This window comes from Lathamus discolor, chromosome 12, assembly GCF_037157495.1.
Source record: "Lathamus discolor isolate bLatDis1 chromosome 12, bLatDis1.hap1, whole genome shotgun sequence".
Lineage (NCBI taxonomy): Eukaryota > Metazoa > Chordata > Aves > Psittaciformes > Psittacidae > Lathamus > Lathamus discolor.
Window position 1 is genome coordinate 6296345 of NC_088895.1, and position 975175 is coordinate 7271519.

General features: G+C 42.1%; 20 protein-coding genes, 2 long non-coding RNA genes and 1 other non-coding gene across 71 annotated transcripts; 12 read left to right on the forward strand and 11 right to left on the reverse strand.

Annotated features, from left to right (window-relative positions):
* The first annotated feature begins 4113 nt into the window (after nt 1-4113).
* YPEL1 (yippee like 1) lies at nt 4114-26505 on the forward strand. Its single transcript, XM_065692510.1, has 5 exons — nt 4114-4490; nt 8325-8607; nt 19550-19593; nt 20998-21106; nt 22027-26505. The coding sequence occupies exons 2-5, from the start codon at nt 8491-8493 to the stop codon at nt 22114-22116; spliced, it is 360 nt and encodes a 119-aa protein (XP_065548582.1). The 5' UTR covers nt 4114-4490; nt 8325-8490; the 3' UTR covers nt 22117-26505.
* Nucleotides 26506-45827: 19322 nt separating this feature from the next.
* On the reverse strand, nt 45828-116964 carry PPIL2 (peptidylprolyl isomerase like 2). Its single transcript, XM_065693070.1, has 20 exons — nt 116823-116964; nt 116673-116722; nt 115833-115878; nt 114860-114922; nt 114647-114698; nt 100835-100886; nt 98497-98588; nt 96633-96722; nt 88029-88104; nt 86500-86660; nt 84911-84986; nt 83602-83708; nt 71113-71202; nt 69770-69803; nt 61079-61196; nt 58442-58498; nt 49683-49755; nt 49461-49523; nt 48854-48993; nt 45828-47234 (listed from the first exon to the last, which is right to left on the reverse strand). Exons 1-20 carry the CDS (start codon nt 116852-116854, stop codon nt 47141-47143), a joined length of 1566 nt encoding a protein of 521 aa, XP_065549142.1. The 5' UTR covers nt 116855-116964; the 3' UTR covers nt 45828-47140.
* Nucleotides 116965-118947: 1983 nt separating this feature from the next.
* On the reverse strand, nt 118948-155838 carry LOC136021148 (protein HIRA). Its single transcript, XM_065693069.1, has 25 exons — nt 155476-155838; nt 147863-147925; nt 147034-147144; nt 146227-146317; nt 145633-145727; nt 144682-144777; nt 143288-143448; nt 142219-142386; nt 141589-141702; nt 139803-139873; nt 137404-137509; nt 136556-136783; nt 135632-135717; nt 134982-135176; nt 133443-133613; nt 131689-131893; nt 130823-130927; nt 128929-129077; nt 127794-127955; nt 126963-127021; nt 125606-125711; nt 123902-124024; nt 122628-122791; nt 120598-120686; nt 118948-120014 (listed from the first exon to the last, which is right to left on the reverse strand). Exons 1-25 carry the CDS (start codon nt 155510-155512, stop codon nt 119898-119900), a joined length of 3072 nt encoding a protein of 1023 aa, XP_065549141.1. The 5' UTR covers nt 155513-155838; the 3' UTR covers nt 118948-119897.
* Nucleotides 155839-156026: 188 nt separating this feature from the next.
* On the forward strand, nt 156027-159433 carry MRPL40 (mitochondrial ribosomal protein L40). Its single transcript, XM_065692135.1, has 4 exons — nt 156027-156134; nt 156715-156798; nt 158256-158411; nt 158769-159433. The coding sequence occupies exons 1-4, from the start codon at nt 156061-156063 to the stop codon at nt 159076-159078; spliced, it is 624 nt and encodes a 207-aa protein (XP_065548207.1). The 5' UTR covers nt 156027-156060; the 3' UTR covers nt 159079-159433.
* Nucleotides 159434-160151: 718 nt separating this feature from the next.
* On the reverse strand, nt 160152-161322 carry C12H22orf39 (chromosome 12 C22orf39 homolog). The gene is made up of 3 exons (XM_065692136.1): nt 161213-161322; nt 160968-161135; nt 160152-160329 (listed from the first exon to the last, which is right to left on the reverse strand). Exons 1-3 carry the CDS (start codon nt 161234-161236, stop codon nt 160204-160206), a joined length of 318 nt encoding a protein of 105 aa, XP_065548208.1. The 5' UTR covers nt 161237-161322; the 3' UTR covers nt 160152-160203.
* A 156-nt stretch (nt 161323-161478) lies between these two features.
* On the reverse strand, nt 161479-168997 carry UFD1 (ubiquitin recognition factor in ER associated degradation 1). Of its 2 annotated transcripts, XM_065692133.1 has the most exons (12): nt 168841-168997; nt 168305-168437; nt 167522-167554; nt 166575-166696; nt 166097-166227; nt 165621-165693; nt 164867-164935; nt 164277-164342; nt 163946-163993; nt 163501-163589; nt 162700-162781; nt 161479-162305 (listed from the first exon to the last, which is right to left on the reverse strand). In XM_065692133.1, exons 1-12 carry the CDS (start codon nt 168841-168843, stop codon nt 162231-162233), a joined length of 924 nt encoding a protein of 307 aa, XP_065548205.1. In that variant the 5' UTR covers nt 168844-168997; the 3' UTR covers nt 161479-162230. The 2 variants fall into 2 exon arrangements, with proteins under 2 accessions (XP_065548205.1, XP_065548206.1); XM_065692134.1 differs by lacking the exon at nt 168841-168997 and having other exon boundaries at nt 168331-168414.
* A 339-nt stretch (nt 168998-169336) lies between these two features.
* Nucleotides 169337-195282, forward strand: CDC45 (cell division cycle 45). Of its 2 annotated transcripts, none has more exons than XM_065692132.1 (19): nt 169337-169538; nt 170673-170732; nt 171028-171120; nt 171570-171707; nt 172302-172445; nt 173573-173628; nt 174286-174334; nt 175075-175136; nt 175543-175593; nt 176366-176485; nt 176871-177002; nt 177391-177489; nt 177745-177906; nt 178095-178233; nt 178588-178671; nt 179783-179901; nt 180345-180421; nt 181126-181192; nt 182368-183296. In XM_065692132.1, the coding sequence occupies exons 1-18, from the start codon at nt 169488-169490 to the stop codon at nt 181188-181190; spliced, it is 1701 nt and encodes a 566-aa protein (XP_065548204.1). In that variant the 5' UTR covers nt 169337-169487; the 3' UTR covers nt 181191-181192; nt 182368-183296. The 2 variants fall into 2 exon arrangements, with proteins under 2 accessions (XP_065548204.1, XP_065548203.1); XM_065692131.1 differs by lacking the exon at nt 182368-183296 and adding an exon at nt 195090-195282 and having other exon boundaries at nt 169398-169538.
* A 2995-nt stretch (nt 195283-198277) lies between these two features.
* CLDN5 (claudin 5) lies at nt 198278-202184 on the reverse strand. Its single transcript, XM_065692614.1, has one exon. The coding sequence runs from the start codon at nt 201944-201946 to the stop codon at nt 201296-201298; it is 651 nt and encodes a 216-aa protein (XP_065548686.1). The 5' UTR covers nt 201947-202184; the 3' UTR covers nt 198278-201295.
* Nucleotides 202185-211684: 9500 nt separating this feature from the next.
* On the forward strand, nt 211685-248386 carry LOC136021010 (septin-2). Of its 3 annotated transcripts, none has more exons than XM_065692752.1 (13): nt 211685-211705; nt 217156-217207; nt 218320-218419; nt 219911-219997; nt 220608-220731; nt 225438-225572; nt 226028-226145; nt 231261-231362; nt 232164-232309; nt 233339-233422; nt 233959-234016; nt 240491-240584; nt 247592-248386. In XM_065692752.1, exons 2-12 carry the CDS (start codon nt 217181-217183, stop codon nt 240557-240559), a joined length of 1050 nt encoding a protein of 349 aa, XP_065548824.1. In that variant the 5' UTR covers nt 211685-211705; nt 217156-217180; the 3' UTR covers nt 240560-240584; nt 247592-248386. The 3 variants fall into 3 exon arrangements, with proteins under 3 accessions (XP_065548824.1, XP_065548823.1, XP_065548825.1); XM_065692751.1 differs by lacking the exon at nt 211685-211705 and adding an exon at nt 211714-211817; XM_065692753.1 differs by lacking the exon at nt 211685-211705 and adding an exon at nt 211714-211817 and having other exon boundaries at nt 247595-248386.
* A 2963-nt stretch (nt 248387-251349) lies between these two features.
* SEPTIN5 (septin 5) lies at nt 251350-293626 on the forward strand. Of its 4 annotated transcripts, XM_065692747.1 has the most exons (12): nt 280792-281045; nt 282290-282410; nt 285720-285816; nt 286318-286404; nt 286961-287084; nt 287258-287392; nt 288062-288179; nt 288535-288636; nt 289512-289608; nt 290859-290994; nt 292856-292958; nt 293296-293626. In XM_065692747.1, exons 1-12 carry the CDS (start codon nt 280807-280809, stop codon nt 293350-293352), a joined length of 1416 nt encoding a protein of 471 aa, XP_065548819.1. In that variant the 5' UTR covers nt 280792-280806; the 3' UTR covers nt 293353-293626. The 4 variants fall into 4 exon arrangements, with proteins under 4 accessions (XP_065548822.1, XP_065548819.1, XP_065548820.1 ...); XM_065692750.1 differs by lacking the exons at nt 280792-281045; nt 282290-282410 and adding an exon at nt 251350-251426; XM_065692748.1 differs by lacking the exons at nt 280792-281045; nt 282290-282410 and adding an exon at nt 281167-281491.
* Nucleotides 293627-296644: 3018 nt separating this feature from the next.
* On the forward strand, nt 296645-300799 carry GP1BB (glycoprotein Ib platelet subunit beta). Its single transcript, XM_065692755.1, has 2 exons — nt 296645-298417; nt 299114-300799. The coding sequence occupies exon 2, from the start codon at nt 299280-299282 to the stop codon at nt 299889-299891; it is 612 nt and encodes a 203-aa protein (XP_065548827.1). The 5' UTR covers nt 296645-298417; nt 299114-299279; the 3' UTR covers nt 299892-300799.
* Nucleotides 300800-453089: 152290 nt separating this feature from the next.
* Nucleotides 453090-464467, forward strand: TBX1 (T-box transcription factor 1). Of its 4 annotated transcripts, none has more exons than XM_065692809.1 (9): nt 453090-453327; nt 454620-454748; nt 455913-456375; nt 459660-459761; nt 461005-461176; nt 461361-461516; nt 462717-462784; nt 462989-463089; nt 463843-464467. In XM_065692809.1, the coding sequence occupies exons 2-9, from the start codon at nt 454715-454717 to the stop codon at nt 464286-464288; spliced, it is 1542 nt and encodes a 513-aa protein (XP_065548881.1). In that variant the 5' UTR covers nt 453090-453327; nt 454620-454714; the 3' UTR covers nt 464289-464467. The 4 variants fall into 4 exon arrangements, with proteins under 4 accessions (XP_065548881.1, XP_065548884.1, XP_065548882.1 ...); XM_065692812.1 differs by having other exon boundaries at nt 455964-456375; XM_065692810.1 differs by lacking the exon at nt 453090-453327 and adding an exon at nt 454163-454210.
* Nucleotides 464468-477926: 13459 nt separating this feature from the next.
* On the reverse strand, nt 477927-520605 carry GNB1L (G protein subunit beta 1 like). Of its 7 annotated transcripts, XM_065692186.1 has the most exons (9): nt 506844-507418; nt 506113-506214; nt 505270-505390; nt 494718-494845; nt 494357-494482; nt 492217-492379; nt 488457-488555; nt 483298-483513; nt 477927-478736 (listed from the first exon to the last, which is right to left on the reverse strand). In XM_065692186.1, exons 4-9 carry the CDS (start codon nt 494831-494833, stop codon nt 478470-478472), a joined length of 987 nt encoding a protein of 328 aa, XP_065548258.1. In that variant the 5' UTR covers nt 494834-494845; nt 505270-505390; nt 506113-506214; nt 506844-507418; the 3' UTR covers nt 477927-478469. The 7 variants fall into 7 exon arrangements, with proteins under 7 accessions (XP_065548258.1, XP_065548261.1, XP_065548257.1 ...); XM_065692189.1 differs by lacking the exon at nt 505270-505390 and having other exon boundaries at nt 506844-506907; XM_065692185.1 differs by lacking the exons at nt 505270-505390; nt 506113-506214; nt 506844-507418 and adding an exon at nt 520438-520605.
* A 2377-nt stretch (nt 520606-522982) lies between these two features.
* On the reverse strand, nt 522983-540979 carry LOC136020761 (uncharacterized). 2 transcript variants are annotated; one of them, XR_010615473.1, is made up of 3 exons: nt 540936-540979; nt 532759-534898; nt 522983-523928 (listed from the first exon to the last, which is right to left on the reverse strand). It is a non-coding gene; the product is annotated as an uncharacterized LOC136020761 (long non-coding RNA). The 2 variants fall into 2 exon arrangements; XR_010615474.1 differs by having other exon boundaries at nt 532759-534814; nt 540936-540977.
* A 793-nt stretch (nt 540980-541772) lies between these two features.
* Nucleotides 541773-577198, reverse strand: TXNRD2 (thioredoxin reductase 2). 5 transcript variants are annotated; one of them, XM_065692219.1, is made up of 17 exons: nt 577040-577198; nt 575851-575916; nt 575071-575127; nt 574291-574435; nt 573912-573986; nt 573086-573164; nt 572029-572091; nt 571442-571512; nt 567496-567515; nt 567026-567117; nt 564407-564581; nt 555662-555798; nt 550227-550322; nt 549901-549993; nt 548604-548675; nt 547136-547233; nt 541773-544878 (listed from the first exon to the last, which is right to left on the reverse strand). In XM_065692219.1, the coding sequence occupies exons 1-17, from the start codon at nt 577116-577118 to the stop codon at nt 544755-544757; spliced, it is 1542 nt and encodes a 513-aa protein (XP_065548291.1). In that variant the 5' UTR covers nt 577119-577198; the 3' UTR covers nt 541773-544754. The 5 variants fall into 5 exon arrangements, with proteins under 5 accessions (XP_065548291.1, XP_065548295.1, XP_065548292.1 ...); XM_065692223.1 differs by lacking the exon at nt 577040-577198 and adding an exon at nt 576514-576533; XM_065692220.1 differs by lacking the exon at nt 555662-555798 and having other exon boundaries at nt 564411-564581.
* COMT (catechol-O-methyltransferase) lies at nt 576335-602126 on the forward strand. 6 transcript variants are annotated; one of them, XM_065692229.1, is made up of 5 exons: nt 576335-576411; nt 594870-595152; nt 596905-597098; nt 598356-598487; nt 600867-602126. In XM_065692229.1, the coding sequence occupies exons 2-5, from the start codon at nt 594870-594872 to the stop codon at nt 601044-601046; spliced, it is 789 nt and encodes a 262-aa protein (XP_065548301.1). In that variant the 5' UTR covers nt 576335-576411; the 3' UTR covers nt 601047-602126. The 6 variants fall into 6 exon arrangements, with proteins under 6 accessions (XP_065548301.1, XP_065548298.1, XP_065548302.1 ...); XM_065692226.1 differs by lacking the exon at nt 576335-576411 and adding an exon at nt 576871-577205; XM_065692230.1 differs by lacking the exon at nt 576335-576411 and adding an exon at nt 578305-578370.
* A 3495-nt stretch (nt 602127-605621) lies between these two features.
* Nucleotides 605622-888963, reverse strand: ARVCF (ARVCF delta catenin family member). Of its 18 annotated transcripts, XM_065692208.1 has the most exons (23): nt 888645-888963; nt 887834-888190; nt 867299-867365; nt 799620-799679; nt 788438-788503; nt 779722-779823; nt 774977-775221; nt 702442-702600; nt 692545-693152; nt 682482-682981; nt 673692-673875; nt 657349-657466; nt 655891-656062; nt 649282-649353; nt 624029-624156; nt 622967-623117; nt 621519-621711; nt 620192-620303; nt 619418-619508; nt 618245-618298; nt 613774-613865; nt 612267-612380; nt 605622-610844 (listed from the first exon to the last, which is right to left on the reverse strand). In XM_065692208.1, exons 7-22 carry the CDS (start codon nt 775190-775192, stop codon nt 612279-612281), a joined length of 2952 nt encoding a protein of 983 aa, XP_065548280.1. In that variant the 5' UTR covers nt 775193-775221; nt 779722-779823; nt 788438-788503; nt 799620-799679; nt 867299-867365; nt 887834-888190; nt 888645-888963; the 3' UTR covers nt 605622-610844; nt 612267-612278. The 18 variants fall into 18 exon arrangements, with proteins under 18 accessions (XP_065548280.1, XP_065548277.1, XP_065548285.1 ...); XM_065692205.1 differs by lacking the exon at nt 799620-799679; XM_065692213.1 differs by lacking the exons at nt 774977-775221; nt 779722-779823 and having other exon boundaries at nt 888645-888962.
* On the reverse strand, nt 741850-747161 carry LOC136020773 (uncharacterized). The gene is made up of 3 exons (XR_010615477.1): nt 747077-747161; nt 742559-742639; nt 741850-741907 (listed from the first exon to the last, which is right to left on the reverse strand). It is a non-coding gene; the product is annotated as an uncharacterized LOC136020773 (long non-coding RNA).
* On the forward strand, nt 888475-924417 carry TANGO2 (transport and golgi organization 2 homolog). 4 transcript variants are annotated; one of them, XM_065692232.1, is made up of 10 exons: nt 889046-889120; nt 890068-890150; nt 896320-896441; nt 901840-901928; nt 904463-904582; nt 905581-905695; nt 915459-915529; nt 916987-917140; nt 919896-920000; nt 921729-924417. In XM_065692232.1, the coding sequence occupies exons 3-10, from the start codon at nt 896386-896388 to the stop codon at nt 921847-921849; spliced, it is 831 nt and encodes a 276-aa protein (XP_065548304.1). In that variant the 5' UTR covers nt 889046-889120; nt 890068-890150; nt 896320-896385; the 3' UTR covers nt 921850-924417. The 4 variants fall into 4 exon arrangements, with proteins under 4 accessions (XP_065548306.1, XP_065548303.1, XP_065548304.1 ...); XM_065692233.1 differs by lacking the exon at nt 889046-889120 and adding an exon at nt 889557-889575; XM_065692234.1 differs by lacking the exons at nt 889046-889120; nt 890068-890150 and adding an exon at nt 888475-888495.
* An 8564-nt stretch (nt 924418-932981) lies between these two features.
* Nucleotides 932982-953681, forward strand: DGCR8 (DGCR8 microprocessor complex subunit). 2 transcript variants are annotated; one of them, XM_065692880.1, is made up of 14 exons: nt 932982-933138; nt 938593-939593; nt 940044-940206; nt 941088-941230; nt 942022-942304; nt 943908-944105; nt 944679-944780; nt 945972-946070; nt 947268-947350; nt 948009-948109; nt 948546-948652; nt 948866-948993; nt 949416-949529; nt 949890-953681. In XM_065692880.1, exons 2-14 carry the CDS (start codon nt 938871-938873, stop codon nt 949971-949973), a joined length of 2328 nt encoding a protein of 775 aa, XP_065548952.1. In that variant the 5' UTR covers nt 932982-933138; nt 938593-938870; the 3' UTR covers nt 949974-953681. The 2 variants fall into 2 exon arrangements, with proteins under 2 accessions (XP_065548952.1, XP_065548953.1); XM_065692881.1 differs by lacking the exon at nt 932982-933138 and adding an exon at nt 933793-933862.
* TRMT2A (tRNA methyltransferase 2 homolog A) lies at nt 952244-962296 on the reverse strand. Of its 2 annotated transcripts, XR_010615664.1 has the most exons (12): nt 961577-962296; nt 960795-960903; nt 960118-960299; nt 959135-959249; nt 958773-958888; nt 958059-958170; nt 956932-957054; nt 956248-956323; nt 955646-955762; nt 955321-955417; nt 954631-954993; nt 952244-954516 (listed from the first exon to the last, which is right to left on the reverse strand). XR_010615664.1 is itself a non-coding variant. In XM_065692882.1 (11 exons), the coding sequence occupies exons 1-11, from the start codon at nt 962185-962187 to the stop codon at nt 954705-954707; spliced, it is 1947 nt and encodes a 648-aa protein (XP_065548954.1). In that variant the 5' UTR covers nt 962188-962296; the 3' UTR covers nt 954609-954704. The 2 variants fall into 2 exon arrangements, 1 of the variants encoding a protein (XP_065548954.1); XM_065692882.1 differs by lacking the exon at nt 952244-954516 and having other exon boundaries at nt 954609-954993.
* Nucleotides 962297-962809: 513 nt separating this feature from the next.
* Nucleotides 962810-973777, forward strand: RANBP1 (RAN binding protein 1). Its single transcript, XM_065692883.1, has 6 exons — nt 962810-962959; nt 964908-965044; nt 966846-967003; nt 968901-969029; nt 970928-970993; nt 971936-973777. Exons 1-6 carry the CDS (start codon nt 962945-962947, stop codon nt 972058-972060), a joined length of 630 nt encoding a protein of 209 aa, XP_065548955.1. The 5' UTR covers nt 962810-962944; the 3' UTR covers nt 972061-973777.
* On the forward strand, nt 971076-971208 carry LOC136021225 (small nucleolar RNA SNORA77). The gene has a single exon (XR_010615705.1). It is a non-coding gene; the product is annotated as a small nucleolar RNA SNORA77 (small nucleolar RNA).
* Nucleotides 973778-975175: the final 1398 nt, after the last annotated feature.

Consider the following 975175-nt stretch of genomic DNA (forward strand, 5'->3'; position numbering starts at 1 on the left):
GACAGGCTGGTTTGCAATTAATTCATAATGTTATATGTTCATATTATATAATAAGTTTGATATTAATTTTGTCAGCTATTTCAATGATTACACTCTTTAGGCCTGCTGCTGCCATGTCCCAAAAAATAGATGCATATTTATTTTCCTTGGAGAACACAGTGTTAGAAACCTGAGTGACTGGGAAAAGAAGAGTCAACTTTTTTGTCTTTTTTTTTTCATTACTAATCTCACGTTTCTGCCAATCATATAGGAAAAAAGTTATTTGTGGTTAAAAAAGAAAAAAAGATTTTTCCTTAAGTAGTCTTTTTCCAGCTAAAAGAGCTCATAGAGCTTGACAATTCTTAGACAAATTGATTTTCTTTTTAATCTGGTTAAAGTCTCCAAACTTTTTTTGCCCTGTTTTCAGTATGGTTTTGTATGTTTTTGGATACAATTCACCTACCAGTTCCATTTCTAATGTGCTAAACCACATAGACAATGACTGCAATGCCATCTCTTCCCATTCCCATAGCCCAGCGAAGTCCAGAACTACAGACCATACCCTTAATTAGAATCCTAACAAGAAACAGCAACACCACCCCCTTGTATTACAGAATTATGTTTAAAGAGAAGTTTCACGATGCAGAGCTCACAACAAAAATACAGGCAAGAGCTGTCAGTGTCAAGATCTGCCCCATTAAAATGGTGTGCATTATATTACTGATGATGATTGTGATAAAATTAGGACACTACATTGGATTTAGTAGTAGTAGCGTGCAATCTGCTTTGCTAATGAAGACCAGAGCTCTGCTGTGAAAGGCAGACTTTGCCCTACGACTCTGCAATTTAAATAGTATAGAAATTGAGATGCAAGCATATAATTTTGCAATGCTTTTTGTTTTAAGTAATTTCACTGTCTCAGTGGACTACACACAGTACTGTCAGGTACATCATGCTGTATCAGAGGTTCATTCGTACAAGCAACCTTAACCTGCTACTGCCAGCACTGAATACATCCTTGACATGTCTTTATCGTAAAAAAGAGAGAGAAAAGGATGGTATTCTAACAGTGCAGCTTGTGTATTTGTTACTAGGGAAACAAACGGCAAAGAGAAAGAAACCCTCAGTGTCCTTGTCATTTGGATCTTTCAGTGGAGAAGCAGCGCTTGTGTTAAAACAATGAAAACATTGTTCAGCTTTCGGTGTCCTTTGCTGTCCTCACTGAATGACAGACACTTCTTTCTCCCCCTTGTCCATCTTGTCATCTGTGAAAAGGAGAGTTACTTCTATATTCAGGATTGGCCTTCTGGTTATTTTTTCATTCCTCATGTAGAGTTTAATTTCTGTTTCTGTGTAACCTGGTCAGTTCCTAACATCTAAACCAAGATCCTGGCATGTCTCTCAAGGTCAACAGGAGAAACCCAATGTTGCATTCATATCTGTAGAAAAGCATAGAAAGAGTGCTAGAAACTCCAAGTTTGCACTTCTTCATGTCAGTACTGAATGAGACCATCAGCAAGACTTCTGAGTGTGAGAGGTTCTGCAGCATTTGCCACATTTCAACATCACGACTCTGTGCAGCTGCAACCCATGAAGAAGACTGTGTACGTGTGGTACCATGGCCTTTGAGACTCAGGGGTTGTGTATTGCAGTGGAAGATGTGCCACCAGTTTCAGTGAGCCAGTGAGGTGTCAGTCCACCTAAGTCATGACTGACCTCACTGGTTTCGGTCAGTCACAAGGTATCAGTCATGACTTAGGCGGACTGCCACCTTATTATGTGGGGTGGGAGGAGTACCTGAGGAGATCAGTGTTGTTTTTATTGTGACTTTCTGCTCACTGCTTAATATTGCCCATTCCTAGTCCTGAAAAAGAGGATAAAAGTTGGAACTAGGGCAAACATCTTGAAGTATAATACTTAGAACTGCAAAATACAATGTAAGTTATACTGTTACTGAAAGGTTGAAGCAATTACTTCTAAAGCATACATACAGGAGTATTTTTATAGGCAACTGAGTGGCAGCTGCGTAAGTAAGGGTTAGGATCAGCCATACAAGACAGTAAAGCCATCCATCTGCTCAGGTATCTTTCAACTAGATAAAGAATTGACCAAGAAGTCTATCTTGTTATGGGAAAGGAGTAACAAGCCCCTCAAAATGAAATAAAAGAAACAGCTTGTTACAAATTTGTAAAAGCCTTTTGGGGATACTTTCAACTTTTAACAGGCTGGAGCTGTTTTTTAAGAAGTGTTTCATGTACTCTCTGCACTGTATCAGATTTAATGTAACTTCTCTGCTAAACTACACCACATCCCTGCCTCTTTCTCCATTCCAACTGTTAACTTTATCATCTCACTCATCTGTGGGAGCTGGATTAGGCAGCTGGATTCAGTACACTCTGAAGCGTAGCTACATCAGAAGGATTATCACCTTTCCGCTTCTTACAAGACTACAGCTACCAGCACTGGAGCCAGAGAGATGTTTGGAATTGCAACAGAAGTCCTGCTGGAAATACTCTCACAGATGTTAGTTTCTTTCTGTTTCACTAAAATCTTTCTTCAATATTGTGCAAGTGCAACTTTTTTGAACTATTCGTCAAGAATGGCCACCAATTAAGATGGAAGAAGCATACGACAAAAGATGTATAAACATGTGAATTATATTAAAAAATGGGTAGGCAGAATAAGATCAAGCAGCACATGGCTTATTGATTATAGGCACTGAATTGGAATGGATTCTAGTTCTCTTGTATTCTGTAAAGCTGCAAAGGCAACAAAAGCCCCCTTATTGATGCTACATTTCTGCAGCACGACAAAGGAGCCCTGCCCCGGGCACAGCTGAACGGCAGATCCTGCATGGGCTCCCTCAGTCTGGGTCTCTGTACCCTGCCCATGGGAACAGCCGAGCACAGCCAGAATAAACCAGGGACTGGCTTTTATTTACTTTATCAAGGAAAACACGATCATTGCCAACAGACCTCAGATGCTTCAGGAACTACTTCAATGTGAGTTCTAGTTTGGTTTCATTAATCTTCAAAATTATTCTTTTATACCTTAAAAGCTGTGTATTTTCTGTATAAGCAATGAGCTCTTCCCCAAACTCCCTTTCCAGAAACAAGTCCAGAGGAGGCCACGAGGATGAACAGGGGCTAGAGCACATCCTGTATGAAAATAGGCTGAGAAAGTTGGGGCTGTTCAGCCTGGAGAAGGCTGTGTGGGGACCTAATAGCAGCCTGCCAGTACCTGAAGGGGACCTATAAGGATGCTGGGGAGGGACTCTTTGTCAGGGACTGTAGTGATAGGACAAGGGGTAATGGATTAAAACTTAAACAGGGGAAGTTTAGATTGGATATAAAGAGGAAGTTCTGTACTGTGAGGGTGGTGAGGCACTGGAATGGGTTGCCCAGGGAGGTTGCGAGTGCTCCATCCCTGGTGGTGTTCAAGGCCAGGTTGGACGAAGCCTTTGGTGGGATGGTTCAGTGTGAGGTGTCCCTGCCCATGGCAGGGGGTTGGAACTGGATGCTCTTGAGGTCCTTTCCAACCCTAACTATTGTATGATTCTATTATTCTAAATTATGATGTTATTCCTTCCTAAAAGTCCATTTTGCTTCTATTCTGTTTTTTGCAAGACAAAGAGCAATCCTACATCATTTACAACACCGCCCTCACCTGAAAGCCCCCTCTGGAAACACCCCGGGGATGAAGCCACAACCGAGCCGGCTGCTCCGGCTCCGGGTTTACCTCACGTTCGCTTCGCTCACCCGTCCCCGCGACCCCACACCTCAGCGTTAGGCCTGGCAGCACCTCAGAGCCGGCGCTGCTCCTGCTGCTGCTGCGGCTGCTTCCCCCCGCCTCGCACGGCCTGAGGCCCGGGAGGGGGCGTTGAGGGGCGCTCGCCTCACGCTTCACGGACGCCCCGCCCCTCGCTCAACGTTGAGCGAGGGGCGGGGCCAAGCCCTTCCTCCTCCACAAAGCAGCGGATGAGGGGGCGGAGCTCCGCGCTCCGAGGGGCGGGGCGGGCGCGATGGGGAGGTGGGAGGGGTTGGGGGGGAGAGAGAGAGAGAGCGCGCGCGCGCGCCGGCGCGCGCCCTCGCCGTGATTGGCTGCCGGCGGCTGTTGGGAGCGCGTTTAACGGCCGCAGCAGCGCCGGGCAGAAAGGAGGAGGAGGAGGAGGAGGAGTAGGGGGGGGGGAAGCAAAACAAAGGCGGCGGCGGCGGGAGCGATAGCGGCATCATGCCCCGGCCGGCCGTCGGCGCTGAGGGCGGCAGACGCGCAGGCAGCCCCCGTTTATGACCCGTGCCCGCCGCCGAGAAGGTACCTTCGAAGCGAGCGAAGCCACCACCACCACCACCCCCCCCCCGGTCTTTGTTTTTCGGCGAGGGCCCAGCGCTGAGCCCTCCTTGGCAGCCGCTTGAGGACCGGGGTTGCCGCCTCACCCCCTGAGGGAAAGGGGCCCGTGGGCGCGCTTGCTGCCCGGAGTCCGGGCTGGAGAGTGGAGCCGGCACGGCGCAGCGGTGAGTACCGGAGCGTGCGAGAAGCCGGTTCCTCTCCGGTTTACCGGGGTATTTTTGTGGTGGGGGAACACGAGCCGGGAGGCGGCTGCGGCCGGAGCCCCCCGTGCTGCACCCCCGGCCGGGGGCCGCAGTTTCCTGTGTGCACGGGGCCGGGGCCGCCGAGGCAACTTTGCTGGCGGGAGGAGGGCTCGGGCGCTATTTATAGCGCCTGGAAATGACGGCAGCGCTGTCTGCCTGTAGCCTCCTCGCTACGGGGCGGGTGGCGGAGGTTTACATAAGTGAGGGGGGGGCGAGGCCGAGCTCGGCGGGCAGGGGTCCGGTGGGTTCCCCCCCTTCGCTCTTTCTGCTGTCCTGCGGAGGTCCCTGCCCGGGGCTGCCGGGAGCAGGTCTGTGCTTGGTGATGGCGTACAGCGGTGCCCGGCGGCGGGCTGGGCAAAGCGAGCCGGTGCTCCGCGGGATCGCCGCGAGTGCGAGAGGAAAGGCGACGAACGGCGTCACCCGCAGCGGCGGCTTTGTGCTCCGGCGTGAGGGAGGAAGCGGCTCCCCCCCGGCGGGGAAGCCGAGCCTTTGCCCGCAACTTTCTCCTCGCGTGTATATTTCCCCCGTGTTATTTCTCGGTATCTGAAGTGACAGTGAGGCTCCGGTGTGTCAGTCCTGAACTTTGCCAGGTTTTCCCTGCCGGAGTAATGGGATCGCAGCCCGCTAACAGCGCGTGCACAGGCTTTGCGCGGCTCAACGGCTCCTAAACGGGATTTTTGTGTCGCTCCCTTCCTTGGCGCCCAGCAGCAGTGCCGGGGACGCCGCTTTCTTCCGCTTGCTGTTCCCCCCGGCGTTCGCGTGGGGCTCCGCGCAGCGCCGTGGCCATCCCCGCGCAGGCGGGGACGCGGCCGCTGCCCCGCCGGTGCCCGGTGGGGGGGGGGGTGTTGAGCTCGCCCCGCGGGGCGGGTCCCGGTGCGGTGGGGCCGCCCCCCCCGCCACGCTCATCGGGGTGTTTGTTTACACATCCGGGAGCCGCGCGGGGCGGGGCCGGCCCCCCCCCGCCCATTGGCCTCCCGGCGGCCCTCCCCGGTGACGTCACGTGCGGGCGGTGGGCCCGGGCTCTTAATTAATTATCCCCCTAATAGCGGCCTTGAGCTCTCGGGGCTGGAGGGCTCCGTGCCGGGGGCAGGGCCGCTGCCTGCCCGGAAGGTGAAGGGGCTCCAGCTGTGAGTCGGCGGCGAATACAGATGATCTGGGGTAATGGGGACAGACCGGCCCCCCGAAACAGGGTCTTGACAGCGACTCGGAAATGACAGCCGCCTGCTCGCTCTCTTTGTGTGTAACTGGCAGGAGACTGTATGCACCTAGACTTGCAGTTTCTTTCGAATTCCTCGGATCTTCGGTAAAAACCTAGCTGTCATGTGCATGACCAAAGCTCCGATTGTGGTGTTCCCTAAGAATAGGAGATGAATAGTTGCTTCAGGTTTTTATAATGCTTTCCACAGAGTACTGAACAGCAGCCATGGAACCTGCTGCTGCTCACAGCTATCTGTGAAGTCAGACTGGGTTTATTCACCATTACTAGAGTAAGCTAAGAAATAGTTTAAACTTTGAATCTTGCCTTCAATGTCACAGAGCAACACGTTCTCTTAGGGGTGTGTATCAAACACTTAAGATTGCCCTCTTGTTGAAGAGAGCAATATCAAATACAGTTTTTCAAAGGAGCGTTGGAATTGCTTTATTCCTGCAGTTGAAGGGCTCAGTATATAGACTCTGAGAAAGTCCAGGTTGCATTTACAAGCATGAATTAAAAAGAGCTTCTAGGAATGTCTTGAAGAAAAATATTTTCCTCCTGTGTTCAATTTGCTGAACTTCTGCAAGCTTTGAACTCGTGTTTCAGTTGCTGATTGAAAGGCTCTAATCCAAAGTCACAATATCTTTGCTGGTGGTGCCTTTCATTTTGAAGCCCTGTTTGTTGAGTTGGGTGTGCTATTTTTTTTTCCATTTCTGTGACATTGAATAAGATCTTTATCTTTTTAAATAGGAGTTCAAGCAGGGAATTTAGAGGGAGCCTCATGTTTAACTTTCAGGGCTGTATTTCTTAGGTTGTCTTTCTCCTATAATCTGTTGTCTCTAATAAATACAGCTTCATATCTAGCTGTCCTACAAATGCAAACTGGTTGGTTGTTTGGGGTTGGTTTCTTTCTGTTTGTTTGTTGAGATCCCCCCTCTCCCCCCCTAATCATTGTTCCCTTTGTAGCTATAATTATCTTGGGACAATAGAGTAATTTAAACAAGTATTGTATACCTATTAATAATTAAGTTCTGCTCTTCATGCTAACTGGGTTAATATTTCAAACAATGATATTCCTTATCAAATCTTTTTTGCTTTTTAGTGACTGACAAAAGTCCATTCATTCTGATGTGTAGATACGTGCTTTGGATGGCAAAGTGTTCCCATTGTTGCTTTATTTTTTTGTATTGCATATTATGCTACTTGTCTTGTTTGTAGCTTATCTCTGCCTGTGCAACTTCTTGTGTAAGAAATTTTCTTTTAGCAAGTCCTCCAGTAGTTCTTGACTCTCTTTTGCTGCTGTCAAGGTTAAGATTAAAGGGATTTGGTTTGGTGTTAAAATCTTGCTGTGGCTGTCTCTTGTGCTAGGCCTGCTGTACAGATTACTTTCTCAAGTTGTCTTCTGAAGCACCGTGACTGCTTCCTATAAACAATCTTTAATTTATGTGGCTTTCATTATCAGCTCTATTTGTTTTACAAGTATCCTACTGCTGGAAGAGTGGTTAACTGCTGCCCTGCATACAGTTTATAACTGTGATAAATGTTTTGCATGCCTGTTCTAATAGCTGGATCAAGATACTGTAAACTCTTTATATTGGCTCTCATTTCTGTGTTTGTGCTATTGACCTACTCTGCCAGTCACCTGATAGCCCATGATGTAAGTGACTGTGCAGTGTTCATGTTTGGGTTGTTCATTAGCTTGGTGCACATAGCCTGGTGACTGATGGCCTTTGACAAATCAATAGATGCTGTTATAAAGATTTAGATGCCTTAATTTTCAGGCAAACCCTTGAAGGCTTGCCTTTCCAGCCTTGCAGGATGGTCTGGCCTTCTCTGTGCATGTAATACCTCTTAAAGGCACTCTCTGAGGATTAAGAATGCAGTTGGCTATTTTCTGTGTAGAACTGACCGTGATTTTTTTTATAGCACCCATTAGACTATTCTGGTAGAATGAGGAAGTATCTAATTAGCTTTGATCAGGATACTCCTCAAAAAGGTCTTTGGCTAAAGGCATAATTCTGCTGAGCTTGAAAGAGGAGGAGATGTGGATCCTTGACTAGGGCGGCAGCATCTTGGTATTTGACTTAAAGCCAGGTGTAATACAGCAAGACTTTTGCTGAAAGCTGAAGTGCAAATATCTATTGTATGTTTAATGTTGGACATGGCAAGTGTGTTCTAAGATTCCTTGTCATTTGCTACATTGGAACTGACCACTTGAACTTCAAAAACAATTAGCTTTCTCTAATCCCTTGCCTTTTTGCTGTAGTTTTCTGCATGGATATCTTGAATCTTCCTGGTAGATTGTGGAATGTGCTTGTGTTTTGTGAACTGTTTGAATCTCCTCCTTCATTACAAACGCGATGTAGAAGCCATTGGTGGAACAGAACTGCTTGTTGCCATATTGAATGGAACTTGAATTGTGCAGCATAGAAAAAAGGGCCTGTAGTGCAGCCCGGTATTTGCTCTAGATGACACTTTGCTTTATGTCTAGAGTTGTTGAATAACGAGTTTATTCTGGCCTTGTTGTAAGCTGCTAATTGTTCTGCTGTTTTCACTTACAGGTTGTGACTGTTTCTCTTCTGTCATTTGTGTGGAAAGTGCCACACACACTCCAGAACAACAACGGCTTTTGCTTGCATATTCCAGTGTTTCTTTTGTCAGCGAGTTCAGCAAAGTTGTAATTCTTCAAGTGCCAGCCCTGAGCTGAGTGAGGAGCCACCAGCAGAGATGGTAAAAATGACAAAATCAAAAACGTTCCAGGCGTACCTGCCAAACTGTCACCGAACCTACAGCTGTATCCACTGCAGAGCCCATCTAGCCAATCACGATGAGTTGATCTCCAAGGCAAGTGGCTTGTTTAGAGACCTCATGAATTATTTGTTAACCAAAATGGTTATCACTGTATCGCTGCTCCCAGTAGATAAGGGATGCAAATTGACACATCCGTCAAAATATTTTCCCTTGATTCACTCTTGGGTCATATATGCTGCATACTGAGGTCTGGGTATATTCTGGAAACTTTCAATTTGACGTAAAGGCTGTTGTAATACATTCCCCGTACTGACAAGCTCTGTGTACTGTCAGGTAGGTACTACTTGTGAGCTGTCAAAACTGAAAAGGCTGCTAAGAAGAAAAGATGGATCTTTGGGTAGAGAAATTACTCTGGTTATGGTTATGCCAGATAAAGATTACTTTTTGACTCTGACTGAAGCTCACAAAACTGGCTATTTCAGAATGTTACGTTTCTATTATGGAACCTGTAAACACACTTGCTTCTGTTGTGTACCAGTTCCTAAGGAATATGATTAGCCAGAAATGTTTAGAATAGTTGGATTGTCTAAACTTAAGCTTAGAGGATGGGTGGGTCCTCAAAACAGGCTAGGCCTGTCCTTCTTACCTGTTCCTGGAAGAAACCATGATTTGTGATGTATAAAATATGTAAGGAGGCTTTAAGTTTGGGATAAGTACTTGACAGACTGGTTCATTCTTTGCTTCAGATAAGCTCCTGATGAATTTGCTCTTAATGGTGTATTGGAGAAAACACTTCGGTTGCTTTTCAAACCTTTTCCTAAGAGGGTGCTTTCTACATTACTATTCTGTGAAATAAAATTTTAATGGCAAACCTGTTAACTGTTGCTCCTGCCTGTTTGTGTGTTCAGCAACACTAAGGTGATGCTGCTTCTTGGATGCTGAAGAGATGATGGAGTTTGAGAATGCTGCTACTTTTGGTTTGTGGTTTTCCTTGGGCGAGGAGAAAGTATATCTGTTTGCGTATCCCTTACAAGGTTATATGGAAATAATGGATCTTCCCTGTGCAGTTTTCCTTGTTACTAATCTTTGCTTAGGTCTCAAGACAACTTTCTGATTCATATAGTAAAATTGGTGACAGTTCTTGGCCATGTTGCTTACTGCTTGCTTGCTTCTCTTCTGCCTTTAGTCTTTTCCCCTGAACAGTTCTTTCCCTCAACGTAGTACTTGTATTGAGGCATGGAACTGCCTATGTGACATCAAATGTGAAGCAATGGTCTAGCTACGTGTATAAAATGATGTGAAGGAAGAAAAAAGGGAGGCCTTGTTTTCACAAAATCAATTAGGTTGGAAAAGACCTTTAAGATCAAGGCCAACCTCCACCCCAGGACTGCCAAGTCCACCACTAAACCGTGTCACTATGTTTTTTTAAACACTTCCAGGAATGGTGATCCCACCAGTTTCCTGGGCAGCCTGTTCCAGTACCTGATCACCATCTCAGTGGAGAAATTTTTTCCTAATATCCATTCTGCACCTCCCCTTTTTGTGAATTTCATAAGTTTCCATGATGATTGCAGAATTTGAGTATAAGGGTTATTTTCAAAACATGGGATTCTAAATTGCAAGCTATCATAGCTTTATTCCTACATGTTCTGGGCCAAAAGCTGGCAGGAGGGGTTAACATTTCCTGAACTTCAGGTTATAAATGCCTACAAAAAAGAATGAAATTTTGCTAGCTGTGTCTCTTGAGATGTATAAGTTCACTAAGAAAACTATCCAAGAACACATACTTCATAGGAAGCTCTTTTTCTAGTGGACTTAAGTTTTTTTGTGGGTCTACTTAATTGCCACAGCTACCACATGAGCTGGTTGCTCTCCAAGATCTTGGGAGTTTTAGCAGAATATTTTTAATATGTTCTTAAGCAAATTGCATTTTCATATTGGTTTCATAAATTTCAAACATCAAAAAAAAATAATCAAATTCTCAATTCCAAACAGGGAGAGCTAAATTTATCTAGTAAATAGAAGTAGTTACTCCTAAGTTATTTCTGATGGTATTGGGAAGGATATTAGGTATGGATTCTGCTTCATTTCTGAATTCCATATTTTTTTGCAGATATCTTGGAAGTTTCTGAACTCTCAAGTTACTATATGCTTATTTGATATCTGACCCATGTTCTGTCAACTTAAGATTTCTTGTTTTATTGTCTCAATCTGTGTGGTTAGATATACATTTAAATGTGAGGTGTATCTTATGTTTTTGAAATAAAAAGAACATTTTCGTCTATTGTATTTGGAGCATAGCTTTAAAAAAACTTGCCCTCCTTTAAGCTTAACTTCTATATATTCTAACAGTGGAGAAGTTCTTCTGGTGGAAACAACTGCAAAGCAATAATAAGATACACTTGGATCATTAAAAATAAGTAGTGCTGTCCTGGGGAGTGGTGGGAGGAGATAAGATTTGTTTGCTGCACATGAAAACACAGGTTAACCTGGAAAATAAAAATTGAAGAAATGTACTAGACAGTTGGCTGTGGACAGAACTGAAAACAATTCTGAGGTACAGTTAATCCTTTTAATGTGAATCCTGTTTCTGAATTTCTGTGAAAGTGCTTTCATTAATGCACATTATGTGCAATTAACTTAGGATGATGAGTTTTTCATTTACACCAACAATATCTAGAATCCTAGTCACTGTCACTACCAGGCCCCTGCAAAAAATACTTAAAATAACCTGAAGTGTAGCAGTTTGGTTCTATACAACCTAAAGTTAATGAAGAACAGTGCAGCTTCTGGGCTGTTCTGGATTTATTGATGGAGCAGAGCACTGGACTGCCCAACTTGATTTCCCCCCCTCCCACCTTACGTTGAGGGTGTAATTAAAAGCTAAATCCCTGATTACAGGGTGCTTTGCTTTTTTCCAAATGATTACTGTACAGTCTCATTCCAGAACTGTAGTCTCCCAAATACTCTTCAGCGTATAAAGGCAAACAGTATTAGCTGCCCAGCTGTAACCACTTTGTTTGGGTGTCATTGTACCCCCACCCTGCATTTCCTGGGTATGTAGTGATTGTCTATTCTGCTGTATGGTCAGGGAAAAAAGAGCCAAAATATATGGTATGCTCTTAATTTAAAGCAGCTAAAACTAGTTTTCTAATGTGCTTTGAGGCATAAGCGTTTGTTATACTTGACACTATAACGTTTCAAAGTTCAAGATGAAAAGATGAGCATGCTACAAAGTAAGTGGTGTTTCTCTTAAATGTTGGTCTCGCTTGGAAAAGCAAAGAGTGATGTGTGTTTGTCAATCATCCCTTTGATTCTGGTCCCCAGAATACAATACTTCAGAGTTGTAGTTCTTCAGTTTTTGAGAACTGTTGATGCCAGTTGTCTGACAGGGATGATGGCGTACGCGAATCACCTTTTCATTTTATTTCTGCTCTGTTTGAGCAGCAGGATCTTTCTTACTTCAGAATTGATCACAAAGCTCTATATCCTCCACTCCTCCCCTTGTGTCCTTGCTGGTGATAAAATGGCAACCAAGAGCCTTGGCAGTGGCTTAGAAATAAAAAGGCAGATAATAGCATGATATAAAAACATTACCTGCACAAATGAGTTCATCATCGGTAGCTTTAGTTTTCTCTGCAACTATGAAATGACTCAACATGTTGCCTAGTATTCAAGTTGGGTGTTAGTAAATAGAGAGTACGCTTCCGGTTACTTTCACTCTATAACCTTGTGTTTTCTGCCACAAGGCAGGAACTTGGGGAAAGGGGAGGAATGGGAAGAAGGCTGATAGTGTATATGGGAGTTCCAAACTAAGATGTAATCAGCAGCATAGATGTTGACAAAAATAGTCTCTACAGCTGAACAAATGTATGCGTATAAGAACAGTTGCCATAATAATTTAAATCTCCAGTCTTCTTGGAGAAGACACTGATTTGAAAGATGCATAATAAACCTGACGAGCTCTAGATGACTTGAAATAAGTGCAGTTTTGAAGCAGTGTTAAGTATGTCCTGAACACTACTGATTTGCACTGTTAACAAGTCTGCAAATGCTGGATTTTCTGTTTCTTTGGACAAGACTTCGAAATGAAGGTTAAACATGAAAAAAACCCCAAACCCAACTAGTAGGAGTATACAAGTCTTCACGATGCTGGGGATGCTCAAAGCACAGGGGAAGAATGTGCAGCTTTCTTATTTCTTTAAAGAAGCAAATGCACATGTCTCAAATCATATCCTACTGTGACTGCAGAGACAGAAGTAACCTCTGTCAGCAAGCAACCACAGGTCTTTAATAAAGAATAAGGCAAAATCTGATGCCATAGGAGGTACTTGTTGGGTTTAAAATGTTCAAATAGCACGTAAAAAGCTACCAAATATTTTATGCTAATAATAATAATAATTCCAAAAATCCCAACAATTTTAAAAATGGGCATAATTTAGTTTTGAGGGGAAACTTCTGTAACACACTTTGAAGTCCAGGGGAGGTTGCCACTTTTGTGGTGTGTACAAAATGTGTGTGCTGCTCTTTAAGTGATTCTGAAGTAACTTTTATGAAAGGCTTAACTGAAAGAGCTTTCTTCTGATTTGCTTGTAAATGGTAGAAAATGTGCAGTGATTATTAACAGCACTTAATTTTACAGGAGGCAAATACTGCTTCAGGAGTGAAAGTTCCAAAGCACTTGTGAATGGCTTGTACCCACTAAGTTCCAGTAGCTTAGGCATTCAGGCACAGTCCAACAAATGACAAAGAAATACAAATACTTAATAGAGATCTTGGAACCTAGTGGATATATTGCAAAGGATAATGCTTTGTTACTCAAGGTTGACCAGCTTGAAAGACTGCTGAATTGTCTTACATTGTGCCTTAATGCTCAGGATGGAAGAAAATCTGGATTACTTTGTGCAGATGCTTGTATAAATACTGTCACTTTCTTCTGTCTCATTCATTGTAAAGCATATCTGACCAGAGGGGAAACAGGCAAATGAAGTCACAGACAAGACTAGATGTGTCAATATTTTCAAGAACAAGTTCTGCATAAAGGTATATATATACACATAACTGTCATTGACTTCACTGGGAAATCCTTGCACCTTATGTGTAAAAGAACAATCTTGGTGATTAAATTTAGTTCTCCAAGGCATTCTGTATGTCTGCTGTTATATTATTGATGAGAAGGAAAAGTCTTCAGCTTAAATAGATGCCAAAGCGTTTTTAGCCTAGTTTAGCAATCTGTGGTTGTCATCCACTGTTTAACAGATGAGTTAAAGATGAACTTTTTAAAGATTTATTTTCTTTAAGTAAATATGCTGTTCTTAGCTTGATTCAATTTGGTAATCTCTCTTTGCTTATGATATAAGAAATACTTGGAAATATAGTTGGGACTGTTGTATGCTTGAAGGCCATTTTTGTTTCCTGCTGAAAAAGTTGGGAATGGGCCTAATTTCATAAACACTCTGGTGATACTTTTTTTTTCTGAAGAGGCTTCTAGTTTCTTGGCTTGTGGTTTGTTTGGGTTTTTTCTGTTGGGGGAAAATAAATCCAGCTTTTGGGAGTGAAGCAATCTTTGAAAAACAGCTAAGAATAGATTTGAAGGCTTAACGGAGCTGGAAAGTGTGCAAGGGAAGTGTTCTACTCGTGTTTTGGCATAATCATTTCTGAAATACATTCAAGATGCTGTAAAACTCAGCTTGTCCTGCCTGACGAAGTTGCCTTTTTGTGAAATATCATTTGCCAGATCTGCAAACATGCAGTTTCTGGGGTGGATTTTTTTAAACTTAGTTTCTGCCTATTGAACTTTATAGCTGGCTTTATTAAAATCAGTAATGAAAAATCAGAATGAAAATCTATGCTGACTTTTTTTTTAACACGATGAATATGATGGAGCAGCATTGTCTCTAGTTGTGTACAGCATTAAGGAGCTGGATCTGAGCGAAATATATGGAGCAGCTTGTGTTTCTGGATTATCTTTAGAACACTGCCCCTAAGAATACTGTCTTCGGAATTACTTAGTAGCATTTGTTTGAATTGCATATTTGTTCAGAATACTAATCCAGGTTGATCCATTTTAGCCTGTAGAGTGAAGTCTGGTGAATGTGAAAGGAAACTCAGGAAAATGAAACGAAAAAAAATGGACCATGAACTTCTCTCATTTCCAGTCTTTAGAATTGGCTTTCTGTGTTATGAGTAGCTTCCAAGCTACTCATAACATACTCATAAGATACTGTTAATGCCATTTTTACTTGCTTATAATAATGCCTGCCATGTAAAAGATGGCAGTTTCTCTGGATGTTTTTAATGGGGCATGATCTCTAGCCATGCAGTCTAATCCCATCTGTGGGGAATAATTAATTGTATAAGCTTTTTAGTGGCTTCTCTCCCCCAACTCATGCCCTTAGGTATGCCTTAGGGCAGTAAATACGTGTTCTGCTTAACAGATAACTTCATTTTCTCCTGAGTAAAAAGCTAATCCTGGTGTTAGAGGTAATGATGGGTTTAGTTTAGGAGCATAGATTATATCTAATTTTGCAGGTGTGTACTAGGGTGCGAGTGAAACATTTGTAAGGTTTCTTTACTACAGAATATATTGATGACAGAGGTCTGTCATCTGACTTGAAAAGATCATAATAACCAAACTGTTCTTGCAGTTGACCTTAGCACAGTTGAACAGTTTTGCTTATGCAATCAGACAGTCTAGATACTTTAAACTGTACTAAACCAAAAAGTTATGAATCTTGTAGATCTTCTTGTAGGAATGGACAAAGATGTGGATTTTTTAGGGGAAAAGTTAATTCATACGTCAATGCAATATTAATTGAGTACCATGAAAAAGAAGACTTAAAGTTTGTTGTAACTGCAGATACTGAGCTGATAAATTGCCAGCTTCTATGTTAAAGTACTGGTTGATGTGAGCCATTATTGATGATATTTGGAGGTCACGCTTGCCACTATTTTCTAATGCCTCTCTACTGGGTAAGACACAGTTTTCATAGAATGTTCTGGTTTAAGTGTGATTTATGTGTAGTGCTAACGATCTTGGAAGTGCTGAGCACACCTTGCAAAGTAAAAGCTTGCATTTGCATAGGTGATGTTTATTCTCCAGAGAAGCAGTTTGGAGACTGGTTTGAACAGTTATGCCTGTTGGTCCTTGACACTGCCATTTAAAATACTCACATTTCCTTTGAGGAATTGACACCCAAGACATTTAATCTGACAGTCTCTTAAAATTCATATCACTATAACTGAATCATACAGTGCAGAGTGTGAGAAACTTAGTGCTGGTAAAAACAAATGTTTGTTCAGTATTCCTTTTTTCTGGTTATGCAAAATACTTTGTTTATAACCAACTTACAAGCTCAGCAAGCAGGGTGCTGAAATTAGTTGTCTTCTTTTAATTTCTAGTAATGGGATGCATCAGGAAGTAAAGCTCTGATGTTAAATCTTTCTTACACCTGTTATTAGGTGGAACCTTAATGTGTTAATCAATATTCTATGGTCAAGAGAACACATATGTGACAGATGTGTATCTATATACAGGTTTTGGGGAACAAAGCTATTCATGTGAGTAAGAAACTATGCCAAGCTCTGAGGAGTTAAGAAATTCATAAGGAAAAAGCCATGGGAGTTTAAAATTTTGTATCTTTACTGCAGCTTGTGTATACGAGTTCCCATGGGTGAATTGCAGACATTAAATGCTTAGTGACACACTGATGATGTGGTTGAACTGCCTAGACCCTTGTTCTATATTCCTGAACACAGTAACGCAAGTTGCTGCAGGTTGCTGTTAAGCTATCTGTGAGTGATGTAAACATGGAGGAACTCGCTCTTCGCAGCTGGGCAAAGAAGCAATTGTCCTATGGCATGTAAATACGATGTTTAGCTTCTCAGCATGTATGTAGGTAAGAAAGATGGTATCAGCCAAACTCTGCTAACAGGAAGCTAGAGAAGGTGGGAATGGAGGAGGTTTTCACAGTGGGATGTTTGTACCACTGTCCTAGGAGAAGGTTCTGGTTTGTGTTGCTTCTCCCTCCACTCTAACTTGATATACTGAAAATCTGAAGGTAATGAATATGACCATTTCTGAGGGGGAAAACCCTAGGAGGAGAGTACAGTATATTTAGGGCAAAAAGGCAAGAAATGCAAGAAAAGTAATCTTTAAAAATATATCAGGATGAAAGAAAACAAGCAATACTTTCCAAGCCATGGTTTGTATTTCATTTGGCTAGAACGTTTTTTTCAGCTTATGAAACAAGAGAGGGTCAGAGCTGCTTTTTTCTGCTATTTCTGGCATCCTGCTGCTACCCTCTGCTTAATTTTGAGAAATGCAGGGTCGAAGGAGAGCTTTTATTAGGTGATACTAAGTCAAGACTAAACATAAACTTGGCAGAAATAATTGCATATCATAGTTCAGTAGGTCTTCTGACTGCTGATTTGTTCTAGAGGGTTTTTGGTTCTTTTTGTTTTCCACCCAGCTAGCTGGGAACTTCCAAGTATGGCATATACATCGCTTACAAGTTACTGTGTAGAACCAAACAAAAAAACCCTTCACTTTAACTTGTATGTGATTGGCATGTGTAGTTACATGTAAATGCAGAAATTAGCACATGATAAATTTAACAAGAGAGAGTAATTCTTGGTCAGTTTGAAAAAGGATTAGTGAATTCTAATTCCGAACATAGAATTTTTAAAGCAAGGAGAAATTACTGCAACTTTTAAGAATTTTTACAGTAGCTTAACAAAAAATAATGTCATCATGTCTTTGAAAGTTCTTGTTCTTAATTTTGGGTGCATGGAACAATAAAGTTCTAGTTTTAAGTTTGCTTATAAAAGAATAAGAGAATCATTAAAGTGTTTGCTTTTTTCTTAAATTTTGGGGTTGCACAGCTGTAGTTGTCTCTAAATTATTGTGGATTGACTCAAGCTAGTTACTCATTCGGTAATGGACAGGTTTTGAGAGTATATGCGTTAATAGTTTTTATTTTCATCTGCAGTAAGCATTCTCTGCTTTGTTACTGATTGTGAGGCTCTAATTTAGAGAGCAATGCTTGTTGTATAGAAACTACAGACTGTAGGTTCTATACCATTCTGCCAGTTTTGTGATTCATGTTTAAGTATCTCAGGAGAGCTGAACTGGGGTTTTTGTATGTTTGAAAGGAAGGTGTAAGGATTACTTTCTGGCAGAGCAGTTCAGACTGTACTGAACTGAATCTCTCCTTTCAGGGTCAGTCCTACCTGAAGTTTTAGCTTTCACTGTACTGCATCTTTCTTTCCTTGCCTTGTGAAAAATAAGACTTCCAGCTAATGGAGAGAGTACCTTTTCTTTTGTCTTTGCTATAGATAGAGTCATAGAGTCATTTAGGTTGAAAAGGCCTATGAGATCTTTTGAGTCCAACTGTTAACCTAGTGCTGCTGAGTCCACCACTAAACCATGTCTCAAAGTGCCACATCTACATGCCTACAGATGCCACCATTGCTACTTAGAGTAGTCTAAAGTCATTTAGATTTCTTCTAACATTCTTTGTTGCAGTATGTAATCTGGTTAATGATGATCCAAAACTGTTCATTTATATATATTTACCTTTTACAATTTTATTTTTCCAAACTGTTCCAAGTAGTTAAGATAGAACAGTTACTGTGTTGCTGATCATTAGGCTATCAAAGTACCTATTTGGTGTCAAGTGACTTCTAATTGTGTAGCTAAATACACGTCAAGAAGCATCCATTGGAGAAAGGTCCTTCTGCCTATACTTCAAGCCTAACGTTACTAAAACCATTCAAAAATACTCAGAGTGAGAGTTTCCTAACAAAACCTTACATGTTGATCTCATGTAGGTTTCTGGAAAGTTGGTCTCTGATCTTCAATACTAGAACTGCAGGGATTCTTAAAGTACTTTCTCTTCAGCACGAATAATTAATTTTCTTTTGAAATTAGGGAAATTCTGGAAAAAAGTACTTTAAGGCAGTTTTGGGATGTCTTTTTAAATGGAATTCAGTATGGAAGAGAAAAAAAAGTAAACTCCATTTCAGTGTGATCCTGTTTGAATGGGAAATAATGACTCTGTCTAAATTATCAAGTAATTTAATACAGAAGAAACATATAAACAGATGAAAGGAGTGATGTTCTTACATATGTTTTGAATGTTTTACCTATGGCTGGATCTGGTCTGCTCACAAGTTCTGCCAGGATGTTTGTAGCTCAAGGCTGTCTGATCAGAGGTTCAGGCCTTTGTGTCTTCATTAGCATTTGTAGAGTGTGCAGTAGAAGAGCTTCTGGTTTGGTTCTGTACAGAAGGAACAGAGATGTAGTTCACAGGCACTGAAACTGCTCTGCAAGCAAAACCAACCCCCAGTACATGTGGTTGATTAGGGGTTTTACTTCAAAACTGCGCTACTGCTCTGAACTAAAACATTAATTTGGATCCAGCCAGGAGGGTCTAGCAGTCAAGTTTTGTCCACAGTCTATCAGGAATGGGAGAGATTTGAAAGCATATGGCTGTGTTTGTGCATTTGATGATAATTGTTTTATTAAAATAAAGCCAAGCTTATAAACTGATCAGATGCATTTCCTGAATACCGTATGCTGGTTTTATGCTTGGTGCAGAATTTCCCTGGTCTAACGTCAAATGATGAAATAAAACCAAAATAAATCATCTTTTGGGTGCAGCAGAAGAGAACAGAGGGGATGGAAATAATTCCTTTTGAGTTAAAAGCAGATTATTTTAATTAGCATAAAGGATGTCTAGGAAAATGAGAATTGGTATCTTGCAGAAGGATAGGGGAAAAGTATGTTTTGTTTGTGTTATGTCTTATTTTGAGTATTAATACTCAAGTTAAAATAGTTGCTAAAAATCTGATGTGGGTGAAAACTTTGCTGACCAGGCATTCCTCTAAAGAACTGGTAGAAAGTCATTCATGAAATAGTTTATATCTGTATCATATGTATATGCTTACTAACACAACCCTCTGGAAAGGTTTTTTGTTTGGTGGGGGCTTTTGTGTTTATTAACAAGTGCATTTTTCTTTTTCTTTTATGCAGTCCTTCCAGGGAAGCCAGGGACGAGCCTACCTCTTTAATTCTGTGTAAGTATGTTGTTGTGTACACTACCTACAGAGCGGGGTTTTATTTGTATGCTTCACAAGTGGATGTAGCTGCACTTTGCCCTGTTCTTCTTAACATTGGCTTTACCAGCAGTAGTTATTGCAGAGCTACTGAGCTGATTTGTAAGTATCCCTTTGCACATACTAGTTTATCTTATATTTTAAGCAATTCTGCTAACAGCTGAAAGTTTAGGGGAAGGTGTTAATATAGAATTAATTTTGTGTACGTAATGGTAACTGTCTTGTTCTGAGATACTCCAGAAGTCAGAGATGCTTTGTGTGACTAAATTTGCTTTAGACAACTCTGCTGAAGTCTAATGAAGAATTTTCCAGTGTGATAGTTAGATACATTTACAGTTTAATGTTTCAGTGAACTTGGGGCATCTTATATGACCTTGAATATTGTAAATGTGCTAGAGCTAAAGGTCTCTGTGATCTTATCATGCCTAACGTTTGCAATTTTAGGCACGTCCTACCCATGATATAAAGCTCTCTGAATTTGCTAATGGATTTATTTTAAGCTTCTAATATGCAGAATTGAATTTTTATCGTTATTTTTCAGCAGTTTAATGTGTTTCAGCTTTCTGGAGAAAGAAATGCAGTTAAGTGTCTTAGTCTATTTTAGACCAGGATAATGGAGCTGGAACTGCAAAGGATTTGATTGCAGATCTTTGAAATTCTTTTTATATATAGTTGTTAAATGGTGACTTGGGACTTCTAGTATAATTGTAGTAGTAAGAATCTGGTAATACAACAGCAAAAATGGCAAAATTTTCCTCTTGTATAACACTGTCTAAAAACTTGGTTTAGTCTTGCCTCATGTTTTCTACATAGAGTCTTAGTCATTACAAAACTAACTTGATGCAGTACTTCATGGGATGTTTTGTTTTGATATTGCTATTTGTTCATTGTGGCTTACTCTGCTGATCTGTAGCAAAGAAATATTTATGAGGCTTTTTCCTTGCTGCTATTTTGGAGTTGGTTCTAAATTCAGCTGTACCAGTGCTGATTTACTGGGACAGGCTCCCATTATAGAGGTCCCAGATTCTTTTTGAAGAAAAGCCTGAAACTGTAGAGGTGTCCAGTTACTGCTTAGTGTTCTGTTCTTTTAAAGTTAACTATTTAGCCTGTCTTTGTTGATGAGAGTAAGTGGGCATCACAGTTTGCTGTTTAGACTAGCCACTTGAAAAGCTCAAACCAAAACCCTTTATAGCTCCTGTCCTTCATCTCAGTGTAACAGAGGAAGTTACTTCTACAGCACTGAATAAGTTAGGCACTTTTCTTCATAGACAAAAAATAGTATAAAAAGAAAAAAGGTGGATTACAGGTAAGAAAAGAAACACTCATCCAATTAATGTAATATGTAATTTCTCTGGGTTTTTTCAGGGTAAACGTGGGCTGTGGTCCAGCAGAGGAGAGAGTTCTTCTGACAGGTTTACATGCTGTAGCAGATATCTATTGTGAAAACTGTAAAACCACTCTTGGATGGAAATACGTAAGCAATATACTTAAGTCTTTAATAAATGTTTGTATGTTGAAGCACAGATACTTGAGTAGCACTTATACTTAGTTTAGGTGAGTTAGCTTTAGTGCTTTTGTATGTATCAAGACTGTACTACAGTTTTGCTTCCTTACATTACTGGAATGCTGTGGTAGTTAATGTTATTTTGGACCGCAAACCAAGCATGAGCTATAGGTGCTATTACAGTTATCTAATACTAATATCTTTTTGCAAGATTACCAACCACATACACTAAACCAGATAGAAGAAATTGTCAAAGTAAGTCTTTAATTTCTAGGGTTGCAAAAGTTGGCTCATATAGCAAAAATATATTTTACAATAAAAGGTACTGAGCATGTTTACACTGCTTGCATCTAATGTGCACTTGATTCTGTTGTGTGACAAGTTATCTGTGCGCTTGCACAGTTACCTGCAACACTTGCAGCCGTTGCAAGTTTGATGCTTTGAAAATGTTAGATTCTGGGTGTTGTATGTAGGATTTTCATTGATTCAGTACAGCTTCAGATCTTACAGAAAGAAGTTGTCCTAATGCATTCCCTCCGATGAGTATAGAGGAGAGCTTTTGAAAAGTTCCTGTTCCTTCTTTTCATTGCTTCTGGGAATAAGGAAATTCACATAACATGCCATAATCTAACCTTCACTTAAAAAAAAAGGGAAGTTCTAAAGCAAGATCTGTTGTGCAGTGGATTTGCTGAGTCTGCTTATGAAAAGTTTACTCCTATTTCCTTCTCAACCCTCTTCGTTTGTTTCTTCCCTCCTGCCCTGGATTTGCTGTAACCAATATGGGATGTTAACTGGAATATCTCCTGGTTTGTATTTTTAATGGAAGTTTGATGTTTAAAATACTGTATTTCCCCAGCTTAATTTAGTGTCTTGATTTTTCTCCTTTCCAGGAACATGCTTTTGAGAGCAGTCAGAAATACAAAGAAGGAAAATTTATCATTGAACTTGCCCACATGATAAAAGACAATGGCTGGGAGTGAATCATAACTTTTTTCCTTCTGTTTGGACAATATTCTGTGGAACATGCTTTACAAAGACTAACGCAAAGTAAAGGAAGAGCTTGGCTAGATTGGCCCTGAGAGTATCACTGAACTCTGAAACCTCACAAATGAGTAGTGTAGTGTAAGTGGCTATTTCAGGCCATGTTTGCCTTTTCTCCTTGTGTAAGTTCCCTCTTTTTGTACGTGTATTATTGTGTGAACAGTTGTTTTGGAACATTTTGGATGACTTTTTTCTAAACTCTCTCAAACTAGAGAAACAGTTCACTAATTGAAAGCAGATTTTACTGGTTAGCATCTATCTCTGACCTATGCCTTTAATGCTACCTTCTGCTGTGCATGCTTCTTGCCTAAACACGTACACTCCAGTCCTGTAGAAGTTCTATATCTGAGCAGTCCGAAAGAATGTATGGGATGGGGTGCTTTTTTATATGTAGCAATTTCTGATGTGTTTGGCAGTGAAGAGGATGCAGTATTGTAGTTATTGATTTCTTTTTTAAATTTGAGTGTACCACAACCTATGTACATCTTGTAGGTGAATTGGTTAAAGGTACAGTGCTCACTTAAGAAACTATTTCAGTTGCACTGACTGAAGTTAGCAGATCTCAAGTTCTTAGGAAAGGTTATGCTGCAGGTTTGGTATCTTAACGAAATACCTTAGAAGGATTTTAAATCAATAATGCTACAGAATATGTTCATTGAAGACCAACATATTCCCTAAGGAGTTTGCTGGATAAGAAATTTATAAAACTATAGCTTGCAAGATTAAAAAGGCAAAAAAAAAAAAAAAAGGCATCTATTTTGGAAAAAAAAGAAAAAGAATAAAAATTAGTCGGTGTATTAGAAAAAAAGGAGTTTTGGTACTGTACCTTTGCCAGTAACAGGGACTTGCGCATCAGTAAAGTTTTATGGCTGGTTCCATGTAACTGTATAGTCCTAATGCACTGGACAAAGAGGTTGATATTGAGGAAACTTGTTTAAGTACTCTGCTTCTGCTACATTGCAACAAAAATATTTATTTTTGTGAGAAATGGCCGGAGCCTATGACATGAAAATTAATACAGTACCTGTAGGAAAAAGAGGTAATGAGAGAGAAGGGAAGTTTGACTCGGTTTTTCATAGACTAAAATAACAAGATAGTTTTTAAAACTTGGGGGTGGGGAAAGGGTTTGTTGGTTTGCTGGCTAAATCATCCCCAAGTACCTTTTTATAATAAATTATAGGAAACTCACCTTCTCTTTTGTTCTTGTGCTGTTTCTTAAATGGAATGAGTTAGTGAGAGGAACTTCTGGAAAGTGTATGCACAGTGTTAGCTGTTGGTATCTGTGCATGCAAATTCTGAGCAACTATGAAAGAAATGTTCTACATAAAATGGCTAACTTTATTTTCAAATTAAACAGGCTCTGAAAGGTTTTTGTATTTTAATCCTTTTCATGATTGAGGAAAAAATGTTTGGGAAAAACCCTTGAACACTACGTAAGTACTCTAACTGAACAGTATGGAAGCTTTGCAATACAGAATCATTTTCTCTCAATAACAATTCTAATATGGCGCCTGCAAAATAAGCCATAGGTGCTGTTGCTGCTGTTAGGTTTCTGGGAATCTCTCATAGGCTTTCTGAACTCTGCTGCACTTTAGAAATTTTGTCATACCTGAAAAATTATGCCAATGGGTAGGGGCAATATAAATCCTTAAAACCAGCGTTCCAGTGTCCTTGTGGAGAGGAAGCGTGAGAAGGAAGTTCGCCCATGTGTACACGTTCTCTGTGATGCAGGCTGAGTAAACTGCATTCAAGATGTTGTAGTAATCTATACCTATGAATTGAAAATGTAAGAATTAGAGAAGTAGTTAAAGCTGTTGGGTTTCAATCCAAACACCTGAGGTGGTACAGTTGCATTCAACCTGGACTTTGTAGCTTGCACTTACTACTTAATGTTGACATCATGAAGCTTCGAGTCTCTTTTTAAGCAATCTCATTGATGCAAGATGGGTGTTGCCTGTCTCTTGATCTTTTTGACCTGGAATTCTTGGGATTTTGTTTTCCTCCATTGTAATGTATGTTGCCAACAAAGAAGGCACTAAAGTATCTATCAACAAAACGTTTGTGTTGGCTTCAAAGTCCAGTTGCAATGTTGATACTTGTGAGTGTGATTATTTGAAGTTTGTGCATCTTTGGGCTTTTCTTACTTCCTGGTCACAGACTTGCTGATGCAGTACACTGGACTGAAGACAAAAGTAATGGCTGCTTTTCAGTAGAGAGCTGAAATTAAAGAAAATATGTAAAAAAAAAACTTTCTCTCTAAAATTGGGGGTTTGGCTGTCTCGTGTTAGTACGTTAATGCTGTCTGTAACAGTCTGATTCTACTTAGATATTCAACCTCTTTTTTCAGTGCATTGTTTATATTTCAAACTGGACATTTTCACCAAAACCTTAATTAACTTTGATGCCAAAGGTTGGGACTTCATCAAGTGCTTAGCACATAGAGCTTCAGACTACTGGCATAAAGAGTTAATGATCTATATATGATGTTTGTGGCTTTTAAGAGAACCAAACAAAGCAATATTCTTTTTGGTCTTTTAAGAGTAGATGCTTAGGAGGACTGAAGAATAGAACTAGTACAGAATTGCTATTTCATGCTGCCATGTAACAATCCTTGAGACTCATTCTGTTGAGGGAATATGTGAATTTTCTTTCTGTGTTGCTTGGCAGTGGCAATTATTTTCTTCCCTTACAAAGATCTAGAGGGTTCTTGTTACTGGTTTTGGTGAAAGTAGGATCCAGATAGCAATGGCTGCTGGCTGATGTGAAGGGGTCAGTCTGGTCACTGAACCCCTCCAGCAGTCATTTGAAAGAAAAATAAACTTACTTGAAAAAAATTTTACTAAAGCATTTTCCCTCTAACCAATTTTTGTAATATATTAAAGATTATATTTAAAGTTTGTATGTGTTTTGCTCTGGGCAAGTTTACTTCCCCTCCAACTTGAGCACTTTTGTTACTTGTACTGGTTATTTTTATTGTTGGTCTTAACATTTATTTTGTATTTTGTTTTTTATAAACTGTAACAAAAAGCTTTTGTGAACCTTTGTTTCTTGCTGGCTCTTTCTTGGACCAAATGAACTGACTATGAGCTGGCTTAGAAGAAATGTTCATTGGGATGCATAGGAATTTGCTAGCAAAAATGTACATGTATTGAAAGTTGGTTTGGTTTTGTTTTTTCCTCTGAACCTCTAAAGCCACGCCTGTCCTAAAGTAATTATCATTTGATGTAATTCTGGTAATCTGACCACACGTTCTCTGTTCAGGTCCAAAATAATGGCTGTAACAACGGTGTTCCAGGACTGAGTCTGCCTCCAAACACTAGAGTTACTCTTTGGCTGGTCACTCATAAGAACCTTGTTGATGACTAAAAGGCAGTGCTGCCATCTGTAAAGATTCTGTTAAGTTGCAAACTTGCTGTGAAATCAGCTGCAGAATTTGGCGAGGGATTGCTGACACATCAGCCTAACCACTCTTGCTGTATGCTTTTAGCGGTCTAGTAATCTCAATTTTATCTGCCAGTAAAAAGGGCCAGAATATGAATTTCCCCTGTTCATTGTAAGCTATACAGTGAAAAACTGTATTAATTGAAGTCTGTGGTAGTTCCATCTTAATTTCCCACATGCAAGTCCTAGTATGATGGCCAGACGGGGTGGTACACCTTGCATGCTTGCAGCCTTTTGCAACCTATGGGGAATGCAGTTTATGAAATTCCTTTGAATGAAAATCTCAGAGGTTCTGACATGGTCATCGCTGCTCCCATAACCAAATGGTCATCTGTATTTCTTATTGGTGTATCAAGCTAGTGCAAGAGTTCATGAATGCTGTGTGGATTTATGTGGATTCATTTTTGGTGGATTTATGCTTCCCTCTGAGTAATGCTTGTAGAGTTTTTCTGCACGCTCATCTCAGCAGTCAGGTTGCAACAGTAGTGCCCTACAGTCTCACAGACCAAATTTCAAACATCTCCATTCTTTGGTAATGGCGATGAGTGGAAGAAGCTGTTATTGTTAAACTTTTTGGACACTTCATTGTATTTCATTGAGACTCATCTTAAGCCAACGAGCAGTATAAAAACTTACTGCAGAAGGAACAGACGCTTCAGAGGTTTGTTTTAAAAGGACTGTTACAGATGGTTCAAGGCCTAAAGCATGAGTCCTAAATGGCGGTTGAGTTGTGCCTCATTGTTTCTTAAACTCTTTACAATGCTTTCTTTTACAGGTGACATGGCTGTGTTGCTGTTTTGTCCTAGCAATACTGTACATCATTTGTTGTTTCACTATATTGTATCTACTTGAGGTATCACAATAAAAGCTTTCAGTTGTTTTGTTGAGTTGTTGGGTTTTGTGCTGTCTTTTCTTGCTTATTGAATTCTCATGCTTTATTAACCGATAAGGCCAGAGAATAAAGCCAGTGCTCTTAGTTGCTCTTAAAAACACCTGAATATGGGTTGAATATGATGTGTGTGGTTTTAAGACTGCCACTAAACGTTTGGGTTTTTTCCTTTCACTAGTCTTTCCAAAATACAGAAAGGGGTGGTGCTGCTTTTAGAGCTTTTGCCTATTCTAAGCCAATCATGGAACCTTTGTGAAGTGCTTTCAAAAACACACTGCACACCCCAAAACTAACGGTCAGAGAAGTTGAAGGAAGTGTGGGTGTGCTTTCTGTTGTTTTAACTTGGTCATCTATAGACCAGAAGAGCTCTGATCACAGGCACTCAACCTGTTATTTCTGCTTTGGCTGGGAGGAACTTCTGTAGTTCCTGTAATCAGATTAATGGTCTTCTTGCATGTTAGTGCAGTTAGAAGTCCCTGCTGTGAGTCAGTAACAAACGTGATAAAAACTGGTGGTCTCCCTCCAAGAGCCCAGGTCACAGCAGGCTTTGTATTGAGTCAGATTTATTTCACCTGTGTACTTGCAGGAGGTACAGAGTGTTGTTAACTGTGGAGGGCTCCCACCAGCATTCAGATACGAGCTCTTCCCCAAAGGTTGTGTATCAATGCCAGTGTATCATCAGCTGCCTGCAGCAGCAGGCACGACAGTGCCTCACATTCTGCAGTGGAACATCTGTGCAAAACAGGAGGTTTGGGTAAGAAGGGATGATTAGGAGAGAGATGATGTCTGTGATAAGCTGGCTACTTTCCTATTGTAGCCCCAACATGTGGTTTGCTCCTTTATAGTTAGGGGACACCCTGTTCATGTTTAACCTGGCTCCCACTAACCCCCAAGTACTTTTGAGTTTGAAGGTGCAGTCTATGGCACTCATTGATGCTTAGGAAATTGTTAGGTCAAGGAAAGCAATGAAGATTAATCCGAAGATTAATCTGGTCATATTGGTATTAATGGCTGTAATTACAAAAACAAGGGTTAAGTGGGACTTCATTATGAAAGGTTCATATTAATTAGAAAGTCTTGAACCAATACCTCAGTTTAAACAAATCCCACATAAAAGTTCTGTTTATAGTAAGAGTAAAAATATCCTTTTAACAGTTCTTAAAATCGTAGCAAGAGACTGGTGCAGTGATCTAGTTTGCTCTTCTGTATAAGAACAGGTGTAGGGTTATCCTTAATCACATTAAACCATGCAAAATAGTTTTCAAGGAATGCTTTCCATCAGACTTGCCTGCTAGGACAAGATGTAGGTGAGTGCTAAGTGTTCATCAGATTTTCCTGGAAATTCTCAACTCCTAGGTAGGCTAACTGATGTCATCGTGATTATTTTAAGCACGGTAAACCAGGAGGGTACGTAGAATCCAGATAAAAACCATCAGTTTCTTGCTTTGAGCACCTTGAGTGAAGTAAGGAATTGGTAGCAGGGACTTACGTGGGATTCTGGGAGAGTTTTATTTGGTTTAGTTGAATGTTCAGCAATTACTGAACCTTGGTAACAGCGCATCAAATGTGACCTCTTTGGGCTGCCTGAGGCTGAGAATGAAGTCATTCAGTGCAGGCTGATTCAGTGTCTCTTCAATAATCCATCGTTTCATCTCATAAAGGGAGGGGGATGCTCTACATATGAGATCAAACATAGTATTTCCATCTGGAGGAAAAATGGAAGCTGGCCTGCTCCCCTTTCTTCTATTCATGTGCTTATAAGCTACCATCTCAGATAGACTCCTTTTTTTCCTTCCTTTTATTGGCATTACTGCCGTACAGCATGAAAAAAGGATCTTTCCTGATCTGACCAAAAAAAAAGTAAGGATAAAACCAGCATTTTATGAGGAATGTGTGCTATTCATTGAATAACCTGATTTTTGACATGGTTATAATCGAAGTAAAAAAGATTCAAATAACACAGAAGTATCTTTCATATTCAAGATGTTCACAGTAATATCCCATTGCATTTTGGTGGAGCAAAGGGACTGTAAAAGCACCATTAGTAATTGGGTTACCAGAATAGCTTTGGAAATGAGAACCCGCTGCTGTGTTTTACCGGCTGGAACATGCCTGGAGGATCCCTGACTTCCAGATGGACAGAGACGGGCAAATGCCTCATCTAAAAGTTGCGAACCTTCTATTAGATGTCTTTTTGCCCCTGTTAAATAACTGCACAGCGGCCTTGGTCTCCGGCTCTTCCCACAGATGAGACACCATAGCTGCAAGGTTAAGCTGTGGTGGGACAGCAGCAGGTCTCTCTGTACAAAGTCCAGTCAGCCTAAACAGGAAAACAGCCGCAGCTAAAGCCTGGTTTAACCTCTGGAAAGGGCTCCAGTTCGGTTGCTGTGCCCACATGAGGTTTCCTTTCCGTTCTTGTCTCTTCCTCTGCACCCTCCCATTGGCTTTTCCCCAGGCGGGTCCAACCTGCGCTGCCGCTGGCACTTGCACCTCTGACAAGCAAAGCAGCTGTGGATTAGCTGGGGCTGGACAAAGTCATTCCTTGGCTGTGAAGCAGCTCTGCTGAGCCATGTAACTGACGAGCGTTAACTGTTTCTCCTCTAGTAAAGGCTGAGATAATCGGAGCGTTTGACTCATGCAGCTCTATAGTATTGCTGAATAAGATTTGGGCTGGGGTCACTAACTGCAGAGCTGAGGATCTGAGATGCTTTGTGATCCTGGTAACAGTTCAATCTATGCTTGTGTTATGTATAAACCTGATCGATTGTCCAAAGATTTCACTTAGTAAAGATCACTCTAGAAAGCAGACAATGCAGGTTTGTCAGTATGTAAATGTAATAACGGGCAGTGTTTGCATCGTCTGGTTTCTGGGTTCTAGTAATAAATAGCATAGCTTCACTTTCCTTCTTGCCCAAATAGACTTTAGAGGGTTTTAGTTCAAACAAAGGCAATGGCAGGACCAAACTAGCCCTTTGTTCAAAATGGAGTTTGCATCCTGACAGTAAAATATACACATGTATGCAAATTTCATCACAGCATGGAGCATCATGGCTCACCCGTTACCTGCAAGAAGGGTTGTGAATGGGGTTTAATCTTCAGAACACCTTTGTGACGTGATCAGCAATGATCAGTGCTTTATTCTACACCTGATGAAAGTTAGGTCACTTTTACAAAACCATTTATGAGCAAAAGCTTCCAGTTTGGGACCTGGCGTGGATGCAGGGGCAGCAATGGTGTATGGGCATCTGAAAACAAAGTGTTTCAAGTGCTGTGTAGTTGAAACTTCCGTGAATTAAACGGCAGCCTGACTGTTACTGATTTTGCCAACCTTTCTATTCTGTGCATATATGTACTATATACACACGTCAAGGCTGGTAGTCTTGTCCCTTATTGCCTAAGGCAGACTGTTGAGGTCATTCAAGATTACAACCAATAGCATCTTTGAGTTTGGCTGCAGCCATTTGTGATCACACATTGGATTCCTTCAAGTTTCTTTGTCCCTAGCAGCAAGATCTCACCTGCACAGGCACCTTCAGTCCCTCTATGGTGAGGCTGCAAGCTCCTTGTGTCAGTACGAGAACAGGGAAGGTCTGTTACTGAATACGGTTAACGTTTCGATTCTTTCGAGGCTTTGAGTGGCGTTAAGGATCAGCTGTGTTTGAGCTGTAAATCTGAATGGAAGTCCTTGTCCCTTTGAAAACAAAACCAAGCTTCATTTTGCAGCGAAGGTGATGTTTCTGTACCCAGCCGTATAAAACCACTCTTACAAAGGCACAACGCTACAAGTGAAAACCCAACCGCAGCTGCAGGCGCTCTGAGCACCGTCTGCGCAAGCAAACCTTTCCCCAAAACCCTCTTAAAAGCCCACTAGAAGTCAGGGCTCTCGTGACAAGGAGCAGGGCTGCCAAGGAGACCAGCTTGGGCCCAGGGGCATTGCTGCACGCGGGAGCCGGGTTGCAGATGTTAAACACGTGCTCTGAGCCCGGGGGGCTTTCCTGAACGGATCTTTTTCCTAAACAAACACAAACCCATTCCCTGCCATGTGCAGGGCAAACCTGCCGGCACCATCGCGGCGCGGACCTTCGACCTGTTGGTCGGAGCTGACGTACGCTGTGAAACCATCCGGAGAGGCACGTGCTAAGTGCCGTAAGGCCGTGGTTTGAAAGGTGTGTAGGGCACTAGGACAGCAGGGCAGGCACCTGCCGCTGCAGTGCCGGTGGCTCTGCCTCATCCAGAAAAGCTGACTGTGTCAAGGAGAAGTTTGCCCTGCAGGGAGAGCACAAGCCAAACCCGTGGGGAAAGGTGAAATTTTGTGACCATTCGGGTCCCCAAAGGCTGCCCAGCTCAACACTGCCCGTGCTGAGGTGGGCAGGGCACAGCCCGGAGCCAGGCTCAGCTGGAAGCCCTCAGCTTTCCTAACAGCTGCTCTGTGGGGCAAGGGCTGTTTCTGGCCATAATCTCCTTACAGGCCTGAATTCATCACTGGTTTCCCACTGATGGTCCAACAAGCACTACTGCTCTGGATCGCACGCTCCACTTCGCTACCTGCTATAATTGGTAAGACTGTAAATCTGCTCCTGCTTGTCTGCTTGAATTATCTTCCCTCCCTTTCTTCCTCTTTTATCTTCCTCCTTCCTCAATTCCCCACTTTTTTATGACACCCATAACAGCCCAAAGTCCGCAGCATTTTGCTTTTGTTCCTCTTCTTTCCCGTCCAGAATGCCCTGCCCCAGCGGCAGCATTACCATGTCTTGGTCAGGCACCAGACTGATATTCCACGGTGTTTGATTCACTGTGTATCAGACAGAGCTGCTGTGTTTTCACCCTGGACGTGCACCCCAGTGCTGGGGAGCCAGCGTGGCCAGGCCTCGAACCTCGAGGGCAGAGGACAAGGTGCTGCTCTTTGCTACTCACTTATCACTGCTTTACTGATTAAACAGCAGCCAGTCTGAGGCCTGAATGCTGTTTCTCTGGCATGATAATCAAGAGAAAATGAGCACGTATGAAGTGCAGCCCCATAGCCCTCCAGTGAAGAGGTGCTTTACTGCCGCTGCTCCTCCTGCTCCCAGGCTGACAAAGCTGATGGGTTTTGCTTTAGCAGCAATTTTTTCCCCTTTCCCCTGTCTTCTATACTGGAAAGTTTCTTGCAGCGTAGAGGCTGGAGCCACAAATTAATGCCCTTTAATCACCTGCCCGCAATACACAAAAACAAAAGGTTTCTCACGTCATCCTTTCAATGTTTACTAAAACAGAGACTTTGCTCTGGCAGACCTCTCCTGCACCAGCCAAAACTCACACTGAAGGTTAACAGCTCCCCGGGTTAATGATTGTCCTCCCTTGTTTGCTCAGTATTGCGGGGTTGAAACATGTAAATACGAGTCCCCCGTGTGATTGCCGTGGTCAGCCAGCAACCAGCACTGCGCTGAGCAGAAACACGTCCTTTAGCAGAGAGCGATGTTACTCCCTTGCCTGGCCCCCCTGCTCAGCGCAGGATAACACCGTCCCACTCGGGCTGGTGATTACAGAGCCTGCTATGAAAACCCCCTCTCAGAATAGCAATTCCTAATCTCCCCCAAGGCCATTAATCAGGTTTCTAATCCAGCAAAGCTGTCCCTACTGTAACATGCTGTGATTCCCAGGTCTTTATTAGAAACCCCTCTTAGTTACAGCATTTACTAGGTCAGGGGACTGATGGTGACGCTTGCCTAGGCAGAAATAGCTGCAGATGCTTTGTGAGACAGACCTGAGATAGTGCTTGATGCCATGACCTGGCCGCCCGTTACCCGTGAGCACTGGACATCACCAAAGGCTCATCATCTTCATGGAAACGGAGCACAGCACCAGCTCCTAATCTGATTATTTTCTGAGGACTGAAATGCTGCCTCTGCTCCTCCGGAGACAAACACAGTTGCTGGTCCTGCCTGACCGCATTCAAATCGGATAGAAATGTCCTGCACACGTGTGACAGCCAAAGCCTTCTGAGCAGTTTCACACGAGAGCAGGTTTTGCCCCTGTACCTTGGCTTAACTCCAACCAGGGTAATTGCATCCCCCTCTTGCCCACCTTTGCCTGGGTGGTTCTGTCTTGAAGGACCCGGGGCGTTGCAGAGGTGGGGTGACGTGACTCGTGTGTAGCTTGCACACAAGTAGGTGATCTTTGCAGCATTAATGGGGATCCCGCTGGCAAAAAGCGCCATATAAATGTAAACTCATCACTCCCAAAGCGAGCCAGCATCCCCGTGCACAGCTGTACACAAGCAGGTGGTATTAGTGAGGCAGTGGGCTGGTAAATCTCCTTCTGCTACAGGAGCTTTACGAGGGTCCCTGACTCCCAGGGTGACAGACTTTGAGGCTCTGGTTGAAGAGATGCAGGCTCCCGAAGGGGCTCAGCTGGATGCTGCAGCGATGGTGGGGGCACTCTGCAGGGCACTGTCCCGGCGCTCAGCACTGTCTTGGCTGCTTATGGGGCAGCTGCTGCACCTGAGCCCCATCTGGAGATTTGCTTTGGTGGCTCCTGGTCTGTGGGGCTGTGCCAGGCAGCCCAGTGTCCCTGCCCCGCTGGGAAAGGCTGCAGTGGGACGGGAAGGCTGTGGGAATCTCAGGGTGGTGGGCAGTGCTTTCTGCGCCCCGGGGTTGGCATCCCGCTTGCACATCCCGCTCTGCAGCGCCATTTAAGCAGAACCAGCCCCAGTACCAGGCTTACAGGACCCGATAGGTTTAAAGGCACCATGCACTGAGACTGTGGTGGTGAGAGGCAGCGTGCTGCACCAGGACGGCTTCCTAACACCAAACCCAGGAGGGGAAAAAGCTCAATATAACCTCGGAAGTGAACTGAAGTGTTTGAGTGTCCCATCCCTGAGTGCCTCATCCCTGCTGACGCTGTCGGGATGAGCACAGCCGTGTGCCCCTCCGGGACAGCCCCGCTGTCCCCCAGCCTGCTGCTCCCGAGCGCAGCCGTGCGCTGTGCTGCGGCAGCCGTGGGGCAGGCGATGAGCGCAGCGGGGCTTGTTTCTTTATTTAGCACGTTCGAGGTCTTGAACTTGGGGTTTCACTGAGCTTGCTGTTCGCCGGCCCGGGCCCGGGCGCGCATGTGCGGGGCTGCTTCGGTGGCAGCGGTTTCCTCTCCGGTAAAGAGCCCCCGGGGGCCGAGGGTCCGGAGCAGCCCCATCCTGTCAGTACAGACCGCGCAGCCTCTGTGCCCCGGCAGCACCACATCCTGACCAGAGCAACCGGCCTCCCCCGCGTCTGGCTTTCACATTCACATTCCCTACTGACGTTTGTCCATGTATTTTAGCCTCATTTGCTGTGTCTACCCCCCCCCCCCCCCCATTATTAACATCAGTTAGTCAATGCTCGGGAAATCTCCCACGCTCCATGAAGCCCAGAGCCCCTGTTGCTTCCCCATGCTCTCCCCTTTGCATCTAGCTGGCTCCATGCCCCATCTCCCAACAGCAATCTGTTCCCTGTCCTGCCCCAAAGCCTGGACCACATGTAGAATGGGTTGAAGGGTAAAATAATGTTGTCCAAAGGTTAATGCTGAGCTTTGCAGGGCAGGTGTGGGGCTGGCATCATCCTCTTGCCCCATGTCACGGTCTTGCTGGCTGGAGCCCTGCATAGCTTGGCCGAAAGGAGAGCCCCCACCTCTGTCAGCTGCGCACCCCTGTCCCGAGAAGACCCCGCAGCCCTCGATGCTGCCAGCACAGGGCAGTGACTCAGTCTGCAGCCCGGGTCTCTGGGTGTGGATGTCTCACTTCTCGCCTTGGCAGCAGCAGCTTTTCCCGATCGAGGGCTTTTGCTCCCTGCCCAGCACAAAACGGGGTGTGTGTGTGTGTGTGTGTGTGTGCGTGCCCGTGCTCCCTGTTCACTGAGCAGTGCCCGAGCACATCGGGCCACAAGCTCACAGCGGAGCTACCTGGCTCGCCCTTGGTTTCCTAGAAATCCAGCGGCCAGCCTGGCAGGCAGAGCCGCAGCCCACAGGCTTGTTAAATCAACACAGCAGTGGCCGTTGCATGAGGTTTGCCTTACAAAGCGTTCGCAGCTGTGCCAGAGGGCGGGGGGTGTTTTTTAACCTTTGCTTTTTCCATCGAGCTGTGGAAGCAAAGCATTCTCTGAAGCAGCGCCGAGGGAGCGGCACGAGTGGGCAAGCCGGGTGTTTGAGCTGGGTCCAGCCACTGGAGCCCCAGATCCTGTGAGGATGCCCTGCCTGCATCCGGCTGGCTTTGCCCAGCACTGCCAGTGTGAAGGGCTGCATGGAACGTCTCTGGTTCCGGGGCATGTCAGCTCCGAAAACCAAGCTTATCTCCCCCGAGCCGTGCTGTACGGCCCCTGCTTTGGCGTGCGCAGGAGGTGAGAGCAGCGGCCAGGCTGTGCGAGCATCGCCAGCCTTCTCATGCAGGGTCAGTGCCACCTGCCCCTGGGCTGGCCCAGCCGGGCTTCCCCGGGCACCGCTCCCACCGCTCGGCACTGCTCATCCCTATCGCGGCTCTGCAGGGCCCTGGACAATGTCCCCTGGGTGGTGCCTGGTTTGGCTCCGCTGCTGCTCCCTGCGGCTTGTGGGGCCACAGGCTTGATTTCAGTGGCAGGGGCTCGGAGGCGGCGGGGGCAGCCCCGCGCTGAATGGAGCTTGGGCCGGCGCTGGTTCCTCGACAGTGAGCAGCCCTGGCACTGCGAGCGGGGCGCTTGCAAGCCCTCACCCTTGAAACAACACGCAGAGGCTGAAAGAGAAGGTCCAGCACCGTGTAGCTTGTTTTGTTATGGGTTAATTCCTGCAGTACCCCCTGCGCTTTGCTGAACTGGCCCTTTAACCTCCCCTTCTGACCCGGCTCCGATCTTTCGAGACAGGCGCACTACAAACTGCTGCCTGTGCTTTTATGGGGAGGCCACAGGCTGCAGGGATGTCCAGCTTGCCTCTGCACATCTCCAGGCCGGAGGCTGGGAGCAGGGGGATCCATCTCTAAGACCCCATACCCAGGGCTGTGCCATGTGTCTGGGAGCACCCTGCCGCAGGGCAGGAGCAGACCCTTCATTTCCGCGCTGAGGAGCGATGATGTCGTGCATCGACCGATTGAATCCTCCGCGAGCACCCACCGCGAGCATCCCCTGCCAGGGCACAGCGGCGCTGAGCCGGGCGGTTTCCTCTCTGGAGCGGCTTCATTCAGGTGCCTGCCGGGGCGCGGGAGGGCTCCGCTGACCCCGCAGCTGTGACCGCACTCCTGACTCCAGGCACCTCCCGGAGCCGCTCTTGGCCCCGCTCCCGCTCCGGCCCCAGGACGGGCTGTGACCAAGTCTTGGCAGGACAGCGCTGACCTGCGCGCTCCGGCTCCCAGCGGACTGCCCCGGCCCTCCAAGCGCTTGCAAAACCCCAGTTATTTACTCCCCGCGGCCCGGCTGGGCGGAGAACGAAACCACGCTGCTCTTTACATCTATTCTCGATTGTGGTTTTTCCTCTTATACCAGAAGGTGCCAATAATAACACAGCAGGAACTGCTCCCAGACCCAAAACCGGCAGTTTTCGACCCTTTTTTCTGTGGCAAGTGCCAGACGGGTTTCTTGCCAGCCCAATGTCTGCTGACAGCGTCCAGCAGCAACACAGACAGGGAGGAGTGATGGAATGAACGAGGTGTGCTCCCTCGGCCCTGGATGGCGATGGGGACAGCGGGTGACACTCAGCCCTTTGCTGCCATTTGCAGTCACTGGGAGGTTACAGGTGACCCCCCCCCCAATATCTGGTTATGGAACTAGAGCCAGATGAGATGCAAAGCCGATACAGACAGGCCCATGCTTCAGGAAGGGGATTTTCCAGGAACACATGAATTCTGGAAACAAGACGATGGTTCCCAGCCTTTCCGGTCCTGTGGGATGCGGGTGTTGGGGCGGAGGGGCACCAACTGTGCCCCTGCAAGACCGGGCCTGGGAAAAGGCAGAGGAGGAGCTGGGGGAGTCTGACTCAGCCCTGGCAAGGTGGGGCTGCTTTGTGGTAATTGGTTTCTGCGTTGGTGCTGGGTGCGGGCTGGTGCTGGAGCGGAGCAATGTGGGGTGGTGGCCAACATAGACTCAATCACAGAATAGGGTTGGACGGCCCAGTGTCCCCACAGACCCGGCGTGGATAAGCACTGCCTGCCTGACGGAGGAAAAACACATCAGTGCCTTAAAATGTGACCCTCGGGGTTCTTCCCTATGTAAATACATGCTCTTAACTAATCAAAGCTGTTAAAGTTAGTTAACTTCTTCCTTGTGTCTCTGTCTGCCTCCTTGCAGAGCTCTGCAAGGTGAAAAGCACAGTGAAAAATGAGCTTATTCAGCCGAGGACCCGGGAAGGACGGAGACCAAGAGACAGGCCAGGAAATGGTGGGGCTGGAGAAAGCAGGATTATTGCCCAGGGTGAGGCTGGCATTGCCCAAACTGTGGCAGCGAGGGGCCAGCACCCAGCCGCGCTCCCATCAGCCGGGGTGCCTGCAGGTCCCAGACGTGGAGCCCTTTTCCCTGGGCAAAGAAAAGCTGCCACCCTTTGACTATTGAAGCTTGGGAACCCCATTCACTGCCAGTGCCTTTCCCTGCCAGCCCTGGCTCCCCCTGACCTTCCCGGTGTGCCCACAGGGCTCGATCCCCATTTCTGTGCTGCCCGGGATGCCCAGTGGCGAGGGGGCTTATCCCAGCATCCCGGTGCTGGGACAGCTGAGCCTTCATCCCCCTGTGAGCCCTGGCCTCCCCCTCCTGCCGCTGGCCCACAAACCCAGCTGCAAGCCAGGGCTGTGCAACAGCTGCGAAGTGGGAAACTGGGCAGGCGCCAGGGACTTCGATCCCAGCCACAGGAGCCTCCCCCATGAGCTGCTTTCTCTTGCGAAACCACCTCCTGGGGGGGCTGAGCTGCCCCCGCGGCCTTGCAGCCCCAGGAAAGGAGTTTGGCTGCTGAACCATGGGGTCACCTGAAGCCTTGTCCCATAGAGATGCCAGCACTGGTGCGGGGCAGACACGTGTTGCACCAAGTATGTATGTGTTGCACCTTGGACGGCTCCCATGCTGCTGTGCTCACTCCTGGTACGCCTGCCCTGTCAGCCAGGGCAAGGCCAGCCAAAACCCTTCCACATTGGGAAACACCAAGCAGAGGGCATGCGCCCAGCACAGCACCAAGCCCCTTCTCCCGGGGTGCCTGGTGGGACAGGAGCTGCCCCACCAACAGTGGAGTCACCAGAAGTGGATGTTCATGTTTGCCATAAAACCATCACAAAAGGTTTTGCTGGGTTCTTTTACTTCTTTTTCCCTTCCAGAGGATGCTCAGCAGCCCCAGCCCGCTCCAGCCTGGGGACGACAATGCTGAGCTGTTGGGTGCAACCCTTGTGCTGTGCTGCACACGCAGTATCAGGTGCAACGTGTGGCCAGGTATAAAAGAGCTACAGTTCCTCTCTGCTAAAGGGCCCAGGGAGCCACTGATGAGCAGTTTCTTTTCCCCACTTTTGTTGTCTTTATCTCCAGCACTTTCCAGCATGGTGGCAGAGGGGCCCTTCTGTGTTCTTTCAAGGCAAACATAGGAAATACGTTTTTTTTGTGAAAATCAAAGGCACAAAACATGGAGGTCTAAACAACAGCAGAATAGCATCTGGGGCTTCCTGTAGAAGCTTCCCAATGAGGCAAACACAAACCCTATCCCAAAGTCCAAAATGCTGCCAGATCCTCAAGAGAAGGAGACCTGCTGCTGCAAACACCCTGGGATGCCAGGCAGACACAGCAGTGCAGGACCAAGGATCTGCCCTGCCATGAGCTGCTTTTATTTCATTATTCTCTGCTTAAACCCAGATTTTTCCTGTTCTTGCTTGTCACTCTTATTAGTGTTTCTGCTCCTTTATTTATAACTGCAACCTTGTCTCTCACACCCACAGACACACGTGTCAGCAAGACGCCTCTGCACCGGGGGCTGAGCATCCTGGGGATGTGTTTCAATTGCCACTGCATCCCCAGTTGTCCCCCAGGGCCAAGAAGTTTAGGGCATTAGTGTCATCAAGCCTTCAACATCGCCCCAGTGTCACCCTGCCGTGGCTCCATGAGCACAGCAGTAACTCAGAGAGTTTTTCCACTCTGACAAGTAACCCAGGTCACCTCCAGTGCTTCCCTCCTGTCTCCCTGCAGTTGGGCTCCAGCATTCACATCCTCCATCATGCCTGGATTTGATGGTTTTGCTGCACAGAGCTGTTACCCTCCAAGGGAAGGCTTCACCCGTAGCACCCAGCTGGGTCCCATTGTATTTTGGGAGCATTGGGCTGCTGCGGCTCCTGGTGCTGGCTGAGACTGAGCAAAACTCAGTGCCTTGGTGCTGAGCAGCGGAGCTCATTGCAGGGCCGGGGCTGCCACTGCCAGCCCTCGTGGTGCAGCAGTGGCTTGGAATTGTGGGAGAGCTCCCGTCCTTCCTGTACCCCCTGCAAGGTTCCTGTGATGGGGATGAAATCAGGGCTTGGCTCCAGTGTTGTCCCCTGCGCAGTGCCTGGGAGAGAGATGGGTCTGGTTCTGGTCCCAGCAGAGGGGATGGAGGCAGTATCACCAATGCACCTTAATGCTGCCAACCCAGGGCCATGGCACTCACAAGCTCTGCATGGACACGGACCCGACCCTTTCTCCAGAGAAGGGAATTCTTCTAAACCAAACAAACCCAGTCCCAACCCCAAACATGTTTTTAAGCAGAAACAAAGATCAGAAATACTGTAAGTGGTGGAGACAAAGCACCAAAAATAGCATCCAAAGTTTCCCCCGTGCGCTCTCCCTGCAGGCAGCCTGCACTATATTTGTCTTCACTTGCCATTTCTGCTGCAATCAATTTACAATTGCCGCTGGCGAGGAACCCATCCATTAAAAGCTCGCCTGAGATCTGTGCCGAAGATGTCTGTAATAAAAAATCTGGCCGTTCATTAAAGAAATAAACAGTGTCCTGCTCACCAGCTCTTCCCAGCCCTCGCAAACCCCACTCTGATTTTCACCAGCTGCATTGTCCGGGCTCGGGAGCACCCATGGAAGCCTAAAGCGGGTTTTCTTCCACATGGGGAGGGATTTGCTCCGCAGCTGCTCTTGGAAGCTCTTGGCGCTTGCTGCGTGTCAGTGCCTTATCTCCGCGATTTGCTGCAGGCCGCCCTGGCGAGGCGGATTCCTCCCAGGTCAATTGCTTTTATCATAAAAACAAATGTTTTCTGTTATCCCTTTTATCCCGGGATGAAAGAGCAGATAGAAATCACGCTGCTCCCTGCGCTGCCTTGGTGGGCCATGCTGCCAGGCGCTCACCTTCACCCCAAAGCAATGGAGTAAGAGGGATGGGAAAGCCAAATGGGAGCCTGGAGCATCCCTGCCTTTGCTCTCTGGAGGCTTGTGGCTCTGCCCCGGCTTCCTGACCCAAAGCACCCTGACCCGATGCATCCCAGCCTCCCAGGTGGCTTCGCAAGACAAGGGGTGCCCACCTGAAGCCCCTGCGCTCACGGGAGGGACGCTGGGGGAGGCAGGCGGGTGATGGGGCCGTTAGGAGGAGGCTGGAGGCACGCAGCTTGTGTGGCCAAGCAAAACAGCGGCTGCGGGGGGATACAATTGCTGCCTATAAATAGCAGCGGGAAGCAAGCATTAGGGAGGGAAAAATGCTATTCAAGCTAAAGGACAATGTTGGCACAAAAGCAAATAGATAAAATTGGCCATTAATAAATGAAGGCCAAAGATTAGAGAAAGTATCTAATATCAGCAAAGTGAGAGCCCAAGGTGGGGGGGGGGGGGGGTGGAGGAGACCTGGACCGGCATTTAGAGCAGGCTGTGGCTGTTTTTTGAAAGCCATTAGGTTATGAGCTGTCAATGCAGCCTGCTGTGCCTGCAGAGCAGCCGTTCTTTCTGTGTAAAAGGGAAAAATTGGCCTCTCCCTGACGTCAGGAACCGCAGAGGGGCCTGGGAAGCTGCCCTGTGCGCAGCCCCATGGGTACAATCCCAATCCCCACCGCTTCTTCCTCCCTTGGGCAGATCGATCCATCCCAGCCCCCCCGGAGCCCTCTGTGCCCGCTCTGCCCTTCACAACCCCACCAGGGACCCAACCTGCCTGGAGAGATGCTTTAATCCCCAAAGCTTCCCCGCAGGCATGGCCCAGCCAGGGAATGTGGGGCTTGGGAGGGCTTTTTCTCACCACGGTTAAGGCATTGCACTGGCAGCAACAGCTCCCACCTGCCTGCTCTGCAGCGGCCAGTGAGGGGCTGCTGCAGCAGCCACATCCTGCACAGCCGGCACAGGCCCCATGGTCAGCAAGGCAGGGAGCCCCTGCACTCTGGAAGATACCAAAGCAATCAGCCTGGAGCCCTGTATAGAGGAAAACCCTGCAGAGATGCAACCCCTTGGGCCAGCAACATGGGAAAGGCCCCAGTGGAGGGAGCAGAGGGGCCTGGGAGAGGTGGCTGGGTTTCTTTCCCTGTTTTGAAAGCAAATCTGGCCAAACAAGTTCATGAGGGACGAGGGACAGTGAGCACCAAGCTGCCCTGCCTCAGCCCCTCTGACCTTTAAACAGCGTCTGGCAGGAGCAAAGCTCTGGCATTGCAGAGCCCCAAGACTGCAGAGCTCTTGCTCCCACCCCAAGCAACAGATGGACGGGCACCCATCATGCCTGTATGCACCTTCCTGCATGTCCCATGGGATGTGAGGCAGGCAGCGCAGCCCTGCGCTGGACACACAGACTGGTGCCTGCAGGACACCCGCCTTGTTCCCATGTCAGCCCTTCACCCTGGCCCTGACTCCACGAGCCCTGTCCCTGCGCTGATCCCCTGGGAAAGATCAGGGTGGAGACGCAGTGGGAACTCAAACACCCCTGGCCTTGGTGGCAGAACCATGGCTGGGCTGTTCGGGGATTGCTGGGAGCTCCCTGGCAGTGCTGTGCCAGTACAAAGCCCAGCTCTGTGCACCCATGGTAACCCTGTGCAGGCAGGGAGCAGGCAGGGAACAGGCAGAGGGGCTCTGTTACCTGCTGCAGTCACTGCAGGCTGCTGCGATGGCTTCACTTTGCTGCCAGGGGACTGCAGGATTAATTTCCCCTCTTTGCTGAGAGGCCGGTGCCACTCTGCAAGACACATTTTAGCCAAAAAAACCATTACTGGCTTTAGTGCAAACTGCGCTGTTTGTGCTGGTGGGGGTAGATAAAACCGTCATTTCTGGCCTTGAAACCCTTTGATGTCACTGACTCCTGCAGCAGGGCTGGCAGCACTGGGCTGGCAGCACTGGGCTGGCAGATGCTGTTGGCCCCATGCAGGCACAGGGACCCATCCTATCCCATCCCATCCCATCCCAACCCACGCAGAGCAGCTCCCACACGCGGCTGGGCTGGGAGCAAGACCAGAGGGCTGCTCCTGCCTGGGGGCTGAGCCGGCTCTGGCGGCCGGGGCCGTGCGCAGGCAGCAGCGAGCCCTGTGTGTGTGTGCACGGGTACGGCGGTGGCAGAGACCGCTCCTCCCCGGCTGCTATTTCCAGCGGATGAAGTCACCGGGCTGCAGCGCCTGAGCTCAGCTCGGGGTGAGTCAGTGCCGGCCTGGCCGCGCAGCCCCCACCGCGCAGCAGCGCCGTGCCCCGCGCCAGCCCGGCAGCGCTGCCCCGCATGAAGGCGAGCTCCGAGGGCTCAGGCTTTGCAGTAAGGCAATGCCCAGCCTCCAGGCCCACTGTGGCTTCCCTGCAGGGTGCCCGGGGCTCAGCTCTTCCCCATGGTCCTGCTGCCATCAGCCCCAGGCAGAACTGAGCTGCTTTGCAGAGCCACCTCAGTGTTTGTCCCAAACAGCCACAGGTCCCTTCGGTGGAGATGTCCCTCCCGGGGCCACGAGGTGCCCCAGACCATGGTCGCACCATGCTGCTTGATTAAAAATCCCAATCCATACTCTTCACACACGCCCTCTGCTGTGAACAGCTGTGCTGCAGCCACTGGCCTCAACACAGCACCGCAGCTGACCAGCTACTGCTGCCTCCCTATAGAGGTATCCAGCATGGGACACACGCGCTGTGCTTGGCCACATCTGGATCTTCCCAAACCTGCCTAGGCTACCCATGGAATGTGCAGGAGGCAGGAAAGGGACCAGAGCTGCCATGGTGGCTTTCACACCAGCAGGACTGACATCACTGGGACCCTCTCTCCTCTCCAATCCACCCAGGGATTTTGGTTTCTTAGAGGTGTTTTCTGCTGCAGAGTTTAAGGCCCAAGAACCAAACCTGCTGCTGGGTGTTTGTGCCAGGTCAGTGAGCTACAGCCTTGTGTGGGATGGACGGGCAGACACTGTATGGCAGGCAGGAGGGTGTAATGCCACCTCATTGTCCCTCCTGCACCACAGCCTGGTCAAAGGCTTGCAGTGTAGAGGGGGTCCTGGTCCCTGTATGTGTCAGAGATGGGGACACCCAGGTCAGGGCTGGATGTCGCTGCTGTGGAGGTGGCTATCACGGAGTGGAGGGGCTGTGCTCCCGAGCTCTGAGAACAGCCTGGGCTGCAGCCCCTTCCCCACAGCCCCAGCACAGGGTGGTGGAAACCTCTGCTATGGCTGCGATAACAAACACTCCAAAGAAAGAGAGGAAGCGAGAATTCCCCGGCCGCGCCGCATGGTGTTAACGTGCTGCCGGCCGGGGCCCGCAGCCGCCCGCCTCCTTCCTGTGCAGTCTGATTTAGTTTGTTTGCCTTCCCCAAAGCAAACAGTGTTGAAACTTGGGGGGTGTTTGGCAAATCCCCTCCCTTGCTTATAAAAGCTGCTTCCCGGCACAAAGCTTCCGGCATCCTGTTCCTTCCAAACACCACTGGCAAGGGGTGGCGGGGGGATCCCAGCACTATTTGGTACCTATAACCCAGCATCTGAGCACTGGGTTTATCAGCCAGCTGCTCCCACCAGTGGCCATGGCCATAGCTGCGGCTCCACCACAGGCCGGGGGATTAGTGTGGTTTTTAATCCACAGTAAGAAGTAAACTAGAGTAAATTTAGCATAGATGAGAAATGAGCTGAGCCCTACTGACTGAATTCTGCATGCATTTCTCCACTCCTCCCCATTGAACCCTGTGTCCTGACAGCAAAGGGTGGGCTCTGGGGAACACTCATTGCCTGGTCCCTGCCTTGAAAGGAGCCAGAAGCAGGATTTTCTTGGAGACTTTGAAACATAGTTTGAGTCCTCACAATTCACAGCCCAACACAAGATGGGTACCACTATCATCTACCATGTGATGCTGAAGCAAAGCATCGTGTAGGAGCCTTGTATGAGCTCTTGCCTCTAAGGCTGTAGCAATTCAAACCAGTGGGGAGCAGGCAAAATTGAACTGAACAATGTTTTGGGCTTTTTACATGGAAGCAGAGTTGCAGCTATTGAGCTTGACATCTATTCAATCAGTGCTGTTTCCCACACAGACAATACTATGGTCCTCAGGGGGCCAGGCTGACTTCATGCCAGAAGAAGCAGAGGTGAAAAGCTGAGTCTCCTGCAGCCCCATGTCCTTCTGTGGCTCTGTGGAAAGGAGCAGTCACGGCTGCCAGCCCCACTGCACGTCATGGCCTTCTCAAGGGTGTTCTGTGCTTGTGGTGTTTGCTGCTCCAGTGCCAGCTCTCAGTAAACAATGAATTCAGTGGTTACCCAGTGCCTCTGCCTTTCAGCAAAGTGACTCAGGTATGAAGCAATGCAACGAGTGCTGGAGTTATTCTAGACGAGGCCAGACAAAAGCTACTTCAGTCCCTGGTTAAAATCCTACTTTTTCTCTCTAAGCACATTTACTGGAAATGTGTCAAAGCCAAAGAATGTAAAAATGTGCTTACAAACAGCAGAGCAGTTCCCAGGAGCGAGTTTCTGTAGGAAGGCTGCACAATTCCTGCCTGTCCCTCTGCCCACTGCAGAAGCTGGCTTGGGTATTCCCTTAGCACACTGTCCTTGCTGGAGAACCAAGCGATGAAAGGGGCAGAAAAGGTTTCAAGCAAAGCCTCCTTCCTCCCCTTTCCTGACTCTGGTAGTGGAAGCTCTGTAAATCACCCTGCAAAGAGCCAGGTTTTGTATAAATGAGGGATCACCACACTGCCCTGCTCTCTGCAGCCCCACCCTGTGCCCCCATCAATACAGCTCAACATCTTCCCTCATCTGTCAGCGAAGAGCTTGTGTCACACTGTCTGTGCATTCCACCCACTGGAAGAAAAGCTGAAGTTACAAAAAATTATCCAAGTTTGCAAAACTGCAGGTGCAGGAGGGGGCCCAGAGGTGGGAATGCAGAACTGAAGTGTGCAGTGGTGCCTGGCTGCCTGAGCAGAGCCATGATACTTGCTGTCCTGCCAGGCTCAAACAACCCCAGCCCGGGTGCTGACTCACCACACAGCCTTGGCCAAGCTACTCGACCTCCTCACCCCACTGCAGCACCCTGGGGACAGGCCACAGCCAGTGTCTCCCCGCCTCCAGAGACCGACAACAGCAGGAGCACCAGCAGGCCAGGCAGAGAACTGGATTCAGGTTGAGCAGTGAACTGAGGCTAACAAGCCTCACCCCTGCTTAGAACAAAAGTAAAAGGGTTAAAGGGTTATGCTCAGCCCTTCCTAGAAACCAGGAAATTGTTCTTTGTGTCCGATGTTCTGGTGGGAAATCATAATGAAGCAGGCAGTGCAAAGGCAGTGCCTGGAAGGGCAGCAGTCCCTTCTGCACTGTGCTTGCAGTGGTCCTTCATGGACTGCAGTGAGTGCTGCCAAAACCTGAAGTAGAAAGGGAAAGTGGGTAGTTATCTCTGCAGCCTGCTGCTGTGAAAGGAAACCGTCCCTTATATCAATCTGTAACAAGGACTCTTGCTGAAACAGGAGTCCTTGCCACACCTCTGTTGCCTTCCTTGTAATCAAAAGCTCCATTCTTTCATAATAATCTCCATTTTAATCTAGTACAAAAAAGCATTTTACTCTTAGGGATTTCACTGAACTGCCTATTCCAGCTCTAGCAGTACTGTGAACTTAATGACTCAAAAATGTGCTGAAGTACAAGTTAGGTAGAAGGGATCAATAACAATTTATGAGGAATAGGCCAGGCCAGGATAAGCAAGAGGTTTCAATAAGACAAGAAACTCAGCTTGAGGAAAGTACCACCATATCCCTGTTCCAGGAATCAAACACATGCTATTTCAAACTTACACGCTGCAAAAATCTTACAAAACAACCCCCCCTATTATTCTTTCAAATTAGTTTGAACTTCCTATGATTTAACAAAGATGCAATCATATCTGCAAAGATCCCAGAGCTCCTCATGAGCATCTTAAAAAGTAGGAATGAATCACTTCCTTGTACAACAACCAGCTCTGCAATGCCATGATCCTGGAAATGACAGCTGAACAGTCAAAAGCAAGCACTCAACAGAAAATAAAAGCATTTAATGCAAAACATTTTACCAAAAGTTTTTACAGCAATTTCATATAAATGGAGTCTTCTCTTAAAACAGGAATCCACCGGTAGAAATGTCTTGTTACAAAGCCGATTACAAAACTATCTCTTCAGCCACACAGAGAGGTAGGGAGGGTATTTCTGTCAGCTGAAAACACCTAACTGAAAACTGAAAAGTAATGTTCAGGGTCTAGCCTGCCACATCTAAGTGATGGTTACACACATAAGTTTTTGGATTAAAACTCCACAGGCTGATATATTTCTACCCCATAAGGCCTTTATTAAGCTTCCTAATAATTTGTGGGTATGCAATGGAAATATCTGCCTGTCAGCTGTTTTATATGGTTTTCCTAATGCTGGGAAGACTGATGTCTGGGCAGACTATGGTGTGTGTTCCCCTGGAAGGAGCAGGCTCCAGGGATGGTTGAAAAAACATAAAAGAACAAAGAAAATGTTTCTATTCCTGCTCAGTTTCCCCAGGCTGTAGTTTCTGGGACCCAAGTGCAGGTTCGAAGCGCACATCCTGGCCCCTCTGGCAGCCCAGCAGCTCATGGAAGGCCAGCCACTGGGTGAAACAAGTGGTGCAGCTACCCCAGGCTCCCCACCTAGATTTGCTGCTTCCCAGGCTATCAGAATCTTAAACAGGTACAGACAGAGCTCATTTTGGAGTGAGCAGACTATGCAGACTGACAGCAGTCAGCCCAGCCAGGATCCTGGCAGCCCTGCCAAGAGCAAGAGGCAAAATTGGTCCTGGTTAAGAACTAGCAAAAGGCAGCTGGAAGGGAAGGGCAGGACAGGCTGGAGCCCTCTCCTCCCCTCTGCAGAGCACTACAGCAGCACAGGCACTTCCTCAGCACATTAATTCATCCCTTCCTTTGGCACACTTGGCTTGTCTGGAAATGATTACCTGTAAAAGGAGCTCTTTCACCAACGTAGCTGTTCACTGAAGCAGTGTCCTGTGAGGCTGGGCTCTGCCTGGTCTGCTGCCAGCCAGGCAGAGAAAGGCTCCAGCTAATCCCCTGCAGAGCTGCGCTGCTGCTCCCCACTTAGCAAAACAACAACAAAAAGGCCTTCGAGGAAGATGCAGTGTGGGGAATGCCGCTCCCTAGAAAACAAAGCCACATTAACCAGCCTTAACAAAGCCAGTTTTCTTCCCCAGTGGAAGTGCAGGCTGGTGCCTTCCCTCCCCAGGACAGACTGTCTTTTGGGCTCTTTAGGGACATGTGGGAAGCCGTCTTTTCTTCTTCTGCTGTGGTGCTCCAGTGCTAGGCTCCCCACGCTGCTACCAGGAGCTGAAGTCCCCGAAGCCTGTGCTCTTTTTCTCTTTCTTCACAGCTGTGCTGGTTGAGGGCCCATCATCTTCCATGCTGCGCTTCCTGGAGTCAAAATGAAAACAACTTTCAGGGACTATTTAGTGTTCAGTGGGACTGGGGCAACTGGATGCCCTTCCTCTCCCAGCATCAGCTATACTGGAGCCAGCTCACCCCATACAAATTAGAGAGGAGTGAAAGCTCCATGGGGATGGTCTGGGTCAGGCTTTGAACACCTCCAGGAATGTGTTCAAACCCCAAGTTCTCCAGGCCAGAGCTGAAGATTTAACAGCTGTACTTTTTTAGCACAGCCACAATGAAAATGTGAGCCACAGGTTCTCACCCCACCTTCCTACCTGCATTTGTGGCAGCAAAAGGATTTATGGGGAATTAGGTGTAAAGCAGCTGGACAAGCTTTTCAGACCCTTTCCTGTTTCTAGAGCACAGCTTGTGGCAGTTGCTGCCGCTATCCCCAGCCTGTCTCAAGCAGAGTTTGCAAACCCATGGAAACACTATGGAGCCAGCTTACATACCGTGGTTTTATTGTCAGGCATCAGTAGCCAATAGGGAGAACCAAAAACCCTGAACCTGCCAAAGGGCTGCTATGGACCAGACTCCCAAGGCAGGCTGCAATGAGTGAAGGACTAGGAATGAAAACTCCTTTCTATACAACTTGGTCCTTTCCACATGGCTGCAAACTCTGCCTGGGTTTCCTCTGTAAATACAGTGCAGAATGGCAGCAGTTTTAAGCTGAACATAACATTTTAAGGAAAAAGCAGTATTTTGTAACTGAAATATTTTACTGATCCACATGGGCTAACATATTTTTAATCTCACAGTCATGCAAATGCCTGTGAATCACTGAAGCACATACCAGCTGATTAAACAGTTGTCCAGGTCTGTATATGCATACCTGCACACCTTCATGTAGCAGACAGACAACAGCATGTTGTAAATGCTTTTAGAGAAGTCTGCTAAAAATTAAGTGGAAGGCATTCATTTTAATTGTTCCAAAATGCATGCTAAGCTGCTGCTCAGGTGGATTCTGCATTTTCCTTAGGAAAGCAAGCAATGCTGCCAATCCCAAAGGGCGTACAAAGGGTGTCTGGGAGCGGATGCTTTAGGACAAGCCTGTACAACCAGCCAGGTACCCTGGAGCTACCCGCCAGATGTCCTGCACTCCCACAGCAAGCCTGGGAACCTGCTCCCCTTTCCGACCACTTCAGGTGTGCTGGTACAACTGTTTGTGCAGCTGAACAGGGAACCAGATCAGCGGGCTGATACACATTTAAGGCAACTGCTTTGTGCAGGGAAGGAGCTGCTAAAAGCGAAATATCTGCGGGACCACGGCCTTCACGAATAACTGCAGAAGAGGAAGAGAGTAAAAGATGGAAGTGACACACTACAGCTCCTCAAGGACTTCTGAATTGTGGAAATATATCTACAGTTCTGAAGTCAACAAATGCTGTTAAAGACCAACTTGCTCATGTTCAAGTGCTAAAATTAACTTGTAATCTTGAAGAGGGTCAGCAGGGAACTCTTCAATGTTAGGACTGCATGAAAGTGTCTTTGCAAAGCCTGCTGGTACAAACCAAATATCTAAGCAATGGCACTGGACAAGGTCTGTGTTCAGCAGGAAAGGCAACTAAAACCCTCAACAAAGATTAGATGGGCAGGGCACTCACGCTGCAGCCATGTTAATGTATTTTCCAATCCCCTGCCGGTAAGTTTTAGGAGTCTGGACCTCTTTCTTCGGTGGGACTACTTCAGCTTTTGCTTTGGCTGCTGCTTCTTCTAGCTGCACCTTCTCTCTTTCAGCAGCAACCTGTGGAAAACAAAGAGTTCAATCTGTTGAATGAGCTAGTCCAGCATAAGGAGAAAATGCCTACAGTTCTTTGAAGCTTTAAAGCAATCTAAACCAGCAATCAGCATCACTGTGATTACAAGGCAGGCTTTGGAGACAGACTTCAAGGGCCACTACAAGCAGGCTGTCTGCAGCCATTATAACAAGACTCCTCTCTTCTCACCTGCAGTTACCGATAGCTAGTGGGGACATTTAGAAAGGAAACCACTGGAAGCATGATGGACTGGGAGCTGTGCCACTCCCTCTCCACTAAAAGAATGGTGATAATCTGGCACACAAGACAACGCTGAATGGCAGCTGTTTAATCTTAGCTTGCAACCATATGAGCCAGGGGGCTGCCCATGTTCAAAGAAAAGGCATTTAGTTACAAAGTTCTCCAAAGAAGAGCTTTGTCCTTTCAAGAAAACAAACTAACCAACTACCCTCACCTGGGCATCTGCTTCTTCATATGGATCAACAAAAACGGTTGTTGTCTGTATTCGTATTTCCTCCTGGGAGCAGAAGAGAAGAGCAATTCAGTCTGCTGATTAAGTTACACCATCTCCCCCAAGTCTGGTTTTCAGGGAAAGACCAGTGGGGTGAACTGCACTGCCACACAAGGCTGTATGTGTTTGCTCCCTCCTGCACAGCCCCTGGAGCTTCACATGTACCTTGGGACGGTCTGTTTTGGGGTCACTTTCCACATTCTCCATAGCAGTCAGAGTCTCAAAGCCACCAACCACCCTAAAAGAGGAAGGACACAATTTCCAGCTGTCACAACACACTCAGAATATTCCTGCACCCTTATATCAAATATATCCACTACCCAAGCAGATTTGTCCAAAAACCTGGTAGCCACACAGAGGACAAGTGATCATGGACAGCCATCTGTGCGAGACACAAACCAGTTTCAAAATGGGTTCACTTGCTAATGCTACATCCACAGGTTTGTTACTCCCATGAGCTTTGAAAAACAAACCAACAGACTCGCACAAGAAAGCAAATGTTTTCATTAACTTCTGATTATTTTACTTGCTAGGTTTTTTTTTTTTGAATTGTGTATCAGACTGAAGAGTGTCACTAGCAAGAAAGGGAACTGTAACTGGCACGACTGGGGAGCAGTGACAGAGCTGTCTGTAAGAACACCACTACCACAGAAAGCACAGGACTGTTCTAAAGCACACCATGACCATGAGCTCGTGAGGGCTCCGGGAAGGCAGCAGCACATCAAGTCAAAGCCACAAGATAACACTGGGACTTTTTTCACTGCAGTTTTTGTTTAGGAGGACATCAGATCCTTGGCCTCTTTGTTTTTCAAGTCAACATATGCAAATACTTGCTTGGAAATGTTTAAGAAAGGCTGAAGACTTTCTGGCCCGTTTAATGTTCATTTTTTAAAAAAGTGTGGAACAATGGGGAAGTTCCAGAAAAGGATATTTGGAAAGGATAAATGCAGTGACCCAGACAATTATAAGCCTGTTATCTATCCCAGCAAAATAATGGAATAGCAGAGACAGGACATGATTATGAAAGAAAGGAAATAGGTAATGGCAATCAACAGAGTTTTGTGGAAAACAGTCTGTCAAACAACCTTCTATCTTTGAGACGACAGATGTGGTTAACAGGGATAACAGTGTCCATGGAACAGACTGATGGAAGGCGGCGGATAAGTTGACTGAGAAACGAGGACGATAAGAAGCTATGCGAGCACACATTAAACAAACAAATGTGCTGACAGGTGTCAAAATCTAATTCTGAATAGGAACCACTGAGTCAGTACGTTTCCAGAGGGGTCCTGCTGGGATCAGATCCTGGTCCCTGGGTATTTAACACTTTTATCTACATCATCATCCACAATTAAATCTGAAAACAGCTATACTTAGAAGAGCAGTAAATAAAGACAAAGACAAGCCGCTGATGCCGAGCAATCCAGATCCCTTAGAAAAGCAGTCTGTAGCTGGACAACATCTGTTTTAATAGAGCCAAGCCACATGGCCAGAAACCAAAAATACAGCCCATATTAATGGCTGTGGGACAATGAGAAGCAGCCATAATTCTCAAAACCTGCTCCTGGAGCCAGAGGAGTTTGGGACCACGAGTTAGCATCAAGGGCAGGAGCCACCATTTTAAGGAGCACATAGCTAGAACCTAATGCATTTTGGTGATGTTCAAAACCTTCAGTCACTGTGCCAATTAAACCTTACTGGGAATACTTTGTCACTTGTACATTTTAAAAGGCTGTGACAGACATGGTATTCACAGGTTATGCATAAATGACCTAAACAGTCTATTTTGACATGACTATAAGGGGCTAAGGGGGAAGAAGACAAAGCTGTTAGGCCTGCAGAGTGTGTCATTCTTTTTTCTTCTTAGCTTCTTGTCTCTAAAATGGAAAATTACTTTCTTTTATACCCCTGCACTCTATAACATTTTGCACAGATAGTATCTCTATGCATATTACAGTGTCAGCAGAGTGAGTTCTCAATACAGGTTTATGGTTTTAGACACTGCTGTAATACCAATAAAACCCCAAAATTAATTTGAATGCAAACCACCAGCTCAGAGAGCTCTGGCCAGAGGAACTGGAAATAACTTACTACCCACTTCTGTTTAGGGAGCATTTGGAAGCTTTGTCAAGGATCAGGCCCAGCTGAAGCTGATGTTTCATCAGTAAAAATAAAACCCCAAAAGGACAAGATCTGATTGCAAACATCACCTGTCCAGTAAAAGCTGAACTACACACTGAGCAGGGCACTCATGGCTGGATGAAAAAAGCCCAGGAATATCCCAACTTAAGGTCTCAAGCTGTAAAGGATTTTGAAAGCTTTCCTCTGATTTATCTAAGTAGAGATACAAGGTACCTGCAGGCTCTTGAAATATTACATGTTGTTATTGTCCAATCTCATGGTGTTACATTGCAGCACTAAAATCAGTTTGAGGAGATACGATGTGTCTAAGCCCATGCACTGGCATCTGTTACAGCAATTGCTCCTCACACAATGAGGAAACCAACATGCCAAAGTAGTTTTGGGGATTCTTTGCCTGTCCTACAACATATTCTGTGTATAAGAAGAAAAGGTAATGGACATCTGGCCAAGGAAAAAGCCCAGACAAGTTATATGAAGAAAAGACTATCAGGTCAGTACATTAAAGCCTTCTAAAAACCTTCTAAAAACCTTCTAAAGAGAGTGCCACTACTTAATATTATTGTAATATTAACTAACTTTGAGCAAAAAGAGATAAAATCTGTCCTATGAATAGATAGGAGTCTCAGCATAAGGAACTCTGTACATCATTTTCATTGAAACAAAATGCAAACTCCAGAAATTTAGGCTAATATATATCCCTTTACACTCTTCACATGTGCTAAATGCATTACCCAGACAGCAACAGTTCACACAGCGTTAGCCTTTCTCACACAACATCACTTGTGCTAAGTTGGGAGTGCAGTGGGAAAGAGAAGAGAGGAAGGCAGAAACAAGCTTAACCTTTTCCCCACTGTTGCTGGCTCTGCTCCTTTCATAAGGTGCCACACATGCTTTGTCCTAAATTGACTAAACGAGGTTTCAACAGATGTTCAGATGACCGCCAACAGAGAAAAAGATGATACCTTAAAGACACCATTTACATTAGAACAGTGAAACCGAGGGTTTGTTGTGTGCTTCCAGTAGATGCTGAACAGAGAAATGATGATCTCAACTATATATTTAGCTCAGCATCCCTGAGACAGTTGGTTGTATTTTTAGAGGAGCTTGACAAATGTTGCATTACATTCAAGCATGGACGACAAGGTAACATCTAGGCTTTTTCTGTTAGCAGGGTAATGAAACAAAAATGTGCCCTTACTTGTGCAATTCTGGTCTTAAAAACTGAGAAAACTTAGCACTGGAAACCTTTGCATTTCAAATTTAGAGACGTTATTTAAAATCTTACTTCCTGTTAAGACTCCTTTATGCAAACAGTAACCCTGCTTCATAACCACTGCCAATGTCTTCGCATGAAGTGTAAGTGAAATATGTGGAGCAAGCTCTACCTATTTGCAATATGCCAATACAAGTCTCGCTGTACATTAGTTACTGCTGCTCCCAAAGAGAACTGCAGCTCCCTTGCAGTCTCGCAGACATTCACAAATGGACTTCCTATTTCTGATAGTTTTGTTTAGAAGAATTATAGGAATTAAGCCTTATGCAATGCTGGGGATGGCAGCGGTCCAAGACGATAAAGCTTCCTGGTCAGAAGATGATACAAGAACAATGTCTGGACTTTTTTATTTTAGAAAAAGGCTTTAAACTAGAAACAGAAGCCAGAAAGAAACATTGTTGTTTTGTAAACACATTCTGCCCTCAAGGTTATTTTTATAAAAAGGAGTGCATACATTTATATACACACACAGAGGGAACAATATAGACATGTCCAAACATGTACACTCAGGACAAAATGTTTTCTATGTACACACCCTATCTGAAAAGGATGGAGCAATTCAAACTTGTAACAAGGATGCAGCCAAAACATCTCAATCTCTCATAAGGGCTTAATCTAGCAGGCGAGACACAGTAATGATGGGCACTGAAAAAATACAACTTGGAAAAAAGCATTTTGAAGCTAGACTCAACAGCTGAACAGCTGAACAGTAAGGACTTCTCTGCTTTGGCACAGGTTCCTCTTCAGAGATCACACAACTGTTTTGGAAACAACAACAGCCCTGGTGCAGCTCCAACCGCCTGGTCCTCCTGTGCTACAGGACACCACAGCCAAGGCTTCCACAGGGAGCCCTGGTTTATTTTCCCACCTTGCTCTTCACTCCTATCTGGTGTCTGGGAAGCAGACTCTGCAGTGCAAAATTAGGTCAGGCTCCCTGCACTGATTCAACAACAGAATCTGCCTTTCTGCTGTCACACGATTTTTCCATTCTTCAGATGAGTTGCAGAAGAGCAACAGGAACATGAATTTCCCCGCTTAGAAGCCACTGGGGTTCACGGATTCAAATCATATAGCAAATGATATAAGTGGAAACAGATACCGTGCATTATTTAACCGTACCTGGGTAACTGAATAATGCCTGGTACTTGTTTTATGTAGCTAATTACTTTAGAGGACAAGAGTTACTTTCATTGCCCTGTTCTACAGAATCACTGTAGAAAGCAATAAACACATTAAGGAATACTTAATACAGAGTGATAATTATCCAAGGAAAGAAAACTCTTCCACAGAAGCATCTGGCAAGGGCAAGAGGGAAGAAAGGAGAAAATTAAGCTTGATATCAGCTACTGAACAAGTGCTTCCAATGTGACCAGGTCTGTGGTTTCCCAGACGACCTTGTTGATTATTTCCAGGAACAAGAGAATTGAAGAATGAGCGGCAGAAACCTCAAGAGATGGTTAAAAGTCATCTGGGTAAGCAGACACATGCAGCCATGTACAAAGGGGAAAACTGTCCTCCATATACTCATCTCCTGTATCAGATGCCACATCCTTTCCTCAGTTCTTGACAAACACAAGCAATTCTCTAATAGACACACAGAACTGCTGCACAGATAATTTCTAGTTTTGCTACTTTTCTCTCCACTCCCTCTATTGCCTTTCTTTTTATCACATCACATACCTGTGATCTGCCCTCACTTTTAAGCCCACCATGCTCTGCTTGTCCTAAATCTCACCCAAAATTAAGACAGCATTTCTCTCCTCCTGTTGATCAGCATAGCTCAATTACCTTGACTGTTATTTTAAACATACACTTTTCCATGTGTCCCTTTAGCTCTGGAACAGGCTCTCCCAAAACACTGTTTTCCACAAAGCCGTTTATTTTGTTTTTCCTGGGGCTTTCTTTTTCCTTGGTTCTGAAGTGCAAACTGTCAGTGTAAAGCAGGCTGAAAGGGGTCACCATCACAACTGTCCTCCATCTATATGCAGTCTATCTTGCACTTACACACTCTCTGGGGCAGAGATTATGTTTCTATTTCTGCTTACAAAGGGCAAATGGATGAGAACATTGGAGTAATAGAAAATATAATTACAACATGGATGAGATGTGCTTGCATCTAAATCTCATAAAGCACACCAGACCAGAATGTGAGCTGATACTGGTGTTTGGGGTGTAGCATCCCTGCAGCTCACACAACAGTTGAACTCCCAGTTATAACATGGGTAAGAGAGCCCACGCACACAGCCCACGACAGCAGCAGTCCCCTGCAAATGCTTCTCATCCACTCTGTGCAGACCAAATGTATGTTGGTTGGTTTACATCATTTGAGTTTCTAAATTAAACCTTCTACCAGCAAGCTAGAAGCCAAGAAAAGCCACCAGTTAGTTTTCACATTAATTACAGCATTCTCTAAGTTAGGAGAAATGATAATTAGGAGAAATGGTAATTACTAATTTAATCTAGGCAGCTCTGCTGGAGCAGGAAATCTGTGCTGCCTGCAACACACCTCCAAGGGAATGCATTCTTCTCTCATTGCCTTTGGTTTTGCTCCCCATACATGCCAAGTTACCTCTTTTATTTTCAGTAGCATCTGTCCTCATTACTGCCATGGTGGGCAGCACCATCATGATGAGATGCCTTCCCTGTCCTCCAGTCTCTTCTCCTGAGACTTGAAAATTCCAGTGCATCAAGCCAGACACGTGCCACTTTTCATAGTCCCACTGCCTGCAGCTGGTGTGTTTTCCAAACATGCTTAACAGCCAAGCATCCAACATTAATAGCTGCTGATATATAACAATTGTGTTTCAAACCAGTGGGGACATGAATAAGATGCAGCTCCAGAGAAGACACTTTTCAATGTGCCATCCCACACAGGACAAAAAAAAAAGAAAGGGGTGGGGAATGGCTGCTCTTTCACTCTTCTTTGTTCTCTAAAGTATAGAAAGCCTGCTGAAAAGTTCTACACAAATTACAAACAGGTCGAATTCTGCTCTCAAAGATACGGATGCAACACTCACTAACATGAACCAGAACTCCATAGAAATAGCTGAGGGTACAGCTGAGACCAGAATATTTAGGTTTTTATATTAACTGAAATAAGTAATCCTCAAATCTATATATGAAAGTCACAACAGGCCAGTAAGCATTCAATTAAGACAATCCAATTTAACATTCATGGAAACAAAGAATTATGATTTCATGGGTTTGTTGTATTCTTAAGCCTAGATATTATTCCTAGATATGCTTCCCGGATATTATTGTGCTATACAGTCTAAGATCAGATACAGTCACCAAATCCTGGAAACACCCAGGATCTAAAATAGCAAACTGGAGCTGGAGTTCCACTACAGATACAATCTCTGGAATTCTTTGGCTTTTATGGCTTTTAAAAGGAAACTCAGGTAAGAAGAGCTGAAGGATTCTGATGACAGGATATAGATCTTAAGAGCTGCACACAGCAGCCTTTTATATTAAATCTGTAGGTAAATTCATTTATTCAAGTATTCAATTTTTAGATTAATATAGTGACTGGAATGCATCTAGCCCAGCATCTTCATTTTTTACATTCTTTGAATTTACATGCAAGAGAATCCAGAGTAAAATTCACCTTGGCTGTGCTCATACGAAGATGTCACTCAGTGTTCATGCAGGAAGCCAAATATGATTCTACATCAACATTTTTATGAAGGTTTTCCTTTGTATTTCAGCTACGAATATTTGCAGTGCTGAGAAAGCAGCACCACTTCTTTATTCCAGCAACTAAGTTCAGATTCCTGTAGTAGCAAGGACAATTAAATTAATTGTCCTTTAATTAAAAAGATTAAAAGTCTTTGCTAAAACTGCATAAATCTCTGCTATATACATGTAACCACATTTACTTGGACTGAAGTAATACCTCTCTAAAGGGCAATGCACATTGTGAAACTTCGTTTGAGCTCGTAAGGTACTTGAGATGTTATGCATGGCTTTTGGGAGCCCACCCCCTGCATCACATGAAGCTGAGCTCCTCTTACTCTTTCCTGGTGAATTATGATAAAACTGGAGCACATTAGGGAATGCAAAGATACTGAAGGACTAAACAGGATGCCTGCTCACTGAAGACAGGCTGCATCCAGGACTGAAGAACAGTCACATTTTCAGCTGAGCTGTCCTAACCCAAATACTATTTGATGAGGTGGCAATCTCAGGTTAACAGCATTACCATATGGGATTTAATGGGATTTTTACAAGAAGGACTCAATTCGTAGCTTAAGTGAAATAGTCTTAGGATACAGGTAACGTAACCCTTCCAAGAATATACTTGCTCTCAGCCTTCCATATTAGAATTTGCTTTATTTATCTGCTTTCAGCAAATGATAGGGAACTTTAAATTTTTCTAGGACAGATCTAAGAAAGGAAAAAGAACTGTATTTCACATTGTACAATTATTGCAGAATAAGTATTGGAACTAACAGCACTCAAGTAATTGTTTAAAACTAAGCTAGTTTCTGTCTCAAGAACTCTAAGACAGAAAAGATGGATTAAATACATCACTTTCATTGTACAGTGCAATTGTATGACATCCAATCAAAGTAAACAGCACATGCATTTATTTTCAACTGCTGCCTTTCAAACAGGTAAAACTATGAAAAGAATTATGAAATCTTCACTTTAAAAAGATTGTAAAATCCCTGGGAACTACCAATGAAGCAGGCTACTACAATTCTCCTTCCTGCCATTTGCACGGAGGCATTTGTTAGAACAGCTATGCATGACTTGGTAAATACCATGTACCAGCAGCAGAGGAAGCAAAGAACAAACTGTAACATAAAGCTTTTGTGATCTCCTCTGTAATAAATACCTTGATCTTTATCATGTGAGGGCTTGACTGGAAAAGACTTTTAGAAGAGACTTCTTTTTACAAAGAATGAAGTTCCCTTGCTGTCTTGGCATTGGTAATATTTTTATATATCTACACACATAAACATGTATGCATATACACAAACATGCACACAAACATACAGATTTTATACTGATTATAACTGTTAGGAATAAAAAACCCCACAAGAACAGAATAAAATAAAAGGGGCCAAAAGACTTAACCTATGTGGAAGCTCTATGTTCTATGCCGTGATGAACAGCAGCCTGGTCATGACTAATTTCCTGGTTTATAGCTCATAAGAGGATGAAAGCAGTGTTGAAGAGGTAATCTCTTGTGTCCCAGCAATTAGCATGCACAGATATTAACATGGTTGGTTACAGGATGATGATTACTTTGTTCGTGACTCCCTGGAGGGCCACCCACAGAAGGGAAGTAAGGCAACTTACAGTGATAGAAGGAGGAAAAAAGGCAGAGTCTGATGACTGGGACTGATGCAATGTCGGCCATCTACTCAGGACCAGCAGAACTGGATGGTGAGCTATGAGTATGCTTCAGTTCAATTGCAAGGGTCACTAGATGCTTTTCTTAAGGTTTTGGACACACAGGAGCATGTCTGCTATACTGCTGTTCATAATATCCTTCACTTACCTTCCAAAAACTGTATGTTTCTTGTCCAGATACACACAAGAGCGGAATGTGATGAAGCTGGAAGGAATAAAGACATAACTGTTAGCATATTATCTCATTGACACTCAAAACCAGCCAGTAACGCTTAATCCTCTCCCTTTCTGACTCCTCTACAGGAAGCCCGCTGGCCAAACATCCTTTAACTCCTCTGTTTTGTGGGTATTGTCTTAGATTCATTTTTACACCTTACTAACATCTCTAAACAGTACTCCAGGCATGGTGACTTGCACAAGCTCCAAAATTAAGCTGAGCATTTGCCTTTTTGGCCAGACAGGCCCTGGGAAGCTCACGCAGGACAAGGAGACGTGCATCTTGCTTGAAAAGTACATTTCTTGTGTGGGATTGGAAGCTTCTATCCAGTGAATACAGTTGTATAACACAACAGTAACTGCCAGTGTAAACTTCTATCTTTCAGGATATTTACTTTTTGCATTTCTCTTCCATTACACTGGCCTGTCGGTGACCCACTTCTTTGGGCACTGCAAATTTGTGCTTTGGACACAAACACAGCAGGAGAATATTCCCAAGAGTAAAAAACAATGAAAACCTGTGAAACTTGGATTTTTAATATTTTTTAATTCATTGGACTTTACATTTTGTGGTGTGTATTTTTACACTTAAAATGTGGGAACTAAAATACCCAATTCAAAGCAACTTTGACTCTAAAACTTTTCTCTAAAGCTTAATGCTTCTTTGGAAGACTTGGACTACAAGCATATGAGACAGAGGTTTCCACACTGTGGTCTGCAGACTATGATGGCCCATCTTGGCTGGACATGCCGCGCTGGCTCTCCTCCCTGTCTCCATCTGTTTCACTACATTAGAGACAGCTAAAAATATATAAGCATTCCAAAAGCACTTTTCCATATAAGCAACTGCCTCAGGAAGTTATAGGATTGCAAATAGGAGGGGCTGCAATCTGCCAGAAAATCTATTTAGACATAGCTTGCCCTAGGAAAGCTTTGAGATGCTATGCAGAATGCCAACTCCTACACAGGGCAAACATCACAACTGAACCTTTTGCATGGGTTCTTTGCACCACTTTATCCCCAGATAGCCAGTACCTAAAGATTATCAAGTGATCCGTTATGTAGTGTTGTAATAAAAAACATTTGAGCAGTAGCAAATATAGAGAGAATGCTTCTCATCCATCCCTGCAGTCAAATAAAATTAAGGAGAATGGAATTAACATAACTCAGGATGATCCTGGAGGAGAATTCCTGAACATTATTTGAACACCACCCTACACAGGGGACCTGGCTCACTCTGCACTGCAGTTGCCCATCACCTACCGTGAAAGGTATTCATCCAGTTCCTAAGGTCACAACAGCTGCCAGAAGTGTCTAAACATGGCCTAGGAAGCTTTATAAATATGGGCAGCTGGAGCCTCTCAAGGAATTCACATATAAAGGAATTTCATATTTCATTTGCAAATTTTAGGGAAACATACGATTACATTTACAGGAGCAGATGATGTGACTCAATATGGCACATCGCTCATGAACTGTCTCTTTAACTTCTGTTTCTAGAATCCCCCTTTGAAAAAAAAGAAGCAGCCTCTACTCTCCCCTAATTTAGCACCTGTGTTCTGGCAATAACATTCAAATCCAAAATAAGCTCTACAGCAACTCAATCCTGCAAGCTGCCCAACATTTGCTTAGCCTTAAGTATGTGAGCAAGCCTATTAAAGGCCCTGAGACAAGCACTTGCAGTTAATTAAAGCTAACCATGTTAATGCATAGTTTACAAGCCATAATAATTCTTGGCATCATGAAGACCAACACCAAGAACCCCCTCCCCTTCCTTCCTCCCTAGTCCCAACACATGGTACTGTATGCGCACATACACTGTCTTTCCTGGGGCTCCCAGTAAAAGTATAATTTCTTTTGTATTGCAGTACTTAGACAGCAACCAATAAATATTTGGCTCAAAGTGAACATTTTCAAAAGACTTCAGGCAAACACCTGTATTAATGTTATGCTTAAAGAAGGTTATGACTGCTTCAATATCCTGAAATTTCATTTGTTGTTCTTCCTGCTTCATTCATTCCCCCCTCATTACAGTCCTCATTCTGCTTTTGTACATTGAAAAACACTTCATTCTTAATCCCAGATTCTGCACACTGCCATGTCTGGGTTCTACACATTTCAGCAGTGCAGAACGATCCCCATTTGTTTAAAATCATGTGAGTAAAAAGAAGCAATATTTCCATAGAGTGTATGTTTCATTTCATTAAGCTTTCAGAAAGCTCAGTATGGGGCTAAATTTAAACAGAGTGAAGAGGTGGAATGATCTTACAGGGACAACAGTGGGGGGACACTGACAAAAATGAACAAAACCTTCAAATCATAAAATCAGAAAAGACAAATTAATGACACTATAATAAACCCACAGGTCTTCCTGCTGTGCTTCTCTTTGCTCTTAGATTGGGTACCAGCAGCTGTAGCTACTGTGACTTCAATATGCAGCACTCGACAGAATATTTCACTTGACTGAACTTTAAAGAGTAGCTTGTAAAATGTCATTTGTTTTCTTAACAGAGTAAGACACAATGTCTAGAGGGAAACAATAAAACACAACAAGCAAGTGACTACTTACAACTGTGATTTGTTTGTGTTGGGTCCTGAATTTGCCATACTAAGAACACCACGTCCCGTGTGGGACAAGTTGGGCTTAAATTCATCTTTGAAAGGTTTTCCCCAGTAAGATTCTCCTCCTTAACAACAAAAAAAAAATGACAGAAGAAATGTTTGTCTTCATTAGTTTGCCACTACATATTGTAACAGGAACAGACATTAAATTTAAGGTTTCTAGTACTTGGAATCCCATGTATGATACATTCTTTCTTCATCCCCACCACTAGGCTGGTATTTGAGCATGCCCTTGAAATCAGATGTTTTTAACTGGCAACACAATTCTGTTCTTCCGCACTATCAACTGCAACAGACCTGACTGCTTATCAACAGCATTATATATTGTGTGCTGAAAAACTGCCAAGTATTTAATTTTTTACTGCTGGCACACTATTGTTTTTTGAGACATTATTTCTTTAAAAAGTGGCTTCCTGACAGAACACTGAAGAAAGAATTCCTAGTTTAATTGCACTCTGGATAGAGCACTGCTTCTGGAAATAAAATATTACAGAGATTAAATACATTGATAGAATCAACTAAGAATAGGAACTATAAGCCCAAATGCTTAATTCCTTTCTAAAGAGTGAAGGATGATGATTTACATTCCTCCAAAAAAAAAAAAAAAAAAAGGTAAAAATGAGATATTTGGACTAGATACATGGACGCTGTAAGCACTTAAACGCAATGAAGACAAAAGTATGATAAAACTTTGCACAAGCCATAGACCCAGCCCTCCAAAACTGATTTCTCTTCCATGCCTTTGCATAGAAAGAGGGTCTGGGAGACCTCTCCTCCTGGCTGTCATTTTTACATTATTTATGACAGACCTGGCATTTTCATTTGCACTTTCCTCCAAGATCATTCTTAATAAGAAAAACGAAGGGTGAGATGAGTCACATAGGTTTACAGTCTAATCCATAATCTTATCTGACAAACCATGAAAAAATATTTCACCTTAGGATAGTATTAAAAATAAACCAAACAAAACCATCCAAACAGGCTGCAAGACTGGTCCATCTGCAGAACTGGCTCAAGAATCCTCTACAGCAAGTGTATCACTTGCAAAGCAGAAGGTCAGTAAAGGATCGGCAGCGCTCAACAGTTATTTGCACATGTAATACCGAAAAGCAATTTAGTGATGTGGCTGCACAGGCAAGCAGCAAATAAACCTGAGGAATGAAACAGGCTCCTACTGAAAACCTCATGAGGAAAATCACACAAGCGCATGAAATGAGAGTTTCAGATGATAAGACAAAGGTGGATGGCTGTATGTGCAAGGGGAACTAAGCAAGTGAGAAATTTTGGAAGAAACCCACTCATTTAAAACCCAATTAATCCTGTTCAAGAGACCTATTAATAGAGTTGAGTGTTGCCTCCTCTGCAATTTGTCAAGAGGCAGCAAAAGGGGACAATCCCTGAAGGGATTTTCTGTAATCAGGAGTATTGGAGGAGTGATTACTTCAGCAATCTCTGGCTATTGAATATTTTAAGATCAGCTAAATTACATCAGCTTGATCTCATACACCAATCTCTTCCAGTAGTGGATGAAAGGGATATGGTACAGCTGCAGCCAGTTCTACTGTCTTGAAGATGGATCCAAACCTCAGCTATTCTAGCCAAGTGTTCAATCTATTAAAAAATGTCTTACCAGAAGCCAGTAATTTGCTTTGCTAATGAATCTCCCTGCATGTTCCTTTTTGCTAAGAGAGGTTACCTGTGCAGTGCTGTAGTTACCTGTGCAGTGCTGTAGTTACCTGTGCAGTGCTGTAGTTACCTGCCTTATACAGAAGAACAAAGTTCCTGTATGTTAGTAAATAAACAAACTACACTTGGAATATAGGGAGGCTCCATGCCAACAGGTGCTGCCTGAAACTAGTAACACACCTGCAAAGCCTGCAGACCCAGTGCCCACCAACAGCACCATGCCCTGTGCACTGCTTCTCTTTCCCTCTTTGCCTTTTACAGTTTTCACCTTCTCACTCCCTGCCCTCGCCATCATGCTGCTGCAGGGCCATTGCTTCAGGGCCTGCATTTCTGCTGGGGCTCTGCACCTGAGTAACCAACTTCACTTGGATTTCCCTTGCAGAAAACCATATTTTTGCTCCAAAGGATCTCTTGAAGGAGCTCCCTAATCATTTGTAAAGCAGATGCACTTGCTCTAAGTTCTAACCTAGAGGAGTTTTTGCTGTCTGAAATTTTCAGATGATTAGCAAGCATGAACACAGCCCATTGAGATGGTACAAAGCAGCAAGTGGCCAAACCCTTGAGTCCGTTACACCCTTCATATGTTTCCAGCTGATGCTGAAATTACAGTGATTGTCAAGCTGCTGAAGGAGAGTAGAATCAGCCCTGAAGCCTTCGCTGCTCAGAAAAAATAATTCAAAAGGAAAGAGAAAAACTGTGAATAACAGAAAGAATCTCACTTTCTGGCACAATAAGCAACCAGACCCAAGAGCTTGCAGACAGGAGGAATGAGCCATGATCTTTAAGTTTTGGAATATTTCTTTTTGTATGATTTCATTTCACTGCAGGTCAGAATTAATGTCATAACTTTGGTTCATTCCAGTTCTCTGGAAATAAGTGCTAGTATTTTAGAAGATAGTTACAGCACAAAATCCAGCCTCTGCTTCCCCCTCTGCCTCCCATACAGCTGTTTCCAAGGCTAATTCTGTCTGTCTGGGAGCAGCAGCACAAACAGGGAATGGCCTGTGCAGCATTCGCCTGAAAAGCCAGACGTCCTATAAAGGACATAGCTGAAGTGTCTGTGGAGGCTGGCAGCACGGACTGGCAAGGGGCAGTGGTGATGCTGCAGTCAGCAGGACAGGAAGAGATTTGGTTTTCTTCTCTTTTTTGAAATAAAAAAAAACAACACTGTATTAAGCATTCTCATTAAATTGAAAATAGCCTGAAGGTGCTGTTTGTCAAACTCCTGCTAACCTCTGGAATTGTTCCAGGCTGTATCTGCTTGAAGCAGGGCCAGAGAGAGCAAGCCAGAAGATGGTGTGTTAAATGTATGTATTTTTTTAATTACTGAAACCCAGATTCACTTTCTCTCTGAAGATTAAGTACAAATCCCTCATTAGTCTACTGCCATGGCAGCACTGTGCCTAATGGTCAGCCAGGGGGGTCTGGCACAGGGATTTTAGATTCTTACTTTTTACTCTCTACTGTAGAGCTCAATGTAAACTTGGGAAAATAACTCTCTAATCATTACGTGGCATTCTGAAGTATCTAGCAGATTTTACTGTGTTTATTCTTGACATGGCTGGGAGTGTGGCTGTGCCATCTTCCTCATTTTCTGAAAGCAGAACGGATGCAGACAGGCAGAGGAGGTGGGACCGTCACACTGTCTAGCTCTAGCCCTCTCATGTTACACTCCTGGCATATGCCATAAAGAGAGGATGCTCCTCCTTATATTCCCCAAATCCTCCTCAGAGAGCACACAAATACTGCTGACTACATATGGAGTCATGATGATGTAAAAACCTCACCCCAACACTGATGTACTAGCCTACAAGAACAGCCCATGGAAAACAAGAATTGACTCTGGGTGTTAGATTCACAGTGGGCAGCACTGCCTGTCACTTCACCTTCCTCTCAGCTTACTCCCTGATAAGATTATGTTCTGTCAAAGAGCAGCTGTGTGCCTACTGGACTTGCAAATGTTTCTGAGATCCTATTACAAAAAGCACCAGAAAAAAATTCTGGGGACTTCTGTGCTAAAAATCAGAGGAGTTCACATGGCAGCAGACATGCCACTGGCTGAGCTGGTGCTGGGACTGGGAAACGGAGCAGTATTTATAACCCCCTGCACATGGGGGTCTCCTGTTGGTACAAGGCTGGAAACTTGGGACTGGCCAAGGAAATACACTGGCCTTCTAGCAGCATCTAACCTACACAATGTCAAAGCCTTCAAGAGCCAGAAAGAGTTTTTGCACAGTTCGGTAAAATAAAAACCACATGCTAACCCAGATACCCAGGACTGAAAGCTGAAGGCAGCTGGGAGCCACTTCCCCACATTTTTAATAACAGAGAAAAGTTCTCTTAAGTTAAAGAGATGTTTACCTAATTGTTACACAGAGATGAAACCAAACAGACCACACAGCTCATAGGAAAAATTAGACTGCATTCATCATTTCCATGGCTATCCAGAGTAGCAAGATATATTTAGGTCGTAACTGAAGCACTGTTAGTTATTCAAGTCTTGTATCTAAATCTTGTGCTGATAGTGAAAAGGTGAACAGATCTAAACTGACATCTGAAGCAATAAGAACATTAGCGACTACAGAGAAAACCTGCACATTTTCAAGCTGTCTTTTGAATTGAACTATCTTACTCTTTGGTAGCCTTTGTTCTTACTAAACGCATTTTTTTTCCAGAAAGAAAATTTTTTGGGTAAAACTACAGAAATTGTGCAACTTTCTTGCAAGAGCTGAGAGATGCACCTAAAGCTTCAGAAATGTAGCATTCCAAAAGCCAGGTGTGGGCTGGGAATCATCATTCATGACAGTTGTGATTTTAAATAAATCCTTTCTTTTTCTGGCATAAAAATTGCTAAGCAGTGGTAAAGAAGTGGGAGGGCTCTGATTCACAAAAATGATGGCTTACTTTCTGTAATTTTCTTCTTGTCATTTGGAACAACGAGGTACATAATAACATCTGACACTTCTTTAGAGCTTTCCAAGTAGGATTCTTGAATCATTTTGCAAATAATGAAAGCCTTAGCTCAGCCAGTAACTGCTTCTCTCCTTTCAGATAAGAGGATGCAGTACTTTTAACCCCGCTTATCAGAGACTGGATTTTCAGGGGGGCTGCAATCTAAAAGGAGTATATTGGTAAATAAAAAGGTCTTGCCCTTGTCCTTTTGCTGAGCTTCAGTCATGCAAGAAAAGGGGCTCTAAAACTGGTTACATTTTAGGAACTTGCCTTGTTAGGAAATCTTATTGCAGAACTGACCAAGTTTGTTCACAGTCCTTTGCTATTGACAGTTCAGAGGAGCTCTGCTTGTTGCCAACTACTACTCGTATTTTATCTTGGACTTTTACAGCTATTATATACTTCTTTTGTGCCCTCCTGGATTTATAAATGGACAGAGGCACACACACACAGGCTGGTTCATGAGACCTTCCATCAGGTTGTGAGTAAGAGTAGCTGAAAAATGGTTTGTGCTGCTTTGAAACTGTAATAACGAAAGTGTTAGGATATTAAACCTATTTTTCCTACATGCAAATTTTCTTCTGTTATTTGAAATACTGAAATACAGAGCAGCTGCTCCACTTGCACTAGCATGAGTTAGATGGAATTACTCACGGTGTTCAACCACTTAGTTGTTATGAACAGCAGGAAAAGAGGTACATCACAAATCTAAAATTCATTTTCAAATAATTAATCATTACAAAGAATGACCATGACTCAGCTTATTGCTCTGAATACTGCCTCTATGGGTGGTTATTTTGTTAGAAAAGAAATAAGCTGCTGCAGCAATATAAAATTTCTCCCAGCAGACTTATGAAACACTAAGTTGAAGTCTGTAGAAAATTAGTTTGGTCCTCTAAATCAGTGTCCGCATTACAGGACTATATAACTGACTGCTTTGGCAACACAGGTCTGCCAGCTAAGCTAAGCTAAGGCAGAACTCTATTCCTCACTCTACGGCATCCCAACTTCTAGATGCCATAATGCTAATTTCCACCCTCCTCCTGCTGAGTACCAGCAATCACTTGTCCTTCACAGGTCTTCTGGGTCACAGTTACTTTTACGACAATCTAAAAGACTCAAAAAGGACCCACTGGGGTGCTGAATAACAAATAGCAGTAAGTATCAGTGCTGCTTTCAGATAGGACTGTTCAGCCGGAGCAGCCATGGAAGCAGGCAGCCACGGACAGCCAGCGTGGCATTTTACATCTGTGCATTGTTTCCAAAACACAAGCACTCTTAATCTAGGTGAGCCTAGAGAACAGTTGCAGTCTATGTATGTGTGACATGTAACCATACATCAGGTTGTACTCAATGTGCCCAAATCCACCCAGTAGCTGAACAGTCCTGGGCTTAGTTAGCAACGGAGTAGGTGATCATCAAAGCATTTGGGTGTTGTAACCATAAACCCTGCACCTGTTGATGAACAGGGATGAATGTCAGATGACAGAAACCAAATGGTGGGAAGATTCTTAAGCAAGTCAGTTCTAGTTCCTGAGCTGATAAAGAGTAATTAAATAAATAAAGCAAATCAAAGATAGATTTGAAGGTTCAACACACCTTCCACATATCAGTTTGGAAAAGGTGTTTTTTAGTTTTAAAGAAACATCCCAAGCCTCTTACCCAGAAGATTTCAGTTAAAGTAGAAGGTTCTACGTGGAAGAGAAAACAAAGGATGTTCTTTTATTCCGTTATGGCCTTTTTTACAAAAGGCTCTAACAAAAACAATTCTGGCAGTTTAAAATACTGATGTTTAATAAGTAACCTCCAAGCAGTCTTCCCTATTGCCAACTCAATTATCTGGAAAGAAAACCCTGTTCTACTCTCATTTGCTTCTCTGATATTAATGAAGTCCAGTTATTTATTCCCCAAGTAAACCTCTAAAGACCATTAAATGTTATGGACTTCTTAGCTTTCAAAGATGCATCTTTTTTTTCCCTTTAAGAAGCAGTAAGTCAAAGAAATACAGAAATTCCTTGCAGCTGCCAAATGAAATAAAAAAGGGAACTTATACTGCAAGTAACACACAAGACCCAGGTATAAAAAAGTACAAAGCACTGAATCCAAGTGCTTTACTCTGGAGCTTTCCCAAATGTACACGTGTGATCACATTAATAATGCAAAAACCAGTAAATGACATTTTTACACCATGAGAATCTAGGAAAGCATCACTGCATTTGCCATGCTCTTAAACTGCTGCTGAGCTGTACCTTCCTCTGGCTATGCTGCTGCAGACAGAACACAAAACCAGACAGGCACCTCAGTTCTGACCACCTTCTTACGGCGTGTGCCTCAAGAGTTGACCATTTACTTTTTCTTGTGATATCATCATATTCAATAAGTGATTAAGGATATCTAAAACTCAAGAGGTCTTAAAAAACCAGAAACCAGACAGTTGCATTATTTGGACTCTACAATAACTGCAAACAGCCTCTAAAAATCTGCAACACTTGTAGCTATTTGAGTGTACACTGCCCATTTTATTAGAGCTTTAATAGTCTTGACAGATGTTTGCAAGCCATCTTGCCTGCAGTATACTCGTATTTAATTAAGAACAACAGGAAGGAAAACAAGATAGAAAAGACTAGAGGTCACTAGACTCCTTTTATAAATAATATACATAGGAGTCTTTTTTCTCCTATGGGCTTATTTGCATTTTGCTTCCTATTTGCTTTGCCAGTAGAGATGAGCCTTGACCTTCAGTGCCAGTCCTCTGCCAACTATTAATTGTGCTGTCTTAGAATACCTCTACCATTTGCACAGAGACAAGAATGACACCAGCAAGTTCATTTTCATTCCACAGAAGGAGCTGAATTCCACCCTATGAGGGTAAAGGTGTCTGAGTCAACCCATTAAACTTCTTCCATCTCCTGACACCTGTTTAATTTCTCATTTTAAAAGATGTTACTAATTATGTCTTTTGGGATTTGAATCAAAACCTTCCTTATAACCAAGTCAAATCACATTTCTTTTGACAGTCCAAGTATATAAGGTAACAGATCTTGTTCATGGGCTTTTGCCATCAACACAGAACCTTTAACTAATCTCAAATCTTAGAGTATGCAACTGTTGAGTATCACATGCAGCAGAAGAAAAGCTGTTGGGCAACTCACAACCAATATTATTTACAAAGTAAATAGAGCTAAAGTATTTAACAACTACAAAGACATCTCTTTTTGGATGACCTGTGAGCACACAGAACAATACAGTGCTTGCATATACAAGTGACACATGTATGAACTACAATAAAAATTAACAGAACCCTACAGGACCAGGGAAGGAGCTGTGGAGGCTGGTGACATCTACAAGCAGGTTGATAAAAGGTGCAAGTGGAAAACGAGCAAATCTATTGCTGCAACTAGAGATACTATGTGACCTATGTATTGTGGTGGGCAATGCTTTGTCTCCTGACCATACCATTTCTGATATGCCTGCTGCGCAGATCTCCAACTAAAACAGAAAGAACAGGCAGACGAATTTACTAACAGTGATCCCTAAAAGTTAGAAAAAGAGCAGCTTGGGCTGTACAAGGCAACTAGCTAGGAGAACAGATGGTATCTGGCCGCTCACCAATAGTGATGCAGGTCTCAAGTATTTCATTAACACTGAATTTGAAAGCGACTTTGCATGAATGTTTTCCTCCTTTGTTCTTTGCCCTGGAAGACCAGCTGTAAAGTCATTATAATTTTCATTTATTTATTTTCAGGAAGAAAAAAGGAAGCAAAGACCGAGCAAGAATTCTGTGTGGAAGAGTGTCCAAGTTTTAGGCTGAGAATCTATGAGATGAAATTTTAAGCATAGTTAAAATGGTCATAAAAACATACCAACAACCCCCCTGCTTTAAAGCAGCAATACAATGTACCACATATCACCATTTAGAGAATTTTAGGTGTTTGGAAATGAAAGTAACAACATAGCTCATGAAGTGATAACAACTTACTTGATTCAAACTCAACCTTACCTGTTCCTGTTCCAGTCGGATCACCTCCTTGGATCTGCAGAATTAAAATTAAATCAGTAGCTTACATATATATTTGTGTGAAAGACATTGCATATAAGCCTTAAGAGCCAATTCTATTTTCTTCCTTCTATATTGTTGACAAGTCAGCAACAAGGAAACCATTACTACTTGTTTGGAGCCTCTTTTATCAGCTGGCTGTCATCTCCTACATTACTTATCCAAGAGCAGAATGACAATTTTATAAAAATAATAAGTCTCTTGTGGCTAAATAGGGAAAATAAACAGCCTCAAATGGGTTAACCAGATCATCCTTTCTATTACATGCTGAATCATAACCTGCTTTTTAACCGATGATGTATTGCTTTTGGAACTGAAAAGGTTTTATATTTTATTACCAATCCTCCATGTGATGCAAAGGCAAGAAATGAAATATGGAATATTTTCTGCATCTGAATCTGTACTTCTCTGTATCCCCCTCACTATCTGCAGTAGGGAAAATCCTCATGTGAAACCAATCTTGCAGCAACAAAATTTATCACTGCATATACATGCAGGATCTACAGAAATAATAGCCTATAGTCTGTCCCAGTAGAGGCAGTGTGACATGACTAGTTTCACAGTCACACAAGCACAGTTTTAATTGCAAGTTTAACTATGAGCTGAGATATACAGTGCTGCCAATGGTGTGCTCTGCCTTCAAGATCAGGTTGTTAATTCTTCTGAAAGAAAGTTACATGGACAGCTACAATATCTTAAGCTGCCTGGACTGTACCTATGTAAGTAAAGATCTTTAAATACCAAAGTCAACTTTCTGGTTCACTAGGTGCTCTTTCACTCCTTCACAAAGAAAGACTGGGCATCCTGTCCTGGAGCACACTCGGCAAAGGATAATCTGACAGTATCCTAGTACCACAACCTGAATCAGACATTCAGCTGCCTTCTAAAGTTTCACCTGAATGGGATTTCAACAGGCCACAGTATTACTTATCCAAATTAGCATTTCCCTCCCTCTCTCTCTCCCCCCTTCTGTTCATTAACCACCCACCCACAGCTTGGGGAAGATAACAAGAGCTTTGCCAAAGCAATGACTCTCAAAGGCTTTGTCTGGAATGCCAGCAAAGCACTACTAAATGCTCCAAGTGACAATATTAGTCAGAGACAGTTGTTAGTAAGATTAGTAAGTACAAATCGAGTAAGTTAGCACAATCCTAATTCTGATGGTATATTTAATATATATCTATTGCAAACAGTCACGCATGGAAGAAACTAAAACTGAATTAAACTAAATGAATAGCTGAGGACATCACATATTGTGCATTACACAGGATCTGTTCAATACTCACCACAAAATTACGAATTGATCTGTGAAATATTGTTCCATCATAATAGTTCTTCTTGCACAATTTGATAAAGTTTTCACAGGTCCGGGGTGTCTGAAAGACAAACAGAAGTCTGAATTAAGCCTTTGGCAATCAAATGGGTCATTACAGTGTTTACAAGAATCGCTTCTAATTTGTGCCTTACGAAGAAACAGCCACACAGGACTTGAAGAGGAATGAGTCTGTCTACAGAAAAAAAATAAAATATATGTTCTTTTAAAGCATACAGTATAAAGTATAAAGGAGAGACATGCACTGTGCTAAATAAATTAAACCCAGACCTTCCAACTAGCACAAAGCAGTACTGAACACTAGCTCAGATAACGTGAGCTCCCAGTAGACATAATGACGGTAAAAGCAGATAAGCTCAGAGACTTTCAAGTAACTCAGTTCCAGCAGCGTATCACAATCCTGTTCCAAAGGGGGACTTATAGCACTGAAAAATGTTAAATTTCCCAGAGTAAAAAAAAACCTGACTGCCCTGCTGCATTATTTCAAAGTGAACAGACTGAAGCTAACTGGGAGAGAAACAGCATTTGGTCCTCTTTACCACTTGAAACTGAAAATGGGACTGACCCCAGAAGCCACTGGACCATAGGAAAAATAAAAAAGACAACTTGTTTAGCAGAGACGCTAAATATATTGCCAACTTCTCATTTGCTTTTACAGTACAAATTAAAGCTATTTATTTGAACTTATGGGCCATGGCATTCAACTGTACCTTTTGAAAAACTTTACTGTCTACCTAATTATCCTTCCACTGTAATTGTCTGGATTCTCTTCTCTGCAATTCTAAAATACCTTAGGATGTACAAATGCAAGTATGGAAAAAGCCTGTTTTCTATACTTGGACATGTTTTCCAGCTCCAGTGTGAATTATGTGCGTAAATATATTTCTTTTGCAAAACAATACATCTAACTAATCTGAGTTGTCACAGGCCTTGAAAATATCCGTATTGTGGTATGTGCTTGCAAGTGAAGCACCAGCATGAGTTGCAGTGTCTGTAAATGAGCACACACAAGAAGCCTCTTTCTGTAAGACACTGATTCACTCTGCACTGGTATGACATCATTCTTGGTCTGAGGGCTGCAGAGAGACAGAGTGAGACTGAACCATGCAACCTGGAGTGGCTTAGAAGCAAAAATATACAGCAAGCCTGATTACAGTCATTTAAGGATGAAATAATTTCAATCTTTTTAAAAGCAGAGCCATGTAAGTGTTCACCCAGAACCCTAAAGACCTTCAATTTTCTCATGTGAAACACAGTCATTCTCAGCTCTCTTTTATTTACACCGAGATGTCTCTTATCCAAACAAACTCTACCTGCCACCATAAATTCTTTATAATGATTCCTTCTTACTTGCTCTACAGATACTGATGGCAGTTGTCAGCTAGGCCACAACTGGAAAAATAAACTCTAATACAATCTTACACCAGCTATTATGTCAGATTTCCTATATATTTAATTACTGCTTTAAAATGGTAATGGTACCATAACGGATTTATGGTAGAATACTACTGGGAAATGTATTTTGGTAGCATCCTGAAAGCAACTTGTAAGTAAACATACTCCACAAAAATTCTTTCAAACAATAGGAGGTTTTCCCATAGTTTCAATGTTCACAACAAATTTGAATTTTTTTCCTGGAATTTGCCATATATGCTTGAAAATAATCTTTGTACATAACCTTCCAAGTAAAATTCAACCCCTGAAGAATCATTTGTGCAGCATATGCTTCCTTTATAAGACAATATCATAAGAACCTTGATCTTAACCTAGTGCTATTAGTTATCACTCATGGAAAGTGTCAGTAAGGATAAAAATAAGCATAAAAAATTTCTTTATGAATCAGAAATGGAATCAGCAGCTTTTAGCCAGAGGCACTTTATCTCATGAGAACCAAGAACTCTTCGGAGAGAAAGACACAGTTAATAAGTTCTCTGGGGGGAATATAGCAACCTGTAATTAATTAAGAAAAATGAAGTCAGGCAAAAGACCGAGTCCCCTGGAAATACACACATACACACATCCCAATCTGTCCTCAACTAGCACAAAGTTGACAACCCAATATAGATTTCCTATTTATTTTCAAAACAAGGATTTGTAAAATATACATCAAAGAACCTGACTCTGGTAATGTATTTTTTATGCAGGACCGATGCTCACCCTTCTCTCTGAATGGATTATTATGTCTTTTCCCCAAACAAGCTTTTCAAATGTAACTGCAGAAATATTTAGCATACATGCAATAAGCACTTCACTATAAGGTTTTCTTTAAATAACTGCCACCAAATTGGTTCCCATGGCCACCTCATGCATCATACAGATACGTTTGGCAGGTAAACAGTTCCTTAGCAACATTACCATTACCTTTCATGGTGCTTTTAGTAGACACAAATAAAAAGGTTTGATTCAATCAGTAATAAAACCCAGTTTCAGTCATGCAGTTGATCTAGAATATCTGGCTCAGATTATCTGATTTATTCAAAGATGTTAATGTTCTTACCACTTGTCTCACACTGCCAAGCATATTTCAGGGACTTTTTAAAGCAGCATACTGCCCAAAGCAGGATAAAAAAAGCTTGAGGTTTATAGGGAAGGCGTAGATCGTCTGTAATGAAGCTACGTTCTGCACTGACCATACAAACAAGGCCAGTCTTTGAAGTCTTTGTTCCAACTACAAAGACTGATGAGAAATATATATAAACAAACCTGACTGCTACTTAAGTGTATGATCTTGTGGAAGATGTCAGACTTGCAGTCTTGGAATGCAAAACTGTCTACTTCTTCAGAAAGCAGACTCCACACTGTTTGCCTCACACCATTTCTGAAGGAGAAAGGGATGGTGAAGGCACCTGGAAATGCAGAAGTGCAGGAGGCAACACTGGTTTCTTGTTGCCTTATTATTGTCAATGGGCTCCAAGCTTTTCACTCCTGACTGGTTTTTATTCAAACTGACCACAACAGCAGGAGCTGACTTTTCCCTCTTCACTCTTTTTACAGTAAGCAGGAAATTATCTGAATTATTTTAATCTGCTGACTATGATTGAAACATATATGTAAGGAAATCAAGGGAATAATGACACCTTAGTTTGTTAACCTGTTGATCTGAAAGACACTGACAGAAAAGGGGTTATTTTTTAAATCCACTGCAGTATCTTCTCAGAAGGACGCAGTGATCGTCCTAGGAAGTCAAATTAAAAAGTTTCGGAAGGCTTTTCTCTCCAAAGAGTGTAGTAGGACAGCCCTGAGAAATCCTTCTTTTCTTTGGTCAAGTTGGGACCATGTAAGTTAACACTGTGTCTCTGTATCACATCCTTCGACTTAAAGATATTTCTCTCTCCAAATGACAAACAGCAAGAAGAAGAAAAAAAACCTTATTTATACCAAAAATGAGTCTTCTGCTCCAACTCTGCTCCCTGTTTGTAGATGCCAGATAACTGTCTTTCAGCTGCTGAAAATTCACACCCAAGACAAGTGATAACATTTTAATAAACGGTTTGAGAGGAATCCAGAAGAACACTTTTCTCAGAAGATGACACAAATGCTTTGCTTGGCTCACAGAAATGTACATTTAATGGGGCAACAGCCCAATGGTTTTCTAATTATGTTTAAGTCTCCATTCAGGTAACATACTCAGTAGGCAACTTTACATGGAAATACCAGCACTCCACCAGTTACTAGGCCCAGACTAATTTCAGAAGTCGAGAGACTGCTGCACAGGTACTGGGAAACATTCAAGAAAGGAATATACAATTTAGAAAACTAAAGCAAAATAGAAAAAAAACCCCTGACTCCTTACTATAAAACTGTAGGAGATACGAAGATTTTATCTTGTTCCACATTCAAGTATTAACTGTGCCAATTTTAGTTTCCTTTTTGCCATCAAATGTGGCTCCAAAACAGACAAAATTCATCTCTCCTGCTGCATGCCCAGAACTGAGTGGTAAGCCTAACCAAGCCAGGTCACTATCAGATTTCTCAGTTTGCAGGTCTCCTTACTCATGTTAAAATTGATCATTATATTTGTAAAAGTTACCTTAACTCAGAATTTGTATTGGGCAGTTGAAGAGCCAACCAGAAATAGATTAAAAACCTGCAGCACTCCTGTTGCCAAGGTACAGGAGATGGGAAAAGAAGAAGTTCTGAGTCGTTGCCATGACTGCAAGGAAGAAGGGTTTACTATGTGAAGAGCTAATCATTTCAAAATGCTCTATCCCTTGAGGTTGTGCATGAACCTTGAAGAGAAATTTCACACTAAGCATTCAGAAGCTGTCATTCGCACATCTGTATAATTTCCCTGTGCTAATTCTACTTCCCTTTTATTTCTTTTTGTCTCTCTAAATTGGATGAACCATAGTAGCTGCACTAAACTACAGAGCCTTGATATATGCTCATTAACCCCATGTTTCAAAGCAGAAATAATCTGAAATAATGAAAAGCTCGCTCCTCACAAATTAAAATTACATTATACAGCCTTCATCTTATCACACAAATGCCAGAATCCTGCTACTAAGAGGCATGAACTAGTGATGGAAATTTCTAAAGCTTCAAACGAAGCCTGCAGTTTTTTTAACACAGCTCTCCTTTAAAATGCAAGGGGGATTTTGTTTTGCTTTAGTCCATTTATGTACTTTCTTTTCTTTTTTACATAGAGCATTTTCACTCTTGTAATAGTTCATTCTAGCAAGTCTGCTAATGCTTGAGCACATACAGAGGTGATTTGGTAAGGTTTAAATTTATCCCTTTCAATCTGCAATCCTCATAGCCTATCCATCCCACAGGAAAGAACTCACCCTAATAGAAGCTTGGCTTTACTTAGTGCTTACTCAGAGACAATTGTAATGGAGCAGTTTTTGGAATCACCATCTACCAGGTGCAAATGTCTGTTCCCTCCACTAAGTCATGGAAAGAAATTTGACATATAAGTGTATCCTGTGTGTTTCAATGCATAATACTGTACCGGAAGGCAATTTAAGTGACCCTATTTCACTTTGCACCAATGGACTAGGAGCACACTCCATTTGTTTCAGAGCAAGAGGGACAAGGAAATCCAGAACTCTACAAAGCCCACTGCAAAAGCACAGGGAGAGTTTCACTGCAGGAAGCCCATGACATTTCCTGCAGGAGAAGTGTTTACTATAGACCCGAACATCACCCCCTGCCAGCTCCACTTCCCTGCTAACAGTTCCCCTACATGCAAGAGGGGTTGAGGTGGTGACAGGTTATGGTGGCAAACAACAGCTGCCTATGGTGGTTCAGTTCAAACAAGACATAGTTCATGTAAGGGACACCATTCTCAATCTGGTCATGCAGTGAGCAAACACGTTCAGGTCAATTTATGATCTACAACCAGAAAAGCACAGTTCCAGTGAGCACTGGGAGAGATGAAAGCTGGGGGGTAAAGCAGTTGGCCAGACTCTTACTGATACTAAAAAGGACCAGAACAAGAAAACTACGCCTCAGGTAATAGATTGCTGACTTGATAGTAACATTTGCCTGCTTTGCTACCTCAAAGCCTCAAAAGTTTGCTCAGTACAAAGAGCAGAATTACAGCAATCTTATTATACAGAAACCCACTATACTTTAGTTAGCTATTTAGCAAAGATTCCAGCAGATAGCTAAATTTCACTTTTCAAAGACATTTCTTCCACAGTACTGACATTAATGATGCTACCAAAAACTTTTTCAAAGTCTAAGCAAGATGCTCAGCTTCGACAAGATGCCAACAAAAAAATGACACACTCCAGTTTTATTTTTCACTTTTCTGAAAGTACAATCAATCAGTTTAGCTGAGCACTACTCAAGTTAAACAAGGCATCTAATTCACTCATCTAATTTGTCAATGTTAACTACCAGCTCTCAGAGGCAAAGTCATCATTCCTAGCCACAGTCACCACTTTTCCTCTAACTTTTATTTATTGCAGTGGTAGAAATGAAAACAATCCTCTCCTCAGTGTCAAATTTGTCAGTCACACAAGGGTTGAGGAGCCTATCAGACAGTGTGGTGCAGGGCTGGGTGCTGATGAGGATGGGGATGGTAAGCACGACACAGCACTCGTAGGTACAGTCTAAATGAGGATGCAACTTAAATTGCTTGAGCAGCCTCCAATAGCTGTAAAAGTTGGAGTCTCGCAGGTCCCACTGCGGGTCCCTGGCATTTCGTCAGTCTGCAACTGACTGCACATAAATTCCACCTTTTTAGAAGATGCAACCTGTAACTGCTTCCACGCTAGACAGTGAAGCTCTGGTAATTGTCAGCCTCCCAAGGTCACCCCGCTCTCATCAGAGGAGCCAAAGCACAAACAAGAAACATGTCAGAGAAAGATGAAGAGCAGCAGCTGTGTAACTCCAAACCACCCGCCTCATCCTCGGGTCCGGGATCACTAAGTGGCAGACACAGCTGGTATGGGATGCCTGCACCATCAAACATCAAAACCCAAGCAACACAATCCAGGAACAATTGATTCTCTCCCAATCCAGCTTATCAGGTGGGCTTGGGTGGTAGAAAGGTTCAAATGCGCAAAACGCCTTCTCACTGATTATCTAACACCAAAGGCTGCCAGGACATCATGCAAAGGGCAGCAGGTGCAGGGACGAGTTCACAGGGATGTGACCAAGCACCTTCCTCAACCCCACACTGAATTCAGGCACAGGCACTGGGGAACACTGGGGATTCCCACTGCCCCTCTGCTGCTGCAAAGCACTTACAACAGCTTTTGCCTTATTCACCTCATGAGTCTTCTCACTTCTGCTCTTCCAATTTTCTCCCCCATCCCACCATGAGGGGAGTGAGCAAGCAGCTGGGTGGTGCTTAGCTGCCCCCAAAGTTAAAAATATTTAAAGTATTATCTTTTAGTCACTGAAGAACAACCTAGAAGTGACCTGTTAATCAATACGGCTGTGCAGAACCATTCTATTCCCAACCACAAAGAAGAGCAATAGGTCTGTCTACCATTGTAGCACTATGAGGAAAAAAAACACCCTGAGAAATAACAGCATCCTCTCTAACAAACATTTTTATCCAGCTGTTCCCCTACTGGAAAAGGGCAATTTTGTTTGTTAGGTTGGTTTTAGTTTCTGTTGATGAGAACTTTCAAAGTTGGAAGTTGCCGCTCTGTCTACAATGACCTATTTTGATGAAAAAAAATAAAAATTAAACAACCCATTTACAACCATGCCAAGACCACTGTATTTCATCCCTACAGCCATATTACTGAGTGAACACACACTGGTAAAACACCAGCGAGGTATCTGCCAGACAGTGTCACAATGACGCTGACAGAAAGTGAGCAGAATGAACGTTTAAATCCTAAAGAAGAGATTCAGGGAGAAGGGGAACCTTGTCATGCCAGGAGGTCAAAGAATTTTTTCAGCAAATCACTTACTTCCCACTGGAAATGGATAAGAAGTTTACAGGCCTCTGATCTTCAGAACAGTCCCTCACACAAAAGGAGAGATGATTTCAAAGAAGAGGGGCTGGACTACACATTTATAGATCACAGGCATATTTAACAGGTCAGAGGGCCTCAAAAGATTAAAACAGCAGTGTTAGTAAAATAATGGCTTCTTCAGATAGTTATGCCAAGACATCATCATTAAGCAAAGTTTGCCAGGTCCTAAAACCTCAAAAAGTATTTGTGGAGTGCTGGATGGAGCTTTGAAATCCATCTCCCATTATGCTTTGTTATGCCAACTTGCCCTTAAACTTTAAAGTATTAAACCTGAGAGAGACAGGCAAATTGACAAAACCTGTTGTGGCAGTTACAGATTAGTATTTAATTACCACTATTGGCATGTGTTTAACCACCAGATCCCTACCACTTGGATGAAGAGAACTCACAAAGGAGAAAAGGGTGACCAAACCACCTGTTCATCACTTTGACAGGGTCTTCTGGAGCTGGTATATTTATTTATATGTATTTATATATATATATTTCCATGGCAGGATCAAACAAAAAACATACAAGCGCTAAAGAAAGCCTCAAAGCAACCTACAGGCAAAGGCAGGAAGTTTTATTCCCTTTCACAAGTGCAGAGACCAGGAGTCTACTACTCTGTCTATTCTCCTGCGGGGCTGCGGATTCTAACAGGCAGCCTAGGCTATTTGCATAGCTGCACTCCAGCAACCAGGCACCCATGATACATGCCTGGGAATTCAAAATTATGCCCATATTTATTACTCATTGTGAAACAGAAACTGGGATGGCACTGATTCAAAAAAAATCCATAACCAAATAACAAAAGCCAAACCATAGAGTAAGTCTGTGGCAAAGGCACAGAATTCAGGGGTTACCAGCTCCTAGTTCTCCACTCCATCCATTACACCACACTGCTTTTCTACTTCCACATCCAAGTCAGTTTGACATTTTGCACAGGGTGAAGTCTCCACCCTGCCTTAGGAGGCTGCTCCACCATCTACAAGGTACAACTACATCGCTATAGTGACCGATACTGCAGAACACACACAGACGATATAGACAACTTTTCCCAGCAACATCCTGATTAAAGTAACTTGAGAAGACTAGAAAAATCACAGTAAATAAAATGCAAGAAATCCAGTGACATTAATTGCCTTTCATCAGTTATTTCTTCATAATTTACTTGTTTGGCGATGCATAAGACTACAGCTGAAAGAGTAACACTTGTTGGATGCTGTTAAACCTCCTGTACTTGCCAACACTACTTCTGGCAAGTAGAATTTTTGTAAGTTTGTTTCCAATTAGCGTATACAACAAATGTTGCTTATGCCCAGCTGAACTCAGCTTCCTGGAAAACATCCCTAACAAATGGCCATCTGATTAGTCCCCATCAGGACGAACATACTGTATCTGAGTAAGAAGAGAGGGAGAAAAACAAATGGCAGCAAAGAGCACTAGGCACACTGCTATGATGCGAAGAGAGAACAGTAGTGTACCTTTGCTCATTTGAGGCACAAATTCAAAAGGGTGGAAAAACATCCAGCTTATCTTCCAAAGTCTTTTTGTTGCCTTTTTTCAGGTCAATGATTTAAGCCACACATCATCTTTCTGCAACCTAAGTGAAGTTTTCTGATGCTCTGAACAAGTGATTTCAAGCACAGAAATATCTGGATTCTCACCCTATTTCATGCTCTCCTTCTGAATCCTGTCACCAAGTAACTGATGACTTCAATCATACTGCAGCACTGATTTCCTCCCCTGGATCAATACAAAACACTCTTTGATTAGGTTTTTGGTGCTAGGAAGAATCTCATCACTATCAATCTTATTGATTGGCACCATAAAGTATATGAAGATCCCTAGATTTATTTTTAAACAAGTTTCCACTTGTCCATATGGACCGAACTCCAAACAATCCATGCTGCCAGATAGCTCACAAAAAACGGGAAGGAAAGGAGTCAGAAGAACTGTGAAGGGAGAGGCTCAAGTCAGCTACTGAAGACAGAGACATGGGGCAGACTTCAGAAGAAGTGAAGACTGCTGAGAGCACAACAGCAAGAACACTTTGCTTAAATATGGCCCATAGGCATGACAATACAACTGAAGACTCAGTAGACATACACTGTTAAGACAGCAAGTATGTCACTTGCTGTTGTGTCCTCAGCAAGGAGACTTCCATTCAAAGGGTATATTGAAATCTAACCTGTAAGACTATTTTAAAATCTAATTTGAATGTTACAAGTCCACAGGCATCCATCACATTTATATAGCAACTTCATCCTCAATCTTCCTAATGCATATGACAATCGTGTACTTGCAAGTACTGTACAAATATAACCACAGCTTCCATAACAAGCAGAGCACAGGATATCACTCAGCAATTAGAAACAGGAGCCTGTGGTCAGGTCAAGACAACAACCAGGAAGGCAGCCTTCAGTCTTTAAAAAGGGAAGCTATGCACCACTGTAATACAGCTTACATATCATATACTTGCTCCTGCAGTTGCACTGCTTGAGAAAGTGTATGTATGAATTCCCCAAATCACATATATTTTGCCTGAATTCAAATAGCAATGATAACCTAATAATGCTATTGGCTCTCTCCTTCACTTAAGTAGCACTGATCCATGTGTTGAATCCATGGGTCCCAAATCTTCTGGTGATCTAAATGTGTATCAGTACAGTGCTTTGGGCTGAAATTTGTTTCTCCATTTCTTTCTGAAAAGTCAAGGTACTACCCATGCTAACTACGTGAAAAATCACAAAGGCTGAAAAATCAGCTATCAAATAGCCTGTGCAACATTAATTTGGGTGAGCCATATGATATAGTCCAATTCCTCCTGACTGCATTCAAGGATCCACATTTTACACTTTTTCAGGAAAAGCAAATCCTATGTATAAACCATTTCACCACACAGTTCTAAATAGCTCCCAAAACTGGTTCAGCTTATGCACTGAATAAGACAGAAGAGCTAACAAAAAAAATCAGCATATGATTAATTAAGACTATTACCATGCATATTCACAAGCAGAGTAAAATGGATGTGTTTAGAAAAGTTTGATTTTGGCATTTCCTCATTTTCTATGCTTGTCTTTGCAATCTCAATAGATCCACTGTGCTGATCTGTGACCTATATGTATGTTACATGTTTGTAAGATATTTTCTCTGTCTGCACTGAGCTACCTTATGTGCCTAACCTCAGTGTGATTCAGGAAAACCAAAGTTAGAAGCACAAACTCCTTATATAGTAAAGGGAGAAAAACAGGCGCCTCCCGGAAGAAGTGATTTAATAGACCTAGGATGATGACCTAAAGTGGATGTTGTGAAAACCTCCTTAAAGAAGCAAGTTTTTCCTACTTATTCTAAATATATATCTTTTCCTCTCTGCAGTGCCAAAGGTCTGTTTAATTCACATAGATATAATCGACACAAAGAAATGAACAGATGGCTAAAGGCTAGGGTTCATGCAGGTCTGGCTGTGTAAAATAGTGCACACTTTGAATGTGTGCATGAGGAAGCAGTGTGTGTGAAAGGGAGGTGAACAGGAATTCATCGGTAACAAAGGAAACACAATGGATATCATCCAGGAAGTTTATAATGGGCAGTTGAGACTGGGTCCTCAGGACTGAGTGACACTGGTTACACATGTGGCCCAAAACCCCCATGCTGATAAGAATAGCTGCAGTCAGCCTGCATTAGCTGGGAGCCAGTTTGAGAACATATGGCATAACAAATGATTCAATGCAATCTGCTCATTCTGCTGCTTCCCCCAAATATTGCTGTACTAACATCCTCTGCTTTTTGCCTTATTATATAGTGTTACTATTTAAGATCATGGAAAACACCTGTAGGGATGACAGGGATCTACAGAATTACTAGCATGACAGGCTGCTGTGGAGATTCTCATATTGTTTCCACAGATCAGCTTGAGATGCGCACACAGATCTTGCTTCTTACTCGTGTGACAGAAAGGAAGAGAAAGGAAAGGCTTGTCCTGTTTACTCCTTTCCCCCACCCCCTCCAGGCAGAAAAGGATGCATCCTCCCAGTGCATCTCGGGATTTCACACCAGGGACCCCAGCTCCCAGCCAGCACCGCTGTCCTTAAATTCTGTGAGGGTCACAACAAGCAGAAGTTTTACCATTTAAATCCCTATTCATATCCTTCAACTTCCTAAAGCATCTACCTTCAGGCCTATAATAAAAAATCTCAGTAAACAATGGAAGGTTTGAGCTTTTCACACTGAAAACTTTTTTCCTTTTATAGCTGTGGTTATACAAACAAATAAGCAAGCACATGATCAAGCAGTGACGTCTGAGACATCAGTGTCGCCACAACTCATCCGTCTATCCTAAGTCTTGCCATATTTATTATTTTAAGAGCCATAGATTCCTCCAGAATCAGACTGTACTGACAATAAAAAACTGTAGTCCATTGTTTTTTTATTAAATGTCTACCTCTTAATGGCAAAGGGAAGATGCTTGAGAACTTGAACCTTAAAAACTGGAACAGCAGGAAATAAAAAACATACTCTAAGGTTTTCATATAGGTTTGCTCTTTAAGCTCAAGATTTAGAAGCAAATTAACCATTTCCTGAGTTCTTAACTACAAGTACTCCGGCTGACAGACTGCTCGCAGTTTCACTGAGGTTCTTTTCCTGGTTCTGCCAAGTAACCTGCTGTGTAACCCTGGGTTATTCTCTCTTCCCTGTGCTCTTCCTTCTTTTTTATCTCTACCTTCCTTGTCACTGGGTCACTATTAGAGCTTTGAAGCTCTAAACATATACTTTGACATGCTGTAAGCAGTCCACTAAAATGTATCAGATTACTCACAGAGAACATTTACACATACAGGAGGATAATATATAAAATAATATATATACATTCGCAATTTATATTATAAACCAACTGAAAGCTAGTTATTTATCAGTATCTATTACAGCTACAAAGTATTCCTTTCTTTTGACATTTCCATTGCCAGCTCCTACTCTGTCTGTTATCTAAAGAGATTCATTTTATGGGCACACAGTACCATATCACAGTGCAGCTCCAAGTTTAGGTCTCCCTTATTAGTGTGAAGTCGCACATAGCCCTTCTTCTTCACGTATGTGTATCTCACAACATCTTCATCAATAGCAGCTGTATCAAAGCAAAATACAATAATTAGCTCTCTGGAAGCTTATTCACTGATCTTTAGAAATCATCAGAAAACAACTTGCTAGACCCTACTGTCTGACCTCTTCCCCTGGAGTGCTAGGTCTTCAGGGAATGTACTCTGCAATTCATCTATGATAACCTCACATTAATCTCTGTGCAAAACACTTTCCATTACAGAAAACCACCAACTCCTCAAGAGCCAACAGTATAATCTATACCTTAAAGTAACAGAACCATTCAATATTACAAACTGTAATTTTCAAGTAATGTCTACCAACCACCACCGTTATTTTGAAACCAAATTGTTTCTTGTCAAACTTGGAAGCCAAGCAGGTAGTCATCTGTCAACCACAAACTGCTGACATTTGAGGACCTACCCAGTTCTAAAAACAAATGAAGCTGTTACAGAAAACATTACTGGAAAGTCCAACCAAAGGATCAATCTAGGATGTTTCCACTTCCATTTGGTCAAAATGTCCAGTTAGTCAGATGTTTTCAACACTCAAAAGTCACCTGCAGATCACTGTAATCCACCACATAAAGTAACTGAACTTGGTGAATGTAGCTTGAGCAGGGTGCTCAGCCTTTGCACAACTGTGCTACATACTTCTGAATGTGTGTTACATACTTTCTCTTCAGCTGGGAATACTAGACACTCAGCTATTTAATCAATATTCAAACTATTACACTCTACACATTTGTGTTTACGCTGGAGAATGAACAAAAAACTTTACTGTACTAAAATGCATTTTTGCACAACCTTGAAATGCAATGAATCAGACGTTATCACCACAAAATTTGCTGTCATTCTAACCAATACCAGGTTATGCCAAATAGAAGGGCAAGATTTTGTGTGCTATTTAAGGAGAGACTATACTTCATTCCTAACTTACTGAAGTGAATATCCCATTTTGTGGTTCCCAGGCATAGAAAAGGCCTCATTAATTTCAGTTCAACGTAAGTAACTGCCATTCAAAGCCGAAGCTAATTCATAATTGCTCCATTATTTTCAGAATAGCTTAGTGGAAAGTAAAGATATATCTGCTCAGGGAATACATTTCCACAGCATCAGCACTGACCAATTGTCAACGCATTCCTTCGGTCTTCATAACTGTATGTGTGCTAGGGAGCACACTTCAAAATTGGAAGTAAATAAACAGCTTTTATCTAGGTAGTTCTGGTACCTGCTTCGTGTGTAGTTTCAGGCACCATTGCAGTGGAGGTGAAGGAAGCACTTACTGCTCCAGTGGAATAGTGAGCCTGTTTGCAGAGGAAAATGCAAAAGACATTAGATCATAAAATTTATCTATTAAAGATGCTATATAAGCACTAGAAACACACAAATGTTACTCTTCTGAAGGCAGACTTTTCGCTCTAGCTCCTACAGAAAGAAGCAAATGAACAATGAAATGATAATTCTCCATCTGTTGCCCGTAACATTTGCTCTGATGAAATTAGTTAAGGCTTTCTATGCACTGAGCTGAAGGGGCTTATTGCTTATTCTATTAAGAGAATGTATTTGTATGTCCACAGGTGAAGATATGAAAGGAGTACTGCTGGCAAGACATCTGTAAAATTCTCCAGTGTTGCTGAGTAAGTGGAAGGAAAACCCAGTGAACCACAGAGATTCTGCAGAGGAAAGCAAACCATCCCCTCTCCCACACATGGCCCTTCTGCATGCAGAGGCACTATCTCATTGTTCCCAATGACTATTTTGAGCTTTGTAGTTCTCCTGCAGAAAGGAAATGTGAATGTCACACATGGATTTTGTAGTAAATTACAAAGATCTAATAAACCCACAGGTAAGTTTAGTGGCTCTGGGGCAATGCTGGTAAAGAATACAGGTCAGGCTAATGCTCTATCCATAAGGTTACACTGCATCCTATGCAAGTTTTTAGTTATCCCCATCCACATCATTAGCTGACAATCTGACTCTCCAACATGTGTAGAGCTCATTGTTTTCTCACCTCTTTTCTTCCTCCCTACATCTTTTGTTTCTCCATAATGCTATAATGCCCTGAAAATGGGGCAAATATCATCCTACTCCTTGGTCACATACACTTGCATATCTGTCACTAAACCTCATTATTAAAAAGTGTATCCTGCATTGCCATTCATTTCTGTGCAAGTGTAATCAAAGCATGAACACAAATGCATCCCAAAATTATTAAAGAAGAATGTTCTGTCTTGCCAATTTCAAACAGCCTTTGATGTAGGAAATCTAGATGCAGATGAGTTGCTTCTCTTGACAACCATGAACACACAGCAACATGCACCTGGAAGCACATCCTTTAAAACAGTCCGCCAAAAATCCTGCATTCCAGTGGAAAAAAATGGAAAAGCAGCTGTGGATGACTGATATATTTGCCCACACCAGAAATGATTCACTTGCACTGCCCTTAAGGTGTGTTCTCTCTGCCAATAATTGGAGGAAGCAATGCTAAACAAATTCAAAGCAAGAGATTACAACCTGGGAAAAAAGGTTCTGCCAACATATACATCATAACCACATCATAAGGATTCTTCCTTCTTAGTGTGCTCCATTTCTAAAATCATTTAAAATGATTTAACAAAGAGAAATGCATTGATGCATACAATGTATTTCTAAGGGATTCAATATGACTCTCATATTCGTATCTGTGACAAACTTCCATGTAACAGAAAGCAGGGGTAGTGTCTGTTTATACATCAATACAGCCTCTAAGCTGAAAAACATCTATTATCATTCCTGAAGAAGTCAATCAGTGCTAAACTACAAATTAAATCTACTTACTGCATTCAGCTTATCCACTTTCTTCTTTTCAGGAGCCTTCATAGTAGCTGCTAGAATATCATCACCTTTGAATTCCTTATAAAGCTCCAATAAAGTCTCTCGGGTCTCTGTATTTGTATTTTTCAAATAGTAGGATGGATCTAATTTGGCTTTTTCTTCATCTATGTAAGACAAAAGTCAAATCATTCAGAGTTGAAAGAAAAATTCTATGCTGTTCTCCTTCAGTTTATTACATATGTAGTTACACAAAAACCTTCCTGATATTATTTTTACATTTTTTTTTTAATAAAAAGACCTAGTAACTACATTTATTCCTGCAGTAACAGTATCAAACAGCAATGTGTAACACCAATGACAGTACCACTTGAAATGCAGCACAATAAATGCCAGTATGATGAAATACAAGAAAAAAACCCAACAACTTCTAATAAACTACTGCCAGAATTTCTTTGAAACCACTAGAAGTTATTTAAGTTCACACAAGTCTTGTAAAATTTTTATAGAACAATAGAGACAAGATACAGTTGGGTACAATATAAACTCCTGTCTTTTGTCTCCTCACTGAACGGCCAGGCCTGTAATGCAAAAATTCCAAGACTAGATCTTTACCTTGACACAGGAGGAGGAGGAGGCCAGTGACTGGACTGGAGAATTTGATTAATCTTTTTATTTTCACAAGTTTCACTTGTTCTCTCTCTTGCTATGCCTGCTACTTGCTGGATATCAGATATTCCATCTCTGAGATAATAGCCACTTATTTTAGCAGGTAAATGGAAAGAGAGATGCTCGCAGAACTAGTAGCTTTAGAAAAACCCAAAGATGAGCATACTAGACCCAGAAAAACACACCATGCTTAGAATCAGCAAATAGGCCTCATCAAAAACAATTCTAAACCACAAGGGCAAAGAAGAGATTTTTTTCCTTCAGCAGTTTAATATCAGAAAATATTACTAAGCATTTAGCTATCAAAAAAGTCACAAAAGAACTGAGAAGCAAATTTCTTAGGTATCTAGAAAGAAAAAGTATTTTAGATTTTATTATTAACACAATATGGGGACTTTTTTAAAAAATCTATTTCAACTTGGAAGATGCCCACTGTTCTCCAGGAAGAAAGATGGGAAATAGATTGTTGATACATTCAATAAAGAGCCTAGCAGACAGTACGAGAAGATGCAGGTTTTCTTGTCTTGGTTCTAATACAAGGCTAATGGACCTTTTGGCAAATTATTTCCCTCCCCTCTCTTGTCTCTCATCTACCTACTCTTTAAGGATATGGAAAACTTTCCATGTTTGCACAGCACTCAATAGAGACAGTTAATGATTTCTCAAAGAATCATGTCTTCGCTTCAAAATCTGTTAACACCTTCTGATGTGAAAGGGACAGTTTTGACAAGTTATTCACGTTTCCAAGAAGCTTTCAAAGTTACCACTAGCCACTGAGGGATGTCCGTCCAGGAAACTGTCAATTCCATGTCTTCTTCAGAATTTGCATATTTGGGTCGGCTAACCTTACTTCAATTAATCCTTACCTGGATCTATTACTTTTATGTTGTTCTTAACATGAAAGAAGTTCGAGACATTGAACTTATCCAGGTTTGTTGGATCCTGAAAATAGTAATTAAAAAAACAAATATGACTAGTCTGAAGGGCAGACACCACCATAATAAATAACAAATAAGGAGAGAGACAATAACTTCCACATTCTCCAACCCACAGAAAGATGAAAAAAATATAAAGCAATCAACCCCAACTGACATCAGCCAAAAGTCCATTCACAGAAAGCTCCTTAGGGATCTGGAATTTAGTCCCATACATAGTATTACACATATTTTGCCTACTGAAGTTACTAACAGAACGAAGCTGAGTCCACCCCACCCTAGTGAGAAGAAAGAATGAGGAGCTGCAATCCCCTGATTCTCTCCTTCATTCTGTCGTTTGGTGTAGGATCTATGCAAATTCCCATCAGCTATCTCCTATTTGTAACAGTGCGCCTGATGTGCACATGCTCTCTGAATTTATGTAATGCATCTCAAAATGCAAATAAATCTTAGCAAGTCTTTGCAGTCAGAACTGTTTTGATTGGGTTTTTTTTTAATAGTAAAAACTGTGCTTACAAAATTACATTTAAAAAGAAAAATTAATAATTTTAAAAAGCAACAAAAAGTGGTATTATTGAGTGACCACTCAAGGAAAACAGCAAAAATACACAGTCCATTAATTGTGAGTCTTTATCTCTAGGCATCTTTCTACATAACTTTGACCTTTTGTTAGAGAGAGTGAGACAAGGACTGCCCACTGGTAAATAGGTTACATTACACTATTATTAAACAGTCCTTAATCCTCTTCTTACAATGACTTCAAGCTTTTCTCCTCAAGCTCCTCTGCAGCACAGAAAGGTCAAAATATCAGCTCAGGACACTCAGACATTTCTGGAAATTCTATCTTACAGAAAACAATTCCAAACCTAAAATACCAAAATATCTTAATAATATCTTAATAATACGCAATAGTTCCAATTTCAGGAAAAAAATAACACAACATATTATATGAAAAACTGTGACACTAGCATGAACAGTATTATGCCAAATAGATTTAACAAAGCTTCTCAGATCACCAGTGTTGGTAAGAAGTTCTGACAATTCTATCTCCGATAACAGTAATGATTAATACAAGCAGAGCTGGTAGCTCCATCACTTATTAAATGAGCTAATTATGCCTTTTATTCATCCCTGAAATAGTATGCTTCCACCAGAGAGTGCATTTTTCGGTTTACTGCTGGTAGTAAACCCAAACACATTTATGAAATCAAGCTGTGTTATTCTTAGCCTTAATGATGACCTCCTGTCTTTTTGTTGTCTCCTTTTCTAACAACTATGCAATCATTTTCTATTGTTTCTTGTCCCGCTATACCCCTCCAACAGATCTTCATCAAGACATGGACTGCCAAAACCACCCAGATATTTCATCTTTAACATTTTGCATTAGAAATGGATAATCTTTAACTGAAACTACTAAGGAATAGGAAATTTGGACCTGTTTCTTAATCTTTTTTGTATCCTCCGAAACCAGCGCTCAGGTGTATTTATTATTACCTCACATGCAGAGTTATGTATGCATGAATAATCTCAGCCTTGTTCTTTGACAGTCAACAAGATGCATGGAGAAAGTCTGGAGAAAGGGTTCAGCATGTTTCCAGAAGACACTGAGCCCTTTGGGAGCCCTCCTCCCAGATACCCTTCAGTAATCACGAGCTGCAGCTTGCCCACACAAAAATCATTGCCTTGCACATAAAAGTACCACCTCAAAAGCTGAAGGAAGTCAGACTGCCTGCCCTTTCCAGGAAAGGAAAAAAACATTATCTGTGTATTAATATTAATAGCAACAAATGGATTTATATGTCTGCCATGCACAGCAAAGCTGAAGGGCAAGACTGGCTCCTGAAATTGACTTTTCATGGACATGAGGGAGGGCAGAAGACAGCAGTAAAGATGAACCAGAAAATACCTTCATTATATTCCTCTGATTTATTGATTGTTTAATAATCAAAACAAAGGACATCACAACTGCCAGTACCTTATGAAACCAAGTGGTTTGTGCGCAGGGTACCTCGAATCAGATTAGTTCGAGCTGTTCCACAGCCACAGTTCAATCAAACGCTTACCTGCTTTAAACAGCCTAATTTCAGGCACTGAGCACCTCCAGGAAAAATATTTACAGTCTTTTTCCCTGCAAGCGATTTCTCAAAGCTCTCCAAATTGCCACTACCCTCTCCATAGGCAATGCATCCATCATGGTATGAAGGACAGCAGAGGCCATGGGGCAGCTCCCTCTCCTTGCAGACCACAACCATCTGCCTGCTTCCTGAGAGACCTGACACAACCCCAAACCAAAAGGTCCTTCATCACACTGAGGTGAGCCATCAGTTCAAATGGAAACCTCAACAGACGTTTGATGTACAGTGTTTTCCCCTGTGTTCCTGATTCTGCAAAGCAGGCAGCTTGCACTGAGAAAGCAGACAACCCATGCACTACTCCAGAATCAGTTTCCCTCAAAAATGGTTCCTCAAATTGAAATTTGAGCATCATCTTACACAAGACACCTAGGACAAGTGGTTGACATACTGATTCCTCCGTCTAAAATACAGCATCATGATATATTAAAAGTTTGATTAGAATTAGTTTGGCTAGAATTAGATAAGCACACATACTAAGTGCGATACTAAGTTAATCAGAAGACACCATTTGCTTCTACCACCCCAAGAACAGAAACAATCTGACCAGTCCAACCTGTGCTGTGGGAGACACAAACTATTTCCTTACTGTTGTTACCAAGTCCTAAAACACAAGATACACACTTTTTCAGAGGTACATTTTAAAACTACAGAAGGTCTTTAGACATATCACCTCAGGAAGAAAACTGTCTAAACACTAATAATGAGTCTGCCAAGTTCCTCTCATTGCATCCCCAACGGATGCCAGGCACAGAATCAGACAGTGTGACCAAGACGCTATAGGGACAGGCAGACAGACATACCCACGCTGTCAAAGCCTTGGTCTCTAGTGAATTAATGGCTTCTCCTGGTCAGAAAAAGGCTGGACTCACAGGGATGTTCCTAATCCTGTTAAGATTAAGGCCTGCAGCCTGAAGGCCTAAAGAAATAAGTTGTGTGTAAGTGCACAGAAACCAGAAAGGAAGATGAACCATGAAGAGTAAATTGGCCTACTTTTGTTCGTCTTAGGATGTTTGAAAACATGTATTCAAATTGCCATGGGTAGCAATCTCAGGGTTTTTCTTCTTAAGGTTGCAAACCAAAACCTTCAGTTTAGAGAATCAGTAGCACAGATACAGACTTCAAAGTATTGTAACAATCACGACTATTAAACAATCTCATACTTGATGGTCTCCTGAAAGCTGAGCTCTGAAAACAATTAATCTCAAGTTTTATTCCACTTGTTTTTTTCCCTACCATTTTTTGGTTTCACCTACTTCAGGAAATACTTAAAACTCCCTTAATCTTCAGCACCATATACACTACCCCCAAAAACCAGGTTAAAACTGGTTTTTGACAGTTTACAGTTTTAAACCATGTAATTTTTTTAGGCCTGACTCCTCTCTTAGCATTTGGTCGGCCATGCTGCATCCCTAATTATCTTCAGGACTGTTACCCTCATGTGCTGACCATGTCTCAGTGTCCCTTCTTTATCAGTCACTCTGCACCTGCACTGGGACAGGATTTGCCCTCAAAGAGCCCTCGCCCACAGCTGAGAGGAAATCTGCTCTGACCTGTCATGCGAAGAGCAAAGGAGCAATAGCTGCGGAGTGAAATACCAATTAACGGTGCGCAGCTCAGCTACCTCCAACTTAGATCACTAATTATGCTTCCTGCCACAAATGCCAGGTGTGTTTAACAGCTTGTTGGGACCTATGTCTTGTCCATGGCTGATTAGGTTATACAGAAACAATAAAATTGATATAAGGAAGCATGTAACACTATGATCATTTTTTTCCCCCTTTAACGGCAGTAAATCTGTTTGCATTAAACGCAGACTTTTTGTGCATGTGTGTGTCTATTTCTCCCAGGAATCCCCCTCCACTCCTGTAGTGCAAAGCAGATGCATTTGTTAAGATGCATCTATCAGGGAAGGCTCCCAGCAGGCTGCCATCAGGAGGCTGTGCCTCTTACCACTGGCACAAGGGCTGCGGGGATTTATTGCAATTCTTCTGGTGAAGAGGAACAGACCACGTCTGCCTCTGCTTTACCTGCAAGCACTGCCGTTGTGCAAAGCCACACTATTTCCCCTCCCCAGCCGGCAGATAGCCCAGCAATGGCTTCTAAAGAGTTTCCAGAGCAGGAATAATTTCTGCTTTATCTTCACAAATTTGAGCGCTGAGGTTTCTATTTGAAAAGAGTCACAGTGGAAGATGAGGAGTTGACAGGGGGCTAAAGGGAAAATTGTTCTTAGCTCCTCTGAACAATTCCTACCAAATGGGATAGGAAAGCAGGGTGCTGCAGCATTCTCACTTTGCTCTCCTCAGGACCTTCTCACACGTGCAATTGGAAAGAAGTCTGCAGCACTATCAGAGCCCACCACCATGTACAGAAAAGAACTGTCTGACCCTGCTCCTCTCTGTGCATCTTGAGCTGGGGCAGGTGCTTTCTTCAGCCTGCCTATTCTTATATGAGGGAATCCAGATTATTTATGTGCTTGTTAATAAGTTCTGCATCGTTACACATGAATAATTTGGAACATATACAATTGAAACACACAGAGAATTTACATGGTCACTAATTAATAATAATTTCTACCATACTGTTGACCAGATTTTGTCACAAAGATTAAATGGTGGAGAGTAGACCTTGAGAGCTTACACTGAATTACAAACCCCAAAAATTTACTTGGAAGATAACTTCAAATTAGGTTGAACATTTAGATTGAAAACTAGCTGAAAACCTGTAAAACAGGACAGAAAAAAATCACCTAGTTCTGAACTGTAGTCTAATGTAATCTTATTATGCGGAAGACAGAAAGCTTGACTTGAGTTTGTGGACAATCACACAGCTGTGAAAAGGGAATCTGAACTTGAGAGTAATAAGCTAGTCTAAAAAAACCCGGTCATACTAAAACTGCTGGTGCCTAAGAAGTGTTTCATATGGAAAGATGTCGCGTGTATTTCTGCTTTTATCAGCAAGATATAAAACCAGAATCCATGGTATTTTTCCCTGAATAACTACATTCCAGTTTCAGTAATGTATCTTGCACACCAAGACATTCTTTACCCTCCTGCCCTGAGGGGCTGGATAATATCACCATACGTTGATGTAAAACTGCCATGCTCTTTCCCAGGACATTTGCATTTCAACAGGGAAAAATGCAAATTCTGTGTATCTAAAGTGCAGGAAGCATTTTGTAAAGGAATCCACAATTCCTCTACAAAGAGAAGTACATCATAGATCTAAGATAGTGTTACTAACAACCAAAGTTGTGATTTCACTTTAGTTCCAAATCGAAAATAATTTGTCCTTCTTAACAAGTAAACTTATTAGTAATAGGACACAATAACTATCATCGAAATCAAAGGAACCAGCTGAGATGGTGTTCACCAGAAAGATAACAGGGATGGATTACAGTCTATGTTTGATGTTTAGCACCAAGGACAGGACAAAGAATTTTATGCAGTTCTCTCTCATCTGGAAAGAGTGAATTTTTTGGTTTGATTTTAATTATGTACATTAGGAGAGAGACGTCAAGTTTGAGGTCAATTGCTATTCCAGTAAAAGAACATCCCTAGCAGCTGTGGGACTGCCCATTATGTATCAGTAAGGAAAACAATGATCACACAAATAATCTCTAAACATACATTATTCAAATTTTCCATTTAACACTTATTTCACTACCAAACACAGGTAGCCTATCTGCTTCCTATGACAGTCAGCCTCTAGAAATGGTATTTTCTATTGATAAACACAGCTATTACAGACAGTCCTTTTAGCTGTTCTCTCCAAAGCAAAAAATGTTTTTTTTACAGCAACTTCATTTATATCTACCTTTTTGCCAAACAGCAGGGTCACTGTTACCAACTCACTATCAATTCCAGCCTTCTCAGATACCACAGTACTCAATTTACAGGCGAGAATGGGAAAAAACAAAGTGATAAATTTCAACACAGCACTGAAAGGTTTTTAAGAGGAGCAGGATTTAGGGTAGAACTCTAGAGCCACAAATTGAAACACAACAGATTGCAGTCATGAACTCTGGCTAAGAAACAAAGCCACAGGTGGTAGAGCTTGGCAGTGTAAAGCCACCACGCTGCCTACAGTGTTGTCAACAACACAGCTTGTAGAGGAGACACTGGCCTGTCTTTCAACAATTTGCAGGAAGAAAATAGTATGAGAAAATAACAACAGATTCCTGTAACACATATACATATGCAATTTTAATACCCAGTCTAGTCCTACCACTTTAGGTTGCATTCTGGCCTCAACAAAGCAAGTCAGGGTAGGGCAGCATTTGAACAGGGAAAATCAAAGTATACTTGCAAGTTTGCAGCGGGTGTTACGCAGTGAATTAAATGGCTTTTACTTCTCAAACACCCCAAAGGCCTTTTAGCCTGTTTGCTGAAAGTCTTTCTTTGAAAGAAATATTTACAAACTAATTGGGTAAAGGGTCAAACTTTAGCTGGTTAACAGCATTCCAATGTTCTAAATCTCTTCTAGGCCAATGCCAAGATACCTTTGCTATTTCTAAACCTATTTGAGAAGAGTATACCACAAGATTGTACACTACAGAAGCTAACACCAATCCATAATAAGCTGTTTACTTAAGAAGAACAAATCTACTCATACGTTACAACATCATCACAAAAGGATGTAAGAGAGGTACAGGTAATGTGTGGCTGTGACCTCTCTGTAGCTGGCAGGACGCCTGTACAAGTAACTGTACAACCATGATTACCTACTGATTTCTATTAATGGACATACGCCTCCAAGCAAGATAGAAACCCAACACATCAAGAACAGAATGAACACGAAAAACATTGATAAAAATCCAGATCGGGAACATGTAAATTACCAGCTATTGCATTCTGAGATTAAAGAGACTATAGCATCTGTTTGCTTTTATGAAAAAAGCAAAGCTGGGTGTGTAACAGGAGCACACTCTTTACACATACATTAAACTCCAAACCTACAAAACATACCAAAATATTTTTAAATGATGGCACATTTCAATTATTTGTTCAAAATAATTTGGGTTTCCATACTGATGCACAGAAACATTTTTAGTCACTCATGTTTTTTTTTACTGTTCCAAATCCATCAGCAACCATGCTGTTACATTCAAATAACATTCTGTTGGGAGCTTTCAATCTGAAAAAGTGATGATTTTTGCTTCCATTGGATTAAAAACATTTTATTTTGTTGCATGAGCTTGAACAGCCACAAGCCCAAGGGGATAAAGGAAAAATATTTATAAACATGCTGTTTAGCACTGGGGAATAGTGAAGGAGGGAGACATTTTATTTAAATTTAGACATAAATGGAAAATATTTTTCCATTCAAATTAGACTGAACTAGTATTGGTTAGTGGCAATGAACTGCTCATGAGATGCGTACTAACTCATGACTCCAGTAATAATGATCCTTGCATCTTTTTTCCTCTATTTTTAAATCATGCAAGCTTAAAAATGCTCCTTTTAAGCAAAGGTTTTTGATATTTTGGTACTAAAATTCATCTGTAAATACATATCTTTTACACTCTTGAATTTACAATGCATTTTTAATTTAGGTTTTAATTCTGATGAATCATTAAAAGATCAATATTAGTGTCTATTCAGAAGAAAACCATTCTAAGCAAGCACTTTAAAGAAAATCCTTTGGTTTCCTGCTGATTTTGCTCTACATTTAAAGAAGCATTCTATAAAAAAATACTATTCTGAAGCTCTGACTCCTTTAGACATCTTCAAAAGAGTAAGATGGACAATGAGTTCCAGTCCTAATATGACGTGAACTTCCTAAAACTTTATACACTTTACATCCTAAAACATGTTTTGATAGCATAGACAAGACACTGTTAGCTGTCTCAAGCTGAAGATGATTCTGGAAATATCTTTATCTTTCCTCTACAGAGTTCTTTCACAATGCATTTCTGTTAAGTCTCACAATAAACCCAAAGAGTCACAGGAAATTTTCAGGTAAGACTAACAGGAAAAAAACCCCAAGATCTTATGTGTAGTTTCATATCCAAAACTTACAATTATGCACATCTTATATTCAGTTGGATACAGTGAAATAACTGCAACAGCAAACATTTTTACATGGCATCCTTCATGTTTTCTGGGCATTTTTTCTTCCCCCCCCCTTTACAATTTTTTTACAATTTACAATTTGAACACGTACAAGGTACACAACAGTCACTCTACTGATTTGTCATGCTCTAAGTTATATGGCATCTTCATGGCTCATCTGGATAACAAAGAAAATAACAGTCGTTCCCATGCTACCATCTCCAAGTCACACACAGAGATCATGTTTACGAGTTCCATTATTCTAGATTCCTGCATAACAGTGTACATAGCAACATTCCATCCCAAAAAAAAGCTGTACAGTAAGACATGTAACAGAGAGAAAAGTTTACCTGCAGTGTCACAATGTCTTGCCTAGTGAAGGGCTCATCTGTCAAAAGATCCTTGTAGCTCTTTGGTTTTATGTTCAGCTGCTCAACTGCCTAACAGCCAGGCAAAAGACACCGATATTAAAAATTGGATTCTAATGCATAAATATTACAAGTGAATAGGTGATACCAATAAACCCTCAAAGTAAAAATAATAAAAGATATAATTTAACCCTTCGTTTTCAACTGGCAGCTCCAATATTTTCGCTGTGTGTTTTTAAGAAACGAGAAGGTTTTTTTTGTTTTTCTCCCCTACAAAACTTAACAGTTCCATGTGGTTTGTTCTTTGGGTTTTACTTCTTTTCAAAAAGAACTTTGCAGCCTTTAACGTTCCACAGTTATGCATATCACTGTAACCAAATTCATCACAAAAGTACTGCCAAAATAAAAGAAGTCTTGCTTGCAGTTTTCTGAGTTAAGTGTTTACAGATGGCACAAGACAGGCAGCTCTAACAAGGGGTCTGTATCTCCTCCTCTGCCAGCCCCCCCTCGGGGAGACACGCATGTGCCAGGCCAGCAGCAGTCCCTCACGCTCTGTCCACCCTTACTGCTGCATCCAGCCCGCAGCAATGTTTCTGTTCACCTGAGAAAATTAAATGATGCTCAACAAAGCAGAGGCATGTTATTTCATAGTGACAATCCAAGTGGAATAAACGCTTTGTTGTTATGAACAAATACATCATACAGTGAGATGACTGTGACTGCCTGCAAAAAGCCTGAATGTTTTTCACCCAAATGTCCTCTATTCTCCTCAGATGAAAGTGATAATATTTTTCTAGTTTCTCCAAAAGTCCATACATTAATTCTATGCTTGTAACAAACTGATAAATGCTACACTACGTGAGAAACAGACCCTCTTGGCACAGCTTGTTTAGGAAGCCTAGTATTATAAATTGTACCAAACTGAACAATAATTTTACAATATCAACAAGCATTTAACAAAGACTTCTCTTCAACTCGTTTTTGCCTTTTAACCACAGTAATCAAAGCATCATGCTCCCAGAAGGAACAGAAATTACTTTCTATTTTAACCTAATCTTGACTGCTCTCACAGCTGGAATAAAGACAGGTCAACTACAAGCAGAGCACATTTTCAAAACCATGATGAATCCAGTATTTTCCTTGATTGCAATGGTTTCAGCTTGCTCCTCTCTCAGTACCTGAAAGTCCTACAGGAATTTCTCATCAACAGATTTCAAAAAGCAGATGTTTCAGTGTTCAGATGTCTTGCAACACCAGATATGCATCTATTAACGAAAGCATTTATTTGCTACTGAAAAGAACTAAATCTTGCTTTTACAGAAAGGCTTATGCAAACAAGTCACTCACAACTACAATTCTACTTGGGCTTGCACAAGTGTTCACAAAACACAAATAAAAATGCAGTTAAATTGTCCATTAAGGCATTCTCTCTGCGCTTTCCCCAGCTTCAATTAAAATACTATTTTTTATTCATTGATATGGACAGAAATGAGGCAATTTGTTTTGGTGATGATGCTGCATCAGAAAGAAGACAGCAGAAAATTTGTCTATTAATTGAACTGAGGAGCATGTAAAAGCTACTCATTTTGGTCTAAGAATTCCATGCATGCAGATTAACTTAGGAAAAGGGTTTAAAAATGTCTTTTAAATCATACTGTAGGCTTCTTCATATATTGAAGGCAAAAGCTGGACAACAATTTATGAAGTCAGTTCATCTCCTTGTACTTTAACCTCCCTAGCTGTAAAACAAGAATGAAACTTACCCATCTTTTTAAAGCGTTTTGTAATCTTGAATGAAATGCATCAAGTCTAAAATGTTAATAATGAAATGCAACAGAGAACCTACCTCGTAGGCAAACACATTTCCAGTGGTCTTGATGGCCACAATATGAGAGTTATTGGTGAATACAGTAAACAGCACTGGACAGTGATATTTACCTGAAGGAGGGGAAAAAAGTCTAAATTTTACATGAAGTCCCTGCAGCTGTTTTGAAATAGCCCATTTCTGTTATCTCTGCAAAGGGTATTTACATTGATTTTTAATAGAAAGTGTAACTTCAGTATGCATTCAATGGTGTTTTAACCATGCTTTGATTTTTTGACGCTAAATAGAAAAAGTAACATTAAGGGAATTATAAAGCAAGCAATAAAAATGCAGTTTTGAACTCTACTGCCTTCAATTCTCTCAACACAGAACTTTGTCCAACTGGCCTGATATCTATGAAGTACCACAATATAATAGTTATTGTTGTAATCACAGCTCTATTGATAGCCAGTATCTTGTAACATGCCCAGTGCTCTCTTTTCAGTGTTGTTTCCAGGAATAAAAGTTTAGCTTATATCCTACAAAAAAGTTCGCAGCAGCTGTTGTGCTTTTAGGAGAGGAGAGTATTTTGTATTCAAATGTGGCAAGCAGAATGCCATTAAATCTGAACACGTTATTCAATAAGGAACCCAGCTTCTGCTCTAATCAAGCTGTGAATTTTCCCAGGAGGGTCAGCATAAATATTAAGCATGTCAACAACAAGCAAACTGATGGAAGGCAATGTACGAGGAAAAAGAAAAATGTCTGGATCATCTCGGCAGAAAGCAATTAGAAGAAGGTTATTAATACTTGATCAGCTTGCTAGACCCAGGGGTTTAGGTGAGACTTTTGCAATATGCTGGGTCTATTTGGTTCTTTTTTTCTTAATTACCATCTGAAAATCAAAACCAGCAGGGAGACCAGAACAGAGGCTGCTCAGAGCACCTGCAGACAGGAGAGGCAAGCACCTACAGAGTATTTACCATTAACTGATCAGCAAGAGGAGGCACTCCGACCTCCAGCACACGGATGCAAGTAAAAGCTGAAGACTGTTTCTGTTAATGTCATCAGAGCTGAAGGAAAACCACTGACACAAGGGACTGAAATTCAAGAGGAAGTTAAGGAAGGGATTTTGGAAGTGGCATGTGGGCATGGCGCAACTGGTGGATACAGAAATATGCTGGTAAAATGCAAGGCCTCACCCCAGCCGTATGAAAGAGAGCAAATCACCATGTTTTCAGTTCTAGCAAAAGCAGAGCTGCTGAAGGCACACACATGTTCTGGATAGAAGATGCTCAGCTAAGGAGGGACTCATTAAATGGAGGAAACAGCAATACCTGAAGACATTTTTTATCATACAGGTGTGAGCAGACGATCCTACATATGTAGCAACCATTCCGCATGTTAAGATTTAAAGAAATAATTAACAATGGACAACATTAACATTAACAATGGACAACATTTTACTCTTCCTGTTTTGTTGCATCTTCCCTTGATCAACTAATGACACAGCATGAACCGTTTTAAGGAAAAAGCTCCTGAAACTGTGTGGCTGGCATCATTCCACTCCATAGGAACTGGACTTCTTTAAGGAAAGCACGGTATCACAGTATCTTCCAAAGACTTTGGCCACAGTGATTATTGGTAATTTTTTAACACCCTTCTCTTGAGACAGATGGAATACAAAACACAGAAGAAAACCATCAGCTAGAGAAAAGACCTTGTAGTCCTTTGGTAAGATAAGGAGACAGACACTCCAGAATTTTATGCTCACCAAGACATTGCAAGTCTCATTTCAAAGAAATCATTATCTGCCTTGTAAAAGATTAACTCACCTCCACTCTTTTTTATTCCTAGCATCCTCTCTCAGATGGCAGATTCTGTATCTTTAACCATGCAGAAATAAAACTCGAGGTTGATGTCTGTTGTACTACAATTCATAAAATCCCACGTGTTCATTTAAGTCTAATTTTTTTTATAAGCCAAAAGTTGCTCAAAAGCAAGCAAACAGCAAATATTGCCATAGGCAAGATAGAAAAAAATGATAACATATTATGGAAATTTAGACTTCTCTGAAACTTTTCTTTAAAGTGAACAGTCCTTTACTGCAGTAGCAGCTATAGTAGAGTGAAAATGCTGAACACTCTACAGCTCCCCAATGTAAGGAAAAACAGAAATGGAGCTTTCAAGGTAAGTAAATACGTCACTCACAAGAAACAGCCATTTTACTAAAAAATACCAAATGAGAACTTGACAGAGAACACAAATAGGTAACTTTACCATGAGTAAGACAGTCCAGGATTTACTGAAGTGCTCACTAAGAAGAGAAAAGCAAACAAGCAAACAAAAAGAAAAACCCACAGAAAATGACTGCACTTACCTTCACTGTTTTTAGCAAAATTCAGCTTTATCAGTGATTTGGCATCTAGTTTCTAAAAACAAAAGAGAGAGAAAAAAAAAAAAAAGCATTAAAAAAATAATCACAACAAAATCTAGCCGTGGAAATAAAAGAAAACTGTAACATCAGTGTTAGGATTTTAATGATACATAATTTATTAATAAGACATTGCAAGTTGTCTAAAGCATCAGAACCCTGGGAGTATAAAGCACAGGCAGCCCACAAAAGCAAGGCTCACCGAGCCTAAGAGCTGCAATACGCTTATTTACAGTGTTACAGTTTGACACAGTACAGTGCTAACAGAGTGAATCACCTCCAGATGTCGCACAGCTGTCATAGCACAAACTGAAAGGAGAGTTCATGTGAAAAGCTAAGAGGGAAAGATCACTGCTGCTGATGAGAAGTGACAATTCAGGACGGACCTCTGATAAAAGTCATAAAACCAGCAAACCGTTTTGGTAATCAATCTCACTATCTTTTCTGAAATAACTGCAATTTTTCTTTTACTTCTGTAAAAGTATAGCAGAGCCCATGGAATAAATAGCAATAATGAAAAGAGATGGAGGCACAAATTCTCTGGAAAGGTGCTTGGGGTCATGAAGGGAGTCTCAGGAGGGGTCTTTGACCACTTAATCCCCAGGTAGCAATACCACAGAAGAGGGAACTGAGATGGTGGCTGAGGTTGGGGTAATGTTCTCCAACTCCAGAGAGAATGCTGCAAACTAAGCTAGCTCCTGCTCTCTCAGGCTTCATCAGGATGTCTATGGCATCTTCCTGGTGCCCTCTCTCTGGAAGGGCTGACATAGGGAGGGAAAGAGCTACCAGGCTGGTGAACACTTTTGGATGATCAAGCTGTTCCCTCCCCACAGCCTTCCCCAAGATTAAAGCTGCAAGCACACCCAAACCAATGGTCCCATCATCATGGCTTGACTTCGCGAATGAAGATTTGGGAAGGGCTTTACCCACGCTTACTACAAGCGTGCTGATGACTAAAAAGGCCAATGTGAGATAGGCAAATCCGGTTGCAAAGAGCAAGCACAAAAAAAAGAAAAGCAAACCAATGGTGAGCCTTCAGTAATATGACAGGCAAGCCCATGTATGTCAGTCCTTTCATAGGGTTGGTGTGGGATTTTGGCACCTTGCTGGTGTGAAGGGGCAAACCATGGCTGGGGTCACCCCACCAGTACAGCCCACCAGGATGGTCAGGTAGCACTTGACTGGGGCACTCAGAGACAAAATCCAGCCCAGCAAGCTGCAAGGCTGTGTCAGGATCTCAGATACATACAGAAACCCCAACAAACGCTTTGATTGTATCAGCTGTCAGCGACAGTTTCACTGCCAAATTGATTGTTAAAAGCACACACAGCACAGGCCTTTTAAAAGAAACAATTGGTTCTCTTCTCAAAACATTCACCTGAACAGATCAGGGAGGTTTTCATAACCCAGACAGCTCTTTATAAACAGCTATGAGTGGAGATCTGGCAGCCACGGTGCCGACACTGCCAGCTCAATCATTATGGCAAAAGTGATAACAAAATCATGTGAAACTAAGTTAGTGGGCTCTTTCTGCCTAATCAGAATTCATGTTCTTGGATCAGAGAGTACAGGTTATGACAGCTGGACACAGTCATTTATAGGAAGACAGCTCTCAAACTGTTTTCAGCCAACTGGCAGGCTCATTCATGGTCGCAAAGGTAACCCTCTCTCTAATTTATTAGCAAGAGCAGCAATGAGGGCTAAGAGGAATAAGATGGGAAGGGAAAAAAAGAGGCCATTTAGGTTATATTTAATTAGACGATGGAAGATCAGGACTGCTGTTTTTCCTTAAGTGGATTCTCAAAAAACAATCCCCAAACCCCAACATCTGCACACTGCTGGAGTACAAAGACAGCAAAAGCAACAGCAGCTTCTGCAATGACTTACGTGAATGCAGAGCTTTATTCATTTATTTATCTTCCTAAAGGAACAAAACTGTCATAGTAGTAGTAGAGAAACAGCAGAGTTGCCAAAATGAACATATGATTCTGGACAGATCTATTCAACCTAAACAACTATTAACACAAAGCAGCATCCATCTGTGCACATGTTGTGCAACAGCCCAAAAATTATGTTCCAGAAAAAGCTTCTTTAGGAATAAAACCACTGGCAACATTGATAATTTGAAGGAAGGCCTTTAAATTATCTTCCTGGCAGACTTGACTTATCCCCCAAACATATAAACAATCATCTTTAAACAAAAATGGAAACAGTAAGAAACGGTTTAGTACGATCGAAGATTCAGATTTATACCCTGACAGAAATTTAGAGGAAAAGACAGTCTAAACTGCTGTACAGACTTTAAAGGCAGCAAAAGCTGTAGTACATTCTTTCATCTGTCAACATAAGATGTACTGTCAGAAGTGCTGCCAAGTCCTCAGACTCGCGCTCTGTACCCAGGGAAATAGTATGGTATTTCAGGTCACATCTTTCCATAATACGGAAAAAGGTTAGTTTTCAGCATCAGTTACTCATGGTGCATCAGCTGCTTGTGCTGGCATCTGTTCCAAAATGAGACCAGCATTTATACAGTCTTATGTATCAATAGTAAACAAAGAAATAGTGATTTTCATATAGGAGCTGAAATACACACAAAGCTTGGAGTCTTCAGTAGAGTTTTCATCCTTAAAGAGGTGCTGTATATGAGCATTATAAACTTTTATTGCTGCAGACTAGCCTCCTATCAAGTCTGTATACAAGAAGTGACTTTGGTGTGTCAGTTCATGACCTTTGGAGCAGCTCGGCATTTTGGCTCAGCTGGCAACACCTTCGTGCCCAAGCACTCCCATACCAAATCATGACAGAATTTCCTACTACTGATAAAGGAAGTTGTTTGCGCAATGTATTTATGAAAAGAGATGTAAAGAAAGCAAGTTGTATATAAGAAAATATGGGGGGAAACATAATTAGAGCAACACCTCAAGAACAGTTTGAGAAATTGATTGACAAGTCTTGATGCACGGCAAGACAAAAGGGGGACTTAGTGTTTTGTCAAAGGAAATCTTTGGAGAACCAGAACAGCAAAGCCAGGTGATGATCTGCTACAGAGGATTGCTACGGCCTACAAAGGCAGCTGTGCCAGAGACCAGGATGTACGGTCAGGCAACTGCACATGGAGCAGTGACAAAGAAGGAAGTCCAACCTGTATGCTGCGACTTCCAGTAGGTCCAGTTTTAAAAGACATACAGATTACACAGGAAACTATGAACGAATATGATATAGAAAACCTCTATCTTTTCTTTTTCCTCTCAAGTTATTAATTTCACATGAAAATAGGGTTATTTTGTGTGTGGGTGAATCTGCTTTTATTTATTCTCCGTTAAAAGTCAAGGCTTTCCAGCACCATCACACAGTTTGTTGCCATGGAAATGGCCATTATGCCACAAACAGGCACTGGTCTTCACAGGAGGAGACAGCAGGAGCAAATGAGTCCTAAGATGAGTTAAAGTAGCTGTTTTCATGTCTGTCCTATTATTAATAAAGCATGAGAGCTCAAACACTGCATACACAGCTCAAGTTCAAAAATCATTTCCAACCTGTGTTTCCCCAACACACACCTACCATCCAGTTTAAAGCAATCTCCTGTGAAGAAAGCAAGGGCAAAAAAGATGTTTATTAAAAACACTTGATCTAATTAAAATTCTAAATTCTTGACGAAATCGAAAGGCCACAAGCATCTGCCACTTCCCTTAAGCAGAAATAAGAGCTGCATATTCACTTCTAAAAATATTTTATGCAAGAATACTGGAAAGCAGACGCCTTTCACAGCACGTAGTGCCAGCTGCTCCACAGCAAGGAAGGGCTAAAAAAACAAATGCAAAGCCCATGCAAGCTCTTTTCTCAGCTGACTCCTCTCTCACAGGCACACTTCCACAAAGGCAGCCAAGGCTACTTTTGGCCATGACCTACTTTCTCGCAGCAGCGCAAAGCCCCACAGCCTTGTGCTCTCATCTGTCAGCTGACAGCACTCGCTCCTGCGGGATCCCAAAGGGCAGCATCCTGTATTGATACCCAAAGTAGAGGTTACTGCAGCGTGTAGGTTAGTGGGGCACTGTGGCAGCTTGTGGGTGAAGCATGCCGATTGTTCCGAGTTAAATCATTCTGCATCATCACTGTGTGCCTCATGAAGATATGACCTACAATCCCTGCACATCAATTAGTTACACTCTTTGAATTTCTTTGGTCTGTGGCTGCACGTTCTTCTTGTTAATGAGGCTCTGACCCTGTTGGATATGCACCAGCCTGAAAAGCTATCAAAATGGACTCATTTGATTCTCTGTCCGCACATGGGTAGAGCTGGTAACATGCGGCAAGAGTTGTATTTAGTAAATGCAGACTTTCCCACTCTATCAACTGTAATTGAGTCAGTGTTAACATGTTCAACACTTGGGAATTAAGACACCCTCCTGAATGGCCTCTGGCAGAAACACACAATAACCCAGTGAAGCTATCATGAGGGAAAAATAACATGTCATGTCTGAACTGGTTGACGAGGACCAAATCACCCAGCGCTGGCTTGGCCATTTGGTAGGTTCTCACTCACCAAAACAAGCAACACAGAGTTACTTCAAATAGAAGAGAAAGCAAACCAAATATTAATATTAAAACACAATGTTGCTTACCAAGTACTAAATTTAATTTAAGAGCAGCAAACTAATTCTGTGTTAAATTCTTTGGCTCCTTTAAAAGTGAAACCTGTTACTCCTTGCACAACTTAACACTTTAAGAAGCCCTCTGACAACTTTCTCTGCTATAAAGCCTTCAAGAAATATGGGGATAAGAGCTGAATGAATGGTATTAGAATAACTCCATGTATAATGTTACTTATTCCAGATTTTGTAAATGCATTTAATGATGATAAAAGGCACTGGAAATCCTCAGCAAGCCTACACATTATGGGAATGTGACTGGAAACAGCAGTGGGGTTTTAACAAGATAAGTCAGCTTCATGTAGTTTAATACTTGATGAAAAATTTGGGGTCAGCATCCATAAGGCCAAAACAGCCTCATGATTCAAGGTATCATTTCTACCTTCAGTTCAACAGCAAAAAATGCCAGGTATTTCTCAAGTGGAGAACTGCCTACCAAATGCTAAAATGATGTCCTCAATTCACATTCTTGGATGAAGCTGCTGTTCAGCTGCAGCTTTCATCTGTTACTGAACTGGTATGGAAATGGACACAAAAGATCCTTCATTACCCACTTCCAGACCACTGTATTTCCATATTTAAATTTTAATTAAACTGACACCATATGGTCACCAAAGCCTTGTCCAGAGAATCATAAAGATATGCTTGATAACACACATGGCTCACAGATACTAGCAATAATGTTGCTCTATCAAAGAGCAAATTAACAGAAATTACCATGAGAAAAAGATGTGTAGTTTCATGTGCAAGATTAAACCTGCAGCCTTAATGCAGTCAGAAGTCTATCAATCCAGAGATCCACAGCCAAATACAACATTATTCATGGAAAATAACGCTTTGTAGAAGGATCAAAAAGCTGGTCTCCAATTCTAGTGAAAAACAGGCAAGTAAGGATTAGTGGGAAACCTCATGCCGGCTCTCATTTAAGGTTAGAGCGTTTCACAGCTGCTAGTTTTTTAAGTGTCACAATCACAAAACCTCATCCAATGTGCACACTTCCACCAAAACACAGAAAAGGAAAAAAAAAGAGACCATCTGTTCGGTCTGTAAAACCTAGATGTAAATACTTTCTTGCTGTAAGGGAAATAATGCATTAGGAGTAATGCTAGACATATTTATCTGCCTGCATCCAGAGCTGGCTTACTGGATAAAACGCTGCCCATCACCAAGACAATCCTTGTCATCAAGGTGTAAAGGAGGCACAGCAGCTTGGCCAGTGACTCATGACACTGGAGGGCTTTAAACATCTCCTTTTGATAAAATACCTGAACAGTAAGTAGAAGCAAATCTCATCTTCACTCTGCTTCCCAAAAATGGAAGGAACTGAAAAACAAATCCCCCTTTTAGCACAGATAAAGGCTAACTCCTAGTGGTCCTGAGTGTACTACTGTAAAACATACAGATACAACTTTGGGAGTCTATCCATCTGTTCATCAGTAACAAAGGAGAGTGGGAAAGTTTCAGAAAACCCAACAAAAAAGGAGTCATCTTCCAAGTCATCAGCCTCATCAGGACCTCCATTCCCCATGACCCCTTCTGTTTTATGACCCTTTCCAGTTATGACACACAACTTTCTGGTCATTCCTTTGGGCATGAATCATGTCCTCACATGTTTCTACCCAGGGGCCTTGAAAATTTACGGTCACTAGTCAACTATTAACTCATTTAGACTGTTGACTAAAAGCTAGTAACTTCTGAGGCAAATGAGGTAAGACAACATGGTTCAGTTGCTGCATATTGAAAAGTTCATCTTGTTCAAAGTGGATTGTAGACATCTCAGCAACTGTCCCCAGACAAAAATGCACCTGGAGAGAGATGCTTAATAATGATGGCTGTAACCATCCATGCCTGAATGACTGCTACAGACCACAGGAACACAGGCAGCAACCTTCGACAGGCAACAAAGAGAAAGAGAAAAGGAAGAACCACTGTTCATCCTGGCTAATTCTTCTTTATAAGTACCTACTTCTGAAAAGACCCAAGCTATCAAGAGAAAATGCAACAAATTACTACATTCTGAAAGCAGCCTACATGTCTCAACACAGACATTGAAACTGTTTTCTGTCTCACATTATCATATGTAGTATATTAAAGTAATATCAAAGTATTTCAGGAAGAGATTAGAAAATATTCCCATCACTGTACCACAGAACTCAACCAGCATTTACTACGTATGATTGACTCTGTTCAAAGAAGACAAGTTAAAATTAAACAGATGTGGAGAAGGACAACTGTGACCATTTAGGGTATAGAGAACTCAAAGGCAAGAAGAACATCTGACAGGAAAATACAAGTCTCAGCAAGAAAACGTCAAGAAAGCATTATATTCCTGTGTACCAAATACGCAGCTGTAAACACTAGCAGATATAAGCACAATTCTGGCACAAACACAAACGAGACTAAGCTGGTCAAACCCAAAATTTACAGAAGATATCTATCAGATGAAAACCATCAGAAGAACCTCTCGGCAGCCATAGCAGGAAGGAAGCAAACACTGGTTCAAGACAGAGCATGCAGTGTGCAAAGCAGACTGCGAGACACCTGAACACCTCAGTGAGTCTTTCAGTTTTGTTCCTGATCATTGCACCCTGCTTTTTGCAACACAGGAAAACCAACTAAGCTGGATTTGTCTGAATCATTTTTCAACAACAAAGCTTCCCTTCGTTTTATTTCTGTAAGCTTTGTTCTCTGCTCTGTAACAAGCTATTACTCACCCAGAACAAAACTGTATCTCCACCCCCCACTTAAACTTCTCTTACAAATAAACAAGAAATAACCTCCCTTCACTTCAAATGCACAAGAAAAAAAATACGGTAAGTTTAACAAAAGGGAAAAAAGGGGAGCAATTGACATTTAAAACTATGCAATATCCAAAGGGTTGACTTGAGCTGCATCCGACAAATTAGGAAATATACTTTGAATTTCAAAGCTGAAGATGTGCCAACTTCTGACACGTATGTGAAAAGCCTTCTCTAGAGAAGAATTAAAATTCTCATTTATACATCAGTTATGCTACAACCAAATGAGACCTGAAGTTACAGATCCATCTAAACGATCACCCATTTCTCCAGTCGACAATGTAGCACACTGCCTGGATTTCAGGTGCCGTATTCTGATGAGGAAAAAAAAAAACCAAACCGATGAAAGAGGGATATGCCTCACTCCTGAATTTTCCTACATATCTCAGTTGGTCAAACTATTTTGCTGTTAATTAGACAGTGCATCAATCCAGGTGTGGAAAACTGATGCGGAGGTAGCCTACCTATGGAGAGAAGCACAGCATTTTCCTCTCAACACACATAACATAAGGCATTGTGTATCTAGACAAAGAATGAAAATGCTCAGAGTCAGAACAATCTCTTTGGAAACAGTAAGAGCGAAGAAAACTCAAGTCACACGGAAAACTTGACTCCTGCCGCAGTGTGCCATCTTTGGAAGACCATCAAAATCCTAAGGTAACATTACCACCATGCTGCAGAAAGGTCTGGACAAGCACTCTGAAAACGCTTCACTTTGAACATTATCTACAGCTATTACATTTTCCTGACGATGTATTCCAACAGCAGCTACTGCTACACTGGCATGAAAGAAGTCACCTTCAAACCACAGACCCTTGTCTGATGACATCCATTATTTGTTGCTCATTATCTAGAAACACACCTGGAATAACAATTAAAGGAGCAATCTGCAGTAAATTACCTCACAGGCCATACAAACTGAGTTAAAACCTGTAGTTACTTTTGATTTAGCTAATACTGGCCACATGAAACTTGAACCTGTCCTCTCCCCTGTTCAGGCCAGAGACCTGTTCCACTCAAGTCAGCACTGAATGAGTTTTGTTTGTGATCTTCATCTCGGCACCTCTGACTCAGCAGCGTGTGAAGCTCATACAACCCACTTACAGGAATCTATTCGTGAAACCCATGGGCCTTAAGATGATTATTTCATAGAGGTGGAGAGCAATTTGTAGTGAGCTGTAAATCCTTGGCTGGAACCTAACCTGTACTTTAATACCTGTTCGTACAGTACTGAGTATTTTCCATACTTCTGACATGCTGCAGTTTCTTTATTCAGAATATTGCAAAAGAAGAAAAAAACACCTAAGCCCTCTTTCCCATTATGTTCACTTTTTGGGTGAAGAACCATTTATCAGTGCTTTCTGTTTCTGTATCTGTGCTTTCAAAATACATACACAGTAAAAACACTTTTATGTTTAAGGAAGTTTCACCTTTGCTCCAATTTCTGCATCCTCTTCAGGCAGGATTTCCCTTATTTAGACAGCCAAAGGCTTTTTTAGTGCATGTAAACATAAGTGCTGTAAGGCTGTTTGCTCATTTTTAAAGTGGGATTAATAAATCCAGGGGTAAAAAAGTAACCTTCTCCATATCCTCTCCATTAACCTGGCCAGCAAGGTTCTCTCACCACAAGACCAGCAACTGTTTTCTATGAGACTGGCTGAAAACTAGTTAATCAAACTGAAAAGAAACCATGATTTCACAATAAAATGAAGGAATAATAGCCACTAGCATTTGGAAGAGGAATTAGCTGGTAAATATAGTTCAGGAATGTATCTGAGAATTACTTTCCAAAGTTTTGAAATAACAACACTTGGCTGCAGGTTTTTTCTTTTGAGGGTAAGAAATTACTGGTTCTGAAAGTGCCTGTAATTATTCAGGCAAGAAGCACCCTACCAATCTTATTTCAAACAAATTATTAAAATAAAAGGGCATTGCTCACAGTGCTATGTGAGCAATGTGGGAAGGAGGAGGTGTCCACTAAGGCTCTGTCACTGCTGCTGGGCATTGCAGGTACAAGATGTGTATCTCTGGGCGCTTCCAAAGCATGGATCAGACAGGCTTACTTCATGAGGCACCTGTACTGCCACAATTAGTTGATCATATTAGTCATAATCTCACTCCAAGTCATTTTTATTTGGTAAACACAGGATTAAGAGTGTGGGAAAACAATAGCAAATGTTTGTTGTGTTACAAAGCAAGACTTTGGCTATAGCTGTCTCTTCTAAGAAGGCAGGTGTTCTGCTGGGAAAAGTCAGAAATTTTCAGCCTTCTGACTCCAAAGTCAGTCCTCATTTTCCATGTCAGTGCCTTATGACACTTAAGAAGAAACTCTCTCTGGCCTGTAGTTCTGGATCTTAACCTTGCATGAGACAGGGCATGACACAAACTGTGCTCTGCTTCTTTCAGTCCAGGAACGTGACTCCTGGTCTCATACATCCACCCCACCGCATTTTCAGGTCTCCTAACCTGACTCTTGGGCATACATTAAGCCCAGACTAAATTAACTCAACTGAATCCTGTTTGCCCTTCAGCCTATACATACGCAACTACTGCTCAGCTGCACGTGGCCCTTACCAGGGGGATTGCCTCTCTGGGTTATGCAGGATCAGCAGACACATGGATTTTAGTTTGCTGTCAGCAGGGAAGAAAGAATTCACATAGGCAACCCTGCTATGAGAGTTTAAAAGTAGATGCACTTGAAACTAAACTGACTTTGGACCAAAGCCTTAGAAGCAAACACCAGAGGTGAAGCGAGTTTCAACTGTCTGAAAGAATTAAATTCCCACAGAAAAGGGGGAACTGGGGACAAAGACCATAGCTACTTCTGAGACAGGGGAAGAGAGTATTTGGCCAAGAGCCTTGAATGGGCCTGAAGTACAACCACAATAATCTGGCCTGCCCACATGCAGTAGAATGTCACTGAACCAGAGTGGAAAAATAGGTATTTACATCAGACACATTACAATGCAAAAATAGCTCAGCCCACATACAACATATCAATGCAACAAAGCACAATTTCCTTGAAATTCCTGTCAAAAGGCATGCTGATCTATCATCTGTTCATATTTGAGATTTCAACAAACCAGACACACTCTGACCAATCTCACTTCTTGGAAACAGGTACTTCAGAGCCCAGCTGGCTGACTTGTGTGGGCATGCTGGTCAGGGCTGTCATATCACTGCTACATGAAATATTCTGGCACGCTTACAATCATCTACAAGCCCGAGAAGCCAAAGTGCTGTTCTTAGTAAAAAAGAATGAGCTAACTATGACTTTCCTCTTTAGTTTATGCAATTTTAGCATAAACATAAGCTAGAGCAGTGTCCTGACAAAGCTGACAATAAAAGTGAGCCAATGCCATCTGACAGGCTGTAGTTCAGCTGCGAGAGATGTGTGTTTCTTCCAAAATTATTGGCCTAGTAACAGAAGTATTTTTCATCCCAAAGCATTCTTAAAAAGGATGGGGAGGGGAAGGTAATTAATTTAAAGTTGTTTTCTGGAATAGCTCATGGAAAACTCTAGACAAAGGTCAATGATGATTTGTTTCTTCTAAATGGACATGGATAGTGGTGTCCATACTGCACCTCAGGAGAATATTCAGAAAAGCAAGAAAAAATAAACCATGAACCACGAGGAAGTATAGGGAAGGAAAGCAAAGGGAAAAAAAAAATAAATATTTTAAACATATCAAAGAATAACTAAACTTGGCATTGCTAAATGCCTTTAAAAAGGAAGACTGGTCCAATAGCTTAGGATTCAGAAGAACCAGAGAAGTCACATGTAGATCAGTTCACAAACATCCAATTAATAAATGATTAGCACAATCCTACCCCCTGGGAGCACTGTGAAGGTAGATATATTTATGATTGCAAGGGTCTCCAACTCTCCACTGAGGGGTCCACTTCAGAAATAAGACCGCTGGGCAGGATTAGTGAGTACATGAGTGCACCATTAACAACACTTTCCGAATAGCCTATTGACTTCTCAGAAACATTTGGCCTGTAGCAAACTGTAGCAACAGAAGTACAAGCCACAGAGGATTTCATTTTTAATTTCAGAGCAAAAATATGGAAGAAATTCTGCAAACCCTCATCACCAATGACAAATGATCAATCTGTGCAAAGTAACTTCATAAATCACCGTACAAAACATGGCACTGCAGCTAATCTGGCTCAATTGCTTTTAAAACAAACCCAGAACCTTGAGTTTCTGCAAGTCACCAACTCACTACAGAAAATATTTCCTGGTTTCCAAAATGAACAAGCTGTACAAGTAACAGAAGGTACACACACACAATGACACATGAAATAGAGGGCAGTGCAGCCTAGAGATGCACAAGCTCCTCTCCGACTTCCTCTGCTGCCTACCCTGCCTCATCCCAGCACCTCCATCCCCTTCTTGCCCAACACCATCCTCCCCTTCTAAAAAACAGAGCTAGGCCTCTGGAAAACAAAAGGCTAAATTACAACACTTCATTCAACCCCACTTTTCAACTTATAACTCCACAGGGATGGATTCAGTAGGGCTCTGGAGAGCAAGCATATAGTTTTTCTTCCAAGTGGTCTGGAACACCTTTGTCCTGTGGAGGAGAAAGCTGTAGCGTACAAGTCCACCACTTAATAAAAAAGAAGAAAGGGCTCCCCAAACAGAGCGATACAGAGGAAAGGGGGCTCATGTTGAGGTGAGCTGGAGAGGCACTGCAGATCAGCTACAGAAGCACAGTCTGGGCAAACTAACATTCCGAAGTCCAACTTCATTTGGGTGCTTTTGGTTCACCAACTATATTATGCACAACCTCCCTTTCTCTAACTACACAAGACCACTAGGCACATTACACTTGCCTAGCATCTACCCGAAGTAATTTTAAACCACATCACGGTTCACATTCTGAAATGAGAACAGGTGTCATGGAGCTGCTCCGAGTGAAAAAAATTGATCTGGCAAAACCCCAAAACTCCCAACCAATGCACGAGGCAGAAAGGTGGTTAGAAGCTGGTGAAAACAAATAAATAGCTGTAATTCCATTCCTTCTCAACAACACACTGGCCTCTTCATGTGTGAAGAAAGACCTTCAATCATCTCTCTATCACACAAACACACCTGCAGTTTGCTATAACTGAAGAGATTGAGTCTCAGACAGCCTGTTCGCGTTTAGAGTTTGGAACGCTGCATCTGTATTTAGCTTCTCCTCGAATCTGTCTGCTGGGAAAATCTTTAATCAAACACAAGATGTTTCAGAGGTAATCTCATTTCACAAAGCTGTCTGCAAATAAACCAACAACCCTGTGCAACGGCTGCCACCTACTGCTCGGGAAAGTAACTGCACTTACTAAAGGGAAAAGCAAGTTTCAGTAGCTCAAGCAACAATTTCTGTTTAAAATTTCCCTCTATGCCCTCACAAACAATGCACTCAATCTTTTAACACAGCAGAAAAAAATTAATTCCAACAAGTAAGTATTTCCAGCATTTCATATTTATCTGGTGCTTTATAGTTTCACACTACTACAGAAAATAACCCCTTCAAAACTACCATTTATGCAGAAAAAGAAGAGAGAAAAACCACTAGGATGCCGACCATATTATGAAATCCCAGTCTCACAGTGAACTATCACAACAGAGGCAGGTCAGAGGCTTTCTGAAGCATACTGTCAACATAATTCAAAAGATTTTGTAGCTTAATCTGACCATTCATAATATCATCTATTTATCTCCTTGTCAAATATCCTTCTGTTTAGAAAACATCACTGCAAGTTTAGTCCCAGATGGAGGAGTGAGCTTACTAGCCACCTGCCCTGTACAGACTAGAATATTGCTTATATGAGGCAGCAGGACAAAGTCTTTTCCGTCAATGACCAGTTGGGCTGACTGGGCATCACTAGCAGTAACATGAAAGCCCCTATTTCCATCTATACAGATTTAACCTATGCCACACCCGTAAGAACGGCAAGATACCCCAGGAGTTTATATAAATGAACTGCACACAGTATACTATTTACAATCCTCCTTCTTCCACACACATGATCTGAGACTGGTTATTTTCTACTATAAAGATCATTAGCAGGATGACCGGGAGAGGCTATCAGGTCGCAAATCCAGAAGCCCATTTTTTCCCCAGCTAAAAAAGAGATCCCTAGTAAATCTCTACATTAATTTCTGCAAAGGCGATCTCACAGATACCATAATTCAAAATAGTACTCCTGTTCAACTTCTTTTGCTTTCGCTAAAGCATTTTGTTTCTTCCACATGTTAATTAGGAAACAGAGCACAAGGAAAGCAAAGACATCATGTAAATACACCCCTTGTTACTTACTTCTCCTGTGATTGGATTGGTTCCGTATTTCTTTATCCAAGGAACAATGCTCCTGAAAAGAGAAGGGATAAAATAATAAGTGACAAGCACAATCAGAAAACTCTGTTGATAAGCATGATTACTTTTGCCAACTTGCTAAAACCAAATGACGACCACACAGCTGTAACCAGTTCAGCAACACAAAAATAAAGCTAAGTACAGACAGTAACTTACAGTATGTCAAAGACTGTCCCATCTGGTGTACAAACTGGGTATTCAAATGGCTGCAGAGACAAACTAGGAAAAAAAAGTACACATTCTTTTTAGCAAAATCAGCTGGAAGTCATGACAGAAGCAAATTACATTTTGCTGATTCACTTGCACATTAAAGCAAGGCCTACCCTAATAAAAATACTGAGTGACTGCCAATACCCACTACCTGATTCTACATAAATCATGTTAACAACAAACCCATGAAGGGAACTGGTGTAGTTTAGTAATGTGTAGCAGCCAGCACTCACAGCCATAGAGCCATGGGATGCTGCAATACTCCCTAGCTGACATGTGCCCCACCGGCAAAAAAAGATGGTTCAAGCAGAAACACTCGCTGTCTTTGCACTGAAAAAGGCCAGGGAGTAACTAGCATTCATATTCAGCATTCTCTGTTAAGAATACTTCCATAAAGCAGCCAGCTTTTAGCCAAGCAGCAGTAGTCTGCAGATGAACTATTTAATTTACAAGAGGATTTCCAACCCACCTTTACTAACTTCCCTCTTTCACTCCAGAACTTCAAGCAGTAAACTCTAAACACAAAAAAATTAACTTAAATATTGCCACAATCTACCTAATCACTGCTTCAGAAAGACGAGTGACTGACAAAGCATATTCTGAGCAATGAAAGGGAGACTCAAGCTCCAGTTACACGATTATGAAAGACTGAAACGTATATAATAAGTGTTCTGAATTATTTTATCACTTGTGTATTCTTTAGCCATCAGCTCCAATCTCTGCAGACACTAATCATGAAAAGTACAGGCACTGGGTTAGCTCTTACCAAATTTCTTCTTGCTGTTATTACCATCATAGCAGGCACAAGCCTATGAAAGTAATTACCTCAGAAGAACATGTCTTCAGGGATAGTACAGTGTCACCAGCCTGACAAATACATGTGTCATTTAATAATGATAACGTGTATTTGTTGTCTTACCTGCAGTGATCAAATGACAAACGTCTAAAATTAGTTCGTGGAAGGTCTGTTGATGAGAAAAAAAGACAAAAACAACACAACAGAATTGTAATAAATACACAGTAAATGCTCCATCCCTGGCAGTGTTCAAGGCCAGGCTGGACAGAGCCTTGGGCAACACGGTCTAGTGTGAAGTGTCCCTGCCATGGCAGGGGGCTGGAACTGGATGATATTAAGGTCCTTTCCAACCCAAACCATTCTATGATCCTAGGATTCTAAAGTAAAAAATAAACACTTGAAATTAACATTTTACTACAAGTATGGCAGCAATTCTCTTATGACAAGGATAAATATACTAAATTTGCATTATTAATACTACTTGGACAGAGCTTTGGCAACCTGGTTTAGCAGAAGGTGTCCCTGTCTGTGGAAGGCCGCTGGAACTGGGTGAGCTTTAAGGCCCCTTCCAACCCGAAGCATTCTGTGATTCTATAAACCCTGCAAAACCGTAACTAAAATCGGATTTCTCCCGCAGAGCACAAGCACGCTCCTCAAGTACAAACACATCAAAACGGAGCTCTGTCAGACTGGCAGCACCCAGACTGCATTTGGCAGCTAACACGCTCTGCTCTACATGGCACAGAGCTCGGTGAAGGCCGGCACAGCTCACCCGGGCGTTAACGCGAAGTTGTGCCGGTTTTCACGAGGACGACCACCACGCACTCAGGCGCCCGGCGGCGCAAAGGCCAGGCCAGGCCAGGCCAGGCCAGGGCAGCCCCGCCGCGCCCCGGGACGCCGTGCTCTCCTCGAGGCAGCCAGCTCAGCCCCCACACCTCCCGGCCGGCCGGCGACCCCCTTTACCTGCTTTCTTGCCCCCGTAGAACTGCGTGTACTCCGCGCACGTGATGTACCTGCCGAGACAGCGCGGTCAGCCACGGACACCCGCACCGCACCGGAGCCCCGAGGCTTCCCCCCGCCCTGCCCTGCCCTGCCGGGGCCACCCCCACTCACATCTTATCCTTCTGGTGCTGCCGCTTCCCCATGGCGGCGGCTCGGCGCGGGGCCCCTGCGGACACAACCGCCCCCTCCCCGCACAGACCCCACCGCGCCCGGGCGGCTGCGGATGCCGAGCCCTTCCGGTGCCGGTGCGCCGGAGAAAGGCCGCTCCGCGGAAACACGGCCGGTGAGCGACGTTCCGGGTCAGGCCGGGCAGCGCTGAGGGAGCGGAGCGCCCAGGCAGGAGGCTGCAGCACCCCATAAACGCGTGTGCGGGCGCTCGCCGGCCTGAAGGCGGGCCGGTGCCCCAGGACAGGCAGCTCCGGTTGGGTTGCCCCTCACCGGTGCCAGGCAGGGACGCCGGGGAAGCCCTGAGGGAGTTTTGGCGAGCGGGCAGTAGCGAGGTGGCTGATCGCCGCCGTGACCTTCCCCATTTCCCCATCCACGCCGCTAGTTAATAAAATAAACCTGCCCCTACTCCCACACTGAAAGTGCTCCTCGTTGATTTTGCTGCAGGCTTCCTTTGATAATCTAATGGAGTGTTCATAGACCTCGGCTGAAAAAGAAGCAGGTGCTGAACGTAAGCATGAAATGCTAAAAGGCCCGATTTCAGAAAAATGTGGAACAATGTAAATGTTGCTGCATGGAATTTAAAACGGCAATGTACCTGGTCTGCCAGGCAGTGCCAGAGCCTCTCAAGAGAAAACAGGAAGAAAAACTTCAAGACAATCCTTCAGAAAGTATTCCAGCACCTCTTGGAAGACTTAATGACAAGGAACTTTCTTTCCCTTAGCTAATCACCTTTAAACCCTATTAAAAAGCATTCATTACAAGACTGGCATGAACAGCACATGGCTGAATAAAGCATAGCCAGAATCCAAACATCTTGCCTTTTGCAAGGAGGAAACAGGCACCTTGCTTGTAGCTTTCAGTTATCGAACACCTCCGAAACGATCCATATTCATTTATTCTTTCCTCATTAAAGCATCTGCTGGCAGATGCCTGCACATTCTGTCAACCATCGAGAGTCAAAATCCATGGAAGCCAATAGCCAGGCTCCTGCCAACAGTACCAAGCTTTGGACCAGACCCACCCTTTCCCCAGAGTGTGGTATGTATCTCGTTTTGATCACTTCACTGGGTTCCGTTCCACTCTATGAGGCACACAATGCCTACTGCCATGATTGTACCCTACTTGGCAATAGCATATGACTCACAGCACTACCACAACTGCTTGTCACAGTACTATCAGATTTTTCGGACTAGAAGTCCCGAGCCGGCACACATGGAATCAAGCTGTGCTACATCTCCCACTGCTTGTTGAAAAGTCACTGATGCCACATTGAAGAATAGCTGCTAAGTCAGTTGTTTTTATTGCTCTTCAAGACACTTCAGCTGATGTGCACATCACATTGCTGTACAAAGCAGTCAGGTGGCCATAGGCCTGGCAGTTGAATGCAGAGGCAACAAAACCCTCCAAATTTGGGGTTTTGTTGCCTTAAAGAACACATCCCTCCCACTAGGATCCAGACAACCATATAACTGCAGAACTGCCTCTCTGAGCTCAGTCCAAAGACCACAGCAGCACAGCTAGTCCTTGTCCGGGCTGAGGATGAAGGATAGTGTGTTTCTGCTAGAAGTTTAGGGGAGAAATTGCCCTTTCACAGGGTTTAAATACACTTACTCATTTCTGCACTCATTTTCTTACTCAAAACCATCTCAAAGTAAGGCAATAAATTGAGGCGTACCTGAATAGTTAGGTCTTAGAAAGAACCAACATATACACTCGCTTCTTTCCCAGCACCATGTGTACTTCGGGAAAGAAAACAAGTTAATTAATTTGGTTTCAGTGGAATTCCAAAAGCACTCCACAAGTGAACTGCTGGCAGGCCACCAGCACTGTTGTGTTGTCACAAAATGCCACACAAGGAACATGGTCGTAACTGCACAAAGTTCACTTCTTGTTGCTGGGCTGACAACTTCGGCAGTGGTCAGGGAAGCCCATTTTGCTTTGTGTTGCCTGAGATAATGTGCACTCCCACACAGCTTCTGTTCTTCCAGCTGAGATGTGGCTCCAAGAGAAAATGTACCTGTCCAGGGAGATCACAACTACTTGTCTGATCACGCTCCCAGAGGAAAGATCACCCAGACAGTATTATTTATTTCTAGACACATTAACATGATTCAGCCTGCGTTGACATTTCTGGTGATGCTTGTGCCCTTTGTAATAATTCAAGACTTACATTTGTTCTGTTTGTTTTTTAAACCAATGCAATGTTCATTTATTTCTGTACTTACAAAAAGAGTCACCCCACTGTATCCCTTTCCCTCCCCCCTAAAATGCCTTTTACAAACATTTAAAAATTAAAAACCAGATGATGACATGTTAATTTGGTAGAATTATTTTGAAACATAGCTTTTGTAATTAGAGTTAAATTTCCTACAAGATGACTTTGTAGAGACAGCCTGATTATCGGCCAAATAAAATTCCATATTACAAGTTAGCAAATTCTAGTACAAAAATAGTCCATGTGTTAGAACAGCCTCTTATTATTATTATTATATTCACAGGAAAGAGTCTATTGGCTGCATAATACCTTAATATTTATGAAATTTCTTTTTACGTGGCTCATTCATCTAATTTAATATAGTGTTGAGCCTCAATAAATCCTCAGGCAAAAAACCCTAAACAGGGTTAAATATGCTGTTCAGTGTACTCTGAAGTACTGTGCTTTTCACAGGACATCCAAGAAACCCCACAAACAGTTCTCAGCTAGTTTTGATATTAAAATGAGAACCAGATCCAAAAGGACCCCCCCTGAAGTACACATCCACGACTTTCCATAGAAACAGAGGCCACAGGTTTGATGGTTTCACTTGGGAAATGGTCTAGCTCATCCACTCATCATTTTCACAAATCCACTTGTGAGCTTCTTTAAAAACTAAAGCAGGTCACTCCTGGGACCCTTACGGCACTGCCCTCTTCAGGAGTGTCCCTACTGACCGGGCTCTTGCTCCTCTTCTGTCTCTGGTTAATGCTGTTCAGCAGTTTCTCGTGGACCAGGCCCCGCAGGGAAAATCTGGGTAAATGCTACTTGTCTCTCAAGATGTCTAGCTGCTCTTGATATTCTGTGAAAAGCCTCTGGAAGCGGAGGTTCTGTCCAATTACAGGAAGAAGCTCTTTCAATAGTTCTCTCTTTCGTAAACCCTGCACAAAAACCACAAAAGCGTCCTCAGAATGTATTACTTGATAACATGAACATATTGCGTAGAGCAGTTTAAGATTCATGCCCTTTTTGCTGCCTGGAGAGAGCTCTGTATTTTATGTTCTTACCCTGCTTACATGAATCCTAAAATAAAAACTGACTTTACATTTATACACTCATGAAGCTGGTGCAGCCTCTGAAGTTGCAGACCTCCCTACTGAGAAGGGAGGACATTTCACCGGCCTGTCACTGTTTCAAAGTTGCTGTGTGAAGAATGCAAAGGCCTGAACATGCAACTCTGCTCCATCTGCCTGAAACTCAAGACAGCATCAGATCTGAAACTACGGCAATAAACATTTGTCTATGGTTTCACATTAAATAAATACAAGTGCAGTGGGAGGAGCCCTGCATATGAGATGAGAGCAGCGTAAGGAAAGGGTTCCAAGGACAGCAAAAATAATGTGATTACTATTCTGCCACGAAGTTTAATAATACAATATTTTCAGTTCTGTCGTCTATCCATGTCCTGTAATTTTCATGGGAAACTCTTCCTCATTGTTTTCTTTAACTGTTATCAGGACTTACCATAACTGTTGATTCCCACTGACTTCCAGCTGAGTAATGGACTGGACCCAGTAAATCCTTGCATAATTCTCGCAAACGATATTCAAACCCTGAATATTATCAGAAATAAAATCACATTCAGAAGCATTTCACTATATACAACCCCTCTACAATGCAATTGACAACATTCAGGAAAGAGTTTAAGTATCTAGAATAAAATAAAGCCAAAAACATTGATTTCTGAAAGAATGTACTGTTCTTCCAACAGCAAATCTTTGGAAAGATAAGATGATTCATAAAGGATTTATTTTAGAATTCCAAAGGGCTTTATTTTAGGTTCTCAAAACCAAAATCACTACTAAAGATAATCTACAATATGGGGAAAAACTGAAATAGGTCTCAACCTCACTCCCTCCTCCCACATAAAGATACCAGCTTTTAAAAGAGTAAAACAAGGAACATTAGAAAACATCAATAGCCAGAGAACTAATACAAAAGAGGTATCACATGAGCTGGAAAGCCACAAGATGAAAACCAGTGAAGGGTTTGGAAAAATGGAGTCCATAGTGAAGAAAATAAAAATCCTTCTGATACATTAAAATATTACTAAACTAGAAGAGAAATTGCAACCTTTAGCAAAAGAGCTTACAACTAAAATAAAATGCACCAAATTAATATGCATGAGTTAAAAAAAAAGGTAAAGAGAAAACCTTTAATAAAACCATACACAGTTTCCAGGCCAGCTTTATTCACCCAAAAATCAGAGGGGAGATTTCCCTTGCAAGTAACTAAGTCATCAGTTCAGGAATAACTTGCCAATCGAGGTATAACTTGCCAATCAAGGTATAACTTGCCAATCAAGGTATAACAGATTGAATATTTTAAGGGATTAGAATTCAGTAAATGTTGAAATCATCAGAGGAATAAAGGGTCAATAATAGGATATGCAATTTTCAAATTTAGCAGACCTAGGATAGTAATACACGTGTGGCAAAGCAGAATGTGCAGTGACATCCAGTGTATACACGCATGCAAGGCTGTGACATTAGTGCAGTGCAAGATGAACCCTGCACACACAATAGACATTCCTAATTAGTGAAGACTTTAAAAAGTGTAACTGTCTATTCAATATATGTATGACCCAAGAAGAACATTTTAATTTCAACTGGAGAATCACATGCAGTTTATCAAGCTCTTTTGTTAAATAAGGGGTCAAAAGGCAAGAATTAATGACTTGAATTTTAGTTCTACCAACACCTATTAGGTGGCCTAACATGAACCACTTAGCTCCCCTCTATGTAAAATTACACGATGAGGAATAAGGCTGTATTAATACAATAGGAACTACAAAATTTGGAATGCTGGCAAGTGGAGACACAGAGATCTTTAGAATCCAAGAAGCATAAAGTCAGTTAGTTAACCTTATTTAATATAATAGCATACAGTGTATTCAAATCTAAAACAGACACAAGTACTTTTCTTGCAGGTTTCTCTCCTCACAGAATTTTACCTGTGGAGCTCACCAGTACAGGCTGTTCAAATTTTAGAATGTAAGAAAACCAGTATAAAGTGCAAGTAACACAAGCAAATTCTCTGCAGTTTTATGTGCTCTGGTACAAAGTGTCAGAAACCAAGCAACTGCTCCATTTCACATCAGGCAGCGATCATCAATTGCCTGAGGAACATTACATATGGGTATGTGCTGGTTCCTCCAAAACATCTGTAGTTGCTTCCAGATAATACATATGATGTCTGACAGGCACTTGGACTTTTCTTACAACGCAGTTCCTACTGCTGAAGTCCACAGATGGCACTGTTTCCCCAGACCATGGTCTGTTCACATTGTGTCAAAATAGGATTCCGGAGTATTGAGCACTGCAGGAGGCAAAAGCACTTCAGCAGCTTGTTTTGGTTTTAAGTAAACACTGAGTCCAGAAGCCAAGTGCTGAAAGGAGAACATTAAGTGCAATCATACATATACATGACATGAATAAAGCGTTTCTTAAGTCTACCAAAGCTGCAAAGAAGTAACACAGCACGGCAGATCTCACCTTCATTAACTAGGTACCGTGCATAGATAAGGAGCCAGTGGCGATATTCGTGACTGGATTGTAAGATAAGTGCTGCTGCGATCTGGTTCTCCAGGTATGCAAGTGTTGTTTCTTGTTGCACTAAATGAGGCATGGAGAACAATCTTGCAGCTTGCCTTCCTGAACTACAAAACAAAAAAATTAACATGCCAGCCATAAAATCAGATACTATTAAATTCACTTAAACTAAATACTTAAATTCAGTTTAAGGAATAGATATTTTTGCACAAGCTATTCCAAGCTTATCTTTCAGAAGCATCTAGTGCTTCCAGGGTTGAAGCTTTTAGTAACAAAGGCAGCATGTCACAGCAAACTGCCTTCACCCCCAAGCGGACCATTTACAAGGATCAAGGTCCACAGAGGGTTTTCTGCCTCCTGCTCTTTTCCTCTTCCTTGCATTTGTCTTCTCTTTAAAAACAAATGGTTATCAGCAACCAAGTATTGCCATTAGAAGGCTAATTTGAAAAAAAAAGGTAATCCATTATTTCATTTTTGAAAACAAAAAAGCAAATTTTTCAGTCTGATATTGTCCCTTTCTCAAAAAGGGAATGCTCTTTGTTTGGATTTCAAATATTTCTCTCAGTTAATTCCCCTCCCCCTCCAAGAGAACAGCAATCAAATTATACAACTCTCCACAGTTTCTCTCACTAAAAAAAATAACCTCTGATGTGAAGGACAGAAAGAGCACGGAAATCTGCCTGGGAAATCCAATTCAAATCCAGGTGAGGATAGGCTATTAAATTACCTACAGGAGGCTGCTCTGGCTCACACAATTCCCTAGTGGTATTTTCAGATGTTAAAAATATGCATTAGATGACTAATCACACAACTTTCTCAGACTTCACTAAATAGATCCCTTGAGTGCAACTGAACTACTCAAAATTTGTAGGCCTATTCCTGAAAGCTGGTAAACTAAAAATTAAAATGTAAAACAAAGTTTGGCTAATCAGAATACTGCATCGTCAAATACTTTACCCATCCAATAAAGAGGAGCCTTAAAATGATTAGGTTTAGAGGATGCTTTTCTGCACCCCAAGCAATCTCAAAATAACATTAAGATACAGACTATAAATGTGCAAAAGTTGTAAAAAAAAAAAAAACCAACACTGTATGAGCTCCTGATAGTTTCAGAGCCATTAGCATCTTAAAAATTAACTCACTAATTCAACTACATGAATAAATAATAGGAAAAGAGAGAGAAACGTGCTGATCGAATGAAGCAAGTAAGTGCGTACTTTGACGTTCGTCCCTGTATTACAGCTAAAGGCCCAGAACACAGCATGGCTTCTTGGGATGGTAAACTATTCCTGAAGTCTGCACATTGTGCTAGAGAGTCCTGTTTGTCGGAAACAAGATTCCTGGAAAAAAAGCAAACAAAACGCAAGTTTTAGGAGAGCAGGCAATGGTATCAGGGGATCCAGCTCTATTCTGACTCAAAGCCCAATTTGTATTTTCACAGATAACCATAAAAGTATCACTGAGGTGCCCAACCGTTCCCACTCCATGTCCAAGTTCTGCTTGTGCTGTCATGGAAATGTCCCTCCCACCTGCAACATTAATTGTGTAATACAATTTAGCACTAGTTTTGAGGGAAATGGACTTTCTAGTTGTCATTCTACATCTATTAAGAAGTCATGCTGGAGTAAACACAGGTAATGACTTTAACAACTTGATTTTGCTTCATGTCAGGTCCCCACACCCACCAGACAAGTCATCACAGATCACAGGCATTGACAATCTTTCCCATACATTACAGCTATTCCTTCCTATGGAGGGAGTTGACAGTTACAGCTGGCATTTCCACACCTAATCGAGGGTATCATTTGCACTGGTTTGAGATGCCAAGAGAATCAGTGGCTCAAACCAATGCCAAGTTTAGATCTCCAGACAGCTCAGAGGTAAAATGGCACAAATATTTAAAATACCCTTTACTGCTTTATCATGTTTAAATTTGTAAGATGACTAAAGGGATTGCTCTTTTATATATCTCCAAAGCTGTGGTACAGACAAAGAAATTATAGCGAATTCAGAGTTATGGCTGAGAGCCTGTCCTCTGCTCCTTATTGATGGGGAGAATTTCTACATAATTTCTTAAGTTTATCTAAAGAACAAATAAGGTGGTTTTTTTTCTTTTCCAGAGCATTCACATCAAGTAGTGACTAATTTCAATTATTCTAAGGAGAAGTTGAAACAATAAGCCCTTTCATAAAGCATGCTCATTACATTAAGTGCACCTATTACATTAAGACTGAAGTATGGGGTTTTTTTTCCCCTCCTGGAAAGACAACAAAGAATCTGTTTTGGAAAGACACTGTAAACAATTTAGCCATGGCAAAATTTTTAATGGGAACTTATGCCTTGACAGAAGTAAGAGAATCCACAGAGATAGCCTACCTGATACCCAATAAAGCACAGATTCTTATGTAGCCTGTCTTTGTGTTTAGGACACCAGTAATGACTCTTCATGGGGATTCTCTAAGCTATAATGATTTCTTCCCTCCTCCCTGACTTGACTTACTATTCTCATAAAACTTTTTAATGTTGAAGACAGAGCTCTCTTCAAACTTGGCGTGTCATCAGATGCAATAAAAAGAATTCAAGGAGTGATGGGGACTGACAAAATCATTGCCAGCTGCTCAAACAGATTCAACTGATGTATACCAGCAAAAGTATATATAAGTGTATGTTAGTAAGTAAGAGTATGTGCCATGTAGGAAAGAGTGATAATGCTGTAGAGTACCTTTTAAATTTTTTTAATGTTACTTTAACCATACCAAATCTTAAAAATATAAAAAAGTCTAGACATGCAATAGTGAACCAACACAAAACTAAAGCCTGGTGTGTGACCCTACTCAGACTAAACCTTCAAAATATGGAGTGAAACGGAATACACATCTGTTCAGCTGAGTTGTAAAAGCAGAAAATAATACGTAACTTACCACGTAGAAAGAGAAGGATTAAAACAATATGCCTTTCCATCAGACATGCTCATTACAGGTATACCATGCTGAGTCAGCAAGATCTGAGAGACAGTTGCATCACTTCCTACAAGTCAAATGAGACCAAATGAGACTTCTTTTGGAGTCTTGCATAATATTTGTAACAGTAAAACCCACTATCCACCATTAATTATCAGTCATAGTAACCAACAGAAAAAGGTTCAATGTTATTCTCAAGCAGTGATAGCAAGGTTGTGACACAAGATCATGATGGTAAGCACCAGGCTCAGTACAACAGCATTAAAATCACACTTTTGCAAAATACATTCTCAATCTTGATGCTGCAATTTATGCAGAACATGGGCGTTATCGGAGATGTTCTCCATATCCAGGTGCAATCTTCAGCAATTCTGCCAGGTCTTCTCTAACCTAAGAAGCCTTTATCTTTCTTTTTCCCATTAAGTAAAAATTCTAAACCCCAGCATACTTAGAAAAGCATACTCTCTAAGCATAATTAGGATCACTGGATACTTGCATTTCCCAGCATATTCCAGGCCAAGGGTTTGCGCATGTAACTTTTAACAAATACCTTTGCAAACTACAACTACTTCTCTAAGTAGTCTGAATTAGTGCTTTATGAATGAAAGCTAAAACAGAGGCCACTATGCTCTGAGATACTGCTTTTTTTGATAATTTATGTTGTGCCAGATACTGGCAATGACTGGAACTGAGTATTTTGAGATAATGAATCAGAAGATAATCAGTTGCAGTCCATTGTTAAAGTAATAAACATGCAAAGTACACTCGAAGAAATTGTTGTAATAACAGATTTACCTTAAATATTTTGTGATCTTCACAACACTGAATCATAGAATAGTTAGGGTTGGAAAGGACCTCAAGATCATCTAGTTCCAACCCCCCTGCCATGGACAGGGACACCTCTCACTAAACCATCCCACACAAGGCTTCATCCAACCTGGCCTTGAACACCGCCAGGGATGGAGCACTCACAACCTCCCTGGGCAACCCATTCCAGTGTCTCACCACCCTAACAGGAAAGAATTTCCTCCTTATATCCAATTTAAACTTCCCCTGTTTAAGTTTTAACCCGTCAGAAGCAAGTCAGAATATAATAAGCTACAGAATCTTGTAGAAGACTGTTACCTGCTACTATTCTCATCTCAGTTATTTCGGTAGTATTTCAACATTGCCAATGACTTCCCTTCATTACACAATAATTAAGGAAAATCATTTGTTTAGGCTTTTCAGGTTTCGTAAGATTCTAGCAGATTCATAAATGGCACCAAATAGTACAGGTGGGCACTAAGGCTGGTAACTAAATGACCCTTTTTATTACCTGAAAATATTGTTTGCAAAGACTCATCTCTAACAATGACTGTCTGCTTGTGAACATCCCTGGAAAAGACAAAAGGATAAGTCTGCAGTTTACAAACAACTGAAAGCTCCAAAATCATTTAAAACACACACACACACACACTTCAGCATTCATGACAAAGTGGGGTTTTGGGGGGAGCTTGCTTAGGCTTTTTTTGTTCTGACATTTTCTTCATTGCTTCAACAAAATTATTTTGGCAAACTCAAACCCCTTAAGGCAAGACAGAAGTCAATAGCAGAGAACAACTTTTATAGCTCTTTATCAGGAAACCTCATTACAGCTAAGCAAACACTAAGGATCCAAATAACTCCTTTAGGAGCTCTGACTTGCATGAGACATTAGATGAAATTCAACAACTGTAAACAAGTTACTGCAGTTTTTATATTTGGTATCTTGAAGATGGCTAGAGTACTTCTAACTCTGGAACTCATATACTTTATTGGCTAAATATGATTGGATTTGGAAGTATCCATATTTCTCCTTTCCCTCCTCCTTAATCTAGTCCATATGCATGGCAAGTCTGTCCTAGGGAGGCTGTTTACACTAGTATCTTCAAGCTGATCTTTTATCTTCCTTCTAAAGTCAAAATCAAAATCATGGGCTGTTCTAGAACAGAGAAGAAACAAGATTCAAGTCCTGCCCAGTTAACTTTTCATGTTATATCCAGAAGTAGACTTGTGTTCAGATCTGATGTGGTTTAAGCCTCAGTTTCAACAGCAATTCACAGACACAACTGATAAGTTACTACAGAAATCAGCCCAGCCAGCTGCTGCAGCCGAACATGGTACTTACCAAACAGACAGCGTAGCAGCAGTGGTGAGAGCCATGACGTAAGAACCTGTGCAGTGTAGGGTGGAAATGGGTGTATTCAATATAATAGGAGGAAGAAGGCGACGACCACAAGCTGAAAATACTGACAGTGTTCGTTTCTCACAGGCTACGCTTACAATCTCACTGAAAGAAAGAAAGAATAAAACCACCACATTTTGTCAAAAGCAAGTAGCATGGAACCAGACTGATTTCTTAAGTTATCATACAACTTGGGCTAATTCCTTAAAAGGTAACTATTACAGCTCTTAAACTGATTATAATGTTGATCATCGAAGGAGATGGGCAAGAGAAGGTCTGCAGATAGAGACAGTATCTTTTATTAGCCCAAGAGGCATAGTTGTAGAGATTTTGAGTATACACAAGCTATTCTTCAGGCCTGTACTTGTATTTAGCTTTAAAATAGTCTTCTTTTTCAGACTTGGATATGGCTCTGGCTTAAACTCTGAGGCTGAACTAAGCAAAGTTGAAAAAAATGAAAGGAAAAAATAGCAAGAGACTCAGGAAAATACTTCTATGTTACAGAACATCCCATTTCAAATTTTTCATTTTTAGTAGCTAAGTTAATCAACTTTAATGAAGAAATATAAAGGAGAAATGTAAATATACAGGAAAATAGTTTGTAACTGGCTAATGAGAATTCTGGATGCTTTAAGACAGAACTAATACTTGGAATGAAACTGGTCTAAAGACTAAACACAGAATATATTTTTATCCACAACACATTTATTATGAAAGATTGTGTAAGATTCACAGTGGGGAGTGATAAAACCAGCAAATAGCAACAGTCAACTGAAATAAGTCAGAATCCCTACAAAAATCTCCACAGGGTATATGTTTAAGAGCATCAATGTATTAGACCAGGTTAGCTGGAAGAGAAATATGGTATTTTGAGCCAAGACTGAAGAATCACAAAAATCCCTAAAAGAAGTGATGCAGTTAATCAACTATTCTAAATAAGTAGATGAGATTATCTTCAAAGCCTGTACTTATTTGTAAATATATGGGTTTAGGCATAACTTTGTGTAAAGTATACTTTTGTACCCCTAGAAATGTTTTCTGGCCTTCAGAACCATCTGCTTCCACAATATACTCTTACCAGCTTCCTGCTACAGTGAGAATTCGACTGGTGAGAACCGTCTCCCATTCCTTTCCTTCTCGATTACACTTTAACCTGCTCAGTTTTGAACCTCCCACAGTGGTTATTTCATTCTCCACTTCAAGGTACATTGATGGATCTGAACATACCTGAAATACAAAAACCAAAATACCTTTCAGAATAGGAAAAGAGCTACGAAATATTACCATTAGATCCAACACAATCATAGAATTATGGAATCAATGAGGTTGGAAAAGACCTTTAAGATCAACAAGTCCAACCTTTACCCCAGCACTGCCAAGTCCACCACTAACCCATGTCACTAAGGGTCTCATCTACACGATTTTTGAACACTTCCACAGACGGTGATTCCACACTGCCCTGGGCAGCCTGTTCCAATGCCTGATCACCCTCATGGTGAAGAAATTTTTCCTAATAGCCAATCTAAACCTTCCTTGGCACAGGTTGAGGCTGTTACCTCTTGTTCTATCACTTGTTACCTGCGAAGAGAGGCCAAACACCTTCTCTCTCTATCCTCCTTTCAGGTAGTTACAGAGAACATTAAGGTCTCCCCTGAGCCTTCTCTTCTCCAGACTAAATAACCTCAGTTCCCACAACTGCTCCTCACAGGACTTGTTCTCTAGATTCTTCACCAGCTTCATTGCCCTCCTCTGGGGACTGAGTACCGTGAGAATGGCTGGTCTGACTAATAACAACTGAGGCAAAGGCAGCATTAAGTACCTCACAGCCTTTTCCTCATCCTTGGTCTATAGGTTTCCCCTAGTATCCAGTAAAGGATGGAGGTTCTCCTTGGCCCTCCTTTCATTGCTAATATATTTGTGAAAATATTTATTATCTTTTATAGCAGTGACCAGATTAAGTTCCAGCTGGGTCTTTGCCTTTATAATTTTCTCCCTGCATAACCTAACGACATCCTTGTACTCCTCAAGGGTCGATAGTTCCATCTTCCACAGGTTCTCTTTCTTTTTTTCCTGAGTTCCAGCACTATCTCCCTGTTCAGCCGGGCTGTTCTCTTCCCCACTGGTTCTGCTTTTGGCATACAGAGACTGCCTGCTCCCGTGCCTTGAAGATGTCATTCTTGAAGAGTGTCCAGCCTTCCTGGACCCCTCTGTCCTTCAGTACTGTTTCCCAAGGGATTCTCCCAACCAGTGTCCTGAACAGGTCAAAGTCAGCCCTCCGAAAGTCTAATGCTATCATTAAGTACAGATTTAAGTATGGCATTCTCTGTTTAAAGTGCTTTCAAAAGGTACTGTGCTACTTCAAAAGAAGCAAGCCTCTAAATATCAGTCTTGGCTAGAACACAAGTAATTCTTTGTATTCAGAGCATAAGGATAAAGAAAGGTTGTGCTAGTCTGTGCTCCTAATTAAGGGCACCAGATCAAATCTAGATGCACCCAGTCTCCCTGCAGTCTTGCAATTAGAACCACACTAGCACAACCTAAACAGGCAGAATAGTTATTTCATAAATGCCTAAAGTAATCCTATTTGCCAGTCTCTTCAGTTGTAGAGTCCCCCCAGAGAGCTCTCTCATTCCTCCTCTTCAGCAGCATACTACCAACACAACTGTAACAGCACAGGAGTTACTCCCATTGGAGACTCTGATCTTTACGACACAATTTGCTTAACCAGGAGGAGGGAATGATGAACCAGTAGTATTCCTCTTCGAAGTTTTGCTAGTTCAGAAGTGTCTTATTTTTAGCTGATTTGCCATTAACTTTTCTCATACAGACATATTCTTAGAAGCTGAAGTATATCATCTTGCTTGAATATACATATTAAAACATTAATTTAACAAAGGATCTGAATAATTAATGATATTTTTAAAAGCAGGTTATTTTAAGTATTAAGCTTTTCCCCCTTATAGTCCACTTACTTGCAAAGTAAACGACTTCTGTGGGATTGGGGTTGGCAGTTTAAGTGCTAATGCTGGAGCAGAGATGCAAGCAGCATCCTTCTCAGAGGCCAGTGTAGCTGGGGACTGGAAGAAGAAATTGCAGAAGTAATTTTTTCCATTAAAAAAGATCAAGCCGAAGATACTCTATAGTACAGATTGATTTGAAAGATACTTTTTTTAAATTCCAAATAATGCCAACTGCAAATATGAATCTTTTCCCAATTATTTGTATAAATACAAGGGTTTTAATATAGCTTCTAAGAATTAAAAAAACCAAAACAAAACTAGATGTGGTGGGTTTTTTTTACATCCCACATTCCCTTTTCAGCTGCAATTACTTAATGGGAATTCTGCTATACTGCATGAAAAAACTAAGCTCCAAATACTGAAAACAGAGGGATCTATATGGCCTAAAATGATGGAAACTCTTAATGGAACTTAGTAATTCACAGTTCTAAAGAAATGCATAACCATTTAAGTCATCATATCCAAGTCACACTCTTGTGCTTGGGCCACTCTCCATCAATGAACACCAAAACCTGATGGCACGGCATTTTATTCTACACAGTCATTTGGCAGGCTACCACTACTTAGCATGCTGGTACCACTTCCTAAGTAGCTGCATATTTATATAAAGGATGGACACATTTGCCTCACCATGTGCATCTGCTTTTTTAAATCTTAAATTTTAATAAGAGTTAAGTTTAAAGGCAAGGAAGAGGGATGGCTAAAAATTCTGAGGGACTGATACAACTTGTGTTTCTCTGACTCGATGGAACAAGTCAACATGGCACTGACTCTATCAAATGAACATTGAAAGCCACAATTAATCTTATTTATTTCACCTGAACAGTTAAAGTTACTGGTACAAGTCTAGAGTCTTTTCGAGGCCTTCCTTTTTTCTTCTTTTCTACTGTTTCTCCCTCAAGTTCCAGTTTCCGTTTGGGTGCACTGAGCGGTTTAGCAGCTGGAATCTTCTCTTCGCTGTCACTGCTGCTCTCCAGAATGTCCTTGGGCTTACTGTCTTTAATTAAATTCTGATCCTTCAGTCTGAGCGAATAAAAAAATATATTTCATGTTTTATATAAGCTGATTCCAAACCCTGCACATACCCTATGTATCTAGTCTTGCAGGTAAGCAGAAAATTTTAGCTTGCTTTGAGTGTACTTCAAAATGCACGAAGGCAAGAGGAGGAAGCCAAAGAGGCTTGGCAAATCCCCTGCCAAAGCACAGTGTGCAAAATATATGTAAGCTGATCAGGCATATTCTCTCCTTTAAAAAAAAATAAAAATAATCAAACTAGCAGTTAGCTACTGGATTAAGCTGCAAGTAACTTTATTTTAGCATTCAGTTCCAATTACAACCAGATCTCTTCCCCTGGGTTGATAAAAATAATTCAGCTCTCTGTAAGATTCAAGAGTAGTTTATCTTTTTCTCTCCAGTGGACATTAGACTTTCTGCTTACTCATGCAGAAATTCGTTTGTCATTCTGCTGTCTATCCCCAAAAGTTAGAATCATAAAATCATTAGGGTTGGAAAGGACCTTAAGATCAGTTGTCCTATTCAGTTCTGACTACTGTAAGATCATATCTGTAAACCATGTAAATGACTTCACTGCTCCATTTGCCATTTCAGGAATACAATATAACTAAAGAAAGCAAAGTACAAATCCCTGTGAACTCTTTTGTTAACTATTACACCCTAAAATACACCACGCTCTCCCCATTCCCTCCCCAATAACTGGTTATTAACTCACTACAATATTTTGCCACATTTATTCCATAAACACTCAGCTTCCTAGAAACATCTTGCACAATCCAAACTTTTTCTCTTTGGCATCTGAATTATGCCAAACAATACACTTCTATCCATACTTTGCTGAGACACTAGAAGCAATTATGAGAGTAATTTAACACAGCATTTCTTCTGCATCATATGGTTAAACCCTTTGACATAAAAACATTGAGGTGTTTAGTAAAAATACCTTTTATTGGTAACAAGTTGGCGAATCGCGTACTACTTTCTCAAGACTGCTACTGTTATTATCATTTGTACTGGTGCAGCAGGAATACTTATGCCATAACACACTGTGTCACCAAACAAAGGCTGCCTTTTGTTTTTTAAATCGTGGATCCAGAGCCAAACCCCCTTAACATCAAACTGTCTTCTCTGCACGCCTTCAAGGCATAAAACTGAAATACAACTGCAGCAGTGATGATTCTAAGCTGTCTGCAGATATATATGGTAATTTACCTTGAAGTAAATCTCACTCTTGTAGAGATGCAGGCTGGCTATTTTTGTCTTCTAAAGAGCATGGATGCATGCAGCCACACAGAGGCACACACACACAGAGCCTCTTGTAACAAGCGTTTTAACTCAGAATATTTGAAGAGTCTGCTTAATCCCAAATGTCAGAGACAAATGTACAAAGGGATAATGCCAGCATTTACCTATTTGCAGCTGTTCTCTTCCTTCCAATTGTGGAAGAGACCCAAGACAATTTCTAGAGTGCCAGTACCATGACATCTACACCACAGAGAATCAGCGTTTTAACTCTCTGCATTACTACCCCCCAACAGCCCCCTCGGCTAGGTCTTACCTGTCCACAACAGTCTGATTTGTATTTGTTACAACAGCGGTCCCTGAGGTGGCTTTGGATCGTTCTGTAAATCTAGAATCAAATGCTTTCATAGGTTCAATCTTGGATGGAGTTGTCAAGACAGAGGAAGATGATGCAGGAGGAGCAGCTGAGGCAGAGGTAGCATTTACACTGTCAATAAAAGTGACAGGAAAACAAGGTTTGTAAGAAATCTAGTACTGGTAATCTGCACTGCTCATAACTAGCTAGCATTCATTACGCTGGCTAGAAACCATATTGAAAATCTTTCATTCAAGTACACACATGAATTATTGTGAGATTTTTCCCCTTTCATGCATCAAGCTTTGTCTGCTCTCAAAAGCTGTTTATGTACGTCTCAGACCTAAGAGCTTCATGTGGCTGCACAGACATACCTAGATTAAAAGACCCTAATTCATTCATTATGCATTTTTAATTCAGGAATGAAATTATACTTTGAGCTGCTACTTATATACCCAAAGGGAAAGGATCACTATTTTACATGATATCTGGGGTTTTACCCTTTGTTCAGGTTACCAAATACTTTCCATCACAAGATTATGTTCCACTGTTTATCAATCAGTTTGGGCTGGAACAATTCATGCTGGGTTTTGATTTTGTTAATGAAAAATCCAAAATAATTAGGCATTTCCAAGCATAACTCTAAGGCAAAGGAATGTGTCTTCCCCACATTAAAGCATTCCAGGGATCTGTAACGTGAATAACTGTGTACTTTAGAGATTTTTCAATTCATTCAGAGAATGAACTGCAAGAAAGAATGTCTCCAAGATAACTGATGGTTGTACTAAAAAGCTGTTAGAATTCCAATTTCCAAAGAAAAGGAGACTTAACAGTTTAATCTGTCAATCATTTCTCACAGTCTACCCACTCGTTCTTTAATCTGTGGCCAATTTCAACTAAATGTGATGAAGTGGTAGAGGTTCCAATGACACTGTGCTCTTCGAAATGCTATAAAAATATATTGCAGAGGAGAGACCAAGTCACTGTTACCACTAAAGGAAAAGCAAGTAAAATTAATTAATTAGACAGGCCCACTGGCCAATCAGCATACGCACACTGACAAGTCAACGTCACTGTGCTCTGATGGGGTCGTTATACAGGAAAGAAGCACTACCATGTTTGAAAAGAGGAGATCTACAAGCCAGCATTTGACAGAAAGCAGACTTACTTAGTTCCACTGCTGGAAAACCTTCTATTATTTACTACTAGCCACCCAGTAATCTATAAGCAAGTCCCTTTGTTAGAGCATTAGCAATCAACTGCATACCTCATTGCACTAAAGATCATTTCCACAACTATGCATATTGATTTATTCATTACTGATTTACCATGATTTGAAGTCACCAGATACTAATAATACCTGGATGTTTTCAGAAATGTCAGATTCCTGAAGTTTTACAGTAAGGAAGCCCCTTTAACAATTGCTTGTTTACAGAACTGTAAACAAGATTTAAACTAAACAGAGTCACGTAAGTGAAAAACAAAACTGCAGATACTGACCCATCTTTATTGGCTGCATCATCTGTTGGTTTTAGACTGGCTGCTGTTGGCTCTACAGAAGGCTTTGAAGTATTAAGGGAATTTGCTGCATTAGAATCTAATGACATGAGCTGCTGGTTACTTTGAGAAGACATCATCGAGCCACACAGAGATCCAGATATTGGGATGCTATTGAAAAATGCTGTAGAAAAATCCCTAAACAAAAAGACAACAAATGTCTTCATCGACAACGCTTTTAAAATAATTAAAAAATAATAGTTTTAACTATTTATTCCATTCTTCTGTTTTCCACATGTGGATTCTCATATACAACATAAATAAACAACCAACGCCTAACTTTCCAGAGTTGTTTCTCACATACAGATGACACTAAAGCCACTAATAACATAGATAGGAGTGTGCAATACATTATTGTTCGCTCACCTATAAGGGCAGATAAGGAGAACTAGCCTTAGCTGTAAGATCTCAGTTCTAATAGATAAGAGAACACAGGTCAAAACTATATTCTGTAAATATACATAAGGTATTTCCAGCAAGTGCTTTAAGATGCCCTAAGACTAAAGTAAGTCACAATCGTGAGTTTGCATCAGAATAAAGAGAACAAAGATAAAAAGGTGAAGAAGGATTTAAAAGATGACTTCTAAACATACCCAGTGTCCAGCTGAGCTATGCAGAGAGGTGTGATCCTTCTCCGACCATCTGCTGTCCGTGTTTCAACTTGTTTTTTTAAGAGATTCTGTTAGGAAATATATTTCATTGTAATTTCTGATAAATAGGAAATGCTTTTTTCTTTTTGCTTTTTCCAACTGATAAGAAGAGGCGTATTAGGATGAAAGATGTTCCCAACTGAGAATATATTAACAGATTATTTTCCGTATTGTCTTCCAAACATACTATTACTGCATAAATAGAATCAATCTGCATTTTTATTAATATAAGTGTATTTTAATACCACAACTTTTTTTTTTTACCAGTAACAGGTGTTTTTTAAGTAGAAGTTCATAGCGTACAAAGTACAACAGAATTCTGTTTACTGCTCTCTGGCTGTACCATAATATATATATTGGTTTTAATTTTAACACACACATTTCGAATCCTGGATCTATCCATCTGTAGAAAAAGCATTTGTGGAGAATGTAATCTGCTTTCCACATTAAGAGAGTCAAGTTCAAAATATTCTCATCTGTGTGCACTGAATCCTTCATTAGAACTTGTGTTCTGTGTTTAGGAGAGAATTAAATAATACTTTCCACCTCCTTCACTGAGAAACTGAAGCACAGTTCTACAGTTTGACTGTTACTACCTACCTTTGGTTTCCTTCCTGCACACCCATTTTTAGCACCCATGACAGAAATACCCACAAGCCTTTTTCCACATAGTGTTACTTCTGCTTAAAAGCTTTTTAACTTTTCAACAAGTCCCAGTAATGTCAACTGGACAATTCATGGGTTGAAAGGTGCCATTCAACACATATAAGGAAGCAGAAGCTGATTTTATTAGAAGCAGTTTGATTATAATAAAAATTAAACTGCTTGGTACTTGACCCTATAAAGTGACTCCCCAAGAACACCTACCTTCCTAATGTCCTCCAAACTCTCCCCATTAACCATGCTTGCCACTTTGGGAGCCGCTGTCCCAGTCCCAGATGCTTCCCTAATTGACGCGTTCTTCTGCTCCACCTGCTGCTGTTGCTGCCTCTGTTGGTACTTGAGCATCTCTGGATTCTCAATAATGGTGGTAGACAACTGAGCTTCCGTCATTATAGCTAGGCTTTTGCCATAGGTGGACTGATGAATGTTGCTCTGTGGGCAAACATATCACACAAAAGAGTGACTACGACTGTGTCCCGGGTTCAGCGCTGAAACCACAACAGACTGCTAGCATGACGTCACTGATTGTTTATGATAGAATCAGAACACTGTAATGGAACCCCTAAAATGCAAATGCCCTCTTTATCATTTATACATTTATATTTTAAACACTACTTTATATTTTCAGCTAACACTAAATCAATACACAAAATAATTAGAATTCCGAGCTTTAGTTGCTAAATAGCAATGAGAGGAAAAAACAGCCAACAGCAATCAGTTTAAAAAGACTTGAATATATGCAAGTCAAAGAGTAATTTTAAAGTGTTTTGAAGCACCCACTCCTTCTTTCCTTGGCCAAATAATTACTTCAACTGTATAATGATGTGTTAGCAGGTGATGTTTTCCAAATAGACTTTCTTTCCAGAACAGAAACTAATATCACAAATTTATTTCTTGACTACTCTTTATTAATGATTTGTAAAGCAGACAAGAACACATTTTTCTGTAATATGGAAATCAGTCACTACATACTTCTATAAATAGCTCAGTATCTTAATTGCATCAATACATCCCTTAAATATGATCATAGAATCTCCGAGTGCTTACTGTACCTTTTCCTCCTCACTGAGTGGATCTCCAAGTTCATCCTGGGAAAAGTCCAAAAATGCCACTGATCCATCCATGGAACATACCAGGATACCAAGTCCATTAAGGGTCCTGAAGGAAATATAGGTTCACTTTTTGTTTTCAATCTCTTTCATTGATGCAAAGGGGCAATACAATAAATTGTTCAACAAAATTCTTAGTATAAGATTTATTATCACAGCAACTACTGATAAAACCAAACAAGTGGGGCAGTAAAGAGACAGAGTGATGGACAGCAGGAGTCCATGTACCAATATTGCTTTGGAGGCTGCACACAAAAAGGTAGAAGCAGAACCATACAGCTATCCATAGCACAACTAGCACCATGAAAAGCTGTCTGGAGGGGTAAAACAGAACAGTGTTCACAGGGAACAGTGAGAGGAAACTATAAATGTATTTGCTTCAAAAGATGTAGAATATCTTTGTGTTAATGGAACTGGGAGAAGAAAGGGGCCTTCCGCAGATAAGCAATCGATATACTTCTTTTAAGGCCCCATAAACTGACATTTGGGGCCCATGAAGATGAAGCTTCATCACACATGGGCAACAAGTTACAGACAGTCCACTATAAAGAGTTTACAGTCCAAATAAACAAAATAGAAAGGAGAAGAGACTAAAGCAGGAGCTCTACAAGTTGTGTAAATGCCTCTTCTCCATCATCATTCTCTGAAGTGACAGCAATAAGAAAGCAAGCTGTGCATATGAGCAGTCCAAACAACTCTATTAGGCGAGAACATATGTTTGATTTTGTTATTGTTCATTATTTGCATTGTTAAGCAAACTGCACATGTTCTTGTATGTGGAGATATATTATAAACCTCTTCTGGACGTCTCAAAATGTTTTCCTGATGGAAAAGAGAATGGAGAAACTATACATTCTAGTCTTAAAGAAATGATAGCCTTCTGTTAAAACCTATCATTGCACATTTCAACACCCCCCCCCCAACCTCCAGTACTTGCTGAGTTTTGACGAATAACCAAGTAACTTCCAATTACAGCGCTCATAGAGATGGCAACACAGTGGTATACAGATGACTTGTTAAAGAGAATGGAAGAGGAAGGGAAGCAGGCAACAACTCTTAAGTCCTATACAAACTAGTCCAGCAAGGCTTAAAAACATATTCCATGCATCATGGCTATAGGTGTTTGAAAACACCTCTTTTTTCGTACTGGCTGATGGCACCACATCCAGAGAAGTTGGCCTCAGCACCGTGTAACAGGTTAACCAATACTAGTCCAAGTTAGAGAATGGTAAAATCTTGTTGAGAGTTCTCTGCTTGCTTTGCAGACAAAATTGCTGAGCTCCTATTGACCTCTGGCTCCAAGCAATTGTTCCGTGAAAACATAATCATGTTCAGCTATTATGATGATGCATCCAAGTCTGAAACTCTAAAATAGAAATGAGACAGCTACAACAATAGTATCAGATTTCTCTGAATTTACTCAGTCTGTTTTCAGAATGGAGCATGTTTCTGGGAACATTCCATATTAGTGACATTTTAGCCATCCATTTCAATTTGTAAACAGGATATAAAATAAGTTTCCTGATGATCCTTTGTCTCTCAAATATCCCACAAAACCATTTCCTCAGAAATTGCAAAATGTTAACCAGCTATTACTGCCAATGGCTTTACACCACGAAAGATGTGCAAACTGCAGATGGAGAAATAAAATAAAACACACTGCAGAAAAGCAAAGCTATTCAAAGCTATTGTACTACAACAATAGCAGCGCTTCTCATGAAATATTCCATTTACTGGCTTTGTAGCCTTAATCTATTAATGAAAGAAAAATATTTTGGTTTTGAAAATTTTTTATCATGCTTCACCGAGCTTCATGGCAAACTCCACAGAGCACACAGAAAACAAGTTGTTATACAATTGTAAGCTTTAACATTTACAGCATAAACCCACCAAATTTGTTATAGCTATTAAGACAACCCATGTCATCAGCTGCGTGTCTGTCATGAAAAAAATACCAAGTCTTTTCTTGTACAGAATCCTTAACTGTGTAAATCACCTGACGTATAGGTGCAGAGTGTTTTTTTAATGCCACTTACTGAGTGGTCTCATGGTTATTTCTCCCTTACTATTCACTTGCAGTGAATATGCAGTCTATAACTAGAGACTTCTGCCTTTTTATGACCAGGCCTTAGAAGAAAGCAGGAGAAAGTACCATTAACAGCAGAAAGAGGAAAACAAGATACGTGACAGCAGACTGCTGGGAAAGTGCGTTGTCCAACCCAACCCAAATCACTAGCTAAAGCTACAATCTATACTGGTTTAAGGAATTTCCAGTCCATACATATACCTAAAGATGATAACAACACACTGGCTTCTGTAACAAACAGCAGAAATCAACTTACCAGGAGATGTCCATGATAGACTTGTCAAACAGCTCATGGATGACAACTAAAGGGCGTTTCAGACACGTGAGCTTAAAAGAGAAAAAACAATAGTCAGAAATTTAAGTTCTATGCTACAGATATTACCACATTAACACTCTCTCAGCGTCTAACAACATTCAAACAAGACCTGGCCAGGAGACAGCTGTATGCCTTGTGGTCTTTCTGAAGCACCTAGTTACCCATTCCATTACAGGCACAGAAAAGCTTTGGAGAATAGCAGCTGACATTCAACCCTCACCTCCTTTCTGAAACACCAACTGAATTTCTTAACCAACTTTGCCTTCACATCTCAGTAATAGAACACTCTCTACCACTTAAAAAGTAATTTCACAGATGCTAAAGACAGCTTCTATTCTAAGCTTTAATGAGATAAGAATGTTGTAAACTGCCAGCACAAGGGGAAGACAGAAAACAGATTAGGTTTCCATGTCCTCACTCAGAATCACTTGTCTAAATAAGTGAAGCCTATCAAGAGCAAAGGGAATTTGACTCACCATTATTCTTAAAAAGGATTCCTCTATACTTATAAATCAGCTTAGAAAGAACTGAATATGAAAATCCCCAGTAACCTGTTCTAAATCATTCTAAGCTCTTTAATGTTAAACCAAAGGTCTTGATATCTATAGTACATAGTACAACTGAAATAAAGCAGAAGACAGTGTGGTATATGATGTTTCATGCTCAAAGGTTCACAGATGTAGTGTGGCAGTCACCTTCAGTAGTTATTTCTTTTATGTTTCCATAGGTCTGCGTTATATGTGTAACAATTAAGGTCTTCAGGGCAAAGACTGCCTGCAACTTTGCATCTCTATAATACCTAGTATAACCTAAACAGTCACCCTAAATGAAATCATAGTATAAATAGAAAGTAAAATATACTGACAGTGATACTTTGATAAGGGTATGCACTGGTAGCATTGCCAGAAACAGATTTAGTGTTGTGCATTTAGCGATTAATGGATAAATATCACACTGGAATCTATAAATAGTAGACTGCAGTTAGCAATTGGTGTGTTCTAGCACATTCTCATCACAAAGCTTTACAAATCAGTTAAATTTATTCCTTGTCCTTTCCAGTTGCCAAACAACCGTCTTACATTTCTAAGTGTTGGAATAGCTACTCTTCTCTTAGCCAGAATAACAATTTTAGCGTTAATTTTACAGTAAAACCCAAACTAGATATTGAGAACTCGAAAATATACTTAAAAAGCTCATTCACTTTCACATTCCTCTTTCAACAGCAAAAACAGAAGCCAGGAAATGAAGTCAGAACAAGGCAGAAAGGTGAGCTGCTCAGAAGCAGCTATCCTGTGCTTGCGAAGTTCTCCTCATACCCATAAAAGCAAGACTAACAAAGGTAGACTCTAAGAGTGATTAATGAATAGGTGGGCTAAACATGGAAAAACAGTACTCTTAAAAGACTCATATGGAGAATGAGTAAAAGACATAGGAAGAAAATAAGGTGGAATTATGTTCATTAACTGAGGTAACATATGATTTCTCTTAACAGTTCCCCCCAACCCCTCACCAAGGCAACATATTCTGCCACTGCTCTTGGCTTTGGAGAAATGAATTAACACCAATCCACTTCCTCTCCCCCAGATAATCCTGTAACAACAGAGAGAAAAACCCCTAAACATTAACCTAAATATAAGACCTAATGCTGCACATGTGGCCTTTGTGCTAACCCCCAAAGTTATCCAAATAACCACATTAGTTCAAGGATGGCAAAAAACCCACTTACCCAGACAGAAAGAGATCGATCCTTACTTCCAACAGCACAACAGCAGTAGGGACAACTCGACTTGGTGGAGCTCCCATTCTTTTGTTTCTTCTTGAAGATTTTCGGATTGAATTTCTGCACCAGCGAGATGCCCCAAATATTATTACAGTAATTACATTTTAGTAGATCTGCTTTAAGAGCAAGTTTCCCACTTAGGAGTGAAAAAAAACCACTTTTCATAGAAGCAAAGTCCTTAACCAGACTATGAGAGCACTGACAAAAGCACATCTGCTTTCTGAAGAGGCTTTCTGAATGCCTTGACAGGAATGGTAAGTAATAATAATTTTACTAGCAATAGGAAGCCACTAGAAACCTATGTCACTTTAATCAAGCCACTGAACAGCTAACCAAGCTAGTGAGGTTAGCTACTAACATGCTCCCACACCCTCACCCTCTTATCGTGTTCATCTACGTCCAGTTCTCTTATCACAAGAGCAAACTGATTGCTTTCAACATGTAAAGTTTACGTTTCTTCATCACTACCATGGGTTTGCTTTACTAATCTTGACACCTATCTTCACCTCTTGTCCCATTTATGCATAAAATTATCAAAAGTTTTACTTCAGGGATAAATTACTATCACTCACTCACCACTACTGTAACTGCCTTCCGATGCCCTACAAAATCCATGTTGGTTTTCCATCCATCTCTCTCAATGATCTGAGCAGTAGGTCCAGAATTATTCATGGCATGAGCAGAAACAAGATAGTGACCATCAGGTGACCAGCTAAGGCGCAACACATGAGTTGTCCCTCCACACTGACAAAAAAAAAACCCAAACCAAACAACAATTAGAGCTTTAAAAGTGGCAAACAAAGGATGTTTAATACAAGCTATTCAAGTTTTAGATTTAGGGAATATGATTACAAAGTCAGTCTTTTGTGACTATAAAGCATGTCATTACATACAATTCTCAGTACTTCAGCTGTATTTTATACAGGTGATCCAGTGTTACTTGTGAAGCCCTACCAAAAGGGGGACAAAGGAACCCAGAGAACTTTTTTAAAGGAAACAAAACATTAGTCTTTTTGGATACTGTACACTCAGAGTCTTAATTAGTGACAGGGCTGCAGCATACCAAGTGCTAACAGTGAGACTTCAACTTGCAACACCAGCTCACACATGAATTTAGCCATTTACACTCTATACAAAGAGTAACTGCACTAATCACAATACCATAAGATCACTGCAAAAGACTCCACTCACTAAGCACCAACTTCTGTCCCCAGAAATTTGATCTCTTGATCAAAGTCATCACATCACAGCCCTATGATGCCAGACCAAAGATCCCTCCTAAACACTTATCTTGTTTCTGATAGTGGCCAAGAGAAGATGCATGAGGAAGAAGGTAAGAACAGTGTACTTAGTGTGCTGATATTTCCTTGGAATAACCTTTCCGTTTCCAGGAATTTACTTAATTGTTTACATAACCCAAATAAACCTTTGACATCCACAACATCCAGTGGCAATGAGAGTCTCGCTTTAATCACGTTGTGTGAGAAGGCAGCTCTTTTTCTCCGTTTTAGAACCTGTCATGTGATAGTTTCATTCAATTCAGCACCGTCAAAGCAATTAATGTTTGTGCAGGATCAGAGATATCCTTATCATTTTTGCTCATTCGGTAGGAATTCACTTTGAATAGTCACACATTCTGGAGTACCTCATCAAAGGGTTTTGTGATGCTGGTTTCCAACTGCCAGTCCATGGTCCGCCACACCTTCAAACTTCGGTCATCAGCCTGAGAGGCAATATATTTCCCAACAGGATCCCAGGTCAGCCCTTTCACCAAGCCAGAATGCCCCTTCAAAGTGGCAAGAATTTCTGTGCACACAAACATGGAGAACAGGGAATAGTTACAGATATCTCCTTTATGACAAACTGCTGAGGAGATCTACAAGATCTTTTGGAAACAGCATTATTAAATGTAACTTCCTTCAATGCAGAAACAACAACATAAGGAGTGCAAAGTTCTTTATAAGCAACAGATCAGAGCAGAAACACCGGCAGAAGCCCAGGTGTTCAGAATAGCACTTGCAAGCTATGGAAAGCAGCAGTTTAACTGGAACTTCAGTTAAACATTCATCCTCTCCCCTGCACCCAAAGATTATCACAACAAACTCAGCTTTCTGCAGCAAATGCGATCTAAGCCAAAGTAGTAGCTGAACAGACATACAAGCTTGGCAGACCTGGTAACCTACTTTCAGTCAACCTCTTCCTTATCGGACTATGAGAGAAGAGGCTGAGAGTACTGCACGAGCTACACAGCTAGCGTGAATGTCTAAAAACTCTGGTATCTGGATTGGAAGCAACACTAAAACATAACACAGTGACTAGGCACCACTGAATGGGAGTTTTAGCCTGCATCAAGTTACGTGGTGAGAAGCAGCCAGATAAAAGCACATGCTCCCTAACTGCCACAGACCCTCACAGGTCAGCTAAAGCTGTCCAGTGTGACAGCTGCTTATCCCTGAGAAACAGACTTCGGGACTGTGTGGCCTGCCAGCACTGCAGCAATGGAAGTAGGAAAATGGCCATCAAATGTAAGACTGGAGAGCTTCTGCTGCTGTGAGGCTCCGCTAAGCCTTCCCTTCACCCTGTAAAGTCCCACTGCTTATTAAGCAGCAGCATTTAAAATAGGGTAAATAAGATAATGCCACCCCAAAGGTGAATGAATGTAAAGTCTTGTGAGTACAAAGGCAACAGGGAAAAAAAAACCCAACCACATATGCATATATCGATGTATTATCAAGCTCAAGTTCTATCTACTTGGGATTTTTTGGGGGGAAAAGATAAAAGAGAAAATACATATGACAACCTTCATGTAAAATCAGCAACCTGAATGTAGCTGCTGTCTACAGCAGAGCGGCATCCACTGCTCATTGCCATCTAAACTTGGAAGGAGGACTGGGTCACCAGATTGCAAGAACGTCATCTCAAAAGACAGACAACCCATTCCCACCTGCTGATTTTCACAGTCAGTGAAAAGCACCCATGGGGCAAAGAGTTTACCACAAAGCTTTACATATTGCACATTTGAAACGTAAAAATTCTCACCTGGGAATTTGACAGCATTCCAGATGACAACAGTGTTATCCACACTACAGGATGCCAGCCAGGCATCATGCGGAGACCACGCTACATCCATGACATCTGCTTACAAAGAGTTTTCATTTAAAACATTGATGGTAACCAGAGAATCCCAAAAATCTCTTTTAAAAGAACTGGTGTGGCAACTTCTTTTCAATGACTGAGAACTTATGATTCCACTAGAGTGGAAGGCAAGAAAGAACACAGCAGCACTCGCTGGGAGGGAACTCTTTTTTACAGCGCCCAGTCGGGAGCAACAACAACAAAATCCAGGGCAGAGAATGCAGTGTTTAGTGACGGCAGAAGTACTAATGCCTGTATAAAGTACTTTGTCTTGTTCTGAATGAAAAAGCAACAGCAGCTGTTGCAATGCACTCACTTTATTCCAACACACGTGGAGTGATGAAAGTGATTTTAATCTTTATTTTAATCATAGCTCACATCAGCAGGTGCAAAACACATTTGAAATCTGGTTTATTCATCTCTTGCAGTGCTCTTCAGTTTTACTTTTTCTTAAATAAATATTACTATTCTTTGGGTTACAAAAGTGTGTATTTTGCTAACCAGGAGATTACTCACTGCAAGTGCGAACATTTATTGAAATAAAAATGCAGTTTAGCTTCTGTTATTCAGATTTATTTTTAAGCTACCAAACAGCAAAATATAAGTTCCTTAGTTGCTAATTTTTCGACTGCGGTAGTTGCTGGAAGTTTTCAGCTACTTTGCCTGAAGTGACTTGCACAAAAATCAGCATTTGATTAAAAATGACATTTTCTTTTAGATTTTCATTGATGCTTTTAGAAGTAGTGACTGCCTTGCCACCAAATATGTACTTTTTGAGGAAAAAATGAAAAGGTTTTGGTTTTTTTTCCTCCCAAATACATGCAAATTATGTTCATTCAACACCTTTTAACTTACCCCCTGAATGGCTTCTGAGAATCGATACACACCTCCACTGCTCAACATTAGTAAGTTTGCTACTAGAACCAAACACAGTGCTAGGTCCAATGTACCTAATTAAAAAAGAGAAAGTTAACAACAGAACAACCTCAAGTTCTTCAAACTTACTTGCTAAGCAAAATCAGATGCACAGTACACTTCTTTTTTATAGTTAATTATTCCTGCAATGAAAACTGAAGGGAAAAAACACTTCCCTTTTTTAATAGAAAGTAATTCCAGTTATTAAAAATTAGCTTCAATAAAACGTACAATTTCTACAGATAGTAAAAAAAAAAAATAACATTTAAGATAACTTCAAATCTCATCAGGAAGCTTTCTTCAAGTACAGAAGAAAATGCCTCAGCTCCTTGGCAGGACAGAGACTAACCAGATAGACACACTCCAGCCCAACAGACAGGACAGCAAATCTCCCATACCACATTTCATCTCCTTATGCACCAGGAGAAGCAGTGAGCTTACAAAAGACCAGCACAGGGAAGAAACATTAAGAGATGTGACAGAGTAACCTACTTAAAATGCAACATAAGATCAGGAAGGAAGAAATATGCTTACGCAGCTCGTTTCCACACCATAATCAACTTGTCATCTCCCCCTGAAGCCAAGTAAACTCCATTGTTTGACCATCGCACACAGTTCACACATGCTGAAATGTAGAAAAAAGAAGTTTGTAAAATGAAATATGAGAATAAATGGTTCAGGACTGGGGCAGAGTTTGTAATAACCAAAACCTGACAGGAAACGGTTAGGATTTAAGTGTGCTTTTTCCACTTGTAGCAGTTACTCTGCCTGCTTTAGATAAATGAATTAGTACTTATCTTTCAGCAGCAGTTGAGGAACTTCTTATTTTAAAAGCCTACTCCTTATTTAAAAAAGCTTCACCAGAAGTAGCTCGAAAGATTAATATTCATCCAACGAAGAAAACTGCTTGTGGTAAATGAGATAGGATTAAGAGGGCAAAAAAGAGATGATGTATCTTGAAGATGATGCATCTTCAGGTAGCCATTTCAAATGTAATGTGCAATAAATCCAGAATAATTTAGAACTACAACATACTTCATACGATATTTCTTTTATACTTATTTCTTCTCTTGCCCTTTCCTTCAGAGCTTCCCAGTTCCTCAGAATGTGCATTATCGATTACTTGATGGCCACAGCTGGAAAAAGCTCATAGGGAGATTTCCAAAGGGAGATTTCCAAAGATTTCTCTGTGCAGTTTCCTACATTTTCCCAACATTTTCTGCTGCACATCTAAACCAGTATACAAGCAAAGTATGAGACCACTCTGCTGCGTGGTATTGATTCTTCACCACTGGAACTGCTTAAAAAAAGGTGAAACAAGAAAAGAATAATCTTTGTTACCTAAGTGATTGTCCATCTGACAAAGCATCTTGGGAATATTTTCATTCTTTTCATCTTCCTCTTTCAGGACAGGAGCCATATTCCAGATTACAACTTTCCCAGAATCCTGACCTGTAAGAGAACAAAAAGCCCACCCACCCCTTTTAAATGCATACTTAAAAGGCTTCTCAACCTAAACATCTTTTCTGGAACCGAGATAAAATTGAGGCGTTACCGGAAGCATCTGAATACAGATGCCATTCGGATGTAATTACAAATGTGGTTTATTTTTCTTGAAGCTCATTAAAAATAAAGTTATACAGCTTTGCTCAAAAATCATACTGTGCACAACTGATGGCAACTGTATGGATTATAAGACTGTATTTTAAAAGAGAAAAGGTTCAAATCTGACATTGCAATTATTGTAGCCAACATAAAATTATTCACTATTGTGATCCACATAATATTTTTGCATCTATTTCTTAAGCTATTCCATTTATATAATTGGATTCTTTTGTCCCAGTAGCTCTAGTGTTTAGCAGGTCAAAAAGCCCAACTTCACATTCAGTTCCTCTTCAAAGAAGAAATTTGGCCAGTATGGCCACAAGTAATTACTGCAGCTTCTGTCTATCTCAATGATGTCCACGAGGATGAGTACCTCAGAAGGCATAACCCTGCCTTCTGCAGTAACAGCAGCACTTGCCAATACATTTTAATGACTTACACAACGATCTGTTTCTCAGAGATAAGTGATGTGTTTTTAAAAGGGTCAAACCGATTCAAGCGTTGTGAAGGCACAAGATTATTATTATAGCCCAAAATTCGAACTTCTGTCAGTATGCAAACGCACCTTGTCCTCCTGTTGCAAACTTGGTCCCATCTGGATGAATGTCCACTGAAAATATCGGCTTTCCTGGAATTAGAGAACAGGCAGCAACACCGTGAATTGTTTTACAGCCAAGAGAATGCAGTCATGCCAAGAGAACCGTAACTCTTCTAGATGGGAAATAACTTCCTTCTTCTAAAAACTATAGTTGTTAAGATTTACAGCTGACTACAGCTGAGTTGAAAGCAACCTAATTACAGAAATGCCAGCCTATTAAAAGTGTATATGGAAGTTTTCAAGCCATAACAAACCAGTGATAACCAAGGACACTTAATCCAGCAGGATATGCCAAATGCCTCAAAGCTAAGTAATACTACAAAGCAAATGCCAACGAGGCAAAACTGATTTGAGTAAGGAATTCCTTCCAGGTTTCTTCAGTTCATTAGCTGATGACCCGAAGCAAGTGTTGTTTTGGTTTCTGGTTTTGTGTTTTTCAATCCTCCCCAGTCTCAGACTGCATCTCTTGGTCACACAATTACCTGTCTCAGATTCTGTTGCTATGAAACTCTACTACCCAAATACTAGCTTCTATTTTTATAGCTTCCACACAGACAGAGGAAGACGAACCAACTCTAGTACTAACTCTTAAATCCTTCAGTTCTCCACATGCTACATTTTTCGAAGAAAACTAGTAATCTTCCAAAAACGTAAACGCTATAGCAAATAACTAATATAGTTGGGGAACAGCTCTGGAAGCCAGACAACCCTCACTCTCAGCCTATTCTGCTCCAACCACTGGATCATACACCCTCTCCTACATGTTCAGAGTTCTTTTAACCTTTGCAGAAGGAGGAGGGGAGAAGTAAGCTTATTGCTCTTCCAGTGATGCTCAAAGAGCTACCACTAAGGATTACTTGAAGGAACACACATGATTTCCACATTCAGATAATTTTTGGCAGCAGTCCCAACCCTTTCAAACTGGAATGCTTCTGCAAGCAAGATCACACACGTCCCGGTATAAAATAAAGCAGTTTATCAAAGAGCCAAAAGAACCGGTACCCATATACCAGGGCGACTCAATAAATTTCCCTTTATCTCAACTCTTCAGTGCATCTTCACTTCTTTTTATGTTAAGACATAAAAAGATAAAACTTGGAGAATGTATCCAGTGATAGGTTTTAGCATCCAAATTCGTAGACACTAAACTGCTAACAAAACCCTCATCCAAGTATCCAGTATTTCTTACTTTTTGTGGGGTATGCATTTTGCTTCATGGCAACTCTGATTTTCTTTATGGTGACTTGCTCTAAGGTTTATTTCACTTGGATTTATACTAAAACTGACATGTGATTCCCCTTAAAATTTCTGCAGGCAGCCAAGCAAAGACCTTAAGCACAGTAAGATGGCACTCAACTTGCATTCCTTTCAAGTCCTTTAGGCCACATAAAACACAACCTGAGACATAGCTGTGGCTTTTCTTCAGCTTGCTGTGCCAATTCTATCTTTTGTACTGTATTAACTTAAATGCAACTTAAGACAGGGCTAAGCTGAATATTTAGAGAAGCACGGGCAAGAAACAAACATCTATCTTGCCCTTCCCAGGTGCTTTAAACTATCATAGCCTCTCCAGTTTCCGCCTTATCTTAAGAGCACAACACTAGAAGAACAGTAACATCAGCTGCCTTTCTCCTTCCAGGCAAAGTGTTTGCACAGATCCACAAACAAGGTTGATGAAATTCAGCAAGTTATTTTATTTATGGAGCCAGAGGTAACTTAGCTACAAATTCACCATAAACGCTTCAAGTTAGCTGCATCACACCAGGGAAAATGTCCACCTAGCCCAGGACTCTGTGCACAGAAACCAGCACTGGGTATCTCCCTGAGCATGACAAGGACGCAGTGTTTCTTCCTAGGTTAATTGCCCATCTCCAAAAGATTTCCAACTCTGACTTCTTGAATCAGAGGCCTTCAACAGGCTTTTCCCCTATCAATTCAATCATTCACCCCTTTTCTGCCACTCACAGCTCTACACACGTTCATGTCTCCAGCTCCGCTTTCCCACTCCTGGCCCAAAGACTCCTACTCAGCCATGCCTTGTACAAAAGCTGTCTCTCATTTTTTATCATTGAGGTCACTCCACTGTAAGCCTCCTTCAACTCCCCTGTATTTTATGAATGGAGGGGAACTCTCATTGAACACAATCATCCATGTATTTCTGCAGCAGGATAAGGTTTTTAGTTATTTTCCTAGCAGAAATTTGGTTTATCTAACAAACACTGAGCAGATATTTTCTTAAATTACTATAACCCTAAAATCTCAGACCTCAGAGGAAGCTGTCAGGTCACGCGGCATTACTTTATAGATGGTTTAAAAAGGGTATGGACTTTGCACTTGGGAAAACTGGCAGTAACAAATGAAGCCCTCAACAACAAATCAAGTTTCCTGCATGGCTCAACTGTGATCCAGGAAGGGATCCTGTTCCACAGGTAACTAATCATGCACAATGACCTACCAGGAAACGGGCTTTTCCACAGAATTTGCCAATAAGCTTAACATCCAATGACTTGTGAACATGAGGCCTGTCAAACTCTGCTGTAAGAGCCAGGTAAATATTGTTTCCATCTGAGGGATACTTCCTAATAAATTGGACTGGTTTCATACATCACAGTCTCACCTGCAATGTCCAGATGCATCCAGTGGTTAACCTTTAAAGACCTGCTTTTTCGCCACAGAACCATTAGCTTACTAAATCAAGTTCCAGACTTCTAGGAGTTTGTACAGGTAAGAGTCTTCCAGTTTTCATACACAGGAAATCTGTCAAAGTACACCCAGCCTCAACCTGTCACACCCTCTTTGTAATAAACATCTGCATTAATCCAAATGCAAACAACTGCAAAATGCCATGTTTTACTTATTCGTGGAAGAACATGTGAACTTAACCTGACAACAGGAAACCAAAGAGGGAAGCAACTACTTAATGATCTTGCTCAGGACCACAGGGCATCAGGATTTGATTCCTGGCTCTGGCTGCAGTGACCTTTTGGTGAAGCCAAATGTAGCAGCAGCCCGGTCTGGATGCCTGCAGGAAGCAGTAACTACTGGATGTCAGAACCTGAGCTTCTACCTCTTCAGCTAAAATGACCACTTGCATCCAATTTTCAGGCAGCAGTAGTTAGTTACTGTGTGTTAGACTCACGGTGATGTAATCCAGGCTAGAGAGCATCTGATTTGGACCCTTTGGCCAACGCTCAGGAAGGAGTTGTAGCTTTTCTATTTACTAGAAAGCAGCATATCAACGTCACAAAGAGTTCAGTTCCTATCTAGCACAAACACTACATGAAGTTTCAAGTCAGTTCTGTCACATACTCATATTCACAAGTACACAAATAGGTGAAACACCCAGAGTTCACAGCAGAGGTTCAACGTTTCAACATCAGCTACAAGAGGCGTTTGAAGGCCAATGCACCAGCTTCGAAAGGGGAATCTTTCCAGTGCCCTGCTCCAGAGCTGCATGTGCTTCTCTTGGCTATTGAGAAACAGGGGGCTTGTTATGATTAAATTAGATTAGTAAAAAGGATCACCAGTAAAGCAACTGCTTGGGAACAGGTATCAACGCTTTCACAGTCTACGAGGAATATATGTTTTTAATAAGTTTGCTCTCCACGCTTTTATGTCTACCCCTTACAACGCAGAACAAGTTCCGTTATTATGAGACTGCTTGCCCAAGTAAATCAAGACTTCATATTTGTTTGCAGTTTTCTCCATCCAGGGATGTCAAATGATTACAAAAAGAGAACAGATTAAGTGATCACAGGACAGAAATTGAGCAACAGAATGTCATTCCCAGGGTGCTCTTTCCTCCAGGGTACCGTTAGCAAGGCAATACCATTTACAGTAGAGGATAACTGTCACAGGTTAAAGCTGCAAGACTTGTTCTATACTACTTGTGGTTCATAAACTGATCACAGACACTGTGTTTTTCCTCACTTCCATCATTTTCTCAAAGCAATGGAGAAGGAGCTGTCCTTTGATAGCAAATGCCTCCCTCCTCGGTCCAAGTCTTTATCTGACCTTGTTGTCAGATCCTGTCAAAACATGCCAAAAGGCACAAGGTCCCCGTTTCAAAGAAGCTGAATGCTTTCCAATGCTCCAAACTAAAGATCTGTTGAATTTCCTAACAGTAATCATGTATCAAACCAAAACGTGATACTTAAGCAGGAACATTAAAACGGCATTTTGTCCTCTTGTAATAATATCTAAAGAAACAAAAGAAAGTTTAAACTGTGGAAGCTCCCAGCATCACACTGCATGAGGAAGCAAACCGGGGTCATTAAGAACAGAACACCTTAGGATAGATCAGATGTCCTGTTGGATTATTTGTTTAAAGAAGCCAAATATATATTATGTACTTAAAGAACTATCAATAATGAAAGAAGCCTGGAAGGAGAAGTTCCAAGTGAGGTAATTCAAACCCAAGAAGGTCCCATCTTTAAGAAAAGGTACCAGCTGAAGAAAAAAAAAAGGCTCTTTTCAATACTGCATCTTTTTTGCTTGTTATTTACCTTTAGGCAATAGTCAACAGAATATAAAGACAATTTCATGTTAATTCCTACCACAGGATGAATGACTTCCTATTCATTTTACTTCCAGCCCATCTGATATATAACATCCGACATGACTCACAAATCAATTCAAATATTTACATTCCACCATTACAGCTTGGAGAGATAATAAACTCTGTGCTCATATTTAAACAAAAGCAGGCTCTGATTTCTACAAGTTGTTATACATGAGCAGCACCTTGGGATTTGCCTGGGTTTCTGGGAATGCCAAGAGACCTCCCTTCCTGCAGGGCTCAGCATGTACCTGCATCTGCCAGCTTTAATGACCAGGGCTTGCAAAACCCTGTGTGCCGAATACATACATACAACTGTTGGGCAAGTGATGCATCTTTATAGAGGTGCTGAATGGAAAACTGGGAAGGAGAAGCAACGGCACCATCTGTATCTTAGTCATCTGTTCCTGCCCCCACTATTAGATTGCATGTTTCAATGTTCTTCTTTGCTCTAAGTCAATGAAACGTGGAAGAGAAGAACACAGCGATAATGAGAGTTTCATGTAAAAACCTAATAACCCCACATTAAGAGTGTGAAAAGCTTATGGAAAATGCACCTGAAGAGGAAACATTTCCAATGAGTACTCAGATAAGGTGACATTAAGAACTCCAAGGCAAAAACCTGTAGGGCCAAAACGCGCTGAAGTGCTTTTACTGCAAACAGCATCTTGGGTGAGCAGCGCATGGTTTGCAGGTGTACTACGTTTCCCAGCTACAACACTAACTTCCAGTGTCTATTATCTCATGGAGCTGTATACCTGTAAGCATCATTAAACCCATTCTAGCCCATTCAGTAAGGTAAAAAACCCAAAATTGAATGGGGAGAAGGGAAGGACAGCACGTTGACCTGGCGCATGGAAGAAACTGTGAGGACCCTTGCTCACAAACCAACACCAGTGAAGCAGCCTCTTGTGCCCATGAGGAAAATAAAATGAGTTAAAAAACTCCTTTTACACAGAATCACAGCGAGTCTCCAGGACACAGAGTGAGTATAAATTATGTTTACCCTGTTTCTGGAGAGGTTTCACAGCAAGCATGTAGACCCATTAAGAGCGATGGAGACTACTTGCCTGCAGCGATGCCTGCAGGATCCGGAACCCGGTCACATTAAAAGAGGCTGACTGAACTCCCCAGTTTTTATCCTGCACGCCCTGCCCCAGGGACAAGCACACATGAATGTTCTGCAGTCCTGTGTACGTTTGCAGACCTTAGAGCATTTTACAAATGAAGCTAGTGATGAACATCTGTTTTGCAGGTGGTGAAACGATGACAAAGTGACTTGCCCAAACTCATCCCAGCAGGACAGCAGCAGACATGGGAATAAAATCTGGGACTATCAAGGCCCTGGCTCGCTCATTATCCACTAGGCAAGGTATCCCAGGGCTTTGTAAATGGAGCTCCGCTGTGAAGTGCTTGGCTGAAGGCTGTCTCCTGCAGTGGTGAGATGCATTTTAAGTTGCTACCGATTTCAAACACGCACCCTCACCACAAGGTGCACCCGCTAAAGAAATACAGAAAGAAGTTACAGATCTAACCCTTGTGACCTGCAAAGGTTCAGGCCAAAAGCATGCTCCCACCGGAGCTCCAGAGAAGCACAGGATCGTCCGCCCACAGGCAGGTGGAGATTAAAATGGAAATGTGACATTTGTTTAGATCAACCAAGCAGAAGGGTAGAAAACACCTCACATAAAGTACTTGCACCTTTTCTCAAGGTGACTAAAACCTTGTGTCAAAAGGCTGGGTCCATCTCCTGACTGTACGGTCACTGCAGAGTAGTTCAAGTAGAGATGCATTGAAATGCATCCCAAGGCTTAAATTACTGCTCTTAAAACCTGCAGCACGATTACAAAGACATCAACTGCTGCAGGAAGGCAGCTGCAAAGTTGTATCTGCAGCTTTTAACTCAAAGCACACACTTGAACAAGCTGGTCTCTGGTTCGGCTTTATTGTAGAGGAGTTCAACTGTTGGCATTTATACCAGGGTGTAAGATTTGCAGTTCAAATAAAGCTGTACCCATGAATCCGTGGACAAAACTTGCATCAACACACGGCAGTTTTCCATGTTAGCTATATTCTCACGGCTTTGCCAGGAACAGGACAATATTACACTGGAAAATTACCATAGGCAGTGCAAATACATAACACTGATGCTGTCCTGTACTCACCACCCCAGGACAGCTCAGAGCTTTCTGTCAACAGCGACACTTCATTCTGGGCGTTCCAGCCCACAAAGCTGTTCAGAACCACGAGAGCGGCAGGCAGGATACTACACAAATTCAGGGAGCTGTTTCAAAGGCAGCATCAGCAGAATCTTTTCCGTCCATGGCGAACAGCGCTGCAGCCTATTGCGGGGGGGGGCTCTAACACCGAACTTGACTCAGTAACGCGGGACGACCGTGTTCAGTGCTGCGCACTGGCACGGGACATCCGTCCGTCCGTCCGTCCGTCCGTCCACCATCCCACGGGGCACCTCGGTCGCTGCCCGACAGCCTCCTCTCTCCCGCAGACCACGCCTGACCCAAACCACCGCTCTGTGCCCAACGCTGCCCGCAGGACCCGGCCGCGGCTTCCCCCCGGAGCGGACCGGTCCCCGCGGCCGCCGCCAGCACCGCTCCAACGGCCGGCGGCGCGGCACCTTCAGCCATCTTCCGGAGGACGGGCTCGGCCGAGCTCCGCGCCCTGCGCGTCCCACTGCTCTGCCTCCCGGGCCGCTCCCGCACCTCGCCTGCTGTCGCCGCGCCGCCCGGGACCGAGGACTTGTTGCGCCCCGCTCCCGCGTGCCCCGCGGCACCTGCCTGCACCGCCCGCCGACCCGGCGGGGCCCCGAGCACGCCGCGGCCGCCCGCAGCTCCGAACGGCCCCGCTGCCCCGGCCCGGCCACCGCTCGCCCGCGCTCAAACCCGCACCACGCGTGTGCGGCGCCGCGCGCCTCCTCGCCCACAGCCCCGGGGGGCCGACACCCGGGCCCCGCCGCACCTGCCCGCCGGCCCCGCCGCACCTGCCGCGCCCGGCCCGCACTCACCATTGTGGTTGACCCAGGTCGGCTTCAGCAGCTTCATTGTTCCCCGCCCGGGGCCCCCGCCGGCCTCCGCCCTCGGGACCCCAGGGCGGCTCCACCCGGGCTGCCTCCGCGGCCGAGCGAGCGGCGGAGCTCAGCGGCCGCCGGCCACCATGGGCCTCCGCCGCGCGCCGCTCTGCCCGCCCCCCCGGCCGGCCGGAGCCGCCTCAGCGCTGCTCCATGCCCCGGCAACGCTCGTGCCGCAGCCGCCGCCGCCCGGCCGCATCCCCCGCTCCGCTCCCGGCGGCTCCCGGCAACGCCGGAACTCGGCGCCTGGCAACCGCCAAACCGGCCCGGCGGGAAACAGCCGCCCCCGAGCGCCGGCGTTCCCCCGCCTCGGCCGGCGGGGGGCGAGATCCCGCGAGGCGCCGCCGCCCCGCCTCCAGGGCGGGCGGGCGCCCCCTGCCGGGCGGAGCGCAGCCACGGCGGCGGGGCGGGGCGGGGCCGGGAGGGGCGGGGCCCGGCCTGCCCCAACCCCATCGCTCCACGCCCGGAACACTTGTGAGGCGGAACGGGGGCTGCGGCAATCGGAGCGCGGCCGGCGGGGTTATGCGGGCGCACCGCTGGCGCTGCGGCGGAGCCATGCTGGCGGCGGCCCGCGGGCTCTGCGGGGCCCGGCTCAGGTAGGGCTGCGGAGGTCGCGGTGCCCCGGGGGCAGGCCCGGCGGAGCGGCCCTTGCTCGGGTCGTGCACTGCCCTGCACTGCCCTCCCGGGGCCGGCCCTGCAGACGGTGCGCGGGCACCGGGCCCGGCTCTTGTTCTGGGGCGGTCCGCCGGGGCGTGAGGAACGGCATCGGTCCTCCGGATGTGAACGGCGGGGACGCTGCCGCTAAAGTCGCACCTCAGAGGCCGGTACCGGGGCTTAAGAACAGGATCGCTCTGACGATGAAGACTGTTCCTGCCTCACCTGCGGGGCCCTGCGGCTCACCCCACTGACAGCCCACATGCTGGGTGTAGTTTACCCACGGAGGAGTGTGAGGGTATCATCTCCGGGCACACACTGTATACTGTCATGAATTAAGTAGCCAAGATGATTCAAAACCCAGTGTTGTGATTCATATATATATAAAATATAACTGTACACAACTAATATTAACTATATATAACTAATGTATTCATTATAACTAATGAATGGCTCTTGTGCAGAATCAATGGCATCACAGTCAGCTTCTCTTCATGCTTTATGTCCCATTTCCTTCCTCAGTTCCTGGCTGCCCCAGGCAGTTCCATCCCGAGGGAGTCACTGGCAGAGTTCAGTGCTGGCGTTCAGGGCGTCTCTCCCCATGAGGTGAGTGTAGCTTCCATGGAGTTATATGGAGGTGTTTTCATCCATAAGGAAATGCAGAGTTCTGAAACTCCAAATTAACTTTTAACTGTAGGTGTTTGCTTTTAAGTCACTGTATGTAACACTTGTTCAGGACTGTCGGCCTCCTGAAAATTTAATGGTAACCTGTGCAACTACCGCTTGATGCATGTGTGCATTTGCTTCCTCAGCCACAGAACATGGTTTGAGATACTCAGATTTATGCTATGCTCCTCTGAGCACCAATGCAAATGAAAGACTTGAACGGAAAATACTGTACTATGAAGTGTTGTACTGGACCACCAGCATTTGTGTACAGTCTGCATTTTGGTATCTGTTTTATTCTGATGCAGCTAGACTTAAAATACTCGTGTTGTTTGGCACCATCAGAGAGGCCGTTTCGCGCCACAGCAGCTGTTTGTTCAGTCTGCAAGGCAGGAATGAACAAGTCCAGAGGAGGCCACAAGGATGATCAGGGGTTGGAGCACCTCCCATATGAAGACAGGCTGAGAAAGTTGGGGCTGTTCAGCCTGGAGAAGAGAAGGCTGTGTGGGGACCTCATAGCAGCCTTCCAGTATCTGAAGGGGGCCTATAGGGATGCTGCAGAGGGACTCTTCATTAGGGACTGTAGTGACAGGACATGGGGTAATGGGTTAAAACTTAAACAGGGGAAGTTTAGATTGGATATAAGGAAGAAATTCTTTCCTGTTAGGGTGGTGAGGCACTGGAATGGGTTGCCCAAGGAAGTGGTGAATGCTCCATCCCTGGTGGTGTTCAAGGCTGTTTTGGACAAAACCTTGGATGCCGTGGTTTAGTGTGAGGTGTCCCTGTCCATGGCAGGGGGGTTGGAACTGCATGATCTTAAGGTCCTTTCCAACCCTAACTATTCTATGATTCTATGATACCTCACCCCAGGCCCACTGTAAGGGTTTAGTCTGTGTTTGCGGAGTGTGCCGCATGTTACCTTGGGAATACTGGATTTGCATGAAGAAGTACAACAGCAGAGTAACATCTGCAGCCTGAATTTGGTTCCAAGTGTGGAAATTTTAGAAGGATGTGTGAAACCACTCACCCTCCTCTTTAACACAGGAGGACAGGAATACTTGCAGATAAACCTGTTACCCGCTCTGCTGCACCTGAACAACAATTCCAGTTCGATTTTTGTGGCACTTCCTCACGTCATTCTGATGTTAAGCACAAAGTTGGAGGTTGCTTTTCTCAGGCAGGCACAGAGCTCCCTGCAGCAAATCTCACAGGACATGCTACGTCACCTGGAAAACTGCATTACTTGAGTAAAGCTCAGGGCAGGAACCTCACTGGAGACCAAATTAAGCAATAGGAAGGAACAGTCCTTAGAAAAGCAAAGTGGAGGTGAAAGCTGCTGGTGTGTAATTAAAGGACAAAATACCTGCTTTCATTGACACTCATTATTTCCCTTGTAGAGCACAACCAAAGAAGAAGAAGAAGGTGGATGTGAAGAGAGAGCAAGCACAGAAGGATCGTATGAAAAAGAGGATTAAAAAGTTAGAAAAAACTGCCCCAGAATTGATTCCAATTGAGGATTTTATAACACCAGTGAAGTACTCAGATAGCAAAAGGTCAGTCTTTCACTGTGTGCTTGCATGCGTGGTAGAAAAACTTATTCTCTCCCTGCAAAACAGGAACCTAGCGCCAGCCTTGGGACAAAACCTTGTCCACTTCCATCAAGACAAAAACATGGAAAATAAAATTTATCTGCTTCCACTGCTAGAAGTAGTGGAAATCAAACAGTAACATGAATTTCCTGTTAGACCGACGGGAAAACCTCACAGGCAGACGCTGTATGAAGGAAATGTACTCTCTGGCTTTGGTGGGGTTTTGTGTTGGTGGTGGGTTTTGTTGGTTTGTTGTTTGCTCCGATTTGCTCTTTGGGGTGCAGGCTATTTTTATGACAGCGTTGTTTTACTTTGCATCAGGGTGCGAAGTCTTCCTGACCTGTCACCTGAGGAGACTGAAAGAAGAGCTTTACTTCTGAAAAAGTGGTGTTTGTTTAAGCAGAAACAAGATAACGCAGAAAAGAAAGCAATTCAGAGCATGGTAGAAGCTCAGCAAGAGGCACTAAAGGAACTGCGCCTTGAGTCAGAGGAGTTGTATCAAGCAGCAATCAGGCGAGATGAGGGGCTTTTCCCCTTTGAGAGAGATGGACCCAGTTACACCCCACCGCTCCCTGGCTACGATCCTCCTGAAGGAAAATGCGTTGATATCACCAAAGTGTATACGCAGTGATGGAGGAGTTTGTAGCTCATCTGGCATGAGCTACTTGGCTGATGCAGGAGGAAAGAATGGAGTAAGGATGAACTACTCCTGTAGGTTAAAATACTGTAGGTGTGAGACTGCAAAAAATATGTATTAATGAAGTATCTATTTGGCTGGGTTTTTTTAAACAGCGATCTCAGTAGTAAGATGCCGAACAGAGCTACACTGCCTTATACTTGTGCCATGCTACAACAAGACAAATGGTATTTCACAGTGTTTTATCTTTCTGGCCTTCTCTTGTCCCTCCATGCAGCATTTCTTTGTTCTGTATAAACCATTACTTGGAAGATTCCCATGCTACGAGTAAAGAATGTCACAGTCATCATATTAGGATCTGTACTAGAAGGGAGTTAACAGCTGATTGTTTACTGCCTTTCTTTTCAGACCTCAGTGAAATGCTTTTGCATCTAAGAGGGAAAGCATGGTGACAAGGTCAAAAGTGAGGTGTTTCTTTTTTCTCTTTAATATCGCCATAAAACAATTAAGTTTCTAAGGGCTTGCCCTAAACCAAAACAGATTCTCTCCATCCATTTAAACCTTCATTTTTGTAGTAAGCTTGAGTATTGCAATCAACACACACCCATTAGAGAGCAATTCCACAAAGGGGCAGGGTCGCAGTTTCATCCCACCGGGTAAGAAACTCTCAACCCATAACAGTCACAAACCCAGGAAGGATCTTTCAGATGCCAGTGGCTGTGTTTGTCCTGAACTGGCAGGGAGGAGCCCCTGCTTGGTTTTATTTGCCCATCTGGCACCTTGTTCCCCAAGTGCACAACACTGGCTGCGAGGGGATGAGGTGCTGGCCTAGCAAGAGGAGCTAGATCATGTATGCACTGATGTGGGAGTTGCCTGCCAAGGTGCTGAGATGAAAACCTAAAGCATGAGACAGCAGTAAGAGACCAGAATGAAATTAAGCACCTCAGTTCTCCCCTTAATCAGTAGAGGGTGTTTAAGTGAACTCTGTTTTTCAATGAGCACTGCCAGGGCAGAGCTACAGTTACATCATTTCAACATGACATGGAAGAAAAGGAAAATACCCAGCATAATTGTGCATTGTGTATTGCATTACTGACCAACCACAGCAAAGCAGTCTCACTAATTCGGTTTGTCTTGGTCAAGTGGAAGGTACCAGTCAGGGGGTGGGCTCTTCCTGAGTGTCCACACTGGAGCATACTTCTGGTTTTCCATGACTCGAGCTCTTTCACTCTTGCACAAAGCTTCCTGAGGTACAAGACAAAAACATTACCACTACAGTGGTGGATGTTCCAGTATCACACAGCTTATTTCTTGCTGTGACTATCTGAGATAAAACAAGGACCTGAAATTTATCATACTTAAACAGACGTGCCAAATACTATCTAAGCAGGCCAGGATGCAAACTTTTAACTACATCACATTTACATTTTGTCTCTGACTCCTCCATCACGAAGAAAACTGCCAGTTACGTGCTACCATCCCTGCCAGAAGTTGTTCGATGGAGCTGAACAGCTGAGTTATGCTGCAGCCTGTGCTGAAGGGCTCCTGTCCCCCAGTGTTCATGGGGCTGTAGCGAGGAGCATTTCTGGATGCCCCAGGAATACTTTTTGCCCGTAACAAGGCAACTTCCGTTATTAGGAAGGGAACGTTGGAATAACTGAAGAGCTTTCACGGAAGTCTGACACGGCTCCCGCGGGATGCTATAGCCCATTTTACCCGCCTCCACCCCAACCGGACACCCGCTTTTCCAGCCCCTCCCCGTTCTGGCCGCCGGCACCCCCCGCCGCAGGCGGCTCCGGAGTTGCTCTTCACCGGCACCTGCCTACAGAGCCCGGGCGGGACAGCGACCGCCGCTACCGGCTGCCGCTCGGTGCGGGCCGTACCTGCGCGGCGGCGGCGCGGCCCTTCTCCCAGGCGCGGCAGGCCTCGTAGTCCTCCCGCCAGCGGTCGCAGGTCGGCAGCTCTCCGTGCGCGTAGTAGTGGTGGAAGGCGTGCCGCAGCCCGCGGCAGTGCTTCCACTCCCACCAGTAGTCCTCGCACGACCGCGGCGGCTGCGGGCGGACAAGAGAGCGCGCTGAGCCCGGCTGCCGGCCCGTCCTGCCACCCTCAGCCCCGCCGCCCCGCTCACCCTCCAGGTCCCGCCGTCCGCCATACTGTCCCCACCCGCGGGCCAAGGCCCAGCCACCAATCCCCGCCGCGCTTTGCACGGAGATCCTCGAGTCCGGCCAATGGCGACGGGCGACACAACCCGGCAACCCCCTTCTCCCCGCCCCAAGGGCCCGCGAACCAATGGCTGGCCGCTGGGCAGGGCTCCCGGCACGCCACGTGACCCCCACTCCCCCGCCTCCGCGCAGCCCGCTCGCTGTCCCGGGAATCAGCACACGGGACGCGCGGTGGTCACCGGAGAACCTTTACTCGCCCCTCCGGACGGAGCTCACGGCCTGCACCCGGCTCAGGAGCGACACGCAGGCGCCGAAAGGCTGCCCGGGGCATTCCGGCATTACCCAGCACCAGGCAGCAAAGCTGGGTCTCGCCGCTCACTACATGTGCCACGAGATCGCTACAGTACGTTATTTATCTGAACTATCAAAAAGGCATGTTATTAATTATAAATATAAAAAGCAGTTACAGGGAGATTGCTTAGAATGATTTATAACCCAACACCTGAAGCTAAGATCAAAGAGTCCCTGCACAAAAGTCCTAAACACCAAAGTTATCCGCTTTGGTTTACACCACACCGAAAAGCTTACCTGAAATTGTGGCAAAATACATACAGAGGGAGGAAAATACCAAGCAGAGACTGACGTGAGTCCATCGCTGCTCAGGATGCAGAAGGGGAGGATACAGTCTAAGAACAGGCCTTATAGTAAGGTAGAGCTTGGTTTTACCTCTCAGGTTTATCTGAGGTCTACTTCTCCCTCCTTACAACACATACAAAACATTCCTTCAGAATTCCTAGAACTTACTTTCAACTTAATTTCCAACTGAAAATTAAGACAGTCCAACAACTCCAGTTTTAAACATGAAACCAAACCAGTAAAAGTGTTCCTGTGTGCAAAATGACCTCTCCTCTCAACTGCAGTAACTAAGATCCAATATGCTGCAATTGTTTTATATTCCTCCTAACTGACTAAAGGTACCACAACTTAGGGTTTTCTTCCCTTTTTGCGCAGGGACTGGCCTTCTCCTGAAAAGGCAATAAACCGGCTTCCAGATTCATCCTGTAAAAAGAGAGGAGGGAAAAAGGTTGTTACTTCTTTGCTCACTGCTTGTGCATGATATAAGCTGAACAATCATTAGAAAGAACATTCCCTCAGAGCAGCAACTGATTGTGGACGTTTCACATCCTTAATCTACTTAATAACCACTTCCTCCCTCAAGCATTTCAGGGACCTTTCAGTCAACTGAAACTGGCCTGGCTTATTAAGCTTATATCAGGCCAGTATTTTTACATCAGTAAGCAAGGATATTGGAGGTTGCTTTCACCTAACTCAAACTACTCTTTAAGAGGAATGTCCAATGAAGAATCAGATATGGAGAGAGGAACCACAAACTTGGGCAGCAGTTCTGGTGTTCTAGTTCTGTGCAAATTGGGAAAGATACAACTTGATTTACCTCTTCGACTTTCTTAACTAGCGGACGTGAGTTTCTAATGAATGTGATCCTACCAATCTTGAAGTCATAGTTGGGAATTCCTCTGGAAAAGAAGCATAGAAAAGTTATGGAAGAAGTTTTTTACCTTCCATCCAACTCAACACAGTGAGACCTATTCTATGTCTTTCAATATTGTACCAACACTGCTGCAAATTTTCATTACTAAGTAATCCTATAGTTAAACCACTGAATTACTTCCTGAAGGTAGGCACACATTGCATGAAGTAAATGATCAGATACTGTAGCAGCCTGGCTCTGGGCATGTGTCCATGTAGCCTGTGGTTTCCAAAGGGCCACAGACATGTTTTCCACAAGGGTTCAAGTTTCATTGTGACAAGTATAAGTGACAGAACACCACAGAAACCATGTATCTGCACACTTTCACCAAGTCTGAATTTTTAAATGTCCTTGTAGGAAATAACACACAAAATCCCACCCCACAACAAATGCACTCATGGCTTGGCTTTGGTTCTCAAAGAAGATTCCACTCTGCCACATTTCACGTGAGTACACCAGCAGGGTTCTGTGCATCACTTGTTCCAGCCCAGTCCAGACCTGCTGCCTCTCCCTATTTGTCTTCCATATAACCTGAGGTTTAGCAACATTAATTTAGGATCTGCATCTTAAGTGGCCAGGGACCTCACAGTCAGTCTAAAATATTAGGTTATTTTCTAAATGCAAACTTAGGATGAAAATAGCTTGTTTACATTGCAGGAGCAGGAAATAAAATAAACTCCACTCAAACAGTGATCCCAGATATACCTTCGAATGTCTCCTGGCTTAATCGGTGATGGACTGGGCTCAACTCCTTTCTTCTTGCCATCCAGCCTGTTCCCAGAACCAGAAAATGCCTGCATATACAGAATGAGTTTTTAATTTAACCGTATCTTGTATTTGAACACTGCACAGGAATACTGTATTCGGCAAAATCTTACTATAACTTTTATTGAATTACTTGTTTCAGCGTGTTTCTTCTTGGTACATATAAGCTGATGGACTGTGACTGGAGGAGTATGTTTCAGTCTCCCATTCAAAAACTGCCATTTAAGGACAGGAAGTCATACTGTTACTGGCTGTAACACCCGCAGATAGTTGCCAATTAAATAAGCACCTCTTAAGAACAGGTACTACTGTTTTGCAGTTGTTTGGAACAACTTTCCCTCACCATTCTACAACATTCATAAAGTAGCAGAAACAGGGGACTTACACGAAATCCTACGTCACTCACATATCCACTGTGGTCTGCTTCAACATCCTGCGAGGGAAAAGCAAATTAGTTCATTGTTCATGTTGTGATATGCAGAATACACAGAAACAGTTCCACGTATTTCTGACCAAACAAAACTTCACAACAATCCCTTTCCAAAACAACGCTTAGTAGACAACCATCTCCTAAGTAACACAAGCAAAAGCATCTGGTAAGTAAACCTTAGCCTTAATTTTTTCAGGAAGAAAAAAAATGTTGTTGCACACTGCCCCATCACAAGCAGAGTTGACTTCTAGGGAATACATTTTTGAAGAACAGAAGCTTAACCTACTGTGGTCTCTTCATGCTGTGCAGTTCTTTCCGGTTCTTTGTACCCCAAAGGAGCATCAAAATCCACCTATTTACACAAGAAGCATGAAAATAAGTATGACTGGTATTTTTCTTTTAAGCATAATCTTTATACTGCTATTCCTCAAAATTCCACAAACTATCACTCAATTTGATCTAGAAAGAACTGAGGTTTGTTTGCCCAACATTCTAACTCAGAACTAAAAAAGACTAAGCCTCTTAGGAATGGATCTTAGCATGTAATTGAAACAGTGCAGTAACATAGCACCATACAACATCATCGGAGTTTGAATCAAGACAAGGCTATTAAATAAAACACGTTGAAGCTAAACATTAAATTCTAAGCACTACAGTCACCTGATGGTACACAAAGTGCAGCTCCAGACCACAGCTGTGGTTACAAAGATATATGGGGTACTGTCAAATGAGTCATCTTCCCTGTCCCATCTAATATTACCTTTCCTACAGCATCAGAGGTGCTCAGTGTACAGTGCTATCACTGAACATGATGCCCTCTCCTTCTGGGGGGGGGGACACAGTAAAAGCAGACTTTCCACATCAGCTTTAACTTACATTCATATCACATTCTATGATGGACACAGCTTTATCTGGTTTGGTCTCCATTACCCGAAGCTCATAGATCTGAAACAGTAATGAGTATTTTAAGACTGCACATGAAACAGCTCAATTTATACACAAGAAAACCCTATCTAAACCTTTCCCTTCAGACAGCTTCCAGAAAATGGAAGCGAGTGCTCTTTAGGTTGAGGACTGAATAATGCAGGGTCTCTACAGAACTTAAAGAATTTTCAGCTTAGAAGACTGCTATATGCTGGAGCTAAAGAAATTACTTTTTGTTGTAACTTACTACACTTTTACTGTACCTTAATTTGCATTCCTAGAAGCAAATTATGAATTTACAATACATGTAAGGGACAGACTTCAAAACTATCAACAGCACAAATATTTGTTTTCTTGTGAATCAAAATCCAGTCTAAAGAGCAGCTCAGGAGAAGACTTAACTGACTGTTTTTTCCTCCAACAGAAAACTGACTGCAAAATCTACCATCTGGGATCGCTTCTCACAAACACGGCACAGCTCTGTTGATTGTTTTAGCACCACCATCCAACAACAGAGCTTAGACTACAATTCCAAGTGATCACATGTGCTGCCAAAATTACTCAACTATAAAATCTATTCGCAAGATGTACTCATGTGGTCACAGTCTACTGAAATACAGTGTGCTTTTTTACATGGAACAGAACTCGTTTCCTCAAATTGATGCATCCAAACAAAATTTGCATGGACTGGTGCTGTATACTGTACCTTTTCATTGTAGTTGATGGCAATAACATCTCCAGTAGTTAGACAAGCAAAATTCCTCAATGCATTTTCTAATCTTTGAAGTATGTTAAGATGAAACATCTGTTTTCAATGCAACATTAAAGCCTCAATCTATACAAGTCTCATCCTTTATCTCTCAAATGTCGTTTAAAAGTCATCAGTACTGTAGATAGCCTTTTAGTAAACATTAGGCTGCATAAGTTCTTCTAAAGGGACATGCAGACTCATTGGACTTCAAGCCAAGATTCGCGATTCTTCATTCTAGGTACACTTTGTGCCAGCAGTTGGCAGCATTTCTCTACATAAGCCAGCCATTCTTTTTTGGTTTCAGAAGGAGCTGCAGTAGTTACCCACTACTAGAAGAGTATAAGCCACGCCTGAAAAGCTAGCTCTGCTTCATCATTCAAATTTGGGAAAAAACTTCTGTCCCCTGCTCCATAACTGAATAGGAAGGATACACAGCTTTGGGATTGGTGATGTCAAGAAAATCCGGACTCTGTGGCTGAAATTTTGAGTAAGTAGCAACTTGAAGATTAACACTCTCCACTTGCACCAGGCCTCCCTCTTCCAGAAGCAAGTTTTGCATCATCTGTAAGTGTGAAAACAAAGACACAAACCACTATTAACATGACTGATCTTTTTAATGCTCTTTCCATGCATATACCCATTTTTGCTGGGGCTACCATCTTCCTGGAAATGCACCAATTTACCACAGTTTAATTTCAGGGAGAACAGTCAGGTGCATCTTAAAAAGCTGTCTGCTTTGCTGGTTTAGTTAAACTCTCATGGAGGGAAACCCGAGCTGTGACTGAAAGCTGTTGTAGGAATATGACTAGCAAAGACACTTTCAGGAAACATTCTGCCTCTTGAATATTAAACTGGCAACTCACTAATCCTACTCTTCGAGTTTTGACAGTTCAGCCTGAGACAACTCACCCAGTGTGGAAGGTAACATATGCCCTCATCAGCCACAAATTCAAGCACTCCACAGTGCGTCATTCGGTCTGAGTTTTTATTGGTCAGCTTGAACAGCATTGGGTAAGTGATATTAAGTCGGCCTGGTGAGAAAGAAGAAAACAATTTTATTTGCTAAGAGCCACTGAAGCTCTTTCTGAAGCTTTTGGAGACTGAATATTGGCAAGAGAATGGGCCAGACTGCAGGAGAGTATTCCCCTCATGCCATTATCCCAGTTGCTCACTATATATCCAGGAGAGAATGCAGATACACAAATACTGTATCACCATCACACTTAGAGCTTTAAATGCCTCTCCACATTTCCCCAAGCTCAGAGACAATCAGACAGCAGGTATTAGCAGAGGGATCTGTTACTATTATGTCCTTGTGCTATCATCAGGTAGCTCCTACCTAATGATTTTTAAGAGGCCCTGCCTATTTTAAAATTAAAACCTCAGTAAACATTTCTCAAAGAAATTCTATTAAGGCTAAAACTTGGGGTGGGGGAACCTTAGTTAAAAGGGCAAATAAAGACCATTTATATCGATGATTCAGTTAGCTTTTTTCCCCCTTTTCAAAGTTAACTGTAATTTATTTTGCCTTAAATTTTGTTTGCTCCAGACAACAACATCCAGAACCAGCAGGTTGAGATTAAGAATTTACTAGATTAACTGTAACCATTATACTGAGTATGCTATTATTAAAAATTGATTCATGCCTCAGGTAGTCCAATACTTCAAATGTCTGTACTTGAAGACAGACAAGCCCCATTAATTCTGACACACAAAATACTTCTGAAACACCTATTTTGAACTAATTACTCTTATATTCTCTACCTAAGTCAGACTTAATTAAAATACTGTGGTATTTTCTTACACATTTGGTCATGTTTCTAATGTTGTTATTCCAGAATAAAATATTCACTTACTGAGTTGATCCAAAGCCGACGGTGGCATTATTACTGCAAAAATGAATAAGAATGTAAGATTAGGAAAAGTATGTCTTTAAAAAGAGTATATAATATACAATTTTATCAGTTCTTTCTCTAAAATATCCTAAGAAAAGGAGATTCAAAAATCTCCTGCAAATTAATTTCTGAGCCAAAGATTTCAGTAGAATCAGTCATGACAAATACATCTGCTGGCATGGAGAGTTCAGAATTTAATAAATAAAAGTGAAAGGGAAGACAAGTTTTTACAATACCCAGTACTAAAGAAAACATTTCCTAAATGCAGTTTTATTTACTTGGGCTTATAGATCCTCTTAAGTCCATGCCAAGTCAAAACAACACAGGATTAGTCTGACAGCTTGAAAATTAACTTGGCCAATCTATTATTTTTGTTCCAGCTAAGTACAACGTAGGGGGACGAAGTCTTTGATGAGAAATTTCTGTGGCTTATAATGGGCCCAAGATTTTAACGAGAGGCTTTAAAAGAGAAGAATATCTTCCTCTAATGCTCATAAACCCAGACTCACTTGGTAAGTTTCGTTAATCAGAGAGTAATGAGAAAAAGGATGAACCCCCCCCCCCCCGCCTTCTTCCTTTAAAGCCCCACCCAGGGCGCTCTCCTAGCTCCAGCCACAATGCCAACAGCACATCTCCGTGCCTCTCAACAACGTTCCTGGAGTTTTGACCAAAAGCTGTATTACTTGACATTATTCACAAACACTCTTCCAACAGGTTATTAGTCAAAATAAAACATGCACATACTCTTCCCGCCTTTCTCCACATCTGACCTGTCATTAGGTCCAGCAAGCATGGATACTGAGAAGCAGCGGTATTGGGTTGAGAAGCGGTTCTGGAAAACCCGAGGGATGGGGTGATCGAACATATTAAAGGAGAACTGGAGGGAAAAACACAGAAAGAGAAGGCCGCATTAACAGGTATCAACAGCGCACTGAAGCGCTGCAGCGCTCACTGCCGCGTCCTGAAGTTTAGCTAGAACTACGTTAAGAGACGTACGGTGCCTCTCCTGCCACAGAGCCCGCGGAAGGGCCGTGCGCCCGGCGCTGCGCGGGGACACAAAATGGAGTCAGCGCACTCGGCCTGCCCGGGCTGCCCAACGCACCCCGCACACGGGCGGCGATTCGCGGCACAGACACCGACACTCGCCCGCCCTCAGCCTAGCGCTCGTTAGCTTCGAAAACGGCCTCCGCGGGTGGGCAGCCAGCGAAGGAACGCGGGGCCCAGCCGCCCGCCCGCCCGCCGTGACTCGGCACTTCCCCCGGCCGCTCCCCGAGCCTCACCATGGCGGCGGCGCTGAGGCGCGGAGCGGCAACGCTCGAGCTCCCCGCAAGAACCGGAGGACAAAACGCAGGCCGGGCGCTGCCTCCCCCCGGTGCTGACGGGGCTCCGCCCGCCACCGTGAGCCCTGCCCCGCCGCGCTGCCCCTCCCAGCGTGCCGAGCGGTGCCCGCCCCCTCGGGCAGCCATTCCGTGTGAGGGCGGAAGAAGGGACGGCGCTCCCGTCAGTGGAGCCATCGTGGAGGGGTTTTGGGTCGCGGCCCTTTCTCAGCCCCCCGGAGTTGACGGGATTCTCCCGTCGCTCCGTCCGGCCCCGTTTAATGGCAGAGCAGGCGGCGCGCCCGCAGCAAACATGGCAGCCACGGTAACAAGAGCCAGCACGGTGCTTCCGGCTCCGTTACTCCACGGATTGGCCAGCCGCACGTGTCGCGCCTGCTTTATTCCAATGTCATTGGCGAAGACCCGGAATGGGTTGGGCAATTTGCCCAATCCGCTCTGCGAAGGAGGGACGGCTGCTTTTCCATTGGCCAGAGCTCCGTGAGGAGAAGACCAATAAGAAGCGGCACTGAGTTGGCGCCCAGTTTGAGTCGGGGCGGCCCGCGGCTGCCGCCGTTTCTCCGCCGCCTCCCCGCCGCTCTCGCGCTGCCGCCATGTTCGTCTCGGACTGCCGCCGGGAGTTCTACGACGTGATCGTCAACCAGGTGCGGGCCGCGGCCGGGACCTGCTGTCGCCCTGCGCTTCCCGTCCGCGGGTGGGGCTGCCTCCGCTCAGGCCGCTCCGTCCCGCCGCCTCACGGAGCGGCGATGGTGCCGGACGTCCCTGGCTCTGGCGGCTGAGGCGCTCCGGCCCTCGCGGGGCTTGCGGCGGCTGATGGTTGCCGCCTCGCCAGGGTGGCGGGGGAGCCGACGCCAGGCGGACGTGAGGCCGCGGGCAGCGCTGAGGGAGGCGGCCCCTCCGCTCAGCCCGCGCTGTGAAGGTGCCCGCCCCGGCCGTGTCCGCGGGACGGGAAACCCGAGCCAGAGCCGCCGCGAGAGCTTTGGGCAGTGCTGCGGATCTTTGTTTAGCCGAGACGTCTCTATTTGCTGTTTGGTTCGGGGGTTTTCCTTACGTATTTTTTAATTATTTCTTTACCTTTTCGATTTATATTTTTTCCACACACTAGGTCTTGTGTTCTTTTTTGCCGTTTCTCTTGGTTTTTTTTGTAACGGGTCAGGTTTGCCGCTTTCATTTTTACCTCACGGTTTGCTTTACTTTGTTCAGAGTGGGTATGTACATTGCAGTGGTAAAGTTTCCATTGGGTAGTCTTCTATTTTTACCTGGGCAATTGTGTTATGGATTGTGCAAATGAATGAATTTCCCTCAACTTCTCCCCCTATGAACAAAATCTCTAACCAAGACCCCAGAACAAAGAACCACCAGACAAACCGTTTTACCTAAATCAAGGTTATTTCAAGAGTTGCCTTGCTCCTGTTTTTGCTACCGATTTTCTTTAGTCAAAACTGTTTCAGGTCTCACTCTGAAAGACTTTAGATCTTTCTAGATATGATAAAACAGTTGTAGGGCTGAGCCTTCAAAACTATGTGTGCTTCATAGGAGTCTGAATAACCACATTTCCTCAAAGCAGATGCTGTATTTTGGGGTGTTATTACTCATGTTTATAGGGATCCATTTGGTTAACTTTGGTTGTGGTGTCCATTCAAAAGAGATCCTATTTTATGCCTATGATGCTATCTACCTAAATTTACTTTCTGGTCTCATAGTGATGTATGCATTTCATGCACCAGTACATTAGATTTGGTGCCTAAATTAATACTGTTATTCTGTTGTTTTTGCAGCGTGTCCTCCTTCTTGTCGCTTCAGATGTTGATGCATTATGTGCTTGTAAAATACTCCAAGTAAGTCTTTGTTCATTGTCACTGTAGCTTAACAGTAAAAGAAAAACACCCAGGGATCCTTTTAATAGGTTTGAACTGAGAAAAGGGTAAAAGTTTAAACTGCTTTTGTAACTTACTTTTTCTGTGAGTTATGACACTTAAGCCAGTTAGTCACACTCTCAGATTACAAACCTACGTGTATTTTGGGATGTCTTTAAGATAAAGATTTGTATGAAATAGAATTTTGTCATGGTATAGCATTGTAGAAGAGGTTGTTTCCCCTTGCCTTCGCTAACAGCTGTTTGCTTCATTTCAGGCTTTGTTTCAGTGTGATCATGTGCCATATACACTCGTCCCAGTATCTGGATGGCAAGAACTTGAAACTGCCTTTCTCGAGCATAAAGATCAGGTGACAAAACACTGGAAACATTTTAGGTTGCAGCTTATCTTAGAGAGGCATGCATTTCTTTCCTTTCTCAACTTAAAATGTCTTTAATTATTATTATTGGTTACAAAACCCGGCGATTAAGCTTTACTATACCAGGAACAGACTTTTTACATCAGTTCAAACTAGTATGCTACAATTCGGATAGAGTCAAATTAAGTTTGCACACATTTTGAGATGTAAAAGGTGGTGGTATTGGATATCCATCGTCTCCAAGTTTGGTGCTTTGCCTTACGAATGTTGTTTCCTCCTCAGACATCAATTGTCGAAAAGTTAATAGAGTTTTTGGTAACTAATAGAGTTTTTGGTAACAGTGGGTGCCTGGGATGTTTTGTAAAGGTGTTTTCAAGTCTTCTGTGTTTTCTGCCAATTTAAGCAAAAAGCTTTTTTATTTTTTTCCCTTTTGTTTGCAGTTCAAGTATCTTGTTCTTATTAACTGTGGTGCCAATGTTGACCTTCTGGAGATCTTACAGCCTGAAGAAGACACTGTCTTTTTTGTATGTGACAGCCACAGACCTATCAATGTAGTGAATGTTTACAATGACACACAGGTAACTGCTTTTCTTTCATAGCAAAAATCTTCCCCTGTGGTGGTGCTTTTCTGTGTTCTGTAAAACTGCTACTTCTAGTTAGTAGGGCAGGAAGCAATATTAATGGACATTTGCAGTAATAATGTTCATGATCAGAAAAAAAATTGTTTTCAGTAGTAAAATATATACTGATAGCGGTGTGGTAGTTGCCAGTAGCAAACACCTGTTAATCCTGTTGCTATTAATCAAGCTGCTACAAATCAGAGGATGATCATCCTTCAGAATGTAACGTGTTATCTCTCAGAATTAGCAGCACCTAGGATTTGATTATTAAGTTCAAATGATTTGGCAACATGTCCTTAACAAGCATAAAAGATAAGAATTCTTGTAGTAATGCTGTAACAAAGAGATATATTTTTCCACTCTTATTTTGTATGAGTGGCCTTTTATTAAAAAATAGTATTTTTGTTATGCCATGAGTCAATCACAGCCAAAATAAGTTTTTAGTTTCTCTTCTAAAGTATCTGAAGTATTCTCATTTGTTATTTGAAATGTGTTTAAATCATTAAATAAGATACTTTGTTTATTTAAAATGCTTTTTTTCTTTCTTGCTAGATTAAGTTGTTAGTTAAACAAGATGATGATCTTGATGTTCCTGCGTATGATGACATCTTCAGAGACGAAGAGGATGAAGATGAGGACTCTGAGAATGAAAGTGATGGGTCAGAGCCTTCAGAGAAACGTAGACGTTTTGAAGAGGTGCTTTTCTGCTATTTTGAGAAAAGAAGGAAAATAAAATAGTGCTTATGCTTTATATAATCATAATAATTACATTTCAGTTTAAAAATAATGCTGTGTTAGATTACAAATGGAAGTGTAAGATTTAAAAATAATTTACTACTCCCAGTAGAGTTTCAAATACACAAAATGTTTATCTGAGCTGCACAGAAATATTTCCTCTTTATTAAAAACAAAAAGATGTTTTGAACTTGATTATGCATAACACTGTCTTTGTGTAACCAGTGAACTGAATAGCTCTCTCTGATGACAGGCTTTGCCTTTCCAGTCTACATTGAAGGTTTTGGTTTAGTTTTTTTAGATCGAAACTTTCTTCTTTTTAATGATCATTTGAGAAGACAGAAGCCCGTAGATAATTAGGAATACATTTTGTCCGTCCTTGTACCAGTAAATTAACAAAAATAGATTAAGGTAAACGCAAAAAATGAAATGTGTCATATATTAATTGTAGCATATTTTCTACTAATAACATACAAAGAAGCAAATGCCTGAGGCTCGCAATGTTAAGAGATGAATATAAAGATGTTCTCAGATTTAATGTGTGTTTCATTTTATTTTTCTAGTAACAGTTTACATTTTTCCTACTAATCTATGAAAAGTGCTAAATCAGCAAAAGCAGACATCAGAAATTCAAACGAAAATCTATAAATAGTGCACATGAAAACTATTCTCAAATCTGTTATATACTCCACAAAGATCTTACTGATTTCTTCAAATTTTCAAGCTGTTGATGCAATTTATGGAACTTAAATATACACAGAGTTCTTAATTTTCTGAACTTCATTTACTATCTCTATTTCATCAGTCTTATTTTTATATCACGAAATGGTAGGAAGCAATGTTGCTGGTTTTGAAAACACTGTACTGGGCTTCTTACTCGTGAAGGAGAGCAAGATAACTGCTAGTAGAGAAAGATACCCTGACTTTATACAAGTGTGTTCCTTGGAAAAATACTTAATGATAATATTTTTCTCATTAGATCAATAGGAGTAAGTGTTCTTTTTAATAAAGACTTAGTCAAGTGTCTGGACAGGTGCTAATCTACTAGAGGGGTTTTTCCAGCTTTTTAACATTATGTTAATTTACAGGATGTAATAGAGAGAACAATGAAGAGGCGGCAGAGGCGGGAATGGGAGGCACGCAGGTGTGTTTAACTGGTTTTTATTATGTTGCTTGTGTCTTTTTCTTGCTGCTGGATTAAAATCAAACATATAAAAAAATGATACTGTGCTCCTTGATTTGCAAGATTCTTTAGTTCTAACTTTATTCAGAAAATTGAGAGATTTACTATATAAAAATAAAATGCTTAAATGGGGGATAGTTGTAAATAGCAATCATTAAATCTGAGTAGCAATAGGTGCATTATTCCATTTCTAAGTAGCTGTAGTATTCTGCTTTTGTCTATTGTGGGGTGAAATTTGTGCTTCTGTTTTCTTCCTTTGCAATCCTACTATTGTCAATAGGGATAAGCAGGAACAAATCAGATAAGAAAATGGGATTTGAGGATTAATGCTTTAATAAATTTGTTCTTTTACTTAATAAGTACATTTCAGTGTGGCTTCCATGTTACTACAAAAATCCAGTTGGCTTGCAGGAAAATCTTTTCTAGACCAAAGGATTTTTTGGTGTTTTTATTTGCTTGGGGTTTTTTGTGTGTATAGTAGTGGTGTTTGTGTTGGTTTTTTTGTTTGGTTTTAATTGCTAAAAATAAGCATTTAATGAAACCTGCCTTAGATTTTTAATTGGATGCAATGTGTAGTTCACCACTTACCCAAATGTGGGGCTTTTTTTTCCTTTTTAGGCGAGAAATTCTTTTTGACTATGAGCAATATGAATACCATGGGACCTCAGTAAGTACAAACTCTTGTTTGCCATAAAATCACAAGACACTAATTTAAAGGTAATTGGACAATATCCAATGTTGTAATTATCTGCTACAATGTTATAATTATTTAACAATAGTGTACATAATCTTATTATCATGCTGGGTTTTTATCTTACTGTTATACAGAACATACATCATATATGTAACAAGTAGTTTGACTTGGCAGCTTGTTATTACTGTTCATGAATTGGATAGAAGCAATACTGGTAGAATGGCAGACACCAGCCAATTGAGTCATAGTGGCTAATGTAATGTTAATAGTGGGGGAAAATGATAAACTAGAACTAGTAACATTTTTGTTGTTTGCTATCTTTAATGCTGGTATAAAAAAAATATGATAGTGTAAATTTCTTAGGTCTTGAGAAAAGTATCTATGTACACAATATTCTTGCAAAAGACTCTAGCATATATGGAGATTGGTGGCCTTCCAGAGGTTTAAAAGCATCAGGATTTTTCAAACATAGCACTTAGAACATCAAATTGTTCCTTCTGGCATTTGGCCTCTTATCTGATTATGTTTTGTTAAGATGTTCCTTTCTACTTAGTGTCTTTGACAATCTGCCACTGTCCTACTTTCTGACTCAAGTGTGATGTATAGACCTCTAGTAACACACTAGTATTTGGCAAATTTAACTGTTTTATTTGTTTAATGAAGTGAGGATTTTGTGCCCATTTATCCCGTATTTTTCCCTTTCTCTCATGTAGTCCGCAATGGTGATGTTTGACCTGGCATGGATAATGTCTAAAGACTTGAATGACATGCTGTGGTATGTTTCTGTTACCTTTTTATAGTGGGTAGAAGCTTAAACCCATAATAGATAGGCAAAATTTCCCAAGACCTTTTAATTTCAGTATGAGGTTCTAGTTTATTTTGAAAGTGGAATTGAATTTGTCTCCTGAATTGGGGGGCACATCTGTGTAAATTAATTATAAGCAACCAATAGATTTTTACATGGATAAAAGAGGATGGTATGACATGTGTATGTCTGCTAAAGGGAATAATAGCATACAGCTTTTTTTGTTAACTTGTATGTATAGTTGGTAAACAATGTTTCTGACTTCTTCTGGTACGCACTTAGGGGGGTAAATATAATATACTATACTGGAATATTTTTTGGTGTAACCTTTTTTTTCTTTCTCCCTCTCTCCCCCCCACCCCCGTTTCAATTTTAGGTGGGCTATTGTTGGCCTAACAGATCAATGGGTCCAAGACAAAATCACTCAGTAAGAAAGATATATTTTATTATTTATCTTCATTATTATTTGTTTGTCTCAATTTTTTTTAGCAGTAATAATCAGGAAACACATGGAAATTAATCTAACACAAGACAGTTAATAAACAGTGCCATTAAATATCTTAATGACTGAATGTGATCTGATGCCTTCCAAAAGTGGAAAAAATCTCAGAAAAAAAAGTATATTTCTTTTGTACTATTGAGAATTTTTAAACTTCATTTTTCACAAAATTATAAAACAGTCACTTCTGATCTGGGAAGAAATGGTGTTTAATAGTAGTTCATGTAAATATGATTTTGATACCGTTTTATTAAAGGAAAAAAGTATTTTCTGTCTTCCAGTTTCCTTTACTTGTTTTAGTTGAAGAATTTCATATTTTATCTCTTTCTTCCTTGTTTCTTATTTCCTCCTAGATGCAATCAGGATTCTAGTAGTACGTGTGTAGACTTTAATTCTCGTGTTCTGTTATAATGCACAGATGTATGTAAGGAGATAAATGTAATAAGTAATTTCATTGATCAGTCTAACTGTCTATATTTTTGGGTTTTGGTTGTGTTTTTTATTTAGCTTTAATTGCCTGGGTACATGGCTGACTATTGAAAGAACATTATTCAACAAGTTGGGGTTCTTTTAAAGATGTACCTATAGTTCTCACGCTGCTGACTAGCCAAAGTGTAAACTTTAGGAAGCATTTTTGTGCTCTCATAATCAACAACAAAAATGCACAGGAAAAAAGTGGTCAAATTTGTTTCTGTTTAAGAATGAAGTATGTGACCGATATTGGGATCCTGCAGCGTCATGTGTCTCGCCATAACCACCGCAATGAAGATGAGGAAAATTCTCTGTCAATTGACTGCATGCGAATAGCATTTGAGTATGAGTATCCTTGCGTAAGATACAGGGAAAATGAACCTTACCCACTTGGTGAAACCCCAGTTGAGTTTTTATCAACTTAAAAAAAATCCCAGCACCATCTTTGCTGCTGAGAATGGAATCAAAAGAAATGGACTTTGGAATGTTGTTGAACACAACTCTCTTCCAGTAGCCCTTATATCTTCAGTTCAGCTTAACCTTTCAGAGTTATTTCCAAGTTAATGTTGCTCGTCTTGTGTTGCCTGCTCCTGCAGCTCCTAACTGTACCTTATGTACGACAGAGATGCAATGTAGAAGGGCAACTGAAGAGGTACTAGTTGTGGAGTTTTGTTACTGTTTGTATCTTTAAATGATAAAAGTGTCCATAGTTATTTGCCTTAATCCCTGTTCAGTCTGCGCCTGGCACTGTATCAGCACTGGTCTCTGTATGAAAGTCTCTGCAACACTTCATATACTTCTGCTAGCCTTAAGCTCTGGTCCGTACAAGGGCAGAAGAGGCTCCAAGAGTTTTTGGCTGACATGGGGTGAGTTATAAAAATCTGGGTCTTAACTAAAGGATCATTTTTTCAATTAATTATGGGAAAATATTGAGATTATATCTTGTGAGTACTTGTTAGCTTTTAAATGCGACTGTGGGGCTCTGACTAGTGCAGTGTCTCTGAGTTAAGCAACTTGTGTCTTGGTGCCAAAGGAATGCAGCTGTATGGCTTTATGCAATAGTAGATCCTAGTAAGTAACCCATGCTTTCTCATATCTGCTCTTCAATGACTAAATTAAAAAGAATGTAACCAAGCTTAGTCAGACTTTTAACTTACTATGTTATCTAATATTAAGAGAGCTTTATGTAAAGAAGGCAAAATATATTTTTCTTTTAGCATGCCTATCAATATATTTTCTTCCTTCTGTTTTTAGTTTGCCTTTGAAGCAAGTGAAACAGAAATTTCATTCCATGGACATGTCTTTGAAAGAAAATCTTCGGGAAATGATTGAAGAATCTGCAAACAAATTTGGGTAAATTGTGTTAAATACCACTGCTTATTTTGAAAATGCTTTTCAGTTAAGTTCAAGTATTTTTGTATGAAGAGGATGCAACATCTTGTTTTGAAAAATATCATTTTTGGATTGACAAAGTAATACTAGGATTGTTGCAAATGCTAGGGTACGATTTGTCTCCATGTTCTTAACATTAAGGTACTGAGGAGATGGCTGTTCAGTGTTGATAATGTTGGTAATGCTAATATTTAATGGGCTTATTTAATTTTGCAGAATGAAAGATGTAAGAGTTCAGACCTTCAGCATTCACTTTGGCTTTAAGAACAAGTTTTCAGCAAGTGACATAGTTTATGCAACAGTTTCTCTCATGGAGAACGCAGAAAAAGAAGGGCCTGAAACAACTAATTTCATTAAAGCTTTGGACAGTCTTTCCAGGTACTGAAAATGTCTCTTTATTCTTTTACAGTTTTATTTAGGGAACATGGGTTACATATCTAGAAGATGCATTCATGTTTCATAAGCCATTGAAGGAAAATCAAAATATCCCTGTTAATAGCGTTTAGAACTTGCTTTTGTGTGAAAAGCGTATATGAAAGTGCCTATTTTTATTCTTTCTGTTGCAGGGGTAACCTGGACAAACTGCACCAAGGGCTGGACTTAGCCAAAAAGCAGTTACGTGCCATTCAGCAGACCGTAGCCAGCTGTATTTGTACCAACCTTGTCATTTCCCAAGGGCCTTTTCTCTATTGCTCTCTCATGGAGGTCAGGATTCTAGTTTTTTGGCTCTCATTTGGCTGTATCGTACTTGAATATCACTGTTTTCTGAACTGATTGATTCAATAAGAACGACTTAATCAGAAAGGAGTTATTTATTTGTACTGTGCTGTGCACTGATGTGTCAATACTGACATCTATTCTGAGCTTCCCAAAGGAAGAATTGGTCCCCTTGAAGCTGGGAGGGCTTAATTTCAAAGTCAAGTGAGTCAGCTCAGATTCCTATATTGTAATGTTTGGCGTTCTTTTGAGTCATCTAGAACTTTTAAACTCATCAGTAGATATTTAAAGAAGTGGAGGAATCATCTTGGATTGTAATCAAAATGTTTCTTCTTTTCCTAGGGCACACCAGATGTGAAACTTTTTTCCAAACCAGTGTCTCTATCCCTGCTTAGTAAATACTTACTCAAATCGTTTGTTTGCTCTGTAAGTAAACCAAAAACTTTTGACTAGCTTGCCCATGTAGTAGTTATTATTAAAAACATTATATGAAAATGTTAATGATGTTTCTGCTAAATGGTTGGATAATTTTAGCACATCTGTGAATACTCCTTTAGGAAAGATATCTGCCTGGGAGATTTCATAGCATTAGCAAGAGTTTTCATTGTCAAGACACTTACAATCTAAAATCTTTACCTAATTTTGTAAGTTTTGAGGGAGCAGATCACTAAGTATGTACTTTGACAAGTTAACCTGACATGGAATGAAGCAATATTGCAGGACTTGTAATTGTTACCTAAAGATTTCTGTGTCTGTTTAAATAAAATACCCTTATCTTTACAATTAATGTAACTGAAGTTAATTTTCATTTACCTTTTGAGCCTTATTTACACAATTCAATTAAAAATGCAGTTTTAAGATTGAGAACTGTTTTCACAGTGAGCACTTCTTAATTTGTAAATTAAAATTATGGTGGTTTGTCCCTGTCTGATTGCATCTGTGTATCCTCATTTTAAACTTGGTCAGTAACTAGTCTGCCACTAGAAGCAAGACAGCACTTTAAAGACCTCACTGCAGAACATTTACCTTAGGAACACTTTAAACAAACTTCTGTTTCATTTTCTTATGTATCTAAAAATGTTAAAATCATTGTAATTATTTTTTTTTATCCACAGCAGTAAGCTGTACTTTAATTAAAACAGTATGACAGCAGAAAAAAATTTCTAGTGAAGACTTTATTTGTCAGTGTGTTAGCTGTTGTATTTCAATGTAAAATAATTATTGCAAAAAAAAAGACTACTCCAAGATTTTAGATACCCATACCTGCAATTTTTAAGAGCTTTTTTCTTTACTCTAAATCATATTTCGTCTGTATCATTTCTGTGCTACAATGCAACGGAAGATTGTAGAAGAACTGAAAATTCTATTAGTCCTTAAAGTCACTTTTACTGTAATAAAAAAGGGGAACAAGAGATTGTGTGAAGAAAATGCTTTCTGCTGAGCTGTATTATAGCTGTGTCCTTAGGTCACATGGTGTACTGAAACTAAATTGTTTCCTGAGTTTTGTCTAACAAAGATTTGTCTTTCCAACTTTCAGACAAAAAACAAGCGCTGTAAATTGCTGCCACTGATAATGGCTGCACCAATGGATGTTGAACAGGGAACTGTGATTATGGTGGGGATTCCTCCAGAGACAGAAAGCTCTGACAAAAAGAAGTAAGCATCTTGTTTGAAAGTTCCTACTGAAAGTTATCTACAGACTTGTCCTGTCTCTGAAGCAAGTGTTTCTTTCCTGTATCTATGTAACACTGAATATGCTGACTTGAATTACATCCTTCTTTAATGGTATGCCTTATTATACTTTTTGAGAGAGGATACAGGTATTTCAAAGTTGTTTGGGGTTTTTTTCTCCTCCCTTGTAACTACTTCTTTATTTTAAGAGTGAAATAGTTCACAATATGGCCCATGACTTCATTTCTTAAAGCCTGTAATGTTAAAGTTTTTGCACTTGAATAAGTGAGATGTATGTTGAATATATGGCATATGAAAAACATCTGGAAGACATTTTCAGCTCTCAGCAAGGAAGTTCTGTTCTTCTGCCTTAGTATGTGTATCCTTTTCTGTAATCCTCATTTTGGGCTTTTTTGTTCATCTTCTAGCTTTTTTGGAAGAGCATTTGAGAAAGCTGCAGACAGTACCAATTCAAGGACTTTACATAACCATTTTGACATGTCAAGTGAGTAGTGCTGCCTACCGCTATTTTCATTCACCAAATAGTCCTTTAGAGGTCAGTGTGTACACAGCCTCCATAAAACAACTCTGTGCTACAACTTGGATGCAAGCATCAAGAGTGTGTATGCCATACACTATTCCTGAGTCTGGTATAAATGCGAGCTGTTATTTGTCAGCCTTTTTTTCTAAGTGCCATCTTGTGCAGAAATTATAAACTACTAAGCAGAGGCTTGTGTATCTTTGAGGCAATCTACATTTTGCACTGAGTAATGATTTTCATATATGCGCTTCAATTTAAAATCTGAGTTTATCTGGTTTTATATTTAGCAGCCAAACAAAGTAGGATAGTGATGTTATAAGATAATTTGTCTGTTTTAAAAATGAGATACTTGCATAAGGAAATTTGCATACCTTTTTTTACGTGTTTATGAAAGAGGTGGGTTTTAACAATACATACTGATGAATTGTTGAACATACAAAGAAACATTCCTAGACTTAAAGTGGCTGCTATAGCATGTAATGAGCACTTAAAAACTGGAGTTTGCTGAAATTTAAGAGCAAAAAAGCAATGTGCATTTTGTGCAAATAGATTCTCTTTCTCATCCTTAAAGCTGGTTAAGAATATAAGTATACTCAGAATTATTATTGTTCAAGTGTGACATCTGGTATACCCTTCAGTAATTTGCATCTTGTAATATGTCATTTTAGTAATTGAATTGAAAACAGAAGACCGGAGCAAATTTCTGGATGCCCTCATTTCCCTCTTGTCATAGTGGTAAGGAAGCTTAATTAAAAATTTCATTACAAATTATTTAAAATTACAGATTAATTATAAATCAAGTGAGTAACCTGTTAACATCTGTAAAATCTCCTAAGAAAATGTAGTAGTACTTCTAGTACAAATATAAACTGAAGATAAGAGTTTCTTACAAAAGACAGTTGCTTTTCTTTTCAAGAGGAGGCAGACAATGTACAAGTAAACTTTTCTCCCCCCGCTCCCCGAGTGATTTATTTAAGTTTCATCATCCAGAAGCTTCTCTTCCATTGTTCTAAACTTTTTATGGCTTTTTAACTTCAGCTGGGAACGGAGTAGCTGTTTTGATTTGTAAGAGAAATTGAGATATTAGCTAGTTGTAGTTGGTGTTCTGTTACTTAATTCTGATAGCTTGGTTGAGCTCAGGATGGAATTTTGGCCATAGCAGTGCCATTCTTGTCTTTGATGTTAATGTAGAATTTCCATTTGTCTTTCACAGTGTTAAGGTAGCCTATATCAGTGTATAGCTTCTATCTGGAATAAAGATGGAAATATAAGACTTTATCTGTAGCTGTGACTATTAGCTTCTCACTAGTTCAAAGTCTGCTTTAAAGCTGTTTTAGGGCAAGACAGATTTTATTGTATCTCTGATGAGACTGTCAAATTGTTGCAATTGTCTTTGAATATTCCCTGCTTTTCAATGCTGAACTATTTTATTGGTTTGTGTGTTTATTCTGCAATGATGGGTGGCAACAGCTTGCTTTGTCCCAGAGAAGCCAAACTCTCAACTCAAAGTAATTTTGTAAAGTCTGTTCAGACAACCTCTAAGAAAGTATATTAAGAATCTCATAGCTTTTTCATGCCTAGATAAAGACTTGGTTGTTAGTATTGATACGTGAAGTAATCTCACAAGATTATGGTATGTGTATGAAAGCAAAGGAATAAGATCAAGAATTTGACAACAGCCTGTGAATGTTGTAGTCCTAGCCAGATGACAGTGTGGCCTTTTTAAAATGTGCATCAAAGCTACAGTTTCTTCTGTTCACTCAGAAGTTTAAAACAGTGGCTCCATAGCTACAACTGTTTGTTAGACAGCATGGTTGTGACTGGCTTCCAAGATTTCCACATCTGTTTGTTTTTTTCTTTATACTCTGACTACTGATTGTTTTGGTTTGTCTTCTGCCCTTGTTACACAGTGGTGCGTTTTGGCTCTTTGTGCTGGAAACTGAGGATCAGATGCATCTGAAATTATTTTGGATATTCCAAAGTTCATGGTGCTGCAGTTGTGATGTAACTTCTTGCTTTGTCTTAAATGTACTGATACAAGCCTGGACTGTTTTTATGCCTCAAGGGAGGTCAAAATGATTTTAACCTTAGCATGCAGATATTGAACATGCCTTCTTTGTAAACATCCCATCCTTGTAACAGCAAAAGGTGTCACATAGGAGCATTGGGAAATGGAATTCTATTTGTTGAACTTGCTTTTATTAGTAGATGTACTCCTGTGATGTTTGTTGTTGGTTAATAACAAAGAAGGTTTTAAACAGTTCCATATTTATATTACCATTTTATTACCATTTAAATGTTCTTTTTAAATTGTCTTGAATGCCTTTAAATTTTCAGATTTTAGGGCTTTTAAAATCCAAGTACTGAGTAACTGCCAAATACTGAATGAAAAATCTAGGGAATTCTGGTGTCTATAGAGCATTTGTAGTCATGCATTTTGATATTATATTGTCACTTGTAGCTTGGATTTAGGAATAATTTTCCAAGAAATAATCTAAAATACCATGATAATTTTGTAGAGACTGTAGCATTATAAATATTGACAGACTAGCCCAATCCTGTTCCGTAACAGTGATTTAATGTCGCTTTGGTCATATGAATGGGTATAGCTTGTTAGACTTAACCTGCTCTGCACTGGGAGGGTGTATATACATTTGTAATTTTCTTGTAATGTTTGCTTGAATTCTGTGTGACTTCAATGTTTTCATATATTATAATGAATATGTAAAGGTTATGTATCATTGCTTCATACTTTGTACAAATGTTTAATACTGGTTAACTTAATATTAAATGTAGCCAACAGACAGCTGATTAAACTATATATTTCTATTCAAACAAACATGATTTTTTTTTTTTTAATTTTTTTAAATGTTGCCACCTTGTCTGAGTAAAATTCCTGTGCCAAGCTGTGATGGCCAAAAAATTATGCTTCCTAAGATAAAACGTAATGCAACCTTTAGGTTTTGCATGTTGACTAGGTAGTATCAGTACCAAGTATGCCCTCTTACCAGTGGACTTTGGAAGGGAAGAGTGTTCCTGTGTTTTAGTAGGTGATTGTCATGTCTTCAAAAATGGACAGATTTTCAGGCACCTGCACCCTCCAGCTTCATCATATTGTGTTGTACTGAGTGAGAAGTGGGAGTTAGTTTTCATGCTGGGGTGTGTTGGCAATTGCTTTACTGGCAGGTTCTTCAGTCTCCAAACAGATGTGTAAGCTTGAAGCTGTGGACCTATTACAAGGAGCTTCTATTGTTTGCCTTTGTCTCCCCTTATTGCTTGTTGTGTTTGGGTGGTTTTTAAGGTTCTAGTTTTACCAAGATCTACTTGGAGGTGCCAAGAATGCTTTAGAAATCATCAGAATTTATCAACAGCTGTTGAACTGATCCCAAGGTCATCTAAATATGCCCCAAATCAGTCAGAAATAGTAAATGCTATATAAAACCGAAGTTCAGTCTGTGTGGAAACCTCAAGTCTCTGTCAATAGATAAAACTTTTGCTTGTTAACATTTTACAGTATGTAAAATTGTATCAGATATACCTTAGTAGTTTATTCTATAGAGTTTGTGGATTAAAATGCTAATATTACTTAAAGAATCATTGTATGGGAAGATCCAAAATTGTGAAGTCCCCAGCGTGTAGACAGAAAAGCAGCTCAGTTCAGCAGTGGTAATCTGGTGGTTTGAATGACTCATTGAAACTGTTGCATAGGTTAGCTAAAATGGTTACTTCTTAATGGTTAAGTATAGGACAGAGGCTCCATGGCAGGAACTCAACATCTCTTCTTGAAGAGATTCATTATTAATAAATTAAGCTTTTTCATTTTGATACATTATTATGCTTTTGATTTATTCACCCAAACAGAAAATGTGACTCTAATGAGTCATTTTAAAATAAGTAGTTAGAGCACTAAGAAATCTGCTTACATTCTTAGATGTATGGTGATATTCCACCTAGCCATGTCTGAACACTAATAGAAACATTCCCTAAGGATTATATTTGAACTGCAGTAACTTTTTCTCCCACTGTGTTTGCTTGCTGCAAGAGTAGCCTCATAATCAGCTCTTTAAATTATTTCTGCTGCTGCTAATCTGTTTTGGAGAGCAATACAAGTATGAAACAAATCCTTTAAAATATTTTAGGGTTTTTTTAAGAAAATAAAATAATAAGAATCTTTAAATACCAAAGTACTGAAGCAGCTTCACAAGCTGCCTAAATTACACCATTCCTGCACAGTGATTCATGGCCTTTTTCTTTCTGGGGTAATAAATTTAGACATAATTGAAATTGCACAGTAAGGACCTCATTTGATGTGGATTAAAGTGAATCCCTTTCCCCTGAAGAATTGTAGTGACTTAATAGACTTGTACTTGCCACCATCAAGGTTGTGTAGCGGGTAAGAATTAGTTCTTACTTCCTTTACCATTTCTTTTAAGATAAGTGAAAGTGAAAAAGTATTACAACTTTCTTGTATGAGTGAGCTATTAGGTCTATGACACTTTAAACTCAGTAATAAACAGGCTGTTTATTCAGCATCTTGACCTCTGTAATGTCAAAAGCAGGTGCTAGGGGAGAGTACAGAAACAAAGCAATTGCATCTTGTGTCTCTATCTGGAAGGAAGCATAAGTACTCTCCCAGTCCTCATACTCAAGGACATCCTGAACCAGGTGCTTCTCTGTATGTGGTAACTGTCAGTAGTTATCTGTGAACACTGATAACTTCCTCCTGAATCCTTGGCAGATTCTAGCCTGTGCAATTCTCTTGTGAGTAGATCTGCAACCTAGCTGGATATTGAATAAAAACTACAACTTTGTATTTATTTCAACTTGCCAGTGGCTAGCTTATTCGATGCTCTGTAATATCTACCCTTCTGTGGACTCCTTGTTTTGAAAACCTTTATATTCCCCACAGTCATCTCTTGCCAGTCTGAAGAACCACAGCCTGATATTTTTCCTTTTACAGGTTCTATATATTGATTACCTTTGCTCCTCTTTCAATTATTTTCAGACAGGGGAGAACAAAAGCTGCATACAATACTCAAGGCATGGGTGCACAAGTCCATAGAACAGTGTAATAGCGTTGACTGTTCTCTGTCCCACTGTTTACTAAACCTTAACACTCACTTTGCTCTTTTGACAGCTACTATGCACTGACCTGGTGATTTAATGGATCTAGCTGCTATAACACCAGTATTCCACTCATTGCCATTAATGGTCCAAATTATTGCTGGGGTTTGGTTTTTTGTTTTGTTTTTTTTTTTTTCTTTCCTATTCATCACTTTACAGTCATCAGTGCAGAAAGTAATCTGTTTACTGGTGATAATTTTTCCAGTTCAAAGCAAGAGCACCATTAGTCTGCTGCACTGAAAAAACAGTAATAAGGAAAGATACAAGAAAAAAAAAACCTAGACTCTCCATCACTGAATGGTGCATAAGTAGATGGAAAGGGTAAATTCTGATCATTTGGTGACAAGAGATGACAAAAACTGTAGAAGAGCTTAATGGCAAAACAAACTGTTCACAAGTTTAGAACTGAATTTTTAGGAGATAATTGTTATATTTTCTCTGTTCTTGTTAATAGGTGTTAAAGTCTCTGCAGTGATTTTAAGCAAACTCTCTTGCAAATATTCATTACTTTTACTTGTCATCATAGAACCTGTATAAAGGACAGAAAGTAATCCTGAGTTGAAAGTTTAAAGGTAAACGTGGCAGTTGCCTTGACCTAGATGAGTGTGTATTGCCTCAGGACATCCACAGACTGTCCTTTATGCTTTGGTACTTAAGACCAAAATCTGGTTGATACTAAAATGATATTGGCTCTAGTTCATGAGCCATATCAAATTTAGCTGCAGTATTTGCTATTTCATCCCACCAATCTCCTAGAACCTACTGCTTTAATGGCAGAAGTAGTATTTATCTGTCTTATCATCCATTGGAGTTTGTTAGTAAATCATCAATTTTAAATCTGACAGGTTGTGGGAGAACCATTGCAGTCTTCAAATCCTGAATGGCTTGCAGGAGAGCTGTAGTTTGTTTAGTAAGATCTGATGTACCCTGGAGAGAGTGTAGGCAATTGCTTTTCTGCTAAGTGGAATGTAATGGGACCAGAACCATAGGAAGAGAAATCTCACGAAGCACAGCATAACTGTTGGAAAGCTGGAGTGTGTACATTGCATTCTGTCATTTGTTTTGAAAGTGAAAGGTGTTTAATCTTCCTTGTTTTCTGATTAATTTTTTTTTTTCCATCAAATGTTACTACAAAGGTATACATTTCCTCCTTCTACAGCCATGAAGTTTCCAAGGGGTAAAAAAAAAAAAGTAATTAAATGGGAGTGGGGAAAAAACTACCTTAGAATTGTCATCTTTCGAATCTGTCTTAGACTCAATGTCTTAGGCTGCACAGGGAAAACTGATTCTGAGAAGGTACTTTTCATGCTTTGATTTTACTTCTTCCACTCCCATTTCCAGTCCTCAGTTCTTCATAAATACAAGAGAAATAAAATGTTAGTTCTTTCTAGGAGAGATCGCTCTAGTCTGCAATACTCCAGTTTTAAGGTCTGAAAAACGAAGTTTTTGTACGGGAGTTCTTTGAAGATGGCTTTGAGTTGAATTGCCCACTTAGGGTATGCTAATTTGCAAAGATGGGAGTAATACGGAACAATGCTTATTAAAAGGGAAGTGCAGTAATCAATGAAGCGTCACAACTGAGGGAGAAACAAAACATAAAACACTCAGGACTGGTCTCAGGACAGTAAACAAGAACATCATTTGATTGTTGATTTTACGTGTATGTCTGTCAGTCCTGATGGTTTTGATTGCCTCAGAAGGAATATTCTTGAAGATATTACTCTGGAAGTTACTTCGTAAGTCTGGCTTGTGAGAAGGAAAACAAGCAGTGAAATGTTTGTTTCTTTTAAATGGAAAAATTGAAGTCCCTTTTGGCTCTTGTGTACCATTGTTGGATTCAAGCTGGTACTGGAAGTTCCCTTTGGATCCAGCCCAAGAACTGTGGAAAACATGTTGCCCAGGGTGGAGCTCTGAAGTCCAGTGCCACCTTTATGCACAAGCAGTTGTGTGATAAACACTTTCTTAGCAGGAAATATTATACTCACTAGGGAAAGCAAATACAAGCTTTTTATTTCAGACTGGAGTCCCATTCTCTTCAAGCATCTGAGTTTTGTTTCTTTGTCATTCAGAAGATGGCAGAATTAGAGAAACATAACAAAGGTCAAATACATCCAAAGCAGACAAGAGATCTTTTGCTCAAGTGCTCACAATTTCATGACAGTCCTGGGTCTGACAGAGAGCAGAGAATGTGGGCTTCCAGTCACTGCTGCTGTGTGATAGAATCATTTTTATTTCTTCTGACTTCTCAAAGGCAATTGTGTCTGCTGGGTAGCTACCCTGGTACTTGTTCTTTTGACTTGCTACCTGTACTGAGTCATGTATCTGGGCAATATGAAAGGTCTAAATAATAAGAGATAAAGAGTTGGCTAGTAATTTGTTACTGCAAAAGAGCATTTAGCAGTCACTGCATGATATTCTCAATGGGCTGAAGGCTCAAAAGGCATTCTTGAAATCAGAATTGCAATGACGTTTTCTCTAGAGAGCCTCCATTTAGGAATCTGTGGGCAAGCCTAATCATACCTCATGAACTAAACCAAGGTAAATGTATATATAAGCCAGACCACAACACAGTTCCTTCCAGTGCTGGGTTTATTTTATTAAATTATCTGTAGGGTTTGTATTTCTCAGTTCAAGAACATTCCTTCCAAAAGTCAACTGTTTTAGGAACTTTCAATGACTTCATTGGGTACTCCTTGCTGTTACTTAGGTTACCTGCATTAGACAAGTACTGTGATATTCTGAGTACTTTTTCTTTTCAAAATCAGGTTTAGTTGAGCTGGCCCTTCCTTTAGTTGACCTTCCTGGTCCTTGCAAAAGGGTAATGCTCACTTACAAAAAAATGAGCTGCCTTTTTAACTGGATGAAGCACTTGGATTCATGTCTTCTCACTGCTACAGCTTGCCTGCTTTTTCAGTTGCTGTGGTGTCGGTGTCTCTTTTCCACTGTTTAGCTCACTGGAATTTACTTTCATTTAATCATTCATTTGCAGCATGTCAGTGGAAAATCGGAGGCACCTGCCACTGAATTGGAAAGAATTCAGAGAGACATTCAGCTCTTGCTCTGTTTTTATTTGCTGAAAGAAGTCACCAAGGGGCTCCCAAAATAAGTGTGGCATTAATAATTATCTCTCGTCTGATCTGAAAATAGCTGGAACGGGCATGTAAATGGTACTTTCTTTAAATACTGTTGTGGTCAGAGTAGTAATTCAGGACTCAGATAACAGGACTGTAGAATACATGTCATGTTCTCATGCTGTCTTATGGTAACTGCTGTTAGCAACCTGTCTGAATTTGAAGTTGTAGCTCTTTTAAGGGATTGTTGCATTCCTAAATATTTGTGTATTGTGTTCCACATGGCACTGCAGAACTGGAAGGAAAAGTTACTTTTGGCTCATTTTCAATTGATAAAGAATAAACAGAGGTGGAGAGAGGGGCATGACTCCCTTCTGTGGCTTGGGAAAATCTTTAGGTGAGTGAGGCTGTTACAATAAAGCACTTTGGGAGAGTGGAGAATAAACAGGATTTTAAAGGAGCAGAAGCAAAGATTGCTCTCGTCATTTCTCTGAGACCATGTCCCTGTTTTTGGAACACTGCCTAAATGGGTCTAATCAGCACTGAGTATTTTTAATACTAGGAGATAATGATTTGTCTTTTAATGTTTCCTACTTTATAGATATTTTCAATTATTCTTCAAAGGATGGTGGTGAGAAACCATCAGTGCTTTTAAGATACTGGGGTTTTTTTTAATCTGCTGTTACAGTTATCAGAGCTAGGTTACCTGCAAAGATCTCACAGAATTAGAGCTAGAGTAGCTTGCACGCCAAGGCTCTAAAGAGATGGTGAAGAATCTTTCTCTAAAAAGCAGCATGCACTGGGGTCGAGTACGCTCTGAGATCCGAGATGATGGCTTTGGACTCTTGCTATATTCCTCTTCTCAGACATATGCACTGATCAAAATTTCCTCCCCTTATCGTACAGGGTTACAAACATCTTTTTTTAAAAAAAAAAAAAATCGCTTTTTTTTTTTTTTTTTTTTTTTACCTGAGGCTGCTGTGTTTCCTTCAGGGAAGTCTGTTTTAACTGGAAGTGGCCTTAAAGGATGCTCTCTACACAGTTTTCTTCTGTGCTTTTTCAGTGGTAACTGTCCAGTTGAAGAAATTCAAAAGAGAATTTGGCTGCTTGTAGCTGATCACTCTTTGTGGAGCAGGCTACATCTTGGGAGCTTTTGTTTATATGCTCTCAAATTTGAAAAGCTGCTGCCCTACGGTCTCTGGCTGCAAAGCTGCTCTTCAGGCTACTCAGGTGTCCTGCAAATCTTAGGGAAGTTCATAAATTAAAGGAAACAAGATCTCAACCTTAACTTGTGCTGTAATATAATTCTGCAACTTGATAGTTTAGGTGAGAACTGTGGTGTTTTACAGCGTGCAGTTTGCTATGTGCCATACTCCACTGTCTCAAATAATTGCCTCCTAAACAGATCTGGAGGTTGTTCAGTACATTTACACTGCCCATGTTTGACTGCTTCAATTAAATGTTTATTGCTTACTAAGCTAAATCAATATCCAGGTTTAATTTTATCTATAATTGCAGATGCAGGTAACTGCCTAGTACTAGACCAGTTCAGCACTTAATATTGATAGTGGAATATTCCTTAGGAAGCTTAAGACTTTTAAGATGGTATCTGTCATTTCACTTGCCAAGATCCTCACAGGTCAAAAGATTTTCTACTTTTAAAAATACGACGCAGTAGGTTTTTTCTGTATTTATACTTTTTGTCAGTAAAATCCATTACCTTATACCCCTAATGGTACTCCGTGAGTATTTGCTATCAGAACAGCACTGTTTCTGGACTGTGTAAAAGTTACACTTTGAAAAATTAATCATTTGAAGACCTGTATGCACATATTGTAAAGCACTGGTGGAATTTCCCAGACACGTCTGCTCTAAGGAGGGGAATATTATCTCCCTAAAGCAGTCTGAGGAAGAGAAAAGCCAAACCATCCTGCAGTTTTTCTCTCTGCCTGTCTGTTCTTTCTCCTTGTGAGATTTTTCTACCTACACATTTCTGTCTCTGATGTTAAGCTAAACTGCCTTCCAGTCTTCCTGCTAGATAGGTCTGAACCTCCCTACAGTATTTAGGTTTCTTTACCCTGTTTTTTGGCTGTAGATTGTTCATACCCACAAAAACAGCATTTGCTCATGCATGGGCTGTTGGTATATGGTTACCTGCTTTGCAAATCCAGTGTGTGCTGCTTCATGAACATGAAGAAAGGGAAGAGTATTGTTGTTTCAGCTGGTTCCGCTTGCAATGTAGCTGTGTAAGTAGATTAGCTGATATGAGTGTTAAGGACAGCATAGTTAGAACAATAACTTAATGAACATATCCTTTACATGAGACTTTTTCCTTTCTAAAGCTACTGAATTCTGACTCAGTTTTGCTGGCTCCTCTTGTAGAATACCCCCTCAGCAAACTCTCTGAGCATAGCACGCTCTGTTGAAGGGAAGCTTTCCAACTGTTGCACACAAAACTAACAGGGAATCCTGGAAAGGACTGAAAATGACAGGGTGAAGTACAAAAATAGAAAAGAAAGAACTAACAGGAAAAAAGACTGGGCAACAATAGAGGGTAAGCAGTAAATCCAGTTTGCCTTTTGAGTTCAGGAAGGTGTCTTGGAATCTGTATTTCAGGGCACCCACTGGGTGGTCACCAGAGCTCTTTTGAGTGTGTGAAGTGAAATGGAAAACAATAGCTCAGCAGCAACTGCTGCTTTTCCTCTGATGAGGTGTTCCTTGAATTGCCAGCACGACTCCTGCTTGATTTAGCAGAGAATACAGGCAGGCATTTCCTGAAACGACAGCACTACATGGTGCTATTAGAAACGCTAAGTGAAAGGTTCTGCTGTGAATAACAGAGGAAGGGGAATAGGATATGGGACTGTGTCCCACTAAACTGACCCTGCAACAAAAGGGGGAATGAAATGTAGCACAGCTGCACAGCGGCCATCCACCCAGTCTGAAAATCCTCATTGCTCTGCACAAATGGATGATAGGAGCCAACAAGATCTCTTTGAAAGAGATGTTTCCTTTTGGAATGGTTAGAAGCTGGTGCCAGCATTGTTTGTTTTCATAACTTGTGGGGTTTTTTTCTTTTCCTTGTATTATCTAATAAACTCTAAACTCTATGCTGTTTCGTGAAGATGTTTCACCAGTAAACACAGATATTGTTTGTGGATTTGGCCAATGTCCCATTTCGACTAATCTCCGTATATGTATGCATGTATCTGCTTACTCATCTGTTCTACCATCTCCAAATAACCAATAAATGTTTCCTTTTTATAAAGGGTATCTTGTCTCAACCTTTCAAAGATAACAATACTGTACATGGCACCAAAAGTACTGCATTGACTTGGCAGAAACTACTTAAGAATCGCTACTCCTCCTCCTCCCTGATTCCAGCCCTAAGGAAAAAAATGTGATGAGCTCTCATTTTTTTGTTATTCAACACATTTTTTGTGGTCTTTTATTTCATTAAACCTCAAACTGTTTTTATTTCCTCCTTGTTTCACCTTCTCCCTTTAGCAGGGTGGATGTTAGAAAGACTGCCTTTGAGACAAATGGGCAGGGAGACCCAAAAAGACATTACTGTGACAGATCAGATTAGTTATTGTTTTACTAATATCAAGTCTCATGGGATGCAGTCTGTACTTGGCAACTTGTGCTGGATTTTACCCAGTGTCCAATAATTTATGTTAGTTCTATCCTTTTGTTTCTAGAACAAAAAACTTGTACATTGCTTAGATCAGTCTTAGAGCCTTCCAGCTGTCTAGAACACTCACCACCTTGCATATACAGGTGTTATGTATGCTGTTTATTAATCTAGTTATTAAAAAAACCCACCTTCCTCTTTACCTTCAACTTGGGCAATTCTGAGCTTTCTGTAACAGATTAATTTTAGTCCTATGTTTACATTTTAAGCTACTTAACATGGCTGATCTCCAAAATACCCATTCCATTGGGTTTCATCCTTTGCTTTGCTTACTCCTTTGCTGCACTTTGCTTGCTGTTATGCCTTTTTTGAGATGTCTTCTCTGTAGCTTTGCTCATTCTCATGGTTCTAGATTTTCTGGGGTTGTTGAGGTGCCTGGTCTGCACATAGTCTCATGGTCTGATGTGCCCAGCTTCATCCTTTCCTTGTAGAAGGGACAGAATGCAGTATCAGGTCAGGACAGAGCCAAGACATTTTGATTCAGGAGAAGGATTGCAGATTGCCTTTTTCTTTATAATACAAATTTCCATGTAGCAACAGATACTAAAACTGAAATTCTCAAATCCATATCATGACATGGTTCAGACTTCAGTAACTATTAAAGAGAAAAAACTTCGTCATACAATTTACTGCCCTTTCCCACCCTATCTTTGACACAGACTTGTTTGCTATATACCAGTGGAGATCAACACTAGCATTGCAATCTACCAAAGCACCATTTCTGCAAGGCTGTGAATACATTTTGCAGTCAGCAAGCAAGCCAAATCTGTAATCTTGTGAGAGAGGCAGGAGACAAAGGGATTGTTCTTCCCACTGCTGCTGCTCAGCCTTTAGGACAGATGGCAGTAACTGCTTCAGAGTGTGAAATAAGCCCACACGGCCATCCAGGTATGAAGTCAAGACTGCTGTGCTGAACAGAAAGTGCAGGTAATGAAGAATCTAATCAGCTCTGGAGGAATCTGGGCAGGTTGCCATGAATAATAGCTCTCCTTTTAGGAGGGACACTATAGTGATGATACGGATGTCTTAAATAGCTGCAGTCATTAATAACCTCAGGTAGACAAGGGGTGTCTTTTCCATATTATCCAAACAACGGCATTTTACCCCTAAACAATTAGTATAATATTTGTATCTTGGAAAATCCAATATCTGTTGCTGCAAACAACTGTTTTAACAATGCATTTATTTTAGTTTCTTGCTATCCCACCCAATGGAACTAATTCTTTATCTAAAATGATGATTTATCCACATTGTTGCAGTAGACGAAGATTGTATTTATGGGGAAACTATTTCTATATATCTGGAAAGGTATTCTTATTAATGTGTCTTACACCTTTTTGGATAATAGAAACTTCTCTTCCATGGCACAAGCTGTGGAAGTTGAGACTTTTCTAAAACTGGCAGGTAGAAATTGTCAACAGGGTCAGACAATAAAATCAGGAGAAAATAAAAGGGTTCAAAAATAATTTGGGGGTCCAAGAACACAATGGAATTCAGAGTACATGTTCAATTTCCAAAGCTTCAGTCTTGCATGTCAACATTTTGAAATGTCAACAGTATAACAAAAATAAAGTAGATGTAAACAGTGAAATGTATTCTCTTGCTTGGATCTTGGCAGTCACCTCCAATTAAATAATAGCAGGAAATCATAGAGAAAAAAGACTGGTGAAATCATTCTGCAGTCATTGGGTATTCATGTGAGTCTTCTGTGCTGAGATAACACTTGGGTTTATTTGTATTATAGAATGAAAGACTGCTGTTATAATTGGAAACTGTTAAAGGTTTTGTAGCTCAAGCTAAAGGTTATCCAGGCTGCTGCAGCAGATATCCTAATTCTGACAAAAGATATACAGTAAGGACAGAACGTTATAACTAGAAGAGTAATCTAAAAATATGCATAGCACAAGAATTCTGCCGTGCTAGGCACTTGTTAGAGCTGATAAGAATTGGGATTGTTGTCTTTCCCTGATCCTTCAAATATGTGAAGCTATATTGAAACTGAATCATATAATTTTGAGGTTTTACATATGGAGTGCCTATTTTTCTTTCCTGAGTGATCTTTTTTGTGCCCAAGCCTAAATTCTCTTAAGATACAACCTTCTGTGTAAGTGTTCTGGTTACAAATACTGTTAATATTAATGAGTTATATAAGTGTAACAGAGGGGAATTGGTTCAGGTCATAATGCGTTTGAGAGTGGGAACAGAACCCACGTATAGTTGAATAAATTGCTATAGTACCTGGCATGAGATCAAGATAAATGTCACTCGGACCTCTGGCAGCTAACCTGGTTGCTTGAAACTTCAGGAACATACACAGCTGAAATACAAAATGCATTTAACATTGCGAACTATTTTTGCTACCAGATTGAAAATGTTGTGGTAGGTTCTGCTTTTGTGCACCTCCTAGCATTTAGTGTAATTTTTTAATTCATTAAAGTCTTCTGGTCATTTAATAAATAAATTAAACCTGGTAGCTGGTGCTATCAGGTGATAAGACCTAAAATTTGCACACATGTAATTCAACTCCTTGCAGGTCTTTGCCAGCAATGAGCGATGCATAGTGATGTTAAAACTGGCACAGGGTTCACAGTCTGCTCGTTGGATCAGTCACTTTTGGAAGGGTTATCTTTTGTTTGCCTGAAAAAAAAAAAAAAAAGCAGCTATTTTAAACATTTACTTTTGTTCTCCTCTGTAAATAAACATAATCGGGCTTCATCTCATCTGTTATGTTTGTGTACACCAGAGCACCTCCCTGTGTCATGCAAACTCTCAGCCTGGCTGGTGAAGCTTGGAGAATCCACCAGAAGGGAACCTCCCTGGACTTGGAGCTGACATTGCAGTAAGGAATGGATCCACTGCTATTGCTGTACACTATAACACTGAGGCACTTCAGCCTGTCTAAACTAAGCATATTTTCCCCAAAAGCAATAATAACTTGTGTGAATGACATCTCAGCGAGGTTTCAAGAAAAATCTTGTACGTGCTATGAGTACTCTGCCAGCTGCTGCCAGGGCTTTAGCCAGTGTGAATGGCCTTTGCCATTCAAGATGCTCTGAGGAGGATCAGAGTACAAGATGCAGCTTGTTTTATTTTCTGCCTGGTTTTCTAGTTGGTCGAAGTTCTTTTGCACTGGTCTGTAGTGAGTGTTGGACATATTCTTTTAATTTACTCTCCTGTATTAATATCATGAGAGTGCTGTACCCTCTTGGCAGCTCTGTTGGTCTTTTTCTTCCTTTTGTATATTGAAACCAAACGAGCTAGACAGATAATCTTTTCAAGGCTCTCTCTTCTTTTGCTTTAAGAATACCAGCGCTATATGTACAGTTCCCCATGCTGTGTGATCCCATTGCTCTCAAAACAAAAAGCTAAAGCCAGTAGTTCAATAAATGCATCAGTTAAGTATATTTAGGCTGCTTAACTTCCAAGCTTACTGATACATTCATTTTCCTAAGTACTCTTAAAACAGACTCTTACCGATGAGTATTTTCACATTGTAAGTGGTATGGTTTATGCGATAAGCTCCCTCATTATTCTGAGCTTATTTAAGTTGTACTGGTGAGAGTGACTGTAGGATCTACCCAGTTCAAGCATCCATCAAAATATGGATGTGCAATACTGCATTTATTGCATGAACTTGTAAAAGACTACATGAATCCCCGTGTGTGCACGTATGAATAAGAGGCAGAGAGGATATTTGTGACAGTGCATTGAAGTCATCAAGGCCATAACATGTATAATCAGTTGTGACAATTCTTTGCGGTTTCTGGGCACACTTTCCATGTCCCACATATCTTGGAGTGATCAGCAACCCAGACAGTAGGTGCCAGTTACAGTGAGGCAAAGCTGTGCCTCAGGGAATGCAAAGTGGCCAGGGTGCAGATGCAATCAAGCATGAAGAGAAGATTGGCACGAGTCCTGGGCAGATGCTTTAGACTTGACACATGTGCTTCTATGATAAGTCCTTGCTACCTTTCCTTGCCAGACTTTGGTTTGAAGCTACATGGTAAGCTTTGGAAGGAAACAGAAGCTCAGTGTTGTAAACAAAATCCCAAAATGCCATAGACAAAGGACACCATTAAAGTGATTCATGGTAGAATGTCTCAATCTGGGTTTAAGAAAAAGAAAAGGTGAAGCAAGGCTTCTGTATCCGAGCAACTATGAAGCCTTCGCTGTTTCCATGGGAGGTTTTATCAGTGGCACAGTGGTTGAAATGGTCCTTTTCTTATAACTGAAGGTTGTGGTAGGAAGAAGGGTTTTTCTAGGCAGTCTGATCCTGCAGAGAATCAGCAAGGAACAGTCTGGAGCAGTCATGTACATGCACAAAGACATGCACGAAGGTCTAATCAAAATAAGAATGATAAAACTCAGTTACTTCTAAACTATAAACTTGAGGCGCTTTAAGGACCTGCTTTTGGAATGACTTACTCTATCACAGTCACTTTTCAGGAAAAATAAATGCAGTATGTGACCTGAAAAGAGAATTCACCTGCTATCTCCTGATTAATCTGATACAGTAGAAATATTTGCTGTCTTACTAAGCAGACTTACAAAAGCAAGCCCTCTGATGTGTACTTAACTAATGGGGTTTTTTTAGTATATAAAACAAAAAAAGGATGCATTGTGCGTATCATCCAATGCTGAATACTGCATTTATAGCTGAATATATGCATGAATATGGCACTTATATGTGGTGAATGGCTTTTGAGAAGCAGGGTTCTCATGTGACATTACAGATGTATGGATCAGTCTCGGTTTGAGGAAGCAGGTTTAAGGGACTGTTTACCCACATCCCTGGTTTGAGAGATGGCCAAGGAAAAAGACCAAATTCCTTGCATAATATTTAATCAGATTTATATTTAATTTAATCAGATTTTATTTAATAGATTTATAAATAATAATTGGGATTTACACTGGTTCTCACTTCAAGAGTAAAGTGTTTCAGTATGTTCCAAACAGCAGATGCCCAACAACTATCTTTGTCCAGGAAAAGGAAATATTTCCTTAAACATCCTGCAGCAAACGTGACTGCTTGAGCTTCCTTTTCCCTCTGCCTGGTGCATTTCCTTTCTTTGCACAGACAGGATCTAACTAGATTTGCAGGGTATGAACTGCAGGTTACTTTCAAATTCATAACTATGAAATGGTTCGCTTAGCAGGACAAAGGCCAAGCCGGCAGACACCCTTTTTCCAGCTCAGCATGTGCATAGCAATGGGAGGGTGGCAAGGAGCTTTTGTTAATCTCAACCGAGCTGGCAAGAATGCTGCAAAATGAAGTCTTTGAAGATGTTTTTTTTTTCTTCATTTTTAAAGCAACAGTTTGTTAGGAGAGCTTGAAAATCTTGCAAAAAAAAGAAAAAAAAAGTGTGCAAAACTTGAAAGCCCTCCCTGGCAGTCATGGAACTTGGGCAAGTTTCCTCACTAGCAATTAGCTTCTGCAGTTTCCTTTAACAGCCATTTTTCCACAGGTTCTCTTCTGATCCATCAGAAATGTTTTTCCCCAGCTTCAAGGCACTTTAAAAAAAAAAAAAAAAGGGTGGCAGAAAGGATGAGGGTATCAGGTCAGGTTGGGCCTGATCCAAGCTACAGCCAGATTGTTTCCTTTTAAACATGTAGAAATTGAAAGCTTAAAAAGCTTCATGCTTAGAGCTGTTCTCAAAATAGTTGAGACTCACACTCCACTTCCTAATGTGCTCACATCACAAGACCAACCGCTGCTACTTGCTCTTTTGTCTGAGGCTTCAGTAGGGAGCTGAGATATTTGCTGCTCTGCAAGGGAGCAGTCCTTCCCTCTGCTTCAGAGGGGACCCAGCTCTCCCCCTGCCATAGGCAGCCCAGGTAAAGGTGGCCCTTTGGGCACCCATGTCACACCCCATCTCCCTGAGCCCAAACAGTCCAGTGCCTTTCACAAAAAACAGTAACCCTGTTCAGGGATTGGTTTAGATGGTTTTATTTTTATGTGAAATCATAAATACAAAATAAAAATAGCAAACAAGTGCTATAGATTTCTCTTTTCATCGGGATGAGGTTCAGGCCTGATCCTGAGCACTTCCAAGTATTGAAAGTTCTGGACTAGGTCTTTGTTCTTAGAAAACAAAACAGCAAAAACCAGCTTAGACTTTTACCCTGAAGCCAGTGACATCAGTAACAGAGTTCTCTCCAGTTGTTTTTTAAAGCACAGCAACAAGTAGGTCTACTGAAGGATGAGATTAAATATAGAAGCATTCTTTAAAATGGGCCCTACTTCCTGCTGGTGTTGTTGCAAGCTGCCCCACTCACCTCAGCATAAACCTTGTCACATCAGCAGTGAGGTATGGGTTTGGTAGGATGATGCTATGTGTATCAGTACATCCACAGTTAGCACTGGCTTCTTCCAAGAGGTCTTGTGGTGTAGTTATTTCAGGTTTTGGCCCTAAGAGGATCCATCCCTGCTGTGACACAAAGCTCCATCTCCAGAAATCTGGCTTCTTAAAAACAAATTCCCTTCTAAGGTGTGGGTTTCCCTCCTCCCCAGAGCATCAGTTTTGGTGTGATTTTAGATGCCAGTAATGTGCTTTCATCTTTTGGTCAGAGCCCAAGCCCTGTAGCACTACTGAAAGCTCTGCTGTACAGAAACATGCAGGTGTGTCAGTTGGTGGGGATTGCTTTTTCGCTCTTTGACTTAAGACCAAAGAGAGTGAGGTTTGGGGTTTGGGCTAATACCTGTTGAATCATTCGCTAGACACAAGAGAGTTGAGCAAGGGAGTCTATGGGCTAGGTGACAAATACAGTTAGACATTATCATTTAAAATAAAAAGTAAAGCAACCACAAAACAAATAAAGGCACCAAACCATTTAACAAGCCAACTTTGGTGGATTTCTTGCTAAATAAATGCATTTAAATACATTTACAGTTTACAGGGTTACACTGTTTAAAAAAAAGAAAAAACTTGCAATGATGAAATACAGAATATTTCATTCTTGTACCAAAACTACATATCACATCAAAACAATATTATAGCTTTTATTTAAATGCAGACAGTATAAGAGCTGCACCTCTTTATAGAACAAAACTAGTTGTAGGCATATTGCTTTCTGATGGGCTCAGACCCTGCTGCTTATGTGTTTAAAAATGAAAGCAGTGATATTTAAAGGGGTGAATCATGTCCTCCGTATTCAACATCAAAATTTGCAGGGGCAGGGCTGCAGTTTCTTATTCAGGTCTGTGTTCTTATTGATACCACCAGGGGTTTAAGTTTGCTAAGCAAGGCAACATTACAGTTGATGTAGATCTGTCACAAATGCACAGTTACGGTTAGTCCGTAAATCTTGATGTTATCAGGAAGTTGTAAGAGTTGACTCTTAGGTTGGAGGTGCACTGATTGCTACATGGCTGTGAGAGACCCAAGAGGTTGTCGTGTTGTGCTCTGAGGAATAGGAACGGCACTTTTCTTTGCTAACTCTTGGCAGAAATCTTATGGCAATATAGATGCTGCCACGATCTGTAGCAGAATTCTGTGTTGGTTTAAAAGTTGGTTTAAAAGTACAAGTAATCTGCATGGAGGAGCATTGCACCACCCATTAGCTCCTCCTTCAGAAAAACCTGTCTCTGCAGTGTAAAATGCAAAGGTGTGTGCTAATATTCCAGGCTGTGCTGAAATCTAGCGGGTGTTGAGCTGAGAAAATAAGCGTTCTGTTGCCTAGAGCATCTTCCTTCAAGCCTGCACAGTGTTCCGAGGGCCATACGGAGGAGCTGAGAGCTGTGAGAGCCAGAACTTCACATCTCCCAGTCAGCCTGTGTAAAGTCTCCATCAAGATGTTTGATAAAATTTTTCTAGCAATTTCTTTGCCTCATTTGGTAAATGCAGGAAAGCGTGTGTTAACAAAGTTACAGTGCAGAGCCAGGCAAGTGCACGTCCAACTGAACACACAGTTCAACACCGGCAGCAAGTGGGGCTTGGTGAGAAGGCCATGAGAGCTCTTCATGCATCCAGCCATCAACATCTGGGGTGACTTTTGTTTCCAGTCTCCTGTAGTGCAGATGAGAGGCTGCAGAGGGGTGCCCCGCTGGAGCCAGAACATACAAAGATCTCCTAGGTCTCTGAATCTAGTCCTCCAATCATTCTGGCAATGAGTTCATATTCAAGTAAAAACAGAACAGAAGTTGAGGGAAAAGAGATGCAGAACCTCGAGGGATGAAAAACCTAGTGTAATCTGGTTTGTACTCCACTAAACGACAGCAATTACCTGAAACCTCTTTGAAATGCTTCAAAGACACAATGCAGTGAAACAACTTGAAGAAAACCAAATGCCTTTCTCAAAACAGTTACTTGCCTGCGGGATTAAAGACTAAGGTTAGTCTCATGCTTTAGACAGAATCCCTAGTTTAGTTACCTAAATACAAGAACAATCCCCTCTAACCAGTGAAAGTCCCAGCGGGAACAGCCAGAGGCAGGTTTTCAGCAGAGAAAACGAAGACGGGAAGCTTCTGCAGCAATGCACTCCCGGCGGCACGATCCCACCGGCCTGGCGGCGCCCGGAGAGACACCAGCAGCGGGAGCAGGCGGTGAAGTACTCACGAGTCCCCCACGGTAACGCCAGGGAAGGACCGGGGGCGGCGGCGGGACCCAGGACGGGGCATCCCGACAGACTTCGCCGCTGTTCGGCCGGGCTCCTGGGTCCCCAACGCCGCCCCGAGCCGGGAAGCCGCCGGTTCCGCTGTGCGGCTGGGGAGGGCTTGGCTCACCCCGGCACCGCGGGCGGTCAGTACCGGGCTCGGCGCTGCCAGCTGCGGAGCTGCCGGACCCACCGGGCCGGCGGGCAGCAGGGCGCCGCCCTGCCTAGGGCTGCCGCTTTGCGGGGGTCCCAGATAAGAAGCGCCGCCAGGCAGGGTAGCGCCGAAGCTCACCGGACGGCTCGCAGCAGTCTGTCCGTGTCCCCGCAGGGCCGGGGCAGCGAGCAGGACAGCCCCGCTCAGACGTAGTTCTTCTTGTCGTACTCGCCGTTGGAGGTGGGCCGCCGCGGCGCCGAGTACTTGACGGGGAAGGAGGTCTCATCGCGCTGGGAGCAGGAGCAGCAGCAGATAAGGCAGCCCCCGAAGAGCAGCAGGGCCGTGGCCGCCCAGCCGATGTAGAGCGCGGCCCCCATCTCCCGCTTCTGAGACGACGGCACGGTGGGGTCATAGAAGTCGCTGATAACGATGTTGGCGAACCAGCAGAGAGGGACGAGGACCAGGACCCCGCAGAGGACATAGATAGCCCCGCCGGCGACCACGATGCGGGACTTCATCTTGCCGGGTCGGATGCAGTTGGTGCACTGCGCACCCACCACGGTCACCATCAGCGCCACCAGCCCCAGCAGCCCCACGATGACGGTGAGCGCCCGGCCCGCCTGCAGCTCGGGCCGCAGCGCCAGGATAGAGTCGTACACCTTGCATTGCATCTGCCCCGTGCTCTGCACCACGCAGGTCATCCACAGCCCTTCCCAGATAGTCTGCGCCACCACGATGTTCACGTCGATGAAGGCCGATACCTGCCACATGGGCAGTCCGCAGGCGAGGATCACCCCGACCCAGCCCAGGATGCCCAGCCCCAGCCCCAAAATCTCCAGCGCCGCCGAAGTCATGTTGCTGCCGCACCGAAGCCTCCGGTGAAAGGACGGAACTTTACCACTGGCTCCGGACGGCAGCTGAGCCAGCTCTACTCGCCGCCGCCGCCGGGCAGCGCTTTATGAGGAGCCGCGGGGCGCCCGCCCACCGCCCGACCGGCCCGGCCCTTCCCGCAGGGGGGATTCGCGCGGTGGGCGGCAGCACCTCCCGCACCCGTAGACCGCGGGGCTAGCGGGCTCCCGCCGGAGCTGCGGAGATGTCCTTCTGCTCGCCCCGGCGCCCGGCTCCAGGGGCAGCTCGCACGAACGCTGCCTGCTTCCAGTTAAGCGGGGCTGGAGTAATCTCGCCCTGGATTTCGGTGGCTCAGGCTTCTTCCTTTCAGACCCGTCGCGTCGGTATTTCCTACTTACTGATAAAGTCCGCGGGCAGACGTTCAAAGAGGTCTTGCCAATGCGGACACCCAGCAGTACGGGCGTCCTGATTATCAGAGCCTAACCGATCATTTTCCAAAAGACTAAGTGTACTGACTTGCATCTCTACCTCTTGCACACTGACAGGCAAAAGTGTAAGCAAGCACCACCACACCTTAGGAACCACCCGAAAATGGAAGATCTTTGAATATGGGATTTGCACCAGTAGACAGATTCTTAATTCAGTACAGGAAGAATAAGTGCTCCCAGTTTACACCAGGCATGAAACTCCAGTTTGCTATTGGAGCCAAGAGCGAGGCATTCTATTTCAGTATGTTGCCACAAAGATTTCAGACTTCACTTTACTATATCAATTGCTCAAGTGCACTTAAAATCTTTATGGTGCATCAATGAGTTAAGTGTATTTGCAAAAGGTTTTGTTAACAGGCCATGCAGACATTGAATTGCTACAGTCTTTCCATGTGGACCACTGACATCCTGGATTGCTCTTGCAAAAACCTTGGTTCAGTCTCTGCAGGCCAACAGCATCTTACAGTCCCCCAGGCTGGCAGATGCAGTTTGTGGTGCAAATGTTGCTGTTACAGCTGCAGTAGAACAGACCTCACAGCACTCACAAGGAGCTGCGATCCACTGGCTTTCTACTGGATGCCCTGAGAAAAGCTTGTTTTGATTCAAACTGGGTTTGCTTTGGTTTATCATAAAATAAATTCAAATATTTTATACAAAATTGAAAGTTATGTTCATACTGACTTTTGAACTGATTTGACCAGATTTAGCTTCAGTTATCCTAGTGATATCCTAGTTATTCAGTTGTTCAAATATCCTAGTTTAGAGATCACAGAGTTGAAAAGAACACCTTTCCAATCCTTGTGTAAGCAGTTTTCTCTGTTGTACAGAAGTTTACAGTATGTATTATGGCATACATAGAGTTGTGATGGAAATATCAAGACTGATATGAATGCAGCATGAATGGAAATGTCTGTGAAGCGTAAGAGGCAGCACGAGAAATGGTAAGCAAAAGTTAAAGGAACCACATGCTTTGACAGCTGAGGACGTGACTGATGTAACGGTTAACACTGAGCAATGCTCTACTTACATCCTGACTGATGACTCTTCTGCAGAAGACCCCAGTGCTGGTAACAGGAAGATCACAGTGCACTGGATGTGGCCTTTCACTTCTTTTGTTTTTCCAACCAGAAGACAAACTTTAGCCACAAGACACCCAAAAAAAGAAACAGGAGAACATCAGCAGCTTGTGGACCGTCATGGTGTGGACATGCTGAGACATGATGACTGCAGGCTCCCATTGATTATCTCTGCTTGAGGAGCTATAAACATTTTTAGCATGGAAAATACCTTCCTAACAGAGGCAGCCTGGTGAACGGAGTTAGAAGGAGTTATCTCCTCTTCCAGCTGTATATGACATACATACAGTTTACTTCAATTACTTAAAACTCTAAATTCCATTGTGCAAGTCCAGGAGGAATGTGTGACTGGAGCTGTGCAGTCTGTCAAACTGAGGCTGCTTACAATCGCTCAGAAAAGTCCCTGGTGTCAGGGAGAGGAGAATGTGCAAAAGAACCAGAGACAGAGATATCTCAGAGGTGAACAGGAAGAAACCCAGAACACAAGCTGAAGCTGGATAACATCTGTATTTATGATGATAATAATGATTATATAGAAAACAGCACAGAAGAACAATTAAAAAAGGGGGGGGGGGGGAAGAAATGCCAGTTATCTTAGCCTGTAAGCACAGGAAAGCCCCACCCTTGCCACTTGCCCGGGAGCACAGAACTCCAAGTTTCCTCTGATAAATTGCCTGTGTATGCTCCTGTGCCAGACGGGAGGCATTCATAGGGCCTTTGCAGCTGCCAGGCTCTTTGGGCTGAGAAGGGAGACCAGCACATGGCTTGTTTTACCTCTGCAGCCCTCACCCCACCTTCCCTTGCTACCTGTTACCGAGCAACTGATTCCTACAAATCACTTAATCCAAGGCAATTATTTCTCTGGGGAAATACATGCTTAATAATCACAGGGTAAATGAACCTTTCTGCTTAAGAGGCATTTCCATTCCTGGTATTTCACCTTTGTCTGTTTGTTTCTTTTCCTTAGCCCAGATATTAACTTTTACCCTGGCTATTGGCAACAACCTTCATTTTTAATTACTCTATTCCCCGATCCTGAAAGTGAGCCTGTTGCACTAACTACCCTTACTGAGCCTATTGTTGCAAGGTGAACACTGGTCTGCACTGGTAACTTACTGGTAACTTGACAGACACAGCTGCTTGGGGGGCCTGTGGACCCCACCAGCTTCAGCACATTGTGGCTTCTGATGGCGTTAATGTCACAACACCAAGAGTTACTTTAAAATCCCAGAAATTAAAAGGTTCTAATTTCTTAAAAGGAAACACAAATCAGCATGATGTTTTGCTTGGGATGTTAAGTAAAGAAATTGCTACTTTTAAGTTAAATCATTGCTGGTAAACTCCGGATTCCTTTAAGTTCAAAGGCATGATGTTCTTCCAGCAAAGTAACTCATTAGCAAATGACCTTTAATGTCATTATATCTATTACTGCTCCAACTATGTATTTATTGAATTATTCGGGGGGAGGGGGGATATATGAGGGGCTTTGCAGCCTGTGCAAATGGGAGGAAGTGGTATTCAAGCTGAGAACAATTGCACAGAAACCATGCTATAGCAAGAGGGGCTTTGGGATTAGAGGTGATTGTGTTTTCACTCTTTTCCTGACATAATCAAGACAAATACCAGGCACAGAGTTACTGGGAGGGCTCCTAAGGGGGGTCCAGGCTCTTCGCAGCATTGCCTGTCTCAGCGTATGAGCCCCATACAACAGCACAGAACTGCTGTGCCCAATCCTCCAGTCTTGCTAGGGTTTTGCTCAGCCCAAAAGCATCCCAGTAGCAATGTAGATTTGCTTTTGGGGACCTGAACTGTAGTCGGCAGAGCACGCTTGGTTTCTAACTTGCAAAACGTCCCTTACCTACATGCTTCTGCTGCCTAAAATGTTAAGCATCTGGAAGACAGAGAAGTAAATGGCATTTGGTATCAAGCTTATGCACAAGCCTGGTATTCTTTGTAGGAATAAAACAGAGTATGTGTCAAAAGATGAATTAAAAGTCCAGTGGTCTCAAGACAGCTTACCATAACTTTTGAATAAGCAGAGGCAAAGAATCAGGAATCCTATTAGATATAGATTTTGTGTCAGATTTTGTCTTCTAATTATTGCTGAAATGAAGGCAAGGAGATTTATAAATACAGAGTTTTAGGCAGGGCCTGTTCGTTATTTAGAAAACTCAAGTTTTCTCAGTGAAGAGTACTCCTTTGTGAATTATCCTTTAAAATGCAACTGTTTTTCCCAAGAGAAGAGATTTAGTTGGAGCTGGAGTGCACACGTCATCTTCCACAGTAAGATAGGCTTCCTTGGATTTCCTGCATATTGGCAGTGCCAATGTGTCTTCAGATCAGTGTGACATATCAGAAGACTGACACGTAGGAATGAGTCCTTGTCAAATGAACAGGCTGTTTCAAAATCAATGTGCACAATTTCACCATAGGACTTACCCCAAGATCATTTCTTTTGAAAACAAGCTGAAGTGGTTAACATGAAATTGTCACTTCCTCTCTTAGTTCATCTTTTGAACAAAGAGAAGCAATGGTTTAAAAAGCACTCCAGAATGTTGCAAGAAGGACCAGTAACCAGTAACTCTATGACTGCCACTAACGATGTAGGATCCAACACCTTTTTTAGTACAAGTGCTGCTGCTGCCCTTCGGAATTGAGAAATGGAAGCCCACGCTACTCTTTCTCCTCAGTGGTGATGTGACATGACTCACGTAAAAGAAAGGAAAGAAACAAATATATGTAGTTGGAAAAACAGTGAAAGAGGTTACAAATCTGCTTCCAGCCTTCATATATTTGCTGCTGTATGTCTGTTCAAACAAGTTGCCCTAGCCCTGTATCAGTCTCTGTGCTTCACATACGCCCTCTACCTGGGGTTTCTTGCTGAACTCCCACTAGCTCTGCCAAGGAGCCAGAAGCAGGGGCTTCTGGCTGGGCTACACATAGTGAGAATACTGAGGCAGTGTTCAGAGCTCTTTCCTCACATAATGAGAAAATTAATTGTGCTAAACCATCGTTAGAACTGGGTTCCTCCCTACTTGAATTCCTCTACATGCAAATTTCTTGATCAACATTTGAAACTTCCCCTTGGTTGAAATTGATCTTCATGTCTTACTAAAGCACCTCCCTGACAGTAACATTTCCAGTCACCACTGCCCAGACCTGCTGGGCTGCACTGGTGAGCTGCTGTGCACCTAACTCCTTAGCACCTTGTTTTCTGAATTTGGCTTTTGAGAGGATGCTGCGGTGTCACTGGACAGCCACAGCCTTGTGTTAACAGTGTTTCAGGGCAGTGGATATGGTGAATGATGGCTCTTCCCCAAAGCTTAGAATGTCCCATCTGTAGATGAGCATCTAAACAGCCTGATAATCCCATTAGCTAAGAGATCACATGGAATATACGCTTAGGCCATGTACCTTCAAATACTTCTCCTTAATGCTATGGAGAGCTCTTGAGAATGTATTGAAGCTTGGCTGGAGAGAGGGGAAGTAGCTATAGGAAATATACATTGTTTCATGCTTATGGGTCCATTCTATGTCATGTTTCCTACCAGGAGAACTGTAATTTAATTTTGTCCTCTTCCAAAGTTAACCTCCTTCCACAGATTGTGGTGTACCAGGATCCTGGTAGATCTTTTTCCCATGTTAATTGTTGGGAAATCACATCAGATGTCATTTTGTAAAGAACAGCGTCAGCAGGGACAAATGCCATTGTTTTAAATATACATTGCAGATGTTGAAAGTAATTAGTAAAGATATGACCATGAAATTACTGAAAACTGTTCAGGACCAGCGATGGGAAACAGCACATTTATCTAGTGTCCCAGGAAATCTGTGTTCCTGAGAATACGTGAGAGGTTTGGGACACCTCCTCTGATTCTGAGAGTGATTAACTCTCAGTAGTGTTGTCCCTATTCTGAGACAAGTCAGAGACAAGCCTCTTCTTTGGGAATAGCATGCATCTGTTTTGTCAATCCTGATTCCCTTCTTAAAAGTAAAGCTGGCTTCAGTGAGACGAAAGGATGGTTGTTATTGGTGAAAAGATGCAAAAATGGGTCCTATTCCAGAAAAAAGCTGTAGATTCTTCTTATTGCTTCTTGGCTGCCATAATTAGCATCTTGAAAAGCTAGGCTTGTGCGTGCTTGCAAATGCAAACCCCCACTTCTATTCCTCTGAGACTGCTCTAATTCAAATGTAATCTTTATTTCCTGTGGTGCGTTACTAAAAATGCATTTGGTTTTTTTGCTTTTTGGGTTGTTGTTTTTTTTTTCAGCAAGGGGAAACACTTATCTGTTGCAGATTTTCTTATGGATTACTAAATAACTTGTAAAGTAGCTTGTGTTAATAAATCCTGGTGCATCCACAGATACTGGCTTCCTGTTTGTACATAAGCAGAGTTCCAGCCCTGAGCTGCATGCTTCAGAGGGGCTTAGCAGTGAGACCAGCTTTCAGGGGACGTGACTTTCTGAATCCCAATGCAGCATGGCTGCAATAATACAGAAAATTGGAGATGTTAATATGGTTCACCCATTAGTGATTCCTTAGATAAAGCACTACACAGCAGAGTATTTCGATCAAATCAGCGGTTCACCAAATGCTAACAGAGAATGGGAAGTTTGCCCTTAAATTCCTGTCTATCAGCACACCCAAATACTGAAAATTAGCCTAGGGAATATTTAAATTAGAGTATCCAACATTCACACAAGTTATGTTCAAAGTGCTTTTTTCTCTGGTAATCCTTTAAAAGGGGATGTCGCCCACAGTGAGCTCGTAACAATTTATTTCTCACAGTCTTGGTCCTGAAGCCATGTACTATAATTTAGCAAAGCATACACGAATATTCTGAATCAAACACAGACTCAAATCTTAGGAAATTAAAAGGGCTTATGCATATGCTTAAGAATATGCTGTTTAATCAGGACTTGAGTACTTTTATCTTGAGGGAAGATTGGGAGAGATCAAGGTGCTCCGTGTCTTACATTAGTGGGCCAGTACCTCCATGAATTGCTCTTACAGTGCAGCCATTACAGCAATCACACACAATTTTAGGCTCAAGTTCCACATATTCAGCTATGTGAGGAACAGACTCAACTAAAAGAAAATCAAGTTAAAAGGATCTTATAGCTGAAAAGAGACAGTTTTATTCTGTCTTAGCAATATACCTTTTATAAATGTAAATTTAATCAAAACAATGCCAAGGGACATGAGATAGTTTTATCAAAATTCAATTTTCAGTTACATGGTGGTATTTATTTTATTATAATCAGTATCACACCAGTTTCTCTGTTAAGGAGCAGAACAAAAGAGATAGAGTATTTTTGCTGAATGTGTGCGGTATTTCTAACTTGCTAAGACGTGGCTCCACACAAAGTTAAGATTTGAATTCAAGGAAGGACTCTAATCGTACTTTTGATAATGTAAACTGAGATGTACCAGGAACTGTTATAAAAGGCTTTTGAGCTTTCAAGGGAAGAATAAAACAAAATTCTTTCAGAAATAATAATTATGGGAATGGGCGATTCACAGCCAGGCAGCTGTTCACTGCGTTAACATCTCTAGGTTATTTAACCGTTTAGAAGGAACAGTGTTCTCCAATACAACAATTTATTCTATTTACACCTTTCCTAATAGCAGTGTGAGAAATAACAAATATGCTGTACACCTTTTGTGGGCATGCGTTCTCTCTAGGCTTCTGCAGTGCAGCATTTCTTAGTTATATGCAGCAAATTATTTCAGCTCTGCTGCTGGTGATCCTGCATGCTGTGATTTCATAACAAGTCTCATAACTGCTTTCAAAAGTAACAAAAGTACATGTTCATAGCGCACTGTAAAACTCCTTGTCACAGGATGCTCTTTAATGTCAAAAGTTGAGATGGGTTCAAAAAGCAACAAGAAAAATTCATGGAAGAGAAGACTATCAAGATAAAACTTCTGGCTCAGGAAGCTGCTGAGCTCCAGATTGCCGGAAGCTGGGAGGATACACAGACACGACACTCTTTTATCTTTTCCAAAGCATCTGCTACTGGGCACTGCAGGGGTAGGGCACTGGTGAGACCTGACCTCCATTCTTACCCGAAGTGCCCTTCCTTGTGTTACTTTCTGGCACAATGGGACTGTTTTGGGATGATTGTGACTTGCCTGAAGCTTTTGTGTGACAGTTGGTCAGCCATCTGATTGAGCCATGACTTGGGAAAACCATTGGTAAACTGCAATAATGTGGCATTTGACATTTCTGGAGAAGGTTTCACCCATTGCATTAAATCCTGCCAAAGGAAAGGAGTGACAATTATGGGAAAACAGGAACTTCCAGCAGGCTCTGTGTGGATGCCAGTTTGTAGTACAGCATTGTCCACACTAATCTCTTGTAATTTCTTCAAGTACTAATAGTTACGTGTAATAGCAGTTTATGTGTGTGAAATACTGTGTGCATCACCATGTTCTAATTTAGTGAAAGAAAAATTGCCACTGTTGTTCCTTTGGTGATGGTACAAAACACCTATGTGGATGACCAGGGAATAATTTAAAATAAGACCTTAACCTCTAAAGAAATCTGAAATGCCACCTTTTAGTTCCTCCAAGAAGGTAGTGTGTAACACTACTTTGTGTGGTAACATTACACTTTGTCCTAGGAAATGGAACTTGGTTGCCCTTTCATTGGCTTTTATCTTATTCTTACTCAGATCACATCAATGCTCAGCTGATAATATGAGCACAATGTGAATTAACAAATAATGCTAGTCTGCCTGCAGCCACATTTCTTTCACTTCCACATTTTCCTGTTGGGAGCTGCAACCCTATTTGTTTAATGGATGGAAATACAGAAAAAACCAGAAATGTGCTTCTTTGTGTTCAAGACTGTAAGTCAAAAGATTTGCTGTGAGCTTGCACATACAAACCCCACTCTGCAAAATGTCCAGAGGGATTACTAGGAACTCTCCCGAACACAGTTCTTGAACCTTGGAAAAAGTCTTCCTTCAACTGTTGATACCTTGGCAAATTTGTATTGAGTGTTTGAGCTGTGTAACACTGTTCCACCAGGAGAAAGGGATCTGGTTCTGTAATCTGATTGCAGGTGTCATTTACACTGCAGGTTTATGTCTGCTGGAGTCTCAGAGACCTTGTTAGCGAGAATTCCACCCACCCTTTCAGCGATGTTAGCGACCAGGATGGCCCTCACTTAACCAGAGGGACTGCTGTGATGAAAGAGAAGGTGGCAGTGATATAGGTAAAACGAGTACATTGGGGGTTTTGCATGATGTTTGGGAGAGAAATTTGCCTCACATGTGGATGAGCAGTTGAAAACCAAGTAGGCTTGTATTATATACTGCATTACAGTCAAATGGCACAGAGCTTAAGGTAGAGCTCTCCCTGGCTATTGCACCTACTGTAACAAAAGGTTTTCCACTGTGAGGAGTATCACTAAAACCTCAAAGCTACTTGCATAGGAAATAGGAATCAAACGATTTGAGACAGAGGCATTTTAAGCAGAATGGGGTCTGACTGTTTCATTCTTGAACGTTAACTCGTGTATGTAGCTCTAGACCCGGGCTGTTTGCACAAGACAGATGCTGGCACGATGTGAAATTGGGGTAGAAAGACAGCCTCGTATCATTTCAAAGCTGTTACCACTGTAGCACTGCCTACCGTGTGGTATAGTCGGGGTGCAGTGACCCCCGTGAGGGGTGGCCCTGCCAGATGAGCCTTTCTCCCACGTTTTTTACTTTGTGAGGCCAGCAGCACCAGGAGACGCTCGGTATTTTGGAGCAGGGCACTCAGGCCCATAGCAGGAACTGACCTGCCCCGCTGCAGGATCCCCACGGGCATCAGCGGCGCCGCTGCCCACTGAAGCGCTGTAGGGAACCGGGGTCCCCGGGCGGGAGGCAGCCGCTCGCCCGGGTTGCGGGCCGTCCCCCCGGGACCACGTTAGCTGTTAGCTACGGAATGTCCCGGAAAACACCCGCCGCTGAGCCACTCCCGCGGCCGGACCCTCGCTGCGTCCTGGCTCCCACACCGCGCCCCCATGGCGGCCGGGCCGGCGAGCCCTGAGCGAGGAGGTCACCAGGGCAACGTGGGCCGGCCCGCTCGCTGCCACCCAGGCCAGCGGGCAGGGCAAGAAGACGCTCTATCCCCCCTCTCGCTCACTCCGGGGCCGGGCCTCGCCGTTATCCCGGGAAGCAGCTCCTACCATAGAGTTATGCGGAAGGTAGGCAGGCGCTCGGCCGCGGTGGCATGTGGGATGCCGGAGGACTGCGCGGGGGAGGTATCCGGATCGCGGCCTGGAGGACAGGCGGTGGCGGAGGAGGCTGAGGGCTCAGGTAAGCGGCAGGGGTCAGGTCGCGCCCTCCAGCCGGCGGGTGGGTACTCGTGTCCCGCACACCGCTCCGCTCCTTCTGGCCCGTGCCCGCTCCCTGCGCACCGCTCTGCCCCGCGGCCAGCCGTACGGGCTCTGTCCCCTCCCGGTGCCCGCAGCTCGCCCGCGGTGGTGAGTGCGCCGTGTGCGGCCCAGCGGCTTGGCTTCGGCCTCCCTCTGCCCGGGACGAGGCTTTTGGAGTTAGTGGATGATGAGGGGAAGAGCGTATCGGGGTCTTGCACTGGTTTTGGCTCGCTTCAGTTTATTTTAGAGCAGGGCGTGCGTTACTTTGGGCATGTGGGGAGGCCCCTGTGGTGCTGGGCTGTGCCCGGCAGGATGTAGCCGCAGATGCGGGCGAGGACGGAGCAGGAAGTTCTGTCTCCATTGGCATTCCTCGGATATTTTAAAAATGGCACCACCACGCGTGGCCGAGTACCGGGGACAAGGGGATGCTGCAGGAGCAATGTAACTCACCAGTACACAGAGCAACGTGCTCCAGGGTTGGCAGCAGAGTGCTTTACCTTTTCTGTGGTCTTTTTTAAGGTCTTAAATTGGTTACACACAGGCTGGAGGGTGCGTGGTATCATGGGACTCAGGCATGATTTGAAAGCAACTTAAAATACTAACTTACCACGTTTTGCTGTGCTTTGCCAGTATCCACACAGTTATACTTCAGCTTTGTGGGTATGAGGCAGAGCTGCCTGTATTCTGATAAGTGACTGTGGCTAATATGTTTAGTTTTTTAAGAAAAGCTCCTTCACAGTGTTTTCCTCTGATAGAGTAACTCTGGGAAAATCGTGTCAAAAGCTGCTTGCGTAGGAAGCATGTAATTACTAACACTGATTGTTAATGTGGACTGTATCATTGCCACCTTTGTGCTTTTTAAGTGACTGTATTCATTGAAATAACTAGGAAAGGAAGTTGTCTGGAGCAGTATGTTAACATTGAAATGGGCCTTTAAATACAATATTTAAGATTAGAGCTCTGGATTGACACATTGCTTTTTTTCTAGACCTTTTCCTTTTAAGAGCAGTACTCACACATGATTCTCTCAGTGCTCGGTCCTCTTCTCCCTTTGCTGTGCATACATGTGCTGTTAAGTCACAGAGATGTTACGAATTTTGACAAACTGCAATGCATTCATTTCCAGTCATAATCTATAAGGTGTGTTACTGGTTCAAATGCATCATCAGAACGAAGTCTGTAAAACTTCTGAGTACTAATCCAGATACAGAGCAGTGGCATACACTCAGCATGGTCTACCTGCAAGTGCCAGTCCTGGTTTGTTGCATTTGCTGTTATATTTTGTATATCCTGGAAGTGATATGCAGTTACTTTCCAGAATAACAGTAATACAGAAATATATTCAGTTGTTCCTGTGTAAAAGAGGTTTCCTTCAGTTGGTAACATTGGTTCTAATGGGGAAAGTTGAATCACCTGGAGGGACACTCCTTGGAAGTTCTGGGAGGGGTTTTTGAGGTGCAGAGATGAGGTTGTGATGGGAACGAAGCCTGACATAGAGAACAGCTCTGCTGTTGTTTGACAGAGTGGGGTGATTAATACGACTTTGATAGCATAAACAAGCAGGAAAAAAAAAGCTACCTCCTTTGTATTTGACTACCTCTATATCCGGGTTGGAATACAGTGAGGAAATCTTTAATTTTCACACAATTCCCTTGATTTTCTGTATGTAAGATACTTGGGGAAGTTATAATTATTTTTTAAAGTTATTTGTGTGCCTCAATACTTGGCTGCCATTTCTTTGTGGGGTTTTGTAGTTCTTTTTGTGAGAAACCACAAATATTGGTATTTTACTGCCACTTTCCCGGTGTTTTTCACTGTCTGCTTTAAGTCTGAAAACGTGACTTGAGAATGCTGATGTTGTTGAGACTATTTCCAGCACTTTACTGTTTTTCTGTGGTTCCTTATTAGGTTCTTAAATACTTCTTCAGAAGTATCAGAATTACCTACCTCAGATGAGGTCCCATGTGATAGCTCAGGGACTGCTCTGCTCTGCTTGTGGAGATGGTTGTTAGGGTCACTCTGAAGTCATTCTTTTAAAGTGTTGTTTAATATCCTTATATGGAAGCACTCTTTGTACATTTTTCAGAGTTTTCTTTGTGCTAGTTCCTATTAAGAAGCTCCCAGTCTGCCTGTTCCTAGCAGTTCACTTCTTGCATCCTGACAGGAACAAAGGAAATGACCCATTTTCCTTCCCCTCTCTTTCTCTTTCCCTGGAACACTGTTCTTAGCAGAAGACGGTAGGATGGCACGTTCCAGGTCTTTGTATTTGTACAGGAGGCAATTGTAATTGAATTTAGTAGTAATCTGTTCCCTTCGATCACTGAACAGCAAATTGTTTAGGATAGGAATTTGTTGGGATCCAAAGTGAAACTTTGTTACATTATCCACTGTTCAAAACCTGATTTGGACCTTCCTATGCTGTAGCAGTGTCCCTTTTTTTCTGCTAGACCTGCTAAATGGGGCCCCAGTTACAAGTAGTTTCACTGCTTTTTTGCAAGTTAATCCAAGTGTACCTTATCTATTCCTTTATCTTTGAAATATTTTGCATGTGCTGCTTTGCTTATTTCATAATGATTGAAATAGTTCATTGAAAATCTAGGGCAAACAGAACAGTGATGGCTTGCTCTGCTTTGCCTTTGTTATTTGTTTTTAATTTTTAATGAATTTTCCATAATAATGAAACTACAATTTCCAGATGTGGGACTATGCAGAGTGTTGTCAAATACATAGCTTCACAGTATTTTAATGTTTGACTCAGTTGAATGTAGACGCATTCAGGTGTTTAGCAGTCATTGATACTCTGGGTACTCTGGTCCATTGACATGTTGTCACTTGTAAGCACTATGGTTATTTGGTGCTGTAAAAAGATGTGACAATGTAACATCTAGTATTTTGCTAATTCTAAGGGTTTGATTTGCAATGATATGGCGAAGCTTCAGGAAGATGGCCCAGGTCATGTGGGGAGCATGGTTGGTGGAATACTTTTCTAGGAAACCTCATGAGGGCAGTATTATGAATTGCAAAATGTGTTGAGGCTGGATAACAGGCTTCATTTTGAACCTCAGTGCCTTGTTTGGGTGGTGTGGAACAGTGGGCTCATTCATTTGGGTGGTGGTTTTTTGTGGTGTTGTTGCTTAGCTAAGTTTTAATTAACGTATTTCTAGTTTAACAAAACGCAGTGGGAAATAACTAACTGGATGCTTGCTGTACACATACATTTAAGTATGTGCTGCAGTCATGATATGATCAGGGAAGCTGTTTGCAGCTTTGGCTACAGTGGCTTTTTGGTCAGAGTAAGACACAAAGTGAGTGTGGTTTGCCTGGTAGGAAACAGGCTTTGTAAGTTCTATTTGTGGAACAACTTAACGTAAATTTAGCTTTTTACGAGATGACATGCTAATTTTGAAGCCAGATGAGTTGTACTCAGTTGACAAGAATTGTGACACTTCTTCTTTTTAATCCACTAGCTGGGGTAATATTGCAATGGATGTGACTATACTGTCAGTTTAAAGCAGGAGTCGTTTGAGAATTTACCGTGCATATTTAAATCTGAATTGCTCCCTTTTCTCAGGTTTAACTATAGCAGTTGCTCTGGGTGGCTTCTCATCTGGCCTTACTGTGGGAAATGGGCCAAGAAGATGAAGCTACAGTAACACTCAGTGACTACTTAGGAACTTCGCTAAACTCTTGAATTATGTTACTTGTAACATAGTAATTATATTACTGTGTCACCTTGTCTATGATTTTATAGACAAGGTGACAACAGAGGTTTCTAAATGTAGGAACAAGATGTGGACAGAAGAATGAGTTACATCCCTCAGTGAGGCTGTGACTGGCTTTTTCAAAACCATTCTGAAGGGATGTTTCCCAGGCTGTTTTGAGGAATACCCAACTGGAGGTGATCAGAAGATGATTAGGATCAGGACCTCCTCATTTTATAGGCAATGGATGTATTAGGCTTTCATTAGCAAGCGCATGGAGGGAAGTTGAAGGAATAAACTAAGCCAAACAATTTTCCTTGCTTACAGGGAGGCTGGTGTCTGCACAGCTGCCAGGATTTAAAATGTCTGCTTCAGGGCAAATGAAGTGCCATGTGAGCTGAAGACGTTTTCTTTAAAACTCCAAGTTGCAATTAACTTCAGCTTTTCTTTCAGTCCAAAGCTTAGTGTGTCTCTGCTAGGATTTGACTGTCAGACTGCCAGTGTCAGAAACTGGGCTGTATCCTGCTAGGATGACTGCAGCTAACCAACAGGAAAGCATTTATGTCTGAACACACAGGTGCCTGCATAGGTCACTTCCCTGCTTCCCCAGGCCAGGAGCTGTTGTCAACAAACCAAGCTGTGAAGTGCTTCTGCCGCTCCTGCGTTTCCTGTCAGTGCTGTGGCTGCCCTAAATAAAAGGGCCTTGCTATTGCCGTGATAGCTAATCTATAGCACAACTAACATCCTTGAGCAAAAAGATAAGGGCTTGCCAAACCCCAGCTGTTCTGTGCCTGAAACTAAAGAATACATCTTTCTGATAGTCCTTCAGATCAGAGTGAATTTTCATGTCCAGTGTGGGTTAGCCAACTGCCAGTGTTTGGCGTAGTGTTCATATTCAGTGATAGTACTTTGAAGTGACTGAAAATAATATTATAACATTTATCTGGAAATCCCAGATTTATCTTGTTCTCAGGATAATTGTTGCATATAGTAATGATTCTCAGGTGTTATGTTGTGGATGACACGCTACATTTACCTATGTCAAACCATCTTTAAGAAAAATATAATTCCAAAGTGGAAAGTGTAAAAATGGAAGGAAAAAGGATTTCCTTATGCTGTTCTGTACAGGGGGTTGGCAACAGAGAGTATTTGAATTTTGGGGTTTATTAGCTAACTACTACAGAATCAGAACTTTAAAATAAATTACATCAGGAGTACCATGAATACTCAGCATTAGCTTCTGGTAGATATTTTTCCTTCTTTAAAGACAGGAAGGATGAGAGATCTTTAAGGATACTGAATTTTAATGCTTTGAGTTTTAAAGTAATCTGTTTCAGAACTTTTAAGTATTTCAGTGAACTATTCTGGGTTAGATAACCCTATGTAATTTCTTTCCTCTGAATAGCTTCACATAAACCAGTATATTGATTATGGCTTGTTTTTTTTCTTCTAGTCTTTGAGTATGTGACATTTTGTTCTGCCAGAATACAATGTGATTGTATGCAATTGATCAATTGAAACTTAAAATTAATGTAACCCTCAAGTCAGCTAACATGCACTTTGGATTTTATTTTCCAGTGTCTGAACCTTGGAGTGACAAAACATGTCTCAATCAGGTGAAAAAGTTAAGGTAAAGAAATGGCTGCATGGCCAAAACTTCGTTTAGAATCTATTGAACTTCCGAAAATGCTTGTGATTTTATTGAACTGGCAAAACAGTGAATAAGTGACACCTTATTGCTTCATATGTGATTCTCAAAAGGATCTGCTTAGTAGAAACAGAGCTTGCATGTGTTTCTAGAAATAGGCTTTTGGATGATTGCTGGACATTCAATGTTTGCTTACATATTTAGAATGGTGCCTTTATCTAAGGAGAGTTAATTTGACGAACCTTCATTTCTCATGTATTTCTCTGAGTGGGTTTTAAAGGATTGTTAGCTAATAATTACTGCCTTTGAAGTGATTTCCCCTGTATTTTCCCAGCACCACTGGAAGTGTAGCATGGCATAAAAACTGTTCTCGTCGTAAACTCATCTGTAAAGACAATTTGGTTCCAGCTAACTTGTAGGTCCTTAAAGCAAGTGGCTGCACTTCTTGTTTAGGTTCTTATTAGTTTTCCAGTCAATTGATAACAGATGGTGAAGCACACAGCCCTTTTTATAGCCCAAATCTCTTTGAGAAGTTTTTCAGACATGTTTCTTTTTCCTGCTTTTGTGTTAGAAGTTAACCATTGTGAAGACAGGTGAACAGCTTAGCAAGCAGCAGATAGATCTCTGTGTGGTTATATGTTGGTAATCTCTGCATTACTATACAGTGTTCTTGTTTTTCTACGCATGAGTGTATGCATTATGTATTTTTATAAAAGGTAGTAGCAGCAGGTACTGATTTTGAACAGATATTTTTGTTCTCTAGCTTAAAATCTGGGGGATTTTTAGCCATGTTTACAGTTTAAGATTAATAATAGTGTGTCCTTGCAAGCTTGCAGATTCTTTATTTGAGGAGAGACTTTTGTTTATGTGTAACCCAAGGTACTTACCAGATTCCCATTTGTATCAGGCTGCTTGGTAAACAGGCCTGCTTCAAGGTCTGTCTTGCTATAGCAGGAAAAATATGGTTTAATTCTCCATTTTTTCAATGTGTTTTATGTATCTCTGCACTTTATTGTATAGAATCAGCTGAACTCTTTTCAACTTTTTAGGAGGAAAGGAATCTCATTTATACTCAACTTTTGTTCTCTTGTCAGTTTTCTGACTCAGCAGGTTATGTAGGATTCGCAAATCTGCCCAACCAGGTTCACAGGAAATCCGTGAAGAAGGGCTTTGAATTCACACTGATGGTGGTTGGTAAGTGCCTTGTTTAAGTCTTTGTGACTGTTATACAACAACAACAAAATTTCTTTCACAAAGACGTGTGTCTTCCTATGTAGCAGTTGGCTTTTATACAGAAGAAAAGGTTTTGGAGCTCTGTGCACTTTCTAATTAGAGCTCTTCATATGTTGTCATGTTTGATAGGAATGAGTATTTGCAGTGATAAAAGACGATGACTTTGAGCTAACAGGACATTCTTGTAATCCTGACTCATCATCAGGTGGTAGGGATAGTTGATTAATCTTTCTTTGACTCCTATTTCCCCATCAGAAGGCATGAATGCACATGGTGAATATCTTGCTGTTGGAATGGTGATGCTGCTATTGTGTTTGCTGCTCCATACTGACTCACGCCGATATTATCGCTAAATGTGTAATTTGCCTATTCTGTGAATGAGCACCTGTAGGAGTCTGCTGGAAAGTCCCTCAGGCACAAAGCTGTTTGAAGTGATGTGTTGAATTGTACTTGCATTGAATCAGCTTAATGTTATACAAGTGCAAAGGGAGTCCAGAGTACTATCGCCTTTTTGTAGTGGTTACTTTGGAATGACATGTTACTGAAAAATGAAAATGAGGAGAAATGTATAACACTTCCTTATAATTCTTTGCTCTGTAGCGCCTTTTGGGATTATTTGGTGACAGAACGTTCAGCAATGTCTGTGAAATAACCAGGTAGTTTATGATAAGTGTAGAGATTTTGATTTCGTGTAGTTTGGGATGATAAATACAGATAACTTTTCCATGTCTAAGATTAGGTGTTAGTAGCCTCTAAAATAACATGGCCAATTGTTTTAAGTGCTGACTCCTTTGATCCCTTGGGTTAGGGAAGAAAGGGACTTTTTGAAATTCACAGTTAGTAACTGCTTGTACAGGTTTAACTTCATTACTTTGTAGGACAAAACTTATATTGACTGGAACTTCTCAGGTGAATTTTGAATAATTTTCTTCCTATTTTCTGCTTCATTTTTCATAGGGCATATGTAGCCTGACTATAAGGGTGCAAAGCTTCATTCCGAATTTGGGATCGCTTTATTCATTCTCCCTCTTAACAGTGTTCCAGATTCAATTTCTAGCTTAGGAAAACCTTAAAGCTCTCAGAAATTTTCAGCGGGAGAGTTACAGCTCCTGATTTTGTAAGTTTAAATGAAAAAAAAGAAAGCTTTTCTTTCCCCGAAGTAACCAGACTGTCTCTAGATGTATAGTCAAGTGCCGTATGACCTTTCAGCTTTTACTATGAAATCTAGTACAGTGAACTTAGGATTTTCATGTAATGTTTATAAAAACACTAGAGGCTTGTTTTTCCTGTGGTTTTAAAAGTACTTTGCTGAACCTTTGTTTTTATATCAAAAGCTAGGGTGGATCCTGATGAACAGATTAGTTTTCCTCCGTAATGCGGGCTTAGGGAAAGAGGAGGTGCTTTGGAATAAGAGGTGTATGTGCTTAATAACCTGAACTATTTTGTTTGTAGGTGAGTCTGGCTTGGGAAAATCCACTTTAATTAACAGTCTGTTCCTGACTGATCTTTATCCAGAACGTTACATTCCTGGAGCTGCAGGTAAACATGGTTTTGCAGTTCCTTTAGCATATACCCTATGAAATACTACATTATCATTGCTTCATTCTGGTGAGACCTTCACCCGTGAGACCCTTTCTAGATGTATTTTAAGCCTCCACATTGTATTTTTGAGCTATCATTTTTTCATTTTATTTTCAAAGACTCAGCTTTTGCTGTTTATCAATTGCTATTAAAATAACCAACACTTCCCTTGCCCCCCACCCCAGCCTCCCAAACTGGCAATATACCTAAATGTGGTTTTGCTCTAATCCCCATTTTCTCTAATGTTTTTGGCCTGTAAAGCCATAAATCCTGCTAAGAGGTGTAAATAGATTTTGACAAAGAATTGAGCATGCTTTTGCGTATTTTAGTATTTTTTTTTCATGCAGTCATGAGTAAATCCCCTCTTTTTAGTTCATTACTTCTAGTTTATTTACAAAAATGTGGTGTTAAATTTTGACTAGCTAACTTGTTTTCTCCTTTAAAATATTTTATGTCACATTGGCTATGATACACTTCAGATTAATTTCCTCCTCTGTTGCTCTCTCCTGCAGGGATTTCTGCAGCAATTGATACGCACAATAACAATCAAAATTTTCCTTTATTTTAGAGAAAATAGAGAGAACGGTTCAAATTGAAGCTTCTACAGTAGAGATAGAGGAGCGAGGGGTGAAACTGCGTTTAACAGTAGTTGACACACCAGGATATGGAGATGCTATTAACAGCCAGGACTGGTATGTGTGTAAATACTGCTTTGCTTGATAGTTCGTATCTTACAAAACACTGGTGCGTCTGTCTCTCTGAACTTAAGTGATCCGGCTGGTGGTCTTTGGATAACTTTGATGTACTAAAATGAAGCAACAGATTCATTATTCTTAACATTAATGGGATGTTATCTTCAATTCGTAGTAGAGGGTCTTTTCTGGGTCCTCGCAGTTAAGCACAATTTTCTGAGTACTTCTGCATTCTGGGCACTCATCTTCATATCATCAGTGACATTACATTTCATTTGTGTGAGCTTTCAAATCAAGCTTCTCATACATTTTTTGTTACCTAAAATACACATCCCCAGTAAAACTGTGTTACTTTGTACAACTTCATGTTTTCTAACAACTTTGAAAGCTTTTAAAAGGTTTGGTTAGTGTTCCGTAGGCTGTCTGTGATTCTCCCTCAAAATTAATGGCTTTCTCTCCAGTAAGGTTCTCTGTGACAACTGCAGTCAACTTTTTGTCTCTATAGCTGCCTCTGACAGAAGGGAATTTTTTGTCTTTTACTTCCTCTATCTCTGGCTCACTCAGTTTCCACGTTTTTAATATGGTACCTTGAATTCCCTGTCCTTTATGTGTACTACTAGCAATTTGGGTAGAATTGTTTTTTAATGATGTAGCTGCTACTTAGCTGTCTCTGGCCTAAATATTGCTGTTAGTCTTTAACAGCTGAAGTAATTGTCTGCAGGTACACACAACATAGACAATTGCTTTAGAATAAAGATCAAGAAGAAAGAAATTGGTAAAATAGGAAGTTTGCTCATAAATATAATTTCCAAATCATCATCATGATGCACTTCTCTTTAACTGTGGCGAACTTACCTTGAGAACTTTTTTCCAAATAAAGATGAGATATGTTAATGTGTTTATAGGATGCCTGAATTATTGCAGTGCAACTAGGAGCTAAACTTTGATTATTTTTTTTACATACCTGTCTTTTAAGAGGTGCTAACTATTTATTTTGCTTATCCATTAGTTTTGATGGCAATTTTTTGTGGTGTGTGTGGGGTAGTCCTAAGGAAAACGAAGTGTCACTGTGCAGAGAAAGGGAGCATAAAGCTAGTACTGTTTGATTTGAGTTCTATAAGGTAATGAGCAGGAAGGAGGCAAATAGCTGATAAAATAAACATCTATAATGCCAATAGAAATGTTTGTGATCTTTTCTTGACAGAATGCTGCGTTGTCTGGAGCATTCTGAAAAACGTTCTTATCAGACATGGTTTTTCTTTTCTTTCAGCGATGTGCTGTAGAAACAGCAGAAGTGAAGGCAATGAAGTTATATAATATACTAAATGAAAGTTTGGAAGTGAAGTTGCAGTGGGATTTTTATTTTCCTCCCACTTTTCCTACTTCATTAAGTTGAGAAGAAAGGGATCTTTCAGAGTAACACGAAGGCATCTTTCTGGACTGCGGCATGGCCTTGCTTATTTTGTGCTCTGTTGACTGGGGCTTCCTTCCGCTGGAGCTAAGAGCACTGCAGCCCATGTATTGTGTTACATAGAGCTCTTCCTGTTGATTGTGTTCTAATGCCCTTTGTTTATTCTGTTAAGATGTTTCATAGAGACCTGCATGTTCAGATTTTTCCCCTTTCTTTTTTAGAGGCTTACTAAACAGTTATTTCATGATGATTCAGACCCAGTAGAACAATTTACTGGTTTATACGTAGTTTTCTGTGACAAATCTTAAACATAAAAATATATTATGGGAACAAATAGTACCTACATACTAAAGAATAAAAAGACACAGTTTGTTTTAGTTATGTCTTTCTAGTCCTGTTTTCTTATATCGCATGAAAAGACGTTGTTTGTGCCTTGATGAATATCATTTTGACAAAGTCTTTACAGGATATCATAGGGACTTGGATGGATGGACTCTTTGTTTCAAACTGTAGTCAAGACTGACCCAGTGCAACTACCTTCCTTCCTTGTTAGTTCAGAGGAAGCAGCAAATCTGTGGTTTTGAATTTATGTTTGTGTTCACTGCAGTTGAGGTTAACCAGTAGATGGTGCTGATCTCAATCCAAGTTTTATAAAGTACTTCTTTGGGACTGCTGTCATTTGTGCAGACAGACTGTTCTTCAGGGTGATGAATTCTACTAAGGTTATTTTTGAACAGGGGTAAATCAAACTGGTACAATGTCTGTTAGGAGGCAGCAATTGCTGAGAGTGTTTCAAACATCTTTCTTCTGAGTAGGTTTTCTTATGTCTTTTGGTTTCTGGCTTTGCATTGACGAAAGAGCTTAATTTTAGAGTTTGACTTTCAAGGATTGGAGCTGGGGTCAACTTTTTATGTCCTTGCCATCACAGAAGTAGTGCTAGCAAGGATTATTTGTTGTCAGGAGTTTCTCCAGGAGGCCTCCTGGATTAGAAGAATAACAGTGTTGGATTGGGAAATGAGTTCTAGATTTAGTACAGTGAATTCTCTAAAGTAGATTATTTTTTGTTTTCTGAACGCTATTGAACTTAAAACAGCCCATAAGGAAAGGTGAATGTTAACTGCAGTTACATACAGTGATCATATTTTAGATTCTGTATGAAGCTTTCATGCCAGCTTGAGTTCTGTAATCTGGAATCAAACTATACCTGGGAATGCTTTTTGTATCTGTTTAGGCATGTGCTTGGAGAATAGCAAAATTCTTTATGGTAGGAGTTTTGAAGCATAGGATGGCTGTTCCATGCATGTGGACAATTGGATCATGAGAGAAGTGTGTCCTTAAAGTAGTATCTTTCATAAGACAGATAAGAAAGGACCTAAGGAGAGGAGGGGGGAAAAAAAAGATTGCTTTATGCACAGATTTGAATCAAATCTGGCCTCAAAAGGATGGGTGACAAAACCAGTCTACATATTAACTTGTTAGGTATTGCATATCATAGGCCTCATTTCATCTTGGTCGCGGTGTCACAGCTCATTCTTTAACTCCTTTCTGGCTGCTGCCATCTTTCTTTTTTTTTACTGGCTTATGTTAAGTTGATTTTGTGGGTTTTGACAGCTTGGTAATGCTCATTTTCTCCCAGTGGGCTTAAATGCAACGGTTGTGTTGTTTGCTCTTACAATACAGGATGTGCTATCTCATAAGTAATGGTAGCACAGTGGTATAAGCCAGGTGTTTCCCGGAAGTCAGGAGGTACAGGACACTAAGGCCATATTAATAGGGAAAATTATAGCTGTTAGAGCTAGAAAACTGCACGTAAACTGATTACATTGCCAGAGAAATGTGTGATAGTTGCTTTCCCATTGTTTGTTCTTGGTTTCTGTCCTAATATCTGTATGTCTTCAGTCTCGTTACCTTTCACCAGCTAAGAGGAGAGTAGCAAAGGTCAACAGGAGCATAAACCCTATTGTCCTTTTTCAACATATTTATCTATTTAGATGCTGGTTCTTAAAGACTTAAGCAGCACTAAGGTCAAAACTCAGTATTAATACATGTCTTGCTGCATTGTCTTCTGTGGTATGACCTAGAAATCTTGCAGATATAATTGTGTACGTATGTATTTATTCCTCCTAGATTCAAAAGCTTGCTCAACTTTGGAAAATCAAATTACCTCCAAGATCTCTTCCGTCATTCGTGTTGCTTCCTTTCATTATCCTCATTATAGCCATGCAGCCCAGGGCTGAACTTTGCTGTCACGGTATTCGCCATCATTCTATGTGTTCCTTTTCCAGATTACTAATTCTAGTATTTGCGTTGTGTTCTCTTGTATGTTTCCTCCTGAAATTTCTCCGGTCAAATTTGCACTTTCTCAACAACAGAAATACTATTTTTCAAGCTCTGTTTTCTGCTCAGTTTTTGCTCAAGTCGTTTAAGATATGTCCATGACACACAATCATCTACCTAATCTTATCTTCATCAGTGTGTTCATTTCCCTTTTCCAGCAGCACTTAATATAAAGTGTCCTTTTATATTAATGTTGTTTGCAGGTGTCTTGATGATCTGGAATATCTTAAAGCTATCTTCTTAGTAATGCATTGTGTTTTCTCTTTCTAGTCACAGCTCTTTGTGTCTGATTCATCTATGTGTTCAAATTTTGTGTTCCTTTACATCTTTGTAGGACATATTTCAAATTGCCTTGAACTAAGCAGGAATTGTTTTTCTTTGCCAACAGAGTAAGAGTCTGTAAGGTAACAAAAATAGTTTAATAAATCATGTGATTCTTGTGTGCATGACTTACAAATATGTTTGTGTGTAATTCAAGCAGACTTGAATACCCGAATTTTCATAGGTAACTATAGAAACTTAGCTCTAGGTCAGGGCTGTAAATCAAGAGCATATCCTGGATATGTCATTTGTCAGTTGGTTTAAAAACAATTCCTCATCCCCTACCCCCAAAACCAGAAAAAAGTATCAATCTTCTGTTCCTGCGTGTTTTGTTTCATCTCTGAGTGCTTTTTTTTCTGAGCTTGCCCTGTAACTTTTTTATCCAGTGGACATAGTAACACTTTAAAGTAGCTCTAGGCATGAATAAACACTCAGTGGTTGCTGTCAGAGTATCTTTTTGCATTATCAAAATACTTTCAGTACTAGATACAATGCTAGAAGTTGAATTTTTGTAACAACTGTTCTTAATAAAAGTATGATTCTCCTCCTGTTCTTAACTTTTCATAATTATTTCTTTATTATTTTAAAGCTAATCTATGATGCTTCTCTTTCTCTTCCCTCTCCCTCTGTATCACAGCTTCAAAACAATTATCCAGTACATTGACAACCAGTTTGAAAGATACCTTCATGATGAGAGCGGTCTAAACAGGCGCCACATTATAGACAACAGAGTCCATTGCTGTTTTTACTTCATCTCTCCCTTTGGACATGGGTAAGAGAAAGCTCCTGAGCTCTTGTATTTTAGGGCATTATATCTTGTTCATAAATTCATTCATTACTTGAACTGGAAACTTAACTTTAGTGTTAATTGTGTTACTTCCCACACCATCAGATTGCCAGTGCAATTAAAATGGTCTCTGGGGATTAATGCTCTCCTCTGCTTTGTCCCCTTTTTGGCATTCAATATTGTTTTGAAGCACTCAGTATTACATTGTTTATCACTCAGAAACATAAGAGCTTGTAATATCCTATTTATCTTATAGTGATAATTTTAATTTCAGTTCAACCTTTACACAACCAAGCTGATAAGCAAGTGCTCTTAATTTATTCTGGAAAAACTATTTCTGTAGATACTTGAAATAATTTTTAATGCATTTTGTTTGTTAAAAAATAAAATAAACCCAAACAAACCCCCACAACCCCCCCCACCCCTCTTTTTTTATCCAGGCTGAAACCACTAGATGTCGAATTCATGAAGGCTCTTCATGGAAAAGTCAACATTGTCCCTGTGATTGCCAAGGCTGACACACTGACGCTGAAGGAGAGAGAAAGGCTGAAGAGAAGAGTAGGTCTAACACTTGGTCATGGGAGCAGTGCAACCCATAAAATGTTAAAGCCAAATTATAAAGTTAATTCAAACAGAAGAGGGGTGAGTGGTATTGGCCAAACACCTAATCTTCAGGAAGTGTGAGTTGGGAAATCTTCACTGCAGAGTGATGTGCTTTACCAGTGACACTTGCTGAGAACCTGACCATTCTTGGCTTCATCTGTCTTAGCATGCAGTGTGCCCTAATAGAGCAGGTTTTGAGCAAAACTGTTTAACAAGGGTTCTGGTCATCCTGAAGTGCATGTGATGGAGATGTTTCAGACTAGCTCTTGTTTAGTCCAGTCCACTGAATGCCCATTGTTCATGGAAGTGCATTAGATATGTTCTGAGATAATATCTTTGGTTTCATCCAAAAGAAACTTGGTTTGTGTGCTTTTTCTGTGCTATGTAGTTTGTAGCAAAATATGGTTAAGTCGAGGTGATTGGAAACTTGCTTCATAAGTGCACCCATGGCACAAACTAAAACCCTAATGTAAAGGCAGGATAGTTGGGCTAATATATTAGCAGGATGCTTTTTGTAGCTCCGTTGTTACGGAAAAATTTATGTAATGTATCCGTTTTTCCTACTAAGTTGTCTGTTCATGTGAAATACAAGGACGTACTCTGGATTGCAGTGGAGAAAGTCTTCCCAGACAGTGGTACTAAAATTAATCTTTTTGCGTTGAAGATTTACTTGCTGTCTGGAAGGGCTTTTTTTGTCAAACCTTTCCAAGGCAGCCCAGCCTCTGCCAAATAAGACATTGTAGTGAATTCTCCAGAAATAAATTACAGATTTGTGGCTGTACAAGTTTTTTACCTTAAATCTAATTCCTGTTTAATCTCATTACCGAATAATTTATCTAAGGAATGTAAATATTTAATCTTCCCTTGTTTATCCTCTTTGATTCAGACTGACTTCATGCACCTTGTTAAACAAAGGAATGGTGAGACTTTATTATGCTAAGAGGTGGCTTAGTAAAATTTGAGACCACAGGAAGGTTCTGTTGCCTCCAGCCCAGTACGTTCACTTGTAAAGTCTAACAGATTTGAACCCTACAAAGCCTGTGAATTTTTAGAAGTTTAATAACTTATGCCTTGAGTAGTATAGAGATAATTAGTACTTCTGAAATGCAGCCTGTACTTTGCGCCAGACTCTGCAAACTTTTGTTTCATGGTAAGATGACAGCTTTTATGTTACATCTTCATATCATTTTATATTACCACTTTTTGATTTGTCACTGAGGATGTGACAAACATTTTGATTATGACCCTCTGGCTTTCAGTAGTCCTTTAGAAATGGGTATTGGATCTTTATTCCCAGGGCTTTTGTGTGAGGGTGTGTTTTTGTTTTGTTTGAGGGAGTACAGCTTTATTTAACTGGGAAAATAGTGTAGTTAAAATCATGCTTAGAGACCAGCACTCTAGCTGATCTCAGCCTAAATTCAGAGGATTTGTTTGGGTTTTTTTTGGGTGGACCAGTGTCACAAAGGTGTGACTGTGGTTTGTGCAGGCGTGTAAACAGCTGCGATTTTGGCAAGGTGGGGTACTGCTGTCATTGCTGTTGTGTTTATAGAAAGCTCAGTGATATAAAGAAAACTTGCCTGAGAAATGGAATAAATCCTCTAGCTGAGGAATTTTAAAGTGAGGGTGCTTGTGACTGGCTGAACCTTGTCTGCAGTGGAGACAAGCATTCACTGAAGGTGGCAAGAGCTGTTTATACAGAAGTGACCAGCTTTATGATGAACTAGGTGAAAAGAGGAAGGAAAAAAGGTCATTCATTGGTTTAAAAAGGACCTCTAGATCTTCCAGGGAATAATTCTGTTCAGGCTTTGTAGCTTTTGTTTTGTTGTTCCACAGATACTGAGGAGATTATAGGTACTGTGAGGAAATTGAAAGAACTCAGGGAAACAACAAACCAGAGATGTGGCTGCTTCAGTTGGTTTTATTGCTTCTCTTTTTCAGCGGCTATATTGACTTGATGAAAGATTTTTATCTAAAGGTAATATTGTTTGTGGAGCTGCTGCTTTTTATAAAGAAACTGTATTTGATCTTTCAGCAGTGTACGTCAGGCTCAGTTTTCATAGGTACTTATTTTTTCATTCAGCATTTGATAGCAGAACGATGTTGACAGATTTGAAGCAGGCATTTAAGCGTAATGTTCATTATTTTACAATATAATTCTCTGGGAATCTGAATGTTCTGTCATTTCAAATACATAAAATAAACTGATAGAAATAGCTTCTAGCTAGTCATCTTTCACAAAGTCAATTCCTAGTTGAAATGAAGAACAACATATTATTACCAGCTTTCAGTACTTGCTGTAATTGTTTTGTGCTTTTATCTGCCGTTTGATGTTGGGGTCTTAGGGTCAAGCATAGCATAGTGCACCTGCTTTTGACATTTGCTTCTGGGTGGTGTTATTGCTGAATTTTAACTGAAACATGGCAGTAGTGCAAGTGAATGTGTTTCCCAGTGTGGATTTGGAATGGCTTGGTTTTCAGTACAGTTCTGTAAGTGATGTTAGATTGAGGGTTTATAATGTAGGTTTTATTATGGAAGATGGAGATGAATCCTAGTTTACATATCCTGTGATGAACAGGTTAATTTAAAGGCAACTTCTCTTGACCATATTCAGTGCTAATCCATGTCTAGTTCTTCCTAGTTCGAGCAAAGTTACTTGTAACTAACTAGTCTACAGAACAGTCTGGACTTCAGAGGGACACCACATCTACCGGTTGGCTAAGTACAGTGATATGAAGGGCACTTCTGCTGTAGACTGAGGGTGTGGTTAGGAAACAGGTAAACACGTCTTCATTATTTTTGTGCTTCTGGCAGAGGTCACTCTACAAACTGTGAGTTTATATTAAGTCAAATGTATAATGTGGTTCCAAAGCTTTGAAAGTCTAGCTACTGTATATTGTTCTAACTCAAAGCATCTTGGCTGACAGAATCTCTAATCAAGACTAAGAATCAAAATCCTGCTCTGCTGACGCAGCTTGAAGTCTTTTTTTTTTTTTTTTTCAGATGTTTCAGCCATTTGGCCATCAATCTAAAGTAAAATGTTTTTGTTTTGCCGCTTGCAGCAAGATCAGCTTGTGGTGCTTGCAAAGGAAACCCAGCTTGGAGTAATTCCTGTTTGGTCTTTCTGGAATTCAAAGTTACTTTTTTAAAACTCTTGAGTGGGAAGAAATGCAAGGCAGTTTCACAGGCTGTGCCATGCACGGCTGCTAAGGAAACCTGCTCAAAAGAATGACTTCATGAGAGGGGAACTAATATTTTGACTCTTTTTTTCATTTCCCATGGGAAGGCTAATCTTTAGGAACACAGAACCCTCTGAGGCCAATAAAATTCAGATTTGAAGAAGCAAAATGCTGCTACATTGTTAGGAGCATAAAATACAGTTTGTTTTTATTGCAATTCTTTTTCCTTTCAGGAAAGCACTAGGTTTAACAGCTGTAATATATTATTCTAGCACCCCTTGCTGTTGGCTTTCCCGTTATTGTTTCACTCGCATTTTATCTTTAAGATCTCAGCCAGGTTAAATGTGCTTTCTTGCTTTCTGCAGCTGCTTAAAGGCATCGCACTGCAGTGCTGCCCCACCTATCCCAGCTGTGCATTTTCTGTTATCATTTGGTGATAATTCAGCTATCTTCCATTTTGCCAAACAGAACAACCTGCACTGGTTTAGATGTAATTGGGTGAATGTAACTGTTGATAGTTTCTTGGCAGCACTTATCCCCAGATTTCTTTTTTCTTTCAAAAGTATTGCTCTCTGTGTAGGTGGGGGCTCCTAACACTTTATTCTGTGTGTGCGCGTGTGTGAGTGCGTGGGATGTTTATATACCTGGCAGGAAAATATTGTCATGGGAATAGCTGTGGTTCATACATGGTCATTCCTCTTCCAGTGGTCTGAAGGATTGTTTTATTGTAAACAGCTGTTTGATAATCAAGCTCTGGTTGGATTAAGTTTTATTTGTACTGTAGCTATCAGTTGCCATCACAACAAAGGATCAAGGAACCCTGCAGTGCTCTGGAGAAGGCTTATTAAGACTTCTATTATCCAGTTAGTGTCCAGTAATATATGTAGTAATGACAGCACAAGTCCTTACATAGGCTTTCCTGCATGTTTTTGATTACCTCAACCTCCATCCTGATTTTGCTCAGACTTTATCTACTGTAAGAGTTCATTGCTGCAGTAGTGCTGCTGCTTGGTTCAGGTGCTGGCTGTGGGGTTACAGTTGCAACTGGTTAGGGAATACTAATCTAGGAAGTCTGCAGAGTTAACCTTCTGCTGAGATAGTCAAGATCCCTTTGAAGAGAGTTATTGTGGAATCTCGGCATTCTTCATGCTCTCCTCATACCATTACACTTTCTGCAGAGAAAGAAAATCTTGTCAGTACATTTGATGGGATTTCTGACTTAAATATTTTGAGTAGTATGGCAGCAGAAGCATTCTCTTCGGTTTTGAGGAAAGGATTGACTCGTACCACCTTTTGAAACTGCCAAAGGCCTGGAATTATGCTAGCTGCTTACCCCCCTGCAGTGATTTCATTAGGAAAAGAATGTATACAGGAATACAGAATAGTGCATTTTTTTATGTTAATCTCGGACATTAGTGGCAATAAAGAACACTGGTTTTGGATGGTTTTTCTCTTAGTGGATTTTGAATAACTTTCTCTGGTTCAAGTTTTTGTGGTTTTTGATTCAAGAGGCACTGTCTTCTAAATTTTTGTGCCTAACAAATACACAGAAATATACTTTGACATGGGCTGTATGGTTTTGATGCTGTAACTAATTGACACCTCCAAATTCATCGTTTTTACTTATTTTTTCATATTAACTTCACATTGGTTTTGCCTGCTTCTGCATTATGCCCCGTGTAAGTCCATTTTGGGTTTTTTTTATGATTTACTTGCCATGTTTTCTAAAACTGCATTGCTGCTCATGATTATTTCTAAGCATTCTGCTTACAGCATAAAAGCATCCTGAGTTTTCTAGGTGTGACGAACTAGTAAATCAAATGTATGTATTTTTAACTTAATACCTCTGTGATGAAAGAAGAATTTATTATTCTTCCTTTTTTGTAAACTTCAGGTTCTGGATGAGATTTCTGAGCATGGCATTAGGATTTATCAGCTCCCTGATGCAGATTCTGATGAAGATGAGGAGTTTAAAGAACAAACCAGAGTTCTAAAGGCAAGTTTTGCTCCGTATTGTTTTGCTGTAGTAGTTCTTCAAGCCTACAGTATGCTTAAAGATACTTTATTCCTTGAAACTGTGTTGAAAATTGAAGTTTTCTTTGGATGTTGACTGAATTATAATCCTTTTGATTCCAGTCTCTGCTTCTTCACAATTCCAAATGTAGCGTGTTGTGATTTTATTCTTTTCTGTTTTAAATGTAAGCAACTCTTCACGAAGAAATGTGATTTGCAATCTGTTTTCTGTCTCAGACCTTTTAACAGGCAAGCAAATGTCCGTGTGTTATGGTTACTATACTAATTAACAACTTTCCTCTTGTTAGAGCAGATAATAAAGGTTTTACTGAAGTAATTTCCTCTTTGTGCTGTGATACTGGCAAAGGTGCTTGAGGAATGTATCTGAAATTCTCCCTCTAGCTACTTTAATCTGTATCTGAAGTATGTTTCTGTTGGCTCTTTTCCATGCATGATGTTATGTCAGATGACACATTATGCCCAAACTGTACTCCAACAACAGTCGAGTGTTCCTAAAGCAAAGCGTCATTTCCTTTCGTGCCTCTGCTAAGACAAACTGATCCTAACAGAACTACAGGTGTTAAGAATGAGGGTTTGCGTTGCCTAGAATAGGATCTGTTGGATGTGGAAGGATTTTAGTAGAGTGCCTTTGTCAGCATTTCTTTCCCCCTCTCCTGTCTGTTACTTAAAACGTTTTGTGCTTTCTTTAAAAGAAAACAAATCACAAAACAAAGTAACCAGTCAAAAATGAAAACAATAACTTGTTTTGCTCTGTCTCAACTAGGCGAGCATTCCCTTTGCTGTTATTGGATCCAATCAACTTATTGAGGTGAAAGGGAAGAAGATCAGAGGCCGTCTCTATCCCTGGGGCGTTGTTGAAGTTGAAAATCCAGAGCACAATGATTTCCTTAAACTGCGCACAATGCTGGTGTGAGTAATGGTAAAATTATCCCATCTCCTGTGGTGATGTAACTGTCACAATGACTGGAGATGTATAAGAACATGAACTCCTTAAATCTGAACGAGCTCTGGTGGCTCTGTAAGCGACTTTTGAGCCCCCTGCAGCTTGTTTTGCTGCTGTAATTCTCTGACTTGGGAAAATAACTTTGCCTTTTACACTGCCAGATATACATGATAGTTTTTATGCCTTATGGGAACTGATTTGATGGGTTTATGTATAAATTGGCATTTTCTTACAGTGCACTGAGTAGGACAGAGAGGCTTTTAAAATACCTTTCAAAGCGATTGATTGAACTGTGAAGAGTATTCTAAAGGCAAAGCTCATTTTTCTTGGCAATATAGGAAATCTATTGAATATGATACCCTGCCCCTTTATGATTTTAGCTGATAATGGCTATTCTGCCTGTGTAGATGGTTATAAGTGATTTTTTTTTTTCTTTGTTTGTATGATGCCTCGCTATTGTTTGAAATTGAATTCTGTTGTGGATTTGATTTCAGTCTCCTTTGGGCAGGCATTGCCCTCTGCTGGTCATTGGCAGCAGGCATTTTTTTCCTCATTTGACAATTGGAAATTGTTAGGCAATGTCAAATGTTATATGAGTCGAGGAGCTCCACCTAGTTCTCAGTTACAAGTTATATTTAAGAATACTTAAAAGTCAATAAATACTTTAGGAATTAAAGAATCTTTCTGAATAACTTTCCCCAAGTCTTTTAATGCTGCAGAGACTGGTATAAATAACTCCCATAAAGTAACCGGTGAGCAAGAACAGGACAGCATACTTTGAGTCTTTGAAGAATACTGGTGGGAGGCGCTGAAGTATGATTTAAAGACCAATAACATGAAAGCAGAACCCTGGCTAGCTTTATAGCAGGCATGGTCTGTAAGGATTATTTTCCCAGTAGATACATCCATTATATAAAACAAAAATAGAAGATAAAAGGGTGTTTTTCTTCCTTTTGGCAAGGACAAAGTATTCAATGGCCCTTTGCATCTTCCAGAACACACATGCAGGACCTGCAGGAGGTGACCCAAGACCTGCACTATGAAAACTTCCGTTCGGAGAGACTAAAACGAACTGGCAAGTAAGTATGTGTGTGCCTCTGGGCTCTGCTGGTTGCAGTCTCTTTTACCACTGTGACATTGGCCTTGCTCTTCCTCCTAACTAATCCCACCTGTAAATAGTCATTTCTCATCTATCTGTGCTGCATCTTTTTTGACAGCAACTTATTCTTGTCCCCAGTAACACTTTACAAGTATTTGGCCAACCATTTTGATCATAAAGAAGGAAGGAAATAGCCTACACAGCTTTTTTAATGATTGATTTTTGGGATAGTGGAGGATATCTCTTGATTAGAGTAAGCAGCAAAAAATCCATGTAGCAGTGAAGAAATCCAATTTTTAGAAATGGAGAATGAATAACAGGAACATGAGATAAAGACAGCTTATTACCAAAAGGATGCACAGGTTTAAGAAAGTTTAAGAATGTCTGAATTTCCTCTGTGCGGAAGCATGTAGATCTTTTTGTTGTTGTTACATTAGCTGAAATGAGCCTGGAATCTGTTCTTTAAGATTTTTACTTCTGTATCTCATACCATTGATGCGCTCTTTTGTTCAATAGGCCTGTTGAAGAAGAAGTGGTAGACAAGGATAGAATCCTCCAGCAGAAAGAGGCTGAGGTAAGAGGGAGCTTCTAGAACTGTTGCTCTTTAATGTAGTATGCTATGTTCCAACTTCAGTATTTACGTCAGCTACTGCCTACAGAGCGCAAGATTGGAGCTGTGAAGAATGACAGACCTAATCTGAACATGCAAGTTGCCCATACAAAGTGTTTTGTTTATAGTCGCTTGCATACTGTGGATGGTAGGTAGCATGTGGTCTCCTGGTTGTGGGCAGGGTATTTATCACTTCCAGTTTGTATGCTAATTTTCCAGAAGGATAGTTGCTATTTTTTAAATATTGAAATCAATTTATGTTTGTCAGCTACATATGCTGCTTTGAACAGTGCATTGGGGTAGACTGATATTCTAATGTCATTTCAGATGTGCATGGCTTACTATCAGCATGTTACCAGTAAATTTCTTATATCTTGTGGCTATGGAGTAGAAAAAGGTTGTTGAGTGTGAAAAAACACACACATTAATTATATCATGGGATTTTTAACCTTAATTTTGACTTGCAGCAAAATTCGTAATGTTTCTGTTGTACCAGTCAACTCATGGATTTGGTGTTTTCCATCTTTTATTTCTTATGCTGGTTTCAAACTATTACTGGGCCTTTTAACATAATATTTTAATGCTGAAGTTCTAAAGACTGAGAATTTTTAGCCTAGTATTTAAATTCAAGTAGTACACTGCCAATGCCTATGACTGCTTGCATTGTGAAAACTTAAGACTTGCTGCCAGTTGGAAGAGTGGTTTTTTTTTCTGTTCATGTTTTCATCCAATTTAGCTTGGATCCAAGTCCATAAATGCAAGAAGGCATGACTTAAAAGATCAATGCATATATGCAGTGATCTGGAGTAAGAAATAAACTACAAGCATTTTTGTGTGTTTCTGAGGTGAAAGATTGACTCCCATACATGGAAATTTTTGGAATATAGTTACTTTAGTCTGTGCTTTTCCTTTTTCCTTTATAACATCCATATTTAAAAATAGCCAACCCTGGTTGGCTACTGGCTAACCCTGGCATGGTGACTTAAATAGCAAAAAATTTTCCTAAAAAAAAATGCAGAAGCAGCAGGTTATCACCATAAGTAGTAGTTACTAATAGGTATTGCTGGTGGTTAAATGGGCTGCATCTTTATCACTGTATAACTTTATTTCAGGAACATGAGCACACTTATTGGTCATGCACTTAAGAGAGTGGAACTTCACAAGGGTTCTGTACACAAACTAAATGCCTCCCAGTTATTGATGTGAGTGCAAATCCACAGCACACCATCAGCTGGCACCAGCAATACCAGATGCTTTGGAAATGTCAAGAGCATTTTTAAAGAATATGTTTGGTTTTTGTTTTTTTTCCTTTTCTTTCTTAGTGATTCCAAGATTCAGGAAGTAGACTTCGAGAATTTAAGTCATAGCTGTTTCTCGTGTTACTTGAACTATGCAGACTGCATATGTCAAGTAGTTAAGTAGAAACTTGGGTATCCTTGTAGGACAGCTCGTCTTCAGTCTTACATCTTAAAGAATATCCTATAGCCATTTCCCCTGGAAACTGGCAGAAATGTTCCCTTGTCAGGCACATTATTATATTCTGGCCACTCTGTGAAAGTGTATACAGTATCTAAAAGATATGTATGTAATGTATTTTATACAACATGGCTTAAAGGGCCTCTTGAATTTCTTGGAGGGGACAGTCTCTGGAAGTTTCCTCTGGGATGAATCACCTCTGAATAACTGCTGCTGAAGTTGCAGAGGATTAGGTTAGAACTTGAAAAAAAAAAAAAAGATTTTTAACTTTTTCATTCTGTTGTCCCAAGGAGATCAAGAGGCTTTGCTGAATCTTCTGTAGATAAGCTAGTATGAAGTCCCTTCATCTCCGTATCATCCCTAAGGTTCAGACTGGGAAAGATCTGGGGAGGAAAGAGGCACAGAGGAAATGGGCTTGCATTCCATGGCCTTTTCAGAGAAAACAAATATCCATTTCCCCTCCTGTTTTGCATTCCCATCAGCAACGGTGCTTGAAGTTCTATTTACAGTTTTGTGAGGTTTATATAACCTTGGAAGGAATGAATGCTTGGGCTAGTGCCAGGATCATCTTTATCAAGACATCACTTTTGCTAAATGGTCTTTTATTATGCCAAAGGATGTGGTCCCCAGTTCAGCAATTTGGAATTGCTAATCTGTCATTTTGGATTTACTGCTCAGTCTGGTTGTGCTTCTTGCTCATTTGCAAGTGATAACCGGTTTTCCTGAGCTGGGAAGTGAAAATAAGAATAAAGGTATCCATGTTCCTGGCTGTATATATGCTGTAGGTCAGATTATTTTGATGTTGTAGCATAAATGGGCACAACCTTAAAGTTCATAGTGTTGGGCCTATTCCTATTCTGAAAATATGTTTGTGGGCTGTTACTGCCCAATGTAGAGAGGCAGAGTGCTTCAGCCTTCCTCCATAAAGTGATCTAGTGTTAGTCCTGGGAGAACATAACAAGAAGAAATTAGTAATTGACTGTGAATGGGAATCCCTTAGAGGGGCTGCAATGAAGAACAATGTTCCTTTATTTGGTGGGGTTTTCTTTGGTTGTTTTTTCTAGGGGGATAATGGCTTTTATTTTGTCCTTTTGAGTTGTCCTTGGAAGGAGTAATGCTTGCTGCCCATGCAGTGTGATGGCTGTGGCCATAGTGACTTGTGCTATTTACAATGTCAGTATGTCCTATGAAAAACATTTGTCTCAATGGTAGCCCCTTTTCCCATACAGTAAATTTGTTAGGGGTATTGCTCCTGTCTGAAGTTAACAAGATTAGTTGTACTCTTTGGTATTGGAAGTATTTTTAACCAACAGCAGCTATGATGGGAACTTCCTAATTTACTAGAAAATCAACTGCAGTTTTCCATCTTGCACTGTTCTTGCAGCTTCTTCCGTTATGAACTTTCTTATATAAAGGCATGGGAAGGGATAATCATACTTGGTATGGGGAGGGGAAGCATCTCAGTGGGAAGTAGATATTGTTTGGTTTTTAACATTTATTTTCCTGTGGAATCTGTTGAGTTGCCATGGAAAAGCCACTCACCTTGTTCAGACAGGAGTAGTACTTGTTGATATTTTGGACAAAATCTACTACAGGTGAAAAGCAGAGCTGTGTCCAAAAGCTATTAAGAAGCTGTGTGGTTCACTTTTAACACTATAACCTTAAATCTCATTTTAAGTGTTTCCTTTCTGTGTCACTACAGTATTTACGTGTTGTCACTAGCCAGTAGTTACATGAACTACATTTTGGTCCTGACATAAGTAAACGAAGTGGAGTTTTATACCAAGGTTAAATTTACCCTCTGACTTTTGTTATCTGGGAAGTCACAGGAATTACTTATTTTAACAGATTTCCAAACATTGTTTCCTAACTTCCTCTCATCATGCGCATCAACCGTATGCTGTCATGTTATGATATCCATTCTTTAGGGGATGAATGCAAGTTCCTGCAGAATATACTAATGCTGCTCTTACAAGGGACAGGGTTTGCTGCTGAGCAAGATCAAAGTCATTTTATGCCTTTGATGCTTGCAGTCACCAACAGTGGAGGCAACACAGATGTTGATATGACATCAATTTTGGTCTTCTGTGTGATCTTTTACATTCACCTTTATTAAGAGTAAAGGTCTGTCTAGGTCTAGTAAGGTGAGGATGTGTTGGTTTTAGCCTGTATTGTAACATGTCAGAATGGTTCTTCTGTCTAGTCCTCCACTTGAAGAGGAATTACGGAAGAGACTGATGTGGTGACCACTTTGAGGACAATACAGCATAAGTCTTGGGTTTTTTTTATTTTAATTTAACACTGGAGCTGTCAGGATTCCTGCTGTGCAAACCATTTCCTCTCCAGGATATTTGTGTGCCTTCTCTCTAAGTTATTACCTCTGACTTTAGCCCTGCTGTTATGTGGCCAGGTTTTAGTGTGTGGCATCTTATCATTACTTATAGGTTATCTGCTAAGAACACTGTTATGAAACTGATAGTTGTGAGTTTGATAAGAACTCTTGAGAAGCCAGTGTTACAGCAGAAAATAACCATTCTGTATTGTTTGTCTGAACATATCAAATGTTCAACAAAAACTACAACAAAATGCTGATGCAGCCCAGGATGCAGTGAAAGATAAGTGTGCTTGAGAACCTCATTTTATTTTTTTTGCCAACTTTCCTTATGGAAAGGAAACTTCAGTAACTTATTGCTTACTAGTGGCCATAGGAGACATCAGTGTGCTTAGGTTCTTTAGCAGGCTTTTTACTTGTAAGATTTTTCTACCGAATTAGCTAAAATAGCTTCAGAAACTTGCCATTATTTCACTAATGGATAAGACTAACACTTCATCAGTAGCTCTCAAAAACATCATGTGAAAATGGAAAATCTTCCTACAATCTCAATGTTAAGAGTGGACGAGGTCTCCTAGTGCTTTTGTCCTGCCTTACGTTTCAGTCATATGCACCATCTGATTTCTTTCATGGTATGGGCATATTTTTATCAATTAATGTTAAGAAAATGCAATACTCAGTGCTGTATTTAAGTCTTAAAATATGATGCTGGCTATTAGCAGAATTCTGCATTTGAGCAATCACCATAATACATGTGCAGCAGCATCTTCCCCTGTGATTGCTGAATGGTTTCTATTTTGGGAATGTTTCATGGCTCAGCTTGGAGTGCTCTTGAGAAAGCTCAAGTAGGCGAGCTTCCAAAAAGCTAGTTTTATTCTGATGGTAAATCTGCAGAGAGGCAGTTCAAAAGACCAGGTGTCTTGCATTTTTACAAGCTGATCCTTGAAACTTTTCTCCTTTTTTGGACTGCGGAATCAAAGCAACTCTCATTTCTGAGAATTTCTGCCACTTTATTTTTTTTTTATTCCTCCTCCTTCCTGCAGCATTATGCCATCTTTTTGATCAGAAGCCTTTTGTTTTAAGTGGTTAGCAGAAAGATGTAGATGGGTCTATAATAATCATTACAGACTTAGCTGTATCTCATGCTTTCCCTATGTTAACCTCCTTTTGTCAGAGTGCATCCATGCTGCAGTCACAGGAACCTCAATTAGCCTCTACTGAACCCTGTGCTACTGCAGCAAGAGGATGAGTACCAGTACATAAGCCAGCTAGTTTTAGACAAGCTCTATTATATCTGGCTACGCTGCAGTTTTTAACTGCTTAGTTACTCTTTAGTTTCTTACTCTTTCACAAATCCGTATCTGAGACCAGGCAAGAAAAAGTGATATTGGCATTTGCAATTATTTCTTCCCTGTCCTGTGATGTTTATTTCTGTTAAATAAAAAACAGCTCGGCACCACATACACGTAGCCAAGCATTTATTGTAGTTATGTTTGTATTGAATTTGATGGAGTAACTAGTATTGCAATAGTTAATGTCATTGACTGGATGAAAATACAATAGAATTGCTTAGCATAGTGCCTTTAGAGTTGAAGAGTTTCCCTCTACCATCCAAAAATAAATGAAAAAAAAGCTGGATATATTGAAATCTACCCAGTCATGCTTAGAATAATGAAAATTTGCCACACAAGGCTCACATCATTGCATGATCTCCAGTTTGAGACGGACTCATGTTTTATACAGTGGGCATGGAAATCACAGCCTGTTTCTTTTCCAGCCTGTAAGATTTTTATTAATTGCACACTTGCAATTGTGTCTGTGGAGCTTCCCCACCTGCATCTGGAAGGAAATACTCATTTGTAAATCAAATTAGATGTATTTGCATATGCATTTTGAATATCTGTATTAGTGTTTCTTATACTTACAAACATTTATTTAAATTAAGGGGGGATGTTTTTGGGGAAAAAAGCATTATATAATAACTGGCCTTTTATGAGATGGAAATTAACAAGCATCATAAGAAAATGCCTTAAGAAAACAGTTGTTTCCAGGAAAAGTCATTGTTTAGATGTAGAAATATTGGTGCTTAGTGTGTTTAGTCTGTCTTTCCAAATTTCGTAAACATCTTTCTGTTTCTTTTTGGAAGTAGTTTTTAAATTCTGCCTACATGTTTGGCTGTTACTGTTGTTACAAATTTGCAGAGCTCTCTGATTAGCCGCAAGACGAGTATTCATATATGACATGCTTTGAGCACTTGTATTGGAACAAAAGAGCACTTGTATCAAGCTCACTCCAACAGTGTAACTCTGTACACACCTAAAGGGCATGTTTTCTTCATTGTAGATTAAATGTTGATTCCCAGGTCTGCAAGCATAGCTGGCTTCAAAAGATTTGGATTTTATTGCTCAATTTTCATTTTAAGTATCCTTACAAATCTGTAAATCTTTTGTGAATGTTAGATGTAATGCACTAAGGAATTAGGGATGGGAGAATCAAAGTATTCTATTATGTAAATTAATTGAACATTTCCAATGCGATCTGTGTTCTACCATGGAAGAAAAAGAGAAATTTCCTGGATTTTGGCCTCCTCATGAAATTGTTTGAAACACGTGGGTGTTTTTCTCTTACAGCTGCGCCGCATGCAGGAGATGATTGCACAGATGCAAGCCCAAATGAGGATGAAGCCCGGTGATGATTAAGATGCTTGACATCTGGATGCATCAGGTATTACATTTCTGACTTTTTTACTCCTCTTTTGGAAGATTTTCCCAATGATTACTGTTAATTTTGGCACTTTGGACTTGGTTCTACACTACTGAGGAAAAAAATGAGTGATGTCCTGGATAGACTAGAAAAAAATATCCATGCAAGTGTTACCCTTCCAGCTGTTTTTAAGATCTGTGAATGCTTATCTTCAGTGCCTTATTTTTGGATCATCTGGTTTTGTTTGTTAGCACAATCTGTTCAGAAAATTAATTTGAGTATATCCAAACAAAAGTGAGGGTGTGTTGGGGTAGGTAAGCTCTGAATTGATATCATTTTTTCCAAAGAACCAAACAGAATTTTAGACAGACTGGTTACCTGTACTGAATACAGACTCCCTTCATGTTATATCTATTAGTGGGATCAGAGTGAGTAAGGAAAAAAAATCCTTGTAGCAAATATTCATGCTTTCTTCAGAATGCAGCTCTTCTGGTATAATTCTTCTTTTAAACGTAAGAAGAAAAACAAAATAGAAGCTTATGAGGAGTCCTGTTGCTTAATACTTCAGTTTAATACTCCAGTTGTGATTGCTGGTCTTCTGGAATGTAAAGCTTGAATAAAATGGATTATATTATCCCTTATGACCCTGTGGCAGCTGCCAACATTCCAAGCCTAAAATAAGGAGATTTTTTGTTGCCTTTATTTGAACCTTTGGTCTTCCTGTTTATATTAAAAAAAAAAAAAGAAAAAAGCCTCCTAAGAAATAAACTTATTCACTGGATTCTTATTTAAGCAGAAGTAGATGGTTTTACTGGTATGTGCACTGTTATCTTTGAGTGAAGTAGTTGTGGGTAAAAAAGTAAATTCAGACTCAGGTTTCTTACTGTCACAATTCCAAATCTTGCAGATAGAGGAGTTTTCACATCATGGTTTCTAACTTCCATACTAAGATATATTTTCCCAGAGTTGGAAATCTAAATACTGAGGATAACTTTGTGGCTGACCATGCAGTGTATGCGATAGCAGTGTCTGACATAAAAGCTCTCGCCTCCTCAGACAGGAGCTGGTAATTAAGCAGCCTGTTAAATATTTTAGTCTGAACTGGAGGTCCCAAGTTCTCATGGTGAGTTTGTTATCATATGGCCAAACTCTGACCATTGTGAAAATGGCTGCTTGATGCAGGAAACCTTATGTAGTGTGAACGATTATTACTGTTTCTTGCAAAGGAGCTCAGTTCTTTGTGCAACTTACAAATCCTAATCGCATGGCATTCTTTAAACTGCTACTTGCTGAGAAAAAACTGTGCTCTAAATGTAAGAGGCTTGTCCATGGGTGTCGTTTGCAGAGTACAGGGTGGAAAATGGTGCAGATGTACTTGGAGCTCTTTCTTACGTTCCTAGATACTGGATTTGCTGTGAAATCGCCATCTGAGGGCTAATAGGATGCAGTATTTCCCACTATTAGTTAGCCAGAAATGGCACCAGATTCCCTTCATTTCACAGCTTCTGGCAATACTGGATATGATGTTTATAAAAATGAATTGGAGCATGGTTTGTCCCAGGCTGAATTTGCAGCCACGGTGACAAAAGTAAACAGAGCTCTGAGCGTGTCATCCACGTCCATGTGAAATGTTATTTTGTGGATACTTTACATTGCTAATCTGGAACACGTCTTGGAACACTACATGTGGTAAGCAGGAGAGCTTTGCAGATTTAACCGAGTGTCTTCATGATCCTGTTGTGCTTTAGTCTGAGCTAAATCTTCAGAAAATTAGTTGGTCTGAAACACTGAATGTGAACAAATTTGAGAAGGATCTGAATGAGGCCTTCCTATGCAGAGGTCCTGCTCTTTATTTTCAATCTGTTAAACTGCATTTCCACAGCTGCTATGGAAATAATTTTATTTGACAGATTACCTGTAGGAAAGACTTTTGAACTTTTCTTGTTACCCTTCAGTTACAGATAGATAGATAGATAGATAGATAGATAGATAGATAGATAGATAGATAGACTTCTAGCATAATTTGTTGGCTAATATGTACAGTCAGAACTGCAATCACAGTCCTGCTAAACCAGAGTGTTGCTGTATGATCCTGTTAGCATGCTGAAGTGCTCACCTAGAACTTAGCCTTAAGGAAGTTTCTCTCATGCATGTTAAATAGCTTTGCAGTTCAGAAGGAAGGATGATTTCAGCCTCCAGCATTCCCATCAAATTTATTTGCTCTGTTTTATTGAACTTGTTATGTCCAGAGAAACCAGGAAACTTGTAATTTAAAACAGTAGTTACCAGAAGTAAACTACCAGCAAACTTAAATATACTTGATATCAAATCTTTTTGTTCTATCGCAGTTTATCCTTCAGCATCTCTCAGGTTCTAGTTTTACAAGAACTTTAAAGAATCAGCTCTGCTACTGACATCATTCTCTCCTCCAACTGCTCTTTTGCACTTCCTTATCTTTGTGCTGAGAAAACCATGTAACTTTATAGATAATTCATGTAAAAATTAACATGTTCACTTCTCTTAATTTAGCTAAATATTCAAAAGTACCTTCTTAAAGCAAAGATATTTTGTGAAAAGAGAAGTATGGTGTAAATACCCCCATAGATAAGAGCTGGAGAGTAAACAGTAAGATAATGAAATGTGGTAATATCCAGATATGTGAAATACCCACTTCTGGTTTCAGATATATTTCGGGGCGGGGAGAAGATTGCTGAATGCTTTGGGGTTTTCTGGAAGGAGTCTGGCATTGCATAATGATTAAGAAGTGCTAAACTCAAATCCTTGCCAAAAAGACTGAGGAGTCAGTATTAGCATAAGGTGCTACACAGATGGGATGACTGGAAGGTCTGGTTTGCCTGATCCCTTTTGAATAGGGGCATCTTTAAAGGTGTTATGGAAAGAGCAAAGGGAGAATTTACTTCAAGCAGTTTCCTTTACTTTCAAGACTAGAGTAAAAGAAGCATAAGGCGAGTGACAAAGGCAAAGAGTCTATGTAGGGAATATGTTCAAAGCTTCCAAAAAGAATGGACAGACTTATTGCTGCAGACAAGTAGAAATCTGAAAGGGAATGAAAGGCAGCAGTGGTGGAAACTGGGACAGGGGTAGAAAAGGAAGATGATTTTGGAAACAGCAGTGGCCAGTGTGCCAACTGCGGGTTTTGACAAAAGCCTGTAAGTACAGACTTACTCTCCAAGATGGTGGTGATTGAGAGCAGCCCTAACCAAGGTGTGTTCATCTACATTTTTGTCTATTTCCTCTCTACATTTCATAGTTTCTGTGTACAAACAGGGCATGTGGGGGTGTTTGTAGCAGGCGGTGAGAGCACAGATAGATACCAGAATACTCTTGGAATAAACAGGAACAATTCTTTACCCTACCTTTTGATGTACTAATCTTACAAGTCCATGTGAGGCATGGTAAAGACTTCAAGGCAAGCTTGATTTTTCAGACTTTTTGCCTTTAAAATGCAAGACACTGCTGCAAGAGTGTAGGAGCTTATGGCTTCTTACATTTGACAGTTCAAATGAAGGATTGGAGAGGAAGGAGATGGAGGGATGGAGTGAGTTACCAAAAACTAAAACAGATTTAGTTTTATTTGAAATGCTTTTGACATTAGTCTGCAGTAATTCCAGCAGCATATTTACTAGTTTCTGGACTCGTCCATCTTAAATGAGCCATTATTATGAAAAGCTGGAATTATTTTTTCAAATGAAATGGTTATTGATGGGTGTTTCTTCCCTTTCCTTCTCTGTTTCTGAAAACCTATCTCTTTGCAGTCTGTTTTTGTCTTGTTATTTTTACAAGTCTAAATTGTCTGTCTTCTACTCAGCTTCAAGATCATACTGGGACAAATCAGTAACAGAAGCCAGGCTATGAAAGACAAATATAGCCAGCTGGAAATGTATTTATGGTTAGGGAAATGTGTTCAGAAAAAAAAACAAACCAAACCAAGCATCTCGCACTTAAAATATCTGTAGGATGTTGAAAATTCCTTTAGTATAGCTCATGATTTCCACAAATACATTAAAGCCTCCTGAGCTCACCAACACTGTTCTGATTCTTGATAAGAGCAGTGCTAAAGGCATCAAACAGCTAGTTCTTTCTGCCAATGAATTGACATCATTTAACAGAAGAACACAAAGCATTGTCATAGCAACCAGCCTTCTAAAATGATGCTGCTGAATGCTGAATTGATCTGATGAAAAATGTCATTTGAGGAAGCAAAGATTGTGTTGTAGCTTTTGGCAGCTGAAATTGAGAGCCTGGAGAATGGGAAGCTTGGGCAAATTTGTAGTATTTGGAACAACTGCCTGGCACTGCCAGTGGATGTTTCTCTGGCTAGAAACTAGATTAGAAGAGTGCCATTGCTCTCCAGCTCTTTTCAGCTCTTCTAACTGTGGAGCTGTTCAGCAAACCCTTCACTGATGGTGCGGCACAAGTTTTTGTTCCCTTTTTAGAGTAGATTTCTGATAGAAATTGTCATTTTCCTCTGCTACTGTACAACTGAACTACTGAACCTGTGTGGCTCCATAGGTCCTTGAAGTTAACCTGTATAGAAAGATCTTAGCAGGGTCCTTCAAGAGCCAGCTACCTTGTCTCTGGTACCCACCTGCCCTTGTGTATAGTGTGCAGAGAGCTAGGCAGGCTTCAGATGACAGTTGTTATGGCTTTTAATCCTTGATGTAGAGACCAGTAATGCTTCCGTTTGAGTTTGTTCATGTAAAAATAATACCTTGCATCTCTCTGTTAGTCCATACTACTCTCAGTTGGTGAAGCAGTCACGTTTCTGGACTGTAACTAAAACATAATAAAAGATTATGTTGTACTTGGATTGTGACCCTGGCAGTTCCACAGCATCTCTCTCTGGCCTTTGACAGAAAATGAGTTGTGCGACTCTTCCCAATAGGAAAAAAAATAGCACTTTATTAAAATTGTGATCTTCAAAGTGTTGTACAGAAGAAAAATACGTAGCATTAATATGAGACATAAATCTGAAGTATTAGTCAGGTTTGTAAACCTCCTGTACTTAAATATTCTCTGTCTCCTATCTCTTAAAGAATCTTGCTTGAATATTTATCTGTCTTGGCTGATGACTTTTGCTATAGAGAAGTATAAGGTGTTGCTACAGACTAGCAAAAGGAAAAGGAGCAACCTTGAAGTACCAAAGTCATCAAAGGATGACTGAAATAATCAGGAACCCAAAATATTATGGGTGTGAGTGACAGAATGAGTCAAAACTAACAACAGGACATTGGTGTCATCCAATACCCTTCTTCCTTTTGGAAAGATGCCATTTCTCAAAATTGTTGCTAGTGATTGGCCACTCAAAGCTACAACATAAAATGGGTGCTATTTGAAGAAAAAATCAGGTCAGAGAGAAAATGTAACTGCTTATAAAGCGAATTTCTCTCATTGAGAATTCAGAAGTGTACATGGAGAGATGTCAAGTTGCCCTGGAAGCAGCTGAGAGGCAAACCCATTCCTTCCCAAGGCGTTCAAAACCTTTACAGATGTAGGATTCCGAGCTGTCTGACCATGTGCATCAGGCTGCAGGTGCACGTAGTGCTAGTTAATGCTACCCAAAAGTTTTGCTTTAATGGTATATTAGAGAAACATATCATCCTTCTTAAATAATGGTATGAATTCATGTTGCAGGCATTTAGTAAAGCTATGTATTGGTGAAAGGAGTATGGGGGCCTGTACGGTTAGTGTAATAAAACTGGAAATCAAATTTGTGAAGAACAGTGTCAAGCTAATGTATCATAAAATACTGTCTCGTAAGAAGATTAGGAAGAAACAGCAGTGAAATGAATCCACAGTGAAAATCCACAAACATGACTTTGCCCAAGTATGTTCTACAGGCATGTAAAATGTGAATATCATGTTGCTAATGGTGGTAACATCAGTGCACAGCTGTGCTTATAAACTGAACCTTTATGTTTATTGGAAATTCCAGTCTTTTTGTGAGTCTGAAACATCAGTTATGGTTTCCTCTTGAGGTGTTTTCTGTAACAGATTAGAGTTAGGCAGGCAGTGACAGAAATGTAGTTTCTTTTTCATACAGTGTAGCACAACAGATAAATTTTGAATTTGAGCATTGAATTTAGTTAGCAATGTATGGACTCTGGCTTTAAAGCCTTAGTGCTGGCTTGCTTGTACTGGTTTGTATGGGAAGTGATGGCCTCTTTAAAGTATTAAGTAACTGTGTATTGACCAGAATTCCCACTTAGAGAATGGCAAAGATTAAAAGACCCTGATACCAGCTTTTCTTGCTCCATATTCCACCTGTAGTCTCAATGAGTGTTGCGCTGTACTTTACAAGTGAGTTGACAGAACAGTGTTTTCTAGGATATTTCTTTCTTCCATTCAGATGAATATTTAAGGATATCTTTTCCTGTTTGAAATGAGTATTTTCGTGGCTGGAGAATCTGAGGTGTCACCTGAATCCCAAATCTGACACAGCTTCTTAAGCAGGGAAAGCTGGAATTGTGCTTTCTTTGTAGCAGCCTTCTTTCAGCTGTATGAATAGTGCTCTATGAATGCTTGGAAAAATCTATTTACTTTGCTGTTTCACTTAAGCAGTGTCATAAGAGTGTTTGTGCACGACATCAAGTAAAAGTAAGCAGTTTACTGCTTACTTTTAGCCCTGTTCAGATAAGTAGGTTTTGTTTTCCCCAGCAGAAGTAATACTTGACATAGCAGGCTGAGGTTGGTGTCTTGCGTGTGTGATGAGCTGTTATGCAGTTCTTGCAGATGGAGGGGGTGTGGGTGCTTAAGAAGGTATGTAACTAAAAATAAATTCTCATTTATATGCTCTTATTAGACATTTGTGGTAAATATTTGGGGCCAAACTGCATCTGCCTCAGCTAGTGTAGTTCTAATGCAGGTCCCTGTGATGCTGTAACTGGAATGTCCTGGTCTTGGTATATGATGCTTTGCTCAGAGTCGCTCAGGCTGCCCCAAACGCTCTTGACGGTGCTGAGAGTTTGTCCTTTCTAATGCTCTTTGTTTTCCACTTCTTTTTGCAGCAGTATTCAGTTCTCTAAGTGGATGGGTGCTCTGTTTTCTTTGCCCTAATGGTAACGTTCAAATGCAAAAGCTGGATGCCGCAGATCAAGACCTGCGTTAAAACAAAGTCTGAAGATCATGTTGTAAAACGGCTTCTTTTATATATTCAATGTTAATCAAGTTATAGTGTATCTTTTTTTATTCTTTTGGTAACACTGTCTTCATACTTATTATGTGGTTTGATTATCCTTCCTATACCTTTTTATACAGAAACAGACTATGGTGTTTGGACTAGTCGTTATGGTGGCTTTAAGGAGTTAGTTGTGTATCTGCTAGGTTATTCTGAACAGTTTTGTGGTTAATACTGAAAGACTGTGGCCTGTTTACAGTAAATGCATGTGTGCTTGCACAGTATCATAACTCACTTGCCATTTTAAATCACTGTGTATCCTATCAGTTTTTCATAACTTTCTCTGTGCTTTGGTTACTTTTGAAGCTTCATCTCTGGTGATTTATATTTGTGTGATGTATGAGAAAATGTACAAACCACTGATGATTCGCCAGTGATGCAAAGAAGCTGACTTTTCTAAATCATCGTGCCTTAACGTACCGTAAACACTACACATGCCAATAACTTCTGGGGATGCCTCTGAAGATCGGCCTTCAGGTCTCAAGTCTTGGTTACAAGAATTTCTGTCACAGGCATTCTTATCTGTCAGCTGAGTGAGGGCATGTTCTGCATTTTTTTTATATACCATAACACTAATTTTCATTGAAGTTTTGTAATAAATTGTATGAATGTGGAAAATGTTGAATTTTGGGGTGGTTTTTGTTGTTGGTTTTATTATCATTATTATTTTGGCTTTTTCAAGTGAATTATGAAATGCTGTAGTGGTGTTGTGCACAGTGCGTATTCAAAGGGATTGTGGTATTTCCCCTGGGGAATGAAGGCATTTTCTAGAGTTTGCATAAAAACTGCTTTGATTTCATTTCAGAACAACTTTAAAAGTGTTTAACTGGAAGTTAGGTTTTCCCCATAGTTCAGTAGGCACCTGCTAACACCTTTAAGGTGGGTAAATACCTTAGAAAATCCAATTGCACACCTTACTTCATAAGAATGTTTCTGGTTTCTTTGTTGCTGCTCTCTTCTGTATGCTTTGTAGTCTTGTGTGTAGTACATATGCATAAGCATAAATTATTTTGCAAGTATGGGATTGAGACACTTTGTCTTTAGTACTAAATTGAGGTGTCTTTCATGTAATTAGCCCTAATTTTACTGTCTAGCAATGAGTGTTTACTCAGGATAGGATTAACGAACGATTTGTATCACAGGGATGCATATTTGGCTTGTGCTTGGAGTTGAACTGTATAAAATGGATGCTACATTGTTATCTCGGTGGCTGCTATGATGAAGTTGAAAGAAGAAATGGAGTGATGGATTTGTGTTCATACAAAGTGTCTTCAGGTTTTATGAAGATTTGAACTGTGTGTCTGTTGAGAGGGCCAAGGTGAGAGATTTAACACAAGCATTTTCTTATGAGTTGTGTGCCATTATATGCGCTGTTCTTGTTTTTCTTGCAGAATTTTGCATCATATTTTGCAACCCTCTTAAGATGATGTGCTGTCCATTTGTGCTTGTGAAAGTCAGGACAGCCACACCCCTGCTGAGAAGCCAAGACTTTAGTTACATACATTAGTTGCACACTGGATTAGCTCTCTGAACAAAGGTAACATGAAAGGTTGCTCTTTCAAAGCAAACCAGGACAATAGGGAAGCAGACTTTAAAAAGCATCTAGACTTTTATTAAAACCAGAGCTTTTTCCTCCCTCTTTTGAAAGCAAGGCATCTAAAGTCACTGTCATAATTCTTGTGTGGGAAGCTTCAGTGAGCAGATTTTTACTAGTGGATACTGATTATCACTTGATAGCCTCTGCCTTCTTCAGGCTTCTGGATTCCAGCTGGAGCATTTTGGCTCAAAACCTGAAATTTATTTTAAGAATTGTCCAAAAAGAGCTTGCAGTATTGCTGGTACCATACGCAAGTAGTTTCCTTTCAACATAGGCTTTATTTTTGTGCCTTTTGATGTTGCCTGATGTTAATCTTCAGTTACATTTGAACTTGGTTTTGTTAAATACTTCACACTATGATGGGATAACACAGTTGTTAAGCCAAGTCTTTGTTACTATGAAGATCTCTGGCTAGAGCCTGATTTCTGACCTTGCATTTCTACTCCCAATGGTCTGGGCAGTGCCAGGGCCATGGAAGACACAGAAACCTTTCCCTGAATTCCAGCCTGTCCTTCTCCAGGCTGACACTTCCCAGCACTGGGACAAAGTGCCCACATATAACTACTTTAATGATGGCTCAGCAAGATCAAGGAGCACAGGACTGGAGTCCTTTCAGTCTTCATTAGCTTTAAACCACTGTGGCAGACCATGATACAACTCCTGAAAGGCTGATGGGCTTGTTGGTTTCTTTAATTGCGGTGTAGAGTCTCTAATGGTCTGTGGCACTCTGACATTTACAAACAAGCAGATACACTGACAATTACCTGCTTTAACTTTTTCTGATGCTTTGAATCAATGGCTGACAGTGAACTCGGGATGAGCTAATGTGGTTTCAAAATGTATGTGCCTGGGATTGCCTATCTCTGGTCTTAAAAGTGTCTCCTTTGTTTTGGCATGAAGGATGTTCTGAACAAGAAGGTGGAAGATAAAGGCTGTGATGACTACAAGGATTTGAAAACTTAGTACTGTGGCATCGGTGTCAGCTTTGTTACAGGGCAGGAGAGGGTCCATGCACTTGTGCAGTCATCACCATGCCAAGCACATCCTGTCCTGTATTCAGAAGAGCTTCAAGTCTGACTATTTATTTGTCCTTGCAATGTGGAAGATGTGACCCTTCCCTTCGGCTGTAGAAGTTGAGGGAAGGATCTGCATGTCCTCAGCCTTTACATCCCGCTCTCCTTGCTCCTTTAGAGTTGAGTTGAGGTTCCTATGAGCTGTTCTTAATCATGTGCCACTACTGCCTCTGGAGTGTTTAAAATTCATCTGAGTTCTCTCCTGCCTTTTCTTACAAAGTTATGCTGACAGCCTTTACCTAAAATAACTTTCCATATCACCACTTTAAAATGTTTTAGTGGAAACAAAGCACGCATTCCTACTTCGCACAGTACGGCTGCACTATGAATCAGGACTTCCCACTGTATTTCGAGATGCTAAATCTGGAAACACATTTCCTATTCTATTTGTGTTGGGGGCTTGTGTTTTGGGTTTTTCAATGGGTGTATTCCTTCTGAATGCTGTGTTTCTGCTCGAGAGTAGGCTGTGCTTCCTTCTGTCGCGTTTCAGCCTTCAGACCGGTGGTAGCTGGCGCCGCTCGGGGGGCTTCTCCGCTAGTACCGCCGGCCCTGGACGTGTCGGGGGCCGTGCGGCGCTGCCCGCGAGCCCGTCAGCGGTGATGCTCCGGCCGGGGTCACACTCCCAGCAGCGGGCCCGGAGGAGGCGGGGCCGGGGCGGGCGCGGGGTGGGGCGGGCTCCCGGGATTGGCAGCCCCGGCGCGGCCCCAGCCCCTCCGCGGCGGCGCTGGGGCGGCCCCGGCCGCGCACACAGTCGCGGGCGAGCCGGGCGCTGCTGCGGGCTGGGGCAGGCAGGGCCGCCGGCGGCACCATGAGCACCGGCATGCGGTACAAGAGCAAGCTGGTCAACCCAGGTGAGGCGCTGGGGACGCGCGGCCGCTCCGCCCCGCGGTCCGTCGCATCCCTCACGCCTCACTCTTTCTTCTTTTCTTTCCCCGGTGCCGGCTCCTGCCGCGGGCATCCCGCCCTCCTCGCTGTGCCCCGCAGAGGAGAAGCAGGTAGGTGATGGGTCCGCGGCGCGGTGCAGCAGGGGCTGAGCTCGCCCGCCTTGCTGCAGCAGCGGGTGGTGTCCTGCTACCTGGGCACGGCAGCGTTCGCGCCTGGCGCTGGGCACGGTGGCCCTGTTTTAGCTGGGTTCATCCGGGAAATGGGTGCTTTGCCTGCTCCATCTCCCTGCGTTTTGGGTCGGGTTTCTTTTTGTGTGGTGCCTTTGGGTGTGTCGAGTAGGTTCGGATGGAGAAAGGCAGCGCAGGGGCTGGCAGAGGCATTTCAGCATTAGGAGCACGTCTCCCCATCACAACCTCTTCCCTCCGCAGCACAGATGCGCAGACACAGACCCGATCCTGCTGCTCGCCGCTCCTGGGTGGTGTAGCAGACCATCACCTCGCAGGCAGCCGGGATTTGGGCGTTAGGGCACATCTGTTTTGCTTTGCAAAGCAAATAGCTATTTGCCTTTGAGTCCTGGAGAGAGAGGAGGAGTGATGCAATCAGATGACATCGACAGGGTTTAGGTTTTTGTCCTTTATTTGGTATTTGGAGGGATTTAGGGTGTTTGAGAGGAAGAGGAGTCCTTCTCTTCCTGAGCTTGAATGTCTAGGTAAGGGGTTACTAGCAGAGTCCCATGTGTTCCTTAGCACCATCACCATGATGCAGACGATGTCTGCTGTGTGTGGAAGAGCTTTTCTGCCTCACAAAAGTGGAGATGGAGATGGTGGTTAACACAGCAGGGCTCTGCCTCGCAAAGGTGGAGATGGAGATGGTGGTTAACACAGCAGGGCAATGCATCAAGTCCCTGCAGCAGGGAGAAGGCCACCCATCCATTCCCAGCCTGGCTTGGACTTACCTTTGAGTCTAGTCTTTCTCTGAGGCTCTAATTCCATATGCAGCAGACACCTACTGAAACAGTGGTACTGCATAGCCATTCTGGACCATAGAAAGGCGAACTAGTGTTGTAGCAGCTTGGGCATTCACCTGGTTACTGCAGGAGATGGTGTTTCCCTATATAATACAGACTTGGGCACTGAGAAAAGACATCGGGGTATTTTGTGAGCTGCTGATTGCAGTGGTGAGCTGAACAAAGTGAATCCAGGGGTAATAGGAGAATTGGGTCATTCGGTGCATTTTTCCCAAGCTACTTAAAGTTTTGGTAGCATTTTGTTGTTATTTGTATTTGGTAAGTTATTTGTAAGTGTTGCTGTTAATTCTTGTTATTTCTGGACAAAACCAATCCAGAATGACTTCTGAAATTGTAGTAAATTCAGTGTAAGCTGTGAACTAGAGGGGAGCTTTGTGACCCTCTCACCCCCCAAAAAAAGCCCAACAAAACCACATGCTGTTCTTTAGTTAATTTGTTTTTAAATAAAGAGGGGAGCAGGCTATGTGTAAGGCTCCTTTCTGCTCATTCCCCAGGGGAAGAAGCGAGGCAGAGATCAGAGTAGTCTGTTGTAGATATTATCACAATTCCTGAGGGCCTTTGTCACACTGCATAGGCAAGAGTGGGCTGGAGTCAGTACCCCAAAGAGTTTGTGTCTGCAGGAGAGGGTTCTCCTGGGGCAGAGGAGGTCTCTCCTCAAACATGCAGGTGTGTGCATGTGTGCCTTACACCTAGAGCGTAGAATGGGTCTTGCGTGGCAGAGCTCAGTGCATTATGAATTTGTGGCAGCCATGGATGGTGGAGGGAAACCAAGCTGTGAATACAAAGCAATCTGTTAAAGTGAACACACAAAACCACAAATGATTTTTCTTTAGCATCCTTTGAGAGCAGGACTTTTCTTCTTGTGCTACCTTGTTCCAATCCCCTCACATCTGGCAGCAGGTAACAGTTCAAGGGGCTTGCTAAAGCTGTGCTTCTTGCCTGAACTGCTTTTTCAAAATTTATTATAAAAGCTGTTTTTTATAAGCAGTTGGGAAATGAAGTGAGCTTCTGAGAGGGCAGTACAATAGAGTGCATGTGAGTAGAGCAGCCTTCAGTAAAATCTTAATTTGGACTTACTGAGTCCAAAAATAGAACAGTGTGGTGTCTAACAATGTGTCTTTAACTTCCCCTGTAGCACAGAGCTGATGCATTTGTCTAGTTCCAGAGGACTCTCTTTTGCAGGTCGGACTTGTAATTGCTATGATTTATTGAAGAAAAAATAATGGTAGATTCTTCCTCTCTCTGGTTTCCAAGGAATGGCCTCTTAACTTGTGTATTTTAGTACTGAACGTGTGCTGTTGATGTCAGTGGAGGCTTGATGCTGGTCTCTGGGCACACAGAATCTAGCTTTCCAAAAGGAAGGGCTGTGGTTTAAGACCCTGGACTTGGGAGAAACAGTTTGGTCTGTAGCTCTACAGCAGGTTGCCTGGTAAGACCAAGCTCCTCAATCTCATTATACTATGGTTCAGCACCTCTCAGAGGGATGGTTTCTCTCCTGGCAATTTATATACCGCTGGAGCGCTGAGAGGGATTCTCGTGGTGAAACTGGGTAGGCAAATGAAACAGCAACTAATGTTCCATGTGCAGAAGAGCAGCCCCCGTGTAAGAGAAACCTAGCAATTTGTCAAAAGAGCATTGACTTGTGAACCAAACAGGACAAGTGCAGTGGATGGATGCTCTGCCAAAGCCTGAGGGGTTGCTGTGGGAGGAGTACAGGTGAAACCTCCCAAATACCCAGTTAAACTGGAGTCTCCTGGCACACTCCTGCAGAACATGCCTCCTAGCTCGTGTTGTTGGCGTGTGTTTGTTTGGGGTGTTACCTTGCTCCTTCTCTGAGGCTCTTTGGGGTGTTACCTTGCTGCTTCTGAGAAGCTCGCTCCTGCTCATTCAGGCCTGCGTCTCTAATGTGCTTTGAAGTCATTGTTTCTTTTTAAATCAGGAGGATGGGAACCTCTCCTTCCCAGGTTGATCTTCTCCCCACCCCATCAACTTGCAAAGTTGTTTGGGTGTGGGAGCAGAGACTATCTGGTGAATCCAGTTCTTTCAGTGGGTCTGAAATTACAGGGCTGTGCCTTTTGCATTTAGCTTGGTCCTTTTTTCTACTTAAGCGTATTTTGAAGTGGTCTGCTTGCCATTAAAAGTATATATGGGGGTAGTGTGTATAGAGAGGATGCTGTGCAGAAGGTAATTTGACTGGAGGAATGGTTTCAGTGTGAGTCATTGGGAGGCACTGAGAATTCCTGAATTCACTGCTTTTGTGTTTCAGGTTTTGAGAATCTGGGATTTATATCTTAAAAAATTATATTCACACTCCATTGCTTTTTTTCTTAGAGAAAAAAGAGAGAAGCAGAGATTTCCATTGGTCCTGGAACAGTAGATATCACAACAGCAGAGATGTCTTCCATCTAAAACAGCAACCATACCAACATAGTGCATCATTTTAAGGTCAACCTTCAACCACAGCCTTGCCTTGCAGAGGACATTGGCTGATGGAAATCCCCCAGTTCCCTGTCAGTGTGTGCTGAACCACCTTCTCCTTTTCTCTACTGTGCTTCTGGAGAGATGAGCCCAGATGGGAGAAAGTATGGCCCCTAAAAAAGCTATGCTTTGCATAGTGCAGAGGTACCACCCTTGACACACTGAGGACAGCTTCAGTGCGGGTAGTTGCTGATGACAATGAGCAGATTAAGAGGAAGGAGGAGTGGTGATTCCTGTGTCTTGAGCTGGTTGAGGATGACCTTAACATTGCCTTTGATTTCCGTGTAGATACCTATGTGGTGAAAATTGGTTAGCTTAGTTTTGTGAAACGTGATGAGAATTATCATGTGAATTGAGGTTCCTTTGTACAGCAGTTGTACAACGAAGACCTGAAGCAGAGCTTGGCCTTACAGAATCCCTTCACAGTCTGTGCTGGAGCAGCTTGGATAATCCATGCCTCCATTACATGTTTGTGGCATTGCCATCTTTCACCTAAGTATGTTCTTTACAATAGCAACTCTTGTAATCTTGTGATTGGAGGAAAGCTCTGCACAAGGAAGAAGAAAAGCATGGAACCTGGCAGGTGAGCAGAGTACCACTGACTCTTAATTCTCTCAGAGTTAAATCACTTATAGTTGTGATTCTTTGAATCATTGGGAGTGGCAATATGGAGCTGTTTTCCTGTGCTGTCTGCCATGCTCTGTATCAGTGCAGACAGGGTGGTTTTTGCTCAGAGAAAACAAAATGATGTTTGCAGCTGGCGAGTGGGATATTTCACCACAGCTGGATAGTCTCTCACTGTGTCATAGATCGCCCTGGCGAGGCTGTTTCTCTTTGACTCCCCATGTAAATGTCTCTTCCAACCTCTGTTTTCCAACCCTGGTCTTACATCCTGACTACCAAGATGCGCCTGCCAGAAAGGGAGTAGCAAATTAGTCACAGACTCTGGAGGTAAATACTGGAAATACTCTTACAGCAGCACATCTCTGTTTGTCTTTCTGATGTCCCAGTGTATCTTGGCCAGATGCAGCACAGGAGTGGAAGCTTTTACTTCTCTGTAAAAAGCCTTGTGTGGTTCATTAATTTTTTTTGGCCTGTTTCAAAAGACAAACGTTGGTCTTTCACCCTCCACAGTGGGCAAAGGCTCAGTGCTCACAACAGTGTGTCAGGAGCTGGGTGGAACTGCAGCGGGTCAGGAGGTTCAGTCCTGTCTGTCCTGCTATGCATCTGTCTAAACAGTCCTGCTGCAGGAGGCCCCTGTGTCCCACAAATGGGCTGCTCTGGGCTGGGGAGGGAAGTCCATCCTGGGCACTTTGACTTCTTCTCCCCCCCCCCCCCCCCCCCCCCCTTCTTTGTCTGTTTGGCTTCTTGGAAAAGGACTGTAAAAAGAGGTTAGCACATGAACTGCATGGTGAAACAGAACTGCTGGAGAGCTGGGCGCAGAATCTGCCTCCTGCTGCTGCTGCTGTCTCTCTTCAATTATTTATGCTCCAAATGGATAAATGGTTATTAGCGCAGGGCAGGGGTTCAGCCCGCTCAGTGCAACTAGAAATCTGCAGTTTATGAAAAGGGGGAAGTAAGTGTTTCCTGCACAGGGATTTCTGTCCCTTGAATTTCCATGAACTGCTTGGCTACTTGTGCATGAGTCCAAAATTCCACTGCTCTTGCATGAATGGCACAGGGCAGTTTTAGGCACATTGGCCAAGTGCGTGAGTGTGACATGCGGCCTGATCCTTGCTAATGCTAATGAAGTAAGAGCAAGTTTTATTTAACCCTGAGAGATGCTTGTGACACTTGCTCACCTGCTGGGTTGCAGCAGCTGGGGCATTACAAAAGGCAGCTCACAGTTGCAGAGGTGACAGTGTTGCTGTCATCTGAATGAAGGAGAAACTCAATTACTGAATGTTTTTAGTCTCCAAAGTCAAGAAGTCTCTTACAACTGCTTAACACTCTCAAAAATGATTGACTTCATAATGATGCTATTCTTCAGTTGACTGTTTTAGCAATAAACAAAGGGGTTATGACAGGTCCCTGCAAAAGCTGAGGAAAGGCAAGTCTAGAGAGAGAAACAACTGCTAGGGTTCAGTGCCTTCTAGAGCCCATATTGCCTAACCTCAGTTTCAGTCTAAGTTGCTGTTCACTAAATACCCATTCAATGGACATCCTGGAAATCCAGGGGGGGACAGTCCACCTTCAGCCAACTGGTTGCTTCCTGTGCCAGACCAGGTTGGGTCTCTGCTGTGTATCTTTAGAGCTTTGCCAAGTTAGTTTTAAATGTTCAGTCCAAGGGGTTTTTGTAGCAGTTTTGGGACACTCCACTGCCCACAGCAGTGATGCTGCAGCTACTGCTTGTATGTGCACAGTCTAAGTCTGGAGAGCTCTTCTCCATCTTCAATACTTCAGGCACTTCTTGCTGAGATATCTCTTTGATAAGCCAAGAAGGTTCCTCTCATGTTGTTTCTCTTCAAGTGGCTTCTCCGTTACTTTTTTCCTGGAGAGCAGACAATGAACTGGAAGGCACCTTCTTTGCTTACCTGCAGACCTTTCTGCCTCACCAGTACTAAGACTTTGTCCCCTCAAGGCAGGTATTTCCCTGGGAGAGTGAAACCACACAAAAAATCCTCTAATACTCTGAAAGAAACGTGTGGCATTTCCAATACATTGTGTGACTTCAGATTTTTGTGAAGCATTTGCAAGTTGTCTCATAGCATTCTCGAGTAGCTCCCATATGGGCTGGATTTGGTCTGTGTGTGTGCGCGTGTATGTCTACAGTGTGGTTAGCCACGAAGCACAGGGAAATATGTTTGTCTGCTGTTACACATTCATTTTCTTCCAGAGAATTGTCCCTGGAGCTGTGAAGAGGTTTGCAGTCATCTTGTTCCCACAAGAGTGTCCAGGAGCTGGATTTGTGTGTGAAGCATCAGAAAAGCTGGGATCAGGTCCCAGAGTGCATGTTCCTCACCAGTATGTGCTGTTCATCCACCACTTGGAATCCCAGGAATACTGTTTAAAGTGAATAGGGGAAAGTGGCACTGAGTGTGCTGAAAAGAAGGGTTTGCATGTGCAATGCTACCCATAGGGCCTGGGCTGCAGAAAGTGAGAGAGATAGTTGCTCCCAACTGATGTACGAGTCCTTTGTGTTTTATGGCTGAATGGGTTAATACTCTTAATTCCTTCTCTCCTGTGTGAGTGTACTTCCTGTGCATTAATTGAAATTAATGTATTACAGCCTGTTAACATTCCACTGTAGACTGCTGGTGCCCTCCCTTGGTCTGTCAGTCCCAGCCCCATGGCATCACCTGCATGTGCTGGAGGTGGCTGTGAGAAGAGCATACTGGAGGGCTGCAGAGACAGGCTTGCTAATGAGAAAAGCCTGGCTAAGTGTTGACCAGGAGCTGAAGAGGAAGTGAAACCCTGCACAAGCATCTGGGAGGATGTAATGCCAAGGAGGGGGAGGAGAATTGTTTAGTTTCTGGCTTTGGTGCAACTGTTCACTCCTGAAGTCAATAAGAAATAACATAGAGAAGTTGAGGCTGAAGTTCAGCTCCAGAAGAGGGATGTAGCTATGCTGTGCAGGGCAGTACAGTGCAGGGATGCTCAAGATGGCAGAAACCTCTCTTAAATACAGCATTGCAACCTTCAGATTGCACCAGCCTCATGCCATGCCATGGCAGTGAGGCCTGAGGGAAGCTTAGAAGGGCAGTGTGCAGGAGGATCTTGGGCTTTGTGGTTCATGCAAGCTCAGGATGGTGCAGGGGGTGAGCCACTGCAGTTGTAAAGTCAGTCAGAGGTGGGAAGCCCTCTAAGTTAATGGAATTAGCTCCAGTTTTTCACTCACCTCTTAAATTTTGGCTATTTTCTGCACAGTGGCACTACCTGTCAGAAGGAACAGCCATTGCCAGGACTCGAGTGTTCACCCTGAAGTTATCTGATGGAGGGAGAGGAGCAGCACCGTGGCAGATCTGTCCCCGTGTGCCACTGGTGACTACGGCGCGACTGCTCGGAGCCAAGGAGCAGGAGAGCTGAGGTCCTGCATTTGCCAGCTTTGTTCAGCTCAGCTCTTTGCTCTTCCTGGGAACTTTGGGAGTGCCCTGTTTGTTTTGAAGCTTGTTATCAAGTGTGTCCAGGGTGTGTGTACGGAGCTGGGATGGTCTCTGCCTGACCCCACCCGGGGCAGCCGGTGCTGTTCTCCCAGAATGACTCCTGGCAGGGAAGTGGGAGCTGGAGCACGGGCTGAGCAAATAAACCACAGCATCATGAGCGTTAGCTCCTGGAGGCTGGCCATGGGGAGCGAGCCTGTCCCACTGACCTCTGGACATTCTTAGTGGAGAAGCAAGGGAGGGGGGGAAAGAAAGATCCACTCAGCTTGTGGGAAAAAAGGCTCCAATGGCTTAACGTCTTCCTTCTGCTGTCTATGAGGCAAAGCCCATGGCGGTACAGATGTGGTCAGGGCTCCAGTGACTCTGTTTCATTTTTCCTTGCAGACCACTGGTGCTGGGAGCTGTGTGAACACACACGAGAGTGCAGGCCAGGCCTTCTACTGCTTTAGTTTGTATTGCAATTACTTTTAAGACCACCTCCCAGGCAAGTCACTTTGCTTTCGGCCTTTGTAATCTCTCCTGGCTGTTTCCTCAGCATGGGAACTACCCTAATCCTGCCTGCCGCACTGAGCTCATTCTTGCTGTGATATGTACACACATGAAGCCTCTTTAGATCCTGCAGTCTTACATCCACTTCTGTTTTTTAATAAATTACATACTACATTAATGATATATTCAGGTGAAATATGAGTCACAAAGGCATCTGCTATCTGCCTGCCCTACATACACGGTCCCCTTGGCTGTGCTTTCTTTATAGTTTAAAGCTCCCCTGAGTCTCAGCATTGGATATTAAGTGATGTGAAGTCCTGGAAATGTAGAGGCAGTATTGGAAATGCCCATCTGGACCAATAGTAATTTCCCTCTGCCCAAGACCAGCTGTAAAAAAATGTCAAGGAGCTTTATGGCTTTTAGGATCCTATAGATTCTCAGAGGTTCCTGCTGCTCAGAGGAGTTGGTGCCAGCTGGGATCAGACAGTAATGGAAGAAGCATCACAGCCTTCAGGAGCTGGTATTTGCAGTGGGCTGAATCAAGGCAGCAGGGGTTAAACTTCAAGTGATGCAGTTGGCTTGCAGCAAAGCCTTGCTGCTGTGATTGTGCTGTGCTGAGATGAACGAGAGTGTGTCATGAGGACAGCAGGGGAGCTGCTGTCTGAGGTGATCTCTCATCTCCCAGTAGTTGTGCTCACAGTCCTGACTGTGTAGGTGGTTTCTGTGGAGCAGGGCCCCGAAGCCCTTCACTGGAGCACGCAGAAGGGAAGCCGGTTGTGTCTCACCCCTGAGATTAATGCCTTTGCTGTTTGTCTGCTTACTTTCAAGAGCTTTCCTCCCCTTGAAAGGAGCCCTTGGCAGAGGGTGTATTTATGAAGGAAGTGGATATCGGGGAGGACAGTTATTTAACAGGACCTGGGGCTCTTACTGGGAAGTTAATCCAGGCACATGCTTGGGAAGGACTCCAGGTCCACTGAGCGGCTGAACGCTCTGGATCCACTCTAGTCTGCGGGCAGCCCTGGGGCTGACACTTCAGAAGCTCAGACCAGGCGCACAGAGGTGAGAAAGTTTGAGGCATGTTTTCTGTGTACACCCCAGTACTGTCAGATTGATCTGTTTTGGGATCCTGCTAACCATCACCCTGCAGTAGGAGTGTGTCCTCTTGTCACTTGGATAAGCCTCTCCTGCCCTGCCCCGCCACACTCAGCTCACACTGTGTTCACGGCATTTGACTTCACAGCAATTTAAATAAACCAGAAGTGACTGGATGGAGCCCAGCGTTCTTCTTCCTCAGTGGCTGCTCTGTTCAGCCTGCTGGTCCTCAAACAGAAAGGCTTCATGCCATCTCATAGCTGTGTGATGGCATTATTTCCAGCAGCTCTCATTAATGTCAGTGAAAGCCTTTCTGTTTGAGGTGGTAGGGCTGGTCCTCAGCAGCTGCTCAGAGGTTCCGGCCAGTGCCAGGAGCTTTGCTGCCTAGTTTGAATGGCCAGTGTCATCTGAACATCTCCCTGCGCCTCCTGTGGTCACACTGTCATGGGCAGGTGTTGGTCAATAGCAGATTTGTTGTTCTTCTGGTAAACAAGTGATGGTGTTATTGGAGCTGTTCTTCAAGTAGCAGCAGTGCAGTGAGTGCATGGGGTTGCTAACAAGGGGTATAATGGGGCTTGTGACTCTGAAAGCTTAATGAACCATCTTCTGTTTCTTTGCAAAGTGTGTGGAGGCTTCTTCACATGTTCTGTTCCTATGCTGTGTCTTGCACTTGGGCGTATGTGGTACTAAAGAGTATCTGTGTGAGGTAGAGCTCAAGGTGCAGATGTGGGCATTTTGGAGGACTTTGATCCTACCTATCATGGCATTAATGACAGTGAACAAGAAATGTCAGGGGGGTGAAACCACTACTTTTGCTTCCTCAGACATCCTGTGTTTGCCCAAGGGATAAGCTAATTTGTTGCTCCAATGAATCCATGTGTATTCCTAGGCACCTAGAGCTTGTCCCTTGGGGGTTTAAGGCTTTTCCTTCATGACAAATAACTATCTTTCTTATTTTTCAAAAAATTAAATGATTTGGGCATCCACCCACCTCTTCTTGGCTGGCATCCTGCTGTAACAGGCCAGCACGTGTTTTCTCCAGCAAAAAACAGATTTTGCTTCATATTTGTAAGGCAATGGTTTAGAAATGAGCCTGAAAAGAAAAACTGATTTGCCCACTTATGGCAACATTACATCAGGAAAGAGTCCCATCAAAATTTCTTAAGGCTGGGCCATGAATTTGGCCTGACACTATTGATTTGATCATGTACAGTGGAAGTAGTGTGTTCCAGAGGTGTGCAGCTGAGGGAGCATGCTCCTTTTGTGCACATAAAACCAGACCTCTGCCATCCTGGCACAGGGGGTTAGAAATCCTTACAACCCTCTTGAGCCTGGAGATAAGAAGGAAAAGAACTTGACCTCATGTGGTCTGAGGGCACATGGGGCTATGATGAGCTGCAGGAGCAGCCACATCAGAGACAGAACCACATCTCTGGGTTAAGCTGCTTCATTCAGGCTTGGGGGCTCAGAGCCTGCCGTGTCTGGCCAGTACAGGGTGACATTTAACGTGTCTGTGAGATGGTGCCATGTTTCTGACAGGCCTTGTGAGGGGCAGTGGGGTGAGATCCCACAGCAAAACATGACTAGAGAATAAATCTCAGAAAATAAACGCCAAGAGATGTTTGGGCTGGCACGTCAGAGCCCAGGCTGTGAGCCCAAGAAAATCCCTTCCTGTTCCGCATGTGACATTGGTTCTGGGGTTTGCTTGGAGATGGTTATCCTTGGATTCTTAGAAAATACAAAGGTTTGACTTGATGCTGTACTGCAAGTCCCAAGAGCTGTTCATGGGTATCTAACCTGATTTTGCACTCTGTTCTTGTTAAAGGGCTGTGAATGACAAGTTACTCTTGGCCTGCTGTGGCTGTCACTTGAGCTGGCACTGCATGAGGGTGCTGGCTACCTGCTAACCTATTGACTGAGCTGGGTGTTCCTTGTCCATCTTGCTTTTCCATCTTACCTGTGTGGCTGTTTCCATTTCCTTTGGGTTGACTCTTAAGGAAAACACAATCCAGCAAATGCCATTTTTCCACTCCATTGCTTCCAGGTTCTTTCCAACATTGGTGCTCCTTGTGTGTCCAACAACCACTGCGTTTACAGTCAAATTACTTTGTCCTGTCTAATACCTTCTTTAGGACAGTTTCAGTGCTCTGACTTCCAAAATCCATTATAATCATTTCAAAGGAGATATTTTCACAAAGTCTGTTCTTCCAATGCCTGCTGTGTTAACATCTCCCACCTTCTACCTCATGCACTTTACTATTCTTGTTATGTTCGGGTGGAACCCAGAAAGAAATAGATGATATCAGCAATACCACTAAAAAAAAGATTGCAAGAAAGAGGAGTTTACAACTACCTGTTCCTTTAGATCAGGACTGTATTTATGAGTCGCTGTTAAGAGTTTTGTTACAGGTCGAGTAGAGATTATATTGATGACTTTGATTTGATAAACTTTATAGTGGAAATCAATGCTGAAATGGCAGCAAAACCAATGTCACAGCAATGTTATCTGCAAAGAACAGAAGTTATTGTTGAATTGAATTGTTGAATTGAAATTATTGTTCAATTGAAGTATTGAACCCAATTTGTTCAGGGTGGTTGAGCTGTGTCCCTGATGCAGTGACACCCATCAGTTATTCAGCTTGGGGCACTAATCTGTTGTGGTTGCTTTCTCACTCAGTTTTTCAGGGGAAAAATTATCTTAAGGTGGAAAGGATTTGTTGAGGAGTGGGCAATATGATTTAGAATGTGTGTCCTTTAATGACTGTGCAATGTTTAGGGCTTTGGTCTCTGTTTTCAGCAGTGCAGTTGGATGCTAAGGTTCGTTTCTAAGGCTGTGATTTTTGATGAGGAGAGAGGAAAAATGGCACTCTTGAATCTGGTAGAAAACACCATCTCTGAGACTTTGTCAGGACAATATTAGTACTGCAGGTCTGCCCTGGTCAAAGTGGGTTGCCTGGTCCGGCTGCAGTATTTTATACTGAATTATCACTGGTGAAATTTACCAAAATGGCAGAGTGGGGTTGTAAACCCTGTGCCTTTATGGAAGGATCCTAACAGCAGCTCTGATGTTCCTAGTGCTAAGCTCAATGGGGCCTCATGGCACGGTGGCAGGGTTATTGAATGTCTGCATGATGATGGTGCCTGTGAAGCCCTCCCTGAGCCACAGACCTGCAGTTTCACCTTGTGCCAGCCCAGAACTGTAGGCTGTTCCTGCCCCAAATGAATTGCAGTGCCTCTGAGTTTGAGTGCCACTGCTTGCGGTGCCTCTGAGTTTGTCGGCATATTCTGGATTAACCAAGGAGCTGACACATTCCTCTGGTCTGGGCTGGTGGTGTGGAGATGAAAGGCAATAGGATGAAACATCAGCTTTTCCACAAAAGCCATTGTACAATAGGGTTATTTTAAAGGCAAATTTTTTAGGCAGTTTGCAATAATCTGAACCAAGGCCCAGCTTGCTTTAAACACAGATGAAAGTGCCCAAGTGCTTTGAAACTGAGAGGAGCTGAGCACATCCTGTGTTTTTATAAATTTAGCTCTGGTGAGCAGCCTTGCCACTGTTCTCCCCCTGCCATCAGTCCGGCTGATAGAAATTGCTGTGTAGCAGGAGCTCTTGCCATCTCCCATGAGCAGGCTCTGCAGAGGAATTTACACACCTGGTGCCAGGCTTACAGTTGCCTTTCATGTGCTGTGGTCCATGGATTACGTCCAGGAAAGGGATTGGCAAAGGAAAATAACTGGGAAGATACTGTAGGAGGTAGGTTCCAGGCTGCTCTGAATGGCCCTTTCATCTTTGTCTCATAAAATTCAGTGAGAAACATAGCTATGTGGAAATGGCTTTGAGAGGCTCACGGCCATGCTCAGGAGTGAGAGACCCATCCAACATTTTGGTTTCTTTACTGGAACTGAAATTTCTACAGTGCTGCTTCTTTTTTAGGGACTCTACTTGGCAGAGGATGCTCCATTGTGGATTAGCGTTCCTAACATCTCATCCCACCTTGCTGCTTTTGAGAACTGTCCTCTTTGGAGGTGGATAAACTCCTCCTGCGTGTACTTGGCAGCAGCTAGCTAGTGGGCAGTCACTGTTCATCACACTAGCTGTGCTGCTTTCTGACTGATCTATGCACCCTGTCAGTTTTCTTCTAGGGCAGGATTGCTTTTGTGCTCCACTTCAGTGCCCTGCACATGAGGATGTGCTCTCAGGGAGCTGGTTGCAATCCATGCCCTGAATGACAAATCCAGGGCTGGAGAGCTCGGCAGGGCTTTACCCTGGGGCTGGATGCTTCTGCATCCCATGTGCCTGTCTCTGCTTCACCTAGACCTGTCACAGCATGAAAAGCTCATGCAGGCTTTGCTACTGCACATCCCTTCTTACCTTTTGCAGTGCTGATAATCAAGGCCATCCTTGCCTGGGTGAACTCCTGTGTCCTGGTTTTTCTGGATGTGGCAGTGGGTGACAGGGCAAAGAATTTGAGAAGTGCAATGAAGAAGCTGTGTGCTATAGCAAGATGAGCGTCTATCTGTATTGACTGCGCTCCTGCAGTCTGGGTAGTGGGTGCTTTCACCCTTAAAATCCAATTCTGAGGCTCTTGCATAAACAGTGAAATAGGATCTGCTCCCAGGGGAACATTTTATATAGTTAAATCCAAGTATTACTGGAAAAGGAAAATACAACCTTCGTCATCTCTAACTCTGCCAGGGCACTAATGTCCTTGCGACTGTGGAATTCCTTTGCATAGAGGAAGCCTGGTTTGCCTGGGAAGAGAGAGGATTTCTGAATTGGGTTCCTTTCTGTTGCTCTTAATACATTAATGATTTCATAGCATCTCTTCTGTATCCTCCGAACTTGCTGTTCAGAATGTTCATCGATCTCTCAGTGGATCTGTGTTTTGTAAAACACAGGGTGTGGTTTTGTGTGTTGATCTGTATCACATCTGTGTGTTCCTCAAATGCAGGACAGTCTGATTCTTATTAAGCTGCCCTGACAGAAGCCTTTGCCTTCAGTCTGAATGGCTTTTACTAGTAAATTGAGCAATTAAAACCAAAAACAAACCTGAGCAAATCAACAACAACATTTAGGAAAACTGGGAGTGTTAGTGCATGCCTGCTCTCACTTGCAGGATTATTCATGTCCAGTGGTTTGCAGATAAAATAGCTGCCCTTTCCTGCACACAAGGAGCAGCTGAGTACTGGAAAATCGTGAAGCTATTTGTGAACAAGAGTCTCCTACAGACAGTGTTGGTGGGGGATTTTTTTGAGACAGAGTGTGGCTCAGAGCTCTCCAGGGTGTCTGGGTGCAGGGTGAAGAGCACAACCCTTCCTTAGTGCCTTCTAGCCCAGGGTCCTTGAGGACTTGGCAGGCATCACTAGCCCAGGCAGGCCAGGTGTGGATGTTCATAGTGAAGTTCTCCTCATTGCTGTTTTAGAGGTGTTTAGTTCTCCTTGTTGCTGTTTTAAAACTGAAGCCCAGGACATAACACCTCTGTATAGATGCATTTCTGTCTGGAGGCCGTGATTTTTAGGGATACATAGCAGCTACTTTGATGAAGGAGCAGCTCCACTCCGCTATGAGTCAGTCATGCCACAAGTGAAGCTTCCCAGAGGCGTTTGAGCCTCAGGAATCCCCTTAGCCCAAATGTTCAGCTTCAGACGTGTTCCTTCCATGTAGTGGTTGGTGTTTCTCAGGGCAGTGGGGTGTGCAGCACACCCTGCTCAGCTCATTGCTGTTGGAGCTCTCCTGTTGGGAGCTAGCGAGCGCTGGCCTGTAGGTCTGTGTCTTCTCATCTCTCTGACAAGGTAACCTGCTTGTTGGACGTTTGCTTTGAGTCCTCACTTTGTTATTGACTTCTGCTGGCATCTTACAGGTGGGAAGCCAGAATGGGCAGAATGCAGGCAGGTGGGAGCAGCCTGCTGCTTCCTCTACTGAAAATTGTCTGTCCTACAGCTGTTTATTCCTAGTCTGTGCTGAAGAGGAACCACCTGTACAGCCCAGGTCTGCACCTAATGCTTGGATCTGAGAAGTTCCTTCCCCTGGAGCTCACTGCTTCTAGAAGGGCTGAAGCTTTTGCTTTCATTGAGTCTTTGCTGTTTGGTGTCCAGGACTGGTGTCTGGAAAGAGGCTCTGGAGCAAAGTGCTCTCTGGGAGAAGCAGTCATGCTGTACTGCTGCTGTTCAGCCCTAGGGGTGGCATGTGATCCAGAGAAGCTAGCACAGGATTGGCAGTGCACATAGTCCTGAGTTCCAGTCTTCCATGTGGTTGAGGAAGTCCTAAAAGTATGCAGCATGTGATCCATAGCTGCACACTTGAGCATGCTCTGTCCCTTGAGAGTACTCTGTCCCTTTCTTCTCTATCTGTTGCTTTTGCAATAGCTCCCATTACCCCATGGTACTGAGAAGGTACCATGCCCAGTATTGCTTTGGCCAGTTGCTGCTGTGGCACAAGTGAGGCCAAGGCCATGTGCATGGGCTGCAGTTGGACTTGGTCCAAGCAGCGTATGGATCACAGCAGCTGTAATTGCTGACAAAATGGCCCCATCCAATGGCTGCCATTGCAGTGAGACTGGGAATTCTGGAAGAGATCTACAAAAGCTCAGTGCCTTCCTGTGTAGGGCAAAAGCTGTGGTGAGGGGAAAAAACCCACGACCATGTAGGAGGGCGCTGTGTGACAGTGATGTGTCTTAGCCGTTACTGCTTGAGGCACTGTTGGATACTGTGGTTGGTTTAGTGCTTCCAGGAATGAGACACTGATTCATCTGTGGTCAGTGTGTTTTTAAAATTATGCTACTGAACTGTCAGTCTGGTTTCTTCTGGCTAAATGTGACCACTGCAAGGCTCTTTTCCTTAGGACTCCCCTGCGCTGGTGACCTGAATTTCCATCCTTCTTGCTCAGCCTGGTTCTTCAGGCATTGGGTTAAATACTGCCTGATCCAGGTAGGAAAATCCTGCTGCTGCCTTGGCCAGTGTGGCCGCTTAGGCAGTGGAGAATGGGGCTGTTGTAGAGGCCACAAGCTTGTGGTGTTGGTTCTCAGTGCTGCATGGACAGGATCAGCTGCCCAGTATAAACCATTTCCAACACTATGGTCATGGGGGAAAAGTGGGGCTGCTGCAGTGCAGGCATTTGGAGGCCAGCAGTTGGAGCTGGGCACAAGGTGGAGTGGTGTGGCTGAGCTAGTCTGACAGCACCCAGCTGTGATTTATCCCCACTGCTCTGCTTGGGTTGGCTTTGGGGAGCCGGGGGTTGAGTGTAATCCTGTGCAGCTTGTGCCATACCCTGCTATTAACTCCAAGCAGTCCCTGCCAGGTTTGTTCTTGCGGGGGGAAGAAGGGAGGGTAGGGGGTTCGGATGGCAGTTTACTGGGAGGCAGAGATTAATGAAGTGTTGAGCTCTTAATGGGGAACATGCTCCACTGAATTGGGTTTCCCTCCCCACCCATCCCACTCTTTAATCTGTGGCACAGTCTTGAGAGCAGTTTGAGAACGGAAGTGATTTCAGACTGGAGATGACCTCATCCGTCTCCAGCTCTGAGGTGGAGCAGCATTTGGAGCAATGGCCACAGCTTAAGCCGCGCTGAACAGCAGAGCCGAGGCATGAGGCTCATGGGAGAGCCCTGTGTTTCCTGCTTAGCAGAGGGCTCTTAGTGTGTATGGGGTAGGGTCTCGCCCCAGGGCCTCCTGCAGTCTGCCAGCCCCCCGAGTGTGCGTATTGGTAGGACACAGCTCCAACCGAGAGGTCCTGGCATCTTGCCCTAATTACCAGGAGTTCAAGGCCGCTTGTGCTGCTCTCTCCAATGGTTGTGACCTTTGCAGGGTGGGATCAGGGGTGTGATGTGTCCCCTTGTGTGCTGGTGGAGGGAACAGCTCCATAGAGGAGCAGCATCACTGCTGGGAACCAGCCCTGTGCGTCTGCTTGAGGAAGTGGGTGTTCTGGGGTGCTGGGCTGTAGCATGGTGCTCCCCAGCCCCTCAGCTGAGGGGCAGCACCCTGCTGCCAGGTGGCATGGCTGTGCAAGTGGGGATGGCTGTGGAGGTTTTTATCTTTCTGTTCTCATCCTTCTACATGCTTGCGCAGAATGGGGTGGGGAGTAGGAAGAAGACAGAACAGAGTCCAAAAAACACAGCTGGATGAAAGGCCTGGAAATGGTACATATCGGAGCAGTTTCCTGATGAAAAGTTCCAGCCTGTCCTGCAGGGTGCTGAGCCATGACCGGCTGGCAGACGTGCTCAGTGCAACCATGTGTGGGTGCAGGAAGGTGCTGTAGGTATGTGAAGGGATGTAAAGAGTCCCTGCTGGGGTCTTTGTATCTGAGGGCCCTGTGGATCAGTGGAAAAGGGGATCAGGGCCCTTCTGGAGGCTTTGCTTTCTAGGAGCAGAGATGTCAGTAGGAGCACTGAGGATTGGGAGCATGGGGTGGGAGCCAGCTGGGGAGTCAGCTCGAGGTCCCAGCCAGTGGCAAGGAGGTTGGGAGACCTGAAACTGCCAGAGAATTCTCCTTCCTGATGTAGCAGAGGGCCCTTCTCCCTCCTGCCTTGATGTCTGCTGCTGAGGTGACCAAGATTTTCTCTGGCACCATTGGAGCCTGGAGTCCTTGGAGTCTGCTGGTCTCCCTGGCTGCTGGAGCTGCTTTGCCAGGCACAGCTCTGGACTTCGGTAAATGCCTGCGTGCTCAAGTAAGGACAGTTTCCAAGTGCTGTCTCACAAGCCTTATTGGGAAGTTGAGCTACTTTGCCTTAAACCTAGTTGTCTTCTGGCTTGAGCTCAAGCTTGAAGAGATGCTGGGCTGTGGCAAGCTATGGGTGGGAAAATAAAAGCAGTGTTTTCTCATGGCCGTGTGGCTGTGGAGGAGACTCCCTGTAGCTGGCAGGCAGTATAGGAGGGGATAAGTTCCCTGGAGGAATATGCTTGTCTCTTGGCCTTGTCACAGGTGGTATCAAGACTTGCTTGAAGATAAATTCCCTCCCACCACTGCTAAACGAGGAGAGTTTAACCATTCATGGGATCTAGGAAGAGTTCCCCCAGCCCTGCTACACTTCCTGATTCAACTGGGAGCAGGGACTACAAACAGATCCCACCATGTCTGTGTCACAATAAGGACAAGAGTTTACACTCCCATTTTCCTTCTTCCTGCTTCAGAGTTGTCTCCATACTGGTACATAATAGAACAATCTGAAAGTGCATGGACAAGCAGGGATTTTGCACAGAAATGTGTCTTCTGTCCTTTCTGCTCAGCATCCCACAGCTTTACCCACAACAGTGGAGTCAGTGGCAGGTGGCTGTGGCTGGCTGGGTGATGCAGGACCTCTGCCATGTCTGTGAGAAGGGGTTTAGGTCATTGAAGCCCCAAGAGAGGCTTGTGTTGCTGTCAGTAGTGAAGAACACGCAGTGCCAGTGCTCACTGCTTGGCAGGGCTCAAGACCTTGGCAGTCCCCTGCCATTTGCAGCCTCCTGTGTGTGAGCTCCAGCATCATCCCAGAAAGGGGCTATTGAGCCCTGCCTGTTGCTCAAGTCAGGAGGGCACAATAAAGATGATGTGTCTGGGCAGCAGCCTGGAAAGGGCTCGTGTGTCGGGAACAAAGGAGCCTTTGTGCCAGGTGCTGCCTTCGGTTGGAGGTTTGTCAGCTCTGGAGCTGGGATGCTAATGTGGGGTGCTGTGTCCAGCTCCACTGCACTGCTCAGGGCCTCCCCCCAGTTCAGAGCTAACCAGATAACCAAAGGTTCTTCCTTTGCTGTAGGAGGTCTTTGCAGCAGGCCCTGCTTGCCTGAGCATGGCTGTGCCCAGTGGGCTGCAGGAGGCAGGACTCTCCTGGCCTCTCAAGTCCCAGTGTTCAGCAGCTGGGCTGCTCTGTGCAGTGTGTGTGGCCTGAAGCTGTGTGTGTACAGGCTGTGTGTGTGCCCTGCAATATGTACGGAGTCCCCAGGAGCACCTCGGGCTGCGTGGGACAGTGCTGTAATGGACCAGGATAGCAATGTCATTATAACTGCGGCTCTGAAGACAAGTGTCTCCTGGAGAAGTTCAAAGCTGAGTAGGACTGCTTGTCAATATATAACTGCGAAGCAAAAGCAAACCGGAGAAGTGAGGGAAGCTCCTATGCTTGCACTGTTACACTAGATGCGCTTTTACGGGGTGATATGCTGTAGAGAAAGCTTTCTTTTCTGGCATTTGAGAATGGACTTGAGGTCTGGCCCCTCTCCCATCTCTGGTTGCAGCATCAGTGCCATGGTGGTGTGGAGCCGAGTGTGGCTGTGCTTCAGGAGGTGCCTGATGGGTGATTCAGAGCGGCCATCTCCAGGCACTGTGGCTGGTGGTGGGGTAAGCAAAACCACAGACAGGCTGAGGAGCTCGTAATGGGATTGAGACAGTAGGATAGGATCATGTTGGGAATCCCTTCTGTGAAGCTGTGTAGGATGCTGGAGGCTTTTGATTTTGTGTGAGTTCTGTCCAGCTGGTTGTTACTACTGCAGTATCACAGTGTGCTGCTGCATTTTGTTCATGGTATGTCCTGATATTTGATCCTTTCTCACCAAAGAGCACTGTTCTACAGAAAAACGCAGTTCAGCTCCCTCCAAGCAAGACTATTTTGTTGGGAAGGAAAGGAGAGCTTAGTGCATCTTCTGCCACTCTGCCATGGTTGTGAATCCACCATAGGCACCAGCTCTTCCAAAGGGAGCTGTTGAGGGGAATCGCAGGGCCCAGGGAGCAGGCTGGGAGGAGCATAATGTCTCTTCTGGCTCTGAAAACAGTGTGTGCTCAGAGAGGAAGCAGCAGCTCCAGGAAAAGGGTAGTTGCCGAACTCAAACTGCCAAAGATTAAGCAATCTGTATCAAGCCATGAAACCTCCTGTTGAGCAAGAGGACTGCTCTCCCTCCTAAGGCAGGTATGACCTGTAAAACAAGATGGTAGAGTCCTCCTGCAGCTCAGCTGCCAGGCAGGGCCAATACTTCCTTAGCCCTCCCCACACAAGATGTCCCCCATCCTTTATCCCTTTCCTCCTGCTGTTGTTTTCAGAAGCCACCTGGACACTCCCATGCTGCTGTTTTGATGTCCAGTGTCTGCTCCGTACTCTTGTGCAGGCTAGGACTGTGCAGGCACTGCTGATACCTCCTGCCCCTTTTGGGGCAGGTGGGTACGTTATTGCCCCAAGCAGTGTGTACATAAAAATGAATACATGAAAAAGGTGTCTAGGTAAGGATTTCTCTGCACAGTGTGATCTCTACAGGACCCTGATATAGAAAGAAAGAAAGTAAAAAGGAAGGAAAGAAAGCCTGGTAGATGTTAATTTTGGGATCCTGGCTTGTCACTGGCAAATTCCTTTTGGCTTTGTAGAGGACAGACCAAGAGGTGTGGGAACAGCTTAGTCAACCCCTCTGCTGTGGTGCCATGCAGAGCAGTAAGTCAGTGAACTTGCGATGCCCGTTGGGAGCAAGTTCTCTGTGCCTGTAGGGAAGTGGCCTGTGGATGGGTGTATGCTGGAGCTTGATAGCAAAACCAAAGCGGGAGGGCTGCTGTGCCTCCCAGGTGTGTGCTTTGCACAGAAGGGAAGTACTAGGCTGCTTTGGGGAGGTGAATTCAGGCTGTGTCTGTCCCAGCAGCTGCTGTTCAGTCCCTGCGTGCTCAGGAGAGCAAAGTCTCTCTGGAGTCCTTTGCTCTGTAGCTGCTCCTGTAAGCCAGCACTTAAGCGGGAACAGATGGCATCATCTCAGGGGTTAGTAGGAATCTCTCACTGCTGCAAAACTGCTCATGAAGTTTGGGACTGGACTGAAGCAGCCCAAGGCTGTGGCACTGGTGGGGTGTGCTGGCTCTGTGCTGGGCTGCCTCTTACTGCCTCTCTGTTGCAAGAGCACTGCAATTGCAGAGCCAACCTCCCAGGCCAGCAAGCTGTGGTGTTACCTGTAGCAGCCTCAGGCAGGGTGTTCATCTGGGTACCAGAGGACCATTAGGACCTGTCAGTGTCCACCCATCTTGGTAAATAATCTGTATTTATAATCACTCCTTGCTGTGTGTTCCAGACCTTGCATTTCACACGTGCATTGTGGAAGGGCATGGGTAGCTCTCTGGTATCCAGCACAATCTCTGTTAAGACTGAGCTGATCTTTTGTTGTGTTTCACTGTAAATTCAGACTGACTATTCTAATTGTTTCCCTACCGGTCAGCATCTCTGATAAGGAGAAGCACCATTCAGCAGTTTCTGACTATTACTCTTCAGCTTAGAAGAAACATTGTTTAAATTCCTTTTGACAGCACCATTTGATTTAGATATTCTGTGACTTCAAGTTTTCTCCCATCATCACAGCATTTAACAAAATGTGAATCTCCAGTCACGCTGCAGGGCATAGAGAAGTGGTGAGTTGTGCAGCAGAGGTGTAACCGGGCTTGGTGTTTGCTGGACCAAGTAGATGAGGGAAGATGGGAGAGAAAGGCATTGGAGAGCATCTCTTGATTCCCTTTTTGATCATTCTGATGGCATCCTCCCCAGCCACGGCCTTGGTGTCTGCATTGGCGCAGGGTACAAGCAGCCAGTATGAATGCTCCATCCAGTGCTTGGTGGGCAGCCAGCAGTGGGCTGACATGGATCTGGGAGCAGAGAGAGCCAGCAGCAAGCTCATGAAATCTTCTAAAAGTCTTCAAAGTCCCATCCATCTGGGGCAGGAGGCAGGCTGGGTTTTACAGCCATGTGGAGAGTCAAAACTACACAGCTCAGGCTGTGATGTGGAGCTGCTGGAGGTCCTGATGGAGGGCTGTGAGGCCTGCAGTGCTCTGCCTGGGTTCAGGACATTGCCTGTGGAGAACACGCTGTGTTACAGAGTATAAGAGGTCCGAATTGACAGCTACCTCTGAAAACCTCAGTCTGAACATTTGTGAGGGGTACCTGTAGGGGAGCTGTAAATCCCAGCAGGATTAATTTCTCCTCTGCTGTCCTCTGTCAGGTGGAGATGGTGTGTGTGTGTTTCTCTGCAGGTCCTGGGAATGCTTTTGCCATCATCAAAGGCTTCAGGTACCAGTACAGCTTCCAAGAAAGCCACTGCTTAGTGGCAGGGAGAAGGACAGACATCTTGTACGCTCAGTGGGGATCTCTATGGATACTTCATCTGGTCACACACTCCTCTTCTGTGGGAGCTCTGAGAGCTAGCTCTTTGATTTACCTCAATTTCATCGTTGCTCCATCTCTTCCTCAGGTGTCCTGCAGGAGAGTGCTATGGTCTTTTTCTGCTCATAGGCGTTTTTAGCCCCTACCCTCAAGGAGTGTTTTTTACCATGGCTCATAAACTGAGGTGTGCTGCAGCCCCAATCCAGCTGATTGCATATTCCTGATCATTAGCTAATTGCTTCCAATTGCCAGGAACATAGCACTCATTTTAATCACACACATCAACTGTGTTACTCAGGGAGAAGGTGCAGGGTGCAGGTGTGTTTGCCAGCCTGAAAAGGGCAAATGCTTCTGCAGCTCCAACTGTTGCGCAGTTCACTCTGCTGTTTATATTGAACCAAGAGCAACATGCAGGGGAGGAAGGGAGCAGAATTTCCCTGACTAATGTTGCTGGATTGTGCAGGGCTGTGGGGGAGCTGCCAGCCACAGAAACCATCAGGAGGAAAAAGGAAATGGAAAGGGAATTTAATTATCCATCTGCAAAGACAGACACTAGTCCCGACGCAGGGCCCAGCCCTGGGCAGGCTGACGTGGGCAGGGAGGTTTACACAGACCTGGTTGTATGGCAGGGTTGGGAAACAGGCTCCCAGGGGTCCCCTTTGGGATAGCAGATGGTTGGGTGCTCATCATGGGGAGCCGGGTAAGGCTGGAAGCTACATAGCCGTGTTTACCAGGGACTCTGCCCTGTGCTGGGCTCCAAGGGGCAGCACTTTGCAGCTGGGTATGGCTGTGTCCTGTCTTGGTGGAGCATGGGCAGAGCTGTGCAGGTGCAAGGGAGGAGGGTAAATGCTTGGCGCCCTCAGCATGCTCCTGTTAGTCAGGCAGGATGGTGGTGCAAGCCCAAGGGCGAGGGAAGGAAGGTGGAAGTCCCTGTGCATGTGTCATACTCCGCTGGTATCACTGTGCTTTGTGGTGCAGTGTGACTGCAGTGTCAGTGCTGGGGCAGCTGAGAGCAGGGAGGGAGGGTAAGAGACTGGAGCCTGGGGGTCTGAGCGCTGGATGGAGACCTGCAGGACACCCTCTAGAAAGGAGGAGGTGCCTCTACCCCCTTGTCATGGGAAGCAGCAATCTCTCTGGCCTTGACTGGCTTTCCACTCCTTGGGTGCCTCCCAGGGCTGGAGGCTGCTTTAGAGAGCTGCCTTTCCCCCCTTAACTAGTGGTATTAAAAATGATCTGGTGAGCTGAGAGTTGGGCTTATTCTACTCTCTTGTGGGCATCAGCTGCTCCTAAAGTTATGTTAATTGTAGCTGGGACTGGGAGCTGGCCCAAAACTGTTGGCTTTCCTTCTCCCAACATTGTTTTCAGGAGCCTGCTGGGAGCACAGCAGGGTTAAGAAAAACCTCCTTGCAGAGCTGGGAGTATCTTGTGAGATGGCATGCTGAGGGTGAACCAAGAGCATCCCTGTTTGGGTGGAGCATCCTTTGTCCAGCCTTCTTTGTTCACTGCCTTGCTACCCATGATCTGTGCTTGATGAGCTGTTTGCAGATGTGGTGCCCCAGCCTGAACTGTCTCCCAGCAAAGCCCTTGGACCAGGCGTGAGTGTCTCACAATGCTCAGAGGCCATGATGTCCTCTCCAGTTCAGGATTCATCCTCTGTGGTAGACAGGCCTGATCCTGCATCCCTTACTCACATGAGCAGTCGTCTCTATTTCAAAGGGACTACTCGGTGAGTAAGGATCGCAGGATTGGGACCACTACCTATAACTTTAAAGTGGACCTTCTGTAGGATCCTGTCCCCAGCCTCTTTTTGTTCATGTATGTTAATGTGTATCAGGAGCTTCCAAAACTGCTGATGCTCTTGTCATTTGGATGGAGAACCTGGGAACTGGAGAAGCAGTGCTCTTCCATTTCACCATTATTTTCCACCCTCTCCCACCAAACGGCTCCCAGTCCAGCCAGCTTCCGTGCCATGGAGCAATATGTGCCTGTTTGTGTCCCGATCATTCCTGTTCCGGGCTTCTTGAGACTGGCAGGGCTCTGCCCTGCCTCTCTGGTTTTCCCAGCTGTGGCTTTGAGATGAGAGGCAGCGAGTCTGTTTCAGCCTGATTTGTGCTGCAAAGCAGGAGGATGAAGCAGAAGGAATGATGAGCAGTGCAGACCTTCCTGCACCGCCTGGCTTCTCCTCCTGTCTGAACAGGCTAAATCTGGAAACCTCTGGCCTTTGCTAAGGTTTCCAATGCGTTTGCAGTTGGAGGTGCCAGTGCCTGTGACCCTGTGTGAGGCAGGAGCACCAAGCGCTGCAGGTTTGAGCTCTCTCCGGCCCTGGTCAGGGGAAGCCGCCATCGGAGCTGCTTGTCTCTGCTCCCGCTCTTCTGCGGGCAGCTTCTCCCTCGCGTGGAACGAGTCGGTACCGCACCAGGGAAGGGCTGGCTGGAAGCGGCTCCCCTTGCGCTGCTCTGGAGAGGCGAGCAACCAGGCGGCTGATGGCTCCAGCCAGCCCGTGTCTGCGCACCTAGGAGCATGGGCAAAATGTAGCCAAATGCTGTGCGGAGGAGCTGGGTGTGACAAGAGCTGCGAACTTGCTCCAGAGGGAGTTTAATAGAGCAAGAGGCAATTTATGGTCGTTGGTCCTTTTTCAGAGCTGGAAGTGGAGGCATCATGTGGGTCGCTCAGTGCTTGAGGGAAGCATGAGGTACTTCAAGTGGAAGCAGGGAGCACAAATACCTTTAAAATGGAATTTGCTGGGTTTCTGGAGGGATTATGTGGCAAAGCAGCAGTGATCCTAGGGCGGAAATTAAAGCTTGACCTGTGGGGTAGGTAAAAGCAAAACCAGGAGATCTGGTTGCTGATTGTGCTTTGTGGCACTGTACATGCAGGAGATTAATTCAGTGCTTTGGGATTTCTGTGTTTACGCTCTGGTATCTTGCTTTTATCTGAGCAGCAAAGGATGAAGCCTGGCTAAAGTGTCAGGGCTTTGATGCTCCCCATAGCCACTTACAGAGAGCCTTGCTTGTAAGTTCAAGGTTAAACTAATCATCAGAGTTCAGGTCAGCAAGGCATTTTCCCTTGGGTCAGCTCAGCAGGAACCTCCGGGTGAGTGTGCAGCTTTACTGGTGATGAAGCAGCAAAGTCCAAACCTTGTGATACCCCTGAGATTCCTCTGTCTGAAGTCAGCACTGACTTTCCGTGGAGTGGGAGAGGAAGCGGCAGGAAGAGAAGGTGGGAACTGAGCCGTGAAGGGTCCCGGATGTGGACCCACAAAGAAGACACCTGCAGCTCCTCAGCCTCTATTGCCATGGTCCAAGCTGGGGATGTATTTACTGTCTGCCGCTGCTCCCATCTGACTTGAGCAACTGGAACTGCCTTTCTCATCCTGGTAGAAAATAGGCAGGAACCAAATATCCCTTCAATAGGGAATTCTGAAAATAGCTTTGTATGCTTCAGAGGAAAAGACCATAAATGCTGTTGTGATCTGATGATGCAGACCCTGCTGAGCCATGGATGCACAGAGCTTCACCAGTCATCTATGCAGGCCAGGCTGGCTGGGTGCATCCCTGATGAGACTGTTTCCCTGATGAGACTCTGTGCTGCTCAAGAATGCATGGATCGGGCCAAAGACTTTCCTTCCATGACATCCGGTTGTTCACCAAGGATGGAGCCTGAGCACTGCAGTCTTTAGGACATAGCATCTCTGCCAGAAAACAGCTCCCCTGTAGATGGGTGACCTCTCCTCTGAGCTGGCTGGGGCTCTATCTCCCTCCATGGTGCTGTTTCATGTCACTCCCTTTCCCCTGGATGCTCTGGTTGATGTGAGGGGAGAGCTTTTCACACCTGGAGCTGGATTTAGTTTCCATTGATATTGCTGCTTATAGCAGTAGAGTGGAAGAGCCAAGTGGCTTGGGCTTACAGTGAGCTCACATCACTACCAGTATTGGCAGTGTATTTCTGAGGCCAAAAGATGTGTCTATGCCCCTGTCTGATGGATGCCTCAGCTGCATCAGTGACACTCAGTCTGTATCCCTCTGGACATCCCAGGAGGCTGAGCATCTTGGCCAAGGGCATGTCAAAGGGTGAGTGTGGAAGCCGCTGAGGTGAAAGCACCTTTGATGGGAGCGGAGGGCTGTGGGGAGGAAGGTGTGCAGGGCTGTGGTTGTTGTGGCTGGAGCCTGGCCAGGATGTTGTAATTTTAGCCAAGGACAGAATTACTCTCCCTGCCCCCATCTCTGATCTGTGCTTCTCTCTGTGCTCATCCTTGTGTTGGTTTTTGCTCCTCACACGCCAAGTTAGCAGCCACCTCTCCCCAGCGTGCTGAGCTCCCTGTGGCTGATCTCTGCCCATCCCTGCTGCCAGGTTCTAAGCACTGGGTGTTTTCCTTAACTGGGTGTATTGCTTCCAGTTCCAATGACTGTGCAATAGCACAGCCCTGTGTCTGCCTTCAATTACTGCTGCCGCTGAAGCACAGCTCCTTGTTCTTTGTTCCCTGGGCTGGCACGTGGAGTGAGCATGGGGGTTTGTCCCCCCTGTTCTCACAAGGCTGATGTGCTGCTCTCAGGAAGCATTTTGACGCTCCAGCCCAGGGATGAATTTTGCCTTCTGTGGATTTACATCTAAACCTACAATTAATGCGTTTTCTCTCCTCTTCTTAGAACCATCTTCAATACTGCAGGCTAGAAATCCCCTCTAATAAAGGGGAAAGTAGGACATTGCTCTGTTGCTGCTTGCACACAGCCACAGCTCTACCTACACGTGCTGCAGCCCCTGCCCTGAGCAGCCCTGTGGCTGTGCTTGTCCCAGATGGCTTCAAGGAGCTGAAGGAGAGGGATGTTGCAGAAGGGTGGGTGCATGGCTTAGCTCTGCCCTGGCCCCGTTGTTAGTGAGCAAGTGCTCAATGTGGCAGCACCATGGAGGACCCAGACAGTGTTTGTTGATTATTTTTTTGTCTTTCTCTTCTACTGTCACAGTTTGACAAAGAAGAGCTGGTCCATGAGGTGGGGTGGGTTTGGGGCACCCAAAGGTCTGCATTTCCCCTGCTGAGTGCTGGGCACGTTGGGCCAGGCTCTGACAATCAGAAACTTGGATTCTCCTGCCAGCTTAACCCCTGAGCTGCTGCTGCTTTCACCTGCCCGGAGATGAGTTTGGAGGTGCACATGGCCCACAAGCCCAAGGAGGAAAACCCTTTAGGGTTGCTCTAGATCCTGAAAAGGCAAAGATGTATATTTCCCTGCTGAGCTGTGCTGCACAACACATGAGATATCCTGTGTGTTACTTTTCTTTTTGTAAGCATATCGTACATCAGATTTCTTGTTGGAGGGTTAACACTGGGCCTTTCCAGGAGCTGCATGGAAATTGGTGGGAGGGGGGCTATTAGAAAGGATAGGACCAGAATAAGATTGGCTTGGTTGTCTTTTGGAAGTTCACACACAGACCAACCTGAGCCAACAGCTCTGGTAGTGCCATGCAGCACGTCTGAGGGTCACATCTGTCCCCTCCTTGGCCCATCAGGGCTTCTGGGTGGGTGACTCTAGGTAGGAGGAGAGCCAAGATGAGCATCGTTGGGAGAGGCAGAGGAGGCTGAGTCTGAGAGTAGCTCCTTGTTCTCTCTGCACTGTCATCATGGCTCCTGAGGCCATAAACAACACTGTGGTTTTGTCACAACCAAATTGTTGTTGACTTCATCTGTGATCCCAGCTCAGAAGAATGCTCTGATTTGGTGCAGTGGGCTCGTGGAGTCACAACATGTCTCTATGTGCCCTTGGAAGATGCCTGTGGTTGGTGGCAATGTGGCCTGTGGTCCTCAGACAAGGGTTTACCAAGCCATGTGGATTTGTGGGGGTTGGAGGGGGCAGTTTGCTTGCAGCCATTGTGGTTTGTGGCATGGAAGGTCTGGTGAAACCTCTGTGTAACCTCAAGTAAGTTTGGATGCATCTTTGGTGTGCCACAAGCCATTGCTCTTACTGCCCACTGCAGTCATGCACAAGCTGCAGACCCCAGCGGTGGAGTCCTCCAGTCAGGAAAGCAAGGATTAGGTATTTTGCACCTAGGAAGAAGAAAAACAGTGTCATGAGCATGGTCTGACCTGCCACTGGGCTGGGAGGCTGATGTAGGGTTATTGGCTCCCTAAGGAATGGAGCAATGCTGCAAAGCAGGGGCAGAGCTGACAAACATGGACATGTCTGAGAGGTGGCCATTCCTGCCACCTGGCTGTCAGCCCGGGCCTGCTGTTTGGCTGTCACATGCAGAAACACTTGGGAACAAAACCCAATGGGTGTAATTTAAAGGATGCTGCTGGCAGAGCAGGGCGGTTTGGAAAAAGGCTGCTTGCTTGCGATGTGACAGCTGCTGTATGGCGGGAGTTATCCTGCTCTGGGGGTGTCTTCCAGTTCTCCTACATTTACTTTTCTCAGTCTTTAGGACCTTATGCCTGCAACTTCTGAGGTCTCCTTCCCTTGACTTGCAGCATTGGTAAAACACTGTTCTTTTTCCTTTGTTTTTCTTTGGGGTTTTTTTCAGCATGTGATGTGTTTCTAAGCCTTTTCCACTCTCACAGCTCCCAACACACTTCAGGCCATTGGAGACCTTGCAGTAACTTGGTACCTTATAGCAGAACCTGATGTCAGCCATGCTTGGGGTGCTTGGTTATGGCCCAAGGGTGACCAGCACAGGCCCTGCTGGTCAGCTGCTCTGTGGAGCCACTGCTGGAGACCTGTGCTTCCTAGAGAAGCAGCAGGAGCTCTGGGAAGTGAGGCAGGAGCGTGGCTGCAATCTGCATCTTTCCTCATCTGTGAGCAGAAAGGTGCTCAGGAACCCGTGTGGTGAGTGTCAGGTTCCTCCAGCACCACCAGTGTTGTCATCTTATGTGGCTTTATTATAGGTGCTGGGATAGTAACCCCCCAGTTCCTGGAATCATATGATAATATGAAGTAATCAGCTGTTGTCTGTTCCAAATAAATTCCTGACCAGTCTGTGGCTGCATAGACAAGCTGGAAAGCAGGTCTTGCATGTAGGTTCAGAACCCAGACCTGTGATTTGAATGACTTCTCTGTGCATGCTGCCTTGCTGCTGGGCTGCGTTCTTATGCTTAACAAATACACAGATAGTTGTTTTGAAATGTCTTCAAAGCTTTAATGGTTGCTCGAAGGTTCAGAACACATCACCTGCTATTCCAATTGGATTTAGAGATCAGGCTGCAATAGAGCCTGGACTAGACAACAGATGGCCCAGCGCCATGTGGAGGCCGAACCATGTCAACCAGGACTGGGATCTGGGGACTCAGTTTGGACCCAGCTTTTTGGGAGCTTTCTGGACCCTTCAGACCCTTCCACTGGGCTGGAAGCAGCACGTTTGTGCTGAGAGCAGGTTTCTTCGCAGCAAACCTTTGTCCTGTATCCGGATATCCAAGACCTCCTCCAGCTGCATGGGCCCATCTGACAAAAGGAGTCAGGCTGATGGCCGCGACAGCATCCGGTACGTGCAGGACCCCTCCGCGGCACTGTCAGCGCGAGAGGCATTGGCTCTGGCCTGCGGCCGGTGGCTTTTGTCGTGTCCTCGCTGGCAGGCTCCTCCCGCAGCACAGGCGGGGGCAGGAAACCCCGGGCAGCTGCCGTGCGAGCCCGCTCTCCTCCCCGGGCTTCGCCTCGGCTCTGCTCTGCTCCTGGCCTCGCCGGGCCGCCGCGCCGAGGCGAGCTCAGCCAGCCCGGCGTGTGTGTGCAGGCGCAGGCGGGGGGGCTGCCGCATGGGGATAGGGAAGGCTGGGAGGGAACACATGGGTTGGGGTTTCTTCCCTTGGCTGCCGGTGGCTGTCCGTGCTGCCGGCCGCGGGTATGGATTCGATCATTATTCAGGAGCGGTTAGTGGAGCGGCTGCTTTCTCCCCGGACGCAGGCACAGCGAAGCCACCCAGCCAAGCTGAAGGTACAGGGATGTATTTATAGCACTGTGCGAGCCAGGGAGCAGCAGGGACAGGAGGGGGGGAGGATGGTGCCCGAAAAGATGTGTGCAGCACAAGATGAGACCTCTGAGGAGCAGAGGAGCAGAAAGACGCTGGTAAGGGAGAGGTGGTGGGGCCAGAAGGGAGGGGAGCAGCCCCTGCGGGAGCAGGGCAGAGGGGGTGTTGGACAGCTGGGAGATGTGCGACATAGTTCTGTGTGTCGTATTAGCTGATGCCGTGATTCCTTGTCTGTGTGCTGGGGGACGGGGGGGTCAAGGCAGGAGTTAGTGCTGCGTGTGCCCAAACGCAGGCTGGTTTGCGTTATCGTGTTGTGCTTTGCTAGCTGGTTTCCTATGCTGGTGAGCGAGTGGCTTTGCTGATACTCCTGTGCTCAGCCCAGGCCCGAGGCAGCAGATGGACGCCAGACATGCCCCACGGGCTGCTTGTGTTGTGAATTTAAGCAGCTTTCTGGCAATAAGAGGAAGTGAAGGGTCTGCCTGTTCTCTGGGGCTGGGCTGGGTCGTGCAGATGCGGATGTGGCTGCTGTGCCTGGCCAGAGAACAGCTGGAGGAAGGGCTGGCTGGGGGGGAGCTGGACAGCTTGGGCTGGAGGCCGTGACACTTGAGAGTGCTTCCCCCCGCAGGATCCCAGCACAAGCCCCATCATTTCTGGGGCCTGCTGCAGACCCGGGGAAGGGCCTTGTTCGTCAAATTTTCTGCGGTCCCATGGTGTTTAATTTTAGCCCTTTTGAATATACCCAGCAAGGCCCCATTTATCCGCAGGCTGAATGATGAAGTCACACAAGATCTGGATTGGTTTAACCGACACATTCGCGAGAGAGCTGAGGAGGGAATTTGGAAGGACAGGAGCGATGGAGGCTGTGCTGTGTACCCTGCCTTGGAGGTACAGACAGCCCTGTAGACACCTCAGTACCAGGGATGGCTTCCTCCTCATGCAACAGATCCCAAATATTTCTACCCTCAACAGGAAAAGGACATGAACCCACCAGCGCTTTGTTCCTTGGCTTGGACGCCCAGGGAGAGCACTGCCTGTCGGGGATCCTTGTCCACCTCAGCTGGGTAGCAGAGTATGCGAGGACATGGTGTGTTGCTGTGATGACCAGTGGACCAACAAGCATGTGCCACGGGAGGGTGCAGATGTGTTTTGCTTGTCCTGGGGTGCTTTGATTTGTGACAGGGCCTCAAAGTTCAGCCACATCTCTTGCTCGGCACCGCTGTGGTGCACAGGGCATGTTCCCAGGGGAACGGGAGCAGCACGCCAGTGGAACAAAGCACATGGAGGAGGCAGTGGGGAGAGGGGCTCCTTGTGCCAGAGCTGCTGGCTTGGCTGACAGCTGGGGCTGGCAAGGGAGGCACAGTGCAGAGACCAGCTGTCCAAGCCTGTGTCAGCTTGATGGGAGCTGGCTCGTTAGGGTCAGGAGCATGAGGAGGAGGCTGTGGTGTCTCCAGGAACTCCCTCAGTACAAGTCTCTCATCATGTAGTTAATGTATTTTAATGCACTTTAGCTTTCACGACCCAGAAAGCCTCCTGCCTCCTTCAGCAACCCTCACAGCAGGGCTCTGCAGCACGTCCATGACTGGGAACGGGGCTCCCACTGCTAGGGAAGCTCTTCTTGCACCCAGCACTGACCTTCCTTACTGGGAAGGGAAATGACCGCATGTGTCATGGGTAGAGGGCAGGGTCCTGCACCAGCCGGGATTTGCTCATTTCAAATGTGATTCCACCAAGCTATGGGGAGGTACCCAGAGGCACAGTAAATCTGTGCTTTCTTGGTGGGGTTGAACAGAAATGAGAGATCAGGTTCGGCCAGTTACACTTGGCTGAAGTAAGCGGGGTTGCACCAGAGCTCAGTTCCCCAGTATCTCCATTGTCAGCCCTTAGTCATCCAGGTTAGAAAACACAGAAAGTAAGAGAAACACACCCCGAGCCCCAGTTCGTTTATTAGCATGTCACTAGTACTATTCCCTGTGTCGAGTCACTGCGTAGAGTGGGGGGTCATTGCCTTTCCAGTGCCTGGTATAGTACGTGGCAGGTCACTTCCTGCTCTGCCTAAAGCTTGGCTGTATGAGAAGCATAAGGGGAAGGATGCTGTACATTTGTGTCACTCACTGGGCAGCACTGGTCCTTGCAGTGTGGGGCACAGGCTGTTACATGTACATGTTGGTTGCATCCATGGATGTGCTTCACCGGGCTAGAAACAGTCTTTTCCTCTGGTCTCCTCGATCCTGCCGTTATCACATTTCTCACCTCATGTTTACCCTTTACTGAGCCTTTTGGGTGGCAGTTCACAGCATCCCTGAGGCAGGCATTGCTTTGCTGCATGCAGCTTGTCAGAGCTGCCCTCACTTTCACCTTGGGGTCTCACCACTGCTCGCTGCACCGCTGCTGTAGGTTGCGAGAGTCCTTGGGCCATGATGGCCATCAGCCATGCCTGTCCTGTCTGAGTGGGCAGATCCGGAGCAGCCATAAAATGGAAGGAGGAGACTGTGTCCTCCCTGCTGAATGTCGCCACTGGGACTTTGCAGTTTGCGTGGCTGAGGATGCCCAAGGATGCTCACATGTGTGGACATGCAGCTAGAGGCTGTAGAGGGCTGCTCAGGAGTGCATTGCTCACATGCAATATGGAAATAGGTGCCTCAAGCTTGACATGCTGGGTTGTGATTTGTGTTTCTCTGAGTGTGTGCTCCAGGAATAGAAATAAACAGAGAAACAGAGGTCTTCCCTGCTGTGCCTGGAGAGCCAGTGCCACAGAGCTGTGGGGTGAGGACAGCCCTGTGCTGTATCCATGGCCAGGTGGTGGCTGAAGCTGGTTTTGAGGAACACCTGGCTCTGTGGGTTTGCCTGTAGTGTGAACCCCAGGGGTATGTTTCTTTTCAGTGATGCTGAAAAGCAGTCTGTGATGTCCAAAGCTCAGGCATTTGTGAACGGCTGCTTCCCCTTGAGTCTAGTTTGGAAAGTATACGAGAAGGGAAGTGTTTGCCAGGGTAGGTGTGCACCTCCCTCTGCAATAGGGCCTGGGGAGGGAATGCACTGCAGTGGGGGTGAGGGCTGTGAAAGACCAGGACCAGGGGTGCTCAGGTGGATGGATGGGTCCATGGTTACCCACATCCACCTGAGCTGTGAGCAGCAGGCTGTATGCTGAGCCCAAGCTGAGGGCAGTACCTGGAGCAGATCTGTGAATCCACAGATGAGCCGTGTTCACCTTTCAGGATGTACCCTGCATGAGCCTAGGACATATGTACCCCAGGGCACAGCCCAGGCTGTGTGTGCTCCTGGCTGTGGGATGCATGCCGTGTGCTTGTGAAACACATCTTTGGTCATGTCACTCTTTGTGTGCACTTAGCGTGCTTGTACACAGCGTGTGCCACGGGTGGCTGTGGCTTTTATGGTGTAAGAGTGCTCAGTGACAGGAGGCTGTGTTTCGGGGGGTCATTAGGCAGTAGGTAATGTTCCAGTAATACTGTGTGTAATACCCTCAACAAAAGCATCTCACCTGTGTTATCAATACTTCTTCCTCTTCCCACTTCCCGTGCTCCTTCTCTTCAGAAATAACACTAGAGATTATTCAGGATTTCCTCTTACTCAGCCAGGAGTGGCTGTGACACAGCAAGAAATAATCCCCTTTCAGGTCAAGCCAAAGCCAAGCCAAAGCCAAGCCACCGTGCCTCCAGGCACGGCTCAGGACACCACAAGCCTTGGAGTGCTGATTACAGAGAGCTCTCCATCATGTGCTGCACGCACCTCTGAAAGACCTGGGGAGAAGTGACCCTTGGTGACCCCGCTGTGAAGGGAGGCTGTGACTGTGCAGGAGGAGCAGAGTTAGGAAGGCTGTGTGTCAGTGGCAGCCCCAGATGTGCGCTCTGGTTGGAATGGTGGGATGTGCCTTTTCTCTTGTGCTCTGTGCTGGGAGGCTGCTGTGAACTGCTGTGAACTGCTGTGTTGCAAGTGAGAGCAGCCAAGCAGGACTGTGGCTGGGAGGAGATGGCCCTCCGTGTCTAGCTGTAGGAAGGGCAGAAGTCCCTGAGCGTAGATGAGGTGCGTGCCCTGCCCTGCACCGCTGCCAGGGCAGGGCCCAAGCTCTCCTCCAGCCCTTGGCCTCAGGAGCTTTTTGAGTCCAGCTCCCTGTTGCTGCGTGAGGCTCGAGCAGGAGTGGCACACCCTGACCTGCTCCCATCCACCTCTGCCCCGCAGGACCATGAGAAGCAGTACGTGGGCTTTGCCACCCTGCCAAACCAGGTCCACCGGAAATCTGTGAAGAAAGGTTTCGACTTCACCCTGATGGTTGCAGGTAAGATTGTGCATGGACGTGGCTGAGCCACATGGTGAGCATGGAGGTGACCAGCTCTCCTCACTTCCCTTAGGTACTCCCTTAGCACCTGGATCCCTCCCTGCTTCTGTTCTGGTCCTTGTCTCAGACCTTGCTTTGCTCCCCAGCCTTTGTTGCAGTTCCTGCAGGAGGGATGGGCCCTCCTGACCCACTCGAGCAAGCTTCTCCACCAGAGTGGCTGATCTGGGTGGCGAAGGCAGAGTCAGCCAGGGTCCAAGGGAACGGAAGGAGGGGGGAGGATGGAGGAGCTGGGAGATGACGTTTGTACAAGGATTGAGACATCTTGCAGCAAAAGTCCTCCCACTGCTTGAAAAATTTAATGCTGATAAACAGCTTGTGACAGCTCATCTCTCACTTCCTCTGGCTCAGGATTCAAAGCCTTGTTCAGAGTTTGATTTGTAAGTCAATTAGTGGGTCATGTTGCTTGCTTCTCCCTCCTCCCCTTTGCACTCTGTCAATTAGGAGAGTCGGGTCTGGGCAAATCCACGCTGGTGAATAGCCTGTTCCTGACAGACCTCTACAAAGACAGAAAGCTCCTCAATGCAGAAGGTAAGTTGGGGACAAATGGGGTGAATGTTCTTGTGCCTAGAGATCTGGACTGTCTTAAGGAATGGTACTTTGGTTCCTGTAGCAGCTACAGGCTTGGCTGGATTTCAGCCCTGTTGTTTGTTGCTGCCCTGCTCTCCTTTACTGGCTACAGGGGCACTAGTATTTGAGCAAAAGGGGTTTGGCTGGAGGGCCCTTCTGTCCTATACAGGGAAGATGAGGCTGCAGAGCAGCGTTAGCCCTTTGGGTTGAGGTGTTGAGATTTGTCTTCTGTTCTTGGGTGCTGGAGTGAGGTAGGGATTCCCCTTCCCAAGTGACTGGACAAGATGTTCAGAACAGCTGGGCTACAAGCACTTCAGAGCTGTGTGTATCTTCACAGTCTGTCTGCCTGCTGCTGGCCTCCCATAGTACCACTCCCTTGAGGCTCCTTCGAGGATGATCAGGGTGAAACCCATGTTACTCTGTGCTCAGTGATAAGGAAGGAGCTGGATTGTTGTGGGTGTGAGTGGGGATCCCCAGCATTACTGCCTGGCTTTAACTCACGTATTCCTGTTCAAAGAGAGAATCAACCAGACAGTGGAGATCGTCAAGCACACGGTGGACATTGAAGAGAAGGGTGTCAAGCTGAAGCTGACCATAGTGGACACACCAGGCTTTGGAGATGCTGTTAACAACACTGAGTGGTGAGCAGGCAACTGCTGCCTTCCTCCTAGTCCTTGGTCACGTCTGTTTTCTGTGGGTGCTTCACAGGAAGGGGGGTCTGGCAGCAGAAAGGGGGTGATGCTTCCTTATAGCACCTAGGAGACACTGTCCTGTTAAACACATGATTTTGTTTTGATTTAATTGCCCATCCCAGCTGGAAGCCCATCACTGACTACATTGACCAGCAGTTTGAGCAGTATTTCCGTGATGAGAGTGGCCTGAACCGCAAGAACATCCAGGACAACCGAGTGCATTGCTGCCTCTACTTCATCTCGCCCTTCGGGCATGGGTGAGAGCCCCCGCTCCAGGGCCAGGGTGTAACTCAGCCCAGAGGGAAGACCCTTGTGCCCTAGGATTGCCCTATAGCAGCTTGTCTATTGGTAGGGCTGTTGGTACAGAGCAGCTGTCTGGATGCTCTCCCTTAGCTGAGCATCACACCACCTCCCTCCCTGTTGCTGGCATGACAGGCTGCCTGTGATCAGGCAGAGCAGATCTCCCCCAGGCCTTACAGCCTGTTTTGGAAATCAGGAGAAATAACAGCACACAGATGTATCTTCCTATCTAGCTAAGCCTGACTGATGGGTAGGAAAGGGAATTTTAAGCTGCCTTCAGTCCCTACCCCTTGCTGGCTCGTGTGCCAGCCTGGAGCAGCTGGAGGGGCTGTGTTGGCTGCCTGCAGCACAGGGCAGCAGGAAGGAGGCTCTAGGCTGTGGCCTGGGCAGTATTTAGCTTGGAACAGAGCAAATACCTGGCCTGTGTCTGTGTGAGACATTCAGTGGCTAAAATCTGAGACATCTTTTGTGAGGATACAGCCCTCAGCTAGAGCTGTCCCTGTGCTGCTGCAGGCTCTTGTGGCAGTGCTGTCCTTTTCCCTTCATGCTGGATGGGTGGGAGAGGCTGGAGGGGAAGCTGCTCAGTGTGTCCTTGCTAATAGTGTCCCTCCTCATCTCTGCTGCAGATTGAGGCCTGTGGATGTGGAGTTCATGAAGGCCCTGCATGAGAAGGTCAACATTGTGCCCCTGATTGCCAAAGCTGACTGCCTGATCCCCTCTGAGATCCGGAAGCTAAAAGAGAGGGTGAGATGCTCTTTCTCTACAGGATTATACCTCATGTGGTGGTAGGGATGGGCTGAAGAGGGAAGGGACATATATATATATGTATATGTATGTATGTATATGTATGCACATATATGTATTGTGTGTGTGTGTGCATATGTATATACACACACAGTACCTGTAAATCTGATTGTAGCAGTGCTCTGCTGTGAGAAGGGAACTGGTATCTTCAGAAAGACCAGCTCTGTAGAAACATCAAATCCTGTCACCACTTGTAGGCTATAGCAAAACCATGGTAGCACAAACAGGGAATAAACCCAGCATTTCTGTATTGCTCAGTGTTGTGTCCTTTCCGTTTTGTCTTGCACGGACACAGATCCGGGAAGAGATTGACAAATTTGGCATTAAAGTGTACCAGTTTCCTGAGTGTGACTCTGATGAAGATGAGGAGTTCAAACAGCAAGACAGAGAGCTGAAGGTAAGAAGCCTGCTCAGTGGGGTCTGGGAAGTCAGGCTTATGGGCTCCAGAAGGAGCCAGAGCTGCCTCATGTGTGCTAAAGCCCTGTGCTATCGATACCCAAGGGACAGCCTATGTTGGCTCACATGGTAGATAGCCTGAAGAAGGTGCTGATGTCCTTGCTATGAAGTCAAGAGTGGCATGAAGACCTGGCAGTGCTGCTCTCCCACCAGACAGTGTCAGTCTTTCCTCAGTTTACCTCAGCCTATGTTTAAGATGAAGGCTGTGTTGTACAGTATTTGCAGACACCTATTTCTGAGTGACTCCTTGAGAAAGGAGTGATTTGTGAGTGATGAGGCACCACTATGACACATTCATTACATGGGGGGAGACAACATGATCATATAGGCCTGTCTGGAGGCCCCAGCAGCCCAGGCCTGAGCCTCTCCCAGGCTGAGCCAGCCCTGTGTGTGCATGCATTATGGCCTTGTTTCTCCTGTCAGAGAGGTGCAACGGGCTTTGGCTTTCTTCTGAGCAGAGAGGAGCAAGCCTGTACATCCCTGCCTGGGCAAGCTCTTGTCCTACATTGTTCCATTTGCTTGGTGTCCCAGCCTCTCTACTCTGGCTTCCTTGTAGAGGAAAGAAGGGATGCAGGCACCAGCAGAGACACAGCTTCCCTCAGGACAGCTGAGAAGAGGTCAGGCTGGGAGATCCCAGTGCCGTAGGCTTTTCTCTGCAAGTGGTTTGTGGTGTCCTGTACTGTGGCACGTGTGGATGTCCCTGTAGGGCTAGGCCTTTCCAGCACCTGCCTCCTTACGCCTGAGTTTAAACCCTTGGAGGAGGGATCTGCAGGCAGCCCTGGGCTGAGCTGGGCTCAGCAGTGCCTCTCATTCCAGGAGAGCGCTCCCTTTGCTGTCATCGGCAGTAACACTGTGGTGGAGGCGAAAGGCCAGCGGGTCCGTGGACGGCTTTACCCTTGGGGCATTGTGGAAGGTAAGCATGTGGTACTTGGGAGAGGGGCAGGCAGGGGTGGGGGCAGGACAGGCAGGCACTTGTAATGGATGGCAGGGGAGAGCTTATCTCTACACAGCAGTGACTGACTGTGACACCTTTGGCACATGGCAGGGGACAAGGCATGGTAGAGACAGAGGCACTGGGACTGGCTCAGGAGGTCTGTTACAGGGGCTGCAGCAGTTGCCCTGCCTCTGAAGCCATGACAGACTGAAGAAGAGAGGCTCCAGTGTGAATGGGAGAATGCCTGGGCTTTAATGCGGTAGGATAGGGCTTCTTATCAAGGGGGGTGACTGGGCATTGCCAGTGTAGTTTCTGGGGAGAAGCCACTGCCCTCAGTCAAACTGAATCAGAAACCTTCCTGCAGTCCATCCTTTGCTGCGAGTCCTGTATGTGCTGGAGTTGCTGGGCTGGAGGCTGTGCTTGTGCACAGTGTGTTTGACTCTAACTTTCTTCCTTTCTAAAGGGATTCCATAAGGCCCATAGGTAGAATAACCCTGGAATGGCTTTTGCTGCTGTTGCTGACTCCCCCATACTGGTGCATTGTGTTAAGCTCTTGCAGCTTTAGATCCCAAAGGCTTGTGTGTGCACTCGTGAGCTGGTGCCCACTGCTTGGGCTGCCCAGCTGCTGGCTCTGCTCTCTCACTGGCTCCAGAGGGGGCTGTGCCTGTAGGAGAGCTGACATTTGGCAGGGGGATCAACTTCGTGAGAACCTGGGCCTGACACAGCGGCTTCCCCCAGCCCTGCAGAGAGGTAAATGGAGATCACCATGGCAGGCACACAGCTACTGAACACAGCACTGCCCTGTGGAGTCCTGCAGTGCTGCCTGGAGCCCACAGGGGCCTTTCAGTCAGCTCAAAAGTCTGAGGAGATGAACAGTTAGCCACCAGCACTGGCTGTGCTCATTGTGGTTATAACAGTGACATCCCATGTACCTGGGAGCAGCAGCATCCTTCGAGGCTCTTCTGTACGTGCTTGATTAATACTCTTGCCCAGAAAAAGTCCTGGGAACACAGTGACTTGAGCAGCCTGGCCTCAGCATTGAGAAGCTCAGAGCATCATCGAGGCCTGAGCCAGGGCCAGGGGGAGAGCCCCAGGCAGTGGCGGAGGATAAGGAACGAGCCCTGGGGGGGGATTTTAGTCCAGCTGGGTGCTGGGAGATGAGAAGGGTCTCCCTGGAAAGGGCTGCTGAGGTGTGACATCCAAGCACTCTCCCGTTGTTGCTTCTACAGTGGAAAACCAGGCCCACTGCGACTTTGTGAAGCTGCGGAACATGCTGATCCGGACACACATGCATGACCTGAAGGACGTCACTTGCGATGTCCACTATGAGAACTACCGAGCTCAGTGCATCCAGCAAATGACAAGGTGGGTCCCCATGGCTTCATCTAGAGGCGGCAGGGGTGTCTCACTGCAGAGCTTGTTCATCAGGAGCCTCTGCATCTGCTGGGGACATGCTGGGCTGCAGTCTGGGGATTGGCACTAGGGGCTGAAATAGCAAATCCAAGCATGTCTGTCACAACCTGAGCCCATGGTGGGGATGCTTCTGAGAATCCGTGTTCCTGTCTGAGGATTTGCCATGTAGATCTTGAGAAACAGGCCTGGAGATTATTCTGAAGAGCTCTTCCGAGCTCTGGGTGAAATAAATCCAGCCTAACGAAACAGGGGATAAATCGTTTCTCTGGTGGGTAGTAGCTGCATGCATTGCCAGAGAGGAAGGCATTCTGCAGTGTGTGATTGTGTCCAAATCACAGCATGACCGTTGGGATGCTGTTGTTTCTGAGACAACAGAGTCCAGGCAATTAGCACGACTTAACACATCGCCAAAGATGTCTCTGCATTGTCTTCCCATTGCACTTGATTCTCTGTGGTTTCAGTCACAATGATCAGAAAATAGAGAATACTCACAGGCTTCTGATCTGAAACATCTTAATTCTTTTTCCTTCTTCCCTCCATGACTGCAATACTGGTGACACATTTTAGGTTTAGTAGGTCTTGGCTCATTTGTTGTAAACCATCCCTTTCACTTCCTGCCTGAACTGGCTGGGTAGCTCTGTGCTGCCACGTTGCAGACATGGCTGCACTTCACCAAGGAGCAGTCCTGCATGTTTGCAGACATGTAGATTGGTGCATTCTGTTCACACACAGTGTATCTCGGTACTTTTGCATAGCAGAGGAGCCTGTCTTTTTCAACATCGAGAATAGGGAGTCCGAAAATAACTGTGTTAAATGTTAAGAGATCTGAGAGAAGTGTCACAGCTGCCATTTAGGTAGGCTGTGTATCTATTAAAAGAAGAGCATGATGAAAAAGCAGTTACTCAGCTTAAGAAAAGGTTGTTTGGTGCCATTTCTCACTGCATGGCTAGTTCCTTGCCAGTGAACAGGTCTCATAAAATCAGACCGTGGCCATTTGTAGCAGTGGGATAAGGGTCCTCTAGAGAGATGTTCTGGGAGGAGATCCCGAGCTCTAGGACTGGAATTCACTCAATAATGAGCCAACGGTGACTCCAAGTGGTGAATGCCTGCAAGTGGCATTTTGAATTCCCAGTTTCAGGGCAGGCATCTTTGGTCATTACCACCCTGTCCTCTGACTTTTGTAAGCAAGTCGCCTCCTTCCTCTGTTCCCAGCCTGCACTGATGGGCACCCCAGCCCTCATCACAGTGCTGCTGTGCCATGCCTGTTGTGTCTCATGTCTACCCCCTCCTGAATGTAAGGGCAGGCTTTGTTATCAAGACTTGTAGCAATTAAACTGCTTCTCTGGTTTTATTGTCCTGGAAAGAAAATGACCATGGTGAGCATGTGGTGCCTTAGGGATGCTGGTAGTATGCATTGATGTTGCGTAGGCACGTGCCCATATGAGCCAAAGGAGACCAGTTAAATTGTCTCTAAATGTCTCTGCTAAGCTCGCCAGTGCAGCTACAAAAGGTGGTCAGAAACATCTGCCCTTTCTGTGTTTGCTCTCATTGTGAGCCTGGTTTGGATTTTCACTGTCAGCTACCCACAAGCTTCATTTTGAAAACTTTCACTGGCTTTAGTCTCGTTGTGCATCTGAGTGCATCCCACACCTCTGGGCTAGATTGCGCCACAGCCCCTCCGCTTGGCTGGGTGCATGCTGCTGCATTGCTGGCAGGTCTGCTATCATGAGTGACAGCCATCATGTGGGGACAGCAAAGCCAGCCAGCCTGAACCATAACTGACTGCATTTCTCCCTTCTCTCCATCTTTCTAGCAAGCTGACTCAGGACAACAGGATAGAAAGCCCGATTCCTATCCTGCCTCTCCCAACACCAGACACTGAGACAGAGAAGCTGATCAAAATGAAGGATGAGGAGGTGAGAGCCTTTTCTGCCTTGGTCTCCTTGGTGTTGGAGTTGGAATATGAGGACTTTTTCCAGGATTTCCCCATGGAGGCTGTCCTGGTTCTTCCGACTCCTGCCTCCCACCATCATGGGCTCCTGATGTGGAGGACAGGGTGTGAAAGCTGTGGCTTCGTCTGTCAGTGAAACATGGCTCCATTCCACCCCAGATACAGACGCCTCTGTGCTCAGGCAGGAGTTAGTACTACCCAAGGGACCCTTTTTCAGCTCCAAGGGACTGTGCCCAGTGCAGATGACTGTCTTCAGGCCACAGCAGATCCCTTTTTGACTATCCCTTTTGTGTCTCATGCAGTTACGGCGGATGCAAGAGATGCTGCAGAAGATGCAGCAGCAGATGCAGGATCAATGAGAGGCAGGCACTCGGAGGGCAGAGGGAATTCCCCAGCGACCATCTGAGGCCTGGCAAGAGCTGTGGACGTTTAGAAAAGGTTTCCTGTTGTATAGAGACTTGTGGGCAAGAGCTGCACCCGCACCCTCTAATTTATTAGCAGCAGTGCTGACTTTGCGGTCAGCTGGATTGTGGAGGAGGCTGTTCACTTAACAGTTTACTGATGCGTATTTCTTTTTTAATAATTATTCTTTCTTCTCCTTTTTTCTTTTCCTCTTTTTTTTTTTTTTTTTTTTTTTTTAAAGAAAATAGCCTGGGAAGTCTCTAAGACATCCCAAAAAAGAAAAGAAAAAGATGTTCCTTTCCCCTGTACTAATCTCTTGTTTGGGAATGCTCTGGTATTTAAAGTCACGGTTTCTCTGGTGTACGAACTTGACTATCTGTGTCAATGCACGTAAATGTTTACCCCCAACTGAGGTGCTGTGCCCTCTTCCCCACTGCCCTTGTCTGGGGCCAGCACAAGCATTGTAAAGGCAGCCGTACCCTCCTGTGAGTTTGACCTGTGCTGATCAGGCTCCTCAGCCTGAGGCCAGCTGTGGCCCAGAGAGCTGGGTCTGGGGGTTTCTCTGTGCACTGACCTGCTCAGGGGTCCTGATGGTTGCCTGGTTTCCTGCCTGGGTTTTTTGTTTAGTTGGTTGGGTTTAGTTTTCCTATCAAAAAACTCTGGGATCTTTGCACTGAGTGGTGAGGGACTGAGTCTCTTGAGGTCAGTTAGAAGAAAACATCTTCTACTGCTGTCAGTTTTGTCTTTTCTGGCAGAGAGAATGAGTTGTTGACTGCTGCCTGCAAGGAGGAGATGATGTGAATGAGCACTTTCCCAGCCATGGTTTCCTCTCATGGCAGGCTGGAGGTGTTAGAGGAACCCGAGTCCTGCAGTTGGTAGCTGGGTGAGGTTTAGCTCTGGTCATCCAGCTGCAGTGTGTCTGGAGTATCTGTTCTGGAAAGCACTGTGGCAGCCAGAACATTTGGTTGGGACTGCTTTGGAAGGGATAGAAACCCTAGGGCTGAAATCCATCCCTGAATGCAGAGCTGGGCTCTGGCCGCAGGCTTTGCGGTCCTAGAAGTGCATTGCTGGCCCTGAGCTGCTGCTGAGAAAAGGACCAGGTTTTGTAGACTTGTTCCAGAGATCTGCAAGCTGCCTGCCCAGGCAGGTGTGGGGTCAGCATGTGCAGGAGTGTCCCTGCATGGGGCTGAGCACAGCCCAGCAGACTTGGCACTTGCTCCCCTGCCCTTCCCCTGGGTTTCAGACTTTCTCCCCCTCCGTGGTCCGAGGCTTTTCCTGTCTCAGTGCTGGGAAGGCTGGTGGATCTGCTGGGCAGAGATAAGAGCACTTGTTGGCCAGCAGCTTCTGTCCTGTCCTTGCTTCCTGCAGTATTTTTAACTTTAGTCCAGCCAGAGCAGAGCCCTGGAGTGTGATGGGGCTGACAGGGCAGGTTTCACACTGCCGCGCTTGCAGGGAATCAGGGAGAGAAACACACTTGGCTCTTCTCTCCGACTCCAGGGAGTGCTACCATGGGCTGGACCCTTCAGCTCCCAGCCTGATTCCTCTGTCTCCTTTCCCCTTTTCTATCTGTTCCTCCATCGCTGACTCCCCAGTAGATCTACCTGGGTAGGAAGCACAGTGTTGGCCAGGAATGGCCAGACCCTGATTTATGTTATTAGGCATTGCCGGACTTGTCCAGGTGGTGAGTAGGTTGGCTGGTTCCAGTTATTCACTGTACAGAGCTCCTGCTTAGCCTGAACATGGGCTGTAGGGGCAGGGCAGAGGCCTTGGCACAGGGTGGAAGGACAAAGCAAGGGTGGAAGCCCCTTGGCAGAAATGTACAAGCTGGGCAAGAGCAGTGACCAACAATTATTGTTTTTTCTTTCATTTTCCCCTATATTTGGCTCAATAAGCAGCAGTGGCAGTGCCAGCCTAGGAGAGGGGAAGGGTTCCGCTTGTCTTCAATAACATGCAGGACCAAGGTGCGTAAGGAGAAAATACACCCTTTCTTTGTACAATGTGCTTACTTGAGCAGGGGATAGCCTGAAAGAGGAGCTGCCTCCATGTTCCTCTTTCAAACAGATTCATTCCTAGAAAACAAAGGAGACCTTTACCCTCTAGAGTATAGACATAGAGGAGCTGACAGCTTTTATGCTGGGCTGTGTGCAGAAGTGCTGTATGCTGATGAGAGCACTGGGTACAGCGGTCACAGACAGGCAGGACTGCTGAGGGTCTGTCCCTCTGGGTGAGGAAGTCTCCATCAGCTCAGTGCACAATGCTCCTATGTCAAGTCAATAGACACAAGTCAGTCCCCTACAGCAAGCTGAAGCCTTTGGCTACCAGCTAATAAAGTTTGTTCAGCTTGTCCACAGAATGCTCAGGAGTGAGGCACTAGAGATGGCTTCTGCAGAGGGGCAGTAGTACTGATGAAATCATGTCTCCATGCAGGAGGTTCCCTGCACAGAGCACCTGTTTGGGGGCTGCCTGGAACAGGATTAGAGACTGACTTTGGGGGCATCAGGGCTTCCGACTCTGGCCTAAAATGTGGCATCTCTTTATTAAAGGAGTGTTTTGTACTACAGCATCGAGCTGCACAGTAAGTGGAGAAGAGACTTCTGAACAAATGTAGCTTGGCCATTTGGCTCTGGCAGTGAGAAGTGTGGATAGGAAAGCAATTTAACACCTCCCCTCACACAACCCTCCACAGCCTCATATGCGACCCCTGTACCTTCAGGCACATTCCCATGTCTCTTCCAAGCTTTGCCCTGCTGAGTGAGTCGCTGCAGGGCTGGTGTCCTGCTCTACAGAGCTATCCCAGGCTGCAGCTGGGGCTGTCGGTACATCTCAGACCTTGTGCCTGGCTGGGAATGGAGCCGTGGCATGAACTCCTTGTGCGCCGCTGCCTGTGTCCTGCCTGTGCAGTCCTTGCTGCCTTCCCGCATGCCTCCCCCCAGAGAAGGAGGGGGTCCCACTCTTTGTGCTTTGCAATGGTGTTCCCTGCTCCTCCTCACAAACTCTTGCTGTGCTTTAACTCTGGCTTGCTCCTGCCACGCATTTTCCCCACCCCTTGCTCCATTTCTAGGCTCTTTGTTTCCTGTCCATCTGTTGGGTTATTATAATGTATTTTTTTTTGTAAATTTCTGTTTGAACATTTTGTCTTTGAAAAAAGAAAAACAAAACCTTTTAAACCATATCCATTTTATTAAATGATTATTATTATTATTAATGTTTACTACCTGAATTGATCAGTGAAATAAATACATTCAAAACCAACAACCTCTTTCTGTTTAATTTTCAGTTCCCTTGAGCAGTATTGGTGATACGTTATGGGTAGGAGAGAGCAAAATTGACACTGTTTCTCCTTTTGTCTGATTCTGTCAGAGAAGGGTTCAGGCAGGGCTTCTTGATGCGATTCCTGGCCTGTTGATGTCAGAAGCTAGACAAGATAAACTTGAAGATCTTCTATCTTTAAACTTCCCGTAGGAGCAGTATCTGCATCAGCAATGGGCAGCTGGGCAGGATCCAGTCCTGGGAAATCCAGTTTTAAGGAGCCAGAGGAGCACTGCTAAGTCTGTGCTGCCTACAGAGCCACAGTGGATCTGGCTCCGGATCAGCTCTTTGCCATTCACCTGACTGTGAGTAAAAGTTAGCACCAAATGCATGAGACAAGGTAAGTTTGCTGAGCAGACTTAGTAGTAGTAGCTTAGTAGTAGGAAGTAGTCAAGCTGCTCCCAAGTGGAAACCAGGCCCTGCAGGACAAACTGGGTTCATTTGTTAACCTCTTTCTTGCTCTGCCTATCAGTGAAACAACTGGAGTGATCTGCTCAACTTTCTAGAAATTTAAAGTTTGTTTTGTTCAGGGCATCAGAGATTTTTCCTTGGTTAGTGCCAAATTCTGCTGCTGCTTACACCCTAAATTCTTTTAACATCAGCACATTCAGGATGTTCATCATTTCTGTTCTGTATGATGTGCACAGTACAAGGTAATGGAGAATTGTGCCCAATACAGCAATAGTTTCACAATGGAATTCTGGTGGCCTTATCCTAAGGAGCATAGCCAATGCTTTGATGGCAGAAAAATATCTGTGAAGGTGCGATGGCCTTGAGACAAGATTCTACCTAAACTTAGTTTTGACACTTGGCCTTACCTATTCAAGTGTATTTGTATAATGCAACTTCTGAATAAAGGATGTGGTCAGTCTTTTATCAGTAACTCCAAGCTCCACTTGTTGAGAGGTGCCAGCTCCCTTGGCTACCTAAAGAGCAGTCCTCAGAACACTATATTTCCCAGTCCATTATCCTTCCTGTGAATCTAACAGGTTTGTTTTGATATAGACAGTGGAATGCCAAGAGTTATATTTTAACCCTGTAACTATCATGGGAGGATGCAGGTGCCTGGCTGATCTTTCTCCTTGGCTCAACTACTGACACTGTTGTGGTCACTGGAAGTCCATTTTTTACAGCAAAGTCCATTTTCTTCCACTGCTAATTAGGAGTAGATTTCTGTCACTGCTTCAAGTGAAACCTCAGCGTGAGCACACTGCAAAGTGCTAGGTCTCCCTACTCTGCCAAATATAGTCTTCCTGATGAGATGGAGAAACCAAAGGCTGCAGTGCTCAGGGAGTGTGGTACAGATCAGTAATGTCACCTTCCAGGTTGAAATGCATTGTGAGTTACAACTTTGCAATTGAGCCTTTGTGATGTTTCTGTCGGACCAAGCCTGTGGGCCCAGAATCACAGTTATCAGTACTGTCAGCATCTCTCCTGGCAAACATGTTCTTGTGAGCAGTGTCAGTTCCCATTTCTTGGAATACTTGCTCAATGAAGCCTCAGCTTCCAGTGACATGCAGCAAACTTGCAGGAAGGCCTCATGTGGGAGGTGTCCCTGGGATGAGCCTGACCCTTATCTTGCCAGCCAGCTGCAAGGGGATTATCCGGGAGCTCAGCTATGCGACTGCAAACACTCTTGTGCTGGCTGGACTGCCTTATGACCTTCCTCTTGTCTTGCAAAGCCAGCAAGAAAGCAAGGATTGAACTACTCCGGTAAGTCAACAGAGTTACCTCTGGTAACTTTAATTGGTTTTGGTTTATGTTTTATTTTTATTTGCACAGAAAAGCACTGCCTTGTAGGTATGTGTAGTTTTTCTCCTAAAGAAGTTATAGCAGCTCATGTGTTCAGTATGTAAGACCGCAACACAAAGACAGCTCATTGACCTGTGTCTCCCAGTATGGCCACAGCTCCAGTAAGATATTATTCACCTGCTGGAGCAATATCTAGCATGGAAAACTCCACTGACCTCCACCCTTGGTGGTCAGTAGTCTCTCTGCTGGCCAAGGACTCTTTATCACTTCTTTTCAAAACTGGAAAGGCTATTTTTTACTTGTGCTAACACTACATTTATTTCTGAATCTCCTCTTGTAGTTTGCATGAACAAAGCTTTGCTTACGGTTGTGATTCAGAGCTGTGATAAGGCATGAGCAAGTTCATATTCTAATTTTTGATTCCTTCACATAAATCTCCTTCACTACCCTAGTAATGCGCCTCCAGTAATGCTGAAAATACAAGCAGCTCTTGTACACTTCTGAGGACTAGTTAAAATAAATTTGATGGCTGCAGCTAAGCCTCCCAGTAGCCATCTGTTCATATCCCTCCTCAAATGCAGGGTTGGAAGACCAGGAACATTTCTTCTGTAATAAGAGACCAAGAATTTGCATGCCTCTTTTAACTCTTCTTTTCAGAGCTCTCGCATTTCCTGTGAAGGACAGACAGCAAATTCATCCAACTTCAGAAACTCATTTTCAGAACAAACCAACAAAAGACCTGCTGTCATCCTAGAGTGTGTGGTGTCTACTTGCCTGGTCTCCACCTTATCCAGTCTCAGCAGGGGAGTGTTTGCAGGTGAAGATGAACAGTGGAATTCTCTTGTTGCCTCTCCTTGGGTTCCTCCCACTTGTGATACCTACATGCCCTGTGCCATGCAAGTGTACCACCACCATTATCGACTGCACTTCAAAAGGCCTAACTGCAGCAAAACTACCGGTTGCTTTCCGCCCTTCAGCTGAAATTATCCACCTTAGTTACAACAAGCTCACCTCTATTCCCAATGGGCTCTTTGACAACCTAAAGAGCCTTCAAGTTGTCTACCTGCAAGGCAACCCTTGGGAATGCAACTGTGACATCCTCTACTTGCGCTCCTGGCTCCAGTGGCAGCACAACCGGACCTTATACAGGGATGTGAGATGCAGCTCCCCAGCTCACCTGCAGGGCCGGATCATTGCCTATCTGACAGAAGACGAGATCATTGCCACATGCCAGTACTGGTACTGCATCCTGGCTCTCCTCTCTCAGCTCTGTCTTTTCATCCTCCTTTTCCTCCAGGGTATCTTTATTATCTTCATCATTGTCTACCTTCAGAAATTTCGGAGAATGACTGCTGAAGCTCAGAGCACCACCCAAGATCTGCACCAGCATGCAGACACATGGCCATCTTCAAGAAGCCCTTACAATGGTGATTAACATCACAAGACTGAAGACCCTCCTCCCCCTTGGGTGATGCTGTGCTAAGGTCATGTGGTTTGTGATATCCAGAGGGGGTAATTCGGTGCAGCATCTGACCCTGACTGCAGTCCAAAACAGGACTGGAACTGATCAGACACTTGCTATATTTCCAAAGACCTGATCTTGTGGGGTTTTACTGCTTTAAATTCTTTAGCATGATCTTTATTGCTTTGATGAGCTCAGGGTGGTTCTGGTTTGACAGACTAAGGAAATCATCAACTACAGCACCCAGAACTGACTCAAACTGCTCATAACTGTAGGGCCTGTAGTGCTTGATCCTTCCTGTCCTAGAGTATTTCAGCCATATTTTCACAATGCTTCTGGTTGCACTTGGTCAGGTGAGGATAGAGGTGGACAGTGAACAGTTAAGGTACTGGACTAGGACAATGGAGAAATACAGTTTCCTTGGTGCTACCACAGATTCAGATTGCCTTAGTAAACTTTGACAAAGTGACTGAGCCTTCTCCTTCCTCAGTTTCCCATCAATAAAAGGGAAAGGACGCTCCTTCTTGCTTAATGCATCTTTCCCAATGTTCTTCTGGAGGAGGGAGGAATTGTTTGGAAGCCTACCCTTTTCCCCGATCTTCATTCCTTTCAATCTATGTATAGTTTCCATGCTGATTCCAACACATGCTGTGTCAGACCGGGGCCCTGAGTGTTTGTGAGACATTCACCTGGAGCCAAGTGGTGTTGAACCCGGAGGCTCCTTCTGATTGTGTTTATATGGCACCTGGCACGGGAGAGCTGGTCTTGTTTAGAGACTCAAACTGCGCAACCCACTAAGGTGCCTACTGCCGGTTATGTTGTCCCTCTGTTCCTGGAATGAAGCGAAACTGAAATAAAATGATGATGCATGTTGATGCAAATGGCTTCTTTTTTGCATTCTGCACTGGGAATCTTGCACTCTGTTGCACCCCCGGCAGTTTCTTAGGCTCCCGTACACCCATCTGTGCCAAGCAGAGCACGTAACGAAGGCAGGTGGAGATGTCACCACAGGGTTACCCTTGGCAGCTTCTGCCTTTCACAACGGGCAGGTCCTGCGGTGTTTCTGCCGTAGCTCCGAAGCTGCAGCTCACTGTGCTACTGCGGGTCTGTGAAGGGGGGTGATGCTTGGTGCAAGCCTGTGGGCGAGGCACGGCCCTGAGCCCTCCGCGTAACGGTCGCCGGCGGCCGTTAACGGTCGTTAACCGCCACCTGGTGGTCCCGATCGGCCCTGACCGCCCTCAGCTGCTGCTGAGGGGAGCCCCTGCGGACCGGGGGAGGCTCCGGGCGCTGCCGGAGGGGACAAGGAGGGGGCTGTGCCCTGGTGCTGGCGCTGTGCGATGGACGCTGAGGTGCGAAGATGGAGTCCTGTGTGCAACATGAGGCCGCCTCGCCCTGCCGAGGGCGGGCTGGCGTCGAAGGCTGTGAGGGCCGTTCGCCATGTTGTGTGCGCCCGGGCCAGCCTGGCTGAGGTGGGTGATACACGGCTCTGCTCGGTGGGCTCTTTCCTCCGTTTCCTCTCTCTGCCCTATGGCCCTCCAGCACTGGTTCGCTGTGGTGCTTGCCTGACTGGAGCAACCAAGGAAATGGAGTTCCAGCTCAGATTTGGTTGGTTCTGCTGGGGATTGAACCTTGCTCGATGTTGTGGTCAGTGCACCTCTTGTTTGGGGCTGCAATGTCCTCTGCAATATCAGCAGTAACCATGGCCTCCTAAGGGGGACACAGTTCCACTGAGGAGCCTACTCTGCGGAGATGCCCAAAGTGATGCTCCATGAGGAACCCGACACTGAAATCTCTTGACTTTCAGGTACTTTTCAGGTATTACTGCTGTTGTACTGCTATTCCAGTCCCCCCACGCCACCCCCCCGCCAAGGAACAGCCTTTCCCCGGGAGTAGAAAGCCTGTTTTCTGGCTTGTTTTTCTCCAGTGTCCTTTTCTCAGAATCCAGATGCAGATGTGTAAGGAAACAGCACTGTCTCCCCTTCATGACTTCTTTCTAGTTTAGTTAGGTCAATTATACTGTTATTTTAGCTGGTTTATGCCTGTTGGTAAGTCCCTTTCCTTTACCAATACATGCAAATAATATAAAAGGCCATTTGGTTTCTCAAGGTGTGCTGGTGTGGCAGGATGAATCCCTGAGTTTTCTGCAGGTTTTTAGCTGAATTTACCTGGGTTAGAGGATGTTGTGGTGCACATGGGCAGGTACTGACAGTGCTGCAGGCACAGGCTCAGGTACTGGGAGAGGCTGGACTGGGCACAATCCCAGCCCTGTGATTGCTGGGTTGCCTGCCTGTCGCCACTGCCGTGGGGTGCTGAAAAACCTTCAGTACTTGGTGTGCCCGCAGCAGAACAACTGCTGACCATGGTTTCATTTCCCTGGGGAGGCAGGAGGGGTCCTGACTCTGCATCGTTAAGTCTTGGCACATGAAAGGTAAAAAGCCTTTTTGGCATCATTTGCACCTGCGAAGAATGTGACTAGCCATAGCAATGTGATAATGAATTGCACTGAGTGCAGAGTGATTTGTATGCCATGGCAGCATGTCTAATCCATAAATCTAGAGCCTGCATGTCTTGGCTTCTCCTGGCTCGGAAAGCTGCACGTCACAGATGCTTTCTTGCTCCACTGGCCTGCAGAGTATCTGCTGTACTGCTGAAGGGAGAACTGGCTTCCTTTCTGAAGGGGCGGACTCTCCAAGGCTTCACAGTGGCTTCAGAAGGGAAGCAGTGGTGAAATACGGCAAAGATAAATATGGCAAAGATATATGCCAACCATTAAGATGCTTTACAAATAACTTAAGGCCAGTCAAGGCCAATCCAACACCTGGGCATGCAGAATTGGGCTGCCAGCCTTGCCAGACAGGCTGCTGCATTGCCAAAGTTTCACAGTGCTTCCAAGCAGCTCCTGTCTCTGAAAGACACTGGAAACCAAACCAAACCAAAGTGTTTGCAGCCTCCACTGATGCAGAGCTCCAAACCTGAGGTGTATGAAAAGCAGGTCAGCACTTTTTAAATGAAGGACGAAATGGATGGTAAATGACACTGGGGAAGGCACACTTGTTCTTTGTTCTTTTAAATGCCCTGTTTTTCACCACATGGTGATGCTTGCATGCTTCGCACAATGAAAGAAGTCCTGAAAGCAAAGCAAGCTGATTTTGGAGCTTTGAGAATTTTAGCTTAGAATCCCACAGAGAACCAGTTTTTCAGTCTCTGTACCTTATGGTGATAGTGGTTGTGTTTTGCTTCACATTTGCTGCAGGTGCTTGTTTAGATTAGGTATTATTGGCACCTGGGAACCTACCCCTGTTGTTTTAAATAGACTTTCGTAGTTTCTGATCCCTCATATGTAGGATGAAAAGATCATGGTTTTGCACATACAGAACAACTTATCCACTGTAGGGCTTGGTCACTGAGACAGGCCCATTCTATGCAACAGTTGGAGATAAAGCACTGCTTAGAGATCATATGGAGGAAAGTCCTGGAGGAGCATGGCATATTCCTGTCACACTCGGTCACAGCTGTATGCTGTGCATGTGCCCAAGTGGGAATGTTTAATGGATGCCCTGGTGGCAGCCTGACGTGGGATTTGTTGCATTGCTTACAAATTGAAAAAGACATTTTTCATGTCATTTATGTGAGGCTACCTGGCTGTCTTCAGACCCCTAACTTCCCTTCAGGACTGAAGTATACAGTTCAGGATTGAAGTATACAGGACACTCCAGAGAGAGTGCCAAGAAAAGTGGTGCTGATGCCACATCATGGGATATCTTGTCTGTCCTAGGGTACATGGGAGAAGAACTCTTTGACAAATATTTATAAATGGGATTTACTTTTTTAAAAATATATATTTGCATATGAAAACTGAGGCTTCCTCAGGGTCCTAAGCCTGATTTCAGAGGGCCTTAAATGGAGAGCGCACAGTCTAACTTAACAGGTTTCCAGAAATTATTAGATATCTTGGATAAATGTCTTGAAAGCAGCAGGTTACAGTGTTAAGGTTTATTCTGAAGATAGTATGTGCAGTTTGTTCTGAAGATACTGTATGTCTGGATAAAGGTATATGTTCCATATGTTCCCTGGAAGGACAGGTTAGAGCACTGCTGGAGGACATAAAAGATTTAAGTGGTTTTATTAAAAAATAAACAAATACAATCACCCTCTTAAATCTACAAGTAACTTTTTTCCTATTTCTTTATATGTTTCATGATCTTCTTCTGCTCTGAAGTGTTTGTGACTACTGAGAACAGAATATGCTGGGAGTGTTGCTTTATGTTTTCACAGGGGAGGATTAACCTGAGAGTTACGAAACCAAACTGTAAGGAATGCCCTCTATGGACACCTAATAGTTCAGGCTGTATCACTGATCTACGGTGCTCCTCTGTAAGAGCTGATAATCACTTCTAACCTGCCCTGTCTCAGTGCTTTGATGCCATATCTGTGTCATTCATTTTGCATGAAAACAGCTCATTCCATTAAAGACAGTCTCGGAAGCCGTTACCCATGTTGACATGTAATTTGGGTTTGCTCGGAAGAGGGCAGCAAGTAGCTTTTAATCTCCTGTTTGCTTTTACTGGTAAAATCAACATGAGATGTGGGCCTGGGAGAGGATGAAGGCAAGTGTGATGTGTGTCTGCCCAAAGAAACTAAATGAATCTCTGAACTTAGTTGCCCAACCAGCAGACATAACTTTTTTTAACCAGTTAATTTAATTTATTTTAATAAATATTTAAATACAAATTTAATTTAACACAGTTAATGTTGGCATTCCAAACCATCAGACTGAAACAGAGAGGGAAGGAAGGTGGTCATTGTCTTGCTATGTCCATAATGGAAATAGTGTTGGTTCTCTGTAGGGTGTTTAGTCTGATGAGCTTTGGAGGGATGAAATCTACTCTTTGGTGGGTGGGTGGGGGAAAACCTTGCCCATCGTCACTGAGTGGTGAGAGCAGTGGGTTTCTGCTGGCATGCCTTCTGGAGATGGGGAAGTGTCTGGACGATGGGTAGAAGGTACGTGCTCTGAGAATACCCCAGGGCTAGGTAAGACAGAGGTGCAAGAACAACTCAAAGTTATTGGGGTTGGTTCTGTGAATCCATGGAACAGAAAATGCAGAGGCTAAACAGGCAAACATGGAAGCAGCCAGGGAATATAAATGCCCCTGCACTGGGAGGAGCTGTGGGGAGCTGAAGTCCCCTTGTGAAACTGACATCTCTTGTTATAAATCATAGCCCTTAACTTGGTTGTCTCTCGTGGGTTACAATATGTCTGTGCCTGTGTTTGGAGCTTTTTTCAGCAGGGGCTTTTACCTCCAGCATTCTTAAGCTCACCAAGAGATGATGTGGGTGCCCATGCTTGCTCTGCATCTCCATTACCTGATCTTTCAACACAGTTTTAGCAAGCTAATTTTTTTCCCAGGACGAGGCTTTAATTCCCTCCCATTGATCATGGCCAAAGAAGAGAGCTCAAACACAGATTTTATTCCAGAAACAATGCTCCCCTTATGTGCTGTGTCATGATCTCTGTGAATGAACCTGCTGGTAAAATGAAGGCTTTTCCCCAGGCTGTTTTGTACCTTTCTCAGGTGAATCTTCTTGTTAGATCAGCTGCCTGGATTCCTGCAGTGAGAGAGAAGGGAAGCAAAGCATAAAATCTTTGTTCCATGGGGACATGAGACAATACAACAGTCAGTGGGACTTGGGCTTCATATTTAGTTTCCGTAAATCCTCATGTGCTGCAGTGAGATTGTCCACATTAAAGCCTATGAAGCGGAGGGAAGTTTCTGTGTGCAGTTGTACATGTTTTTCTGTAACACTTCGAGTCCAGTCCAAAGACTGCCCTGAGCTGGCTGTTCACTTCAGACCAAATCTGGCATCATCTTTCTTGCCTCATTCTCAGCTCTGCTGTGAGCTGCTGCCTGTTCTGTTGGTACCTGTTCTTCCCCACCCCTCAGAGTGCTGTCAGCATTTCTCAAGTTGTACATAAAACATAGCTTGCCACTTTCCCATGTTTGGTCCTTTGCTGGCAAAGCTGCACCATAACCACCAAACTGATTAATTTGATGATCCAGTACAGAAGGCTTTGAAAGTGCAACACTGGTGCTCTTGATCACTTCCTCTCCTCTCATCCCCACTGCCACTATCCATCAAGAATGGCATTTTAATGATCCCTTAGCTGCCTTTCCTCTTTTCCTGAGACTTTCAAGAGTGCAAGAAGCAGTGTTGTAATTTCTGTGGTGCTGCCTACCCCTAGATGAAGGGAGCGACCTCCGAGTGCTGTGCCTGAATTTCAGTGTGCAAATTCCCCTGCAGTTTCCTACAGTGCTTCAGGTAGAGTGTTTTATATCTGTCCATTGCTGGTTCTTGACCTGAGGAAAATGAGAGTAAATTGAGATGAAAGTTGGCCACTGTATCCCCTAAACTTGTTCCAGTGGTTAATTAGCTGTGAAAAAAATAGCATGTAATTTCAATCCCTGTTTGTCTCTGAGTTTCCAACATTCCTACCTTGCTTTTCCTTTATCTGTAGATGTCTGTGGGGCCCCATGTGCTAGGCACTCTACGTTCCCAGGGATGGGAAATTGTGAAATCCATGTGGGATGGGAAATTATCTCAGATGTTTCCAATCTTAGACAGGGGAAAAAAAGTCTATCTTGGAAACAATTCAGCTGAAACCCAGGGCATACAGCTGGTGCATTCATCTTCATGCTCACCCTCCTGCCTACTAGCAACCCACTTGACTTTTTAAATGAAAAATTACCCTAATTGAAAATTGGAGCTTCAGTATTTGTGAGGCTGAAAGCAGGCATCTAAACAAGTCCACTGATTTATAGATACATTTTTTAAATCCATGTTTTAAAGACAGATGCTTATACCAACTGTTCTTTGGTCTTGCCAAGTTGTGGGTTTCATATTAAAATAATAATTTGCTGAATGGTTTCTGCCAGCTTTGTATCTTGCACAGTGAAGAGGATCTGTCTGCTGAAGTGTCTTTCATTGCATGTAGTGAGACAACAGAGGAACGGAAGAAGGAGGATAGGGTAAATGATCTATGATTGTGGGACTACCAGTGACCTTGTGGCCTAGTGGGCTGCTGCTACTGAGAAGTGGCTTATGGTCCTATCTGGAGCCAAGCTTCTGTGGCATCAATCTTCCTGAAAGAGGCTGGGTCCTGCCTAAGATAGAGCTTTATTTTTGCTTTGCTGTGCAAGTGGATCCACCTGATGGAAGCTGTGCAGGACATGACAGCATTTGGGGTTTCTCCAGCAGAAGACTTTTGTTACTCAGAGGCTGAGAGTTTATTAACCACAGCCATCCAGCAGGTCTTGGAAGGACTCCCAGGACCCCTGGAGGTGCTGAGCTGCATGTGTTGACATACTGGGAGTCCAGCGGCTGCTGTGTTTCTCTTATTTCAAAGGAAATGTCAATCAGAGAGGGAACATCTCAGTTGGGAAGCAGCTGGAGTGCATATCAAACAGGACCTTTTGCTGGGGTAGGACAGCAGGGAAGGAGGCAGTCTCTTGGATGGAAGGGAGCAGGCAGTGATCCTGATGGCTGATGCAGCACAGAGATGGCCTGGCATTAGTGTAGTCAAGAGCCATTGGCTTTCAGCCCACTCTGAGCAGGCTGCAACCCCAGAGGTGCTGGGGTGACATCTCCTTGGGCTGTGCTGTGGTGGCTGGTGGGGGAAGCGGGTGGGATGCGATGCTGATCTCCGGTGCTGCACACTTAACAGCTGCACCCTGCCAGTTCCCTGCCTTCCTTGGCACCAGCAAGGTGTAAGGTACTGAAGTAGGCTGGTATGGAGCTGGATGTACTTGCCCAGGACAAGTGTGAAGCTGAGAGGTCATGTGGAACTGCTCTCCTTCCTGTTGTTAGAGTCAGCAGGAGCTTTGTGTAATTTGTGCCATGGCTTTAATGACTACTGATTAGGAGAGATAACTTACTACAGTATGGGGTGCTATTTTGTATCCTTCTCAGGAGCACTTCTCCTGAATGCTTAGGCCCTGAGTGGATTCATTGGTGTTCCCCATAATGAATGAGACAGGCTGTTCACCTGGCAGTTGCACGGTTGAAATGATGCCACAGAGAGTTAACCAGGGCTGCTGGAGGGCATTGTGGCTGGGCTGTCCTCACTATCTGCCCAGAGTGGCCAACACTAACCCATCCTCTGGTCTTCCCAGAACAAGGAAGGTCTGAGCTGAATGCTACAAAGATGAATTGCTCCCTGGTGTGTGTGTGAGAGCATTCATTGCTAACTGTATATTTGCTGTTGTGAACTGCCTGGAAAAGTTTGCTTGCTCAGCTAGGGAGGAAGAACCTCACTGCAGAGTTTATATAGCATCAGTGCTACCAATGGTCAAAGCAAGCTGACAGCAAACATCACACAGGATTAAGTCTGTGCTTATGACCAAGAAAACGACCAGGAGTGAGCAGAAAAAAGGGCTAGACCTGATGGGCAGTTTCCTGGCAAAAGGAGCTTGATCTGGGCTGATCACTGAGTATTTACAAATGGTGAAAAAGTTATTGCCTACTGACTTGGCCTAGTTGTATCTTCAGCAATTCCTACAGATGGGGGATGAGTGGCAAGAATAATAGAGGAGGGAGGATCTGGTTACATGCTCTGAGAGGAATGCCAGGATTTCCTTGCCTGTCTTGGCACTGGCTTTCTGCTCCTCCTGCCCTGCCCTTCTACCTTTCTGGCTAATCCAGCCTTGGTTCGGAGTCCAGCACTGCAGGAAAGGGAGGCTCTTCTGTTGGAGTTGCTGCACCCAAGTCAGTGTATGCCAAGCTGTATATAAAATAAAACATAAAATATATTGGAGCTGCTGCACTTCAGCTTGCAATGGAGAGAAAAGCAGCAGAATTTGTGGGCTGCGATAAGAAAACCTGTAGCTTCTCAGCAAAGCAGCTTTTGCGGGGACTTTGAGCAGAAGGTGAAAGCTGAAGTCTACTTTATTGAGTAGAGTTATCAAGGAACTGAATCTAGAAGGTTAATCTCAGAAGTATGCTGAGTTTGAACATCTGTAAGTGTTTTGAGACTTGTGAGTGAAAAATTCTAGGCAAAAGGAGAGGATGTATCTGTGGTTCAAAGCAGGGGCAAGGGTATACCTCCTGCCTATAGCCTGGCTATGCAAAAACTTCTGGAAAACTATTTCTTTGCTTTTGAAATACATTTGACTACACTAAGTGGTATGGTGTTCTCAAAATGTTTTCCTTGGCTTATCGAGTGCCTCCTGGACTCTATTTCTTCTCTTTTCTTTCCCTATTCTTCACAAACAATTCAGTTTGAACCTTACTTTACTTTGTTTAGGTTTAGCGTTTCCCTCAAGTATTTAAGGCTATGATACTTATCTTGAGTAGCAAGCCAAGGAATCACAGAAATTCTGTTAATGTCTCACTCTCCTTTTGATACACAGGCTTCCTGGAGCAGATTTGTAGCTTCCCAGCTGCTGCTTATTCCATCCTAACACAGCATAGATGATTTGGTCTGTTACCTCTTGGATGGAGAGACATCTTAAAATAGCACCACACATTGTTCATCCTTTCACCTGTCTTGTGATGAACCTGCTGGTTTAGGAAGTGTGGGAAACACACTTGGTAAAAATTAAAATATCTGTCTTGGAGACTTCTCATCATCAGATCTCAGAGGGCTTTGCCAAGCTGGATACCAGTTGCTGCATCTACTGCAAAGATGGAGAAACAGAAACAGTGAGAGTTTTGTGATGTGCCTGTTCTCACAGAGCATGTTAGCAGCAAATCTGGGACTGAACACCCCTGCGTCTCGCACCAGCTTCCTGGGAAGCAGGAAGGAATGTGCCTCAAGGTGGCTATCTTGCATGTAACTCTTCCTCACTTTCTTATCAATTAATTTGCACACTGCAGAAGAAGGACCATTTTCCCTGTTCCTCATGGTTCACTTAATCAGCAAGTTCTTTCTAGATTTCAATAGGTCTCAGCCTGGAAGAGTTGGTGTTACTGCTGATACCAGAGTCTTGTGGGCAGTGTCTGTTTCCAGGCCCTGTGCTTCGATGGGCAGCAGCTGCCACCTCACAGAAGTAGCTTATAAAATGCTGCTGTGAGTCTTCTCAAAATATCCAAATCCTGGGTGTTGCAGGAATGACAGGGAACAAGGGCACTTTTTGATGTGTGGTGCAGTTGGGAGCTGGTATATTGGGAAGCGATTTCTAACTTTGGTCTTGTTGAGCATGAAATGTGTGTATCCTGCAGTCTGGAAAGGTGCAGAATTAGCAGCGGGAACAGAGGTGTCCAGTCGCAAACACACTTCTCTCAAGTGTGCAGAGATGTGGGACAGTGTCCCCTTTCAGTGTGCAAGGGAAGCCAGATCTTGCTTTTATCAGGTCTTTGTGGCCTCGGAGTAACTTTATTTCTCTCTGCTCTGCCGCAGGGGTGCACTCAGCTCCCCTACTTGTGAACCACAACACCCACTGAAGGATGTTTTCAAGCCCTCAGCCATTTTTCCTGGAGGCTGCTACTCAAAGGCACTTGTGATGCTCAGAGAAGGGAGAGCAGAGTGCATGCCTGCCCCATAAGATAGTGTGTCTCCACCTACGCCTGGCATGGCTGTGTTTTTCTAGCTCTTTTGTGGTTTTGTTGTTTTCCCTTTGCACCCTCAAGACCCTGGTCTGGCTATAGCCATTGGCTAAATCTTTCTTGTATTCCTCCCGCAGGACCCAGGCACAAGCCCAGCCAAGCTTTTCATACATGTCTGCTTATGGACCTTTACCCCTATGGTTTGCCTGTCCCCCTGTTCACCCGTGGACAGGCACTCCAGTGCATGAAGTGGACATTTTCCAGCCCTGAGCTGCCAGAGTTAATTAACCTTCTGCTAAGGCCAGGCCAGTCTTTCTGGGAAACTAGATCCATTGGGCTATGCATTCCACAAGCTTCTCTTTGCCTGGCGTCTTGTGTATCTGTACATAAAAAATCCATTTCTTCCTCCATATACTTATATTTTAGGATTGGAGGAGCATAAGCTTTATGAAGAGAGAAGGGACTGAGTTCCCCAAGTCTTCCTGCTGTCAGCAGCTGCCAGGAGCTTACCATGGAAGAAAGCCATCCTAAAGCTGCTGGAGATGCCTTGGCTCTTCCTGGGCAGACGATGCAGACATGCAGTTTTCCTCATCTCTGAGAAAGAGCAAAGTCTCTCCTTCATTTGAGCTGTTTTTGTATAAGGCAGCTGCTACAATTTCCTAGAAACTGCTTGGCAAGACAGGTCATAATGTTGCTCTCCAGTTTAGCCCTTGTCCTCTCTCTTCTAGAAGGCCTGCTCCACTTTCAGAGGAAAGTACAAGATTCTCCTCTGGGCTCTGTTTAATTCATGTGGTACTACTGGTCAAATCCCCACAGAATTATGTTCTTAATGCTGTTACCCTTTTGAGCTATGGGGCCCAATTCCCTTCTGTGCCTTGAGGTCCTTGAGATACTGTTCTCCAAACAGCCTGTGGAGATAGAAGTCGGGGATTGACTGGACTCTCACTGAAATATTCTGGGATCCAGTGGTTGAGTTCTTGGGGAAAACTATAGAGATGAGTGTTGAATTCTTCCCTGGTTGATCTTTATCTTAAAACAAAACACCCCTTTTGCACTATCCCCTGTGCATCTGTGTGTTTTCAGGTTAGTACCACCTGTGTCACTGTGCTTCATCTCAGTATGGGATAGTGCTGGTGCCAGAGGGAACAAACACTGGGTTGTTTGGTCTCCCAGCATACACATGCCTGACTCCCTCTGGTATTATGCTGTATAAGGCCATTTATGTCTTCCTCTGTGGGGCAAAATGTTCTCTTCCAAACCACCCTAATCAAGCAGAATGCTGGCCAGACCTGTTGCCGTTAACTGAGCCTGTCTCTCCTTGAAAGAAAAAGAAGTCTAATAGTGCTGTCTTCCAAAAAAAATAATTAAAAAGTATAAGCTTGCATGAAAGCGTGTTATGCTCTGGAGAAAAAAAGATAGGGACCTTTTTGAGTGGTGCTGGGGGCAGGATACAGAAAGTTGTTTGCTTAATGTGAAAAAAGCCAGAATTTACCTGCACGGTCTGCTCCTATTTGGATAGAGGCTACAAATCCCCCCTTTCCCATCTAGTCCTGTGAGTGAGTTGCAGTAAATCAGGGGAAGCTGAGAGGGCTTTTTTGTGTGTGGGTTGGTTTTTTTTTAAAGGGCCTTGATTGTCCAGCTATTTTTCTCCCTTGGTGCTGCTTCACGCCACTTCTGACTTTGATTAATAGGTCTCTGAATAAAATGTTAATCTAACTAGGGGTCCTTGGCCCAGCCCCCCTGCCCTCTATGCCGTGCTCCAGAAATATCAGAGAAAACACACAGAGGTTTTGTCTCCCTGCAGAGCACTTGTAGCTTTTGATTAATGGGTGGAAGGGCCCAGCTCCAGGTTTGTGGCATCTCTCCCGACTGCAGAAAAATAAGCAAAAAGTCACCAAACATGACACAGAGAAGGAAAGTCCCAGGAGCTGCAATAAGAAGAAAGAAAGGAGAGAGAGTAGCTTATAGTTCAAGATGTACCCCACTTTAAGCCTTGGTATTTGTGAGTCTGAGTTCAGACCCTCATCTCCATTTTAACCTTTCTTTATAGTGAGCTCAGACCATGTTGCTGGATTCAGCAGTTTCCAGGCTCTGGGATGTCTTAACTTCTAATATCTGCATCATGAGCTACTTTGCACATTGCCCTGGGTTGACACTTCATGTGCATGTGTTAAGAGTGGTTAAGATGGCTTAATAAAAAAATGAGACCTTACACTTCAAACAGGACACATGTTTCCCCTCTTGCTCTTCAAACTCTTGTCCATTCTCTGAATCAAACTTCTTTCTTAGCTTCTGAAATTATCAGAAACACGTGTTTCATTCCTGTTTTCTGGACAGTACTGAATTCAGAAAGGCTGTTCTTGTATTACTTTCATGTGGAAACCAGACCTTTGGAAATTTGCTTGATTCCTCAAGGTGAATGATTTTGTAGAACTATGTATATAGGAAGCTACTCATGCAAGGGCTTGTCTACATGAGGTAATTAGGCTAGAGTGAGTCAGGAAGTCAAACTGAGCTACTATGTTAGTCTGAAACGAGTCCACTGAAGGGCTCATCAAAAACGCTATTCCTGAGGCAAGCCTCAACTAATGGTGTGGGATGCCCAAAAAGTGTGAAGAAGAGTGAAGAGTGATGTGTACCGTCTTACAGCTCCCTTCCCTTGCAACCCTTCTGTGGAAATGTTATGCCCTGCTATGTTTGTCCATTTTGTAATGGAGTAACTGGAGAAGAGCTTGCATCACTTAGTTGCTGATCACAAAGCTGGAAGATGCAGGCTGAGCTGTAAGGTATGTGGGATTTCTTGTATTTGTCCCCAGTGTCACAACACTCAAACTAGGGGAAGCTCACACCATTGAGGAAAGGTGTGTGTGGGAATATTACCTGAATATTTTAAGCCTGTGTTTTTTTGGTCAGAATGTGTAAAGGGCTTTAATTTGTGCAGGTGCAATACTTCCTTACGCCAAGCAAAGCCCTGCATCCTCATCTACTACAGAAATATTTCAATTAAGAATAATCAACCTTGGTATCAAGAGATTTAGTCTTTCTTCACCTGGCACCATGTGGGGTAAGGACAGTCACTGTATGGCCTTTCTTCTACTCTTGGCATCTCCCTGGAGGCCTTGTCAGTCCTTGATGACCTGTCATCCAACTCACTCGACAACTGACATGCCTGGAGGATGCAGCCGTCCCTGCTGACAACAGCTTTGTTTCCCATGTGATGGATGGCTTTGTGGCCCAAGCCTCATCATTGTCCCCTTGCCTGTGGCCTTGCTTCAGTGATTCTTATCTCTACCCTGGGCATCCACTCCCTGTAGCGAAGGTGAGCAGTTGCCAGTGCTGCACCTTCTCCTCGGGTGCTTCTCCAGGAGTGGGGTGGAGGGAAGGACAACAGGCATCCCCTCGAGATTGAGTGGAACTAAACTGTGATGTTTACCCAGGCCTGTGTGGCATTTGGCTTTTATCTGCAAGGGGAAGCCAGATACGAGGGATTCTTTTTGTTAGTCAAACAGTCAGTTGTATGGGCATGTGGAAGCGCTCGTGTAATTACCATTCTCCAGCTCTCACATCCCTATCTTGTAAATCACCAATCCATCACAGCCCTCCTCCTTGTATTGTTCTATAATTAACTGGACAAACTACAGGAGCATTGTCATAGCTCTCCATTTACAGAGGAGGGACAAAGACTCGAAGGAAGAGTTCAGTCCCTTTCAGCTTTTTTCCTCCTCTCCTGAACCCTTTTTTTTTTTTCCCTGTATCTTCTGCTCCATCTCATGACTCTAAAGATGTCTCACCTGCTTCTCTGAATGAGCACTTATTTGCAAACCTACAATCAGCACAGAAACAGTGGCCACAAAAGGACAGACTCAAGGATTTTAACCCTTCTTGCTCCTCTACAGATATGTGCAGGCGTGCTCACTCCCTCCCTCTTGTAAGGAGCAGCTCAGTTCTGAACAGGCTTTGGGCCCTATGGTAATGAAAATAGGCTGCAGTTGCCTCATGCATTCCTTCATGATAATATGCTGAGGATTTAGCTCCTAGCAAACAGTCTGCTAATGAGTTAGACAATCCCTGGGGCTGGATTATGAGCTGCAAGGGAGATGGAAGATTTCCAAAGGGTGTGGTAGTGGAGATTTGGGGAGTTACTGATACCTTGGTGTTATTGACCCAGGAGCAGATTTTGGCTCAGAGCATGAAGATCTACTATTCTTCCTTATTTGAGGTGTCAGGTATGTCTGCTGGATGAAACATATGCCCTTATGTTCTAGAAGGCCAGGCCTTAACAAAAACCAACATTGCTTATTTAACCTCCATCTCTAAAATCTTCTCCAGCTCTTGTGAGCTGTAAATTAGACCTGTCCATCCCTTGGAAACTCTGCAGAAGTGACCTGAGGCTGACCTCTAAGCCGTGGGGGCACTTCTTAATGCTACGTGCATCCCAGTGACCAGGTCACCTGTATTAATATCTGAGCACATTGTGATTCCCTCTTGTGAGGCCAGTGGAACGCAGGGTGTCTAAGCTCTGCTTGGAAAAAGTCTTTGCCACTTCAGTACATTTGAATGGAAAGGGGAAGCCCTGTTCGTGTTTATTTTACTGCCCCTTTTATTGGCTTGATTTATAGCCTGAGGCTGTGAGTTAATTGAGGTCTAGTCCAGGAAAGGGCACCTGGGAAGGGGAGGTGCTGCAGTGCCACCAGAGGGAAAACACCCAGGAAAGTACTTTTATAAAGCACAATTTGTTGCTCTATGACAGCAAGCCAAGCTCTTGCCACCAGAACAGGTTGTTCTGCCTTGAGGAACACCCTCAGCTCACTGTGGGTGGCAAGGACCAAGGGGGCAGAGGTTAACCAGGAGAAGGTGCCGCTTCTTGGTGTGCCCTGCATTAAAGCATCCTCCTGCCTGTCTCTTACAGATGAAACCTAGTCACCTGTATAAGTGCGACTGTCATCGCCTTCTCTAATGGAGACCTCATAGGGAAGTTCCCATAGCCTGAAAGCAGTTACCTTTCAGTGCATGCCTCCTGGGCCTGCAGAGCAGATGCCAAGGAGCAGAGCTCTTACCCAGGTCAGCTGGCTCCAAACAGGTCTGGGAAAGGGCTTCTTTGGCCCAGTGCCACTCCAACAAAGAGAAAATAATAGTGCTGTGGGTGGCCAAGGGATAAGCCTGTTGTACGCTGGAGGGTGGCAGATTGATCTGGAGGGTCTGGTTCACCCTTTTCTGTGTGGGAAACAATGTTGTGGCTCTGCGGTTTGTACAACCCTGTAGTGCAGGTGCTCTGATAGCTCCCAGGCAGTTAGGTATGGTACAGACTGGACCTGAAGGGATGCCAACATCTGTGCTTGTTCTTCTGAGGTAGTGGGTTATGAACACCATGTGCTAAGAGAGCATTTTTTCTATCCTCTAACATCCCTGATAGGCCAGGGGCTTAGTGGCAGCACCTTCTCTTGCCAGGCTGGCTCTGCCACAAACACATATGCCACTCTTTTTCCTTTCAGCTATTTATAGCGTGTGTGTATTATAAATAGTACTATGCAGCCCTTATGTTCTTCACAGGGAGACCCTTCCTTGCCTTTTTAGCCTGGTTTGTGCCAGGGAGGGTAAAGGGAGTAAGATACTGTCAGATGAACGGTGAGGCTTCCTTCCCTTCCTAGGTTTGCGTGGAGCATGTCTTCTAGTGCCCAGCCACTCCTTGGATGGCTGGTTCACTAAATTCCAACTCAATGGGATGGAGCAGCTATATGCTGCAGGTATGGAATCAAAAGAAGCTGAACTTGTTGAATGATGACTATCCCCAGGTCCTTAGTTTGTTACTAAAATGGATCACCTAGTCCATGTCTCTCCTTCCACATAATGCTATGCTAAAATTTGGTAAGGAAGGCTGGGTTTCTAGGGAGAGGCAATATCCTTTTTCAGATAAACTGATACAGCCAGGAAAAGCAGAAAAGCTTTGGATGCATGAACCCTTCTTAAAATCTGAGTACAATCTCAATAAGCTTTTCCATCTGTAGGATATATGATCTCATTTCTGGGCCTCAGAGTTATAGTTTGGTGATTACTTTCTTTGTCTTGCATAAGCTTGGTACTGAGCACTGTAGATCAAATCCCCTTTGCAAGAAGGCACATCTTGCAAGTGCCTCTTGTTCTTTAAGACCTAGCTGTATTTACTCTGTGATAAAGTTGTGCCTTGTTTTTTTGCTTTCAACTACTTTGCACTGCTTTTTGGAGGAGCCCCTTTAGAAAGAGGCCTTGCTGTAAATAAGAATCAATTTCATAACTTAAATTTTGTCTGATGGTGAAAAGAAATGTTGAGATCAGCCAGGCCAGACTGAGCAGAGCATGTTGATCTTGGCATATTACTGCACTGGCCCTTTCTCTGCTCCATAGGAAAGGCCCAGAGTTCAAAGGCTGTCACACCATTGCAGAGCCCTCTTCCTCTCTCTTCATCCCCTTCATCAGCCTCATGGGGGAAGCTGCCCAGCCAGGCATAGCAGCAGTCCCCAGGCAGCCCCTGCTTCTCCACCCAGCCTGCAATGAAAACCTCAGCCCGAAGAAGGCTGCAGCAGGGTGCTGCTAGACAAGGCAGCCCCATCCGCCCTGGTGGAGCTGAACCTCCCAAATTCTCAGCCTGCTGGTCAACCCATTGGGTCCTTAGCAGGGATCCATGTTCCTAATTTATCACCAGCTGACACAAGCAGGAAATAAAAAGAACAATTTACCTTTCATTTCTCCTGTGCAATGAGCCCTTTTCTTCAAGCCATCAGCCCTTTTATCTAATGTCATCAGAGTGGCCACAGTACAGCTTGTTTTCATCTGTCTCTGGACATTGCTTGAACTTTCAGGGCTCTTGTTTAGCCCCAGTCAGATAATCCCCTCTTTCACGCTGAACAAACAGAGTGCCCCTGGGTTGCATTGCTCTTCCCCTGCCCTATTGTAGTGCAGCAATACAGGGGTGATACACTTCAGTATGTGCTGAGGGGTCTGTTCATTGAAGACAGACCCACAGATGCTGGTGATTTTTTACATACCTCTGCTCAGCTCTGCTTTTGCTGGTTGGAGAGAGGCTGGGAGTGACAGGGATGCTGAGGTTCAGAACAGCACTCACAGCCATCCCATGTGTATGATTTTACGGTGACCATGTCATCCCTTTGCAGATGTGTGGTAGGGTACCCGATCAGGCTGGGGTAAGAAAAGAAAGGCGTTTCCTACGCCAGCGGATGGTATGTGCATTGCGTTTGAGGTCTTCTGACGCAGGCTAGCAGAGTTTTGGGGTCTTCCTCTCTGCTCCGACCAAGCTAATTCTCCTCCCGCTGGTCGGCAGAGGGCACCAGTAACCTGGATGGAGTCTTTGAGATGCACTTGCTCTGCGGCTTCCAGGGCCGAGCAGGCGAGAAAAAAAGGACGTCCTACTCTGGGGCAGATTTCACTGACATGTGTATAGAAACGTCTCCCAGCTGAATCTTCCCTCCAGTTGCCTACTCCAGTCAGCCAGTCTGGGGGAATGGCTCCAGGGGCTGTTCCCACAAAAAGGATTCTCTGAATCCCATTGCCTGCCCACTGGGGCTTGTGCATGCAAGCTGTGCCCTGCTCATCTTTGCTGCTGGTGTCTGAAGCAAATGTTGACAGGGTCAGTGGCTGGATTGGATCCTTCTGCCTTTACTGTACTTCATGCTTCAGGTAGTCTGGAGATGCTTTTCAGGGAGCTCATTCCCAGATCAGGGTGCAACTCTTCTGCATTTCTCTGTGTGAACTTCCTTTAGATCTGAACAGGCAATTTAAGAGTTAGCACTGGCTGTATGAGCACTTCCTACTTAACCTTTGGTTGGCTCTTTCAGACCCCATCCCAAATCTGACCATCACAGCTCTGCTAGAACTGTTTACTGTTTTCTGCAGACACAGATGAAAAAACACAGGCAGTGCTGCAAGGGCAGCTTTGAGGCCAGACATGCTGCACTGACTGGCACTAATGACATTCCTTATAGCTTTCTTTCCCTGGTTTTAAAAGCATGTGGTATCTGAGAAAACATTCCTTTTGCCTTGTTTTTGTTACATCTCAGACTCTTACTTCCCTCATGGCCTGCTGAACATCTTGTTGTATGGCCTGTTTAAATGCAGGATCTGATACCACATTACATGTAATTAAGCTGCTGCAAAGACAAACCTATTTCCCTTTTCTCTGGTTCCTCCTTTTCACTAGATCTAAAACATGTAATTGCAGGGGATGTTGATAAAAAGCTAAAAAGAAGTAAGTTTTCTTTTTTTTAATGTAAATTATTTTCCCAGCAGCAGAACAGTGGAGAGTGAAGCCAGATTCCCTTTTTATTTCAAACTGCTTGGCAAGTGGTATGTAGACAACCTCACCATCCTTCAGTGTGATCCAAGTGAAGCAGTCTAACCTTAAGCGTTCAAACCAGTTTTGTCAGGCTTCAGTTGTTTCCAGCATGTCCCTGTCGGAGAGGCATGTTTCAGTACACCAGCTGCAGTGGAACTAGTGATGATATTTTACACTTTCTAAGTTATTGTCACAGCTACCTTCTAAACTCTGTTTCATGTATGTTAGTCTGGAAGAATGGCAGCAATTTTAGCACACTTATTCCAGGTTTACGTTCTGTAACTGAGGTTGGGGTCAGGCTGACTGATGTCTCAGCTTTTGTTCCTTCATGGTTTTCTGTCCCATTTTAATTCCATCTGTTGCTTTCCTAAATGTAGTTGATCAAGGATGAGCAATGAGTCATACAGGAAAGTCTCATGCGCCTTCTCATAAGTGTTACCTAAATTCCAAACCAGATCTGTCAGGTTCTTGATTTTTTTTTTTTCATTCATTTCTATTTACTGTGTATCGTGGTGTAACCTCAGCCAGCAACTTGAACTAGAAAAGCAATAGAGGCTGGAAGGCTATAATAAAGCCATTTCTCAGAGGTTTCTTTTTCCATATGGAAATATGGGAAAGGCGTTCTATTAGAGCCTTTTTCTTTCTAGTCTTCTGAAGTGTCCTTCCTCAAGCAGTACAAGCATAATGTAACTGACTTTGAGTTACGCTGTCTGACTAAAACAAGTAAGATTTGGCTCAGTGTCCAAAATGACAGATGAATTTGTAACTGTATTTAATCACTATTGATATTGGCATGCTATTTAATTTATGTAAGCAAGGAATCTTTCTACCAGTCAGTACAGAAGTGTTTATCTCAGATTCATTGACTACATATAAATGCTGGGCATCTATAAAAGTACTTTTCCAGAATTGCAGCAGAGATGTTTCTGTAAACTCCAGAAGACAATAGTGCTTCTGGAAATATATAGAGCTGGTGGGTTGGAGCAGTGAACTTTGAAATATGGTCTGTATAGATCTACTGGATGTGAATCAAACCAGAAATGTGTTTGCATCTGGAGGGATGCGGCACAGAGAACCAATCACAGGTGATTTAGGTTAAAGTAAGTTTCTCTTGCCATGATTTAATTTCATATAGGTCCCTCAAAACATCTTGCTTTGATCAGGAGAGCAGGTCCTACATATTCATATCTTCATTATGGCATCAGCAAAGTCTGTCTGTATGTCTCTTCAATTCTTAGCTTGCTGGTTATGTTTCTGGAGTCTGTTGTCCCAGAACAGTGCAGTTCTTCATTACTGCCCTGATTTCTTTCATCTCCACGCAGTTGTCACTGACTAGATCGCCTGTACTGTGGAAAGTTAAATAATAACCTTGCTTCATGCTTTGGATTTGGCTGGTGAAGAGCATGTGAGCTCAGAGCTGATGTTTTCTGTTGGCACCTGCTGTTCATCCACATCTGGCTATTGCTAAGACTCTGACACAGGAAAGTGGTTTCAGTCTTCTGGGCTGGAGTCAATGTTTAGATTGTACTGTTTTTTCTTCATGGAAAATGTTGGTGCAGGAAAATATTTCCAAGGAAACTGTGTTACTTCTAGTGCAACCTGGAAAGAAACACTAATATATTACCTTTGTGAAAGTTGTGTTTCTCTCATAAGTGGGAGCTTGATTCTGCTATAGAAATCTTATTACAAGGTAAATGCTTCCCAGGACATAATGATGTTAAAGCAGATTGTCCTTTGGACACTTGCTATGGAAGAGACTTGAATTCACTAATACATGGTTTAATGCTCTACAGGATCCTCTGAGTGAGCTTTTACTGCAATTTAATGCAAGACCATATAGAAAAGTCAAAGGATGATTTTTTTATAATCATAATTTTAAATTCTAGGGGTTGTCTTGATTTCATTACAGTTGCAAAAGCTTTTTGATTTGGATGTTTTTATTTGGTAGGCTCAAGTTAATGCCAAGAGGAGGTAGTGAAAATTCTCTGTTGATGTTCTCATGCCATCCTGTTTGCACAACTGCCTGTGCCAGAGGTTGGATTTCTTACACAGGAATGAGAGAAAGAGCTAAGATATTACATGTTTTGCAGAAACCAGAAACCAAAAAGGATGAATTCTCATCTTCCTTACACTTCTAAGTGTTTCTTTGGAATAATCCCAGTTTGTGTGTGTAGTCCAGTCTTAGTATGGTTATTGCAAGATAGTAGTCAAAACCATGGAAGGATTATGCTTTTTCTCCTGGTCCAGTGACTCCCTGGAGCTGTGATCTGCCAGGTACCACAGACTGTGGGGTTCAGAGAGGTTTTAATCAAATGGTGTGAACCTTGTAGCTTTCTTGGGAGAAATGTCTTCAGTGGTGACCCAGGGTTGATTGGGTTTGAGCTTGGTTTATGCCCAACACACTTCCATGTTCAGCTTTGTCCAGTTTAAAATAAGTCACGTTTGTTTAGAGTAGACGTGCTGATACATGAGGGGGTAGAGGATACAGAATGCTGGTACAAAGAGAAACCTTGCAATGAGGGCACTGCCCCAACCGGACTGTGGGGAGCAAGGGCAGAGAGAGGGAAACAGCCCACACAGTTAATTGAAAGTGCATCTTCCCGTCAGTCATGGGGCTTGCCCATCAATCATTCTGGCACCAACAGGATCTGACATCAGTAGGGAATTAAATAAACTCCTCTCTCTTTAGGGACCTGCTGATGGAAACCCGTAGGGGGGAAGTGAGCAGAGAAGAGCAGGAAGTGTGTGAGTGGGGGAGGAACAGTCTCAATTGTCCCCTGGGATGGTGCAAGTCTATGTCCTTCCTCTTTCTCACAGCAGCATGTACAGCTGAAGGGATTTTTCAATGAGTCCCCCAAAAGGTGAATTTAAAGCTGGTAACAGGCCAAGCTCACCTCAGTTTAAATAAACAAACTGCAATAACTATCCTACGGTGTATGCCCTGAGAGCTGAGTGATGCTCTGAATAGCTGAAAAATAGTTTTCACCCTTGGGTGAAATTAGTGTTATTGGACTACAGTAACTGAGAGATGAGTCTGGACCAGAGTGTCAGAGCAAAATACTGGGAAGAGAAAGTGAACTAGAGCAGAGGGTTAGCAGCTGAGGCCCTGTTTTTTATCTTGCTGTGAATCTGTCTCTACAGTGAATTATGATGGGATGTGAATTAAGATATTGCAGATTGGACCTGGCTGAAATCAGGGGTTCAGTGCAGATAAAGTAACTCGTATCTCCATTAACAGGGCTGAAGTGGGTGTCAGTGTGCATGCACGTGCGCTTGTGTGGAGGGCCACAGAGCAGCTGGAAACCATTCCAGTCACTGACAAGTCCCCTGATGGACCTCTACTGACACGGAGTGGCTTTGGTTTCAGGAAAGCCAAAGGGAACCTGTCACTAATTAGACACACAGCTAATTAACGAGAAGCAAACAAAGAGCAGCAGCTTGTGTTTTGGGAAAGCTCAGCTTTAGTAGCCAAGGACGTCTGCTCCTCCCTTTCAAACCATTTCAAAAACAAACAAAGCGGGGGAGACTTGCATTTCAAAGCAGTGCAAACACTGCCAACCTCAGAAAGCCTTCCAGAAGGGATGCCCAAGAGTGGGATTTAGCAGTGAAAGGAAAAAGGGCTCTCTAGGTGTAATGAGACCTTCCCTCTCCCTTGACCAGAGCCCTCTGAATCCCCAGTGTGCATCTCTTATCTATTAGCTTTTAATTTTTCTTTCTCCAAATAAACACTCTTGTTAAAATGTTGGGTGGGTTGATGAGGAAGAAAAGCAGGTGTGGAAACATGAACTACCATTTTGTGCCTGAATGCTTCCTAGGTCTTAGAGGTTTGTGTTATTTCAGTTTAAAAGCCTATATTGTTCATTGTTTTTATTGATGTTGTATGATGCTTTACTGTTGGAGGATTGGCTAGAAGGGCAGCTCAGTAACATAAGTAAGTAAAAATTACCTAGACTGTGTAAACAGATGCTGCAGAGTGGATGAGGCTCTGCTTGACTGGTAGTGACTTTAATATAAGTGTGCTTTCAGCACAGGAGGAATCCAAAGCTGTAATCCCAGTTATGAGTCCTTCAATGACCCTGAGACAGCTTGCTGAGGGCCTGATCCTCCAGTGAGCCATGTCAGGGTCCCAGGTCCTGCTCAGAACAATCATTTTGCCTGCCTCTAAGTACAGCAGTACTAGCAGGATTCATTAACTGAGGTTTGCAAAGTACTTTGAACATGAAACACGTTCAGAATGCCAAGTTATGTGATATTTGGTGTATTTCCTAGAGCCATGTATGTAATTAAGGGAGAATCTCAGCTTTCAGAAACCAAGGCAGCTTCTAACCCTCCTTGTCATAGAAAAAAAAATAATCTGGAAAGCAGGACTGAAGGCTCAGAAATTAGAAGGTAAATTTAAAAGAAAACAACAACCCACAAAGCTATGCTATTGTCATACTAATTTCATGGTTTGGGGGACTAACTCATCAAATTGAGTACTTGGGTTTGACACTATGTGACTGTGCTTTAAATATTTCTTAAAATGCAGTACTAACCTTCTTGTGCATTCAATATAGAAATTATTAAGTCTAGTAATGGAGCTGTCTAATGTGGAAGCGTAATACAGCATTTATCCTCACATTAGCCTATCAACATACCTTTGGCTGTTTTATTCCTTCTTTTTGGAGGAAGGACTCTGTTCCTGCTTAGGGAAAAGGCTGGGAGTTACAGGTTTAGTCCCAGTGCTGTCAATGGCTTCCTGGATAAGCATCCTGTGGTCCTGCTGGGATCAGAGTCCCCAGCCCCACAGGGGTGGGAACAGGCATCAGCTCTCTTCCAGGCTGTGGTGTGGAGTGAAGGGTATCTCCATGCTTCCATGGGATGCTGCAGTGTTTAGCTCGTGAGTGCTTTTAAAGCACTCTAACCTCCTTGACCAGAAGGAGTTATCAGAGCACCTGGTGTTACACTGTAGTAGTAGATCACCACTTGCACTTAGGTATTTTTTTTTCAGCACTCATCTGTTTTTGCAGCTTTACAGCCTGATTTGAAATTGCCTTACACTCTGCTATCAGCACGGATGCCTATTGTTGTCAAAGGACCTGCTCAAAGAAGCAGCAAAGACACAGCAGGATTCCTTCCAATATCCTTTTGGCTCAGGTCTCAAATATGTACCAGTAATTAAAAAAAAAAAAAAAAAAAAGTAAAAAGGGAGAAAAGAAGGCAATGGCTTCAGGTTACAACAAGTAAGGAGCATATCAGCTTTTCCAGACACAGACTGATTTTGCTGTGCTTCTCCCCATAAATATCCTTAGCTTCTGTGAAAAAGCTGTTGGAAGCAAATACACAAAGCACTTCATAAAGAAAACATTGTGTGGCACTTCAGTTTGTCTTTGTGGGATGCTACTGAGCTGTTTTATTATTGAGACACCAGCAACGTATAAAGCAGGCTAAGAAGATAATGACAACTTTGTATCCAGCCGGCACAAACTAACTGAGGGCTGTTTCAGATGGCATCAGGTTTCTTCAGCCTCCTCAGAGCTTGAAAATGTGCCCTTGATTTCAGCCCACAGGAACGTGGGCTTGTGCTGCTTTATTGTCTAATGGATTTTTCACTTGATCTCCTCATGCAAACACGTTCAGCATGTGCTAGGGTCACTTAGAGAAAACTGAACCCCACTCATGTTCTTAGAGTGTAATCCCTTGATATTGATTACTGTGTTGCACAGGGGCAACAGGTAACAAAATCCATGAGGATTCAGACTGGCAGCTGATCGTCCCACACACACAGTTCAGCTGGTGAGCTCTTTGCAGAGCCTGCTTTGCCTAATCACTAACCACTGGCATATGAAACACATAAATATGTCGGAACAGAAATACCGGGCTGCAGCAGTTGTTCACATGAAGTGAACAGATGCAATGGAGGATTTTACTATGGACTGTGTTCCTCTCTAGATTTATCTTGTAGGCAGATCAGGTTTATCTTTTATCAGCTCAGGGTAACCTTTAAGCCAGAGCATGAGAAAGTATTTTGTGAAATAAAGGCAAGCAACTAATTATAAAGTGTAAAGGAAAGTGATCTAATAATTTGTAAAACTGGCTTTCCAATGACCAGAAAAACTCTTTGATTGGATTTTACATGTAGTTAGGCCCGTGCCTTCTGTTTCCTGACAGGTTTTTTTTGGCTCATTGGAAGCCTCATTCCTCTGTGTAGCTTTTGGGGGCTATGCAATATTAATTTGTAATTCAAGTGATTTGTGGGGGATACGTTATATACTTTGGTCTGAAGGGAGCTAGGCATCTCAGGCACTGTTGTAGCCTGAGGCTGATTTCTAAATATAAAGTATCCTGACATGATCTGTAATGTTTGAATGTCTCCTTGGTTCAGTTTAATGGGAGCTCAAATGCTGGCAGTGTGAAACACAGGAAAATGGACTAATGGGAACCCTTACAAACACTTGAGTCAAGATGAGTGACTGATTAAAGGTATAGTCTGGTGCTTGGTGATTGCTGGGCTATAAAGGGGCATCTTGAGGGGGGAAGGAGGGGAGATGCCAACTGGCTTTCTACTCTGCCTCCAAATATAGCAAGTGCAGATTTTGCACCTAGATGGTAGAGCTGCACATACAATACCGCTTATGCAATAACCATGCGCAAGAGTATGAAGGTACAACCCAGGATACTTACGGGAAATGTGTCCCTTAAGATCACTGTATCATGTTACTCCCAACAACAAAAATATAAAATTGGAGATTTGGTCTCAGTTCATCTTACATGAAGCATTTGCCAGTTCTCAGCTCTTTGATAATTAAGACTATTTCTATTGAGACCCACATGCATCCCTCAAATGAGCCTGTAATTTCTAAAAGCAGTGTTCCCAGCAAAATAACTCCAGTGATTCCGTCACTCTCATTCCCAACCAGGTACTCGGAGACTGGGGGTTTTTTTTGTTATTGTTGTTTTGGTTTGTTTTTTTTTTTTTCCCACAGCATGTTTATTTGGGATTGTTTTGGCATGAATTCCAAAGTTGAATGCATCAGTATCCCGAGGCTATCTTGAGGATCTGATCTAAGAGGCATCTTTACACTCACCCTAAAAGGTTGGAGACGGTATGTGCTGTTAGCTCATTTAAGACCTACAGGTTTGTAATAGACTTGTACTTACAGGTCACTCAGGATCCCGTCCTAGCTAGTGAAAAAATGACCTTGGCTGTAATGCCAAATGCTGCTGAGAATCATTATATCCATGAGGATATTCATGACTTGCACTTTAAAATTGTGGTTTTGTTTGGGACAAGATAGTCTCAGGGCCAACTGTGTTTGAATAGTGAAGAAATCAAAATCTAACACACTGAAGAGGTTTATATCTATGGCATTTAAAGCATGTTGCTGGCAGATGATATGTTGTTGCTAAGGGTATGACAGATTTGTTATTAATTATTACTTCATTATTAGCTTTATCTAGTTCTTCACTCAGTTCTGTCGTATTATACACAGTAAGTAGTACTTGGATCTTCATCCAGACTTAAAGTTTCCACCTCTTCTCCAATTTGGAGAGATAATGAATTAAGACAATGTTTGTTACTTGGTTAACCTAGAGCTGTTTAAAAACCCACTTGTGGAGATGCTTAGGGAGGAGAGAGGTAAGTCACCAGCTGGCTGCCCAGTTCAGCTGCCCCAGTATAAAGAAGGACTGATTCTTACATCAGCCCCCATCTTTTAGCTGACCAATTAATTTTAGAAACCAGCATTTGCAGAGCAGGGAACCCTCCATTTTCCTGGGGGGGGTGGAATCTCATTAGTCTGGATTTTAGAGAGAAATTGTGCTGCTTTTTACAGTTTCCTGAGCAGAGCAAACATAGGAGAGCATTCCATTAGATTTTTCTCCTGCTTGAGATATATTCAAAGTAGTAAATGTACACTGGCAGTGTTACAAATGGAGCTTTGCACAGCTGTACATGTTCGCCTTCTCCCTACCTCTTTCAAGCTTCAACAGATGTGAAGCTTGAAAATCTCAGATCCCAGAGCTTTTACATGAGAGCAGCCAGATCTCTGGACATTTGCAAACTCTCATTTGTGAAGCTGCAGTGACATTTAGAGGCTGCTTCTTTCAGTTTGGCTCCCCTGTCCCCAAATATTGTTTTTCGTATTGTATGCTAATAGCCATACTTGGGGTCATGGATTATAGGAGTTTAAGCTGCCACCTTATAAAATGTTAGAAGAATCCAGTGGGATATTCAGAACATGAGTGAATTTGAGCCAGCTGGAAACAGAATACAGGAGGTAGATTTTCTCCTGGAGGGATACTAATAATTCCTGGTAAAGATCAAAATGAAGGACAGTTGGGTTGGTTTTGGAAGGCAGTTGGCTACACATGAAGAGAATCTCTCTTCAGCCACAGCTTGACATCAGGAGGTTTTTCACTTTTGTAGTGGAGATCCACTTTCCTGCTTGCCACCTGGGGGAGCATATTTGCAGGCATGTGCTCTCCCTAGGCATGCCACCAGACACAGAGAGAACTGTGTGCAATGACCAGACACACCATTCAAATGCTACAGTTGCTTAGTCTGAGAAGACAAGCAGAGCCTGGGGAGGGGGGATCCCAGAACTGGCAGAAAGCACAGTGCACGAGTGACCCTCTTCTCTGCTGGGGTAACCAGTGCCCCCCAGAAGTCCAACACTGCCTCTATATTGCATTCTGCTGCACCTCTGTGCCACGTCAGCTTCCCTATGTAGCAGCTGAAAACCTGAACATAAAGGTCAGAAGAGCCCTGGACCAGTTGTTCCCTGTTCCACTTCCAGTCTTGCAACAGCCCTGGATTACCTGTAGACTAAAGCTGCACCAGTCACCAAACTCCGAGGCAGAAGACTGCCATTGGTGCAGGGGCTCAAGATCATCATTCAACCCTGACAGCTAAAAAATTTCATTCACTGGTACAGCACAGCAGTGTGCTTGGGCATGAGCTTAGCTTTGGCTTTGTCCTCAGAGGGACATCATGTGCTGAAACACTTTTCTGAACTGATGCCAAAGGATGGCACAAATGGTTGTAGCGCTTGCACCAGTGCATTAGAAAAATGGTTTTAGTTAGATGGGCAGGGATGGGAAGTCTGTGAATCTTGTCGTAAACTTTAATCAGTAACAGGGTGGGGAAAGGAAGAACACTTGAATATTTTTTACATTAGCTTAAGTAAAAACATGTGAATTGATTAGATTCCTAACAGAATGATAGCCGAGTTTGCTGCTGTATCTCCAATGTTTGCCAAGCAATCTCTATGGCAGCAAATACAGCAGAACTGCTGTCAGGTGTGAGCATGCACATAGTCTGGGTAAGGAATTTTCAGATATGCAGGATTTGCTATGCAAATATTCACCGTGAACAATGTCAGGAGACTGGAACACTGAGGATCTTTCTGCTTCTTTTAAAAAGTTGTAGAAACCCGTTTCTTACAGGGATGAGAAAGACCGAAGCGCTTAGTTGTCTACTGCTGCCCACTGTGCTTTAAACATACAAACCAGCCTTAGCTCATTTATCTTCCTGTCCCAGGTTGTGCCTGCTTTGATGAAATAAATAACTGAAGCTCACTAGGTTACTTATAAGTAAAGGGAGGAACAAAGATGAGGAAGACATTCCCCAGTGACTGTGTTGCTTTGGGTTCAATCATTTTTCTTCTCTATTACCCCAATCCCTAGTGCACATTGTATATGTCTACAGGATAGATTAACTACCTCCTCTTTGCCTGCGGTGTTCCTCCAGAAGGCTGCAAACCATGCAGGTGCTTTTGATGTGTTTTCTATATAGGTCTTGAGTACATATACGAGAGGAGTCATTGCACTCTGCTGCTTTTTCTTTTCCTTCAGTGAGTCTACTCTGTATTCATGATGCCTCAGGATGGCAATAATTCCAGTGCGCTGAAATTCACTGTATTCCTCTTCCTGCTGGTTGCCTGTTAGCTAGCTGTGCAGACACTACCAAAGAGATCTATCAAAAGTCCTTTTATCCTATGCTACTCCATAATGCCCCTGCATCTTGCTAAACACTCATTATGGTCTTCTCAGCAAACCAGTAATTTAAAACAGAACTTGCTGGAACTCATGTTTTTCCTTCTGCAGTCTGATGAATGTCGGGCTACCACCTAGTGTTTCCATCTAGAATATCAGGGCACGTGGAGTACCAAGGATGTGTTACTTCTCCCTCAGTATCTCCCTGTGGCAGATACTGCTCTAAAGAGGTTCACAAAAGAAGTAGGCCTCTTAGACTTCTGCCACTTTCCTTCAAAGAAATTCAGAGCTGCAGCCAGACATGATTCAGTAACTCTTCATTTTGACCAGCTTCCCCATTTTGATTAGATCACCAGAGTTTTATGTACATTCAGGTATATTTAGATGATTTGTTGGGCTGGTTAATGTAAGGCAAATGCCAAACACTTGGATATTTATTATGATGTCCTGGTTATTTCTGAACCTTCAAAATACCTGATGATCCCATGGGTTGTGTTAGCACCTTGGAACCCCAGAATCTAGTTGCCCTGCAGCTAAACAAATGTATCACAACATTGTCATTCAGTTAAAGGGAGAGTGGTCAGTTGTCTTTACAAGAAAAGGACCTAATTTCAAATACGTAAGTTTTTCTTAGTTGCCAAATCCCATTTGCATTTCTGAGGCAGTGGGATGATTATGCGACAAGGAGGATTTCCAGTTTTGTTGCAGAAGGCTTTTTGCCAATTTTTTAAAGCCTTAAGAGAAAATTTTTTGCAGGGGCTTGGTAAGAAAATGTTCTTTATTGTTTCAACATGTCTTGGGACAAATAGAAACTGGTCCTGAGGCAACACAGTATTCAGAATTAAATTAATTCTCTTAAATATGTTATGCCAAGATACTGTTGATATTGATGTGTTTCCCAAAGCATGCGTGGTACTGTGTGTCCCCTTCTTCAAATAATATTGCCTTATTCAGTTGATTGGACATGTGGGTAGATGAATTTTATCTTTATTTTATTCCCTTCAGAGAGAGTATATCCTATAAAATTGGTATTTATTCTGCTGAGTATGTTTTGCAAGTTTGGATTTAACCTGCCCCATACACCAATATGTTATTGGTTTTGGAGTGCAGAGTATTAATGCATTAATGCAAAGTGACATGTCACAGTGGGTCCTCGGTTTTAACAGTGTGTGGAAGGAGACAGACCTTGCCCTTTGAAAAATCATGGCAGTTGGGTGAAGTTCCCAATGACTGGAAAAAGGGAAATATAACCCCCATTTTCAAGAAGGGGAAAATGGAAGACCTGAGGAATTACAGGCCAGTCTCACCTCTGTGCCTGGCAAAATCTTGGAGCACATTCTCCTGGAAGGCATGCTAAGGCAAATGAAAAACAGCAAGGTCCTTGGTGACAGCCAGCATGGCTTCACTAAGGAGAAATCCTGCCTGACCAATTTGGTAGCCTTCTATGGTGGGGCTACAGAACTGATGGACAGGGGTACAGCAGTTGATGTCATGTACCTGGACTTGTGCAAAGCGTTCGACACTGTTCCACATGATATCCTTGTCTCTAAATTGGAGAGAAACCAATTTGATGGATGGACCACTCGGTGGATAAAGAACTGGCTGGATGGCCGCACACAAAGAGGTTGTGGTCAATGGCTCGATGTCCGGCTGGAGACCGGTAACGAGTGGTGTCCCTCAGGGATCGGTGTTGGGACCGGTCTTGTTTAACATCTTTGTCGGTGACGTGAACAGTGGGATTGAGAGTGCCCTCAGCAAGTTTGCCGATGACACCAAGCTGTGTGGTCCGGTTGATATGCTGGAGGGAAGGGATGCCATCCAGAGGGACCTGGACACACTTGTAAGGTGGGCTGATGCCAACCTTATGAAGTTCAACCACGACAAGTGCAAGGTCCTACACCTGGGTTGGAGCAATCCCAGCCATAGCTACAGGTTGGGCAAAGAAGAGATTCAGAGCAGTCCTGCAGACTTGGGGGTGCTGGTCGATGAGAAAATGAACATGAGCCATCAGTGTGCCCTTGCAGCCGAGAAAGCCAACCGTATCCTGGGCTGCATCAAAAGGAGCGTGACCAGCAGGTCGAAGGAGGTGATCCTGCCCCTCTGCTCTGCTCTCATGAGACCTCACCTGGAGTACTGTGTGCAGTTCTGGTGTCCTCAACATATTTTTATGGACACGGAACTGTTGGAACAAGTCCAGAGGAGGGCCATGAGGATGATCAGGGGACTGGAGCACCTCCCATATGAAGACAGGCTGAGAAAGTTGGGGCTGTTCAGCCTGGAGAAGAGAAGGCTGCGTGGAGACTTCATAGCAGCCTTCCAGTATCTGAAGGGGGCCTATAGGGATGCTGGGGAGGGACTCTTCATCAGGGACTGTAGTGACAGGACAAGGGGTAATGGGTTAAAATTTAAACAGGGGAAGTTTAGATTGCATGTAAGGAGGAAATTCTTTCCTGTCAGGGTGGTGAGGCACTGGAATGGGTTGCCCAGGGAGGTTGTGAGTGCTCCATCCCTGGTGGTGTTCAAGGCCAGGCTGGATGAAGCCTTGGGTGGGATGGTTTAGTGTGAGGTGACCCTGCCCATGGCAGGGGGGTTGGAACTAGATGATCTCCAGGTCCTTTCCAACCCTAACTATTATATGATTCTATGATTCTCCATAGCTTGTAACTGGAGATGGACACCTTTGAAAACATTCTGGGGCTGCCTCCTCCTGCTCCCACTCTGGTGTCACGACACCACATGCTGTTCCATGCAGAAGGTGGAATTGCCGTGTCCAGGTTGGGACACGGCTTCAGAAAGACTGATTTGGTTGTAATCTCAAAGGAAATCTGAAAAGCAGAGCTGAGACATAAGCTTGGAGCTTGTGCCTTAACCGCGCTGTTTCAGCAGGTCAGCAGCTCAGGTGCAGGACAGGATCCTGAGAGATGGATGACTTGCTAAAGCCAAGAGGTCAGGGGCAGGGGGAGATTACAAGTCTCCCTGGTTGGTTGAGAGTGCCTGATGCTCCATTTTACACATTCTCCTTGGAAGCAGCGTTTGTGGTACAAAAATCACCTGGGGCTTAGCACTACTTGCCAGTTAATCTCTGCCCTGTGTGTGTGTGCAGCTGGGATTCCTCAAAAGCACAGTGCACTGAGGAACCCAGGCCTCTGCCAGTGTATGGGAGGGAAGAACACACAGATACCTGGGAAGGGAGAAGAGGTGTCTGGAGAAGCAAAAAGGCTGGGAAGCTTCCAGGAGGCAGTTCCAGGCTTGCTAACAAGTATTCTCCAATGTGCCAAATAGCTCTGCAGAGGTCTATGGTTGCAAGAAGGGCTGCTAACAGATGTGGCTTATGGCTCTATTCACCTGTGATGCACAAACGTGGTACGAGGTGCTACTTTGTAGATTGGATTACAGGATTGGGAAAATTTATTTGTTGTGCATTGCCAAGTCCTGGCTGTTCCTTCTCATTGCCTACAGCAGGGAAACTGCTCTGTGGGGACAGTAGAGTCAACTATGGAGGTCCTCACCACCATGAAGTGCTGAATCCCAACCCACCTGTGGGTGACAGTCTGGCAGGATGAGGTGATGGGATGGAGAAAGATAGATCTGTGAGCTCCATAGATTGTCCAGAAGGATGCTGCTCTCTGGAAGGGCATTTGCAGATTTATGGAGCTAGATAAGCATCGGTGAAGATGAGTAACGATGCCACACAAGATGAAGGAAAACTGCTTCCAGGAATGAGTTGTAAGGAAAACACTGAAAATAGTGTCAGCAATAGTGTCTATTCCAGCCCTGTAGGTATCTGGCAATAAAAATTTATTGATTAACTGACATTCTTGCTAACAGATGCTAACAAAGACAGCCTGTACTAGGCTGATTTTTATACGAATCATGGCTTGTGCATTGGAAACTGCTGGAAAGAAATTCCTAAAGCCTAAGTTCACTGCAGGCTTCTTGTTGCTGTGTGCCTCACTCATGTCCATGCATCAGGCATAGCAGGTCTGCTTCTCTGGGCACAGCTGGGGTTTTAGGTAGAAATCAGAGAGGAAAAATGAAGACAAGAGGATTGCAACTTCCCTCCTGCCCCATGGCTCACTGCAGCACATTAGCTCTGCTGTGCAGAAGTGTCCATGCAGCTACTTCAATTCAGATTTTGGCTATATTAATTTCTGGGTGAACACAGATAAAAAGCTCCAGTAGAGATGTTTGGTTTCTGTGACTTCTTTCATAGAAAATCAGGAACTTGATGTTGAGATACAATTCCCTGTCCAAATTCTGAATTTTGCAGCCACATTCTGCAGTGATTCTTCAAATTAAATCCCTACTGAAGTAAATTTTTACCCAGTCAAGGGGTGGAGAAATGCTTTACTCTGATTCATGGCAGCAGAACATCTTAATCCCGGCTGCTCAGCTGATACTAATGCCAGTCTTTCAGTGCATTCACTGACATTTTGACTTTAATTCCTTTGAGGTATCTGTCTCTCAGATGCCTGAAGTAAAAGCTCAATCCCTGTGTTAGGTGGGCTTCTCCTGTTTTGTGGACTTGCTGAGAAAAGCAGTTCTTTAGGGAGAAACAAATCAAAGTTTCTTTCTTGCCAGGTGTAGATGAATTGGATGGGTAGAGAAAAGTGGCTTTTTAATGCAGAGGCGTGTGTTAGCTTAAACAAACAAACAAGAAAAAGAACAACTAAATCTGGGCATGAATTATAGCCTGCCTCAGATTTCAGCGTGTCACAGTTTGAATTGAGCTGGAGTACCTATGGCTTTTTTTTAAATTGCATTTGAACAAAAGTAAATACAAAGAGAAAGAAACCAGGACAGCAAAAGCCTGCAGGAAATTCCTCTACTGTAAACAAAGTCACCTTATGATTGATGTGAATGTACAGCCCCTTGTAAACATGTCTGTTTACTTGCAGGAAACCAGAAAGAACCCACATTGGGTGCTGCTGATTTTATCTAGCTTTGCTTAAATGCTTTTGGCTTCCAGTAGTCACTTCACAGGGAGCACAGGAGTGATGGCTGCTCCCTGGAAAACTTGAGTCTACTGTACTTAAAAATCGGTGCCAAATACTGCAGATGGGGAGATCTGCACAGGAAGGGTTGATAAGAGCATTTTGTGGCTATCCTGAACCTCAGCAGTGGAAGATTATTAACAGCTGATATGAAGCATTAATCCTTTATGAAGGAGCTCTAGTTTTCAGTGCACCTAATTAAGGGTATTTTGTACCTCCCAAAAGATAGTACTAACCCTAGTCCTACGCCCTGAGGTTCCTATAGGCTTCCACTGAAAATTCATTGTTCTAATAAAGGTTGTCAGTGTTGCTGAGGTTGATGAATTTTGTGTTGATGGAAAATGCTGTAATTATTTGTGGGACAAGTTTTTGTTTAAAGGCTTGGTTATAGCTGACAGTGAAATCCTGGCCATGGGAAATTGGTCATAGTCTTTAAGGGGGCTGCAAGTCATGCCAAGCAAATCTGGATTTTTCTAATGGATATATCAGCAAAATGATGGGAAGCTGTGAATTGTCTCCCGCAGAAGATTTGGTGTGCTACTGCAGAGAAGCCTTGCATTATGGAGACCTCAAGTTCATGACTGGGTGATTTGGTCTTGATCATTGCCAGTTGGTTGTAATCTGTCTCCCAGGAGTGACTGCATTTCAGGGTTCCTCCCAAAGACCTTGTTCTGTCTTCACATGAGCAGAGGTCTCACTGTTTTACAAAGGGTTTTTTTTAACTTGCATAAAAATTGCAGTTTTGAGACACTGAATGCTGCAAAGAGTTACCACTAGCAAAATGCATCAAAATCTGCAGATCTGTTCCCATGAGAAAATGTTGCATATGGGATTGTTTGCAAAAATGTGCCTCCGGTTTGTAAATTGCTTTGCCATAGAGTGTTACGTAGAGGGGAAATAGGGAGGGAAATATTTTTTCCTTTTGAGCCTATGGGTTTAGAATTCGAAAGCAGCTTTTCAAGTATTTTAGGCCACCAGTCATTTAGTACCACAAGGGATCTAGCAGCATATTGGCATCTCTGCCTTTGCATACATAAATTTTCAATGAAATATATTGATGTGCATAGGACTGTTCCCAGGCAGTGTTAGTCATCAATTCATTTCTGCATTGTGCTACCACACAAGAACCACTGCATGAAAGGGGGTTCCTGTGTTACCATTTTCTGAGCTGAGTAAAATCCAAAATATGAAGGTGGGAAAGGGGGATTGAGATACAACAGGCAGAGCTTGAGCCTTGCCTGAGCCACATACTTAAGCACATGTTTAAGTTAAGCTCAAGAATAGTCCCCCACCTTTGCCTGGTCAACTGGGAAGTCACATTTGCCAGTTTGTTACAGACCTCTACTGCATCCCCCTGTCCTTGTCTGCTTTCCAGGTGAAAAGTCCTCTCTCTTTAGTCTTGCCTTATGTGGAAGCTATTTTCTGTACATCCTTACTGTCATTTGCTGTATGTTTCCTGGGTCTCTTGTATCCCTTTAGAAGGAATGAACAGCACAGGGGCAGTGGTCAAGGCTCATGTCTATTCTGTTCTCTGTTCATTTCCTAACAATTTCTAGCATTATCGGTTTTGGGTTTTTTTAGCAAGGACAAGTACTGAGTTGATGTCTTTAGTGCACTACCCCCAGGGATTTCTAAATCTCTTGTTAAAAGTCAGCAGTAAAACCTAACCCAGACATATCAAAGGGTTTGTGAAGTTTGGGTTCCTCCACATGTATGTTACTTTGTAGTTATTGAAATGTAATTCAATCTGGCACTTTGTGATCTCACTATACTGCATCACCCTCAGTTTCAGGTTTGACAATCTTGAGTGATTTGGAATCAATTGCAAATATAATTTTCTTAATCACCCCTTTCCTGCATTGTTATGGATGAGTTGTACAGGAGAGATGCCAGGACAGGCCTTTGGAACAGACTTAGCAATCCTGTTCTGCTATAAAAAATGAATTCCCTTTCTTATAAGAAAATCTACAAGAGATTGTTCCTTCTCCCACCCTGACACATCAGGAATCTTTGGTAAGGGACCTTCTTGAAAGTTTTTCTTCGAAAAAGCCCCAAACATTTAAACAATATCAGCTAGATCATCCTAACCCATATATATATAGAAAATCCTTCAGAGAGCTATAAGGCATCAGTAGTACCATTATCCCATATTTACATGCAATAAGTCTGTTCCTTAGCATATTTTCCACTGATTTCCTCAGTAAAAAGAAGAAGTATGAGTACTCAAGTTCCAGGATCACCCATAACTATATCTTTTAGTGAGCAGACATTTATGATGCCCACAAATTTAGTTCTAGATCTTAATGAAATCTGAAATCTTCCCACTCTTTGTGAAGAGAATTGGTCTCCCCCTACAATTGTGCTTTCTATTTTTGCACTTCTTGAATAGTTATAATCAGGGTAATCATCTTAATGGGACAGTTGAGAGACCAGTCCTAGTCATTCCTATGTAGAAGTAGTAATGCCTATAGACTGAGTTTAGAGAAGAATAAAATTGGCTTCAAAGTTGCAGCTTTATAAGGAAAGTGCAAAGCCTGAATATTCACTCTGAGACATCTGCCAGGCACAGAAGCCACAGCAGCCATCTCTGGTTCCCCTCAGGATAATGCCAGGCGTGAAATCCTTGAAGTGCTGAAGGCAGTATCGGCAAGAGTAATGAGCTGAAAGTAAAGGGATATTTGGGCTAAATAAATGGAAAGTTATGTATGTCACAGGATAGACGGATAGACATGTTAGCTGAATGAATAGCTGTCTAGAGGCTGATAGAGATTTCCTTATTTAGAAGAGACCTGAAGTCAAGGTATGTAGGTAAGTTTGCGTTCTGCTCTGAGGCAGAGTAGTGTCCTCTGAGCAGCAGCACGTTGATTCTGTGGCAGTGCTGTTCCAGAGGCAGCAGTCTCACTCAGAAGTATGTCATTCTGTGATAACCAGTGTAGCTGTCCAACCTTTTACATCCTTAATCATGTGGTCTTCTGGTTTGTTAAGATAGAGAGGACAGAACAAGAAGAGAATTTATGCCAGACTGAGAACAAACATTGCCTCATGTGGGTGGTTTCATACCTTGGAGGCCAATCCCTCAACTTTCTGACTTGTTTGCCCCTTTCTTTATTTCTGATGAGAAAACAACCCAGAAGGATGTAAATCATGATGCAAGGCTCTCCACCCCATGTAAAGTAAGAAACTGGAGCAAAAAGGGCTGCCACATGCATGCTAAGAGAAAGGGAGAGACGGCAGAATGAGTTCCTTCTTAATAAATTTGACACAGAGACTGGGAGCGTGTTTACAAAACCCTGACTGAGAGTAGAGGAGGGTTTGTGTCTTTGTTTTTGTAAAGTGCAAAATCAGGGCTGGTTTATTGGACCCATGGGATTGGACAGTGTGTAGAAGGCCACCCATCTGGAAACCAGCTGATCACTGCTCAAACTTTCTTCCCAGGCTCCGTCCCTCCTCTGACAGGGTGCTGGGGTTTTATGAGAGGCCGACAGCAAGGCTTTTACAGACCATAACTCCTTGTCTCAACAAAAATTGCTATAAATTAGTAGAAGAAAGGACCTGAGGGGATTGTCCCAATCTGGCTACGGGTCCCAAGTCCAAAGTCAGCAATTTTAACAGAATAATCTTGAGTTTTCAAATCAGTTGTGTCTGGAAATACCTTTTATGGGAAATGGGTGAGTGGGAGGTAGGAGACAGTGAAATGGAAGCAGGGAGTGAGAGGAGGTTATTTCTAGATGGTGAAAGTGTAGACCATGTAAGTCTCTCTTCCCCAAAGGGTTTATAAAGAAAATCAGCTAGTCTTTGGTTCTCCAGGAGTGCTTATTTCCTTCAAGCTGAAGGCAGCTTCTATATAGAACTTGGACCCATACTCTGAGCCTGGGTATCCAAAATTTTATAAGCACTCAGAAACTAAGCTTGCCTATGACCTTCATAGTGTGTCCCATTTTCACAATAACCTAAAACTAATGCACCTTGGAACACTCCATTCCCTTCTGAAAGATGTGGCAAAAAAACCCCTTTCTTATCCAGATAACCAATCCAATACTAGGCTTGTATCCCAGAGTGGTTCCACAATAAACAGAGCATTTCAGGATGGAAAAAGATTATCTTCACTTATACACTGCACACAGCTGAGCACTGTCTCTGGTCCTTTCAGCTCTGCACGGAGTGTGCAATCAGTGGGATGATGCTATGGGAGAGAAAGCATCTGATGTTCTGCTTTTCAAAAACAGGGGAGTTAAGTACAAGCTAAAACTTTGTTCAGGAAATTAGTGAAGTATTTTGATACACTGTAGACAAGTAGTTACCCTATTAAATCCCCAAGCAGTGTTTCCAGACTGGATGCTTTCTAATGAAAGCTACTTACTGCCTCAGTTTGTTTTGGAACTTTTGAAAGTATCAATGAAATAGGAAAAAAAAAAAAGCCATTAAAAAGGATCAGGCAGCAATTTACTTGTGTTGAACATAAAAATTGCCATAGCAAACTTTCGCTGTGTACTTTCACACTTTATGGTAAACCGATTGGCTGTTCTGTTGCACAGAAGTCTCATGATCTTGATTTTTGCTTTCCAGAGTGGCTGAGTGACTGAGCCAGGTGCTTGAGGAAGAGAATGGAAGCCACTTGGACTTGTCTCTCCAAGAGGAGGACATCTCTGAGCAATTCAGGAAAATACTACTTGTGATCAGAGATAACTGTAAGAAGCAGTTCTAAGCTGAAGGACAGAAGAGAGGAACACCTAGCACCTTGCCTGGATGTTAACAGCAGTTAATGGCCATGTCTTATCTGGAAGAGAGAGCAGATCAGCAAATTTCAATAAGCAAGAAAGCCTTTATGGATCCATCGCTACCTGAAGACGGCACCAGGTAGGCTGGAGAGGGCTTTGGGTGGGGACACCACTGGCTTGTGACTTTGAAGATGCTCTGTGAACTGGAGAGTTTTCTTAGTCATTTCACATGGTCTTTGTCTGAACTTAACCTGATTTGTGGAGTGATGAGTTCAGTTTGTTGTAAGCTGTGGCATTTGGATGTACTGATGCTGGGCTTTGGCGTAGTATGAATCAGTAGGAATTAGGACAAGTTGTAGCTTTAAGATGCTTCTTTCCCTGGTCATAGCAGTGAAGTCCATTCTGCTTTTAGCTGGAATGTGTTTCACTTGTGGATCTGAATGCTGTTTGAACTGCATTAAGTGATTATTACCAGGTTTAAAATCAAGTCTGGTTTCCATATGAATGTTGACCAAGACCCATACTAGATCATAAGCCAGAAAGGTAATGTCTCCAGTTGGTACTATCCTCGTGTGACCTTTTGGGTGTGTTAGCGCACAGGACTGTGACTGTGTTCTCTCTTCCACAAGATGCAGCTGGGGAAAAATCATGGATTGCAACTCAGTGCAGAATTTTGGATGTGCAGAAATTGTGGCAATTGAATTTGGAATAAATTTCTTAAGCTATTTGCAAGAACACTTGGAGGCTCTCAAAATGTCAGAGAAAATACACACTTCCAGTGTGTGAAATGTCCTGGCAGAAAGCACAAAATTCCAGAAAACAAAACTTTCACCAACTTCCACCAGCTGGAGCTGTTAGTGTAGCTGCCAGTCTGCCTTGGTTCAGAAATTGCCTACTGCTGGTTGATCTGTAGCACTGCTGTGGTTGAAAGATACAGTGAAAGGGAGCTCTTTAAGCTCTCAAAATGTATTATGTGTGAAAACATTCAAATATACATTTAATTTAAACCAAAACTGTTGAGAATCAGAGAATCAGTTTTTTTTTGCTGTTGGCAGGCATTGCCAAGAACTCCACTTTCTCCTGCAATAGCTAATTCTATAGCTAGGTCTGACTGGGGCTGGTCCAGCTCCTATTAAGAACAGTGGAAAACTGCTGGTAGAAGCTGGATTGGGCTCATCTGGTGCCCTGTTGAAATCTGTGGTGATATACCAAAGCAGAACAAAGATAACAGCCCCAGACTGTAAATTCGTTGGGGCAGGGACTCTCTGTTTGTGTGTGTTGTATAGTGTTGAAGACATTTGTCGACACTTCAGAAATAATGAATAATGCCAGTGTGAGGAGGAAATCTCTCCACTCAACCCTAGGTGTTTCTGCTGCTAAGTGTTGAAAGAGAAACACAGAGCCCTGAACTTTGAAGACTTGGCAGGTGAGGAGAAGGAAAAATCTTTTCACTTCCTGTTTAAATTTAAGCTTAATCTGCATTTGTTGGGTCTGGTAGAAATATTTGAGCTTTTAATTTAATGTTGTTGGTTTTGGGAAAACTTCTTGGGATGCATGGCATGAAAACACCTTAGATATGTGGCAAGGTTTTGATTTAATTTCTACTTTCATCTGTTTTCCATTACAAACCAGACTAATTGCAATAAGATTCTCTGTGGCAAAAGTACTAGGGGAAGTGTGAATTTGGAAGTTTTCTCACTTTACAGTAACTGTAAAACCAGTCAGCAAACAGGTTTTAAAATGATTTCATATGGGAGGGAGCAAAGACTGGGTGTCTTCATAGTAGCAGGATTTCACTGGCGGTATCAAGTTTTCACAGCTCTCAAATTCAACCTATTCATATTTATAGAAAAGTTACTTTGCACACTTAAATTACATTCACTCCTGTTTCAGAGACTTAAAATCATATCATGAGCTGACATGCCCCTGGTGTTTGAAGTGCCCATGTTAAAACTGTCCACATTTTGCTGTTAAACAGCATGAAAGCAAACTGCTTGTTCAAGAAAAGAAGGGGGGGGAGGCTTAAAGCAGTGCTTATAGAGCGGGACTGAAGAGCCCCTTGGCATCGTTCTTCCACATGCTGTATTTGAAAGGGTCTCCCCAGGGTACTGTTGGCTCGGTTCCCTTGCTGGGCACGAGCATGGTGGCTCAGTGTTAGCAGTGCATGTATTTCCCCCCTGCTCCCCTCTCCCAAACTGCTTTTGTTAGAAATCTTGTCACTGAATGATCCTGATTTAAACCAACACTCTTACAATAGTGCTCTGGCAACAGAACAAAGCAGGGAAAGGCAAAGATATCTCTGCTGCCAGAGACCATGTGCCATGAGTTCATTGCCTCATTGATATTTTTCTTTGGATACAGAGTTGTTGCAATTTTTATTTCATTTTAGAGAGTGACTTAATGGACAGTCCCAGGATTTTGAGCTGCCAGAATATGAAACTGGTGTTAAATGTCTCCACTACAAAAACTAACATTGAGCTTGTATTTGTGCTTTATTTTGCTATTCTTTTTTGTTGTTGTTGTTGTTGTTGTTAGAGAAACGTTTGAATCCACTTTTGCACTGAGGAAGATAAACCAAGAAACCTCTTAAGAACATGATATTTTGCTGTGATTTATCCTACCATGGATTTGTATGGAAAGTCCTCTGGCTTGAAGTGTAAATGTCATACACAATGTGTATATGTATTCAGTGTGGTGAGCTGGGCTGTGGTCCTGCTCCTTCAGGCATAGCAGAAGGTAAAACCCCTGGTGACTGTGAGGGCTGAGACACAGCTGTGGGACAGCTCAGTTTTCCCTCTTAGAAAGCTCAGGTCTGCCCAGCTTAGCTTTCTGCTTTGCAAGATCTGTCTGCATCATTTCTAAGCAGCGATCCCAGCATCCAGGATCTAAAACACAAAGAAACAGAGCAATAAATTCTGGCTTCCTTGTTTCTGGGAGAATTATTGATTCTATAACTTTTAAATGTATGCAAGTCTCTTTTTGGGAATCACCCTGTGGAACAGGCTCCTGTTCACTCTGTGCTTATCAGCTCATGATACACTATTGTTCTGTATGTGTTGACATCATTTGTGTAGCTGTTGAAAGAAGCAGGAAGGAAACCGAAATGCCAAATGAATTTCAAAGTTGTCACTATGTGGAAGAGGGACAGTTGTCATGTCAAAAGTGGCAGAATTGGCAGGACTGGATCTTGTGGCTTGGTACTTCTTTAACACAAAGTAAACAGCAAACAAGCACTTCAAGATGTGGAGAAATGGAGTGTCACATTTGCTGTTTTCAGGCTTACTTCGGAATCCAGGCTCCCAGCGGATGCTGGTGACTTTTAAAAAACATTTGTCTGCATTGCACATATAGAAACACACTGCACTTTCTGCGGTCACTGTGTTTGTGTGGTTGATTGAGCTTAATATTTGCATGTTAAAAAAACAGTTACTGTTCCTTATGTAGTGGAGAGTTGGGCCTGAACTGTGAAGGGTGAATACATCTGTGGACATTTCCAAGATTTGGGATTCTGTAATTACAAGGTTTTGGTCTTGGCCTGTCTGTAACTGTAGCTGAACAAAAACCTCCCCACTTTAAACTTCCTTTCACAATAGAATATGAAACCCCCAAAGCACTTAAGCCACAAAAAGCCTCTCTGGGTGACCTAGCAAGTTGTCATGAGGAGTTGATTCTGCACCTTTGGCCCTGGTTCTTATACGGCTTGGACTTAAGCTCTGCCAGAAAAAAAGTATTATTTCTGGTAGTATTTCCTATATCTTGAAGGACAGAGCCTCTCCTTTTGCTGGATGTTACATCCCATCTTTCCCAAAAAGTTAGCCCTCATACAATAGAGAACAATGCTAGTTTGGCAGTAAACTAGATCAGCTGATCAAGTAAGTCCTTTCTGTAGTGAATCTGTGATGCTGCTGTACTGGAATGTGTAGAAGGAGCCAAGAAACAGTTATGGGAGAGTAAAATTGCAGTGTTTGTTCTGGAGACTGGCAGAAGTAAAAAACACATATAAAGCCATCTATGTATACATGTATATGATAAAGCAGAATACTTTTTAGGCACATGACACATTTGATTACATTAAAAATCTTTGTGTTCCCTTTTCTTCCCTTGCTTTTTATGTTTGGTGTTCTTGCTCTGTGGTGAAGAATGTAGATGGGATGTTGGACCTTCAAGCCTTCTCCAGAGCTGAGCAAGCTGATCAGCTGTGTTTTCATTTGTTTCTAGGACAGCAGAGTTTTTAATTATTATTACTTTTTATTATTTATTGTATTTAATCTTCTCCTCTTCTTTGCCTGTCCAGAGCAGGGAAGAAACTGGTCCCATCCCAGTGCTCTTTGGCCCTCCCTAAGAGCTGCTTGTTACTAGTTTGGAAATCCCCTGCTAACTGCAGAGGTAGGAGCATTGCTCAGTAACACTCTCCCCACTATGTGCCCGCTTTATGGGCTCCACTTGTCGGCACAGAGGATGTGGCAAATTTGCTTATTTCTTGTAGTTAAGATGATTTGCAAGTGTGGTGGTTTGTGGTTATATTATTGCTTCCTCCCATAATTCCGCATGCTCTGGCACACAGGGTGTTTAATAGCATCCTCAGGTTTACTCCACAATGACAAATTTACTCAGACGGCACAGACTGCTCATATCCTCAGGTAAAAAGCCGAGTTGTAGGGATAGATTATAGCCCTTAGTGCAGGCTCCTGAAACACAGCCTTCACTTTACGGAAGAGTCAGTGTGAGACCAGACATCCCTCAGGTGAAAGCAGTAGAAGAGTATCTGTGCCAAGTAGTAGCCTGCATAGATATCTCCTGAATGGGCTAACAGCTGACCTAACCTGGTTTAGAAGTGCAGATTGTCAGTTCTCCACTCCTTGACTCTCCAAAGGGAACTTCTATCTAGGATAGTCACCACATTGGCCATTCTCACCACGATGAAAGCTGATCCTCTGGTGAAATCCTGAAAACCACTTCTAACAGCAGCCTGAGCAAGCCCTCAGACCTTGTCATCCATACTGCAAACCCAGCAGCTTCTGCAGCTCTCTTCAGGCCAGTGCAGTGGAGCTGGCACTAGCAAAATTTAAATCAAAAGCAGAGGAACTTATGCTGGTTCTAGCTGAGCTGTATTTAATGTAGCCCATGTTTGCACTGGTTGACTACAGAAGCTGATCTGTGCACACAGGACTCACCTTATGAAGTGAGTGGTTGTGATTTCCCCTACCAGCCTAGGCTGAAAGAGAAATGCAACTAGGCTTATCTCCTCTTGGCTTCAGCTCTAACAGCCCTTAGTGGCAAAGTACAGATGCAAAGGCCACTGCTGTCTGTAGAGTTTTCCGAGCAGCTGAGAGCACATTACCCCCAGCAGCCCAGCCAGAGTCCTTCCTCTCCTGCTGGCAGATTGATAAGGGGGGACTTTCTTCCTCTGCAACTAAGTGCTGCTCTGATTTACTGCAGCTCTTCCTTAAGCACTTCCGGAGGTCAGAGGGCTGCAGACATTAGCCCATAATGAAAGACCTGGGGTCATTTGTAACCAATACCAATGGACTTGTATGCCATGCAGTGCAGTTGGGAGTAAATAAACCTGTCCCCTGACTTGCTTTGTAAAACCTCTCGTTAATGTGACACAGAGGAGGATGGAAGAATAATGGATGGTTCTCATCAGAAGAAATATAGTGCCCAGTGGCTTGTGAAGCGTGCCTGTTTATCTGTTATTCTTGTGGGATGCGAGCCTGAACTACAGCTGTGCTCCCTGAGGAGGCTCTGGTGGCTGCATTGCTCCTGCCCAGGCAGCCTTTCCTCAGCATGCCTTGTTTCAGCCTTGTTATTTACCATTTATAATGGAAACTTAGAACATCTCTACTGAAATAGTGACTTTTTATTTCAAAGATCACTATAAAAATCCTGTACTGCAGCAGCAGTATTGGAAGACCGGGGATCATTCATCCTCAGTACAAATTAATCCAAGTTAGGTTGACTGTGATAAATTGCTAATGGTCTTTGCTCTGGTAACATTGGAAATTGCTTAGCTGATAAAAGAAATTCAAATTGTGGGGGTCCAGCAGGCAGGAAGCCCTGGTGAAGGTAGCTGAAGTAGTAGTCTGGTTCCCTGTGCAGGGAAGCAGACCCAGACAGCATGCACTACTGTATGTGCAAATGAAGGGACTAATCCTAAAGGAAACAAAATTTTCTGCATTTCAGTGCAGTAAATCCCACTGAAATCCATGGCAGGGCTTTCAGAGGCTGGCTCTGAGGCTTGGCAGCTGCACACTGCCCTCCCTGAGCGATGGCTGAGCAGCTGTGGTTGAGTCTGGCTGCAGGACTGTGAATCTAACAGGAGGCCTGAGAGCTAGCCACTCTTGTGCTGCATTCGAGAGCAGAGAGAGCAAAGTGTTTCAGGCAGAGGGGAGAACAGCTGAAATGGTGATGGAGGTACCATTAGGGCTACTGGTTAGGGCTGGATCGCTGAAAGCCTGTACTTGGTTGTGCAACTGCCTCTCTTTGCCGATTATGAGATGACCCCTCCTGGCTGGTATGACCCACCCTGCCCATGCAATGGTCTCTTGATCTGAGCTGCTGCAGTGGTCACAATCCAGGAAGAATCTGAGTCATGCATGGTGTGAAAAACAGCAGTGAGATGGGCAACTTTTATTCCCACACCCACAAAAGGTAGATTCAGACTGGAGGAGGTACAGAAAAGGCTCTCTGAAATGATCAGGAAAAAATTATGGTTTATATACAAAATCTGGCTTATCTTGAGTAGCAGAATAAATAAGAGCGAGCTGTGGCTGTGCTCTGCTAGTACACTGGGAGTAAGTACCAGGGAAGCAGATGATGTATTCACACTAAAAGGCTGCTTTGTAGAATGAAAGCCTTAAAGACACACAAGTGAGTGACAGACAGTAGCTTGTATGTTTTGTTTTCACCTTCTTGGGCACTTCTGTAAAAAGGTGGCACATCCCCAGGTTCTGCTCAGTTACTCCCTCCCTCCCACCCCCTTCTGCAGATAATTTACAAAACAGAGTTAGGGAGGATGCCTTCCCCTATGTATTGAGCCTCTATGTTTTGTAGGTAATGGGACAGTGGTCCAAAATCCTATGAAGATGCATAGGTCTTAATTGGGCAGGATTTTTACATCTGAAAATGGGAGTTCAAAAGATGGGAAGCAGTCTTTTCGAAACTTGCTTGCAGACAATGCCTGTGCTTAGCACCTCCATTCATCCAGTAATCCCACAACAGGACCTGTCATCAAGTGGTACTCAAACCTGCTTGTGTCTACGCAGCTTCATTACTGGAAATGAGGTCTATTTATACTGCTTTGAAAGCTCCACACAATTCAAGTCCCGAGGAGAAAGACAAGCTCAATAGCCTGAGCAGTGTTTGTTTGCCTGGTTTTATCACTATCAGCAAAGGAAGCAATTTTCATAAACAGCAGGAGCAGGGAGCTCCTACCCAACGTGGCTGTACCTCCAGCCCCTGTGCACTGCTCTGCACCTGAAGCCTGCCCTGGCACAGGGAGGTGATGACAATAGGCCTCCAAGATAAACAAAATAACTGAATAAAAAGTGCTGAAAGCCAGCAGCAGGTGAACTGCTAGGAACAAACCCCTCCTGCACATCACCCCACCTGTGAGGCAGGCTGAGCTGTGGCTAGGCAAAGCTTATCATATAGGTTAACACAAGGTCCTTTTCTCCCCTCCTGCCCTAACACCTTCCCAACTTTCAACAATTGTTTGATTACTTGTGTGGTACAGATAGACAGGAAGAATGATTAGCGGTCCCCCTTCCTCTTTCACAACAAACCAGAGAGGAAGCAGCTCCACTGGGGCTTTGTACAGCAGCCAGGTGCTGCTGGGTGGCTGCTCTCTTCAGGAAGGTAAATATTGGGCTAGAGACAATTACAGCTGTGTTCAGAGGAGCCTGCACGGGCGGCAGCCTTCGTGTCATGTGAGCCCCGTACTCCAGCATGCATTTGCATGTCTCCTGCTGAACCAGCTCTTGGTGGTGTGTCTTCAGCAGTAATTGGCTCGAGCCTCGAGTAAACATAGGGCTCTGTTAGTTGGAGAGATGGTGCACATATGGAGGTACCGTTTGCAGGGGCTGAAGTGCTGTTTATCTTTTACTCCAGCCTGGTTAAAGGCAGCTGTGTTAGGAAGCTAGTAGATGATCCAGCTGAGTTGGCCTGTACTCCAAAGACCACTGGTGTCACCAGGACTCTGTGCACTCCTACACTCTCCAGAGCATATTCCTCTCCTGCCACTTGCTCCCAATTGCTTGCTTTACTTTACTTACAATTTCTGGAAGAAGAAATAGAATGAGGGAAACTCTGGAAGTTTTCACTGTGGCGATGCGCTTCCTAAAGCATTTCTCGTCTAAGAGGCCAACAGTAGCTGGCTGCAGAGGCACTGGACTCCAGAAGAAGGCCTTCTCTGAGTGATTCCTAGAGATAAGATGGCAACAATTGGCAGGATTTGTGTGTCGTGCAGTTTGTGTTCATGGGTGATGGCAGTGTCTGTACTTGCTCTTACTAGGTTTCACTGTCTACTGTGGAAAGACAATCCTCACTTAATTGTGTTGTGCAAAACCTGCCTAGCAAATGATAATATTATGACGAGAGGTATGAGCCTCTGCCTGTGTCATCTGTACTAGGCTCTAGCAAATATATCCAGCAAAAATACCAGACAGGGTAAACAGGGAGGCCAGGTAAAGTAGTGTGAAGGGAGCAAAGGCACAAAGAGGTGAAGCAACATGGTCAAGGTCACGCAGCAGGTCAGAGTTGGACCAGCCTCTGCGTCTCATGGATCCCAGGCCAGTGCAGCAGCCCCAGTAAAGATGCTGCTGCTGCTGCCTAGCACAGATTCTGCTGCCCTGTCTCACACACTCTGTTCTACATCAAGTACATGCACCCTCTGGGAAATAGTTTGCTGTTTTAACAGCTGCAAACTGCGCAGAATAGATTCAGATTATGTGACGCTTTCTTCCAGCTTCTTAGTAGGAAAATCAAGTTAGCACAATGGAAACTCAGGATCTTTTTGGAACAGCTTAGCATGGTGTTAAATCAGCTTTCTACTGGAGCAGCACTGTTCACGCAATTTAGAATTTCATGAAAGCTCAGCAGGGCCACTTCATTGCAGCCCCATAGCTCCAGGAAGAGCAGAGTGAATCTGGAATACACAGATTTTTAGCACTTCTGTCAATTCAAATAGAGCTTGGGGCTGACAAGGCAAGGAAGCCTTTTTCTGTTTTGTCTCCACCAGATACCTGGGTGGTATTGCCCAATGATGATGGGAATAGGAGGGGACTCATTTATCATCTCTTCTATTTTTTCTTTTTATTTATTTTCCTTTTAAAAACACGCTAAAAAATTAATTCAGTGCTGCGGAAAGGTGACAGATTAACAACCCCAGAGATTTCAGCCCTTTGTTTATCCTCTGAACAGAGAGCTGTAAGCATTCCCGGTGTTTCTCCAGCACTGTGCCCCAGCCCTGACCTCAGGGACCAGCTCCCAAGAGAGCAGCTACCACATCCCTCCAGCCCTTCCATCCCACTGGAGCTGCATCCCCTTGGATGGAGTAAGGAGTGCTGCTTGGATTTTGAGTCCGTGCCAGGGACTCCTGCAAATGAGGAAATGGATGATGATCTACCCTGTAACTCTGCATTGTATTGCATGGTCTCATAGCCATGGTGAGGCTGTGGCTGTGCAGGGCAGCTGCATAGGGATGTTGCTTCAAGTTTTCCAGGCCACGCAACACACTAGAGGTCTCACTCCACCTTTTTCTTTCCTATCTTCAGTCCTCTCCCTCTGAAGAGCAGAAAAAAGGTAATCCTGTGGGAGCACAATAGAAGAGGCCTTTGTGATGCCCAGATGTCTGTGGATGGTGCTTTCCACCTCACTGAAGTGCAGAATAGATGATGTTTTCATACTAGTATGTGGAGTAAAACAACCATGTAGCTATGCTGTGGTTCTGACAGAGTCTGTGCATTTGCAGCTTCTGTCAGCTTCTAGAGAATTTTTAGATGCGTTGTAATCAAATGATTTTATTTAGGGAATAAACATGCTCCATGGATCATAACATTAGGTTGCCAACTTTGAAATGGTAAAATTCATCCCGCTATCCTTCCAGCCTTTCTCACTGACATACTTGGTTGGATTTTGTTTGATAATTCTCACTATGGTTCATTTCAGTTTCCCACCATAAAGGCCTTGTGTAGTTACCTTGTCATCAGCTCTCGTGTTTGGAATAACCCTGTGCAAACTAGGTATTTCCCTCTGCTATAAAGCTAGAGTGTTTGAAGAAGAGAAGAGTGCATCCTTCACAAACTAGTGAGCATGGGTTGGGAATGAGGGTATCTCTGTGGGGGGTAAGGCTTCCCAATGCACACAAGCAATACCTCCTTGCAATTAGTAATGCCGTCATTGCCCTCTCCCCTCACTCCAAGTGACATTCCAAGGCATGTATTTGGCGTTTGAACTATCCTGTCTCCCAGACCCAAGGGACAGGGGCTGGGACAGCTCTGTGGGAGGCCCTGGTGTTGAATCCATTTGGCTGATGTGCCCAAGGGCCCTTCCATCATCACCTGCCTCCATTGGAGTGAAGGCGTCCACTGCACCAGGTGGCACAGAGGAATTTTATCCAGTGTGAGTTACTTACAGAAGAACCCCCTCCTTTGCCCTTTCTGTCTGTGATATTGGATGAGTGACCCCATTCCCGCTTTTTGCTGAAGGGACAGAAATTTGATAATGGCCATAATTATGTCTGAACATTGAATGAATGCTCTGGATCATCACTGCTGTATCCACTTGTCCGTAATTACCAGCAATGGACATGGTGGCTTCAAAGGCCGCCCAGTTATCATTTATGTTTACTATAAACACAGCAGCTGTTTTGGGTTACGAGGGTGGTCATTTTGCTGGAATTTGATGAGCCAGACCCTGAAATCCTCACCTGACACCAGCTCCCTCCCTCCTTCAGGAAGAGAACTCAGTGCGGGAGTGCTCTATACCACCTAAAGAGCAAGGATGGACAGGCTGTGATTCGTACAGCCATAGGATTTGCAGTTTCCCTAAGATCCCTGTGAAATCCAGGGAGCAGTTCCATGTTTGCTGATGCTGTCTTCCTCCAACACCACTGCTGTCAGTACTCTATGATATGCATAATAGCTTACATGTGCCACTCGGAATGATGCTGTCCTAGCTCATTGCAGAGGGCATTCAGAAAAATGTACTGTGTGTTGTTAGGGTGATCTAAAGCAAAAGACAAGCCTGCTGCCAGCTGAGGAGGAGAGAAGAAAGCTCAGGCAAATAAAAAGCTTTGGTCATTTTCAAGAGCTGAGGACAAACTGATATACTGCCCATGGCTTTGGAGTAATCTCTACAAAATCACAAGCTGGTAACTCATGCCTGATGGCAGCAGAGTGTAATTTATGAACTGTCTCTTACCGCTTTTTGTGTCAGGGAGATGGAACTTATAGTTACAGTCATTCAGCCAAAAGAGATGGGGCTTTTCCAAGTTTCTCTCAGTTGAAAGTTTTCTATCTGGCACAGTGTTTAAGAAATGCCATCAGAGTGGGCTTTAAACTAGTTTTTAGCTGATGTGTAATCCTTCCTTATTTTTGTTCTTACTGCTTTCTTACCAGAGGAAACTTTAGCTCTGTGGTTACAGGATGCACTGTAAACACTGATGGACCGAAGGGGAATGAAATGAAGGCAACATATTCTGTTGCTGCAAGAGCATCACTTTATGGGAACTGGGTTATAACATGGGGAAATGCCACACCACTACTGGGGAATAAAACTGTGCTTATGCATCAGCTTTAAGGCCAACCACAGGCTCATCCTTCAGGAAAAGGGGCACAAAGGAGCCACTGCTGTGCAAGGTTTATGCTTTCAGTGAGTGGAAATACTGCGTTGAGCCGCACCTCACAGCTCGCTTTGAAGTAGCTGGAGCAGCTCAGCAGAAAGGCTGCCCACAGCAGCAGGGGAAGCAGGCAGGTAGGCACCTGCAACCTGACTCCAGGTAAAGAGGTCCCACTCAGTTATTCATCTGCGTGGAAAAAAAGATGCTTCATCTTATCTTTAAAGGAAAGAGCAAATTGGTTGGGTGTTTGCAGCAGGTAACATGTATCAGGGTGATGTATTTATAAGGGGAGGAAAGAACATCACAGTCAGTGCCTGTTTATTTATTATTTCTTGAATTACAAAGGCTAAATAGACTAAACACTCCTTCACTCCAGAAAGAAAACAGTGCCAGTGTGTGTGATTGAGAAATTAGCCTTCCAATGAGGTTAAGATGATTATAATGTTCTCCTCCCAGTCAATAACTGAGGTACATAATAGTCTCAAACAATAATTTCACAGAAAAGCCCTGGAGACAGCTACAAAGCCAGCGTTGTGACAGAAAACCCTTCTCTGAGACTTCCTAATAGATCCATTAGCTGATGTTGTCATGCTATGACATGTGTATATGTTCTGTAATGTGTGGCATGTAGTTTATCAGCAGTTTATGGGTTGTCAATATTTGCAAGTGAATGTTTCATGTAAATTGAGAAAGATGTGTTACACATCCGGAACGCTGCACTGGGTCTCTGCACCCTCCAAGGCCTTTTGGCTGTGCACTACAGCCAGCGACAGTTAATATGTTCATAGTCTCAAGATATCAGCAAAGTCCCCAGGGGACTAGAGAGGGATAAACATTGCAAATCAAGTTCAAGGAGCATAAGGTATAAAGAGGTGAAAGGATTGATTTGTAGGATAAAAGGTTAAAAAGGCAAAATAAAATTTTGAGAAATGCTTATTGAGAAATGAACTTAAGAGTAGGAGGGAAGCATCAGAGGAGAATAGGTTGCATAGCATAACACAGGAGGATACATGGGGGAAATTCTCAAGGAGGAAGTTTTAGCTTGCATAGCAGGACATGTTCATAAAGCAAGGTACATGAGAATGGAAATGGGGAAAGCAAAAACTAGCTAGAGTGATATGCTAGAGAATGTATTGGAGGCATGCTCTGCCTTGGCAGCAGGAGAGAATGGTCACCCAAGATCTGGGGATTTTTAATTTCAGCCTTTGCAAGAGCAAAGAGCCACATCAGACACATGAAATGTTACGCTTGTTCTCAGGACCTGGCCCACCTCCTCTTTAGCCGTCAGCCCTCCAGCCCTGTCAAATTGCAAAGGTCCAGCTGGAGCAGGTGTCAGCAGAGATGTATCAGTGCTGAGTTTTGCTGGGGTTTCTCAGAGCAAGTGACAGGATCTCTTTTATCATGCTGAGCCTTCTCCTGTCAGCAAAGCAGCCGGATGAAATTTCCTTCTCTGGAGACCCCCTTTCTGTTGCTGTGTAGCCAAAGGATTTTGTAGGCTCTTTTACTGTCTTAATTCTCATCAGATTTGCATCATTATTCAGGCCTGAAAAAACCCCCCACCAAAACATAAAGCTGACTTTAAAACAAAAATCTTTCCACAGACCTCACCAAGGAGTTCTGACTTCAATGTGTTTGAAAATAGTTTGGGATGTTTTGCTTCTGTGAAGTCTGGACTGGGTTGTTTTGTACTAACTTTTACAAATGCTGAATGTCTGGCTCTGCTGACATTACTTCAGGTGTTAATTCCGAATCATTTAGTATGTTTGAACTCATAAAGAGCAAAGGTGTTTTCTACGTTTCAATAGATGTGCTTAAAATACAGAGTGGTGCCATGGATGCAAATTTAGGATGCTGCAGGGAAAACCTAAACCTAGAGTTTAATTTCTGTCCTCTACAAAAAGCAGGCTGCTCAGCAATTTTGAGCATGTTTGAAGTTGATTTTTGGAGTGGTTTAATTTGGGGACATTTTAGTCTTTTAGTCTGGATTTTCTTCATTTCCTACCCTTAGAGACTATGTCAAAGATTGACCAAGGATCGAAATGTGTTGAATGTGAGAGATCTATATCCTCTCCCATAACCTTCATTCTCTCAAGTGAACTGTAGTTGCAGTTATTGCTAAAATATGCACCAAAGCCTTTCAGCTACTTGACAGGACATTAAGCCTGGATGAAGAGAGTCTTGAAATGAGGAGCAACCCTTACAAGACTGGCCAGGGCTGGCATATACAGAGGAATAAGTGCAAGTCCAGCTGTACGTTGCCTGTTGCTGCCCACACAATCTTGTTTTAGCACCACCAGCACAGTGTTTGTGTTGCTTGTAGAGCCATTGCAGAGCAGGAACCCCCGAGCTATTGTATCTGTAATGTATCTGGGCTGCAGCCATTCAGTAGCCTATGGTTCACAAGGCCCAGTGGATCCTGCAAGGAGAGGAAGAACTAAGAGAAAGGCTGGGAGCTTCAGTTGACAGCTCCTACCAGGAGGCAGGAATTGGCTTGTATCCATTTGATTTATTGTCTTTTCTTCCATAAATGTAAGTTAAGAAATTCTTGCATTGATTTAAAACAAATAAACTTTCCCTACTGAGTGGGAAATTCAGACTGGCTAAATCTGTGCCCAGAGCTGTTATTCTAGGTGAAGGAATAGGTATTTGGTTTACGGAGGTGTTTATTAAACACTTCTGATGGTAAGAAGGAAATTACCAACAATCTGTAAAAATGATGTTGTACCAGGGAAGCTGTAAAACATTACATAAAGGAACAGTCCCACAGCCCAGCTACAAAAACACCTTTGCAACCAAATGCTAGTTCAGTCCTTTGAAATGCCAAGGTTAGTAATTTCATGTAACTTTTTGTTGTAACTTAAGAAAATAAAACTAGGTTACAGTAGAGACAGTAAGACTGGAGGAAAGAAAGCAGTTAAAAAGAAAAAAAAAAGGTTTAAGTGAAGCATAGGATTGCAGTATGTTTATTGGGCTGTGTGAAACCAGCTGGAATCGGCATCAGCAGTCACATTGATGGGTGCTATTCAAGTGATGTCTCTATTCATACGGGATTAGACGGCTGTCTGGCTGCTGGCTGAAAAATCATTATTTTTAGTGCCTTGTCCCTCTAGTAGGTTTTCGTTCTCCTGACAACGTGCAGTTGGGATACATTTTATCTTCCCCCTCCCCTTGTACCAGGTTTTGAACAAATAGAATTCTCTCTGGTTGTTAAGCAGTTTTCTCTGGCCCTTTTTTGTCGTTTCCTACCAGAGGATGATGGATTTGGTAATTTCTAAGGAACTTCCCAGCTGTTTTGGACATGAAGACAAAAACAAGCTTGGAGAGATTCATTGATATTATGGAAGATTAGACTGGGGGTTTAAGGATTTCTTTCAAAAAGAAAACTTTTTTTTTCTAGTTTGACTCTTTCCTGGTGTGCATGACTAAAACACCCATGATACGGAATCAGTGCAAAGACCGAGGGATCTAATCCTCGGCTGCTGTAAACCGGCATTGCCCAGTGAAGTTCAGTACAAGCTAGCCAGGTTTACATCTGCAGGCAAACCACCCACAGCAGAGACTGTGTGGGCAAGGTAATGTGCACAAAGTGGTATTCCCTCTCTGATTTTTCAAGAGTCAACCGCCAAGACAATGGCAGTCTCTTCTTTGAGGAAGGGGGTCCAATGTGGCAGCTTATTAGTGGCATTTGGTTTTCCTCTGTCCTCCCCCTCCCCTGCTCCTAACAGAGCTGGGCAAACTCTCCCAGCAGCACTTGGTCTATGGTTGGAGGGCATAGCTGTCATTCCATTAGGCTTGGCTAGGCCTGCGTTAAAGCGTGTCATACAAATTGAGGGGATCCAGCATATTGACAGACAGATATTTAGCATGTAATTGCACTGAAAGTGCAGCACAAAAGCTCTGGGAGGTAGGAGAGTGGAGGATTTGGAATGCATGAGATCTAGTTGGAGTGAGGTTTGGGCTTCTTTTGCCAAAGTGCATTTGAGCTCCATAACAGGTGTGATGGTAAGGCACAAATACATCATCCCCCAGCCGCTGTGGCACTGTGTTAGTCCTCTTCCAGCCTGCTTCATCCCGCTGAAGAAATCCTGTTTGAGGCAATATCTGTTACAGAGCAAGCAAAACCATCCCATGGGCTGGTGCACCGCTCCTGCATGCTCACACACAGATCCATTTCTCAAAGGAAGCTGAGCTACATGTCTGTGGCTGTGTCAAAACATTGCTTCCTTGCCCCTTAGCCTCACCTATGCTGCAGTGAATGAATCCCAAATGCCTCATGCACCACAGGTTTTATATCATTAAGATGGAACATAAATTTAGCATATATTTGGCAGTACAGAAAAAGGATCATTTTAATTGCTAGGCTTTAGCATTGGTCATTAAGGACCAATTTGATTTATGCTCAGACTCCAGCTCCTGCCTCCAGATGCAACCAGGTTGTTTGAGGCTTCATGCTCCTGGGGTCAGTCTGCACCCATTTGCCATGATTCAGCTCTTAGGGGCCAAGGCTTTAGGGAAAGTCATTGGGTCTGAGAGTCCAAAATTCATCAGTGACTTTTACAAAGACTTTTACAGCTCATGTCCCCAATTCAGCAGCAGAGCTACTAAAGAAAAAGTCATAGAGTGACTTCAGAAAAAGCACCTGAACTGGAACATACCCAAATAACCCCTCAAATACCCTTTGAGAGGGGGAGAGCTGCTCAGATGTATTTGCTGGACATGGTCATGAGATGGAAAAGAGAAGGAATTACTGGCTGTGAAGACTTTGTAGTAGGGCAGGTTGCAGATTAAACTGCTCATACACATTAATGGAAAAAGAGGTGTAAACCAGTCATTTCTGAGCTGGAGTCAGGACCAGTGGTGGGAAAACTTGCAGGGCTTTTGGGCTGCTTCTTTGCACCATACCTTTGCTTATATGCTTAGGTGAATTTTATCCAACTGTCCGTCAGCTGGAGTTTGTTAAAGGTAAACTTACAAGAGGAAGATTTTAAAACAGGCTACTGCGATCTGATTCTGAGATTATTTTGAGCATTCCTGATGTTTAGAAGAGTGAAATCTCTGATTTTGAACCTGGTCAGAAAGCAGCAGGAAAGAGGTGGAAAAGTGATGGAAGGGCTTTAGTTAACATTTTAATTACCATTTAGTAAATTAACACTGTAAAATGGACATTTGTCACATCCTTCAGCTGGCACTGGGGGGATGTAGGTTCTGCTGTTCTGCTACAGACCTCATGAGGGGTTTGGCCACTCTTCTTTCCTTTGTCTTCCGCTGAAGACAGAGTCTCCCTAACTTCAGGGGCATAGTGTTCACTAAATCTTTGCAGACTCTGGGGACAAGGATGAGTCCCTGGAAATCCTAATTGAATTTATTAATTTGCATGAATAGGCTCCTTTCCTGAATTCCTAGAAGCAGCTGAACAGAGGCAGCAATCCCCAGTGGTCAGACCGCAGGACTGGCTCTGGAGGTGTGTGTTAGGTGTTGTACACGCATGTAAGAGGGGAATGTTCCTGTCACCGTGCAGTCTACGTGGATGATATAATATTGTAGGGAGCTAGGTGGAATGTAGCAACAAGCAGTGTGATTGATCATTGATGATAAGCTCTTGTCATGTTCACTTGATTTAGACTGTTTTAAGTGTATCATTTACTGATGTACCATTTACTGTCTCTGTGAGAGAGAGACAGGAGATTCCACAAGCAAGTTGGGTTGTTTTAAAAGATGATGTTGTTTAGTGCCTTCATTTTTGAATGGTCAAACTGAGAGAGTTAAAAGGGATATGTCTGCAGGTACCAAGTTGTCCAAAATAGGAAGACATATGCGGGTCCACAGATCTCCTTCCTGTTAAAGCACAGCTTTTCTAAAAACTGTGGAAGAACTGCCAAGTAAAATAAGAAGCACAGACAAATGTGTCCGTATGGGCACATCCTAGGGAATAAGGAAGATGTAAGCAATGGTGGGATGCACCACAGTCCCGGGTGAGTTTCCAGCAACTCTGTCGACTGGGATGGCAGGACTCAGTTTATTCCAGTTTAAGCGAGGTCAGAGGGGGGCTGGAGGATTTCTGTGGAGCTTTGCGATCATCCAGAAGCAAAAGTGCCAAGCAACTGTAACATTACTAATTGGGGGCTGTTGCTCTGCTGTTTGCAGCCACACCTTCTGTGTGCTTCCTCTTTGTACAGCCCAGGTCCGGGTTGCTGTCAGAGAATATGATAAAGGAATAAAGCTGCAAGTGGGATCACGTTTCCCTTCACTCCTTGTGTGTATGTGTGTGTGTCTTTGTTTTTTCTGTGCTGTAGCTCAGGGGGGCTCGTAAATCTTGGAGACGACTGTAGTTTTTTTCTCTCCCCCTGTATGACTGATGGTGCGAATTTATGTGTGGTATTTCTCTCCCCCAACCTCACTCTGTTAAAACGAGACAAGAGGCCAGTAAATTTGCAGTGAGAGCTGTGCAGGGCTGTGGGTCCCTCACCCCCTCCTCTTTGCAGCCTGAGGGCTGGCTGTTCCTAAAAGATAATGATTTTGGGGTTTCAGCATGGGGTGGTGCTATTTGTGTCAGTTTATTTTGCTGGATGAGCATGCTTTGACCCTCTGCTTCAGCACCAGGTGGTGAAGAGAAAGGTGCTGTCAGGGGAAAGATACATTCTCCCAGGTTAGCATCCAGCCTGGGGAAGGGGAAAATCCTGAGAACAAGGCATCCCAGAGCAGAGGTCCTGCTGGAGTGCTCTTCACCTTCACTCCAGTGATGCACTGAAACACGTCCAAGGACAGATCCTTCCCCCCTTTCCTCTTCTAACTGATATGACTAAGCTAAGAAAAAGTTTCAGTGTTCCAAAGTCTGTTGCTTTACAGGAGGGAGCAGGATTTTTATGATGTGATAAAAATATTTGTGTCTGCTTCTCATTCATGAAATATTCCTGAGAGGGGCCCTGCCTGTGCCGCTTTCCCTGAAGTGGAGGGTTGCCCTGCACCCAGGCAGTGGTTCCTGCCTTTCCTCCGGCTGACTTCAGCTCGATTAATCCCACATAGCTCAAGCTGTAACTGGGAAATCCAGCCTGCAGCCTGAATGCCACCTTGAATCTCAACTCCAGAAGGGGTATTTCTCTTAAAATAAGTTGTTTTCAAAGCATATTCCAGGCTTATTCCAGTGATAATTGATTTAGCAGCAGGAGCAGGACCTGGAAGTTTTGGTTCCTGGATAGATTTGGTCAGGAATTTTAAAGGAAGATGAGATTTTTTTCTATCTACTTTTTTCCCTGAATCAGAAGGATGCCCAGGTTCACAGTGGAGCTCCCAGTAAAGATAGCTGCCTGGCATTAGTCTGCAAAGAGTCATCCACACCCTCCCCCCATACAGAGGAGCTCCTGCTCCAACCTGAGCTTTAGTGAACCATCGGTATTAAGATTCACAGGCATGTCTCTGATTTGTATTTAGTAACAGGAAAATGAAATACATTCCAGGAGACTATTTAAGCAGTGTTTAGATTAAAAGATTTGGATGATTATGGCAATTATTTGTAACACTCATACATCTGCACTTATCCATGGCCCAGCCAGTAAAGCTGGAAATGTGTTTTTAACAATCAATTTGTCTTTTTTTTTAATATGCGATAAATATTTTATTAAAACTAAGCTGAAAGCTGGAGAGCCTTAGCTTACACGTTACTCAGTTTCATGCTTAGTGCTTTCCCATCTATCAAGATGCATTGCTAAAGACAAAAGAATGCAGGGACCTGACTCGTAGATGAAGTTTAATTTTTATTGCATCGTTTCCCCCCAGAGCATGATGTTTTACGTCTTTATCAGCCTGAGTTGCTTTTCCCCTGCTCGCTTCTACAAGATACAATACAAAATGAGGTGGATTGGAAATGTTGCTGTAAGACTGCTGGCACTGTAGATATATAGAGGTAGAATGGCCTAACACAACACCTGCCAAAAGATGTTTCGGTGATGTGGAAGAACGACCCCATAGCCACCAGCTTTGTGCCCCCATGGCTGCAATTTGTCGCCTAAACCTTGTGGTGGTCGTTGCTGGGATTACAACAATAGAGGCTGGTGGCAGAGACCTCAGAGGAAATGGTTAACCACAGAACAAGGTTGTGTTGTGGTGTCAACCAGGGTTTATCAAGCCAGGAAGTTTCAGCCTGTTAGTCTTTTGCATAGGCCCACATGTCATTAAAAACTCTTTGGGCTCCCACCACAGTCTTATTCCTCACTTTGCGTCAACTGAGGAAGCTATATATGTTAATAAACTGCACACATGTATAAACACACGCACAGTTCCTACAGTGAACCAAAGACGAATACCATAGAATCAGCCCATAGCATGTGCCTGCTTCTGTGCATTAGAGCTGCTGAGGGTCAGGTGCTTGAGTTTACTCTGCTGATGGACTGCCTGATACTGACTTCCCTGACATCCCAAAAACCTGGCATCAGAGCCTGTAGTTTCCCAGAGCACCATACAGTTGCTTGAAAAGCAGTGGTGCCACCAGGCATCCCAGTGTCAGGTTCTGTATTGCTCCCCCTCCGCTTCCTTGCTCTCTGAAGGGAGCTGCCTGGCTTGGGAAGCAAAACCCTTCTCTGGGGGATCAGCCTTCTGCCTGTTGTCTGCCCCAGGCAGTGTATCTAGGCCTTGAGTGCAGCCTGAACCAAAGTGTTCAGCACACTGCTTTGGTCCCGAGTAGTGGTTGAACTGTTTTCACATCAGTGCTTTCTAGGTTCTTGGAGGAGTCTGGCCATCACAGCTTGGGAAGTTAGCTTTTCCCTCCTGGGGGGCTCTGACTTAAGAGGCAAAATAATCATTTAAGGCATAACCCGAAGGCATAACCCTGTCACATGGCCAAGTTTAATCAGTTTAAAATGTCTTAAAACCAACCTGGTTTTCAGTAAGCTTATTAAATGCACTCAGTGAACTCCATCTGCAGCACAGCAGACTTGTTCTGAATTTTGCAGAGTTGAAGTGAACATGTACAGTGTCTCCCTGGGTGATAAAGCATCTCACACATGCAGATTTCAGAGCTGTTTGTGTAATCTGGGCTGGTACAGGTACCAGGACAAGCAAACTCTTACGCTGTTGTCCAAAGCTCCAGGTACACTGTCAGGGCTGGGCTCCATCAGGGACACCGAGGAGCTGAGTATGCTGGGTGGGACAGGGGAGGAAAGTGAGTGCCTGTGGAGGCTGGGCTGGGGCTTTGGTAGCTGTCAGGATTTATAGGGAGGTCAAATAAGAGTGTTGGTTTGTTCATTTCAGTTTTGTCTTTCTGATCTGGAAACAAGAGGGGTTCAGGACCAAATTCTAGGGCTTCTATCTTGTGGGTTGGTGCTTTGTTGTTCCATTAGGACACACGTGAAAACTGATTAAATGAACATTATGTTTTATATTGAACCACCAGGGTGAACCAGAAATGTGGAGGATAGCCTCTCACAGCTGTATCTTTGTGTGAGCCCAGTGTGTTGTGTCTGTAAAGTCCACTGGTCACATTCTTGCCTTGGCTCTGCCCTGGGTCTGTTATCACGCTGTGGTCTGTCCCTTAACGCTCTGGCTGACATTTCATAATGACCAACTGCAACTAAACATCCCAGGAGCAGTGACTCCCCAGGGCAGCCTTCAAATCCAGCTCCATAGCCTTGAAAGTGTGCAGATAACAGTGCTCTCCAGCCAGGCCAAACTGAGTGAATGTGTCTGAACTCAGTTATTCTTCCAGAGCTTGAGGTTCACCTACCCTGAGCAGCATTTGGTTGCTGGAAGGACCATCCAGACACTCATAAATCTCTGGTATAACTCTGAAGCGGCTTTGCTGACAAATTGGCACCCACCTTCTCCCCCCGTCCTGCAACGTGACTCTTGCACTCGAGGCTGCTAAGAGCTATTTCAGGCCCCGGAACAAATTAAATATTCGTCTCCCCTTTGCCCTGGCAGTTGCCTCCACACCACCCTTCCCCCCAGGCTGAGTGCTTTATAGCACAGCAACCCTAAGCTGGCAGTGGCAGCTGCAAAGCATAGGAGCAGGCTGGATGAGTGCCTCTCTCCAGCCCCTTATGTTCCTGAGCCCTGGCTGGGCACCCTTCCTCTGTGTCCCCTTGCTGCTTTGCAGCCCACCTACTGCCGCTTCAACCCTGGCTAAGAAGTTGGCCCCAGATTTCCTCTCTCCTTGCCATCATTCCCCATTAACAAGACATTCATTTTGTATGGCACATGATCCAGAATTGTCTTGAGTGCTCTTTGGGTCTCTTCCCATTCGCATTCACCAAGAGCTGGGGCACCCAGGGACTACTCTGCAACAGAAGAGGGGGTATATTGGTAAACGGGACATAAAGAGCTATTGAGTGTGAGGTGTGTGTGTGTAATAGGTGTGCAGAGAAAGATTATATGTGGTCACTGTGCTCCACAGCCATTGTGAAACTCTAACTGCTGTCTAGCATGCAGAATAAAGACAGCAGAGTCTGACTTTCTTTGAAGCCTTCACTTCAGCTAAATTTTTTTTCCTTCTGCTGTGCCAAAATGCTCTTAGACACGCATCTGCCTTAAAAACAACAATCTCCCCTTCCATTAGCTCAGTTAAAGCTTTTCTGCAAGCTTTTCATTTTGAAAAGACAAGGAAAACCAGAGAAAGAGAATGAGCTCAGGACAATCAGACATGGTTTTTGTGACAAAAAAGTAAATTGAATTTTAGTCAAGAAATGTGAGAGATTTAGAACAATACAGTTAGTACTTAGTGGAATAGCTGCCTGACAAGCACGTAAGACCAGGGTAATCCTCCATCAGTATGTAAAGCAGACACAGAACAAGAGCAAAGAAAATAGAGAGCAGGCTCTTTGCTTGACAGTTTAAATCCTAAGTGTACAATAGCTATATAGAGCAGAATCACACAGCAATAGCCATGAGGGGGTGTATAATAACTTTTGCCATGGGATGTTGGTATAACCCATTTAAGTGCAATTGGTGCCAGTGTGGTCTGTGGCCATAAAAAAGACTTTTCTTGTGAGTGCCTATGTTTGTGTCTTGTTACTGTGTGGCATTAGCTAAAGCTTTGACAGACCTGGGGCAGGCAGCCTTGCAAGAAGCTGGGAGTGTTAGTTATGGTATTCACAGATTCTTCCTTTCTTCTGAAAGCAAGTGATGATTTGGATAAACTGAGAAGGCTGTAGCCTCCATACTGCTGCGTGTGCTGGAAACCTCTGGTGCCAAACTCCAAGTTTCATTTTCAGAAGTCACCTGGGAAGAGCATGTTTGTTTTCCCAAGAAGCTGTGTGTTAGATGAGACAGCAGTAATACCACAGCCCTATGCAAAACCCACTAGCTTCTCTAAAGCCAAAGAGTATTAAAGAATTTCAAGCTGCAGGAACTGATGATACAGGTAGGCCAGCACAAGTTTGTTCAGCAAAATACAGTTGCTTTTTCAAAAGAAATGCTGCATGTCTGCAATGCTTCTGAAGGCCAGGTTCTCAGAAGGGGATCCCCAAGCTAACTCACAGACTAGCATGTAATTGTCTCTGGTAGGATGGTTTTCTGCACTTGCCAGTCATTTTAAGCCTCACATACAGCTGGCTGCCTTTGTCTTCCGAGTGCCTGCTTGTACAATGAGATTTACCTGTTGTGTTATGACAGACAAGTGATTAACATGAGAAAGACAAGTTGGATCTGGTGCTGAGCTTCCTGCATATCTCCCTTGCATGTCCTCGCAGACGTTTACTTGGAAGCAAAAGGAACCGTCTGTGCTCCTGGTGGCTCAGACAAAAACAGTTGTGATGGAGGTTGACTCTTCCTGTGTTGCTATGGCTTGAAGGAACAAGATGTCCATGAGGGCCACTGTAATACAGTACAGTGCATTGATCAGCCGCTGCCTCCACACTGTGGTGTGTTGCAACTAGAAAAAAAAGCTTGGATTTGTGCATCGAGCCAGTGATGTGCTTTGGCACTGTACCTTCTTCCATAGAGCTCCCATTCGTGAAGACTTTGCAGTATCCCATCTGGCAGGAGTTCTCAGTTCAGGCCCAAACAAAACCCCGATACAGCTACAGTCCTAAGCATGAAAGTGCTGTCTGTCTCTGGCCCTGCAGTGAAATGTAACTGAAAATACTTTTTCCTTTGAATGAAATACAATTTTTGTGTAACTTCCTAATACAAACATTTAGGCTTCTTTGCTGGGTAAGGATGCTTTCCTCCAGTGGGCATTAAACTGGACTTTTTTGTGGCCTTTTCAATGATTTTCTCATTCAGATTATCGCACATCTGCTTTGGTGAGTCGTTCCATTGTCAAATTATACACATAGACCTATCTGTTCACATAGATCTATCTGTTATCACATACTCAATTTTTTCTTTCTGTAATGATTGTGCTTTACACCTTTTATCTCCAGGAACCTTCACTTAATTATTTACTAAGCCAAAAATGAGCCCTGGTGTATCTGATACCACATGTCACCTCTTTTTTAAGAGGCTAGGAAGTAAAAGAAAAGAAATTAAAAAGTCAGGTACCCAAGCAAAACAGTCTTAGGGTAAGAGCAGAGAGCTGATGCCCCATCGTTCCCATTGCAGTGCTGTGTGGGGCCCTGCAGAGCTGCAGCTGTGGTGGCAACTGCGCAGCTCAGCAGCCTGCAGACCCTGCACAGCCTCTGCTCCCTGGGACCTGTGGGATGCAGTGATGGAGTTGCCATTTACCATTAAAAACAAACAGCAGGCTGTGGGAATAGGAGCGGCTTCCTTTTCCCTCCAGCCTTGTCAGGCCATTTTGGTGCCGGCCGTGCTGAGCAGTTGCACTGCGAGGAAGCCCGGAGCAGCACAGGCTCCCCGGCGCAGCGCTGGCAGCCGGGGAGGATCAGGAAGTTGGGCAGGGGTAAGGTCACCTCTTGACCTCCCATTCGGCAAAGAATGCAACTTGCTGTCAGGCACTAGGAAAGGCTTTTTTTCTTCCTGCAGCTTAAGATCCCCATGGTTTTGATGGGAAGAAGCTTACAGCACAATTTCTATTTTATTTTCTCAAGTGTTTTTAAAAGGCTGGATGCCAATGAAATGGTGTAATCACCAGAGAGCTTTGGAGAGCGGCTCTTCGCTCAGTGGGTTTGCAAGGGCAAAAAGCTATGATTAGGATTTCATTATGTCATATGAAGCCCTGAAGTTTGTTAATGATCTCGGCATAACAGGACCATAATCTTTCAAAACAAAATACTGTAACAAAGAGGGAAATCTATAAAACACTTCTAAGTACCAATAATATTTCAAAAAAAGAAAACTGTGCTCTACTTGTGCCTTAAAATGTTGTGATTCCATTACCGTGTGTGTTTTGTATCCATACAGCAAGAGCAAAATCAAGTCCCAGTGGGTAAGTCTTGATCAGCTTCTCTGGTTGGTTTGTGCCATCCTGTCTCTTGCCCTTTGGGTTATCAAACCTGGCTGATGTAAGGAGAAAGGATGGAACATCTTATCTCTCTCTGATCATGCTTCGTACTTTTAATATTATTACAGATCTGTCCATTGCAAAGCTGTCTTAAGAGACATACCAAACTATCATTGCACTTTGTTCTTAGATGAGGATAATGGAAGCTGAGATGTTTGTCATGACCTGTCTAGGATCGCACAACTGCTCAGTCAGAGGCACAATCCAGGTCATCATTCTCCCACAATATTCCCAGCTGGAGCCAGTTTTGCTGCCATTGCAGGACAAAACCAGGGCTATGTGCTTTTGGAAACTGTTTGCTTTTCCTTATTGAACCCACTGCCAGCCTTGGCTGGAGGCAAGCTCTGCGGTGAGACCATTCTTCCCCAGTGTTCCTCTGTATACCACTTCTTCATCTTTTACTGTCAAGAAGCTGTGACATAAGTGAAAAAAATCTAACTCCTTTTTCAGCAGAAAAGCCTTCCCTCTGGGTCAGTATCTGATACTGTGTCATGGCTACAAACCAGCTTGGTCAGATTTGTCCCTCCAAGCACTTTGGAAATGCCAGCCCATCTGAAAGTTGTTCTTCACAAAAATATCTGTGGCCAAGAGGCAAACAACCTGTTTTGAATGGAAACCTGCAAAAGAGCAAAGAGAAAGACAGAGCAAGAGTCCCAGTTTGTGAGCTGGTTGCATAGCAGAGATAACCTGGACAGTATCTCACTAATAGTCATCAGCTCCTTGAAAAGAAAGCTGTCTGACTGGTTTTGTGGTGTCCTTTTTTCCTAAGAGAGAGTCAAAATCTAAATATGAAGGCTCAAAAGTATGTTTTTCCTAATGCTGGTGTAAACCTAGGGTATATTGAACAGATTCATGGATTTGCTCTGGATTAAATCCAGTGTAACTCTGAAGAAGATCTGGCCCTGGTCTAATTTAATTAGATTTAGTGGCAAGAAGAGACCTGCTTTGTAACTGCAGAGCAAAGGTCTTCAGCTTTGGCAAGAAATCCAGCAATATCTATGGACATGTAACAGCTCCCCTGTCCTAGTGCAGAAAGGTTTCCCCTTCTACATTTTAACAGTGTGAGTGATGGAGAAGCCACCTCCGTTCCAGTTTTGAATACCACTCACAACTAGAAATGAATGTCTTATTTATCACATTAATTGATCTACTTGGAGCTCAACTATCCTGAATTTCAGGATGCTTTCTCCTGCAAGAGTGAAAAGCCAATCCAACTTGTTGCCAGTGTTTTCTGGATTTTTTTTCCAATACTGGTATTACATTTTCTTCCAGGCTATTGAAAAAGAATATTGAAAAGCTTCTTGAACCAAAAGCATGAGAATACATCTGTCCAGGATATGTCCAAAATCTCCCCAGATCCCTTCCTCTTAAAAATTCTTATATTCTGTCTTTCAAGTGGTTTCAGCCTATTAAATGCATCCTGAACAGACTTTTGTTAGCTTTATTTTTGCTCACAATATCACTGTAATGCTTCATAGAAGTAGAGGTGCCGATCATATCTGCTGCCTTCCTGTTGTTTCCTTCATGCCAGAAAGTGTTATGTGACATCTGCTAAGGGGTCTCCTTTTACCTGGCGCTGCCTGATACCAGTGCTCACACCATTCCTAGCATGGCTTCAGAAGCTGAAAGGGGCATGTCAGCAGTTCTGATTTATTTAGGTTTGCTACTTCCAAGAAAGTGGGGTGGTTCCACATTAAATATTGAGTTTGCCTAAAATTAAAATATAGTTAATTACATAAAAGAGTTCAGCTGCTTGATTGCAAAGTTGGAAGTACAGTTACAAAAGGAAAACTAATTCTTGAAACATACCTGCACCCCAGCAGTGGCACAGTGTACCTGTGACTTAGTGTACCTGTCACAGGGGAAGAGCCAAAATCAGCAGAGAGAGCTGAGAGAGAGTACCACCTCTGGGGTACTGTACCTTAGAGCAGACCAAGGTTTTGGATTCTCCCATGTTCTTCTCATACCAAAGGATTACAAGGAGTGTTGTGTCTAAATGACCCTTCATAGTAGCTATCCCCACCCACAGCCATTCCTTTTTACTGGTCAATTTAATGACAGATTGCTAAACTAGCAGCTTTGGTGAGTGCTACATTTGTTTGGCATTCAGAAATAGCTTTGCTCACCTTAAGCTCGTCCTTGTTTTGGTATCTAGGAGATTAATTCTGTGTTCACCCCAGATAGCAAGACGGTATATGAACCAGCTCACAATATTTTTCACTTTAGTTTTATTAAAGTGCTTTAAAGTAGATAGGAGCAGCTGCAGACAGCTCTTTGCTAAGGCTTTGGAAGACGGCTGAGAGCAGATTTTCCAGGATGACCAGGGTTGGTGGGAGACCTGCTGGCTGTAAGGATGCCTGAGTTGCTGTGGTCATTGCGTTGTGCAAGTTAGAAGTAATGCAGTACACTTAGGCCCAAATCTCCAAACACATGTAGGAATGCTGGTACATGAACATCTACATCTGCTGTGAAACAATGGAATGTGCAAAGCAGAGCAGCTCCCACAGAAGTTCCCCATGCCTGGCATGAATCACGGGTCTTTGAAGAGGTGGCATGGGGAGGGAAAGAAGTCTTGTGCTGATGATAGGCATTTACCATCTGCACTGCTAACTGCTGGGGAGATCTTAGGGTCCTAATCAGGAGGAGGGACCTTCATCTTTCTCTTTGATGACTAAGACCTGTCTGTTGCCTCTTCATTTCATGGGTGGTCATGCAGGCTAAGTTCACTGAGGCTTTACAGCTGGTGGAAATGGTTGGGCACCAGTTCAATGTCCCAGAATTGCTGTAGCACGTCCCCTCTGGTTTCTCACATGTGTAGGCTCTGTTCTCTCTTCTGCCTGTAACAGTCATGACTGTATTTTTGTGATATTTTGTAATATTCTAAATGTTAAATTACTTTCAGTGAAGATAGGTCTGAAACCAAACAGCCTCCCAGTGCTCTTCACCTTGGTCTGGGCAGTCATTAAGAACAGGACTTTTCCCCAGGGAAGGAGGCCCAGAAGATCTGCCCCATCTTTAAACATACAATAGAGATGGCTGAGTCAGGAACTCTGTCCCTCATGGAAAAAGAGATTTTCTTTAGGTGTAACCTCTTGAAGTCCTCAGTTAGCCTTTGAATGTCTCAATTTCCCTCTGTGGACTAATCAGAATGATGGGAATGGTTGGGCTGGGTGGATCTGAAGCTTTGATCTTCCGCTGTAGATTAGGAAGTGTTGTCCCTCTGCCAGGCTGGGTAAGACACACAGGTAGGCACAGCCCTGAACTTTGAGAAAGTTCATACCTGAACTTTGCATCCATAGCCAACATGTCCTGTCCAGACGTGCTCCGGGAGAGAGTTTGGTCAGTGCCTGTAGGGATTGGGTGGGGGTGGGGGTGAATAAAATGATGATGATTAATTATTATTTCATAATGAGGGATTATCACAGGCTTTGCAGCTAAATAACACAGTACTTAGCATTTCTGCGCTGTGGCACTGTGCACGTTCAAAGTGCTGTACAAACAGCAACTAAATTACTAAAATGAAGAGATTATTTAATAGCCTGTGTCTTTGCATTTCTCAGGGAAGGGTGGGGAGTGTTTAGAAACTTGCCCTCGACATTACATGCAGTCACATTCCAAGATTGTGGCTCATGTTGCCAGGCCTGTGATGAGCTTGTTTGGTTTTTATATTTGGGAGGCTGTAGTTATGAAAAAAAAACTAATAGGCTTACCATGTACAAGTGCTTCACAGTCTTCCCCCTAACACCCTGCCATGGATGACAGGATGAGCTCTTTGGCCCAAGCAAAATAAGATGTCGCCTTGGCCTTAAAGTCCGTGACCCTCAAATGTATTTTTGACCCTGCTCACTCCGTCCTGCAGAAATACCCTGTGCTGCCAAGCGGTATCACATTATCTCCAGTGATAACATTTGGATCCCAGTTCAGTGACCCACTGCCTCTTCTGCTGCAGCGTTCTCCACAAGTTGCAGGGTATTCATTTGCACAGCTTACATTAGTCATTATTCCTGGGTTTGTCCTCTGTTGCACTGTATTCCTGGTATTTTTAGAGGGAAGAGTAGTATGGCTTGTTTTTGTTTTTATTGTTTTTCCCTACAGCCCTGCTTGTTACAGCAGCACCATCTTCCCTTTTTAATTACAAAAACCTTAATGGGGAAGAAGTAGTTTAGGACAGTCCATAAAACAGCTATATGGACCATCCATGGTCCCATGTTAGCATTGTACATTTGTGCAGACACCATACTGGTCTACAAAGCTATTAATGGAAAAGAGACTTCCAGATCTGTAGCTCATTTGTTTCTAAGTCTGTGGGCAGCCAGGGAAGTTTATTCCACCTCAGTATTTGTTTTTCCTCTTTGAAGTGCTTCGGTCAACTTATACGATCAGTATTAGTCATGGCTTATACAGAAAACTTATGGCATCAGAGCATATTGAAATTTCAGTTATGAAGTTTCTTCCACATCAGCTGATTTGGGATGAGCTACTGCCAGCAGAGAGAGCAGCAAGGCAGAGAACAAGCTCTCCAGAAACCTTCGCAAAGCCAGGTACATAGCCAGGAGGTGATAGGGCATGAATATCCTGGGCTTACTCAGAACAGACTTCTGTAAGAGGAAGCTATTCATGGATAGGAAAGTCTCTTGCTAACATGTCATCCCTTTGCTCCCTTTCTCCCAAACATCACACCATCAAAAACCTAGCAAATGCTAAAACTTTTGGGCCACCAAAGATCTGAGTAACACATTACCTCCTTCAGCTCCTTCTCTTGTAAGTCACCCTGCTACATGATTAGCCATCTTCCATGAATGCTTTCACAGGGCTTGGTTTTCTCCTCAGTACCTCTTTTCAATAGACACTGAGCATACATAAGATTTTAGGAACAAAACTGTGATAGCTGCACACCAGATGAATAGGAGAGCGGAGAGCACACTGTGGGGATACCTGAAGTGGTTAGATATAAACCAGCTTGGATTTGGATGCAATCTGGTTGCATAAACCTGATAAATCTCAGGGTTTATTAGCTTATATGCAGTGCTTAGCTCACGCAAATAACGTTTCATGGCACTGGAGGTGCTTGTCTGTGCTGAACCTGAACTTACAGCTTGTGTCTCTGTGGTCCCCAGTGCCTGTACCGTGCTCCATTTTACAGGGCAAACACACCAGAGGATGCTAGCCACAGTTTAGATGTGTGCTGTTTCTCTCTGTAAATCTCTAGTGCTTTGAATTGCCTTTTGTTAACTGTATTGCTACACACGAATTACTTTGGCTTGTGTAGGGAGTGAGGTTCATCTTTATGCTTCACCAGTGGTAACTGCTCACACTGTGGTGAATCTTGGCTGGGCTTGCACCATGTTCATGTTACGTCAGTTCGTAATCAGGACTTTGTTTGACACGAGCATAGCTAATGTATTGACACAAAAGTCGAGGTATTAACATAAAAGCATTGCCATCATTTCCTACTTAATCCTGACAGTAAGAGCTCATAAAAAATGATTATTTCAGTGCCCCTTGTCAGGGGATTTGGTTAGCAACTACAAGTGGTTCTTTCTTTTTTTTTCTCTTTCTTTTTTTACATAGCAAAAGGCGCAGTTAAATTCCAGAAATGCTGCAATCCAGCACAAGTGTAGGATCATTTATAGGTATTTTTTTCCTATGGGGGAATGTATTTTCAAACTAATTTTACAAAATCTTCTGACCTTGGCTGATAATTCCAAGTGTTCATTGCTCTCCAGGGAGCCTCACTGCTGTTGTAAGCACCGAGGCTCCTGCTGCCTGCTGGAGTGGGTGCAAAGGCTGGTGGTCGGCTGAGCGCCTGTGAGGTGTTGGGGAAAGTCCCATATGCATTTATTTTGGTGGGATTTCATGCATTCATTCCAGCTGCTCTCAGGGTTTTTAGCGGATTTGGCTCTGTTCAAGTTCTGAGGCTGCTGAGGAAAGAAAGGTGAGGTTACGCCTTAGCTCTGTGTGCTAATTGTTACAGCTCTGAATTGCTTCAGATGCTGCAAGCCGTTTGTACTTTGCAGAACTAGGAAAAACAGTAGAGTATTTAGTAGAGCTTTTCCTTTTCTTTTCTAGACTGAACCATGTTGATTCCCTCAACATTTCCCCAGCCCCAGCATGGATGGAGAACGCTTCTGTTCCAGGCATCCACCCTATTCCTGCAGGGGTGGATGCTCCCTGTGCTCAGTGGTCCCAGGGGAAAATGTTCCATAGCCTAACCTGGATTTGCTGTGCCAGAGCTGCTCAGTGGAGGGCTGTACAGCTGCTGGGGGAGATGAGGCCTATGGGAGGCTGCTGGAAATTTGCACAAGTCCCTTTGGCCTCAGTTTCCCCATCTACAAAGTATGTGTGTATGTGTCAATGCCTTTGAGAGTCTACAAAGAAAAATCACTTTATAAGTACTCGTTATTTATTAAAGGCAGGTCAGGGACTGTAGAAGATTTATGAAACCATTGGAAAAAACAAGGCATCTTGTTTCCAGACCAGAAATGGACCATTTCTAATTCTAAGAGAAAATGTTAACCTTCTGTGTAAATAGTGTAGAGAAGTCCCTTGTAGACAAGGGAAGCTTTGGTTTCAGAGTTGGAGTTTACCAGTGTATCAATATCTTTAGGAAAATCTGGTTCTCACTCTTGTGTAGACTTGATAATCTACGAGAAGTAAGAGGAAAATATGAGAAACATAAATGTGGTCCTGTGGCTGGTGAGGTGATAATTATTATTTTGTTTTGATTTATCGTTCACAGGAATTTTTTTATGAGAGCCTCACAGGCATAATTCTTTCTTGTGCATAGTTTATTTTTTGCCAAAACGGCGAGAGGACAGGATATTTAGTAGAATATGTCTGATGGGTGGGTGGAGAACAGAGAGTATTTGGACTTGTGCCAGACACTGGGAAGGTGAAAGAATGAGAAGAACCCAGCTTATTGCTGTAGCGTATTGCTCATTATCTTGGAAAGGGGTATTTGCCTGGAGTGGCACTCCTAAGTCATCACTGGATTTTATTGCAGATACCGGTCTGTGCTCAGCTCAGTCACAGCTTCAGAGGACTCTTCAGCCATTTGCATAATTGCAAAACCCCCAGCAATGAAATTGTATGCAGCAGGCCAAAAAAAATCAAGAGTTTAAAAATATAAGCTCCCTTTTGGCATCTGAGCCTTTAGGGTATGTTTGTTTTGCATTTTTAGGTGTTTCCCAGTTACCATGAAGAGCAGCAAGGTAGTTCTGCTCAGGGTCTGCAACGCAGCAGCTGAGCCTTGGGGTAGAAACAAGACAATACTGTGATAGCTGCTAAAAGCTCACAGTGGTTGCTCCCCAGCAGTTGGGCATGACAGAAAAGTTGCCAGATGTTATAAGGAAAAAGCACAGAACTTTGATGATTTTCAAAGGGGCACTGCGAGGTGACAGGTGTTTTGGGAGAACTGTTTCTTATTTTGGATAGGAAAATAGCAGGTTTAACTTTTGGGAGTGCTTTAGAAAATAGTCCACTTTCATTTTAGCAGAGTGCAGTGCCAGCTGTCAAAAGCAGGAACTCATGAATAAGTTGTCCCAATGCCAGGTGAAGACTCAGCTTTCCAACCACAGCATTGTGGCTACAACTTCTCACCTTGAAAAGGTTTTAATCCTGCATATGAGGTGCATAGACAGTTATGGGATTTATGTATGCAAGAGAATTGTGAGGCCTGCCCTTACTTGCAAAATGAGAAACCATATGTTCAGCTCACCTGCTCACTGATACTAAAGTGACCTCATATCACTGGAAAATGAATGTGTTCATAAAAACTACTGATCCGCCCTTTCTCATAAAGTGAAATCAGTTTGTGAGAGTAGGTATAGGGAAAAATCAAGTAAATTAGAACAAAATAAGGAAGCAAAGCATTGACTAAGTGTTTTTATTCCCTTTCTGGCTATGTTATTATCCTTACAGTTATAGTATGAAGAAGTTTTGCACTTTATTCTATATGCCAACAAAGCATAGTTTGTATTTTGTGAAGTTTTATCAGCAATTGCCATAGTAAAGTTCCTGTCATCAGATGCCAGCAAATCCTTCCCAGGGTTTCCATCTCAAGCCTGAGGTTGATGCATTTAGGAAGGCTGCAAGACATGTTTCCCTCCCAAAGAGCCAACAGGAGCTTTTCAGAGAGCCTGCGTTCCCCAGAAACATTAGAAGCAGGAGCAGTTTGTTGCCAGGAGCACGCGTGCTGAACACATCACCTCTGCACGCAAATGTTGCCTCCAGGCACAGCCCATTGCATGTTTAGCTTCATGAGGGATTTTCTCTCTGACTGACAGCTAAGGCCCACAGCCTTGGAGGTGCTGAGTACATCAGAGCTAGGTGCCTCAACGAGATGTGAAGTTGCTCAGCACCCTCCAGACTGAGCCCTGGAGCCAGGTTTTGAGAGGTTTGCAGTGCTGGGCACTGGGGGTACTGCACATTGCTGTGAATGTGGCTGTTTAAGGGATATTAATAAAATACTCTGCAGGAAATGAATTACATTTCAAGGCTGTTAGTAGCTTCTGTAGAATTTCCTCTATTGCTCCCATTGGAGAGCAAGGCTGGTCTCCAGAGCTCTTGTATGCCTGACCCCAAAGTGAGTTTTTGCTGTGGCAGGAATAGATTTGGAGTGGGAACTGTGTCCTGGGCTGGCCTTAGGGTTTCCCTCAGGCAATGAAAAGGGATCAGCCTGGAACAGTCAGGAGAGGGTTCTGGCATTGTGTTACACTGGTTGAGCCATATTTGGGTTTAGCTCCACACTTTCAAAAATGGAGGTGGGGAAGGGCAGGGTGCAGAGAAGATTACAAACATTTTTCCAAACTGAACAGTGTGAAATATTTAAGGAGCTCAGTCCATCTGGCTCACCAAAATCAAGACTGAGAGGTGACTTCATTACAGTAAATGAGCAACTTCTCAGAAGGAAAATACCAGGTACTAAAGGCTGTTTAATCTAGAGTGAAAAGGCAGAACGAGAATTAATGCTGAAAGCTGAAGCCAAGTAAATATAAAATTAAGCACATTTTTTCTTTTCACCAGTAAGAATAATTAATCATCAGAACAAGGTGATGTGTACATTTGTGTGTTTCTTGTTTCTTCAAATCAAGAGGAGGGGCTTTCTGGAAGACAAGCAGTGAGTGGCCAAACACACAGTATTGAACACTGTGTAGAAATCCCTAGGTGAAATGCTGCGGTAGGAAGGGCTCAGATTGATTCTCTCTGACTATATAAAATTGTCATCTTCTGACACATCTCAGTGCTCCACAGTTGTATTTCAAACACAGTGCATGGATTTAAGGTGAAGAGAAATGCTTCTCAGCCCCACATGGGAGCTCAGAGCATTGAAATGAAAGCGGGCACAGCTCTGCCTCGCAGAGATGGGAAGGCACATGCACAGCTGTACAGCCTCAGAAATTCCTGGTGATTCTGCAGAGGTCAGTCCTTCACTCAAAAATGTGTTTCTGATTACATTCTGCCCCCTTGCAGATAACAATGCAGTCAGTGACAAATCTAGGGGAAGAGAGACTTTCGGAGCAGCTACCATGCATTTGCCTTCCACTGGGCTGACACAGCTCATCTGGTTTAACTTCTGCATGGCAGCTGGGCGCCAATGAAGCTGGTCGCGGCTCTCCTTGGAGAGGGCAGTTTTCCTCCGCCAGCAAAAGGATCCACTCTGCTCTCACTAATACAACAATTACTTATAATGAGTGATGTCTAGGTCAGACAGATAGGAGAACTCTCACAAATAAGCAATGCTTCTTCTCTGCAGCCAAATCACGTACTGTACTGAGCAGTACAAAATGAAATGGCTTTATCTCAGAGCTCTCCATCTGATACTTTATAAAGCATGCCTGGGCCCTCTTAAATGGGGCAGAAAAGCTTGGCAAAGACACTTATGAAATGCAGCTGGGCCCAGTGAGTCTTTCACCCTCTTTTCTGGGGGAAAACTCTTGTCCTGGACAGCTGTGGATGGAGGAATGGATGATCCAGCAATTAAGACCCTGGTTGAGGAACTGCATGACCTGGATTCAATAGGTCAAATCTCTCTGGCCCTGAGCCGGCTGCTGTGATTTGTTATGCCCCTGTTTTCCTGCTGAAAAACAGGGACAGCAGGATTAATTTGTCTGGCAGAGGTACTGGGGGGATAGGTGATCCAGGGTGCTGGGTTATAAAACAGAAAAACTGAGGAGTTCTTAGAAAAGCCAAGTTGCAGCCTCTGCTGCAGAATGCTTTTGAGAGTCCAGAATCCAGCTAACACAAGGAATCAGACCCATGACAAGGCAGGTGGGAGGTCCCAGGAGGGGATCTCAACTGTGCCCTTCCAGCAGGCCCACCTGCTCCTTGCCAGCACACTTGGGTGACAGTTCCCAGTGACAAGGCTCAGATGCCAGGTTTGTGCCTTAGCCACTGGCCTCGCAAGAATCAGTAGGACAGGCACAGTGCCCCAGGGGTTCTCTATGGCTTGTGGCTGCAGGACACTTCGGCAAGCAGGCTAGCTGCCAAGTTTAAGAGCCGCACTCCCTTCCTGCCCACTTCAAAATGTTTTGGTTTTGCACCGAGTCCAAAATGTAATACCCAAATCCTCCACGGAGGAGCATTAGTATTCCTGCACGGCTCTTCTAGATCCTGATCGGCTCTCAGATATATCATTTCCACTTTATAGCACTCATTCTCTTTAATTTTTTTCATTCACAACCAATTTTATCTGGAGTTTAGCCTCAGAAAGTTGCCAGTTTTGTTCTAATTACAGGTGACTCTTAGCCAAAACCTCAGATATTATCATGTGTGAGTGGGTGGGAAAGTCAGCAGGGAGAACAGCAAGCAGGCTGTCTGGCCTCAGCATCTCACCCAGGGCTGGCGTCTAACCCTTGCTCCCCACTGCCCTGAAAATGATGCTGCAGAGCCAAGCTCTCCACTTGGTTTTGGGCCATGGTATGACCATTATATTTTTATGCTGTAGCTTGCGCCCCAGAAGGAGAGTTCTTTGAAAGTAAGCCCTTCAATAACCCAGTATGAGTGCAGGGAGAAATTAAACATAGGAGAGGCTGCTGAAGAAGAGAGGCAGAGGGTCTCTTACAGAATGAGTAAACTGGGAGCTGCAGGCCACATGGGATCAGGTCCCCCAAGATTTCCGTATCGATCAGCCTGAATTCCTTATGGGTATTCTCCATCCATTCCCAGCTGTCTCATTTCCTGGTGGATTTTAACTGGAGTTTTAAAATCTTTTTTTTTTATCTGCTGTACTTCTCTGCTTGAAGATCCTTCCCCACCTTTGGTCAGATTGCTGACAAAGCTCTCTGTGCCTTCAGTTCCTGCGTGTTTTCCCTGGAAGAGGACAAAAGGTAGTTGAAAGCACTAGGGTGGCTGACACTGTTTTATTTTCAGCCTTCATCAGGGGAGCATGGAGAAGTGCACAGAGCGTGTCTGCAGTGGTGACTAATGACTATTAGACCCTTATTGCTGTCAGGTGAACTAGTAGCCGAGCCTCAGACATGTGGTCATTGTCAAGAGGAATTTTTGACTCCCCTCTTAGGAGCACCTCCTCCTCCCCTCCCCAGCCATTAATTACTTCCACCATCCTTCCAAACTGCCAAGGAGTGAGGAGCAGCAGAGCTGGAGATGAAAGGAAGCAGCGGCTGCCCTGGTTTCCAGGTCTTTCAAATAACCAGTCTGTAATAACTTCCACAGCTGAGGGAAATGGGCGAGCTGTGGGAGGAAGGTCAGCATTGAGGGGAGGAAGGCTCTCGTGTAGCAATGATGTAGTGGCTCCTAATGGAAGAAACCTGTGGAATTAATCAAGCGCTGTGCCTCATTTGTTAACGACAGCATGCCTGAAATGTGTACCAGCCTGCCTTGGTGGGTAGCTGGGACCTCGCAAGTCTGGCTGGGCTGTCAGCATGGGCACTGGTGTCTCAGCATGATGAACAAGCACAGTGGCAGTGGATGCTGAGAGTGACAGGGCACTGGGATGGGACACGGCTGTCCATGTGCCTCATCTCTCCAAGCTGTCTGTGAGGGATCTTGGAGAGAGGTTGGTGCTGACCTCCCATGCTTGGCTTCCAGGCTGTCATGCGTGAAGTCGGTCACGCTCAGTTTCCCCCAGATTAGCACGGGGTATTGAGATGACATTGTTCTGGCTTGCTCGCTGCGTAAAGCAGCAACTCTGTGGAACCAGTTAAGGCAGTTTGGGCCCAGCTTCCATCTCCTCATCTCCCCCCCCCCCCCCCCCCAACATGCTCCAGAGTTTGGCCTTCATTTCATGGGCCAGAGATGAGCAAGAATCAAACTGGAATAATTGCTGCTAACACACATGGGAAGTCCCCAGCCCCTCACCCCCAGGCTGCCTCTGCAGGCTGAGCATGCAGACTCAGCAAGCAAGGTGTGCTAGGAGAGCAGTTCTCCTCACATCCTGGAGAGGAGTGCTGGCAGGCAGAACCCACCACAGCTTCTTGATCTATGGGAGAAATTGCTAACATGATTTGGGGAAACATTTGACGTTTGCCTCTCCCAAACACTGTCTGCTTTGCACATGGGTATGCACATCTGCGGGTAGCAAAGTCACCCAGAGCTCCTGAAGGTTCCTGGGCGTTGGTGTCCCTGTAGCAAACCAGCACAGTGGATGTGTTTGGGCTACCTGTCCCCTTGCACTCTGCCTCATTCTCACCTCTGCCAGTGAATATCTGCCTAAAGCATTGCTGAGGTTGCTGGGGGACAGCTCTGCTCCTGATGAAGGTGGGCAGAGAAACAGAGACTGGTCTTGGTCCTTTGCTCTGCTGTGCTCAGCGCTTCTTGGACAGAAATGAAGCTTTGTCTCTCCGTCTATCTGTTGTAGTTAACATATTAGGCCTATGTGACTCCACAGAGAATTGCAGATATGAATGGATATGAAGTAATGAATCTTCTCAGATATTATAGTCTTTATTATGTATATAAAAAATAACATACAGTCTTGTTATAGGAAACATATGTGTCCTTTCTCCATAGACTGGGCAGATTTCTGTTTGAAGAAATGACAGTCTAACCAAAATGCCAAGCCCCATATAGGATCACGTTACACCCAGGAGAAGGGCTGAGTTTTCTGAACCTAAGGCTCTTTTTAAGTTCCAGTCCCCTTCAAAGGAGTGCAGCTGCACACTGTCCGATGGGGAAGCATCTTCAAAATATCTGTGAGGTCACTGTCTGATCTTGGATTAGTCATTTACTGCCCCATCCATACCTCAATTTCTACACTGGTAAAACTGCAATAATACCTGTTGACCTTTCAGAAGATCTTCAAGATCCATTACAGAAAATACTACAGGGCAAAACCACAATGTAAAAGGGCAGATTTATTTGTGCTTGTCAATAGTCCTGACTCCTTTTTAGGTTAACTGCATTAACTGGTGCACTGGATTATGAGCTTTGAGATGTCAAATGATTGGAAATCATTCCTCTGAAAGATCAGTGCATGTGGGGACTCTTTCAGAAGCTGTAGTCAGAAGTGCTTGAAAGGTCTATTATTTGTGGCACAAACATTGCTATGTAATTGTAGCATACTTGAAAAGCTGAAAGTGAGATTCAGTGTCTTGGGCTCATATTTCCCAGCCACAAGAAATACCAAGAAGTAGATAAACATCCCGTCTGAGGAAGATGGGAGGTGCTGAGCTCTGAGCCCTATGAAAGCTTGGCCTTTAAAAGCCAGCCAAATGCCTCACAGCATTCCTGTCACTGCAGTGACGCTCGGCAGGGCTGTCTGGTCCTCTGGGCCATGTGCCTAGTGATGAGCATCTTCAGTCACATACCGCCCCGAAACGGCAGCTCACGGGCTCAGAGCCGGGGCATCTGCAGGTGGACCAGGACGCCTCGAGACTCATCCCTTGGCCCAGAAGCAGGCCTTCTTCAGCTCAGAACATTTCCTTTGGGAAGTGGCAAAGGTACCATGTACCTTTTAATGTGATGATCTCAAGCCATGCTTACGCTTTAGGCAGGTGACATGGAATTGTGAACAGATTCCCCCTGTGTGCAGCACACTGACTGATGAACCTGACACCCTGGGATTCCTTCATAATTAGCTGGTGTGTGGATGTGCGTCTCAGAGTGAGCCTTCGTGCTATTTTTTTCTTTTTCAGCTCAGTGATAAATTAAAGTCTTTAGTCCCATTAAAGTATTAAATTTTAGCTAAGTCCTTAATGAAGCCCTCCTTGCTTTAATTAAGGCATTAAGGTTTATTTAAAAGTTAACATATTGGCAAAATCTCCTTTCTCTTCTGCTGTAACTCCACTGGAGCAGATTGTGTCCCCAGATGTCAGCTAATGCTCTGAAGTCAGAAGAACCTTTGACTAGTTTCCCCTGTGTGTGAGGAGGCTGACATGCACGCCCACACTTGTCAGCAAAGCCCTGAGACCATCCAGTGTATCTTTTCACAGCACATAGGGACCAGTGCACTCAGCAGCCTCCCAGCTCCTTTCCTCTAGTCCGTGAAGCAGAGCCCATCCAAGCCCCCACTCTGGGTAGCATTCCCCAAGGAATGTGTACACAGCTTTGCCCACAGCCCTCTGGGGCAGTTGAGAAACACACATCCACATTGCTGGTTCTTGTCTTTAGGTGCAGACTTTGGTCCCTGGATGGGTGAGTCAGATAAGCTTCCAAGAAAAAGATTTTCGATGCAAAAACCTTGTCCCTTTCAGAAGCAATTTGTTGCTATTTGCCTGCATGCACCCAAGAGCTTGGGTTTGCTTTGAGTCCCAGAATTAGTGGGCACAATTTTTTATTTTAAGTGCCATATTGTAAACCAGGCTCTTGGCTGTGACCAAGACCTACACGTGGAGCAGGGAAGGACGAGCTTTCAGCTGGCCCTGGGTGACTGTGCAGCTCCCGCGGAAGTGTGAGTGCGGGAGTCAAACTTGGAGGAAAATCCTACCCTTAGTGTCAAATTAAAACAAAAGCAAGAGAACTTTTAGCTGCAAAAAAAAAAAAACCCTAATTCTCCAAAGAGGCAAGTGTGTGAGAATCTGCCTTGTAAGAAGTCTACTACCTGAAAACTACAGCGAGTTACAGGAGCTGAGATTATCAGGCTGGGCTTGGTCAGCTCAATTCCAGGCTGGTCCAGCAAGAAGCCCAGTGGGAGAGTATGCTGGAGAATTTATCTGAGCAAACATATTGCACATTCTTTCCTCAAGTTCCTGGTGCCTTGCTGAAACACAGCATGGGTTCCCTGACAATTCAGTGCACCCTGCCTTGGCTATTTCAAGGGAAGGTGAAAGCATTTTGGCATGGAAGGCAAAAGCACTGTCCTCCGTGTAGTCATGTTTCATTTAAATCTTCCATCAAAATCTGCATACTCTGACTTGTCAAAACCAGCTCATCCCAGCTGTCATTGTAAAAGCCCCTTTCCTTGAAGCAGAATAGAATTGGCAAGAAGAAAACTGCATTTTTAATAGGTTGCATTTCTCTAGCACTTCTCTTCCAGGGATCTTAAAGATGACCCCTTTCATGTCCTTGTTTTCAAGTCAAGGAAACCAAAGTGCCCAAGTAGACCAGTCTGTGGTGCTGAGGTGTACATCCAGCCAGCATGGGCAGCAAATGTGCTCTCTCCCCGGCCACACAGTGGGTGATGACTGTGCAGTGTACACCCCCTGTGTAGAACAGAAGGCTGTCCCAGGGTCATCTGAGCTCTACAGCACTGACAGCTTCTTGAACACACTGACTCTACAGCATCTGCTTTGGCCAGCAGACTTGAGCATCTTCCTGTCCTTGGCCTTTTGCCCGGCTTTGCTGTGCTGCTGCTGGGCTTTGGGTGCTCCTGCAGGCAGTGCGCACACTCACCCTCTGCATTGCAAGGATTAACAGCTTTGGCCTTTTGAACTTTAAGATGCTGGGTCCAGCACTGCTTACTTTTATGCCTGGATAATGACTCTTGGGACCAGCGGGGCTGGACAGGGAGAGGGAATCTGGCACACTGTGTAGTCACAGCTGCCAAGTTCTTCCTCAGCAGAGATACTGTGAAAAGCATGTAATGCTTTTTACATGATCTTCCTCTATAATTGCTTTAAAATTCTGACAGAAGTAATTAAAGGTTGTGTTTGAACCAGTACAAGATGGCAAGGGACCTGAAACCAGATCTGCAGGAGTGGGAAAACCCCCGCTACTGGCACCAGCTCTGCGCAAACGACCTTCCCGGCGCTCCGAAGGACGGAGGAGGAGGCCAGGCCGTGCGTGCCGTGAGCTGGGCAGCGTGCGCCCACGGGGGAGCCGTGGGCACGGCGGGAGGAAAGGGCAAGCGCTGCGCCGCGCGTTTGCCCCTGCTGTGCTGTGCTGTGCCGCGCCGGCCCGCGCTGTCCCCACTAGGTGTCTCCTTGCGCTGCGCAACAGCCGTGGCAGCGGCTCCTGCTTGGAACAGAGCTGGAGCCGGAGCTGTGCGGGAGGCTGCTGGCTACACAGTGCCTTCATGTAGAACGGGTAGGACAAGGCGGTGTCGTCTGGAAGAGTTCCTGTAGATTTAGGTTGGTAGAAGTGAAGCTGAGCCTGCCTTCCGTCTTCGTACCCGACCTCTCAGCAATGGGAAGTGAGTTTCTTTCCTAGATAAACTGGAATTCGCACAGAAATATATTTAAGTGCTGGTAGGATGCCTGGGAGCCTAGTGATGGGAAGCAAATGAGAAAACAAGCAGCTAACAGCATTTGGAGACAGAAATTAAACCACAAGGCTCCTTGACTGATGACCTGTAATAACCAGCCCAGCATTCTGTGTTTAGCCTGTATTCACCTTTGTGCATCTTGTGTTGGTAAAAATATCTCTAGCTTATAAGAGAGTGGTGGCCAGAGCCACAGCAAGAGGGAATTTCACAGGTCTCAGCTCCCTAGGGAGAGGAGAGGGGCTTCATGAGTGAGAAGATGGCAGCAGCATCCGGGGCAGTTGGGGGCAGATGGTCAGTCTGCATTGGAGGCTACGCACGGGTTGTCACTGTGGGATCCCAGCAGGGCCAGGGGAGATGATGAGATGTGAAGTGCTGCTGTTCTGGACTGTGCAGATACACACCGAGGTAGCAGACAACACAACACACAGGCTTGTACATTCAGCCCTGATACATCTTGGCAACTGCTCTGGAGAAAAGCTTAATGCTCACTCTCCCTTAAGGTTGATCTAGAAAGATGCATAGAAATGGTGATATCCTCCTGTAGCAGCTGAACTCATGCATGTGAGGCTGCCTTAGCCTGCACCATCTTTATTAGTGCTGGTAATTGCTGGGAATCTGGTCTCTGCCATAACCTGGGAGCACCTTTCACGAGTTGTTAAGCGTGTCACTTCTGAAAGGCTCTCACCTCTCTGTAGCTTGTCGTGCCTCAGGCAGAGTGTGTCCCAAGGCCCCGAGTGACCCTCCAGGTGTATCCCAGATTGGAAAAGGACCACACTCTCTGCAAACACGTGCTTGTCATCCTGAGGTATCTGGGCACTCAAAACAACTGAGAAGAAACCTGCACTTCTCTGCTCCCTCTTTGCGCATGATACGTGTGATGATAGGGATTGGGAAACTTGCCAGGGTATGAAAACATCTCATCCTCAAGGAAATAAGTCCCTGCAGGGAGCCATTCCTGAGGAGTGGGCAAGACAGCTTGGGAAGCGAGTCCAGGAATGCAGGACGCCTGCTTGCCAAGGAAGCACACGTCTGCCGGCTCAAAAGGGAGGAATTACTGGAATGTTTGGGGGATCCAAGCTATGTCATTGTGAGATAGGAACCAACAGGATTAGGAATAAACCCTTAATGGAGAAAGGTTACAAACTACCCCCCATTCGGTGATCATGGGAACTTGGCAGGCTCTGGAGAAGAAGAGCCAAGATTTACAAGTGATCTGGGGCAGTTCAGTATGTGGGCACCCAGCAGTGAGGCTGTTCTAAAGGCCTGAGTGGTGTGGTGGACCTCATTAAATCACACCTGATGTTAGCCTTTCTGCCCTGGCTCACTGGAGCAGCCCTCCCAGGTAGAGGGGCTTTCATGCCTGGGCTGAGGGTGCTGGATGATGGACAGCACAGAGGCAAAAGAGCTTTTTTCTGATGGTTTAGGTGCATTTAAAGTAAGTCTTTTGCCAGCATTTGTGAGACCTGATTTTTTTTTTCCCTACATCCAAACCCAGTTCCTTGATGCTATTGTGATGTCCCGTGGTAGGCAAAGGCTGGGACACCACATCACAGCAGCTCTTGGGAAACATTTCCAGCTCCATAGCTAAAAGAAAGGTCACAGTGTCTGTGATAACATCCCCACTGCATGACACTGTTTCAGCACTGGCTGTTCAGCAGTTCCTAGCCTTGAGATGGTACTGGTGCCAAAGGATTCTAAAGAGGATCAGAGATGTATTGGACTCCCCAAAATACCCAGAACCCAAGTATATTAACTTGAAAAAAAAAAAAAAAAAGGAGTTTTAAAGCCCTGCTGCTCCAGATCATACATGCAGCTTTCAGGGAACAGGGAAAGAGACTTGGGTGCATTTTAGCTCCCAGCTGTCTGTTGCAGAGCATGTGGGTAGGTTGTTGGGTTGTAACAGACAGATTGCTATGTGCTACTTCTTCATTCCAGTTATCCAGAACTTCAAACCCTGTAAGGTGTCCTGTAGCTGGACATTGAACGGGGTAATCTGAGATCCACTCAGCTTTGCAGCCTTGTCCTAACAGCCCATGAGACCACCAGGAAGATAATTATGTAAAAGGGGTCTATGGGCAAGTCCGCCGTAACATCATTATGCAAAAGCACATTTGCAGTATCATGACACCTCTGGGTAGATCTGACTCCTAAGAATTCCCATGAGCTCTGCAAATGTCTTTGTCTGGGTGGGAGAAGAGGCACAAGCACGGCAGTGCTGCTTGGGGCACAGGACTGGGCACAGGACTGTGCTCCCGTGGAGCAGCTGTGTAGCAAGACTGGGTTTTTATTTTGAAAGTACCCCTTGAACCTTGGTTTGAAGCATGTGAAAAGGAAGAAGGACTAGCAGGATGAGGGGGAAGAGCTTTGCAGTTCGAAAGAGTAGAGATTGCTTGGTCAGAGTTGCATGTCAGTTCTGAGACAGAAGCAGAGAGCAGCTTCAACCTGGTTTCTGGATATGAGTGTGTTTAGCAAAGGTGGGTGTATTCCTTTTTTCCTGTAGAATTAGGTGGGATTTCTAGGAGGTTGAGCTCTGATTTCCCACCAGGATAAGATCCATTTCAGGCAATACTTGTACTCAGTTCAAAGAGTGCCTAATAAAATTGAGAGGGACAGTGCCCAGGCAATACAAAAGAGAGAGCCTGGGCAGCATGATGGTGGGGGTGGCTAAGGAAGAGGCTTTGTTGCTTGTGTTAGGAGTTTGAGGACACCTTCACAAAAGGTAGCTCAGCTGCAGAACAGTGGGGATTTCCTTTGTTGTGAATCAATTTATCTGTCCTGGCTTTTCCCACCAGATACCTTGGACGTAGTCACTGACTCCCAGAGCAAATTTCAAAGGTTTATTGGGATTAGCGTGATGGTAACAACCTAAAACCAATATTGAGGTGAAGGGTTGGTTTCAAAGAACCAAAACCCCGAATGTTTTAAAGTGTTTAATATATGACCAAAGAGCTGGATGGTGGATTTCTTGGGTTTGTGGTTCAGTTCCTAGAGCTTGTTTTTCGTGGAGTTATGTTGTCTGCCTAATGGGCAACCTATGGCACAGGTGGAATTTGAGCCAGAATGCTTCATAAGACTTTGGATTACGGGGTGCCAGATGTTAGAGAAACACAGATACTGGCTTATAATGCACTTGCATGTCCATAGAAATTCCTGCTCTTTGGCTTTTGAACTTATTTGTATTCAGTTCAAAGACTGCCTAAGGAAATTGAAAGGGACAGTGCCCTGGGAGCAGAGAGGGAGAGGTTAAGAAGGATGGGCTGTGTGAACAGAGAAGAGAGAGAGAGAACTCTGTTCTCCCCTGAGAGCTACAAACAGGAGAGAGTCTGGGAGACATTTGGAGCACAAGGAGGCAGTTGGCTTTCTAGAGTGCAGGATGATGCTAAGTAGAGGCAAAGGAAAAGCTGGGTGTGGAAGAATTGGAGGGGAAAATGGACAGGTTTCCGTGGAATGTGAGTGCCAGGCTGCAAATATCTATGGGAAGAACAATCACAGGCTTTCAGTGGCCAGCTTTATAATAAATTCTTTGCTGCAAGGTCTGTAATTGCCTGGATTTCCATAACACACCTAACTTCTCCACTACTTGACGTCATCCTAGAGCACTGTACCAAGGAGATAGCAAAATTCCCAGACCTAAAGCAAACAGAGAAATAAAGTGACTCATTTATGTTTCATCAGCAGTTCTCCATCAGGTGATGTGGGATGTGAATTCAGATTCACAAATACAGAAATTTTATTGCATATATTAATTTGGTGTATTAGCACAATTCTACACAGCGATTCTAAGCACTAATAACTATAAAGATGTACCCCAAATTATTGATTTTCTTAAAGTTTTCAAAGAAGACTGTCTAACGAAACTAAAGTCTAGGCAGAAGGATGTGACCTCTGCTTAGGAAAGGTTCACCCAAAGACTAAAATTCTTCAAGTCGTGGCCATCTTGAAGCTTGTAGGGAAGGGATAAGAGAACGGAGTTTGAAAGAAAAGAAAAAAAACCCTGTTTGTTAGTTTTATTAGGAAGGCATTTTAATGATAATTTTCCCCTCTGTTCTTTCACAGAGTGATAAGAATCTCTTTTCTTCTTGTTTCTTGGAGGGCACTGGAAGGCATCATGGGTCAGCTAGACTGCCCTTTATCCTCTCCCATCCATCACGGTTCTCGCTGGTGATGGGTTCAAGGTGTTGCAGGTTTGAGATCCTAAGCAGTCCCTAATGCCTCCTCCACACTCTGAAGCCTGCCTTGTTTTTTCAGTAATCCAACCTTTCCCCTTCACCCACGAGAGAGTTTAAAGCATCTGCTACCACAGATTTCTGAAGAGAACAGGGAAACTGATAAAGAGTTTTCGTTGTGCTTTGATTTCCAGGGGAGAATTTCATCCTAGTCATAGTAGCAGACTGATACTTTTTTCTTAAAGCATAAAAAGGAAGCATGAAAAATCTGAATAAAATAACTTCTGGCTGGCTTTGGTGTTGTTATACTGTTACAAAGGACAAATAGGGCACAGTCATAAATGTGCCCAAAGATTTTATTTTTCAGGGTCATAGATAAGACGTGGAAACTAAATTCTACCTTGTGCAGCCCAACAGCTTTAATAACTTCTGAATAGCCATGTCTTGATATAAACCAGGACTGCCTACATATTTAGCTCAAGGTGTTTAGCTCAGTCCAAAGGGACTGAGAAGCAACTGAGAATGACATTGTCAGCATGTTAGCACCGAGGCTGTGAAGCAAACCCTAAAGCTTCCAAATGCTATGTCAAGGCAATTTTTTACTTCGCAACATGCGTTGCTGTAACAGCACACACAGTCTGATGTAGTACAAGGTGAGGGAGAGCTACCACAGGGGCATCTGAGAACGTTAGCGAGAGAATATCATGCCTAATTTGTTCAATGTTAAGCATCACACCCTTGCCATTATTTAACTGTACCTGATCTGTAGTGGGATAATTGGTGTTTAACATCTGTATTATACATCCTTCTTGAGAATGGTGTTGACAGTGCAGCCTCTGACACAGCCTGAATGGTAAATACTCTGTGGGGTGCCCTGCCCAAGATAGAAATCTCAGATCTTTCCTGCAGCCAGACTTGCCTGTTTCCTCTCTGACTGAGGTGTAACTTCTGAGTGAGCTGTGAAACTATGGGGTTGCTGCCGTAAATGTGAGCAGACTGTAACATGCAGATGTTAAACAGGGAGAACTTGCCAGATAGATCCTCATGGCACTGCCTTGAACTTAATGACAGTGAGATTATAAACCGGAGTACCCCAGACTGCAGGGCAGTTCTGTTGAGACCAACCATGCAATGTGTGGATCAACCTGGTCCCAGGTCTCAGTGGGTTTTTTGTGACAGTATGGTTAAATGCAAACCATCATAGGGACAACAATGTCAAAACTTCCTCCCTGTTCCTTGAAACAGTCCCTAGACACCAGGCTGCCGACAGCCGGATCTGGCAGGGTCTGAGCCATGTGCTTGGAAAGGCTCCATAAATCTTGCTCACACCTTTGGAGTGCTCCTCCTGGTCTCAGGCTGCAAAGGGAGCTTTCTGCAGGATCCCTCTGTACAGAGTGCGCAGACAATGACATTTTTGTCTTGGTTTTCATTTCATATTATTGCACCAGTTGTCCTGGATAAGATCATAAACTTGTCCTCACTGGTAATGTGCTTTCACAATGTCTGGGGGAGGCGGGAGGAGTTTAAAATTAATGCACCTCCTAGCATGAAATTATTCATGGCTCAACACTTGTAATTACCAGGGCCAGTTTTAGGAAGCCCATAGTTATGAGGAATTTGATATTTTAAGACTTAAAACAAATGTTTTACGAGCTTTATCCTTTGCCTACTGCAGAATACATTATGGTCTGGCAAAATTGCAGTGTATGTGTACCATCCCCAGCCATTCCCATCAGCTGATCCCACCTGTCAGTCATTCATCAGCACCATTGCCTGTTAGATAATGAAATTCAGTTCTGGGGGGGGGGGGTGGGAGGTCAACCCAGCCATTGTGCTAATTCCGCACCAGAGCAGCGGCTCCTGCAGGCCCAAGGCATCCTGTGCAAAGTTCAAAGCTTTTGGAAAAAGTAATCAGATCAGCCCAATTAGAGCCTGTCTGCCTACACTGACAACTGTGTCAGGAGAGCTGCTCACCCCATTCCCTCCTGGGCATGCCCTGACCACATTGCTGCCCTGGCTTCAGGCTCCTCTCACCATCCCAGGCTTGTTCCGACATAACTGCGTTACAATTCCTCCTCATTCCCATTAATACAGGAGCAGAATTTGGCCCCTGGTGCCATATTCTAGCAGAGAAGGGACTGACTGTAGGCTGAATGGGGAGTAGGGCTTAATTTGATATTTAATCCACGTTCTTAAATCATGTATCGTATTACCACCTTTTAATTCCCTTTGTTACTCCATGATTTGTTATGTGTTCTGGGGGACTCCCACACAACTCCTAAGTGCTTCTGCAGCTGAGTCAAAATGATTCTGCTTTCACTGGAGACCAAAATACCACAGACTGGACCACAGGGCTTGTGTGGTGTGTTTTCAAACCATGACTTACAGTTTCTTTGCCCCATAAGGCAGGCAGCTGGTGTACCTGAGCACCCATTACTGCTGGGCTCTTCTTCCACAAGTAGCGCTGCTCTGCTTCCCTCTTCCACCATTTTGTTCAGTGAAAAGGGATTTGGAGTTCAGTTTACGTGAAGAAATTGTTGTGTTGCATCACTGTCAGGTAAATAAATACTTCTGACCTTACTTAACAGCTAAAGGACACACATTTCGCTTCAGATGTCCCCCGCACAGTCTTCTTACACTTCAAACCAGGAAATAAATGAATGTCTCAGACCTGTCTGTAAAAGTTAGCAAGTCGATTTTGAACTATGTGTTCCAGATTGCCTGAACTTTCGGCAGTGGCTGAAAAAGGCCCCCAAACTGCTCATTGTGTCAGAGTTCATTTGCTTCATGGTTGTGATTTTGGCTGTGAAAGTGAAATGGGTCAGAGCTACTGTTTGTACCTGTGTGTCTTGAGGTCTTTGAGGCAAGCAAGTTAGAATAGAGAATTCCTCAAACTGCAATACTGTCACCAGAAAGAAAATGTGGTTGTATTTTCCACTTACACATTCAATTTAAGTTGTCACTAAAGAATACATAGGGCAGTTGATTGTTAGTGATTGCTATAGCATCAAAAAGGTCCTCCAAAACACTCTGTGACAACTTCATCTCATCTAGTCGTAACCATTCATAATATATCTCATTTATATGCATAAAATTCGTGGGTTTAAGTATTTGCACTCTCTTTAGAAGTCATTTGTAAATGGGAGGTTCGTTTGAAACAGCCAAATTGATTCAGTATTACAGCATCACAAACCAAGCCAGTCTTTATGGAGAAACCACATCCACTGACAGAGTCAAGCTTTTGAGGACTGCATGGTTTTTCTGGACTGAAGAAGGAAGCAGGCTGGATGGCACAGCACAGTGGTCAGGCACTGCCAGCCTTTGAACCTTCATAGCCCAGCTCTGTTTCTGGGGAAGGCCTGCCCCTTGCTTGGTTTATAAGTGAGAAACTCAGTTGCTCAGGAAAAATCAGTTTGTTCTACATTTTTCGGTTAGTGTTTGGTTTGCCACAGGTACAGAACTCACGCACGTTCTGTGATGTATCTGGATATCACAGGGAAAAAATCAGGAGAGCATATACTGATGAAAATTCAGGAAAATACAGCAGTGTACCAAGCTGTTAGTTACCTGGTGAGCACAACAGCCCAGCCTCTTGCCAGGTTGTAAGTCCAGAGGTCAGACTGTCAGTGTAGTGTACACAAGGCATTTTACACCATGGAAGGAAAGGAATTAAAAATGATTTAAGACAACATGTCCTACTCTGGCTGAGGTACTCTGAGGGCAGCCAAACAGCATCACACGGAGATTTATGTTGTTCTGTGAAGGACAACTCCTGGAAATAGTGCGTATGAGAACCACACAGGCAGACAAACACAGTCCCATCCAGACAGTTTGAATTAATGCCATGGCCAAGTGTTTGGATTTGAAAATGCCTTTCCCAGTTTCAGACTACCAGATGCCAACTCCCATCTTTCCAGGAGCAGGACTTGACCCTTCCTAGGAGGACCTGTCAAGATCTCTGCTTTAATCATTCGGAATGGCCGAAAGAAAAGTCAATCTATCATACTGAGAAAAAACTTTTGAGATCACCCCTCAAGGAGGATTGTGAGTAATCCCTGTGCAAAGGCCCTGTAAAGTGATCTCTTTCAAAATCATATGTATGAAATTAGTAATAATCTGCATGGTAACAACCCAAATTTTCAGCTTGACGTGCATGGCACGATAAGGAGAATACAGATGGTCTAAAGCAGGGGTTCTCCATACCGTTTAATTTGGCCATATTGAGACCCTCACTGCATCTCAAAGCTGTCCCATGAAAATGTGCACAATAAATTGAGGGTGACTGTGTTTCTCTGATAGAGCCTGACCCTGTGCCCTTTGAAACTAGTGACTAATCTCTCACTAATGTTAGTGGTACAGGATCAGCACTTCATAATTTAGAGCCTAATTTTTGTTTGCATAAAGGTGCTTTTACATTCTCAAAGTCATGAACTCTAATGTCATTAAAAAAACTAGAGCCCTACAGCAGGGACTTTTCAAGGAGCTTGCCTTTGCAAGCAGGTCACCGGAGAGGTTTTTTATGCTTACTGATGCTTTTAATTTTATGTAATTTAATAAACGCAAACTTCTAGTTAACCTTCAGAGTCCTGCACAGAGACACAGTACAGCGTGATGTGGTTCTGGCTTAAACAGGTCACCCTGCATGGAGGAATTGTATTCCAGTGTTGAAGGGAGCAAGCAGCACAGCTCTGAGTTGGGTATGGTGATATTTGCTGAAGAAAACACGAGGGCATTCAAGAACAGGGATACTGATGAGAAAGAAGGGATCTGAGGGAACCATTCTACACACACAAGGCATGTAGATCTCTCAACCCAAAGGAAATCACAGTCAGGCTGCCTAGCAGCTGGGCTGGCACAGCCCTGGACTCCAGGCCCAGTTTTCTACCCAGCTCTCTGAGACATCACAGAAATGAGAAGGGAAGGAGAGCTCTGTCTAGCCATGTACCTGCAGAGCAGGAGCACACCCTCCTCTCCTGAGGGAATCATCCAGTGGAAATGCACAGGAATTAAATAATGAAGCTGGTCTTTCGCAAGTACACAAAAGGACTATGTGATCCATGTTAAATAAATGCTTATCAGATAAAGAATGGAGTTTTGGATGAAGTGCAAATTATCCCATTTGCTGCTGTCACAGTTGAAAACCTATTCCTTAGACCAGCATCTCTTTTGAAACAGAGACAACAGAAGGACTATAAAAAAGTACAGTCATAACAACCTGAAACTGGGATTAAGTGGTTCTAAAAGAGAAAATGGAGCAGCCAGACTGAGGACTTCAGAGGGAAAATTCGCACACTGAAAGAAGAAAAAAACCTCAACACGTTTAGAAAAGGGCAACTGAAAAGAACCTGCCCAGGAAAAATAAAATGCTATCAATTCTGTATATAATATTATCAGAAAATTATAGTAACAGTGAGGTAGCCTTCATAAAAGAGCTGATAAGATAAGCAGTCTATCTCCTCCACTATCTGACTGGAGCACCAGCATTATGTTTCTGCTAATAACCTTATCTCTTGTGGTCTAACGTCTCTGATAAAAGGCAAAGCAAACTCAAAGCAGTGTTTTCTCCTGTTATGTTTGCAGTAGGCAAGCAGCTTGCTGAGCTTGTTCCCTGTTCTACCACACACCTCAAAAGTGAGCATCTCCCCGAGAGGAATGGGGAGAGGTGGACAGCCAGCTCAGGATCAATAGGGCACCTGAGAGCCTGTCACTGGGTCTGTCCCAGACCTGCTAGGTGACTTCAGCCAAGTCTGTCCATCTCCTTGCACCTGTATTTACCTTTAGTTCATAGCAGAGACAGTTTCTGCAGCACCTGACAGCACAGGACTGGGGTCTTGCAAATAATACATCAGAGGAACACTTGGGTAGCAGAGGAGATTGTGTCCCACCAACTGAAGTGCCATGGGTTTGTCAGGCAAGACTACCACAGTCCTATCTACCGTGACCTGTTCAGCAACTGGCAAGAGAGCCCGGGAGTCCTGCTCCTGCGTTCCTCACGCTTGCAACACTGGAAATATTTTGCGTACAACCCCGTTAATTAAAACTTTGCTAGTAGACACTTGAAGTAATGAAAACCAATACACACCTGCCAGGTCTAAAGACATTTTCTTCAGAGAAACTATTAGATCAACATACACTAAAACCTGGCCTGTAAATGTTTTGGCCCCAGGGCTTTTCTCATAGTACATTAAAAAAAATGTCAACCCAAGTTAATCCTCCTTCTAACAGTTGGTAGATATAGTTTATCTGATTGAAACGACAGGACAAAGGGATTTTACTGACTTTATTTTCATTATCATTAAAGTAAATGTTTTTGTATCTCTAAAAAAAAGAAGTTATTGGAAAGTTATCTTGTGCTGCGACATAGAAATTGTCCCATGCAAATCTTGATTCAATATTATTATACACTACTGTAAACAGCATGCTGTTGATTCAGAGAGATCAGGGAAGGTATATTTCAGTTAGTCTGTTCATTTGTTTCCAGTTCCTGCTGGGGCAGTTGAATTCCAGCTGGTGGTTGCGCTCTCCTTTCCCTAAGCCTGCAGGCTTTAAGGTCAAGCAGCGCTTGTAAGGATATTCCATGTTCCATGGCTGTTTTCTCCTGCTTCATGGTTTGTAACCCCACCTCCTCCTCCCAGATAATGAGACAGTGAATCTCATCCATATTATTTGTAGTGGACTGATCACCGAGTTAGCCCTGAGTTATAAATCTAAATAGGTACATTCAGCCCTGTGCAGGAAGGAAAGTATTGCAGGTAAATGAAGTAATCCACTCAAATCTGTTTTTGAGAGCTCTGTTAGGTAAGGAAAGTCCTGCACAGCACTGATCTCACTAAACTGTTAACCCTCCACACTTTGCCCTCATTAGGATAAAAGTGTGTTACTAATGAATGAGAGGCAAATTCCCATTCATTCCCAAAATAGGAAGACAATGAAACGGGCAGGTCTCTCAGGAGGAGCCTGTTCAAACTAGCCTTATATTTAATTCCACCTTGAGGTAGTTGCCCCTTGTCTTTGCTAGGATGTCACTGCTGGCACAGCTACACCCAGCAATTACGATGTTAATCCTCTCTTCCCATTAGCGCTGGCCAGTGTTGAACGTACCTTCTGAGACCTGACATCCTGCTGCGTGATAAATCCCAGGGCAAAAGCCCAGCGGGCTTTCCTAGTGAACACAGGCAGCCAGGTAAAACATGGAAAATGTTTTATATATGTCTGCAAAGCACAGGCATAGAGCGAAGAAATAGCCCTAGATCTCCTTTTCATAGCACTGCTTCTTGGCCCCATAAAAAGGGATCATTAACTAAAATCCCTTGGCCTCCCGGGCTTACCTCTCTCTGTAGGGCTGTATTTAGGAATAGAAATGGGATCTGGCAATTTTTAAAGATTCAGATTTCTTAATCATTCATGGTAGGAGAATGTCACTGAAGGGGGATCGCACATAAGCCCCCAAGATGGGAAAATACAGGGAGCTTTTGGTTGCTAAGGAATAAATGAGGTTAAACACTGCACATATCCTTTCCTCATGCAGTGCCTGTCCGGTGGGAATGAGAAGCCCTGAGTTTGGTATGCACTGGTTTGGTGTCTCTAGAAACATCTGGATGGCGAGACAAGATTGTGACTTGTTCTGCACACTGCTTGCTGCAAAGCCGTTTCCTCCCATCCTCACATTCCTCTTCCCATGAAAATACCTCTCCCCATGACATGATGGGGGAATCCACCTTCCAGTGGGTTAAGAGATTTATTTTGTAACAGCTGTGAGAGGGCTGTAGGTAGAACGTACATGTGCCATTATGGGCAACAGAGCCCAAAGAGCAGCTGCTTTGTACACACCTGCTATGAGGACACGAGGGAGGGCAGTAATTTATCTGCCATCATGAGTAGAAAAAACCATGTACCAACCAGGCACACTCTGCCTTTCTTATTTTCGAGCTCTTCTATGAAGGCTATTCCCTTCTTTCCTTTCTCCCAGCCTCCCCCTTGCTTTTGGGAGCCTGTTGCAGTTGGGTTGTGCAGGATGTGAAGCCACAGTCAGGTCTCCATGATGAAGGCTAAGATGTTTAAATCCACTAGAGGTATTCAGATCCCCTGCTGTGGAAGCCAGCTTCCTTCCCATGCAGATCTGGATGCCAAACACATGCAGTGCTATAACAGGAACTTGGCCTGTTTTGAACCCAAATGTGCAGATCGGATTTCTGCTTGGAAATACTTGGACACAGAGGAGCAAGCCAAAAATGGTGGTGTGGAAACAGGAGAAGCAATACTACAACACAGCCATCCTTGGGGCCTTCTCTTCAGTTTTCCCTGCTAGGTTTGTCTGTCTGTTGTTCTCTGTATAATCTACAGCTGTCTGAGTCTAATGAGCTAAATGAGTGTAGGAGCCTCAGTTGGGTGCCCGTTGGCTTAGCAGCTACAGCTGCACACCGGGGAGCAGCCACAAACGCATCCTGGGATAACTGGGCTGTGTAGGAAGGGTGGCACCAGCTGCAGCTCTCCAACTGTGGGAAAGATGTGTGGGGAGGGTGAGGCTGTGCAAGCTCATGGCAGTGAACAGGGATTCTTAGGACTAGCTGCTATGTATTGTTAGTCTTCTTGAGAGCCTTCATATCCCCCTGTGCATGGTTAAATGAGGTTTAGACTTTCTTTGATGTAGCATTAGTTGATATCAACCTGTTGAAGGAGTTTTAGCTGTTTGCCAGGCTGAGGAAGAGGCTGGGCGAAGTGAATGTGGAATCCAAACGCAGGATGAAATGAAAGGCGGTTTCTGGGAAATGGCTTAAGGCTATGGCAGACACTCATCCAGGCTTTCACAGATCGGGATTTACTCTTCATCAGGAAAATGTGTTTTGCAGCATTGCAGGCATCTCTCTGAATACACAATATTCTGTACACAGACTGATGATGAAGAAGTAGCTTTAGTCAGAACAACCTAGTACACACAGGGACCTTTCCCAATAAGAGGAGTCAAATGGGAAAATGGAAAGCAAATCTTTTTATAGATCAAATGAAATGAGCTGGAGCTAAGCTTTCCAGGGAGAGCAGGATCTGGTCTCCTCTCTCACAAAGCATGGGTGCATCCAAGAACAAGATGAAAAAACAGATCGGCACATGCTTATAGATGGTTAGCAATAGTAGGCATAAAATACATCAGCAATGCTCAAAATATATGAAACTAAAAACCTCAAATAGCAATAGTCTTTCAGTGATTGTTGAATCCTGCATCAGGAACCCTGTCATTTAAAATGCTACAAAAAGTAATTAGAGGGGGGCAAAAGACTCATTAAAAAACTGATTCTGTTTCTACATGCTTTAAATGTCTTCTTATTTACAAAACTGGAATAATAGTGTTTTCAAGTGTTTATGAGAATGGGGCTTATATCAGCAGCAAAAGGATTTTTCTGTGTGCCAGCCATTTACAGGATCTTGAAATAACCAGAACTGAAGAGAACCTACCTATATTCCAGGTAGGTTTTCGTATCAGTGATCACTTTGCCTTAGCGAGGCCACGTTTATAAGAACTTGAAGGATTATTTTGGAACCTAAGAATGTAGTGTATGTGGAAAGGTTATGGTTGGAGGTATAGAGGAGAACAGGGCTGGCTGTTCACAATGTGTTCAAGAATATGAATTGCAACAAAAGACAAAAGGCTGGATGTTGAAGTATTTATTTTAGTGACTTTAAGGCCTTACACGTTATGTATAATTATTAGTACACAGGTAGTGGTGCATAGGGATGAGGCTCTACATCCTCTGATGAAGTTTTATCCCCAGGGCGCAAGAAAGGTAGCTAGGAAAATGTGATTACAACCCTCTTGGCATAGTGTGTGTTCAGCAGCATCAGTAAGAGCAATTCAAGAGTAGATACAGGAAAACGAATTATCCACTGTGAACTCCAGTGGGAGGCAGAGTTACATTAGGACTGAGCAGATGTGTGAAGCTGATGTTTCACCAGGGAGGAAGGAACCATGGTAAATGAGCCAAATGGCAGTGCTAGTTTAAGGTTAGAACAAACAGGTGGATGTCTCTCCTAAGAAAAATTATAAGGAGCACAAAAGCCAGCTAATCATCACAAAATCTTTACTATTTAAGCGTAACTCTGTTTAAAATCAGCTACCAGCCAAATTAGAACTAGATTCCTCAATGTGCTTAGCAAAGAGAAGTTAAGATGGTGGCAGAAACTCTCCCCATCTGACTTTGAAAACACGTTAAAGCCAGTTCAGAAGTCCACTTAGAGATGACTCTTCCACAGGCACCATTACCCAAGCTCCAGAGAGCAGGGTCCAGAGATACTTCATGGGAAGTGTTTTGGATGTTGAGTCAGCACTGCCACTTCTGGCAGCCCTGGGTTTTCTGTGGATGGTTCCTGTGGGCTGAGCAGGACTTGTTTATCTGCTACAGCCCAGCCCAGTGTGGCAGGATTGCAGGCAACATGAAAAATAAACAGGGGATTCTAGTAGCATTAAGTCACTCAGGCCAGCCCAAACACTGTCAAGTTGCTGCCAAGTTAGGTCATTTAAGCAAATACTTTGAATGGGTTTAAGAGACAGCTAGACATTTTTATGAGGAGAAGGAGATTTGCAGATGCAAAGACAAAGCAAGGAGGTGCATTTGAGATAAACTTAAAGGGCCAGGCTCATTGGGCCAAGTGGCTATTTCCTGCCTCGCAATTCTTTGCTTCCTCACATCTATTTACAGACAAGAGCGTGCCATGGTCCAGAGCATAGCCAGTGCTCTGAGATATCCTGTTGCAGGGCACAGCATTATCTAGAAAAAGACTTCTCATGGAGGAGATGGCTGAAAATGGTGGGTAGGACAGTCCAGGTTCAGTCAAGGTTGCTCCTCAGATTAGATCTGGTTATTTCATGAGTCATTTAAAAATTCCTCACTTTCTGCACTAGAGCAAATAAGGACAAGATGGTGGGTAGGAGCAAGTCACCACACTAGTGAGCCCCTGTAGGAATTGTTCCTCCTGGGATGTACCCGTCTGGCACTAAAGAGACAGCATTTCCATAGTGCAGGAAGAAATGATGGCACTAACTGCCTGTGACTGTGTAGCTCCATCAGGGCCTGGCAATAGTATTTTCTTCACCTTTGGAACTATTCTTCACTTTATGAAATGAAATGGGTAACCAAGTGTCAAGTGCGGAAGCTTCCGAACACATTCACTATGAAATCTGGTAGAAAGCTAGGTCACAGCAGGAAGGGACATTCTTGCTATATACATTTGATGAAAGAAAGGAAATTACTTGCAGAACTCGCTTTCTTGGGACAGATTCTGGATCTCCACTGCATCTAGTCTAGCTCATCTCTCTAGAAGCCTGAAATATAAGATTACCAGGTCTCATTCTCATTCCTCTTGCTTTCTGGATCCTTTCAGAAGCACCTACTGGCCTTAGGCCATGAGCTTTCACAAATCATACCTTTTTTGTAAGATTCAAAGCCCACTTTCTAGAAAAACGTGCTTCTCCTCCAGACCTAATTTCTTAAACACCCCTTTTCCCAGCCATAATAATAATCAGAGCAGTTTTCATCAAAGAAATTCAACCTACAACATCATCTGAGCCTTACAGCCCCTGCCATGACTGCTCGCATCATTACATCAGTGTCATTTTTAAAGCTGGCAGTTGAAAGAAGGCATACCATAGGGATGTCTCAATGTGTTTTCGTTGCTGCTGCCCTTTATGTCTGGCAGAGCCATCTAGGCCCAGCCCAGAGTGAAGCCTCCCAGACCTTCAGCTTCTTCCTCTTTTTGTGTGGTACGAGCGATTCTGTTCCTGTTCTTAACTGACCAGTCCTCCGCAGTGAAAAGGGAGGAGAAAGAAATGATGCAGTATGATGCCACGGGAATTAAAGGATGCACTCATTTTTAATGTCTGTGCCATGTTCATGTCATTATCTACTGACATTGTAACACATCTCCATGGCTTTGGAACAAGGAGTTATGACCTTGTATTTTGATAAAGAACCATCTGTACATTGCAGAGACTCTTAAATAATGATTTTCTTTTAGTAAAGCCAGAGCTTTTCCTCTTCGCTTGAGCTACAGAGACATAACAGTATCACTCATGTTGCTAATACTCTCCCTTGCCAAAGACACATCCAGTAGTGTCTCCCGAAACAGCCATGAAGGGCTGAGTAGTTCCAAAAATCTGGTAGCTCCAGAAATTCCAAAGGGATATCTGGCCCACCCTTGCAGGCATGGCCAGCTCAGGTTTGCAGAGTTTTATGTCTCCCATTCTCCAAAGCTCTTGTGGATTGTCCCAGCAATAGTTTGCTGTGTGGGAAAGATTCAAAGCCGTTTTCCCCGGTGAGCTGACCCAGGGAGGTGGTCCGTCTGTCCCGAGGCTGCTACAGGTTCTGGTGTCCAGTTTTAAGAAAAATTGTTTTGTTTGCTCTTTGAAAACGATGAAAAATCTGTCTGGTGTCAGAGTGGAGGTCACATCTTGGAGCAGTTCCTCCTGCTCCAGCAGAAAAGGACACATGCACATACACACAGAGGCAAAAGACTCAGATGAAAACAATTCATTATATAACTTCCATGAACTTTCTAGCTTTAAGCTCCTTTATCTTCTGAGCATGTGTCTCCAAGGCAACCACTTAACTACCATGGGTTTTCCAACATGCTACATTTCACATGATCTATCTCCTTTTCCAAAGTTGGAGTTTAGATCCTTGTCTAAATACCTCAGAACTGCTTAAAGAAAAGCAAGTAAAGAAAATAGCTGCTGTATTTTTAGCAACCAAGCAGTGCTGACTTATATGACAATGCTAAAATCCTTTAACTGTAATCACTTGGATAGAAGTAAATTACTCGTGATGCAGAGCAAAAGGCTAGAAATAACTGTAACAAATGCTAAACTTATCTGACCCGTCCCCATTCTCTGTGTCTCCCGAGTCCTCAGACTGGGTTATAAGTCTCAGAAGGATGGTAGGTTGCTGTTACCCCTCGCTTCGGGTTGAGCTACAGATACCTCAGGATGAAGTGTGTTGCTCTGTTCATTTTGGTTCATGTTCTGTTGAAAAACAGAAATCGGCTTAGAAATAAAAAGAGGAAAGAGAGACCTGCCTGGCCTTTTCTGGGCTAACAGCAGAGTTTAGTTCATGTTGACCAGTGTTCAGGGCATGAGTGGGTTTGACTGTGATCAGTAATATGTAAGAAACTTTTACAGAGCTAACATTGCAGAAGTTAGCATGACAGCCCTGCTACCCTTTGCTGTTGTCAGCTAGCAGGTTTATTACCCTTATCTCAACCCAGAGCTGATCTTTATCGCCTCTTCCTAATTGGGGCTGTAGATAAGGCACCATATATTGACTCTTGTGCTCAGTCAGTTCCTTTAAAGCAAAGAAGTCTGGTAGCTTAAAGAGGGAGTTCAATGCTGAAGGGTGCTGGGGAGATCTACATGTTTCCTTGGCTAATGAAGACCGTGATGGCATATTCAGTCTTCTGTTAAGAGGAACAGAAGTGGAGTTTTCTAGGATGAAGTTGTTTGTGCTGTTTCTGTCTGTCCAGCTTTGTACCAACCCATGAGCTGAACCTAATGCGCCTTGCATCGTGCAGCGCTGCGCCTTTCCACAGGAAGGCCTGGGGCACCCAACCTCAGATTTTGAGAGAGAAACATTGTTATTCTAAATGTACAAAGACAAGGTCAGTTTTGAAAGGCAGTTCACTTTGTAAGGCATGTTCACTCCTTTCCAAGTTACAGTTCTAGAAGTTCTTTCCATTAGGGATAAACTATGAAAAAAAATGCAGTGAGGAATTTTCAGAAAGTATAAGGTAGAAAATTGTGGTCTAGTTCTGATATTCTGTAACAACAAGGAAGAAAGAATCACTAGCAAATTACGATCTTTATTCTCTGATCTTGCTTCACATTTGTGGTTTTGTCTTCTAACTCTCACACAAATGCACTACGAAACTGCAACTCTCCTTGTGTCCTCCATCAGCCTCAATGAGGCAGGCAGCAGCACGTGCTGGGGTCAGCCTGGGAGGCCATGCACGTTCAACAGCCAAGTACTGCCTGCCTTTCCCCTGTGGGGCAGAGATTGAGTCCCTTACACCAGATCCCTGCGCTCTCAGAAGTCATGGAAGTTCTGTTATCACCATCACTCACCGTGGTTTTAGAATCTTGCATCTGATGAACCAGAAAATAAAATAATTTTCAGTGGCAGCTAATAATTATTTTAATCAGCTATTCAAAAGTCCAAGTGGCAGTGTGTTAGGACAAACAGGTTGTCCAGGCACATGCACTGAATCTCCCTTGCATGCTGAGCAGCACCTCTCACTGCTACAGCAGTGAAGTGCATGCAGTTATCTGTAAAATAGAAAGGATTTAGTATATTATTACCATTAAACTAGGATTGTATCGTAAAGCTGGGATGTGAATGCAGTTATCTTTCCCTTCTTCAGAAAGAGAAAAGGGCACTTAAAACAAAGGAAAAGCTTCCTAGGCACAGTGGATGTAGACTTTATGTACTGTAACTAGCTATTTAACCCTTGCGGCTTTGTCCATCTGGAGACCAGTTCATGTAGTATCCATGATATGAGGGTCTCAAGTGAATGGTTTGTTGTGTGTCTGTGCAGACTCTCAGATGTGCACACAACATCATGAGACACACAAAGACATAAAAAGCAGAAATGGTTTTGTAGAGAATGGAACAGATCTGCCAAGCTCTCATTCTGGGAAGACAGGACCTCTGTAAGCATCATGTGCTTTTGTAAGAATAGAGACCCTTTTTATTACACTTATCCACAAAAGTTCCATAATGACTGAGTCCAGAGGAGTTTGATAGGGAGGCAAAGGCAGACATTTGAATTTTCATCATTTTTCATCCTCCGTATGTTATTACTTGGGCTTTTCCAAGTGTCACAAATCCTCCTTTGTAGATCTGATGAGGCTGGGGCACCTGTTATCTAAAATTGAAAGAGAATTTTTGATCAAGTCTGGTTTTTGTTGCTTGCAGAAGAAAAGTGATGGCTTCTCTTGTTCACTTTTTAGTAACGTGAAAAACTGGAGCAAAATTCCTTCTTTCTCCTGACTTTGCAAAGTCAGTACTGTTGTTTGTGCTCAGCCTTTGGGGCTTTATCTTAGAGCCATGAGCAGAGCTGCTGACCTTGTCAGCCTGGCTGTGCCCACAGGGCTGCAGAAGGGCATTTCGTCAGAGCCGTGTCTTCACCTCTCACAGGCTGCACTGCTGGGAACACTGCGGTGGGTGGCAGGTGACATAGCAGCAGGCTGGTGGATTTTTGGCTCATGCTCGTCTCTGCTCTTTGCTTTCATTCAGACTGATTTTTGCTACATGTGGAGCAGATGGTTTTGTGATCTGAGAAGATCTGTGTTCAGCCCAGATTTGTCCTGCAGACACTGAGATAGCTGGAGAGCAGGGGGCAGATTCCTTCTAGTTGCCAGCAAGCCTCTCAGGAATAACATTTAATGGGCTGCCATTATTGGTGGCCACTTGCCTGATCAGTGACTGTGAGCCACCAGCAGCAGCTTTTACAGCAGTGAGAACATCAGCAGTGTGTGTGCATAGAAGCATGGCAGAAACCCCAGCCATCTGAGCCTGACAAGCACTTAAACCAGATCCCTTCACAAATGGGAAGAAGTCATAAAATCTGCTGTGAAACCTTAGTCGCAGCTTCAGCTGTTTGTGACTTTGATGGCAAATGTGCCTGTCTTCATTAATAGGAGCCCTTTACTCCATTGTCTAATTCCCCAAGGGACTGGGGGCAGATTTGAGCCTACAGTAGCACTTCAACTAGTAGCAGAGCAATAAAAAAGGCAGAAATAAGAAAAAAAAACCCTGAGTGCTAAACAGCCATTCTGCTTCTGGCTTTCAGCACAGGCAGGTGCGGATGGGCTTTTCAAATCCCCTTTATGGGAGCACTGCAGTAATGCTGCTCTCGGGATGTGCAGAGCCCTCAGCCAAAGGAGGACCTGCCTCTACCTGTAGAGGGGAAAATAATTCCTACTCCTCGGTGACAAGCCAAAATTCTTCACAAGTATGCACTAGGAATTAAAGGCCCAACCCTATTAAAAGTAATAAATTTGTACCAGGGATATTCTTGGCCCAACAGTGAGAGTAAATTGACACTTTTTGGCACTGTAGCCTCCTGCCAAAGGGTGGGAAGAAGTAACCTAGGTAATAGTAAAGTGATCTCAAAGGGGGTTTTTCTGTAGCCTGGCTTTCAGAATAAAAGCCGAATTCTAGCCTTGCGTGAGTCTCTCCAAAGTTTCTTGGAGCTAAAATACTGTGCTTCATTTATTACAAGCTGATCAGAAGTGTTTCTTGATCCAACGTCAACACCCTCAGAAAGGAAAAGACAGAAGGAGGGAGCAAAGAGCTGGAAGGGTGACAGAGTAGCCACAGTCTGCAGCACAGACCAGCTGGGCAGAAGAGCCCTTCCATCACCTACTGGGGACTGACCCTGTCTGAACCTATAAAGACAGAGTGTGTCAAGATCCTAGGCTGAGGCACATGTCCAATACATCTGATGTGTTTGTGCAATATTAAGATCTCCTGAGTGGTAGCACAGAGAGATGCTCTGGCAATAGCTGCCAGGAAGAATAAAGAGGCACCTACTAGTAGTCTGAGACTCATTGCATCTTCCTCATCTTGTGCTAGGAGAGATGTCTCCACGTGGCTCATATTAATCTCCTGGTGTTTTGAGAAGGAGCTGTTCAAATATTTTGCTGGGAGTTCTGTGGGTGTGAAAACACGCAGTTTGAGGAAGGTGGCAGGGCCCTGAGGACTGAGTGATGGACCAACTTGCTGACAAGGGACTGGAGGAGGACTGACAGGTCCTGCGACCTGCAGCCTGCAGGGGGCTGACAAGCTAGCATCAGCGTCCTGCTTTTGAGTAGCGGTTAGGGAGGAGGCACTCCTCCAGCCTCTGCCTTCTCCAAATAAGCAGTATTTAGACTTTTTCTCCAAAGAAGACTTCTGGAGCCTCAGCAGCTGAAGAGCAGACCGTAGCTCTGCCCTGAGAGCTTTGCAGCTCCAGGGTACTGCAAAGGGGGCTCTGCAATGGAAGGGATGGAGAGAAGCTTTGAGTATGCGGCAGCTCCCTCTGCCCTAGGTTGTGTCCAGCACTGTCTGACCCCAGTCTAAGGGGACATGCAGAAGGCTCAGAGCCAGGTGCTGGGTGGACCCCAAGAGGGAGATGAGCTCTCACCCCGCTGAGCGGTGTGGCTGGGTGTGCTCCCTCCTCAAGAAGCTCACCCAAAAATGCTGATCAAGTGCAAGGCAAGCAAGGGGTTCCCCTTGTGGGAAACAAGCTGCTGCTCCTCAGATTTGGTGTTAGCCAGAGCTGGGAGCCATAAGTGATGCCTGCCTGGTGGCCCCCAATCCTGCTGTTGAGGCTGACGTATCTAGCGTCTCTCTTGAGGGTACCACAGAGTTGGTGGCTTTGTTCTCACTCCCTTTTTTCTGTCTGGGGCCATACTCAGTGGGTTGCTTTGCTCAGAGCTGAGAGCACTATGAATCTTTTCCATGCGTGGAAAATAACTTCATGGCTCATGAAAAAAACCCAGAATGTTAATGAGATAAAAGTGCTCTGTGAAAATCCCATGGACAGCAGCCAGAAGTTCCCTAGGGATAGAGATGCCTCTTCTGCTTCTCTGCCTGCCCATGTTCTTACTTTTAAAATTATTTATAAACAAGTTCCTGAATTGATGGATCCACTTTTCCTATGTAGCACATAATATTACAGATGGTTACTGAGACCATGATAGGATTAGTCACCTGTGTAGGTGGAGATAGAAAGTAAAGTTCATTTCAAAGGGAGCTGTAGGCTCGGGCACTTCAGACCTCATGAAGAGCTCTGGGTTAAACGGAGCATTGGGAATTTGGTGCTCTGAGGAAAGTAGGACTGTTAAAGCACAGCACTTGGCTGTGCTTGCGCAGGGCCTTCTTTGTGCCTGTAAGCATTGATCTGTGTCTTGTGATGATATTGCCTGACCCAAATGCATCAGACTTGAGACTCATATTTAGTTTGTACCCACTCCCAGTGACATGGGCACTGCTGCACAAACTTCAAAGAGGTGTAAATGAGGGAAGTCCCCTGCCCATCTTTCATGTACATCTGTGTCATCTTCATGCTGAATTCAGTTCGGTGACTTTCCTTTCGCTCTGGGAGAAGGAAAACAAGCTCTTTGGGATCTGCTCAGTAGCCTGCTGCACACAGGGCTGTCCCAGCTCTGATGCACTGTGCATAGATTTGTACTGGGAGGTGGCATGATCGCATCCGACAGCCTCCATTCTCCTTAATCTTCACTGCTTTGTGTGACTTCCTTCTCTTTCCTTGTTCGCTCCGCTGGTGTGACTTTACCTTCTGTCTGAGCAAATACCACAAAGAAAACTCTTGTAAAAAGGGGACATGACATTTTTACAAGCTGAGTTCAAGATGCATGCTTGGTTATTTGCTTTGGAGTCCATAGCCAATCTAGACAAATGGTGTATTACCCCAGCCTTTGCCCCTGCAGGGAGCCGTGCTCTGTATAGCCTGTCCCGGGGTGTGCGGGTTCAGCAGTCGTTTTACGTTGGTCTAGACCCTTCAGCTTTTCAGTAAAGGCAGCACAGAGGAAATCACCCTGAGCTTTGTTATTAAAAGCCACAAAGCTCTGTTTCTGTGTACGGGCAAACGAGCCTGTCTGCCTTCACTCCCTGCTGAAGATCTTCCACCCAGATTCCTTATTCTGGTTGCAGACCCCTTTAGGAATGAGTCTCTGATGCAACGTAGCACTACATGGGCATCTTGTTAGTAGTTTGCAATACAATGGTAATTTATTAGGTACAAGTTACCCCTGGCAACCTGGACTCCTAGTTTGTTTCCCTAGCTCGCCAATGGGTGACAAATTACTGCGGTCACAATGCTTCCTTCTTGGAAGTACTGTGGGGCTAAAAATTATGCTTGTTAGGTGTGGTTGCTCAAAGTGTACTCAGAGCTCAGATGATGCACCAGCCAAGCACCAGCCTTGTGGCTTCTCTGGGAACACATCTGCAAGAGGGGCTGATTCTGACAGCTGTAGCTTTGCAGGACACTGGTTCTGATTTCCCTGTGTCTCACTCTTCCTGTCTCTGTTCCATCATGGGATTTAATGGTCAAATAATGTGTAAGAAGCTTCAAACCCAAGTACTTTCATAGTGTAAATAATGATAGAGGGGTTAGTGTGGGGAGTAGTGAGTAACACACAGAACCAGGACTGCTGAAGCAACAAGCTGGTGTGTACCTTGAACATCTTTCCACTGCTCTCTGCCCTGGCTGCCTCCCTTACTCTTCACCCATCTTCTCTGTTTAGGGGTGAACTAGTTCCTATTTGGAGGCTGTGTAATCCCAGTCTAGTGCCATACAGACTTTCAGTGGGGCCTCAAAGTGTTACCAAATTAATGAGTTTTTCAGTGTTATTGATGTTATTTATTAGGCTTGTATGTAAACCAGTCACAGCAGCACTGGTTGTTTCCACAGTACATATAGGACAAATAAACACCCTTTACTCCACTCCAGGGCCTGCAAGCCCAGCCCCTGCCATGCCTTCAAAGACTGAGTACCTTCAGCAGGGCTTGATGGAGGAGAAACCATTCCTTTGTCACCAATGTCATAACTCAGCAGAGTTGATTTATTGCTTCCTGAGTCCCCCTCTCCAGTTCCACAGTGTTATCATAGGCTGGTTGCAGTGTGCACTCTCCGGCAGGGTGACTTAAACCAGGACCAGTTCCTGTCGTCTGCGTCAAAAGGAACGAGATCAGATTTTATTAGAAACAGCATGTGAACAGTCTGAGCAAAACCAGCATCATGAGCACGCTTCTGCCACTGCCGGCAGGAGGACAAGGTGTGCAGCCAGGCCTGGCACATCACACAGGCACTGTCTGAGCTGAGCAGGGCACAGCTGCAGAGCCAGCCAGTTCAGGGCACAGACTGGCATTGCATGATGCTCAGCATCATGAGTGAATGAGGAGGGAGAGACAAGCAAACACAGGATGGATCAAACAGTTTACCTTCATGTTTCTTTAGTGGAAAATAATCTTTTTTCCTTTACCTGGAAATCCCCAGAAGCAACATTTTTTTTTCTTTCATTTTTTTTTTTTACCATCAGAATTTCCCTTAGAAAGTATCTGCCCCTCTCCTATCATCATAAAGAAACAGGGTTGAGGTTTATCTAATCAAGGAAAGATTTTAAAGGGAACAGAAGAGTATTTTTTTCTTGAGCAGCAAATCAACTTCTAACCAACTTCTAAACCAGATACTTTATAAAGCCACATTTTTCCTTACAGTACAGAGCACACAACACATACCAGTGCAACAGCAACAGTGCAACAGTGTGGGCGACATGCAGTGCAAATGCAAGTAGAAAGCTCATCTTCAGCAGAAGAGCTGACAGCTTACTGATGCGTATTGATCTCACTTTCACTGGGGTTTGTCATTATATTTCTTTTCTTAAACCAGATGGGTTTTCCTGCTTGGATGTGGAATGTGTATTTATTGGTTCCACTGCCCTAGGGACTTGCATTTTGGCAAGGAAAGCAAAGAAGACGCCAGCAGACAAGAGAGGGTCTAAAATCACTCCTAGTAGGTTTGAAGGGATGAGTGGCATAGTTAACAAAGTTAAATGGTTTTATATGACATGGTTGTCTGCGATTGCAGAGGACTAGACTCAACATGCAGACGATCTTTCCAGGCCTGGTTGCCAACTTGGGCATGTCATTCGGGTTTGGCTGTAAACGCAGCCTGGAGAGCCCCTCTCCATGCTCGTGTCTGCCACCAACCTGCTTGGGCAAGTCATTTCCCTGCTCAGAGATGCTTGAAGAGGAAGTTGTATTGGCTTTGGTTGAACTTTCTTTTTATAAACTAGTGTAAGCTGCTGTGTTGACAGCTCTGTTTCAGTGTATTTCAGTGTGACCTGTCTCCCAGGGACATCCACACAAGGGGCTGAGCCACTTTGACTTCAGGTGTAAAGTGGTACCTTAGGTTAAAGTGGGGATGGTGGAGACAAACTCCTCAAAATTAAATCTTCCCCACCTGGACTCCATCTGCTGAGCTAAGCCATTGTGTATGAGACAACTCCCAGTGAGACTTTGCCAGGCTTAGGCTTTCTCTAAACAGCTATTTTTAGGGTTGATACTATAAATCCCAATCTCTACCTCTTGCTGCTGCTTCTTATCTCCTTAAATCATGCATAGTAGCAGCTGCTTGGCTCTACCTCTGATTCTCCCTCCAAAGAGAAGGGAAACTATTTTGAAATATAATCCTTTTCCTCTTTTTTTGGCTGTGAAAAACCTGACCTGCAAAATGTAGGCCACTGAGTAACAACCACCTTTCTGGTAGCTCAGAACTCCAGCCCTGCTGTGGGGTCAGGGAGAGGATGGCGAGTTGTGCTGCTCCTTGCAGGTCCCTGTGGAGCACAGTCCATGCAGAACTCATCTGGGTGCTCAGCCTGCTCTGCATGGTCGTGAGCACGCCATGGCAGGAGCAACGGCAGGAGGCAGCTATTCACCAGCTCTTCACATCTGCTGAATGCAAGCAGGCTCCTTAGCTGGGACGTGCTGTCCCAACACCTTGCAGGCTAACTAGCTGGCTTTACCATGTATGGAGGATGCTCGCTATGCTGCCCAGGCTTGATTTCCTCACCTCTTCCCCATTCCCTTCCAGAGGCCCAGGGCAGCGCAAGCTCTCAGCACAGGCACTCTCAGGCCAGGCTGGAAGGTCTCATTTTGGTTGTTGAGATTTGGAGGAGTTCTGGGGTTTTGAAGAGTTCACAACACACGTCAGTGCTTGGTCTGCTGCGTCAAGTGCGCTGCGTCACTCCGGATGTCGAGGCGGGTGCTCAGATGTTGGGCCACCGTGGCTTGTTCCTTTTGGTGTCAAATTATTTATGATTCATGTGTTGCCATGACATCATTTCCCATTAAAAACCTGAGCTAGTGACCCAGCTTGTCTTCCACCAAACCATCTGGCAAAACACCCGGGCGCCTGTCTCCCTTTCACCAGCAGCCTGTGTGCTGACAGTGCAACTTGCCATCAGCCACTTCACAGTCCCCTGACTTAGGGACTAGTGGCTTACAAGGGTGGCTCGCGTGGCTTACAGTGCCTGGTAGGCTGGGAGAAGAGAGCACGGCTGATGGCTCTCGCAGCACATTTGGGAAGGGGTCTGCGTGCCTCATGAACGTGTGTACAGGGTTGGCATAGGGACTCTCCAGGGTACAGCTGTGGGTGGGAGCATAGGTGTATTCTTGCAGCTCCCTCTGCTACTGTTTATTCAGCTAACACAGTTGCTTTCATTCAAGAGCTAAATCACAAGGGGATAATTTGCAAATAGCAACTGTATGTTAAATACTAATTTGTATGTACATGTTTGGGTTGCTTTCCAAAGTCCATTTATCATCCCAGTCCCTCTGCATCTGCAGCTACAAGGCTTTCTGCCAACTCAGCAGAATGGGAACTCCAGCTAACCTTGCTCGCACTTGTCTTGCTCCCAGCATATCTGGATGAGAACTGAACGCGGCTGGGTCTGCCATGTGATGAGCCATACCAGTGTTTGGAGCATGTTAGGGTTTTTATCCAACAGAAAATGTGAAATTTGTAGTTTATCCAGGCTTGCCGGTGTCTGTACCCATCTCCTGTTGTCACTATTCTAAAACTGGAAAAATAGCACGAAATTAGCTGGTAGAAACAATGAATTTCTCAGGACCCCTCAACTTGCTACAAATTTTGGATGTACAGAGAAGGCTGCTGTGAGACCCCCAGCCTGTGCCAGTGCATCAGCTTGTGGCTTTGCAGTTCTGCTTCCTTCCAGTGGAACTCCTGCAATAAGCACAACTCCATGTCATGTGCAGCACAAGCCCAGGGCCAGCCACTTGCCCTAAGAGTTTAGGTGCTAAGTTATATCTGGACCGATATCTAATCTGGGCAGGTCTAAACCTAACCATGAGAAACAGCAGCCCAGCTATAAAACAGATGGAAGCAAATTTACTACTATTTCCTACAAACCAGTTAGGATCAAATCAAAACAGTCCCCGCTGCCTGTGGGCGTGCAGGTGGTGAAATCGCCGGCACCACCAGTTGCACAAAGCAGATCAATACAGCTGAGCCCAGAGCCCGTTTTGTGGGGAGACTGGCATTGTGTGTGAACTGGAATTTCCTGTAAACCAAGTGCCCCTGCAATAGAAAGAAATGTCCAGGAAACAGCTGCGCACATGCAAAGCACTTTTACTACTTGCCTGATGTTTTCCTCAGCATCACGTTTTCATAATTTTTTTTTTAAATGCTTAAATCCTGTGCAAACAACCTTTTTCTCACTAGCTTCCTGTATGACACTGGCCAAGAGAAACAGCTTCGTTTGGGGTGATCCGTTTAAGCCACACACCATATTGTCTGGGAATATGGGGACCAGGGATTATTCAGTGGAGGTTGAAAAATGTTAGTATTTTATCAGCCACAGAGTAAACAGATAAAGCGGAAACCACTTTATATTTTTCTGAGATGTTAATAATGGGCTGATAATCTCCAAAGCTTACATACTTCCTGTGATTCAAAAGGGACTGCATGTACTCGACATTCACAGTGCAGGCCTGGCACAAGTTTCACACCCTCTCCAAGAAAGGATTTCACATGGCACAGAAACCAAAAAGCTTTACAGTTTCTTAATGGAAATTGGAGAGCCACAGGGAGGAGCAGACAAGGTGACTGGCAACCCTAGATACCAGCCTAGAGCCTGACCCACACATCTCCTTACACCTGGGACCTAGCAGCACTAGTTTGAATCCTAGAAAGACCTGCAAGTGGCTTGACACCTGTGTAAAGTTTATCTTTAATTGTCTTTAATTGTTGAATTGTGGAAGGACTCAAAGATTATGAGTTAATCAGGATTCACAACAAGGCCCATGTAAAGGCATCCCACCACACATCTGCTGCAGGGCAGTTTTGTGCCTTCCTCCTTGGCATTAGGTCACTTCAGGACCTTACTTCAAAGTCCCTGTGCACTGCTGAGCTGGAGCCAACAGACCAGTTTGGTGATGACTGGGGTTTGCAACCCCCACTTGGCTCAAGCAGGGAGAATAGTCCCTACCCATGTGAGAAGGCAGAAAATGCACAAATGCCATCACATGAACCTGGAGAGCACTTGCATGGGGAGGACAAAACTTCAGGTCATCTTTGTCTTGTGTGTAATGATGCTTGGTCTCCAGTTCCAACATTCTAGCTCCTTAGACTTTTCCCAAACCTCAGTTATTGTCAGCCAGTGTAGCTTTTCGATATATCTCTTAAAGAGGCTTATGTTGGTGCTTATCAGCCACAGGCTGATCTCCATGCAGAAATGTAATATGTGACCCTCCATATCAAGAATTATTTCCATTTTAGGTTACATCAAGTCTCTGCAAACTTATTCAGCTCTTCTATCCAGACTGACTGTATTGAAATCAAAACCAAATTCTTGTATTTGGTCTAGATATATAATTTCTCTGGCTTTGTATCTGGGAACCCTGATGCTTTTCTGGCAGAAGTTGAAAGTTTCTGCCATTTACAGACCTGTGCAAAAACTGACAGGTATAAAATTCCTTTCCTGTGCCAACTTAATGCCATTTTTCTTTTGCAATCAAGGATCTAAACACACACAAATTTTCTGTACCTATTGCCAAGGCCTTGGGGGTGTTGCAGTCTCCCCTTTCTCCAGGGTTTCACTGAGACTCGGCATTTTTTGACAAAGGGTAATGTCATACTGAAAGACTAGAGCCTGAGCAGAACAAACCCTGCAGCCCTAACTGGCAGCACAGCCTGACCTTTCTTTCAGGTTAGCCTTTTCCTCAGGTCTCTGCATGCACATCCCTGTATCTTTATTCAGGATGTACCCATTGCCAAGTGCAACAGATAATAACTACTCTTCACTGTATTTGATGGCTCTTCCTCCAAATCACAGCTAGATATCCCTCTCCTACTTTAAACAACAGAAACACAGGAAGCTTCCCCTAATTTGTTGGTGTGTATGAAGCAAATAATACACATCGAAGATCACAGTCACCAGGTTTTGTTTTGCTTTCCAAAATTGAATATAACTCAAATTTAAAACTTATGGAGTTTTTCTATGTCCTAATTAAAAACCAGTATTTTCCCAATGTCATTTAGGTTTTATTATGCAGCAGGTACATATCATCAGCAGGAATTGAAATGAAGTTTAAAAAATGTGGGCATTTTTTTATATCACTCATGGAAACTTCATTTGTAACCAGTGTATAATAGGTCTCATAAGCAAAAGTCTTTTGAGTATTATCTTTTTGATATCACTGCTTTCTCAATTGAAGTTGCATATGAACAGAAAGGTCAGAAGCCCCAGATCTCCATTGGTTCTTTGTTGTAGATGGATGGAGAAATCCCTGCAGCAACACTCAGTTACATGGTTTGACTGGAAAAACCCTCAGGAGATGTGCAGCCCACAGGCTTCGTGTACATTGAAGAGGGGCAGGGCAGACACATAAGCTGATGTTAATGGTCAGAGCTCCTCTGTATTGGCAGTTTGACCCTGCAGATATCACTCACCTGAAAGCAGAGGAGCTGTACCTATGAGCAGGAGGTCCTGTATTCTTCCACATCCAACCCAGTGAGCTTCAGATTCCTGCGTATGTCTCTGGTCCTTGTTGCCTACCCTCAGCTCTGGTCTGGCCTGCCCAAAGCACTAGCATCACGAAGGGAACTCCTCTAAGAGGACGTGAGGCTACCCATAAACCCTGGAAAGAAGGGAAGGTAGTTGAAAACACAACAGCTCTGCTGCAGCATTGTCCCTAGGCAGGTCTTCCAGGGAGCTGTGCACACACAGAGGATGCCTGATGGGATTCCCAGAAGTTCTGGCCCCCACTCTTGCCCACAGTTTCAAGTAAACAGTTTGGTACCACTTCCCTTCTCAATTCCTGTTTCCCTTTGCAGGCATATGGCAAAACAAACTCGCATTCCTGAGTCAGACAGGCAAAACCAGTCAAATTGGTTGTGCCTTAAAATACTGTTTTCTATTCTTTACCCCTTTTTTTTTTTTTTTTTGCTTTTTTACTTTTCCCTTTGCATGTGTGTTGCTGTTTTCACAGCAATGACTAAAGGTTGACATACAAGATGAGCAATAGCTGAAACAGAGGGCTCTCCAGTGGCAGGGCTTGCTTCTCTGCCCCAGACCAGCTAGTAGCAAGAAAGCACCTTTCACCAGCCACCCTGCTTGAGGCAGCCGGACTGCCTAGGCTGTCAATGAACAACATTCCAATCTGGCTGCTGGCAGCACTGGGTGTGCTATCACTGTGAATTTAATGCTGAGGATGCTATTGGGATAAACTGATCACCAGGGAAAAGCCTCTCCCTCTTTATCCCTAAGAATCCATGTAAATAGTGTGAATTTACAGTATTTGCAACAGTCTCCATTCATCTGCTTGCCTGCATTCCCCAGCAGGTCTTTTCATTGAGTTACTTTTTGGAAATGTAAAGCTCAGCTGAGATGCAACATCTGTTTTTCAGCAAGGTCTTGGCTATCGCACAGTGCTACAGCTGGGCTGGGGGCTGAGGGGGTTAAATGACTTGCTCAGGTTCAAAATATCGGGCAGGGGCTTAGGTGGGATTAGAGACCAGGATGCTCACAGTTTAGTCCTCGCCTTTCTCTAACTGCTTCTCAGCCACATGGCCTCTGGGTGCGAGGAGAAATTGTTCATGACATCAGGGTGTGTAATTCTGTAGCTGCACGCACCAGCAAATGATTTGCCTAGAAAGAAATGTAATCGATCTCCAGTTAAAATTCAGCTCCGTGTTACCCTTGGCATAGGATTTGTTAGAGTTTAGGATCACTGTGATGAGAACAGCTCAGGGAGAAGGAGATCCATTTCATGAAGGATGTCAGGTTTTAAAACTTGTTTTCACTCCAAGTGTAAATGAGTACAGAAGATGTTGCAGCCTTCCTCACAGTCTGTTCTCAGCTTCTCCTCAATGAACTACATGGATTAATTTCCATAAGCCTTTCATTAACTGGCAGAGTTTTCAAACCTTGTCTCATTTAGATATACATTTTTTAGTGCATCCCGATTTTTAACACATCCCTTTGAAGGGTCTAAAGCAGTGCCCACTAGGACAGTATCAGGAACAGCCCCATTTCATCACAATTCCTCATTTACATCCATTTTGTGTTCTGTCAGTTCCCAAATTGTAATCAACTTAAGAAATGCTGCACTGCTTTGTAAAGTGCTTACTATTTTTATCAGAGTATCTTGCAGACAAACCTTGTGCCTTTCAAAAAACTCTGCATTGTATCAACTCATGCACTTTTATTAATGAAGCTTGTAATTCCATAAAAAAAACCCAATACAATGTTAGTTTGGCAAAACCTGTTTTCCACAGAACTGTGTTGACTGGCATGAAATATGCTGCCTTTAAATTCATCAGTGGTAGTACCCAGTATCAGCCACAGCGGAACCCAGAATCAATATCAGATTAACTGACTTAATACCACCTGGGCTTTCCCATTTACCCCTGTTGAAATGTTGGCACAAGTTGCAGTTCTCTTCAGTCTCATGGAATTTCCCTCATGTTAAAATTTCCTTAAACCCAACAGTAACAGGCCATACCGCTCCCCCTGCTGCGGGCCTGAAAGCACTTGACTGCTTCCTGTTGAAAGTTCTCCCCAGTTCCTGGTGGACCAGAGGGGATGTCATTATCACTGGAAGATTCAAATACAGCACTTTTCTTTCTTTTCAAATTCTGAACAGAAATAGGTATTTATAAGTGCTTCCTGAACTAAGAAACTGGTCATACATGGCTGTAATGGGGTCTGTTACTTCTGGATATGTTTCTTAGTTTTCCATTGCTATTCTTACTTTGAAAGGCAGTTTCTATTTTCCCTCTCACCCAAGTAAGAGTGGTTATGTTAATAACCCCAGATAACTGCACTCTTCTGCTCCATTAAGCTGAAGGGGCTTAGTTTCCATTGCAGTTTGGCCTTGAACAGCTTTGATTACATACATGTTTAAGTGCTTTATTAAGATCTGAACATTCTCTTAAAGCAAGGCACCACCAAGTGTTGAACTCTCATGCAGAACGAGTGAGTCTTTTATGCAGAATTTAATATCCAGTGTCAGTGCACAGTGTGGCTTATTACTGGATCTCCAGTGTACAAACTGCATCCCTGGGCTTTGGGAAAGCCAGGACTCCATGCTTCAGTTGCCTTTGTTGAAATAGATCCTACTTAATCTAGTAAATACTTAATTTATATTACCACTTTGAACTCTTCATTTCAGGTACAGATGCTTGTGAGTAAACATTTTGTCTTCCTGCCAGATCTGTGGGTTTAGACAAGTATGGAGGGCTGTAAATAGGATCTGACTGACTCACAAAAACATTCATTTTCATCTGATAACTAACATAGAAGCTCAGTATTTAAAATTGGGATCTGTTGAGTGCAGAGGGTAGTTTTCTGTAGCAGGAAGTTTCATGTTTGCCAAGCCAAGGAAGCTATCTCAAGCTTATCTCATCTGTCTGGTCATATTCTTCACTGAAAATGGCATGATTCCCCTCTGTCAGATCATGCCATGGCATAGACATGCGCAGAGACTCTGAGCAATGCTCATCAAAGTGAGTGGAGTGAGTTACGGCTCGATGTCACTTTGTGATGAACACTGCTATAGGTGGTCCCTGTTGAAAACTTACCCAGGCTTTGCAGAAGTGCAAGCCCTTTTTTTAATCTGTTCCTAAGCAGAATCATTGCCACTCACTGATATTACTGAGACAAATCTGTGACTATGGGTTATTTGCAAATGTAGGGTGTGATTTGCCACCTTAGGCCCATATAAGTGTTTTGCTCTGCTTGGCCAGTGGCATTGTTTCAAAAGGGAGGATATCCAGAATTGTTTGCTAATAAAAGTAATTGATAATCATATGTGTAAAGTTCATGAATTTCCTGACACTTGCCAGTGTTTTCACGTTAAGCCAGGGGCTGTCCGAATTCTTGTAAGTAATAAATCACATGCCTCACCCTTCACACAACAGCAGAGCCAAGTTTATTGAATAAAATATTCACACAGTGCCTATTCATCTCCTTGTGATTAGGACCCATTCAGGTGAGCACAGGCATCCAGTTAGTAGCTGGCATGCCGTTTGCTGGCTCAGGTGAAGGCAGCCTGGGGTTCCCATTTATCAAACCATCTGATGCCCAAGTGGCCATGGTTTCCTTGATGCCTTTGACAGTGTATTCACAGGGCAGAAAGAAACCAACAGCTAACCTAAGGCTGCTTACTATACCTGCCAGAGGTGGATTTAGTCCATTCCTCTGCTTGTAAAGATGCTATCACCAGACTGTTCGTCTTGGGCTGTAAGTCCTCTACTCCTTTGTGCAACCGTATTCAAAGCAAGCGAAGTGCCTGCTGCATCCTATAAAGTGAACTGTTGCAATAAAGGTTTAACAAGAATATTATTGTCATTGGCTAGAAAGAAAGATGCTGTCTAAATGATTGTTTTCTTGAGTATTTTAACAGAAGTTTTAGTTCAGCGTGAAGAGCAGCTTTGCCTCCTTTTATAAGAATTGGCAGGAAGAGGTAGTATTTTAGCTGACGCGTAATCTATCTTGACTCTATTGCTTTTTTATTGTTTGTCAGAAAGGCCCTGGGGGTAAACATTATTTCTTTGTCTGTTTGGGCCCTGGCTTTGTGCCAAGGACACATTTCTCACACCAAGCATGTTTCTGCGTACCGGTGGGGGATAGACTGGGTGAGGACAAATTACCAGCTCTGCACACAGGCCTCTCAGGTGCCATTTACACATCTGTGGAGAGGTCATGGAAGTCAGAGAGTGTGAGAGGGAACAGGCTTCACAGAGCTTCCCGAGCTCCTCTGGAAGTTGTCAGCTGGCAATTTCATTGCAACATCTCACACCTTGCTTCCAACACTTGTGGCTGAATTGCTGCAAACCACTGAGCCGGCACTTAGGTAGGCCAGTGAGCCAGACAGATGCTTTTGCTATGTGTATAGATAAGCTCAGGCAATGACTTAGCAATGATTTGATGGTTCAGTTGAAACAAATTCTCTCACTTGATCTCCTGCATCGTTTGATAAAGAAAGAGCTGACTTACATTCTTAGCAAAGCTACAGTTTGGAGAGCTCATTTCCCTGGGTGCTGGCTCTGTAGTCAGTTTTCCTGGGATGCCAACACACAGCAATTGCCTAACACATTTGTCATCATCTGCACCTAATAAAAGCCTACAATTTTATGCCCTCCTTTGTCCCATCATCTCTCTATCACCTCCTCTGTAAGTCTGTGCTTTTCTGGCATCTTCGGTAGTTGGGGCTTGTATGGGCAGTCCACTCTTAAACTGAACTGAACATCCCCAGGGCAGAAGGTTTCCTATTCAGGAGGTTACAACAGCACTACTGCTAAAATCCAGCCCAGTTCTCAGCTTTTGTTGGTCCTATCACTGAGGTAGAGACTGTTTAGACTATTTTGACCAATGTAAATACTTCTCCCCAAAGTGGCAAAAACAGTTGTTCTCACTCTTCACTTTAAGATGGTTTCTAGACCGTGTTTGGTTTATAACTATTGCCAAAACCAGGTTAGTTCCTGAAGTCATCCACTGGACTCATTGGTAGTAAAGCTCTTATGCTTGGTCTCAGAATCTGCTGTGCACAGCACAGTATTCTGCAGATGCAGGCAGAAATCCCAAAGAACAAATCCCCAGGAAGGTGTCAACCACCCAACTCAGGGCACTGCAGTCCACCCAGCTGCCCCCTCTCTCTGCTGCTTTAGAGAGGCTTTATCTCTTGTCTGGCACCTTTCTCTCTTTCCTCTCACCAAAAGGACTGCAGGTCTCATCTGGGTGTATCCAGCTTTCCAATTCAGCTCTCAAAGTTCTTCTAGACTGGCAACACAGCGAGATCCTATAATGCTCCCGCTCAGCAAAGGGGTCCAACAGCCCGAGCTGGGTCCTGCTGGTTGGGTAGGCAAGAGAAGGTTGCTCTATAACCCCTCTGGCCTTCCTCTGAGATGAGCAAGATCTGTGTGTTCAAAGAGCTGACAGAGCATTCCCTAAGAAAACCAGAGGAGGAAAGAACCCATCTGTCTGTGTATGATTAGTATTTCTTCACCAAACAAACCCCTGTTTTAAAACCAGCTGTTGATTGTGAATTGCTAAAAGCACTGGGCACCTAACCTGGGACACTCTGTGAGCAGCTGCTGTAAAACTTACTGGTCCTAGGGATGGGATAGTGTCCCCTGGCTTGCTTGGATGTAGAATTAAATTGCTCTTTCATAGAATTATAGAATAGTTAGGGTTGGAAAGGACCTGGAGATCATCTAGTTCCAACCCCCCTGCCATGGGCAGGGACACCTCACACTAAACCATCCCACCCAAGGCTTCATCCAACCTGGCCTTGAACACTGCCAGGGATGGAGCACTCACAATCCCCCTGAGCAACCCATTCCAGTGCCTCACCACCCTGACAGGAAAGAATTTCCTCCTTATATCCAATCTAAACTTCCCCTGTTTCAGTTTTAACCCATTACCCCTTGTCCTGTCACTACAGTCCCTGATGAAGAGTCCCTCCCCAGCATCCCTATAGGCCCCTATGCTCTTTCATATCAAACACCTTCTCAAATAACGCTACTTAAGATTGCTGGGGGGCAAAGTGTAGAAGAGAACACCAAGCTCCTTTGGAAATGACTCAAGCTTTTTTTTTGCCGTAAGAGTTGATCGCTCCTGTGGGTGGCAGATAAGCTGAACCTTCTTTTCAAGCACGACGACAGAAGGCTCTGGGATATATTCCATCAAGCGTCACCACCTGAAAAACTCTACATAAACTCACAAGAGTCTCAGTCAAACAAGACATTTTCAGCATCCTTCTTAATATCTGTTTAGTAACAAGAAGTGTTAGGGGATAAGTTACTATGAAGCTCACATCCCAGCCATGGATATTCTTCATCATTTCCATTCACTCGGATTTTTTCAAACAAAGACATCTAGGGAAATCCCTGTCTTTTCACAATAGAAATGGAGCAGGCATCTTGTTAGAATGAAGGTGAAGAAACAGGCATGTCCGTTGTGCAGAACAGAAACAGTCATCCTTCAGACCTGGACTCAGTTCCTGGCTGTGCCACAGACCTCCCAGGTCCACAGACACCCCAACCAATCCTCGTGTGTGTATGTGGTGGCTATTGCAGGTCACTGAGGAAGGGAGCTTACATAGCCTACATATATGTAATATTTGCTCAGATCCATCTATAATCTAGTTAGAGGTCTTTATCTCATAGAAATCCTGTGCTTTACTACACCTTGTAGTACTAAGCTAGCCTCAGAGCAGTCCCACTTTACAAGCTAGCAGTGCTCTGTTGAACAAGAGATTATGCATTCCTCATTGAAAGCAGGCAGTGATGAGAGTTAGCAGGAAATGGGCCTTTAGATCAGGGGTTTCCTTACGTTTCTTTTACTACATCCATTAAGCTTGCTTCCCCCACATCTGGCATGTTGGGGCCTTCTAATCCTTAAATCAGCTATAATAGAAAGAATGGAAAAGGAATTGAAATACAAAGGAGAATATGCTCAGAGCTCCTCCTTTTGTAAGGGTAAAAGCAAGGAGAGTGAAGCAGGAACAGACTAATATATTTGTTCTTTCAGGGATGGGTGCAAGTACTGGGCTGTTGTTTTTGTTGAAAGCTCTGGGGGCAAAGAGGGTTTTGTCAATGTTTTACAAGTCTCTGGATGACAGTTTGAAACTGCAGCAAGAAATGTGATTCCTGGCTTAGCAGACAGGTTCTGCAAGTCAAGCTTTCTGTTTATTTTAATATTTCAGGGATCCTTCAGTGTGTGTCACATGGACAAAAAGGAAGGGGGAAACTCCTCCTCCTGGAGGAACAGGGCCACAGAATTGTCTTAAAGGTGCCAAGTTCCTGCACGTCAATACGCACTGCCTAGTCCCCAGTCAGACCATCTCAGCAGGGAATTCCTGCTGGGCCCTCTCAGATCCATGTATACACCTGGCTCTAGACTCGTACTAACACCATGAGTATGCTCAAGCTACAAGGACATCCAGCTGATGAGTTCTAGTCATTTTCCAAGAGAAGTGAGAGAAACCCCTTATGCAGGATATTTAGAACTCTGCAGGCTCCAATTGCACATAGGACTGTAAGGAAGCGTTACAGGGGGCTTGAGGGAACACACATGGAATCTTCTCCATCTCTAATACAGGTGATCTCCCGAATCAACTGCATAAAGACTCCAGAACCAACTGTAGGAAAAAATAACTTCTGTCTCTAAGTGGCTCCCTCTGGTTCTAATGGCTGTAACTTGCAACTGCTGCGAAGACCACAGAGGGTGACTTAGTCTGCAGTACAGAAGAGTGTGTCATCCTGGGGACGTGGTACATAGCTGCGGTCAGCCCACCTTTGCAGTTTATGTTCTCACATGCATGTTTTCTGGAGATGTTTATGAAGGCTGTGATCAGATAACTACCATGTGGGAGGCCGTATAAGCTATATTGGCCAAGCTTTTGCTGTCCAGATCCTTGAAAGGTTTTAACAACTGGAAAGGTTTTTGCTAGGGATTCCACCTTTTTGATTGTGCTTTCTATGTATTTATGGTTAAATGATTAAATTAATTGACTGATGAACTTCTGAAATCCCTCGATTTTCAAATAGCTTTCAGGAGTACAAATGACAACTGAGCAGTCAGCTCTTGAGTGTGTATTGCCATCAGAAGTGACAGAGTATATGTCCTGAGGAACTGAAAGTACATGTTCTGAGGAACTGGTTGATGTCTGTAAAGAAAGTTTTCCCCAGCTCTAATCTGAAGTAGCTTCTTGGATTTATGCATTTTCCTGCAGAGCTCCATCTCTCTTTTGTATCCCTTCTTTCCTTCCTTCCAGATCATTATATCCAGTACACTTTATGCTTCATCACTGAATTCTGAGCATGTTCCTGACAAAGTGGAGATGTCTGCTGGCGTAGGCTAACGACTCCTTTGAAATAAAAGGAAAGGATGTGATGGCAGCCCACATTCTATAGCTGATGACACCTGAAATATAAAGGAAGGACAGCAAAATCATGCACTTTCTCAGAGAAGCAGGGTAAAAATGAGGCAGAGACCTCTTAGGACAGAGTGAAATTACGATGTAGATTCCTTCATAAGTCCATTTGCCAGCTCTGTTCAACCTGTGGAGGAGATTTTACTTCTGGGCTCTGAGCAATGGAAGGTGCTACAGCGACTGTAGAGAGAAGGAAAGTAGATGCGAGTCAAAGGAAGCACACGGGTTGTCCCCGTCCCCCAGCCAAGCCCATTCCACTATGGCAGTGAGTGATTGAACAGCACAATGATAAGGACAAAGGGGAGTTGCAATGTTTTGAATAGCAAGCGGAAATGCCTTTAGCCTTGATTAATCTGATCGAGTTCCCAGTTTTGAAGGGAACTGGAAGGCAGAGCTAGGAATTTGAGTTAAACAAGGAAAAAAGAAATCCTTGTTCCCAACAGGTAATTAATTTAATTTTACAGGAATGTTGATACTTTGCACCTATAAGTGCTCCTTCATAGCCCATAAAAACTTCCCTGGTGCACACATGGTTTGCTTTAGAAAAACAAGTAAAAATGAGGTCCATTTGGTTAAAATAAGTCTCTCTACTGAGGGGAATTATAGGACAATAGAGTAGAAATCTGTTAAACACATGATTCATAACTACTGAAAGGCAAGAAGCTAAGAGAGCTCTTTGTCTGGTAATCTCTTTTTCATTGGATGTTACACTTTCATGTATGGACATCCTTCCTAGAGGGAGATGATGCCTTCATTGGGTTTCCAGGTTTGAGAACAGTTTTAACATGACATATCAGTGTTTCTTATCTGGACCTTATAGGGAATTTGTGTGCATCATCACAATACTAAACAGGGGGGACTCAGCCCTAATTTTTTAACATAGACACATCTGGGTTCCCTGCAACTGGGTGTGCAGCTCCTGTAAAGCCTGCTGCAAACAGTGAGTCTGTTCTTTGCTGACTATACCTGCTGGCCTGATGTGTGGAAGGACAAGAGAAGTTAACAGAAATGCAAGCTACCCTCCAGAGGTAAAATGGTACTGTGGCGGCCAGGATGATCACTAGGAGAGCTAGCACAAAGCAGTCACCCCGTGCCCAGACCGTTAAGACCAGGACACACACAAATGAAGTCCTGAGCGAGGCTTAAGGTGTTTTCTAGTTTAAACCATAGAATCATACAATAGTTAGGATTGGAAAGGACCTTAAGATAGTCTAGCTTAGTCATAAATGGACCGAAAACTTGAGAAAAGTCCTAGTAGACACATCACTTTGTGAAAATTAAAATATGAGCCTCCCACATGGGATGGTTGTATCTGGGATGTGTCTGAGGTGCTCAGAGCATTGATGTGGGAGCCAGAGGGAGATAGGCCTGATAGAACACATACCTGACAGATCCCAGAAAAGAGCTGGGTGAAAAAAGGGCAAATTAGATTATCCTTTCTTACACCAACTTAGCCACAATTGAAGTTCCCCAGCATGATCTCAGCCCAGGCACCTGCCAGAGCACAGCCAAACATAAGCCTCCAGCAACAGCCAATCTGCAGCATCCCCTTTCCTCTGTACATGAAAACAAGCCTGACCAGCAGCCCATGCTCATGGGGTTTCTGGCTCTGGAAAGTCAAAGGTCTGTTCAAGGTAAGGAGAAAATCCTCACATAGTCCTTGGTGTCACCTCAGGGCATGGACACTTAGCCAACAAAAATCCAGGCAGATGCAGATAGGTAACAAATCACGGAATGTTTTTATAAGAAAAATAGGGTTCAGGCTGGAAGCAAGAGTGTGTTTTAAGCACTGGAGCAAATACCAAGTAACTATTCAAAAGGCTCTTCAGACCTTTCTACCTGCAGTAAGGAGCACGCACTCCCCCTCCTCTTTTCTGCAACAGAATAATATCCAGCAGCTCTGAGTCATTTGCTAGGAAATTGTAAGAATAATTCCCAAACCAGTGGAAGTTACCAAAGAGCCTATGTGAGACCTTTTAAGGGTGTGAGAGTTCAGTTATTTCCATTGGCAAAAGGAAGGAGGACATGATAAGAACAAAGCTTTTTCTGTTGTGTCGACTAGATCATGGAAATAATTCCCAAAAGATCCACTGGTGCCCAGAGGGCTATAGGATAATAAATGGCCATTTTATATCAAGAACACAAACATTTTCATGTATAAAAAGGATAGTGACACTTATTGAGTTAGGGCAGAGATAAATAGAATAGATGAATGTATGCTAGAAACACTTATGCGTCAAAGCATAGAAGTTAACTGATAATTGCCAGTGTTAGGAAAAACATCTTCCTTTCAGTATGAATGATTCAGTTCTTTATTTTTTAATACCAGAAAAGGATTCTTGCTTCTCCCTTAATGTGCAGGCCCTAGTGTGCATAAAAAGTAAAATACTCGATTAGACAATGGGCTAGTTCATACTGTCTAAGTGAGCGCTGGCTTGGCTGAAATATCCAAGTTTGGGGTTTTTTTTCCTTGCTAATGCTTTGGGCATAAATTATCCAAATGTAAATTATTTCTGTGTTTGCAAGCTTTCAGTTAAAAGGGAAAAACAGAGAAAAATCCAAATGTACCGAGCCTTGAGCTTCAGACCAGATTCTCTTCCCTCAAAGCTATATATCCCTTCTCTGACTTTGCTTGTCTAAGTGCAATCAGAAGACAAATGTAAAATAAAATGAGGGATTAAATAGCAAAATCATAGTGAAAACTCCTCAAAAGAGCAAGACAATGAAGTCACTGGAGTCTTACCTGCAGCCGTTTCGCAAACACTGGGGCAACTGGGGCAAGCCAGAAAACTGCCTTCGTCTGGAATGAGGCGGGGAGAAAGATCTGATACCTCCCCAAAACAAGGGGCAAGTTAGTCTGGTGTTGCCCATCTCTCTCACACTGAGTCCCCATGAGTTCATATGGAAGGTGCTGAGATCCAGCAAACTATTTGCAGACTTCAAAGAAAAGAGTTTTACACATCAGCTTGTGAATGAGCCTGCCAAGAACAACACTAGCTCTGGGATTTACATACATATCAAACCATTTATAACACAGCCCTGCACAGATTAATAGTCTGTGTGTGAGTGAATGGGTGACAAGAGAACCACATCTGGTTCTCATGCCGAGGCTCTTCTGATGGCATTATGAAGAATGGAAGTTGTTTTGAGCAAAACTTGGATATCCAAATACAATGAAGAGAGGATATTTAAGGTTAGGAGAGAACATGGGCCCACTTATGATACTAGATCAAGCTCAGGAGCTTGACAGCTAGCACAGGTTAGATCAGCCCAAAGGTGGCTCCAGTCTGTGCCAGAACCTGAGCAGTCTCTGCCCATCCTTTGAGGGCCAGGACTACACAAAAACAATCCAGTCACTTTGTGTTCCAGCTGCCCTGGCTTTCCCGAGCCATGGGCTGAGAGCTGCAGGGCCGAGACACAGGCTGTCTAGACTGCACGTGCAGGATCACAGGCTCTGATCTGGGAGTTGGATGACAACATTTCATAGAGGCAATACTATATTTTCTTTGTTGCCCAATAGCAACGGCTCCATGTTGGGAGGACCCTTGTGGGGGCAGCTGAATTCCTGCAGGGAAAGCTGTAGAGCCACTTTGGGGCTTTCCTGTGGTGTGTGGGAGCTCAGCAGGCTACCCAGAGCCTGGGATCCTGCAACCACAGGCCATCCGTCAGCACATCACCCCATGTGTGATTACAATGGTTTTCACCACCTTCACCCATCTCTGTCATGTGTTTATAATCACCACCGTTATTCTAGAGTTACAGAGCAGAAGCATCGGATGCAGATCAGGGATGCCAGGGTCAGTAATGAATTGGTTACACCCTTTCCTTCAAAAAAAAAAAAAAAAAAGAAGGGATGCTCACACATAGGAAACGTAAATGCAGTGGAACCCATAAAGGGCTGAGTCACTGTTTCTTTCATAGCACAGCTTTGCCCTAAACAGCTGAGTTTGAGATGCAGGAGCATGCTGTGTTGCAGTGAAATTATTTCAGGAGTTTTCCCTGCTCTCACAGTTACATCCCTTCACATCTCACTCAAAAGATACAGGCTGGGCTCCTGTCAACTCCTAAGTCAACTGCTTTGACTTAGTTTCCCCTGTCTATAATCTCTAGTAATAGAAAAAAACCCTTTTCCAAGGGTAGGTAGACCATCCTAAATGCCAATATAGCATGTAATGCCAGTACAGTCCCAGTAATGCTATTGCAACTAAAACAAAGACAATCTGAATACAGATTACATCTGAATACATCTGCCTCCCCTTTCATTTGTGTAGGAAAAGTATAGCTAAAAATTACATGTGGCCCCAGGATGGCCTCAAGATATATTACCTGTGCCAACCTCATCACATGTGCCACCACACAGTCCCCAGCTGAGAAGAAGTAGGTGCTGAGACTTAACAGTTTCCTGGCTTCCCATTAGGGCTGGGATTTGTAAGATTGTCCCCAGTAGTAGAACTTGCTCCCAAGACTGTGCATGTTATTTCTATTGAGCTTTGCTAGCATCTTCTTGTTCCTGCAGCCCTGGATGAGTGAGGTCATGTCCAAGCTAGCTGTATAGTGAGGACTGCTCATCCACACAGAGGCTGGCGAGAGCTAGGAGGACTGGAAGTCCTACAGCAAAGAGGGCCTGGCTGTCAACACTGACATTGCAAGTCACTTGCTAAAGTGGCACGCAAATACCACCCAGGCATCTGAAGTCTTTCTGTGGCATCTGCCCCTTGCCATGGACCTCTAACTCATTGCTCCAGGGTTCCAGCAGTGATGGTACACTGGCCCCACCAGTGCATGTCCCAGTGTGAACAGTCACTCAGTGGTCCCTTCCCTATGCTTTGGTCCTGTCCCACAGTGCCTGAGTATCTCCACATTCAGGGTGCCCATCTCACTTTCCAGCCAAACCCCAGTGTGACAGCGCAGGCAAAAGTCACCCCAACAGTAGCATGAGAGTCTGCAGTCCTGCTGCTGACCCAGATAAAGCAAGTTCCTGTGTGACGTGTTGTCTTACCAGAAAAGGTAGGAGACACTGCTCAGGACACATTAAACATATGCTCCAGTTACTTTATGTGACCTGGCACTCTGAAAACTAATAAAACCAGTTTATACTTTCACTTGCACATGATAAATGGCAAAGCTCTCCATCATATATCACAGATCATGCCCTAGCTAGGGCAAAAATATACAGATTATGGGAGAAATTAGGAGTTAACAAAACAGCTGTTAACTGAGTTAGAAATACTTTACCACAGTCCCACTGTAAATCAGAAAATCACTCTCTGACAGTTCTCTGTGACTCTTTATGCATTGGGTTGTTCGAATCAGGACAAGCAGAGAAAAGCAAGAGGGCTCCTCTCTCCTATGTCTCAGGCTGGCGCCTGCTTTGTGCACACTGCTGGTTGGACCCATGTTATCCATCTTGCTGTCCTCAAAGAGCTTGTGACCACAGCAGGGAAAGACAACAGCATCCATCTGGCGTATGTCTTTCCTGTATTCACTGTGCAGGCTGCTTTTCTGCTCCTAGCAGTTTGGTGTATAACTCTCAGAAGGCAATTAATTTGCAGTACTATTTAATGTATTTCCAAAGATGCAAAGAAAGGGAGCTTCTCCCTGAGAATAGGCAGGATACAAAGTGTGAATGTTCAATCAAAAATGCTGTGGTGAAGGTCACTCCAGGCAGATGCAGGTTTCCAAGAGGGAAGGGGTCAGTTGCTGGGAGTCAGTGACCTGGAGTCACTCTGCATCAAAACAGACAGATTTGTGTGAACACAGATTCTCACAGCATTTGTCCCCACTGATGCAGTGCCCATCTTGACGTAGACATACAACACAAACAGCTTAATAAAAGCCTGCCTTCCTGCCACGTTCCAAATAGGTTTATTTCCTGACCCAGGCAACATCACTGGGGCAGCAAGAAAAAACACTGGCAAACAGGCACATCCTTTGCCTGATTCTCAGAGGGACAGAGGCAGACCTTGCCCAGCAGGATGTGGGGAGCCAGGGCACTGTGATTGGTCACCTGCCGCCAGCAGAAACAAAACGAAAAGGTGCTTCCCAATGATGAAAAATAAAACACAGAGTAATGAGGGTATTTGTGTCATTTCCTGATGGGCCATCATAGAGCATGATAACAGGATGGGGTCCCACTGTCAGTTCCTGGATAGCTCAGGCTATTTCCCATAACCCCAATGACTAAATAGTGCCGTGGGGGGAGCCTGAAGCCATGATGCATCCTGCTTCCCCAGGCAGATTTCCCCAGGCAGTGCAGCCAACACCTGGTTAATGCAGGAAATGAGGGACCATCCCAGAGGGGTCGAATGTGCCCTGGGAACCACAAGCCTTTCAGTGGCTTTGAAAAGGAGTCAAGAGCAAGTAAAAATATCCAGCTTTGGGAGTGTTTGCCCTGCAAAGTGGCCTGGACACCCTGGTTTCCACCGTTGCCTTTGCTAGTCAGGGCCTTGGTAAGAAGCAGCACTGGGTCCTGTCACAGCTCCGCTTTGCCTATCTCTTGTCTCCAACACTGGCCAATGCCTGGGGAAGAGCAAGGCAAGTTTGCACAAGAAACACTCTTATTGCTCAGCAATTTGTGGTGCAGATCACTCTAAGTTCCTGACCCAGAGGTTATCTTTGTGTAAACTGTGGGGTTTCCACTTGAATTATCTGAAGGGCTGCTTAGACTTTTGGGGATTGCTGTGCTCTGGGTAAGGCTTGCAGAAGGGACCCCCACTTGCTGATCATGGGCAAAGGGAAAGGATTTTTTACTATGGACAATGAAGATGACTACAAGGAAAGCTGGTCCTTCACATCCACATCATTTTAGGAGCAAGATTGTTGTCACAGTCCTAGCCAGAGTTGGTCCAAGTGGCATCACTCAGGTGGCAGGCAAGGCTTAAAATACCTGCCCATATCCAGCAGGGAATTTACAAGCTCTTACTTCTTAGTCTTATTACCCTACTTGGTTTTTCCAGTATTTTGAGAGCAAGGAATTGCAGCTCTGTACTCTTCAGCCACACTCAGTTGTATCACAGCAGCATGAGCCCTGAGCAGGGCAAGAATGCGGAGCAGTTAAGGGCTGCACTAGGGCCAGGTGCCTGTGGCAGACTCCTTGCTCTCGCAGCAGGGTTGCTTGATGGATCATCTGGAAAGACAAACCCCCTTAAAGCTTTCTAAGAATTCAGATAAACCTCTTATGGCCCATCAAGGCATCTCCACTTGACATGTTCCTCTGGATCATGTGTTTAAGTCATCATTTTCTAACCCATTTTCCAATTCTGTGACTTGCACCTTCCATCCTTAGACAAACCTGCTATTTGCTCCACTGAGACCCCACAGTTTCCTTTTTCCTGGAGAGCCTTTTCCTGCTTAGAGAGCTGTCCTGGGACCTGCTCACTACCCAAGGCATGCTTGCTGCCAGTTCGCAGAAGAGTTATTAAAAAAATAAATCTAATTTCAGGTGATGGCAGCAAACATTGACAGCATTTTTGCAGGGACTTTACGGTGTCCAGAATTAGTACTTCCTTTTATTAAGACATGTCAGCCAAGGTTTTAGAACATCTGAAGTTATAATCTGGCACTTTAATCTTATGATTAAGCTTTTCTTCAGTTTTAACATGGATGTTGTTTTGTGGTGTTAACTAAAGGAGAATTAGGCACTATTTCAGTCACACAAAAATGGTCTGCTTCAGAAATGAGTCCATATCCCTTTTGGTCCCAAATCACATAGTTCAATATACTCATAAAAAAGCACAACCAGCTGGACAGCATTTTACCAGTAACAGAAGCTCTTTACTAGCAACTGTGACATTTTAATAGGTTCAGAGATACTAGTAAAAAAGTTAAGAGAGCATTTTCTGTAAGTTGGATTTTATTATTCTCTTAAACACCGAGGGGTCTCCTGAGGGGCAGGTACTAGAGGACTAATGAGGTGGTACTAGATATGCCATTACTATTATGTAGCACTGTAAGATTGATCTCTTCATGAATTAACACTTATGTCTGTATGGCACATGGAATTGCTGACTACAGACTCGTGGAGCAGTGACAGAAAGAGCCCTGGGCTGGGCTGTGCTGTGCTGGAGATCACACCACTTCAGCCTCCCCTCTGCTCTGAGGCCATTTCTTTCCAGACCTGCTTAAAGCAGAGATCCTTAATACAGACAGGCAGGTCCTGCCAGCAGCCCAGAGCCTTGTAGTAGAGCCCCATCCTAGAAGTGCAGCAGACACATGATCATCCCTGGTGTGAATGATGTGCCTTGCTGGTGATGATGAAGAGAAAAGGAGACCTTCTTACCTTATCCTCTGTTTTTGACACTACAGGACCAAAGCAACCTGGTTCTCTGTCAAAAACAGCAAAGAAGTTTGAAAACTGTTTTTATTAAGACAAGATAAGATAAAGAATCAAAGACAGTTTATTTCTCCCTCAAACCAAAGCCAGACTATTGGATACAGATATTCTTTTCTGTGCCATACGCTGCAGATCAGCCACTGTGCAGAGAAGATGCTCCATTAGCTTGACCCCTGCCAGCAGCGCTGAGCTTGGCTTTGTTGGCGGCTCTGGCCCTGCAAAAGGATTTCCATCCCTTTGAGGGACAGACATTTTTTGCCTCGTATATGATGTAAAATCAGTTTCATAATACAAGTAAAATCTATCATAATCTCTTCATGCTTGGTGCTTATTTCAGAGCCAGCTGCAGCTGTCACAGCCTAATACTCTCTGCTTAGGGTCCGTGTGTGCACAGCTGGCCCTGGCCTGAGCACCTGCCCTCAGCCCTCAGAAGTGAGCCAGCATCCCCCGGTTGGGTCTGGGCTTTGGTACTTGACTGCTGGTTTTAGTTTGAAACTCCCCATTAAAAACGTGCCGAGGGGAGGGTGCCCTATTCAGAGACAGCCTGGTTGGATTATTTGGGCTTAGAGAGCAAAGTGTCAGGTTTGTGTTTAATGAATATCTCCATCAATCATCCCAGCTGCCCATGGAATAATTACCTTGCAGAGCCCACAGTGGCAGGTAAAGCACTTGGCTCAGGACACAGAGCAGGCTTTATTAGAAGCCCTGCTGTAATTCTCACCGTTATTATCATTTGCCTTCAATTACATTCATGGTTGGTGATTTACAATAGATGGATATTTATTCCTTGTGGGGGCTGCTTCAGCAGGCACCTTACATTCCTGTGGTGTCACAGTCCAGGGGTGCTCGGGTGCTCACCCCAACCTTTGAGGCATATAAACAAAGCTTGCCAGAGGTGTAAGTTATCTCATGGATGCCACTGTATTTGGTGAAGTGCAAGCCAAAAGCATTTCATTCAGGTCCTTTCAGTGCCTCAGCTGTGCCAACTTGAATCCTTCACACTCACATATCCACACGAGGATATAACTAGCTCTGGGAGACTCTCGAGAGCTGCAAGGGAGACCAGGTAGGCTAATTTGGTAAAGCTAATGGTTAAACAAACCCAAACTCATTCTTTGTGTAAGCTCCAGTGCCTACAGTTCTATCAGCAATGAATTTGGCTCCTTTCACCTCTGCCCTTGCTGGCCTTTATCCCTAAGCATCAGTAGTTTGAAATGCCCAAGCTATGGGCTTTAAAGGACTTTACAAGTTCAATTTGCAAGCTCCATAAAATTACAAATTCTCCCTCATCACTGCAGAAGTACCTTGTAAAACATGCCCTGTATTATTTCAGTCTGATGGGTCAGGCAGCAAAAGTAAGGCAGTATCTGAGTGGCAGCAAGCAGTGAAGGGAATGTGTCTGGTACTGAGCGAAGTCTGTGGCTGCAAGAGGAGAAAGCAGGAAGTGGACATGGTTGGCAGCAAGTAAAAATAATTCCCTGCCTCTGCCTCATGCTATGGGAAAGCCCAAGGGCCAGTTCCACGTTCTGTTTCTCCTCTCTTACTAAGCAATTGTTTGCAATGTACATTTTGATCAGTTTGCTTTGGGGTGCAACATAGAATCATAGAATAGTTAGGGTTGGAAAGGACCTGGAGATCATCTAGTTCCAACCCCCTTGCCATGGGCAGGGGCACCTCACACTAAACCATCCCACCCAAGGCTTCATCCAGCCTGGCCTTGAACACTGCCAGGGATGGAGCACTCACAACCTCCCTGGGCAACCCATTCCAGTGCCTCACCACCCTAACAGGAAAGAATTTCCTCCTTATATCCAATCTAAACTTCCCCTGTTTAAGTTTGAACCCGTTACCCCTTGTCTTGTCACTACAGTCCCTGATGAAGAGTCCCTCCCCAGCATCCCTATAGGCCCCCTTCATCCATAAGCATCTCTGCACACCCTAACATCCTACATCCTAACCTAGCCTCAGCATCCAGGACTGTACCTGGGACCAGGTGGCTCAGTCCTTGGCTAGGCATCTGGCAACCCTCCATGGCAACGCTTGGTGCTAATGTGGCACCAAAGCAACAATCCACAAAGCTCCTTGTCCTATCTTGGGTAGTTCTTGCTGATGACTGTCTGCCAGAGGTCTGCAGAGGTCATGGACTTCATCTTTCTGTGTTTCAGTTTGGGCGGCCTTGAATAGCATCAGAAAATGAGCAGCAGCTTCAGCAGATGCACACAAAACACTTTCACACCTTACACACGTCTACACCCAGAATTATTTGGTGTCAGGCTGGCCACTGTGAGTCATAACTCACCTTTTCACTGGAGCCAGAAAAAATACTCTAGACTTGTTGCCAGTGTCAGCACCATTGCCAATATTTTTAATGCCAAGGGAAAGTGTTAGTTGAAGAAAAAAGCAAATCAGGTCCTCCCAGCATCAACTGAAAGACTGACAGAAAAGGATGGAAAGAAAAATTCAGGGTTCCGTTGATGGCCTGTGCCAATCCATTATGTTCAGAAAAACACTCAAGGAACTGTCAGTATGGCTGGGCTGTGCCAGCACAGAGTGCTGGTCAGTCAGGGACAGCAGGGAGGAGCGAGGAGGCATTGTGCCACCTGTGACGGCAGGAAAAGTCAGGCAGCTTGAGGTATCTCCACACAGAAGAGCCTAAGGGAGCAAACACTGCCTTGAAAAAAGCTGCATTTTAATTTATTCATGTGCACTCTGGGTGATGCACAATGGAAGCTGTTGCCGGACACAGTTTTAAAGATGCCTTAAAATCCACTTGTTCGCAGAAGCGATGACAGGTAACACAATCTCAGGGACACCCTGGAAAGAAAAAGAGACAGAAAAATCTTTGCCAACACAGATGGCCTGCAGATGCCCCCAGCCCTGTTTTGCCCTCTGCTATGGCCCCTGTGGGGCCTGTGTCACCTTCCTGAGGGTGACAAACTCCTGCTGCCCTACATTTGAGGTCTTGTGTCAGGGCCACACATTGTCGCAGATCCACCCCTTTTTGCACCAGCTCAGGTGTCTCCAGGTATCACCGTTGCAACAGCTTCACACAATGGGACTGAGCTCCCACAGGGGCCAGACCATTTCAGGCTGCATAGGGACCCAAAACCTTTCTAAATTCCAGAAATCCTTTATGCAGCAATGACAAGATTTTATCCTTCCCCCTATTATGGTGCAGGATGTTTATGCGCAGCTGGCTCTGAGCAGGGACTTGTGATGGAGAGGGATCCAGGGTATTTATGTGGTTTTCAGTGCTGGATACTCTAAGGGGCTCCGGATTGGGGTGAGGGGGTTCAGGGCTTGGGTTCAAACCCAGCTTTATACCAGTCTCTGCCTCTTTTCTTCACCAGAAAGCCTCCTTCTCCTGGTCTTTACCTGGCCACAGGTTCTGACATGAGTTTCAACCCAAGTAGAAGCACCATATGCCTCCAGCAGTGCTGCATCCCCCACTACCAGTCCAGCCTGGATGTGCATCCACAGGCAGAGGCAGGCATGGGCAGCTGCCTGATGGCTACTGGCCTTTTCAGATGGCTCCTTAAATCTGCCACAGCAGTGCCAATGTAGCTGCAACATTTTTTAGATGTTCAAGAGGACAAAGTTGATATGTGATTCCCCTGCTCACCCCTCTGCTAACTTTGGATGAAAACTGTTTACAAACAGCTGTTGTAACATCCCTGAGGTCCAAAGGAAAATACTCTGCTAGAGAGAAAAAGATCTTAGCATGGATTATGTCCAGGAATTTCATGAACAGAGCCAGGAGCTTGTTCAGATGTTTCCCTTCTAGGCTCTGGGTTAACAGGGTCTGTGGAGATGAGAGGGTTTATCATCCGTAACAGCTGTGAGTGGAGCGGGGCTGCAATATGGCCTGGGATGAAGGACAGCCTCGAGGCAGGGTGGCCATTAGGCAGGGCAGCCATTGGTGGTCTAACCCTGCTGCAGGGACACCCAGCAGCAGCCACCACTGGCCAGGTGATTGCCACTCGGCCTAGACCCCGCAGGCTGCAGTGGCATCTCTGCTTCCACAAGGAAGGGGCAAGCATGGCCTACGGTCATCCCTTTATTCTGTGAATCTCCCTTCTCCTTGCTTCGCTGTGTTGGCATTCCATCAGCAGGATCAGCAGAAGGAGCTGCTTTCTCACCCTGGAGAAAACGGTTGCTCAGCCACACAACAGGGAAAAATAATAGCTTGTGGAAAAGAGGCAATCAGATCCCTTGAGCTAAAGCTAAATTTTCTTTTAAAGAGTCCCCCTTTCTGGAAGCAGTTTCCTGCTTTTCTAATTGGTGTTTCTGAAGGGAGAGAAAGAGGTCCCTGTTCCAGGGGTACTAAGCCCTTTAAAGATGCTTTAACTAACAAAGCAAAGATTAGAGAACACGGATCAGATGTTTTTCCTATCAAAGCCTTTTCTTTTCTTTCTTCCCTTTTTTTTCCCCCACTGTGGATGTTTTGAGTCTCCTCTGGGCCGGGCTTCATTAAGGCTGTTAACTTCGTAGTGCTGATGTCTCTTTGCCCAGCTCACAGTTTGGGTGGCCTGAACTAAAATCTCCCAAAGGGCTTATTACAGGTGGTAGGCAGACAGGGCTGGAGCCTGGGCCACACCACATATCCCTGAGAGAAATGTGTTTCCCTGACCAAAAAAGCACAATATTATATTCTTAAAACATTCCAGCCCCGTCTGGGTGTTCTCTGCATGCATTCCTGTATGTGGGATTATTATTGTAGAGAATTTATAAAGTCATTCATTTCTCTGGAAGTGTATGACATGGGTTTTGGTTGAATGGGCCCAGTGCAAACTTAGAGCCATGTGGTGCTATAAAAACACAACAGTAAATAAATCAGCAGGGAGAATTTACACTTCAGCCTTCTGATTGTTTTTACATTCGGAGGCTCAGACTCAGAGCCAGAGTGTAAAATAAATACCTGTAGCACCGAAAATGCAGCGTCACACTCCAGCCTGTTAGCTATCAACCCAGCAGAGCTAGGATATGTGCAAAGCAAGGGTGTTTACAGCAAGCTTGCGGTGACCTTGTATTTCTTTGGCTGCTTCCTATTTTTCTTGGTGATACCTCAGATCTTTATTATGGTATTGTCGCTCCTTGGGCTCCTGTGAATGAAGGTTGTGTCAGGCCTTCAAGCCTTTGAGTGCTTGATTTCTGTTTTCCTGGTTGTTATTTTTATCACAGCTCTTTAGAGAGAAAAAAAATAAAAGAAATCGCTCCAGGCTGAAACTTGCCAGCTCCTGGGTGTTACCAGGAGGAAATCACGCTTTTCATCGGTGAAAAACAGGAATGAAAGTTGCTGGGAGATGGACATCCGGGCTCTGCGCTTTCATGGTCATGCCATTGCTAAGGGAGTTCAGGGTGAGAGAGCAGAGTCCCAGGAAGGAGCCATATGGGTTGAGCCACCTCTCAAACCTGCCTTCAGTGGGAGCTAAATGGGGATCTCCTTGCCATGGTGACAAGGTGACCCGGCAACTTAGCGCTCCTCAATGAGAGGATTTTCGGCCGTGCTTGTCCCGGCATAACGTGAGAATGTCACTCTGCTGCAATTTCACCTGCTAAGAGGCAGGACATCAAATTGTTTTCGGAAAACCAAAGCTATTCTGAGATGGGCGGAACTTTCCTATACTGAAGTAAACGTTTTCCGGGCACAAAAGTGGATCATGAAGCCTGTGAGGCAGTAAAACAATCCCTGGATTAACCCTCTGCCTGAGACCCTCCTGCATACCCCAGGTTGCTCTGATTGAGTTCTCCTCTGCTGACCATTGCACAAAAACAGATTTTTGCTTTACTGCCAGAAAAGCACTGAGGTTATTTACCACCTCAGAGCTGGGGCCATTGCCAGTTCCGATGGAGCATTTCTCATTAGCAGTTAGCATCTATCTTACCACTGATGTCTCCTTCAGGACCAATCTGGAAGAACTGATTTTACCTGTCAGGCTGAAATCACCTCTTCCCACACGAAACAGATGCGGGGCATGTATACCGGTGTTAGGGTGACTGTAGATGACCTGTGGCAATGCAGTGCTTTTGTGCCCCTCTGGCTGCCTCTGTCCCACAGCAGCGGACTCTGGCGCAGCCCACTTCAGGGATGGTAGCAGTGGTTCTCCCAAGCTTTCCTGTTCTAAGAGCCTGCTGTGCTTTTTGCACACTAGATAAAAGAATGCTGCTGGTGAAGGTATCTGAGAGCATAGCAGTGTGTGTAATTTGGCTCAGTTAAAGGAACATATTACTAGCATTTGCATTTTCCATATTTTCTTAATAAAACAAATCTCTAGTCTAATAAAAGGATGAGAATTAAGGTAGTGTGGCTTCATGGCTTCGTTAAGAAGAGGTTGTTACATACATGCACACCTTGACTCCCCAGTGTGTGCAAGGCTAAATGGGCCACCTCTTCAGGCAGGTTAAGACCTTGACAGCTATTTGGGTGGATGACATCAGATTTAAGCCCATAATTTAAATGCACATGCAAAAACATGAACCTAAACTGTGTCTGCAAGAGAGCTTGTCCCTCTCACCATATCGATATTGTGGCTTTTAGTCTCTCTGAGGGTATAGAAACTCTGAAAACTGGAAGCACATCAATCTCTATGAATGCATTATACAAGCCAGATTCCTGTTATCTTTAATAAGGGATTATTTTTGTTAGCCAGGCAGTAGAGTTATCGGTTAGAAAAATTGAAGTATTTTCCTCTGGTGGGTCCCAGAACACTGCCCTCCAGGAACGACTCCCCCCTCCTCCAAGCCCCATCCCCAGGATCGTCCTCCGCTGTGCATACACTTTTCATGGGTGAGGAAGATTTTGTTGAGTTTTTGGGTAATGGATCCTCTATGCTCACTTGCTCTCTGTTTGGATTGTGAAGGAGCTTTTCTAGCAAAGCAGTATTCAGTGGTGGTCTCCAGGAAAAGGCATTTCTTGCATTAAAAACAATAAAAGGCCCAATGTTTTACAGACAGATGTCCATCAACAGCTGGCGCTGGAGTGGGAAGAGAACACCGGATCTTCTCCATCGTCACAGTGCTGGGGCTCTGCATAGCCACTTGTTTATTTAACAAGCTACATTATTAAACTGGACCTTGGGTTGTGAGTGGAAGCTCAACCCCCTGAAAAGCCACAGAGGCGCTTTGATCGTTTATAAAGACCTACTTGAGAGACCGTGCAGTTCACCAGGGCTGCAAGGAAGGAAAAGGGCAGAATCTGTATTTCACCAGCTTTCACTACCCTGGCCCATTGGCTCAGCTTGTTTTTGACTCAGATGTCTTTGGACTTCATCTCGTTTGCAGACTTAGCCACACCAGAATCATGTAGTTGGGGCAGCATGGTCTGCAAGGAGCATGGGCACCCAGATGGGTAGAGGCCTCTGGCCCTGTCCCAAACCAAGCACTCCATTGCAGGCAGTGCTCTGGGCAATGATGGCTTCTTACTTAGCACTTGGCTTTGAGCCCTTCTCTATCCCAGTGCTCCCTCCCCAGCCAGGCACTAGTTCAAGCTATCCCAGAGCCCAGAAAGTCTCTTGGGGCTCTCAGCCCATGAGTGAGCCCTCAGCAGAGCTGCCTCCTGCCACCAGGTACCTGGGCTTGGGCAGCCGGGTGCCGCAAGTACGCCAGTCCTCTCCAGACAGAACTGCCCTCTTAACTTCATCATAGCAGCTGTTTCCCAGGATATGGCAACACTTCAAGCTAGGAAGGGAACATTTTATCCAGCTGAGACTGGCCAGCAGTTTAAATGGGGAAATGTAATTACCCACACTTAGATTTGGCCTTGAGATGACATCTGATGTCTCTGTTTGTGGTGAGCACCCATCATGCTCTGTATCAGCTCTCCTTCACGAGGACATCTCCCCTGCCCATTGGAGGAAGGGCAAGCACTTGCGATGAAGAGTCCAAAGATGCCCTGATAACACAAGACAGAATTTAAAATCAAGACTTTCAGAAATACACTGAAAATCTGTCATTGCCCCAGGTTGTATCTATTCTCCCATCTTCTGCAGAGAGGGACTCATGGGGAAAGCACCATAGGGGCTGCAGAAGGACCTGCAAACCATCATAAGGCACCTCAGTCTGGGTCCTAAATAACTCCCACAAACTCTTGTTTTCTTCAGTCACAGCTACCACTGGTTTTGCTTGAGCATTTGTCCTCTGGATTTCCCTTGATTAGAAAGGTCTCTAGGTAAAGCTGGGATCAGCTGAGCAGCTCTTTGTTGTGCCCTCCCTGCCAGACCACTGCTTGCAGGGGCACAGCATATTGCTCTGGGGGCACAGCAGGGTCTGCCCCCCCAAACTGCTAAGCTTTTCTTACTGGATATGACAGTAAAAACAAGGCCCTTGCATGATGTTCTCTATATGCTGGAGGTCAAATTTGTCTTGATCAGCCCCCAATGACCCTGTGAATACCTGCCAGATGCCTGCCGAACTTGCTAAGCCAAAAACCCTCTCGGCACCAGCAGCAACCGGCCCAGGCTGCCTCCCTTGCCAGGGCAGGCTGTTCCCCTGGGGATTTGACAGTTTGACTTGATAGCATCAGTTTGGACATCTGCTAAAGCCTCACTCGCTCCACAGATTTGGGGAAGGCAGGCTGGTGCCCAGGCTGACATGGGGACCCAGAGGCAGCGCTAGCGGTGGTGACCATGTGCCTTGGACAAAAGATTTTGCAAGGAAGCAGATTTTTAGTAAAGGAGCCCAAAGCTGACTCAGGCCATATGAGAGATTTGTACAAGCCTTTGGGCATGGAGTAACTGCACAAAAGCTGTCCTATGCCAAGATCTCCCTCTGCGCGCAGCAAGAGTGAGTGCTGCACTGAAAGCCGAGTGTGTTTTCCTGCCTCCACTCATCCTCAGAGCTGCTTGTCTCCTCTGGCACCTTGGACCAGACAAAACTCTTGTAGGTTTCTTAGAGCATGAAATAAGGTGGAAATTGCTAAAACCTGGCATTGAAACAGAAGCTCTCAGCACAGCAACACCAAGAAAAGCAGATTCTGTGGCTTATTGTGCAACAGCTGCATACTTTCATTGTTTCAAAGAGATTTTACATTGGATTTTCCCTTTCTGGTGAGCCGGTTTATTCTTTGTCCATGTTTTCAAGAAGTCTAAAATCAATACAGCACAACCCAGCCACTAGGATGAAAATGTGATATTCCCAAAGCTGTTATGTAGTCCTGGCTATTTTGGACTCTACTCCTGACACAAGTAACAAAAACAAACACTTGGAACAGATACATAATTTTAACTAGAATCCAGTATAAGTTTTAAGATCCTAAACAACATAATCATCATCTATAGTTGACTAACTTGTGTTTCAGTGAAACCGAGGTTCTGTTGTGTGTTCACCAAGGTGGTCATTTCAAGTTGGCCGCAATTATGTTTCTGCTAATGAAAGCAAATGGGAAATAAGAAATTCAGACTTCAGCAGTGCACCGAGGCAGAATAATTCAGCATTGGATACAAAGGTTGTGTGTACTCACTCTGAGCCCAAAGTTAATCGTGTTCCATATATCGGCTGCTGCACTGGAAAGGTTGCACAAGACAACTCTCTTTATTGGATTAACTTTGTGAATGAAGAGCCACTAACAGCCCCATTCTTGGGAATTCCCATTATTCATCACTAGACCTGTGCTGCACTTTTTTACAGTCCCATACTTTGCTTTCTGTAGTTATACTCTTGATGAACAGCTGTCAGAATATATTTGGTCTGTTGAGCAGCAGGCACTCAGCACTGTTTCACCTCCCATAGGTTTCTTCTACTGGTGGGGGGGACTTAGAGAGCTGCTCAGAAATAATGGGGCTGTTAAAAGGATGGGCTGCAGGACCAAGCAGGAGCCGTGCAAGGAGAAGAGCTTCCTAGTCAGAAAAGGCTGAGAAGACATGAGATCTGGCTCCACCATCACACAGGTTAGCTCACTGCTGGAGCTGCTTTTCACACTTCTACCAGAACCTGGAGGTGCACTTCAAGTGGACCCTGAAGAAATGCACACTACTTGGCTGGTGTTTCCAGAACTGGCTTAACAGTATAAATCCCACTGAGAGGTAGTGAGACTTGGGATGGTATTTTCAAAACACTGCAAGGATTCTGACAGGCTGCATCACATCTGCAGAAGTGTGTAAGTGTTCCTGTTTAATGCAGCTAGTGCCTAGTGAAGCTAATAAAACAGTCAGGAGGTCAGAACCAGTATAGCTCTGCTTTATTCATCCTAACTGGTCTTGGTTCTCTCTCTTCATCACTGACCAGTGTCTGGATCCCTTCAGATGGCAAACTTGTGGGTACTCAGCATACATGCACTTAAGTACTTTCTCACCTTTGAAGATGGGGCTTCATCTCCTAAATCACCACAGTCCTGTTGGGAAGTAACCCACCACTTCACGGAGCCCATGCAGCAGAGCCCATGCATCTACATGGAAATCACTGACTCTTAATAGCTCAGCATCCTCCGTCAGCTGTCCCACATCACAAGAAGGTTAATTATCATCATTTCTGCTGTAAAGCCTTTTATGTCACAGACACATGGATCTATGTAAGTTTATCACCACATGCTCTCTACATACAGTTTTCTCTTCTGTCTCAAGAGATCTTGCTGTAGCTCAAGAAACCCCAGCTCAGAGAGCCCTGCGGTGTTCGTCCCTGCCCTGAGGCAGATTTGTGGCTTTCCCCAGGGCCTGAGCTGTTAATGGGGAAACGTCCTGGGCTTGGCCTTCCGGCAGACTCATTTCTATCCGCAGACACAGGCTGCTGCCGACTCCCCAAAGCTTCAGGCAGAGTTTCTGTGCGCTGCTCAGCTCTCACATAGCAGAGTGATGCCACACAGGGGTGCTAAAACTTCTTCTATAAAACATCTTCTTGCAAACACTATTGTTCAGCTATGGGAAGCTGCCCCTCTGTCTAGAGGGCAGATCCAGCAAAGCCCCTCTGGGGAGACTGCCGCCCAGGGAAGTAGAAATAAGACGATTAGTGGGAAGGACTGGGGTGAAACAGGCTTAAAAGGGATGAAAGGAATTTTCTGTTTATAGGGATATATACAGTCTTTTTTTAAAGAAATCCACACTGGCTCCAACTTGCTGTTCTCATGAAGCCACTGTCACCTGATGGGTTAGAAGTCTCCTTGGACAGTCAGTCAAACCACTTGCTGAATAAATGCAAGTCTTCTGCAGTTATTTCAGAGGACAATCTCAAGCCAGACAGAGGATTTTTCTATCTTAAAGCATTAACAATCCAACAGCAAGTGCTGTCTGGTTGTGAATAAGCCAGTATACAATATTGTATATACACTGTGTAGAATTCATTTCACTATAATATGGCTCAGAGGTATTTTAGCTGGATCCCTTACTGTATAGGGCTGTATACTTCATTATCTTAAAGGGCGAATACATCTCCTCATGGCTGGGGACCATGTCACCCACCATGATGCTCCTGCTTGCTGCCAGGGAAGGGCCAATGTGTTTTCCCAGCGTCAAGGATCAACACCACAGGATCCCAGCCTCTGGCCTTGCTGGGAGACGAGCTGGCCCTGGAGGCCACTCAGCAGCTGACCACTGCCCCAGCAGTAATGCAAGCCATGGCAGTGGCTACAGTCGTAGACAAATAGTAATAAATAAGCAGCAAAGCACTGTGACTTGACAAGCCTTAGGCATCCCCAGGGATTTGTAATGGGATATGGAGGTTTTCACCTCCCGGTCTCTGGTTCACATTTCAAATCCAGCCCCGCTCCGAAGTGACCAAAGGTCATTGCCAGGCTCAGTCGCCCGTGTGAAGATGTAAATGGCCTCATTTCTCTAATTCCTCAAGTGAGGCTGGGGAGAAGAGCTGGGTTTGTTTGGGGTTTATGATCCTGATGGAAGAGCCCAACAGCAAGGCTACCTGTGCAGATCCTCAGCCTGTCCCAGAGCTTAGTCCTGGATCCCATGGTCCAGATGTGATGGGAGGGCAGAAAATGGGTCCTTCTAACCAAACCTTGCACAAAAGGCAATGGTGACAGTGCAGCCCCGGGCCCTCTCCAGCTGTGCCCTGGCTCCATAAATAGTCCTGGGGAGCCTGGGCATGGTCAGGCTCCCATAGACCATGCCAGCTTTGATTTCTTAATGCCATCTCTCTTCCTCCCAAGCACTAGGCTGAAGCTGAGACCAGGGGAAGAGCATTTATGACCTTTCCCTGTTTCACTCTGCTGGCAGGGAGGTGACCAGGGCTGGGGTGTTCCTGCCCCATGTCAGTGCAGAACCATAGCGCTGGTGCTCACGTCACTAGACCTTTGCAGCGGCCCCTCCAGCCCACACATTTCTCATACCATTCAGTGGGGTATAGGGTTCGTTTTCCCTTTGTGTCGATCACCAGAGCAGGTCAAGGCTGACAGATGGACCTGCATAGGTTTGTCAATTGCTCTGGATTCCCAGGCACGGAGGTGTTTTATAAATATCCCCTATTATTGCTGTGCTCTATTAATAACCACCTTGGGGAACAATGGGAGCACGCAACAGCTTTGGTCATCCGATGCCAACCAGCCAAGCCTCCGTGGGGCCATGGGACGTTCCCAGAAAAGCATCTATTTGGGGAAGCATAACATTTACACACAAGCCATGGAGATACACAGGTCCATGGAAATGGCCGGGCTGTGGTGCCTGTTCCTGGTGGCATGCTGCCTGGAAGCATGGAGGCTTCTCACCATCCTGGGTCCTCCCCACACCCAACATACGGATGCAGCAGGCCCAGCCTGTTTGCAAACCACCCCTCACCCCACTGTGAGGGGTGCACCAGGGCTGTGACACCAGGAATCAGGTCCTGCCTTTCCTCTTCACCAAGCGGTGCCAGACAGGCAGGGAAGAAGTGTGGCTTGGGGTAAGTTTGGTTCTGCCAGAGACTGTTGTGTTTACAGCTCTTGCAAGATTTGATGAACGTATTCAGGGACATATCCCACCCATTGTCACAGCCTGAGTGTCTGTATCGACATGAGCAGTTCAGGATGAGATGGCTTTTGGGCAGCTTTAATGCTCATTTTGGGGATGAGATGGGAAGTTCAAGAGGCTGATGGAGTGACATCACATGTGTCCTTCTGCAAGCCACTGCTTCCTGCTTGGGCCAGACGTGGGGAGCTCATCGGGAACTCCATACCAGCCCTTGCTGCTGTACATGCCCCCAGTGTGCCCAGGCAAGATGAGACATCCCTCCTTCTTGTGCTGGGTACATGACAGCAGGGCTCAACAAAGGGAGAGGAAGAAAATGATAGGAGGAAGCCCATCCCTTGTTTCCCCATGAGGGGCACGAGCAAGCCCCGCTTCTGCTGGGTTTTACGGTCCCTGCTTGGGATCCTGCCAGGTTCACCAGGGAAAATGGTACTGGGTTTTTTCACATTGTTCCTGATGGCTGGGTACTTCCTGAGACTTTCCAGCGTTGTGGGGAAGGGGAGCAAGAGGAAAACTGAACCTTTTTTTATTTTCCTTCCTTTCGCAATTTCTCTGCGATCACAAAAAGCCATATTGCAGCTAATTTTCCTGCCTCCGTTCACACAGGCATTTTGCAAGGGCACAGGAATTCCTCTATGAAGGACATAGGCTCTTCTGATGCCCCACCGCCAGCACCATGCCTCCCCATGCCCCCTGAGCCACCAACTTATCAGCTTCCTGCATTCAGGAGCTTGGGATGCAGCGCTGGGCCCCGCATCCCACCCACTGCCCTGGCCCATGGTGGCAGAGACAGGGAGTGGAAACAAAGGCAAGAGCAAAGCCTGTGGTGCTGGGACCTTTGCAGGGGCAAAGGTGGGGGTGCAGAGAGGCAGCAGAGAGGCTGCACCCCAGGGCCATGACTGGCCAGCCCCAGTGCATTAGGAAAGGCTCCCATCCCTGTGGGGTGAGGTAACGGGATAGTGCAGAGAACTAACATAACTCACCAGAGGCCACTTGCAGCTGCAGTAACTGCAGCTCTGATCTCACTGACTACACTGATTTACCCAGCTAAGGAGAGAGGTCTAAAAATCTGAAGGGAAGTAAAAGCTGCGGTGTTTTGTGCTCTCTATTAATGACCGGGTCATTCAGCAGCCGTATAAAGAAGTTGCAAAGTTCAGCAGATACCCAAAGGGACTTTCTGTATGATATGAAGATGAAAAATCTTTCAGTTCATCAATTCTGGATAAAGAGAGGTTTTGCATAACCTGAATGTTTCCAGGGCCTCAATGGGAGTGCTGCCCTACCCTCAGTACAGGCAGGGTGCATCATGGATGCTCTTGCTCACATGAGATTGTGTGTGGCCACACTGGCTCTGTCTTGCCATGTTGCAGCTTGCCAGTGAAAGAAAACCAGTGACCCCTAGGGTGTTTGAGAAGGGTCTGTGCTGGGAACAGGCCTTTTTCTTACCCAAAGCACGAGCAGAGCCCTGAGCCAAGCAAGGGGACCCAGCTCTGAGCATCCACCACTCCCTAATTCCTCCCCAGTTCAGCTTTCACTTGCTTTCCCTTAGTAAGGACATTCTTTTTCTCTTTACCAACTGCAAATCTGGGGAAACCTAATGCCAGTATTAAGAAAAATACTTTTCAAATTATCCTTTAGTTCCAACAGCTTAATGTCCTTACACATGCTTAGTGTGGAGTTTCAGCCTCATCTGTCTGCAGCGGGACAGCCTGCCTGGGCTGGGAGCAGCAGGACCCCTTTCATGTTGATGTGTTGGTCCCCTGGCCAGCTGCAGGGAGGAGAGGCCACGTGGAGCATCGGGCCCTCCCAGGATAAGACTCCTGAGAAAGGCTGAGCACAAATAGCTGGTCAGGCTTTTAAGGTTATATCTGCCCATGCTGGAAAAGATGCAATGGGAGGAATGGTCCCTCTTTCAGCATGGCTTGTGCTGAGAGTTTCTATAGACCCTGTGCTCTCTTGCTGGCTCTGAGAGCAGGACCTGTTTCCCACAAGTTCAGTGTGGGCATGGCTGGAGTGGAGCAGTTGAGGTGATGACATCCAGGGGTTATGTGCAGACACAGATGGCCCTTTTGGAGAGTAACAGGACAGGCAGGAGCAAGGCTGCAAAATGCTCTGCTGCTGAACCCTTCCTACCTCCCCATGCTACTGGAGTCCAAATGAAAGCAGCTGTAAGCCAGTGGGGCTGGCTAGCAGCTTGTCAGGTGTTTTTCCAGTTGCAGTGATTAGAGCCTGCACCCTGAACCCTGCCTATGCAGCTCACCTGCATCACATGGCCATCCCACCTGCCATACCGGCTGTTTTCTGGGTGAGGAAACACGTCACCCCAAAGAGGGGCTGCCCTCCACCCCTTCCAGCGCCTTCCTGCTCCACAAATAAGCAGGGAGGTGGTGACAAATGCCAGGTTTGGCCAGGAGACTTTTGACAGCAAATTGAAGCCCCCGCTGCAGGGAGGGAGGGAGTTGTGTGCGTTTGCAGGACAACCAGGAGTGTGGCCAGGGTGAGGAGCCTGCGCTTTTAATGCAAATTCAAATACCAGCCTTATGCTCACCTGAGCAGGGGAAGCTGTGAAAGCCCAGCCCAACATTTAATTTCCTTTACTCTCCTTTTTTTTCTCCCTGAAGTAATGCATACAAAACATCTGGCATTCATCTTTTCTTTCCTTCACATGCACAGCAGAAACCCTGGTGTGAGTCATGTCCATTTAAATATGGAAGCACATCATAAAACCTAATGGAGAGTCCAAGAGGTGAGCTTTTATGTGGTTAAAACTCATAGAGAGGTCAAGATTGTTTGGTTTAAACATGGGGGGTCATTCTGTGCGTGAAGGTGGTCCTGTAAACCTTTAGAAAGGCTGTTTTCTCAGTGCGAGAGCTCAGCTCAGTGCCCTGTGGTTTTACTGTCTGCGTCCTGACAGGGCTGTGACTGCTGCAGGGAAAGGCTGTTGCTCCCATCACCAATGAGGGCGAAACACAGGGTATGGGTCGCATCCTACAAGCATGGGGTGCCCACAGCCTCATGGAGGGGTCTCCAGTCAGCAGCAGAAGGAACTGGGGCTGTGCTGACAATGGGGGATTGGGGTTGTCGCTTCACTCATGGCAAAAGGCAGCAATGGTCACGCTGCCTGTCCTGCAAGACGAAGAGAGCTTTGTATTCACCCGTCACCTATAAAACCTGACATGTTTTATAGTACAGGGAAGAGGAGGAGTGTTAACAATTCATTTCATCTTGTTAAACTCTTTTTTTGTTTTATTGACTCTGAAATAATTTTTGGCGACCATTTATTACTACTTTATTGGCTAGTTTATTGTGACTAAGCACACAATAAAGCAAACCTTCTGGTCAGGTCTGGCATAAAGATGCTGTTTCATCTCCAGATTCTTTTGCCTGGTGTACATTAGCTTGAGCCAAAACCAGGAATCTGCAGCCCAACTGGATCAGGCAGCGCCTGCCTGTCCCTGGGAGAGTCCCATCCCAGTGACTATCCCACCCATGGGCATGGGTGAGTCCCAGCCTGGGGAAGCAAGGGAGAGATCTGCTTCTCTGCTTCTGGAATAGACCACCTCAAAGCTTCAGGCTCCTCCTTGCGGATCCCCTGGACAGGGACTGGTTTTTACTGTAAGCAAACAAGTGAGTTTGGATTATTAGCTCTGGATTATATCAATGCTGATGATCAGGTTAGCCAAGATCACATCCGACTCTCTTCAGGACAGTTTTGGCTGTGACAGGCACCAGAGTTGATGCATCCTGTGTCCTCAGACACCTGCCCCAACCAGAGGCTGCAGATTGAGGACGCAGTTAAAATCATGACAGCCAGGGGCAAAGTCCCTGACAGCTTAGAAGCACTGAGCACTTAGGGTCTTCTCTGTGGTCCTCCCTCCAGCCTTGTCTTCATTACCATAACAATATATCTATTTACTGCTGGTGTCCCTGGTCACCTAATGCTAGCATGCTGAGTGTCTTCACTAATATAAGCCTCTTCCTCAGCTCTCTTTTGCATTTTCCACTATTTAATTCCCAGTTGTCAAGATGGCCCTGGACTGGATAATGGTAGCCTGCACAGTCACCTTTGAGAGTGAAGGAGGAGGTGATGGTCCCTGCTTGAGATACTCCTTCTGCCCTGGGCTCTACTCCAGTACTGTATAGCAGTCAGGTTTTGGTGTGGGGACAGCCTTTGAACAGAATCAGGGAGGAATGGCTGATCCCCATGGTGGTGGAGGACCTCCCTGGTAACTCCCATAGTTTGGGGTCTGATCAAGGGGAGGCTGACACCTCCTCTGGCCCCAGGGATCCTGGGGATGCTCTTCATGCCTCCTGCTCCCCTCCTACAAACCTAAGGGACAAACAGTACCCTCATCTCGCACGGACCTGCTCTGTATCTGCTGTACTCATGTTTATCCATCACCTGCCAGGCTGCTCTCAAGCAGAGCAAAGCAAAGCTGGGTTTCTGCACTCTGGCTAATCTGTGGTTTCTCCTCTGCTGAAGACATTTAAGTGCTTGGGAGAAGGTGCGATTTCATTTAACATCTCTCTGTCCTGTCTCTTGCTGCTTCCTGCCAAGAAACTGTCAGTTCCAGCCGAGCTTCCCGTTTGCTTGTTCTCTGCCATACCGTGAAGTCTGGGCTCGGTTTGTGGCTCCTATAACTGCAGGAAAACAAATCCATTCAGGCACAGGGCTGTGCCTGAATTTCCCTGGGCCCTGAGTTTCCTCCTCCACTATTCCTCCTCTTCCAGTCTTGCCCCTGCTTACTGCTCAAAGGTAGAGAAAATGGGATCTCATCCTAATAAGTAATCCAGGTCAAGATCTTGTTTGAACACAGTCAAAATTGGCCCCTGTCCAGCCTGACTTGCAGCCCTTTGGCTTGCCAAAGCTGAGAGAAGTGGGGAAGACTGTCAAACCAGGCAGCTTTCAGACCCAGACTTGTGCATAAGGGAGACATGCCACTGTTGCTCTGGCATCTCAGCAGGGCATGATGATGGCATTTATCTTGCTCCCTCAGCCCCATTCCCCTGTCACTGTCTCCCCTGCTCTTTAGTCATTTTCAGGTACAAGGTCTGCTAGTCCTTCCAAGGGGTTTCCATGCAGGTCTGGCAGAGATGCTGCCATATGTTTTTCATTTTGATAACTCCCCTATGGTGTCTGTTATCACCCAAGTCTCTATTAAGATTTATTCCTGTTATTGTAGCAGTCATTTTCCCTAGTACATGTGCATTGTATTTGGAGAGAGTCATAACCACTCTCCACATCCAACAGATGCTGTAGTCAGAGCGACTCCTGCTTCCATTTACCAGACCTTTCTACTAATATGGGATTTCACCAATAACCACAAGTGCTGTTCACTCCCCAAGATTTCCACACTGTCATTTCTCGATTGTGTTAGTGGCGAAACACCCGTCAGAGCTCCAGTCCCTCACAAAGCAAAGGTTTTGCTTGGCTTTGCTTTTCAGCCACTTTCCTGTTCAAAGCAGTGAGAGACTCCTGCTCCCAATGGCTGGAGGTCTGAGCAACGGTGGTGGCACAAAGACCCAGGTGGGCAATGGCTGTTGCAAGAGGGGCAAAAGGCTGGTTCCCCTTACCTGTAGGATTTGATGAGGGTGGATTGGGGAAGGGGATGGGATCTGCTGGACCTGGTATATGGGTATAAAAAAAGGCCAAGGTGACTTGCATGGGGCTAGATGCAGGCAGGAGTCAGGCTTCACTGGCATCGGCTTGGTGGAGCCCCATCACAGCTCTGCCCCTTGGCAGGAGGGTATGAAAGAGGTGTCCCCGGTCCCCAGGGGCTAGCAGCGACCCTGGTCTGTCGCTACTTTACTGTGGTCCCTATCACAGGCAGCAGTGCAACTTGGGCTCTGTAAGCACGGCAGCTTGCCCGCAACATCCACAGACCCTTCCAAATTGCCCCTCTTTCATCCCGTAGCAGTTTGGTCAGCTCTTACAGAAGAAAGGAGCTCCAAATGCTTTCCGTGCCTAATAATATCCATCAAAGCATTTCCAGGGCTGAGGCGACGATATACACTGCGGCACGCAGAGCAGGAAATGGGCTTGGGTTTTCCAAAGCTGCCTCTTCCAGCCAGAGCAAACCACAAGATCACGGGAGGACAAGAGCACTGTGCTCGTGGCTTTGTTTGCTCCAGAAGGAATTGATTTGATGAGAAAGGAAATTGGCTTTCTTTAATCTGTCCTTGTGCTAATTCCGCAGAGGAAGGCATGAGCATCGGCAGTTCCCGAAACTGAACCACCCCTCAGTGCCAGTTGGTTCATGCTATTTACAGGGACGATGGTGTGGTGTTTCCCAGGCCAAGGCCCATGTCAAGCACCCATGGACTGCAGTGAGCTGTGCTTGCCAGAGGCAGAGATCCCTCACTCACCTCCATGGCCAGTGGCAGCCAGGGCCCCCAGGGAGCAAGTGGCCAGCACAGCTCAGGCCCCACATGTGTTATGGGTCCCCGTACACATGTGCCTTCCCCAGATGACAGAGGTCCTGCTACTGGCTTCACCAGGGCCAAGTTTTCTCCAGCAAAAGCTGTGAGGAAGGAAACAGCTGTGCTTCTTCTCATCTCTGGGGAGGCCGACTGCGTGCCTTCACATTTCTTCTAAACCCTGTCTCTGAGACCAGTAGAACAGGGAGGATGTTCCTCATCCATCAGCCACATGTGTGCCAACAGGTTAGCTTCAAACACCCTTTTCCATTAAAAATTATTCTTTAGATAATCACAAGAAACATTAAAAAAAAAGTGGGAATTTGGTTTCCTGCTCAGTTCCAGCCTGACATTTCAACTAAAAAGAGGGAAATCGAATTAATGAGTAGGAAGTACAAGAGCTAACTAGGATGTCATCAGAGAAGAGCTAGAAATGGTGCAGTGTCATTTTATACATCAAAACCTAAAGATACAATAAATGAATTATACAAAAACCTAAGACAAGATTATCCTGGATCCTTTTCAATGCCAAACAGTTTTCCCAAGGTGACTAAACACCATCACTGTTGCTTGCACAGAAAGATACTGGGGTGCAACTAACACTACAGAAAGGGGCAGGCTGTTTCCCAGGGTAAAAAGAAATAGCAAATGGAGCTGACAACAACCTATAGGTCACAAAATCCCCTGAGAACAAGCACATCCACAAGTGGCTATAGTGAGAAAGAGAAGGAGAAGGAGGGAAAGGAACAGAGCAGGCCAGCAGAATCAACACTGCTTTTCTGCAGGCAAGCATGGGCTTCAGGAAGAGTCCAGAGCTAATCTTCAGGTCTGGTTTCTGCTCTGAGTCTGCACTCTCCCATATGACGTTAACATCAGCGATCTGCCCTTGGTGACAGTGCAGAGCCCGCTGCCTCTCAGCTGGATGCATTCCAGAGGGTAGAGCTCCAGTACTGACGCAAGAAGAAAAGTCTCCAGGATGGAGTTAGTCTGTTTTTATGCTGGATTGGCTTTGAAGAAGCAGCTGACATCAGCTGAAGCATCTGTTCCTTTTGGTGCTTGGGTGAAGTTTGCAACATGTCCAATGAAATAGCCAGCAACCCAGGGAGAGGATTTATCCCAGTAGGAGCCCTGCAGACTGCTCAGCCTCTCATTAGCGTGCTGAGCCCTGCGGTTTATTGTTTGTGTTAATTTGTTTGTGCTGACATACTGTGTGGTGTTGGTGATTAATATACACCATCATCTGCCACACCAAAACCCCATGAAAAATATGAGCTCCAGAACAAGTGATTTTGATTTTCTTTGCTGTGAGAGGGGACAAGGCAGAACAACAAGGAATGTCAGGGGTATATTACTGGCCTAACAGAAAAGGAAAAAGTCCTTTCAAGGAAGAATCCCTTACAGGCCAGTCTAAAGCAAATGCAGGCAGGGAGCTTTGGAGGACACCTCATCTTCTGACAGTGACTGAGCTCAATGCCCCTCCATGCAAGGACTGTGCTCATCTAACTCAGCCCCGTGCAGGGTGGCACCATCTGGGCTCCCCTATATGGAAGTGAACCCCCAGAGCCAACCTGCATGGCTGCAGCAGCTCCACCGGCACACAGCGCCTGTATGGGTCAGGCCTCAGTGACTGCATCCAAACGAGAACCAGGGTGCCTGTAGCCAAAATAAATGTCTGCACAGGATGCTGCTGCGTGAGCAAGAGAATATAAACCTTCAATGCAACAACCACAACGGAGTCATGGAGAAATGCCTCCCCTTCCGTCTAGCGACTCGGTTGCAAGTGGATGGCTTGAAAACGACTCTCGCTCCACAGAAAGGATCTAGAAAGAAGCAGCAAGGCTTTCCCTTTGGATGCAGGGCAGGGCAGTGTCCTGCGCTCTGCAGCGCTCCTCACCGCTCTTTCCCAGGCTTGTGCTGCGACAAGGAAACACGTTTCAACTCAGCCGGTTTCGGCACCTCAGCACTGGGTGGGGGGGATCCGTCTTTCAAACTAAAAGCGCCTCATTTCCCCGTAGCTGCAGCCCCATTTCATTGTGCGCTCAGGGAGCACAGGCAGCCGAGCAACAGTTACCCTCTCCTCGTTGCAGCTGGGGCGCGAGTGAGGAAAGGGCCAGGCCAGAGAGGACAGGCACAAATTCCCTCTTACTCAGTAAGCGTCAGACGTGTGTATCAGCCTCAGGCAGCAGAGCAGCACCCTGTACAGAGCTTTTTGACAGCATTAATGAATATTAATGAGGACAGGAGTGACAGAGAGTGACTGGTTTTACAAGCGGCTCCTGATGCACTCAAAACCAGATGAGCTCCGGTGCGCTCCTGGGGGAGCCCCAGGTGATGACCCAAACCGTCCCTCTGCCCAGGCTACCCCAGAGCTGCCAAGGGTGCTCTGTGCTCTGGGGCTCGGTGGGGGTCCCAGAAACTTCACAGCCCCAAACCGTGGGCCACACAGGGCAGCTTGCACTGCAGGAGAGCACTGATTCCTCACTGCAGAAGCATGAGCAGTTGGAAAGGGGAAAAAAAAAAAATTAAAAAACGAGAAAAAAGGTTAAAAAGAAGGAGAAAGGGAGAGCCCCACCGGCTGTGTGCTGGGGGAGAATGGCTGACAGTTTTATTTCTGAGAATTTGCCTGTGCGTGATCTCCACATTGGGATCTGCAGGCAAGTGACCCCATAAAACCAGCCTGAAATCCCCATGGCAAATAACGTGAGCCAAGGCTGGCAAGCGGGAGCCAGTGGGCGTGCGAGGGGTGCAGGAGCCCAGTCCTGCTCCCCTGGCCCGGTGGAGTCCTACGTACAGCCGCTGGCTTCCCCCTGCAGGGTGAGGCAGCCCACAGAGCCCCACAAGCTCCAGCATTCCCGTCCCAGGTGCCTCACTGCCTATTAGCGAGGAAATAATTGTTGTTCATGAGGGTCGTGCTGGTTGGAGCAATAATTACTTATCATTGGATGCTTCCTTCCTCAGGGTGTCTATCTCCTTTTTCTTTCATTCGTTCATTCTTTCTTTGTCTCTCTTTCACTCTCACTCTTTATTTATGCATTTATTTCCCTCTGTCCTCCCTTTCCTTTCCTCTCTTCCCTTCTCTTCTCCTCTTCTCTCCTCTTCTCTTCTCTTCTCTTGTCTTCTCTCTTCTTCTCTTCTCTTCTCTTCTCTTCTCTTCTCTTCTCTTCTCTTCTCTTCTCTTCTCTTCTCTTCTCTTCTCTTCTCTTCTCTTCTCTTCTCTTCTCTTCCCTTCCCTTCCCTTCCCTTCCCTTCCCTTCCCTTCCCTTCCCTTCTCCTCCTCTCCTCTCCTCTCCTCTCCTCTCCTCTCCTCTCCTCTCCTCTCCTCTCCTCTCCTCTCCTCTCCTCTCCTCTCCTCTCCTCTCCTCTCCTCTCCTCTCTTCTTGTTCTTTATCTCTCTCTCCCCTAACATTCCTTTCCCTGCCGCGAACCCCAAACGCGCCCACCGGCGGAGCGCAGAGCGGCTGCCTTGCGGTGTCGCGGACCTCGTCAGCGGCGGCCCGGGCCTGAGTCGCTCCCAGCGCGGCCTCGGGTCCCACGTCCCGGCCACCCTGTGTCGCTCCTGCCGCCGCAGGGGGACGAGCCGTGCCACGGGGGCCGCGCACCTGCAGCTCCGGCGCCGGACGGGACGGCTCAGATCCCGCGCAGCAGCGGCGGCGGCGGGGCCGGGCCGGGGCAGTGCCACCCGCGGCCGTCTCTCGGGCGTCCCGGCGGTCGGAGGGGAGCGGCTCGGGGCGGCCGCGAGGGTTCTGGAGAATGTGCAACGGGGGCGAGTGGAGTTGGGGCGCCCCGGGGAAACCAGCGAGCTGCAGGGGCGAGCGAGCCCCGGCGAGCGCCGGTGGGACCCGCGGGGCCGCGCGCAGGGTCGCCGGCTGGCACCGAGCCGTGGTGACAGCACCCCCGACCAGATCGCTCCCGGTGCGGGGATGCGGGTGGGCAAAGTGACTCTGGCCGAACGCCGTGCCCCGCGCCGCTCGCCTCGATCTGCTTTTCGTTTGTCTGTCCTTATCGGTCTGCCCGGCTTTGCGATGCCTTTTCCTGACTTTTTTTTTTTTTGCTTTCTCTTTATGTCTTTGTCTCTTTTCTTTCTTCCTCTTTCCATTATTTTCCTTCTTTTTATTTCCGTTTTTCCTAACCTTTTTTCTCTTTCCTTTCTTTCTTTTTTTTTTTTTCCTGTCTTTCGCTCTGTTTCTTTATTCTTGTTTCTTCCTTTGTTTCTTCTATCTTTCTGTCTATCTTGCCTTGCTTTCTGTCTTTCTGTGCTTCTTTCTGCGTGATACTTGGTTAACACATTTGACTTGAGGATTTGTTAGATGGATTCGTTAATTTCAGCTCCTATAGTCCAAACCTCAGTTGAAAATAATACTAATAGCCGCTGTAGTCGTGGTAATAACGATCACGACTGTAATTGTAATAACAGTAGGCACTGATAACGGTCTCAAATTAAACGCCAGAAAATCCCCGTTTTTTCCCGGGACCCGCGGGAATTACAAGCTTTTTTTTTTTTTTTCACCTGCCGAGATGTTCCTGTCTCCTCTTTATCTCCCCGCCTACAACGAATTCGTAAATATCTGCGACTCCCGTTAGCGAAACCTCGACGAATTGTTACTGCTTATCCTGCAGCACCGCTACCGGCAGCGTCAGCCTTTCCCGTGCCGTTCTTTGCTATCGCTCGCAGCGCACGGGCGGTCGGGCACGGAAGCCGGGAGACGCGGGGCGCCCCGCCGCCGGGCTGCTCATCTGGGAGGGGTGCGGAGAAAGGAGAGTGTGCGGACGCGTGCGATGCCGCTGTTCCGACACTGCGTGGCCCCAGCCCCGGCTCGCTGCCGCTGTCCCCCCGCGGCTCAGCGGGGAGCTGGGGTCGCCGTGCCAAGCCCGAGCCAGGCCGTGCGGGGCCGCCCCCCTTTCCCCTGCAGAGTCCGCGCCCGCCTCCCTACCCCCCCGCAAGCCGGGCTCGCCGGGGGCCCGTAGGGGCGCAGGGGTTGGGGGGCGGGAGGGACGGGGGAGCGGGCAGAAAGGAGGGATCGCGGGAGGAACGTAGAGGAGAGATGCGGGCAGAGGGGTGAGTGTGAAGGGCTGAGAAGGAGAAGGCGGCGGGCGCTGGGGCCGTGTCCCAGCCGGTGCCCGGGGCCGCGGCGCCAGCCCGTCGGGGCCTCGGCGCATCTGCAGCATAGCCCGAGCGCAGGGTGCGCGGGGGAACCGGGCCTGGGGGGCCTGGGCACCTCCACAGCAAAAACGGTGGGAACGCGGCCGTCCGCGCCTGGGGGCACCTGTCCCGGCCCGTGGGGAGCGGTGCCGGTGGGGGAACCCCTGAGAGGGAGGACGAAGGCAGCAGCCCGGGGGTCCGCCTCGCCTGAAAAGTCTGGGGGATTGCAAGGTGCGGAGCCCAAATAGAGGAGGGGGCGGCAGCGGATACCTGCTGCGTGGCGAAGCCTCGCCGGGGCAGGGGAAGGTAGTGGAGCGGCAGGCCAGAAGCGTTGCTGGGGCTCCAGGGGCTGGGGGGCTGCCGTCGGGGAGTGGGGGGCATTGCAACACGTTGCTTTTTTTGCTGCCGCCACAGGCTTTTGCACCACCAGCGTCTGAGCGTCTCGGGGTGAAGCAGTTGTGTGTTCGCAGAGAGAGGAGGAGGGGTCCTGCCCTTCTTCCCTGTCGAGCTCTTGGAGTTTCCGCAGAGCGGAGCCGTTCCCAGCGGTGAAGCGACGGGACAACCTCGATCTTCCCTCTCACCTGCTCGGCCGAGGTGTGAGGAGCACCCTGGGGGAGCAGAACGCCCCCCTCGCCCTCTCCCTGGTGCCCTTCCGACGGCTTCCGGGCTCTATCAATTTCCCTCCAGGGCCCAGGGACGATTGCACAGCCCTGGACAGACCCTCGCTAACGGCGGGGTTAGCAGCCCCTCATTGAGGCTGGATGCGCTTTGCAGAGCTCCGGCGATGCTGAGCGACTGGGGAAGCGGACAGTGCCCGCTGGACGAGACGCCTGGCAAAGCCGACCTCTGGTTTTAGGCCCTTTTGGCGTGCAGGAGAGGGGGATAACGCCGTTTACAGCACTGCGCCGTGCCACCCCCTCCCTCGGCTTTGCTCTGCTGCTGTCGGGTTTCCCCGTCGCGGGGGAGCCAGGGCTGGTTTCGCTCTCCCGTCGTCTCAGCTCTTTTCGGAGCTGCTCGCACGTGGGGGTGAGGGAGCGGGCCGGCGGGGTCTCAGGGGTCATGGGGCCCCAGGGCCGGCTGGCAACGGTTCCCGGAGACCGCTAAGTCGCGACCCCGCCGGGCAGGCCGAAGGGCTCGTCTGTGCCCGGGCTGTCCTCGACGTAGCGCTGCTTCCAGCTGGGGCTTTACCTAAGGAGCAGGGAAGGAGAAAGGAATAAAGCTAGGAAACGGTGAGGGCAAGAAAGTCAGGGGCAGCAACCTCGACTCTGCTGGGGTGCTGGATTCGGGTTTTTTCTTAATTTTCAAGGAAGGCGAAATTTTGTTTCCTCCTGGGGCAGAGGCTGCCCAGAACCGGGCACACCTCTGGGAAGGGACTGTTGTCTGTTCACATCAGCCCTTGAACTCCCTGAGGCGGCTTGCAACTCGCGCCAGCAGCTCTTCGCTTCCCTCCCATACTGCGCCGAGGTCTCCTAACGAAATCCCTTCCCCTCCTCCCTGTATTGCCGCCAGGTAAGCAGCGTGGGTCAGCATTGGGACACTCTTCTGTTTGGCGTGTCCCTGAGCTCGGGGTAGAAAGTGCCCCGGCCGGGAACCCCGCTGCCAGCAACAGCAGAGAAACAAAACGCCGATCGTGTCACGCTCTGCCCTTATGCCGTTAGCTGCAGGAACATATGCTCAAATATGTAAGAGTAGTCTAGATTTTTCTCTGCAAATATTTTTACCACATCCAAAGATAATATTTCAACAGAAGAATCAAGCCCCGCAGGCTACAGACAGGGCAGCTATATATAACCCGCTTGCTCACTCCAGCTCTCCGCGCATCGCTCGGGTTATGCAACCCCCATCGCGGCGGTAGCCACCGGCGCGCCCCACGGCTCCGCCCGCCCCGTCGGGGCATATCCCCTGGGATCTCGGTGCAGCCACCCGCCCGGAGGAACCGGCACCGGGACTGGGACCGGCACCGGGACTGGGACCGGGGTCGGGACTGGGACTGGGGCCGGGCCGGCCCGGCGGGGCTCGCCCAGCGCCGATGTGGAGGAAGGGCCCGGGGAACGCCGCAGCGCTCCGAAGGGCCGGTGCCGGGCGGTGAGTAGCGCCTCACCCTCGCCAGGACAGAGCGGGGAACCGGGAAAGCCGTCCACGGTAGCCAGGGGAGAGCGGCCCCCGGTCCAGGCGGGCCGTGCAGGTGCTGCCGGCAGAGAGGGCTCTCACGCCGGGCCGGGCAAACCCTCGCCGGCCGCCCCACCGTTGCTTTCCGTTTTCTCCGGTTTTTTTTTGGCGAAGGAAATGCTCGAACGCCCGCGGGTGCTTTGGTGGTTTGGTGGCTCGGGACTGGAGGGTCACATCCTGCCCCGGCGAGACGGCACCTGCACCCGCAGCGCGCCCCGACGTGCCCGGCGCTGCGGCCGCTCGAACTGCGAATCCCCGGGCCGAGCCGGAGCAGCCTGTGGCACCGTGGTGGATAAGGGCTAGAGGAAGGGAGCAATCCTCCCTCTCAGTGCCGGACATCCGCAGCTTGACTACGGGCTCGGCTCGGCTCGGCTGGGCTCGGCTCTTCCCTTCCCGTCGGCCGGTTCCCGGTGCCGTGATTGACACCGTCGACCCCTCCGCCCGCCCCGCAGCACATCCCATCCCTCCCCGCCGGCAGCTCGCCGTGCCCGGGAGGCGGGGAAGGGCCTCCCCAGCCCTTTGACACCGTCTCGGCAGGAGTTTCACTTCGCTTTCGCCGCTGCCGCCGCCGCTTCTGCAGGCAAACACCCCCGGCTTCCATGTGACGCCTCCCAGCCACTGAATGGGGGAAAGCGCCTATAAGGGAGACACTTTCCCTACGTGCAGGAGAAAAGGAGGGGACGGGGGGGGCAGAAGCAGGAGGTGGTGGCTAGGGGGAAGGAAAAATAGAAAAATAAATTAATAAATCGCAGGGAACGAAGTTGAGGGGAGAGAAACCAGGACCCTGGGGAAGAAATTCGTGGGGATATTTCTTTATTCACCCCCCTACCCTGTCCCCTCTCCCTGACAGGGATCTATCCAGCCGTTGCGGTGCTCGGTGCTGGCTGCAAAGGGGCCCGGGGAAGTTTCTTGCTCCCCAACGCCCTTCCCGGGGGGGGACACTGAGACTTTAGGTTGTTTTCTGGTGTGGGTTTTTAGTTGTTTTGGGTTTTTTTAAGGTTCCCTCCCCCCCGTCTGGAAGGAGGGGGGTCTCTCTCGCACCTCCCTGGATGGTGTGGTAGAAAGGAGGGGAGTGAGGTGGTGGGAGGGGGGGCTCGTGGTGGGAGGCTGTCGCGGCTGCTGCTCCTGCATTGGTGTCTCCCCTATGGACGAAAACAGCCCTCTGTCTCCCAAGGCAAATGCTTTCAGTATCGCCTCTCTGATTTCAGTCGCCGCCGCCGCCGAGCAAGCAGGGAAGGGAGCGCTGGAGGAGCGGCGCGGCGGCCGCAGCGCGCCCGCCCGCCCCGGCTGTCGCCCGCAGAAGATGCACTTCAGCACCGTCACCAGGGACATGGAAGGTGAGCGCTGCGCCCGGCCCCCCATGGCCGCGGGTCGGGATCCCGGCCACTGCGTCCCGGGGTGTTTCTGTGAGTCCCGGCCCCGCGGCCGGGCCAAGGGGAATGCACAGAGCGCGGCCTGCCCGCTGAGCCGGCCAGAGGGGTTTTGCCGGGCCCCCTCGGTCTTTCTATGGAGAATGAGGCTCTGCCCGAACCCCAGTGGCGGCTTCCGACGGCTCTGCCGCTTGGATCCGCGTCTCCTCGGAGGTTCTGGAGCATCCCCCGACTGTGCCGGCCGTGCCCATGGCAGCGGCGGGCCGGGGCTCGGCTCCCGCCGGCTCTGTAGCCGCTGTCCGGCCTGGGAACTGCGGCGGAAATAACTCGAGAGACCCCCAGGACCTCGAGGAGCCCTTCAGCATCGGAGGGAATCCGAAGGAACCGTCCGATCCCCAGGGCGGCCTGTCATGCGCCGCAGGGCCCGCTCAAGCAGGCGCCCAAGGGCTGCTCGGACGGGGCCGTTCCGGCGCTCCTCGGCGCGGACCCGGAGCTTTGCTTTGGTCCCCGACTGTTCCCCCTCTCTCGCCGGGGGATGGAAATAAGGGAGGGAATTGCCACTCGAGGTCTACCTGTCCCCTGTCAGCCGTGGCCCCAGAGCGAGGGACGTTACCTGCAGCACGGCAGCTACACGGAAATAAGAACCGGTTTCTGTCTTTGAGTTCCCCCCTCCTCCTCTTTTTTGTTATTTTTCTTGGGGGGGGGGGGGGGGATGTTACGGGAGAAGCAGTGTCTGTGGAAGTTTGCTTTGTCCCGAATCGTGTGCAGCAAGGGAGGCCTTCTGCAGAGATCGCACGGGCTCTGCACCGCCGCGGCTCTTGGCAGATCTCTGGGATTTGCAAGGGGGAAAAAAGAAAAAAATAGAAGAAAAAAAAAGAAAAAAAAAGAGCCGAGGCAGGCAGCGGGAGCAGCGAGCTCCCCGCCTGCCCCGGGGGGAGCGGGGCTGGGGCCAAGCAAAGCGGAAAGGGGGAGGCGCCCCGCTGGGCTGGGCGCGGGGCAGGAGAGGAGGCGGAGGGCACCCCGCGGAGCCGGCCGGAGGCGGGGGCCGCACGGAGCGGCGCGGAGCTGGGGTGGGGGGGGAAGCGGGAGCCGGAGCGGAGCCCTGACCGCCTGTTTTTGGAATGATTTCAGCTATCTCCAGCCCCTGGCTCACCCAGCTGTCCCATTTTTGCGATGTTGCAGCTTTCACGGCCAACAGCCTGAGCAGCCTGAACGCCTCCGGGGGTTACCACCTCTCCCCTTCCCCGGGGGACCCGTACGGACAGCATGAGCCGCCGCACTACGAGCCCTGCACGGCTCAGCAGCATCCGCACCCGCCGCCACAGCCCCAGCACGGCTACCCCTTCGGCGGGGCGGCGGCGGCAGCCGGGGCCAATCCGCCGCCCCCAGGCCCCGAGCCGCCCGAGGGCGCCGGGGGAGCCGCCGCGGGGCCGGCCGCCGTCTCGGGCTGCTCCGCCGGGTCGGCCGCCGCGGCCAAGGCGCCGGTGAAGAAGAACCCGAAGGTGGCCAACGTGAGCGTCCAGTTGGAGATGAAGGCGCTGTGGGACGAGTTCAACCAACTGGGCACCGAGATGATCGTCACCAAGGCCGGCAGGTCAGTGCGGAGCCTCTGAGCAGCCCGGTTTTCCACCCGCTCCCTCCGGCCCCGGGCACCCCGACACGCCGGGGCGGTTGAATTCGCGGTTCGGCGTAAAATCGAGGCTGGACAAGGGCGAGCTGCGGGGCGGCTCGGCCCGGCGGTTGCCGTCATTGTATCCTAGCGCTTCTCCCGGGGCGAAATCTGCGAGCTCTTGCGGCCCGAAGGCCTTGGGTGCTGCGGGGAGGAACTCGCGGCTCCTGCAGGCTGGAGGCGAAGGTGTGCGTGAGGCGGCCCGGTTCGGGGAGCCGCGGCGTGCGCTGCGCCGCCGGCTTTCACATCCGCTGGAAAGGGCGCTGTGCTCCTCCGGGAGCTTTCGGCTTTCGGTTACCCCACACGGGACTTAGATCCGTGTTTGCGGAGAACGCTGTGCTCCCGGGGCGGAAAGCGACGGCACGGGGCGGGGAGGAAAAGTCAACAAACCAACCCGTGTGGTACCTGTAACTAATTTTTTTAGCACGGGCAGAGCTTTTCCTGCCGGCAGGGAAGCAAACAGACCCTCAATTCTGCACCTTGAAACGTCTTCCAGGACTGTTGCATTTCCTAGCTCTTCCGTAACGAGACCGGCTATGCCCGGCTCTCCTTGGCCCTGCTCCGGACGCTCGGCTCGGCGGGCCAGGACCCCGCTCCCGGCCAGGGAACAAAGGAAGCGGTCGATGCGATCGCGTTAGAAACGAGCAAAACTTGTGGGGGAGAACAGAAGCCCCAATCACGGGGGCATTACTGCATTTAGCCGCAGTCTCCGGGAAGCACCGGAGCTTTCCCCGCGCGGGCTCCGGGTAAACGCTGCCTTAGGGGGGAGCAAGCGCATTGCTCGGGCTCGGGTCTCTTCCCTTGGTTTAAAATGATCCGGCGGGGGGAGAAAAGAAAAACAAACAAACTATCAAACCCCGCGGTGCCGGCTCGCACTGAGCCGCAGGGCTGGCAGCAGTGGGAGCCCCGGGTGCTGCTGCAGCTCCGCCGCCGGGGAGAAGGGCGCAGCGCTGCCGGTTGGGCTCCGCTCCGAAAGGGCCCAGCACAAGCGATGACCGCCGCCGTGCGCTCCCGCTTTCCCTCCAGCCGTTTTGAGGGTCCCGAAGGTGCAAAAAAAAGAAACTTTTCTGTATATACGCGGGGGGGTGGGGGGTGGGTTGTTTGGTTTGTTTTTTTATCAGCAATTTACTAAAGTCCCCGCGGTACCGGGCGGAGGGGCTGGCGCGGCGGTACGGGACCCCGGGCTTGATTTCCCTCAGCCGGTGCCTGCCCCGGCGCCGGGCTGCGCAGCCCGCAGTCTCCGGCCGCGGCCCTTGAGCCCGGCGCCGGGATCGGCGCTGCTTTCCTTAGCGGAAAAGGTCGTTGAGGCTCCAGGCGGAGGCTCTCTGCAAACAGGAGCTCTTCGATCTGGCTTTCTTGACTCTCCCGGGACAGTGAAAGCATTGAAAATATCCCACTCCAAAAGGGCTCGGAAATGAACCAGCTCGACTTGAATGAGAGGCTTTTTCCCGCTTCTCTTCCCTTATTTTCTGACACCGACAGATATCCAGACAGGGGGGTAAAAACAGGGGAAACCGGGGTAAAACCAGCAGGAAAAGAAGGGCACAGCGAAAGCGCTGCGAAGCCTGTTCTCTCCCAGCTCCTCTGGGCTGGCCCTGCTGTTTGTCTAGGTGGGTCTTATCATCTCAGGTTGTTTGTTTTAAAACTAAGTTTTAAAACACGAAACACCGGAACTGGAGCTAATGGGGGCTTTTACACCTTTAAAAATAATAATAACAGAGGGAGCAATTGAAAACGTCCGTCAGAATTTGTTAAAGCGTTGCAGAGAGCGAGGCGCAGCGCCCGATCCCGGTGCTGCTCGGCAGTGCCGGGCCTGGGCTTGAAGGTGCTGCGGGGCCAGAGCCCGCTGCCCATCGCCCTGGCAGGCAGCCTGTCCTCGGCGTAGAGCAACGGCACACAACCAAAAAAGCTCCGGGAAGAGGCACGGCGGGTCCGGCCGTGCGCCCCGAGAATGAGCCGGAGGGAGGCTCCGTGTCCGGGTTTGATCCGGGTTGTTTTTACTGGGGGTGTTGGGAGTTTGGTTTTTCAACGGCTGCAAATCACCTTCCTGAAATGCCGCCCGCTGCTGCTCGCTTCGTTTCCTACTCGGGGCAAGAAGTGTAGCAAACAAAACCGAAGCCTTAACGAGCCCCAGTGCGAGGGCGAATCCCGCCAGGGAGCCGAGGGCCAGGCCCTGTCCCCGGAGGGAGGTGGGGTTGCCCGACCCCATCCCTTAGCCCACCCCCGATCGCATTTTCCCCATAGCCCCTCGAAGGGATCGTGCCCTCCCCGAGCGTGGGACCCGCGCCTCCGGCTATAGCTTGAGGTCCCCAGGGGCCTGCTCAGACTAGGGCAGCGGGGACAGCCCTGGGGGCGAACTGCCCTGCCCGGAGCCCCGGGCACCTTCGTGCTCTCATTTTGTCCCGTAAAGGTGCGTGGACAGGGAGCTCGACCGGGCTCTGACAACGAAGCGGAGCCGAGAGCGGGTTCGCTGGTGGATCCCCATTGCCCTCTAGTCCCTGCCCGCCGCGGGGTGTGTTTGCCCTCCGGGCTGCGGGAGTTCTCCCGCTGGCCCCAGAGACCACAGTGCTGGTGTAACCGCTGCTTTAAAACGGGTACAGATTTGGGGGAGAAGTTGCAGAAGTGGGAACCCTCACATCGCCCGCAGGAGGTTCTAGACATCCCCCCCGAGCTGCCTGAACCTCCCAGGGCTCTGCCAGCAGCTCAGCGTGGTGTGTCCAGAGACGGGGTAATGCCTTGCATCTGCCTCAAATCAGGTCAGCTGGAAAAGGATGAGGAAACTGAGGGGAGGAAATTCTTTTCACTTATGTCTCCCCATGACAAAGGTTGTGGTGGTACTTGTCTCCCCTTCTCCACTGGGACAGTTTGGGTGTCCAACACGGACGGTCCTGGAGCCGGCAGGAGAGGCAGGGCCCGGCTCATTCTGTGGGATGCTGCCGAGGGCCAGGGGACACGGCAGCCTCTCCTCACTGCCCTGCAGCATCTGTCTTTGTCTCCCATTCTGGCCGGCAGTTCCTGCGGGGGGGAGGGGGGTGTCGAACATTGCAGCTGGGCAGGAATCAGGGCAGCAGGAGGTGGGAGGACTTGGGAGGTTGTGGGGCTCCCGTTCACAGCACCCCCGGTCAGGGAGGATGCGATTATCTGCATCAGCCCCTCAGGGCTCCCATTGCCACTCATCTCAGTTCTGCTCTCCCTTCCCTCTGTGCCAGGCGCATGTTCCCCACCTTCCAGGTGAAGATATTCGGGATGGACCCTATGGCTGACTACATGCTCCTCATGGATTTTGTCCCTGTGGACGACAAGCGATACCGGTAAGTAGCACACTGCCCATCCCGTGTGGTGTCGGGGTGAGTCGGGGAGAAGACGTGGGATGTGGCTGCCCTGGGGTCTGTTTCACACCATTACGAGCTTGGGACAGGGAGGGGCTCGGCTGCACTGGGCACGGACCCATGGGGCCTCCTCGGCTTTCTCACAATGCCTGCAGCCGGACCGGGCAGGAGCTGCCTTGTGTTTCCCAGAAAAGCCCTCCCAGTCCTGCTGCTCCACGTCTCCACCCGGCAAAAGCCCCTTGCTCCCTAACGAATATTCCCCGGTGGTTCTCGAGTGCTGGAGCCTCTCGGCTGGGGCTGGTGGCTCAGCAGGGCTGTACCGTACCTGCCAGGGAGCAAACTGGGTGCTTGGGTGAAGAGAGTAGGGTTTGTGCAAAGGGCACGGGCCATCTGAGCCCCAAAACCCTGGCCCTTGTTTCCAGCGTCAGTGTGGGAAGGCCTTGGAAGCTGGCGACTTGCAAGGCAGCGATGGGGTCTGGTTTGGCACCCCTTTAATTTGAAGTCAGTGAAAAGCGCATTATGTTTTTAGCTTCAGATCAGGACGCTGAGCAGGCAGCCGCGTAGGAATCGCAGGGTCCGATACATAAATATTTAGACAGATATCCAAATTCTCAGGGCGTCCTAGAAATGTTTGCTTGTCAAGGGAAGTGGGATATATAACATCCAATTGAGTATATCTTTAAAAAGTAATGTTTCTGCTCAAGCCCAATGGTGTCTAATTCCCCCTGTGCAAACACTGGCTTTTAAAGTAAACACGTGTATAGAAGATTGGTTTCTCTGTTTTAAATGTTACTGTTTAATATGTACTTTGAAAGAATGAAACAAGGCTGCTAAACTCTGGACCTGCTATTAATCTACACATAACTTTTCAGTCTTCACTTAAAGCCAGAATATTACTGTATAGAAGGCTCCCTTTCACCCTGTAAAAGTTATTTTAGGGGAAGGGGGAGCTTTCGTGGCTTCTCTTCCAAATCTGTGCAGGTAGCTATAAATTTCCTCCATCCTGCAGATTTTTCTCCTGCCAGTTCCGTTAGCGACCTGCTAAACTATTAATTCTCCCCTCAACGAGTCTAGCTGTGGAGAAGAGCTCACTTGCTGCCGTAGGACATGAAGGGACATGGGGGACAATATCCCCCCCCCCCCCCCCGGCCGGATCCTGCGCGGCCGCGGCGTGCTGGGTGGGAGCCGTTTAACCGCGTCTGAGGGTGCGTTCTCCCCCCGGCAGGTACGCCTTCCACAGCTCCTCCTGGCTGGTGGCCGGCAAAGCCGACCCTGCCACCCCCGGGAGGGTGCACTACCACCCCGACTCCCCTGCGAAAGGGGCGCAGTGGATGAAGCAGATCGTTTCGTTCGATAAGCTCAAACTGACCAACAATTTGCTGGATGACAACGGGCATGTAAGTGTTGCCGGGCGAGGTTGCACAGACTCCCCGTCCCGTGGTTCCCGTGGGGTGCCCTTGCCCGCACCGCCCCCCCCCCCCCGCCCCGGGTACGGTAGCCGGCAGGGCCGGGGGCTGCGCTCTCCTCTCTCCATTCTCCGCCTGAATCAGTTATTGTCTCCTTGCTCGTTTTATCATTCAGATCATTTTGAACTCCATGCACAGATACCAGCCGCGTTTTCACGTGGTCTACGTGGACCCCCGGAAAGACAGCGAGAAATACGCGGAGGAGAACTTCAAAACCTTCGTCTTCGAGGAGACGCGCTTCACAGCCGTGACCGCCTACCAGAACCACCGAGTGAGGAGGCAGCGGGGCCCGGGGCAACCGAAAACAGGGGTTGGGGTCGCCGCGGAGATACCGCTGGTGCATGCGCGCCCTGGTCCGCGGTGCGGGAGTACGGCGGGGCGGGATTCCCGCACCCTCCTCCCCATCTGCTAAACCCTGTTCCGATAGCCGGGGAGCTGAGCTGAGCTCTGCGTCCATGCACACGGAGGAAGCGATGTGAGCTGCAGCCCCACGGCCGGCTCCCCCCCGCCCGAGGGGAGCTCATTACCCGAGGCTGGAGCTAGTTGGGAAACTACAGGCTTCCCGCTGCGAAATGTCACTCTCAATTTGTTAGGATAAATGTGCGATTTTACTTCTCTAAGCTCGTAGCGGTCAGTTCCTCCCTAGAATACAATTACATGTTTAAAAAACTGAAACGAAACAAAACAACCCACCCCCCTAATTTGATGTGGATTTCTGGGCAGCAGTTAATCCAATTGCTTCTTTAAATCGCATTAGTGTAACGTAAAGAGCAGAAATCCCAGCCGCGAGAGCAAATACGGATTCAAAGCAGGGGCTTTTCAGTGCTGCTCGGAGCCGCCCCACTCCGCTCTGAGGCCGCAGCTGGTGCCACCCTCTGCCGCGGCTCCCGCGCATCGGCCTGGGATCTCCCGGGGTCCCTGCCGGGGCCAGAGCATTGCTGTGCCTTTAAGGGGCTTCGGAGTCCCTCCCGGCTGGCATTTGCTGATGGCTCCGGACAGCTGCTCTTTCTCTCCTGCTTTCTATCAGTTTGACCTCTAAGGCTGGAACTGTCACTGAGGGGCTTAAAGTTTGTTTTTCAACCCATTCCGGAAACTCACAATCACTTACTTTATCCATGGATTTGCTTAAATATAGAAAATGTCCTGCCTTCTCCAGTCGAATTAAATAAATACATAAGTATGATTTATCCAGTGACTTGTCTTAGCTGCTCCAGTGGTGACCCATATAATGTGGCATTTTCTTACAAGTGCATTTACACAGCTCTTGCAGCCAGTGCAGCCACCTCTCCCTTCACCTTGAACTCCTATTAGATAGTGTCCTAGCCAGTGTTTTCTAACAGAGGGAAAGCACATGTTTGTGCTCTGTGGCAGAGCATGTCCAGCTCCCAAACCCAGCTCAGGGGCACGCTTGTTGTCTGACCAGGGGCCCTGTGTATGCCACTTTGAGACATTTCCCTGCTTCTCCCTACAGATCACACAGCTGAAGATCGCCAGCAACCCTTTCGCCAAGGGATTCAGAGACTGTGACCCTGAGGACTGGTAAGGCTTTGTCTTATTGACTGTCACTACACCCCACACTCGGCCCCAGTTCCACATGCACCTGCCCAGCTCACATCTGCACAAGGCTTGCGTGGAAGCTCAGGGGATGCAGTGCCCCATTTGCCAGCTGCAGCTCACAGCAGCAGCACTCGAAGTGCTCATTCTGTTGCACCATTGGTATCACTTCTCCCTTTATTCTTCCAGGCCCAGGAATCACAGGCCAGGGGCTCTTCCTCTCATGAGTGCTTTTGCCAGATCCCGGAATCCAGTCTCTTCCCCAGCACACCAGAATGGGACAGAGAAAGGTGAGAACCCGCAACGGCCTGGCCAGCCTGACATCCGGGACCACAGTGCGTGCATGCTCGGGGCCAGCCCTGCTTACCATGCGGGTGTACTGCTGCCTGCAGCAGGCACAGCTACAGTGGTTATGAGCTTTGCAGAACCACCTATTTTATTTAACAAACATAGCCACCTTCATAGCCTAATTAATTTGCCCTAAGTCTAAAAGACTCACAGCTGTTGTGCTTAAGTAACTTTGCTGCTTTAAAACACACCACCCTCTTCCTTTAGTATCTCTTTTTTGACTTTTTGGCAGCAAGTTCAGCTTTTCAGGCAGGGGTGCAGCGATAGCCACTGGCTCTCCTCACAATGCCCTTTTGACACGCAGCACATTCAGGATTGACCCGCCCCCATTCAGGAGCTTCAGTCAGGTCGAACAGCACCTCTGCCCATTGACTCCTTTTCCATTACGCAGAGCAAACAACTGCAGGGACAACCAAGGCCCTTTCTTCCAACACACTCCAGGCCTGCAAAATAAAGGGAAGTCTGTATTTGTTTAGTGTTACACAATTGCAAAAATTTCAGGCGTGTACCAGCTTGTCAGTCAATCCAGCTCCATTTATCTCAGTCAGAAGGTCCCGTCCCACAGGCCCCGGTTCCTGCTGCATGCCGCTGCGCACTGCGCTCGCTGCCAGCCTCGCTTCTACGGTCGCGCACCGCTTTTCCGCGTGTTGAAGCGAGCCGCTGCGCGGCGGCGCTGACGCTGTGTGCTCCCGCAGATGCTGCCGAGAGCCGGCGGGAGTTCGAGCGGGAGGCGGCCGGCGGGACGGCGCTGCACGCCGAGGCCGCGCACCAGCAGCTCATGTCCCGCGTGCTCAGCCCCGCGCTGCCGGGCGGCGGCGGCGGCCTGGTGCCCCTGGGCGGTGCGGGCGGCGGCCGGCCCAGCCCTCCCCACCACGAACTGCGCCTGGAGCCCGCCGCCTCGGAGCCGCTCCACCACCACCCCTACAAGTACCCGCCGGCGGCGGCCGCCGCCGCCTACGACCACTACCTGGGGGCGAAGAGCCGGCCCGCGCCCTACCCCCTCCCCAGCATCCGCGGGCACAGCTACCACCACCACCACCATCACCACCACCACATGAACGCGGCGGCCGCGGCGGCGGCGGCTGCCAACATGTACTCGTCGTCCGGTGCGCCCGCCAGCTACGACTACGGGCCCAGATAACGGGGCCGCCGCCGCCGGCGCGACAGACTGGCCGCGGCCGCGCGTGCCGCGACCGTTACCGTCCTTTCCCCGCTTCCCGCCTTTCCTTCTCTCCCCGCCTCACGAGTGAGCTGATAGGCCAGCGCGTCCTCATCGACACCCGCAGAGACCAATCGCAGGACGCCGGAGCCCCCGTCCCGGTGCCGCTCGCAGCCGCCGGCGGGCCGCGAGGCGGTGTGTGGTGAGGGGCCGGGCGGTGTGGCCCGCCGCTGCACTTTGATGAATGAAGCCATATGTCCTTCTGTATCTTCACCCTACCCCCGCGCGTCCGTTATGCGGTGCCCCCGAGCGCGCCGGGCACTGAGGGCCGCTGGAAGCGGTGGGAGGACGGGAAGCAGCAGCGGTGAGGTGACTCGTTCCTTCTCACTCACCCGCCGGCTCCTGCGATGGAGCTCTGGTGTTGCCGACAGTTTTGGCGGTGTCACGGGTGTTTCCCGGCCCAGCGGGGTGTGTACGGTTAGCACCGGGCAGGGAGCGCTGCGGGGCTGGCCGTGAGCACCGGCGGCACCGGGCCCCGGGGTAGGGCGTTATTCTGCACGGGTGGGTGTGAGTCTCGGCTGGGGGGTGCTTGGTCTCGTTTGCAGGCGGCTCAGGTGGTTCTGCGAGGACTGTCAGAGGAGGCACGGTTTAGCTTAAGGGAACACTTTGAATCTTCACTGTCAGATCTAGTTGCCCACTTCTCCTCCAGTCCCGACCTGCCCGTGAATTTTGGGGTTCACTGAGGCGGCTTAACCACAACAGCATTTTCTGGAGCTGTTGAGAAGAGCCCATGGCCAAGAGCATGCCGTGTACGTCTTCTGGTTTTCACAACAATAGATGCTAAGGTTTAGAAGCCAGCCTGGGGTGAGGGAATACTCAGAGTTTAGGCTGTGTATTCTCAGCAATAGTTTGTGAACTGGCTGCTTCCCAAGCAGCCTCACAGTACTGCCTTTCTACATCCTTTCCCGAGCTCTTGATCTCCCATTGAGAGGTGCCTTTTAGAGGAACTTCAGGGTTTTTCCCCCCCAAATGCCTCACTCTTTATATTTGGCTGACCCAAACTGCAGTAGTCCCAAAGCACCTATTCTGCACCTACCTGCTTGCTGCATCTCCCCTCTTAAAGTTGGTAAGTACTTTTTCCTTTATTCCCTGTAATATCTTCCTTCAGTAGTAGTCTTTCCATATTGTTGAGAGGATGGGCCTGCTCATCACAGTTTCTCTGGTGATGTGTTTTGAACAGTTGGCTTGTGTTTTTTGTCAGATGCTCACCAAGTGGCAGTCCCTTTGTGTTCAGAGAAGGTATTGAGCAGCCCTCAGCTGTGTTGGAATACAGTATTATGAACACTTCTCATTCTTCCATTAGTCTATGAAAAGAAGGGGGTTGTCTTTTTGGAAGTTCTCTATTCATCCATGTTTGTGCATTTCCACTACAAACCTTTTAAAACAGTCTTTCCCTTGAGCAGGTGGCAGTGTTAATAGCAATGTTTATTCTGTTTTGGGCAGTGGGCTTTGGGCTTCCAAAACTTTTTGGAAGGGTTTAAGAAGTGATACAGGCTAACATGAGTATTTTATGTATTTTCTTTTCTGTTATAAAAACCCCGTATATCTGGATCCGTGAAAAGACTTGTGCAAGAAATATGTATTTTATTTGACATTTGCAGTGAATTGTGAGATTCTTAGTGTCTGACTAAACCATAATTAATGTTCTCAGAAAGGTTAATGTAAAATAGCCTTGTGCTTACTATTAGTCAGTGGGAAATGGCTCTTGGATGTGCTCTGTTGCTTTGCCGCTGTTACTTCAGAGTTTTCAGTATGATTTGTTATCTGTAAACTCATTAGTGCCAAAGCTTTGGTCAAACGTTTAATGAAGTTGTTATATTTATTATTTCTTTCAAAGATTATACAAACACTTTCTTTTTTGTTCTTGATAGCTGCAGTGTAGGAAAAAAGTGAAAACAACCAAAGAATCATATCTGCAAACAGTGTAGATACATGTAGATATCTGTAGATATATGTAGATAATCCTATTTCATTTAAATTGAAAAGACATTGGACAGTGACATTTATAAACGTTTTTCCTCTTCTTTCTTTCTTTCTTTCTTTCATTTCTTGTTAGATTATTTTTGTATATATGTCAGTTTGGCAGCTCTGAAGTCTAAACCTCTCTTACAAAATGATGTTATTTAAATAAGGAGGGATACTAAGCTGGAGTTGTTAAGTCCGAGCAAAGAGTGAATTTCCATAGGTGATTGCTCCCTCTTTTCCCTCTCCCTGGTTGCCAGAGCTGCCCATGGTTGTGATCTGTCATTGTGCCCCGCTTGGCAGGGTTGGGGTCCCAGGTCGGGATGGATACCATACATTTGTGTTGGTAAATACTTGCTTTCTTTAAACATGCACAGTATGCTGCATGAAGTGCAGAATGGTCACACACCTTTTCAAATTTACTTCACTGCACAAGAGATGAGAGGACTGCGTGACCCAGGACACCAGGACTAAACTGTGCTCTTACAGAAAGTGGCTCAAGGCCCTTGCCTTGACGGTAGGATTTCAATTTAGCTCTGTTAGGAAAGCACAGAACTTCACACTATGGCTATGGACCCTCAGGTTGTTCTGTCCTAGTCTGTTCTCTGTGCTATAGAAGAACCACTACAGAACTGTGTTTGAAGGGGAAGAAGACACCATGCAGTGGTGTCAAGGCTTTAGTTTGGACTAAGAAAATGGTATTTCTAACCTTGCTTTTAGGCCATCAACATGTAAGGTGCTTGTTATTAAGCATGGTAGCAGTCCATTTCATGTCATGTTTTAGTCCTTAAATCAAGCTTCCTCAGGGCTTTGACTGCTGTTGTCTCCTTGTATGGCCATGTCTGTCTCGCTGGATGGAAAGCAAGTAGGGTTGTTTTTGTGTCACAAAAAAAATCCAGGTCAAACAAACAAACACCCCCATATCTCTGCGCATTGACCAGTAGAAGCCTTTTGAAAATCACAGCAAATATGTAACACTTTAATTTCATGTTACCTGTCATCCAGTTAGTCACAATATGTCACGTGTAGGCTGTGCCTCATCTATGTATTGCAGTTTTATCTGGAAGATGACTTTGTATAATTACATGGATGTTTAAGCTTCTCTCAGTACACGCTGTCACCAAGGTCCATGGCACACACTGGGAAAGAACGCTGCAGCATTTCCAAACAATACTTCCACTTATGGTCACCTCAGGTCACATATAACACTGTGTATTTGAAAGCTGCTGGTAAAACACGCCTAAGCACAGAGGTTACAAGCACCCTTTGTCTCTTCCAAACAGGGCTAGAGAATGAATTAGCCATGTGGTTCCATTTTCCAGAGGCACAGGTTGAATTTACTGATTGCTCCAAAGGTCTGAAAACCTCATCATTTACCTCAGTGGATAAATACAGGATTAGGCACTCACAGGTGAAACAAGGCAGGTCTTTGCTTGATCACTTACCCTAAACACTGGGATAGCTCAGGTTTTCAGGAATGTTCTTTTGCTGCTGGTGGTTTTATTTTTTCCTTGCTAGTGGACCTGACTGCTAGGTCAGGACATGTAGTATGTGCCTTCCACACGCAGGACAAGAGCTATGGTGGTGAGACTTCTGTGTGCTTGCAGGTTTGTGCGCACCATTTACTCACTTCATGGATGTTCTTTATAATTTTTCCTCCTCTTCAGGGTGACACTAGAACTGCTTGGGGTGGGATGATGAAGGTGGTCCCCAGTAGATGCATCCTGGGACGCTGGCATCTCTTGAGTCAACCTCAAGCATGCATGTGCATGGCCATTGCCAGGGGAGCAAGTACTCTGGCTTCCTTCATGCTAGTCTGTATAACAGTAGCTCGCACGGTGGAGAGTGACTCAAAGTAAGCAGTAAGCATAAAAAGGCATTGTGCAGGCACCAGGCCACTGGGGTCTCCCAGGGTCTAGAAGCTTCCTAGTGCATCCCTGCAAGGAGCCATGGCTAGTGATGCTGCATGGCCCAGAGCCACTTCAGCTGGCACAGGGTCCTCCCCTTGCCAAATAGACTTCATCCTCTATAGCAACAGGGTTTCAGGTTGTGATGCCTGGATCCCTGGCCAAGGGATCTGGTCTGAAAGGAACAAGACAAGCCAGTTCACTCACGCTGTGTGACATTCTGCCTGTGTAAAGGGATCCCTATGACTGCTGGAAACAAGTTAGGTGCCCACAGGTTAGGTCTGGGGGGCAGAAGCTAAGCCTTGCTTGCCTGGAGCAGCTCTGGGAGAGCCAATGCAGCAGTACTTGCAAAGCAGGTTTTGGCACCTTCGTCCAAGGAGTTAAAAAAGTTGCTGTGAGCCTGTTGAGCACGGCTGGAGCGGAGGGTGCAGGAAGGGTGTGAGTGTGCACATACATGTGCAGGTTCTTGTTGCTTTTGCTTCTGTTGTTCATTTTCATTATCGGTTGAAGACAAACCCGTTTATGCTGGCAGAGGGCTGAGCCGGTGGGTGCAATGGGCTGACCCGTCACTTGTGTAGCCGGGAGAGGCAGTGTCACCCCGGGGGGGGATGTCTTTGGGGGTACGCGGGTAACGCTGCACCCCGGCTCCAGCGGACGCGATGCTGCGCCGTCGCTGTGCCTGAAGAGCCGGCTCCCTCCAGAGGGAAGAGCTGCGCATCGCACGGGTTAGGTCGTGCACACACGGAAAGTGAACCCTTACAGAGCTGTAGCCAGGGCTTGCAAATATGCAATCTGAGAGAAAAAATACAGATTTGTGTTTTATAAAACAAAGGTCTGATCTTTGAAGCACACAGGCGTAAACTGGGAAAGGCAGTAATCTGTGAGTTAGAATTTGAGGATAATCAGCCAGCGGTAATTCAGCTGTTGCTGTAAGCTGGTGTTACAGAAGTGCAGCCTGCTAGTGCAGAGGCATGCATATGTATATGTGTAGGTATGTAACTTTTTTCTAAATGTATCAGGTTTTTTTCTTCACTTTATTATTCTGATTGACCTGATCAGTCAGATATTTTATTTACTGGAGTGTTTGACACAACCAGATGAAAGTGACTGCACCCAAAGGTTTCTATTACTGGCCATTATCATGAGCACTGTGTGTGCTTATCAAGTGTTCTTAAGTTAAAGCAAAACATCCCATTATCTGTGGGAATCTATTTACTGTATTAGAGGCTTTCTCATTTCCAAGAACATTGTTTCATTCTTTTTTTTTTTTTTTCCCTGCCCATTGTACACCTGATCAATGTAAAAAGCAAGGGCTGGTTTTAAAGATATACACTAAGTTTGAAAGGTGTGGAGATGTCCCATATACGCTGTGTATGTACAAGTCTGCTTTGCAAAGGTCCACCTCCCTTCAGGAAGTCTATGTAAAGTACTGCATGTGTTGCATATGCCAGAAAAATGCCCTTTCCCCCACCATTAATAGAAATGACCTATTATAAATTTACCAAAGAAACCATAGTTTTATAAATTGGCCGCATATGTTTGTGTAATGTATTTATTATATCACATTTCATAGCATTTTTGTTTTATGAAATTCAGCCTTGAATATGTCACATATGTTTTGCATATATGTGCAATACTTGGCCAAGTATATCTGAGTAAAGTATGATAAATGTCTTCTTTCCATATGGGAAATTAAATGTTTTTCCAGATTAAAAAAAAAAAAAAAAGTTTACGAAGAGCAGCCTATACAAAATAATTACAATAAATCACTCTTATTTAGGTTAAATTATAAATTTGAACTAGTAACAAAGGGATTAAGAACAAAAGCCAGAGAAGTCACATTTAGGATCTAATTCTTTAAAGAGATGGTGCAGTATAGAGGGGAATGGAGCACACACATTTTCCAGGCAAGCTGCTACATAGTGTAAAATCATGCAGACTTACACAGCAACTTCCGTCTGGTGTTCCTGGAGTGATTCTGCAGCTGAAAAAGGATGGCCTCTCACCACCACCGAGAGAGGACAAACATTTAGTACCGTGTGCCTCACTGAGAAAGCAAGTGCCCCAGAACATCTGTGCTAGCCTGAGCTCCAGTTAGTGTTCTGTAACTCTTGTATGAACAGCTCCCAGTGGTCATTGGTTGATGGAGAAGGAAAGGGTATTTTGCTACATCCACATATGCTCTCACTGTAGCTGGTTCAAGTGACTGAGCACTGGTAGCTTCAGTGGGTAGGGCAGGACACCTCTGGTGCTAGTGCTGTGTTCTGTACCTGCCTGCAACAGGGGAATTGCCCAGGTGCAATGTACTCGGACTTCAGTCCTTGGGCTGTACATGTGAATTGCAAAAGGAAGTTAAAGATGGAATGAACAACACATAAAAAACTTAGAGAAGCTCCTTCATGTGAGGTGTTTGTGCTATTAGTTCTCTCAGTGGTTTTAGCTTGGCTGATGGACAAGGGCTTTGTGTTTGCTCTTTTACTCTGCTTGCTTAGTGCTCCCATTGTCCCTCATTCTGGGGGCAGACGGTTCCCCTTCCCCCTTGGTGCTCCAGCCTGGCTGCTTCAGCCGCCTTTTTGGGGGGCTGAGCACCAAAGGTGGGCATGGAGAGCTCACACTGAGTGGAGGGGTTGCAGGCAAAGCTGTCCCATTCCAATCATCTTAGCAGGCCAGAAGAGGGGGGCTGAGCGAGGAGTGCAGCAGCCCTCCAACCAGGCTGATTTTATTTGAGCACTGCCTTACACATTTCTTTTATTTCAGCAAACATGAACTGAGTTTTTCATTTTATTCCCTTTCCTGCCTGTTGTCAACTGCTTCAAACCAGATGGGCTCAAGAGATAAAACTATAAAGACTCAATGTCTCTATTTAGTGTGATGCCAAGTCTGCATGCCATCAAAATATTTGAGGCAAAAAAATCTGAAAACACAATACTTACCATAAGCCTTATGTTATAAGCAGCCTAGATGCTTTTCTGTGCACAATGTATCCACGAATCACTGAGATTTTCTATCAGCAATTTTTTAATTACCATCAAGACACGTGCCATGTCCACCTTCTCTGCTGTGTTTGAAATTACTGTGTGGGCCCAATGCACCAACCTTCCTTCTACCTATGTCAGACCATGTTTATAGCAAGTGGTGCCGTAGGTGCCTGGAAAATGTACCTTTGCATGCATGAGGTGCCAGAGCTATAGAGCAGAGTGATGGCTCAGCAGTTTAACATCCTCCCTGGACTCCCCGATCTGGTCATAATCAGGATCAATCAACCCTGCAGCTGGTAGGAAGGAGACGTCGTTGCTGTCCAGAAAGTGCTGAAGGATTTCTGTATTTGTTGCTGTCCCAATTTACATATACTGTGAGTAAAACCCAGGAGGAAACAGCACCCAGCTGTAACAGCAATCCTCATGCAGCAGCTTTTTATTTTTCTTTCCTTTTTTTCTTATTTTCCTTTTCTAAATCACAACTTCAAATTGTAACAGACAACTGATAGAATTAGTATTGTTTCATTGCTGTGTCGGTGTCCTGTAAGGAGATAGTATTGTTCTGGGATGGTTCTAATGCAGCTTATGTGGCTGCTTCCAGACCCCAGTCCCTCCCGCTGCTATCTCCCACGGCACTGTAACATCTGGCATTGTGACTGTTCATAGTAGAGAAATAAACACCCGCTCCTCTGGGTGAGCACAGAGGTGTATTTAGAAGCGTAGGCTGCAGTTTATGGGATTTCCTAGTGTTCCAACACCTTAAGAAAGGGTGCTGGGGAGGTAGCAGCAGATTTCAGTGTCTGAAACTGAAATGAGCTGGTGTACAGGTTTTGAAAGACAAACCTTTCACTGTGTGCTAATTCTAGGAACTTTTCCTCCCTGTCACCTTTGTCCTTCTCTCATAAGGAATGTGGTGCCTTGCTGGAGGTGTTCTGCTTCGGGGACCTTTGTGCTTTCCAGAATCTTTAGATCACCTAATTTACAGGGGCAAGTTGCTTCTTTGTTTTGATTCCCTCCTTGCCCCCTTTTCTCTTATCCTCTTTTATCAAATCAAATTCCTCTGAGATAAGCCAGAATAAAGCAGTACACAGTAATGCTGATACAACACAGATACATTTCATACTATCAGTCAGATGAGCAAAATATTCACAACTGAGGGATTACGTTGCTGTGGTCCTAACTATGTGTTTTAATAATACATTACAGTGTTGAAGTTTTTGCGATGGATTGTATTGAAAGGGAATAAACACCAATAGCTAAAACAAAATTCCCCCCCCCAGACATGAGTAGTGAGTGTATTTGAGGGTGTGTATCACTACTCGGGAACAAAATTCTTAATAGGCAGCATAAATGCCGCTGATGATAGCTTTAAAATGCAGAGGGGAGAGGATGGCTCAAGCTGGATTGACCTCTTACTTCGTGGTGTTTGATAAGGGGTGGTGGTAAATACAAGCAGACACCAGGGCAGCTGTGACTAACCTGGGCCCTGGCTGTTGGCCTTGTCTTGACCAAAAGGGATGAGGTCAGGGGGCAAACAATTTGGTGTCTAAAATATGGCTACTTGCTCCACACTTACTTTGCTGTTGTTGTCAAGTTTCATAATTGGTATGCTTCAATTTAAGTCTGTTGTAGAAATGGAACTTTTTATCTGCTGTATCTGATAGTGCAGAATTTTAACTTCTTTTCTGAGTTTAATTTTGTGCTGTGAGATCCTTAAATGAATTGCCAAAACCCCCAATATGATCTTAATTCATGATTGTTTTCTTCACATTGTAAAAAACACTTCCAGCGTGCCCCAGGAGAGCAGGGCATGGATTAAACACAGCCAGGTTTACTTGGAAAACTTACTCTAGTAGGGGGACCCAAGCTGGAATTTCAGACTACAACCAACAGAAACCCCGTTCTGTAGTCATCACCATTGCCTTCTTGGTAGCACACTGGTCATGCTTAAGCATCAAACTTTGTGTCTCTGCATTGCTGCAACATTGTCTAGCATTAATCCAGGCAGTCATGTACCATGTTTGATGTAATGATCCACACTTTCACACCACAGACACACAGCCAGAAAACCAAACACATTGATTTAGTGCTCGGTAATCCTTGTTTAATCCCCAGTCCTTTGGTTTACATCACTAGCATGGCTCCTGTAGCAGTCAGTGTTCTATCTTTGTTCTTGGCAGACTGAATTAAGGGAAAGATTTATTAATTTGTAAGTTGGCTTTGTAGATGCATCTTAAATGTGCTAAAACCCAAAGAAGTCCAGAAGCCAGTATTGACTTAACTATAAAAATCTGTTCTTTAAAACTCAAACCTTTGCAACATTCCAAGTCAAGCTGCAGAGTAATTTATTGGCTTACTAAAGCAGTTGTATTGTATAGGGCTAAATTAAACAACTCTCATTGCAGGGCCTCGGCCCACTTCCTTTTTCACTCATTACTACAAACACAATTAATCTCCTCTTGCCTTGCTCATCTACACCCAGGTCTGCAATGTGTTATGGCTCATGTACTGATCAGAGAAAGGGGTTGGAACTAATGGATTCATTTGCAAAACATGCTGGAGGGTCAGAGATCACCATTCATTGCAGTGATGATAAATATTCCATGTAATTGCTGCACAAATGCTAGTGTTTGGGATTTATTTCTGTTAGTTTACGAATGCTGGTTGCTTTCCTCTCTCTCACAGTGCCAAAGATGGTGATTCTAGGGAGGAAGCCTTTTGTAATAATTCAGCTGTCATCACCTTCACTCCTGACTCCTTAAGCCCAGGTATAGGCTAGCCCTGTTCCTTTCTGGCAGGTGAGATTCCAGAGCTCACTTCAGCAGCTTAAGGTGGCTCTTCACTCCCAACCTTCCTGCTGTCAACTCAGCTGCAATCTCAAGTGATAACCATGCTCACAGTGCAATTGCAAAGAGCTTTTTTCTTGGTTTTTTTACCCTAGAAATAAGAACTGTTGATTTCACAGGTGCAATCAGACAAAACCAACCGTATTTTACAGTCTGTAGAGATGTTGAGAGTCTGTATTGACTGTCCTTCCTGTTGGAAATCATTCTACTTTGGGGAAGTCCAGGTCAGTTCCTTAAGCAAATAAACTTTCAGACTTTGTAATTCACATTCAAACTACAGCATTTAGGCTCAATTCTGGATCAAACTAATGCTGTCTCATTGCTAATTTCAAGGAAACTGTAAGGTGAAAAAAAAATCACAGAGTGTTTAAATCCAATCAGTGGTGATGTAAAGTGTTACTGGACTGATTATTGCAGCATGCAAGTTTCATATGGGTAGTGCTTTGGTAATGGGAAGTAAATAAGTAGAGGATGCCACATATAAGTGTAGGAATTCCTGAATATAGGAAGTATTCCTCAGTATAGGAAGCAGCTTTGCAACATGGGTCTTTCCTCTTGAAGCTGATGAAACTCTTTCCCTCTGTGCCTGCCTGCTAGTAGGATTCCAGCTGCAGTTCATGCCCTCATTTTCAATTTATGCTTGCATGACTAAGTTTATTTTTAAATCTACCTAGTCAGACAAACATAAATATTTAACCCCAGCAAAGGGCGGTAGTGGGAAGTGAAGGCACATTGTAATCTTCATCCAAAAAACCCGTTAGAAATCTATGAGTCTCCATCATTACTTTAGACACCAATGTTGACAGTGAAAGAAATGTTTCAGATAATAAACTCAGGAGTTCCTGACTTTCAGGCTCTGATCTAATAGTACTCGTATTAAGACAAGGGATATTAATCCATTCTTCCTAGTGATCTGCCACTGTGTCAATATCATAGTATTTCCATCAAAAGTTGTTTCCCATAGCGGATGTATGATGCACAGGCCTTCACTAAAGATGCGTTTGTGTGTCCTGCTTTGGGATGCAAGGTCTAGAACCGCGTGGGGTGGCTGTGAGCCAGCCCCCAGCCACCTTGCCAGGAGCAGAAGCCAGGCTGCATCAATGCCTTGGAGCTTCATCGTGTCCCTGGGGTGTTAGGTGCTCATAACTGGCATTCAGAACCAAGGGGTGTGCTGAGTATGGAGCTGCTCCAAAATGCTGGAGAGGTTTGCACCTCAGTCCTCACTCCAGTCTTAAAACTGGCTTCTCACCTCTTACACTATTCTCTGATGGCACAGCTGCCTTTAGCTGTCAGAAGGATAAGAGGAAAGAGTGATTACTTCTCTGACGGGACCAGGCTTGGCTCTTCTCATTTCCTACAATAACCATTTGCCCAAGATGGGTGAGCTCTGTGCTCCCTTTGCTTTTCTGCTGGAGGAGCATTAAGCCTACAGCTCCATTCTGTGGAAATTGCCCAGTAGTGTAGGCTGCCACTTGCGGCCATGGAGAATTAGAATACTGGCATGCTCCAGACCAGCCACCTACCCCCAGGGCCACTGCAGAGCAGCTCCCAATCCATTAGGAAAAGAGGGAAGAAGGAACTTTCAATAGCTGGGATGCTCAGCTGAGAGAGGAAGTGGAGTGTGGGTTCACAACCAGGGTCTGGTTGGGCAGGTCAGGGCCTGACCATGCGTTGATGGGTGGGGTTTCTTTTTTGGGGGGGTTTGTTGGTTGGTTTGGGATTTTTTTTTTTTGTTTTGTTTTTTTTGGGGGGGTGGGGAGGGGTTTGTTGTGTTTTTCTGGTTTGGTTTTGTGTGTGTGTTGGTTGGTTGCTTGTTTTGTTGTTGTTGTGCTAAGCTGTGGCAATTGAAGTGGTGCTCAGAAGCTACATTTTTCAGATAGGCCAAAAGCACCTTTGGTTCCAGCCCTGAGCAGTCCCATGCCTGTTGTACCAAGAGTCTCAAGAAGGTGTTCCTGGCTTTGATCCATGCAAAATCCCAAATAGCAGCTGTGCCTCTAACCCTGTACCTCAGAGTTGAAGCCAGGGATAACGGACACTTAGATCAGTGCTTGAGGAGATGCAGAGCTGGGTTTGGTTTTTCCATCCTTCCAGGACAGTGCCCAACCATCAGCTTGCCAAAGCTTTTCAGGGCATAGGCCATCATCAGCTCTCACTTCAAGGCTGTTGATTCTGAAGGTGTGCAATCGCACAGGTTAAAGCGTAGGGCAGGGCATTCTCCTGAGAAATGGAGACTTAATTAAATATTTAACTGATTGATTTATAATCTAAGTGGAGAAGACTAAAGTCCCAGCATGTGTCCACTGGGTTGGGGGCCTTTAAAAATTAATTGTGAGATTGTTCTCATACAGCACAATTTCACCCAGTTCTCTTTCAAGAGGCCCATTCAGAAGGGACACTCCAATCTCAAGGCTGCCTGACAGGCTTCATGTGTGGTGTAGGATGAGACAGGACAGCCAAAAGGAAATCCCTTCGCAAACTCTCTATGATGGGTCCCTGGACCACACACGGCAATGTTTTCCATATTTATTTGCTTATTTATCTATGTCAGTACTTTAGGGAAAGGAAAAAGAAGAAAAGGTTTCTTCCAGGAGCAGGTTGTGGATAAGGCCCCAGCCTCACTCCATAAGGCTGCTGCGTGGAGCCTTGTGTCCAGTGTAGGTGGCTCCTGGGTGGGGGGTGGGTGACGGAGCACTCGCTATCTATGCAACTCTGTCTGGTAGATGTAATGAACACCAGCACCTCCCCTTGACTTGGGATCACTCAGAATTAGGCTTTAACTTTCAACTGCAATGTGATCCTCCATGCAGCTACTGAACAGTAAAGAAATAATCAAAGAAATGCATTATTTAAAGTGTCATCACACTCCAAAATGTGTAAGGCCAAGTTTTATTTCTGAAAGCCTGGGAACAGTATCCTGTTTCTGTGTCTAATGGAAAGAACATCGGGCTTGTTGCTTAAGACTTTTAGTCCAACAGTATTCTCTGCCTGTAAAGCACAGCTGGGTAGCAGACCCAGACCTTAATTTGCTTCTATGTTTTCTCTGAAATAATTTCTAAAGTCTTTTGATGTTGCTGTTCACTACAATTCTTTTTTCTTTGATGTTCAGCTCTGTACAGAGGCAGAAACAAGTTATTTCCAGTAAAGTATTGACAGTGCACAGCCTGGACACAGAACACTCCAGGCTGTAAAGCCGAGTTCTAGTTTCCAGGCCATCTCCTTTTCAACAAACCAGCCCTTGCTAATTGCAGTTGTAACTGCAGCTTTGTCAGGGGATACAACAGTGAGATGTCCATGAACAGACTTGTGTATGTCTATTGCTAAGAGTATGGTGTATGGTTTAAAAGAATGCAAATCTTGCTTCATGATTCAAAAAAACCCTTTCATTGGATGAATTTCAGCTTCCATCATTATAGAGCTGGCAAGTTAATGGAGCCGTTCACCCTGTGTGGATAAGGATTTACCCATGCAATTCGCCTAAATGTTAATGGGAGTTGTGTAGCTGAATCCCAGCCTTGCCATGCTGAAACCTACCCCTAACTCTCCAAGGAGAAGGGTGCTAATTGGATTGCTGAGTTTAAATCCTTCAGCTAGTCAGTCTATGGAAAGGATTTAGCACTGGCTCTGAAAGGCTTTACATAGCTTTGCAGTGCAGTGCAGGGGAAGTTGGGTTTTTTTACCCCTTTCTTTCTTGTGATTAATTGTGAAGGTCGAGGTGACAGCAGACATAATGAAATTCATAAATGCCAAAGGCCGTCCCTAGTCACATTCCTGGCTGTTGGTTTAAGTTAGAAACTGACAGAAGTGTGAACAAATCAAGGTGGTTCTGCTAGCCTTTCAGTTATGGGGAAGAAAAAAGTAACAATGAGAAACCACTGGAGGTGGTTTAATGGGTATAAATTTTCAAGAACAAGTGACATTTTGCACTGATTCAGATTTTTGGATACATAAATGCCTTACAAACAGACTTCCCTGCCTATGGCAGGGGGTGTGGACTGGATGATGTTTGAAGGTCCCTTCCAACCCCAACCATTCTGTGATCCTGTGCTCTATTGTGCCCCCATGGCAGTCTGAGGCATTCCAGTCCTTTTTCACAAAAGAAGATACTGGCACAAGTTATTTCAGCAACCTGCTAAAGACAAGCTGTTTTAAAGCCTGTAGCAGAGCTCAAAGTGACTTGTTCTGTGTCTTCATTTGTGACTGGCCTTGCTCTGCATGTTATAGATTTTAAAAATCCATTTCTTCTCTGCAAAACTAAACTTGCAGCGTGAACAAGCAGCATAGGAATTAAGCCTGGACTCTCACTTCAGCCTGGAAATACATTCTACCACGTCTCCACATCCAGGTTTGAATTACAGTGTAAAGAATCCTTCACTAATCTTGTTTTCCTAGTCCCTGAAAGTGCAGAACACGTCACGTCTGAGTATATATTGACCAGATACTGATGCGGTGATCTTTTGAGCCAGCCGCCAGTAGTCTCTCCCTGGGGTTTTTGTGGTTGGAGAAGGACACACAATGGACAGTTGCTGTGTGATAGTCCAGCACCGCTAAGGGCTTCAGTTTTTTCCAGCCAAAGATCCTGACGCGATGATCCCACCCCGCTGTTGCTACAATCTTCTTGTCTGGACGGATGGTGATATCGGATATGCCAGCGTTGACAAGGTTGTGTGTTTTGTAAACCTGTGTGAGAAAGTTAAGAGGTGAGCTCTAATTGTTTAAAACAGAAGAAAAAGGAACCCGTGGGGATTTTAGAAGGTAGAGTGACCAGCAATATACATTGCTATCACACAGGTAGCAGGGAGCTTTTCACCACATGGCAGATGAAAAATTACAGACAGAGATGGAAAAGATCTTAATTTGATCCTATCATCTATCTCCAGCAACATTCTCTAAAAAAATAGCATCATGTGTATGTTTTTAGTTTATACTGCATTTTAAGCTATTTATATTCTGTCACAAGTAAAGCTTAGAGTCAAGGTTTAAAAACCAGACTACACAGCTTTGCTTTTCAAGCTACTCTTGCATGAGCTGCAACGTTCAGTGCTATGGCCAGATATTTTCCTTGCCTTTGCCATGTTTCCCATGCTGAGCTGATGTTAAACTACCTGCTACTTGTTTCTACTACTGTGGCCCCTCACAAAACCACCAATAAGCTGTGGTAGTATTTACCACAGTCTTGAGAAAGGAATGCTTCCAGGAATTAGGTTACAGTGTCAGGAAATCTGTATTTCTAGTACTCCCTCCCAAGAGACTTCTATTTACACCAAATTCCAAGAAGGGGATTATGACCAAGTTATTGATTTCAATCTTGGAAGCCTTTTGTTACTGTTTGGGGACTACTGGGCTACAAGTTTCTGAGGGGCACAATTACATTGGAAGGCCTTTAGCTTCTTTCAGTAGGCACAGGGGCTGCACAAGACTTAGCCCTTAGAAAGAAAAGTTTCCACTTCACTCATAAGTTTCTCCTGAAGCTCAATGTAATACACTTCTGCTGTGATCACCTTGTGTAACTTGTATTAGTCAGCAGTCTGCTGCCGAAGCACAGGCAGTGCGGGCACCAGTGTGCGTGCACCCATGCATGCGTCTGTGTTGAAATAGCCCAGCTTTGTCCCAGTGTGGAAGACACCTTTGGAACATATGGACCTTGAAGTGCTGTTATTTATAAGCACAACTGGAAATGACATGTTCATGCCACCATCTATTTCAGACTGAATCTGTAGCCATCTTGTCCCAAAGCCTAATATAATTCAGTGCATGTTTTAATAAGCTGTGTGGTATTTGCTGTTTTTCTGAGGTGGGAAGGAATTGACAAGTATGTTTTACAGCTAAGTAGCTTTCCTCCTCAAAGGACAGTCCACGATGCATAGTTGGCACAGGGTTAAAAAGGATATATTCATTACAAATCATTTGAACTATAATGCTGATGAGCAGTAGGAGGCTGTATCTGGGCCTTTTTGTGGGGCTGCTACTGCAAAACCTGTACTTTTTGCTGGTATGTATGCTCCCCAGTTAGGCTACTGCAGTGTGGCTTCAGCAGGATTGTTGTTGGCATATATGCATATTGGCAAGGGAAGGATTTCTTACTCACATCACCAGCCTGGTACATGTAAGCTGGGCCTTACTGTGTAACAGATTATTAGCTAATGGCTATAACCAGTCCCAGGTGTGGTGCTTCCCATCATTACTGTCATTATGTGGGCAAGAGCCATACAGCAGAATCAGGGCGACTTGGAGAAATTGCATGTCATCAGCAAGCTACAGCTTGAAAGTGAAGCCTATAATGGTGATGCCTTTTGGCTATGGAACATGAGGGAACAGTGGGCATTTGTGCGTGATCTGCAAATACAAGAGGTGAGAGAGAAAAAACAAAGTAGAACAACTTGCTCAAGGTATATGCAGCCAGGTGAAATCCTAGGGCCAGGACTGGTGCCATCCAGTCACTTATGGGCAACTACTGTAGTCAAATGCAAACCAACACAATTTCCTAACCAGAAAACCAGCTTGTAATTAAGGAAACAAAGAGGTAAAAGCAGGTGAGCTACTTTAAGCCAGTCATGACCAAGGGTACTTGCATCTACTAGCAGATGCACTGAGGTATTTTGACACGCTGAGGCCAACAGAAACCCACCTCCTGTCCCCTCAACACAGGCTAGCCAAGATTTTTCTTTTCTTTTTAATCCTAAACTTCCCTCTCCTACACCCAAACCATGTCTTTAAGCCCTGTTCTTATTAGGAAGAATAGCCAAGATAGCAGCAGCCTCAGCTTCAGCATTTGAGGGAAAGCCTCAGCAAGCCAACCACCAAAACTTGTGCACTTACTTACGTTACCACTTACAGAGTTTTTTTCTTGTCATGTACAAAGGAGCTCCTGTGATTATCAGATTTCTCAGTTCTGCTTTGTTTATTCACCTGCAGAAGCTGTTTACCTCCTACATTATACCGCAAACATCATCACATAATTACATTATCTTGTCCAAATTAGAAGGCTCATAACCAATCCAGTCATTTGTTGACAGCCATGATTTCAGCAACTTTCTTGCAGAAGACAATACACCAAACTTTCCCCATAGCAATAAACTATGAAGTTACCTTCATCATCTATTCATTGACAAACTGGAACATTGCCACTTAAAACAGAGCTGAAGTACCATCATTGCGTCATTATTTCTCCACCGGCAGATAGCTCTGCACCACAGTTACTTATTAAAACCTTTAGAATAAAAATAATGTGCCACTGAGTGGCTTTCCAACATCTACCATTACCTCAGGTACCTGGAATGTCAGGGAAAAAAATCCCCATCTGGTTTATATTATTAATGCAATAGTGGAAAAAAACCTTAATCTATGTCCTTGACAATCTCTAGTGCTCATATGAAAGATGCATTTTATTAGGGCATTCATATTCTGTGTGAAGCACAGAAACATTACTTACAGTTTATAATACTTGGCATTTAAATTTATTCTGAGAAAAGCTACTACTGCAGAGTGTGCTGTGCTGAAGATGTAGCTAATCCGACATCTCCTGGGAACACGAATACCCTGTGGAAAACAATCCCTGGAATATTTCAGGTGAAAACCTGTTTATTTTCCCCGTGAGTCACACCTGTAGCCCAGCATTATGGGTAACTCATAACTGAAATGTCCTGTGGAGAACAGTGTTTTCTTTGAATTTGGGAAAAAGCTTTGGTATAATTACTATGAAGGGAATATATTAACCCCAGAGTATGTGAAGCTTTAAGAAGCCTGTCATGATGTCAGGTTTCTGACACCTTGGCTTTAGAAGATTAGTCTCAATACCAAGTTTCTTACTGGGACTTACCTGCTCACCTTTCTTCTGCTTCCTTGAGCTAAGGACACTGGGTGCAGATGTGTGCCAGTAGTGACAGAAAGGCTGGGGCAGGGGGAGGGAAAAACATGACAAAAAAACACCCCCAAAACCATGACAATTGTGTATCAGACTTGTTAAAACTCTTATCACGTTGGCTTAGAATACCTTTGCTACTTACTCGGCATCTAGTGTGCCTCTTTTACTACATGTTGTATTGCTTATTAAAATACATTCTCCCAGTGAGTGCTGTGTCCTCCAAACTTCATCTCAGTTGGATGCATCTACATTACATATACTGGGATTTTAATGCCCTACCACTCCATATATGCTCATTTAAGCTGTGGTGAAGCCCAGCAGATTATACACCTTCACCACAGCCCCAAGGTGACAAGCCATCATTGGCTGCCCAAGCACTCGCTTCTCTTCCCCTAGCACCATTTGGAAACAGCATTAACTTGCCACACTACCTAAAAAATGTCCAAAAAAAAGCTGCAAGAGTAATTACTGTTCTTTCATGGATTGGTGTATCCAGCAGTTGTCCTCTCAAGGACGGTATGCGGCATACAGGGTACTCTGCATTGTCTGTTCAAGGGACAACTGCCGCTTAAAAAAGGATAAAGCACTCAACAGTGGAGAGGCTATGCATGGGTCATTTTGATTTTCACGAGCACTAATTTTTATTTATGCACTTCATTTCCACACCTAGTTAAAACCTACTTAACCCCCGGCACTGCTGGAACACTCGCTAATGTTGTCTAGATTAAGCAACATTTATTGCCATTCAGTAGCATAGACTGAACTGGTGATCGTGAGACCTCTAAACCAGCCATTCCAGGTATGCAGAGCTCAAACAGACACCGATATATCCAGTGAACTGATTTTCTCTGTCTCCAGCTGAGGCTCTGAAGGTGCCAAAGGATGCTGGCTGCCTAAGCCTCACAGTGCTAGCTGTGCTAGCCTACTCTTTGTGTTTATGAAATATGTCATGGAATATTTCTGTCTTTCCCACATTGGAAATAAAGCTCTAACCATTCAAGCAGAACCTTTGGAAAATCAATCCTTTGTTTCTCATTTTTGTAACTCATTTATAATGTTGAGGACATTCTGAGAGCTGAATACTACTAACGTGATAAATGAAGATACAGAGGCAATGGCTTGAGTAATGCTGGGCTTGTGTGCCTGTTGCAACTTTGGTAAAACCAGAAACATGTGAGACAGGGTTTTTTTGCCTTTTTTTTAAATCCTCACCATCTTGTGCTAAGGCCAGTCACATAGCACAGACATTCTAACCAGTCTGTGATTAATTAGCTAGAGATCTGCAACAACTCTTCTTCATGACTAAATATTTTTTTAGTCTATCAAACTGTTAGTGCAAAGTGGGATAAATGACACTAGAGGGCCAATGATCCTGACCTGGAGGTTCTGTTGCTCATTGAGGCTCCAGATGCTAAGCACCTTTTCAGATGAGCCCGAGATCCCCTTGGCCTTCTCCGAGTCAAAGTCAAGGCTCATCACTGGCTCCTGGTGGCAAGCAAGTTGGCTCAATGCTTTTCCCATTGACAGACTCCAAAGGACCACTGATCCATCTTCATAGCCAGCCAGAAGCAAAGGTTGTGAATCACCGCTGAGCTGATCAAGGGAAAAGTAAAATTGTTTTAGAAGTAAATAGTCTGTTAGGAAAATGACCACCCCCAGGCAGGTTTCAGTCCAAGCACCAAGAAAATAAATGGAAATGCTGACTGGTGAACAAGTGAAAAATTTACAAGTCTGAATGTCAAAGCTTCATAGTCCATCCGTTTATACAAAGTGTCACTCAGTAACTGCTGAAGTGCACCAATTTTTATATCTACACATAAAGTCTATGTGTATATATATATATACACACATATATGTATGTATCTAACGTGGACATATATACACACACAGAGAAAACCTCTCTGAAGATCCAAACTGTTGATATCTACAGCACCTGAAGAAAAGCTGCCTGAAGTTTCCAGAAGCTTTCCTTCGTGGCCTGAACTCTGTGCTCCTTAAAAAAAATTCCTAGAGCAAGCAAGTTACTATCAAGCTATACAAACCCGCATGGACACTGAAAGAAGTGCCATGCCCGAAGACTTCCAGTTTCACACTGCCAAGTGTAGGGTTACACATAGGGATCAGTTACCCAGAGCTTCAAGGTAAACACGGAACCTCCCGTAAGGAATCTCTGGGTGAGGCACCAAGGGGTTAACAGGCTCCCGAGTCCCACTGTAACCAATTGAGAGCTATTTTGATTAATGATGTCACAGGCCAGGGGCCATGGCACCCTGGGCAGACACCTAATTTATTTAAGCCTCTGAAATAACTCAAAGAAGGGAACTTTACTGGATTACATGTCACACTTAAGGAAAATATTCATCATTGCTCCAGCCAAAAGACTAATGACCCCGTAAGCAGTAACTGGGTATGCGAGTGAAGATGCAAATCCCTAATGCAAAGCAACTACGAAACAGACATCTGCTAATGCTACCTATTTCTTTGGTAACAGATGAAACACCAAAACCAAACATTGGGATTACAACCACCTCATGCAGGCACATCTAAGAAATGTATCCAGGTTATTCAGCTCTTTCTGGACACTCTTAGATCCTTCAGGATATGTTTACTTCGTATTCAATTCAAAATTAAGTGTAAGGACATTTATAAAGACTTGCCTTTTACTGTTATTGCATTACTGAATGAAGTTCTTCAAACCTCCTGGCTGACAATGGCAGGACACCAGCCTGCAGCGGCCAGAGGCTCAATGCTTCTATTAATGGTCCAGACAATTCTCCCACTGGTTACTATTTGTTCTAGGGATAGTTAAACTAACAAGAGATGGGTGGTCTGGGTAACAGGACTGCTGAGTAAAAGCCTCATGTTCTTTCCTCAGACTTATTCAGCCTTAAGAAGTGTTTAAATGAGGAATGGATCTCACTGTATGGAGAAGAAAACTGCCTCTTAGAAGAAGGAAAGCAAAGGGAAATCCCCTATATCACCTTTCTGAGCTGGGATCCTGCAGGAGCCTCATTCTTTGCTTTAAGATCCCTTTTCTTTTCAGAAGGCCGGGACTATGCTCTGGGTAGGAAGGCCCACAGAGAAGGTCTCCTGTAGTGCCCAGAACTGTGCATAATTTCTCTGTCAAATTTTTGATTTGCTAAAACAATAAAACATGAGAGCAATGAATGTATGGCAATACATATGAATTAATGTTAAACCATCAGGGTTAAAGCTTGAACAGGGGAAGTTTAGATTGGATATAAGGACGAGGTTCTTTCCTCTCAGGGTGGTGAGGCACTGGAATGGGTTGCCCAGGGAAGCTGTGAATGCTCCATCCCTGGCGGTGTCCAAGGCCAGATTGGATGAAGCCTTGGGTGGGATGGTTTAGTGTGAGGTGTCCCTGCCCATGGCAGGGGGGTTGGAACTAGATGATCTTAAGGTCCTTTCCAACCTGAACTATTGTATGATTCTGTGATTTTGGATGAAGAGTACCTGGGTTTTGGAAGTTAAAAAAAGAAATCTGAATGATACAAACATTCCACTTTTAATTTATATTCAGTAAAGGGTAAAACCTTCAAAGCAAAATAAAGTCATACCCCATACACCCCCCCTTATTTGTACTGTTCTTCTATGAGCACAGGACTCCAGAGCCCTGGGGCTCTACAGCAGGCAGAGCTTCCATTAGCCAACACCACAAGATATGGGTGTGCAGGGTCAGCTCCTCTGCCTTACTCAGCACCAGACAGCAGATTTTCATAGGTGCTCATAACCCTCATTAAGACAAGAGTGAGTGCTCAGCATTATGGAAAAAGCGAAGCAAAACCTTTTGTTGTTGGGTTTTTTGGTGCTGTAGGTATCTTAGCTTAGATTTGAAACCCAGTAACTTGCAAGTGAGATTTAAGATTGGCTTGTTTTGAAAGCAAAGTATTGTTTCCTATGAACTGAAGGTCTCCTCACTACTTCTTCCCAACTTTCCCTAACTGTATGAAGTGTAGTATTTTGATAAGTACATGTACTTGAACTTAAACAATAAAAGCCATTGCAAGATCAGGGAACCTCTCAAGCTGATGCGTGGATTCACCAGGCAGTGGTTTCACAACAGCCTGTTTATTTCAGTTGCTAATAACGGACACTTCTGGTGAAAAGTCTGCTCCATTCATGTTCTGTTTCAGTGGAAAAGTTAAAATATAACTCATTGTTCTTCCTAAGCAGAACACTTTGTTGTTGCATTTGGATAACTGTCAAGGAAGGAAGAAGGGGTGATCTGCTGTCAGCTCAACAGCAATAATTGCTGTAGTTTATATAAAGTAGTAACTCTGCATTTCCAGTTTCTACATGTATTATTCCTGTTGCTTTTTTCTTTTGCACCATTACGCAACATGATGCCTTCCCCAAGGAGTGCAAAAAATTTAAGGGAAGCCTATTCTTACTCCTGCAAATCCTGCTCCACCCAGTTAGTAATAGCAGGAAGGTGTGAAGCTGAAGGCACAACGTATTTAGGAATATGAACATTCACAAGGCAAAAACCTGTTGTACAAACTACTACATTTAAGGACAGACCTAGTAAAACAAGGGGGAAGAGCTTCAAAACAACAAAATAAACAGCCACAAGCTTTTTAACTGCTTAGGTTAAGCTGGTGAGGCTTAATCTACAAGCCTAACCTAAGCCTCAATTTCCTTCTGCTCTATAGTAACGTTTCTAATTCACTGTGCTGCTGGTAAGGTGCAGTTTCCCTGGTACATGGATCGTTGTTTATTAGCATGCAGAACAATATGATACATGGCCATAGCCCCCCAGACTCTTGCCGGACAACAACCACAAGCATACTTCCTTCAGACCATTATGTGGCTCTCTCCATGTCAGCTTCTGTTTCAACTTGTTAATTTACTGTGCCATAAGCAACATCAAATAATCTCTTAGGCAACACGTTGCCCATAGGCGATGGGTTGGGGAGAGCTCATCTCCCCGGTATGTCTATATTGCCCAATACAGTAATGCACAAAGGAATCCTGGATGGCCTCTATACAGGAAGGGCTTCAGCTGGGTTAGCTCGTGTTCCTCTGCTTTTATGGTTACAGGGTTACTCAGTGTGCCACTTCCAGTGAAACCACAGAACAGAATGCAGAGCATCACTCTGGTACACCACAAACAATTATTTGCCCTTAAGAGTATTCTCCTCCCCCACACTTTTAAACTGAGTTGCACTCATTTGTAAAAGAGCATGCCCTGCTGTGAGACTGTGAGGGATTATCTGCCGTGGCCTGCTGCAGTCTAGGAAGTTGTGGTGACTTTCCCAAGCTAGAATTTGCATGGAATAATTTACCTCTTCCCAGTTCTCCGCTTTATCCCCACTGGCAACAAAATTAAAACCTACATAAAATTAAGACTCTGCACCTGCTCTGCTTCCTAGAGGAATAGCAATATTAGTGCACGTAGAAAACACGGCAAGACAGAGGACTTTTTATAAAGGCAACAAAATTTTCAACACTGATCATTTCCTCAGTTATCTTCACCTTATTAAAAAATGTCCAGGAGACAGAAAGCCCCATTCATTTCGTTGAGCACTGAACACTGATTGCATTTTTAGGAGAAACTTTCTGTTTAATAAAAGCCTAATCAGTCTATTTCATTTTCTTTCCTAGTTTTTAATTACAGCATTACAGGGACTTGAACTGTGGCCTCTCCTAGTTTTGTCTGAATTCCTCCAGACTTCAGTCACTCCAGGACCTTGAGCGAGGACACTAAGGCCTCAAATTCACAACTGATTGATAACTTTTTCAACTGAAACCAATACAAATGTTCAGACGAACCTGCAGGAATAACATACCTGACATCAGCTCGAATGGCAGTGCAGTCCTGTAAAAGTATGTGGTTGGGAATCAGCCAACTGATTAAACTGGGAATCAGCTTTGCCACCAATTCTCTCGAGATTTAGAGCCAATCACTTAAGCTCCTTCCTCCCTCTACTGCCCCCTTTTTGTATTACACGGCTTTCATTGTAGGCACCCCACAAACATGACGGGCTGATTCTCTGCAAATACGTTTAGGGTTTTATTTTTTTTCCACTAACTGCTTTTATTTACCTTTTTGTCCAAAGTCAAAACCACCATAAATATTGTTCCTATTGTACGCCTGGAATAGAAATGTTCATAGAGTGCTTCCTTGTCCTGAGGGCATTGAAGTGAATGTAACCTGCCATTAAAATCACTGTTTTTAAGTAACCCAGTCATTTCTCATCGTTCTTAATGCAGTGAGAAACCATATCAAACAACTAGCTTTGATAAGTCACTCATTTTCCTCTTGATTGATGCAAAAAACGTATCTATCCTAAGGATACAAAGCTTTTCCTGAGCATTTGCAAATCTTCCATTAAAGCTTGGAAAGCTCTGAAAGTTACATTAAGGATGTTCACAAATCTTTCCCCCCTTTAATAGTATAATTACTTGATTGGTTTGATAATAAATCAAAATCCAAGTGAAGAAAGATTCATGTGCTTCATATAAAATGAATCACAGTGAAAACATTTCACAATTAGCAGGCGCTCTTGCCTTACCTGCCATAACTTCAGACACATGGGCATGCCCAGCTTGGCACCCGACTCTGGCTTCAAGGTACAGACTGACGTCTTGGATGGCAGCTCCAAAACCTGAACCTGACATCAGGAAAACAAGAGTATTTGGTCCAGCTCCAGGTCAAAATTCTGCTGTTAAAAACACAAGTCTTTTAAGGTGATTAAGGTTAGTATAAGCTCTTCCAGTAAAAACTGTCTGGAGGAAACAGGAATGCATGTTAAGTTGGAACTGTAGGGGAATCTACAGCTATCTAAATACAGTCATTGTTTTAGGAAAGACCAGACAAAACTGCTGGAATGAACATATCCTCTTCCTTCCCCCTTCTAGTTAATTTGTGTTAGCGTTCTTTCTGCACAGTAGATGACATTGTGCATACAGTAGATGATATTGCAGACTGTTTCATCTGAAAATACTTCCCCGATTCGTCTCCCTTGCCCCTTTTTCCATCTCTGTGGCTAATTTTTTGTTATGTTTGCTCATGGACACTTGCACTGTCTCCTCTGTTCTGTCATGGTAACAGAGCTTGCATGGGCACTATGTATATATCAAAGGTGGATTTTTTATTTACTAGCTGACTGCACTAGCAAATGTAAACCAGAATTTGCTAATGCAGGCTGGAGCAGGGATGGCACACATGTATGTTCAACACAACACTGTCTGACCCTGCTTTGAATAGGGTCAGACAATGTTGTGTTAAACACCTGCTCTCTGTCTACTCAGCAGCTTCCACTGTTACTTGCACTGATGGTAATGAATTATGGATCATCTTTTTTCTTTTTTTAGCATCGGGCAAGTCTTTCCTCTGCCAAGGAAGTAGCTCATTTCCACCCCAGGACGATGGCAGGCAAGATCAGGGGAGTCTGCCTTTGCAATTTGGCACGGGAAGGTTTCGAGTCTCTTGATTGACACAGCAGTATCTCACTATGGGCTGATTCTCCAGCCTGGAACTATGGAGAAATAGACGTTCTTAGGTATCAAAAGCTTGCTGCCAGGAGCTTTGCCATTTCTCACATGCATACTTAATCACTAAGGTGATCTTTTATTTTAGTTAAATAAACAATGGTCTGCATTATCTCATAAAATTAAAGGACTTAAAACATTTTATAAATCCAGCACCACCAGCCATTCTGGGCTATTTCAGAATGCGCAAAAGCCCAACAGTGCTGTTGGACAGCCCCAGTCACGCGAATTTCCTTAAGCATCTGAGATGAGGTATTAGACAAATATGGCTCCTCTGGGAGCCATCAGTCAGGACCACGGCAGCTGTGATGGCTTTCCAATCCCATACCTTTAGTTCAAAGCTTGCCAGAACATCTTCCTATTTCTAGGGGTTGTCAGCTAGCCTGCCAAAAGCCAGCTGCACTCTAGGAGTGCAAGTCGATAAACACAATATACACTTCCTAAAGCCACTTAGTGATAGGGCAGGAAACTATCCTCCAGATTTGAGGAATGGAGGCTACAGCAAAGATGTAGACCAAAACTATGAACAGACCAAAGTTTAATCATCTGGGAATTCTGGTTCTTTGGAGCTACACTCTTAACAAAAGATGCTTTTCTCTTGGCAACTTTCTTGCTATCAACATAATGACCAAGTTAGCTATTGCAGGAAATGGCCTATAAATATGGTGACCTGCTCTCATCTTGCAGCTTTCACCACTGGCCCTCCAAAGGGCATTGCCTCGAAGACAACACTGAAACTGTAGCTTTTACATAATAAGGAAGAATAAGTGTTCTGTGATAAATACAATGCTGTGGGTTAAAAGAAAAAAATCCCATCTCCTTCACTGTACCTTGATTAAAAATGGACAGACTGGTACAAGGGCTTCAGCTGGGCTTGCAAAGGACAAAGAAAAGCACAAAGATGAGAAAAGCTTTCTGCAGAAGGCCAGCAGGCATGAGCTGCCTGTGTAAGATTGACACTTCCAGAGACTGTCTGCATTAGAGGCAACTGAGCCTCAGAAATAAATACTATTTCATATATTTTGACAACTGTAACCTAAAACTTGAAGTTCTGTGTTTATATTGGTTTTGCTTAATAGGAGAAAGATTTGCCTTTGCCTGAGGTTAATAGTGTTCCTGGGTGGCTAAAACTGGCCACAAGGAAACACACCCTTTTTCTTTTTCACATTAATAAAGCTTTTAACATGTTTCTGGCAAATTGGCAAGAAAAGTGCATGTAACTCATAATTGGTGATTTAAATGCAATCATGAACAAATAAATGCCTGTTCAGATCTCATTATTTATGGACTGAACCTGCTTTAAGACAAAATTACTCTTTTTTTGGGCACCAGCCAAGCATAAACACTTATTAAGTCTTAATTTTAATCATAAGCTGCAAATGTACTGTGTCTCACACAGTGCTGCCTATTTGGAAGCACTATATATTATAGGAGCTTATGTGAATGGCTTGAAACCCGACACAGTTCTAATGTAATGGCTCATACACAGAGTGGAACTCTTACCTCAGGAGACAGCAAATCATTATCAGTTTGCAGGGCCCAAGGACAGAAATGAAAATAAAACAGAGATGAGTTGTAAGAGACTTTGGGGTAAACGCCTTCTCTTTGGATCAGGTGGTTATTCAGTTGTTCATTACCAGACTGTGTGTGTTTGTGCTCTCTGCCTAACACAAAAACTCTTCTCTGGCTGACACAAGAATACACTTGTCAGGGTGTTTTTTTTAACTGAAGTATTACTGAGCACTGCTGTAAAATGGAGAGAGGCCTTTGTTTGATCAGAGCAAGGTATGGTTGTATTTACTGGTACAGTGGTTGTGTCTACAGGCTTGGTCAGCTCTGTAAAAGGCGGAACATTCTGGCTGTTAGCCAACAAAGTACTTAAATATCTGCTTAACTTCTGAATAATAAAAATTTCACATTTTCTTACAATACAGGCAACATTCCCACTTATTACTTCATCTATAAAATATGCAACTTTCAGTTTCAAGATAAGTATCCCATAGTCCAGAAAAGCATCTGACCTTGCAATTAGCAACAATATTTCTTTTCATATTTATGCCACTTTTTTATTTTTTCGTATTTTTGGTATTTTGATGTCAAGTTGTGTGATGTCCTCAAACAGTCCTTCAAAGAAAACAAAAATACGATTTCTCCAAAGCAGAAGAGGAAACTGATAACAAAGCTGTCAGTCAGTGATTCTGTGATAATGGGTTTTAGATGTGGACTTACCCAGTAGGAACTGAAATGGACCCTACAATTATCTCATACTGAGCAAACCTCTCGCTGCTAATAGTGATTCAACTATTTCCAGCCAAAGTATCAGTTAAAGAATTAGCCCGGGGTGAAAGACCACGTATTGCATTACAAATCACCTACACCTCCCCTCCTCTCACCAAACACGACTTTCAGCTTCAGATGGAGGATGAGTACCTCCACCTGATGACAGACTTTCTGACCATTAGTTCCCACAAGGACTCTTGTTCCCCTTCAACAGTATTAAGCAGCACCAGAAGAGTTTTAAAAACTCCTGCACATGAAAGATCAACGGCAGCTGCAACTACTTACATGTTAGACAATCTTGGGGTGGTATCCGTGTTATCAGAGCTTGAGTTACAGAATTCAGTCATCTTTCTGGCAGGTAAAATTAGTGATTAGGACCCCCAAAGGCTCCTTGCTCTGCCCTCTCTCGAGCAGAGAACTTGAGAGTAGTGAAGTTTCCCCTTCTCAACTATGTCCTTTCAAAACCAAAAGCAATCTCCCAGAAAAAAAGATACCTCCTACCTCCTCCAGGGCTTTGGCTGCCATGGCCATTAGCCAGCGTCCCTGTGCCACCATTAACAAAGAGCATCTGCAGAATCCCACATTCTCCGTAAAGACAGAATCCATCACTGCAGTCCGTCCTTCTGCCAAATCCCACAAGCAGATCCTCTGGTCACGACCCTGACTGTTACAGTAAAACAAGTTATCCATGAGCAGCAGGTCTGAGAAAGCCTGGCTCCTGCAGGCTAGTATCTCAAAGTAGCATCTTTAACATGCAGCAAAGGAGAGAGCTTTGTACAGCTTCTGTGGGGTATTGACAGGGTCTTTCATGAAACATGTGGGAACTGGGAAGCACCAAGACAACCACCCTTCTGCTGGATGCACAACTGACCAGTAGGTTCAAAAGTTCCTGGGAGGAGGAAGGGCCTGAGGGGGAGTCAGGTACCCTGCAGTCTCATCTGGCCATGTTTCCTCGTGAAAAGGGACCTGATCAAACACAGTTATACTATTTATATGTGTGTATGTATTTCTGAAGTTTCATGACTATTTGAGCATATTCATCATAAATGGTAAAATATATTTTTATTAGAGCTAATCTAAAGGACACAAAAGTATCCAGAGAGTAACACATTCAACACTTTCACCCTAGCAGTGAAGTAGAAATGTCAGGTATGTTGACATCTGAAAGACAAATAGAAAGACAACAAAGTGCATCAAAGACAAATAAAAGGCTACAGTTACACAATGTCAACTTCCCACAGCCACAGAGAGGGCACAGAAGACTTACAACTCTGTGTGTGTGGTGACATGAGAAGGACTGGTGGTGCAGTGAGTAGCAGGAATTAAACAATGAAACACCGTGGTTAAAATATCCAAAACCAGAGAACCAGCATCTGCATCACTGCGTCACCACAGCAGCTCACAGACTTCTCTGCACACTTCTCTGTCCCACTCAGAAGTCTATGTGTTGCTCCCAGACAGTAAAACCCGATAAAGGGCACAGCACTAATTGCTACAGATTTACACAATCCCACTGTCCCTGAAACAAAGCTTCCAGCCCACAACCTATAGTAGCACAGGATACGTGTCCTTATGTTATCACCTGGGACAAGGAGTTATGAAAAATCCCTTCTCCATTTCTTGTTTTAATTAGCAGTATCACCTTGTGGAAGTATGAAACCAAAACAGAGGTAGATGCAAATCTACAGACTGTTGAGACTTCTTCAACAACAACACAGAAACTCCCACCTGCTGTTCAGCTGAGTGACAAACTGCCCAAATATTTATAGCACCAGACATACAAACAGTGGGGTACTGCAAGGAATTGTTGTGATTCAGCTTTTGAACAGAGAAAGTACAGACAATTGCTATCCTAAAATTGTACTGCTATGTGAACTGTTATCCAGCAAAAACAGAGGTATGGAAAAACTGTAATAATACAAACAATGCTCATTCAGTATGATTTTATGGGGGAGAGTGTTGATAATTGTACTTAAGCAGATAACAAATATAAATGCTAATGAGTTCCACTGTATATTATAGGAGATGTCGTCTCCAGATAAACATGTCAGAACACCTCCTAGTCATACAGACACTTTGGCATCTACTCTAGATCACCTGTCTAATCCAAAGTACACAAATCTTCCCCTTCCCTTGCTAAACAAGAACAGAAGATATTTAGCAACAAAGCAAAGGCATACAACTCAGCATTCTTGCTCATTTTCAGTCTTCCATTCTCCATCTCTGATTCTTCTCTTCCTTACCTTTTCTCCCTCTCCCCTCTATTTATAACCTCTGTATATGAATCTTGATCTTCCCTGAGAACCAGTTGTGAAGCAGCTGTCAACTTCAAATCCAATTGTATTTCCTTTACCCAGAGACCTCACCTGATCTCAGTGTAGTAATAAAGCCACTATGGACCCCAGTTGTCATGATGTCATCACATATACATCATAAAGAAATTAATCACATAATTTTTTCCACTTTTTGTTCTACAGTTTTCTCTGTATTTTTGTACTTCTCTACATTTCCTTAAGCACTGGAGAGACTTTCACTGACTCCACAAATAAAAGACTCCTTTTTTAACCCCTTTCCTCCCCCCACCCCTTCAATCACAGAGACGAGTACTTTCACCAGGTTTTGTCTGCTTTGCTTTGCTAACCTGAGGAGCCTGTTTTTACCACCCATTGTCTCCACGCAGTAGACAGATTTTCTCCCATGGCCATCCAGTGCTGTGTCCACTCTGTGTGTTTTCAGGTTCCAGACATGGATAAGCCCATTCTCAGACCTGGCAGTAAGAATAGATGCTTTCAGTGAGGCCTCTGTCTGATAAGACAGTCAGATACTTTTTGATGTTTCTCTTCCAAAGCTGAAGCTGTATGTACAAAGGTAATACACTCCTCAGTCACAAACCAGGCATTTGGTTGTTTTCTGCAGATACAATGTATTATTTAGAGAAATTGTGGTTTAAACAGAAATGTCCATATGATGTTCAACTCGGCCAGAAATCCAGGTTTACTTACCCAGAGAAAAGAATAGGGACATCGGGCTCCTGGCCTCCACAGGAGAAATGCAGAGTGTGGACTGCAGCACTGGTACCTCTGAGAACAAACTGTGGATCCGGAGGTGGCAGAGCCATCTGAGTGACGAGCTGGGGGAGTAAGAAGATGACACAGATGTCACACAGGGTAAGGCAGCCTAAACTGAATGACAACTTTATACTGATCAGGACATTTGGTTTTCCTAGTCACTTCCCTCTCTCAGTTATCATTATTGGATGTTATTTCTATTTGCCATGCAGTGCAGTGCAATAAAAAAGTATTTCCTCTTAACATTGACTCATCAAGCACCTGTCAAATCTGCTTTTTTGCTGCGTTCCTTTTTAAGCAAGTTAAGTGCTGATCTGGCCATGTGCACACACCTCGCACACACTTGGAAACACTAAATTGTTCAGCTCTTTTCCCTGCCACAAAAAGGAAGAGCTGCAAAATGCGAGAAACTGGATACCCATAATTTCAGTGGGCAAGCAATTTATCATTCCACTTAGCCCCTTGGCAAGTCTTTCCCCTTCCTCTCCATAAAAGTACTACTTCTGCATTTTCCACTCACAACCATTTACAGAGAAGCACTGCAGTGAACGTATCAACTGAAAAGCGTTTCAGGTGAGAGTAGTTATGATCATTTTTACACAAGAATCCCATCACTTCCAAATGCTTGAGTTTTTTGTTCCAAGCATGGTTACTTGAAAAAAAAAACCACCTCAGTAATTCACACTAACTTGGTAACTATTGTGTTAAACACTTTATTCCAAGGGGGTTGTATTCCCCAAGATTAATAAAGAGAGATGGGTGCTTTCAGCTTTATGTGATCAGTTCAGTTGTGATCTGAGTCAGCACAGAACAGGGCAAGTGTGCAGGAAAGTATGGTGCCCTGTCTACGATGGGAAACGTTAAGGAAAATTGATTATAAACTCACAGGGATAGTTGGTGTGACCCAGGTAGGTACACTCTTACTGATCTGGCACTTTTGACAAGTATTCCCACTCACGTTAGCACAGGCACAGTCTGCAGGTGCACAAGCACCAAAGGACAACTTTCCTGTGTTCTGACCTGCTGCAAGTGCCCCTCCAGACCTGTGCTGGGACAAGGTAACCAGCAGCTTCTTTGACTGTAAGTACAATGTGTAATTCATTGGAAAATGCATTGTAACATGCACTACAAGAAATATTTTCACCATGACAAGTTTTTACTGTTTTATCTGTGACAAGCCATGCTTGTATTTCTGCTTATTTCTTGCTGACCTGACCTCATACAGAAAAGGCCAGCTTTTACCACTATAGATGTCACCACTCTTTCCCATTCATGCATATATAATACTGGATTAAAGAAAAAGGTTTCTAAATTCAGTAAGGGATGATCAGCAGATGTCTCTCTACCTGCTGGTTCACAGCAGAGGAATTGCAGATGATTGCAGCAAAGTGCTAGAGCTAAAAGTCAAATGGCAAATTAAAGCAACTCAACTTTTGTCATCTCACTTTAGTATCAGCTTTTGAATTTTGTTTAATGGATGCACTTGCTATGGCACCTCATTTGTAGGTCTACCCTGGGTGTTTATAGATCAGTAATCACCATGGTATCTGTAAGTCCTAATTAAACACAATTATATTTTAGGACAGGTGATGAAATGGGATTCTTCAGCATAATGCTCAGTTCTCCCTCAGTAGCACTGTGTAATTAGGTATGAAAATAATGAGATCAGTGGATATCCTCCTTGTTCTAGTGCCCTGACTCATTTGGTTTATGATGTTGTCTGATGATCTAGCATCTTGACAGGCTGGAGTAAATTTTCAGGTGATTACACGATGTACAAGTTCTCCCCCATGGTGAGATCCAGCTCCTGACTGCCCGTCTGTAACGTTTCACTTCTGTTGTAAACCTGTTAGACTAAGGAGTTTGTCACTAAAGGCCACCTCTTTGGGACACTACAGCTGTATGCTATTGCCCTCAAAATGTCACTCTGTAGAACCATGTAAATATAACAGTGGCCAGGCAGCTTGTCAGAGGAGTGGGGTCCCTCTTCAGACTGCAGTGATCGTGGGTTACTGCACTGAGCAAGGAAGACAAAATAGAACTGAGTCAACCCAGAGGCTATCTGGGATTACAAGGCAGGTTTTTAATAGCATTTTTCTAATTATACTGACACAAGTTTTTGCTGACAGACAGCAAGTGTGTGCGTGGCTGTGGGAAGGGTTTTACCTGGCATGAAACAGACGCTCCTAATGCATGTCTTTACAAGGATGATATTTCAGAAAAATTCTCAGGCTGGATACAGGAACAAAACATGACTACTGACAACATACTTGCAAGCTGTAAGCACATGAAGTGATGTTTTGCTCCTTGGAGCCTGGTTCTTTTCTTGCTTTTTTTGCTAATCAGACATGTGAATCTGGAAATTGGGCTTAATATTGAACCTATGTCATTTTTTATTGGGGTTATGAGATGATTCCTTATTAAATTCCTGTTGTGACTCAGGAGATGAATGGCAGTGTGACAGTATTAAGCATCTCATTTTTCTTCCAGCAAGTGCTGAACTATAAAACTGCATCTGTGCTATCTTCTTTATCCATGTGCATGGACAAGTCACTTAAGACCAAGATTTAATTAAAAGTTCTTACGTACCAAAATCAAGAGGAAGTCCCATGAATCACAAACAGATGGAAATTTGGCGCACTGGTACCTTAAAAACTCCAGGAAAGTATCCCTCTGTTCCTACTGACACTTCAGCATCCTCACAAAAATGACATTTAGCCTACCTTGAACTCACCAGGTAGCTCACTATCTTTACTTACAGGAATAATGAAGTACATTGTGGTATACTAACAGACAATGGCTATACCATGCTTTGCTAAGCAGACAGCTACAAACATGCTAAATACAATGACTGTGGGATGGATAAAGCCCCTGGGTATATTTTTCAGAAGTGCCTAAGTGATTTAGAAGCCTAAGACTTATTTTCAAATGAATTTTCAATCCTAAACCTCTAGGACTGTTAAAAGTTTCACCCCAGGTGTCTGAAAATGAGTTCTCTAATTAGCACAACACTTATTTTCTTGTTAACTCCATCTCGCCTCAGGGGGACCAATCTGTTCTTGTTAAGTGAGGATATCTGCAGCAAATTTAATTAAGTGAATTTGCTTAGTATTTAGGCTGGTCTGAGAGCCCAATCTGGCTCAAGGGCTTGCACAAGCAAAGCCCAACCTATAGAAGAAACTTCATTTAAGAGTCTTAGGGCCAGACTACTACCTGAGATATCCTCATGCTATGACTCCTGCCTCTTGTAGAAGTATGTTACAAAATATGAATCATTTTGCTTACAGCATTGTTTGTTTGCAAGAGGGTATCACCAGTAAGAGATGCAACACCTCATCATCATGCTCTTGTTTTTTAAAAGATGTTTTATTTCTTCCAGCCTTCCCTGTGCCGGTAACAGCATCCTCCTTCAGGGGCTGCGCTACACTCCCATATGCTACAGCCTACTAGAAATATTTTTCACAGGGTGCACTACAAACCCCTGGTCTCCTGCATAGATTATATTTGCTGTGTGAGTAAGGAGTGGAAACCCCAGCTGCTCAGACCAGTGTTTCAGTTAGCAAACAGCTATGCACAGCACACATTGGTACCAAAAAGGGGTTTTCTAGAAAAGAAATAATTCTACTGAACGCCAGAACAACTGAATTTCCTTCAAAATGATGTTATTTTAAGGTACTGTTCATTATTTATATCCCTCACAAAACCTACTTTGTTTAGGCTGCAATTAGGATAATCTTCAAACCGTCTGAATTTCTATGCAGTGCTATTCCAGTATCATCACTTCAACATTTGATGTAAGCTTTTATTTAATGAGAGTCATTTCAAATATGTAAATGTCAAAAGGATTACCTTAGGAAAATCTCTCAGAGAATTAAAAACATTAACAGATTCCCACAGGAAAGATTCCAGCAGAATTCAGCAACTCTCCTGTTCCCACTCCTGTCATTTGTATTTCTATCACACATCGAAGCAAAACCAAATTGCTATTAAAATATCCAAACACTCGCCTCCCCCTACAAACTCCACAGTTCAGTTTGAGATACCAATGGCTCAAGCAAAGACAAGAAAAAATCCTCTTCTTTTTTTCTTTAGGCTTATTTAGAGTAGTAAAAACTCAGTGGTAAAAGAGCTTTCTCAGGTATAGGAGAAATAAATCTCTCTAGGCATGTCTGGCAAACTGATTTGGGACTGAAACCAGCAGGTGTGCAGACATAATTACTACTGCAAAATATTCAACACATCCAGGTGTGCTCACAAATAGATATATGAAATCCCTGTTATTTTTTTTAAATTCCTAGTCTACCAGGTGCCACCCTCCCAAAGGAAAAACCAGAGTAAAGACTGAGAGAGAAAGATGTGAATGAATTGTTCTTCCCCCTTTTCATTCATACAAAAGGCCTTTTTCAGCCTGCACTTCTGTGCCTACCTGCACTCACTCAAGTTTTGTGACACTGCCACGCTGCATAGCACAGCTCTAGTGCATGAGTGTTTTGAGGTGGGTCACTAGCTTCAACTGCAGAGGAAACCGGTGGAAATAAAAGATTACCCCAAGTTATTAGTGCAGTACAAACAAATTTGTTTATTCCATTTCATTCACAATCTCCAGCATTAAACTACAGCAGGCAGCCCTTGCAGTATGAGCTTTCCAAACACAGTTTTCACATGTCCAGCCACTGCAGTTTCATAGTGTGAAACTGAAATATCTTTGCCCAAGGAACACCCTTAAAACATGGCTGCCTGTGAATACCGTGGCCCTTCCTTGTGCAGCAAGCTATGCCTAGCTGGTGTGTTAGTTGCCTGAGTAGCAAAGAGAGATCAGGAGGGTCCCAAAAAGCACCCAATTCATCTCACTGAATTATGCAGAACTCAGCAGGACTTGGAACCACCTTAGACATCCCTGGTTGACACAGAATGCTGCCTGGTTACATGGCACTTCCAAGAAGTGGAGAACAAGAACCCATTTATGAGTAGCATTTCCATACATAATTCAAAGAGGTGCCGGACAATGAGTCCAAGTTCACTTCACTTGATGGCAAAAGTTAAGTTTTATAGATTGTTGACTATAAAAGGTCTGAAAGCAGGTATATGGTTTGGGAAACAATTCTTCAGACATGTTGTGACAAATGTTTTAAGCCCAGCTTCTCATTTTGCATGTACAAACCCAAAAATGACAGAACACACTGAAACAGGGAAGTCAGCAATAGAAAGGGATGTCGCAAAACCATCGTCTGAAGAAATAGACTCTTTACACCTGGGGTGAAAAGTAACTGACTATACAAAGAAATACCTTTTTGTGTCCTGTAACAAGCTAACACATACAAAACACTTCAGGAAGAATGAAACAGCCATTTTGGATAAATTCCAAAGTATAAAGCCAGGCAGCCTGCTCTTTGTGTTTGTACCCCAGTTCCCCGAAACACACCATATCTGTTGTGTGCAAAGACAAAAATATGCACTAGTAAAAGTAAGACCGGTAGAAGGCTGTATAGCAACTGCACAGATTAAGAGATGGAGGAGTGCTACACAAATAACTGCAAAGGTCACAGATCCACAATATATGAAAATTTACTCAGTCAACTAACAGTGCAGCTTTTAGTTTAAAGCTCCCTTTGCTATCTTTGGTGCTAAACTGAGACACAAATTGTATTATACTTCTAGGATTTCTTCAAAGCTAATTAAAAATAAATTTCAAGTGGAAATCAGAAATCAGTAGAAAACTTAAAATCTAGAAATTGATTTCAAGCAGAAATTAGAATTAGCAGAAATTTCTGATTTAACCAGTAGAACATACTAATAAAGAATTCTTAATTTTCAAGGATAACCAAATGCTTTCTCTTAAATTCATTATTTTCTGTATTACCACCTACCTATGACTACCAAAGTAAAGACTAGGCACAGTGATATACGTATTTCATATAAAAGAAAAAAATCACAGTGGTGGACTCATGCATTCATGGGTGCATTCCTAAGCCTGTGTTTCCACTGGAAAGTACAGTATCTAGATGCTGCATTCAGACTTCTAGATGGAATTCACTTGCTTGCAAACCTTGCTAGTTAGAGACAAATCAGTGTCAAAGAGAATGCATGGATATGATGGAGCTACACGATCCTTTATTAGTTGATATCATAAACCTGTTGCCACACAGCCAACATTACAGCTGACAAGAGCCTTTCCTTTTAGAGCTGGGAACACTAAATGCCATCAGAGCTTTCATTCTAACTAGTCACCAATGACTAACAGTGACTGCCTGCTCAGAAAAACACTTCAGAAGTTTCACTTTGAGAAGTGCTGAGAACCTCCGTTTCCCATGGACTTCAAGGGAAGTTAGGAGTTCATCCTCTCTCAGGAGCTCCCGAAAAATTACCTTCGCTCCTAACATTTAGACAGTGAATGATGGAAGTTTCCACATTTTAACTGTAATAGTCAATGGACAGATAGATAGCAAACAAAACTGCTTATCAGCAATTGGTGATATGCCAAGAAATCTGATGGAAACAGAAAATGAATAATTACCATCACGCAATGCAGCAGCTTTTTAATGACTTCCACTCAGATAATGGCTCCTCACAGTGTTAACACCTTTTTTTGTCTCCACGCATCCCCCGACTGAATGAGGCTAAGCCACAATATATTATGATTTTAAATAATGAAGCATACAAGGAAATGTATATAGATGTCAGTGTTTCACCTTCAGGTATACGAAACCCAGGCTGTGTCCTCCATCTGCAGTTTTCTCAAAAAGTCACTGTACAGTGATTATTTTCTATAATTCAGCCTGGGAACAAACCTGAGAATTACTGTGATTATTTGAAAGACACTGAGTTAGCATATGGATCTCATTGCCACTTCCACATTTTGGTCACTGAAACAAAAAGCTATTAATCAATATGTAAAAGCCATAAATTAACATAAACATTAATCATTCTAATACTCCCACTGTGTCGGACTGATAATTTTTTTTCGGTCTTTCATTCTGACATATTCGCCCTCAGCTATCAGCTGGTTGACCTTTGTTAGCACAGTTAAACATTTTGGGCATTGCAAATCTTACCGAAGTAAACATTTTGGAGACAGCCAAATATCATGGATACATTTATGCCAAAAACATGGTGCCTGAAAACATGAGAGCCACTGCCTCACATGTCACGGCACTAGCTTTTAATAGGGGAGTCTAAAATTTAGCATAAAATACAGCAGAATCAGATGAAATTCTAGTGTTTAATAAACAGGTTACTTTTGCAGATAAGGGAAAAGACACCCATCTTGTTTACTTTCTGAAACCATTAATTGCTTGGTAAAGTGCGATTATATAACTACAGCCAGCCTTGTCTGGAGAAAGAAAGCAGGCATAAAAGCTCACAACAGTTCAACTTCGCAACACACTCTCCATAAAATTAATGCAAATAAACAAATAAAGACAACAAATGCCTAAACACTTTGAAAACTTGAAGAACATGGAAATACACAATATAAATGAAAAGAAGTATCTATATGGCTGTCTCTATATAGCATACCACCAGATCCCAAATGAATTTAAGTTGGTACACTTGATAAATCATTGTAATCTAGCAGAAAATTGATAAGCCAAGGACCATCAAATGATTGTTTTGAGTAGCCTCCAGTTCAGCGGTGCATAGCAATCTGTCAGCCACGGGGCTCTGTCTGCCCATCCTCCTTAATTAGGGGTGCTGCACAGTGCAGCATCAGCTACAGATCTTTTAGTTCCAAGAGCTAATAATGTCCTCAGATAGTATGGGCTTAATTAAACATCTTCCAGACATTTTAGCAGACATTCCTGCAATAATCTTGTTTAGAAACAAACTATTAAAAAGAATTGACAGAGAAGAAATGCATCAAGTTGTTACAGCAACTGACGTTATTTAGGCCAGAATTATATGTCTGCAATTAAGGATTCTGTAACTATGAGCAATTAAAATATCACTTTATTTGAAAACTAATTAATTCTAAACACATATTTTTCCCATGACAAACTTTTATGATTATTTAATTTATTCCATTTTAATTACACTTTAATTAATCTACTCTTGTATAATATTATACTGTTATTCTGGCATTTGACCAATGAAGACAATAAATTGATTGCAGTTCCGTTGTGCAAGAGCAGAAACTGTCATGCCAGTTTCAACACCACGTTTATTTATTTGTCTGTTCTATTACTTTTCTTTTCCTCCCACAGGGCATAGGAACATGAAACACAGCACAAATCACATGACGTTTTGACTACTATCCTTTTTTCTTCAAAGTGTGAAATATAACTTAAGAGTTTCTTGTATTAAGGAAATGTGTATGTAATGGGATATTACATAATAAAAATATAATCTATAGTAAATTAACATGCTTCTAAATCACACAATGATTTATCAATTGGTTCCTGATGGACAGGATCATATCCAGAGTTGCTAGAAATAGAGTTATATCCATTGACATTGAGCTCTGCTTGGGATCTTGCATGATACAGTGAACAGTAAGTGAGAATAGATCAAAAACCATTTTCATACTTACCTAAAAATTACATTCATTTCAGTATGTCAGTAAGTTTTACAAGACTGCATTTTAATTTTGCATCATTATCTTAGATGCAACTAAAACAAAAGTATATAAATTATTTTTCTACTCTATAAAGATTATATTTGGATTAAACTCTGATAATATATATATATTAATATTTGATTACACATGGATTTAGTAGTGTTGTATTTTATTTTGCTTTGGGCATACTCAAAGTAAATATGACTATCGTTTAACTGTCAGATGCCCTCAAATTTCTTTGAATATGAACCAACCCTGAAATTCACAGTTCTTGCAAAGAGAAAGTTCTCCAAAGAGGAGAATTCTCTTCTTTGGTGGGAGGAGATACTGAGTAGTGACTCTTACGAAGACACAATGAAGCAACCTACTTTACATGTACTTTTAAAACTCCTGCTCGTGTTTCTGGCTGTACGCTTTCTTCCGCTTATGAAATAACCCCCTATTGTGTATGCCTTACCAAGAGTTAGACGCCTTGCAGAGGTAGGCAATTAAATTAAAATGCACTGCAAATTGAGCTCTGACAGTGCTTTCCAAAATACTTCCTTTACTTTAATCATGCAGTTTACATTTGATGGAATTAAGACAAGTACAAAATACCTTCACAAAATACATGTTCATTAAAAGAGGGAAAATAAGATTCTGCACTTGACTGAACAGGGTTAAGTACTTTACCAGCATTGCCATAGCGGGATATACATTTATATCAAAGTATTGTACCCGTTTCCTACCCCATGCTTACATTCTCAACATTTGTTTCCTAACAGTTAAAAAATATACTTTGAAATTGCAAATAATATATGAGATAAATTAATGTAAACACAGGAGTATTAAATAACCAAAGGTAATTCCTATTTGTACCCTGCTCACGTTTCAAATTCCAGATTTAGGATCTGATCTAACGTGTCCAAGCTGCTAGATGATATTCGTAAGGTGTCTTACACAAGGAAGCGTTTGCAAGATTCAGTCTTTACACTAGTCCTTCATACAGCATTTTCTCTTTGGAAGGTTTCTGATTCTGTGTAAACTACAGTCTGTCTCTGAGACCAGCGTTACTATGGGTCATTCTTTGTAGATAAGCTGACACAGGGCCAGTAAGTGACCTCCTAAGGTGGCGGTCACTAGAACTGGGGTTAGGACTCCACTCACTGACTCCAGGCACAGACAGTCCCCTTCCACAGCCAGTGAGATTCACACACCACATGGTATTTTAAGAAACAAAGCAATGCGGACAGTACTTTAATCTGCATCAATTCACGGACCTTTGAAGGTTCCTTCTAGCCCAAACCATTCTATGATTCTATGAATAGGCTAAAACTTTGAATCCTTAAATGAACTCTCAATGTCAGGAACAACTGCATTTCAGTAAAGAACATACCATTTGATACATATATTTTACTTCCTGTAAGAAGTCCTTCAGTATTTAAAAAAGGGAAGACTTAGCATTATGTATATAACTTTTAAATATATGACTCAAAGGTACAGATTATGGAGTATTTTTATGCTATGAAATATCCCCCAAAATTTAAGCTTAATCACGAACAGTACATGTCTTTTGTCTATCAGGATTCCCATCCAATACAGCATAAGCATTTGGATAAGCCAAGTTATTGGAGAGCAAATTAGTCCAAGAAATCTAATAAGGATCACCATAATTCCAGTGCAAACAGGAATGACATTTACAAGGCAAATACTACCTGAATATCTAATAATAATAATAAAAAGATGTTTATTTTAACAGTTTAGACTAAGCTTACACTTCAGATACAGCCCCACAATTGTTCTTTCATGCCAGTTTGATAAATCTATATTCACTTTGCATAAGCACGTACGATACATTAGTTAAATATGCTCATCTCCAAGGCTCTGAGATAAAAGTAACAATTTGTTACATAAATTGTTATAATATGAGGGATATTAATAAAAAGCTGGTCCTACATTTAACAGCAGTTGACTGATGCTTGATTCCCAGTTCCTAGTACTGTTTCCTATGTCTGCAGTGGGCTGGTCAGTTAGTTTCTCTGGGTTTTAAGAAGTAAGGCCAACAACTGTTTAGCAACTGGAGAGAAATAAAACTAAAGTTACAAACCGGAGTTATAGTTTACACATGTAACAAGCAGCTTCATTCTCCTCACCCACAATAAACTACTCCTGACTAAAAATGCATTGAAAAATGCAAAACTGTTTTACCACCTTAATTTGAAACTTTGAACAATTCTGCAGTAGCTGAACTTGAACTCCCATCTTTGAATGTGTGTTGAATAGCCCCCTATTGTACCACACTTCTATGCTGGCAGGAACTGAAGTGTCAATCTTTCATCAGATAATCAGATTATGTCATGTTCTGACCAAATTCATTAGGAAAACTTCTACCAACCCTATTATCTCAAACCAGAAAATCTAGATCAAAGTATAACCGATTTTACAGCACAATAAAACTGTTATAAATATTTAAACACTAATTAAAAGGCCTCTTTTGTTAAAAGTAAATAAATAATTGAAAGCTACCTCTTCTTACAAATGCAACCATATTTATCTCATGCTTCTCAGAAAAACAGGACTAATGTATGGTGGAGTGGGAAGAAATGCACTTAAAAGCAGTCATTTGAGAAAATGGAGGGTTGCTGGACTCTTAAATCATTTGCCTAAAGTAAGTCACACTGAGTCTCATTCTAGTGACAAAGCACTAACCCCTGAATGTCTTTGCTAATTGCATTTACATTGGACAATTGTATCTAGTTACTTCATGTGGATGTACATCCAAAAGGAGAGAAGAAATACCTTTTAAGGAAATGCTACTTCAGTGAGGAATTTCTCAGTAAATGCCTGAATGCCACTATATTGTAATTTGGTTTCTTCCTAAAATATGAATGATCTTGTCTCCTAAAAAGGTAAATAACCATAATTAAGACAGGCAGATGTATTTTCTGATTTTTGAGCAGACACAACATCTTCATAAAACAAACAACATAAGAGTACTGAGTATTTTCCCTTGTTTCCATTTCAGGCGGGTATCACACATGGCATAAGAGGGAATCAAAGAATTCATATTAATACAAGTAACAGCAAGGAACTGAGTTTAAACTAATCCATGAGCAGGAGCAGTGACAACAAATAACGACAGGACAGTCATCAATATTGATTTCATGTATTTTTCAGTACTACAATCAGATCCTCCATCTGTAACTCAAACTTTAAAAGTATGATAATTTACGGAAAGGAGATTAATTTAGCCATTTTAAGTCAAAGCCTTATTTCATAGCTTCATCCCAAATCCTGTATATTGTTAGGATCCCTTTCCCCTTTGAAGACTTAGTGAATGATTGAAGCTTCTACTTTCTGAGAAACAGATAACACAAGACTAGTAATCTGACTCTAAGCCACTGGATAAAGGCAGTTTGTTTCCTCTTAGCCCATCTGTCAACACCTCTTCAGTAATTAGTCCTAATTATTACAAAGGGCTAGCCTACCATTCGCATTATTAAATCAGAAATAGTATCATAGCCAGGTACCTTTCAACGCCTACCAGACTGGCGACCTTCGATTTCATTGAATCTTCATCAGTATCCGCCTTTGGAAGAGCCTCGGCAGTAATTTTAGCATCAGCTTCAAAGATGCAGATCCCACAGTGGAATTCCAGGGATGCATTCATATACACACCCACATCATGTGACAGGAGAGCAAGCAACATAATTGACCTTTGCATTGTTCTCTAAACTCCCGTGATATAAAACACACATCTCTATTTTATACAATAGAACTGGGTTTTGCCTGCGTGCTTAGAAGTGCTCCTTTGAACTGAATGCTGAGAGGAAAAATAGTGAAACCGTGTCTATAAAGATGAAGGTCAAATCTTTGTTAAGAAAACAATACATCTGAATTTTTTTCAGATTGAGATAAATTTGCAAGAAGTAAACAGTAACTAAGAATATGCACAAGTATATTTAAGTGTGAAGAAGGTCTAAAAGGTTTCTTTTGTTTATTTTTGCCCTATAGCTGAAGTACTTCCCCAGAAAACAAGAAAAAAAAAATGAGGATGATATCAAACTCTCATGGAACTAAAGCTCAATTAGCTGAGGCTTTAGTCAGTTTTAAGCTCTTCATTTGTGTTAACATTCATTTAACTGACACAACAGAATAAAATAGATACTCTTAAGAACAAAACACTCCATTTCTTTTGATTAAAAGCCAAACATGTTTCCCAACAGCACATCTGAGACTACTAGTGAGGATTTGTTTACACTGGATTTCTCATCAACAGCAGAGTGCTACCAGTTTCCTCGGATACCATGAGCCGACCTGAGCTGCGCTGGTAGTTTATGGCTAGTGTAAGTATCGCAACTAAAAGCTTGTGCCCAGAGAAGAGAAGATACACAAATATTCAAAGTCTCCATGTTAACAAAGCCCACCTCCTCTAATTAAAACAGACAATGTTGTTGTTGATATGGTTACAGTTACAAAAAATAAAGCACACAAAAGACAATTATTTTCTATCACAAAAAAACACTCAACATTTTAAAGAACTTTTCATGTCCTATATTAAAGTGAATTAGTGAGTTGGTTGTTTCGTTTCCTCGTTGCAGGTCTCCTCTAAATGCTGCAGGTGTTAATAACAAACAATAACTAAATAGATTTTTAAAATAAAGAATAAAAGTGCTGGATACTGTAGAAGAAGCAGTAGCATAAACATTTAGGGTCTGACTAGGAGTTGGGCAGGCACTGAACAGTGTGCACAGGGAGGATGACCCAACCTGCAGGGATGTCATTGCAGCTCTGTGATGTCACTGAAGCCCAGAGCCTGGAACAGAGATCACATCCCAGATTCTGGGTCCCTGATCTGCAGATGTAGTCAGCCCAAAGTCCTTCTTCTGTCTCATTCTCTCAACTTAGCCTACTTGGAACTAGCACAAAGACATCTCAGTAGCACACAGTACTGGAGCATGAAGAAACTACTCCAATTCAGCTTCCTACATACTTGTCCTGCATACCATCTTGCTAAAGTACTCATGGCACCATGCAGCTTCACTGCACCTGGATAGCTTTTCACTTCAGAGATAACTAAAACTCACTGCCAAAAAACCTAAACACACAAACTTAAAATTCTTTTTCTAAGTTGTACATTTTCCAAGTAAATGCCATGTTAGTAACATGTACAGTAACAGGCAGGCATGTGACTATCAATGGATCAGACTTTAAAATACATTAATATTTCAGGTATCAACAATGCAATATTGACACACTTCCTATCATTTTTTTTCTTGATTATCCTATGAGAATTCAATGTACTAACAAGAATCTTTCAACAAAAAACCAATATATGGTTCTAGTACTGCAGAAAAAATTGCCCTGCGGGGTCTGACGCCTGGTCCATCTAGCCTAGTATCCTGAATGCAACTGTGGCATGCTATTTAGAGATGCTATTCAGAAAAAAGACAGAAGAAACTTGGCTGCTTTTGCAGTCCATTCCCCCCATACTCCTCCATGCACAATTGCTGTATTAGTGACGTAACAGGGCACATAATTTTACTGTCCATTTGTAGTCCTGCTGTCTGTGAAATTGTCTGGTGCCTTTGGAACCTGCTGATACCATTGCTTATAGTCCTGTGGCAAAAAAATAAAAATAAAAATCACTATTTGAAGTTTCAGAAAATGAAGTTTTTCTTTTATTTGTTTTAAACCTGATTTCCTACTACAGTCACTGAGTGCCCTCTGGTTCCTGCATTGCAGGATTTGGAGGGCAACACTTTCATATTCAGCTTTTTCATCACTCTCATGATTTTGTAAATCTCACTGAAAAGTATCTGTCTTTTTCTAAACTAAAGAGTATCAGCCTGTTCAACTTCTCCTCCTGTGACAGTTACTCCATTTCCCTCCATCATTCCAGCTGCCATTTTCTGCACCATCTCTAACTCCACTAGCTTCATCTAGAAAAGCAGAGAACTGAACATAGTATTTCATATATGAGCCCAGTGAGATTTTCCTTAGTAGCAAAATGACATCCTCAATGAGATAAATCTTCACTGAACTCAAAAATCACAGGTCACTCTCAAGAGAGAAGTTACTTCTTTCTGCAACAGATATAATTCCAGCTAATACACCTGGCAAACGAAGTTATCTTTGCTCTCAATGGTTGAGGATTTCTGCTGCAGGGCAAGCCAACAGAAAAGGCAAGCGTACTGTCCAAGGATCTATATCGGAAGAAATAGCATAATATTTTAATAGCACTTCCTAAAACTCCTAGACTTCCTGGAATTACTAGTTAAAATCCCAGAGGAATTGATAATGTTCTCTGCCCATCCAAGCCTAGCAAACTGCTTTCCTATACCAATGTGCATCTTTTGAGGAAGAATTTTAAAGGTCCTATCTGTTCTACATCAATGCTTGAGAGTTCTGGTCCATTTTTATAGCGATAAGCCCTGTAGCTTCTCCTGTTGTCCTGGCCCAAAATCCTTCTAATACATCATGCCAGCAGCTGTTTCTTTCCATTCCCAGCTACATACATTTAAGTGGTATATTTTACGGTAAATGAAAACCTTCCCCATTTTAAGGCTACTTTGTACTATGAAGAAATTTTGGGAGTGGCAATGGGTTGCCTTCATTTCATGTCATTAACTTTCATGGAAGTAAAAGTGGGTCAAAGAGGCAACAATTATAAAAGCATATGTGCACAATATAATCTCAAAAGAAAACAAGAAATCAGATCCCTGCAGGAAGAACAAAAGGAAATGTATCTTTCTTCCAGCTGCATGAGCCACCCAAGCGCCGAGGAGACAGAACTGAAAACTCCCAAAGACTGCGCACAACTTCTCTGCAATGTAACCACAGCCCTGCCATAGCCTTGCTTATGCCACCACATGCCAAAGTCTAGCAGCATGAATCTCCCAGGACACAAGAGCCACCTCTCCCTGAGGTCACCCAGAAATGCCTGTCTTGAAATGGCAGCAAGATGGATGGATCCCATGGCCCTAATCAGGCAGTTTTGTCCAAGTGTGGAGAGAAAGATAAGGCCCCATGTTCCCAGTGCAGTCCTTGAAGGAGGAAACGAGATCTGGATTTCATGAAGCTGCTAGCGAACTACCTCTGCAAAGCAGATACTAATTTTTACATACTACATTTCCTCAATTCCCACTAAGGTCCAAAATACTTACATACATCAATAATTACACAAAGGTAGCACCACTAAACCAACACTGATTTTAAAGAGACTACTCACATAGAGAAGATATCTGCACACATCTGCAGTAGCCATGGAACATTAACTTAGCAACTGGCTTCAGCTCTCTCAAACACAAAAGTCTTCATAATAATGTGTTTTGTATAAAACCAGATTATAGTTTAACCTGCAAGGTCCTTGGTATGTTCCCTTTTCAAATTTGCAAGTACTCGTTTCAGGGAATAAGTCTGTGCCAAAGTATATTATACCTGCTATGGCAATAAATTCTTCATGGATGAGGTTTTATACATAAATTACCTGCATCTGCAGTCTCTGAATGCTCTTCTAAATTTTATGAGATAATATGAATTATGAGCACCTATGTATTTCTTGTAGGTATGAGAGAGTTTTGTTTTTTCTACTACATGCAAAAGATTATGCAAGTGAGTTGCATTTTACACCTCTCTCCACCATCTGTATTGAACATATATGATAACACAGACCAGTCAATTGCTTATGAAAAATGTACAGCCTGCTACAAAGATAAGTATGTATGACTTTGGTCTAACCAGGATTAAATATGAATCGCATGGTAAAACAAAAGCATTAAAAATATCTGAAAGGTTTTTTCTAAACCGTATAAACTCAGATTTCTTAATCTGTTATATCTTGGTTTAGTTAGTGGTACATTTATGGTTTGGCAAAATAAATCCTTTTAAATAAATTGTACATTTAAAGTTTACAATTTATATTTAATTGAAGCTACCACTGTAATCTTTACAAAACTTGGCTGGATTTCAGTGGCTGGGCTTTATGGATTTTGCTGGTTCTGCTAGATTTTTAAAACCCTAGAGATCTGGGAACGGAATGAGTCTGTTCACTGTTATTACTAGTCTCTGGTAAATAGTGTCGGTGACCCACTGGAACCTAAATCCTGCCCATTCTTCATATATCTGTTGAGCACTGGGTGCTCTGGACTCAGTTCATACACAACACTTGCCTCAGAAACAAAGTTCCAGGTTTCCACAGGAGCTCTAATTTTGGGAATCACTACAAATGTGAACTGGCAAACAGTACCTGGACCCCAATTTTGCAAACTGCCCTATCCCCACTAATCTGAACCAGTTTAGTAGTTTCAAAGGGTTCACAAGATCAGGTCCAGGATCAGCCATTTTTCTGTAAGGACACACTCTCAGTCTGCTGTATTCAACAGCAACAATACTTCAAAATGCACCTACTCACAGCTACTGAAACCAAGAGGGAAAACAGCAGGAACAGCACAGATGGTGTGGGAACGCTTGCCCTGCTCCCACGACAGCGGGGGAAGGATCAGGCATGAAGGCTCATCAACAAGATCAGACAAAAGAGAAAACACTGAATCATATTAAAGTAATTACCAGAAAATAAGACTTCTGCAAAATATTTGCAATCAGCTCGTTCAAGCCTTCAGGCTCAGTCTTGTATTGGGCTGCATGTAGTGGCACCACCCCAGGAGGCGCTCCAGGAAGAGTAGGTGACTCAGTCACAGTTCCTCCCTGGCTCCCTTCCTCTCACATGGGAGAATAAATAATTTCACCCTGACCTGAATGCAATGTACTCCCACATTACTCCTAACTACCTTGATGGCACAAAAAAGCCATGGCCTTGCTCCCCCTCTGCTTGCCCTACTTATATGACAGTGAGGAAGGATTAGGCATGAAGACCCCATTGTTGCTCCACCCCATTGTCTCTTCTTTCCCATCTCTCCACACCCAAACCCGCTGTCTAAAGCAGCCATATGGGACACATTTACTTCCCACTCCTGCCCCGAGGTGCTGCTAGGGACAGGAATAATCTAGCATGGAGATAGTATCAGCATGAAAGAGAAGAGAATCCTAGTTAGGAAGAACACACGTCGTCACTAGATAATGATAACCACATTTAATGGGCACAAGCAGGAAGGCACAAATTTCAAAAATTTTTAAAAATAAGGGGTTATTATAAAAATGCCCAATTATACCATCAGACACTAAAGAACACTCATGGTATAAAATCACTATAATTAAACTCTAAGTGCTGATGTTAATTATTTAGTAGTGGAGCAATAAAATAAGCAAGTGCCTTTAAAATGTTTTATTTACCCTAACCCTAACCCTTAACCATCCCATGGCGAGACAAGAGATTTAAGGCACGAGGATTCTTAGGCCCAGTGTCACTATCTGCAACCCTCAGATCCACTTTTTTTGCTGCAAGCTTACAGTAGTGCTAGTGTATGAGAAAAGAAAAAGTGAATTCCTGCCTTGACTGCCTTAAAGTTACCATGTTGCCTTAAAACTAGTCACTTGGGAAAAATAAAAGCTTATATACAGACTAAAAATATTCAAGATCTGAAACAACGAGATAGTTCAGTCCACAGTGGCCATGTCTGCACATGTCTCTCCACTGAAGGAGCTGGGCTCCTCGACTGTGTTCACCTCAGCTGTGGTCCTTGCAGAAGTCAGGATGGACAACACTGAAAAATTCTTCACATTTGGCATTACCTTAATTTATTTTTTTTAATAGAATGCAGCCCATTCATGTTTCTGACAAACTTTTGTTTTTCTAGGTAGGTTTTCAGCTAAACAAAAACTGAGCTGGAAATGCCCAGTACAAACTAAATGTCCTATAAACTAAATGCAGATGATTATTCTTTGCTTCCTTACATGCTTCTTCACCAAGAGCAAAACACAACTTGTTGAAGAACACATTTCAAAGCAAGAATAATGACCATTCCGAACCCCACAGCTCCATTTTTATTTTATGTAAAAAAAAACCCAAAGGTCTTCCATTAGCTTCGGTGGTTGGGAGGGAGTGGGAAGAATGATGTGTTAAGCTGCAATGGAGGAAGTACATACTCCAACTGGAAAAAACGGACTATAAAAAGCTTTTCTTACACAAACACAGGAGGAAGTAACCAACACCCTCAATTGTTGAAGTGAAAGGTGGGGGGCCTAAACACACAACTAGAGAAAAAAAAAAGGAGAAAAGAAAAAAGTAAAACTTAAAAAGTCCTGAATGCTTCACATGTTCCAAATTACTTTCAAATTTGAGAGCCTTGTTTGATAAGGTCAAACTGTTCCCAAGAACAGACATGGCAAATCTCATGCAAGGAGTGTAAACGCTGTGTAATAGTACCAGGCTAGAGACCTTTCTGCAGTTAGACTGTGTACCACCTGTTTATCTGGTACAGCACTATGGGCTCTCTCCTTCTGCAACTTACTGCAAGTTGGGTGGAGGGCCCTCTGCACCTGGAGAAAGGGATCAGAGTGCAAAAGACAGGCCACGGTGCTGTGCTGCAGGAAAAGCAAGTGCCACCATGGCAAGCCAGGGGCTTCTACTAACCAGCACGCTCCCAGCCCATCCCATCCAGTCACACAGTAACATGTTCACCCAGCTGGGAACCAATGTGGCATCATCGCGTATGTCAGAGGACAAAATAACCAAAGGGTCTAATGCAGGTGCAAGAACTCAAAGTACAGCTTCAGAAGGTCAAACAGGCCCATCACAGAAGAGAAAATTTATCAGAGCAAACACCCAAAACCTGGCAGGCCAGACATGTAAATTGTAACAAGGCAGATGGAGGAAAAAGGAGGCAGACTGAAGCTGGGTGCACTGATTACACCTCTTCTGGAGAGACTGCTACATGGGCCCTTGCACTGGGCAACATCCCATTGGAACAAGCCATCACTGATACAGACTCATACACTTCCATGTCCCCAACAACAGTCCCATACACCAAGTGTTCTGATCCTAGCAGAGAGAAAGTCTTGAAAAGAGATACAACCAAAAGAGAGCGATAATCTATTACCACTTCAGTAGTCTCGTATTTTTCTATTAAGGTAATTTTCCTTATCCATGAAAATATATTGGCTCATGGCATTTAGTAAAGTCATAACCTTGTAGTTACAGAGCTTGAACTTGCCAACAATTATTTAGCAAGTGCAATGGAGCTAGGTCCGAATATAGATACATTGTACGCAGATTCTACAAATCTTTACAAAATCCTTCCTTCCCTAGCTAGCCACAGTATAAAAGGAAATAAAACTGACCTGAAATTAGGTAGAGGTTTAGCTTTGTAATGAACCTGTAGCTTCAAGGTCATTTCACTTACATTTTTTACATGGCTTAGAACATTTAACATTCATAAATTAATACAAATTAAAACGAGAGAAGACATCACACAATATCCAAGTGGAAGCAGGCAGCCTACATTCTCGCCTGCCTACAGAACACGACAAGTTAATTTGGAATTTTTGATAGTAAAAATGAGAATCCCACTAAATGCTTGGACAATAGAGACCTACCGATGTGTGATAAAACTGTATTTTTCTTCCTCTGCTGCTGACTTAATGAAGATATTAGCATTGCTTTGTGCAGAATAACAAAAGCAGCATCATAGCTCAGCATTTTACACACCAGGAGAGTGAATACAGAAGAAATCAGTCTGCTTTGTCCCTGGTATTAATGGCCAAAGCAAAACAGACCACGATATTGGGTTCTTGAATACATTTTCTTTATTCTGCAGAAGGCACACAAAGAAGTTTTGTGATAGGTCCTTCTCCCTCTTGATTTTGAATTGAGAATCCACAGCTTTACAGAGGTATACACAGACACAGCTCTGAGCAACCTCATGCCTAAATGGCTCCTATTCTCCCACATTTATGGCTGTGCTCACTTTATCTCATTGTTTTGTGGGGAAAAAAAAAAAGCCAAACAAAACCAACCCACGTTAAGAGCGTCCATGTGTCTTCTCCATGACTCACCCTGCGTACACTCAAAATCTTCCATATATCTTGTTTGCAGGTCTACTTCTCCCACCTCCTAGCACTAACTAGGGCTTTTTCCCCAGATAGTCTCCTCACTTTCTCATGGCAATACTGGCACTGAAGACTGTCAACTTATTCCTGACAATTTATTTATATGTGTAGAGCGTCATGCAGTTCTACAGCGTGAATTAAAAACCCCAAATCCTCAAATGCTCACACAATTCTCCTGTTTCTAGTTCTCAAGAAGTTACTTTCTTGATATTCAAACTCAAATCCTGATGACAGAAACTTGCATTTTAAGGAGAGTCATATAGAAATTTCTCATCGACAGAACAAGTTGGGGTATGCTTCTGGGTACGTATCACAATATCTTTTTCACATCACATCTACTCGACTAAATATACAAAGCACTAAGCAAGTGATAGTTTTGTCAGCCACCAGCTAATCAAATGAAAAATTATTAGACTTAGAAAAATAACAAAAGCAGAAGCCAGCTGTGCATTTGTTGGATGAAAATCCCATTGTCTCCCATGTTAGCTCATGTGTATTTCAATTTCTGGGAAGAAAATAATAGAAGTTTCTCCACCCTTTCTCATGTGAGCCATAAACCAGATTTATTACCTAGGATATATTCGGTGTTTTCTCCTGAGGAAAAAAGTGGTGGAACAAGTCCATTTTTTTCCCTTCTACAACTAGGATTTTCTTTATAATAAACACAGAGCTTAATTTTGGTATCATATGACCCTTCTATTTAATGCTCTGGTCACACTTTTTGCCTTTCTAAATCTTGACTTGTAGCATTTTCATTTCAGTGGGGAATCTACAGCTGCTCCAGCTGTCTGAGTGCAAAAAGTCTGTCCTAAGATTCCTATCTGGTATGTTTTAAGGTGGAATCCTTCCTTCCCTCCCTTAAATCAAAGAAATTCAGCATCTACTGAAAAACCATTGAATAATTAAAAAAGGAAAAAAAAGCCAACCCAAAACCAACCAAACCAAAGCATTAGTCTAGGTTTCTTTCCAAATAGTTCTTGCCTTGCTTTACGTTATAACCAACAGTCACCCAGCAGCTCTGGGAAACAGCCTGCAAACACAGAGGTTTAGGACAGGGTTGCATCTCATCTGGGAAGGTTTTCCTGTACAAATTACTATTTTTTGACTGTAACGGTCACATTCTGACCTTTAAAAATAAATCATGAAAGAGAAAATCTGCTGACTAAAAGAATTTTTGCTCTTAAGTCTCCTAATTTGCTTACAGTATGATGTTACAATTCTAAAGAACTGTGCTGGTAAAGCCATTTATAGAAAAGGTGGTTTCCCTATAACTTTCACTTTTGAGATGCAGAAGAGACTGATTCATATCTTAAATGCTTCTGAATCATGACATAGCCTGGATTCTCCAGTTTAGTGGTCTGGAAACCTTTAAGATTAATATATGCCTTTTTAAATAGCATCCAGTAATACCTGTTTTTTTAAGTAAATCTGTTGATTTACTATCTAATAGTTCTAGCCCAAACATACACTACAATCTACTCTTGATAACTACCACCTATTGTTTAATGGGCCACTTTTCTCAACATGGCAAACCTGACATGTCACAAAGTTCCAGTTCTTTCAAATAATCCTATGACATATGAGCATTTACACCAAGCCATAAATGCTACTGAAACAATTTTGGAATGACAAGCTATGCCATCATTACCTGCATATAACTAAAATGTGCCATAGGAAGTACATTCATTACAGTTGTGAAATTATTTTTATTGCTTATGAACAGAAAAAAAATCCACTTTTTAATGGACAACTGTGCCAGTACAGACCTCAAAAGGAAGCTGGCTTGCTTGGGCAAAAATCGTGCAGGTCTTTCTGTAGATTTATTTCTTTCTCATTGTTTTGTGATCACTTTTACTGCTCCAGAGAGACCAGTAATTTGAGAAAACAAAACAAAAAAAAAACCCAACAAAAACCCAACAAACAAAAAAAACCCCCAAACAACCCCCCCCCCCAAAAACCCCACCAAAACCCAAAACCAAACCAGTAACTAAGGTAGTTTTCAAGTTATTACTAATCTGAAACCTTCATTTGTACTACCAAATATATTTGAAGCCTACACAAAAGTAACGTAGCAGCACTATAACTCATAGAATCATAGAATAGGTAGGGTTGGAAAGGACCTTAAGATCATCTAGTTCCAATCCCCCTGCCATGGGCAGGGACATACCTTTTTGGACACCTCTTATGAGTTAAGTTCAACCTTTTATTTTAATCAAATTACTAAGCTTGTCTTCACAATCCCAGAAATCTCACTGACTAAAATCAGACCTATAATCCAATGTAGCTACAACAAAACAATTTATTATAGAAGAGTAGTCCAAGTAGCAATTTTCCACAATGAAGACAGTGCTTCATAGAATGAGATTTTGGAAAAACAGAATATTCAGCATTGAATCTCCCACATAAACTAATTAGCAACAACTGGTTTACAGTTCTAACTGTTCCAATGAAGTCGTATGTTGTTATGCCTGAGCTTGCAGAGAAATAGTACTCAAAACCAAAAGGTATTCAAACATAAAATATAATATAGTCCAATGTACTACATGATAGCTAAAACACTTGTATATATAGAATGCAAGAACACGTGCAGGTCAGGAGTTTGCCTTTCTTTGCAAAAAGAAACTCACAACATTATATAGTGGTCAACGGGATCAGCACAGGTGTAACATACTTAGTCAATAGATCCACTGCCTAATATGTTACAATTCTAATATTGTAATTCTAATATTGTAAAATAAGTCTGTAGACCAATTAACCAAACCCAGACTATCTGATATGAGAAACTGGCATCTATTCCTGTGCATGCACCAACATAATTTCCATCTGCAGAATCGTTATAACTGATAATGACACATCCAAGCCAGAACAAACAGAATTAGATTTCACGATCACAGGATATTCTTACAACAAGAAAAAACTAGTTTACCTGTAAATCAATAAAGATGTTACTGGGAATCATTAAAAAACAGGAAGTTACTCCAGTAGTTTCTTTAAAATGTAGTAATTTTGTTAAAAAATAAAGAAAATGTCCTTTGTACTCCATATAACTTATGCAGACAGGACAAATTGTTAGCAAAATGCTTCCTGGTCATGAAGCCCTCTCTAGAAGCCTCACAGAAATGCTACTAAAATTGGGGGTGGTGGTGGAAGGAGCTTTGGAAGAATGACAGGTCACAAAGAGAGTACGCTGAAAGCATGGAGAAGTGCTCTTCAAAACGGCTCCCAGAGAAGAGTAAAATCTAACCACGGATTTCCAGCTCTCATGTTCTCTGTTTTTTTTCCAGAGCACACACTATACAAGTTTTTATACCTTGTTCATTTCAAAATGAAGCTACTGAATCTAGCCATTAGATTATTTTATACTGTAAAGTGAAATATAAAGGAGCTGTATAACGCATTTTCTTCATCTCAAACCACCAGTACTGTTGAGAAGAAAAATAGTGAAAGAATACAAATGTCAGATATCAGTACGCAGATATCATCCAAACACTGCAAGATTACATTCAGAACACCGGCTGGATCTATAAAATGCTACACAGCAAACAAAGTGCCCATGCAGAAAATATCTGTACCACAGACTGTGTCTCACATACTCGGTAACTGTGCAATACTTCGCTGCACGATCAGAATGCCAGTAGAGGGAGCAAAAACAAAACCCCGCTCCCTGAAAACACCAGCGCTGCCGCCCGTGAATGAGGAGCAGCACATCCGGGTGTGTACTGCGTGAAGATAGGTGAGTGGTCTTGATCTTTTTCTTTCCCCATCAGTGAATCAATCTATGCAAAACCCATTAAATCAATATTTCCTTCATTTTCTTATAGTAATCAAAACTCTAGGGATTCATCTGTTAAAATAAGACTAGTTTTGTAGGTTGCTGTAAGCTATATCTGAAGTTTGCATTATGAAATTACAGTGTATTAATTACGCAGCCACAGAATCACTCTGGATGGAGGGGACCTCGGGAGGTCCGCAGGTCAATATCCAGCTCAAAGCAGGGTCAGCTATGAGACCAGACCAGGTTGATCAGAGCTCTACACAGATGATACATACAATATTGCTTTTCATATTACTATATGTATTATTAACAATATGCATGCTTTACTTTTGTAAATGGTTTCAACAGAGAGGTAGGCAAGCACTTTAAAGCCTTCCTGAAGACTGCCACTACAACTTTGCAGATGGCTGCGGGAGGCACAGCGAAGCAACGAGCCAGCTAAGGCCGTGCTTTCCATGGGCAGAACTGGGTTCAACATTCAGCAGATGCGGTTCTCTGCCTCCCCTCCATCTGCTCAAGCAGTATTTCCGTAAATTTTTTCACTATCGGTTACTTTTAAATACCCTGAAAACACTCATTTCTGTTGGTCATAAAAGAAAAGCACCGGATTATGAAAAAGTTGTAAAATTCAATACATTAGAATTGTAAACTCCATTACAACTAGGTTTGGTATTTATGGCTCAGTGATATTAAAGATTTGATGGGGTGTATTCTGAACTCAAAGCACCAGGCATTAGCGCTCCAGCTGCCACAGGAGACCTCGCACGGAGCCCCTCCAGGCAAACCGCTTCAGAGTGGCTTACCCACACCAGACTAGGTGCAGACCTGAATCAAAACGTTTCTTTTCTCTACCAGAAGCCTCACGTTAGCCGCCGACGCTGCATCTCCCTCAAGCACTCGTCCCGTCTCGGGCGTCTTCCCACCCGACCTGCTCCTCTGCCCGTTCGGAGCCGGTGACCGCAGGGGTACCCGGGCCGGGCCGGGCCGGGCCGGGCCAAGCGCGGCCGCTGCCGCCTGTGTGAGGAGGCGCGAGGCGGGCGGGCGGGCAGTAACGGTCTCCACGGCGCGCGCCCCGCACGCGGCAGGCCGAGGCCCGGCACTGCCGCTCCGCCGTTGCCACGGCGACGCCGCCGCGCACGCGCACATAATCCCCTCCTGTCCCGTCTCTCCCCCCCTTCCCCGCAGCGCCGGCGACTGGGGCGGGCTCCCGGCAGAGCCGCCGCCGGCTCCTCCGAGCCCGAGCCCGAGCCCGAGCCCGAGCCCGAGCCCGAGCCCGAGCCCGAGCCCCCCGTGGCGGCTGGGCTGTGCGGGGCCCTCACCCGCCCCTCTGCCCCCCCTCTCACCGAGCGCCGCTCCGCCTGGCGGGGGAGGAAGCGTGGCAGCGATGAATCGGCGATCCTTCGCCGTACCTAAGCGGGACCCAGGCGCACACAGAGGAGCGCCGAGCACCGGCGTGATGCCCGCAGGCAGCTCCTGGCGTCACGGGCAAGCTCGCATGCGCTGTCCGCGCCCGGCTCTGCCCCGGTGACCGCGGAGCGTGTGGCTTGTGCGGGGTGCCGGAGGTGCTGGTAGCGGCCGGGTAGCAGCGGCTGCGGGCCCTGCGGCGGAGAGGGGCTTCCCCCTTCGTGACCCGGGGGCACGTTGTTTTCACCGGGAGTGAACAGCTGACACGTACAGCCAGACACCAGAACTGGATGTATGAAGGAGTGGAGAGCTGCGGCACCGTGAGGAGTGGCCGAACCAGAAGGGAAGGCCTTGGCCGGGGCTGCGCTGCGCTTTGGCTGTTTCAGGCTCTCTTACACTGCTGCGCACAGGGTTACCGTGTTCCTGAGTTCATTTTGCTGTTCTGGCAACCACTGTTCTGGGAAAAATACATGTGAATTTATCAGTGTGACAAAGCAACGCTTAGTTTTCCAGATGCTGTCCTGCAGGAGAGCTTCTTTAGATAAGAAAGTAGGCTCCTGACATGGGTCCAAATGGCAGTTAGTGGTTAGGTATCATAACTGCACTAAATCACCCAGTATGTATTGTTGCTACTAGAATAAAAATGCTGCTACACGGATGGGAATTGTACCCTGCTGACATACCCATTCACCCTCCTCAGACAGGTGAGGGCAAGCTCAGCGCAGGCATGTACACGTGACAGCACTGCAGAAAGGTATAGTCTTCCCCTGTTAAGAGCCCCCTGTTGCTCTCTAGCTACACCAAGCCTTACTGAAGGAAAGCAAATAAACCATGTTTTGCTTGTGTCACCTGGCTAGGAGATAAAAGCTTTGTCATTTATGTAGCTTATCAGAAGGCTATACTGCTATAATTCCAGCTGGAAAGATTGGTACCTCATAGAAGTAATGCTTTTTGGGTTTTCTACCATTTTTGCCTATGGAGCCAGAGTCTTTCAAGGTAAATTACACCTAGAGTACCACAATGCTATTCTGTTCCATTTCTATTTGTGAGATTGTGAAGGTAAATCTGGGGTTTGCTTTTTTAATGCAAATTATGACAAACTTCTCATTAGTAGGAATGCTGATTCCTAAATCCTTGCTCTAAAGGGCTCTTAAATGGCATTCAGTGGATATGAAAACGCAGTACACTGTGGAGGCTCATTATCAGGAATGTCCTAAGCACAGATAAATACCTTCAGTATTGTATAATGCACAAATACAGCCCTGTATTTCCGTACATGTTTTGCTGAAATGATTTAAGGGATTTAGAGCAGCAGATCATTGCTATAAAATGCTATGCATAATGAAACCACATGTGCGGTATACTTACAGGTCTTTAATTTGTTAGCAGCTAAGTGTTTATTAAGCTATGGTACAATTAATATTCCCTACAGTCACCTTAAAATTTAAATACCCTTTTCACGATACAAAGATAATGAGTTATATGGAAAGATAAGGTGGTTACCAGAATTCGGGATGACAGAATCCAATTAATTTAACATGAATTAATACAAGATCAAATTTATTACAGTTGGATGCAATTTGTAATCGAAAGTTTCAGTACAGTGCACATTTTTACGTGTTATCTCCCATCAGTAAAAGATCCCAAGAAAGCACATTCCCCATTTTGAACAGCAGCAGTGTTACTAGATCACAAATAACTCTTCCCTTACATGCTTGCTGTGAGGAACTTCAGCAACCAGGCGCCCACTTGTGCACCAAGGGCTTGCTTTTTCTCACAGTGCACCATGACTGAGGCTTAAACAGAAACCTGTCCTTCATTTTCTTTAGCTGCTCTGCTGAGCTACCCCTGCCTTGTTACTTGTTCATCCCCTTCCCCATTTTTCACTGTTCTAGGGGATCACCCTTCTTTTTTTTTTTTGGGTGGGAGGGGTAAAACCAGCCCTGTAGTCAAATAAACCTTTCAACCTCCTGTCTTCAAAGTAAACACTTTTATTGTGGACAGTCCAAGCTCCTTAGGTAAAATCTTAGGTCTCAAATCCAAAAGATACACTGTGTCCTTCTAATAATTTCATAGTGGAAACCCTTTATTTGCCCATTCCTGTGGTGTTATGGAGGTTTTCAATGATTCTGGTTTAGGTTTCGGGATTAGGTGAAACAAGAGTGCCTTAAACCTCTTTAGAGGTTTGGGATTAGGTCTGCATCAGGCCTAATATAGCCTTTCTGTACAAGGCTAAATTAAATGGCAGGAATATTTGTTGTGCACTGATTCACAGGTGTTTGGCAAAATACCAGAAAACATAAAGGAACCACTGGAAGAATCATGAAGGCAAAACCATCGAAACATGAGTATTAGCTAAGTACTGCAGTATCACTTGCAACTGTGGGGTCTTAAAGGCTGCTTCTAAGTGTTTTTAAGCATGGGTATCATTTTTATGTGTCTCTTTCACATGAATGCAAGTAAATTGAAGATCTGTCGCACAAATGGATCATGGATTTTTATTTGGGTATCACATTCTGGTAATTGCTGCCTGTTTTATAGCAAACGTATATTAAAGTTCGTGAAACAGCTGATATCACTGAAGCGCTATTGTTTTATTGTACACATAAATTCTGCTCCATTCTCTGGGGTATACATTGCCCTGACAGAATACACTAGGTCACAAGGAGAAAAGCACAATAGATTTATGCCTGTTATTGAAACACCACCCTGTCTGGCCCAGGAGGCAGACACATTTGCCTCATTGATGAACATGGACTAATTGAAGGAGATAGTTTTGTTGTGTAGGCTGTCTACTGTAAGCCTTTTCAGCACTTTTCACTAGCCTTGTCTCTAGCAGGGGTATTTTTCCTCTCCCTGCTCAGCTCCATGGTTTGTAATACTGGCAAGGCCTGACTAACCCTAAGGTACTGTCTGAGCTGAGCAGATTTAATCAAGCAGAGTGAAGAGCCTCTCTGTACTTTAGTCTCAGGATCTCTGCAAGCTGTGGAAGCTGGTTTGGCTGCATTTGGAGGGAAAAGTTGAGCTTCAGGAGCCTGGCCTTGGTATCAAAAGAAGCCAGATATGTAGTTATGGGGAGGCAATGCACAGAGCTCAATGGCTTAGTTCCTACTGCTGTCCAAAATCAGTTACTACCTGAGCACAACTATATCCCTATACCAAGGCCTTCCCTTCACTGTGCCTGCGAGCTCAGCACCACCACCCGCCGCCGGAAAATATATGTTGGATGCATTCCTCTCCCCAGATAGATTTCAATTCCAGTTGTAGACTTGCCTGTATTTAGAAAGTCAGCTACATCTCAGAATTACAGGGCTTCCTCTGGAGTTTTTTTCCATGCCAACAATCAGTTTTCTTGCAGGTGAGCTTGCATTCCCATAGCAAGTCTTCCGATCAGCCTTGCATACAGGCAAATCCTGTCTTCTCATGTCTCCTTGCAGAAGTGAAACAGAAATAGTTAAGACAAATTTCAAAAGAGTATGTCCCCTCTAATCAGTTGAGCTGTAAAAATAAGAGGGAGGGTAACTAGAAGGATTTAATAATCTTAGAATCTGTATAAAACATTATTTATGGCATAAGAGATACACAAGGCTTGAGCTTTAAATATAAGTTCTTTTCTTCTTTAATGGTGCATGTAAGTAAGAACAAGAGAGAAATGTTCCAGTCAAGGACAAAATCATAAAATAATGATCAGAAGAATTAAATAGAAGTATTAGGGGCAAAGGGAGGCTGAGTGGGAGTTTGTCTTCATACATGATTGATCTATACTTGAAGAAAAAAAAGACTTCTCATGCTTAAACGAGATGGTTCTTTGAACATAAATAACAGTCTCATGTCAAATATGCTGCTATTCCCAATGAAGTCTTTTCACTACAAAACCACAACATTCTCAGCCCTGATCTCCTCACCTAAAACAATACGGCTGGTGGCTGTGAATCAGCACTTTGAAATCGACCTTTGAAAATAGCAGCACGTTCAGCGTGAAAAGAAATGGAGGAGACAAAGAACTGCTGTTTATAGAGCTTTGCAAGGTGAGGCCCCACCTTGCTTGCTCGGCAACATGCTGTAACACCCGAGAATTGTTTTTCTCTCTGGGTGGGAAGTCCAGCTCCAAGCAACAACCTCAAGAGACTGGGGCTATTGATGTATCTGTGTATTTAGTGCCACATCAGGCCTAGCTGTCACTGAAATCAGGAGTATTGAAACACAAAAGTGCTCCTGGATACTTAAGCCTTGGATTATTTCACCTTTCAAAACAACAAAGGGCTCTGACCAGAAATCTGAAGTGTTCTTGCATTTTCAGAGCTCATGGAAGGTGGTGGGTGATGCCAAGCAGCAAGAGGGGAAAGGAGACAAGAAAAGTCAGAGACTTGCTCAGCTCCAGCCTGGGAAGGAAGGGTGCGGTGAGAACAAACAGCTGGGTGTGCTGTGCCAAAATGAGCAGTCCTCCTTTCCCAACCTATTTGCAGCTATATGGCCATGTCCCCTCCCTTGTGCTGACCCTAGCACTCATCTGAGGAGCGTCAGGACTGATGCAAGGCAGGAGCATGGTGCCAGGAAAGGAGAGGGCCTGGGAGAGAGACCGGTCACACTGGAAGAGACCTGCCCTGAGCAGTGGCACCAAAAGGAGCAGGCCAGCTGGGACACAAAGGTTTCCATCCAGCAAATGACACCTCACCTTAAGCAGGAAGCTCATTTCCCTCCACAGCTAGTGAGGAAAAACAGTCTTTTAACTACATGGGAACATCCCATCCACCTTTTTTTTTTTTCTGATTCCACTGTTTCCTAGCATAACACACTTAAACAACAAGCTTTGAAATCCGGAGATGCCATCCCATGGGAAGTGGAAGATGACTTTGGTCTCAGCACAGCCCCCACTACTGCTGTGCTCTGAATGGGGAGACCTTGCACTGGTGATCAGGGGCATCCTATGGCAGCGAGACCTGAAGCGGGACCATGCAGGGAAACACTGGCATTCACGTTTTCATGAAGATTCTAGGGGCACTGTCTATAACTCAGGGAAATTCCTAATAATTTTTTTTTAAGTCCTTCTCAAAAAAATTTTCATTGTTCTCATCAAAAGGATCATTGGAAAATGGCCTTTGGACATGGTCTGGAGGCATCGGCTGCACAACCACTCCACCAGTGCTACCCTTGCAGCAAAGGTCTTGAGGCAGAGCTCAGATGAAAGGGAGATGCTGACAGGATGCCAAACCTAAACCCTCTGGAACAAGGCAGAAAAGAGGACCAAGGGGCAAAACTGTATCTGGGTCCAGCTGCAAAAGCCCATGCTTCTGTTAAGTCCGAACAAAACCCTTTGATCCAAATATCCCCACTTTTTAGGGATTCCAAACTCAAGTGGAAACACAGCGGTTTACACCCTAGCTTGAAACACAGCCTCACACCTTTGATTTCTCAGGACAGGTCATTTTTCTTGGGGTAGAGCACGTGGACAGCAACAGATACCTCATGTCTGGTTCAGACAGACCAACGAAAAGGCTTAAGTGGACACACACACCAACAGCAGCATGTGATGGGATTTAGTGCAAGGAAATCAAACTCTCTACCCCACCTCCTGAGCTTATGCTTTAAAGACCAGTCCTGTGCTCACAGCTGGAGTTTATGTGAGTCCTGCCTTATTAATTAAGTGTAGCCAGTGCCTTTTCCCCCTGAATTCCAACAGAAGCAATTAGAAAGCAGATACTTCACACAGAACAGCTGGTTCATTTAACACCCTTGCCATGCTATTTGCTCCCCTCCCCCGGCCAACTCATGTCCCACTTTTCCAAGCTTTCATGTAATAGAGAAGGTGAGTAAAATCAAGGTGGCAAAACCAGGGGCAGCAGATAACCATATTCTTATTAAAAATCATTTAGTGCCATGTTGAAAGCAGAGGAGTGTTGCTCCGAGCACTCTTCTGGGCAGGGAATTGTAACATTCACCTAACAGATGGGAAAAAAAGCCTTGGCTGTCTACTGTGTCCTTCTTAAAAGGGGATCTGTATCAAAGTAGCAGCATATTTTCTTCACCGCAGGCTGTTGATGTCATTAGAGCGAGTCTCGTTTTTATTTAGCGCCAGAGTTAAGAGTCACATAAAATTGGCACAGGTGAAGGCACCAGGCCCATTAAGTTGTGCAATGTGACTCTCTGGGAATTTTTTGAATGTTCATGCACCTTCAATTTATTTATGCTTGGGCAAGCCAGCCCCAGAGCCTCTCCTCCCTGTTTCCCAGTATGAATACAGCCTCAATCCTGCCATTAGACCTGTAAAAACCCCACTCAAGCCACTAAATTTCCCCCACTCCTGGGAAGGATCCAGTTACAGGGAGGTCAGTCCTGCCCCTCTCTATAACATGCATCACCAGGAGATGCTACAGATGTAAAATTAAACCCATAGCCAAAATCAGTGAAAGTGAAATCTGCCCTTGCCAAACAATGTTAAGTGCATATTCTGCTCCCAGACAGGTACTCTAGAGGCTGGCTCTTGATTAAAGGTAGGTAGAACTTTCCAGAAGGAAACTAAGTTAAGTGGAATGAAGATTAATTTGCCTCTGCAAAGGGGCAGGGACATAATTCCAGTGTATCTGAAGCAAAGGGGTGCTCAAGAATCACAACATCTCTTTTTCTGGCTTGTCTGATATTTTTTAATGTAGAATTTTTAAGTAAAATAGAGATCTGGTCCCACACAGGGTATCTGCTCATGGCATTGATACGAGTAATAGCAAAAGAGCAGACAGCTAAAGTACCCCAGGGCTGTGAGATTTTAGTGCTAGATGATTCCTCATTGATCCTGAAATGAAGCAGACATTTTCAGTTATAATATGGGGAAGATTTAGGTCCAGCCATAAACTTCCATTTTTTTTTTTCCAAAAAAGCTAGCTGTCAGAGAGGCTGCTATTGCAGCCATCCATCCAGATGTTTGCCATCTTTATCACAAATATTCAGGAATCTTACAACACTTACACACTCTACAGCCGCCTGATGAGGTAGCTATCTAATACCTACATTACAGACAGGGAGAACAAGTTAGTAGGGATTAAATGCCCAGCTTCCCAAAAAACAACACAGGTGTGGCTAGAAATCAAAACTCCCAACTTCCAATCTTTATTTGTTATACTAATCTGCTTAAAAGCTTATGTGCTTTGCTGTTAAAAATCATTTCAGTAACATGTACCGTAAACTAGTACTCCTAATCAAACAGAAAGATCAGCATATGCTAGAAAATCTGAACAGTTGATTAGTCACCTCAACACCCTTCACCCTCCCTTTTTTTCTGGATCTTTCTAGAAGGAGAAAAATAAAAGGGCACCCCTTTATCACTGCAAAGGCTTCAGCTAATGAGAGCAGAAATCACATTATATATTTTGGCAGTTAGTAATAAATACTATTATTAAAGCTATAATAAGATCAGCTAATGCTGTATGAAATACTAGTGATGTCTGAGCACAAAGCGGAGCCCCCATCTCTTTAGTTAAAATTACAAAATGATTAACAGCCCAATTAAAAACATTTTTGTTTTTGACATGATAAATTATACTTTATCTACCTATCTGTAGATATAATTGATTATTTTATCCGTTTGCTGTTGGCTGTCATTAAAAAAGACAGATACCATGGCTTTCTGGCCTCTCTCCCGCTGAGAGAAAGAACAAATCCTGCTATTAACGACAGACAGGATCATTATGAAAAAATTCCATTTGCCACTAGGCAACATAGCCGAGTTCCAGTAATTATTGTATTAGTCAAGCTGTTGAGAAGTTCCATAAAATTGAGAGAGTTTTTAAGGAGCATTCAACATTATTTGGCAACTTTTGTGATGTAACAATTAAAACCATGCTCCAGGCCCCAAAATGTGCGGGAGATTGCCAAAATCAGATAAAACCCTAGAGGGCCCCTGACTTGCAAAGAAGGAAAAAAAAAAAATCAAACTGTTTACTTTTAGGATCAGACATTCATCAACATTTGGCTTTTGTTTCAGCCAGTGTCAGATAATAACAGCACCACATTTTCAGTCGGCTTCTAACAAAACTCTGCACACTTTGGTGTCAGGCATCTGAGAGTTAGCTGAGGCTGACACCAGCTTCTCTTCAGGGGAGCTTTGTGGGAGCTGATGCTACCAACCTTGCTTAGCAGAAAGATCCCTGGGAGCACTCAGCTGTACCTTCTGGAGTGAATCATGTCTATTCTCCACCAATGAACATCAGGAAATCACTGGGGAGATGTGCAAGTTATTCCTTCCTCTCACATCTAGGAGCTGAGCCAGGCAACACCTCAAATTGTCAGGGCTCCAGGGGATAAAGCAGAAATCTCCTGTCCCTATTAACCTGCCAAGGATCTGTTAAATATATTAAAAGAAAAATCACACTTTAAAACTGCAAGAGGAAATTGCTACTGAACCAACGTATGGCCATGTTTATCATCTACCTACTTCTCTCCTGAGTGATGTTAGGGAATAATGATTTATAATACCAGAAATGAAGGTACAGTATCAGGCTTCTGCAGTGGAAGGTGGTTACAAAATGCAGAGCTGGTTTAGCCTACTACAGACTATAGGAACCACGTCAAGAGCACATTTGTTTGCAAAGAACTTAAAAGGGATTGATCTCCCTTTCCAGAATCATGTGCCCAGGTCAGCAAGTTTCCACATATCAAAGAACTGTGATGGGAGCAGTAGTTTTCAGAGCAAAGGGAGCTGGGATCTGAACATGGGATGAAGAGCCAGGGTACTGCTGTTGTCACTAGGGAATGGCAGTAGGGCAGGGTTTAGCACTAGCATCCTGCCAGTCTCCACCTGGAACATGCTGTACCAAGTAGGACAGATAAAAAGATACACTGGAGCCTGCCATAATACAGCCTTTCATCACACAGCTCCTGGATTGGAGATGGCTGCCAACTGTTAGGGCCTGCTGACCTATTTATTAATAAAGAACCAAACCCACAACCCTTAGTAATCATGGCTTCTATCTGATTTAAATGGGAACAGTGGCATGGCACTACACGCAAAGGGCCAGCCACCTGTGGCGCATGGGCAGCTCTCGAACCATATGTTACATTGCCAAGGCAAAGGCAGGAGCTCAGACTTGCGAGGGAGAGGGTGTGTGAAAGAAGAGCAGCTCCTCTCTCCAAGCTCTGAAACTTATTTTGCTGCTTTGCAAGGCAGGCATGCCTGAGTCTCTAAGCTCAGGAATCAGCAAATGCTGGAAGCTACTGCCACGTTTTCCAGCACATTTAACCTCTAGGTTGGGCCTGGCAATTGCTAGGGTGTGGTGAGATGTGTTGCTATAGAAGTATAAAACTCTCAATAACTAACTAGCTGCATTTTGGAAAACATCACCTTGCAGTTTTCTTCAGCAGAGCTAAAGCATATAGCATGTTAGTATTCAGTTGTCTTTTATTTGTAGCTGTCATATAAAGTGAAGCATCCTAGGTCAAGTTCAAGGTCAGCATCTATTGGCGTGGAGAATGAATAATTTCAGCTTATTCTTGAATTATATGGGTAAATTGTGCCAAATTTTCAACATATTAGACTGGTGTCAGATGAAGGCTTAGAAAGTTTTTTTGATGTTACTTATTAGCACTAAAACTTCCATTATTAAAAGAATGATGTTACAACATACATGCATAAGAGCCATCTAAACTTTAAAAAATCATCCGAAAAAACCTAGATTCCTCACTTTTTTTTTTTTTTTGTTAGTCCCTTTGGTTTACAGCTCATCTCAACCATCAGTGAGGAAAACACAAACTACAGCACACAGCAAAGGGAACTCAGTGATGAAATAGGGAGAGTGGAACAGATTGACAGTGCATTGTCTGTGGCTGTTGCTGAGAACAAGATGGAATTGGAAAAAAAATTATAACTTTGTAGTGAAATTGTAGGAATTTTTGATCAAGAGCTACAAAGAAAGATTAAATGCCCGAATTCAACCAACTCCCCTCAGACCACTCCTATAGTTCCCCTGTGGACTGCAGAGTCAAGCCTGCACAATTCATCCAGTTTCCATCCCAGCCTGGCTGTTCAGGCGCTAGTTTGTAGGTGCTCCCCCAGGTTGTGTCAGCTGCTGTTGCTGTTCGGAAGGATGCAAGATGGCTAGTATGTTGGCCAACCTAATTTCCAGGTGACTGATTTTTGTAGCTACCACTTTCATTAAAATAAAAATATATATATGTAAAAGACAAGTTTATCCCCTCCTAACACATGCCATGATTGTCTCTTGGTCAACAGGCATGCAGCAGACAGAGCCACATACTTCTTTTACACACCACCAGTATCCAGAAGAAAAAAAATCAGCTCATCTGCTAAAGCTGTCAGGCCCTTTGTGCTTCACTGTATCAACTCCTATTTATAGGATCCAGTGCCCTCTACTGAGCAGAACCAAAAAAAGCATTAATGTGTCTTGGGCCCTGCAAGGTTACTGTTAAGGTACAGCAGCATCAGAGCTGAACAGCTGGAAGTCCACCTCTCCCCTCCATGCCCACACATGCTCCTGCTGCCTCATCTGCCACCAGTGTTTCGAGTTATTGTAAAGCACCACATGCAAAGTATTGAGGAACTTGCAATGGCTACAGAGCTGTCAGAAGGGTAACATGTCACTTTCTGGAAGGGGAAATCCATGTGGACATATGGTAGTCTTGAAGGAGCTGGACTAGCAACCTTGGCAGGCTCGAGCTGAACAGAAATGTTGCTGCTTTGCCTTGATCTTTATTTACAATAAACGCCTCGGCTCCAGCTCAGCATTTTATCTGGGAACAGCCGCCAGCATTTCTGTGACCGTGTTCCGACTCATTGCTGCACTGACATATTTATACGTGGGCCAGGGCCCGGGCAGCTGTGAATAAGGGGTCATATATCAAGAGAGGAAAAAGGGATGCAAAGATGAATTTTATGAAATTTTTTCCATTTTTCTTTGACTTGGTTGTGCATTTTGCTACGGCCCATTGGGCACTCACTCAGCACTTGGACACTTTGCTCCATGCAGTCTCGCCTATATTTCTGATTGTGTCTACACGCCAAGCCTAGCCCAGTACCTGAGGCAGCCCACAGGAAAAGGGCGATTCAAAGAAAAGAAAAAGGTGGATTGGAGGCAAGTTTCCTGCCCTTCAATGGCATGTACCACAGAAAGAGAATGATGTCTTGTAAGTCACCAGTCTTTCCTGATTTCTGCAGGACACAAGCTGTTGCATTCTACATCTGAGTGCAAAAGTGAGAGGAATTATTTCCACTAGTTTGTGAGAGAAAACAGTAAAGTCCTCTTTGCAATTTAAGGAGGTCATATCTTTTATTTCTTCTCTGGGCAATGTAAAGGGTTAATTCCTTTCAGTGTGGACTTCATCCTTTCCTTTTTCCCTGTGGCTGACTAATAGGTTAGATGTGTTGACTCTGTTTAAAAAGACAGGCTTTGGACATAATATTAATGATATTGTATGTGCAATAACATTAGAAAACAAACGGAGGCACCTGGGGAGTCTGAAGGCATCTTCTGGCCTTTCTGGGCTGACAGCACAGAGTGGCCCTCCAACATCTCCATGTGGAAAACACCATCTAGCCCAAGAGAGTTTACTTTGAGTGACCCTCTCGCCCTTCAAACAATGAGAAGTCAGGACCCTTGTGAAGCTGAAAATTTGTTTCATAGGAAAAGGCCATTGCTCAACCAGCTGAAGAGAGGGATAAAAAAGGAACCCAGATAAACAATCAGAAAGAAAAACTGGACATTTGAATGGAGTAACTGCTGGTGTCTTTCCTCTGGCACTGACGTCCTAACAAAGGGTGTAAGAGTTTTTTCCTTATATTTTTGCAAGGCAAAGATGGGAAGAGAGCACTGTTTCTTTATTCATTTTTCTTAAGAGGCCCACTAGCACCAAAATGTCACTGCAAATATCCAAGGCTCAGGTTTGTCCCACTGGGATGCAAGAACTGCATGCTCTCTTGACAGCCTCTGGACAGATCCAAACCAGCATGTGGAATTGCTTATTTCCCTCTACTATCCGATTAGTAGGTCTAGGAGGGAGAAGCACAATTCCAGTTACATCACCTTGGGATGGTCTGAAAGCTAGGTAGGCTTAATCGATCATTTGCAGATACTACCTACCAAAGATAAGGCACCAGTACAGTAAGTCTCACTTCAAACACTTGTCAGGCTTTGCGCAGGTGTCCTATCCTAAGTGTCATAGTACAGGCAAAATAAACTAGATGTATTACTGCTGCCAAACCATAGATTTTTCTAGTACGGTTGTGCTTAAATGGAGCTGAATCAAAGTGATCTCACCTCGGATAAAGGGCCAACAGGTCTCAGGAAGAGATCTCCTCCATTGAGTAAAACATTTGTCAGCAATGTTAAAGAAACTTCTTGGAGAGTTCTTTGGAGTTCTCTTCTCTGGATGGTTTTGTTACCTGCACTGGAGCAGCTGAAGTTGCATTGGAAAGGAGCACTGGATGTCCTCAAGCATGCCCAGAGCTCAGCAGGAGACTGGCAGGGGAAAAAAGGCATGGGGATTAAGCTAAGACATGGGGATCATTGAGGGACACACTTAAGATCACAGATGATGCTCACACCAAGAATTGGACCCACCAAGGTATCCAACACCTCTGAATTTTTCATTGAGTACTAGAGTGCATTTAGGAGTCCATTTTAATATCTAAATGCATGATTTGGAGCTATGAAGGAATGGCAAATTAAATATTGAGGAGTTTGTCACATCTCTGTTCAAAGCAGGCTAACATTTCATGTAAGGAATTACATGCTTCAGACAGTTGCAATTATCTTCTGCACAAATAATTTAAGCTTACTTCGTCTGTTGTATTCTGATTTCAATTTTTATTGGAAATATAAATACCTATGTCGGTCACCAAACCAAATAAAACAAACATATTGAGTAGGGTCTATTATAGACTAATATGGAAACAAATAATCTGCGAGTCTGGTTTTATTTATAAGCTTATTTGAGTTTTTACTCTAGGCTCATATTAATCGGGTTTGTGGTTTCCACATCTGTACTGCTGATGCCCAGTGCAGACAGCATGCCAAGTCGGACCTGGGCATCCTCCAAGCTCTAAATGGAAAACATATGCTTCAACTCTAGCTACCTCAAGACAAGCAGGGCAAGTAACCTACCAAGTAACCACAGCGGGTGCAGAAGGCAGAGCAAAACTCAGGGGAGCTTTCTGAGGTGCCTGCTTGCAAGCTTCTTGCTTCTGACTTGCTGCAGGGGCAGCCAGGCTGCCGCCTGCATTATATTTGTTCTCTCTGATGATCAAGAGATACCAATTCCCTTCACAGCCTCCTCTTTCCTCTAGCTGGAGCTAGAAATTCCCAGACTGGACCAGTTAGTTCATACTGTCAGCTAGCAATCCATATTCTAGAGGAAGATGGAAGAACTCCTGCAGATGATGGCAATGCAGTATGAATTCTTTCCAGAACCCTTGATTATTTTTAATATTTATAAAAAGCATTCTGAATGTTCACAAGAGCCATAAATATATATATAAAAAAATGCCCATGCCCCTTGTCAAGCCAAAATGGATCCAGCTGTTTTGTGGTGCTGGCCTCTGATTGCGGAGAATCCCTGTATTAATGAAAGACGTATAATGGGAATCCCAAACTAGAAATATGATCTCTGCTAAAGACTGTTCAAATCAGCTATTAGAGAATATTTCAGGGAAGTATGTGAATACAAAGCTAATTTTCAATACAGCCGAGATCCAGCCCTAGGAACCCATCTCCACATGGACATCTGACTGCTTGCAGACACTTTTCAAGAGTAAGCTACTTCCAGACAAACTTTGCTTTGTGCTGGTACAACATCTCCAGAGTTTTGTGCCAGTATAACTGTATCACTCATACCTGCTTCTTCCTCAAGCACAGGAGGGAGGCCAGTATGTAAACTGCAGCAAAATGACATATATGACAGTAGTGAGAGAAAAGGAAGCAGTATTGCTGGCATAAACACTAGAAACTTGGCAGAGCCAATCAAATTTATTCCCTATGTACCCTCTGATGGTCATCCATCAGCCTCTCTCACCTGTAGTAACTATCTCTTCCTCACAATTTTGACAAGAGATACACAGCAGTACCATAAAACGTTTTTTTTCCAAGTTACTATAGTATTGTCTCTATGTGTTATCCATACAGAATACCATGATTAATTTTCAGAATTCAGAGCAGGGAAAGGGGAAATATGGGGGGAGATAAAAAAATTAACACAACCGCAGTGTCCCAGACACGTTGAAGGGAATCACTCCATCATCCATCATTCTCCTTGGAGAACTGCTTGGCCCAACATGGCTGCTCCACTGGCTCCCAGGCAGAGGCAATTGTTATGAAACTGAAATGGCAAAAGAGCAGTGTCTGATAACGGAGGGGCAGATCTGTCAACAGCACAGAAGGCAGTCATTCCTTGTGGCAGTAGCTAGAGAAAAGAAGATGCAATTAACAATTAGCTTTGGTATGAGAAGACAAAACCCTTAAAGCACAGTTTCTACTGCAGCAAATCAAGCCACAGACTTAGGAATTAATGGTTCAAAGTCTTGGTTCTTGCCTCCTAGATATACTATAAGATGAAAGAGAAAGTGAGTTTTCCCTGCCACTTCATTCTGGCTAGCGAAGAACTGGGACTTAGCCATGGAAAAAGGCCAACCTCGCAATAGTTACAGGAAATGAAAATAGCTTTGCAGCATTTCCAAGCAAATTTAGCACACCTTCAGCTTTGTATTTTAGGCACAAAATTCAGGCTCTTCACCCCAGAAAACAAAACCGAAGCTTTTCAGCAGGTGGTGTACTATCTTCCATTCCCATTCTCTGCTTGAAGCTCCTCAGTTTCTGAAGTTAGAACAAATTCACAGAGAGCTCTTGGTGTGTCAAAGTGGCTTTGCTTTCATAGGTTTGACCTCTGAGTTGCATCTGCCTTCTCCCAGACTTGGTTAATGGCCCTGGAAAAACATGCTCATGCCGGTTACACTGTTTATATACATAAACTGAAGGTTTATCTACATTGCTTTCTTCTAATCATCTCCAACCCACTGTAATGCAGCCCTGGCAACAACTGATCCCAGAAGTTGTATCCCCAAGCAGTGAGTCTAAGCTATGCTGTAGGAAAAGGCAAGATTCAGAGAACATAATTTCTAGACATGGGTCATACGTTTATTGTCAAGCGCTGCCTCAGAAGGATGGACTGGATTTTCAGCTTAGAAATTCCAGGTATAATTTAGATCTGTTGGACTTAATTTCCAGCAGAGACTAGATCTATATAATTCATGTTATAGATTCAGATTATGACATTTTCCACAAGCCAGTACTTGAAATAAAGCAACAAAATTGCTCCTTTTTTTTTTTTTTAAACATACAGAAAAGGTGCTTGTATGATTATTTTTTTTATAGATAAAAGTATATCTAACTATACTGTCAGTGTTGCCCATTTGACAGATGTGGTTTAGGCACAGCTGAGTCTGCATCAATGGCTATAGCTGCAGGTTTTCCTAGAGCACCTAAATAATAGAAGTCCCATGAGCATGCTTCTGGGGAGGCCAATCTCAAACAATGTGATATGCAAGCAATACTATCAATATATGCATAAATTAACTATTTATGGTGCAAAGTCAGGTCTCTTCCTCTCCTTAATATGCCCTGGGCATGGATTAATTAGGACTCTCAAATGATGTTACAGAATTACCTTGTTCTATGATTTCACAGTTCACAGGTGCAGGAGACCAAATCCAGCAGAGCCTACAGCATAGCCAGCCATTCTCTTCTCCCTTCTTCCTGATCGCTTTGGTTCTTTGTGCCCTACAATAATTTCTCCTTCCGTTCTCCAGCCTTTTTTTTTTCTTTGTCCATAGCACACTACAAATTATTGGTGGTTGCAATGATTAATTTCACAACTCACACCTAATTTGACCCTAATTACTTTGCCTGCAAATGGGACAACTCCTTGTTGATCCAGACAACTTATCACGCCATGAACACAATAAAAAGGCAGAGCTGGTTATCAGCAGGGAGATGCCCATTAGTATTTTTACAGGCAGAATGTCGGGAGGTCCCTTATCAAGCAGGGAGTTGGCATGTACTCCAGGCATGCGAAGGGAGGCTGGGGGGGGGGGGAGGCAGGCTGCTTTCAGCCTGCAAGGCCACACAATATGGGAAGTGGTCGCTTGAAAGAGGAGTGGGAAGAATGACAGATGGTTTGTGCCTGTGCGTTTTTGTAGAGGACACCGGGTTCCTGCCATGGGAACAGCGTGGACAGTAAAGGCAGTGACTAGATGTGAAGAGTGACAAAGCAAGTCAGCCACGGACAGCCCGTGGGAGGCCAGAGGAAATGCACCATTAGTCAAAGCTGGAGGAAAAATAAAATGCGATGACAACTGGGCCATTCATGTGCTTCCCCTTCAAGGACTGACCAGACCCTTCGCAACTCAAAAGACTCAAGTATCAGCTTCTTTTTCTCTTCAGCCAATCTAATGTGCACCGGCACAGTCTGAGAAACTCCCTTGTCACATTAATTCTTATCTTGTTGTTCTTGGCTACACTTCACTGAAATACAGTGAAGGGAGAGTGCTTCAATTAATAATGTAGATCTAAGGGAACACCCCCCTCCGCTGTTCTTAGGCATCAACTCAATAGCTTAAAGCAAATGTTCGCCCAACTTGTGAACCTGGAAAATATTAGGACTTTCAGATCTAGAGCATAAGACAACGAAGTGGCCTCACTAGGCTCTTAAAGCCACACACATGGGACAATCCCACCATTCTAGGGTAACCTTCTGCACTTTGAGAATTTGCTACCTCATACAAAAATGCAAGACCATAATGCTCTCAGTAACCACAGAGACAGAGAAGGTGGCCTTGCATTTCACAAGCAGATTTCATCAGATGTTCCATTTTGCCACTGTGATGGAAACCCAGAGGCACTGTTGTCACAGCTTGTGAATCTGACACGTTTTGTCATTAAAGAAAGATGAATCCTTTCAGAAGGTCCAACTGTAAACACAAATGGTTGGTCTCTTATTCTTCAGCTGGGACTATACCACAGCTAAGGACCAGACATATTTAGAACTACCTCCTCTAGAGTTACAGCATTTCCAGATTTGGAAAGTACAAGGGAGTTCAAGGAAGATGCAAGCAGAAAATCCTGAAATGCTCTCTTACAAATACACTGGCCTCTTACCCTATCCAAAGCAAATTCACTTATTAACACCTAAACAGGGGTAAAAGTAGCTAAGTAAAATAGAATTACCATCTCACGAAAAAACAGAACAAGAAAAATTCAAGGAGCAAGGAATAATGCAATTAAATTCCTAATTAAGGATAAGAACCAAAGTCCTGACCTGAAACTTCAAGCTATCATGACATATGTAGAATGAATAAGGCCAGAAATCAATGCAAGCAAATTCTGAAGTGTCAAGAGAACCTCTCCTTATTTTTCCTGTGTTCAAAATATGTCTAAGAAATAAACTGAATGATAATTAAAGAGGCAAAAATCAAAAGCATTCCCATGATTCAGTTAGATCCCAGTCTGGTGTAAATTAAATGAGTCAAACCCCCCCCCCTCCTTTGACAATCCGAGACCTACTTCTTAAGTCTCCGAAGCAGCCTGGATTCTTTAAATTGCTTCCTGTTATATGGTTAATAATGGTTGCTTTCTACATTATGGGAATCATTCATCTAAGCTAGCCAAACTGAACAGTGCTATCAGAATATGATATGATCACCCTATTGCCCAAACTACTGTGCCTAACAGCTTCTTCCCAATTATTCAGGAGCCTCTTGCCAGCAGAACATCAGCTGACTCCATTTCTCTAGTAAAATGCCTGAGTTTCCTGATGTTTTCAGCTATGTTTGTACAAATTGACTTCGTGTGAAGTTGAAAATTAATGCACTTCCTCTTGATCCTTTGAGAGAGACGAAAAGGAAGATTATAAAGATAAAAATGCCCCAGCTCAATCCTTTGTCCCAGTTGAACAAAGGTGTTTAAATAAAGATTGCTGTGCATTAATAACTGCGTTACAGACTAAGGCATCATGTACAACAGCTCATCCTCCTGCATAAAGCTAAAAGCTGATACATAACCTGTTGCTCTGACACAGTGTGAATAGAATATTGGTTGGCTGCATTACGGTTCGTTCACACATTAGTAGGAGATAAAAATAAAACAAGCTTTCAATTTGACTGTTTTGTTAGGAGCATGGCATGGAATAATGTATTTGGGCCTTGTCTTACAGGGAGCCTGCAAAGAAGGGAACATTTCTTTATTTTCTTGCTTCTTTGTTTAAAGCCTGAAAGTTGTCTGTTTTCACTGTTTTCTTTCCCTTGGAATTTCATTTTACTGGAGTTACATAACATTCTAATAGACAAAGCCTGATCAGGTATGTATAGTCCTTTCGGTTTAGATTTGTTTGAGTTCTGTTACCACCTAGCTATTTCAAACTCTTCACACAGCCTTCAGAAAAAGAAGCCTCCTCATGAAAGATTTAAGAAGAGGGGTCACGCTGTTCAGTTTTATGCTGAAACAAGGAAAAACAAGCCTGGTTTCCATGTTGCTTTAAAGTAAAGGGAAAGAAGACAGAAAAAATCCAACAGTCTTTCTGAAAGATCTGAAGAAAAACAGAGGAGGAGGTGCAGAAAGCTTATCTTTACAGTTCATCTTTCATGGAGTATAAAAGGGTTTCCTAAAATTATTGTACTAGTACACACTGGACATACCACAAACTGCTGAGACTTCTACTTGGAAAAAATTTCCCCCACCCCCTCCTTGAAGATGCTGGCTCTGACAGGCTGCAACTCCCAAAACCTCTACCTAAGTAACAATGCAAAGCACCTTGTTCAAACAAGACTGGTCTCCATTTCACACTACCCCCCAGGGAATATCCACTTTTGTCTTCGTACTGTATCTTTCTGACTGATGCAATCAGATTCTGGAAACCTACCTTATTAGTTTATATTCCAGTTTCTTAGAGATGAAACAACAAAAGACACACATAGTACCATGCTTAAAAATGGACTTCAGTGAACAGCAGTCCTTGCAAAGAAAGCGCAGGGATTACAAAAAAAGACACTCTCCTAACTCCACCAGTGCTTGAAATGAGGTATTTTATAATTACAGGATGAATAAGTAAATATACGTTTTCTTGCTTATTCACATAAGATATTCTGCTTCATTTCTACACCAGTTCACTGTACTAATAGCTTACTTCCTAGATCAGTGGTTTAGTACTAAGTCTTTATACTGCAATGGCCAAAGAGTTCCATGATATCCATTAAAGATTAGATAATTTTCTTTTGTTTCCCACAGCAAATAAGTTCCCATTCATGTCCCAAACAGAACGTCAGTAGTTGGAATGGTGTTTTCTTAAGGTACATATAAGATTAAAGACTGAAATCAGATGCAGTGTTGCCAAGGCCTTTGTAATATGCATGTTTTTCATGGCAAGATGATTGACAAGAATTGCAGTAAGGTGCTGAAGGGGATATTTCACCTGGCTCATCAAAACTCAATGTAGAGGATTAGAACTAAGAAGAGTTGACAATATTGACTTTGAGTGCCACAACAGAAACATAATTAGCCCTTGGACATGTAGTGGACAGAAATACTCCATTTTTAAAAAAATTAGTATCTGTTGCATGCTGTCCTGGGTGGAGGGGGAGGGGAAAGTCTGCTCTGCTCCTTCCTCTTTTCCTAGTAAAATTCAAGTTTGGCAGTAGAATAAATGCTTGCAAACCCAGCCTTTCTTCTGGAAGAACATCAGGAAAACTTTGTGCATAAAACTAAAAAACCTCTCTTAAAAGTGAGCACACAGATCTGAAAGAATGAAAAAGTCAATGAATTTTATACAAGTTTACTTATTGCAAAACAAACTGTCTGCACCGTGCTTATTAAAGGCATATTTCATTGCCTAATCATAGATGTCTATTGTACCTTTTATGTTTTGAATCATAATTGCAGTCTGTTCCCCAACTGTAATAATGAAAGACATTTTGGCATATGCTTCTATTGATTCCCCTTTAACAAAGCACTTAAGACACATACTTGCATCCCACTGAAATTAATGGGTAACGTTAACTTTGAATACATTGATTTCACTGGGATTTAGACAAATGGCAATTTGTATGGGCAAAACTTTGTTGGATAGGCATAAGCCTCTGAAGAAAAACCTTCAAACTCAGAAGTCTGTGCATGCAACTGTTCTCATTAGAAATACATTGCACTATGGCACCTATGTTTTTACCTGAATAACTGTGCTAGCAAGCAAACAAACAAAAGTGTATCTGCTGTACTGAAATATCTTTTCCAGCTCTTGCTCTGGAATGATCTAAACTGCAGAAACATTTTCCGTAGCTATAACGACATATAGTACATCCATAGATGTCCCTTCTAACCCAAACCATTCTATGGATCTGTGATTAAGTGGTACATGAAAATAAGGAATAACAACAAAAATTTGGAATTATGCTTACCTTTTTTAGCCACTGTTTCTAGCTATCCTAGTAAGTTAGAACCTGCAATGACATATTCCAGAAAATTAAGAGATTAAAAATGCAAAAGTAAAAATGCCTTTAAATACAATAAAGTCAATATTCCTTCTCAGGATCAAATCCAGGGCATATACTGAGGTAATATTAAACCAGCCTGTTTCAGAAGCTCAGTATCACCAGATTTAATGGGAACTTCTAATCAAAATAAGTGGATTTAAAGAAATAAAATTGACATGAATTCAAACAATGTAGTCCTTTTCTGACAGTTTCCCAGAGTTTTAAAATACATTTTGCTAGGCATTTCCCAGTTCATTTTCCAACACTTTTACATAGCAGTACCCATAGCTACTAATTAGCTGTGCTGCAATGCTTTCTTTTCACTACATGTTCTAGTTTAAAACCCAAAGTGAATAGGTACTGTAGAATACAGCATATAGTCCTGTGCAATATCCTGACTGCACAGTATTTCAAAGGAGTTTATCTTGACAAATCCTCAAGAAGCATGTCAGCACATATAGACTGTGAAAATACCTGTTAGACCTCATTAGCAGGAATAAACAGGAGAGTATTTGAAACCACGCTTACCAAGCCTAGAGATTCTCTTAGTTTAAATTTAAAATAAGAAGGTCAGCCAGCCTGAAATAATCTTCATGGCTATTCAGTTTATACATCAGAGAGGTATCAACATCTCCTTATTAAAAGGTCTACTTTGTTTCCTTAACAAATATCTCAACCAAGAGAAACAGCGTTAAGATCAAAAAAGAAATCTTTTGCCAGCATAAGTCGTATGAACAAAATCAAATAAATACATTCAAGCACTTACTAGAAAAAATATCTTTATTAATTCATTAATTCACAACACAATAAATATTCGGATCGTACATATGAGGGACCCAGCAATGCTCAGACTTGTCTGCACCATGGGGTGGTTTGACAAACAAGCCCTCATCAGCTGGCATCCTGAGAAGAAGCCTGACTAAATTTTCTGATTTCTTTTTTAATGTGCTCACATATAGTCAGTAATTTGCACTGTACATCAGCCATTTCAATTGGTATCTGTCAGGCTTTAAAAAAACAATTCTTAAGGACCATCCCTAGTGAATCCTTCAGGAAAAAAAGCACAATCATAGTAGTTGTCATTATTCTGTCTTGCTGTTGATGATGACATTAGGGTTGTATAGGTGTGAATGTATGTTTAGTTTTACACTGGGGGCAACAACTTTTTCCACTAAATGAGTAACAGAACTAGGCTGCTGTTCAAGATCCAGGATCAATTTTCATGCAGACCACTCAGCAGTTCTAAAACAAATACAGTTCTATGACTCCTGAGAATGATGACATGCCTTAGTTTCACACCCCACATACATTGAGGACACGTTTCCTTGAGATCTCTTTAGCTGTTCTCCCAAATCACTATTTGGAACTTTACGATGAATGAAATTAACTCATCTTTCCATTGATTTGTCTGTAGCAGCAGACACCTCAGTCTGTTGGATGCACCAGTAAGACAGAGAAGAGAAGCAGCTGACACATGGCTAAACACCAATTATGGGTATAAAAGGAATTGTAATAGGCAATCACTAGGAAAAAAAATAATCTTGCATGCATACACATTACAGTTTAGTCAGAGGTGGGATGTTTCTGACAGCAAAATCTCTGTAGGCTGCAATGCTCAGAATCTCAAAGTTTTGAAATATTAAGTTTTAAAAAAGCTCAATTTACTATGAACTTTTTAAAATTTTTTTTGTATATAAACAGCTGGAAAATCTAGTAGGGTTTTTTTAGCAGCATCATACTCAGAAGGTCTTTAATAAGGGAAATCAACTTCTGAATGCCCAGGGTATGCACACATTTATATACAGATACAAATTTTTCATCATTTCTTCTAACAGCAATTGCAATATTCAAGCAGTGTTTCAACAACACTTCCACTCAAAGAGCTTCTTTATTCAACTACAACCTTATGGATAACTTCACAGATGAAAAATAGCATCAGCAGATCTCATAGGGAATGCGATCTGCAGTCAAATTTTATCACTTCTTCCTCTTTTATGGACCACAAATCAGGAAACTTTCTAAAGAAAGCATTTAAGATTTCTTTTGTTGTTAAGTCAGAACAAATCTTTAGAAAAGCAGTATTCTATTATCAGTGACAGTGTGACAAATGCTGTTACATCACATTTTAGAAGGAAGTTCTGATTACTATTTGTCTAACAGTTTCTCAGTTTTACTATGATTTCTTTATCATAGTAAAAAAGATACCACCCTTGAAAGAAACCAACCATCTGTGTTGCATGCTGCAGCAGTGAAATGGCAATCAAATTAAAATTAGCAAATATATACATGACCATCAGACTATTCTTCTAAACTGTGTAACAAGCAGAAGGATAGCTATGGAACTACCGAATTCCACACACAAAAACACCGATATGAATTAACTGCAAAAAGGATACATTTGTTTCACCTCAAACTGATCTTTTACTACTGTAAAGGGTGTAAGAAATATACGACTATGCATATAAAATGTTGACAACTGCAACTAGGACTGAAAATTTAGTGCAGTTTATTTTGTGTTTGCCTTGTCAGGCTACTTACTTAACCGAGTTCCTCAAAAGAAGCTTCACCATCAGATTTCTGTTTCTTCATAGCTACAAATTAGCCAGCATCTCCCCCTTCTGGATAGCAGGAACATAAGCAGATATTTGCAACTGATAAATGCTTTCTTACTCTGGCCAATACTTAAAAAAACCAAGTTTGCAGCTATTTATTTTCTGTCTTTATTCTGAGCAGGACTATTTATTTTCTAGATCATTGTTTAATATAGTTCCCTTCAGTAACATGTTCTATTAAAGCCAGACCTAAACCATTCAGAATCAGTATCTACCTCATCAGTGAGAAAATCTTAAAAACCAACTAACAAATATATCACTGTGTCAGCCAGATTTCCACATCCTACAAAACATAAAATGTGGCATGAATTGGATTATTAGTGGTTTTGATTGTACTTGTCAGCGTTGCTTAATATATGACGTTCAAGCAATAATTTGTGAGATGTGTCAATTTGAACTGAATTAGTAACTTCAAGAGTAGGCAGAGAAGTCACCATAAAATTCAACATTTTCTTTAACACCTCTGAGCTCATTCATTCTCAGCCATCACAATAATGTTATGAACAGGCTGCCACTGATTAATCCATTGAGATTCATCCAGTAGCAGCATAGCTTCAGTGATAAGTGATTTTCTATTAAATTCCTGTACATACTACATTTTAAAGAAAATCTGGGAACTTGTTTCTACTAATGAGTACAGCGTCTCAGTGTTCAAGATTAGGATAGGTAATGAACTATCCAAGCACTCAGGAGAAAGTCTCATGGCCAAAATTCTAAGGGAGGCCCTGTCCAGTTCCTAGGATCCGTATGAATATTATGTGAGATGCTTCTGTTGGCAGTCAGCCATGCCAACAGAAACTCAAATGACAATGGCTTCATTTGTAGGTGGCCTCAGATGTCAATGGCTTCAGTTATACTTACATATATAAAACTTTTGATTATTCCTGGCTCCAGAAAGATAAGAGTTATAGGCACTTTTAAATAGAGATTTGTTACAACAGGGCTGAATTGGTTTTAGAACTGTGATGGTGTGAGGACAATCCAGCTGAAAAAGAAAGCTGTCTACAGGGAGAACGAGAAAAGATACCTGGAACTTGAACCATTAAAACTGTTTCTAAGTCTAAGTGCCCCTTTTATTTACAAATATATTTTGTGCTTTTTTTCCTTCTTTCCAGAGATGGTATTTTTAACCTCAGCAGCCTGTAACTGTTGCATCCAAGCCAGAACGCTTTGTAATGTGCAACTTGGTAATTTCTTCAGCACAGGTAGGGTGAATGCCAACTGTCTTCATTAGCTGAGGATATGTAGCACCACATCTAAAAAAAAAAAGCAAAACAAAACAAAGATTCACAAAGTCAAACACTATTCACCTGAAGCAGCTAGAATGTCCTAAGACATCAAAGTAATTCTGCTCTTATCCATTTTATCAGAAGAGGAGTTCCTTTATTCTTCAAACAATGCTGTCTGTTATTTCTCAGGCACTTACACAACGTTTAAACACCCAGCTTCACAACACTGTTAGGTAGGGAAGAATTGTCGTAAGAGTTGAGACAGAGAGAATTAAGCAATTTATCCCAAGTCACAACTGAGCCTATGGCAAAAGCATGTGATAAAACTGCAGCCTTCAGCTTTTCTTGTACATACATGTGTGTTTCACTAACTCTGACTCCAGATGGAAAAACACGCATATACACACAGAGGATGAAAATCATAATTAGGACTGCTGGAAAGAATCTGCTGAAGGAAGTAATACCAGAATATTCTTCCATGATCCTAGAGAAAGTCTGGTGCTTAAACTGAAATTATCAATAACATAAGCAGAAGGAAAAAGTCTTTCTTTGAAAAAACAAAACAAAACTCCACCAAAAATCCTGGAGCTAAAATTCCACTAGCTTAATTCCCTTACGTGTCCAATAACATTCTTAGACTTGATGACTTTCCTTCAAGCTGCTATTCCTGGCAGGTCATTCTGTAAGAAGAGCTAAAATGGCCCTAAACTTAAGAATTGTTTCAAGCTCTCTATAGAATAATGTTCTCTCCTTCTACAAAATACAGAGAAGTCTTCTGTCTTCATAGATGTCTTCTCCTACATCCAAAAAAGCACCAACAAGCAAAAAATGGCTGCTAAGCACAGATGTTACTGGAGTGCTGAGTGGGGAGGGAAGATGGTAAGTCATCCTTTGGAGAGGCTGAAGTAAGACCTAATATTTGACAAAGGAGAACAGCAGCTCTTATAGTGGGTGTTCCACATTGAAAACTCTGGATTTGTGAAATACAATAGAAACCAATACAAGAATCTGACCTGCTGAAAACCTCTTACTGTGGCTAAAGTTTTCATTTCCCTCAGGCAAGGCAGAAAAGCACTCCAGTTTCATGTGCTTCCTTTTCACTGGTTATTTTGGATAAAACTTCAAAACAATGACATCCTAAAAAATGTAGTTCTAGAATCTATACCACTGGCAATTAATGGACTACAAACACATGTTGAAAATGTGTACTGAGGGCACACTGCAATCAGTGATTTCCAAGATATTCCTCACATGATACTTGCGGTCCTGCCTTCTTAATCCTTTCTGCTTTTCATTTATGCTAGTCACTCACAACTGTAAGACTAAAACTGCAATAAAATGATGATATTTAAGAAAATGAACATACACCACAATTAGGGTTGATTTCTTGTGTCCCAGCATACTTTCTTCAAAGAGGAGTTAAAAACTATAATTTAGTAATATAAATATACAAGTCAACATTTCTGAAGATGTGAATCAACATTAAGAATGGAAATATAAAAACAAATAAGAAGTAATTGTAGCACACAAGAAGCATAGTAGGAATTCTCCATTTAACCAGACAGGATCCAGAACTATTCTTTGTTCTGTCAAAGGGAGAACATTCATGCTAATATTTGAGTAAAATCAAACAAGATCAAATCACAAAGGTTCATCTACTTGGGTAAGCTTGTTACTGCAATTATCAAATAGCTCCAGACAAAAGCATCTCTCCCCTTCCATCAGCCTACAGAGGTTTCTTTCTTACCTTATCACATTATGGTTAGCTTATAACGCCAAAAACATAAAAATTCATGCAAGTCCTTGCTGAGCTTTTGATGAGCAATGGCTGTGCATGTTTAAAGATGAGATTAAGAAATAAAATGCTTGGCAGGTATAAAGAAAGGTTTTTTTTGAAGAGCAAAAATATCCTTTTAAAGAAGTGACTTGCAAAACTATATGGTGATTTCCTATCCTATGCGTAGAATACAAAAGAAGCTACACTCTGAGAAAACTTATACTAGTAAGTTAATGCACAGCTTTATTTTTTGCTTTAACTATATCAAGCCAACTATATATTTTCCTCAGTTGCTCCTTAACTATATCCAGTATTACAGTAACTAAATCCAGTACAACTTAATGAAGAACTGCAGTATTTTTAGTGAAAATATGTGCAATTCTACATAAAAGTAACAAAAATCATGGATTCTTTATAGTGTTGCCAAAACGAGGCAGCTATCTTTTATAATCTTACAATAACTTAAAAAGCAGGCTTTAGAAGCTAGAGACATTCTTTTGTACTTACTTGATTCCAAGAGCAAATCCTTGAATAACTTCGCCTGCATTTGGTCCAATGAAATGAAGGCCAAGTATTCGTTGCTCTCTCTCTCGTAAGCACACCATCTGAAAACAATACATTACATAGAGATCTTTTCTTAGAACATTTAAAGATAAGGCATGAAGTTGAATTAAATGAAACTGAAGTGCCCTGAGATCCTAGTACAGCTGTTTACTCCAGTGTGCCAAGAACTTACGCACTTGCTTAAGACTTACTGACTTCAATAGGTTTTATGCTTGTCCTTAAGCACTTTCCTGAATCGAAGCTTTATGGATGTTTTTTTTTTTCAGACTTCTGGGAGCCACTGACAATGACAATTTGTGGTAAATTGAACATTTTGTTGTCTGTCATTTGTATGAAATCCTCAAAATACCTTCCGTAGTCTAGTAACCAGACTAGTGTTATTTTGACACTGAGTGGCTACCTTAGCAATTCTCCAAGCCCATGCGCTTACTCTCACTAGCTAACCAACTGTATTTCCAAAGATGACCACTACCAATTACAGAATATTTTATGCCTTTTTGATTCAGTCAGTAAACACAGCAGGATGTTTGGTGAGATACAATTACCACATCAGCCACATAACCTAAAAAGGAGTCAAGGCTTGGAAGCAGCCACAGATGAAGGTGAGTTAATAAGTATCTCGGAGGGCCTCAGTCACTTAACTTTTATTAGAGAACTTAATGAAAACTGTTTAGTTCCTTTAAGTACACCATCTTTATAATTATGAGAAGAAAGTCAGTCTCTCCCTTTGTCCACCCATCAAGCATTAAATCGTCACTAATCTAATAGGTTCTGTTATTCAGTAAGGGCTTGGATTCTTTCATTAGAAATCCCAGGAACAGCAGCAATCTTGACATGGTTCTTTAAATATGAAGGAGTTTAAAAGATAAAACCCTCTTGCAGTAGAGTTTGAAACTCTCAAGTTTAATGTCTGTTCATGTGTTTTGGGAGTTTAGTAAGGACTATATTCAATATCATCCAGCAATTATTATGCTATTACTACTTTACCCTCAAGTATTTAATTTAATTGGCATAATTTAAAGGGAATAGCTAAAAAGTAGCACCACTTTACTTGCACTGGTACTTGGGACAGTTGAGGCAAGCTACTAAGGCATTTACATAAATCATATGTGACAAAATATAATTAGAAAAACTGGAATATTTATTAGCATCTTAAAAGCAGTTCAAAGATGGTATCAGCAGAATGTCAGCTCTGAAAAATTCTAGTATTTGTAAAGCAATTTTAATATGCAGTAGGATATGTAATGAATATTAAACACATGAAGTTTGACAAGAGAGACAGGTTGCACCAAGAAAATATTGCATACATCTTGAGAGGTTTTTTTTTTTTTGCCAAACAGTCCTCCTCAAAGCTGGCTCTACCATATCTTTTGTTTTCAATTAAAAGCCAGTTAAAGCTCACAACACTCACTTTTATATAGCATTGAGTTGCATCTCTTTCAGCCACTGTAAACTCTAAAGGTTTATAATACGCATGGTATACCTGGTAGGGAAAACAATAACGTTTTAGTTAGACAGTACTATTATGTAAAAAACTGCCATTTAGTATTATAATGACTATTATTATGACACATTTATAATGTTGCAGAAAAAAATGATTTATTTATAACCCATTCATTATTTTAAAGAAAAACGTGGAAAGCACAGAAGAAGTTTAACACAAAACTTTCTGAGAGAACCATTAGATTAAAAACAAACTGAAAAAAGTTCACAAATAATCATATTACTCAAACCAGTGTCCCAAATTAAAAGTGTTAGTTTGTTCCTTGTCCCAAAAATTTAATACCTTGCTTACTGAAAATAATGCAAGCCAAGAAGCTTTCCATATCTATAATAATGTATGTGACAAGACAACCTGAACTGTAATTTTTGCATTCTGAATAGTAAATACTTATTTTTATATTAATGGTTTTGCCTGGGGCTCCAAACTAAATCCATCAGCTGAAATTGCTTTCCAATACATATATAACAGGAGCACCTTATGACACACACACACATCAATTACCTGCCTTAATCAATTGAGAACAAACCAAGATAAGAGTTCTGGGACAGATTTTTTAAGTATAAACTGTATTTCAGAATCATAAAAGACAAAACTGACGGGACAGGAAGTAAGCTATTGCGTTTTGTATTTCCAAAGCTAACCGAGTCATATGCTGACAGGCTTTTTGATGAGTGAATAAAAGTAACACAACATAGTTTTTCAAGGGTGACTTGTTTGAATTTTGCCATATTATATAGTGCTTGTGAATTTCTTCATCAGAATATCACAATCTCATTCTTCGTATCAGAGGGCTGGGTGTGAATATATGCCATAATGGATTTCTTCCTCAATATGCAACGCTCAGGCATATTATATCAAGACATTGTAGCCATGAAGACACTTAGCAGCGTGTGTGAATATTTCTGGTGACATCCCAAAAATTTAGGCGAAAGAATATGACCAGCTATTCTGACAGTTAAAAGGAACCTAACCAATATTTAATGATGCTGCAAATATAACTCACTAAAATGTCAGCGAGTTTAAAACTGTCACACCCTATCAATTTTAAGCTTACTAGGTAACAGCTTCTATTGTGACCTGCTGCAATACTTTCAAAGACCTGAGCTTTTCTGAAGACACCAACTCCTTAACTGCAAACATAAAATTTTGCCTGACGCAACAGTGAAACTTCTGATACCAGCTATAATTAAAAATGCTTTCAAACCTCAATATTATCCGATCCGTAACACTGCACAGCTGCTTCTTCTGACAATCCAACACAACCATATTCCAAGGGAGTGAAAACTGTGGTAGGTACCTATTTAAGAGGAAACAGTGTTACTGTTGAACCATATGAAGCATGCAAAAAGGGAAACTTCTGCATGCCTGAGAAGTGTAGCTCTATCACACACATCTAACTTTGGCTACTGTAAAAGCTTGATTCCAGAGGACAAAATGCAATTTATTTAAAGATTCCTAAAAATAAAATAATAATAATAAAATAAAAGTGTAAGATTTGGCTTTTATTATCAAAAAAAGGAAATAACTCACATTTTCATAGTCCATCAATTCTGAAGACTGGCCAAAAAGACGCCGAGCCAGCAGTTTTCCTGCAGCTATTGCTGTGGGTGTTAATTCAGGACGGCCCTAAGAAGAGAGCACAAAGCTTTGTTTTAACTAAGAGAGAAGTAGCATCCAAGGATTTCTCCTGGGACAATGGTCAGAAGAAGGCCAAATCTTTGGAATTTCAGCCTGGTAGCCAGGGCTCCAAACAGAGAAGGCAGTAATAATTCCTGTCCAAACATGCTTTTAAGTCTCCGAGTTCAGTATCCGTCTTAATGGCGAAGTGTATGGGGGGAAACAAATGCCATGAATGTGTCAAAACCTTGTATCTTATCATGTCACCTCTGGAAAAGCAGAGGATATTTATATGCTAAATATTCACTTCCCTCTTTCTTTTCATAGTAAGCCAACAAGAAATTTTTCAGATGGTCTTTTTAAAGCAGGAAAAACCTAGAATAAAGCAACAACGTTTTTATAACATCAGACTTTTTAAAAAGTTGTCTGACACACTTTTACAGACCACAGGCACAAAAATTAGCTATTTGTAGGTACTGTTACTGACTTCCTATATTGGTCCTGGATTGGAAAAGTGGAACATTACTCTCTCTACTGCAACTATGAGTTGAGTTGGTCCCAGTCTCAGGCTCTGGTACTAAAGAGAGGCTTTGTTTGCTACTGGCAAGTGCTAACTTTCTGCAAGTGAGAAATGGAATGATAACAGGATATGATCAGGACATAGTCCAGTTCAAGCCCTGAGTCCTACCTACCTATTATATCTAAAGAAGACTACGCAGTGTGCCAGAACCCTTATTTTGAGTGCTGTCACAATACCACTGGAGCACCAGAACTCCAGTGCTAAACCTAAGGAAGCTGGAAGTTTTTACAAATTCAAATAGGCATTTTCATAGGAATGTTTTTGAAGTCCAAGGAAGAGCAGCCCATGTAAATTAATAAGACCTAACAAATTTCATAAGTCTTGTAAAAAACATTAAGAGTTCATCTATGACATATCATCAAGATGCTTGTCTGAGATGATGAAAGAAGTTGCAAATCTAGAAGGAATGATGTAGAAACGTAAGACAATTGTAACTGAGAAAGACCTTTGTGGGACAACATAGAATGCTGTATAAAATGTGTGAAGTATTGATTCATACAGGTGCTATCTAGATACAAAGCTCATCTCACTCCTGCAAAGCCCCATTTGGAAGTAGTAATCCAATAAGCCCTCAAAAATAGTCTCCAGCAAAAAATAAAGGAGTCCCCCAGCACACACGTTCAAGTTTTTCCACCTTTTTTTTTCATTATCCTGAAGGTTTTTAGTGTTTACTGGAATCCATTCCTCTTTCCCAGCTTATCTTTTTCTTTGTGTTGCTAGGTAGATTCTGTACATGGTATGAGCTACCATGTACTTCATGTACCATGCATATTAATATGCATTTATGGTTTTTTATATGTATTAATAACCACTCAATTTAAAAATGCCTTTGCAAAAACCCAAACTGAAACATTATGTCTAATCCTGTAACAGAAACTATAATTCTAATTGTTAATGAAGACTAACCTGTTTTTCCCCACAGCTCATGACAAACCACAACACTGCAAATCTATCCCTTTTTTCACCCTAAGATCCATCAAGTTACATTTTTTCAAATCCAGCATTCTGACTTTCAAGTCTGTAAATGTCATTTACCAGATGAAATTTGCCATTTGTTTTTTCTTATCCACATTTGCCCGAAACATGGCTGCCAATCATTTCTGTAGCAGGAAATACAGATGTTGTTTTGGCATTCCAGAAATGAATAGAAGATTGGAACGAGAGATAAAATTGTGAAAGCACTGCAATGCATTCCATAAAACCCAACTAATTACTAAAACATCCATGCAGATAAAGCCCAATTTCTCATAAACAATGACTTAAAGACCTTCCTTGGTAAATATTTGAAATGAACATTCACTTTGCAGTCATGTGTAGAACTACTCTGCTGATTATTATGGATATGAATTGTTCCTAAGAACCCTCCAATGTATTATACATTTAAACAAGATGGCTCCTAAGAGAGTTTAAAAAGCTTTGAAGTAATGTGTATTTGTTCTAACACAACTCTTTTTGGTCTCATTTCTATTCAAAGCAACATACTGTACATTCCACCTTCTCTACACATCTTTGTTATAACACCCTTTGAAATATGACAGATGTATAGTGGCATGACCATATGATAAACCTCCTTCTGAGAACTTCTCTACAGTGTGTGCCATGCTTTTCAACAAGAATACTACTGGAGAAAGAATTTTAACACAAAGCATTTATATCAGCACTAAAAAAAAAAAAACAACCCTAAAATTCCAGCTTGATCTTCCTCATCCTGATCACAGAAAAATGAAAATGTCTAAATGCAATTTCACCTGTTAATTGAAAATAATATTTTACCAAAGCTTGAAAAACTTTTTTTGAGACAAAGTGACTGACCTCTGGAATGGTTTTTTTCTCCCCCTTTTCTCCAAATGAACAGCTTGGATAACATTAGGATTCCATTTGCCATACAAGGGTGCAACAAGACACCCATGCACACATAGTTTCCCATTTGTACCAGATGGGTATGACTCACAAATGAAAACAGTCATTCTGAGCATTCACCTGTCTCCTCTCACACTCCCTTTCCAGCCAGGGCACTCAATTAAAACAAAAAAAAGTACTTCTGGCTATTTGGTGGCAATATGGTGCCTATTCATGTGACATGGTAAAGGAGGGAGGAGGAGGGCTTGAGAAGTACTTGCAAAGGCATGAGCAATAGCACTTCATGGTAGCAAAGAGACTCTAATAGAGGGAGAGCAGAGCAAAGAGAAATCCTGAACAGAAACACTGGAGAAAAAATATCTTATTTTTATAAGCAATATTAAGAATATTAAGAAGCTCATACACAGGAAACAAGATTCCCCTTCCTGATCTCTTTTGATAGGTCTCACCCAGAAAGTATTACACATCAAGCTCTTACAGCTTTGTGGTTCTTAGCACACTTGATTCTATTGTGTATTTTCTTTGAGGTGTGCACCAGTACAGAACTTTCTTTCACTGCTGGTACCCATACCAATGAAATTAACTATCTAAATTAATTCTGCTAAAAAAAAAAATATACATATTTAAGAATTAAAACAAACTTTATTGCTTAGCAAGTGGAACTCATTGCTTACACTGTACTGGAGTCAGATAACAGCAATAATTCCTCCTGTCTTTAAACTCTGTTAATGCATGAGTACTATATTGTGATTTCTTTAATTCCCTGTATTAAGCCCATATGCAGATACAAGCTTAAGAAAATACTTCTCCAGAGCACTGATTTAACTGCAGTTTTTCCCCAGTTCACTGGACTCAGTATAAAACTATGTTGCTGTTTTTAACACTTACATTTAGAAGCACATATTAAACAACTCAAGTTCAAATCTGCACTAATAAGGACAAAAGCAGGAAAAGGAAATCCAAATTTTAACAACAAAATGAAAATGACAAATAAATGAAGACCTAATTTTTTAGATCCAGAGTGGGAAAGAGAAGAGCATCCTGCCTCCAACTTTATATTTCTTACTTAACTAAATCCTCAAAGGGCAGAAAACAAAAAGCACCCAAAAGGAAATGACTTGCCCAAAATAACACTGAAGATTGGCAGCAAAACAAGCATCAGCATCCAAGGCCCTGCCAGCACTGCCTCTAATAACTGCTTCTGGGATGAAATTAGAAAGAAAAGTTTGGAAACGGGGAGGCCTAACCAAGGCATGTATCAGGGACAAGCAGGTGTAGGAGGTCACTGTGAGCAAAAAGAGGGCTTCAGGAAATAAGCCAGAGCAAGAAGTGAGAAGTACAGCAGAGGGAACCTGTACGTGAAGTGAAAAGAAAGGAGAGGACCTACACATAATCCCAAAGCTTTGAGTGGCTGGACTGGACAGAGAAGCTATGGAGAGCAAGAAAAACAAAATGGAGAAATAGCTGAGCAGGAAAAGAGTTTTAATTCAGTTTAAAAGGAAACAGCAAGTGATTATCATGAAGATGGAGACAGACAGGAAGAAACACATGTCTACATAGAGGGGAAGAGGTCAGGAATGGTCATCAGATTTATGAGATGGCAGTTCCAGAGTTCAGTTAGAAATCTGCAGCACTATTCCCAAGACATTATGTAACCTGTTGCATCTCTTCAGAAACTCAGAGCACCTGTAGGGTTTGTACATGTGAGAGACCTTTAAAAGATTTTAAACATTGCAGAATGAGAAATCTTTAAAGAGTCTCTCAAATTATACTACATATGGTGTCTGGATATCGCTACAGTATTTAGATTTACCAGACTCTCAAAACAGATGCCTTCACTATACCAAAACCAATCTTGATAGGAAGGCATGTGCTTAATTCCACTAAGTTCAAAAACAGGTGAAAGAATTCTGTATTTTGCAATGCCCAGTTTCTAGATTCTACATATTGCCCTGATTTTACAGGAACAGCAGGCACCTGATGAAAACATCCTCCTGTAACAGTAGAGTTCAGAATCCAGACAAGCATTATTTATGAAGACAACGTTTGAAGATGCCCAGCTTACAGTAGATACTCCGAGTTATTCTGTAAACTGAAAATTGAGGGATTTAGAAGTATTTAAGTGCACTTTGATCAGGACAAGACACTGTTGACACAAGCAACTGTAGATTATCAATAGCACTGGATTAAGGCCACATAATTCTGGTTTTGTACCTATAATAAGTAAATAATTTTGCTCTTGTTATAATGTACCCTCCTTTAGGAAAAACCCCAAACCATCAAAGGACAACAAATAAACAAAAATACTCAAACCAAAACACCACACCTCACGTTTACTTGTTATAATAATTCATAAAGCATGAACAGAAGTAAAATGCGTTTAGTATTTGCAGCAATTAGTTTTTCTTATTCTACACGAAGATACTTCATAGTCAGAAGCATTTTGCTTCAGGCAGCAGAAATGCTGTCTTGGGACTAGTGTCGATTAGCCTCCAAAATAATAGAAGAGGAACTTGTCATGGTCATTCCAAGTAAGTGTATTCAGCTCCAGAAGGTAAGAGCTGCTTTCACTCAGCAGTCACAGGCATTATGAAGTCATACATCTGAAGTGATAAAAACATTATTAGAAAGATAATTGAAGAGATAAAGACATTATTCTTAGCCTCTGACCAATAATGTATTCCCTGATAAACATCAGTAATAATACCTAATGCTGAAACACTTCACAAGATCCATGTGAAGGAAATTACTGACCCAGGTTGCTGGCATAAACACTACAGCTCTGCAAAATGAAAAGAGCAAAACATGAAGATATATGCTAGAGCATGACGACGTCTGGGGACTAGTTATTAGTCAGGAACAAAGCTGGCTTCCTGTTATTGTAAAACAGTTTATGTAGACTCAGTACCTCTGTTATATCTCCAATTGCATAAATGTGAGGAACAGAAGTAGCTTCACTGGCATCAACAATGATCTTTCCAGTTTCAGAATTAGTTTTCACTCCAACTGCATCCAAGTTGAGAGTTTTAATGTCAGGGGCTCGGCCTTAAGAGGGGAAAAAAAGAAAAAAGGTAAAAACTACTGTAAAACTTCAGCAGTCTTAACCTAGAAAGCTGGGATCCTCCACTGTAGGTTTCCTAGAATTTCATGCTATTTGACAGTCCAGGCAGAAACATGACAAAACTGATCTCATACTGAAAAAGCTGTAAGGGTGAAAAGTGTGGATATGAATTTCTTCGTGAAAGGAGCATTATTACTATTGCCTTTGCTCAGACTATTTCAGCGAAAGCTATCCTTTAAAAATGTGCAGGACAACATCCACTGCAAAAAGTGCAAAGCTTTAATACTTTAATATTTGATGCACATTCTAAATTCAGTTTCCTAATGTAGCATGAATATACATATTAATATACATGAACATACATATTAATATACATGAATATACATATACTAAGCAACTTCTACACTGAAAATGTCCCATAAACATTAACTGAATGGCGCTCAGTACTTACAAACAGCCCACTGTGCACACTTGTGGATAAAAATTAATATTGCTGTTCAAGTTAAACATTCCTGAAATCCTCTTTTCTCGTTATCTGATACACTTCTCTTAAAGCATTTTTAATTCCCTCAGCTTGGATGAAAAAGTTTACCAACTTTGCTCTCAAGTCCTTAATGCTGTGTTATTTAGCTCAAACTCTGCATCTGAGCTGTTTCTGCAGAGTTTAGAAACACTATTCCTAGAATTTAGAAACACTATCTTAGATGGATTTAAAAACAAATGAGGCAAATTACACTAAGCTTAGATTTTATTTCAGCTTCCTCTTCCAACGACTTCAAATTATCACGTTTAAAAAAATATTTTGGTGTGTTTTCTTCATAGAGTTACCACTTAGACCACCAAAGTCTTAACATTACACTGAGCTTTCTATAGAGTATCTAACAAAGCAAATCCTCACCCCAAAACTGGAATCTTAAATCCCATCCAATTTTTCAAATGTATTTGAAAGTTAATAAGCACAGTGAAATTATCAGGTACTCCCCAAATTTGTAGGGCCACACAGGATAGCATAGAAAAGATTACCTGAATATATCCAAATGAAGGACATTTTATAACATTGCATCTATTTTTTAGAGGCTATAAATGAACATGGATACATCTACATCTATAGGTCTCCTTTGCGTGAGTCACGATTTTGTGTTTGATGTTAATACAGAGCTATAGCAAAGCAAAACTAAAAGGGAAATGTGTTTTCATTATAAAAACAAGTTCTTTGATGTTAATGTAGGAAATTATTAAACAAAAGGAAAACCTGGCTTGTCAATACAGACATAATTATATGTAAACATATGATTCACTGCTTTATACATCTGCCACATAGCCAGGCCCCTCAAACAATGTCACATCTGAATGCCTCTGTAAAGACTTCTGTGTATTAATTTCATCTGGTGAAACCAACACTTCCTCTGGGAGTACTGACTGAAGCTGTCGGCACTTGGCTATCTGTCTGTCTTCCCTTCTGTTGTCCCCATGGGATGTTGATCTGCTGTTCCTTCTCTGCCCCCTGCTCCCCAGTCCTGATGCTATCAGGCAACAAAAATAATAAACCTCCAGGACCTTATCTTGGCTCGGATGTGAAACAACTTCCTACCGTTGTATTTCTTTGTGTATTGAGAGTAAAGCCTGGATATTCTGCAAATGGACAACTAATGGGGTTTTCTAGTTTCCCCTTTTTCCTGCCAGGCAGAGCCAAGAGAAAGCTTAGCACGCAATGGCAGGCATTGAAAGAGGAAAAAAGCAAAAAACTGTCAATAGAGTCATTTAAAGACCTGTGACAACAACAGCTGAGTCTATCAAATCTGCAGGATAACACTTAACCTTTCGATTCCAGTCTATTTTAACATATGTACAGCTTGGTATTAATAACTAGGAGTTACAAAATCTGTGGTGCTACTTATAGTGAAATTTCTCTCTGAAGTTTACTGCCTAAATATTATTTCTGAAAGCAAAAACCAAACTTTAATACACTGAACTGAAGCTTTATTGCCCTTCAGCCCCATGCTGGCTCACCTCCATAAGCCAGAATTACCCTTACTGATCTTGCTTCACCTCAAATTCAGTAGTTTAGGTTCATGATTATCCAATGTGTTGGTAAGTTTTAAAGTCAACTTCAGGAAATTCTGGTATTTCCCAACATTCACTTTACTTGTATTATAGAATCAGTTCCCACAATTTCTCAGCAGTACTGGGTCAGAAGAACATTTGTTTTATACCCATAACTTCTCAATTTTTTACATTTACAGCTTCAAGAAAGCATGACTTTACAGCTTACTTGAAAAATCAAGAAGGCAGTACAAAACTATGCCAAATCATACCAGGCACCTAACACAGAGATGGCCTCCTGCCTCCCTCCCACTAAAGCCAGCACATAAGCTTTTAATTTGAAGATGTCCACTGCCCTGAAACTGCTACAGAACAAGGACTGTATGACTGTATAAGACACAAGACTAGATCTAGCTTTTATTTAAAACAGCAAGATGTTATGTCAGACATCTAGAAGAAAAGTGCCTTTCTAATCTGACCCTTAAAAATGCTACCTGCCTCCTGCACTTTTAACACCACACCACACCACAATCTCATCTTCAATAAACAAATACAATAACCACATAGCTGTGAAAACCACACAGACCCCTGCCTTCAGGGCCTGCTCCCATTCACTTTTCACTTTAAAAGAAAAAACACCTTTTTGATCTGTTTTTGTAAAATCTAACAACATTCCGAAGGGGGCTATCAGCCAGTTTAGCTACTGAGAGCGACAAGAGACTGCTGAAAGCACCCATCTCTGACACGTGCTAGGCTGGTTATAATGTCATGTGGCCTTTCTGTCCTGTCATCTGCTGGTGGGCTCTGGTTGGTAATCACACCTACACACACATTAAGGTGAAGGCAGCACCAGGCTGCTGTAATCTTCAGGTGCAGAACCTACAACAAAGGAGACTGAAGCAGCTAAACTGAGAAGAAACCATAGGAATAGGCATAGTCAAGTAAGTAGCAGCAGTGATGAGTGATAGCATACTCTTGCATACAGTAAGGTTTCCCAGGGTGATAAAGGTGCAGCAGACAGCAGAATTTTATAGTGGGTCTTCTGCAGCTTCTTAATCACAGAAGCTGGAATGTCTCCTTGCCCCCCAGCGTTTCCAAAATCCAAACTGGAGCCAACCAAGCATTTTATTATCAGGCATGATACTGCAGGTGGCCACTGTGAGTATACTGCAAGGCGATAGGATGGTTCTTCTGGAATAAAACTTAAGCCCAATAGTCTTCTCCACTTCTTACCTATACACTGGCATTTTGACATATAACTTCATAACTTTACCCAATCTGACCTCAGTTTGACCTGAATCAAAATCTCACCCGTGTTCCCAGTCTTAGTACTCTCTCCCATCTTGTTGTGCCTGACACGCTCCCCAAATCAGTTTCAAGTCCACTACCCTTTTCACCTTTAAACCCCTCCTTAAAATCCACAGATCATTCACTAAAACATAGCCAGATGATAATGACTAATAAAGACCCATTCCATGTAACTAATGTCCAGACTACAAGAAAATATTGACTACAGTAAGATTAACTAAGGTAAAAAAGAAGTTCAGAGCCCTTACCACATTGATAATAGCATGCACCAATTTTACAAGGACATTTTTGAGTATTTCATTCATTGCTGATAAACCTTCAGCATGAAAAAAACCTGACCCTTAGTCAGTGCTAGGACAGTAATTGGTTCTTTGCCAAGTCTGCTAAGCTGTACTATCTTTCCTAGCATTGACTAGTAAAATTTATTACACAGAGGCGTCATCTCAGCAGAAAGCTTGTGGCAGCCATGGTGGACTCAGTAAACATGTAGCCATCACCATCTGAAGTTACTTGCATCTGGAGACATGTCATTTTGGTCCTACCCAAACAACAACAAAAAAAGCAACTCCAAATGACATGCAACCAAATGAATATCTTATAGCATGCAACAGGCTTCTAACAATTCTATTTGTTTTGTTCTCAAGGTCCTGTACAAAGTAAAGTGGCCTGGAAACATTTTCTGAGAAGAACGCTACAGTTCACCTTCACATTAGTATTCCCACACTAAGCTTGCTTTAATCAGAGGGTTTGTATAGCCTTAATGATGGCTCTGTAGTCTCAAAATAGTACCCGACAACCATTCCCAAGTGAGGTCACTGGCATCAGTCTCCTGGATGTTTATGTGTGAACAATATCTGCATTCTGTAGAAAGTATCATAGTAATTATACTGGTTTCATGAAATTACTTTGGAGCATTTTCCACCATTATTTTTATTTATGTATATCACCATTCAGATAAAGGCTAGCCATCACTTATCAACTCTGAAAATAGGCTTGAATCCAGAACATTCTCTCACACACAGATTAGAGGCACAGCCAGGCATCTAAACTTTTCCTAGCAGGAAGAAGTGATTTTATAGTTACAAGCTAGTAAGGTAAGTAGCATAAGAGTTACACTCAAAGTTTATGGGTATGTTAAACAAAAGAAGGAAAAAGTACCATCTAGCCTTCTTTCAATAAAAATTACTAGAACATTAAATATTGCCCTGTTCAATAAAGTCTGACTGAATGTCATGAAAACTAGATATTGGGAAACAACCTAAGAGCACTGGCTGATGTAATGGGAATGACAGTTTTCATTAGGACTACAGAAAACACATCTTGCCAAGACAGTAAGGAATTAAAAGTAATGAGAAAGAGACATGGGAAGTTCAGAACAAAGAGCCAGAGTTTCAGCAAACCACATCACATTAGCATTAACAGTTCTCTGAGATCAACCAAGGTGCATTATTTTTCACTGAATGGTTCAAAAGTTAAAGACCTTTGTTTGCAAAGACAAATCTAAGGCCCATCCCCTTTTCTATAGGGGTTGGCAGAGAGATGCCCATAGATCACAGCGATATTTTACTATATGGGACTTTCAAAGAAAATCTCCAAACAAATTTTCTGTTTTCTTAGTTAATCCAAACTGATTCAGTTGTAAGAACTGAAGAAAACTGCTACTGAAAAAAAGTTATGTACTTAAGCCTTTCTTGATACTGAACAGTGATTATCTTATTTTACTGCAGTAGAAAATAAATCTGCCAAGCAGCCAGTCTGACACGAAGGACAATGTATGTGATAGCCCATGATGCACAACACCTGATACCCATTCAGCTAAAGTTATAATTCTTTTTTATGGCAAAGATGATATTATTTCAAAGACAGTGGTGTTCCTCTAAGCTTACGAGTGCAATGGGACTTGAAAATGGTTGTTGTGATGCTCTCATCAGGGAAAAAACTGTTTTTGTAAAGCTAAACTTAAAATCTGCTGCTGGTCATTGTTCTTTCTGTTTTAGTAGCACATTACACTACTACTGTGTTTTGCTAGCATACTACTTCAATTTCTCTGTCAAACTAATTTTAGGATATTTTGTAAACACCTATTTATTTTAATCATCAGCTCAGTGTTGCTCCTCTGCACAGTAAGACCTCATTAGCATCTTTTCTACAGACTCTGTGAATAATCAAATTCTGGTCAGAGCAGTGATCTTTTGCCACCTATTGGAAATTCAAATAGAAATACTACTCACCAATTCCTTTTATATATTAGCTGTGTTGCAACTGCAGCATTCAATTCACAGGTTTCAGTCCTCCAATAGCTGAACCAAACCCATTCTACAAACTTTGGTCTCTTGCAACTTTGTTCTTTGAAACTCAGCAGTTGCATCTGTTTATAAAGGTGCCAATCTCCACCCTTTTCTTTGGATGAAGACCCTGTGCAGTCTGTACATGCACACCCTTACCACTGCTTTGCAGCTCGTGTATATCAGGCACCTAACATATAAATGTGTCCTTAAGAGCAGGGGCAATTTTATGTAAAATTAAAAGTTTATTGTTTCCATATTGGATGAAAAAAAAAAAACCAACTCAAAAACTTATCATTTGAAGAGAATTCTCACAAAAGCTGAAGAGAGCAGTAGTAAAAGACAGAAGGATATTACAGGACTAAATAGGCAGAATGAAATATAGGTCAAGAAAGAGCTGTTCCACTGATCTGGAATGTAACAGTATAATCACTCAGCAAGGTAACAGACCTATAAAAGATACCTACAAAAGCTTTGGATTGAAACCTTTAGACTACATTAAAAGGTATCAAAATGAGATTTTTTTTCTTTTGTTCCCCTGAAATATTTTGACTGGTTCAAAGAAGCTACTGGAAAAGCAAAGAGAGCACTGTGCCTGCTTTTATTGGCTTATTCATGCAGGCAGAAAATCACACATTCCAGAAGAGAAACAAAACTCTTCATAGAAACACAATATCATTCTTTTTCCAAGGGCTTACATCAGGAGATAATACTGAGGCTCACGAAACTCAAAACTGTGTGCCACTGTCAGTAAATACTTTTACCATTATTCATAAAATCCCACTAAAATTCCATGATGTGCTTTACAAAAGTTATGGAAACATCTACGATAATTCAGGCTACAATTAGTTAACAATAGTGGCTGCTTTTAACTAACTCTCCAAGCTGACTCTCTTCAATCAGTATTGTAACTGGCACATCTGCAGACAGGAAATCCTCAACACTACTAAGTTTCCCAGCCTATTATCTGAGACACCTGGTGTGGGTGTGTTGATACAGAGCAAAACAATGAATCATATGGACTGCACATCAATTAACCAGCTTTTACTGTTAAAGTGTTTAATCCTTAAAAGTAGAGTGCCAGTTTGAACACTGGAAAAAAGAAATGAACACAAAACCCCCAAACCCTCAAACTACTAATTTTGCAGCTTCTAAATCCATTGTAATTCAAATCTGTGACAAAAATTACTATATATGTAGTGCTCCCTATCAAAATAGTGAGTGGAGTCATATTACAATTGAGTTGCAATAGTATATCACACAACCTTATCTCATTATAATTAATACTAAACCAAGATTATAGTCTTATTATTTCAATCTTATAGCTCTTTTTTCCATCTTTGATAAGAGCAAACAAATTGACTTGACATTTCACAGGTGTGACTACTCAGTGTACTTCTGCCAGAAAGCTTGAGAAAAAATAAATATGGCATTTAGAAACCCACTTTTTGGAACCATTTTCATCTCACCTCATGAATATTATTCTACAGTTTTCAGGGTTGTCACATCTCTACATAGCATGATCTTTTTTGCTCTTGGTAAGCACTAGTGTCTTTTGACAGGTTCTGGTTAGCATAAGCCTTATTATAGGCTTTTTCCACAATTTATGGAAGCCCATTGCATTTCTAAGAGAATAGTAATCGCAGTAAGCAAATGTTTGTCACAACACACAACCTGCTTTCTGTTTGGGGTATGAGGAAGATATAAAGCTGACTTAACTAGGGGAAGGGGACACCAGATTTAGTCCACTGGGCAAAATATAAAAGCTGTAAATGATCTGTTCCTGTTTCCTGTAATGGATCTATTCTACAAGCATAAGAATTTAACTTTATCTGTTATTGCCACTACTCTAAACCAGTAGTGTCAGATAAAAAGAATAGCATAAAAATGAAGCTGTTAAAGGAATTACTAAAGCTGCTAGTAGAACTGATTGTTCTGCATCAGAATAGGTTTCTTGGGCAGTAAGTTTAAGCCTATTTACTTTGTCCACAACATATCATCTGCTTGCCGAATATCACTACTACCTGTAGCCATCCTTTATTCACCTGGAATTCCAGATATTCCAAAAGCTTTATGAGGACAGAAGACAAAAGTTCTCCTGTTCTGGCAGGCTTGCTGTCCATCTGAACCATTATAGGAACTGAAGGCCAGCTCATAACAGCAACAAACAAGTAGTTTAGAGAGGCAATACAGACAATATTTTTGCTCCTGTGGGCTAAAGACTTCTACCGTACATCATTTACTGTGTCAATCTTCACAAGAAGTAGCATTTGAATCAAAGGAGGCAAAAAACTGACTTAACTCCCATTTCTTATGACTAAGCTCATAGCCATTTGCACAAAAATTCTTCAAAACTGATTAACTTAGGCATCATATGTCAGTTCTGAGGGGTCTGATATGTGAAAGTTCCTAACCAAATCTTAAAAAGCTTTAAAGTCCCAAGGTTTCCTGCAATGAACTCAGATTTTTAGGGACAATTACTTCTCTTTCTCTGAATTAGATGATGGCTGCAGTAATAAATATAAGCAGCACAGTTCAGGAAAAATCCTAGAAGAAATGGAAGCCTCTTGAACAGGATAAACAGGAAATTACAGCAAATAGCTTCATAAAAAAATCAAGAGTATGGACTTAGAGAACACTATCTGCACCACAGAGGCTGCTGGAATTCAAGCTCTCACCCTCTAGTAAATGTGGGGAAGGCTAAATGGTCTGCCATTTATTGCAGCTCATGCAAAAGTAGTTACCTCAGATTTCTTCCATTCACTGTAACTTTGATGTGTTTTTAGGCTGTAAGTGAACAAGTCAGGCATGCAAGAAAAGAATCAAAAAACTATCAATGTTTACATCACTAAATATTTAATACATACAGAAAACGGGAGGCCCTATATAACGATGAGGGGACTTAATTTTCAGAATGGAAAGCATTGCAAATTAATGTCAAGATAATCAAGTTTACCTACTGCCCACATCACTGTGTCAAAGCAATCGGTTTCTTCTGTGCCCAGGTCAGTATTTTTCCAGGTCACCTGCAATCTGTTGCTCTCCAATTTTTCAACTTTGGTTGGGAAACACCTCTTTAAAAATTTTGTGCCATAACATTCCATGTGCTCAGTTACTAAAGATGCCATTTGCTGTAGATAGGGGAAAAGAGAAAATTATTCTTAGATACACAACCTTTTTAATGTAAAACATTCCTTCAGCTGTCTTTGTGAAAACACAGTAAATATACTGCGCATTTCAACATTCTTTGTCACTTAGTTACTATGCATTGCCAACACAATAATTTAAACCATGACCTGCAACTCAATTTCAAGAGGCACCTACACCTGAATATTCAAATTGATCTAAAAAAAGATAATACATGAATAAAACAGTTGCTTTTAATTAATTTGTTGCTTATGCAAAAAGGCATCTAGAGCACATTCAGTTTAACATTACCATAATTACCATTTTCTGGCAGCTCAATGAGAATTAAATACTTTCATAAAGCTACGGAAGAAAAATATTTCTCTTTGCCATGACACCTGTCATTTCTCTGCAATGACTATGAATCACTAAGGTTTCCTGGAAAGTTCTACTGCAAAAAGGAAATAATACTTTTGTCCTAAGAGCCTGTTTGAAATGATGCCACACCACAGTCAAGTAGTGAAGTAGTACACTGACAGGTTTATCCAAAGATGTCATTGCTCTTGACTGCAGTAATTCAGGTTGCACTTTGTCAAAGGATGTGTTTATTACTTAAAGGATATTATCACAAAACCACTCACACAGAACAGCTACATGCAAGCTCTCAGCTTACAAAACTTTATTTTTGAAGCTGATATTAACTAATATGAAGACAACAGCAGGATTCTATCTCCTCAGAAACATGACAGCTCACTATCCAGTGATTGCTAACCAGTTTCCATCAGACTCAGTGTGACTACAGACTGAAAATGATTGTTTTATCTCTATCAGTGCTTTCTTAACTTTGAAATGTTCATTATGCTCTCCCTGCCTACAAAGGATTGAGTTCTCAGAGACAGCCCTACTGTGTTTTATGAAGTGCCAAACACAGTCTTAACACCATTCCCTGCTTGCTCAGATCTCATGCTGTTACAGGTGTAGATTTCCTCAATGATGAGTGCAAATCCCAACACACACTCTTACACAGTGTTTTGCAAGCTCTGGTACACTTACTACTAGTTTTAAGGAAGCCACTTCAAAGTGGGAGTGGCTGGCATGCAAGCAGGAGCTGTCACTACCTACCTGCAGTGGTAGTTGTCACTGCTGCTTCTAACAGCAATATACCCTCCTCAAAACTGTGTTGCTACATATGAAAATGATTTTCCTACACACTGTGTGTGCAAAGAAGTTCTTAAAAACAAGGCCATGGTTCTATCACACTTTCACCAACTTCAGCCTGTAAATGTTGTGCACTATTGCAATTAAGCATTACAAAAAGTCCTAATTTATAATACCAGGAATAATTAGTTAACACACATTCAATTCCATTCTGAAAACACTATTGCCAAGTGATTAACAGGACGCAGTCTTCATTCTTGAGGCTGCCATCTGCCAAAGTTATTTGTCTGAGATAAAAATTGTAACCTTCAAAGAAAAAGTTCACTGCATATATGACTGAAACCCCAGAACTCTCTTCATTTTAAGAACCCTACAGAAACTTTTCCTTCAAAGTAGTGTTAACATCAAATCTTGCAGGGACAGAAGATTCACAGTCACCTTTAACTACTCTCCCTATAGACTGAGGGACCAGAAGGACTCACATGCTATCAAAGACATCCTCTAACCTGTGAACAAGGGCTACAATCTTGCATCCAAGTAATACCTTTACTGGATCCAGTAAACCTGCTGTATTACCTTCTATTCCTTCTTTAAGCAGGTATGCTTTTGACAAAAATCCTATACAAAACCTTTTTTTTGTTGTTGCCTTTTCTTGTTATTTGTAATTGCTTTTATTCTCTTTATACAGGAATGGATTTCTGGCCAAAACTGTTTTCTGTTTTGTCAGCACAACCATGACCATTTATACTTTTAAATGAAATTCCTTAAAATCTTTCCTAAATGTGAAACGCTTTTTTCTTTTTTAATTTCCCTTCCTGAAAGCTTCTGCTTTTAATTTTCTCCAGCTTAGGGTTGACGGTTTCACTGAAATCACTATATACTTGTTTTACCTGTTATAACTGCCACTGTTTTGAAAGTGGTCAAGATTTTCAATTCCTATGTCATTACAAACTTTCAGCTTAGTGATTTATTTATACTCATAATAATAAACTCCACATTGAACTATGTGTTAAATATCTGTAATTCTTAGAAATTTAAAATTATTTTAAAGGGATTGTCCAATGTTTTTTAGTAGTGGCATAAATCCCTCCCTTGCTTCCCAACCTTTTCAATCTTGCTTTCAATTAGACAGGAGAGTACAGAAAAACAAGAGCTAATATATATATAGTTTCTCTTCAGAAAGCACATACTAGGACATGTTTGGAGACACATTTTCTTTAGGAAAAAAAAAATCAAATACACTTTTTAATATATTTGCTTTATAAAGAGATGTAAGATATTCCTTATTCACCTGATCAAATCCACGAAGTGGGATACTTCGCATCATGACTGTAGTGTCCAATCCAATGCCCGTTAAAAATCCAGCACACTCAAGTGAAACATCTAGTGAAACATCAGTTAAGGAAATAGAAACAATAATTTCATATCAATGCAATATAAAAGGGTAATATACTAAGTGGGCTTTTTACCTAGGCATAGCAAGTTCTCCTCTCTCAGACATCTTCAGCTTGCTTTTGTTGCATAGAATAAAACTGCAAAGCCTTAGAATATTTTCCTCATAGATACATCGGTTTTAAGATCCTGAGAATTTATCCTCAGCTGACCTTAACTCCCACGATGTTAGGCATAGAAAACTATTACTATTCTATTACCAACTCATCTACACAGCTTGAGCAAAGGAATTCTGAAACCTGAGCTTTCACAGGAAAGACAGCTATGCTGCTTATAATCATAAATCATCACAGCTTTTTCAAAGGATACAGCTGGCTCCAACAACCAACCTGTTACATAAAAAGAAAAAAAGAATAAAGCAGTGAAATGAGCTTGTGCATATCTCTGCACAACCAAAAATAATTTTCTGAAGTATGTATAGTTACAAAACTACAGGTTTGAGGGGTGGATCTGGCAGAGGTGTTAGAAAGAAAGAAAGAGCAGGGCTTGTCCACTTCCACAGACGGAGGTATTACCAGCATGTGGGCTTATTTTAACAGAATAAAAAAAAAAAAAAAGGCTTGTAAGACATAAAGAATTGGGTTTATATTGTAAAGAGATATTTAAACACATACTCTGAAAGACAAAGGGAAAAAAGCCACAAACAACTCAAGAGAAACCAGCAACATTAAGAGATATCACAAATATTTTAATTGCTTTCTATGAAACACCTCTGTTGGAAACATCTGGAGTGGACGCTGACAGGTTTTTCCCACAGTGCCTATTGCTGCTGATACCTCATCTTTACAGCATCTCAGCACCACTGCCTCTGAGACAGTGGGCAACATATAAACACAGAGATGAGCAGCCATCTTGTCAGACTTCACTGTATCTCAAAATTTCTAGAGGTACCGTATTTATTAAATACATATTTTTAATTATTTTTAAGAAAACTGACACTCAGCTGCCAGACGGGCTGCACTCACATTCCTTGGCTGTTCATTTGTTATGCAGACTTACTAAAATCTCACAGTTTGGAGATGCATTCCACATAATATTTCCACTTACAATAAAGTCTTTTATTAAGTTTTTGAATTAGGAAAAAAAGCATCATTAGGAATCAAAATTTCTAGTTACTATGAGAACAGTGTGGAATGTTAGGCTCTTTCTGACTACAATTTTCATCTATGGAAATGCATGTTTTGTAAAGAACTTCCATCCCCATGCTTTATTAAGAACTTTTCATCAAAAAACAGCACCTAAAACCCCCACAAGATGTAGAATCCACCTGAATATTTGGCACATTTTTTTCCACTTATTTTGGGCATTTTTTTTTTTAAAGCAGGTCTCTCTAAAAGCCATATTCAAAAGTTAAAAAAAGAACTTCGGATTTTGGGGTATGGAAGAAGTAGTTTGCTAACTGTGTTTTGGAAAGCTGGAATTTTAGACATTTACCTGAATTTTGAAAAATTTACCTGAATTTTTGAAATTTACCTGAATTTTGAATATTGAAATATCAAAATACAAACTCAAAATCACAAGGGGAACAAATGTGAAGTATCATCCCATGGCCTACACATCCCACACTGTTTTGTATTCTGTGTTTTGTTTGATTCACGGCTGAAGTAGCATACACTAGTGTGGTGCTTCACAAAATAAATACAAACCCTTAAATCCATGGAAAAACAGACACAAACTGGAGACTAACACAAAGTGGTTCATTCATTGCAGTCCCTTTATAAGGAGGTGTCATTCACCAGTTTTAACTCAAACTTAAAAGCAACGATCCTCCCCCCGCCCTGTTATCAGGAAAAATACTGGTATATATGCTCACAAAGACAAAAATCTATTTCATAGAACATCAAGAACTTTTGAAAATTAAAATACTTTATAGGTGAACACGTATGGCAACTAAAAACAAACGTTAGAGGCATGGTGGAGCTCTATATACAGCAAATTTGGCTTTTTGTTTTGGCCCCGCCACTGACTAGCCACACATCCCTAGGAAAGTTATTCCTTCACAATAGTGCAAGAGAGAAACAAGTCAAATACTTACAAATCTCTTTATACACAGTCTATACTGTGCTGACAGTAGAGCAAAAAGAGTACACGAAACACTGGCTTGTAGCCTATATCCTACCCTAAACGAACCAGCACCATTTCCTAGTTATAACAGAGGTGCTTTTAAACTTCTGAGAAGTGCAGTGCAGACATGGGGGCTGCTGCTTCATAAACCCCAGGGATTGCAGAGTCAGTATAACATGTTTTCTCACAAAAGACCCTAGATATCATCTATCTATCCTATAATAAAAACATACAATTTCTGAAGGTGTACAGAGAACAAGTTGAACTAAAGAGATTAAAATCTGCTAGTCTGGGTTTTACATTTGGCAAACAATTTAACATAGGAAATAAATTTTTCCACCAGCATTAGGGCATCTGATCCATCTGCGAATGGTTGATCACCCTTTCTTTAAGTATGCAGCTCCTGTGAAGTGCTGCAAAAAGCCACATGCTGCCCATAAAGAACTATCTATTGGAGATTAATAGAAATTAGAATGAGAATATCTGCAACGTGGGCATATGTTTGCTCTTCTTTCTCATTAGATGAAAACAGGATACCAGCTGGCACTTATTCATAATGTCAAACCCACATTATTCACAATATCTTCTACAGAGTAGAGGGTTCCTGGGCATTGTCAGTGTCTAACAGAAAAGTTAAGAAAGCAGAACCTAACCTCCTTCACACCTGCTCAATCTCTCATTCATTCTGAACATATTTCAAGGCATCTTTTCTAATTCACTCTGCCAAAAGCCTTCATCTCAGTAGCAAGAATTTCTTCACACTATTTGTATATCTAAGGGACTTTTAAGTTGGTTAACGGTTTGCTTTCTTTTTAAAATGAATAACTGCAGGACTGACAGTTCTATAACCCCCAGGCATGTAATTTGTAGCTGAGATATGTACATTTGGAAAGGAAGAAAAGAAAGAGTAAGTACAACACATCTCAGACTAAAAACAAAAGGTGTTAAACTGAACCTTGGGAATATTTATAATAGAAACAAATCCGACAGAAACAAACCTTCAACAACTCCCTCCTTCATTTGCTAGGACACAGTCTGATAAAGCACAGAAATGCTACTGTAGCCCCTGCAGGCTTATTTTGACTAAATCTCAGGAATGCAACATATAAACACTCGACTCCCACATTACACTGTTACAACTTGCATTAGCAGTAACTGGACAAAAGCCACGTTTTCACAGAAACATCTTACAGGGATAAATCTTATGTTTAGTTTTTCGGGGGGGTTGGTGTTTTGTATTTTGGTTTGGTTTTTTTTAAATTCCTCACATAAATCACACTCTCAAAATTCAAGAGGTGACTGATATACTACAAATAACAGCAAAATTGCTTTCCTTCTCAAACTGTACCAAGGAGCCTTGTTTATCTATTTGATGTTTAGCTTAACACAGTGCATTTTTTATATTAGAAAGTCAAAGCCATGAATGGTAGCTCTGTTTTTCATTCAGAACACCAGTATTATAGATTCAGTTCTTTTTCTTTTATATACTTTGTTTTTTCTAGAATTGCTCAATAGAGAAAAGAGAAAAAAAGTATTATCTGACTCCTATGCTAGCAAATGTGTATTTCCTATCACAATTATTTGGATCAGGAAATAGTCCTGTAGTGCAAAGTTAACTCAGAATCTTACTGCACTATGTGCTGTGAGAAACAAAGACTATGGCATTTTAGTATTTCCATTAAAGGTAATTTTTTAGTATTTCAGTTAAGAAGTAGCTCCCAAGGCATAAGAAAAGGCAAAAGTAACCCAATTGTCTCATTGTATTTTGTTTTGTTATCAGAACTGGCATCGCTTAAGAGTGCTGGAGTTTCTTTCCTAATTGAAGAGTGATTTCATAAAAACCTGTATCAAAGAACAGGGACAGTACATCCATCGCCTAAGTTTATGCTGCCCTCTTGTGACTTCCAGATATAATTGCTACAGCAAACAAGCTCCCTTAACCCAAACTGGTGAAAGCTCGTATTTAATTTGATTTCAGAAGGGAATTTCCGGGGTGGTGGTGGTGGCCAATTATTAGTTATTAATGAAGTTTGGTAGTGTGATGTTTACGCATAGCAAGACAAATTCTCAGAAGGAAAACAAAAGGACAGAAAAACTGGTGTATAAAAGGCAATTTTGAACATTTTTCACCTTGCCATGAAGAAAGGGTACAAATACCAGCATCTATAATAGCCATGGTAAGATAACTTACGTTTTTCCAGGAGATTCTTTTAACCAGAACAGATCATCACTTGTGATTCCATACTCCAGTGCACCTGCAATCTGTGATCACACAGGTAAGATTTTGAATCAACAATACATGTATTGGCAGCAAATAAAGATAACAGCAACTTGGACTGATTAGATGAAGTATAGCCAGTAGATCAAGGGGAATATATCTGGGGATGCTCAGATATCCAGTCTTCATCTTCGGAAATTTTCAAAACCTGCCTGCAAAAAGTCCTAAGCAACACGATCTGACCTCACAGATCACTCTATAGCTGATCCCAACCTCCTGGAGCAGGAGGCTGAAGTAGATGACCTTTAGAGATCCCTTCCAACCTGAATTATCCTTCAGCTCTAAGCAAGATTAATATACTCAAACTGTCACAAATTGTTTTCTATGGAAATGTTTTTCTGAAAAGCCTGTGCTTTATATAAAAGACAATTTTTCACCCAAGTTCAAAAATCTCTCATGTCTTACTTTATATTTACAATCTTTATCCTCCAAATATTCATTATTATCTGCAACAAAACTAGTAAAGCCATTGGAGTTGTTACATGGCAAGTGTAACTTACGTGTGTAGGATACTTTGGTCTTCCTCCAGTAGCAATGACAATATTTTCTGCAGTAACAATAGTCTATGAACAAACATACAAAATAAAAATCAAGCATTTGAAAAAATTTCATCTGTCTTTATATTTTATGTATGTACAAGAGTGATAAATGAAAAGCTGGCACTACTGCGTGCTATTTATATAACATAATAAGCAATACACTAAAAAAGGATGGAGATAAAATAAACTAACACATGCAGGTGCTTCCCTGCACATTCTGTATCAGTTTTTAACATCAGCTTACAATTGTTCCTACACTGGGTAAGATTCTGATGACTACTTGGAAGCAACAGCTGTGGTGGATAAATGGCAGCTTTTTTAAATCATTTTTGCTCGGGACAAAACACAGAGATCACAGCAAGTGAATTCTCCCTCTAGGGCCTGGAGTTAAGCTACTTCAAATGTGGCATGTTTTTAGAAAATGCTAGGCATCTACCCCAAAAACCTTCTGCTCTCTCAAGCCAGTATTAACCAGTAACATTATCCAATTTCCCTCAAAAAGGTGTTAAAATGCATATTCAGTCTCTTGTTAGATATGCAGAAATGGCGACCATTCTGTTATGTGACCCAGTTGCTTGAAGCTGGGCATTCGATATAATTGCCTCCCACACAGTTTTGTACTAGAAAGCTTATAATTCAGCTGAAGGGAGAAAACATCTCAGACTGATAGAATACTCAGAGCCATTAGGTGATGATGCTCCTATTCACATCTCTGTAAGCATCTATCAAAGCAGTATGATTCTGACCAAAAAAAATTATCTTTTGTCTCAGCATTTCCATCTGCAGTGAAAAAGTCATGGCATCTGACAGGTTAGAGGCTAGGGACTCAGTAGGCAACAGTCAAATTCATTAACATCTTCTCTTGGTGGAAAATGCGTATCTTCCTCACCAAAATAATATTCAATACCTAAAACAACTTGCAGAAGTACAGTTTAGCACCCCATTGGCCTGAAAACCAACACATGAAGATCTGAACTATTTGAAGGGAATGATACACGTTCACAACACAGCAGCTCACCTCTTTACCTGCTTTTGTTAAACCACGGATTGTATGAGGATCAGAAAAGCTTCCTTTCATGTTGAAATATTTCACCTTCCTGTTTAGAAGAAAATAGCAACATAAATGCACACTTAACAATGAATATAAATGAAATACAATCAGCTACTTTTTCCATATCTGAAGTGCTAAGAAGGACAGCAAACAGGTAAGAAAAGTAAAAAGAAGGAAACATCTTATTTCATAGGATTCTTTGCAGCTCTGTCACATAATTTGTCAGTTAATTCTTGTACAGCAGTTAACTCCTCTACACAGCAGAGTACTTAACCATAACATGCTTTGGGATCAGGTTACTGACCTCTTCAAATGATATATTTTCCACAAGTCACAGCATTGCTATCTATAACATTACTAATATAATGCACATTTGAGAGCACACAGTAGTGACTCAGCAGGAATCACAAGACTAGTAAGTCAAATTAATATATTATTAAGTTAATAATTTCTCTTTTTGTTGAAAATCTTTCAGCACTGAAAGCAAGAACCCCAGCTGTTCTGGCACAGTGTTATCTGTGGCCTTGTATGGCATACAAGTTTTCATGGACAAGCTTGAAATTACCTTGAAAAAGTCCTGACTACTTCATATTAATGCAAAACCTCGTCAGATTCAAGAGAGCATTCTGTGATCACTAAACTGTTAGAAGGCTTCAGGGTCACTTCCAACTACTATTCCCCAGAAAAAAATACTAGCTCTACAAGAAACTCCAAAGGCAATTCAGCAATTCTACAAAGAGAAGAGCAGCTCCTTGACTGTGAGAAGAAAGATGAACTGAAAAGTTTTATTTACTTGTCTTGTAGTTGCACCCTGTGTCCCCAGTTCAAGGATTTCACGTAATTCTGAACAGCTTGTGCCATCACAGACCTATCACAAAATAAGAAACTGAACATGAAGTCATGGTGTTACAAATTCAGATTATGTTACTCAAAGATACAGGCAGTTGCTAGATACTAAAAATGCTCCACAGTGCTTTTCGTTACAAAAGTAAATTATCAAATCCAAATCAACATATCTGCCCTGATAAACCAGACCTGTGTTTTAAACAAGAAGCAGTCTAAAAAGCTTCATGCAAAATTAATTTCCTTAACTGTCCCTAAATAAACACCACCTGGGAAAAGTTGTTATGCATTTGCAGCACACAGGAGTGGATATGGGCAATAATCTTTACCAGGTATGATGAACAGGTTGGGCTATATTCCAGCCATAGTGTTGGGCATCTTTAAGGGCACTCCCTAAAAGGGCTGCTTGATGCATAAGCTTTTTAGGAATACAGCCAACATTCACACAAGTTCCACCAAGTCCCCATTTGGTTCCTTGGAAATAAAAAAAAGAAAGAAAGGGGAAGTAAATGCATCAGGTTAGTGTAACTTAATGTAGTTGGGTTACTTAGAGAATTAGGTTGTTCATGCAATTAGTTAAGAAGTTCTGAAACAACACAGTTCATTATCTCCTACAGATCAGTTTCTAACTCTGCTTATGTTCATTTGTTTTAATAAAACACACCGCTGTGTATTTTTCTGCTAAAATTCAAAGCATCTCAAGATATTTTTCAGAGCTCTGAAGATCCAATTACTACACATTTCCTTATCCGCATTTGCAGATGTTGTTTTACATATTGCACATGAAAAGCCTCAACATGACAAAATTTATAATTTTTAGAAATCATAAATGACACTTTGACAGAATATTCTCACATATTTAAGTCCAAAGCCTATCACAAGTGGTAATATCAAACACTGCTAACAAGCTTTACATGCAGGGGATGCAGGCAGAGCTGGGACATCACGGGAAGGAATGAGCAGTACAACAAGCTATGCTTAAGGACTTTTACTAAACGCAAATCAAACAGGCTGGGTTTGGCCACTTTGCTGCCTGGAGCAATGTGCTCACCTAGGCAATCATCTTATACACATTTCCAAATATTCTCCTAGTTATTTCTCTTCCATACCTTGTGGAGAAGGTTCCACATAATCCAAAACAGCCACTTTCCTTCCAAATTGAGCAGCTTTAAACAAAAAACAAGACAAGGTATTTAGAGGAGGGAAAAACACACAAACCTAGATATTTTTAGTAGCACAGGTATAAAGAGTATAGGAGATGACAGCTGGTGGGTTTTACTGTCTAACTCAAGATGCCAGATTACGAATCCAGGCTGCCTATGTAGTCAACAGATTCTCCAGAAGGCACTTAATAACCTAGACTAGAGCCTCCAGCTTTCACTAACCCCCAAAATGCAATTTGACCCCAAATGAGATGGTTAAGGCACCTGTGGGTTCTTGGGCACATTACACTGAGTAGCAAAGGGGCAAGGTTCTCTACAGCAGTTAAACAGCTCCTGGAAACAGCCTGAAGGGACTGTGTTTTAACACATACATAAGAAACAGTATAGGTAAAAATACAGCACCTGGAGGCACTCAGAGTATTTTATAATACTCTGAGTACTGTATAGAGTATATTACAATAACAGTGAAATAAAAGCTTATCACACCTTCCCATGACAAAAGAAGTACTTTTTAAAAGGTTAATAGGAAAGCTAAACAAGATCAACCCACCCAAGGGTGTGAATTCATTTGTAGATTAATTATGGAGCCGAGTTAATGATTAATGTGCAAGGACTGAAGTATAACGTGTTTATTACAAAGCTTAGCATTATCACTAACACTTCTCTTAGTCTCCATAACCACTACTTAAGCTAAAACTAAAATCTTTGTTATTTATACATACAAACCTTCTTTTGCACAAGCAAGGCCTCCAGACCCTCCACCAATTACCAGAAGGTCATACTCATTCTTTCCTGTGAAAAAGATGTGAAAAATGAAGGAAAAGGAACATGCAAGGAAGACGGTAAAAGGTAAATATGAAAAAGTACACTACTGAGATTTTCTTTACTAGAGCACTGTATTTTTATAGTGTCCCAAAGCATTCTCAAAAAAAAATCATTAAGCTCTGCAGTCGGGTTTTATGAATGAAATACAGAAATAAGGCAATCCAAAAGAAGTGAGGAAATAGATTAGACTTTTACACAATGTCCCAAGAAACTCCTTCTGTGTGATTAGACAGTTGCAACTGACATCCAGTACAGGTCTTGCCTCTATATTACAGCAAGTTCTACACAACGATGTTTCATCAGGGTCACTTTATCAGACTAACAAAGCCTCAGGTACAGCGCAGGCCTCGCAGGGGTGTGGTGTATGGCTCAGAGGGAAGCTGGCCCGCCTGGCACCTCAGCCTTCCCACAGAGCAGCTCACGCTGCCAGAACTGTGCTGAAGCGGCAGGAGAAGCCAGCAGGTGAGCGGTAACTCAGTTTTCAGCAAGGGTACCAGCACAACCCCTGCTTTCAGAGCCGTCAGCGGGCCAGGGGGGACAGCTGACGCCCGCAGCATCCAGTACCAGCTGTGCCACTGGGGTGGGGGTCTTTTCGTGGCAGTTCAGGTGGACACTGGACTGGGAAAGCTGACACTCCCCTGTCGCTGGAGTTTTAAGCCGGAGGGAAAGGTTTGGCTGACTTTCGGGCTACCCCACTACATCTCCAGAAAGCCCCACCGCGGGGCGCAGGAGGCCTTGCCCACTTCACAGCCACCTGCAGCCCAGGACTCCTTCAGCAACGCAGGGACCGAGGGACGGGCTCCGAGAGACGCACCGGGGCTAAGGGGCCTCCGAAAGCCATTATGGCTGGAAGCCCTTCCCCACCCTCCCCTCCTCGGCCGCTGAGGGAGGAGAATGCCGCCTCCAGGAAGGGAGGCCGCCTCCGGTCCCCTCAGCGGTGGCTCAAGCAGAGCGTCTGCGGGCCGCTTCCCGCCGTGCGGGGTGGGAAGAGCTGAGGCGAGCCCTTCTAGCGGGCTTTCAGCGTCAGGAGGAGACGGCTCCCCGCGAGGAAAGGCGGAGGCGCGGCCCCTGAGCCCAGCGGGCCCCGTACCTGAGAGGGCTCGTACTGCACGGCACAGCCGCCCCGGCACTCCCAGGAGACGCTCCCGCCTCCGCCACAGCGTCGCCATGCTGTACGGCAAAGGGCCCCCGCGCCGAGCCAGGACCCCTGCGAGGTGCCCGAGCAGCGCCTGAGCGGAGGGTGTGACGCCGGGCCGGTGAGGGCAGGGCAGGGCAGGGCGGGAGGGTGAGAGGGGAGCGCGAGGGTCGCGGCGCTGGGGAAAGGCGGCCGCTTCCCGACGGGCGGGAGCGCTCGGTCTGGCCGGGGGATGCGGCTTCTGGAGCCGCTGCGGGAGGCCTGTTCTGAGGCAGGCAGAGTCTCTGGCTTTGGACAAGCTCATTTGCGCTGAACTCAGACGTTTGGAAGGGAAAAAGCCCCACATTTTGCTTGACTGGGTTCCCTCCGAGATGCTGCTGCAACGGGGTTCAGGGAGGGCGTTACGGGAAAGAAGAGGAAAACGGCAACTGCACAGAACCTTTACCAACATTCAGAGCTTTGTTTCCTCTCTGGAACTACATATCCCGCTGTAACAGCACTCCTTCCTAAGGTGCAGCCTGAAAGTTAAAAGCTTCTGATAAGGTGGTTTTGATAAGCGGATTGACTCCACAACTCGTTAAAGCTGTAGAGTAGGTATGCTTTATTCAGCGCTGAGGTGCATGGGGATCGCTCCTCCAAAGTATGCAACCCCAGGGTCGTTCTTCCTTTACATTTATTCCCTTAAGGCATACATATGCATTAGATTACTGATACGCCTACACATATTTAGTATCTATCCCCGCTTCATATTATAATGAGCTAGAAGGTCCTTTGCGCCTGCGCAGTGCCCCCTTCTGGTCATGGGCAGGGGTCTCAAGATGAAGTAAATGAGTCTTCCTCTTCTTAAACTTTTCACCTTTTAATCTTCGCGCATGGCCTTAGGGTTTGGTCGGTATCCCAGCCATAAACCATCTGCTGCTCCCCCTTATCAATAGACTCAGGCATCGCTTTTCCTTGTCAATAGTTGCTTATCAGTGGAACCACACCTCTGCTTCTCCCCTTATCAGTAGTTTGTGCCTTTGTTCTGTGTACTAGGCGTGATAGGTGTTTACAACAGACAATACTTTTGTTTAAGCAAGCAAATTCCTCTAACCCCTTTGTATATTGGTTAACCCTCTGCATCAGTTTGAATAAAGCCCCTCCCTTCCATGAGGTATTACAGACAACACATGATGTAGTTTCTATTCCTGTGGCTAAGATCTGTTCAGCATTGGGAGCAGGCAGCAGGGACTCGGGTCTGAGAGAACTTCCTCAAGCGAAATGGCGGAGTGGGCCGTGTTACACAGGTCAGTGAACCAGAGCAGCACAACCAGCTCTAACACAGGGTTTAACTGCAGTGGTACAGATATCTGCAGTGGATGACCTGTCAGAGCACTGCTGATGCTTCACAGCCTTCAGCAGCGTCTCCTTTCCTTGTGCACCTGCCCAGTGTTGATTAAACAAGGGCAACGCTGAATTATTAATGCTTGTATGTATTGTGGCAGCCTAAGGTGAAAGGCCTCAAAGTAGGCATTGGTCAGAACAATGCCACAGGGATCAAGGTCTTTCTCATTCAGATTTACTGGCTGTTGGCCTTTACTGAAGCACGGGAGTGACCCAGCTTGCTGCTGTATGTAGACTCGTATGTGATAAATAGTCAAATTGGAGTCTGGGACAAGGAATCTGCCACTTTTTCTTAGTGAGAGGGAGCAGGCGGCAGAAAAACGTTTCAGGCCGTCCTGGTTCAGCTGGTTCCGAGCAAGGGCCTAGCTCACAAGGGGGCAGCATCCAACCATTTAGTTTCAGAAACCATCAATCACCTGGTCCATAGCTGAGGAGAAATGGCAGGAAAATCACATACTCCAAGTCTTGTAGAACTAACATCACCTCCAGTGTAGGTCTGATTGTTTTTTCTTCATTAATGTCTGAAAATACACGAAACAGAAATTACTGTCACGTTAGTAAATGAATTGATGACTTGTCCAGTGTCACTGCTGGTAAACAAAAAAAGGCAAACTCCCTCTCTGTTGCCTCCTGCAGCACTAATCAATAAATAACTAAAAATGCTCTTACCCACTGCAGCAGCAGTGGACAGACATGACTAGAGCATCCTGAGAGTCTTTTGAACTAAAGAAATCTCCAGCTTATTCAGATAGTAATCTTTTATGCTTTTCAGGTACATATCTGCAAAGTTCTCTTAGCTATTCATTTTAGCCAGTACTCTGAATTGAACCAGGCAGTGTTGAACATGTGCTCTTCACACAGCATTTAGTTCAGACATGTAGGATCAAGGGTAGAATTAAATCTCCCCAAGCAAAAAACAAGTTTACGTAAAGAAATGTCCCTGCAGCGTTGCTGTATTTTGCTAATAAGAAAAGGCCTTAAATGTAGATAGAAAAAGTTACCTTTAAACAGCACCTACAGTGGCAGTTTAGGAAAGAATTGATAAATTTGGAATAATGCTTCTGAACTCTTTTAACGATAGGAACTTGGCCCAATATCCACTGTAACAACTATGTTGTACGCTAACATTACTGATCATTTTTTCTCCAGTGCTTGGAGTCTGTGAACCACAGCCTGTGCAGCAGTGTCAAGACTGTAGCTTCTTCTAGATGTCTGTGTGTTCCTAAACACATCAGCACACACCCTCTCTTTTCTTACTTGAAAGTGAAACAGTTGCTTTCCCTTGGCATCCTTAAGTCATCTGGGAATTGGAACTATCAATACGTGCCTCTGTGCCACTGCCAGACCATGTGAAGCTGGGGTGTCACCAGCTCTCTGGCTGTATCTCACAGCTAAGGATGAAGCACTGTGCAGTTCCACAGGCTAAGGCGTTCCCATCACAGCTGCCATCTTCAGAGGAAAGTACAAAATCTGTGTAACATCACCCTGCTTGTTCTTGCACATTCTCACAAGCTTCATCACTGAGACTGAGAGAGGCACATATCAACAACAAGGAATAGGTTTTGCTCATGGTGACAGTATCAAAAAAAGGAGTAGCCACTGACATTTGCTGCAGTAAGCGCTGAGCAAGTGTGTCTGTGCTACACTTGAAAAACCTTTCTCAGGCATCAGAGACAGATTCTAGTTATCAGGTGTGGTTTCTAATGCGTCTTTGGCTCAGCTCCTGTAGCTTTCTCATATTTTAATTCTTTTGTGGTTAGCATTAAGCTGATCAATTAGTGATATAACTTTTTTACATAAATATATAATATATGTCTTAATTTCTTTTAAGAAAGTAAGCATTAAGTCCTTTAGTGGAAAATACATTTTAGTATCAGGAATCATTTACATGAAGCACTGCATTTCTGCAGTGAAATCATATTTTTTCAAAGCTTGGGATTAAAAAACCATTTTACAAGATAGCTATCAGACCTAACATCATATTTCCACAGAATTGTCAGTTGTAGCTACTCATATTTAAAGTCATAAATTAACTCGATACATTACATGTGGTTTGGTTTATTTCCAGGGGGAGATGTTTATTCAATGTACTTTAAACAGGGTGGTATTAAAAGTGCAAAGGAAACACCACTGTATATGTATATAAATCCATTCAACAAAAATAGGGGGTTTGTAGGGCATGAATTGGTTCTGTTAACAGGCAGACTGTTTCTTTTTTAATTTAGTCTAAGGAGAGCTTGGAATTCTGTACTTTTTTCCTTCATATGAAATACCTTTTGTTACAGTTATCAATGGCTTACTCAAATTCTTCCTTGTGAAGACAACCAGGACCAAATGCCTTTTCCACCTAATGTTTTAGAAATTTTTACTTTTCAAACATGTCTTCTTGTCTTTCCTATTTTTCTGGTATGGCTTGCTTTATGTGTTGCTCTCAGAGTAGCAGCCTGGCAGGGTGGGGGAAAGAAGGGAGCTGTTAGGTAGATACCATCTTAGGAAGTCATCACATTGCTTCTTTTTTTAGTGGGTGGGGTGGGAAATGGTTTACATCAGAAGTTGCATTTTGTGGCATGACTTAATGACCAGTTTACATGACTGTCAGTGAACTGTACTGGATCACTGATTGAACTAAGAGATTTGTACATGACGTAGGACTTTTTGGGTTCTTACCAGCTCTCTTGTGATTGATTTTACCCCCTTTTTTTTATTTTGCTCATGCTGTTCCTCCACTAGCGTGTAGCATGGTGTCTTTATAGTATTAAGGAGGAAAGAGGATGGAGAGAAAAAGCATGTGGAAGAAAGGCAGGTCAAATGGTGAATCCAAAAGTGGAAACAGTGACATAGTTGCTGGCAACTGCGAGAACCATGTCCCAGAGCTACAAAAAGGGCAGAACAAATGGTAGCAGGGGAGGTCAGTCATCAGTCCTTGGACCTTTTTCAAAGTAAGGTAAAAACTTGTGATGATTCAAATCGCGAAATATGTGGATAGCATTTGAATGTGGGGGTTATGCTGGCAAGTGAGGATCCTTATTTAAAGACACAGATCCTGGGTAAACAGGAGCATGTTTATCACTTTTATTTAAGGCTTCTTAACTGACTTGTATGGCAAGAATTTTCCAATATTATGTTTTATTGGGTATTGCTTTTCATTGGCACACAGAAATCTCTGGCTGTTTACTTACAGTCCAGCTCCACTGTATTTTTCTGCATTTTTGATAACTGCTTTGAAGAGCTTTGACAAATCGTCCTTTAGGAGAGTTCAGTCAATCTGATAAAGGGAGATGGTGGCTAATGTTGGTTTATGAGATCAAGGTGGTGATCAGATTTCCATATGAAGTCTACAGAGTTTACAACATTTTGTTAGGATGGGACAAATATCATATGCCAGTAACTAATAAATTTTAATGTAAGGTCTGTAAATGTATCTAAACCAACTACATTGAGTAACCTAAGAAAAGTTACACACATGACAGAATTACATGAGGTAATAATATAAATTCCATTTTAAAATGCAGTTCTAAAAGAAAACCAACCATTCTAATGTAAGCTAAGTACCCAGAAGGACATCTTGTTACAAATAGTACATCCTTCAGCTAACCGTGTTTCCTGTGCTGGAAACATTTGTGCACAGGTTCATAAATCAACAGCAATGGTTTAATATTTCAGCTTTGTTGCTATTCCCCCCTTGGCTTGCTTTTTTTTTATTGTCAGAAATTTGTCTGAGAGTAGGACTCGTTGTTATTCAGAATTTAATCTATGCTATTTTATTCCTTCCTTCCTTAACACAGAATCTTCTGTTCATAGTTTTTCCTAAACAACTAATTGATTGCAAGTGAGGGGAAAAAACTGCAGAAACAGATGAAGCTTCAAGTAACACAAATTCAAATTTTAACTTCGTTCAAATGCTTCAACATATGTTACCAAAAAAGTGAGGGGAGAAAAGACAGAAATATGGTAGGTTTAACTGAGCTTCAGAGTTTTCATAAGGAGTTATGAAGTCTCTGAAAGCAGGAAGGGGTGGTTTTTTTCAGCCTACATGATAACTTTTATGATAAACAATAAATACAAACCAGTCTAATTACTTGTTTTATTTGTTAAAATTTAGAGTACAGTTTTGCTGGCCATCTTCCTTCCCTTTTAGCTATTTCCTATTTTAGATATCTTCAGGCAGTTTCCTGATTCATACAAGAGTGATGCTTCCTTTCTCAAAATTCCTCTTTTACATGTTCTCAGGAAGAGAAACCAATTTGACTGTGGAAAACAGCAAATTCACATAAAAGAAAATCCCTCCTGCTGTTCTGAAAATTCAAGCTCAAAAGAATTTTCTTCCACTCATTGTTTCACATGATCTGTGGGGTTTATGATAATGTGCTAGCTCTCCTGTCTCCCTTTGTTTAGCCTTTTAAAAACCAGTCTTTGGTCAGGATTGTTAGAAGAAGGGAATGCCATTTGTTGATATGCCAGGCATGGATTTACTGGGAAGGCTCTAGCTCCGTGCTATGCACAGCAAGTGGGGCTAGCACTGCCACATTGCATCACGTGATGGCAGCTGTTTAGCCTCCATTTGAGACTGGGAGCTCTGTACATTAGCAATGTCTTCTCAAGTTTGTACAAACAGATCTGAGCTGAATTCTGTCAACTGTCAGAGCTGTTCAGTGTGAACTAGCCAGTTACTCTGACCTGCTGTCATTCGTGTGATGTTACTCCCAAGCTAAGACATCCTGGGTCTACATCTTCCCATAAATGTGCCCTGTAAATGCAGGATCCCGATGTTCTGCAGTATCAAATCCATTTTTTAAGATCTTGTCCCCAAATAAAAATTGTATTTGTACAATGTAAAAATTTATAAAAAACTGAGATGTTTATAGCTGTCCGCAGCTCTCTAACCTGGATGTATTACTGTCAGGGTAAATTTTTACTATCTAGACAAGGATAAGTCATGTGAACATGGTATAAATTTATACATCTGGAGCTTGTATAGCATTGTTAATAGAAACTTACAAAAAAATCCATACATATATAGGCAAAAAGGTGATTTAAATAAAGGTATAAGCCAATGTTTAACATCCTACCAAAGAAACCTCCATTGAAGAAAAAAAAAATCCCATAATAATGTATTACAAATGTTCAACTCTCTCTTAACTTGGAAGCAACTTATGGACATTATCTCACAGTTTGGGTGGTTTAACTAACTGAACCTCTGCCTTTATCTAATTTGCAGTTATTGCCATTCACCCATTTTACTTAGCTAATTAAGTATCTAGACAACAGAAAGGGTTGCTCTGCAGGCACAGCCTTTATCATCTAAGTAAACAGTTGTGGGCACGCAGAAGCAAGTTTGCTCCTCCCATGCTTTTAGCCTGAACAATACGATTCAGCTCAAGGTTCAAAATCATTTAAAAGCATTGTCAGAGGACACTGCTCAATCTGGTAAGTCTTGGTACAAATTTCTGCTCCTAAGTATAAGTTGGGCTGATACCACCCACAGCTACCTATAGTTAATTGCTAGGACGGCTCCAAAGAATAGCTTACAGAACCAGGTCAGTGCATAGAATAAGTTTGGCTGATTTAAACTCTTTTCTCTACAGAGCAGCAGTAAAAGAAACTCTTAGTTAATGTTAACTGTGGGTGGCATCAGGGATCATGCTTTAACATGTCATGCTTTCAGAACCAGCTTTTGACCAGGTAGGAAACTACTGTCAGTGAAGCTGGAGTGCAATATTGCTTAGTTCATTCTTTGTTCTTCTTGATGTCTAGGTTACAAGAAAATTATTTGTTGAACTAAATCTCTGTTTATACATAGGAGGGATACTTCAAAGTTACTCTGTATTAAGTACTGTGCTATAATGCAGGGTCTTAGTTATGTTTTGTTAACTTACTAAAAACACTTTGATCTTCACCTACCTCATTTTCCCACAATTTTTTATTCAATTCTCCACTTAAAGGGCTCTTAGGTAGTTCCTTGTTCTTTCAAGGACTTCCCCCATCATGTGACAAAGCCTGTTTTCAGATCTTCAGTTCCTGTTTCTGCCACATGTAATCCAAACTCTTAAAATCTTTTAAAAGTTTCTAGGCTAGAGCTTTTCAAGCACTTGCTAACTAGGTTTGAGTTTTGTAGCGAGATTACAGCAGAGAACTTCCACCACGTTGTGTGTGGGTTTTGGTTTTTTCTTGATATTTTATTCTATGGTGCAATTTAATTGCAGCTTGGTTGTATTGTTTCTACCTTGAAAGAAACAATACAGACAGTCAAACTGACGACAAGGCTTATTAGAATAACCCTTTTATTTTAGAGCCGTTTGTAGCAGAATATTTTTCCACCTAGAAGCTCCACAAATTCAAATGTACTATTTATAATGTATTGATTGCACTTCCTTCTGTAGTTGCTGTTAAGCGATTTGGTATACATACTTCTCCTCCCCCCAGCAGCACTCTATATTTAACCCACATGCCTAGGTCTTGTTTCTACAAATTCTGCACTGGCTGAGGCATGCCACATCTGAGCTGAAAAGAGAACTAAATCCCTTGGGCCAAATTCATTTGTGGAGTTGCTTGATTGAACACAATGCATTTACACTGAGCGCAGATTTGGCTCATACCTGACTTTGTCAGCATTCGCTGTGCTGTAACTAGGTAACAAGAACACTGTCATTAGGGGACAGATGAACAGCTTTCTCTAGGGTTATTAGAGCACTGAGCACCTTTAAGGAGCGCAGAAACCAGTGAAAGGAGGAGTTGGAGAAAAGGACACTGCTCCTTTTAGAGTCTGTGTAACAGGACTGATAAGCTATTCCTGTGATGTGATCGAACGTGACTGAATACTGCAGGCTCTTGGACTCTTATTCTATAAAATTCACAGCAGAGCAGCACAGGAAAAGATCGGAGGGAACAGCTTCTGCTGTACCGAGAAAGGTACCTATTTATATTTTCTTACTCCTCAGGCTTGACACAATTTGCTATCGTAGATACTGTCACTGTTTTAAACAGTGGCGAGTATGAAAGGAGCGGTGTTTTCCACATTTTGACTGGTACTCATTGTCAGGAAGCCAGTCCGTGGGCAGCAACAGCTTTCACAGAGAAAGAGTAGGACTTATTTGTGTGTAATGCATTTATACTGTATTGTAAACCTTGACAGTTGAAAGAAATGAGATAACCCCAGCTAAATTGAAAATGTAATTTACGGCTGTAAGTATGCTGGAATTTGGTGCTCATTTGTATTCAAGAAAAAGCTGGAAGTGAGTCAAGCTTCAGTTCAGTCATATTTGACTGAATAGCTGCTTTTATAAATGTGTTGGTGCAGCTGTATTTTATGGAAGTTTTCATTCTCAAGAGGGAGTTCTGCTACAGCAAAATGTCTGTGAAGAACAGACAAAAAGCTTGTACTTTTGCTCGCTAGCAGAGTTGCTGCTTATGAAGTAGTTTTCTGATGCCCTTTATGGACATTCTTTACCTTCTGTCCTTTATAAAACCCCTTGTATTTACCAATACTGTCAAGCACATGTCATACCGATGATCTCCATAAACAACCTTTACTTCATAGCTGCACTTACCCTTGCTTTTTTTCTGCTTACTCAGCTGTGGGCTCATCTCACAAAGCCACCACATTCAGACTATCACGCACTTGCACAACATCGCAGTATTTAAATGCAAAAGAAAATTTTGCCAACATACAGCTTTAGTTTGCATCAGTGGAAGAAGAGTTTAACCATATTAAACCTGCAAACTATTTACTTGTCACTCAAGTTTAGCAATATTTTTTAGCAGGTGGTATCAGGTTTATCTCTGCCAGTCTCACACTGTTGTCTTTCAGCAATCCTTCAGGATCACTGGAATTATAACTGACTTGGAATTTTCTGAAAAAACATAATTTTGGCAGCAGTCATTGAAACCAGATCTTAATGTGAGAGGCATTCCATACCCGTTTAGCTTGAACTCTCTTAGAAGAGATTTCTCAGGAAGCAGTTTCTAGGTAAAGTAAGAGACATCCTATTGCCACTCCAGCTAGTTTTCTGGGGAGGGCATTTTCTCAGGATTTGAGGCCAAGGTTTCATGCCCTGAGCTTGTTTCAGTTATGCTGCCTCTTCCCACGCAGTGCTTTGATTACCTGCTGTGCTGTGGTGATCCCACCTTGCCTGGCCTGTTAAAGCTGTTCATTTCCATAGAGATAAGCCATTATTTCAGCAGCAATTTCCTTCCTACTCTTTCAGGTCCTTCAGTGAGTGTTTAACCAGGTTTCAGTTGTGCACTCCCCTTGGCCTGAAGAGCAGCTTGTAGAGCTCAGAAAGCTGTGCTGGAGAGAGACAGATTTACACTAGATTAGCTGGTAGCCTTGGAAGCAGGGCAGTAGCACACAGTGGGGATTTGGGACATTGAGGATTCAGCACTTGATCTTTGTGGTATAAGGAGAGAATGTGAAATAAGTCTATTGCAGGTGATTATGCTGAGGATAACTAGCCATTTTGGTCTTTCCTCTGCCAGCCCTTTCTCCCAAATCTCCATATCTCTAGCTGGGGCAAAATCATTCAGTAGGAGGTAGTTTTACACAATGAGGCACGTTAAAGTCTCAGCTAGGAAAACTTTTTACAGTCCAGCTCATAGTGTGCTGCCAGGGCAAAGCACTTTGTGCTTTTAGCAGTCCACTGCTTCCCAGGTGGGGTTTGTACAGTTCATCTGAGCTACAACCACCACTGGCCTCAAATACTAGTACAAATAATACAAATGCATCTAATGTTCTAAAGTGGGAATAACAACTACCAGGAGCAAATGCTTCCAAGGGGTACCTGCAAAGATCTTATTCCTGAAAAGCTGTCTTTGCTCAAAGCCTGGTAAAGTGCATTTCTTATCCTTGAAGAATTCTCTCACCCTAAATTGTGACTTTAAATCATGCAGTGTGATTAGGCCAGACCGGATCAGAAACTTACAGATCCACACGGACCTGCTTGTTGAATGGAGATGAGGCATCTCTTTGTGGACAGTTTATTCTAAACCCTGAACTTCTTTATGGGGCACATAGCCATTATATAAACCTTTTCCTTTGGGTGATAGCACTGAAGACCACTTAGACAATGGCTACTGTGAAGGGAGTTTTAAGTTGGTAGCAATTATCTGAATTGAAATTAAGAGAATGGATATAAAGACCCTTATGAAGCTTAGTTGATGAGCACCCAAGTAGGCAGTAGGCACTTTTGTGTTCTTTTCCTTTCATTCAGAAAGAAGAAATCTGTATTTGTTTCCTTTCAACATGAGAAAAGGAAAAAGAACAAGACCAAAGGCCTAAGGGGAAAAAAATAATGATCAGAACTTTGCATTTACAGAAGTCAGAATTTTTGTAGTCATGGTAGTGAAGCTAAATTATAGTAATCTGAAAAAAAAAAAAATAGGAAAATGGAAATTTAGATTTCATACAAGAAGTACTTAGTGCAAAATTATATAAAGTCTGTTCAGCTTGTTTTTATGATGTCAGTGGAAAATCTGAATGTCAAATTCCCAGACTAAGTTTCCATTGAAATACAAGCTATTCACATTTGGCAATATGCTGATTATTCTTCACAGTGTTGCACTCATTTGAAAATACTTAAACAATAATGAAAGAATAGGAGGTAAAAAGATATTTTTTTGACCTTTAAAAGTACTAAATTACGAAGCTGTTGAATTGTGTTGCCTACAGCAACAGGATACAATGTGTTTGGCAGAAGTTAGTTCAGGCTTTCTGTCCAAAATACTCTGCCTTTTTGCTCTGGGAAAAGATCAAGAAAAACAAAATGCCACAAAACAGAGATTGCCTCACTCAAGACAGCACAGGACAGAGTCAGGGACTCCAGTCCCAGTCAGGGCACGACACAGATCTCCTAGTGCAGAGCAACAGATATTGTTAAAATAAACGTAGAAATGTGCTGACTCTTCTGCATTGTTTTGCACTGCTTCTGAAAGAGCTAACATGTCCTTACTTATATCCAAATCCTCTGCATGCTTTAGTGTATAAGATATTTAAAGGCATAATTTAGGCAGAAGCTTTTAAAAAGTTTGACCTTAAACCTTATATCCACAGCAGGCATTTTTCTGACAAAAAATAATTCAGCTTTGCAACACCTTGAAAGTTATAGAAGTAGTGCTAACTTAAACTTACTCTTCTGGCAACAAAGACAGAGGTAAGACAGCTCACCCAAGATCAAATCAGAAAAACATGGCCAAGATGAGACTCAACCCTAAGCCCCTTGACTCAGGATCACAAAGTTTACTCTCATTCCAGTCCTGTGGAACAGCAGAATTATGTACATGCTGGTTTTGTAGAAGAGGGTATTTTTTGTGGTTATGTTTAGGACTTCATTTTTAGTACAAAGCAAAACAGTATCAGTTCAAAGCTAAAACTGTGACGAGAGTTTCTGTAATGAGGCTTATAAGGATTAAACTAGATTGGAAAAAATATTCTATCCAACAGTTTGCAACCTCCCAAGTATTTTAATACCTGTCATCTTATTTTTGCATCTGTAGGAAATAAAGCCTTGTTAATTATTCATAATGAACTAAGCTTCAGAAGTTAGATACTCAAATTTAATACTTTTTTTAATCCACTAAATGTGAAACTCACCAAGTCATATGTCCTTATTAAAACTCAGAGCATTTAAAGGTGCTTACTTTCAACATGTTTGTTTTTCTTCTCTGTAAATATCAGCTTTTAGCAGAGGGAGGTGGTTTTGGAGTCTGAAACAGTAGCAGTCAGTAGTTCAGGCCAAATCTCCATACACTTTCCTCTAACAGTGTTGCAAAAACTTGATACGGTTTTTATGAAGCACTGAGAAAAATCTTGATTTAATTCATCTGGTGACTTGGAGTTACATTAAACATTAATGTTTCCAATTGTTATAATCCTTATTTTGTCACTTCAGGGACTTCTAAGACCAGTGATTTTTTTAACAGTACTTGGAAAAAATTACTAAAAGGACTGATAAATAACAGTACTGAAAGACCCTTATTGTAACCTGTGGTGAAATGGCTGGAGTCACCTATACACAAATAAAGAACAGGATGACTTGTTCTGTGCTCCATCACATGGGCATTTTTATGTTTTTAGAAAAACTGGAGCTCCTGTAATAGTAAGGGGGTAGTGAATCCCCTAACTTAAACAACTACTGGCATAATAATAGATCCCCAGGACTGGGCCAGTCTCTTGAGATTTCATTTATGGCCATTGGAATGACTTAGGTATTTAATTTTTAAGGGCAGATAAATTGGGGCAGCAGATACCCACAACTCCTGTTTGCTTCTTTCTTTGAAAGTGTTGTTTTAAATCTCTGTAAGCTGAAGCAGAGGTGCTCCCATTCAAGTTTGGTTATGGTTTGCAACAGGGGAAAACTGCTGAACTGCACTGTGAAGTTATGATTTGGTCTTATGAAACCTGCCAAAATGAGTAAGATTAGATGCATAAGAAAATAACCCAGTGCTTTAGAAAGACTCGTCAGTATTTTGACAGGTTTGGGCATGAAATTTTAATACGTTTTCTTTTAAACTCTGTCTTCTCAAAACCAGATTTAGCGATAGATGTTATTCATTCCTTTTCATAATGTTATCCCTCCAGTTTTTTCTTTATTCCCTTGCTGAATTTTTCATTTTGCCTACTATTTTCCACTTCAAGTTTTAGTTTTCAAAGAGAAGGCTCACTTTATCATGGTGTTTCTAATGCACAGAAGAGGTTGCAGTGCTAAGCTGTGTATTTGGAACCTCAGAACAAGCACTAAATAATAAGCGCAACTGCCTTGTGATTAGTGGTTATGGGAAATTTGACTATGTGCAAGTTCAGTTTTATTGCATATTTAATGAATCTCATGAATCCATATTAAAGCTAAAATTACAGCTGCATTTTCTAAAGCTGTCATAACATGACTGTCTCTTAGGTAGTGGTAGTTTGAAACTGGGTGAATTACACAATTCTCATATAAAATATTTTTCAGCTAAGAATATGAAAGCAATTACCTATTTTGGTTACAGATTTTTTTTCCCTCTGGGTTCATGACCATCACTGATGCCTCTTGCTCTTGGCAGGCTGCTTTTACAGTCTCCTGCTATCACAAAATTTATTCTCACATCTAGAGAAGACAGAGATTAAGAGGGACAAACTCTGAAAAAGAAACAGTGTTTAAAAGAAAAAAAGAGAAAAAAAAAAGGAAAAGAAGAGAAAACCAAGGTATTTCTGGTTTGCTCCTTTTAAAAGTTACTTTCTCTGGAAACTGGTTTTCAGGATAATTGCCTCCTAAAGGAGCTCTGCTATGAACAACCCATAATGACAGTTTGTGAAGGCACTGAGGTGTTACACAGCATTAATAAGCATAAACCCTCCCCCCCAACAGCTGAAAAACATTCCTTGATACAGCAAAACTGAGTGAACTTGTCTAGGAATGGAAAAAAGCAGCATGTGCGATATAAGGTGTTGCCATCTGTGAGCAGCCTCTAAGGATCTGTGGGAGGCAGGTGGGCTCTGCTGCTATACGAGGTGGCATTCATGTAGGACTCAGAAGTGCAAAGATCTGAGGCACAGTAAGAAATGGATCCCTCCGAGCACTTAATTGTAGGAATAGCCAAGCTGAAATGCTTCCTTGATTAAGTTTTAGATCCAAGACCATCCCCTTGTCACATATGTTTGAGCTTTCACATATAGCTTTTTTTGTCTTGTTAACAAATATGTTACACAAAACATGTAAACAAACCAGTGTTAGCAGCCACTCAGCAGTCTAGATCAGAAGAGTAATGCAGGTCAGTATTTTGCCTTCAGAGGGGATTCTTGGGTGAACTTGAAGTGATAAGATTTCAAAGGTGAAGATGCAGAATTTGTTTCCAGGTGGCAGCAGAACTATCAGTTATTGCCCTTCCAGAGAAGCTAAAGGGCTGCTTATGGTTTTGCATAAAGAATAGCTAGAAGAAACAGGTGGCTTTGGCTATTTGTGTGGTTCAGAAGCATATCCCAATTTACACCTTTTTGTTAAGCCAGTATCAGGATGTCACACTACACCTGCCAGGTTGCACCAGCCTAAATGGAATCTATGCATTTGAAAAGTCAGGGAATGTACATCTCAAACAAGGAGTCTTTCTCTGCATGAAGTGCACTCTTTTAGAACAACAAAATCTTTAAAAGGATCCTGCTGTCCAAGTAAGGAGAAGGGTGAAGTATTTGGTTCAAGACCAGCAAACCTGAGGGCTTTGCTCTGCTCTGGCTAACAGAGATGTGTTAAGAAATAGCATTTCACAGGCTGCAAAAGAGGAAGATACTGTCCTTCTTTGTTATGTGGGCTTCTGAGCATGTGGTGTCTTATAATTTTGGTATATAAAGCCTGTAGTAGTGTGAGAAAAATAAGACAATGGGAATCTGGTTTGCTGACATACCCTTCCATGCCTGGGTAACTGTGTGAAAATGGAAAGGTAGGATTTTACTGTCAAGCAGCTTCTTTTTGTTAAGGTATAAAAATAAGTCTTCACAATCCATTCCCCATCTGTAAAAGAAATCTCAGCATTCCTGAGTGGGCCTGAGATAGCCTACAGATGCTCTCTCTCCCTGTTCTGAGAAATCTCAGCAAATGGTCTCATATCTACACTAAGCAACAGGGGAAAGCTGTTCTTCAAAAAATATACCACCTGTAGATATCATCCGCTCTTGCTCTCCAGCAGATCTTTGAAGGCAGCCCCAAATACACTGGCAGAATCTCAGTGTCAAAGCAACAGCCTGTGGCAAGTTGTACTCAGAGGATGCCAATGTACCTTTGTAACCAGAGGACTATGTCTGGCAGCAGTATGAAATAATTCTGAACACCAACAGTCTTCAGTTCTACAGGGACCTGAATACAGTTGAACTGCCACCAAGTGAGTCACTGGTAAGCAGGGCTCATACGGTTTCCATTGTGCAGAGGCAGGGAGGGTTAGATACCTGCTGGCCTCAGTAAATAGCTTATGGGCTCCATCCATTCACCCCAGGTTCAGAATAATTATCTCTCAACTATGTCAATAATCCAAATCCATCAACAATGACCATACAATCAACTAAGGCCCAACTCAAGTTCTTGGTGGATAATGTCGAACATCTTCATGTAGAACTAGAAAGAGCACAAGTCCCACCTGGAAGGTGTAGGACAATTAGGCCTGTTCAGTAGGGCTACTAGTACATAGAAGGAAAGAAGCAAAATTGACATCCAGACCTTGATGATCCTGTTGAGGTAGAGAAGCAGATTCTTACTAGCTAGGAAATAAAGTTCATGAAGTTCAAGAAGCAGGATTTTTCTGTGCTAATGATGCTGACAAGCCCTAAAAGGAAACGTCTCAGGTCAGACTTTGCAAGAAAAGCATTTAAGGTAAGCATTAACAGTGGTTACTACTTAAAATCAAAATAAATAGACTTTTGACTGCTCCAAACAAATCATACTTGCTGTGCAACTAAGATAAGTGGATGGGTGAACAAACACCACTGTGAGCATATCTCCATGGAAACTCAGATATCTTCTAAACTCAAAGTCTATTCTGCATGATGATTAAAAATTCAAAGCAGTGGGATAGATTTTTCCTGTGTGTAATGTGTATGTGCCAACTCCTACTGCAGAACAGAGGTCTGACAACATATAACATTTACAATTTTCTTGGGACAATTCTGGGAAAAAAAGAGAAACAGGAACAAGCAGGAAGAGACCTGGGGGAATATTTGCTAGTCATATAGCCCCTTTACCTCTGGTTTTGGGCAATTTAGGCCAACATTTTGAGGATGTTGTAGCTCCTCTTAGAGGACTGGTTTTGCTGAAGGTTGGTGGAGTGCAATACAAATGCAGGCGTTGACCATTTTAGCAGGCTGAAAGAGAAAGAGACTTCATAGAAAGGATCAGAGACTAGAAAGAGTTGTGTCATGTTCTGTAACAGTTTTTTTTTTTTTGAAGTGCAACTGAATCCAGCCTGCTGAGGTTAAGAAATGGGTTCTGAATCCTTTAGACTTGTGCTCAAATGCTTAATTAGATTTAAAGAACAAATGAACTCGGCAGTCATTCATCCAAATACTAACTGCAGCACATTCCAAACTGTGCTGTCCTCCCAGCATGCAACTGTCAGCTCTGCCTGTGGGAAGCAGAGAGGGAAAAGCAGAGGTGTTATAAGCTGCATCATCAGAAATGAAGTGTGTTTTGAGTTGTACAACTTCACACGCAGAGTCCTCAGGCAAACCAAAACTCAGTTTGGCACCATGTCGAAAGCTAAATCAATTGCTTAATATTAAGGACCCTTTCTTTATGAGATCCTTTGTGCTGTGGCTCCTGAATGGAGGTAAATGCACCTCCCTGTGTACTAGCTTATCTGAAATCCATCAGACTAAATGGCTTTGATGGGATTTACTGCTTGATCTGTACAGGGTGAGATGCATCTCATCTGCTGAGCTTTATGTTCAGATGCCCTAAACTCAAAAAGACACACTGCCCATGCTGCACACACACAGAGGCACCTGCAGCTGCTACACTGAATTTCAGAGTGAGAACAGGCACAATCCCATCAGATGATTTGAGCTGGCCGATCACAGAAGTAAAACATATCCTTTTGTACATCTCTTCAATTTCATGAGTCTGAGCTCTTCTTTGGTTCAGGGATTCAGTTTATATTTTTATAACCAGTGAGAAAACATCCCTACTTTATAAAAGGAAATGCATCTTTGGTTCTCAGATTAACCTCTTGTGTCAAAGGTGTTATAAGCAGGAAAAAGGCTTCTATTTTCTGTAAAACATTCCACCTGGGTCCCTCTGCTGCAGGCTCTGCAAGGAAGGGGCAGGTGGAGTCCTACCAAAACATCAAGCTCAGCTTCTCTGTGGAGCATGCAAGAAGGGCAGGTGGTGGCATAGAGCTCTGCATGCAGGGTAGTAACTCACAACCTGCAGACTGGCTTGAAACAGAATGTTACTTGACAGTGGCCAGTTTCTGCTGATAACTGTGCTCAAAATTAAAGGGTGAGATGTTCCATATTTTCTCACCAAGGCCAGCTTAGAAGTTTCCCAGTGCTCAAAAATACAGGAAAAAGGGATCACATGCAGGCTCTGATTTAAGGTTTTAAATCCTTTGAAAAAAGAGAACAGATTTGATGCTGAGAGGCTCCTTGTGCAGTGGCATGCATGAAGCCAGGACTGAGCAGCTGTGTGGGGGAAGGGACCAGAGCATTAAATAAAGCTACTTGTTGACTGCCTGTAAAATTGGCTTCTAAAGGGAGTGCCACAGAGCACCATCCATTACCGAGTGACAGAGAGCAATTTTCAGCTACTCTAGAAAATACCGTAATTAAACTCTGTGCGTTGCTGTTCAAGTATGGTTGGCTGTGGGTTATTCAACTTAGTATTTACAAAAAAGGATAGCTCTCTCCCGTGCCACCTTAACCCTGGGCTGTTTTTCTTTTTCCTTCCAGATGCTGGAGAGCTCTTCAGTCCTTTTGTTCATTGTCTTCCTCCTGCTCTTCATTTTGCTGCTCATTGTGGTACTCATCAGGAGAAACCCCACTGCTTCCCTTCTCTGGAATGAAATAATCCGGGAGAAAATTACCAATTTAATCATGAATCAGAGCAAGGAACAGAGGATTTTAAATTTTGTGCTGCAGAATGCAGTCCGAGGAGACCCCTGTAGTGTGCTGGAAGCTATAGATAAGTACTGCTCCGAGAAAGAGTGGGCCATGAACGTGGGCAGTGAGAAAGGTAATTGCAGCAGGGATCAGCTCTTGAACAGTCCTTCAAGACTAGTGCATTACAGGACATGTTATTGTGTTCACATGGTAACTTCTGTCTGCTGAGAAAACACAAAAACAAACCCAAAACCCAACCTCCCCCCTCCCCCTAAAAACTTCAGGACAGCCTTGTGTGTATCCAGTGAGTAATCCAGGAAGTCACAGGACCCAGTCTGGGTTTGTGTGTTCTGTACACTGCAATTGTGTAAGCAGAGGGTGACAATTTATGAGGAAAATCTAGGTTGGGTTATACCTCAGTTCTTACACAAGATGCCTTTAAGGCATAATTCATTATGTGAAATACTTTCAGATCCTTAACTTAGATAGTAAATGAGGTGGATGGGAGCGTGGAGTATTTTAAACTACATTGTGTATGCAAGCATAAGTTACAAATCAGTGTTGAAGGGAAAAATCCTACCCATGTAATACACAGAAGCAGTGCTCAGACATTGCTGCTACTTAGCAAGTAAATCTTGTTCTTGCCTCCTAAAGGAAAATACGTGGACAAAGCATTTATTTTTTAATTAGCTGCAGGAAAGTGACAATCTTTTAAAAAAACTGTAATGGCAAAATGTTAACGTTATGAATTAGACACAAAAGTACCTCTTGCTGGGGAACTGCAGGGGAGAGTTGCTTAGCCTGGGATTAACATAGCTAATGAAATACAACAGTAAGCATTGTAACAGATTCTCTGCCATGAGTACAGCTTTTGAAACTCTGCATACCAGGCTGGGTGCTGAGGGCAACAGAACAGTGGGTGGTGGCTGGCTGGAAATTCTTAGAACTCTAAACCTTGATCAACCAGGCTTATATTCTTAAAGATTTCACTCCAGTTTTGCTCTGACAAGATGACCTTTCCTCTGATCAGAGCCATCATGAACGTGTCTCTAGTTCAAAGATTTTGGGAGTGACCACGTGATGCCAAGAAGCAACCATCATCGTCGTACTGTTCATAAACAAATGACGTCCAGGAAAGTACCAGATAATGAAATTTCTATGTACACTGCAAAAATTCCATGGCTCACTGTAAGATCCCTTCACCTTTCAGAATAGTTATTTAGTTTCCAGCCACACAAGGAAAGAGTTTTCTCACAAATAAATTCTTTTCTTCAGAAGGACTGAATATAGCACAGTGTCTTACCACTTATTTTGGTAATGTTTTGTTGTTGTTGACTGATGTTTTCCATCCCTCGAATTCATCCAGTGAATCCAAATATTTTGCAACTTCATAACTGCAGTTTTCTCTTTAAAAACAAGTATTTAGGATAGGAAACTCTGTATCATGCAAAGATAGGATAAGAAACTTTGTATACTGCGTGTAACAGTTGCAACAAATATGAGCAATCAAAATTCAGGATTTATATGTTCCACAAACATGGCTAGTTCCTGCAATAAATTCTTAGACAAACCCACTGCATTTTTCCCTTTTAACACTATAAATATTGTAGTTAATTCAGGCACTTTCTCACTCAAAAATGTTTATATTGTGAAACTAAGCAAGATATTTTCTAGTTGAAGGTTTGCATTTCAAAACTTAGAATTTCCATGATCAACTTGATCACAGGTCAGTTTGCAAGCAATATAGCATATAATTTGACATCAACCCTTAATTTTTGAATGTGCTTAGCAACTTACTTCGTAAGTTTCTTGTCACTAACTTGGCTCTTCTGTACGTGATCTAGATTGATTTTGTCAGAAGTTAACGTATTTCCATTTGATGCAGGTGTAATTCTAGACAAGACAGTGGAAGAGGTCAGTCCATCTGTTGCACTGGAGCTGGGAACATACTGTGGCTACTCAGGAGTTAGGATTGCTCGGCTGCTGAAGGCAGGAGCTCGTCTTCTCACTGTGGAGTTCAACCCAGAATTTGCTGCTATAGCTAAACAGATGTTTGAGTTTGCTGGAGTGCAAGATAAGGTGAATACCATTTGTCTCCAACTGGTATGAGGAAGCAATACATGGGGATTGGGACTTTACCCATAGAAACAACATGAATAGGTTTACATTTGGTTTTTACTTGTCAAGCAAGTGTAACACTCTAAGTGTTCGGGAACATGCAGAGTTCAGCCATCAGGCTTGATCATATGGAAAAGCTACCAGTGTCCACGAAAAGGACTAAGGTCATCTGTGGTTTTGTATATACAGCACAAGTAAACTAAATTTGATAGCATTAGTCAGGGGCCCAAGTATGACACAGACCCAGCTGAGAGTCAGGACAGTTTGAAGTCAAGGGTGTGGGTGTGTGTGTGACCAAAATAATCAGGTCTGTTCTCCCAAGTTCTTTGTTATGTGAGACAGCTCACAAAAAAGAGCGGCATTATGTGCAATGGACTTCAGATCACAGAATCACGCAGAATCACAGAATCCCAAGGGTTGGAAGGGACCTCAAAAGATCATCTAGTCCAACCCCCCTGCAAGAGCAGGGTAACCTACAGTACATCACACAGGAACTTGTCCAGGCGGGCCTTGAATATCTCCAGTGTAGGAGACTCCACAACCCCCCTGGGCAACCTGTTCCAGTGCTCTGTCACTCTTACAGTAAAGAAGTTCTTCCTGATGTTAACGTGAAACTTCCTATGCTCCAGTTTACACCCATTGCCCCTTGTCCTATTACTGGATAAAGATGAGATGTACTTACCCAAATCTAGTTGGTCACTATACACACACACACACACACACATATATATATATATATATATAAAATTTTGTGCAATCTGAGGTGTCTTAACTGTGTGCAGTTGGTTAGGATGCAGGTATTTCCAGTCTATAACCCAGCTCAGCCCAAGGCTGAAATCTACAGCAGGTCAGGGGATTCATGCTGAAGAAGTGCCTGTCTGTTCGACTAGACAAATCACTTCAGCTGATAAAACCAGAGGAAATAAATCCCACCATGAGATCTTCTAATGCGTTTCTTGACTTCTTGAAGAGAGCCTGAAGCCCTAGCAACATCTAAAATTGCATTTCCCCCATCTGATTTAATTTCCCAATCAGCTATGAGTCATAAACCAGACAGATTTCCTTACTACTTTTTTCTTCCACACACAGAATATGGCTCTTGCTTGACAAATCAATGTGCAGCAGCTTCTTTCATCAGTCTGGCCACAGTTTATAATAAGCTAGAGGTGCGTGCTTTTTCTTAATGGTTCTCAAATATCAGATGAATTTGCATTTCAGGTAAGACTCCTAGAAGGCCCTTCAGAGGAAATTATTCCCCAACTGAAGAAAAAATATGAAGTGGATACTCTGGATTTTGTCTTCCTGGACCACTGGAAAGACAGATATACACCAGACACCATCCTGCTTCAGGTCAGTTTGCACAATTTCAGTCTTAAAAGTAAAGTAGCAAATACCTTGGTGTCTGTGAGGCCTATATTCTTTGTGAAGGACTAAATCCTCTGTAAAATGAAGAATAGCAGCCAAAATAGAAACCTTACAAGAAAATGGGATTCTGGGGAAAGGATCCCGAACTTTTGTTAGGGACAGCTGCTGACACTACACAGCTCAGGACTTGGCAAATACTGTTGTACCATTTTGTTTCTTGAACAATCCTAGCTCAAGGAGTGCATGGTCTGGGTCTTAAGCTCCCTAGAAGGAGTGTCTACATGGTCAGTAAGTGGAAGATTTGACCCAAAACCATCCTGATCCGGGGAGCAGGTGAGACTCAGGACCTGCGTATCTCAGCTCCACTTCCCTGATTTCCTCAGTACCCCTTTTTTGGCGAGGATCTGTTGTGCCAACAGAGCCTTCAAATGAAACACTATTTTGGTAGCACAGCTGGGTATCATCTTTCGGAGTCTTCGCTCCACCTAATTGGTGGCAAAACAACCTTCGGAGGAGTGCACACTGCCCCAGTCAGGCACTTGCTGGAAGTACTGTCCAACTGTCTCCAGTCCTGACTATGGAAAAATTACACTCATTCTTCCCAACCTGCCTTAACTATTACTATAATCATTACAAGATGTGTAACAGCAGTAGGCAATGATAGATGAAGCGACTCCTAGAGGACTGCTGGATAGGAAGGAATTTTCAGGTGTTGAGTAACAGAGACTGACAACATCTGTATCTGTCAACACAGCACATACACTCTCCTAGCTTTGAGCTGCAGGCTGGTAAGATTGTCTCCGCCTGTATGTATGGAAGTGTAACTTTTCAACTGTTTTCTTCACAAATAAATCCACATTATTTTCTCATCCAGGCTTGCCTGGTTTTTAATTTCAGGCCTGTCCTCCCGATAGCTGAAAAGAAAATCTGTTTGGTGTTACGGACAGCCACTATTGAATTTACAAATTGTTCCCTCCCTACAGTTATTTTGTGCCCAGAGAATGTTTTCTTTTAAACTGGCTGTGTAAGGATGACTGAGCTCTTTCCACTGGGAAGAGCTGGTGCTTCCTTATCACAGCTTAACCTTCACAACACAGTCAAAACAAACAGGTAGTTTAGTTCCATCACAGTGGTCAGTCTGATGCAACTGTGACACAAAGTTGCAAAAATCCCTTATGAAATTAAGAGGAGAAAAATGAAGAAAAGATAATCACATTTTCTTAGCTGTTACAGATCTTCTAACATGCAATTTTAGCATGTATTGCAATATGAATATTCAATAGGAAATGTAAAATATTCAGATGAAATATACACCGGAAGTGGCCCAGACAGCACTCCTGACACAAAAAGCATCTGAAATCCTAGTGACCAGTGGAATATACAGCATATTGTCACTTGTAGGCTTCTATAAGCTCTGCAATAGAAAGGGACCAGAGGGTATTTGCTGTCTCTAAAATTGCTTCTTCTGTGCTGACCAGTATGGGGTCACCAGAGGCAACAGCAGAAAGCTGAACAGTATCCTCAGCACTCTCATCAACAGAACTTCTCTAATGTATCCGGAGCAAGAAAACCCATCCCCCGCGTTTTGGCTACAACTGCTGCCTGTAACCTCAGGATAACGACCAGCCTGATTAACTACCGACTGTTTTAAAACAGCTGGTAAGCTCAGATAAGCAACTTCTGCTAGAGAAAAACACCAGGAAAAATTAGGTTTGTAGGTTAACTGAGGATAAACATTGCACTTGAAGTGAGTATTACAAGTTAATTATGCCTCGTGGAAATGTGTCAGTGATCTTCATTGGGCAAAAGCCCTGCTTCATGCCCAGCTCCTGAACAAAGTGGCAGAATGTACAGGGTGAAAGGAAAAGAAGCACGGAAAATCTCTTATTCATTTAGATGTTTTGGAGTTTTGCTGAGACTGGCCAAGCAGACTGGTCCATGCCAGTCTCTCAGGTGACCTTAAAAACTACTACAGTATTTTTATGCCATATTAAAAAAGTTTTCAAACTTAAGCATGAGAGCCAAAACAAAACCATCTTTCTGGTCATGTAGACATAGTTTGAAATGATCTGAGCAGCAAACTGCACACCACCACTGCACTTGATTTGCTGCTTCAGGACCCAAATGATCCAACATGTCATCAGTATCTCTAATGAGATTGTTTAAAAGTTAGCATGTTAAACACGCCCACAAAGGATTAGAGTTACTCGGCTTCTCCCATGTCTTTTCTTCCCTCCATACCTGTAGTACAATGGGGTTCTGGATGCAGGCACTTGAGTATGACATGGTTTAACATGAAAGCACATTACATTCAAGCCAATGTCTGCTTAACAGCCACCATGAAGCAATTTCTCTTCTTTCTAGGAATGCAACTTGCTGAGGAAGGGATCGGTTCTTCTGGCCGACAATGTCGTCATCCCAGGAGCTCCAGAATTCCTTAACTATGTCCGCAACAACTCGCATTTCCAATGCACTAACTACCCATCTCACCTGGAATATATGAAAGCTGATGATGCTATGGAAAAGGCTGTGTTTTTGGGATAAAGAGGGCCATTAATACTCAACCATGTAAATGCAACTGCACAAATTAATTTTTCCATGCTTTAGATTTTGGGGTGTTTTTTGTATTTTGGAGCCTGTCATTAAAGCAAGTGCTAGTGGAGATCACTTTAGACCAGGCAGAAAACAAAATCAGGAGTAAGCAGGGTAACTGCTCAAAGGTCTGTTGCATTGTTTCACATAATTCAGCAAACCCAAGGTGTTGCACATTGCATTGACCAACAGGTCATCAAACAACACAGTCTGTTACTTTGAACTCAAACCTGCTCCACCACAGTTTGGGCTTAGGGTGAGGTGGAGAAAGTTGCCACAACATCTGAAGATACGTATCCCCAAGCTGTTCTGGGTAATCATTATCAAGAGTGGAAAAAAGCATGTGTGTTGTGAGAGGACCATTTCGGGAGCCCTGATTTTGCTAAATTACCAGCATGCTACTTAATGCAATGAAGGTTCCTACTGCGCTGAGATACATTTCTGCATCATTACTGCAAAAGTTAACCACTGCTATGTGAGAGAGAAGTGCATGGACTGAAACAAGACAGACCCATGCAGTGAGAAAACAGAACAGAATTTTGCAGAGGACAAAGAAATAAAGTCATTAATCTGTCCATGCAGAGGTAGGGAAAACTGGAATAGTAAATAGGTCAAAAGGAGCAGGCTCTTTCCAAAGGAACACCAAAACCTCCAAAACTACACAATATTTGACCTTGAGAAAATGCTGTTTATCCCCTCGTATTTACTTATCCTCTCATTATACTGTATAGACATTGTATGTGCTTTTTAGGAACAGGGCAAGCTGCTTACTCTGAAGTGCTGTGTATGTTTAAGATGCTGTATAAAAATAAAGACCAGAGAGAATGGGTTTTACCAGGTGGGTGCTGCACACCCTGGTTAACCTCAGTGCTGGTAACACTATGTGAATAGTGAGGGTTGGCCCTGAGAAGACAACAACCCAAATCTGAAGTCTCTCACTCACCTGAACAATGCAGAAATCCACTGGCATTCTGGCATGTCCTGCTGTGATTATATATTAGGTCACATTTAGAAATAAACCCTAAAAACCAACAGAGCTGGCACGTGACCTCCTTTGTTTCCCATGAATTCTGCACTGCACTTGGGATTTCCAGCCTTGCAACAGCCACAGAAAGATCTAACAATTGAAAACGAGAGTGAAAAATCAGGGAGAACCATTCTCATTTTCCCATTATGGATTCTTTCAGACCTGTTACCAGCTTCTTCCTTTTACCGCCAACCTTACTGAAGTGGTGTCTCTCCTGGCCTATGTGGTACAGAAAATCCACCTCCAGGACACCAGTCATGAGCCTAGCAGAGGATTGCCCCACAGTGTAAAGGAAAACTAGAACATACTCAGGTGACAGGCAGTTTAGAAATGGACCAAGCAAAGCAGGGTGACCCAGCCAGCTTGTAGTGTGTGCATTTCACAGCAATATAAGAAGGCCACATTATGAGAGTTTCTTCATCAATCTAAACTCTGTCACACTGAGAAAAACAAGATTTACTATACTGGATTAGATTATGCAGAGGCAGCCCCCTGTGACTCTGTTGTGCTGTCCTGTGTAGGAGCAAACTCTGAGCTCCAACACTTCCATCTCACACTGTGAATAAACTGATTTATCCTGTAAGCTTGCTCAGCACCATGTCCTCCTAGTGTCCAGGCTCAACTCAAAGTCACTGGGCCAAAGTCCTTCAGGAGGTTCCAAGGAACTTGTGAAAAACTTGCAAAAGAAAGTAACCATCAAGCAGACTGTTTCCAGAGCATACTGGGAAATCTGGATAAATACTGTTGACGGGCATTCTTTTATGTACACCTAAGGTCATGACTCCAAAGAATCCTCTTTTGTTTCTAGCTTTAAACCCCTTTGCACCTAAACAGACACTCATGCCATAGCAGGGTACTTCACACCTACTGATGAACAAACCAAAGTCTCAGCTACATGAAGGATGTGAAAAGAGTAAATGGGTAGAATGTCCTCTGCTTTACAAGGGAGGATCAGAAAAATACATTCCTACTACTAGTTAATGGCCAAAATTAATGTCCAAGAGACTATCAAGAAAATCAGGGAAGCAGGGAACCTGTCGAATTAGCATGGATATTTCAAGAGATGCATTAGTGAATAATGCATGTGTAATGTATGTGCAAATATAACAGCCACCTTTTTGTATAAAAGAGGTATTTTAATTCATTAGAAAGTATCTCCCACATGGCAAATAACCAGTGTGTGTATCATCGGATTATTTACCAAATTCCACACCAGGAACATTTTTTCCGCTTGCCCACACTTCTGAAATGCCCTTAATTATTGGTGGCAAGGGATGAAAAGGAAAAAGCCTGGCTCAGTTTGCATGACTGACAACTAGAAAAAAGGCTTTTGGTCAGTTGAGCAAATATGATCTGGAGTCACTGACACATAAATGTGAAACCTCCCTGGGAGAAGAGTTACTTTTCAGAATAAAGTAATGCTTTGAACTCCGGCAGAACCAAAAGGTGGGCACTGGATCTTCCAATTCAAATATATTCTAAAAACCTGCTGAGTGTTACTGCAACATCAGCCTATTGCAATTAGAAGACACAGCCTGTTCTTTCACAAATTGGGTATGCAACTGCACATCTGGAAGCATGTGTTTGAAGAGCACCCACTGAGAGGGTACTGCAGACGGAAAGCTCCCAATGGAAAGAACTCCCTTAAACCACCCCTTTGCCTTCAGCAAATTCTCGCAACTTGTCACAAATGGTTGATCCCACCAAATACTAGTAATTCAGATCTGTTCTCCAAATGACAGCTACTCTCTAGGTTCTCTTTATGACTCAGGCAACACCTGAAAGAGAGGCCTGGTTTCTGCAAGATCCTCTTTGTTACCTCAGAGGGACATGGTTTTGTCTTTCAAAATACATGTAATGCAGTGATGCATGCTTACTTGGTTGAGTAGTCAATCAATTAGGAATTAGTTATAAGGTATCTTATGAATACCAGCTAACTACATTTGCTATGCATGTACATTAAACATAGTAAAAGTTTTAGTCTTTGCCTCTGGCTCTACAGGTAACGATCCCATTATAAAACAATTTCCCACTGCAAAACACACTTCTGTCAGCTTGTACCAGAATGGGACTCTGCCATTGCCATGCTTCAGCTGCACAGAGACCTTCACAGTAAAACACTGGGGAAGAGACCTCTGAGGACAGAATATTCCCCCAAGACACTGCTGAAACCTGGAACAGATGAGGGCTGTGATATTTCTTGCCCATTGTTACCAGGTTAACCTTTCACCTGCAGAACTCACTGCTTCCATGTGCCCAACCTGTGACAAGCTGGAAATGAAATCACTTTGACAGCTACAAAAGGTCAGTTGTAGAAATAACATATTTGTTTTAGCTCAGTACCTTACCTACAGCATCTGTTTTTCATCACTGTATTAGTGTATCCATAAAGATATAAACAGATTTCTCATTGCAGCAGAACACTTACAATACCGAGGAGCACGATGCTAAGCCCAGAAGCCCCCATCTTACCAGAGTACTTGTGAAACAAAATCCTGCAGCTGCAAGAACAGAACCTGGCGAGATTTTACAGAACTGCTGAGGATGCATTCAGGACATCTGAAATAAAGAAGGAAGGCAAGCCTAAGACGACCTTTCAAGTGCTGTTTGCAAGCAATGGAACCTTACGTTAGTGCTGTGGATGGTACAATCAGGATTTGAACACATGGCACATTTTGTTACTAGCTTTCCACTCACAGAAAACCTGACCTCCACTCTACTTGTAAGAAAGACACCATGGCAAGATTTACTGGGGTTTGCCATGCTTCATGTACGCATGGCGGTCACTGTGATGTGTTTAGGTGCAGCCTCCCTATGATCTTACCAACACAGATGAATGTGCCAGGGGAAGGCAGTCTGAAAAAGAATTAAGATCTGTCAGCAACCAGCTGTTACTTCAAACACATGGCTGACTTCTCAGTATCAGGATTTTTATCCCCCACATAGCAACAAATGTAAATTATTTGGCACACTCCCAAAATAACCATTTCTTATGTCAGCCAAACAGCACACATCAATGCAATAAAGATTTTCTGTTATTCTTACATTTATGAGCATACTTACACATACTTCAGAAATGGGAAATCTTTGTGAAGTTACATGGATTTTATGACCAAATTAGGAAAAGTTACTAACTCCCCAAAGGAAAAAGCCATAAGCAAGCTAGGCCTGTGGTCCCAAATATGCAGGCCTTTGAGTGGTGATGCAGATGTCTCTCCCACAGAAATACAAGTGTATATTAAAAAGGACACCACCACCACGATCAACAGTTCAGGGTCATGCTGCAACTCCACCATATGGCACTGAATCAAAATATTTTCAGCTATAGTACATTTGGAGGGTATTCCAATTGCCATCACTGCCACTGACCTTTTACTAACACTGCGTACACTGAACTGAACTAGGGTTCAATAATCCCCTGCCACAGAAATCTGCTGTTCCAAAGCCAAAGAACATTTGAGGTACCTGACATAACAAAAAGATAACCAATGGCACATGTATTCTTTCCAGGCATGGTTTATTGAAAACACACCAAATTGTTATCCTACATACCTGGTTTCTAACAAGCATTCTACTTGTCTGCATTATGGAAAGATCCTATAATAATAATACATTCTGTCACGGTAACATTTGTTCTATGAAAAGCATAATCCACCTTTTTTATTTTTCCTCTCCATACTTGTAAAATCAAACCATTCTAAGTGTTTCAGTTTATAGTACAGTGTAAATACAATGCAAAATCCCACCAGTCTAAACTACAGAGAGAATGTTGAGCAGTATTACAGAAAACACATTGTTGATTTTTTTTTTTATTCTCCTACCATGAAAATTTTAAGGCACATGATAGTTACAAACACATTAGCTACTAATTACCAGTAAGCTTCTTAGTCTAGTTATTTTGTTTTTCTGAACAGTAAGAACCAGATTGGCAGGCCTTGTAGTATCTGCACTAGCTTCCTCCTCACCTTGGACTTCAGAACATCCTACCCTGATGTAAAACTTAAGACAGAAAAAAAAAGGTTTGTAACAGCTTCCCCTTAAATGCACTAGATTAGTTACTGTACCAATAAACCAGAGAATTTCTCTGTCAAAGATAAGGAAACACCAGATTTTAGGGGTATCAAAACAAAGAAATTTTGCAAGGAACTACACCTACATAAACACCTTCAACACCTGTGAGAGCACGACTCCATCCCAGCACAAAACTGCTGGCTGAAGTTTTGGCACACTGGTTGTCACTGAGCAGGCAGTCACACAGCAGCAGAGGCTTTAACCACTCTAATGCACCCACTTGGCTTCCGCAGCTTTGCGTACTCACAGGGTTTAATGTGCACCGCTCACAGGCAGCTGAGCCCACATGCTCAACTTTAAGGCAAGCAACATGGTAACTCACCACCTTCAACCTCATGGAACTGCTCAAGGAGTGAAAACTGCTTTGCTAGCACAAGGCTTGCATGCTAGAAAGCACTAGTGAAAAGTACTCTGAGCTGTCAAGAACTCACCAATCTGCTGTTACAAACATGCCACCCCCTGATGTGTCACAGTTCCTAATCCCCAGGTCAGTCCCTTTTGTGATGTTTTGGCAACAGAGACAAGATTTGCTTTCCTGATACAAATGCATTCAGAATCGGTATGTCTGAGTGCACAAGGGTAGAACTAGCATAGGCAGGTATTTTGCCCAGAAGACACTGAAGATCAGGACCTGTAGCTGCCCAAGCTGTTCTCTGGGGAGCATTTCAAGCTGGCAACACATCTTGAGTTGTCAGGTTACATTGATGGCTAAATTGCTACTTAACTCCACGACAGAAACAAAATGTCCTTAAGCCTTGCCTTTCCTCTCTTCTCCTTGGGTTCTGCAGACAGACCGACCAACCTGGGAAGCTGTAAGCACAAGTACAATTGCTCACGCACTCCACAAGCTAACTTGATGCTTCTCCAGGGGAATCTTGAGACACACTGGGTTTTTTTAAACCCCCACAGCTCAGTGAGGATGCTGGGAGATGTGCAAACCTTCCCCAGAAGAAAGTTCTGCAGTAATTGCACACCATCAGGAGTTTCCCTCTCCCCTGCGTTACCTCAGCCCTCAACTGGGCCATCAAATATCCTCCTCCTCTTTAGCAGGAGGCTTTCAACACCACTGCTTCCTTTCACAACCATCCCTCCCACTAGAATTTCTGCAGGTAGAAATCTCTTCTTTCCCAGCCATTTGCAGGCAGGTTCCCTCCAGTTTTCACAGTGGATCCAACAGGAAAAGAGGAGGTCACATACCTGAGTCCTAAAAAGCACTGCCTGCCTTTTAGCAGGATACTCTAGACCCTACTGCAGCTTTAGTCACACACACTGCCACTTTCCCTTCTTTACATACAGTCCCTACTGCCAAAATACAACAATTACAGGTTCATCCACCCACATCCCAGAACATCCCAGCTCAAACAGTCAAACACTTGCACCAACAAGGGGAGAGGTTAAGGGCAGGGGTGGGCACACATCCCACCACTGAGCTTGTGGCATTAAATCAAGGACATTAAATCACCAGCCCTGCTTCAAAGTATCTTGCTCTGGACTTCAGCTGGTGGGCTGGTAAGAGAAGGTGATAGTGTCACATGCAAATCAGCCCCCAGTCCAGTTTCCTTCCTCAACATCCAAACAACAGTTTGTTGAGAAGAAAAAAAGCCACAGTAACGTAATGTAAATGATGGGTTATTGCTACATACTGAGCAATTAGCTGTTGTTGTAAGGCATGGGAAGGATGGGGGTAAGATGTGTGATTCCCAGGGGAAGTCTTGGCCCACACACTTGGTATTTGACTTCCTACATCCTTTGCTTTTCTGCAACAACAAGCCATGTTTTCAGCTCACAACCACGCTGGCTGCCATGAACACTCACCCCCAGGAAAACACAGAACAATGACCCTGGGCAGCCCATCTAACCTGACAGGGAGCTTTGCCTGTCACAGGATGCGATGTAAATATAGAATGGATTTCTGGGGGCAAGATAGGGTCTGAATTTGCCTCTCAAATACTCCTCAGTGTTTTCAGCCCACTAATGACAGATTCCAATCCAGATTTTGAGTGCCCCACTGAGAGCCATGTGGTATCTGGGATAGGAGGTCATGGACATAATTGGCCCCAGTCACTTCACTTTCCCTTTCCTGCAATTTTCTCTGTTAACCTCTTGCTGGCACTGAAGTATCTGTACAATAACTAAATCACAAAGTCTTAGCAGAGACTCCTTTCAGCAGTCAGGTCTTTATTTTAAGTGAACTTTTGCTCAGACTCCTTTGGTAAATATATGGTTTGAAGTAGATCAGGGACAGACTGACAACACGGCCCTTCTCTTACACTGTTCTAGTCAGCTACAAAGCAGGTTCCATTGCTAATTACTGAACGTTTTTAAAAAAATCCTTTCATATACAAAAAGAATACACCAAGTACATAACCAAAAGTGATATAAAACTCTTCTGTGTAGCTTGGTTAAAAGGGTCTCCGCGTATTGGCAGAACAAGTATGAAAAGAGCACCATTGATATAATATACAGTCAGACTACTTATCTGGTTTCACTGCCACACTTCATGTCTACACATAGAGACACTGCCCCGACACAGATCATCACAGACGTATCTCTTTGCTTCCCTTGATCTGCTGAGCATCTTTGGCCCAATAGGACTCTCATGCAGCTGAAAAAACCAAATCTTTGCTACCTTAATTTGCTCCAAGCAACTTCACCTTCCCAGGATTCAGAAGTGACCACTGCAACGTACCTGGAAGATGAGGGTCCAAAAGGGAGGGTGTGAAGGAGCACACACGTCATCCAAATCACTGACAGCTTCTGGCATCAGTCTTTTTCCCTGAATCAACATATGCTTCCCTCTCCTGCAAACTACTTTACATGGTTTTGTTAACCTATCCTCTGCACAACAATATATATATATAGATATATAGATTTATTTATTTATATATAAGTATTCATGTCAAATTTTAATATACTCAAGAAGATACAAAGCTCTCGGTACTTGCCTTTTTTTTTAGTTTTTAAATTTTTTTTTACAAAAATTTTAGGTGTTTACTATTACAGTATATCTGGGGGGAGATGAGGTTGTTGGGTATTTCCCCTTTTTAATTACAAAGGAAACGGCAGGCACTGAAAACCGCAAGTGATGTTTGCCAGATTCAAAACTGTGCTTTCCAGTCACACCGTTTTTTAGGAGCTTGTTTAAAACTAAATGTGGCAATCACAGAACAGTCACAACCAAATAAAATCAGCAAAAGTCTTCTAATGCCTTTAGTGAGACATTTGCTTCCTATTCTCATCTGCTGCCCTCCCTTGACCAATGCCTGGAGAAAATCAGTGATCTGAAGTCATTTAGTTCACGGTGTTACCAGGTACCATACATGCAGAATATGTTCTCATAAGGAAAAAATTCCCTCTCACACAAAGCAGGCCTTGGCATCTTTTAGGAGAGCCATTGCACATGGGTGGTTTTCACACCAAATGAAACATAAAATGTCAAAACAAAACCAAAGGGACACAGAAATAATGATGATATAAAAAACTGCCAAACCAGTTCCCTTTGTGGCAATTCTTCATCAGGATCTACAGCCCACAGCAATCATGGATCCAACAGTGACAAATTTACTATCAAATATAAGTGACAGATCCATCTAAAATTTATAGTGTGTTCAAAATGAGACACCCTACAAAAAAACTCCTATTTCCTTCCACTGTGTTAACAGCTATGGCAAAAGAAATTGTTAATCATCATCAATGCAATACTGGTACATTTAAAATGTAAAAGCTCCTTACTGCAACCTTTGAGAACATGAAAATAAAAAGCCAGCCAACTCCATTCTCAGCAGAGATTTCTGAACCAGGGACACCGAAACCTTCAATAAACTGCTTTTCAATATGTGGAAATAAAAACAGAGCCATTACAGAATTCAAAAGGCAGAAGTACTGTACACCAGATTATAATCATAATATAGCACTGTGAATGATATAGCTTACTCTAAAAGCAGATTATACAGCTTGCATCAGTTTTGCCGTCCACTCTCCAGTTCATCTGACCAGCGTTTAATAGTTTTGTTCTGCATTTTCTCCCTTTATTGAAATCCAATAAACCCACTCAACATTCCTGCACTTTCTGTGGAAACAGTAACAGGAAACCTAAACATTTTTCAAAAGCTTTTAAAAATGTTAGCTTCACAGTTCAAAAGAAATCCCCCAAAACAAAAACCAAAACAATGACCCCCAAACCAGAAAAGTGCTATTATCTTCATGGCTACACCTACGATATTATTTCAGTCTCTCCTTCACTTGAGAAGCTGTCTTCTTTGGTGCCACATGACCTTCACTTCTCATACTTGGCACCATCCACACTAAGAGTCACCTAAGAACGCAGCCCACGAGATGGAAGCTTGGATTCTTTTTTCTTCTTTGCTTTTGTCTTGCAGGAGTGGGAGGGAGGGGGAGGTGGTGGCTATTTCGGGTGGGAATGTAACTGAGTTAAAAAGCAAATTGTCTCGCTGTAAGGCATGGTGCTCCGGGGTTGGCAATGTTGTCAAGTCATTGTGTTTTCTCCCCGCATCCTCCCAGAACCTGCAGCCTGGTCAGTGATGCAGCGCCCTCCAGATCTGAATGGCAGTGGTGACTGATGAGATCCTCTGTGTCAATTCAATGTTTGTTTCTCCCCCTCAATTAAAAAAAAACATGGTTGGACTTTAGCCCTGCAAAATAAAGTCAAAACTGATTAATACCAGCAAGTAACATGTCCTTGGTGATCTCCTGAGGTATGACAGCAACTGGAAATGCCAACCTACCCCCAGTACATGGGCTCCTTAAAGGGTATGACTGTGAAAAAAATGAGCACAGAGTCTGTACCCCACCTGTAAGCCTTCAATGCTCAGAGGAGGAGTGCAGGAGTGAAGTACACAGGCACTACTCACACACACTTATTGCAGCTCTTTGGCTGAGCCAACCAGGCTGCCTATGCAGTACTGACTAGCTATGGGAAGCCAACAGTGCCAGGTCTGCTCCATGGCTATGTAAGAGTATCTGGCAATGCTGAAAGACTGCTCCGGGCAGGTGCTTCCAACCCAGAGCAGAAACCATCTGTAAACACTTCACAATTACACTAGACTCTTAGAAGAAAGGGGGTGTGTGTGTGTGTGTGTGTGCGCGCGTGTGTGTGGAAAATCCACCACCATGACCCAAAACCACAGGAGTTTTTTCTCCCACTAATACAAATGACTTCCATGTAAAATTTACAGGGGTGGATGATACTCCACGTTTTGGAATTTGGACCTTTAAGGGCCTATTGTCTACTCTGATGGGAAACCTGCCCAGTGCCTTCCTGACAGTCACTAAGATTTTCCTTCAGCCATAGCCAGGGGCACAAAACCTGCTGTTCCAAGCATAGCATCACATCTGATGGAGTGCCAGAAGGTATAACCGGGGTAGAGGGCTGTCTAGCAAGACAGCAGGAGACAGATTAGCAGTGGCAGGAGTGAAGAAAGGCCAGGGACAATACTGAGGAACTTGGCACGTGCCAAAGGCAGAGAACAAGAAAGCAACAAAAAGGCACCTTTCTTTAGTGACAAGAAAAATAAAATACAGAATTGAGAAATGGGAGTTGTGGGTCATTGTTTACTGTGTGATCAAAATCATCTCTCCTTGCGAAGTAACTTGTGTAGAGCCAGCAGCTTTCCTGCAGTTGTGCAGGGCTGTGCAATTCATGGGAACCTCGGGGGACATCCATAAATAGTCAAGGATATGCTTTTCCTTGAGTGTCAGGCTAATCCTTATAATGAGCATAGAGGGAAAAAACATGGTTGGAAGCAGAACACAGTATTAAAAAATTCATTCCCTTGGCCTAACAGCAGAAATCTTTCACATTTCAGCTGACAACCTATCATTCACAATATTAATTTTCTGCCTGGTTATTTGACAGGTGATTTTTTAATCAAACACTGGTGTTTGATTGCATTTCATTAAAGATACACTGAATAATACAAACACCGCTTTTTTTAACTGCATTTTCAATTGTCTGAAAGGACCCAGTTAGCAGTTAGCCTTGAGCTTCCATAGCGATACAGATCATGCACGAGACAAGTTAATCACTAGCACCAATTACCATTAAAAGGACCTACCATGCATGCAAATTAGACCCAGGAGTCAACAGGCTGGGGTTTAATGTCACGGGCATCCACCAGATTCACCGAAGCCCTGTTACTCCTGTTAATGTTTTTCCTATTTGTGTCATTCTGCAGCACAGGGTGAGGAGTTAAAGGCAAAACAGAGCGGATTAATCAAAACAAAACCACCAAACATGTCAGCTTGTAAAGAAGCACAAGGGAAAATTAGTGGTAAAGGAAGAAACAAGATCAGCAAAGGCACAATACTGACAAAAGCACCTGCAACAGTCAAAAGGCTGCACCTCCCTGCTATCGGTATCCACAGTTCTTGGCCTCTCTTGAGCCTCAGTGCCACAGTTATCCAACAGCTCACAAGCCAGAGGACCCCACACATTTCTGTTCCACAGCACAGGGAAAAGGATGAGTAGCAGCTACTCAGTTCTACCCAGTTGACAGCATGGCAGCCCATACCTTTGGTGTGTCCACAGGGTGAATTCAGGTTACTCTCTAGCCTTACAACCAGGCAAGTTAATACAGGCAGACTGATGCAGCAGGACACCTTCGTAGTTCATTATCTATAGAAATATTTTTCTCCAAATCACATCTTTACTTCCCTTGTCCCTAATAACAGTGAGCTTTCCTTTCAATTTACTGAAGTTTGCTTTCACTCAACATGAATCACTTGGATTTTCTGATCTTATCAGCAACATGCTGAAGGTTATTAAGGACAGCCTCCTACAGACTAACAATAGTGTTTCCTACTACTGACTCTTGTTTTCAACGAATCCTCCCCTTTCTCCTTGAAATAAGTTCCTCAGAGGAAAACAGAAGCTTGTTTTGAGGCCAGGGAGAACTGATGGCCACGGCATTAATAAACTCTCTTTAAAAGGTCTACTGGAAAGCTACAGCAATGCAACAGAAATTACACAGAGCCTACTAAGCCACAATTGCACACAACCCACAGGACAAAGCTTTGTGAAGTAAGATTCTTTTAATTAGAAAGTTGCCCAAGTTTGTTTTAGAAGGCCACACATGGCTATGCATGTCCCTCTCCATCTCCTTTGCCCGTGCCCATCAGGACTGTGAATGAGTGTTGAAGAAAAGACTACTGTTCACCACATTGCCGTACACACAGACACCCAAGATCACACCTACTTCCCTTGGTGAAAACAATGAAGCAGTGTGACAATGCGAAGTGACTATTCTCGGAACAAAGTCTGAGCACAGTTACACACTTTAGGAGTAGGGAATGCTGTCTGGACAAGGGTGACAGAACAAACACTTTCTATTTTTACAACCTCATCCATTTACAAGAATACAGTGACTGCCTGCATTTGCTCCCACGTTGGAAAGCAGCAGTTTGGTTTTGTTTCTAGTTAGCCAAGTGTTGAGGTACAAAACAAACTCCAAAGCCCCTTTACAGCCCCCTGGTGAGTAACTACCCTTTATTTCTTGCTGAGGACACCAGGCTTCCTTTCTCTTACAGACACTAACTAGCGTTCAGCAGTAAGAGGAAGCTCACTTTTAAAGGTTCTTTCTCCGAGGCATCTCCTGTGTTATCACTGGTCTTATATTTGCGCTCCTTGTCCCGGTGATCGATGGTGGAGTACCCATCTGAGGAGAAATAACACGACAGGCATGAAGCACAAATAAGAACAGAAACATAGCTGATGCAAGCAGAACTCTTCAGCAAAGAAGCAGGAAAATAAACCATCACGACCCTAAGATGCTGGCAGCCTGCTTTTCACGAGCTCCAGCTCTGAAACTGAATTTTTACCAGCCACAAACAAACCAGAAAAGCCCTTTTTTTACAGCACTGACAGATGCTGACATTCGTAAGCAAGCAGCCTTGTTTTCATCCCAGCCTGCTGCACTTTTTAGTGTGCCCAAGGAAAGCAGCAAGTTGTCATCTCTATGCCCTGTGGCTAATGAGCTCCAAATTCAGCCCAAATCTTGTGCTCCTTGCTTAGCAGCCTGATTAACTGGCTGTGCTCACTCTCTGAATGCTCTGCAGCATGTTCCCACTCTTCCTGAGCCTGACCACTACTAGCAGGACATGACAATGATTTAGAAGAGTCCCCTTCAGAGCCCTGAGAAAAAGGGCCTGTTGAGTTGGAAGAAATCTTGATGCAAACCCTGCTGTGCTTGGACTGTCTTTCATTGCAAAGTGGCACCTGTTGGTGATTTTTCTGCTGACAACTAAGAAATAATCTGAAAGCGTGAGGAACACAGAGAAGAAAAGTGTGAGAGGGTTTTATAAAGTAATGGCTCTAATTATTTCAGAACCTTTGTTTTGAATAATTGTCAGCCAATGCAGATCTTTATTTTCCTGATGCACCACATTTCCCTTATTACCAGTGACAAACAGATCCTCTTGAGCTCTCCTTTGACAGCTTTGTAATCCGGAGTAAATGACACTCAAATTTGTAGCTCCCTGTAGGCTTTTGTCTTCCCCTATATAACTGAGGGATCATTAATATTTTCGTGTCCTGACAAACTAGGTTCTTAGAATACCACAAAAAGGTTTTGCATAAACTCAAAATGCTCCTCTCGGTTTATTTCTTGCCTACAACAGGTCATTAAGAAAAAGTGATGTTTTTTGTGGGTTTTCCATGGCAGAGGCACTCTTTGCACATGATACACACAGCCAAGACCAGCTGGGACCAAACGCAGCCAGAGAGCAGGGCCCTACCTAAATGATGCTTATGCTGGCTACAGCCAGGTTAATTTTAAAAGGGGCTGTAGTTTTCCTAGGCACCTCATGAATCCAAGTGCACACAGACCTGCAGCAAGCACCTGAAGTAGCATCTACTCATGTATGTATGGATAGTAACAGATTATTTAACTGCACTGCCTAAAAATAACTGAAATATTTTAGAGTTACACATCTAGTACAGAGATCTTAAAGCATGAAAATAATTGCTACATAGAGCTTTACTAATAATTACTTGTTGACAATGAAGATGCCTAACATTCTTGGCTATTCCTTTCAAACAAAAAAGAGAAAACCCAAAGGCTGCCACAGCTGAAGCCAGCTACCCAGCCAGCAGTTGCAGAGGAATGCATGACCATTAATTCTCCTTCAAATGACAGACATGAATACTCCTGGTAAGTCATACCCTAATCTCCCAGATTCACCATTTATTTATGAGGAACTAGTTCACACAAATATGTATCTAAATGATGGAAACATGCTGATTCCCCAGAGAAATCAAGTTTACCATAACTGAATGGTAGCTTTTGACAATCTAGTGTTAACTATACTCCCAATGATGTAATGGGTAACTTTGCCTTTCTGTAGAGCCATCATCGTGGGAGACCCACAAGCAATTTAAATGAATTGCCATGATACAAAGGAAACCTTTAACCTACCCCCAGAATGAAACAGCTACTAAGTGAGGTCTGGCAGTTGCGATGCTTCCCAGGGAGCAAGGTCAGAAGTTAGAATTGTAATCACAAAAAAAAAATTAAAAGCAAAACAGATCTTTAATACCACTAAAAAATTTAACCCCCCCATGCTTAGGTAGGACAGCAGCAACAGGAAGATCAAGCACAGTGACAGTACTCTATCAACAAAGACTGGTCAAAAACTTTGCTCTTCATATCTAAGTTCCAAGATATTTCACAATTCACACTGTCAGCCCACTGTTGTGTGGTCTGCATGCCAACAGTGCCACACACATCAGCACTAATAGATTATGTGTTTCTAAACCCCACACACTGTGATGTGACTCTGTCAAGATAAGCGGCAGTGGAGATGGCAAGTTCATGATCTGACCTAATAAAATGACAAATATCTTCAAGGAGGCTGCATCAGAGAAATAATACTTGAGTGCTCCAAGGACCACAGCTCTCCAAAGAAATTAGACAATACTACTTCTCCTATGTTTCGGATTCATTCTAAGAAGTGATCAGAATTAACTCTGTTTCAGTTGCATAAATGATACCTTAGAGCATTATTCTGAGTTAATACAACTGAATGCACAAACAAAAGTTATACTGGTCAATAGAGGCACATCCCATTCTTGGCTTGTTTATTCCTCTCTCTCAACTTTCTGCTTGTTGTCTTCTGTATTGTTTCACTGACTATCTCCCTTTCACTCTGCAGCAACATTTTTATGTCATCACGAATTACAAGACTGAATGCCTGCTCAGTGTCAGTCCATCTGTGCCCTGACACAGCTCTCAATTTACAGAGATCAAACCTCTGGCCCCATCAAAAGGGAGGAGGAGGAGAAAGGAAAAGTTACGCCTGAAGATGGGCATGCAGGACAGTGGCATCTGAACTGTGTGTCTGGTCCAATTTTCAGCTGCCAGATGCTCTTCTCTGACTGGAGGTTAACTGAAGCACAGATACAGTTTTAGAGAACTCTCAGATTTGGCACACAGTCTGGAGATCACAGTTCTGCTGCTTCTACAGACAGCCCAGGGTCACAGCCACCCTCAGGCAGCACCCTGACAATAAACATTGATGATCTTCAGATTACTCGGTGTAAAGCCCCTTCTCGGGAGCTGATAAAGTCTGACAGACCTGCACTGTCTCTGCACTAGGCTGTCCAGGGCATCCCACAGTAACTCATAATCCAATGTTTGCCTCCATCCTTCAGGAGCGAAAAAAAGAGAACAAAACCTCCAGAACAGAAGACCACAATGAAGTTAAAATCAGAAAATACAGTCTAGTATTGTAAGTATACCCATGAGACAAAAAACATACAGCTTTTAGAGGAGCCTGAAGTTGTTATTAATTCCAAGGAATTGGAATAATAGTACACTGCATAATTTAGTCCCTTCTCAGTTGACCTCTGAAACAGCACAAAGTTACAGTTCTATTGGAGTTAAAAGACACTCAAGAGCTGTGGTCAGGAAAACTTGACAGGTTTCATCTTCTAATAGTGATAAAACAATGGGAGAACAGAACAGCCCAGAGAATCTGCCTGATGTTGTACACACACATGGTTAATTTGCATTTCATCTTGTACTCAGAGCTGTACCAGTAACTCCTGAAAGCATAAGGCAACAATTAATACTGAATCAATAAACCACCAGCACTGCCCAAACTGCAGCACTTGTGAGCACACAGCTATCCTGCCAGGCAATCTTCTTGCAAGTTATTTTCTTCCATTGTGAGAACAAATGTTTCAGGGTTCCCTTAGGCAAAACTCATATGGACAGTTGATTCATGGCAGGTGGCATCTCATTCTTCTAATAATACAAAAGGTAACAGATACCTGTCATTTTAACTTCAGAACACACCTAGCTTTCAAGCTTGTTTCTAACTTGCTATTTTTTCAGCTACCATCACAATAGCAGGGTATCAAATGGTTTTGTCTGGAGGCATTAATACAGGTATTTAAATAAAAGTATTGCCAGCTGAAGAAGTAAAGCAAATTCTCAAGAGACCACACAAGCCCTTTACCTACCTTGGTAAACAAAAAAACCCCTACCTGTACCAGTCTTAAACTACAGAGCTTATCAATCTCGAAGCACTTCAGTGACAGTAGGTGGCTGTTCTCTGTTTACAGGAAAAGCCAGGGTTGGCTAGATGCAGGTAAATGAAAAGTGGAACCAGGAATATCATACACACTAACTTTTTCTGGCACTATCTACAGAAAACAAAGGTAGAATGGATTTAAACACAAGCATTACATTGAAGTAAATTTTCAGCTCTTTTTTCCTTCTGAATCCTCAGGCTTCCAGATGTGTAATCCAGCCACCTCAAGGGCCAGAGACTAGAATGAAACCTAGGTCAGCACATCTCAATATATGCTTAAAGTAATAGAGAAATTGCTGTGTCTGCTCTACAGGTATTTAAGAGAAAAAAAAACTGGGGGAGGAGGAAGATGACAACCAAGCTTTTGTAAGGTAATGTCCTGCTTTTAAATGTCAGCTTTATCCATCTGAAATAATATCTCCTAGGGAAATAGCTGAACTTTCCTGTAAGTGACAGTGTGCTCTATCGAAACAGACAGAGTTTGATCTATGGCTGAATTCACCTGGGCCAAGTTCATCCATAGGTATCATATCACGACTCCCAGTCTTCTCGTTATCTATAAAACAGAAACGTTGAAATGACTTGAGTTACATTTGCTTTTCTCAAAACCTCGTAGTTTCACATTAGTTACAGGACCAGAAAGGTCCATAAAATACTGAATGCAGAGACTATTATAAAAAAACCCCACCAAACTATTCAACTGTTACCCATTCAGAAAGTTTGATTTAAGCTCTCCAGAGAGCTCATGTAATCCTTCTATTTTCTGCTTTGGCACTGTAATATAGAGCTCCCTCTCTCCAAGCAATAACAGAAGCTGTAGTTCTGCTTTGGACTACCTTCCACCATTAACAGCCTCTCTCCGGTCTCTCCAGAATAGAAGAAAATGAAAATACGTAAGGGTGCAGCTTCACATTGCACACAATTCAATCTGGCAGCCTGCTGAGCCAACAGAAAAGCTAACTCACAAAGAAAACAAGAAGTTTATTGTCAGATCAGCAAATGGACCCGAGTCATCCTCTTTCTGCATAATCTGCCAGATTTGATCAAAGAAGGGAAGGTGGAAACAGGCAGGGCAGTGTGGGGCTGTGTTTTCTGCAGTAATCTGCAGTTAAACCAAGTAAAGTGCAACATGGCAAGTTCTGCTTAAGTAGACTAAAGATTTCCGAGAAGAAATTTTGACATCTGAGAATCAGAAACCAGAAGCAGACTCAGAGAAAAGGCAATCATAATGAAATTAAAGCTGGAGCTACACCAGTGCTGGCATGGGAGTGTGAGGCCTCATAGAACATGTTTGTTTAGAAACAAACATGTTTGTTTAGAAATGAGAAGACTCCAGTACTAGGCAGGGGTAAGGCCAAGGTCACTGCCTGGCTGAGATGAGATTTATTAATATATAACATTGGCAAACAAAGCTGTTCTCCCCTTTCAAAGTGCCAACTCACGCTCATCCCAAATTCTCCCAGGAAGATTTAACTGTTTTTGTTGCATACAAGTTGAGAAAACAACATCAGTAATGTATATTTCACAAGGGAAGGAATACTACCCATATCCAGCTGAACACGACCACGTGCTCTGCAACAGTGGGCACACTTTTACCCCCTCATGCCACACCACAGATGTGGCAAATCCAGAAAAGAAGCAAAGTACAACAGAAAAAGTGATGAGCAGAACTGACCTTGACTTTTATCCACCAGAGGCAAAGTGCTGTCATCATAGCCAGACCTGCCCGCAGTACCTTTGGAACCCTTTGGTGTTGCAGAAACAGACTAGGAGACAAAATTTACATAAATATGAAAATGCTACTCCGGGAAACCGAACAAGAAAAACCAAACAAACCAAAAGTATGGAGAGAGATTATGGAATGCTGCTGAGCCCCTTATCTGCTGAGAATATGCCACTGGAGTTATTTTTTATTTTCATATAGATTTGTTGGTGATTTTTTTTTTTAATCTAAATGGCCAACCACCGTTGGCCTGTAAAAGGAGTAAAACCTTTTCAACAAGGTAAGATCAGGAGGCTGCTTGTCAAGAACACGTGGCTGCCTTAGGTGCTACATGGAATGTTTCAAATGAACGACTAAGAAAAGACACACTAATTCTTCCTCCAGTAAAGCATGGGCATTTGGTCTATACGAGGTGCCAAACATCCAAAACCTAGAGCTACATTTCACAAACCACTGAAAAGCATACCCAGGAAGTATATGCACGATGCTGTGACTGAATCATAGAATGACAGGACGGGTACAGTCGGAAAGGACCTTAAGATCATCTAGTTCCAAACCCCCCACTGTGTGCACAGACATTTCACCAAACAGAACACGATACATTGTTCTATCACCTAGAAGAACAGAACCAAACCCCACAATCTATCAGACTGTAATATTAGACTAAGTTATGACATATTTCACACAGGCTTTTCCATAAAGAAATCTAAGACCCAGCATCTTTACCTGGAAGTGTGATTTATTCCACCCATCCTTCTGCAGGGCATTTCGTAGCTCTTTATAGCTCCAGATCATCTGAAGTATGTGAGATGCTGCTTTTGTTTCTCTGGGAGACTGGCTGATTTGCAAGATAAAGTTAGAGCTTAAGTGTCAAGCAATGTAAGACTATTTGTATGTTGACCTCTTTGCACCAAAAGAACATCCACGAAATACCTAGTGTTCCATACAGCTATTCTTTGAACCTCTAAGCTGTAAGATATGTGAAACCATTCAGCGACTTCTTCATATGTAGAGGTATTTGCTGACAAAAAAGAAAAATAAATCCTGCAGATTTCTAGGTTTTCCCAGGTACTGCTGGGCAAGCACTGAGGCCAGGGTGACCTTCCATCCTGTAGCTGTCATTAATAAACACCAGACAGATCCATCCTGCCTGGATTTATTTAGGAAAAGCCCAAACAAACAAAAAACCCCACTTTATTGGGAAACAAAACCAAAAAGTTGCAGGCCCCTTCTCAAACCTTCACTCTAACTTACATATATTCCTCGCAATTCACTGAAGTGGCTTCATGGTTTAATTTACCTTATGGAGCAATCTGAGTCAGCAAAAAGTAAGTTATTTTTAAAGAGAAAATTAAATTTTATCCATTCTTTACCAAGTCAGTACACAAGCACTCTCAATAAAGTAACAGTGGGCTCGATTCTTGGTGGGCCCTCACATTTCCTAACACTGCAACCCAACAAAGTCTTCAGCTACTCTCCCAAAGGTTTGCTGAAAACTATCTATAAAGTCTAATGTCTAAAACATCTACAATGTCTGTTTGAACTATACGGAACAAACTTGGCTCTAAAGCAGTCAGAAGAGTTTTCAACAGAACTGCAGAGTTAAAATTTGTCACTTCAAATTACCACCAGCACCCTTCAGCCAGAACAATTAGTGCACATCAGTAACCATTTTACTTAAAAGAAACAGATTTCATCACTGGCATTCCAGGAATGGAATGCTGCCACAGGAAAAAGGCCTCCCACACTAAAAATAAAGATCCTGGTTTCATGGCAGATGTCTGCTAAATGCATACATGGTGCTACAATGTATCTGACAAGGACCCAGCATGTCTTAACATGACTGAAGTGACTACTCAATTTACCTTTCGATCAAGTAAGCCTATTAAAGGTGCTGCCCATTTCTACTGCATATATATTAACTACTCTAAAATTAAAGCCTCTGAAAGGTTACGGTGCTTGAATACTTTCAAAAAGCAAAAGCTGCTGTTCATAATGACATTTTCTTATTTGCTGAGAGCTCTTACGCATTTTGCTTTCAACTGTCACTTACCTTGACTTGCTGATAGCTACCAGCTTCTGAATGCCCTGTGTCTGGATCAGAGACCTTGCATTTTCCGAGCTGTCAGTAATGATTTCATGGATGGTATTCAACACTGCAACCACTGTATCCTCTTCCAGGTTCTTTGCAGATCTCTGCTGCCTGCTGGGCAAATTTCTTACCAGCTCACCCATGGCATAACTACCTAGAAAACGGGATGAGATACCATTAGTTGGCCCTAATAACCATTTCAGCTTCCCATCCTGAAAGATAAAACTCAAGGTGTCTGATACGTCAAAAAACTTTACAATACACGTTTTGAACCTCAAGACTGTAACTCAACGGTGTATTTACCATATATTATTTCAAGGTGATTGAGAGTTGATACCCAAGAAAAAGTCCTTCACTGTGAATGCTAAAAGGTATTTGGGGGAAGAAAAAAAGAAACTGAGAATATTACAGCTAGCATCTATCATACTTTGCAACGCCTGAGGCAAAAAGCATCCAGTAGCTGCTGCTAATGCCATATATTCACGCTAATACACGAACATGGCTTATTCAACTTAGTCTTGTAATAGGCCTTCTGGGGCAAGGTGTGCAGCCATGCATTTATTAACCTTCCCCCATCAAAGGTAAGAGTACTTCCTCCTGGGTGCAGTTAGCCTTCTCAGTGCATAGTACTGGAGAAAAAACAGGAGCCCAGAATTTATCACTCCCAGGTGTCTGTCTGTACCATTTGCCTAGCTACACCTCTGAACTATTAAAGAAAGGACCTGATGTATAAGGTGGAATCCCACCTTGCTATTCGTCAGTATCAACTTTGATTATGGCCCTAAACATGTGACTAATACTTCCTGGCCTGACCAGGCTGTGGTTTAAACAAATATATCAGTTAAATACAGAGGCATCCAGAAGAAAACAACTCACACCTGGATCTTTCTAGATTCCTGCTTATGGGCAGGTGAATGCTTATTTACTCCCTTGGATAGGAGTTATGGAACACTGCTGAAGAAGTAACTTGAAGAAGAGTAAGTTGCTTGATGTCCAGCTTTTATAAGTATCTACCACACAAAAGGATGAGAGGGGAAGGGAAGGAGGACACATGCCACATCAGCCAGAGCTAAGGAAGAGACAAGATAGCTCTTAACCCACTGACCCCTCCGCACACGCTCCCCTCTCCTGCAAAAATCTACATCTGCTTTTACTCTCGAGTTAGGTATTTCCCTCCAACCCCACTTTGTTTGAATGGGCAGGGATTACATTCTGAGATGACGGCTCTCCACTTGGTGGCAGGGATTACACTCTGAGATGACAGCTCTCCACTTGGTGGCTGAAGAGTAACCTTAGATAATGTGGATGGAAACTTCATGCAAAATGAACCCCAGCACAAGTGACAGAAAATGTGAGATATTTCAAGGGTATCCAAGATCCCAGCCTGGTTAGAAAAGGTCAGAAGATACCTATAAGATCTTTATTGCGACGATCCATGGAAAGGTTTCTCAGGGCAATGGACACGGCCCTCACAACCTTGTCAGAGTCGGACTGGAGAAGCTCCACAAGCACTGGTAAGCCTCTCTCCTTCCGCACTGTTGCACGGATGTATGTTGACCACTGATTAGAACACACAAGGGAAAAGAAACAACACAAAGTACTGTGAGTTCATACACCTGCCCTTTCCTTGCCCCAGGCATTTATTTCACTGTTATAAGTCATTTTTTTACCCCTGCTAAGACTAGTTAGGTTGTGTGATGCATCACTTAACCCATCACTCAAATTCACCAAGCACCAAGGAAGAAAGGATGTAGAAGTTCATTCTACAGCATAGCAAGCTGCTGGGAAAGGAGGACAGAAATAGAAGGAGCATTATCTGCCAGCATCTGTTCTGTACACACCTCAGTGTGAGAACACACCCCTCTGGACTAGGAAAAAAAGAGGTCATTTGGAGGGAACAGTAAAGTATCCAAAGCATCTGTTATCTTCCCCCACCTCCAAGTTCATGCTTTTCTTCTGTTTCCTGATTGATTTTAAAATAAACCGTATTCAACACAGCTGTAAAACCACCCCACTAATCCTCAGACTGACATGTGGTTCTCAAAGTGATCAGAAATACCTATAAGTGCCTCATTAGTACTGGGGATGCTTCAGACACGATCTTAGAGGACACTTTGGAGTGCAGTTTCCTGAGCAGTCTGACAAGCCAATGAATTAAGTATTCAGGACACTTAATCATCTAACAACACACTTTTCTGAATGGATGAAGGAACAGTTAAGTGGTTTAAGTAGTAAAACCTGCCCATGGTTAAATCATCATGAGCTTAGTGACACTTCCACTATGTGAACACCATCTTTCCAGAAGATGAAAAATATCTTAAGTGGCCAAGTAAGATGTAAATAATTTCTCTGAAGTGCCCACCTCCTTCCTTTTAAAGATGTAAATGCACAAAATAACAGCACACTTATAATAGGAAATGCTTTGTTTTTTACGTACACAGCAGAAACAAGAGACTGAAAACTACACTCACCGTCCAGTTGCCAGCACTGAGATTCTGCAAAGCCCCAGCTGCAGCTTCCAGAGTGTTGAAGTTCTGACTTTCAGTGAGGATGGAGAGGTACAGCCGGACCACATCTGGCTGGTACAGCAATTCAAAGCCTACAGGTGGGACAAAGAGAACAGAAGCAAGGGAAGCAGAGAAGGCAATGTGTGAATAAATGTATAACACATCTTTATTTAATCATGGAAGAGAACAGGTAAAAGAAAGCTACGCCACAGAAGGAAGGGCTTCTGCCATATCCAGGGCATTCTAACCACAGCTGCTGAAAATGATGCACCCAGGAAATCAGGCCCAGGACATTCACCTGGGCTGAAGGTCCCTTTGCTTGTCTCCAGCTTAGTAATTTTTTTCCCCATATCTTTGCTATTTTCCAAAATATGTGCTACACAGTGCCCTGCAGGCTGAGCCTACGCATGTAACAACAAGATGACAAGAGACAACTTTTGTCAGCCACAATTCTTTCTTTGCATCTCTAGATTGGGCTCCAAATTCACTCTGCACTCTGGTTGGCATTTAAATCTATCTCAGTACCTTTACACACAAAAACAACAGGCCCAATGAGACCAAGCTACACAGCTGTATCAGCCATCCCCTTCACACATGGAGATGACAAAAGAAAGATGTAAGATATCAAGGTGACTAGAAGCCACAGTTGGTAGGGGAAGGGAGAAATGCTGACTCCAGTTCAAATATCAGGTCAAGAAACACACCAGCATTGCACCACACTGGGAGACAGCAACAGACACATTAACTAAATATCCCCAGAATCGCTCTATCAGCTTTGCAGCTTAAGCACAACAGGAATGAGAACTATTCCCAGCTCTGTCATGGATTTCCTTTCGTGGTGCTGAGTAATTGACAGTACCATTCGTGTGTTGACTTCCTCATCCATAGGATTAGGATTTATCCATCTACCCACATTAAAAAGGGGGTATTAGGCAACAACTCCATCATTCTAAGTCGTTGCATGTTTTGAAGCATTTTTTGGAAGACCATCTTTCTTCTCTATGTGCAAGGCAGGGAACCTACAAACACAAATCACCTCTTTGGTAGTTTCTCTTCAAAATCACCCATGTCTCACATGCATACTTTCCAACACGTATCACACATTATGGTATTTCAGACATCTTGGATCAAGCCTAGGAGCAAGAAGACTGGACAATGTTATTCTGGCCAGTGGAAACCCCATTGATTATTTTTAGCATGTTGCTAAAGGCTTTCTGAAATTAAAGCATTACATTTCAAATCTACTAGTACTGCTGTGGGGCTACGTGAGTCAAGATCTCAGAACTCAATACTTTAAACCTTGTACAACACTATCCATAAACACAGGCCATGTTAATCCCCTAGATATACAGGGCTTTTTATTCCATTGAAAGCAAGAACACACACTTAATCAGACAAGGGTTCCTTTGCTCCATACCAGAAAACCGATCTATGCATGAGGATCCATGAGCTCCCATGTGCTGGCCCCTACTTTCCTGCTCAGCTTCTCACATGCCTTCCAGCACACTTGCATTCTTCTCCAAGGACTGGATAGCTAACCTGCTCTGTGTCTGTGACCGGTTTTAATGGCACCACTTGCTCGCTACATGACACCCTACAGATATGCGCAAGTCATGACAGATGGCAATCCCCAAAGGCATCCTGCCAATCCATACCCCTTACTTTCCTCTTCTCCAATGTCTTCTCCTTGCTCTGGGATCATTCCCCTTTATATTGAATGCTGAGAAAAACTGTAGTTACTTAATACATGAAGCATGAACAGTTGTATAGCTTTTTGTCATTCCTATAATAAGTTTGTGATTATCTGACTCCAATACGACCTTCATATCACCTTTTTCCTCTGCCACTTCACAAGGTGAATTGGCAATCTAAGAATCCTCAAGAACAACAGTGATAAGCAGGCAGTATTCCTTTCCTGAACACTCGTCCTTAAAAAAATCTCTTAGGACAGCTAACTGGAATTCTGGCACTGTATTATCTTTTAAGAAAGCTTTGCTGAAATATAAATCAGATCAGCAAAAGAGTTAAGGCATATTCATTAACAGATAATATTCATACAGAACATTTACCACTGCTATACTGGAGCTCAGACTTGCTTGTGGTTGAACAGTATGTAAGTGTTCAGCTAGTCTTCTCTGATGGCTTTGTTTTAAAGTGCCTAGTTATAATTTTGGCATATTTGGGAACAGCCCTGTATGTTCACCCTCTCCTGTTATTTAAGTGCTGTCTACAATGTGCCCTTTCTGTCAGATAAATTCCTTTTTTGATTGGACACTATTCCTTCTTTGCACCACCTCACTGTGTATGAATATTGAGATGCAACAACCCTCTCACCTCTGCTTACCTCCTGTGGACAGAGCTGCATTCCAGTCACACACCTCCCACCCACTTTTTGTCATTACTTCTTTTCATGCATGAAAGCCTCTTCTTTTCCTACTAACTACTGTAACAGCATCTCAAAAATGTCTTCACCTTCTCTCTTCAGTAACGCACAGCATTTCCTCCACCAATTACCAGTACATTCCTGCTTTGGAGCTAACCCCTTAGCCAGTTTGGTGGATGATTCCCACAGCATTCTACACATCCCCACTTCCCAACTACATTTATGCCCCTGCCCTGTCAGCAACCGCTTTAAGTAGAGTTAGCAAGTGCTAACATGAAACTCCTTCCTTCCTTGGGTCTCCCCTGATCCCTTCAGCTGCTGCAGGCTTCCAGTACTGCAGCATTTCTGTGTCAGCCTGGTTTATGCCAGAGAAAGGCTGGCAGGAGTTGCTAAAACAAAGTATTATGAATGCCCTGCATGGATGGCTGCTCATTAGCAGAGATGAGAACCTAATAGCGAGAAAGTTACTGCTGCACCGGAGGGTTTTTCCCTTATTGACAGCAAGCTGACACTTTTCATAAGCATTACAGTCCCTTAAAAAGAAACAAACAAGTTTTATATTTTCTCCATCTGCCGCCTGTCCTAATGAATCCAGCTCTGCTATTTATAGGATGCAATTTGTCTGAATTATTATAAATTTCCTTCCAGTGCTGCGTGGAGGCCTCGCACACTTTTCCATGCAGCACTTGAAGCACGTTCCTGGGAGGCACAGCTGGTCTCACCTCCATTAAGCACCTGCTTCTCTTCAAAACTGATTTCCTTAATTTCCAGATCATCTTAATTATTTTTTCAGGTAATACTACTTTTGTGCACTATATGGGTAACTGCTTAAACCCATTTTTTTAAATGGAAATGAGAGAAGAGGGTCATTAGTGATGGGTAATACATCAAACGAAAAAACATCCACTATTTTTCTTTAAAAAGCTATTTTAATTATAGCTCAGATTCAGCATTGCTGTTAAAAAGATAATTTCTCCTGGAATAAATGAGACTTTTCCATCAGTTACAGATTTATGCTGAGTTGCAGTCTGCACTGTTTCCTCCTGGAAAAGCACAGGGATAAGTCATTTATTGCAGAAAGGAAAGTAAACAAGTTTACCATATTAGCTTTTGCCTGTTAGAGAAACAGAAAACCCTTCAGTCACTGATGTCATTGTAAACACCATACATTTTACTGCATCTACACATTCCCCCCAGCTAATGGCATGAATGTGTATAACAAAGGAAGAGCTTCCACATTAGACTCATCTTCCTCAAAAAAAAAAGATGAGCTTCTTTGCAGCAGAGTTGCTCAAACTTGGCAAATGGATTAGCTCTGCATGAAGTTCATGCTACCAGGAGATGTCGAGTGGATTATCCTTTATTTGCCCAAAGAACAGTGACAGCACAGACAGCAATTTCAATCCTGAACAGAAAACACCTGAGGAATTAACTGGGACTGATCAGCCACCTTGCTCCATCCACCTTAGTCCCTGTGCTAAGAATGATGCAGCAGTTCCTGGATTATCTCCTCCACAAACCTATCTGCTTTCATCCTGGCGATGCCGATTCTGTGCCTATACTTAGCTGCACTCTGGCAGTAACATAAAACAGTGCGCCAGGTGCCTATCTCTGATATACCAGCTTAATCCCAAACTTAGAGAACTGTTTGGAACAAGCCTGCCAGATCTATTCTCCCTCACCATCCAACCCATTTATGATTTATTCTCACGCTGCAGGCATGTGAAATTACACGCATGTGGATGCTGGTCAGATGAGAGTTCTACTGCTGTAGCAGAAATGTGCTGCTTCATTTTTTATCCACACGAAAAGTCTGGGTTGCTGTTTAAAGAGGCAAATTTCATACAAAGCTGGAAAGACACTGACAACACTGAAAGAAAAATTAAAAATCCCTATCCCTAGGAAAAAAAAAAAAAAAAGAAGATCACTAACATGAATTCTGAGAGCTACTCATCCATGCAGTGTCCACAGGCATGTTTACATCAGTGCTTTGATTCAGACCACTTTTGAAGGCAATCTCCCACTTAATGTGCTTTGGTTCGCAACACAGAGATGCTGCAGCACCATCTGGACTCTCTCTGGAGTGACACTAAACCAAGAGATGCAGTCCAGGAACACACCGAGGGTGTGCTGACCAGGAATGGAAGCTGAAAGGCTGATCTGCTTGCCCTGAGCTGCATCTTCTGGCTGGCCAATTCCGAGCGCAGGATACGACAGCCGCCGGCAGATGGAGCGAGAGGAGCCCAAACTGCAGCTTCTCTGCAAGGTCATCTACTAACAGACTGTAGGATAAGCAAGCAGCCCCCTGAGCAACTAGAAGCCAAAAGAAAAAACAAAGATAAAAAAGAAGAAAACCAAAAAGTAAAGGCTCATGTCAGTAAAAGAAATGAACAATTGGATTCTGCAAGAAAGAAAAGCTCCACAGATCTTGGCCTCCTGCCCCTCTGACAACAGCAGGCTGGTAACTCCATTACAGCCTGTGTAGTTCATTGTTTGCAAGTTAAACAGCTGTAAACCAGAGTTTAGAATAATTTATTATAGAAATGTTTTCAGAACATGTAAGCAAGAAACCAGTGCTGCAGATCAACCCTCCCCTTCCAGGAACTCCTCTCCCTGCAGTATGGATTTACAGAAGACTCCATGAAAAAAAACACAGAAGACTGAGGGGAGGCAACTGGTTACTTTTATAAAAACAGTAATCAAACCCTTAAAAAACCCAGCCCATCAGCTCCATTCCATCTGTATGCTGTGCTGCAACACCCGTGCACACAGCAGCCTGAATGCCAACATAAACTTGCAAGATTCTTCTAATTGCAAGGCTTAACAGTAGCGAAAACACAGCCAGCTCCAACAGCACCAAATGCTTGGAATAACTGATGGAGAACGCAGCTCGATGCAGATACATGTAGAATACTGAATGTCGTATCACAGAGGCATAGCAAACTTCTGCAACAAATGTAAAAAAAAAAAATAAGAGGTGGAAAGTTCCGAGTATTCCCTATAGCTTTCACTTCAAGGTACAGCACAAGTCAGGACAGGTATTACACTTACTGCAGAGGTTCAATCATAAATGCAGCATCCACTGCTGTGCAGGAGCTCTGAAGACAGACAGACCAGCCTTTGAATAGTATTGAAAAGAACAACCAGAATAATATGGGACACATGAGACTCAAATCAGGCTTGAGGGAATGTTTAAGAGGAGTTTTTCTATTTAGAAAATGAACACCACAATGTGTGACCTTTCCAACTCATCTACTAAGTCACACACAAGTTCTAAAATTACATAAACTCTTCCCAGTTTACCATGTACTCCCCACAATGAAAGCAGCAATGGCATGCTAGTTACAAAGGGGAGCAAGCAATCCCCCGCCCCAAAGGATGTAACAGGACTGTTAGCAGCACTACCAAGTATGGAGGTATGCAGAAAACCAATACAAGGAGCTGAGCTGACTGCAGGGAAGACAGAAAGGCAGCAAGGAAAAGAAATGAGAGGGCAAGGCAGTGCAGAAGAAATAAGGATGCCTGGGAAAGCAAACCCTTTTTTGCTATTTCTATTATTCCTTACATTCCCCAAGCTCCGCAAGTTGTCAAAGTAACTTCTCTTAACAGCAAGTGCTTTGTAAGAGATCGGTTATATTCCACTTCATATTCAAAGAATACACAATTCAACAAAGAGATGGTTCAATTAAATAAAACCCATTCTGACCTTGTCTGAGTTCCAGTACTTCTGTTTTCTGTGAGCAGACATTTTAAAGCTAATACAGCTTTCCCTTTCCAAAGGACCTGCAAGCAGCATTTCTCCCAACAGCATTTGACACCCTGCCCAATAACAAAGCCTTTTTTCAAGCATATGTAGCTAAGTCTCTTGGCAACTGCAGATGTTCCGTTAACAACCTTCTCTCCTCTGTCACTAATCAGCACTGAAGGCTCTGGAGGACCAATACTTAGTAAGGATCTGAAAGCTGCTGCTGCTAACTAGAGCACTATCCAAGCTACTAGTTCAAAAGGGGAATGTGCTGTTACTGAAGGGCAGGGCATACCTAGCAAACAGGCTGATGCAGGAGAAAAGAGAGTTGCTGAAGGTTTCCACCAAAAGGCAGAGGAGGCACCTGGGTGAACTGCAGCACATTTAAGCATTTGTAGGTCACCTTTGGCAATGGTTTTGCGTGGTTTTGAGAAACACCATTGTTATAAGCAAAAATGCCTTGGACCCAAAGTTAACATTAATCCCTTTGGCTGAATGATTAAAATGGATAGCTCATGTAAATAGCTTTCCTTACCCCAGTCCTAGAAAACTTGCATCTGACCTTGGAGACACCAAGTACAGTACACAAAATGTTAACACATGCTCTCTTGCCAGTTTCTTTGATCCAAAGTTTTTTTTCTTTACTTCACAGTGATAATTGAATGCATTTTCTTTAAAAGGAATAGGACAACCATGTTACTGCAAAAGCAGTCTGTTTTGAAATGCAATTTGTATCTAAGAATCAAACATTAAATAACATTTTCCCCCTCACACACACAAAACACACACTGGAGTCTCTGCTTTGTGACCTACATATAAAACATGATCTGTTTGGAAGTACAGGTTCCCCTTTTCTCATAACCAGATCACCACAGTGTTTGCAAGCTCCCAGTATGCTGCCCAGGCCCTGTATCCCCAGTGCAAAATCTCAGGAGGGGATTTGATTCCAAATCCTGGCTCACATACGCAAGTGAATAGCAAACTAATTGGCATCAAAGTTCTGTCAGCTCTGTGGGGTTTCACAGTGTGACACTGTTGACACTGATACAGAGCAAGGGTCCTGTGCTGCTCGCAGGACAGGCACACCCGAGACTAAGCTAGGGTGTGAACACTCTCTTGCCTTACCATGTGAAATCAGGAGAAATCCTGTCTTTGGTAGTCTTAGGGGTTGTTCCTTACCCTTGTCTCTATTTTAAGACAGAAGAGGTTTAGCAGGCTTGTGATCTTGCTGATGGCAGATCAATATGCCAGGAGAGCAGCAATGCAAATGCTCCTAGATACGGACAATCTTGCCTGCTGCCTCCAGGGAAGTGTCTTCCTGAAGCTTTCAGGTAGGTCTCATGCCTCTTAACAGACAAAAGGACAGCGGGCACAGCAATGATGTGCATTGCACTAGGGACTTCTTAAACAGACAGCAGTCTGGCCCTTGCACACAAGATCAATACTAAGCATGTCACTGACCATGTTGTTTCCCTGCTATCTGCTATGTAATAAAAATACTAGAACAGTGGACAAGGCCAAATGTCCATGCTTATTTGTTTAGATCTCAGTGCTGCTGCTGTTACTACTGACCACGGGTGTTTCGGACATGTCTGTTCCTGTCTCTGCGAGAGCCCAGAATTACACGACTGACTTGTTTTCCTTCTCTTCCTTGAAAGGACCCAGATGGTAGCACTTGGTGACCGCTCACATGCCTTGAGGGATGTCTCCTTGTTTGTGGCACCAATCAGCTCTATTTTGTCACCCCTCCTTTTCAGCCATAGATAGCAATAGCAAGGACTGCACAATCCACACTAGAAATGACAACACTGTACCCCTCTGGCTTGTCTGGCTTCTGGCATTTGTGCCAGTTACACCAGTAGAAGACGTGGAAGGTCAGGGAAGCGTCAACTGACTGTCCTCAGAGCTGCAAGCACAAGCCAAGAACATATGCAGACACCACAGTAATATAAACCCATACCACAGCCAAAGACCATTCCCTATTTGCAACTCTGAAAAGATGCAGTAACCAAGCGATACTACAGAAAGTCTCACTTGATACAAGAGGCATGAAAAAAAATGGGCCTCTCTTCTTAATGGGGAAAGCTTTTAAATGGAGGAGTCTCCAGGTTGGAACTTGCTTCCTCTCTGCCTTAGTAGGGCTTGAATTCACTGCTTTTGGGCCATACTGCAAGCCTTTTCCATTTAACTAAGCTTTCCCAAAGGAACAAAAGAAATAGAGAAACAGCTGGCAAAGCTAATGAGGATTGGGAACTTGAAGAAAATTAATACTTTTCATATTTGTTTTATATAAACAAATGTGTTTTTGCAATGGTACATTCATATATACATGCCAGAACATGTGTGTTTTGAGGGATTTTTCTTAAGCTAAAAAGAAATCAAAATCAGGTAAAAAAAAAAATTAAAAATCCATATCCAGCTCAGTAAAACATTCTACTGCTTTTCTGATCACAACTGCTATGTGATGCAGCTGAACAGGTCTGAGATCTGAGACAGAATCTTTGCAATGGCATTACTTGTGCAGAGGCTTCAATGTCCAGCCCAACCATCAGGCTTACTGCATCAAATGTGTTTATTAAAGAGGGATACACTGAGTGATTCCCTGAAGGAAAGCCCATTAAAAATGATTAAAAAAAAAAAAAAATCACACCAGAGCTATGTCTAGTCGTAAACCACAATGTGTTGCTGTTAGTATCTTATCAACAAGTACAAGAGCCTCATAACACAAAAATGTTTCAGAACTAGAGTCATCACTGAAAATCAACAGCACTGTTAAGGGACTCCTTCCCTTGACTTGTGGCTGCCTGGACCTACCATTTTCTTTCCTCTGGTCTTTGGTGTGTGTTTAACTAAGGATCATGTGTTCCAAATTGCCCTTTTTTGGCCTCAAGCCCCTGTAAAACTCAGCTTTGCAGGTCCAAATGCCAATCAGCTGCTCTGACTCTAGGAAGCTAACGAGCTTTTAGCTTCCTCCCAGCTCAGTCGTAGAAACCTGTCTGCAGAGAAAAGCTTACTGCAAAAGGAGCCATGGCTCCACATGGCACTTAAGTGTAAATTTATTTTATTAAAGATTCTGACATGATTCGGAACAGTTTAGATGGTGAACAGCTTTATAAAACTTACTGCCAGAAAGCCCCAGCAAGTAGGGAAGCACAGAAAAGGGGGAAAAACCCCACTATGGCAGGCAGCTGCATGGCAACATGAAAAACCCTACATGGCAGTACTTATTTACTTGAAATATCCACACTAAGTACCATTAAGTACCAAGTTATGCCAGAAAGGTGGAAAAAGCACAGAAAACTCCTCCTTGTAAGTATCTTCTTTCCTGTCTCCAAGAGAGGCTCTATGAAATTCACTGGATCATGAGGCTGTGTATGGTCCCACTGAATGTCCTCCCCACTGCTACAGGACCCATATCTGACATAGTAGGGCAGTAAATCAAAGCTCATGAGGGGCTGTGGAGTGAAACAGAGGCTATACAGACCAAAGCCGTAAGTTCCAGCATCAGGTGGGACCCCACTGTCTGACTGGGGAGCACTGTACTTGCCCACCTGTGTGGTGCTACTGCAGAGCTGGCAGCCACGAGAAGGCAGCAGCAAGTGGTCCTGGCAGCCTGGCTGGTGCTGGGGGGTGACTGCAGCACGTGTGCACTGCTTTGCCTGGAAGCAGCCGCCACGTTCCTCCAGACCTCCATGGATGCAATTTCTTTCCACCAGGCCTGTGGTGAGTCACGGCATGAGGGACCTACAGCCTATGTGCGATCAGCCCTTCTCTGGCTTTATATGCTGGGATGCTGGCACTGAATCTTAACCAGCAAGGCAAACCCAAATGCTTCATCACTCGGGAATTTACAGAAACAGGACTGCTTTGTCAGGTACGGGACTATGGGGGTTTCCACTGACTGAGCTTCAAAACAGTGCCCTGTTGCTGAGGGACTTTCTGCTCTGGTTTGAAAGCTCACAGGCTCCTGACAAGCATTTGGATGTATCAGCTATGGGCACTGCTTAGAGCTGCGGCAGACAAGGATCGACAGACAGTATTTCCACTTGGGCTGGCACCTGTCAGGTTCTCCCCTTCGCAGCCTGAGTTTTATCTTCAGTGCCAAGGGAAAAATAACTTCAAGAGAAAAAACAAATCTTTCAGAGCTCATGTATGCTGAACTATGCTTGGAAGCCAATTTGAAAGCCTCCTTCTGGGTTACTCAAGCTTCACCATGTCTACTTCCACTTCTCATCATGATTTTTATATAAGTCTTATAAATGGTCATAAGCCATTACAGAGGTATTTGGTTATTCATATCAATGCAGTTGCTTGTTAGAGGCCATCTGCTTAAGGCAGTGAAGGCAAAACTCCACAGCTTGAACTCCTCAAATAAGAAGAATAAATCTGTCTATTCTCCAGTGGATCTACCCTCACTGAAACATCAAACACTTCCCACTAGAAAGGAAACATTAGGATATAAACAACTAACCTTTTGGGGGGAAAGCTTATCAGAACCCAAGCTGAGAAGCTAGCAGGTCCGTTCTTAGCCTAGAGAAATGAGAGGTCAGTGATTCCCAATCACTAGGACTGATAAGCACAGTTCTGCAATCTTGCCTTTATAAGCATTTTATAAGTGCCATATGGCAAGACCCCCTCATGTTATTAAATAATTTATTATATGCCAACCCAAACACTTCCTCCAATCATGTTTGTGTCCTGAAATTGCTAATTAGTTCCTGCTACAGCTTCCAAAGTCAAAAGTGGGTTTTCAATTCCTCTCGCCATTTCATGAAAGCTGCCACACACACCCAAAGGCAGCCCAGTGCATCTAATCTGTCTCAATTACAGTCACGATGCTGCTGTCAGGCAATTTAAGTATCTCCCAAGCACCCAAGAAAAAGAATATGATGTATTCAATGTCAAATAAATGTCAGGCCAGAGCAGAAGCAGCACGAACAGAGGGTTTTCTTCAACTTCTCTAACAAAAAATAGACCTGGCAGCCCGGGTTTTCAAGGTACAGTACCTGGGTGCTTAATTTCCATGGATTTCAGCACAAGACAGAAACCTTAATGACTTGAAGAACAAAGATTTTCTACCCATCCTCAAAGCACTGTATCCAGGCAAGGACAGATGGTGATAAGCAAGAGAAGATGTTGCTGCTCCTCCTCCATTTGAACTGGAATGCACTGGGACATACCATCTCAAAGGTATGCAGCAAAGGGGTACTCTTCTTTCTGTTTATTAGAAAATAAGGAAAGTTTCTACTAGATGTAAACATATCTGCTGTTTGATGCACTGTCTCAATAGCTGATAATCACAGGCAGAACTGACACAAAACCAGCTCTGCCCGTAGAATTATAGGTTTCCTAACAACACGGACCTTGCTATAAAACGTAAATTTGGACCAGAATGTGAGCTAAGACAACATTATCTGGAGAAAAATAGCTCTCTGAGTCCTTAGCTATTTTATAACCACAAATAAATCTACTTACAAGTTAAAAAAATAAAGAAATAAGAAAAAGAATTGGGGCCTCAGAGTGTAGCACTGAATTAGATACTTGGCTGAAACAAAAAGAGGAAGCACAGAGACCTTTTTCAGGAGGCAACAGGGGAACATTACACAGCATCCAAGTGCAGCCTGTCCCATCTTAACCACCCTCCAGAATGGCCCATATTCACAAACCACCAGGAAGTCATAGGAGAAATTTTACAAAGCCACAACAGACACTACATCAGACAACTCTGACAGCTTCTTTGAAACCTCTTCATCACTGCTAAAATAGTGAAAAGATCTCTCACCCAATAGCCACTTTGTTTAGGAGAGTTTTCAATTTCAGCGCAGCTTTCTTACGGGAATATTATGCAATTAAAAACTGAGTTTAAGACTACTCATGTAAAAGATTCTAAGCAGAAGCTGACATTTACTGTGGAGGTTGTTCATGCCTATAGAAAACTCTGAAAAGGTCAGTATAAGTGTAAATAAGGTGAAATACTTCCTCAAGAGTATTAAAATTTCCATCATGTTACTATCTATACCTATTTCTAATCACTCACATATGCAAGGCAGTGTTATGCGTGCCCTGATGGCTTCTCATGGGCCATCTGTTAGATCTAGAAGGAAGTGTCCAGGCTGCAGTGAGAGGAGTGGCACCGAATTTTAAGTGTTTCAGGGAAACTGGGATCCAGCCACATAGAGAGCTGCCAATGCTGTTTAATTTCAGTGGGTTTAATCTCAGCATTGCTTTCAGCAAGCAGGTATGTAGGATTTGGCAAGGACCTGCTTGTTAAGATTTATCTATTAACCAAGACCTTGCAGAACCACCCAAATCTAAGTCACACATGCCTTTACCAAGTCTTTAGTTTTCGGCACTAGCACTAACCCGAAGGCAAATACTCTCCTGGAAGCAGTGCTCATGTAATTGAATAAATGGGATTAGGTCTCATGTTCCTAACACACACTTTCTCATTCCTTGAGAAATCCCAAGCATGCTGTAATGCAACTAACAGCTCAGCCATCCTCAACATTTCCTATCTCTCCTCTTACACATCCGCAAGTTGCCTTCGTGCTCTGCAGTGATCACTAGCATGTTTTACGACTCAATGCACAAAGCATCCCAAAAAGGGAAGTGGGAAACCTGCATATGCAAGGAATGCAGACTTTCAATTTTCTAAGTGTTTAAAGGTCATTGGGGATGCTCCCATTATGGCAAATCCTTTCTCTAGATCTTATTCTTGCCTGCTCATATTTTGAATGAGTCTTAGGAGATGCCTTTCTTGCTCATCATTTTTAAGCTCTCAGCAGGGCAAGATGCAATAATCATGATTACAGATCTGCTGCTTATGATTTTAGAGGTCTCAAAACAGAACTCATTAAATATTGTTCCTGGCTTTGCATGTGAGGGACAAGAAGATATGACATTTCCAAATGGAATGGGCTTGCTAGCTGGCTTGTTAGCATGAGCCAGCAAAAAAGACATTGATTGAGAAATCAGAAAACCTTCTCCCTGTTCCCAAATCTGTCACTGAAATGCTGTGTAACTGCACTCTCACTTCAGCGGTCTGTGTCCCCTTTCCCCTCCCACACTGTTTCTATCTTGCCTATCTAGACTCAGCCAATTTCAGTAGACTGTCACAGTGTGTTTGGTACTTACACTTTACTGAGGCTACTGGTGAAAGAGAATGTGAAGTTGCTCTAGATGTCTCCTACAAAAGCAACAATATATTCAGTAAAGTAAGGAGACCCCAAAGCATGGAAAACATGACCAAACCGGACATGAGGTGGAAGGACTGCTCTTCACATATCCTCCTTCCAGAGAAGCCTGAATCATTGTCTGTTCCTAAAGAGACAAAGAATGTGTTATGCTATTACAGAATTCCAGATTTCCCTATGACCAAGAGACAGAAAATTCAGGGCTGAAACTAAGGTCTGAGAGGACGAAATAAAAATGCTCTTCTGACTACCACACACTGATCAACATTCACACTCGTCACCTGAAAATGCCTGGGTCAGCAATCAAACCCTCAGTGGGTTCAGAGCAATGAACAGTTGGATTGACACTGCTTTCTAAACCATGCAGATGTAAGATTCCCCTGCCTCTGGTTGACAGGTAAATTTAAGTGTCTGCTTTATAATGTAAAATGCCTGCCTCTCAGTTCAAGGTCACTTTTCTTCAAACCACAGTTAGAGGTATATGGCACATTAAGTCATATGATTCCCCTGTCATGTTAGAGAAGGGGGGAGCTTTTAAGCCTGTGCAGAGCACTCAGGGTTATCGAAATAAATAAGACTTTATGTAGCAGCTTTCACATTCAACATCTCTCAAAGTGGTTTACAAAGTAATGAGTCAGATAATAGGACTGCAGCAGCTGTGCAGGTAACCACACTAGAAATTAATGCTGAGAAAATAGAGGTCTTAATTTTGTGATTCTTTTTATTTGCCTTTCTGCAAAACACGACTGCAGCTTCAGTATGACTAATGAGCATCAGTGACTTCTGCAATTTAGAACACACAGGTTATTTGACAGTCCATTTTAATTTTCAGATTAACTCCATGATTAAAGCTCCCCATTAACTGTAATAAATACTGTTCAAGCAGAAGTGGAAAAAAAAGCTGGACTCCTTACTGCACATACCTCCTCTGTCTTGGCTCCATTATAAGGAAGGCCTCTTTGCCTGGTCTCTAGTACTTCAATTTGCAATTAGTTCAGAATCATACAACTATTTCATTTTTATTCCCCTTTCTCCCCCCATCATTAGCCATTGCAAGCAGACCCTCAGAGACTGATTAACATAGTGTTGAGAAGTCCATGGTTTATTGTGCTGGCACCAGAGAAAGTATGCATTATAAAAATCAAACTGAGATCCACCTATTAAGATGTATTTTGCATATATGCTCCTTTCCCAGGTTCCACTGGCAAATGAGCATTCTCATTCTTCCCACCTTATTCACCTGGCTAGCTGTCACAGATTAAGCTGTTTTGGAAAAAACTTATCTCTAAAAAAAAAAACCAAAACCCTATGTTGCTGTTTTTTGCAGACAGACATTTTTGGCTGACTTTGTAATCACTTAACAAGAGTCACACAGAACAATTACAGTCACCTGGGCAGCTTCCTGCTCAAAACAGGCTCAGTGTTGAATTTAGACCAAGTTATTTATGCCAGTGTCCAGTCAGGTCTTGAAATCCTTCAATGATAGAGAACCCTTCAAAACCTCCCTGAGGAACCTGTTCCAATGTTTAATTACAGGGCATCAGTCTGCATTTTTGTGGGCAAAAGAATACCAGATGGGACAGCCGGAGCACCCCTGACAGACACTTTAAGTAAGATTTGAGAGATGCCTGTCTAGTATTGAGTTCTGACAGCACCTGAGTCATGCAGGCCTCTGAGAAATTTATCCACATTGCTATTACTCCTCAAGGCACAGCCTTTTTAAGACTCACCTGGAGCTATAACTACTTCCTTTACTTATGCACACACTATTTTGGGAAATCTGGCAAGGGATTTAAATCGACATTACACCATTTTTCTGCCTCAGCTGTTCTGAAACTTTCTGCTGTTCTCTTAACTTGTCAAGTGGCATCGTCAGCAGAACTTTGCTGCCGTACTTTTGATGGACACTAGAGACAACCGTAACTTTGTGCAACAAGGTTTTTGTAATTGATTTTGACAAGAAATTTCATCTCTAAATTCCAGCAGAAGCTGTGTTCCTCTTCCTTGCACTTCACAGTAACAATGGCGAGGCAACCAGGAGAACTTTCCCATCCGTATCCCTCTTCAAATTATCATCTGATTTTTTACGCTTATGCTAAAATGAGGGCAAGGGGAACGGGGAAAGTCTCTGGGCTTTCATTGTTATCTCTTAACTGAAATGGAGAATGGCATGGCAGAAAAACTGACATAATGCAACAGTGATGGATGGAGTTTTTCTTTGCAGTGACTAAGTCCCAAGACCGAGGCAGTTATGCGGGATAAACACGTCCCCACCAACTCCTGCTTTTATTCCTGGCAGACTTTCATGGCACATTGTCATTTTATAAACAGTCCTTGAGCAGCATCCATAGAATGAGCTACGCTCTGTAATAACAGGCATTCTACTTTAGAGTAACAATTAGAATTGCTTGTAGAACAGAAATGCTAAATGATACAGGCAAACACATACACAAACCAAAGCAGGGAAAAAACCAGTATTAACCATTCTTGGCTGGGGCAGGCTGTGAAAAGGGAAAGATATGACATACATCACTTTCCAACATTAACTATTTTATCATCAGAAATGTTACCCAAGCATAATGGACATGAAAATCCAGTCAGTGGTTGAAGGGTTAAGATGCTGCATTGTCAGAGAGCACATGCTGCTACAACTAAAGCAAATGTTGTAGCTGGGCTGTAAAACTTGCCAAGGTCTTGAGTTATGTGCTGGTTTCTGTATGTGCCTATCTATACAAGCATCATAAATGACACGGTTGACCTTCTCCATAAAAATGCACACTAAGTGTAATATGCATAGTAAGACTACAAAGCAATTCATAGTATTAGATATTTTTGAAATACCCTAATGTGAACTCCTCAGTCCATTCACGTAACATCCCACTGGAGCAAGGCACTACCACCCACCCCTTAAACAGGAATTCTGTTTTTATTTGATTTTGCTGTCACCGTAGTGCTAACAACAGTTGTGACACACAATACTTTGGCAGAATTCTGCTGTTTTTACAAATGGATCATGCACACTCCATTTGCACTGGTTATCACAGCAGCAGTAAGACTATCAGTAATTATTTTAGTGAAGGCAGAGGCAGTAGCAGACACTTCACAAACGAGTTCACTATAGCCCTGGATCTGAATGCAATTAACTTGCCTAAGGCCACTCAGCAAGACAGTAGCAATGCTGGAATGCAAAAATGAGACTTTCTTACTTTCAGCTCTATCTTTTGCTGAAGCTCCAGATCACTCCATCTCCTCAGTAGCTGCTGCAATTAGCATGTGCTTGAGTGGAGTTCCTGCTGTTTAGTTTTTCATAAGCTACATTATTGTGCAAGTACATATAGGCTGTTCTAGTTTAAGATGTTATAACCACATGCATAAGTCTCATTTTCTGTGCATTCGTAACTTGGCCACAAATTCGCATCAAGTTGGAAAGGGAATTTACCCCCTGGGATTCCTGCCTTTTGAAGATGCTGCTAGTTATTATAATAGATCTATATTCTTGGTTATCAGCCTCAGGCAAGAAGGAGCTGGAAGCTGACTACTGGAGTTATTTTCTAGTCCCATGAGAATCACAGGTGAAAAAAAGGTGAAAGGTGGAGTGGGAGAGTCATGTCTCCTGCCAGCTTTTCCTCTCCAATGAGGAACATTGAACGTGAAAAAATGCAAGAAAAGAATAAAGAGGAGCAATAGTTGCTGCTGTTGATTCACCTTAGAGGTGAGTTAGATTTTTCTTATTCAGAAGGAAGAGTTTAAAACAATTCAGAAAGAAAGCAGCCCTCCTAACTCACCTTGCATGTGACCTCTAGCTGTTAAGATAGAGGTAGAAGACAAAAAGGAACAAGAGGAGCTCTACAGGCAAACAAATTACAACAGAGACAAGAAGTGATGGACGAGAACAACCACCTTATGACTTCATGAAAAGCTTCATGTTCTCAACTCTGTATAAATGTAGAGTTGAAAGAGATGTTCATATCACTGCAATGATTCCTCCTGCCTCCCTATCCCAACAGCTGTTTCCCACTGCTCCCTCAGGCTTAAACATCAAAGCTACGTAACCTAAAACTGAAAAAGCCATTCACATTATGAGGTGTCCATATTGGAGGTAGAGAAGGCATTAGTGACATTTAATTATCACAGTTCAAAAATTTCTTCCCCAGTTTACACTGGCTGTGTATGTCCTCCATATAGCAGCACGCTTCAAGTTCCCAACTCAAATCTTCCTGACACAAAAGTACATCTCTTAACTGGGCAATTTATAGGATAGTCGGGCCACACAAACATTGTGCTTCCCCTTGCTACAGCTGCAAGAGATTTTCTGTTCCACAAATGCCATTTCACCTTACCAAGAGTCTAACCTGTCCCACCTGGAAACACAATTTTTTCTTGGAAATCCCTATGAACAAAGCAAGAGACTGGAAAACACTAATCAGAGCTGCAACATCAAGGCATTCTCAGAAGCAAAACAACAACTATTTGACAAACATGGTAGCAATTACCAGAAAGCAAAGCCAAAATTACTCTGCACATTCCTGAGCTGACAGATAACACCAGAGTGAGAGCTGGTCCTGTAATGGTCTCAAATTCCTCTCACATGATTTGGTAGAATGAGTAAACCACAAAGAGCAGAGCTGCGAGAGTCCCAGCAGCACTACTGTACACAGTTACTGTGTAGGGTTCAGTCATATCGCTAGTATTTCTCCCAGAACAATATATGTTTCCTCACAGTCCCCAAAGAAAGAGTGTTGTAGGACAGACTCATACTAGTAAGTGAAAAGAATTAGTGGCAGAATTCAGAAAGGTCATACACACTTGAAAAAAGCAAGGTTGAGCTGTGGTCCTTATTGATATCTGAATATTCCCGCAAAACTTAGCACAAATATACAATATTAAATGTCTACAAGAATGCAAGTGATCAAGCCCACCAATGACCGTAAACTACAGAGAAGGCAGGCCTTCATCTTTTACCTCAATACAATGCTGATCTAAGACAATGCCTGCATAGACCAGTGGATAACAAATGATTCTAGTGGTTGACAAACCTTGCCATACCTAGGTAAACTGCTGAACTACAAACTGCAGTGAAGTCACCTGTGTGTCAAGAGAGAGCTCAAAGGATCTAGCACTTGAAAGCCCTATCTGGCCTAGAAATTAATAGTAACATAACAAAACAAGCAGGCAATAAGAGAACCATGGATGCTCAGTGATACAGCTTAGTTCCCACCACAAAGGTTTGCTGACTCATACACAACAGAACACTTTGTTTTACTAAATCCAGATTCTAGCATTATAACACAATACAAAACCATAATTGTGCTCTTTACAGGTGTGCCAAGGTTCTGTTGCAGCAGCATGCACCAAGATAAAAGCCTGAAAGATTTTGTCTAGTTGCTGGTGTTTAATGACATGCATGACAATCTCTCACCATGGGTAGCTGCTAGGTAAAACACAATACCTGGTGAAAATCTGCTGCTTTAACTGCTCAACTAGTTCAAAGCCAGTTCAATATCTGCTCAACAAAGGCAGGGATTATTTTGGTTTTTTTAAACCTTATGCTATGCGTTATGTAGAAAGAAACAGAGGTCATTCCATGGACAACATCCTTCAAAGGCCAAGCTGATCAAGGCTTACAACCTGCACTAATGCAACAAGGAAGAAAGAGCCCTCAAGAGTTGTGCTAATGATTTATTTTATGCAACATCTGTGCATCACGGTGAGCTTATCACAAGACGACTGTGAATCACTAACTACTAGGACTGTTTTAGCAATAAAGTCCAGCAACTCTGCATGGGTCTGACACAAACCTACCATAAAGAATCAACTGATCCTGGCAACAGGCAGCAAGAACTGAGAATCACTAGTGACAGGAAGCATCAGGATAAATAAGCAGTGTTCATTCTGTACTCAAAGCTGTCTCTGAAAAGCAAGATAGATCTTCTACTCCTTCCTTCTCCTGCCTTGCTGGTCAACATAAAACTTCTCAAGCAAGAACTGCAAAACATTTTTTTATCAGGTACAATCCTACAGCAAGTTTCCTTATAGGTACCCTGGAGTATGTACTGGGAATAGGATTGGCTCAGAAGTCAAATTAAAACACCTCATCTCTGCAGGTGAGTCACCATCACCCATCACTGCTCCCTTCATCTAGAGTTTACAGAGGCTCTCTAAAAAACCTATGTAAAAACAGCAACACTCCTACCTGAATGATTTTCTGTTTTAAGGAAGTTTTATCAAGTTAACTATTGGTGACAGGATTTTGCACTCCTTTTAAAATCCATGCTAAATGAGTAACCCTCTCCATATCTGCTTCATGCAAGAAGTACACACATCATTAGAACACAGAAGGTGTCACAGTATAGCCTACAACTCTTACAGGCTTAGGCCAATCTACTTGAAACAAAAATAAACATTGTTCTATAATAATACACTTGATACCAGTTTGAATTGCTTGAGTTGTCATGTTAAGAAAACAAGAAGCTACTTCATTCTTTTAATTGGAAGAAGATATGTTAGGGCAGAAAAAAGACAAAAGACATAACAGTACTCCCAGACCTCCAATTCACATTCCAGAGGCATCTCCCCATAAAATTTTCAAACCCTTCAATTTCATCTCGAAACTTAAAATTTATGTTCTACAGTATTAAGTTTAACAGATCCATAAAGACCACAAATACAGAGTTTCCACCTGTAGAGCACAGCTCAGCAGGCTAGGGGAAGCAACTGTCACGTTTCAACCCAGCTTTGAACAAATAAGTGGCTCAACATCAGAACTGCAGAAGATTATGACAATAAAAGGGGAGTACTCCAGAACAATTAGCAGTCTGCTATGGAAACAGTGTGTATGCAAAAGAAAGAAAAATCACAGGTGCCTGCTCTGAATTCCTTGCAGGTGTTGGGAAAAAGAATAAGAATTTACAGGTACTGGAATGGAGGAAGTTTGGCAAGGGCAGGTTCCATATGGGAATTTTCCTGTTCAAGGCAATAAATTTTCTCTGACTCAAAGCACTGGAAGACAGATGAGAAATCTTTCACTGCTTTGTAAAATATGAAAAACACACTAGACCAAAATGAATCCTCTGCTTGGTAAAGCAACAGAAATAAGAGATACTTAATAATTCTGATGGCAATTCTCAACAACATGCATGAGATACTTAAAAGATGTTAATACAAGAACATGTTACTTGCTCTCACAGAGGAGATCTTCCCAGTACCTCAATTTCCACTAGCAGGCACAGGAGGGGTGTGGATGGTGCCATTAATCAATCAGTTCTACTCACTTATTCACAATACGACAATCAAAATTAATGATTGAAGGGAGCTGGAAAGGGCAGGTGAGTGCTTGAGTCAACTTGTAAAGATTTAAAGAAAGCAAATTAAAACAGCAGTGAAATGGGAACAGCAGCTAATCTTAATTACAAACCTGAAGTCACAGGAAAGCTTCAGTGAAGTTCCTCTCTCCCCCCACTACATGTTAGTGAAGACAAATTGCTGGCATTTTTGTAATCTACTAAGTTAAAGTCATTACCCTGACAGTGCCAGGAAGTCTAATTTCCTGGAGCAGTAATAAAAAGATTTATAACTGATTTTAAACACTCACCTTCTGGGACAGAAAAATCTATCATCAGCATCAGGCTACATGGAAAGCAACAGGATTTCACATAACAGAGAAAGAAGAAATTCACCTGCTGACAAGTTCACCCAAAATCTCATTCCCTACCTACATAGGCTGCTGACCAGGGAAAGTGTACACACAAAACCGAGCTTTCAAATGAATTCACCTTTTCTGTGAGGTCCCTGCTACAATAAAATAGACTTGTTCCAACTACAAGCAGCTTTAGCACTTGCTCAATATTTCTGCTCAACTCCTCCTAAGCTTATGTTCCCAGTAGGATGGAAGTATGTTTAAATAATCAAAACAGAAAAGATAAATAAAAACAGATTTAAAGGAAAGAATGAGTTAGCCTATTGATCAGGCTGAAATGCACCTGCACATATCTCCTTAGGGCTGAACACTTTCGACTCCCTAATGAGTTAGACTGAAATCCTAGCTGAACTTCAACACCTCAGAACATCTACTTTTATGCCATTAGATGTGTGCATAAACAAGAAGCCACAGCATTTGCTTAAACCAAGCAGCACAGAAGTCTGGATTTAATTAGGAATAATCCGCTGATTCTATGTGAAAAGCTGGTTTGCTCTTCTGGACATTCTCCTCTCATATTCCAGCACTGATGAACAGGGGAAGACAATCCAACACCTTCACATCAGGAAGATTAAATGTTACAATCTTTATAACATCTTCAGAGGGCTGACACATATCAATCCTGATTCTTTTCAGAAAACCTTATCTCACAGCCTGCCATCTGAGACATGCTTTCCACTGCATAGATATGATTAATCCTGATCTTCCCCCAATGTGTGAGCCTCCTGTCACTATTCCTGCTCAGAAATAAGGACTCTGTGAGCCAAGCAAAGAGACTGCACTATCCTATATATTTAATATGTACACAGGAGAAATCAGCATTCACACTGTGATAGCACAGAAGAGGACACACTGAAGAGGAGACAGCCAACACCACCACCAGTGACCTACTTTATATTGGGGAAGGGATTTCAGCAAGAATACTTTTCCCCCCTCCACAGAAGCAGCAATTTTTGAAAGTACTAAATTTAGCAAGGTCCCGAGGACAACATTCATAATTTCTTGTCAGTGCTGTTCCCTCATATGGCTCTGCGCAAGCTCTTATCACTTCCCTTCAAAATTTATCTTCTCCCTCTTCGACTATCAGAAAAAAAATATGCTCCTTTCAACAAAGGAAGAAACAAGAAGTGTCTCTTCCACAATCTCTCCTCAGGAGGACAGCACTACTCTGGACACTGCCAGAGCATATATATTTATTTTTTAATATCAAGATGAGACAGCTCCTGAAAGCACTGCAAGTTCTCCCATCTGACATTATCCAGTTTACCACAGATAACAACCCTGAACTGGAAGCTTTCCCCTGCCAGAGTGCCTAGCCCATAAAATTAGTAAAGCTTTAGAAATGGTTTCGGGGCTGCTCAAATACTGTGCTGCAGCAAAATCTGATTTCCATTAAAAACCGAAATGCAATCAGAAGAAAAGGAGACTAGTTTATCACCCTGAAAAAAACAAGAATTACCTTCATGCATTCATTTCTCTCCAGGACAAATACATTTCAGGAAAAAAATCCCAACAAACAGCACTTAAACAAGGTAATAACTCATGAGCCCATTTGGACTGTTCAGGATATGAACGTGTTCCTGAGCTGTCTCCCACACAGACACTAACCAGCCCCAACATCGCAACTGGAAACTACAGAAGTTTCTGGGTTTATGATGTTCAGCTACAGGACAGGCAGAGATTCCTGCAACTAAAGTCATTTGGAGACCAAGTGCAGTTTCCAGAGATGATAGAGAATAGGTCTGAAACTACTTCACTGCTTCCAGTCCGCCTTTTTTCAAGCAGCCGTAAGCACACTATTAAGCTCAGTGATCATACTTATGAGTATATGTCAAGTTCTTGAAACCTCATCTTTACATCCACCAGATAAGCACCAACCATGGATGTCAACTGCACGATTACAGGAACCTTAACAACACTGCATCCCAATATCTGTTAACTACCACAGTGTTCATCTGCTGCATTGCATGAACAAATCCTGTTACTGCAGTTTCATTTGCCCACAGAGATTCCAGCTGAAAACTCACTTTAATATGGCTTTAATAATACATGAAAGAGATTAATCTATAATTGTTGATTTTTGAAATAGCACTTCATTGTGTCACTCAAACTGAGTGCTTTTGATCATTAAAACTTGTATGATTTTTCAATCTTGGTAACGAGGTTCTGCTTCAGCTGAGAGCTGATCTCATCAGAGCCAATTATACTCTATGGCACAGATCTGACCAGAGCTTTTAAGGGTTTTAAAACTGCAATTTTATTTTCCTCATCTTACCGACAATTCAAAGTCCCAGCAACCTTGTTAGAACCTTTAATATCCAGAAGCTCTTGTGTAAACAAGACGCTTAGCAGGAAACAAAATATGCATCACTGAATTTATTTTTTACCTTAGCACACAATCAAGTCATTTCTCAAGCCTTTTTCCGTGTCAAAGATCTTCTTTCAAAATGCTATGGGAATAATCTCCTGACCTAATCTACCTAGCATGAGAGTCTATTCGTCTTAGATTAAACAGGGGTATTTTGAAATTATCAAATAAAACCTCTTTGAGAGTGTGTGATTTCTAGCAACTGAGTATGATAGATCTGCGTAAGCTCAGAAAGACAGATACATCTCCCATCAAATATGGCACAAAACTTCTACCACTGACAGAGCCACCTGAAAGACTTCCGTCTTAAAGTTGCACAACATCCAATTTTTTTACAGAAATCTTAGATTTTCATCTTTTCCTTTTAGGGGCACCTATATTCCAGTCACATTTAGAAAGGAATGAAAGTTCTGAAGGCCCTACTGTATTTTACACTCCTCTCCTTCTCCATCCTTAGGATGTCTCCTTGCTCTGCAATGTAATCAATGCCCAGCCTTGAACCAAGAAGTTTCCTGCAGCTCTCCAAGCAGGATGGCACTGCACCTTGTAAGAGGTGCATTAACATTAGTGTTCTAGGCATTAGCCTAGAAACTGGACCACTGTAAAAAGGTGCCTGTAAATAGATTAGATCCATCCACGTATTAGGATTAGTTTGCGTATCAGAGCTTCACTGCCCACAAATTTAAGTGAGTGCAGCACTTCACGGGTGTAATTATTATGCCATTAATGACTACCAGTACATCTCTAAGGATGCTAGATAGGGCCTCTGCTGCTGCCACCCTCAGTTAACAGTAAGGAAATTGAAGCACAAATCAGTTGATTCAATGAAGATCACTAAGTAGCATACTTCTGCTATCCCAAGTCCAACTATCTGTCCACTGAGTCACACTCTCTTTATACTCTCTGAAATTGTGCAAGTAACGCAGGAAGAGTTTAAGATCTTCTTTTTGAGGAATGCTCAAGTAGTTACGGATATTCACAGATCACTAAAGTGAAGGTGCTGTGGGAGAACATTTCCTGCAGGGCTGAGTTGACAGGGTGGCACCGCAGCAGTTGCCATGACAATGGTTGAATCTTTGCGATGACATTGCACACACTCAGATGAAAACCTGTGCAAGTCTCAAAAACACCGTCCAGTGCTGTTAAGAAGTCTGACGAGATCCTAAATCATCTCCTAATCTCCAATTAATAAAAGAGTACCATGTGTACAGGAAGGGAATGCAGCTTGTTTGTGAAAGATTTCACCTCTGCCAGAGCTGAAATACAATAGCGCAATGCAGAAAATTCTTTCTGTCAACCTGATTTTGGAAAACTACAAATACTGCTCACTGCAGACAGAGGGAAATACTGTACTCAGGAGAAGACTATCAGTAAAGACAAAAGATTTGAACTCATTCCCCGTTGTCACTCTCCAATTCATTGTGGCACTGAAGAACTACAGAGATGCCAGTGAAGGGAAAACCTTAGTGGTAAGTACACTCACCTAATGCATTTCAGAACTCACATTCACATGTAGTGCAGGCAATTTGCAAATGGAGTTGTAAAGGAAAAGAGCATGCACTCACCCCTCTGTGGAGTTACAATCACCTAACACCGAATCAGATGGGCTTCTACAAGATTCCACCCATTCAGCAGCTTTATATAAAAGCTGGTTGTATCCAGCTTTTGAATATTGAATACTAGATAACAACAACCACTGACACATCCATTATTTCAATTAACTGAATACAAAAGAAAGAGATCAGCCTGATATGCTCATGTCTCAAGCCCCTTTAAAAGCCTCCTGCTCCCATGCTACTTGTCATTTCCAAAAGCACAAACATTAGCATTACCTTTTGCTGCTTCAGACCGCTTAGGCAAATCAAGTGTATCAAAATTCCTGTCCAAATCTCCATTCTTCTTTCCTGTGCAAAAAAATAAGACAACAGATGGAAAAGACTGTCAGCATACTGACAGGTAAGATACTGTCATGTGCATCTGCAAGATGAGAGAAGATATAGACTCAGAATATAAATCACAAACTATTACTCATATTTGTACATATCTGACTTGCAATCCAGCTGCATCGCTGTGGTTTTAGCAGGAGCAACTTTGGGAAAACATCCGTGCTACCTGCAGGTTGATCTGCAAACATGCTCAGCACGAGCATTTCAGTGGGTCCTAAGAGTGCTTAAAATCTTTGAAAATTGTGCCATTTGCCTTCTTGGCAAAGCCATTCCCCTTCCTCAGAAGTCCAGTATTTGCTTGTTATTTTCATCAAGAAATTTTGATCTGAAGCTTAGCTAAAGCAGAGCAAAAACCAACAGGTTTGCTTTGCAGCCTCTATTCTTGTCACTATCAGACATGAAGGCCTAGATTTAATATATTGTACAGTTGGCAGCCAACAACTTGACCTTGAATTGCCCTTCAATCAATAAAGTGACATTTTGACTATTTGTTAGAAACTAGTGGAAATAATTCCACACATTTACTGAGAGGCAGTTTCAAACCATTACATCAGTTTTAATTCACATAATCCTTCACAGAAAGCAGAACAAAACCTGGACTTCAGTTTTAGTTAGGTGGAAGTCCAAGGTTATGTAAACAGCTGGGGAAGAAAAGGTTAATTTTTATCCCTTCTTCTCTCCCCAGGGAGACACACGGCCTTGGGTAAGCAGCATGGATGCTGTGGGATAACCAGGCACCTTGCCATCAGAGAAGTACTGACAGCAAAGGGAGATTTGGAAGGAAGCACACGAATCAGTATTGACTCTGAGGACAGTAATGCACAATTTTGCTTTTCCAAATTATTTTTTTGGGGAGGGGAATCAAGTTATCTCTCCCTCAAGAACAGGGACGGCAGGTATGATGGGATGAATTCAAAACACCACAACTGAAGCTGCCAGAGGTGGCTTCTGCACAGGGACTCTACCAGGCTGTTAATGGAGGTTTACAGGACGGGCTGAAAGCACCACCAGTCAGGATGATTAAAAGCAAACAAGAAAATGGTCCTTGAAAAGGTAATGTGGAAATTAGTCTGATTCTTCTCTGGGAATAGGGCATGACATGGGAAAAGTCAATCCCAGCCCTGTTATAGCTGGGAGCTGGTAGAGCTTCCGTGCAGTGAATTCAACGGCCACTTTGCCTCTCTTCTTGACAAAAGGATAAAAACACACACACAACTACAGAGACAAAATGGAGACTTTAAATACCAGTATGAACATTTAGAAATAACATCAAGGGAGGGGAGCACCTTAAGGTGGCATTCCACCCCCTCCCCTTCTTTGTAAATATCACACACTTCTGGTTTGAAATGCCAGCACAGAACACCAGCCAACTTTACTACTGTGCAAAACAAAACATGCATCCAGAAGTTCTGTTCATCTGAAGCAATTTGCTTCATTAAAGTATGAAAAAGACCATCTAAGCTGCCAAAAAGTCATGCAGCCAGGTACTATGACATTCCTTCGGAAGCTATCTTTCCTAAAAGAAGAGATAGGAATTAGCTGCACTTTGCAGCCCTCCATCAAGTTTTTGCTCCATGAAAGAATGAGAAACACATTGGGAAACCAAATGCCAGAAAGAAAAAATGCTGTGCATCACCAAAGGATGCTACATTTCATAACGGCAGCTGAATCCAGTCACTGGCTGCAAACCCTTGTTGACACTTAGAGCATTGACAGGAAAAAGCAGGGCAAAGGCAGGGGGGGAAGGCACAAAAGGAAGGAAGTCAGTGTAGGAAAGATTACAGGCTTAGACCAGTAAGTGTTACTCCATCTTACCTACAAGTAGGACAAACTGTTTTCTCACATGACCCCAAGTCTCACGTCCTTGGCATTAGCTAGTTTAAACCTCAGAACACTTACCTGGAAAACCAGACCTTATTCAACACAACTACTCATTCATTTCGGAAGTTCCCTCTAATTTAAAGATTGGGATTTGGTACTTCCATTAGCCCTGAAGAACCGCGATGGCACTGTAAGAGCTCCCTTCTTTCTAGCACAATGTTTAGTAAGCAGAATGTATTTTGCATAACTTTTTATGGAAGAGATTGTGCGGGAGAGCATTGTTGGCTGCTACATCTTTTGAGCTGGCAATGCAGAAGCAGCTGCCGATTTCCTAAACCATCTTTCATTAAGACAGCACACTCCACCTGTGCTCTGTGATCTTCAGTCACCATCTCTCAGTTTCTGGGCCAGATTGCAAATAGTGGCCATCTCCTATGAAGCTTTTACTAGTTTGACTCTCAGCCCTCTGAGAAACTAACCCACCTTGCAGGCAAAACTGCATCTGTTCAAACCAGAAGCTGCCAGCTGTTTACAAATGGAAGCAATTCAGAACACAGAGCTCTGACCAAGGGGATTTCAACTCTACAAATTACTTGCTTCATCAAATTCTGCAAGGGCCAGACTCAAAAATACCTGAAGCTCCTACATTTTCCACAGCTTTCCTATAGAGAGGATGTGACCAAGCTGTAAGAATAGTCCAAAAGAAATCCATCTAGAAGTCAGAGTTTTCAATCTGTGGCCCAGCTGGTATTTTTCCCATTTGATTTTCACAGGACCCACAAATACTGGTCTGGAGTTTCTAAAAAAGGTGACCAAATTTAGCAAGTTAAAGAGCCTACCAATTGTAACCTCCCCTGGCCTGACCCAGATCATGAGAAAACCAGCTTCTATAGCTCTGAACAACCCCTCTGCCACTCAAGCCTGTCAGTAATTCTAGTGTACAGGGATGCTGGAATGACCACACTAGCAGTAGAAAAGACATACAACATCCTTTTTCTGCCCTTCTGTGCATTTCCCTGCTCTCCAAATTTTCCAGCCTGAGGTATGCCAGAGGAAAGAGGATGCTCTTGGATGAGAAGCATAGCTCCAAACTTTGCCAAGAGACAGACAGCTTTGAACATGCCTGCTGACAGGTCTATTTTACGAGACCTGGCTGTAGGAACTGGCACAGTACTGTGGTTTGAGAAAACTGCCTGACACAAGACTTGCTTGTGCAAGATGCAATTTACAGTCTCTGAAAACATGGGGATTATGTTTTTTCCCCTCTCTCCCCCACCCTTTTCATTATGTAAGAAATAACCAAAACATGACCTTTGGCATTTTCAATCTGTCAGAAACTCAGTACACGCTTTGAAGTGCAACCCAGTGTTATTAACCACTAACATTGGTGACTTTCCTCAAATGTCATTTTGCTTTACCACATAATCAACGCAGCTATTCAGTTGGACCATTTCTGCTGACGGATTAATCCCCCAAAGCCTTCTTTCTGGTTAAAAAGTTGAAGAGAGATTTGCATAACACCCCCCACCAACAGTCGGTACTGTACTTGTTAATAAACCCACTGACCCAGACTGCAGCAAAGGGTCAGAAAGCAAGGGCTGAGCTCTGTCTTGCCAAGACACCCATCCTCTGCAGGCTCACCAGCCATATCTGCAATCAGTGTCTCACAACACTACTGAGCAGCATTTGTTAGGTGGTGCGATTAGCTTTGGTTTTGTTTTCCCAACATTCCTCCTTTGGCAGAGCCCATTGCTCTGAAGCAAGAGTCACGAACTGAAAACAACCCTGCCCTTACCCCAGAATCAGTCTCAGTAACAGCGGAAGTCTCCAGGGCACTCACAGCCTAACAACTTCCCAGCCGACAATCAAGGGAGGCAAACTTCAGCCTCAGCCTTGGGTATTCCGATTGCAATTTTACTTGTTGTGCTGGGATGAGAAACTAAAGGGCATATCCCTCGAGGCATTTACTGGGGTAGGTAGCTTCATCTAGCTAGTCTAAGTGCCAGTAATAAAGATGCAGCAGCCCAGGCATTTGTGCCCAAGCAGACAAAATGCCAAGGATCCCCGAGGACACACATCCAAGCTGCTGAGTTTTCATGCCTACTGCTACTCACACTGCTAGCAAAGCTGTACTTTGGTATGACAATGTGCACACGTAGGTGCTCCCTCTCTCACAGGGTTACCAGGCCAGTTGCAAATCAATTACCTCACTGCACTTACACCATGAATGAATAAAACCTTGTTTTTAATATTCTCAGTGTGGGAAGACCAAACTGCAAATGCTCACTCAATTAGAGGATTTCCATGCCTACTGGAATGAACAGGAGGATGCTCTGGGGGTGCAGTGGAGAAGGTGATATGAGCAAGACCTTCATATCAGCTCTAAGCCTTGCATGTGAAAGCTGAACAAAGCATATTATGGTGATGATGAAAAGAAAGTATTGCAACAACTCACCTTGATTGAACCACTCCTCTAATTACCAGAAAAGCAGCAGAAGAAAAACAAAAATTTACAGGAAGGAAGAAAATACAAAGGAACAGTCATAAAGAGCCAGAATTTCACAGAAAAGGTTTAAAACCTGAGTATTACAAAAATACTACAGAAGTTTAACCAATTAAAAAAACCAAACCAAAACAAGATGTTCTACTTTTTCCCTTTGGTTCCTGCTGGGAAAAAATAAAAATCTTTCTCTGCACAGCTTTTTTTGATTCCTCTCTTCATTAAATGAAAAGGTTCCTACAGAATTGAGGGGACAGAAGGATGACCAGCCCTTTGCAGAGGTGATTGAAATGCTATGATCAATGACCATGAAGTAAAAGAAACATGGAAACACTGCAAGATCAAGTGAACAAGAGGGGGAGAGAACTGATACATTTACAGTCCTAGACTGAGAAAATTAAGGCAGGTTCAGACCAGGGATTCACATATATTTTAACAGTGAGAAAAGGAAGCTTCTCTTTACGATTTCAGAAGCACATTTATTAATGGGTTTGAATTTATTTATTTTTTTACACAACAGTTGCCTGTCCCCCTCTATCCTTCTGATCTACATAGTCAGCATTACTACCAGTTGATTTCCCTCTAGAGAACAGCACACTTTAAAAAGAAAGGAAAGAATATGTTAAAATATACTTCAGAAATTGTCATTTCCTGCTGTACATAGAGAACCAAGCCCAAGCTGTCACTGACTGCCTGCACTGCTCACAGAAATCCAAGGGTTCAAACTCAGTGTCAGATGATTTTGAGACCAATTTGTTCAGAAAGATGTAATCAGAAGCTTTGGCTGATAAACAGAAACTATCAGGGCGTACAGACACAGGAGATACATAAAGGTGGGCCCCAGAGGAAGCAGGCAGACACTTGACAGAGGAATGCCACCCAAGAGCACTCTCTTTTCACGGTCATCAAGAGGAGGATGACAGTTCTCAATCAGCACACTCTCCTCCTCCCACAGTGCACACTCACAGCTTTTATGTCTAAAAATGTTTCCACTGACTGTGTTGCTCTCAAGCAGCAAAACAACAGGGACTGCAAGTGGCAGGGAACAGGCTCTAGTCAGCACATGTTCAAGTTGATATTAAAGGATATCACACTGAAGTTTCAGTCACTCACTGTGAGAACTGGCTGGCCAGGCAGGTAAAACTCCCCAGCAATTCAAAGGTGCACATAAATTTTATTTTTCTTAACACAGTTTATATCTAGCTGGTGACAGACTAGTCTGGAAAAGCAAATTTACACTGATGACTTCCCTAACACATATGGAAACATGTAATATTTTAATAACATGTATAGGTTAGATCAAAGCAAGAGTAACATGCAGCACAGTCTGTCAAGTTCAAACAATTCTGTATCAGCTCATCAGGACCAAAACCTTCCTCAGACCTGGTTAAAAATAGTAAGCCAGGATGTGAGTACACATGAATGAGGAGAAAGGAGCCTAGACAGAAAACAGAGTTCATTATCTCTGAATTCAGTCTAGAATAGTAATTTCTCTAAAACAACAAAGAAAACTGATATTGAGTGCCTCTTTCTAAACGAAAAATGGAAGGAGGGTTATTGAGACTATTAATCCTCTCTTGTAATGAAACTCATTTGCAACACTCATGCCCCAGAGGAGAGAACAGGTCTAAAAGTGACTGACAATTAAAAGCTACATAATCAAGTTTGCAATTTAAATTACTGGAAGAGTGACTGAATTAGGAGGTTGTATGTTTGGGTTCTGAGTGGGAAGGTAGGCTGTAAGCTTGTTTTCAAATGTGAGGGACTGCAGGCATGGAAGATACACACACAGGACTACCATGCAGGGGATAAATGCATGCTGGCCTAGCTTCCAGAGGCAGAGGCACATGCTATGCAGTCAAGATCCAGCCAAGCAAGTAGACTGAGCTAAGATTTGACAAATGCAAGAACACAGCACTGCAAAGAAGAGAGGTGGCAGAGCACATCCGCCTGTGTCCAACAGCAGTGTCAACTGTCAGCATGCACAGCTCCTGTTTACAGCCAAACAAAACTGTGGTGACTGTGTTAAAAATTCCCAAACAGTAGTAATGCAACAAGGGGGATGAACACATGCCATGACACTACGAACACGCAGTCAAAAATCACGATTTTGTCTACACAGCAAAATTTACCCCCAAATCCATTTCCAGTGCCAAGCTCTCTGCAACACATACCTTTAGCTTTTTTCCCACCGAAGCAACCAGCATCATCTTTCTTCTTCTTCTGAGAGCCTCCCACACTTGCAGTCTGACTGGCATCCAGTTCTTGGTACTTATCAGCTCCGGGGACCTCTTTGTGGACATGATAGGAAAGGTTCCGCATGATGCACACGCAGTTCTCCACAGACTGTTACAGAGAAATGTGTGTGTTATACGTAGTATTGCACCCTCTTAGTTACAAACCGTTAGTTTATACAGTGGAGCATTTGGAGGAATTTAAAAAAAGCTCACCTGCCCTAGGAAAAGAATGTAGCTTTCAAGGAGGATTTAGTCAAAATCCCTTCAATTAAGATTCATTCTTGTTCTAAAATTGATTTTATTTTCCAGAAGTGAAGTGCTTTATAAATAGCACCCATTCAAAATGAAAACTCTCTAATCGAAAATACCACCTGATCTTACATAAAGAATACAATTCAGCAAAAGATCAAATACACAGCGGAAAATGATCATACAAGGATCTTATTTTAATACAAACCTCTCTCTCATTCTTCCAAACTTAAAATCCCCAAGGAGCCCATTTTATTAAATTTTCTCTGGTCAAAACCTTCGTCTTGTGTTCTCATTGAATTCCTCACATGTCCTGTAACAGCTAATCCACAGCACGTCAGATTCTGACAAGAGCAATGCTCTGTAGGTTGCAATGGAAACCACCAGGTGGTTACAAAATCCACTTCCAAAATTATCTGATTAAGTGACAGGGCTTTATAATTCCCTTGTACAGTCCATCACATGGTGCGACTCAAAAAGAATAAAGTAACAATGCTTTATAAGTTTTATTGGCATTAAAAAGCAATAGCATGCTCTTTCTTTTTTAAGCAGGTTAAATACATGATATTCCTTATGCATATAAATATGCTCTTAAGCACTGCAGGATGAGATGATAATAAAGAATAGATTAATCAAATTCAGCACCTAAAAAAACCAGCCACAATGAAATTGCTGCACGTCTGAAGATACTCTCTTAAAGTCTAAGTGCTAAAGTTCTTAGAAACGGTGCTGAAAAAAGTCTTTAAAGTGGGAACTGACTCCTTTGCTGGCATTGTGCAAAGCACAATACAATGCAACAGAATTCCGATTTGGAGATTGCACTTAAAATGTCAATTAAGTAATGCAGAAAAATAGCAATAACGTCACTGACAATGATAAAGGACTACTCTCCCCACCTATCACAACCACTTGCCTTTGCTCATGTCATAGGCCACACAAAGTAACATAGCAGCATCACGCTGTTACCACAGCATGATCATGACAGTACCACAGATTATCATGACAGAGATGAGAGGAAGATAATTACTGTCTTTTCTGAGGCAACCATAATCCGCTTCTGATACTAGCAAACAGAAGTCAACCCCAGTGCAACATGTCGGCCTAAATTAATGGAAACATCCATTAAGTTTTAATACAGAAATTCACCTTATTGTCTGTATCCTTCTTGCCAACGGCAGACTGTAGAGCATGAAGGAGGGCATCCACCAAGCCATCGCACTCCCTTAGTCTTCTGCGTGCTTCTGCTCCATCTGAACTTACATTCCTAGCAGAGATTTAAAGGAAAACTTAGTCCTCTCACCTTCACCATAAAGTTGAAGGTGTATTGATTTGTACTAAAATTATGAGTAACTCGGTATCTTGTATGAACAATTCAGATGCAAAGTCGTCTGACAAACCTGTTAAATCTCAGTAAAATATGGCAATGCACATCCGCAACTCCCTGAATCTGAACAAAAAGGGGAACAGTCACAGAGGTGCCTATAAGCCCATTCTCCTGCATTGCTAGTGAGTCCAGTGATAAATCTTAAACTGGACAGGATTTGTCAGACCAAACAGTATGCAAACCCCAAATTTTATTTCAAAGCCTGAAATTTTAATCTGAAAAATACTTTCACCACCTTAAAAAACATGCAAAAATCACAGGACTACTCAGTAGAATTCATGGTCACAGAAACTGAATAAAACCAGGTGTACAATAAGCTATTTTAATTAATTAATCTGTATATAAAATTGTTCACTTTGGCCCCCATCTGCTCCAAAGAAGTCAGATGGGAGTCACCATGTACAACTGATGTCTCCGTGAATGCACAAAGGTTCTCCAAGTCCATTCTGTTTCCCCAGCTTTCTGACTGGAAGTTACGGCACCCGGTTTAAATCCCACAGTTTGACATTTAAGGCCCACCTTTCACACTGTGTACAGCAGAATCAGTACAAAGCCTGAATCAGTCACATTTAGAAGCTAAAAGACAATAGTCAGTATGTTTATATGGCTTTAAATTTCTCCAAATACTGTACAAGAGAATGGCACAGGTAGAAGATATGAGACAGAGCAATAAAAGGTAGTTGGGGTTGTTAAAGCTGCATGTACCCGTGAGTACAGAAACTGTGAGAGGGGAGAACTTAGCCTCACGTGTCCAGTGAGCATGCACACTATGTACTGACACCCCAGCCTTACACAAGCATCAATCTGCTATTGCTCAATAAATAAATAAAATTCAAGTCAATTTTCCAAACACTGCCTTTCCACCCCCTCTCCAACCCCCCCCCCCCCCCGCCTTCTTATTTTTTATCTTTAATTTTTTGGTGGGAAATGGAGTGGCAAAATGATTCTTATAAGTGTTTGCTGGCAAAACATCTACTATGGAAAGTTTTCCCAAAGCTGAAACGCACTAATTTCAACACCACCACAGCCAACCTTTCTGGCTGTCTGACTTCCCTAGACTCATGTAAGGTTTAGCTTTCAAAGGTCAGGACACAATCCTTACCTTCCACCATCAGGATCGTGCAGCCAATGTTTCTTTTAAACTAACCAGAGGAACTGCCAATCTCCAAGTAATTGACAAATCAACCATGGTCCACTCCCATGGCTCCCCATCACCCAGGCAGGGTGGTGTGTTAACTGTATGACTAGGAAAAAACTCACCACATTTTCTCAGAGACCTCTCAAAATCTGAAGACATTAAAGTGTCAGGGAGGGGAAGTTGCCCTTTATGTTAGGGATAGGCTGGAGAGTATGGAACTCTGTCTGGGGACAGGTGAGCAGTTTACAGAGAGTTTGTGGGTCAGGGTTAAAGGGAAAACAGCCATGGGAGACATTACTGTGGGGATCTGTTACAGACCGCCTGATCAAGGAGAACCTGTGGATGAAGCACTCTACAGACAGATAGGAAAAGCCTCACGCTCGCAGGCCCTTGTTCTCATGGAGGACTTCAACCACCCTGACATCTGTTGGAACGACAGTACTGCACGGCACAAGCAATCCAGGAGGTTCCTCGATTGTGTGGAAGACAACTTCCTTCTGCAAGTACTAGAGGAGTCAACAGGAAGAGGTGCCATGCTTGACCCTGTGCTCACCAACAGGGAAGGGCTCGTTGAGAATGTGGTGCTCCAGGGCAGCCTTGGATGCAGTGATCAGGAGATGGTCGAATTTGAGATCCCCAGGAGAGTGAGAAGAGCGTGTAGCAAGCTCACTGCCCTGGACTTCAAAAGAGCAGACTTTGGCCTCTTCAGGAACCTGCTTTGTAAGGTTCCATGGGATATAGCCCTGGAGGGCAGGGGGGCCCAAGACTCTTGGTTGATATTCAAAGATCACCTGCTACAAGCTCAGGAGTGCTGCATCCCAACTAGAAGGAAGTGCGGCAGGAGGGTCAGGAGACCTCCTTGGATGGATAAGGAGCTGCTGAGGAAAATTCAAATGAAAAAAGAGGCTTATAAGAAGTGGAAGCAAGGACAGGCGGCCTGTGTAGAGTACAGGGATGTTGTCCGGGAAGCTAAGGACCAGGTTAGGAAGGCTAAGGCCCAGTTAGGATTAACTTGGCCAGGGATGTTAAGGATAACAGGAAGGGATTCTACAGGTACACAGCAAACAAAAACCAGACTACGGACAACACAGGCCCCCTGAGGAAGCTCTTGGGAGAACTGGCTACACAGGATTTGGAGAAGGCTGAGATTCTGAATGACTTCTTTGCCTCGGTCTTCACTGGCAAAGGCTCTGACTGCACCACTCAGGTCTTAGAAAGTAGACGCAGGGACTGTGAGAATGAAGACCCTGGCCCACTGTCGGAGAGGATCTGGTTCAAGACCATCTTAAAAATCTGAATGCGCACAAGTCCGCGGGACCTGATGGAATCCATCCGCGGGTCCTGAAGGAGCTGGCGAATGAAGTTGCTAAGCCACCGGCCATCATATTTGAAAAATCATGGCAGTCAGATGAAGTTCCCGACGACTGGAAAAAGGGAAATATAACCCCCATTATCAAGAAGGGGAAAATGGAAGACCTGAGGAATTACAGGCCAGTCTCACCTCTGTGCCGGGTAAAATCTTGGAGCACATTCTCCTGGAAGGCATGCTAAGACACATGAAAAGCAACAAGGTGCTTGGTGACAGCCAGCATGGCTTCACTAAGGTGAAATCCTGCCTGACCAATTTGGTGGCCTTCTATGATGGGGCTAACACAACTGATGGACAAAGGTAAAGCGGTTGATGTCATCTACCTGGACTTCTGCAAAGCGTTTGACACTGTCCCACACAACATCCTTGTCTCTAAATTGGAGAGAAACCAATTTGATGGATGGACCACTCAGTGGATAAAGAACTGGCTGGATGGCCTCACACAAAGAGTTGTGGTCAATGGCTCGATGTCCGTCTGGAGACCGGTAACGAGTGGTGTCCCTCAGGGATCGGTGTTGGGACCGGTCTTGTTTAACATCTTTGTCGGTGACATGAACAGTGGGATTGAGAGTGCCCTCAGCAAGTTTGCCGATGACACCAAGCTGTGTGGTCCGGTTGATATGCTGGAGGGAAGGGATACCATCCAGAGGGACCTGGACACACTTGCAAGGTGGGCTGATGCCAACCTTATGAAGTTCAACCACGACAAGTGCAAGGTCCTACACCTGGGTCAGAGCAATCCCAGGCCCAGCTACAGACTGGGCAAAGAAGAGATTCAGAGCAGCCCTGCAGAGAAGGACTTGGGGGTGCTGGTCGATGAGAAAACGAACATGAGCTGGCTTCAGTGTGCGCTCGCAGCCCAGAAAGCCAACCGTATCCTGGGCTGTATCAAAAGGAACGTGACCAGCAGGTCAAAGGAGGTGATCCTGCCCCTCTGCTCTGCTCTTGTGAGACCTCACCTGGAGTATTGTGTGCAGTTCTGGTGTCCTCAACATAAAAAGGACATGGAACTGCTGGAACAAGTCCAGAGGAGGGCCACGAGGATGATCAGGGGACTGGAGCACCTCCCATATGAAGATAGGCTGAGGAAGTTGGGGCTGTTCAGCCTGGAGAAGAGAAGGCTGCGTGGAGACCTCATAGCAGCCTTCCAGTATCTGAAGGGGGCCTACAGGGATGCTGGGGAGGGACTCTTCGTCAGGGACTGTAGTAACAGGACAAGGGGTAATGGGTTAAAACTTAAACAGGGGAAGTTTAGATTGGATCTAAGGAGGAAATTCTTTCCTGTTAGGGTGGTGAGGCACTGGAATGTGTTGCCCAGGGAGGCTGTGAGTGCTCCATCCCTGGCAGTGTTCAAGGCCAGGTTGGATGAAGCCTTGGGTGGGATGGTTTAGTGTGAGGTGTCCCTGCCCATGGCAGGGGGGTTGGAACTAGATGATCTTGAGGTCCTTTCCAACCCTGACTATTCTATGATTCTATGATTCTAAGTGTGAGCTGGTTGCTGTAACAGCACATTGACTTTTAATTAAGAACACAAATGCACAGATAAATAAATCCTTTCCCCAAATCCTAACACACAGCCTCACCTCTAGCAATAGCTGATAAAAGACAGGTAAAGTGGATAGCGAAACACAATTCCACAGGATATATGGAGGAGAGAATTCTATATGCTCTACTTCTACCTCCAGTTGTAGTAATCCTTTTGTATTAAAAGATCAAATGTGAATTTTAATGTAAAGTCTTATTAAACTGAAATTAGAATTCAAATCTTCTTGATACCATTCAGGAGTTATAACAATAAACGATAGCAACTCCACCTCCAAGCACATCTATTAAAGTGTAATGTTACTTATTAAGCTTGAGGGTGACAGAAATGCACTAAAAATGGTCTTACCTGGAGCTGTGAATCACATTTCTTATTCCCTCATTAAGTTCTAGAAAAAGAGAGCTAAAATACATCAGGAACACTTGCAGACTTCAATAAATAAATAAATCAAATTTTGCCAAAAAAATCCTTCACACATTTCTTGCTCATGGCCATTTATATGATTTTTCAATGGTCCATTTGTGCTATCACACTTGTAATGCATTTTTTTACACTGCTTTAGTAACTAACAGCATCACAGTATTTTGTGTGCTACTTTCTTACTTCTTGATCTGTATTATGATTAAAGGTGGACGCTGATAAGGTTAGAATTGACGCTATAAAAGTGTATCAGTGGCTTGCCAGTACCACTTGCTGTTTCTTCAGCTATAAAATAATTTACAGAAAAATAATGCCTCAAGAAAAAATTCCCACATATATCACACAAATAACCATGAAAACTCTGCAGAATCAAATTAGTATCTAATTAATGCTACAAATAAGTTATCCAGCCATCAAACTTTGCAGTTTTCATGTTGTAAGTAACACATCAGAAGATGTATCCTTATAAGCATCTCATGCAGAAACATCTGCTCTATAGATACCAGCACTCTTGGGATTTTGCTAGTCCTCCCTCCCTGGGTAATGCAATTCCTGCAGCCCATGGGATTCATCTAACACGGAACAACAAAGCCATGTGGGGATGGTGAAAATAAAGACAGGATGCCTTGAGAGTGAGTTCTCATTTGTCAGTCCCAGAAGTACTCCCAGGGTTGGTTTCCATCATCTGGAGCAACCTTGAAAAACTGCAACCCAAGAAAATGCCAGGTTGCATTTCTGCCTTGGGGTGTTCAGACTCTATACTACCTACCCCTTTGATAAACATCACCTGGTAGTCATGGGACTGTGGAGACAAAAGTGGACAAGAGAGCTAGTGCTTGTATTGGCCATTAAAAAGGACAGAAACTGCAATGGAATAGCATGCCACTGACAGGAGTAAGGAAAAATCCCTTCCAATTTCACATCTGTACTGGAATTGTTCTGGATCTTACAGATCTATTATACAAAAAAGATGTAATTAAGTCATGTTCCAAAGGAATATTTCAGAACAAAATTTCTGAACACCCTTCTTTCGAGAGTGATGAAAATCAACAAGTAGGTGACAGATCAGACATTAACACAGGATTTGTAGTCATCTCACACTGGGTGACACTCCACAGAAGGAATGCAAAGCCTCGCCCAGGACAGAAACTTCCTGAAACTCATGCAACAGACAGATATGCAACACAACATCCAGATCTGGGTAGGGTTTTGTTTTTCACTGAACTTTTCTACACATTAGACAAGCATTATTTTATATCAGAAGAAAATCAATTCTTCAGTGGATGGAGTGTTTGTCACAAGACACTGAATAGAAAAGGAAGCTTAAAACCCTAGAGCTGAGGTGTTTGTTAACTGTTCCTTAGAAGCGAGACTGTCATGCAACAACTGGAATGACCCAAAGATTTTGGAATGAAACACATTATCTCAGTGACTTGCTTACTAGGACAGTTTAATATCAAGAACCTCTAGAGATGAAGGTAAAGGTACTTTTTAAGTCTGAAAAACTCAAAACAGGAACTCTGCAGGGCTTTTGAGGCACTAATGATGGACAAAATCCTGTTATAAAAGAAAAAGTTGAACGCCTGTTCAAATGGGTGGGAATAGGGAGGAAGAACAACCCAAACTACTTTCACACAAAACTGGTATAACAACAGTCATTCATCTCTGGTGTTTGTATAGTCTGCCTCCCTTGCCTTGTCTCTTCAACCCAAGAAGACTTGCAGACACCTTCCTCTGCCTCTCCCCGACTTTCCCAGTTTTCATTCCAAGAATCCATTAAAATGTATTTTAAAACCAACAACAGAAACTTTCTTACCACACAGTGCAAAGGCTTCACAGGTGCTTACTGTAAATATACACAACACACTCAAAAAAACAATTCTAGGAACAAGACGTGAAATTACTTTCCATGTTACTCAAAGTACATAGGAAGGAAATCAACTGGAAAGAGTGACCTGGATTCTTCCTCAGATTCTTGGAATCCAGACTGTAGACATGACCAGTGAAAAAGGATTTGTAACTATGTTAAAATAAATGCTTTGCCTGGGAAAATGAAATAGAGGAGCACTAAGTAAATATTAAATAAAAGTAAATACCTACCAGCATAGAAACGCATGAGGCAGGAATCCAGCCTGTGCCTATTAAAGACTTCAGAAAATAGATGGGAATGTGCTGAGAAAACTGTTAATGCTTTAGATAAGGTTATCATTATCACCAAATAATTGTATTAATAATATGCAAATCTGAAGGTAACATTTATGTCTGCAGAACTGACTTAGTACTCATCAGCTCTAGGATAGGTGAGCTATTACTACTGTCTGTGCCATGCACCAAGATTATCCTCAAGAGAAAAAGACTTATAAGTAATTAAATGCACAGCACTTAATCTATATAGTATTTCAATGCAAATCATGTAGAAATGTCCCCACTGTGCTCTCCCTAACAATCTGAAAGACAGATGTGGAAACCTTTTGTGTGGTTGTAGGTTTTTTTAATAACAAAGAGAAACCTGAAACTACAAGCAAAGAGACACATTTTTTAATTTGAACATTAAAACTACTATTTCCGAGACTATTGCTGTGCCTGCCCCCTGGCTGGGAAGGGCCATCAGTTGTTATCCCACAGTGCTGCAGGTGAAGCTGACAGCCAGAAGGTAGAGTATTACTAACACTTACATAAAATTTTAGTCCAACGGGTTTAAAAAGCACTATGTTTGGAGACCAAGCTGGGGACAAAGACCACAGGTTGGGGACTTAGGTTTTTCTGTAAATAACTGAACTGGAAATTTTCAAGACCTCCTCCTAGTAACATTTCCACCTTTCTCTGGAAGAAGTGTGGCTGAGAACTGAATCTGATACAGCAATGGGTTCAACAGCCTCTTTGTGCACACTGCAGGGTCTCAGATTACCCAAATGAATCCTACTTTTTACTATTGTAAACAACAATAGCTATTTTTGTATTGCCGGGCTAAAAAGTAGTATTTGCTCCTATATAGTATGTCTCAGCACTGTTGAGGAAGATAAGGATACCTGTGATCATTACGAACTGGAGTGCTACAAGTGACTGGGGTTTCCTGGTGGGCTCAGTGTGTGGCACTGCACAAGAGGGCTGAGTTAGGGCAATGCTGTGGCCAAGCTGACAGGAAGTATGCACACCTTGCTAGACCCTAACACCATCACTATCCACACACTGAGTTTTACATACTTCAGCTGAGAAAATCTACAAGGTTCTCATGAGTCTAATTTCAATATATTAGTTGTTCTATCCACCTACACTGACAGTCAAAACCTTTACTATAAAAACACCCTTAGACACCCACACTTTGCTTCACTATTCAGAAAGTTGTATGTGGATGTCAGCCAAAGGAGACTTGATAAATAACAGTTACAGTAAATGCACTCTACTTCTGAGCATATTTCTAGGTACTGGATACCCCAAAGGAGGAACATACAGCATTTTTAAATCATTCCATCATTTCACTCAAAAAGAGAGTGAGTTCCATACTTCAGTTCACATGATATATCAGAAAGTTTAATTGGTATTAAATTCATTGTTCTGTAAAAACTAGAGAGGAAAACAAACAAGCTGCCTGTGACACAGACTGACCCAGGCAGCACTGGTCAAACAGATCTGTACAACACAGTGGTGTCTGGCAGCAGACAGCTGATTTGGAAATCAAGGAGAGAACATGGTAAAGAAAACAGGAAGAAGCCAAAGACCAAATGAAGTCAACAGAAAGACAGGGGAGCTGTACTGACACTGATGTCAGGTAGGGAGCATCTGTTAAACTGAGAAAAAATGTCCCAGATCTGGGCAGGAGATCCCACTGGAGATTTCTGCTCCACTTAGGCATCCACCCACCAGCTAGATACCAGAGAAAAGCAGCAGGGCAGCCTGGCTGCCTCGCATATAAAACCCTTCCTCCTATGTGAATAAAGAGATTGGTTTTGTTTAGTTGGTCAAATGCTCAAAAGAGGACATACCAAAAGCCACCCCGAAAAGTTCTTCACATGCTTAGTCTGTATTTCAGAGACACTGGCACAGAGCAAGAAATCTACAAAGCACCCTACTACATGTCTCATACTCATGGCAGCCCTGTCTGCAAGAGCTCCCTGCAACAAGCAGTGGCTCAGCAGTCAGCAGTAGTTTAACAAGGTAGAGATGTCAAGTCTATCTTTTGTTATTTGTGGCTTTTTATATCCAAAACATCGTGTAATACCTTTTCAGTAAAATGCTGACTGGTTACCTCCTGCATGACCTACTTGGAGGGCCTTAGCTTGTTCACCTGTAATGCAAAATGATGCAGAAATGTATTACACAAGAATTCCACGATGCCCAGCAGCAGCTACTTAGCTTCCAAATTATTCCAGTCTCTGCTTGGAGGAAAGGCAAAGAGACTCTGCTTGCTTTAACACATATGCTTGCTGAAATGTGAGAAGAATCTCAAAAATACAAAACCAAGGTGGCATTTATCTAATAAAGGATCATGGCTACCATGCCTTCCAAAGCAAACTATGTCCGTTACAGTGCCTGCAGTGAGCTCTGTTTCTGTCTTGCTCTTCATCCCACCACAGTGAGACATTTTTTGTGGATTCCTCTCACAGACAGCCCAGGGAGAAGGGACCTAGATTCATTCCTAAGTAATGACAGAAGGCAATAAGCAAGTGCAAAACTTTACATTTATACTTCAGATTTGACTGCAAAGCATTAAGGTTGCATGTAACTAGGTTATGTCTCTGCTGCTAAAATCTATGCATAATTTATTTATATTACAAGCTAAACATCAGGAACTGTCAGGAGGAACCCTAACAGCTCCTTACTAGCACGAATTAAACGCTCTGCTCATCATATAAGCCCCAGGACAGCCATATGCTGTGATCCTGCACAGTATCAGTAAGCTAATTAAGAAACTGCCTTTGCTCTCTCCTCTCTGTTGTGTAGGTTTTTAATTTGAGTTGGTTTTTTTCCAGCCTGGGTTGGGCAGATAAGCTTCTCCCTTTTCTGTGCTGTTTCTGCCTCTGAAGTGAAGATTCACAAGCAAATTTCTTTTCAGTTGTTGTCTCTTTCAAAAATGATTCCTTTGCTGAAAGTCCAGTTCAAAAGTACCTTTTGCACAACAAAACACTGGCAGTATCATTATTCGCAGTTTCTCAAGCAGCGGTCTCCCAAAGTCTGTGCCCAGTATGAAAACAGTATGAGTGAACCAACCTCCAAGTACAGTGGGAAGGTGGACAGAGACATGCCAGCATCTGCCCTCATCTCCTTTGGGTGGGACAAGAACATGCTAAGCTCTGCAAGAAGTCCTGTCCGGGCCTCCTTGGTTAAATGACTGTCCTACGAACACACACTGAAAGACTTCTTGAACACAGATTAAAAGTCAATCAAATTTGTCAAAAAACCTTTTTGAAGTGATGGAGAAACGTAGCTGCTGCAGAGAGGGCTCTGTACTAATGCTTGTCTTGTGAAGCTCAAATACCACTTTGCTGCTGACAAAAAAGCCAGAGAAAATATAAGCTGGCCCCTGAAAACTCAGGTTTTTGTATCTTCTCTGTCTTACCATGCTTTGATAATCAAAGCTCCCCTGACACCAACGTCAGCTTGGCTAGCAGCACTGTGGCAGCATCACCTGAGCTTCACCTCCTGTGCTCTACTCTTCACTAGAGAGCTCTTCCACGTCAAAGATTTGCACTTAAGTGCCTTCTTACTTCAGTTTGTGGGAGACGAAGTCTGCCTCAAGTGCGTAAGAGTGCAGGTAGGACAAATATTATTTGACTGTCACTACATACTATTATCATGCCTGCAGGATTTAAAGATGGACAGAGCTTGAAGGTAATTCACTTTTAAAACTCTAATTCCCAAGCACTATTCTTCAGAGAAAAGACATGTATTAATCATTAACAAGAAAGGAGGGCATAAGCACCTGGCTTTGACAGCCTTTCTTCAAATACAGCATGCAGATATGAGAAAAAAAAAGGACACACCATTATAACACCTACACTCATACAGTTGTTTCCAGTTAACAAAGAGAATTTTTCTGCCAAAACAAGACCACACATTCGATTTGACAAACCTTCTTTAACCTCCATATGCCTCACACATTCATGCTACAGTGTTTGCACGCATACACATATGCACAAGTATATAAAGACATTAGGACTTGAGGAATCAGTCCAGTACCATTAAGCAACGTTACATATGACTGAAGCACCCTTAAGTTACATCTGCAGGACACAAGATGTACATGCACGTACCTTAATGCTCTCTGTCATCAGAAAAAGGCTTAAAACATTCTCATCCAAAACCTCTACTTGGCATATCTTAAGTATTAATGATTTACCACCAACTCCTTGCAGTCCTCTTTCCTCTGAAGTATATGAAAGTAACAGAAGCTTGCAGATACCTTTACATCATTTCTCATCCCGGTGGAGTATGTTTTTGGCTCTGAATCTACTGAGTCCTTATCTTATGCCTTTAAACACTGTACCTCATACTTATCATAACTCCTAGGTTTTGATTCAATTGGACTGAACTTTTAATTTACTCCTACAGGAAGTGCTTCTTCCCAGTTGTTGTCTCTAGGATCAACCACTTCAAAATCAGTGAACTACCAGCATTTACCAATTTCAGGGGAAGGTAAGGACAGAGGTGCCAATCCCTCATTAAAGACAGAAATGTGAAGATCAGTGACCAAAGTCCAGATCTAGCCAGGCACTTACTAACTTGAATCTCATAAAACCAGAAGGAGATAGGGCTATTAAAAATTAGACCACAAAAAGGTTTACACCATTAATCTTGCTGGCAATTATGTCAGAATAGAGCAGAACATCAATGAAGTCCATACTTCTCAAGTCTCTTGCAACAGCTCTAGCCACCAGGTTGCCCCTGCTCAGGAGCTGATGTTGGACAAGCTGTTATGTGCAATTTTGAACTGAAGAATGCATGTTTTTTGTGGAAGTCAAGTGGGTGCAGTTTGTTTGTGTTTGTACACCCACAGCCAGGTCTCTGAACCCTAAGGCTATTTGGGAATGTGAATCCCTGCGTACTTGGAGAACTGACAAGAAACACTGCAACTACAGATGGTACGCTGGAAAAAGGAGCACTTTGCATCTGCTTGCTATGCAAATTAATTCATTTAGCATTTATTGACAGCAGGTCAATTTAGTACAGGAATCAGGCTAGAAAGTTGGCAATTTATGAACTAAGTTCTACTCTGTCCTCTTAGAAGTAAAAAATCCAAGGGAGAATGAAAAGTAATTAGGCAGAAAACAGCAATTAAGCCCAGAATGAATTTCATTTTAAAACCATTAAAATCCTTGCTGCTTCCAGAGAACTAGAAATCATGGTGGATACCTACACAGAAAACAGAACATATAATGTGACTGCAGCAGTGCTCTCTGAAACACAGATTGAGCACTTCTCCTCTAAAGCAGAGAAACCCAGAGACACAGTGAAGGTCTCTGGTGCTGCCTGAATGCACGTGAGCCAGCCTTGGCTCCATCACCCTGCAAGCAATTCAACATGTATTCTTTTCCTAAAGCATCTCAATATCTGGGTCAAAGTTGTAGGAAGGATCATGAAATGGCCTTGTTAAGATGCACAAAGTTACTACATTATTCAAACTGGAGAACAAGTTGAAAATGAATGTTTCTGGATTGCAAACCCCAGTAGGGATTTAAGCCTTTAAAGATGGGGGGGGGAAAAGGCAGTAACTAGATGACACATTATCCACATACCTAAAAGACTAAAATGCAATGCAAAGACATGGAACTTGTACTCCAAATGAAATGAATGAACATCTGTGCATATTTAATGATTTTCCTAGCAAATTTATTCCTTACTTCTCCAGTTCTAGTTTTCCATAGCCAAGAAACCACTGAATTTCAATAAATCAATCTTTGCTTTTTTTACTGTTACTTTCTGGATTTCCACCATACCTATTTGTCTCAACAGGTTTGACACAACAGAAGAACACCTTATTTATAGAACTATACCCAAGGTAGTATCTATCACAAGACTTGTGACCATTTGAAGTTGTAAAATTATTACTTGTATTATAGATCCATTATCATACTGGGCCAGGTCCTAGAATCGAGGCACAGCAATGTAAGAGGAGACACCTTTTTCCTGATCTCAGGATAAGAATGGAAACAAAATTATCATCACCTGCACTAGTTTCTGAAAACTTCAGTGTTTCTTGGTAAACACATAAAAAGGATGCAATAAATTTCATTATCAGATCACTGTTTGCAAATTGGCTGTGCTGCCAAGTCTTTATTTTGCAAAGGGGAATACAGGATTCCCAAAACATTTGTTTGAAGAGAGTTTTTGGCAAGTACACAGAAGGACAGCACATAGAACCCACTTGTCATGTTTCAGATGATACCAGGATTCAAGAGATCCCTACAATGGCCACAGTCATGGGAGAAGACTTGACTTCAGAAGCAGCCCTTAAAATAAACACTGCTCTCAAAGTCAACATAAACCTTAGCAGTTGTGTTTTTCCTTCTCTGATTCTTACTGGCTATGTAGGCATTGCCAGTTAGGTATGGTGGTTTGGTATGGACATCATCAAATATCACAGGTAATCCCAAAGTTGTTTCACTTATGTTTTTTGTAAATAGTATTTGAATGGCTTTCTTTATGATAAACTTTGCACAGTTTCTCCAATTTCCAGCTTGTAAATGACCAGGTTGAACGTTACTCAGTATCATACTCAGGCCTCTCTCAAATAGCAGCTCAGACAGATCTGTCCTGGAGCACAGGTCCTTTGGCCTTTAAGACTAAAGCCAACACCAAGAATCACAGATAGATTTTTGTTACTTCATAAAGTGGGTAGAAATCAGGACTATACAGAAAGCCAATAAACTTCCTTAACTTTGGGTAAGGGGCAAAAGAGTGCATGGATCATGCCTCTTATCTAACAAAGTTAATACCCAAGTAAAGCAATACTGTTGTAGGTAGAGATGCCTGCTAAGATTTTGGCTTCAACTACCGATGCTTCCGTTAAAGCATCCTTCCATCCCACATGCACCTGCAGCACTACACTATATGTGCTGCTAATACAAGATACTAATATGCCCTTAGGCATGCCATGCAGGCCAAGCTGACTACAAAGGATACAATTCACACTGCCCTCCTCAGACCTGGATACACACCAGCAGCTGAACTCCCAAAGTGAGGAAGGAGAGAGACTTACAAATTACACAAGGGAAAAACATATTGTGGACAGGACAGGAAAATGAGATGGATCAAGATCTGAAGAAGAGGCAAAGGCAAATAGGTGGCTTTTTTTTTAATTACTTGTTTTCAATTATTTTGAAATAAGTGTTTCCAAGGCTCCACATTATCAAAGAAGAGACCCAGATTAAGAACAAAGTAAAGATGAGAAAGCAGTGTCAAAAAAAAAAAAAAAAAGGCAGGCAAATAATTAACTGGCAGTTCATGCTGTGAATCACAGAGTTTGAGACAAACTCGCCTACATCTGTTGATAAACTTCATTAACTGAAAAACTGATACTGAAATGAACGTGTCCCGCATGCATAACACCTGTCTTCTGCTTAGAGAGCTAGACTGCAAGGACATCTGAAACCTCAGAAGTTCAAAGATGCTCTCAGTTGTTTTGGAATACAACACAGCACACCTGAGGCGCACGTTCAAAGGGGACACAGGAGGCTGGCACAGCATCAGGACTAACCTCCCAATTAAGTCTCAAATTGGTAAACAGTTTGTAGTCTGCAGTAAGCTCCATTCATGGAAAATTCAATTTCTAGGAAAAGTGCCTGTGTCAACAAGAGAAGAGTAGGCAGAGGGGGTTTTAAACACTGACGTCTGTCAGACAGATGGCTGCAATAGTTTTTTCTCTGCTGGTGTTAACCATCTTCTTTTGCTGGTGCTTTTAAGGATGAGCTGCAGAAGATTTCAACAAACAATGCAAAATTATTTCCAACAGTAGTAATGATAAATACTTTTGATATGACCATTTTTATCCCTAGATCTGGAAGTGTTCTACAAATGGTAATATCACCAACACTGGAAGTATGATCAACTGAAAAGACAGCTCTTATCTCACCTACTCCTGCATTGTTGTCTGTTGTCCTGGACTCACTTTATCTCACTGCAAGCAGTAAGAAGACAGCAAGACAGCTGTTACTCCTTCCTGTGCAAAAGGTTGCTCTCTCCATGGCACAACAGACACACATGGACAAACTACCTTTCTCAGATTACCTTTCCCTGCTGCTAACCTGCCATCATATCTCCATTTACCTTAAGCAACTACTTTCAAGCATGAAATCAACCTTGTCCCACATCTTAACTGAAGCGTCAAGTTTTCCACAAGGAAGCATATAGTTCCACATGATTACAACAGCAGAGACTAGGGGTGAAAGGAATGAAATATATTTCCTCCTTTCAGCAAAAGAATCAGTCACCATTCATTGGCTTCTGTCCTGATGCATTTGAAGTGCATCAAGACCACTTTTAATCACCAACACTTCAAATTCTCTAATGTATCTCAGCACTACTATGCTCTACACCCCTCTTAATTAGCCTGAGGAATACAATGTTCAAAGTGGCACAAGCTTTTGCATAAAACCAGTACCTTTAAAAAAACCTAACCAACCAACCCACCCCCACCCCACCCAGCTATCCTGGAAAATGGAAGTTTCAGTGGATAACATAACTAATAAAAATTTATGATATGGATTAGGTTAGTCCACTAATGATCAATTTATTGTCTACACTTACTGGAAAATCTCATATTCATTCAGTTAATCCTTTTATCCCCCAACATGACTAATTTCCTCATGCAGAACTCCATTAGAAAATGAGACACTAGTAAGTAAAACCTTATGATGTCTGGAGCCTACTTAAAGGACTTTAGTTTCCAGTGGGACTGCAAATAATTTCAGTAATGGGTGCTTTCAGAACACTTTTCATTACTTTCTTCATTTGTGAAGTTACTCAGGGGAATAGTTATTGCAATTTGGAGACCACAAGCCCAGGAAACAGAAATGAACCAACTTCTGAAGATGCATTAATCAGTAGAAATCTGACAGAAGTATACTTCAGAGTAACAGATCATATGACGCCAAATCTATTTGTTTTGTTCAAACTAATTGACTTCTTCATAAAGCTGAAGAATCTAAGAGGGCATCTCCACTATTTTATCTCAAAGAAAAGCAAAATGAAAGACTGTTTAGAGAACATTGGTTCTTCAGGTTTTTCAGCCTGCATCAGGCCTCCTCCTGACCCCAGCTTCTAGGATGTACTATCCTACTCTCAAGGTGCTCTCAGAAATACAATTTCTAATTGGAAAAGGCTCCTTTGAGAGGAATATAACAAATGTGTTCCTAAACGGTCAGTGGTTCAGGTTCTTAAATAATTTCCCATAGGTCCTTAGTCACTTTAGCTTAAAATAGGAGTGTGTCCACAAGTGTTTGTGGTTAAAACTGCATCAATGTTTCAGGCTCAGCATAACTCCATTAAACCAGTTCCTCGGCATCTGCAAGAAAATGCCTTTTAATAGGAGAAGGCCTAAACCCAAGAAAGGAGTTATTTGAAAAGACACTTTTCAAATAAAATAAATCCTAAACATGTGAGGGGGAGAACAGAGTAACATTCCACAGCACTGCCTTACCGTAAGCAACCAGAAGTGTTCTTGAAGACAGTTGTCCACTCAGCATCACGAGGCTTAGAGTCCTCATTCGGCTCACTCTCCCAACCGGAATGGGGTATAATAACCTCATTGGTAAGCGTCTGCAGACCATGGTTGATGATGACCATCTTCAAGGGCTCATAGGAGGATAAATTCCATAGGGTGCCTGCAGGAGAAACAGTGATTATTAAGTAACAAGAGAATAACTACTAGTTAAAAATCTCCAGATTAAACAGAATCACTAGATTTGAAGAGACTTGGGAGATGGTTAAATTGAAAAACTAAACAAAAGGGCAAAACCACTTGTATGAGCCACCATATATCACATAGCATAGGGAAAATTCCAGGCGCTGCAACAGAAATATTTCCAAAAGCATGGAAGTACTTTTATCAAGATACAGATATTTCTGAAGTCATCAAGTCCTACAACAGAATACAGAAATGGGATGTGCTATTGGATAGTGATAGGATTTTTATGCTGTGTACATATTCTGATACAGTTCTAAGTCCAGCTATGCCTGAAAAAGTAAAAATCCATTCAGTGCAGCAGACAAGAATACTGCGTAAGTCTTTAAAACAGGGATGAATTTATGGAGGATCATTCATCTTATACTTATCCTCTGCACAATACTGTATTTCATTCAAGACTCCTCTCTGTTATTTACTTTCACATTTTCCTGTCACAGGCAATATCAATGTTCAAATCACCTGGTGCCACAAGCATATGATTCCTTGAAGAAGCTGAGAACCAGAACTCCTCTGTCTTTCCAATTTTACCTCAATTATAAACCAAAGTAGACAGAAGTCAAACATCAAAACAACGTAACAGAACAGCCTTACAGCTATAAAAATACCCCTAGATAAGTGATACAACTTCCCAGCAGACCGGTATCACTGTCCTGACACTTATTGCTCATTAGGTTATGACTAAAACAGGACATTCACTTCAGAGATAATTTTTGCATAGGCCCAGCCTAGTTACACTTGACAACTATCAGTACCAACACCTGGGGGGGGGCTTGATGCACACTTTGGAGCTCCAAGGAAAAGTGTGAAGACAGCGTATTTCAGAGAGAATGGAAAAGCTAGATTCCCCAGAACACACAGGAAATCCTTTCTAGGCAGATAGACACAATATTAAACTGAGGCTCCCTATGCTATTACAACTGTGAACTTGTGCATACTGTAGTGTGAATTGTAAATACTCACCTCTTATACACATCTAAAGCAAAACACAAAGGAACAACAAAGGTGCAACCTTTTGTTTCAGTTTCTTTCAGCCACTCTAAGTTTTAAAGCCTACATTTTCCAACTTTAAAAGTGCTGGAAAAAGATCTGGATCTATAACTTCTGTCACGCAGTTTAACAAACGTGTATTTCCTGGACCTTTCCGCCAAAGGAAAGCAGGTAGTAGTGACGATGTCTGCAGCTCTGCAATGATCCGATGTGCTGGAGAACTGCCCAAGCACCACCTCGACCACAGGTCGCTATCGCGTGGGAACTCTACTTCACACTCAGGCTTTCGCTGCTGCAAGTCAGAAGTGTCAAATGCCAATTGCCTATTTTAATATCAGAGTATTATATCCATATAGGGTCAGGACAGGAATTTTATCTCCATTTGAGTAGCAACGGGCACTTACATGATAACCTCAAAGGCTGATGATTAGCAGAGCTTCAGAAGTCAAATGCTCTGGTGTTTCCTATTCAAAGTGATCTGTAGAAAATCCAGGCTCAGACTTCAGAGACCGTATTAATTAACAAAAACTCTGAGGCAGATAGTGTGAACACCATAATGTTTCTTTCAGCCTTTTTCTAAAACCACAAAAAAATACAGCACTTTTTTGGCCTACTGCTCTTGCCATTCACAGGCAACACACCAGATGAGATTTTTATAACCTACTTTTTCAGCTTTCAGACAAAACAGTATAGGTAAAATATGAACTAATTTGCTCTTTGTACCCATTACAGTAAATTACCCTTTGTCATTACAAAACATCATATAATGGAGAATAAGAAAAAAAAAGGACCCCAAAACCACGCAGAAAGTGCTAACTGGCCCCATTTGGTTGTAGCAGAAAGCCTTTACTTCTTGTAACAAATTGGCTCAAAAACATACATCATAAATAAATGCAAGTAAATATTTACAACAAGATTATAAAACCTGACATATAAGCTATCCAATTTATTTTAAATACTTCACTAGACAGTCTTTCTTGAGTTACTGCACACCAACTCTTTAAGCATATCAGATTCACTGATATAAAAATAGTAATTACAGTTAAATCCATAAATGCATTGCTAGCTCAGTACATCAAAATCTAAATGCAAAATCCAAACATCCAGCACTGAATAAATCCCAGGACATTACACAGGATAATCATCTCTCCAGCAAACTTGGATTCAAACTGAGAACAGTGGGTACAGAATACCCTGGTTCTGGAGGGTTACATCAGAGTTCCCTCACAGAATCATCAAATGGAGCATTTGGTACTTGCAGCGGTCAAACCCCACACTATTAGGAAAAGATGGCATCAAGTGAGGAACCTAGTACAGTGTTTGTCAGGATCCTGCATTTCTGTTCCTTTAAAACTGCAAAATATTGCAATAGGGAACAATGTGAAGATTCAAAATCATCTGTATATGGAAAAGCTAAGTTTCAAAATCTGACAGACCTTCAATTTTAAGAGCTCTTTCCTTAAATGCACATACTACTTCTGCACCTGAAATGAGGTCACTCCTAGAGGAGTGACATAATCTGTTATCGGTATAGTGAAACTACAAAGGAAAATTTTAGTGCTTAAGAATAAGGCAGACTTCTAATTAAAAGGCTAAAAAGGCCTATAAGATTTCCAAAAGCTCCAACATTACAGAATTCTAAAGAAGTTTTTCAATACTCAAATCTTTTGCTTGCTTTAAAACTTGAAGATTTATGTCTAGCTTTCAACTCCATCATGTAAAATAAAATCACCACCTCCAAACTCCCTCTTGTATATTCTCATTCACCAGCAGTTATTTCAAGAGACTAAATGTAACTGGGATTCAATAGTATTTCAGCTAGACTGCAACACTGAAAACAGCAGTAACCTGACAACCTTGAACAACTAAGCCAGCTTCACTGACACTCATAACCCCATCCAGACCCAGAGAATTATCTGCCCTACAAAAGGACCTCTTGTCCATACACAGAAGTTTCATTAAGAGGCTGACTGCAATAAACCATTTAGGGCAAACATATTTTGACTGTCTATCTCAATGAGTGGCTACCAGGCAACAGAGACTGCAGTTAAACAGAATTCCTTTCCTCCTTCAAATCAAACCCCCCCAGCAGTTTACAAGCTTTTCAATTTCTCATCTGCTTCCCATCTCTCAAGCGTTCATAGAAAATGCCAACAAACTGTGGAGAAGAAAAAAAAGGAAAAAAAAGGCACAAACTCTTCAAATTACTCTAAGAATGACAAGCCACTTAAATTTATAATATTCTTCTTGATGGTTGCATAAGGAAAACCAAAAGAATCCCTCTGTTGAACAGCACTCAGTGAAGGAAAATGTGTGGCACTTAACAGAAAGGTAGCCCAACATAAGCTGGGATGAGGGAGTCTTGTGGTTCCAAAGACAGAAAAAAAATCTTATTCAAGGTTGACTTCATTGGGAAAATATTCCACAAGAAAGGATTCAGAAAATAAACAGTGACAAAACATTTTTCTTATTCTAAATTATGAAACAAAGAGGTCTGAGCCCCAGCATTCTTTCAGCTCTTGAGAAAACAAATTCAATGGGAAAAGACACTAATAGTGACAGCCAAAGATACTTAAATCCAAAAAAATCAGTGAACAAATTCAGCTCAGACTGTAGGTTTTACTCAGAAAATCTGAGTAAAAAAATTTAAAAAATTTAAAATCCCTATAAATTTGATATCCATCTTTAAATATCATTGTCTGTCTTTAATAGCATTACACATTATGATCTAACAAGCTGGAAACACTGTTTTGAAAACCCCAAGTTTAATCAATTCAAATGAATAGCACTCAAAAGAAATTAAGTCACTGACACAGCAGAATAAGAGAAATGAAGTTACCTAGATTTTCTACACCCTTCCACTACAAGTACTGACTTTTTGACTGCAGACTGCATGAATTTTAGGACTAGAGAAAAAAGATGAACTATTACTTTTCAGAAGATGATCACATTTTTCACACCATTCTTTAATTTGTAAATACTATTTGCAATAGACTTACCCATCTCTAACTACAACCATGAGCTCTACTCTTTCAGTATGTTAAGCAGGCACAACAGCTACAAGTTGTCTTCTTTCCAAAAGTACTGATCATTGTAAAAATGCATTAAAAATTACTATAAGCTACAGACATAGCTAGATGATTTATGTGATACTGAAAGCAATTCAGGCCACAGCCATAATTTCCTAAATCTCCACCTCCTTGGAGCTGTGGAAAGATTTCTAAAGACATCATTACAGAACAACATACATGCTATTATCTTCTGAAATCCAAGGGAAATCTTTTCCTGCTGCACTTGCTTACTTGCAAAAATCCAATGTCACCAAGAAATCAGAAGCTGTTAAATTTTTTATCTATGGTCCATACCAAATAGTTTATCATTTGGGAAAAATAAAGCGCTCTGCATAATATCCATCAAGGAATTCTTGTTGCATGCTGCTCCTGTATGGATCTGTTTGACAGACTTGTTTGTATCATTCCAAGTCCTGAAGATTGGAGCTGTGTTTCTTCAAGTTTAGTGGTCAAGAACCTCAACATGAACTACTCTGTCACAGAATACACCATGAAAAGGAACCTTCTTCTGACAAGCCTTCTATTAGAAAATGGAAGGAGTAGCTCATCTGTGATCAGGAAGTTCAAGACAGCATGGTACTTCAAAGAGCAGTTAGTGTCCAATCAGCTGACAAGATCTTAGCACACATAAATGCCCAGGTGTGAATTCTGAGTAAGGTCACCAATCTGTAAGTTTCTGTTACTGTATTAAATCAAAATATTTCCTCTGCAGAGCATGTTGAAGATCAATCATTTTTAAATTAAAACCAGTTTGCAAAACACAGCATCAGGAAAATCACATTCTGCACTACCAAAAATCAGTGCAATGTCATTAAACAACAAAACTACTTTCAATGTTCTCACGAAGAACAGAATTATTCATCAAAGCTCCCAACTTCTGACTGCTTTTCAAAGAACGTAACAGAATTTTGGTCTTGCATATCTGACTGGAACATTTCCTCCACAAAAATATCCTTATCACTCAAGATAAAATTTTTGCAGCTTTTGCAATCAGAATAGATTTAATTCTTTATCAGCTTAATCCTCATTTCTCTCTGCTTCTTAAGAACGTGATCCACTGAAAATCCAGCAGTACATTTCCAAGACTAGAAAGGGATGCAAGGAAGAATTTTGTGGAGTATTTCTCATCACAACTTTACTCATTATTTACTTATGAGCACTCTAAAAGCTAAATCACGCTTTTCTCAGTGCAGTGGATGGGAAGCATTTTCTAACTCTAAAAGGAAATTAAAATGAGATCTGTGTTATTTTATGAATGTATCTTGAGTTTTGAAGGTATTTTTACATGCCTCACATATCTGCCTTACCTTGAGGGACATCATGTTTTAGTGCCATCTGCAGATACATCAAGAACATCTGGTAAAATAGAGATGGCATTAACCCAGAGAAGGTTCTCAAATTCTGCTAAAACCAGCGCTATCTGAAAAGAAGCTACAGACTTGCTTAATCTGGCAGTAGTGTCGTATTGGTATACTCAGCATGCTCCCAAAATTGCATGTCAATACGTGTCTACTTCGTGTTTTCCAAACATATCCTGGGAAGCAGTCAAGTGAACGCACTTTTGACACCATCAAGTCTCACTCATTCAGCACTGAGCATCACACATCTGATTCCTCCCCTCATGCTCCACTGCCACTGCATCTACCTCTTACACATTTTTAACATGTTGATGTGGCTGTTTTCCCACTCCATTAACCCACTGACCAGGCCCAGCTGGCAGGCCTGACTCACACTGTTCTAGACAGCTGTGGCTGCTGCGTCAGATTACCAAGTAAATGAGAAGCCATGGAGCAGTATTAAAGCCAAAGCTTTGACTCTCAAATTAGATGAGACTGATGCTCTCTTTTGCCAGGAAGCACCCTCTCCAGCTGCAAATAATGTCTTACTTGTAATGCTCCAGTGTACCCCATTTGGCAGGCAGGCAGTGTCCCTCATCTGGAAAAGGAAAACTTCAAGACTGGAAATGTTCTTGAATTTGGACATCTGAAGTATTTAAATCTCTTTAAAGTACTTAAATCTCTTTGGAAAGCAGGATTATTTTATCATTTGTTCACATCTAGGATGACCAGTTGATGATTACAATTCAGCTTTCCAGCAGCAGCTAGTACTGAGTTACAGAAATATTAAACTACATAAAAGTCAATGCATACCAAATTTGAATTTGCAGCCTGTTAAAAGAAATAAACAAGCAAACCCAGTATTGCTGTTGTTTTATCTGCCTTCTCACAGATTTCACTCCAGACAGAATGTAGAACTTTCATGGCAAAGGCAGACATTGGTTTATCACTAGGGAAATGTACCCAGGTAGGAAGTCAAGATTTCTACCATGAGAACACCAGAATTGTGATCTGAATTTTCTGAGGCTGCAAAATACAGTCCTTTTGTATCAGTCCTGGCTGGATGCTCTCTTTGTACTTCAAGTTGGCTCTAGTTTCTCTGCTGACTTCTGCAGCTCATTTTTCAAATGGACAATTCCAGATTATCAGCTGAGGCTTTGAACACTGACTGCGAGTACACCAGCCCCAGTCACAGAGGGATTGCTGAAATACTCTTCTATATTGACACTTGAATGTCTCACACCGGATCTGAATGGTATTATTTTAGAAGTAGAATGAAATTATTCCTGGTTAGGCAGAGATTAAATGCACATCACCTGTTGCTGGACATCTGTTTAGGTTAATACCCTTAGTATTCCTGGTGTTTCTCAGTAAGGGGAAATGAAGAGGTTTAAATAGCAAAAACCATATGAGAATAAAAATACTGCATTTAATTAGCAAGAATTACTATCAAATAAAATGTATTTGAACTGAAAACTAATCAATCAAATAGAAATCCAAGCAATCACCATTTAGTGTGAAAAGGGAAAACATCCAGTTTGGTTTTGCCCATCTCAAGTGACTGATTACCACTCAGTATTACAATGATATTCCTTCAGAGTAAATTATAGATTGGTTTCTCCTTTCTTGAATCTAAAAAAATAAATTTATTCCTTCCCAACACCCCAGAAACGAGTTTTGAGTAAATCAGAACAGTAGATAAACAGATAATTTTTCTTTAAATAAAAGATTCAAGTCAGCCATCATACTAAATGAGTGCTACAAATGGAATATAACTACTGCCTACAGAGTTTCCATGTTAAAAGACAAAGCATAGGCAGCAATCAGAGCACAACCAACACACACTACTTAGAGGTTCTCTGACAAAACAGACTTTTCTAGTGAGCTGGTAAAACACCCCTGCTGATTTCTACACTGTGTATTTAGACCTAGTTTGCTAAATCTCCTATAATGGCTGGGGAAGAACAGTTGGAACACCCAAGGCCACTGTTCACCTCAAAGAATTATGATTACCAGTAAAAGCTTGCTATAATTTTTTGAGGCAATTCCAGAATTATGATGTTTACTTCTAATGGCTTAATCCATGTTTGTGGTAGGATCTGCTGGAGAATCCAACACTGACAATATCAGGCAGCTGAACAGTTTCACCCCTGGATCCATTTTCACACTCACAAAACTTTGTGAAAAATTCTGTTCTGGCACTGAAATTCATTGCAACTGCCCTGGTCTCCATCCAAACATCCCTTGTAGCTTCTGAGAAGAGAAAAGGAAATCCATTTCAATCCTCATGAGTTATGGGAGACTGAAGAACAATATATTTCTCCTTAGTTTAAGGACTGACATACTTTTTCACCCTATTCCATTTAATGGCTGAACTTGGAAACTTGGCATATACTTTATTACTCTCTTTGGATGATGTCCAAAACTAAGTTCAAATAAAAAACAGGTTGAATAATGGAGTTATAAGTAATTGAAAACTCTCTGCAAAGTGTGCATGAACTTCAAAAAGTAATTCTCCCTTTTACGATTACTGCAACAAACCAACCCTGTGCCCAGAGCATCTAACAGCAGACTCTGCTCCTTAAAATCTGAGTTTTCCAACTCAGAAGTGCTGCAACTTTATGTACAGCTTCAAAGTCCACAGCACCGGAGCTGGAAGTGTTCCTGAGGAGACTGACCATTCCATCAATACAAAGTAGTGGGACATGGCAGCAGGATTGTTTTATAAGAGATTAATGGGAAGTTTTAGATTAGAATAATTTACCCTATGATTATAACACACCGGGGGCAAGTGCACTACAAATTACCTGTCAATGAAGTTGCTATAACTCATTTAAGCTTCAGTAACTCAGCCACATGCATTTGCATGCTACATCCAAGATGCACCATCCATCTCTCAGCAGCCAGGGAAACCCAAGTGTGCTACCTACACAGACGATCTTGATTTCCTCCTGAAGGGCACATTTGCTTTCGGCTTTCCGACACCACAAACATTGTGCAGCTAAAGAAACAGCTGCAGCCGGTGATACACATTTTCCTCCAGTGCTCTGATCTCCAGAAATTCTTGTTCCTGAAGCTGAAAGAACCCCTCTAAAGAATAATCCATTAAAGAAACTACAGACACTGACCTGTAATTAGCTCTCTGACTTCCATGTCATTTGTTTTTCGCAATAGTCTGATCAATGCGGGGATCCCATCACAGTTCTTTATAGCCACCTTGTTTTCATTATCCTTCCCATAGGAGATGTTTCTGAGAGCCCCACAGGCTTTACGATGGACCTCTGGCTTTGGATGATCAAGGAGACCCACCAAGATAGGTATCCCTTTGAGGTGCCTCACGTCCTTTTTGATTTTATCATTCTCGTAGCATAAGTGCTGCAAATAGGCTGCGGCATTAGACTTGACTGGATCAATAGGGTGGCTGAGCATGGCAATCACTTCAGGGAGGTCAGGGTCCCTCCACCTGGGGTCTTTACGAATGCTGTCAATAGAGGGGGAGCGCTTCCCCAGGCGGTCAATACTAGCCATGCTTCCTCTCTCTGGCTGTGCCAGTGGTGCTGCGTAGCCACCGTGGAGGTAAGGTATTCTCTCTTCAACCATCTCTGTCTCGATGGGGTCATCGTAGCCCCTGTAAGAAGCAACAGTCCCAGGAGAAAGAAAGGGGGAGGGGGGGAAAGCACATTTAAACACTCTGTACCTCTAAGTCTTTAGATGATTTTTAAGGTCCCTTCCAACCCAAACCATTCTATGATTTTATGTATGGAGATTTCAGCTATAAGCAACTCTTTCAATATCACAATCATCATTACGGGCAGCATATTTACACTTGCAAGTAATTTATTTGTAGTAACTTGAAAATTAACCATAGCTGAGTCTGAAGCAGCAATGGGACAGCAATGGGCAGTGTTTGTCTGGCTGGCAATGAAACAATGACAGGGACTGCAAATCAAACAGATTGCTTTCATTTTGGCCACTTAGCAAAACAATTATGATAGAGCTGGATTACATTTAGTAGGAAACACTGAGCTTCATTATTGCCACTCCTTCTGCAACCAACTAAAGCTGTAATTAAAGACATTCAAGGCCTGGGCAGAGACCAAAGGCACTTTTCAGGAAGTCTCAGAAGTTCCGCTACATTTCCATGTTGATGCTCCCACAAGCATACTGAACTCATCAATATATACGTAACAGTGTCAAAGGTGATATAAAATTTAAGTTCTGAATCCAAGCATGTAGTAGAAGTCTATTTTGTACAGAATAATTCAGAATACATGTAAAAGGCTGTTGGTCAAGAGGCCCACATCCAACTTTTAACATCAAAGTAATTTGCTGGACATGCAAACCAAGTCCAGTACTCTGAGCATTACTCTCCAGATCAGCAACTAACCTGGATCATTCAAGTAAATGATCTTAAGCGCTTAATACTCTTAAGATCATTTACAGCATTAGAATGAATGGCATCCATCTTGTTGTGCCATAATTCAGTGTGTGTAACTGAAGTAAGATCAGTCACAAGCAGCTAAGACATATTTAGGTATTACTGTCCTAGTTCACACAAAGGGCAAAGTTACAATCAAGACAGTTGAAAATATACTAACACAGTACATTCTCATATGACAAAAATCCATATTCTTAAAAATAAATAAATAAACCAGTACTTGACAAGTATTTTTCTTTAGCAACCACCTCTTCAACTATAATCTGCAACCTTCAGAAAAATATCCCCACCCCCTTCTGATCACTTCCTACAACAGCCAGAACATTTCTGCAGGAGATTTGTAAGGAAAGGCATTTACAGCTTCAACATTTGTTTTTGAGATTCACTGATATACTTCATCCTTTATTCAAAGTGACACCTTTCATCCTTCAGAACATGCAGCGCTCTTGCAGAGGAGCTTCAGTGCACGTGCGGTGAGATAACACGTTAAGTCCTTAGGAGAAGTACAAAAGGAAATCTGAAGCTTGTGCACAGTGAACCACTGGTCACAAATTCTTCAGTTTTATATGTGAATAAGCCCCCAGGGCAATAAGGCAACTTGCACCTCATAGTTATGAACTCCCCAAACACTTTCAACTTTGCAGTCAATCCTCTCTCAGGCTCTGCCCCAAAGGTTCACACCAGCTTGCTAACCTGGCTGAGGGGGACAAAGAGCTGAAGTGACCCACTGGGGAGCTGAATCAAATTTCTAATTAATCCCACTGTTTTAAACCTCAGTCTGGAAGATTTTTCTTTTTCAACCTCCTTTCCCTCTAATACTACTCTTAACTGATATTAACATAAACTGACATCATTCATATATACAAACAGCAGCAGCTTTTTGCCTTACTCTTCTTTTCCTGGACGGGTAACTACAATACTAAGTAGCTAATCTCAGTCAAGCAAGTAGTTTTAATTGCTACAAAATGATTCTTGTAAGCTTTCATTTTAATCATTGACTGATGTTACTGAACAATTTCTGATGTCATTTTGAAGGAAGTAGAGACCATTAGAACACAGAAAGAAAATGGAGCTTGCTGTTATCCTGAAGGGACTGCTAATTAAACGAGACTCTGGGGAGAGGAGCAACTGGAGGTGGAGACTGAACTGAATCTTGTACAATTAATGCTTTTAATGTTAAAAGTGCCTCTGCTGACTTTAAGTTGCTTTAATTGCTGTTCTAAGCCATAAGCTGAATGAAAGGAAAAAATGGGCCAGTATCCAAAACTCAGAATGAATCTGAAGAAATCCTTTTATCGATGCAGTTATTTGTGTATGTATAATTCAGTACTTGCTCTACACAGTAATTTACAATGCCTGGACAGCTGTTGTATTTTCCCTTACAGAACAAAGCTGTTTCCATCACTCCAAGAAGAAAGTAACAACACTGAAAACATTTACTCTTGGGCGTATACACAGGGCAGAGGTAAAACCAAAACCCCTTAACTACTCCTCAAACAAAATTCTGGGTTTACACATACAAATTTGGGAAAACCAGCTTTAAAACTACAGCAAAACCTCTGTTCTCAAGCTCATCCTCATGTTATATTCTTTCAAGCTAAATTTTTACTGACTGCATAAAAGTAGCAGAAGATTAATTTCAATAACCACCCCCTGAACAGCTCTTGCTTGCTTGACTTGCTAACTGGCAGTTCAACATGCCTCAGCCCTCAGAGCTGCTCGCAAGAAACTGTACACCACCTCAGTTACACCTGCACAATTAAGTTTCTCTCTCCTCAGCCATGCAAATACACAAAGATAATTATTGTCTTGGGATGCAGTTTGTTTGCACTATTTCCACGAAGCCTTCCAAACAGAACCACACAGATGAGTCCACCTTCCTCATGTTGATTCCTCTCCTCTGAGCCACACAAAGCTCCTTGGTTTCACCTACATTTGCCTAAAATGAAACTTGTTAGGACTTTAAACTGCAGCACTCATGACAGGAGAGAGCGCTACGTAACTCTAGTACCAACAACAGTAGCTTTTAGTTGTCTACCCTAGTTATTAAATATAAGCGTGAATATTTGAATAATCAGTTACCAAAAAAAAAAAAAAAAGAAAAAAAAACCCCACATCCCAACTTGCTACTTATTCTAACAATTTCTTTTTGTTAAAAAAGAGAGTTTTTTCTTCCGTTACTCCAATACAAAGCTACTGATGCACTAAAGACAGCCAACAGGCTTTGATAATACTTGCCTTCAATGATCACTCTCTGGTGTAATCCCCAGGACATGGAGCTGGGGTAGAAGAAGATATGGGAAGATGCTGAGAGCTTCCTGCTGCAGGGAAGAGGTTGCAATTCTGAGCATTGTAGGTACAGACAGCTGCATTTAGGATAGTTTAGGATGAATATGAAGGTGGTGGTGGGGAAGGCAGCACTGCTCAGAACCCACCAGCTACTGTTCCGTAGTGAAGCGCTGTACTGCTGGCCCCATCCCCACAGCAGAAGTAAAGCATCCTCAAGGAAACAGACCCTGAACCATAAATGACTTTTAACAACTGTTGGCATTTTTGTACAGTCCCATTCTTAAATGAAACATTCACTCATAACTCTGTTCCCACCAATCTCAACCTCATTCTGCTGGACCATCTCCTTAGTGGAAAAAACCAGGATTACACAACACAACCATTCTGGTACACAAAGACATGTACTTTGAAACAAGAGTGTCTCTTAAGTATTTGTAGAGAAAGGATGAGAACAAGAAGCACTATTGCTGAAAGAAGCCCACGCATGTCCGATCCAACATACCCTTGTAAGATGAAACAATGTCGAGAGCACTGGTTAATGCACCAGTAACAAACCCCCGTGTTTACCTTGCAGCAAATATAACACCTGGACACTTGACCCTTCAAGATCCACAGTAATTATCTAGAAACTCTTGAGATCCCGGTGTGAACTCAAGAGCTGTACATGAAAGCTCAGTGAAGGCAAGTATCTCATCACACCAATTCAGGTTCACATGACTCAATACAGTGAGCAAATCTGCAGAAGGGAGCTCTAAATACCAGCTTTACCATCACTTAACAGCACTGAAGAGAGGCAGTTCAACAAAACAGATCATCTGTAAAGGAGCAAAATACCTGACCAGACAGAGCAAGGCAGAACTACCACAAGGCCTTCAGGGGCCTTGGCACATAGATCCCCTCTCTCCATGTGAATGAAGACGGTCTGGCCCAGATCAAGTCCCAGCTCCCCTCATTTAACAGGGGGCTTGGGAACAGGGAAGTACACACTATGCAAAGAGCAAAGAAATCAAAGGCATGCATCTATTTGGGAGTTATACAGAGTTTCTGAAATAAAATGAGTAAAATCAGCAACACATTTACACACAGAGAGTGTAAAGAAATCATCCTGAGCCGGACTGGTGGAGGCCAAATGCATTTTTTTCCCTTCATACCAGCAAAGCAGCTACACTGGAAGGGAAATGCACTTGATTCAGAACAACTAATGAGAGCTTCAGCAGATACAGTCATCTGTGCTGAGGCAGCCAAGAGCTCTTTACGCTCAGGACTGAAGAGATCTGGTAGTATGCCAGAGTTGCTGACTACAAGCATCTTGCCTTCCATCTGTTTGTAGCAAGGCAGCTGAGTTTTCAGGATGCCATGGGTCTCACTAATCACCTGTCTTAGGGAACTGATAAAAACACATTCTAGCGTAGATAAAAACTGGAAGAGAGCTATAGATTTATTATCTTCCTAGTGGCTTCAACATAGGCAAATTTAAGTGAACAGGTGAAGGATTTACACATTTAATCCTCTACAATTTATGTAAGTGTTACGTTCATCACAGTTTGCAGCTGGTGTCTGCTTAGGATAAAAGACCAGAAAGGCTTGGGATTTCAGCAGGGAACCTCATGCCAGAAACTGAAGAGGAAATCTAAAGACTTTGCCAAATGAGGTCCTACTTTTGCCAGCCTCTGCTCCCTGACAGGAGGGCACACAACAGGATTTCAGAACTGGACTGGATCCTCTGCTGAGACAAGTCTGAGTTATGGGCTGTACGGGTAACCATCAAAATTCCCTTGAAAGCTTCTAATAGATGAGCTGATTCATGTTATCTCCTGCCACATGAAACTCAACCACATGCCAGTCTTCTGCTACCAGATCAACAAACTGAGATCTAAGGAGAAGCCTCAGAAAAAAACCACCCTTTCTAGACTGTCTGCATTTTGATTTTGCTTCACCCTGTTCTGCCCAGGCATGTCCATACACTCCGGCCCCAACACAGACAACATTGCAATGCTGCCTATATCCTAGTATTATGCTTAATGGCTGGGCATTAAACAAGAGGTCTGTCTACAGACAGACCTAAGGATGGGTGCTGAGGTGAGACCGCTCTTGGAATGGGTGAAGTTAGGCCAGAAGTGCTGACTGAAAGTACATTTACAAATTTAAATCTTTATATTCTAGACTGAAAAAACACACCAGAAGTAGAATGTGACTAATACATATGTGACAGCAATACTCTCACACTGTCTATACATAACAGAAGACCTACTGTTACTTAATCGTAAATTTGGCTCATTTCCTGGTAATAATAATTTGGACCATCAAGTGACAACCAAATACAGTTTCAGCCTCTTAGATCAGGCTTCTGCCACAGAAAATTTAACAGCAGAAAAGTGTTTTGTTGTTGATTTAGTCACCATTAAAAATACATATCCTGTCTAGTCTGGAATAGTAACACACTGGCAATAGCTGCTCCAGGCTTTTTAGGGGTAAAAAAAAAAAAAAAAAAAAAGAAGAAAGTCCCATGAATGCCAGTACAAGTGCAAACTGTAATGATCCACTCAGGAAATAAACTGTCACAGAGGCAAGAAATGAGAAGTTGAACAGAAGATAAATTTTAAAAGAAATGAATTATGACTTGCCATTTTTTTCTGATCTGTGTTAACTTCAATTTAATGATTAAAAATATTTAAATAGTAGGGATGGGATTTGTGCATGAAACATATTCAGTACTTCCTAATTCTCTTTCAAAAAGGACTGTATATAAACCACCTTGCAACACTGTAAGACTATGTATTTTTAAAAACTATACTAAAACTCCTCCTGATTTAATAAAGGCAACCTACCATTTGAAGAAAAAAGGGCATAAACTCAATTAAAGATGTTTAGATACCTTCACAATTTAATTTGAGTAATATTAAATAACTATTATTGAAATGTCTCTCACTAAAATTTATTATGCAATCTGACATAAACCAAACCAGAGCAACATGCTGAAGAACAGAACATCAAGGGCCAGGTACTGTTGCAGAAAATAATATATATTACATCAGTAACTGAGTATAAAAGAAAAGAAGAAACAAATCCAGCCACAAACACTGGGGAGCCAACAGATAATATCTGCCTTTGTGCAGATATGTGGATCTGTAGATGTTTGTGAGGAGGCACATTCTTCCCCAATTTAAAATGAAATATAAGTAGCTTAAAATGAAGCTGGTGATGACAGAACGAAAGCACAATACACATTTATTTCTGTGATCAAATGGAGCATGCAAGGGATTGAATGAATAATCTTACTAGAAATCCCCCTGATTCCCCTTCCCCCTCCAGACACAGCTGGGCAGCCTCTTTATCACATGGGGTGCGATGCACTACCACAGATTCAGATAAGAAGCCTCCATTCAGTCCCCTCAGACAGAACAGCATCAAAACTAGGAACCAACAGCCAGGATCCTTACTTTACCTTTAAACTATTAACAAATGAGGGCAGCACTTACTGGGAAGAAAACGGGAGAATAACTGCAGTTTTTGCAGAAAGCCAAGTCTGTTTGTGGCATGATGGAGACATCCAAGCTGAAAGACGTGTGATGTAGAAAAGCTTCTAACAGTGTTGTTATACTCACTCTACACAGACAAACTTTTTGAAATCAAAGGTGCTATCAATTTATCACACTCAATTAGTCATTTTCACAAGGAATAACTTATTTTAAGAAACCTAGAAAGGAATAATCAAGTAGTAATTACCCTCACCTAGTACAAAGCACTATTTGTAATCTTCAGTTCCTTGCAGATCAGTAGCATATCTGAAATGCAGGTTTTTTTTGAATTGTTCAAGTACTTCTTTGAAATGTCAAAAATTAACTACTTATGAAGAAGCCCCTCATACAATCTTCTTATGTTCTCACCAGCTGAATTTTGCTGCCACAGTCAGGCTAATTACTTGTCAAAGCTTCTTGATCGTATTTAATATGGAAAAACCCCTCACAATAAAAGAAACCTAAAACAAAAGTTGTGAATTGGTCCTATCCAAACTGCAAGGAACAATAAATCAAAGGCGTGTTTAAACCAAACAAAACCTTAAAAATGCAAATGGGTAGGTTCTAAGAATACATTTAATTATTCATCATGCCTAGTTTGACAAACATTAATAAACATTTAAAAGCACTGCTGCCTGACTGCTTTTAACAAGAACTGTAAACTTGCATAGATGCAGGGGAGCAGCAAATAGGGTCTGATAGACTGAGCAGTATTTTGGCACCTACTGGCTACAGGTATTCCCTTTTGCCCCATAAAACACTAATATGTTTATGTAATGTGATGCGGTTCCACTAATTGGTGAGCTTGTAAGATCAAAGATGTCACAAGGGACTTAAAAGGATGTTCTGGGAGTTATGCCTTGATGCTCCATCCCTAGCAGTGCTCAAGGCCAGGTCGGATGGGGCTTCAGCAACCTGGTATAGTGGAAGGTGCCCCTGCCTCCAGCAGGGGTTTGGAACTAGATGAGCTTTAATGTCCCTTCCAACCTAAACTACTCTACAATTCATTCTATGATACCTTTTCTCTCTCTTTTTTTTTTTTTTCTTTCAAAGTAGATGATGATAGGCTGGGAAAGTTGGGGCTGTTCAGCCTGGAGAAGAGAAGGCTGCGTGGAGACCTCATAGCAGCCTTCCAGTACCTGAAGGGGGCCTATAGGGATGCTGCAGAGGGACTCTTCGTCAGGGACTGTAGTGACAGGACAAGGGGTAACGGGTTCAAACTTAAACAGGGGAAGTTTAGATTGCATGTAAGGAGGAAATTCTTTCCTGTTAGGGTGCTGAGGCACTGGAATGGGTTGCCCAGGGAGGTTGTGAGTGCTCCATCCCTGGCAGTGTTCAAGGCCAAGTTGGATGAAGCCTTGGGTGGGATGGTTTAGTGTGAGGTGTCCCTGCCCATGGCAGGGGGGTTAGAACTAGATGATCTTGAGGTCCTTTCCAACCCTAACTATTCTATGATTCTATGAATGGCTTTAACCTGCCAGAGGGGAGACTGAGATGCGCTCTTAGGTAGAAGCTCTTCCCTGTGAGGGTGCTGAGGTGCTGGCACAGGGTGCCCAGAGAAGCTGTGGCTGCCCCATCCCTGGCAGTGTTCAAGGCCAGGTTGGATGAAGCCTTGGGTGGGATGGTTTAGTGTCAGATGTCCCTGCCCATGGCAGGTGGTTGGAATTAGATGATCTTGAGGTCCTTTCCAACCCTAACTATTCTATGATTCTATGATTTGCAAGTGCCTGATTCCACTGAACTTCCAGAAATGTGAAGGAAGGCAGATCTATGAAAATACAGAAGTAATCTTGAAAAACATAACATGTCCAAGTAGGAGCGCTCCAAGACAAGAGCGAAAGGGCCTACCCAAATCCCACGAATTACTGCTGACGAAGTGAAGGCTTCAGTCAGAAGTGTTAAATCCAAACAACATCTACACGTACAGGGGCAGATGGGTGACAGACTCTTTACAGCTCTGGAAACTAAATTAAAAAGAAAATAATGAGCACTAATTCCACATCAAAACGTGAATCATGAGGACATGACTTCATGCAGACACACAGAAGTTTGTACACTGCTTTGAGAACAAAATATACAAGTTTTTCAGGTTCATATTCAGAAGATGACTTTCAGCTGAGTAATAAGCCTCTCTTCCCAAGAGGAGAGCAAAAGCTGACAGCTGCAAGCCCAGCATAAACAACTAAAATCAGAAAATATGGCATAAAATAGAACATCCCTTGGAAAGGGGACTGAACCAGAAGTAATTTGTGACTGGTCACAAATGAAGTTACATTAAGCGCAAAACAGATGCCTTTATCTCCTCTTCACGTAGGCACAAGACAAAATAATGATCTGGTCTTACAAAATGTTTAAATAGTCCAGTGAGGTTCAGCGCAACCTGGACTGAAATGGTTGTACTGCACAACCTGCAGCTGAGGGTGTGCAGTTAGCACAGGATCAGGAGCTGAGGCTGTCAAATACCTCACAAGACAGTTTTTATCCAACAAGGCATCCCTTCAACACCAGGTATCAGCTCCCTTGGAACCCCAACCAGCTGTTCAGAATTTCTGTTTGGCAGATGTGCACATAACCAGACCCGTCAGAAGTCTCACAGATTACAAATCTCTTTTCACCTTGCTAGTGTGGGATGTCTTCAGGACAACACAATGTAGTCTCAACTGTTCCTTAGAAGAAAGGAAAAATGTAACTTAGCCCTCTCCTACAAGATCATCTCTTCCTTTGTAAATTTAACCTAAACCAATAAGCCCAGAAACACAGTGAAAAGGTTCTTGATCACTACTCTCACTCCCTTTTGAATTTCATGTGTGTTTTACAGTCATTTATGGGCTTACAAAACTACAGGTTCTACCTGTTTTTCTTTCAAGTAATTCCAGAACTTACCAGACCATTAAGAGTTCAAATAAGCAAAAAAGAGCTGCATTATAAAAAATAAATGGATTTTACCTTCCTTTGTGAGGTCTTCCTCTCTCTGGCACACCTGCAGATGTCCTACGGTTCACAGTGGAATAATCAGGGTCCAGTTCATATCCTTCATCATCGACTCCAAGGCTGCGGTTATCATCTTCCAGTCCATAGGGCTCTGGCTGGAAGCGTTCTGGCTGGGAGCGGTTCAAGTCAATGTTGCTACCCACTGGCACCTGAGGCTGGGCAACTGGACCATAGTTATCCCTTCTGCTTGGCAAAGTGAAGCTACCATCATCGGGCCTGTAACTGTTTCCTGGCATGTAGGCATAGCGAGGACGGTAGTTGACACCACGAGACAAGCTGCCATAGTTATCAGATAGATCTCCATAACCATCATGACCAATATAAGGGCGATACTGACCCTCGTGACTGTCAGGGTATGAATCGTTGTAGCTGTTGTAAGATCTGTTTAACGTGGATGATGCTTGTGGTGTAATGTACCGCTCCCCATTCTTCATGTACCTTCTGTCTATTGAATCTGTGTAGCTGCCCATGGGAGAGGAGCCATCCATAGACGGCAGGCCATCAGGCCCAAGTGGCACCTGACGCACTGTTCTGGTGGTGACTGTTTTGACCATTTTGGTAACCTGTGAAGGTTAGCAAACAAACAGGTTAATTTTTTCTTTGCTGCACAACACGCTGAGACATACAGTGAACTGGAACAGTAAAACAGGGAGAGAGAATCACAAAGCATAAAAGACAGGTCACAGAGCCAGAGCTGAGTGCACTCTGGGACTCTTGCAAATCAAAACCATTGCAGCTATGTGACAGTGTGTGCAAGCAGTGCAAATTCATCTCACCATTTCATATTTGCCCAAAAGGTTTTCAGGAGGCATCTTTTCTGGAGCAGATTTAAAAATGTTGAGAAGCCACAGCCTGTCTTCTCACAATCAGCACGAATACCACATCACTGCCTCTAGTTTGACAGAAATACAGTTACATGTTCCTGCCTGATTTGGATCATTTGTACTGATGTGTAACTTGCTCGAATTTGGCAGTAATACTTAGGAAACCATGATCTCAAACAGAAAAATTTTGGACTTCACGCTCTTAGACAGCACAACTACTTTCTCTTTTAACATATGCTTACATCCAATCATCACCATACAAGCCCAACAGGTAGCTGTCATTCCAATTTTGGGTGACTAACAAATTTGCAGTAACAAACACTAATGCCACAGAGCTTTTGCAGCTGCAACTGCCCTAAACATACCGGACCAGACAAACTTGTTTAAAACATTAAAGAAGTCTGCAGACAATTACATCTTTATCTTTTCTTCCTATAAATCACATTTGATTTCAACACAGAATTAGTCTATTTCCCAGAAATGATGAAAACTGGAAATGTTTAGCATCCAGAAGGCCCTTATGTTCAGGGTTTTTTGCTAAAGGGTAAGAACAAAGACTCCTCAAGAGCTTTCAAGAATGTTCTGGTTTCATGGGAAAAGGTCTGATAATCTGCGTAAAACAGTGCTGGACAAAAGCCACTATTTACAATCTAGCAAAGGACCTTCTGTTTTGGTTGGTATGTGGTGTCCATCATCTTCTGTACTGTTTTCCAGAGTGACCAGCACTCTTTTGGACAGAATACAAAGCCCAGCAGAAGCCAATCTACCCTTGGTTACCCTAACCCTAATAAAGTTACTTTAACCTACAAAAAAGTTACCCTAATGCTAGTAAATGCTGACTTTGTAAAACAAACACACACCACTAAAACCATCACCAACAAAAAAAACAGCCAACAAGACAACCAAGCAACAAAACAACACACCACAAGGATGAGTGACAGAATCAATCCACCAGAGAGTATTATACGAAGAGAGGGGAGGAACACAAACCAACACTGTTGAGAGACATTTTGGGTTCCTAAAGTATTAAAGGTAAATGACACATTTCTTCGTGTAAGCCAGAGACTGAACTGCATACATCAAGGCAAACAGTAACTATAACATGTATGCCTGGATTGCTTAGTGTAGTCCAAATAGATATTTTGACCTATAGCCTCTGATTTAAACATTTAGATTGGCACCAGATTAGCCAAGCTGCTGCTAAAACAAAATAATTAGAGTGCGTCTCTTGAAGCGGCTCCAGACATGTCCTCCAACCAGATGTTTTCACACAGAAACACCAAACAGCAAAAATTCACCCAAACAGCATTTCTTTTCCTACAGGCATCTGTGAGAAAATGATACTTCAAGCCTAATGGAGTAATGAAATCCTGCAAGACTGAAAGCAGCACAAATGGCTCTCCACCAGAGTAATTAAACAGCATCATGATGCTGAATAAAGCATAGCCAGGTACCAACGCAATCTTCATAGCTAATTTGGGCCAGAGCCAAAGAAATTGCCTCTCCAACCCAAAGGGATTTCCTTAGCAGGTAAACCTCAGGAAAGATGCTAGTTTCCATGCCTCCTAAACCTACTTTTCTCTCTTGTTTTAAAAGCACACATTTTTATAACTAGAAGGAAGGAAAGTAGAAACTAAACATTTCATGATATAAAATTCAACAGCTGTTTTTGCTTATTACCTGCACACAATACTTGTAGTTTCCACTCAGTTATCAGTATGACCACTCTCATGGCATTTACAGAACTAGACAGCATTTAGAGAAAAGAGAGAGCTGGCATAGCTTACAGTAGCTCTTTGTGAGGTGGACATACAGAAGGCAACACAGCTCAGTATTCTCCTACTGAATTATGAAACAGTAGTTTTATTCAAAACAGTATGTTCATAAGTGATCTTGTAAGAGTAAGAAAAACAGCATTTCCCAGGCCTGAAATACGAGAGTTTTGCAAAGCAACAACAAAACCGGATGCAAAGCGCTGGGCTTCTGTGTTCTTGAATTTGGGAACCAGTAACAGGAATAACAGGAAGTAAGGTAGTGCTTCAACAATCTGATGAATCAGAAATTGATACTTTTGCTCAGGAAGGAACAAAGAGGCAGCTTTCTAGATGCCAAGAAGAGCACTCACATGAGCTCAAAGCCCTTTCTTTCAGCACTATTCCACATGAGTCAGATATTTTAAATGTAATTCTGAGGTTTGCTTTTCAAGGCCTACATTGCCATGCACACATGGTTTGCCATAGGTAATTTTCCATAAACTTGTCAAGATCAGACAATGCAAAATGCCTACTGCTACATACGCCATGTCTGGCTGCAGCAGCAGCACAAAAAAGGAACAAGCTTTGACCTTCAGCATCCTTGGACAAAGGCTTTGCAGAAGAGGCATCACTGCTGCATGTCTTCACCCAGCAGCCTACTGCCAGTTCTGGATGCTTGCTCAGTTTTGACTGTTGGTTTTCTTTTAGAATCATAGTTATGGTTAAACAGAATGAGGAAACACAACACAAATTTTATGGCAAGGACATTTGTCTACCAGTATTCAGTATGTGTACACAAACACACAAAAAAGCAGACTTTCAGAACACTTGCAAAATCAATTCCTGGATAATGACCAGTTCCCCTTACTGAGTTTTTCACCATCCTCTCTATAGAGTATTTACAGAGATTACTTTTTTTTTATATGACAACACAGAATGGATGAATGCAGCAGATTCATTTGCAATTTTCTCCCCAATTTGTCTTATTTTTCTGCCTTCAAGACTAGCACAGACAAGTTTTCAATGGCTATGGCTAGTCAAAAAGATACACTTAGCATCAGCCAGCACATGCAGGAACAAGTCTGCAATGTTAGCACAGCTTCACCTTTATTATTTTCTGAATGCTGTGCCTATTAACAAGTAGAAAGAAACACAGCAATCCAAAACCCCCGTCAGACACATAAAAAGGAACATTTCACTGAAGCATTAAAGAACACATTTCTCATAGCATAAAAGCATTCAGTAATACTAAAGGTGTTATGGTGGGGCAATCAAACAAAGTCTTGTATTTTGAGAGAGAGAGAGAGAGAGAAGGAGAGAGAGAGAGAGAGTGTATTTGTACTCATGCCTCATTTGTCAGGGGTAGGCACTGAGACAGAAGATTTATCATGTGATAAACAGACTTTGTTGCCTGCAGGACAATAAAGGGAAGCTTTTTGGAAGCAATTAGCCAGCACACAGAGGAAGAGCCATTTATTAGGTTTCCAAGCAGTAAAAATGAAAAAAAGAAAAAAAAAAAACCAAACAAAAAAAAAACCCCAAAAACTCCCACCAAATCAACAAACCGAGCATCTTTATTTCAGGAAATCCAGCTCAAGGGAATGTTTCATTTATATTTCTTAAAAGAACAGAGCAGTCTTGAGCAGCTGACAACACAGTAATCTTCCCTCCCGGCATTTTTGTGGTTTGCTTAATATGGATACATTAGCCAGAAAGAAGGAAGCTATTCCAAATGGGAGTCCCAGCAGACTGTCTTGTCTGAGAGACACCTGAGCCTCCACATGCATCCAATCTTGAGAAAGATTTATTAACATGAACTCCTCACTACAGATATGCTCTAATGAAAAATTTAGAGATACAAGTTACTTTAAGAAAGTCTAATTTGACTTCCTGTTTACTTTCCATCTTTAAAGAAAACCTGTTTAAAGAGGTCTTTTAGCCCAATTACAAATCAAAGGTGTTCAATTGTTTCAATGCTACAGAGTACCACATGAAAGCTTCAGTTTACTTCCTATGAAAAAGTTGTCCGAGTATGCTTAAAATATATTCGCAATTTTTTACTCCCTGTAAAGGTCTCAGCCACAGTAAAAAAAGAAGTTCCAACATATCAACTTACTCAGGCCCTCTGCAACAAACTCCTATAAGACTGCAGAGTAGTGCTTCCATTGTTGCTCTCCCACTCCAGAATTTAAGCACATTTCAGGTTTATGGATCTATCCATGGTTCTCTTCCCCCAGATAGCAATTATTCTGTTAAATGATCCTCCTGCAGGATCCATGATAATGGTTTTTACTAATTCTGTTTCTGGAAATACCTTTGTCAATGGAACACAAAGTAAAGATGTACACACCTGAAGCAGTTTCTGCATTTTTCTGTCCCTCATCTTTTTACTTGTCTTGATGAACAGGAGACCAAACATGAAAATACCCAATGATTTGACTTACCAAATGCATGTGCAGATGGTTCTAGTAGATGTCTCAAAGTGCATAGTGCTCAAACAAGAGAAGGACAGAGTACGGAGATTTCAGTTGAAGTGGGCCATAGCAGTCAAATGCAATCATCTTAACCAGTACCTATAATTTTGCCTTCCATTTTGTTATTGAGGTTGGTTTTGTTTTGCCTTCCCCCCCACCTTTTTTTTTTAAATATAAGTACATTATAAAAGCTGACAGAGAAAAAAAAATAATTGTTGGAACTATGTCATAAAATAGAAAACAGATGAGAAGGAATGCACGAGGATAAAGCAGTCTGACATTTCTGAGAGCTCAGTTTTGAACTATGGACTGTAAAAATTATCAGACCAAGCAGGTAGAAGCTATTACCTTTCTATTAAATGCTGTGTAAGAACTCACCCCATAGGTTTTCGAAACAACAGCTCAAATTTCTCCCCTTCAATTTTAAGCTTAAGGTTTCATATTTGAAAAGGCCTTTGACTTCGCTTGAGATCCATTCCTACTCTATGACCTAATTCACTTGAATTTTCTGCAAAGTTTCAAGAACTGCAGCTTGGGGTACCTGGCACCATCACAACTGAAGAGTTTCGGTCACAAGCAATTTTGCATCACTGGTACTAGGAAGTGGGAGCAGCAGTTAATCACTGTTGGGAAAGAGCTGGTCTTCCTGAGTATTAGAAAGCACAAATAGATGGACTACAAATTAAATAACTTTGTATACAGATCGATCTTGTAGTTTGTTACCATAAACCATCATTTTCAATGAATAAAAGTGACCTGAATCTCCCCAATCTTTTAGCATTTCAAAGATAAAAATAAAAGGTGCCTGAACAAAGAAAAAAAGCAAACTAACACAAGCAAAACACACATCTAATTTGCTTTTCTGAGTTCTCTTGAGCCACTTACACACAGGCTCTCTTTAACACATGGCAGTGTTCCAGCTGACAGGCAAGAAGTGGTAGTCTCTCCCCAAGGTGACTTTCACTGTTGTAGCATGATAGGTCTGGCTTTCAGAGAGCTTATAAAGTTGAAATGAGGCATTATCTGCTACATCTTTTGTGCAGTGAACATTATGTAGGGACTTAATACAGTACTAAGAGAATAACAGTTTGGGGAAAATTACTCAGAGGTATCTCATTTTGAAAAGGCAGATGTTCTCCATTTAAAATATGTCAAATATTAAATTCCATTATGCCTTTCTTCCTGCCTCACTGCTAAAGGCATCTTCAGAGATGCAAGGAAAAGCATAGAAAAACTGTCAATGCTTCTAGAATAAGGTTGTTTACTTACTATACTACTGGGGAGAATAACCTCTATAAATTATGGTTTTCAAACAATGGGGGAAAGGGAATAAAGAAACAGCAGCATTCAGGAGCTTTCACATCTGTAGCCTTTGCTCTGCTTCATTTCAAGAGCTAGAATTTTAGAGGCATTACACTCCAGCAAGGTAAAGATTCACAGCATTTAGCATAAATGACAATTTTCTTCTGAAGAATCAAAAAGTGCATACTAAATGGCATTAAGTACTGCATCCAATTTTGAGCTCCCCATTTCAAAACAGACAAGGAACTACTGGAGAGGGTCCAGAGGAAGGCTATGAAGATGGTCAGTGGACTGCAGCATCCCTCTTTTCAGTGGTGCCCAGTGACAGGATAAGGGGCAACAGGAACAAACTGAAAGAGAAGTTTCATCTGATTATGAGGAAAGACTTCTCTGAGGGTGACAGAGCACAGGGCAGGCTGCCAAGAGGTTGTGGAGTCTCCTCCTCTGGAGACATTCAAAATGGGTCTAGATGCATTCCTGTGCAACCTGCTCCAGGTGAACCTGCTTTAGCTGGGAAGGTTGGACTAGACGATCTCCAGAGATCCCTTTCAACCCCAACCACTCTGTGACAAGCCATCCAGAAAAGAAAACACACACTGGGAAAACATCTCTGGTCTCTCTGTCAGAGGAAGCATCTTGTGCTGCCGATTTATTTTTAAAACAAATATGCTGGAGATTGAGGCTAGCACTGTAGAGTCTTCTAGATACAGAAGTAGCACAAATAGGTTCTAAACCCTTCCTCAAAAAGGCCTTGAGCAAGCACAGCAATGCAGAGCTTTAAAGCCTTTATTTGTATGTTGTCCTGACTACCTTAACTGATCAAAGAACAACAAATAAAAGGGCTGAGCATAAAGCTATCCCCAATAATACTGAATGAACACAGCACAACAATCTCAAGTTTAAACATTACCCTCAGTAAGCAACAGATTAGGTATTACTGAAGATAGATGTGAGGATTTCCACAACAGGAAATGGTGCTCCTTTAAAGGGATAAGAAGTACCTGCACACTAAAACCAAGGCCAGATTTGCATGGGGCTTGGAGGCTGTTCTTTCCCCCTCCCTTTTCTGTTTTAGGAGGACACAGAACAGCGATTTCTGGGCTCAACAAAGATCCTACACTACTGCACAGTGCATCCAAATGGACATGTGTTTGCATCTCTCATCCCAGAGAAATGCTTTCTTTTGCTGTTCTTATCTGAGCAGAAAGGTCAGAATTTTGTCACTGCACACAGGTACCAGGAAACTTAATTTTCTCTGTAAGGCTCTCACATACAACAGCATGACCTATGAAAACACTATGACAATACCTATTAGAAGTCATAGTAAGCCAATACTAATTAACTCCTAGACACTTAACTGATGCTACTAAACCCCAGTGACAATACTTCTCATTTACACATTTTCCACCAAAACCAAAAGCAAGCTGAAGACCAGTGTAATTAAAAATAATTATAAAATCTGACCTCAAATTCACAGTTATGAGCTGTTAGATCTATGACATACTATCACAGCAAGGAAAAGTCACAACAAAACTGATTCAGAGACAACTACCACCTCAGTAAACTCACAGCAGCTCTTCTGACAGAGATAGGGCTAAGTCAACTAAATCCCTGTTTTGACATTTCAGAATCACTTCTGAACAACTGGATTTTTCTTCTTTTAATTATTTTTTCAATATTTAGTCTGAAAAAAGCAATAAAATATGAGGAAACATCTCCAAACAGTATGTGAGTTGAAGTCAGTGGCATTATTTGAATCAAATGCAGAGTAAGACAGCTATGCACCCTTCCCCCTTTCTGCACACACCACTGCTTGGAATGAACTACAACAGAAGAAAGCTGTGCTCTTTGAAATGGAACAGTAGCTCTTGGGTTGCCATTTTTTTCAGTGTTCTTTTACAACATGCAGATACAATTCCTGTTTTGGAGCTGCAACTTTCCTTTTCTTGGGGAAGACAGAAAAATAGCAGCTACACCACACAGAGGAGAAAATCACACCTTTTAGGTTATGACAAACATGCAGCTTTATCAGTGGCAAAACTATTTCAGACAAACTATTTCATTCCATGCGGTGCTGTTATCTAGGGACCACTGCTTGGCCTCTCCTCTATTTTTTACAGTCGCAGCTCTCATTTTATTCACTTGAATAGCTGCACTTCCAGTCTCCTAAAACTTTTAGCTACTATTAGTGCACATAAAAATGCGTTCATCACCACCGTGATTTTATCACTTCCTTCCTGTAAATACCAGCTATTGTTGCTGCCACTAGAAAGAAAACAGCATTTCTTTCAAGTTAAGTCACAGACTATATACATCAGATCTTTTTGAAGAGTTAATCAAAATGGGGGGGGTGGGGGGTGGCGTCTGTTTGATTTTCTTGAAGATTGATCTTCTTCCAACAATGAGAAAACAGGCCAGTAATATTTATCTTGTAACTAATTGCAACAAATATAAAACCAGATACTCAGTTTATAGTATAGTGTGCAGGCCCACTGACCTCAGGAAAACAATGCTCATTTACTCCAACCTGAGGATCTGATGTCCTGAATACCTTAGAGGACCACAATTCTGGAATGTCAGCAAAAATAAACACCAATTTCTGCAGGGACTTCTGTTCGATGCCTTTTCACACACAAAGCAGCTGGACAGTCTATTTTTTTTTAATCAGTGCTGCTTACAAGTTTTTAAAAATGGAATCACCCTTCAGCTTTCACATGACCAAAACCTAACATGGGTTCCAGCTCAACTTCGAAGACCCAAACTGATAAGGTGTATTAATGTTTCAGTGGTACTGAAAAGCATGCAGCAACTGCTCAACAAGGCTTCAAAATTATCTTAGAAAAGAGAAGAAAAAGACATCAGGAAACTCAGAAAATATGTAACACTTGTAATCCAGCTGAACCTGAGGTACAGGTCATTTGAGAACACACCCAGCTTTTCCCATGCATCAGGAGTAAAATGCCATTCAGAAGATTGTTGCAGAATTTAAATGCTATAGTGTTATTTAAATAAGATGTTTCTTGTAAAGGAAAAAGCCATAATCACATACTGTTATTAGACATTGTAACTAATTTGAAGACATATTTCCAAACACATTTTCCTTGGCTATGCAAGTAATTTACTTCAAGCCCTAACAACTCATTTAATACTTGTATCACTACATGCGTTTGCAGGGCAATGCTGTGAACTGCTTCAGTAAAATAAAGTGAATGTTAAAAGAATAAACACTCTGGGAAGGGGTTCTAGTGTTTTCGGTATTTTCTACTGTTCAGTTCACAGCTCAATCAACAGCTGTGGTAGCACAGCTGATAGGGAGCAAACTAGATGTAGAGGTGAAACTGAAGAAGCCCTGAACTCGGCTTTGCTGGCAAACAGAACATTCAGAATCACTGAGGAGTACATCAGCTTGGCTGTCATCACTAAGGCTACTCCCTCCTATTTGCACTTTGTGATCAGATGATATTTTGCCATTTTCCTCACTGGTTATTAACCTCTCACCTTGGTTTCAGTTCTCCTTGTAGTTCCATCTTCAGAAGTGACAATGGACACATGTGAAGTGGGAGTGCCTGGGTCTTCCTCCACAGTAACTGTCTCTTCCACCATTTCTTGAGGCTCTTGCATCATTGCTATTGACGTCTGGTTACTGGGGCTTTGTTCCTATAGAAGCAGGTAAGAAATAAAAATTAATATTTAACTTCCACCATTAAGGCATAACTATTCTATTTATTTCAGCTTTCTCAACTGAAAAACACACTTTACTCAGCAACTTGCAAGTAGAGAGTCAGAGAAAGAAGTACTTCCTGTCTCAAAAAAGCATGCTGCAAAACTATGCTGCTATGACTGGCCTCAGTTTATCAAAATGAAATCATGCGAAGCATCTGTCCAGGACTTCATCATATTTATAGGCAACCTATCATGGACTAACAGAGCTTATATTTAAACAGACCTTATATTTAAACCTGCTTTGAGCCTTCCATTCAATGCCCAGCATAGGAAGAGTGGAATTTTTGTTTGTAAAAACATTCATTCAGTTCTGCAGTGAACAGGACCATTTGCTTTCAGAGTGGTTAATCTTATGCACCATTAAAAGTTTCTTTCCATTTGATAAAATACACTCACAGTTGCAGACTGCAGAAGGCTATAAACCGTCCAGACCTACTATTAAACTGACACCTTTGTCAAACTGTCCAGAGCAATAATAATTTAAAAAAATGGATAGCTAGAGATTAATAGCTGAATTATGTGAAATGCCTTCTGACACCTTCCCTTCACGAGGTCTGTAAGATCTCACCGGCTATATGCTTATTTAAAATTTATAACAGGTAGACAATATAAAGAAACACTAAAAAGAAAGAAAGTAGATCAAAGGCTGGTTCTTGCAGGGATGCTGCCCAAAGAGACCCTTCTGTTTCTAGCCAGCACCAACGTCTGAACATTCCTTTTCTTCACACAATTGCGCGTCTCAGCACAGAAATCAGAGAAGCTCCCTTTGGTAGATGAATGTATTTCAGAAGTTTCACAGCAAGTGGCCAATAAAGAACCAGCTTACATACTGAGAAATAAGACTTTTCCCCAGCATTATGAATCCTCAGCTACTTAAAATGAAACGACAGGCTGTTCATGTCATTATAAGCCCTGAAGGTATGGGGCTACACAGACCTCAAAGCCAAAGTAGAGCTTCTATTCGCACACCTTGTCAAATGGCACACTAAGAACATCCTTTATTAAGTGTACACACAAATATATATATGCACAAATACACACAGCGCCATGTCTTCCCCCCACCCCCCCTGAAAAAGAAAAAGAATGACAGAACCCTAAATTGCAAAGTGAACACACTTTCTGTAAAGAAGACACAGTGGACAAGTTCAGTTTACCTTTTCACGTCATAGCAAAACAAAACGATTGGGATGAAACTGGTGCCATGCAGGTGTTGAATCTAACTATGAATAGGTTTAAATATTCTTTACCTGTAAGCAGCTTCATCACCAGGGAACTAAAACATTTTATTTTGTAACATTTTATTTAGAAAAATTGCATTTCATCCCAATGCTGAACGTTGGATTGTCCCTTTTGCTCTGCCATGTTTTCTACAAGCCCCGAAGGACAGATTCCTTTCCAGTGACCATATGCTGCTGAGCAGGAGTAGAGTACTCATTAAGATCCACAATGAAAAGTGATCTACAATTTCCTTTGAAACAAGCTGAGATGCCCCTGTTTAGTTTCCTTTATTTACAGCTGTACTCTGACATTCTGGAACTTAAACTTCAATAAAGAAGGCACTTGCATTTTCAGGTTAAGGGCTAATATTAACCAAGACTATGACAATAAGCCTCAGGCAATCATCTCAGTCAAAATGGAACATGGACAACCTTCAAAGACAACACATGCTGGACCACCAGAGGTGATATAAACAGGCATTACTTCAATTCCTACTGAAATCACAAAGTAACTCAGGCTAAGAAATCAATCAACGAAGATCAGGCTTCTGAAATCCTGAGGAAAATCACTCCTTCAGTGTGCAGTACTTAATCATTATGGCAAATAACTTCCTATACACACTGAATCCTTTATGGTAGCATTCATATGTCACATTGTGTCTTCTGCCCACAGCTTCAGGAGTGAAACTAGCTCCTGGGACAAATATATTAGTCCTTTCACATTTTTCTTGAAGATACAGTATTTTAACTGCAACTCCCCTCTCACCACCCCACAGTTAAGCTTCCCTCTAAACAGAAGAATTTACACAATATTGCAATACAATAAAGACTCAGAGCTCCTATTTATCTTCATGCAACTCCAGCCTCCCCAACAGCAAAAAAAACAGTTACTTGTAGAGAATATTTTTCCATTACACCTTGTCCCTGTAAACGTCCTTTTCATATCCAAGGCATGGAATGCCAAAACTGCTTCAAGGTGGGACCTCACTCCTCCCACACATGTATGTACATACACACATATCTCATCCATCATCCTCATTTCCAGCTGCATCTTGCATGAATTTACATCTCTTCATTCCCCTCTAGATTCTTCAGCAGCAAAGTCTGCTTTGTGATAATAAACCGGAGGAGATGGAAGGTAGAAAGAAATATTTTGCTCTTTAAGCTTTTGCAAAACTTTTTCTTTATGAAAGAAAAAAAAAAAAGCCTCCCTTTCTATTCAGACTGCCTGTGGGCAAAGGAAACCTTAGAAGCTGGGCACTTAAACATGAGCAAATTGCAAACTAGAGCATATTGACTTTAAATGAGCACTGTGCTAGATTTTATCCTCCGGGTGCTTCTAAAATGAAGATTCAGGCAGATACATATCTGCATTCCTACAAGAGAAAACTATTGTTAGCAAGAGACTGTACTAAGCATCAGAAAGAATACAAGCCTGCAAAGTTCAAGGTAGATATTCCACCACCGACAACTAACCAGACTGCATCTTATGTCTTCCTTCTTATTATGTGAGCTACTGAGTGAGGAATGCAGTGAGCAGAGGACAGCATATAACCCAGTTTACTCCCTGAATTAGCTTAAGGACGTGGTGCTTTGATCTCCAAACCCAGTACTTTCTCCACATCCCTAACTTAAGAGTTGTCATGAGCTAACAGTAATGTAGAAAAGATGCAAAGGTTTTGTTATCTGTTTTTAGTTTCCATCATTAAGGATTTTAGGTCACCACAAATTACAGAAAGTGGGACACACTGCACCTTTCAAGCGTCTTCTCCGTGCTCAGCTTTTAAGTCAGTATTTAGGACGCTCTTTTGCTAAATACATCTCAGCATCTCAGATGCCAAACATTTGGCAGGTAAGCGTAATTATTCAAAGCAAAACACAAGTTGCCAGATAGAGCTGGAACACAATACCCTAATGAATAACCCTACCAGCAGTTCCCTGCCTGACAGAGGTAATTTCAGTTTAGAACACACACTCATTCGTTTGCCTTCCTGGGGGCTTTCAAAGTAAAAGCAACCATACAATTCCTCTTTTGTTACCACACTGCACAAGACCCTGTGGTCCTTCTCCTACTGTCAGACAAGAGGGTGTTCGCCAGCACAAGAGGGATCTGCCATGCCACTGCACTCACTGTTCATCATCTGAGCACCTGGGAAGACCAAATCTAAAGGGAGCATCTTTCCATTCCTTTTCAATGGGAGACAGTCGGGATCCTTGAGTTCCTGCAGGTAGGCTCCCCCCCTCCTTCACGGACCCTCCCTTGAAACATTCAGGGCACAATAGCCAAACTAGAGAAACTGTGTCACAGAGAGCATCAAGGGTCTGCAGCTCCCTGGGAGATGTGGTGCTGAGGGGGGTCCTTTGGATGGCCAGGAAAGGGCATTGCTGTCTGGGACCCACTTCTAGAGCACCCAGCCAAGGTGATCAGGGCAAACCTGAGATGGCAGCCAGGTCCAACCAGGAGGCAATCTCACAGTGATGAGGAAGTCTCAAGGTCAACCTGGGAAGCAAATTTGCTTAGGTCAGGTTAGGATCAGGGAAGTTAGTCTGCAGGCTTGGGTCTGGATCAATGTAGCTTGGCTGGAGACCAGTACTCCAGCACAGCAGATGTGTGCCTAGGGCCAGGGCTGATCTTAAATAGAGCTCGCAGGTCTCTGGTCAGAAGGCCCCTGTTAAGCTGGCCAGGGCCACTGAGGTCTGTTAGTGCCCTCAGAGCCCCACAGCCCTCCCAAAAGGGCAACAGGAGTTCTCTTGCAATAAGCACACACATTTCAAGGTGGTAACTCACACTGCCCCCCCTCCCCCAATTAATAAGCATTACCCATGAGGTCTCTTTCAAATAATAACCTTTGGCTCCTTCCACAACACCATCAAATTATGAGAACAGATGCCAATCCAGGTATTGCATACAGTGTCAGTAGTCATGGATTTTCTCCCTGCTTTTTTGAGTACCAAATGAATCCTATCCTGTTGATCTGCGCTTGCATCTCAAAAATTGCTATTTAAAAACCAAAACAACAATTTATCCCCAGCCTGTAAAAGTTAAGTGCAGATGAAACAGCTACAAACCTTGTAAAATAAGCAAGAATAATAAAGTAACAGTAATTCTTGCTTTGTTAAAAAAGACAAGAGTGATATACCATTTAGGGCACATCTCCTAGGGCTTATTTTGCATTAGCAAACTACAGCTTCTATAATCATCACCATTTCAATTCCTAGAGTTATATTTCCATCAAAGTAGCTATTTTATATCTTTTTAAATTAAAGAATAACCTCCCCCAGGAGGATCAGACATCCTGCTTTAAGACAGTAAACAAAGTTCCTTATTCTCTATGAAATAATTTAAAATAGTCTGGAAACAATATAAAATCAGAGGAGATTATTACTTCCACTAAAACAGTCCCTCTTCAAAGACACTAAAATCATGTACATCAAATCACCATTCTCCCAGAGTTACCCTTTGTTCAGTAGATTGCAACGCAGGCTATTCAATGCTACTGCTTACTCCAGGCTACTGTCAGATACCAGATTTGAAGGTTTTTGCAAAACACAAAGGCTGGATTCTATACCAATAGACATATTTGTCCTCAGCTGACCCCAGTGCAGACAAAGCTCAAGCGTATCAACTCCTGTGAAACGTACTACAAGTCTGGATATAATTAATAGCACTGGACAACAATGCTAATTGAATTGATGTGGAATCTCTCTCCTCCTACTACCCTTTGTTTAAATTACTTATTAAAGCTTCAGCCTCTGAAAAGCATGAGATTATCTGTAAGTGCAAAGCAGGCAAACATTGGTTTTGTCAGAGTCAAGTCTTGGGGCTGATGTTCTATCCCCTGGTCTCCTTCCAGCTTAGGTCTGCACTTCCAGTTCAGTCATGTCCTCAAGCTGTTACTTGCTGTAGGCATGTGGAGAAGAAAGGAAAACAAAAAAGGCAGGTCTTCCAAGAAAACACCAAAACAGTATATAGAGATCTGCACCAGATTCTTATCCCAATAGGACATCAAAGAAGAACAAAGTCACTAGTGAAATTTGTTCAACTTGGTGTATTTGCAGCAGATATTTCCCCAGTAAAAGATCCAGCTCCCCAGCACCTGAAGGCTCTCAAATCAAATCTGACTGCTATCAAATCCTTCTGCCTTTCCAAAGCCCCCTTCTTTTACCACAGCCTGAAGATCCCTTTTATGCTCTCTGCCCTGAATTTGGCCAGAGAACTTTCTGTGCACCTCACTAGCGCAACAGCTAGAATCTAAGCCTGCACACACACATCACTGAGCCTGCATCATCTGAAGGGCAGCTGTACAGGACATTGCCTGTATTTAGATCATGCTTCAGGAATACAGAAACAGGCAAGCCCTCACATGCAGCCTTGCTTGTATTACTGCAAGGCAGGGCACCTTCTGGAAGAACACGGAGGCCTTACATTCAAAGACTGCTGCACTTCTCCAGTTCAAAAAGCGCAGCAAGGTCCTGGTCTTCAGCACCAAGCACAGGTGGTGTCACACCTACCAATCTCTTCATAACCAGAGGAACCACTGCTGCACAGCTGGGATCAAACACTGGCACAACCATGCAATATGGCTCCAAAACAATGAAAACCACAGAGACCAGCCCATCCTTAAACCTAAGCAGCACTGAAAGCAGAGTTTCTAAGATAGACAATGATTTTAAGATGGGAATACGTAAGTACATACACTTTGCTGTAGATAAACTGATTTCCACTTAGTGAGCCTACTTCCTTGGTTAAACGCCACGTTAAACAAAATGGTTTTTTTAAATATAAATATATATTTATATGTATATATACAATGGATTCAGCTCACTTTAGTGTGAACCCAAACACATTAACCTATGACAAGCTTCAAGCTCTCTGTTGGAGCTCACACAAGCTCTAACCTAAGGCTGGTCAGTTCAGAACATAAGGGAAATGTTAGCCCTCAATGAAAGCAGGCAGTCCTGGCATGGGATACCAGAATGAACTCAGCCACACACCACAATGCACTAACTGTTTCCTGAACACTTACACACTTCCTTTGTCCTTTAGAAACACACACGACAAGCAACTAACAAATGATGCCAAGAGCTTTTAAAGCACCAAGGTTAAAAAGGAACATTTCAGCAACTGAAAAAAAACCCTTAACTACAGAAGTTTTGAAAAGCCACAAAGAGCAGCTTTTTTTTGCAAGCAGGCATGGTAATTCACCATCTGAAGGCATCACACCTTTCAGGGGGAGCAAGAGGCGGAGGTGAAGGAGAAGGAATCAAAACCCAGACAAGGCCTGTAGTAGTAATATTCATCTCTCAAGTACTGCAGGACATACTGGGGTTCTGTTCAGCCACGCGGTAACTGCCCATCAACAGGGAAATCTACAGTGCTTGCCCAATGGTCAACAAAGAGGGCTTTTATGCTATTTTAAACAATCTGAAGTGTCTCAGTTAATGGAAGACCGGGCAATTGGCCCTCAACTATTTCTAATTGACTGGAATGATGGATGAAGCTAAAGGGAAAGCTGACCCACTGAACTTTTCCATACAAAGCTAGAAAACTGAAGGGGATTGTAAACAGTTTATAAGAATGAGAAGTGGGAGAGGCAGAATCCCAGAGGCTTTGCTCCTCTCAACCTGCTGCTGTTTCAGACGAAGGAAAACAAAGGACTTCAACTCAGACCAACAAACAACAAAAAATACATGAGAAGGCCTAAACAAATAAGGTATTTTTCCCATGCTCTCCTACCCTTTCTCCAGTAGCTACTTAGCTCTGCCATGCAAGCTGGTCCTTTGAATCAGAAAGGGCAATTTGTCACTTTGACAAGGCATCTCTCAGGGCTCTGTATTGCCCTGCCCTGCTTTTCAGATCGATTGGGTGTTAACCAAAGATGCCAGGACATTACACCTCAGTCAACTTCAACAGATGTGATAATACATACTTAAATCTGAGTAAGGACACACATCTTCCAGGTAGGGAAATGGATGTATAATAGATTTGAATTCACAGCACCTTAGCACCTTTAGGCACCTTAGCAAGGTATCTAAATGTAGAATAACTTAATTCTTCCTCTTTAGTCAAAAAGAAGGATAGGAGCTTCAGGAGACAGTTCAGATTTTGCACAGACTTAAATCACTTCCCTGGACACATCCAGCTCTTGCCACCGATTCTGCAGGGAAATAACATCACCTCAAGAAAGCACAAAAGCTGGCGGATGAACCCAGGCCTCAGGGCCCCAGTCTAAGAAGTCTGTGACAAAACCTAGAACTGGACCAGGGTATCACAATTCATCATTCAGTCCCTTAGTCACCAGCTGTTTTTCTCTCTCAGTGGTTAAGCAAGATGAAGTAGTAAAATGGAAACCTAAGCCATTATTTTCAATATCAAAATGAAGAGAAAGGATTCCTGGCACACAGAGCGTTAGGACTAGCCCTGTTTCTCTTAGCTGTCAACAGCATGGCTAGTATTTATCTGGAAAGTTTGCCCACTAGGAAGCCATACTAAATGAGCAGGAAATGACTGTTTCTCACCAAGATTTGTACAGAGAGTTGACTGTGATTTGCCAAAACTAACTCCCAAAGGCAAAAACAATGCAAATCTGCATGCCTAATCTTTGACCAAACCCAGAACAGATCTGACTTGTTTCCTCTCTGGATTCTTTCAGATGAACTAACCAAGGCTAAATAAGGGAGATTTGTAGTGGGCTGAGGTTACATCATGGATTACAATTTTTCAGCAAGCTTTTTCCTTCATCTCTACCTGCTCCCTCTACAATGCTTAGCAATTAAGGGTGGTGTAGGATGACTCATTTGTACACTCCTTTCTGCAAGAAAGACATTCAGCTTTCAAGTCTTCTTGACCCCACAGGGTTTGGATCATAAATTAAACTGATGCATGTATTACTAGATATCAAGCCCCCAAACTTACATGCACATAGGAGTCAGAAGCTAGGTCCTTCATCTAAAACAAAAAGAAGAGCTGTCAGTTTGGCAAGTTTCTTTGTGCAGTCCATGTGTCCCACACTCTCCCCCAGCCACTTACACACATCACTACTGTGTTAAACCCAAACCTGCCAGACCCAGCCTGTCAGTTCTAGGCTAACGCATGCACGCCTACATAACTACCTTAGAGAATTGCTTTTTAACTTCAAGGCAGATGTAAACCATCTCTGCATACTTAGAACTATGACCAAGAGTAGAACACTATTTGGGTGTCCTAGCAGCCATATCAAATCAGTGTTAAATTAACTAATCTCCTCACCCACGCACAACCTTGCTTTTAGATCTGAACTACACAACAAAAATGCATTTTGTGGCAAAATACATCACCACAACACAAAAAGAAACAACAAAATTTTTTTTATAATCTGAAGGGAAACAAAACAAATGGATCACTGATGAATTTTTAAGCCTTCATTCCGAGAAAGCTGTTTCTTAAATAAATTATTTCTCATTCTAGGGAATACAAAGTGATTGACAATAAATCTAATCACCCATCTCATGAGGAATGTGCTTGCCAATGTCTCTCGCTATGAAGCACCAAAGCAGGTTTGCTTGGCACCAAAAGAGAAAGACTGCTTCAGTCCAAATGGCTCCCCAAGGGATCACCCATGTTAAATCACATTCTACTTTTCCATCTACATTTTGCCCCCTTCCCTCTCATGCAATCTCCACACCTAACAACACGTAGCAGGAAATGTATGAGCAGCCTTTAACAGAGGCCCGGCTCTTAGTATTACGTAAGCCCAGAGACCAAAAATGTGACAGCAGGAAAGAAACTGCGCGGGAGGTCTTTGGATGACTTCAAGACTATTTGAACACCAAAAGGCACAAAGAAGCCAACAAAGTCAGAGGCTACTTCAATTGCTGTAAATCTTCCAAATGGAAGAGATTCCATCAGAAAGACAACCTTCCCAAGCACCATGCAGTTACCGCATTATTTCAACTACTCACGAGACTTCACAAATGGCTTTTTTCTCCAGTAGTCTGTTTACTTCACACACTGTTTATTTCCTGAGACTGAGCTTACAACCCCTACTTGTACATGGACAGTCCTCACACAGACTTGACAGACAGCTTGCTAAGCCAGCATCAAACTAGCAATAAACAGTAGAAAGTGAAAAAAAATAACAAAAGACAACACTTGAATATGTTGGAAAATGCTGAGTAAGAACATTTCATCGTCTCTATTTAGAATCTGCATGGTCACTACCATGGGACAACTGTTCAGCTCTCCTAACCACAGCTGTGGAAGGATGTGGATACACTGCAGTGGGCTCAGAGCATAGCCAACAAAACAGCCGAGGATAAGGATCAGAAAGGTCTCTTATCCAGCCCTAAGGTCCAAGCTATTAAGAGAAGGTCAAGAGGGGATTTGATTACAAATCAAGTGCCTAAAGGTGTAAAAGAAAGCTGAGAGAAACCCCTTCAGCCTCACAGATGAAGATTTAACTAGTCCCAATGGCAGAAAGCTGAGGGCTGACATGACACACACACATTTTAGTTTAACTTTAATCAAGTATCAATTGTGAGTGGCACAAGTAAGAAAAACTTACATGCTAAAATTTTGCTGACCAGTTAACAGGCTGGACCTGGGTTTGTTGTTTTGCTTGGGTTTTTTTTTTTTTTTAAAGAAACATGTTCCTATTTAATCAGAAACCTTAAAACAGATGTGTTTGTGTGCATGCACACAACTACTCCTACTTGACTGCTTCACTACCCCAAGGATGTTTCAGTCTAAAAGCAAATAATTTAAAATTCATGAAGGGCTCCCCCCAGCAAATTATACTTCAATATAATAAAGAGATTTTTGCCAGCCAGGGAAGGGGCTAATGAAAGTCCCCTGCTCAGCACTGGTTTTGGCTTAAGGAGTCCCCTCTCCTCCCACCAGTGAGCAATGGCAAATCCCCTTCTCAACTGGGCCAGCAGTACTTCAAGTAAAGCCATTTATTCAGGCACTGTCACCTAGAAAATTTATGGGAAACCACTAGGTCCATTCAGTGTATAATAAGAATGCTAAATATCAACAGTCAGGCCATTTAGCAAGACTGCTATTACAGCATGATGAGCATGAATCTCAGAAAGGAAAAGTCATTTAAGCTAAGGTGGAAGTTGCTTGCCCAGAGGTAAATATCTTCACTAGTAAAGTAAAATAGCTCTCAATTTCTCAGATTTGTCTGGCTGTTTTTCATTTTACATCAGCTCTGGCTAAGTGCTTGCTGGAAATATCCATCTTACTGTGACCATTCCTACTGGCACTGCGTATGCAGTCAGCACTTCTGGATTAAAACATTTGAATTGTAAAACCCAATTGCACTTGTCAACCAACCAATTATTTACATAGTATCTTTTTATTATTATTTCTGATGTGCTTTTGTTTGGCACATCATAATGGAATTCAAATATGATAAAGATTAAGACAAGATGCAGGCCTAGAGCCAGCAATCTAAGTCACTTACAAACAGGTTCTCAGAGGGCTTTTCAGAGAGCTATTTCTCAATTAAACACACAGAGATAACAACAAGAGATCATACAGGGTGAAATTAAGGACTTGGTATTAATGAGCATCAGTCAGAAAACTAGCTTCATGCTCTGAATGCTGTACTTCCCTACAGCTGTCAAGACAAGCTGCAAGATTGCTGTTTCAACCCAGGGATAGGACAGCTGTGTTTTACTCGCTTTCCTTGTTGTGGTTTTCTGCCAGAAAAGGGAGTCTTTAATTTTTCCAGAGGAGCCCTGCCAAGCTGAGGCTGAAAATAGGAAATGGTGTGTCAGTAAGCCTCTAGCCAGCTTATTTACACCCTAGCCAGAACTCTTCAAAGTCCCTAATTCCCTACATGCACACTGACAACAGTGACTACCTTGCTTTCATGCAAACCAGTCTCCTGTGTTAGACTTCCTTTGTTATGTGCAGGATATACCATTTTCATCTGTTCTAGCAGAATATGTGGCATCCAGGTACCTAGGCTTCTCTCCTTCATATGAAAGGAACAGCCTCCATAAGACCCACTTCCACTACTGAAATTTTGGCAGAAATAAACTGCTTCTTACCGTGAAGCTCCCTAAGTGCATTAGAGGAACAAAGTTCTCTGTAAAGCATTAGCAGCCCTTGTATCATCTATACACACACAGCTGTCTTTCTCAGAGTTCAAATGAAGCTGCTTTATTTTTTTTCCAATTCCTCACAAAGAATCAACGGCCAGTCATCCCACCCACCTTCTTTTGAACAGTTGGACAGACTCAATCAGTACAAATTTCACAGCAGCAAGATTTGTACCCTGAGCACAGCACTGGAAACATCCTCAGAAACACCCTCAGAAACACACACTAGCAGGGTTAACTTTGCTTTAGGTTTCAGCTTTTGGGTTCACCCTGTTGCTGAGAGGAGAATAGTGCCTTTTAATCCCTTCCCAGAGACCCCCGCAGCACAAAAATATCTGCAAAAAGATGCTGCTCAGCCCATGAGTTAGGTTTGCTGATCTGGACTAACCCATCATTCATGATATTCTTAACAACAGAAATCTGTAACACCCTAAAGCTCTACTTGTTAAATCAGAGTACAACAGTTACCATCAGATAAAACTTAAACATGGAAGAGAATCAGTTTGGCATAAAGTTGGAAAAGCAACGCTGGGAGCCAGGAGCACACCAGGAAAAGATGGGCAGAAGAGAAATGCATTATAAAATGCACGAACTCTATCCAGGGAGGGGAAAGACAAAACAATAAAGCATGGCAAGGAAAGGGGATGGGGAGTTAAAAATAAGACAGAATCCATAAAGGGGAAGAGTAAGTGTGGTAGGAAAAGGGAAGGAGAGAGGAAATACAAGAGAAATATTTCATCCTGTTAACACTGCTTTAATTCGCCATATAAATCTTTTGATGGATAGTAGCTCTCTCCACACATGGCAGTATATTAAGATTCTTTTTTAAGGCTTTCCAAACAATACAAAGTCATTCTTTGGCTTTTTATGTGCTTTGCCTAGACTGCGTTTTTGTGGATAAGCTCTCATTAGCTCTGTATCTTGTACTAGTACTTACGGATAGGGAAGAGATTCTAAAACATAAGAAACCTGAACACAAGCCCAGCATTTGATTTTACACAAGTGAAGACTCACAAGCAACAGTACAATGTCTTGCTTGTGACCTAGTGATACTTCTATGTATCTTCAGGATGAACTGATTTTTCCTGAACTGCTCCATAGCAGCACGTGAGCAGCTCATTTAGGAAAGAACAGGAAGGGTTTTTTTGAGACCTTCCCAGAAAGCACAACTCCGTATGTATCACGACCCATCTCCCACAGCACGAACTCATGTGCCAGCCACACCACAGCCAGCCTCCCAGCACCTGACACATGCGCTGCAGAGATTGGGGAGTACTGCCCTGAGCCACAAATACTGGGGAAGTGCAGGAATAACAACAAGGATGGAGCCAAATTAATAAATCTTGCTTACAAGGGATGAGAGTTCGCATGTCAGGAAGAGCAAATGTACCAATCTAGCTATCTGGGTGGAAGACAAATTCTGTCAAACACCAGTGAATGCTTCGCACCCCACAGGCAGAAAACTAGCCTGATTCTACACTTAATTCAATTATCCATGTCAACAGTGGCCAAACACACCAGTATTTACAGCTTCCCTCATTTATCAGTTCACACATGCAGAAATTAAATCAATTTCTGAAAAAGGAATCATCAGCAACTCTGATCATAAAAAAAACAACAAAAAAACCACAAAACCAAACACAAAAACCCAGGGAAATATTTTTGCCAAGCAGTTTAAAGTGAGCACAGCTCCATGTAGAAAATAAAATGAAACCTAAGAATAATTGTAGCATTCACTTAACAAAAGCCAACAAACATATTATAACAGGCTCTTAGTATACATCTAAAATGTGTTTGGAAGCCCAGAAAAGATATCGGATAATACGCTCTGTATAACCTCAGCAGTAGACGTTACAGATATTCTTAATCCTAGCTTTGTAAACCTCATGGACTTAATCCATTGTGCTTTTGGATCCGTAACATTTTGCAAAGCACTGCAGTTTGCTGGCTTATAAACACACCCCACCAGCTCGCTGGGTAGAAATATTTCTGCTGACTTCATGTATCATTTCAGTTGCACTCATCAGGGATTAATAATTTTCCCTGCTAAGGATATAGGCTGCAAGTACTAAGCAGAAAAAGCTATATATGTGTCTGAAAATGACTGGTAACATTTTGATAGGTGATATTGGACTACCCCACTTCAGACATTAAACAAATTCTACTAATGAAAGAGATAGTCCTTCATAAAAAACTGAAAAGTACATGAACAACCCAGAAGTGACTGAATACTGCACAGAATCATGTTCTGAAATAACAAAATAATTCCTTATTTATTGACTATTCACTTTTTATAGGTGTTTTCAGAGTTTTTCTTGAGAAAGGGAAACAGAACACACTGCAGCTGTTCTATTATACTAAGTTATACATGACCAGAGATATTAATACAAGATTCTTTATTCTCAACTAATCCATTTCAAAAAACTGAAACTTTCTGACAAGCTGCTGAAGTAAGTCATTCTCTAACCCAGATACTGCTGCTCTTTAGAAGACATTTAAACTCTACTTTCTCCAACCCATTGCGAGCAGCTGTGATTGTATCAAAGCGGCACAACTCCAAAGGTACACTCTGCTGCAGAAGGCAAAACACAAAGCTACTACTGGGGAACAGACCTCCTCATACACTATTTGTGTCCATCCTCCATTCATTCTGCCAGTCATTTACAAAAGCGAAAACCAGTCAAATTCACAATTAACTGTATCTGCAAGAGAAGGTCAAGCTGCCTCATCATCATGATGTATTGAAAATCCCCAAAGAAAAACTGACAGCAAAAGCCATATAAATACACATGGTGAAGCAGCACTGAAGAGGCACTTCACTATTTCTTCTGTGAAGTTCAATTAGGATATTTAAATCTCAAATATTTTGGAAATTTTACTGCTGTTTAAAAGACGTAATTAATAAAATGGCTTTGTCATCATAAATGCATTTTATATCCATGACTTCTCCAAGAGGAAGCAAGATCAGATAAGCCTCTGTATTCTCTGCAGACTTTCATGATGAAATTTCTCCTTTTTTTCACAGATGCACACATACCACAAGAAATAAGATCATTTTTTAATGGAGAGTACTTCATGCAATAAGAACCACCCAAAAATAATGGGAAGCTAACTTAAGCATTTCTGGTTCAGTCCTCTACCAATAAGGTCACATCTCAGCACACTGACAACTCTGAAGCGCTGCCACATTTTGCTATGAAGGTGATTTTCTATCATAGGTTATTTGCATTCCAATAATAGGCTTCTATATTTATACTCAGCAAGAAGCAAAGCAAATATCAATACAAATCCACATAATTAGTCTAATGGAATTTTACACGGCTAAAAAAAAACCACCAACAACCCTTCAGAACAAATCACTGAGTGAACTGCTTCAAGAACATTACCTGCACACCTGCAGCAACACCGCAGCAGAAGAAACCACCAGTGAAATCCACTGCTTATAGCATTAAGCACCATTTTGCAGTTTCAGCAGTCAAGGAAGTTCAAATGGTCAGTAGCAAAGATTTTTTTAAGCCATTTCTATCTTGTTACAACTGAAAAAGTTTCAGAAGGGAACTAATTTATTGTCAGGACCAGGCAGATTTTAAGATGTTGACTGTCAACCACCATACAACACAAGCAGTAGTTCACTGTTCTCTCTCTTAGAGCTATATGATTTTGATGACAGACCAGTGGCCTTTAAAAAAAAAAAAAAAAAAAAAGATAAATTGAATGGAGGCTTGTAATTCAGCTGAATTGCCCTGCACTGTCTATTAACTATCCAGCCTATAATGCTCAAGTCGGTGCAGTACCACATACAGATGCAAATGAAGCTGTTTCATATTAAGAGGAAAGCACTGACAACACACCACTCATTCATGCAGCAGCCCCTTACTGCAAGTGTATGTATATGCTTCAATACATAAACCAGCTATATTCAGAGCCAGTTATTCCACATACACACCCCCAATGAAGTGTGCTCAAAGCAAAGACCACAGACTGCCGGGAGCTGCCTGGACTCAGCTGAGCAGACCACAGGCCAATGGTGAAAACCGGCATGTGTTGACATCGGTTATATGCAAGAACACTGGTGGCTGAGAGACAGTTTAAGCATTAACTGCAGTCTGCTTTTCTGAAAGCCTGGCAGCAGCAGCCTAGAGGAAGCAGCCCCCAGCTCATCAAGAGAAATAACAAGTGACAATTCAGGAAAGCATGTGCACTGTCTGTTCATGCATGCATGCAGTCTTGGGCCAAACAGTGGATGTGCTAAAAGGTTTTCCCCAGAGGAAAAGTGTTTCTTAATTAATATCTACTGAATTAATTGGTTCCCCATATTCTCCACTGTGCTTCTAAGACTGCAGCTCTTATCAATGCTTCTGAAAGCTGTCAGGTGTGGTGATTGCCACGGAAGCTCATCAGGACACTTCAGTCAATCAAAAACAATAATCCATGTTTTTCTTTTTAACAAATTCAAAGTGTGCCCATCTATGTAGAAATCACAGAAAAAGCATTTTAAATCTCTAACCCATAATCACTTAAAAAAAAAACCCAACACATGTTCTTACTTCAGATACAAGTGTGGCATACAGCAGAAAATAGAAGGAAGATGCCCATCTGAGGCCATTGGCTCATCTACTGGCCCATTACCTGCAGTAACCTAGGTGCTCCTTCCACAATTACTGTTATACTCCTTACACCAACCTATTCCTGGTAGCTAGTGGCCACTACTACCAAATTAATCTTTAAATCCACCATCTCCTCTCCTCCTACTCCCTTTCATCAGTGCAGGAGAGGTATTTTTGGATTCTGACTACATCTGGCACAACTCTGTAGAGTGACCTCATTTTTCCAATGTTATCAATCTCACTGAGAGACTTTAATCATCACACGTCTGTCAGCTGGCAGGGTCTGCAACTCTGATCATTCCTGGTATGAGGAGTCATCCTTCACCAGCCTGTCTGTGTAACCCCATGCTGTAGCAGCAGGATGAAGAGCAGTCTTACCCTACAACCATCCCCTTGTAAACATGTGCTAGCACAGGTTATGCACTCTCATCCATGAGGAAAAATTACTCACCAATTCTTCCTCCACTGCTATGCCATCTATCCCACACGTCCCAGATGCCCCAACACGGTGCACAGGCCATCAAATCTCTTTGGCAGACTAAGGGAGGATGAGCACCCATCATGGCAGGCTCCCTAGCAGATTCAAAGGCAGTCCAGGTCTCCAATGCCGGCATTCCTTCACGTGCACAATACCCACTTAGTCCAATTCAGAAACTTTAACATCAACACCTCACTCTTACCACACTCAGTGGTACACTCAGACTCCAGCAACAGCATCTGTGAGGCAGGCAAAGATGGCTGTCTCAGCTCCCTTCATCCATGAGGCAATCAAAGATGGCTGCCCCAGCTCCCTTCATCCATGAGGCAATCAAAGATGGCTGCCCCAGCTCCCTTCATCCATGAGGCAATCAAAGATGGCTGCCCCAGCTCCCTTCATCCATGAGGCAAGCAAAGATGGCTGCCCCCGGTTCCCTTTCAGAAATACTCTAAAAATCAACATCTATTGTAGAAAAGCTCTGTTGCAACTAAATTAAAATGCTACGTTCCAAGCTTTACTACCAACACCACATTGCCTACCGCAAGCTGAACAAGCCCAAGGACTAGTCCTTTGACCACTGTTTAGACAGAAGCTGTTCCAGCAACCCCAGAAAGGTCTCGGGGGCAGTCATAACACCACACTCAAGACCTCAAGAAAATGAAGCTGAAAACAGCCTACCTGTAGAACTTCAACAAGACAATTCTGCTGCAGGAAATGGCTGAAGCACACCACAAAATATACACAGGTGTGATTGTAATGTGCCCAAAACTAGCTTCCTACAGAGGACGGTGCCACAGGGGCAGGCTGGTAGGAAACAGAAGGGGCTGTAGAGGCTTAAAATCACATTCCTAATTCAGAGGCCTTGCTAATAATAATTTCCTTACAAGTACATAATAACTAGAACAAAAACGAAAGCTGCCTTTGGAGAACTGTATTTGGTGTGAAGCAGGCTGCAAATGAGAGTCAGCGGGATCTGCACTACCTGACTGGCAAACATATTCTCATTTTATACCAGGCATGTGACAAGCAAGACTCGTGAAGTGATCCATATAAAACAGTAGTGCTCGATGCAGTGGTTAGGAACACAGCAAATGAAAGAGGTGGGAAGACTCCTCCTGTAAAGGACACTTGTTACTGAAAAATCTGCAACATGCCACACGGAGCTAGGTAAAGCACTTCATCTTTCTTAAAGCTATGAACCGCTTCTCTTTAATTCAGAATACCTGCCCCATCCAATCATTAAATCCTTTCACATTTCATCTAGGAGGAGGTATTTCTCTTCCAGATGCTAGTAAAAAGCAAACAACAACAAAAATGATAAATGTTCCGTTTCCAACCACTCTGATAAAGTATAAGCCCACACGCAGGATTTGAAGAAGCTGCAGCCACAGTACCCACAACATTGCATCACTATAACCTCAGTAACACCCTTGTGTACAGACTGAGCTGCTCCTAGAGGCACCTATTTGCTCTTCAAGGATTCAGCCTTGAGGGGATCTTTCCCATGCACTTGCTTTGGTTCATTACTCTGCATGCAGATATGGAAGACTTCATAACACATTTGCTGTCCACCTGGAAGACATTAATGAATAATTTCCAAGCAAATCAAATACAGACAGCTCTTGGGACTTCCTGTTTCTCTACTGCTTGCTTTGAAAAGCAGAAACATCATGTAAAATTCAACTAGAAATATTAAAAAATTGCAGTATTTTTCAGTCTCAGCACAAAAGCTGGAGTGTCCAAGGTTTTAATAAAAAATCCCATGGATTATGAGAAATTATTTTGAGGACGTGAAGTGCATGCCAGATCAAATGTGGTCTTCTGTCATAACAGGTAACCGTTATACAGTGGACTAATTTGAAAACATAATTTAACTGGATTTTACGTAAATCAGACTAAGTGAAAAGATGTGAAAATGTGATTTGTACTGCCAGCTTCAGCCCTAGGAGCACAGACACCAAGATCCAGGCTGAAGCAAGCTCTGCATGCAGAGACAATTCAGTTGGTGGTGAAAGACTCACATCCACCACTGACTCCCCACCCAGTCCTTTGAAAGATGTCATATTCATTCTCTCATGTCTGCGGTGCAGCTCAGGGGAACAGTTAAACATAGCCCAAAAGGCAACCGACAACAGCAGCAACACACACTTCATTAAGCATCGGTTCAGACCCTTACAGACAGTTCTTGCTCTAGAGGTATGTCAGAGGAGCTAACTCAAGGAGGCCACGAGAAGCTAATGCATCTCAACTGCCAGAACATGAAAGCGTCTGACAAAGGGAGTGGGGGAAATACCGATTAGGGATTGGTGAAAAGGGAAAAAAGCCACAGCTACATTTTAATTCATCTATAAATCCATGGTCTGTGTAGTCAGTGGAACTAAGCTATTTGATTTAGATTCACTTCACCCATCAGTCTCCTGAAAAGGAAAATACTGCTCAGGCTTTTCAAGACAGAGTTAAAAGGAACTTCCTGCAAAGATCTCCCCAGACCAAAAGTGCCAGTGACTTCTTGTGTGAGATATAAATAGACCAAAAACTCCCCAAAAGTTTCTGACTCCAACTTTTGCTTTCATAGTGCAGGCTGTCAGATGAATTCTCAATGTCTTTTGTAGTTGTACATTACCTGGAGGCTGACTACAGCTACAGCTTCTCGGTGTAACTCCCAACACAAATACTTTGTCCTGAAGGAAAAACAATGCTCTTTTGAAATAAAATTAAACCCTTGGTAAAGCAGAGCAATTACTCTGGTGTGAAGCCACTTTTAATAATAACAAAATCCATGCAAGGACAACTGTAATAGAGAAAATTCATACTGCAACAGACTACAGAGACCTGCACAGCTATCCTAACATGTTTACCCAAATTCATAGGATTTTTTCCTTAATATAAAGGCTTGCAATAGGAATTCAGGAGAATAGTTTGGAAAATCTTTGACCATTTCATATACAGAGCAACAAAATATCAAAGTACAAAGGGGAAACAATAAATCAAGAAGCAGCTTTATATAATGTGCTTAAATTCTTTGTTTCCTGTCTGAAATTTGCCTCCTGATGGAGCAATCCACAATGACAAACGGCGAAAGTGTTTTTCTCATCCAGTTGACGTTCTGGATCTCTGAGACATTCTGGGAACAGTGGGAAGTAACAGTCTTAGCAAAAATAGCTGGATGACCAAGGAATGTGAAGTACCAATGGCTGCACTGTTCTAGTAAGGAAAGGCCAGATGAACACTCACATATACCACGCAAAGTAAGACTGGGAAATGAAATTGCCTTGAGCGATCTGATTTATCGTTGCTGAAAAACAATTCACAGCTAGGGATTTACTGATAACCTTCTCTCAGGACAGGCTTTGTATGGCAGCTGCATTTTGTCTCTCTGATAACACCTTTTAAAAGAAAACCAAACCACACAGAGTATATACAACAGCATCCACACCCTGTACTGTTCTGGGCAGTCAACTTCCTTAGTCTTCTTCCCTTTGTTCTTTAAAAAAGGAAAAAATGAGGGGAAAAGATCTCATCTGTGACCTGCCTTAAAAGTATCAGAAACTTGGTCAGCTTCTGCAGTACCCTGAATCTCTCCTCTGAATCCCCTTGCATTTTCTCACAAAATACATGACTCTTATCCAGATAGGCTGCTGTATTGCAACAGATAAAGAGAAAACCTGCAGAATTGAGGTCAGGGGTTTACATCACTGGTAACTGCTATTCTTTTTCACTGGGAGAGGCAGTGCGCTACATGTGGTGTGTGTAAAAGAATGAAAGCTAAAGCAAACAGCTTGCAAGTCTTGTTAAATTATCTGTACTGAGTAAGAAGCATAAAAGCCACCAACATATAAAGAGACTATTAGATTAGGTTAAGCCAACCTATACTGATCAGGAAGAGACATTAGAATACTGCCAGAAGGCCCAGAAACATCTCCAGTTTAGGATCCAGTCACCAGGTGTGAAGTATTTGGAGTGCTACAATTGACCAAAGGTTACAAGAAGAACCCATGAGCATTTGAGTTCAAGCAACTCCGCTGAGTGACAGCTCAGGCCTAAAATCTAATTGAGGGAAAAGAAAGGGCAGCTCAGAGAACAGCAAAAATGCAGACCAACTTCTGTGCATATTCTAATAGTACCTGGCATATTGTGTTACAGACATTATCTAGTTAGTAAGTCATATATCAACACCTGATGAACTGACGATCTCTACTACTGTATCAAAGAGCCTGAGAATTTTCTGACATTTAAGAAAACCAAGAAAGCATTTTCAGAAGTTGCATGTCAGTCTCTTGATGTTCTCCCTCTAAAGGGAGCAATCCACTGTGCTGTCTTTCCAGTGAAAGCCACACTGTTCCTGTTCGTGTTTATTCGAACATAAAAAATCCTTCTTGCTAGGGTGCAGCTAATAGTAGAACGAACTACCTCATTGATCTAAATAAAGTCAGCTCTAAAACTTGCAATAACCATTTAAGTGCCTACTTGGTTAATTATTTCGCTGTTTAACTAATTCATTATGAGCATCTAAACAATAAGCTTATTCAGCATAAGCTGAGATCAGAGACATTGAAGACACCCACTCAGACTACCTAACCTTCTGCTCTTTGAATTCTGGCCCCTGCAGCCTCACCCAGCAGCTTTATTGGGTTTCTAGCCCCCTTGAGACTCTTCAATTATTCCACAGCTCAATACAGCACAGCTTTGTGAAAGCTTCTTCCATCTCTAACATCAGTTCCTCTACAGCCTTTGTGTGGATTTCTGGGATGGTTACGTCCAGTTTTTCCATTTGGTTTCAGGAAAAAAGGTCACCTTCCCGCATCAACAAGGACATCAATCCCCAAGGCAGAAACCATGTGAATTGCTGTTATTAATCCACTTTCCTGTTCCTTACCTGTTGCTTCTGAAGTCATTTTGCATACAGCTGCAACAACAACTGTTCATCTGAAAAATCAGGATTTCTATAAATACATAGCACAGCTCACTTGGGAAACAAGGGCAACACACCTTCGAGAGGGCATGAGGAATTGCATCTGTACCTCCCACACGCCCTCAATTGTATCCTCCATCCACACCCTTTCAAAAAAGCACAGTACATGTGATTTCTTTAAGAAAAATACAAGCGCATTTCACCTTTCTATGCTTCATTTCAGCTTGGCATTTATATAGCTCAGAAGGTAATTACACCTTTTCTGGCAATTTTAACGTATGATTAAGTGCACCTTAAATAGGGGATCTTTCACCTTTCCAGGAGACGGTAATTGAAGTTAGCACAAGTACTGGCCTAAGAAGGGTCTATTAGCAGTTCAAACACTGTTCTCGCCCACTCCTGAAGAATGATCCACTCCTGAAGAATGATCTAATCTTCAGGTAGAGTGCAATAGCTGGAGCCTTGGAGAAAGATAAACACAGAGCAGTAACTGCAAGCCTTTTACTGGGTGGACAAGCCCATGACAACTTCACTCTAAGTGGCAAAACACAACAGAACAAATCAAAACAAAGTCGCAGCCATGCCCGAGTTCCTACTAAGGGAGTGGTGTTTTCCTCAAGTATTCCCAAACAGCAGCCAGTGTGGGTGGGTCTGGGGAGTCAAAGCCTTCAGTACAAACTGTTTATTTAAATAGCTCCTTTTAATTGCTCTTCCTCGCACTGCAGTTCTTAGCCACTGAATCACTTGTGCTCTGAGAAGGGGTGCAAATGTATCACTGTTACTCCAATTACAGCACAGTCACACCAATCTATTTCTGAAATAAAAGCTTCTTAACTAATAATGAAGTCACTAAAAAGCAGAGAAACTGATTTTCCATTTAGCAATAGTATACAACTGCCAAATGGGTTACTCTTGACTGTTTACTGAGCACCTCAACTGATGCAGATCATAACTTCCAGCAGGCACTAGGGATGCTAACCTGCAGAGTTAACACAGGAGACAAAACCTGATATTGTAATATCGCCACAAAAATATAATTGTACAATGTATGCAGGCTTTATATGAAACCATACGCTCTTAGAAATTACAGTAATTTGGATGTGACGGAGCAAACCCACTTAAATCTAGTCAAATACTCCTAAGACATCCAGGGCAAATTTACACAGCACACCAAATGCCAATTACAAACGCTAAACACAAGCTAACCACCTTGGTCTGTAAATTTTTGCCTCCCAACTGCTGTGTAGACACATTATTTAGAGCAGCTGTGTTATTAAAAACCAGCTCTTATGCACACACACACACAACTCTATGCAGACCTCTAACCTTGCAGTGAAGGACTTAGCGTATGTTTAGGCCAGCCGAACCTACTTGACTAGTGTCCCAGATTTAGCACCGAGAGGAAAATTCATCTCCAGCAGAACTCTATTAAATGAATGTGGCTTCAAGTTGAGAGCCAAGTCTGGCTCATGCAGCCAATGCACAATTAAGTAGCAGGCGAGCAAAATGTTGGAAGGAAGATAAATTTCTCAACTGAATGTTATAAACCAGGATAAATAAACCACAGCAACAAGGGGCATCTCTGAATTACAACTCCATCAGAGTCAGCCCATAGATTCTCAGCTATTTCACAAAACTGAGAAAAATTGCAATCAATCCCCATCTGCAGATGGGCAGCTGCACACTGAATGCTACACCAGCAGCAGTGGTTACAGTCAAACTCTTCCCTATTGACCCACTCCTGTATCCCAGAAACCATTCTTACCTTTCCAAACCTATTTTTTTCACAAATTTGTGGGATTTACCTTCAGTTTATTTCTTAACACCTCATTTAAAAGCTCTTCTAGCAACCTCAAACAGCCCAACTCAGGCCAATACCACACCAGCTACCCTAAAATGAAAAGCCCAACCTGAACAGGAAGCTTAGAGATGCAAGACACCTTTCCTCAGGAAACCTCATTTAGCTGTCACCCATACTGGTGTGTCTCAGGCACAGCTCTGCTAAATCCATGTCATCACAACAGCACAAATGAAGGAACATGGCTTTATCCTAGCAGAAGTAACATCAGAAGAAAACAAAAACCAGAGGAAAAACACCAACCCCAAGTCCAACTGGAAGCGTTTGTGATTTTTTTTTTCTTGACTGTTACACTACTCTCCCCCACCTCTGAAGTGGCTCAGGAACTCACACAAGCACATTCAAACACACGTATTTGAAAAGACAGAAGCATACAACAGAGTTTATCCTGGAGGCACAAAACAGAACTGGGTCAGAAAATTGGGTAACATTTGACTTGCTCAGGCCAACACAATCAGGCAAAAAATGAAGTTTGGATTGGATTATGGCCACGCTGGCTTGCAGCAGTTATCTCCTACACTAGCTTCAGTGCTAAATGCCTTGAGCAATGACACTATCATGCTCCACATTTTGAAGAGGATGTGCTTGGTTTCATCCCTTCGTGTCTGCACACCCACAGTGTTCTTTCTTCACCCACTAGTAAAGAGGAAAAACCTCTCATAACCTTTTTCTGAGCTTAACTAAAAATCACCTGATACCTGCCAACAGAAGCACAAGCAGAGCAGACAAATGCCCTCTTAGAGCAGGCACTTGAATCTCCTCTCCTGCAGCACTCAAGTGTGTCCATGCAGGTATTGCCACCCGTGTTACAGCAAGCACTGAACATGATTAGAGCCTCGAGCTTCCTGCTTCTCTCCATTTAAATCAATCTGTTTTGAATACCACAGGTACCTAAACAGAAGATGACTTCCAGAATGGTTAACCCTGCACTGGTTTAGCTACTCTAGAATTCTCTGTTGCTGGAAAAAGTCAAGGGGTAATGATTTTCAAGTCTGTTCCTATTCACCATTTCTCTGTAATGGGTTTTCTAGCCCCTCCTTTTTTTATATATACATATTTATTTTTTTCCCTCCATTTTTCTCTCCCATACAAATACATGAGGCAAGATTTCCCCCCACCCCCCCCAAACTGTTCAGTCAAGGCAGCTGCATAGGGAAAAAGACAGCAGTGGGAGAGGAGCAGAAGCGGATAAACACAGAGGTGAAAGCACAAGGGTGGGACCCTGCTGGGAGCCAGCTTAAGAACTATTAACACCATGCAGTGAAAACTGTGTTTAGACAAACCCGGAGGATACACATCTGGATGGTATTGACAGGAGTAACCTTGCTACAAAGAAGGGACAGCAACATCTCTCCAATGCTGCAGGAGATACCTCAAGCAAATAAAGGCTTTGTTTTCATTCATACTGTGTAACTTGAAATAATTAAAGCACCTTCCAAAACAATTTTACAATTCACAATCACCACCTTTCTATGTCCTGAAAAGTTCAAACCCAGCATAAATTTTAAAGGCTACTTATTTTATAGAAGAAGAAACTGAAGCACAGGCTATTGACAGATGATCCCCCGTGTTTCAGTGCCTCCAGGGATGCTGTGCTTGTGCAGCACAATAGCTGTCAGCAAGTAAGTCTCAAGTGCATCAGTGTCTAACAGACTCTGGACTCTCCCATCAAAAAGGAAACTCCAGTTCTTTAGCTTTTTAGCCCACTCAAGAGTTAGGCTGATAAAGTTATTCTTTTTGTGTAGCAGATTTTGAGAAATGTCCCACAAACGGAAGGCTGCCTCTGGAACTCATTTATCAGGAATTTCAGCAATGCTCCACACAGATGTTGCACATCACTGTAGGCTCTTGCTAAAATGCAGAATATTGCTGGACTCAAACATGAAGGATTAACTCCATAGGACATTAAACTGCAGAACTCCCCTGAATATTGACAGCAATTCCCTCTCATGGCACTGAGAATATACCAGCATTAAATAGTGAAACAAACAAGGCAAAAAACACTACAGTTCTCTGAAGTTCACTGGCATGATTTGTCTGTGTAGGGCCCTGAAGCCTTCCCTCATTTTGTCCTCTTCCCTTCATACTTCTTTTTTTTTTTTCCATTCAGCTACAATTCAGCTGGTTTTGCTAAACTTTTCCTCAGCGTTCCCCATGCCAAAAGCACTTGCTGTCCTCAGGATCTAGTAAATTTTCTTAAACCCTCAACACCAGGTACCATTTCTGTAGCTATTCTAATCTTTTTCAGTGTTTTCAAGCCACATTCTCTCTCTGCTGCTTTATTGCCCATCCTACCTTAGCATCTGATGCCCAACATCCATCTCTCTCAGTACGTGCCTGAAGCACTCAGCCTCCCATTTAGTAACTCTGAAAAGCCAGCTTTTCAACCAATACATCAGCATGAGCCGTTTCTTCCTCCCCTTTCACAACAACCTTTTACAACCATCAAATACAATTCACAAGAGCTCTGCCTCAGAGTTTTTATTGCCAGCCCCCTTCAAAGGCCAAAAGAAACCATCTCACTTATTAGTCCTACCACCTGTTGTCTGTCCATTCTTAGCGTACCTGGGTCTTCTTTGCACTGTCTTCTACGGATTGCTCATTTTAAGACAAGTATAGGGAACAGGATGCTGAGGTGGGACACAAGACTCCACCAGTGACATAATGAAGAGCCTGGGGAACAGGGATGTATAGCAACTAACCCAATGGTATCCATCAGCAGAGACAAATAGGTATGTTTATCTTCTTCACTAGAAGCTTTATGGCCTGTAAGTGTTCAGGTTATTTCTAAAGTCCCAGTTCCAACTGGAACTGGAGTATTGTGTGCAGTTCTGGTGTCCTCAACATAAAAAGGACATGGAACTGCTGGAACAAGTCCAGAGGAGGGCCACGAGGATGATCAGGGGACTGGAGCACCTCCTGTATGAGGACAGGCTGAGGAAGTTGGGGCTGTTCAGCCTGGAGAAGAGAAGGCTGTGTGGGGACCTAATAGCAGCCTTCCAGTACCTGAAGGGGGCCTATAGGGATGCTGGGGAGGGACTCTTCGTTAGGAACTAACTTCGTTGGAACTAGATGATCTTGAGGTCCTTTCCAACCCTAACTATTCTATGATTCTATGATTCCACAAAGACTAACCTCAATTTTTCCTGAAGCTGTTCCATTTATAGCAGCTTCTTTCCTCCTGGGAAACACCAACACAATCATCTCTCAGATTCTTTAATATGAGCTAGCAACAAAGTACAGCAAAAAGCAAACAACAAAGGAGACAACAATCCAGCTTAGAGAAGTTCTTCTAGTTGGCAAACAAGTGAAAACTCTGTACCTACAAAGGTAAATCAAGCATTTCAGAAACACTGTCCCACATTTCTAATTCCTGCATAGTGAGAGGATTAAAATCCTACAGTTCCATTTCAACACTAATATTAACTTCCCAGATATTTTCTTTTCTTGCAAATCATCCACATGGGTTATAAAACCCTTTTTCTCAGCAAAGTAGAAAGTTCTCTAGTCTCCAAACTGAAGTCACCTCTACATACATCCATCAGTAAAATCTCAGACCCTGCTATCTATCTCTTTAGAGTGACATGAAAAGCGTGGCTCTGGTAACAAGTACAAAGCCTAAGGAACTCTCCCAGTCATGTGAACATGAGTCCTGCTTAGATGAACGGCTGGAAAACACAGCATCACTTTGTAGATTCTTGTAGTCTTACAGCCAATTTTGACTGTCTGTTGTACACACGCTTACTTGCACACTCCTCCCTGAAGTCTCTTTAGTTCTTTTTGTAGCTCCCCAGCTCACTCTTGACTTTACTTTGTAGTGGTCTTTCCGGAGAAAACTATTTTTTCTTGTTTGCATCCCTGCTGCTGATTTCTGTGTTAATTAATCAATAGATGTGGCTCGCTATACAAAAAATCATTCCTCGTTACTACGCAGCGCACCATGGCACTGGTCTTGCCATCTGCTGCGCTGGTAAGGCTGGCTTGTGCAACAGGATCTGCTGGCAGGCTGCAAGGCAGGCAGCCAAAAAGCTGCTGGCCTAACATCATCATCATCCTTCTCCGTTAAAAATACCACATCCTTCTCCCACAAAAACAGAGCAACTGTTCAACAATGGAGCCATCCAAATCACTCTACTGCCTTAGCATGAAGATATATCACAAGCTTTGAAACAAAATGGGTTTGCATTTGAAGGATGTCAGGGGTTACCTACAGAAACCTACGCAAATATTTGCCTGTGTTGTCAGAAAGCCAAGCACAGAACAGCAATCAGTCTGACAGACTAACAGCCCAGTACCAGTTGTCTACAGCAAAAAGCCATTTTGTTGCTCAAAAGGGTGGCTTTACAAAGAAGTTATTTATGTAGTGGGTTCAATGATACCCATAAAACGTTTTTGATTTGATGCTGATTAAATAAGTCACTAGGCAGCCCTAGGCTTACTGGCTTGAGTTTTCACAAGCTTAAAATTTTTCTTTTTGGTTTATTGGACATTTTCAAAAGCACCTGAGCTCTGCTGATACCCAGTATTTGTCCCACCAGTGTAAGCAGATGCACTTCTGGGAGGAAGACAACCATCTACAGCACAAAAACATCATTTTGCTTGTAATAAGCAAACAAAGAAGCATTACAGTAATAAGAGATTTCATCTCCTATGCACAGGAAAGCATGAATAGGGGGCTCATGGTCTGAAGAGGTGATAAAAGATGAAGCAAAGCATTTTGGAACCAGCAGCACACAGTGACTGGTACGCACAAGCAAACGCGTGGCTGGCACCCAGCAGCGTGAGAATGGCTCACGATTCAGCCGGCTTCTGTACGAACACATCCACCAGCACTCACTAAAACACAATCTTTCGATGCTCTCAACCCCGTAGGGGCCAGATTCTTCAATACGGCAATGTAAAAATAGTACAGAGGACAATTATATGAACATGGTTGCATCAAGATGATGCAATATGAAAATCGTATTCCTGGATGTTTTGTCCTACAGTAACAAAGTATTTTCCATCAGGCCAAGGACGATTTTTCAATAGCTGAGCAAAACTTCAAGGGAAAGATGTTTTTGAGTTTCTGAAGAGGGGGAAAAAAAAAAAAAGGCATTTACACATATTCCTTTGAAAAAGGACAGCTGAGACCAATTCTGTTGTCTATTTCAGACACCTTTAAAGGACATCTTGTCATTTCAAGCCGAAGTGTATCAGTCTATCATGGTGAGAGAAGAGGCAGGAAAGGGGAAGCCAGTTTAATTTCCCTTGCTCATCTAAAGGTGCTCAAGTGAGCCCTTAAGCAACCTCATAAAAATGCACCAGGCAGGTAGAAAATAATTTGGGATGCATTTAGAATTTACTGACTTGGCCTGGTCATACATTTGATAACGTGTCTTGCTGCTGGTATGGCAAGTGGGGAAACTGAAATTCAAGCTGATCTGTGGAAACTGGCAGGCTTACATTTAAATGGAGCTTAAACCCAGACCAAAACAAAAAATCCCTGGCTTCTCTTTGGAAAACACTCCTCCAAATTAACCAGATTTCCTCTGAAGTACTTACTTGACAAGAAGTGCTCCAAACTACTCCTGATGGTAGACATGAGATTGAGCACTTCAGCGCTAGTGCTTTGTCCTTTCCTCCTACAGTTCAATACAGCCAGTGGAAGCTTCATTTACAGGAGAAGCTTTGTTTCAGAACTACCTACTGAAAGAAACCTGGTATTTCCTGTCCTTCCTATGTCAGTTTGACTGCCTCATTCATTATCTTCCTCTTGAAAAAGGCCCAGCATTTTGTTTGGGGATGAGGATGAAGATATTATTATACTGAGGGGGGTGGGGTGGTTTAAGCCAGGAAGAGCCTGAAAATCATGGATGCATGATCTCTAGCTTTCTATTATGCAACAATTCACCCTTTCCCCAGTCCTTCCCTGTCATACAGCCAGGATGCTGGCAACTTTCTCACCACAACTTCTGCAATGATGGCAAGGGACCACATCACTAGCTGCCACTGAAAAGTTCTCCACACCTCTAAGCGGAAGCCAGTACTCACTTGAATGAGTTGTAACTCTGGTGGATCTGCAGAAGAGCTTCAAAATACTAAAACATAAGTTCTCTCAAAGCTCAACTGCAGAAAGTATATTAAGGGATGTGAGATGCTTCACTTCCTTTGTGCTCTTTTAACTCTTCACACTTAGGTCAACTTCTCTTCTGAACCCGAGTCATTTCTGAACCCTGACGTCACGACCACAGCACACCAACCACAACACACAGACAGATCCCAACCTAGAGAGAAGATAAGGGTACAAGAAAACCCAGACACATTGTTCTAGTCTCTCAATTACTCTGTGTCTGGAGTAATTCATCTAAATTTGATTGTGTTTCAAGAGAAACAAACTAGAACACCCTGTGGCCTTTTGTTTTTATTTAGTTTTGAATATACTTGCAAGAAAGGGCTGGGGAAGAAGCCTCCTGTTGCAGTGAGAAGCTTTCTGCCTTAGAGCTAGAGAAAAAGCAACCCAACCACTTACAAAAAAAATAAACAGCAGAGAACAAAACCAGCCAAAAGCTCCTGAAAACCATCAAGCAGAGGGTCTCCTTGCACCCCACCTCTTGATTAAAGAAGAGGTTTGGGATGCTTCAAAGGGTACAGAAATTTATTGAAAAGCCACCACTCCAGCACTGACAACGCAACAGCAAAGCCTGCTTGGGTTCGGTGCTGAAAGGTACCAACCTCAGCGGCCTGTCCCCAGAAGATTATCTTTTTAGCCTCCTGTTCAATGCTGTTTACCACACCACAGCACACGTTTCAGCTGCTAATTCAACTCTCCAGCCAAAACAGGCAAGAGAAGCAAATGGATCATCTCTCCCCAGACCTTGATTTTAAACCTACAATCATTTATTTATACACAGCGGTTTTCACACATTCATCCCCAGCAGCATCTGAAACACAAACCTCAGTAACCTAATGTGGTTAGAATGAGCCTAGATGCATAGATTGAAGTAAGGCCCATTAAAAAAGAAAGAAAGAGAGAAAGCAATAGACTACAAGGGAGATGACGATGATTAAAGGCATGTAGCCGGTCTCTCCAACTGATCACTGTGCCAGTTTTTCATCTGAGCCACAACTGAAAAGCCAATTTAATAAATACCTCTCATTTCAACAAGCAGAACACCACCAGGCACCAAGAAATGCTGCAGCTCAGCAGAAAGATAATGCAGTGATCACTGGGTGGGTATAATAGAGGGATTATTTTACAATTACAGCAACAATGAAAAAGCAATTTATACAGTAACACACTGATGTACTGGCAAGCGTCTGTCCAATGGGATTAAATAAAAGTCTGACACAGACTGCAGACAGAAGAATGTCTTTAGCAAAAGGTTTATGAACTTCCCTAGACTGTCATATTTCTGTGCACTGTCCCTTAGGGACAGTATTTTGCATTTAGATTCAGTTTAGATAACAGAAGCACAATGCAAGAATATGAAGTAAAGAGCACTTAAGAGAATTTTTTGTTAAAGAAAAGCAAGCAGACATGAATAAGATATGCCTTCAGAAGCAATGAAAAGTGATCTATTTCAGTAGCCCCCAAGATATCTTTGTATCTCAGAAGCCCTTAGGAAATACTAAGAAGTAACCAAGGGAGAGGACAGCTAGCCAGGAACACGGTACAGATGGAGAGAGTAGTTCGCAACATCCCAAGTTGCTGAAGCAACACCCCCAGTATTCTCTGGAAAAGAGCCAGTTAAAACTTGCAAGAATAACCTCAGGTAGACCAGGCACCCTTCCAGAGCAGGGAAAATCCAACTGCGAAGGGAAAAAACCCCGTGTTTTAGAAGAGAAAGTCTGGTAGTTCAAAGGGAGGGCAGATGAACATTTTCACAAACCACAGAGCTTTTAGCTCTGGTTGATTTATTAAATGGGTCACCCTCTCTTTACTATTACTTCAGGCAACAGTTGAATTATTCAATGAGCTCTGGTTGACTGTTGTTTCTAAAACACTTGGGTTACCTCTGGGGAAGGAAGACAGAAGACAAGGGGGAATAGAAACATGTTTAAAAGTTAAGGAGCTTAAGGGAATTGGGTCCTATCCATCTATGAGAAGCCTCGGAAGCAGGGAGGGACGAAGTATTTCGTAAGCTGCCTGCTAAGGAAAGTTGTACCACACGGTACCACTTTCCATACCACTGCCATGAACTGGAGGTGTGCAGCTCAGCTGTAAAGCTAGCAAAACAGAGACAGCCTTGTCCCTGTAATGCTAGTAAAAGGGTGATAACCCTTCTGCTGCTCCAACAGAAGAGGATACATTGCTTCAACCGTAGCGATACCAACCATGTGTTTGGAACTAACCACATGTTTTTCCCCTGGAAGTTTTCCATCCCTAACAGAACTGTCAGAAGAATTTCTCCCACAGTCCAGTGGAGTGAAAAGCTGTTTTCAAAGACAGTCTTCCAGAACTCAGAAAACGCAGGACTTTGTTTTACCAGCCCAAACCAGAGCGACTCCGAATGGACAAGGAGAACCAGAACAGAGCTAGTCTCTGGGCAAGGCAAGTATCAAACCATCAGGCCTTCCCTGATGATGGAACATCCATCATTTCCCTTATTTTCCAAGCATCACAATCATCAACTTCATAGTGGCATTTAATTACTGAAAACACTGTGTGATGCTCATGTGATCAGATGCTGGTTTCCAGATTTCAGAAGCAGCAGCAGAAGTGGCTGGTCATGAAGTATCAGAACAGGTATTGCAAAACCTTTCCTGACCTAGTGAAGAAGAGGCATTTACTCCAGAAAAAAACCAGCTTGTTAGAAGAAAGCCTGCGGACAGCAGGGAATCCCACTGTCATTTGTACCTACTCAGTAATCAGAGCTGGTTGCAGGAAAACACAGGAATCAAACAGCATGACAAAAGCAGATTAAGACGTACATTAGAAGAATCAATATAATCAGAAACGTGAAGAGCTCGGCACTAACTGACTGAAGCCAAAACCACACAGTTCTTCACTCCATTAAAAAAATGTAATTAAGAAAGAAACTCCCAAACCTGTCAATATTTCACTCCTTTATGACATACTTTACTCCTGTTCCCAAAGAGCGGTTTCTCTTGCAAACTACATAGGTATACTTCAAAACACATCTGTTGTTTTAAAAAAGTTGTTTACGGCTTTTTTCCTCTTTAAAGATTACAATAAATGTACAGGTACAATCAGAGCATTTTGACCTGAGTAAATTACAGAATTCCACCCACCAACTAATTCTGAAACAGAAGATTAAAACCAGAACACAGCATTGACAGTCAGTAAGCACTTGAACCTTCAGAAGGTTTTAATGTTTTCTTCTTAGCATCTGTGAGAAACTATCATGCACAAAGATCCTTCCAGACTTTTCCCAATTCTCACCATTACTGCTCCTGGAATGGTCATTTATATCTACCCAAAGTGATCCTGAAGAGGTACAAATGCTACAGTTAACTATATAAACACTAATACCTACCCTTCCAGAGATGTAAGCAGATGTAATGCAATAGCAAAGCCTGCTGAAAGACAGGCCAGGTTCAGATACTTCACCTGTCCTGGTTTTCTGCTTCTGCCTGCAGAACAGCAAGGGCTGGTGTTGTCACCATCTCACAGAATGACAAAAATGCAGTCCCAAAATTCCCAGGATACCTCTCAACTACAGTCTGGGGTTGTTTTTTATTTTTACATATAGAAAACATATGCATATGGAAATGATGTGACAAAAGAAAATGCTGAGTGTTCTAAATAGCTGACCATCTTGATGAAGGAGAAAGCTTCCCAGTTTCTTTTTAGAGTCATTCAGTCTTTCTGGGAATCAGGACTTTATGTTTTTAGTCTTAAACTATATATCGAAGTTATTTAAGGTCTGCAAGCAACTATAATGCCAAAGATATCTAAAAGGCAATGAAGAAAGCAAATATTTCTCAAGAGCATGTAATAATGGTAAAAGCCAGCAAAACTTAGAGAGTCAGAGACAATTAACAGGAGCTCAGACCTGGACTCTATAATTGGCTGCCACACACCCTGTACCAGACGCTGGTTATTGAATTATATCTCTTTGCCCTCAGGTTAGATGGAGAAGTAATAGTTTATACTCACTGGATTTCTCTCCCATAAGGAATTCCCACTTCTCTACATTTTTTTTCTTGAACCAAAACACTCCACTGCAACTGCTGCACTGTCTTGGGAACCTGATTTGCGTCTTCTGGCTATATCCTACATGGTTTTGATTACAAAACAGGCAAAACTCTTTTCTACAAATCTTTTAATCTTTTCTTCCTGTGTCTTGATCTTATTAAAAGTTCTTCCTAACTTTTTCTTTGGTACCCATTTATCTTTTGTACAGATGAGGCCTGTCCCAGGCTTTCTCATCACTGCGGAAGTAGCATTGTTCCAGGAATGTTTTTGTGTGGTCATAGGGATTAATACTAACTATTAATGCCATGTAAGAATTACTCATCACAAGGATTTCAAAAGGCTACTTCGATAGCCTTTCTGTAAAAAATCTCAAGTTTCTGAATCACCTATGTAAAATATGCCAAAAATCAAATCTGCCTCCTTTTTTCCCCTTTTCTTCTTTCAACTGAGAAGAACACAGTCCTTTTGTTATATTCCAGTAAAGTTGATGCATTGTAACCACACAACGCCAATTTTCAGGCTCTAGTGTCATTGGGAAATTCTCACTTGACTAACTTCCATTCAGTCCTAGCCAAGAGCATTTGGATATGTAGCACGCTGACATGCCATTACCCAGAGAACAGCACCCTAACCAATCCATTTCAAACAATCAATAAAAGTTTATTACACAGACCCAAAATTCAATATTGAGGACACATCCTTGAAGTAATCTAGAATATCATAACTGGGAGAAAATTATTCACTAATGCCACTTTCTTTGAAAGGTTATTTTTGCACAGACCCCCCTTTTTTCTTTTAATAAACAAATAGACATTATGAGAAATTATGCAATAAACAGAAAAGGGGTTTATATGAAGTAAATAATGCTTTCTGTTTGCAACAAGCTGAGGATGTTTGGTAAGTGTTTCCCTCTCTTCCCCTCCCTCTCTTTTTAGAAGCTAACAAATCAATTTTAGAAGAGACTTGCAGGTGAGCAATGACTCCCTTCTTCGTGCGGCCACTCTCTCGGCACCACTAAGAAAATGGATAGGATGTAGCCCAGATTTGACAGTGAGCAGTCAAACTCAGCCTAAACACACACACACACATTTTTATCTTCATTTTTTTGGAACACCAGGTACATAGAGAAGAGCAATGCAAACTTGAAATGCACTGATCAGTAAGGTTAATCTAACTTAAAAGATTTATAGAGAGTTTCTAATCAAATAACTACCTTTGTCAGACTTCCAGAAACACCACTCCATCATACAACCCTGAGGCAGTCATGTTTCCCCCAATGTCTTGCAGATACAACAAATTATCCTCTTTCATAAGGGGCTACTGACAGCTTTTTAGTGACAAAGAATCCATTTCAGACGAGTAACCTCTCCTTTCATAACCCCCTCTACAAACCAGTTCCCTCCACAGGTCTTAGGTGGTCAAGGTTTCCTCCCAACAGTCAGCAGAGGAAGAAGACTGAGACCCATAAAAGACCCCGACTAGGCTCCAGGGAAAAGGTGCCTCAACATCAGCCTGGGAACAGAGGAAGTCACCTGCAAAAGCTCCCTGACAAGCCACGAGGAACTGTCAGAATCTGCTTGCAGGGTTAGCTTGTTTACCGACAATTTCTACAGCATTCACATCTCTGCACACAATTTCAACCTGTACCCTTCAAGTAACCAAGGATTTGCCCTCTCCTTACTTCAGCAAGGAATCATGGAGCCTTCTTATGTCCTGGGAGGAAGGAGAAAGCAAGCCATGAACAGTAACCAGATGTGACTGGCCAAAGACACAAGCAAGGCCCAAGACCCAGCATATACCAAGGCAACCTGAGGAAAGAAGCAGAAGTCTAAGGGAAGAACAGATGAAGGAGGAGCAGAATAAGGTTAAGTCAAAAGACAGGAAAAATTCTGAGGGATACAAGGAAAGCCTGATGGTTGGGAGAAGATGAGCAGAGGATTTTATTTATTTATTTTTTAATGTGCCAAGGAGACATGGATTTGGAGAAAGCAGGTAAGAGGCCTTGCTGCACTGAAACATTTCATTTTTTACTACCCAGCAGAACCAGGTTAGACATTCTATGTACATGCAAAAACTCTTTACATCTGTACTTTATGGGCAATGTTTCCTACATATGTTTCACTTGCCATGTCTCTTACCACCTAGTGAATACACAGGGATAAGCATCTGTACGCATCACTGTAGCTGGCAACAGATAAAGCTAAAGGTTCAATCTGCAGCCCTAGAGCCGTGCATGCTTCCTGGCACATCGCCTGCTTTCATCTAAGCCTACACAGGGCAAGTATTCTTTACTTTGGCAAAATGTTCAGGCACTTTAACCTGCCCACAGACTGTCCACTTGCCTCCCTACAGGGAAGGGGACAGAAATTAATCATTATAATGAAATAACAAGAAACTCCTATAGCTCCTTGTCCTCTCTGCTCTGGGAGGAATGTGCCCAGCTGAAGAGACTCCAGCAGAGGCAAATAACATGAGTCTCCAGAGATAACATGAAGGAGGAGTGAATAGGGGGCACACCTCTCCTGGACTAGACCCTGAATGGGGAATGACAACACACAATGTCCAAATATACCTTTTCTCTTCATATTGCTACTTTATGACCTAAGATTTCTAGGATACAAATCTGCAGGCTCAGTACTTGTACCAGTTCAGATTTTGCACACAGAAGTCTTGAAAAATCACATCACTCACTGGAAAAGAAGAGCAGGTTTTGGTTAACTTATCCCAAACTTCAGGGAGTAACTTCTTCCTGATATTCTCTTCTCACAGAGGTAGTCAAGAAACACACAAGGCTCCAGGGGACAAGCTGCCTCAACAGCAGCTGAATTAGTTCCCTGCAGCCGTGCTAACAGGCTTTTCTGTGTGTAAGTAACACACAGAAGCCAAGTTTCCCAAGGCAAGAGCCAGTACCAAACCTTTCTTCAGCCTGAGGATAGGCTCTTAGAGCTTGTACTGACTCTCAGCAGCTAGCAGAGCTCTACCCTTAAGTGTGTACGGGCTTTTTTACTTTTTCTTCCATTTAATAAAAACAAGGCATAGAACATGGAAGGCAGAGAGAGGAAGAACAGCTCTGACAGCCAAGGGTCCTTTCTTCAGATTCTTTCCCTAGAAAAATAAATAAAACTAGGGAGCCTTATGGCACAGGACATTCTAAATGTTCTTTGTAGACCTTCCAAGCACAAGAAGGAAAAGCAAAGATACTTATCCAGGCAGTAACAATGCCAATTCCAAAAGCCATGGTACAGCTACACACCAGCAGTGAGCATACCTCACTGCTACAACATCTTGCAATACCCGCTTCATGGCAGATGAGAAACAAGGAGTTGGAATTACCCAAAACCACTGGAATGGAAATCTCACATCAATTCCAGGAAAAGGTAAAAAAAGTCTCAGCATTTCTCTACTTGATTGGCATGTGTCACATTTAAAGGAAGACAAAAAAAGATACCCTTTCCATTCCCTTAAAACTTGGACATTTCATAGGCAGTGTTTCCCCAGCAATGATACTCCTGCACTTGGCTAAGTAGTTTGCTGCCATTCCAAATGCCTCTGGAAACACCAGCGGGATCCACATACCACAATTAAAAGCTGGCATGTACTCAACCGCACTGCTGAACTACTAAATGTTTGTCCTGCAATTACTGTACAACAACTCCCTCTGCAAATATGCCCCTCCAGCACTGCATTCTCCATTGGCAACAGTCAGCTTTGGAAGTTTACAACAGTTACAACTAAACTTATCACTTTCTGAACCAAAACAGCAAAGTTTTTCTAGATGTAGTACAATCAATTGACCTCTCTTACTTGTAAAAGCTTTTAAAACCGGTCTTCAAGGCTCTCCTATCACTCCATTTGTCATTTATCGAATAAAAGTAGATCCTAGGAACTTAATTTATGTCCTTCTGATACAACTGCATCCCATCTTCATCTCAGACCTGCTAGAGCAGACATTACCATCAACTGAGGCTTCATCTTCAATGAAATTTACAGCATAAAAATGCCAAAATGGGTAACTCGGAGACCCACACACAGAACTTGTATCCATCACTGACCACATTCAGCAAAATAACGGTACACAACTATGCCCAGCCTTCTCTACAGTGCCCTACAAACCACTGCTCTGACTTATGGCTCATGAGGCTCACACAAACACCTATTCTGGGAAGAACAGAATCAAAAACAGGCAAATGGGAAAAGTCAAAGACTTCCAGATACTAAGCTATGCAGCTAGCACAGACAGTGCACCCACTACAGCAGATGCCTTCCATTTTCGTGCTATTACTGAACTCTTGTATTTTATCCTTATCGCAATTTCAGGTTATCTAAAAAGATCTTGCTACTGTTCCTTTCCACCTTCCATAGTAACGGCCAAGTAAAAGTACTAATGAGAAGAGAACTGCATCCCACCTCTGTCAGCTTACAGCAATTCTGATCCAATTTCAGCTTTAGTTAATTTGAGACATTTCCGAGCAGAAAGGAAGACTGATCATTCACATGGAGTTAAGGGTTTCCAGCCTGAACTCCTACTGGTAGGCCTGGAATGGCCCTAAACTCCAGCGAGAACTCATTAAAGCCCACTGAGGAGATGGGCCAGGGAACAGCCTGGTGAGGACAAAACAAGCTCAATACGACAGATGCCCAAAACCATTAGAGATGCAACAAAAATATGTGACTTGGGAACTTCTTGCTTAAAACAACCACCATCCCTTTCTCACTCAAAGTCTGACAGAAATCCTAGCAGGCAGGTACAATGCAATGTTTTATCCTATGATAAGGATACACTGCCACTGTACAAGAATAAACCGAACCAGCATTTGGCCTTAAATCATCACGCTTACAGATCTGAATCAAACTCCTCATGTCAGTAACACTGCTTCAGACCTGAAAACTCAAGACTGATCTCCTTAATTCTTACTGTCACTAAACGTAGCACTTAGCTTGAATTTTCTGTCTTTGCTTCCAACTGCACCTCACAACTGTGGTTTCCACTCTGCTTTCAAACAAGTGAATCCAGATTCACAAATCTTTTTATAATTCTTGACAGAATATGTAAAACGTTCCATTTAAATCTGGTAGGGAAGGAATCCTCACACGGGCACATGCTGGTTATCAATATTCAAAGAAGAAAAAAAGTCACATTAAACTTTGAGGCACTGATGACATCCACCTTCACAGAAGTCACTCAATGATTAGACTTAATGACCAAGAGTGAAGCATAAACCTTATCAAGTATGCAGTTTTATTTTATTTGCAACAAGATGAAAAAGTGACACATGAGAAGGATGTCTCCATTTCACACCTTCTCCCTGGGAGTCCGAAGAATCTGTTTCTTATTCTGATGGACTAGAAATAATTGCCAATGTCCTGCAAGAAATTAGAATTAAAAATGTATCTCCCATAGTGTTTCCAATTTAGGAATTTAGTCTTCCTACCTTGCTGCTCTTCCCCGTACCCACGAACAGCAACTGAAGTTTCACATGCCCCTGAATTACTCATATTCTCTCCCCATTCATACCATGCAGGGAAGAAAAACAAAAAGCAACACCAGGGCTGTTGTGCCCTGTGGGGTTGCAAGAGATGAGCAGCACAGGCAGCCCCTTCCAGCAACGGCAAGCCTTCAGGATGCACAAAGCCTCAGAAGAGAGAGATTAATTAGATCCTGGAGGTGCTTATTTCTTTTTGCTAACTAGGAAGCCCCTCAAGGCTTGCAAACAGACACACACCTACCTACCTACCATTCAGAGGATCTGAGCTCAGTGGTTCAAGCCCCACTCATCCATATTTCTTTTTATACAGTGTTCAAACTTTTGGTCCTTTTCTGTAACTGAAGAAGTTCCAAAATGCAGAAATGAAGGCATTCTCAGGATCCTCGAAGTACGGTGATTTGCAGTTTCCCTTGAAGATCCTTGTAACTGCGTCAGGAACTACAGACCAAAAACCTAAGCGTATTTCACAATCAAATTATTTACATTAGATTTCCCTGAACAAACAACGTTCAAACAGAAACCATAAGCAGCTTTCTTGAAAAGACAACAGGGAGCAGTGAACTATAACATCTCCTGAAAGCTGAACAGGATATACGTTGCAACTTATCTCCTTAGAGCTGGTCACCTGAACAGAGGGGTTCTGGAAACAAACCAGATACCATCAAAATCAGTATTCGCTTTGTTCCAAGCTGCATGAAACAAACACAAGCCCATCTAATGCAGCTGAGTGGTTTTAACAGCAACAACTGAGCTTAAGGTATGCACCAGGTTATACCAGGAATGTTTCCGCATTTTGGCATGCTCACACCATCATCTCCCAAGATTTCAGACCAAAGATTACTGTTTAAAACCAGTATCTATTGATATGACAAAGTGTTTTCACTTCAAGTTTCACTTCAGGTTTCACTTTCAATTCACTAAGGGGAAATGCAAAGTCCTGCATCTGAGAAGTCACAGCCCCAGGCACCAGGACACAGTGGGGGTACCCAGCTGGAAAGCGGCTTCACAGAAAAGGATGCGGGGTCCTGGTGGACACCAAATGGAATAGGAGCCTGCCTGGAGAAGAGAAGGATCAGAGGGGATCTTACCAATATGAATAAATACCTGAAGGGAGGTTGGAGGCGCAGTGAAGCCAGGCTCCTTCTAGTTGTGCCCAGTGACAGGAAGAGAGGCAATGGACAAAAACTGAAATACAGAAAGTCCTGTCTGAACATCAGCAAACACTTTTCCACTGCAAGGGCAGCTGAGCACTGGCACAGATTACCTAGGGAGGTTGCAGAGTCTCCATCCTCGGAGATAATTAAAAGCCATCTGAACCTGTTCCTGGGCAACCAACTCTAGGTGGTCCTGCTTGAGAAGGCAAGTTGGGCCAGGTGACCTCCAGAGGTCCCTTCCAACCTCAACCACTTGGTAATTCTGTTGTTCCATTTTAGCCACCAAAACACATCCCAGTGTTTTGAAATTATAAATGTGCATCCCAGTTCCTCTCTAGACACTCCCACATAAAGCAAGCCAACAGGAATAAAAAAAACCACCTCAAAGCCTTTCTGAATTGCTTCCCCCACACACAAGTCTGCAGCAGCTATAAATGCATGCATAGTAAAGATCATCTTAACTTGGGGCTAAATCAACAGCCTCCAGTCAGCACTGCTTTCTTACCATGACACAGAAGACCATGAGTTTCCTGTTGCTCATCAGACAAGCAAATACAGATATAAAAATAAGACTGGAACACTTCAGCACAGTTTGTGTTCCAGATACCTACACTCAATTCACAACACGCCCAAATAATTTCATTAATATGTCATAATTTGAGGTGATGCAGTTTTAAACAAGAAATTCACTTAAATACCTGCTCCAAACAGTTCAGAGCATATCTCTACTCTTTCTACAAACTTTCAGATATGGTCTGGAAGTCAGACTTCTCAAACATCAGAAGTACTGAGGTTTTTCACTCAGATAACCCCAAAGTTACATTCCCTTATTTCTTCATTGCAGAGCGCAGCATCCAGAAACTGTAATACGCTTACCTTTATCTCAGTAACAAAGTGTTGACAATCCCTCAAGAAATCATTCCCTTGGGTGAAACTGCCAAAGGATCTTTCAAAATTATCTTTAGCAGTTGACCAGAGAAGCGGAGATGTCAAAGCAGAGATGCTCTTAAAGCCTGCCCAGTCTTTCTCATCTCCCCAGCTGTATCAGATGGCCTAGCAAAGCTGCCTTTGCACACCTTCAGACTGCTGTGATCTCACTAACATGATTGCTTTAAGAAGCCAAACCATACAAACATGCACTCCAAAATCTCTCTTTTAAAAAGCTTCTTAAAATCCAGCTCATCATCAATCATCATTATAAACCCTCTCTGGGTTCTGCCTATGTGACCTGACTTATTTAGAGAACAGGTTGCTGAAGTTCCCATCCTGCAAGTCAACCCCCTTAAATCAGGGGCCTTTAATCAAACAGTCCCAGCTACAGGTTAAGAGACATGTTCTCATGTACATTCTTTACATCTGCAATATATTCTTAATACCATACAAGTATCTGCTATCACACTTCTGGGTTTGTTTAACCTTTACATTATTGTTGTCTAGAATTAATTCCATATAATTTCTAACAGGCTGTCTCCATGGTATTGGCACATCGCACCATATTATTATATGGTGACATTTACAGCCACTTCATGAGAGAGAAGGCCCTCAATTAGATTCTAAATCAGTAGCCACAGTATGCTCTAATGTGCTTCTCACTGAACTGATCCTTGTTATTGTCAGACACAAAAATGCAACTGATAAATTGCACACAATCTTCATTCATCACATTTCAATTAAACTTCTCTAGCAAGTAAAGACTCAATTCAAGAGTGGCACCATTATCACCAGATGGCTGAAAGTTCAACTCAGCACCATCAAAAATAACCTGCTCTGCCACCAGCACCCTTCTTTTAAAAGCTTCCTACTCTTTTTCTGGTAGGAACTCACTGGCCCCCAAAGCCAAAAACCCCGACATTAACCCAGAGACTGGATCTAGTCTGACAGTTTGCAGCATTTAAGCCACCTACAAGAGTTTTTGGAGTGCAAAGATAATGCAATATCAAGCAAAAAGGAATTTTCCCATTTTTGTGAAAATTTCATTCCACAAAACACCCTAAACATCATTACTATGTCCGTTGCCTGCTTCCAACATCACCTTTTCCACTCAGTAGTGATTTCAAAGCATGCCAAATGGTGGTCCTTACCACTGGGTATCTATTGCAAAGTCCAACAGAAAACTAAGGAAACTCTGCAAATGCTTCATCATTCTATTTTACCCCTTAAGGGAGAGCCCAGATGTAGCTACTGCTACTGCTCTGGTTGCTTTCCAAAGACATCTCAGGAGGAGGCATAGTAGAGGCACCTGAAGGGTGCCATCACTGAACCCCAAGGAACAGCAGAGCCTCCAGGCCCGGTGCTATGGAGTACTCATGTGGATGACTTCCAGCTCTGGAAAACTACAAAGCAAGCTGAAATTTCCAAAAGCCTATTACAACAAGCCAGGAATCCAGTAGCTCCCAATTTTTCTTGACAGCTGACAGCTTTCTGCACTTAACAGAAGCCCAGGGAGTTAAAAGAAGAAATATTTGGCTCTTTGTATTGTATTGACCCTCAAAAACAAGGACTACCAGGCTATAGAGGTTTACTTCTCTAGATCTTGTATTACTTCAATAGACGGCTAAATATAGTAAAATGGTGATTATTTAGCACATCTTTAAAACAACCATTTAACTCCCAATTAATTTCCAGTTCCTCAGATTAATTACCTACTCCAATTTTCTCGATACATGCACTGCAAGAAGCTGAATATGTTTCCTGTAAATTAAATTGCCTTCAAAGATAACGATGCTCCGAAAAGAACTTTGGTTAAGCAAAGAATGAAAAATCCATTCCACTGTATCTGCCTGGATGGGCAGAAGGCAGAAACCAATGCTTCCAGACAGCGAAACTCCGGGGCTTGAACCCAATCAATAAGCTGCTTTCACTTGCCCTCAGGGTAATGACCCTAACACAGTAACAAGTAGTTCTGCCCAAATAAGAAGGAAACTCAACAACAACAACAAAGTAATTATCATGGATAATCGCTATTGCTCGCAAATTCAGCCTCTATGGATCTGTACTCGGGAATCTTAGCATCTACTGAGCCTGCTGATGGTCCATTTTGTGACAAAGCTCCTGCACGTTCCTGTAACACCTGATTTGAACCTTTAGCAGAAAACATGGAAAGCAGACCCTCTGCAGAGAGATGAATACCTCCTTCTGTCAGACCAGAAGCACCAAAAGCGCAGTTGCAGCTCCACGGCGTTGCACTCAGGAGCAGGCAGAAGCAAGCACACAGACCGCCCTCCACCCAGGGCCAGGAAAAGATTCATTCCAACAGCTCTCTCCTTTTTCCTTTTCCTTGGCATTTCTTTTTTCTCCTGCTCTGTGGCCTGATCCTAGAAGGGGCAGTGCTCTGAACTCCCAGGAACAAAAGCAAGGGAGTTGTCCAAGCTCAGTACCATCAAAACTGTTTTGCTGAGAACAGCAGTTGTAATAAAACCATTTAATGGAATAGAAACCACTGTCTTTAAAAGGAGGTGAATGGCACCTGCACTTTGTTCCCTGTGCAGAGCAAAGGGAACAAAGCTCCCCTGTTCAGTGGAGCACCCACCTCTGTGTGGTGTTACAAAGGTGCTCGCTGCTGGATCTGCCCTATTCAAACTGCAAGTGCAATCGAGCTCAGTTCCCCTATCTGGTTTCTTACATTTCTTTTGGAGTGTTTTGTTATTGTTGAGTGCTGGAGTCCAGTTCTGTGGTTGTCTGCCCAAAACATTAATACCATGCCCTGATTGCCGCACAGTCCTTTCACAGGATGTACTCCTCATCCACCTGCAACAGGACTCAAGTTGACACAGTGTCTAAAACCTGCTGCCGTATTTTATCCTACTGGCATGAACCTGTATGGCTTCTGCCTCACACTGGAGGCATAAGGGGACAGGAGACACCATTGTTTACAGATACAAGATTACTTCAGCATTGTATAGTCAGGATATGGAGGGAAAAAAGTTTCTTACTACTCAAAACTGTCATTCTAGCACAACAAAAGGGAACTTTCAGAACAAAGCACGTCTGAAATCAAGTATCTACTAAGAGATTACACATTTAAATCCTGTCTACATTACTAACCAGGTGTAAGTGGAAACACAAACAACAGAAAGAAGGCAGGGCTGGAGTACTACACACTGATCTTATAAAATATTTAAGCAAAGCACATGACCATTGATAACACACACTTTGACTGAACAATAGGCAGCACATAAACAACTTTTTTTCCCCCCAGACCTTTAGTCTACGTGTATCTGTGATGGAGGAAAGAAAGAAAGAAAGATTAAGAGAAAACCAAATCAAACCAGAAGAGAAAACCAAACGAAAAACAAAGGGACACATTACAAATTCTATGGTACAGCCCCTGTAAAGTATATTTGCAGTATTACACACATTCAGTTTTAGACACAGACATACATACACACTAACAGATTCTGAAACCTTTAGGTGTTTGAGGGAACATACACAAGAGGCATGATGGTGAGAACAAAGCACTGACACTTACCTCCAGTCAGCGACGTCAGCAGGCAGTGTTCTGCACTGAAGCTGGACAAAATCAAGCAAGTCCATGCTTTAATAATTGATTGAGCCCCCACCCCAGCTAAGGCAGCCAGTCAGCTGTACAAGAGTATAAACACACAGGATTACAGGTTTTTTAATTCACCTTGCTTAAAATTCAAACAAGGACACTTTTTTTTGTGGGTTTTTTGTTGCTTTTTCAAAACAAAGTAGATTACCAAAAGAGGAGCAGGTAACAGAACTAAATTTAGCTTCTTTTCTTCTGAATCACACACTTCCTCAGATAGTGATTCATAAAATGACCCACAGGCAAAGCCCAGGGGCGAGCTCCCTTCCTCCTCCAAACCCCAGCCCAGAAAACCCCCGGAAGGACTAAGCCAGCAGTGACAATTCCTACTAAGAAACACCAGGTCAGAGCTTATCATTATTTGCATGCCTTGCTGTTACACTTAAACAGACCGAAATCAGGCAAAAGCAAATTCTCCAGGACTTCATACAGCACATAAGCAGTAAAATGCACTTGCTTACCATCCAGAGAGCACTGGAAAGCTCCCGCCCAGGAAATATTCCAGGTACAGGTACATGACAAATCAAGATTCGTGGAAAGATGTGATGGAGGCTATAGGCTCTAGCTATGAGTTCCTGACATTCCTGTCAACCTAGGGACAGGCATTTCCTAAGCAAGAAGCAGGAAAGGTGGCAGCAACCCATGCCATTACTTAGGACACTGTACTGAACTGCATCATTTCTATATTACATCTCGGCCAGCAGGTGCAAAGGTAAAACCAGGGACTTTTGTTTCCTTTGATCTAGGGGCACTCAAATCTTACCAGAAAACAGCCATAAAACAGGCTACCGATTTTCTGTGGTACGTGAGAAACTCTACATGAGGAGCAGCGCTCAGGAAGGGTAACTCCCAACAGCTTACTTCATCCTTGATAAAGTAGTAACAACAATACAAAACTACTTACTTCCTGTGTCAAAACATACCACATCCTATTTATGCTCAGGGAAAAATAAACACTCAATAAAGAATGCACCATATCATGCCCCTTCTCTTGTATTGTCTACTTACATTACACCACTGATCAATTTTTCTGGAAAAGGTGAACAGTGGCTATTACCTAAAAAAGCCAAAGCCTTGAGAGGACTTCAGTTACAGTCTTAAAACTGAAAGTGACCCTTCATAAATGGAAACATTGTTCCACAGATGAAGTCTGATCATCGCCATCATCCGAACAACCAAAATACTACATGGTTTCTGTAATGGAGTTGACGTTATGCAAAAATGCAAGAGGTAATGAAGACTGTTCTCCAAAGACACCTAGAGCAAAACACTAGACCAGATAAACCAACTATGAGACAAAGATACTTAACAGAAAACATTAAAATATTAACTAGAAACAGATTCTACTCTGGAAATTAGTATTTTCAAGGTATTCAGACCCATAACACAAACCCTACCCATTTTAAGCTGAAGTGGTGGTCAAAGCCTGTACTGCAATGAAACTTTCAATGTTCCAGATATGCCTGCAGTTGTCCCCATCTACTCATGTACAGATTAAAACCAAGCTGATATGCTAAACCACAAGTTTTTTACCACATTTGTGACTATTGGATGGAGTTAGGCTTTGTGCCATTTGCAAAGTGTTTCTTTGAACTGGAGCATACGATACAAAACAGAGACAGAAGCTGTGAGAAAGTTAATGAAGTTCTGGGATAATCCCCAAAGTAGGCAGTTATACAGTTTAGTTGGAAAATGCAATCAGTAGTGAGATAGAAAATATTAAAAAAATATATTAGGCAGATCTTTCTCAAGATATCTCACAGGATGGAGATGCGCAATTCTGATGCTACTACTGGGTTTATAAACAACTAATCAGAAATAAACCCAGTAGAAGAATGAATAGTTAATGTTGCACCAGAAAAACTTTTTCCTTGAGGTCCTTCCAACTCCCAATAAAGATGAAACACCCCCATCACCAAGGCAAGGGGTTAACACTTCCATGGAAGTGTTCCACGTCATTGCGGTGAAATCCCAGGAGGTGAGCAACATCTCCTTTAGGGAAAGATTCATTCAAATTTCATAAACCCAGTGAGTGAGTAAGACAGAAAGGATGCTGGTATCAAAAGGGAAATTAATGATGACCTCAATTTAAAACACAGAAATCGCCTACATGGAGACACACTGACTCACAAACGTCTCCGCACTGCACGGATCCTTAAGGGAAGGTTGCATTCTGGGACATGTCAATTAAAATTAAGAAAGAAATAACTCTGTGCAACAGTGCTGAATGGCATTTTCTCTCAAGAGACCACAAGTTCAAATGGAGATTTCAGCTGCGCAGATTCCCATTCTTAACTCTTTCATTTCCAATACAATTGATCAGCTTACGACAGTCTTCCCTTTCCTTCACATTTCCCAACTAAATCCAAAGACATTTCAGAGAGACCCCTTACCTGCCTAAAGCCCGAAGTACAGACTATGACAGTACTACCAGAATTAATGAGACATGTAAACGAACACAGCAAAGTTCACAGCCTGCATCCATTCTGGATGAAACCAGGAGATGATACATTCCATAATGCATCCTCACCACCTTACGGAAAATACAACACAGCAGAACCACAAAACGGAATTGCCACTTGGGGTATACTGTGTGAAGTGCCCAACAAGGCCATCTTGACACTTCTCCTCAGGAAAGCATGGAACTGAATTTTAAGAGTACCTTAAAAGTACCTTTTCCCTTTTTGTAGCCACCCAAAAATGTACTCCTTGTAGTCCACAAGAAACATTAAGAACCAACATAGTTTAAGTGGTGTGTTTCCATCGTTACCTTAAACTCTAAAGACATCTTTAAATGCATTTAACTAGAATTTACAGCCAGGAGAAAGCTAACTCTCCCTGTCCCTTTAAAAGAAAACTGTGGATTTCTTAGAAGAATAGAACACCACACTTAAGGGAATTTTAAATGCAGGAAGGAGGGATAAGAGCATGTGGGATGAACCCAACAGACTTTGTAAATATTTTTGTGACTCCAGTTGCCAAAACAGTATCCACACAATGTACCTTGGGCCAAGTTTCCTGGAACAAGAAAATTTAAAGGGCAACAATTCATGAAGCACACCCACATATTTGCAGTATATTTATACAAGCATACACAGCATTTCAGCTGCTGTGGACACAACTCTTCCTTCACTGTCTTGATGCACAGTGCAGATGCTGATGTTACCAGTATCGCTTTTTCTGGAAGTCTCTGGAATCCAGCCAAGCTTGGGATGTAACATGGCATTTGCTATGCCTCTTGGTAGAGGCAGCAAAGGAAGAAAATTGCATTTTATTTGAGTATTGAAAAGTTTGCATTGGCACGGTTAGGCTGAAATTTTAGTGTCAGCTTTGTGAAAGAAAGAGAAATAAAAATAAACCGATCCCATGTAAATGAAACACAAAGATGGTTTTGATTGGAGTCTCAAAATCCAAGAAGCAGAAAAACTTACTGGATTAACAGTGTGTCACACTCAACGTAAAGCAACTTGCAGGCAGATGTTTCCATTCCTATTTACACACTGAAACCAGATTTTCAGAGTTGTTCAGTGGACTGACGCAGCACTCTCTAATTGATCTCTAATCATAGCTCGACTTGGTGTATGCCAGCTTGAAAGGTCAAGTTTGCCCTCATTTCTGGTTGCCCATACAGGAAACAGTCTTCTCTTTAAAGATTTGGCCCCTGAAGAAATGGTAGTGAAGAATACATCTTTAACCCCAATATACTAAAAAGGGCCATAACACTTTCATCAATTGAACTGAAGAATTCTGGACTTCACATTCTCATAGAGTTGATGGAAAATACTTGGGTCTGCATGTTAAAACAGAGAAGCTATAACTGCAAATACAAAGGGCTCTCTGTCACTATTACACAGATAATGAATTAGCACTTCTTTGTACCTCCTTGTAGTGCTGCAGTCAAGAGAGAAGGGTGTAGTGTCACCTTCTGTTTGCTTCATATTTGCTGCATGTTATCCAAGGAAGCCTTTTTTGCTATCTCCTACATCTAAAATGACTGATGGCTGCTGTTTTTGATGTAATTACAAATGGCTCTTCCCTCCAGAAATAACCTGCTGAAAAGAATATTTTACCTTAGAAGCGAAGTATTAACCTTAAAAATTGCCAACAGTATGCACTAATACATAGCCCTGGTATTACTGTGCCATTAGCTGGTGTCATGACTGTCACTGACAGATGAAAAGCTGAATAGGAAAGGGAAAAGAAATGGGATGTGATAAGATCGGATCATAAAATACAAGATAAATGTGTCGCCGTGAGCAAGATGAATTCTAACCTCAGGTAATAAAACATCATGTCATGGCAAGAAAGGAACGAACAACCCGGACAAGATGAAATTGCTAAGGACAAATGTGAAACGTTCCTCATCTAGTGCACATGTACTCACATTTATATATGCTAATGTGAGAAATACAAGTTTTTAAAAATCTTGGCAACATACCACAGTCTGTTCCTTTTGGGTGAAGAAGAGAATGCAGAACCAGAAAGAACAATAAGCTTATTAAAAAGCATGGGGGGTGGGAGGGAGGGGATAAAAATGGGAGGTGGGTTCCAAAGCTCTTCTTGCTAGGACACACTCACTCTGCAGAAGTGAATTAGTGCCATAACTAGCAGAATTAACAAAGTTTGCACGTATTTTATTAAACACTAACTTGCCTGCCATTGCTAGAAGGCAAGGACAGGACTGACACAGAACCGATCGCTGAAATTTCATCCAGAAAACTGTGTGCTTAACCTCACCCAACCACCAGCCTTAGCTGGCATCCACTCCCATCCTCACGGCTTGCTGCCTCCTGTTTTGGTGAGGAAAACAGGACTTCTTCTCACCTCCTATTTGCAAACCAGATAGGGTTCACCTGTAACAGCTGATAAATAAGAGCACATAAACTATGCAAAGTGCTTTGAAGCCATTATCACAGCTATATAGGTTTCACTGCACATGTAAACTAAGGCATTATGCATGTCGAATTCTTTTTTGATGCTGCAGTAAGGTTACAGTCTCAGGTAGGTCAGGGCAGGGTACTCAGGTGTTGCTTTAGGAGAGGTTTATCACCTGCTCACTGTCTTTACCCAAATGAGCAACAACTGAGAACAATCAGAAGGAAACACCTCACCCATGAAAACCAACCACCTCTTCCGTGAAGAGTGAATCCCATAACTCTCGTATGATATGAAGACCACTTCTCAAAATACTGAGATATGACTGTATTTGTAAGATCTTGTAGCAAAAAAAGGAAAAAGCAACTAGACAGTAAAGAATTTCTTTTGTGGTACACCAAAAATACCAAGTCAAGAGAAAACAACTAAGGCATAATATACAAGCCAAGTGGCATTTAGGGGAAGTAATGAAACCACACTGCTTTCAAAGGTACCAGCACAGAAATAATCATTCCCTTTTCATTAAAGGCAACTCTTAATATCATTAGTTACTCTTAAAGAAAGCCTGCCAGCAATTCACAGGCAGATACTGCGAAAGCAGTGAGAGTTTTACAATAGTAAGCAGCATCAACACGTAGTTTATAAATAAAATCTACAATTTACAGAGTCACTCTTTGCATTCACGGCATCTGGCATTTAACTTGAAATCTTTTACAACCCAAGAAAAGACTATTTATAACTGTTCTCTCATTAGAGCATGGTGAAAAATTATCTATAAGGAACTGCTCTCTTAAGCTTGTGAAAAACTGTATCTAGGATTCATCAGAGACTTAAAATGGCAGAGATCACCAAGAGAGCCCAGCTGGGCAACACTGGTCTCCCAAAACATATTGCTGGTTTTACAAATGAGCTGATAATCAATGTAATTGAGGCCAGGACCATAAAACATCTGTTGGATTAAGTTAAAATGGTAAAACATTCCTCCTAATTTAATGTGTATGAACAACAGGCAATTATTCTGGTCACCATTGCTACCATTAGAAGGAAGGTTTAAGAATAAACCACTAACAGATGTCAGGAAGGTGACTGGGATTAAACGATGTACTTGGGAGAACATCAGCATGATCTGATGCAGAACCAGAGCAGCTGCTCTACAGAATTTATGGCACCCTGAGACACTGGTGCCATGAAAGAGCTTCTCTCCACCATTCTAATTTAAAGAATTAGGGTCTGGTTTACCAGTGATTAACAAGATTCAGAAAGGTGTTGATGAAGAAACCCAGTTACCTGCATATTTCTTCCATAAATAAGTCATCTTTTTCATTCAAACAATATCATTTGTTTTGCATTGTTATAACACAGTACTGTGCGAAGTACAAGATTTAGTCTTATATACTGGCTTCCTTGCCAAACCTTTCTCCACAGCTACTTGGAATTTAACATACTTTCAATAGCCTGTATTAAACTCCTTAATCAAGTAACCCCATCTCATTCAAATGTGGAAAGCTCTCATCTCTGCATAGCATGCTGGTATAAACACTGGTTTATGAATTTGCTAAATGCATCACAAGACCAGCCAGCAAGGCCCACAAGCTGCCATGCCTGGAAGCCAAAAGGGCATTTATTCCTGTAACACTGAATCGTATCATCAAAACAGAGGGATGCAAATAGCTTCAGATGCAAAACTTGCTACAGGAATTGGGAAAAGTTTACAATTCAAACAACAGAATAATCCTGATCACACACACAGGAACCATCCATATGTCAGGGCGCTTCCAGCTCTAAACAATTCATGCTGCTTATCTTTTACCAGCCCTTTAATGAATTATAGGTTTGCAAATTGAAAAGTCTTCTGAACATTCCGGATGATTCTGATCAGTGTTACACTACACACATCCAGAGTAATGTTACTTAAATTAAATCATTAAATCTCTTCTCTTCTGTTTCTCAAAATACACGTATGTACAAACACACACCAAAATACATTCTCTAGAGTGTAAAAATAAGCCCTCTCATTCTGGTTTCATTTCAGGCTTTCAGGAACATCTCTTTCTCCGAACATTACAATAGTCTGGCTGTGAAAGTTTCACTAAAAATAAAAGTTCAGAGCTGTGCCAAGTGATTTAGCTTGCGGAGGCAGTAACTCCAAAGCTCAAAATGTCTCCAGGTTGACTTAGTTTTCACTTTATTTTTTGAATGCCAAAGAGAAGTGTTGTGATGCTAAGGATAGATGTGTGGGATGAGCCAAAAGGGAAAACTCAGGCATTTCAATTTCCTGCTGTAAGCAGGTGTGGGCTTGACTCATCAAAGAGGCAGAGAACAACACTGAAATTAATGAATTTTCACATTACTGCAGTACACAGGGAGCACCGAGTCCATGGATTCACAACCCCTTAATAAGAGAGAAATCGTCTTGCCTGCCCATTTGTAGATACAAAAGATTACGACTCCCCAGAGAAAGTGAAGATTTTAGCCTCTGTGTGCTCATCAAGCTTCCCTCAGGTACAGTTACAGTTGTTCACTGCTTAGGCATGCAGACAAATGAACAAAAAAATCCCAAAGCCTGGCCGCAACCTAATGAGATCCATGAGACGCAAAGGACACTGTGAAATCTAAAACTACCAAAGTCTGAGTTTCAGTTTTCCTTTTACCCAAGAATTTGAAATACGCTCCCTCTACTCTCAACATTTATTTCAGGAGCTCCTTTCACCCTTAAACCCCTCCTCTTACTATTTATTCCATGGTTAGAACACACGGAGGAACCATCAGGTCCCCCACATCCTTAAAGGGAGAAAAAAACCCACAGGAAATCTACTAGAAAAATCTTATGTTCCATTTCTCACTAGAAGCAAAACCTTTAAACATAAACTAAGCATCACCTCTGCTATCCTTGCCTCACAACTAGTAAAGCTACTGCAATATGAATTCCTTTCTCTTACCTCCTGCAGCACAAACAGCTCTGTGCAATATTATGAAAAAAACGGAGGTGAGCAGTAAATCACCTTTATGAAAGGAAGATTCCCATTAACAGAAACTTCTTGGAAGACAGAGTTAAACAAAAGGAGGTTCTCATCCACCACCAATCCACATACGCATCCTTCACTTTTTCCTGCCATTTCTCCACAAAGTTATTGTTGGACCCAGCTGAGCTTTGCTGGACAACATCAGTCACATTGAAAACTACTGTTGTTTCAGCAGCGTCCTCTAAAACATGAAGAATGGGGTCTCTGTAATGCTCTGCTCTGTCCTCAGGAAGATCTGACTGAACTAATGTATGCAAAGCTCTCAAGCTAAGTCATTTGAGATAGGAAACCCCTGCACTGTTTTGTTTCACCAGCAAGAGCAGTTACATGAGATCCTACACACATGCTTCTGTTCATTCCTTGCCCTTTTCCTTCTCCCACTAGCCTAGTTCTCCTCCCAGTTTCATCCCCAGGAGGAAGTTACAGCTCTTCCAAGGGCCTTAAACAGACTGGTTCAAGATGCCATTCCTCTTTAAGCTGGATCAATTCAGTGGCCTTGACCACAGAATAGTCCCAAAAACGTGCGTTGACACAATGGAGAGGGCAGCCTGTTGCATGAATTGTGAAACCAAAAGCCAGCAGCAGCAAAGGATGGGATGGATGTCCCTAACCCCGCGAAGCTGCGGCTCCCACCTCACGCAGCCATAACCACAAATATTTCCAGAACGGAAAACAAGCAGTGGTGGAATCTGAAGCTTTATTTTCCTTAATTAAATCCGTATTATCATAGAAGTATTAATTCTGTGTCTCAGAGTGGTATCTTGGGAGGTGAGGGAAGGGAGTAACACCTCCTTAAATTAGTGTAGGCATTTCAGGAGTTTTGGGGTGAGAAGAAGCAGTAAGTGAAATATAATACGGTATGCTCCCTATACCTTGATGGCATACTTCAAATGAAACAGGAGCTTCTCACAAGTTTCCCTGCAGCATACAGTTGTACAGTCTGCAATCACAGAGGAAATTAACTTTGAGAAACTGAGAAGCAGATACAGGAGCAGGTAAAGACACACTGAGAACATGCTAAAATCCTCATAATTCAGAGAAATGCTTTAACACGCAAAACCAGACACACAAATACTTTCCTGCAGTGGCCCTGACCCTACCCCTACTGAAGTCAGTATCAAAACCTTAATTTAATGGTAGGAATGAATTAGAGCGAGACCAAATGTCTGCAAACAACTTTATTAGGAATGTCCAGTCAGCGCAGTTTCAAATGCGACTGATTAAATGTTGAGGGTTTTTTTCCCCCCATTTTATCTTTTATGATAAGCATTTCTACATTATGAAAGGCACTGCATGTACATACATGGGGGGGCTTAATCCCACTTTTATTTTTAGCAACTGCAGTGTAACATAAGCACAAAATGCAGCCAGCCTGGTTTTGCCTGTAGACCAGCTCACCTCACGACCCTTGGGACAGGTGGTTAAGCAACAGAGCCTCGGGAAGCAGAATCACTGGAATGCTTTGCTTGGTATGTCTGTTGCTGTTACAAAGCTGTATACACACAGGCAGGCATTCAAACTGGACATTGTACACCCTCGAATCCCAACACCTCCAACAGCACTCTTAAAAGAGCACAGTTCTTGCAACTGCATTTTCAGAAACTTCCATTCTCACACCCTACATGACATATCCTGCTGCAGCTCTAGAGCATCCTAGTCATAGTCACACTGCGCAAGCCCCTCTATTAAGAGGTATCATCCCCACACCTGAGTATGAGTATGAATTGTCTGAAGAGTTACCATCTCCACCTTCCTGCAGGGAATTGCTGCCTCTGTGGAAGAGCTAGAGAAGGGAATGCGTGCCTCCACTCAGCTGCTCCAGTAAATAGTTTAACATCTCAGCAACTGAGTCCCAAAACACATTCCCTTTGCCCAGCTCTTCTACAGAGATCACAACTGCTGGCAAAGGGTTTACTTCAAGGAGCAGGGAGGCGTCAACACTGTAGACTGCTGCACCTCTTGACTCCAAAGTAGCAGAGTACCCCCAACCTCTGTTTCAGGCCTATTATAAGTGAGAAACCGTGGGTGAATCCATATATAGATCCATGTCAAAGGTAAAGCTCCCTTCTTACTTGTTCTTTCTAGTACAACTTGCACAACTGCTTGGAAAATGATGATACTTTTACATGCTGCACTCCATTAACATTCCTTCCATGAGACTTCCATCACTAGTACAGACCCATATCAAATATGTCAGCAATGCATGAACCACTTTTTCATCCTGCCAGATCTAAGACTTCATACTCTCTCACAATTGCATCTCTAGCAAAACGCTTCAGGGACCAAGTACTGAAGGGCAGCCTTACTTAGGTTGGTGCCTAAGGAATGTTAGCATTAGTAGGAATTAGGAATGTTAGCAAAGTATTTTCTGAAGCAGGAATTACACAGATTTGAAGAGATTTTGGCTAAAGTCACTTTAAGTAACTCCTTTCTCCTTTAGAACTTCACGGCCCTGAGGCAAGCCAGATCAAAGCTCTATGTCATACAGTGACCAAACATATTTTAACAGTTCCAGACTTCAAGATCCTTCTGAATTTCACAACTCTATACTTAGTACTTACTTTTAGGCCACTGCAGAACATCAGACTGCCGATATGCAGCACAAACTTCACCAGCCTTCATTTCTCATCAGGAGGAACAGGAATGGCCAGGGGAGAACGCCAAGAAGGTGCCACCTGCCCTGCACCCTCATGGCCCCAAGAACAGGTTTTCAGGCTTTCTTCTGGAGTACATTGCACCTACTTCCCAGCTACAATGCTGCTTTCGTGGCCCAGAACTTCAGGAAGCACGGCTATTCCCAGTAGAAGCCAAAAGCTTAGTTAGAAGTTACCCTTGGTTCTTTTTAATTAGATACAATGTCGTATCTGTCTTTATCTAAACACACGAGGTCTTTAGTTCAGGTGGCAGAAGTCCATTCTAGTATCTCTCCCATTATTTTCTGTATTAATCGTATAGACTTGCTATTCACCTCCACGTCATTCATCCATTTGGCTTGGTTTTACTTAATTGTGATCATTAAGGCTAAAAGATTACTTTCTAGAGGCTCTGTAACTGCACTATAAATTTCTCTGACAACTCGTGGTTTAAAACTACTGCCTTTCATTAAGCAAAGCATTCTCTAATACTCTGCTGTGGTATCAGACTTGCAAAAAGGCCCCGGAATGAATCAAGAATCCTTGCTCCATCAGAAAAGAGAAAATATCTGTCTGATCCTCAACTATGACAGGCAGCATGAAAATTAAAGCCATGACGTTTGGGGTTTTTTGTTGTTGTTCTCATATGGAAGAATAATTCAAGACTGAAATGCATGACCTGAAGTGATTAACTACAATCTTCCACTCTCACTCTAGCTTTTCCTCCTATCAAAATCAAAAACCTAGAAGACAAGAATACTGTTCTACTGCACAGATCAAAAGACATTATACACCTCCTTTTTACAGGTACCATCCTGAGTCTTACCTCCAGGTTTTTTCTTCATGCTTTGAGAAAGAAAAAAAACCCAACCAAAAACCCAGATCCCAAAAAACAAAATCCCAAGAAGCTGCTAACTGTATTGACCTAAAAATCAACAGGTACAGTAACTTTGGGTCAGATGGTACGAACACGACCACAGACACAAATGCAATCCTCCCTCCCTAAAAAGCCCACAGGTAGCATGACACAACACCAGGTCACCTCCTGCAGGCAGGGCAGAGAGCACAGGGCCTGCCCACAGACAAAGACAAGCTCACTTCAGGGCCCAGCTGAAAAGGCTACTTGCCCCTTAAAGGAACCAACATCCTATTTGCATCAAGACATGATTCAGGCTTCTGTTACCAAGATGGACAAGTGGAACACAGCACGACGAAACCAAACTGAAGCATCTCTAATAATTCCAGTGCACTGAACCGTGCAAATTCATAGGTGGATTATCAGTGCTGGATTATCATTGTATTTGCTTATTCTAAAATGTTCTGGTTTAAATTTAAAAGGTAGAAAAGAAAAAGAAGTGTTAAGAAAAGGTAACATCCCATCTCAGTTTGAGAGGCAGCTCTACCCTGCCACCACCTGAATTTATAGGGTTTCCTGAGGCTTCCAAGGCAGATGGAAGAGGTTAACAAGGTACGCACCTATAAATTACAGGAGTCTAAATGATTTCTGTTTGTTTAAATCAAGTCAGCAAAAGCTTTACTCTGTAATGCCCAATGACACTCCAAGGTAAAGAGTAATCTTTGATTTTTTTTTGCACAAAAGCTTCAGGTCCATTATAATTACTAAGATCACAGATCTTTGCTTAAGATAACATTTACAGTGGAAAGCTAAAGTTATTTCTCTGGTATGTTCAACAATGAAATCAAAGAGAAAGCAAGGGAACACCGTATGGGAAAGGCAAACATTTAACACAAGCACAATAGCAAAGCTTTTGTTTTCTAAAAGCACTATTTCTAGCTGTTCATGTCAGAGAGCTCCCCAGATTCACTGAGCAGGATGAGAAGGTCAAAGAAAAACAACGGCTTGCTTTTTTTTGGTGTTTCACCAGTTAGCACAACGGGGACAAAAGCAAAAGCTCTCTCGAATGCTCTGTTAGGAAGAGCAGCTCAGCTTTTGCTCTTAGCTCCCAGCTACAACCCCAACACACAAGTAAATAAACCCTTCTAGCCCCTGACAGCCTTCTCCTACCCGCACCGCCGGGACCACGGTACACGCGGACGCGCACGACCGCCGGAGCCGAAGGGAAGGACCCAAGTTCAGCACTAACCTGTGTGAGTTCCGCAGGCATCTATGCAAGGTGCCAGTCCTACAGTCCCTAGCAGCGAGCACCTCCAGCTTCCTGCGCAACCTGCGCGGACCCAGCCTTCTGCTCCGGCAGCCCCCAGAGCCTCCTTCCTCCGCGAAGCTCGCTCCTTTTGTACCCCGGCCAGCAGCCCCGCCGCCTGAGAGCCCCTCAGCTGCCTCCCCACGGACAGAGCCCATCCAGGGAGCACAGCCCAACCAGCCGACGCCGCTCCGAGAGCAGCAGAGCCACCACCGGCGGCGGCTCCCGCGAGGCCGCGTCCCTTTGCACCGGCTCCCCCCGCACTGCCCCGGCGCCGGGCGGCTCCGGCCCGGGGGGCGGAACTGACAGGCAGCCGCAGCGGGCTGGGCCGCGGCCACGCCCGGCGCCCCGGGAGCCCCGGCGGGCTCCGCTTCCCGTCGGAGGGCAGCGGACGGAGCCGGGCACGGAGCCGGACCCCAAGTGGAGTGCTACGGCCAGGAACCCTCTACCCGTGCCGGCCCCGCGCCCGGGGGTGCCCGCGCTTCCCAGCCCGCCCCGCTGGATCCCGGAGACAAAGAGGGAGAACGTGACTGCTGCCAGCCTCTCTCCACACGCTAACCTGCGACTGCCACGGAGGCAGAAAGCGCTTCAGGTACCGCCCGCGCTGGGAGCGCGGCTGCCTCGGCAGCGACACGGAGATCGAGCAGGACTGGGCGCCTCTCTCTCGCTTACTTTTTGTACTTCACTTCGAGATCAATGCCATCCCTAACACACCAGCACCAGACAGAGAAAGACCATCTTCCATCACAGCCTCCTCCCTTTTCTATCTTACACAGAGGCAGTCAAGCTTACGGCCCAAAGTGCACCTGACCTCATTTTTTAAAGCCATTCACCTGCCCACAAACCTGCCTCACATTCATTAAAAGATTGTCTTGATAAATTACTCATTACCAGAATGAATGCCAGATGTGCTACACCTTGCTTCCACCGTGTGCAGCAGAACCTAGGACTTCACAGCATGATACAGCATGGTTTTCACATCCATTTATTGCCAGTAAAGTGGAAGTGCCCAGGTTTCCTGTTCAGTCTTTGAACGGGGAGCCAGGCTGCAAACCTCTGTGTAACCCCTGGGAAGGAGAGCCTCCCACTGTTCTTATTCGAGGATTTGACCCTTCTTCCTGCCCTTCCCAAGAAACTGCAGAAATGTATGTATGTAATTAATACATTATGTATGTAATTAATAAATATATTAAGACATCCAATCTATGAAGAAAGAAACTGAAGCAGGCAGGTGTAAACCAAGCTTAACTAAATCTCAAGACTCTTCGCCCTGGACCCACCATGGGGCAGGAAGAGATGCTTACCCAGCATTGGAACTACAGCCTTGCCCGTCAGATGGAAGCAGTTACCCAGGTCTGAGAGGCAGCCAGCTGCATCCTCCCCCCAGTGCTAATAACCAGCACTGCTTGCAGTCACCAGCCGAGGGGGAATGGTTGTTTTTACTCTTCTGTACTAGGTTCCTGCAGCAAACCAAAGCAATAAATAAATCCACCGCTGTAACAGCTGGTGGCTGAACAATGGTAATCAGGGAGTGAAAGCTACTGCCATCAAATTAGAGGCTACCCCTGAAAAACAGGGATAGTCAGAGACAGGGTGATCAGCTAGAAAGCAGCAAGGAAGGTGCATCACCATCTAATCTTCTTTAATTATCAGAATAGGTGCCTTTGCACAAAAGTGTCTTTTCATCTCAGCTGCAGGTTCCCTGAAAATTCTAAAACATGCTTCCAGTGTCAAAGTGATTAACATGGTAATTAGTATCAGTCCTACAAGATCAACATGAAAAGGTCCCATCTCCTATACTAACATTAAAGACCAGAAGGAATGTTTCAGACCTATTTAATTCTAGTTTCAGTCTTCCTACTGCCAATTCCAGCATCTCACCTCAGTATCACAGCTAAGCCTTTGTATTTTAGGGGCAGAGAACAGGGCAGAACTGTGTTACCCAACTCTGATCCTAATTAGTTTAAAAATAAATGCTATAAAAGTTGACAAAGGCAATGGTAGATGCTACACAAGGTTTAGCTGAAGCAAAGTTAGTTGTTTCACTGGAGAGAAAATATATGCTTTATCTATACTGGAATAATTTAGAGGCAACTGGTAGTGGCTGTTGTTACATACTTAAAGGGCAGAGCAAAGCAAAAGGAACACATTTTGTATGAGTCTCCCATACTTTTGTACAGCAGCCTCCCCCCCTTTCTCCTTGTCCAGCTTTTCTTCAGCTAACAAACTAAAATAGCTCAACTTTTGTTGAGGCCGTGCTGGCATAGAAAAGTACCATTCAGTTTAGGCATGCACATGGATGTGTGCCAGACCTTTATACACTGTCAAAGAAAAAGGCACTATAAAGTCTATATCCATAGGGCACCAAAGTAGCTACTCCTGCATGTGAAACAACACAACTGAAACTTTCCTGGGTGGACTTGCCAACTCTTACATACATAAGGAAGTCTCTCAAGTTGTAAACCCACAGGTATTTGTGCAAGATCAGCGTTGCTGAATTCTGAAGTTCCACCTTCTGGAGTCAGGTTGTTATTTAAAAACATCATTTTCCTTTCAAAAATACAATAGATGCTTGTGGGCCTGCTGGCTGGAGAATATTTTGACTCAAAGCCAAAGATTAAAAAAACACATCTCAAGTCCCCTGATTTCTCCTCTTATTTCTCAGCCACTTGCAATATTTTACCAGCTGATAGAATGCTGAATGCTGAGATTTGGCAATGCTGAAGTAAAAGAACTAATTACCTAAATAAGAGTTATGGATTAGATCCCTAAGGTTATGCTGAACTTCCAGATTCTGGCAACAAACACTCTATCCATTAGTATCTGCTGACTGTATCACAGCCTCCCCTTCTCTCCCCCTCTTTTTTTAAATTAACCTTAATTTCTTAATCTGTCACACTTTTCCCAGCTGCAAAAGCAGGGTGAAAACCTTCTTTCTTCTTACTGAGAAATTAAGAATTTGTAAACAGGAAAGGATTTAATTCTCTGGAAGATGGAACAGAACAGTACAGTATCTGGGCCAAGCTCTTTTATTTTCTCCCATTACCCTTAAAAAATTCTCCATCACTAGTGCTGCACTATAGATTGATCTGCTCTCAGAGGCAGTAAAAATGGAATGGTTTACAGCTCTGCCTGGAAACATAACATATGGCTTCAGCGATATGTAACTTCCATAAACCCACCAGAGCAGGAAGCCACAAGATGAATCAAGAATCCCAGCTAAGCATACAGGCTAAAGCCCTGTGGATCATCCATGGCAGGTCTCAGCATCCACACGGGTCACCCTGTATTCACATAGGTGCTTCCACACCAAGGATGTCGGTCCATGAATTTCATGTATCAGATAAACAACTGAGAGATCTAGGGAGCAGTACACCACGATGTGTCAGTGTGCCCTACTGTAATGACTTTAATACAGACAGATGAAAACAGAACATACCAAGATACTTTTAGAAATATTTTCCAATTAATATTTCCATCATTTTTAATATATCTGAAAACTTACATGAGCCCTTTCAAAACATTCATTCTTGCTCCAAAATGATTGTTGACTCTACTGTAGGGCATCAACATGGTTTAGGCAATCTTTTGGCTTTCATATTGCAAGGTTAGAAATGGAGAGGAAGCCAGACTGCCTCAATCAGGGAGCGGTTGTGTATAAATGGAGGATGATTTTGTGTGTCATCCTTGTGTAAGAATCCAGTCTTAAAGAAGAGGTCTAAAGGATCACAAGGCTGAAGAACAATATGGCAAAGAGGAAGCAGACACTTTCTGTAGAGGGACACCTTCAGGCATTTCAGTAAATTCAGGGGATTTTAATTTATATACAAACACAGCTTCCATCTTGCTACATCTAATTATCAGTCAACTGCATTTCATCCAAGATGTCATATGACAGGATGAGAACAAGGACAATCTGGTGACAGCACTGCTTACATTAGAAATAAAGGACAGAGGAAGCTGCATGTCACTGCATATAGGTCGCAGCTGAATGAATGACCTATGTTTCTTCCCAGCAGCTTCATTTAGATAAAAATCAACACATTTTACAGGGATAAAAACAGAAAAATCTCCTTCAGTTTAAGAAAATAAAGTAGCATCGCATTTATAACAGAATGACAACAGCAAGGGAAACAAATCAAACTTAAGGTTGGTACCGTGACTAATTTCATGCTGCAGTTATTAGAAAGTAAACAAAGACACTCAAACACAGGAGAGAAAGACCCAGCATCAACCATTTTTCATTTCTTAGATTTTGTTGTGGTTTTGGGATTTTCCACATCATTTGTGCTGTATTTCAAGCTGCACGTTACAATCACTTGCTCAGAAGATACCAGCTTAACATGTCATTTTCTCATCCAAAGGGCAAAGATGTGGCTTGCCATTCTGTACTGGATTGATGGCTGGCTGTACCATCAACCCATTCTTATGGTAATGACTATCTTCCTCAAACCAAAACCTGAAGCTGTTTTGGATTTTCTTCTGAAGAGAGAATTAAGGTGCCTGTATATGAAATTTTATTCCAGAGCATGTTTCCTGTATTTGAAATACACCTAAAATAAGGCTGCAAAAAGGAAGAAGATCTAATCAAGATGGGTTAGAGACACGGAGACTCTAGTTCTTTTCAACCTTTAACTACAGTAGTCTAAAAATGCCACTCTGCCAGCAGCTAAGGATACATTTTAGATCAAGTCCCTAAAACGAACTCTGACAGTATTCTGTAGCATTTCCCAGTCACCACAACTATAGTTAAAAAAATACTCTCTTCAGCCTGTAATTTGGTAGCTTAAAAACGGAAGCAGTTTGGGGTTCTGTCTGGGTTTTTTGGTTTTAATATAGGTATCTATAAAGAGTAAATTGTAACATTTATTTAAATCAAAGGCTTTAATTAGAGCTCAGCCTCAGGCTGCCCATGGCCATCTTTGACCATTCTGTTCTCAGCCACACTGATGACTTCAGTGAATTACTCCACACTGTGACAAAGCTAGCTAGAGACAATTTGAACCAGTAACAAGACAGCCTAAACTAGTGAAAGGCTCAGTCATTTATCAATGTCATCACAATACAAAACTCGTTTTGGGCTTTTCCAGCATTGTTTCATGAGAGCTTACAGATACTGGAGACAGCTGAAAGGGAATAGCTGAAAATTTCTGGGTTTAATAGCCAGGTTGAACCCTTCAAATCCAAAGCTCAGAGAGCTTCAGGGAAGAGGAAACTGTCTGGTTTTAAAGCTTCTGCAAAACATTCTTGTGGCCACATGTGGATCTGCAAGGGTAAAGGCTTACGAAGATCAACTGGCTCCTGTGCAATGCCTTGTAGGGATAAAGGTCTGCCTTGTGCGTACACGTACGGATCAAGGCCTGTATTACTAACAAATTGTTTCATAAAATTGAGCGATACAGTGCAAAAAGGTTTTGTGAAGGTTTAAAATCTCTCTTCCTGAAGATCCCACATGAACGAGGAGTGTGCTTGGGAATTCAAATAGAGGAGTATTAAAAATCTTAAAAAACCAGTACAATTAATCCTGATCTGCTGAGATCTGAGCTGATAAATAAACAAGGAGCAGAACATGAAAAATAAATCACAGCTTTAAAACACAAGATGTTTTCATGTTAATTATCAAGAGGCAAATGTGGTGAATGTGACTAGAAAGCTGCTTCTTTAAAAACTCCTGTTAAACCTGATACAACTCTTTAATGTTTGCATTTGAATGCTCCTGTTTTCAGACAGTTTTAATTGTTACTTGCAGTTACTGATCTTGCAACACTCAGAGACATCATTCAAAGAACAACCCAGACACCCCTTTACTTAAGGTATACACAGCAAGTAGTTTATTTCTAATGTTTCTCTTACACGTACTTCTCGAAGGAAACAAAGTTCTATTAGTAAAGCAATGTAAAATCATGGAAAAAATACGATGAAACTGTAAATTTGTCATTAAATTAAATAATTTTAATTTAAAGCTGGCATGGCTCCAGGCCAGAAAGGACAGCACTTGCGGAAAATTACTCTTCCAAAATCTTGGCAAAGAAAGTAAGAAATTTCTTGCCTTTCAGCTGCTTCCAAAACCTCGCTCAATAAAAGTTCACAGAAAACAAAAGAAGTTGAGACTTTCAAGGCAAATGAAACTGCAAAAATATTTCTGAGATGCTCAGGGTAAACGCGGTCATTGCTTTGCACTATTATAATCTTTAGCATGAACCAGTTGCTGTCCTGCTGACAAACATTAGATGGCACTTTGGAATTTAGCAGTTACCATATAGAGTTGCAGAGCACATACTTCAGAGATGAAGTGTGAGACATGAAAGTGAGGTACTGTTGATGATAGAGAGAAAAGTGAGATTTCTGCAAAGGCATGTGTCTTTGAGCTAAAAGATGTATTTCAACCTGCACATGTAAACTATAGAATAGTGGGTAATTAGATTTTGAAATAAGAAATCATTGTATTGGGAGGAATAAAACATTCCCTTACCAGGCAGAGGGGCACTTTCTCAGTTGATGGGTTGTCTTTTTTGTTTTTTAATGAATCCTTTGGGATCTAGATTTTAAACTAGATTTGCTGATAACGTTTTACACAACAGTTTTCTCCGATAACACACCAGATTGAGTGAATTCTGCTTCATGCCAACAGATCTGAGCCCCAAATAACTCTAATAACTCTGGCTTAGGTGCTTTGTGTATCAAATAAATCCCTTCTGGAAAGCACTGCAGAGCTTCTGATGCAGCTGGTCAAAACTTAGTTGTTCCTCAAATTGATGCTAATATTCCCATTCACTTTTGTATCCATGTTTTTACCATGTAAAGCCTTAAATGAAGACTGAAGATTAATCATAGGGGAGAAGCTGTAACGAGAAAGAGAAGAACCAGGAAACAAATTCTCACAGGAATACTTGCTGTCCACCTTGCAGAGGCTCTCATATGATATAGACCATGATGTCTGTTGCAGAGACTTTTTATGCTAGCCTTCTGCTATCTCACTCCTCCTGCAGCACAAGAAGCAAGTTCTAGGATTTCTTTTGGAATATGGGTAATTCCAGCACAGAGGAAAACAGGAGAAGATGCTTGAGCTTGCAGTGGTGCAACATGCCATACTGTCACTTTGGAAAGTCTCTATTGAAACACTTGCAGTAACTGCAAGAGAGCTACTGGCCTGGCTAATCCCTGTAAGGTGCAGGCTGGCCTGGTCACTGCGTCTCAAGCCATCTGCAGTACTTTGGCCCTGAACATCAGTTCCCTGCTTCCAGTTTCCACTGTTGCTGAGGTATCACAAAAGATCCTGACTCTCACTGTAAACCAGGAGATGGGACAATGTTTATTAAAAAGGCAGCAAAAGCTCCACCCTCCAAGCTGAACTCAACTGCTACAATCTCCAGCACAGCAGAAGCCAGGGACAGGATCACACCTCACACATGGGGAGCACATCTCCCTGAAAAGTAGCTGAGTAACAGCTTCTGGTCCAGTTCCTAACTGTGCTGGGACTCACAGGTACTGCAAATATCTCTCAGCTCACACTGAATTCTGATCTAAGAACTCACTTTCCCATGGGAATCATATTCCCAAATCTCCCCCCTCCTTATCCCCTGGAACCTCTGAAGAGTTGCACATATGCAGAAGCTGAAACCTGACCCAGCTCATTCCTAGAAATTCAGTAAGGCTTCTCTTAGGTACTGAATATACAGGATCAGGCTGATGGCATAGTGAGTGCAGGTATAACCAACCACACAGTGATTTGTGCAGCAGAACACAAGAACTGAATTACAGTGCTGGGGAGCTGAGAGCAGGGGGCATGACACGACCGACACCCAACCATACTGTACCCCTCAATCAGAACTTGCATCTCTATTGTTTTAGTCGGTTTTATAAAGGAATTAGGACTATCCCTACAAATGCTTTCCACATTTTGCAACCTGCTCAGTATTAGCAGCACATACATGGGTTAAATACCAATGAGTTTTTTTCTGGGTATTTGGCACTGTAACAGGAAATAGTACTGTAACACTGGGAGCTGTCATGAACCAACAGCACTATTGTCTGTACCTGACCTTACCTGTAAGGCAAAAAAACCCCAATTTTCCATGCTGTCAGTCCCTTGATATGAGCAGAAATACCTTATATAACAAAGGAAGCCAAGAGGCACTACAGACTAGAACTAATTACATAAAACTTTACACACAAAGATGGAACTGTGCTCTGTATGAGATGGGGTGGAGAAAAAAGGTAAGCCAATGACTCAGTGCAGCTCAGAACCCATTTTTGCTTCTTCTCTGCGTATGTTCAAAGATATATACAATATGAATGCACCTATGTTCTTACTATCAAAGCTCTGGAAACAGTCTCTATATTCTAACAGCCTGCGCTATGTCAGTGTGGAGCAGAGAATCTTAAATGAAAGCAATGAAATACAGACAGAAGAGCTATTTCAGCCCAAGCTGCAAGTCAGAGAGGTGAACTTGATGGTGTTTCTTAGAAAAGCAAATTGAGATAATCTTCTTGTATTTTTTTAAATTCTCTCCATGTGTTCTGGTGAGCTTTAAAGTTCATTTTTCACTTGAAACTGACGCTCCATTCAAAAAATGGCCTTTCTTGGCAGAAGTCACAGGTTTCCCAGATTAACATAAAGACCAAAGATTATTACTGGTGCTTAATTAGGGCTACAAAATACCTGCCTAGAAGAATGAAAACAGAAAAACGCATGTGTTAGTTTTTAAACAGGTGTTATTTTTCTGGAACATGAATTGAAATTAAGTGATCCAAACTGTAACCATGAGAATATTCTGCAGCTTTTTTCCATTAGTGATTTTCCTTGAGCAGCTACAATCACATTTGCAAAATGAAGAAAAATAAGATTTTAATAACTCTGTTGATGACTGACATTTCAAGATAGCCTTTTGGGCTATCACTTGTTGGTGGGGGATTTGCAGGTCTTTTCTGGCAAGGGTGTTAACAGGAAAAAAACCAAACCCAAGCAACAGTGTGTGATTCCTTTTAAGTTTCTTCATTCCCACATACATGTCTGCCTTCTTTTCAACTGTTTTGCTAGTATCCTGGTTAAACACAAAGTTAGGGTAGATTTGCACCAAAATTGTGTATCAATTTATCAAAACACATGGTCAAGCATATGTCAGAGCTGGAGAAACACATGAAAAAAGTTCTTACCAGCTCTAAAGGTAAGACACTAAGTAAACACAATAGACAGCTTTGAGCATGTGCTTATTACTATATCTCTTAGCAAATGAATAATGACCTCAATGACAGAAGACTGACTCAAAAGGCTCATCACTTACATTAAGTTGTTTTTTCCTGATTTGCATTTAAACAATGTATTATTGTGTGTATTTCCTTAGCTTAGAAGCAGCCACTTTGCAGTGCTCTAACTCCACCACTTGGAAGATGCCCATGTATAAAGGGGAACAAGCCACAGTTAGATCTTACACAAGGTATTTTTGTTACAGTGTAATCTACCATACTGGGTATCACACGAATTATATTCCTCCAGTTTAAATAACATAGAGAAAAAATGAAAACCTCCCGATGTGCAGTGAAAGAGTTAAGCCAGTATGAAATGCCTGTAGGGCAGACTTCAGTGAATCATTCATAAGCCTTTATAAATGGCACAATCACAAGCCCTATTTCAGAGAAGTCTGATTCAGTCACATCTAAGGGACCAAATTATTGTGCACAGTATTATAAAAGGTACAAACAAGCTCAGTTCTGCCTGCAACACCATATTCATGCCATGTTAAATCTACTGCAATTGCACAATCATGCACAAGGCTGGCTTTACAAGTGACAAGTGAGCAGCCTGTATAATAATGTATATTGCTAGGTGTAATAATTACATAAATATGAGATATTAAACTATATTCACTGATATCACAGCATGCTGATTCAGCTTGGTTTGATTATCAGACATTCCAGCCCATACACTGTACTTGCACACTTTACCATGAAGAATTTCAGCAAGCCTAATTCTTACATGGTGTGAAAAAGCGCAACAGATTGACAGGATGAAGCCTTTGAAGCTGCTGGCCTAACACCAAGTCAAAAACTTGTCAGTGAAGCTGCTTGGATTGAAGTTTAAAGTCAAAACAGGACCCAAAACTTGTAATTTTTTTTTTTTTTTTTGAAACAAAAGGAGCTATTTCAGCACTGCTTTAAGGGGAAGAAAGTAGTCACTAAACCTGATTTTTAACTTAGAGCTTCAGTCATAGGTCTCTTGGCACATGCTGTTGACTGACAGACCTCTAAGAAAGCACAGCACAAACTGATAGCCACTGCTCAGTCACTATTTACCCTTCAGCAGCCTTTACCAGTTCTGTGGCATCAGAAGTGCAATGGAGCTTACTTCTTACGGGAACTACTGTTTGATGTGTAAAAAGTATTCCATACAGTAAAGCAGTTTTATATAAAACATGCAGCAAGACTAACAATTTAATACCACCAGGCTTTAAATAAAAATATCATTTTAAGAAAAGAAATGTACACCAGAGTGAAATTTATGCCAATAGGCTTTTTAAATAAAAGCTTTGTAAAAAGCATGGGGGAATATCCATATTATACTAACATATATGCATACACACAATCCCTGTGTATCCCTGAGCTCATATGCATATATGATATAGATTTGGGGTTTAATCTTAGCCAAATGTACTGGATGATATATCTAAAAAAAACCAAACATAAAAACACCCCAACAAACCCACCACAGGGAGCCTGAAAGAATGCAAATGACAGTCAAATGCAGTAAGTTTTTAATTACTGGATGATTTTGTCAATGCAAAGACTTCTCAGATCAACTTATGTTACTTCTTACAGCCGTAAGAGTTGAGCTGGTAAGTAAGACTCACGAGCACGCAAGCAGCTGATCTCTGTTATTTATACTATGTGAGATTTGGCAACTCCCACAGCTTTCCTACCTCTAGGAAGAGGAATAACACCTACCTGGTTTATAACAGGAACCCCTCTCAAATCCCTATAGGTCACTGCAAAATTATTGAAGTCAAAGTATTGTTACAGTGTATTTGTTGCCAAAAGAGGTTTATTGAATGCTGTAGTTTATTTTGGTTATGAATATTAAGAGGAATGGAGATTATCAATGTGCACCAATAAGGAAAGGATCTTTGAATGCAAACGTTGTTCAGCTCCCAGCTGATCAGACTTGTCAGAGCTTCTCTGAAACCCATGGAACCATGCCAGTTTAAACCAACTCAGGATATAGCCTTGTGTTTAATAAGTTTCACATGTCTGATGTTTTAACAAAAGTAAAACAAAAAAAAAAAAGAGAGAATATCCTTTATTATTAAAAAGTTATGCTTTGAATGGTTGGCTAGCCAGTGATAACACTGCAGCTTTGTGCATTCAGCCCACTACAGTACATACACTACACATGCACTTGCCTACCTTCTCCCTGTCAAACTTCAGCTTCTGCTGTGAAGAGCAGCAGAAGGCTGATTTGAAGAGAAGTGAAACACAAGCAGGTAGATTAAACTACCTCACACATGAAGAGTATTAAGACTTATCAAACTCATAAAAAACATTATAACCCAGGCTCTTTAACAAGTAGAAGATACATGATCAGTGCTACTCACCACTGATTTAGATGCCTATTGGACTATGCCTGCATTGGTAACTGATAAAAAGACAAAGACTGCCAAGACTCCCACAGCTGAGGATACTGGAACAACCAAAACAATACTATTTGACATTCTTTACTGAAAAAGAATAGAGAAGTAAACACCAATACACATTAACAGACAGCTCTGCTCTTTTTGTACAACCAAATTTGCACTTTCAGAACAAACAGCAATAGCCAGCCATGTGGCTCCCACAGCCCAAAGCCAGAACATGGAACAGAATCATCCTCAAAAACTGGAAGGATTTTTAGGAGATTTTTATTAACTAGATAAAAGCCTTATGATTATAATCTCATTAAATTATACCTTTTTTTAGAATAATGCAAAGGTTTCAACTGATTAAACTAATGACCTTTTGTCTAAAAGGTTCTTAGTCTGGAAGAACACTTCATCTGACCACTTCAAAATCCTCAGTAATGTGTGTGTAATGTTCCATATCTTCCAAAAGTTCTAGAGTTGAAACACCTTAAGTCATGTCACTGATGCCACACTCAGCAACAAGCTCTAAATGAAGGCAGCCTTTAAGACTGGGGAAGCCACACAAGGCAGAAGTTGTATTTGCCCACTCATTAACCACTCACAGCACTTGTGTCCCCATTCTCCAGAAATAGTGCTGGTTAAAGCTACCTGTCTCTGTGACAGTAGCTGGTTATTGCCTCTTCCAGGAAGGAGAGACAGGTCCAAAACCTCTGTATGGCCAGAAGGTTTGGCAGGCGCTGCCTTCTACAGTGGGCTGAGATAATGCTTTGACCACTACCTCAATAAAAGCTTATCACTAATACTAATGGGAGACATTTCAGCAATGTCTAGGACCTCTATGAATATTCAGGACCTCTTATCCTGAGGACAGGATTTCCCAGAAACCCCTCCTCTGGGAAAAAGTCCTATTCAAGAATCACAGAATAGTTAGGGCTGGAAAGGACCTTAAGATCATCAAGTTCTAACCAATCATCTCAGCTATTTCTAATTAGTATCTGAACAAACCATTAATGATTTGTTTAACGTGCTCAATTAATCAATTTCACCCATTAAAAACAACTTTAAGATACTTTTTACAAAAACCCTCCACACTTTCTCAATGTAACATTAAGAAGTCCATGCACGTGTCTTTTGGCAATCCCAGCACATCCCCAAGCTCATTTGCAGACCTGATACTTCTTGTCAGGGGCCAAAAGACACAATGCCTTATGCACTCCCAGCAGACGTCAACAAGTACACCACAGCTCACATGTTCTGCTGGAGTACTCTAAATTCACACTGAACAGTCAGAATTCACCAGTCAAGGAACTGAAGGAAGTGGCTAAAAGGGCTGCCTAGGACAAGGAGCCATTGTTATGGAATTAATTAGAATCAATATTTGCATAAGACCTTGGTTTTGTCTTTGAGGACTTTATGAAGCTGTTACACTTCTGGCACATTGCCTATACACATTGCCTATACACTATTTTCCCTTTTCTAAAATTAAAGAAAAAAGCTTAATTTTCTTTTCTAAGAAGGGAGTAGTTTGGGAGCATTTATTACAAGAAAAGTACTGAGAGAGACTGTTAACAAAGCCCTGACTATACACACTTCTCTAACAAATCTCTTTGACAGCTTCCACTTTGACAAACAAACACCACAGAAAACTGATGCCTGGTGGTGGGGATTGTTAAAGGGTATTTGGCATTCTCATAAAATGGAGTTAACCCTCATTTTCCCCCCTAAATTCTGCTCAGAATAACTAGATCATATATAAACACCTATGTGACTTCCAAATGGAAAAGCTGCCACTAGAGTTATTTTGTAATATTACTTGCAACAAAAGGTTGAATAAGGCGGCAGTACAGCAGGAATCAGTCCTCACTGAAATACAGCTTCACATAGCTGCATTTCACTGTAGTGCATGAGCAATCCTTACAAACAGCAGAGTATAGAGTGCCTTTTGCTTTGTGTACTCTTAACAAGGAAAGGCAATATAGAATAATAAAGATGAAATCATGATATATTCTGCCTAAGACTGAATGTACAGCTTTCATCCTTCATTTAAACAGAATTTAATTAATTCTAGTAATTCAAGGAGGAATTTGGCCCTCAATACATTTAATGAAAATTCACACAAATAACCTTACATTAATTCTTAACTGTACATATTTAGCTATTCAACCATTTTATTTCATATACAACCTACTCTAAATACCTCAGCATTAATTATTTAGGAACTAAAGCTCCCCTTGCACAGTGGGAGTGAGCTGAGTGTACAGAGATTCAGTGTGGGGTCACTTACAGGGGTGTTTCTCCACAAGAGTCACGTAGACCCCAGTATCTTAAAACCCTTTTATTAAGTTTTCTTGGAAGTGGTTAGACCTTAAGCCATAACACTGCAGAAAATTCATGCTTCATCAGTTTTGTGGATAAGGAATTTTATTCTGCAACTATTAATCAAGCACTTTGCACAAAGTCATTCAGAAAAAGTGAAGGTGAACTTGTCCTTTCCCTGTGAAAAATACTATGTAAGCACATCTCCCCTCTCCCTAGCCCAGCTGCTAACCAGAGGATAACAACCTAAAGCTCCTACCAGCTACTGTCAGGCTTTCAGCCTAACAAGCGCAGGCTACCGCTTTCACATGAAGTCCCATATTCAAACATCTACACATACAGAAACATGGCAGCTCTTAATAGAAGAGCTGTGCTTAACATAATATAACGTAGAGTCTGCCTGAATACAGCTTAGTGCAAGTATAATTGTAAAACAGTCTGGTGTAATTGGGAAACAACTTTTAGAATCCCCACAGCCCAGAGTTTCTCTCTGAATTGAACAATGTTTTCTTAGGAAGCAGACCTTCACAAATGGTACTATTGCTTCTGCATGACTTACCTTGCATGTCAGAGCGACTTGCGAGCTTAAGTAATTTAGAGCTGTAAGTAGTTTACCATTGCACATTTACACAGTTAAAGAACACATATCAAGCAAAACCATATTTGGAAATCTGTGGCTACTGCAAAGCCAGTTTGCATCATTAAAATTAAGTCCATTAATTCAAAAATCATGAGAAACAAATTATGAAGTCTTCCCTCCACAAACAATAAGACTTCACAGGAGGGAAACCCCTGCTTTTTATGCTGCTCCCTCTATTCAAACTCCAACTATTTCTAATGGAAATTTTGTGCTCTATGGAGATTATGATTCAACCTTCTTTTTCAATCACCAGCACATCACCATACATACAGCAAATGCATAGATTTAGAGGAGGGTGTGAAGGTGGCTCTTTAGGGTTCAATACTCAAGGATGCGTATGTGTTTAAAAGTATCCCATGGGCTAAAAGAGCAACTTCTAAGCCAAGGCTCTGAGGTCTGATTTACCAAATCAATCAATGACATACAGCAACTCTAGGGTATCACGAGAGAAGCCACAGAATGAAATGCTGATGACAAACAAGATGCACTTGACTTTCTGGAATGGGAATTTCTGGTATAGGTGAACTCTAGCAACAGGTAAAAGGAGCAGGCTGTTACCTGCAGGACAAGCTGCTGCCAGGCCGTTGCCAGTGGCTGACCATTGCCAATGTTGCACATGCTCATTCGGTCTGCTGGCTGATTGGCACGCTCAAGTTGCAAGGAGACATTGCGCCGCTCTTCCTCAAGTGCACGGGTCAGCCGCTCGAAACGAGCTTCTTGCTCTTTAACAGATGCTAAAATGCTGGCAGCAGACCTGATATCATAGTCATCCATGATTGCTTTCAAATGCTCCTGCCTGTTAACTGACCAGGGCAAATGGAAAGGGTTAGGTAAAGGGGTAGGAAGGGCACAGGTCAGAGGTTAGAAATAAAAATGCACATTGTTAGTCACCCTGCTAAAATACTGCTCACTCTAAGAAGCAAACTGCAGTGCTCTTTGAAAAGCCTGCCTTGCCATCCATCGATCTGATTTTAACTTAAAAGTAAATAATCCAAGGCTTCTCTGTTCAAGAAAGAAAAAACCCCATGCTCACCTTGGAGAGAATTTATATTGAATTCCTTTCATCTTTTTGCTAAAATGCTCTGACAAGGGTTTTCATCGCTCCTCCAAAGCTAATTTCACTGTGCAAACAGTGACGTACTTAAATACAAAAAAAAAAGCTATGGCTTTGGAGGGAATGAGGAAAACAATCCTCACTACAGACAACTGGAATCTTCCTTGAACAGCATGAATGAGAAGTTTAACATTTTTAAAGACAGAAACTTCATGATACAAGAAAACAGTGGTGTCCATTTTTTCCAAGTGAATGGACACCCACACCCACACCCCCAGTTGAGCGGACAGTAGCTAAAAATAGTTTTTATTTCTAAAGTACACTGTAACATGGAAAATATTTTTAAATGCAGACAGTACAATTGCAGTTGAAATGTGCTTGATGATTTCAGCGCGGCAGCCAATGGAACAGTCCTTCATGCAGCTGTTCGCTAATAATGCAAATGAAAAAGCCAAAATCAAACAGCTTCCATGGAAAACACACAGGGCTGCTTGTCTCTCAACACAGGATAAAGAACTCCGAAACCAGATAGATGGGATGTATCTTTCTCCTTATGTCTTTTCTAGCAGGGTTATGAAGTATTCCATTTAAAACACTATCTCCATCTGCATGATGCATGCAGCAAAACTCCCCACTAACTCCACAGATCTATGTGAACATCATTTAAAATGTTTTCATAAGAACATAAAATCAGCAACACAATATAAGCTTAAATGGTGGCTTCAACAGAACCCTTTCAGTAAAGCTAAATAAGTAACTGGTTTACTGCCATTTGCTATCGAACTACTCGGAGCACCTCCGAGATGAGCAGAGAGGTAGAATTCGCTATAGCTCCTGTAATTCAAGAGTTCATACCCTGTGCTAGCTTTAAGTCCCTAGAAATTGTCCTTTGATGTGCAAATTGGGAGTGATTCTTCCTACTGTCAGAGATTCGTTGCTTTCCAGCAAGGATTTCCATGAGCACTGATAGTACTGAACCCTGGTTTTCCAGAAGCTTTGCATTTCATCCTTCAATGCCTTTAGATGATGCACACTCTCTCAACTAATGAGTTTTCCATGACTGTTACATTTACCAGGTCTCTCTCTTGCACTGATTCTCTGGTAGCTAATGAGGATGTGGTCACATACAGTTACATTCCCAAAAGAGGGAAATTAGTAGATAATAAACTGCATGCTTAGTTTGTTGGAAGCTCCTATGTAGGCTCAAGGTCTCCCTTCTTTTGTCATACATAGCTGAAATTATCAAACAGGACCAAAAGACACTGGAGCAGAAGTAACAGACCCAAACCCAATGGCACACACCTTGGTTTCAAAGCAAATAACCTGCCAATAGCTCTGTGGTTTATTGTTAACTCCTAGGTACTGTTTAAAGGAATCAAGGCAGTATGAAATAATGTTGGAAACAGCATAAGGATTACCATGCATTAATCTCATAGTGTTTACATATAGCCATGATCCAAGGCTTTCCTGTTTTCAGACCAGTAAGCAGAAGTGCCTCTTCTCATTCATGCATTGATTTAACCTCTATTGAGTGTCTGAGTGAAAACCAAAAACCACCAAAGGGTTTTCCAGGTGTCGCAAACTAGTCAAATATAGACCTAGCTGTCAACTCCAGAGACCTCCCACACTCAATCTTGTTTTGCTAGATTATTAAAAGTCTATAAAAGCTTCAGAGAGTACACTGGTTTCTGCAAAGGAGAATCACAACCATCTCAAAGGACAGTGGGGCTCATGGGCAGCCTGTGTAATGCAGGACAAGACTGTGTGACTCACCTGCTGTGTCGCAGCATGATTTAGCCCTGGCACAGCTACACATAAACACAGCCAGACTTTCTGGACCTAAGCTGGCTCATGCGCAGCCAACTTGCATGCTTCTGCTTTTGTGCTCCCGTGCTTTGCACAGATGGAGACAGCTCTGTTTGTTGTCTTTCCTCCCAGTAGCGCAGACACACTCAGAGATTCCTCAGAGGGAGTGTGAAAGAAGTGGGACTTCACAGACCCAGGCACTAGCCAAATGTTGGGAAAAGCACACATGGGTGTTAAGGTGGAGGGGCATTTCCAACTGCAAATTCATAAAGACAGCTACCTGGTTACTAACTGTCACTGCCCTTATGCTAGAGCAGAGGAACAGACTGACTGACACACAGATCCAAATACACTTCAGATGAGGAGCTGCTCCAGGCCCAAGAAAGAGTAAAGAATCTGGATGGGTCAGGGATTAATGAGTGGAGACAGGCCCCTGAGAGGTGCTGCTGAGCAGCATCTCAAGTTTCCTCAACCGCTCCCTGCAGGGGTCCAGCTTTCAGGCCATTCACTGTCTGCAGCTAAAAACAGCTCCTCCTCACACACGACTGATGTGACACAGACATTACCTTCTGGGGGCCCAAGAGGCTGGGTACTTCTATGGACCAGTTTCAAAAAGTGAATCAAGGAGAGATGTAGGAAGATTGTAAGATGTAAATCACAGTAAACCTAAAAAAACCCAGTCTCTCTTTATAATATATAATGCAAGTTTCTGTTCTTAGGAAAAGCATTACCAATAGCACATGAAGATTCAAGAAGCACCTCCCCTAATACAGATTCTGAAGCAGTAACAGCTTTAATAATAAAAGTTACCGTTGATGACTGAGCTGGTATGTAACTTTCAAAATGATCCCATTCAGGAAATCCTTAATGAGCTATAAGCCTTTGGTGTCACACATGAGAGAACCTAGGAATTTGGGGGTCTATAAATGGTACAAATCTCTAGAGAGCTACAGAGATCTCCATGCAGAAAATGTTAACCTCCTTACAACCTTAAATATTGTGCTGCTTTTCACTGTGCAAAGAAAAACACAGGCAGAAAATAAACTGAATTTTCAGATGTACAATTAGTGACCATAAAAACCCCTAACTGCTGTGCAGAAACAGCAGCAGGACCAATAACTGCCTTTTAAGAACTGTTGGACAAAGACTTCTGCATTTCGAATGCTTTATTAGCAGATAAACACTTGCTTGCTGTTGATCACACTCCCAATTATTTAGCCAGGGTTTCAACAATCTACATTATCAGCAGTCTAGACTAGAGGTGAAAAATAAAAGTACTGACTCACGAGTTAGTTACTCAGGCTGCCACTTGCAATTTGCTACCATTTGTAAATAAATTGAAGTGCATTGAAAAGGGTATAAATAAACAAAAAAATGAGACCTATAGCAGCCAGGTAAAGATTATTCCTTAGGCTGCATTTCTAAACACAGCAGACACTTGACTACAGAATGTCAAAGGCTATGCTGACAGCAGCAAATCTCTCTCCTGCCTACATGACTCTAAATATATTGGTGTTGCACTGGAGTTAGAGCAAAGTAAAAGAACCGTTTTTTCTGACTGTTCCTATGAAGAACTAATGCATCAAAAGGCTTTTTACAAGTCAATACAGCTTAAAAGCTCAATAGGGATGAAAATGACCCCTGTGCAAAGAGGCAAGGCGGGGGTCCTATACCCTACTCATAGCCCAGCTGATGCCGGAGGATGTTTGAAGTCTCTTGGAAACACTGAGATGCCCAGAGTCATGATACTTGTGAAAGAAGTGAGTTAACTCTGCACACTAATTTTGCTAATACAGGATGTAGCTGCTGGTCAAGAGTTTTTAAAGTGCCCTTTTGATTAAGAGGCGTCAAGTTCTGCGAGATTTGAGCACCTAAATCCTAACAGTTATGGAGAACCTGAAATCCCCTGTACTTTTCAAAGTATTCTGCCTGCCTAAGGTAATCAGGTACTTGAGTGAGCCGTGTTTGAAGGGAGCAGTGTCCACCAGTCAGCTACAGAACATCACAGAGGTTTCTCTCAGTAGGAGGGAAAGTGGCTCTTGGGGCACACAGGAGATTTCTCAGGTCCAACAGGCTGAATACTGAGCACAGCTCTCCCACTATTGATCTCTCCCAGCCCAAATCAAGTCTACTGGGTCCTGCTGGTGAGAGATGGTACTATGATGAGCAACAAGAAGCTTGTACATACAGCAAATCAGCAGCTGTAGGAGCAAACATGAAGGCCTGTGAGCATGCATGGAAACAGCTGCAATGTGCTTCTACACAGAATAAAACCCATCAGAAAAAGGGCAAAACTGGGGCTTAAATAATCTGTGGAACTGAAGCGTAACGCATGCTAATTATATTTTCACCCTGAAGTGCCATAAGAGATGAGTAGTACAAAATGACTGTTATCCCCCATGCAGTTTCAGAAAGCATGCAGAGAAAACCAAGCAATACACACCTATTGGGTTACTGGGGTCTGAATGTTACAGCTGCTGTCACATCACCCACTAAGACTAGGAAAGTATAGACAGAGCAGGAGAGCAGCCTTAAGCAGAATCAGCTGCAAGAGAGAGGAAAGAGAAGACAGTTAGTTAATAAGGTATTACAGGCTCTTCTGTACACAGACATCTGCCAGGTTCTCCTCATTATGTTGTATAAATAATTTATTATGCCATTTTCCTCCTAAGCTGGAGGAAAAAGAAATAATATTCAGAGAAGCCAATCCTGAGACTCCTAAGGAAATAAAACCCCCACCAACAACTGGTTAATCTGATTTGTTATCAGTGGTCAATACTTGCATGTTCCTGTGAGACTTAATGTCCTCAATCAAGGAAAACTCAGGACTGGAGCGAGGATTTTGAATGTTACAAAACTGGATATTACAGCCAAGCATTTTAAAACACAGAAACCTAACATGATGATCTCAGAAATGAGAATAATTATTTAGGCATGCAACTTTAGGCCCCATGTCTGATGTATGAGCCCCCAAATGTCTCAAGACCATTTCATGGATAGCTGGTAGAGTACATTCATTTCTAAAAGAAGCACACTGCACAGTAGCTTAATACCCCTTTATTTGTTCTACCTGTCTGTAATCTAACCCTATCTGAAACTCAAGTGAAAGTAAGTTTTTGGATATTAGGTCATCTGTGTAGCTCTAAGTCTCTGATCTGTTTCGTCTTAAAACATTCAGCACCAAAACTTCTCTGGGTCAGCGAATGCAAATTTAGTACCTGGTTTTGCTGGAGAACATACAGAACAGAATCCATTTCGCAAAGCCGTGGTTCTATGAAGCAGTACATCCAGTTTTAAGCTACTACCACATCAAAAGTGCTGCAACCACATGGTATGAAATGCAGAGCCAGTACAAACTCACTTTGCTGGTTCAAATATTATAGAACATTTTTAGAGAGTAATTTTGCCTTAGCAGATCTTATGCTTGACCAGGTACTGTCTGCCATCTTGAAGCCAGCATAAACACTATTTCCTGTGTTCCAGCCAAGTTACCAGAAATAGGAGCCTTTCTTTGCATGGCTCCAATCTCAAAGGGCATGGAACTATCATGCGAGAAAACTTGTTCTTTCTTACACTAACAGAAGTAAATTCTATGCTTAAAACTTGCTACATATAGCAAAACCATGAAAAGATATGCCCAAAGATGAAAGTCAGGAGGCAGAATGAAAGACTAATTGTCAAGTAAATGACCACAGAGAATAAATTAAGCATAATTCAGTTTCTACAGAGAAAAGAGCAACACACTGCAAAATAAAATAAAATATCTATATATTACACGTAGCAAATTAAAATAAAACTGCTTCTCAGACCTTATGGTGAAATCTATCTTGAGCCTGGCTCCCCTCGTTGCTGCTCTGGTTGACTGAGTTCTAATTTGACCCTTACGTGACAATCTCCACCAATGAATAGCAATGAGGAATTCACAAAGAAAGCTATTTCAATGTAGTTCTCTCATAGGCACAGACAGACATACTGTGCTGGTGTCAAAAGAAACAAAAAAAAAACCCTGGTCAGGGTTTTTTTGTTCCTTTGGACAGAAGCAGTCTGTGAAACAAGGCTTAAACTAGGCAAGGAACAAGGGCAGAGGAAATGCTAACAGGAAAACTCCTTGAGAAGGAACTTTGGATCTTAAGGACACAGCAATAACCGTGCAGCTCACCAGTTCTATTATTGCAGAAGAAATGTCAATGTGTAATATTTAAGGTTTTACATCAGTAGGAAATTTCATCTGATATCCTGCAGGAATCGTTTAGTAGAAATAAATGCTGCAAATAAATTGGCAGAATATCCTACTACGATCTGGGTTTGGCAACCCCAAGAAAAGAATCCAGGCACACACACATCTTTGTATGCGCAATGCAGCTGGACTACTTCACTACAGAACAGGCTCTGGTCAGTAGCACCACAGCATCTCCCATCTTACCATAATGGTTCCCAGTCCATTTAAAAATTAATACTTTAATTAACTTCTAAGTTAATTACACTGCAATCGTATTTCCTTACAAAAGATACAGTTCTTAGCAAATAAGAATACAGCATTTTCTTATATCTAACACCAACCCTCTTGTGGATTAACCAGTGCATATTTAAATGACACCAGACATCTTTCTACAGCTTCCCTTTGGTAATGATTTCCCACTTCAGCTGTCAGTTACTGGGAATTTTTGGGGTTTTCCTTCCAAAATCCCATGCAGTGCTTTCAGGGCTTGTTGATACATTGTGCCTGCACAACTTTAATTATACTGTAGTTCTATTGCTCTATTTCCCTAAAAAGATACATTTCAATTGCTATACTGTACTCCCAAATGGAAAGGTAAATAAATTAGAGGAATATAGAACACCTTTCTAACAACCGCATACATGTAATAGCATAAATAATTCAGTAATGTGTTAAACGTCAAAATGAAGTATTTTTATACGAGCAATTTTAAAAGTAAATGTTTTAGCCTATGATTACTTTTACCCAATGTAAAAAAAAATTAATTTCTCCTTGAAATTTATCATTCATAGACCAGAACAGTGTAACAGGACCTTTCTGAAGCAGAGCTCCTGCTCTCCAGGACCTAAGAAGTTGCCTACACTGACCAAGCTGAACTCTTCTGTCAGGGAGCACTCATTATGCCACACTTCCTTCAAACATCAGAGTTGGTGTTAATTAAGCATGAAACAGCATAGCAAAGAGGTGTCATGTTACCTCAACACCTACTAAGTGTCCACACTAAGGTGTAATGGGGTATGTGATAGACTATAGCTGTGCACTGTGAATTCTCTGCGTAAACAAACATTCCTCATACCTTTAGAAATGAGTGTCTAGGTGGAATAGGGTTTTTTTAAAAACTCAAAGGTAAGGATCAAGGTAGAGATGGCTGAATTCTGACTTCAGTATGTGTCTGCTGAATTCGAATGCTACAGAATTCCTTGCTATTGCTCTATCTCAATAAGTGTTAATTCTGTCAGCTCAGCTGCAACCATGAAAATATTAGCATCATTCACACTTCATTCCCTACACGAACAGAATCACTGTTTGCACAACTTAATTTCTATTTATCTACTTTAGTTAGGCAGCATTTGGAAGACAGCATTTCCATCCCCCTTATAAGAAGAAGCCAAGTCTGAAGTAACCTGCTGAGCTGAATGATGTGCACAAATGTCATGGAAAAATTCAGAATATTTTGATAATTTCAGCAATTCTGTTTGCTTAATACTGTACATTATACTGAACAGGCTTGTGTTTCTATTTTCTTTTATATTTTCGGGGTTTCTATAGAAATAAAATGCAAATTGGAAGTTAAAATGAATGAAGAACAAGTAAGATCATACTTTGCTATCTCTCTTGGAATATGAATAGTAAATTTGCTGCTTCATAAACCTCTGACCCATCTTCTTCTGCCTTGGAACTTTCCTAGCATAACTGCTACCAGCTTGATTTCCTCATAGGCCATCACTTTAACACCCTAGAACACATGTCGTTGCATTCTAAAGCTGCTGCATGTCATTGATTTTTCAATGGTCTCCCCCACTGAAATCAATAAGGAGTACTACTTAAAAATGGATTGCACTTTGTGGTCCCTTTCTGATTCATGTATATTCAGGTTTCCAACTTCTCCCATAGCTGCTTTTAGCAGTAGATATATGTACCAAGCCTCAGCACATCCCTGACCTCAGTCTGATTCTCACCAACACCAACAGACACTAGAGCCGCTGTGAGTGGAAGCAGACAATCTGTGCAATCTTCTATTGACTAGAAAATGCCACTATAACCATTTTACTAGAATACTGTCAACCAAGCAGCTAGGGAGAAAACCCTCAAGAAGCTTCTATGACTGCTAAATAATATCAGGCATTACGTTAACTCTCTAGGCATTGCTGCCTGCACAGGGCTGTATGGATGGACTGGGTCTGATCTCATTTTTAACAGAAATACTTCCTTACTGCGGAGGCCACCTTGCAAGCAGATCCATAAAAAATCAATATATATATTTTTAGAACAGGGGCATTTCAATGAGAAAGAGAGAAAGATAAAGATCAGAAGCAGCATAGTTCATAACTTCATTCCCTAGTTCCTCCCCTAGCATTTTAAATCTTGGCTTCATTAATATACAATCCAATTTGGCCACAAATAAGCCAATCATATGAACAAACTGCTATAACCTTATGCAGTTACTGCCACAGAATACTTAAAAAGTTTGCACTAAACAATATACAAGTATCCTTACTTTTTTTGGCTTCTGGATGTTCCGAGTACTGGCAAAAGGGCTACCAATTTAAGACAAAAGCTACTGACAGGAATGAAGCCTGAAACTCCATTAGGGAACTACAGCCAAGAACAGCAATGTATTTACAAGCATTAAGTCTTCACTTCACAAAACGCAGGAACAAGGGAGTCACTGGGTATGCAGCAATTTCCATAGCAGGACCACTGGCAAAATGGAGTAAGTGAAATACTACAGGCAAGGCTGGAAAATGCTGCAGATGATTATAATAATCCTTTTACAAAGGATACTATTGTGCCATCTTCTAACAGACGGACTAACATAATGGCAAGCAACAAAGACCAGGTCAGCTCTACAGTTAGGTGGACCAACAGCCTGCTTGGTCTATTCCAAATGCTCCAGTCGTGGTGTTGGTAGTAGCTGTATTTAACCTGACTGCCGTTGGTTGGGATATCATCATTTTACTACACGGTTTGAGATGAGAGGAAAAAATCCAACTGTGACCCCACAGAACAGTGAGGGTTTAAGCTCAGCAACAGATGTGTCAAATGACTTATCCCAACCATGAGGAGTTAATTGATCCTATAAATAGTACTCTGCAAACAAAATTAAAATCCATTTAATTCCTGTATCCAAAGCACACAGTCAAGCTTTGCTTATCAGTAAACTATCTTCCTTTAGAGAAGTGGGCTTGGGTGTTTTACATGTAGATTAACACAGAGAGATAATTTATTTCAGGCTATTGTGAGATTTCCTTCCTTTTATGTTTCAGAAGAACAGGGCTGCATGCAGCTAAATGAGATCCATAGATTACAGTAGAAGAAAGGCTAATAAAACTGCATAGCTACATTCCTGGGTAATAACGAATGGGGCTTAATTCTAGGGCTTCAATCTCAGGGTTTATGAGGGCATTTCCAATTACTACTTTTAAAATTAATGCAACTAAATGCATCAAAAAGGAAATAGATCTTTTAACCCATCTGAATGAAACACTTGATATCGCCCACAGCATTTTAGGCCAATAAACAAACTGGCATTGCTAGGGTGAAAGAAAAAACCAAAAATCACAGTTCTGAAGTGTTCAGATCAGCATCTTCCCTGCGGTTTTCTTACTGCTTTCAGGAGAAAACCCAAACCAAAAACCCTCTCCATTTTTGCTAAATGTGTGTCTTGTTTAACTCTCACAGCCACATCTCATGGATTGTTCGGCTGCTCTACTGCTCTGCTAGGTAACTGAAAATTAGTAGAAACAGGAAAGCAACAATGTCAATATTCCTATCTAATTCTTGAAGCTACTAAATCAAATTAATTTTATTAGCTGCTTACCAATCCTACTGCATTACTCTCCCATATTTCAACCTCTCTCACTAAAAACAACCAGATTTTGACCTCACATTGCTTTAAAGCAGGAACAGTATCAATGAAGAGGAGATTAAAGCAATATAAAAAAAAAAAAAGAGGGAAGATATAGAATGAGGCCCACGAGCAGCTCTAATTCTCTCCAGTAACATCTGTCTCATTCTAAATCAAGTATTTATTTCACTAAGCTAAATTTAGAAGCCTGAAGCACTAAGTAAACCTACTCCATTAGACCTGAACTATAGATCTGCTTTCTGCAATTGTATGTGCAGTGATAGACCCTTCACTGTTTCAGCATCTATAAATTTAAAATGCAATCCAAGTTCATTTTACCCTTGTACACTTAGGATGCAATCCAAGTTTGTGCTGATTAACACCACAGCTTTTTAGTGTTACAAGGCAAACATGCATTTGAGAACTAATAAATAGTATCTGAGCAAAATAAAAGTACTTAGCTCATCTGATGTCTTGAATAATCATCCAGCTCACGCATAAACATATAAAGTCAGGAAAACCAGATACATTTTAGTGACAGTTTCAGACAGTCTCATCATTTCATATGATAGATTTTGGCTTGTAACGTCTCTCAACAGATTACACACACTCTTCATTATACACTCAAAAACATCCTGCTCCAGACCACTGCTTCCTATTTGAGGGTCAGAAACAATGTCAAGAGAACTGACAACTTCACATCTATGTTTCCAGGTACAAGACATAGCTGAATCTTCAAAGCAGAAATCTTTATCACTCAGAAGCATCTTCTACTGTATTAGCCAAGTATATTGGCTTCTTTGGGGTTAAACTGACGGTCAGCACAGCCTTCAGAAAATAATGTTCAGGACATGCCTTTTTCATGTAATTGGGTAAGATGCCATAGTAACCCCATTGATTAGTCCAGACTTACGCATTCTTTACTCATTTAGATCTTCACTTGCACGCAAAAGAAATGCAGTGCTGTGCTTAGTCTGCAAAGTGTTACATTCATGCACTCATCAAAAACTATTTTTATTACATCACTTCAAGTAGCAATTTTCACAACTAAGATCCATATCTTTATTAGAAGAGCTTCTTATTCATTGGCTTGTAGCTCTATAAAAATTAAAACATTTGGGCTGAATTTTTCCCTGGTAGATTTTTGTTCAGGCTGAATTTCCCTTTTAGGAAAACTTCAGCTAGAATAATTTGACTGTTTTTCACATCAGTTAGGGAGATTTTTCTGCAAGTTTCTTCCATCAGTGGCTCTGAAGACACAGTCAAGCAGCTTGCTATGAGTCAGCAACCCTACAGCTGCTCACACAGCAGAGGGGTACCGTATTTCCCTTCCGCTCTGTAGGCAGCTGGGAGGCTGGCAGAGGTCCCCACAACCTTGACACTGGTAACATGCCAACACACATAGTGAACCTCTAGGGATTCCCCTTTCCCCTATCCTGCTTTTCATGCCTGTGAAACCTCTTCTGGATTTGACCTCATAATAAGTTCCCATTTCAACTAGACAATTACCACATTTAAGCTATGTCTTTTGTGCTGAGGTTGACACTGATCAGAAAATCAGTAGGAATTCAAGGAAGTATTGGATTTAGGGGGTCATTATCAATTGTCTTTTGGACAGATCATTTTCTTCCAAATAGCTGCAGTTAGACACTAACCTCATTCCTTCCAAGGCTATTCTGCTTCTCTATCTTTGACTAAATCTTAATGCTTTTTCCAGCTTAGATCACCCATCAATATTTCTTCTTTCCAGGAACACACTATCACTAGTGCCTAATTACAGTTGATTGGAAGCAAAAATACTTCTTCCAGATCACTGAAAATCTGCTCCAAGAACCAACTTTCTATTCAAACATCCCGTTTTTAATAACCATTCTGCTGATAACTGTGCTGAGTGGGGAAAAGTCATGATTTTGCTTTAACTGTCTAACCACTGCAAATACTTAAAACAAATGTCCCTCTGTTCTATCAAAATTAAAATCCTGCACTGTATAAACAAGAATGTATTTCAGCTATAATAAATACTTTTAAGCCATTCCATTAAGACCATGTGAGTAGCAGAGATAAGTAGTAAACAGTTTAGACAGTGAATGCAATGTAAACTGTTAAGAATCCTTCCTACAAACAGCTTTGGAACTTGAAGTGGGCTATACACACCTTTGGTTTTGACATATATAAAAGGGACAATGTTTAATCTAAAAACTAATAAAATTAAAATGTTAAGAACTTCATAAAAAAATCAGTAACATGATACTTGTTATTCAGAGGATTATTTTCAAAGAATGCTTGGCTAAAACTATAATCCACCTACAATGAGAAAAATAAAGCAGTACACAGAAGGGAGTCGTATTTCAGGAAAACAAACAGAGTACTTTAATATTTAATCCCATTATTCACCACCAAGCCTCCAGATTTAAAAGGCAGACAAAAGCATTGAGCTGAATTCACAGCAGCTGAAAATGCTTGTGGTCATCCTTTAAGCAAGCAGAGAAAAGCCAAGACATAGCTGGCAGGGAGAGAATAGAGAGAGGAAAACACATCTTAAGAGCATGACCCTTACTGCAGAAGGAGGTGGAATGCAAGACATAATCATAGCCTTTAATTAAAGCTTGTTCAGGTACAGATACACCCTAGGAAAGCACAGGATGAGAACAGGAAGGGAATGATCCATTTAGGACAGGAAGAGTCCACCTGCTGTAAATGTGGCCATAGGAGGGAGCTGCACAGTAAGAGACATTCCCTGCTCTGTCAGGGGTAGAATGAAATGAAATGAAGACTTCTATGGGAAACAAGGAAGGGAGATGTCAATCAGAGATGGTGTGAAGTCACAAAAGAGAAAGCTGTCATCCCGGTATTCCTCAGCTGGCACTTGAATTTTACCCTCAGTGCCTCAGCTCTCATGGGTGTATTTCCCTACTTTCTGCCTCTCAACCATTCAACCACTATTGTAAAGCAAATGTTAGTAGGCCTTCAATAGCATACAAGCTAACAAATCTGGGAGGTGTAAAGATAATTTAATAAAACGACAATGATTTAAGAACACACATAATAACAAAGCAGCAAAATACTTGGTGAGCAAGTGCAGAAAAACAATACCTTTTATAGTGTTCCTTTCCTGTAGTAGCTTTAGGATACAAATTCTCCCTTGGTTCGATGATAACTCTGTCAGAGAAACAATGAAACACAACAAAAAAGACATTTATATTCCATCTAGGGAAAGAAGGAAGAGATTATTTTTAAATAATTGACAACATAATACAGTGGAAATCTATTCATTGTACCTCTCCTCGGTCCCCCCTTCCCTTCTGGAGTCATGCTGGTGTACAAAAAAAGGGTTACTTCCAACAGCTATTCCACCATCACATGAGACCTCAGGAAAATCCCACAGAACTGTGGAGTAAAGTGAACTCCATAGGAAGAACTCGTTTGGCTAACCAGCAATTCCAGTCCTCTTGACTCCTGTCCCCGTGCCATCTGTATGTGCATACATCAAACATTTCCAAATTTAGAATTTAATCTGATACATATTTAATTCCCCACTGATTCATACATTTAAAAGCCAAAAATGTTTCCTTACGCCATAGCATTTTTAGTCATCCAGGTCTAAATACCATCTAGCAACTCTAAAAATGTCAACTGTGGCTATACAAATACTCCTCATCCCATTTGACATTTTTTCTTCTAGGAGCAAGAAATACGACAAATTAGGGCAGGAACATTCACCTTTGAAAGTCACCAGAAAGAACTCTGCATTTTTCAACATCTCATTCTTTTGTTTGAGCTTCAGATAGTATTCCCATTACAGCATTTCTTATCCTAGAAATTTCTCATACAGATAACAAGCAGGAACTATTGTCTCAGATTCCCAGTCTCCTCCTCTTTCTGAGACCAGGAACATTTCAAGTAGATGATTCCTGCAGATCATCCTTGCTTAGTTCCACTCAGGCTAAAGTTTACCCATAAACCAGACATGCTGCTACCTTTCCCCATCCAGCCTGCAACACAGGTTCATCATTAGACTCTTTCTGTCTGCTCCTCCTTTGACTGGAAAGTACAGTAAGGCCAAATAAATATATCAGTGGTCTGTAAGGAAAAACCCTTCAACCCTGCAGATGCATTGTAACCAAACTGGTGCTAAAACAAGACTATACATTTCTGAGGTAAGGTGAGGGCTTCTTTGAAGCCTAACTTCTTTTAGCTTTAGTCTCAAGAATATGACTTCCTCCTCTAAGTAGGCTAATTTTATGTATTTTATTAAAATATTCCCCATTTTTAAGCCAGAAATAATTCATGATTTATTTTTAGTGTCACCTGGAACAGACAAAAACTACTAGAAAAATACTTCCCTTGATTTTAGAGTCCTATTTTTCCAACAGTATGTTTTGGTTTAGTTGATTCAGAATCAAGACGACAAGCAGCCCAAGGCATTTGTCTTGACTTGGAACATCCTGGGTAATACCCAGATCCACTATAACCTTCATCTATGGCTGTGGGCTACTTAGCCTTTTTTTAATCAGTATGCATTGCCAATAACAAACACATCCACATGGTGGGTAAAACACGGAGATGGGTCGGCAGGAGTTATGACATTCAAAACCATACAGGCTTTATCTCTTCTAGCAAGATGGATACTGTTCTGCATAGTTGTGTGAGCAACAGTCCCTAATGTGCTGTGTGGGTTATGACAAACAACTGGATCAGGTAATGCTGACAGACCATGCCATTCTCATCCCATTCCCATGGGTGCGGTCTAACTGACATTAAGAAACCAAGTGTTGGTTTATACAGCTGAGAGCTTGAGCCTCAAATCCTGTGAAGCCTGAAGCTTGCTAAGGTTTGTACTATCTTGCAAAGTCCTTTTTCAGCCATGGTTGCTGTCCATTTGGTAGCATGACCTGTAGTACAGGGGAGAGGGGGGGAAAACACACCAGCTTGGACCACAGGACATTTAATAAAACACCTGTACTTCATCACAAAAACGCTGCTTCATTCCAGTGATGTATTTTTACTGCTGATTTTAATCAAGCATCTTACAGCTCTCAAATGAGAAAGGTGGGAAAAAACCTGTAATGCCTTTTCAAATTGCTTGTTCTTTCTCACTTGTAATTAATTACCCCACTCACACTAATAGAGCTTCCAAGTGCTTTTATGTTCGCTCACTAACAAACGACCAAAAAAATGGAACTTGACAATTAGTCTCTAGCTATAATAATTAAGATAAATATTTTCAGAATAAGGAACTTAACATAACACCAAGACACAGACACTGCAAAATGCACAGGAAAGTAAAGCATCCATCAGCAAACAATTTCCTGCCATTCAGTGAGCTCCACAATTGCATCCTAGTCACTTCATTCTTTTCTTACTCCAGTGAACATAATTAGTTATTAAAACTTTCTAATGCAGTGAGAATTTGAGTAGTTTACAGGACCACAGGAAAGTTTTTGATGAATCAAAAACATTTTGACACTGCACCATCGCACGTGTCCAGATCAGTATTATTACAGCATGATGTAAAGCACTGCAGCAATCAGTCTTACCTTTTGTTTCCTAATGTCTTATTTTGCATCAGCTGCTAAGCCTGGGATGTGGTGGTAATGCACTCATCACACTTTCTTGGTTCGTTACTCAAAAAGCTTCTGAACATGCACCCAGAATGATTAGTGCAGGGTTGGTTGCGTGAGCAGCAGCCTGTGGATAGGTGAAGCACTGGCAGACCCCCCTTGTTTGGTGGGCTTACCTGGCCCTTGCTTCACACTGCACGAGCCTGCCTGGTAGTGACATGCATAGAAACAGGTGCAAGAAACTGTCAAGTGTGAGGCAAGCAGTAAAGTCCAAACTGAGAGACACAATAAAATGGTGTGGATAGACAAGCAGACTACTTGTCAATTCAGCTCCTATACTACTATAAGCACAGATTGCAAAATCTTGCCAAGGGCATGAATAAGAAAGCTTGTATCTTTGCCTCCTTCTGTCACTCAGGTGAACTTCTTTCAGGCATTTCTGACACTAAAATAACTAATAAAGAACTTGGGTCATGTAACTTATTTGGTAACAGAAAAACTACCTGCAAATTCATAGCTAAAGCCCTCACCACACACTTAGAGCCCAAAATCAGCCTTAAGGAACAAATGGTTTTCTTGTTTATAGCAATGTATCACAGACAGCACAACTTGAGTTACACCAAAGGAAAAGAGACCAAAGGAAAAGAGACGAATGGAAAGAGCTCACTTGGTCCCGAGTTAAATTTGTCTGTCCATGCTTTGTCTGTATTGATTGCAAGAAGCTCATACCCTCCAATTGTATGTTTTCCTTGGCAGGAGCTGTGTCACAGATAAATCACCAGAAGTACAGGCTGAACTGAATAGTACCCTTTGAGCTGTATTTTGCATCTGCTGTGATTTACTTTTGTTAACCAAGAGACAAGGAGGTGAGAGAAGGAATTCTTCCCTAAGCTCCTCCTTCCTTCACCTTTTACCCTTTTTTGCTGAACTGCTACTTCATTTCACAGAAAAATGTAAGATATTCTGACTGACAACGTAGTTCTGCTTTTATATAAGATATCAGATGGCAAACATGAGGTATGTACATCATACAACTCAGTATGTGGGCACATACTCTGTCACAACTTGCATCAACACATATGAAACAGTCATGGGAAGTGAGGTCTCTCCACTTGAAGATGTGATACAAACACAGCTACCACACAATGCACTTAGCAGCAACACTGTACATTCATTTAAAGCTTTCCACCTAAAGAGGCGGACTACAAGCTGTTTGATATTCTAATATTTACACTCAATTATCTTGAGAAATTTATTTAAAACCAGCATTATTTTGGTGTTACTTATGAGCTTGGAGTTCCTTTACAAACTCCTACTCATTCCTAATTATAATGTAAATCAGCATGTTAACATCAAGTAAGCAACAATTAACGAAACCAGCCGATACAAACAAGGACAAAGTTTGGACAGAAGCAGTGGCAAAATGCCCAGGAAGTTACAAACCCTCTGAACAGCTCTGTCAACATGGGTAGGTATACAGACCTTTCAAAATAGATGCTCTGGGTAACAGCAGTTACTGCCAATGAATTTCATATAAATATTACAAAAGCAGTAAAGAGCCCATGCATCAGTACACAGACATGTCATAGATAAGAATCGTGGCTTTTTAAAATGTCAGGACTGAAAATGTACAACAATGTTGCTCAAGTCATTACACACTAACAGTGGTGTAAATCATTTATTAAGGCAACAAGGGCTGAACTAACTTTGGCAAACGAGATGCACCTACTCCCTAACTATGTTAGTGTGCTGACAAAGGCATGGCATATTAAAAGAAAATTTATGAAACTCAGAACTACAAAAGCCAGTGTATAGTGATTCATCACAATGTGCTATGATACAGGCAAGTAAAATTAAAGCTAATCCCTTCTACTGAAGGAAATGTCACAGACATGTCAGTAAATTAATATTTATAAGAAGCCCAGACAGTTTAGTGTTTTTAATGTAGGAGTAGGATTTTCTCCCAAACATCAAACAGAAATTGCATTAAAACTGCAGTTGCTTGATTGCTGCAAACCTAAATGACAGTATTTCCCAGATTTGTTTTCCATCATGTCAGCCAGATTAGCAACTGTACACAACTGGGAGATTTGCAAAATCCACCAAGTAGCCATGAATTATACATCCCTAACTCTTTAAAGTTAATGCACAATAATCTTCCTATCAAGAGCCCACTGACAGCTGCTGCTACTACTTTCCTAGTATTTCTCATTACAGAGACATCTAGGAATGGAAAAACAAACAGGTACGCGCAGAATCTAATACCACACCAGTGCACATATACATAGCACATATATGTAATAATTGAGGCTGTAACGACAACATTGTTTCAAGAATTAGGTAGCAAAAAACGCTGTGGCTGATCACCTTTATAAAAAATTTAATTCTAAACTTCACAGCCTAATATCCATAAGAATAAGAATTCATCACACACAATTAAATTAAAACACAGCACTTCATCACCTTTTATGCAAATTTGGAAAAGAATTTGGTTGTATTACATGCCATTATGGAGTTTCATTTAATTTAGCTGATGAATTACCTAATTTTGTTTTCCAGTATCTTAAGGATAACCCAGTGGAATACAGGAGCTTTTCACGGGGTAGCAAAAGTCACCTTCTATGCATTACAGAAACAGGATAATTTATTCATTTTAAATGGGAGACAAAGGTGATCTCCCAAAAATTTATAATGAAAATTAATCTTGGACTAAAAGAAGAAAAACAATTAAATCCCCAAGTTAGTGATAATGCAATATTAATGCCAGTGAAGTTCACAGTAACTGTGGGAAACTGGTTGCAGCCGGTTATATGCAAGAAATTCTTCTTATAAAGCAACTCAGACCCAGTTCTGTAATCACTTCCATGACTCTTCAGCCTGGATAGAAATTGCAGTTAGGCCTGGAACTGGTGCTTAAAAACCCCAAGACAACAGCACTGAAGTTACTGACCGACCACCAAGAGCCTCTTAATATGCTTTTGCTTCTTGTTCCTAGAAGTTGTATGTGCCTGAGTATATGATTACCCCAAAATCATGTATTTATAATCTTCTGAAGGGCTACTGCAGGATTCAGTGGTTTTAGCTGAATTACAGCTAGGTTCATACACCTCAACTCCTCCTAGGCAAAAGTGAGAGATACTGGCCCACAATATGCTTGCAGTGCAAATAGGGCCTTCCAGAGTATAAAACCAACCAAAGTGATAATGGACAAGTACAGCAAGTGCTGGTTACAGAGTTACGCTGAAGACAAAGCTTTAGGTTCATGACTGTTATAAAATTCAAGGTTATTTATTTAATCTAGGCTGAATCACCCACCTGAATCACCAATCAGACACAAATATCACTCAGTAACAGCTCCCAGACCAACATTTTTACTGTGCAAGGACTGGCAGTCCACAGGAACTTCTGTTAGGAAACAGAAGAGCTGTTTCCTAAACAAACCAGCAGTTTCTAGTTACTAGTACTACTAGCTGCGTTCCTGTAAATAAATAACTATATCATAGAGTGAATTTACATGACAAAATTTAATTTCAGTGTTTCCAAGTGATATAAATATCATTAAAGTGGTTCAGCGCATCCATCCCCAGCCACAAAAACCACGAATAGTGAAATGGTCCTTGCTTATTGAAGCCTTGACTTCAGCATTACACAGCTTCCTATACAATCAGGTAGTCCCAATGAACAGTCTGGAAGGTGAGAAATGGCTTCCCAGCTAGGTTTCCTAATTCAGGATTATTGCCCCTGGATTAATAATCCTAATTCAGGATTATCCCCCCCTGTGCAGGGGGGAAAGACAGAAGACACCAAAGGAAAGCAAATAAGAAAAAAGGAATCTCAAGAGTAAGGGAGAGAAGAGGAAAGCAGCAAATGGTTGAATGTGTGGGTGAACAGCCAAGTTCAACACTGACTGCAAGAGACAAGATACAGCAGACTTCAGCTGTGAATTTAGCCAAGGGTTTGTGTTTGAATTGCTTGAGAAGACCTACTCAATTCACTGTCATATTTAATTAAAATTCTAGATGAAACGAACTGAGAAATTAACCTTTCCCATTTGGCTCCTATTTGAAAATGTTTTGATGAAGAGGAGAAAGTTTAATACATGAATGGCATGGCTACCTCACTGGGTATTAAATTCATTTATTGTACAATCAAACTATAAAGCTGAGAGTGTTGTTAACTAACTCCTTCAGCAAGGACTTCCCAACTCCAGCTGGAATCTTTAGAGGTAAACTTTAAAAAGGAAATCTTTGTTGACAATTTTAATACAAAAAGGAAAACTGCTGTTTACAGTTAATATCTTGCTGTACTCATATAACATAGATTAGCTGCTATAAACCAGCACAACGCTGTAGCAGTTTCATTACGATTACAATAACCAGAAGTACTCTGCAGTCAATGTTGTCAGATGTTTCTGTGTTGATCTGACATCATTCCAGCATGTTAATTCTGCTGCACTGACTGCCAGTGGCTAACATCTATTGCCTTGGCAATTAAGCTGGCAAGGTCTCAACTCTGAACAAAAGGCAGTTACCAGATATTTTGTCAAGCTGGGAAATTTCTTACCGAAAATATGTACTTGAAAAATGTCCAGTTCTTTCTGAGGACACTCTCTGTGCCCAAACGGAAGAAGAAAACCAGCCTGAAAGAATGCTTAACAACTAGTATTTGGTGAATAAAATTATAGGGTAACCTAAGAACTATATTTTCTCCATAAATCTGCATTTGTACTGAGCAGTCTTACTACTACTCTGTGCTGACAACTAGAGTACTTTAAGCAGTCACCATTACAACAGTACCTAAACCCTGTAACTGGCGTAAGACCTTCTGCTATATAAATAGACAGGTTACCATTAATATGCTAACAAAGTTAAAAGAAAGGAAGTAAAATACAGGTTAAGATTGGAGAAATTGCAGAGAGAATGACAGTCTGCTGAAGGTCAGAGCCATCAGTGAGACACCAATCTCCTGAACTGCAAAACTAACACAGAAGTGATACCTTCCTCTCATCCTCAGGAAGAAACATAATCGAGTGAGGCCTCTGTCCCATTTCCAACTCTTACAGGTATTTACACGAAGCAGGATTTTTTAAACAAGAACACAAAACTAGCTTGAATCAACCAGAAGTCCCATGGGAAACCTGCAGAACACACAGCGCTCTTGTGGATGGTAGGAGATGCACACATCTCCCAGGAAACTGACCAAGTGGATGCATGCATATGCAGCTAAACCTAACGAGCAATCCCGAAACAAGAAACTACGTACAAATGGTTAGGAAAATAAAGGTACAAGCAGTCAGATCATTTCAGATGTGCTGGCATTCTTTAAATTTTATGTTCCAGAGAAGTACTGATTTCACTAATGAGGTTTGGGCTACTAGAAATTGCAAGGATGTGAAATCTGTACCTAGATGATTGTGAAAGAGTGTAGCATGTCTGTTTGATATATTCTATTTAATTGCGTAACAATGTTTCTATTTGCCTTTTCTGAGAAATAATAAGTACTATTTATTAACAATGAATGACCTGAAGGGGAAGTTCACATTAAAAGAAAAAGTAGCATCTCTACTCAGTTATGCACACAAAGCAGTGTTATATTAGCACAGGTTAAGATCACTAACAAATCGCTTTGATAAAGCAAAGTGAAAATTAAAGGTGAAGCACTGCAGCAATCTAAAGCAAAAAAACAATTGCAGAGAAATGTATAAATAGCATCCAAACTCATTGCTTTATGAGGGTAAAAGAGATAGCTACGAAAAATATCTAAGGACAGAAGAGATCAAACATTTGCAGTTGTTACAGATCAGAGCTGAGTAACCTTCCCCGGCAAGCTGGGAATTCACACACAAAGCAGACAGCTTACTGAAGAAGGAAATACAAAGAATATTTGCATTCCAGGTCCCAGAACTCCTACAAGCTGTATGCTTCATTTTAATACATTCAGGCTACCGGGCAGTTGTTCTACTCAGGCTATTAAAAGATACACCAGCTTATTCAAATACTTGACTGCAGTTTTTCCAATTCCCATGACAAACAAAAGCAGCTAAAACATGCAGTATCAGCTTCCAGAAGTGTGTGATTCCATAGTCACAAGAGGTTGTGGAAGTACCTATAATCTTGTATTAATTGAAGCACAGTAAATACAGATATTAACTAGCTCGTTTCCTAGTCCTTTCAGTTCATAAGTTTAATAAAGATCATAGTAAAATAGTACCAGTTTGTTTGGTTTAATTTCGTCTTTGAACACTAAAAACTGCTTTAGCCTCTTCTTTTAAAAAGATTAAAAAGGTGAAAGCAGCCAGAATTTGGTTATTCAGACACTTCTGAAAAAATTAGTTGCTCTGCCATACTGTTTCCCTTTTTATGGTGTTGCTCTCATCCCTTTTTCATGTATCACTGAAGCTCTTCTGATATAGAAAATTTATTACAATCCTGCTGCAAAGAAGTCGAAGCAATTTCTTAGACCCACATGGTTTTACATTTATCTTTTAAGGTGAATGAAGGGAGATTAGCTCAAATCATATTCCCAAAACTCTGACCTCTTGCTATTTTCAAGCAACTTCTTGCTTTTTCTAAGAAATATCAAGGGGGATGTGGTAGAAAAAAACCTAAACAAGAAAGAGTGTTAGTATTCTGAGGGAGTACAACAGGGCAGTATTAAAATAAAGGGGAAAAAGTACATTTATTTCAATATTTGCCTATTTTTACAAACCTATAGATCAGATCCCTAGAAATTTGGCAATTACAGTAAACTGGTTAATCCAGTTCAGTGACAGCTTGACCTCAGAGTCCCAAACACTGCAGTTTGTTACTAGCAGAGACACAAACAGGAGACCAAAGATGTCTTTGAAAAGCCAAATTAACCAACCAAACACAACAGTGGTAGTATTGAAGAGTACAGCACATGCTAGAAAGCCTAGCAGCGAAACATGCTGACACCAAATAAATTTTGTGAGTGGGATGAACACAGAAACACTGGCAAGGAAAAGCGCTCGAGAGCCCCATGTTTCCCCCTTAAACAGAAGCAGCAGTGCCAAGTGTGAACTGGCAATGAGCATGTGCCAAGGTGCAGGTGGAACTAAACCCAGAGAACTGTCAGAATCCCTGGCAGTAGTGCCTGAATCCCTGTATCTATCCCTCTTGGTGTATGTGTTCCATGTGGCTGCTGTGATAACTTGCCTTGATAAACATTTGAAGGTACGAAGTAGCAATAGACTAATTGATATTAATGTTTTTGATGACTGATTTAGTGACTGCAAGGAACTTTCTTTGTGGCAAGGCAGAAGAAAAACAATCAGGGGAAAGAAAAATACACACAAGCAGGAAAACAAGGAAAATAAGGCTGACAGTGAAGAAAGCACACACTGAGCCTGTCCTACAGAGCTACCACTAGGTCAGGAAAGAAAACAGGTGATTAACAGAAGAGAACTAAACAGGTAAACAATTCACATGCATCTGCACCATGCTATTGTTCCTGCTATTCAGGTTGATAGTAGGATTAACTCACATGCCTGGTAAGACTAGTAAGTGTGAAACTGCAATGCTTTTAATATTTATATCTTTATCAGTATACAGCTGATAAAATTATTTAATCAGGTTTTTATGTAACTCTTCTCCTTGTGCTCCCAAAACAGAGAGAAACAAAATGAGAACAGAAGAGGTCAGAAAACCTAACAGTGGCATAGCATTTGAAAGTGTGGGTACAACGTGCTGCACTCTTGATCTCTTTGGTCTCGGATGTAGTTGAGGTACTGTGCCTTACAGAACCCTTTTGTCGAAGCACACTGCTCATTACAGCTCAATCTCACAGGCAGAACGGGGAGTAAGACCACATGGGAAAACATAATGGGGTAAAAAAGCTGGCAGATCTAATTTTAGCTCTGCCAGCCTGGGCAGTGTCTTCCTAACAAGCAGCAAGTATGATAAAACTGATGAACAAGCCTAACTGTCAGAAATACAGAAGCAAATACTCTGTCACCCAAGTCCTATTTGCATCTTAAATATTTATAATCTTCAGACTTAGGAGACAGAATATGGCCGCACATCTGTTCTTTTCATCTAAATGTCTGCTTTTTAACGTAAGCAGCTAGGCAACCGAAATGCACAGTTCTGTGGGACTTTGCAAGCCAGCTTCCAGCCTGACTCCATCATTAGAAGGCTGTGGCAGACCATGAATGTTCAGATGCTAGTCTTCTCTCTCATTATATTATTCCTCCTGAATGATTCAGTAATGCCTCTGGTTTCTGTGCCATCAAAAATGCAGCTAAGGACTGATGAGGTCTAAAGTACTGGTCTCAAAAAACCTCAGCTTGACTAGTTATTTATTAGAAGAAGAAAATATATGTCATGTAAGTACCTTGGAAACTGGCAAGGTATTTTGATTTACAGTCACAAGTGTCACAGGCCATGGGTGTTTCTCAGATCTCAAAATATATGCCAGAAATGAAATGGATCCTGTAAGTATAGTATCAGACATAATGACACTGTATCAGCCTTGCAAAACTGCACAAAAACACACTTGCCTGTGACTTGCTAGAATAATTGTAATGAATGAACAAATAATATTTTACTTGATGTCAAGAATGTGTAATCACCCTGAGTAGGCTGAAAGAACATTTGCAAAGCTTCTATATATTAAGCTGCTCATATAATGCTAACATGTCTCCATGATAAAATAAAACAAGCTGTTAGCCCCTCAGGGCTTCATCTAAGTCTTACTTTTTTGGTCCCTTAGAAAGGGAGATGGAGTTTTCCATGTGTCCAGAGGCCACCCAGGTACTAAAAGAAAGCACAGAAGCAAATATACTTGACTGAATCCATGCTATTAACTTACATTGATTAATTGTACCAGAGTTCTATTAACATAAAGTGAATGTTATTAAATAAAACTTAACTGTTCACAAAAATGTCCATAAATTTTTGTAAATCTTGGTAAAGCTATAGCATAGGTTTTCTTAGAGTTGTTATATACATACACTTATTATTAAAAAAACCCTAACAGTTTCTCTGTTAGCCATGCACAGCTCTATAGGAGGGCAATAGGAAATTAGGTTGTCCAAGAACTACAGAATTCCACTGTGGATGTTAATTAAAAGAAATCACTAAAGCCACAGTGGTTTAAATCAATAAGAGAATAAAAGCCCACATTAAGGTGGGATCATAACCTTCAGTTAAGGCCACAATAAATCTTGCTATTACTCTGCTGCGTTCAGTGGTGTTGAGACCTACAAGTTGTAGTACATTTCCTGGGGAAAGTCACAATATAACATTATTTTCATGACAAGTTGTTTAAGAATATGAGTGAGCTTTCATTAGGTCTCTGCAATTTACAGTTCTGAAGGGCAGATTTTAATTGTATGTGTGTCAATCATAAACTCATCCAATTGTCATGGAAACAGAGTCATTCCACTGAAGAGTCAAATGATTAACTTGGCTGCTGAAACAAAAGTTTTATTGCTGCAATTTACTGAAACAGGCTGGTTTGCATATATTAAACTGAATGGAACCACAGTAATGGCCAAGCTGCTGGACACAGTGCTCTGCCAAGACTTGAAATGGATTTGATACTTCAATTCTTTGTAGTAAACATGCATTATTCTGATTGTATTTAAGCCCAAAGGATGTTATAAGGAATACTTCAATTCTGTAAGAGTTCCATGTTTTTGTCCACCCTCAAACATGACTAATTAGGTTAATTGGGTCAACTGAGAATTTAACGCATAAGCAAGGCTTATAATGCTTAATATATTGCTTTGACAAGTACTGCAGTTCTTATAATAGCAATTAATGTGATATCCGTATATCTTTGACAGGTGATTTTCAAAGCTGTTACAACTTTGAGGTCAGAATTGCTTTTCCAAATCAAGAAATCCACTTACTTGGCTACCACTCCTCTAAAATCTGCCTTTTGATCTGTAATTATTCTGTTCCCATGAGAGGATCCACACTGCCTCGAAGGCAGTGCAATGCTACCAGCCTTTTTTTGCAGACTGGGAGATGAAATGAAGAGAAACTCAGACCCAAATTCACCAGGTTCTTTATTTTGGTAACTAAATCCTCATTGATTACTGAGAAGCTAGAATTAACTCATCTGAAGTAAAACAGAAAACCAAGTAACAGAGTACTTTCAGGAAGCATATAAGCTTCCTTATAGGTCTTCCTAAAACTTCCTATTTTCTTCTTTCTTTTTTTCTAGGTCTTTGAGTTCTGATGTTGCTGCCCTGAGCTCTGAGCCATTCTCCCCCTTCTTACAAGCCTATGCACCTGTGTTTGGCTACCCATGCTTTGCCTGGGTTATCTGGTCTTTTCATTAATATTGTGAATAAATTACAGAAAGAGCATATGCTGTTTAAAAACTGATGAACACGTACTAGACAGCAACTGAAATTATAAAAGCCATGTTCCTTACCTATAGATACTCACCATGCAGCCCATACAAAAAGGCAGGCCATGTTCCCTACTACACACAGACTATGCGTCTGTCTGCTGCAATAACATGTGAACCTTCAAACCCTAAACAAATGTTTTAGCCCTGCAAAGACATGTAAAGATTTGGCTAAAGATTTGTAAAGATCTGTAAAGATTTGGCTATCCAAAGCCAAGCTTTTCAATAGCCTCCAGCAGTTACTGACACTTTTTTAAGTAATTCAGAGCACAACTGTCAGAACACTTGGTCCTTAATATCTGTAATGACATGATCATGCAAGAAGAAATTATTTAGACTGACTCTAACTGCAAGCTCAGTTTCAGGAGCTGCCTGTTGTAATGAGCATATATAATATATTAATTTATATGCATATGTAATCTGGATACAACGGAGACACGAAGCAATACATGTCTAAAGGGTAGCATTCAGCCCCTTCCCAAAATGTTATGGAAAAGAAGGAAGAAAACTGTAGAGAAGACTGATGACTGGCGAACAGCATCTCTGGATTCCAGCTTTATTGAACTAAAAGCATGAAATACATTACCCCCTTTAAATCCCTTTCTGAAATCTATCGGTCAGTTATGCCAGAAGCAAAAAGACCAAGTAAAATGATCTGACATCTTGTTACATTCCAAACTGGCAATTCAGAAAGATAATTAACTCACTGAATTCTTTGTCACAGCCCTCTTCCCAACCTGCAAAGGCTGCTGTCAGCAAAGTCAACTCTACAGTCTGAAATCCCCAAGAAAACCCAAAATACTGTCTACTGTTTAACATACAACAAGCAGAGGAAACCTTTTATAATTTCATTAATCAGTAAGAAGTTAATGAAATACCACTATTAACATCACAGTGCAAATATTTTACATTTATAGAGCTTTTTCAACCTAAGACTTCAATGTGTTTTTCCAAGGGAAGTAAAGTTCTCACCAGCAATTGCTATTGGAGATACACCATAATGTATCCAATCTAAATACACAGCAAAGCCTGGGATTAGAAATCATTTTTTACTTTCATATCCATACCCTTTGATCACCATGCTGACTCCTAAGGATGGAATAGCTCAAAAGGGAACTGAAAACATTCCATTAAAATTCAAACCTGTAGATAACAGGACATACATATTTCCACATGCATTTATGATTTCCTGCACACAGAACCTGGTATGTTCAAACGTCTTTGAAGTAATTTTCAGAGCCTCTGTGAAAATTTAGCAATTATAGTCCTCATGAACTGTAGTTTCAATGCATCAAGTGCCAAGAGACTGAAGCACTACCTAAGCTTGCTGCAGGCACTGGCTGAACAGTGAAACTAAATCTGTAGGGTTTAACTTCTTCATTTTTCATGTAACTAGAGCAGATATTAATGTGTTTAAGCCCGTATGTTCAAGTATGCTTCAAAACATAATGGAACAGCAGAAATTTTACGCAATTTTAGAAAAGGAACAGGGTTTTTCGTGCAGTTTCTTTGTATCTTTAAATACAGCAATTTCACTTCAACATATAGAATATTCTTTTTAATTTATACACTAACCCTACTGATTTTTCACATCAGAGAAAGGAAAAAGACCACACCAGCTCATGCACTGTAAAATCAGACAACCTTAATTACCTATAAAAGAATTAAACTATCCAGGCAGAAACTATTCAGGCTACCTCTGGAAAACCAGGAATAGAAGGAAAGCATGAAGATTTTGTTAATGGGAACAATGTAACTCAGCAGCCTATAACTAGATCAAATACATTATCCAGTACACAAACAGCCATGGGTTGGGTTGTAGGGTTGGCTAGTTCAGGGTTTGTTTGGGGATGGGGGGCAGCATTTCTTCAGGGTTTTTTGGTCTGAGGTTTGACTTGAAAGAGTGACAGAGCAATTTCATTCTTACCCTGAGCACACTGCAGCAGTCAGAGCCAGTGGATGAAGAACAGCCTGGTGTGCTGCTCTACAGAAGTTGGCCAGCCACAGTATTTTCCCTCTGCTGATACACCACCAGTACTTTGTGTTATAAAACTATCTTGCATTCATTTCTCTCAAAATGATCCTTTTTGTGTGTGTGCATCCAGTGTACACATAAGGGTTTGATGAAACAACAGCAGTGATAAACATCAACCCATGTACATAACCCAGGCAGTTGTTACTCAAGGCACAGATACAGTCACTTTCAGTTACAGAAGTGGAATGTTGGAGCAAAATAAAAGCAAGCAGAACTGTCAAGCTGTATCTGAAACTGTGCGACTTGTAAAAAATCAGTTATATGGAAATCATTCAACTAATTTTAGGGGGTAGAGGAATACTTTTTCTTGATTTAGAGAAAAATATCCCCAAGTGAGTATCTGATGATTTTATATTTCCATTTCATTAGAGAGGATACAGTTAAATCAAATGAGGTAAACTGGCTCCAGCGTTCATCTTGAATCATATCTAGTCATATAAGTTACCCAGTCATAACCCTGAAATTTCATTCCCTGCCATAGCTCTGTTTTTACATCTATAGTAAAATTACATAACTCACATTATTCCACCTCTATGTAAAACTGCTCTTCTGAGTCCAATTGAGAAAGAAACCAGATCATTAAAAAAAATCCTCTTTATCAGAAACACATGAACAAAGCTAAAAATGATATTCTAAGTGCCCTGTTTCCTTTCAGTTTATTATACCAATTTACTCAGAATCACTCACCATCAGCAGCCCTTGGCCTTAAATTTCTCCACTCTTTATTAATACTGCCCAGGACAATGAGTACTAGCGAAGACTCTTGTTACACACAGAGCTATTCCCTTTTGTACTTGAAATCTATAAATAAATGCATAACTATCAAAAAGTTACTCTGAAGAACAAAGTTATGACAGTTCATGTGTTACATTAAATAATGAGGAAAGAACGGATGCAGAACTGCACCCTGTACTCATGCCATTAGTCCTGTTGGAGCTGGGAACGCTGGCTGCATGAGTGCTCCTGCCCTGAAGCCACAGTTTGGGGGGTGTGAAATTTCATGCTACAGTATCTAAAAATATGTAGAAGCTGGAACAAACTCAACATCAGTGCAAGTCCCCTGAAGTATAAGACTGGCCTTAAATATTTCAGCTATTCTGGTACTCTGGAATCCTACTCTCTAACAGTGACCAATAGCTGATGCCAAGGAAAAGCACAAACAGTAGTACTTTCTCAGGATAATGTTACATACAGAAGGAATGTAGGCTACCATCCTGGATAATGAACCTATACGTTCTGCTACAGCAGAAGCATCAATAGTATAGCCCAAATACTACAGAATTGCTCAGGGAGAGTTTTCTGAACTCCTTGCAGCATGGTGCAATACAGGAGTTTGCTGTTAGATCCCTGAACATTTCCATGTTTCCATATTTTCAGTCAAAAGACCTCTTTCGCAAGGAAAGGGAGGGAATTACGCAATCCATAACGGACTGTACAAATTTGGGGGGTGCTTCTGAACACTTGAGCATGGAAGGTATTAGGTTTCTGCATATTCCCTCTACTGCATTATACTACTTTTCTCATGGAGAAAAACTGGCAAAGTTTTGGATTTATCCCTCCTCAGCTCCAACACAAAAAAAAACAAAACTCTTTTTTTCTTCTTAATCTTCTTCTCAGTATTGTGTCATAAGCTCCCATGACAACCTGAGAAGCACAGAGTTTTCAAAGACAGACTTGAGGCACATTTTGGAGTATACGGTATTTTTAGTAAGCTAAACAGAGCTGAGCCATATGGTCCTACATTTTAATGTGATGTAATCAAAAACTACTTCTTATTTTTATTTTTTACAAGCTAAGACAGCCCTCATCTTTACAGTATTTTGCACTTCAGATGGGTCTTCCAAGGCAGTCTGTTTTGCCTGCAACCAGCTTCTGATAATTTGTTCTGGATGTTCTCCAGGACAAGAAAAAAAATCAGTGCACTGCAATCTCAGGCATCACCTGGGACTTTCACGAGGCAATAGGAACAAAGTTCTACACATATCCCTGACTACTACATGCTTCACCATAGGTGGAACTAATCTAAGGCACTCCTCTGTAATATGTTTCTGTACTGAAATGACTCCTTTTGCTTAATTAAACCAAGTTTAATTAAGCTGACAGAGAGATTAAGTTCGGCTCTCAACTCCCAGCCTTCATAGTAAATTCAAAATATTAAGTACTGTCAGTCATAAACTCCTGTCTTTAAGACCTAAATGCAGTTCTGGCCCATGAGCAGCTATCAGAGGTGCTGCATAAAAAAAACCAAACCCAAACCAAACAGCAACGCGCACACACACACACACACACCCCCCCTATAAAATTCACCCAGCACTTGCTTGGGCACTCAATAACAATTTCAAATCTTTGTACCTATTTTAAAACCTTTCAGTCATTTATAAATGACTGAAGGGAGATTAAAAAAGAAAATTATATCATTATTTTGGGGGGCTAAATCACCTGGTTTTTTGATATATGTAATATTATGTCCATCTTTGCCCAGGGAGGTTATGAATGCTCCATCCCTGGCAGTGTTCAAGGCCAGGTTGGACAGAGCCTTGGGTGGCATGGTTTAGTGTGAGGTGCCCCTGCCCATGGCAGGGGGGGTTGGAACTAGATGATCTTAAGGCCCTTTCCATCCCTAACTATTCTATGATTCTATCTTAGGCAGTGTCCAAGTGGTCCAAGCGGGTAAATGCTTGAAAACTATAAAATTCTGTTCCATTTTGCCTGTCATTTAAAACTCTGCTTGCTAACTGTTTATTCTGTCTCTCTAAAATTGGGGTAATTCAGAAATTCAATGCAATGGTCCCTGTGAAATCTTGTTTGACAGACAGCACACTCTGAAGGGACAAAACCCCCCAAATACCATTTAACCACTAGAATTGTCTAGCAGTGAATAAACTACTGCTATAGAAACAGGCAGGAAATGCCTGAGGCAGAATTGAACTTGTTTGGATTGTTTACCAGAGAGATTTAATTGACCCACCAGCAGGTTATTTTGCTGATCTCACTGCCTGTACTCCAGTTCTGCTCACAGATGAATCAATGATGTTCAAATCTTGTTACCTGCCTCTGTGGCTTCAAAACATCTGACTGTGCAAATTATTATTTTATCCCTTTTCATTTGGTAGGGTAGCTGAGTTATGCACAATATTGTCATAAAAAGATATTATCTCCTCTCATAGCAATTCAATACACCTTGTAATTAAGAATTATTTATTAAAATAGTTGTACCTATCAAGCCATTAACCCCACACAACACAAATTAAATTAGATCTGCCAGAAACCCTGTTAGGATATGGTAGGATCAAGATTAAAAACCCCCTGTAGCTAATCTAAGGCTTCTCTTTTTATGGTGGTCACTTAACATTTCTTGGGCAAACTGCCATGAGGAATGTCAGCACGTAAGAGCAAGCAACCTACCTTAGAAACTGGAAGAATGGCAAGCCTTTCTTTGGGCCTGAAATTGCCCGAGCTCTGGAATCACCCAGCAGTATATGGCGGCAGGCAGGGCAGCAGTGGGGAAACATTGCCTGCTCTGAGTGACACATGCCCTCTCCTGGCAGATGCAAGCAATATTCCAGGGTGGCTAGCCCTTCTACTAATAGTATCAATGCACACTACTAGAGGATTTTTAGTATTCCTTTTAGTAGTAGTAGTAAACATTCATGTATGATGAGCTGTTCTTAATGCTGCAGAAAATACACTGGACATGTTTACTCCAAATAACCTGGTATTTTTCAAATAGGTCTGGCCTTAGAGTACATAAGGACATCTGTGAGAGACCAGACTCAGTCATCAAGATGTCAATTAGAGAACCAAGACAGAGGAAAAAGCCCCCAGAATATAAAACCCTGTCTTGGTTTTAATATTTTTAGTTAATGATGGGTATTAGTCCATGGAGTTCATATCCCCACCATGCTGAACAAGCAGAGGAAGGCGTTCTATTGTTTAATTCAGTACCCATTTAGCTCAACTGCAGGACTGTCTCCATAAAATTCACATTACTGTCGTTCTCCATAAAATTCTGCCACTCATGAGCAGACAGAAAAGAAAAAAGCAGGCTGGGACAGAAAGGACGTCGTTTAATATTAAACAGCATAGATTTAATCGATTAGTGCCTTGAAGCAGGTTCCACTGAGCAGCCCAGTAAGTCTGGGTAGAGCTGCTTTGAAACTACCCTCCTTTGAAAAATGGACTTACAGAGTGTCAGCAGAACCTGCACTGTGTTTTTCTGCCTTATAATGACAGCAGGTTTAGGGTAATTGCCTCTAAATGTTTTATGGGAATTTTAATGCAATTTAATTGTTCTCAGTAGTTTTCATATTTCTACTTTCTTAAGCTTAAATCCTGAATATTAAAAATAGGTTGTGATTATGGAATAGAAATAGGTGCTAAGGAAAGAGAAACTGATACAGGTAAATAAGTGCTACCTGATATTAAAAGTCCCATCACTGCTAGGAAATATCCAAGGCAAAGAGATCAAACTGGCTTGTGAAATATTGGACTTAAGAGACAATCCTATGAAGATACCTCCTAGGAGGAATAAAGGAATTAAAGTCCTCAGACAAAGGTCAGACACTTTTGTGTCTCCTTCTGATCATACAGCTGGATAAAAAGCTTTTTAGTGCCAAAAATGGTGCAAGTCTACTCTAATCTGGTAACGAAGTCTTAATACCCAGAACTGATACCTTTGCTTGAGTCAAGAAGCAGGACATTGGCAGAACAACCTCTGTCTGGACTAACCAGGAAGGAGTGGCTTTGAGGTTTCTAAGATTTCTCTGATGATGAAAGCAGACACTTCAGCAAAGAGATTCAAGCGAAGATTTTTAAAGATCTCCACAAGTGGAAGTACAAGAGAAATAGCAAAATATGAGTACACATTTTAAGAATAACAGAAAAATATTCATTTATATCTGTATTGCTTGAACTGCTCTGCGATATTTTAAACTGTATTTTCTTCTTTCAGGTACATGACTTCTACCAATCACAGTTAATTAACAGATCTTAAACAACCTCAAGTGTACTTCTGTCCCTCTTATTTCCCCTCTCCTGCATCTTTTCCACATTTTCCCAAAGACGTTGCCCATGCTTGCACATTTCCCCATATGGAATTACAGCAAGTAAACACAAATGGGAAATTAATCCACTCCTGCAGAGGTACATATTGCTCTCAGATCAGTAGGACAGGAACTGGTTCCTGGCAGATGCTGGATGTTCACACAGCAAGTACCACTGTTAACACACAGTAATGCTTCAGTATGAGTTTTTGAGGTGTTATAGCTTATTTCCAACCAGCACAATTTTGTGTCCCTTTTTAACTCCCTTTACTTTCTTACAGGGCAGCAGAACTAACTCCATAACACTGGTTAGAGGAGATTGCTTGTTCCAGACACTTCTCACTCTGTACCACTCATCCATTTCACGAAATCACTGGAGGGTCACAATCCTTTCCCTAGCTTATTTTCCCCAAGAAAAAATGAAAATGACAACATGTTTCCTGACTCATCCGTTCCCCATCGGTGCAGAGCTCTACGGCTAAAATATTCATCAGAGCCAAAATCTTGGGCATGATTGAACTTTAAACAAGCGAAACATCAATTGTTTTGATTTACAGACCCAGGAGACCAAGTCAATCACAGAAGACTAATTTGCCATTCAGAGCTGCCTATAAGACATGCCTAGCCTGAAAAATGTGAAAAATCAGTATTAAATAGATTGTGTCATTGCTTCCATTGGACACAATGGCTTAAAAATCTGTCTTCCTAGTGGTCATATAACCAGAATATCCCTTGCTCCATCCAGGATTTCCTGCCTCCCCATGACACACCACTGAGTACTACTTAGATGAACACTGAACATAGACCATCTCAAGCTGTACCAGATTTATGATATCTCTATAACTGGACTAACCTACTATCTCTGGCATCTGTTTGGGAGGCACAGCATAAGGCAAGTTCATCAGTTCAAACCTCACTTATAAATAGATAGTGCTGATGCATTTCAGAGGAGATATTGTAGCCCATTTTCCATTTGAGAACTTCACATCTTTTAGGTAATGCACACACATAAATATAGAACATTAACATAACAGTTTATGAGATGCAATCTGGTGTATTTTACACTATACAAGAATTTGTAGGTTTATGACAGCATCAAAATGGTTGTTAGATTGAGCTGCAGGTTAACACACAGGGCCTAATTTCCCTGAGATACACTGGATGTTAAGTTCATGTGGCATATAGATCAAAAGGGAAACTGTTAAGGAGTAACCACTGTCGGGCAACATGCAGCACAGTACAACTGACAATCCTCCCATTAGCAAATGGAGGGCTGTCTACCATCACTCATGGTACCAGTATTCAGCTTTCAGCCACTGAGACAGGTCCCTACACCATAAATGGCAACTTCACTTTCCAAAACTAAATTGTCTCATAAATTCCAGTCATTCAATACTGTAATTGTATTTCTATGGTTTAGATTGTGGCTACAGGGGATGAAGCAACCAGGAAGAGAGGGCAAGTTGTAAAAGGTAAATTTCCCTTTCATACTGAAATCTTTTAGTGATGAATAATGGACTCAGAAAGGAAGGACAACTGTTGATGAATCAGTGACAGAATAAAAACTTAATCACTTGCTGAGGTCATTTAGTCTGTCAGTACTAAAGGATTTGAAAGCTTCTAATTTAGTTCTTCACAAAAGAAGCTCCCTGCTGTTAACACCTTCACAATGAATTTTCAGCTTCAATTTCAAATCAAAACCACTACAGTAGCTCAATACTTCTCTATCAGGTATCAAACACAAAACTCAAATTCTGGGCAGAGAGCATCACCAGCTATTTACAATTTGGGCAATTTCTTTGTATAAATCATAAATTAAAGTATATATCTCAATCTGGCAACTTAAGTCTCATTACAGAAATGTTTTATTTTTATTCACTCAGTGGAGTTCTGCTTCAAACATCTACATCAATCTAAACCAAGTACCCAGCTTATAGATATTATTTTAGGTGCCTTTTGCTTCTGTTTTAGTAGGTGTAATGAGAACAGTGGTCATAATGATATTTATAAAGAAAAACCAAAAAGCTAGGTTTCTGCAATGACACAGAATGCAATCAATCTGCTAACACCTGACACCTGGTAAGTTCACAGTGTCCATAAAAGGTATTACTATGTGTATGTGTTAGAAACATCCATATTCCTGGCTCCTTACTCTTCTATAAAGCAGGAGAGTAGAATTGCTCTCCTGAGATTCATAAACGGATTTTCATTTCATCCAGGAAAACCTCCATCTTCCTCTTTGCAGCAGAAAGTTCTCCCACCTCAACCTGTTCTTTGCAGCTTCAATACAACAGTATGATTGATGATGGCTTTGTGGATAGTGCAGTAAGTTTACATCACTAGAGACACACCAAAAAAAAAAAAACCCAAAGCCACAGCAAATAAGATTTTCTGAGAGGTATTTATAGCCTATAAGACAAAAGAAATTAATATCCATTTATATTAAACAAGTATCTTTTCCTTCTTATGGGTTCCATAAAAGATATTTTATTTCAGGCCATATATTCTATGCTTACATATAATGACAGTGCCATAAGCCCCGACTCAAAGAGAACAGCTTCTGCTAGCCGAAGAAATCAGCCCTGCCTGGGCTCTGGGAGATTTGCCAAAGCAAAACAAGCTCCATGGTAAAGGTTGTTAGGAATAAGAGACATTCTTTATGCTGTGCTAAGTACAGAGACTAATCCACTTCTTTTGGTAGGAAGCATGCAGGTAGGGAATGAGCAAGCATTGGTTCCAGACTCTTCCACTCCTGCTTTTCAAAGTGTATTCAGGGAGTCATCCATTTTGACCTGCTTTTCTTTGGGTTTTGATGTCATGCACTACAAACCCCAGCATTATGCTTAGTACGACAAATCTATTGTACTGTGCTGGAAAACCTCTCTAATAGTGTGGGGGATGCAAGCAGTAAGGGCAGTAAGTCAGTTGGCTGCTGTTATCATCAATCAAGCATGAAGGCTCTGCTATTCTGCAGCCTGAATTCTTTATCTAACTGATTAGTCATACAGGCCAACTGTATTACAGTATTGCTTCCTAACTCCTGTTAAAGAACTCCTCCATTTGGAGTATTAAAAAACCCAGCTGATGAGCCCAGTGTTGTATGAAACATGTTTTGGAGAGGAAGCAAGGCAGTAGAGGACAGAGAGGAAGATATACAATCCCCTTATCATCACAGATCTTCATTCAAAAAGGAAGTGAGTGAAAGCTTGCAAATCAATTCAAAAGTAAATAAAGCCAGAAGAGGCCACCAAGACAAACACCAGAAAGCTATTTTAAGGTGCAGAGTGAATTAAATATGCAAAGAAATTAAGCATAGCAAGGAAAAAAATCCTTACTGGCAGAATAAGCATTTCTTTTCCTGCTTGTCAGACAACCAAGCAAGGCAGTTCAGTAGAAAAGTATCAGTAACATTTAAGTTGAGTATGCTTTTTGGTATGCTCAGGGAGGTTTTCTATTTCAATAGCCCTCCTAAGAAAAAGAAACAGGCCCCTTAAAAAACATTCCCCTGTTATTTTCTCTATCACGTTCTCAACTGTTCCCCATAGAGACCTTGTGTCAAAGGTGGCCTTTTTAGCCTTAATAGAAAAGTTACTACTCAGCTATTTCTTCCATCCAAGAAAAAGAAAAACACCTTGCTCAAGAATCCGATTTCTGGCTTGTAATCTATTTCACTCCTTTCCCATACACCCCTACACATGCCTGCTTGCCAGGAAAGCATTAATTCGGGGACTTGACAAGAAGCCATCATATTTTAGCCCAGAATCACCCTTCTTTCTGCTTCTTTGACCTACACAAGCCTATTTTATATGTTCATGCAGCTTTTATCACATTTTTCTTTTTCCGCTGGAAGTCACACTTGGTTACAAAAGCCTTTGAACATAACAAAGTCCGAACGTATCACAGCCACCAACTTAATCTAAAAGGATGAGCATGACCTCCACATTGTACAGCAGACAGGTGCTAATATAAGATGCTTTACCCATAAGTGTCTACCTTTGGATAAGGGTGCCTTACACTCTTGCCAAGCAAAATTTTTTGATTTAGACTTACATCCATCTTATCCTAAAAGCAGAATTACCAATCCAGAGATGGCCGTTTCCTTTTTCCCCAGCACCTGGCATCACTCTCCTGCTTTAGAGCTTTCGCATACCCTGTAAGTCCTAGTCACTCTTCCATAAACAGCTGTACCAAAAGTGACTCTCAAACTGCTTTTCTCTTCAGTGCAACGTATAGAGGATGAGATATTATACATTAGCCAAGTATCTCTTCTGACGTTTAAAATTTCCGTTCTCACCATACCTGCTGGTTTCAATATTCAGAAGTTAAAGCACTGCTGAGCAGGAACCCACTGGGATTTCAGAGCAGAATGTAAAGAGGAATTACTTAGGGGAAAAAAAAACACCAGCCTGCAAAGATGGAGTCCTGCAGTCAGAAAATGCTCCAGTTGCAAAGCCCTCATCCACCAAATGCTGAGGATACAAGAGAAACAAGAAAAAACACAGACAGGCCTGTCCCTCCATCCAGAAAAACCTACAAAATACATGTTCACAGAATTGATTGTCATATGTGCCAGATAAATAAAACCAAATCCAATTAAAATCACTATCAATATGCAAGACAAATAAAACAAGCATGCTCTGTACATGGAGATTCTGCAGTAGATTGCTCTGCTGTCTTCTATCGCATATCAATACGGATAAAGACAACTGCAAAACAGAAATAGGAATATTTCGTACTTCATATTCTTAATATAACAGGAGCTGACTTTTTTCAGTTTAATGTATGTCCACAGAGACCCAACCACAACAGTCACCACAGTGAGGTTTTTCTCTAGCAAACTTCTTGGGAAAGAACTGGCTTAATCTTCCTCATTTGTACTGTGCCAAGCACAGCATGGTCTTAGTCCCAATCCAGGCCTCCAGGCACTATCACACATAGTCTCCAAACAAGCAAGTTGACATGCTCAACGCAAGATTCCTCAGTTTTAGTAGGCAGCTTGCAAGATGTGAGGATAAAGCACTGCAACCGTGGTAAACATGACTTGATTGTACTTTGAAAATAAAACTGCTTACGCCTGCTTTTTACTGCTTACTCCTCCATTCTCTCTCCCGCTTCTGTTACTACCTCTTCCTGGAGATATAGTTTACAGTTATTATTTGTTCCAAAAGGTGCTTAGCTTACCCCAGCAATAGCATAAAATAAGAACTACATGAACTACAAAGAGTGGGACAGAGGGTTAAAATGACCCTTGTTCTTGTCTTTTTTTTTTTTTGTGCTAGTATTGCTGAATAAAAAGGCTGAAACATTTGTTTTCCAGCCAGTTATTACAAAATAACTGTCAGACATAACCCAAAAAAGTTCCGTTTGAGCTCTCTACAGCTTAAATCCGTGTTAAATTTATTCAGATTTGATTCCACCCTCAGAAAGCCAGTCGTCTTCTGTCTCTTATTGTTTATATTAGATATAGTGAGTCATGGAAATAAAGTGACATGAAACCACATTTACGCTAAAGAAATCATCCCACATCTTTTCAGATTCTCCTTCCTGCTATTTCTGTAGCATGCCTCCTATCGAGTCTGGGAGATTGATTACTCAAGCAAGGGCTAAGCGCTTATTCTTGACTCCAGTTGTTTAGCTGCTCACATTCTCATCTTAGCATGCCAATTTAGAGAAAACAAATGCATTATCCATCAGCAAGAGAATATGTATTGAGTGTCCACAGGACTATCTGACCTGTGTCTAGGAACAACAAAGTGACAGTAATGCTAAGCAAAGATAATAATCTAAAAGTACCACTAGTTTCTGTTTATATTTTGACCTAAGTTACGAACACCTAGAAGAAATGGCTATCTCTCTGCATATGAGAGGTCAAGGGTGATTGAATGCTTAAGCACTTTCAATGCAGAGCAGAACATCTTCCAAAACCTGAAATTTGTGTGATTAACAGATTACATTAGCCACAGACTATAAGGAAGAACACATATTATAAGGAAGAATACATCCTGCTTTGCAGTTTCGTGATCACTACTTCTTTCTACCAAACACTATTCCCAACCTAGCCTCCCTGTTAAAGCAAAAGCACAAAGTGACCAGTAATTTTGGTGTCTGAATGAATGAATTGGGTGACCACGCAGTGGACAGAGGAAGTTGTCTTTCACAAGCTAAGATCCTTCTGCAATACTTCTATTTGGAAATCAGTATTAAGTATTCTAAAATACATAAATAATGTTTTCTCTTCACTACAAAATAGTTCAACTACATGAGGTACAAACCCAAATATGTTACATGCTCAAAAGTATGCCAGGTTTAGCATAGCAACTTGCATGCAACAGCTTACATACTTTCACATTTTCTTTTAAATTTAACTAGCATCTCCATCTATCATTACTCAAATTAATTTTCACAATTTTTTTTACAGACATTCTACTTCTCACACTCTTGCATGTTATTTCTAGTGACCCTGACATAAAAGTTTTTATATTAAAAGGAAAAAAAATGGCCTTCTCAACATTTATAATATTTTTTAGCTATCATGCCATGAAAACCTCCCCACTGTTTGCAATGATTTTACTTCCTATTTATGTTTGTATATGCGTGTGACATGAAACCTTTCCACGGGAAAGTCTGTTCCCAAAAGCCACAGACCCCTGCCTGGTCTATTTGCAATGGGAAGAACCACAACTTACATCCATACTAACTATCACACCAATTAGTACTGTTGTGTTTCAAGAGTAATCATATTTAAGTTAGCCCTGTATGTTAGCTGTGGAGAGTGTGAGTACTCAGTATTTGAAGATGTTTTTTTCCTCACTATTTAGCTCAAGCTAAAAGGGTCACAGTTTATGGTTTATGACTGAAACAAACCTAACAAAGCTTCAAACTGCTCACATATGCCCAGTCTTACAAGGATGTCATGAAAAGTTTAAAGACATTGCTTTGAGCGGGGGTTGGACCAGATGACCTCCAAAAGTCCCTTCCAACATAAATTATTCAGCAATTCTGGGACAAAACACACTCTGATTTCCAAAGCCTTCAAAAAGGACTCACACTTTCAGGCTTTATTTCTCTGAATTTTCAGGAGGTCACTGCTGACAGAAATGGGGCATTAGCAATTCCTTTGAAGTCAATGGAAATCGGAGCCTCTGACCCCATCAGTGGGTTTTGACTTAAGAGACTGTAGTGTGACTTCTAAGATGAAGACGGACTTTGGTGTGAAACTTGTGGTGCAGCTTCTTCTACCCTATGCCTCCCAACCCAGTATGCATTCCTGCACAGCCTCAATCACTAAATCAGATGTGAATTTTTCACTCCATTAGTGTGCCTTACAAACAACACTTCCTTTTACTACTAACCAGCAGAATGAGAGTATAGGAACATGGCAAGCACTCTCAAAGGCTGACTGGCTTGCCTCGATATCGCTCTACTTCCCTATCCACCTACAAAGCCCAGAGTTACTAATCATGGGATAATCTCAAAGCTGTATATCTTTATGGAAAAGAGCTAGTAAACCCGACTAATTACAGTTTTATTAGGAGGCTGTGAACAGTTTTACTCAGAACTAGCACAAATACTGCTCCCTCTAAATGTAAAAGATAGGAAGAGCTCCCCCTGCTTTTCAATATCCAACATTTGCTGTTTCAAAGCTTTATTTTAAAGCCAAGTAAGTAAAGGCAAAATGAGATAAGAAGCAGTTTCAGCATTCCATGCCTAGGCTACATAAAGTTCAAGCTGATCATTCCAAATTAGCTTACCTTACTACAGCAGCAGTGTATGATAGTTAATACAACACATGCAGAAGGAGAAGCCCTTCCTGATCCCTTTTAACTGATATGCCAATATGCAATTAACTTAAATAAAATCTGTTTGCTATTCTCAGAGCACTCTATGCATGTCCAAACTATTTTTGCAATTACCATGCACAAATAACACATTCTAGTTCAATTTCCACTGCCATCCTTTTATCAGATTTCTGTATGGAAATTCCATCCAGAGTGAATACTGCTCTAGGCTGGCCACAGTAAAATACCCTCATGGTTACTACTGCCTACAAGAGACAGAGATCAAGACCAACACAGTGATGGGAAATGTCTATTCAAAATAATTCTACCATTAATAGAGGCAACAAAGGATCCTCTCTCTCCGGACTCGCTAGGATCTACGTCATTGAGACGAAGGGTATGTTGCCAACTTCTCAGACAAATTGCTCCCATGAAAGATGCTGCTGCTTTGGAAGCTCCACAGGAGAACGTACTTAATCTCTGGCTCTCACTTAGGGGTTGTTTATTTGCTCAGAACAGGATTTAATCTGGCCAGTGTGAGCAAGCTTGCGCTTGAGGAGGAGCTAACAGGTAATTGTTAATAGGTTCCCTCTGATTTCTTTGAAACAGTTTGTTCTTTATTTGTTACAAAACACCTAAGAGAACAACTGCCTTCATTACTTATAATTGTTCCATTTGTTGTGACACGAGAAATGGAATTTGAAAATAAATGAAGGAGTTCCATTCTGCTTCTGTAAGGATTCCAGGCTAAAGAGAAAAAATAGTGTAGCTTCCTGCAGCTAAATCCTTCTGGTTGGCAGAAGAAGGCTGGACTTTATACCAGATGATGCTCATTTTTATCACTGGCACTGTTACTGATTCCCTTTATGGCTTCATTTTTGTTTCTGTACCTTAGTTGTCTTACTTATAAAAATGAGACCACGACCCTCTACTGCAGCTAATTTCAATTTTGCAATTTCTATTGCAGCTAATTATTTTTTTAATACGGTACTTTCTACTTTCCTGAAAGAATTAAGAGTAAAGAAGCCACAAGCCACCAACGGTGCTAAAGCTCTGTGTATGCACAAGACCCCAAATATGATTTGCTCCTCAGTATACTACAAAATCCAATAGTCTTCTGACCATACTGTGAAATAGTAATGTTCTAACCTTGTGTCTGATTTACTTACTTAATAATAATGCAATCAATGGACAAACAAAATATTACTGTTGGTGCTGTTTCCAGGACAGGAAGTGCACAGAGTTATTGACAATGATCTTAGTCATATTTAGTTACCATCCTTCAGGTAGAGCCCCTAGACAGTCTTCAGGGACAGCAGATTTTTTTGGTCATTACCTATGAATGGGTGAAAATCCTATACACCTAAAGCAAGTTCTGGAACAAGTATCCAAACACCAGTTTTTGAATCAACAAAGATGATCCAAAAAGCCCCAAACAGTGAAAGAACATAATATGGATCTGGGAAAAACATCAAGTGCTTTCTTTCTTTGTATTTTCAGTGCATAATTAATGCTATGCAGCTTCCTCTGCAGCTGGGATACGCTGTGACATCTCTGAAGGGGTAATCATGGGAATTGAAGTTTTTATTAAGTCTGTTTAAGAAGCATTGTAATGAAACAAGGAAATCTAAATGTTGAAGGATCTCAGCATGGATTATATATTACCCTTAACTATGATATAAAATAAAAATGTTTGTTCTTGTGTTTATTTCACCTACTACTGCATGAAAGGCGAAGACTGAACATATATCACTCTTGCTCTTATTTGCCTGTTAAGTCTTGATGACATAGATACACTTACCCACATGTACAACGTTTGGTTATTAAGCTCCCGTACCAAGTTGTGCCACTTCCATGTTGACAGCTTATATTATAGTGATGTAGTAAACTGTTCTAACAGTACCTCACTGTAGAATGCGCCGACCCCCCCCCCGCCCCCGAAGCACAGAATCATACAATCAACCAGGTTGGAAAAGACCTTTAAGATGATCTAGTCCAAACCCAGCACTGCCAAGGCCACCACTAACCCATGGAACTAAGGGTGTCCTCTACATGGTTTGTGAACACTTCCAGTGCGGTGACTTCAGCACTGCCCTGGGCAGCCTGTTCCAAGGCCCAAGGACCCTTTGGGGAAGGAATTGTTCCTCATCTCCATCTAACCCTCCCCTGCTGCAGCTTGAGGCCGTTTTCTCTTGTCCTGTCCCTTGTTCCTTGGGAGAAGAGACCAGCCCCCTCCTGGCTCCGTCCTCCTGTCAGGCAGTTGTAGAGAACGATAAGGGATACTTCACAATCTTCAAACACCCTTGTAGTGACTTCATGCTTCCAAATAAGTAATTCTTTAATCTCCCCAAACACAATCACTTCCATCTCCACTTGTCTGTTTAGGACCTACGACAAACAGGAGGAACTACATCTTGTGACCTCCTGACCAGCAGATAGCACAACACAGCCCATCCTTAGGGTTTATGTTATACAAACAAAATTAGCAGCACGAACAATGCTGGTTATTCCACAACATTTGTGCTTGACTGCACACTAGCTACAGCATCTTCTCCAGTTATACAGTTTTCTATTAAAGTCAGATTTTTGTTCGGGCATTAATAAAGTTGTGTTCTCAGGCAGTTTGGCTCAACTTGAGAGGCACCTCAAGCTTCAGATGCTGCAGGACCAGTAAAATAGCAGTACATTAAATTGAGCCGAAAGTCCTTTTTAAACTACCCGAAAAGAAACCAATGAAGCCCTACAGAGATCCCATGAGATCTGAATGTTCAGTAGACACTGTCAGAAAGACCAGTTCTACAACCTATGCAAGAAATCAGTTCACCAAGAAAATGCATTCATGTTAGAGCCCTTTCTACCATTTCCCTTTAAGACTGTAGAATCATGAAACTCAAGGAGGAGGAAAGGCAAGGACACCTACACAGCCTGGAAATGACAATAGGAGGAAGCAGCCAATTAGCGTACTGGTACAGTGATCTAAATCACAGCTAAGCCTGCAGAGGCTATAAAGGGTGCTATATGGGGACAGGAAGAAGATAGCCTGGTAAAACTACTGCAAGACAATAGCCAGGATTTACTGAGCTGATATGAAGACCACAAGACAAACTGCACTCACACCTTGCTTGAATAGCCTGATTCTCAGCACAAGAGACTCCCTTTGCCCTCCCTTTCTCTGTCCTCAACACTTCTAAATGTCCTACAGCTTTGTAATCCCTTAGGAGCCCTGTGTTACACAGCTCCCTCTACCACCCTAAGGCAGATGGTATTCCCTTCACACATCCATCAAAACTGTGCCTGCAGGAAAATGCTTCTTGAGGGACAGGCAGCACTTTTCAGCTTTTCTTGGAGCTAGCAACTGGCTCTGCAGCAAGAATATATTCTTTTGATTAAGACAAAAAATCGCTGGTACTGAGCTGAGCAGGTTTTGATTTGTTCCTCTGGCGCATCGTTATAGCTGGAGATAGGCAACTATTTCAAAGAGGCACAGAAACAATTACATGCTCCGTATGCGAGTCCCAGAAGCATCTATTTCTATAGCTTTCTTTGTCTCACATCAGCTTTTACTATAATGAGACCCTGAGCTAGAGGAAGGGGGGAAAAAAAAGGGGGGGGGGGGGGATCAATAAGGGTCATTGAAACCCTGCTATGGCCAGATGAAATACCAGATTTCACTGCCAGCAATGTCATACCAGCTAAACAATAAAACACTACCTATTAAACCAAATCTGTAGTCAACACAGTGGTCACTGTTCTGCTTACACTTAATTCTATGCACTCACTCCTTTTCATGTGTCAGCTGTAGAATATATATTTACTTGAAACACAGTCAAGGTGGCTGTGCATACAGGCAGAGCTCTGAACTCAGTAGTAGTGAATTACCAGATACTTGAAGATAGAGATGGTCAGAAATGGATAATAAAGACCACAGATACGTAGGGATTATTTTATTCTTGCTAAGCCCCCTCCACTTTTCAGTAGATCCACTTGAATTTCCCTCAAGTTCTGAATCTTCCATCCAAAAAATACCAGTGTGGAACCCCTACAACTCTCCAGCAGATGATCTCTTCTAAGTAGGATACACTTACACTGCCTGTTCAGTACATGCAACCCTACTCACACAAGCACTAATACATGCAACTGTCACATGCAAAAACCTCTCTCATCCATTATATTGTAACACATGAGGACACGCATTTCATTACATTTTTGAAGAGGCATTGACAGGAAACTCTGACCGAAATCTCCAAGTTTTATCTTGTTGCAAATATTTTCTTCTCATAAACCCAATGTCTACATATGCCACCGAGATATTAATAAAAAGTAAATTTAAAGCACACATAGATACATATGGAGCCCCTGCATTCCCCCTGCACTCACATCAGCGCTGTTTTCTGGAAGCAGCCTCTGCCCATGCTCAAGCCACCTGGAAGCCGCACAGCCGTATCTATGAATATACACTAAAGGCTGGGTTCAGCTGCACTCAGGAAGTTGCACTAACACGGCTCAGTGTCATGCTAAACATGTGTGCAAAGATTCCAGATAGGAACCACTGACACCCAGCTGGCTTTGCCATAAAAACAGCATGAAGAAGCCTTTGCAGCAAGCAGCGTGCTACTAATGTTATAGATTATGACCATGCATAAAACAAGCTACAAATAAAAGCCATCCTAATTTTGACTTCCATGCTTGTTTCAGTAGAACATCAATATACAAATAATTTCAAGCTCTACTGGAAATGCAGGAAAATCACAAGCCCTTCTGAGAGACAGAACAAAGCAGTGGCTTGGCCCTCCAAAGGGGTTCAGAGTATGCATGATTCAAGGGACTCTACAAGGAAATAGGTGTCAACACACACAGAAGCCTTCTCAGAAATTAAGTCCAACATAATAATGTTCTTGCACTTGTAAGATATTTTCATTCCAGAGGATCCAAATATAAACAACTTGTGATCTATAGAAAGCAGAACTGAAGACACTGTCTTCTTAAAGTGATCACAGGAAGCTAATACTTCAGGCAGCATTACCTGATTTGGAGATGAAGTAAAGCTATAGGTTTCCACTACTGATACCAGCTTCACTCTATGCTAAACTGTCACTGATAGTATCAGGAAGACAACTACACAAGAGATTTACCACCCCCGTAAAAGAATTGGGGTTTCTGAGCAGCTCTGTATTATTTCGAGAATACATGTCTGTCATTTCAGTACTACGAGTCTAAAATCAACCTGGGACTTTTAATGCATTTCTGCATAAAATATATATAAAGACATCAGATGCTGGAAAGATAATGCCTTTTTTTCAACTGAGGAACTGACTATTAATTTCTGTTAGTGCAGTAACAAAGGTGCATTATATATCACTATATATTATCTATTTTAATTACAGTATTCAATTGCTTAAAAGAAAAAAAGAAGAGCAGGTAAGCACAATTTTTAATACTCAAGTGCGTGTATTATCCAAGTGAAATAATTCTTATCTCCTTGCACGAATGAAGCGAAAAAGAGCCAGAAATATACCTTGTACTAGAAAACTAACTCCTCATTCTGTGAAACAGCTTCTTCTAAATGCAAGCAAAGGATAAGGCAACAATCAGCAATCCATCTGAAATGCTACCTGTGTTACAGTCAGTGATCCTACGGCAGATTTTGAAATGACGCATCAAACCTAATGTCACAAACAATCCCTACATAGATAATTACATAGCAACTACATCATATACTTGAGGGTGGTTAACCCCTTATGACTGCCAATGGATACTGGGCCTTAATCTTCAGCATCACAGCACCAGCACTGGTTGAGTTACATGAGTAATTCTTTTAGCCGGTAGCAGTCTCTTCTTTGCTAATAGATCAGCCAACTGAGAAATCACAAGTCAGGCTTATTAGCATGTTACACTTCCAGTAGTTCCAACTGGAAAGAACATCCTTGTTTTCTGCCCTAAGCTACAGAGCAGTCCTGCTGCTAAACAGCTTCCGTGTTTCACCCAAAGCTGGTTGCAGTTCAGCTGCAGATCAATGATTGCTCTGCATGTTTTAAATAGAACAGGGATTTGGGGGGGGGAGGGAAAGAGGGATAAAGGAAAAAAACTACAGAAATTGACTCAGTACCCCAACCAAATTTTGCCAATAAAAAGTTGTATTTCCCCATTTAATTCTGCTTACTATGAAATTACTAGTTTCCTGCAATGCTGCTAATGTAACCTACCAGCAGCACTCCAGTAAGTTCTACACCACCTGGATGGCTACAAAGCAAAAAAGAAAGGTTTTGAACATTTCTGTGTTTTATATGTTGATTAAACTCTACAATTATTTTTTACAGTAGTCAATAAAGGCTGGATTTTTATAAGCCAAGAATTCTCACGTCATTGGTCGCAGTCACTCAGTAAATGACAGGATAAGCACCTTAAGTGATTATGCATACATGCAAATGCCCATATTATTTTTGAAGAAACTAGTGCAATCAATTGGATGGATAGAATTTGAATCCCTTTAAAACACAGGTACTGAAATACTTTAGATTCTGAAATAAGAATCTGTCTGTGTAACAGAATGTATGCATACACAATATAGACACTACATAGTTCTCATTCATAAACAGTTCAGCAAGACAATCTTAAATAATAGGGTTTTTTTCTATGTGATTTGACAATCAGATATTTAAATGAAACCAAAATTAGGATTTCAACCTTCAAAGATTCTGCATAATTACTCATGTTAAATCAAGTGCTGCAGTCAGAAATCAGGTGACCCTTTACCAGAAAAGGTATTTTCACAATTACAATTTATCAAATGTCTCTTAAGTCACAGGATTTGCATTCATTTGTTCATTTCCCAGATTACATGCAGAATTATTTCTCAGCTCATTTCTAAAAAAGTAACTTAGGTTATATGAGTAAAAGCAATGAAGACTTTGCAAGAAAGAAGGAACTGCAGGAAAGCAGCAACAAAAGAAATTGAAGGAAATATGCAGGTAATCCAACCCCTTATGGGGATGGCCACCGCTTACCTTATGAGTTATCTGCCAATAATTATGTCCTAACAGGTTAAACCCATGGCCCTTGTCTACAGGATTGGCAGGATTCTCCTAAAAGTGAAGTTACCATTTCAGCACCAGAAATAGAGAGCAATGAACTGACACGTAACACATCCAGCCCAGCACCTTGCAAGCAGAGGTTCCAAGCCACCAGACCTATACCTCATCTGTTTCACAGGTAACTAGTACCATACTGGCCTTACCTACATAAAGACTAAGAGGGCTTCCATGATTAAGTGATTTTCCTGTAGTAGAGATATTTCTTCACAAAAGTGAGTGGACTTATGCTAAAAATGTAATACCAGTTTGGTTGTTATGAACCTGTCTTCAAGTTAATCTTTAAAAGTTTGCAGTACCAACCTCCAGTCCTTTAATCTCTTCAGTACAGTTTCTTCCTAGTCTCAGAATACCTAATGTTAGCCAATAGAATCACAATGTCTGTATATAGATATTCTCTGCAAGTTACGAGCTTCGGAATAAATTATTCTATGACAGAATTAGCTATTGCAGCCTAAATAGGACACTAGTCTTAATAAAACCTGTGTAAAGAATTACTTCACACTACCTCGAGTGGCTCAGAAGCACTGCATCCCAGACACTCAGGTTCAGCAAATGGCTACTAAACCCATCACTGATACGGAAGAATTTGCCAGGCACTCACAACATGTAACAATAACAAAGCACCTAGAAATACAGATACACAGGCTCTGGAATTTACTAGGAGACCCAATGTAGAGCTGCCCTCCATTCTCTAAGTCAATGAACATTGGAATCCTAAAAGTCTCACTGGATACCTACCTCTATCTTTCTATCTCTAAATATCCTTGGAAATCGAGCTGATCCTTTTATAGCCTGGCTTTCCAGTGATCATGCCACTTTACAGGGTATTTTCCCTCCACCTTGTGTTAGTGCTGCCTGACAAAAAGCCATTAACATTCAATATCCACTACCTTGACTGCCCTCATTATAACAGGTTTGTACTAAGGCTTTCATTTCTGTAGTTGAATGTCAAGATGTTCATAGTCCTGGATAGCTGAGAAATTACAGCATCAACCCTGTCCTAGATGATCTTGAGGTCCTTTCCAACCCTAACTATTCTATGATTCTAAGGATCATACAGGACTTTGACCTCCAGTGGACTTTGGATGAAAAAAGGAAAAAAAACCCAAAACTAAACCCACCCATGACAAATCCAATACTACATTTCCAGTAGCATCACCCAATATTGGCAACGACAGCGTAACACCTGAACCAAACTGGAGGGAATAGAGAATTCCACACGTGCTGTAGGCAGGTTCAAGACTGGGTAGCAGCCTTCACAAATTAAAGAACAGCCTAAATCTTGTTTAAAATGGCTCTTTACACATGTTAAAAACCTGTACCTAATATCTGCAGTATACTGTTAGCAGTACTTCTTTTACTAGTGCATCTGTTTTAGATGTAGCACACCAGAAAGAAAAGCTCATTTTAGAGACTGGAGCTCCAAGCATATGGTTCGCACAGCCGTCACATTCAGCAGCATCTCATACTGTCACTATGTGCTGGAGACCAGAAGTCCACACCCAACCACAAGCTGAACAGGAGGAATACAAGAGCTTTCTGAAACAAGCACTTGGGTTAGAAAACCTGCGCATTCATTTTTCATTTGTCATCTCTACATATTTACATAAAAATGGTATATACGTGTTTCCATGTACGTGCTAGAACTAAAGAAATTAAAGACAAATAAAATCTTCAAGTGGAACCGACAGCAAAATGTCACAAGCCTTATACCAGCCTTATTTACCAATTACATTTAGAAACTGATGAAAAACCCTCACCAGAGCCACAAGCTCAGTAGCTATAGCAACATGCTTAGCTTCTCAGAAGAATCAAATAAGATAACCTGCCCTAAAATAGATGCAAAATAGCTGTCAGTGCACATGTGTAGTTTCAGAGACAGAACACAAGCAGAAAAATGAAATTTTTTTGAATGCACAATGCTCCCTTTTACAGAAGTCAAAAAGCAACCCTACAGCCAGCAGCTGAGAATTCAGTTTAATTCCTTTACTCTCAGTGTTTTAAAAGCTAAATCATTTATCTCAAAGCTTAATTGTGCCTTTTAACAAATTAGACTTTACTGGAAATCATTATCTGCTTTCCCCCCTTCTTGTTACAATTCAAAGGCAGCATCTGTTAAAGAGCAAAAACGAACCATTTTCCCCTCATTACACAAAGAGTAAAAAGTCATCCCAAGTTCGCATTACTTCAGAAGGTAATTTCTGTTCAACAGAACAATTTGGTATGTGTTCATTCCTTCACATCCACTTTCGCAGGCTAATTTTCTCAAATATTTAGACTTTTTTTGGTAGGTAACCATTAACTATGATCATGTTACAGAAATTGCACGTTTCTTAGTATTCCATGTCGGTATCGCTATAAATATTCTCTGGGTTGTATCTCTCTTACACTGTGTGATCATATATTCCTCATAAAGCACTACACCAAGAAAAACAAACCCAGCTGACTCTTAAGGGTCACTGATCTAATCCATATCATAGCATCCAGGAGAAGCTGTCTTGCTCAGGCATTCCCCTTCAGCAGGAGAAGGTAGCTTTTCTCTGCCCTCCATCAAAGGGGTGCTTCAGAGCAGCAGCTGAAGCTCCACAGGAAGGCAACCAACAGCGGTTGCACCACCGGCCTTCCTTGCCTGGCTCACACCAATCAATCTTCTAACAACCTAAAGAGCCACTAATTCAGAATTATTTAAATGCAATACTCCACTACACAAGGAGTATGTACCGTACAGCTACCAACACGCCATCAGGAACCACCTCTGGAGCACAGCTGTTCTTTATGGACTCGAACAAAAAGTACGCCAAGGCCCCTCTTTCATCTGCACCTTGGTTAGCAGCACACTTCACAGAACCCCACATTTGAAAGACTTTCTCCTGTAGCTTTCTGGGGAAAATGCTGCCCTGGCTTGTTTCTTTGGATTTTTTTAATGTTTTTAATTAATTTTAATTGTGCTACAATTAAAAATGCAAAAAGGCAAAGACATTAATTTTGCACTGCAAGGGACCAAGTCAAGTCAATTAACAATAAAGTACTAATACTGCAAGCCAGTGTTTAATCCGGGACCTTAGTCACGGAAGAAAAAGGAATTATAAGCAAGTCAACAAGCAACAAACATGTCAGTGCTAACTTGGAATTCAAGCTTAACAAAAACCCTCTCAGAACAGCAAAACAACAGATTTCAGAGAACTAAAATAAACAGAAACATTCTAATTTTTAAACAAAAAGTTTTTAAAGTACGAACAGTGGCTTCTTGTGACAGGCTCTTCCTTTATTCCGTTTATACTGCTTCTGTTCAGAGGTGAGTAGAATACAGATTCTACAGACACAGTTTTCTCCTGAATTACACACTATAATAATCCTTATCTACACCTACCTTTGAAAACATTTATAGATATTACAACTTAAGAAAATCTATTACCAAAATTAACAGCAGGTTACACAGAATGCTCTCCCCATTCCGGTAAGCACATGGATTCATTTTTTGTTTTCGGAGTGACACATCTCAATTTTCTCTGACAGAAACTTCCACTTTGTGTTTTGTCTGTTTCTTTACATCTGACCACAGGTAAGAGTGGAGCACACATCAATTCCAGTTCAAAACAAAGAAATCTCTAACTAGAAATAGAGACGCAGTAATTATTTTTTCTTCAGCTTTAAAGGAGTACCAAAGCTATTGCTCCACTGCTGCAAAGTAACACTTTTACATGTGTCAAGTCAGGAGTTATACTGGCATGATGGAAGTCCAGAACAAGCATACTGTGGAGCATGTTTACAGCATGACAACCAGAAATCTAAACCTGAAATATCATGCCTTTAACGGAGGCAATGTAGCTCACACAACAAGTTCAAAATGCTCTGAATTTCAAGATTAGCAGCATTTAGTTTAAAAATAATAAAATTAATAAAGTTTTTAACTTATCACCCAATTACAGTTACTTGCAACTACTGCTCCCTATGCCCAAATTTGTTTAACCCAACTGCTCCAGTTAGGTCAGATAGCTGTTAGAAGAAATGTTTAACAGTGCAGACTGGCAATATTGCCACAGTAAAATTGGTGGTTGATATTAACCGTAAATTAGGCAAAGGCCCTTTTAAAGTCATCATTCATTTTTAATTGCAAAATTAGTTTATCTGGACTTAAGGTACCAATAACGTTCCTGTGGTTGCAATTACAGCTCTAGAACAAGCAGAAGACTTCTAACAACCTGGTCTTCTCTTCTGCAGATGTATTACTGCTATAAATTGTCTGCTACCATCAGCCATGAACATGGGTATTGGGAAAGAAGATGAAGCACATAAGAGCAGTGGACATATTTGGGCTTTCCGAATGTCAGGAACCCCACAAATACAGATGCAAAATCCTCTAAGAAAGACTTGCCACAATTTTAACTAGATATTTGTTGAAAGTCAGTAATGCTGGTAACTGCAGAATTCAAGCATTTTCATGCAAAAGTCAGCAAAACCACTCCTATTTTCATAATGCACACAGAAGAAAGCCAATTTTATTATCAAGGTTAATATACTCTTTCTCCGATATGCAACAGTAACACTGAGATCAAAAGGTAAAGAGGTGCTATATAATGCAAAAGATTACTTTAATACTATTTTTTTTCCAGGAGTTGGGGGTGGTACATGTTATCCAAGACTTACATAAGTGGTCTCATGTGACTCCTTGGCTGTTGCAGAAAATCTCTGCAACCAAATCTGCTTTTGGGGAACTTGAAACATGAGCACTGTATTTGGAAGTTCTCAACTACACATCAAATTTAAGATTTAATTTCCTCAGCACAGAGCAAACACAGGAAGTAACTCCCTTTCCCACTCAGATTCCAACCATGTCTTGGGTAATTTTTGAAGCTCCCCTCTCTTTAAAAAGGGCATTAAGATTCAGTGACCTGCGCCTTGGGAAAACTGTGGGTGGGTTTCCAGTTAAAAACACAAGTCATTTCAAAGCATTTACAAGTTTACTTCCCACTTCAGTTTTCCCAGGGGGATGAGAAAAAGGGATTTTGAAGACAAAGCTCTGCATCCATAATACTAAATGGTTTAAGCATCTTAAACTGTAGCAATGTTTCAGCTGAATTAAGGATGCACAGCTATGAAGTTTTAACAGTCTTTAAAGACCTTTGTGTGGTCTTCAAAGAACCTTGTGTTCAGAATTCATATGAACTTCTGCAAGCCATGATTTGGCTCTTCAATTTTCCATAAGCAGCTTTATGGGAAACAAATTATTTATACAATTCTCAGGAGCACTGGTGAAAAAAGTATTACTCTTGATCAGATATGTTTTTTCCATCCCTCACTTAACACCTCTCAATCAATGTCAGCAGTACTGCGATTGAGCTAATTTCATGTCACTCATTCCAACTATTATTCAAAGATTTTTCTCAGATATACTTCCTCAAGTGGGAATCTGGGCAAGGAAGTCTTTGAGGGTTCTTTTTTCCAATGTCAAAACAGAGAATGATAAGAACTGACACTCATGATCAATTTTAATACCCCTAATACACAGAGAAGAAATATATATATATATTCTTGACCCCCCTCAAATAGTTTGGAGTTTTCTTTTCGTGGTACACTTGGTATTGGTAACATTTAAAAGAGAAATAGAAACAACTGGTTCAAAGAGAACAAAATCAACTATTAGCATGAAAAGAGACTATCATGTAGTCTATTAGCTCCCAGTATTTCATAAACTGCTAAGCTCAGCTCACAGAACTGGAAGGGGGAAGCAGCAGTGGGTGAAAACTAACCACAGTCTTTTCTAGGAGCACACTGAATTTGTCAGCTGGAGAAAATGGTTCTTTAATTGTAAACAAGTAAAACTAAATAAGACTGAAGAAAACTAATAAAGCCAGGCTTAATAATTCAGAGGTTGCTCATCCTCCATTCTTCAGTGTAAATTTAAGCAAAAGAAATTCAAACACTACTGATTCTCATCACTTATTCTCTCTCCGGTGCAAGATCGATGAAGGCATCAAATGATACCTCTAGCAATAGCTAAGAAAGTGAGCAAATAAAGAGAGCTACATTAGCAGAACTGAATTTTTAAAATTAGTTGTCTTATGGGGACCGAATGAACCATGAGGAAGGTTCTGTAGAAATTTATCCTAAGAAGAAAACCTCTTTCAAGTAAGCTCTTTTGTGTATGTTGTTTTGTGAAAAAAAGAAATAGGACCACAACAAACTGACATCCCATTCAAGGTGCCAAATACTTTATGGTCTATGTGGGGTCGAGTTCCAAAACATCAGAGACAACTGCACTGGATCAGATCTGTGTAAATAGTACTTCACAGGTTAGCCTGACTCCACTTACAGCACATTCGCTTTGTCTCTTCTCCTTTTTGACTCTGTGAATCAGACACAGCACATCAACGGGACATGGATCTAGCTGGTTACCTGCATCAGCACACAACATATGGTCAGTAAACAGTTGTGTTGCATCAGAAATGTGTAAGATACAGACCCAATTGCTGCACAGTCACGAGGAGAGAGATGAAACTAACTGATCTTGTGTGATAATTAACAAGCCCAACTGTAGTTACTGAATCATGCTATAGTTTAAACTGTCCTATGCAAAGTGCAAACAACATAGGATCATAGAATAGTTAGGGTTGGAAAGGACCTTAAGATTATCTAGTTCCAACCCCCCTGCCATGGGCAGGGACATGCACTTGTTATTTTAACACTTAGAAGAAGGTGTGTGGCTGGAATATCACTGCTGCAGTAGCCAGTAATAGAAAGATAAAGATGGGTATGGTAGCCATTCCCTTCTATTTAACTTGGCTGATTAACCTTTACCGACACCTCTTAAAAGCAGAACTTCTCCACAAACCGTTTCTACACCATATAAGAGGATTTGTCTTATTTTTTCTAACCACAGATTTGTCTAACAATCTGAAACAGCCCCTCTATACAGCCAAGGTCACAGTGGCACAGGAACAAAGGCCAGGAACTAGGCTCCTGAGCCAGCTTCACCATCAAAGAAAACTTGATATACACCTGAAGCACAAAAATCAGTTAAGAGAAAGATGGAGATTGACCTAAGTGTCGTAACAGTTGTCTTCATAAAAGCATGACAATCTTCAATACTGAAGAATGGCTGCAGATTTCTACCTCAAAACTGCTTTTGGTAAGCTCTGCATCTCACTCTTTAGCCCTTCCCTAAGCTACTGTTGGGATATTACGTCAAACACAGTATCCTAGATGAGATGCCAAGCAATACAGCATAGCTACGTTAATCAGTTCTCGTTTGCTTAATTCAGTCTAAATGCAGTCTGAGGTCATGACACACTTTTAGCTGAGTGGAAAAAACCCAAGACCAACCTGGAATTCCTGAAAGGCTGATTAACCTTCCAGAGTCTGACCCCAAATAAGTACAATTCAAGAGGGGTTTAAAAAAGAAATACGAACCTGTAAAATTAAACCAACAGGTCTTTGGAACAGTACTGTTGAGAGAAAGTTTAAACTTTCTAAGTAAATGTGCTGTTTCCACGGGTGTGATAATTTTGAACTTACTGCTTTCTTTACAGTTATTGGGTTTATAACAAAAAATCTCAATTACTGAGTAAAGACATAACTTCACTTTGCAGACCCAGCATACCTGCTCACAAAGATACTAATGACAGCTGTACAACAGGCCATCCATACCTAGTTACATTTGACATGATGTATTTTTACAAGTTAGGAAAAAGTTAAGACCATTCTTCCTAAATACAGAGTACAGACCACTAAGAACAAGGACAGCTGATTTATAAAATGTGTTTTCATACAGAATACTTAACCTGATTGAAATCCTCACAATGAAATGAGGAGGCTATTTTCTGTGAAACTTAACGTGTTTATCAGTTAAATATGATCACTCTTTCAGATAACCAAGGCCTGTAATTTTACAATCTTTACTAACATGTTCTACAACCAAAGCCAGATTATTTTATGCTTCATGTTAAAAACAGAATCATGTATTTATTTTTCAGTTGTGCTACACCACAGGTCTTGCTGCTGACCTTGCCATTATTACAATAACATGTCAGCCCTCTGACTTTCTCCCTGCTGAGAGTCCAACTGTGTAAACTGTTTTGCACAAAACATATTGCTGAGAGGAAAAAGGTACACTTCTCCCTCCACAAACCAACGGGCAAATACGCCCCAGAGCAGCAAACTCAAATATCTAAACAGTATTTCTCCTAGGGACACATTGTGTAGAATTAAATTTTCAACAAATTAACATCAGCCATTGACAGTACCTTCAGTAATTCCTATATAGATTTTCTCCTCCCAGTAGACAAGGACTTGGCATAGTCTTCTCTTCCTGTTCAATACACCCCTCTCTCTTAGCCAAGTAGATGCATCTTTGAAGTAAATTAGTTTACATTGTAAAATGTATTTGTTTCATTTTAATCAGACCAAAACAAATAATGTAACCTAAAAGTTTAGATCAAAAGACCAACTGTAAATTCTCCAATCTCTTGTGGAATACTGTCTATCTTCATAAAACTTTTCATTCAAAACGCTACTGAAACCATTTTAAGACGGTTTCATGGATCATTTACCTTGGTTTTATAGACAAGGAACAGTTTGCAAGATTGTGGCAAGAAACCACTTGTCTTAGATGAGTACCCATCAAAATTTGGAAGTTTAAAAAACTAGTTATTCAAGAAAATGATTTACTAAACAGAGCTGGATTTACTCTAGATATAATGGGAAATCTTCTATTAAAGATTTTAAAAGCATGTGTATGATCTGGCTTAATCAGTAATACCTACCATATAGAGCTTTCTCATTTGAGTTGCTTAGCAGAAGGAATTCATACGTGATTTTTAAGACTCTACAGGTTTCTTAAGTACAAGCTTGTATTTTCAATTACTGTATTGAATATGCACTATTACTGTGTAAAAGTAATTCTCTGTAATGACTGACCAAATAAATCCTAATGGCTGAATTAGAATCATAGAATCATAGAATAGTTAGGGTTGGAAAGGACCTCAAGATCATTTAGTTCCAACCCCCCTGCCATAGGCAGGGACACCTCACACTAATTTGCAAGTAAGTTTCTGTATGTCAACAGCTTTGTCATGTCAGTAAACATAGCACTAAATTAAGAGCAAGGGTTATTAGCCATCTTCCACTCACCCACTTAAGTGTAGCTCCACAACTGGCCTGAAACCATCAGGGAAGATTTACACTCGGCAGGCAAGAACAAAAGGACCTCATGTATCTTAGCTGTCACCAGGTAAATAAAAATAATCTAACATGTCTTGGGGGGGGGGGGTGGCGGGTGGGTAGAAAATCCCTTTTGAAACAGGAATATAATCTAATCTTAAAAGTTTGCAGCAGAGTAGCCAGGAAGCCTTCAGCAAGTAACTTTGAAATCTGAATTAGAGAGTGATTTCATCAAAGCTTACTATATTTCTGCAAATTGATACATTTAAACATAATTGCTGGCTCTCAGCTGTGCTTACATGGATGGGCAACTGGATGGGTTCCAACAGTGCTGTCATCCTACCAGTGAAATTAAAGCATCTCGCCTCTGGCAATCTAGACCATTGCGATATTCATGACAAGATGTGAACTGTTGCGTCAACATCATGTAAACAGCTTTTAGCAGCGATTCGAAGTCTTACACTGAAACTTAGCATCAGAACAAACTTCTCTATTTTACCCTCCTGCAGCAACTTAGGAGTTAATTCTAATATGGAAAAAAGCCACAAATCAGAAATACTCCATTTTAAATATCCTTATCTGTCAGCAGTAGACAAAGTCAAATTAATTTTCATCTAAAAATGTTTTTCAGATTCTGTAAGTACCATACAACACATATAAGCTATGCTACCTGTCACATCAAGAGCTGGGATTTTAATATTCATGTAATTCCCTACTTTTATGTTCCAGTGGTATTGCCTTGAAGGCTGATAGAGTAAACCACACAGGTATCTTGAATAAAGCCTTCTCCACAGGCAGAAGGTAGTGCCATTACTTAATATGCGGTGCTAAAGAAACACGCTATGTCCTACAGAGAAGATAAAGATGGTTCTCAATTTCTGTGTACAAAGAAAAGTTCAGCACACTGCTTACCACTGCGACTATTTCTTTTGAATTCAATGAAACCCTTTGGAAGAGTAAGCAGTGTGCTCACTGCAAGTACAGAGCATTGCTTCAGATACCTGATATAATGAAACACGGAAATGGAAAGAAATAGAGACATACATAGCGTGCTAGGAAACAAGGTGACTTTCTAAGTTGCGTATCATAAATATATGTGTATTTTTGAAGTTACATAGTATAATTCTGAAATAAATGCATGCTTAGCAGAACGTGGAAGAGGCATGCAAATCAAGTGGGGAAAGAAATGGACATCCAATAGAAACACTTAAAGGCTTTGGGCATTTTTATCTGAAATGGAAGAAAAATAAAGGAGCACCCCAAGCTCATTGTGGTTTTAGTATGTAAAGCAGCAAAGCAACAGCTGTAATAAAGCAAATTTTAAGTTTTTAACCATTATAAAACTGTACTTCAGACTGGGAAACTTTAAGCAGAGCTACACAGAAGGACAATAAGCTATAAAGCATGTCTGCTGAGGAGAGGAAGATGCTTTTGAAGAAACCAACTACAGTTCCTGGGTTCTGTCTCAAGTAATTCACCTTCACATTAATGAACATGCCAGAAAAGATGGAGCTGCAGCAAGAACCTAATGGACTCTTCCAGGATACAACCAAAATTAGACTAGCTTATGAATACACAGAGAGTAAACTTACTGCATCTACAACCCACACACATTACTGAAGAATTCTAATGATGTTCTGCTTGTATAGCTCTCTCCAGGATCCTAGTGCTGAGTGTTAAAGAGAAAAAACCCTAACTCTGACTGCCAGATGGGTATGGTGTGCCCCACTGGTACTCTGGGTGCTTCTGAAATCTGCCTGTACTGTCTACCTGCTTCTTAATAACTATTTTCTCTAAGTCAAATGCAGCCTGGTATTAAAGGTCAGCTATTTCAGAAAGATAACTGCCCATCTGTTCAAGCAGCTGAGTAACTTGACTGCATATTACCTGCTAAGTATCTTTCTATTGTTAAAACACCAAAGAAGGAAAGAGTGGAGTGTGAGAAGATCTTCATTAGTGTCATTCCAACAATGTATTTGAGCAATGATGTTTACTTTCAGAATAATAATTTGAGGCTGGAGAATCAGGGTCCCACTGTGTCCTGGGTTCAGCAGTAGCAGTCATTTTTCTCCTTAGGAGCTAGTACAGTGCTGTGCTTTGATCTTTTGGCCTGGGAACAGTGCTGATAACGCCAATGTTTTCAGTTGCTGCTCGAATGTTCGGTCTGGCCAAGGACTTTGTGAGCCTCATGCTCTGCCAGGGAGGAGGGGAGGCCGGGAGGAAGCAGAGACAGGACACCTGACCCAAACTGACCAAAGAAGTATTCCATACCACAGCACGTCATGCCCAGGATGTAACTGGGAGTTACCCGGAAGGGCCGGGGACTGCAGGGTTGGACGAGGTATCGGTCGGTGCTCAGCTGGGGGGAGTGGGGCGAGTTATCTGTCGGCTGGTGTTGAGGTGCTGTATTCTCTTCCCTTGTTATTTCCTTTAGCATTATTATTATTGGTGGTAGCAGCAGTGATCTGTGTTATACCTTAGTTACTAAACTGTTCTTATCTCAACCCGTGGGAGTTGCATTCTTTTCAATTCTCCTCTCCGTCCCTCCAGGAGTAGGGGGAGGGCAAGAAGGGGGGGAAGTGAGTGAACGAGGTTTGTGGCTGGGTTTAAACCACAACACACTGGTATCAGAAAAAAAAAAAATCAAACATATGCTAAATACTTATTGTCTAGTAAAGAAAGTTAATTTTAGCACTGCTATTACCATCCCAGGGCTGACCACCCACAAACCCACGCAACCTGCAGCAATATCGTACTGAATGTTGCTACCCTCTCGTTCTGTGTGTTTTCAGGTTGGAAGTCGTCAATTTACTTCTTTAGGATGAGAAGACACAGATAAGTGAACAGTTTGAACACAGAGGATTGGAGTTCCTTATCACACTTACTTACACTTGCTCCCTGTATACAAATCAAAATGAAGCCATGTCAGTACAACACAGATACACTGTTCATCTATCATCAGCACTGTTTAATGATTCCACTTCCAATGCTGGCTGTCAGCCATCAGCCAAAATGGGAAACACACTAAACATTTTTATTCTAGTAATACTACTGTGTACTTTTCTCTTCCTGGTACACAAACATCTAACTAATTATGGCTATAGTACACAACAACAATGAAAGACAATTTACAGAGTTGTTTTATTTATCCTTAGATTCCTCCGTTTACTTGGAAAGGAAATTGGAATTGATGTTTTCAGTCCCATTTTCCAAATACAGTACATTATATCAACTGTGTTCTGAACATTAAATAAAAACATGTTCAATTTTTTTTAAAGTAATTCACTCTTCAGTGGCTGAAGGCCTCTTTCCAGAAGTACAACGATACACATAAAATTCACAACAGAGAGATTATTCTATCAAGTGAAAGGTTGGGGTGACTTAAGAACATTTATTATATAAACGTATGTACCCTATAGGTGTTTTCCACCATACACTAGAGAAGTCAAGTGCTTTGGTAAAATCAGAACTTCATTTTCTTATCACCTATCCTATAAAACATAACTTAAACTGAATTAATACTTCACATCCTGCCTTTTTTTTCTAGCTAGAAAGAATAGAATTGATGCCAATAGGGAAGAATTTCTTTACTGTGAGGGTGGTGAGCCACCGGAATGGGCTGCCCAAGGAAGCTGTGAATGCTCCATCCCTGGCAGTGTTCAAGGCCAGGCTGGACAAAGCCTTGGGTGACACAGTTTAGTGTGAGGCGTCCCTGCCCATGGCACGGGGGTTGGAACTAGAGGATCTTAAGGTACTTTCCAACCCTAACTATTCTATCATTTTATGTAATAATAATTTATGGTGCAATTATACATAAGCAAAAGCAACATGCACTTTTAGACTGCAAAACTATGTATCTGTTGCAGTTTCAACGGGATACTTAACTGCGTACCTAAATCCCATCTAGTGTTAGTAGTAACTAGAGTACATGACTGAAGTTAGACACATACTTTAACTGAAAAGGGATATTTAAACACAAGAATGTCAAACCTGAGATATTAACCTCTACCCTTATACCCTCTCCTCAGGTAGGGTCTCTTCCAACATCTGTATTGAGTAAACCAGCACAGAATTCTAAAATGACACCTGTAATTTTTCATACAACTTCTCATGCTTACACAAGCAAAGATCTGAAAGTAGAACTTTCAGATTTTCATAACTCAGGTCTTACTAAGACATGTAAATTACTCCCAGATGACCTACTGCAGCACATGGTTGGATGACTCCTCTGGCAAAACATCTCCACACTGCTACTGTGACTTCCAGCAGAGATTTCATCCCCTTGACTAGAACACATAGCAGTCCTTCCTGCTCATTCAGTACAGCAATTCCTCTGCGCAGTTGACCAGTCCTTACCACATTAACCGTAATCAGTAACCCTAGACCTTGGGTCATAGTAGTAGAATGAAGCACGACTACACAAACACTAAGTGCAAACGTAGCCTTGGGCTAGGCAAGCATACCAGCCACTTTCTGCTGCGCAGTTAGGACTGAGGCAGGAACATGTCAGGAGGCAGAATAATTTCTCTCTAATTGCTACCTCCCAATATATCCTCACTGAATTTGAAACTAGAAGAAAAGATAGGAAGAAACACAGTCCATTTGCTGTTCTTAACTGGCAACCACCAGCATAGCCTCCCAACACCACCACGGCCCAGATCAGCATCCCTTTCCAGCTCTGTTGCTCCTGAGAGCAACCTGCTTGACTTTCTGCAAGTAAAGAGCAGAAAGCGTCACCTACGCAGCACCATCTCCCAGCTACTAACCAGCACACAGAAAGGACACACTCCCCTAGGGGCTGGCTCTTCCAACATCTTCCTCCCATAGACTGTCCCAGCAGTCAGAAACAGCAGAGAAGTGCTGTCAAGGCGAAGTTATTTGCATGGCTTGGTTCCTGTTCAGAGGGGATAGAAGGCCTAATTGCAGGTACAAACACACCCTAAGGCTTTGTTCCTAACACCTTGCCCTGGGCAAGAGCAAGTCCTGTCTAGCAAGTAATTAATACCCTGAGGGAAACTGCAGTGCATTCCATCGGAGTTCTACACTGCATTTCCCTCATTAACACCAACTTCTACTGACTTTCAGGGAGTAGATAAGTAGTTCCAATACTCCCATATTTATTTGGGATTCAAAAAAAAAAAAAAAAAAGAAAAAAAAGAAAATTCTCACTTATGCTTAAATGGCTAAATACAATGAAGAATTGCCCAGGTAAATGAAGACTCAGGTCAGCCAAGATGAGATGCTTTTGGATTCCAGCATTATGGAACTTTCTGCCTTGAACAGTTATAGAAAAGCCAAATGGAACTCATTTTATTTCAAATAAATTTCACTGAAAAAACCCTAAAAAACTAATATTACAGCTGCTTCAAACACTGATGAACAGTTTCACGTGTGCAGTTGTGCCACATCACTGAATGAATCTGGGTGCTGTGAAGGGTGGGAGTCTTAAAAAAAAAAAAAAAAAGCCAAGCCCTTACCTTTACTGGCTCAAGAAATCTTCTGAGACTCCCAAATCCCATTAAGATGAGAGCAACTCAAGACCTTTCTCATAGCTTTACATCTTCAACAAAATCCAGAAAGTAAGCCCTAAACCTTCACTTGCCCGTGAGACAACAAATACAACATCATTACTCAGGCAGTTTATGTGGATGTGGGTGACACAGATGTTCTGGGTTAGGTCTGGTGCAGTAACAGCACACAAAGGATTAGATCATAAACAGATAACAGACTTGTACTGAACAGAGGCAAACCATGTCCAGTGGGTTTCTGAACAACCTTATAACCTGCTCCTTCAGTTACAGCATAATATGTAGTTATATAATTACAGACTAAATTGCAAATTAATTTGCCATGAAATTATATATGGATGTTGCTAACCAAAGTAAGTAATTATTACAACAAAAATGAAATATGTGAAGTTAGCCTTTGTAAGAAGTTTTACACCACTTCGTTGCTAGTTGACAATTTTGCTTGGGAAAGAGCACCACAAGCACACAAAAGAGCTGCAAACTGTGTACACTTTTGTGTCTTATTTAGAACTGTCAGCTCTGTTGCAGTTGTGAGCACATCCAAAGCATTTATTACATAACAAACCCCAGTTCCCTTACATAACAAATCCCCAAATCCCAATCACATTAGCTATGTACTACGCATATTTTTTCCACACAACCGCACACCTGACATTTGCAAAATTTGGCTGAATGTTTTAATCTTCTATCCCTATTTATTTAAAAATACATACTGCAATTCACATTATCATCCATTTGTAAAAATCCACTTCTCTTTCCTCACTCCCTATTTTTTGTTAGGCCTAATTTGAATCAGTTTCTAAATCTGGTCTGTAGATCATCTCATTTATGACAATCATATACACACGCTCGTACGGATATGTGATTAATGCATTCTAGAGAAAAAATTATCTTAGCATAAAATTACTTATGAATCTCCTCAAACACTGAGGCAGTTTCCTACAAATAAAAAAATATATAAAAATATACGTATGTACACACACACTTTCACCACGCAAAGATATCAAGTGTAGAGTACAAAGAAACTCATCCTTCTTTGTTGCTCACTTAAAACATGTTGCTGTTTATCAAATGGAAGTTGGCCATTAAACACCAATTAATTTAAAAATACTGAATCTGACTGGGGGCTGTGCAGACTGCAAGTAAACATGCTGGTAAAAATACCACACGTACAGGTAAGAAAGTTCAGAATATATATATACATATATATACACACACATCTATTTACTATATACCATATTTGCTGCAGAAAATGGTGTGGGGTTTATATTTAAGTTACATAGCCATAATTTCTAGAGCAGGGAACAACTGGCAAACTGCCCTCATTCATTTCACCCCTAACTCTTCCACATGGGTGTTATCTGTCACACATACTAAAGAAGGCAAGACACCAAAGTCTTTTTGGGTGGCACTTCTACTGCATTACATGATCACATATTATCATACGTATCATGGGTAGCGATACAATTCTCAGATCTATAGCAAGTACATATTCTTTCAGCTTTCACTGTTCACAAGTCTCAGCTGAAAAAAAGCTGCATATAATTCTTGTGCATTTTCTTTCCAAAAGTGCTATACGAATATTAGGAGCATCTGTAATAACAGACACCTCATGAACAGTACAATGAGCTATACAATGAGGTTTCACTAGAACTCTGAGATGAGACACACACAAACTAGGTAGAGTCATAGGATTGTTTAGGCTGGAAAAGACCTTCGAGATCATTGAGTCTAACCATCAACCCAGCATTGCCAAGTCCACCACTAAACAATGTCCTTAATTGCCACATCTACACACCAGAAGTGGTACTGGTCTTTGGTCTAAAGGTTATACAGAATACAGTAGAGCCATATAATTAACCAAATTCAAGCATTTTTACCACACTTCTCAGCAACGATATAGTGATTGAGCTGTAGAAAGGTCTCGTATTATGAAGACCTTACTACTTTTATGGAATACCACAGCATAAAAAAAGAACCATAAATAATAAAGTTACACTTGTGAAAATAAATAGAACAAAAAATATTTTGTGATAGGATGTTCTTGATTATTATGGTGTTAGCTCATTCATTTTCTGAGAGTCTTACTAGTATGAAACATACATGCATCAGAAACTTGGGCAATTGATCCAACAAGGGGATTGTTCTCAACATGAGCTTGCAGCATAATTTTATATCTTATGACTTCTCTTTTCAGAATCTAATACACAGACACCAAAATGTAAACTTTAATGTCAATTTAAGGGCATGACCAGATCCTCAATAATCAGCACGGATAAGAATATTCACTGGCCATATCTGAAGAGGAAAAAAGATTGGTTTTGGAAATGTGATAACACAAAGTGATAATAGTAGCACCAGCTTCAATAACATCACAGGCCCTACAGAACTGGATCTCATGAATCACACTGTACCTTACTGCATAATCACAGTCATGCATCAAAATAACTTAATATAAACATAGGCCATAACTTATACACAGCAGCAGGTGCCCTCTACCAGCAGACAGTGTGACCTTCATAACAGGGTTAGAAAACAACCAGCCAGACACAGAAACCAATTTTGAAGCAGGTGACTATGAACCCAGCACTGTAAATCTAGATAGTAAGCTATGCAGAAACACTTTCTATTTAAAACATCAGCAGGGTAACATTTTTTATTCAATAGGAGAAATTAATGTTTTGATTTGCTTTTCTTTTCTGTGAAGTGTAATAAACACATACATACATTCTTAAAGAAAATTATAAAGCAGGTAGGGGAAAAAGCAACAGGTTAATTACAGGATGAATAGACTCCATTATTTATACACAATTACAAAATTCCAGAAATTAAGCTGAGCAGTGCCATACAAAAAGAAAAAAATTAAATTATCAAACCTGTTCTCAAAGCTATGTTCCATGTACTGTTAACGCTAACGGCGATAGTCTCAATAGCTGAAGCTTATACCCCTCTATTGGCACCGTGATGTATATAGATATATACATATGCATATAAAACAATCCACCTTTGCAAAGCAGCTACCAGATATGGAGGGTTTAAATCAGGAAGCTATTAAGCACGTATCCAAACTCAGTAAACATTCTGCACAATCAATGTTCTATAGCTTATTGTATCATGCTTGAGCATTCAGAGAGTAGTTATTTTCTTCTCTTCCCTTATGCCCACACCAAGAAATACAGCATGTTCAAGTGAGGCATAAAATAAAACTGAAAATGCCTGCAGTTCACTGAAGGAATAGAAATAGGAACAAGAGATGTGCTTGACTTAAAATACCCAATTCAAACACTGTTAAACTTGAGGAAAGTTTCAGTCCTGTCCCCGACGCTTTAACATGGTCAGTGGCCTTATGATTTAAACATGATTTAATTCTAAGATCTTCTTAACTGCAGACAGCTTCACAGCAGTGGAAAAAATTAGTAATTTAATACACTATCTGGGAAAAAAAAGGACAAGTCTTCTCTGGCAAAAGACTTTCAAGTCATTGCATAACACAGTGTTCAAAAAATATCATGCTTCTGTTACTACAAGCAAATTTCTCTGCAATTTTAATATGATAATAGACCTAAGACCTGAGAAGCAGGCATTCAGGAACATGACATGCTTAGCATCCTCCTTTCTCAAAGCCTTCAGAGTTTATTTTTATGTAAATTTGCAAAGAAATCTAAGCACTAGAATACACATGAGAAAAAAGAGAAAGACTAAGTCTGGAAAATTTAGAATGCATGTAATAGAGAGTTGATTACAAGTTTTAGTCAGTAGTGAATACAACAAGCAGAATAATAAAGCAGTTGGATGTTAAACTTAGGTTTGCACTGATTATAGGAAGTGTATTTTTTTCCAAATATCTCGGTGACTAAATATAAGTTGTATTTATCCAAATAAATGCTTCATTTTAGGATGTAAGGATCCTGTTAATTGTTCTATTCTCTCTAAAGGTAGCATTATAAGCTGAGTTAAGATTGGTAGACTGCAAAATAAGTTTAATACTATCCTGTAGCTAAAACTGTCTCTTACACATGCATCTAAGTCACAAGCTTTTTGAAGCAAACGGACAGCACAATGCACTGAAAGTGCAGATAAAAGTGGCCTTCCAAACAAATGCTAACAGAAAACAGTTAAAATTACCTAAAGCAAAAACATGATATAGATTTATATATCATGTTATTACTAAGAAAAACAAACAAACAACAAAACACGAATTTGAGTTGTTAACATTAAGGTACTAAATTTAAGAATATTAATCACCTTTTGAAAGAAGCCTTTCAGAGCTCTCAGGAGAGACTGGCATACAATTGCTGCTAAACAACAGTAAAAAGGAACTATAGCTTTAGGACAGAATACAGGGACTATATTTTGAACATGTTGGGTACAGTTTGAACCTGGTCAGTCTCAACTGGCTGAACATCACCATCTCTGTATCAAGTTCTATCAGAGAGCTATAATAAAAACGTATTTACCATCCACCACTTCCACAGACAAGGACTGCCAGTATTCTACAAATTTAAATTCATAAAACCTTTTAAATATTATTAAAGGAGTCATTTAGTCATCACTGCTATCCCTCTTCGCATTTTTATCCTATTCACAGTAAGTGTCATTAAAGGCTTATATAGTACAAATGAAATGTGCAATGCTGCAGCAAATCAATAGTAAAGCTCTAGGGATAGAATGCAGCCCTCCTGGCTTTAAAACATTTCTTTCATTCACTAGACCACGCCTCTGCTTTCAGCAAGTTTCATTGTGTTCTCTTAGCCAGTCACTAAGCTTTAATTGAAAATCCCAAACATTTGTAAATTCCTGGGGCAGTCAGGTTCCCTCAGGGCACACTTGGATGCTGCCAGAAGCAGTCCAACAGGCACACTCTAGGAACAGAAGTTTAACAGGAGTTAAAAGGTGGACTGGACGCAAGGCAATTCAAAACCTCAGAATGCCTGGATAGCACTTCAATCACGGCAAGTGAATGCACAGCAGTATAATGCAGCCAGACACCACCCTTCTCCCCTCCGCCCCAGAGATCCAGGCTAATGCTTACCAAGATATCAAGCCAGACTTATCCAGCCCAGCCCCCATTTCCTAAAGACATCATCTGAAACCTTCCCACCTACCTCTGTGTTTCTGGGAGCTCCCCATACCAACAACCTCCGCAGTTTCTAGCCAGTTTGCAACTTTTCTCAGTCACTGCTAAATCCTATGCCAGGCTCTAGCCACAAGCTACCAACCCTCCACAAAGGTAAGCAGCCCACACAGACTGCTTAAGAATGCATGTTCAAAAAACTCTGTACTGCTCCTCAATAAAGACTCCACCTTTGCATCTAAATGTTCTTAAATCAGAATTTCACCATACCTCTTTAAGTTACAGTAATTCCCCCTGAATCACTTCATTGAAAGAGACAAATTAAGTTTATCTACTTCTAGTAGTTCTTCTGATAACTTTGGTGACTTAGAAGTGCCCAAGGTTCTTCACTTTGATTGTGTAACCATTGGACATCTTCCAGAAGACTCAGTTTAAAACACCTTAAATAGAGAGTAATAATTGACCATTACAAGGAAGCTGGACCACCAGCTGTTCCTCTTCTCACTGGTCTGCCACAGGATGGAAGCATAAGGCCCAAGTACTGTTACACACTAATATTATAAAATCTAAATGTCTGCTTCAATAAAGCCTTTTCTATATGATGATTTTAGCTACTCACATAAGGTAGCAAAAATTGCAGGAGGCATAGCTTGTCCTTGCTTTAAACTAGATACAACTCCCAAGCCACAAATCAGTTTATGCTCCTGTAAGCTGGAATATCAAGGCAGCTTGATCATATCTTCAAACAGCTTAAATTAACAAATTCTGTAGCTTATCCCATCTTATGCATTTGTGATAATCTTGTAGATCCTGTTAGGTACCACTTAGACATACCAAGGGTTGTTTAGAATGAATCTTCAGTACAGTCTCTGCTGAATTACTCCACTCTGGCACATCTTTTCTTGATAATAATGAGAGAAAGCCCGGACCAAACATTAGAGTCCTGGTGAGGTTTTGTTTGCTTGTTCTGTGAGAGTAACTCCTTCTGCTTTAAGAACAAGATGAATGGTGCATCAGTAACAGTATTTTACTTTTCCATGTGCTTAAGCTTACTTATCTTTCTTTGGACAATAGCTTGCATTACCCACAAAAACCAGGACATTAAAACTTAAGATAAGACACTGTATTACTGTCACTTCTTCAGAAAAATCTATGCTAGCATCAGAAAAGGGCTGTTGTTTTCTGAGATGGGGGCAGATGAGAAAAGCAAGAGGAAGACTGACCGAATAGCAAAAAGCATTCAAGAACAAAAACATTCTCTGAGAAAAATTAAGTACACACAGTCTTGGTATGGTATTGGGCTGGGAGGGGATACTGTGGTTTAAAACTAAAGAGTTTGCTCAAGTTTTAGAGCAAGAAAGAATGATTATTCCCTGAAATTCGAGGATTATTCTCCCTAAGAAACTGTCAATTAGCATAACTTTGAACCCAGCAAAACTCTTTCTGACTACCAGATGTAACTATGGCAACAAGATCCAGGAACCTACAATAAATATGATACAGTGTCAATAACCCAGCCTTTTTCATGTAAATAGATAAAGCACAAGGAAGACAGAAGGCCATTTCCAGTGCTTTGGATTCAATTTTTAGATCTCTTTAATGCTAGGAATGTTAGCACATTCCAGTGACTAGTAAAATAAAGAGTAGAAAACCAAAGGGAAAGAAAACCACACATCTCTCATGGAAAAACTATTCAGAATTTAAGAAAGAATAAGACCACATTTGTGAACTTTTTCCATTAAAACTGAAATTCTATAAACAGATATAATCTCTATTAAGTTCTGTAAATAGGTTTGAAATTGTTGCACAACACCTACTCAGTTTAATGAATGTGTGAGATCTTTCTAGTGAAATTTTTAAACCTAAAAATAAAATTAACAGAACAGAAAGATTTCCAATTCATAGAATCATAGAATAGTTAGGGTTGGAAAGGACCTTAAGATCATCCAGTTCCAACCCCCCTGCCATGGGCAGGGACACCTCACACTAAAATTCTCTTGTTCAGCTACATCGCCTAGTTGCATCTGTAAGGGTATGTTCCATAGATGGGAGTGTTAGGTCACAGCTTTACACAAAAGCATATGCAATCATGAATCATTGCCTAAACTTAAGTTCCCTCTCACATGCAGCACAGTATGGGAATTTTAGGGAAAAGCAGAACACTCTTTCTTCCCCACAACTTCGAAATGGCTGATAAATGACAACAGAAATGCATCATCATCCAGAGACTATTTAGATATTAGAAAATTAAAAAACCAATGGCTTCGTATCACCTAAAGCCTCCCTTCTCTGAAAACTAAAACACACTACAGAAAACAAAAACCCCATGTCCTTTAAACTAGGAATACAATGCACATTTAAGAGCATAAGGCATGCAAAGTGGTGTCAAAAAATGAAGTCTTAGACCAGAAAACACCAAATTATGTTGTGGGATTGAACACAGGGACAGGCATAACTCTACAAAATAATGAGGAGGCTGGAGTGAAATGGAAAGGGAAAAGACTTAGTATAAAGTAAAAACAGAAAAAAAAATCAGGCAGGAAAGAGACTGATGATGAAATGACAAATCCTAGGCAAGATGCAGAAGTGACACCAGGGAAATGAAGGTTTGTTACAAACAAGAGACTTCTGAGCTGAAAAGCTATGAAGTCACTGCCTACCAAAAGGATCCTAATCCAAATGCCATTTCTGCCTCCCTATATCTCTCCCTAGTTGTGCCTAGCTATGAAGAGCTGATTCCCTCCTATCCTGATATGAATAGCTTGAAGCCACAGGACTAAATCCCAGCAAGAGCCTGAGACACATGCTGGCCTGGGGTAACTGCATGAAGACAATAAAGACAATTTTGTCTCTATATAGATGGGTCTTCAGGACAGGCAGCTTGCTGCAAAGACTTGCTAAAGCATCTCTGCATTCAGTAACATCTTAAAAGGGACCATTAGAATCATGTATTGCCTCCAATTAATTGCCACACTATTTTTCCCTTAGGTCAAATATTCCTTAAGGGTATGGATTTCCTGATGCAAGTCAAAGCATGCAGAATACACTGCCTTAATATTAACCACCCATTCATGATGCATATTTTCAGAGACAGTATGAAAAAAATAGGAGCTAAAAAAAACCCAACATTACAAAAAAAACCTAAGATCAGAGCTGTAAAAAGCCTTATTTGCTGAAATACACAGTTTAACATTTTTATGTTTCTTGCTATTCAATGACCTGTTTTCTTATAATGAAACAGATTACCAATAACTGAAAGCACACTTGTATTTATGTCCTACTCATTTGTGTCTGCAGCCACTGCATCCTGAGCCATGACCTAATCAGAACTCAGCTTCTGTGGTTTCAGCTTCCTACCAGAGTTGGACAGATATGAACTAAGCTGCCCTGAGAATCCGGGGGCCATCTAGGCAATAGCAGCTATCCACACCAGACAATGCATTCTCCACATATCCTAATCAACAAAGATCCCACTGCAAAAACAACAAAAAGGAAAACCCACCCAATAAGAACACACAACAAAACTGAAACACACCACCAGCACATACCTCCCCCTCTCCAAATGTCTAAGCTCAAATATCCTGCTTAAAACTACACAAAGAAAAGTTAACTGCAGATAATACACTATTTCATTTTATGTCCTAACTCAGGCTGTGTGAATAATTGATTTCTCGGTTCGGCAGATCGAACTGAATTTGAAACAGCTCCTTCTCTTGCTCCAACCCTCTCAAAATTTCATTTTGACATGACACGTTCCATTTCAGTCTTGTTACAAAAGCTGTGAAATGAAGGCCAGATTCACAAAATGGAGAGGAGAAAGAAGAGATCCCTTTTACGGAAAAGCTCAGTGTGCCTCCACCTTCCCTTGTCCCTGTGATGCTACAGGACAGCTAAGCCAATGCAACAGCTACCTAGAGGGGCAAGGAGCCATCCTGACCTCCCTTCCTGTGCTCCCACTGTGAAACACAGGCAACAGCAAAGGAAGTGGGAGAGAGACCTTTTTGGCAGCACTACCAGGTTACCTTAGAACTACAGCAAGTGATCTCTCCATGATAAAGTGCTGTATTCACAATGAACCTTCTCCAATTAAGAAACTTACCTCTGAAGCAAGCAGTTAAAACATCTTTCTGGACTCCAGTCTGCTGCCACACAAATCCAGCCTTCAATTAATTCAAACAGAAGATCTGAAGCAAGCTGGGACATTTTAATTATCTTGGAACAACAGCAGCAGAAGAAACAGAGAGTGCCTGGGCCAGGAAAGCCTGCAGTAAGCATTTGGCCAAGGTGGGAGAGGTATGATTTACGGTCTCAGTGCTGAAACAGGTTTCTCACATCCTGGGCAGTATCCTAATCAGAACACTTTTGGGTAAGAGGGGAAGGATGTCTCATTTTCTCTAGTTTGCAAACTCAGGATTTTTCTCAGCTTAAACCATTCAAATTTTTGCAAATAGTTCCAGAACCTGTGATATTTCGTTTTTCAGAAATCTTCCTATTTGCCAAAAAGCTTCCCTGAATTGCTGCTGCGTATTAGTAACATCCTACACATTAAGCATCATTCTTGCCCAGCATTTCACTTGTGGATGAAATGTCCATGTCTACATAAATGAGAGCTACAAACTGAGATCTTGTGTTCCCAAGACACACTGCGTTTTCCCGTAAGAAATGACAAAGCAGGAGAAGTCAGTTCTCTTATAGAGGACAAAGGAGGAACAAGGATAAAACTGAACACCAGAACAGTAATTGAACGCTTCCTGCCTTTGCATGGATGCTAGGCCAGGCAACAGCACATGGAACTGTTGAAGGAGCTGATAAACAGCAAGTCTAGACAAATACATTAGAGTTCTTTATTTCAGCTTCTTCATGGGTCTTCTGAATTCCCCCACAACTTCTTGAATCTATTCTGTCATTGAATGAAAACATTAAAAAGAAGAAAGAGAAAGCCCGTTTCATGAAGTGATTACCAAATACTTTGAATGGAATACCTACTCCACAAAAACACCCAAATCCTCATCTAACTCATACAATTGAATTGACTTGTTAAATATATGTGTGTGTACATATATAAATAAATGCTCCTAACTTTGAGGTAATAACTTTATTACTCAAACAATATCTCTGTTTCTCGTAAGACCAAGCAATTCATCCAAGGTCACAGTCTATGCCTCTTGAATTGTGACCGCACATCTAAAGATAAAGTGACCCATGCCAGCAGAAACTCAGAACTAGGAGATGCAGCATTAAGGAGACAAGATACAGACTGGAGCTCGCTGATGGTCTCTGGCTCTAGGAGTCAGCAGCATTTTACACATCCTCCTCTTAAGGTGTCATGAGCATCACATCCCAGCCCTATCACATTCCATTCAAAACCTGCCTGCCTGTCATGAGATCTAACCTCTGCAGTACATTACATGTCCATTAAAAATAATTAAGTTATGAAGAATTTGCAATTAATACAGATCCTTTTTTTCCAGTAGAGCATATGGAAACCACTAAGCTATTTCTGTTGAGCAACAACTATCAAATTAAAACTAAAAACAGTTCCACCCTTGTTTCAGATTTGTATTCATGATGCTCAAGATGATTATCTATACCCCAGCAGCAGCATTCAGGACAACAAAGAATGCAGTTTTCCTTCATAAATTGCTACCCTGCATCATTTTTAAAGAAACTCATTCAACAGCCTACTATGTAGCTTATGAACAGTTAAGGCAAGTGATACCAGGTTTTGCCAAATTGGATATTGAATTTATTAATAATTTAATGTAACTTTTAGTACTATGGTTAAAAATAGCTCTTCCATGAGCTTTTTAGTCCATATCAGATACTGTGGTAGTTATCCTCAGAATCTAAAGCATTAGAATTTAAACAACATAACCAGACCAAGCAGAAACAAATCTTACTCTTTGGGAGTAAGATTTCCCACTTTCATGCAAACCCCTGCATGTATATTGAAGGCCATTAAAATAGAGCTAGAGAACTAGAGATGCTAGTAAAATTAAGAGAAGTATCCATGCAAACTGTGAGGAAAAAGAGACACCTCTAAGGCTCTCTGTCCACATGGAAGATTTTAAATCACCTCCCTTGCCTTCCTTATAATCTCTCTATTTATTTTTATTTTTTTTTTACTCTCTACACTGTCCCCACCTAAATACAGTCACTATGGAAAATAAGCTCATTAAAGCACAGCATGGGTAAGCAACTGCAGTCAGAAATGAATCAATTGATCCAAAGCTTCATATTAGTGGCTTCCATTTGCATCACAAGGAGAGTGTGATGGCATTCCCCAGAGACAGTAACCTGTACTTATGAAAAATCTACATTTGTCTTCATGAGGTTATGCTACCAGAACAAGTGCTGGTTTTCCCCCACCTTCCACGTCACCTTGCCAGGATTCCCAGCTACAACATACTAATTTCAATTACCATGGTTAATATTACACTAAATTCTTTTATTTCTACCTTAAAGCTAGTTACATGAGAAGAGTGGTTGACGACTTTGTAATCATAAAAGAATGAAACTCATCAATATCTATACATCTGTCTTTTCTCCAGGAGGTATTAGCAGTTACCCCCTATTTTAAGTTACTTTAGCTTTATCTATAGACATAACTGAAAGCAGCCTCTTTGCATTTCTGCATAGTTTATTTTGTCAAAGGATCTGGACATGACTCAGTTGAAGTCAACAGAAGGACACGATTAATATGATTTTGTCTCAAGTTTGTCGTAAGAGATTTATGTTGCCGTAACAGAGATTTATGCAGTAATAAAACTGTACTGTTATTAAATTTTCTACAGCATATCAATAACAGGGATTACACAAATCATTTCATATGAGGGAAAAGCAAAAACTGCTTCACAAACATTTCTAGATGGTAAGCATTTTAATACAATTTGTAGTTCTTTTAAATAAACAATACCCAGCTGATTTGTTGTTTCCGTGCAGCATTCTGTACTAATTGAGAAAAATCTGGACCTTAACTTCTTAAGATAAGATCAACAAGTTCAATTTATTATTTTTCCCTGAAAAGAGGGAAAAAAGATTTACCTGAGTGACACGGAAAGTAACATGAATCATTTCTTTCAAACTACTTTTTTGTAGCCTTCACAATGCTTTGAAAAAAGCCTTTAAGCTAAGTTTAATAGACATTTTTAGTGCTCTTAAAAATCACCCCTGTAAATAACCATCTCACAATAAATTCATTTAATTCATTGGACATGTGTCCAACAAAGTCCAGCCCAAAGTTATTATAAAAAATCTCACATTTGACCAAAAGTTCCAACAATATGATTGTATGCAAAGCTTGATTGTTTGCCTTTCTTATGCTGCTGTCACAGCAGAAAACCAGCAGTCCTGCCCCATAACTAACCCTAACTTATCAGGCTGTACAAACAACAGGCAAACACATATTTTAGTAAGAAAACAGAACATGATATCTTTCATAAATTTATTGCAGAGATACAGAAAAAACAATTCAAATGACTGCCTTGAGCACCCTCTGATCCCAAGTTTAGACAGTGATTTTTTGTGTCAGGGTTGACCAATATGATCAAAGCATATTTTGCCATCTGGCATACATGCTATCCAGAATTAGCAAAAATGAGACCGCAGTCCAGAAAGGGGCAAACGTAAGAGGGAAGGCAAATCGTATTTAAAAATTCCTTCCATTCCACTGGAATGGTTACACAGCCTTTAGGAATTGCTGAGCCTCTGCAAGATAGTTTAAACCGAAATTCCCAAAGGGATTAAGAGATGGGAGCGGAGCCAGCAAACTGAAGACAAGTTTAACGTACCAAACATTCTTTTCAATAATTCACAAGGCAAGAAATTGCCTCATATATTATGTGGCTTTGGTCCAAAGCAAGTATAATTTGCCTATTCCAGAGAAAAGCAAAACAATGTATACAAAAGTGACACATGTAATGCATTTATTTCATAGACTGATATAATTGCTTTCTCAGGAAAATACATTAAACATCATGTCAGTGAGCCTTCTCTTTTCAGGCAGGTATGTCATTCGCTTCCTTAGGAGAGCCCTACATAAGACATCATGTATTACCCTTCCCACCTCACATTAGGTGACATTTCAAGTCACATGCACAATCCAGCATTTCTTCTAGTTTCCATTAAAATTTCATGTACAGAAAGCACAAAGTGACAGATGCTAAAGGAAAAAAGTATCTTCACTGCATCATTTGAGCCAGTCATAGTACAGCATCACTACTACAGTACATCAATGCTACTAATGTATAAACCAACACCAGTACTTAGCCTAAACTTCTTTCCAGTGCATCCTTAGCTTCTCAACCTGAATAACACACTTTTAGGGATTGATGTGACCACCAATATATCAGGGAGGAAATAACATCAGGGAAAGCATGAACGAAAAAATACGCTACTTAGTGAAACCACTGAAGAGAAAATCTGCTACTTAGTGAGTCTAACTGTGATATGTGGAAACAAGCAATGCTGCCTTGGTAGCACTTTCCGAAGATGCTGTTATTAGATATTCTAAACACAGTCCTATTCCATGGTAAAATGGTTTCGTTCTCTGAGAAGCGTAAAAAGTTAAAAATTGCATGGGATTTCATATTTACTGCTTCAAATTACCAAAGCAAAACTTGCTTAAGTTGCAAACCAAAAGACTGGTTCTTACAGATAACCTGAATTCCACCTAGAGTTATGGCAAAGCCACTTCTGATTCATATATTATCATAATAAAGTTTTTATACATACATATATTTATACATGAAATATCCATACAAAATAAGTATCTGGCTAAAAAGTGCTTCCTTAAGAAACATCATTGACAGTTTAGAAGACAAGTATCAAGTTGACGTATCTTCTCTTTCAAAGATATGAAGTTAATAATACAACTAACAGTTCCCCAACTTGAAAGTCAAGGTCTTGAATCATTCACAAAACAATCATGATGATCCCCTTGGATTCTGCTTGATGTGCAGGCAAGCGCACCATTGGAATGTGCTAAATCATTTGCAAGACAGACATTCATGTTCTTCTAAGCATAAGGTATTATTAACAGTGCATACAAACCTTAATATCCCCTTCAAATTACATTTGCTATAGCAAAAAAATCAACATATTCACTGTACAGTGAAGGACCTTAGTTCTACCAGTGAGGTCAGATGCACTAAACAATTCTGTAACATTCTGGCTCAACATGTAGCTAAAGTTAGCAGACTTAAGATAGATGCTGTATTACTCGATCGTTGTAAGGACAAAGGTAGGGCTGAGAAAAGCATTTCACACAGCACAGCTCGTTTCCTTAGTACATCAGTGAGCATGCAAAGCAATTCCAGAGAACAGGAGCTTCTAAGGGGTTATCAAGCAGCATGCAGCCCACTGAAGAACTGTAGATCTAAAGCTCTCCCACTCACCCATTCCTAACCTAAGGGGCTCATCAGATGAAACCTGCAAGCTTAGGAAGCAATAGGCCATTCCCTGAAAAATATCATACTACTGTAAAAGATGTTAGTGAGAGGAATGAATCCACTTTCAACACGTTTCCTTCATGCTCTGAGGAGGCCTGCAGCAACACTGATGGCCAAAAGCAGGATTAAATCTGGCCAAATACTTTCTGTTAGTCTGCAACACACAAATTAGACCAAAAGCATTACTAAAGGCATAGTCACATCCATTTCATTTATAAAGAATCACAGCAAAATATTTTCTATCTTTTTTTTCTTTTTTAAATTAATACTGCTTGGGTTTGGTGGTTTGGATTTTTTTTTGGTTTTCTGCTTTTTTGGGGGGGTTGTTTGTGATTGTTTTTTGGGGTTTTTTTGTTTATAAACAGGGATGGCAAAAGCGAATTTCTTGCAATTTCTGCATGAAAAAGCCCTGCAGTTTCCCCAACTACAAAAGTCCTTTACACTACCTATTTAAGAAATACCCCACAGGGTAACAGAAGAAAACTAAATGCCATTGCTACTGTAAAACCGATCAGGATCTATCTTCTCATTTGCTACCAGGTAAAGGAGTTCTCTGTGTAATAATTATCTTGACTGCCTCTTTCATTTCCTTTTCAATGTTTTTTGGCAGAAATCCTCACAGATGCAATACACAAAACACAAAAACTTGCATTTCAAAGTGCAACCACATCTTCAAACAATTTGCTAATTTTAAATTAAATACATCAAAACCTTAAAACAAAGTTATAAAAAGAATAAATCACAAGTGGAAATTAGATTTCATTCACTGGTCCAAAAAAGTTCTATTCTCTTTTGTTTTCATTTGTTTTACTCTGTGGTATCTGAGGATACACCTGTTGTGTATGATAGGTTGAACATATCCTGTGACAATACTACAAAGAATAACTGCAACCTAATGACCCTAACTCATCTGTTTGGAATTAAGTTGCATTAACTGCATTCTGCTGATGGGTATCTGCATGACCAATAGAATTAAGTGGCAATTTAATGAGCTCTAGGTCTCTAACAGTCTTTTGAGCAGCAACAATCAACTGCATAGATTCAAGAATTTTTAGCTAGGCCCCAAATCAGTCTTATTATTTTGATTGCTTAATCACACTCTCCACAGTAGAGTTGGGTGTGGGTGGGTGTAAGAGTGTTTCAAAACAACAGGGGAAAAACCCCAACCTCTTCCTACCTGTTACTTAAAGTCTAAGGGAATAAATTACTGAGATTTAGGAGGATTAGGGCTGTGACTCTGGAAATGGCTGGCATCAGTGAGGCAACTGGAGCTGGGAGAAAGACTAAAAATACTCATGGAAGTGTAGAAAAGTAAAAATAAAAGCTACTACCTGGAGCTGTAACTGCCAAAAAAGAAGCGTGACAATGTTGCTTGGCAATTCTCAGATTACTGGATTCTTGGGTTCTGTACCCTTCTCCTTCAACTGCCAGCCCTTCCCAGCAATTGCTTTTCTTGACCTCACGAGCCATGAATAAAACAGTTTCGGTCTTGCACCCTGCCACCGATTCATCACTCTAAGTCTCTTTGCTGGCTCGGTGTTCCAATCTATGCATCATAAAATTCTGTACACGTTTAACAGAGCAGCAATTTATAAATAGTTTGTATTATACAAGGCAGGCTTGATGCTCTAATAGGAGGTCAGAGACACTGGCACTTAATTCTTAAACTTTTCCATTCTGCTGCTCCTCCCAGTTTCTCACAACTAGCTATTCTCAAGAAGAATGTTAATGCTGATTTGTAATTATCTTTTCTCTTTAATGAGCCCACTCCTTTAATAGTGGGCATTAACTCCTTTTCATATGTGAAATATTAGAAAAATGAAGAGGGACCAGGCAGTTATTCCCACACTGAGTCATAAATCAGTAACAGTTCTACTTCTTGGTACGTCCAAGGAATAGATTCCCATGGCAACATATGGATTCTTTATTATAATATCATTTTGCTTAGATATATATTCTGAGGTGGGAGAACCAACTGCAAACAAAAAAACAGATATGCTTCAGTGGCAGACCAAACTGCAGCAGAGCCATTGAAATAGCAGGTGAAGCAAGTGATCAGGGTATAGATTTCACATCTGGAAACCCCTACTCTGTAGTAGTAGAGGACAGCCTCTGGCAACCATCTATTACGGCTTCTTGCCAAAGCCAATTTAAGCCTACCAGTTTCTTCACACCAGAGAGGAATAAAGAAAATGCTTCAAGGGCTACAGAGATGTTACTGATGAGAACAGTGAGCACTGCAGTATGCTGGAACTGTGGGTTCCAAGAGGTGAAGTCTACATATTTGTATAGGAAGAGAGGCTGCACAGCCTCAAGGAACTACAGGGTACAGTCCACAAGCTGGTAATTCCCTTTTGCTTGATTAGTGTCAGGCATTGATGGAATACCCTAAAATAGCTGAATAATGCGGGGGGGGGGGGGGGGGGGGGAGGAAAAGAAACCACAGGGGAAACAAGCCGTATGCTAATGTCTCTCCTTGAGAAGATCTTTTTAACAGTCCTTAACAAAAACAACCTCTTCCTCTCCCAGCTCAATTCATCCTCTAGCTTACCAGTTCTTTGTGCAGGTACTGCTACACTAGATCCAAGTTTTCCCACAGCACAACAACCTGTGCCTATGCTTTATAAAATTAATACAAAACTGAGGTTCTATTGCAAAATTATCACATAAATAAACTGTAGGGAAAGCTGATGAGATGTAGGAACTCAAAACACTTACTACATAACTACCACCCAAAATACCTAAAAATATTGCAGAAAAATATTACTGTTGATTACTCCAAGACCACTTTAAGAGACTCACTTATATGAATACTTGACCCTGCACTTAAGTATTTCATTCTTTTTAAGGTTCATAGCCCACCTGTTTGCCCTTAAGGTATGGCCTGACACACAGCCAAGAGGGAACACTGTTTAAAGCTTTAATAGCACAGAAACCCATTTACAATGGCTCTTTTCATTTGTCTTCTACACATCAGTCAAGGATCTAAGCTCTTGAAGAAACACTGCTAAATTGGACTCTGGTATTACTACAATTGTTCAGGAGAAAGGCTGCAGATGGAAATAATTCCTAAGGACTAAGAAATTTCAGAACAACCCAGTAAAAAGACTGATAAAGAGAAAAAGGTGAAGAAAGCCTCAAAGCAGTTTGTGCTCAGCATGTGCTAAGCCAGCCTCCTCCCTGGGCTAGCTAGTGGGGAGAACTGTTAATGCTTCACAAATGTCTCAAGCCACATCCTCAGTTGCCCTGCCTTTGTTTTGCACATACTTGTTTTCAGTGTGTGCATTAACAATATCTTTGTAAAGCAGAGAGCACCAGAGATGGGTCATCAGCATCAAAGGAGTGTTCTCAACACTGCAGGTCATATGGGAAAGTAGCAAGAGAGAAGCTATTGGGAGCAAGTTCTCTCAAAACTCTATTTCTCTTCTTGAACAGAGAACCGAAAGATGCCAGGAACAAGAAGGTCAAGCATCATCAGGATCCACTAAAGTTCTCACTGCTGTTCTTATCTTGGAGTCATTAGTCTATTGCTTTGAAAAGAGAAGCTATCTGTGCTATTATTTGGTGGAAATCAGAACAATTCTACTTATCAGAGGAACAACATCCTGAAAGCATCTCCAAATAAAACATGAACACTAATTATTTTTTAGAAGAAAGCTTGATACACTTTAAATATATAAAGCATCATGGCTGGGACAAGAAAGGCCTGGGCTTAGGAACTCTTTTCTAATCAATTCCAAATTGAGGATATCTATTTAGCATGCAGATGTGCAACTCTTCCCCATCAAGAGGCCATTCCAAAAGAGGCACACAGACTAATATTATTGCATAGTCCTACTTTATGTCAAAGTTTGTCCCAATTTCAGTGGGATTGGCAGTACACAGTGACCATGCTAATGCATCTGTAGTTTACTGCACTTAACAGGCTTTCAAAAATGCTTTATAAGGGCTTCATCTACCAGGAGAACAAGTGTCTAAACCACTCCCATTTCTTCTTTTCTTATTCTTTTAGGATGAGTTAAAGATACGTGCATTTATTACTGGTCTCTTCAGCTGATACTGCATCCAGTTGAGTAAATATTTGTAACTGCCCAACAACACATCCTGTAAAGCAGAGCAGCTCAAACACTTGACAAGTATCAATTAAGTCTTGTTATGTAGAGATGGTATTTTTCTCATTTTGTAAATTACACCATTTAATTTCCTGAAGAGGTGCAATAATTTAGGAGAACCTGCCTACAACAGGATTAACGTGGAGCTGTTGCAGTTACTGTATCCAGAAATCTTTGTGCACCTCATAAAGGTAAGCCCCTAACCATGTACATGGTACTTATTATTTTGTAAATGTCTCTTTCATTTTAGAGTCATACTCTACACCAATGAGACAGCCTCATTAAAAACATTACACTACCTGTTAAAAAACAAAGGAGATGGGGTCCAAAATGCAGGTTCCAGTAGGCATGAAAAGCAATAGTTCATATTAATTCCTTACTTAAGTCCCATGACTTGAACAGAATGCAAAGTGTAGCAATTATACTCAAATACAATGAATGCCATAATTATGATTTCAGAGATAAGTGGAAATATTTTGAGAAGCAGTTCAACTAAAGCCATATTTAAAATAGGGAGTGCTAGACTTTACCTACTATAAAACAGTTGTCGGGGATTAACAATACTTGTATTTTTAAATGTTTATGACTAACTTACGCTGTTTTGGAATTAAAGAAATAAAGCCTTTTACCATTACTAGCACTACCATTACTGCTGCTATAAATAGATGAAATTCTTCTCTTTGAAACCAAGGAGGAACTAGTGACCAAGTGTTTTTAAGGGGCTTCATTTTTCCCTGAAGACCTGTAAAGCTGATACCTTCAATACTTGCAGTGAATATAAATTATTAATACTGACTTAAAAATAACGGATAACAAGCAATTAATCTTTTCCAGGTAATATCATTTCCTCTGGGGTGGTTGGATGAAGAAATTTAAACATTTATTCTGCAAGTTTAAAAACAACATCAACTACAAATTTTGATGGGAATACTGGTCATCAAATAGAAGGCCTTCTTTCTGCAATTTTCTAAGATACAGAAAACGATGGCAGGAGAATGATACTTTATCTTCACAAGTTACAGGAGCAGAAAGCCATAAGAGGCTGAAGTGATTTCCAGTTGATGTACTATTTCTGAATGTGAGATGAAGAAGAGGTATTTCCAATTTAATTGGCCTTGTTTTAAAAAACACTTCACTGCACACTAATACAGAACTTCATGACAGCCGTAATTCAAAGGCTGGTCATGAGTACTAGCATAAAATTCCACGATCAATATAATATAATCTGCCACTTTGAACACGGAGGACAGTATTTTCCAGTAACCTTTACAAAATATTTAAAGTAGTCTCTACCAAGGGGTGAGAATAAGAAGCATCTTTCCAAGGAGTTCAAAATATAGTAGCCAGCTTGCAATTCTGCACGTTTGGAACTGGCAGAGCTGGCAATTCTTCTGCTTAAGCCAAAGCAAAAATTAATCACATACATCTCTCTGCCCGTATGCAGACTTTGATTTCAAAAGATGCCCTGTAAGAAGTATACTGAAATCTGTGGCAAGGAACAAAGCTTAGAAAGAGCAGATGATGGAATGAATACGAAGAGAGAAAAGGGATACACAGATTTGTTGTACAGCTCTTTGAAGGAGGGAATAAACAGGAGCCAGAGAAACACTGAAGAAAGACAGCAGTTGTTAAGAAAATCATGTAAACATTAGGTTGGATAGACCAAGCAAAGGAATGTCAAGGGCTTTAGAAGAGATCAGGGAGAGAAAGGTATGAAGACCAGCCACAACAAATTATGATTTTACAATTGAGAAGACAGTTTGTGTTACAGAAACGAAAATGAAGCACTATCAGAAAGCAAAGAGCACTGGGTGCTAGAAAACAGACAAAAGCACAATGTTACACAACTACAACAACAAAAAACCCTGAACACATGAGCCCACACAAAACCCCAAGGATCCTAATTAGAGAGAACAGGGCTGACCCAAAGTCCTATTTTCTTTCACATGTTCAGCCAACACACTGCAGAGAACTCCAACAGCTAGAATTGACAGTGACATTTTAAGTCAATGAGAATCTATTTTACTCTTCCTCCCACAACACAAATGAATAGTAGTGGTAATGAAATTCCACTCCCATTGTAAATTGACAAACACAATCCTGCATTTAGCCCTTCCAGAAAAATTTGCCTTTTAACAAACTCAAGCTATTCTGAAATAGCCTGTGGCCACAATAGGACAAAATGTCACTCTCTCCTGCACTGCCCTCCTTCCAATTAACTTGACTTTAGTGGAACAAAAAAAGTTTCTACTCTTTTATACCTAACATTTTGAATAAATCATATCAGAATTCGTAATTTCAGTCACAGACTTTAATAGTCTGGCTATTTATTTCACATTTGATCAAATGTTTCTGACTGAGAATGGGCTTCTAATTCACTACACCAAAATATAACTTGCTCTGAAAAAAAAAAAAACCTGAAAAATCCATACCCACTGGTTTCCAATGCTGTCTTCTCCAAAATGCCAAGGAACTACATTATGAGAAATAAAAAGAATTGATTGGATATTGGACCAAGCTGCAAAATGTAATCTGTGACTATTATTATTCAGAAAAATGACAGGAAATATTCTTACTCTTTTCTTCTTCAATGAGTTTCTTCAGAAAGGCTAATAACCTTTTCCTATTTAATTGTGGTACACTAGGAAAGAAGCCCTTTGTACCCGTCAATCAGAAGCACACAGAGAAATAATTCCGTGTTTCTGCTAGGCAAAAAAGAAATACCTGTAATATTTACCAAGCAGGAAGGAAAAAAAGAAGAAAAAAAAAAAAGAAAGAGAACAGTGTTATGCTGTGAGCTGTCTGTTCTCACAAGCAAAGCAGGGTGCGATCAGCTCTCACCATAACACACCAAACGCACCAGGTGATGCAGTATTCCACAGCACATGCATCTGCTTGACAAATTCCACTGTGAGTAAAGACTTTTCTCACAGTCTCTAAGTTCTATGTAACTCTTTCCTTCCACCCCTGAAAAATTATGCACCCCGCTGAGTACAGTCAGTAATTTGCTCAGTCTCAAAGCTGGCTAACACAACACATCTACAAGCAAAGCTCTCCCAAATCTGAGAGCTCAATCTGGTATTGGCTGGGATAGGTATACGTAATTCTTTCCCTTTATCATTGTTGTTTTTCCTTAGTAAAAGAAGATGCTTTGTCCTCATGCTCTTTGGAGGAAGATTATACATGATCATAGAATTACCTAGGAACAGTTTCAGGTTTTGGCACTACCTCCTTCAGGATCTACTTCCCACTTAAAGGGAAGTCCAAGAATGGTAACTGCATTGACAATAGTGGAGAAAACAAGAAAGAACATATACAGCCATGAGCCTCACCTTCGCAGAGTAACTTCCTTTCCTAATCTGCCTCAATATACAGTTCCAATTTACTAATACCACACAGACAAAAATCATCCTTCCATGACCATCTTGGTTCTAGAAAGCACAATTCCATTTTCCATTTTATTCCTTTGATTCAGTTGAGGACTACTACTGATTGTTAAGTATTTTGGACAGGAAAATATCAGCTTCCAATACTTAGAAATAATTACCTCTTTCCTATCCATTTTTATGTCTATGGAAGGTATTGCTCATGCTCATTTGAAACAACTACTGTTTTTATTTAACACATGACTATGGAAGAAGGTTTGGTGATAATGCTAAAGCATAGAGATGGAATACCCGACACGTTCAAGAACAGTTCAGCATCCATAAAATTAGCTGAACTTGCAAATTTTGGCACAGCAAGATCCACTGTGTTGCGAATCTTCAATAGGATTTTCACAAACCTTCAGCTTCAGTGACTGGAAGAGAGACATCAGCCAGCCAAAGACAAAACTAAGTGAATGAATGAGTTGTGCATATATATATATATATATATATATATATATATATATATATATCCACCTGCTGGTAGAAAGTGTTTACACAGCAGTAGTATGCTTTTACAGTTGTTTAAGTCTGGAATAAATCCAAAAAAGCAGCAGAGTTTTTCTTGGTTAAAAAAAAACAAAACAAAACAAAAAAACACCAAGAAAACAAAACCAAAACCAAACACAAAGCAGCATTTATCCTACAATGTTACTGGCACACCAAACTAATTATAGAAAGTCTGCTTTTGATAAGGCTCCACACCTCCACATCAGGGGCCCTAGTATTAGTCTGATGTATTTATTTTTTTTAATTAACAACTGAATGCTACAAACACACATGGCAGTTTCCCAAAACAGCAAACAAGCTTAAATTACTAAACACAGAAACACATTATGATGGTGTTACTAAGGTCCAATGCTCAGCAAAATAAGTGGTTTTCAGTTGATGTTTATTTGAAATTAAAATGTGTTCTAAGCCAGGACTCAAAGGAACAAGCTGGTATTCACCACATACCACCAAATTGCTATAACATGAAAACAACTGTTCTCATTTGTTCAGAGCTGGTTGTAGCAAAGCATGGCAAAGTTGACACTACAGTTGGAAGAGGCACTTTCCAGAGCACTACAGCTATGTCAAAGAAGCAGTACCGTCTATAAACAGTATAAAGAGAGGGTGAATTAAGCTCTGCTATCCATTACATCAACAAGCAGATTATTTCCAAGTACAGACACCACACTCTAAACCTCACTTGAGGATTTTTGCACACTATGCACTCCAGGCTTTCATCTGATACCACTTTTAACACTTCAAATTCACAATCCATCAGCAGTGGGTTTTATCAAGTACACTGCCTGCAAGCTCAATATTCAAGTCCCAACAGCAGTGTGAGCTAAACTTTCATGGAACAGGAGAAACTGAGTCACCTCTAGTGCAGGACTGTTTAAGAGGCAGGAAAAGACTAGTTTACTAGTTAGCAAATACTAACATTCTATGCTCCTTTCACACAACCCGAGTTGAAATGTTGAAGTATCTGCATTCTCTCCCTTCTGACCTTGATGACATGTGTGACAAGGCTGTTTTCAAACATATTTCCAAACTCAGCTCCACGAAAAAGACTTCCTGAAAGATATACTATTACATTAACACATTGGAAAGCATCTAGCCTTTGTGCTGCCCCCTCTATCTATAAATACCCCGAGAGTGACGTGCAGCTCCCAAACCAAATCCAAACTTCCTCCAAGAATGCTGAGAATCTTATCTTTGTCAATAAATCAAGTATTACATCTCCGTGCAAAATAATATCCCACATGTGTATGTAGTAAAAAAATACCATCAGATACTTCCAAATGCCCAGCACCAACAGAAGGAATTCACAAAACAAGAAGTGCTGCGATCCGTTACAGGATCATGAATTCAATCTTCAGTCATGCAGCTCTGAAGTAACAATCAATTCTGCTTCTCTACAGCTATCTTAAGGAGAAGAAAGACTTCAGGAAAGCAAAAGAATTACCATACGATCAGAAGGAATGTGCTGAAAATAACATCAGTGGAAGAATATGCTAATGATCATTTTAATGAGATAAACATGCTCTCATATCCGCAACCAAAAAATGCCCTATCCCAATCCTGGCAATGGTAAGTAGCAGTCGCAAGAAAAAGTCTCCCTTTCTACTGATGTGGGCGATACTAAAGCTGCAACAATTACTGGAATTCCAGTCAGGAAGAAGAGGAGGAACAAGAGATGCTTTTAGCTTATGAGACATATCAGGGCATATTTCCCTTCTGTTTCTGACAGCACTGTTTCAGGGAAACAATCCCTGACAGAACTCCCATGGGACAGCACACCTCCGCAGTTGTTCAAGCAGAACCCTCAGAGAGAGGGAAAATTCAGCTTTAAATCTAAAAGGCAAAGGCAATGATTTTATTAGAGTTTGACAGTTGACATTACTACGTAGGTATTTTAAAAGCCTATTTCAAAACTTAATAGTCATCAGGTTTTTAACATGAAGACCCTTTAAGCTGTACAGGAAAACAGTCCAGCTAAATTCTTATTGAAAATTGTCAAGAAGTTTCTACCTCAAAGTTGGCAATTCAGTTTTGCAAGACTCATTCCATGAACATCCCTACTGAAGGCAACAGCACCAATTTATACACCATACAGCTTTAAGCATGGAAAGAAAGAGCAATGTTTAATCAACGCTTACCATAGAGCTTTTTCCAAAGCCTAATTTAAAATATTACAATGCAAGAATAATACTGGAATTACAAGAAATCAAGAATGAAGCAAAAGACAAATAAAACTGCATGTCATCTTTTTAAAAGCATACTTTTAAACACCTGAAGAAACAAAACCAGTCTGGCATGGTGCAGCAGTTGAAAACAGCTGCATTTCAATCGCATCTGTACCCATTCTGCAATTTAAAGTTAACTGAAAAGGGTATGTTTCTAGGGGAGGCATACCAAGAAGCAGGTATGGTAAAGTATTTCTAAGATAATGATTTATATTGTTTATATTTTGTTTAATTCTTTTCATCAAAGTTTCCTTTATCTGCTTGGAAGGGGCTTTAATGGATCTAAATAAAAGGAGAAAAGCTGTCTAACATTTATGCCTTTCCAATTCCATTAGATGTTGCTGTGAGAAATGTAAATCAAGAGACTGGCTCTTAAAAGTTTTATTCACTGTAGCTTTAATAGACCATGCCAATATTACTCCAGTATTGCCAGAGATGTCTCCAAGAACACTTTATGAATACCAAGAATGCCTACCATGAGTATTGCTTTGGAAGTACAGGTTAAATCCTAAACATTTAACCTCCCAATTGGATCCACATAGGGAAATTCAGTATGGCTTAGGGAATATATGCTAGCAAAGGTACCACAGTGGAATTAGATTGTATGTTTAACCAGAATGGAAACTCTCACCCTTTGATCTTAAAGATCCTAAGTTACATGTTTGTTTCCAATACAAATGTGAGCAAACATGTGCAACTCCTTTTGACAGCTGTACAGATAGCAAATTGTCTTGCAAAAAGACCTAATAATCAGGTTATATGTGCTGCATGAAGAAAACAATTAACTACACCCTACTAAAAAAAGCCTGGTTTTGATAATCAGTATTCCAGCAGTCGTGATGATCCCTAAAGAGAATTATAATTTATTAAACCCTACCAGATCGAGCTATAAAATATTATTTGCAATAACACAACCTATCTTCTGTTGGTGCATAGGTAGCTGCACAAACAGCCACAGCCTGCTTTGCCATTGCTGCAGAGTACCAGGCTTGCCTTTGTTACTGTTGTCGTTGTTAGGAGACCTAACCATGTAGGGCAGCAACTTCCAGCATCACCTGGCTTGCAAGCCAGGCCTCATGCAAGTTAAAAGAAGGAGTTCAGCTCTTCAACTGTCTGGACCACATGGTCATCAATAAACCACATCAGGTCATAAGCAGCAACAAGGCAAACTCCCCAAGCTTTCACAAAAGTAAGTATTTTATTTAGGAATTATGAAGCAATGACAAATGAAATTAAATCCATGCATATTATACACAGGAATACAACATTCCTTTCTAAATCCATCTGACAACATCAAAGGCACTAGAATTCTGTGGATAATAATGAAGGCAGAATCAGGACTCCAGCAATTCTGGAGGCCTCTATGATCATTAACTAAAGACAATCACGTAGAGGTAAATTCTCAGGCATACAACATGGAGCAAGCCATCAGACTGAGTTTATAAACCATGTCATGCAGAGACAATGGCAAAAGTTCAAATTCAAAATAAACTTCATGTCAGATAAACCACATAAAAATGATTTCCACGAGCTACAAATGAAAAATTACTAATTAATGTCTCCATCTAATATAAACAACATGGAAGGGAATTTCCTTTCTAAAAGTACTTGGCTCAGACTTGTTTATGCTGCGAATGTTTATAAACCAAAATGCTGTCTTATGGGTAATTTGAGTATTTGGGTCATATCTTGCACTTCCTGGGTATGACAACCTTGCATACCAAGGCTTAATTTTATAATAAAAGTTACTACAGACTTTTTTTAAAAAATAGCTTACTTGCAAGAAATTAAGTACCTTAAGCGGGAGTTTGATTAATGTACAGCAATCCATCAATTAAGTAAGATTAATTCATTGTTCTTGAGTGTTCCAGAAAATATGGTAGAAACCCAAAATATGCTGACATTCATCTAACAGCAATGAATTAGGGGAAAAAAATTAATTGCAAGGAAAAAATGTTTATAACAGATAAAAGCCACATGTTCTGGATGGCTCTGAAACTGGCTGCCTCGAATAGGTTTCAAACCAAGACAACTCTGTTTTGCACATTACAATCAAAACTGACGATTTAAATCACAGAACCACAATTCAGGAGACATCCATTTAGTATTAATTTCTGAAAAGGCAGGTTTTTTTAATGTTTCACAAATAATTTCTGGGCAACCATTGACTAGAGGTTTGTAGGTCCAATTCACTTGTAATAGCATCTTCTTAAAGGGGATTTAAAAACAGAAATTCTTACTGGAAGTTATTGCAAAGGGAATATAGGATCTCACTTTTTGAAATGTTCACCCACAAAAATGATTAATCTTTCTCTTAAATGACAACCATGAAAGTGCCACTAATAATATTATATTAAGCTTTTAGAAGAGTTGAGAACTAATACATAGTTTTGAAAACTATAGATTTATTCACAAAATCACGTTTTATCTCTAATCTGGATTCCCTGTTTAGATGACCAGTAATATCCATGATTGTAAAATTTAGGCCATGTCTACAATTTTCCAGTAAGTATACACCCTGCGATTCTCCTTGGGTCGTGAGAAGCCACTCTATTCATACCCACTCCTGCATACAATGTAATAAAACACATTGGATGATACAAGCAAAATAATTTTAGATAACCAGTTTTTATGGTGCAATGATTTTCAGAGTTGGAGGGATTGAAAAACAAAAAAAAAAAATCAATACACTGGCATAACAGAAATGGCTAAAACTTCTTTCTTCTACTTGGGAAATACATTTTTTCATAATCAAGTAGTGCAACAGTTACATACTTTTCATGTAACCCCAGTTATAGCACACTATTAAGACTGGGTTTTGAAAGGAAAGTCTTCACATTCAGACAGTATAACGTTACTCCCACTGAAAGCCACAGAAATTCTCCAGCTGACCTCAGTGGGAGTAAGAGCAGTTCCAAATGGCCCAAACTTTTCAGATTTTCCACCAAGATGCCAATCCCCCCCCCCCCAAAAAAAAATGCAATTCTATTTTATCATGAAAACCCACAAACCAATAAGCAATCAAAATAAACCTAAAATTGTTCTGTAAGTGAGCAGTCTCAACCAATGAGCTGCACTTGAAGGAACTAACCAGCATTCTTCAGGGTTGACAAGCAATATATAAAGCACCACCATTCTGAAAATGTATGGCACTCCTGATTGAGGGTGACATAGTCTTTAAAATGAGTATAAAGCACACCTCACTACTGAAACAAGCAGATCAGTTTAGATATTAACTCTGTAAAAAAATCTTTGGCAGCGACAGCACAATTACTGGTTTCTTCAGCATAGAAAGAGCAGGAAAATTTTCAGAATTGTATAATCTTTCACAAATACACTGCAGAATAATAACAGGTTGCTCATGTATCCACAAACAGCATCTCATTGATTGCCTGCTACTTTTTTCCTAATTTTGAGCAAGTAGTGAGGCTGTTTCATGAGAGATAATACCTTCTAGTCCATGTTATTTTGCTTCCTTTCATCCCTACAGTTATTTTCCTTTGCTATAAACACGACAAACTTCACCTCAGGATGACTGTTACATTGAAATACCTAAGAAATCTCCCACCTCTTTTACACTGTTTAGGTTAAGAAGTGGTAACCTTCAGTTTTCCTTGTACTGTGTAAACTGCATTCCCATCTTTCACCCAAAATTCTACTTTTTTAAACAAAGTTGAGACCAATAAAAGAAATTAAATTAGAAAAATCAATGTTTTAAAGAGTTTAAACTATTCAATCAATTTTATTCCTTTAGCAAGTGCAGCTGTCTTCTGGCTTTAGCCATTTAAAAGACCAGCTTTTAAAAGTTATGTCCCTCTATCCCAACATAGATGGCTTTTCCTGTGTAAGAAAATGTCTGTCTGGTAAGTTCTCAGGGAGGACTTCCCAAATCATCAGAAATCATACAAATTAATAATTTGCTTAGTCTTTGACTATGCTAACGCTACTGTTCTGACAAGGGCCCTTCACCTAAAAGCAGTAAGTTAGCAGAAGGGTCATATGCTGCACAAAGCCACACATCCCATACACACAAGTAGATAACCACTGAATTTATACCCGTATTACACTCATGTACCACAGATTGTTCTCTGAGCTCTCTATGCAGCAATCTCAAATGAAGCCTAATGGCACAGCTGAACACAAAACTAATAGTTAGGAGGTGAGAAGCCAGTTCATGTCCTATCTAAAGGCAGGACAGCAGCAGAACAAAATTTTTTGAAAAGGTCCATTTATAAAGTTCTGGAAGCTTTATTATTAGTTACATTATATGCAGTTAATTATTCCACATTTTGATTATACAGACATTTGTTTTTATATGGTGGTTTGCTATTCCATGACTACTTCATACTCTTGCATATTTTAGCCATACTCAGTTCAACAGTCCTACTGTTTGAGCGAAGTCGCTAAAGACTATTACAATAAAATTAGTCTTTCATCACTTCATTGTTGGCGAAAGAATGACAATTGTGAGACTGTCTAGAACAGTAACTAGCAAGAGAGATTAAATTAGTAACAATTTTGCCTTCTATATAGACATGAACATGTATAAGAAAAATATATGTAAGGAAATTTTGAAAACTCTTACCACTCTTTCAGGCAAGTTGTTAGGTCCCTTTCCTTGTTCATAAAGCACAACTCAGTTATAGATATCCCTAAAAAACATAAAGAGACAAATCAAACTGAATGGAAACTCTATGACTAATGTGACTAATAGCTTGCTGACCTGAGCAATGGGACAACTCTGTATACAACTTCTACTGGTGGCCAGACTGGATTTGTAGGACAGTCACACTGACACATAAGGTATCCTCTAACAGCAGGGACTGAAGTGATCAACACCACAAATAACTAAGGTATAGTCTTGGAGATTTTTTATAGTCCTCAATGAAGAGTGCCCACAGACAAGGCCCAACCTGAACCCACTAATAGCAGCAAAAAATGACTAACTCAGACCGACAGAAGATGCATGTGCACTCAGCAGGAAAAAACAGCTTTTCAGAAATCTAAAAACCAAAACAAAACAACCACCACAAAAACAAAAACAACAAAAAAAACAAACCCACTTCGGGTTCCTCCCCCCATTCCTGTAAGCCAGTCGTCAGCACTTGGCCACCTTACAGAAATCGTGTATTCTCCCTGTGTGCCTTCACCTTCCACAGTCAATCTTCTGTTTCATTTCATAATTTACAAGTTATAAAGCAACACTATGTCTTAATACAAAAATTCCCGTGACTTTAGGATGACACTTGATGAAAACTTATCTAATTAGTAAACAGGATGCATTACGTATCTTCAACTCGGATAAGTAAATGCGTTTAAGGACTGCAGAACAAAGGAGAAACCTCATCACAAACATGAAATGTACTCTCAAGTAGAGCACGTACACAGAAATTCAGTTTGTGACAAACTAAAATTCCATTATAAGGGTCATGGTGTTCCAGGAGCAGCACTGAGGGAGACAGGAGAATCATAAGAAATGTGTTGAATGGAACAAATGCAACCTCAGGCAAGAACTTCCTTCAAAAGTTTCACTTTCTTATTAACAATTCAATCCAGAATCAGAAGCACAATTTTGCCTTTGCTTCCCTCTCTACATTTTGTTTCCAAGAAAATTAAAATTAACACATGATTCCCCCTAACCAGAAAGAAAAGCAAACAGTGGTAACAATCAGAAACAATATTAAGCAGATATCGGTGGGGTAATATTACAGATTAAAAAATACCATTAGTAGCTTTAATTTTGAAGCATTGCAACAAATCCTAAACTGACCCATCTAAAACTGTTTTTAATTAAGTATGGCAATTCTGTGTGAGCCATTTTAAAAGCTTCTACCTTAAAAAATGGGGAAAATTATAGAATATTAAAAAAATCACTATTAAGAATCTCATTGATTAAGAAAAACAAAACCTCAATGGCAAGCTGTGGTAATTTATGTTTTCAATGTAAATCAAGATGTCAGTCAAGTTACCAGTATGGCTACTTTGCTACCTATACATGCCTCTAGCACCTAGGGAGAGTTCAGGAAGAAGTTATAACTTATATTTATGACTGTTATAGCTTCCTCTGTTTTTGAAGAACATAGCTGAAAAAGTATGTTTGACATTATGGTAATTTCTATTTGATTAAAAACTAATTGCTATTCAGCATCTGAAGATGCTCATGGGAAGAGAAGTTCAAGTGTATGATACATCCACTGTAAAAAGATCAGACTAATACAGTTCCTGATGAGAACAATCATCTGCCATTAAAACAAACCCCTAAGTTTTTGCAATTACATACTCTTAAAACTGCAAGGGGCATGGATATAATGTGATTTTGGACATCCTGGTATAACACAGCTGAGCAAGGCACAAGGTCAATCAAGCAGCAGGGCAAATGAACAAGATTTCCAGTCTTCATTTATAACCTTGTTTAAAAAGTTTACTCTCCAAACTCCAGGTCCCAGAAGGTCTGAATTTCTCAGGAACCAGGCCAACACTAAAACTACGGAAGTAATACAAGTGGAATTGTATTTTGATCTTGCCAAATAAACATTGTGGCATAACACACACCACTAAGGAGAGAAGAAATAATGGAAGAACAACACTTAATCCAGTGGACTGTTACGAGCTTGAACAAACTTCTTTCTGCCAGACCAGTCACTGACAACTAATGAGCGTATACTCTGAATAACTTCAGTAGGGACTATTTTAACAAGTCTCTGATAAATATTCAAAAGACACACCATATTAGTGATTCCAAACATAGCAAAGGGTGAAGGTCTCAAAGAGGTGCTCTAAGCATACTGCAGCCAATTCTGACTGGAACCTTATGTTGAAGCAATGTCAGCTGACAAGGGCATGACCTTCTATTGATGCTGAAAATGATGACTTGGTTCAAAAACTGTTTTTTTTTTTTTGCTGCCACAAATTTAACAGATCAGGTTTTGTCCCCAGAAAATGAGTAAAACATGCTCATTAGGTAACACAAAGCCTTTTAAACAAAGGCTAAGCACCGTTATTTTAATATTACAAATATGTCCTCGAGGTGCTTTAATGCAAACCAGTTGTAGAGGTGAAAACAGATTTCCAGTCCCATGACTCTGCCACAGCACCACATTCTCAATAGGAAGACTGCACTGACGAAAGTTACGGGTAACATTAATTATGTCAACAGAAAGCAGTGAGCACTGAGCAGCAATACAACTCAATGCATCATCACAGCAATTGTGAGGCTCTTCAAAAATCCACATAAACAAAAGGAAATCATTTTCTCTTTGTTTATCCAGTCTAACAGGCAAGACAATTATGAATTATTTTAGCAACATCTTTCAGCTTGTCCAAAATATTTACTGCTCATTGTTTTCATCTTCCTAGTTACAGACACAGCAATGTCAGACAGTATCTGTTACAATCAACTTGTACCTACTATTCCTATCATCTGTCTTAAGTCTAAACAATAAAGTAATATAGAACAAGAAAAGAGGATAAGAGGAAGAAGGGAATGAAAATACCACAAAGATAAGCAGGCAGTTATTTCTTACTCTGAATGCAATAACAAGAAGTCTTGAGGCCAAAATGTTCCAGCTGAGCTAACTATGCCTTCCTGCTGCTGTTACTAACATGGTATTGTAGGAAAATAATTGCAAATATTACTCAAAAAATACAAAATACCAAATAGAAACAAACAAGATAATGGAAGAAACATGTATCTACTGGCAAAGCCAAAACTCATTAAAAGATTATATTCAATATGCTTTGAAGACAGCTGTATAAAGTGACAGGAGAAGCCCTTACATTTAAATAAGCCTTTTAAAATTCTTTATGTCACTAAAGGCAGAAGTTTTAACTCCAGTGTTAATTTACATTAATACAACTAGGTTAGTTTAAAGGAAAAAAAAAAAACAAAACCAAACAACTAAACTGAGTTTCATAAATGCAGCTGCTAATGGTACCCTTGGAACTGCAGCCACATCCCAGCCTGACCCACAGCTCTCCCTCTCCGGTGCTGGAAGGTTATACTCACTGATAAGAAACGTAAAAGGAGATTGCCTTGCATCCCTGAATCTCCCTTCTGGACTTTCTGCGATTTCCACCATTAGGATCCTTACAACTTTGATTCTTCTTGTAGAAAGCGGAATAAGTTGAAGCATATTCAATTATTAAATATCTTTTTTTTCACAGATTCAACAGAACAGCTGAGGTTGGAAAGGACCACTGGAAACCATCTGGTACAGTTCCCCTGTTCAAAGCAGGGTCAACGTGAGCAAGCTGCTAAGGATCTTTTCCAGTCAGATTTTTAAAATTTCCAGAAATGTAAATCTCTGCAGCCTCTCTGGGCACCATGCTCCAGTGTTCAGTTCACCCCACAGCAATTTTTTTTCCTCAATTTTTGACCAAAGTAACACTTCTCGACTTTGTACCTATCAGTATATTAGCCTATGATGCCTGTCGTAGTATTCTTGATCAGTGGGAGCTGCTTAAATCAATGAGCTCTAAAAATGACAATCAGATGTATAACCATGAAATTTATTGAACACGCCTGCATGCATTAGTAATGACACAGTATGGCCCCTGGGTCCAATAATGCAGAGAGCTGGATTCCTTCATCTTCCAATGACTGCTCCAAATTCCCTAGTCTCACAAGGACACACAAAACAGGCACACATTTTTTACTCCTGGATATTATACATATTTTAAACCATTTGGGTTTTGTCTTGTTACTGTACATACCCAGTAAGATTCTTTCAATTTTGTGGTGTCAAATACACTTAAAATAATTTATCACAAAGAATCTACTATTAACATTCCTTGCCTCAAAAAAAAAAAAAAAAAAAAAATGCAAGCAGTTATTCTGAGGTGAGAGAAACCTATATAAACTCAATGCTCTTGAGATTTCTATCAGAAAGTAGTCATTTGATTTCATCTGAAATGGCAAGAATGCACAAGCATATTTTTCTGTTGTTTATTACAAGTCTCAAGTGACATTTGCTGCAAGAAGGACAATGTTAACAGGCAATGAAGTGTCAAAGGTTTCCCAAGCAGAAGTCAATTCTGTTCATGATTATGCTCTTAAAATACATTAAGTAATTCATGTGTATTCAGTCGAATTACACCTGTATGAAGAGAGAAATGAGTATCAGGCAGCTGATCACCAATACTAAAACTGTGAAACAGTATTTGTTCATAATTCCTCTCATTTTATATTCTCTAGAAGAAAAAGGCTTGATTGTTTTGCTCCCATTAAAATTCTCCAACTTGCTGTATTTTCTACCAGTGCATCTACTAAAGTCACTAAATTATCAATCTTGTACTCTAAAATAAGTCAGCCTATTTCAGAGCGTGTGTCATGTGTCTGTCCATCCCTTCCCCACCCCCATCTTCATTACAGCTATTTTAATTCTGGATTCTCCACACACTGTGCACCTTTAATCTGTATCTACATTGATCTATGTAAGATCCTCCTAATTAGATTTAATTTCTTCAAGTGAGAAAAAAAAGTGACATGCTAAGCCTGCCAGCTCTTTGAAGAATGTCCTAGAAGGTCAAATGATGTGTATATAAGGGCTTTGTGATCTCTTTGACACAAGTAAGATAAGATTGGTCAACATTTCAGATGCCTTCAGTAATGAAAAGCAAAGTAACTGGTGTTGATTCCACTCATCAATCTCAAAATGTAAACAAAATAATTACAGGCTCTGCATAGCATTCTCATGGGTACATGTAGATATACTTACCAATACAGACAGTAGAAAGGTCATTTAAACCAGACACTACGTGGAATTCTAGTTTTCTTAATTGAGCTACTATGCAGACAGTAAAGCTTCCAAGAACTCTGCATCACTTATCCTTATGAATTCAACCAAAGTCAGAAACTCTCTGAAGATAAGGACTTCTCCTACAGATTGCAGCTCCAGAGTTTGTCTGAGTCTGAAACAATAGCTCGCTTTTTAACAGAGATACCTGCGTTACTGATTTTGAAGCTTTCAGGAGACTAAAACATGTTTGTTTACCACTTCAAAGAAAACAAAAAGATAAAATTTAAAAATATCACTCTTTCCTTTGTGAGCCCAGCTGCTTTCCCCTAGACTTCAACCCATTTTCACAGGAAATAGTTGTTTCTTCCATCTAACCCTTACTAGTCTTTCCCTTTTTTTGTGGTACCATGACAGACTACACTTTTTTTTTTTTTTTTTTTTTAGGCCTCTCTAGGGCTAAAAGGCTTCTCTCACATGCCTTGCTTTCTGCATCACTGGTGAAACCACATAGTACAATCACACACACATTTCTAGCTCACAGCATCCTTTTCCCAACTGCATTACTCCAACAGACACATCTGCATTTGGCACCAATTAAGTTCTTTCACCACCAGGATCAGTAGCCAGTTTTAATAAAGTAAAACAGCACTTTCAAAATACAGCAGTATTTATTCATTCCTGCACAGGTAATAAGTCTGCAGCACAGAAGATAAATCCGATAAAAAGGCAACACATTTATGCTTAAAATGGCTATTGCCAATTATTGTAGTTCTCTCAGTCCTAAGATGGACAACTAATGACCACCTCCTGATGGAGAAAACAACCTCAATCTCCCTGTCCCCTGGCTATTATGTCAGCATCCTCTACCATTCCCTGTGCAGTCTCTCCATTCACATAAATCTCTCCTTTTCTAGACGCAAGTGTCCCAAAATGGTTAGTGATACAAGAATCCTCCCTAAAACTGAACACACTATGAGAAAAACATCACAGCACTGATAAAAGGACGGAGCAGTATACTCCCTCTCAGATAAAGCACAGTTATTTTAGCTGAGTGTTAGTTGAGGTATTACCTATTTGTCTAGGATATTGTTTCATGTCTAGTGCCTGGTTCTCTACACAAGCCTATTACAGAATCATAGAATAGTTAGGGTTGGAAAGGACCTCAAGATCATCTAGCTCCAACCCCCCTGCCATGGGCAGGGACACCCCACACTAAACCATCTCACCCAAGGCTTCATCCAACCTGGCCTTGAACACTGCCAGGGATGGAGCATTCACAACCTCCCTGGGCAACCCATTCCAGTGCCTCACCACCCTAACAGGAAAGAACTTCCTCCTTATATCCAATCTAAACTTCCCCTGTTTAAATTTTAACCCATTACCCCTTGTCCTGTCACTACAGTCCCTATTCATCAAGTCTGATGGAAAAAGCAACAAAACCCACTATATTACGTTATATCTGAGAACCAGAGTTTTCTTTTGTAAGATGTACACATTTTCAAGCAAGCTTAGAAACAGTAGACCTATTTTGGGTTTTTTCAGGAAAGAAGGAAAAAAAGAAAGTATCAATCAACTACGTAAGAACCAGGAGAGCTGCATGCGAGAAAAGACAACATAACACTAAGATCTAACAGTGAACTACTTTCAGCAGGAGGAAGGAATTGCCAGTACTAGTGTATGTGACAAAAGAAGAACCGCATCTTGAATTCGGTATGGTATTCCATAGATGTATACTGGAGAAAGACTGACTTAGCATAATATGAACTACTGAAACTACCTGGGCATGGATTTTCTGAGCATTTCATGCCCATTTTCTGAGCAGAAAGGAAGAGTATGGATTATTTAGACCAACAAAACAAAGGCTGAAAGGAGGTAACCAAATTGATATGAACTGGCTAAACTTAAATGAATAAATTAACTGAGGAATGGAGAAATTTTCCACCATCAGCAGGGTCAGTTCTTGGAAAGCTGACAATATGCAGAAGACTCTCAAAGGGCAGAACAACAGCAGAGCTGTCCACACTCCAAGGAAAGCCCACACAGCTAAACTTCAGTGGAAGTTCCAATGTGAAATCATTTGCTTACTCTACAGCTCAGGTTTCCGTGATGACTAAGGAATAATGTAGCATGCTGACAGTTTAGAGGATATCCTTTCAGACATAATTTCCCCTAAAATACCAAAACCAGGCACTTGGCTGTAGGAATGCAGATGGAGATTATGGCACCTATACAACTTCATATTGAAAGAAAAGGAAATAGTATTTTCCTTAAGTAGAAGAAAGGGAAGAGAGAGCTAATTTGTTCTAGATTCTGGTACAGGGGATTTAGGAATATTTCTCTTTCAAAAAAAAAAAAAAAAATAAAAAAAGTAAGAAGCAGAGGAAAAAACTCACACCAGTTAATTTCTAAGTCTAACAGTTATAAGGTCTTCCTTCTGAAACACAGCACCTCCACATAGCAAGTATGAGATTAAGCTGTTATTTATGTTTTCTTAAATTGAAGTTAGTAATTTATTTAGGAAAATGATGCAATTATACTGTCAATTGGCTGCATCTTTCAAGCCTGCCAGCTACAGCATCAACACGTACTTGGATAATACAGAAGTTTATGAAGGGAAAAAAATGCAAGTATCAATTAAGAAAACTGTGAATTCAATATTTTCTGAAGGTAATGCTACACACAAAGCTTACTGCATTTTAGCAAGAGGCATGGTAGTACTTCAGATATTGAGACTTAAAATGAGGTAGAAAAATTACAGAATCTATTGCTTTAGTTTCCACTAAAAGGAGATTTCTCTGTATTGCCCCCGCCTTGGTTTTACCATTCATAAATTTCAGAACATTTAACTTGTGAAATTTTCAAGTTCTTCCTGTTCCTTTGGGGCACAGAGAACTGGCTTCTTATTTCTAGATTCAGATGGAGAAAGTAAAGCCGATTTCTTGCTTGGGGCATAAAAAGAAAGGGAGACAATACAAGGTCAAAATAATGTAGGAAAGTGAAACATCTTGTAGGACAGGGCTTAGGCAGCTCATGGCTCTATTGGCTAATGTTCAGGTTACCAGCATCACTACCGTCCTACAGACAGGGAAATGAGAAGAATTTGCTAAATATAGCTAGAGCTGTTTGGAAGGATGCCTACCCTTATTTGTGCGCTCATCTGTTTAATTGTGGGCAATATAGTCAACTAGACAGCCTGAGGAAAGCATGGATGTTCAATATTCTCTGCATCATACAATCTCAACTGGAAACTGCACTTAATTGCATAGTTTACAATAGTATAAATGGAAACTTTGATTTTGAAGTTGTTCACAGTTCTAAGTACCTCTGAGCTTTTCTCTACTCAGGTTTGGGAATGTACTAAATGCTTTCAAAACTGTGCGCAGTTTTCAACAAGCACGGAGAAAAAGGCCACAGAATTCTTGTGTTTCCTATATGACCTCAAGTCTTCCAAATGTATACAAATACACATTTATATTTTGATATTAAAAAAAAAAAAAGTCTAGATTTATGCTAAAAGCTCCTCTCAGTTTGGTAGTCTAAGGACTCAAATTGATTTGCAAATGCATTTTTTAACTAATTAAACAGGCCTGATGCTTAACTTCTTGGTACTGAGCCTTGAACATATGAAGCACAAACCAGTCCTTTTATACTGCGACTGTTCCTACAGCACATAGCTTCCATATAATGCCACTAAACAGAGAGCAGGCAACAAATGAGCTCTAGAAGTTAACCAAGAACTAGAATTTTATTAAATAACCTGAAGAATAGCAAGTTTGAAGTCATTTGTATTTCTCTGGACTACAATGAGATTACTCCTATTGACAAATTGTAGGTATACTTAAATATAAAAAATAATAAGAAATAGAAGGCTGTTTATCTAGGAAGCCAGTGCATGCAATACCTGGACATTTGAGTTTTCCATTTGCCATTCAAATCAAGAATAAAGTACGCATGAATGTGCATGAACAAATGAATTTGAAGCTTTGTACACTAAGATTATTTGTGATACACTGTTCATGTTTTCTTACCATGCTTAAAGCCCACCAAGAGATTTTATTCTGTTCAGTATAAATACATAGTAATTTTCCATTGGACTCATGGCTAGTCATCTGATCAACAACACATATGCAGAGTTAGCAAGTAAGGGAATAAACACACATCTCTGGGAAGCTAGGTATTACTTTCAAGCAACACTGCTATTCCCAAATTCTTGGTCATAATCTGTACCTTCTCCTCAATTTCACTGACTTCAGGCTTGGAAAAGAAAATCACAGGATATGTGTTCTTCTGCTAGAGACAGGCACAGAAATATTATAGATACACAGAATATCTGAAGCTGGAAGGTACTCATAAGGAGATGTATCCATATGAAGAGAAAGTTACATTTGAGTTTAAGGACCAAACTGGAATAAGCGTGATTGTTACAGACGAAGTCTATCAAGGTTTCAAACTTACAGATTATACCATTCAATCACATCACATTAAAAACAACATCTTACCCTTCACCTCTAAAATACTGCCTGAGGAGAGGGAACATGGCTTTTTACTTCTATTATCTCTCAGCCTGCAGTAAGGAAGTGCCTTAGTCCTGAATCAGAACTCACAGGAATTTAGCAAGTGCTATTTCTGCTTGTAGTAAAATCTTCAATATGCAATTTACATCTTGATATGTCATCATTTCTTGGTATTTAACTTAGTAACAGCTTCTCTAAAGTAGAAATTTTATTACATAAATTATGGAAGTAGCAGACTGGGTGTAGTAGAGACAGCATAAATTTCTGAATCAATACAAAATATGTGCCTGGTAGTAGTTGTTATTCTCTGCAGGTGTGTTATTGATTACAGTCATAATGGTTTCACTTTAGCTGCTGTCAATAACTCACTACTTGTATTGTCACACTGAATTAAAGAAGAACCAGTCTAAAAATACATGGAGGAGTTATATCAGAATGGCATGACCCAGCCGATGGTGCAAAGCAGCAGAACACTGCCAGTTTAAGTTAGGATTCATGTTTGAGACTTCACTTGACATTACATTAATAAAATAGAGTCAAATGTGATTATTTATTCAGGCAGAATAATATATGTCTTATACTGGAAAACTCTTAAATTTATAGCTACTGCATACAATAAAACTAAGCTTTCAATACCTTGAGACCATTATTAGGATACTACTATGCAGAACTGAATCAAAGTTTTATGGACAGTTATTGTCATTTTACTGATCAACATGACTGAAGTTTCCTTGCATCAGATTAAGATTTGTAGAAGAAATGTGAAATTATTTCACTTTTTTAAATAGAGTTCATTTCTAAATCACAACTTGCCAGCAATGTACAACAGCAGAATACTAACCATAAGCCAAAGGTTTATGAAGTATTGAAAAGTATAATGTTATTAGCACAGTTGTATGAAGCAATCCTAATGTTAGCATATCCAAGCATTTTTCTTTTACATACTTCAGAGTAGATGCATAGCAGAACACTCACTGTCACCGGCCTATCAAAATAGAGAAACAGATCCAGACACAAGAGACAAAAGACTTTCTAATTCCAGCAATCTGAGCTTTTGCCATTTTAACCCACTGTAAAGATTAACAAAATATGAGCATTATATATCAAAGAGCAGAATATTGTTTACAGTGTCTACACCAATAATTAGTGTTCTATACAGATTCTAGAGAAGCTGCTTAAAAAAACAGAAAAAAAAACCCCACACCTCCCCCTCCCCCCAAAAAAACACACCACCACCAAAACCCACCCCACAACATACACACCAAAAAAACCCCACACCATTTTAATTTTGTGAGACGCGTGTATTTCCTGTGATTCTCCTGTTGTTACCCAGGGTAACACCATTAAGTCATGCTCATGCCCACCTTTCTCTCCATATGCAGTCTCATTTAAGGCTTCCCTCTCTTTCTCAGGAACAGCAAAACAGAAACTCCTGCAGTAGCAAGCTTGTGGATTCTACCAGACTGCTATGAGTAATGATTGTGATGCTACGTCACAAGAAACTCAACCAGCTGTCAAGAGAACGCTTTCAAAGTTCAGACAACTGCACAAAAATGACCAGAATACTTTTCTTCCCTGTCAACCTTTTACAATTAACCTCATACGTGAGGGGCATGAACAGCTGTCTACAAAAAAATTCAACTCAGCAATGAGCAGCTACAACACCCACCAGGTAAAAGTTCTCCCGTTTTCATGTATACATAGCAAGAATAATACTCATGCTGTCTCACTCTCCACACCTGACATACATGCTTAATTTCAGAAGCTAGTCTCCATATACTATATGTATTTGCTACTCAGCAAAGAGAGAAGAAAGGCTCCTTCAAAGTGCCAGTTAAACCACTTGATTCAAACTCATAGATTGAATCAACCTCCAGGGAAGTCAGTCCATCTCTATCCATTGCTTTTACTTGCAGCCAGAAGTGGTTGACCTTTCTAACTAAGCCATCTAACTGAAATACCTGAAATTACTGTAGCTATCCCAACTTAAGTATCATCACAGGTTCTACTTCCCCAAGATAGCCCGCACTTTATGAACTACATTTGAAGCCACTCCACAATTCACTTTTCTTTGGGGAATCTCTGCAACCTTTCCTACTCTGCATACTGCCAAAAAGATAATTACTTTTTCATTTAAAACCTACAAAAAACAGTCTACCCAGTATCACTATATACATTCAGCTCTCATCAAGCTGTGAATCCAGTAGATGCAGATACTGTTGATTAATTAAACATTGCAATACAGTTTCTTAGCCATAGGAATAAGCCAGTAAAAGTCTGTGTGATTGCATCTGTCACTGTTCTGAATAGCAGTTACTTAAACTTTTATCACTACATAATGTGAATTAAATAGAGAATGTTTACTGTAATGAGAAGGTCCCATGGAGGAATTGAGCTGATATGCTTCCAACTTATGGGCAGAAATTACACTGCCAGAGCAGATGAACAGGCAATTAAATTACTGGAAACAGTAGCTCTAGTTTCACTAACTTCACATTGCAACAAATGTCGATCAATCAAGAAAAGCTTTTCTTACAGCAAGAAGTTAGCATTTTTCAGCACAAAACTCCCATGACCTTTGATTTTATGATAGCGGAAATAAAGCCCAGATCCTGTAAGATCCTGTAAAGGTATCTTTTCCTGGCCAGTACCCCAAATGAAGCTATTGCTCAGCACCTCAGTCAATACCACTGCAGTGGTAAAAATTCAAGATATATCCAACTGAGAATGCAGGTCTTGATATCAGTCCCCTGGAAAGTCCATTCTCATGGATGACTGTGCAAGGAAGCACTGATGCCTAATTCTATATTCACAAATTATTAAATTTTGAAAGAAATAAGTAAAAGAAGAAATACTTTTAGTTTACCATAACAACACAATGCTGGGACTGGCCCCAAACTGATTTACTCACTTCTTCCCTCTCGCTTGCAATGTTTAAGCTGTAACTCTTCAGTAATGTATTTCAGGAGACAGTAAATGCTTCAAAACTCTTAAATAAACCATAAGCAGCTAAACACTAACTGTTCTGGAGGACAAAGGCCTGTTGGCAAGGCACTAGACTTCAAGCTTCCAATGGCTTTTGACAGCAATAACAAAGCAAACAAAATAAATAATAAAAATGAAACTGAAAGATACCTTGACAGCATCCTTTTAATCTTCAACCAACTTGAGATGTCATGTAAGCACTGAAGCAGCAAAGAGATGATATTACTTAGACAGCAAAATCTCAATTTCTCCCTGACCTGCAAACCATGAGCTAATAGATCAGTGGTGCACTGGCATGTATCTGCACAGTAGCTCATAGAAACGCTTTTGCAGCTTCCAAAACAAAATGATGCAGGAAAAGCATAATTATAAATAACATCAGCTGAAGTATGCACAGAAAATTTCAACACTGCAGTCAAGGACCTTATGGAGCAATGATCTTGAATTGTCTATCAGATCTGTAGAGATAAAGCATACTGCACATAGTTCAGAAACAGAAAGGTCTTCCCAGGGCAATATAAACTGGAGAGTGAAGCAAAGAAGCACAATTCTACCCATGTGTTCTTAAGGGATCTTAGTACCCTGTAATACTGCCATCAGCAGTTATCACCATTAGGCAAGTGTTGGATGAAAATTACTTTCTTGGGACTACTCAGTCTCAAATCTGTCAACTAAATATTACAATTCTCCTCTTTCTAAATATGTTCTATATTCAAAAATCACTCAACTTCTCTCATGGTAATTAATATCAGCTGATGACAGAGGATTAAGACTTGCAGAATCAGATCAAGAGTCTTCACGAAGAAGTATTTGGAGAGATGCAGAACTGCACATACACAAGCTCACAGGTTCTTTCCTCAGTGTACTACTGCTAATAAACATTTCCTGTCTTGTACAAAAAAAGTCCACTCCCAAGAAAACGCAGTTTTAGATACATACAGAAGTACCCACTTTGTTTTTCTAGGTTAATTCCTCTGAAGGCCTGATTTTGAAAGATATGATTAAGCTGATCCCTTGGTTCATTGCAGCCAACCTCTCTGAATCAACTTTAGATGGCTCTTATTTGAACCAGTGATATTTCCATTGATTTTATCTAGATTAGACAACAAAAATGTAATTGCATAGGAAAATATGAGGGTATAAACACTTTCACAGAATTTGATACAGTAATCAGTTAAAGATAAATATCAGTAAAGCCAGTCATTTCCAGGCGTATAATGGTGCCTTGCTTAGTTAACATTCATTATTTTCAGAGAGAGGCCATTTGTTTCAGTAGTGGTATGCTCCCAGTAATGACAGCTATGAATTTATTCAGTCATGTTCTTTGTAGTGACTAGAGATGAGCTTCATTAACTAAATTGAAGTATTCTCTAAAAGAGATTAAAATATTTCAGAATGCCACCCATTCTCCAGGGTCTCTTGTACATTTTTTATCTCCAAGATGTGCCAAGAAAGATACGTACTTTGGTAGAACAAAATGTCAAACTATCCTGCAACACAGTGGTAATCAATGAGCCTCATCAGGATTCTAAAATGATATTGTTTGATGTACTGTGTACAAACTAATCATGAATAATAGATGCTGTCCACTTACTACTAAATGATTAGCCATTTACACACCAAAAATGCTACTACTTGAAAATGTGACTGCCAGAGGATTGACTGCCAGCCTTTCAAATGACTGGACACTACCAAATTAAGCTGCCTTTCCTTAAAAGGCTGCAGAAAAGCAGCCACAGAAAAAGAATCAGATTCACCAGAGTTGGTTATTTGTCTTACATGCCATTTAAAATGAATGCAACCTAAGATAATGCAGAAAATCTAGACCTCCAGAACCTCAGCATATAGAGCCAGAAGCAGCTTTACAGCTTGTTCTGGACTGTGAAATGCAAGGGTAAGAGCAAAAAGGACAAGCAAAAGCCTTGCACCACAGTTTTTCAGGTTTGGCTTTGCTCACACAGGCTAACTGAGGGAAATAAAAACCATTTCACTACGTAAGACAGTTGCTACTTTTTCAGCTGTTGAGGTGTCTATCCTTGCTTCAGCACACATATATACCACATCCTACCTGGAATTTAAGATAATGCTTCACAGTCTCCTTGTTCTTGTTTTAATGCTTAAACCCATGATATTGCTAATGGTCTTTTCTGAAGAAAATATGTTTGCCAAGTTATATGCATACTCTAAATGTTTTGCATTATGGAAAGAGCACTTTCCAAAGATGTGTGATTTTAATGTTAACAGAAACCTCAGTGATAATTCCCAGGTGACTCACATGAAGTCTGAACAAGGCACTGCATGCAACACATCCGATACATGCTTTACCCACCCATATTGGTATAATCCTAGAGTTGGCCTTTTTTCCCTCCCCCTTCTTCTGTAGGGATAGGCAATAAAGAAAAAAAAAAACCAACAAACAAATGTGACCTAACCTTTCTGCTTTGAAGATTGCCATGATGGCTATTAGGAATACTATGCACCCACACTACACAAGATACTGTCATACCCTGGTTGAACTGTAAAGACATAAGCTAAATGTAATCTCACACTTAGCTGCTACAGCATTTGTTTACAGTGTTTGTGTCAATGATTTATACTCACACAATAAAATATTAAGGGCAACAAATTATAAACCTGGTAGCACAAGATTTCTCACAGGTTTTCCTCACAGCCTATCAATTCTGACACTAAGCAAGATCCACCAAAAGCACTGCAGAAATAATGCATTGCATTACATAAAAATCAAACACAGAAGCTTAGTTTTATATAACTGTAATATGCATGCAGATGGTCTTCAGGATATCTTCTCTAAACTGCAGTCTGTATCAAATTTAAAGTATAAGCAAAATTTTGCCATGTCTAGTACATTGCCTTAATATAATGGGAATCTCTCTCTATTTGTAACTCTTACCAGTTCTTCCAGTATTAAGGAACTGCTGAGACTGAAATCTAATGCAAAGATTCTGGATGAACAGATGAAAAAATCAAAGGGAACTATTTTTCATCTATTCTAGCTAAAAAGTAGGTTACATTTATTGTTACATTACTTGGAATTCAGTTGTTTATGTTGACAGTAACTATGACATAAAAATAAAATCCAGCCAAGTCAACTCCACAAAGATCACTAATGTCAAATAAAATACATTCCATGCATCTCTGAACAATGCATGAGGATAAACTATGCAGTCAAACTGTACTGTTCTTCTAAACCTTGCCCTCCTGATAGATTCCTTTAGCCAAGCATGGGATGATAAACCCATTTGCCTAATGGGGCATATAATTCAAATATTTCAGACAAGCATTTACAGAGATGCTGCTTAAAATAAATTCAACAGCCATCCATCCAAATATCTTGCATGATGAGGATCATACTTCAAAACTTACATTTTTCTGTACAAACTCCAAACTATCTAGCCCTTTCAGTTACTTTATTCCCCATCTATATCCTGTGTTACTTTATTATAATCAATCTTTTTCCACAGCAGAGTTAAGATGAAGCTGCAATTTTTCTTTTGCAGTGCATTAACAACATTCCTAAAGCCACTAAAATTCCAGTTTTTACTACTGCACCATGCAGTCCTGCACAAATTTGTAAACAAAATACGTTTAAATTCATGGAACCTTAAAGGGTTAATGCACTTAATACAGACTGCAGCACTTCATCCTCAAGAAGATACAATTAGCTAATGTCAATATTATGTCATTTAGAAAAATGATTTTTACGATAAAGCTTTCCCATTAATACAAAACAGCAGTTTTTCCCTCCCAAACTTGTATCTAGAGTTTAAGATATTATTAGTATAAAAACAGGTTTTCGCTCGATATAAAAAAAATGGTGGTTTTTTTTTCATGTTAACGATCACATTTTGTATTGTGACCTACCTAAGGCACCACAGTAAACTGTGGAAAGCAAAGTGCATGTTGAAAGAATCCCCCCTTCTACATATACAAACAAGTCTACATGAAAAAACGAGAAAGGACAGTCTTTACTATTTGCATGCTAGAAGTCAACATTTGCAAGAGTTGATCAAGTTTTGCAAACATGAGACTTGAATCATACCAGCGATACTGCAGGGAAAATTAAAACAATAATGAAAAATAAAACCGAACTTCTGCTTTTCAGTCTGTAATGGATTTCACGTTTGTGAAGAAAACTGGTTAGTTTTCCTTAGTCTTTGCTACTAAGAAACTCATCTCCTATGCATGCCACAAATAACCTGAGCAAAGACTCCCCTCCATGACAAGAGCTGCCCATCATATTGCAGGATTAACACAATGCTGGTTTGTTTAGGGGTTACTTGTATGTGGCTTCGGCACGCAGTTTCAGCCATTCGTATACATCAACTCGTGTATCTCACAATAAACTGATGAACGCTGTTAAACCTTAACCAGCAGTCTTTAGCAGACAAAGAAGGCTAGCCTGCAATCGTGATGCAAAATCATCCCGAACGTACTACACCCTGCAGGAATCTCTCACAGAAAATAGCCCAGCAACCTCATTCATTCCTCCCAGCCCAATGACTGCTCACCATCTCCTCCGTCTTCTCTTATTTCCCTGTCCTTAGCTTGTTTTCCTTGCTTCTGCCGGCTTCAAGGAGGTGGGTGCTCCAGAAAAAAGACGAGGGGACCTTCCACACCAACTCTTCAGTAAAACACCCAGCAGCCGCTGGGCAGCACATCAGCTGCAGCTCCTTGTCCTCCTCGCTCGCCTTCAGTTGTCGGCAGCAAGAACCCCACCGCGGAGCTCCCAGCCCGCCACTCACCCCCCCCCCCCACTCCGACGCAGCCCGGCGAGTGCCCAGCTCCCGCGGAGGCGCGTCCGTCCCTCCGCGCCTCCTCCCGGGAGAGCGCCCAGGCGGTATCAGCCTCTCGCCACCGCCTCCCTACCCACCGAAGCAACGTAGTAGACTGAGTCGGACTGATTTCCCCCTCCCACCTCTACATTCCTATTTACAAAGGGTATCCAAGACCATTTTTATCCAGCCGGGAGGGGAGGAGGGAAGCAATCATTAACCCTTTTCTCGTATTTACCCTCTCTACTGTGATCTCCGGCTGCGCTAACGCGCGCAGGGGAATCTCTCCTCTCTCCAAAATACGCGGACCCGCTGCTACCAGATCCCGCCCCGCACCCAGCCTGGCCGCTCGCCGCCCCCGCGGGAGCGCAGTCCTCCCGGCGGCCCTCAAGGCCGCTCTAAATAAAGGTCCAAGCGCAACGCGGAACCACGCGTGCCCTCCCGTAATTACTGCTCGGTGAAGTGTCCCTCAGGCGCGGCCCGCCGAGAGAGGGGAACGCGTTTCCCGGTCGGACCATGTCGGTACCGTCTTTCCAACTGTTTTTTTTACGCGGGGGGTTCTCATTCCTCAACACTCACACCTGGGGGCAAGGCCCAGCGGCAGGCGTGCGCACCATGGCGCGCCCCGAGCCGCCACCACAGCCCAGGCGACCGCGGGCGCAGCGAGCCACCCCCCCCGCGCAGCGCCGCCGCCGACCCCTGCCTCGCGCGGCCCGTCTGCGGCCAGCACGCAGCCAGGCGCGCTGCTCGCACGCCACGGATTTTCCTATTGGGCAGTCCCTCTGCGAGCGCGCCCAGCAACCCAACCCTCATTGGTGCATTACAGGCTCGCTCCGCGCCGCATTGGCCGGCCGGACTGCCCGTCCGCGCGGGGCGGCGGGCAGCGAAGGGCGGGAGCGGGCGAAGGACCCTCCGCAGCACGGCGAGAAGCGCTCCCCGAGCGAGAGCGTCCGGACAGGCGGTGCCGCCCGCCGGAGCCGCGCAGAGCCGCTGTGCTATCGGCAGGAGAAGGGGCTGTGCACTGACCGGCCTGCCGCACTGAGCCGCGCAGAACAGCCAAAGGTCTGTTCTTGCAAAGATAAATGGTACTTTTCACTGGGGACCGGGAGATTCCAGGCCCAGCTGATGTCTGAACCGAGTGCTGAGACAGGTGCAGTGCAGCCATGCAACGCTGCCACCTGAACCCTACGAACTTGTCTAACTTGACCTTTTCACCATTTGCGGTGGTCTGTGCGCTGTGATAGTCACCGCTCAGCCTCCCGAGCTACCTGCACCCCTATTTTGTATCTTGTTATTTATCCCCTTCATTATTTTTACATTCCTCCTTGAAAATATTTCTAGTGTTTTTCCACTCATCCCTAACCGTGCGTGCCAGAAGTGGTGCAGTATCACCAGTGCTGTGGACAAAGGCAGCACCAATCCCCTGTCTCCCCCATCTATTCTGCATTTTATACGTTACAGGATTACATTAGTCACGTTTAGCACGGTATTGCCCTGAGAGGTCATGCTGAAGCATTTATATATAGTAACAGCTAAATCATTTTCAGAAGTACTGTTGGCCAAGCTAGCCCTATCTGCAGTCTTTATTTCCAGATGTGTTTGCTCACATTTTCTGACGTTAAAAATGCCTTTTTTTTTTTTTGACCAGAGCAACTTAATTGGGCACATCAAATGCTGCTGTAACTAACTAATCAGTCATGTGAACTGTCCACTAAGCTGCAGATTTTACCAGTAAATATCTTACATCATCTAGACAACTGACAGAGACAGGATCAGAACAAGAACTGATCTCTAGTACCCAGGTCACTGGTGTCTCTCCCCTCTTCAGCAGCCACTTTTTGAGAGCTCTCGGGAAAAAGATAATTAATCCAGTTAAGGTGTGGTTTATGCATTACAAACAATATGCATTCCAGCACTTAAAACATAGAACAAAGGTTTTAAACAAATAACAGGACTATTTTTGGTTTTGAGACTAACTCAGGACAATTCTACTAGCTTTTCACTAAACTTCTGCTTGTTATCTCCAACAGATGTTTTGCACTGGCAGCCAGTACCACTCTCTTCATTAAGCGCACTAGAAGTGGGTACAGAATCACTGCCTACAGTGATCAGCCTGTTAGTTTGACAAACAAAGGGAGCTATACACAGATCTCCTAGGACAGAGTCTGAAAGGACAACACTAAGCTGTTTTAGGCAGAACAAAAGTAGACACAAGAAATAGAAGAGAGTCTGAATGGTTACCAAATCCAGTATTCACAAATACTTGCAATGGGCTGAGTTTTGTGAAGCTTCCTAAAAAAAAGTTTAAATTATTCTGAAATTATTGTAACTTCCCAGATGTATTAAAAAAAAAAAAAAAAGACAAAACCACCAAACACCAACTCAAACGAATAAACAAATAAAACCTAACACCGTTAAGTTTTAAGCCTATGGACAGTTTCCTTTTCTTCTCCCCATGAATGTAACTCCTACTAAAGGTATGCAGTCCTATCATCTGAAGATTTTTAATGAGTATCAAGCATAGAAGCTAAGTAATTTTTGGTCACAGTGACGAGTCTATACTTCGAGAAACAGAGTGACACCAAAGAACAATAAATTACATTTAATGTGCATGCATTTTACCAATTTTAATGTAATGGGGGTTTAAAAATTTGTATAATTATATATACATATATATATACTTATAGGTTCATAGAATTGCTTAGGTTGTAAAAGACTTCATTGAGTCCATCTGTTAACCCAGCACTGCCAAGTCCATCACTAAACCATGTCCCTAAGTGCCACATGTCCACGTCTTTTAAATACCTCCAGGGATGGCTATCTACCACTTCCCCAGGCAGTCCGTTCTAATATTTGACAATCCTTTTAATGAATAAATTTTTTGTTATATCCAATATAAACTTCTCCTGGAACAACATAGTGCTATTTGCTCTCATCCAATTGCTTGTTACTGTTTTAAATAACTCCATACCTGAAAACTTAAACATATTTTAGGTTTATTTGTATAAAGGTTGATATATGTATGTAATAACAACAATCTATTATTGTGTTTCAAAAGCAATAGTACAAAGAATTATGATAATACACTCACCTAGCAATTTTCATCAGTAGATCTCAGAAGACCTTGCGAAGGTCAATGCTGTAATCCCAGTGCTGATGTTGGAGAAAGAAAGTATTGAGATGAACTTGCTCAATGTCAGATGCCAGGCCACTTATAAAGCTAACAACTGATACCAGGTTTTCTACATGCAGGATGAAAGGTTTAGCCTCCCATGCCACATTACATGCTCATATATGTCTAGGAGTTCTTTTCTTTAGTGTTCCGTATCTTGTGTGTATTGAGTATTAGAATTTAGAAGAGCAATCAAAGATTTTCTGGTCTTCCCTTATAGGCTTCACCATTAAACACTGTTAATTCACAGGCTCCACTGAAGTCCTCTATTGGCACCTGTAAAAAAAGTCAGAAATAAAGTTTGAAATCTTGTTTTAAATACCCACAGGTAAATTCGTATTTCACCATGAAAGGACATAAAAGTGGCACAGATCCAATCCCAGCCTACATCTGCTGATGTAAGTACAATTACTAAATATTTAATTCTGATCATGCAGCGCTTAATAACTGAGAGCAAATTTGACTTGGTCAACTTGTGTTTTCCTCAGTGCTCAGGAAAGCTGTCCTGGCCTGAATTCATGCCATTGCAAGCTCAGGGCTCAGTGACTTTGGCCTTTCTGGAAGTGGAGCCTCTCCTGAAGGTAACACACATCCCACACAGTGACCTGATTCTAGAAGTACGTAGCTACACCCGAACTCACTGTCAACAACCCAGTCCCAGCTGTATTAGCCCTCAGAGGTATGAGTCTTCTGAAGCTCAGACCAGGCCTTTGATGTTATTATTTCATACCTTGAAACAAAATACACTGGAAACAGGGTGAGGCAGCCGAGATGCAGCTCATGTACTATCCAGTATCAGGGTCTTATCCAATCCACTGTCACGGACATGGATGAACTGACATGTAACGGCTGTGTCGAAGGTGACGTGCCTCCAGCGCCCGGTACCGCCTCTGGTAACACCGCGGGGTCAGGTCTCCTCACGCCGCGCCGGCAGTGCCCCAGGTCCAGGCGCGGAGCGGGAAGCCTCAGCTCCTCACGGTGCCCCGCCTGGCCCGGCCCAGTGAGGGGAACGGAGAGGGCGGCGCTCACCGGGCACCTGTGTGAAGACAGCCAATAGCAGCTTTGGGAGGAGAGGCGGGAGATCCGCCCCCCAATAGAGCGCTAAAGGAGGGGCGGGGCGGGGCGCCCGAAGCCAATAGGGGCGGGCGTTGTTTTGAACCCCTCCCGGAAGCGGTGGGGGTGTGCTCGTGCCGAGGTGTGCGCTAGGTGAGTGTGGCTGCTCCCTCTGAGGGGGTGCGGGGCCCGCCGGCCATGGCGGGGACTCCTCGGGTGCGGGCTCCGGAGCACCCTAGGGTCGCTTCATGAGAGGGGAGAGCCAGAGCTCGCGGCGCGGCCTGGCGGGGAGCGAACGGGCTCATGAGGGGTTGTGTGTGCTGCCTGCCTGCCCCGCGCCACTGCCCCCTCACAGCCCGTGGCGCGAAGGAGGGCTCTGCACCGAGCACCTTTATCTCCGGGAACTTTTGTCCTAAATTCATCCAATAACAGCTATTGGAGCACGTTAAAGTGCCGCGCAACGCTTGTTTCCTTATGGTTATGTGATAGCGTTTTGGTTTTGTGCTGGTGGTGGGTAGTTGGAACTTGCCATATAAAAGAATCCGGTGAAGTAGTCATTTTAACATACGGTGACCCTTTGATGCCAGTTTGGCAAGAAAAAGTCACAGGTACTGAAAACTACTGATGTTTCAGTTTGTAGGTATTGAAAACACTGGTGGGGGCGGGGGGAGAGACCCATTTTGTGATTGTATGAGGCAAACAGGGCACAGACTGCTCTGAGGTACTTGATTATGAGCTCACTCTCCACTGTGTGTCTTGCCGGTTTTAAAAGTTAAAATATTACATATACTCGACTTTTTTTTTTTTTTCAGTTAAATTCAGTAACTTCTTGAGGGGGGTTGAGTTGTTTTCAGACTTTCTACAGTTCTTACCAATGTGCTGCAGTCTTAACTGCATTTATCCTGGCTGTGGTAGTGGTTCAAGTATCTCGTCTCTAGCTGAAGCCAACTTACTATTGATTTTAGTTATAAATATTCAGTTAATATTGTAAATTAAGTGGCTAAAGAGCGAGCTAGTATTTGTCTCTGTAATAGTTTTGGTGTGCTTGGCAATGCTTCAGTTATGTGCTTCTCTTTGTTAACTGCTTACTCTTGTTCCAGATTCAGTAATAGGATATCTGCGATCATAGCAGCTATATACTTGAAAATGGAAACAAGCAGAGATAAACCACTCCTGCAGTAAGGTTGGTAGGCTGATAGCAAGCAGCTAAATTACTGTTATCATAGAATCTTCAGGGTTGGAAGGGACCTCTGGAGATCATCCAGTCCAACCCTCTACTAAGGCAGGGCTAGCTAGAGCAGGTTACACAGGAATGTGTCCAGGTGGGTTCTGAACACCTCCAGAGAGGGAGACTCCACAACCTCCTTGGGCAGCCTGTTCCAGTGCTCTCCCACCCTCAAATTATAGAAGTTTTTTCTCACATTGAGGTAAAACTTGTGTTTTAGTTTATGGCCATTGGCCCTTGTCCTGTTCCTGTGCACCACTGAAGAGTCTGGCCCCATCATCTTGGCACCTGCCTTTGAGATATTTTATGTGCGTTATTGAGACACTCTCTCAATCTTCTCTTTTCTAGACTAAACAGGCCCAATTCCTGTTATCTTTCATCATAAAAGAGATGTTCTAAAACCCTTATCATCTTTGTGGTCCTAAACATGCATTATGGGCATTCTTATTTTTAAAGAGTACATAAAAATTACAATTAAATAAATAACTAACAGCAGAACTAACAAAACTCTTGTTGTCCTTGTCCTGTGTCTCCCAGAAGGGTTCTTTGAACTCAAAGCAGTAAGTTTTGAAGCTTTTCTTGTGTTGCGGTGTTCATTTTGTATCCTCTAATTTTAAAGAAATGAATGTGTGTTTTCTTAAATGAAGGTACTTGCAGGACTTCCTTCATCTACTTAACTGCTGTGTATTTTTGTTTGTGTATTTTTTCTTCTTGGTCCCTTCCTTCCACCAGGTTTGTAGGGTGTCTGTCACCCTATGGCTCCTCTAAGTTTTATTCAGAGTAAGGTGTAAGCTCAGAGTTACTGTTGATAGAAAAGAGTAAGAAGAAAGAGTGGGACTAAAATCTGGTTTACAAAAGTGATGATTGCAGCTGTCATGTCACAGGAAGTTAAGCTTAAGAATACAAGACCAGCTGTACCAGGTCAGGTCAAAGGTTTATATAGACTGGTATTTTTTCTCTGTGAGAGTATAGAAGAGTATCTCTAGGGAAGAGCATAAGAAGAGAGCAAGTATAAATGATTCTTTCATTAGTATTTCCTCCAACTACTTGTAACATAGACTTTCTATGAAAAAGAAGTGGAAAATGGAGTTTCTTGCACCAGAAAAGGATCCTATCTGATTTCTCACTGAAGAAAATATAAAAAATTGTGAATGCTGAAAATAACAGGCTTTGCCTGAAAGGAGGAAGAAGTCTAGCAAAAGGCTTGGGGTCTGTGAATCTGTGACAGAGGAGAAGCTAGAGCTCTTGAGAAACTGGAGGAAAGGCTGTTCTGCTCATCCTTTGCAAATGTTTTTGAAGTATAGTGTTGTGAAAGTTGATGTTTACCAGCCTTTATTTCTCCTGGGAGCTGTACAGCGGACATAATCTTGTAAGAAGCCAGAGACAGAAATTAAGGAGCTGAAAACAAAATTAGTTCATTGTATTTGGGAATGGCATGAGCCTTGCGTTTTATTTTTTTGTGCTTTCATAAGTTCTCTAATCTGTCTCTTGTGATGAAGAAGGAGTCTTCTCTTTGGCAGGGTTGCAAACTGTAGGTTAGTTATAAATTTTCTTTATATGGAGCAGCCTGAAAGGCATTAGATTATAGATCCATCTATTGCATCTCATCTTTATCTGTAATGATGAGTAACACTACACAGGAGCATATGCTACCCAAGGAAGTGCAAAAACAGATCGGTAAAATGTTTTGAAAATGCACCTGTGAAGCATTTTTCTGTGTGTGGGGAGAAAGTAGTTTACTTCTAAACGCTAATCAAGCGTCTCTTATTTTCCATTATTTTAAGGTTCAGCACAAAAAATCCCTCATTCCACTGCTGAAAGAAAATGCATCCAATTTCATTCTTTTATGGGCATTTGGGGAGTCTAATGCTCAATTTCCTTTGGACAAATTCAAAAGAAGCATTAAAATAGTTTTAGACTCTGGTGGTCACAGGTTATTGTTGTGGTACATAAACCTATCAGAATTCAGTGACTAATGATCTTTAGCTGTCTCTTAGACTGCACGTAAACAACAGTTTTGGATCAGTTGAGAAGCAATTGAGATCACTGTGGTAACTGACAGATGTTATTTATGATGCCTCATTTGTGAAAACAAAATACATAACAAATGGCTTCATTTTTCAAAGGCTGCTACTGAGAGTTCTTAAGGGTAAAATGGTTTTATGCCAAATTGTGAACTGATTGCTTCTAATCAACCAAATGATGGTAGAACCCTATGAAAAGAACATACACAATCTATCATGTTTTTGTCTCTTGATAGGCCTTCTAAACGCTACCTTATGCTGGCATGTATCCACACAGGCTTTTAACAGATACTTAAAACAAGTGAAACAACACACTGTACAGTCTAACAGAGCACAGTAGCATGGAATAAGAGTGTTAGTTACTTTAATGTCACTTAAAAATCAGCAATGCCATTTGGAGCAGAACACTTAATTACAAGATGTTTGTAATTCTTGTCAAGCTGGTTTGTGTATCAGATGTAAGTTAGACAGCAAGCTAGAAACATATTACAGAAATAGGAAATTGTTGCTATCATGTCATCCTTGATAAGTGTTGTCTTATTGACTAGGAATAATAAAACTAGATTTCATGAAAACTCACTATCCAGAGACCAGTAGGTCTTCAATGTCTACACCTTAGAGGGGATTCCCCCCATGCACACACTGCAGATTTTGTCATGTTGCAGTGTGCATATTCTGGCTTGTATTGGCTTCAGAAAAGAAAACCAGGAGGCATGCGTTGTGCCACAACTTCGCCTTTTTTTATTTTATTTTTTTTATGCTAAGCTGCCTCCTCTGTCTCTTGGGATGCTTCTGAAGATGTATTTTCTGCTGAACTGGAGCTAGAAAGTCAGCTTTTGATCAAGCTTTTGATCAAGCTTTAGACTTGTAGGATTGAATTGCAAGTGTGGAAGCCAGTGCTGACCTAATCTGTTTCACCTTGTCTTCCTGATCTGCAGAGACTCCAGCTGAATGATGAGAGAGCTGAGTTGAGCACATCTGCTTTGCGCAGTGTGCTTGTCTCATACCCTAGTTGCAGCACCCTCTTTTATGTGAATATGAGCTTGAAAGAATTACACCTGTATAAAGACTTTTTAATTAAATGTTTATTTACTTATCATGTCTAAAGACATTTTAATTAAATGTTTATTTACTTATCATGTCTATGACAGCCTCTTTTCATTTGTTTCCCTTTTAATGTTTGTTGATTGTCTTAAGTTTCAGAATATCTAAATTTGAGTGTGACTTCCGATATGTTTTTTTTATTTAAAAACTTCAAGGCTAACATCCAGCCCTGGGTATAAAAGCACAACATGTCTAGCAAATGTAATGTCAGCTTTGATTGAAGAAGGTACCAAAATACATAGGGTGTCTCCTTTGCCAATGAAGTATTGCTGCTATTTTAAGGAGTAGCTCTGGTTTAGGTTGCTTAAACACTTCTGTCTTGAATGAGAAAAAACCCAATATTGGACTGTTCATATAGGATCTATAAACACGATTGTTTTGAGGCCAGTAGGTAAAGCCCAAGATTAATAGTACTGTTTTGATATTTGTAGTTCCTAAGAGAACAACTTCACTGTAATGACATCAAGCAGGGTTGTTGGGGTGACAAAAATATACTTTTGTCAAAGCAGTGTAACTTAACAATGCATATGGATTCTAGAAAGGCATCTAAGTATTGAAAATATATATATGTCTTAATAATTGTGGCAAGTGTTGCCAGCTTATTGTGCTGCCGGAAGATTTTTTTCCAGGCTGCTGTTTAATGACTGTCAGTTTTTATGTGAGCTTTATGCTGACCAGTAACTTTGCACAAACAGCAGGACTGAACTTATTATTTGAAGGGAACTTGATGAATGAGCTAATGGAGCCTGAAATCCATTCGTTAAAGTAGTAGTCTTATGAGTGATTAATTGGCAACAGTATTTTTTACTGAGTAATCAATTTAATTATCTGCCAGGACACCTAATGAATACTGGGAGTCCTGTCTCCTCAGTCAGCTAGAGTAGTCAGTGATGGTTGCCCATTGAAATGTTGTTTTATATCTCTGCTTTCACTACGTGTGCTTCTTTGCACTTTGTCAAACAAACCCCAAAATTTTAAGGATTACCCACCATATTCATGCTGATGCTGCAAGCTGATACCTCTCAACTGTAGATTTGAAGGGGGGTCTTTCCTGAGCTGAGAGTGTTTCTTCTGAAATAGTCTGACACGGCTCACAGTGAGGAAAAGGTAAAAAGAATGAAGTTATATTTACGTCTTTGTGAAAGAAGGACCAGTGAACAACAGTGTATGGTATTCTTGTGGTGTATTTCTTGCTCCATGAACAGCTCTGTTAATGCGTTTTATTTATAGATTCATAGATTCATAGAATAGTTAGGGTTGGAAAGGACCTCAAGATCATCTAGTTCCAGCCCCCCTGCCATAGGCAGGGACACCTCACACTAAACCATCCCACCCAAGGCTTCATCCAACTTGGCCTTGAACACTGCCAGGGATGGCGCACTCACAACCTCCCTGGGCAACCGATTCCAGTGCCTCACCATCCTACCAGGAAAGAATTTCCTCCTTATATCCAATCTAAACTTCCCCTGTTTAAGCTTTAACCCGTTACCCCTTGTTTAATGTGTTTTATGGACATAAGGTAATTTCTGAAGGACAGATGGTAACGTATCCTTGATAGTAGAAGTTGTAGCCCTTTACCTTCTAAAGGACATGCAAAGTTGTAATTATAATGGAACTACTTATTAACCCAAATTGTAAGTCACTGTCTTATTTTCACGAGTTCCTCAACAAGTAGGCAAGAACTCATTCAATCTAAATTTATTTTTTTATATGGCATTTTGGTGCATGTATTAAAGAAGAATAAAAATACTTTTGAGATCACCCACCTTTTATTTTAGCAAACAATCTCTCCATTTTTTTGCTGGCTTCCAAGGAAGATTTTGCAGCTCGGATAGGATCAATTTTGTCCTTCTGCTTCTTTTGTAAAGACTTTCCCAGTGCTAATTCAGATCCTTTTGGCATTGTCAATGTGCCTGTCATCAGTTAATTAAAAAAAAAAAAAAATGATCTGCATAAATGCTGCACTGGAACTTTGGGTTTGTTAACAGGATCTGTAGTGTAGATCATCCATTTCCTGATATCCCTTAAGGTAAATTATGTGGAAATTAAGGAGCAGGAGGGACACTTTTTACATATGTGTAAGTACAGTTAAAAATTTTACTTTTGTGCAGAAGTTTCTTCAGCTACTGGCATGCTCAGATGGCCTTAGAGTTGTGTCGAGTTCTGCCTGTCCTCCCCTCTTTGCGTACCTTGAAAGCTCTTGCATGGAAAAAGCTCTTAGTAACAGTAAAACAATTATGTGTGGTTTGTTGGTAGCGTTCTGATGATTGTTTTAGCAGCCACAAGAAGTAAAGATCAGGCTGCATTTATATTACCAGAAAAAAATTCATTTGGGCAACACAAAATACTTGAAAGCTGGTCTGTGGTTTTGAAACAGAAAGAACATTTGTCATGCCATCTGAGCATGGCCAGAATTTTAAACGTACCACAAGTGCTGGAAACTATTCATCAGATGTATACTCTCCTCCAGTATATTTTTGTTTATACCTGATGGTAAACAATAATGCTTTCTTCTCCTAGACTTTAGTAATAGCTTGGCCTGAAGTATACTTTATTTATAGGTTTGAGAGTGTCTTTGATCAGGCTTTTTCCAGCTTCTGCAACAGTTTAGGTCTTATTTTCTCCTTTATTCTAAAAGAAGCGTTTAGTCTTACTGAAGACAGGGGAAAAAGGTAGTGGTACTTTCCTGATAATGAGCAGAAAATTATGTAATAGTCCTTTTTTCATGTATTGGTAGCACTCTAGACTGAGTATTTTCCCCGATGCTTGTTTCTTTCCTAAGAATCTGAATTAGCCAAGCATAACTTTGAGACAACTACCATAAGAATTTTGGTAGTAAAGCATTCATTGAAATAAATCTATTTTGGAAGTCCTGCTGTATGTATTTATTTTTATTGCTGGCTATTAGTGAGCACATAGCAATCTTTAAGCTTCAGCCTACATGCAAGGTTTTATTTTTTGATGTGTAGTGTAATAGATAATCTTTACTTTCTTTGTAGGCTATTGCAGAATGACCCTGCATTAAGCATTTGTGGAAGAAGCAAGATTTAAACATCAGTTTTTCAATGTGCATCCTTCTATTCAAATTTGACCCCCGGCCAGTTTCAAAAAATGCATACAGGTAACAATGGTTATAGTTAAAACAGACTTGTTTCTATAATTTCTTTGCAATTTCTTTTTGTAGCCTAAGTTTGAATTACAAACTCAAGTCAGTATATGTGTTCAATTATGCTTTTGTAATGTTTAACTTCATGACTTTGTCCATTGGAGGACTTGCTATAACCTTTTGAGAACCCTTTGTTTTTACACTGTGTCAGAAGACTTGGGCTTTGCGCTCATGGACTTGTCAGACATGATGGTGATCTATAATGTCATGTAGGATAGACCACTTAAGTATTGTTATCCAGAGTCTGAAAGTCTGGCTTTTTACTTTTATCATTTAAACCAAGGGGAACCGTGTGTGTTTGGGGCATCACAGCTGCACCTGTACCCTTCTCTGTAGTAGGGTAGATATGTTTAGGGCTTTCAGTTTGAGACCAATAATTTGAATTTATCCAGTTTGGATTTGGAAGTAATGGTCAGGCAGTAGAGCAGAAGTACTGCATTTATTAACCACTTTGTATTATTTTATCCTCTCTTAATTTGTGCTGTTCAGTCGTGTGAGCCAAGAGACAGTACACTATGACACATATGGTCTGGTGTGATGTGTCCCTGCCCATGGTAGAGAGGTTGAAACTAGGTGATCTTAAGGTCCTTTCCAACCCAAACCATGCTATGATTCCCCCTCCTCCAAATCTGCTTGCAACTAAAATTTTATGTTGAAATTTTATTTCAGTAAAATTAGTTAAAATTTTAGGTGATTACCTAATAGTCATGTGTATGAAACATTTAGCCAGAAGCTTAAAACAAAAATAAGCATCCATGCTTCCAGATGAGTTTTACTGGATGTGTTCATATAATACAGTGAGTTTCCTAAACTAACTAAAGTTCCTGTAATAATTGTTTCTCATTACAGTCCTCAATTTTGAAAGTTCATACCCAACATTGAATACATGTAATGTCACTTAAGGCCAGTAAGAAGACTGTAGAGTTCTACTGCTTTCTGTATTTATACATACTGTATAGGTTCCATGTTGCTTTGTGGGAAATAAGTATTGGTATTCATCCAGAAACTGTCAGAGTCAGTATGTGCAGCAAATCATTGTGCTTTTCATTGACTTGTTTTTCTACCCTTTTGTGTTGAAAAGCAGATGCCATTCTATAGAAAGAAAGGAAATGAGAACCAAAACTTCAATTGTCCATGGAGCACATTCCTTACTGTATCTGGAATCTCATTTAAAAAGGTTTTTATTTATGATGTGACTGGTGCTGAATTAATATATCCATTTATTTGGTCTGACTTACTTTCTGTTGTTAGTTAGCAAAAGACAGATTCATCAATTTGATGCCTCTTGGGAGGATTCTTTGGATGTAAACTGTAGTTGTTTGTCAAGTGAACTTTCTGCCATGATCAATATTCAGAAGTAAAACTTACACTAGTTTGCTTGCTATAAAAAATTGCATAAAGATTGAAATTATTGATTTATAGGAGAAAAGAACCTGTTATCAGTGTCAAAGCAGGAGAATACTTTTGACATGTTTTGGCTCAAATTTGGGAATATTTAACTATATTTAACATTCTCAGTATCCTTTAAGTTATGTCTTGTTCTATACCTCAGAGGCAAATTGCTCTGAGCCATCTGTTTTGGTGGTAAGGGCCAGGCCATAATGTTCTTGGTGTCCGATTTTAACATCAGATGCATAACTTTATTTTGCTTTTTTTCATTATCACACCATAACTAAATCTTTCTGCTTTTCTTTATTCAGAAGTTCTTTCTTAAATTGTTCCTAAGGTTTTTTTCACCCCTGCCTCTGCTTTCTGAAGGACAATGGTTTGAATATCAGTTTGGAATAGCACCCAGCTTTCCTAATTCTGTGAACAATATTACAGCCATTAGACCAATTTAGACCTGTTTATAATAGTCTCTTGCTAAGTATAGTTTTTCCTGACAGCTCGTGTGTGTTGCATTGTGCTATAGCTCTGCTTACTTCACTGTGAGGTCCTGGAACAGTTTTCCCAAACAAAAGGGTATTCCTATACCTGCAGGCGTACCAATTTGTCTGTTCACATTAAAACAGGCATCTACAACTACTTTTCTTGCTTTCTTCTACATTGCATCTCTAACTAAAACAAAGTGTCTAAAATAGACATTAAAAGTTTAAAAGACAAACTGCTTATCAGTTGTCATTTTCTTGTAGCCCACTGTCCTGGGTTGAGCAGCAGCAGCCATTTTTCTCCTTCTTAGGAGCTAGTACAGTGCTGTGTTTTGATCTTTTGGCCTGGGAACAGTGCTGATAACGCCGATGTTTTCAGTTGCTGCTCGAATGTTTGGTCTGGCCAAGGACTTTCTGAGCCTCATGCTCTGCCAGGGAGGAGGGGAGGCCGGGAGGAAGCGGAGACAGGACACCTGACCCAAACTGACCAAAGAGGTATTCCATACCACAGCACGTCATGCCCAGGATGTAACTTAGAGTGACCCGGAAGGGGTAGAGGGACTGCAGGGTTGGAGGAGGTATCGGTCGGTGCTTGGCTGGGGGGAGTGGGGTGAGTTATTGGTCGGCTGGTGTTGAGGTGTTGTATTCTTTCCTCTTGTTATTTCCTTTAGCACTATTATCATTGGTGGTAGCAGTAGTGATGTGTGTTATACCTTAGTTACTAAACTGTTCTTATCTCAACCCGTGGGAGTTGCATTCTTTTCGATTCTCCTCTCCGTCCCTCCAGTAGCAGGGGGAGGGAAAGAAAGGGGGGGAGTGAGTGGACGAGGTTTGTGGTTGGGTTTAAACCACGACAGTTCTTTTTGGCGCCAAACTTTCTCAAGCTAAGACATGATCTCCATAGCACTTAAGAGAATTTTCCATCCAGGTAGACTTTGAGTTCTAGAACACTACATTGGCCAATTTCCATGAGCACCTAATTAAGCAAAAGTTTACCTTTGTGATATGCTAATGAATCTGTTTTCCTGTACCCTTGCAACTTGCTCCTTTTTCCTCTGTCTTCTCTCTACAGGCCTATTTGTAGTAAAGTTTAGTGCGGTGTAACAGGCACTTTATTGTAGTCTTATTATTGTCAAAGGTAACAAGCTGCCTTTACATATTTGTGAACTATGCCGTGTGCGCCTTACAAATAAATACATATTTCAAGCTTCAAAGCTATAATCAGAGTCTCTTTTATGGAACTGAATTACATTGTAGGAAATTGCTTTAATGGAATGATTTTTTATGTTTTCATCTCTGCCTCAACATTAAAATAAATCTTAATACGTAAATCCTAATACAGTTGAATTATTTTAATTATAAAAATAGCTCAATAGGCTTTTTGCAATTTGTTAAAGATGAGGGTCACTTAATATTGCTCTCTTACAGCGTGATTATGCTTCATAAAAGACAAAATGAAGCTATTTTGATTATAGCTGTCCTGTATATGAGCTTTGTGCTAAACTTAGGAGTCTGTGTATTAAACTTGAGATGCAGAATATTCAGTCACATCAGAAAAACTTTGCTTATTTTTGGTATTTAGATAGTATAAACAGACTGGTTTCCTGTTGAGAATTATTGAAGGCAAAATGTAATTGGAGCCTCAGGAAATGAGAAATGTACTTCAGCCAAACTAATTTTTAACAGTAGAGGTGCTAATTTAAAAAAAAAAAATCTGTAAAATGAAGATGCCTGCTGTAAATGGAGGAAATTCAAGCAAGATGACAGAGATTTGGTAAACCAGCTGAAAGCCTATAGAATGAAGACTAGAATCAGCTAGAAGGAGAAAAATAATGCAAGTCTGAAAGGAACAATGTTATGAGTATTTGGCATTGAAAAGATGAAAATGTACATATGCTGTGCTTTCCAACAGATGCTATCTTTGTTGGGCAAAATACTAAACCTCTTTCTTACAGAAGGAATGCCATTGAAGTATTAGCCTAATTATAATTCTCCATCTGTGTTTCTAATGTGCAACTGGCACCTCATGATTGTGTTTTAAAACATTGTATTAATGAAGAGATGAGTTTTCAGGAAAGTCCAGAAACCTGCAGAAAATGTCAGTACATTTGAATGCTGAGTGAAGTAATGAGACTTCATGAAAATTGATTCTGGTGTTGTGGCTTAAAAATTAGAATGCAAATTGTATGGTCTAGCTTCACTTTACAGTAGCAAACTTGGCTTCTGCTGTGTGAATGTAATTGACATACAGCTGGTAGGAGGAACTGACAGTGAAGAAGATACTGAGGTTATTATAGGAACTGGTTAAGAAAATCTGCAGGTTTCTGAAAGGTGGTATTTCATTAAAATTAAATATTAAGCAACACAGCTGGAGAGAATGAGGAGAGCTCACAGTCTTGCAATTGATATAAAGGTGAGTCATGTTATGGGTAATAATGAGCAGGACTTTGGAAGCACTGGCTGTTGGATCACGGCATGGTGTGGTGGAGTTGTCCACAAGCATGTCTGCAGTCACCTGTTGCCCTGAGTCTCCAGCATATGGCTTGCCTTAGGTTAGTTGTCTTCTGCCCTTTACTTGGATCAGCCAAAGCCATTACCTTTCACTTTTTTCCTTTTTTTTTTTATTTTTTAATTTTAATAAAAAAAATACCGAAGTAAGACTGATAGAAGAGCAACATCAAATAAAAGCTCATCTGCAGGCTTGCAAATGGCAGTCTGAAGGCTGATTCTCAGCATAGAAACCCAGTAACCCATGTAACTCAAGCTTTTATTTGGATACCCTATATCTATTTGATGTTGCAGTAAGTCATTAAGTTTAGTTTCTGACTGTCTTCCATTGCTTTTGAATAACAGAAAATGCAAACTTTCAAAAGATGGATGAGCACAGTCAGAATAGCCTACATTTTATTTCTAGTCTTCAGTACTAACACTGCTAATGAATTTCAATAGGGCTGCACCTCTGAAACTATCACAAATGTAATGGGTCCTTCCAGACAAAAACATCTGACTTGTATTTTTGAATCCTATAAATAGAACTTTAGGTGTAAAAGGTTAAAAAGTACTGTGACTACATGATTCTAAGTAATGATCCAGTAAAAAGATACACTCGGATTATTTTTTAATACAAATTACCTATAAATCTGTGGGTTACCTTTTAAGTTTTCTTAAGCTGTAACTTCACATGCTGAGGAATTGCTTAAGCAATCTTTATTCAGTCTCTTGTGTTGTATGTATTCTTTGAAAATCATAGCTGTCTCATTCACACGAGATGGACTTGCTGGCTGTCTCAAGACAATGAGGGAGAAGGATGCTGTCAGAAGTCATTTGACCTTTACACTGAATGATAAAAGTGAGATGTGAGGATAAAGGATGGTTTCATACTTAAAATGAGTTTATGCTGTGGCAATAATTGGATTTTGTTCCTGCCTGTACTGTGACATTCCTATTTGTAAGTAATAGTATCTCTTTCCTCTTGTGTTCTACAGGCTTATTCTAGCTGCTAATAGAGATGAATTTTACCACAGACCATCCAAATCGGCAGAGTTCTGGGACAGCAGCAATGAGATCCTTAGTGGTACGTATGTTTTTTATGGGAGCCACTTGAACCAACAATTTATAAGGGAATTATGGCCTAGATTTTTTGGGCTTGGGGTGGTGGTGTTGCATTTCTAATAAGAAATACGCTTCTTCACTATACTTCTTGGGAAAACGTTGTAGCTTTGAAAGATGAGTTGTGCTACTATTATCTTATTTGTGTTTTTGTATCTTGTAGGGGCTTTCCAGTTTTACATTCTTTAACTGGTTGCAGTATGAGCAGTGCAGTGGAAATATATCAGATTAATTTGTCCATCAGAAACTATTAGCTTAGCTTTGTCAGATATACTGAAATACATCTTAAAATAAGTGGAATTAGTTATTCCACAGATTCAGTGTCTATAATAGTGACTCAAAATCATTAAACCAAGCCTCAAGAAAGTGAAAACTTTCTCATTTCTTACTGGTTAATAATTTATAGGCTTCAGAATAATTTTAGTTATTGATCTATCAGTTTATTAGTTTTGGTGTCTACGTTTTGCTAAAGTGATAGTACAGTCATTCAGCTGTCTGGTTCACCTTTGTAGGGAATCAAGCTGTAGTCATTTTTAAGTATAATCAATACTTCTGCCTTTTCTCAGAAACAGAAATGAAGCTGTGGAAGGCAAAGCATTGCTTAAATGCCAGGTTTTGTCTTTGCAGATACTCTTTATTGATGTTACGTGTTATTGTCATTGGCAGGGAGACCTGAGAGGATAAATTACTCCCACTGCACTAGGACTCCTTTGCTTCTGATGTTCTGGCTGATGTTTTTGTGCCAGACATTCTGGATGCTCCTTCCCCTCCTATGTAGCAGTTTAAAACAAACAAAAAGCTATCCTGAAATTGAAGGGTTGTGAATTTTTGTCTTTTGTACCCTTGTCAAGTCTGTCTGTATTTGGCATAAGAAACTGGTATATTCTCCATGCAGGGGGTATGTCTGTGGAGATCCCATGAATATATGGGATATAACTGCCTTTGAGTTAATGCTGCTTTCATTTGAGATAACATTAAGTTGGAGCAAAATAAATCAAATTTCTTCTTTGTGTGACTTAAAAATGAAAAGAGTATTTTGCACTTAACAGCTGTTTCAGAAAAGAATAATATGTAATCACCGGACCTCGGTCAACAAAGCTTTATGGTTTCCTTTTGTGTGCTTTTCAGTTAAGGTAGTGTCGTGGTTTAAACAAAAGTCATCCATAAATCACACAGTCGCTCTCTCACTCCCCCCCTTCTTGCCCTTCCCCTACTCCTGGAGGAACGGAGAGGAGAATCGAAAAGAATACAACTCCCACGGGCTGAGATAAGAGCAGTTTAGTAACTAAGGTATAAAACAAATCACTACTGTTACCACCAATAATAATAATGATAAAGGAAATAACAAGAGGAAAAAATACAACACCTCAACGCCAGCCAACCAGTAACTCGCCCCACTCCCCCCAGCCGAGCACCAACCGATACCTCTTCCAACCCTGCAGTCCCTAGCCCTTCTGGGTAACTCTCCGTTACATCCTGGGCATGACGTGCTGTGGTATGGAATACCTCCTTGGTCAGTTTGGGTCAGGTGTCCTGTCTCTGCTTCCTCCCGGCTTCCCCTCCTCCCTGGCAGAACATGAGGCTCAGAAAGTCCTTGGCCAGACCACACATTTGAGCAGCAACTGAAAACATTGGCGTTATCAACACTGTTCCCAGGCCGAAATGTCAAAACACAGTGCTGCACCAGCTACCAAGAAGGAGAAAAATAACTGCTACTGCTGAACCCAGGACAGGTAGAAAACAGTAATAAAAGTATTCTGTAAAGATGTAATATGGCTGAACTTTGATATTGAAGTTTTGGATGCTGAAGAAATGAAGGAATTTCTGAATAAGTCTCCAAAACCTGTTCTTTTGATCTTCAAATGATGATTCAGAATTAAAAGGTTTCTGAGAGTGTACATATTATATTGAACTAGTTCTTGTTTTTCCATTAAATGCTTTCTGGTTAACATGAGCTCATTACAAATAGGTAGTGGTTTGTTTGGTTATTTTTTTAAATTTGTACTCTCTTTCAAGAGTTTGTTGTGGTCTGCACTTTTGTGGGTCCCCCTGCTCAATGTAAATTACTGTAACCAGAGTCCAAGATTTTTATCAGTTTCTTAGCTAACTCTAAATTTTTCTGTTTGTGTGAATTTAAACTTTCAGATCACATTAATCTTCTGAGATTTGCTTTGAGCTAAGATGCATTCTGAGCCTACTTAGTTCTATATGTGTTTTAGCATATAGGCAAAGCTTATAATTTTGCCTTTACATTTAATTTTCACATTCTGTCTCAGGAATTATTGCAGTAACTTGGTAAATGTTTGTTCAGAATTAGAGGGTGGATAATTTAAGAGGGCTGAGCTCACTTGTCGAGAAGGACAGTCTTGAACCTCCTGCATTTTATCCAGCCTCATCAAGACTTAGGATTTGCATTAGGAAATTATGATTTAAGCTTGAGAATTAATTTTTTGTGTGTGTGATTTAATGTAATAGCCTATCTCTTACTCATTTTATTAGGTCTGGATATGGAGGAAGGAAAAGAAGGTGGGACGTGGCTGGGAATAAGTAAGAAAGGCAAGCTGGCAGCCCTGACAAACTATATGCAGCCAAAGACTGATCAAAACGCAAAAGGAAGAGGTATGAAGGAGTAGAAATAGAAAAAGAAGAAAGTGGACAAACAAGACCTAGTGTCCCAGAACAATAGTGGTGATTACAATATAAATTTTTTTAACACCACTTTATGGACAAATGGTTATTGTGCTGTAAACAGAATTTGTGAACGGATGAATTTGAATACCTGCGTGGTATTCAAAGCTTGACTTGGATAATGATTCTTTAATCAAGCAGGCAAAAGATGTAGTGCCTAGAGCCTGAAGTTACATTCAAACAAGAAATGCAGCACCAACTGTCTTCTCTTGAAAATAATTCTAATTAACAGTCAGAACAACTAGACAAGCATTGAGCTAGATTTACATTACAGTACACTTTTTTAGATGTATATGTTGTTCAAACACCCAAGTCAGGGAAACAGTGCAACTTAGATTATGCTGGAGGTTAGCCTGAGATTACTGTAGTCCCTTCTCCCTTACACATTGATAAATTGGAGGAGCAGAAATAATATAAAAATAAACCCTGTTCTGAAAGGGAATGTCCTCAGGGGTTTTCTAAAGTAAAAATAGGTCTGTTTGTCATACGGTACTATGTTGGGAATATATTACAATGGCAAAACATGTAATACAGAGAAACAAATGAACCCTGTCATTTTGTATTTCATTTAGGGTCATGTATGGGGGAAATGAAGCAAGACAAGAAAGAGTTTGGCAAGGTGGAAGGAGAGGAAAGGCCCATGCAGTATAGAATAGTTAGTAAATATGAATTCTGTAGAAATTTTGACCAAGAGCTTTTGACTGAATTGTTCAAAGTAGAAGTCAAGCTCTTAATGTGAATATGATACAATGCTGTAAGATGTCTAAAGGCTGGTTGGTTGGTTTGTTGTGGGTTTTTGGTAGGTGCTTTTTCCCCACTGTTGTACCCTGTTGGTAACAGGAATCTTGTGTCTTACTGCTTGTTATACCAAGTCTGTTGGAATAGTGAGTTCATGCATGTAAGTTGCTCTATGTACTTCTCTTTCTTAGGTGCTCTTGTGACAAACTTCTTGACTGGAGATCTGGACAGCTACACTTACTTGAAGAAAGTCTCAGTAGAAGGACATCTTTACAATGGATTTAATTTATTAGCAGCTGACTTGAAGTAGGTCTATAAAATGTGACAGGTCAAATGTCAAAGGGAGAAAGATAACAGCAGTGACTTTCTTAGTACAGAGTTATAACAGTACAGAAACCCATCACAGACTAATGCTAGAACTCTTCTTTTTTTGTTAATTGGTGTGTAACGTCCTAATGTTACTCTACTCATAATTCTTTTTTATATTTTCATCTTTCAAACACTGGAGGCTATCTTGTATTCTGTTCATTGCTTCCCTCAAAACTTCCTGTGACTCCGTAATAGGACATAGTCAGTCTTTACCCTGAAGGCTGTGTGGCTTGTGTCTTGGAGAAAACAAAACCCTGGCTCCATAATTTCTCAGATTTCTTTTTTTTCCTTTTTCCCCTTTTTAACTCTGAGAGGTTGCACGCTCTGCAGCAGGATTAGAATAGCTGAAAGCTTTCAAGCCATTATTCCTGTCAAGTGGCTATATCATTAATCTTTGCTGAAACATTAAAAAGAATCAGCACGTAACAAATATGTTAACTTCAAGTTCCTGTAGCTGAAGAAAGGACCTTAGATACTTTATTATAGTCAATATGGCTGGCACAGTACTTTCCACTGCACATGCATGTGTGTGCTCGCAAATACATATGCTGATGTTTCTTTGCATTATGCCTGATTCAGAAGAATGGAAATCCAGGACTAAAGTAATCTCCAGGCTATATATCAATGCTCAGTTACATGCACACTTCATGACCATAAGCAGGTATAAATTGCAAAGAGCACACTAATGCTTTGGTACACTTTCTGCAGAAGCATTTATCTCAGTAGACAGCCTGACGGTGCAGGGCCTTCACGTGTTCACCTTTTCTGCATGCTTCTGGGAAACCACATATGCTTAAAGCAGAAGGGCACAGCATTTGCTGTTTTCAGTGAAAATAATTTTTAGGACCCAATCCCTGACTGGCCTATGTTTACATTTTTCACTTTCTGTATTAGACTACCTTGAGTTGGTGGCTCAAAATTCCCAGTTATTTTATCATCTTTTCACTCCCACTTTCCTGCAAGTGTTTTGTTGTTGTTTTTTAAGGAAGTCCTTTATTTCAAATTCTGCCAGGCTATTCGTTTTCATTTTTTTAATTTGCTATGTTATGATGGGAAAGTGAAGTGAAACTCTTGTAGGTGATCAAAGTCTAAAAGGATGAACACAGAAAGGCAAGTATGTGCCACCTCTGAAGGCACAAGGAGTGCCTGCTTAGAAGTAAACATATATGTTATGTTTCCAGAAGTTTATGTTGTTTTTACTCTCTGCTTTATGAAGTTCATTATTCCACCAGATACTTCTCAATGTTTTTCTATTGCTTACATTATTTTTTACTGTGGCCAGAGGATTTGACTCTGTGCTCTCTGCTGCATGTTGCTACCTGGCTAGCCTTCCAAAGCTGGAAGGCTATCTATAACTGAAAAGATAACAGAAGAAATAGTGTATTTTCAAGCAAACTTGATATTCATAGCAAGCAGTAAGTAAGTTTGAGTTTCTTTGTTCTAATATAGGTAAATAGAATAGTCATAATGGCTCCTAGTATAATGTTATTAAAATAGGTTAAATGGACATTATTTGTTAAGGCAGTCATTCATATGTTGCTTCTGTTTTTTTATTCCTCCATGCAGGGCTGATAGGGGATTGTATGCTCAACCGAATAGTCTTTCTGTGGTGATGCAGGTCATAATTCCTTGCTGAGTATCACTCTGAAAGCTGTATGTGTTGATTAACTTCCCCATTTTGACACATCTTTAGCCTTGGATACTCTGATGAAATGAAATTCTTGCCAAGCTAATGATGCAGAGCAATTCTATAAGAGATGTAAACTTGTCATTTTAGGAAATTAGAAGTACTCCTCTGAGAAATATAAATGGAAGCTACACTGTGTAAATAAAAAATGTTATTGTGGTGAATGCTATTTTGTTGGCCCATGTTACTGTTCAAAGTAAAGATTGAAGACTGCTTTTAACATGTATTAACAAATAGTGATTGGCTCTGTTAGAGTGGTGGAAAATGGAGAGGAATCTCAAATTGAAAGTGTAAATGAAGCACTGTCGGGGAGGAGTATATCTTAGCACATGATACTGATGGCTGTAAGCAGCACATTGAGATTTATAATGTTTGTGTTTTCAGGTACACATTTCAGGAAAAGAAATTTGTATCTTCTATGTGTTATGATGATGACAATGTGCTAAGTGATACAGGTGCAATGATGTGAGGAGTGCTGAAAACGACCGTATGGGTTGTAAAATCGCATTTATTTCCACAGTTTGGTGTGACTTATTTTAAATGTGCATGGGTTTTGGCACTTCTAGTGTGATCTGTTTGCTCTGTGGTATCTCGTGATGTCAATTTTAATGCTATTCATTTCTGGTTTTAATAAGAACACTGTATTGATAAAAATGCTCAGTACTTTTCTCATCTTTTCAGTGTATCATCTGGCTATACCTGCTGAGTATAAGTCATGAATACTTATCGCATTATATTAAATGTACTTTTATGTTGAATGTACGGCATATGGCAAACTCTATTTGAAGTCTTGTGTGGCTGCAAAATTAGCTTTTTAGAGGGCAGTGTCACTACTCCTTCAATTTTGACTGTCAGTTGGTCTGATTAGAGAGGAACAAATTTATCAGAGGCTGGACCGGTCTCTTTAAAAAATGTCTGCTTAATATTCAGAGCAGTTTTCTTTCTTCCTTTGTGATAATATCTGAAGTAATAGTGAGCTGTTTTTGTCAATGATTGGGATAACATTTCTCTTGGAAACTTGTGTTTATGTCCAAGAAATCTAGTTGCTACAGTTTTCAGACTTTCCTGGGTGTCTCAATATTTGCATTAAGGCTGTTGTGGCAGCATCGCGCTTGTATTCCATATGGCCAAGTATGTGATACAGACTGCCCTGAAGGACAAACTGAAGTGGCAGCTTCTTGTCACTCTCCCAGCAAGTTTAGGGTCTCTGACAAGTTGCCAGTGAGAGCCCATATTGTTTATGTGCAAGAAGATCCCTGTGTAATAGGAGTGAATCCCTTTCTCCATGAGGACTAGATGAATTGTCCCTAACAAAAGAGTGGCTGACACACCAGAGGACTGTGCTGCCATTCAGCGAGACCTGGACAGGCTGGAGAGTTGGGCGGGGAGAAACTTGATGAAATTTAACAAGGGCAAGTGTAGAGTCTTGCATCTGGGGAAGAACAACCCCATGTACCAGTACAGGTTGGGGGTTGACCTGCTGGAAAGTAGTGAAGGGGAAAGGGACCTGGGGGTCCTGGTGGATAGGAGGATGACCATGAGCCAGCAATGTGCTCTTGTGGCCAAGAAGGCAAATGGCATCTTAGGGTGCATTAGAAAGGGAGTGGTTAGTAGGTCAAGAGAGGTTCTTCTCCCCCTCTACTCAGCCTTGGTGAGGCCGCATCTGGAATATTGTGTCCAGTTCTGGGCCCCTCAATTCAAGAAGGACAGGGAATTGCTTGAAGGAGTCCAGCGCAGAGCCACAAAGATGATTAAGGGAGTGGAACATCTCCCTTATGAGGAGAGGCTGAGGGAGCTGGGTCTCTTTAGCTTGGAGAAGAGGAGACTGAGGGGTGACCTCATCAATGTTTACAAATATGTAAAGGGTAGGTGTCAGGATGATGGAGCTAGGCTTTTTTCAGTGATATCCAGTGATAGGACAAGGGGCAATGGGTGTAAACTGGAGCATAGGAAGTTCCACGTTAACATCAGGAAGAACTTCTTTACTGTAAGAGTGACAGAGCACTGGAACAGGTTGCCCAGGGGGGTTGTGGAGTCTCCTACACTGGAGATATTCAAGGCCCGCCTGGACAAGTTCCTGTGTGATGTACTGTAGGTTACCCTGCTCTTGCAGGGGGGTTGGACTAGATGATCTTTTTAGGTCCCTTCCAACCCTTGGGATTCTGTGAGGTGCAGAAAAAGGTCTTTGATTTAAGCTTTTCTGCTCTCCCCTGCGACTGGCAGTTTTCAACCCCTCCAGGGGAAATGGAGTAAATTCTATGATCACCTGCACTGACTAATTTGGCCATGTATTGAAAATGGAGATTAAGTGCTAGAACTTACTCTTCATGTTCTGATCTGGAGAGTGAAGTTTGGCTAATAATAGGTTTTAGGACTGAGTTCCAGTTGAAACTGCAGATTCCCCAAAACTGGGGTTGGGTTGTGTATATGGGGAGGGGAATAGATGCATGAATATAAAATATGTAATACATGTTTTAAAGTGTTTATATTTAAATATCATGAGAGACTATATACATTTTTTTCATTTTTTAATGTGGAAATCTACAGTAGGTTAGTGATGTAGCAGCATCATTGAGATAAAAGCAAGCTGAAGAAAGTGTTTGGGGCTTAAATGAATGGTTCTTAGTGTAGGGCCTTGTAAGATTAAAACAGCTGAACAGTGTGACCAGGTTTTGGAAACAGGGTCTGTCTTACTCAGTATGATTATCAATACGAGGCTGTGTAGGAGGGATTTGATTGCTCTCCAGAGAGTGGGATCCTTACCAGTGAAAAGTGAGATAGAGTCAGGCTGCTGGTGTGGAAAGAATGTAGATGGGCAAGTCGTCGTGTGCTCTGTAAGCTCACTTACATTTCTTCTCATGCATTGTCTGTCCTAATACCACCTTCTGTGGTACATCAGTCTTGCTGTTTGTGACTTCCTAATGCAAATGAGGTGTCCAGGTAGTTCTCTAATGTGTTCTGTACTACCACCTTTGAAATATTACTGCGTAGATCCTCAGTCATTTGCAAGTCTAATGAGATGGACAGTCCAATGTCAAGAGAAGGAAAAAAACTTCTGAGAAACTTCTTTATTTTATCTCTTCCCTCTGATGTCAGCTTCTGCCTGGCTCAAAAAGTTAGGACAACACCAAAGAAATGTTTAGATGCTGACAACAAAATCAGAGTACTGTCTCAAAGCAGGCTTTGTATGCTGTGAGTATCCAGCAGTATTCTTTTCACCATTTTGTTTGATGGTAGGAGAAATATGTACAAAAATATTTGGGCTTTATAGTTGGTGGTTTGGTGTCTGCTTGTTTGTTTTCAGCTTCAGAACAGAAGGAGTTTTCTGTTATCTCATGAACATTGAAGAGAAGGGAATATGTGAGCTATACTGCTCAGTTGAAACTACTGATGATCATTTCAAGCTGCCAATTTCGTCTTTTGTCCTTGCACAAAAAATACACACACACATTATTCATTAAACAATACAATGTCCTTGTCTGTAAAATACTCCCCCTGTTAGAAGAGCAGAGCTCAGTGCCCAGTGGAGTGATCCCTTGGTGATAACCACACCCTGTGGAGCTTTGCTGCCTCATTACTTTTCTTCTTTTCATTTCTGTCTATATTTTTGCTGAACATAACTCAGCCACCTTCAAGTTGAAGTAGGGCATTGGTGCAGAAGGATATTGCTTATATTTCTTCAGCTTTAGGAAGTAATTGTGGCAAACTCTGTGTGGCTTCCATGTTGCTGTGAAGAATCTATTACTACTGACATTTATGCTCCTTAGAATACTTCCTAGAACTTTTGTTATTGCTTACTCTTTTTTTGACAGAATTATGTATTTAGGAGTATAATTTTTATGTAGTTCTAGTTTCTTCTCTTTCTGCTGTCAGCTATGGTTGGGATTTTAAAAAATAATTCTGCTGGGTCCTGTTGTCATCACTTTAATTATGCCTTTACTCCTTCTTCAGCAAATACGTGTGAAGCTGGGAGGAAAGGGAGTCTGAGCCCAGGCAATGATTTTGAGGCTATTGCTGTGATCAAGCTTCAGTAATTTTTTTCTCACCTTGGCTTCTGCCTTGATGTTGAGTACTAACTATCTGTAAACAGTAGGAAGAGAGAAGGTGGAACCAGATGCTAAAAGAAAGAGTATCTGACTGGCACAGTGAACTGAATTTTGGAAGTATCTTCATTTCAGAAGTCTCTTGGAAAGCTTTAGTCTTTTGACAGAAGACAGCAGCAGTGTTACAGTGGAGGTAAGTTAGAGGTAATAGAAAAAACACATCTGGAGGAATGTGGAATGTAGAAAAAATAAGTTACAGATGTCCTGAATTAGAGACCCTGCAGTTTGTACGTATTTCCCATCTTTTTGCTCAACTCCAGGCGAGCTTGTTAGTGAATTTGTCAGTCACAAGAATCGCAGCACAGATGCTAGGTAATACTCTTTAACATAAAAAGCAGTTGCTAAAGGAAGTCAGTAGTGCATACTTGTTCTGCATGCAGTCGTGTTTATGACAGAACTTGTCATATCTGTATATCTGTGTTCACGGGCTTCCTTGGGCTATTTGTCCAAATCTATATCTAAAACTCCATCTTTTCAGACCTTAGGTAACAACAGTTGCTTTGATCTTTTATCTTTGTAGGCAACCTACAGCAAATACAGCTTTGACATTTGGAAAAGATAATATTTAATGCACCAATAAAATAGTCTGTGTAATTACTGGTGTCTTAACTGAAAAAAAATACCTTAATTTTGCTTTATTTGTTTAAATAGATTACAAGTATTTTATTCTAATTGCTGCTTTACTTGCATATTGCGTTTTCTTTGTCCATGTTTATGGAAAGTGCAGTGTCCCAGTGTATGCTGAGTATAAAACTTCTTGTATCCTAGCATGTGACCAGGACCAAGAAGTCAGACTGATCTATTAATGATAGCTCAGCTCAATGCTGTCCTTTTTAGCTGTCAGGGAATTCAATCCTTTGAACTGTTGATCCTTTGAACTCCATTCTTTTTTTTGTTCCTGTAAGGTCCCAGGCATCTCAGGTATGTAGCTTAGTATTTGCAGCCAAATAAAGTATGGCTTAATTTCTTTGCCTATCTAAAGGTTTCTTTCCTTCTCCTTGAAGAACTGACAGAATCCAATGAAGGGAAGAGTGTATGGGAGTCTTATATTTGAAATTTTAAACAATTTGTAATAACCTCCATCTACCTTAAAGGCGAAATACCTTGGTTATATAACTAAAGGAGCTAGTAATATGAAAAAGAGTCAAAGACTTCTTATTGCCTATGGCATGACTATAAAAATGGTTTTAGAAATATAAGTTTTGCTCATTTTTCTGATCCAAATATTTCTGCAGACATGTCTACTAGCAAAAAGTTTGCTGAACCAGCTTAATAGGTGAATATTTCATTAGATTTCCCCCACTCTTCAGTAATTTATTTCTAATACTTAAGCTTATTCTACAAAAATGTTACCCATCTGGTGAAAACAGCTGTTGTTTTGATTGCTGGTTTTACCTGCTCAAGAACAAACTATACCTTTTATTCTATGTAAATTTTAATACAGAACTTGTTTGTATCTGAAGGAGTCTCAAGAAATAGGAGGGAAGTTCAGGTTGTTCCTAACAGAATTCTTTTTCAGTTCCACCTGTACTTTTCAACATCGCTTTCTCATATTCATTAAAAATGCTGTGTTTCTCTTAGTGTGTTTTAAAGATCATGGTTTAAAAACCCCTTTTGTCTCTAATTAAGAAAATACAACACTTTTAACAGATTCCATAAATGAGTCACATATAGAAGTTAATATGTGATAGTGGAACAAAAATTTACATCTTGAGACATTAAGGAAAGGAAATTGTGGTCCTATCTTGTGTTTCCCTTCTATTTTGTTTCAGCAACTTTTGTTACGGGCTATCTAGGTATTCCCAATGCAAATACTCCAGATGGGGTAAAGAAACAAATGGTTTGCACTAATATATTTATTGATGGATAAGAATATTTTACTGAATCTCAGATAATATATTTCCATGAGAGCTCTACCAGAGACTAGTAGAAGACTTCAGTGAATAACAATTAGGGATAGAATAGGAAAGGAACAATTGGTATTCAGTGCCCTGATGAAATTAAAGCATGATTCTGATGTGGGCAGTCATCTGTGGAGAGTTGAGGTGGTCAATGAAGAGTCTTGAGATCAGCATAAGGTAAATGTGAACAAGGATCTTAATATTGAAAATAAAAACAAAGATGAGGAAAATAAATGTCTTTTAAGCCACTAGAGGAAAGTTCAGAAAATGCCACATCTCTTTTAACAAGTAGGTAAATTGTAAATTGAGTAACTGAGAGCTTTTAATGATATTTAACAATAGAAGCAACAAAACACAAATACAACCTGCTATAATTACTGTCTTTGAACTATACTGGAACACTTGGATATATTTCTGTAAGGCACCAGGAAAGTATTAAGTCTGCAGGAGGGACAGAGTAGTGCACAGAGGAGGAAAGACAGTTTTATTTTTACTTTATGTAGGGATTTTTGTATTCCTCCTCTTGCCTCTTCTGACTTGTATAATTAAGTTAGTGTTTCCCTCTTCATTTGGCTGTCTTGCAGAGGTTGCTATGAAACATCTTTCAGAACAGCTTTTTATGAAGAATATAAACAGCTAAATCAAGGCAGTTTTGCTTGTTATTAAGGTTTGAGTAGTGGATGCTAAACTTACGCAGAGCAATTTAACTTCTAGTACGTTGTTAATGAGATTGCATTCTATATACTCTTATTTGCATCGGGGCACAGCTATGTTGTTTTATCTTAGAAAAAAAAATGAGCTGGAAATGGCTTCTCTACTGTATTATGTTTTATGCTACTCGATCCAAATTCAGTCTTAACTGCAAGTTTTGTGTTTGGGTTTTGGGGCTGTTTTTTGTTTTTCATTTAGAAAGTCTGTCTGCTCTCTAAGGAGCTAGAGCTTGGAGGATGTTAAAAGCTGAACTACAATCAGAGTGTTTTTGTAAGTAACTTGAATAGGACACTTTTCCACTGTGAACAAGTAAATCACTAGAGGGAAATATAATATTATATAGTTTCATGGTTGTGTCCTGGCATATTTATTTAAAAACCCCACCAACTGGTAGTAATCTGTGGAATCACTGTTTCATGTCAGCTGATGGGATTGAGGGATGCTGAGAGTGAGCCATTTAATGGCAATCCATTTCCCATGCTCCATTTCCCACAAGCACACAAAGCTTATTGACTTGATTGGTTTTTTTTTTTCCTTATCAGTTGGTTTGGTATTTGTGTTGTCAATATCAGTAAAACAGCTTAAAAATCTATGCAATTCAGATATGCTGATTTCACCTCTGCGAAGTGAGAGTTATTTCCAGTGCTGGAAGCTGTTTTTGAATGTCATGTGAGGTCCTCTGCCCTGTTACACTGGGCACAAGAGAGTGACTGCTGAAACCAGTACCTGCAATTAGAAAGGGAGTTTACAAACAGTAAAATTATCTCACAACAGCCTGAAAATGCATATCTGTCACAGGGCATGTCTGGGTCCTTGAAGTGTCACTGCTGTAAGTGGGCCTCAAAATGTGCTTCTGTCAGGTAAAATGGCCCAGCGTAGTCAGCCTCTTAAAATGTCATAATGATTCAGTAGAGATGATGGGGAAAAAGTTACTTGCTTTGATGACATCCTTTTGTTTTAACATGTCCTTTCCCCAAGTAACTAAATTGTTAGTTATTCAAAACTATACAGGTTTTTGTCATTAGGCTTGGCTACTTTCCATGCAGCAGTTCTGGGATTTTACTGAATTTTATTATAGTTATGATTAAATATAATGTAATCTTTGACAGTGATACAGGTAATACAGTGTTTTGTGAGGAGGAGAGTAATACGACTCATCAATCTCAGGCCTGTGGTATCATAGGAGTAGCAGTGGGAGAAGCATCTTGCTGTGTTTGACAATTGCATTAAATTAGAGCATAATCAAACATAGAAGCTGATGTTTTTTTCAAGGAGAAATTCTTATTTATATTTTTCAGTACCACCAAAGGAGATGTAATTTGCTACTATGGAAACAAAGGAGAACCAGAACCTGTTTTCTTAAATGCTGGTAGGTTTTCTTCAGAAAAGTCTGAATACTACCTTTTATTATTTTAAAGGAATCAGCATGTAGCTGTATTGCTGTAGTAACCCAGCTACTTAAGCATTGTCTTCACTAATTTTTTTTTTTTGCATTCTTTAAAAGAAAAAAAAAATCCTTAAATTTATTTAAATTTTTACTAAAAAAATTCAGTAAAAAATGAATAGTTTGTTAAAAGCTTCTATCCATGACACTGTACGCACAGCTGGTGGAATGCTTCTTGGGTAACTGACTGAAAGACAGAAGTCTGTCTTGAGGAATGGAATTTTCAGAGGTTCAGGGATTTGACCCTAAATCTCTTTACCCAGTAGTGTGAAGGGCAGAGTGTGACTGTGCTCCCTTACGAACAGAGTTGGATTAATTGCATTTTTTTTTCTTTTTAATCTGCTTTATCAGGTGTATATTCAAAATCCAGGGCTTTGCTAGTGACTATAGAGAGCAGTACTCCAGAATTCATCACCAAAAAGCCCATTGAAATGGACAAGGGCACACAGAAGGCTCTGAGCAGCATAGCTGGCTGATAAAAGTTAATGACAGTGGCTTATTTTGCCTGCTTAGGTTAATGGCCAACACGTTGCTGCCAGTAGGCAAATAGCTACTCTTGCAATCACAGCATAAATTCTTGGAAATAGCTGTTAGGCTTTGTCCAGCTACAGGCACCAAATGGGTTTTAATACAAAAACTTAAAAACCCCAATCTGGCTGCTTGTTGTAATTAGAAACCGAGTCACAGATTTTAGGTATCTGTAGACTGTAGCAAAGGTAATTCTGGTTTCTATGCCTCAAAAACTAATTCCTTTTCTCTGTATGTAGCTGTCTTTAGGGGGAGATGTTTGTTAATCTTTGTGCTTAGTTTGAATTGTGGTGAGAAATGTACTTCTAAAGGGAAAGCTCCTTCTTGTTATCAAATCTTGCTTTGCAGTGGTTTTCGAGAGTCATATCAGAGGCAAAAATAAATTGATTAATGTGGCTAATCTGGAAAAGACTACACTGCAAAAAGTACATATAGTTCTGTTGTAGCTTTTTCACAGTCTGGCAAATCAGAGGTTAAAAGTAGCTGCTGCAAATATGTATTAGAGTAAAACTGTGAAACAAAGTACTGAACGTTAGCACAGAAGAGTGCCTAAGCACAGCCTAGTGCAAGATAACATGCCTCCTGTAGTCTCCTGTTTAGGAATGGGGCATGTGTTTTACAGCTTACCTGCAGGAAAAGATTAGCTGGAGAATCACCTAAACATTAATAAAATTTGTGAAATCTGTAATGTCAACTGCAAATCACCATAATACCCTTTGCAATTAAATTGATTTCCACCACCACCACCTTCTTGAACATCATTCAGTAAGTGCGTAGATCCTGTGTAGCTAGAAGTGGTCCACAGAGACTGGTCTGTAAATAGTTGATTGTTAATGTTTTTTTATTATGTATAGGAATATATGGATTGAGTAATTCTCTGTTGGATACACCATGGAAGAAACTTGAATATGGGAAGCAGCTTTTTACAGAGGTGGTCAAGAGAAGTCAAGACCTTACCAAAGAAGAATTGGTGCAGGAGCTTCTCACAGTGATGAATAATCAGCAGCCGTAAGGACATAATGCGATATGACCATTTTAAAAGTTGCATCTAGAAACTATTTTGACAGAAAATAAACTTTAGTCTTAAATTAATTGACTAAAGCTGGGTAATAAAGAGGAAAGGTAAGGTTCTTTCTCTCCAAAGAGGCTGACTTTCAACAATATTGATTTTTAAGCAGCAGGCACAGTAAACATTATTACTGCAGTCTTGGTACTGATAGACTGTACACTGATTTCTCTGTGCCCTTTTCTTTAAAGATTGCACTTCTCTTAGTAAGGGTAATAAGTGCAAAACAAGGGATTTCTGAGTTGCTTGTAAGCTTTGTGGAGGCTCACTTCAGGGTAAGGTTAAGTTTCTTACTGCACACAGGGTAAACACTTGTTGACATGAGCAGGTTTGCATCAGCAGCTGCTAGCTACTCTGTGTTGCTACCCAGAGTGTAGACAGAGGGTGGAGAAGCAAGATATTTTCCAAGTAGAACCGGCTGCCTTCCTCAAAGTGCAGTTGTTTTAGGGTAAATGAGGGAAGGAGTTGAGGGTGTATTTGCACAATTCTGCTGTAGGTTTCTGGTCCAGGAAGTTCCAAAGAGATGAGTTTGAGTATGTAGGTAAGGTTCCTACACTCATGACTGGCTGCCCAGTGAATCTGAGCCCATAAGCTAGGTGTTTAGAAGTAAAGGAAATTTATACCATTTCAATGTCCAGACATGGAGCAGAGTAAAGGAGGTGCTGTCATCTAAATTTGTATCATTGCTCACCATCTAGTATCTTTCATTTTTTGCCTGGCTTTTACCTGACTATGGGGCGATCTGTGTTGAAGCAAAGCTGTTTCTGGTATATAGGTCCAGTTTCCTGCCTTTATTGGTCAATTTTAATGCCAATATTCATGTTTGTGGCATTTTTCAGTGGTTCAAAATAGATGTTTATGTAAGTATTAGACATCTGAGCAGTGAGTAGTAATTGGGACGTCTACTAAGCCAACTTAATTAGTTTTTCATCTGATACCAGGTGAAGAGATTTCTCATAAAAAATGTCACACTTTACCTTTTACTAGTAAAAAGACAAAGTACAAGATACATTACAGTCCAAGTGATCTTAATGTTCGGTAATTCAGTAGGATCTCATCTGAAATAATCTGACTATAAAATGGAAATACTTACTTACAGAAAGCAATATTTAAAATTAAGTGTGTAATATTTCCAAAGCACACTTTGTATTTGTTATGAAAAGATCATTTCATCTTGAACACATGGATATGCGCTAGCTTTGAACTTTCTTAAAATATCTTATTGCATATTACCTTATAATCCCTTTGTGTATGTTGCAGGAATTAAGTGGTTTACTCTTAGAATTCTCTTCTTTCCTGCTGGATACAGGATTTTGTCCTTTATCCCCTCTCTTTGCTTTAGCCCCACCTTTGACTGTGATCTCAGGGATGTACTGCACTCCTTCCAGCCTCTTCAAAACTGCTTAGGGCCATTGAGCTGGAAAGCCCATTGTGCTCATACAGGAGTTGTCAGTGGTGGGGTACGAGATAGAAGGTGATGGTTCTCAGGGGCTGAAGTGTCCTGCTATGTGGCCTCTCTGTTACATCATGGTATGCTCCAGCCATATGCCCAACAACAGGCATCAGAAGAGCTTAGTTGCTCTGTTCACACTTATTCTTGCTTTTCCCTGAAATACTCAGAGGTCCTCTTCTCCACCACAGCAACAAGGAAAATGAGCCCAGTTACATGTAAAGGTCAGTCAGAGTATAACAAATTGCGCAGTCTCCTCTACAGGTCAGGATGAGCTCTGAAAATGAGGTTGAATTGATCAGTCTGTTCTGTTCTGCCCTTTTTCCCAACATTCACTGCACAGCTGATAGGCTGCTGAATTATTACAGTATGATAGGTACAATTATAGATGTGTCTGTTCTAGGAGGCAGAAATAGGATTATTTCTTGGAAGAAGCTTAAAACTCAAACACAAAAACCTGCTGCTAAATTGATAAATTTGATAAGTAACATTGGAATCTTTACTAAAATAAGAATCTGTACTCATGGCTAGCATTTAAGAATATATTCTGGTGATGTGAGTGGAAAGCTGTGGACATAGGGTTATTGCAGCAATCTTTGAGACCTTAGCATCTCTTCTATGGGATGCTGATACTTGTTCAATTACAATAAACAAAGCTTGACATGCTTTATAATAAATCTATGTTTCTAAATATCTTTCAAGCTTTGATAGGCATATATGTCAAGAAATTTGGATGGTTGCAAGCTGACCTTGTTGCCTGATGCATCTTCATGAATTTTTTTTTGGGGATTGTCCTGGGTGTTTTCCAGGTATTCCAGATAAGATCTAAGGAAGCAGAGAGGCCTTTCTTCGACACAAAAAGAACTCCAGAGTCTAGCTGGAAAGATGCCCGTTTATGTGATGGGCCTCAAATTAGTTGATCATGAATATTTTAATTTAAACCAAATACTAGAAAGACAAACAAAGAATACCAAGGAAAGTGAGAAAATTGTCAAGATAAGAAAAATATTTCTTAAAGTGAGACAAAAGTTCAAAAGCTTGAAAGAATCTCTTTGGGAAAGAGCTTACAAGCTGTTTTATCTTGGTTTTACTCATACTTTAGTTTCAAACACAATTCACACTTTTGTACTTTTTGAAAAGCGATTGGTATTTATAAACCACTCAGTCAACACAGCTCACTTTAAGAGGAATGAATGTGTTAATATTGGAAAATTCAATATTTATATTTTTATTACTTCTTTTTTCAGTCAATTACCAGACCCTGCGATTGAAGAGCAAGGGAAGGATTACATACGTCCTGTACTGAATGAGTATGCAGCTATTTGTGTTCGTTGCCCAGGTTATGGAACAAGGTAAGAAACCTGAGAGTCAGAAATAGATGTATACTGGATCAAAGCGTATCTCCGATCAAAGCGTATCTCCAATCAAAGCAATACTGCTGGAAGTTTTACTTCTATAGTGATTGCTTTAAGTTTATTTAAATAATACTGAAGTATAATTCAATAAATTATTTCCTTGTTCAGTATTCTGGTGTCTTAGATTTACTACTGATGAGCATTTTAAGCACACGTGGTTCACCTTTGGTGGGGAGTGTGATATAGCTTCAGTTTTTTGAAGGCAAGATAATACAGCCCCCCAGCATGGCAGCAGATCTGACCACCTCTAATTTTGATCTTACCAAAGATACTTCAGAATTACAGAATTTCTTTTTCAAGAGTGAGACAGTGTAATCTGCAGAGGTTTCTTTAGGCCTGTCATTGTAATATGTAACTGCCATTCTCATACATTAGAAGCCTGTAAGTCTTGTCCAAAAGAACATGTATTTCCACTTTTCCCTAACTGATGCTGCTGTTCTTACTGAGATATTCTTACTTTCTGGTCAGACTGTTCTTCTAAAGCTGCAAGAATAGAATAATGCAATTAATATTGCATTTAATCCTTGATGGGACAAAATTATAGGTGAACCCTGTTGCTGCTAGTAGGGAATTCCTACTCTAAAAGTCTGACAAGTTTTGTCAGATTGGTCTCTGGCATAATCAGCTATAGTATTTCCTCTGCAGAGATGTAAATTGTGAAGCCGAGAGCACTCCCTTCTGTAAATTTTAAGTTGGCATTCTGAAAAAGAAACCACTGCCAAAACTGAGTATAAAATATATTCAAAGAACAATTTAAATATGGCTTATGAAGACTTAAATTAGTAAAGCAGCATCTTTCTTCCTTTGCTACACGGGTTGCAGTCTAGCTATTTCAAAGGGAACAAGGATATCTCCGTAGAAATCCTGACTTAGTGGTGATTTAACACTATATTTCAAGTCTTCCCTGCTACTGTAATTGTGCTCATGCTTACCTTTCCCTTAGCAACATGAATAAGTGAATAGAGACTGTTGGTTAGGCCTCACAATATTCTTCTGAGGAAATTAAACAGTTTTTACATGAATGAACAACTGTGAGATGACCTGGGGAAGGCCACCACATCAGGATGGTGAAAAATTCCTACTTCTGTCAGTTGTCTCTGTCTGGCAGGGTACTGCAGTGTCCACAGAGAAACAACAGCTCATACTTGACAGAGTGGCATAGATGCATAAATGGAATCTGCTTTTCATGAAAACAGATTTTTTTCTTTGGCAGGTTCCTAGAGATAGAAGAGTTTCTTTGTGATCATGTATCAGTGTCCTGTGATAATAATTAATGATGTTTAAATATTAATGGACAATGGATTTGAAAGGAAGGAGTGGAAGAGTGTCACTGATATGAATAACCCATCAGGGAACATATAGGCTGTGAAGAAAAGCTTGGGTTTATGCTACTTCTGAATGGAACACTTGACACTTAAATGAAGTTTAACCTTTTATCGTACTTTCTAAATGAGAAGTTTTGTGTCAGCTGCTGCAAGTGTAGCAGGGAATTGGAGCAGTGGAGTGACAGAAGGGACTGAAAATGCCTGTTTGAACTTGCCAGGATGATTTCTGTCCTGCTAGTGCGGTGGTGATGTGGTCAAGAAAAAAAATAAGCTGAAACCTTGGGGTTGAGAGCTGGGACACAGACACAAGACTTAAGCTTCTACCCTTCTGTTGTTTCAGGACTAACACGGTCCTTCTCATCGATTCCGAAGGATGGGTTACTTTCACAGAGCGCAACATGATCAGTGTGGAAGACAACCAGTGGAAAACAAGCACTTATGAATTCAAGCTGTACACTTAACTTTCCATTGGAATAGTCTGTAATAACAGCAATGAGAGAACAAGCCATTAAGCTCTAGTAAATATTTTGTGCCAGCCTCCAGAAGCTAAAAATAGCAAGGAAATTAAAGGTTTAAATAAACTGGTAGCATACCCTATCAGGGTTCACAAATCCTTTGGATGAAACTGAAAGAAACTGTTTTGACATTAAGTAGCAACTTGCAATCAGAAATAAATGTTTCAGTATCACTTCGCCTCCAGGGCAAGGCCATGTCTGCCCACGATGGCATCACTGCTTTTTGTGAGTGTTCTCAGTTCTGGTTTTTAGGAGGTTTTAACCAGATTCTTAAACATCTTTTCAGTTCTGAGGAGGAGAAACATTTGCTGCCTTTATGGTTCTACCTGAAGGTTTTATCAAACGGTTACCTTTAAGATTGTGTAACTTACACCAGTGTGTGTTAAATGAATGTATTTTATCTTTATAGCATTAAATGCTTTAGTAACAAAGTTTTCAGCAGTGCCATGGTGCAGTGTTGTGCCTGGGGAGGGCAGAGCATGGGATGTTCTTTCCATTTATTTTCCTAGATAGTAGAGCAATAGAGGTTTGGTTTTTTTTTTTTTTTTAATAAAACCTGATTGAGAGTAGATAGGAAATTTAGTTCCGTCTGATCAGTTTTGATGAAAGACTTGTGGAAGCAGACTTGCTTATCTCTGAGTGGAATAAAATCATTTGTATTGTGCCATCTTATTTCCTGATAGTCTAATTAGCAATATCAGTTTTCTTATCTTCTTCCCCAGCAGACAGGTAAGTAATTCAGCAAACAGAAGCCAAATATGAAGTTTACATATCTCAGCTGTTTTGTACACGTGCAGTTTTGGCTTCATGTCATTATTGGATAATATGTTAAAGCCTGGAGTGATTGCTCATAGATTTTTAGTAAAAATAGCTATTTGTTGTAAGGTGACATTATTGTGGTCTTCTATCACTGAAAAAGTTGGGTATTAAGATGCACTTCATATGTTCTGACATCTGTGAATTAAAAAACTATTTAAATGCATGCTTTTCTTTTTCAATTATTCAGTACCAGTGTAGGTGGTAGAAGATTCCAGCTAATACCAAGATATTTTAAAGCCTGAAGTTATTTTGCTGCCATTGGTATTCTGTTATGACTTATTTCGAATGCTGAATGTAAAGTTAGTAATGCATGACTGCAGGTTTTTTTTCTCTATATATGCTGAACCTATTCTTTTTACAAGCCTCTGATTAATTATTACAAAGTACCAAGATTTCTACCACCCCTCACAAAGATGTGCAACTATTCTTCTGTAACCAAGCTCAGATGTGTCTGTAATGGAGGCAGCACTAAATTAGACTTGTCATTGAGGTGGAGTACTGTGAGAGGCCATTCCCAGATTTCTAATTGCCAAGAGATGCTAAAACAGCATTTAGTCAATTATTTCCTTTGTAGTTGCATATTTAAATAGTTTCTAGATACCAGGACTCCTTGCATGGTTAGCCATAGGTTGTTGGTTCAGTGCTATATAAATGACTTTTTGACCACCTTGATTGCAAGATGATCCATATAGTCTTCTTGGGTTGTACATGGTTACAAACTTGGAGCTTTCCACCCTGTCTTTCTGAGATGTAGGAAGAAGTGCTTACCCCTCTTATATTTTTTTATGACTGTTTAAACCATATATTAAGATGAATAAAAGCTATTGTAACTTTTAGATGCAGAGAAATAGCCATAGCTGTCTTCAATTTGAATTTGACAAATGCATATTTAAAACCAAAACTCTGCTTCAATGGCTTGCTGTTACTGGGAGTTTGCATGGCAAACTTCTTTATACCTTAGGAAAAAAAATCACCAGAGTGTATTTGAACAAGACATTCTCTTTGAAGACATTATCTAAATGCAAGCATACTGTTTGCATGCCATTTCATGATAAGAGCATTTGTAAGCCTTAATTTTTACAGTAGTCTTGTAATAATAAAAGATTATTATCTTTTTACACATAGGTAAAAGAAAAGCAAGTCTGTTTAGATATAAAACCAAATGATGATAACGTATTTTGCTTTGCTTAAATAAAAATTCTAAATTTGGGATTTGCATTTTCTAACAATTAAAATAAAGAACCAAAGCCTCTGATGTTACTTTGTGTTATGTCAGAATAGTTAATAAAGTGAGGTGTGGTTTTACCTTTTGAAGCTTATGAGAGTTTTGTCATTGGCTTCAGTGGAAACAGGAACGGGACTGTAGTGCAGGTAGCAGCAAATGGTCATATCGAATATCCGTGAAGTGCATAATTTACTGTGTTGAAATTATAGTTGCAATAAATCCAGTGGAAAAAGTAAACTGTAGCTAAAGTATTGTATTTTTATAGAATTATTTTTTTAAGAGTAAAGGGGTAAATATCAGGTTTAAAGAATATGAAGGAAAAAAGTGTAACTAGGGAATGATTGCATGGCATTTTTACTAAGTTTGCTTATCTGTAACATCTTTTATGTGTTATATATTTGCAAGATTTTTGTTTCTTGTCTTTCTGTCAAAATGGTGGTGGAAGAAATTAAAATATCTGTAAAAACTCAGTTATATTTTTTCCTTTAAATTATTTCATAATTGTTGTTTATATCTGTGTTCATAACTAGAATCTGACCTAAGTGTATCTGGTGAACAGTCAGTCACCATTAATCAGCTGTGCATTTTTGCACATAGGTTTATGTAACTTTGTGTGATAAGATGAAGTAAAATCTTTCATGAGGTATTAGCAATGAAAGAGATTTAAGTGCATTTCTGGTACTTATTTAAGAGTGCTTGGGGGGGTGTGTGTGGGATTTGTGTTTTGGGATGTGCCAGTTGTTGGGTTTTTTTAATTGCATGCTGTTGCATACTTATTCAGGTAAGAAATTGAAAGGTGTTTCTTTAAAGCTAGTAGTCCCGGTTTGGGGCATTTTGCTTTGTTTTTCAGGTCAGGGAAGGGATTGTATTGACTGGAATGCTTCCAGACCAAGTGTCATAGGAATCAACTCCATAATCAGCTCTCCAACTTCTGACAACCAAAGTGCCCATCACTTCTCTCACAAAAGCCATTAGCTGTTACTAACCCCAGCTGGATATTCCAAGCACAGCAAGATCAGGTAGAAATCTTGAAGGTTCTCAAATACTTAGTGTCTGAAACCAGTGTCTGGAGCATCCCTCTTGGAATCTGCCTTCTCCTTTGCAGACTGGAGTGGATCCTTCAAATCTTAATACCAGAATATGCCAAGCAAGTCCTTAAAGGAAGAGGGACTGGCATATTCTTGTCTGTAAAATGGTAGAGCTGTCTTGGAGGTAGTTCTAGCTTTACAAGGAGTGACCTTTTCAAACTGACAGTCACTTTGAGAAGACAAGCAACTGGTATTGTAATTGTTAAGGTGGCAACCCAGATGAAATCTAGGCTTGAAATAATTGCAGCAGAGATAAAGTACAGATAATAGGAAGGGAAGAGCAAACCCAGTGCTTCCTTAGTGAAAAGCCTGAGCCTCACAAAATGCTACTGAAGGGCAAGAATCCAGGTTCACTGTAGAAGAAGCCTGGATCCTGCGCAGGCCTGAGAGTCACATTACACTAAGCTGAGGCTGTCTTGATTCTGTGCCACACCTGGACCCTAGTGGAGATGTAATTGTCTTGTCTCCCTGTTAACAGCAGCTTTAATAAATATACTCTTAGCAGACCAGAGAATGAGTTAAGCCTTTGGAGGTCCTCAGTGTGTTTGAAGCTTAACTGATATTTATTGTTACACATCGAATATACCAAAATAAATATTAAGACAAACTACTGCTAAGACCTGCACAATTTCCATAATATCATGAGGAAGTAAGTAATTTCAGAATTAAGTGATGAAATTCCAAGCAGTAATAAGGAAATAATTAAATCATCTTACATTTCAAATTTAGCTTGAACTTAAATAATGCATGTTTATGGCTTAGCAAACATCTCTATTTATATGGAATGCTAGCTACTAGGAATTAGTTTTATATCATTCAGATTCATGTAATAGAACATTGCTAATGTTCTTCATCTGATTAATTTTCTGCAGAGAAGTCTTGCTGATAGCTTCTGAGGATTTAGGAAATGGTCTTAACTTGGTGAAAATCTGTATTGTAATCAGCTGGGAAGGCAATAGAATAAACTGAGAATTGCATAACCCGTCAGTATTGCTTATGCTCTGAAATATAAGTTAAGGTGAACAGAGTGAAGAAAATGTTGAATACATAAAATGCATAAAATAACTATCTCTGGAACATCCTGTATCAAGAATTTAGGAACTGAGAGAAAAAAGCAGTATCAGGTTGAAATACTGAAATTTACCGTATCTTTTAAACCGGAAGACACAAGGGCTGCATTTAGGATCATAGATGAGGGGGGAAAAATAATAATTAATGTAAACTTTTATACAAAATGGAGTAGGCAAGAATTAAAATCCAAGTCATACACAACATGAATGAGGAAAAAGTAATTGCTGATTCACATGAATTTTTTATCTTTGTACTAGAAAGATAGATGGAGAGAAACATACAGACTGAAACCAGACCAGAAGTCAGAGACATGGAGAAGGCCATATTTAATTTAGCAGAGAACAGATATAATGAAGAAAATCTGTTACTTTGAAAGATGTTCTGAAGATTATCTAATAGAAACTTGGATGGAAAAGGTTATTTTGCAAGGAGACAAAGATGGACAGTGGAGCTTTAAGATGCCCAAGCTACCAAAGGAATAGCTACAGGCACTCTGAGACCTTTATTCTAAACATGAAGGTTTGTGTGGCCTGATTAAGCTACTGTTTTATATAGGTAAAATAATAATAGACCTACCTAAACTTCTTAGATCTACATATATGAAATATGTATTTACTAACTTGGTGGGGAATTTGGAATCATCACCAGAATGGAATATCTGTTCTAATATAACTTGCATTCAACCATTCCAGAATGGTCCCTCTACATACAGAGTTCTGTAAGGTATGTCTAGACAGTGTATATTTTTAAAAGTGGTTGGAAAGTAAATGTAAAATAAACAGCAAGTAGGACTGCAGAGTCAAATACTTGATAATGACTTCATGGGAGGTATTAGGTTTAACAGGTGAGTAAACCAAAATAACCTCCATATTCTGAATATCTTTCTAGAACATTCAGCATGTGTTTTATTTCCATCTAATTCTGTGATTTATCTTATTTTGTCTCTTTCTCAGCTCGAATGATTACATTACTTATTAAAACTGTAGTACGTACATTATTAAGTATTTGTCTCAACAGGCAAAACCTTGATTTTTTTCTTAAAATGTTAGAAAACCCACATGAAGTCTATCCGTCTCCTGAAGGGTCTGAGCAGAAAGCAGCATGCATTGGTGTAATCTGATCATAAAATAAATAACAAAACACCAAACCCAAAACCGTAACAGCAACAGATGAAAAAGCTGCTACAGAAGCTAGGACTGTTACACAGGTATGGGACTTGAGTTCTTTTAGATTATTTTTGGATAGCATAGAAGCAGTTATGAAAATAATTTATATAGAATAACTTTATGAGAATGAGTATGAAATGTAATGATGCTGCTATATGCTTGGTCTCTGCAATTATGATTACGTAATACAAACTTAAAGAATTTAAACAAATGTGTAAGATGGCCTTTACATGAGCACTTGGAAGGATATTTAGTCTTCATTTAATTTGCTCTGAATTAATGGGACTTCAGCACATTCTTAATCATTATATGCTTAAATATGCTTAGTAAAATGTTCTGGAATTGAGCTGGTTTTATGAAGCTTTACTTTACAAGCTTGTTCTTTTTGTGGCCTCTGAGAACACTGCTGTCTACTCGAGCAGTGGGGTGCCTTACAAGCTTGCCCCTGGTGCCAGAGGTAGGGTTTTCATTAGATACTTCATCTGGCATGCCAGCCCCCATAGGTAAAGAGCCAGCCTTGGTCAGTGACCTACCAGATTATATAAACACATTGATTGCTTCTGCTCGGAGGAGGAAGCCACGCTGCTTTTCAGACATTAATTAAAATAGATTAAATAATAAACTGGAGAATATGTGGAGCCAGCAGTGTCTCTTCTTGTGGTACAGCATTATAATTAGTATTCAATAATTGAGGCTTTTGCCTCTCATTAAAAGAATGTGCTCTTCCAAGAAAAAGGTGAATGGTGAAAAAGGTGAAGGTTTCTTCCAAGAAAAGGTGAAAGCTTTCCAAGAAAAGGTGTATTTTCTCTTGCTGTACTAGGTCTGCTGTGAATAGCTACTGGAAATAACCAGAGAGTCAAGCAAGGTCTTACTGAGCTGCGTTTATCTGCCTTATGTCTGTCATGTCTCACTTGAATGGCTGGCATTTACAGAGGGGTCTACATTAATACCTTAGTTTGATCAGTAGTGCCCTTACACGATTTTTCTGATAGTCCCTATTTACTGTGCTTTGGCTTATGTTTCAAGGCAACCTCAGATCACAGGGACTAGACTGTTTGCAAAGGAGAAGGACTGATAGATGCACTTCAGGAATGTGCTAAGAGGTACTCCAAGGTTTAGCCTGAAGCAAAACTCCAAAATGCACATAGCATGGAGATTAAATATTTGGCACCCATTGTTTGTGGCCTAAATCTGCTTAAGTTGGTTTGCTTTATTTATAGATGTAGCATGAGATAAATGTGTTAGATCAGTATCCTTGCAGTATGGCAGTTGCAAATTTTTTTGGTTTCTTTAGCAATATATTGTGCCAGTCAAGTCTGAGTACTCTCTTGGTGTAATATGTAGGTGTTTAGACTGGCAAAGCAATCCCAGAATGGCAGTTACATAAAAAACAGCCATACCAGCACAACTGGGCTTTCAGAAGCATAACTTACTTTGCCTCTGTTGGGGAAAACAAAGGTACTGACATTTATGGCTTTGCTCATATAAGTGCAACTACACCTGGATTTTTGGCAGCCAAAGATTATGCTCCTGATTCATGTCTGCGTGCCACTAGCAGTAAATATAGCAGACCAAGCTAAGGAATTGGAGCAACGGTTTCTTAGCTGTAGCTCACAGAAGCCTTACGGAACAACAAAGTACACTTTGTTATCACAGGTTTGAATTTAAAACATCATGATGTATAATGACTCGGGAGAGAAATTGTCACTGGCTGGAGAACTTTAGGAAAAGCCAGAATGTCTATAGTAGTATTAGTTATTGGACTGCTGCTATAGTTCTGGAAAGGTAACTGAGATTGACTTGCAGAGATGGTTTAATAACTGAACAGTAGTAGCATGTGGTAGAGGGGTGTGATGTGAAAGCAGGCCACAAGGCTGACTCAGATTATTTTTTACTTTTATCTTTACAAAGAGCAGATACATACTATCTAGTCTAGAAAAGTACTCTGAACTATTTGAATTTAAGGGCCCATAGAAAGCCAAGTATGAAGACTGGTATTCTGTCCCACATAAACGTTAATTTTTTCTCTAATATTCCCATAGGTAAATTGAGTGTATTTAAGAGTTTGGGAGTTTCAGCCCTAGGAACAGATTTGCTCCATGTATCAAGAGCAAGCAAGGGCAGCCTCGGTCACTGTACAACAAACAGATCAACCCAGGTCCACCTGCCAATGGCAGAGAATGTTAATTATGAGTGACTTGTGCAGCCTGATTTCCAATGCGAAGCTCATCTCATTACTTAAAAACCAGCTTCTTACCAGCATCTTACTGTTAGGGTGCTGAGGCACTGGAATGGGTTGCCCAGGGAAGTTGTGAATGCTCCATCCCTGGCAGTGTTCAAGGCCAGGTTGGACAGAGCCTTGGGTGGAATGGTTTAGTGTGAGGTGTCCCTGCCCATGGCAGGGGGGTTGGAACTAGAGGATCTTGAGGTCCTTTCCAACCCTAACTATTCTATGATTCTATGATTTTTTTTTTACATCCAAATTTGGAATATCTTAAATAAATAAATACGGTACTTTTTATTCAACCTCTTGGTCACCAGATCCCATTTTAAGTAATATTGACTTCAGAAAAACGCTAACAGCAATCTGAAGCTTTAGAGAAGTAACCAAGTGGCTGAAGTTTCTCCAACCAAAACCAGGAGTTAGCTGTACTTCTGTAGACAACACAGTTCAGTTTGCCTTAAATCTGCATGGATCCCAAGTGTGAGATTAGTAATTGTGCAGTACCACTGAGCCAAAGGATGTGTCTACTTTGATTATCTTCTGTAGCAATCAGCTGCGTCTTGACATCAGAGGACCGATGTGAGCTTGCTCATAGGGGTCCTTCTGACATCTCTCCATGGCTGTCAGGTGGTGACTGACCCAGGTTCGGTTGAGCAGTGCAGATTTCAGCAAAAAGTGAGATGCAAAAGCACAATGTGAGTAAATACCAGCTTACCAGCACCACAAAAAAAGTTAAAAGTTGCAAACCAACTTATTTTACTAGGTAAGTCATGTGAGCTGAGCAAAATTTGCCTTGCAGTAGCTTTCACGGTCAGAACAGTGCAGTATGTGCAGCAGCTACTGAGGTTGTAACTAAGAATATGAAGACTATGGCTCCACCTAATTTCCATTCAGATGAATGCAGCCTGGTAACTTTATTGGGAAGCTTGTAGTTGTTTTCCTTACAGGCTTCTTTTCTGTAGTTTGTGTCCAGCAATAGTTTCTGTCCAGCCTTCCTATATCTTGTATGTGAAAATCCCCTTGTCTTTAGGAATTCTTTTAATTGTAATGGTAGGTCAGGATACTATTGTGAATCCTGACTGTGCTCTGCAGCTGAACCTGCACCCTTCTAATTCAAAAGGCTGGACAAAAGGCAAGATATTTGTGCATGTTTGACAAGTCCTTTGTCAGACATCCCCGTGATGAAAATTTCCAGGTGAATTTGCAACTTGTCAGACACAGCAGATCTGATTTAATTCTCCAGAGGTCACAAAGGCTTTCTGGGTTAAGAATTTAACCAGGATTTTAATGTTGTTTTGATGAAACCATTATTTTGCTATGGGATTGTCATCCTTTTGTTTATAAAATTGAGAAGTTTATCTGCTGGTAATATGAATGTCTCAAAGAATCAGCTCTTGTATCATTGCTTTAAGTCATAGTGTTATGATTCTCTGAGAGCAGATGCACAGTAGAAGAACTAGCCTGCTGGTTACTTTTTTCATTTTCGAAGCACTGCAGGCATTTAGATTCTTTCAATTCAATGCAATAATCTGTTTGTGCCTCTTGTGCTCTGAACTCATGCTGTTTATGTGCATACAAAAACATTAACCTATTTTCTGAAGTGTGCAAGCCTCTCAGTGCATTACTTCAGTTACAGTCACATAAGTTGGATGCAAATGAGTCATGATACTTGCAGTTCCATATACTCTTTGAAAGGGACAATCTTCTCCTGTCACACTTAGCGATTTATGAGGTGACGTGATAGAGCTCCACAGCTCCTTTACAGAGAATGCCAACAGCAACTCCAGTTCTGTACTTAATCATGAGACTTTTTTCCTCAGCTGTGAAGGTCGAAGCGTGATGTAAATGGGTGTTTTGAAAGCTCTGGGTATTTATTGAAATGTGTTCCCAAGTGGTTTGAACATTAATAAGAGCAGTCATACTTTAAAAACCACTCTAAAATAATGGCTTGAGTGTAGAAGCCTGTTATGAGGAATTAGGAGTTAGAAACTGCTTTGGGTTTGAGGGCAGCTTGCAAAGATTTAAACCAGTTTCAATAATTTTATCACTGTGTTGATACAGTACCATGACGTTATGGCCACATAAATTATCACCCTATCATTAGATCTGTTGGTCCAGTCAAAGATGAAAGGCCTAACGGAGGTCTTCCAACTGTTGTTTTATAATATTACTATTCTCTTTCATAACAGTGTTTGGGGACCTCAAGGGCATGAGTGAAATGTTAGAAGCAGATTCCCATGTCCTGAAATTGCATGTGGAGGTAAACAAAAATATTTATCATAGTTAAATGCTATTACACTGTTGGTGATTAAACCAACATAATGACAGTATTTTGAGTCTGGTGTTCATTTCAGATCAGTTATGATACTGAAGGGCAGAAGAGGCAACACTGCAATTGAAGTGTAGCTATAAAAGCTAATGTAGTTCTCTATTGGGGGGGAGCAAATTATATATCAGAGCAAATCAGAACAGCAAATGTTTATTAACCCTTTAGAAGTAAGTGTACATAGGATTTTTTTTAGGACTTTATGTAGTTATTTAGGAGTTGTGTCTAAACACCACAATCAGATTTGAGGTTTACTCTGTGCGCTGCTTGGGCCTTAAGCCATGAAAGATGAATCGGCCTACTTAGTTTTATCCTGTTTAAGTAAATCGGTTTTGAAGGGGTTGTGCTGCCTGAAGCTGTACAGCAGCGTTCAGAGGAGAAAGTGGCTTTTGTTTCTTTTTCCTTTTTAGCTGGCTAGCACAGGGGCTAAAAGCCTTGAGCCATCCTTCCATCATCCCTGATAAAGGGCAATTACCTTCCTACAGCCCTTGCTTCTGCTGTACTTTTTAATTTAAAATGAGAGCGGCTGAATTGAAAGGACCAAACGCATTGACGATCGGCTGTCCCATACATTATCACAACCCAGGCCCGCCCTCGGCTTCTCCTCCTCGCCATGCCGCCCACCTTCAGCGCGCTGCACCCCGGTGCAAGGAAGGGCCGAGCTCGGAGTTCGGGCACCGCCTCCGGCACCAGCGGCTCTGCCTCAGGCGCGCTGCACCCGGGGGCAAAGAGCCCCGGTGCGGTTATGAGGGAGGCCGCGCCGCACAGGCCCAGCGGGGAATGGGCCGTTCGCCTCAGCCCCTGTCCGGCCCCTCAGCAGCCGGCTTCAACGGCCTCCTTCGGCACCGCTCCTCGCCGCCGGGGATTCCTGCCCTCGGCTGAGCTGCCCCGGGGACGGGGCCGCGCCCGCCTCGGGGATTCCGCGGGCCGCAGACAAAGGAGCCCACCCTGCGCCGAGCCCAGCCTCCCCACCACCGCCGCCCGCGCCCTCCCGCCGCTAAATCCCGCCCTGCCCTCGCTCATTGGTCTTCCACTGTGAGGGCGTACGCCTTCCGCGTTCCTATTGGCAGAGCTGATTGACATGACAGGGAGTTCACCAATGGCTGCCGGGATTTCAAATTCGTGACGGAAGAGACTGGGATCGCAATTGGCTTGGCGAGCGCGGTGCCCGGCCTGTGGGGACTGCACGGCTCCGAGCAGGCGTTTAAAGATGGCGGCCGCGGCGCGGGGCGGGGGAGGCTTTTCGTGAGGCGGCCGAGCTCGCCCGCAGCCACCCCGACTGGCGGAGCAGCGGCAGGGACACGGGGATGGCTCAGGTGGGTGCTGGCCCCTCGGCGCGGCGCGGGGGGCGGGCACGAGTGAGCCTGCCCGGGCAGGAGCTCCTCCGTCCCCACAGGCCGCGGTGCCTGCGGGGCCCGCCGCGCTCCTCAGCGCCGGCGCCGCGGGTGGGTGAGCCGTGAGGAGCCTTCCCTGAGCGGCCGGAGCGAACGCAGCGGCACCCTGCCGCCCCTGCGGGCAGGGAGGAGCTGCCCTACCCCGCGGGTGCTGCCGTGCGGCGCTTCCCCCGCCCGCGGCCGGAGCGTCCTGCCCTCAGAGCTGCTGTCCTGTTCTGTTCAGGGCGGTTTGTGGTTGGTGTCTCGGATTAGGTTTTGGGTTTTTTTTGAGGGCAGGTTGGTAGGGGGAGAACTGCCCCGGCTACAGCCGCATCCCCACTCGCTCTCGCCCTGCGGTTGCACTCGGGGTGGCAGAAGGGAAGGGAACGCCATGTCTTTCTCTCCTCCCCGCACCTTGTCGGGGTGATGGGGAGTACCGGCCCTGGGCAGTTTCTGCAGCGCGGTGCGTCTCGCGGTACGTGTGTGTGTGTCTGGGGTGAAGGGAGGGCGAGGGGGAGGATTTCCGCTGAGCACATCCGTTTGTACGGGGGAGCAGCGCGTGTCTTGTCTCCTCTGAAGTTAGGAAGGAAAAGCAGCCCTTCACCCACGCGTTTGTGCCCGCCCGTTCCCTTCTGTTTGGCCTGGTACACTGGGACAGCAAAATGTGGTGCGTCTGTAACCCTCAGGGTTCTTTTGTGTTCTTTCACTTGATAATGACACAGAGTTACACGTTTGTCTAAATTAACTCGTTCAGTTTCTAAAAGGTTTAGTCTTCTAACTTTCTGTATCTTTTTTTTTACTGGAAAAATAGAGTTCTCTCTTTTGCGCCCCTTTTCCTTAGGCTTCAGGTTATCTGTAATGTCCGTTTGCTCGCTTAGGTGGGCCCTGTAACATCCAGGCATCACTCCCTCATAAACTGGGATTGAGAGTTTGCTGTGTGAGCCTGTTCAGTGTCTTTATCCCTTTAGGTTGTGCATTCAGGGTGTTGGAATTAGATCTGTAGTTTTCCATTTGTGAGTGACCCTCTTTTCCTGTCTCTGTAGGTAACTAAGCTTAAGGGTTCCGAGTTTAAATTCTGGGTAAGGAGTTAGGTCGCTGATTCTTTTGGGCAGCTCCTTTTGACTCAGGATTATTCTACTTTTTGAGAGGATGAGAGGGGAATTGGCTTCATTGTGCCTGATGTTTCTTTTCACAAGAAGCTATTTGTGATGTGAAAAGAAGAATGTGTTTTTCTCCTTCCTAGGCTCTGATTTGCAGACGTCTTTAAAACATTTCTTGTTTTACACAGCTAATTGAAACCCCATACACACTGCCAGAAAGCTGGCCAAGCTATAAACGCAGCAACTGCTTTGCTGTTTCTGAGGGTGCCTCTCCAAAATGAGATATTCTGTTCGTTCTGAAATGGGATGAGGTCTTAGGAACTAGAGGTATTTTCACTCATGTCTGTGTTTGCCACTGATAATATTATGGTTGGGCCCAAGCTTCATTTTCTGAAACTGTCTTGATTACTTACACAAAGTAGTTTTCCTTCAGAATCTTTCTATTCTGGAACTTATAATGGGGAGAGAAAGGAGTTCTGGTATGTAGTAGCTAACTTACAGAACATTTTTTATCTGAAGCTTATTGTTCTGGTTTAAAGAAAGTAAGTTCAGCCCTCCTTTTTTCAGCAGTTGATAATAGGATTAATTTGGTTTTGGAACTATGCATCAAAAAGAGAAAATACGTATAGGTATGATAAGAAGAAGGTAGATAGTTGTGGAGTGGATCTTCAAGCATGATCAATGCCTCATGAATCCTGCTCTGCAGAAGTGCTGTTTGGAGCCAGAGGATGAGGAGACCTTTGTATTTGGATAGCAAATAAGGAGAGTTTGCTCTGAGCCACTGTTCCTTTGGGGATCCACTGACTGCACTAAGCAGTTTCTGACAAGGAATCCAGTTTCTTTTTAGAAGTGATTTTTGGGGAGAGAGGATCTGAGGTCTGCTGTTCAGTGTTCCTGACTGCAGATACAGGTATGCATGAAGAAAATATGTTCTTTCTTGAACTCCCTTGTAAGACTGCCAATATGCTGTACAGTGAAGGGAGTTCCTCTTTGAGTTGGGCCAGCGCTGGTTACAAATTCTTTTCCTGTCTTGGAAAGAGATACCCTTTTCTGTGTACTTCCCCCCTCCATGTTCTGATTGTGGGAATAAGCAGTGATGCTTACTAACAAAGAGTGTGTTTTTCTTTCTGCCCTAAAAATGTAATCTCTAAGATAACCAAGCCAAGGCACTGCTTCTGTGTAGTTTGCTACATTACATCTAGATGTTAGCCATGTATCTGTTTCTCTGAGTTTACTTTGTGGCATGGAACTTTTCCAAATAATCAGCTAAAATAAGAGCAGACAACTAAAAATGTGAAATGTCCATGTCCTGGTGACCAGCAAAGCATGAGCTGTGCATTCATGTTGTCAGTGTCTTGTGCTGGCTCTTGCAGCTGTCAGTGGTGTTCCACATGTCTTTAAGGAGTCCTTACGGAAACTCTCAATGGAACTTGGAGCCTTGGAGAATAAAATCTGTTCTTTCAGGGCAAGCTAATTGAGGCTGACAATAGGCAGACTGACTTACATTGTATGCTAATATTACATGACCTAGTATGCAAAGTCTGGTTTTACATGTGGTGATCATGTTCCCTTGATGTAATTCCGTTTTGGCTCTTCTGCTCATCTAACTCATCCTTTTAGAATTTATCCCTTCTGTCTTTTAAAATACCTGATATCGAAGGGAAAATCCTTATTGGCTTTGCTGGTTTGGTCATTTTTTTTTTCCCAGCCCTGATGTAAAAGGCATATTGTGTAACATCAGTTGGCAAAAAAGTACGTGGGAATTGGACTTGTGTTACTCTGCTTCTCCCTGCCTTTTTGTAGTTCGTAGAGAGGTATTGTAGCCCACTGTAACTGTAGAGCTGCCGGCCTCTGTTATCATACCCTGGGGATGTGGCAGGTTTGTGGCAAGAAATGCAAAAGCTAGCTGGAACTCATCGTGGTCTGGTACTTTTTCTGGCTACAGTATGTGTACTGAGTAGTAGACAATCCCTGGCAGTGATTTGGAATGCTATTCATTATTTTCAAGGCCAACAAGCAAGGGAAGACAACAAGTATTTAATTGTTAATAGTGCTTGAATAGAATAATGGGATGTCTCTTCCACAAAGAGCGGAGGTGTCGTATCAGTGAACTACCAGAGCTAGGCAGGTAACGATTAATTTCTTGTGTTTTGACATGAATGGTATTAAAACACTCTTTAGCGTAGGAGTGGGATGTGTATCAGGATCGTGGAAACTGCCTTCACAGTCATGTCTTAAGACTTGTCAAAACCAGGTTTTCTAGTTGGACCAGGCAGCCCCTTGGTCATATGGGAAGGTGGTGCCCTTTCAAATTCTAGAATACCAATTTCAGTATGTAATTTCTGTGTAAATTACTTGTGTTTGCTCTTTTTGGGAGTCTTGTAAAGACTCTGAGGTGGAAAAATTAGATTACTTCAGCATTTACTTTCCAGGAGTTACTGAACTTGTACTGTGACTTTTGATTCTTTTGTTCAGAACTAACAATGAATACACTCATGACTTATTGTGAAGAACTTAATAATTTATCTTTCTTTTTAATCTGAAGATGAGGAAGGGGGAAGGTTATTATACAGATTAGTTTCTAGATGTGTTCTGTGTAACATAAGGTGTTTCAGAACTTCTTGAAAGAAGAAGGAATTGATCACTGCTTGGGTGATTGCATGAACATCTTGCAGGATGGAATGGATTTAAATGCATAGAACTGCTTGTCTTACTGGTGAATGAGCTCTTTTTAATTCAAGAAAGTAATATGTTTGTAGCAAAGGAGATGGGATTCTTTTAGAGCTTTTATCAAAATGGAGGCTTTTCCTTAGTAAACTTCCACAGTGCATGTCAAGCTTGTGTATTGCATGTATTACAGTTTCGAGTTTATTAAAAACAAACCCTCCACAAAATAAGAACTGTTCTGCTGCACCAGCAAAACTTACTTTCTTTCCACATCACTAAAATAAGGGTTTGCTCTGTTGTATATTTTGCTTCCCTCCAGCTTTCAGGTAGGTAGCTTCTGTATGTTGCTGTGTATGGGTTTTTAACCATTATAATTCTTGATTCCCAGCTCCCTGCCTTGCCCCAGTTGGTGTTTGGTTATTGCTCTTGGTTTGTTCTGTCTGGGCTGGCATAGCAATCCATTAGAGAATTATATTTGGCTTCTGTAAGTCCCTCATGACAACCCAGACGTTCAGCCCTGTTGCCATCAAACGTCACACAGCAACGCTAAGGGCTTGCAGTTTGTCTTTCTGGAGTCCTTGGGTAGACTTTCTCTACTACCTGGAAATCCTTTGAGTCCAAGGCAGCCAGCAGATTCAGCCAGCTGGCTGCCTTGGGTGGAGGAGCATTGCTTTATTTGTACCTGGTAGGAATATTTAAGCCCAGTTTGGGGTGGGCATGGTGGGACTTGGAGAAACCAAAATAACAGGTAAGAAATTATGCTTCCTTTCCCCAGGTGTGTGTAGTGCTGCTCAGATGACAAAAGTATAATTGAAGAAGCCATTATAGAAATGGCAGAAAGAACCCATTTAGTGTAAACAACCCCAAACAAACCCAAAATACACACCCCTGCCCCCTGTAAAATTTCTTAGAGCAAATATATTTTTTTACCAGTTAAGTTACCTAAAACAGTGGTTTCTAAGTGCCTTCCAGAATGAACTGAGCTTTAACGCTATGTGTCTGAGCCCAAATACTATATAGTCCCACAGTAGTATGGAATGAAGTTCAGATGTCTACCATGTGGTTATCTAGGGAGTAATTTCTGTGAGTTTTTAGTAAATAATGAGTTTTCCTGTTAAAACTTCCAATGAGATTTCAAAAATACCAAATAACTTCAACTTCCAAAATGCCATGTGTCTTATGAGACCATACTTGTTACAGTCTTGTTGGTTTTGCAGATTGTCTTAAACTGTAAATTACCCTTTCTGCTGCATGGGTAAGTATGGCTCCATACTAGGTTATGCCAAATAGGAGAATCCCCCCCAAAACACAGTTTTTAGTTTGCTGTCTACAAGAGCCATGCTTAATGCCCTGCCTGTAACCGAGCAGAGATAGTCAACAAATTATGCAGGTAACTATGTTAGCAAATTCTTGTGGTGGTGCATAAATCAAGCAGTGCAAACAATCTCATTTCAGCCTCATTCAGAAAGCAGATACCCTGTTTTTTTTCACTGTAAAGAAGTCACTTGTAGTTCTACTTGTGATTTCCGCCCGAGGCAGGGACAGTTTTGCTTTTTGGTGGGGCAGTGTTTCCATTTCTTTCATTTCTTTTTCTGTGACAAAGACTTCTTTTTTTTTTTTCTTCTTGTAGGTTGAAAGAGGAAAGGGAGAGCTGCTTGTCCAATGAAGATGCAGTCTTAGTCTTCAGCTATTTAAGCTGAATGCATTGTGATTTCCAATAATTGAGACAGTGATTCTGAAAGCTGTCTACATTAATGAAAAGAACAATGTAGTCAGCTTAACTGAATCATCAGTGTTGCATATTGACTAGAACATGATAAACCAATCTTGATGGACTTATGCATGTTAGGAATATAGGTATAAACATTTATTAAAGCGTTGTGTTTTTTAAAAACAGTAGTTTTAAAAATGGAGAAGTATGAAAATGTACCTCCCCTCCCTAAAGAACCTGCAAGAGAAATGAATGTGGAGAATCACACTTGTCCCCCACCTCTGCCGCCTAACGAACAGCCTCCACCACCTCCCCTGCAAACGTCCAGTGACGCAGAGGTAATGGACGTTGGCTCTGGTGGTGATGGACAGTCAGATACCCCTGCTGGGGACACGCACAGTATCTGCAGAACACAGCTTCTCACAAAGGGATCTGCCTGCTACAAAAGTCGTCTTATAGTAGACCCTAACAATAGTGACCAAAGCCCAAGAACTGCTCGTCATGCACCGTCAGTTCGAAAGTTCACCCCAGATCTTAAGTTACTTAAGGATGTCAAAATTAGCGTTAGCTTTACAGAAAGCTGCAAAAGCAAAGACAGGAAGGTTCTGTACACTGGAGTTGAGCAGGATTATAAGGCAGATACAGATTTTGGTATTAATAATGTCAACGGGGATTTGCATGTTTGTCCTTTCGGTGGTAGTAATGGTAAAGCTGTAGGGACAGGGGGTGAAAACGATGACAAGAAAGATGACGAAAATGATATTGATCAGGAAAAGAGAGTAGAATATGCAGTTCTGGATGAGCTAGAAGATTTTACCGACAATTTGATGGAAATAGATGAAGAAGGAGGAGGGTTCACATCTAAAGCAATCGTTCAAAGAGATAAAGTGGATGAAGAAACCTTGAATTACTCATATGAGGTAAGTAAAGACAAAGGGTTTTGCTGGGTAAGAGGCTTCCAAGTGGCTTGGGAAAAAATATGCAAAGGTGTCAACTTAAACAGTCTTTTCTGGAAATGTGCAGTGCTTGGGTCAGAAATGTGGAGTTTTCAGGGACGGAACTTTGGCTAAAAACCTTTGTAAATTGTCTTGATCAACTTCCGAGTTGTGTGGCAGCTTCTCTAGCCTTGCTTTAAAATAGCTTTTAAAACACTTCTTAGACATTTGCAGCTCTTTATGTCATGAAAAATACCAGTTCTCACTTACAAAATCTTATTTTCTTATTTTTCAGTCTTTTTTACTGGAATCATTGGAAAATTCTAGTTTCTCTCTCTCTCTATGGAAGTACATAGTGAAAATATATTCTCTCTTTGCAAGGGGAAAGGGTGGCTGTAGACGCATAAGGATAGTGTCTGATGAAGTCTCTTGCAGGATGACTTTGATAATGATGTGGATGCTCTGCTGGAAGAGGGTCTTCGAGCGCCCAAAACAAGGAGACTAGAAAATGAGAAATATGCTGGTGAAAGTGATCACCAGTCTGATGGAGAAACGAGTGTGCAGCCAATGATGACCAAAATTAAAACTGTACTTAAAAGTAAGTTAATGTTCATTAAAATACATTATTCTTTCTTGTGTGGCTTATCTGTAGAACAAAAGTATCTTAGCAAGCAAAGTGTAGGGTAGCAGTTCTTGTGAAATTGGTAATATGTTACAGAACTTCATAGGTTGAAGGCTTCTTACTATAGGATAAGATTTTTCACATTCCTGAGCAGTGAAGTTGATTCTGGAGAGGGTTTTGATCTCCATGTGCTGCATGTAATGAGAATATATTTTAGTGTCTGGATTTATGAGAAACTATGAAGAATGTTACCTCTGGTGGGGAGGTGTACAAGGGTGATCTGGGATGATTTGGACTTCAGTGCTGTGAAAACAGCTGAAGATCATTTGTGGTACTTGTGAACTCGATCCTTCTTCGTATTGTGCTTAAGCTGAAAAATATAATAGGAAAGTCCAAGCTTCCAGCCTAACTCATTGCTGGCTGTTTGGGTCTGGTGGTGTCTCAATGCAAATTCATCACCGAGTGTCAAGTACGGAAAATCTTAATGGAAAATTCAGTTGTTTCAAAAGCAAGTATGACTTTTCCATTAAATACAGTGATGCTTGTGATGATATAAATACATAAAGAAGACTAAAGAGAAGAGAAAATTCACTGCTGAAATGAACAAATCAGTCTGTATAGAAATTAGTGCTACCGTTGCTTTTTGGTTGTAAACATAATGGAATCTGTAATTTCACAGGATTTAATGTGGTTTAGAAGCATGTGCCTTTTTATTAAAGCAAACCAAAACCTGTTTTAGTCTCGTTTCAGTGTCATTTTATCCTTTGAGACAGAAAAAGCAATAAAAATAAAAACTGCTTCTTTTTCTGTTTGTCTGAGCAGTCTGTCCCAGTTTAAAACTGCTCTTTGTTTTAAAGGTCGTGGCCGCCCTCCTACAGAACCTTTGCCAGATGGATGGATCATGACATTCCATAACTCGGGCATTCCTGTATATCTGCACAGGGAATCTAGAGTTGTTACCTGGTCTAGACCTTATTTCTTGGGAACAGGAAGCATAAGGGTGAGAGCTGTCAATTACTTAAATACTTACAGAGATCTAAGGATGAGGCGTGTTCCTGCAAACAGATGACTGGTTTTCTACTTTAGCAGGCTTCTTTCCAGTGTTAGAATTAAGGTATTTGAAAAATAAATTCCTCTGTTTCTGAAACTATAATATGATTTTTCTTAGTGTTTTCTTTTTCAGTTTTTGTGGTGAGTTTGGGCAGTTAAAATGAATAAAATCTTGTTTGGTGCCTTTGTCGTTCTAGTGTGTGGCTGCAAAATGTGGGCTTTATTCCACCACGAAATAGATAATTTATTTGTAGCTATAAACCAGCCTGAGCTGTGGCTTCTGGTCCACATTCTGGAAGTAAGCATGTGACATTGAACCCAAGGAATTTGCACATTGGGTTTAATATCATAGGCTTATACCCCAAGAGAGCTCAATGGATTTTGTGAAAGCATGTAGTATTTAGAGTGAGGTGTCCCTGCCCATGGCAGGGGGTTGGAACTAGATGATCTTAAGGTCCTTTCCAACCCTAACTATTCTATGATTTGGAAGTGATTGAACAGAATATAGCTTGGATCTGAAACAACAAATATACTTTGAAGGTTAGTATCAGAGCTATACAGTGCCAAGAAATCATAGGAATGGATGTACTCAGACCTTGAGTAGAATAAGGTTGCTGACCAAAGAGAACCTTGAGCATAAAGTAAATAAAAGTAACTTCCATCTTGATAACATCTTTCGGTTTTGAGTGTTGCTTTTGGTGACCTTGAGGTACTGAAACCCCTTGTATTTTATATTTGCAGAAACATGATCCTCCCCTTACTAGCATTCCCTGCTTTCATTACAAAAAAATGAAGGAAAATGAGGAAAGGGAACAAAACAATGACATAACCCCAAATGGGGAAGTATCACCTGTAAAGCACCTAGATAAATCTTCAGAACTGGACTGCCAAACAGAAGAACCAGATTCCACTGCTGCTGACTCTGGGCCTTTAGATGAGAAAGACCCTACAGGGGGAGATGCAGCACAAGGAGCCTTAGGACAAGTTAAGGCCAAAGTTGAAGTATGTAAAGATGAATCTGTAGGTATGTATGAAAAATAGAGTCTTTTCTTGGCTGGAGCTGAGTTAATGGCATTTAGGATGCATATGCTTTATTCCAGACTTGGTAACTGAATAATACCTTGCCTGAGATCAAGTGCTCACTTGTCTTTATGCATAGTTTTTTGTATGCAAAGATCTCAAAAAATAGATCCAGTATTAGAAATAAAGTTTGGTTTTAACAGCAAGAAAAACAGGGGAGGCTTTTGCTGACAGTCCACATGCAAAAGGTTTGCACACAAAAATGTGAACATTTAAAAAGTTTAGTCCTGTAGACTTTATCTCAGTTTAAGAACCAGTTAAATCAATGTGTACATATGAATTGATGTTGTCAAGAGTGTTTGACTTCTTTATTTAGGCTGTTCTATGCAGTCTCTATACTGGCTGAATTGTATCTGTTTTCAGTATGATTACTCTTAAGGTAAATGGTGCAGTTGTGCAAACAAGCAAATCTGGTTTAAACCTAGCAGAGTAAGTTTTATGTAAATATAACTGCACTCATACAAAGGGGTGTGTTGCTTCATTATTGTATTTATGCAAGTCTGATAGCTTTTACACAAAAAGCTGCCTAAAGAAGTCATGCTGAAATCACAGCCCAACTTACAGAGGAACCTGGAGAGAAAGCTCATGTGCCACTTACCACAAACTACTACATATCTGATAGTACCATCCAAGTAACATACTGCTGCTCAGAGTATTGATGATTGTAGTCTGCCACTTACCTTTGCAGTGTTCAGACATAACACTTGTTAATGTCTGTCCTCGTTCAGTCTAAAACATGCCAATGGGTTAAAAAAGAAAAAATCTATGTTTAGCAGCAAAACTCAGTTATTTTCTACATGAAGTTCATCTGTCTGTCTCTCTCTCTAAATAGGATCAGTTCTGTGTTACTGAGAACAAAATACTGAGTGCTCAAGTATAAGTGTGACTTGCATGTGGAGTGCCTTGTGGAAGGAAACAATACCAGCAGCTTGCTTTTGTTTGCTTACATCTTGGGATGCTGCTCTTTACTTTTGCTGATTACATCTGCAAAGATATCCTATAAAGGAGAAGCAGCTGTACTTCAGGGGGGACGACGACAGTGTTTTAGTACTCTGTATGTGAAGATGAATGTGTTAAATCCTGTTTAGAGGCCAGAGGTTACTCATGGAATGTCATTATGTAGCGTTTCATGGCAGCTGTAGTCAGGTCAGGCTTCAGGAGACTGAGTCTAATAGTGTTAGTTACTGCTGTTACTGCTCACTGTACACCTTGCTTCAGATACTGAGGTGAATAGGTGATGAAATAAAGCAATTACTGGTGTTTCATTACAAGTTGTGCTATTACACTAGTTATGGCTTAGTAAAATCTTCAAGTGACAGAACAGAATGCTCCCCCTCCCCGTTTTCTAGTTTGCACAAATGTTTTGCACTTGACCCAGTAACAGAAGAACTTGTAATTAGTTCTGTTAGTATAAGATAGCCTCTTAACCTTGAGTACGTTACTTTTGCGCCTAGTCTAAAAAAGTGTTGATAACATGTTTAAAACAGTAGAAGTAGTGACCTTAATGCTTGCTAAGTGGTAGAGAGTAACTTGCTTGTGTCTCTTAGATCTAGAAGATTTTAGACGCTATCTTGAAAAGCGTTTTGACTTTGAACAAGTTACTGTAAAAAAGTTCAGAACCTGGGCTGAGAGACGGCAGTTCAACCGCGAGATGAAGCGGAAACAGGCAGAATCCGAGCGGCCCATTCTGCCTGCCAACCAGAAACTCATTACCTTGTCTGTGCAAGATGCCCCTACAAAGAAAGGTTAGTTCGTTTACCTGTACTTCAAATAGTCTGTATCAAAGACTAATTGCAGTTCTAAGCTTGACTGAAAAGAAAAATCCTGTAATAAGTCCACTTTCTTGTTCTAGAATTCTGTGTGCTTAAATTTCACTACACAGTGAAAGGAAGAATACTGTCAAAACATACTTACTAATAAAAAGAATAATTTCTAAATGAAAGGATTTGTATTTAAGGTTGCTGTCCTGGTAACTGGTTACTACCTTCAGCTACTTGTTACTGTTGGCTGTTACTGAAAATCCTCCAGTCTAGTCACTCAATGCTGCTGGCTTCTCAATTCTATACCTGCTTTAACTGGTCTCACGTTATGGACTGGTTAAAATGCCAGACTGATCCAGATTAAATCCTACAATTAAAAACAGAAATTTAAATAAGTTTGACGGGTACAGCTAAAGAACTACTGTGCAGTTGCATCCTGTGGCATGAGGAGTGGCACTTACTCCTTGGAGCTTTGATTTATTTATTTACTTACTTGTAATAGAAATGGTCTTTTAAAGACTGACTGAGCTCTTTTCCCCTCCGTTTTCTTTTTTGTAGAATTTGTCATTAATCCCAATGGGAAATCTGAAGTTTGCATACTGCATGAATATATGCAACGAGTCCTAAAGGTTCGCCCTGTTTACAATTTCTTTGAATGTGGTAAGTGTTAAGTTTTGTAATGGACCATGTGCTGTTTGGAAGGGCTTAACTCGTGCTCGGGTATCTTGCATAAACAAACCAACAAACAAGCAAACCCAACAATCAAAGAATGGACATTTTTCCTAGGGAATGTCTTGAAAGTCTGTCGTGAGTCAGACTCTAGCTAAGAAGCATCTTCTGCATCTTCGATGTGACTTAAGGATAAGAGTGGTCTTACATTTAAAATAACAACATGGGGTTTTGCTTGGGAAATTTATGCCTTAGTGAAAATCATCCATGTGAGATGCCGGGGGGAACGTGTGTTTGTAGGTCTTAAACAACTTTAATTTTATTCTGTGCCAGTGGTGTGAGAGGTTTGGTAGTTCCTGAGTTAGGCTCTGCTGAGACCATGTAAGTGATACCAGTGCTGAGGAAAACAACAACTGAAGGAGAATTTAGGTTTAGATAAGTACTGTGGGGGAATGCACTTGATGCTTAATAAAGAATCTAAATACATGTGGCATATATAACTGGAATGAAATTAATGTTGGATTTTCTTTCTGTAAATTCCAGCCAGATTGCCTTACCTAGCTGCATCTGAGATTGCTTTACAAAGTGGTATAGAACATATTCCCTGTATTTATCTTTTGATGGGGTTTGGGGCTGATACAGCAAAGCTAAAAATTACACCTTTTTCAGCAATAGGCTTGAAAGGATTAAGTCCTTTAGTGATGATTCAAGGAATTACAAGATGGGCATCTTAGTTCAGTGTGGAATCTATTCCAGATTATTATTTGTATTATTCAGTCATTATTCAGAATTATGTTATTCCTATTGCTGTGCATTACATAATGTAACTGAATTTTCAATATCAGAATGTGTAGCTCTTTTATTTACACTGGGATGCAAAACACTTTGGAATTAACATTTGAATTCTGGCAGATTACAAATGATGTCTTAAAATGTTAAAGTGCTTCACTTGGAAGAATGAATTCATGGTAGCAAGTCTCTGTTAATGGAAAACTCTGTCTTTCATATACTGGAGTAAGCAGTTCTTCTGTCTTTCTGAAGAGTAAAAATTTCCATCCCTCTTGAAACTGAAATGAAGAAGGGAAAACTAATCTTGATAGAGATGATATTTCATGTTCATGATGACTGTTTTACATTGGGAGTTCTGAAAAGCTTTATTTTTCTTTCCTCCTCCATTTCCAGAGAACCCAAGTGAACCTTTTGGAGCCTCTGTGATTATTGATGGAGTTACTTATGGGGCAGGAACTGCCAGCAGCAAAAAACTTGCCAAGAATAAAGCTGGTAATGTTTTTCCTTTCTTAATACCAACTGCTGAATTGTTTATCTGTTTTCATTTTTGCTCTGCAGATGACACATTTGCAATAGCGAGTAGGAGTCATAGTCAAAGAAGGTCTCTTCTGGTAGAAGGGATAAATAATGTAGCAGAAACTTTCCTGACAACCCTGGGTTCAAGGCTTTACTAGGATAAAAAAGGATGAAGAAAGTTGAGATGTTACTTGTAAACTGTTGATGTGTGCTAAGTAGCTGTAAGAGCATCTGTCTCTAATGATGAAACCAATAAGAACATGTTGGGAATTCTATATTTATACTGTCACCTGCAATATAAATGCCCCGTGTATGGATTTAAGCAAAATGTAAATCTTTGTCCTTTAAAAACAAAACAAAAAAAATCCGTCAAGCTTTTGGATGTTGCAGTTCTCTTTCTGATAATAACTGCATTGCACTATGTAATTATTGATTTCCAAGTGCTTCCTTTCATTACTCAGTTCTAATTGTGTAAATCTGTAATAAATATGTAAGTAATAAAGATCTAGGCGAGAATGTGTCTTGACACTTTAGAAGTTCCTACTGATCTCCAGATTTAAATGTCTTTTTTAGGATCAAGAGAAAATAACTTCTCAAAATGTAAAGATGTATAATACACTTGTGGTACTTTCTGCACTTGTGAAATGTCAGTGTAGCTGAATCACCCAAAGCCAGGCCAGAATTGTTTGTGCACAAGAAAAAGGTATTTTGCTGTGAAAATTTAGGCAAATTCTGGGTGTGTTTTTTGTACAGTACCAGGATTCTGAGTGCCCTGGTGACACAGTGCTAGGATTTGCCTATAACAAGTAATAGATGATAACAACTCTCTAATTTTAGGTCCTAGGGCTCTACATCACTTCTAAAATGAGATTTGATTGTAATTTTTTTCCTTTCATAGGCATTTGCAAAAAGAAGTTTCTTGGTTCAATTAGTTGTGAGACGTTTATTATCAACTTGAAAGAGTAGATTTCTTTTTTTTCCCCTTATAAAGTGCAGGTGAATATACTCCTTACAAAAAGGTGCCAGTCTTATCTGTTAAAGTTGTTTTCTAACACAAGTGGATATTTCTAGGAGAGACGTGAGGATTGCTTGAAGAGTGCTTCATTCTGCTGTTGCTCTTTCCAATCATGGTTTAAAGTAAATGTAATCAGGATGTTCGATCACTTTCTGCAGCTCGAGCTACACTGGAAATCCTTATTCCTGACTTTGTTAAACAGACCTCTGAGGAGAAGCCCAAAGACAGTGAAGAACTTGAGGTACTGAATTCTGGCTTGCTGACCGTCATTGCTGGAGTTGGTTTTTAAAACATTACACCTTCAGTGTTAGAAATAATAATGAACATTCATAACGCTGTTTTCTCAGTCAGGTGGAAATGTGAAATTCTTCATTCATAGCAAAATCTATGGCAATGACAATGCTTTTTTTTTAAAGCTGTATTGTATGTCCTGGACTACTGAAATGGTCATTAAGAAAACAGACAATTTTTCCCATGGCTTTAAAAGAACACCCATTGGAACATTTTGTATTTTGTGTTTTCTTTTATTGTAAACCACAGCATTTGGGTAAGTAGAATTTCATAACTAGCTAAAATAGATAAAATGCCCTCAGGGTATGTCCTGGTTTAAACCAGGACAGGAAGGAAAAAGGATAAAGGATTTCTAAGACTCATTTTTATGCCCATCTTGTAGAATGTAAAATTGGAATTATTTAAATTTCTGCCTGCAAATACATTTTAAATGTGTCAGGTTTAATGTTGTTGGTAAATAGCTTCATTATGGATTTAGAAATACTGTTTCAAGTGTTAAGTGGAGAGTAACGGGATTTGTTCAGTGTTGAAAAGGAGAAGTCATGGTTAAGAACAGTACTAAGGTCATTTGTGCATAAGAGCAATAACCCTTTTCAATTCCTTTGTAGTATTTTAACCATATCAGTATTGAGGACTCACGGGTATATGAACTCACCAGTAAAGCTGGACTGTTGTCTCCATATCAGATTCTCCATGAGTGCCTTAAAAGGTAAGGCTGCAAAGTAAGGAGCAAATGCTGCTGCGTACAGATGTTTGGGTCAGGGCACATTGTTTGCTTGGTTGTGGGTGGGATGTCTGTGGGCTGGCCAAGCTCTCTGCCCTCACACTGGCTGTAAGGGATATGGTGTGGACAGAGCTTGTTAATGTTGTATCTTCCTTTAATTTGCATTTCCTGTTTACATCTCTCGTCTTCTGAGATTAGGATTTAGTTGTGGGGCACAGAAGTATATGTGGGGTTTGTTTATACAGACTTGCCTTTCCATTCAAGTTAAATTACTGATCTGAACCGGAACTCTCAATTAACATCTACAAATTTATTATTAACGTAACTAATTCTGCTACAATGACTGTCAAAGACAACTGCAACCACTTCAGTTGGGTTTAGTTTTACATAGTATATGATACTGATTTTGTTTGTGCTTAAGAAACCACGGAATGGGTGACACAACCATAAAGTTCGAAGTGATTCCTGGTAAAAATCAGAAGAGTGAATATGTCATGACTTGTGGCAAGCACACGGTGCGAGGCTGGTGTAAGTATAGTACTTAGTGTGACCTCTGATAATATCTTCCTTGTTTCCTGCTCTCATCTGTTGTGCACTTCGTAGGTGCTTTTTCAGCTGTCTGGCTTGCTACATGCTTATTTTACTCTTCTCTGGTATCTCAGTTTGGAGTAACACAAGTAAATATTGGTGTGCACCCGATTATGTGCTGGTGTTGACATATTTTCATTATTATTTTTACAGGCAAAAACAAGAGAGTGGGAAAACAACTAGCTTCTCAGAAAATCCTACAGCTACTGCATCCACATGTGAAGAATTGGGGCTCTCTCTTGCGTATGTATGGGAGAGAGAACAGCAAGATGGTTAAACAGGTGAACATGATTTTGTTTGGTTGTAACCTACCTTGAGTTTGTGGATTTGCTTTTGGACTTGTTCAGTTTTAAATTTAGTTACCATAAAACTTAAATGGTACCTGTTTTGGCGTAATAGCGTTGCTCCCTATCAAGGTAAAGGCACTGTATTCATCCGAGCAGGTCTCAATCCTTCTGAATTGATTCTCATGCCTTGCTGCTGCCAGAACATAAGTGTTTTCATCAACAATAGTAACCGTGTCGATCCTGAATCTTCCATGTCAGAATTCTATAACCTAGTTAATATTTAACGCACTTGTGGCAGTACCTGCTGTTACTTCAGGAAGTACAGCTGTCACCGGTTCAACTTCTGCTCCACCTATTTTATTTATTTTTTTCATCACAAAAGCTCACCTGCTGCTGCTTTTGGTTCTGTTGAATAGGAAACCTCTGATAAAAGTGTGATAGAGCTTCAGCAGTATGCCAAAAAGAACAAGCCAAATCTGCACATCCTGAACAAGCTGCAGGAAGAAATGAAAAAACTGGCACAAGAAAGAGTGAGTATTTGCTTTTCTGTGTGCTCTTGAAGAAATACTTACATTGAATTTTGTATTTATTGAAGAATGCAACGGGTCAGACTTGACAACCACCAGAATTGTTTTAGACTGTATGTCACACAGAGCTGTTCAGAACTCTGGGGGGAGGGCAGGAGGGCTACTTTTAGAGAGCTTTTCATCCTGTCTTTTAAACTTATAACTTCATTTTGCCTAGTTCATTGTATTTATATTTAACATTAGAACAAGTTAACCTTTCACAACCATTGAGACAAGTTTGACTAAAATTACTCAAACTTTTATAACAGTTTATGATTATATTCTCTTTATGACTGTGGTGGGGTTTGTTTCACCTTCTTTTAGGAGGAAACCCGAAAGAAGCCCAAGATGACAATAGTGGAGTCTGCTCAGCCTGCTAGCGAGCCTCTCTGTACTGTTGATGTCTAATGAGAAAACTTACAAGTGGGGAGCAATAACAAATGGAGGAACTAGATTTTCAACAATTATTTAAAAATTGTTTGCTGCAGAATGCAAGATAACTTTTAAAATCCGAGCTGCTTCAGTTATGCATTGTTCTTTTTGCATCATCAGGGCAATATTACTTCTTCCTATTTTATTTTCTTTTTTGTTTTCCTTGTTTTAATACCTCTGATACACGTACGTTTAAAGGATTGATCATAAAGATCTCTACTTGGGCAAATGCACAGAGGACAGGCATGTTCACACAGGATGAAATCAATCAAGCACTTTTTCCTGCAAAGCCATCCATGCTGTTTGAAGTGGATGTGTTTTTTAAGGATGAAATTCAGAATATCTATGTACAGGTTGAAGCTGATATTATATATATACACACATTCATATATATGTATATATAAAAGAAATATATGTACACCTTCTTGTATGAACATGCCTAAAAGTATTTTTGTGAAAAGTTTTGTTGCATTTCAGCACATAATAATATGCACTGATAAGACACTTTGGTGACAAATACATGACAGTGATGAGCAATGTTCCTAATGCCATAGGATTAGGCCAGTAACGCTGTTTCTTTCTGGTTTGTTTTTTGTCTCCTGCCAGGCTTAGTTATCTGAGATCACAGTATGCAGACTTTTTATTACTTGAACAGAACAAGTATACCTGGTAGTGTTAAAAGCAACAGGCTGGATATCCAAAATTACTGGGGCTTAGCTGTGTTAGTTTACAGATCAGTTGAAAGGGGGGGAAATATGGCCCTATTTATTTGATGAAAATAAGAACTGTAATTTGGAAGGCTGTTTTCAAAGCTTGGAGCCAAAACGCAGCTGATGGTGGTTGACAGTCTGAAAATATTTTGCCAATGATGTGTTTAAAGACCTTCCGCTTCCTTCTCCCAGCAATAAAATAACTTCTCATTTGTTTGGTGTCAGAATCCATCAGACTTGATCAACTAAGTCTTAATTAGCACCATGAAAGCAAAGCATTAAAAAACCACAACCCTAAGAAACCTGAAGTAACTGCAGCAAGTTAGGGGGTTTTAAGAATGTTTGGTTTTACTTTAATTACACTTTTAGTTATTAAAGAAGAAGTGTAACTTCAGCAATGAAAATTAGAATGTAGATTTGGCTTATGATATAGAGTAATGAGTAGAATGAGACCATGACAGGTTATACTGATAAGTGAGAAAATCACAAATATGCAACTACTATTACATACAATCTTGTAAACCAGGCAGTACTCACGATGTCATCTGAGGCTTTCAGTGAAGCACAGAAGGAACTGTTGAGGCTGTAGTGAAAGCACTGGGCTGGGGGTTTCGTTCTTCCTGTGAGGACCTTTAGTGGGTGGTTGCAGTAAGTCTTCTCTTGGAACCATTTCTGTGGGTTCTTTGCTTTGTTCCTAAGGAAGAGAGTGAAAACCAAGGTGGTGGTAGGCCTTCTGGGGGGTGGCCAAGGGTTGTACTGCTGCATTTCATCCTCCTCTTAGGAGAGGGATTGCTCAGTTAAAATTGCTGTAGCTCCTGGTACGTACGTGGACAGTGATCTGGGGGCTGGAGGGGAGGGGGTTGGTTGGGGTTTTGGTTGGTTTTGTTTTTACTGTGTTACATAGAGTGCTGCAGTATGAACTTAGTGCCTACTGGATTTTAACAATATTGGCATCAGTATTGTAAGACCTCCTTTTATTATCACCTGTTGTTTTGGAAATACATAGATTTTAATTTATAGCTGTAGTATTAGATAATGCCGCATAGAATGTTTGAAGCTAAACAGGAGGAATCATGGAGTCTTACCCATTTCTGTGTTTGAGTGATGTGCTTGGAGGTCTCTGCAAATAAGAATTCACCCATTTTATATTATTATATTTAGCTTTTCAGTTTCACAAGTTGTAATCCTGCTGTGACAGGATACGGGTAGTTGGAAGACTATACATAAACTATTATTTAAAGAAGTGGCCTATCTAAAAAGACAAAAGCAAAAAAACACTGCCTCTGCTTTTTTTTGTATAGCTTTAATATATCTCCATCTTCTGAAGGGTATATAATCTTGGTGCAGTAGTGACAAGCAGTGATTACTGTTTGTCTGGTTTTAGTTTGGTTTTTTGTTTTCTTTTAATAAAGACAGGGCTTCTATCTCCTATGCCTAACTGTACTACTCTTTTGGGTAGGTTTTACTTCAGCTTATGTGTTTTCAGCAGAAAAATATGTACTTGGATGGCACTGTAAAAGACAAATCACCCTTGTAGATATCTTTATTTTTCTGGTACCAGAATGTCAATACATTTGCAGGTCACCTGCAGAATATACATAGATGCCTCGCTTACAAATTTGTTTTCATTATTTTTAAGAGGATTGCTGTATTACCTCAGTCTGCCACTATCAGAATCACAAGGTGACCATTGCCCTTAATGAAAACATCCAGAGATTTCATTGTGAACCAAAGCCTAGAACGTATATTATGCATTCTAAACAAAAACAAACAAAAAAGATGGTATTAGACCTTGCTGCAGCCTTTAACTGGAGAGATGTCCAGAAAATAGCGCAATAACTGCTGGAACAAACAACTTAACTGCTGTTTATGTCATTGTGAAGTATTCTTGTGTTTTAATGTTTACTATTGTTTGGAGTGTAACAGTCTTGCATTTGCACATAAGCACGAGCTGCTGTGATAGAGGATAGATCATTGCATTAACTTCAGCTTCTGCATGAACACTTACAGTGTGATTCAAGATGTATCCTGAACTTGTCGTGTAACTTGTGTGTTTTCTAGGTAATCGGCTGTAAAGGTTTAGATCTTGACTGTACGAATGCATAAAACAACTGCTGCTTTTGTCACTGATCTTTGTTATTTATCCCTTCTATAGCCAGAGGAGGATGGGTATTTTTATAGGGATGGAGTGTATTTTTAAGAACTGTTCCATCTCTTTGGGACTTGGACAGTTTGTGCTTTGCATATTATGTGCTTCTTGACAAAAGTGTGGTATATTGACTTTAAGGATTAGTGTGCATTCAAATCTTTATGGTACTGATGGAAAACTTACTGTGACTTCCACTTAATAGTCAGATGCTACCTATTTAAACATCAGGCATCCAGCTCTTTCTTCCATATTTATTAAACAAAACTGATGAAGTAGTTGGGTACTCAGAAGTTTGGAAAGACTATTATGCATAAACTTAACTGTTGTATGTAACCTTCCACTTTCTTGTGATGCTGTTAGGCTTTATAAAAAACTTACACGTAATATCCAAGTATTTAAAAAGCATCATGAAGATCTTATTAACTCTCTAGACTGTACTTTGGTTCGGGAGTGAAATTCAGGGAGCGAGAACCTCCTCGCTTTGCCTGGAAAGAAATGTGAAGTGCAAAAAGCCATTCTGTTGTTAACCAAATAAAATCATCAGTTACAGTGTTCTGATGCGTATCTGAGAAAATGAAACAACCACCAACCTGGAATTAATTCTTATTGCCCAAGTAGGTGATGATGGTTGCGGTCTGAGTCGTGCTGGGTGCAGCTGCTTGATGCCCGTGCTGAATTGGTACAACTATAAAGCCTCATTGTCACTGAGCCTCTGCTTGCTTTTTTTTCTGCACAATCATATAATCCTCTGTGTTTGGTCTTTGAGTACTACATGTGTATTTTTCAAACAATTAGTTTTGAGCAATAAAGTTTGATATTATAAAACGCTCCAGTGTGATCAGTATTGCAATAGATTAAGCGTATTTAGAAAAAGGAACTTTTATTCCTTGATCCCTGTACATATTTTTAAATGGAAGTTAAATCTATTACAGGCTCATTGGTTCTGGAAGTACTGATTTGCTCTTTTTTTTGGTAAGGAATTTAATGTTTACATAGTCAGACATCAGTTGGAATGAAATTAAAGCTTAATTGGAATTTGTATTTTTACTGAAATGATACCTGGGTGTAAGCTGTCACTGGTGAGGGCATGCTTGGAGTGAGGTCATCTCGGCTTCACTTGTATGGCTTAAGAAATGATCTAGGAAAGCCTTTATTGTAGTGTCAGTGACACAACAGTCTTGGAATAAAACTGATTTCAGCTGTGGACATTGTAGCATTTTTACTACAATATGAGTTTGTTGCTTCCTCATGATGATTCAGCAAGTGCAGGATTTATGGAAATTTCAGATTGCTCCATCTTTACTGGCTTGCTCAACAGGCCTGGTGCTATTGTGACAGATTGAGGGATGAAAGGAGTTAGTACGGGCAGTTACAGGTCTCTGTGACTACATCACTTGCTTTGGGAATTCAGTACTGTGTTCCCTTGGTTGGCAGGTTTTCCTTACTGCTCAGTCCTTTAGTTGTTGATATACAGCTGCTATTCACTAACACAGTGTGGCGTATTATACGTGCACTGGAAGGGGTGGTGCATTAAGAATCAGCCCAGGTTTCAAGTAATTGTATCTATCTGAATGTAGTCATGGCGTACTGGATTTGAAGCTGTTTCAAGTGGGTCAAGAGCAAGACCACCAGATGTTACTTCACTCACTTGATTTTCTTCCTGAGGGCAGAAGAAAAGCAGCATTTGGCCTAAAAGTACATGATGAAACTTAACCGAGATTGATATGATAAAATAACTTGGAAGCCTTGCAATTACTCTGTGCAGATTTATTACCTGGATGTTACAGAAACAATGGTATTGTAGTTGTTAACAAGCAAAAGTAGTTTCTGTCAAGTCTCTCTCAGGAGTTAAGCCGATTCCTTCTCCTCAAGTGCAGGATCTAAACATACGCAGGTTGCTTGGCTTGCATCAGTGTTTGATGGGTTGGTGCCATCTGAGGGCTCAGAGTCATGTCCTGACAATGTGGCTTGAGCAGCAGCAGGTGCTGCTTCAGCAGAGTTCCCATTTGCATAGTCAGCCCTTTCGAAGAGTATCAGTAGCTCACAGTGCTTGGTCTGAGGGAAGAGATCCACAGCCAGCGCTTTAATGGGGCGGAAGGAGGCTCCTCGCACCCTGTTGGAAGGGGCCCGGCAAAGGCTTGATGGGAACAAAGGGAACAAAGAACTGTATTAGCATTTTAGTATACTGTTCCTAACTGCTACTCTTCCAAAAAAAGTTTTTCTTCCCCAAGCTGCAATTCCATGATAGGGTTATTCACCACCCATACTATCTCCATTATGACTTGCTGACTGGGCAGTACTGGTCCTGGTTTGCTGTGTGGCAGATCTAACCCTTTCTGGTGAAAGGTGCTAAGCTTCAGTGAATGTGGCTTCAAACTAGAAGTCCAACACCATCCTCCTCCCCAGGAAGCACGTATTTTTCTTACCACATTTACTTACTCAATTTAACACAAGAAATACTCACTCTACAAAGTTATTCATTGCAGCTCTGGGATTGCAGGATACATAGATAAGCTTTTTCAGGTGTTCAGCTCTTCTGATGGCGAGAATTACCTTGGAATCTAAATGATCAAAACCAAGAGAGCCATTTACCTACAAATAGTTCTGTGTGCACCAGCCTCACAGAAAAATTCCAGGCGAGACTAGCCTGAACAAAACCACTGCAATACCCAGATGTTTCAAGCTATCCCTGAAGCCTCCTGCTTGATTTATTCCACTGGTGTTTTCTGAAGTTTACCACCAATCACCATTGAGAACAGACTTAAAAACGTAAGAGAAGATAAACTTACGCAGCCCTGCTCGTGGTGGATCCACAATGGTAATGGGGTTCTGAGGAGCTAATATGTTAATGAGGGAAGGAACAATATCTTCAGCCTTCCCACAGTGAAATTCAATATTAGTCAGTTCTATAAAAAAAAAAAAATGTTATCAGGGTACTTGTCAAAGCATCTTTAGTATCCTCAAACTGGATATGAATTTGGGATGCTTTACAAACTACGAAGTGTTTAGTGTAATTTAAACAAACGCTGGTACTAAAGATCACTTAAACAACAGTAACTTGGGTATCCTCCATTATCTGGACTAAAGCAAAACCCCACGAAAAACAGCTACTGTTAATGTTTTCTTCATGGGGGCAACTGTGGCTTCAGCTCATTTCTGCACCAAAATCTTTGTTTTCTTTTTGCAGAAAAAGAAGAGCTGTTAGTCAACAGGAAAATCGATCCTGCAGCCTAACACAGTGTTTGTTTTCAAGAGAGATTAAATGTTTAAAATGGACAAGATTACTATCAACAACATGTAATTCCAAGCTGCTTAGATAAGGTGAAGAGAAGCTAGCAATACAACTACTATACTTCTTAACAAAGATCTTAAGTGGTTTAGCTTAACTAACCGTTGATCTGGGCGTTCACTTTGGCATCCTGTACAGCTTCTTGGCAGAGTTCAATTCCAATCACTTTCTTTACTTGCTATAGAATCAACGGAAAAAGATCTGTCTGTGGTATGTAAATTGAACCATTATTCAGAACATCACCAGTTAATTAACTACTGTACATGAACAGTGACTAGTACCTGGCCAGAGAATTACTGCCTTGCAGCCAGAAAAAAGGCTGAGAAATACCCATGCAAATAATTGGGGACTCTTAAAACTGAAATTGTATCATCCCAACCTGCAGGTAAGACTCCAGTTATGCTGGCCTTTTTGGGGAGCAGACTCCATTATATGGTCTAGCAAGCTCTACTCTAAAAATGAGGTAAGTAAACATTGGTTATTCATATCCAAAGCTTTCTGAGATAGTCCAAACCAGTTAAGGAGATAGATAGATTCTAGTAAACTTTGGCTATCCTACAGAACTATTATTCTCTCTGACTATTGGTTTCAAAATCATTTAGGCAGCTGAACACAAGGCAGAACATTACATCATGATTTGGTAAAGCAGCTACAGGCAGTTGAATTAGAAACTAGTTGCAGAAAATTAAGATATAATGTGTTGCATTTCAAATGCATCGAGTTAAGCATGACTAACAGATGTAGGTCTCTAGAAGTAGCTTATACCCAGGAAGAGAAATTACTCACCTTTGCCAAAGAAATCCCAATGGTTCCTGTACCACAGCAAATGTCAAGTACCGTGCTCTCTTGGCTCAGTTGTGCCCATTCTCTAATGGCAGTGTACAACACTTCTGCAGCTTGCGTGTTTACCTGTGAAATTATGCTTCAATAGATCTACTTCTTCATAAAGAGTAAATGTGCACATATATTTTTCTTGTTTCTAAGAAACAAGTCAACTTGACACGTAAATTGCAATCCCATGTAACTGATCTAGACTGGCACGTGTTAAGACGTCACCATTCCATTGTTACAGTCTCACTCAATTCTCTCTGAGAAGTAATGTTTTGTTATCTCTGTTCTAGTAAAAACATGATTTGTCCTGTAGTACCTAAAAAGCAAGTCTGGAATCAAGAGGAGGCTGCAAGCAAATTAATTAAGCAAAATACTAAGCAATAAAGTGAAGTCTGGACTTTAAAAATACTTCCTCTCCTTGAACAGGAAGTAGGAAAGACTCAAAACCATTAGAATCTAACTAAGACGATTTTAACCTTGTTGTAATACTGCTTTGAAGTAAATTCTATAGTTACACATCACGGTTAAGGAAGTAGCTTTCTAAACCAGCGCCTCTAGAGCAAGTGTCTTTGTGCTGAAGAGCAAGCAAAGCACACTATGTGTGTGCGGGAAACAATCTGTAATCTATGGCAGATAATAGAAAATAGAGTTTAGCTTCAAAGCATTTATATGCTTCCTTCCTATTTCAGTACTTTCCATTTCAATGATAAAGGCCACCTACTGAGGTTTTGAAGTGTTACAAGGGTAGAAATAAGTTTTGGAACACCAATGAAAAAATTAGTACTACAAAGACTCCTGAACTCCCTATTGTATGTCCTGTGTACATACAGGCTGCCATTCAACAGGAGGCAAATGGTACTGAACTAATAAAAAGCAACAAAAAGTTGTCTTCAACATGCTCCCATCATGTTTACACTCATTCACTGTTTTTACAGCCAAACACAATACTCAAAGGTATTTAATCATACCAAGTATCTAAAAGATTAGATCTCTAGCTGTATAACATCCTGTTACCCAGCATTAGCCAAGCTTAAGGGCATTAATGCAAACCCAGTCAAATCGGCAAGTTGTATCGTCCTTACTTGAAAAAATGCATGAGGAGAAATTCTAAATTTTAGGCCAAGAAGTTCTTCATATATGTACTTGTCACCAGCCACGTGCTCCAAAGGCAAGTCTTCAAGACTGGGAGACTTCCTGGCAGGAGGAAGGCCCAGGGAGGCAGAGAAAAAAGAGAAGACAAACACATTTGTCAGAATTTTTACCAAAGCTCTAGTCATCTTAAAAACTGCAGCACTACAGGCTAAGCAGTAATTTATAGTGGGCCAACATTTATCATATCCTTTTAGAGATGGCCTTTTTGGCCATTTTTTTTTTTGACAGTGTACAGTTGTTCCACTGATGTCAACAGTAGGGACCTACACTGTCTCTAGATGAAGCGTGAGCCTTGTACTCTGTGTAAGAGGATGGTGCAATCAAACAATCACATGAAACAGGGAAGAAAGGGAGCAGAAGTTACTTGCTCATAATAAATATCCATCTACTGCAGTAAATACTTCTACAGCTTGGCAGCCAGCAACTAGTGGGTTCACCCACTGAAACTATTCCCTGCCTTTATCCACCTGAGTACTACAGGAGAATGGGAAATTTCAGGGGTCTCTTGTGGAAAAGATAAACAACTGTTCACCAAATAAGTAACACTGCTGCTATGTGAAACAGACAAAACAGTGGTGTGGAAGTGCCACCTACTTTTTGGTTGCAAACAACAAAACCCCCCAAAGCAAAGTCGACTCTCTCACCTTTGTCCTTCTTCCACAAAGTAGAGAGAAGTAACACCACTGATCTTTCCCATCCCTTCCGTGAAGTACTTTGCCAGAGAGATTTTGAGGTCAGCCAGCTCTTCTTTACTTAATTTCTAAAGGTTTCATTTGAAAGAACAAAGAATAGTTATCTTAGTGACTTAAAGATATGATTTAGTGTATGCATTCTATATTAATTACTTGTTCACTTCCATGTATCAGATTCATCTGAACAGAAGGGTAGTAATAGAAGGTAACCTCACCAAATAATATTTCTCTTTCACATGCACTATTCATAAAATCAAATTTATGTTATTTTAAAGCTATTTGTCTGGCTGCACATTATATATCAAGTTAAATACCTGAGGATTAAAATAAACAATTGCCATGATGTGGCCATTCCTGCTGGTACGGACAGTGAGCTGTTTCCAGTGACCTTCATAGGTTTCTGGGCTGTAAACTGAGTAAGGAGTTGACCTGCAATTTTCAGAAGCTCAGTTACTTAACAGAGAACTATTTTTTTGCCTAACATTCAACAGCTGATTGAAACAAAAGCAGCTCACTATGCAAAGTGATGAAAAATGTTAAGTACAAACAGAGGCTACATTGATTTGTCAAGAAAAGAATGACTTCCACATCTTAATGAAGAAGATGGTATCTCCTAATGCAAAATAATCTGTCCCTGCTTCTCACTACTCTCTTGCCCATTTTAACCCATCCAAAATTACAGATAGGATACAGGCAGCTTCTCACCGCGCTCAGCAGATGACCCAGTTTTTTATAATACCTTCATTGGCTTGTGTGCTTCATACCAAGTTCAGACTTTCCATCTTCATAGTTCTTCTGAGCTTTCCATTTTTGACGATTTAGTTGCTTTTTAAAGAAACCACTCCATTTCCCCAGAAATACTCTTGCTTAAATTTACAACTTTCATTTTATTCCTTGTTGATTCTTCTCTTAATCCAAGGAAGCAACTGACATTTGTTATCAAATTACTCTTTCAAAAAAGCCTTTTTCTGAGTATTTCTTTACAATTAGCGGAAGAAGCTCTCAAATAACAGGCACATTTTATTGTAGACTTATACATCCCATTACTTGAGATAACGCTGTATTTGGCTGGTACATGTAACTCCATCTCTGAACAGCTGAGCAAGAGCAAGGGAAAACTGCACAGTGATGTAAGTACAAGATGTAAGCACCAAAGATCTGTTGAACGTTGAGACTGGTACATCTTAGGTCATAAAGGTCAAAGCAAACACTAAGCTTGTCATAATATTTAGCTTTAAAGATATTTTTGAGTAGGATATCAAAACCTTTACCAAGAAATCACTGTACTTGTGCTCACCTTATGTAGTCTTGGAAAACTTTTACTACTTTTTTGGCAATAGCAGGAATGTGAATAGTATCAAATGGCTCCACTACAGCACATGTACCACCCTTATATTTGCCAAGACGACAACCCACAGTTTTGTCTTCTTGATTTACACCAATCCCAATCAAGAACTCACATTTGTTGCGATATTCAGTCTAGATTGAAAATAAAGTTATGTGAGATATTTACATAGCACTTAACTCTACATGCCAAGTTTTTCCTGAAGCAACCCTCATACGGTTAAGTGTATTTGTATGTGAACATAGGACATTCAGTTCATATGGAAGATATTAATGGATTTTAATATACGAGAACAGCAATAATGAAAACTTCTTAGTAAATCTTGCTATTTAAACAGAAAAATATTGCCTCTGTTGAAGAATGTATCAGCCCAGAATGCAAGCTACTAGGGACAGCATATTAATTTTAAAGTTAGAATATCTAGTTAATATCAACTATTCTGCTTCCTCCAAATATTTCCATAGTATTTATATGAAAGGCAACATCTGAAATTCATCAGTCATTACAAGATAAAGTCAAATATTCAGTTTGCCCACTCTATTTTAAGGCAAAATAGATTCAAATTTTAAATTTTAACTTAACCCTAAACTCATTAATCCCATTTCATACTTTGCCGAAGATTACATTACCTGTAATGGTGATGCTTTCACTCCCTCTATTGGGCAACACAGTTTATTATACTTCTGCTTCTGCAGGAACAGCCAAGGTAATAAAGCTCTGTTGTTATTTCCTATTTCCCTGCCCAAATCAGAAACAAAAATTGTAAAGTACACATTAAGAAAAACTGAGGTTAACAGTTGCACAAGACTTCTTTTTCTTCTTTTTTTGTACAGGGCATAAAAAGTATCAGACTATCAGATAAAGATGATTTTAACATGCAAACCCCGCCAACTTTACAAGAGCTGTACCTGAAAAAAACCCAGTTAAATGTAGTTGTAAAAGTATGTACTTGAATTATTACTGTACCCATGCATGAAAAAATGCCAGCTTTATCTATGTGAGGCAAAGGACAGAAGGGATATTTTGATCTACAAAGATCAGGCATAAATATTTGAGGGGATTTTTAAAGAGAAAATCCTAACAGTGATTTACCATCTCTACTGACTGATCCCCTCTCATACCACTTGACAGTACCAAATTTTTTCAAGGGCACAAACATCCATCCTTCTGCTTAGACCTCTTAAGATCTTTTAACAGGTCTTAGCAATGTTCTGAGGCTGACCAAGAACAACAAACTTTGTCAACTGGAACAGTTTTTAGGTCTGAGCATTGCAGATTGATTTACTTTGTATGGGGATTTGGTTTTTGACCTACCTCTAACTTAGAGATAGCAATTTGTGCAAATTTAGCTATATCCCATCATAAGGTCACGTCTTGTAAACATGACAGTAGCTTTACAAAGAGGAATTACTTTGTCAGCTTCTGCAGCACTTGTTCGCATTCCTGCTTCTTTCTGGCCAGCTGCTCTTCGTAGGGCACGTTCCACAACGGGGTCACAACATCCGCTATTTGCTTGCTCAGGGGCTCCTCTACACTGGCTTTGGTGGGAGCCGGACGCTTCACCTCTCCCTGCTCCATCTCCTCTTCCTTCTTCCTTTTCTTGGCGATCGGGTCAGCTTTGGGCTTGGCAAGCCTGACACTGAGGTGCCGGCTCTTCCACAACACCCCATGCAGGACTTTCATGGCCTGGTCCCTCTCCTCCTCACTCTTGAACGTTACGAATGCAAACGTCTGTTTCCCAAAAAGTTTTATCTTGTGAGGATTGAGTCCGTATTTGGCAAGGAACTTTTTCACATCGTTAAACCCGATGTATTTGGGAAGGTTTTGTATTTCTAATTTATAGATCTCGGAGGTGAACAAGTCTCCCTTAATGTACCTGTACATGTCGTGACAGGCCGCGGGGCTCTCCGCGGGGTCACCCCCGCCTCCACCGTCCTTGCCCTCCACTTCAGCCCCATCCGCAGCCTGCAGCACAGGCGCCGCGACGCGGTCGGGGCCGCACCGATCGCTCTCCTCCGACATGCTCCCGCCGGCCCCGCGGGGCGGCCGCACAGTACCCACGCCGGCCTCCCCTCAACGCGGGCACCAGGTCTACCTTGGCCCCGCGGTGCGGCCGCACGGCACGGGCACCGGCACCGGCCCCTCCTCAGCGCCACCACCACGGCACCCCCGGCCCGCGCAGTCCTCAAGCTTCCTCGAGCCGGACTCCGGGGGGCGGGGCTGTGGCGTCACGCAGAGGCCGTAGCAAACGGAACGGGGCAGAAGCGGGTTTATTCCCGTTTCGAACGCCTGCCCCTCGCCGCCGCTCGCGCGGGTCAGCCGCGTCGCTTGGAAAGAAGCCACAGGCGGTTAGAAAGGGACCGCAGGGCCGCCCCGTCCGTCACACGCGCGGGCGCCATCTTGGGTCGGGACGCGGGGCGGGCGCCGCCATGCCGCGAGGGTTGATGGGAAGCGCCTCAGGACGGGGACAACAAAAACCCCTTTTGCCGGGGGCAGGGGCGGTCTTGGCAGGGGACCGGCGCCGCCGAGCGGGGCTGAGGGCAAGGCCGAGGCGGGCGAGACCGGCGCTTTCCCCGCTCCTAGGCCCCCACCGGCGGCGGCGCGCGGGGGGCGGGCCCGGAGCGCGGCGCTGAGGGAAAGTGGGTGTTTCCCATCGGGCCTTGCGGCGGCGGCGGCGCGGGCTGCGGGAATGAGGTAAAGGCGGGAGGGGCGGGGGCGCGCGCCAGGAAGCTCGGCGGCCAGGCGGCAACGGCGAGCGGAGAGCAGCGAGCCCGGCCCCATGGCGGACACCAAGGTGAGGGCGGCGGGCGCGGGGCTGCGTGCCTTGGGGGGAAGGCCTGGCGCTGAGGGGGGATGCAGGCGGGGGAGGAGGGGAGGGAGAGTAACGGAAACAGGTGGGGCTCGGCTGGAGGCAGAGGGCCGGGGAGAGGGCCTGAGGGCCGGCCGCGCGTGGGGCGGCCCACGGGAGCTGAAGGATTTAGGCGGGCGGGGGCCTGGAGGTCAAGCGAGGCCCGGGGCCGGGAAGGACGGGTTCTGGGCCTTGCCGGAAGGAGGCAGCGGCAGCGCCGCCGCGTCCCGCAAGGCTCGGCTCGGTGCGGTGCGGGCGCCCGCCCGTTTCAGGCGGCTCGGGCACGTGCGTCTCCTGAGGCCTGTCTCTCCCTGGGCAGGGGAGGGTGCGCTCCTGGCCCGCCCGGTGCGCGGCCTGCAGCGGCCGCGTCTCCTCCCGACCGCGAGGGAGCTGGAGCCGGTTCCGTCCGCGACCTGGCAGCTTCTTAGCGAGCCATCTCCCCTTTCTCTCCTTTCTTCTCCTCCTCCTCCTTTCAAGCCCCTCCCCCCATCCCTGGACTGAACCCGCCGTGCCGCGGCCCGGCGAGAGGAGCAGCCCCACGTGCTCACATAGCGGCAGGACGGGATCTTGCCGTGATAACGGGGTCTGCTTTCTCTTACGTGTAGCTATGCTGAATTACGGGTTTCTCACTACTTCTGTAATTAATTGGTCAGGCACAGAACAGGTGATGAATTACGTTACGGGATGTGCTACTTGCTGCTGGAGGAGACTATCTAAAAGTTTGGCCAACGTTTCTTTTCTTTTTTTCTTAAAAACGGATGCGACTTAATGCCTTTTTGGCTTTTTTTCTTACGTGCTGGAACACTGGGGACAGAAAACTAATGGTAGCTGCTGTGATGCTGACATAACCGAAACTTATTTTGCAGTATTCTCAACTAATTCTCCCTTGCCCCTTCAAAATTTTTTTCCTATTTCGTGAAAATAGGGTGCTTCATGCCAGTTGCTTTCTCCATGTGTGATACGTGCCTGCTCTATAAAAGATATTCTAAGTAGAACATGTAAGAGTGGACTCTTTAATCTGGAAAGGGAAAATAAGATTTAAGTGTCTTTGATGTATAAATTGTTCTTTCCTTTTTCTGTTATTCAGACAACAGCAAAAAAACCCAAATCAGTTCCCTTGACCTAAGATAGCTGTTTGTGGCCTCATTAAACTTGCAGATGAATTTCCCTTCTAGGCTTCTGTACTGATTCCTTAGCAGTGCATATGTATGAAGTAGTGAAGCTGTTTATCCTTTAGTCACTAGTCACATACTAAAGACAGTTCTTAAGCTTAATGAATGCTATTGCATATTCTTAAATAACTAAACAGGAGGTCATATTTACAAAGAATCTTAAAGCAAAAAAAAGTAAATTCTTAAAGCAAAAAGAAAAAGTCATGTGTGTTGCAACTCTGCTTCAAAAATACCTCCGATTGTGGATGATTCCAATACGTAAGATTGGAAAATTACTTATGGAAGTAATGTGTCACTTAAGCTGGGTTAAGTGGTTGTATTGGTGGTATGTTTGTGGGGTTTTGTTTTCTTTTTTTTCCATTAATGATAGGCCATTAGCCACTAAGAAATGGTAGTGCTTTAAAAAAACACATTATATGGGAGAAATAGGTAAAGGCATTATTTTTCCATAATGAAGAGCTTCAAAGTTGAGCCTCTGAACAGTTCGTGAGTGGTAGGACTAAAATATCTGGCACAGCAAGAACACCTTTTTATTTTTCTTTGGTGTATGTTGACTTTAAACCTTTGTTTTCCACTATAATAATTTTTCTTTACTATTACAGGGTACTTCAATTACTAAAATCCAATTGCTGAATAGTCACAAACGTTTTAATTTTAAACACAGATGAGTACTTCAGATTTTAAGTACCTAGCAAGTTTTTGTTTTTTACCTCTCTTTCCAGGAAACGCATGATGAGCATGATACTTCAACTGAAAATGCAGATGATTCTAACCATGATCCTCAGTTTGAGCCCATAGTTTCCCTTCCTGAGCAAGAAATAAAAACTCTGGAAGAAGATGAGGAAGAACTCTTTAAGATGCAAGTAGAATATTTCTAAATTAATATATGTAAATGTTTGTGAGGCTTAAATTTGGATGTGTTTATAAAAAGATAGGTAACTTGTTAAGATTCTCTGTGTATGAAGCGGTAACTTAAGTTGGTAGCTATTTACTGTGATGGCAGAGACTGAGTGGGGGAGTGATTGATAATAATGCCTCAAGAGACTCTGAAATCTGGAAAAATAGAAGGAAGCTGATACCAGAAATCTGCTTTTAATATTGCTTAGCCTATAGGAGAACATTGACTTGGATAATAATTAGAGGTTTGAAGCTGTGTGATCACAGTATAAAACAAGTATCGGGGTGGGGGGAAGAATGAGATGTATGTAGTGTAGCTGCCATGCATCCCCAGTTGTAAAGGGTGGTGTATGGTGTGCTGAAACAATAAAGGCAGTAGATTCAGTACAGTATGGGGACATTTGTGGTAGTACCTTTCTGTTGTCTTAAATGTAGTTTTATCCTTAGATTAGGGTTGTTCTCAAATCACGGTTGCTTGCTTAAGATGTATGATCTGTCTGAAGGAACATGTAGGCTAAAGGCTTAAGCAGTGTTTTGAATGTGATCCCTGATGTGTTTGCTTTAAGTAGGTTTAAGAAAATATTGCTTTTACTTAATCACAGAAGGGTGTTCTTCATCTGGAAGAGAGATTTGAGTTCTCTTTATACAAATTCTGGTAAAAACTAAAACAATGGTCAGTTTCTGACAAGCATGGTGAGGTCTCTGACCCTTAGGCCTCTCTGTGCATGTGATGTGCAGTATCAGATGGAAAGAAGACATTTTCTTAATTAAGAAGGAAGTGGGGGAAATAATAATGTATGTTCTAGTGCTCTGTAGGTTCATTTTTATGTCTAGAAAGGGGTGAAGGAGGATAGGAATACTTTTCATTTCCTACTGAGTGCCCACCTGGACTTTAAAGGAAGGACTTCCTTTGGAACGAAGTAGTTCTGCATCAGAGCATCTGTTAAGAGTTGCATGTCGCAACATCTTTTTCATGAAAGACCTGCCTTATTACAGTTCCCTATCTCTTGCTCTTTTACATTTTCATATATATCCTGTCGTGTGAATAGGTGCTTCCTTTTCTATAGCAGAGTCTTAAATTCCTCACTAGCAGAGCTCAGACAGCCTCTTGGGTCAGTTTTGGCTAATGTACCAGACTGCTGTTTCTCTTTTGGCATACTACCATCTTGGGAAATTAAGCAGGGATGTTCCGAAGCAGGTATGTTGCACTGCAGCACAGCAGCACTTCCTTTATTCCCGAGTTAAGAAATCAACAACTAAGTTTTAGGAGTTAAAAGGAAATGAGTGACTCTAGAGGGTGAGGCACTTTGTTAACAGTTGATCAAATATTGGGCTTGGAATTATGCAAGAGTCTTTTCTTAGCCTCAAGGTGCTCAGTTTCTTGAATTAATAAATATTGCTGGTTGGATGGAGCAGTTGTATTCATAATAGATAGAAAAACTCTAGCTATAGCAAAATGTGTTCATTAGCTACCTTAATTTAAAAGGTGGCCTACACCAAATACATTTATCATCCCTCCAAAGTGTGTCCAGAACCTGTTGAATATTAGAATATTACATATTTCCTGATAGTTTGTTACTAAATATGGGTTTCTTTTATCAGTTTCTCAGTTTGAATGCTGAAGCAGAACAGAGAACCGTACTAAAGTAATGATTTTTTTTTTGTTGTGTGTGGCTTTTAAATCAACTGTACTGATCATGTCAAGTCTGCTGTTTGAATGTTTCTACATGCAGTCTAACTTACTGAATTCTCTCTTCTTCAAGGCGAGCAAAGCTATTTCGATTTGCATCTGAGAATGACCTTCCAGAATGGAAAGAAAGAGGAACTGGTGATGTAAAACTCCTAAAACACAAGGAGAAGGGAACAATTCGCCTTCTCATGAGGAGGGATAAAACCCTAAAAATCTGTGCAAACCATTATAGTATGTTAAACTTTACTACTTGTTTTTAAAAAATAAGCTTGTCAAAGTGTGCATTGTAGGTTAAGAACTCAGTCTCTTTTTAGTAGCAAGCAGAGAACTGTTGTGTGTCTTTAAAGAGGTGCCAAATTCATATTGGACTGTAGATACAGTTGTCTCTTGCTATGCACACAAGGCTACAAGCATCAGAAACAATGAATGCTTATTTTTGTTAATGGAAAGAACCTTTAATTTGTTTTGGTGATTGTCTGCAAGGATGGGACTAAAAGTTTTTTTGGGTTTGGTGTTTTTTTGTTTGGAATTTTTTTTGTTCCCCTTCAGACTCTGATAGTGTTCTAAAGACACTTTAAAATTTAGCTGGGATAGGCAGATAATATGTGATTGAGCACAGTTAGTGTGTGCATGTTCTTTTTAATGGCTAATAGAGTGTGGAAAATAATGAATGTATGCTGGCTGTTTTAATAAAAGAATAGAAAATAAGTAATCATGTAACAATTTACTACTTTGATTTGATAGAAACAATTGCTTAACAATTGGAACACATACTGGGATGCTAGACTAATCTATGGCTGCCTTTCTTTGCTTGTGAAATAAACTGAAATGAACATGGTATATTCAGCTAATCCTTAAAAAAGAAAGTGTAGTGAGAGCTGATGGAGCTGAGAGGAGGGGTTTGTTCCTTCGATCCTCTGAATAAAAATGAATGAAAGGGCAAGACAGACTTGAAAGTCAATAGAACTAGCAACAATTACACTAATTTGGTAATACTTTGTTGCTTGCTTGCTTTGGTAGTACTCAGGTTTTTACATGAAGAGTACAATAGTATTCTGTGGAGTTAAATCACATTTAGATAACTTGAAGTAACTTGTTTGAAGTAGTTTAATACAAATCCGAAGTCGGAAGCATTAGTGCTTGTTTTCTGTTGGCAGATCTTTTCAGAGAATCAGACTATTCAGGGGACACAGGTGTTCCTGTTTAGTAATTGAAATGGCAAATATGAAAGAGGTATAGTCACCAACCAACAAGAATAAACCTTTTGTTTATAAAAATAAATGTTGCACATACGCAAAACAGAATTGATCAATGTATAGTGTTAGTCTCAAAAGGGTTTTTTTGTGTTTTCCAAAACATTAAAAAAATGTAATTTGATCTCTAAATTTAAAACATGCAAGAAAGTGAGTAAGCTTCAGATTTCTCCCAGACTAAAGAAAGGACCCAGGGAGTGATGAGGAAAAAAAGCCTTGTTTAAACTTTGCATGTGTGTAATGTAAAAAGTCTTAGAGCACTCTGACAAGTAAAGTTCCAACTTCTTCAGTCAAGCAAAGTAATTACAATGTCTTGGAGGGAAAGAGCTCCATTTACTGGGAAGGATCAAATGGGTTGAACATACGCTGTGCACATCTTGCATCACTGCAGAATTGTGTAATATCTGTTAGTAGATGATGGGAGAGAAATGAACCTTGTTTGATGACTAATTGTAGGAATAAGGCTTTTCTTAAAAAATTTTCTGTAGTATTTTCAGTGAGCAAAAGAATGAATATGGTTTGTTTGTTTGGGTTCCCTTTCCTCCTAAACTGACTGTTCTTCAGAGCTGTGCCTAGTGACTGCATCTCTCATAGCATCACAGTCATATCTTTTTTTTCATACAACAGTTGAATGAAACTGTTTCTTAAAACAGGGAATCTAGCATTCTTTTATACAGTGATGGTCTTGCATCCTTTTATTTGACAATGTAAAGAAAATATATAAATGGGCACCATTACCGTCTATTTACCCGAAAGTATTTGTGTGTAAAGTGTTTTACATAAGCATTGCAGCCAGTTGTCAGTAAGACTTATGGAGGCTCGTGGAAAACGTTTACTATTGTGCTTTGTACATCTTTCAATGTTTTTCCTTTCAGTCACACCTTTAATGGAGCTGAGGCCTAATGCTGGGAGTGACAGGGCATGGGTCTGGAACACACATGCTGACTTTGCAGATGAAAGCCCCAAGCCTGAACTTCTGGCAATCCGGTTTTTAAATGCAGAGAGTGAGTAGACTGCACTGAACTTAACATTGATTCTATACTGTTAAGTTACATGTCTAAACATTACAGTAAACCACTGCAGATATGCTATATCTTACCACTGCATGTTAGTATTAGCTAATTTCTGCTTCAACTGCGAGAAGTTGGTTAATCGCTTAACCATATGTGTTGACAAACAGTGTAGTAATTAGGTCTCCAATAATAGCTATAGAGCTTTCTGCCTCGGGCACAGTTTTTTTTACTTAAGCCATGTCATGCAAGTATAATGCCAATTAGAATACAACTAAAAGCAGTAATACTATGGGGTAGGGATTAATACATGCCGCTTGCTCTCATTTATCTCAGGTGCTCAATTGTAGTTGATTACATGTTTGCATTAGAAGCAAGGAAATCCTGACCTGAGATTGCTGGTCTGTCTGCATTAGCAGAACATCTGATATTTTACTATAATTGTTTTGAGTATCTTCTTTAGTTTGATTGAATTAAAATGTGCAGTGAAAAGCGCTATCGTAGTTGATGCTCTTTTTCAGGACTACGAGAACAGAAAGTAGGTCTGTGATTACAGATGGATCGGATAGCTAGGGCTGAATGCTAATGTAGCTTTCCTAACTCCTTAGGATTGAATCAAAGAGGTGGGGTTTTGTTTCTTTAAAAAAGCAAAATGAAAGGGAAAAATGTGTTTCCTGCTTTGCCATTTGCCACACATGTTTAGTGTGTTAGCCACCTCTTCTCCCTATATGCTGGATGGCTAATAATGTTGTTGTATATTTTTTAACTAGATGGATTTCCCCATATCTGGAAGAACTTAGTATATCTTGTTTGCTTCCTTATCCTGAAGCCTCCAATATCATGTTATTTAACCAAATAGGTCTTTCTGGTCCAACTGCTTCTTCCTTAATCAGGAAATTAAAGGGGTTCGGTAACTGCTTATCTTTGAAAAGTCTCTTTCTGGTAGAAGTTATTCAGCTCATTGAGTGTTTATCTTGAGGGAGAAGTCCTCTTTGCTGTTTATCCTTGCAGTACTGACCGAGCAGCTGACACATGAATAGACATAAGCCTGCCCTTCAAGTATCCTTCCTTTTGGAGATGCTTGAAAAGGAACTGATACAAATACTTCCTGAACTAGTTTCATAGTGGCTTCTGAATTCCTGTGGCCGAACAGTGACCTCATGTGGTCAGTCAGACTGAGCTGGCATATACCAAATTACCTTCTTACCTTTCTGGTGTTAAAAACTACCTTGCATGATCTGCTCCTGTGTCCTGTTGCTTATACTACTTGTGTAGAAACGTTATTGTAACTTGATCAACTGCTTGGAATGACTGTTAAATCAAGTGGTGGATTAAGCCAAAACATAACAAGGGTTATGCTTCCTTAGCTATTGTAGTCAGGAACAGTTTGAGTCTGGGCCTTGGGGTGTTGAATTTGAATGCTGTACTAGTGAAACAGGCTTTACCTTGCATTCCTGATGCTAAGAATCATCAGTTATGGTAAGGAACTGGCGATCTAGGGTATAATGTAGCTGGCAGACAGTAGCTGATCTTCAGACTTTAGCACACAGTCATATTAGCAGTGCCTGACATCATTCTTATTCCTGTAGGCTAGGGCCAGCTGGGAGTTGCAGTAACTACAGAATAGCTCCTTCTGGCATAGTTTTAAATACCTTGCAAAATAAGGTGCTTTAATAGACTTGCTAAAGAAAATAAACTGCTTCTGTACAAGATGTGATTCAAGAATTTCACATAGCATCTTGTATGATTTTAAACTAGACTACTTCATAAGTGCCTATGAGTTTTGTTTGCACAAAACTTTTCCTCAAGTATCTTTACTCAAGATTGGAAGTATTCAGTGTTGGAAGGAGGTAAAACTAATGAAATTGTATATTTTGTCTGTACTAAAACAGATGCACAGAAATTCAAGGCAAAATTTGAAGAATGCAGGAATGAAGTAAACCAGAGAGCAAAGAAAGGTAAGGCTACAAGTCTAAGTGTAGTACCATGCTACTTTTTCCAGGTGTTTGAGTGGTTATAGCACCCTGCAGTGCTGTTTCAGCAGACTCACTCTGTACTGAACTGCAGTCTTCAGTTCAGGTGCTTTTTCTGTCTGCGAGAGTAATTGTTCACAGGAGTGACAATTGCCTTCTTTCTCATAGAAGGCTGTTACAGTTGCTGTTGGGACATTGCCCTTTTGGAAAGGCTAGTAAGGAAGCATTTCTGGTGTATATTACACAAATGAACTGTGAACACTGCAACCACAATAATATTTCCTCCTTCCAGTTCCCCTTCCCAAATTCCACAAATGTATAATCATGCAAGTAGAATACTTAATTTTTATAGTTGTTAATATGTATGAAGTTTTAACATTTCTTCACAGGTCTCTATTGATTAATGCATTGCCTTGTAGAATTGCCTGTGTCAAGATAGCTCACCATGTAAAATAAACACCTCCATCTTTCTAAAGTACAGATTATGAGTGGTGTGCAGTCAGCACTCATCAAGATATTTAGATCAGATTTTTTCAGTCTTAAGAACTTCCTCTTCCCCAGTTTCAAACTGGGAAACTTGACTTTTCATTAAGATATGTAAGAAGCCATGGGTTTGAGACATTGGCTTGACTGGACACTGTATGGAGTCTCTTACTGGTAGCAGCAAAGGTGACCAAATGTTACATGTTTCTCAGTCCCTAGGATTAGGCCCTCAAGTGGTATTTCTTAAACTGTAACATCTGAGGTACTTACCAAAGGAAAAGAACTGGAATTAATCACTCCAGTGATCAGTGGAGAATTTCTTTACTCTTGTTATTACTCTAAACACCAGCAGTGTCTCCCCACCCGTCTCACCCTCCACTTTCCCCTCTAACAGGAAAATCGGTTACTGCCAGTTTGTAACTTTTTTCCTAATCAATCTCTTAGCAGGCACAGACAAAAATGATAGCGCTGATAAAGTTGCTGAAAAACTAGAAGAGCTTTCTGTAAAGGAAGAGAGCAAAGAATCTGAGAAGAAAGAGACCAAGGAAAAAACTGAAGAAAAGCAATAAATCATTCTGGGCCTTGCAGTTTTTCCTTTCCTTTTTTTTTTTTTTTTCATTTATTTCCTTTTTTTTCCCCTTTTTTTTTCTTCTTTTTATTTTTTTTACAAGGGACTTTATAAGGAACTGAATTCCACATTCAGGTTATTTTTTTCTAAGCTTTTGTCCTTTTGAAGATGTCTTCAGAAAAATCCATTCCCCAGTCATGAAAATGTACTGTGCTAACTTTCTTTTCCATAGTGGAAACACTTATTTATAGTCATCCAAAAGAGTGAATAAAACAAACTTGAAAATGGGATCAGAGGACAGAACTGAGTTTTCTATGTACTTTAAGAGCCTATGAATACACTTGTTTCATTGGATGTTGAGATACATATCATCATACCTGTGGATTAACTAGGTTAACAGGGAAGATTAAGATTATATACATGTTTCTTATGTGGCTTCTAAAACTGTAATATAACAGAGCCTTCACACTTTCTGCTGTGTGTTCCTGAGCAGGGAATGTGTCTGATTTTTGATGTGCAGCAGACTTCTGGAATTGGGCAATAGAGCATTTCTGCCACACTTTTAATGCTGTTCCCTCAGACAGTGAAAACAAAGGTAGGGGGAAAATGTATTATGTGAGACGTGAAGTATTTTCCTCTTGCAAGACAAAATCTCGGTTTACCTCATGCCCCATAAATTCGTTAAATACTTGACTCTAGCACAAAGTTGATGCTGTGGTCCCATATCTTTCATGATGGGCTGCTTGCTGTCTGAAGGCAGTGGCAGCCTCTTATATTAAGGTGTATACAGAGGAATCTTAATTGTTTGAGTACCTTACTATGAGATTCCTTGTGTAATCACATCATAAAACTTGTACTTTAAAATCTATAGCTTTTTTTCAGTGCTTTGGACCTTGCATTGTTTTTACAAACCAGAGGGGTTCTGAACTTTTAAGATGAGTGTTGGAACAGTTATGTTGTATACACTTGAGGGGTGCTCTCCTTGCCAGAATGGGCAAATTGATCAAGTCTTTTCCCTGCAAACGTTTTCTGTTTATCCAGTTTTAAGTTAGTGCTAGAGAGCAGGAAAAAACCCTATAGTGAGCAATAAAATTGACACGGCTTAAAGTCTGATGGTGGTTAACAGTGAAATGAAATTAATCTAATACAAGGATAGCATTAGGATAGGATGGAATTCTGTAATACTGTTTCCACAATAATTATGAAAACTTGACAAAGTTTGCTGAACTAAGACTGTATGATCTCAACATTGGATAGCAAGACCCTTCCGTCTTCATAAAGAGGCTTTCCAAGTAAGTGAGGCTCTGCAGTCTACCTGAGGAAAATGTATTTCTTAAAAATCTTGTCTTTCTACTTTAGCACTTCCTTTTGCTGCTACAATGAACTAGTCTGAAATCTGGAGCTGTAATTAAGGTACTCGTTCATTCAAACGGCGTAATTCTTTTGGTGTTGTGCATGTTCCCCTTCAAGTACAGCAGATGTCAAAAGTCTGTTAATTAACAAAGATGGTTGAAAGGTAAAGTAAAATGCTCTTTAGTGTTTCTGGTTTGGAAATAACAAGACAAAGCTATTCTGAAGTACTTAATATTTGAATGTAAAAGCCAAATCTTTTTCTGTGAGTCACTGTAAATTCTCTGATCTGATAATGTCAAACAGTGTGTCTAAATTGATAAAATGCCATTTAAAAATTTCAAAATAAATCTAAATTTTCATTTAAAGGATTTGCTTTTCATTTAAAGAACTCTTTCTGGGAGTGCATTTTTAGCCTGCAGGGGCAGCACAGTGACGAAGGCAGCAAAATGTGTGAGTTTAGTTTTGCTGTCAAACATCATACAGAAAAGGGGAGGAAACACTTGAATAACTTAATTTGTCTTAATCTTATGTATTAATGATGCCTGCTTAATGTTATTTCCCTCTCTTCTGCCCCTCTTTATTTACTCATACATGCTTAAATGATTTCAAGGCATTTCCATTCCTGTTTAGGTTAACTGATCCCTGTTCACAGTTCATGGATTACAACCATCCTTAATGCAAGTCTGCAGTCTCAGAGCCAAGAGATAAGGTGCCACAAAGTAAAATAATTTCTCTGAATAGCATTTGGCTGAAGAATGCTTAGTCTTCTAAACTAAAGGATGGTTAGTCAGTGTTCTGGTCACATTAGAAGCCATAGGTGTGCTCTTCTACAAGTTAAAAAGCAGTAAGTATTTTTAAAATTGATCTCCGTAAAATAAGGTTTTGTGGTTTTAAGTCATTCTAATGATATTTTTTCTTATATGTGACAGAGATGTCCTTGAAATGTTTTTGTAGCTTTCTGTATGCTAAGTAAAGAGTTCTAGCTGATGTAGTGTCATCTTGTCCTCCCTGCCTAGATCAGCAGGTATTCCTGCTTTCCCACCATCTTCACCATCAACAGGGTCACTGAGATGGCAGAACCTGACCTAACTTATCGGGCTGTAAAGAGTCTTAAAGTAATAATTTGGCCCAAAAATTGTAATAGCCCTTTGACCACAAGGTTGGCTTGTCATGCAGAAGTTCCTGAGTCTGTGGACAACAAATTCAGATAATAACTGCAATGTGGTATCAATGTCTGGATTTGTTTGAAGGTACTGTGCCGTAGTAAAAATGGATCATGCAGAAACATATCAAATTCATTGTTCAGACACAGTACAGAAATTAACTGTATCTTTAATTTCTTCCCTTTATTAGGGGTATGTTGAGATTTGTCTCTAGAACCCTAGAGACAGATTGATTTCTAGGCTGTTTTATCACCTGCAGTTGAATAGTGGCTACTTTCCCTTTTACTCCCAGCAAGGCATGATAATTTCTGGCATGTTTAATTGCTGACTAAAATAATGGGGAATATAATTTTGTTAATGCAGCTGGCTAGAGAATAAAGTCACTTTAAGCACTTCTCACTTCAATAACATTGTTGCTAAGAGTATAGCTGAATCTTACAGAAAGTGCTTTTAAGAGGTTTTAATCCATTTTCAGTAAAACCAGAAAATACAGTAGGATTAGTAAAACATTGTCAAGTGCTAAAGTTTAACTTGTACAAATTCTTCTTGCTTCAGGGAAAGAAAGATGCTGTATAGCCAGGCTCGGTAACCCAGCCTTTG

What these genes read in the sequence shown, in the direction of transcription:
- YPEL1 (XM_065692510.1), top strand. Translation starts at nt 8,491, where the DNA reads ATGGTAAAAATGACAAAATCAAAAACGTTCCAGGCGTACCTGCCAAAC. An exon ending in ACGATGAGTTGATCTCCAAG is followed by an intron (nt 8,608 to 19,549) that starts GCAAGTGGCTTG and finishes TCTTTTATGCAG; the next exon opens with TCCTTCCAGGGAAGCCAGGG. An exon ending in CCACTCTTGGATGGAAATAC is followed by an intron (nt 21,107 to 22,026) that starts GTAAGCAATATA and finishes TCTCCTTTCCAG; the next exon opens with GAACATGCTTTTGAGAGCAG.
- PPIL2 (XM_065693070.1), bottom strand. Translation starts at nt 116,854, where the DNA reads ATGGGGAAGCGGCAGCACCAGAAGGATAAGAT. An exon ending in TCCGACTGGAACAGGAACAG is followed by an intron (nt 61,197 to 69,769) that starts GTAAGGTTGAGT and finishes TTTGTTGTTAAG; the next exon opens with GAGGAGAATCTTACTGGGGA. An exon ending in CCAAAACAGACCGTCCCAAG is followed by an intron (nt 49,524 to 49,682) that starts GTACATGTGAAG and finishes TTCTGCTCCCAG; the next exon opens with GAGGAAATACGAATACAGAC.
- LOC136021148 (XM_065693069.1), bottom strand. Translation starts at nt 155,512, where the DNA reads ATGAAGCTGCTGAAGCCGACCTGGGTCAACCACAATG. An exon ending in AATCCTTCTCTTTCTACGTG is followed by an intron (nt 124,025 to 125,605) that starts GTAAGTTACGTA and finishes CTTTTTTTCCAG; the next exon opens with GAATCTTGTTTCCGACAAAC. An exon ending in AGTGGGAATCAACAGTTATG is followed by an intron (nt 120,015 to 120,597) that starts GTAAGTCCTGAT and finishes GTTTTTGTGCAG; the next exon opens with GGTTTACGAAAGAGAGAACT.
- MRPL40 (XM_065692135.1), top strand. Translation starts at nt 156,061, where the DNA reads ATGCGGGCGCACCGCTGGCGCTGCGGCGGAGCCATGCTGGCGGCGGCC. An exon ending in CTCTGCGGGGCCCGGCTCAG is followed by an intron (nt 156,135 to 156,714) that starts GTAGGGCTGCGG and finishes TTCCTTCCTCAG; the next exon opens with TTCCTGGCTGCCCCAGGCAG. An exon ending in AGGGCGTCTCTCCCCATGAG is followed by an intron (nt 156,799 to 158,255) that starts GTGAGTGTAGCT and finishes TTTCCCTTGTAG; the next exon opens with AGCACAACCAAAGAAGAAGA.
- C12H22orf39 (XM_065692136.1), bottom strand. Translation starts at nt 161,236, where the DNA reads ATGGCGGACGGCGGGACCTGGAGG. An exon ending in CGGACGGCGGGACCTGGAGG is followed by an intron (nt 161,136 to 161,212) that starts GTGAGCGGGGCG and finishes GTCCGCCCGCAG; the next exon opens with CCGCCGCGGTCGTGCGAGGA. An exon ending in GCCGCGCCGCCGCCGCGCAG is followed by an intron (nt 160,330 to 160,967) that starts GTACGGCCCGCA and finishes CTTGTACCTCAG; the next exon opens with GAAGCTTTGTGCAAGAGTGA.
- UFD1 (XM_065692133.1), bottom strand. An exon ending in CACAGCATGAAGAGACCACA is followed by an intron (nt 163,994 to 164,276) that starts GTAGGTTAAGCT and finishes TTTCCCTCGCAG; the next exon opens with GATGTTGAAGCAGACCACAG. An exon ending in AAGCCAGGAGACATTCGAAG is followed by an intron (nt 162,782 to 163,500) that starts GTATATCTGGGA and finishes CTTCTTTTCCAG; the next exon opens with AGGAATTCCCAACTATGACT.
- CDC45 (XM_065692132.1), top strand. Translation starts at nt 169,488, where the DNA reads ATGTTCGTCTCGGACTGCCGCCGGGAGTTCTACGACGTGATCGTCAAC. An exon ending in GTGCTTGTAAAATACTCCAA is followed by an intron (nt 170,733 to 171,027) that starts GTAAGTCTTTGT and finishes GCTTCATTTCAG; the next exon opens with GCTTTGTTTCAGTGTGATCA. An exon ending in TCTATTGCTCTCTCATGGAG is followed by an intron (nt 178,234 to 178,587) that starts GTCAGGATTCTA and finishes TTCTTTTCCTAG; the next exon opens with GGCACACCAGATGTGAAACT.
- CLDN5 (XM_065692614.1), bottom strand. Translation starts at nt 201,946, where the DNA reads ATGACTTCGGCGGCGCTGGAGATTTTGGGGCTGGGGCTGGGCATCCTG.
- LOC136021010 (XM_065692752.1), top strand. Translation starts at nt 217,181, where the DNA reads ATGTCTCAATCAGGTGAAAAAGTTAAG. An exon ending in AAACTGCGCACAATGCTGGT is followed by an intron (nt 232,310 to 233,338) that starts GTGAGTAATGGT and finishes TGCATCTTCCAG; the next exon opens with AACACACATGCAGGACCTGC. An exon ending in TCCAGCAGAAAGAGGCTGAG is followed by an intron (nt 234,017 to 240,490) that starts GTAAGAGGGAGC and finishes TTTCTCTTACAG; the next exon opens with CTGCGCCGCATGCAGGAGAT.
- SEPTIN5 (XM_065692747.1), top strand. Translation starts at nt 280,807, where the DNA reads ATGTGGAGGCCGAACCATGTCAACCAGGACTGGGATCTGGGGACTCAG. An exon ending in CTTCACCCTGATGGTTGCAG is followed by an intron (nt 285,817 to 286,317) that starts GTAAGATTGTGC and finishes TCTGTCAATTAG; the next exon opens with GAGAGTCGGGTCTGGGCAAA. An exon ending in TCAAAATGAAGGATGAGGAG is followed by an intron (nt 292,959 to 293,295) that starts GTGAGAGCCTTT and finishes TGTCTCATGCAG; the next exon opens with TTACGGCGGATGCAAGAGAT.
- GP1BB (XM_065692755.1), top strand. Translation starts at nt 299,280, where the DNA reads ATGAACAGTGGAATTCTCTTGTTGCCTCTCCTTGGGTTCCTCCCACTT.
- TBX1 (XM_065692809.1), top strand. Translation starts at nt 454,715, where the DNA reads ATGCACTTCAGCACCGTCACCAGGGACATGGAAG. An exon ending in ATCGTCACCAAGGCCGGCAG is followed by an intron (nt 456,376 to 459,659) that starts GTCAGTGCGGAG and finishes CCTCTGTGCCAG; the next exon opens with GCGCATGTTCCCCACCTTCC. An exon ending in CCAGAATGGGACAGAGAAAG is followed by an intron (nt 463,090 to 463,842) that starts GTGAGAACCCGC and finishes GTGCTCCCGCAG; the next exon opens with ATGCTGCCGAGAGCCGGCGG.
- GNB1L (XM_065692185.1), bottom strand. Translation starts at nt 494,833, where the DNA reads ATGGCTCTGCCACCTCCGGATCCACAGTTTGTTCTCAGAGGTACCAGT. An exon ending in GGTAAAAACAGGCTCCTCAG is followed by an intron (nt 492,380 to 494,356) that starts GTTAGCAAAGCA and finishes TTACTGTAACAG; the next exon opens with TCAGGGTCGTGACCAGAGGA. An exon ending in TGTGTCTGAAGTTATGGCAG is followed by an intron (nt 483,514 to 488,456) that starts GTAAGGCAAGAG and finishes TCCCTTGATCAG; the next exon opens with CTCAGCGGTGATTCACAACC.
- TXNRD2 (XM_065692219.1), bottom strand. Translation starts at nt 577,118, where the DNA reads ATGGCGACGCTGTGGCGGAGGCGGGAGCGTCTCCTGGGAGTGCCGGGG. An exon ending in GTTGGTTGTTGGAGCCAGCT is followed by an intron (nt 567,118 to 567,495) that starts GTATCCTTTGAA and finishes ATGTTTCACTAG; the next exon opens with ATGTTTCACTTGAGTGTGCT. An exon ending in CACAGTGATGTGGGCAGTAG is followed by an intron (nt 555,799 to 564,406) that starts GTAAACTTGATT and finishes TCCCCTCTTAAG; the next exon opens with GCCGAGCCCCTGACATTAAA.
- COMT (XM_065692229.1), top strand. Translation starts at nt 594,870, where the DNA reads ATGCTGGAGAGCTCTTCAGTCCTTTTGTTCATTGTCTTCCTCCTGCTC. An exon ending in GAACGTGGGCAGTGAGAAAG is followed by an intron (nt 595,153 to 596,904) that starts GTAATTGCAGCA and finishes CATTTGATGCAG; the next exon opens with GTGTAATTCTAGACAAGACA. An exon ending in CAGACACCATCCTGCTTCAG is followed by an intron (nt 598,488 to 600,866) that starts GTCAGTTTGCAC and finishes TCTTCTTTCTAG; the next exon opens with GAATGCAACTTGCTGAGGAA.
- ARVCF (XM_065692200.1), bottom strand. Translation starts at nt 788,656, where the DNA reads ATGACTCCAGAAGGGAAGGGGGGACCGAGGAGAG. An exon ending in GAAGGGGGGACCGAGGAGAG is followed by an intron (nt 788,504 to 788,622) that starts GTACAATGAATA and finishes TTTCTCTGACAG; the next exon opens with AGTTATCATCGAACCAAGGG. An exon ending in TCAGTGCTGGCAACTGGACG is followed by an intron (nt 623,118 to 624,028) that starts GTGAGTGTAGTT and finishes TGTTCTAATCAG; the next exon opens with TGGTCAACATACATCCGTGC.
- TANGO2 (XM_065692234.1), top strand. Translation starts at nt 896,386, where the DNA reads ATGTGCATCCTTCTATTCAAATTTGACCCCCGGCCAGTTTCAAAAAAT. An exon ending in GTGATGAATAATCAGCAGCC is followed by an intron (nt 917,141 to 919,895) that starts GTAAGGACATAA and finishes TTCTTTTTTCAG; the next exon opens with TCAATTACCAGACCCTGCGA. An exon ending in TGCCCAGGTTATGGAACAAG is followed by an intron (nt 920,001 to 921,728) that starts GTAAGAAACCTG and finishes CTGTTGTTTCAG; the next exon opens with GACTAACACGGTCCTTCTCA.
- DGCR8 (XM_065692880.1), top strand. Translation starts at nt 938,871, where the DNA reads ATGGAGAAGTATGAAAATGTACCTCCCCTCCCTAAAGAACCTGCAAGA. An exon ending in CCTTGAATTACTCATATGAG is followed by an intron (nt 939,594 to 940,043) that starts GTAAGTAAAGAC and finishes AGTCTCTTGCAG; the next exon opens with GATGACTTTGATAATGATGT. An exon ending in ACAGCAAGATGGTTAAACAG is followed by an intron (nt 948,994 to 949,415) that starts GTGAACATGATT and finishes TCTGTTGAATAG; the next exon opens with GAAACCTCTGATAAAAGTGT.
- TRMT2A (XM_065692882.1), bottom strand. Translation starts at nt 962,187, where the DNA reads ATGTCGGAGGAGAGCGATCGGTGCGGCCCCGACCGCGTCGCGGCGCCT. An exon ending in CTCCTCATGCATTTTTTCAA is followed by an intron (nt 957,055 to 958,058) that starts GTAAGGACGATA and finishes ATAATTTCACAG; the next exon opens with GTAAACACGCAAGCTGCAGA. An exon ending in GCAATGAATAACTTTGTAGA is followed by an intron (nt 954,994 to 955,320) that starts GTGAGTATTTCT and finishes GTTCCCATCAAG; the next exon opens with CCTTTGCCGGGCCCCTTCCA.
- RANBP1 (XM_065692883.1), top strand. An exon ending in AATCTGTGCAAACCATTATA is followed by an intron (nt 967,004 to 968,900) that starts GTATGTTAAACT and finishes TTTTCCTTTCAG; the next exon opens with TCACACCTTTAATGGAGCTG. An exon ending in CCGGTTTTTAAATGCAGAGA is followed by an intron (nt 969,030 to 970,927) that starts GTGAGTAGACTG and finishes GTACTAAAACAG; the next exon opens with ATGCACAGAAATTCAAGGCA.